At 44.5% G+C, this 1,135,812-nt stretch overlaps 9 protein-coding genes, 1 long non-coding RNA gene, 1 other non-coding gene and 3 pseudogenes across 36 annotated transcripts; 7 read left to right on the forward strand and 7 right to left on the reverse strand.

The window, feature by feature from the left end:
• Window positions 1-912: 912 nt before the first annotated feature.
• Window positions 913-39,727, forward strand: SEC61A2 (SEC61 translocon subunit alpha 2; the record flags this gene model as incomplete). Its single annotated transcript, NM_001133612.1, is given in 12 exon segments — window positions 913-1,072; window positions 4,124-4,191; window positions 7,260-7,325; window positions 17,373-17,451; window positions 23,878-24,009; window positions 24,135-24,244; window positions 30,221-30,374; window positions 31,350-31,510; window positions 32,348-32,545; window positions 35,367-35,558; window positions 36,647-36,723; window positions 38,649-39,727. Coding segments are annotated over 12 exon segments (1,431 nt in total). The 3' UTR covers window positions 38,836-39,727.
• On the forward strand, window positions 19,950-20,053 carry LOC112135349 (small nucleolar RNA U13). The gene has a single exon (XR_002916645.1). It is a non-coding gene; the product is annotated as a small nucleolar RNA U13 (small nucleolar RNA).
• Window positions 39,728-39,791: 64 nt separating the features above from the next.
• On the reverse strand, window positions 39,792-70,534 carry NUDT5 (nudix hydrolase 5). Of its 5 annotated transcripts, XM_024252984.3 has the most exons (11): window positions 70,395-70,508; window positions 64,045-64,168; window positions 60,922-61,025; window positions 59,584-59,651; window positions 53,790-53,839; window positions 52,496-52,603; window positions 48,004-48,099; window positions 47,054-47,155; window positions 45,223-45,231; window positions 45,040-45,093; window positions 41,939-42,176 (listed from the first exon to the last, which is right to left on the reverse strand). In XM_024252984.3, the coding sequence occupies exons 3-11, from the start codon at window positions 60,982-60,984 to the stop codon at window positions 42,067-42,069; spliced, it is 660 nt and encodes a 219-aa protein (XP_024108752.1). In that variant the 5' UTR covers window positions 60,985-61,025; window positions 64,045-64,168; window positions 70,395-70,508; the 3' UTR covers window positions 41,939-42,066.
• Window positions 70,535-70,549: 15 nt separating this feature from the next.
• On the forward strand, window positions 70,550-123,061 carry CDC123 (cell division cycle 123). 2 transcript variants are annotated; one of them, XM_024253822.3, is made up of 14 exons: window positions 70,550-70,648; window positions 70,755-70,944; window positions 73,337-73,408; window positions 84,543-84,600; window positions 84,868-84,900; window positions 90,429-90,524; window positions 92,039-92,145; window positions 104,190-104,238; window positions 108,127-108,202; window positions 110,275-110,397; window positions 111,582-111,610; window positions 118,959-119,087; window positions 122,082-122,219; window positions 122,784-123,061. In XM_024253822.3, exons 2-14 carry the CDS (start codon window positions 70,871-70,873, stop codon window positions 122,808-122,810), a joined length of 1,011 nt encoding a protein of 336 aa, XP_024109590.1. In that variant the 5' UTR covers window positions 70,550-70,648; window positions 70,755-70,870; the 3' UTR covers window positions 122,811-123,061. The 2 variants fall into 2 exon arrangements, with proteins under 2 accessions (XP_024109590.1, XP_054377893.1); XM_054521918.1 differs by lacking the exon at window positions 90,429-90,524 and having other exon boundaries at window positions 70,576-70,648.
• Window positions 123,062-220,313: 97,252 nt separating this feature from the next.
• Window positions 220,314-706,747, forward strand: CAMK1D (calcium/calmodulin dependent protein kinase ID). 3 transcript variants are annotated; one of them, XM_054521920.2, is made up of 11 exons: window positions 220,314-220,740; window positions 424,807-424,938; window positions 540,068-540,142; window positions 636,890-637,028; window positions 645,606-645,732; window positions 666,025-666,100; window positions 688,638-688,750; window positions 690,701-690,779; window positions 695,786-695,873; window positions 696,996-697,117; window positions 699,997-706,747. In XM_054521920.2, exons 1-11 carry the CDS (start codon window positions 220,649-220,651, stop codon window positions 700,019-700,021), a joined length of 1,068 nt encoding a protein of 355 aa, XP_054377895.1. In that variant the 5' UTR covers window positions 220,314-220,648; the 3' UTR covers window positions 700,022-706,747. The 3 variants fall into 3 exon arrangements, with proteins under 3 accessions (XP_054377895.1, XP_003780712.2, XP_054377894.1); XM_003780664.5 differs by having other exon boundaries at window positions 696,996-697,113; XM_054521919.2 differs by having other exon boundaries at window positions 696,996-697,070.
• Window positions 329,880-330,022, forward strand: LOC112135338 (U6atac minor spliceosomal RNA; annotated as a pseudogene).
• On the reverse strand, window positions 468,858-476,343 carry LOC129048170 (uncharacterized). The gene is made up of 2 exons (XR_008510282.1): window positions 476,220-476,343; window positions 468,858-471,644 (listed from the first exon to the last, which is right to left on the reverse strand). It is a non-coding gene; the product is annotated as an uncharacterized LOC129048170 (long non-coding RNA).
• Window positions 706,748-767,376: 60,629 nt separating the features above from the next.
• CCDC3 (coiled-coil domain containing 3) lies at window positions 767,377-873,180 on the reverse strand. Its single transcript, XM_002820531.4, has 3 exons — window positions 872,608-873,180; window positions 869,766-869,940; window positions 767,377-769,425 (listed from the first exon to the last, which is right to left on the reverse strand). The coding sequence occupies exons 1-3, from the start codon at window positions 872,979-872,981 to the stop codon at window positions 769,162-769,164; spliced, it is 813 nt and encodes a 270-aa protein (XP_002820577.1). The 5' UTR covers window positions 872,982-873,180; the 3' UTR covers window positions 767,377-769,161.
• A 56,026-nt stretch (window positions 873,181-929,206) lies between these two features.
• Window positions 929,207-930,119, reverse strand: LOC100461273 (large ribosomal subunit protein uL18-like; annotated as a pseudogene).
• Window positions 930,120-971,039: 40,920 nt separating this feature from the next.
• On the forward strand, window positions 971,040-1,009,543 carry OPTN (optineurin). 15 transcript variants are annotated; one of them, XM_054521574.2, is made up of 16 exons: window positions 971,772-971,995; window positions 972,319-972,681; window positions 973,458-973,570; window positions 980,915-981,091; window positions 982,077-982,279; window positions 984,246-984,428; window positions 987,783-987,856; window positions 990,390-990,542; window positions 993,894-993,996; window positions 995,502-995,617; window positions 996,918-997,067; window positions 997,443-997,536; window positions 998,918-999,076; window positions 1,003,243-1,003,373; window positions 1,004,677-1,004,756; window positions 1,007,941-1,008,118. In XM_054521574.2, exons 4-16 carry the CDS (start codon window positions 980,926-980,928, stop codon window positions 1,008,060-1,008,062), a joined length of 1,734 nt encoding a protein of 577 aa, XP_054377549.1. In that variant the 5' UTR covers window positions 971,772-971,995; window positions 972,319-972,681; window positions 973,458-973,570; window positions 980,915-980,925; the 3' UTR covers window positions 1,008,063-1,008,118.
• Window positions 976,133-976,422, reverse strand: LOC112135172 (small nuclear ribonucleoprotein G-like). The gene has a single exon (XM_054521921.2). It carries the CDS (start codon window positions 976,420-976,422, stop codon window positions 976,234-976,236), a length of 189 nt encoding a protein of 62 aa, XP_054377896.1. The 3' UTR covers window positions 976,133-976,233.
• A 27,711-nt stretch (window positions 1,009,544-1,037,254) lies between the features above and the next one.
• LOC100461650 (BTB/POZ domain-containing protein 7-like) lies at window positions 1,037,255-1,038,705 on the reverse strand (annotated as a pseudogene).
• A 4,159-nt stretch (window positions 1,038,706-1,042,864) lies between these two features.
• MCM10 (minichromosome maintenance 10 replication initiation factor) lies at window positions 1,042,865-1,089,539 on the forward strand. 4 transcript variants are annotated; one of them, XM_024254132.3, is made up of 20 exons: window positions 1,042,865-1,043,064; window positions 1,045,604-1,045,685; window positions 1,050,325-1,050,666; window positions 1,051,790-1,051,894; window positions 1,052,039-1,052,179; window positions 1,054,926-1,055,097; window positions 1,059,802-1,059,967; window positions 1,062,310-1,062,477; window positions 1,065,864-1,065,980; window positions 1,068,549-1,068,748; window positions 1,070,967-1,071,067; window positions 1,071,931-1,072,041; window positions 1,072,129-1,072,246; window positions 1,074,708-1,074,936; window positions 1,076,371-1,076,512; window positions 1,077,423-1,077,541; window positions 1,080,335-1,080,448; window positions 1,083,142-1,083,287; window positions 1,088,284-1,088,326; window positions 1,088,420-1,089,539. In XM_024254132.3, exons 2-20 carry the CDS (start codon window positions 1,045,679-1,045,681, stop codon window positions 1,088,501-1,088,503), a joined length of 2,625 nt encoding a protein of 874 aa, XP_024109900.2. In that variant the 5' UTR covers window positions 1,042,865-1,043,064; window positions 1,045,604-1,045,678; the 3' UTR covers window positions 1,088,504-1,089,539. The 4 variants fall into 4 exon arrangements, with proteins under 4 accessions (XP_024109900.2, XP_024109902.2, XP_063583562.1 ...); XM_024254134.3 differs by having other exon boundaries at window positions 1,052,042-1,052,179; XM_063727492.1 differs by lacking the exon at window positions 1,042,865-1,043,064 and adding an exon at window positions 1,043,100-1,043,479 and having other exon boundaries at window positions 1,052,042-1,052,179.
• Window positions 1,089,540-1,099,100: 9,561 nt separating this feature from the next.
• On the reverse strand, window positions 1,099,101-1,111,853 carry UCMA (upper zone of growth plate and cartilage matrix associated). Of its 2 annotated transcripts, XM_024253982.2 has the most exons (5): window positions 1,111,679-1,111,853; window positions 1,111,219-1,111,281; window positions 1,111,022-1,111,117; window positions 1,107,084-1,107,182; window positions 1,099,101-1,099,649 (listed from the first exon to the last, which is right to left on the reverse strand). In XM_024253982.2, the coding sequence occupies exons 1-5, from the start codon at window positions 1,111,734-1,111,736 to the stop codon at window positions 1,099,552-1,099,554; spliced, it is 414 nt and encodes a 137-aa protein (XP_024109750.1). In that variant the 5' UTR covers window positions 1,111,737-1,111,853; the 3' UTR covers window positions 1,099,101-1,099,551. The 2 variants fall into 2 exon arrangements, with proteins under 2 accessions (XP_024109750.1, XP_024109751.1); XM_024253983.2 differs by lacking the exon at window positions 1,111,022-1,111,117.
• Between the last annotated feature and the right edge of the window lie 23,959 nt (window positions 1,111,854-1,135,812).

Raw genomic sequence — 1,135,812 nt, forward strand, 5'->3', positions numbered from 1 at the left:
AAAAAAAAGAAAAAGAGAAAAAACAGTGGCTTCAGGAAGACTGTTCCGCGGTAGGAGGCATAGGATCCTGATCTCTGTATTTTGGAGAAGATGGAGGGGCCTAGCTTACGTCGAGACAAGGGAGTTCATAACTATTAACTATACACAACGACGTGTCACAAATTTTTACAAACTTCCAAGAGATAACGATTAGAAGGAAGCGGCCGGGCGCGGTGGCTCACGCCTGTAATCCCAGCACTTTGGGAGGCCAAGGCGGGCGGACCACGAGGTCAGGAGATCGAGACCATCCTGGCTAACACGGTGAAACCCCGTCTCTACTAAAAATACAAAAATTAGCCAGTCATGGTGGCGGGCGCCTGTAGTCCCAGCTACTCGGTAGGCTGAGCCAGGAGAATCGCTTGAACCAGGGAGGCGGAGTTTGCAGTGAGCCGAGATGCCGCCACTGCACTCCAGCCTGGGCGACAGAGCGATACTCCGTCTCAAAAAAAAAAAAAAGAAAAAAAGAAGGAAGCAAAATAAGATTGGTTCGGTCCCGTCCGCTCTCAGCGGCTCAGCCCCAGGCCTCGGGGCCAGAACCGTGTTCCCCGCGCTACTCAGGCGGCACTGGGATCGCGGCCTCCCCGAAGGGTGCCCAGGAGGCCTGGGTCGGCCGTGGGGCGCGAGGAAACGGCGGGTTCTCCACACTGAGTCGCGAAAGCCTGTAGGCAACGAAGAACCCGGCAGCCTTGGCCTCTGCGCGGCTTCCACGCCCCACGACTGCCCGCCCGAGCCCTGCCCCCAGGCGCGCCAGCCCCGCCTCCCGGGGCCCGGGCCCGCCCTGCCCCGGCGCCCGTGGTCACCATGGCAACGCAGCGGACGTCGGCCAACGGCCGGCCTGGGGGCGGGGCTGGGCCGGTCGGGCGCGCGGGTCACGTGGTGAAGGGCGGAGCCTGCGCGGGCTTGGGCGGAGCCTGCGCGGGGCTGGCAGGGTCGTTTTGGGAGCCGGTACCGAGGCCCGAGCCGCGGGAGCCGAGCGAAGGCAGCGCCGAGGCCGCGGTTTCCCCCTGGGCCTCCCCAGAAGCAACCATGGGCAGTGAGTAGCGGCGGCTGGAGCGGGGCTCTGGCTGGGAACGCAGGCCCCGCCTGGGCTGCGAGCGGTGGGTTGGCGCTCGCTCGGAGTCGTGGAGGCCGGGGATGCGCGGGCCGCTCCGGGCCTCTGCGGAGGGCACGGCCGGGGGCCTCCGCCGAGGCTCCCCTAGCCGTGCGAGGCCTTGCCCGGCGGGTACCGGGACCCGGAGGCCCGGGGTTTGCGTTCGATAGAGGGCGAGGATGGCGCTGGGAGGCCATTGGTTTTGGGGGCGGGGAGTTAGGGCACCGGGTGAACCTGGACCACTTTTTAATTTTTCAGGAGTTAAAGAAATCCCGTGTTTTTATTCCCTCGTCATCTTTCCTTGGCATGTTGCGTTGAATAAAGCTCCCCTAACTCGTTTAATTTTAAAAAAAGTGATACATGGCGTGTGTTTTAGGGAGGAAAGCAGTGCGTTGGTAACAGCGTTTTCCTTAAACTGTTCATTCTGTAGCGTTTACTGAAAACTGTAAGGTTGTATAAGCCTTAGGGACAAGGCCTTATGTTATAGGAATGATTTTCAGGGCTCTTCCCCTAACCCTCAACCCCACATATGTGCACGTAGCTACTTGCATAGCTGTGAAGATGTTCTTTGGATGAATGGGTCGTGCATACCCAAGCAGGGCACCCATTGGCCAACTAGTGGACATTTGGGGGAAATTAGAAAGGAGTAGGAGAGACCCTTGGTAAAATTCTGCATCACAAGGATAGATAGGGGGCAACCAAAAGCTTTGCTTGAACTTGAATACCCCTTACAGATGATCATAAAGTGTCAAGAAATCTGAGAGTGGCTTGGATTCAGGTGGGGAGGAAAAGGGATGGAGAGGTTCTAGGAAGCCTCCTGATGTGATTGATACTTGTTTCGCGTTAGCGATGAATGCTCTCATAATTCAGATTTACTTTCCAGAAAATCCAAAATATTAGGTTGCTGCAAAAGTAATTGCGGTTTTCAATTACTTCTGAAAAACCGCATTTACTTTTGCACCAACCTAATAGTACTTGGGTAACAAACATCTGCCCATGACAATTAGTTAATCCTTCTGTCAAACATCAGTGACTGGTGGGGCGCGGTGGCTCACGCCTGTAATCCCAGCACTTTGGGAGGCCGAGGAGGGCGGATCACCCGAGGTCAGGTGTTCGAGACCAGCCTGGCCAACATGATGAAACCCCATCTCTACTAAAAATATAAAAATAAGCCTGGTGTGGTGGTAGGCGCCTGTCATCCCAGCTCCCCAGGAGGCTGAGGCAGGAGAATCCCTTGAACCCGGGGAGGTGGAGGTTGCATTGAACTGAGATCATGCCACTGCACTTCAGCCTGGGCGATAGAGCAAAACTCCGTCTCGAAATAAACATACATCAGTGACTGCCGATCATTTGTAGAGGCTTTTTTAAAAAAGATAATATAGTCAACTTTAGGCAACTACGGAAACGTAATCACTCACGTCAGCTTTAAGACAATTTTGGGATGTTAGTATATAGAATCCAGTGTCTGTAGGGGAAGAAAAGCCACAGAGCCTAACTAATATCTAGCTGCGGCCTGTCTTTCTCCACATTGCAGACCCTTTGGCAAAGGACAGAAGCTTGAGAGATTGTCATTTTCACCCTCCAGTTCTCTGGCAGGACTTGACTTAAGCCATGCCAGAAGACAGTGTCTATCCTTAAAGAACCTTGATTTATCTTACCTTTATATATTATAAAAGTAGTCTGGGAAAACAATACTTTATGATGAAATGTAATTGTTAATTCTCTGGGTTGATTATTTTACATAAGCAAGTACTTTTATATTACCTGGGAGAGTAACTAGGCAATGAAATGTGGTCTAATGAAATAAAACAGAGATTACATAGTTTTTTTTTTTTTTTTTTTTTTGAGACGGGTCTCGCTCTGTTGCCCAGGCTGGAGTGCAGTGGCTCCATCTGGGCTTACTGCAAGCTCCGCCTCCTGGGTTCACGCCATTCTCCTGCCTCAGCCTCCTGAGTAGGTGGGACTACAGGCGCCCGCCACCACGCCCTGCTAATTTTTTTTGTGTGTTTTTAGTAGAGATGGGGTTTCACATGTTAGCTGAGATGGTCTAGATCTCCTGACCTCGTGATCTGCCCACCTCAGCCTCCCAAAGTGCTGGGATTACAGGTGTGAGCCACCGCGCATGGCCTACATACTTTAAAAAGGTAACTATAGGGGCTGGGTGCCGTGGCTCACGCCTGTAATCCCAGCACTTTGGGAGGCCGAGACCGGCGGATCACGAGGTCAGGAGTTCGAGACCAGTCTTACCAACATGGTGAAACCCCGGCTCTACAAAAAATATAAAAATTAGCCAGGCATGGTGCCCTGCGCCTCTAATCCCAGCTATACACGAGGCTGAGGCAGGAGAATCACTTGAACCTGGGAGGCGGAGGTTGCACTGAGCCAAGATCGTGCCACTGAACTCCAGCCTGGGCAACACAGCGAGACTCTGTCTCAAAAAAAAAAAAAAAAAAGTTAACTATAGGAGGTGATTCCATGATTTTTTTGTCACCTATGCGTTTCGGCATCTTTCAGTTGTTTAAGCCAGTTCTCTACAGAAGAGCCCATTTCCCGTTGTGTTTCCTGAGTGCAGAAGGCACCCTCCTGTCTTCCTCCTCTGATACCTGCTTTCTTCTGTCATGCATTGTCTCACGGGTACCACGGTAGAGTACATTTACTCCCTTTTGACGTCGTGATGCCCTTTGAACAGCCCCTTTCTGTATATGTAAAATGATTGGATACAAGTGTGAGGAAGAAAGTTCTGGAAAAAGATTGCTTAGATTGCTTCACTTCTACTGACCAGCCATCAAACCATGTGGACTTGTTTGTCCCTGAAATGATATCTCTTCCTTTGCATATCATTTGAAATGGAGAACAGTGTGATGATTTAATTTGGGGCTGTAGGGATGGGGTGAATTGCTGGTGAAAGAGAATCTTTGTATTTGATTTTCTAGAAAGATAGATCTTTTTTTAACTTTATAATAATAGGAACATTTATTCTTTTTCTTTTTACAGTCAAATTTTTAGAAGTTATCAAACCATTCTGTGCAGTTCTACCAGAAATTCAGAAACCGGAAAGGAAAGTAAGTATAATATTTTAGTAATATAGAGGGTAGCTCAAGGGCTTATCTTATGATATCAGCAAAATTCATTTCCTTTCCTCAGTCCTTCTCTGTTGGTAATTGGAAAACTGTTGGTGCTCCTCCTGCTTGCAAGAGGCACAAAGTGAATAAAACTAATGTAAATATGTTTAAATCTAGATAGGTTAACTCATGCTTTAAAAAATGACTGTTCTTTAAGTTGTGACATTTCCAAACTACGTGTTTCTTCGGCCTGTATGTTATTTAAGGCAGAGTATTCTCCTGTCTGTAGTGATCCTTTATAAATCCTGTAGTATAGGGTGTGTATTGTGTTTGCTAATGATGTGACCTACTGGACTAGAAATAACGCAGTCTGCTGGATAGGTTTCGATGAGTACAGCTGTTTTATGTAAATGAATTACATTTGCGCAAATATATACCTCCTGTTTCTTGATTCATTCATTGGAAAGAAAAATGACAGGAATGCATTCAGAAGATACTGTGACTGGGTCAAATCGTTCTTCCATCATTGCAAACTTTCAGAGTTAAGGTATTTAAATTCTGGAAATATTGATAATCCTAGATTGGCCAATTTCTAGAAATTCTTCATCAAACTACAAATTTCTCATCAAACAGGAATAGGGACATAGAGATAGGTAAAAAAATTTTAAACTTACTATTTGATTTAGAATTATTTATTTATTTTTGTTTTTTATTTTTGAGACGGAGTCTCGCTCTGTCACCCAGGCTGGAGTGCAGTGGCGTGATCAAGGCTCACTGCAAGCTCCGCCTCCTGGGTTCACACCATTCTCTTGCCTCAGTCTCCAGAGTAGCTGGGACTACAGGCGCCCACCACCATGCCTGGCTAATTTTTTTGTATTTTTAGTAGAGACGGGGTTTCACCGTGTTAGCCAGGATGGTCTCCATCTCCTGACCTCAGGATCCACCCACCTTGGCCTCCCAAAGTGCTGGGATTACAGGCGTGAGCCACCGCGCCCAGCTAGAAGTATTTTTTTTATTGCTTTGAGATTGTAAAAATAGTTGTTCCATTTACATTTAAGGCATCCTGAGAAACCCTGGCTTTGCAGTCTGTAAAATATTCATATGGCACTGTCACTAGCAGGCCCACCTTCGCACAGTGTAGTGTTCACCGAATCGCGTGCACATTGGATCCCTGTTTTGCTTTGGCTCCTTTTCAGTTTCATTTAACACTGTACAATGCAGATGAGAACTGCCTGTATTTAAATTACCTTTTTTATGAAAAGTAAAGAAACTTATATTTAGGAAGTTCAGCTGTTTGTTGTAGCTGCTACTAAGGTGAAAGGGATATTAAAAAACAATCTAGGCCGGGCACGGTGGCTCATACCTGTAATCCCAGCACTTTGGGAGGCTAAGGCAGGTGGTCAAGAGATGGGGACCATCCTCGCCAACATGGTGAAGCCCTTACTCTACTAAAAATACAAAAAATTAGCTGGACGTGGTGGCGTGCACCTGTAGTCCCAGCTTCTCTGGAGGCTGAGGCAGGAGAATCGCTTGAACCTGGTGGGGGGGCAGAGGTTGCAATGAGCTGAGATTGCACCACTGCGCTCCAGCCCGTGCAACAGGGCGAGACTCTGTCTCAAAAAAAAAAAAAAAAAAAAAAAAAGAAAGCTACCCAGGATGGTACTTCAAAAAGGGGCATTTAAGAGTGAATAATAGGATGTCGCGATGGGGAACATTAGTTACGTCTTTGTGTGGATTTGTGCTTTAAATTTGCCGTTTCGAAAACCAAACACCGCATGTTCTCACTCATAAATGGGAGCTGAACAGTGAGAACACATGGACACAGGGAGGGGGAACATCACACAGGGGCCTGTCGGGGGTAGGGGGAAAGGGGAGGGAGAGCATTAGGACAAATACCTAATGCATGCGGGGCTTAAAACCTAGATGACAAGTTGATAGGTGCAGCAAACCACCATGGCACATGTCTGCCTATGTAACAAACCGGCACGTTCAGCACATGTGTCCTAGAACTTAAAGTAAAATTCAAAACAATAAAATCAAAATATTTAAGGTAAAAATTTTGAAGTAAAAGAAACTGAAAAATCTAGATTTGAAAATTCTTTCCTCAGTAAAAGTAGATTTAAAAAAATACAAATACAAGAAGGCTTAATTTTTTAGAACATATTTCTCTTTTTAAATTTGTATAAATATAAGCACAAGTGCAGTTTTGTTACATGGATGTATTGTGTAGTGGCGAAGTCTGGGCTTTGAGTGTATCCATCACCCAGATAACGTTCATTGTACCCATTAAGTAATTTCTCATCATCCGTCTTTTCCTGCCACCCCTGTACCCTTCGGAGACTCCACTTCTGTCATTCCATACTCTGTGTCCACGTGTACACATTGTTTAGGTCCTACTTTTAAGTGAGAACCCACAGTGTTTGACTTTCCACTTCTGAGTTGTTTCACTTAAGGTAACCTCCTCCAGTTCATTCCATCCAGGTTGCTGCAAGGGACATGGTCTCATTCTTTTCATGGTTCAGAAGTATTTCACTATTTATATACAGCATATCTTCTTCATCCAGCCATCAAGAAGCAGCTGTGCATGTGTGTGTGTGTATGTGTGTATATTTCACTATTTATATACAGCATATCTTCTTCATCCAGCCATCAAGAAGCAGCTGTGCATGTGTGTGTGTGTATGTGTGTATATTTCACTATTTATATACAGCATATCTTCTTCATCCAGCCATCAAGAAGCAGCTGTGCATGTGTGTGTGTGTATGTGTGTATATTTCACTATTTATATACAGCATATCTTCTTTATCCAGCCATCAAGACGCATCTGTGCATGTGTGTGTCTATGTGTGTGTGTGTGTGTGTGTGTGTGTGTGTGTGTATATATGAGAGAGAAAAAAAGTTTGTAAAACTTTGTACCTAATAAACAAAAATGCTTCCTTTATGACACATACAGACATTCCCAATTTCTGTGAATTTGGCCCCAAAGAATAACCTCAAGAATCCGCTGCCCCCCAAAAATTTGCTGTTTCTTGGTTTTGATTGATGATTCTTTATATTTTGTTGTACAGATCCAGTTTAGAGAGAAGGTTCTATGGACTGCTATAACGCTCTTCATTTTCTTAGTATGTTGTCAGGTATGTAACTATACTATTAAATAAATGTCTCTACCATTGTTCTAAGGTTTTGATTGGTTAGAATTTGAGAATTGTTTCTCTGTTAAAATAAAAAATACATTGAGCTCAATACATTGAGCATTATTATCCTTTTTATTTTTTATTTTTTATTTTTTTTTTGAGCTGGAGTCTCGCTCTGTCACCCAAGCTGGATGCAGGGGCATGATCTTGGCTCACCGCACCCTCTGCCTCCTGGGTTCAAGTGATTCTTTTTCCTTGGCCTCCCAAGTAGCTGGGACTACAGGTGCCTACCACCATGCCCAGCTAATTTTTGTATTTTTATTTTATTTTATTTTTTTGAGATGGAGTTTCACGTTGTTGCCCAGGCTGGAGTGCAGTGGTATGATCTCGGCTCACTGCAACCTCTGCCTCCCCAGTTCAAGTGATTCTCCTGCCTCAGCCTCCTGAGTAGCTGGGATTACAGGTGCATGCCACCAAGCCCAGCGAATTTTTGTGTTTTTAGTAGAGATGGGGTTTGACTGTGTTGACCAGGCTAGTCTCGAACTCCTGACCTCAAGCTATCCACCTTCCTCAGCCTCCCAAAGTGTTGATATTATAGGCGTGAGCCACCGCACCCAGCCAAATTTTTGTATTTTTAGTAGAGATGGGGTTTTGCTGTGTTGGTCAGGCTTATCTCGAACTCCTGACCTCAGGTGATCTACCTGCCTCAGCCTCCCAAATTGCTGGGATTACAGGCGTGAGCCACCGCACCCTTTTTTATCTGGCAATTTTTTGTTTTTAAATAGAGATGGGGTCTATGTTGCCCAGGCTGGTGTCCAACTCCTAGGCTGAATTAATCTGCCTCAGCCTCCCTAGTAGGTAGGACTGCAGGTGTGCCCCACCATGCTTGGCTAATTTTTAAATTCTTTTGCAGGGAAAGGGTCACGCTAAAACCAAATTTTTAGAATCTTGGGTTGGACTATGTTTAAAAATTACTAAAATTTGATGATAGTGTTTTTTTTTGTTTTTGTTTTTTTGGTTTTTTTTTGAGACAAGGTCTTACTCTGTCACCCAGGCTGGAGTGATCACTTCAGCCCCAACATCCCCAAGCCCAGGTGATCTTCCCACCTCAGCCTTCTGACTAGCTGGGACTACAGGCACGAGCCACCACACCCAGTTAATTTCTTTTGGTATTGTAGAGATGGGGTTTTGCCATGTTGCCCAGGCTGGTCTCAAATTTCTGGGCTCAAGCCATCCATCTACCTCTGTCTCCCACAGGGCTGGGATTACATGCCTGAGCCACCACACCCAGCCCAATGATACTTTCAAATAAAATGTTGCAGACATATTAAGTTCACAGTGTGAGTATAAAATGTGACCTGCCTATGTTTTAGGGTAAAGATTAAATAAGATAATTTAGGTCAAGGTGGCTGGGCATGGTGGCTCATGCCTGTAATTGCAGCACTTTGGCAAGCCAAGGTGGGCAGATTACTGACATCAGGAGTTGAGACCAGTCTGGTCAACATGGTGAAACTCTGTCTCTACTAAAAATACAAAAATTAGCCGGGCATGGTGGCGTGTGCATGTAATCCCAGATACTCGGGAGGCTGAGACAGGGGAATCACTTGAACCCAGGAGGTGGAGGTTGCAGTGAGCCGAGATGACACCACTGCACTCAAACCTGGGCAACAGAGCGAGATGCCGTCTCAAAATACATACATACATACATACAAACCAGATAATTTAGGTCAAGGTTTTTTGGGGAGTTCAAAAAGCTATTTAAATACTTCTAAGAACTTTTAAAAAATTATATTAGGAAGCAGTAGAACAGATTAGATATATAATCTGGAGAAAAGCTAACTATATTTTCTTTCTGAAGGATGAAATGATCTGATAATTAAAGTACTTTTACTACTGTACTTGCTTTAAATTTGGTTTAAATGGTCAGGGAGAGAAGTTTAAAGACACAAAGAAAAATACAAAGAAAAAAAGAATAGTCATCTATATTTCTACCATTTACTTTCAGCGTCTTAGAAACTCCTCTCCCCACCATTAAAAAAAAAGTCAACCTTATGGAGGTATAATATATATACAGTAAAGCACACCTGTTTTTAGGCGCACATTTTGAAGAGTTTTGACAAATTTGTACACCCACGTGACTATAACCTCTGTGGATATAGAACATTTCTGTCACCCCCGAAGTTCACTGTAACCTTTCTCAGTGAATCTCCACAGGCCCAGGCCGCCACTCATCTGTATCCTGTTACTCTATTTTGATTTGTTTTTTCTAGAGCTCCATGTAAATGGAATCATACAGTAGTATTCTTTAGTGTCTGACTTCATAATCTTTTTGAGATTAATTCATATGGTCGTTACATCAGTAACTCATTCCTTTTTATTTCTGAATACTGTTCTGATGTATGAAGTTATCACAGTTTATTCATTCATTCGCTTGTTAGACATTTGGGTTGTATCCAGATTTTGGCTACAACACATCAATTTGCTATGAACATTCATGTATAAGTCTTTCTGTGGATATTTTTCATGGGTGAGTACTTAGAAGTACAGCTGTTGGGTTTTATAGTAAATGTATGCTCAACTTATAAGAAATTGTCAGCTCTTTTCCAAGTGGTTGACCCATTTTGTTTGTTTGTTTGTTTGTTTGAGATGGAGTCTTGCTCTGTTGCCCAGGCTGGAGTGCAGTGGCACGATTTCGGCTCACTGCAAGCTCCACCTCCTGGGTTCAAGCGATTCTCCTGTCTCAGCCTCCTGAGTAGCTGGGATTTCAGGCACGTGCTACCATGCCCAGCTAATTTTTGTATTTTTCATAGAGCTGGGGTTTCACCATGTTGGACAGGCTGTTCTTGAACTCCTGACCTCAGGTAATCTGCCTGCCTCAGCCTCCCAAAGTGCTGGGATTACAGGCGTGAGCCACCACGCCCGGCCCTTGGTTGCCCCATTTTGTATTTCCACCAGCCGTGTTGTGGAGTTCCAGTTGATCTGCATCCTGGTCTACTTTTGGTATTTTTGATTATTTTAATAGTAGTCATCTTGCCAGGCACAGTGGCTCTCTCCTGTAATCCCAGCACTTTGGGAGGCTGAGGCAGCTGGATCACCTGAGGTTGGGAGTTCGAGATGAGCCTGACCAACATGGAGAAACCCTGTCTCTACTAAAAATACAAAATTGGGCTGGGCGCGGTGGCTCATGCCTATAATCCCAGCACTTTGGGAGGCCGACGCAGGCGAATCACGAGGTCAGGCAATCGAGACCATCCTGGCTAACACGGTGAAACCCTGTCTCTACTAAAAATACAAAAAATTAGCCGGGTGTGGTGGCGGGCGCCTGTAGTCCCAGCTACTTGGGAGGCTGAGGCAGGAGAATGGCGTGAACCTGGGAGGTGGAGCTTGCAGTAAGCCAAGATCGAGCCACTGCACTCCAGCCTGGGCAACAGAGTGAGACTCCGTATCAAAAAATAAATAAATAAATAAAAATAAAAATACAAAATTGGCCGGGTGTGGTGGCAAATACCTGTAATCCCAGCTACTTGGGAGGCTGAGGCAGGAGAATCGCTTGAACCGGGGAGGCGGAGGTTGCAGTGAGCTGAGATTGCACCATTGTACTCCAGCCTGGGCAACGAGTGGAACTCCCTCTCAAAACAAACAAACAAACAAACAAAATAGTAGTCATCCTAATGCATGTAGTTTTAATTTGCATTTTCCTGATAAATGCTATTGAGCAATGTCTTCATGTGCCTATGAGTGCTTGTTTATTTATCAGAAGAGTAAGGTGTCAGATTTGTAAAGTGTCTTTGCAAATCTTTTGCCTATTTAAAAAAATTGATTGTCTCATCATTGAATTATAAACATTTTTACATTTACTGGATACAAGTCCTTTGTTAGATGTGTGTATTATGAATTATTTCTCCCAGTCTGTGGCTTGCCTTTTTTCTTAACAGTGTCTTTTGAAGAACAGAAGTTTAAACATTTATTTTTCTTTTTTTTTCAGAGACAGACTCTTGCTATGTGGCCCAGGCTGTCCTCGAACTCCTGGGCTCAAGCAATCCTCCCGCCTCAGCTTCCTGAGTAGCTGGGACTACAGGCGCATGCCACTGCGCCCCGCAGGAGTTTTAAATTTTGATGAAGTTTAGTTTTTTTTTTTGTTCCTTGGATGGCTTAGAGTTTTTGCTTCCTAAGGAATTTTTGCCTATTCTAATGTCAAAATTTTTGCCTATTCTGATTGTCTCCTGTGTTCTTCCAAACATTTTATAGTTTTAGCTTGTATGTTTTGGTTTGTGATCTGTTCCAAGGTAATTTTTGTGTGTGGCGTGAGGTAAGGGTTGATTTTCATTTCCTTTTACATGAGTATCCAGCACTATTTGCTGAGAAAAATTCCCCATTGAATTACTCAGGCCTCTTTGTTGAAAATTGGTTAACCGTATAAGCACGAGTATGTTCTGTGCTCTCTATTCATCTATGTATGTGTCCATCCTACTGTAAGCCACTTCTTAGTAAGTCCTGTAATCAGTTTGTAATCATTACTCCAACTTTGTTCTTTTTCAGAATTGTTGTGGCTATTCTAGGTCCTTCATATTTCCATATAGATTTTAAAATCAGCTTGTCAGTTTCTACAAGGAAGCCTGCTGGGATTATCATTCGTGTTACTTTGAATTTATAGGTCAATTTAAGAGAATTACCACCTTGACAATATTGAATCTTCTAATCCAGGGCTGAGTGAATTTTTTTCTGTCAAGGTTCAGATAATAAATATTTTAGGCCTTGCTGCTAAAGTTCAAGAATCCAAGAAGAAAACAAAGAATGACATTTCACACGCCTGTTTCTTTTTTTTCGATTCTCCTGCCTCGGCCTTTCGAGTAGCTGGGACAACAGGCACGAGCCACCATGCTCAGCTGATTTTTTTGTATTTTCAGTAGAGATGGGGTTTCACCATGTTGGCCAGACTGCTCTCGAACTCCTGACCTCAGGTGATCTGCCCACCTTGGCCTCCCGAAGTGCTGGGATTACAGGCGTGAGCCACCGCGACTGGCCTTTTTTGTTTGATTTTTGTGATGGGCCCAGCCTCACATGACTGTTTCATGTGATTAATTTATGCATCTTAGGTTACATTATTTCTTCTCTAATACATTTATATAGTTGCCAAACTGTTTCTTTTCATCTTTCTCATGCTTAGGCAGCTCTGCCTAGTATGGGAGATTTCTTTATTCTCTTTCCTCTGAATCTCAAAGAGATTCTAGCCAGTTTTCTTTAGGGAGTGGTAGGAGATGAGATAAACTGAGATAAGTACAGTGCATGCTGCCTGGACTCTGCTCTCTCTTAAGAAAATTATTTTATTTAATTGGTATGTAACTGATGTATATATTTTCAGTGTACATGTGATAATTTAATGCATTTGTATAATGTATAAAGATCAAATTGGGGTAATGAGGATATCCATCACCTTAAATACTTGTCTTTTCTTTATGCTAGAAACATTTGACATATTCCCTTCTAGCTATTTTTTTTGTTTTTGAGATGGAGTCTTAGCTCTGTCGCCCAGGCTGGAATGCAGTGGTGCGATCTCGGCTCACTGGAACCTCTACCTCCTGGGTTCAAGCAGTTCTTGTGCCACAGCTTTCCAAGTAGCTGGGATTACAGGCACGTGCCACCATACCCGGCTAATTTTAGTGTTTTTAGTAGAGATGGGATTTCACCATGTTGGCGAGGTTGGTCTTGAACACCTGAGCTCAAGTTATCCACCTGCCTCTGTCTCCCAAAGTGCTGGAATTACAGGTGTGAGCCACTGTGCCTGGACCCTTCTACTTATTTTGGAATGTATAGTATTTCTTGGTCTTTTGTTAACTGTCTAGAGAAGCTGTCTGCCACATATGACTGAGGGGGCATGTCTTTCATTCTAGGCTCCAGATTGCTGCCCTGTAGTGGAAGAATTTTTCATTCCCAATTCGGTGTAGCCCATTACACTTCACTTCCATCAGAGAGGCTCAGCCAGTTGCTGTCTTCTCTTTCATCCATTTCTTCCCAGCTGCTGTTTCTCTTCCTTCTTATCCAGAGGAGGGAACGAGATAAGAATATCTGCGGTCTACTTCCTCCAGATTTGGAACATTGGTGGGAGGTCTGAGATCCTGTCGACTTCCCGTTGTGAAGGTCAGGAGCAGCTCTGGTGCTGAGTCTCCTTCCTCCTCAGCTGTCTGGAGTTTTTCCCCCAGGACCACCAGGCTTCAAGCTGACAATCCCTTTTCTTGTTTGGCTGCTTCACAGATTTTTTTCTCTTTCCATAGCTTTTTTTCATTCTTGGTAGCTTTTGCTATTTTACATGTTTTAAAAAATGTATTTTAGGCTGGGTGTGGTGGTTCACACCTGTAATCCCCTCACTTTGGGAGGCAGAGGGGGGCAGATCAGGAGTTTTAGACCAGCCTGGCCAAAATGGTGAAACCTTGTCTCTACTAAATATACAAAAATTAGCCGGGCGTGGTGGCACACACCTGTAATCCCAGCTACTTGGGAGGCTGAGACAGGATAATTGCTTGAACCTGGGAGGCAGCGGTTGTAGTGAGCCAAGATCATACCACTGCATTCCATCCTGGGTGACAGTGAGACTCTGTGTCAAAAAAAAAAAAAGTGTTTTATTATGTGTCAGTGGAGGAAAATGCTGTGATTTAATTTCATCTTGCCATCTTCCCCCAGAAATATCTTGTTTTGTTTTTGGTTTGGAAATCCCTGGTGCTAATTTTCTGTTTCTCCATCTGATTAGTTCAGGTTTCCATTAGGGCGTGGAATGCTTTGTTTCTCTAAGTACTATACAGTATTTTGTCAAGTTTGTTAAAAGAAACTTCAGACAAGATAAACTTAGGGTTTATTTGAGCATTAAAGGATTCATAAACCTGACAGCACTCAACATGGGTAGAGGGGCCGAGAGCTGCTCCACAGGTGTGGGCAGTGAGCTTTTGTAGCAGAAGTAAAGAATTGCAGAAGTAAAGAAATTACTTGATTGGCTACAGCTAGGCGTTTGCCTCATTTGATTATGTTCCAGTGAGAGGTTTCTGTGTAGCCAATAGGCTGGTTGGCTGTCTGTAACTGGCTGAAACTCATTCAGAATTAAATATCCTCTAAGGTCATTTTCATTTTTCTTTTGTGAGATTTCAGGGTACAGAAACAACCACAGGCTAATGGCCACCTGCTTAGAGTGCCTTAACAAGTTGAAACTGATTATTGTATTAAATATAGTGCAAAGTTTGGAACTCTGCAACTGTGACAGATTCATAGAAAATAGGCTCCTATTGTTGCCCACCTGTTGTTGTACATGATCCTCTAGCTATGGAGTTTACTAAGTGAAATAAAATTAGAAACCAATTTTAATAATCCTACTGGCTGCAGGAAAGGAGGGTATACCATTAATTATGGGAGGTTGGCTTGTTCCATTTCCCACAGAGCACCTAACCATGGGAGATTAAGGAAAGTCGTTGGGCCAAGTGACCACTCTCCACTTGTGGAATATTTTAATATGGACTCCCCTGTAATGTTTCTTTTGTTTGTTTGTTTGTTTTTGAGACAGAGTCTCGCTCTGTCACCCAGGCTGGAGTGCAGTGGTGTGATCTCAGCTCACTGTAACCTCCGCCTCCCAGATGCAAGCGATTCTCCTTCCTCAGCCTCCTGAGTAGCTGGGACTACAGGCACGTGCCACCACGCCCAGCTAATTTTGTGTATTTTTAGTAGAGATGGGGTTTCACCGTGTTAGTCAGGATGATCTCCATTTCCTGACCTCGTGATCCACCCGTCTTGGCCTCCCAAAGTGCTGGGATTACAGGTGTGAGCCACCACTCCCAGCTGTTTTTGGTTTTTTTTGAGATGGAGTCTTGTTCTGTTGCCCAGGCTGGAGTTCAGTGGCGTGATGTCTTCTCACTGCAACCTCTGCCTCCCAGGTTCAAGCGATTCTCCTACCTCAGCCTCCTGAGTAGCTGGGATTACAGGCACGAGCCACCACTCCCTGCTAATTTTTGTATTTTTAGTAGAGATGGGGTTTCACCATGTTGGCCAGGCTGGTCTCGAACTCCTGGCCTGAAGTGATCTGCCCACGTTGGCCTCCCAAGATGCTGGTGTTACAGGCCTGAGCCAAAGTGCCTGGCCCTCACCTCTCACTTTAAATGAAGAGTGTCTACAGCTGCCAGGTGCACATAAAATATCCATGTTTCATGCTTTACCAGTTTTATTACCCAGCTAATAAATTCAGACTTTCAGAGAGGTTTAGGTTGACCACGTGAGTTGTTTAAAATTGCTGCCAGCATCTTTTGTAACTTCTGAAAAATCAGTTTCATATAGAGAAGGTTTTTGAAATGTCTTTGTCTAATCCCCACTTGGTTAAGGAGGGGTTAAGGCCAAGTGCTGTATCCTAAACATGGGTTATATAATAGGAAGCAATCTGAACTTAAGGTGTTTTTTGTTGTTGTTGTTGTTTTAATGAAAAGTTAATGTCCTCATTATGGATAATTTGATACATTTGAAAAGAATACAGAAGAAAAAGTCAGCCATAATCCCATCATCTACAGGTAATTGCTGTTTAGGATTTAAAAAGATATCTACTCCTAGTTTTATTTTCTGTACATCTATTTACAGTGTCATAGTTTATATATACACTTTCGTACTTTGTTTTTATACTAGGGCTTCTTAACAGTCACACTCCTGAATTTGAGGTAGGATGATTCCTTGTCCCGGGGGTCTGTCCTGTGTATTTTAGGATGTTCAGCAGCATCTCTGGCCTCTACTAGCCATCACCCCCTGTTCTGTGAAGGGGCTGTATATGCAAAATGACCCCCAAACACTGAAGGAGCTGCGAAACCAATGAATGAAGGAGACAAATCCAGTTTGTCAGTGGAGGGTGATTTTATGGACATAAGCATAGTTTGGGGCAGCAGTAAGACAGGGAAAGGCCTGCACTCTTACTTCCAGACCCAGGGCTAATCTATCATAGGGAAAGGGTGTACGTGCTTTGTGCAGGACAATTGAAGGCAGCCTTCCAGAACATGCAAGAATGCTGTGTGTCACAGCCTGTTATTTGTGTAATAGCATCAAGGTTGCTTGGATCTCAGGGCAGGATTTATAGCGAGTACATGTTCTTACACTAAGGACTGTAAATAAAGCAGGAATCAGGAGTTATCCCTGGGACTAGGGTTGAGCAGAAGTCAACCTGGTAGATTAGCATCCAAGATGGAGTCACTTTGGTCTCCACCTCGGCCCCAAGTTGTGACAACCAAAACCAAAAATGTCTCTAGATACTGCCAAGGGTCTTGTGGGGGTGGGGCTAAAATCACCCCTGGTTGAGAACTGCTGTTTTATATTTAGTTTTATGACATAAGTACTTCTTCCATGTTGTTACAGATTGAGTAAGCATAATTTTTAGTGGCCATGTAATATTCCATTGTGGCTAGTCAGTCTTACACTGAGAAGAGTGACCTTGGCTGTCTTTAGTATATGGAGCTTTGCAAAATTATTCTATGACCAGGCAGGTATAATATTCCATAATCTACTGGTGGGAGTGTTTTTTAAATTGTGGTAAAAGTATAGAAAATAGGCCATCTTAACCATTTTTAAGTACAGTTTAGTAACATTAGGAATATTCACATTGTTGCACCACCACACTCCATAACTGATGTATTTACTAGTGAATACACTAAGTAATGATTTGTTGTTTTTATTTTTATTTTCACTTTCTGGTTCTTTTAATTTTTTTTTTATTAACCCTTATTTATGTGATGGAATGTTTTTCTTTTTATTTTCTTTTTAATAAACAGCTTTACCTTGAAGATATGGTTGTTTTCGTTAAAGAACATAAGAATAGTTTTTAAAAAAGTATTGCAAACAGTAAGTGAATACCTTGTAAATTAAGTGCACACTTTACACTTTTTTTTTTTTTTTTTTGGGACAGTCTCCTGTCACCCAGGCTGGAGTGCAGTGGCGTGATCTCAGCTCACTGCAGCCTCTGCCTCCTGAGTTCAAGCGATTCTTATGCCTCAGCCTTATATAATACAGTTTCATAAACTATTCTGTGTACTATTTTAGATCCCACTGTTTGGAATCATGTCATCAGATTCTGCAGATCCTTTCTACTGGATGAGAGTCATTCTGGCTTCCAATAGAGGTATGCGTGTCTTTTCTGTCTCTACACTCCTACTCACAGCAAACAGATGGAAACATGTGGATTAGCAATGAGTTTTCAATGTCTACAGGGAGGGGGAGGATATCATTGCCTACAAAAGCCTAGCATGTAGATAATGACAACACCGTGTGATTACTGTAATCATAGAGAAATCTGTTCTTGGGTTTTCATGGACTAGAAAACCCTGATCTTCAGTGTCAAAGAAGGTAATGTCCAGATAACATTAGAATTGGAGTCCAGGTGGGGTGCTGTGGCTCACCCCTGTAATCCCAGCACTTTGGGAGGCCAAGTTGGGCGGATCACCTGAGGTCAGGAGTTTGAGACCAGCCTGGCCAACATGGTGAAACCCCCGTCTCTACTAAAAATAGAAAAATTAGCCAGGTGTGGTGGTATGCACCTGTAATCCCAGCTACTCAGGAGGCTGAGGCAAGAGAATCGCTTGAACCTGGGAGGTGGAGGTTGCAGTGAACTAAGATCGCACCACTGCAATCCAGCCTGGGTAACACAGTAAGACTGTCTCAAAAAAAAAAAAAAAAAAAAAAAAAGGAGTCCAGTGTGTGAGCCAATGGGGGAGCTCAGCTGGAGCTGAGCCTGAAAATCAAGCAGCACAGTTCATCTGGGAAATTGTGGCTGGGCTGGGGATGCTGGACAGTGAGACTAGCAAGGGGTACGACCAGTCCTGAGGTTTCTTGCATTTAGGAACAGTGGTTGCCTCTTTTTTGGAAACACTTTTTTCAGGTGATCCTCCCACTTCAGCCTCCTGAGTAGCTGGGACTACAGGTGCATGCCACACAATGCCTGGCTAATTTTTGTAGTTTTGTAGAGATGAGGTTTTGCCATATTGCCTAGGCTGGTCTTGAACTCCTGGGTTCATGCCATCCTCCCTCCCTGGCCTTTCAAAGTGCCGGGATTACAGGTGTGAGCCACTGCACCCAGCCTGGACACACTTTAAATAGATGGCAGATTTTTTTTGATGTTTTTAGGTTATAAAGGTAATATTGATTTATTATTTTAAAAATGCACTAGCAATTTATATACAGATTTATATGAAGTGGAAAATAAAAGTGTCACTTCTGAGGGGAGCTCTGGAGGAGTTGGTAGATTGGTGACTATCCATTGAGGCCTTTTCTTTGCACATACATTCACCTACATGTATCTATATACTTCTTATAACTCAAAAGTAAGATGTCCTGTATATACTGTTCTGCTACTTTGTTTACTTAATGTCTTACATGAGCTATTAATGGCCATGTTGTTATTCCATTATAAGGATATGCCATGATTTATTTGATCATTCATTCAGCAAATACTTACTGAGTTCATACTGTGTGTCAGCCTTTGTGCAAGGTGCCGAGATTAGAGCAGTGAACAAGACAATGTCCCAATTGTCATGGAGTTGATATTTGCTGTTTGGGGAGGTACGTGGGGTGGGGAAGGTGCTCTAGGAAGGTGATCTTTGAAGACACCTGCAGAAAGTGAGAGGAGGCCACATGGAGACCTGAGGGAGGCACATTCTAGGGAAGAGCCAGTGCAAAGGCCCTGAGGTGAGCCTGTGCTTGGTGTGTTCAAAGATCATTGAGGAGGAGCCGGGTGCAGGGGCTCACGCCTGTGATCCCAACACTTTGGGAGGCTGAAGCGGGCAGATCACTTGAGTCAGGAGTCCGAGAGCAGCCTGGGCAACAAAGTGAGACCCCATCTCTACTAAAAACACAAAACTTAGCCAGGCGTGGTCGCGTGTACTGTGGTCCCAGCTACTTGGGAGGCTGAGGTGGGAGGATGGCTCGAGCCTGGGAGGCAGAGTTTGCAGTGAGCCAAGATCACGCCACTGCACTCTAGCCTAGGTGACACAGCCAGATCCTGTCTCAAAAAAAAAAGGAACGTTGAGGAGGTGAGTGTGGGGTGGAAGAAATGAAAGAAGAGGGAGGAGTGATGGGACCTGATGTTGCAGATGTATCTAAGTCAGATCATGAAGGGCTTGGAGACCATTGAATGGAGCACATTTTAAGGAAGATGGGAAACTTCTGCAGGCTACTAGGGTCCTTTCTTGTCATATATGACATTTTTCCCCCCAATTTTATATCATTATAAAGAATGCTACAATGAAGGCTGTCACACCCTTCTGTAACTTTTTGATAGAATGAATTTGTAGAAGTTCAACTGTTACGTCACAAGATAGGCACACTAAAATTTTTGATAGAGAAAGCTAAATTATCTTCCAAAACAGTTGTTGGATTTTACACTCTCAGTGACAGTATATGAGAATGACCATTTCTCTTTCAACAGTGGATATTATTATTAGTATTTTAGTCCTTGTCAGTCAGACAGGTAAAAGCTGGCATCAGTTACTTAATTTTGATTTCTTTATAGATTGGTGAGTTTGAACATTGTTTTCTGTTTTTATGGAACATTTGTATTTCTTCTGTAAGTGGACTTTTATTAGTGTGTTAGATTCCTTTTTGTTATAAGTAATAGGAAACCAGATGCTTTCGTAGTCTGTAGATGTTATGATTGGATCTTCATGCTCATGTGTGAGATGTGCCTCTCTCCAGCCTTGTTAGGATGTTGGGACATTACCCATCTGACATGAAAAAAGAAAAAAAAAAGTTTTTAAATAAAGGAGAAAAATTAAGGAATAGGAAATCAGTGACTAGCTTAAACAGAAACATGATACTTGCTGGAAGGATACTGGTTATTTTTTGGAATCTAAAGTGGAGGTGAACAGCTAATTCCCAGGAAGAGGAAGAGCCAGGCCAGCCCTTAGACCTCAGCAGCAGGGATTGGTGAATATTTTCCATTTTTTGTGCGATTCAGCTCCACACTCCCAGATTTTTTTTTTTTTTTTTTGAGACCGAGTTTCACTCTTGTTGCTCAGGCTGGAGTGCAGTGGTGTGATCTTGGCTCACTGCAACCTCCACTTCCCAGGTTCAAGCGATTTTCCTGCCTCAGCCTCCTGAATAGCTGGAATTACAGGCCCAGGCCACCATGCCCTGCTAATTTTTTGTATTTTTGGTAGAGACGGGATTTCACCATGTTGGCCAGGCTGGTCTTGAATTCCTGACCTCAGGTGATCCACCCGCCTCTGCCTCCCAAAGTGCTGGGATTACAGGTTTGAGTCACTGTGCCTGGCCCCAGATTATTTATTAGTTTAAAATTCCAGATGAGCAGGGTTCACACCAGGTAGGATCAGCTTCTGTTAGAGTTCCAGGGTTGTACAGTACAGGTTTGGATGCTGGGGGCCTACTCCTGTGCTGCATTTTCCTGAGAAAGCTTCATCAGGAGCAGACACATCATGTATCTGCTGTTTCCTTTTAAGTTGGTTTGTTCATTTTTTTTTTAAATTTATTTTTTTTGAGACGGAGTCTCGCTCTGTCGCCCAGGCTGGAGTGCAGTGGCGCGATGTCAGCTCACTGCAAGCTCCGCCTCCCGAGTTCACACCATTCTTCTGCCTCAGCCTCCTGAGTAGCTGGGACTACAGTCACCTGCCACCACGCCCGGCTAATTTTTTGTATTTTTTAGTACAGGTGGGGTTTCACCATGTTAGCCAGGATGGTCTCCATCTCCTGACCTTGTGATCCGCCTGCCTCAGCCTTCCAAAGTGCTGGGATTACAGGCATGAGCCACCGTGCCCGGCCAGTTTGTTCACTTTTTAATTGATTTGCAAGAGCTTTTTGCATATGAGAGATAAGAACTTTTTGTCATTTGTGTTTAACTTTTTTTTCTTCTTTTGGGATAGGCTCTTGCTCTGTTGCCTAGGCTGGAGTGCAGTGGTGCAAACACAGCTCACTGCAGCCTTGACCTCCTGGGCCAAGTGATACTCCTGCCTTAGCCTCCCATGTAGCTGGGACCACAACTGGGCACCACCATGTCTGGCTAGTATTTTAATGTTTTGTAGAGACAGGGTCTCACTTTGTTGCCTAGGTTGCTCTCAAAGTCCTGGCCTCAAGTGATCTGCCTGCCTGGCCTCCTAAACTGTTGGGATGACAGGCGTGAGCCACTGTGCCTGCCTAAATAGTTTTATTTTAACCATTATGCTGCCTTTTGCCATGTGGAAGTTTTGTAGTTGTATCTAATCATATCTTCCATCTTTTCCTTTGTGGCTTCTAGATTTTTTGCCATGCTTAGAAAGACTTTCTTCCCCAAGATGATAAGCTACTCACCCATATTTCCTTCTAGTATTTTTGTCATTTATCCTTTATGTTTAAATTTTCTATACTTGGAGGCTGGGCGCAGTGGCTCATGCCTATAATCCCTGCACTTTGGGAGGCCGAGGAGGGCAGATTACTTGAGGTCAGGAATTTGAGACCAGACTGGCCAATGTAGTGAAACCCCATCTCTACCAAAAATACAGAAATTAGCTGGGCATGTTGGCTGACGCCTGTAATCTCAGGTACTCGGGAGGCTGAGGCAGGAGACTCGCTTGAATCCGGGAGGTGGAAGTTGCAGTGAGCCAAGATCGTGCCATTGTACTCCAGCCTGGGTGACAGCGAGACTCTGTCTTAAAAAAAAAGACAAAAAATTTCTATATACCTAGCATTTGTTTTGATGTGAGGCATGAGACATGAGGTAAGGAATCTAGGTTTAATTTCCTAAAAATGGCCAATTTTTTTGCCAAGGTCCATTCTTTTTTTCTCTACTGATTTGAAATGCCATATTTCTTATATCAAATATTCATTAAAGCTTGATTAAGTCTATTTCTGGACTAGAGCTATTTGCAATAATAAATTTTGGTGATTTAACTTAAGAAATCTATCTAATGTCTTTTTTTTTTTTTTTTTTGAGACGGAGTCTTGCTCTGTCGCCCAGACTGGAGTGCAGTGGCACGATCTTGGCTCACTGCAACCTCTGCCTCCCAGGTTCAAGCGAGTCTCCTGCCTCAGCCTCCAGAGTAGCTGGGACTACAGGCGCCCACCACGCCCGGCTAATTTTTGTATTTTTAGTAGAGACGGAGTTTCACCATGTTGGCCAGGCTGGTCTCAAACTCCTGACCTCATGATCTACCCGCCTCGGCCTCCCAAAGTGCTGGGATTACAGGCGTGAGCCACCGTGCCCGGCCTTTTTTTTTTTTTTTTTTTTTTTGAGACAGAATTTCGCTCTTGTGGCCCAGGCTGGAGTGCAATGGCGGGATCTTGGCTAACCGCAACCTCCACCTCCCAGGTTCAAGCGATTCTCCTGCCTCAGCCTCCCAAGTAGCTGGGATTACAGGCATGCATCATCATGCCCGGATACTTTTGTATTTTTATTAGAAATGGGGTTTCTCCATGTTGGTCAGGCTGGTCTCGAACTCCTGACCTCAGGTGATCTGCCTGCCTTGGCCTCCCAAAGTGCTGGGATTACAGGTGTGAGCCACCACACCCGGCTTTTTTTTTTTCTTTGAGATAGAGTCTCACTCTGTTGCCAGGTTGGAGTGCAGTGGTGTGATCTTGGCTCACTGCAACCTCCAACTCCTCGGTTCAAGGGATTCTCCTGCCTCAGCCTCCTGAGTAGCTGGGACTACAGGCGCCCACCACCACACCGGCCAATTTTTGTATTTTCAGTAGAGACGGCCAGGATGGTCTCAATCTCCTGGCCTCAGGTGATCCGTTGGTCTTGGCCTCCCAAAGTGCTGGGATTACAGTGTGAGCCACCACGCCTGGCCAATAAATCTATCTAATGTCTTAAACACTAAAACATGTTTTTATTTTTTACTATTGAGGAAGTATCTGAGACGACATCAAAAATCCCCCTTAAGGTGGACTATTTTCTCACACGAAGGCCACGTTTTCAGCATTTATGAAAACAGGATTGAAGGGAGTGATGTGACAGAGTGGCCCAGGAAAAGTCTTGGCACTGTAGAATTACTTGATTCCATACCTTCCTTATACAGTTGGCATATTTGACTTTCTTATTTCTCCCTATAAATTCTTTTTTTTTGGTTTGTTTTTGAGACAGAGTCTCACTCTGTTGCCCGGGCTGGAGTGCAGTGGTGCAATCTCAGCTTACTGCAACCTCTGCCTTCCAGGTTCAAGCGATTCTCCTGCCTCAGCCTCCTGAGTAGCTGCGATTACAGGTGCCCGCCACCACACCTGGCTAATTTTTGTATTTTTAGTAGAGATGGGGTTTCACCATGTTGGCCAGTTGGTCTCGAATTCCTGACCTCAGGTGATCCACACACCTAGGCCTCCCAAAGTGCGGGGATTGCAGGCGTGAGCTACTGCGCCAAGCCTATAGTACTTTTTATTCAGGGCATTGCTGCAGGTTTGTGTTAATAAATGAGAACTTTTCTTAGCAATTAGTGTTTAAGAAATGAAAATTTGCTTGTTAAAATTTACATGTGTGTTTCAGTTGAGGTAATTAGAGAGTGCGACACCTCTAAATCAGTTTGTATCGTGTACAACAAACATTGCACACTTCTCTCCCCTTCCTTTCCAGGAACTTTAATGGAATTGGGTATCTCCCCAATTGTAACATCTGGTTTGATTATGCAGTTGTTAGCTGGAGCCAAAATCATTGAAGTTGGAGATACACCGAAAGATAGAGCTTTATTCAATGGAGCCCAGAAATGTGAGCATTAATGCAGTTAAAGAGCGCTTTCCAAATTTGAGACTGCTCGTGGTAAAGATGTTTTCTCTAGTCTTTTCTTGTCTTTGGTGGTAAGCGTGCTCTCCTTTCCCCCCAACTTTCATCAGTGTTTGGTATGATCATTACCATTGGGCAAGCCATTGTGTATGTCATGACGGGGATGTATGGGGACCCTGCGGAAATGGGTGCCGGGATCTGTCTCCTGATCATCATTCAGGTAAGAAATCCTATATTTTCCTATGCAGATAACAAAACAGTTTGATTCCTTTTTCCTTTTCTAACAGTTCTTTAGGTGATTGGCTTATTCATTTTCTTACTTTTGAATTATTTAATTCTAGTATTTTGATCACTGAAGTGATATGTGTAAATTTTTTTTAAAACCTTATGTGACCGTGATGTGTTCAAATTGTGTTGATGTGAACAATTCAAATTTATTCTAATAGCTTCATAACTTCACAGTACAAAGAATTATGGATCAACTGTATTTTATTGATTCTTGAGAGACACATTTGTCACATTTTGATGTCTCTGAAATCAGGATGTTTTTGTACAGTAAGCAGTGCCTTCCGCTTGCGGTCTGCCGGGAGGCAATCATGGTGTTGTCACTGCCTGTGTGTGTGTCAGCCTGTTCAGGTCGTCCTGTCCTTAGTTGGCTGAGTGTGTTCTTCACAGAATGGGTGTTTGAGTTCAATCGCTGTCTAAAGGTGTTCAGAAAATCTGTTGTGATTTGTTATTGAAATGAAAGTTTTTGTTTATGTATAGAAGGGCAAGCTAGATGATAAATATCTACCTCTAGGTCTAAAATACCTTTTTGTAAGTAGAAAATTAAAATTCTTTGCAATAAGGTGTTGTGTCATAAGTTAATTGGCAGTATTCTTTTCTTAGTAGTACACAAAATAATGATGTTTTAAATGGTAATATCTTAGAGTCAGTGAAACACTATTTATTTATACACACATAAATATATTCCATGGGTTTTTTAAATGGATACTTGGGAATGGAATTTTTAAAGGTCAACATAATTATCAGTGTCCTAAGTATCTTTTTTTTTTTTTTTTTTGAGACGGAGTCTCACTCTGTTGCCCGGGCTAGAGTGCAGTGGCACGATCTCAGCTCACTGCAATCTCCGTCTCCCGTGTCTAAGCAATTCTCCTGCCTCAGCCTCCTGAGTAGCTGGGATTACAGGTGCCTGCCACCACGCCCAGCTAATTTTTTGTATTTTTAATAGAGATGGGGTTTCACCATGTTGTCCAGGCTGGTCTTGAACTCCTGACCTTGTGATTCGCCCGCCTTGGCCTCCCAAAGTGCTGGGATTACAGGCGTGAGCCATTGCGCCCGGCCCTAAATATCTTAAAAGTATGTTAAGTTTAGAAGATATTTCTCTGTTGTACAATCCTTAAAAACCATTTAGATAAACTACTCAAGAACAGATCATACTTAAGTTATCTTTCTTGTGTTTTGAAAAGAAGTTTGCTTAAGTTAATAAACAATGGGTATCTGGAGTCCTGATTTTCTTGGAAATGCCTCTTCTTGTTCACTTTATGGAATTGGGATTAGTTTAGGAAATTTTTTCTTTTTCTTTTTTTTTTTTTGAGACAGTGTCTCGCTCTGTCGCCAGGCTGAAGTGCAGTGGTGCGATCTTGGCTCACTGCAACCTCCCATTCCTGGGTTCAAGCGATTCTCCTGCCTCAGTCTCCCGAGTAGCTGGGACTACAGGCGTGCACCACCACGCCTAGCTAATTTTTGTATTTTTAGTAGAGATGGGGTTTCACTATGTTGGCCAGGATGGTCTTGATCTCTTGACCTCGTGATCCGCCCGCCTTGGCCTCCCAAAGTGCTGGGATTACAGGCATAAGCCACCGTTCCCAGCCAGGTATTTTTTTCTATCGGTTCAAAAGATCAAGATCAAGCTGAGAAAAATATTTTTTAATAATCTAAAATACCAGTTTATTAATACATACATAGAAGGAAATTGGACTGTCTCAGACTGGCGTGGTTGAGCATTCTGTTTTTTTTGTTTTTGTTTTTGTTTTTCTTTTTTGAGACGGAGTTTCACTCTTGTTGCCCAGGCTAGAGTGCAATGGTGCAGTCTCAGCTCAGCACGATCTTGGCTCACCGCAACCTCCGCCTCCCGGGTTCAAGCGATTCTCCTGCCTCAGCCTCCCAAGTAGCGGGGATTACAGTCATGCACCATCATGCCCGGCTAATTTTGTACTTTTTTAGTAGAAACGGGGTTTCTCCATGTTGGTCAGGCTGGTCTTGAACTCCCAACCTCAGAAGAACTGCCCTCCTCAGCCTCCCAAAGTGCTGGGATTACAGAGCATTCTGTTTTTTAAATTAGAAACCTTATGTAGGAAGCAAAACATGATTATTTAATGAGTGTGACTTATATCCAGGAAAGTTATGCTGTTCAAGTGTTTATTTAGCATTGTTAACAATAAACATGACTTTTCTAATGAGATGGAACTGTTTTGTCATTTGACCAGGGCAGGAATTTTTTATTTTTATTTTTATTTTTTTGAGACGGAGTCCTGCTCTGTCTCCCAGACTGAAGTGCACTGGTGCATTCTCGGCTCACTGCAACCTCCGCCTGCTGGGTTCAAGCAATTCTGCCTCAACCTCCCCAGTAGCTGGGATTACAGGGGCCTGCCACCACGTCCAGCTAGTTTTGTATTTTTAGTAGAGACGGGATTTTGCCACGTTGGCCAGGCTGGTCTTGAACTCCTGACCTTAGGTGATCCACCCGCCTCGGCCTTCCAAAATGCTGGGATTACAGGCGTGAGCCACCATGCCTGGCCCAGGGCAGGAATTTTTAATGAAAATCAGGTTATTTGGAAGCTTTCTGATCCCCATTGTTTTCGCATTTGGTAGAAGATACGTTTCCTTAAAGAATAACTCTCAGATGTGGTGGCCCACACCTGTAATTCCAGCACTTTGAGAGGCCGAGATGGGCCGTTCATTTGAGGTCAGGAGGTCGAGAGCAGTCTGGCCAACATGGTGAAACCCTGTCTCTACTAAAAACACAAAAATTGGCCGGGTGCTGTGGCTTAACACCTGTAATCCCAGCACTTTGGGAGGCCAAGGCAGGCGGGTCATGAGGTCAGGAGATTGAGACCTTCCTGGCCAACATGGTGAAACTCTGTCTCTACTAAAAATACAAAAATTAGCAGGGCGTGGTGGCAGGAGCCTGTAGTCCCAGCTATTCGGGAGGCTGAGGCCGAACCCAGGAGGCAGAGGTTGCAGTGAGCTCAGATTGCGCCACTGCACTCCAGCCTGGCGACAGAGCGGGACTCCGTCTCAAAAACTAAAATAAAATAAAACCACAAAAATTAGCCAGGCGTGGCAGTGGGTGCCTGTAATCCCAGCTACTAGGGAGGCTGAGGCAGGAGAATCGCTTGAACTCTGGAGTCGGAGTTTGCAGTGAGCCGAGATCACACCACTGCACTCCAGCCTGGGCGACAGAGGGAGACTCTGTCTCAAAAAAAAAAAAAAGATTAACTTTGTCTTTATTTCTCCATTTACTAATCACTTGATTGGCAAATTTATAGCCCTTGGGAATTAGGGAAAGAGGCGCATTGGATGGGGAGAGATGATATTCTGGAGTCTGATTTTAGTATCTTGTAGGGCTTAGGGTTTCTCTTGGTATGCTTTAGGCATTGTTGAGGGTATGGACAGGCCAATTGTTGCCTTAAGTTTTGTTTCTTTACAGCATTTTCTTTCTGCAATCCAGAGTTTAGAATAATCTTGATTTTTAAAAGACACTTAGAACTGGCATGTAGCTTGTAGAACATTATACATCAGGAAAAGCTCTCTAGTATCTTACTTAAGGATCTATTCAGATTCCTAAGGAATCTCCACTGAGCGATTCTCAGCCAGCTGGCTACAGGGTTGACTTCTTGCAGAGTCAGTTATGGATTTAAATTGATATAAAATAGAGTGAAGCTATTTTGCTGTTTATTTTCAGTATTCAGAAATCAGAAATACTTACAGTCCAAGAATGAAACAAGTGAAGTGGATGTATACTGATTCATTTACATGAATTCTGATATACAAATATGTGTGTTATGGTTAATTCTTCTAGTGTTAATGTATAAAGAGGTATGTCATGTTTGATTGTAGGTGGGCAGTGACCCATTTGTGTCTTTTCAAGGGTTGCTAACATTGAAAATATGTGGATACACTGAAGAGCTATGATTGGATCAGTGTGTTTCACCCAGAAACATAGGTTTTGAAAACTGTTTGCATGCCGTTGTGGAAGGTATTTCTCACCTTATTTGTTCATGTTTCATTCACATGGTTAGTGTTTTCCAGCTAGTGAGTTTAGAAATCTAAATAGCAGGTCTTGACTAAAAATTTAAAAAAACTATTAGAGAATATCAGTGTGCATGGCACATAATAAAGGTAAGTATGTTTTGACATACTGAACAAAAGATAGTTTGACAAAACTAAGTTGTGTGTAGGTGTCGTGCAGGGTGAAAATGTTAAGTGCCATGTTTATACCGGCTCATCATACATGTCGTCCATTCCCCGTGAATACGCGGCAGTTAGGGTTCTGGTCCCATCACTGTAGATGCTGCTGTCACTTCCTGGGTTCTCATCCCTTTTCACAGGCATGCATGATATTTACTGGCTTTTATTCCCTTAATTATAGAAACCGTTTCTCATTTCTGTATGATTTCTTCCTCCCTTTGGAAAAACCCGAGTTTAATTTTCACAGGACATATGTGAACCACTCTGTAGTCCGATGGTCACTGTTCTGAACAGGGGGTGTGGAGAATTAGAGTTGTTTCAGAGCTGCTGTGGGACTCTGGAGAGGTCATTTCTCAAGGCCCATCATGATGCTTTCTGTGGCTGATGTTCATGGACGGCTGTTGCCTCCTGCATAGGATGGGTTTCTCTATTTATGATGGGGAGTCTCTGTTCACTCATTACATTATTGTGGTTAAATAGAATCGGTAGTAAGTCCTAACCTCTACATTATTTTGTCAAAATGTCAAACTTGGTTTTCAAGCAGTAAAGGATTAGCATGGTCTCTCTTAGAAGTTTGGAGAATCGTACCCTTTCTCCCGCCCATTGAAACTCAGACTAAAAGCCTGTAAATAGACAAGTTAGGCTCTGTCCAACTACTGAAATGGCAGTTAAGGAGAAAAACAACACTGTGTAAGGTAAGCATGCCTAAAATGGTCTCATGTGGTTAGTTTGGTCGCTCTTCCAGCAGGTGATACTGGATAAAGTGAGTACAAAATGAGGGTGGGCGGCTTGAGAGCTGGGAGGAATGGAAGTGACTTCCTCACTTCTGCCGGAGGGTGTCTTTAAAGTGGGGACATGTGTGAGGCTGGGGGTATGGAAGCATATTTTCTTCCTGTCTTGATTAGGTGATTCGAGTGCACGGAAGGGGTCATGTGACTGAGGAGGTCACTTGAAAGGCTAGGAACTGTTTTTAATTAATGCATGCCTTTACAGGAATGTCTTCTCCAAGAAGCAAGTTCAGAATTTTCAATATCCCATAAATTAAAGTCAGTATGCTTTCCTTTTTAAAAACGTTATGAGCTCAACCTTAACTGTCTTCAAATTTACATTCAATCTTTGTCACTGTGTACAGAACGCGTTTTTACATTGTTGCTCGAGTACATATTGGAGCACATATTTGTGTTCTAGTTTTTATTTATTCTGTACACATTCTGTAGAGTATACATATATATAATATATATAATGCTTTGTCAAAGGATCAACACAGCCCTTAGACTTATCCTTTGATGGCAGTGTGCATTTCCATCTTGCTATTATACCAGAATTCATCTGACTTTTTACTTCCTTGGAGGTATTTGGGATGTTTTCAGTTTCTTGCTGCCATAAATTCTAGAATACTGTGATCATTTTTTGTTTCAGTGTGCTTTTCAAACAGGCTTTATTTAAACATTGCAAAAGAAACTATTCAGATAAGTGTAAACAGACTTTAAAAGTTGAAATATCTGCTTTATAATGCAACAGTGTTTGCAGTCCTCTTACTGTTCGGGATTGGCCTGAGTAAATGAAAGCAGGTCAAAAGATGCAGTTGCTCATCACAGTGAGACTGCAACGATCAGGCCTTAATATTCAAAACGCCCCTAGCTTGGAGATAGCCAATGGTGTTCCTCTCCCCCTTTCTTGAGTTTGTTCTTGCTTCCGCTTACTTGCATTTCTTTCCCCACAGTTGTTTGTTGCTGGTTTGATTGTGCTGCTGTTAGATGAGCTGCTACAGAAGGGTTACGGCTTGGGGTCTGGGATTTCCCTCTTTATTGCCACCAACATCTGTGAGACCATTGTCTGGAAGGCCTTTAGTCCCACTACCATTAACACTGGCAGAGGTACATCGCACAGTGACTGCAACTGCACGCGTTTTGCTGGATGTGTGCTGGGAACAAACCCATCGTGTCGCAGTACATGCCTAGAGCCGTTCTGGTTTGCTCTCCTAGGGGATAAGGAATGCGAATTCTTCAAAACTTAATGAGCAGAGATTTGTGGAGTAAGCAATACTACCTCAGAGAGGATAGTACCAAAATTTTAGCCTCTGCTTATTTAAAATTTCAGTGGTTGCAAACAGATTTTCAAAATTTCGTTTGTTAACCTTGCTTAAGGCATTGCTGCAGAAGTCATTTATTTGACTGATTTCAGCATCCGTAGGGGGATAAAAAGGTAGTGGATTTTAGATTTTTCAGATGAAAAGACTGTTGTTCATTGAATCCACCTGGAGCACTCCTACTTTGCTGCTCTTCTAATTGGCTTTGTAATAGCACTGAAGTTTTGAAATATTTCATTCTCTCTTTCCCCTTCCTCATCTCCACTTCTAACAGATACTGTCCTAAGTGGTTAATACCTAAACTCTGATCCCAGCCTTAAGAAAACTGTAATGATGATTAATGTTCTTGGTGCGGTAAACTTCGAGGCAGGCTCGATAGAGTGACATCTGTCTCTTATTCTGACATCTCTGCTCTGCTTTGCTGCTGTTTATTTTTCCTAAAAACACTCTCTCCCTTCCCTGAAGTAAAGGAGAGGCAAATCTCTATGAATGATATTTTGCTTTGGTAAATTTTACATTGTATGTTTTCTTCAAGAATAGTCTCTTGAGAAAACTTCGGATTTATGCTATAAAAACATAGATTTGCCTCAATGATCTAAATATTTGTAGAACCTGCTCACATGGCTATATCATAAAGCAAACATTGGTGAATTCTTTTGACTCATATTTTCTGCTGTATACTGGACTTTCACGGTTAGTTGTTTGAGCTTTGGGACCGCTTTGGACGATGAGTCCACAGGTTGTGTCTGTCTTGATTTTACAGGTACTGAGTTTGAGGGTGCAGTCATAGCTCTGTTCCATTTGTTGGCCACCAGGACGGACAAAGTCCGAGCTTTACGGGAGGCTTTTTATCGGCAGAACTTACCCAATCTCATGAACCTCATTGCTACAGTTTTTGTGTTTGCTGTTGTTATATATTTCCAAGTAAGTATGACATTTTCACCAAAGTAAGTGGGATGTAGGTTTTTATTTTGCTCTTAAAGAGAATGCCATCCGACATGCTGTTGTTTAACAAGTCAGGGTTTAAGATCAAGGGAAATATGATTTTGCAATTAGAGTCTCCAGACTTTGATTTTAAGGTGTGAAATATTGGAGTCTCTGTACTTTTTTTGTTTTTTGTTTTGACCCATCAGCAGGAAGCAGACTCTCGACACTGTAAAAGGCAGAACGTCTTTGTTAGCATTGTCTTTTCTTTTCTTTTTTTTCCTGAGACAGAGTTTTGCTCTTGTTGCCCAGGCTGGAGTGCAGTGGCGCGATCTTAGCTCACTCCAACCTCCTCCTCCTGAGTTCAAGTGATTCTCCTGCCTCAGCTTCATGAGTAGCTGAGATTACAGGCACATGCCACCACGCCCGGCTAATTTTTTTTTTTTTTTTGAGATGGAGTCTTGCTCTGTCACCAGGCTGGAGTGCAATGGAGCAATCTCGGCTCACTGCAACCTCCGCCTCCTGGGTTCAAGCGATTCCCCTGCCTCAGCCTCCTGAGTAGCTGGGACTACAGGTGCATATCACCACGCCCGGCTAATTTTTTGTATTTTTAGTAGAGACGGGATTTCACCACGTTCGCCAGGATGGTCTGGATCTCCTGACCTCGTGATCCGCCCGCCTCGGCCTCCCAAAGTGTTGGGATTACAGGCGTGAGCCTCTGCGCCCGGCCGGCATTGTCTTTTCATCCTCCCCACTGTTCTTTGTTTTCCCTCTCTGGTCTCCGTTCTTTTCTTAATGTGTCTAGCTCCCCCACTTACTCTCAGTTTCCTTTTTTAGGGATTTCGCGTTGATCTGCCCATTAAGTCGGCCCGCTACCGAGGACAGTACAGCAGCTACCCCATCAAACTCTTCTACACCTCCAACATCCCCATCATCCTCCAGTCGGCCTTGGTGTCAAACCTGTATGTGATTTCCCAGATGCTGTCTGTTCGATTTAGCGGCAACTTTTTAGTAAACTTACTAGGACAGTGGGCCGTGAGTATTATGTTTATTTATATTATTTACAGTTTATTATAATTTGCATTTTATGGTCGTATTGTTAATGGAATGAGGTCGACATTGGAGCATTTGCTATATTTTCAGATTCACTTACCTATATAGCAGAGTTTAGTACTTATCTGGAAGAACTGGTAAGTGTTGCAGAAGTAAGATGGCCCAAGTGCTTTTTATTATTTTGCTGTCTAGGAAGCACTTTCACATCTCATTTGAATGACCTTTTAAGCTAAAATTGTGGTTGATTTCATAAAAGTAATTTCCTATTTTGTCATCTTATTCCAGTATTGTCCACAATAATGTTTTCTAAAAAATGCTATTTGCTGGCTGGGCGCGGTGGCTCACTCCTGTAATCCCAGGACTTTGGGAGGCTGAGGTTGGATCACCTGAGGTTAGGAGTTCGAGACCGGCCTGGCCAACATGGTGAAACCCCGTCTCTACTAAAAATACAAAAATTAGCCAGGCGTGGTGGCGGGTGCCTGTAGTCCCAGCCATTCAGGAGGTCAAGACAGGAGAATTGCTGGAACCCAGGAGATGGAGCTTGCAGTGAGCTGAGATCACGCCACTGCACTCCAGCCTGGGCGACAGAACGAGACTCTTGTCTCCAAAAAATAAAAACAAAAAATGCTATTTGCTGCTGCTAACATATGAGATACTGGACTCATCCTAACCTTTCCTATCTCCCACCCCGCCTCCAAGCCTCCTTCATTTTTCATGGTCTGAATGGCAATAAACCAGCTTGTGATGAGCTGGGCTAGAGATAGGTGTGCTGTTAACTAGATGGTAGAGACAGTGGTGCTGCTAGTAATATAATCCTGTACATTCTCATATACATCCCCCTTGTCATAATTTTTTCTTTTTTTTTTTTTTTTGAGATGGAGTCTCGCTCTGTCGCCCAGGCTGGAGTGCAATGGTATGATCTCGGCTCACTGCAAGCTCCGCCTCCCAGGTTCACGCCATTCTCCTGCCTCAGCCTCCCAAGTAGCTGGGACTACAGGCGCCCGCCACCATGCCTGGCTAATTTTTTCTATTTTTAGTAGAGACGGGGTTTAACCGTGTTAGCCAGGATGGTCTCGATCTCCTGACCTTGTGATCCGCCCACCTCAGCCTCCCAAAGTGCTGGGATTACAGGCGTGAGCCACCACACTCGGCCCATAATTTCTTCTAAAGCCATCTAGCCACGCTATTATTGAAGCGTGAGTTACTGTGGGACTGAATTTTCATTGGTTTAAATTCTGTCACCTAACAAAGGGGTATTTTCCCTCTTAAAATTATAGATTATAGCCAGGCATGTTGGCTATCATCTGTAATCCCAGCACTTTGGGAGAACAAGGAGAGAGGATACCTTGAAGGCCAGGAGTTGGAGACCTGTATGGGCAACATAGTGAGACCCCATCTCTACAAAAAAATTTAAAAAACTAGCCGGGCACAGTGTTACGTGCCTGTAGTCCTAGCTACTTGGGAGGCTGAGGTGGGAGGATTGCTTGAGCCCAGGAGTTCGAAGCTATGGCGAGCTGTGATCATACCACTGCATGCCAGCCTGGGTGACAGAGTGAGACCGTGTCTCAAAAATAATAGAATTTTAAAAGACTAATGTCCTCTATTCTTTGCCACAGTACATAATTCTAGAATTTGCACCCCACCAAAGAATAGTATTTCTGTACAGTTGTTCTTGAAATGTGGTGTTTATTCTGTGCATTTGTCTTAATATGCTTTTTTTTGCATTATAAGTTATAAAAACTCATACCTTTCTGCTTTTACTGAATGTCATTTAGAAAAAAGTTTTTTTTTAAGATAATGACAGTAACTCATATATTAGTTGAAGGGAATAGGATTCCCTTTATTCATAATACTTCTTTTCCATTCATTTAAGAGAAATGTGATGACCTCTGTTGTATTCTGGCTAATATTATAATGAGGACAGGAAAGTCAAGAGACAGGGATAAGAAGAATGCTGTTTCTCCCCTCCTTAGAATAGCCCAGCAGCAGTTATTACTCTGATCAGAATTTCATAGTGATAGTGCTTTGAGTAGTTGGTCCTGTACCAGTTGTGTTATGATTTTGAGTAAGATTCTTCTGAATGAGAGAATGATTGGGAGACAGTGCTTTTGATCTGGGATTAATGATTCTAGGGGCACAGTAAAGAAATCATTGGTCAGTCATAAATTCAAGAACCAGATACTGTAATCATTGCCACTAAAACTTGGTTTCTCACCCCCATCTGTATACCCGAAAACTTTATTTAATATGAGCAAATAATGCTGTTCCTATTTCTGTAAGACTTAAGTATGTAGATAAAAATCCAATTATTATACTTATTAAAAGATTGCTCCTTATAATAACATAGAAACCACATAAAGTCTAGGCAGCAAGTTAAAGTCTTATGTCAGTGTTTTAGTTGATTGCATTAATATTTTCATATGGAAGGATCATTCATAGGGATCTTAATGTACTGACTGGATACTCTCATAGCTCAGAAAATTTCAGATTTTAAGTATAATCAGAGGTTGATTGTAAATGTAATCATATTCCTATTTTCAGTAATGGAAGACTTTGTAATATATTACAATTTTTAAAAATGACTCAATACTTTCACAGTGTCTTGCATGTAATAGGTGTTCATCGTATAACTTTGAAGGAGTGAAGGTAGTAGACACAAAAGTACATTCTGAAGCTACATAGAATGACTAGCTGTAGACGCCTTGAACTTAAAACACTGTCATTTCTGAGAAGTTTGAAGTCATACAAATGTATTCCTGACTAATCAGGTTGACCACTTGTTCTTGGTAATCCTGTTCTGCAGGATGTCAGTGGGGGAGGCCCCGCACGTTCTTATCCAGTTGGAGGCCTTTGTTACTATCTTTCTCCCCCTGAGTCCATGGGCGCCATCTTTGAGGATCCTGTCCATGTCGTTGTTTATATCATCTTCATGTTGGGGTCATGTGCATTCTTCTCTAAGACATGGATTGAAGTGTCTGGTTCCTCAGCCAAAGATGTAAGTGTTTGGTTTATTTTAAAATAAAACTCTTGGCAGTGCATGGTGGCGCACATCTGTAATCTTAGCACTTTGGGAGGCTGAGGCTGCTGGATCGCTTCACCCTAGGAGTTTTGAGACCAGCCTGGGCAACACAGTGAGACCCCGTCATGACTAAAATAATACAAAAAAAAATTAGCCGGGCATGGTGGTGCGTGCCTGTGGTCCCAGCTACTTGGGAAGTTGAGACGGAGCATTAACGCTTGAGTCCGGGAGGTGGAGGTTGCAGTGAGCCAAGACTGCACCACCACACTCCAGCCTGGGTGACAGAGCGAGATCCTGTCTCAAAAAAAATAATAAAGGCCAGGCGCAGTGGCTCACGCCTGTAATCCCAGCACTTCAGGAGGCCGAGGTGGGCAGATCACAAGGGTAGGAGATCGAGACCATCCTGGCCAACATGGTGAAACCCCTTCTCTACTAAAAATACAAAAATTAGCTGGGCATGGCAGCACGTGCCTATAATCCTAGCTACTCAGGAGGCTGAGGCAGGAGAATCGCTTGAACCTGGAAGTCGGAGGTTGCAGTGAGCCGAGATCGTGCCACTGAACTCCAGCCTGGCGACAGAGCTAGACTCTGTCTCCAAAACAAATAGATAGATAAATAAAAAATTTTTAAAAAGTAAAATAAAACTGTTTTTGGAAAATTCATATTTAATTGTCAAAATAGTAGTTGATACACTTCTTTATAACTTAAACTTTAATTTATACATTTTTAATGAGTCAGTGTCACCCCAACAGGCTAAGAAGTGGTTCCCAAAAGGTAAAAAATTCTTAGATATTACAGTGGTTTGCAACCCTCCTGCAAAACAAAATCTTGTTTGGTAATTGAAGAAGGGTTGAGAAGCACCGGTTTCATAGGGTTAACATGGAGCGGAGTTGCACTGAAGCTTTGGTTTCCTCAGGCTTAATGCGAATGATATGACAGTGCAACTTTCAGGTTATTGTATGTTGTTACTTGTTAGTGTGTGGCGAGCACTTCGCATAGAACGTGGTAGATGTAAGCAGTGAAATGTTGGAGTTGGATTTTGAAAGTAGTTTTTCTCTCGGCAGGTAGCTAAACAGCTGAAAGAACAGCAGATGGTAATGAGGGGCCACCGAGATACGTCTATGGTTCATGAGCTTAACAGGTAAGGCCGCTAGACTAATAGCCCTGTTTGTGTTTCCGTCTTTCAGTGATGGCTAAATGTTTTTCTTTATTCAAGTTCATATTTAAAGCTCTTCTGTTCACACAGATGCATCAAAATTTCACACAAAACTTGCTTTCCACGTCAAAACCAACACCTGAATTATTCATTGAAATTGTGAGCACTGCTCTGCTCATCCCAGTGATAAAATCTTGCAGATCAGTGCTGTTCTCAGCATTGGCTGGCTGCACATAAAATCACCAGAGCTTTTCAAAAGGATTTCCCAGGAACTGTGGCTTGCTCGGTCTGGGGTGAGTTCCAGGCATCAGGGTTTTATTTTTTGGTAACAGCTTTATTGAGATAAAATTCACATACCATGTAATTCACTCACTTGAAGTATATTGTTCAGTGTTTTTTAGTATATTCAGACTTGTACAGTCATAAGTTTAAACACATTTTCACCACCCAGAAAGAAACCCTGTACCTACTAGTCCACCGTCCCAACCACCAGCCCCAGACAGCCACTTTTAACTTTGTCTCTACAGATTTGCCTATTCTGTACATTTCATATAAATGGAATCATATAATGTATGTTCTTTTGTAAGTGGCTTCTTTCACTTGGCATCATGTTTTCACAGTTCATAAGCTTAATTCTTTTCATGAATAATATTCCATTGTAGGGCTTTACCACACTTTATCAGTTGATAGAAATCTGGGTTGTTTCCACTTTTTATGAATAATGCTGTTGTGAACATATTTGTATAAATTTTGTGCTGCTCAGCTGTCTTCCAGGGTGGCTGCTCCAGTCCACATTCCCACCAGCAGTGTATGAGGTTCCACTGCTGCCTGTCCTCGCCAGCACCAGCTCTGGCTTTTTAATTTCAGCCATCCTAGTGGATGTGAAGTGGGGCACAATCACAGCTCACCGCAGCCTCTTGGGCTTAAGCGATCCTCCCCGCCTCAGCCTCCAGAGTAGCTTGGGACCACAGGTGTGTGCCACCATGGCCAGCTAGCTTTTTTCTTTTTTCTTTTCTGAGATGGGGCCTCGCTTTGTCGCCCAGGCTGGAGTGCAGTTACCATCTTGGCTCACTGCAACCTTGACATCCCGGGTTCAAGCGATTCTCCTGTCTCAGCCTCCTGAGTAGCAGGGATTACAGGCACGCACCACCACGCCCAGCTAATTTTTGTATTTTTAGTAGAGACGGGGTTTCCCCATGTTGGCCAGGCTCGTCTTGAACTCCTGACCTAATCATCCGTCTGCCTTGGCCTCCCAAAGTGCTGGGATTACAGGCGTCAGCCACCATGCCTGGTGGGATCCAGTTGTCCCAGCATCATTTGTTGAAAAGGCACTGGTATTTTTCCTTGAACTTTTTATTTATTTAGAACACAGACTGCAGAGTAGTATGATGGATCTCCAGCTCCAGTTGTCATCATCCTGCTGTTCTTGTTTCACCTATCACCACCTCTAATCCTTTTTGAGTATTTTAAATCCCATTTTTAAGTTTTCCAGGTGGTTCTAATATGCAGCCAAGGTTGAATTACTGAGATGGATCCTCAACATCTTATGACATAAATTGGTTCATACTTACTCTTCATTCCACAAGAGGGAACGAAAGGTTACTCATTTAAAAATCTTAAACATTTTAATATTTAAATCTGTCCAGGAATCTCATGTCCTGTAAGATTATATATTGTCTTTCTTGGCTGTTGACTGGTTCCTGGAAATTAGGGTCAGAGTCTTTGCCTGGATCAGAGCTCCCGTTCCCATGCCGTGTCCCGCACACCCCTCCACACTGCAGCCTGTTCCCTCTGGAGTTCAGGGAGGCTTTAGACCCAGCTATGGCTGCTGTGCTTCTACCTGTCTTCGTCTCTAGCTGCTGTGCTGTTCCTGTCTCTGCTGCCGCCTAACTCGGGGTTCTGTCTCCTAGGTACATCCCCACCGCAGCTGCGTTTGGCGGTTTGTGCATTGGCGCCCTGTCGGTGCTGGCCGACTTCCTGGGGGCCATTGGATCCGGCACTGGAATTCTGCTAGCAGTCACTATTATTTATCAGTATTTTGAAATATTTGTTAAAGAACAGGCCGAAGTTGGTGGGATGGGTGCTTTGTTTTTCTAAATGTCCAAATATTTCATTTTGTGCGTGTGAAAGGGAAAACACTTTGACGGATCGTTTTTGTCAGATGATACTGGTGGCTCCCCTTTTCTCCCCTCACAGTTTCTTGTTTCAAGTGCTGACTGACCCGTTTCTGAAACGGGCACCGAGCTAAGTCTGTGTGCAGCATTAGTACCCGCTGCCTTAAAACTCAAGTTTACATTATTCATTAAAAAAGTACATCTAGTGTTGCCTGTAGTGCTGGAAACCAATGTATCTACCTTGCTGTGTTAAATCATGACAGTGAGATGGTGAGATGGACTCGTTCTGCACACAACATTCAAAACACTTAATATTGCCCCCACTTGTTTAAAAATAAATGTAGTTCAAATTGCCACTTTCCAGTATTTTTGAGCTTATTTAATGAGTTCTGGAACATTTATATCTAATCTATATTTTAGATAATTACTTTTTATACTTTTTTAACTCATGGTGTCCCCACTCCCCACCCCCACCTCATTTTTATTTGTCCTTTCTCAAAGCAGCCACTTAGCCCATATGGGCAAAATCAAGTCTCCAGTTATTTCTGTCACTAGAAACAACTGCTTCTAAGGCCTCCTCCTCCTCCTTCTCTTCCTCTTCCTCCTCCTCTCTTCCCAGTGACAGCATCATCCTGCTGTTTGCCTGTATTGGCTATGCCTTCTAACTCCAACCAGTCACTTGAGAATATTCTTTCAAGATTCTAGACCCCGATTCTTTTCTGTTTAAATCCCTAAAGCAAAGATCTAATTCTCAAGCAATGTCTGTAGTTCAGTGGGGGTGAACAATGAATATATTCATGCTAGGAATTTGTGTCTGTTGTTGTACTCATAGCAGCAACATGAGTGTAAACAGTAGACAATAAACTTTTATTTAAGAAAACTGATTCAGTTGTGTTGGAAAAAAATAAAGAAATCTGATATTAAACGTTTTCTAAGATCATTTGTATAGGTTCAGTGTATTCATAAGAAGTCCACCCTGAGATGCCTGTAAAAGTCAAATGCAATTACACTTCAAACTTTAATCCTAAATTATTGACAGATTGTGACCAACTGAAGAGTAATCATATATGTGACTAACATTTGGGAGGAAACAGGAAAACAGTGGTCTCAAAACAATATCCCAGTCTCCATTTGAAAGAGCATAGTTCTTGGTAAATCATTTTGAAAACTATGTGCTTTATTTCCCAAAAGATCAAACTTAATTTTTAAAAGACACCCTTTTCAGAAGTATGGGTTTTCATTGCTGTTTAGTTTCTTAGGTGTAGTACGTCTTATGTAGCTTATGCTTACAAAGCCAAATAATCGCAGGGCAAGGCAGATAAAGGCAGGCAGGATAGTAACAGTGGCTTGGTGAGCATCCGCCAAGGGCCTCAGACCACTGTTAACATAAAAACATCGACCCAGTGTTATGACGTCCGATTTTTTTTTTCCCTTAAGAAGGTGGAAATATGGCTTTTAATACCTAGGAAACCTTCAGTTTTTAAATGCAGGGCAAATAAACATTTTTAAACAGTGCCAGCCAGACTGCCAGTTCTCAAACAGACTTAATTTCCAAAGCACAACCTTTTCATGTTTACAAAAAATAGAAATGGCATTTAGGGATACATTCTAGGATTTGGCTCTCACTTCTAAGTTGCACTCTTAGGAAGAAGGAGAGGATAAGCTTAGGTCAGCTGCAGAGGTCATTCCCATGGGGAGTGGCTGGGGAGGAACTGGGCTATGTGGAAAGACTGGGCTGCGCCTGTCTACGGATGCCTTCTCTCTAGATTTCAATGATAGCATGTGGCTTTCAGAGCTAAGGAAGAGTTAGAGCTTTGGAGAATCACAGTGCCTGTGATTGAAATCAGGATTTAAAAAAGGGTTAGAGGCATAGGGGAAGGCTACCATTATAGGAAGTAGTTGGATCTTAATTTTCACATGTATAGGGCTAGACAGCTTCATCTGTAAAGTTCTGTATTTCCATAATTGTTTTATCTTTAGTAAGTCCAGTGTAAAGATCTTACAGTTTCACTCATAAAAATATCCTGGGCTCAGACAGTGAGCCTGTGGACAAATGGAGGCTACGGCAGCATTCTGGCATTAGCACTCTGATTTTATCTGGAGAGCCCTTTCATATGGTTCTCAGGGCCTGGCTTACCCGCTGGAGCTAGGCTAGAAACATGACTTAGGGATGGATGAGAATCATCCTGAGACTTCCGTGGGGGCCAGACTGGAAAGTCCTGGAAAATCATGGAGCTGCTGGAGGCCCTAAAAGTCAACACAAAAAGAGCTAAACTCACTCAAGAAGCTGAGAAAATGGCCCAGGAACACTGGTAGAACTGCTGGATGACAGGGTTTCAGGCATGGGAACCAGATCAATCTGTACCTTCTTGCTCTGAAGTACTCTGTATTGGGTTTCAGGTATTGGCTGATCTTGCTGGTTCTGTTCATGGTTTAACATCAAGATATTACTGCCCCAAACCATGTCAGTCTTATGGATTTGTTTTCAGAAACTTCAAGTACTCTTTGAGGTAAGAATAGGAAAAGAGATCCTCAAGTATGTGCAGATGCTTGAGGGATGGACCTGAATTTTCATTAGTCTCCTAGCCTTGGTGTAGTGAATGGAATCAACCATTTTCCTTACTTAAAAGCTGGTTCAGCTTCAGTAAATAGGTGAACTTAAAACTAGTAAAGGATTCTATTGAATCCTACCCTAGTTGGATTCAACTACCCTAGATGAATTTTGCATAGTAAAAATTCAATTAGAAGAGGCCAAAAAGCTTTTTTTTTTTTTCTTTTTAACGCTGTTTTAAACACTAATGGAGTACATGGTTATTTGCACACCCAGCTTAGAATTTTATATTGGGTGTTGAGAGTGGAAATGACCTAATTGAGAACTCAGGTCTATTTCTCTATACAAATACCCCTGTCTACCAGATTAGACTAGAAAAGTAACTGAGCTGTAGTTAACTGCTGTTGAGCTTTAAAGAATTGGAGTAAACATACTTGCATTTATATTCTTTTTTTGTTAATTTTAGCTGGAGTTACAACAAATTTAAAGGAAGGTCACAACCTACCTGTAATTACAATTCCATACCACCACCACATCTGTTCTGTGCTTTTATTTTACGAAAAAGCTAATGGCAAATCTACATTAAACTAAGTTGAATACAAAGTCTTAGTGAAGAAGGCCTGGTGGTCTCGTTTACAAAAATGGCCAGTGTCATATTTGGCCTTAAAATTTCAAGAAGGGCACTTCAAATGGCTTTGCATTTGCATGTTTCAGTGCTAGAGCGTAGGAATAGACCCTGGCGTCCACTGTGAGATGTTCTTCAGCTACCAGAGCTGTGGAAAGCAAAGAAAACAACTTAGATCGTGCCGTTAAGGAAGGACAAAACATCTTATTCAATCAGTGTTTGCGGAGCAGGTACTACTATATGTCAATTCCTATGCTAGATGCTGGTGATACATTTTTTTTCGCCTATAAGGATCTTAAGGAATAAAGACTATAAAGGCAAGATTACATTCCTAGCATGAGACAAGAACATCAGGGATAATGATTTTTTTTTTTTTTTTTTTGGTGAGACAGAGTCTTGCTCTGTTGCCCAAGCTAGAGGGCGATGGCGTGATCTCGCCTCACTGCAACCTCTGCCTCCCGAGTTTAAGTGATTCTCCTGCCTCAGCCTCCCCAGTAGCTGGAACTATAGGTGCACGCCAACACGCCCAGCTAATTTTTGTATTTTTAGTAGAGACGGGGTTTCGTCATGTTGGCCAGGATGGTTTCGATCTCATGACCTCGTGATCCACCCGCTCAGCCTCCCAAAGTGCTGGGATTACAGGCGTGAGCCACCACACCCAGCCAGGGTTGATTTTATGTGTTAAAACAGCAAAGTTGGAAGTGTATAGAGCCAATCGCTATACCTCATTTATAGCTGGGGTAGGGATTTGCTTTTCTGAAACTAGATGGTGATGATTATGTAGGATCTTAGGGATTCCATCTTTTCTGTTGCTAGGGGATACATATGTTCCCCTGGCAAGTTAAACTGTGTGCACGTTAGGACTGGAGATACACTACCAAGAATGCGGTCTCAGGACCTTATTACCACAGGCTTTCATTAAAATTTGTTTCACTCAGATGGAGGTTGCCAGATATAAAATCAGCCTCTTGTTTTCCTCGCCACTTGTTTGGGAACAAGCCTGGGGACATTTGCAGGCAGGGAGCATGTCCTACTCACCTGCGTATAGCAGGTGCTTGGTAACTGGCAGATGCTACTCTTTGTAACAAACTGATTTTTTAAAATTTTTTTGAGATGGAGTCTCGCTTTGTCACCAGGCTGCAGTGCAGTGCCATGATCTTGGCTCACTGCAACCTGCGCCTCCTGGGTTCAAGCGATTCCTCCTGCCTCAGCCTCCTGAGTAGCTGGGACTACCAGCATGCACCACCATGCCTGGCTAATTTTTGTATTTTTAGTAGAGATGGGGTTTCACCATGTTGGCCAGGCTGGTCTGGAGCTCCTGACCTCAAGTGATCAGCCTACCTCGGCCTCCCAAAATGCTGGGATTACAGGCGTGAGCCACCGCGCCTGGCCAGCAAACTGATCTTAAGGTGTAATACTTTCCTTCTGACTTCTCAAATGTTGCTTGTTGAATAAACGGTTTGATTACTGTATTTTGATTCTACTAAAGCTAGGCAATTTGGTTCTTTTATCCCTCCTCCTTTATAGCCATAGTAGCCCTCTCTCTACCTCCCCTCACTTATTCTATTTTTTTCTCCCTTTTCCAAGACCAAAAGTGAAGTTAAGAAGGTGGAAGGGAGAAGGAAGACATTTTACAAAAAGGATACTCTTCTACTAAAAGATAACCCCGCATGGCATTTCACACTTTCCTATGTCACCCTGCTTTCCACACACCTCCTCAGAGGGAGGGGCTATCTGTTATTGTTCCTGTTTTATGAAAAAAGCCAAGAGAGGCTACAGAACCCGTTTGATGTGATAGCTAATTATGGTCCGTGGAGCCTCAAACCGAGTCGGGCCTGTGACTCCAAGCTGCGCTGCCTCGTATTGATTGTCATGCCTTTCTCCAAATACGCGCCAGATAAATTATTTTATCTATTCAGTATGATTGTTCTAACTCTGGCTTTGAGCTGTCGAGGTGGCTTCTACCTTAGGTCTAGTTTTTGGAAAGGTGAAGCAGGAGTGGAAGCTCTCTAAGGGATCTGAAATCTGATTTTATCCGAAGAAATCACAGCAGCCTTTGAAAGACACATTCAGATTTTCAAACAAACAACAGACATTTCAAAACCAGGTGCTCTGCTTATTCATTGAAACTGTAAGCTGCTGAAACTCAGGGAAAAGCTTAAGAAACTGGTCTTAAAGCTTCAGGCCAAACAATGCTTCAAATCACATTTGAAGTAATCACTTAAAAACAGTAGAAAAATCAGTTATCAATTACCTAAAACACTTATACCCAATAAAATATTCCCATGATGACAAGTGTCTGCTTCTTTCTAGATGAGTGAAAGGGATTTGCCAGCCCATACACAGGTGCTCCTTGAAGGGCCCATGACATGTCTCCATACAGTATCTCCTCTCGTGGTTTTATGAAAGGACTTTTCTCCCCATAAGCTTACCTACTGTTTACAAAAGTCCCTAAAAAATGGGTGGCCAAGAATGATACAATGCATCTACATGACCAGTGATTTCTAAGGGCCACACAGCTAGTTTGGTTGATTATGTGAAAAGCATATCACACTGAGTATACAGGAAATACCTCAAGTATTTGTTGAAGGAGCATCATCAATTTCTCCTTGAACATACAGCCTCCACAAAGGACCACCCCTCATACTAGCATACTTGACGAAAAGCTAACAGCTTATTTACCCACACCTTTGCATCGCTATGAACTGAAGGTTTAAAGTGTAGAATCGTTTTGGCTACTCAGCAGGAATATCATCTGGGCCATTCTGTAGGAGAAAAAGCCCCTACCAAAAGTTTGCACTTGACCCAGAATGCTTTGCTCCTATTTTCAAACTCTGTGCCACCCAGAAAGGAAAATTAGTAGTGGTCACCTGCAGTTTTACAAGTTGCTAGGCATTTGACTTTAGTGATATCAAAAAGATAAATAAATGGAGTTATAATTAGTACCCAGCTTGCTGGGATGGGGACGGGGAGAACTGGAGAAACTGGGTGGTGGTCTGGAGAATGCTTACCATCGAGTCTCTGCAGCAGGTCATTCTTGGGTAAAGAAATGACTTCCACAAATTCTAAACAGACAAAGCGCAAGTGAAAACAAAGCTAATGTCAAGAGCCTACCAAAACAACCCAAAATGTCTGCAGCTATCACCACTACACCAAGCCATACATGCTCGGCCACCAGGAGTTGCAGAACATACCTCCATCCCCTGGAAATAAACAGAAGGAGAACATTTCAGCAAGGCCTGGAGTGGTAACATTGGAAGACTTTTATGCAAGAGGCATCGAAAAGGCTTTGAGAATTTCACAGAAACCTGGGTCTCTGCTAACTTAATTTATATACATTGTCAAACTCGAGCAGTATGAAGTTATTCTCCACATGATGTTAAGTAGCAAAATTTAAAGCATATTCGATAGTATGTATATTTTTATAGATATGAATCTGCATATTATGTAAAATATACAGAACATATAAAAACTTACCATTTTAACCACTATGAAGGTACAATTCAGTAGCATTAAATAACATTCAGAACGGTGCACAACCACCACCAGTATCCATCTCCAGAACTTTTCATGACACCCAACAGAAACTCGGGATCCACTCAACACCAATTCCCCATCCCTAGTAGCGCTTCCTCTGCTGTCTTCCTCCATCAGTTTGTCATTCTGGGCACCCAGATAAGTAGAATCAGAGTATTTGCCCATCATGTTATCGCATGTTTCAGTGTGGGCATGTGTTTGTGTGTATACTACATTTTGTGTATGCATTCATCTGCTGGCAGACACTTGGGTTATTTCCACAGAAGCGGCCATGAACACAGGCACACAAGTATCTGAGTCCCTGTTTCACTTCTTCTGGGTGTAGACTTAGGAGTTGAAATGCCAAACATATAATAATTCTGTTTCTAATATGCTGAGGAACTGCCAAACTTTTCCACAGTGTGTCATATGTATATGTGCAGTTCAAAAATTAAGATTTATTTATTTATTTATTTATTTTTTGGAGACAGGGTCTCACTCTGTTGCCCGGGCTGGAGTGCAGTGGCGTGATCTTGACTCACTGCAACCTCCGCCTCCTGGGTTCAAGTGATTCTTGTGCCTCAGCCTCCCGAGTAGCTGGGACTACAGGTGCGCACCACCACGCCTGGCTAATTTTTGTATTTTTAGTAGAGTTGGGGTTTCACCATGTTGGCCAGGCTGATCTTGAGCTCCTGACCTCAACTGATCCACCCACCTCAACCTTCCAAAGTGCTGGGATTACAGGCATAAGCCACCACGCCCGGCAAAAAATAAGACTTAAAATTAGTTGCAGTGGGATACTGAAACATAAATATGAACAACTGAAGAGGGTAAGAAATTAAAGAATATCACTGATACTGATTTACTGTGGTGCACATATAAATACCCCCTTTAAAAGGATGGGAGAGACAACACGGAACTGACAGAGACATCACAGCTTCTGAATCCAAAGTTGCTAAGAAATATTAGAGCGAAGACAAATAGTGAATAATCTGCTGCCCCTTAACAATTACTTAGGCCACTTTTTTTTTTTTTTTTTAAGAGAGACATGGTCTCATTCTCTCACAGAGTGGCACCATCAGAGCTCCTCCAACTCCTGGGCTTAAGTGATCCTCCCGCCTCACCTTCCAGAACAGCTGGGACTACAGGGGAATTTAGGCCATTCTTACAATATACATGAAGACAGAAACAAGGGTGATTTAAGTTTCTCACTGTTTACTACTTAAGCCTGCAGCTCATATTACCAAGTGGGAATCCACTTCATATAGATAACAGGGAAATATGTCATTTAACATTTTTTTACAAAGAAAGCATAAAGATGAATGAAGTGGTAAAAGAAAAATGCTAAAATACATGATTAGGAAGATAGACAAGAATACTGATGAAGTCTATTTGAAAGACCGATTCTTTCCATGAAAGACTACATTCTTTTAATAAATCAAACTAGCAGCAAGTTCCAAGACACGTAATGCAACCACACCACCTTCATCACAGCCGACGCACACATACCTGGCTTCGGCTTCGGCCTTGCATTTTCCGCATCATCTCCGTTAATGGTGACTGTCACGATGTGTACGGTACAGTTTGACAAGCCTGGGTCCATACAGACCGCTGTGGAGAGAAGGGACAGGCAGATGCGTCAGTCCCTTTGGCATTTGTTTCACTACGGTCTTAGGAAGATGCGTCTCACAGCTCAGCGTTGATGTGGAGGTGATGCGGGAAAACTAGTTCTCAAATTTGGTAGGCAGATCTGCAGGCTGCAAAGCATCTGGGCACTCACACTCTCCCCAGAGCTCCTGAGTCAAGCTTGCTAGGTCTGCGGGGTTAGATGGTACTGTCAAGTTGTAAAATCCCTTCACCACATCAAACTCAAAAAAATCTTCCAGTGATGAGGGTAGCACATGGATGAGATGGGTGAGCAATAAATCTCAGGGTGGAGGAAATTCCTAAAGGCAATTTATTTTTTGAGACAGAGTTTCACTTTGCTCTTATTGCCCAGGATGGAGTGCAATGGCGTGATCTTGCCTCACTGCAACCTCTGCCTCCTGGGTTCAAGTAATTCTCCTGCTTCAGCCTCCCGAGTAGCTGGGATCACAGGTGTGCACCACCCGGCTAATTTTTGTATTTTTAGTAGAGATGGGTTTCACCATGTTGGTCAGGCTGGTCTCGAACTCCTGACCTCAGGTGATCCACCCGCCTTGGCCTCCCAAAGTGCTGGGAATACAGGCATGAGCCACCACATCCGGCCAAAAGGCAATTTAATTTCATTAATTCTCCCCCAGCTTCAGGCCTTTCTGGCTCCAGTTTCCTCCTGGGAGGGGAGATTCCCTTACACTTGGTGACCAATCCTAATCTATGATTTCTCTTCAGTGAATTCTGAGCATAAAGAACACCCAAATAATCAGTCCCTTCCCACATGGAGGAATCCATCGCCTGGTGAATTTTCAAGCAATACCCACCTGGAGAACATTCGGCAACGTCCCCTTTGTAGCCAGTTTCTTCTTCAAGCTCCCGGAGAGCAGCTGCTTCTGGGGTTTCGCCATCATCTATGAGACCTGCAAGTCCAAATCATTGGTGTGATGGGAGCGGGAAATCTGGTACTTTGAACCCCTCCTTCTTTTTTTTTTTGTCTTTTGTTTTTTGAGATGGAGTCTCACTCTGTCGCCCAGGCTAGAGTGCAGTGGCGCGATCTCGGCCCACTGCAACCTCCACCCGTCCAGGTTTAAGCAATTCTCTGCTTCAGCCTCTGGAGTAGCTGGGATTACAGGCGCGTGCCACCTTGCCCAGCTAAGTTTTTGTATTTTTAGTACAGACGGGGTTTCACCATCTTAGCCAGGCTGGTCTTGAACTCTTGACCTCGTGATCCACCTGCCTCAGCCTCCCAAAGCGCTGGGATTACAGGTGTGAGCCACCGTGCCCGGCTGAACCCCTCATTCTTCTAACACACCTGCTGCTGCGTTACGTTAGAAGAATCAGAACACTGTGAAAAGTGGTCTTACAGAGAAACCTGAGGATTGGAACTATATTTTTTTGAAGATGGAGTCTCACACTGTTGCCCAGGCTGGAGTGCAGTGGTGTGATCTTGGCTCACTGCAACCTCTGCCTCCTGGGTTTAAACGATTCTCCTGCCTCAGATTCCTGAGTAGCTGGGACCACAGGTACGCACCACCACGCCCGGCTAATTTTTGTATTTGTAGTAGAGGCTAATTTGTATTTTTAGTCTCACCATGTTGGCCAGGCTGCTTTCGAACTCCTGGCCTCAAGTGATTCACCCGCCTCAGCCTCCCAAAATGCTGGGATTACAGGCATGAGCCACTGTGCCCAGCTTGGAATTTTTATAGAAACAAAAAGGCAAAAGAATAAAACTCTGAGCAGATGAATCAGGTTCTGAAGGCATCACCCGGTCGTCCTATTCAGACCCAGATCCTTCATGATCCTTCATGAGCATCTCCATGCTGCTCTGCACAGCACGGGCAGCATCTGTGAGGAGATGTGACTCGGTGGTGACCAACTGGCTTAGGCCTGGGAGCTTGCCGTGTGGCTGCAGCACAGGAAGCCTGCTCATATTCTGCTTCCTTACATGTGGGATGCTGACAGCATCACCTGTCTTGTCTTCCTCCCTCACAGCAAAACACAGAGGCCCGGGAATGAAAGGCCAGAAAGAAGCAAACTGGTGGCCATTAGGGGACTCCCATGGGCACTGTGAGGAGTGAACAGAGAGGCCAATGAAGAGGAAGGCAGCAGCAACGCAGACTCTTTTTCCTGAAAGGAAGTAAAAAATATAATGAGAGGCCTGACACGGTGGCTCACGCCTGGAATCCCAGCACTTTGGGAGGCCAAGGCGGGCGGATCACGAGGTCAGGAGATCGAGACCATCCTGGCTAACACGGTGAAACCCCGTCTCTACTAAAAATACAAAACATTAGCCGGGCGTGGTGGCGGGCGCCTGTAGTCCCAGCTACTCGGGAGGCTGAGGCAGGAAAATGGCGTGAACCCGGGAGGCAGAGCTTGCAGTGAGCTGAGATCACGCCACTGCACCCCAGCCTGGGTGACAGAGTGAGACTCTGTCTCAAAAAAAAAAAAAAAAAAAAAAAAAAAGTATATATATATATATATATATATATATATATATATATATATATATATATATATAATGAGGCTGGGCGTGGTGGCCCACACCTGTAATCCCAACACTTTGGGAGGCCGAGGTGGCCATATCACCTGAGGTCAGGGGTTCGAGACCAGCCTGGCCAACATGGTAAAACCCTGTCTCCACTAAAAATACAAACAATTAGCCAGGTGTGGTGGTGCGCACCTGTAATCCAGCTACTCGGGAGGCTGAGACAGGAGAATCGCTTGACCCTGTTAGGCGGAGGTTGCAGTGAGCTGAAATCGTGCCACTGCACTCCAGCTTGGGCAACAAAAGCGAAACTCCGTCTCAAAAATAAAAATAAAATAATGAAAAACTCGGGCTGGGTGCGGTGACTCACACCTGTAATCCCAACACTTTGGGAGGGTGAGGCAGGAGGATCACTTGAGGCCAGGAGTTTGGGGCCAGCCTGGGTGACAAAGCAAAACCCCATCTCTACATAAAATTTAAAAATCGAATGTGGCGATGCATTCCTGCAGACCCAGCTACCCAGGAAGCCAAGGCAGGAGGATCACTTGAGCCCAGAAGGTCAAGGCTGCAGTGAGCTGTGATTGTGCCACTGCACTCCAACATGGGCAACAGAGCTAGACATAGTCTCAAAAAAAGAGCCCAGGCATGGCAGCTCACACCTGTAATCTTAGCACTTTGGGAAGCTAAGGCGGGCAGATCACTTGAGCCAAGGAGTTAGAGATCAGCCTGGGCAACATGGCAAAACCCCATCTCTACAAAAAATACAAAAAATGAGGTGAGAGGATCACCTCAGCCTGGGGAGGTTGAGGCTGCAATGGGCTGTGATGGTGCCAGAGCACACGAGCCTCAGCAACAGAGACCCCATCTCAAAGAAAAAAGAAAAAGTGAGAGAAGAATTTATTAACGTTAATATTAAAAGTTATCAAATAGCCTGGCCAGGCGTGGTGGCTCACGCCTGTAATCCCAGCACTTTGGGAGGCCGAGACCAGCCTGACCAACATGGAGAAACCCCGTCTCTACGAAGAATACAAAATTAGCTGGGCGTGGTGGCACATGCCTGTAATCCCAGCTACTCAGGAGGCTGAGGCAGGAGAATCACTTGAACCCGGGAGGCGGAGGTTGTAGTGAGCTGAGATCCCGCCATTACACTCCAGCCTGGGCAACAAGAGCAAAACTCTATCTCAAAAAAAAAAAAAAAAAAAAATTCAAAAAGGGTAATTAAATAGCCTTCAGTAAAATGGTGAGGAAATGAGAAAAGTGATAGTCGTTAACCATATATTACCACTAGCTGGCCTTTTAAAATATAAAACCTTGGCTGGGTGTGGTAGTTTAGGCCTGTAATCCCAGCACTTTGAGAGGCCAAGGTGGGTGGATCACCTGAGATCAGGAGTTCGAGACCAATCTGGTGAACATGGTGAGAGCCCATCTCTACTAAAAATACAAAAATTAGCCGGGTGTGTTGGCTCATGCCTATAATCCCAGCTACTCAGGAAGCCGAGGCAGGAGAATCACTTGAACCTGGGAGGTGGAGGCTGCAGTGAGCTGAGACCGTGCCACTGCACTCCAGCCTGCGCAACAGAGCAGGACTCCGTCTCAAAAAAAAAAAAAAAATAATAATAATAATAATAATAAAAATAAAATGTATACCACTAATAACAAATAGATGAGATTTAATCTCTTTAGATGGGAACAATCCAATAAAGTCCTACAATAATATAGGGCAATAAATTCTGGAGAGCTTTAATTACTGTGCAAGAAAAATGTTCTAGTTGAAATGAAGAGTGTCCTTGGCCTGTTTCCACACAGCAGAGCAAACCATCTTCTCCATTCACATTTCTTGGAGTTAAGAGCCTGGCCTAGGCTGGGCGTGGTGGCTCACGCCTGTAATTCCAACTCTTTGAGGGGCCAAGGTGGGTGGATCACCTGAGGTCAGGAGTTTGAGATCAGCCTGGGCAACACAGTGAAACCCCGTCTCTACAAAAAATACAAATATTAGCCAGGTGTGGTGACACACGCCTGTAACCCCAGCTACTCGGGAGGCTGAGGCAGGAGAATCGCTTGAACCCTGTTGCAGTGAGCTGAGATCACGCCACCGCACTCCAGCCTGGGTGACAGAATGAGACTCCATCTCAAAAAAAAAAAAAAAAAAAAAAAAAAAAGCCTGGCCTACTTATCAATGGACATTTCCATTAGCAGATGGCTAATGACAAACAATCAAATAAGCTGAGAAGGCGAAGGGCAATTACTCAAAAGGCTGGAGACGGCTGGGTGCAGAAGCTCACGCCTGTAATCCCAACACTTTGCGAGGCCAAGGCGGGCAGATCATCAGGTCAGGAGATCGAGACCATCCTGGCTAACACGGTGAAACCCTGTCTCTACTAAAAATACAAAAAATTAGCTGGGCGTGGTGGCCGGCACCTGTAGTCCTAGCTACTTGGGACGCTGAAGCAGGAGAATTGCTTGAACCCAGGAGGCGGAGGTTGCAGTGAGCTGAGATCGTGCCACTGCACTCCAGCCTGGGTGACAGAGCAAGACTCTGTCTCACAAAACAAAACAAAACAAAAAACAAAAACAAACAAACAAACAAAAAGGCTGGAGGCAGCATTGCCAAGAGGAGGCTGGGATGGATGGGAGGTGGCCTCGTGTCACCTTCCTGGGTTCAGAGGGTTGTTGGGGTGTCCTGGGGGCCTGGAGGAGCCTCGCTATGAAATGGTTTAGTTTTACTTAAAACCACAAGGACAGATTAAAAACTGCAGAGCTGAGCTTTGCAGTTCTCAGGCTTTACCCTGGTTCAGGCCAACATCCCTAAGAAGCAATGTTGAGTGACTCACCTGCAGGGAACTCTATGCAGTAGCCCCCCATTGGTGGTCGGAACTGTTTCACCAGAACAATACACTCATAGTGAAGCGTTCTCTGCAGCACGGGGATGACCGCGACACCTGTCACCAGGAAATGGAACCAAGGAAATCCCTAATGAGAGGTCAGCAATGCCAGCACATTGTTTAGAGCAAGCTAATGAAAACCCCAGACTTTAAGAAACTCTGCTTTAATCTACAATACTGGCAGTTAATCTTGGAAGCTATTTTAAAAACGTAATTAAAAATCATCACTTCTATGTTGTTTACACTTTCTTTTTTAAACAAAAAGCCTGTTTAATTGTCACGGTTTCTTAAAACTAAAATCAGAACTAAAAGGAAACATTTCCTACAGGGTCAAGGATGTAAGGTTTCTGACTACACCGACCTTCCACAGAACCACTTTCCAGCGTGTGGCAGCCCTACCACTGGTGAGGCCACAGCCATCCCTGTGCTCCTGGGTCAACTTTGAGCAAGAAATCAAGTAAGTTCCACTGTCTGCAATAAATGCTAGCAAGACTGATTTTCCAGTTTTAGGGTAAAAGACCTTTCCTCTCAAGTTACTTGGCCTTCATTAAAACTTAAGAAAAACAAAAACGACTCGGTTTCAGAAAACACAAAGCACCCAGGAGGGTCCCCTGGCTCCCCACAGCTTCCTATCTGTGAAGCCAGCAGCTGCAGCACAGCTACTGTTTACTTCCAGCAAAAACAGAAACCAAAACCAAATGGAAAAATAAGAAAAGCCTAGCGCCCAACTTCCCCTCGACCAGAGTGATTCTCAGGATTGTTTGTAGGCTCTTTGCAGTCAAGGCATTCATGCCTGGAGGGGAGGGTGAATGGAATAGGCTTTGCCCAATTAATTCCGTGTCCTCATCAACCTGTAAAGCAAGTGGTCCATAAGCATAAAGGTGTGCCAAGTAACGTTTCTAAACTAAAGGCTCTCACCTAGATCCTTCGAACAGGACACAAGGATTTCTAGAAGTCATAACACGTCTAGACACAGTGTGTGGCTTCAAACTATATTGATTAACATTTAGTTATAAACATTAGAACAACTTCCCCTCAAAAACACCGTTTTGAGCTTAGATAACAGAAGCCAGAAGTTACTTATAAACAAAGCTTAATTTAGTTATACAGTATGGCAAAAACTAAGCGGAGATTTAAAGATACAACATCATAATAGAAGTTAACTTGGTTCCATTGAAAACCCTCCTATGATCACAAGTGCTAACTTCCTTCCTAAAGGGTTGGAATAGGTTTGCACTCCTACCATCCGCAGTCTGTTCTTTCCTGGTTGTACGTTTCACTGATTCCCAAGTTCTGTTCAGGCAGAGAAGAAAAAAAAGTCATTAGTGCTAAAGAGGAGAATTTTCTTAGGTTTTCTGTGTACAACCAGAACTTCTTAAATGCAATGCATGCAAATGTACTCATGATACTGGTCAAGAAGACAAAGGTATGCATTAAAAAAGCTAATTCTGCTCTCCTATAGCTTCTGAAAATTAACAATGAAAACTCTTGCCACCCTACACCTCACCCTCTGGGTGCTCCTGAAACAGAAAGCCTACTAAGCATGTGAGCTGCCGCTTTCTCAGAACACTTTAGTTTGGATCCTATGTCTCTGGGCAAGGAGCACAACCAGCGATGGATTAATAAGCAGGTAATGCAAATGAAGCCGTAGGAAAAGACTTGCCCTGTCTCTAGGAAAAAAGCTACCGTGGACAACGTGAACTACTGAGATTTTTATATCATTTTAATTTTTAAAATATGTGACCTAAAACACACAATTTAAGAAGGTAGAACCTTCCCATTTATTAATGGAGGAATTATTAAATGTAGGCAAGTGCCCTACTTTGCATGTGTGAGATCTTATCTACAAAAAGTGGGCTGAGTAACAGCACAGTCCTGCTCTCTTATATGGCTTTATTCCTGGTTAGCTATTGGTTTCTGACTGTTACCCAACTCAGCTTTTGGGTAACATCTGTGCTATCCTATTTTCTGGCCTTGAAACATGGGGCACAGTTGTACAGGAAACCCAGTTACTGACACAGTTATGCAGTTTAAAGGGGCGAGGCATAAAAGGAACATTCCCCCTTCACTCTCTTCTCCCTATAACAGAAAAAAGCAGTGGTAAGAGATCAGAGTGGAGAAGCAAACAATTTTAGGATCTCTTTTAAAGGAAGTGAGACGTGTGGGTGGCTCTGGGGCTTGGGATAAAAAGGAGTTACCACCTGCATCTCAATAGTAAGAGCTGCAAGATATCCTCCTCGGAAGAACCCTCCTGCTCATGCTTCCCATCTGGCTGTCCTTAAAATTTGGACCTTGTCATATTTTCATTAAAATTGTTCAAATATTTAATTTGCTTTTTAAAAAACAAAACAAAAAGACTGTCTGGAAATTGTAGGTCTTTCAGCATTGTACCCAAATTCTGAAGGCCAAATATGTCAAAATGAACACAGGAAAATCAAACAGACTTCTATGACAACTCACAGCAGCCCAACATTCCTGTTAGTAGCACGGAGCTGACCAACAAGCAATGCTGGTAAGTAAATCATACAGATTGCAAGAGATGAAACACCTTTTGGCATAGCTCTCTCTGCTGCCTCCTAAGGTTAGTCCTAAAGACTGAAGAAGACAGTGCTGGGAAAAGCACTGAAGGTCCCATCCCAAACACTAGGAATAAGGGAAACAAAAAGAGGAGCATCATTATCGTGGTTAAGGTGAAGGAAACAAGCAGTAACGAGCCATAAATCACCAGCAATAAAACAGAAACGCATTGATAAGAAATCTTGGAATAAGATTGCCCAGTGAGAGCTCCAACAACTTCAAAGGGCCTGTGAGATGCACAGCTGACTGGAAGTCAGCTCTTAGTCTCTACTTGCCTACGAGCTAAGCCCAGGGCTCCAGCCTCCCTGAGGCTCTTCCCTCCTTTGTAAAAAGCAGGAATGAGTATGTTATCTCTAAAACCTCTTCCAGCTTTAGGGTTCTGCTTCCAGTGAGATCATCCTATTCCTAGTCTCCTTTGTTATGGGAAAGCCTGTTGGCCTTCCTCCCTCTAGTTCACCAACACAAGAGGCGGGAGGGTCACAGAGGGTGACTTGGGCACTGTCCTGAATGTCAATAAAGACACAACACTACTGGAATATTTTTATATTTCTAAAATTAACCCCACATCCCCTTTCATGAATGAGATGGTGGAACATAGGATTCTCTAGCTGCTATTTTCTCTCTTAGACTCGGCCCTCCATATCCGTGGGTTCCGCATTCGTGCATTCAACCAACCACCCACTGAAAATATTTAGGAAAAAAATTGCATCTATACTGAACATGTCACATTTTTTCTTGCCATTATTCCCTAAAGAAGAGTACAACTGTTGACACGGCATTTGCATTGTATTAGGTGCTGTAATTACTCTAGAGATGAAGTGCGTGGGAGGGTGTGCATAGGTTAGAGGCAAATACATATTGAATATATATGCATTTTCATATCAGGGACTTCAGCATCTGTGGATTTTGGTATCTGCAGGGGGTCCTGGAACCAACCCCGACAGACACCAAGTGACAGCTGTACAGGTTGGGTATTCCTTACCCGAAACGAGGGGCCGGAAGTGTTTCAGAGTTTGGTTTTTCAGATTTTGAAATACTTGCCTTACCCTCTGGGTCTCATGCAGGCCTTTTTGACATTTTGATCAGTATCTTTACCCCACAGAGCAGGAAATAAGCCAGAGAACCCCACAATGAGTCATGCACATAGGTCTCAGCCCATGTAGGGTGTTGTGGGGAACTGCTGCTGGGCATCCGGCCTGCATACGTGCCACTTCACGACCCCCTGTGGGCGTGCCGGCGGAGGGAAGTCGCCATGCGCGTGCAAAGGATACATCAGGCCGGGTGGTGGCTCACGCCTGAAATCCCAGCACTTTGGGAGGCCAAGGTAGGAAGACTGCTTGAGTTCAGGGGTTCGAGACCAGCCTGGGCAACATAGTGAGACTCTGTCTCTACTAAAAAAATTAAAATTAAATTAAAAAAAAAAAAAAAAAAGGATATGGCCGGATGCGGTGGCTCATGCCTGTAGTCCTAGCACTTTGGGAGGCCAAGGTGGGTGGATCACCTGAGGTCAGGAGTTTGACACCATCCTGGCCAACAACCCTGCCTCTACTAAAAATACAAAAATTGGCCAGGCGCGGTGGCATGCACCTCTAGTCCCAGCTACTTGAGTGGCTGAGACAGGAGAATTGCTTGAACCAGGGAGGTAGAGGCTGCGTGAGCTGAGACCACACAACTGCACTCTAACCTGGGCAACAGAGCAAGACTCTGTCTCAGGAAATAAAAAAAAAAAAGAGGGACATAGCTGAGCTGAAGGGGAGGGTCGGTCCCTTTTCCCCTGGGGACACTGCCTGTGTTGTATGCCTGTGTTTTGACTGCAGCCCGTCACACGGAGTCAGGTATGGAATTCTCCACCTGGGGCATCATGTTGGCAATGAAAAGGTTTTGGATTTTGCAGCATTTTGAATTTCAGATTTTCAGATTAGGGCTGCTCAACCTGTACACACAGGCTTTTCTATTAGGTCAGAGATAACACATCCTATAACTTATACATCGTGGCATACTGGAAAGTACAAAGATTCATTCTTCAAAGGGTGACATTCTGGTATGAAATATTAGTGCTTTACGTAAGCCCTCTTCAGAGGCCAGGAAAAAAACCCTATGTATGGAAGAATGGACATGACCATGTTATAAATATGGTAGTTTGGTAGATTTTAGAGCCTACTCCTAATCTACTGAAACAGATATTCTGGAAGTGAGACTTCGTCGTATTTTCAGAAAAGTACCCATATGATTCTGATGTACATCCCTGATTAGGAAATGCAGGAGGGCAGAAGACCAGTCAGGTGAAGAGATGAGCTGGTGTGAACACATCTTTTTTTTTTTTTTTTTTTTTTTTTTTGAGATGGAGTCTCGCGCTCTGTTGCCCAGCCTGGAGTGCAGTGGTGTGATCTCGGCTCACTGGAACCACCACCTCCCGGGCTCAAGCAATTCTCCTGTCTCAGCCTCCCAGGTAGCTGGGATTACAGGTATGTGCCACCACGTCCAGCTAATTTTTGTATTTTTAGTAGAGATGGGGTTTCACCATGTTGGCTAGGCTGGTCTCGAACTCCTGACCTCAAGTGATCCACCTACCTTGGCCTCCCAAAGTGCTGGGATTATAGGCGTGAGCCACCGTGCCTGGCCTCAAACACATGTTTAGACTCATTAGAGTTGAGAGCTATGTTTTGTGTTGTAAACTTAATTAGATAGGAAAAAGAGAACCAGACTGTATCACTATCCATTGGGTTCCAACCTCTCTATAGTTTCACAAATATAAATACATTTGAACATATGGTGCTCCCTAAGACTTGGGCCTTGCCACATTTCTGTATTGGGTTTGGGCCCTACTTATTTTGTACATTTAGTTTCCCATATCAAACTCACTTGGCATTTTAAGTGAAGAGTTAGAGTCTTCCATGGTCGATGGATCATACTGTGCTTAGCTTTCTTACTGCTGGGTTTTAATTCAGCAGTACTATCTCTCTCTTAATATGTTTCCCGCAGCTCTCCTAAATTAGGCCTTATTAAGGGCTTTGCTAGTTTAGTAGATATAATCAAAGTTGTTCAGATGACCGGCAAGCCCATGTATTTGCATCTTGACGATCTATTTCATCACAAAGAAATCATGTACTCTTATTGGATCACTTTGCAAATGGAGTTTTCATATTGATGAATTTGTATCACGTGATCTGGTTACTAAATTTCATCCTCATTCTGTTGTACTCCTTTTTATATTTCACTAAGTAAAAAATTTATTTTCACAGTATTTTCTTCTCATAGTTTATAATATCAAAAGATTGCTATGCAAAAATCTGGAAAGTAAAAGAAAAAAGGTTAACCACATAGCTTTTTTCCCATTTTGCTATAATTTTCCTTCCAGCTTATTTGGCAGAGTTTGAAAAGCATATACACACTTTTCTACTTTGTTATCAACTTAGGAGCTCTTCCCATATTGCTAGGCTGTCTTCAGAATCTGCTTTTTAGTTGGCTGCAGAGATTTTACCAAGGGAATACACTATAACAATTCATTTCCTATTTTTAAGATATTTAGGTTGCTTTCAGTTTTTCTTTTAAAATTTTGGTGAACATTTTCTATACATAAATTTAATTCTGAATACTAATTTACTTAATACTTTCTTTTTGCTGTTATTGTTTTTGTTTTTTTGAGACAGAGTCTCACTCTGTCACCCAGGCTGGAGTGCTGTGGTGCCATCTTAGCTCACTGCAACTTCCGCCTTCCGGGTTCAAGCAATTCTCCTGCCTCAGCCTCCCAAGTAGCTGGGATTACAGGGCCACTAGGCCCAGCTAATTTTTGTACTTTTAGTAGAGATGAGGTTTCGCCATGTTGCCTAGGCTGGTCTTGAACTCCTGACCTCAACCGATCCCCCCCCCAACCCACCCTTGGCGTCCCAAAGTGCTGGAATTACAGGTGTGAGCCAACACACCTGGCCCTTAACACTTTGTTAAAACTGGGATTACCAGGTCAAAGGGTACAATATCTTTAGGGCTATTGACACATATTATGAAATAGGGTGTACAAAATGTTTTTTTCCTGATTTGCATTTCCATGAGGCAGGCACGTACCTCAAAATTAGCAATGTTGTTGTTTTCTCTTTATTTCTTCTAATTTAGAAACTAAAAACAGATTTTACTGGAAGGAAGCAACATGTACTGTTAATTATTCTGTCACCTTATCAGCTTAAATTAGGTTTGGCCCAAAAGTTTTAGGTCTACACTTGTCTACTTAGGGAGAATGGTATTAAAATAGTTTTCTGATTAGTTACTGTAACACATTTACAACCCAATTTTATTCAGCAACTATAAATGATCCAAACATCCTAACACTGGAAAAACAGCTAAATTAGATTCTTTATTTAAAACAGAGTTTACAAAAAAGAAAACATCAAAGTTTATGCAAAACACTCAACAGATAACCTGAGAACCCAAATAACGAACATTTTATAAGAAAAAAAAAAGTTTACCTAGTTTTACCAGTAGGATCCATGTACGTTGTTTTTTCAAGCTTGACCCATTTTCCTTCTGAAATTAACTAAAAGGATATCAGGTAATAAGTTGGGAAACTTTCAAACCAAGTTGCTTTTATCTAAAAGGGTTTTTTCTTTCACATTTCCTCTGTCCTTCCCCAGACTCCCAATAATCATGTTTCCTTCCCAATAATCTGTGGGCACGTTTTTCAGTTCAGAGTACGGAGGTACTCAGGGTTGTTTTTTTAAAGGGCACTGCTGGTTCTTTTTGAAATTTCTTGGTAGTAGTAGTAACAGGTGAAAAGAAATGACAGTCTAAAAACTCCTGGGGGTTGGGGGAGGTGTGGGGCATGGAGGTAACCGGAAGGGAGCACATGGGGTGAGGGTATCCTGGGACGCTCCTGATGGTCTGTCCCCTGACCTGGGTGCATACAACACAGGTGAGTTTCGAATGTAGAAATGGCCATTTCTAGACACTGGTATTTTTCCTGTCAGTGATGACACAGGAAGGCGGACTGTGGGGAAACAAAGTCCGGGACTGGATCTCCTATCATGACACGTGGGTTTCCCACCCAACCGCAGATGGACACCCCAGGTTCGTTCTGCCTAGACACTGGGGAGTTCTGGTGTTGGAGACTAACTTACCTACGGCACTATACTGAACTGAGAGGAAAGCGTCACTGCGTATAAAGCAGTAGCCTTTCTCCTACTATCCTATCTTTCACTTCTTGCCAGCAGCAACCTAATCATTTTCAGCAGATCTGTTCACAGACAACATGGAAAGATTAAACCAAAAGGAATTCCAGAAAGGTGTCAAGATCAGAGTTCCAAGATGAAGGATTTAAAATTTATCCACTGCAATGGTTCCTGCAGGAAGAGACTTTTAAAGCTAAATTGAATAACACAGAGACATACATTGGTTCTAGAATTCATTGGAATTTAGACTACAATTAACAACGTAGGTTTTTATTGTTCTTAAACACTCATGTTGGGCCATAAACAGCCAAGTTGTGACAACTACATATGAAACATCTGAGTCCGCAAATGCATATATTCTTTCTTCTTCTATCTAGGGAAACATAGGAGGGATTAAGAATTTTTCTGTTAAGAGCCCAAATCTACCTAGAGTCTCAATTTCACTAATATACAGAGAGACACAATACTCCTCCCACGCAAGAGCAAAATGTGCCCAAGCCCAAAAAAGGGAGCAGGAAAAACCTTCACAACTGTCTTCAAGAACGAAAGACCACCATTCTAACAACACATAGTCCATGTAATTCTGCTAAACTCAGATTTATGTGGGGGAGGGAAAGGAATGTGAAAAACAAGTTATACCTCCTCTGAAATGATATACTGTTTGCCATTCTGAGAAGATTCCGTTGGTTCTTGGCTCTCCATTTTCAAACTAGTCTTTACAGCCCTCAGGTGAGAAGTTCGCCCTGCAAGATAATGAGATTTGTTTAGGCTAAAATTATTTTTCTGAATTAAACATTCATCCACAGGCCACTAGTCAAAGTACTTAAACGGCAAAAAATTCATCTACCATCAAAGCTGCCTGTCTCAGTATGTGAGGGAAGCGCCGCAGGTGGAAACGTGAACAGGGAGGCCTGGGGATCAGCCAGGAAGGAAGTGATAGCAGTCCCAGTCACACTCAGCCACACCAGCCAAGCTCCTGCCGTGCCTGTTCTAGGCACTTAGAGACCGACCTTCTTCATCAGATTTTTCTTTTTTTCTTTTTTTTTTGAGAGAGTCTCGCTCTGTCGCCCAGGCTGGAGTGCAATGGCATGATCTCAGCTCACTGCAGCCTCCGCCTCCTGGGTTCACGTGATCCTCGTGCCTCAGCCTCCCGAGTAGCTGGGATTACAGGCGCACGTCACCAGGCCTGGCTAATTTTTATATTTTTAGTAGAGACAGGGTTTCACCACGTTGGCCAGGCTGGTCTCGACCTCCTGACCTCAAGCGATCTGCCTTCCTTGGCCTCCCAAAGTGCTGGGATTACAGGCATGAGCCACCGTGCCCAGCCTGATTTTTCTGACTCTGAATCTTAAACTCTTTCCAAGGGAAGACAGCAGAAAGATTATTTACCACTCTCCATGCCCACCTCTTAGTCTTTTATCCATCCATTACACCTAAACTTACTTATTTTTTGAGATGTAAGATCTCACTCTGTTGCACAGGTTGGAGTGCAGTGGCGAAATCATGGCTCACTGTAGCCTCTACCTCCCAAGCTCAAGTGCTCCTCGCATCTCAGCCTCCTGAGTAGCTGGGATTACAGGTGCACGCTACCACAGCCAAGTAATGTTTTAAACTTTTGGTAGAGGTGGGGTCTATGTTTCGCAGGCTGGTCTCAGACTCCTGGGCTCAAGCGATCCTCCTCCCGCCTCGGTGTCCCAAAGTGCTGGGATTATAGGCATGAGCCACTGTCCCCACCTCCCCATTTAAGTTTCAGCACATATCAAAGTTACAGTTGCAGAGACAGGATCGAGTAGTACTACAAGTTCTGTTACGAAAAAAGCAGGCCCTTATCCCATTTATTGTAGATTATTATTTCCTCTTTCTTTATTCCTTCATTTTCGGACTTTGCCTGTCTGAAGGTCAAAGTCTTTTTTTCTTACCCACATGGTTGATAATTCAGCTGTATATAGAATTATAGACCCAAAGCCAATTGTCTATGAAACTGTAAGGCATTGCTTAGTTGTCTTGCTTCTGATGCTACTGCTGAGAAGTCCAAAGCTATTCTTATTCTTGATCTTTTTGCCACGTGACCTGTCTTCCTCCTCTGGAAGCTTGTAGTTAGTCACTTTCATGTTGATGTTATTGTATTGGGAAATCAAGTGGGTCCTTTCAATCTGGAAACTTCTTACTATGCTTCTTTACACTTTTCTTGAACGACTTCACTGATAATTTCCTCCCCTGTGTTTTTCTCTGTTGTTTCTTTTAAGAACTGTTACTTGGACCAGGCACAGTGGCTCACACCTGGAATCCTAGCCCTTTGGGAGGCCAAGAGTCTGAGACCAGCCTGGGTAACATGGCAAAACCCTGTCTCCACAAAAATAAAAAATAAAAAAATTAGCCGGGTGTGGTGGTGGGCACCTGCAGTCCCAGCTACTCAGGAAGTTGAGGCATGAGGGTCACACGGACCCAGGAGTTGGGGGTTTCAGTGAGCCGAGATCACACCACTGCACTCTTATGTTCCACGGTTCTCTAACCTACCCCACCTAACTTCGGCTTCAAAGATAATACAGCCCACCCAGCATCAATTCTCTTCCTAACTGTCTTAAAGGAAAAAGTGAGTCTGCTCTTTGTTTCTTCTGGGACTCAAAGTGATCATACTACCCAACTGATCTTCAATTTGTCCCCGAGACAGCAAGCTTCCCTATCCTAAAATACAATCAATAACAAAACCAACTGTATGAATATTCATAAAGTGCCTTTACAAATCAAATATCTGATTGACTATCATAGGTAACCTGGCTGAGCCCCTTGTGGCCAACCTGTGAAAGGTGAGATGATGTTTTAGGAAAGTAGGGGTGAGGCCGGGCGCAGTAGCTCACGCCTCACGCCTGTAATCCCAGCACTTTGGGAGGCCAGGGCAGGTGGATCACAAGGTCAAGAGATGGAGACCATCCTGGCCAACATGGTGAAACCCTGTCTCTACTAAAAATACAAAAATTAGCTGGGCGTGGTGGGGCGTGCCTATAGCCCCAGCTACTGGGAAGGCTGAGGGAGAAGAATGGCTTGAACCCAGGAGGTGGAGGTTGCAGTGAGCTGAGATCGTGTCACTGCACTCCAGCCTGGCAACAGAGTGAGACTCCATCTAAAAAATAAAAATAAAAAATAAATAAAAGTGGTGGTGAGTGGGACAAAAACCCTCACCCCCCGGGACCTCACTTCCCAGTGAGGACAAAGGAGAAACAGTAAGGAAGAACACAAAATTTATGTCAAGTGACTCAGCGTTTCATGGAGAAAGATTAAAAAGGATGACAAGTGTGGGGAAGATGGGAAGAGTAATCTACACGGAGTCATCAGGCAAGGCCTGTTTAATTTGGTGACTTCTGAGTGGAGACCTGAAAGCAATAAGGAAGTAAACCACGCAGAAGTTTAAATATTTAGAGACAGACATTAGCATATTGAAACCTGCAGCCCTACTAAGAAAACAGGCACTTATTCCTTTGAAAGTACCACAGATGATAATTTATTAGGTAAACTTTTTTTTTTTTTTTTTTGAGATAGAGTTTCGCTCTTGTCACCCAGGCTGGAGTGCAAAGGCGTGATCTCAGCTCACTGCAACCTCTGTCTCCCTGATTCAAGCGATTCTCCTGCCTCAGCCTCCTGAGTACCTGGGATTACAGGCTCCTACCACTGTGCCCGGCTAATTTTTACATTTTTAGTAGAGATGGGGTTTCGCCATGTTGGGCAGGCTGGCCTCGAACTCCTGACCTCAGGTGATCCACCTACCTCAGCCTCCCAAAGTGCTGGGATGACAGGCGTGCACCACCATGCCTGGCCGCTAAAAGAGAGTATTTCTTTGGAATGCAATCAGCCTCAAAGGGAAACAGTATTGTGCAGCAATCCACAGATTCTGTTAATGACAAAAATGAGCTATTTCAAAAGTATATTCTTTACTATGAGATTCCCAAACATTTCAGAAGGACTGTAAAAGTACCTCAGAAATTTTTAGAAACAGAAAAGGAATGTTGTTTTCAGCACCATTTCAAAAGCAGAAGCCAAATAGTGCCATTCAGGGGCCAGTCACTACCAGCAACATGCTGCAGAAAGAACGAGAAATGAGCTTTAAATTCCATGCTTTGTACGCCAGTGTCTCCACCACTGCAACGGAGCTTGCCTTAACTGACTCAACGTTATTTCAAGATTTAAAAGCAAACTTTGATATAAATTTTATCCACTTCATTAGTTAGAATTTAAGGTAATTTGCATATTGCCAATATGTGTATGGTATGAAAAAGATAGATGTACACGATGTTGAGTGTTCTACAATTTTTTTTTTTGAGACGGAGTCTTGCTTTGTCGCCCAGGCTGGAGTACAGTGGCGCGATCTCCGCTCACTGCAAGCTCCACCTCCCGGGTTCACACCATTCTCCTGCCTCAGCCTCCCAAGTAGCTGGGATTACAGGTACCTGCCACCACACCTGGCTAATTTTTTGTATTTTTAGGAGAGACGGGGTTTCACCGTGTTAGTCAGGATGGTCTCGATCTCCTGACCTCGTGATCCGCCCGCCTCGGCCTCCCAAAGTGCTGGGATTACAGGTGTGAGCCACCGCGCCGGCGAGTGTTCTACAATTTCATTTACGATTGTCCTTAGTCTTTAAAGTCACAAGCTGTTTTAATTCTCATAAATCGTTTTAACTCAGTTCAGTTTGAACAGTGAAGGTCTAGGATGTGTTGGATGTGCAATTCTCCAGAGCATAAAAGAAACACTAGTGAGGAGAAATGCTGTAAGATTTTTAGACGTCTTGCACAGTGGCAGGCAGAAGTCTCTAACTAGCTTCGAGAGCACCAGCAGTGGAAACGTCTATGTATATACTCAGTGCACACTGACCACTATGCTTGCCCTTGGGCACGTTACAGTTAACAAGCACATCTGGGGCAAAGACCTGCCTCAGAGACATCACCATACCAGGATGTTTTAAAGGAGGGACACACACATCCCCTTGGGAGGCAGTGAGGAAAATGTTAAAGCCTTTTTTTTTTGAGACTGAGTCTCGCTGCAACACCCAGGCTGGAGTGCAATGGTGTGATCTCGGCTCACTGCAACCTCCACCTCCCAAGTTGAAGCAATTCTCCTGCCTCAGCCTCCTGAACAGCCGGGATTACAGGTCTGTACCACCACACTTGGCTGATTTTTGCATTTTTAGTAGAGATGGAGTTTCACCATATTGGCCAGGCTGGTTTCGAACTCCTGACCTCAAGTGATCCACCCGCCTAGGCCTCCCAAAGCACTGGGATTACAGGGGTGAGCCACCACGCCCAGCCAAGATTTTTAAAAGATAGTTTGATGTGAAGACATGGCTTAGAGACCAAGAGTGCAGGGAAAGCATTCCAACTAGAAGACACCACATGAACAAAGGCAGAGACACCGGGGCAAGGGTGAGAAATTCTGAGTGTATGGCAAGCTCTGTGGTTCTCAAGCTCCTCCTCCACTTCCTCCTTTAAAAAACAAAGGAAAGGCCAGGCGCAGTGGCTCACGTCTATAATCCCAGCACTTTGGGAGGCTGAGGCGGGTGGATCACGAGGTCAGGAGATCGAGACCATCCTGGCTAACATGGTGAAACCCCATCTCTACTAAAAATACAAAAAAATTAGCCAGGTGTGGTGGCGGGTGCCTGTAGTCCAGGCTACGCAGGAGGCTGAGGCAGGAGAATGGCATGAACCCAGGAGGTGGAGCTTGCAGTGAGCCAAGATTGCGCCACTGCACTCCAGCCTGGGCGACAGAGCGAGACTCCGTCTCTAAAACAAAAAAGAAACAAACAAAAAAAAACCACAAAGGAAAAACCACCACCACCACAAAACTCCCAAAACAACTCCACATATAATGATTCGCGAACACATTTCTAAGGCCATACACAGATTTGGCTGGATCTCTGCCCCCAAAACTGCAGGCCAACAAAGCACACAAAGCTAACTGGCATGGCACAAATTACTATTGTGATATGAGGTAGTTTTGGGGGCCAGTGCCATGCATTGCATGTGCCTATAGTCCCAGCTACTCGTGGAGGCTGAGGTGGGAGGATCGCTTGAGCTCAGGAATTGAGATGACCCTAGGAAACATAGTGAGATTCTATGTAAAAAACGAAAAAACAAACACCAAAATAAACTAATTTTGGGGTTAGGCAGCAAGTACAGCCCTCTACTGAAAGGGAGGAAGTGATTAATTTTTCACCAACTTCGTATGCCAGTATTAGTAACAACAGCTGCATAAAGAGTTAAGTGGGAGTTTCGATTCCAGAAGTTAAACTATGAACTCAAAAGCCTGGTTCTGCAGTTGGCACTGAGGCTCATTACTCAATCACCACACCCAAATCCCCGCCATCTGCTGAGGCTGCAAAGTGAAGCAAAAAATCCTAACAAGAAATTGTATGTTGGCTAGGTCTCTCCCTGATAAAAGATGAATATTGTTAATAACAACAATACTCAACCAAATACAAGATGCAGGAGCCCACATCATAAGCAGAGCCTCTGACTGACAAAAGAGGGTCAGGCACTTGGAACAGTTTAATAATTGAATACGGAAATCAACAAGACACTTTGAAAGAAATTAAGTGGGAAGCTGAGGCAGCAGAATCACTTGAACCAGGGAGGTGGAGGTTGCAGTGAGCCGAGATCATGCCACTGCACTCCAGTATGGTGACAGAGTGAGACTCTGTCTCCAAAAAAAAAAAAGAAATTAAGTGGGAGAGAGGATCAATTTTTTTTGCAGTAATAACTTACTTTATGATTGTCTTGTTAAAGTCAGGCATCAAATTGGGCATGTCTAAAGTGGCAATCTACATTCTGGCAGAATAATTACAAAGAAAAGTCACTTGATTTAGAAGGAACAAAGAATCAAATAATTTGTAGTTATATTTAATAATTTTGGTCATAGTTAAACATTTTTAAATTCTATTTTTAAAAGATAATATTCTGGCTGGGCTCGGTGGCTCATGCCTGTAATCCCAGCACTTTCGGAGGCCAATGCGGGTGGATCACTTGAGGTCAGGAATTCGAGCCTAACCAACATAGTGAAACCCCCCGTCTCTGCTAAAAATACAAAAAATTAGCTGGGTGAGGTGGCAAACGCCAGTAGTCCCAGCTACTCGGGAGACTGAGGCACGAGAAAAGCCTGAACCCAGGAGGCAGCAGTTGCAGTGAGCCAAGACTGCGCCACTGCATTCCAGCCTGGGCAACAGAGCGAGACTCTGTCTCAAAAGAAAAAAAAGGATAATATTCTGATGTATCCTTCTTTTGTGCCATTTATGGTAAAAAATTTGGGTACCCACCATTGAATTCACTTATGGGTTTTTTGGTTTTTTTTCATTCTCTTCAGGTGTGGCAGTTGAGTGGCCAGGGAGGAATGAACGTTTACTGAAATTATGCTACTTGGTGATCTCCAGGAATCATTTAGCAGGTGTTTATAATCCTCACATTTAATTCTGGTTGAGCAAGAGTGAACTGACTGTAATGACCCTTGGGAAGGTGAATTGGTTACAGACGTATAGTAATGAGACTGTAAAGAACGGCTTACAATAGTCCAGGCAGGAGATAACACGTCTGGAGTAGAGTAGTAGCCGTGGCAAAGTGACATTTAATTTCCACGAAGACGGTTTTAAGGGAAACTGGGACATCGAAAGAAAAAAGGGGTGATGCAGGGCTCAAATCTGTACACACTTGTTTGAGGTGATGGCAGACATCCAGATGAAGAAAACCAGCAGACAAGTGAAAATATTAATCTAGGGGAAATGTGTTTTTTCATTACTTCATTAGGAATTGCACAATAAATCTCCTCCCCCATAATCACATGACTACTGACTTTTCAGCATGTAGGAGAAAAAGCAACTATTTCCATTGTTGAAAGGTTTTATTGGAGAAACTTGATGAATACAATGACTTCATGGCTTAGTGAAGACAACCACGGTGGTTAAATACAGTGAACCCTCATTTAGCTGTATCCATTCAAAGTATTTGAGCATCTCCTATCTATAATGTCAATTTATTTGATGCTGGTTAAATGTGTAACAAGTTACTTAAAACCAACTGTAATACCAAAAAGTCATTGAACACACTTCTAAAGTATACTGCCTGAATAAAAGGTTATCTATAAAAATTCCTTCCCTGTAGTATCTATATATTTAAGCTTACAAACTTAGCTGCTTTTCTACACACAACTGCAATTCTATATTAAAGCTTTGCAACTGCCTTAACCTTTACCCTCTTTTTATTTTTTTTTCCCCGAGACGGAAAAAAAAAGAGTCTCGCTCTGTTGCCAGGCTGGAGTGCAGTGGCGCGATCGCAACCTACGCCTCCTGGATTCAAGCGATTCTCCTGCCTCAGCCTCCCGAGTAGCTGGGACTACAGGCATGCGCCAACACGCCCGGCTAATTTTTGTAATTTTAGTAGGGACGGGGTTTCGCCATGTTGGCCAGGCTAGTCAAACTCCTGACCTCAGGTGATGCGCCCGCCTCGGCCTTCCGGAGTGCTGGGATCACAGGCATGAGGCACCGCGCCCGGCCTATGCTCAAATGTTTCTTGGGCTGTTAAAGTACTGCTCCTCGCAGAAGGGCTATGTTCCCAGGATCTGTTTTCTTCCCTACATTCATTCCTATCTTCATTAGAAAACATCTGACCTAAATAAATCCCCATCTCCTTCCGCTGCAATTTTTTACTTTCTAAGTCAAATCAAAACAATTATTTGAGCGACCGCTCCTGTCTGCCATTAAGTCTTTCTGGCACCACCCTCCAGACATATATACAATATTGTTTCTTTCCCTCAAAACAGAAAGGACTGCATAGTTCCGGATCAAGGCATAAATGAATCATGACGGTCCAACCCCCACCAACATACTCTGCAACATTATAATCTATTTACCTCTGCTTTGAAAATGTATTCTTTAAAGCACTACTTCCAACTAGCCACTTAGCCAGTAACATTTTTGAGAAAAACAAAACAAAACCTAAAACAATGTATATATTCCTGGGGGGAAGAGTTTCTAACTCAAAATACGCAGATAATTCTGTTTATTATTCTAAGGAATACCCTTCTGAAGAGGCCCGCAGTCGGTGGGGCTGTTTCTAATTTAAAACTACTTAGGTGGACCAGGAAGAATGTACATTTAAGGAGATACCTTTAGACATAGATGCCTCGCGCAAGCCTAAAGCTCGTATGGTAAGCGACACGACTAGGGGTTAAAAGCGGCTGGTTGGTAGGCCGGGGGCGGTGGCTCACGCCTGTAAGCCCAGCACTTTGGGAGGCTGAGGCGGGCAGATCACCTAACGTCAAGAGTTCGAGACCAGCCTGGCAAATATGGTGAAACGCCGTCTCTACTAAAAAATACAAAAATTAGTCGGCGTGGTGGCGCGCGCGCTCTCAGCTACTCGAGAAGCTAAGGCAGGAGAATCACTTAAACCCAGGAGGCGGAGGTTGCAGTGAGCCAAGATTGCGCCACTGCACTCCAATCTGGGCACAGAGTGAGACTCCGTCTCAAATAAATAAATAAAAGCAGCTGGTTATTTCTCATTATTTTAACGAAACAAACAAAACTGAACTTTGCTGGGTGACAGGAGTGAAGCAAAGGAAAAAACGATAGTACAAGTTCGATTCGAATTCTTCCAGTCTTATGATTCGATCATTGCAGGAATACCGATAAAAATCTGCGTTTTTTCCAGGTTGACAACTTTTGCGAGGCCAGACTAAACGAATTCAGCGCTCCAAGGAGACTCCTCTTTCCTCTGCTTTCTCAAATTTACATCTCGCCTTTTACCTCCCAAAGTCGAACCCTCCAGGATCGTACAGGCGGTATTCCCTCTACCAAGCATTCTACTCCTCTGCAGATGCTGCAATCTTTACACTGGAACTAACACTTAGCTGTGGTGTTCCCCGCTTCCTTTACTCGGGGTAGCCCAGGCTCTTCCGCTCCAATCCCCAATTTCCCTCCAATCCCCAGTTTCCCTCTTGGGCGCCTGGACGCGTGCCCAGCCGCAGCCTGGGAGACACCGCGCGGCTGCACGCACCATGCAGATGAGCTCCCTCTCCCCTTCTTCTTCTCCTCCCCAAAGAGATTTTGTGCTGTGACTGGCTTGCCCCGGTTACTTACTCCAAGGTGTAGGGGTGAAGAACGGAAGAGGACGAAATAACTAGCTGAAAGCACCAGTGTCAGCCGATGCCGGTGCCACGGCTCGAAACACCAGCGCCTCTCGCGGTGCTAAAAGGATGGGCGCGCGCCCTCCTCCCGGCATCCGTAGAACCCCCGCCTTTGACCTAGCTTCAGGTGATTACTTTCCGGGTCAACGTGCGTCTAGGGCGAAGACGGAGTTGTAAACTTTTTAAAATTCCTCTCTAGACACTTCGGTAATTCCTCTTTCGAGACTAAAGCTCTTTTTGTATGCGTGTGTGTCAAGCATATGCCCCGGGATTCTCCTCCGCTTCCTTTTCTCGGTCTTCCTTCTTGTTTTAGGGACCGGAAGAGTCCTTGAACCAAAATAGCTCGGCGGGCACTTCCGGGGCCGGAGCCCAGGGTTCCGGGAGGGTGCAGGCAGGAGAGGGAAAGGCAGCGGCGGCGGCAGCTGGAGGATGAAGAAGGAGCATGTGCTGCACTGCCAGTTCTCCGCGTGGTACCCGTTCTTCCGAGGCGTTACCATCAAGAGGTGAGATGGGAGGGGGTTCGCCCGGCCGACCGGCCAAAGGGAACTGCGACTTCTGAGCGAATCTTACTGCCATCCAAAAAAATGCAGGCCTTCTAGCGACTGCATGGGAGGGAGTGTGTCGAGAGGGAAGTAGATCAGCGATTGTCTGCGTCCTGTTGCGAGCCAGCGAGTGTGTTGGCTAGGAGGGTCAGTTGTGGTTTCAGTGAGGGTCGGAGGCGGGAGGAATAGTGGATTAACCTGGTTTAGGCTTGGGAGTTCACCACCACTACTTTTAGAATGGCCGTAGGCGCAAGGTGATCACTGCCTAAGTGCACTCGGAGAATTAATTGGTTTTCGCCATCACCCCAGAGGTTGGAGATTGGGAAGGTGAAAGGATACGTAATTACAGTTAGATACGAGAACAAGTTCACAGATCTGTTGTACAGCATGGAGGCTATAGTTAATGACAATATACGTATTCTTGAAAAACGGAGAGTGGATGTTAGTGTTCTCACCACAAAAATAACTATGTTAGGCAATGCATTTGTTAGCTAAATTTAACTATTCCACAATGTATATATACTTCAAAACATCAGGTAGGCGGCAAGTATTAATACATACAATTTAATCTCTCAGTTTTTTTAAAGGTGTTGATAGAAAATCTGGGGTTTGCACTTAACTGATTTTCTGAGCCAACTCAGTAATTGCTGATTCATTATATAATGGTTTCATTCAATAAAGATCGGATATGTACTTGAAAATGTATAACTGGCTTAGAATGGTCAGTTAAAATGTATAAGAAAAGTTTCAAGTTCTTAAATAGTATTGGAATGTCTGGTAGAACCTTAGATTCATTGTACTTAACAATTTCGCTTGTTAGCTTTGTAAGAGTAAAATACTTAGGAAGGCTTATTTGTAATCAGCAAATAGACATATTAAAAAAGAAAACCGAGTGGTTTATAAATAGAATTTAAAATTTTAAAGAGACTTTTAAGTTGCAAAGTTTCACTTGAAATTGGTTAAAATTTAGTAGATTTTCAAACATAATAAGATTTGTTAGAAGAAATTAAAAGCCTGAGGAAGAACAAGGTTTTTTTTTTTTGAGACAGAGTTTTGCTCTGTCGCTCAAGCTGGAGTGCAGTGGCAGCGATCTTGGCTCACTGCAAGCTTCGCTTCCCGAGTTCACGCCATTCTCCTGCCTCAGCTTCCCGAGTAGCTGAGACTACAGGCGCCCGCCACCACCTCCGGCTAATTTTTTGTATTTTTAGTAGAGACGGGGTTTCACCGTGTTAGCCAGGATGGTCTCGATCTCCTGACCTCGTGATCCGCCCGCCTCGGCTTCCCAAAGTGCTGGGATTACAGGTGTGAGCCACCGCGCCCCGCCAAAACTAGATTTTTGAATGTGAAATCGTACCTTTGATAAATCAAATATTTATTTTTAAAACCGAAGTTTTTGCTCTGTTGCCCAAGCTGGAGTGCAGTGGCAGCGATCTTTTATTTATTTAAAAATAAATAAAAATACTTATTTTTAAAACCAAAGTAGCCCATGAATACTCTTTTTTGTGCAAAAAACCATTTGTAATATGCCAAAAAAAACTTGTTCCATAAATAAATGAGACATGTTATAAGTAATTGATGTTCTGTTAACTTCCTGAAAGCAGGCTGTAATCTTTTCCACTTTTTAAAGATGTATATGCCTCAAGTTCAAAATAATACCAGCATTCTTAGGTATCTGTGGTAGGGCTTTTTGATAATTTATTATTTCAAGGTAAAAAACAAATTATCCCATAAGTTTTTAAGAGACTTCAAGTATGGCTTTGCCATCCTTAATTATGATTACCTGAAACAAATTAAGCTAAAGCATGCCCAGTTTAAGCAGCTTTATATCTCTGGTGATCAGTTGAATAGAATGCCAGCAAGACACATCCAAAAGTATCATGAATTCTTAGCGGTAGGTGCTCATTGCCAACCCCAGAATGTTTTCCAGATCTTGACTCTACTTCTGCCCTCTATCTTTAGAAGGTGACCAAATGCTAGTCATCTTCTGGTTGGGTTTGCTGCATTTCCTGTGTTGCAGCAAATATCTGCTGTTCTCTGATTTCTTAAAGACGCATAAATGTTGTGCTCACTCAGAATCCTTTTGAGCTTGTTGCTTTCATACTGTGATTTCCATCTGGTGGTTTGGATTTGGCTGGTTTTTGTTTACTACAAAGACCATTCTGGCAATAAGGTGAACTGCAGTATTTAATCTTATTATTCTAATTCCTTGTCTACTGCTACCAAATGTACATCATGAACATTTTCTACTTTATATTAAAGACAAATAATTCCAAAATTAATCAAGTGTGGACATTTCTCTCTCTGCTTATAGTTGGTCTTTTAAAATGATGCCTTTTTTGGTGTTTTTTTTTAGTGTCATTCTTCCACTTCCTCAGAATGTGAAGGATTATTTACTCGATGATGGAACTCTGGTGGTTTCAGGAAGGTAAAGTATTTTAGAAAAAAATTTCTTAAACTTTACCATAAAGAAACACATAAAATGAATGAATTAGCTTAGGCATCATTCTTTCCCTTTAGCTCTTTTTCTCTCCTAGCCAAAATGATTTGCTGATCTTTGTCTCATATTCCTTCTCAATGTTCACTTAATATTTTCAACATTAAGTACTTTGCCCTCTAATAATTACAAGTTGTGAAATTGAGCAGTTCCTTTCATCTCTGTCTTTAGAAAACAGTTATGCTGACAACTTTTCCTTCTGACGGTAGCAGGGTGGGGGAAGTACACGTTAAAATTCTTTGAGATCCTTCAGTTTTGGCGATTACAAATTCACTGTTGCAAACAGGCTTTACCATTTAATTCCTCAACATTTTCTTCCCCACTATTGAACTACCGTGTCCCCCCCTCCACTTTCTAGAAGCTGTTCAGGTAGTTTCCCTATTTATAGAATAAGGGGAAGAAGTTACTGTGTTTCAGTCTTTTGGATGCAAACTTGAAAACGTTGAAGAATCATAGGATTTAATGAAGTTCTCATTTTTTCATTCGAGTCTGCTCAGAAGTCACGTCATGAGTGTTCAGCCCTCACTAGCCTTTCTAAAATAGCCTGACAGTAACCCTATGCCCTGACCTCCCTTCATTTTTCTGCATAACACTTACTTCCACCTGACAATTGTTAATTGTTCCATTAGAATGCAGTTTCATGAAAACAAGGACTTGGCCCATTTGTTCACCTCAGCTCGTGGAACAGTGCCTGATACAGCAGAAGTGCTTGATAAACATTTGTTGGGTGAAGGAACTATAGAAATACAATAAGAATTGTGTGTTTTCAGTAACACTAACTGGACCCCATATTTTTGCCTTTTGGGATTTTAGTTTGGTTTTCTGGATTATGTTTCTGTTTTTGGTATTCACAGAGCCTCAATAACCTGAAAATTATTAATGTAGCACCTCATTAACTTTGAATAATTGAGGCTAAGGAAACAGTAGGAAAGTCAGACAAGTCTCAACTTTAAGATATTTACAGATATAATTTTTTTTGTTTTGTTTTTCTTTTGAGACAGAGTCTCGCTCTGTCACCCGGGCTGGAGTTCAGTGGCGCGATCTCGGCTCACTGCAAGCTCTGCCTCCCGGGTTCATGCTATTCTCCTGCCTCAGCCTCCAAGTAGCTGGGACTGCAGGTGCCCACCACCACGCCCGGCTAATTTTTTTTATTTTTAGTAGAGACGAGGTTTTACTGTCTTAGCCAGGATGGTCTTGATCTCCTGACCTCGTGATCTGGCCACCTCGGCCTCCCAAAGTGTTGGGATTACAGGCCTGAGCCACCACACCCGGCCTTTTTTTTTTTTTTTTTTTAAGATGGAGTCTTGCTCTGTCAGCCAGGCTGGAGTGCAGTGGCTCAATCTCAGCTCACTGCAACCTGTGCCTCCCAGGTTCAAGTGATTCCCTTGCTGCAGCCTCCCAAGTAGCTGGAACAACAGGTGTGCACCACCATACCCAGCTAATTTTTGTATTTTTAGTAGAGATGGGGTTTCACCATGTTGGCCGGACTGTCTTGAACTCCTGACCTCAGGTGATCCACCTGCTTCAGCCTCCCAAAGTGTTGGGATTACAGGCATGAGCCACTGTGCCCGGCCGGTTTTATTATTCTCAAAGACGTATACCTATTTGCTTTATAAATGAGCTTATATATAATAAGCTTATGTAAATGAGACTATAAGTAAAATAGCTTTTAATATTAGAAAATAATTGGTAAATCTCAGTAGTGTAAACATGTTGAAGAGCTCCTATGATGATTGTCACTGGCCAGATGTTTGCATGGCCTCTGGCTTAGGCAAGCACTGTTGTTAAATACTGTTAAACAGGGCTGGGTGCGGTGGCTTATGCCTGTAATCCCAGCACTTTGGGAGGCCGAGTTGGGTGGATCACCTGAGGTCAGGAGTTCAGGACCAGCCTGACCAACATGGTGAAACCTCATCTCTACTAAAAACACAAAAATTAGCCGAGCATGATGGTGGGCACCTCTGATTCCAACTACTCGGGAAGCTGAGGCAGGAGAATTACTTGAACGCAGGAGGCGGAGGTTGCAGTGAGCCGAGATCGTGCCATTGTGCTCCAGCCTGGGCAACAAGAGCTAAACTTTGTCTCAAAAAAAAAAAATACTGTTAAACAACACGGTACGGTGTTTTACAGTAACCCACAAATCACATAGGGACCCTGCCCTTTTGGAGTTGACAGTTCAGCTTCATATTTTGTGAAAGCCAGCATGGCATGGTGCTGTTTGTTTAGTCAGATTGCCTAATTTTAAGTAATATCTTTGCTATTTTCTAGCCCTTCCCTCTGTGCCTCAGTTTCCTTGTCTGAATATGGGGCAAATGACAGTATAGAACTTACTTTATAGGGTCATTGCAAAGATACAAAGTGATAATACGTAAAATGTTCAGTCTAATTGCCCACTATATTGTATGCTCTTAAGACATGGAACTACTTTTATTATCATTAATCTTAGATGAACATAGCAAACACACAAGAGAATATATACTGAAAATTGGAATAAGTGCTGTGCAGAAAATGGGGTGGTCATTGCCCTTAAATTGTTGGGAGAGCTGAGGATCGCGAGGAGGGTCAGGCAATGCTCCGAAGAAGGATTTTTGGAGCCTCTGAGATGTGAAGATTGGAGGAATGTAGTCAGTTGAAGGGCGAAGGGAAGAATCTTCCAGGTGGGGGGAACGGCATTAATGAAGGCTCTAGGCCTGGAAGATCTTGACATACAAGAAGCTTGGAAAAGGTCATGTAGCTAGAGTATAGGGAGTGAGAGAAGGGTAAGTGACATGAGAGTCACAGTTGATGACATGGGGGAGGACAGTTAAGATTAGGGGTGTGTGTGGGAGTCATGTTAAAGATGCTGCAATTTATTCTGAGAATGTCAGGAAGGCATTGAAGGGCTCTGAGCGAGAGAATGACTTGATCAGATTTCAGTTTGCAGCTGTGGCGGGTGACTGTGGAAATGGAAGACGGGTTAGGAGGATATTGCACTGGACTGGGTGAGACCTGCTAGTCGCTTGAACTAAGATGGTGACAGTGGGGTGGGAGGAGGAAGTGGGTTTCAGAAAATTGGGAGCTTGCACCTTCAGAACTTGATGACAGGGACGTGTCAAGAATTCCTCTCAGATTTCTGATAGAACAACTAGATGAATGAAGATGTCATTTGCTCAGGTTGAGAGAAGCGTTGTCTGTTGAGCCTTTTTGAAACCTCACAATCTGTTGAGAATTTTGAAAGGTTAGTGATTTTAGATTAGGTTACTTCTACAGATAAAAACTTGAAAATTTTCAGTATAATTTAAATGAGGTACATTTACGATAAAATGTATAGGTCTTAAGTGTACAACTTGGCGAATGTTGATAAATGGTTACACCTATTTCACCATCACTCCATTCAAAACATGGAACACTTTCATTCCCCAGAAAGGTTTCTCTTGTCCCTTTCTTAGTTCAGTTTTGTCAGTTCTAGAATTTCACATAAGTGGAGTTACATAGTATGTATTCTTTTATGTCTGTGTAAGTGGAAAAAATGTAAACCGTTTTTCCTCTGCTCTCACACCACAACAATCAACACAGAAGACCTCTGTGACCACATGTGTGGGGTTTTCTTCCCACCAAGAAGCAATAAGTTCTGCAGCAGATGACAGCTAAGAGTCCTCCAATCCAATTCAGTTGACACTCTCTACCTGGAGGAGCATCAGATCCCACAGGTTGAGGGCTCAGTCTCACAAAGACTGCCCCCCACTCTGATGTCAGCTGCAAGCCCCAGGTTCCTCTACCTGTGCGTCTGACCAGGCAGCTAGAAATGAGTGTCCCCTCCTTGGGTTTGATTCATTTGCTAGAGCAGCTTGCAGAACTGAGGGAAACATTTACTTAGGTTTACCGGTTTATCATAAAGGATGTTACAGCCCTGGTGTGGTGGCTCATGCCTGTAATCCCAGCACTTTGGGAGCCCGAGGCAGGCGGATCACTTGAGGTCAGGAATTTGAGACCAGCTTGGCCAACATGGCGAAACCGCATCTCTACTAAAAATACAAAACTTAGCCGGGTGTGGTGGCGCACTCTTGTAATCCCAGCTACTCAGGAGGCTGAGGTAGGAGAATCACTTAAACCCGGGAAGTGGAGGTTGCAGTGAGCTGAGATCGCACCATTGCACCCCAGCCTGGGTGACAGAGCGAGACTCTATCTCAAAAAACCAAACAAACAAAAATAAAGGATATTAATAATGGATACAGATGAAGAGATGTGTAGGATGAGGTGTGGGGGAAGGGATGCAGGTCTTCCATGCCCTCCCTGCATGCGCCACCCTCCAGAAGCTCCATGTGTTCAGCTATCCGGAAGCTCTTCGTACTTCGCAAGAAAGTGGGAGATGTCTGTGGAGGTCTGCCATGGACCCTAATTCTTCCTGCCTCATCCTCCATTACTTCACATACAGTACATGCCTTTCTCTCCGGACTCTATAAGGTATAGTCTTGTTTACAGTTATAAGTTAGGACATAGTCTGGGTTCAATAAATAACGGTTGAATGAGTGAATGAACATGCTTATCCTACTTTCTCTCCATGGTAACCTCTACTGAGTTCAGTGAATAGAATAGGCCAAGTATGATGGCTAGTTTACCTTGTTTGCCAAGTCAGATCTAATGGTAATGGTTTCCTGGAGTGATATGTAGAGGATTCTGAGGCTGCATCCAGGGTTCAGTGAGAAAGCATGCTTGGTTTGATTCTCGTTGCCTGCTGTGGGTGTAGGAAAGGAGGCTGGCAACGTGCATTTCTGGTATAGACAGTGATTCAATTTCACTGAACAGTTATTGCATGCCTAGTATGAGATAGGCACCAAGCTTGATACTAGCATAACAAGATGAGCAGGGCATCCTACCGTAGGAGTCTAGGCTTATTAGCAAGTCAAACATAAATAAATAAATAAATGTCTGAGTTGCGTTGCGAAAAATGTTTTTGAGTAAAAGCATCAACCAGCTGCGGTGGCTCATGCCTGTAATCTAGCACTTTAGGAGGCGGAGGTAAGAGGATCCCTAGAGGCCAGGAGATGGAGACCGGTCTGGCCAACATAGTGAGGCCCTGTCTCTACAAAAAAATAAGAAGTTAGCTGGGCGTGTTGGCACACACCTATAGTCCCAGCTGCTCAGGAGGCTGACGCACAAGGATGGCTTGAACCCAGGAATTGGAGGCTGCAGTGAGCTGTGATCATGCCGCTGCACCCAGCCTGGGCGACAGAGCAAGACCTTGTCTCAAAAAAAAAAAAAAAAGTATCAGGTACTCTGATAAGTAATGTATTTGGGGTTTAATTAATCACTGTGAGCTGGGGTCATCCAGAAAGTCTTTACAGTAAGGTGATACTTGAACTGAGCCCACACATTGGGTCTGACGCAGGTGGTACCTCCCTTCCAATCACTAATCCTCATTGTCTCTTTTTGGTCACGAGTTCTTTCCTGACCTTGTCTCCCTTAAGGCTGAATAGTGAAATGAGTTGAGCAGCCCTAATTGGAAAATCTGAAATCTGTCCAGATGGGTGCTGAGATAGTGACATTTTTGCTTTCTGAATATTGTATAAAATTACCTTTGGGCCATGTGTATAAGATGTATGTGACACTGACACATAAATGATTTTTTTTAATTTTTAATTTTTAGTTTTTGTGGGTACATAGTAAGTGTACATATTTATGGGGAACAAGAGATGTTTTGATTAAGGAATGCAATGTGACATAAACACATCATGGAGAAAGGGGTGTCCATCCCCTCAAGCATGTATCCATTAAGTTACAAACAATCCAATTACAGTCTTTATTTTTAAATGTACAGTTAAGTTATTATTGACTATAGTCACTCTATTGCTCTGTCAAATAGTAGGTCTGTGGTCGGGTGCTGTGGCTCATGCCTGTAATCCCAGCACTTTTGGAGGCCCAGGCGAGCAGATCACCTGAGGTCAGGAGTTCAAGACCAGCCTGGCCCAACATGGTGAAACCCCGTCTCTACTAAAACTACAAAAATTAGCTGGGTGTGGTGGCGGGTGCCTGTAATCTCAGCTACTCAGGAGGCTGAGGCAAGAGAATCACCTGAACCTGGGAAATGGAGGTTGGAGTGAGCCAAGATCGTGCCATTGCGCTCCAGCCTGAGTGACAGAGCGAGGCTCCATCTCAAAAAAAAAAAAAAAGGTCTTATTTATTCTTTCTACTTTTTTTGGTACCCATTAACCCCCACCTCCTCACAGTCCCCTACTACCCTTCACAGCCTCTGCTAACCATCTTTTTACTCTCTATCCATGAGTTCAATTAGTTTTTGGATCCCACAGATAAGTTTGTCTTCCTGTGCCTGGCTTACTTCGCTTAACATAATGATCTTCAGTTTCATCCATTTTGTTGCAAACGACTAGATCCCATTCTTTTTTAATGACTGAATAGTACTCCATTGTGTATACGTACCACATTTTCTTTATCCATCATCAGTTAATGAACACTTAGGTGGCTTCCAAATCTTAGCTATTGTAAACAGTGCTGCAACAAACAGGAGTTTATGTTTAGACTTGGGTCCCATCCCTAAGATATCTCATATATATGCAAATACTCCAAAATCCAAAACACTTTTGACCCCAAGCATTTTGGATATAGGATCCTCAACCAGTAGATGTCAATTATAAAATACATTAGGCATATTCATATTTTGATTCTTCACAATTCTGTGAAGTAGTTGCTATTTTCCCAGTTTTATAGATGGCGTATTGATGCAAAGTTCTTGGCTGACAGTGGCAGAACTGAGATACTTAAACTATGCCTGCCTGCCTCCAGAGCCACTGCTCTGGTGTGCCAGCTCTGTGTAAGTTGTAAGATAGAAAATATAACATCCTAAACATTAGCACCATACTTTATCCATTTAGTTCTCTGCATGCAGAGGGTTACTTTAGAAAGCCAAGTCTAATAAACTTGCACTTTTTTTTTTTTTGAGACAGAGTCTCACTGTGTCACCTAGGCTGGAGTGCAGGGGCGCGATCTTGGCCCACTGCAACTTCCGCCTACTGGGTTCAAGCGATTCCCTTGCCCTCAGCCTCCTGAGTAGCTGGGACTACAGGTGCCTGCGGCCATGCGCAGCTAATTTTTTTTGTATCTTTAGTAGAGATGGGGTTTCACTATTTTGCCCAGGCTAGTCTTGAACTCCTGACCTTGTGATCCACCCGCCTTGGTCTCCCAAAGTGCTGGGATTACAGGCGTGAGCCACCGTGCCTGTCCAAACTTGCATATTTTTATACATTGTCACCTTTTACAGTGAATAAAAGTTGTCATACTTTACAGTAGGCACTGCAATAATTTCTGAAGAACTATGTGAATACCTTGATAACAAGTATGTTTTTTAAAATGTATGTTGTTATACTAACAAAAATGGTAAGTGATTTTTAGAGTGGCAGAATACAGTTTCATATTTCATCTTATATTGTAAGATGAGGTAAGCCATGCTAAAGGTAACGTTGCATTTAAAAATATTATGTGGCATTTAAAGAGAGACATAAGAGAGAAAGGCTGGCCCCTTGGGCAGGGATTCACACGCTGACAGGGTGTTAGTATTTCCACTATAGAACAGTTCTTAGCTTTGACTGGTTCTTAGCTTTGCGAATCTGGAAAAGCAAGAGTTACAAAGAGTTGATTAAAACTTGGGGAAGGCCAGGTGCGGTGGCTTACGCCTGTAATCCCAGCGCTTTGGGAGGCCGAGGCGGTTGGATTATCTGAGGTCAGGAGTTTGAGACTGGACTGACCAACATGGCGAAACCCCGTCTCTAGTAAAAATACAAAAATCCGGGCATGAGGCCAGGCGTGGTGGCTTATGCCTGTAATCCCAGTGCTTTGGGAGGCCAAGGAGGGTGGATCACAAGGTCAAGAGATTGAGACCATCCTGGCCAACACGGTGAAACCCCATCTCTACTAAAAATACAAAAAAATTAGCTGGGCGTGGTGGTGGGTGCCTGGAGTCCCGGCTACTTGGGAGGCTGAGGCAGGAGAATGGCGTGAACCCGGGAGGCGGAGCTTGCAGTGAGCCGAAATCACGCCACTGCACTCCAGCCTGGGCGACAGAGCGAGACTCCATCTCAAAAAAAAAAAAAAAAAAAAGTGGAAGCATTATTGTATCCATTTTTGCCCATTTAAGGTATTTTTTCTCCGTTTATTAAGTCCTTGGTGAGCCCTTTCATTCTAAAGACTTTAATTTTCCTGTTTTAGGATATTAAAAAAGAATCTTTGATAATTTCCTCTGATTTCTTGCTTCTCTTTCTGGATCTCCTATTATTTTGGTGTTTGATCTTTTGGCTTAATTCTCTGAATTTTATTATTTCTTCTCTATTTTCCCTTTCCTTGTCTTTTTTGTTCTACTTTCTAGGTAATTATTTTTCCATTCTATTGAATTTTAAAATTTCAACTATCATGTTTTCAGTGTCTACAAGTTCCTCTGTTCCTTTTTTATAGCTTCCTGTTCTTCCTTAATGGATGTGACATCTTTTATATTTGAGAATATTAATGATTTTTAAAAATATCTTTCATCTGGTCCCTTTATTGTCTTTTTTTCTTCCATGTGCCTTTTTTCTCTCCTTTTTGAAAACATTTTTCATCTTGGAGTTTTTCGTCTGTTTTCTAATCATTGTAGGCCTTCCTTCATATTTAAGAGTGAAGGGGACACACACAGATATTTGCAAACTTTGTGTACATGGGTGGAGCTTGATGCCTGAGGGTGCCAGCAGGCAGCAAGCATTGGTGGAAGATTCCCAGATAATGGTGTGTCCTCTGGGGTTGCTCAGTTTCTGCCCAGAAGAATCCTTTAATCTGTCTGTGACATGGGAGCAGCGTGGGAGGAAGGGGACTAGGGGTCGCAGTGTTCAGTTTGTCTTTCACATAACTTGTCATCGTAGTCCAGGTCCAGCATTTCACCCCCATATTCATCTGGGCCATTATGTACCTCAACCCTCTTGAGTTCATTTTTTCCAGAGAATAAACCTGCTTACCAAAGGGATTGAGGAGAATTAGTTGCTAGGATGTGCAAGGTAAGGAGATGGATGTGTCTCACTGCTCCCTGGATGGACTTCAGAGCTTCATTTCCATGTTCCGGGATAACTCTTAAGTTCTAACCTGTTGCTCCTTGACTTATCCCTCCCCTTGACTTCCTGTTTTCCAAACTTTTGTTGCCATCTTTCTTCTATGGTTGATTCCTTTTTACTCAGCATTGTCCTTGGGATCTTTTTTTTAGTAGAGTTTCCAGAGGGAACACAGAGAGAAAAGCACATGTTTAACCAGAATCTTCCTTTTCCTTTTCTTTCTTTAGTCTTTGCATAGCTGCTATGCTAGTTCTTATGATTATTTTTCTCAATGATATGAGTTATTCCTAGGCTAGTTATTTGTAGTTGTGTGTTGAGGAGGGGCCAGAGTGGTGTTCTGAGTCTTCCCTCTGAGTTCTTTCAGCCTCTGATTCCCTCTAGGCAATGAAGATGAGCTGCTGGCTGGCCCTTTTCAGCCCTTGTGTTACAGGTGATCAGGGAGTATCTGGGGCCGATGGTGTGGGTGGTAAGAAGAACCATGACAGTTGGAGGCAGAGAAAGGCAAATTTATTAGAGAAAGTGTGGAAATATGTTGCAAGGGTACGATGGGCAGGTCAGCAAGAAAGGAACTGACTGCAGGGAGACAAAGGCTTGCTGGGGATTTTATAGGATGGTACTTGTGCTGTGTCCTGAAGAGGGCTTTGTGCAGTACTGATAACACCAAGGTTGCAGTGCTCACCTGCATTTTTCTGTCAATTGAGGGTGAGGTGATAGCTGGGCATGGAAAAATAGTGAGTTACTTGAGCAGGAGGGCTGTGTGTCCTGGACCATGAAGAAAGGCAGACTTATAGCTTATCTACCTTGTCTTTTTGTTTTCCCCTGCTCTCGCCAGTCCAACTCCTTTTCCCTAATGAGGACTGCACACCTCGCTTTGCTTCTGTCTTCTTCAAAGACAGTGTGCCTGTTTATTTTCCCTCTCTCTGTCACCCTTTGCTGTGGTTCAGTCTAGATGCGGAATGAATTTCTGACACCAGCCCGCACCCCCTGTTTTCACTGTGCAAAGAAAAGATTCTTGATTTTGCCCCCACAGTAGTTCCATCATCTGTGTAGACAGCTCTTCAGACATTCGCTTCTGGTGTCTTCCTTTATCACATTCCATCTTTCTTTTCTTGAGAGAACTTTCTCATATACTGAGGTTCAGAGTCTAGATGATTCTCAGTATTATCAGAGATGGAGTTTTTATCCCTTTCCCTTGTTTTTAATGATATCTGAGAACAGGACAGAAAGGTTTTATTCTGTCATCTCTTCATGCAACTGTACTCTCATTTATTTATTTCTTCTTTTTTTGAGACGGGGTCTCACTCTCTTGCCCAGGCTGTAGTGCAGCAGTGTGATCTTAGGTCACTGCAGCCTCAAACTCTTGGGTTCAAGGGATCCTTCTGTGTCAGCTTCCTGAATAGCTGTGACCACTGGTGTTCTCCTCCACACCTGGCTAATTTTTAATTTTTTTGTAAAGACAGAGTCTCTGTGTTACCCAGGCTGGTCTCAAACTCCTGGGCTCAAGCAATCCTCCCATCTCAGCCTCTCAAAGTGCTGGAATTACAGGTGTGAGCCACCATGACTGGCCTTGTTCTCCAATTTTAAGGCTTTTATTTTTATTTATTTATTTTTGAGACAGTGTTTTATGTTGTCACCCAGGCTGGAGTGCAGTGGCACGATCTTAACTCACTGCAGCCTTGACCTCCCATGTTCAAGTGATCCGTCCTCCCACCTTAGCCCCGCAAATAGCTGGGACTACAGGCGCATGCCACCTCGCGCAGCTAATTTCTGTATTTTTTGTAGAGACAGGGTTTTGTCATGTAGCCCAGGCTGATCTCTACCTCCTGAGCTCAAGCAATCCACTCACCTCAGCCTGCTAAAGTGCTAGGATTATAGGTGTGAGCCACCACACCTAGCCTAGTTTTAAGGCTATTTTAAGACATATAGTCAGTACCCCTGAAATTGGGACCACACAGTGCCCAAGTCCTTTTCTTTCTTGATGGTTGTTTGTGTTTTTTTAGGGACGATCCACCAACACATTCTCAGCCAGACAGTGATGAGGAAGCAGAAGAAATACAGGTTGGTACCAAATAAAATAATCTGTTCTGTAGACTGTTGTAATTTAAATGATCTCTGAGATGGTTCTGACTCGTAGATCTTATCTTACATCTGATAAAATGAGAAATTACGTGAGAATCTTACTTTGACATATATTTTCACATATACTTTGTGTTCCAGAAAAGATGTCTCCTGTTGGATTTATAATTTTTAGATGGAGCACTGCTTGTCAAAGCCCAGCGCAGTATTTAAATTTAATGTTTTGGTTTTTTCCTCTTTTTCATGCAGTGGTCGGATGATGAGAACACAGCCACGCTTACGGTAAGAGCACAGCAGACTCAGCGTGGGGACAGCCTCACACTATCACACAAGGGTTAGCGTCAAGGTTTAAGTGCGTACCTCTCTAAATTCCACTCACTATTTCATATATTATTTTCCCTGTGGGCTGTCGTTTTTATTTTGAAAAATAACTTGAAGCATCATTTAGCAGGCAAACATGATTTGCCCTTTTTCCCTTTGATCGCAAAGGAAATATTTTGAGTGCATAGTTGCTGCCTTGACTTATTTCTGTTAAGCTCTGACGCTCTTCAAGAAGGAATTACGCCTAACATTAAACTCTGAGATTCCTGAATCTCTGGAACATAAAGTGAAAATCTGTATTTCCTTATTCAAGTATATTTATTTAGTTAGTTAGTTGTTTTGTGTATTTATTTTTGAGACAGATTCTTGCTCTGTCGCCCAGGCTGGAGTGCAGTGGCGTGATCTTGGCTCACTGCAACCTCCGCCTCCCAGGTTCAAGCTATTCTCCTGCCTCAGCCTCCTGAGTAGCTGGGATTACAGGCACCTGACACCATGCCCGGCTAATTTTTGTATTTTTAGTAGTGACAGGGTTTCACCGTGTTAGCCAGGGTGGTCTCGAACTCCTGACGTCATGTGATACGCCCGCCTCGGCCTCCCAAAGTGCTGGGATTACAGTTGTGAGCCATAGCACCTGGCCTCGAGCGTATATAAATGGCATAAAAATTACTGTTTCTTTCAAGCAAGAGTAGAGAAGTATGTGACTTTTACCAGTGTTTTACATAAAAATGTAGAAGTTATCAAGCATATTACAGTGTTTCAGGATAAGAGTGCTGTTGTGAAAGTTAACCTAAAATTTTTTAAATGAAGTTATTTTTAAAGGAGTGAGTGAAGCAAATGATCTATTTCTAAAAATAGGTGAATGAAACTCCTCATACCTTGAGTTGAAAGGGGAACGTTTTTAGTGAAACTGCTTACAAGTAAATGTAAAGGCAGAAATATAGAAAACTGGCTTTGTGGGAGGGTTTGTTCTAATCCAGCTGTAAATAAGAAGATACTTGTTTATTTTAATGAACGAGATATGATTGCCAGGGTAGAAGAAAAAAAAAAGAAGTGGAGCTGCTCAAAACTGACATATTTCTTTAGGTATAAAAAGGGAAGCCTGCCAGCAGGTGCCTAAGTGGAAAGTTTGCGTGTTTCATTTACTCCAGATGCCAGTCAGATCACTCTCCTTGTATGAAAATTCCATTCAGTGTCATGTAAATGTTACTTATCTGCCATACTCAGGGCACTAAACTGGATTCTGTGAGATAAACAAAGATGAATATGATTTGATTCCCCCACCATTAGGGAGTTTGTAAACCGGGGGAAAGGTGACACAGGCAGGGGGAGATGACAGTGCTGTCAGATCAGAGAGAGCAGTTACAGCTGAGGGCACCAGAATGTCTGACAGGACAAGTGGCATCTGACCTGGATCTTAATAGTGGTGGGGAGTATCAGTATCGACTCGTTTTTAAATATGTATAGATGGGCCTGGCACGGTGGCTGACACCTGTAATCCCAGCACTTTGGGAGGCCAAGGCGGGTGGATCACTTCAGGTCAGGAGTGACCTCAAGTCTGACCAACATGGTGAAACCCCATCTCTACTAAAAATAAAAGAAGCTAGTCAGGCATGGTGGCAGTCACCTGTAATCCCAGCTACTTGGGAGGCTGAGGCAGGAGAACTGCTTGAACCCAGGAGGTGGAGGTTGCAGTGAGCCAAGATTGCACCACTGCATTCCAGCCTGAGTGACAGAGAGAGACTCCATCTCAAAAATAAAATAAAATAAATATGTATAGATGATAGATACAGCAATTGATAATATAAAGAGGGGTGTGTGTGTGTGTGTGTGTGTGAGATACAGCAATTGATAATATAAAGAGGGGGTGTGTGTGTGTGTGTGTGTGTGTGTGTGTGTGTGTGTGTACCAAACTCTGTTCACTAAGAAGTTTTAGAGTCAATGACAGGTAACATCCTGGTAGCAGTGAGCACTCCTGATGCCTTCATCTTGGTTTCTAAATACCATTCTCCTCTGAACAAAATTGAAGCTTCTTGGAGATATTCCGGACTGGGTTTGGGAAAGTAAAAATGAGTCTGCAACAACTTGTGCCAGAAACTATGGAAGTGCTGAAACAATGATGGGACATGACAAAAAGATGCCAGAAGCTAGCTTTGGGCTCTCGCTGTCTAAAAATATGAGCATCATAACAAATACAGTTTGAGCATTCTTAATCCCCAAATTCAAAATCGAAAATGCTCCAAATTACAAAACTTTTTTAAAAGACTGAGTATCACTGTGTTGCCCAGGCTGCACTCAAACTTCTGGGCTTAAGAGATCCTTCTGCTTCAGCTTCCTGAGTAGCAGGTACTGCAGGTATGTGCCAGCATGCCTAGCTCCCAAAACTACGAGCACTAACATGACACTACAAGTGGAAAATTCCACACCTGACCTCATGTGACAGGTACAGCCACAATGCAGGTGCACAACCCAGCTCATTCAGCCTTCCCAAGGGAAAAATGAAATTACCTTCAGGCCATTTGCATAAGGTATATATGAAACATAAATGACTTTTGTGTTTAGATTTGGGTCCCATCCCCATTATGTATATTCAAATATTCTGAAATCCGAAACACTTCTGGTCTTACCCATTTTGGATAAGGGATACTCCATGTGTAGTGTAAGAATAGGTTATGACCTATTGACTAAAATAAGAATTGCTGATTCCATAGTGACATACATAAGTGATTAAATAAGTGGGGAAAAAAGGAAGCTTGTCTTTATAGTACTAAAGGCACTAACTAATGCATGTAGAAGGAATGATGGAATTAGGAATTACTATTTGGCAGCCATCGTAATAATATTTGATTGAATAGATGCTCAAACTAGTGGGTGAATATACAGTGAGAAAGAGGATATTTCCATCTTCTCTAAGTATCTTCACCCAAATTACTTACTATTTGCGCAAAGAAAAATAGTAATGTTACAATGCAAAGACCTGGCAGCCAAGTGATCAGTATTAACCTTGTCAGTGACGGGACAGACCTGTCATGCGTGCCTCCTTGATAAGATACCACCTGTCACAGCTGCGCAGCCTGAGTCTACCTGGGAGGAGACATCCAACAGACTCAACTTTTAGAAATTGTATAGAGTAGTTGCCCTGAACTTTTCAAAAACGTCAAGGTCATAAATGGTAAGAACAACAGAGAGAGGAACTGCCACAGATTGAAGAAGATTAAAGAGACCTGACAACTAGATTTAGTCCATGATTCTGGCTAGACTGGATGCCTGGACCAGAAAAAAAGTTTCAATTTTTTTTTCTGTAGAAGACGTTACTAGGACACTTGGCAAATTTTGAATAAGATCTGTATTGTGTCAGTGTTAGTTCCATGATTTTGATAATTTATAGAAAATGGTAAAAGCATGACTCTCATACACATATAAAACTCTTTAATGCATGTTGAAGATGTTATTTAACTCATGAGGGAACCAGACAGATGTTAGAACTGGTTCAAAAGAGAATCCAAAGAAAAGATATATTTTTAGATCAGGAATATTGAAATGAGTATGTAAATGAGGCAAAACTGGTTTTGCCTCCCTGCAGTATAGGAGAAAAGACAATTGGACCTCTTCCAGATGAGATAGAAATTGCCTGTCCATAAGAATTAGTTCATGTCGCTATCACTTACCTAGAATTTGCCAAGTTGTAAAGTAGCTCACAGACCTGGCTAAAAACAGATAACCTAGAAGGTTGTGCTGTATATAAACAGTACATAGTCTTCCACTTAAGACTGTGCATAAGCTTTTTATAATTTAAATTTGTTTTAGGATTCTTATGGCAGGTTTTCCTAAAGTTGAATAATTTTGAGGATTTGAGGGAACTGATCACATCTTTTAAAAGGCATACATGTAAAGTAATCCTTAGATGTCAAGCTTTATGGGATAGGAAAATTAAATTGCTTCGTCTTTGAAGGTTGAATCCTTTCATGTTGTAAAGTTTGTGCAACAATGCCATTCATAGGAAATACTGCCAGTGCCGATCTCACAGAAGTGGGGTTTATGGCTAGAGCGGTAGGGAAGCCAAGTCAGCCGCTTCAGGCAATTATAAGGAAATGGCCTCACGTAAATCATAATTGCTTTGGATGGGGAGAGATGAATGGAAAATAAAGGACTCAGTGCTGCTGTTCATTTTGAAAACCTTTCTAAATTACTCTAGTCTCATTTCATGTATCTAAGCTGAAGTCATCTAGTGGAAGATAGAGGGGCAGCCGATGAAGCAATTAGAAGATACTGTTATTAACCAGTCTAGAGGTCAGATTTATCTGTAACAGAAAGAAAGGCAGCCTAATTGGGCCTTAAGCTCTCGTTTTTATTCCCTAGCCTTTGCTCAAAGCTGTTTCTTGTTTTGGGGGATATATGACCATATTTTAAAACTCATTTCTTTGGTCTTTTCTCAGACTCTTGTCACAGTTTTTTCTCTCACATAGCTGGGTTAGATCTTGGGGATCCACATAACTATTTGATGTCATCTTGGAATGTGTAGTTAATTCAAGATGTAGTCTGTCTTTTTTTTTTCCTATGGGAGAAGTTGATTCCTGGATTTTTTCGGAACTTACAGTTGCCCAATAGGGGGCAGCAATCCTCTTTACAGGGTATAATGACAATTAATGACTGCGTGGAGAATCTGTTAATGTTTTTGTTTTCTTATGTCTCTTGAGGGCCCCACTTCCCCCTCTCTTACTTACCTTTTTTTGTTTCTTATGTCCATAAGCTCCTGTGATAGTGACCTAGGCTCAAGGCAGGACATACTGACATCAGGCTTAATTAAGTTCCTGTTTAACAGCAGTACTGCTATTCACTTCCGGGTCGAAACAAACACATAGAATGTTTTGGTCACTAGCTTATATAAAATATGCATTTTAAAAATCATCCAAAAAGGAAAGAACGTTTTAACTTGACCAAGGTTCACATTTTGAGTTTTGCTTGTTTTAAAACTTATCTGGAAATAGCAGTGTTTAAATACAGTTTGCCACATCATTTATTTTTCATTCTCTCTGTGGCTTTGGGGAATACCATATGTCTAAGACTCTTCCTGCAAGTGGAAGGGCTTCTAGCTCTTCAAATAGGGATGTTATTTCTGACAACTGGAGTTTTGCTACAGGTGATATTCCACCTGTCTCTTTTCTCTTGATGAATGCTGGTTTTATGTCGGTGTACAGAGAACCATTCACTCCTTCCTCACATCCTCAGAAACTAGTGACATGTGTCATTTCAGCTTTGCAGGCTTTGATTGTCTGGAAAATACCATTTAAGCAGCTGATTATTTTATTTCTCTTTTTAGTAAATGTACTTGATCACTGATTTTATTTAGCTGGGTTCAGAAATTCTGATAGTAATTTGTATTCTAAATTCTGTTTTTAACACCCTAAACTATAACCTTGAGATTTTGATCTTGTTTTCCATATATACTGTGATGATATTGACGTGCCCAATGATTTCTTCTCTCTCTGTAGGCACCAGAATTTCCTGAGTTTGCCACTAAAGTCCAGGAAGCTATCAATTCCCTCGGGGGCAGTGTCTTTCCTAAGCTTAACTGGAGTGCCCCAAGGGTAGGAACACATAAGTAATTCTCTTAGTGTTTGAATATTCTTTGTTTTGCTGTTTATTTCATTTCATATCCCTACAGAGGGTCTAATTATATTCCTAATTCTAGGAAAAATACTTTGGAATTTATTATTAATTTCCCTCTACTGTTTTACTTTCTGGATTTTGCTGTACACTTGCCTGGGTCTGTGAAATACTGTATATTCTGCCAAAAGGTAGTTTCCACCTCTTGTGTTGCTGATTGTTTTTGAATTCTGAGGAAATTCATACTCTGCCCTTTTCAAAACTTCAGCTGTTCAGTTTAACAGAGAAATTTTTCTTTGTTGAAAAGTAATAAAAATAAAAGTGTCATAGGCTATAGAAATAGAGTGGCTAGAGAAGTCAACTGATCTTTTCTTAAATTGTGTCTTATTATTTTAATACTGCATTGACAAGATTTTTATAATAGTTAAGGCCTGTGGAAAGATCCGTTAGTTGTTTTAATCCAATAGAAAACAGTTTTATGTCACCAAAGCTTATTTAAGGAATCAGAGACCTATTTGTAATTTCAAAAGTTATCTCATGCCTTTTTTATTCTAAAATGAATGATAATTTGTACTTAATCTAAGTTTTGTTTTTACTTTTATTATTTTTTTGTTTGTTTTTACTTCTAAAAATTAATTATACTCTACATGTACAGAATTTAAAATTTCAAATAGATTTGGAAGCTTGCCATGAAAATCAGCAGGTCTTGACACCTGTTTTACTTCACCATTTCCTACTCCCCAGAGGTAGCTGTTTTCAAATATTTTAGTACTTTTCTTCCATGTAGTGTGGATAACTGGATAGCGGTTTGCAACTGTTAGTTTTCTCAAAATTCTATTATATCCTGTGTCTGATCTGTCTGTGGGAGAGGTGTATTTTTTAAATGACTTAATTATTCTGTAATTTTTAGGCATGTTCCACTGAGCTTTGTGCCTACTTTGCATTTGCCTTCCCATCTTTTGTTCTTATGTATAAGACATTCCCCATTTAAAGTTGTAGTGGTTCAGAATAGCTCACCTCCTTCTCTTTCAGATTTGATAGATGTGGGATGTGACTGCTCCAGCCGCCAAAGTTCAGGTGTTTGGCTGCCACTCCCCAGAAACGGGAAGGGTGGAAATTGATCTCTCTTTTCTTGGAGAGTAGCTGGTCAGGCTGTTTCTTTACCACCTTAATCTTGTAGCCAAAATGTCAATGTTTCTGATACCTCATTTTCTTCTCTTCTATTATCAGTAAGAAAAACAATGAGAAGTACTTAGGCCTGGGCTGAAATGTGAGGACCCTGACATCTCAGTGTTCATAAACAAGTGTCTGAAATGCAGTGGTGACGCTCTTTGTTGTTAAGCATAATTTAACATTTGACAGTACTGCTAAAATTTACTTGACTTTCTTCTTTAAACCCTTGAGGTGATATGCATTATTGATTCTGTTATAGGTCTGAGCATTCATAGCAGCCAACATGGAATATGGACTAAATAGCATGTGCTTCATTCTTTAGGATGCATATTGGATAGCAATGAATAGTTCTCTGAAATGTAAAACCCTCAGTGACATCTTTCTACTTTTCAAGAGTTCTGATTTCATCACTCGTGACTTCACTCAGCCGTAAGTATCTCTTATTCTCTCATGTCAGTAGTTTCAGTATTTGTGCAAATTTCTCTATAGATGAAATTCCATTACTTATAGTACTATTATAAATCATAGCTCCATATAACAAAGCTATTTCATATTGCCAAAATGACCTGTTAAAGCAAATCTTTCTTTTCCCTTTATAGAAAATGGTATGTAATGAATATCTGAAAATGTTAAGGACTTTCTGTATCTCTGCCCATTAAACATTTCGGTAATTTTTTTCCTATTATAAAACTGATAAATATTTATCATAGAAAAGCAAAATTAGGGGTTACAGGTAAATAAAAACAGGAAATATAAAAGCACTCATGGCCAGGAGTGGTGGCTCACGCCTATAATTCCAACACTTTGGGAGGCCAAGACAGGTGGATCACCTGAGGTCAGGAGTTCAAGACCAGCCTGGCCAATATAGTGAATCCCCGTCTCTACTAAAAATACAAAAAATTAGCTGGGCGTGGTGGCACGCGCCTGTAGTCTCAGCTACTCGGGAGGCTGAGGCAGGAGAATCGCTCGAACCCGGGAGGTGGAGTTTGCAGTGAGCTGAGATCGCGTGCCACTGCACTGTAGCCTGGGCAACAGAGCAAGACTCCATCTCAAAACAAACAAAAACATAAAAGCACTCATGATCTTGCCACAATTGGTTCTTATACTTCTAGAATTCTATCTATAACTAAATGTAAATATATCTATCTCTACCTATATACAGATTTTTTTAATGGGATCCTATAGTTTATTTTTTTATTTTTTTATTGAGACAGGGTCTTACTCTATCGCCCAGGCTGGAGTGCAGTGGCACGATCTCAGCTCAGTGCAACATCTGGGTTCAAGCGATTCTCCTGCCTCAGCCTCCCAAGTAGCTGGGACTACAGGCGTGCACCACCACAGCCGGCTAATTTTTTATATTTTTAGTAGAGGCAGGGTTTCACCATATTGGCCAGGCTGGTCTCAAACTCCTGACCTCGTAATCTGCCTGCCTTGGCTTCCCAACGTGTTAGGATTACAGGTGTGAGCCACCACGCCCAGCCTATGGTTTATATTTCTTAGTGGGCTGCTTTTGCACTTAGCAGTGTGACATCATTGCATGTCTAAATTCATTATTTTCCATTCCCTTAGTGCTGCGCCTCTGGAGAGCTGTACCGTAACGTATTTGACCTACCCTCTGTTCTTCCAGAGCTGCAATGAATATCCTTGAGCTAACTCTTTGTGCACTCCCCTAATTTTTTCCTTAGGATAAGTTTCTAGAAGTGGAATTGCTGCATTTCTTTCCTTTTGCCAGTCACTCTATAGCTAAAGAATTTGACAGTGCAGTCAGCATTGTAGGCAGATGGAATACCTGCCCTGCTGAGCCGCAGGTGCTCTCTTTATGCTGCTTTTGTTGTCTTCAAATAGCAGCTATTTTTCTAGGTTTCTCTTCCTGTCACGTCTTAAACAGACCAGTTATCTCAGGTAAACTCATCTTTAAACTGGTCTTTGAAATAAAGCTATCCCAGAACCTAGAAGCAGGAGCATGAGAGTGAAAATCTTGTATAAGCATGCCACTTCCGCCCTGTCCAGTTGAGTTTGTCCTGCCAGTTCATTCTGTGTCGGACTCAAATCCTTTTTTTGAAGTAGATCCTGGCATGAATAAGTTCACTACATGACGGTTGTGCATCAACTCTGGCGTCTGAGCTCTGCAGCTTGGACATAAGGTTGTAGTATTATATTAATTAAAGAAAGGGAAGTTAAGTAATCAGTGAGTGTGGTTGTATTACATCGTATTACATGTTTATTGTACAAGGATTTTACTTGTATTGGTATTTCTAGTTTTATAGAAAAAAGTGTGTGTGTGTAGTGTGTGTCTGTGTGTCTGTGTCTGTGTGTGTGTGTTTAATAGACATGGGGTCTCACTATGTTACCCAAGCTGGTCTCAAACTCCTGGTCTCAAGTGATCCTTCTGCGCCTGAGCAAGTATTGTTTTGACATTTAATTGTCAACCCTCTGGTTGTGTTGGCACAGGTGTTGGTAACCTGTTTTAGTAACCAGTAGTATTTTCATTCTAGGAGATACCCTCTGAAAAATAGAACAAAGTTGTGCCTTTGTTTTCCATTGTAAAGCTTTTTGACATCTAATGCTTTAAGAGGTCTTAAAATATGTTACACTGAAAATACTGTCTACTTGATAATTCAACTGATAATGGTTTTTTTTTTTTTTTTTTTTTTTTTTTTTAAGACGGAGTCTCACTCTGTTGCCCAGGCTGGAGTGCAGTGGTGCAGTCTTGGCTCACTGCAACCTCCGCCTCCCAGGTTCAAGCAGTTCTTCTGCCTCAGCCTCCCGAGTAGCTGGGATTACAGGCGCATGGCTACCACGCCCAGCTAATTTTTTTTGTATTTTTAGTAAAGACGGTGTTTCACCGCATTAGCCAGGATGGTCTCCATCTCCTCACCTCGTGATCCACCTGCCTAGGCCTCCCAAAGTGCTAGAATTACAGGCGTGAGCCACCGCACCTGGCCATGCCGAACTAATTTTTGTATTTTTAGTAGAGAAGCGGTTTCACCTTGTTGATCAGGCTGGTCTTGAACTCCTGATCTTGTGATCCGCCCGCCCTGGCTTCCTAAAGTGCTGGGATTACAGGTGTGAGCCACTGTGCCTGGCCTTTATAAGGATTTTTATATGCCTTTAGTGTCAGTTGCAGTGAGAGTGGGAAGACACTTTTGCCTTTCCAGAACTAACTATAAATTGCTTTTAATTCTGAGGCTGATTTTTTTTAAATCAGCTTTGCAATTTAATGATCAGCTGCCTCCTCTTAAGCTACGTCTTGCTTTTTATCTTCGTTTAACTGATGTTCCAGTGGATGGTATGAATAATAGTCTGTTGTTTTGCATTTTGTACTTTTTGACTTTTGCATGGCAAGGAAGTTAAATCAGCAAGTGAGTTTGAGGTCTTGGATTTAGAGTGTTTACCCACAGAATGCCATCCTTCTGCTATTATAAATAATTGGGAATTGGCAGGAGCAAATGCCAAGCACTGGGCTTTCAGCCTTTTAGCTGGGCACCACTAACGTGTCACTTTGTCTAGAAATAACTGTTGGTAGTTGCTTAGCAATTAATAAATCAGTTGCGTAACAGGAAGTGTTGCCATCACATAAAAATTCCTTATTGATAGAACTCAGTAAAGATGAATGTTTGTCACAAAGGCCTTGAAGAGCTCTTAAAAGATTAAATGCTGGGCGCGGTGGCTGACGCCTGTAATCCCAGCACTTTGGGAAGCCAAGGTGGGCGGATCACGAGGTCAGGAGATTGAGATCATCCTGGCTAACACGGTGAAACCCCGTCTCTACTAAAAATACAAAAAATTAGCTGGGCGTGGTGGCGGGCGCCTGCAGTTCTAGCTACTCGGGAGGCTGAGGCAGGAGAATGGCGTGAACCTGGGAGGCGGAGTTTGCAGTGAGCCGAGATCGTGCCACTGCACTTCAGCCTGGGCGACAGAGCGAGACTCCGTCTCAAAAAAAAAAAAAAGTTATAGATTCATTCTTTCCAAAATACTTCCCATTAAAATATTATATAATAGAACATTTAATATTATAATACATAGTTATATATAATATGTATAAATTTATATAACATAAAAATGAGATTATGTTGTTTATACTATTTTGAGGCTTGACTTGACAAAAAAACAAATATGTTACAGTCAGAATTGCAAGTTAACAGAAGCCGAAAATAGCTTACACACGGGATTTAAAAAATACGTTACGTAACGAGGAGCCTGGAGATTGGGTATTTTTAGGAATGCTCAGTGGCTCACCAAGGTCGCCAGGAACCCATGCTCTTTCAGGCCCTTTCCTTCCACCATCCTTGACTTAGTGGCTTGGTCTTTAGGTTTCTCACCTAATGGTTAAAAGATTGCTGCTACAGTTCCAAGTATCTGTCATATGAAGACATGACCATATCTCAACCAGAAACAGGAGGGATAGGTTATGTTTCCTCTCGTTCTTTTCTGTATGTGAACAAGTAAAGCATTCCTGGAGGCCTCCTGGGAGACTTCCTCTCAGCCCTCATTGGTCACAGTTAGCCAGCCTAATCCAGTAGTTGGCAAAGGGAGCAGAATTGCTGTGATTCGTTTAGATCAAGCTTGTCCAAGCTGCAGCAGCCCGTGGGCTGTGGCCCGGGATGGCTTTGAATGTGCCACAACACAAATTCATAAACTTTCAAACATCATGAGATTTTTTTTTGAGATTTTTATTTTTTTAATTTGTATTTACTTATTTTTTATTTATTAAAATTTTATTTTTTATTAAATTTATTTTTTAAAATAAATTTTATTAAAATTTATTTATTTATTTTTATTTATTTTTTATTTACTTATTTTTTAGCTCATCAGCTATCATTAGTGTTAGTGTATTTTATATGTGGCCCAAGACAATTCTTCCCCTAATGTTTCCCAGGGAAGCTAAAAGTTTGGACACCCCTAGTTAGACCAAGGTTCTCGACACGAGCATGCGTCAGGGTTATCCAGAGAGTTAGATGAAACACAGGTTCCTGGGCCCCAGGGTTTCTGGTCCAGCAGGCCTGGAGGAGGCCTAAGCAGATCATTTCTAATCTGTTCCCAGGCAATGTGGATCCACTGGTCCAGGCCCACGCCTTGGTGGCTGCTTAGATGAGTCAGCCCATGCATCCCAGTGATTAGAGAGGGAACCAGGAAGCACAAATGCTCCCAGCATGTGAACAATCCAGGTTCCATTGGACAGGCTGAAGATGGGAACCCTGGAGGGTAGACAGCTAGTGCTGTCTCCCTGCCTATAATGTACTCTAGAATATTGAGTACTGCTTTTTTCTTCCCTGTTCTTCAAATGGTTACTGTAGACAAAAAGCTTTAAAAAGTGGAGGTTGACATATGACATGTGGCCGGGCGCGGTGGCTCACGCCTGTAATCCCAGCACTTTGGGAGGCTGAGGTGGGCGGATCACGAGGTCAGGGTGGGAGGTCAGGAGTTCGAGACCAGCCTGGCCAACATGGTGAAACCCCGACTCTACTAAAAATACAAAAAAGAAAGAAAGAAAGAAATATGACACATATAAATTTGCTGACTGTATTATTTGCCAAGATATAAACATTCTATGTTATTAAACTTGTTGAGTCACAGGCTGCTTTCATTATTTTATTGTCACTTCAGTGGGCTGAGTAGACAAGAAAACATTTTGATACTCAATTGGCATTTAGAAAAAAGGGCTGAGTGAAAAAATAAATTTGTTAATTGTTTCTCTGAGGGGCTCATGATAAAGGAGAAATACATTTGACCGGAGCTCAGGGAATTTGATTTGTCTTAGTAATTTTTTTTTTTAATTTTTTCAAGATAGAGTCTCGCTCTGTCACCCAGGCTGAAATGCAATGATGCGATCTCGGCTCACTACACCCTCTGCCTCCCACAGTCCCAGACCGACATGCTCATCACTGGATATGTTACATTTGTCCTCTTTTTTTCTTTTCTTTTTTTTTTTTTTTTTTTTAAGACAGAGTCTCGCTCTGTTGCCCAGGCTGGAGTGCAGTGGCGTGATCGTGGCTCACTGCAAGCTCCTTCTCCCGGGTTCATGCCATTCTCCTGCCTCAGCCTCCCGAGTAGCTGGGACTACAGGCGCCTGCCACCACGCCTGGCTAATTTTTTTTGTATTTTTAGTAGAGACGGGGTTTCACCGTGTTAGCCAGGATGGTCTCAATCTCCTGACCTCATGATCCGCCCACCTGGGCCTCCCAAAGTGCTGGGATTACAGGCTTGAGCCACTGTGCCTGGCCCATTTGTCATCTTTCAGTGTGCAAAATATTTGGAACAGCATGAGGGAAACCGTGTGTTGATTATAGTTATTATTCATTTATTTAATTTTATTTTTATTTTTTTCTTGAGACGGAGTCTCGCTCTGTCACCCCGGCTGGAGTCCAATGGCATGATCTTGGCTCACTGTAACCGCCGCCTCCCAGGTTCAAGCAGTTGTCCTGCCTCAGCCTCTCAAGTAGCTGGGACTGTAGGCGCATGCCACCACACCTGGATAATTTTTGTATTTTTAGTAGAGACAGGGTCTCACCGTGTTGGCCAGCCTGGTCTTGAACTCCTGACCTCAAGTGATCCACCTGCCTCGGCCTCCCAGAGTGCTGGGATTATAGGCATGAGCCATTACACCGGGCCTAATTATAATTATGAAGTCCACAAAAAATAACATGTCAGTCCCAAGGCATGTTTAGGGCATAATAAATATACCTATTTATAGTAAGGCCATTTGGCTGGCAGAAAAACTGAGTCTTGTTTGAACTGAGGATGATTTGGGTAGTAATAAAAGAAAAAAATGTGGCACTCCTTTTATTTTTTATTTTTTGGTAAAATTATTTCAGTGTTTATTTTGCTTCTGAGTAAAGACAAGGGATGTGTAATTATCTGTCATTGATGTACACTATGTATTTCCCCCTGTATTTTTATTTTTTATTTCAGTAGGTTTTGGGGGAACAGGTGGTGTTTGGTTACATGGGTACATTCTTTAGTGGTGATTTCTGAGCTTTTGGTGCACCCATCACCTGAGCAGTGTACGCTGCACCCAACGTTTAGTCTTTTATTCCTCGCCAACCCTCGCCCTTTCCCCTGAGTCCCAGAAGTCCAGTGTATCATTCTTATGCCTTTGTGTCTTCATAGCTTAGCTCCCACTTACGTGAGCTCTCACATAGGTCCCACGTATGTGAGAACATACGACGTTTGGTTTTCCGTTCCGGAGTTGCTTCACTTGGAATAATAGTCTCCAATTCCATCCAGGTTGCTGCAAATGCCATTATTTTGTTCCTTTAAAAAAAAAAAAGACATCTGATTAGTCATCAGTACTAGTTAAGCATATTTCTTTAGTTTGGGGATAGAATATTTTTTCTTTTCCTTTCTTTTTTTTTTCTTTCCTTTCTAAAAATTTGTGTGTATAACATTGCTTTCCAAAATTCCTGTTAACTGGCAAATTTTAAAGTGTAGTAAAAATATGCTGGCATAATTTCATAGTAGCTTTCATCACAGTAGGCCTTTGGGATTTTGCTTTTTTTTTCTTTGGAATGAAATGTTTGCTATTATTATACCTGAGAATTCTTTTAGTTTGCCACTTACATTGTAAATAATGTAACATTTATTACTTAATCACATTTGTGTTTATTTTAGAATTTTCATAGCTAGCTAGAGGACCTATAATTATTCTGCCAAGAATTTGAACTTTGAATTCAACATAACAGCCTCCTTTCAGCTTAGACTACAAATTAGTGACTTTAGTTGAATACCACGTTCTGTTGGTACTTTGTTGAAAATTTCAGTTGAAGAAATCTTCCAAATTAATGTTAAATAGTAACCCAGGAAAAAAATTTGGGGAATTTTTTTTGGTGGTTGGTGGTGGTGGTGGTTTTTTGTTTTTGTTTTTGTTTTTCTTGAGACGGAGCCTTTTTGTCGTGGGAAATGTGCTGAGTCCTCCAGTGACCTTGGTGGGATTTAGGGTAGCCAGACTGAGTTTTCCAGCTGAAGCTGCGGCCCTGAAGGCTATGTTTGGGGTCTGAGCCGCTCCAGTTTGATGCTTCCTTCCTTTTCCCTATTTCTTCCTTTCCCCAAGAATGGTGCAGACTTCCTGCTGAGGCCTGTAGTTAGTGGACAGGCACCTCCTGGCCCTTTTCCTAAGAACTTGAACTTACAGAGCTTAAACTGCAGCTACTCCTCAGAATAACCATTTCTAAAATATGGGCCGGGTGCGGTGGCTCACGTCTGTAATCCCAGCACTTTGGGAGGCCGAGGCGGGCGGATTACCTAAGGTCGGGAGTTTTAGACCAGCCTGACCAACTCGATGAAACCCCATCTCTACTAAAAATACAAAAATTAGTTGGGCTTGGTGGCACACGCCTGTAATCCCAGCTACTTGGGAGGCTGAGGCAGGAGAATTGCTTAAGCCCGGGAGACAGAGGTTGCAGTGAGCCAAGATCATGCCACTGCGCTCCAGCCTGGCCACAGAGTGAGACTCTGTCTCAAAAAAAAAAAAAAAAATGAATAAAAGAAAATAAAATAGGTGTCTGGTCCCCATCTTGGACACTTCTGATTGGAATCTCTGGAGAAGTATTTTGAAAAATCATCTCATTCCACTCTCTCATTTTCAAACCTGTGTTCTAGAAGCTCTGACACACCCTGAGGTTCAGCGTGCAGTAAGTAGTTAACTGAATATAAAGACAGGGAAGAAAAAGGGGGCCTGACAAGTTATCTACAGATTTGATTGCATAATGAACTTTAGAAATCGCCCAATACCATCTGCCATTTACTGCTGAGGCAACCACGAGCCAGTCCCAAAAGATAATTGACTTTTCTAAGACGATAAAATACTAGTACAGAGCCCAAGGTCCTGACTGTGATTTTTAACCTCTGGTCTATTGTTCTCTTACATTCATTGGAACGTTTTCCTTTTCTCCTTATGTAGATTATCTAATCTAAAATATTTCACTTGGCTCTATACTGGATATGTGTACAAAAGTAATTTTCTTTCTTTTTTTTTTTCTTTATGAGACAGAGTCTCACTCTGTTGCACAGGCTGGAGTGCAGTGTCGCGATCTCGGATCACTGCAACCTTCAACTCCTGGGTTCAAGGGATTCTCGTGCCTCAGCCTCCCAAGTAGCTGGGCTTACAGGCATGTGCCACCATGCCCAGCTAATTTTTGTATTTTTGGTAGAGATAGGGTTTCATCATGTCGACCAAGCTGGTCTCAAACTCCTGACCTCGTGATCCGCCCACCTCAGCCTCCCAAAGTGCTGGGATTACAGGCGTGAGCCACCGCACCCGGCCCAAAAATAATTTTCTTAAATAATAGAAAACATATAGTGGAAAGCTCTAGATACATGTAGTACTTATCAATATGCTGATCCTTGGGGGGCGAAAGGGCAGTTTTTTAAAGGATAAAAATAATTAGTTAATTTTTATTAACTTGTGAGAGTTCATGACCTTAATTTTTGAGGCAGGGTCTCATTCCGGTCTAGAGTGCAGTGGTGTGATCATAGCTTACTGCAGCCTCGAACGCTGGAGCTCAAGTGATCTTCCCGCCTCAGCCTCCTGAGTAGCTGGGATTACAGGTGTGAGCCTCCATGCCGGCTAATTTGTATATTTTTTGTAGAGGCGGGACCTAGCTTTGTTGCCCGGGCTGGTCTCAAACTCCTGGCTTTAGGCAATCTTCCCACCTCAGCCTTCCAAAGTGTTGGGATTACAGGTGTGAGCCCTGTGCCCAGTCCTTAATTTTTATTGACATAAAATAACTGGTAAGCTTAATTTTTATTGAAATAATTTTTAATCGAAAGCTAGTTTTCTAGTTTTAGATGATTAGTCCTCAAGATAATGTACCGTTAAGTTTGTCTGATTTGAAATAAGAGATTTTTGCTTTCCAGAGAAAAACTAGGTTGTTTTTAATTTTGTTTTTTTTTTTGAGACGGAATCTTACTCGGTTACCCAGGCTGGAGTGCAGTGGCGCGATCTCGGCTCACTGCAACCTCCGCCTCCTGGGTTCAAGCAGTTCTCCTATCTCAGCCTCCTGAGTAGCTGGGACTACAGGTGCACACCACCAGGCCTGGCTAATGTTTTTCTTTTTTTGAGACGGAGTTTTACTCTTGTTGCCCAGGCTGGAGTGTGATGGCGCGATCTTGGCTTACCACAACCTCTGCCTCCCAGGTTTAAGCGATTCTCCTGCCTCAGCCTTCCACGTAGCTGGGATTACAGGCATGTGCCACCACACCCAGCTAATTTTGTGTTTTTAGTAGAGATGAGTTTTCTCCATGTTGGTTAGGCTGGTCTCGAACTCCTGACCTCAGGTGGTCTGCCCGCATCGTCCTCCCAAAGTGCTGGGATTACAGGTGTGAGCCACCGTGCCTGGCCACGCCTGGCTAATTTTTGTATTTTTTTGTAGAGACAGGGTTTTGCCATGTTTCCCAGACTGGTCTCAAGTTCCTGAACTCAAGCAATCGGCCTGCCTCAGCCTCCCAGAGTGCTGGGAGTACAGGCGTGAGCCACCGTGCCGGGTCTGCTCCCTTCCTTTCAGTGAGTCACCAAGTGATCTTGCCTCCGCCTCTGTGCTTCTCCTTTCTCTGTCCACTCCCATTCCCTTAGTTATACCCTCATCTCCCCGAGGCTATTGCAGCAAGCCTTCTACCAGGTTTCTCTGCCTCCTAGATTGCTGCCGTTCCCCTAAACTGTCCAACACCATTGTGCCATAGTGATATAGATGCGTTTTTTAAACCCCTGGTACCTGTGAACACAGTGATATTCTTAACACCTAAATGGAATGATCTCCCTTGCATAGCTGAAGACTTTAGGGTTCATTGTCCTATAATGAAGTCCAAGTGCCCTTGCATAGCTGAAGACTTTAGGGTTCCCCATTGTCCTATAATGAAGTCCAAGTGCCCTGGGTGGGCACACAAGGCCTCTCATGACCTGGATACTTCTCTTTGTCCAGAGTTTCCGTCCAGCTCCATCTGTTGCAGTTCCCCCTTGCGTCCTACACTCCATCAGAGCTGATCTCCTCTAGTTATTTGAATGCTCTGTGAGATCTCTTACTGCCCTCCCTGCCTTAGCACGTTTCTCCGTGCTTTAAACGCGGACCCCGTCTTGACTACCACTCGCCTCCGACACACAGCAGCCAGCTAATCAGTTCTTCCTTGCTGCTGCAGAGTATTTCTTCTCCAGTGTTTTTGAAATTGTGTCGATTTTTTAGCTTTCTCCACCAGACTCTCCTCATACAGAACAAAGGGGTCTTCATCATTTTAACATTCCCAATGCCTAGCCCAAGCTTTGGCATAGATGGGCCTTTAATAAGCGATATGAAACATTGTTGATGAAAGTGAGGATTTTTCGAGGAGGAAGCAGTATACTTAATGGAGGGCTGAATGGATCTATCCGAGTTTTAAAATGGCACGTGGGAGAAGGATTCAGTTAACTCTGTGGCTTTCGATGGCCAGCGTTATGTTGAGAGAGAAGTAGGCTGCTGGCTCCACTGTAAGATGCACACAACAAGAATGTGTACAATGACAGTGCCTTCCTGCCCTCGTTGAGAATCGGGGGTTAGACAGTTTGAGTCTTGGTGTGGCCACTAAATCTGGGCTTTTCTGGGTGTTAGTTTCTTTGCCTTTTGGCAGAAAAATGGAGATTGTACTATCTCTATGATTATAATAGCTCATAACATTGTTTATTTTAATTTTTGTGGTACATAGTAAGTGTATATATTCATGCGGTACATGAGATGGGTGTTTTTTGTTTTTTGGGTTTTTTTGAGATGGAGTCTCGCTCTGTCACCCAGGCTGGAGTTCAGTGGCGCCATCTCGGCTCACTGCAACCTCTGCCTCACAGTTTTAGGTGATTCCCCTGCCTCAGCCTCTCAAGTGGCTGGGATTTCAGGTGTCCACCACAGCCGGCTAATTTTTGTATTTTTACTAGGGACAGGGTTTCACCATGTTGGCCAGGCTGGTGTCAAACTCCTGACCTCAAGTGATCCACCTGCCTTGGCCTCCCAAAGTGGTGGGGTTACAGGCGTGAGCCACTGCACCCATCCTGGGGTACATGGCATGTTTTGATATAAACAGGCCATGCCTAATTATCACATCATGTAAGATGGGGTATCTGTTCCACTCAAACATGTATCCATCCTTTGTGTTACAATGATCCAGTTACACTCTAGTTATTTTAAAATGTACAATTAAATCGTTGTTGACTGTAGTCACCCTGTTGTGCTGTCAAATACTAGGCTGTCAAATACTAGACCAACTATAGAAATGATCCTGGAAAGTACAGTCTTGCTCATAACATTGTTTTGATGATTAAATGAGTTTATATCTCAGGATGCCTAGGCTAATGCAAAGCATTGAATACGGCTTAATAAGTGTTCATCGAATTTGAGTTAGTCTCCTGTTTCTGGATGCTTTTAGTAAAACGCTACTCTCATGTTGAATATATATTATGTGTGTGCATAAACTGGCACCAGTAACAAAAAGATTCATTGCCTTTTCTTCTTCCAAAGGTTTATTCATTGTACTGATGATTCTCCAGATCCATGTATAGAATACGAGGTAAGAAGCTTATTTTCCTTGATAATTGTAGATGAAGATGTGTTGAGAATTGCCATTTATTCTTAAGTGAAATGAAATGAATGAAGTTTCTTGGATTAATTTCTTTGGGAACCTAAAGCCACTGAAATTTTAAATTTATGAAATATACACATAAAAGGATATATATTATATATAGAATGTATATACCAAATACGTGTATGCAGTATACACTTGCTACAGGATATACGCAGACACCTTTAATAAAACAAACACCTTTATACGCCTCACAGCTGCACCTAATTGTTTCAGCATTTTACCATTTTTTATATTGTTCACTCACCTTACAAATAACTTAAAAGAATAAGAGGATAGGCCAGGTGCGGTGGCTCATGCCTGTAATCCCAGCACTTTGAGAGGCCGAGGTGGGTAGATCATCTGAGGTCAGGAATTCGAGACCAGTCTGGCCATCATGGCAAAACCCTGCATCTCTACTAAAAATACAAAAATTAGCTGGGTGTGGTTGCCTGTAATCCCAGCTACTCGGGAGATTGAGGCTGAAGAATCACTTGAACCCGGGAGGTGGAGGTTGCAGTGAGCTGAGATGGCGCCATTGCACTCTAGCCTGGGCGACAAAAGTGAAACTCCGTCTAAAAAAAAAAAAAAAAAGAAAGAATAAGAGGATAGTGAAAAAACAACTTCATTAGAAATTTTGATGAGTTTAAACATAGTAAACCTCAATTTTTGTTCCGAATTTTCCTAGTTTTGAAAGTATACACACGACACATGCACACATACCCTGATCTGGACCAGGTTCTTAGCTACAACTAACTGCTCATTAACTGTCATGAATGGATCTGAAACATAACTTTTTTTTTTTTTTCTTTTTTGGGACACAGTTTTGCTCTGTTGCCCAGGCTGGAGTGCAGTGGTGCGATCTCAGCTCACTGAAACCTCCGCCTCCTGGACTAAAGCAATTCTCCTGCCTCAGCCTCCCGAGTAGCTGGGATTACGGGTGTGCACCACCACCACCCAGCTAATTTTTGTATTTTTAGTAGAGACTGGGTTTCACCATGTTGGCCAGGCTGGTCTCGAACTCCTGACCTCAAGTGAAACGCCTGCCTCAGCCTCCCAAAATGCTGGGATTACAGGCGTGAGCCACTGCGCCCTGCCTAACTTTCTTTTAAATGCAGACTTCACGTTTCAGCTCTCATTCCTGGTCCTTCTTGCACTTGCATTGTCAAAATGCAAACTTTCAAAAACTTTGACAGCTCATAGTTTGTTGAAAAGAGGATGGCCATCTTTGCTCCATAATTGCATTTTTACGTTTACGTGAAAATTACATTTTCATTTTTGGTCTTATAACACCAATTCGAATTAGTGCAGTAATTTTTAAAATACGTCTTTAGTGTCTGTTTGCTTCTAGCTACTTTTGTATATATGTACACATGCTTTCAAAATTTGTTGACTCACTGCATTGAGTAATTTTTAATGTGTTGACTGTAGATATTGATGTATCTTTTAGGATTATACCATATACATGGAACAGTTAATTTACTAGTTAAGTTACTCCTTACCAAGCCACCAATTACTAGATCTTAGAGCGCTTGTAGGTGAGAGTCTTACATACAACTTGTGAGATTTTTTTCCCTCACTTAATAGCATAGTGTGAGCATTTTCCTAGCTTATTAAACACTCCTATAACTTTATATAATATAGTCACAGCTATTGCTTCACGCAGCAAACATCTGTCTGTTAAGGATCTGGCTGTGGTGCTTCCTGCCAGGTACTAGAAACAGATCATTTTCTTACCTTTCTTTCTTTTTTTTTTTTTTTTGAGACAGAGTCTCGCTCTGTCGCCCAGGTTGGAGTGCAGTGGCGCGATCTTGGGTTCGCGCCATTCTCCTGCCTCAGCCTCCTGAGGAGCTGAGATTACAGGCGCCCGCCACTACGCCCAGCTAATTTTTTGTATTTTTAGTAGAGATGGGGTTTCACTGTGTTAGGCAGGCTGGTCTTGTTCTCCTGACCTCGTGATCCATCCGCCTCAGCCTCCCAAAGTGCTGGGATTACAGGATTTCCTTAGCCTTTCTCTGAGGCACAGTCTTTCTTAAGAAGTCATCATCTACCTCCAAGATTTATTTACCAGCAGTTTGCTCTCTCATTGCCATTTTGAAAGACACCATTAACATGTGTATGAGATTTAAAACCTAGTTTTAAAAGTGTAGGAAAGTGATACTCTTCAAGTAATTCAAATGAAAAAAGTTGCAAGTAGAATCCTGTGTATCATTTTCTCCTGTCTGTGTGTATTTAAAATACACACACATACTCACACACACACACTCTTTATAGATATGTATATATTCATAGGATAAATCTGGAAAGATGCACAAGAAACCTATAGCACTGGTTGCCTCTGAGGAGAAAGACAGAGGGACAGGCTGGGGGAGAGACACTCCCTATGCCCTTCTGTGTTTTGTGAAAATCAACCGCAGTGTATGTATTACATGCACAAAATAGTATTTTGATAAACATTATGCAAATTTTCCACTAAATTGTGTGCTACAATTGCTTATTTGTTGCTAAGTAAAACCACTGTAGCCTATATATATATATAAACATATATAAAATTATGTATGTGTATGCCTGTATGGGCTTTTAATAGATAAGAACTGTGTAGTATTTTAGTTTCAGATTCATTTAATAATTACATATTGTTAAAAAATCAGATAATAAGGCTTGACTAAGAGCTTATAATAAATGAAAAATGAAATCAGTGCCTTTAAAATTTCTAAGGCATATTTTAAACGTGTTTTTTAATACATTCAGAATGCCCACCTGAAATTTTCCTGATTTTTAAGATGAGAAGCTTATTAGTATATGAGAGTTTATATATATTAAATAATTATTAATTACAGTAATAAGACCCATTTGTGATTTAGGCCAAGGGTAGAACCGATTGACTAAAATATTGAGAAAATAGTGAGAGAGTTATTTTGGTGATTCATTGTGACAAACCTCAATAATAATTATATCAAAGTAAGGATTACCTCATGGTACTTAAGGTAGACAACTTTAGAATTATTTTATTTTATTTTTTAGATGGAGTTCTGCTCTGTTGCCCAGGCTGGAGTGCAGTGTGGCACAATCTCGGCTCACTGCAACCTCCTCTTCCTGGGTTCAAGCGATTCTCCTGCCTCAGCCTCCTTAGTAGCTGGGGCTACAGGTGCCTGCCACCGCTCCTGGCTAATTTTTTGTATTTTTAGTAGAGGAGGTTTCACCATATTGGCCTGGCTAATCTCGAACTCCTGACCTCAGGTGATCGGCCCGCCTCAGCCTCCCAAAGTGCTGGGATTACAGGCGTGAGCCACCGCGCCTGGCTGGAATTACTTTATTATTTGATATTCCTCAAGGGGTACAGAACATACGAATGAACATATGGCACTGTGGTGAAAAGATGTGACTACATTCTTGATGGTGTGCTTGTATGTCAGAACTCTGAAAATGGCAGTTACGTGACAAGGATGCATTTTGTCATAGGATTTTAGCACAATTTTCTTGTGGTTATTAGAATAATAGATCCCAACTCTATTCCCTACATCTCATGTTAAGGATTTTTTTTGTTTGTTTGTTTGTTTGAGATGGAGTTTTTCTCTTGTTGCCCAGGCTGGAGTGCAATGGCGTGATCTTGGCTCTCTGCAACCTCCGCCTCCTGGGTTCAAGTGATTCTCCTGCCTCAGCCTTCTAAGTAGCTGACAGGCATGTGCCACCATGCCCAGCCAAGAATGTTATATGCGTCTTTTTTTAAAACCATTTGATAATGGCAATCATTAAGATACAGTGTTGACCTAAAATTGCCTAGTAGACCTTACCACATAGGTGTGTTATATTAAATATTTTTTCCTTTGTTTACAGCTTGTTCTCCGAAAATGGTGTGAATTGATTCCTGGGGCTGAGTTTCGATGTTTTGTCAAGGAAAACAAGCTTATTGGTGAGTTTTTTTTGTTTGTTTGTTTTATCCTTCAAAGTCATCTTTAAAAGAAGACAAGCTTTTGTTGGAAGTAAATTTCCAGTAATTAGGACAGGGATGTCAATCTGTTTTCATCTCAGATGCCACCTCTAACCAGTTGATACTGACTCTCTGGAATGCTGTGTTGACAGGAATTTTGAGCCCAGAGTCACTTGCCACTGGAAACGGTATTGTCAGATAATCATGGCTGTCTGGATTCCAGAGATAAAAATGCTGGTTGTCACTGTTCCTGATTTAGGAATCAGGAACTCTGTGTATGGAATTTTCCTAAGCAGTACTTAGCAATAGTCTGCTTATTTCAAGCGTCATAAAAAGCCAAGTTTTGGAACCTTTATTTCTATTATTGGGGCACTGTTTATTATTCTAGCAAGAGAAAATATGTGGACAAGTAAGTGTATTCTTCTAAGTCACCCATTTTCTTTCCTCTCAGGTTACTATTTTGTTTGCTATGATTGATTTAAGTTAAATATTGAAGATAATTTGTTCTTTATTTTGTTTATGCATATTTTCCATGAAGTAAAATTTATCTTCAACCTAGAAAAGTGTAATTTGAATACAATCACATCAGCACTATTGATGCATTTAATGTGATGTTGAAATGTATTAACCCACCTGAAAGAAACTTGGGGTGTTCGCATTTCTCATATTGCTCGATATTCTTGAAGAAGCTGCAGTGTAAGTACTCTAAAGTGGGGGGGTCCTAATAATAAAAAGATAAAAAAAAAAAAAAAAAGTGGGGGGGTCCTGTTGGCACAGGATTCAGGAATAGGAAGCCCATATTTCAGAGCAAAGAACTTTTCCCTAGGACTGGAGCAAATTCAGGGAGTTTGTGTAATAGTCCCGTTAGTGTGTTTGGAATCTTGTCAGCAAGTCACTCTGAAAAAAGGAATGTTTACTTTTCCATGGCTTGAACGAGAGCAGGCTGTGAAGGCCAAGTAGCATGTATGAACAAGAAAAATAGACTGCTTCTATGCAGTACAGTATGAATATGGCAGGCATCTGGTGAAGAATATTCGATATTTTCCCAAAGAAAGTGGAAGAGAATACCAATTTGCAGAGACTCTTTGGAAGAAAGCAAAGCAGCAGCAGTTGATTATGAGTGCAGGTTTAGAATTGCTGCTTTAATTTTTTACATAAGAAGACTTTTTGTGACTTTGAATTCCTTCCATTTTACTAAATGAAAATAACTGTTTCCATGGGCTACGTGCTGTGGCTCACACCTGTAATCCCAACAGTTTGAGAGGCCAAGGCTGGAGGATTGCTTGAGGCCAGGAGTTCAAGACCAGCCTGCGCAATGTAGTGAGACCCCGTCTCTACAAAAAATAAAACGATGAGCCAGGCATGGTGGCACATGCCTGTAGTCCCGGCTACTCGGGAGACTGAGGTGGGAGGGTCACCTGAGCTCAGGAAGTGGAGGTTGTAATAAGCTATGATTGTGCCACTGTACTCCAGCCTGGGCAACAGAATGAGACACTGTCTCTAAAAAATAAAAAAATAAAAATAAAAAAAGGCCGGGTGCGGTGGCTTACACCTGTAATCCCAGCACTTTGGGAGGCCGAGGTGGACGGATCACAAGGTCAGGAGATCGAGACCATCCTGGCTAACACGCTGAAACCCCATCTCTACTAAAAATACAAAAAAAAAAATTAGCCAGGTGCGGTGGCAGGTGCCTGTAATCCCAGCTACTCGGGAGGCTGAGGCAGGAGAATCGCTTGAACTCGGGCAGCAGAGGTTGCAGTGAGCCAAGATCGTGCCACTGCACTCCAGCCTGGGCGATAGCGTGAGACTCTGTCTCAAAACAAAACAAAAAAAACAGTAAATTCTTCCAGAAGTAAGAAGACGTGGCACTGTAGGACTTCAGGATTCACTGGTTCATATGAATCCTTACAGCTGGGTCGTGTGTAATGCAGTACCCATGAGGGTGATATTCTAATCTACTTTAATGGTTCTTCCCACAAAATGTTTAAATCACGTATTGATGTTTTTGAAAAGAATATTGTATAATAACAGAATGTAAAATATTTTCTTGTCAGGTATTTCCCAAAGAGACTACACACAATACTATGATCATATTTCTAAACAAAAGGAAGAAATTTGCAGATGCATACAAGACTTTTTTAAGAAACACATACAGTACAAATTCTTAGATGAAGACTGTGAGTATTTTTTTAATTGATCCAGTAAAATGAAATGAAATATACATTGTTACTGGACCTTATTTACTATGGTGTATATCCTATTAACTAGATTTGAAATACTGTATTTTAAGCATTTTACTATATTATTATTTGTTATTTTTGATAGTTTGTATGTTAATTTATTTTCTTTTTTTTTTTTATTTGGAGACAGTCTCACTCTGTCACCCAGGCTGGAGTGCAGTGGTGTGGTCTCAGCTCATGCAGCCTCCACCTCCTGGGTTCAGGTGATTCTCCTGCCCTAGCCTCCCAAGTAGCTGGGGCTACAGGTGCACGTCACCACACCCGGCTAATTTTTTGTATGTTTAGTAGAGATGGAGTTTCGCCATGTTGGCCAGGCTGGTCTTGAACTCCTGGCCTCAAGTGATCCGCCCACTTCAGCCTCCCAGTGTGCTGGGATTACAGGTGTGAGCCACTGCACCAGCCATGTTAATTTCATCTTACTTAACTAAAATCTATTTTTACTACTAAGTCAGTTCCCTGTCTTGTTTTAGATGTTTGATTGTGTATTTCAAAGGGGCTATCTACAGAGAACAAAGTCTATCTACCTTTCTAGCTTCTTTGAATGATCAAAGACAGCACCAGTTGCAAAGTAAACATTTGTGGGTTGTTTTTAGGAATTGAAAGTATATTGTGTGAGAGTTTTCATACATCTGAAAATTATATCTGCTATGATTTACAATTTCTCTACTTGCCAAGACTGGGCTCTGTGGTAGATTTGACTTAAGATGAATCATGCTTCAAGGCTCATTAGATTTTATGCTTTCTATTATAAGCTTTACTCGTTGCATTCTCCCAGATCAGTGATTGATGCCCCTTTCACTAGTACTTTGCTCAGTGACTCCCGTCTTTCCCATAGAACCAGTCTGTAGTGGGGAACTGGTTGAGATGATGTTGGTGTTTGGTTTGAATTTTTAAATATAGGGGATTATGGTTGGGGAACAGAGAATAGTAAAGCAAAGTTATATAAATAAAATATTGCAGGATGCCTTTTTATGTTTGAAGTTTTGAGGTTCAGAAGCATTAAGTCCTCAGGGTCATTTATATTCTGCTGTCTTTGATTAAAACGTACTTTAATTTTCAAAAGGAGATTTACATTGTGAAATATTAGTTCATTAATAACTGACTTTTTTTCTCCTTTACAGTTGTGTTTGATATATACAGAGACAGTAGGGTAAGTAAAAACTTTCTGATATGCTTTAAAATAAGAGCTGGTTTTATAAGCAGGCAGAGTATGCCTTTGTTACGTGTGTGAAGGATCCACTGCTTAAAAAATATTTTGTCTGGGTGCAGCAGCTCATGCCTGTATTCCCAGCACTTTGGGAGGCTGAGGCAGGGAGATCATTTGAACTCAGGAGTTCGAGACTAGCCTGGGCAACATAGTGAGACCTCATCTCTACTAAAAATAAAAAAACAAATTAGCCCAGGCCGGGCACAGTAGCTCACACCTGTAACCCCAGCACTTTGGGAGGCCGAGGCGGGAGGATCACTTGAGGTCAGGAGTTCGAGATCAGCCTGGCCAACATGGTGAAACCCCGTCTCTACTAAAAATACAAAAAAATGAGCCAGGCATGGTGGCGGGTGCCTGTAATCCCGGCTACTCAGGAGGCAGAGGTTGCAGTGAGCTGAGATCGCGCCATTGCACTACAGCCTGGGCAACAGAGTGAGACTCTGCCTCAAAAGAGAAAAAAAAAATATCCGGGCTTGGTGGTGTGTGCCTGTAGTCACAGTTATGCAAGAGGCTGAGCTGGGAGGATCACTTGAGCCCAGGAATTCAAGGCTGCAGTGAGCCTTGATTGCACCACTGCTCTCCAGCCTGGGTGACAGTGAGACTCCATCCCCTCCTCAAATTTTTTTTTTCTCACACCAACTAAGGTGTTTGAAATTCACCATGGTCAAAAATCTCCCCTTAAAATATACTTAACATTAGGGGACTTAATACCTGAAATCATTGTGTACCATAATTTAGGGATTCTTTATTGAACAGGTAGGTAAATGGGCACCTTACATCCTACTTCTCATTTGTGTCAGAGGTCAGGGCCTGCTTAAAATAGTTCAGTTTGTACACTTAAATGTGGCCAGGAGTTTGTCACTTGATATGTATATAATTATTTTGGCCGGGTGCGGTGGCTCACGCCTGTAATCCCAGCACTTTGGGAGGCTGAGGCAGGCAGATCACCTGAGGTCGGGAGTTCGAAACCTGCCTGACCAACATGGAGAAACCCTGTCTGTAACTAAAAATACAAAATTAGCCAGGCATGGTGGCGCATGCCTGTAATCTTAACTACATGGGAAGCTGAGGCAGGAGAATCACTTGAACCGGGAGGTGGAGGTTGCAGTGAGTCGAGATTGCGTTATTGCGTTCCAGCCTGGGTAACAAGAGCGAAACTCTGTTTTTAAAAAAAAATAAAAAATTATTATTATTTTTAGTCAACTAAAAGTGACTCAAAGTTTGAGTTACTTTTATCTTTAGACAGAAGAGGATTAGTTTATTTTTTAAGTCTTAAAAGTGATGAAAACTTCTGTAAGGAAAAAGTTAAAGTGACTTATTAGTAAAGTTACTTACTGCTGACTTAATGAAGAATTACTAGAGCAGAGATTTCACTGTCCAAGACATGTCATCTTTATTAAGAAGTGGAGGTCACTAAATGCTGTTTGGTGCTGAGTGCTCTTTGACATTGTGAAGAAGCTAGCAGATGCGTTTTACCATGTGTCCCCTACACACAAGCAGAATATTTCTCATTCTCCGTCCGTGCTTAGATCAGCCTCATTGTGAGACAGTCATTTGAATCTGAATCACCTTTGGACATCTTTGAATCATCCTTGGACAAAAAGATATGGCCCATATGGTCATGTCCCAGAATAACTGTTAACTGTTCATTTTACTCTTACGTCAAAAGACATCACTATGTTTTCACCTCTTTGTCTTCAAAGATGATGGTGTCTGTTAAGAGTTACTAGAAAGAGGGGCTTTAGGCCATTGTTGTGGCTCACGCCTGTATTTTCAGCATTTTGGGAGGCTGAGGTGGGAGGATGGCTTGAGCCCAGGAGTTTGAGATCAGCCTGGGCTCAACATAATGAGACCTCATCTCTACATAAAAATTAGCCAGGTGTGGTGGTTTGTGCGTGTAGCCCCAGCTACTCCCGGGAGCTGAGTTGGGAGGATCGCTTGAGACTGGGAGGTTGAGGCTGCAGTGAGCCATGATCGTACCTGTCATGCCTAGCAGTGAACACCAGGTTGTGTCTGGTCTTCTGCAGGCTGCCATGATGACTAATCCCGTACGTGTGTCATTTCACATGCTGCAGGTGAATCTACAGCGTGAATTCCTAGAAGCGGGGTTGCTGGCTCAAAAGTGAAATGTGTTTTAATGTTGTAGTTTACCCTCGGTAGAGGTTACACCTGACCAGATCCCCCCAGGAATGCATCACAGTACCTGCAGGCTTCCTCAGAGCTTGCCATTACAATATAGGGGTACACTCTTCAGGGTTTTTGGGGTTTCATAGAGAAATGATGTTTCAGTATAATTTCTATTTCTATTTTTCTGAGTAAGTGAGAATGAAGTTTATCTTTTCATATATTTAAGGGTTGTTTCTGTGAACCATTGCTTCGTGTTTTTTTTACTTTTTTCTATTGTCTCATTTTCCTGAAAATAGAGGCACTGTTTATGTATTACAGAGATTAGGCCTTTGTCTTTAGTCTTTTCCTGTGAACGACATCACATAGATTATTTGTTTCTTTTCTGGCTTTTGAATTTTAGCCATCATTTAAAAAAAATACTTCCCCATGGTTTTTGTCTAGTTCTTTTGTAATTTCTTGTTCTCCATTTCAATATTGGATGTTTGGCTTTTGTTCCTTTGTGTGTTTGGTATGCGATATGGATCCCCCTTAGTCTTTTTGTCTAGCATCAATATATTTATATTATACTGTCCTTCAGATTGATGATGATTTCCCAAGTTCTTGGGGCTTTAAATCCCTGTTGCGTTTACAGACTCATCCGGGTTGGTTGTTTCTTTTTTGTTTTGTAAATCAGTTTATTTATTTACTTTGAGTTCATCTTCAGTGAGCTTGTTCTTTTTGTTTGTTCTTTTTGTGAGAATCCCAAAGATCCTAAATTTTGGGTTTTTCATTTGCTTCTACCGTGTTCCTCAAAACTCATTCGGAGAAGGATAGTGTCATCGTCTCCTGCCCCTTCATTAGAACTGTCTCCTCACACTCCCTTTCCTGAGGCTGTCGCCTTCTGGAGTTTGCGTCTGAGTTCTGATTCCCTTCCTGTGACCAGTCTGCTAGGAGACCCTCCCACGGGTTCCCACAGCGCTAGAGTTGATACACTTAGTTCTGTTCTTCGGGTTCTTCTTGTTTCTGGCCCCTGGGGATTTCCCGGTCTTTCTCATAATCTCAATTACACTTTTAAACGGCGTGTCGTAGCATGTGTTTCATCCTGTTTGGAACAGCAGGGCTTGAGAGTTACCATAGCTGGCTGTATTTCTGGAGCCCTCACATATCTCACACTCCAGCCAAAATAACCTGTTCCCACAACAGGCGGTTGTGGCGTGGCCTCTGCACGTGAGAGCCGTCGTTCTTGTTAAGTGGTCCGCTTTTCCTACCAACACCACCCTCCTCCCAGGGCATCTCTGTTATTCCTCAGGTGCCCAGGTCCTTTGGGAAGCATTTCCAGCCTTCCCTTGCACATGTAGGCAGGCTCTCCTGTGCACCTCTCCGCGCTCACAGTTCCCTGTTCTTGCCTCTCTTGAAGCAAAATACCCTGCACATTGCCATTTTTGGATGGTTTTTGGTTCTGTTTTGGGGAGGTGGAGATGTGTGTTCTGCTCAAGCCTGAGCTCTTGGAAGGAGTCGATTTTGTCTTAGGATCTACATGCCCTGGTGCCTAACACAGTGTCTGGTCCCTAGAGCTTGATCAGGGCTGGGAGACACTCAGTTGGTACAAGGACAGTTAGTCCGACTGCTCTTTGCTTTTTGGATTGCCTCAAAGCAGAATTAACTTCTCAGACTGTTTGTGCTTGAGATGTCACATGAAAACATGTTATGGCCGGGCGTGGTGGCTCACGCCTATAATCTCAGCACTTTAGGAGGCTGAGGCAGGCAGGTCACCTGAGATCAGGAGCTCAAGACCAGCCTGGCCAACATGGTGAAACCCTGTCTCTACTAAAAATACAAAAATTAGTCAGGCACAGTGGCAGGCGCCTGTAATCCCAGCTACTTGGGAGGCTGAGGCAGGAGAACCACTTGAGCCCAGGAGGAGGAGGTTGCAATGAGCTGAGATCGTGCAACTGTACTCCAGCCTGGGCAACAGGGCGAGACTCTGTCTCAAAAAAAAAAAAGTTATAAAATCCTGATCCTGATCCTCCTAGTTTATAGAAGTTACAGCTGGGTTTTTTTTTATTTACTTACTCATTTTTTGTACTAGAGGATAGCTTCTCAGCTACAGAGTACACTACGAATTAACAGTGGTGGTTTGTTTTCATTTTCATTTAAACTGTGTTTTGGGCTGGGTGCAGTGGCTCACGCCTGTAATCTCAGCACTGTGGGAGGCCTAGGTGGGCAGATCACCTGAGTTTAAGAATTGGAGACCAGCCTGACCAACATGGTGATACCCCATCTCTACCAAAAATAGAAAATTAGCCAGGCGTGGTGGTGCATGCCTGTAGTCCCAGCTACTTAGGAGGTGGAGGCAGGAGAATTGCATGAACCCAGGAAGGGGAAGTTGCAGTGAGCCGAGATCTCACCATTGCACTCCTGCCTGGGCAACAAGAGCGAAACTCCATCTCAGAAAAAAAAAAGGAAATAATGTGTTTTGGTTTTTTGCATTGTGGCATATTCCTATATTAAAGATGTGATTTAAAAAAAATGAGTTAGTTTTACTGATTATAAAAAGCCAAGTAGAGGCTGGGCACAGTGAGTCACGCCTGTAATCCCAACACTTTGGGAGGCTGAGGCAGGCAGATCACGAGGTCAGGAGATCGAGACCATCCTGACTAACATAGTGAAACCCTATCTCTACTAAAAATACAAAAAATTAGCCGGGCGTGGTGGCGTACACCTGTAGTCCCAGCTCCTTGGGAGGCTGAGGCAGGAGAATCACTTGAACTCGGGAGGCGGAGGTTGCAGTGAGCAGAGATCGCACCACTGCACTCCAGCCTGGGCGACAGAGCGAGACTCCATCTCAAAAAGAAAAAAAGAAAGTCAAGTAGAAAAGGTTTGGAGGTTAGAAAATATCCATTTTGTTATCATGACATATATTGGAGACATCTTAGCAGTATTCTCCAAAATAAAGTTGACATCGTTACCAAGAAGTTGTCTGATGGCTGATACTGTTTCACATAGTTCCAGGAATGAAGAAGTGGGTGCCAAATGGAGGTGAGGAAACAACTCAAGCGGTGAGAGATTTGCAGGGCCTCTCCTGGGGCTTGTATAAAATGAGGAACTTACCTAAACAGGGTGTGCTGAAAACATCCTGCGAAAACATCCTGCGACAGGCCTGTGCCACTTAGCTAGAGGTTCTTGTATTTGAAGCAAGTCCTAATTAGATGTTTCATCTTTCTTAAAATTTTGCTCTTGCTCAGCTGAGAAACAGTGCCAGCTATTAGGCATGCTGGCTCAGCGGTCTTGGTGCTTGGAATTTCACACACACACACCCGCTCAGGACATGGTGGCAACACATTTATAGAAAAAAACAAATTCATTATTAACCAAATGGCACAAATATATGAATGTTTCAGTGAGAAAAGTGAAAAGGAGGAAAGATAAACCTTTTAAGGAAACATCCATCCACTTCGTGTCAATAGGTGTTTGTGATCAGGTGCCGTGGCCGTCATTCCTGGCGGTGCAGCCCATGTGCCCCCGCTCTGTGCGTGTCAGCACTGGCTGTTTTCTGCTCAGAGGCCCCAGCCCTACGTCAACACAGTGCCCTCAGCTCAGAGGTGACCTTTCCCTGAGGAGAGTCACCAAATTGCCCACCTGTGGTTTCAGAACAGGACAAGGTAGACATTTCTTTCAGAGGTTGGGGTGTTTTTTTTTTTCTTTTTTTTTTTTTTAACCTCTCCTTCATATGCTGTCAAGCTCTGTTGTACAGACGCACACTTACCACATTCACATAGAAAGAAAACAGCATCTTCAGGCTGGGTACGGTGGCTCACGGGGAGGCCAAGGTGGGAGGACATTTGAGGTTAGGAGTTTGAGACCAGCCTGGCCAACATGGTAAGACCCTGTCTCTAGTAAAAATACAAAAATTAGTCAAGCATGCTGGCGCATGCCTGTAATCCCAGCTACTCGGGAGGCTGAGGCAGGAGAATCGCTTGAACCCAGGAGGCAGAGGTTGCAGTGAGCCAAGATCGCACCATTGTACTCCAGCCTGGGCAACAGAGGGAGACTCTCACAAAAAAAACAACAACAAAAAAAACCCAGCATCTTCATACTTGCATATGGTAAAAAAAATCCACTCTTGGCAGCAGCCCTTCCCGAGTCAGAAGCGCTGCTCTCTGGAGTCGCAGGCACTGCCTGGCTCCGTCCGGCTCCCGCTGAACAGAGCACTGAAGGCTCCGGGAAGACGCTTTGGTCAGACCGCAGACCCTTAGCCTTTGGGTGACAGTTCCCTTTCCTGCTGGAATTTTTTTTCTTTTTTTTGGAGACCCGGTCTTGCTTTGTCACCCAGGATAGATGGAGCGCGGTGTTTTGATCACGGCTCACAGTGGCCTTGACCTCCTGGGCTCAAGCAGTCCTCCTACCTCAGTCCCCTAAGTAGCTAGGACTACAGGCATGTGCCACCGCATTCAGCTAATTTTTATATTTTTTTGTAGAGATGGGGTTTCACCGTGTTGCCCAGGCTGGTCTTGAACTCCTAAGCTCAAGTGATCTGTCTGCCTCAGCCTCCCAAAGTGCTGGGATTACAGGTGTGAGCCACCACGCCCGGCCCTGCTGGAATCTTTGACTTAAAGTTCCAGTGTGGCTTGAGGCTGGAGTTGGAACGTATCTCTTAGGCAGAGCTTTTCTGGGTCCCTTCTCTCTACATTCACAGGGGGCCCTCCCTTTAGATCTCTGTCTACTCTATTCAGACAGGCAGCCCTTTCTCAGATGGGATATAGACAGATGATCTTTTGAAATAAGTGAGAAGATTTTTAAGATTAGAATAATATGAAGAATATCTTTCTGGCTGGGCAGTGTGGCTCATGTCTGTAATCCCAGCACTTTGGGAGGCTGAGGTGAGGGGATTGCTTGAACCCAAGAGTTCAAGACCAGCCTGGGCAACATGGCGAGACCCTGTCTCGAAGAAAATACAAAAATTAGCTGCATGTGGTGGCACATGCCTGTAGTCCCAGGTACTCCGGCGGCTGAGGCAGGAGGATCCTTTGAGCCCAGGAGGTCGAGGCTGCAGTGAGCCGTGATCACACCAGTGCGCTGCAGCCTGGGCAACAGCATGAGACCCTGTCTCAGAATAAAAAAGCATTTCTTTCTCAGGAGACAGAGTACAGACTGTGTTTTTGTTTTTTCTCTCTCTGTGCTACAGGGGAAGGTGTGGCTCATTGATTTTAATCCATTTGGCGAAGTCACAGATTCACTGCTGTTCACCTGGGAAGAACTGATATCTGAGAACAACTTAAACGGCGATTTTAGTGAAGTAGACGCTCAAGAGCAGGTACGACATTTTTAAGACAGATACAACGTAAACCTTTCCAGTCTACTGACTGACTGCTTGTTCCTCAGACACATAGGTAGGCGGCATGGCCAGGACCCTTGGGAAGCGCGGAGTGTAACACAGCTTTACTAATAGCTGACTTGCTCGTGGTGGTGATCAGAGAAGACTTAACTTTATATACAGAAGTGAGGATCATCTGATCAGTTTTTTTAGTTCTTTTTCTGAGCTTCTTCTGTCACACCCACCTGGAGGAATCTTGGTCCCAGATCAGCTCATGCATCTGTTGCTTCTGACCCCAGCCCCAGCTGCTGAGGCTGATGGAGAAGTTACACACGTGCAGACCAGCAGATTCCTGTCAGCTTTCTCCTCCATTTCCACGGTGACTGGTTCACGCCTTGATGCTTGTCAGTCTCTCATCATTCCTTCCTTCCTCTCAGCAGATGATTTAACTTCCTCTTTCCAGGAAAAGGGAACCCACTGATGAGAATTCCCTCAATTGATTTCTCATCACACCTACAAGCTTGTCTGTCCCTTCCTGAGTCTAATCTCCCCCCTCCGGACACTGTGTCCCCCTCTGTCATCTCCCCACTCTGGACACTGTGTCCTCCTCTGTCACCTTCCCCCTCAGTATACTGTGTCTTCCTCTCTCACCTCCCCCTCAGGACACTGTGTCTTCCTCTCTCTCTCATCTCCCCCTCAGGACGCTGTGTCTTCCTCTCTCACCTCCCCCTCAGGACACTGTGTCCTCCTCTCTCTCTCATCTCCCCCTCAGGACACTGTTCTCCTCTCTCACCTCCCCCTCAGGACACTGTGTCTTCCTCTCTCTCTCACCTCCCCCTCAGGACACCGTGTCCCTCTCTCTCACCTCCCACTCTGGACACTGTGTCCTCCTGTCTCACCTCCCCCTCAGGACACTGTGTCCTCTTCTTCTTTCTCCAGATGCCCTCTGCTCTTTTTCCAATTCTTCCTCTCTATCAACTCTGTCCATCCGGATTTAGTCATGTTCAGATACCTCCCATCCGAAAAAAACAAAACATTGTTCAACCCGGTTTCTTCACCCAGCCACTCTCTCCTTTCCTGCCAGTTTCACAGCCAGACTTTCCTGAAACAACTTTGTAGTGCTGTTTACTGCCCATAAAAGTAACATGTCCGAGACGGGAGGATCAGGAGGTCAGGAGATCGAGACCATCCTGGCTAACACGGTGAAACCCCATCTCTACTAAAAATACAAAAAAAAAAAAAAATCAGCCACATGATGGCGGGCTCCTGTAGTCCCAGCTACTTGGGAGGCTGAGGTAGGAGAATGGCGTGAACCCGAGAGGCAGAGCTTGCAGTGAGCCAAGATTGTGCCATTGCACTCCAGCCTGGGCGACAGGGCGAGACTGACTCAAAAAAAAAAAAAAAAAAAAAAAAAAAAAAAGTAATATGCTCATTATTAAAGAAAATTATAAAATCACCTATGATTCGAGAACCTTGAGAACCAGTGTTTATATTTTGTTATGTAACGTGCATTTAAACACATACATAGACCTTTGTAAATAAATGAGATCATACTACATACGCAACTACATGTCCTGAGATTTTCACAGTGTTCTCTTGTGAGCATTTGCATTTGATATCTTTTAAAAAATAGTTTTGGGCCAAACGTAGTGGCTCACACCTGTAATCCCAGCACTCTGGGAGGCCGAGGCTGGTGGATCACCTGAGGTCAGGAGTTCGAGACCAGCCTGGCCAACATGGTGAAACTCTGTCTCTACTAAAAATACAAAAAATTAGCCGGGCGTGGTGGCAGGTGCCTGTAATCCCAGCTACTTGGGAGGCTGAGGCAGGAGAATTGCTTGAACCTGGAAGGTGGATGTTGCAGCAGTGAGCCGAGATCATGCCATTGCGCTGCAGCCTGGGTGACAGAGCGAGACTCCATCTCAAAAAAAACCAGGCCAGGTGCAGTGGCTCACACCTGTAATCCCAGTACTTTGGGAGGCCGAGGCAGGTGGATCACCTGAGGTTGGGGGTTCAAGACCATCCTGACCAACATGGAGAAACCCCGTCTCTACTAAAAGTACAAAAATTAGCCAGGCGTGGTGGCGCATGCCTGTAATCCCAGCCACTTGGGAGGCTGAGGCAGGAGAATCGCTTGAACCTGGGAGGTGGAGGTTGCGGTGAGCCGAGATCGCTCCATTGCATCCAGCCTGGGCAACAAGAGTGAAACTTCGTCTAGTAAAAATAAAAATTAGTTTTGGCAGCTGGGCATGGTGGTTCATGCCTGTAATCCCAGCACTTTGGGAGGCCGAGGCAGGCAGATCACCCAAGGTCAGGAGTTTGAGACCAGCCTGGCCAACATAGTGAAATCCCCATCTCTACTAAAAATACAAAAATTAGCCGGACGTGGTGACACGCGCCTGTAGTCCCAGCTACTTGGGAAGCTGAGGTGGGAGAATCGCTTGAACCTGGGAGGCAGAGGCTGCAGTGAGCAACAGAGACCTGGGCAACAGAGATCGTGCCCCTGCACTCCAGTCTGAGAACAGAGCGAGACTTTGCCTCAAAAAAAAAAAAGAAAATAGTTTGTGCTGGGTGCAGCAGCCCACCGAGCCTGTAATCTTAACACTTTGGGAGGCCAAGGCAGGAGGATTGCTTCAGCTCAGGAGTTCAAGACCAGCCTGGGCAACATACTGAGATCTTGTCTGTACTAAAATTTTAAAAACTCAGCTGGGCGTGGTGGCGCATGCCTATAGTCCCAGCTACTTGGGAGGCTGAAGTGCGAGGTTCACCAGAGCCCAGGAGGTCGAGGCTGCAGTGAGCCACTGCACTCCAGCTGGAATTACAGACGTGAGCCACCGTGCCCGGCTCATTTTAACTTAAGAATCTTCCTTTCTCCTTATCAAGTACAGAGGAAAACATGGAGTTGAACTTGTTTTGCTAGGTTCTTTTTTAGTTCAGAGAATAGGCCTAAAAATAAAGGATTAACATTCTTTCTCCTTTTTCTTCTTTGTACAGGATTCCCCAGCTTTCCGTTGCACAAACAGTGAAGTGACAGTCCAGCCTAGCCCCTATTTGAGTTACCGGCTACCCAAGGACTTTGTAGACCTCTCTACTGGGGAGGACGCTCACAAGCTAATAGACTTCCTTAAGCTGGTAAAGTCTATGTGCATTTAGTATGCTGGCCATCTTTTCAAATAGACCTTCAAATTGGCTTTTATATAATATTTCATTGGAATCCTGTATCACCTAGACTTTGATGGTTATGAATGGAACCGAGTTACTGAGTTAGAGCAATTTCTAATTAAATATGAAATAGGAGCTGAAGGCATAATTTATTGATTAGGATGACAGAAAATGTTTTTATGCTGTACATGCCTTTTGAACATTTTTCAAAATACTTGTAACTTTGAAGAAAGTAGCAGGTCTCTGTTCTGGTGGTGATTTTACTCAAGAGGGAATGTGAATATTTATATTTTTGTGTGGATTTCTGTGTAGGAGTTTTTGTATGTATGGAAGAAAGAGAAGAAAATACTCAAATACCTGAGGATAATTTGCTTAGGAGTCAAAGTGACAAACTAGTTTAATGAATTAAAGCATGGTTTTCCATGACAATTTTAAATCACATCCTTTGCCAAGACCTCTAGAAAATTACACCTGCTGAGCAGATATCCCAAGGAGCATGTGCTATTTTAACGTCCTCTTGGTTTTCTTTGACAGAAGAGAAATCAGCAGGAAGACGACTGATGAGTGTGCTGGAGCTGGAGAAGAGGAGGCCCTGCCCCGCCGCTCCGGGAGCTGTTCATCAGCTGCAACTTCCTGCTGACCCTGATGCGGGCGGGCCGAACAGTGTGGACATCAGCCGCTTTTTATATTCATGTACATTCACCTGGGGAAAAAAACGGAGGGACTTTGCTACTTGTAAAAATAACATAATAAATAGATCTTAAACATAGGAAACCATACTGTTCTGATAATAAAATGCTTTCTATGAAATACGTTGCTTTTCTACTGAGTCATTATTTTATTTATTTATTTTTATTTTTACGTTTTGAGACACTCTCGCTGTGTTGCCCATGCTGGAGTGCACTGGTGCAATCTCGGCTCACTGCAGCCTCCACCTCCTGGTTCAAGCGATTCTCCTGCCTCAGGCTCCCAAGTAGCTGGGATTACAGGTGCACGCCACCACACCCAGCTGGGTTTTATATTTTTGGCAAAGGCAGGGTTTCACCGTGTTGGCCAGGCTGGTCTGGAACTCCTGATCCTCAAGTGATCTGCCCACCTCGGCCTCCCAAAGTGCTGGGACTATAGGTGTGAGCCACCACGCCCGGCCTGTTTTATTTAGGGACGGTCTTGTTCTGTTGCCCAGGCTGGAGTGTAGTGGCACAATCACAGTTCACTGCAGCCTCAATCTCCTGGACTCATAGGCAGTCCTGCCTCAGCCTCCTGAGTAACTGGGACTACAGGTGCACACTACCACGCCCAGCTGATTTTTGTATTTTTTTGTAGAGATGGGGTTTTGCCATGTGGCCTTTTTAAAAGGCCACCATTTTTAAGTGATGATATCAATTGTGCCTAATTTACCGAGGCTTTGTGATGTGCCAGACATTCTACTAAGAGCTCTTTCTGTATTAGTTGACATCACCAAGCAGTTTGAAGGATACAGACATCACAGTTTCCCAGGGTACCTGCCCAACATGGTATCCCGTGGTAATCTTCGTCCTCAGTACTTGATCTTTGTATTCAGTACATCAGATGCCCTTTCTTTTTTTCTTTTTTTAAGTAGTAGAGATGGGGTTTCCCTGTGTTGCCCAAACTGATCTCAAACTCCTGGCCTTAAGCGATCCTCCTGCCTCAGCCTTCCAAACTGCTAGGATTACAGGTGTGAGCCACCACGTCTGGCCTCAAGTGCCATTTCTGGGGCCAATTGTTTTTTTTTTGTTTTTTTTTTTTTGTTAGTTTGTTTTTGAGATTGAGTTTTGCTCTTGTTGCCCAGGCTGGAGTGCAATAGTGCCATCTTCGCTCACTGCAACCTCCGTCTCCCTGGTTCAAGCGATTCTCCTGCCTCAGCCTCCTGAGTAGCTGGGATTACAGGCATGTGGCACCATGCCCGGCTAATTTTGTATTTTGAGTAGAGATGGGGTTTCTCCATGTTGATCAGGCTTGTCTCGAACTCCCCACCTTAGGTGATCTGCTTGCCTCGGCCTCTCAAAGTGCTGGAATTACAGGTGTGAGCCACCGCCCTGGCCTCAATTATGTAATGTACAGGTACTTCAAAAATACTTTTGTTTTTTTAAACTGCTTACAGGTGCCTATCCACCTATGATGGATTTAGTATCAAGGGTTGATTTTAAGTTTAGCTCTGGAAGCTGGCTTTGTCAAGATGGCATTTTACCAAGCCAAAGAAAATGTAAATATATTTGATACCAGTTGAAAACATTCAGACTAGGCTGGGTGCGGTGGCTCACGCCTGTAATCCCAGCACTTCGGGAGCCCGAGACCGGCAGATCACCTAAGATCAGGAGTTCAAGATGAGCCTGATCAATATGGTGAAATGCCGTCTCTACTAAAAATGCAAAAATTAGCTGGGTGTGGTGGTGGGCCCCTGTAGTCCCAGCTACTTGGGAGGCTGAGGCAAAAGAATCATTTGAACCTGGGAGGCGGAGGTTGCAGTGAGCTGAGATTGCACCACTGCACTCCAGCCTGGGTGACAGAGCGAGCATCCATCCCCCTGAAGAAAGAAAACTATATTCAGACTATATAAAATAAAAAGACCCAAGCAAAATGTGGCAGAGAGTTCATAAACTGTACAATTCTCATTACACTTTTGCACACATTTTCCTGGGGAAACTGGACTTCAACTCTCAGGTCACTTTCTGAAATGTGATTTTTGTACATTGTTTACTTAGTGTATTTAATTTTAGTTGATTTTCCTGATGTTAATATCAAATGTAGGATAATATGCAGGAAATATTCTCTTAAAGCCCAACATAATTTATGCCTGCCTAAAAATTACTTCTGTTTTAAGACAGTCTCACTCTGTTTCCCAGGCTGGAATACAGTGGCACGATCTCGGCTCATTGCAACCTCCGCCTCTTGGGTTCAAGAGATTCTCCTGTCTCAGCCTCCCGAGTAGCTGAGGTTACAGGTATGTACCACCACACTCGGCTAATTTTTGTATTTTTAGTAGAGATGGGGTTTCACTAAGTTAGGCTGATCTCAAACTCCTGGCCTCAAGGGATCCGCCTGCCTCGGCCTCCGAAAGTGCTGGGATTATAGGCGTGAGCCACCGCGCCCAGCTCTTAAGTTTTGAATCATTTTATTTTACTGGCATTTGTTCTTTCTTTGAGGTACCTCAGGCTTGTGCTTGAGTTTAGAAAATAGAAACCTGTGTGCTTCCTCAGCGTGTCCCTGCAGTCCTCCCTTCTGAAGAGAAGACACTGCCACGGTTGCCTTTGAAGGGTTGGGGTAAATACGTGCTTTGTCCTGCAGGCGGTGTCATGTCGCATGGGCCTCCTGGAGACCGCACGCTTGGCCAGTTTTGTTTTCGAGAGTCTCATTTGATTTGCATTTTCTGAGTTCGTAAGGTTTTCTCATCTCAGCCATTTCTCTTTTTGATGATTGAAGATCGTTAAAAAACAAGCAGAAACCTTATGTGACAGTTTTTTGACTAAGTTTGTTACCTGCAAAGTGTAAGAAGAGTTTTCTGGAGTCTGTTAAGTGAGATAACTCATAAACCCGTAGTGTAGAGCACTGCACATCACAGACCACAGACAAATGGTAGCTATTGTCATCATTCTGCTTGGCAGACTGCTGTACAGTATGTGAAAGGCACGTTCTTTTTAACAGAGTCAAGAAAAAAAAATACATATATATAGTAGAGACGGGGTTTTGCCATGTTGGCCATGGCTGGTCTCGAACTCCTGACGTCAGGTGATCCATCCACCTCAGCCTCCCAAAGTGCTGGGATTACAGGCGTGAGCCACCATGCCCGGTCTCTTCTTTTTCAACAGATGACGAAACTGCTCCCCAAAGATGTTGACTTTCCCAAAACCTTCACTGTAGCAGGATCTAAACATTGTTTTATTCACATGTTGTCCTTGGCTTATGCTAAGGAAAGAATAAATCATGGTAAACTTACCACTCACACACAGTGCAGGTATGTATATGCCTTAGAAAGATACGGCCAAGCACGGTGGCTCACGCCTGTAATCCCAGCACTTTGGGAGGCCGAGGTGGGTGGATCACAAGGTCAGGAGATCGAGACCATCCTGGCCAACATGGTGAAACCCTGTCTCTACTAAAATACAAAAAATTAGCCGGGCATGGTGGTGCATGCCTGTAATCCCAGCTACTCGGGAGGCTGAGGCAGGTGAATTGCTTGAACCCAGGAGGCAGAGGTTGCAGTGAGCTGAGATCACACCACTGTGCTCCAGCCTGGTGACAGAGTGAGACTCCGTCTCAAAAAAAAAAAAAAAAGAAAAAAAAAGAAAGATGCTTGAGGACTAGGCCATGCGTGGTGGCTCATGCCTGTAATCCCAGCACTGTGGGAGGCTGTGGTGTGTAGATTGCTTGAGGTCAGGAGTTCAAGACCAGCCTGGCCAACATGGTGAAACCCCGTCTCTACCAAAAATACAAAACATTAGCCAGGTGTGGTGGTGCACACCTGTAATCCCTACTATTTGGGAGGCTGAGGCAGGAGAATCACTTGAACCTGGGAGGCAGAGGTTGCAGTGAGCCAAGATTGTGCCACTGCACTCCAGCCTGAAAGACAGAGCAAGATTCCGTCTCAAAAACAAACAAACAAACAAAAAATGATTGAGGAACAGAAATCTAAGACATCGTAACAAAAATGTAGTGAAGAAATAGCTAAAAGTTACAGGGTTAGGCAAGTAAGTCTGGCATGAATGACCTAAAGAGAGAACACATTCAGGTATGTCTTTTTTTTTTAATCAAAGAAAACCAAAATAAAATGATACTGGCAACATAGTAAGACCCTGTCTCTAAAAAAGGGTTTTTTTTTTTTTAAAGACAAATTAGCCAGACATGGGTGGTGCATGCCTGTAGTCCTAACTACACAGGAGGCTGAGGCAGGAGGATTGCTTGAGCCCAGGAGTTCAAGGCTGCAGTGAGCTATGATCTCACCACTGCACCACCACTCCCCCCCAAAAAAATAGATAAAAAGGAAACAAAGGAAGAGTCCTGGCGTGGTGGCTCACACCTATAATCCCAGCACTTTGGGAGGCCAAGGCAAGTGGATCACCTGAGGTCAGGAGTTTGAGACTAGCCTGGCCAACATGGTGAAACTCTGCCTCTACTAAAAACACAAAAAATTAGCCAGGCATGTTGGTGCGTGCCTATAATCCCAGCTACTCGGGTAGCTGAGGCAGGAAAATTGCTTGAATTTGGGGGGTGGGGGTTGCAGTGAGCCAAGATCGTGCCACTGCACTCCAGCCTGGGCAACAGGCACAGAGCCAGGCCGAAGCCCTAATGTTCTCCAAACTGTCACCCCAGACTCACAATATGTACTAGATAAATTGTAGGTCGTCTTCTTTTCTTCCTTCCAACTGAGTTCATTCCCCCACCCTCCCTCCGTTTTCTCCTCCTAAGAAGTCATTTTGTTCAGCCACAGTTTAAAAGCAGGGCCCGTTGTTTAGGTCTGAGGAACAGGACAGGGTTGTACTAAGCGCTTAGGCAATGATTCTTATCTGGGAAGGGCTGACAGCTTATTCTTTAATGTCTACAAATTGCTTTGAAGATGAAAAATGCTACAAAAATGTCAAGTAATGTTATTGCTTTTAGGAACATTTGTTTTCCATCTTGTAAAAGACATATATCTCAGGCCAATGAAAGCCAGAGCTTCCAAAGCCAGACTGAGTTTCTCTCACAAAAGAACCGTAGCCTCCTCTGCATGTATTGGTAATGCTGAGAGCACTGGAATTCTTAGTTCTTTACCAAAAAAAAAGAAAAAAAAGTCACCAAAGAAAGAGGACACCAGGAGGCCGGGTACAGTGGCTCACGCCTGTAATCCCAGCACTTTGGGAGGCCGAGGCAGGTGGATCATGAGGTCAGGAAATCAAGACCATCCTGGCCAACATGGTGAAACCTCGTCTCTACTAAAAATAAAAAAATTAGCTGGGCTTGGTGGCACATGCCTATAATCTGAGCTACTTGGGACCCTGAGGTAGGAGAATCATTTGAAACAGGGAGTTGGAGGTTACAGTGAGCTGAGATCAGGCCACTGCACTCCAGTCTGGCAACAGAGTGAAACTCCATCTAAAAAAAGAAAGAGGATACCAGGAGCTGGGCGCAGTGGCTCAAGCCTGTAATCCCAGCACTTTGGGAGGCCGAGGCGGGAGGATCAATTGAGGTCAGGAGTTCGAGACCAGCCTGACCAACATGGTGAAACCCCTGTCTCTACTAAAAATACAAAAATTAGCTGGGCATGGTGCTGGGTGCCTGTAATCCCAACTACTCGGGAGGCTGACGTGGGAGAATCATTTGAACTCAGGAGGCGTAGGTTGCAATGAGCCGAGATCATGCCATTGCACTCCAGCCTGGGCAACAGAGCGAGACTCTGTCTCAAAAAAAAAAAAAAAAGCGCCAGGTAGGAACATAGGAAAGAAGGAATGGAGAGGAAGGAATACTCTCAGATACTTTTTTTTTTTTTTTTTGGAGACTTGGTCATGCTCTGTTGCCCAGGCTGGGGTTCAATGGCATGATGATAGCTCACTGCAGCCTCCAACGGCTGCCCTCAAGTGATCTTCCCACCTCAGCCTCAGATGTAGCTGGGACTACAGGCATACACCACCACGCCTGGCTGATTTTACTTTCATTTTTATTGTTACCCAGGCTGGTTTGGAACCCCTAGACTCAAGTGAACCTCCCGTCTCAGCCTCCCAAAGTGCTGGGATTACAGGCATGAGCCATGACACCTGGCCACTCAGGTCCTCATGGGGAAATAAATGGAGTATAAATGGATACAACATTGTAAACAGACAACTTAAAAGACAGTCCGTGCAGAAAGGGCACAGGTACCTCTCAATGAGTTTATAGGTATGAGGAGTGAAAAGGACATCAGATGGCCCACCTCTCATCACCCTTGGTGGCTACAGACTTGTCTTTTTTGAAATCAAAATGAGAATGTCCAAATGAATCTTTTTTTTTGGCTGGCAGTGGGGAAAGGGGGATGGAGTCTTGCTCTTGTAGCCCAGGCTGGGGTGAAATGGCACAATCTCGGCTCACTGCAATCTCCGCCTCCCGGGTTCAAGCAAGTCTCCCATCTCAGCCTCCCTGGTAGCTGGGATTACAGGCGCCTGCCACCACGCCCGGCTAATTTTTGTATTTTTAGTAGAAACGGGGTTTTGCCTCCCAAAGTGCTGAGATTATAGGCGTAAACCACCGCGCTAGGCCCAAATGAGTCTTAAGAAAGGAGAGACAAAGATCCCAGGATATGATTTGCTCACTTCTGGATTTTGAATGCAAAATAATGCTCCCCCAAAACTCGAATAATGGGAAGAAGTATGGCCACTCAGTTAAGAAGCTTTGGTTGCAAACAACAGAAACTAACTCTAGTTAATGAAAGCATGTACTGGAAGGATGTGAGGTGCCTCAGGAAATTAGTGCAAAGTGTGTAAGCTCCACAGAGAGAACGGAGACTGGAAAAACTTTGGAGATGCAAAAGACACTATCCCAGGACTTAGCTACTAGAGAGACTCTGGCTTCTGTCCTGATGACACTGGGCTCAAGATTCAGTATCCGGCTGGGTGCCATGGCTCACGCTTGTAATTCCAGCACTTTGGGAGGCCAAGGTGGGTGGATCACCTGAGGTCAGGAGTTTGAGACCAGCCTGGCCATCATGGTGAAACCCCGTCTCTACTAAAAATACAAAAATTAGCCAGGTGTGGCGGCGGGTGCCTGTAATCCCAGCTACTCGGGAGAATGAGGCAGGAGAATTGCTTGAACCTGGGAGGCAGAGGTTGCAGTGAGCCGAGATTGCACCATTGCACTCTAGCCTGGGCAACAAGAGTGGAACTCCATCTCAAAAAAAAAAAAAAAAAAATTATTTTTTTGTCTCCCAGGCTAGAGTGCAGTGGCATGATTATGACTCATTGCAGCCTCAATTTTCCAGGCTCAAGCTATCTTCCCACCTCAACCTCCTGAATAGCTGGGACTATGGGAATACACCACCACGCCTGGCTAATTTATTTTTATTTTTAGTAGAAACAAGGTCTTGCCATGCTGCGCAGGCTGGTCTCGAACTCCTGAGCTCCAGCAGATCCTCCTGCCTCACCCTCCCAAAGTGCTGGGATTACAAGCGTGATCCACAACACCAGGACCCTTCCCAGTGTTCTCTACGATCCTTTCTGCATCTCCATCCAGTACCCTCAGGACCTCACACCTGTCTGTCTGTAATAACCAACCAGTTGGGCTTGCGAACCTGCTTTCTATCTTCCTCGTGCCTTTCTTGTTGGATGTAGATTCCATATACCCCAGGTAATTTCACTCTGACCTGTGTAAACTTATTTTCCACGACCCTTAAAACATCCTCAGCTCCAGCAAATCTGCCTTCTCTGTGTTCTTTCAATATCCCGTGGCAGTCCTGCTGGCTGCCTTCCCTCGAAGCTTCCTGCTCACCTGGAATATGAATGCCCTCCTTAAGCTCATCCATCCATTTAGGCCAGAGATTCTCAGTCTTTTTCTTTCTTTTTTTTTTTTTTTGAGATGGAGTCTTGCTCTGTCGCCACAGACTGGGGTGCAGTGGCACGATCTCGGCTCACTGCAAGCTCCGCCTCCCAGGTTCACGTCATTCTCCTGCCTCAGCCTCCCGAGTAACTGGGACTAGAGGCGCCTGCCTCACCATGCCTAGCTAATTTTTTGTATTTTTAGTAGAGACGGGGTTTCACCGTGTTAGCCAGGATGGTCTCGATCTCCTGACCTTGTGATTCGCCCGCCTCAGCCTCCCAAAGTGCTGGGATTACAGGCTTGAGCCCCCGTGCCCAGCCATATATTCTTTTCTTTTTTTTTTTTTTTTAACATGGAGACAGGTGTGTGCATGGGTGGGGGCAGGGGGGGCGTGTCTTGCTATGTTGCCCAGGCTAGTCTCAAACTCCTGGCCTAAGGATCTTCCCACCTTGGCGTCTCAAAGTGCTGAGATTACAGGCATGAGCCACTGCACCCGGCCCCTAGTTGTGTATTCTAATTACCTGGAGAGTATTTTTTTCTTATTCAATGGAAAATACTCATCCAGACCAATTAAACTGAAATCTCTGGGGCCCAGTAGTTTGTTCTTGTTTTTGTTTTTTGTTTTTGGAGGGAGTCTCCCCTCTGTTGCCCAGGCTGGAGTATAGTGGTGCGATCTCTGCTCACTGCAACCTCTGCCTCCCGGGTTCAAGCGATTCTCCTGCCTCAGCCTCCTGAGTATCTGGGATTACAGGTGCCCGCCACCACACTTGGCTAATTTTTGTATTTTTAGTAGAGATGAAGTTTCACCATGTTGGCCATGGTTGGCCAGGCTGGTCTCAAACTCCTGACCTCAGGTGATCTGCCTGCCTCGGCCTCCCAAGGTGCTGGGATTACAGGCATAAGCCACCAGCTGGGCCCAGTAGTTTGTTGTTTATGTTTGTTTGTTTGTTTGTTTTGAGACGGAGTTTCACTCTTGTTGCCTAGGCTGGAGTGCGATGGTGCAATATCGGCTCATCACAACCTCTGCCTCCCGGGTTCAAGCAATTCTCCTGCCTCAGCCTCCTGAGTAGCTGGGATTACAGACATGTGCCACCATGCCCGACTAAATTTTGTATTTTTTAGTAGAGACGGGGTTTCCCCATGTTGGTCAGGCTGGTCTCCAACTCCTGAGCTCACGTGATCCGCCTGCCTTGGCCTCCCAAAGTGCTGGAATTACAGGCGTGAGCCACCGCATCCGGCCAAGGGTCCAGTAGTTTTAAACATCCCCCAAATAATTCTAATGTACTGCTGAGGTTTAGAATCCCTATTTAAATATTAGGCCTTACGTGAGCATCTGTTAACCCCTCCTGCTCCTGAGGCCCTCCCAGATCAATGTAGCCACTATACCTTTGTCCTCTTCCTTCTTTGACCTTCTAGAGAGCTACAGTCAACATTGTGAAACCAGCAGCTAGTTACCTGCTTTATTGTATTAATTGCTAGTTGTCTAGGTGTTTGTTTATATGACAAGCTCCTGAGGCAGGAACGAAATGCTTAGATTAATAAGCTTTTCCAGATAATGAAATGTAATACAAAATAGATGGACACACCCTCAAGAGTATTCCAAGTTACTGTGAGTAGGCAGGAGAGAGGAAATTGTCCCCACAAAGTTCATATGTTGAAGTCCTATAACTTTCATACCTGAGAATGTGACTGTATTTGGAGACAGGCCCTTTACAGAGGTGATGAAGCTAAAATGAGGCCTTTGAAGTGGGTCCTAATCCAATATGAGAGTGTTCTTATAAGAAGAGGAAATCTGGACACAAAGACACCCGGGATGCCCAAGCGCAGTGGAAAGGCCACATCCAGGACACAGCAAGAGGGTGGCCATCTGCACACTGTGGAGACAGACCTCAGAAATGCACCCTGCCGACACCCGGATCTTGGACTTCCAGCCTCCAGGACTGTGAGACAATAAATCATGTTGTTTAAGCCACCCTTAAAACCCTGTCTGTTGTATTTGGTTATGACAGCCCCAGCAAACTAACACATGAAGTAAAGGTGTAGGCAAATTAAAATTATAAGTTTAGGGAAAGTAATAGAAATCATCCTTATAAGCTCTGAGCTAGCAGATGCCATTTGTTAACAGGATCAGAAACCGCTGTAAATTGCCCTCCCAGGCAATACTAGCCTGATGCACTGATAATGCCAAATGCATCTTTACAAAGGATATTAGAAACACACAAACACATGCCCATGCATAGAGCACAGCAGAGGAACACCTTCACCTGGCAAAGTAGGGTTTTTTGTTTTGTTTTTTGTTTTGAGATGGAGTCTTGCTCTGTCGCCAGGCTGAAGTGCAATGGCACAATCTCGGTTCACTGCAATCTCTGCCTCCGGGGTTCAAGCAATTCTTGTGCCTCAGCCTCCCGAGTAGCTGGGACTACAGGTGTGTACCACCACAGCCAGCTAATTTTTGTATTTTTAGCAGAGATGGGGTTTCATCATGTTGGCCAAGCTGATCTTGAACCCCTGGCCTCAGGCAATTCTGCCCACCTCAGCCTCCCCAAGTGCTGGGATTACAGGTGTGAGCCACTGTGCCCAGCCAGACTGTGGTTTTAAGAGGGCATTTCACATTGTGAGAGCTTTAGACACCCCAAAACCTGAATCTGTCCTGCAAGATAAAGGCACAAAATGATCAGGTGGATGGAGCTGCTGCTCTTTATAAAGAGATTTTTAAAATTTCAGTCTGAATTGGGATATAGGAGCTTTTCTAGAATGATAGTATGATAATAAACTTGTGGCAGACACCCTCAAGGTGACTACCAATAAGCCCTTGTATAACCTCTTCCCTGGAGTGCAGGTGAAAACTATGACTTGATTCTAACCAATAGATTATGCTTAGAATCCTTGAAGCCCTGACCTCCTGGGATCAAGCAATCCTCCTGCCTCGGCCTCCCAAAGTGCTGGGATTACAGGTGTGAGCCACCGTACCTGGCCACTACATGGCCTTTGATTTCACTTTTCTCCAGCCCACCAGCCACATCCTGCCTCCGTCTCTCACCTGATTCATGCTGCTGTCTGAGGCTTCTCTGTCTCATCTTTTTTATTTATTTATTTTTTTGAAACGGAGTCTCACTCTGTTGCCCAGGCTGCTGGAGTGCAGTGGCACAATCTTGGCTCACTGCAGCCTCCACCTCCTGGGTTCAAGCGATTCTCCCATCTCAGCCTCCTGAGTAGCTGGGACTACAGCTACAAACATCCATGTTAGATGGTCATGAGGTGTCACAATAAACTCTCAGGAAAATAATGGGGGAGGCTGAAAGTGACTTTGAGTGTCAGGAAGGTTTCTGACCTTAACTCTCTGCAAGCCAGGGGTGGGCATAGCTCAAAATATGGGACAAGCTGGGAGCAGTGGCTCACGCCTGTAATCCTAGCACTTTGGGAGGCCGAGGTGGGCAGATCACTTCAGGTCAGGAGTTTGAGACCAGTGTGTCCAACATAGTGAAACCCCATCTCTGCTAAAAATACAAAAATTAGCCGGGAATGGTGGCATATACCACCATGCCCAGCTAATTTTTTTGCATGTTTTTAGTAGAGACGGGGTTTCCATGTTGGTCAGGCTAGTCTCAAACTCCTGACCTCAAGTGATCTTCCTGCCTCAGCCTCCCAAAGTGCTGGGATTACAGGCATGAGCCACTGTGCCTGGCCAGTTCATTAAATCTTAATCTGAACAAAAGAACTCAAGAGTTTGAGCGGCTGGGCACAGGGGCTCACGCCTGTAATCCCAGCAGTTTGGGAGGCCGAGGTAGGCAGATTGCCTGAGATCAGGAGTTTGAGACCAGCCTGGCTACCATGGTGAACTCCGTCTCTACTAAAAATACAAAAAAAAAAAAAAAAATTAGCTGGGTGTGATGGTGCGTGCCTGTAGTCCCAGCTACTCAGGAGGCTGAGCCAGGAGAATCACTTGAACCCAGGAGGCGGAGGTTGCAGTGAGCCAAGATCGCACCACTGCACTCCAGCCTGGGCGACAGAGCAAGACTCTCTCTCAAAAAAAAAAAAAAAAAAAAAAAAAGAGTTTGAGCAAGAGAGAATTCTGATTTAATTGAAAAAAAATATGGTCAAGCAGGTATTTTTTCAAGGGCCGTTATGTCCCAGGCCTTGAGTACTTCTGATGCTGTGATGAGATCAGCCAACCATACAAGACCATTCACTGAGCATCTTCTGTAAACTTGACACTGTGGTATCACCATCAAAAAAGAGAAGAGTGAAAAAAACAGAGAAGGGTGTTTGTAGCTTTAGGGGGCTGTGGCGTTTCACAGGTTGTTGGATTTGAGGGTCCATTTGCTTTTAGGCTGTAAAGATACCTAGTGGCTTGGAACTCCAGTGCCACCCCCCACCACTACCCAGCCACAGACCCAGCTTTGATTTCATAACCACACAACATACAGACTTCACACCACTCCTAAGCAGTGTGGTTTACTCACTAAATTGAACACTAAGATCTACAGATAAGACTGGGGGACTAAAAACAAGGATATCTTTGTCTCAGCCCTGGTTCTGCAGGTACACAGTCAATTATGTGACCTTTTTCCTAAGTAAATGGGACAGCTGCATCGTTTACATGTAAGATTCATGCAGACAGCTCTGGTTAATTCTTTCTCAAAATAAAAACAGTTAATAGACAAACCCAGACCTCAGGTTCGTTTCAGGTTGTCTTTCTGAAACCAACCTATCCATGACTATGTCTGGAAAAATTCTCTTGCCTTTTAAACCATTCAGACATGAGCTGGTACAACATAGTCTTATGGCTTGAACCTCTGGATGAAGGTTTTTTTTCTCAAAGAAGGAAAAGTAATTTTTTTTTTTTTTTGAGCCAGGGTCTAGCTCTGTTGCCCAGGCTAGAATGCAGTGGCACAATCTCGGCTCACTGCAACCTCCATTTCCTGGATTCAAGCGATTCTCCTGCCTTAGCCTCCTGAGTAGCTGGGACCAAAGAGGTACACCACCACATCTGGCTAATTTTTGTATTTTTAGTAGAAGTGGGGTTTCACCATGTTGGCCAGGCTGGTCTCCAACTCCTGACCTCAAGTGATAAGCCATCTTGGCCTCCCAAAGTGCTGGGATTACAGGCATAAGCCACTGTGCCCGTCCACAATTCTCATTTTAAAATCTTTTCATTTTTTATTTCTGCAGAACTGTCAAACTCCTTCCTCAAATTTTCTTCCTATTTTATGATTGCTGGCTTTGGGGTGGGGGAAGTTGCAGTGAATATTTATTAACTCTTAGATCCAATGGAACATGTGTCATGGACTCTTTTTCAACTAAGAAGTGGAAGTGGAAGCTGTCTTTCTTTTTTGATTTTAAAATTTCACCTTTATGTTAGATTCGGAAGTACATGTGCAGGTTTGTGACAAGGGTATATTGCGTGATGATGAGGTTTAGGGTATGACTGAAGCCCTCATCCAGGTCGTGAGCACAGTACCTAACAGGTCGTTTTTCACACCTTCCCCTCTCCCTCCCTCTCCCCTCTGGGATTCCCCAGTGTCTTGTTCCCCTCCTTCCGCCCATGTGTACCCTATGTTTGGCTGCCACTTAATAAGTGAGAATATGCGGTATTTGGTTTTCCGTTTCTGCGTTAATTTGTTGAGCATAATGCTGTTTTCTTTTTTTTTCTTTTACACAGAGTTTCGCTCTTGTTGCCCAGGCTGAGTGCAGTGGTGCAATCTCAGCTCACTGCAACCTCCACCTCCCAGGTTCAAGCGATTCTCCTGCCTCAGCCTCCCGAGTAGCTGGGATTACAGGCGTGTGCCACCACGCCTGGCTAATTTTTGTATTTTTAGTTGAGACGGGGTTTCATCATATTGGTCAGGCTGGTCTCGAACTCCTGACCTCAGGTGATCCACCCGCCTCGGCCTCCCAAAGTGTTGGGATTACAGGCGTGAGCCACCGCGCCCGGCCATTCTGTTTTCTTAAACGAATCAAAAATAGTCTAAATACTGTACTTCACAAAATTTGTAAGGTGGGAAGAATCGGCCTGTGCCTGCTTCCAGCCTGGGAAAGGGATGCGCCACAAGATGGCGCCGCGCGTGCGGCGGTGAAGGCGGAGGCCGCCCATGCCAGGTGGATGCCCGCCCTCCCCCAGGCCCTCAGGCCACGAGCAGGGGCGGGGGCACGGCTCACAATGCCATTTACACGGAGACAAAAGCCTGAATGGCTCCCTGTGCTTTCAGTGACCTAGGCCTTCCTCTCGTATTCTTTCTCTCCTATTCTCAAGTCTTTCTAGAAATGAGCCGTGGAGACATCCCCAAGCCAGTAGCTCCTCCCTCATTCTGAGAAGGCGGTTTAGTGCAGCTGGTCTCTGAAGGCATTGGGTGTTTTCCCCTCAGCTCCCGAGGGACAGCGTGGGAGGGTGGCGCTCTGGGCCTTCTCTCTACCGTGCTTTGTTGTTGTTGATTTGTTTAAGTGCCAAACACTGGGTTTCCTTAATGTACCTGTGGGAAGATCAGCGGCAGAACTATTAGAGGCTGTGTCCGGGCGCGGTGGCTCGCGCCTGTAATCCCAGCTACTGGGGAGGCTGAGGCAGGAGAATCGCTTGAGCCTGGGAGGTGGAGGTTTCAGTGAGCCGAGATCACGCCGCCACTACACTCCAGCCTGGGTGACAGAGCGAGACTCCGTCTCAAAAACAAAACAAAACAAAAAAGAACTAGCAACAAGCAAAGGCTGTGTTGCTTATGATGCTTACTCCTGACAAGGGAAGGATGAACCTGAACTCTTAACTCTAAGGTGTTACCAGAAAGGGGTCCCGATCCAGACCCCAAGAGACCCTCGCACAAGAAGGAATTCAGGGCGAGTCCATAGAGTAAAGTGAAAGCAAGTTTATTAAGAAAGTAGAGAAATAAAACAATGGCTACTCCAGAGACAGAGTAGCCCAGGGGGCGGCTGGTTGTCCATTTTCATGGTTCTTTCTGGATGATATGCTAAACAAGCGGTGGATTATTCATGCCTCCCCTTTTTGGACCATATAGGGTAATTCCTGATGTTGCCATGGCATCTGTAAACTGTCATGGCGCTGGTGGGAGTGTAGCAGTGAGGACAACCAGAGGACTCTCATCGCCATGTTGGTTTTGGTCACTGTTTTACTGCAACCTGTTTTATCAGCAAGGTCTTTGTGACCTGTATCTTGTGCCAACCTCCTATCTCCTCCTGTGACTTAGAATGCCTTAACCATCTGGGAATGCAGCCCAGTAGGTCTCAGCCTCATTTTACCCAGCTCCTGTTCAAGATGGAGTGGCTCTGGTTCAAACGCCTCTGACAGAGGGACAGTCATTTCACCTCACACATGAAAGCAAACCTAAAATTTTCTCCATTGGAAGTTCAATCTTGGCTAAGGGCATGATTTAGAAATCAAAGGAGTCTGACCTTCACATGGTTTTGAACACTTGGAAAGGTAGCGGTGGGAAGGGACATAGCCTTTGTAATGCAAGAGGAGAGAATGGGATGTGGGGTGTGTGGCCCAGAAATGACACAGAACTCTGACAGCACTGCCCGGTTGCCATGTAGCTAGGTAAATATTTGCAAAGCACCTACTGCTTCTCCGGACTCGGGGCAAGTGCCTACTGGGCATGAAACCGTCTCGGTGGGGAAGTGAGCCTTACCCAGTTCTTATCTCCCTCTTGAGGCCAAGTTCACAGAACATGACACAACTTCCAGAGGAAAGGGGGGCCTGCCAGTTCTTATCTTCCTCTCTCAGCTGGCATTGGGACATTTTAGTGGCCAGGACCTATGTGTTATCTGTAGGAGCCCTGAAGACAAGAGGTGGTCCCAGAGGCTTTTTTTTTTTTTTTTTTTTTTTTGAAACGGAGTCTCGCTCTGTCGCCAGGCTGGAGTGCAGTGGCGCCATCTCAGCTCACTGCAAGCTCCGACTCCCTAGTTCAAGCGATTCTCCTGCCTTAGCCTCCCAAGGAGATGGAATTACAGGCACACACCACCACGCCTAGCTAATTTTTGTATTTTTAGTAGAGACGGGGTTTCTCCACGTTGGCCAGGATGGTCTCGCTCTCCTGACCTTGTGATCCGCCTGCCTTGGTCTCCCAAAGTGCTGGGATTACAGGTGTGAGCCACCGTGCCCAGCCAAGGCTCATCTTCTGGATATGAATTCCTGGATATGTCGTTCCCTGACAGCTCATGATCAAGAGGCATTGAGAGGTAGACCAGCTCGCTGTATGATTGTTAGGGGTGCCAATCTGTAAGGCACGCTACAGTGTCATGGAGCTGCAATGAGATGGAAAATCATAGTTCTCAGAGCTCTTCTCAGGTAGACTATTCTTTTTCAAAAATTTCAAATAAAATTTAAAAACAAGTGCATGTTTTAAAATGTCATTTACCAAATCAAAAGCCAAACTAATAGAAAAAAAATTTGTAACAAATATGCCAGATCAAAGCTTAATATAGTTAACTTATAAATAAAAGGACTTCAAAATTAGAAAAAATAAGATTGGGTTAAGGATGTTATACAGGCAATTCATAAAGGAAAAAACACAAATATACAATAAATATATAAAAAGATGTTCAAGACAGAATAAAAAATGCATATTACACTGTTATAAAATAATATTTTTATGTAACCGAGTGAGAAATATTTTTAAATGACAATATAATTGGTGTAGAAATGTAATTCTATGTAATTCTGCAATATATATGTTCAAAAGGCTTTTTTTTCTTTTTAGGAAAGTCCTCTATTATAGATTTGATTTAAAAAAATAAATAAATATAGCCTGGCGCGGTGGCTCATGCCTGTAATCCCAGCACTTTGGGAGGCTGAGGCGGGCGGATCCTGAGGTCAGGAGATCAAGACCATCCTGGCTATCACAGTGAAACCCCGTCTCTACTAAAAATACAAAAAAATTAGCCGGGCATGATGGCGGGTGCCTGTAGTCCCAGCTACTTGGGAGGCTGAGGCAGGAGAATGGCGTGAACCTGGGAGGTGGAGCTTGCAGTGAGCCAAGATCGTGCCACTGCACTCCAGCCTGGGCGACAGAGCAAGACTCCGTCTCAAATAAATAAATAAATAAATAAATAAATAAATACAGAACCATTTAGATTTTCTATTTTTGTGTATCTGTTTTGCCTTTGTTTTTTTTTGAGACGGAGTCTCACTCTGTCGCCAGGCTGGAGTGCAGTGGCACAATCTTGGCTCAAGGCAACCTCTGCCTTCTGGGTTCAAGCGATTCTCCTGCCTCAGCCTCCCGAGTAGCTGGGACTACAGGCACGTGCCACCACGCCCAGCTAATTTTTGTATTTTTAGTAGAGACGGGGTTTCACCCTGTTAGCCAGGATGGCCTCTATCTCTTGACCTTGTGATCTGCCTGCCTCGACCTCCCAAAGTGCTGGGATTACAGGTATGAGCCACTGCACCCAGCCTTTTTTTTTTTTTTTTTTTTTGAGACGGAGTCTCGCTCTGTCTCTCAGGCTGGAGTGCAGTGGCGCAATCTCGGCTCACTGCAAGCTCCACCTCCCAGGTTCACGGCATTCTCCTGCCTCAGCCTCCGGAGTAGCTGGGACTACAGGCACCCGCCACCACGCTCGGCTAACTTTTTTTTTTTTTTTTTGTATTTTTAGTAGAGATGGGGTTTTCACCATTCACAGGATGGTCTCAATCTCCTGACCTTGTGATCCGCCCACCTTGGCCTCCCAAAGTGCTGGGATTACAGGGGTGAGCCACTGCGCCTGGCCTTTTTTTTTTTTTTTTTTAGACTGTGTCTCACTCACTCTTGCTCAGGCTGGAGTGGAGTGGCGTGATGTCAGTTCACTTGCAACCTCTGCCTCCCAGGTTCAAGCAATTCCCCTGCCTGAGCCTCCCAAGTAGCTGCGATTACAGGCATGCACCACCATGCCTGGCTAATTTTGTATTTTTAGTAGAGATGGGATTTCACCATGTCCGCCAGGGTGGTCTCTAACTCCTGACCTCAGGTGATCTGCCAGCCTCGGCCTCCCAAAGTGCTGGGATTACAGGCGTGAGCCACCGTGCCTGGCCTGTTATGCAAGTTTTTTAAATTAAATATATATTTTCAAAAACTCAAGTCCAAAAGATTGGTCTCTTGGGTCTCTCCTGCTTTTCCAGCAATTGTGGATATATGAATTACCCTGACCTGATCACTGTACATTATGTATATTGCAACATCACTATCTACCCTGTAAATATGTACAGTTATTATCTGTCAATTAAAATGTGTGAGTGTGTGTGTATGTGTGCGTGTGTAAGTCAGTTAGACTAGGCTGGACATGGTGGCTCATGCCTGTAATCCCAACAATTTGGGAGGCTGAGGTGGGAGGCTCGTTTGAGGCAAGGAATTCAAGACCAGCCTGGGCAATGTAGTGAGCCCCTGTCTATACAAAAAAAAAAAATTAAAAATAATAAAATGAAAAATCAGATAGACTGTTCCAAGGGGTAGGAAGAAATATTTTGATAAGTGACTTAAGATGGAGGTAAGACACCCCACTCCCCACCCACCCTACTTGTGAGGACATACCAGAGTGACAACTCCAAGCTGCTCAACTGCTTTCCATCTGAAGAACTTGTTCGCTAAGTGGGGCACACAGTGTGGAGTTGGAGCTAAATTGTTAGGGACAAAAAAGGCTGAGTTATCAGACCTGTGCCCCGTCTGTCTCAGGCACAGATGAGCTGCAGAATCAGCAAAAAAATCCCTAAAGACTATGGGTTTCAGGGAGTGCCCAGTTATGAGCCTGTTACAGCACCGTGTGCCTTCACTCTGCCCAGGTGAGGGGGACCCACAGGTGGGGGCTTCCGCTTTGTTGTCTCTGTCCCTCAGGTCCCTGAGGACAATCAAGGTAGCCATACACCCTGAATTTGCGAGGGCTGTCTGGTTTTAAAGTCTCTCCCTTTGATTCAGGAAAGTCGATTCTTATTTGTCAGTCTTGTCTTGTGTCCTGACTTTTGGCTCAGAAAATCAGTCACCACAGTCTCAAAAACTTTGAACTCAGCACTTCTCTCTTCTCTGCAGTAGGAAATCCCCTATAAGATGATCAGAGACAGACCCCTTGGGAAACTGCTAGGCCAGGGGCTGGAAATCGCAGGTGTCAACTCCCAGTAGAAACACCATTGTGGATACTTAGGTGACTCAGTAGCTGTGGAAGATGAGACGGATCAGAGACCAGGATCAAGGGAGATAAATATTTTCAAAGAGCTTTGAGTTATTCAAGAAAGGACTCCTCAAATGGACAGGTATGGACCCATAAAAACAGAAATTCAGTCTTCTGGCTTTAGAATTTTGCCGCCTGACAACTCCAGATTGTGGCCGCCTTCCCCGCCCTCCTTGCCCCGGCCCCTACCTCTCCTGCACCCCCCACCCCCAACATTACATGCCACATCTTCTGGGTGAGACTTGACAATCCTTCTTTTAAAAATTTAATTAATTAATTAATTATATATATTTTTAGACAGAGTCTTGCTCTGTCACCCAAGCTGGAGTTCACTGGTGTGATCTCGGCTCACTGCAACCTCCGCCTCCTGGGTGCAAGCAATTTTTCTGCCTCAGCCTTCTGAGTAGCTGGGACTACAGGCGTGCACCACCACAGCCGGCTAATTTTTTGTATTTTTAGTAGAGACAGGGTTTCGCCATGTTGTCCAGGCTGGTCTCAAACTCCTGACCTCAGGTGATCCACCCACCTTGGCCTCCCAAAGCGCTGGGATTACAGGAGTGAGCCACCGTGCCCAGCCAGTCCTTCTTTTTTAAATCCAATTTCTTTCCCTTTCTTTAATTCCTCTTTTGTTTCGTCAAAGTAGTTCCTGAGCAGCTTTTTCATGATGAGTACTTGGGGAATACATCTTCCAAGTTCTCGTGTGCACATCTTAATAGTGTCTCTTTGATTGCTTCACATTTGATCGATAATCTGAGTGGGTAGGGAATGCTAAATTCAAAATAGTTTCCTAGCTGGGCATGGAGTCTCACATGTGTAATTCCAGCACTTTGGGAGGTTGAGGCAGGAGGATTGCTTGAGCCCAGGAGTTTGAGACCAGCCTGGGCAACATGGCAAGACCCTGTCTTTACAAAAAAAAAGAAAAAAAAATTAGCCAGTTGTGGTGGCACGTGTTTGTAGTCCCAGCTACTCGGGAGGCTGAGGCAGGAGGATCATTTGAGCCTGGGATATCAAGGCTTCAGTGAGATGTGATCACGTCAGCCTGGGTGACAGAGTGAGAACCTATCTCAAACAAAAAGTTTCCCATAAAAATTTCATATCCATTGTTTGTCTTCTAGCAAAATTACTTTACATTTGAAAACTTTAGGCCAGGCTCACGCCTGTAATCCCAGCACTTTGAGAGTCCAAGGCAGGTGGATCACCTGAGGTCAGGAGTTCAAGACCAGCCTGGCCAACATGGTGAAACTCCATCTCTACCAAAAATACAAAAATTAGCTGGGTGTGGTGGCGGGTGCCTGTAATTCCAGCTACTCAGGAGGCTGAGGCAGGAGAATCACTTGAACCCAGGAAGCGGAGGTTGCAGTGAGCTGAAATAGCGCCATTGTACTCCAACCTGGGCGAAAAGAGGGAAACTCCGTCTCAAAAAAGAAAAAAAGAAAAAGAAAACTTCAAACAAGTGTTTTCTTTCAGCCATCAAGCCTTTCCACCCCCTCTCTACTTCTGCTTCTTAACCAAAGCATTTCCTCATAATTAGGGTGAAGTAATCTATTTTTGTTAGAACTCCCTATAAAAATGCAACTACCTCAAGAGGATCAAACACTTATGATCGTCCTCGGTGCCAGGGGCTGGAAGTTGGGCCTTATATGGAATTTGTGACTCATCATTCAAGAGCCTAAAAGATTTACTTGCTCTGGCCAGGCTCCTAATTGCATGGGCTGAGCATCAGCTAGACGCCTGAAATTGAACACCTCGACACCTTTTAACTAACCTGGGAACATATTTCTGACTTGGTTCCAGGAAACAGAATACCTGTTTGGTAAACTATCAACTTCTAGGTCGGAAAAAAAGTGCCCACAGCTTCTGTTGAGTCACATCATAAGAGACCGTGAGGACACGTGGATGCCAGCACAAGATACAGGAATAATTCTTTTTCTTAGCAAGAGGAGATATAGCTGATTATAGTTCCTTCCACATAAGCAATGATTATGAATTAGGAAATAACCCAAGGGAGGCCAGGTGTGGTGGCTCACACCTGTAATCCCGGCACTTTGGGAGGTCGAGGCGGGTGGATCACCTGAAGTCAGGAGTTTGAGACCAGCCTGGCCAACATAGTGAAACCTTGTCTCTACTAAAAATACAAAAAATTAGTCAGGTGTCGTGCCACGTGCCTGTAGTCCCAGCTTTTTGGGAGGCTGAGGCAGGAGAATTGCTTGAACCCAAGAGGGAGAGATTATAGTGAGCTGAGATCGCATCATTGCACTCCAGCCTGGGCGACACAGCGAGACTTGGTCTCAAAAAAAAAAAGGAATTAACCCAAGGGAGCACTTTCTTTTTTCTTTTTTTTTTTGAGACGGAGTCTTGCTCTGTTGCCCAGGCTGGAGTGCAGTGGCACGATCTTGGCTCACTGCAAGCCCCGCCTCCTGGGTTCACGCCGTTCTCCTGCCTCAGCCTCCCGAGCAGCTGGGACTACAGGCACCCACCACCACGCCCGGCTAATTTTTTTTGTATTTTTAGTAGAGACGGGGTTTCACTGTGTTAGCCAGGATGGTCTCGATCTCCTGACCTCGTGATCCGCCCACCTCGGCCTCCCAAAGTGCTGGGATTACAGGCGTGAGCCACCGTGCCCGGCCCAAGGGAGCACTTTCTTTCTTTTTTTCTTTTCTTTTTTTTTTTTGAGATGGAGTCTCTCTCTGTCGTCAGGCTGGAGTGCAGTGGCACGATTCCGGCTCACTGCCACCTCTGACTCCCCGGTTCAAGTGATTCTCCTGCCTCAGCCTCCAAGGGAGCACTTTCTAACAGTCAGAGCTGAGTAAAAGTAGAATGGACTGCCATGGGAATCTATGGGTTCCTCTCCATAAGCATTTTTGTTTGTTTGTTTCCTTGAGACCAAGTCTCTCTCTGTCACCCAGGCTGGAGTGCAGTGGTGTGATCTTGGCTCGCAGCAACCTCTGCCTCCCAGGTTCAAGCAATTACTTGTGCTTCAGCCTCCTGAGTAGGTGGGACCACAGGCATGTGGCACCATGCTCAGCTACTTTTTTTATTTTTTGTAGAGATGAGGTTTCACCATGTTGGCCAGGCTGGCCTTGAACTCCTGGCCTCGAGTGATCCACCTGCCTTGGCCTCCTAAAGTGCTGGGATTACAGGTGTGAGCTGCTGCACCTGGCCCATGAGTTATTCTTGGCGGAGATACTGTAAATTGGATGCAACAATCTATGGACAGTTGGAATATGTTATCTCTATGTTATTTTTCAACTATGAAAATTTATGTTTGCTATACCTAGTATGACACCTGGCACACAGTAGATGGTCAATTTGTACTAAATAACATGTCTGTGGATTCATGACATCACAGCCACAGAGACAAATGTCATCGCTGTTTCTGCTTGCTGTAATTTACACTACGAAGGTTTTAATCACAACTACCATTAGCTACTCATATAGAGAAATTACCAGAATATTCTCTTCTGCAAACAGTGGCTGAATTTGGATTGAGGACTCCGTTTTGGCAACAGCCGCTTTACTGCTTCAAGTAATTGCACCCTCGCAAACCTGGGATCGCATACACGTAACCAACATGTAGAGGGCAGGAAGCAGTTAAACTGCAAAGCCCCATTGAATCATCTAGATTAGGCACAGGTGGAAGGGCTTTTGAATAATAGGACAGAGGCTTCCAGGCAACACTCGGTCTGGAAAACACGGCTTTTCTTGTCTGTGAGGGTTGAAGAAGGCATCCCAGAGCACAGCCCATCGCCTATGGCTCCGTCGCCTACCTGCTAGTATAGAGAGGAACAGAATCTTTAAGGGTGAGAGCAGTAGAGACACAGCTGCTAGTGTCCATTAATGCAGGTAGAAAGCTTAAAAAGATGGGTCAGGCGTGGTGGCTCACATCTGAAATCCCAGTACTTTGGGAGGATGAGGCGGGTGGATCACTTGAGGTCAGGTGGTCAAGAACAGCCTGGCCAACATGGCGAAAGCCCATCTTTACTAAAAATATAAAAATTAGCCAGGTGCGGTGGCGTGTGCTTGTAATCCCACCTACTTGGGAGGCTGAGGTGGGAGAATCACTTGAACCCGGGAGGTGGAGGTTACAGTGAGTCAAGATCTCGCCACTGCACTCCAGCCTGGGTGACAGAGCTAGACTCCGTCCGTCTCTAGGAAAAAAAAAAAAAAAAAAGATGGGCTGGGCATGGTGGTAATCCCAGCACTTTGGGAGGCTGAGGCAGGTGGATCACAAAGTTAAGAGATTGGGACCATCCTGGCCAACATGGTGAAAACCCGTCTCTACTAAAAATATAAAAATTAGCTGGATGTGGTGGCGGGAGCCTGTAGTCTCAGCTACTTGGGAGGCTGAGGCCGGAGAATCGCTTGAACCCGGGAGGCAGAGGTTGCAGTGAGCCGAGATCTTACCACTGTACTCCAGCCTGGTGACAGAGCGAGACTCAGTCCCAAAAAAAAGAAAAAGAAAGCTTGAAAAAATGGAATCTTTTAGATAGGATTCAGAGGTACCACAATAAGCATAACAGTTAGTACCAAGAAGTGACTGCTCCTGGCCAGCTGAGCTGCAGCCAAGGACAGCAAACAAGGAAGGGACCTGGTGGCCCAGGCAAACTGTTGTAGCCACTCTGGATTTCTGAATCAAAAATTGGAATTCATGGTCTTGAATTTATTTATTTTATTTTATTTTTTGAGGAAGTGTCTCATTCTGTCACCTAGGCTGGAGTGCAGTGGCATGATCTTGGCTCACTGCACCCTCCACCTCCCGGGTTCAAGCAATTCTCCTGCCTCAGCCTCCCAATAGCTGGGATTACAGGCACCTGCCACCACGCCTGGCTAATTTTTGTCTTGTTGGTAGAGATGGGGTTTCACTCTGTTGCCCAGGCTGGTCTCGAACTCCTGGGTTCACGTGATCCCCCTGCCTCGGCCTCCTAAAGTGCTGGGATTATAGCCGTGAGCCACTGCGCCCCGCCTTGAATTTATTTTTATGTGTGAAATGACAAGTTTATGGACAATTACAATAGAAAGAAAATGTATCTATGATCTTATCACCCTAACACAACTCTGTGGCACTTGTTTGATGACTTCCAAGTTCTCTGTGGTCACATATAGCTATTAGAGATAAACTATTAGAATTATAGTGCAAATATGGCTTGATTTGTGCCAAAAAGACTTTGAAAAGAATTATACCAATTTATAATATGTAAATGATATATAATTATATATCACCTCCATCCATCTGTAATTTGGAATTGGACTTTTTTTCCTATTTAACATATCATAGTGGCTGGGCGAGGTGGCTCACACCTGTAATCCCAGCACTTTGGGAGGCCAAGGTGGGTGGATCACCTGAGGTCAGGAGTTCAAGACCAGCCTGGCCAACATGGTGAAACCCTGTCTCTACTAAAAATACAAAAATTAGCTGGGCCTGTTGGTGCATGCCTGTAATCCCAGCTACTTGGGAGGCTGAGGCAGGAGAATCACTTGAACCCAGGAGGTGGAGGTTGCAGTGAGCTGAGGCCGTACCATTGCACTCCAGCCTGGGCGACAGAGTGAAAATTTGTCTCAAAACAAAAACAAAACAAATAAAACCGTATCATAGGCATTTTGCTAACTATTTTCTCCCAATTTTTGTTTTATATTGTAGCTAAATGGTATTTGGGTTTTTGTTGTTGTTCTTTGTTTTGTGAGTCAGGGTCTCACTCTGTCACCCAGGCTGGAATGCAGGATGCAATAGTGTGGTCTTGGCTCACTGCAGCCTTGACCTCCTGGGCTCAAGCGATCCTCCCATCTCCGTCTCCCGAGTAGGTGGGACCACAGGCACCACCCCCAACCACGCCTGGCCAAGTTTTTAATTTTGTAGAGACTGGGTTTCATCATGTGGCCCAAGGTGGTCTTGAACTTATGGGCTCAAGCGATCCTCATGCCTCGGATTCCCAAAGTGCTGGGATTACAGGCCTGAGCCGCTGCACCCAGGTGATAAATGGTATTTTGTTAAGTGGCAGGATTAATAATATCGGACGTGGGCCAGGTGCAGTGGCTGACGCCTGTAATCCCAGCACTTTGGGAGGCTGAGGCAGGTGGATCACCTGAGGTCAGGAGTTCGAGACCAGCCTGACCAACACGGTGAAATCCTGTCTCTACTAAACTTACAAAATTAGCCAGGTGTGGTGGTGCATGCCTGTAGTTCCAGCTACTCGGGAGGCTGAGGCAGGAGAATTGCTTGAACTCAGGAGGCAGAGGTTGTAGTGAGTCGAGATCGCAGCATTGCACTCCAGCCTGGGCAACAAGAGCAAAACTCTGTCTCAAAAACAAAAAAAGTCTGGCATGTACTACGTTCATTGTATGCTACGTTGAATGCTGTGTGAGCCCATGCATTAGCTCATCTAATCCTCACAACTTTAGGATGCAGGTGATAGCATGATCGTTTCTTCAGATGAGGAATTTCAGAGAGCCATTGGTAACACAGCCTATTAGTGCCAGGGCTGGGCTTCTCACCACGTTTGATTCCAGGTTCTAAACTCGTAACCAAGCTGCCTAATCAGCCTCTGTCTGTTTAGACATTTAAATTACTGCCTTTTTGTTGTTGTTTTCATTATAATGAACCCTACAAGAAACATCACATTGTTACGCATAGGCTGTCTGCATTGTAACGTTGTTGACTCTGTAAACAAGTGGGTTCAACAGTGTGAACATTTTGATGACTGTTGAGGTCTTGTGCCAAAATAACTTTGAAAAGAATTATGCCAATTTACAATATGTAAGTTATATTCTCCATTTATATGCTCTCCATCTATAAGGTCCTTCCTTGCCAGTTTTATATATATATATGTGGGTGTGTATATAGATATAGATATATATATATATATTTATATGTAGTTTTTTTTTTTTTTTTTTTTTGAGAGATGGACTCTTACTCTGTCACCCAGGCTGTAGTGCAGTTGCATAATCTCGACTTACTGCAACCTCCACCTCCTGGGTTCCAGTGATTCTCCTGCCTCAGCCTCCCGGGTAGCTAGGACTACAGGCACACGCCACCATGCCCAGCTAATTTTGTATTTTTAGTAGAGTCAGGGTTTCACCATGTTGGCCAGGCTGGTCTTGAACTCTTTTTTTTTTTTGAGATGGAGTCTCGCCCTGTCGCCTAGGCTGGAGTGCAGTAGTGTGATTTCAGGTCACTGCAAGCTCCATCTCCCGGGTTCACACCATTCTCCTGCCTCAGCCTCCCGAGTAGCTGGGACTACAGGCTCCCGCCACCACGCCTGGCTAATTTTTTGTATTTTTAGTAGAGACAGGGTTTCATCGTGTTAGCCAGGATGGTCTTGATCTCCTGACCTCGTGATCCGCCCGCCTCGGCCTCCCAAAGTGCTGGGATTACAGGCGTGAGCCACCGCGCCTGGCTGTAATAGTTATATTAATTTAAAATTTTGTTTGGCTGATTTAGTAGCAAAATGAAAATTTAATATTTTAACTTCTTTTTTGATTAGAAAAATTGAGCCTTGACTAGGTACGGTGACTTATGCCTGTAATCCTAGCACTTTGCGAGGCTGAGGCGGGCGGATCACAAGGTCAAGAGTTCGAGAGCAGCCTGGCCAATATGGTGAAACCCCGTCTCTACTAAAAAGACAAAAATTAGCTGGGTGCGGTGGCGGGTGCCTGTAGTCCCAGCTACTCGGGAGGCTGAGGCAGGAGAATCGCTTGAACCTGGGAGGCAGAGGTTGCAGTAAGCTGAGATTGTGCCACTGCACTCCAGCCTAGGCGACAGAGCGAGACTCTGGCTCAAAAAAAAAACAAAAACAAAAACAAAAAAAACTGAGACTTATTTCATGTATTTGTTTACTGGTTATAGTTCTTTGAATGATAGCTTTATGTCCTTTTCCCATTTTTTCATTATAGCCTTGTTTTTCCTTTTTCTTTTCTTTTTTTTGAGACAGGGTCTTGTGCTGTAGCTCATGCTGGGGTGCAGTGGTGCAATCATGTCTCACTGCAGCCTTAACTTCCCAGGCTCTGTGGATCCTTCCACTGCAGCCTTCCCAGTAGCTGGGACCACAGGCATACACTCTCAGGCCCAGCTAAATTTGCTTTTTTTTTTTTCTTGAGACAATCTCACTCTGTTGCCCAGGCTGGAGTGCAGTGGCGCGATCACAGCTCACTGCAACCTCCACTTCCTGCATTCAAATGATTCTCGTGTGTCAGTTTCCCAAGTAGCTGGGATTATAGGCGCATGCCACCATGCCAAGCTCATTTTTTTGTATTTTTAGTAGAGACGGGGTTTTACCATGTTGGCCAGGCTGATCTTGAACTCCTGGCCTCAAATGATCCACCCGCCTTGGCCTCCAAAAGTGCTGGGATTACAGGTGTGAGCCACCGTGCCTGGCCCATTGGAGACAGAGTTTCGCTCTTGGCATCCAGGCTGGAGTACAATGGTGCGATCTTGGCTCACTGCAATCTCTGCCTCACAGGTTCAAGCAATTCTGCGTCAGCCTCCTGAGTAGCTGGGATTACAGGTGTGTGCCACCACGCCCAACTAATTTTTGTACTTTTAGTAGAGATGGGTTTTCACCATGTTGGCCAGGCTGGTCTCAAACTTTTGACCTCAGGTGATTCGCCCGCCTTGGACTCCCGAAGTGATAGGATTACAGGCATGAGTCACCATGCCCAGCCTGGAGACATTTTTTAAAAACCAATTAATAAGGATTTGTCTCATGTAATGGAGATATTAATGCTTTGATCAGATTTGGTGCAACTATTTTTCCTGGTCAGTTTGCATTTTAATAGTTTGATTTTTTATTTTTGACATTTTTAAAAGTTCATATAGTCAGATACACCACTTTTTTTTTTCTTTTTTTTTTTGAGATGGAGCCTCACTCTGTTGCCCAGGCTGGAGTGCAGTGGCATGATCTTGGCTCACTGCAACCTCCGCTTCCTGAGTTCAAGCGATTCTTCTGCCTCAGCCTTCTGAGTAGCTGGGATTACCACCTAGCATTCACCACCACACCCGGCTAATTTTTGTATTTTTTAGTAGAGATGGGGTTTTGCCATTTGGCCAGGCTGATCTCGAACTCCTGACCTCAAGTGATCTGCCCGCTTCGGCCTCCCAGAGTGCTGGGATTACAGACGTGAGCCACTGCTGCAATCATAGCTCACTGTAGCCTCAATTTCCCAGGCTCAAGTGATCCTCCCACCTCAGCCTCCCGAGTAGCTGGAACTACAGGTGTGCACCGCCACACCCAGCTGATTTTTCTGTTTTGTGTAGAGATGGGGTTTTGGCATGTTGCGCAGGCTGGTCTCGAATTCCTGGCCTCAAACGATCAGCCTGCCTTGGCCTTCCAAAATGCTGGGATTACAGGTGTGAGCCTGTAATTACTGGCCCTAATTTTTTATTTAATTTTTTTCCTGCCTCTGTGTCCCCCTACTCTTTCTACTTGGTTAAAAAATACTACTAGAAGTGTATATTGATGTTTTCTGTAGCGTCTATGCTGAACATACTTAAGGCTGTTTCGTAACCAGCACAATCCATGTCTCACACTCTCCAGCCTTTCACCATCTCCCCACCACCCACTCACGCCTCCACTGGCTCTAGTGTGGATTCCATCCCAGTTACACCAACAGAACAGCTCTTGCTCTCTCTTGACTCACTATTGGCCTTTCTCTTCTTCAGTGGATATTTCTCAAATGCATCTTTTTTTTTTTTTTTTTTTCTGAGATGGAGTTTCACTCTTGTTGCCCAGGCTGGAGTGCAGTGGCGTGATCTCAGCTCACTGTAACCTCCACCTTCCAGTTTCAAGTGGTTCTCCTGCCTCAGCCTCCCAAGTAGCTGGGAGTACAGGCACCTGCCACAAGGTTGAGCTAATTTTAATATTTTTAGTAGAGACTGGGTTTCACCATGTTGGCCAATCTGGTCTCGAACTCCTGACCTCGTGATCTGCCCGCCTTGGCCTCCCAAAGTGCTGGGATTACAGTGGTGAGCCATAGCACCTGGCCTAGAATGCATCTTAATTGAAGTATTGGAAGAGTTCAGGCCTTTTGTCAACATCCACCTTCCTATAAATCTCGCCAAGACAGGACTCACAGCATAATGAGGAGCTTCTTGCAAAATACATACAAAGCTGGCCTTCTAGCTGGTTGAAGGGCTTGGTTAAATTGAGCGCAATACTAAGCCTAGGAGTGAAGAAAAGACATAGGCAGGCCGGGCGCAGTGGCTCACACCTGTAATCCCAGCACTTTGGGAGGCCAAGGTGGGCAGATCACGAAGTCAAGAGTTTGAGACCATCCTGGGTAACATGGTGAAACCCTGTCTCTACTAAAAATACAAAAAATTAGCTGGGCATGGTGGCGGGCACCTGTAGTCCCAGCTACTGAGGGGACTGAGGCAGGAGAATGGTGTGAACCCGGGAGGTGGAGCTTGCAGTGAGCTCTGATGGCGCCACTGCACTCCAGCCTGGGCGACAGAGCAAGACTTCATCTGAAAAAAAAGAAAAAAAAAAAAAAGAAAAGACATAGGCAATTCTTTCTTTGTACTCTTTTCCAGTAATTAAAAAAAGAGGTATAGTTTTTGTACAACAAAATGCACAGAAGTCAAGTATACAGTTGGATGAGTTTTGACATCTGTGTACACCTGTGTAATCAACCGCCCAATCCAGATAAAGAACATTCCCATCAACCCAGAAAGTTTCTTCATACCCATTTCTAGTGAATTTTTCCCAGCAGAGGCAACCACTGTTCTGAATTCTATCACAATATTTTAGTTTTGCCTGTTTTAGAACATTACAGATGTACAATCATTTAGTATTTACTTTTTTGTGTCTGGCATCTTTACTCAATGTAATATTTTTGAGATTTATGCATGTTATTGCATGTATCAGTAATTATTTTTATTTTTTATTGCTAAATAGTATTCTAATATATCAACTTTTTTTTTTTTTTTTTGAGACAGAGTCTTGCTCTGTCACCCAGTCTGGAGTGCAGTGGCACCATCTTGGCTCACTGCAACCTCTGCTTCCCAGGTTCAAGTGATTCTCCTGCCTCAGTCTCCCAAGTAGCTGGGATTACAGGTTTGTACCACCACACTCTGCAAATTTTTGTATTTTTAGTAGAGATGGGGTTTTGCTGTGTTGGCTAGGCTGGTCTTGAACCTCTGACCTCAGGTGATCCACCCTCCTTGGCTCCCAAAGTGTTGGGGTTATAGGTGTGAGCCACTATGCCCGGCGTCAACATTCATTTAGTCAGGCACAGTGGCACGGGCACCTGTGGTCCCAACTACTTGGGAAGTTAAGGCAGGAGGATCACTTGACCGACCCCAAGAGTTTGAGGTCTGCCTGAGCAATGTAGTGAGACCCTGTTCTCTAAAAATAAAATAAATAAATAAATAAATAAATAAATTTGATCAATAAAAAACAAGAAATCTTGTTCCATGCTAGTCATATAATGAGAGATTACCATATCTTAAAAATTTTATCTCATTATCTGGCAATGGAAACTGGATTATCTCTACTTTTGGAATACGGAGCATAAAGCTGATACCTACATGCTTGTACTTGTCTTTTTCAGGAAATATGCTTTCACTGTTCTTGCGTACATTCCTAGGAATAGAATTGGTGGATCATATAGTCAGTGTATGTTTAACTATAATTATGAAATACCACTAAGCTGCTATCCAAAGTAATTGTACCAACACTAAGAAAAGTCCAGTTGCTCTACTTCCTTGCCAATGTTTAACATTGTCAGTCTTTTAAATTTAGTCATTCATGGGTGTAAAGTGGCATGTCACTCTCGTTTTCATTTGCATTTGCCTAATGTCTAATGATTTTTTTTTTTTTTTTTTGAGCCGGAGTCTCACTCTGTCACTCAGGCTGCAGTGCAATGGCACAGTCTTGGCTCACTGCAGCTTGCGCCTTCCGGGTTCAAGCAATTCTCCTGCCTCAGCCTCCGGAGTAGCTGGGATTACAGGTGCCCGCCACCATGCCTGGCTAATTTTTGTATATTTAGTAGAGATGGGGTTTCACCATGTTGGCCAGGCTGGTCTTGATCTCCTGACCTTGTGATCCGCCCACCTCGGCCTCCCAAAGTGCTGGGATTACAGGTGTGAGCCACTGCGCCCAGCCATGTCTAATGATTTTAAACACCTTTCCATGTGCTGATTCACTATTTGTTTATCTTTTTTTTTTTCATTCAGCAGATGTTTATCTAGTCCTCAAATGAACTGTCCGGCAAAAGTCTTTGTTACTCTGACTTCGTATATGAGAAAAGTGGTGCCCAGAGAAGTTAGGAAGCTTCCTTAAAGCCACACAGCAGACAGCAGAGCTTGCATTGGATCTCAGGTCTGTCTGAACCCCCAACCCCCCAACCCTCACAACATACCCTTAGTCTCATGCTGCCCAATCTAACATGCTAACAATGTGCCCAGCCTTCTTGTTCAAAGGGAGGAAATGATGATCTATTCACCTTAAGGCTCTAAACAGGATGACTTTAGTCCTAGCTATCCAGACATCCTTCTGGAAGTTCTCCGTGCCCTTGCTTTTGCACTGCAACAGCAGTTCCCAGAACACTTTTTACTTTGTAAGAGTTTTTATTTTTTATTTTTTATATTTTTTATTTTCATAGGTTTTAGGGGAACAGGTGGTATTTGGTTACATGAGTAAGTTCTTTAGTGGTGCTTTGTGAGATTTTTGCACCCATCACCCGAGCACTGTACCCTGAACCCAATATGTAATATTTTATCCCTCACCCCCATCCCACCCATTCCCCCTGAGTTCCCAAAATCCATTGTGTCTTTTTTATGCCGTTGCATTCTCATAGCTTAGCTCCCACTTAGGAGTGAGAACATATGATGTTTGGTTTTCCATTTCTGAGTTACTTCGCTTAGGATAATAGTCTCCAATCTCATCCAGGTCACTGCAAATGCCATTAATTAATTCCTTTTTATGGCTGAGTAGTATTCCATCATATATATATATATATATATATATATATATATATGGATATGTACACCATAGTTTCTTTATCCACTCGTTGATTGATGGACATTTGGATTGGTTCCACTTTTTTTTTGAGATGGAGTCTCACTCTGTAGCCCAGGCTGGAGTACAGTGGCACGATCTCAGCTCACTGCAACCTCTGCTTCCCAGGTTCAAGTGATTCTCGTACCTTAGCCTCCCAGGTAGCTGGGATTACAGGCACACACCACCACGCCCAGCTAATTTTTGTGTTTTTAGTAGAGATGAGGTTTCAAAATGTTGCTGAGGCTGCTTTCAAACTCCTGACCTTGACTGATCTGCCTGCCTTGGCCTCCCAAAGTGTTGGGATTACAGACGTGAGCCACCGTGCTCGGCCTAGTTCCAGATTTTTAAAATTGTGAATTGTGCTGCTATAAACATGCATGTGCAAGTATGTTTTTCGTATAATGACTTCTTTTCTTCTGGGTAGGTACCCAGTAGTGGGATTGCTGGATCAAATGGTAGATCTACTTTTAGTTCTTTAAGGAATCTCCAACAGTGTTTTCCATAGTGGTTGTACTAGTTTACGTTCCCACCAGCAGTGTAGAAGTGCTGCCTGTTCACCACATCCACGCCAACATCTATTATTTTTCGATTTTTTGATTATGGCCATTCTTGCAGAAGTCAGGTGGTATCGCATTGTGATTTTGATTTGCATTTCCCTGATTATTAGTAATGTTGGACATTTTTTCCTTCTTTCTTTTTTTTTGGGTATTATTGTGAGCGTTTTTTTTTTTATACTTTAAGTTTTAGGGTACATGTGCACAACGTGCAGGTTTGTTACATATGTATACGTGTGCCATGTTGGTGTGCTGAACCCAGTAACTCGTCACTTAACATTAGGTATATCTCCAAATGCCATCCCTCCCCACTCCCCCCACCCCACAACAGGCCCTGGTGTGTGATGTTCCCCTTCCTGTGTCCATGTGTTCTCCTTGTTCAATTCCCCCCATGAGTGAGAACATGCAGTGTTTGGTTTTTTGTCCCTGTGATAGTTTGCTGAGAATGATGGTTTCCAGCTTCATCTATGTCCCCTCAAAGGACATGAACTCATCATTTTTTATGGCTGCATAATATTCCATGGTGTATATGTGCCACATTTTCTTAATCCAGTCTATCATTGTTGGACATTTGGGTTGGTTCCAAGTCTTTGCTATTGTGAATAGTGCTGCAATAAACATATGTGTGCATGTGTCTTTATAGCAGCATGATCTATAGTCCTTTGGGTATATACCCAGTAATGGGATTGCTGGGTCAAATGGTATTTCTAGTTCTAGATCCCTGAGGAATCGCCACATTGACTTCCACAATGGTTGAACTAGTTTACATTCCCACCAACAGTGTAAAAGTGTTCCTATTTCTCCGCATCCTCTCCAGCACCTGTGGTTTCCTGACTTTTTAATGATCGCCATTCTAACTGGTGTGAGATGGTATCTCATTGTGGTTTTGATTTGCGTTTCTCTGATGGCCAGTGATGATGAGCATTTTTTCATGTGTCTGTTGGCTGCATAAATGTCTTCTTTTGAGAAGTGTCTGTTCATATCCTTTGCCCACTTGTTGATGGGGTTGTTTTTTTCTTGTAAATTTGTTGGAGTTCATTGTAGATTGTGGATAATAGCCCTTTGTCAGATGAGTAGATTGCAAAAATTTTCTCCCATTCTGTGGGTTGCCTGATCACACTGATGGTAGTTTCTTTTGCTGTGCAGAAGCTCTTTAGTTTAATTAGATCCCGTTTGTCAATTTTGGCTTTTGTTGCCATCGCTTTTGGGGTTTTAGACATGAAGTCCTTGCCCATGCCTATGTCCTGAATGGTATTGCCTAGGTTTTCTTCTAGGGTTTCTATGGTTTTAGGTCTAACATTTAAGTCTCTAATCCATCTTGAATTAATTTTTGTATAAGGTGTAAGGAAGGGATCCAGTTTCAGCTTTCTACATATGGCTAGCCAGTTTTCCCAGCACCATTTATTAAATAGGGAATCCTTTCCCCATTGCTTGTTTTTGTCAGGTTTGTCAAAGATCAGATGATTGTAGGCGTGTGGTATTATTTCTGAGGGCTCTGTTGTGTTCCATTGGTCTATATCTCTGTTTTGGTACCAGTACCATGCTGTTTTGGTTACTGTAGCCTTGTAGTATAGTTTGAAGTCAGGTAGGGTGATGCCTCCAGCTTTGTTCTTTTGGCTTAGGATTGACTTGGCAATGTGGGCTCTTTTTTGTTTCCATATGAACTTTAAAGTAGTTTTTTCCAATTCTGTGAAGAAAGTCATTGGTAGCTTGATGGGGATGGCATTGAATCTATAAATTACCTTGGGCAGTATGGCCATTTTCACGATATTGATTCTTCCTACCCATGAGCATGGAATGTTCTTCCATTTGTTTGTATCCTCTTTTATTTCATGGAGCAGTGGTTTGTAGTTCTCCTTGAAGAGGTCCTTCACATCCCTTGTAAGTTGGATTCCTGGGTATTTTATTCTCTTTGAAGCAATTGTGAATGGGAGTTCACTCATGATTTGGCTCTCTGTTTGTCTGTTATTGGTGTATAAGAATGCTTGTGATTTTTGCACATTGATTTTGTATCCTGAGACTTTGCTGAAGTTACCTACCAGCTTAAGGAGATTTTCGGCTGAGACGATGGGGTTTTCTAGATGTATAATCATGTCTGCATATATATATATATATATATCTGCATAGATATATAATCTGCAAACAGGGACAATTTGACTTCCTCTTTTCCTAATTGAATACCCTTTATTTCCTTCTCCTGCCTGATTGCCCTGGCCAGAACTTCCAACACTATGTTGAATAGGAGTGGTGAGATATTTCTTTTTCTTTTTTTTTTTTTTTTTGAAATGGAGTCTTGCTCTGTCGCCCAGGCTGGAGTGCAGTGGCGTGATCTTGGCTCACTGCAAGCTCCGCCTACCGGGTTCACGACATTCTCCTGCCTCAGCCTTCCGAGTAGGAGGTACTGCAGGCGCCCACCACCACGCGCAGCTAATTTTTTTGTATTTTTGGTAGAGACGGGATTTCACTGTGTTAGCCAGGATGGTCTTGATCTCCTAACCTCGTGATCCGCCTGCCTCGGCCTCCCAAAGTCTCCCAAAGTGCTGGGATTACAGGTGTTAGCCACTGCACCCGGCCAACGTTGGGAATTTTTTCATGTTTGTTGGCCATTTATATATCTTCTCTTGAGAATTATCTATTTATGTCCTTAGCCCATTTTTTGATGGGATTTTTTTTTCTTGCTAGTTTGTTTGAGTTCATTGTAGATTCTGGATATTAGTCCTTTGTCAGATGTATACTATTTGTGTATCTTTTTTTTGGACAGAGTCTCACTCTGCTGCCCAGGCTGGAGTGCAGTGGTGTGATCTTGGCTCACTGCAACCTCCGCCTCCTGGGTTCGAGCCATTCTCCTACCTCAGCCTCCTGAGTAGCTGGGCCTACAGGTGCATACCACCACACCTGGCTAATTTTCTGTTTTTTCTTTTTTCTTTTTTTTTTTTAATAGAGACGGGGTTTCACCATGTTAGCCAGGATGGTCTTGATCTCCTGACCTCATGATCCACCCACCTCAGCCTCCCAAAGTGCTGGGATTACAGGCGTGAGCCACTGCACTCAGCCCTCTTTTTTATTATTAAAATTTTTTTTGGCTAGACTTGGTGACTCACACCTGTAATCCTAGTAATTTGGGAGGTCGAGGCGGGTGGATCACCTGAGGTCAGAAGTCTAAGACTAGCCTGGCCAACATGGTGAAACGCTGTCTCTACTAAAAATACCAAAATTAGCTGGGTGTGGTGGTGCACACCTGTAATCCCACCTACTCAGGAGGCGGAGGCACAAGAATCGCTTGAACCCAGGGGGTGGAGGTTGCCATGACCCGAGATCGCACCACTGCACTCCAGCCTGGGTGACAGAGCAAGATTCTGTCTCAAAAAAAAAAGAATAATAATAATAATAATTTTTTTGTAGAGGTGGGGTCTTGCTTTGTTGCCCAGCCTGGTGTTGAACTCTTGGGCTCAAGTGATCCTCCTGTCTCAGCCTCCCAAAGTGGTGGGATTACAGGAATAAGCCACCATGCCTGACCATAGGTGGCATTTCTTTGGAGATATTTAGGCTGTTCTGAGAAGACAGTTGAGGCAAGAGCCATGTGGCCCAGGGGTCAGGGTGACTTTCTTTAGCCTTTTTCCCTCCAAACCAAGCAGCTCCTTTGACCTCTCAGGTCAGAAGCGCCTCAGGAGAGCTGTCTTACAACCACAGTGGCTCCTGTGTGGATGAAGGCTCGGTATTTGGAGTTCCCAGGTAGGAGTTCAGGTTTGTCCCCTTTGTCTCTCATGAAGGCCCTGCCTGAATTCCTACTGGGCTGTGAGGGGTCACCCATCCTACAGGTGGGGCCTGGCAGGTGGTCCTGGGAGCAGTGTAGAAGGCTTGGGTGACATGGCCTGGAGCACACAGCACATATTATGTTTGGGACTACACCAGGTCCTATGGTCTTGTTTCCAAACACAGAGAAAATGAAGGTATTTTTCTAGCTGCAGGGACGATGGAGGATTTTTCCATCCAAAGCCAAATTCAGTGGAGCAATTGCAAACGTATGTGAATTAAGAAAAACAAAAGCAAGGGCTGGGTGCAGTGGCTGATGCCTATAATCCCAGCACATTGGGAGGCCGAGGCAAGCGGATCACCTGAGGTCGGGAGTTCAAGACCAGCCTGACCAATATGGAGAAATGCTGTCTCTATTAAAAATACAAAAAAAAAAAAAAAAAAATTAGCTGGGCATGGTGGTGAATGCCTGTAATCCCAGCTACTTGGGAGGCTGAGGCAGAAGAATCACTTGAACCTGGGAGGCAGAGGTTGTGGTGAGCCGAGATCGCACCATTGCACTCCAGCCTGGGCAACAAGAGGGAAACTTTGTCTCAAAAAAAAAAAAGAAAAACAAAAGCAGGAAAACTGGTTAATGGTTGGGGTAAGAAAGAGTCTTTGTTTTAGACAGTTGAAAACCACAAGAGGTAAAGCAGGGAATGCAGGCTCGCCCAGAACAGGGAGGACATGCGCTCCCGTGTTTATTGGTTTCCTAGGAATTACCATCCTTAAAATCTTGTTGAGGAATTGCGCTACCGTGTAGAACGTTGCCTTCATCACGTCCCTCTGTTGCTCAAGACCTCACTCCCACCTGCCATGCGAAGGCTGCCTTTTGCTACAGCCTCAGGCCTGGGCTCTTTCCCAGGCTTTTCACCACCGTTCTTAATTTGGTGCAATCCCATCTTTCTAACCTCCTCTTTGAATTCCTACTGAAAAGAACCTAAGTAGGCCAGGGGCGGTGGCTCACGCCTATAATCCCAGCACTTTGGGAGGCTGAGGCAGGCAGATCATGAGGTCAGGAGATCAAGACAATCCTGGCTAAGACGGTGAAACCTCGTCTCTACTAAAAATACACAAAATTAGCTGGGCATGGTGGCGGGCACCTGTAGTCCCAGCTACTTAGGAGGCTGAGGCAGGAGAATGGTGTGAACCCGGGAGGCGGAGCTTGCAGTGAGCCAAGGTCACGTCACTGCACTCCACCTGGGTGACAGAGCGAGACTCTGTCTACAAAAAAAAAAGAACCTAAGCCTCTTCCAAGGCGGCATCCTCACCTCTCCACACGCCCCATGTCTCTGCTTCGCCCGTTTGCCAACTTAAAGGGCCTTTCTCTTCCCCAAGAGAAACTTCCCATTTATCGTGACCCAGCACCTCTTCTTGATCATGTCAATCCACACTAGACTCGATTTCCCTAACTCACCAGCATTTCCAGGCCCTGCCACCAACTCAGTGCCTGAATATGCATTGTCTTGCATTCTTCACTCATTGGATCTCTGTCTCGCAGGTTAATTCTATAGTAGTAGGAAGCTTGGGATCAACCTCCTTGGGATTCTCCATAAAAGCCCACACAGAGGTCGGGCGTGGTGGCTCACGCCTGTAATCCCAGCACTTTGGGAGGCCGAGGCGGGCGGATCACAAGGTCAGGAGTTCAAGACCAGCCTGGCCAATATGGTGAAACCCTGTCTCTACTAAAAATACAAAAATTAGCTGGGCGTGGTGGCACATGCCTATAATCCCAGCTACTCGGGAGGCTGAGGCACGAGAATCGCTTGAACCTGGGAGGTGGAAGTTGCAGTGAGCCGAGATCGCGCCACTGCACTCCAGCCTGGGCAACAGAGTAAGACTCTGTCTCAGAAAAAAAAAAAAAAAAAAAAAAAGCCCACACAGGGCTGGCTGCAGGGAAAATCAAAATCATGCATTCATTATTTGGTCGAGGAGAGAGTTGGTGTGTTAGGTATTGATGAGCTCAATCAAGGGGTTCACAATGGTGTTTCAAAGAACCCTAGTTGGGCATGATGTTCATTGTTCTGTCTGCCATTCAGGATGACTTTTAACATCTTAGACTGTGGGCGCCCCGCCCCAGGGGCAACATCCTCTTCATGTTAAAGGCGACTGGCCAAAGTTCAAACAGGACAGGAGAATGAAAGTGCAGTGCATGCAGGAGGGGGAATACATTCTGTTCTTAAAATTTCAGTATTTGTCTATTTCGAGGAATATGTAAGGAAATGTGAAGGATAGGCTAATTAAAACCCACTGACTCACATCTGTAGTCCCAGCACTTCGAGAGGCCAAGGTGGGTAGATCATGAGGTCAGGAGTTTGAGACCAGTCTGACCAACATGGTGAAACCCCGTCTCTACTAAAAATACAAAAATTAGCTGGGCATGGTGGCGTGAACCTGTAATCCCAGCTACTCAGGAGGCTGAGGCAGGAGAATCGCTTGAACCTGGGAAGCGGAGGTTGCAGTGAGCTGAGATCATGCCACTGTACTCCAGCCTGGGTGACAGAGTGAGACTCTGTCTCAAAAAAAAAAAAAAAAAAAAAAACAACACTGTAGAGAATTTTTCAGTTTTATGAGAAGTGGCACTTGGTATTTCCCCCAATACACAATGGCTGTAAAATTTTAAAAGGTTCTCAGTGAACATCACATCTCTTAGACATTAGTGAAGTTGGAATGAATAGATCTCACCAACGTCAAGGGGACAGGGGTAGATGGATGAGACGCAAATAGAAATCAGGCCCAGTCCAACATAAAAAAATCTGTGGGCCAGGCGTGGTGGCTCACACTTGTAATCCCAGCACTTTGGGAGGCCAAGGCAGGAGGATCATTTGAGCCCAGGAGTTCAAGACCAGCCTGGGCAACATAGTTAGACCCCATCTCTACAAAAAAAATTAAAAAATTGTCTGGATGTGATGGTGTGTGCCTGTAGTCCCAGCTACTCAGGAGGCTGAGGTAGGAGGATCGTTTGAACCTAGGGGGTCGAGACTGCAGTGAGCTCTGATTGCACCACTGCATTCCTGCCAGGACAACAGAGTGAGACCCTGTCTCCAAAAAGAAAAAAATCTGTGTATCCCAGGAATGACTACTCTTTCTCTACCACTATTTGCACATCCACACATATCCTTAAATCACCTTTGCTCAACAGAGACAAAAATGACAGCCACATCCTTCATCCATGAAGGCTGGTCCTCTGCCCCTACTTCCTTTTTCATTGGCGATGTTCCTTTTCAAAACTCTGTGACTTTTACTACGCAAATAATATATGATAAATGCATAAATACTAGAAAATACAGGTAACAAAAAGAAAGCATTCACTTGAAATCACATCATCCAGACATAACTATTGTTAACATTTTGCCAATTATATTCTCGTCTCTTTTTTCATGAGTGTATATACAGAACTATGTAAATATGTAAGAGCAGTATGATAATAAACATATCGTTATAAGGTTTTTCACTCATCGGCATAATTTTGATCATATTTTCTTTTTTCTTTTCTTTGCTTTTCTTTTTTCTTTTTTTTTTTTTGGTATGGAGTCTTGCTCTGTCACCCAGGCTGGAGTGCAGTGTTGTGATCTCGGCTCACTCCAACCTCTGCTTCCCGGGTTCAAAAGATTCTCTGCCTCAGCCTCCTGAGTAGCTGGGATTACAGTCACGTGCCACCATGTCCGGCTAATTTTTGTATTTTTAGTAGAGGTGGGTTTCACCATGTTGGTCAGGCTGATCTGGAACTCCTGAGCTTGTGATCTGCCTGCCTCAGCCTCCCAAAGTGCTGAGATTACAGGTGTGAGCCACTGTGCCCAGCTTTCTCTCTCTTTTTTTTTTTTTTGAGATGGAGTTTCACTCTTGTTGCCCAGGCTGGAGTGCAATGGGGCCGTCTTGGCTCACCACAACCTCTGCCTCCTGGGTTCAAGTGATTCTCCTGCCTCAGCCTCCCAAGTAGCTGGGTTTACAAGCATGCACCACCACCACACCTGGCTAATTTTGTATTTTTAGTAGAGATGGGGTTTCTCCATGTTGGTCAGGCTGGTCTCGAACTCCTAACCTCAGGTGATCCACCAGCGTCAGCCTCCCAAAGTGCTGGGATTACAGGCATGAACCACCACGCCCAGCCCATATTTTCATATCACTAATCATCTACGTCATTTTTTTTTTTCAAGACAGAGTCTCTCTCTGTCGCCCAGGCTGGAGTGCGGTAGCACAATCTCGGCTCACTGTAACCTCTGCCTCCCAGGTTCAAGTGATTCTCCTGCCTCAGCCTCCTGAGTAGCTGGGACTATAGGCATGTGACACCATGCCTGGCTAATTTTTGTAATTTTAGTAGAAACGAGGTTTCACCATGTTGGCCAGGATGGTCTCAATATCCTGACCTTATGGTCCGCCCGCCTCAGCCTCCCAAAGTGTTGGGATTACAGGCATGAGCCACCATGCCTGGCCTCATCTACATCATTTTTAATGGTTAACAATAGTTATTTTGTGTGGAGGTATCATTTTGTGTGTGTGTGTGTGTGTGTGTGTGTGTGTAGCTGTGGTTGTTGTTTTGTTCTGGTTAGAGACAGTTTTGTTCTGTTGCCCAGGCTGAAGTGCAGTGGCACTATCATAGCTCACTGAAACCTCGAACTTCTGGACTCCATTGATCCTCCCACCTCAGCCTCCCAAGTACTGGGACTACAGGTGTGTGTCTCTACACCTGACTTTTTCTTTGTTTAAATTTTTTGTAGAGATGGAGGGCTCATTCTGTTGCCCAGGTTGGTTGTGAACTCCTGGCCTCAAGTGATCCTCCTGCCTTGGCCTCCCAAAGTGCTGGGATTGCAGGTATGAGCCACTGCACCCAGCCTACCATAATATTTTATCCATTCCCCATTGATAGATACTTAGGATTTTAAAAATTCTGTAGACATATTTTTTACATATATCTTTGGATACTTATTTGATCTTCTTAGGATAAATGTTTAGAAGACCTACTGGCTTGGCAAGGTGGCCCATGTCTGTAATCCTAGCACTTTGGGAGGCCAAGGCAAGAGGATCACATAAGGCCAGGACTTTGAAACTAGCTTGGGCAACACAGCAAGATCCCATCTCTATTTATTTAAAAAAAAAAAAAAGAGGAAGAGGACTCACAAAGCCCTTTTCTTTTTCTTTGTCTTTTTCTTTTCCTTTTTTTTTTTTTTTGGAGACAAAGTCTTGCTTTGTCATCCAGGCTGGAGTGTAGTGGTGCGATCCAGGCTCACTGCAACCTTTGCCTCCCAAATTCAAGCAATTCTCCTGCCTCAGCCTCCTGAGTAGCTGGGACTATAGGCACGTGCCACCACGCCTGGCTAATTTTTTGTATCTTTAGTAGAGATGGGGTTTCACCATCTTGGCCAGGCTGGTGTCGAACTCCTGGCCTTAAGTGATCCACCCACTTTGGCCTCCCAAAATGTCACGATTACAGGCATGAGCCACTGTGCCTGGCCCAAAGTATATGCATTGTTTCAAGACTTCTCCAAATTGCCAAATTCTTTCCTTTAGTGTCTTTTCCTCAGATACTTGCCAACAGTAGGCACTAGTCTAATCTTGCCTTTTATCTGATACGTTTTTCTGGTTTTGACATAAACTGGTGTTTTTACAGCACTAACAACTAGATCAATGTGTACAGAATAAGCTAGAATTGGTTTTCAGTTCCAGGAGAGAATGTGGCGAGAGCTCCTTCCCCCAGGAGATGCTGGCGTAAAACAGAGAGCTGCGGTGTGTATTCGTGCTGATTTCTCCTTTTGTGCTCTAAAGACAAGCTTCTTGATCGGATAGGGTCTGGTCATAATGAAGCCACCATCAGCCACATTTTATTCACATGCCAGCCTCTCGACTTTGCAGCTGTCTTATTTCTTGCTGCCCACCCTTCCCTTGCTTTCTTCAGGCCCCAGCTCTCCTGCTCTTTGTCCCTTCCTTCTTTCTCTCCAAACCTGTCCTCAGCAAAAGATCTGGTATCAGCCATTCCCACCTTGACAGAAATTGGAATCAAAGAGTGCATTCTTCTAGTTGTTTGCATTTATTTATTTATTTTTGTTTATTTGTTTGAGATGGAGTCTCACTCTGTTGCCCAGGCTAGAGTACAGTGGTGTGATCTTGGCTCCTGTAACCTTTGCTTCCAGGGTTCAAGTGATTCTCCTGCCTCAGCCTCTCGAGTAGCTGAGATTATAGGTGTGCGCCACCATGCTTGGCTAGTTTTTTTTGTATTTTTAGTAGAGATGGGGTTTCGCCATATTGGCCAGGCTGGTCTCGAACTCCTGACCTCAAGTGACCCACCCACCTTGGCCTCCCAAAGTGTTGGGATTACAAGCTTGAGCCACTGCGGCCGGCCACAAGCATTGTTCTTAATGAAAAAAATGTATCAGCTGAAGGTTTGGTTTTTTTTGTTTGTTTAAACAGCCCTTATGTGTCAACCACATTAAGCCTGGCTTTGTAGCATTAAGATGCTCCTGACTACCTGGGGAAGCTCAACTTTCCACATAGACCATTACTGAAGTGGCACTGAGCAGAAGACAGGAGGGGTGTCCACGTGGGAAGGGTGTGTGGTTCTCCTTGTCAAGGGTTTCAGCATCATTCTTCAGTATGCACCCATGGTACTGAAACCAGCCTAAGAGTCCCAGAGACAGTTGTTTCTGGATAAACATAGAAATGAACCCTTCTGCTGTTAAAGCTTGAAACTTGTATTTTTTTTTTTTTATCTGAGTTCCTTCCTCAGGAAAAGACTTTCAGGCCTCTAAAAAAAGTATCTGCCGGGCCCCTTGGCTCACGCCTGTAATCCCAGCACTTTGGGAAGCTGAGGCGGGCCGATCACGAAGTCAGATTGAGACTATTCTGGCTAACATGGTGAAACCCCGTCTCTACTAAAAATACAAAATATTAGCCAGGCGTGGTGGCATATGCCTGTAGTCCCAGCTACTTGGGAGGCTGAGGCAGGAGAATTGCTTGAACCTGGGAGGTGGAGGTTGCAGTGAGCCGAGATCACGCCACTGCACTCCAGCCTGGGTGACAAAGCGAGACCATGTCTCAAAAAAAAAAAAAAAAAAAAATAGTATCAGCTGGGTGCAGTGGCTCATCACGCCTGTAATCCCAGCACTTTGGGAGGCCGAGGTGGGCAGATCACGAGGTCAAGAGATTGAGACCATACTGGCCAACATAATGAAAGCCCGTCTCTACTAAAAATACAAAAAATAGCTGGGTGTGGTGGTGCACGCCTGTAGTCCCAGCTACTTGGGAGGCTGAGGCAGGAGAATCACTTGAACCCGGGGGGTGGAGGTTGCAGTGAACCAAGATCCCACCACTGCACTCCAGCCTGGCAATAGAGCGAGACTCAGTCTAAAAAAAAAAAAAAGTATCAAAGAACTGAAACTCAGGGGTTCAGGGTAGCAGGTGCCTCCTTGGCACTCCCTAGTTCCTGTTTTCTTACACATTGTTACATTTCTTCCCTGCTGTAGTAAAGCCTAGTTTTAGTCAGTCAGGGAGATGGATTTGAGACTGAGCTCCCACCTCCTTGGTTGCAGCACCCAATTAAAGCCTTCTTCCTTGACAGTAGTTGAAATCTCAGAGAATGGCTTTCTGTGCAGCAAGGAGCAGGACCTGGATGGAATCCGGGGTTTCTCAGTAACAATATGCTGGTCAACCAGTTCTCTGTGGGAAAAGTAAGCCCACATTTGTATCATTTGCTGATATTCATGGTGTAAATATATGTGGCAGATTTCAGGCTACCAATAGTGTAACAACTAGCTCATAGTATTCCTATTTAACAGCCAGTCATGATGGCTCACACCTGTAATCCCAGCACTTTGGGAGGCCGCGGCAGGAGGATCACTTGAGGTCAGGAGTTTGAGACCAGCCTGGCCAACATGGCGAAACCCTACTAAAAATACAAAAATTAGCCAGGCGTGGTGGTGGGCGCCTGTCATCCCAGCTACTTGGGAGGCTGAGGCAGGAGAATCGCTTGAACCCAGGAGGCGGAGGTTGCTGTGAGCCAAGATTGTGCCACTACACTCCAGCCTGGGCAACAGAGGGAGACTCCATTTCAAAAAAAAAAAAAAAAAAAGTATTTATGTTTACCATTCAGCTCTTTCATTGAGAAAGTTTTAGTGGTTTCTTTTACAATAGAATCTTCTTTAAAAGTGGTATTCAGGGATCACACTCAACTCACCTGTTTATCATAACAGACGTGACTAGAGGCATTGCTTCTCACTGTTACATATGTGTCAGGAGCCATATGAAGTAATTCCGAGATCATGGTGGCCAGTGGCTAACATGTCTTTGAAATTTAAGCCTATTTTTTTTCTGAGACAGGGTCTTGCTCTGTAGCCCAGGCTGGAATGCAGTGGCACGATCTAGCTCACAGCAGCCTCGAACTCCTGGGCTCAAGCAATCTTCCTGCCTCAGTCTCCTGAGTAGCTTGGACTCCAGACACATGCCCCACGCCTGGTTAATTTTTAAATTTTTCCTTTTGGCTGGGACAGGGTCCCCTTTGTTGCCCCGGCTCTCTAGTATACTGTATGGTGCATGATATTGGGCTATAATGAGATGCTCATTGAGGCAGGCTCATAATTCGTCATCAAGAAAATTTGGATCTTGCAGCTTTGGGAATGGTGGCCTTTCTTTGAAAAAGAGAGTCTGGGCCCAATGCAGTGGCTCATGCCTGTAATCCCAACATTTTCGGAGGCCGAGGTGGGCAGATCACCTGAGGTCAGGAGTTCAAGACCAGCCTGGCCAACGTGGTGAAACCCCATCTCTACTAAAAATGCAAAAATTAGCTGGGCATAGCGGTGCAAGCCTGTAATCTCAGCTACTCGGGAGGCTGAGGCAGGAGAATCACCTGAACCTGGGAGGCAGAGGTTGCAGTGAGCCGAGACCGCACCATTGCACTCCAGCCTGTGTGGCAGAGTGAAACTCTGTCTCAAAAAAAAAAAAGAGTCTGTGTGAGACCCCTTAATTTTATAACTGTCAATTCTGGTAGCTAGTGTCAGATATCTAAAGCATAGGGAACTCTTTCTAACTGGCAGTGCGGACAATAAAAAAGAAAATGCCAGCTGGGCGCAGTGGCTCACACCAGTAGTCCCAGCACTTTGGGAGGTCAAGGCAGATGGATCACTTGAGGTCAGGAGTTCGAGACCAGCCTGGCCACCATGGTAAAACACCATCTCCTCTAAAAATATAAAAATTAGACAGGTGTGGCAGCACATACCTGTAGTCCTAGCTACTCAGGAGGCTGAGGCAGGAGAATTGCTTGAACCTGGGAGGTGGAGGTTGCAGTAAGCTGGTGTTGCAGTGAGCTGGTATTGCGCCACTGCACTCCAGCCTGGGTGACAAAGGTAGATGCCATCTGAAAACAACAACAACCACAACAACAAAGTAAATGCATGTGGCCATACACACTTATTCTTTTCTACATCACGATGTCTTAAAGTTTAGTGGGCATGAAAATCACCAAGTTGGGACATGGATGAAGCTGGAAACCATCATTCTCAGCAAACTATCACAAGAACAGAAAACCAAACACCACATGTTCTCAGTCTTAAGTGGGAGTTGAACAATGAGAACACATGGACACAGAGAGGAGAACATCACACACCGGGGCCTGTTGCGGGGTCAGGGGTTAGTGGAGGGATAACGTTAGGAGAAATACTTAATGTAGGTGATGGGTTGATGGGTGCAGCAAACCACCATGGCTCATGTACACCTATGTAACAAACCTGCACGTTCTGCACATGTGTCCCAGAACTTAAAGTGTAATTAAAAAAAAAAAAAGGAAAATAATCACCAAGTTTCAAAAATAGAGATTTATGTCCCCTCCTCCCCAATATTCTGATTCAAAAGGTCTGGGTTGGCTCTAGAATCTATATTTTATGAGTAATTCAGGTGAATCTGATGCAGAGGCTCAGGGGACACTTGGAGAGGCTGTGTCTAGATCTTCTGAGTCCCACCCTTGTATGAAGATTGCTCATCAGACATGAATACCTTTGGACCTGTAGAATCACCCTGGCTCAGGCGCGGTGGCTCACGCCTGTAATCCCAGCTCTTTGGGAGGCCAAGGCGGGTGGATCACCTGAGGTCGGGAGTTCAAGACCAGCCTGGCCAACATGGTGAAACCCCATCGCTACTAAAAATACGAAATTAGCCAGGTGTGGTGGTGTGTACCTGTAATCCTAGCTACTTGGGAGCCTGAAGCAGGAGAATTGCTTGAACCTGCGTGCCGGAGGTTGTGGTGAGCTGAGATCGCGCCATTGCACTCCAGCCTGGGCAACAAGAGTGAAACTCCATCTCAAAAAAATAAAAATAAAAAATAAAATAAAAATAATCACCCTGGCTCAGCCCCAAGTCCCCTCTTGGCTTTTATCAAAGGCCAAAACAAGGAAGAGCCAGATAAGGAAATGTAGTGTTTTTACTCATTTTGATTTAATAATAAATTCCTTTTAGAATTTAATTTTATTGTGAAAAAGCTATTATCTGAAAAGAGAGTCATCACATTTTTTTTCCGTTAGTCCCTGTGATGCTCAAAATGAGCTAAATTTAGTGTTCAATAAAAATCTTGTCCCACCCCTGGTTTTTGGTATAATTATGACTGCCTTTTTCTCCATAGTTTCTGATGCCTCAGCTTTTATTTTAAAGTGCCTTAAATCCTTTTTGGAAATGCACAATGTGTAACAAAGCAAAAAATAGATAAAACACAGAGAGCTGTGTTAGATACCATTACATCAACAAGGAACTATCTCTTGGTCCGTCCAAGGTTGTAGATTAGTAGGACTCTTTAGAGCACAGTTTGACTGTACCATTTCATCTGCCCTTTAACATCAAATTCCCCTTTCTACTACCTTCATTAGCATAGGACTGACCAGACCATCAGTAAACCATAAGCAATTGTTCTCGGCTCACTGCAACCTCTGCCTCCTGGGTTCAAGTGATTCTCCTGCCTCAGCCTCCTGAGTAGCTAGGATTACAGGTACCTGCCACCACCCTCGGCTAATTTTTGTGTTTTTAGTAGAGACAGGGTTTCACCATGTTGGCCAGGCTTGTTTTGAACTCCTGACCTCAAGTGATCTGCCCACCTTGGCCTCCCAAAGTGCTGGGATTACAGGCGTGAGCCACTGTGCCCTGGCCTAGTTTTTTTTTTTTTTTTTGAGATGGAGTTTCACTCTTGTTGCCCAGGCTGGAGTACAATGGCGCGATCTTGGCTCACCACAACCTCTGCCTCCTGGGTTCAAGCAATTCTCCTGCCTCAGCCTCCCGAATAGCTGGGATTACAGGCATGTGCCACCATGCCTGGCTAATTTTGTATTTTTACTAGAAATGGGGTTTTTCCATGTTGGTCAGGCTGGTTCCAAACTCCCGACCTCAGGTGATCCGCCTGCCTCGGCCTCCCAAAGTGTTGGGATTACAGGCGTGAGCCACTACGCCTGGCCTAGGTTTTGTTTTTCGACCACACTTAAAATTTTTTTTTTGTTTTAGAGGCAGGATCTTGCTCTAAAGGAGTTGAGGCTGGAATACAGTGGCAAGATCCTAGTTCACTTCAGCCTCGAACTCCTGGGCTCAAGTGATCCTCCTGCTTCAGTCTCCTGAGCGGTTGGGACCACGGGTACATGCCACCACAACCGGCTATTTTTACTTTTTGTTGAGAAAGGATGTTGCTATGTTGCTCAGGCTGGTCTCAAACTTCTGGGCTCAAGCGAAGCAATCCTTTTACTTTGGCCTCCCAAAGTGCTGGGATTACAGGCGTGAACCACCATGATCAATCTTTAATCACACTTTTAAGACAGTCTCTGAAATGTTAGGGAGGGAAGTTGAGGGGAAGGGAAGATGTATCTCGAAAGTGAAGGCTTAAAAGTAAGTAGGGGTGGGCCGGATACGGTGGTTCACACCTGTAATCCCAGCACTTTGGGAGGCTGAGGTGGGTGGATCACCTAAGGTCGGGAGTTTGAGACCAGCCTGGCCAACATAGCAAAACCTGTCTCTATTAAAAATACAAAAATAAATTAGCCGGGTGTGGTGGCAGGTGCCTGTAATTCCAGCTACTCAGGAGGCTGAGGCAGGAGAATCACTTGAACCGGGGAGGCGGAGGTTGCAGTGACCTGACATAGCGCTGTTGCATTCCAGCCTGGGTGACAAGAGTGAAACTCTGTCTCAAAAAAAAAAAAAAAAAAAAGTAACCAGGGGTGATATAGTCACTTAGGTGCAGTTTATCACTCATAGGGAGAGCACACCCCTCTCTCATTTGTATTTCTCTCTTGGTTACTTTGTTCTTTCATCATTTTGACCCGTAGAACTATCTAGAAGATTAGACGAAACTAAGATGGCCAGATTGCCCTGGTTATTTTGGCCACTCCTTTTTTGGGAGACTGAAGGCTCCTGCATTTTCTGCTGCAGTCCTCCAGGCATCTCAAATAGCTTAAAGTCCCGATTCCTCCACTGCTCCAGGCCCAAGGTTAATGGATGAGGGGAGAACTAATTCATTGATTTAGATGTTGGGTCAGAGCCAGGCTTTTGTTTGTGCTGAACTGCACTCAGGACTCAGAAGTTCTGCCAAAAAACCTGTGGCAATGCCATCCAATGTGAGACTGGGACCAGTAACTGGAAATAAAATAAGCTTTTTTTTTTTTTGAGACAGAGTCTTATTCTGCTGCCCAAGCTGGAGTGCAGTGGCGCAGTCTCGGCTCACTGCAACCTTCACCTCTCGGATTCAAGTGATTCTTGTGTTTCAGCGTCCTGAGTAGCTGGGACTACAGACTCATGCCACCACGCCTGGCTAATTTTTGTATTTTTGGTAGAGATGGGGTTTCACCATGTTGGCCAGGCCAGTCTTGAACTCCTGACCTCAAGTGATCTGCCTGCCTCGACCTCCCAAAATGCTGGGATTACAGGTGTGAGCCACTGCGCCCAGCCAAGAAGCTTTTCTAGAATGTTTCTCAGCTCCGTCCATGAGCATGACAGCGGGTCTTCCCCGTTATTCAAAACCGTAAACACTGAGTGTCTGATGAAAACTGGGCCTTATGTAATTGTATTAGTCCATTTTTACACTGCTGCTAAAGACATACCTGAGACTGGGTAATTTATAAAGAAAAAGAGGTTTGGCCGGGAGTGGTGGCTTATGCCTCTAATCCCAGAAATTTGGAAGGCCGAGGTGGGCGGATCACGAGGTCAGGAGATCGAGGTATGTCCTCCTGGACAACATGATGAAACTCTGTCTCTACTAAAAATACAAAAATTAGTTGGGCATGGTGGCGCGTGCCTGTGATCCCAGCTACTCGGCAGGCTGAGGCAGGAGAATTTCTTGAACCAGGGAGTCAGAGGTTGCAGTGAGCCAAGATCATGCCACTCCACTCCAGTCTGGCAACAGAGTGAGACTCCATCTCAAAAAAAAAAAAAAAAAAAAGTTTAATGGACTCACAATTCCATGTGGCTGGGGAGGCCTCACAATCATGGTTGAGGGCAAGAAGCATGTCTTACATGGTGGCAGGCAAGCAGAGAGTGAAAGGAAAGCAAAAGCAAAAGGTGTTTCCCCTTATAAAATCATCAGATCTCATGAGACTTACTACCAAGAGAACAGTATGGGAGAAACCGCCGCCATGATTCAACCGTCTCCCACTGGGTCCCTCCCACAACATGTGAGAATTATGGGAGCTACAATTCAAGGTGAGATTTGGGTGGGGACACGGCCAAACCATATCAGTAATAATAATCAATATTATAATGGCTATCATTTTATATCATGTTTGACATTTTATAAGCCCTTCTATCTAAATCATCTCATGTGGTCCTGACAAAAATCACTGGAGTTGGTCCTAGTATCCCCTTGTGAGGTTCAGAGTAGATGAGTATTTGCCTAAGAACTCACAGTTAGTCATTTGTCTAAAGTTACAGAAGCAGTGATGGAGCCAGGATTTGAACACTGTGCTTTCAGCTACCCTGGAGAGGAGGTGGTGTGGTGGTTATGAATCCTGTAAGATGTAAGAACAGTTTTTCAGGCTAGGTGCTATGGCTCACGCCTGTAATCTCAGCAGTTTGGGAGGTCAAGGCGGGAAGATCACTTGAGGCCAGGAGTTTGAGACTAGCCTGGGCAACATAGCAAGACCCCATCTCTACCAAAAATACAAAAATTAGCTGGATGTGGTGGTACATGCCTGTAGTCCCACCTACTTGGGAGGCTGAGGCAGATGATCTGTTGAGCTCAGGAGTTTGAGGCTGCAGTCAAACTGTAATTGTGTCACTGCACTCCAGCCTGGGCAACTGAGGAAGACCCTGTCTCTAGGAAAAAAAAATTGCTTATGGAAGAGATCTTCATATAAAACTACTTGAGTTTTGATTTCTTGTTTGACCTCGCAAATCCATTATGATGGACTTTTCTCAGGGTTAGGGCCCTATGAACTATAAACCTAGCACGGATGTGAATGTGGTCCAGACGGTAAGAACTGTGAGTATTTGTATAATTCTCCAAGCGTCCAGCCATTGTTGCAGAATCAGGGCCCAGCACAGAGAGAGTGGTCTTCTTTGCTTCCAGCCTACAAAGTGCCAGTTATCTACTGAGAGGGCCTCCCAGGTTCCACAGTGGAAGGCCAGGGATGAGGACAATGGAGACAAGCTCTGGCCAGTGAAGTGGCTTAGCTAGGGCAAGAAGCAGCTGGGTTTCCAGGCCCTTCTGTGATGGAGCTGGGCCATATGGGTAAGAACTTCCCAAAGGCAGTTTGAACTCTTAGTCTGCTGGGCAAGGAGCAGGTTGCAGGGACAAGGGGCACCAGTCCTGCTGATCACCGGAGACTTCCAATTTCTTCCTCTTCTGGGCTGTCACCTCCCATTCCTGCCCAGTAGGAAGGAGGAAGGCAGATTTCTTCTTCAAATACTGCTTTTGTGAGACTTACCTCTGATTGGGTGACACGTGTCATGAGTATGTACCTGTTTTCCTTTTATTTTATTATTATTATTTTTTGTGATGGAGTCTCCCTCTGTCGCCCAGGTGCACAATCTTGGCTCACTGCAACTTCTGCCTCCTGGGTTCAAACAATTCCCCTACCTCAGCCTCCAGAGTAGCTGGGATTATAGGCCTACACCATATCCGGCTAATTTTTGTATCTTTAGTAGAGACCGGGTTTTGCCACGTTGGCCAGGCTGGTCTTGATCTCCTGACCTTAAGTGATCTGCCCTCCTCGGCCTCCCAAAGTGCTGGGATTACAGGAGTGAGCCACCATGCCCGGCCATGTTTTCCCTTTTTTTTTTTCTTTCTTTTTTTGAGACGGAGTCTCGCTCTGTCGCCCAGGCTGGAGTGCAGGTGGCGCTGGCGCCATCTCGGCTCATTGCAAGCTCCATCTCCCGGGTTCAAGCGATTCTCCCGCCTCAGCCTCCTGAGTAGCTGGGACTGCAGGTGCCTGCCACCACGCCTGGCTAATTTTGTTTTTGTATTTTTAGTAGAGACGGGGTTTCACCACGTTAACTAGGATGGTCTTGATCTTCTGACCTCGTGATCTGCCCGCCTCGGCCTCCCAAAGTGCTGGGATTACAGGAGTGCGCCATCACGCCCGGCCTCCGTTTTTAACAGATGGGTAATGTGCCCTCAGCACAACATACACAAGAGCCTTCCAATCTACCACCACCTTCCCTCTTACCCTCATCTCACGACGTGCCCCAGGGTGCGTTATTCCTGGGCACAGTGGGTGTCTGAGGTTCTCCCCAATACCATGCTCTCTCATCTGTTCTTTTTTCCTGGTGTTTCCCCTGCCTGGAATGTTGCAATTCCAACCCTGCAGCTATAGAGTTCTCACATATCTATGAAGCCCCTTTTAGAAGATCATCACGACCAGGCTCATCTCACGCCTGTAATCTGAGCACCTTGGAAGGCTGAGGTGGGAGGATGGCTTAAGGCCAGGAGCTTAAGACGAGCCCGGGCAACATAGCGAGACCATATCGCTACCAAAAAATGAAAATAAAAAATTAGCTGGACGTGGCCGTGTGCATCTGTGGTCACAGCTATTCAGGAGGCTGAGGTGGGAGGATCGTTTGAGCCCAGGAGGTCAAGGCTGCAGTGAGCTATGATTGTGCTGCTGCACAATTTGTGACAGTGAAACCGTCTCAAAAGAAATCAAAATAAAAAATAAAGACGGTAATCACTTGCTCCCATGCATTCTCAGTGATCTCGGGATACACACATATTATAGAACCTATCAAAATGTCACTTTATTTTCCCATCAGCCTCCCCATTCCTAATCAGGGGCTCTGTATCTTTCAGCTTCCTGGCACGCTTCTTGCACACAGTAGATGCCTCTTATTAGCTATAAGGAATTGATAATATGCAGCTTACAGCTTCAAATGAAAGCCCCCACGGGAGGAAGTGTAAGAGAGGCAGACTAAGGAATGCACTATGACTTAATTCCAACGTCTCCAAGCAGGACATGTCTTTCACTGCCCACGAAGAATAGTAAATAGTCGGGCGCAGTGGCTCATGCCTGTAATCCCAGCACTTCGGGAGGTCGAGGCGGGCAGATCACCTGAGGTCAGGAGTTTGAGACCAGCCTGGCCAACATGGCAAAACCCTGTCTTTACTTAAAGTACAAGAAATTAGCTGGGTGCGTGCCTGTAATCCCAGCTACTCAGTAGGCTGAGGGAGGAGAATTGCTTGAATCTGGGAGGTGGAGGCTGCAGTGAGCCCAGATCATGCCACTGAACTCCAGCCTGGGCGACAGAGCGACACTCCATCTCAAAAAAAAAAAAAAAAAAAAGTCAATAGTTTCTTTTAGAGAAGTCCTCATAAATAAAACATGCTCTAGAATGTGCCTGTGCTAACATACTGAAGGACTGAGAGGACTACAGCTGTAGGCACCAGGAAGAATGTGCACCAGGGTGGCCCACTATCCCCACCCCAATACCTCCTTCCAGACATTTCTGTGCTCCTGAGGGAACAGTGCATATTTCCTATTCGAAAGGCCCCAATCTGTAGCATCTTAAATTTGGTCTGCATCAGACATCCTTTTTTTTTTTTTTTGAGGCGGAATCTTGTTCTGTCGCCCAGGCTGGAGTGCAGTGGCGCAATCTCGACTCACTGCAAGCTCCGCCTCCCGGGTTCACGCCATTCTCCTGCCTCAGCCTTCTGAGTAGCTGGGACTACAGGTGCCCGCCACCACGGCCGGCTAATTTTTTGTATTTTTGTAAAGATGGGTTTTCACCGTGTTAGCCAGGACTGTCTCGATCTCCTGACCTCATGATCCGCCGGCCTTGGCCTCCCAAAGTGCTGGGATTACAGGCGTAAGTCACCGTGTCCGGCTCTGCATCAGACCTTCTTTAATTGGTACTTGGATTTCAGAGAGGGTTTGCATTGAGTGGAAACACCAGGAGGACACTAAGAGCTTTGGAAAGGTGGACATGGAACCAGCTCTTTGCAGTATGAAGGGCTTCTGTCTAAGAAGACTAGGGGAAGCTGGTAAGAAAGGAAACCATCTGACCAGGCACGGTGGCTCACGCCTGTAATCCCAGCACTTTGGGAGGCCAAGTCGGGCAGATCACGAGGTCAAGAGATCAAGACCATCCTGGCCAACATGGTGAAACCCCATCTCTACTAAAAATACAAAAAGAAAAATTAGCTGGGCGTGGTGGTAGGCACCTGTAGTCCCAGCTATTCGGAAGGCTGAGGCAGGAGAATTGCTTGAACCCAGGAGGCAGAGGTTGCAGTGAGCTGAGATCTTGCCACTGCACTCCAGCCTGGGTGACAGAATGAGACTCTGTCTCAAAAAAAAAAAAAAGGAAACCATCTCACCTCACCTCAGTCTCATCTCAGACACCTGGGCATCTTTCAGATCCATAGCTGACTCTCAGGAGCAGAGAAGAGAAACTATTCCAACACTATTCTAGGCATTTCCATGATCACTCCAAACCCCATGACAAAGAAGGCTGGCAAAACCTACCAAATGGAAACAAGTCATTGGGATGACTTGTTTCCTGTGAAATCTCCAACACGCAGCATAGTGCCTAGCTCGTCATAGCTGCCCAATAAATGTTAAGTAGATACATGAATGAATGACAACCAAACAAAATGGCCAAAGGATCCATTTGGTCAAAAGGGTTTAAGGATCAAATCAATTATAATTTTAAGCCAAATAAGCCTCCTGCTTGTTTTATTATGAAGACTAATCCAAGATTTGATTAGGTCACGCGCTATTTTACTGTATTCATTGGAATAGTTTGGGTCCCTAGCATAGAATTTAGATCCTTGAGGGCAAGGATTACATCTTATTTTGCCCTCTTCTTCATCCAAATGCCATAGTTGATGATGCTATGAGGTGATTAGATAGAGTAATCTTGTGATGGCAAATATTTAAATCCAGTTTTTCTTTAGTAAATGATCTTTCTCCATTAATTATATTTAACTTAGAGTATTTTGCCAATAGAAATAATCCCAAGTGAACTGAGTGCATAGTTGATGTGACCTTTTCAACTGAAAAAAAGGCCTTCTGTTAGTATTATACACAGAACTTTCAGAGCACTTATGCCTGCAAAACCAGTTGTAGTTTTTGTAAAATGCATCTAACAATGAGAATTTCTCATTATAAAGGAAAAAAATCGGCCCAGTGCGGTAGCTCACACCTGTACTCCCAGCAGTTTGGGAGGCCGAGGTGGGTGGATCACTGGAGGTCAGGAGTTTGAGACCAGCCTGACCAATATGGTGAAATCCCGTCTCTACTAAAAATACAAAAATTAGCTGGGTGTGGTGGTGCATGCCTGTAATCCCAGCTACAGGAGAGGCTGAGGCTGGAAAATCACTTGAATCTTGGAGGCAAAGGTTACAGTGAGCCGAGATCGTGCCATTGCACTCCAGCCAGGGCGACAATAGCGAAACTCCATCTCAAAACAAAAACAAAAACAAAACAAAAAAGAAAAAAAGAAAAGGGAAAAAATAATGCAAGAAAGAGGTAGAGGTTTCCTTGTCTAGGACATAGTAATCTGCCTGAGAAAATTCTCCAGTTTGTGAGGGTGAGTTCTGGTTGGATGCCAGGGGTTTCCCCTGGCAAATGTTCTTATAATATTAAGTAGGAAAAAGTTTCCTGACTTGACTTTAATTTGATTCTCAAGGATTTAAAGACGTTTTCTTTGCAACCATGGCAAAGAACAAAACTGGAAACTATGAAAAGGCAAAATGAAACCATGACGATAGTCATATATTCATAAAGAGCAAAATAATATAATATTTTTGTCAAAATTTGAGTCACTTCTGGTTGGGCGCAGTGGCTCACGCCTGTAATCCCAGCACTTTGGGAGGCTGAGGAGGGAGGATCACTTGAGGTCGGGGGTTCTAGACTAGCCTGGTCAACATGAAGAAACCCTGTGTCTACTAAAGATATAAAAATTGGCTGGGTACGGTGGCTCATGCCTGTAATCCCAGCACTTTGGGAGGCCAAGGCAGGCGGATCATGAGGTCAGGAGATCGAGACCATCCTGGCCAACTTGGTGAAACCTCGTCTCTACTAAAAATACAAAATTTAGCTGGGCGTGGTGGCACATGCCTGTAATCCCTCACCCTGTCACCAGGCTGGAGTGCAGTGGTGCATTCTTGGCTCACTGCAACGTCTGCCTCCTGGGTTCAAGTGATTCTCCTGCCTCAGCCTCCTGAGTAGCTGGGATTACAGGCACCCGCCACCACACCCACCTAATTTTTGTATTTTTAGTAGAGATGGGGTTTCACCATATTGGTCAGGCTGGTCTTGAACTCCTGACCTCGTGATCTACCCGCCTCATCCTCCTAAAATGCTGGGGTTACAGGCGTGAGCCACCGTACCTGGCCCTACCAGGCTTTTTCGTTGCCTCTTAGCATAGCAATAATTGATGACTAGTCCCCCGAAAATTTCCTGTGCAATGGAAGCGCCTTCCTTTCTGAATTGTCTTCATCAGTAGGAGCAGACAGCAATTTTCACAAACACTAGAAATGCCGGTGTCAGCTTCCCGTCCTAGGGCACCCAGGTTAGCCCACCTATGCCCTCTTTGTAGCTTTCATTGCTTTGGGTATAGAAATGGATCCAGGAACTCATGAGATACAGTGGCAGAATGCAGAGAACGTTCTACTGAAGAAGAGGACAATCAAGGCTCCTTCATGGGAGATGTTGCCTAATAGCTCTAAGAGTTGGGATTTCGGCCGGGCGTGGTGGCTCATGTGTATAAGCCTAGTACTTTGGGAGGCCAAGGCAGGCGGATCACGAGGTCAGGAGATCGAGACCAGTGGATCACAAGGTCAGGAGATTGAGACCACCCTGGCCGACATGGTGAAACCCCATCTCTACTAAAAATACAAAAATTAGCTGGGCGTGGTGGTGTGTGCTGGTAGTCCCAGCTACTCAGGAGGCTGAGGCAGGAGAATCACTTGAACCCAGGAGGTGGACGTTGCAGTGAGCCGAGATTGCGCCACTGCACTCCAGCCTGGTGACAGGGCGAGTCTCCGTCTCAAAAAAGAAAAAAAAAAAAAAAAGTTGGAATTTCTCGGGGAGTCAAAATGAGACAAGGATGATCTCGCAGGGCTCACATTTTCAGCCTTTCTCTCTTGTGGTGTGTGAAGGCTGTTGGTAGTGGTGTTTTCTTTTTCTTTTTTTCCTTTTGTTGAGACAAGGTCTTGTTCTGTCACCCAAGCTGGATTGCTGTGGTGTAATCATGGCTCACTGCAGCCCCAAACTCCTGGGCTCAATTGATCCTCCCATCTCAGCCTCCCTGGGAGCTGGGACCACAGGTGCGCACCACCACACCCAGCTAATTTTTTTTTTTTTTAAGAGATGGGGTTTCACCATGTTTCCCAGGCTGGTCTCAAACTCCTGGACTCAAGCAGTCCAGCTGCCTTGGCCTCCCAAAGTGCTGTTCTTAACATGGAAGTTACTGATAAACATCCTGCTTACGAAGGCCACTCATATTTTCCGGGCCCAGCACCTAAGGGGAGGCCATTGAAGGGATGTCATGGTGCAAATGAGTTCCTTTGCCTCTCCAGGCTCCAGTCCTCATTAACAAACTGGAAGTGACAGCAGCCACAAGAACAACTCCCTAAAAGCTTTGCTGGCAGGAGGCAAAAGGGATGACGCACCATGCCTGGAACATCCTAAGTGCTCAATAAACGGCCGCTGTGGGAGGCTGCTTCCCCAGGTCCTCCTCCTTCACCACAGGGTTCTTGTACATTTCCTAACTGTCCTTGGAGGCCTACATTCCCTGCTGCGGCCATCCTGAGGCCCCTACCCTGTGACCTCATGGTTTCACAATAAAGATAATGACAGCTGGGCCAGGTGCTGTCACTCACCCCTGTAATCCCAACACTTTGGGAGGTTGAGGCAGAAGGACTGTTTGATGCCAGGAGTTGGAGATCAGCCCGGGCAACATAGCAAGACCTCGTCTCTACAAAAATAAAAAAATTAGCCAGGTGCAATAGCATATGCCTATAGTCCCAGCTACTTGGGAGGCTGAGGCAGGAGGACCACTTGAGACCAACAGTCTGAGGCTGCAGTGATCATTCCACTGAACTCCAGTCTGGGCAACAGACTGTTTCTTAACAAAAAGAGAGAGATAATAACAGCTAATTTATTGAGCACCTGCTATGTGCTGGGAAGTACCTAAACACTTTATATTAATTAACTCACTTAATCTTTGCAACAATGCCATGAGATAGGTACACTGTCATTTCCAATTCAAGGTGAGGAAACTGAGGCACAAGAAGGCTTTATTTTGCTGCCCAGTTGCTGCAACTCAGCAGGGCACTGGGCCCCGGGCTCAGGCTCAGTCCCGGGCCTTCCCCCCAGCTTCCCCTTTAACTTTGGAATCTTTGTGGGCTTGATCTGACAAAAATCCAGCAACTGTGTGGAAGATGGTTTGGAGGAAAACGTGCTTTGCATTTCTAAAGTCAACATCTCCATGAAATTTTGGAAAAACGTTCCTTTATCCAGTTGGGGCTATTGGTATTTGAGGTGGGGTTGGGGCTCCTGAGGTGGGGCTGAGTGTGCTACAAAGTGGTCACCCCAACCTTACCACAGAGCTGCAGCCCACACCTCTGGGGACTCCTTCTGAGACAGAGGGTCTGGTAGGCTTCCAGCAGTTACTTTATGTTTTGGACCATCTACCTCGACTGGCCCAGTTTCCAGTGGCTTCCTCCATGTCACTCTCCAGAGACAGCCGGGATGTTTCAAGTGCTGGCTCCCTTTGAAGGAGGTCTCCTTCACAGACTGGATCTTCAGGTTATCAAATACTCTTGTGTCCAGAATTGGTTCCTTCCAGTGAGTTCTTGGTCTCGCTGACTTCAAGAATGAAGCCATGGACCCTCGTGGTGAGTGTTACAGTTCTTAAAGATGGTGTGTCCGGAGTTTCTTCCTTCCATTGGGTTCGTGGTCTCGCTGACTTCAGGAGTGAAGCCACAGACGTTCACAGTGTGCGTTACAGCTCTTAAAGGTGGCGTGTCTGGAGTTGTTTGTTCCTCCCGGTGGGTTCATGGTCTCATTGACTTCAGGAGTGAAGCCGCACACCTTTGCAGTGAATGTTACAGCTCATAAAAGTAGTACGGACCCAAAGAGTGAGCAGCAGCAAGATTTATTGTGAAGAGTGAAAGAATAAAGCTTCCACAGTGTGGAAAAGGACCCAAGTGGGTTGCCGCTGCTGGCTCAGGTGGCCAGCTTTTATTCCCTTATTTGGCCCCACCCAGGTCCTGGTGATTGATCCATTTTACAGAGTGCTGATTGGTCCATTTTACAGAGTGCTGATTGGTGCGTTTACAATCCTTTAGCTAGACACAGAGTGCTGACTGGTGAGTTTTTACAGAGTGCTGATTGGTGCATTTACAATCCTTTAGCTAGGCACAGAGCGCTGATTGGTGCGGTTTTACAGAGTGATGATTGATGTGTTTACAATCCTTTAGCTAGACACAGAGTGCTGATTGGTGCATTTACAATCCTTTAGCTAGACACAGAGTGCTGATTGGTGCGTTTACAATCCTCTAGCTAGACAGAAAATTTCTCCAAGTCCCCACCCGACCCAGAAGCCCAGCTGGCTTCACCTCTCACTGTCACTATGACTTGTCACTTGCATGAAAGCATTTTCCATTTTGCATGTCCCTTCACCTCTTAGCTGCAGGGAGATGGAGGAATGATTTCATCTTTTCTGTCCCTTATTTATTTACTTATTTAATTTTTTTTTTTTTTTTTTTTTTTTTTTGAGACAGAGTCTTGCTCTGTCACCCAGGGTGGAGTGCAATGGCACGGTCTCGGCTCACTGTAACCTCTGCCTCTCAGGTTCAAGTGATTCTCCTGCCTCAACCTCCCAAGTAGCTGAGACTACAGGTGCCTGCTACCACGCCCAGTTAATTTTTGTATTTATTTTTTAGTAGAGACGGGGTTTCACTATGTTGGCCAAACTTGTCTTGAACTGCTGACCTCGTGATCTGCCCACCTCAGCCTCCCAAAGTGCTGGGATTACAGGCATGAGCCACCGCGCCCTACAATTTTTCTTTTTTTTTTTTTTTTTTTTTTTACAGAGTCTTATTCTGTCCCCCAGGCTGGAGTGCAGTGGCATGATCTTGGCTCACTGCAACCTCTGTCTCCCAGGTTCAAGCAGTTCTCCTGTCCTGAGTAGCTGGGACCACAAGAGCACACCACCACACCCAGCTCATTTTTGTGTTTTTAGTAGGGACAGGGTTTCACCATGTTGGCCAGGCTGGTGTCGAACTCCTGGGCTCAAGAGATCCACCCACCTTGGCCTCCCAAAGTGCTGGGATGACAGGTGTGCCCTGCCTCTTGTTTAATTTTGAATTTTTATTTTTATTTAAATTTAAAATTTTTATTTTTATTTTTATTTAATTAGAGACAAGGTCTCACCAAGTTGCCCAGGCTGGTCTCAAACTCCTGGGCTTAGGTGATCCTCCCACTATGGCCTCCCAAAGTGGTGAGATTACAAGCGTGAGCCACTGCACGCTGCCTAGTCCCTTATTTAGAAGTGGGGAGGTTGGTGCCTCCTTAGAAGTAATTCTTTTTTGCCACTGATGATAACAGCTATGGTTTCTTGTTTCTGTTCTCTGTCCTCAGCAGTGTGCCCAGGTCTTTATGTCCAATCTCGCCATTCACAGATGAGGAAACGGAGGCTCAGAGGACTTATGTGCTAGGCGGAGCTGGGGTTGAAACCCACTTCTGTCTAGTGCCAAAGCCTGTTTTCCTAACCACCAGACTCTCCTGCCTCCAGCTGCCTGCGGTCCTCCGTGGGGATCAAGAGGGTGCACGTGGGGCTAGTCCAAATGGCAGGTGACTTTGAAAAATCCCTGTTTGAGGCTGGGCGCAGTGGCTCATGCCTGTAATCCCAGCGCTTTGGGTGGCCAAGGCGGGCAGATCACGAGGTCAGGAGATTGAGACCATCCTGGCCAACACAGTGAAACCCTGTCTGTACTAAAAATACAAAAGTTAGCTGGGTGTGGTGGCGTGTGCCTGTAGTCCCAGCTACTCAGGAGGCTGAGGCAGGAGAATCACATGAACCGGGGAGGTGGAGGTTGCAGTGAGCCAAGATTGCACCACTGCACTCCAGCCTGGGCGACAAAGCAAGACTCTGCCAAAAAAAAAAATCTCTGTTTGCCTGTGGAATCCATTATTGATCTTACTTGTTCTGTTTAGGCTAATATTGATGTTAATTTGCATTTTGTGAGCTTACAATAGCTCAAGGTATGGAAGCTGGGAGGGGGAATCAAGGAAGAAGTCAGATGGAGGTTGGAAATCAGCCTTATTGCACCAACAAAGTAGTGGTTATAGAAGTGGGTAACTGAGGCTTGGCCAAGTGTGCAGGTTTTATGGTAGATGATGAAATGATGAATTTTGGTCTGTGATGCAGGTTCATTGAGTTCAGACACTTCTAATTTAAAATTCACAGCTACCAGGCAGTGGCTGAGTTGAAGCCTTTCTGCATTTACTTAGCAAAAAAAAAAAAAAAAAAAAAAAAATTCTTTTCGCTGGGTGTGGTGGCTCACGCCTGTAATTCCAGCACTTTAGTAGGCCGAGGTGGGCAGATCACGAGGTCAGCAGTTCGAGATCAGCCTGGCCAATATGGTGAAACCCCATCTCTACTAAAAATACAAAAATTAGCCGGGCATGGCAGTGTGCGCCTGTAGTCCGTGCTACTTGGGAGGCTGAGGCAGGAGAATCACTTGAACCCGGAAGGCGGAGGTTTCAGTGAGCTAAGATTGCGCCATTGCACTCCAGCCTGGGCAACAGAGCAAGATTCCGTCCCCGCCTCCACCCCCCGCAAAAAACAAAAACAAAAACAAAAAAGATCATACAAATGAATACAATAAACAAAGATGTTGGAGACTTTACTGTTTTGGGGGAGTTTTCAGTGCCTTGGTAACATGCATTTCTTTCCAGACAACCATCCCTATTAAGTATGTGTCTTATTCCCGGTTTATTAATGTGGTCCCCATGGGCACCTCTATGAGGCAGCTTTCTGTTAGGCCAGATTGTCACCCTCCTTTTTAAAATGCTGAGATGAAGATTTTCTCCAATTATGATCAGTCTTCCTTCTGATTTAATGAGGTTTGATTTGTTTCAGAAAATTTTCATGCCCCTACCTGCCACACTTTAGCAGCGGCCGACACCTAGCTTGCCACGGTGGGTGCACGTATTTATTGTGTGTATAGAGAGAAGGGAGGATGTCACCGTGAACCAAAGAAACCCCAACTAATTGCAACACAAAGAGTGTTCCCTTGCTCAGGATCCCCTTTTTTTCTCATGGCCATTTCTGGAAAAGATGAGCTGCTCCAGGCAAGATATTCTTCAGAAACATCAATTTCTGTGAAAACACAGTCCAAAGAAAATGCAGAAGAAATCAGATGCCTGTGTGCCTTCCTGGGCCAGCGCTTGTTTTTGTTTTTGTTTTTGTTTTTAGGTGGAGTCTCGCTCTGTCATCAGGTTGGAGTGCAGTCTCGCGTCCTCGGCTCACTGTAGCCTCTGCTTCCTGGGTTCAAGTGATTCTCCTGCCTCAACCTCTCGAGTAGCTGGGATTACAGGTGCCTGCCACCACACCTGTCTAATTTTTGTATTTTTAGTAGAGACAGGGTTTCACCATGTTGGCCAGGATGGTCTCGAACTCCTGACCTCAGGTGATCCACCCGCCTTGGCCTCCCAAGGTGCTGGGATTACAGGCATGAGCCACCACGCCCGGCCACCAGCACTTATTTTTAATGGGGGCATCTGATACTTGTTCCCATCAACAGGCCCCTCTCTCTCCTTCATCTCATTCTTATTTACCCATCTGCAGAAAAAAACACAAAGCTGCCTCTCTAGCTCCAAGAAGACTTGGACGTGATGCGGCTTGCTTGGCACATATATCTTTTTTTTTTTCTTTTTTTAACATTCTTTTGAGTTGTTCAAGATAGAGAAAAGAAATTACAGGCTGGGCACAGTGGCTCATGCCTATAATCCCAGAACTTTGGGAGGCTGAGGCAGACGGATCACCTGAGGTCAGGAGTTTGAGACCAGCCTGGCCAACATGGCAAAACCCCATCTCTACTAAAAATACAAAAATCAGCCAGACATGGTGGTGGGCACCTGTAATCCCAGCTACTCAAGAGGCTGAGGCAGGAGAATCGTTTGAACTGGGGAGGTGGAGGCTGCAGTGAGCTGAGATCGTGCCATTGCACTCCAGCCTGGGTGACAAAGCAAGACTCCATCTCAAAAAAAAAAAAAAAAAAAAAAAGAAAAAAAGAAAAGAAAAGAAAAAGAAATTACACACATGTTCAGGCCATGTAAAAATTTCCAAATGCCTAAGATCATGACCTGATATTGACTATTATTTAGCCTAGGGCAGTGGTCTAGGCTGTCTTTGACAAGAATGAAGACATGTGAAAGCCTAGACTAGTGTCATTCATTCATGCACGCATCCATTCAACAAGCGTGTGCTGACTGACAGTCATATGCCATTCACTGATGGTGAGGTGGACCGACTTGCCTCTTCCTAGGAGGATGAGCACTTCTAGTTGCTTTCTAGTGATGGCAGTGGGTTTTCCTGACGCACAGCTTGCCTAGAGATTGCTTGTGAACCCGGATATTCATTTCCCAGGGATAGTTGAGTAAGGAATGCAGGGAAGACTGTTAGAGTAGAAGGACAGTCAACCACCCAGGCCTCCTGGCCACCATGTTCTGATCAGTTAGGCTGTTGCACTCAGCTATGATGTGGCTTGTGATGATGGCAAAGGCTCCAAGTCAAGCTGATTTGCAAAGGTTTGTACTTGGATGAAGCAGACTTCCCTAAGTCCTTGACAGTTGACCCCATACTGAGGGAGCTGCATTGGTGATAGGTACCTACCACTACAGACCCTCTTTCTGGGAACATGAGCCCCAGTAGATGACATTCAGTGTGGACTCCATCATTGATTCATGTGTCACTCCTAAAGAATAGAGTAAATGGGCCGGGCACAGTGGCTCATGCCTGTAATCCTAGCACTTTGGGAGGCCGAGGTGTGCGGATCATGAGGTCAGGAGTTCGAGACTAGCCTGGCCAACATAGAGAAACCCTGTCTCTACTAAAAATACAAAAGTTAGCTGGGCATGGTGGCATGCACCTGTAGTCCCAGCTACTCGGGAGGCTGAGGCAGGAGCATCGCATGAACCCAGGAGGTGGAGGTTGCAGTGAGCTGAGATCACACCACTGCACTCCAGCCTAGGGGACGGAGTGAGACTCCATCTCAAAAAAAAAAAAAAAAAAAAAAAAAAAAAGAAATTAACACACCCTTTCTCAATTTAAAAAAAATAAATGAAACGAGCTTATGCTCAGATTTCACTACTGTTTTGTTTTGGTTTCTTCAATTTAGTAGTGTTTCATTTTAAAAACCAGACCACGCTTTTTATTTTGTTTGTTTGTTTTTTTTCACCCAAGAAGAGGCCCAGAATTGCAAAATCCTTTTCTTAGATTTAGTCCAGACATATGTTTCTGAGGACATTTGCTTTTACATGAGTAATAAGTGGGACAAAAGAAATGAGAGAAATGAATGATCTTTATTTTTACATGGAATAATGTATAAAAGTACATGTAAGGCTGGGCGCAGTGGCTCACACCTGTAATCCCAGCGCTTTGGGAGGCCAAGGCGAGTGGATCATGAGGTCAAGAGATCGAGACCATACTGGCCAACATGGTGCAACCCCGTCTCTACTAAAAATACACAAATTAGCCAGGCACAATGGCGCATGCCTGTGGTCCCAGCTGCTTGGGAGGCTGAGGCAGAATTGCTTGAACCCGGAGGCAGAGGTTGCAGCAAGCCAAGATCGCACTCCAGCCTGGTGACAGAGTGAGGTTCCGTCTCAAAAAAAAAAAAAAAAGTATATGCATGAGGTCAGGTACAGTGGCTTATGCCCGCAATCCCAGCATTTTGGGATGCTGAGAGGGGTGGATCACTTGAGGCTAGGAGTTTGAGACCAGCCTGGGCAGCATGGGGAAACCCTATCTCTACCAAAAAAAAAAAAAAAAAAAAAAAAAATTAGGTGTGGTGGTGCATACCTGTAATCCCAGATACTTGAGAGGCGGAGGCATGAGAATGGCTTGAACCTGGGAGGCTGAGGTTGCAGTGGGCTGAGATCACAATACTGCATTCCAGCCTGGGCAACAGAGTGAGACTCTGTCTCAAAAAAAAAAAATAGGTACATGCATACATGCATGAAAGATCTTTGAAACAATGAAAAGTTCTATAGGTGTATGGAAGATTGCAGTAATTAAAGCAGTGTGTTATTGGTAAAAATAGTAGAATATGGATGAATAGAACACAGAAGACAACCATTAGCAGATCCCAGAACACGTAATGAGAGTTTATGAGAAAGGCATTTTACAAATCATTGCTAAAGGGATGAATTATTTAATTAATGATGGTAAGAGAATGAAATATCTGAGAGAGGTCTCAAGTTATGTTTACCTTCACCATCAGAGATCAAACCATGTCAAGATGAATTCAAGATGGATGAAGAGTGAGATGCAGTAACAAAACCATAAAAAAAAAATCCAAAAGAAAATCTAAATGATCTCAGTGTCAAACAGGACATTGTAATTTATTATTTATTTATTTATTTATTTATTTATTTATTTTTCGAGATGGAGTCTTGCTCTATCACCCAGGCTGGAGTGCAGTGGCATGATCTTGGCCCACTGCAACCTCTGCCTCCCAGATTCAAGCGATTCTCCTGCCTCACCTTCCCCAGTAGCTGGGATTACAGGCATGCGCCACCACACCCAGCTAATTTTTATATTTTTAGTAGAGATGGGGTTTCGTCATGTTAGTCAGGCTGGTCTTGAACTCCTGACCTCAGGTGATCCACCCGCCTCGGCCTCCCAAAGTGCTGGGATTACAGGCGTGAGCCACCACGCCCAGCCTTTATTTATTTATTTACTGAGACAGAGTCTCACTCTGTTGCCCAGGCTGGAGTGCAGTGGCCCCATCTCTGCTCACTGCAGTCTCCACCTCCTGGATTCAAGCAATTCTTATGCTAATTTTTGTATTTTTGGTAGAGACGGGTTTCGAAATATTGGTCAGGCTGGTCTTGAACTCTTGACCTCAAGTGATCTGTCCGCTTCAGCCTCCCAAAGTGTGAAATTACAGGCATGGGCCACCATGCCCGGCCTATGAGGACGTTGTCATTTTAAAAAATGGAAGTAATTAAAAAGGGAAAGACCCATGGATTACATTATATAAAATGTAAAACATTTTTTCGTCAAAATATCATAAGCAAAATTAAAACACATATTACAGCAAACACCAATGAAATATATTAAGAGCTTTAAAAATATAAAACAGGCCAGTGCAGTGGCTCCTATTTGTAATCCCAGTGCTTTGGGAGGCCCAGGTGGGAGGACTGCTTGAGCCCAGAAGTTTGAGAACAGCCTGGGAAACATAGCAGCATCCTGTCTCTACAAAAAATGAAAAATTAATCAGGTGTGGCGACACATGCCTCTAGTCCTAGCTACCTGTGGGAGAATCACTTGAGCCCAGGAGTTCCAGGATGCTATAAGCTATGATTGCACCCCTGTACTCCAGCCTGGGCAACAGGGTAAAACCCTGTCTCTAAAAAAAGAAAAAAAAAAAAATTATATATACATATATATGTAATGAATGTTTGCACCAAGAGAAAAGTAAGTGAAAAGTAGGCAAAAATATAGATAATTCATAGAAATACATATTAATGAAAAATATATTTTAAAGAATTCAAACACACAAGGAACAAAATGATTATTTAAATGCAATTCTGTGATTCTAGTTTTCCCTTATCAAATTAGTAGAGATAAGAAGAATATTTAACTCTAGGTTACATTTGCAGGAAAACAAGCCCTTTCATGTACACTTGATGAAGGTGTAAATTGCTAAAATCTTTTTCAAAATCAATTTGTCAATATATATCAACAGTCCTAAAAATATTTATGCCCTTTGCTCCAGTAATTTCATATCACACAGTCATCAGAGAGATGTAGACCAATATTTATATCCTGGGATTTTATTGCAGCATCATTTGTAATAATGAACAATTGGAAGCAACTCAAATATTCAACAGAGAGCAATTATAAACAACATTATGATACATCAAGAAAATGGAAGATTGTATGGCTGGTAAACATCTTGTGCTACGGTTTGGATGTGGTTTGTCCCTGCCAGACTCATGTTGAAATTTGACACCCAATGTAGCTGTTTTGGGAGGTAGGGCCTAGTAGGAGGTGTTTGGGAGGGGGACAGTTCCCTCATTAATAGATCAGTGCTCTTCTGCGGCCGGGCGCGGTTGCTCACTCTTGTAATCCCAGCACTTTGGGAGGCCGAGGGGGGCAGATCACGAGGTCAGAAGATGGAGACCATCCTGGCTAACATGGTGAAACCCCGTCTCTACTAAAAATATAAAAAATTAGCCAGGCATGGTGGTGGGCGCCTGTAGTCCCAGCTACTTGGGAGGCTGAGACAGGAGAATGGTGTCAACCTGGGAGGCGGAGCTTGCAGTGAGCTCAGATGGCGCCATTGCACTCCAGCCTGGGTGACAGAGCAATACTTTATCTCAACAAACAAACAAACAATACATTAGTGCTTTTCTGCAAGGGTAAATGCGTTCTCCCTCTGGCAGGAATAGATTAGTTCCCTTGAGAGCAGATTGAGATTGTTAAAAAGGAAAAAAAAGTCTGGCTGGACACAGGGCTCACACCTGCAATCCCAGCACTTTGGAGGCTGAGGCAAGAGGATGGCTTGAGCTCAGAAGTTTGAGACCAGCTTGAGCAACATAGCAAGACCTCATCTCTACAAAAATAAAAATTAAAAAATTAGTTGGGCATGGTGGCATGGGCCTGTAGTTCCAGCTACTCAGGAGGCTAAGGCGTAAGTATTGCTTAAGCCTAGGGGTTGGAAGCTGCAGTGAGCTGTGATCGTGCCACTGCACTGCAACCTTGGTGATAGTGTGAGACCCTGAAAAAAAAAGTCTGGCTTCCCCAGTTTTTCTTTTTTGCTTCCTTTCTTGCCATGTGATCTTTGCACACCTGCACTTCCCTCCTGTCTTCTGCCTGGAGTGGAGGCCCTCATCTGATGCCCCTTTCCAATCTTGGATTTTCCAGCCACCAGAATCATGAGCCAAGAACATGTATTTTCTTGATAAATCACCCAGCTTCAGGTCTTCTGTAATAGCAACACAGAACAGACCAAGACATTTTGTTTTCAAAGAATATTCCATGTCACGGGGAAAGTCTCATAATATGGTGTTATATGAAAATAGATACACTGGTTCTATTTTGAAATAAATACATATTTAAAATGAAACAGGAAGAAAATATGCCAAAATGTTAACTGGTTCCCTTCCCTCTCCTCCCCTCCCCTCCCCTTCCCTCTCCTCCCCTCCCCTCCCCTCCCCTCCCCTCCCCTATCCTCCCCTCCCCTCCCCTCTCCTCCCCTCCCCTCCCCTCCCCTCCCCTCTCCTCCCCTCCCTTCCCCTCCCCCCCTTCCCTCCCCTCCCCTTCCCTCTCCTCTCCTCCCCTCCCCTTCCCTCTCCTCTCCTCCCCTCCCCTTCCCTCTCCTCCCCTACCTTCCCCTCCCCTTTCCTTTCCTTTCCTTTTTGAGAAAGGGTCTTGCTCTGTAACCCATGATAGAATGCAGTGGTGCAATCATGGCTCACTGTAGCCTCGAACTCCTGGGCTCAAGCGATTCTCTCATCTCAAGAAGTTGAGACTACAGGTGTGTGCCACCACATCTTACTAATTAAAAAATATATATATTTTATATATTTATATTGATATTGATAGAGACAGGGTCTCACTATGTTGCTCAGACTGGTCTTGAATTCCTGGACTCAAGTGATCCTCCTGCCTTGGCCTCCCAAATTGTTGGGATTACAGGCATAAGCCACTGCACCCAGCCTAGATTTCTACCATAAGCCTGGATTGTATAATGCAGAGCATAAATAACAATCAAATAGGAATAGGTAGCAACGTTTATTTTCACTAAACTGAAAAGCACTACCTATGTGCAATTTTATTATATTTATTGTTCTCTAATACAGACTCTAAGCCCGTTATTAATCAATCCAAAAGCCTGTTATCTAGGTAATTCTAGACAATCCAAAGTCCTTCATCTAAAATTGAAGTTCCTTGGAGATCAGGTCCCTGGCTACTTTCCCGTTCCTATTATTTACCATAACAGGCTGGCCTCCTCCCGCTTCCCTAAACACTTCTGAGTCTCCTCTGCTCCTTTTTTGTTGTTTTTGAGATGGAGTCTTGCTCTTGTCGCCTGGGCTGGGCTCACTGCCACCTCTACCTCCCCCGTTCGAGTGATTCTCCTGCTTCAGCCTCCCAAGTAGCTGGGATTACAGGTGTGCACCACCATGCCTAGCTAATTTTTGTATTTTTAGGAGAGATGAGGTTTCGCCATTTTGGGCAGGCTGGTCTCAAACTCCTGACCTCAGGTGACCCGCCTGCCTCAGCCGCCCAAAGTGCTGGGATTACAGGCAGGTACCACCATGCCCTGCCCCTCTGCTCCTTTGCATGTGCTGTTCTCTCCATATGGAATTTTCTCAGTCCTTCTCCCTGCCCATCCAGGTTCCCAGGGGTTCAAATCAAGTCCTCTCTACTCTGAGAACATCTTCCCAGTCAAGCCTCTGAATTCCTACAAGCCTTTGTTATATTAAATAATTATCTGTTAACTAACTTTCTCTGAAGGCGTCTGTTTCTGCAACTGGATTGCAAGCACCTTGTGGTGTCTAGTGTGATGCTTATATATAAGAGTAGTGTTAGTACACTGCAGGTGCTCAATAAATACTGCAGATTATCCTTTTTTTTTTTTTGAGATGGAGTCTCGCTGTGTCTCCCAGTCTGGAGTGCAATGGCGCGATCTTGGCTCACTGCAACCTCCGCCTCCTTGGTTCAAGCAATTGTGTGCCTCAGCCTCCTGAACAGCTGGGATTACAAGCGCCTGCCACCATGCCCATCTAATTTTTTTGTATTTTTAGTAGAGACGGGGTTTCACCAGGTTGGCCAGGCTGGTCTCGAATTCCTGACCTTGTGATCCACCCACCTCGGCCTCCCAAAGTGCTGGAATTACAGATGTGAGCCACTGCACCTGGCCAGATTAGCCCATTTCTAAGTTACTTGTGGCAACATGGTCCTCTATGCATTTAGGAAACTGTTTTTTTTCTTTGCGTGTTCCCCTCACCCTTCCCAAACAAAGCCATTTAGAGACCAATGGACCAGACCTTGCGTAATCTCAATGAGCCTGTGAGCATCCCAGACTGAACAGAAATTCAGCTGTAGACCTAGCAGATGTTTATTATCCTCCCTCCTTCTTTTGTTGCTTTTCACACACCTCTGTGCTCGAAAAGAGTCACCTGGTATATGAACTCTACACAGATGCTTGGACTCTTTTCTCCTTTTAACCTAGCAAAGGAAGGAGTTGTAAAGCATAAAGACTTCTTTTTATTACCTTTTAAAATAAATGAAATCGGCCGGGCGTGATGGCTCACGTCTGTAATCCCAGCACTTTGGGAGGCCAAGGCAGGCGGTTCACTTGAGGTCAGGAGTTCACGACCATCTGGACCAACATGGTGAAACCCCGTCTCCACTAAAAATACAAAAATTAGCCGGGCGTGGTGGCATGTGCCTGTAGTCCCAGCTACTTGGGAGGTTGAGGCAGGAGAATTGCTTGAACCTGGGAGGTGGCAGTTGCAGTGAGCCAAGATTGCGCCGCTGCACTCCAGCCTAGAAGACAGAGCAAGACTCTGTCTTAAAAAAAAAAAAATTAAAAAAAAAAATAAAATGAAATCATCTTTCAGTTTAGTTACGGAGTTTAAGGAAGGGTGAGGCCTTCCTTACAGAGCCGGGGCCAGCTGTGTTTATACTGAACATCAGGGCCGGGACCTAAGAATGGTGACAGGTGTGGGTGGCCACAAGGTATTGGCAAGAGGTCACAGACTCAGATACCTGCATGGCCAGACATGTAGCAAACTGGGCGGGTGTGAAACAGTAGCTGTGGGTGGGATCAGAGGTGGAAGTACATGATATTTAAGCTTCCTGAGCCCTTACTTGCTCAGGCCTCTGAAGGGACCTTAGCAACTCTGTATTTATAATTTCAATTTATTTTACTTAGAGAAGTCACTCCAACTAATATAAGCTTCAGGCCCGATAAAACCTATCTTTGCCCTTGGTGGAACTCTGGTACCCAACGTGCCCTGGCCTAAATAAGTTGGATCGTTCGGCCTCAAGTGATGACAGCTAATCAGAAGTGTTTCTAGGGCTTTTGGTTTTTCCACAGCAGGAGTAGTCCAGATTTTTGTATGAAATCTCTGACATTTTAAATGTTGGTAACTTACAGTGAGGCATGGTTGCTCACACTGTAATCCCAGCACTTTGGGAGGCTGAGGCAGGTGGATCATTTGAGGTCTCGAGTTTAAGACCAGCCTGGGCAACATAGTGAAACCCCATCTTTACTACAATACAAAAATTAGCTGGGCGTGGTGGCATGTGCCTGTAATCCCAGTTACTTGGGAGGCTGAGGCAGGGGAATTACTTGAACCCAGGAGGTAGAGGTTGCAGTGAGCTGAGATTGTGCCACTACACCCCAACCTGGGTGACAGAGTGAGACTCTGTCTCAAAAAAAAAATAAAATAAAAGTCGGTAACTTAAAACAAAAAACTACTGTGGCCAAACAAGTCGTGTGTATATATAGCGGGGAGTGAACTCGTGGACTGCCAATCTGTGACTTCTGGTTATCTGAGTTCACAGCAATTACAGAATTGCCAAATTCTGTCATTTGGCTCCATGGCGGAGTCTACCTGCCATCTGTCCTCTGCCCGTTAGAACATGTTTGGATAGGTCTTTGCCAGGGAGCTTTGATCTTTTCTGTGGCTGCAGCCAACAGCCAGATATCCTCTAAATGTCAGCCACTAGTCACAAGGACAGAAAGCCGACCGAGGGTGCAGGTAGACAAATTGGTGTAAATTCATTTCCACAATCGGCAAAGCCAACCAAAGCACATGGTCCACTGACAATGATGTGGCAGCAAAGTCACTTGAACATGTGAAGACAACGTGGGGTGGCTGTTGTTCTTCCCGGGCACTGATTAATCATGTAGATGGGTAACTGTGTCGTGCTCCTCCGGAGGGCTGCAGCCAATGAGTTCAGGGGAGATTTATATAAAACTGCTCAGACGGAGAGGAAGCCACTTCCCTCTAGCTCCCAAATCCACTTGAGGCCACACACCCAGCCTTTCATAACTACAGGCTTTCCACCTTGTGAACACTCCTCAGAAACTGCAAAGGGCCCCCAATTAAAGGAGTGACTTCTGTGTGTCATTTCATGTATAGAATATGATGGTTCTTCTAAAGCTCCTGGGATGACAGGGGACATCAGATGGGGCCACAGGCTGGTATTTGGGGGCAGAACGCAACTGTCACGGATATCGGGTAGAAAGACGAGGCTGATAAGAACAAGGGATTTCGAGTGACAGCCTGTGGGCGTCCTTCCGTTGTCAGCTCAGATTGGCCATAAAGCTGCTTTGAGTGGCTGTGTTTCCATCGCTAATTAGCATGCCGTGGGAGCTGCTTTGCCATAGAGAAGTTTCAGGGCCTGCTGCGTGGTTTTTTTTTTTTTTTTTTTTTTTTTTTTTTGAGATGGAGTCTCATTCTGTCGCCCAGGCTGGAATGCAGTGGCCCAATCTCAGCTCACTTCAACCTCCTGGGTTCAAGCAATTCTCCTGCCTCAGCCTCCCGAGTAGCTGGGATTACAGGTGCGCAACACCACGCCTGGCTATTTTTGTATTTTTAGTAGAGACGGGGTTTCACCATGTTGGCCAGGCTTGTCTCCAACTCCTGAACTCAAATGATCCGCCTGCCTCGGCCTCCCACAGTTCTGGGATTCCAGGCGTGAGCCCTGATGCCTGGCATGCTGCTTGGCTTCTAAGTAACTACCAGGATCTGCGGTGGTGGTGAAGTGTGCTTTGCATAAGGCCAGAGCCTAGGGATCTGTTGTATAAACTCCACTTCTGCTTCTGACTGGGGGGGTGCAATTGCAGAACATTTAAGGGAGCATCCCCCCTCCTGCCCCCCCATGCATGGACTGCTTCTGGAAAGGGCCTATCAGAACACCCCCCACCCAAAGGGGGGCTATTTATTTATTTATTTAGAGATGGAGTCTCGCTCTATTGCCCCAGCTGGAGTGCAGCAGCGCAATCTCAGCTCCCTGCAACCTCCGCCCCCCCAGGTTCAAGCAATTCTCCTGCCTCAGCCTCCTTAGTCGCTGGGATTACAGGCGCACACCACCATGCCTGGCTAATTTTTTTTTTTTTTGTATTTTTAGTAGAGATGGTGTTTCACCATGTTAGCCAGGATGGTCTCTATCTCCTGACCTCATGATCTGCTCACCTTGGCCTCCTCCCAAAGTGCTGGGATTACAGGTGTGAGCTACTGCGCCTGGCCAATTTATTTATTTTTTTGAGACTGAGTCTTGCCCTTGCATCCATGCTGGAGTGCAGTGGCACCATCTCAGCTAATCGCAACCTCCACCTCCTGGATTCAAGCGATTCTCCTGCCTCAGCCTCCCAAGTAGCTGGGACTACAGGCACCCACCACCACGCCCAGCTAATTTTTTTATTTTTTAGTAGAGACTGGGTTTTGCCATGTTGGCCAGGCTGGTCTCAAACTCCTGACCTCAGGTGATCCGCCTGCCTCAGCCTCCCAGTGTTCTGGGATTATAGGTGTGAGCCAGTGCACCTGGCCAAAAAATCTATGTAGTTTTAGAAAAAGCTGCGGGCTGGGCATGGTGGCGCACACTTGTAGTCCTGGCTACTTAGGAGGCTGAAGCAGGAGGATTACTTGACCCTAGGAGATCAAGGCCAGCCTGGGCAATATAGCTAGACCCCATCTCTTAAAAAAAATACAGAAGTTAGCCAGGCATGCTGGTGGGTGCCTATAGACCCAGTTACTTGGTAGGCTGAAGTGGGAGGATCCCTTGATCTCAGGAGGTTGAGGCTGCAGTGAGCTGTGATCATGCCACTGCACTCCAGCCTGGGCGATAGTGTGAGACCCAGACTATAAAAAAGAAAAATAAGAAAGAAAGAAACTGCAGTAGATAATGTATAATGGGAGACAATAAAAGAAGGAAGATGAAGCATTTCTCCCCAGGGAGTTAGACTGTCGTTCTGTCTGTCTGAAACCTTCCCAGTAAGTCAGTATTTCTGGTGTGTGCCTGGTAGAATTGCCTTGCTTTCTCTTCTAATTCATTCATTCACAAAATAATGTATGAATTCCGATTATAATCCAGGCCCTCATTCCCATGCTAGGCATATGCGATGAGTGAAACATAGTCCCTGCGATTTGGAGCACCCATAATGAACAGTATAAAAACTAAATGTCGGCCGGGTGTGGTGGCTCACGCCTGTAATCCCAGCACTTTGGGAAGCCAAGGTGAGTGGATCACCTGAGGTCAGGAGTTCGAGACCAGCCTGGCCAACATGGTGAAACCCTGTCTCTACTACTAATAAAAAAAAAAAACATTAGCTGGCTGGGCGCGGTGGCTCATGCCTGTAATCCCAGCACTTTGGGAGGCTGAGGTGGGCCGATCACCTGAGGTCAGGAGTTCAAGACCAATTTGACCAACATGGAAAAACCCCATCTCTACTAAAAAAATACAAAATTAGCTGGGCATGGTGGCACATCCCTGTAATCTCAGCTACTCGGGAGGCTGAGGCAGGAGAATCGCTTGAACCCGGGAGGAGCAGGATGCAGTGAGCCGAGATTGCGCCATTGCAACTCCACCCTGGGCAAAAAGAGCAAAACTCCATCTCAAAAAAAAAAAGAAAGAAAGAAAAACATTAGCCAGGTATGGTGGCATGTGCCTGTAATCACAGCTAGCTACTTGGGAGGCTGAGGCAGGAGAATCACTGGAACCCAGGAGGCAGAGGTTGCGGTGAGCCGAGATCATGCCACTGTACTCCAGCATGGTGACAGAGCAACACTCTGTCTCAAAAAAAAAAAAAAAAAAAAAACGAAAAAGAAAGAAATGTTCTAGATTCTAATGAAGAATGATGATATAGTTTGGATTAAGTATCTTGGACTGTTTTTTTTGTTTGTTTTTTACTTTATTTACTTTTTTTGAGACGGAGTGTCGCTCTGTCGCCAGGCTGGAGAGCAGTGGCGTGATCTTGGCTCACCGCAACCTCTGCCTCCCAGGTTCAAGCGATTCTGCTGCCTCAGCCTCCCAAGTAGTTGGGACTACAGGTATGTGCCACCATGCCTGGCTGATTTTTGTATTTTCAGTAGAGACAGGGTTTCACCATATTGGCCAGGATGGTCTCGATCTCCTGACCTTGTGATCCGCCCTGCTTGGACACCCAAAGTGCTGGGATTACAGACATGAGCCATGGCCCCTGGCCTGTCTTCAGTTTTTTACATCATCTCTAAGTGTGGACTTTTACAAATTTATGTTGCTTGGGTTTTGCTGGGCTCTTAAAACTGTGAGTTGATGTCTACCATCAGCTCTGGAGAATTCCTGGCTATTATTTCTCCAAACATTGGCTTTGCTCCAATATCTCATTCTTCTTTGTTTCTGTATGTCAATTAAATGTATATTAGATCTTTTTAACACACTCTCCTTTTCATATTTTCCTTTGTTTTTTTTTCTTTTCAAGCTGAATTCTGGATAGTTTTTTCTGACCTGTCTTCTGGTTCACTAATTCTCACTTCAGCTGAGATGATCTGCTATGAAGTCAGCCGTTGGCTTTTTAACTTCAATGACTGTATTTTTCAGTTTGAGAATTTCTAGTTGCCCGTTTAAAAAATATTTTATGTCATTTTCTATAGTTTCCAGTTGCCATAATTGTCAAGCGTGGCTTTTATGTTTCTGAAGGCGGTAAACAGAGTTGTTTTATGGCTTGTGTCTCATAAAACAATTTTATGGCTAGAATTCTCATTTCTAAAGTCTCTGTGAGTTCGTTTGCACTCTTGGCTGTTCCTGCCATCCTAGCTCTTAATGCCTTGTTTTCTTTTTTCTCTCTCTCTCTTTTTTTTTTTTTTGTGACGGAGTCTTGCTCTGTCATCCAGGCTGGAGTACAGTAGTGTGATCTCTGCTCACTGCAACCTCCGCCTCCCGGGCTCAAGCGATTCTCCTGCCTCAGCCTCCTGAGTAGTTGGGATTACAGGTGCATGCCACCACACCCAGCTAATTTTTGTATTTTTAGTAGAGACGGGGTTTCGCCATGTTGGCCAGGGTGGTCTCGAACTCCTGGCCTCAAGTGATCCACCTGCCTCAGCCTCCCAAAGTGCTGGGATTACAGGCGTGAGCTACCACGCTGGGCTGTAATGTCCTGCTTTCCTGAGTGCCTGAATTCTCTTAGGTGGTATCGGCCATTGCATATGTATGAATATATATATATATATATATATATATATATATATATATATATATATGAAAAATGGTGGAGTCTTCCAGAGAGGTTTTTAGCTGTCTCTGCCAGGCCTTGAGGCACCACCAGTCTGGAACCACCTTAATCCAAGTTCAAAGTTTGAGACTCCCGGACGGCCCAGATGACCTGAACTTGACTGTGAGCCTGAGGGCTGCATACTTGCCCTTCTCCCCGACCCTGAGGACCTTGCTTGACACGGGGAGTGGTGTATCTGGATCCCCAGCCTTGGCAGGCCCTGGGCTCTGAATTGTGTTCAAAGCCTGTGAGACTATGGAAAGAACAGCTCATTTTCAAAGCTGTTTTTTTTTTTCCAGATTGACAAATGCCTTAGGATAAAAGCTCTGTGGGCTGGGCAAACCTCTTCTGGGTTTGTCCTGGCCTTGATTTTGGCAGATGTTTCTTCACTACCTTATTATCATTTTGATGCTCTTAAGAAAATTAAACAAATCTTTCAGCCAGCTTTTAAGTTGTCTTTTGTGGGAGGGTTGATCTAAATTACTTAACCTGCTATTGGCAAAGGGAAAAGTACCGGGTGACCTAGGTTCAAATCCTAGGTGTGTCTATCACTTCCAGCTGGCTGATGTCAGCCAAGTTTGTTTCCTCATCTATCTGATGCACACAGTAAACCCTACCTATTTGACTGTGTGGCTGTAAAATTTAAAAGTGAACATTGTTTTTTGTAAAGGGGTATACTCACAGGTTTGTTTATTGTTTGTGTCCCACACTAGAATGTCAACTCCAAAAGAATGTCACTTCACTGTTATTTCCCCAACAATGCCTGATATATAGTAGATGCTCCATCAACAAGGACTACAGGAAAGGTTACTTTGTAAAGATAATCAAGTACTTACCCAGGATACACGTATGTAGGCTGGGTACAGGTGCTCATGCCTGTATTCCTAGCATTCTGGGAGGCTGTTGTAGGATCACTTGAGGCCAGGAGTCTGAGACCAGCCTGGGCAACATAGTGAGACCCCATCTCTACAAAAATAATTTTTAAAAAATTAACTGGGCATGGTGGCATGCACCAGTAGCCCCAGCTACTCAGAAGGCTGAGGCGGGTGGATCCCTTGAGCCCAGGAGTTCAAGGCTACAGTGAGCTGTGATGGCACCACTACACTCCAACCTGGGTGACAGCAAGATTTTGTCTCTGAAACATTTTTTTTTTTTTTGAGACTCACTCTGTCCCCAGGCTGGAGTGCACTGGTGAGATCTCGGCTCACTGCAACCTCCACCTCCCTGGTCCAAGTGATTCTCCTGCCTCAGCCTCCTGAGCAGCTGGGATTACAGGTGAGCGCCACCACACCCAGCTGATTTTTTATATTTTAGTAGAGATGGGGCTTCGCCATGTTGCCCAGGCTGGTCTCAAACTCCTGACCTCAGGTGATCCACCCGTCTTGGCCTCCCAAAGTGCTGGGATTACAGGTATGAGCCACTGTGCCCAGTCTGAAACTTTTTTTTTGAGACAGAGTCTGCACTGTCACTCAGGCTGGAGTGCAGTGGCGCTATTTCGGTTCTCTGCAAACTCCGCCTCCTGGGTTCACACCATTCTCCTGCCTCAGCCTCCTGAGTAGCTGGGACTACAGGCGCCCGCCACCACGCCCGGCTATTTTTTTGTATTTTTAGTAGAGGCGGGGTTTCACCGTGTTAGCCAGGATGGTCTCCATCTCCTGACCTCGTGATCCGCCCACCTTGTCCTCCCAAAGTGCTGGGATTACAGGTGTGAGCCACTGTGCGTGGCTGAAACTTTTTTTTAAAACCAAGCTTTGAACTTGGATTAAGGTGGTTCCAGAATGGTGATGCCCCAAGGCTTGGCAGACACAGCTAAAAAAAAAAACCCAAAAAACAAAAAACAAAACAAAAGAATCCCCACATGTATTTAAAGATAAAACCATATCAGAAAACTGCACTCTTGGGGATCAAGATCAAATCTTCATATCGGCATCTACTATGTAGAAGATCCTGTTTCCCTTTGTTAGTTTCTAAACCTGGTTGTTAGATTAATACGATCATTGTTACTTCATTTTAATTTTTTACTTGATATGATTTTTTTTTTTTTTGAGACAGAGTCTTGCTCTGCCGCCCAGGTTGGAGTGCAGTGGCATGATTTCGGCTCACTGCAACCTCCACCTCCCAGGTTCAAGCAATTCTCCCGCCTCTGCCTCCTGATTAGCTGGAATTACAGGCATGTGCCACCACACCCGGCTAATTTTTGTATATTTTAGTAGAGACCAGGTTTCGCCATGTTGGCCAGCTGGTCTTGAACTCCTGACCTCAGGTGATCCACCTGCCTAGGCCTCCCAAAGTGCTGGGGTTACAGGGGAGAGCCACCGTGCTCGGCCCCTTGATATGATTTTGAACAGGATCTTTATCTTCAGTGAAAGGCTGATATTCCGTTTCTTTATGGAAACAGTCTTGACTAGTTGGGCACTTGGGCTGTTTCCAGTTTTGGGCTATTAGAGATAATGCCAGCTTCTTTGTCTGCTGACGACAGTGAAAATGGTGAAATGTGTCTATTGTCAAACCTTGACACTGTGTGCAGGCCCATTTCAGACGTATCTTTCGGTGCTTGAAATTTGGCATCCTCTATAGTATAAACAAGATTAACAAAAATTGAGTCCTTTGCCTCCCAAGGGAAAAACTCAGACTATTTCCAAAGAAGATCAAAGAAGGATGTTCAATATGGAATTCAGAGTCACTGTGGAATCTTAATGATAAACTTGGGTATTTCCTTTGACCAAAATTATTTTAATAACTGCTCTAGCAATCATCGCCACTGGTACATTTTCTTTTTTTAACCAAGGAGTGATTTAGAAATGGTGAGGTGATTTACCTTAAGCCATAGAAGCTGGGGTGCTGACTGCCTCATTCTGTATTCTTCTGCAGCTTTTTAGATAAAGAATTACCATAAATTTTTTTTTTTTCTTTGTGAGACGGGGTCTCACTCTGTCACCTAGGCAGGAGTGCAGTGGCACTGTGTTGGCTCACTGCAGCCTTGACCTCCCAGGCTCAAGCAATCCTCCCACATCAGCCTCCCCAGTAGCTGGAACCAAGGCACATACCATCATGCTCAGTTATTTTTTTGTATTTTTGGTAGAGATGGGGTTTTGTCATGTTGCCCGGGCTGGTATCACTTCTGGCCTCAAGCGATCCTCCCACTTTGACCTCCCACAGTGTGGGAATTACAGGTGTGAGCCACCATGCCTGGCCAAGAATTACCACAATTTTATAATCAGAACAACTAAGTAACCGAAGTATGCTTTTATTTCATGCTCAAATAAAACTGATCAAGTGATCTTGTTTTTCAAGTGAAAATTCATGACAACAACAGTAGCTACTATTTATTGACTGCCTTTGGTTTAGGTATTTTACAGTCACTCACTGTCTAATGTTCTTAAAACAACCTGGCAAAGTAAGTACAGATGCTCCCTGACTTATATGATTGGGTTCTGTCCTGACAAACCATTGTAAGTTGAAAATTATGTCAAGTTGAAAATGCTTTTATTTCATTAATTAATTATTTATTTGAGACAGAGGCTCTCTCTGTCGCCCAGCTGGAGTGCATCTGCTTACTGCAACCTCCACCTCCCGGGTTCAAGTGATTCTCCTGCTTCAACCTCCTGAGTAGCTGCGATTACAGGCGTGCGCCATTATGTCTGGTTTTTTTTTTTTTTTTATTTGAGACGGTGTCTCACCCTCTGGCCCAGGCTGGAGTGCAATGGTGCTATCTCAGTTCACTGTAACCTCCACCTCCCGGCTTCAAGCGATTCTCCTGCCTCAGCCTTCTGAGTAGCTGGGATTACAGGCACGCGCCACCACCCCCAGCTAATTTTTGTATTTTTAGTAAAGATGGGGTTTCACCATGTTGGCTAGGCTGGCCTCAAACTCCTGACCTCAGGTGATCTGCCCGACTCAGCCTCCCAAAATGCGGGGATTACATGCGTGAGCCACCGCACCCAACCAATTATTTTAGTTTTAGTAGAGACAGGGTTTTACCATGTTGACCAAGCTGGTCTTGAACTCCTGACCTCAAATGATCTGCCCACCCTGGCGTCCCAAAGTGCTGGGATTACAGGCGTGAACCACCACTCATGGCTGAAAATGCATTTAGTATAACTAACCCACCCAACATCACATCTTAGTCTGGCCTACCTTACATGTGCTCAGAACACTTACATTAGCCTACAGTTGGGCAAAACCATCTCACCCAAAGCCTATTTTAAAATAAAGTGTTGATTTGGGAGGCCTAGGTAGGTGGATCACCTGAGGTCAGGAGTTCAAGACCATCCTGGCCAACATGGTGAAACCCCATCTCTACTAAAAATACAAAAAAATTAGCTGGGCGTGGTGGTACACGCCTGTAATTCCAGCTACTCGGGAGGCTGAGGCAGGAGAATTGCTTAAACCCTGGAGGCGGAGGTTGCAGTGAGCTGAGATTGTGCCATTTCACTCAAGACTGGGTGACAGAGCAAGACTCCCTCTCAAAAAATAAATAAATAGGCCCGGCAAGGTGGCTCATGCCTGTAATCCCAGCACTTTGGGAGGCCGAGGTGGGTGGATCACCTGAGGGCAGGAGTTCACGACCAGCCTGGCCAAGGTGGTGAAACCCTGTCTCTACTAAAAATGCAGAAATTAGCTGGGCATGGTGGCATGCATCTGTAATCCCAGCTACTCAGGAGGCTGAGGCAGGAGAATTGCTTGAACCCAGGAGGCGGAGGTTGTGGTGAGCTAAGATCATGCCACTGCACTCCAGCCTGGGCGACAAGAGCAAAACTCTGTCTCAAAAAAAAAAAAAAAAGAAAAATTATGAGTTAAATTATTGTAAGTAGAGGACTGTCTGTACTACTATTATTTCCATTTTCCAGATATGGAAACTGAGACTGAGAGGAGTTGTGCAACTTGCCGCCCTTAAAGCCACAAAATTAGAGCATGGTGGAGGCAAACCAGTGGTGCCTAATTTACCACTTGCTTATCACCACTGAAAGAAGAAATGACGTTTCCAGGTGTTTTGGGTGCTAATTCAATTCTTTAAGTGCTTATTTAGGACCTGGCAATGTTTGTCCCCCAGGGTAAGGGGTAGGGTATCTTTAAAGGTGACAGTTGGTATCCTTACATACAGGGGAGACTTTATCTCAGCTTTTATATCCATACAATAGAGTTTTACGGCTGGGCATGGTGGCTCATGTCTGTAATCCCAGCACTTTGGGAGGCTGAGGTGGGCAGATCACCTGAGTTCAGGAGTTCGAGACTAGCCTGTCCAACATGGCAAAACCCCGTTTCTACTAAAAAAATACAAAAATTAGCTTGGCAGAGTCTGCAGTGAGCCAAGCTCGCATCATTGCACTCCAGCCTGAGGGACAGAGTGAGACTTTATCTCAAAAAAAAAAAAAAAAAACTGAGATAAAATCTCCCCTGTGTGTAAGGATACCAATTGAAATTAGCAACCAAAGCCAAAATTGGTGTATTTTGTTTTTCTGAGTGTACAGAAATAGGTGTATTTTTATAGGTGTATTAGCAACCAAGGCCAAAATTGGTGTATTTTGTTTTTCTGAGTGTACAAAACTTGGGATTAGAGGTTGGAAAATAAAAGATGTGAAACTACCCTTGGCTAGCATCCATCTGCCCCTTCTCTCCACCCTGCATCATTTATCACTTGCAGGGAAGGTAGAGGGAAGGACGAGATGGCAGATGGAGGAAGAGAGGACTCAGAAACCCTCGTTTCTTCTGGTTTGCTTCTGACTTGAACTGAAGCTCATGCCTCCATGAACCTGGGAACATTTTGATTTCTGGAAGGAGCTGCGTGCAGAAGGTCTGACTGGATCAAATTAAAACTTTGGGTTTTAGGTAGGCACAGCCACAAAAAAGTTGAAGCTGGCATGTCTTGTGCAAGGCTACCTATCAAGACAGAAATAGAAGTGGATCTCTGGCCTGGCCGTCTGGGACTGCGATGTCTCATTGTGGGGCCTGCCTGTAACTGAAAGTTCCGCATGAGTCACGGACTTCCCTGGTGCAGGGCAGCAACCCAGGGGCTTGGTAACTGGGTTGAGGGAAAGAGAGAAGTTTTTGTTTATGATCTCATTCCAATCAGAATGTGTCCAGACGCCCAAATATTTGATTTGAGCCTGGTTGCTAAGAGACCTCCCACTGGGACCCAGCTGCCTGCGGGCAGGAGGGCGGTATTGGCATCATTTCAGATTTCTGCCAATTTATTTTGAAACCAGAAAACCTAGAACCTCGGCCTCCTCAAGGAACCAGGGGGAGAGGAGAGATCTGAGTCAGCCAAACTACAGAGAGAAAACCCCCGCTAACCTTCTGCCAGGAAGGTTCGGGATAGAATAGAATGATGACATTGTGCTTGTTTACTTCCTGGGAAATAGGCTGGTAGGGTAATGAAGAAGAAATTGGAGCTCTGTGCTTAGAAATGCAAGTGTCATCTTGAAGAAACCTCAGGGATTCCAGAACAATGCTGGATTTCCGGGTAATAATTGGGCGTCGTGAAGGCTGCCCTGATTGGATCCACACACCCAGCATCTTGGGTTTTAATTGCTTGGTGACTTAAACACCTTAGGGAAATGGTATGAGTAACATTGCCATAGGTAAGTGTTTGCGGGGTCAGTGCACATGGGACAGGTGGTGAAACCTGCTTCTGGCTTCTCTCCTTTCTCAGCAGAAGGCAGACAGGTGAAGGGAAAAGGCCTCACATCTGTACTGGTATCAAGGAACACTGGGCTTTCCCACGCTAGTTAGTAGCAGCAGAACAGAACCTCTGGATGTGATCTCTGTCCCCAGTGCCACTCTCAGGACCAAGCAGTGATAAATACAGACCTAGACATTTTTCCAAGGTTTTTTTTTTGTTGTTACCTAGGCTGGAGTGCAGCGGTGCGATCTCGGCTCACTGCAACCTCCGACTCCCGGATTCAAACGATTCTCGTGCCTCAGCCTCCCGTGTAGCTAGGACTGCAGGTGCGCACCACCGCACCTGGCTGGTTTCTGTATTTTTAGTAGAGACAGGGTTTCATCATGTTGGCCAGGCTGGTCTTGAACTCCTGACCTCAGGGCAGGAGAAATTGGATGTCCCAGCTCAAACAATCAGGCAGGAAGGGGAAAAGGAGCAAATTCCTCTTTCCTCCATCTGTTTGCTCTATTCAGGTCCTCAACGGATTGGTCAATGCTCTCCCACGCTGGGGAGGGTTTTCTACCTCATTGCGACCCCGTGGTGCTGTCAAGTTGACACATAAAATGAAGCATCACAGTCCCTCTCTCAGTGACATTCTCTGGAGCAGGACAGCACAGCGGGTTTTGCTTTCAGATGGAAACTTATTGCAGGCTCCAGTCTTTTCTGATAAGCCTTGTGATCTTGGGCAAGTTCTGATTCCTCAATTTCCCCATCTGTCAAAAGCTATCTTGATATAGATTGTTATACCATACAGACATATGTACTCATATGTTAATCGCAGCACTATTCACAATAGCAAAGACATGGAATCAACCTGGATGCCCATTGATGGTGGACTGGATAAAGAAAATATGGAACATAACACCATGGAATACTATGCAGCCATAAAAAGAACAAAATCGTGTCCTTTGCGCAACATGAATGGAGCTGGAGGCTATTATCCTAAGTTAATAACACAGGAACAGAAAACCAAATACTGGCCGGGCACAGTGGCTCACGCCTGTAATCCCAGCATTTTGGGAGGCCAAGGTGGGTGGATCACTTGAGGTCAGGAGTTCAAGACCAGCCTGGCCAACATAGCAAAACCCCATCTCTACTGAAAATATAAAAATTAGCCGGGTATGCTGGTGCACACCTGTAATCCCAGCTACTCAGGAGGCTGAGGCAAGAGATTCGCTTGAACCCGGGAAGCAGAGGTTACAGTGAGCTGAGATGCCATCACTGCACTCTAGCATGGGCCACAGAGCGAGACTCCATCTCAAAATAAAAAGAAAACCAAATACTGTATGTTCTCACTCATAAGTGGGAGCTAAACATGGAGTACAGATGGATAAAAAGGGAACAACGGACAGCAGGGCCCACTGGAGGGTGGAGGGTAGGCAGAGGGTGAAGATTCAAAAACTACCTATCATGACCGCATGGTGGTTCACACCTGTAATCCCAGCACTTTGGGAGGCCAAGGTGAGTGGATCATTTAAGGCCAGGAGTTTGAGACCAGCCTGGCCAACATGGCAAAACTCCATCTCTACTAAAAAAAATACAAAAATTAGGCTTGTCGCGGTGGCTCATGCTTGTAATCCTAGCACTTTGGGAAGCCGAGGCGGGCAGATCATGAGGTCAGGAGTTCGAGACCAGCCTGACCAACATGGTGAAACCCTGTCTGTACTAAAAATACAAAAATTAGCCGGGTGTGGTGGCGGGCACCTGTAATCCCAGCTACTCAGGAGGCTGAGGCAGGAGAATCGCTTGAACCCGGGAGGCAGACGTTGCAGTGAGGCGAGATTGCACCACTGCACTCCAGCCTGGGTGACAGAGCAAGACTCCATCTAAAAAAAAAAAAAAGTTAGCTGGGCATGGTGGTGCATGCCTGTAATCCCAGCTACTTGGGAGGCCAAGGCAGGAGAATCACTTGAACCTGGGAGGTGGAGGTTGCCGTGAGCTGAGATCGTGCCACTGCACTCCAGCCTGGGTGCCAGAATGAGACTCTGTCTCAAACAACAACAACAATGTAAAAAACTACCTATCAGTTGTTATGCTGATTACTTGGGTGACAAAATTATCTGTACACCAAACCCCTACAACATGCAACTTAGCCATGTGACAAACCTGCACATGTACCACCTGAGCCTAAAATAAAATTTGGAAAGAAAAAAACCCTAGCTATCATGAAAGAAGTATTTGTTGGGTTTGAAAAGGATGGGTAGTAGTTTGGTGCTTGGAAAAAAAAAGATCAATGGAGAACAAGAGGGAGCTTTAAATTAAATATGGAAATAGGAGACAGAGGGATAGGGCCTGGGTCCAGCACCATGTGGGCCACACAGGAACCAGCTTGTAAATCCTTCTGGATTGACTTTGTTTTTGTTTTTGTTTTTGAGAGGGAGTCTTGCTCTGTTGCCCAGGCTGGAGTGCAGTGGCGTGACCTTGGCTCACTGCAGCCAACCTCTGCCTCCTGTTGTTCAAGCAATTCTCCTGTCTCAGCCTCCCAAGTAGCTGGGATTACAGGCACATGCCACCACGCCTTGCTAATTTTTTTGTATTTTTAGTAGAGACAGGGTTTCACTGTATTGTTTAGACTGGTCTCGAACTCCTGACTTCCAGGTGATCCACCTGCCTCGACCTCCCAAAGTGCTGGGATTCCAGGCATGAGCCACCGTGTCTGGCCTGGATTGACTTTGAAGGGCTCAAATCAAGTTTGCTTGACTGGAAAAGGATGAGAAAGGAGATGCATGCATAATTCCATGAACAGGGAAGTCTGGAGGTCTAGAATGAATAGTTTGAATGTAATACGGAAGGTAACGGAGAGTCACCAATGCAGTGCCCAGCTGGGTCTCATGGTTCCAGAAGGTATGAAATCAGCAGCCTCTATCATTTCCATCTTGCAGACCAGCGAAAGATACCCTCAACAAGTGAAATATACTTAAATCCAGGGAGAATGCCCTTCAATAAATAAGCTTTTGCTGATGAAATCTGTGTGCCAAGAAAGTCTTCAAGATATTCTTAAATTTGTTCCCCAGTCTTTGGTTAAATAGACTATGTCATCCAAGGTACCAATGACTTTGCTTCCACCAAGAAAGCTATGATGTCAGTGGTGTGGCATGGTGATGTCATCACAGGATCCCTTAGACTCCAGACCAGACCAAGAAAGAGAGTTTGTTGTCGTGAATGCAGATATCCTTGCTAACAAGAAACATTGGCAGGGAGGAGAAGGCCACTCCAAATAAGATGAATTGCGGCAGAAGGAGGGCCAAATTCTGCATGGAGATCTTGAATATTCCGCAGGCTGTTCAGCCAAAATCTGCCTCTTAGTTTTTCAGTAATGATAGATGACAAAGCCTGGGGTAAAAATAAATCCACTTGCGTGTTAGTTGTTTCTGGCTGGTTCAGCAGGAAACAGCATCGTTAACCTTCAGGGAACTGGGGGATGCTTGAGATCTGGAAGCTGGGGCCTCTTTAGGGGGAATGGTTGGGGAAGGCCGAGGGGCTACAGAGTCACCCTGGGCTAAGTTCCTCCTCACTGTTCTCTTTTCTCAGTTACTGTGTAAATGTAATTAGGAGAAAGGCTTTTGTGGAGGCTGGTGATTGAAACATCTTTCTTAAATGTGTCAGTTTAAGGCCAGCGATTGCATTAGGTCGGATACCTATATCTCATTCTGAGTGCAGTTGTCATCCAAGCACCCCATAGACTAGTTTATGTCCATCTGAGCGTAAATTCCACAGAAACCTCAATTGGTGAGCAGTGGAAAAAGCAGTTGGACCCGGACTGCTGAGAGGCACTTAGCTTTTGCCCTGTAACATTTTGGATGGCTATTTTCCCTTTACCCTTCCTCCTTTTTCAGAAACACTTGGAGAAGTAAAAGACCCACAGTGGCCCACTAGTGGCAATATCTTTTAAAAAAATTAAAGAGCTACAAGTCATTCGCCTTTATAAAATATTGGTCTTTACTTATAGGTTTATAATTTATTTATTATTATTATTTTTTGAGACAGGGTCTCACTCTGTCACCCAGGCTGGAACCTGGGAGCCTCCGTCTCCCGGGTTCAAGCAATTCTCCTGCCTCAGCCTCCTGAGTAGCTGGGACTACAGGTGCCCGCCACCACACCCGGCTAATTTTCGTGTTTTTAGTAGAGACGGGATTTTGCCATGTCGGCCAGGCTGGTCTCGAACTCCTGACCTCAGGTGATCCACCACCTCAGCCTCTCAAAGTGCTGTGATTACAGGTGTGAGCCATTGTGCCCGGCCGGGTCAATAGTTTAAATAAGAAAACTGCTATATGTTTCTGGTGTTAAGAGTCCAAAAGTTTGGGTTTAGAAGAGTTAATGTCTACAGTTCCAACGCATTCATAGGGAATAACATACTGGCAGCATCTTGCTAATTAATAGATTTTCTTCAGCTGGAAAACCCCTGCCAGAAACAAGAATCTTATGATAGTCCAAGATTATTTACATCTAATATAAAATGTGCCCATCTAGTGGAAGTGTTGTGGGTGGATGTGTTTTTACCAGGATATTTTTTCCTTTGAAACCAGTCATTTTATAATCCAGGCAAAGAACAAAGAGCCAGATGTGACAGCTAGTAAAAAAAAAAAAGCATACTATTAATACCTTATGTTTATGTGCTGTCTTTCTTCTAAGAATTCCAAAGTGCTTTGCAGATGCTATCTCATCCCTCTCTGTATGTTATCACCATCTGAAGAATGGGCTGGAAAATGCCTGAAGTCAGGGAGTATGTTAGATGTCAGATGAGACTTGGTTCTTTTATTCTCCACAATGCCTTGCTCTAGTTTGTACTCTATATACAGTGCGCCATAGCATTTTGGGACTTAGCAAGATGCCTTTCACCTAAGTCATGCTAAAAAATAAATAAAAAACAAGAAAACAGAAAACCCCTCTTTTGCACCCACTTAGTTGTTTCACGTAGCCCTAAGGCAAAAGCCTGAACAAGCAAACAGCTCTCACCAGACTGATTGAGGAAGCCAAATACTTGTTGGTCTGTTTTTTGCGTGAGGCTGTCTGCAAAGTCCTTCTGCATGGTGTACCTGCCCACTCACCAGTAACACAATTCCAGGGGCACAGCTCTACCGAACTGGAGTTAAGATTTGGGAACTGGCCCTGACTATCCCTGAGACTAATGCCGGGAGAAATGCCCCCATAGTAGATTGCATTTCAGAATCTTGGCTGATTACACCATCTTTGGCAAATCCTTTGGACTTGAAGATTTCTTAATGACTAAGAATTGAAATCCATTACTAACATCTAAAGTAGGAAGGGAAGCAACTCTACAATTTTCTCCTGAGCTATTAGGCTGAATTCCTTCACAGATGTGCAGAGTTCTACTGTGGCTAAGGCTGTGCCTCATGCAGATTAGAAAAGCAATCCACTACAAACCAATAGGTTTCCTATGGGTGACAGGGCCATTGCTGAAATAGAGGGCAGGCTGTTGCTATGTTTTCAATGCTGATTATCACACTCACTGAAGCACTTAACAAAAATTTTGGTCCAAAGGAAGGACCCCTGAGGCCTTTCACCAACAGACCCTTCCCGTTTTCTCCAGCCCCATTGGCTGCTGCCCCTCCATGCTCAATGAACTGTGACCCTGGTACACAAACCACCATTTCCTGAACACAGAGCTTTAGGTGACATTTTTGTAGGAGTCATTAGTGCTGGGGTTTGCCAAAGATTTCCGGCTTTCCACCTTCTGGGCATGTGATGGGATTGCACTTCCGGGCCCCCTTGAGTGCAGCTGGCCAATAACTTGTGAGAGGACGTGATGGGTATCACTTCCGGGACAGGGCAGTTAATTGCCAGTTCAAGACCTGGATTGAGTTCCTGCCATAGAGACTAGTGGAATTCAAGAGGGCGGCTGCTCTGCCCGCACCTGCCCAACCCATTTATGATGGCAGTGAGAAACAAATCTTTGGTAGTATAAGCCACTAAGATTTGGTGATTGGAACCAAACCTAGACTATGGTGAAGGATAGACCTGTCTTTGATTTTTATGTCTTGGCACGTGCTTTTTCTTCTGTTTGAAATCCACACCCTCCCTTCTGTGCTTGGCAAATTCTTACTGATCCTTCCAGTTTATAAGTAATTTTTTTTTCTGTGAAGGCTCTTCTGACACCTCCAGGAAGTTGGCCCTCTCTAATCTGTGCTTCCCCACGGCTGTCTGTGAAAACCTCCGTTGTTACCTTAATCGCATTTTATTCTTGCTGTCTACTTACATGTCTGCGTTCCTTTTTTAGATCTTAACATCTGGGGGGCAGGAACTGTGCTTCATTCATTTTTCTGTTCACAGTGTCTATTTCAAGTACAAGCGAAAAAATGCCTGAGAGAGAAATTAAGGCACTCCAGTTTAGGGGATGTAGGTAAGGTCAGCCCACAGAGTTAGAACTCATAGTCTCAATGACCTCGGATATACCAGCTCGGAATTTACCAAATATTTGAAGATATTTGTTAAAAGATTGGTTTCTCTACTTGCTTCAGCATTATTTGTCTACAGTTCAAATAGTTCAAAATAAACTAAGAACATCTTACAATCAGTCTCCCCTCTCCTGATAATGGCACCTTTTTACAGAACAAAATTAAAAAAAGAGAGATCTCGAATTTTGGAGAAAACGTTCCTGGGCAGTTTTCTTGAGGCCACGTGGTCGTTTAGGCCTGGCTTTGCTTATATGAGGAAGCATAGTTGTTGCTTTAATGCCCTAGGTTTTTATAAATGCACTTACGCACATCACCACATGCACCTCCCTCAGTTGTTTGAAATATACTATTAAGATGCAATGTAAATTGATAAGATTCTGTTTCAATGTCTGTGTAGATAAAGTAAAATTCAGTGCAGCGTAGAAAATTAGGGAAAATCCCATTTTTGTTTAGGGCTCCTTCCTCATATAAGAGGCAGCATATTTACTGTTGTAGTGTCCTTAATTTTATAAACGCATCTGTGCATATCATGAAATTTGTCAGCCAGGCGCGGTGGCTCAAGCCTGTAATCCCAGCACTTTGGGAGGCCGAGGCAGGTGGATCACGAGGTCAGGAGATTGAGACCATCCTGGCTAACACGGTGACTAACATCCTGGCTAACATCCCGTCTCTACTAAAAAATAGAAAAAATTAGCTGGGCGTGGTGGCGGGCGCCTGTAGTCCCAGCTCCTTGGGAGGCTGAAGCAGGAGAATGGCGTGAACCCGGCAGGTGGAGCTTGCAGTGAGCCGAGATCACGCCACTGCACACCAGCCTGGGAGACAAAGCGAGACTACGTCTCAAAACACAACAAAACAAAACAAAACAGAAATTTGTCTCATTGAGTTGTTAAGAATAGACTCTTAATTCTAATATGAACTGACAAGATTGTGTTTCAATGTGAGTAGTAAAATGTAGGTCTAGGAGAAAGTCTCAACTATTTTCAGGCCTAAGGTAGACAGATACAGGTTAATTCTTCCACTTAAATATCCAATGGGGTGTATTCATTTAAAAGTTCCGTGAGGTCTGAGAAAATGAAATAAAAAAATGGTTTGGTTAAGAAAAATATATACATTTGGGGATTTTTTAAAGAAGTCATTTGATTCTCTTATTTTGGTTTTGAACAACACTCCTCTTTCTTCATTAAAAATGATTTTTATGGTCAAGCATGGTGGCTCATGCCTGTAACCCCAGCACTTTGGGAGCCCCGAGGTGGGCGGATCACATGAGGTCAGGAGTTCGAGACCAGCCTGGCCAACATGGTGAAACCCCGCCTCTAGTAAAAATACAAAAAATTAGCTGGGTGTGGTGGCAGGCACCTGTAATCCCAGCTGCCTGGGAGGCTGAGGCAGGGAGAATCACTTGAACCCAGTAGGCGGAGGTTGTGGTGAGCTGAGATCGCATCATTGCACTCCAGCCTGGGCAACAGAGCAAGACTCCGTATCAAAAAAAAAAAAAACCCAAAATTTTATACATCATGGTGGACATCTATTGTGGTTGTCTCCTTGACATCCATTTCTCCATCTTCTGGTAACAGCTGTTCAGTGTTTATCTGGTGCCTTTATTTGAGTAACATTTTGACAGAGATTTATGAACTGACCCTGACTATCCCTGAGACTAAGCAGACTGGCCCAGCCTGGGTTTCAGTTACTCATGCTCGGTAACCTAGGGTATATTACTGACGTTTTCCAAATCCCGCTATAAATGGGACTGATGATATTATTCACCTCATAGGATTAATGTGACGATTAGTAAATAAAAATGGGCTGGGTGAGGTGGCTCACATGTGTAATTGTAGCACTTTGGGAGGCTGAGGCAGGAGGATTACTTGAGGCCAGGAGTTTGAAGTTACAGCGAGCTATGATTATGCCACTGATTTTTTTCACCAATATACGTGACTCATTGTTTTTTTTTTTCCCTGAGAAAATGGAAGGATTATTTCTTTGGAGATGAGTAGTTTTACTAGGACATATCTTGATATTAACCATCCATGTATTTTCTGATACATAATGTGCCTCTTCAGTCTGTGGATTTAAGCTTTTATTTCTGGAAGATTTTCTTGAATAGTATCTTTAAATACTTTTTATTGCATTATTTCAGTCTCTTCATAAGGTATCCCATTTGTGGATAAATTGAGCTTCCTATTTGTTTCATATAATTTTCTAGTTAATCTTGTTCATTCCCATCTTATTTTCCCCCCATTTTTGATTGTGTTCTCTATTCCTTTTGAGTTTTTTTTTTTTTTTTTGCAATTTTCCTTTTGCCCTTTTGCCATTTCCAATGTAGTCTGTATATCTATAGTATTTTATTTCTTGCCCCCTTTTTTTTTTCTGCTCTCTCGCTGAGGCTGGAGTGTAGTGGCATATTCATAGCTCACTGCAACCTTGACTTTCTGGGCTCAAGCAAGCCTCCCAGTCCAGCCTCCCAAGTAGCTGGGACCACAGGCATGTGCCACCACACTTGGCTAATTTTAAAAATTGTCTGTAGGGATGGGGTCTTACTATGTTACCCAGGCTGGTCTTGAACTCTTGGGCTCAAGCAATCCTCCCATCTTGGTCTCTCAAAGTGCTAGGATTACAGGCATGAATGAGCCACTGCACCTGGCCCTTCTTCTTTTTTTTTTTTTTTGAGATTGTCACTCTGTCTGTCACTCTGTTGCCTAGGCTGGAACGCAGTGGCATGATCTCGGCTCACTGCAACCTCTGCCTCTTGGGATCAAGTGATTCTCCTGCCTCAGCCTCCCTAGTAATTGGGATTACAGACGTCCACCACAACACCCAGCTAATTTTTGTATTTTTAGTAGAGATGGGGTTTTGCCATGTTGGCCAGGCTGGTCTCGAACTCCTGACCGCAGTCCATCTGCCCGCCTCGGACTCCCAAAGTGCTGGGAATACAGGCATGAGCCACTGTGCCCGGCTCTTGCTTCTTTCTTGAGCAACTCCAGCTCATGTTCGAATTCCTTCTATTGCTTTGCCCTGTCTTCCCTGAGCAACTGCATCTTTGCTTTAAATTCAATATTTTAAGTTAAAATAAATTACGACATGTTTGAACACAAATTTTATCTATTCTCTAGCGAAGTTTTTCTTGTGTTGTTTCTCCACTGCTATTTGTTTCTTGCTTTTTTTCTTCCTTCCTTCCTTTTTTTTTTTTTTTTTTTAGTAGGCCTGCATTACCAGAGCTCCCCACCAGCCTTTTTTTTTTTTCAATTGGAGGAATTTCATAAAGATTTTGTGCTGGTCCCTCCTTGATTTTTCATCATCTTTGAGCTAGATGCATTCCTGTATGAACGGCTACTTTCAAGAGGTTCATGCTAAGGAGCGGGCCCTGGACTTCCAGGCTAGCTGGAATTCTCCTTGGGTCATGCTCAGTTTTCCTACGACCCAGGTCAGAAGATTCCTTTAGTCTTTACCTCTTCCAAAAGAAATCTGAAACTACAGTGCTGAGTTCTTTGTCTCTGTTGCCTCAGTGACAGACTGCTTTTTGCAAAGGTGGCAGTTTTGTGTGATTCCTCATTTAGTTACGTGTTTCCTTGGTGTAGATTCTAGTGCACACCATCAACAACTTATGTTAACCAGCAGTATATAAGAAATGAGCTCCAGTAACTCTCTACTATTTCTAGGAACCGAGGACACAATTTAAGGTGCTAACAGTTTTTACAGCATTTGTGAGAAGAGCCCCACCCGCCCCCAACTTAAGAGTGTTGTCAAACAATATATTTAATGGAGAGGATAATGCCCAACTTATTTTATTTTATTTTATTGAGACGGAGTCTCCCTCTGTGTCCAGGCTGGAGTGCAGTGGCGTGATCTCCGCTCACTGCAACCCCCACCTCCCAGGTTTAGGTGATTCTTGTGCCTCAGCCTCCCAGGTAGCCGGGACTACAGGCATACGCCACCATGCCCAGCTAATTTATTTTTTTATTTTTTTGAGATGGAGTCTTGCTCTGTCACCAGACTGGAGTGCAGTGGCATGATCTCGGCTCACTGCAGTCTCTGCCTCCTGGGTTCAAGCGATTCTTCTGTCTCAGCCTCCCGAGTAGCTGGGACTACAGGCTTGTGCCACCATGCCCAGATTTTTTTTTTTTTTTTTTTTTGAGACGGAGTCTCGCTCTGTCACCCAGGCTGGAGTGCAGTGGACGCTCTCGGCTTACTGCCAGCTCCACCTCCCGGGTTCATGCCATTCTCCTGCCTTAGCCTTCTGAGTAGCTGGGACTACAGGTGCCCACCACCATGCCCAGCTAATTTTTTTGTATTTTTTTTTTTTAGTAGAAACGGCGTTTCACCTTGTTAGCCAGGATGGTCTTGATCTTCTGACCTCATGATCCGCCTGCCTCGGCCTCCCAAAATGCTGGGATTACAGGCGTAAGCCACCGCGCCCGGCCAATTTTTGTATTTTTAGTAGAGACAGGTTTTCACCATGTTGGCCAGGCTGGTCTTGAACTCCTGAGTAGCTGGGATTACGTCTCTACTAAAAATACACAAAGTTAGCCAGGCATGGTGGCACGCTATGGCCCATAGTCCCAGCTACTCAGGAGGCTGAGGCAGAAGAATTGCTTGAACTTGGGAGGCAGAGGTTGCAGTGAGCCGAGATCACGCCACTGCACTCCAGCCTGGGCGACAGAGCGAGACTCTGGAAAAAAAAAAAAGTTTGTGTCTTGGCCAGGTGCAGTTTCTCACCCCTGTAACCCCAGCACTTTGGGAAGTTGAGGTGGGCAGATCACTTCAGGTCAGGAGTTTGAGACCAGCCTGGCCAAAATGGAGAAACCCCATCTCTACTAAAAGTAGAAAAATTAGCCAGTTATGGTGGTACGTGCCTGTAGTCTCAGCTACTCGGGAGGCTGAGGCAGGAGAATCGCTTGAACCTGGGTGGTGGAGGTTACAGTGAGCTGAGATCACGGCACTCTACCGTGGCGACAGAGCAAGAATTTGCCTCAAAAAAAAAAAAAAAAGAAAGAAAGAAAAAAAAGAAGTGTGCTTTTTCTTGAGGAGCTTGTCCAGCTTAGAATAGCTTGATAATGCCAAATGAACATCATTACAGAAAGTTTGGAAAAGAAATAAATCTCCCTACGGCAGTTCCACCAGTACAACAAATACCAAATAGCGATCTTGATTTCATTTCTTTCTTTCTTTTTTTTTGAACAGAATCTCACTCTGTTGCCCAGGCTGGAGTGCAGTGGCATGATCTCGGCTCACTGCAACCTCCGCCTCCTGGGTTCAAGTGATTCTCCTGCCTCAGCCTCCTGAGTAGCTGGGATTACAGGCGTACACCACCACGCCCAGCTAATTTTTGTAGTTTTAGCAGAGACAGGGTTTCACCATGTTGGCTGGGCTGGCCTCAAACTCCTGACCTTAGGTGATCCACCTGCCTCTGCCTCTTAAAGTGCTGGGATTTTACAGGCGTGAGCTGCTGCTCCCGGCCTCAATTTCATTTCTTTATCCATTCGACACACATTTACAGATCAGTCAGCATGGGTAGGTTACCGTGTCAGGTGCTGGGAAACACTGGCGAGAAAGTTAACAGGTGCCTTGCTCTCAAGGAGCTTATAGCCTGGTAGGAAAAGTCACGGCCACAGAGCCACGTGGAACTTCTCATTTGCTTTCCCTTCATCTTTACTGTTCCTGTAAAATTGCCTTCTTTTTTTTTTTTCTAATGATTATTATTATAGATTTAGGGGTACAAGTGCGGTTTTGTTACATGGATATACTGCGTAGTGGTGAGGTCTGGGCTTTTAGCTTAACCATCAACAGAAAAGGGCACATCGTGCCCATTAGTTAATTTCTCATCCCTTCCCCTACCCCACTCCAATGTCATTATTCCACACTCTCTGTCCACATGTACACATTATTTAGCTCCCACTTCTTCTTCTTCTTCTTTTTTTTTTGAGATGGAGTCTTGCTCTGTCGCCAGGCTGGAGTGCAATGGTGCAATCTCGGCTCACTGCAACCTCCTAGGTTACAGCGATTCTCCTGCCTCAGCCTCCTGAATAGCTGGGATTACAGGCATGTGCCACCATGCCCGGCTAATTTTTATTTTTAATAGAGTTTCACCATGTTGGCCAGGCTGGTCTTGAACTCCTGACCTCAGGTGATCCACGGGCCTAGGCCTCCCAAAGTGCTGGGATTACAGGCGTAAGCCACCACGCCTGGCCTTAGCTCTCACTTTTAAGTGAGAACATGTGGTATTTGACTTTCTGTTTCTGAGTTATTTCAACTAAGATAATCGCCTTCAGTTCCAACTGCGTTGCTGCAAAAGACATGATTTCATTCTTTTTTATGGCCGGGTAGTAGAGAATCAGCACTTCTTTAGCTGTGGGGATAAAAGCTGAGAATGAGAATTGTTTTCATGAACTCCCGCGGCTGTTCCTGAGGCCAGGCAGCAAGGGCAACATAGGAGAGAACCCGATAGGAAAAGAGGAGAAGGAAACACAGTGGGAGGAAGGGAAGGAGAAAGAAAGGATAAGAAGATGCTGATCGTGGGCCTGAGAAAGCGACAGTTGGGATCTTGGTTGACTTTCGCCCTGGTTCCCATTGTTTGTATTATCTAACCTTTGGCACAAGTGAAATACATGATAGTTTTTCAAATATGTTTCTTATTGAAGGGGATGCTGTTTGCCTTGAACTCTGGTAATGTGCCTCAAGTATAAGAGAAGTTACTTAGTAATTCTTCTCACCCATGCCTCTTGGAAATTGGGTTTGTGGATTTATTCTATATCTAACCGGCAAGTAAATCCTCTATTTGCTCTTTTCAGTTTGGAAAACCTTAAGCTAACCGTCTTTGAAAGATGGAAACCAGTATGGAGGTCCCAGGAATGGGGATGCCAGGGTGTCGTCTGACCTCTTTAGGGTCAGGGTAGGGGCTGAGGGAGAGCAGCTGGGCTGCCTCCACTCCAGCCAGTGTCAGAACTAGGCACAAGGTGCTGGATGAAGTTTCCTATTCAGGGAGCAGAATTTTTTTTTTCCTTTTATAGTGAAATTGGAACAGTCCTGGGAAAATGGGACAGGTGTCCCCAATCAAGAGACAGAGCTGTTTACCCAACTACGAGGAGAGGCCCCGAGGGAGGGGAAGTGTTGATACCAAGAAATCTAAAATTTTCCGATCAAGAGGTCGCCCCTGCAGGTTGGGGACCAGGGAACTGGAGCACGTGGGCTGCCCTCTGACAGGTGGACACCAGGAGCGGGGCGGGGAGGCCAAAGTACAGCTGGGAGATGGGAGTCCGGAGGGAATTCTCTGGGTTAGTTTTGGCAGTCCATAGGAAAGCAGGTGCCTGCCCCGCCACCCGGACACCCTACTAAGCCAGCCGCGGGTGGGCCCCTCCTCCGAGGGGACTGCGGGGCAGACGATCACTTCTTTCACTGAGTCTCTGGGAGGAGAGAGGGAGATGCCAGAAGGGGCCAGGCGTGAGCCAGGGCAGCCAGGCCGGCCAGGCCCGCCGGCCGCTCCAGCCCAGCACCAGGGCGCCCGTTCGGCTGCCAAACACCCCCGGGAGTTTTGCTCGCAAAGGGACCACGAGGCAGCTGGTGGCGCGTCCTGCGCGTGCCCGCCCAGAGGCTCCCCGGCTTGCTCCTCGCGGGTGCGTCCCGAAACTGACGTGAAACCGATTTGGTGCAATGCGAATGAGCTCCCGCCCGCCGCCGCCTCCATCCCAGCCGCCGCCGCCGCCGCCCGTCGCCATAACAACCGGCCCCCCCCACCCCACGCCGCGCCCCTCGGGTCCCCCGGGCCACCGGCCACAGCGCGGGAAGGCGCCCCGCCCTCGGCGCCCCGCATCCGGCTGCCGCGCACCCCCGCCCGCCCGGCGCTTCCGAGCCACGCAGAGGCGCCCCCTCCCGCCGGAGACGGGAAAGCCCCGGCGCCCCCAGACTTGGCTCCGTTTCCAGCTCTCGGAGGGGCTGGGGCTCTCCCGCGTGCGCCCCGCACCTGCCGGGGGCCCGCTCCCGCCCTCGCCGGGGCTCCAGGGGGCACGACGGCCGTGGCCCGGCGCTCCTGGGAGGGGAGCGGGACATCCCCGAAGGCGGCGCGCTGGAGGCGGGGAGCGGCCGGGGCGCACGGGGAGGGCGGGGAGCCCGCGGGAGGGGGAGGAGGGGGAGGAGGGGGAGGAGGCGCGAGGTGGGGGGGAGCGCGGCGGGCGGCAGGGAGGGAGCGGGAGGGAGGCAAGAAAGTAGCAGAAAGTGAGGCTGGCAGGCGGCGGCAAAGGAGCCGGCGCGCGGCGGCGGCAGGAAGTCTGTGCCCGAGAACAGCAGAAATAAGAGCCAGGGAGGGACCGCGGCGGCGGCGGCGAGAGCGAAAGAGGAAACTGCAGAGGAGGAAGCTGCGCCGCAGCCCGAGCCGCCCGGCATCCCCGCCGCCCCTGCGCCCGCGCCGCGCCCCCGGTGCCCCCTCCCCAGCGCGCCCCCGGCCGCTCCTCCGCGCCGCGCTCGTCGGCCATGGCCCGGGAGAACGGCGAGAGCAGCTCCTCCTGGAAAAAGCAAGCTGAAGACATCAAGAAGATCTTCGAGTTCAAGGAGACCCTCGGAACGTAAGTGGGGACCGGGGAGGCGAGGGTGGAGGTGGCCGCGGCAGGGGCTGCATGGGCAGCTCCAGCTGCCGCCGCCGCCACTACCGCGGCAGGAACCCAGCCTGTCACCGCGTCCTCATTGTCCCGTTCTCGGCGCTGCGGAGCCCCCCCGAGCGCGCCCGACGCGTGGGCCTGCGACCCCCGGGTGGGCGCCGTTCCCGGGAGGGGGAGGGGGCAGCGCCGGGCTGTCAGGGAGCAGCCCACGCGGGCGCGCGACTTCCCACTTCTCCTGCCACCGCCACCCTCTCCGCTGCCTTCTCCCCACGCGTGACTGTGGGCTGAGCATGGTGGGGATGGCTGTTTACCGGCTGTGTGCGTTTACTCGCCGTGTGCATGGGCGCACCGCGTTGGCGAGACGTGGTCACGAGAAGATCAGCCTCCAGTCGTTCCCATTTCTGTCCTTACATCATGTATTCCTATGGAATTGGCATCTGCACGTACGAGGTGTAGGCAAGACTTTGGGTGGCCACGCGAGGATGGAAGGGAAGGGCTTCGCAGTGCTCAGGGTCACACGTGGGCAGAGCCTCACCGGAGGGTCTGTGCATTTCACGCGGGCTCGGCCGCACGCGCCGGGGAGCGCGTCTCCAAGGGAGGGTCTGTGCGCGTCGCTGCGCGGGCGGTGCTCTCCGGGCTGCATCGAGTCCCATGCTGATGGCTGCGTCTCAAGAAAGCAGAAATAATCCGAAGTCGATGGCAGGAACGCTCCAAGCATGTGCTGCTCAGCTTAGCTGCTGTTCCCTTTCTGCCCAGAGTTGGGTCTTGTTTGTTTTGTTTTGGAGCGGCTCAGAATAGGTGGGGAGGCTGATAGTGAAAGAGAATCAGGACCTGCCGAATGAGTCTGAAGTTCAAGTTATTTTCGTCCCTCATACGATCAGTATTTGTTGTGCATCAGTATCTGTCAGTGTATGTGGATTCGTGCACAGGTGTGCAGTCTGAAATGCCCATTTTGCAGGGGGTCATGGAGGTGTTGATTAGGCTGGGAAGAGAAAGAGGAGCTATTTCGTGGGATAAATCAGTGCGTTGTTGGGTGCCCTTTCTTTCCTTCCTCCTTTTTTTCTGTGTGCTTGTTTTTGCGCTTGGTTTGTTTTTTCCAGCACCACATTACACAGCTTGTCTTCACCTCCAGGCTCGGGGTCTGCTGCTGTTCAGTCATTTCCCCTCACCCCCACGCAGATCTGCAGGGGGTCCCCCGGAGAGAAGTTGTGAGGGTGGCGTTCCCAGTCCTGCTTCTGATTCCCGGGAAGGCGCACGCTGAGGACTAGAGTGGGGTCTCCCTGCTGTGGTTGTTGCCTTTCAGGGAGGGCACCTATTTGCTGTCTTTGTTGGAATGAAAATAGAAAAAGATGTAGCTTTTTAATAAATAGGGGTTTGGGGTTGCCTCTCAGTGCAGCCAGGTAAGGGGTTAGTTTGGGTCAAAACTTTTGAAAATTGCCACTGAGGTTTATTCGGTTTGGGGTTGTGATTCTGAGATGCTCAAGTTACTGAGAGACAGGAAAGCATGGCCTTTGCTTGTCATCCAGGACCAGCGCTGTGGCCGTCGATGAGGGGGTGGGAGAGCATGGGGACCCACCCTGTGTCAATGCTTTCCTGTGCGTGGCTTGTTCCCACCCGAGCCCCCCACACTGGCTTCCTGCCTGTAGCCTCCGGGTGACTGATGCCCTGTCCCCTAACTGACTCCTGCAGCTGCACCTCTGCAGTGGCGGGGCTGCTGAGCCTCCGAGCTGTGGCTCCCGCTTGGAGATGACTGCGGGTGGTTTCCACCTTGGGGAAAAATGGGGATTTGCCTTCTGGTGCCAGAGCGCATCTCTGGCAGAACAGCCTCTTGGACTCCAGCCATGTTCCCTGTGAGCTTTGGGAATGGGTCTCTCTTAAGGTCCTAAAGCATTGCCTTCTGCCTGGGATGGAATTCTTTGCAAAGGAGCGTCCCACTGTAGCACTGGCAGGGGACCTAGAAGAATGATAGAAACAGTGTGATGATCAAGATGTTTTTACTCCACATAATAATCATGGTAATCATAGGTGGTATTCTGAAATGTATACCCAGGATCAGGTATTATTCTACATGCCTTATGTGCATTAATTCATTTAAATCTCAGAGTAACCTTATGAGGTAGGTATTTACCATTACACCCAATTTGCAGATGAGAAAACTAAGGCAGCAGAGATATTATGTGAGCTGCCAAACCTTAGCTAACTATTAAGTGGCGGAGCTGGTATTCACAGATAGGCAGATCAACTTTTGATTATTCCATACAGGGTTGACACACTTTGTAGATACTGTAATGGCCAATGCTTAGTCAATAATTTGACTTAACTTTAGTATTTGGAACACGAACTTTAATATTAATGTAAAAAAAAACATAATGGGCTGGGCGTGGTGGCTCACACCTGTAATCCCAACACTTTGGGAGGCTGAGGCGAGCTGATCACTTAAGTCAGGAGTTCGAGACCAGCCTGGCCAACATGGTGAAACCCTGTCCCTACTAACAATAAAAAAATTAGCCGGGTGTGGTGGTGTGTGCCTATAATTCCAGCTACTCGGGAGGCTGAGGCAGGAGAATCGCTTGAACCGGGAAGGCAGAGATTTCAGTGAGTTGAGATTGCGCCACTGCCCTCCAGCCTGGGCTACGGAGCGAGACTCGGTCTCAAAAAAAAAAAATAAAATAAATAAATGAGAAAACATAATGATGGTAATAATGATAGCATAATGTTATCTAAACTTGGAAGCATTTCAGAGCTTTTGGGTTGTTGTCCTTTTGCCTCTGTGGACTTTCTTTTTTTTTTTTTTGAGATGGAGTCTTCCTCTGTCGCCCAGGCTGGAGTGCAGTGGCGCAATCTCGGCTCACTGCAAGCTCTGCCTCTCGGGTTCACGCCATTCTCCTGCCTCAGCCTCCCGAGTAACTGGGACTACAGACGCCCGCCACCACGCCTGGCTAATTTTTTTTGTATTTTTAGTAGAGACGGGGTTTCACCGTATTAGCCAGGATGGTCTCTATCTCCTGACCTCATGATCCGCCCTCCTCGGCCTCCCAAAGTGCTGGGATTACAGGTGTGAGCTACCGCGCCCAGCCGCCTGTGTGTACTTTCTAGAAGTGGTCCCCAGTTCAAGATGCCTGCTCCACCCTGGGCCACGACCGGTGACTCTGGCCTGAGTCTTAATGTGGAGTTGACTTCTGGTCCCTTCAATGTGGATTTTGAGTCTGGGCCCTTCTCTTGTTTTGAATGAACTCTAACACAAATGAAAGGCATCAACAATTAACCACTGGCATTCATTTCCAAAGTATGCCGCAGTCCCAATCACTTTGTTGGCCCCACTGTCTCCCTACGTCTTTAAGATAAGAAGGCAGGAAAGCCTTGCAAGAAGCAGGGCTGTCAGCTCACAGGGTTCACATGCATTTAAAATAAAGCATTGCAAAGGCTGGAGGAGCGCTCACTTTGCCAGACTTTGTAATCTGATATCCACTGCCTTATCCAGGTATCTCACCTCATGGAGCCGAGCATTTACTGTTGGAAGCTAAGGGGTCAAGGCGGTTAGACTGTATGGTTAGAGGGACCTTGCTGGAGAGTGGGGGCCGAATGGGAGTGAAGGTTGGCCCAGGAGGATGGAAAATGAGATTGAGGAAGCAAAGAGCAGCATAAGAGAAAGGACTGGGCTTTGTGCTCTGGCCTGGGTTGTCTGATGCACCTGTGAGTCAGGTCTCAGGGAGAAACCTTTCAACCTGTGCGCTTCAGTGCAGCCTCCTACAAAAGGGAATCCCAGAACATAACCATATCTCTGAATAAGGTGGTGAGATTTAATTATTGTCTATTAATCAACATGTTTTCAGATCCTTGGCACACTATGAGAGCAAATAAATGTTATGTAATGGCAAATTAGGAGGGGTACACATTTCTGTTGGTGTATTTGCCAAGGCTGTTCAGGCCGTCTCTATTGTAGCTATCTTTCAGTGACTACTGAAGCAAAAAATAAAAAAAACCCCTAAAATACTATTCAGAGAAGTATATGGATGGGAGGAAGGCTTCGGTGTGGTGTCTAGGAAGCACCCCAGACTCATAGAAGTCACTTCTGCAATTTCCAGGCTGTGAAATGCATGTGAATGGAAAGGCCTGGGTACTTGGCACGTTGCAGAATGAGTCTCCCAACAAACCTCATTTCCCCTGGAGTACAGAACATGGCGTGCCCTAGAAAATGGATCTTCATCTCCACGGGGTGTGAACGCATGTTTTTCGTGTAGACTGAGCATTTGAAGTTGAAGTTGTTCCTGTCTGTAGATGGCTGGACAAGGCATCGTGGAGGATTTGAGACTGGGTTTTAGATCTGGTTCAGCCATGAGGAGTTTTGTGGCCTGTGGGCTGCTTGGACATTGACCAACATTACTTTCTTCCTGTCTCAGTTTCTTCATTTATAAAACCAAGGCAGGCTGGGGGTGGGGAACAGGGAAAATGAGATAATTTTCTTTTCTTTTTTTTTTTTTTTTTGAGACAGAGTCTTGCTCTGTCACCAGGCTGGAGTGCAGTGTCGCGATCTCAACTCACCACAACCTCCACCTCCTGGGTTCAAGCAATTCCCCTGCCTCAGCCTCCCAAGTAACACCACCGTACTCGGCTAATTTTTTGTATTTTTTAGTAGAGACGGGATTTCACCATTTTGGCCAAGACGGTCTCGATCTCCTGACCTCGTGATCGGCCTGCCTCGGCCTCCCAAAGTGCTGGGATTACAGACGTGAGCCACCATGCCTGCCCGATGAGAAAATTTTCAAGTACCCTTGCAACCCTAAGATTTTGTGGCTCCCTGTGTAAGGAGGGCACTTGCTTTTGTTCCCGAGGGGCTTTCCTTGTGTGGCTAGGTGCAGCTCATTTCTGTTTGGAGGAAATTTTTTTTTTTTTTTTTTTTGAGACAGAGCCTTGCTCTGTCACCCAGGCTGGAGTGCAGTGGTGCGATCATAGCTCACTGCAGCCTCAAACTCCTGGGCTCAAGTGATTCTCCTTCCTGAACCTCCCGAGTAGCTAGGACTACAGGTGTGCACCACCATGCCTGGCTAATTTTTTAATTTTTTGTAGAGACAGTTTTGCTGTGTTGCCCAGGCTGGTCTCAAACTCCTGGCCTCAAGTGATCCTTCCACTTTGGCCTCCCAAAGTGCTGGGATGACAGGCACGGGCCACTGCACTTGGCTCTGGAGGGACATTTTTGTGACTGTACTAGTAGCACAATAAGAGCTCAGGACAAGCACCCTGATACCACTTCGTGTCAATAGCAGTGTGTCTCCTTTTTCATTAAATGAGTGCCTGCTGGGTGCTGCTTTAGGAAGACTATAAATAGAAACTTCCATGGGTCAAGCACCGTCTTTTCCCACTCATCTCATACTACGCTACTTATTCTGAAATTGCCCAATGAATACATCTATTAAGGACACAGATGATTGGTTTGTCTGAAAGTCCAGATGGAAAACAGACTCAACTTTTCTTTTTTGGTGTGTATGTGTTTGTGTGTGTATGTGTGTGTATGTGTGCGTGTGCATGTGTGTGTATGTGTGTGTGTGGTGGGGGAGAGAATGCACAGACACTCAAGGTGGTTTGGTGAATTTCATAGTCGTTTTTCTGGGGTTACTCAGAATTTGAGAGTCCGTGAGAAGCATTAGGAAGAACATTACCGAGAAAAAAGGAGGGGTGGGAAGCCCCTAGACTTCTCCCCGAGGGTATCCCCGCTGCAGTCTTCCTTAGATGTTTGGATTCCCCAGTCCCCTTGTTTTGAGGCGTGATACAAATTCAGCCTCTCATACATTTAAAAATATCGGTTGAACACCTGCTATATTCTAGGCACCGAGGAGACGGCAATGAGCAGATGAGATTGCCTTCTCTCCTGGAGCCACAGAAAATACAAGGGGCAAAGAAGGGAAAGGAACAGCATGATAGAAGCTGCAGGTTAGGCAGGAACCAAGAACCAAAGGGGATGTGTGGGGTGGGGTGATGGCAGCTTGAGGTGACGCTTGAATGCAGACCTGGAACGAGCCATGGGGCTGTCTGAACATAGACTCTTCCGGTCAGAGGGCGGCCACAAGGGCAAGTGACTGATGTGGGAGCCTGCCTGGAATTTTGCAGTGAGCCGAGATTGCACCACTGCACTCCAGCCTGGGCGACAGAGTGAGACTCTGTCTCAAAAAAAAAAAAACAAAAAAAAAAACTCCCCGCCCCTGCCTCCGAAAGTGCTGGGATTATGGGTGTGAGCCACCTTGCCTGGCCGAATTCCGGATGTGTTTTAAAGGTGGAGCTGGTAGGAATTGCTGGTGGACTGGATGTGGGGTGTGAGATTCCCCAAGGACCTGGGGTTGGAAGAACAGTTCATTTGGTGGTTTTGTTCAGTTTCCCCAAGAATTCTCGGAGCACCTGCTCTGTCTGCACATTATGGGTGCCCATGTGCTGGGAGGCTCTGGAAACAGTTTATAGGGGCAAGCTCACAGCCTTGGGCTTCTGGGCTCCCCTGGGGAGGGATTTCTGAATTTGAAAGTGAAATTCTCAGAGGGACTTTGAGGTACCTCCTCTTTTGAGGTCAGGAGTTCAAGACCAGCCTGGCCAACATGGTGAAACCTCGTCTCTACTAAAAATACAGAAAATTAGCTGAGTGTGGTGCTGTGCACCTGTAGTCCCAGCTACTTGGGAGGCTGAGGCAGGAGAATCGCTAGAACACCGGAGGTGGAGATTGCAGTGAGCTGAGATTGCGCCACTGCACTCCAGCCTGGGTGACACAGTGAGACTCCATTTCAAAAAAAAAAAAAAAAAAGGTAAAGATAACAAACTTCAGTGTCCTTATTGATTAGTAAAATGAGATTTGGGAAATGGGAGTTTGGGTAGAGCTTGTTCCCAGAGAAGCTAATGATGACTGTGTCTCAAGTACAAATTTCTGGTTCGAACTTGGCCACTGAATGGACAGTACTTAGGTTTGGCTGGTGCCAGGTGGACATTTGTGTGCTCTCAGGGGAGGATTTCAAGGGTTAACTTGTTGAGTTTTCCTTTGGCTGGGTCTCTGTAAATCTCTTTAATCTTTCCTTTCCCCAAATAAATCTCCTTAAATCCCCTTCAATCTCTCTCCTGCTTCTCCTCCTCCCTCCTCTGGGAGGGCTTAGGCATGGGTCCAGCGGAGAGTTGTCACATTACTGGTCAACTTGCCCACCGGGGATATGTTTCCTTTTTTTACTTTTTAAATTTTTAGTTTATTTTTTGAGACAGAGTCTTGCTCTGTCGCCCAGGCTGGAGTGCAGTGGTGCAGTCTCGGCTCACTGCAACCTCTGTCACCTGAGTTCAAGCGATTCTCCTGCCTCAGCCTCCTGAGTAGCTGGGATTACAGGTGTTTGCTTTTTTTTTTTTTTTTTTTTGAGACGGAGTCTCACTCTGTCACCCAGCCTGGAGTGCAGTGGCGTGATCTTGGCTCACTGCAACCTCCGCCTCCCGGGTTCAAGCGAGTCTCCTGCCTCAGCTTCCCGAGTAGGTGGGACTACAGGCGCATACTACCACACTTGGCTAATTTTTGTATTTTTGGTAGAGATGATGTTTCAACATGTTGCCCAGGCTGGTCTAGAACTTCTGACGCCAAGTGATCTGCTCACCTCAGCCTCACAAAGTGGTGGGATTACAGGCATGAGCCACTGCGCTCGGCCATTATGTTTCTTTAATTAATGAAAGAACTGCTTATGGGCGGCCGCCATGAAGCTGGTGCCCGAGTCAGCGGACCCAAGTTATTTTCCTGATGCAAGATGGTCAATTCCATGCTTATTTAGTTCAGGAGGACACATGGACTCTGGGATAGATTCCAGCCTGATCTTGGCTCACATTGGCTATGCCCCTTTGACTTTCTGTGGTGAGGGAGATCTCTTTTTCATTTGGGTAGTTTTTTTATTAGATCTCACTTGATTTTCTTTTCTTTTTTTTGGTTTATTATGCAGTGTATTGATTATTCAGGCTCCAGTTAGATCAAAGGTCACCTCCAAATACATGCCATAGGTCAAGTTCATTCCGCCACAGACCAAGTTCATTTTATATCTTCAGCTATCTGTTCTCTGTGTCTTGTGCTGTTTTTCCAAATCTTTCAGCAGGACTTAGAAATGGAGAGATTCCACCCTGGAGTGCTGGCTCACAACTGTAATCCCAGCTCTTTGGGAGACTGAGGCAGAAGAATCACTTGAGGCTGGGAGGTTGAGGCTGCAGTGAGCTATGATGGTGCCACTACACCCCAGCCTGGGTGACAGAGAGAGACCGTGTCCCCATAGAGAAAGAAAAGAAAAAAGAGATGGGGGACCAGGTGCAGTGGCTCATGCCTATAATCATAGCACTTTGGGAGGCTGAGGCGAGTGGATCACCTGAGGTTAGGAGTTCAAGACCTGGCCAACATGGTAAAACCCTGTCTCTACTAAAAACACCAAAATTAGCCGGCATGGTGTTGCATGCCTGTAATCCCAGCTACTCGGGAGGCTGAGGTATGAGAAACGCTTGAGCCCGGGAGGCGCAGGTTGCAGTGGATGGAGATTGTGCCACTGCACTCCAGCCTGGGCGACAGAGTGAGACTCTGTCTCAAAAAATAAAAGAAAAAAGAAATGGCTTCTGTCTCCTGGTGAACGCTGAACCTTGAGAGCAAGCCTTTGATAGGGTGTATTTGCTGAGGACAGGTAGGGAGGCAATGTAACATAACAGAAAGATCGTTCTGGTGCAGGCTCTCATAGTTGAATGCCTCTGGATAGATTCCTTAATCTCTCTGAGTTTAAGAGGGAGAGAGGAATTGCTGCCTCATGGGATTGTTGTAAGGATTCAGTGACATATGTGAGGTACCTGGCACATAACTGGGATTGAATATGCAGTAACTGTCATCAAGCTGTAGTTACCTCCAGCAGCTGAGGTTGACTTCCCTTGGACTTTTGGGTCTGGTTCCGGTGGGGAAGAACATGTCAGTATCTGTTGGAAATTGATTTTTTGGAAGCTCTCGTTGCAGATAGGCAGGATGGTGCATATTTAACCTCCCCCAAAATTTATGGTTTCAGAAATCATAAACAATTCTTCAGTCAGCCAGGGAAGAACAATCCACAGTTGTTCTTCCTGGTACAGTGAGTAGCTAAGAACATAGGCTCGGAGGTTACATAGATATGGGTGGAAATCCTGGGTCCACAGCTTCCTAGCTGTATGGCTTTGGGCCAATTATTTTACCGCTCTGAGCCTCATGTCCTCATCTGTAAAAGAGGATAACACTTGGACATAATGTGAGGCTTGTGGTGAAGATGAAATGAGGGTGCACGCAAACCACTGAGAGCTGTGTGCGGCACGTGGGTGTGTGCACAGTCAATGCCCGCTCTCTATCATTTGTCCCTTCCCCTCAGAGGCCATTTCCACAGATTTAGAAGGCCCGCTGAGCCATTCAACATTTGCTCCCAACAGGGGTGATTAGTTCATGTAATGCTAGCATTAAGCAAAAGACTGCCTGAAACGTCCTCTGGCCCAGCTCCGGTGCTGGAGTGACCTAGTTAGCTGTGTGTCCCAGGCTCAGCCCTCCCCCTGGGTAGCTTCTCGGCTTTTTTTTTCTCTGCACCTCTCCCTGCACCCTTAGCTGGTTTTAAAAAAATCTGTCCCTCTCTCCATCAGCCTGGGCAAGAGTCGCTTCTCACTGCACAGAGGTCTGCAGGCAGCCCGTGGCTTTTCTTTGATTCAACATGCTTTTCTTTTTGGAAAATTGCTTGTCTTTCTGCTTTGTTTCTTATTGAAACTCATGTTTTGATTTGATGACTCAAGGAACTTACAGTGTCTAACTATCATGGAGTTTCGTAGCTTAAAACCTATAGGTACTGAATTTATTTTAATGCTAGAGTATTTAAAAATGGCAGCATGCATATGTATATACCCCATAAGCATATGTAACCATTTATTTAAAATACCCTTTTGGGGGCTTTTTGCATGGGAATTTGGAGAAGATCTCAAAAGCTTTAAATGTCCCAGGTTACAGGATGTTAGCGTTAACACTTGGGGAGCTAATTTCCAAATCAGCCATGATTTCTCCTCTTGACCTGTCCAAATTAGTCCCTGTGGTAGCCAGACAACGTCCGGGATCTTGATTTACTGGTGCCTCTATCACAGGCTGAGCAGAGGAAGAGAAAGCTCCGCCAGCTGAAAGTAGTCAATATTTCTAGTTGTTGAGAGGACCTTTCTCTGTCTTTCATGACCACAACACAGATCACTGAAATTGGTTTTACAATAAATTGGATTTGGTGCGGTAAATGGAATCCTAAAGGTATCGTATTAAATAAAACCTCAGACAGTTTCTGATGTTCAAGTGACAGTCTTGCCTGCCTCCCCACACAACCCTGTCCCTTCGTACAAGGCCCAAAGTGTTGTGAAAAAGAAAAACCCTAGACCTTTGTAGCTTTGAAAAATTTGTGGATGGAGAGAAGAGAAGCTATACCAAGCCAGGAGGTATTGGAGTGACCAGCAGGCCCCCAAATACCCTCCCATTTATGGGCTAATACTTCCTTAACCTTGAAAAAAGACTGCTTCAAATTTGCCTTAAAACTTGAGAAGATATAAATACCTCAAAATAGGTTGAGAGGCTGCCAGTCATTTACTATGCAAGTGATTTTAAGGAAATAACTTTTTCTCAATACTTGATTAGCATTTGAATGTCAGGCAGAAGGAAGAAGAAGTAATTTCGTCCTGGGAGGCTCAAATGGGTCGCAAACTGGGGAGTTGGGGGCTGAGTGAAGCAAGGTGGGAATGATGCATTGAGGCTTTGGGGAAAAGGACCCGCAAGCCAACCTACATCAACTATTGCCAAATTGGGCCCTAAACTGTCCTGGGCTCTGGAAAGGGAGGCTGCTGTGTCGCTGCCTCTCCGATCTTTCTTTCTCCAGGGCCAGGCCAGGACTGCAGGTACCATCACAGCTCTGCCATGGACGCCAGGGCTTCTTTGGGTCGGAATAGTGTCCATGTCACCAGGAAAAATTCCACTTCTGTAAGAAAATATGCCTCAAAACAACAACAGCAACAACAAGCTTTCAATGATCTCTTGGAACAGACTTTGCATATAAGTTGGGGACAGCCTGTATGTGGCAATAACGTACAAGAATTATGCTCCTTGGATTTTTTGGGTGTGTGTTAGCATGGTCAGTAAAAATGGAGTTTGGGGCCCTAGTAGTGATGGACAAACAATGTTGGCTTTCTGTGGCGCTTTCAGCTTCTTTGGCAAATGGATATAATATTCGATATAATAACAAGACTTCCTATTTGACTGTTTTTTTTTTTTTTTTTTTTTTTGAGATGGAGTCTTGCTCTGTCATCCAGGCAGGAGTGCAGTGGTGCGATCTTGGCTCACTGCAATCTCCGCCTCCCAGGTTCAAGCTACTCTCGTGCCTCAGCCTCCCGAGTATATGGGATTACAGGCATGCACCACCACACCCAGCTAATTTTTGTACTTTTAGTAGAGATGGGGTTTTACCATGTTGGCCAGGATGGTCTCGATCTCCTGACCTTATGATCTGCCTGCCTTGGCCTCCCAAAGTGCTGGGATTACAGGCATGAGCCACTGCGCCTGGCCTTTTTTTTTTTTTTTTTATTGAGATGGAGTCTCGCTTTGTCACCCAGGCTGGAGTGCAGTGGCGCAATCTCTGCTCACGGAAACCTCTTCCTCCTGGGTTCCAGTGATTCTCCTGCCTCAGCCTCCCGAGTAGCTGGGATTACAGGCGCCCACCACCACGCCTGGCTAATTTTTGTATTTTTAGTAGAGACGAGGTTTCACCATGTTGGCCAGGCCGGTCTCAATCTCCTGACCTCAAATGACCCACCTGTCTTGGCCTCCCATAGTGCTTGGATTACAGGCGTGAGCCACTGCTCCTGGCCTATTTGTCTGTTTTTTAAAAATTATAGTTAAACGCCTCCTCCAGCCATTGAATATAGCTGGCTGATATTAAGTGTGGGGTTCCATCTCCTGGCTTTGGAGCCTCCCCCTCCCCTGTCTGTGTACAGGGAAGCTTCTTTCTTTCTTTCTTCCCCCTTCTTTCTTGCCTATTAAACTCTCCGCTCCTTAAAACAAAAGACAAAAAAAAAATTGTGGTTAAAAAATACATAGTATAAAACTTGCCATCATAACCATTTTGAAGTGTGCAGTTCTGTGGCTTTAAGTACATTACAGCATTGTCCAACCATCATCACCATCCATCTCCAGAACTCTTTCATCTTCCCACATTGAACCTCCACTCCACCGATGAAACACTAGCTCCCCATTCCCTCCTCCCTGACCTTCTGATACACACCATTCCACCATCTGTCTCAATGAATTTGGCAACTTTAGGTACCACGTAGAAGTAAAATCATGTGATACAGTCATCCCTTGGTATCTGCAGGGGACTGGTTCCAGAATCCCCCTGCCGCGGATAACAAAATTTTAGGATGCTCTAGTGTCTGATATAAAATGGTGCAGTATTTGCATATAAATTTTGCACATCCTCCTATGTACTTTTTGTTTTTTTGTTTTTTTGGTTTTTTTGTTTGAGATGGGGTCTCGCCCCGTCGCCCAGGCTGGAGTGCAGTGGCGCGATCTCGGCTCACTGCAAGCTCCGCCTCCCGGGTTCACGCCATTCTCCTGCCTCAGCCTTCCGAGTAGCTGGGACTAGAGGCGCCCGACAGCACGCCCGGCTAATTTTTTATTTTTTATTTATTTATTTATTTTTAGTAGAGACGGGGTTTCACCATGTTAGCCAGGATAGTCTTGATCTCCTGACCTTGTGATCTGCCCACCTCAGCCTCCCAAAGTGCTGTGACTGCAGGCGCCTGCCACCACGCCCGGCTGATTTTTTGTCTTTTTAGCAGAGACGGGGTTTCACTGTTTTAGCCAGGATGGTCTCAATCTCTGACTTTGTGATCCACCTGCCTCAGCCTCCCAAATTGTTGGGATTACAGGCATGAGCCACGATGCCCGGCCTTTTTTTTTTTTTTTTTTGAGATAGGGTCTCACTCTGTTACGGAGGCTAGAGTGCAGTGGTGCGATCTTGGCTCACTGCAGCCTCTTCCTCCTGGGTACAAGCAATTCTCCTATCTCAGCCTCCCAAGTAGCTGGGACTACAGGTGCACGCCAGCACACCCAGCTAATTTTTGTATTTTTAGTGAAGACAGGGTTTCCCATATTGGTCAGGCTGGTCTCGAACTCTTGATCTCATGTGATCTGCCCGCCTTGGCCTCGAAAAGTGCTGGGATTACAGGTGTGAACCACCGCACCCGGCCTGTTTTTTTTTGTTTGTTTGTTTTGTTTTGTTTTTGAGATGGAGTCTTGCTCTGTTGCCCTGGCTGGAGTGCAGTGGTACAGTCTCGGCTCACTGCTACCTCCCTCCTCCCAGGTTCCAGCAAGTCTCCTGCCTCAACCTTCCAAGTAGCTGGGATTACAGGTGCCCACCACCATGCCTAGCTAATTTTTGTATTTTTAGTACAGATGGGGTTTCACCACGTTGGCCAGGCTGGTCTCAAACTCCTGACCTCTGGTGATCTGCCCTCCTTGGCCTCCTCTCTCATGTACTTTAAATCATTTCTAGATTACTTGTAATACCCAATACAATGTAAATGTTATGTAAATAGTTGTTATACTGTATTCTTTAGAGGATACTGACAAAAAAGGCTGTGTATGTTCAGTTCAGACACAGTTTTTGTTTCCTAAGGGTTTTTTTTTTTTTTTCCCTAAAACAGAGTTTCGCTTTGTCGCCCAGGCTGGAGTGCAGTGGCATGATCTCAGCTCACTGCAGCCTCCACCTCCCAGGTTCAAGTGATTCCCCTGTAGATGGGATCACAGGTGTGTGCCACCACACCCGGCTAATTTTTGTTTATGCATTTGTGTGTTAATGGACACAGGTTGCTTCCACCTCTTGGCTGTTGTGAATTGTACTGCTGTGAACATGGGTGTACAAATGTCTGAGCCCGTGCCTCCAGTTCTTTTGGGTGTATAGCCGGAAGTGGAATTGCTGTATCGGATGGTCATTCTGTGCTTTATTTTTTGAGGAACTGCCATACTGTTTTCCACAGCTGCTTGGCGTTTTACGGTTTGCAGTGTGGTTTCTGCATCCATGATTCCTTCTGACTCTTAGTGAGTGAGCAGCAATTGCTGACCTCATTTAACAGACAAGGACATGGAGGGTCAGATAAGTGAAATGACTCAGGTGAAGACGTTGCTAAGAGGCATGTGGAAGGTTAGGAGTCTCTTGACTCCAATGCCTGTTCTCTTTTTTTTTTGAGATGGAGTCTCGCTCGGTTGCCCAGGCTGGAGTGCAGTGGTGGGATGTTGGCTTACTGCAACCTCCACCTTCTGGGTTCAAGCAATTCTCCTGCCTCAGCCCCCCGAGTAGCTGGGATTACAGGCATGCACCACCACACCTGGCTAATTTTTTGTATTTTTAGTAGAGATGGGGTTTCATCATGTTAGCCAGGCTGGTCTTGAACTTCTGACATCAGGTGATCCGCCCACCTCGGCCTCCCAAAGTACTAGAATTACAGGCCTGAGCCACCACGCCTGGCCATCATTCTCTTTTTATCAGGCTGCTAACAAGCTGGTTAGTGGAGCTGATGGGATAGAGAAGTACTGACTGATTAAAAAAAAGTAAAACCTCAGCCTCTGTGCATGCATGTGTTATGGTATGGGAAGAGAAGGTGGCCATTGGAGTCAGTTGTGTGCTGATAAACTGGCCTTGGTGGGACGGCGGTTCTGGTTTGTAGCTCTTGCTGATTGCCGTGGTGTGAATACTCCACCTGGTCTGATTTCAAGCTCCCCATGTTTTAACAACCTACTTGCGAAATTCCTGACTTAGACTTTTAGGAGTCGCTGGAAGGTGGCTGTGGCATACCACTGAAGGAAGAGGAGGTCTGGGTTTGAGTCCCAGCTCTGCCAGTGAAGTACTATGGAATCTTGGTTTTATGCTCTCTGAGTCTTTTTTTTTTTGAGGTGGAGTATCACTGTCACGCAGGCTGGAGTTCAGTGGTGCGATCTTGACTCTCTGGAACCTCTGCCTCCCAGGTTCAAGCGATTCTCCTGCCTCAGCCTCCTGAGTAGCTGGGATTACAGGTATACACCACCACGCCGGGCTAATTTTGTATGTTCAGTAGAGACAGGGTTTCATCATGTTGGCGGGGCTGGTCTTGAATTCCTGACCTCAAATGATCCACCCACCTCAGCTTCCCAAAGTTCTGGGATTATAGGTGTGAGCCACCGAGCCGGCCTATTCTCTCTGAGTCCTGATGACCTTGTTTGTCAAATGGGGATAATGACACCTGCTTACGTTATGGACTTTTTATAGGTCCCAAATGAGATAAGAATGTGTGATGCTTGGTATATATTTAGTAAAGGCCTCACATTAATACATACATGCGCAATTATGATGTTGCAAAGATTATAGCTTTTTTTGTTTTTGTTTTAGTTTTGATACAGTGTCTCGCTCTGTTGCCCAGGCTGGAGTGCAGTGGTGCAATCTCGGCTCACTGCAAGCTCCGCCTCCCGGGTTCACGCCATTCTCCTGCCTCAGCCTCCCGAGTAGCTGGGACTACAGGCGCCCGCCCCCATGCCTGGCTAATTTTTTATATTTTTAGTAGAGACAGGGTTTCACCGTGTTAGCAAGGATGGTCTCTATCTGCTGACCTCGTGATCTGCCTGCCTCGGCCTCCCAAAGTGCTGGGATTACAGGCGTAAGCCACCACGCCCGGCCTAAAGATTATAGCTTTAAAAATGTTTCCTTTTCTGCTGGCTGGGGTGGCTCATGCCTGTAATCCCAGCACTTTGGGAGGCTGAGGTGGACCAATCAGTTGAAGTCAGGAGTTCTAGACCAGTCTGGCCAACATGGTGAAACCCTGCCTCTGCTAAAAAATACAAAAAAATTAGCTGGGCGTGGTGGCACACGCCTGTAATCCCAGCTATTTGGGAGGCTGAGGTGGGAGAATCCCTGGAACCTGGGAGCCGGAGGCTGCAGTGAGCAGAGATCGCACCCCTGCACTCCAGTCTGGGCGACAGAATGAGACTCCGTCTCAAAAAAAAAAAACGTTTCCTTCTCCTCAGTGTCAGTGTCACATTCACCTCTTGAAACCTAGCTGTTATCTTTTGGGCAGGCTTCCTGTAGAAGTTGGGTCATACGTTGATCTTGAATCTGAAAGTTATCAACACAAACCCCAAAGTTTCATAGTCTGTTTTCTCTGACTCTCTTTCACTGTTGTTGTGTTGTTTTCATTTATGGTTTTTAAGTGATGGCACCCTAAGAAAAACTTAAAATTAGAGCAGCAACATGTCATCCTTGTAGAGAATTTGAAAAATATGGAAGAATATAAAGAAGACAATAAGAATCAGTTGTTGGGCTGGGCTCAGTGGCTCACACCTGTAATCCTAGCACTTTGGCAGGCCAAGGTGGGTGAATCACTTGAGGACAGGAGTTTGAGACGAGCCTGGCCAACATAGTGAAACCCCATGTCTACTAAAAATAAAAAAAAAAAAAAAATTAGCCAGACCTGGTAGCACATGCTTGTAATCCTGGCTACTCAGGAGGTTGAGGCAGGAGAATCGCTTGAACCCGGGAGGTGGGGGTTGCAGTGAGCTGAGATTGCGTGACTGCACTCCAGCCTGGGTGACAGAGCGAGACTCTGTCTTAAAAAAAAAAGAGTCAGTCATTGGCTGGACGGATCCTGGGCAGTCAGTCATTCTGCGGGGTGGGTGGCAGATCTAGGGAGAGACCCCAGAGATTAGTGGTGGGGCTGGACCTGTGGAGGTGGGGCTGTGGTTCTAGACTCATTGGAGGTATTTCAATATTTTACCAGGTGGTGTGCCTGAGTCACTGTGCACTGGCTGTGGATATAGGGGCGGCTTTATCCCCTATAAGATAGAGTCTTCGTGAGCACAGTGGGTGTCAGACTTGAAGTGTGTCAGTACTTTGTGTAGCTTGGCAGTGATGGTGGTGGTGATGGCCTTGCTTGGCTTATTGTCATGGTCCCCATCTCTATCCTCACGACCGCTTCTAAACACATCCCCAGAATCAGCAGCGGGACAGATCCTGTCGCCAAGATGAGACCCGACGCCACAGACTTCCAGAGAGCTAATTATACTTGTGAGAAAAAGGGGATAAAAAATATTCATATCCAAGTGTGGCTGACTCTCCCTGCTTAGAGTAAGACACAGGAAGCCAGCTTCTCTGTTGCTTCATGACATAAAATAAACACTGTTACACGCACAGTCCTGCTTTCTGCTAAGCTGCAGATGCCCTAAACCTTGAAGCCAACCCCTCTTCAGAACACAGTCTTTGGAAATTCTTGAGGTTAGATCAGTGGTCCTCAATCTTTTTGGCACCAGGGATCAGTTTCGCGGAAGACAGTTTTTCCATGGACCAGGGGCGGGGGGATGGTTTCGGGATAATTCAAGCACATTATGTTTATTGTGCACTTTATTCCTATTATTATTACCTTGTAAAAGATAATGAAATAAGTCTACAACTCACCATAATGTAGAATCAGTGGGATGCCCTGTGCTTGTTTTCCTGCAACCCACCTGGGGGTGATGGGAGACAGTGAGGGCTTGTCAGGCATTAGATTCTCATAAGGAGCACACAACCTAGATCCCTGGCGCGTGCAGTTCACAACAGGGCTTCTGTTCTGATGAGAGTCTAATGCCACCGCTGATTGAACGGGAGGTGGAGCTCAGGCAGTACTGCAAGTGATGGGGGTGTCTGTATATACTGATGAAGCTTTGCTTGGTTGCTGGCTGCTCACCTCCTGTTTTGCTGCCCAGTTACTAGCAGGCCATGGATTGGTACTGGTCCCATGGCCTGGGGGCTGTGGACCCCTGGCTTAGAAGGTGAGGTCTTTGGCCAGGCGCAGTGGCTCACACCTGTAATCCCAGCACTTTGGGAGGCTGAGGTGGGCGGATCACGAGGTCAGGAGATCGAGACCATCCTGGATAACACGGTGAAACCCCATCTCTACTAAAAATACAAAAAATTAGCCGGGCGTGGTGGTGGGCGCCTGTAGTCCCAGCTACTCGGGAGGTTGACGCAGGAGAATTGCTTGAACCCAGGAGGCAGAGGTTGCAGTGAGCTGAGATCACACCACTGCACTCCAGCCTGGACAACAGAGCAAGACTGTGTTTAAAAAAAAAAAAAAAAGAAGGTGAGCTCTTTGCAACTTAGATGATGATGAGCTAGACTGGCTCTCTCATTTTACAGGCTATGAAACAGGTGCATTGAGATGACGTGACCTGCCCGGATCCCACAGTTCATCTCCATCACCCCCAGGCCTTGGGCTTTGGTGAAGTCATCTTCCTGTTGTGTTATCTGTAAGGATGTGAACTGTGACCATTAGGAAGCGTCACGACAGGGCACCAGCGTAGTGGCAGTTACCAGAGAAGACACAGTCTGTACTGGAGGTTGGGCGGCCTCGGCCATTATGTCTCCATTGCTTTGTCACTCGCTTTGTAGGTGTAAAAGGAGCTCTTGAGGATGTGTCTGGCTCCCGGGAGTTGGGAGCTGTGGGCAGTTGGTGCCCCTGCCCCTCTGCTTGTCTTCTCCCTGCCTGCTGGGGATCCAGGCCGTGTCTCCCTAAGTAGGTGACAGGGAACCAATTCAGGAAGCGGAGAGCAGAGAACAGGCACCTCTGATCCCCACAGGGTCTTGCTGCAAAGACCTGACTTAAGATTATCCTGTGCGTTGGCCGTGTAGAGGCTTTCCCAGGCCCCAGCAGAGCAGGCTGCACACACAGGCAGCGCCTCGCTCAGGTGGGCACCTTTGTGTTTAATAAATGTTTGTGTCTAGGCGCGGTGGCTCACGCCTATAATCCCAGCTACCTGGGAAGCCAAGGCAGGACAATCACTTGAGGTCAGGAGTTCAAGACCAGCCTGGCCAGCATGGTGAAACCCTGTCTCTACTGAAAATACAAAAATTAGCTAAGCATAGTCACAGATGCCTGTAATCCCAGCTACTCGGAGGCTGAGGTGGGATGATTGCTTGAGCCCGGGAGGCAGAAGTTGCAGTGAGCAAGATTGCACCACAGCTCTCCAGCCTGGGCAACACAGCAAGACTCTGTCTAAAAAATAGAAATAAAAATAAAAATAAATAAATAAATAAAGGTAAGTAAACTAAAATAAAATAGTTTGTTGTCCGGGCACAGTGGCTCATGCCTGTACTCCCAGCTACTTGGGAGGCTGAAGCAGGAGGTTCACTTGAGGCCAGGAGTTCCAGGCTCCTGGGAGATGGCACAGTTCCAGGCTATAGTGAGCCATGATGGCACTGCTATACTGTAGCCTGGGTCAAACAGCAAGACCCTATTTAAAAAAAAAAGTTTGTTGGGTAAATGAATGGATAAGTGGAAGGAAAGGAGCATAGGCTTTGATTAGATTCATGAAGTTCAAATCCTAACTGTGTCATTCAGGACCTTATGAAGCTTTGGGTGAGTTACGTCATCTTTCTGAGTTTCTCTTCTCTCACATTTAAGTGGGGGTAAGAGTACCTACCTTTCCAGCTTGTTGTGAGGTTTTGTTGCAATAACAAGAATAATAATAAGAATTGTAGGCCGGGCACAGTGGTTCACACCTGTAATCCTAGCACTTTGGGAGGCCCAAATCACTCCACTGCACTCCAGCCTGGGTGGCAGAGTAAGAACCCTGCCTCAAAAAAAAAAAAAAAAAAAAAAAAAAAGGGATTATAACACATGCCGTGTGTTACAGGTACTAAATGAAAGGGCATTGACTTTATTTATTTATTTTTTTTTGGAGACGGAGTCTAACTCTGTTTCCCAGGCTGGAGTGCAGTGGCGCGATGGCACGATCTGAGCTCACTGCAACCTCTGCCTCCCGGGTTCAAGCGATTCTCCTGCCTCAGCCTCCCGAGTAGCTGGGACTACAGGCATGCGCCACCAAGCCCGGCTAATTTTTTGTATTTTAGTAGAGATGAGTTTTCACTATGTTGGCCAGAATGATCTCAATCTCCTGACCTCGTGATCTGTCCACCTCTGTCTCCCAAAGTGCTGGGATTACAGGTATGAGCCACCGTGCCCGGCCGAGTTTAATTTTTTAAGCAGATAGGTGTTACACCCCATCATGTGATTGTCATCAGTAAAAAGACCTCTCTGTGATGCCTTCAGGAATACCATTACAGATTCATTCCTTTGGCCTACAGCATTTTCTGAAGTATGAAATATTAGACACTACTAGCCGTGTATAGATCATTGTAAAGGAATTTATCTTTTGTAAGAATGAGCTGGGAGAGAGCTCTTGAAATCACAAAGGGTTGGACTAGAATTAAAGGGTGGCAGTCATGTTGATTGTGCCAAAGAGGTCAGAGGCTGGTAAAGTCAGCCAGAGGCATAGCATTCATTCGTTTGTTTATTCATTGATTCGCAGTCTTGAAGGCTTACTGTGTGAGAAATGCTGAGAGACTAGTGTGTTCTGTCTCTGTGATTCTTTTTTTTTTTGAGACTGGGTCTTGCTCTGTCACCCAGGCTGGAGTACGATGGTGTGATGGTAGCTCACTGCAGCCTTGACTTCCTGGGTGATCCTCCCGCCTCAGCCTCCCTAGTAGCTAATTTTTGTATTTTTAGCAGAGATGGAGTTGACCATGTTGGCCAGGCTGGTCTCAAACTCCTGACCTCATGTGATCTGCCCGCCTCAGCTTCTTAAAGTGCTGGGATTACAGGTGTGAGCCACCACACCCAGCCAGGATTTTGGACAATTGAGAGACAGATTCCAGCTTTTGTTACTGCAACAAAACCTCACAACAAACTGGAAAGGTAGGTACTCTTACCCCACTTAAATATGAGAGACGAGAAACTCAGAAAGATGATGTAACTCGCCCAAGGCTTCATAGGTCCTGAATGACACAGTTAGGATTTGAACTTTAAAACAACAACAACAATGAAACCATCAGATATGATGGATTGAGTCTACTCCATGCCAGGCACTAAGAAAGTGTTGGTAAACAAAACATGGTTCTTGTCCTGAGGGAGCTTTTTGGGGAGACAGAAAAACATGTAATTACAGTTCAGTGTGACTGTGTATCGGTAGGAAGGTGCACATATGAAGCTGAAAAGAGGGTCATCTCATCGGGATGGGGGCTCAGGGACAGTGAGCTGGGCTGTTGCCTAAGAAAGTTCCAGAAGTCAGAAATTACATAGCATTGCTCAGTGAGCGTATAATGAGTTGCTGTGTGTCAAAGAGGACGCTGGCTTCTGTAAGATAAAGGAATATATAGTTTTAATAATATATTTAAACAGCATTATGTTGGCCAGGCGTGGCGGCTGACACCTGTAATCCCAGCACTTTGAGAGGCCCAGGTGGGTGCGTCTCTTGGGGTCAGGAGGTCAAGACCAGCCTGGCCAACATGGTGAAACCCCGTCTCTACAAATACAAAAATTAGCTGAGTGTGGTGGCATGTGCCTGTAATCCCAGCTACTCGGGAGGCTGAGGCAGGGGAATTGCTTGAACCTGGGAGGCGAAGGTTGCAGTGAGCTGAGATCATGTCACTGCACTCCAGTCTGAGTAACAAAGTGAGACTCTGTCTCAAAAAAAAAAAAAAAGCATTATGTTGTTAATATATTAAATATTAAATTATTTTATTATTTATTATTTAATAATAATAGCAAATATTTACTGAGCATTTACCAGGTGTTACATACTGTGGCAAGTACCATATAGTGAGCTGCCACCTGTAACATTGTCAGTGATACATGGACTGCATATATGACAGTGGTGCGCTGGGGCGATGATAATGGAGCTGATACATTCCTGTTGCCTCATTGTCACTGTCATGATGTTGTGGTGCCATGGATTACTCACATGTTTGTGGTGATGCTGGGGTCAACAAACCTGTTACACTGCCAGTCGCACAAAAGTCCAGCACATACAATTGTGTGCAGTACCTAATACTTGATAGTGATAATAAACAACTATGTTACTGGTTTATGTATTTGCTATGCTGTGCTTTTTATTGTTATTTTAGAGTATACTCCTTCTACTTATTAAAAAAAAAAGTCTACAGTAGAACAGCCTCAGGCAGGTCCTCCAGTAGGTATCCAGAAAGCGTTGTTATCATAGGAGATGACAGCTCCATGAGTGATACTGTGCGTGAAGACCTTCCAGTGGGACAAGATGTGGAGGTGGAAGACAGTGATATTGATGATCCTGATCCTGTGTCGAACTAGGCTAATGTGTGTGTTTGTGTTGCTTTCTTTTTTTGAGGTGGAGTCTTACTCTGCAGCCCACATTAGAGTGCGGTGGCATGATCTTGGCTCACTGCAACCTTCGCCTCCCCAGGTTCAAGTGATTCTCCTGCCTCAGCCTCCTGAGTAGCTGGGACTACAGGCACATGCCACCACGCCCGGCTAATTTTTGTATTTTAGTAGAGACGGGGTTTCACCATGTTGGCCAGGCTGGTCTCGAACTTCTGACCTCAGGTGATCCACCCACCTCGGCCTCCCAAAGTGCTGGGGTTACAGGCGTGAGCCACTGCACCCGGCCTTGTGTTTTAATTTTTAACAAAATTAAAAAGTTAAAAGAATAGGAAAAAGTTTATAGAATAAGGATATAAAGAAAATTTATTTTTTTGCAGTTATACAATGTGTGTGTTTTAAGCTGTTACTACAAGAGTGAAAAAATTAAAAAGTTAAGTTACAGTAAACTAACATTAATTATCATTGATGAAAGAAAAATTAAAAAAATAACTTTAGTATAGCCTAAGTGTACAATATTTATAAAGTCTACAGTAGTGTAGAGTAATGCCCTAGGCCTTCTCATTCACTCACCACTCGCTCACTCACTCACTCACTCACCCAGGATGACTTCTAGACTCGGAAGCTCCATTCATGACTAGTGCCCTATACAGGTTCACCATTTAAAAAATCTTTTTTGAGGCCGGGCGCGGTGGCTCACACCTGTAATCCCAGCACTTTGGGAGGCCGAGGCTGGTGGATCACAAGGTCAGGAGATCGAGACCATCCTGGCTAACACAGTGAAACCCTGTCTCTACTAAAAATACAAAAAATTAGCCAGGTGTGGCAGCAGGTGCCTGTAGTCCCAGCTACTCAGGAGGCTGAGGCAGGAGAATGGTGTGAACCCAATAGGTGGAGGTTGCAGTGAGCCGAGATTGTGCCACTGCACTCCAGCCTGGGTGACAGAGCGAGACTCTGTCTCGAAAAAAAAAAAACAAAAAAAAAACTTCTTTGGCTAGGCGTGGTGGCTCACGCCTGTAATCCCAGCACTTTGGGAGGGCGAGGCAGGTGGATCATGAGGTCAGGAGTTCGAGACCAGCCTGGCCAAGATGGTGAAACCCTGTCTCTACTAAAAATACAAAAAATTAGCTGGGTGTGGTGGTCAAGTGATTCTCCTGCCTCAGCCTAATTTTTGTATTTTTAGTAGAGATGGGGTTTCACCATGTTAGCCAGACTGTGGTCTCGAACTCCTGACCTCAGGTGATCCCCCAGCCTTGGCCTCCCAAGGTGTTGGGATTACAGGCGTGAGCCACGGTCCCCCCCAGGCTTAAAAAAATCTTTTACATTGTATTTTCACTGCACCTTTTCTGTATCTTGATGTGTTTAGATATACAACTACTTACTGTCGTGTTACAGTTGCCTGTTGCATCCAGTGCCATCACATGCTGTACAGGTTGGCAGTCTAGGAGAAGTAGCTGTATCATCTAGCCTAGGTGTGTAGTAGACCATACCTAGGTTTGTGTAAATGCACACTGTGATGTTTGCACAATGACAAAATCTCCTAAAAGATGCATTTCTCAGAACATACCCAAGACCGTTAAGTGATGCATGGCTGTATTTCGCATGAATTTTCACCCTAAGTCTGCACAGCCGTTCAATAAAATAGATACTGTGGTCACCACCATTTTAGAGATGAGGAAACTGAGGCCCAGAGTGGTTAAGTAACTTGGCCAAGGTCACATCGACCTATCTGTCTTGAATTGGGATTTGAACCTCAGTAAAGGTATCTGTCTGGGGCCAAAGCCAGTGCTCCCAGCCATTGGTTTTCTTTGCCCTGGTTGGTCAGTTTTGCCCCCTGAGCTCTTAACAGAGAAAATGTGATGGACCCATGTCTCCACCATGTACGGCAGCAGGTGGTAGGTGATGTTAGCATGGTATGAAGTGTTTCAGGGGTTCATAGGGAATGGGAGTGATTTTTATTTTTATTAATTAACGAGACAGGGTCTCACTCTGTCATCCAGGCTGGATCATGGCTCACTGCAGCCTCGTGATCACGGCTCACTGCAGCCTCAACTTCCTGGGTTCAGGTGATTCTCACACCTCAGCCTCCCGAGTAGCTGAGACTACAGGCACATGACACCAGGCTCAGCTAATTTTTTTGTATTTTTAGTAGAGACGGGGTCTCACTGTCTTTCCCAGGCTGGTCTTGAACTCCTGGGCTCAAGTGATGCCCCTGCCTTGGCCTCCCAAAGTGCTGGGATTACAGGCGTGAGCCACTGTGCCTCACGGGAGTAATTTTTAACAGAAGTGATAGATGGAGATGAATCATAAGAGCTGGTAATGGAATTGTTTTTCTGGTAGAGCTTAAATGACCCACTTCCCGGGTGGCCACCAGGTATTCTTTTAACAGACATTTGCAAAGTGCTTGCTTGGGGCTGGTGCTGTCCCAGCTGGGGCTTCAGTGGCAGATGAGAGATATGATCCCCTTCCTCCTGGAAATTGGTACCGTGTCCATGTCTAATTAGCTGGGTGTGGTGGTGCGTGCCTGTAGTCCTAGCTACTCTGGAGGCTGAGGTGGGAGGATCACCTGAGCCCAGGAAGTCGAGGCTGCAGTGAGCCATGATCACGCCACTGCACTCCAGCCTGGGCGACAGAGGGAGAGCCTATCTCAAAAAAAAAAAAGAAAAAAAAGACATTAAAAAAAATAAAAACAGGCCAGGAGCTGTGGCGCACACCTGTAATCCCAGCACTCTGGGAAGCTGACGCGGGTGGGTCACCTGAGTTCGGGAGTTTGAGACCAGCCTGGCCAACATGGTGAAACCCCGTCTCTACTAAAGATACAAGAATTAGCCAGGCGTAGTGGCGGGCGCCTGTAATCCCAGCTACTCAGGAGGCTGAGGCAGGAGAATCGCTTGAACCTGGGAGGTGGAGGTTGCAGTGAGCCGAGATCGCGCCGCTGTACCCCAGCCTGGGTGACAGAGGGAGGCTCCATCTCAGAAAAAAAACAAAAAACACCCCAAAAACTCCCATTCCCTATGAACCCCTAAAACACTTCATAGCATGCTTACATCACCTGTCATCTGCTGCTCTGCGTGGTGGGGACATGGGTTTGCGTCACATTTTCTCTGTTAAGAGCTCAGGGGGCAGTCCAGATGCGGTGGCTCACGCCTGTAATCCCAGCACTTTGGGAGGCCGAGGCAGGCGGATCACCTGAGGTCAGGAGTTCGAGACCAGGCTGGCCAACATGCTGAAGCCTCATCTCTACTAAAAATACAAAAATTAGCTGGGCAAGACAGCGACACTCTATCAAAAAAAAAAAAAAAAAAAAAAAAGGCTGGGTGTAGTGACTCATGCCTGTAATCCTAGCACTTTGGGAGGCTGAGGTGGGCAGATCACTTGAGATCAGGAGTTCAAGACCAGCCTGACCAACATGGAGAAACCCCATCTCTACTAAAAATATAAAAATTAGCCAGGTATCATGGTGGGCATCTGTAATCCCAGCTGCTCGGGAGGCTGAGGTAGGAGAATCAGTTGAACCTGGGAGGCGGAGGTTGCAGCGAGCCGAGATTGCACCACTGCACTCCAGCCTCGTGACAGAGTGAGACTCTGTCTCAAAAAAAAAAAAAAAAAAAAAAAAAAAAAGAAAAGAAAAGAAAAAAAACCACCCAGGTGGCAAAATTGACCAACCAGGGCAAGGAAGCCGCTTTACAGTAACGGTTGGGAGAGCTGGCTCCTAGCCGTTCCCTGTGTCCTACCATTCCCTGTGAACTCCTAAAACATGCTACCGTGTCCTACAGATCCCAGAGGCTTACCCCAGTCTCTGTGTCCTTGCTCACGTAGTAGCTCCTGCTTCCAGAGCCCACCACTGATTCTTCAGGGCCAACTCAAATCTGATCTCTGCCACCCACTGCTCCCAGATGCTTGCAGCCTACTTTGGGCTTCTCTGTCTTTATTCTTTCATTCTTCAACTCATGCTCTTGAGGGTCAGTTGTCCTATATTTTTCTTTTTTTTAGAAATATTTTTGTGGGCTGGGCGCATTGGCTCATGCCTGTAATCCCAGCACTTTGGGAGGCTGAGGCGGGTGGGATCACGAGGTCAGGAGTTCGAGACCAGCCTGGCCAACATGGCGAAACCTTGTCTCTACTAAAGATACAAAAAATTAGCCGGGCGTGGTGGCGGGCACTTGTAATTCCAGCTACTTGGGAGGCTGAGGCAGGAGAATCACTTGAACCTGGGAGGCGGAAGTTGCAGTGAGCCAAGATCACGCCATTGCACTCCAGCCTGGGTGACAGGGTAAGACTCCGTCTCAAAAAAAAAAAAAAGAAGAAATATTTTTGTGGAGATGGGGTCTCACTATGTATTGCCCAGGCTGGTCTCGAACTCCTGGCCTCAAGTGATCCTCCCACCTAGGCCTTCCAAAGTTCTGGGGTTATAGGTGTGAGCCATTCACTGCGCCTGACCTGTTTTGCTTTCGGGAGAATTTTCTCTGATGCAACCGAAAGCTTCATGAGAGCAGGGGACACTTTCTTACATGTGATCTCTTACACGTGATTTTCCAAAATACCTTGCACGCTGAGTAATGGATGGAGAGTTTATTTGGTTCTGTTTTAAAAATCCCAAGTAATGGAATTGTGGCCACGGTGGTTTAGAGAGCCTGCTTTTCTAAATGTTTTTGTTACTGATAAGTCCTTGAGAATGTTCCCCCGCTATTTTCTTCCTCTGGATTTCGTCTCTATAAATCATCCCCCGCTTCCGTGTGAGGATTGCTCACTGCGTGGATTAGCTGCAATGAGTGTTTAATCCACGGGGCTTTGCCCTGCCTCCCCCCTCGCCTGTTTACAGGCCCTTTTCCTTGGCTGCCACATTGCTGTGCTCGGGAAAGGGTGAGTTGTCAGGGAAATGTCATTAGGATGCTGCCTTGGTGCTGCTGGTACTCCAAAAAAAGACTCTTGCCCACTAACGGCCCAAAGCTGAACATAAATGACATTTGGCTTCTTCTATCCTTCCATTTGTTGGGTATCCCAATTTCCTGTGTCCTAGGGTATCCTGTTGAATGCCATTACTCTATTATTTCCTCGTTGGGGTTTCCTCCTCTCAAACATGGCTTGTTGTAGTCTTGACGTGATTTATGGGAAGCAGTGTGTATTTGGCGTTTTTCATTTTTTACCCTTACAGACTGTGCTCTTTTGCAGTTTTAGGACTTATGGTTTGTATACCGATTTCTCTAAAACCAGAGCATGCGGCCGGGCATGGTGGCTCATGCCTATAATCCTAGCATTTTGGGAGGCTGAGGTGGGGAGATCACTTGAGGCCAGGAGTTCAAGACCAGCCTGGCCAACATAGCGAAACCTTGTCTCTGCTAAAAATACAAAACTCAGCCAGGTGTGGTGGTGCGTGCCTGTAGTCCCAGCTACTCGGGAGGCTGAGGCAGGAGGATCACTTGAACCTGGGAGGTAGAGGTTGCAGTTAGCTGACATCGTACCACTGCACTCCAGCCTGGGTGACAGAGGGAGACTCTGTCTCAAAAAAAAAAAAAGAATAAAAAGAATAAGATTTCTATGGTGTTTGGATTTCTGCTTGGCATCGGGTACTTCCTTAGACACTTGATGGGGCCTTTACCCCATCACCAACCCTGTGGCTTAAGTACTGTTTGACAGATGAGGAGAACTGACTGGCCTCCGGTCACGGGACTAAAAGAATAAGTCACAGGGCCGGGATTTGAACCTAGATCTGGGTGAAGAAGCTTCCGGAAGGCTGTGCTGACCGAGATGGAACAGACTTTTCCAGAGCCTCCTCTAGGGCAGTTCCTGGGAAACTCCACCACCGGCCAGTGGTCCAGGGAGTGCTGCCAGGGGCAGCTTCATGTGATGGTGTGTAGAGTCTTTATTAGTTTATTATGGAGTCGTCAGACCTGTACTCCTGTCATGCTTCTCCTGAGGTCCGGTGGAGGCCTTGCCTGGAGCCTGGAACTGGAAATCATATTAGGCTCTGCAGGTGAGAATGCAGGGTCTGGATCCCCCCACCTGGCTCACACTCCTGAGAAACCTCTGTGCTGACAGAGGAATGGCCTTAGTAACCTTTTTTTTCTTTTCTTTTCTTTTTTTTTTTTGAGACAGAGTCTCGCTCTGTCGCCCAGGCTGGAGTACAATGGTGTGATCTCGGCTCACTGCAGGCTCCACCCTCCGCCTCCCAGGTTCAAGCGATTCTCCTGCCTCAGCCTCCCTAGTAGCTGGGATTGCAGGCACCCGCCACCACGCCCTGCTAATTTTTGTATTTTTGGTAGAGACGGGATTTCACCATGTTGGCCAGGCTGGTCACAAACTCCTGACCTCAAGTGATCCTCCTGCCTCGGCCTCCCAAAGTGCTGGGATTACAGGTGTGAGCCACTGCACCTGGCCTTATTTTTACAGGTCAAGCACACATTTTGTTATTGCATGGCTATTTCTCTCCTGGCAAATGAAGATAATAATTTTTGAAACATCCAGAGAACCCTGAGATTTCGAATCAGGCTGTTGGCAAACAAAACAAACAAATTAAAAAAAAACATAATGTTCCTCCCAGTGTTCTGGCAAACAAAATGTAGTATTCTCTGGAACTTTTAAAAAAAGTGTATGATCTTTATAGCTTAGGTATCCACTGGAAAAAGGTCATGGAAAATTCAGTCAGATATCCAGAAATTCAGACAAAGTTGGCTTTATTTTCTCAAATGGCTAAAACATGTTTCTGTCCTTGTCCTCTTATATGAGTGGATGTTGTCCTGGTCACTTAAGCAGGTGACTGAGCAGAACAGATATTCTTTGACTTGGAGCTCAGTGTTCTTCTCTTACTTAAGATTTTTTTGTTTTTGTTGCTGTGCTTGTTCTGCTCGCACTAAAATAATGATTTTTCTTTTCTTGTTACAGTGTATTACAAATGTTATTCAGGAGTTTATTAGATCACATTTACTTTGTTTCAGGGCTTGTTAATTTTAAGAAGTCATTATAAATAAGCTGTGTAATAAAGGACCCACCATATAGGAATGCACTTCAAGTGGTTTCTTCGTATTTTTAATAATTGGAGAACACCAGGAGATCGCACATGGGAAAATTAAAAATCTCGGTGGCTGGGCGCGGTGGCTCACGCCTGTAATCCTAGCACTTTGGGAGGCTGAGGCGGGCGGATCACGAGGTCAGGAGATCGAGACCATCCTGGCTAACAAGGTGAAACCCCGTCTCTTCTAAAAATACAAAAAATTAGCTGGGCACGGTGGCGGGTGCCTGTAGTCCCAGCTACTCGGGAGGCTGAGGCAGGAGGATGACGCGCACCCAGGAGGCAGAGGGGCCACAGAGTGAGACTCTGTCTCAAAAAAAAAAAAAAAAAATCTCGAATACCCAGTCTCTTAAGAAAGATGATCTGGGATGATGTGCACAGTTGCTCATTGCTTCTGTTTAGGATATGTTTGGAAATCTCTGTGGCTCTTGTGATTTATATGCAAGATGACCTTTACATGTTGTCACAGGCAATTTCATAGCAATAAGAAGGAGTTTAAACTATATCTTGCATTAGGTTAACATCCAAAGGTATTAGGAGCCAAGCTGTTGAACGCTCTAGTTTGAGATTCTGATTTTGCACATGGTTAATTCCAGAGAAAGCACCCCAGGCATGCGGCCCAGCTCACAGGCCATTTCACAGGCTGTGAGGCCTCGTTCCTCTGGAGTCCAGTGTGACCTCTAGGGGACTAGACACCAATTATTTCCCAGGCCAGCCTCATGGGCGTTCACCCTGCCTGGCTGCCCAGGGGCCCATGTGCAAAGGGCTCCATACTTCATCTAACGCACTGCTCTCTCCGTCTAAAGCACTTACTACTTTTTGTTTTAATAGATATATTTTTTAGATGCAGTGTCTCGCTCCATTGCCCAGGCTAGAGTGAGGTGGTGCCATCATAGCTCACTGCAGCCTCTAACTCCTGTGCTCAGGTGATCCTCCCGCCTCAGCCTCCTGTGTAGCTGGAACCACAGGTGCACGCCACCACACTTGGCAAACTTAAATTTTTTTTTTTGTAGAAATGGGGTCTCGCTCTATTGCCCAGGCTAGTCTTGAACTCCTGGCCTTGGCCTCCCAAAGTGTTGGGATTATAGGCACGAACCACTGTGACTTGCCCCTTAGTATTTTTTTTTTTTGAACAAGGGTATCCCCATTTTCATTTCACACTGGGTCCCACAAATCAGGTAGCTGATCCCAATCCCTTTCAGTTATAAAACTTTCTTCTCTACTCGTTTTAGCCTAATATCAAAGGCTTTTTAGTGACTAAAATTTTCTTAGGGTTAGTGGTTAAAAAAGTTTATTGAGCGCTAGAGTTTACTGGATACTTGGAGAGGTTTTTTTCTCTTGGGATCTCTATCCAAGTGTGAGCATGCATTTCTTTTTCTTTTTCTTTTTTTTTTTTTTTTGAGATAGTCTTGCTCTGTCACCTGGCTGGAGGGCCGTGGTGCGCTTTCAGCTCACTGCATCCTTCGCCTCCCGGGTTCAAGCAATTCTCCTGTCTCAGCCTCCCAGGTAGCTGGGACTACAGGCACATACCAGCATGCCCAGCTAAGTTTTGTATTTTCAATGGAGACAAGGGTTTCACCATATTGGTCAGGCTGGTCTCAAACTCCTCATCTCAGGTGATCTGCCCGCCTTGACCTCCCAAAGTGTTGGGATTACAGGCATGAGCCACTGCACCTGGCCAAGCGTACATTTCTTTTCGTAGAGCAAGAAAATCTTTGAGGTACGATTTTGAAAAAATTTGAGGTGTTCCTAAAATATGGTGGCCTGCAGGCTTTGTCAGTCAATGGATCTTATAAGTAGACAGTGGTCTCTGGACGAATATAACACTGCTTTGGCCTGAATCTCAGCGTGACTGCTCACCAGGGATCTGTCTGCATGATGCTGAATCTCTACTTACGGTTCATAAAATGGGAATCATAATGGTTTATATTATATAGGGTTGTGATGAGGTTTTCATGAGATAAATCATCAGAGTTTCTTGTTTGTTTAATGCCTGGTGTTTAAGTGCTCAAAAATGTTAGCTAAAATCACTTAATTTGGGGCCAGGCTTGGTGGCTAACGCCTGTAATCCCAGCACTTTGGTAGGCTGAGGCCCGTGGATCACCTGAGGTCAGGAGTTTCAGACCAGCCTGGCCAACATGGTGAAACTCTGTCTCTACTAAACATACAAAAATTAGCTGGGCGTGGTGGTGCACATCTGTAATGCCAGCTACTCGGGAGGCTGAGGTAGGAGAATTGCTTGAACCCTGGAGGCGGAGGTTGCAGTGAGCCGAGATCGTGCCACTGCACTCCAGCCTGGGCGGCAAAGCGAAACCCTGTCTCAATCAATCAATCAATCAATGAAAGAAAATAAAATAACTTAATTTGAGGCCAGTTTTTACCATTCAGATTCATGGCCAGATACGACTCTACTCCTGGTTAAATATCTTTCAAAAATGTGCCAGAAAGTGGATGGATCAGTATAAATCTTTTAGGAGGACTTTTAAAAAAAGGGTGTTGTTGGCCGGGCGTGGTGGCTTATGCCTGTAATCCCAGCACTTTGGGAGGCTGAGGCGGGTGGATCATGAGGTCAGGAGATCGAGACCATCCTGGCTAACATGGTGAAACCCCGTCTCTACTAAAAATACAAAAAAATTAGTCGGGCGTGGTGGCAGGCGACTCCAGCATGGGTGACAGAGCAAGACTCTGTCTCAAAAAAAAAAAAAAAAAAAAAAAAAAGAGGAGGCATCGCTGATTGATTGAACATCAGGTGAAACCTTTTCTTCCTTAGTTCTGAATCTAGCAGAGCAATTATTATGATACTGTCTCACCTTCCAATTAAAAGGATCAATGATTATAAATATGAGAGTAAAGGTTTTTAAGGCTACAAGGAATCCGTCACACTTGGAGCTTATGTTTTGTAATGATTATTGAGTTTGACAACCCAAAGGAGGCCAAACAAATCCTTCCTTTTATGAAGCTGATAACATAATTGCACTTCAGTTTTTCATGTGATTATTGCCCGGAAAAAAGGGAGAGATTTTTCTTATCATGATGCCACCCAAGTCAATATATGTTTAAGAGCATTTCTTGGCCGGGTATGGTGGCTCACGCCTGTAATCCCAGCACTTTGGGAGGCCAAAGCGGGCGGATCACGAGGTCAGAGATCGAGACCATCCTGGCTAACATGGTGAAACCCCATCTCTACTAAAAACACAAAAAATTAGCCAGGCGTGGGGGCACGTGCCTGTAGTCCCAGCTACTCATGAGGCTGAGGCAGGAGAATCTCTTGAACCTAGGAAGTGGAGATTGCAGTGAGCTGAGATTGCACCACTGCACTTCAGCCTGGGCAACAGAGCAAGACTCTGTCTCAAAAACAAACAAACAAACAAACAAAAAACCCCACACATTTCTCGGCTAATTTAAGGCTCACACATTTAGTAATGATATAATTGGCCTAGTCATTTGTCAGGTTGTTTTTGAGTTAAAATGAATGGTTTGAGGTTGAGATGAAATCAATGAAAAGTATATGCCTGTGTGAAGTAGCTTGTACATTTTTATGACTCTTCCATTTTGATTTAGGTGAAAGCCTGCCTTTTCCCTTTATTGGAAATAAAAAAGGAAGTACGAATGAAAAGAACTGGTCGTGTCTTGAAAATAATAGCAAAAGGAGGTCAGCTTTATACATACATTGAGCAGTGACAATGGGCCCCACACCTTATAAAGTCGTAGAATGAATGCAGTTCCCTTCCTAGGGTGGTCACAGCTTGACTTGGGTGATTGCTTCTGAATCCTGCAAGGAGAAATCTTGGGTAGTGGTTCTTAAAAAATGTCGGAAGGACTAGAAAATCATAATGCTTTTTTTTTTGAGACGGATTCTCCTTCCGTCACCCAGGCTGGAGTGCACGATCTTGGCTCACTGCAACCTCTGCCTCCCAGGTTCAAGCAATTCTCCTGCCTCAGCCTCCTGAGTAGCTGGGATTACAGGCGCACGCCACTGCGCCTGGCTAATTTTTGTATTTTTAGTAGAGACGGGTTTCACCTTGTTGGCCAGGCTGATCTGACCTCAAGTGATCCGCCCGCCTTGGCCTCCCAAAGTGCTGGGATTACAGGCTTGAGCCACTGCGCCCAGCCAATTCTCAAGTTTTTTTAAGAAGACAGTGCAAGCTGCTGAGAATCGATGATACAGTCTGAGTTCTCTGACGGTTGTGGCGTGGCATACAGAAGCAGTCCGTGTTCACGTTCGGAGTCTGGTCAGTGTTCATTGTCTTGCTAATTGGATGATCCCAGATGTGCCAATTAGCTGGTACCAGGGGCATGTTTAATTGGTAGAAATGATGAGTTCGGCTGTGCTGTTGCCTGATGAGTTTTCAGAGCAGAGACATGGCGTTTTAGGTGACTTGGGACTATAAAGCAAGAGTAAAACCTTTTAAAAGAAAAAAACTGTTTTGCTATATACTCACGACACTTCTGACACTCATTGTGTGGATTTTTCCACACCAGTCCATTTTCCTTGGAAACTGTGACTTTAAGTGAAATGATGTAACAAAACCACATTTTTTCATTTTTTTCATCAGTGTTGTAATGAAATGATATTGAACAAAATGATGATATTCGAGTATGTCATTTTGCTTAAAGTCAATTTCCACGAACTGATTGGACATTAAGTGAGGACTTACTGTGCTGCCTTTTAGGGAGAACAGTTGAACAACAGTTGTCTGAGCTAATATTGGGAATATATTAATGAAAACCATGTTGTAGAATGTGTGCCCAGCCTCTCACTACATAGTCAGCCCCATGGACACCTTTTATCTGTGTCATATCTTGTAATGATAATGTATGTGAAATCCTTATGGTATGCATCACACTCGTTTATACTAGACGATAAGGTACTTGTGGGTGAGCCTGGTGCACGTTTTGGTAACTTACATAGGATCTTTCACGTGAACTGCTCAGAAATGAAAGGTGCAATAGTCTGTTTACTATCATACCCAGACATAAAAATGCTAGTACTGTTTAGAAAGATTTTAGCTATAAAAGTTTAAAAACCAGGATGGGCACGATGGCTCACACCAGTAATCTCAGCACTTGAGAGGCCGAGGTGGGCGGATCACCTGAGGTCAGGAGTTCCAGACCAGCCTGGGAAGCATGGTGAAATCCCATCTCTACTAAAAATACAAAAATTAGCTGGGCGTGGTGGCGGGCGTCTGTAATCCCAGCTACTCAGGAGACTGAGGCAGGAGAATCTCTTGAACTCGGGAGGTGGAGGTTGCAGTGAGCTGAGATCGCGCCACTGCACTCCAGCCTGGGCAACAGAGTGAGACTTCATCTCAAACAAACAAACAAACAAACAAACAAAAAGCTATGACTTCAAGTAATAATAGCACTTTCTGTGTTCCTTCCAAGCACTTTGATTAAATGTGTCATTTAATCTTTACAACATCCCTGCAAGTAGCAATGTTTTTTGTTTGTTTTTTTGTAGTTGGCACATGGAGGAGAAATAGCTTGTCTGAGGAAGCACAGCTAGTAATGGACAGATCTGGGAGTTGAAGCCAGGTCTTCCAAAGTCCACACATTTCCCCTGCACTTCTCTCTATGTATTCTAGCTAACCAAGCTGTTGCTCTAATATAATTTGTTTAGAGCATCAGACCACATAATCCAGGTTTCAGGGTGTAGTTTTTTTATCTGAAGTATTTGGTACTAAATAATTAAATTAGCTAAGTGTCAAATCCCTCTTTGTTTTAGGATTTATAGATTTAAATAAAATTAGAATAGATCTTTCCAGTTTTTTTTGTTGTTACTGTAAAGAGCTTCTTGTGGTGGAACTAATTTTGGTGAGCAACAGAATAAGAACTCAGGGAATGTCGAAGCAGGAAGATTGATACAGAATTTCAGAACGTGCTCAGAATAAAGCCCTTATTTTCAGCAGTAAATTGAGTGATTTGCAACTCGGGGAAATGTGAAATTGACATGAATGTCCGTTGCTTGGGCTTTATATTAGCAGGTGTTTATTTCACTACAGATATTGGGTTTTATTAAATACGCCCATTTCAAGTCTTCTTGAACTTCAGAATTACTCCAGCATGTTGTTTTCTCTTTCTTACCTAGTACAAGCATAAAGAATGTTGAAAATCTGTAAGATAACTAAATATTAAGGAAGTTGTGTATTGGGAAATAAGTATACTTAGGTCCTTTTATGAATGAACATAACAGAAAAATAACTTTTTAAACAAATAGTTTTAAAAAGTCTACTCACAGAGCTAAAATCACACTTAACGGAGAAAGAATGAACGCTTTACCTTAACTAGCCTCAGGAACAACACAAGAGTGTCTGCTCTCACCACCCCCATTCAACTTTGTAGTGGAGGTTCTAACCAGCGTAGTTAGAAAATGAAATAAAAGGTATCCGGATTGTAAAGGAAGAAGTAAAACGATCTCTATTTGCAGATGAGATGATCCTGTAGAGAGAAAATCCTAAGGAATCTCCTAGATAACTATTCCATTTAATAAATGAGTTCATCAAGACTGCAAGATCCAAGATCAGTATACAAAAATGAATTATATATGTATATGCTAGCAAGGAAAAATAAAAAAAGAAATTAAGAGAACAATCTCGTTTATAATATCGTCAATACGAATAAGATATTTAGGAGTAAATTTGACCAAAGACATTCAAGACTTGTACATTACAAACTACAAAACGTCATTGAAAGAAATTAATGAAGACTTAAATAAATGGAGAGACATCCTGTGTCTATGGATTGGAAGACTTAATGTTGTGGAGATAGCAAAACTCCCCAATTGATCTATAGATTAAACACAATACCTTTCAAAATCCCAGCTTGCCTTTTCCGCAAAAATTGAGATGGTGATCCTAAAATTCATATGGAAATGCAGGGAACCCAAAATAGCCAAAACAGTCTTGAAAAAGAAGAGCAAAGTTGGATGACTTTAAAGACTTACTACAGAGCTACAGTAATCAAGACAGTGTGGTCCTGGTGTATAGATCAGTGGACTAGAATTGAGAGTCCAGAAATAAACTCTCACAGTTATGGTTTATTTTATTTTGACTATCTTATTGGTTAAGATAATTCAGTGATGGAAAGAATAGTCTTTTGAAAAAATGGTGCTGGAGCAACTGGATATTCATATATAAAAGAATGAATTTGGACCGTTGTCTCACACTGAATGTAAAAATTAACTCAAAATGGATCAGTGACCTAATATAAGAACTAAAACTATAAAACTCTGAGAAGAAAACATAGGTGTACATTTTTATGCCTTGAAAGCACAAGCAACAGAAATAGATACATTGTATTTCATCAAAAATTATGCATCAAAGGATACCATCAAGACAGTGAAAAGACAACTCACAGAATGGGAAATGTGTTTTGAAAATCTGTAAAGGGCTTGAATCTAAAATATGTTAAAAACTTTTATAACTCAATAATTAATAGATAACCCAATTAAAAATGGGCCAAGGATATGAATAGGCATTTCTCCAAAGAAGGTACATGAAAAGATGCCCAACATCTTTAGCCATCAGGGAAATGCAAATCAAAACCACAATTAGGTGTCACTTCATACCCGCTAGGATGACTGTAATAAAAAGATAGATAATAACAAGTTTTGGTGAAGATGTAGAGAGGCTGGAACTCTCCTAGGCTGCTGGTGTGGATGTAAAATGGTGAAGCTGCTTTGGAAAGCAGTTGTTCCTCAAGAGATTCAACATGACATTACTAAATGAGCCAGCCATTCTGTTCCTAGGTATACATCTAAGAGAAATGAAAATATGTGCCCATATGAAAACCTGTATATGAATGTTCATGGCAGTGTTATTGATGTAGCCAAAGAGCAGAAACAACTTAAATGTTTATCAGTGGATGAATGGAAAAAGAAAGTGTACATATCCATACAATGATGTGATATTTGGCTGTAAAAATGAATTAAGCATTGCTATATGCTACTACTCATGGCTGAACCTTGAAAAACATTTTGTTAAGTGAAAGAAGCCGGTCACAAGAAACTACATATTGTGTGATTCCATTTATATAAAATATCCAGAGTAGACAAATCTATACACACAGAAAGTAGATTAGTGGTTGCCTCAGGCTGGGGGTTGGAAGATAGTTGAAGAGTAATGGAAAATGACTGATCAAAGGTACAATGTTTCTTGGGGAGAAAAGATGAAAATGTTCCAAAATTGATTGTGATGGTCATTACACAGTTTTGTAATTATACTAAGAACCATTGAATTGTACTTTTTTTTTTTTTTAAGATGGAGATTCGCTCTTGTTGCCCGGGCTGGAGTGCAGTGGTGCAGTCTTGGCTCACTGCAACCACCACCTCCTGGGTTCAAGCGATTCTCTTGCCTCAGCCTCTCAAGTAGCTGGGATTACAGGCATGCGCCACCATGGCCGGCTAATTTTGTATTTTTAGTAGAAACTGGGTTTCAGCATGTTGGTCAGGCTGGTCTTGAACTCCTGACCTCAGGTGATCCACCTGCCTTCGCCTCCCAAAATGCTGGGATTACAGGTGTGAGCCACTGTGCCCGGCCTGAATTGTACATTTTAAATTGGTGAATTTTGCATTGTATCTCAATGAAGCTTTTACAAAAAAAGCAATCAATCTATGGAATATTTCCTATGGCAACTGAAAGTTCAAATAGAGCCAAGCATGGTGGCTCCTGTATATAATTCCAGCACTTTGGGAGGCCAAGGTGGACCGATTGCTTGAGCTCAGAAGTTCAAGACTAGTCTGGGCAACATAGTGAGACCCTGTCTCTACAAGAAATACAAAAATTAGTTGGGTATGGTGGTGTGTGCCTATAGTCCCAGCTACTCTGGAGGCTGAGGTAGGAGGATTGCTTGAAGCCCAGAGGTGGAGGTTGCAGTGAGCTGAGATTGTACCACTCCACTGCACTCCAGCCTGGGCCACAAACTGACAAACCCTGTCTCAAAAACAAACAAACAAACAAAAAAAACCATGTCTTAAAAAAAAAAAAATGAAACTACTAATTTAATAATGTAAAATAAACTACGGCACATCAATATTATGGGATACTCTGCAGACTTTAAGTTGCGATGCAGAATGTTATTGAAGGACGTGGGCAGACAATATACTGCTTAATGTAAAAAATAAGTTAGCAAATAATATGATCCCAATTTTGTGGAAGAACATTTGTAATTATATTTATAGGGAGAGGGCTGGAAGTGTGTGTGTACATTCACAATATTAACAGCAGTCATCTGAAGGTGCTGAAATGACAGATGACTTTAATTTTTTCCTTCTTGCCTTGCTGTGTTTCCTAGATTTTCTATAATAATCATGAACTAGTTAGCAGAAAAAGAAGTTTGAAGTAAATTCACATACAATATAATGTTTTGATACTTTAATAAAAAATAATAATAATGTAGAACTACGAAGATAACTTTACTTGGTCAGGCGCAGTAGCTCACGCCTGTAATCCCAGCACTTTGGGAAGCTGAGGCGGGTGGATCACTTGAGGTCAGGAGTTTGAGACCAGCCTGGCCAACATGGTGAAACCCTGTCTCTACTAAAAATACAAAAAAATTGGCCAAGTGTGATGGCGGGCACCTGTAGTCCCAGCTACTCAGGAGGGTGAGGCAGGAGAATCGCTGAAACCCAGGAGGCGGATGTTGCAGTGAGCTGAGATTGCACCACTGCACTCCAGCCTGGGCGACCGAGAGAGACTCCGTCTCAAAAAAAAAAAAAAAGTTACCGTTACATATTTCATTTTACAATTATTGCTATTCATAGAGTAGTGACAGCCTCCATGCTTTGACACACACATTATATGTATAATGGCTAACTTTCATTGAGTTTGATATGTATATATATAGACAGAGAGAGAGAGGGGGAGAGAGAGAGAGGCATTGTAAACTCTTAATGAAAGTTATATTATGTGTATCTCGGGTTTTTTTTTTTTTTTTTTTTTTGAGACAGGGTCTGACTCCATGGCCCAGGCTGGAGTGCAGTGGTGCAGTCTCGGCTCACTACAACGTCCACCCACAAGGCTCAAGTGACCCTTCCACTTCAGCCTCCCGAGTAGCTGGAACCCTGGCTAATTTTTGTATTTTGTTTGGTAGAGATGGGTTCTCGCTATGTTGCTCAGCCTGGTCTCGAACTCCTGTGCTCAAGTGATCCGTCCACCCCAGCCTCCTAAAATGCTAGCATTACAGGCGTGAGCTACCGCACCTGGCCTGTGTGTGTATCTTTACATCATAATAATTGCTCAATAAATGCTAACTATCCTCTATTGGGATATAAGTTCTGAACTATTTTATTCATTGTGAAAGATTGGGCTCAAAAATTTCCCTTTCGCCCCTGCTGGCGCCCTACCAATGCTTAGTTGCTGTCATGCGTGAGTAAGCAGATGGAGCCCATTGTGGGAGGGAAGAAGCATCAGCTCTTTTCTCCCCCGGGAACCTCCCTTTCTGTAGGCATCTTGCCAGCCCAGCATCTTTGCTTGTTCTTTGAGTAGGATGAGGTGACTCTCAGGAGGCTTCTGGGATCTTCTCCAGAAATGCGCTCACCAGAGAAGACCCTGGCTCAGCCTCCCAAGTAGCTGGAAGTACAGGTGTGTGTGTGCCACCGTGCCTGGCTAATTTTTGTGTTTTTAGTAGAGATGGGGTTTTGTCATGTTGGCCAGGCTGATCTCGAACTCCTGACCTCAGGTGATCCGCTTGCCCTGACCTCCCAAAGTGCTGAGATTACACATGTGAGCCACCGTGCCCGGCCCAAGCCCTTATTACTGTAGAATTCTCCCCGAATCAACCTTGAAACTTAACCAGTTTTCTCACTTTCAGCCTTTCCCCCAGACTCCAGCTTCTAGATTCTCTGTCAATAAGAGTGTCGAGGTTTAGAGCAGAGGCAAAAACTGGTTTACAGCAGAGAAAAAAGCCTTGGTCTATGCTGGTGTGCCTTCTTGGCCCGGGTAATGTTTTTGGCAGTCTGAGTGTTTTGTCTTCTCTGTTGGGGGCTGTTAAGAGGCACAAGAAAACGTACCTGTCTGCTAATTGCAGAGGTTAAAAGGCAAGAGCAAAAACACATCGCACCTGACATGCGTTTCAAATTAATAAATTGTCAAAAATGCCTACTTGGGAGACTTCTGCATGGCTCAAAGACAGCTCCGTCGTTACCTGGGGCTAGAGGCTCCAGCAGTTTTTCAGATACTGTGTGGCAATGCGAGGTCTGTCTGCTGTGAAGGGAAAACCATCCCACCGCTTAGGAAGTCCTGAGATGCAGCACAAATGTGATTTTGTTACCACGCTCCCCTGGAGGCACGTCGTGCTGTTCTAGAAAACTTGTCGTTGGAGGAAAACACTTGATGAGCCTGCGGTAAAGGCGTGGCTTGCGATTTCACTTGGGAAGCACATTGTCGTGACGTCTGTGTGATTTACATCCCGGAGCTGATGGAGACACAACCACACTCCATGGAAGGTCCTTCCTGTCCGATCTGTCCAAGGTCTGGAGGAAGAGGCGAGATGGGTCAACTGTGAGCTTCCATCAGCTTCTGCTTAGAGAGAGGCTAATTATTTGGGTTTCTGGTGATTCCACCAGCTCCAGATTTAAGTGTTCTCTCTGCTAGGGTGGCGTGGGGGTATGTGTGGTCAGTTACTGCTTAAACTCCCTGCAGAGGGGGCTGAGGGGCTTGGGTGGCGGGTGGTTGGCAGTGGCGTGTGCCAGCCCCGGGTCTGGGCCTAGACCAAGGCTCATGTTCTGCCCATTGCTCTTGGGACAGGCTCTTTGGGACATCAGGGATTTTGAGAACATCCCGACACTGCTCTCCTTGGGATGTGTAGCCAGAGGTGTCTTCAGGCTTCAAGGAGAGGTGCTCAGTGCAGGAGACTCAGCTTCTGCCCAGCACCACGGGTTCGCGAGCTTGGAGCATCCAGGTGGTTTCATCCAGGCCCGAGTGAGAACGTGACCTAGTTACTGTGCCTCTCTGCACGTTGGCAGAATAAACAGACCTTGCTTCCTCCCCTACTCACAGCAAGCAGAATTCTGCTGAGGCTTTTGGAGGCTGGAGGGCCGGTTTTAGTAACGTGCCCTTTCCTGGTTGGCGACCGTCCAGTTATTTTGGGTGAATGTTAATGGCCGTGAGTTTGAAAGTTGTAGTTAGATGAAAATGCCCTCTCTGGACACAGTGTCCTTGTCACCTACTGTCTGAAGGTGCTTCCTTTTTGGGGAATAGGACTGAGAGCAAAATGGTCACAAAATCTGTGGCTTTGGATTGTCATTTGATTTTTTTTTTTTTTGATGCCTTCTATCTGCATTTAGGTCAGTGGAAGGGATGAATTCATCATAGGCACTTGTAGTAGAAAATCTCCTTGAGCCTCAAAGAGAAGGCTATTTTTCCTGTGGGTCATCTTTTTGCTGTGCATGGGAGGTACTGCCCCATGGGGGAAGGTGAGTTTAACTTTTGGAGGTGGCTGGTGGTCTTGGGTAGAATTTAATTTGAGGACATGTGCATGACCAATAAACTGTTCTGGAGGAATGAATAGTCCTGTGTCTCCCATATTTTTACCTTTTATAAAGCACTTGTACTGCTTGTACTTCTAGGCTGATGCAGAATTTTCATACTGCATTTGCTGGTGATTTGCACCAGTGGCTGAAGAACTATAAGGTAGTTGTCTCTATTTTTTAAAAATTAAAAAAAAGATGGGGTCCTGCTCCATTGCCTAGACTGGTCTCAAACTCCTGGTCTCAAGTGATCCTCCTGTCTCAGCTTCCTAATTGCTAGGATTAAAGGAACGAGCCACTTTGCTCATCCTTAGTTTCTGTTTTATTCAGAATGGAAGGAATTTCTCATATAAGTAGAATTCTAGAGCTAGAAGAGACATTGTATCTCTATCTCTGTCTTTATCTCTGTCGCTATATCTGTCTCTGCGTCTGTCTCTAAACTATCTTTATCATTAGGCACAGAAAGTTAAGCCCCGTTACTCAAGATCCTACAACTAGTTGAGGGTAGAACAGGGTCCATTGTGCCCAGACAAAACCCAGGTAAGAGTGCAGGGCCAGGGCTAACCATGAACTCCGGGACTTGTGCAGCCTGCCTGTTTCCAGTCTCTCTGTTCCCCCTTGGGTCATGTCACATGGGAGCAGAAGCGTCTAGTCTAACGCGTAAAGGACCCAAGAGGAAAGGGGAGCCCAGAAGGGTTGAGAGACTTGCCTGAGATTACACAGCTAGTGAGCAAGTCACCTATCCAAGCCTGGAATACAGGTCCAGCTGTCCCCACGGAGCCATCCTTCTGGCCGACTAGATTCAGAATGAACTCAGGCTCAGCATGCGTGAATAGAGGATGCTGTGCATAGTCCTGACTTTATGAATCAACTTGATGGGATTCTGTGTGAGGTCAGCTAATGTACTCAGAGTCCAGCATTGAGTGAGTAGGAGGTGGGAAGGGGTCCAAACTCAGTTCTGGCAAACTCCAGAGCTCAGTGTTGGGCCAACACTGTCTTCTCTCATGAATGAGGAAAACTCTTTCTCAGGCCATGATATGTTGGTATCTCAGTCTTTTGGCCGAGAAGCGTAGAGGGGAAAGATTGAACTTTTAAGATCTTTGCCTGGATTCTTGTTATTCTCAATACAAAATAAAATACTTTAACTTCAAGCTTATATGGGGCCCTGGGAACAAGCTGTAGGTGTGCGCTTTTTTTTCTCTGATTAAATTGGCATCACTATGTAAATTAACTTTCCAGGGGATTGTCTGTGGGAATTCCTAAAGCAGTCTTAGGTTGATATGACACGTGAAGAAAATACATCAAACAATCAGTCTTAGAAGCTTATCTTCTATTCAGGGTTTCCACAGGAAGGCAGTTTCACCCCAGCTGGGATCACCGGTTGCTTTTCACATTCTTAATTCTTTTGCCAATTTTCCAGATGCCTTTGGAAATGCATGCTGACCGTTTTTTTAAAAAATTCCATTTTAAGTACTGAATATTTTCCTGTCACTACTTAAACTGGCATGAATAAAATATTCCCTTTCAGGAGGATGATTTTCAAATGTTTCTTAAAGAAAAACAAAACACCCTAGTTGGTTAAATTTAGGAGGTCTGTTAAAATGCCCTTACAGTACCAGGAGGTGAATCTGAGAATAAGAATTATATCTTCCTCACAGTGCCATATACAGTGCACTGTAATGGCAAGCATAAGGAAATTAGGATGACTAGAACCGAATCATCCAGGACTCAAAATAGAGTTTCTCCCTCAGAACAATCTGGGATATCTATACTAAATTTATGGGATAGTTACTGTCATTAACAGCTCATGTAACTGAAAATGGTGAAATGATTTGAAAATCAGATAAACAGTAATTGCACCACTGCACTCCAGCTTGGATAGCAGAGCGAGACTTGTCTTAAACACACACACACACACACACACACACACAAAAACAGTCTGGGTATGGTGGCTCACACCTGTAATCCTAGCACTTTGGGAGGCCAAGGCGGTGGATCACCTATGGTCAGGAGTTCGAGACCAGCCTTACCAACATGGTGAAACCCTGTTTCTACTAAACATACAAAATTAGCTGGGCGCAGTGGTGTGCGCCTTTAATCCCAGCTACTCGGGAGGCTGAGGCAGGAGAATCGCTGGAACCCAGGAGGTGGAGGCTGCAGTGAGCCGAGATGGTGCCATTGTACTCCAGCCTGGGTGACACAGCAAGACTCTGTCTCAAACAAAACAAAACAAAACAAAAAATCAAAAACAAAAAACATAACAAAACCCCCACAACTCCTCCTTCCCTCTCCCCACAGCCCCTGACACCTACCATTCTACTTTGTTCCTGAATTTATCTACTCTAAGGACGTCCCATAAGTGTCATCATACAGTACTTAGCCTGTTGAGATTACCTTATTCTACTCATCATAATTTCCGTACGGTTATCCACATTATAGCATTTGTCAGAATTTTCTTCCTTTTTATTTATTACCATGTACCATATGTTATTTGGAAATACATATACATTGTGGAATGACTAAATTGATCTAGTTAATATATGTATTACTTAAAATACTTGTTTTGTAGTGAGAATGCTTAAAATCTACTCTTAGCAATTTTTGAGAACATATACATTGTTATTAAGCACAGTCACTATGTTGTACAATAGATCTCTTGAACTTTTTCGTCCCAGCTGAAATTTTGTATCCTTTGACAAAAGTCTCCCCAACCCCTTGACCCCCAGGCCCTGGTAACCACCATATTACATTCTACTTCTATTTTTTTTGAGGCGGAGTCTCGCTCTGTTGCCCAGGCTGGAGTGCAGTGGCGCGATCTCTGCTCACTGCAAGCTCCGCCTTCCGGGTTCACGCCATTCTCCTGCCTCAGCCTCCCAAGTAGCTGGGACTACAGGCGCCCACCACCATGCCCGGCTAATTTTTTGTATTTTAAGTAGAGATGGGGTTTCATCATGTTAGTCAGGATGGTCTCGATCTCCTGACCCGGTGATCCGCCTGCCTCGGCCTCCCAAAGTGCTGGGATTACAGGCGTGAGCCACTGCGCCTGGCCTTTTCTTCCTTTTTTAAGGAATACATTTTCTTTTAGCTCCTACTGAATGTAACTCATGGTGCTAGGCTCTTTGAGAGAGGCAAAAACGTTTCACTCAAGGAACTCATAGTGTTATGGGTGAAAAGAACCGAAAACACGGCAAGCATTTTAGATATGTGTTATCACCATCTATCCTCCTGACCTCAGTGAGATGGGGTCAGACATTTTAATTTTCTACCCCAGGGACATTCAGCGAATTAAGCGGCTGAGTTGAGCTTCAGGCCCAGCTTTGGGAGACACTCCCTGTATCCTGTAAGCAGAGACCAAATCAATGCTGTGTGAGTTTGGAGATGGAGACACCCAGCCCACCTGGGGGAAGACACGATGGACGCGTGAGCATGCGTCCAAACTTGAGGCATGGGGAGGTGTCCTGCTCTGAAGGCGGGGGCAGTGGCTGAGCAGACATGCCGGCCAGAACACTACCCTAAAGATGACATCAAGGGCGGGAGGTGAAGGAAAATGGCAGCTTACACTCCACACCTCACACACGTGTGGGTTTTTCCTTCTCATTAAGCCGTTCTCCAATTCTTGGACACCTGTGTGTCCTACAATTCACCTGTGACACTATGTGCAGGTATTGCAGACCCCACAGGTAGAGGGCAGTTCCACAAGACCGCTCCCCACACCCCCTCCACTTCAGACACCAGTCACAAGTCCTAGGTTGTGGCTCGTGCTTTTGGCCGACTGGCCATACTTTGAGGGTTCGCACCACCCCTAACACAACGTTTGATCGTTTGCCATAATGGCTCACAGAATCTAGGGAGACACTTATGTTTACAGTTTTATTATGACAAATACAACTCAGGAACAGCCAAATGGAAGAGATGCACAGGACGAGGTGTAGGGTGGGGTGGGGTGGCAGGGGAGCGTGCTGTCCTCTCCGGGTGCCCCACCTCCCTCATCTCCAGGTGTTCACCAACCAGAAACTCCTCAGACCCCTCCAATTAGGGTTTTTATGGAGATTCCATGATTGATGTAAATGACTGGTCATTGGTGACTGACTCAACCTCCAGTGCCTCTCCCCTTTCTGGACTGGAAAATTCCAACCCTCTCTCATCACCTGGTTGGTTCCCCGGGTAACCAGCCCCCCTTTTCCAAGAGTCACCATATTGGCATAAACTTAGGTGTGCTTGAAAGGGGCTTATGATGAATAACAAGAGATGTTCCTTTCACCCCATCACTCCAAATTCCAAGGGCTTTCAGAGGTCTGTGCTAGGAGCCAGAGGCAGACACCAAAGATAGATTTCTTACCCTGCCACACCTGGGAGGTGGTAGTGTTGACTTCAAGGGTGGGAGGAGATTAGCAAGCTGGGCATAAAGGAACCCGTGGGAAACCAGGTTGGAAAGGAGGGTAAAGGTCAGATCATGATGGGTTTTGAGTTCTAGGCTAAAATGTTTATAGTGTTAACTCGTGACACATCCAGGATGTGGGAACATGAGCAGAGCTGAGCCTTAGAAAATGACCTCAGAGCCTGTAGCAGGGCTGTGATCTGGGCCTAGACTGGTGTGGTAGCAGGCAGGGAAGAGGCTGTGTGCAGGAGGCCTTGGAGGGCAGGGCTGGGACATGGTGCTGGCCCAGGTGAGCTCACCCATCTCAGCATGGTGTGCCTCCAACTTCGGGTGCACTTTGTAGCTGCTTACTGAGGGTAAACAGTTACATTTATTTTTAAAAATTTTTAATTTTTTTTTTGTAGAGACAGGGTCTCACTCTATTGCCCAGGCTGGAGTGCAGTGGTGCGATCATAGCTAACTGCAGCCTCTAACTCCTGGGTTGGAGCAGTCCTCCCACCTCAGTCTCCCAGGGTAGCTAGGTGCATACCACCACGACCAAGTAATTTTTTTAATTAATTTTTTTTTGTAGAGACCAGGCGGGTCTCAAACCTTTGGCCTCAGGTGATCCCCTTGACCTGCAGCCCCCACCTCCACAGAGGTTTGGGAGTGGGGCTGAAATTCCTAACCCTCTAATCCTGCCTTGGTCTTTGAAGTGCCCAGCTCCCATCCTGAAGCCACCTAGGGAATCTCAGCCACCAGTCACCTCATTAGCCTACAAAAGACATCACTGTGGAGGTTCCAAGGATTGTTGTATGCTAGGAAACTTTAAGACAAAATAAATATTTTTCAGTATCATAAAGGGCCACCAGGATCAGGCTGGAATTCAGGGCTTCTGACACCTAATGTAGTGAGGAATGTTCTATTAGCTTTTGGGGAAAACTTACTGTAGAAGGGTTGGTTTTTTGGCCAGGCGAAGTGGGTCACGCCTGTAATCCCAGCATTTTGGGAGGCCGAGGTTGGTGAATTACTTGAGGTCAGGAGATCGAGACCAGCCTAGCCAACATGGTGAAACCCCATCTCTATGAAAAATACAAAAATTAGCCGGGCATGGTGGTGCATGCCGGTAGTCCCAGCTACTCAGGAGGCTGAGGCAGGAGAATTGCATGAACCCAGGAGGCGGAGGTTGCTGTGAGCCGTGATTGCACCACTGCACTCCAGCCTGGGTGACAGAGTGAGACTCCGTCTCAAGAAACAAAAAACAAAAGGGTTGTTAACCTCTGCCTCCTGGGTTCAAGCGATTCTCCTGCCTCAGCCTCCTGAGTAGCTGGGATTACAGGTGCCCGCCACCACACCTGGCTAATTTTTGTATTTTTAGTAGAGACGGGGTTTCATCATGTTGGCCAGGCTGGCCTCGAACTCCTGACCTCAGGTGATTCACTCACCTCGGCCTCCCAAAGTGCTGGGATTACAGGCGTGAGCCACTGCGCCTGGTCAAAAGAGTTGGTTTTTAAATGTTCAGTAGTCCCTGGTCCAGGGCTCCTTAACTCGGAGCGGCAGTGAATTTGGAAGGTCAGCCCCTCTCCTGCTGGGTGCTGCTGGTGTCCTGTCTTCTTTACTATTGTGTCCGCATCATCATCCACTGTTCCTCTTGGGGAGGTAAGAACTTGGGGAACGGTTGCCAAAATCGTCATTTTTCTCGTGACTGCTGTTGGGGTTTTCTCCCTCTGAGGGCTTATGCCCAGTGATAATGGGTTCATTCTGGGCCCTCCAACCAGAGTCTTCATGAGTCTGGCTTAACCCCCTTTTTGCCATATGCTGTGGGGGAAAAGCAGCCCTCCACTGGAGAACACTTCTTCCAGGCCGTCTGTGGTGTAAGGGCTATGTAGAAGGTATTTGATCTCTTTTCTGTTGCTTTGCTATCTCAACTTTCTGTCTAGGCTTCAGCTGAGCAGATCCTTGAAACTGGCTTAAACAAGCACTTACAATCTTCTTTGAGTTAAAGATCAAGTGTGTTGGCAGCTCCTGCAGTCTGTGCCTCTGCCCTTCTCCCCGCAGCAGCTGTTGCTGGTTCAGCTTAGCACTTCCAGCCACGTAGGCTCCCCGTGGCCATGTCCACGTCCACTGGGCAGGCTCCTTGCCTGGTGTGTCAGAGTCCCACCTTCTGCTGTTCCTGAGGTTTGGGTTTTTAACTCAATCCTAAGGAGCTGAATGAGGGGCCCAGGAAGACGCTGATTTTATGCACCATCTCTGTGTTTGGCCCGCAGCTGTGTTTGTGTGATTTTAAAACAATTTATCGCTCATCTCAACTGGGCCCCGTCGGCTGACCCAGCTCCTCCGCAGCCATTGGTAATCTCCATTTTAATTAATCTTTCAAAGAAGCAGATTAAGTTGATTGCTTCCCAAGCTGAGTTTGGTGTCTACCTTTCAGCTGCCTTACAGAAGTGATTAAAATAAGGATTTTTCTATGAGCTTTGGTGCCCAGTTAAGATTATTTTTGGATCTCGTCTCAATGGTTTATTTCCATCATGTGCCTGTTTTTAACATAAGAGCTGAAAATGAGCGGGGCTGGTTTTTGTCTCCTGCGGGTGTTCTGTTCTTTCAAGCGCCCTAGGATGGCCATGACCTTTGGTTCCGTCTGCTTTGTGGGCCCCTTGACCCTTGAAGCCTTCTAAGGTAGCCCTGCCGAGTCACTAACATGGAGTCACACCTTTTTTCTTCCAGTCCTGGCTTCTCTTTCCCCACACGCCTTTGCAAATAAAACCACTTATTCCTGACCTACCCAGGCGGAGGTCCTGTGGCCACTCTCCCCAGTCCTAACTCTAGCCCTGAATTGAACAGACTGCATTGAAAATGTTGGTTACCTGTCGGTTTCCTCTTCCGCTGTGCCCTCCTTGAGGGGAGGGCTAGTATTTCAGCCATTCTTGTGACCCTGGGGCCTAGGTGAGTGCCTGGTACACCAGGAAGCGCTCAGTGACAGTCTCTTGAATGAGTGAACCTCCTTGAAGTGCACAGAAAAATTGACTGAAGAGGGTGAGTGTTGCTTAGAGCTAAGGTAGTGGGAAAAATGTTGGCCTAAAGATGTGTTTAGTTTGGCTTGCACGCTGTTGAAAAGTTTTTGAATCAACATACCAGAAAAAATCCCAGGTGTAAACTATACGTTGAAAATCCAGATTTCCAGCTTCTCTTGAAAAATGTAAAGACCTGACCTAGGCTGGAACTGAGGGGTGGGCTTCTTTTCGAGGGGCCAAACTTGGCTTTTTATTCACCTGATTTCTAAAATAATTTTGTAAAGCCGTCTACCCCCTCCCACACTTTGAGTTGATAGCCAAAATTTTTCATCGTACTTGAGAGAGGCAAAGGATGTTATTTCCAGGGTATTGTAAATATTGGCATCTTGAAATAAAACAGTTACATCATTATTTTAAGTGTAACCAGTGGAGCTAAATACCACAGAGATTTGATACCCACTGTCATCCATTTAAAAAGAAACTCATCTTTAACCACTGGAATTTCTACCTCATTCTTTTTTTTTCTTTAGAGTCATATTCTATTCTCATTGAATTTTATCCTAGGATATTATATTTGTTCTTGCCAAAAATATGTATATACATTTAAATTAAGTTTCCTGTGGCTAGAGGGCCTACATATTTTCAAAAGTTCTTGTATTTATTTCTTTATTTTTTGAGATGGAGTTTCACTCTTGTTGCCCAGGCTGGAGTGCAGTGGTGCAGTCTCGGCTCACTGCAACCGCTGCCTCCGGAGTTCAAGCGATTCTCCTGCCTCAGACTCCTGAGTAGCTGGGATTACAGGTGCCTGCTACTACACCTGGCTAATTTTTGTATTTTTAGTAGAGACAGGGTTTCACCATGTTGGCCAGGCTGGTCTTGAACTCCTGACCTCAGGTGATCCGCCCGCCTCGGCCTCCCAAAGTGCTGGGATTACAGGCATAAGCCACCGTGCCCAGCCCAAAAGTTCTTGTATTTAGTTATTGTGATGATGATTCTGCATTTGAACAAAACAAAGATATTATAAATTCTGATAAATAAAAGGAGAATACAGAATTTATTTGGAAATATATCTCCTAATAAAAATCCATAGAGTTTTTGGGTTTTTTTTTTCTTTCAGTTGTTTGATGTGGATGAAGATTACTCATTGCTGGGATAAGGAGGTCAGCATTTGTCCTTTTCCTGTTTTTATGTTTTTATAGATGTTAGTACAAAGAAACCAGATGTAACTGAGTAGATGGGATAGGAGTTTTTCATAGCAGTCCGTCAGTGAGTTCTTTGGACTCTTGCCGATTTCTGTGTCACATTATTTATTCTGCCTGCATCACAGTTGCTGCTGTTAGCCTTTTCCTTTCTAGCAGGTCTCTCTTGAGTGGAAGGAGCGTGCTCTACTGGGAATGGTATTGGAATATGCATGGAGGTGGGTGAAGGTGGTATGGGAGTGCTCTCAAACCATGGTCTCCTTAAGGCTTACTGGTGTGAGGGAGTGGGAGGTAGTCCCCAAGTATATCCAGGAAGATAAAAGATGAGGGCCGGCTGGGCATGGTGGCTTACACCTGTAATCCAGCACTTTGGGAGGCCGAGGCGGTGGATCACCTGAGGTCAGGAGTTCGGACCAGCCTGGCCAACATGGTGAAACCCTGTCTCTACTAAAAATACAAAAATTAGCTGGGTGTGGTGGCAGGCGCCTGTAATCCCAGCTACTCAGGAGGCTGAGGCAGGAGAATCACTTGAACTTGGGAGGCGGAGGTTGCAGTGAGCTGAGATCGCACCACTGCACTCTTGCCTGGGTGACAGAGCAAGACTCCGTCTGAAAAAAAAAAAAAAAAGTTGAGGGTCATTGCTGGACTGCAGGGTTCCTAAGGATAGGAGCCACACCATGGCTTAGATCTGTTGGGACACCCCCACTATGACACCTAATAAAGGGATTTGCACTATATGCCAGTAATGTCATAAGAGTAAAACAAACTATAGTGCTTCCATGGTTTTTGTGGATTCTGTATTTGCAAATTCACCTATTCACTAAAATGTATTTGCATTTTTGTTGGTGATTTTGCTGCTTAAAGTAGTCCAAGCATAGTTCAGAAGTGTCTAGTGTTCCTAAGTGTGGAAAGGCTGTAATGTACCTTGCAGAGAAAATTTGTATATTAGTTTCTTCAGGCATGAGTTGTGGTGCTGATGGCTGTGAGTTCAATATTAATGAATCAACAAAATATGTTAAATGACATGTCTTTAAACAGAAACACACATAGAGCAAAGTTCTATATTGATGAGTTGATGTGACTAGAGAGGCCTGTAGGAACCTAGTCCTGTTTTTCCCCTAGGAGCAATGGTTCAGTATTGGCTAATTCGGTGTTCACAGCAACTTTTGAAAACATAACTACTGCAAATGATGTGACGCGATGGGATGTCATTTGCGCCTGGATGTTATGACTTTAGGAATTTAAGAAATAATTTCAGGATAATGTCTAGGTAGGTAGGTTTTTACTCGGAATTTGAAGGGAGTGACAAGCATTTAATTTTTACAAGACAGTCTTTGGAAGCAGTCCCCTAACAGAGTAGCAACTGTTGGAAAGTCTTTTGAGTGCATCCGAAGGAGGATTTCTAATGATGGGAAGTGCCTTTGCCATTTAAACTTCACTGTGAGCTCCCTTCTCGCTGTGTACCTAAAGTCTGAGCAGTCAAGCGAAGTGCTGAGTAAGGAGAAGAGCATCTCAGTGACTCTTTTATTATTTGACTACAGCTTGTGTCACCGGAAGATAAAAGACCTCAGAAGAGGAGTGCAGAGTTTGGAAGCTGCCCAAGACTCCCAATTTACATTCAGAACCATGATTTATTCTCTGATTTCACGTAGCTTAAACTTTTTTCTTAATAGCCGCTAGCTCTGCAAACTTTAATCCCTACTAAATAGTATATAAAATGTAATTGTCGTGATTTTGAGAACTTTATGCTCTGAGGGACTGAGTATATTTTGAGATGTGACCTGATTTCTCTGGAATCCCCACTTGGAGGCTTTATGTTTTCACAGATGGAGACTTACAACTGTACCCAGAGTGTGACGAAGGCCTACAGGAAATGCGTTCTTCTGGTTTAATTCCTCTCCTCCTTCAGGACAGATCTCTGGTCTAGCAGTACCTTTCCTGGGCCAGGCACAGTGGCTCACACCTGTAAACCCAGCACTTTGGGAGGCTGAGGTGGGCAGATTGCTTGAGCCCAGGAGCTCCAGATCAACCTGTGCAATATAGCAAGGCCCCTGTCTCTACAAAACCAAAAAAACAAACAAAAAAGGAATGCCTTTTCTGTCTTTACCTTTCTCCTTTATAGATTGTTTTTAATATATACATATATATGTATTATATATATAATATATGTATTATATGTATATATGTATATATTATGTATTATATGTATATATGTATATATTATGTATTATATGTATATTATATGTATATATGTATATTATATGTATATATGTATATATGTATATATAATATGTATATATGTATATATGTATATATAATATGTATATATGTATATATGTATATATTGTAAATATATGTATTATATATTATATATAATATTATAAATATAATATATAATATATTATATAATATAAATATAAATATAATATATTATATTATATATTATATATAATATATATTATATATTATATATTATAATATATAATTTATATATATTATATATTATATATTATAATATATAATTTATATATATTATATATATACTTTATATATTATATATAATTTATATATATTATATATATACTTTATATATTATATATAATTTATATATATTATATATACTTTATATATTATATATAATTTATATATATTATATATACTTTATATATTATATATAATTTATATATATTATATATACTTTATATATTATATATAATTTATATATATTATATATATACTTTATATATTATATATAATTTATATATATTATATATATACTTTATATATTATATATAATTTATATATATTATATATATACTTTATATATTATATATAATTTATATATATTATATATATACTTTATATATTATATATAATTTATATATATTATATATATACTTTATATATTATATATAATTTATATATATTATATATATACTTTATATATTATATATAATTTATATATTATATATATACTTTATATATTATATATAATTTATATATATTATATATATACTTTATATATTATATATAATTTATATATATTATATATACTTTATATATTATATATAATTTATATATTATATATATACTTTATATATTATATATAATTTATATATTATATATACTTTATATATTATATATATACTTTATATATAATATATAATGTATATACATTATATATACATTATATATACATTATATATTATATAATGTATATACATTATATATACATTATATATTATATATAATGTATATACATTATATATATACTTTATATAATATATATAATGTATATATATTATATATATACTTTATATATTATATGATGTATATATATATTATATATATACTTTATATATTATATAATGTATATATATATTATATATATACTTTATATATTATATATAATGTGTATATATATTATATATACACATATATAATGTATATATATTATATATACACATTATATATAATGTGTATATATTATATATACATTATATATAATGTATATATATATTATATATATTATATATAATGTATATATAATATATACACATTATATATAATATATAAAGCTCAAATCAGATTCCAGGCCTGATATACCTCCCCAAAGAAATTATAGAACCACCAATTACCTTTCCTTCCCATGTATGTTGTCTCTCCTAATAGCTATTTAATCAATCTGAGCCTCTGCTTTGTTCTTGGGCCTGTGTTAGGTGCTGGGGGCACAAAAACAGCCAGTGCTGAGCCCTGGGGTCAGGGAGCACATTCCCTAGGGAGAAGGATCTGCACAACAGCGTGGAGGGGCTGGCAGGTAGGGAGGCTCCCACGAGGAGCCTCAGAAGGGGGCCGTCAGGGTGCCTCAGTTTGTCTGGGAGACTCGGGGAAGGCTTCACAGAGGAGGTGAGCTGGGCCTGTGGCTTGAGGGATGGGTAGGAGTTTACCAGCTGAGCAAGAGAGATTGGGCTTCCAAGCAGGTAGACCAGCTTTGGTCCTGAGACACAGAGGATGGATGAATGAGAAGACGGTCTGTTTTGGCATTCAGGCAAGTATAGGGGAGTAGTGAGAGAGAAAGCTGAAAAGAGGCTTTGGTTGTCCGGGAATATATATATTCTCAGACTATATATATATATCTATATATCTATGGACAGAATCTTGCTCTGTCACCCAGGCTGGAGTACAGTGGCATGATCTCCGCTCATTGCAACCTCCGCCTGCCAGGTTCAAGCTATTCTTGTGCCTCAGTCTCCCTGGTAGCTGGAATTACAGGTGCGTGCAACCATGCCCAGCTAATTTTTTTTTTTTTTTTTTTTTTTTTTTGAGACGGAGTCTTGCTCTGTCACCTTGTATTTTTAATAGAGACAGGGTTTTGCCATGTTGGCCAGGCTAGTCTCGAACTCCTGACCTCAAGTGATCTGCCTGTCTCGGCTTTCCAAAGTGCTGGGATTACAGGCACGAGCCACCGCGCCTGACCCGACATTTTTTGAGACAGCATTTCCATCTGTTGCTCAGGCTGGAGTGCAGTGGTGTGATCACAGCTCACTGCAGTCTCTACCTCCCAGGCTCAATTGATCCTCCCACCTCAGCCTCCTGAGTAGCTGGGACTACAGGCGGGCACCACCATGCCCAGCTAATTTTTGTTTTTTGTAGAGACAGAGTTTTGCCATGTTACTCAGGCTGGTCTCAAACTCCTGGCCTCAAGTGACCCGCCTACCTCGGCCTCCCAAGTGGGACTTTTTATGACGCACTTAGTCATTTGGTTTTTATTATGTCAGTGAGGAAATTAAAGAGAAACATGATCAGCTTTTTTGTGTGTTTGAAAGACCACTTTGGAGCTGTCGTTAAAAAGTCTTAAGACTGGTGTTAGGGAGACCAGTTAAATTGCTCGTGGAGCCCTGGAACAGGGGAGTCAGGGAGAGGTTAGTGCCCCAAATCAGCAGTGGGGCTGGAGGGGCAGGATAGACAAAAGGATCCCTGAGGCAGTCACTTCATTGGGATCATTTTGGATTTAGGAGCATCCCAAATCCTTAGGAATTGAAGTGAAGGGCTAACAGGTCTCCTGTTACTTAGGAAGAGGAGGAGCATCCCAAATCCTTAGGAATTGAAGTGAAGGGCTAACAGGTCTCCTGTTACTCCTAACACTTAGGAAGTGAAGGGCTAACAGGTCTCCTGCTTGGGTAATTGGTAATCAGTGCCTTCTACTGAGGATGTACACAGGACCAGGTTTGTGTGGGCGAAAGGTGATGAGTTCTGGATGCGCAGAATTGCGTGGATTGGAGAGACCTCAGCGTGGAGCTCTCCAGGGCTCGAATAAGATACATCATTCTGGCAGAAATATGGCTCCAGGATTATAACCTGCAAGCAGGCTTTTTTTTCCCCCTTTGGTTTTGCTTTCTTGTTTTACCTGCATTGTCTACTTAAGCAATTTATGTTGATCTGTTTGTTAGCAGAAAAGGAACAAGCAGCAAATGTGTGGAAGTACTCAGGAGGAAGGCAGAAGCCCTAATGATGTGATCTGAGGACCACGTTGGACATGTGAAGCCAGATGCAATGAAAAGTTGTGAGCTGGTGTTTGAAAGTGATTTATAACAAGCTGGCATCTGCTTGCCAGCTTGTGTTCACACGGACATCTGCCCTGCAGAACTGCAGAATGGCTTAGAAAACCGGTTCTGGTTTCAGGTGGACGTTGTTCACCCCTTCATGGGTGTGGGACCTTGGGTGAGTCCTCGCTCTGTGCCTACCTGTCTTTCTTGGATAGGGGTGATAATCGAACCCACTTTACTTGTGAGGGTTCAGTGAGATGATTGATGGTGTTTCTTAGCTCAGTTCCCGGAAGAGTGGGCACTCAAAAAAAAAAATTGTCTCTTGAATTATTTACATGAACAGCTATTCTATAGAGACTCAAAATTTACTACTGAATGTAAATCTGGGCTTCAGAATTGGTTTTTTAGGTGATTTATTTTTCATTTATGAAGGTGCGCACCATAGAATTCCTGCAGAGAATGGGGATAGAAACCTCCCTGTTAGTGCATTTAAAAATATTTGATTGCAAAAAATTCAGCATACTTTAAAATAATCTTATTAATAATAATTTGTATCGTAACAACTATATTATATAATGCATTGAACTTCTAAGTGTTTTTTCTCCCCCATCAGCATCTCAACTGTTCTTCCATAATAGGCCTTGAAGTAGGGCCAGTGTTTTGGCCCTGATGTTACCATTGCAGATGTGAGACTCACCCATGTCACAGAGCAGGTCCCTGGTTTCCCAGTTCTTGATATCTTGTGGCAGGTGGTGGTGGTAATACTGGGGCCAGTTGAAAACTTTGCTGTTGCTTTTGGAAAAAAAAAGAAGAAAAAAGATAAAAGAGACAAAAATGGGCATGTAGTTATTTGAGCTTTTCTTTTTCTTTTTTTTTTTTTTTTGAGACTGGGTTTCACTCTTGTTGGTCTAGCTGGAGTGCAATGGTGTGATCTCACCTCACTGCAACCTCTGCCTCCCAGGTTCAAGTGATTCTCCTGTCTCAGCCTTCCCAGTAGTTGGGATTACAGGCCTCCGCCAGCAGGCCCAGCTAATTTTGTATTTTTAGTAGAGATATGGTTTCTCCATATTGGTTGGGCTGGTCTCAAACTCCTGACTTCAGGTGATCTGCCCACCTTGGCCTCCCAGAGTGCTGGGATTACAGGCATGAACCACTGTGCCCGGCCTTATTTGAGCTTTTCTAAAAGCAAGAAATTGAGGAAGAAACTCATAACTGGGCAAATCCAGACCTTTTCTTAGTATCTTCAGAGAGTATACAGTTGCGTCTAATTCTTTTTGGAAATATGGTATGCCTTATAAATAGGTACACCTTAATTAGTTGCAAAGATTTAAACAAGTGTAGGAAAGCTAGGAGAGAAAGCTGTTTGTTACTGTTAATTATGTATTGTACAGGGCTATGCTGAGATTGAGTTATTCTTGGTATGAATAACTTCCTTTGAAAGTTAGAATCATAGAGTTTTAGAACGTAAGGGACCTTAGATTTTAATCCATAATGACCAAGAAAGCTGTGTTTTTTTAAATTTGTTTTTTTTTGAGATGGAGTCTTACTCTGTCGCCCAGACTGGAGTACAGTGGCGTGATCTCAGCTCACTGCAAACCTCTGCCTCGCGGGTGATTCTTGTGCCTCAGCCTCACGAGAAGCTGGGACTACAAGCATGCGCCACCACGCCTGGCTAATTTTTGTATTTTTAGTAGAAATGGGGTTTCTCCATGTTGGTCAGGCTGGTCTTGAACTCCTGACCTCAGGTGATCCACCCGCCTCATCCCCCCAAAGTGCTGGGATTATAGACGTGAGTCAGTGCGCCTGGCTGGAAAACTGTATTTTTGAGCATTAACTAATTTCCTTTAAATTTTTGTTGATAAAGGAGAGACCCAGCTGCCAAAGAGGCTTCTGTTCTGGGGATAAGACTGGTGACTGCATGTTGAATTGACATAATTCAACCAAATGTGGTTTAGCCTGAGCCATTGTATTGTGGGTAAGTGTGTAGTTTCTGTTGTGTCTTTGGAAATACTAAAAATAGGCACCCCCCATACCTCCTTTTGGGGGCTTCCACAGCCGGCTTCAGCCCAGCCAGCTCATTTTGCAGACCTAAGGTGTTTAAGCTCCATGCCCATGGAGATGTGGGGTCAGAGATGTGGGGACTTTGTAAAGTAATATTTCATCTCTAGTGCAGACGTAGTGCCCAGGAAGCTGTTGCACCCATCAGCGAGCCTCGGAGTCATGTCTTTTATGGATGACACAGTGATATAGCTGTAGTATGCACCATTTTGAATCCAGAGACAGGCAGTGAACTAATGAGAAAACTCTACTGTTTGCTTAGACTTTCTGTGTATTGACTCAATGCCCACATTACTAAGCGCCCGTCTTTAAAAATTGGCCACAGTCTAGCAGGTATAAACAGATAGGACAATTAACACCTGAAATTGTCTTGTTCTATAAGTGAAACCAGTGAAACGTCATTAATCAAGACCCTCATACATTTGGAATGCCAAGTGACAGTCAACAGGGTTAGACTGAAGTTGGCTGGAGCCAGTATCTATGAGACAGGAGTTTGCTGAGCAAACCCGTGATATCAGCATGACATGGTCATATTGTTTAATCTACTTTACAAGAACAAACACTTAGCTTTAATATTGGAATGCGTTGTGAAACATTTATTACAAGTACTTCTTATCAGGACCAACGAGACTTCTGCTTAGCAATAATTTGCCAGCCCTTTAAAGTTGTTTATGAATTTCAGAGCACTTAAATGGTGTTTTTATGTGAATGTTTTGAAATCAACGGGAGAAAGGGCAAAGGCTAGCATCTGATTTGTTTGTATCAGTGCTGCTGGGAAGAGGACTGGGCTTTGAGGAGACACTCAGCATTTCTTGTCGCATGTAGGATTGAATGGGTGCATAAATCAAATGGTGCTGGGATTAGCGGTTAGCTAGTTGGGAAAAAAAACAACTCGTTGTGTTTCTCAGTGGCCGTTCCATTGGCACCACAGCCAAGATGATCTTTCCTTGCTCAGGTTTGTGCTGTGCACTCCGGACATTCAGCTTCCCTGACTTACGCCCCGTGGAAGTTTGTTTCTGACTTGTTTCCAGATACCCCTGGGGAAACAGCTCCCTCCCTGGTTCAGGACCGTCATGTCGCGCCAAACACCAAAACAAATTCCAGATATTAGAAAGTTTGGTGTAAAAACCCATAAAACGAGAAGACAATACTAGTTAATATCTGGCAAAAGCTTTTTATTGTTATTATTTTTTAATTAAGCTGTTGGCCAGATGTGGTGGCTCATGCCTGTAATCCCAGCACTTTGGGAGGCTGAAGTGGATCATTTGAGCTTAGGAGTTTGAGACCAGCCTGGGCAACATAGGGAGACCCTGTCTCTACAAAAAACAAAAAATAAACCCTCCACAAAAATTAGCTGGGCATGGTGGTGCAAGCCTGTAGTCTCAGCTGCTTGGGAGGCTGAGGCACGAGAATTGCTTTAGCTGGGGAGGCGGAGGTTGCAGTGAGCCAAGATCACACCACTACACTCCAGCCTGGACGACAAAACGAGAACCTGTCTCCAAAAAAAAAAAAAATCAAGCTATTGAACTCTCTGTAAAGTCATGCGTCCAAATCTCCCTGGGCCTCCTCCGTTGCTGCGTAATAAGTCTGTGCCTACAGTTGTCCTTATGTGGGCTATTCTGGCTCTTTCCCTTACAGTACAGCTTGTTCCCTGTTTTCTCTGACCCTTTATAGAGGAGATCGAGGCCATCTAGGGTGACGTCACTGTTTCACGTCTTGATACTGCAGACTTGCTTTCCTTCTAGGGAAGGCTCCCTCTGCTCCACTTCCAAGAGTCCTGCTCCTTCAGACTCCACCCCCATGCCAATTTCCATTTTGCCTTCTCCTCTTCCCCTGTCCCTGCTGCCTATCACCCTCCTTATACTGTAAAATGCCCCTCTCACCTCCATCTTCCTGCACAGCCACCCTCCAGCCTCGCTCATGCCCTGCGTTCATGGCCAGACCTCTCCATGACTTCTTTCAGCCCAGGCTTGAGGAACCTGGGGCAGGAGGCCTGGCAGGGCGGGCAGAGCTGCCGTGAGGGACTGGACTCAGTTGCCCACGGGATCCTGTCACCCAAGCCCCAGCTTAAAACCCAGAAGCTCCCACTGCCAGGGGAAGGGAACTCCAGGAAATCATACCAGCCTTCCTTTTCACATTTCTTTCCTTACCATCTCCTCCCTCAAGCTAGAGGTTTCCTTCTTCCTGAAGCGTCTCTGGGAACGCCCCCATGGTTGCTTTCTCCCCCATCCCTGTCTGCTCCGCTGTGCCACAGCGTTGCCTTCTCTGACTCTAGGTCCCTTCTCTCCAGCTCCCTCCTCCATTACTTCATGGTAGCCCCTTCTTCTGGAAACCTCTCTGAGACCCTGAGGGCAGGGAGTAACCAGCTCCTGTCGCACAGACTTCATCCAAGGATGGAGAAAGAGCTGGTTGAGCTGGTTGATTGAATATTAAATCTAGGAGGAGATTTACTTCCCCATTTCCAGCTGTGGTCCAAGTTGACCAGCATCATCCAAATAGGTGATTTGCTTGAGCATTTTATAATGATTCAAGCTCTAGGTACTTCCCCCCCAGGAAACAAATATCCTGGGAAAAATGAAAACAAATTGCTCCTCAAGGATGTGGTTGGCTGACTCTTTTTTTTTTTGAGACAGACTCTCACTTTGTCACCCAGGCTGGAGTGCAGTGGTGCAATCTTGGCTCACTGCAGCCTCCACCTCCTGTGTTGAAGTGATCCTACTGCCTCAGCCTCCTGAGTAGCTGGGATTACAGGTGTACACCACCACACCCAGCTAATTTTTATATTTTTAGTAGAGATGGGGCTTTGCCGTGTTGCCCAGGCTGGTCTCAAACTCCTCACCTCAGGTGATCCACCCACCTTGGCCTTCCAGAGTGCTGGGATTACAGGCATAAGCCACCGCGCCTGGCCTCTTTCATTTTCTTTCTTTTTTTTTTTGAGACAGAGTCTCAGTCTGTTGCCCAGCCTGGAGTGCAGTGGCACGATCTCGGCTCACTGTAAGCTCCGCCTCCCGGGTTCACGCCATTCTCCTGCCTCAGCCTCCCGAGTAGCTGGGACTACAGGCGCCCGCCACCACGCCCGGCTAATTTTTTTGGATTTTTTTAGTAGAGACGGGGTTTCACCATTTTCACCATGTTAGCCAGGATGGTCTCGATCTCCTGACCTCGTGATCCGCCCGCCTCAGCCTCCCAAAGTGCTGGGATTACAGGCGTGAGCCACCGCACCTGGCCTGACTCTTCCATTTTCAATGTTGTGTTTGAGACACCACAACTATGATTCTGCACGGTACAGTCATGAAAATATTGGAACCAAAGATGGGTGCATCTCCGATCTTTTCCTTGAGAATTGTTTCTTTCCAGTGCACGTTGTGTGGGTGGTGGTGGGGGTGGTTCAGGTTCAGGTGGGTGTGGCCGGTGGAGGTGTGGGAAAGTTTGCCGACTCTGGGATTAGCAACGTGCAAGGCCCCGTTTCTCCTCTTGGATGCTGCAAACAGTACGTGGTCTGTGATGTGCCCACATGTTGGCATTTTCCTGTATGCCTCCTTGTCAGGTGATACAGGTGTCTTTTTCCTCTTTTATGGTTTTTGTCCATTTCTTTTCTTTCTTTCTTTTTTTCTTTTTCTTTTCTTTTTTTTTTTTTTTTTTTTTTTTTGAGTCGGAGTCTCTTTCTGTCGCCCAGGCTGGAGTACAGTGGCGCGATCTCAGCTCACTGCAACCTCCACCTCCCGGATTCAAGCAATTCTCCTGCCTCAACCTCCTGAGTAGTAGCTGGGACTACAGGCGTGCACCACCATGCCTGGCTAATATTTGTACTTTTAGTAGAGACGGAGTTTCACCATGTTGGCCAGGCTGATTTTGAACTCCTGACCTCAAATGATCTGCCCGCCTCAACCTCCCAAAGTGCTGGTATTACAGGCGTGAGCCACTGCACCCGGTTTTTGTCCATTTTTTACCTTCTCCATTCCTTATTTACCTACTTTATCCCCTCGTTCTTTAATCGTGTATTCAGCACCACCTTTGAGCAGGCACTGAGACCCCTCATGGTCCCTATTACGGTGGACTTGGCGCCTACACTCATGATTGGGAAAGGAAGTGGGCTCTGGGCTCTGAAAATGACTACAGATGAATAAGTTACACATTGTGATAACGGCTGTGATAGAGGATAGAGGGGAAGCAGGTGTATGCTGTTCTAGACAGGGCGGTCAGGGAGCCCTCTGTGCTACTTGAAATCTCTCCTTTTTCTTTTTAGTGGCAGGCTCTTGCTACGTGGCCCAGGCTGCTCTTGAACTCCTGGGCTCAAGCTATTCTCCCGCCTTGGCGTCTGGAGTAGCTAGGACTACAAGTTGACACCATCACACCTGGCTGAAAAAATTTCTAAAAAATAGCTTTATTGAGGTATAAATTCAGAGATCATACAGTTCACTTATTTAAAGAGTACCATTCTGTGTTTTTGGTATATTATTAATTCTCCTTAAATTGTGGTAATATATAAAACACCATGTCTGCCATTTTAGCCATTTTTACTTGTAGAGTTCAGCGACATTAAGTACATCCACAGCATTGTGCAATCATCTCCACTTTCTGTTTTCAAAATTTTTTTTTTCATCATCCCAAACAGAAACTCTGTACCCATTAAGTGGTAACTCCACAGTACCTCCTGTCTCATCACTGGTAACCTTGAATCTATTTTCTGTCTGTAAATTTGCCCGTTCTCGGTACCTCAGAAATGGGATCATGAAATATTTGTTCTTTTGTGCCCGACCTCTTTCACTGGTACCCTGATGTCTTCAGGGCTTCTCTATGTTATAACACGGCTCAGAACTTCATTCCTTTCTATGGTTGGATAATATTCCATTGTATGGATATCACACATTTTGTTTATCTGTATTACTTGAAATCTTGATACATACTTTTTATTTTCTTAGCACTTCCCCATAATTCTCATCAGATTAGTTTGCCTGCCTTATTACAGGCAAATAATTTCTTGATTAATTGAATTTGCTATCAATTTTGAACAAGATGATGGTGGTTACAAGGCAGAAATGCCATTTCCTATTCTTTCTCTGTCTCTTTCTCTGTGTGTGTGTAACTCTGTGTATTTTCTTGAGTGTGTATCTCTCTGTGTGTCTTCTAAGTGAGGCCGTCCAGTTGGTGCACTTGTCTGAAGATAATACAGGTGCAGGGGTGAAACTGCAGGGCCTTAGAACAGTTCACCCCCTACCTCCTGAAGGTGTTGACAGGAAAAGCCAGCCCCGGCCCTCCATTACTCTCAGAGTCTGCTCAAGACAGACACAACTCTGTCTCCTTGTAATAAATGTGTCTCACAGAGCCGAAGCAATGCACAGAATAAAAGGACTTCTCTGAAGGCCTGCTTAGTTGATCAAAAACATTGATCAGTTTTTGTTGTTTGTTTCACAAATCAATGGAGGACACATCCAGTGTGATGAGGCACTGGGGCATATATAGAATGTATTTGACAACAGATATTAGTTCTTCGTTAGCAGGAATGACACACGTTTAATGTGACCAGAGGCAAGGTCATTCTAGACCTTAGGTGTGACCTGAGCTTTGTGGAGCCTCTGTTTTTGTCTTGAAAGATATTCTTCACTCTGCCCTCTTTTATCAATTATTTTTAGGCAGTCTCTGCAGGTATTTCCAGTGCTCTTAGCTTTTCTTGACTTTGTACTAATTGCCAAAGGTGGCAGAGGATAAGGACTTGTTGGGGTGGTCGTGTGTGCCAGTGATGTTTCTAGAAAGTGCATGGTTAGCCTACACTCTTCCTGTCTTCACAGATCCCACTTCACATGAAAATAGGTACTCAAAAATCCACTGTGCTTCTGTAATTGATTAAGCTTCGAGCCCACCCCATCGGCTCCCATCACATCACCTCACCAAACATTGGCTCATGGAGTACCTGGGCCAGCCTGAGTGCCCACTAACCGTCCCTGGGACAGGACGACCTCGACTAGCTCTCCATGTCATGTTTTCTTATTCCATGGTCATATCTAAGGCTTGGCAGAATGCCGAGATTCTGAGCTCAGAAGTTTCTGACTTTTCCTTAAAAAAGAACTGAAACATTAGAGCTTTAGGCTGTGCTTCCACCATGCGCATCCACATTAGTTCCCATCTGTGTGGTCCTGCAGAAGCAGCTCCCTGATCGCTGTGCAGGTTCCTGTGGCCGAGATGGTCAGCGTTTGGGTCAGGCAGCTCCCAGCGCAGGAGTGGGAGCTGGCAGGAGTGCCCTGTGAGTGCCTTAATGAGATGCCACTGCATTCACCCTTCATTTGCCCGGTGCAGATGAAAACAAAAAAGGGTTTTCCAGTAGAAATGTACTGTAAATGATTATTCTAAGTTATAGCAATGGCCTACCTGGCTTCTTTTTTTTTTTTTTTGAGACGGAGTTTTGCTCTTGTCACCTAGGCTGGAGTGCAGTGGCGTGATCTCGGCTCACTGCAACCTCCACCTTCTGGGTTCAAGCGATTCTCCTACCTGAGCCTCCCGAGTAGCTGGGATTACAGGCACCCGCCGCCATGTCTGGCTATTTTTTGGTATTTTTAGTAGAGACCGGGTTTCGCCATGTTGGGCAGGCTGGTCTCAAACTCCTGACCTCAGGTGATCCGCCCGCCTCAGCCTGCCAAAGTGCTGGGATTACAGGCGTGAGCCACCGTGCCCGGACAAGCCTACCTGGCTTCATATGCTCCTCTTGTTGATAGTAGTTACAAAGTCAAGAATCAAAATAATGACTTCGAAGAAAGGATAGAACATCTGCTGATGTCTTTACGCCAGTCTTGCTTGAGGTTTGAGTCTGTCAGCATGGGCTGGTTTCTCAGGTGACAACTGGCCAGAGACGCAAAGTAGAGTATTGAAGACCAGGGCTCTAGTAACACAGATGTGTTCTTTTCTACCATTTTACAGCAAATGGGGCTTTTCTTTTATCACAGTCCTCATCTCCTGGTGCCCCCTGCAACCCCACCTGTAGTGTGAGATGGTGGCATTGATGACTGTTGATGGGATGAGTGGAGGGGAAGCTGTCCCCTGTCTCCGCTTCCCCTAGTCTGCCCCAGTGTGCTGGTTGCCCCTCTTTACAGCGACTAGAAAGAGAAAAGTGGGGCTGGATGCGGTGGCTCATGCCTGTAATCCCAGCACTTTGGGAGGCTGAGGTGGGCAGATCACCTGAGATCAGGAGTTTGAGACCAGCCTGGCCAACATGGCAAAACCCTGTCTCTACTAAAAATACAAAAAAAAAAAAAAAAAAAAAAAAATTAGCCAGGCGTGGCGGGCACATGCCTGTAATCCCAGCGACTCAGGAGGCTGAGGCAGGAGAATCACTTGAACTCTGGAGGCAGAGGTTGCAGTGAGCCAAAAAAAAAAAAAAAAAAAGAGTGGGACAGGTGTCCATTAAAAAGGAAACCAGTCGTAAGTTGTAGCAGATGCCTGGGGGGAGGCCGTGGTGAAGTGGGGTGTTCGGTACTGAGTTTTCTAGCCCCTTCCCGCTGCTTCTCTCAGAGGAATCACCGGAGCATCTGTGCTTGGCCCTCCCGGGTCTTTCTGTCCCTGGAAAGGGTTCATGAACGCATCCTACTCTCTTTTGCCACTTGTCTCGTGGTGGGACTAAGATTCCGCCCTCGCCCACTCGGGGTTTTATTCATATAGGGAGGTTCTGGGAGCCCCAGTGTGGGTCCAGGCAGAATGGTGTGTATATTAGGCTGTTCTTGCGTTGTCGTAAAGAAATACCTGAGACTGGGTAATTGATCTAGAAAAGAGGCTTAATTGGCTCATGGTTCTACAGGCTGTACAGGAAGCATGGTCTGTCATCAGCTTGGTTTCTAGAGAAACCTCAGAAGCCTCAGAAGCTTACAGTCATGGTGGAGGGGAAAGGGGGAGCAGGCACGTTACATGGTGAAAGCAGGAGCAAGCGAGAGAGAGGTGGGAAGGGGAGTGCCACACACTTGCAAGAACTCACTGTCAGGAAGAGAGCACCAAGCTGTGAGGGATCCGTTGCCATGACTCAGACACCTTCCACCAGGCCCCACCTCCAGCACTGGGGAGTACAATTCATCATAACATTTGGGTGGGGACAAATATCCAAACTTTATCAGTGTGTTAGAGAGAAGTCAGGCCCTGTTCTCTTCCCTGGGGTGTATATTTTGTGATGATGGCGATGATGACAATGGTGATGATGATGGTGACGATGACAATGGTGATGATGATGGTGACGATGACAATGGTGATGATGATGGTGACGATGACAATGGTGATGATGATGGCGATGATGACAATGGTGATGATGATGGTGACGATGACAATGGTGATGATGATGGTGACGATGACAATGGTGATGATGATGGTGACGATGACAATGGTGATGATGATGACGATGATGACAATGGTGATGATGATGGTGACGATGACAATGGTGATGATGATGGTGATAATGGTGATGATGATGGTGACGATGACAATGGTGATGATGGTGATAATGGTGATGACGAGTATGATGGTGATAATGGTGATGATGATGATGACACTGGTGATGATGATGATAGTACTGGTGGTGGTGATGATGATGGTGATGCTAATTATGGAAGGACAGAGAAATGTGGGTTTGAAGGAGAAGTTGCTAATTTGCTGGTATTTATGGATATTGAATCTCTGGATTTGGGATAGTTCTGATTTCAAATATTCCATTCCATTGTCACGCCATATATTTCAGACCAAAATTTTGCCATTGTTTGTTTGAAAAAAGTCTTTTAGCCGTATTTTCACAGTTTGGAGATGTGGAGCTTGGGCCTACTTGCCTTGAATTTGTCACTGGTATGCAGTAAAATGAGAAAAATAATGCAGTGGGGTTTTTAGAAATCCAAATGTATTAAATGGAAGGGCTTATCCCTTTTCCCCTTAAAATGAGGGTCTTTCCTGTTTTCTAACGATGAGATATCTTTTCTCTCATGACATGGTGGTGACAGTATGGTAGTTTGGATGTACTGACCTTACTTGAAAAATTAAGATTTAGCAACTCTCATCCAGTTCCCTGATAGTTGGGAAAATTGTACAGCTCTCTGAAATCCAAAAATCTGAAAACCATAATCTAATAAATGTGTAGTTTAGTTCTTTAATTTGAAATTTCCTCCCTCTAAAGAGGAGATAGAAGAATGGAGGTGGCGAAATAGGAGGCATGCGTTTATTAGTTTTGCTGAGTCTAGGATGTTTTATAATGTTTTCTGATGACAATTGCAGTAAACTTTCTGTGTTGCAAAAACCTGGTATCTTGTAGTAAAGTGAGTTTACAAAGAAGACAGCATTTGTGTACAGCAGCTGTGTTAGTTGTGACATGTTTCATCTTTGAAATTATCTTTTTCCTCTGTGGTTTTAGGGAAAAATAGCTGGGGAGAGTGGTTGGCTGAGAGGAACCTGGCTCGAGTTTCTGATCTGCTGTGTTATCTGTCGTGTCTGAATTTCTCATAGTCAGTGGGAGATGTACGTTTTATACAAGCATTTTGGATTTTTCAAACTTTTTACAGTTTTCTCGAGCCTTGCTGTTGGAATAAATTTAACACTAGTGCCTACTTGTAGGCACCTTTCTGAAAATGTTCTGATGAGCTTTCATCATTGTTTTGGAATATTTTAGGCAAAGTGTTGAAGAAAATGTAGCAACTATTCCCCATTAATTTGAATTTGGATAGTTTCCTTGAGACATGCTGTTTCTTAGTCATGGTGTCCTAGCTTTTTGCCTTGATTAGTTGAATGATTGATTGCCTTAATTCTCCATTTGGCTTGGTCTGTGTAGACATAGTTTTAGTTGAGGTTTTTTACATCTTGCTTGATGGCCAAATTCAGTTCAAATTAAGGAAATAAATTATGGAGAGTGAGTTTCTTTTCTGTTTTCAAAAGGTTCCATTTAACACTCGTTTGGAATTTCTTCGGAAAAAAAATCTAGTTAACTCTCTTTGATTTTCTTTTATAGATACGTCATGTTTCCCAGTTTGATTCTGTTACCTTCCCATGTTTATAGATTTTCCTCTTGTTTTCATGTGTCTGATTATTATAGTCAGGGCCGCCTTTCTTAGTTCATTAACTTTCCTTTTCTTGAAGATTGCAGCTGCCTTTTTCCAAAGGGTTTCCAGTCTATTAATATCACTTAAAATGCATGTGATTTTTCTTTTTAAAAACAAAGTGACTTAGGACATCCGCTAGCCATTTCCTTGAGTATCTTGGAGTATTTGCTGGTGATATATATATTCTGTATTTATTTATTTATTTTGAGACAGAGTCTCACCCTTGTTGCCCAGGCTCGAGTGCAGTAGCACGATCGTGGCTCACTGCAACCTCCGCCTCCCGGGTTCAAGCAATTCTCCTGCCTCAGCCTCCCAAGTAGCTGGCATTACAGGCACCCACCACCACGCCTGGCTAATTTTTTTTTTGTATTTTTAGTAGAGACGAGGTTTCACCATGTTGGCCAGGCTGGTCTCAAACTCCTGACCTCAGGTGATCCACCTGCCTCGGCTTCCCCAAGTGCTGGGATTACAGGCATGAGCCACCGTGCCTGGTCCCCTGTATTTATATTTTCTGAAAATTGTTTCTTCCATGTTACATTTTCATGACTATTTTTCAAGGTCCTACTTCAATGCATTTTGCGTCATTATTCTAAAGTCAGTGCTAAGAAGTCACTTCCCTATGGAAGTGGATTAAAATTACGGTGTTTTTTTTTTGTCTTCTTTTAAAAAAAGATAGACATGGTTGATAATGAGATGGGATTTTTTTTTTTTTTTTTTTTTTTTTGAGACAAGGTCTCACTCTGTTGTCCAGGCTAGAGTGCGGTGGCGCAATCACAGCCCATTGGATCCTCGACCTCCTGGGCTCAAGCGATCCTTCAGCCTCAGTTTGAGCACTTTGGCATATGTTCTGAATCTAAGGTTGATTATTACTCTTTTAGCACTAGTATTACCCTGAGACCTGGAAAAAAAGAAAAAAGAAAATGAAAAACCATTCGCATTAGACTATGGGCAGAAATATTTCTAACTATATGATTGTGGGTTATTCTTGTGCTAAGACGTGCAGTATTTCAGAATAAAAGGTGGTATATATAATTCACTTTTTGGATATTATTCTTGTTTTTTTTAAGCATCTACTTTTTTTTTTAGGAGATACAGAATAATCTCTTTAAAAAAACGGCATTAACTATATTAATGGAGAAGTCTCTGGAAATGTCAATTCAGGTGGAAACATTTAGTGTGGATTTAACTTTTTATGGAATTACGCATGTAATGCCATTTGCATTTGCTGAGATTTTGTATTATTAATAGAATAGACAGATCAGCATTTTGTCGGTGTATGTAAAACTTTGCTTGTTTTTCCTGTCTTGATTGCTGGTTGCACATAAAATTTAGAGTTGGAAAAAGAGTGTAGCACAGAACAGGGGTTGGATGACTCAAGACTCCCTGCTCCTGCCTCTGCTCTGCTGCAGCTCTGGCTGGAGGCCTTCATTTATAAACTGTCGGATGGGGCCAGGCCAAGAGTCCGTGCAGGAAAATCTCGCAGTTGTGCCCTGGGGAAGCTGCTCACGGTGAAGGGCTTCATTTGCAAAGTGGAATTGCTCTAAGGCCGGGGTCTTGCTGAGCACCGGAGGGAGGGCTCTGACCAGCACTGGGCGGTGGAGAGAAGCAGAACTCACTTGCCATACTCTGTGTCAGTTTCTAGCAAGAGTGAAGTTCTGTTTTTCTGGTGGGTTCTGCTGCGTTCACGGCGTGTTCTGCCCTTTCCTTATTAGTTCAGCTGAGCTTACTCCAGGGCTTCCCCTTTGCTCCCAGCTTTCCAGAGGATGTTCTGCCAAAAATGAGCTTTGCCTTGGGTGTGTCTGATTGTGTTGTTGGTAGACTCCATAAAACCTTCTGGTGCTAGCGATGCTGTAGACGGCTGAGGCCCATGGAGGTGGTTGTTAATGTCACTGGGGGCCCGGGGTCACACTCCTTGGGCCTGCATCCCAGTTTAATGGTGGGACTTTGGACAAGGTTCCTCAAGCCCCCGAAGCCTCTGTGTCCTCATCTGTAAAATGGGGACAGTGGCAGCACTTGTCTCTCATAGGACATCCATGAGAGAAACTTAGCTCAGTGCCTGGCATATAGCAAGTTTTCAAAAAATATTAGCTGTTAATATTATTTTTATTACCTAGACGCAGGGTGATGGACCCTATGACCTTCTGAGTCTTCTTCCATCTGTGTGTGTATGTAAGACAGAAAAAGAGACCGAGAGAGAGAGAGACAAAGAACAGGAGAACTACACTGTGGATTTGGTTGATGTTCCAGGGAAGTCTGAACAGACTGTCAGTGTCATGTTTTGAAGAGAGCAAGGAATTTTGGGGGTACTGCTGTGCCAGAGAAAACAGGTTCCAGAGAAAGAAAATAGAGGCAGGATCCCTTGCAGAGCAGGAGGTGACCAGGAGTTGTTTAGGTGGCATCCAGCCAGGGGAATTGCTCAGGGTTCTGCAGAGGGCAGCCTCTGGGGCTCCGGCTGGGGTGGGGAGATGGCTTGGCCCCGGGCCGTTGGCCTGGGAACTGGGGTTCAGCCACAGTTGAGTTCCAAGCCTCCTAGTGTTTCCTCTACCTACTGGCTCCTTCAGAAATGAGGGCTGGGGGAGGCCTGAGACTGGCCATCTGGGGAGTTGTGTGAGCAAGGAACACAGAGGTCCTGTGATGGAGTGGCCACACTCTTATGTGGAAGGCCAGTGGGCAGTGGGCATCTCTATGCTCTTTATTTTTATAACAATAATAATTATTTTTTGCCTTTTTTTTTTGAGATGGAGCCTCACTCTGTCACCCAGGCTGGAGTGTAGTGGCATGATCTTGGCTCACTGCAACCTCCGCCTCCTGGGTTCAGGCGATTCTCCTGCCTCAGCCTCCCAAGTAGCTGGGATTACAGGCACCTGCCACCACACCCGGCTAATTTTTGTATTTTTGGTAGAGACGAGGTTTCACTATGTTGGCCAGGCTGGTCTTGAACTCCTGGCCTCAAGTGATCCACCCGCCTTGGCCTCCCAAAGTGCTGGGATTACAGGAGTGAGCCACCACGCCTGGCCTCGATGCTCTTTAAAAGAAGCCCTCGCCCTGCTAGATGATGCAGTGAGCAAGAATGAATATGGATCCCCAGGGTGTGGGAGGAGAATGAATTACTTGGTAGGCCTCAGTCCAGCAGGTCAGATGAGGCAGAGAACATACCATCAAAACATATGATTGCAACGTGGCCATGCCTTGTGAAAGAATAAAGCTTGGCTAGCTGTTGACTGATTAGAGATGGAGATGGGCTGGACATCTGGCTCATGCCTGTAATCCGAGCACTTTGGGAGGCTGAGATGGGAGGGTCACTTGAGGCCAGGAGTTCAAGAGCAGCCTGGGCAACATAGCCACACCCTCATTTCTACAAAAAATTTTAAAGAATTAGCTGGGTGCCGTGGCATATGCCTGTAGTCCTAGCTACTGGGGAGGCTGAGGTGGGAGGATTGCTTGAACCTAGGAGTTTGAGGCTGCAGTGAGCTAGGATCATGCACTGCATTCCAGCCTCGGTGACAGAGCAAGACTCTGTCTCTTATTTTTAAAAAATTTATTTATTGCACTCCTACTAGCAATGTGTGAGCATGACCTTCTTATCACATCCTTGCCAGTGATCAGCATTAAATTTTTTTTCTGATTTGCTAGTCCAAAATGAAACCTTTTAAAAATTATTAAAACGAATGAAGGTATTACCAGAAAACACTTGATCGGTCAATTGAGCAAAGGTCCCAGTTGGTGGGTGTGTCTGGGAGTTGCAGACCCCCCCTCGTGGTGGGATATGGGGAGTGACCGTCCACCCCTGGCGAGGGATGTCCTGCAGAGTGGCCGTAGATGGAAGGCCTCAGCCGAGAGTGGCCGTAGGTGGAAGGCCTCAGCCGAGAATGGCCGTAGGTGGAAGGCCTCAGCCGAGGGCGTGGTGTGGCCAAAGCCGTTGCTCACAGAACACTTAAGAGCAGCTGCCTGTTTCAACATTGGTGCTTGACTTTCCCTATTGAATGAACTTCTCTGTCTCTTTTGGACCTCACGTTCGGAAAGGTGTCCGAGAGGTCATCCGTTTCAAACTTCATCCTCTCAAATGAATGGCATTCCCTCCTGGCTTTTAAAACCCCAGGGATGGGAGATTTTATAAGCTGTAATGACTTTACCATATATTTTCCTCAAAACTCGTACCATATATTTTCCTCAAAACTCGACAGCCATGATCTCATGAATACTCACCCCTACCTTCTGCCCCTACGAAAAAAAAAATAAATAAAAGGCAAAAGTGAGAAAAACAAACACAAGGATGTGAGGCTGGGAGCCTGGGGCCACTGAACTCAAAGTTCCCAGAATAGAACTGGGTTATCCCGACACCTATGAACACTGCACAGTAACATTTTCCAGTGTTGGGTAGCAACATTTTCCAAGTTACTATGAAAAATGGGAAAATCCACGCGATAACCAGAGCCAAGTCCTGTTTCCTGACTTTTCCACAGCCTTTCTTGACAACATGCAGGGCACATATTAGACATGAGTCACCGCTATGGTTTTCTTAGTGCATAAAACTGCACACCTCACTCCCCACCGGGCCTCAGTGGATTCTGAATGAAGCCAGAAAGTGATTCAGTCTTAGATCAAAAGAGAAAATGCGTGCGCGCACACACACACACACACACGCAAAAATAGAGTTCTTGTTAACTTCTAGGTTGCAGAAAATACTGAGATTAGAAAAACTTTTTTCAGCTTCTTAGGACTTTGATTGTATATGTTGGGTTTTCTCGTCAGGTTTTCTTTTGTAAATTAGTGGTTACCACAGTAGCTCTTCCACCAGAAACATGACTCTGGGTGGATCCTGTTTTCATAGTGATTTAGTAAACTAAGTTGAGTTTTTAAGAATTTTTCGTAAGCAATGAATAATTAGATAGAATACTTTTTTCAGCCTTAGTGAAAAATCACATCTATGTAACTTTTTTGTTTTTTTTCTCTTGAGACAGAGTCTCACTCTGTCGCCCAGGCTGGAGTGCAGTGGTGTGATCTTGGCTCACTGTAAGCTCCGCCTCCCGGGTTCACGCCATTCTCCTGCCTCAGCCTCCCGAGTAGCTGGGACTACAGGTGCCCGCCACCACACCCGGCTAATTTTTATATTTTTAGTAGAGATGGGGTTTCATCATGTTGGCTAGGCTGGTCTCGAATTCCTGACCTTGTGATCCGTCCGCCTCGGCCTCCCAAAGTCCTGGGATTATAGGCGTGAGCCACCACGCCTGGCCCACATCTACGTAACTTTAAAAAATATGGTATTTTAGTGATAGAGCTGGTGGCAACTGATGTAGGAGTAGTCCTTTTCATATTACCCTTGATGGTCCACTTCAAATGAATGAACTTTAATGATTTTACTTTAATAGTTCTTACTACTTTATGAATTATTTTGTTTTGTTTTCATAACTCCAACAAGGCATTATTGGCAGGGGATTTTATGGCTTAGTAAGATCTTGAGGTAACTGAGGTTTACTAATTAACCCTTATTGATTTGTTTGGGACTTTTTGGTGGACACCTTAGTCAAAGATATTCTTTTTTTTTTTTCAATTGTCTAGAAAAATGGAATGTGCCCCCAAACTACTTAGGGATTCTGCATATTTCTAACAGCCTCTGTCTTGCTAAGAGCTGTTGGATAATCTGGGAAGGTTTCAGGAGAGGTGTCAGAGGTTTCAGGAGAAAACGAATATATTACATCACAGCCGTGAAGACCAGTGCCAAGTCACTAACCTGCCTGAGAATGACTCCACTTCTCTCCTATAAAATGAAATGTTACATGTGTTTTCTTGCATTTTTAGAGGGCTGTCATCTCTCCCCTGGGCTCACGTTGGTATCTGGGACAACTGAGGGCTCCAGTACTCAGACAACGAGGAGGTTGGCTGCTGCAGGTGGAGCTCCTGCCGCATCCACCTGCAGCAGCAAGGAAGAGGTGTGAGCTCGCCTCTTCCTTTTATCTGGGAGAGAGACAGGTGTATTGCTTTCCCTCATGCCAGAGAAGTCCTTCTTGCTGGTTTGAACAGCCCCACTCAGAGTCCTGCAGGCTGTATCATATAATCTCCAGCTTTCTACACCTTAGGAGATGGGACAGGCTGAATGACGTGGTGTTCAGGTGAAGGCAAGCCCAGAATCCATCAAGAAATCTAAGACTAGGCGGGTATAAGCTTCAGGTACCTGGGCCTGGTCTCCGTCCCATGTTCATATCCAAGGATAGGAATCTCTTTCTCTCAAGCTCAGATCAGCACGTGCTTTGCTCTGAGAGCTTTACTGTGCGGAGAAAAATCCTATGAATAAAGCATCTAGTTTCTATGGTTAATACCGGCGGTCACAGTGTGTGTGGTCAGGGCAAGCCCAGTGTGCTTTGCCCCATGATGTCCCGGAGCTTCAAACCCAGGTGTTCCCTAGCCTCAGTGTAGCTGAGTCCAGCCAGTACGACCAAACCATAGCCGCTGTTTCAGTGTGGCTCTTGCCGTATTCCACTGTCTCCCCTTGGTCATGCTGGGCCATTTATCCAGGATTCTTTTTTTTTTTTGAGACAAGGTCTTGCTCTGTTGCCCAGGCTGGAGTGCAGTGGTGCAATCTGGGCTCACTACAACCTCTGCCTCCTGGGTTCAAGCAATTCTTCTGCCTCAGCCTTCCAAGTAGCTGGGACTACAGGCGTGCATTACCATGCCTGGCTAATTTTTATATTTTTAGTAGAGATGGGGTTTTGCAAGGTTGGCCAGGCTGGTTACCCAGGACTCTTTTTGATAGTTCCTGATCATGCCCTTGTGGTTTTTATTCTATTCCCTTGGGGGCAGGTATTTGGGACTCTTTTTTTTTGAGACGGAGTCTTGCTCTGTCACCCAGGCTGGAGTGCAACGGCTTGATCTCGGCTCACTGAAGCCTCCGCCTCCTGGATTCAGGCGATTATCCTGCCTCAGCCTCCCAAGTAGCTGGGATTACAGGTGCCCACCACCATGCCTGGCTAATTTTTAGTGGAGATGGGGTTTTACCATGTTGGTCAGGCTGGTCTTGAGCTCCCGATCTCAGGTGATCCACCCGCCTCGGCCTTCCGAAGTGCTGGGATTACAGGTGTGAGCCACTGTGCCCAGTCTTGGGACTCTTTTTGATAGTTCCTAATCATGCCCTTGTGGTTTTTATTCTATTCCCTTGGGGGCAGGCATTCAGGAGCGATTTTTTCATTGCTATTTGGTAGTTATACAGTGTGAAAATCCTCCTTGATTCAACTGCTAGCAGGTGCTGAGGGGCAAACGAGTCTGGTGGTGATGACTATAGTCAGGATTTTAGTCATGTATAACAGGAGGAACAAAGAAGGGAGTCTTGCCTTTCTCCGGTTATTCTTGATTTTCAGCGTGTGTTGGTAATGGGATAATTACACAGTGATCAGAAATGAACTCACTAGCTCTGATTGCCGGCGGCCCATGCCCGGGGCATTGCCACCTGAGAACAGGTCTTACGAGGGGATGCCATCCCTGGATACGAATGACTGCTGGATTCCAAGCTGCAGCGTGCCCCCTGAACACCTGGTCAAATGCAAGAGGCCTAGAGCTCTCCCCTCCAAAAAAGAGCTTGTAGAGAAATGGAAAGCAGGATTTGGGCTTATGGAAGTATTTGAGAGTCTGAGCTCTCTTTGGGAAATATGTGGGTTAATATAATTTTTTTTTTTTTTTTTAAAGACAGAGTCTCACTCTGTCGCCCAGGCTGGAGTGCAGTGGCACAATCTCGGCTCACTGCAACCTCTGCCTCCTGGGTTCAAGTGATTCTCTTGCCTCAGCCTCCCGAGTAGCTGGGATTACAGGCGTGAGCCACCGAGCCTGGCTATTGTAATGGGTTTTGTTTGTAATAATTTATACACTATGACTTGTTTCTTTTGGGGAGGGTTTGCTTTTGTACATGAAACTTGGGCTTGTATCTAGAAAGCACACGATGTTTTTATGATGCAGAATAAAGGAGGGAAGAAGGGATGTTTATGCCGCTTCTGTGTTCTTCTAGGACTTGGGCGATTTCCTTTTGTACTGTCCATCTCATCTAATATTATACGGGTGACCACTTAGCTGTATCATAAAGAAAGGCCCTTTCGGCCAGGTGCAGTGGCTCACGCCTGTAACTCCAGCACTTTGAGAAATTGAGGTGGGAGGATCGTTTAAGACCAGGAGTTCGAGGCCAGCCTGGGCAACATAGTGAGACCCCATCTCTACAAAAAAGAAGAAAATATTTACTGGGTGTGGTGGCTTGTGCTGTGGTCCTTGTTGCCTAGGAGGCTGAGGTGTAAGGCTCACTTGAGCCCAGGAGGTTGAGGCTGCAGTGAGCTATGATCGTGCGACTACGCTCCAGCCCAGGCGACAGAGTGAGTCTGTCTCTAAAGAAAAAAAAGAAAGAAAGAAAGGCCCCTTCAGTTCTACCTCATGACAAATAAGTTCTGTTACCTCGGCTCCTGTGTGAGTTGCCTGTGAATATCTAGACTCCCAGGTACAGGGAACCTCTGTTGGTCTGGAAGCATCAGTGGCAGAAATTCAGTCTTCCTTTTCCCAGTCAGATTCAAGCCAGCTGGAAACGATAGTTTTGAATGTTTCAGAATTGGATACAAGAAGCGTTTCCCCTCAGGTTGTTCAGACAGCCAGGAATGTGTTAGCCTGACTAAGTTGGTTATTCTGGGATTTGGTTTCTGTGGTGCCGAAATCTAGAAAAAGGCCCTGAATGGTATGTGTCTGAAATGAGAAAAGCCTTGTGCCTGAGCCTCAGTGATTGAGTCTCTGCCGCTCTTCAGGGGGGTCCTGTGCCTTCCTGGGCAGGGTCTTGAGCTGCGTTGTTCGGTCCCCCCATCCCTCATCAGGTGATATCCTTCAAGGCCACCCGTCTCGCCATCTTTGGCCTCTTCATCCACGCTGTGCGGCTGTTCATCCTAACCGGCCATGGAAACTTCTCCCTGACATGTCCCCACCACTGCCCAGTCCTGGGGCCACTTGGCGGGATAATCCCCAAGCCCCCTTTCCCAGCCCAGGCCCTCTTCTTGAACTCTGGCCCCTAAATCCAGCTGCTCCTGGACACCTGTAAGTCAGCAAGCCCAGTGTGAATCTAAGTGAGCTCCATTGTCCCCTCCCTCTCCCTGACAAATGCTCCCACCAAGTCTCTAGCTCCGTGTGGCCCCGACATTCTCCTCTTGTCACCCAAGTTGGACGTCTAGTTACAGTTTTGGCTCTTTCCCCTGCCTCTCACCTGTCCTCCCAATCCCCCTTTTCTAATCCCTCCTCCAAGTCTGATTGGTGCAGTTTCTCAGATTTCAATTTAAATCTCTTGACCCTACCTATTTTTGGGAACCCCTCCCCCCACCTAATATGTATACTCACCCCTGAGCCCTCACTGCCTCCTCCCTGAATTTCTGCAGCAGCACCTTTGCTGGTCTCGCTTCCTGCTATCTTGGCCCCAGTCCAGTGTATTTTCCACAATGGGCCCAAAGTGATCCTTAAAGTGCAAGTCTGACCATGTTATTCCTCTGTTTAAAACCCATCAGGGCTGGCTGTGGTGGCTCATGCCTGTAGTCCCAGCACTTCGGGAGGCTGAGGCAAGAGGATCACTTGAGCCCAGGAGATCAAGGCTGCAGTGAGCCATAATTGCACCGTTGCACTCCAGCCTGGGCAACAGAACGAGACCCCATCTCACACAAAAAAACCAAAAACCCATTAGGGACTTCCCATCACCCGTGAAGCTTCAACTCCCTCTTGCATCGTCTAATAGAGGGTCCGACCATACGACATCTGGTTTGTCTGAGACAGCCCTGGTATATATAATTTTTCCTGGTTCTTAACACTTCTTGGTTCACGTGATACACTGTGCGGTTTCCCTACTTATAAGGCCTTCCATGATTGACGTGCCACCCGAGTCATATTCTGCTCCAGCCACACTGGACAGTGGGGACTATGCCACATCTTCGTGTTCACCTCCAGCCTTGACCACGTGGTCCATCTGCATGGAGTCTGACCCATGGTCCGCTCTCCCCAGCTGGCTCCTGGGCACCCTCTAGGCCTCTACTTAAATCCCATACCATCTGGGAAACCTTCCCATTTTCTCTTCAGCACTAGATAAGGTGCCCCTTTCTCTTCTTTCTTTTTTTTTTGAGACAGTCTTGCTCTGTCCCCCAGGCTGGGGTGCAATGGTGCAGTCTCGGCTCACTGCAACCTCTGCCTTCCAGGTTCAAGTGGTTTTCCTGCCTCAGCTTCCCAAGTAGCTGAGACTATACACGTGTGCCACCACACCCAGCTAATTTTTGTATTTTTTGTAGAGACGGGGTTTCACCATGTTGGCCACACTGGTCTTGAACTCCTGACCTCGGGTGAACGGCCTGCCTCGGCCTCCCAACGTGCTGGGATTACAAGCTTGAGCCACAGCCCTCAGACAAGGTGCCCCTTTGCCTACACCCTCCAGAACCTCTTCTTAGCCCTGTGCACCACTTACGGCCCGGGATCCGAATTGCTTATTTATCCTACTCCTCATCTAGAGTCTCTTGAGGACAAGGATGAATGTCTTGGGCACAGCTCTCTGAGGTTAGTTGAGTGCCTGCCACATAATCATTGCTTGATACATATTTGTTGAACAAACGAATATATGGGCGAGGCAAAAGTAGGATTCCTCCCAAATAAGAAAATATAATTTATCAGTTGTCCCTCTATATATATGATGACAGGCAGACTTTAAGTCTTGCCCCAAGAACATTTTTGCATGCATTGGTGGAAGAACTGAGAAAACAGACTAGAAAATTCTCATCCTGCTGTTAAGTAATTCAGGTTTACTGGAGAGCAGCCCATGCCAGGTATATGTCACCTCCAACATTAGCTAACTTTAGCTGATCTTGGTATTATTTTACAGTTTCCTCTTTAGTGCACCGTTCATGATAAGCTGTTATTTTGAGGATTGCAGCAATTCCTCTTTCATAAGATGTCTTTGGGCCATGCAGTATTTAGGCTTGACATGGAGTCAGCCCTGGTAATGGGAAGCTCATCCTGCAGCTCAAGACTTGCCTGTTTAGGGCTGTTGTATTTTTGCTGTGAAGGGATTTTTTTTTTTTTCTTTTTTTTTTTTGAGATGGAGTTTTTCTCTTGTTGCCCAGGCTGGAGTGCAGTGGCGTGATCTCGGCTCACTGCAACCTCCACCTCCCAGGTTCAAATGATTCTCCTGCCTCAGCCTCTGGAGTAGCTGGGATTACAGGCATGCACCACCACGCCCGGCTAATTTTGTGTTTTAAGTAGACACGAGGTTTCTCCATATTGGTCAGGCTGGTCTTGAACTCCCGACCTCAGCTGATTGCCCGCCTCAGCCTCCCAAAGTGCTGGGATTACAGGCGTGAGCCACCATGCCCAGCTGGGAATTTTTTCTTTTTGAGACAGGGTCTTACTCTGTCACCCAGCCCAGGCTGGGGTACAGTGGTGGGATCAGGGCTCCGTGCAGCATTGAACTCCTGGGCTCAAGTGTTCCTCCCACCTCAGCTTCCCAAGTAGCTGGGACCCCAGATGCGTGCCACCACACCCAGCTAATTTTTTTTTTGTTGTTGAGACAGAGTTGTGCTCTGTCACTCAGGCTGGAGTGCAATGGCGCTATCTTGGCTCACTGCAATCTCCACCTCCTGGGTTCAAGCGATTTTCTAGCCTCTGCCTCCTGAGTAGCTGGGACCACAGGTGCATGCCACCATGCCTAGCTAATTTTTGTATTTTTAGTAGAGACAGGCTGTCACCATGTTGGCCAGGTTGGTCTTGATCTCCTGACTTCAAGTGATCCGCCTGCCTCGGCCTCCCAGAGTGCTGGGATTACAGGCGTGAGCCACTGTGCCCAGCCTTAATTTTCTTTTTTTAAAGAAATGAGGTCTCCCTATGTTGCACAGGCTGGTCTCGAACTCCTGGGCTTAAGCGATCCTCCTGCCTTGGCCTCCCAAAGTGCTGGGATGCTGTAGATGTTTCTCAGGACAACTGGGCATCTCTGGCATTTCAGATGGACCCCCGGCAGGAAAGGGAACAAATTTTAGATGGTGAAGATGAAGAGACTTTGATGGAGGGACTGATTCCAGAGGGTGGGTAGGGTTAGGGACCCAAAGACCAGTTCACTCCTAGGCAAAAGGGGCCAGGGGAGGACCTCGGAGAGTCCTGGAGCCATGGCAGGTGGCTGCCCAGAGGGAAGTGGGGTGCGGGGACAGCAGAGTCCCAAAGCATGGAGAGGCTGGGGAAGAATCCACCGATCTCTCTCCTTTTGCCCTCTGCTCTCCTGACAGTGTCTCCCATCAGCCAGCCCCCAAGCTGGAGGACAACTGGCCTGGGTGACACCATCTGCCAGTCTTGGCCTCCCAGGACAGGGAGGAGGTGGGGGACAGGTCTGGGAGGGCAGAGAATAACCAGCACCCCAGCCTGGCCTTCCACTGGCTATCTTGGAACTTGGAACTTGGTTCTCCTTCATTTGGTTTCAAGCAGTTTATTCCTGGAGGAATTTCATGGGGATGAAGATACTTTCCTGGCTTCATTGAACTTACTCTTTTTTTTTTTTTTTTTTTTTTTGAGATGGAGTCTCGCTCTTTTGCCCAGGCTGGAGTGCATTGGCATGAACTTAGCTCACCGCAACCTCCGCCTCCCGGGTTTAAGCGATTCTCCTGCCTCAGCCTCCTGAGTAGCGGGGACTACAGGTGCGTGCCACCATTCCTGGCTGATTTTTCTATTTTTAGTTGAGATGGGGTTTCACTGTGTTAGCCAGGATGGTCTCAATCTCCTGACCTCGTGATCCTCCCACCTCGGCCTCCCAAAGTGCTGGGATTACAGGTGTGAGCCGCTGTGCCCGGCAGCTCTTTTTTTAAAAATTAATTAATTAATTAATTATTATACTTTAAGTTCTGGGGTACATGTGCAGAATGTGCAGGTTTGTTACATAGGTGTTCACGTGCCATGGTGGTTTGCTGCACCCATCAACCCGTCATCTGCATTAGGTATTTCTCCTAATGCTATCCCTCCCCTAGCCCGCCAACCCTGACAGGCCCAGGCGTATGATGCTCCTCTCCCTGTGTCCATGTGTTCTCATTTGAACTTACTCTTTCTCACAGGAAAGAGTTGGGTTGTGTCCAGCCTGCCCAGAATCCCTGCTGGCTTTTCTGAGCCCTCTTGCCTGGGCTTTTTTGCGAATTAGATGGGGAGCTTTTAGGCCCTTGAATGTAGATAGCTTGTTAAAGACTGTCTATTCTTTCTTGCCAAAATTTCTTTTCTTTCCCCATGTTCGACATTCTATCTCGTGGTATTCCTCAAGGTGCCCATTTCTCTCTCTCTCTGCTAACACCACCTTGGTCTGAGACACCACCTTCTCTTTTCTGGGTGGATCCGATAGCTTTCCTGTGGGGTTCTGCCTTTCATCCCATTCCTCTTCAACTCCGCCTCCCCACTGAGCCAGTGCAGTCCCAGGAAGAGGCCAGCAGGATCTGGGCACTGTCCCATGTCAGGCTTCTGCTGGCTCCCACTGCCCTTAGAACACAACCCGGCTTCCTTACTGTTAGGAGCTGAAAGCTTGTGTCCCCATGAAATTTCTGTGTTGAAATTCTCACTCCCAACGCGACGGTGTTAGGAAGTGGGGCCTTTGGGAGGTGATTAGGTCATAAAGGGGGAGCCCTCCTGAATGGAATTAATGTCCTTATCAAAGAGACCCCATAGCGCCGCCTCTCCACTGTGTCAGGATACAGCAAGAAGGTGGCCGTCCACACCCGGAAGAGGGCGCTCACCAGAACCCAACCCTGCTAGCACCTTGATCTTGGACCTCCAGCCTCCAACTGTGGGAAGTCAGTGTGTGGTTTACGAGCCACCGGGTTTATGGTACTTCGCTGTAGCAGCCTGAATGCAGGACGACACTCACTTTGGCCAGGAAGGGGGGTATGGTGTGGCCTCTGCCCACCCACTGCCATCTCCCGCATTGCGCCTCCCTCACCGCCCACCCCTGCCACTCTGGCTTGCCTTGAGTTCCCCAGCACCCAAGCCCTCTCTGGTCTCAGGGCCTCACACACGCTCTTTCCTCTTTGCTGACCCCTCATCCCCCACTCTTCTTTCTCATTCTCCAGCCTGCAGTGTGAATGCCACCTCCTCCAGGCAGTCTCTCCTGACCACCAAATGTCCCATGCTCTCTTCCGCTTCCCCATTCTCTCTCTCTTTTTTTCTTTTTGAGACAGAGTCTCGCTTTGTCACCCAAGCTGGAGTGCAGTGGTGTGATCTCGGCTCACTGCAACCTCTGCCTCCGAAGCTCAAGCAATTCTCCTGCCTCAGCCTCCTGAGTAGCTGGGATTATAGGTGTGCGCTATCATGCCCGGCTAATTTTTGTATTTTTAGTACAGATGGGGTTTTACCATATTGGCCAGGCTGGTCTCGAACTCCTGACCTCAGGTGATCCAATCACCTCAGCCTCCCAAAGTGCTGGGATTACAGGCGTGAGCCACCATGCCTGGCCCTCATTTTCTCTTATAACATCTTGTGATGCTGCACGATCTCTTCAGTCATCCACCTTGCTGTGCCCAGCCCTTAGCACCCGGGCTGATAAACATTGGCACTAAGTTCAGGTTCGAGGTGGGTGTGACTGAGACCACCGGGTGCCTGTGGGAGATGGGCCCAGGGAAGTTGCTGTGTGCACCTGCACTCCACACGAGGTTTCACCTCTGGTGAATCCCTCCACCGAGGATGCGTGAATGTTTGCATTAATGTACTTGGTTAGCATCCTTTGGACACATGGGCTGGGTAAATGCAGTTCTTAGAACAACACTGCCCCAGCACTGCCCCTCCCCACCCCGGGGAGTCACTCTCTCCTTTCACTTTGTCTCCCACATTCTCTCCTGCTTGCTTGCTTCTCTCACTGTTTTCCAGCCTTGTGACTTCCTCTGCTTCATGTTCTTTGCCATACATAATGACAAAAACAGTTACATCCCCCACTGCCTTGCTGTTCTCTCTCGGAGGGAAGTCAGTAGCTGGTATAATCCTAGAAAACCCCTGTTCCAATCCTGCTTGTTTGGGATTTGTGAGCATTTGGATGGGACCAAGCCCCTGTTGACCTTTGCATGCTCCGTAAAAGATGGATTGCTCAGCAAAGCACTGTGGTCAATAGTTCCCAAATGAACGCCATCCACTCTCCCAGAGAGAACACAGGTTCTCTCCCAGAGAGAACCTACCAGCTCTGCTGGTAGGTGGGCTTGCACGGAACAGGTCTGTGGGCCCTTTAGCCTCCTGTAGCTGTGAGTTTTTATATCTGATGAACTTGAAGGGGATCAGTGTGCTTCAGAACATCTAGAGATTTCACTAAATCAGATTAGTTTTTATCCCAAGTCATTTGAATTAATTACACGACTTTTTCCTTGTCCTGTCTATGGGTCACACACCAGAGTCTGAGAACGAGGCAGTACATTGCTGATTTTGCAAACAAACTGAGACCAGGCAGCTGCCCAGGCTGCAAATGACCACATGCTTCCTTAGGGCAGAGCTGGAGATAGAATCCACGTGCCAAGTGTTGGATATCTCTCCATTGCAGCTCTCTGGGGCTTTTCAGGCTTGGAGCTTTGGTGCATACATGTGATGATGATGATGATGATGATGATGATGATGATGATGATTTTTTAAGACAGAGCCTTGCCCTGTGGCCCCGGCTGGAGTGCAGTGGCACAATCTCGGCTCACTGCAACCTCTGCTTCCTGTGTTTAAGCGATTCTCCTGCTTCACTCTCTTGAGTAGCTGGGATTACAGGCGCGCACCACCATGCCAGGCTAATTTTTGTATTTTTAGTAGAGATGGGATTTCGCCATGCTGGCCAGGCTGGTTTCAAACTCCTGACCTCAAGTGATCCGCCCGCTTTGGCCTCCCAAAGTGCTGGGGATATAGGCGTGAACCATACGCCCAGCTGATACATGCGATTATTTTTAAATGCTACTGTTTTTATTTTGTATAATAAATTAAGAGATGAGCCTCATTTTCTTATTTAAAAAAAAATTATGCTTTCTCCACCTTGTTCTTACTGCCTTATTCTTGTAGTAGAGAAAGGAAGAAAAATTAAAACAATAAACCAAAATGTGAAAGGCAGTTTTGTCGGGAAGTTATCAAAAACACATCTCACCGCCACTGCTGCCCCTTGGAAGCCTGGGGCTGTTTTTCGCAGCTGCACTGTAATCCCTGGTTATTGAGGGCATAGGTGGAAACGGAGATCAGCTCATGGCTTAGAAAGGAGCCGGGTGCACAGGTGGGTCTGGGTGAGCTGGAGGCTGTGATTGCTCAGTGTCTGAGGAGAGAGACTGGATGAGTGGGAGAGAGAGGCCGATTCTCAGACTCCAGGAGAGTCAGTTATATGCACTCCCAAGAGGTAGATGCAATCCCCTCACTTTCCCGAGGAATAACTCATTGAAAAGATGCACTAATCCTCAGGGGAATCCAGAGAGATCCTTCAGAGCGCCTGCCTATCGTGGCGCACCCGAGGAACCCAGGGTGGGAGGAGTGCGCTCTGTTACTCCAGGGCCAGAGCTGGGGGCATCCGTTCCCTGCTTTAATAAAGCCGCTGATCTCACCCGCATGACCCAGTCTGACTTTTCCCCCCTTCTTTTCTACTTCCCTGAAGGGATTACTGGGAAAGCTAGGAGCGACAGCTATTATCCAGCTTTTCTATATCACATTTTAAGATTTACAACCTTCTCACATCTGCAGAGGATTTGAGGACATTCTTGGCAACCTCTGATGATTCCTGACTTTTCTCCTGGCGTCACAGTGCCTCCAGCCGTGTTTCCCTTTTGGCCATGCAGCAGGGTCTGGAGAGACCTGTCACCCCTGGGGAGAGGCAATCAAGAAGGCCCTACCATGTCTCCTTGAGCAGAGGTCACTGTGGCCAGTCTTTGGCTCAGGTATTCTACATTTGGAAGAGGGGTTTTGGATACATCAGAGGAGCAGTGATTTCCAGATTCCAAGGGCTGTCTGGAGACACGGGGCCGCGTTTCTCTGAGAGCCTGGGAGCTCTGATTTGCCTTTGGAGATGGTAATAGGGAGAGTGGGAATCATATGACCCACAGAGGTGGATTGAAACTTGCCCGTGGTGGTGGGGAGACAGCCCCAAAGAGTTTTTCCTCAGCCCCATGAGGCTGTGATTCTCAAGTTTTATCCCATCACCCTTACCTTCGTTTGCAGGAAACTTAGTCCAAGGTTTATTTGTCTGTTGTCTTTGTGTGTGTGTTTCTAGCAGATCCAGCTGGGGCCTGGTTTGAAGCCTTTTGCGTTCCCACCAAAGTGGGAATGAATAAACAAATGAATGAGTGAGTACATGAATAAATGAATGAATTAATAAATAAATGAGTGAATGGATGAGTTAATGTGTGAATGAATGGACAAGTGAACAAATGAATGAGTTGAATAAATGAATGAATGAGTGAATAGATAAGTTAATGTGTGAATGAATGGGCGAATGAACAAATGAGTGAGTTGAATAGATGAATGACTGGATGAGTTGAATAATGAATGAAGGAGTGAACAAACGAATGGTGTCAGGGTGCCAGCACTTGCCTTGCTTGCCCCGTGAAGATTCCCCATTGTCCACCCTCACCGTGTCCTTGTCACTGGTGTTCTGCCCTCATTGGGCCGGCCTGTGCTGGGCACTCTTGAAGGCCACATTCCACCCACCTGCTCCCAAGATGGTGCCGTCTCAGCAACGGGAGCTGCTGCTCAGCACGGGATGACCGTTTGGGAGAGTCATGTACAAGGTCCCTGGGATTAGAGTAAATGCCAGTGCTATGCAGGGATTTCACTGTCCCTGAGCCAGCTCACAAGGATCATGGAAAAGAACCACAGACTGTGCCCAGATGTGTTCCGGGCATGGGAGCAGGTAGGGCATGAGTTATGTAAGATCCAGGGAAAGACCCATAAAGCACGCACCAGGTGCTCGGTCAGGTTTCCTCTCACAGCCTCAGGATTGCTCTCTTTATGCTGTTCTCCTTTTAGAGATTAGAGGAGCTTGGAGATCCCCCATCTCCCTGCTGAAAACCTTTCCCAGTCCAGCTGCTTTTTTGCCTACCACGTTCGTGGAGCTTTGCTGAGCATTCTCATCCTACCAGCTGCCCTCCCTCCTGCAGACCCCAGGACTTAATTACCAATGCCTGATATCTGTCCCTCTGCTCTCATTTCCTGCTCCAGGTACAGAGTAATTTTTTTCTCAGGTGGAAGGTTTTTTTTTTTTTTTTTAAATATTTGTTTATTCAAAACAAACAGTCTAGGCTTCCTTAGAATCTTCTCCCTTAATTTCGCTTGGTTATTTAGTCAACAAAAGAAGGATAAAACTGGGTGGAGGAAAGCAGAATCTGGTGGTCAGAATGCGTGGAGTTTTGGAGTGGTTTTTCAGGATTTGCCTCATGTAAGGGGTCTGGAGCCTGTGATTGGCATCTCCCCAATCAATGCCTTGCATGCAGAAAGCTGGCATGCGGTTTATATTTGCTGAATGGAAAACCATAGAAAAGAAAAAACAAACTCGTGGATTCAGAGCGTTTTTGCAGTAACATTGATGAACCTGCCAAATAGCCACGTGCTTGGGCCCCTGCCCCTGGGCATCACTCTGCTCTGCGTCTTCTAGGGGCTGCAGTTTGCTAAACCCTCACTTTGTAAAGGGTTGTGTTTAGAGTCCTGACATACACAGACTCCCTGTCGTTGGATGGGGATTTCAAGTCCCCCAGTGCGTCCTTCTGTCTGGATTTAGTTGCATCTACAAGTCCCTCCTCTGAAGTGGGACTGGCCCCTGTGAGTTTTATTATGATTATTGTGGGGAAAGGGTCTTGCTTTGTTACCCAGGCTGGAGTGCAGTGGTGTGATCATAGCTCACTGCAGCCTTGAACTCCTGGGCTCAAGTGATCCTCCTGCCTCAGCCTCCTGAGTTGCTGGGACCGCACGAGCAATCCATCATACCTGGCTAAGAGCTCTCTTCCTTTTCTATTGCTTGCTTACCTTGAGTAACTAGTCCTAAGATTTTTCTCTTCCAAATTAAAAAAAAAGTCTGTTGGTATATTTCTAAATTGTGACTGGGTACAGGATGATGGCAGAGAGTGTTTGGGGTTTGGAGTCAGACACACCCCTGACTTGTGACCCCAGGCAAGCTGTTTGGCCTTTCCAAATCTCCTCTGTAAACGAGTGCCCTTCAGTGCTTGAGATTTGCTGATCCTGTGTACAAGGGGTCTGGCGCTGAGCCTTGGTGATGGATGCCCACGAGATGTCCATTACCCTAGTGACCAGGAATGGGGCTGGATCTAGGCAGAATTGTGAGATTGGCTTGGCTCCAGGCTCATATAGCCCAGCCGTTGTTTGCGCGAGCTGTGAGCGCTCTCATTACTGGCCTAGAATTAGCTGGTGGCTTTAGGGATAATGACATCCAGCAAGTGACTGCTTAAAGATTCCAAGGATTTAAGGACCTAAATTAGCGAATCTCTTTCCCTAATTGTAAAGTGAAAGACGTCCTTGGGCTGTTTTCAAATCTGTTAAATAATACTCTGAACGGTGTGTAAATACACATTTGATGTTCACCGGGTAATGCTCCCCAATGCTGAGTGGTAGCCCGGTCACCTTGATCACTTTCAGTCTGTGCTGGGTGTTCTGAGACTTGAAGGATGTGGGAATCATCCGTCTAGAAAAGGCTGGCCCTTGGGCATGACCCTGACCTCCCTGCAGGAGAGTTATCTTTGAGAAAGCAGCCCAGGAGGAATCAGGAGGAATCAGGAGGGGAGGGAAGGCCGGGTGCAATGGCTCACAGCTGGTAATCCCAGCACTTTGAGAGGCTGAGGTGGGTGGATCACCTGAGGTCAGGAGTTCGAGACCAGCCTGGCCAACATGGTGAAACACACGGTCCCTACTAAAAATACAAAAATTAGCTATAGGTGTGGTGGTGGGTGCCTGTAATCCCAGCTACTCAGGAGGCTGAGGCAGGAGGATGGCTTGAACCTGGGAGGCAGAGGTTGCAGTGAGCTGAGATTGTGCCATTGCACTCCAGCATGGGCGAGGAGTGAAACTCTGTCTCAAAAAAAAAAAAAAAAAAAGAAAAGTTGGGGGGGAGCAGGAGGCCAATTGCAGTCCCTGAACAAGAAGCCCCACTCCACTGACACTGATGGATCCGCCCTAGGTTTCCATATTCCAAGCCTAACTCCAGGTTCTCTGCCGCTTCCGTGGTTTTCTTACCTCACCTGCTCAGCACCTCGTTTCCATCAATTGCACTTCCCCGCTTGTTTTGGAAGGGCCTCCTGTAGATGCTCACCTTTGTGCAACAGGCTGGAGTTCCTGTTACCTCCAGGTAATACCGGCGGGCGTCCTGTGACCTGCTCGCCCCCTCCACTCCCAAGCAGCCTGTCTGTTGGCAGCTCTGAGTCAGAAGGTGAGACCTGCTCTGTGCCCAGCAGGTTGGAGGATGGCTTAGTGGTCATCTCCAGGCTTTTCTGCTGCTTTCCACTCTCCTACGCTTTAATGCCTGGCAGGATTCCAACAAGACCTCTTTTGTTTGCATTTTTTAACAGATGAGGGATGTAGGTCACCTGTGGCTGGGGGTATTTTCAGAGGTGACAGGGAATGCAGTTTTAGAACTCAGTGGTGAGCTCTTTGAATGCTGGTCCAAATCCTTCTCATTGTCCTGTATTCATGCTGCCTCCTGGCTGCCATAAGTCAGTGCTAAATGCATGAGTGAGTCCTTCCTTGCATGTTCCTTTACAGAGTAGGTTAAGAAGGGATCAGATGCTAGAGCTTGCTGAGGCTCCATCCTTGTCTGTAGATGAGCAGAATGGGGTGGTGGGGACAGTTGGGACTGAGTCTTAGGCTGTCCAGCTCTGAGCTGTGATTGCATGCAGGTGAACAGCCTGAGAGGACTGTACCTGTGTGCCACACAGCTCGGGAAGGAAGGCTTGCTTCTAGGGGTGGGAGACTGAGTGCCAATGGCTGTCCGGGCCCCCACTTCATCTGTGACTCAAGCCTGTCCTTGGCCTGAAAGTCACTCTGGTTCCTTGGTCTTCTTCTTCCAAGTATAGGCCTCGCATGTGCCCAGGGGTTTGTTCTAGTTCCCTGGGCCAGCCTGGGCATCCTGTCGATAGAGTCTAGAGTCTGCTGTGGACCTAAGGGTTTGTGGAGTGCCTCCTCCTCACAGTCACTGGAAGCCACATGCCCCTTCTCAGGGACATCCCTCAGGCTCGCTGGATGAAGGCTTGTCCAAGGAGAGTGAAGAGCCATGACCCTCGAAGGAAATCTAGGAAGCTGGTTGGAGGCATTATTCTGGATTTTATTGAGGCTTGCTGACTTTGTTTTTTGAAAGAAAGGACAACTTTTGACTTCTGTGGGGTTCATGTTCACTGGTGGCGAGGAGGTGATGGTAAAGCCTTTGGGGGGCAGAGGTTCCCCTACCTGGTAGGATGCCTGACATTCTGATCTCATAAGCTCGGATGCTGTAGTTAGCCCATCTCAGCCCTCATGGAGGAAGCTGTCTTGGCAGCAGAGCCCCATGGGGGCATCTGTGTGGGCATGCTGGCATGAGGACTTGATACAGGATCCGTGAGACCAACGGGTGATCTCAGTGTGACAAGATCTATGGTATTTTTAGAGCTTAGTTGATCAGTCACAATACACGTATTAAGTGCCCATGAGTTGGTCCCCAAGACCACCCCCAGGTTTGATGATTCGCTTCACGGACTCACAGTTCTCAGCCTATGGTCATAGTCATGGCTAAGATTTATCACAGCGAAAGGACATAGAGCAAAATCAGCACAGGGGAGAGGCACCAGGGGCAGGGCGCAGATCAGGTGGGTACAAATTTCCCAGTGTCCTCTTCCTGGGAGGTGGGCACACAGGGCAAGCTTAGTTCAATCAGCAAGGAGTGGTGGTGACATGTGTGAAATGGCATCTACCAGGGAAGCTTGCTAGACTCAGCAGCCAGATATTTTTTTCTTAAACAGACTCTGTCTGTCTGTCTGTCTGTCTGTCTATCTGTCTGTCTATCTATCTATCTGTCTATCTATCTGGACAGAGTCTTGCTTTGTCACCCAGGCTGGAGTGCAGTGGCACGATCTCAGCTTACTGCAACCTCTGCCTCCTGGGTTCAAGAGATTCTCCTGCCTCAGTTTCCCAAGTAGCTGGGATTACCGGCGTCTGCTATCATACGCCCGGCTAATTTTTTTGTATTTTCTTAGTGGAGACGGGGTTTCACCATGTTGGCCAGGCTGGTCTCAAACTCCCATCCTTAGGTGATCCACCCGCCTTGACCTCCCAAAGTGCTGGGATTACAGGCGTGAGCCACTGCGCCCAGCCCAAACTTTAGTTTTTAAAGCATTTTGAGGTTCATAGCAAAACCGAATGGAAGATACGGAGATTTCCTATATACTCGCTGCCCCACACACATGCACAGGCTCCCCTACTATCAACATCCCCCAGCAGAGCGGGGCATTTGGTTACAGCTGATGAACCCACAATGACACGTCACGATCGCCCTGAGTCCATAGTTTACATTAGGGCTTACTCTTGGTGTTGCACATTCTATGGATTTGGACAAATAGCTAATGACATGGATCCACCATGATCGTATCATACAGAGTAGTTTCACTGCCCTAAAAATTCTCCCTCTTCTGCATATTTTCCTCTCCCTGTCTCCAACCCCTGGCAATCACTGACTATTTTCCTGCCTCCGTATTTTGCCTTTTCTAGAGTGTCATGTACTTGGAATCCTGCAGTATATATTCACATCAGCTTCTTGTTAGGGTTCTTACTGAGAGCTGGTCACATAGGCACCTGCTGCCTAGCACAGACCCAAATTCCAGAATCTCAGAAGGAAAGCAGATGTTCAGCAAAAACCACTTTGCTTTCATAAACTGTTTAGGTGCAGTGAATTGCTCTTTAGTTAGGATGGTGGGAACCCTCCTGGAATCCAGGTTCTCAGGTGCCAGCCAAGGGCCAGCCTTGTGAGGGGGCCTTTTGAAGCACGTGCTCTTTTCTGCACACCCCACGATGGACCAGGCTTGGCAAAGTGCAGTTCAGGTGCCTGAAGTCGTGGGTCGTTCACCTTGAGCTTGGGACCTTTTCCTTTTGTTTTTGGCTGCTGCATCGCTGACTTCCTTGGAGAGGGACCACATGTTAAGCTGCTCTTGGTGTCTTTTTTCCATCTCTGAGACTTTGCTTCCCCTGTCATGATGGAATTATACATGTGGCTATTGTCCCCGCTGAATTGGGAAGATGAAAAAGGTATAATCCCCCATGACATTCATTCAGTTTCTTTCTTAAGAAGATTCTAAGAAAACCCTGTTTTTGAAGCACTGGGTATTCCATCAGTTGAAATTCCTGGACATATCTTTCTTTAAAAAAATTTTTTTTGAGGTTACATTCTTGTCTTTACTGGGGCCATTTTTACATGTTGTTTCACTGGTTTGGGAATGAAAGATTTTAATGAAGTTTGCAACGACTGCTGACCTCTTACCCAGGAGTGGCGGTTGCACATTTTTGTTGTTGCGCTAGGAGTGACTTGAGACTTAGAATTCTCACCATGACTTTTGAAGGTTGAGGCATTGCGGTAGAGATGCAATAAATTATTTCTCCTTAGAGGAAGCCTTTGTTTTTCTTCCCTGCCTTGCTCCATTCTACCACAGAGTTAATGGTCTTGATTTTAGTGAAGTAACAATAACAGCAAACCTGCCTTTGGACGTTAAATACAAACTGCATCCTTGGACAGCACCGTGTTACTTTAATTTTTTAAGAAAGACTTAATATTTCTAATTGATTTTTTTGCTTCCTATGGAATTTTCCCCAAACCTCAGCTTTCTGGTGCAGGCTCTTTCCTGTCTCTTCGCCTCCTGTTTATTAAAATAGAGTCATATGCCCGTCACGTGTGGGAGATTGTCGCCACGGTAGGACAGACGTCAGGCACTATTGTCTGCGTCTACCAGGGCCTATTATCCCAAGTTCCATTGCGCAGGCTGAGGACTTTGCCTTGTGTACCACAGACCAACATTATTTTTCTTTTTCATAACTCATATTCGAAGTCATTCTTGACAGGTGCTTTCTGTGGGTGAAAAGGCTGCATACGTCTCAGAGCCCTGAGCGGTTGTTTGTTATGGTTTAATATTTATCGAAAGCTCCCATCTATGGGGGCATTTATTGACTGGAGGCTGGACAGGTAGAGCCACGTGTTTTTCAAAATTACTCTGTGCATGTGTATATGTCCCTTTATTTTTTTCAGGGAGCATTATTGCTGTTAAATGGGCATGACTGAAAGGATATACATGTTATTGTTTGCCTGCATTTTAGGGCTTGGCTGTGATGACAGCTGTGGGGTTTGCTCTCAGCAGTCCTCCTCCCTGCTGTAGGTAGTGTCGTCAATGTGCATATTGGTGAAGGGTCCCGGTTGCAGAGCCACACTGCTGAGTGATTTGCAGTTGAATTCACTGTCCCGGGAATCCTGAGAGAGGGATCGAGGACTTACTTGTTTGTTCTGCTGTGTCTTTGATATAAGACGAATCTGAGGAGATTTTGTTTTTCTAAATAAAATGGGAAAGACGTGAGTGGCCTAGAGTTTTCATATTAGCCCATTTTCACGCTGCTGATGAAGACATACCCAAAACTGGGTAATTTATAAAGAAAAAGAGGTTTAATGGACTCACAGTTCCATGTGTCTGGGGAGGTCTCACAATCATGGCGGAAGGCAAAATGCACATCTTACATGGCGGCAGGCAAGAGAGAGAATGAGAACCAGGTGAAAAGGGAAACCCCTTATCACACCATCAGATCTCGTGAGAGACCTACTCACTACCACGAGAACAGTATGGGGGAAACCACCCCGTGATTCAGTGAGCTCCCACTGGGTCCCTCCCATAACATGTGGGAATTATGGGAACTGTAATTCAAGGTGAGATTTGGGTGGGGACACAGCCAAACCATATTACTTGTCTTACTTTCTAGCAGCAGATTCTCTAAGTCAGAGAAAGGCAGATGTGGGTTTGGCCTGGGGTTCATTTCCTTGAAACTCCTCATAAAAGTCTTACTTGCATTATGTCATAACTATGAAACAGTAGGTCTTTTTCCTGCCATTCCTACTATACGTTGTCTTTTTGGATTTTTTTTTTTTTGAGACAGAGTCTGCCTCTGTCACCCAGGCTGTAATGCAGTGGCATGATCTTGGCTCACTACAGCCTCCGCCTTCCGGAGGCAGGAGGCAATTCTCCTGCCTCAGCCTCCTGAGTAGCTGGGACTACAGGTGGATGCCACCACACCTCGCTAATTTTTGTACTTTTAGTAGAGATGGGGTTTCGCCATGTTGGCCAGGCTGGTGTTGAACTCCTGACCTCAGGTGATCCACCTGCCTCGGCCTCCCAAAGTGCTGGGATTACAGGTGTGAGCCACTGTGCCCAGCCAGATATCTATTTTTTTGTTTAATTTGGTGTGACAGCAGTTGAACTCAATGGTACACTTTAAATGAACGCAGTTTATTGCGGATAAATTATACCTCAATAAAGTATATGAGATACGGTGTATGCCAGGTGCAGTGCTCAGGCCTTGGGAAACACACAGGTGATAAAACATGGTTCCTGTCCTGTAGGCTTCATAATCAAAAATGATCTTTATATATGATGGGATGCAGGAAATGCTACCTGAAAATACAGCATCTTGGCATACTAAATATTTCAGGCTGAAGGAAATGGAGGAAACTGCAGAAGCAGGAAGGTCACTCTCTAACCTTCTCTAACCCTTTTCCCCTAAAGTGGGCCAAAAAGAATTCTCTGGCCTGCCTGAAAGTCGGTCATAAGACCCTCATTCCAGTGGGGTTCTGCCCTATTCCAGGAGGCCAAGAAGAATTTGAAAAAGCAGGCCTTGCTAAGTTTCTCCTTGTTTATTACCATTAAATGATACCCTTTCGTCCTCCAATCATACTTCAGCATGACTGTCCATAAAAATAGACAGTTTTTCCTGGGTTGTTTGGGCTTCATTTCTGAAGGCTCTCATGTCACATATGACTTACATTAATTTTTGTTTTCTTTCGGAGACAGTCTCACACTCTGTCACCCGGGCTGGAGTGCAGTGGTGCGACCTTGGCTCACTGCAGCCTCCATCTGCTGGGCTGAAGTGATCCTCTTGCCTCAGCCTCCCAGGTAGCTGGGACTACAGGCATATGCCACAGGCCTGGCTAATTTTTGTATTTTTTTAGAGATGGGTTTTCACCATCTTGCCCAGGCTGGTCTTGAACTCCTGGGTTCAAGTGATCCACCCACTTTGGCCTTCCAAAGTACTGGGATTATAGGTATGAGCCACTGCACTTGGCCTTTAAATAAATTTTTAATGTGTTTCTTTTGTTAAAAAAAAAAAGTCCTTACACCTGTAATCCCAGCACTTTGGGAGGCTGAGGCGGGTAGATCACTAGAGGCCAGGAGTTCGAGACCAGCCTGGCCAACATGGTGAAACCCTGTCTCTACTTAAAAAAAAAAATTATCTGGGTGTGGTGGCACATGCCTGTAATCCCAGCTACTTGGGAGGCCAAGGAACAAGAATCGCTTCAACCCAGGAGTGAAGCCAAGATTGTGCCACTGCACTCCAGCCTGGGCAACAGAATGAGACTCTGTCTCAAAAAAAAAAGAAGAAAAAGTAAAAAGCCACACTCTTCCCCCCACCCCCAAGGCTAAACTTACCTTTTCTTTTTATATTCTATTCCATACTCAAAGATGACAACTAAAGCCCCCAGATGAACTGAGAAGCACTTGATTATCATCAGTTTCCGTCAAATCTCTAGGACACAGAATGGATTGGAAGTTGTATAAAATAAATTTTCTTGCACAAAAGTGCGGGGAAAAAAGGAAATGTGTACTTTATTTTTCAAGTTATAAAAGAGAATCTCTTTGATGGTATAAAATGCAGCAGTAATAATTCTTCAAGTCTTATTAAAGAATTCAAATGGACCAAAACTCAATAAAATGTGAACTCTAGGCTCAAGGACCTATGAAGGTAGTCTTTCTTAATAACTTGTTTTTCTTAAAACTTTGAGGCCGGGCACGGTGGCTCACGCCTGTAATCCCAGCACTTTGGGAGGCCAGGGCGGGTGGATCATGAGTTCAGGAGATGGAGACCATCCTGGCTAACATGGTGAAACCTCGTCTCTACTAAAAATACAAACAATTAGCCAGATGTGGTGGCGGGTGCCTGTAGTCCCAGCTACTCAGGAGGCTGAGGCAGGAGAATGGCGTGAACCCAGGAGGCAGAGCTTGCTGTGAGCTGAGATTGCGCCACTGCACTCCAGCCTGGGTGACAGAAAGAGGCTGTGTCTCAAAAACAAACAAACAAAAAAACTTTGATTTCTCTTAGACGTTATATGGAAATGGAATTTTATTCTGTGAATGTTTTATTTCAGATAGACTTGCAAAGCCCTTCTATACATAGACACTGTTTTTAGTTTTTTTGTCACCCCAAACCTCAAAAATGCATCTCAGCTTAAAAGACTTTCTAGACTTTTCCTGAGTCCAAAGTCATCCTGCTGATGTCACGCTTTAGGTTCTGAAAGGTTTTATGTGGAGTGTTTTTTTCTTCTTTCCTAAGAAGGAAAGGATCAGAAAGGAACTTGTAACCATTGTTGAGCATTTTAGGAAAAGTGAAAACCGACTTCATCCGTTTCATTTGTAAGGAGAAGCATGTTAGATGTGAGTATATTTGGAAACGTCCAAAATTTAACCATGACAGGAGACAGCAGTGTGATGGCAAATTTCAGGCCAAAGTCTGGTATTTCTTTGCTTTCTTCCCATTTTGTCTTGTCTTCTCATTTCTTTTACTTTTCTACTTCTCTTTTCTCACTATTTCTTTGCTTTCTAACGTTTCCCTTCCATTTTGAGCCATTTTCTTTATTCCGTCTACATATGAACTCACAGCAGTAGCGAAAACACTGAGGTCTCAGAAATATATTTATCCATGTATCTAAGGACTCTGGAAAACAGATTCAAAGACGTGAAGCCTCAGTAGTGAAATTGACTTGAGGAGGAAAGATGTTTATGTGTGGCAGATCTCGGGGTTTGCCTATTTATAAAATGTATTCAGTATTCATGGAACAGATATGACGGATGCTCACTCTACACCAGGCACCATGGTCAAACAGAGAGGGCTAACCTATGTTGCCTCCATTCTGAGAATCTCTGCGATGACATAGCAGGGGACAGAAACAAGGATAAAAGCTTGTAGTTGCAATATAGCGTCGTGATGACCTTCACGAAGGCACGAACCATGTGTTGTGCTCGTATAGTCGTGTTACAGGAAAGGGGTCCTGATCCAGACCCCAAGAGAGGGTTCTTGGATCTTACACAAGAAAGAATTCAGGGTGAGTTTATAGAGTAAAGTGAAAGCAAGTTTCTTTGGAAAGTAAAGGAGTAAAAGAATGGCTCTTCCACAGAGCAGCCCTGAGGACTGCTGGTTTCCTATTTTTTTTTTATTTTTGAGACGGAGTCTTGTTCTTTTGCCCGGGCTGGAGTAAAGTGGAGTGATCTTGGCTCACTGCAGCCTCTGCTCCCCGGGTTCAAGCGATTCTCCTGCCTCAGCCTCCTGAGTAGCTGGGATTATAGGTGCCCACCACCACGCCCAGCTAATTTTTGTATTTTCAGTAGAGACGGAGTTTCACCATGTTGGCCAGGCTGGTCTCGAACTTTTGACCTCAAGTGATCCAGCCACTTTGGCCTCCCAAAGTTCTGGGATTATAGGCACGAGCCACTGCAGCCAGCCTGGTTTCCCATTTTTATGTTTCTTTCTGGATGATATGCTAAACAAGGGACGGATTATTCATGCCTCCCCTTTTTAGACCATATAGGGTAACTTCCTGTCGTTACTGTGGCATTTGTAAACTGTCATGGTGCTGGCGGGAGTGTAGCAGTGAGGACAACCAGAGGTCACTGTCATCGCCATCTTGGTTTTGGTGGGTTTTGGTCGGCCGGCTTCTTTGCTGCAACCTGGTTTATCAGCAAGGTCTTTATGACCTGTGTTTTGTGCCGATCTCCTATCTTATTCTGTGACTTGGAATGCCTTAACCATCTGGGAATGCAGCCCAGTAGGTCTCAGCCTTGTTTTACCCAGCTCCTGTTCAAGATGGAGTTGCTCTGGTTCACATGCCTCTGACAGTCAGGCATAAGAACCATCATGTAAACCTGCGTTTCCTTGGCCTCTGAGGCTTTGAGGAGGTGTATATGCTGATGTTGATGAAAAGAGTCAAACTCTGTAAAATATTTAAGGAGGTTTCTTCTGAGCCAAATATCAATGACCAAGGCCTATGATACAGCCCCAGGACGTCCTGTGAACATGTGCCCAAGGCGGTTGGGGTGTAGCTTGGTTTTATACATTTTAGAGGGACAGAAGTTAGAGGCAGACATCAATCAATATTGTATTTAAGGTGTACGTTGGTTTGGTCTAGAAAGCCAGAACAACTTGAAGCAAAGATTTCCAAAATCTTTGAATGCAGATTTTGGAATAGATATTGAATACAGGTGCATTCAAAGATTTTCTGATTAGCAATTGGTTGAAAGAGTTAAGTTATTATCTAAAGATGTGGAATCCATAGAAAGGAATGTCTGGGTTGAGATAAGGGGTTGTGGAGACCAAGGTTTTTATTATGCAGATGAAGCCTCCAGGTAACAGGCTTCAGAGAGATTAGCCAGTAAAGGTGCCAGACTCTTAGTTAAATCTCTCCTGGAACAGGAAAAGATGTGGAAAGGGGATGGGATTCGCTACAGAATGTAGATTTTCCCCACAAGAGACAGCTTTGCAGGGTCATTTCAAAATATGTCAAAGAAATGCATGTTGGGGTAAAATACTTTGATTTCTTTCAGGGCCGGCTATCTGTCACATGATGCTATGCTAGAGACAGGCTGGAATTTGGTATCTTATTGCTACAAAGCATCTGTTTTCTCAGTCTTAAGATTTCTGTTTGAATGTTAATGCATGCTGGCCAGTCATGGCTGAATTCCAAAGGGAGGAAGGTAGAATGAGGCATGTCTGATCCTCCCTTCCCATCATGCCCTGCACTAGCCTTTCAGGTTAACTTTGGAATCCCCTTGGCCAAGAAAGAGGAAGGTCCTCCATTCAGTCAGTTGTGGGGGCGGGGTTTAGAATTTTATTTTTGGTTTACCCTGATTAGAGTTCATGTGAGGGTTCTGAAATGAAAACTTACCTTGGAGAATGAGTAGAATTTAGTCAGACTTAGTTTTGGTTCTGCCATTTTGTTTTGGCTTCCTTTCGCATGAAGACGGGCCATTGTCCTGTTTGCTCTTGTTCCTTGACTGGTTTCAATGTTAGCATCGCCCTTACAGACTGGGCAGAAGAGTAGACAGACTTTTCTTTGGGTATTCAAAATATCGCCATCGAGTACTGTTAACGTGCTTTTTTAGACTGGAAACTTTCCCAAGGCCGTTTTCCCCACCCACTGACTTGCCTTTAGCCATGATCATCATTGCTTTTGTACTGTCTGTAAGAATAAAAAGAAAAAGTCCTTTTAATGTAAAAGTCATAAACCATGTCCTGACAACTGCAGAGAATTATATTGCTCATTTGTTTTTATTGTTAGTATAACTTTTAATTGTCTTCCTTATCTTTGTGCCTGACTGTTGTTTGCTGGCTGAAGTTAACGATGTTTTGAAAGTCAGTTCAGAGGTGAATGAATGGTGAAGTCATAATAGCAGATATAGACATGTTGTTGGCGTTTTTTTTGTGAATGTCAAATGCTAATTTTAACCATAACAAATTTTGAAAAAGAATGAAACGTTCCCAGCGAGGGAAATAAAGGTATTCTGTGTGAGAGGCATCTGTTATTTGCAGATAGTACTGTTCATTTCTTTTGCAGATATGAAATATAGTCTCTTTGCCTCAATTATTACTTCATCCTTCAGCCTGCCAGTGTTACAGAAAAGGGGTCATGATCCAGTCCCCAAGAGATGGTTCTTGGGTCTCGTGCAAGAAAGAATTCAGGGCAAGTCCATAGAGTAAAGTGAAAGCAAGTTTATTAAGAAAATAAAGGAATCAAGAATGGCTAATCCATAGACAGAGCAGCCCCGAGGGCTGCTGGTTTCCCACTTTTATGGTTATTTCTTGATGATATGCTAAACAAGGGGTGAATTATTCATGCCTCCCCTTTTAGACCATGTAGGGTAACTTCATGACGTGGCCTTGGCATTTGCAAACTGTCATGGCGCTGATAGGAGTGTAGCAGCGAGGACAACAGGAGGTCACTCTCGTCGCCATCTTGGTTTTGGTGGGTTTTGGCCGCTTCTTTACCACAGCCTGTTCTATCGACAAGGTCTTTATGACCTGTATCTTGTGCTGACCTCCCATCTCATCCTGTGATTTAGCATGCCTTAACTGTCTGGGAATGCAGACCAGGAGGTCTTAGCCTCATTTTACCCAGCCCCTACTCAAGATGGAGTTGATCTGGTTCCAGTGCCTCTGACACTAGTGTTTGAGGAAGCTGAGATGTTTTTAAAGTATGGATAGTAGCCATGATATAAATCCTTTCTCTTTTTGCAGTTGGAGACTTTACAGCAAGCTCTATGCCAGTGATTCCCAAGCCCTTTGGAGTTAGAACTCTTTGTCCTTGTTGTTCTGGTTTGAGTCTACCCTTCCTTCTCTGCTGTCAGATACTGTGTGCTGTATCTTAGTTGGATGTTCACTTCCTTTGAGAATTCTTTGACCTTTTCTGAGAATTACATGAGATACCTTAAATTGGACTAAATGTAGGGAAGGGATTTTGGAATAGAACTAGGGAATGTCCCAACTGGCAGCTTCCCCAGTTCATCCTAAGACATTTCACCATGTCTAGGATGGGTTGTTTAAGACGTCTCCTTTTCTGGGATCCTCGAAACTCAGTGTTTGGGTCTAAGTTTTTTCCACTGTGTCTCTCTTTCTCTGTCTTTTTTATTGAATATATTCTTCTGTAGAATGGTCTGTATCTCATGTTAGCTTCAGAAGGCACCACTTTCAAGAAGTAATTAAATTATAAAGGTTAGTTGAAAGTCATTATCAATATTGGAGAAGTTAGCAAAGGTATTGGAAGGCCAACCAAAATTTATTTCCCATGTCACTCTTTCTGCAGAAACTCACCTAGAGTCCTTAAAGGGAATAACTGATAACTTTCTGATATATCATGATGAGAGGCCTCTGCTGGCCACTGGGCAGCCTTCAGATAGTTTTTTCCTTTTTTTAAAATGTTTAAATTTTTAGGGCTAGGTGTGGTGGTCATGCCTGTAATCCCAGCACTTTGGGAAGCTGAGACAGAAAGATTGCTTGAGGCCAAGGGTTGGAGAACAGCCTGGGCTACATAGCAAGACCCCGTCTCTACAAAAAATTAAGAAATTAGCTGAGTGTAGTTGTGTGCACCTGGGGTCCCAACTACTCAAAAGAGTGAGGTGGGAGGATTGCTTGAGCCGGAGAGGTTGGGACTGAAGTAAGCCAAGATTGTGCCACTGCATTCCAGCCTTGGTGATAGAGTGAGATCCTATTTCAAAAAAAAAATATTAATTTTTAAGTTAATTTCGTAGCTCACTGTAGTCTTGAACTCTTGGGCTCAAGCAATCCTCCTGCCTCAGCCTCCTGAGTAATGAGGACTACAGGTATGTATCACCATGCTTGGCTAATTTTTTTTTTTTTTAACTTATTTTTATTATTATTATTTTTTGAGATGGAGTTTCGCTCTTGTTGCCCAGGCTGAAGTGCAATGGCACAATCTTGGCTCACTGAAACCTCTGCCTTTGGATTCAAGTGATTCTCCTGCCTCAGCCTCCCAAGTAGTTGGGATTACAGGTGTGTGCCACTACACCTGGCTAATTTTTTTCTATTTTTAGTAGAGACAGGGTTTCACCATGTTGGTCAGGCTAGTCTCGAACTCCTGATCTCAAGTGATCCTCCTGCCTTGGCCTCCCAAAGTGTTGGGATTGCAGGCGTGAGTCACGACGCCTGGACTTTTTTACTTACTTTTACTTTTTGTATTTTTATTTTTACTTATTTTTATTTTTGTTTTTTTTGTTTCTCTATATTGTCCAGGCTGATCTTGAACTCCTGGCCTCAAGTGATCCTCCTGCCTTGGCCTCCCAAAGTGTTGGGATTACAGGTGTGAGCCACGATGCCTGGACTTTTTAACTTATTTTTACTTTTTGTATTTTTATTTTTACTATTTTTATTTTTATTTTTTTTGTTTGTCTATATTGCCCAGGCTGATCTTGAACTCCTGGCCTCAAGTGATCCTCCTGCCTCAGCCACCCAAAGTGCTGAGATTACAGGTATGGGCCACCATGCCCGGCCCACAGAGTTCTCTGGAGGAGAAACCGTAGAGCCGTCTGGTTTCTTGCCTAGATTTGTTTAGAGATACTACGGACTTCTTGCCTAGGTCTGTTTGGAGAAGAGAGTCAAGCAGTACTTGAGTGATTTGAATTTTTGTTGAGAAAAACAAAGTGAAAAAAATTTTTTCGACACAGATATGTTGTTTTAGCCTCTGTGGCAGATTTTATTTTTCTCTTTTACTTTTTGTTTTTATCCTTTTGTACTATTTTTAAAGACAGGAATGAAAAGAAATTATCCCCGGACCATTCCTCCCGGTGAAAAACATGAAATGTGACTATCCGGAAATGGAGTGTGATCACAGGGGCATGTATGGCTGAGTCATCCAAAATGCTGACTGTCGTGTAGGGCTCCGTGGTTTTGGTGGGTTTCTTAACTTCTCTGTGTCCTGGTTACTTCATCAATGTGATGGAGATAATAATCTCATCGGATGTTGTGATTTACTGAGATCATTATTGTAAACACTTAGAATAGTCCCTGGTACACAGCAAGCAGTTTGTGATTGTTATTGTATGATTCTATCCAGATTCTATTATGTCATGTTACTATGTTATGAAAGATTCGAGCTCCTTGGTGCACTGATGTGATCTTTGAAACTCAGAACAAATGTTACCTGGGCCAGTGTTACATGAGTATTTGGCCATTAAGATCAGCTAAAGAGGCCAACCTAGCAAGTTACTCTCATTGAAGTGTGGCTTGTCTGCCATCCTCATTGGGAACACGTAGAACCTCCCCAAGCTGAGTGGGCAGGGTCCGTGTGGCTGTCTGAAGGGCCCTGTCGTCTTGTGTAGCTGCTCCCGTGTTGAGAGTACAGCACGTTGAAAACAGCCTTGGCAGGAATCACGCTTGCTGTTAACCAGCTTGTCCACTAACCAGCTGTGTATACCCTAGGTCAGGCCAGCTGTTTAAAAAAAAAAAAAATTGAAGATATTTGCTAAGAGAGTAGATCTCAAGTGCCATCATCACACGCACACAAGGGGTGATGATGGCAGGTGATAGGTATGTTAGCTTGATCATGGTGATCATTTTACGATGTATACATATATCAAAACATCATGTTACGATGTATACATATATCAAAACATCATGTTGTATACCGTAAATATATACCATTTTTATTTGTCAGTCATACCTCAATAAAGCTTAAAAAAAGACACATGTTGGCTGGGCATGGTGGCCCACGCCTATAATCCTTTGGGAGGCCTAGGTGCGTGGATCACTGGAGGTTAGGAATTTGAGACCAGCCTGGCCAACATGGCGAAACCCCAACTCTACTAAAAATATAAAAATTATCTGGGCATGGTGGCAGGTGCCTGTAATCCCAGCTAATTGGGAGACTGAGGTAGGAGAATCGCTTGACTTGGGAGGCAGAGGTTGCAGTGAGCCGAGATTACACCACTGTATTCCAGCCTGGGCGACAGAGCGAGACTCCGTCTCAAAAAAAAGACACATGTATAAAAAAAAGTAAATTGGAGACGTCTTGACGTTACACCCATACTAACAGTGGTGTCAATCTCTGTTCCTTCACCCAAGGAAGGAAAGAAGGAAGGGAGGGAGGGCAGGGAGAGAGAGAAAGAAGGAAGGAGGGAAGGAAAAAGGGAAAGAAGGAAGGAAGAAGGAAGTTTCCTTATGTAATTAAAATAGCGTTATCACAACTAACACAATTAATACTAATTTCTTAATATCCTCTAATATCCAGTTTATATTCCAGTTTCCCCAGTTACAGTTGGGTTATATACTGAGTTTACAGCTCCACAGTCACTTCATGTGGGGAATGAGGAGGTGGAACTAACTACATGAGCTCTCAGGTTTATATAAGCATGAAAGTTTTATGTTTAATACCATTAGGAAGTGCCGTTGTGATTTTATTAATTTCTTGTTCTTAAAGAAGGATTGAAGCTTTAGAGACATAAACATGGCTCTCTAGCAAGGTGAAATGGAAATCTGGAAGTTATTTGGTTAAGAGAATAAATAGGGATGGGTTAGTGGTGTCTCCAGCTGGGCTTGGCTTGTAGATTGGGCAGATCACGCATGGACAGTGGTTTGATGACTTGTGTACTGGCCAGAGAGAAGGAGGCTGTGTCCTGGTCTGAGGCCCAGCAGGTTTGAGGTCTTGTATTTTCTAGTCTCCATAAATGTTCCTAATGCCATTTCGAGTTACAGTGAGGACTTGGACAGCCCTTTGCATTTAGTTTTGTTTTGTTATTTGAGACTCTGGTGTTTTCTTCAAGGAGGCTAAATGCTGGGTCTATTGGGTTACCTGTCTAAGGAAACTCCCATTGTTCCAGAATAAAAGAAGAATGAAAAAGTCATGCTTTGACTGCCTGGTGGCTATCAGGTGCTGCTGGCCCCAGAGGTTAGAGCCAACTGGCATGTCCTGTGCCTCATGCAGGCTCCCACTGTGAGAACCAGCTTTGAAGACCTCCCACCCAGACCTGCTGCCGTGTAAGAGGCACGGTGCTAGGTGTGTCTGCCACGGGCCGGGGAGTCAGGAGAACCATTCTTTCCTGCATGAGCTCTGAACTAATTGAGAAGCAGGGCTGAGGGCCAGGCAGATGGAGATCAAAATGTTAAATTCATTCCTGATGAAAGTTCCATTGGAGGACTGGGGCATGTTTTAATAAAGGACTTCCTCACTCTCAACCTCAGAAGCAGTCCCCCTAGCCCCCTGCAGGCTCAGAGGAGAGATGTAGTCTGTGGGCTTCCAGCGGGTTCCCAAGAGAAAGGAGGGAGAAGGAGCTGGGCTGGTGCCCTCCATCCCCTCCTGTCCAGCTGGGTAAGTCCGTTCTCTTGCCTTGGGAGGAGGAAGAGGTAGGAGGGTCTGGGGGAGATTCTGCTGTAGACATTGGGAACCTGCTCCCTCTTCACTCTTGCCTTCTTCTTGGGACCTGGTATCCCTAGGGACCCAGTGCCCTGGCTCCACTTGAGGTTTTCCACCCTGGGGCATCTCTTTTCCTGTGTCAGCTTCACAGACTAATTTATTTAGAGGGGGTGAGAGAAATGAGATAAATTCTGATAATAGTGGCACTTAATAAATATTAATTTGTCATTCATATACATGATACGCATTTCTTGAACTGGTAAATCTTTCAAAGAATTTATTTTACAATTTCTCTTAAACTCTGAATATTTGTGGAGTAAATGAATATACCAATCCTTTGTTGCGTTGGGAGGCAGAGACTTGAGGATGGTTGTGTGTTTTTGTGTGTGTGTGTTGGAGAGTGGGTCAGAGAGGAAGTGGAGCAGGGAGCTCAGGCTTCTGGAAGATTCCCTGGGGGATGCCCATGTTCTGAGTGTCCTGGGGGCTACTCTGGCCGATGGGCCTTTGACCCCCGGGGTCCCAGGAACCAGAGCAACAGAGACATTGCGGATCTGAAGCAGCACATGTGCTGGGAGCCGCCTCCTTTTCCAAGTGGCCAATAGTCCCTTCATTGAGGGAGAGGAACCATCCAGGTTCAGAGGCAAAGCCCACTTGAGAGGGAAGGAGGAGAGGCTCGTGGAGCAGGTGAGTCAGGTGGGCGGTGTTTGCAGATCCCTTTGCAAGCCTGTTTTCACACTGTTTTCAGGTGTGTTCTGAGAGCAGCGTATGGAACCCGACAATGACCTTTGTTCACATTAATGGAGCAGATGATTGCATTGCATTTCTTGGGTTCTTAAAAACATGGTAATATGTATTATTGTAAACTGAATTTACAATATTTATACAATTATTTATATTGATTTATGTTGTATAAATATACAGTGTCCAGTTTTTCTCACATCTAGCCCCTTTCTTCCTTTCATTTACAAGGAAATCATAAGGAAATTTCTCAGAATGTTATGTGGACTGAATAAATATTTATATATTATAAATAATTATATAAATATACAATATTGTATACAACAGTACAATTATTTATAATGTATAAATATACATTTATTTGTATATGTGTTTGTACGTATAAATACGCATTATGGTCCATATATTAATACACATTATAGTAATATGTATTAATGTAAGTTTGACCATTTTGACTTTTTTTTTTTTGAGACCGAGTCTCGCTCTGTCGCCCAGGCTGGAGTGCAGTGGTGCAATCTCGGCTCACTGCAACCTCCGCCTCCTGGGTTCAAACAATTCTCCTGCCTCAGCCTCCCGAGTAGTTGGGATTACAGGTATGCACCACCATGCCTGGCTAATTTTTGTATTTTTAGTAGAGACGGGGTTTCACCATATCGGTCAGGATGGTCTCGAACTCCTGACCTCAGGTGATCCACCTGCCTCGGCCTCTCAAAGTGCTGGTATTACAGGCGTGAGCTACCGCGCCTGGCCCATTTTGACTGTTTTTAAGCATACAGTTCAGTGGCATGAAGTATATTCACATTGTTGTGCAGCCATCGTCACCATCCATCTCCAGAACTTTTTCATCTTCCCAAACAGAAACTCTGCCCTCATTCAACAGCAACTCCTCATCTTCTGTCCTCCCAGTCTATGGCCGGCCCCATTCTACTTTCTCCCTCTATGAGTTGGACTACTCTAGGGGCCTTGTTGAAGTGGATTCGTCAATATTTGCCTTTTTATGACTGGCTTATTTCACTCAGACCTCAAGCTCCATCCAGTCCGAAGCATAGGTCAGACTTTTCTTCCTTTTTTTTTTTTTGAGACGGAGTCTCGCTCTGTCACCCAGGCTGGAGTGCAGTGGCACGATCTCGGCTCACTGCAAGCTCCACCTCCCAGATTCAAGCGATTCTCCTGCCTCAGCCTCCTGAGTAGCTGGGATTACAGGCGTCCACCACCACACCTGGCTAATTTTTGTATTTTTAGTGGAGATGGGGTTTCACTGTGTTAGCCAGGCTGGTCTTGAACTCCTGACCTCATGATCCGCCTGCCTCGTCCTCCCAAAGTGCTAGGATTACAGGCATGAACCACTGTGCCCGGCCAGAATTTTCTTCCTTTTTAAGGCCAAATAATATTCTGTTGTATGGCTAGACCATATTTCGCTTACCCATTCATCTGTCCATGGACTCTCAGAGTAACCTTTTGGTTATTGTGAATCATGCTGCTAGGAATATCGGTGTATGAATATGTTGCATTACATTTTTAAAAGGAAACTTGTTGAAATATAATACAGGCATTGCATTTTTGGCAACCACAACACACTTCTGACTTACATGGACTTACCTGAACTGCTGGTTATCCAAAACCCCTAAAGTTTTAAATGTAACAACTATGATACATTTTATCATGGAGCCTTGCCTGATTTGTTCTGAGTTGTTAATTTTTGTGCACAATCTTGTGAGATCCAGCTCATTATATCAGCCTGTCAAGATCTTTTAGAATTCTGAGTGTGGTTTAATTTTGCGTTGTCCACAAACATGATGATCATATCCTTTCTCTGTACAAGTCACCAATAAAAATGCTGAAGAGGAAGGGGCCAGCAGCAGAGCTCTGTGGGGGCTGTTGAAACCCTCCCCCTGGTTGGGTCCTGCTGTGCAGTTGTTTATCGGTCCAGTTTTTCTTGCTTCTAGTTCCTGTCTTCATTTCATTTTTAAGGAAATTTCTCACTATATTATGTGGACAGCAGGCTGCCATTCTTTTTTTGAATTTAATTTTTTGTTTTTGTTTTTGTTTTTGAGATGGAGTCTCACTCTATCACCCAGGCTGGAGTGCAGTGACGCGATTTCAGCTCACTGCAACCTCTGCCTCCCGGGTTCAAGCAATTCCCCTGCCTCAGCCTCCTGAATAGCTGGGACTACAGGCGCGTGCCACCACGCCTGGCTAATTTTTTGTATTTTTAGTAGAGATGGGGCTTTACTGTGTTAGCCAAGATGGTCTCAATCTCCTGACCTCGTGATCCATCTGCCTCATCCTCCCAAAGTGCTGGGATTACAGGTGTGAGCCAACACTCCCGGCCGAATTTTAATTTTTTTTAGAGACAAGGTCTTACTTTGTCACCTGGGTGAAGAGTGCCGTGGCACAGCATACCTCAATGCAGCCTCAAATTCCTGGGCTCAAGCGATTCTCCTGCCTCAGCCTCCTGAGTAGCTGGGACTATAGGTGTGCACTGTCATGCCTGGCAAATTTTTAAATTTTTTGTAAAGATGGAGTCTCGCTGTGTTCCCCAGGCTGGTCTTGAAATCCTGGACTCAAGTGATCCTCCTGCCTCAGCCCCTAAAAGTGCTGGGATTACAGGTGTGAGCCTCTGTGCCTGTGCTATGTTGCCATTCATCTAATAATCTGCAAACCTCTGGAGAATGGAACTAATCCAGATTGGCTGTCCGCGCTCAGGTTTTTTAGTAGGTAAAATTTTAAGTGAATGACAGTTAGCTGTTCTACATTCTTATTGCCAGGTTATAATGCAAGCAAGTTTCATACCAAATTCACATAAGACCCCTTATTTAGGAAATGTGTGAGCAGGCCGGCCGGCCGGCCGAGTACAGTCTGGGTGGTGGTTCTGTCATCAGGAGTCCCTGCTCTGTGCCTTCCTACGTGCTCTGAGTGCCACTTTGGATGAAAGCTTTCCTCGAGGCAGATTTTCCAGTATTCCAAAACCAGGATTCTCTTACCCTAGGAGGAGCCTCAGGCAGCCAGAAATTTCCCAAACCAATGGCTGGACCTTTTTGGGAATCTCATGTAAGGATAGAGGATCTTGCTCTGTAGCTTGGGCTGGAGTGCAGTGACATGACCAGGGCTCACTGCAGCCTTGACCTCCCAGGCGCAAGCGATCCTCCTGCCTCACCGTCCCAAGTAGCTGAGACTACAGGTGTGCACCACCACACCCAGCTAATTTTTGTATTTTTTTGTAGAGATGGGGGTTTTGCCTTGTTGCCCAGGCTGGTGTCGAACTACTGGGCTCAAGCATTTCGCCCGCCTTGGCCTTCCAAAGTGTTGGGATTATAGGCGTGAGCCACTGTGTCCAGCCTGGTAATCACGATTCTGACCGTTGTCACCTTAGATTAGTTTTGCCTGCTTTTAAATTCCATATAAATGGAATTGCACTTATGTTTTATGACATTGGTTCATGTTGTTGCATGTAAAAGTTATTCATTTTTTCCCCATTGCTCTGTAATTCCATCATATAAAGTTTAGGTTCCTTTCTATAGTTGATGGACATTTGGTTGTTTCCAGTTTGGGACAATATGAAGCAAACAGCTGAAAACATTCTTGTCCATGTCTTTGGTGGAGGGGGTATGAGTTATTGATTAGGGTAACTGACTGTCCTTAGAATTGACATTTACAGCAACTAGCACATGGAGAATATCATGCTGTCCGTGTCAAATGATTTTAAAGTAAACTGAAGGTGTTATACAAAACCATATTAAACAAAGGAGTGAATTTAGTCTCGTATGACTTGTATTTAGCCAGTCCATGCCAGTATGAAAGCAGATCATTGCTTTGGTGCACCCCGCCCATAATAAATGTTCTAAGTCAGAAGGTCAATTTCCTGAAATCTGAGATTCTCATGTGAAAGTATATTGTTTCCTCATGCCTTCTCCAGAAGCTTGGGTGGGAAAGAACCCTTTATGGCTTCTGCAGATAGGCACCATTTTCTCATTATAGATTCTCACTGTGAAAAAGTCATGAATTACTAAAAACTCTGGGAATATAAACTAGGTTTGGGGATCCCCTGAATTGGAATGAATAAAGTTTTAAAATATTCATTTATGTTTTATTTCCATGTCATTGTGTGTCTTGTGATGAGAAAAATATTTGCTGCTGATTTAGAATTCCTGAATGCTCTTATAAAAATTTAATTCCACCCATATTAACTAGGCTTTCAAGTCTTTTTGAGAGGGGCTGTTTTCTTCCAATAGGTTGCTAGAGGGGAAACCTGTTAGCCTAAGAGAATTGTTGGATGCAAGTTTAATAGGGAAGGTGAACTCAGACCACCACTGGGGGATGCCGCATTGATTTAAATTTTAAAAGAGCCTGTGTTTTATGAAAGTAAAGAAATAGGTTAACAGTCCCCGTGACAAGAATGGAAAACATTATCAGGACCTATACCACACATATACATTTAAAGTATCACTCAGCCTGGTCAACATGGTGAGGGCCTGTCTCTACAAAAATTTAAATCTTAGCCAGGCATGGCAGCACGTGCCTGTGGTCCCAGGTTGAGGCGGGAGGCTCACTTGAGCCCAGGAGGTCAAGGCTGCAGTGAGCTATGACTGCGCCACTGCACTCCAGCTTGGGTGACAGAGTGAGAATCTGTCTCAAAAAAAAAAAATAAATAAATAAATCACTACCTCTGTATAGCACCTAACAGTATTTTTAAACAATCATACAGGAGGGGCATCTGGAGCCATGAACTATCATTACGGATACATTTACCCTTTGACCCAGCAGTCCTGTTTCTGGGAATCTTTACTGCAGATACACCCGCACATGTGATGAAATGACATTTGCTCACAATTATCATCGAAGCTTTGTAACACCAGAGTGTTGGAAGCCGCCAAGTGGCCATCAGTCAATAAGGGACTGGTTAAAGGAGTGATGATGTGTATCTACAGTGGAACGCTATGCAGCTGTTGAAGAGAATGATAAAAATCTGTGTTTCTGGCCAGGCATGGTGGCTCACGCCTGTAATGCCAGCACTGTAGGAAACCAAGATGGGCAGATCACTTGAGGTCGGGAGTTCGAGACCAGCCTGACCAACATGGTGAAAGCCCATCTATACTGATAACACAAAAATTAGCTGGGAGTGGTGGCACAAGCCTGTAATCCCAGCTACTCGGGAGGCTGAGGCAGGAGAACTGCTTGAACCCAGGGGGTGGAGGTTGCACTGAGCCGAGATTGAGCTACTCCAGCCTGGGCGACAGAGCGAGACTCTGTCTCTAAAAAAAAAAAGTGTTTTGAAATGGGAAGATTTCTAGGTACATTAACCAGTACAAAACGCAAGGTGAAAAACAGTGAAACAGTGCATGGAGTATGCTGCCCTTTGTATTAGAAAACTGGATGGCTGGGCGCAGTGGCTAACACCTATAATCTCACTGGGAGGCCGAGACGGGTGGGTCATGAGGTCAAGAGATTGAGACTATCCTGGCCAACATGGTGAAACCTTGTGTCTACTAAAAATACAAAAATTAGCTGGGTGTGGTGGTGCGAGCCTGTAGTCCCAGCTACTTGGGAGGCTGAGGCAGGAGAATTGCTTGAACCCAGGAGGCAGAGGTTGCAGTGAGCCAAGATTGTGCCACTGCATTCCAGCCTGGTGACAGAGCAAGACTCCATCTCGAAAGATGGACATATGAACATATGTAGGTGAATTTACTTATATTTGCATCAAGAAACACTTAGAAGGATAAACAAGTTGTAATAAAATGCTCTTCTGTCTGAGGCACAGGGGAAGGGAGTGATTGGGAATAGGTGTTGGAATGTCTCCTTTGCATGGGTCTTTTATGGATTGTGTTGACCTTTGAATCATGTAGAAAAGCAGGTCAGCAACCAGCAAAGCAAATCAGCCAGGAATGCCTTTGACTTTGAACGAGGCTAAGAGCAGGTGGTGGAGAGCGAAGGTGGTTGACTGCATTTCTTAGCTCAGAAGCAAAGTCAGTGCATTCATTCATTCATTCATTCAATCAGCAAATGCATACTGAGCCTCTCCCATACACCGTCTGCTGTTGCACATGCCGAGGATACAGCTGTCAACAGAAGCATTAAGGTCCAAGCTTTCCCGGAGCTGACATTCTTGAGGGGGGCAAACACATGATAAAAAGGTGATTAGTGAGGAAGAGAAGGCTCATGCGGCAGGACCTAGAGAGGAAGCCGAGAGGAGTCCATGCTGAAGCCAGAGTCCCGTTCATTGCTGATACATATTCCTATGTGTCCATCATGCATTTGCAAACAGTATTTTTTAAATTTTATTTTTTAAAGACAGGGTCTTGCACTGTCACCCAGGCTGGAGTGCAGTAGCACGATCATACCTCACTACAGCCTCTACCTCCTGGCCTCAAGTGATCCTCCCACCTCAGCCTTCCAAGTAGCTGGAACTAAAGGTGTGTGCTGTCATGCCCAACTAATTTTATTGTTGCTATTAATATTTTTTGTAGAAATGAGGTCTCACTGTGTTGTTGCCCAGCTGGTCTCTTGAACTCCTGGCCTCAAGCGATCCTCCTGCCTCGGCCTCCTGAAGTGTCAGGATTACAGGTGTGAGTCACTGCGCCTGGCCCTATGAACAATATTTGCACCTAGGATAATAAAGTGGTGTAAAATCTTACATTTAATCTTTTGCTACAGCAGTCAGGATTACATTTTATCATCATATCATTATCACTTCAGATAAGTTTGTTTGTTTGTTTGTTCCTTCCTTTCCTTTTTTTTTTTTTTTTTTTTGAGTCGAAATCTTGCTCTGTTGCCCAGGCTGGAGTGCAGTGGTGTGAGCTCAGCTTACTGCAACCTCTGCCTCCCGAGTTCAAGTGATTCTCCTGCTTCAGCCTCCTGAGTAGCTGGGATTACAGGGATGCGCCACCATGTGTGGCTAATTTTTGTATTTTTAGTAGAGACGGGGTTTCGCCATGTTGGCCAGGCTGGTCTCAAACTCCTGACCTAAGGCGATCCACCTGCCTTGGCCTCCCAAAGTGCTGGGATTACAGGCGTGAGCCACGGTGCTGGGCCAGGATTATATTTTATCATAATATAATTATCACTTCACATAAGTTTCAAATTAAAAAAAACACGTTATGGCAGGTGACTGTGCGCCAGTCCACTACTATGTTGGTGGAACACTGGAATTTAGTTGAATAAATAAAAAGTGGATTTGACCATGATAGTTTGCTTTCACAACAGTCAGGTTATTCTGGGGTTAATGTTATCTAAATGATTTGTGACTATAACCATAGATTATTAGGTGATGAGACATTACTGTGACGAGTCTGGTTTTTTTTTCTATTCAGTAGTTTAAAAAAATTCCTCTTTACTGTGATATATTAGCTACAGAAAATTGAAAAAAACCCACGCATACACTCAGATAAATCACATAGCCCTCATATTCCATACGTCTTCATGACAGTCATTCTCTGAGAATCCCAGGGCAATAGCTCCACAGTAGATAATGTAGATATTTGAAACATATTTCTCTTGTGTTTATTTATTTATATTTTCTCTTCCTTGTCTTTTTAGTGGCAGAGTTATCTGTCATAGTTTCTAAATTCGATGAAAGATTAATGGGGTTATTTTTAAAATTTTTACGATGAAATGATTAGTTTGCAAGAGAGATTTTTCTCTGTCTCTTTGGGTTCAATTAAATGTTGGTGAAACTTGAGAAATAATGAGGAACATGGATCAAAGCTGTGGGGAAAGGCAATGTTATTGCTTCCAGCATCTCTAGGTCTGCAACAGCAAGAGTTAAGTTTTGCTCAGAGAATGAAGGAAAAATAACACAGACTGGGCAGCCAGATTTGCGAGTCTGGGCTTTTCCTGACAACCAGTGCAGACTATAGCTCCATCTGACATGGAACCAGCATATTCACAAGCATTGCTAGATCTGTGATCTAGTTATGAAAACACCAGAAATCAGCTTTGTTTTCAGGGTGAAAAAAATGCAAAGTCATACAGATTCTTATTTCCTAATCATGATAAACTCCACTCTATGGTATATTAAGGAAAAGCTCCAGGAGTCGCAGACATCCTCTGTCATTCTAGGAAAAGCACAAAAAGGTGGTAATGAAAGCTTGTTGTATTTCCTATTTCTCTATTCTTTTTTTTTTTGAAGAGATGGGGTTCCACTTTCTTGCCCAGTCTGGAGTGCAGTGGTGTGATCATATCTCCCTGCAGCCTTGAACTCCTGGGCTCAAGCGATCCTCCTGCCTCAGCCTCCCAAGTAGTTGGGACTACAGGTCTGTACTGCCATGCCTAGCTTATTTTATTTTATTTATTTATTTATTTAGAAACAGTCTTGCACTGTCACCCTGGCTGGAATGCAATAGTGCGATCTCAGCTCACTGCATCCTCCTCCTCCCGGGTTCAAGCAATTCTCCTGCCTCAGCTTCCTGAGTAGCTGGTACTACAGGTGCCTGCCACCACGCCTGGCTAATTTTTTGTATTTTTAGTAGAGATGGGGTCTCACTTTGTTGACTAGGCTGGTCTTGAACTCCTGACCTCATGATCCACCCACCTCGGCCTCCCAAAGTGCTGGGATTACAGGTGTGAGCCACTGCACCCAACCCTATTTTATTTTTAATTTTTGTAGAGATGGAGTTTTGCTATGTTGCCCAGGCTCGTCTTGAACTCCTGACTTCAAGTAATCCTCCCACCTCAGGCTCCCAAAGTGCTGGGATTACAGGTGTGAGCCAGCACTCCTGGCCTCCCAATTCTTAATTGCTTAAAAGGGTTGGACTCTCTTTGAGGACTAGCTGATTCAGAGCTTTGTCAGATCTGTCCTCTTAGAATCTCAGGGTGGACTTGGGAGGATGTGATCTTTGCTTCCTAGTAGATAAAGGAAAAAAGTAGGTAGCGACTGCAGAAGGACCTCCACTCTGTCTCCTCAATTCACCTTACAGGAAGCTTGGACGGCATCTCTGGGGCTGGCCAGGGGAGTTGCTGCAGCCAGCCTGTGAGGACAGGATCGTCCACATCCACCATTGCTGCGAGAGTGAGACAACCCTGCCAGAGCAGGTTTGATTTGCCGTAAGCAGCTGTGCTCAAGGATGTAGAAAGGCACCTGGCCACTCTGAGGATACATGTTCGGTGCTCTGCGTGTTGTGTTATCTTTCTGAATTTACTTTCTAGGTGGGAAATAAGAATAGGGTAGCAAAAGTAAGAAAGGACGAAGGGCAGTTGGGTAGGAGTCGTCTGATTCTTTAATGGTTTTTACTATTTGGGGTAGCAGTTTAAAGAAGAGATGCTTTTGGCCGGGCGCAGTGGCTCACGCCTGTAATCCCAGCACCTTGGGAAGCCGAGGTGGGTGGGTCGCGAGGTTAAGAGATCGAGACTATCTTGAACAACATGGTGAAACCCCGTCCCTACTAAAAATACAAAAATTAGCTGGGTGTGGTGGCATGCACCTGCAGTCCCAGCTACTCGGGAGGCTGAGGCGGGAGAATTGCTTGAACCCGGGAGGTGGAGGTTGCAGTGAGCTGAGATCATGCTGTTGCAATCCAGCCTGGTGACAGAGCGAGGCTTCATCTCAAAAAAAAAAAAAAAAAAAAAAAGAAGCTTTCAAAGTAAGAATACCCAAAAGTAACCCAACAGTGGTGGAAATATTTCACAGTTATTTTTAGGTGTTCTTCTATGATGGTAGCCAAGGTACCTCTTAGAGTAGATGTCTTGAGTGGAGACCGTATTGTTTTGCCACTTATCTTTGGAGGAGGAAGTTTGTTGCTCATCACAGAAACCAAACACTGTTTTTCTTGGGAACTGTTCCCTGTTCTCTGAAACAATGAACACGCTTCTCTCAGATCCACTTCACCAGAATATTCCCACCCAGCGCTTCTTACATCTTATACCAAGACCCTTATCTCCCTTGCGACTTAACGAAAGAATGAGTGTATGCTCCCAAGAGTTTTAGTGTTCTATCAAAGTCCAAATTCTGTTAATTTAATGAAGAATTCATTTATTTTTCATTACTAAATGGATAATTTTAATTTCTGGCCTATTAAGAGTTTTTTTGTTTTTTTTTTTTTAGACAGAGTCTCCCCCTCTGTTGCCAGGCTGGAGTGCAGTGGCGTGATCTTGGCTCAGTGCAACCTTCGCCTCCCAGGTTCAAGCAATTCTCCTGCCTTAGCCTCCCAAGTAACTGGGACTACAGGCATGTGCCACCATGGCCAGCTAATGTTTGTATTTTTAGTACAGACAGGGTTTCACCATGTTAGCCAGGATGGTCTCCGTCTCTTGACCTTGTGATCCACCCGCCCTGGCCTCCCAAAGTGCTGGGATTACAGGCGTGAGCTGCTGTGCCTGGCCAAGAATTATTTTTTTGAGTAAATGGTTATAAGCATTGGACCATATTTGTGAGGGTCTCAAGACCATCTAACAGAATTGTTGTAAAATATGACAGTAGCAGGAACAACTACAAAAAAGAGAGCTGATATTTGTTTATTGCTCTGTGTAGTATGCATTATTAAACATGAGAAGGGTCAAAGTTCAGATGTGACATACCTAATGGGCTGATATGAGTTGTGGAGCTCTCATTCTCTTTTTTGTTTAGAGTTGGGTTCTTGCTCTGTTGCCCAGGCTGGAGTGCAGTGGCATGGTCATAGCCCACTGCAGCCTTGACCTCCTGGGCTCAAGCAATCCTCCCATCTCAGCTCCTGCCCCGAGTAGCTGGGACTACAGGCATGTACCACCATGCCCAGCTTTTGAGCTCTTATTTCTAACCCGTTAAGGTAATGGAGTCCTCTGCAGTGAAGTGGTGTTAGTGAGAATAGCTTGCAGGGCAGAGCTTAGCGGCATAGACAGAGAGCACTCTATCTGGGCTGGAAGAAAAAATGAGCATATGCCAGAGAATAAACATCTTTTGTCAAAATTCTGTTGGGCAGCCAGCAGCTGGCACTCATGTCTAGAGTCCAAGACCGATAACAGCAAACTTATTTTCTATTTGGCTTAGAGAATGAAAATAAGCTCTAAGAGTTTTTTGTTTGTTTGTTTGTTTGTTTCCTCCTGAAATGGAATCTTGCTCTGTCGTTCAGGCAGGAGAGCAATGGCATGATCTTGGCTCACTGCAACCTCTGCCTCCCGGGTTCAAGCGATTCTCCTGCTTCAGCCTCTTGAGTAGCTGAGATTAGAGGTGCACACCACCATACCTGGCTAATTTTTGTATTTTTAGTAGAGACGGGGTTTCACCATGTTGGCCAGGCTGGTCTCGAATTCACCCACCTCAGCCTCCCAAAGTGTTGGGATTACAGGTGTGAGCCATTGCCCTTGGCCAGCTGTAAGAGTTTTAAAAAAATTATGCATAAATATATCATAGGTTGGTACTTACCAGTATTTTAGTTGTTAGTAAATTTGGTGGTTTGTTTATAATGCAACAACTTATCTTTTCAAGTAAACATGAATTCATAATCTGCCAGCACATCTGTGTCTCTATTAGCCAGTTTTCTCACCTCTGAGATTACTGCTCTTTTGTTTTCACTACCAAGTTCTCGGTGCTTTTTTCTCACCTCTTGGTGAGTTGAGGGGGCTGATGTGTATCGCCCCCTGATATAGTTGGGCTTTATTTCCCCACCAGATCTCATCTTGAATTATAATCCCTATAAATACCCATAATCTGCAGGTCTCAAGGGAGAGACCAGGTGGAGGTAAATGAATCATGGGGGAGGTTTTCCCCATGCTGTTCTCGTGATAGTGAGTTCTCACTAGATCTGATGGTTTTATAAGTGTGTAGTAGCGTCTCCTGCGTTCCTTCTCCTTCCTGCCGCCTTGTGAAGAAGGTGCCTTGCTTCCCTTTCCGCCTTGCTTCCTTCCCCTTCCGCCATGATTGTAAGTTTCCCGAGGCCTCCCCAGGCATGCTGAACTGTGAGTCAGTTAAATCTCTTTCCTTTATAAATCACTCAGCCTCAGGCAGTTCTTTATAGCAGTATGAAAACGGACTAATACACCCCTGCTTAGCTGGGGTCTGAACACCTGGTTAAAATATATCTCAAAACAATAAATAAAAGCCCCTGGCTGTTTGTCCCCTCTTTGTCCCATGGCTGTTGAATGACTAGGTAACAAATTAAATGGGACACTCTGCAGGCACCTAGCAGAGGCCTCGGCAGGTGGATCTTCCATCAGTTGGTATTTCCCCTCTCCTTCAGTAGCGCTTTTCCGATTGCCACAGAGCACTCCCAGGTGCAGAGAGTAGTCAGTAAACGAACCGGCCATCTCCAGAACTTTTGCAGACTCACGTTGAGCAAGGCTGATGCTCTCAGAAGGTGTACCATTTGATCTTGTGGCTTTACCTACTCTCCCCCACCACGTGTACTGTAATTTGAGAGTTTAGTGTTAGTGGCTGATGTCAGACAAGGCAGAAAAGAGTGGTCAAGGCCGGGCGCTGTGGCTCATGCCTGTAATCCCAGTACTTTGGGAGGCCGAGGCAGGCGGATCACAAGGTCAGGAGATTGAGACCATCCTGGCTAACACGGTGAAACCCCGTCTCTACTAAAAATACAAAAAATTAGCTGGGTGTGGTGGCAGGCACCTGTAGTCCCAGCTACTCAGGAGGTTGAGGCAGGAGAATGGCATGAACCCGGGAGGCGGAGCTTGCATTGAGCCGAGATCGTGCCACTGCACTCCAGCCTGGGCGACAGAGCGAGACTCCATCTTAAAAAAAAAAAAAAAGAGTGATCAAATTCATCCCAAATGTATTTTGTTGTATTTAATATTCTTCATATTTGAGCACTTAGGAACCATTCACAAGTCAATTCTCTGAAGCAGAACATCACATTCAACAGCACACACATTCCTCAGACGTTCTGGATATCGGGCAAGGAATAATCAGTCCCAAATTCCATTATGCCTTTCCAGTGGTCATGTTGAAATCTGATGAGAATGGCGGGTGAGAGCTTGGGTTTGTCCGTCACCCATAAAGCACGCAGTTTGTACATTTCAGTTACGTGCAGAGGTTTAATGGTAGATTTCTAATTGAAGGATAAGATAGTGGGGCAGCATTTCTTTACCAACTCTGATAAGCGAAAATAAAAGTCCTGTTCATCTGGGTGTTTCTGTCTCAGCCATTAATTATAGATAATCCCCAATTACCCCTGAATTCACAGAGTTTTGCATATAATTAAAATTCTCTGATAATTCAAAAATTCTACTTTGGTTGTTAATTTTTATTTCTATTGAGCCAATCTTATATATTTTTTTATTTTATTTGTTGAGATGGAGTCTCACTCTTTCACCCAGGCTGGAGTGCAGCAGTGCGATCTCGGCTCACTGCAAGCTCTGCCTGCCAGGTTCAAACGATTTTCCTGCCTTAGCTTCCCGAGTAGCCCGGATTACAGGCGCCCACCACCACGCCTATCTAATTTTTGTATTTTTAGTAGAGATGGTGTTTCACCATGTTGGCCAGGCAGGTTTTGAACTCCTGACCTCAAGTGATCCACCCACCTTGGCCTCCCAAAGTGCTGGGATTACAGGTGTGAGCCCCTATGCCCAGCTGAGCCAATCTTATTTTTAACAAGCATCACAGAGGTAATGTTTTTAGCAACCACCTCGTATTTTATCCAGGTTGTTCCATTTAATCATCCCTTTGGTGCTGCAGTGTGGTATTACTCCACATTACAGATGAAGAGACAGAGGTTCTGGGGGGCTAAATGCAAAGTCATCTATTGAGTCATGAGCTGGACTGCTACTTCACCTAACTCGAGACCCATACTCTCTCTTTCTCTTTAGATTGCTGCCTGCCCACTGCTAGAAGCAGATAGGAGGAGGCCAGAAAAAGTCTGAAATGATCTTAAATCATCAATTTCTGAGTAACCAGGAATTGACAAATATTTGAGAGAGTTAGCCTCAGTTTCTTCATTTAAAAAATGAGGTTATGGCTGGATGCCGTGGCTGATGCTTATAATCCCAGCTACTTGGGAGGCTGAGGCAGGAAGATCTCTGTAGGCCAGGAGTTCGAGACTAGCCTGGGCAAGATAGTGAGACACCATCTCTAAAAAAATTTTTAGGAAGACCGAGGTGGGCATATCACGAGGTCAGGAGTTTGAGACCATCCTGGCTAACACGGTGAAACCCTGTGTCTACTAAAAATACAAAAAAATTAGCTGGATGTGGTGGCGAGCCCTTGTATTCCCAGCTGCTTGGGAGGCTGAGGCAAAAGAATGGTATGAACCTGGGAGGCAAAGCTTGCAGTGAGCCGAGATTGCACCACTGCCCTCCAGCCTGGGTGACAGAGCGAGATTCTGTCTCAAAACAAACAAACAAACAAAAATTTTTTAAAATTTAGCTGGGAGTGGTGGCACACGCCTATAGTCCTAGCTACTTGAGAGGCTAAGGCAGGAGAATTGCTTGAGACCAGGAATTGGAGGCTGCAGTGAACTATGATCATGCCACTACACTCCAGCCTGGGAGACAGGGCAAGACCCTGTCTCTGAATGTCTTTTTTTTAAGAAGTCAATAGGTTTTCCTAGGGGGAGGTGTTATTTGTAAGTAACAGATGAGATAATGCATTAAAAATACTTTGATAAGTGCCATCAGCAATAAATATGCCAAGGAAGATTGTCCCCCTTTCAAGCCTCTGACCTTGGGAAGGATCTGTGCCTGGGAAATGTGTCTTGGGAATGTTTTTTTATGGGAAGGTCGTGGCGGCAGCTACACAGGGCTTCTTACACGAGCTGAGAGCGACATCTGGTCCAGACAGATGACAGCTGCAAAATGAAGCAGGATGTTTCAGGGATTGTTGTAGCTGGGGCACATTTGCTTGTTTAAAATCTCTGGAACTTCCTGGCCAAAAGGCGTATAGGGTTTTGATGACTCATTTTGAAGCAAAGCAAGCACCCCAGGATGTTGCCCTCGAACTCAGGTTGAAATTTCGCCTCTCTTGGCCAGCTGAGAAACTTGTCATCAATACGTGGCCTGCAGAAGGAATGGGTAGATGCTGCCATGTGGAACGTGTAATAAATATTGTGACTTGGCAATGGGGTGTCTACTCTCATGTTTTCTTTTTTATTGACATGGAGTCTCACTCTGTCACCCTGGCTGGAGTGCAGTGGCGCAATCTTGGCTCACTGCAACCTCTGCCTCCCGGGTTCGAGCGATTGTCCTGCCTCATGCCCCTGATTAGCTGGGATTGCAGGTAGCTGCCACAATGCCTGGCTAATTCTTGTATTTTTAGTAAAGATGGGGTTTTGCCATGTTGGCCAGGCTGGCCTTGAACTCCTGGCCTCAAGTGATCCACCCACCTCGGTCTCCCAAAGTACTGGGATTATAAGCATGAGTCACTGCGCCCAGCCACTTTCATGTTTTCCTGACAGCTGGGACTGGGGTAACTTATGAATTGTGACTTGAGCCATATCAGCCTAAATAGAGCAGTTACTTAATGCATTTTCAAATGCACTGAATGTCAAAATATTTCACCTCTGATTAAAAAAAATGAAATTGTCAGTTATGCCAGGTCTACCTAGAATAGGTGACTTTTCTCTCATCAACACTCATTTTATGAGAGCGTTAGCAGAGATACACTTCATAATGCTTGGCATAGCACATTGTAGGGATGGCATATGTATTTGTTGAATAAATGGGCTGCAGAAGCACCTGCAAAACCCAGGCTGGGTTTGTATAACCATTTGTAGGTAGGATTATCTCTTGATTGGTCTTTGTTCACGTGAGGTTTACAACATATATTCTTTAGGTTTTTTAAATGGAATTTTTTATTGACATAATTGTGGATTTGCATGAAGTTGTCAGGAATAATAGAGATAGCTGCGTACCCTTTATCCAGTTTCCCCCAATGGTAAATCTTACAAGTTTACAGTACAGTATCATAATCAGGATATTGAAATTGATAACAGTTCATTCATACGAGCTACTGATTTTATGCAAATATGCTTTTTAATTTTTATGTTTTGAGACAGGGTCTCACTCTGTCACCCAGGCTAGAGGGCAGTGGTGCCATCATAGCGCATTGCAGCCTCGACCTCCTGGGCTCAAGTGATCCTCCCGCCTCAGCTTCCCGAGTAGCTGGGACTACAGGTGCTTAACACTACATCCAGCTATTTTTTTTGTATTTTCTGTAAAGACAGGTCTTCATTCTGTTGCCCAGGCTAGCTCATCTCAAACTCTTGGGCTCAAGCAATCTGCCTGCCTTACCTTCCCAAAGTTCTGGCATTACAGCCATGAGCCACTGAGCCCGGCCTCAAATATGGTTTTTAAAAGCAATTTTAAAGTGGTGAAGTATGATTGGAGAAAATAAAAGCCGTGTTGTGGACCTCAGGGGCGGAGGTGGAACTAGAACTTTCTGGGCATTTGTTGGGATGCAGCTGGTTCCCAGGTGCAGAGGAGAGGTGAGTTTGGAATGATTGGGGTGTCCCTAGTAGGGGAGGAAAGGTTGTCCTGGAGTGGCATGGCATGGACTGTAGTAAAAAGACTCCTTCACAGCCCCACACAGGAGCACTGCCTGTGCTCTCTGGGGAGGGGCCAGCCCTCTGGTGGGGGCCCTTTGTGCCTATAACCCCCCATGACCCTAACCCTCCAGCCCATGTGATGGGTGGATGTGGAGTAGTTTAGGTTTGTCAGGGGCTCTAAGTCTGATCTGCACCCAAATCCCTGACCACACCTTCCCCCTTCGGAACTAGAATTTCCAGAAGGTTTGAGAAGAATTAGCCTCTGTCTTTGTCATCCTTTCCTTTCATGGGGTTGTTTTTCTTATTGGATTCAGGCAAGCAAATAATTAGGTCTTGGAGGGCCGGGGGTGCTTCTTTTTATTCATTATTTAGCAGCCTCTTTCTGGTCCCAAATCTCATCTGCCGTCAGCAGTCCACATAGCGTCCTGCCCGGGCAAGGTGGGGGATTCACATGGGTGGAAATCAAGTGAACGGCTTCACAGGGAGAGATTCTGAGGGGATGGAGACCTGTAGCTCCCCGGATAAAGAGGAAATGGGGTGAGAAGAGGAGGGGGGCGATGCTGTGTAGGGCAAGGAGCCTGTTGTATTCTGGGACCCTTGAAGTCCATGCCTGCTGAGCTTAAAGGGTCTCCTCTGAATGGGAACATGGCCTTGTTTCTATTTAGGGAGAGAAAAGCCACCCAGCATTTCTATATTCTTGAATTAGACCCAGCATTCTAGGTTAGAAGGTAGAGGTTCCCCCACCCTCCTCCCGTTTTCGTATAGACTTAGAAAATATCTGGACTTCAGCCCATACAAGGTGCTCATGCAATTAACCCTTTCTTCCAAGCGAGGCCTTCCCTTGGAGGTGTGCAGATGGCAATATATTTATGGCTTCCACTGGGGCATAACCAAGGAAGGAGACATCTGCATCATATTCTCTTTCTGGGTTTGTCACGCTCCACCACAGTCGTGGCAAATAAACAACCCACCTGCCCCAGGAATTACTAATTCATAAACACATAACTACACAACTACAGCTTATGATGTGGAAACCTGGATAACTTACTTCCGGGAAAAGCTAATATCATAAAAAGCTTTTGTAGATGTGTTTATAGTACATTATTATTTCACAAGCTTTTAAGAATCCAGTTTTAAAATGTGCACCTTCTGGAGAAAATGTTATATTTCACTTGGAGAACACTTTAGTGGAAATGACCCTTTCGAAGGATTTGGTAAATGCATGTGTTAAATTCATCTTTTCAGTCATTGTATATAATCAGTTCTTTCAGAACCTTTTTTCTTCCTGGCTGATTGTTTTTTTTCCTGTTGTCACTTTTTTGGTGTATTAGGGTACCGTTCTTCTTAAGTATGGAACACTTTCTCAGGGTATATCCTGCTAGTTATATAAATGGGAGAATACCAGACAGAAGGATAGTGAATATTTGCTTGATTGCTTTAGATTTTTCTTTGGATTTGAAGATATGTCTAAATGATTCTAAATGTTCACTTGTTAATAAACAACCAGATCGTTAGGTTTTTCAGATTGTCTCAAAAATGTCCATGATTATATAAATATAGCTAGCCTTGAGGTCTGCATTTGCCTCCTGGATTTTATAACAATTCTCTGTAATGCTTTTGAAAACTTTGACTTTCTAGATGGTATATTTAGGGCAGCTTTTTTAAATTTAGGAAAGTGTGCCATGCCATTCCTTTGTATGATATATAAAGACTTGACCAGGAGTATAAAAATCAACTCCAATCCCACCACTCAGAAATAACCACTGTGAGATTTTTGATGTATTTTCCAGGCCATTTTTGTGCATAGTTAACAGAATTGCTTTTGTATTGTATGCTGTTTCTTCCCTTTTCCACAGAGTGACATATCTTGGGCATTTACCCATATTGTAAATTTTTCGCTAAAATCTCTAAAATACTGTGTATGCTTCTTCTTCTTCTTCTTCTTCTTCTTCTTCTTCTTCTTTCTTCTTTCTTCTTTCTTCTTCCTTCTTCTTCTTTTTTTTTTTTTTCCCCAACATGGAGTCTCGCTCTGTCACCCAGGCTGGAGTGCAGTGGCGTGATCTCTTCTCACTGCAACCTTTGCCTCCTGGGTTCAAGTGAGTCTGCTGCCTCAGCCTCCCGAGTGGCTGGAATTACTGGTGTCTGCCACGACACCCGGCTAATTTTTGTGTTTTTGGTAGAGATGGGGTTTCACCATGTTGGCCAGGCTGGTCTTGAACTCCTGGCCTCAAGGGATACACTCACCTCGGGCTCCCAAAGTGCTGGGATTACAGGCGTGAGCCACCTTGCCTGGTCGTGTATGGTTTTTGAATCCCAAGAAACCGTGGCTTGAGGTGTGCTTATGGCCCAGTGTACTGCCACCACCTCTGTACTAAACCTAGCCACATTGTGTGTGTGTATGTGCGTGTGTGTATGTGTGTGTGTGTGGTGGGGCTCTGCTCCAGGAGCCCTGGTTGATTTGCCTTCTTTTTGTTAGAGCTCCATTATGACTTCCCCTCTTTCTTTTTTGCTCCTTTTCCTCCTTCCTCCCTTTGTGTCTTTTTCCCATATTATTTTCCTCCATGCTTTTTTCTAGTTCTACTTTCTTGTGTGCCTGTATCTGTACTGATCTGAAGCTTGAGGCTGAGTGGCCACTACTGGTGACTGATTCCCCCACCCCAGTGCACGTGTTCACTGCAGGCTGCAGGAAACAGGCTTTGTCCCACTTTCAAAGTGGGAATCAGCCCTGCTCTGGATCAGCCCCTGGTCTGGATCAATGTGTCTGGGTCCATGTGGGAGTGGCTTCCTCTATGGTTCTCTTTCATGTTTACCTTTGGTCATGAGACCCAACTGCTGTCTGTATTGACCGCTGACTGTAAACAGCACCTCGTTCAAGGTGGTGAACCTGTTTCTTAGTGGCCAGGGTGGGGCTGGCTGTGTACACATCAGGTGACCATGTGAACCGTGTCTGAGGTCCTTTGACTAGAGCTCAGCAGCCTAAAACCTGAGGAGGAACAGGGCAGGAGCTATCCAGGTTGCCAGGGCACTGGCCAAGGGCCCTTCAGCTCATTCCTTCCTGAGAATCAAGAAAGGCAGGACTAGAATGCCTGCCCCTTCACTCCCATCCCTCCTGGTTCTCCACCGAGCCCCCTGCCTGCAGAATGGATCTGATTTCTTCTTTTCCTGAGAGCACAATTTATTCCTTTCCTGCTAAGGAGAGACATGTTGAAAAAGCTGTCTCTGGCCAGGTGTGGTGGCTCATACCTGTAATCCCAGCACTTTGCGAAGCCGAGATGGGAGGATCGCTTGAGCTCAGGAGTTCAAGACCAGTCTGGGCAACATAGCGAGACTCTCTCTCTACAAAAAAATACAAAAAAATTAGCAGGGCTTGGTGGTGCACACCTGTTGTCCCAGCTACTTTGGAGGCTGAGGTGGGAGGATCACTTGAGCCCAGGAATTTGAGGCTGCATTCAGCTATGATTGCACCATTGCACTCCTTCCTGGGAGACAGAGTAAGACTCTGTCTCAAAAAAAAAAAAAAAAAAAAAGAAAAAAGGAAAAGCTGTCTCTGAGTTTGACTTGATTCCTGTTTAATCTGAGATGCGTCTACCCTTAACCTTCTCCTTTGTCGAGTTCACAGTCACCTGTAACTCTCTTTACTAAGGTGTGGGGACACGCTGAGATACAGCGATGCTCTGCCTTCAGTTCCTCCTTGCCTGTCTGTGTATTCATGTCTAAACTTATCACGAGCATGTATAGATTAGGCCTGGTGAGCTCTGTAGGCCTCAGATGGTCCATGTCCCACATTCTGCTTGCTCTTCCTCATGTGCCTTGAGCTTCTTTCCTTCCTGTGATTCAAAACCTTGCTCTGCTTCTTCTTCTTTGAACACATCCCTTCTCCCTCGATGCAGGGAGGCCTCGCTTGTTCGGTTGTTTCTTATTTTTTCCTCTCCCTTCATTCCTAGTCTCTGTCTCACTCTTTCAGTTCGGCACTCAATTCATTCAGCTGATTTTATTTTATTTTTTGAGATGGAGTCTTGCTCTGTCACCCAGACTGGAGTGCAGTGACATGATCTCGGCTCACTGTAACCGCCTCCTGGGTACAAGTGATTCTCCTGCCTCAGCCTCCTGAGTAGCTGGGATTACAGGCATGTGCCACCCCGCCCAGCTAATTTCTGTATTTTTAGTAGAGATGAGATTTCGCCACGTTGGCCAGGCTGGTCTCGAACTCCTGACCTCAGATAATCCACCCGCCTCGGCCTCCCAGAGTGCCGGGATTACAGGCATGAGCCACCGCGCCTGGCCTCATTCACTTGGCTGTTATTGATCATTTTCTATATGCAGGACCCTTAGCTTGAGGCTGCGAGTACAGGGATGAGTGGCTTAGTTCTTGCCTTGCAGGAACTTGCTGCTCCTTACCCAGGGAGCCAGGGAAGCTGAAATATCCAGGTAGGGATTGCTCTAAGGTGGCCAGGATGAGCAGAAACACAGAGGAAAGTGAGCGTATGCCTGATTGGAAGTCAGGAAAGCTGTAGGTGGTAAAGAGATGCCTCTTAGAGTTTGCTGGGCCAACGTGGGGCAGGAGGGGAGAGGGTACACCAGGTGGAAGCAGTGGTGGATGCAGAAGCTGCAGGCACAGACAGGTGTGGCATGCCAGGGCACAGGCCAGCAGCGATGTCATGTGGGAATCCAGGGGGAGAAGTTGCACTTGGAAAAAGTAGGCTGTGGCCACATCGTGAAGACCTTTGCCTATCAAAATCATAACAATAGTGAACTGAGGCTGGGTACGGTGGTGTAATTCCAGCTACTCGGAAGGCTGAGGCAGGAGAATTGCTTGAACTTGGGAGGTGGAAGTTGCAGTGAGCTGAGATCACACCACTGCACTCCAGCCTGGGTGACAGAGCGAGACTCTGACTCAAAAAGAAAAAAACTGTAACAATAATGAACCCTTTCATAGTCCTTATTATGTGCAAGGTATTGTCTGGTATTTTGTAGATATTAATTCACTCAATCCTTTTTTTTTTTTTTTTTTTGAGATGGAGTCTCGCTCTGTCGTCCAGGCTGGAGTGCAGTGGTGCAATCTCGGCTCACTGCAAGCTCCGCCTCCCAGTTTCACGCCATTCTCCTGCCTCAGCCTCCCGAGTAGCTGGGACTACAGGCGCCCGCCACCGCGCCCAGCTAATTTTCTCTATTTTCAGTAGAGACGGGGTTTCACTGTGATAGCCAGGATGGTCTCGATCTCCTGACCTCGTGATCCACCTGCCTCAGCCTCCCAAAGTGCGGGGATTACAGGCATGAGCCACCATGCCCGGCCTAATTCACTCAATCCTTATAACAACTCTAAGAGGTAGGAACTGCTATTGTCTCCAGTTTACAGATGGAAAAACTGAGGCCAGAGAGGCTGAGATTTGTCTGAGGTCACCCGGCAGCAGGCCGTAGGGCCAGCTGCAAGCCCGGGAAGTCTACACTGGTGACTAGATGGCAGAGTCATAGCATGCATGTGTCTTTATGGTAGAATGGTGCACATTCCTTTGGGTATATACATAGTCATTTTATATGGGTCGAATTCATTTTAATCATCTTATAATGTGTGGTTCGGTGGCATTGGGTACATTCACATTATTGTGCAACCATCACCACCATCCATGTTTTGAACTCTTCCTATCTTGCAAAACTGACACTCTGCACCCGTTAAACAACAAGCCCCCCATTCCTCCTCTCCCCAGCACCTGGCAACCACCATTCTGCTTTCTGTCTCCACGAATTTGACTACTCTAGGGATCTCATATAAGTGGAGTCATACTGTATGTGTCCTTTGTGTCTGGTCTGTTTCACTTAGCGTAATGTCCTCAAGGTTTGTCCATGTTGTAACGTGGGTCAAGATTTCCTTCCCCATTAAGGCTGGGTAATATTCCACTGTCTGGCTGTACCACCTTTTGTTTATCCATTCCTCTATTCATGGGTACCCGGGTTGCTTCTACCTGCTGGCGACTGTGGGTAATGCTGTTGTGAACATGAGTGTACAAATATCTGTTTGAGACCCTTCCTGCAGTTCCTTTAGGTCTTCTGTGAGTTCTTCACCCCTCCTAGGTCTGAGTTTGGGAACTAGGATTAGTTCGTTGATGGACATGGAAGTTGCTTCCTTCTCCCCTTTTTTTGCTGCTATGTCACATGAATCATACCGTATACGATGTTAGAGATGGACTTCAGAGGGACTGTGTTCTGGAACTGGTTCTCCTCACTCTTGTGTTAAATAGGAACCACAGTGAACATATATCATGCTAGAGGTGATGGCTCCCTGAGTGATGGTGGCGCTAGAAGAGTTGAGAGGAGAGGGAGGAGCAGGGAAAGTGGTGATTTGAGTGCAGCTTAGGAAATAGACATTATGGGAATTCATCAGTTTGCACTAAATGCTGATACATGAGGAAGAGAGAAGTCTAGGCCGGGCGGGGTGGCTCATGCCTGTAATTCCAGCAGTTTGGGAGGCCGAGGGGGGCGGATCACGAGGTCAGGAGTTTGAGACCAGCCTGACCAACAATGGTGAAACCCCGTCTCTACTAAATACAAAAATTAGCTGGGCATGGTGGCGCGTGCCTATAATCCCAGCTACTCAGGAGGCTGGGGCAGGAGAATTGCTTGAACCTGGGAGGCGGAGGTTGCAGTGAGCCGAGATCATGCCACCGCACTGTAGCCTGGGCAACAGAACAAGACTCTCTTTCAAAAAAAAGAAGAAGTCTAGAGTGAATCCCAGATCTCTAGCTTGGGTGACTGGATGACCGTGAGCTAGGATGTCTGGAAAAGGGGGAGGGTGGGTTGAGAGACCACAGAGCGTGCATTTATTTTAGGGCTCCCCAGAACAGGAGAGGAAGCCCCGTGGGATCTACAGACGATCCGCAGGGTAAAGATAATTACAATGTGACTATAAAATGAAGCTGGAAAAATGAAATAAAGATACCGTATAATGAGTGTAAATTTAGATCCTTACTCAGCGAGGATCATTATATTTCCTTACAAAAATTTCTCTTATCCTGTCGGGATTTTTTTATTTCGGGAATCTGGAGTGGGGAGGGTCATATTTTCCTGGTTTGTTTCGAAGGTGACAGATGAAACTGGGAGGATAATTTGATATTAAATGTGATAAGTATTTCCACCTCTTTTCTTTCCCTACTTTGAACTTGAAGTTGGGATTAGTCATGGCAGCTTTTCTCTTACTAGCCCTTCATCATCTGGCCCCATAAGTCTCTTCTCAGCAGGCCTGCCCATCTGTACACTGGAGGAAACCCAGCTCTCTGTTCTCTCTGCTCCAGGTCCTGTTATGTGGGATTGGAGTGAAGCCCACAGTTAGAGGAGTGGCTGTTACGGGAAAGACAATGAGTTTACTGGCAGATAACTTGCTCTTGCGGTGCTGTTGGAATATCCAGGCAGAGTTAAGTAGGCAGTTGGATGGAGAGGTCTGATGCCTAGGATGGACCTGAAGCTTGAGGGATTATGGAGTCATCGCCAATGCCCGGGGCATGGGATTGTCAGAAAGAATGCAAGTCACAAGAAGAAAAGTCCAGGCTAGGTGTGGTGGCTCACACCTGTAATCCCAGCACTTTGGGAGGCCGAGGCAGGCAGATCACTGGAGGTCAGGAGTTCGAGACCAGCCTGGCCAACATGGTGAAACTCCGTCTCTACTAAAAATACGAAAATTAACTGGGAGTAGTGGTGGACACCTGTAATGCCAGCTACTTGGGAGGCTGAGGCAGGAGAATGCTTGAACCTGGGAGGTGGAGATTGGAGTGAGCCAAGATCATGCTATTGCACTCCAGCCTGGGTGACAGAGCAAAACTCTGGCTCAAAAAAGCAGAAGATTGTCCTCTTTGTTGTCTACTCCTGTGTCCATCTGAGATGACTGGGGAAGACGAAAGGGACACGATTAGGAGGTGGAGTCTGCCCTGTAGTGTGGTCCCCTTCTACTCTCTTCATAGGCACCACTGCAGACTCCAGAGCAGGAAGAACAGGATTTAGGTAGACAGGTGAAGGGGCTGGAAGAGACAGGACGACGTGTGGTAGTCACGTGGGCCAGGGAAGTGGAGCCCACAGAGGAGACTGTGGAGGGAGGGGCGGGCAGGCTGTTCAGATGAGAACCAGGGCCGACAATGTCTTGGAAGTCAAGGGGGAAGAACTTGAAGGCAGAGGGAGTGCTCACCTGTGCGATGCCAGAGGGGAAAGGTGATTGACAAACATCCACCGTATTTGGCTGTGGGGAAGCCCTTGTGACCTCTGCCATCGTTTCAGGCAGTGGTGGTGTTGGATCCCATGGAATCCTGTATGCTTTATTCCAGTCTTGTAGATGGGATTCTTTCAGCACATTCTCTCCTTAGTCTTGAATTCTAGACGCTGTCCATCTGGCTATTGTGCCTCTTTATATCACCTTTTCTTTTTTTCTTTCTTTCTTTTTTTTTTTTTTGAGACAGAGTCTTGCTCTGTCACCCAGGCTGGGGTGCAGTGGTGTGATCTTGGCTCACTGCAAGCTCCGCCTCCCGGGTTCATGCCATTCTCCTGCCTCAGCCTCCTGAGTAGCTGGGACTACAGGTGCCCTCCACCACGCTCGGCTAATTTTTTTTTTGTATTTTTTTCGTAGAGACGGGGTTTCACCGTGTTAGCCAGGATGGTCTCGATCTCCTGACCTCGTGATCTACCTGCCTCGGCCTCTCAAAGTTCTGGGATTACAGGTGTGAGCCACTGCGCCCAACCTGTACTTATTTTTTGAGACAAGATCTCGCTCTGTCACCCAGGCTAGAGTGTTGGTGTGATCATGGCTTACTGCAGCCCCAATCTCGTGGACTCAAGCAGTTCTCCCATATCAGCCTCCTGAGTACCTGGGACTACAGACATGTACCATCATCCTGTCTAATTTTTTTTTTCTATTTTTTGTAGAGACAGTGTCTCTTTATGTTGACCAGGCTGGTCTCAAACTCCTGGCCCCAACCAGTCCCAGCATTTATAGGCATGAGCCACTGCCCCCGGCCTGTCCTTATTTTAACACTAATATGGGGTGCACTTTTATTTCCTGGAATTCCAAGTCCAAGGTACTTGAGGAGTCAGAGTTTGTGGGGATCTCTGTGGATCTTGAAACTTGGATCACAGGTAACCTGGACTGGTGGCCCCGAATCCTGAGGAACTGTGAGTTTCCTGTCTCTTGAGCACTGTGCAGTAGGATCTTAGCCTCTCTCTCCCACTCTCCTTTAAACTGCTTCCCTGTTACAGATTCCATCCTCCCTGCTGTTTCTGAGTTACTGCTGTTTGGTAAATCTGTTCCGCTGACATGAATGATAATAAGAGTCATCGCCACAGCGTCCTGAGCGCCTGCAACGTTTAGGGCCCTCTACCAAGCGTTTGACGTATTTTTTCCTTTAATTCTTACAATAGCCTTGTGAGTTGCGTCCAATTAACTCTTTTTTATGAATGAGGGAACTGTGACTCAGAATCATTTTAGTAACTTTTTTGGGAGCCAGTGACTCTCAAACTTGAAGATGCATCATAGTGCCCTGTGGAGTATGTGAAAACGGCTGCTGGCCCCGCCCATAGCACTGCTAAGCCAGTGGGTCCTGATGATGCTGGAGAAGCTGCATTTTTTTTTTCTTTTTTTTTTTGAGACGGAGTTTCACTTTTGTTGCCCAGGCTGGAGTGAGATGGCACAATCTTGGCTCACTGCAACCTCCGCCTCCCGGGTTCAAGCGATTCTCCTGCCTCAGCCTCCCGAGTAGCTGGGATTACAGGTGCACACCACCATGCCTGGCTAATTTTTTGTATTTAGTAGAGACGGGGTTTCACCATGTTGGTCAGGCTGGACTCGAACTCCTGACTTCAGGTGATCCACCTGCCTCAGCCTCCCAAATTGCTGGGATTACAGGCGCCAGCCACCGAGCCCGGCCGAGAAGCTGCATTTCTAACAAGTTCCCCGGCAGTGCTGCTGCTGCCGCCGCTGCTGGAAGGACCATGCTTTGAGCAGCTCTGTGCTGAGTCTCCCACTCAGCCAAGGGGCAGGACAGGGACTCTCACCTGGGCCTGTCTCTCGCCCCACAGGTGTGCTCTGGCCTTTCGAGTATGTACAGCTCAGGAGCCCGCAGCAGAGGGAAGCCTGTCACTGCCCAGGAGGCACTGGTAGGTTCAGGAGAGCAGCTCTTCTTTCTTCTGGCTGGGATCCTGGCATGCATGGGTGTACCAAGGCAAAGGGACGGGGCAGGAGGAGGAGCCGAGGGAGTGCATTGTCTACATAGAACTTAAAGCAACAATAAAATCCACTATAACGCAGTCTGCTGTTTATTATCACTCTGTGCCCACAGTTCTCAACAATGTCCTGGATACACGCTCTGCTTTCTGCCCCCCCAAATGCCACTGCCTGGCAGCCAAAGACTAAAAAAAGGCCTAAGCACCCCTTCGTTGTTGGGGCCCTGGTAAGCTCCAAATTCAGTGACCTTGTCTTCTGCTTCTTGTCTGTTTCCCACACATCTCTGGTCACTGGGTAGGGGCTTGGTCCACACCTGCTTGGCAGATCCTTCCTGTTTCCTCTAATTGTTGATACCAAAGTAATCTAATTTAAAATACTTGGCCAGGCTCGGTGGCTCACAGCTGTAATCCCAGCACTTTGGGAGGCTGAGATGGGTGGTCAGGAGTTCGAGACCAGCCTGGCCAACTGAAATCTTGTCTCTACTAAAAATACAAAAATTAGCTGGTCGTGGTAGCACACGCCTGCAATCTCAGCTACTCGGGAGGCTGAGGCAGGAGAATCACTGGAACCCGGGAGGCAGAGGTTGCAGTGAGCCGAGATCGCGCCACTGCGCTCCAGACTGAGCGACAGAGCAAGACTCCATCTCAAAAAAAACAAAAAACAAAAAAAACCACTCAAGGAATAAACAAAATACTGTAGAGCCATATATTTGCTAGGTACCTCTAATAGCAATCCCTTTGATATCACTTGCTGTGTGTCAGTTAGGGTCTAACCACTTGGACTCAGATGATCTTGTTGAATTCTTACAATAACCTCATTGGGTGAGTTCTCTTATTACCCCCGTGTTACAGAGGAGGAAAGGGAAGAGCTCAGAGGTTAAGGGACTTGCCCAAGGTCATGTAGGTGATGAGCAGGCAGAACCAGGATCCCCACTAGGCTGCCTAGCCCCAGAGCCCATGCACCCAACTGCTAGGTTCCACCGCCTCTCAGGCATAGAGTTGATGCTTAATAAGTGCACATTGGATGGCCACATGGAAACATATAGGTATATGACATGCAACCATGAAACTGCCTTTGCAAAAATTGTAACAGTGAGAAAAAATAAGACAGTGAAAGAGATCTGATCTAACCAACCGCCATCTTGCCCTTAACCTCCAACAGCCCTTGTTCATTCCTGGGCTTGGGTCAAGCTAACTTGGGGGGAAATTTAGTTTATAGTTTAAATGATAATAGCCTTTCCTCCAAACTGAGCTGCTTTTATAAAACGAATGAAGGGCCACCAGATTAGGAGGATAAGAGGGGCCTGAATTCTGCTAAGATGTGGGCGTAATTAAATGGTTACCAGCCATTATTCCAGAGATCACAAGATTTGCAACTTCCCCAATTACTCCTGTAAATAACATCACTATTGTGATGTTAGAACCTAAGATGGGCCTTTTGAGATATCTTCTCCAGCTTTTGCATTTCTGATGACCAGGTGGCCCCACCCGGACCCTCAACTCTTGGCTCAGCCAGTCCCGTGGCCCCACCTGGAAAGGGACTCAGTGCACCAGGACCATTTTCCAAATCCCTATGATTGCATTCCCAGCCAATCAGCAGCACCCATTCCCTTGGTCCCTGACCCACCAAACTGTCCTTGAAAAACCATGGCCTCTGAGGTTGATTTGAGTAATAACCTGTCTCCCATGTTGCGTGGCCGGCCTTGTGTCAATTAAACTCTTTTTTTTTTTTTTTTTGAGATGGAGTCTCGCCCTGTTGCCCAGGCTGGAGTGCAGTGGCACGAACTCGGCTCACTGCAACCTCCGCCTCCCGGGTTCCAGCGATTCTCCTGCCTTAGCCTCCTGAGCAGCTGCAATTACAGGCATGTACTACCATGCCCGGCTAATTTTTATATTTTTAGTAGAGACGGGGTTTCACCATGGTGGTCAGGCTGGTCTCGAACTCCTGATCTGGTGATCTGCCCGCCTTGGCCTCCCAAAGTGTTGGGATTACAGGTGTGAGCCACCGCGCCTGGCCTCACCTCTTTCTTTATTGCAATGCCATGGTCTCAGTGAATTGCTTTTGTCTGTGGAGTGGACAGGAAGAACCCATCGGGCAATTACGAGCAGCCCAGGGAGCTCGGGCCTCCAGTCAGAGCTGGACACTGTGTGGGTCACTCACGATGCTTAATAGTTACACTCCATCAGTCTGCTTAGAATGGCAGCAAATCCCTTCGTGATCCATCACATCTTTCTTGCAGGCTGATGCAGCATTTACCTCCACTGTAATGAAATGTGTTTCCCTTGAGGGGGTGGTTATCGGTATTTATAGAGCATCTTATAGCTGAAGAGCTCCAGAAGCAACAATTACCTCTTTAATCCTCTTAGCTTGTCTCTGAAAGGAGGGACGTGAACCCGTAGCATAGTGCTGGCTCCTGCCTTCTCTCCTGTTGTCACCCCACCCCTGCCCGCTAGAGTTTGCAGACTGTGCCCAGCAGCACATTGGGAAGCTGGGGGTGGTTCTGGAGGGAATGAGGCCCTTCCCGCAGGTCACCTTCGGAGCTGGGTGGAGATGTAGGGCCACGTAGGGGACCTCCGGGTCAGCGCTTGCTTCCCCACTTGTTTTATAACACCCGGTAGCCGAAATGGAGAAGTAACTTTCTTCCTGCTCAAGAAATCTCACCGGCCACTTTCACTCTTTATGCTCCAGGAAAGAAAGTTGGAATAATAGAATTTTTTTTTCTCTTGAAGCAGTGAATTCTTCTGTCTTGGGAGCCAGATTCAGAGGAATAGCAGAGAAAATGAAAAAGGATGAGGCCTGGGAACCTGGGGAACTTTTCCTGAGTGCTAGTGGGTTTTTTCTCCCATATGCGTGTATATGTGACACACACATTTGCATTGATACCTACTGGGCCAGCTTGATGAACACTGTGTGGCTGTGACTGTCTTTTGTTATGCACATGTAATTGCATTTAGTGGTAGCACCTGAAGATAGACCGCCAGGCAATAGGGCTAATTTTGGTCTCTGAACTCACCCATGGGATGTCACAACAGTGCTGGGAGAGCTCCTTGTTCACAGCCGCGCTTTCTGTTACTAAGGGTGGAAGAGACCTCCATAAATAACATTGCTGCTGCTGTGGTTCAGGACGTTTTCAGAAGGTAGGATCTCATATTTCAGGTGGTTAATAACCCTTTCCCTGCCCACATCACGGTGCTAGCTAAGTGTGCAAAAGAGGTAATATGGTTAGAAAAACACTCATTTCTAGATCCCCGTTCCCATTTTTCTTTCTAATCTCCCATTCTAATGCCCAGCTTCCTCCCTGCCCTGCACTGCTGTCTGGGTGGACCTGGGTGTAGCCCCTAAATTCTACCCTGTGGGAGACTCCATTCTGTGTTTGTGGAGCATCATTGTCTCATGCTTTATATTTTAATTTAATTTTTCTTTGAGACAAGGTCTCACTTGGTCACTCAGGCTGGAGTGCAGTGGCATGATCGTAGCTCACTGCAGCCTCAACCTCCCAGGCTCAAGCAATCCTCCACTTCAGCCTCCCAAGTAGCTGAGACTACAGGTGTGCACCACCGCGCCTGGCTAACTTTTGCATTTTTTGTAGAGACGGGGTCTTGCTGTGTTGCCCAGGCTGTTCTTGACCTCCTGGGCTCAAGCAATCTGCCTGCCTTTGCATCCCAAAGTGCTGGGATTATAGCAGTCTCATGTTTAATTTTTTTTAAATTTCTATTTTTTTAAAAATTTATTTATAAATTTTATTTTTTGTAGAGATGTGGTCTTGTTATGTTGCTTAGGGTCATCTCAAACTCCTGGCCTCAAGTGATCCTCTCGCCTGGGCCTCCCAAAGCACTGGGATTACAGGCTGGAGTCATCATACCTGGCCTCTAAAAAAAGAGATCCAATTTTAATTTTTTTTTTTTTTTTTTTTTTGAGGCAGAGTCTCACTCTGTTGCCCAGGCTGGAGTGCAGTGGCGTGATCTTGGCTCACTACAACCGCCGCCTCCGAGGTTCAAGTGATTCGCCTGCCTCAGCCTCCCAAGTAGCTGAGATTACAGGCATGCACCACCATGCGCAGCTAATTTTTGTATTTTTAGTAGAGACCAGGTTTTGCCATGTTGGCCAAGCTGGTCTCAAACTCCTAACTTCAGGTGATTTACCCACTTCAGCCTCCCAAAGTGCTGGGATTACAGGCATGAGCCACTGTGCTTGGCCTCCAGTTTTAATTTTCTTGATGAGCTGATTTTATAGCTGGTGACCCGGTGACTTCATGGGGCTGTGAGGTTGGTGCCCGCAGCTACAATCCTGGACCTGTAGAAGGCAGGCTTGGGTGGCGTTCCACATGCTTCACTGCGTGCATCCAAGTGTCTGTCACCCATGAGCTTTGCAATAAGGAAGACATAAATATGCACCAGCTGGGCTCTGAGCTCCGGCTCAGCCTCCTCCCTGCTTTCAGCTTCCCGCCGGGCATTGCAATCCCTGCTTCCGGCCCCGCCTGCTTTGCGGCTGGCAACACCAAGTCACCATCTCTCTTCATGTTTCACCTCCAGATAGAGGAAAACGCGTGAACTCTGTGTTTGGAGGGAGGAGGGCCAATTACAGGAGATCCTGGGCTAAAACAGGAAGAAGAAACATGAATTAAGGACTTTAAACACTGATCACACAATCGTTCTTCTGCCTCCTTCCCTGCAGGAAGGCAGAGATCGGAGATGGAGAGCTGTCATTATCCTCCTTAATTATAGGAGAGAGCAGAAGTTCTTGGAAACACCGGCCAAGTCAGGGAGCCACTGGCAGCTGAGCTCACTTGCTCTTCCAAGATGGTGGAAGCCAGGCAGGGAAATAGCTGCAGGGAGGGTGAGCTCATTCAGGGGGACCACTGAGCAGTGGAAGCGATGATGTCCCCTGGCCTCAGATGTGGAAAGTGTCATCCAGGGGGCGGCTTGTGGAGGAGAGCCTAGCTTGTGGCTCTCTTGAGATGTTCTCCAGATTTCTAACATGTGGCATATGACTCCAGTGGAGAGGCCACTCTGCAGCTGCTCCTGTGGGCACAGTGACTCTGGGGGGGGCAGGGGGTGGGGCTGGGCTGGGCATGTCGTGGGAGGGCAGGTGTGAGGACCAGGAAGCAGGGGTACCCCATGGTGTGCCCCGCAGAAATCTCTGCCCTTACTGGCTTCTTCCCTTCTCCTCCTACCCCAGGCCTTTTCTGTAATGTCACCGATTACCATCCGGTGTGGAAAGATTTGCTTTTCAGATTGGTGTGCTGAGCACAGCCGGACAGAGAGGAGGCTTTCGGGAGGGAAAGTCGCCTTCACGTCTTGTATGTTTTCACCGCTCCCCATACGGGTATTTCTAAGCAAGAATGCACACAGGCCTGAAATAGAATGCATTAGTAAGTGTAACCGAGAGGCGAAGTGTATTTTTAGCGAACATGGCTAAGGCAGATTATTGCAGCGAGTGGGTGAGACCGAGCTGGGGAGGAGGAGCTCCCGAGGTAGAGAGATGTGGCTGCCTCTCGGCTGTCCCTGGGGAGCGGAAGGACTGTGGCCAGTGGTGGCTCCTGGGATGGTCAGGGCTTCCTGGGGATTCTGTCTGGTGGTGGAGCTCCTCGTGCCCCCTGTCGTGGGGGAGGGAGTAGAAACAGGCAGCACACTGGTGGTGAAGCTTGGCCCCCAGGTTCAGTGGCGAGGTGCCCCCAGCTGCAAATGTGTCTGCCGCCACCTGCCTGTCCCAGGTGGAGGAGAGGGGAGGGCTGGTCACAGGGAGCCGGTGGGTCTGCAGGCTGCAGAGGCACTGCTCGTTGGGCCTGTAGGTGCTTTGGGAGTCCTGGAAGGGACGGTGGGACTTAGATTGTGACTACCAGATTGTGGCACCTCTGCCACACTGCCCAAAACTCTAATTCAGCTTCTTTATCTGCAAACAGGAAATGTTAACGTTTTTTTGAGGAGTCATGAGTTCAGACAGGGTCACTGATAAGGGAGGTTTGGAACTTTCAGAAGAAAATTGCTAAAAATGCCAAGATGTCATATTATTTTTTTCCCTACATATTAACTAGGGCTTAACACCTGATAGCCCTGTGAGTATGGGTCTGTCTCTTGTAGCAGCGCTGTTCGCAACAGAGCCAAATTTAGCCCAAAGTGAGTCCTTGGTGTGGATCCCAGACTCTGGCTACCATGTTACCCAGAGGGCCTGATTTGAAGGTAGTTTCCCTCCCAGGGACCATGGCAGAGTGCCACAAGATTAGCAGAGAGTCTCGTCTCCAGCTTGTTGATGTACGCTACAGGTCTTGGGATTTGCCAGCATCTTATAATTCTGTATAATCAAGCACCCATGCAGTGCACACACACATGTACACATGCTGTTAATTCTGTGAATCTTGGGACTTGCCAGTCTCTTTTTTATTTTTTGAGACAGAGTCTCACTCTGTCACCCAGGCTGGAGTACAGTGGCACGATCCCAGCTCACTGCAAGCTCCGCCTCCCGGGTTCTGGCCATTCTTCTGCCTCAGCCTCCCAAGTAGCTGGGACTACAGGTGCCTGCCACCACACCCAGCTAATTTTTTGTATTTTTAGTAGAGATGGGGTTTCACCGTGTTAGCCAGGATGGTCTGGATCTCCTGACCTCGTGATCTGCCTGCCTCGGTCTCCCAAAGTGCTGGGATTGCAGGCGTGAGCCACCACGCCCGGCTGGGACTTGCCAGTCTCTTATAATTCCTTATGCGCACCATGTACCCACGTGCGCATGTGCGTGCACACACACACATGCGTGCACACACACACATGCACACACACACACACACACAGACACTATTAGTTCTGTTTCTCTGGAGAACCCTAGTACAACTATCTGCCGAGTAAACTCCTTCTTTGTAGCCCAGCCAAAATGCCAGCTTCTCTGTTACAAGATTTTATAAAAAGGCAGCAGTGAAACAGAGCCGTGGAATTTGGGGTCTCTCTCAGTTTAATCTTTGTGTTACAGGCAGTGGGCCAGAGGCTTACAGCCCTGAGGGGCCGACTTTTAAAACATTTCATGCATTACCAGGCACTGTGGTTCATGCCTGTAGTCTCAGCTACTTGGGAGGCTGAGAAGGGAGGATCACCTGAGCCCAGGAGTTTGAGGCTGCAGTGAGCCATGATCGCACCACTGCACCCCAGCCTGGGTGACAGAATGAGATCCTGTCTCTAAAAATGTAAAAATAAAAAAAATCACACATAAAACTTAAACCTGGGCAAAAGGAGAAATTTAGGAGCTAATTAAAAAAAAACACCTTTTATTTTAGGTTCAGGGGTACACGTGCAGGTTTGTTATATAGGTAAACTCATGTCACTGGGGTTTGTTGTACAGATTATTTCATCACCCAGCTACTAAGCCTAGTAACCAATAGTGATTTCTTCTGATCCCCTCCCTCCTCCCATCTTCCACCCTGAAGGAGGCCCTGGTATCTGCTGTCCCTCGCATTATGTTCATATGTTCTCACCATTTTAGGAGCTAAATTTTTACATTAAAATAGGCTTCTCCTCAAGGTCCCTTTAATTATCGGGTTTCCTCTTTTATATGGAAAATTTTGATTTATGTGAACTCTTCCAGGAATACATGGATTATTTCAAATGAACTACCCCACACTGCTTCCAGCCTCTAATTCATAAAATCGAGTGACCTTATTAATAAATTCACAAGGCTTATAATTTGATGACTTATTTCATGGACTGTTCTCTAACAGCTAACATGGACCTGGGAGTTGGCCTGTGGCAGAGACAGCTTGAGTTGATTTGTACTTTTGTTGATTTGAGTTTGATTTTATTGGGTTGACTCCAAAGTCATCCTTGAGTCCTTTTCAAATCAATGCCTGCAGCAAGCTCAGCTCATCATTGCAATGCCACAGATCCCAGAAGAAAGGTGTCAGGTAACTGGAATCACTTCTTGTGGATCCTGCAAGGGGCTTTTGTCCTCAGGAAGGTGCCGTCTGTTCTGAGGAGTCACTGGGACTGTGATTTTTCTCTCTATTCTGACAGCAGAATGTTGGTTCTCCGTAGACCCTGAGCAGTATTCAGCAAATGTCAATATTAGCTGAAATGGAAAGTGTGGATTTGGGACAACAAATTACCTGTAGCATAAAAATACCTATTTAATACATGCTTGTTAAATAGACATGGGTTGATGGCTCCTCCAGCCATGTTGAAATAAGCTTGGCATTTCAGGATCTCAACAGAGCGACTTCACTTGATGAACACAAGCCTGGAAAATACGAGGGTATTTCCTAAGGTGCCAGGAAACCTCTTTTCAAAGCTGCACCCCCTTCACAGCCATCATTCCCTCTAATTCTCCCAACACCATTCACTCTAAGTAGAAGTGACTGCTAACAACTTACTCTTGTACTTCATAGAGTTGTAAGTCTGGGTCAAGTTTCCAGTGTTGACTGTTAAATGGGTGCAGATTTTTTTGTCTGAGGATGGAAGCCTTCCAAGCCCCCTGAAATCGCAGAGGTGGGTGCCCAAATCCCAGATGTGATGGTGGTTAACACTCAGTGCTTCCCCTGTGCACCCCGGATGAGTATAGTATGAGGAAATGACTATCTTTAGAGTGTCTTCTGCAGGGCACAAAATGAGGGGTTGACTCCACGGATCAACTCACTATGAACATAAGCAGTGACTCCAGATAGTGCAGATGACAGAGGAGATTTTCGTGAATACAGACTGTTTCCACCAGTGGTCCCCAACCTTTTTGCCACCAGGGACCGGTTTCATGGAAGACAATGTTTCCGTGAACCGGGATGGGGGATGGTTTCGGGATGATTCAAGCACATGACATTTATTGTGCACTTTACTTCTGTTATTATTACATTGTAATATATAATGAGAGAATTCTACAACTCACCATCATGTAGAGCCAGTGGGAGCCCTGAGCTTGTTTTCCTGTAACTAGACAGTCCCATCTGGGGATGATGGGAGACAGTGACAGATCATCAGGCATTAGATTCTCATAAGGAGCGTGGAACCCAGATCCCTTGCGTGCGCAGTTCACAATAGGGTTCGTGCTCCCATGAGAATCTAATGGCGCCGCTGAGCTGACCGAGGCGGACCTCAGGCGGTGATGCGAGGGATGGGGGAGCAGCTGTAAATACAGATGAGGTTTTGCTCACTTGCCGTCCCCCTCCTGCTGTGCAGCCTTTTATTTATTTATGTATTTATTTTTTGACATGGAGTCTCGCTCTGAGGCCCAGGCTAGAGTGCAGTGGTGCGATCTCGGCTCACTGCAAGCTCCGCCTCCCAGGTTCACGCCATTCTCCTGCTTCAGTCTCCCGAGTAGCTGGGACTACAGGCGCCCGCCACCACGCCTGGCTAATTTTTTTGTATTTTTAGTAGAGACAGGGAGTTTCACTGTGTTAGCCAGGATGGTCTCGATCCCCTGACCTCGTGATCCACCCACCTCGGCCTCCCAAAGTGCTGGGATTACAGGCGTGAGCCACTGTGCCTGGCCTGTGCAGTCTGGTTTCTAACAGGCCCCAGACTGGTACCGGTTTATGGCCGGCAGGCTGAGGACCCCTGGTGTCGAGGGCCTGAGAACATGTGCTTAGAAATGAAGAAAAGTCAGCAGTGAGCCCCAGAAGCCAGGCGGGAGAGGAGGCTCAAGAGGGAGGGAAGGACCAGCTCTCACACATCCTGGAGAGTTGAAGAAAAATAAAGACTAAAAAGTGTCCCCTGGATTTAGTGACAGTGAAGTCATTTGTGTTTCCATAAGGATCATTTTAATCAAGTGATAAGGAAACAGCCAGTGGTGTGCTGGTAAATGTTTAACAACGGGCTCTTGGGGTGGCCTTGGGAGGAGGGAGAAATACAGATGAAGCTTTGCTCGTTTTCTCCCTGCTCACTTCTGTGCAGCTCGTTCCTAACCGGAGGTTGGGGATGTCTGGTTGACATGACATAAATGAATGGGGTAACTTCCACTTTTGCCTTCGTGGTAGTTATGCTGGACGAGCCCTTTCTCCCCTCTGTTTAATCTCCTCCACCATCATTTCTGAGCTGTTATCTGCAACTCTCACAGAAGTTTGCCTGAGGTGGACTCTGTGGTGTCAGCGATTGTTTTTAGGTGAAGCTGGTTCTGCAGGGACCACGGGCTGATGTCCCTACAGCTGCCAGACACCCCAACACCTCCGAGTCTGCATTCCGGCATTCAGCCGAGAGGAATGTGTTGCTGGATGTGATGTTCCCTGGCTCGAGGGAGCATGGGGCAGGAGTGAACGGGGCAGCCACACTCACGGGTCTGGGCTCTGGATGTGTTGGTGGCTCCTTGGCTGGAGCAGGGGAGGGCGAGGGTGCCACATGGGTGTGTCTCCAGCCGCTGCTGTGGGGAAGGTTTTCCTGGGTGCAGTCTCCAAGGGCCTCTGAGTGAGAGCAGCTCGCCCCCTCTACCCAGCCCTGGCCTCTGCTGTGAAGCCTTACTTGGGCCTGGGAAATCACTTGTAGGGTCTTCCCGTTCTGCCTGAGGACATTGTTTTGAGTGGGATAAGTGTTGTGAAACAGCGAGACTGTTCTTGGAACTGTCATTAAAGCTAGCTGCTTGCAGGGCGCTGGGACGGGGTTATTCTGCTGCCCAGGGATGTTAGGTCCTGTGGTGTGGAGGGGGAATTGGGGGACTGGCTCCCCAGCTTAATGGGAAGACAGGATAGTGATATGGGAGAAAGAGGAATTCTGACAGAGGGTGGACAGAGGAAGGGCATTGAGAAAGAGCAGCAGAACATTATTACTTTCTTAGTGTGATAGAATTAGGGCAGTCTCACGGATACCCACTCTATAATGAAAAGGAAAACCACAAAGAGGCTGGGTGTGGCAGCTCACGCCTGTAATCCCAGCACTTTGGGAGGCCAAGGCAGGCCGATCACCTGAGGTCAGTTCAAGACCAGCCTTGCCAATATGGTGAAACCCTGTCTCTACTAAAAATATAAAAATTAGCCAGGTGTGGTGGCACATGCTTGTAATCGCAGCTACTCAGGAGGCTGAGGCAGGAGAATCACTTGAACCCAGGAGGCGGGGGTTGCAATGAGCCAAAAAGAAAAAAGAAAAACCACAGAGAAATGGCAAATGTTTGAGCGTGATAGATATCCTAAATACGCTGATTTGGTGATGACACACTGTATGCACACATCAGAATATCACACATGCCCCATAAATATGTCCAACTATTAGGTATCCATAAAAAGTTGTTCTTAAAATGTTAATGGAACAAAATGATTTCCAGAAATAAACTCATGTATAGGTGGGAATTTCTATGAAGGAAAATAAGGAAAATGGTTCTGTACAGATGCTGGGGATTTGAGAAATGCTGATTTCTGTGTTTTTGCCAGAATCACCTGGCCCCATGCACACTTGGTTGTAACTGCATCACTGGAGCGTATGAGAGTATGTTTGTGTGTGTGTGTCTGTGTGCATGTGTGTGCAGTTGTTTGAAGACAGAACCTCAGGCTTTGCTAGGAAATCCCCGGGAACATTTGGCTGTGCCATTCTGGTGTGTAACTGATGGTGATTAATTGAATTCATCGGGCTGGATATGGTGGTCTTCACACCAGTGACAGAGGTTGAACCAGGTGATAGTGCTTTTGCCAGAAGCACCTGTATTTATTTTATTAACCCCTTTTTATTATTAGAAAATGACTGCTGCCTCACAGGCCAGGGTCATTCGAAAAATATTTTTGGAGGTGATACAAAAATAAGGAAATGTATATATATATTTTTGTCATGAGGGGTGGGTGGATGGGAATTTCCTTGTATGAAAGAAAATTCTACCAGAATAAAAGATCCTGTAAGTCAGCCCTAGGTGTCCTGTAGAGCTGCAGGCAATGGGCAGGTTGTGCCTGCCTTTCCTCACCTATGAAGCGGTGAAACACCTCCCAGTATCGCCGAGAGGATGAACTGAAATCCTGAGCATTTCCCGCAGAGTCTCGCACAGGGAGGCCGGCCGCCGATTGCTAATTGTTGATAAAGTCATTAAAAGCCCTGTAGCCACGATTCTCAGTCTCCTTCTGTTTAATGGATTTTTTTTCTTTGTTTTTGAGACATAGTCTTACTCCATCACCCAGGCTGGAGTTCAGTGGTACCATCTCAGTCACTGCAGCCTCCATCTCCTGGGTTCAAGCGATTCTCCTGCCTCAGCCTCCCAAGTAGCTGGGATTACAGGCATCACCACCACGCCTGGCTAATTTTTTGTTATTAGTAGAGATGGGGTTTCACCGTGTTGGCCAGGCTGGTCTCGAACTCCTGACCTCAAGTGATCTGCCCACCTCAGCCTCCCAAACTGCTGAGATTACAGGTGTGAGCCATCGTGCCTGGCCTGTTTAATGCATTTCTGACTGGAGGCTTACTTTTTTTCTTCTTTTCACAGGGTCTGTTTGAGAGGATGACAGTGGGAAGCCCCTACTGTGACTGTTGGGGCTGCAGGCCTGGCTCCTTCCACTCTGGGGCTGCCCTTCACGGTGCCACGTTTGTGGCAGAGCCTGAGTCGCCGTCATGGTGAAATTCTGCTATTGCTGCCATGGACAGAGAAATCAAACCATGGGGTTCTGCTTACTAGGAAACTGGAGTAACACCTCATCTCAAAAAAAAAAGAAAAAAGAAAAGAAAAAGAAAAGGCTGGGTGCAGTGGCTCATACCTGCCATCCACTCGCACGCTTTTGGGAAGCTGATGTGGGAGGATCGCTTGAGCCCAGGAGTGTGAGACTAGCCTGGGCAATATAGTGAGACCTTGTCTCTACAAAAAAATACAAAAAATTAGCTAGATGCAGAGGCACACGCCTGTAATCCCAGCTACTTGGGAGGTGGAGGTGGGAGGACTGTTTGAGGCCAAGAGTTTAAGACCCGCCTGGGCAATACGGTGAGACCTCGTCTCAAATGAAATGAAATGAAATGAAACTGTAGTAACAAAAATGCACACACAGCCACTGTTTGATAGTCACAGTATCACATGGTGACACTCACCATTTAAGGGCCACAGGACCTGAGGGCAGATCCTCACCACCCCAAGGAGTCAATTGTGGGCTCCCCGCCACACCTGCATGTCTGAGCCTCCAGGCTGGTAGCTTGAGGTCCCCCGAGCTGTACACAAGAACGGCTGCTCCTGCTGCTGTAGGTGACTCTCCGTCGTTACTTTCTTGGTATAGGATTGTTCATCTTTGGGACTGATTTTAAAGTCCCACTCCCTCTGTCTCTGGCTGATGGTGGATGCCCGGTTTCCCTGGCTCCGCTCCTGTGCTTCACAGACTGTCAACCCTGGCAGGTGCAGGGTACTTTTATTCATGGATGAAACCCTTGCACACTTGCTTTCTGTATTCTTGTTGATAACAGGGCATTGTGGCATGTTTACTGAGCCATGTAGGCAAATCTTTTCATGACACAGTTTCTAGAAACAACCCTTTGCAGTCACCAGTCTGTCCCTTGGGCTACCCCAGGACAGGTCTTGCTGGTGTGTCCTATAAGAAGTGGTGGTGTGGCTAGCGAATGATTTCTATAAGGGTTGAGGAGTGCAGACTGAAGTGTGAGACTGGGCAGGATTACCTTTGGGGTGCTCACAGGGCTCCTGGGGAGATGTGGCCAGCATCACCAGCCTCCCACCTTTCAGTGTGCTGGGGCAGGAAGGAAACTTCCATGATCGCTGAGTCCATGTTCTTAACCTTTTAATGTTGTCTGAAACGTCAGATGGAAGCTATGCATCTTCTCACAAGAAAATGCATGTATACACACATGCCTGCAATTTTCTTTTCTTTTTCTTCTTTTTTTTTTTTAAATTTGAGACAGAGTCTCGCTCTGTCACCCGGGCTGGAGTGCAGGGGTGCAATCTCAGCTTACTGCGAGCTCCACCTCCTGGGTTCAAGCGATTCTGCTCCCTCAGCCTCTCGAGTAGCTGGAATTACAGGTGTGTGCCACCACACCTGGCTAATTTTTGTATTTTTAGTAGGGATGGGGTTTCACTATGTTGGCCAGGCTGGTCTCGAACTCCTGACCTCTGGTGATCTGCCCACCTCAACCTCCCAAAGTGCTGGGATTACAGGCGTGAGCTACTGTGCCCTGCCTGCGTATCTGTTTTTAGTTATCTAGGTTATGTGGGGTGGGATCAAGTGGATCGCAGCTCAGCAGCCACGGGAGGTCACAGTGGATTTCTGTTGCAAGCCTCTCCTCTCAGCCGAGATTTGGAAGGACAGATGGAAAGTGCGTGTTGCTTTAAAATGTGGGGGTTGCCATTGGACGGAGGTGAGGGGCAATACGCTGGTGGATGGAAGAAGATCATCGGACATTTCTCCTGGGCCTTGAGACCTGGATTAATGTAGTGAACATCTCTTGAGTGCAGTGCTGGCGGAGGGGGAAATTCTGAACCTGCTGTGGTGCCCAAAGGACTCATGAAAAGCCCAGCAACATTGGGTGTCTCACGTCTGATGGGTGTTCTGTCATTATTGACAAGAAAAAATCGTAGCCATTTATATTACAGTCCATCAGAGGAAGAGAAATGCTAGAAGCAGCTTAACTTTAGTTACAGAGCCATATTATCTGTGGTGGATTATCTATGAAAAATGTTGAATCCCAAGCCAGTTTCTCTCTGTATTTTGGTACACAGCTTATTTTTAGCCATTTTTCTTTATCAAATGGTGTGTAATTAGGAAATGCATGCTAATTTTAAATATTAGTGTTACACACACACACACACACACATATATATTTATATTAGGAAATCATAGGTAGGAAGATAAATCTGATGCCCCTACCCCTGCATTTCAGTTTAGTGCATCATAAAGTCGGATACTTTTGTGTCCATTTCCTATTTGCTTTTGCCTTGAATTTTCTTTCTTTTTTCAGTTTTTCGAGACAGAGTCTCACTTTGTTGCCCAGGCTGGAGTGCAGTGGTGTGATCTTGGCTCACTGCAACCTCTGCCTCCTGGGTTCAAGCGATTCTCCTACCTCAGGCTCCCGAGTAGCTGGGACTACAGGCATGCGCCACCACACCTGGCTAATTTTTTTTGTATTTTTGGTAGAGGTAGGGTTTTTCCATGTTGGCCATGCTGGTCTCAAACTCCTGACCGCAGGTGATCTGCCCACCTCGGCCTGCCAAGGTGCTTGGATTACAGGTGTGAGCCGCTGTGCCCAGCCTGGCCTTGAATTTTCTTGTGACTTTTCACCATGATTGGTTTGGTTGACTAGGAACTGAGTATCTCATTGTTTTGGATTTGAGATCTAGTGATACAACTGATTCTAAACGAGATCACTGCGTTCAGAGTGGCTCAGACATGGACGTTCTTCTCATGGAAAGCCTTCTTATTGAGAATTAAAAACACCGCTATCAAAATCGTTCAATTAAAAAGAAAGGTGGACTGTGAACTTCTGGGCTGTGAACTTGTGGGCTGTAAACTTAGAATCTGGTTATTCCAGGTGAATTCTGAAGCAAGCCCATCTTGTCATTGTTGTGAATTTCTCAGAACAAAAATGTATTGCCTCAGGTAAAGCCCATACCATTTGTGCAAAAGGAATATGGCTTCAACTTACTTACTTTTTAAAAAAAATTTTCAGATTCAGGCGAACATCCGTTTCTTCTAATGAGTGTGTGTGCAGATGACCTTATCATAATGCAGGATATAGTGATAGCAATTGTAGTGAGTCTTTAGAATGAGCTAAATGTTATCAAGAGATGTTTCCAGTTAGTTATAACCATGATATGCCTTTTCCGATGATCTAAGACACTTCTGTTTTAATAGGTCAGTTTTTTCCAGTTTTAAAAAATTTTAACTGAATTTTTAAATTCAAAGACTCTTTTTCTCATAAATGGCACAAAACATTTAGCTCTGTAAGAAATGCAGAATCCCACAATGGTTCATGTTTGTGTATTCCTCATTTAGCTTTCGACGTCCTTTGGAAAGTGGAGGAATAAAACAGCTGGATAGTTTGAAAGGACGAAAATACTCCAACAGGTGACACTAATAGAATCAGGAAGGAAGAATGTCCAACAGGAGTCATTGTTGTCTGCTGTTGAGGATTTAGTGGGTGAAAGATTCAAAAATTGGAAATACATATTCACCTACTATAGGTAAAACTTTTTTTCTCAAATATTCCTTTATGTGTATTTTTTTTTTTCTTCTTGAGACAGGGTCTCACTCTGTCACCCAGGCCGGAGTGCAGTGGCACTGTCTCAGCTCACTACAACCTCTACCTCCTGGGTTCAAGCGATCCTCCCACCTCGGCCTCCTGAGTAGCTGGGGCTACTTGTGTGCACCACCGTGCCCTCTTTTTTTTTGGTATTTTTTGTAGAGATGGGGTTTCACCATGTTGTCCGGGCTGGTCTTGAACTCCTGAGCTCAAGCAATCCTCCTGCCTCGGCCTCCCAAAGTGCTGGGATCACAGGCGTTAGCCCACCGTGCCCAGCCTATGTGTGTGTTTTCTTAAATGTTCCTGGTTCTCTAAAGGAGGTAGGCAAATGCATTTTCGGTAAATTACCTTGGTTGCTAATGTCTTTATGAAGTTGGTGTTAAGTTTTTAAACTTGAGACACTTAAACCTTAATGACTATATCAGTTAAGGTGAAGATTGCCTGCAAGTCATAGAACTATGACTGCAAATAACTGTGGTCAAACCAGGGTAGGGGCTGTTTCTCTCTGGGGTCGGTGTGGCTCTTCATGGCGTCTGGGACCTGGGCTGTTTCTGTCTTGTTGCTCTGTCTTGTGTGGCTTGATTGCATGGTCCTAAATGGGGGCATCCACATGTCAGACAGCAGAATGGAGGAGAGGACCCAGAAGAAGGGGCCCAGAGCTGACGTCAATGAGGAGAGGCTTGATGGGCAGTAATGTCCAAGCAAAGGTGGAACTATGGCCTCCATTCTGAGGCAGGTGGGTCTAGTCCCAAACCAGGGGCCTTATGCCCTAGAAGAGGGAATAGCTGGTGAAGAACAGCTTGGAGTCTCTGTGACAATACCAAACTTTCGTTAGAAATACAGCAGAAACAATCCATTGCTAATAGCATGTATTTATTCATTTACATTGTATTTTTATTTTAAGTTCTGAGGTCTATGTGCAGGATGTGTAGGTTTGTTACATAGGGAAACGTGTGCCATGGTGGTTTGCTGCACCTGTCAACCCATCACCTAGGTATGAAGCCTGGCATGCATTGGCTATTTTCCCTAATGCTCTTCTTCCCCCCGCAGCCACCTTCCGACAGGCACCAGTGTGCAGTGTTTTCCTCCCTGTGTCCGTGTGTTCTCATAGTTCAGCTCCCACTTATAAGTGAGAACATGCAGTGTTTGGTTTCCTGTTACTGCGTTAGTTTGCTGAGGATAATGGCTTCCAGCTTCATCCATGTCCCTGCAAAGGATGTGATCTTGCTCCTTTTTATGGCTTCATCATATTCCATGGTGTATATGTACCACATTTTCTTTATCCAGTCTATCATTGATGGGCATTTGGGTTGATTCCATGTCTTTCGTTAACAGCATTTAAAAACAAGTTGAGCCAGGCATGGCGGCTCATGCCTGTAATCTCAGCGCTTTGGGAGGCCGAAGCCGGAGGATCACGAGGTCAAGAGATCGAGACCTTTCTGGCCAATATGGTGAAATCCTGTCTCTACTAAAAATACAAAAATTAGCTGGGCGTGGTAGCACGTACCTGTAGTGCCAGCTATTCAGGAGGCTGAGGCAGGAGAATCACTTGAACCTGGGAGGAGGAAGTTGCAGTGAACTGAGATCATGCCACTGCACCTCAGCCTGGTGACAGAGCAAGACTCCATCTCAAAAAAAAAAAAAAAAGTTGAATTTCTTTTTATGGTTGTGATGGGCTTAAATTCTTTTAGGTTTAAGATTTGGTGTGTGTTCCCTTATAGCAATACCTGACATAAACTTGCTTAAAATTATGAAATGCAACTACTCCAACTCTAATATATTTTATTTTAATTTTATGTCTGTATCCCAAATGGCTGGGCTTGAAAAGTCCAATTTTACAAAAGCCTGATTCATGAAAATTGACTAAACTTAAGCCTTGGAAGCAGCAAGAAAGTGCAAATTAGGTGACTAGATTGGAAAGTCCAGAGGCTGAGGATAGTAGATGAAGGATGTTGCAGGAAGATATTTATTTGGGTGGGATGGAGAAGTGTATTAGTTTATTTTCATACTGCTATGAAGAAATACCTGAGACTGGATAATTTATAAAGAAAAAGAGGCTTAATGGACTCACAGTTCCACATAGCTGGGGAGGCCTCACAGTCATGGCAGAAGGTGAATGGGGAGCAAAGGCACATCTTCCATGGCAGCAGGCAAGAGAACGTGTGCAGGGAAGCTGCCCTGTATAAAACCATCAGATCTCATGAAATTTATTCACTATCATGAGAACAGCACGGGAAAAACCCACCCTCGTGATTCAATTACCTCCCACCAGGTCCCTCCCACGACACATGGGGATTATAGGAGCTACAATTCAAGATGAGATTTGGGTGGGGACACAGCCAAACCATATCAGGAAGGGTGGGAGGAAAGAGGGAAACAGATGAAGGAAGAATGTGAGGGTGATTAGAGGTAGTGGAGACTTAGTGTTGAGTGGGAACCCTGGACCTGGGGCTCCAAACTGAGGGCCTGAGCCAGACGGAAAGAGCTCATTTGTTCTGTGTCTGAGATCTTAGAGTGAGCACCTGGCACCAGGAGAACGAGGGAGAAGACTTCTGGGTTATCCAGTAGGCAAGGCCTTAGGCCAGGAGTAGGTGGGTGTGGCACAGAGAGAGGTATTCAGGAACTCTCTGGCTAAGATATGGCTGAATCCCATATCCACTGATGTGTTTGATTTTCAGCCTGGATAAAGGCTGGATTCTAAAGAAAAGGAGGAACACTTCAGGAAGCGTTGAGTTAATTCTCATCACTGGATGTCATCAGGGAAGGGCTAGGCCACAGCTGCTTGAAGAGTGGACATGAAACTGAAAAGAAACTCTGGCTTCCAGAGGGAGCTGGGTGGTGGGGAGTGACGGGGAAGCAGAACTCCAAGGTGAGAGAGGATGGAAAAGTAGCCGATCTTCAGAGCTTGGGGCCCCAAGCCATCATCACAGTCATTGTTGCCATTGAACTCCCTACTTCTTTACATTCAAACTTGTTGGGGGTACAATTTAGTACTTTGCAGATGAAGAGGTCATGAAGAGAAGCAATAATAATATTGCCTTGCTTTGTCTATAGAGCTGTTTCTTCCGTAGAATGTCATCTAATTAAGGATTTCTGTTCATTTACACAATAGAATTTAGGTAGCAGATACTCATGCACAGTTTTAGCAGTGGATAAAACAAGGCGTAGATTGCAAATGCCTTCCCCTGGGTTGTACCTGAAATCTAGTCTCTTGGCTTGTAAATTATAGCTTTTTTTTTTTTTGCATCGATATTGAACTTAGTGCTTTAAAATCATATATGCTGTTTGCTGATTAATGAGCTAGAAGCAAGAGGAATGGAAATGAGACCAGGAAAATAAAGGCTTCCTGGGCAGTTCTTTCCTATGTGGTTTTTTTCTTATCAATCTCAGTATTCAGAGGCTGAACTGATGAGGTCACTTAGTAACCTTAGTAAGTAACCTTAGTAAGATGCAAATGGACGGTCCTGGGTCTCATTTCATTGCCAGGAGCAGATCCCTCTTTTCTCATTCTGGTAAGAATCCTGCTTTGTCTCTGCTGCCCACAATCCATATCTGCATGCATATTTCATGATTTTCTTACCTTCCAGTTCCTTCTGAAAAAAAAAAATCAAATGAAAAAAGAAAGATGCGTCAGAACCGAAAGCAGAAATAAACACTTTGATGTGGCTGGCCCTGAGGCATTCGGATTGATTTCCCCCCAGGTCCGAATCCCTTCCAAGGAGGCTCAGTGTCTGGGAGGTGGCACACACAGGATTTTATGATAGGATTTGGCTGGAAGCACACAAAGGAAGGCTATTTTTCTGCTCTTCATCAACACAAGGGCTTGAGAGAGAGGGATTTTCACCCCTTAGAGCAGACCAGGCAGCGAAGAACATAAGGTCGTTGGTTGGTTGTCTGCCCTTAGCTGCTTTGAGGAAAGTCTCTCACAAGAGATTGGTGGGAGTTAGCAGCCCCGTTACATAACGGTGTCTCTGCCAAGCAGAATTCTGGAACCTTACCATAGTTCTGGGAGAGATTGACACTGGCCATGGTCTATTCAAGGAGAGGGAATTACAGGAAGAAGACCCGTCCACAGATCATTTAGGACCATGACAGCACCAGGATGCTCCAAGAAGGCACGGTCTTTGGCTCTGTGGAGTATTTGGAGTTAGAAGAAAGCTGTCTGGGCCACATGTGGTGGCTCATGCCTATAACCCCAGCACTTTGGGAGGCCGAGGTGGGCAGATCACTTGAGGTCAGGAGTTCGAGACCAGCCTGGTCAACATGATGAAACCCTGTCTCTACTAAAAATACAAAAATTAGCTGGGCGTAGTGGAGGGTGCCTGTAATGCCAGCTACTTGGGAGGCTGAGGCAAGAGAATCGCTTGAACCTGGGAGGTGGAGGTTGCAGTGAGCTGAGATTGTGCCACTGCACTCCAGCCTGGGCAATAAGAGCAAGACTCTGTTTCAAAAGCACAAAACAAAAACAAAAACAAAAACAAAAAACCCACGAAAAACGCTGTCTGACTTCTTTCTTTGTCTCCTGGGTCAGAATTAGTCACTTTGGGAACCTGTCCAGGGCTTGGCTCACCTATTCTCAGACCTCACTGAGCCCAGAGGTCACTGAGACATAGCATTGCCCAGGGTTAATCTGCTCTGGTGGTGACAGGCAGCCAGCGCTGGGAACCTTTCCCTGAGGGCGTGGAGGGGCCTTTGCTGCCATTGCTGGGGCTGGGTGGTGTGCCATTCCAGAGAATTCTACTGGAAAAGTAAGAAGTTGAGGTATACAGTAGAAAAGATCAGATTATGAAGCCTGACCCCACCCTTTGCCTTGTGACCTTGGACGAGTTGCTGAACCTTTTTGGGCTTCAGTTTAGATAAGATTATCCAGCTAAAGAGGCTTGGGCATTCTGCCAATTTGTCCTTGAATCAACCTCCTTTTTATTAGACACGAAGTGTGGATTCTTTGCAAGGGACTTAGCAGTGAAGTACACAGGTATATTGTACACCTCTTACTTGTTGATTAAAAATGACATGATCAAATTCTCTTGTTAGCATGAAGAAGAGGAAACTGTGCTGTTATTAACTGCCTATTGTGTGAACACTTTCACATAGATTGCTTCAATGCAGCCTCACAATAACCTCCTGTGGTTGGTGTTATATTTCCTCTTAGAGATGAGGAAAGCGAAGCTTCCGGAGGCAATGTGCCAAAAACCTCTGGGCTAATCATGGGCATATCTGGCACCCAGATCCCTGTCCACCTGACTCCAAAATCCATCCCCTTTCCCATACACCACCTCGCTCTCAACTCACTCCATTCTGCTCACAAAGCAATGATGGAAAACACAGGGAAAATGGAACTTGGTAGTTCCAGCCTAAGTGGGTTGTAGCAATTTCCTGTTTATTTTAGTTATCTTTTTTTTTTCCTATAAATAGTGCCCTAGGGGCAGAATTTACTTAGTCTTCCCATTTTTATTGAGCCCTTGTATATTCAGAGCACTGTGCACTGACTGAAACTCACTAAGAGCTGCAGAGATTGAGAAGTTCTGATGCTAGTTTATCATCTGGTAAGGGGCGAGGGGGACTTTAGGTGTGTGGAAGCCTCTGCTTACCTGGGGCATGAGTGCGTGTGCTCAGCGCTGTTCCGCAAGATTGCCATGTCATGTACCTCACCATGTGCTCATTCATGTGTTCCTTTCTTCCAGGTATTTACATAGTGTCTGTTGTATGCACGGCTCTGTGCTAGGTGCTTGGAGGAAGTAAAAAGAAATGAAGAACGTGGACTTTGTTCACCAGGAATTCCTGGCTTATCTGCGGAGATATGCATATTCCAGCAGTTCTCTACTGAGAGTGATTTTTTTCCCGCCAGGGGACATTTGGTGACATCTGGAAACATTTGGGGGTTGTGTGTGCCGCTTCTAGTGTCTGTAGGTGGAGATCAGGGATGCTGCTAAACATCCCTTAATGCACAGCACAGCCTCCCCACCCTAAAGTATTATCCAACCTGAGTGGCAGGGGTGCTTGGGTTAAGAACCCTGGTATGTCTCAAGGGTGTGGTCCGCAAAAGCCATTTGATGCTCTTGGAGTGGTATGTGCAGTTGGTGAGCAGTGCTGCTGTGACCTCCATGGAGGGGAGCTGGCGGCAGAGTGGAAGCGCTCAGAGCTGCAGGCCCTAGGGAGAGTAGGGGAAGCCTGGACTGTGCTGAGCTGGGATAGAACTGAAGCAGCTGCAGGGAGGGCAGGCAGCCACCAGGGCAGGCACAGGCTCAGGGTCAGGAACGAGTGTGGAGCCGGTGGCATGGTGAGGAGGGCCTGTCATAGGGCGGAGGCTCTGTGCCGGGAGCAGCAGGCAGTCTGGACCGAAGGAATGAGGCACATCGCAGACCCTGGGCTGAGTGATGCTGTGGTGGATGCAGAGCTTTAGGAAGGTAATCAATAGTGCTGGGCAAGATGGGGCAGAGAAAGGCCAGTCCAATGGAAGGAGACCCCAGCCAGGGAATGGAAAATCAGGTGGTGATGTACCGTGCAAGCTGGAGGGAACGTTGCCAATCCTGGCCTGTTTCTCAGGTTACCAGTGAGAAAATCAGGTGTAGGGAGATGAGGTGTTTTGGCTTATGGGCAGCACTGGGTTCAAGGCAGGTCCTCGGTCGCAGGACCTGGCCTCTACTGACCAGCATCCCATGCGAAACCTCAGCCTGTCCTCTCAGCAGCCTCGCAAGGCAGACACCATCAGTTACCTCCACCATACAGAGGAGGGGACACACACTGTCACACACACTTCACCTGCCCCAGGCCTTGTTCTGGAAGTAGCAGTGCCAGGCTTTAGCCCGGGCCCTCGGACACCGGGATGCTTGCTCTTTAGCCATGGACACTCTCGTTCCAGGTATAAGGCTGGTCAGCCTGCCCAGGGCTGGCAGTGGGGGTGTGGAGAGAGGGAGAAGCCAGAGCGTTGGGAAGGAGGTGTATGTAGGAGCCGGTGCCTGGCTGGGACTCGAGTCCCATGGTGTGCCTGCGACCCTGGAAGGTGTGTTACTTGCTATGCTCACTTTCTCCTTGGAGCCCATCTTCACTGCAGGGTGCAGTTCACTGCCTTTGCCAGTCCAGTGTTGACTTCGCGATGGTGGCGTCTCCACGTTCTCCCCTTTGGCACAGGCTTCATCAGTTGTGCACTGTTGCCGCTTCAGTCTATTCGCATGCACGCGTGTATATATGCATGTGTGTGTGTGCGTGCATGTGTGTATACTTGTGTATACGTGTATGTATATGTGCATACATGTGCCTATGTATGCAAGCATGTGCCTACATGTGTACACATATACATGTGCACGCATAGGTGAATAGATGCCTGTGTATATGTGTATGCATGTGTGTATATGTGTATATATGTACGTGTGTGTATGCATATATGTATGTGGGTAGACATATAAGTCTGTGTGTGTTGTGTGTGTGCACTTGTGCTGCAGGGATTTTGGGAGGAGCATTTGCTCCTCGCCCTGCCTGATTTGGCCAGGTGGCTGCGTGTAGTGTATTTAAATGCATTCAAAGACATGCGTGAATGAAAAACAACTCCTGGGCACCAGGTTTACAGCTGAGAAGCAGGTCCCCTCTTGGCCTGTGTCACAGCCGTATGGCAGCCTGGGCTACTTTCAACAAGGGAGGAGAGAGCAGGTGAGGCGAAGAGGCCAGAAGAAGGGAGAGCAGAGAGGGGGGTCTGTGAGAGAGAAGGGAGTGGGCAAGAGTGGGCTCCCGGGGAGAGGGGCGGGACGTTTGTGAGTGGAGATCTTTATCACAGAAAATTCAGGTTGGGCCAGACCTAGCCAGCTGACTCCACCCTTTATGAATGAATACATTTGATGCGAGGATTAACTGCAGGGATGACTGGCTTGGGGGTTTTTCTTTTGTGATTTCTAACAAAATGATTTTCCCCCTTTTCCATGATGATTGGGCCAACCTTTCAGGGTTAGGTCCATGGGCCCCTGCAGGATGGTGTATAGGATGGAAGATCAGGTCTGAGTATTTTCCCTTGGAGTCCTGCTTCGTGCCGATGTTAAAGTTACAGTGTTAAAAAGTTTGAGTTCTTAGGCAGGGAATATACCGGACTGAGGATAGTGGGTTTTCCTTAAGGAGACTTAGTTCCTCTCTGAGGGCCTCAGCTGGATTTCCTGTGGAAAACAGTTCCACAGGGCACCTGCTTTCCCGTGTCCACTGAGGCATGGATTTCTCTGGTAGAGACCTTGAGCATATTAACCAAAGAGTTGGATGCTTGTATTAGTCAAGCTGCTCCAGTAAACATAAACGGAACCAGTAAGATGGGTGTCTGTGTTTCTATGTGTGTGTGTGTGATGTATGTAATATATTCTCAAAAAGTGGATCAGAGTCTTCTACATGTCACAAATATGTTCCAAATACACATTTTACATGCATGCGTGCGTGCGCGTACACACACACACACACACACACACACACACACACACACACACACACACACACACACACACACACACACACATCTATCTGGGAGCTGGAGACCCAGGAAAGCCAGCGGTGTAATTCAGTCCAACAGTCCAAGTCTGGAGGCTGAAGAACTGGGGGGATTTGGAGGGAGGTGGTGGTCATGGTGTAAGTCCCAGAGTCCAAAGACCCAAGAATCAGGAGCACCAGTGTCCGAGGTCAGGGGGCGATGGGTAGCCCCGCTGAAGAAGAGAAAGTGAAGTCGCCCACCCTTCCTCTGCCTTTTCATTCCAACCTGGTCCTCAGTGGATTAGGTGATGCCTTTCCACATTGGTGAGGGTGAACCTTCTTGACTCACTAGCAATTCAAACGGTCATCTCTTCCAGAAACACCCTCATAGACACACCCAGAAATGATGCTTTACCAGCTTTTTGGGAACCTCTTAACCTGGTTAGGTTGACATGAAATTAACCATCATGGTGTTCAACCTAGAAAGGCTGAATTTGAGATTCCCTGGGAACAAGTCCTGTCAAGACCCACTTTGTACCTTTCTCTTACTACCTCCCGGGACAGGGCTTCTCTCAGGTTTTCCTTTGAGTTCTGCAGTGCACACAGCCTCAGGTTCCATGACCCCTTCCTTTGCTTTCTTGCCCCCTCTGATGCTCTCCTGAGGTGTGGGCCCAGATCTCTTGCAGGCAGGGTCTGAAGCGGTGCTGCTTAGAAACTGGAAGAACATCGGTAGCAACAAAGCAACGCTTCAAAGCACAGGCTGCCACTGACTCTTGCTTCTAACTGACAGCAGGGCAGTCAGGTACCATCATCATTTTGTTTTAGTTCTTGGCATTTTCCACCCTGTATCGCTGTTTATGTTGGAGGTGCTCTGTGATCACATTGTTAACCCCATCCTATCCTGATAGATGCAGAAGCCGTCAGTGTGAGCAGTCTAAGAGAAAAGAGGCGTGCGGCTGTAGAGGAGCAAAGTGAAACTTGGAGACCATGTTGGCCATGTGTGTTAAAAACAGATGGCTCCTGGGAGTCTTCAAGAATTGCACTTGTTTGTAGGTAGAGGAGCTTGTTGACCTCTTTTCTCTCAAGGATGCCAAGGAAGTGAAAATTCCTCTGCAAAACTCAGTGTTGGATAGGAATATAGAGACCATTAGGCCTGCACTATAATTTTAAAGGCAGTAAAATGGGTGTGGAAAGCCTCTCAAAGGAAGATCAAAAGCTTCCTAATGTGACCAGTGTCAGTGCTGCTTCTCACTCAGGGCCCAGGCTCTCCTTTCTGGAGGGTTCTTTCCTGGGCAATTGGTCCATCCGGCTCCTTGCTTGGTCTACAAAATGAGCTTAGATTGTGCTCATCACAAGCAATGTCTCTTCTTTATTGCTTGTCTGGCATATTTTCACAACAAAGAATACATAATATTGAAAGCAAATGGTCCAGCACTCGAATCTGTTTTCTGAGAATTTAATTACGCTTCTCAGAGCAGTCAGATCTCTTCTTTGTGGCTGTATTGCTGTTTGGTCTTTATTAGGGCCAGGACTTGATGCTCTAGCATGTACCAGATGCTAAAGAAGCCAAGGAGGGCTGATTCAATAAACAAATGATTTCAGACAGCTGCCATCTTCCTCCTCCTCCTCCTCCCTTGTTACAGTCCTCCGCACATCACGTGTCAATGGAAATCTACCATTTAGAATTCATTCTTTTGAATGAGAGTCATAGATAAGACGGAAGGAGAATGTAGGTTGATTCCAGGCTCCACCATGTCCTAGATGTGTGAAGATGGCAAGTCAGTTAACTTCCTGAGCCTTTATTTTCCCGTCCATGTACTGGATGTATGATGCCTGTTCAGCTTGTTTCCTGAGGTTGCTGTGAGGATCAGAAAACATAATGTACGAGGCTGGGCATAGTGGCTCATGTCTGTAATCCCAGCACTTTGGGAGGCCAAGGTGGGAGGATCACTTGAGGCCAGGAGTTTGAGACCAGCCTGGCCAACATGGCGAAACCCCCTCTCTACTAAAAATACAAAAACTAGCCAAGTGGGGTGCCACGTGCCTGTAATTCCAGCTACTCAGGAGGCTGAGGCTGGAGAATTGCTTGAACCTGGGAGACGGAGGTTGCAGTAAGCTGAGATGGCTTCACGGCACTCCAGCCTGAGCAACAAAGTGAGACTCTGTCTCAAAAAGAAAAGATAATGAATTAGACCATTGTTGGGAAATGTAAGTTTCTCTACACACCATAAAGGAGTAAAGGGAAGATCTGGGCTCTCTCTTTCTTTTTCTTTTTTCTTTTCTTTTCTTTTTTTTTTTTGAGACGGGGAGTCTCGCTCTGTTGCCCAGGCTCTGGAGTGCAGTGGCATGATCTCGGCTCACTGCAATCTCCGCCTCCTGGGTTCACGCCATTGTCCTGCCTCAGCCTCACGAGTAGCTGGGACTACAGGTGCCCGCCACCACACCCGGCTATTTTTTTGTATTTGTAGTAGAGACGGGGTTTCACCGTGTTAGCCAGGATGGTCTCGGTCTCCTGACCTCGTGATCCACCCACCTGGGCCTCCCAAAGTGCTGGGATTACAGGCGTGAGCCACCGCACTCGGCCTGGGCTCTTTCATGCCCACCCGGCACTTGGTGCCCCCGAGCCCGAGGGTAGGACCTGCCAACCTCGGGTCACATTGTGTCCTTAGTTCCTAGCATGATGCTCCGTGAATGTGTATGGAATTAATGAAAAAGGAGAAAGGAGATGGACTCTTAATATTTCCCATATAAATATAGAACTGAGAACAGTTTTCAAATTAACTGCACCGATTAATAGAGGAAATGATGTATTGGGTTGTTCGTTGGAATGCTGAGTGGCTCATTAAAAAATGTAATGATAGGCAAGGATGAATTTCTGAAAAGTTTTGAGAAGTTTGCAGCTACTGTGCGAACACAACCTGGACTTTTCTTGCAGCCTTATTTCCCCGTGACTCTTTATTCCCAGGGGTCATGTGCAAAATGTATCTCACAAGCTAATACACAGAGTGGAGAAACACAAAGAGGCTAAAAAAGCTCTTGAAGTCCAGGACCTAGTGGCGATAGGTTTCTTATATAAGCTTGGATGGTGCCTGCAGGCTATAGGTTGTTGCTTAGAGGATTCTGGCCTTAGAAACCGGGAACTGGCCAGCAGCAGGGAAGCGCCCTTTTTGTTTTTAATTTCTGCTAATCAGATGGGGGAGTACATTGTGTCTAAGGGGAATTTCACCTCCTGGTTTCTTCTGCTAGAGTAATTTCCCTGTAATATCAGGAAATATCCTATTGTTCCTTTTTCAGGAATGACAGAGGGCGAGTGGGTGATCTAGTAGATTGATTTAGGCCCAGCAACTGTGTGCCTCTGTGTAGGTTTTTGGCTGAGGGTCGTCCGGAAGAAAGGATGCTTGTTCACGTTGCACAGAGGCACTGCGGATGGGCTTGTGGTGTCCCGAGGTTTGCGTTTCTCAAAAAACACCAGTCCGGTCCCTCCCCCGTTTCTCAGCTGGGCCCTTCCTGTGGTTCTCGATTGTTTTATTTCTCTGGTGTTAATTCCTTGCCGTCTACCTTGCATAATGCATTTGTCTTTTTCTGTCTCCAGTGGCGAGGAATTTTGATCCTTGCTTCTTTCCTGTGTCTGTGGCTGCTTCTCAGGGTTGTATTCTAGAATTCACCCCCTCTTCTCTCATCCCTCTCCTCCCCAAGCCTCTACACACTTTCCAGGCCACATTGTTCCCAGACCTCAGAATGTCCTGGGGAGCTTGTGAAATGCAGAGTCCTGGGTCCTGTCCCTGGCGCGTTGATTTGACAGGCCTGGGGTAGGACTGAGACGCTGGCGTTTTTAACAAGCATCCCGAGACACTTGGAGAAACAGCTCTAGGAAGACGATTCCCAAATCCAGATGCTGCCTGTTCTCAGGGAGAAATCCTGCTTTCCAGCTTTGTGCTGTGTATGTCCTAGGCACCTCAGTTGAATCTTTCTGGAAGTAAATGCATCGCTATTCACGAAGGCCAAAAGGTGGAAACAACCCAAATTTCCGTTGACGGATGAAAGAGCAAACAAAATGTGGTCTCTCCATACAGTGGAATATTATGCAGCCTTACAAAAAAAGGAAATTCTGACCCACGCTGCTGCATGGGGGAAACCTGAGAATGCGCTAAGCGAAACAGGCCAGACACAAAAGGACAAATGTCCTATGATTCTACTTACTCAGGTACCCAGAATAGACAACTTCACAGAAGGGACAGTGGTGGTTACCAGGGACTGGGGGGAAGGGAAATGGGGACTTCTTGCTCAGTGGGCACAGAGTTTCCATTTGGGAAGATGAAAAAATTCTGGAGGTGGATGGCGGTGATGGTTGCACAACAGTGTGAATGTACCTAGTGCCACTGAACTGTACAGCTGAAAATGGTAAAAATGGTAAATTTTATGTGACATATATTTTATCACAGTTTTTTAAAAAAGCAAACACGTGGGTCTTCTCCCTTTCTCCCTTCCCAACTAAACTCCCCATCCTGAGGCCTCTCTGCAATTCACATAACCCTGATAAAGCCGAGGGGAGGGCTTGGGGGACCCACTTGACTTATTTTTTGCATTTAAGCTGAAAGTCATGAAAACGCGGTGTCCTTTTTTCCCAGACTCTCTTTAAGAAGATTAAAGGAAACCACATTCATAAGCCACAAGGACACTCCTGGAAAGTTCTTTGACCTGCTCCCCAAATCTTTTATCCTTCCGTTTGTCCTGTTCATTGACGGAACCCCGCTGGGAAGGACTGAGGACTGGGCTGGAGTTCTTCTGGTATAAATCACCTTGGAGAGGGGATGTGGGCACAGAGTCTGGACCATTCACAGCTGATTGCATTTTGTCTTGTGCAGAGAGAGCAGTAGGTGCCCAGAGAGAGAGGTCAGGGGGGATCCTTCCTCTGGATAATTGCACGACTTTCCCTTTAGCAGCCGCCAATGGGAAGGGGCCCCAGGCAGACGCTGTCACCTGGCTTTGCTGAGGTCTGATCTGTACCCTGCTCCAGGCTTCTAATACAGTCATTCTGTGACATGGAACCCAGCTCTTGTTTGAAAAGCCACTAGAGACCAGGTTTGGCCAAACCAGTGTTTCATCATTCCACGAGCTGGTCTGGAATGCCAGCTTCCTCTTAGCTGTGAATTTGCTTGTCTGGACACAGGTGGAGCGATGCCACTCTTTTCTGCCAGAACCTTGAGGTTTTAGAATGGGACTTCTAGGCTGGGTTCAGTGGCTCACACCTGTAACCCGAGCACTTTGGGAGGCCAAGGCAGATGGATCACTTGAGCCCAGGAGTTCAAGACCAGCCTGGGAAACATCGTGAAACCCCATTTCTACAAAAACAAAACAAAATGAATATCTGGGTGTGGTGGTGCATGCCTGTCATCTCAGCTACTCAGGAAGCTGAGGTGGGAGAATGAATTGAGCCCGGGAGGTTGAGGCTGCAGTGAGCCATAATTGCACCACTGCATTCCAGTCTAGGTGACAGAAGGAGACTCTGTTTCAAAAAGAATGTGACTTCTAAGTGGTCCTTGTCTGAAACCAGGCTCTAGTAAAGTCCTGCCGTTCTACATAATACATGGTAGCAATTTCTCAGTTCACCCAGGACATCATTGGTGATTGTGACTCAAAAGTAGCCACGTGGAACTGGGTGAATTCCATGAAGGCCTGAGTTAAACAGCCTCCTAGGCTGGGCGCCTGTTTCCTATGTGGGCTGGGATCACTGAAAATAAGATTCTGAGGTGTTACCTGCTTTCATTACTATAGGAAGGAAAGTCAGGCTTTTAGACAGAAATCATGTAGGCAAATAAGAACCAAACTCAGCCCTCAGTATCAATGAATGTGCCCTGTGGGCCCTTAGCTCAAGATATCCACTGTTCAGTTTAAGAGGGTTTGGGGTTGCTCCCGTCTGTAATCCCAGCACTTTGGGAGGCTAAGGCAGGCGGATCATTTGAGGCCAGGAGTTCGACCAGCCTGGCCAACATAGCAAAAACTTGTCTCCACTAAAAAATACAAAAATTAACTGGGCGTGGTGGCACATACCTGTAATCCGAGTTACTTGGGAGGCTGTGGTAGAATTGCTTGAACCCAGGAGCCGGAGGTTGCAGTGAGTCGAGATTGTGCCACTGCACTCCAGCCTGGGTGACAGAGCAAGACTCCGTCTAAAAAATAATAATAATAAAAAAAGAGTGTGGCCATGTGGGCATTTTGAAGCTAGTTCCAAAGTTGTCTAAAGATCTTGTTTAATCATTTCCTTTTACCTACCACACAAACACTCCTTCGAACAAGCATATCTGAGAACTGAATGTATTTTCACTACCGTGGCTGCACGCGAGTCAGGCAGAATCGGACTGTTTGCCAAGGGAACTTGTGGTCTTGCTGCCAGTGCCATCTCCCGGACCCCCTATGAATTCAGTGCTTCCCAAGAGTCACCAATGACAGGAGATTTCATTCTGGCCACTCTTGAATGAATCACAGGAGCGGCTTCTGCAGGAAGTGGTGGGGACACAAATATACAAGCGTGGCATTTTCCGGATTCCTGTGAATTCATTCCGTAGGGAAGACAGTGCCAATGCATGCAAATGAATGCAGATCGACAAGCCTGGAAAAGCCTTAATTCAGCAGAGCACACACAATTGATTTCTCATTTCTTCAAGGCGGTCCCTGCTCTGCTAAGAAACAGGGACTGGAGGAGGGAAGGGACTCGGCTCTGGGAGGCTGTGCAAAAGACTCAGATTCTCAAGCAGGGTGGTTTGACCCCCACTTTACATTCTTGCAGCACTTACACAGGATGCGGAATTTTAGTTTGCATTCGGTGGCCTGCTTTGTTGTAAATATGCTCACATTTTTCTTCATTGGTATCTGCCTAGCTCCCAATTTAGTATGCTCTGGGTGACGGGGAATCTGGGTTTGGGCAATGGAACGTCTCTCTTCCTCTGCCTTTATGGATTACCATGCAGATGTGGGAGTCAGCTCAGTTATTGATGACCTGGTAGGGCTGGAGGCCAGAGGTTTTCAACTGTGGCAGCAAATTGGAATCTCCTGGGGAACTTTAAAAAATAATATACAAGGCCAGGCACAGTGGCTTATGCCTGGAATCCCAGCACTTTGGGAGGCTGAGGCTGGACAGTCTCTTGAGCCCAGCAATTTGAGATCAGCCTGGGCAACACAGAGAGACCCTGTCTCTACCAAAAAAAAAAAAAAAAAAACCAAATTGGTCGGGTGTGGTGGTGCATGCTTGTGGTCCCAGCTACTTGGGAGGCTAAGGCAGAAGGATCACTTGAGCCCAGGACATTGAGGCTGTAGTGAGTGGTGATCGCTCCACCACACTCTAGCCTGGGCAACAGAGTGAGAACCTGTCTCAAAAAAAAAAAAAAAAAAACAAAAACAAACAAACACGTATCTGGGTCCTACGCCAATCCAGTTGGATCACAGTCTTTGGGTGATGCCCAGACATTGTTTATTTGTTTGCTTTAAATCAGTCCTTTGGGTGATTCAAATGTGCTGCAGTATGCAGAACCCACGGGCCACCCAGAAGGATTGGCTCTCCTGGATAGACACAGACTTTCTTTCCACTACAGCGATCGTGACGATGAACTGTACAACCTCTCGCCAAGCCAGCGGCGTCTCCAGCAGTGGGGAGTATGTACCCGTCCTGTGAGCTTGGAGCTCCCTGGCTCCCGTGCCGTGAAGAAGCTGAATGAGTTCACCCACGGAGTGTGTTTTGACTCTCAGTTTCTTCACCTGTGCAATGGGCATAACGATCCCTGCCTGGTGTTCCTCATAGAGCTGTTGGAAAGCAGCAAATGAAACCAGATGTATTTGGAAAAGCAACTGGAAAATGTAACCGGGCACTACGCTAAAGGGACCTCTGCTATACCCTGGCATATTAGACGTGATAAAAAGCCCAGTGCCTGGTGACTTTAGCATGAGAGCACAAATAAGTATCAAAATGTGTCAGCTCATCAAAACATTTATAAAACCACTTCTGAAAGAGGTACCGGAATAAATGGAGCTGCGCTTACACAAGACGTGGACTTTTAGGAATTCTAATTCACTGGGGAGAACTTAAAGCGGTAGAAAACACTACCTTACATTGTCACTGGTTTCAGACAACCCTGGAGTCTCCATCACCAGCAAAAGTCTGCTTTATTAATATTATTATTTTTCTGAGACGGAGCCTTGCTCTGTCGCCCAGGCTGGAGTGCAGTGGTGCAATCTCGGCTCACTGCAACCTTCGCGTCCCGGGTTCAAGCGATTCTTCTGCCTCAGCAACTGCCCGCTGGGGGACTTGGAGCTCATTACTGAAGCATTACTAAACATGGCATGTCTTTATTTTCATAGATAAGGCTTCACTTTGGCTTCCAGGAATTAGACTCCGTAGTGGCTCCTGGGGCATCGTTTTCTGATTTCCAGGTGCCCTTTGTAGCTGTCATCAAGCCTGGGAGTGTGGCACAGTGGATGGTCAATCTGTGTGTTTTGTTCAGCTGAGAAGAGAGATTGTGCTCATAAAAGCTCACTAAAGCTGGTAGGAGTGTTTGCTTATTTCCGAGGGAAAAAAGGTTCCTGGTCCAGGTGATTTCAGGGTGTTCTGAGACTGCAACGGGGAAAGCAAGCCGACCACGTGGGGCTAATATTGACAGTTCCCGTAATACATGGACCAGAGCGAGCACACTTTGTTTGACTTTGCCTCAGTTGTTTTCTTTTTCCGAGCTGAATTAACAGCACATGCCTGGAGGAACACGGTGGGTGGGGATGGTGTTGTCTTTCCGTCAGGAGCAGCAGAGGTTTGGATTGACTGCCCAGGCCAGCTCAGAAGAGGAAATTCTGATGGGGATCCGTCTTTGTCGTATTCCCTGAATCAAGTGTTTCTGGCTGCAGCTGCCTAGCCAGGTGTTTTCCTGGCTTTATTGCCTGGCCTTTTATTTTTCTGCCTCTTGACCAACAAGAGGCCTTCTTGAATGTGCTCCACAAGATGTGTCAGGATGGGGAGTGAGGACACAGCCACCCTGGACATGGGCAGCCCTGGGGAAGGCATGATGACAGGCTTTTGAGTTCTTTGGACAGGCCATAAATGAATTGCATGGGTCTTTGCGGAGTAAAGCAACACTGTTGTAAATCTGTAGGCTTTTCAGCCTTTCAGTGCTGAACCTGTAGTTGGCCAAGTCATACAGTGTGCAGTGGGTCTATAAAGTAAGGCCTGTTATGAATATGTGAGCTTCTTGAGGGCAGAGCCTTTGACTTTATAAAAAGTACTTAATTAGGCCGGGCGTGGTGATTCATGCCTGTAATTCCAGCACTTTGGAGGCTGAGGCAGGTGGATTGCTTGAGTCCAGGAGTTCAAGACCAGCCTGGGCAACATGGTGAAACTACGTCTCTACAAAAATCCAAAAAAAGAGAAATAAAAAAATGAGCCAGGTGTGGTGGCGTGCATCTGTAGCCCCAGCTACTCGGGAGGCTGAGGTGGGAGGATCACTTGAGCCCGGGAGGTCGGGGCTGCAGTGGGCCGTGATCATGCCACTATACTCCATTCTGGGTGACAGAGGGAGCCCCTGTCTAAAACAAAAACAAAATCAAAAACGGTGTGATCAGTGTTTGCTGAACTGATGATGCATTATCCAGTGTTTAGAGTGAATTCAGAACTCAAAAGTAGGGAAGGCGCAAGTGATGGATGTGGCTGTATCTACATTCATCTGTGTTCACTTCAAACGTTTATGCCTCTCTTTCGCTTGACTGCAGCAGTGGGCTGTGCTGGATACCACTAGGATTATGAATGATGCCATCTGCACACAGGCATTTGTCACTGCCCCCCTAGAGAGAATAGAGTTTCCCTGACTTGCTATGATGAGGTAATGGCATAATGGATCTGAAAGTGCTTTTCAGCTGGAGTGCGGCGTGGCAGTGGTGAGATTTCATTAATGTGAATGCTCATAGCAACCAGCTGTTTTATCTCGCTGCTTCCACTATGAGGCAAGCGGGTGGTGGAACACATTATAGATTGCTAGCACACGGCTAACCCTGCACACACATATATTGCTTATAATATCACACTACTTATTATGCAAATTCGGTAGCAATGTAGATTTCCTTTGGGCCACATTTGGAAGTGTGTGCATCAAGTAAATACAAATTTCTAAGGTAGCACAGAGCACTTACCACCACAATGATGAAAAGAATAATGTCCCTTCAGTTCTAGCCTAAATGCTACACACTGCCCTGTGGGCTCACACTAGTGAATTTAATTCCCAAAATGACATGGTGAGATAGGAGTGTTATTTCCTTTTTACAGATAAGGCCTAAAGTCAAGAAGTATGTGGGGCAGGCAGGATTTCAGCTCGTAGCTTGGCCTTGCCTCAAAGTCTGTATTATTAATAATTATGTTATAGTAACAACTTAGTTCCGTGGGTTCCCAAGCTAGCATAGGCTTCAGTCAAAGCTGTCTTGCAGCTTGAAAGAAGAAATGATATTATTCGCTTTCCCCACTCAATAAGAAGCATCTAATACAATGTGTGGTACATGCTAGTGCTGCGTATTTACTGGTATATGTTTATAGCCTTTATTTTATTTTATTGTGTTTTCTTTTCTTTTCTTTTCTTTTCTTTTTGAGACCGAGTCTCACTCTGTCGCCCAGGCCGGAACGCAGTGGTGTAATCTCGGCTCACTGCAACCTCTGCCTCCTGGGTTCAAGTGATTCTCCTGCCTCAGCCTCCTGACTAGCTGGGACTGCAGGTGTGCACCACCACTGGCTAATTTTTTTTTTTTGTATTTTTAGTAGAGATGGGGTTTCGCCATGTTGGCCAGGCTAGTCGCGAACTCCTGACCTCAGTTGATCCACCCGCCTTGGCCTCCCAAAGTGCTGGGATTACAGTGTGAGCCACCACACCTGGCCTAGCCTTTCTTTTTAAAAAAGTTTTCAAATTTATATGCAGTAAAAATGACTCTCACGGTGTGCAGTCTATGAGTTTTGACACAGGCAGAGAATCATGTTACCACCACCACAATCAAGATACAGAACATTCCCATAACTTCTCCTGATTCCCTTGTGTTACTCCTTTGCAGTCCAACTCTCTGTCCAGCCCTAAGCCTTGGCAGCCTTTCTCTATAGTTCGCTTTGCCTACAGTTTTCCTTTTCTTTTCTTTTTTTTTTTTTTTTTTGAGACAGAGTCTCGCTCTTTTGCTCAGGCCGGAGTGCAGTGGCGCGATCTTGGCTCACTGCAAGCTTCACCTCCTGGGTTCACGCCATTCTCCTGCCTCAGCCTCCCAAGTAGCTGGGACCATAGGTGCCCGCCACAGCGCCTGGCTAATTTTTTTTGTATTTTTAGTAGAGAGGGGGTTTCACCATGTTAGCCAGGATGGTCTCGATCTCCTGACCTCGTGATCCACCTGCCTCGGCCTCCCAAAATGTTGGGATTACAGGCGTGAGCCACCGCGCCCGGCCTCCAGTTTTAATGATTTTGAATATAGCTGTTATAAGCATTTGCATATAGGTTTCTATGTGAACATATGTTTTCATTTATCTTGGGTAAATAAATAGCTAGGAGTGGGATTGCTGGGTTATATGTAAGTATTTATTGAACCTTGTCAGAAATTGCTAAACTGTTTTCCAAAGCATCTATGCCATTTTATATTCGCACCAGCAGCGTATCATGATGCTATTGCTCTATATTCTTGTTAGCTCTTGTTATTGTCAGTTTTTAAAACATTCTAGTCAAATTAATAGTCATGTAGTGATATCTCACTATGGTATGAATTTTCAATTCCCTAATAACTTATGAGTTTGAGCATCTTTTCATCTGCCTATTTGCCATCTGTATATCTTTAACGGAGTGTGTGTTCAAATCATTTACCCGTGTTTAAAAATCACGTTGTTTTTCTTGTTGAATTTTGAGAGTTCTTTATAGATGTTGCCTTTCCATATAAATGTTAGGACTATCTTGTCAATTTCTACAGCAAACTTGCCGGGATTTGAATTGGGATTGCATCGAATCTGTACCTCAACTTTGGAAAAACTAATATCTTTGTAGTATTGACCTTCCAGTTCATAGACATGATCTGTCCATTTATTTTGGTTTTCTTTGATTTCTTTAATCAATGTTTTATAGTTTTCAGCATATTATCCTGTATGTACTTTGTTACAGTAATGTTTACACCCAAGCATTTTATTTTTGCAGCTGTGGTGAATAGTATTATTTTTAAAATTTTTATTTCCAATTGTTCATTGCTAGTATATAGAAACATAGTTGGTTTTTACATGTATCCTGTGACCTTGCTAAACTCACTTAATAGTTCTAGATGCTTTTTTTGGGTCAGTTCTTTGAGATTTTTAAAAACATGAACAATCATGTTATCTGCAAATAGAGATATAGTTATATTTTATCCTTTTCAATCTGTATGCCTTGCTTTATTGTCCTCACTAGGACTTTGAGTGTGATGCTGAATAGGACATAGGAATGATGAGAGAGCAGATATCCTTCTTTGCCTTATTCTTGACCTGAACAGAAACCATTCATGCTTTTACCCTAAAGTATGATGTTAGCTGTAGGAATTTTGTAGATCCTCTTTATCTAGTTAAGGAAGTGTGCTTTCTATTTCTAGTTTGCTGAAGTTGTTTTAAGTCATACGTGGATATTGAATATTATGAAATACTTTTTATATGTCTGTTGAGATGTCGTATGGTTTTTCTTAGTCTGTTAAAATGGTAGATTATATCGGTTGATTTTTGAATGTTGAACCCGCTTTGTATTCTTGAAATGCATATCACATCGTTGTGGTGTATTTTTAAAAATTATATATTGCTGGATCCCATTTGGTAACAGTTTGTTAAGAAGTTTTGTGTCTGTGCTCATGGAGAATATTGGTACTATTTTATATTCCTACCAGCAGTGTATAACTTTTAATGTCTTTGTCTGATTTTGATATCAAAGAAATCCTTGACTTACAAAATGAGTTGCAAAGTATTTCCTTCTCTTCTGTTTTCTAGAAGAAATGGTGTAGAATTGGTATTATTTTTTACTTAAATTCTTGGTGCAATTCATCAGTGAAATTACTTGGACCTTCAGTTTTCTTTTTTGGAAGGACTTTAACTACAAACTGAATTTCTTTACTAGATACAGTAATATATCCAGATTGCCTATTTTTTCTCAAGTGGTAGTTTTTATCTACTAAAGAACTGGTCTATTTCATCTAAGCTACGCAAAGCTAAGCATTAGCAAACTGGAGCCCACAGGCCAGCCACCTCTTTTTATGAATAAAGTTTTATTGGAACACAGCCATGCCTGTTCATTTGCTTATTGTCCATGGCTACCTTTGCACTATAATGGCAGAGTGGAATAGTTATGACAGAGACCATATGACCAACAAATTTTAAATGTTTGCTGTTTGCCCATTACAAAAATATTTGCTCACATCTGATCTGAGTTGTCTCATACATGGGCTTAGGGTCGTTCATGATGTTCTTTTATTAGCCCTTTAATGTCTATAGGGTCTGTAGTGATATGTCTTTATTCATTCTTAAAATTGGTAATTTGTGTGCTCTTTTTAAAATCAGCTTGGCTAGAGGTTTATCAGTTCTATATATCTTTTAAAAGAGACAGCTTTTAGTTTGATTTGCTGTATTGTTTTTCTGTTTTCAATTTCATTGATTCCTGCTATTATCCTTATATGTTCTTTCCTCCTGCCAAATTTGGGTTAAATTTGCTCTTCTTTTTCTAGTTTCTTGAAGTAAAATGTTATATGTTTTATTTTAGATCTTTCTTATTTCTAATACAAGCATTTAATGTCATACATTTCTCTCCAAGCTATATTCCACAAATTTTTGGTATGTTGTATTTTTATTTCAATTAATTCAAGATGTTTTCTAACTTGCCTATCTTTGACTTATGGACTATTTAGAAGTGAGTTGTTTGCTTTCCACATATTTGAGAATAATGTACGTAATCTGATATTGATTTCTGGCTTAAGTAAATTATAGTCAGATAACATACTTTGTGATTTTTTTTAATTTAAAGTTTGTTTTATGATAAAGTTTGATTTATATATGTAGTATATCTTGTTGAATGTTCCATATGTACTTAAAAAGACTTCGTATTCTGCCATTAGTGAGTTAGAGTGTAAATTAGGTAAAAATATTTAATAGTATCATGCAGGACTTCTGTATCCCTGCCAATTTTCTGTCTGCTTGTTCTATTTGTTACCAAGAAAGGGGTATTGAAATAACCATCCAAGTATAATGTTGGATTTGTCCTGTTTTTCTTTCAGTTATTGCCTCATATATTTTGAAGCCCTGTTTTTATATAGGTACACATTTAATATTGTTACTTCTTTGTGGTGAATTTATTCTTTTATCATTATATGACAATCCTCTTTTTCATGGGTGTCCTTGTTCTGAAGTTTACTTTGTCTGCTATTTATATTCATTTTTCTTTTGGTTAGCATGCATGATACTTCTTCTCCCATCCTTTTTAACTGACCTTATATATATCATTATATGTATAGGTGTTTCTTATAGATAGCATGTATTTGAACTGTAGCTTTTTGAAATCCAGTCTAATAATCTGTATCTTTTTATTGATGTATTTGAACCATTTACATTTACTCTAATTACTATTAGAGTAAATAGTGGGCCTACTATTTTATTATTTGCTTTGTGTTGATCTCTTCTGGTTTTTGTGCCTCTCTTCACCCTTTCCTGCCTTCTTTTGTGTTATAGGATATATTTAATATCCAATTTAAACTTTATCTCTACTGAGTCTCTACTGACTCTTTCTTTCTTGGTGTTTATGTGTGTGTGTTTTGTAGGGATTTATAATATATATACCTACCATTCACAGCCTCCTTTAAGATAGTATTTTATCACTTGAGGAAAATCTAAAAGTCCTATAAGCAAATAGACTTGTTTACTGTCTCCTCTTCATAGTTTTTATATTTATTACATCTACATACATAAAAACATAATTTTGACCAGGCACGGTGGCTCACACCTGTAATCCCAGCACTTTGGGAGGCCAAGGTGGGCAGATCATAAGGTCAGGAGATCAAGACCATCCTGGCTAACACGGTGAAACCCTGTCTCTACTAAAAATACAAAAAATTAGCCGGGCATGGTGGCGGGTGCCTGTAGTCCCAGCTACTGGGGAGGCTGAGGCAGGAGAATGGCATGAACCCGGGAGGTGGAGCTTGCAGTGAGCCAAGATTGCGCCACTGCACTCCAGCCTGGGCGACAGAGCGAGATTCCATCTCAAAAAAAAAAAAAAAATCATTTTAATTTTTGCTTTTAACGGTCATTCTAATTATGAAGAAGTTAAGCAGAGACAAATCATCTATCATATTTATCCACATATTTATCATTTCTTTAGCTTTCTCTTTATTCTTAAAGTTCCAAGTTTTCTTTTGCCATCATTTTCCTTCAACCTGAAACATTTCATTTAGCATTTATTTTAGAGAACGTTTTCTGCTGATAAAGTATTTCTCTCTATCTTTTTTCCTTCACTGAGAATGTCTTTATTTCCCCTTTATTTCTAAATGGTATTTTATTGGATATAGACTTTCACTGGATAGAATTTAAAATCTTTAAGGATTTTTTTCCATCGTCTTCTGACTTCCATCATTCATGATGAGAAATTGGACTCATTCTCATCACATTTTCCTGTAGATGGGTCATGTGTTGATTTTCTCCGGCTAGTCTCAAGATTGTTTTTCTTTATTTTTGATTTTTGGCAGTTTGATTATTGTGTGGGTATTCTTTTCTTTGAGTTTATTTTGCTTGGGATTTGATGAACTTCTGTAATCTGTACCTAATGTCTTTCGCCATGCATGGGAAGTTTTCAGCCATTCTTTCTTTAAATTTTTTTTTCTGTACCAATCTCTTTCTCTTTCTTCACTCATTGTTTGACTGCAGTGACATGAATATTGGATCTTTTGATATTGCCCCAGGTATCATTAAGCTCTTTTCACCTATTCTTAATTTTATTTTCTCTACAAGATCATTCTCTCTTCCAGTTTGAGTCATTTTGCTGTCATCTACATTTTATTATTTTTACTCATCTAGTGAATTTTTAAAAAAATTTCAATTATTGTATGTTTCAAGTCTAAAATTCCCATTTTTTCCAAAATTTTTACTTCTAAAAATGTCTGTCTTTTCATTCATTTCAACAGTATTTCCACTTACTTAGGGAGCTGCTTTAAAGTTGTGTCTGATAATTCCAACATCTGAATCGTCTGGGGGTTGGCATCTATTGATTGTGTTTTAACTATTTGTTTAGTATGATGAATAAGTTTGGATTATATCCTGGTTTTTTTGTTTGTTTGTTTTTTTGAGATAGAGTCTTGCTCTGTTGCCCAGGCTGGAATGCAGTGGCCTGATCTCTGCTCACTTACAACCTCTGTCTCTCAGGTTCAGGCAATTCTCTTGCCTCAGCCTCCCAAGTAGCTGGGATTACAGGTGCCTGCCATCATGCCTGACTAATTTTTGTATTTTTAGTAGAGATGGGGATTCACCATGTTGGCCAAGCTGGTCTCAAACTCCTTCCTGACCTCCAGTGATCCACCTGCCTTGGCCTCCCAAAGTGCTGGGATTACAGGTGTGTGCCGCCGCGCCCGGCCCTATATCGTATGTATTTTGAACATTATGTTGTGACATTCTGAATCCTGTTAAAATCTGCTGGAAAAGGTTGAAATTTTTTTCCTTTCCTTTTCCTTTTTTTTTTTTAAAAGCAGGTAGTCAACCAAATCAGGCTTAGAGGGCAAGTCTGTCCTGCCTTTTGCGAGTGGTGGTAACGGTATCAGTTTAGTTTTCAAAACCTTTGCTATGCTGTTTGTATCTGCCCCACATACACACTTTTCAGGAGTTAGTATGGGACTTACATGGTTCTTTAAGTTGTAGTTTAATTCTCGAAGCCATACTTCTTTGGGTGTGTTTTACGCATGAGCATTTCATGGGTGAGCCTGGGACTTGTGCTGATGCATACACAGATTTATAGCATCTCTTTTTTTCAACTGTCTTCTCTCTGGAATTTGTTTCACACCTTTGATCTCAGGGCTCCTTTTTCCCAGGTGTCTTGTCAGAAGTTGGATGTGTCTCAGAGCTTTACCCTCCCATACCACATACGTGATTTTGCTATTTTTCAGTTCTTCATAACTGGAGCTGGCCTCAGAGCAAAACAAGAGAAAAGGAAGATAAAAATAATCAGAGGCCGGGCGTGGTGGCTCAAGCCTATAATCCCAGCCCTTAGGGAGGCTGAGATGGGTGGATTGCCTGAGCTCAGGAGTTCAAGACCAGCCTGGGCAATGTGGCGAAACCTCATCTTTACTAAAAATACAAAAATTAGCCAGGTGTAGTGGTGCACGCCCGTAGTCCCAGCTACTTGGGAGGCTGAGGCATGAGGATCAATTGAGCCTGGGAGGTTGAGGCTGTAGTGAGCCATGATCATATCATTGAGCAAAACCCCTATCTCAAAAAAAAAAAAAAAAAAAAAAAAAAAAATCAGAACCTTGCCTCTAGTCCCAGCTACTCAGAAGGCCGAGGTGGGAGGATCAACTGAGCCCAGGAGTTTGAGAGCAGCCCAGGCAACGTAGCAAGACCCCATTTCTCAAAAAAATAAAAAATAAATCATATCTCTCTTACACTCTCTAGACCGTAGAACCCTTTTATTCCCACTTTCTTTGGCCAGGGAGAAGGGTTATTTCTTGGGATTTTAGGGGCTCATATTGCCTAGCAGCAGTGTAACCTCATGACTAGGGCTGGCCCTAGAGCAGGGCAGGTAGAAAGTAAGAGAAAAAAAGAAAAAAAAATTCCTGGGCTCTTCCATCTGACTCTTCACTTTTAGGGACTGCTTGTCTCAGTCCTCTGGCCAGAAAAGGGGGATTTTTCTTGGAATTTTTGGTGTCTTCTTCCAGGGAGTAGTTCCTTGACTTGACTTGCTTTTTTTTTTTTTTTTTTTTTTTTTGAGAGGGAGTCTCGATCTGTCGCCCAGGCTGGAGTGCAGTGGTGTGATTTTGGCTCACTGCAACCTCTGCCTCCTGGGTTCAAGCGATTCTCTTGCCACAGCCTCCTGAGTAACTGGGATTATAGGCATGCACCACTACACCCAGCTAATTTTTTTTTTTTTTTTTTTTAGTAGAGACAGGGTTTCACCATGTTGGTCTGGCTGGTGTTGAGGTCCTCCACCTCCTGACCTCAGATGATCCGCCTGCCTCGGCTTCCCAAATTGCTGGGATTATAGGCGTGAGCCACCGCGCTCAGTTTTGACTTGCTTTTGGATCAAAGTCAAGAGATAAAGGAGGAAAAGTTAATCCAGGAAACTTACCAGTGGATACTTCTTCAACTTTTGACTTTGCTCTCAATCTCTCTGATACTGTTTTCTTTGTAGAACTTCAAGTAGTAGGTTTTGTATTCTGTGCAGAAATTTAACCTATAATTAGTGGGCGGCATGGGTTTAGTGGGCTTGCTCCATCTTGGCCGGTCCTGCAAGTCTTATGTCTCCTATATTTAGAACAAATAAGTAGCATAATTTTTTTTGGCGCTTGATTTTTAAAAACTTTTTTATTTGGCCCTTAATAGCAACAACAAGTCAAATAACAGTTATCTAATTCTTACTAAGGGCCAGGCACTGTTCTGAGCATTATGCTTATAGTAACCTGTTTAATCATTGTGATAACCCTATTAGGTGGGTAGTGTTAGTCCCATTTTAAAGATGATGGTACCTCCTTGGAGGAATTAAGTAATTTGCCAAGGTCACATAGCTAGTTTGTCAAGGAATGATCAAAATTCCGCAGACATAACTACAATTATACAATAAGAAGAAGCGTGTTAATATCTTAACACTTGACTATCACATATTAGCACATGCTAGCTAGAAAAGTGCCATAGGGATAAATGTACAAATCACTTTCAGAATGAAGTGCCTGCTTAGTGCCTCACATTGATCATCCTAAAGTCAGAATTATATTCATTCTGCATGTAGGAAATCTGAGAAGTCAGGTGACTTGCAGAAGAGGTGCCAATAGCATTCTATAGTACACACAAGCGTGATTTCAGTGATTGCTGCTGTCTTTTCTGGAAGGTGTGGTACATTTACAAATGTACCACATATTCAAATATTGGAATGGTAGAATCATAGGTGCTTAGAGCTGGAAGAGACTCCCGGGGTCTAAGCCCACCTCCTGATTTTAAAAATCACACCCTCATGGGTAGGAAGGCACCTTGTCAAAGCTAAAATGATTTGTGAGTGTCAGATGTTATAGATAAGAAAACAGCTCTAGAGAGGTAACGTGAGGAAATCCTCATCTTTTTTTTTTTTTTTTTTTCTTTTTGGAGTCAGAGTTCCTTTCTGTCACCCAGGCTGGATTGCAGTGATATGATCATGGCTCATTGCAGCCTCAAACTCCTAGGGTCAAGCAATCCTCCTGCTTCAGCCTCCTGAGTAGCTGGGACTACTCAGGTGCATGCCGTTACACCTGGCTAATTTTCTTATTTTTTATAGAGATAGTGTCTCACCTTGTTGCCCAGGCTGGTCTTGAAGTCCTGGGCTCAAGTTATCCACCTGTCTTGGCCTCCCAAAGTGCTGAGATTACAGGTGTGAGCCACTGTGCTTGCTCTCTCATCTTCACCCTGATCGTCATAGCTGCATTTGTAAGGCGTAGATGTCCCAAGCACCCCGCAGGGCACATCTGTGATGTTAAAATCACCCTGCAAAGTAGGTAGCATAATTCTCAGTTTTTTCATAGGAGGGAACAAATACTCAGAGAAGGTGGACCACCTGCCCAACCAGGTTGGCACACTGGGGTCAGGGTTCATGGATTCTTCTTTACTGAGGACGTCTTACCTGTGGGTACCTGCCATATACGAATGGTATGTGTAGTCACCATGGAGTGTCTTGTCCACATTGGTACACTTTTCTGGGTGCAGAGGGGCACTAGGAATAATTATACTGGGATTATTCTGGCAAATTGGGACAAAGGGGCTACCCTCCCTAAGAATCTATTTCTGGATTGCATGATTTATATTGACCATGAGTTTGCTTGATTTAGATGACATATGTGCTGGTGCTCATGAGCGTTTAGTAGTGGGTCTGCGAGTCTGTCTTCTAAGGTCATAGAGATGAGCCACACAGTGCCGGGTAGTCCCTTACTCCATGTACAGAGGTCACACACAAATTTTGTTCGTGGTGGCTGAGCAAGAAAGTCTCTTTTAAGCAAATGTAATTTAAAAATACGAGTGCTGGGAAAAGTCGTGAAGAAAGCCCTTAAGGCAATATATATTGTAATGATTTTTTTTTCAGGGCTAGATACCCATGAGTCTTTCAGGATGAATATGATTAAATCTGGGCAAGAATAGTTAAGAAGCCTTTTTTCCCCATATTACACTGAGATGAATGTGGATCTCTTGTCATGTGCTTTGTGGAGGTAAGGCTTTGGAAGTGGAAACAAATGTGAATTTTCTCTTATAAACTAATGAAAAAGACATTTAGCCAACTGGCAACCCTGTATGAAGCTCGATGATGTGCCTGTGATATACGTAAGCACACAGTGTTTATTGTGATTATAAGGGAGGGAATAGTATCCCTGTTCTGTGTAAGGGGAAGCTGCAGCTCTGGTGTTGGGATTTGGATCAAGGTCTGGCCGGCTCCCAAGGCCATGCATTCCTCAGCACTGCCCCCATTGAACCCGGAGGCTGTTGGCATCAACAAAGGAACACAGTGTGGCTGCTTCCTTCAGGCTGCGGGTGGGGGGCTCTAGGCAGGCTGAACTCTCAGGTGGACATGAATATCTTGTTTGGGGAAAGCACAGGAATGAATTATCTCAGTGTTGTAAGCAACTGGGTCTTAGGCAAGCCATTCTTCCTTTCTGGGCCTCAGTTTCCTTTTCTGGGAAATGAGGTGGTTGAACTAGATGATCTCTGCATCATCCAGGTCTGACAGTTGGTGATCTTCCCATTCAACATGGTAGATATTCTGGTGGGAAAAGACAGCTTGGTAATTGACATGCTAATAATTTTGGTTTGTGCAGTCTAACCAATGGAGAAGTATAAAAGTCCTGTTGTGTGTTTTGTGGGATCTTGGAGAACTGACGGGGATTCCAGGGAGGTCTTCCTGTGGCCTCGGGGTCTGGGGAGGCAGCGGTTCCCCCTAGTTTCCACCAAGAACTAGTTTTGCAGATTACTTTTTCAGACCCCTTCCTTTCTGTTCCATCATTAAAATTGGAGACTGAGATAATCAGAAGTTGAGATTAGGCTGGGCGCGGTGGCTCACGCCTGTAATCCCAGCACTTTGGGAGGCCGACGTTGGAGAATTACTTGAGGTCAGGAGTTTGAGAACAGCCTGGCCAACATGGTGAAACCCTGTCTCTACTAAAAATACAAAAATTAGCCGGGTGTGGTGGCGGGCGCCTGTAATCCCAGCTACTTGGGAGGCTGAGGCAGGAGAATTGTTTGAACCCCGGGAAGTGAAGGTTGCAATGAGCCAAGATTGTGCCACTGCGCTCCAGTCTGGAAGACAGGATGAGACTCTGCTTAAAAAAAAAAAAAAAAAAAAAAAAAGTTGAGATTGTCCCGGATAAGACAATTAATTTGAGCACAGGCTTCAAGGACCCTACATGTGAGGCTTCTCCTGTGGAAAATAAAACAGGCAGCAGATGCCTTCACAGAGTTTTTATTCACATCAGTATTCTTGCTTTGAGTTTTCACGCAAACTCAAGAGACCATCGCAGTTTGATGATGATATGCTGATAACTTGTTTGTCTTCAGAAATACGTAGTATATATTAAGGACCTAGTTAGGCACACAGCAAGGCTAGCTCCAAGAGGCTTCCCAGAGTGCATTCATCCCCCTTCTGCCCTGTCCTGAAATGAGATAATGGTTGCCAGGGACACATGGAAATTACCAATGTCAGAAGGTTCTAGTGCCTGGACCTTACTGTGTGCTTCACATTTGCTTAAACATACTGTCTGTGAACAAAGTCCAATTATTTGGAACCAAGTTACTGATGATAAACATAATGATTACAGCATGTACCATCATGAACTGCCACGGAGCAGGAGACTCCAGGGAATCAACACAGTGGAACGGATCCAAACCACGCCTGCCATTTTGCACAGAAAGAGCGTGGGATGGTGCTCACTCCTTCAAGGCATAACTTGCATTCTCCAATGAGAAATACAAAATGCAGACTAATTATAACTGAGGAATAAGACTTAAAACTGCCATCCCCTGACATTGTCTGGCCTTTGTCTGTTTTCTAAGCAATAATGTCCTCATCATGTTCTCTCTGGGTTGGTCACAAACTGAAAAATTGCTTTTGCTGGTCTTCCTACCTGGGTGGTTGCTATGGCAAATAACTGCTAAATGATGAGGACAGAGAATTGATAGTAAAGTCAAAGGAGATTTTCTGTCTCTAATTACAAAGATTTATAATCTAGGAATCAGAGAATTCTCTCATAGTAAATTTCTAACAGGTCCCTTAGCCGGCTCTTCCCAATAAAGGCTTATTAGAAATACTGCACAGGGGAGAGCTTTGGCCAGCCCAGCCCATCATTTCCAGTTGACAGCCCTCTCCCTGGGCAGGTTATTGAGCAATTAAATCATTCCTATAACAGAAAAATCTTATTTTGTTCATTTGTAATTAGAAAAATTTATAATTGGAAACTATGATTTCCAATTTATAATTTTCTTAATTTGGTACTTTGTCTCTATTCCTTTATTCAACAGATACATATTGACCACTTGGCCAAAAGAGTCCTGTTTATCTTTTTATTTTCAAGATTGACCTTTCTGGAAATCAGTGTATCAAAGAGATATTTGCATTCCTGCGTCAGTTGCAGCGCTGTTCACAGTAGCCAAGATTTGGAAGTGACTTAAGTGTCTATCAGCAGATGGATGGATAACAAAAATGTGGTACCTATACACAATGGAGTACTATTCAGCCATAAAAAGAATACGATCCTGTCATTTTCGACAACATGGATGGAACTGGAGATCATTATGTTAAGTGAAATAAGCCAGGCACAGAAAGACAAACATTGCATGTTCTCACCTATTTGTGGGATCTAAAAAGCAAAACAGTCGAACTCATGGAGATAGAGTGGAAGAATGGCTTCTAGAGACTGCGAAAGGTTGGGGAGGGGGGTGGGTAGGAAGTGGGGATGGTTAATTGGTACAAAAAATAGAAAGAATAAGACTGATAGCACAACAGAGTGACTGTAGTCAATAATAATTGTACATTTTAAAATAAAAGACTATAATTGCATTGTTTGTAACGCAAAGGATAATTGCTTGAGGGGATGGATACCCCATTCTCCATGATGGGATTACTACGCATTGCATGCTGTATCAAAACATCTCATTTACCCCATAAATATATACACCTACTATGTACCCACAAAAATTAAAACAGTGTTAAAAGACTGCCCTTTCTGACGGCACCACTTTGTTTATTGGCAGTGGTTGGCGTTTCTCTGCACTGAATCATCTTTCCCTTGCATTGTTTATCTGGCTGTGAGCTTATTTGAATGCAAGGAAGTGGCTCATAAGTCACTCCAAGTACCATCTCCTGGTTATCATTCCATAAAGTGATTCTGTCCTCCTTTGCAGACTGACCCAATCATGAGTTTATCCTTTTAAAGGATAATTTTCCTGCCATAAACTTCTGATCTGTTTACTTTCCAGTCACAGTGTAGATACTATTTTCTGCTTTATGGAAAGTGTTAGGTATCAAGTTTGTGTTCTTTTTGAGTCTCTAGTGCCATTATTATAACGCCTCTGTGTTATCATGGTCCATCCTGCCTCCCTCTACTCTTGAAAATGACACAGGCCCTCCAGTCTACCCAGGTCATCCTTTTGGCCACTTTATTACTAAAGAGGGAAAATTGGCTGATAGTAACAGAAAAATTGGTAGGAACAGTTAGTGTTCTGACATGGCATAAATAGATTGTGGGTTTATTATCATCTCATGTAAAATAATTTTAAAAATAGGGTCTGCAAGGCTACTATGGTGACTCTGTAAAGATACAAGAAACCCTAGGTTCTTTCTGTTTATTTCTGTTCCATCACCGTTAGAAAGAAACTTCATCCTCAAGGTCACAAGCTGACTGCTGGAGATCCAGCCATCACTCTTATTCCAGGATGTCTCCTGGGCAAGGGACAAAAGAATCTGCCTGATAGCTGAATCAACCCCTTTGCGAGAGTTCTTCTGCAAGGCTCACAGGATGAGTTGCCTGGAGTCTCTTTGGCTACCTCCAGCTGAAAGGGAATTTTGGGGACTGTACTTTTGTAATTTGGTGCCACAGGCCAATATTAGCTCTTGTAACAAACAAACCTCCACATCTATCTATCTGTCTGTCTGTCTGTCTATCTATCAGTCAGTCAATCTATCAATCATGGAGTCTCGCTCTGTCACCCACGTTGGAGTGCAGTGGTGTGATCTCGGCTCACTGCAACCTCTGCTTCCCAGGTTCAAGTGATTCTCCTGCCTCAGCCTCCCCAGTAGCTGGGATTATAGGCACCTACCACCAGACCTGGCTAATTTTCTTTTAGATGGAGTCTTGCTCTGTCGCCCAGGCTGGAGTGCAGTGGCACGATCTCGGCTCACTGCTGCCTCCACCTCCCGGGTTCAAGCAATTCTCCTGTCTCAGCCTCCTGAGTAGCTGGAATTACATGCATGCGCCATGACACCCAGCTAATTTTTGTATTTTTAGTAGAGACGGGCTTTCACCATGCTGGCCAGACTGGTCTTGAACTCTTGACCTCAGTGATCTGCCCACCTCGGCCTCCCAAAGTGCTATTATAGACATGAGCCACCGCGCCTGGCCAAACCTCCACATTTTAATAGCTTAACAAAATAAGCTATTATTTTTCTCTCGTCAGGGATCAGTGCGAATGTTGCTGGTTGGCAGTAGGTCTTCCACACGGGGACTGAGACCTGAGCTCCTTGTATCTTTTGGACTGTCCTCCTCCAGGACCTTGGAGTCCTCTGCATTTAGCGAGCAGGTGGTGAACTAGAATAGTGAGTCGTGTGTGAGAGGTGTTTGTGGGCCCATGACATGAGAAGTGCCCATATCATTCATTTAGGCTCCATTGGCAGAGCCCAGTCTTGTGGCCACAGATAACTGCAAGGTTGAGTGGCCACAGATAACTGCAAGGTTGGGAGCTAGAGTCTAGCTCTGTGCCTGGGAACAGAAGGAAACAGGTTTGGTAAGCAGCTAGCCACTGGCCACATTGCTGCCCTGGTGACGTCAGGGTCCTGTTAGCTGGAAAGATGTTAAGATAAGCTGAGACACAGGAAGTGAGGCACAGTCCCTGCTACAGCCCATCATATGCGCCTGCTTGCTTTTCCCATGGGGACTCTGCCTGCTCTCAGTTACCCACCCACCGCAGGGTCCTTTGCACATCTGTGCACAGCCAGGCCAGGCCCTGTCTCTCCCAGCTCTGTCTGCTAACACCAGCTCTGGCTCCAACTTCTTAGGATACCACCAAATTTTACTCTCTATTCTGAAGTGGCTTGTTTTTATTTGTTCAGTGTTTTCTGGGTCTTGGTTTTTTTTCCCTCTCCAAGTGTATGAGAGTGGGGACTTTATTCCCTTCTTCCGTCATCATTAGTGGTTAACTCCACCCCATTAAGTGGTGTGTCCTCCTCATGAGAATGGCCAATAAGTCCTCCGTGAAATCAGCTCCAAGAAATAATGGGGCCAGGAGTTAAGTAAAGTTACTAAAACTGTCTGGCCAGCATCCAGAAGCCATTCTTAGGACCCCTGGGCCTCTTTAGTTAGGTTCTAACAGTGTTGGTCCTGTACTCTGCAAACACGGACAAGTTTACTCTGGAAAATTCCCACTCCTGAAAGATTACTCAAATGTGGCTACTTGGTGAAGGTTTGGTGCTTGATTTTGTTCGGTAAAGTTGAGTTCTCTTGCCTCTGAATTCTTGTAATGTTTTGTGAATAGTTTTATGGTAGGGTCCGTTGCCTCATCCATGCAGTTACTGTTTACCCACCACACTAAGTAGCGAGTGTAGAATTTCCATCTTCTCATTGAATCTCTTCATAACCCCATGGAGTTGTGGTGTTGCCATCTGCATGTCACAGATGAGGACACAGGCTCAGAGGGGATGAGTACCTTGCCCTGGGCTTAACAGTGTGGCTGTTAACTGCTGTGCTCAGATGCTGTACATAAACCTGGACTTTGCATAGGGAGCTGGGACCTAGGGTCTCCTTCCATATGTGTCCTCCCAACTGTGCAGTTTCCTGAAGGCACCATTATCTTTTATGCCTTTGGTTAATTTTTTGAAAATCTTCAAAGATTTCAAATTTACCCAAAAGTGTAGAAAAATAAGTAAACAGATTACCATGTACCCACCATCCAGACTGGGCAAATGTTAATTAACATTTTGCCATCTTTGCTTCAGATTTCTGGGAAAAAAAAAAAAAAAAAGTTATCAATCTAGCCATACTTCATGTCTTTATTTTATTTTTATTTTATTTTGTTTTATTTTATTTATTTTTATTTATTTTTGTTTTTGAGACGGAGTCTCACTCTGTCTCCAAGGCTGGAGTGCAGTGGCATGATCTCGGCTCACTGCAACCTCCGCCTCCCAGGTTCAAGCCATTCTCCTACCTTAGCCTCCAGAGTAGCTGGGATTACAGGTGCACACCACCACACCTAGATAATTTTTGTATTTTTAGTAGAGACGGGGTTTCTCCATGTTGGCCAGGAGCTCAGGATCTCCTGAGCTCAGGTGATCCACATGCCTCGGCCTCCCACAGTGCTGGGATTACAGGTGTGAGCCACCGCACTGCACCTGGCCTTCAAGGCATTGCACCTCCTCTTTCCTCTCAAGAGGCAACCTTTACTCGAAGAGGGGGGTGTATCCTAATTGCGTGTCTTTGTACTTTCACTACCTATGTATGTATTATATACCCAAACAATGTAGTGGTTAGTGTTGGTGTGGCTGTTTGTGTTTTATAGATTGATATAAAGGGAAGAAATACTGTATCTTTTGGTTACCTTTTTTTCAATTGTAATTATGTTTTCCAGGTTTATCCCTGTTAATGCATGTAGATCTCATCAGTTAGTTAAACTGCTACAGAGTATTCTGCTGAATGACGGACTATCTAAGCTTACTTTTCTCATTTGGGATATTTACATATGGGATATTTACATCCCTCTAGATACATTGGGATATTTATATCCCTCTAGATAAATTCTTTTCTGTAGCCATGTGATATTCCATGGTACAGATGTACCATTCAACTTTTACTAGGAATCTCTGTTGTTTTCATGGGTTTTCACTTCTTCTCCTTCTTTTGAGATGGTGTCTTGCTCTGTTGCCCAGGTTGGAGTGAAGTGGTGGGATCTCAGCTCACTGCAACCTCCACCTCCTGGGATCAAGTGATTCTCCTTCCTCAACCTCCCAAGTAGCTGAGATTACACATGTGTATCACCGTGCCCGGCTAATTTTTGTCTTTTTAGTAGAGACAGGGTTTTGCCATGTTGGCCAGGCTGGTCTCAAACTCCTGACCTCAAGTGATCTGCCTGCCTTTACCTCCCAAAGTGGTAGGATTACAGATGTGAACCACCGCACCCAGCCTAATGCTTTTATTTTTATAGACTAGAGTTCTTAAAATGTAATTTAACAGGTATAGCCAGATTAGTTTCCCAAAATGTTGTAGCAATTTATACTTAGCAACTCTCCCACATAACTTTACCTTTTCCCAACCTGCTGAGAAAAAACCTGCCTTGCTGAGGTTTTGTTTAGCATTTTCGCTACTGCTAGTGAGTGTTGAGCATCAGGTAATATGCTCGTTGGCCATTCTGTGAACTGTATGTCTGTATCCTTCCCCACATCTGCAGGCCTGGACCGTCTCTGCTGGGCATGATTTCTGTGCACAGTGAGTGCCCCTGGAATTGTGCACATGGCTGTGTTAGTGGGAAGCCCTTGGCATAACAAGGCTATTATCTCTTTATTAATATTGTATTAGTAGGACTTGAATATTTTCCCCTTTCCGCTGAGACTTTTGGGTTTTGCATTTTGCTTAAGAAGATTAACCTATGTATCTCTTCTAATTCTTTTCCCCTAAAATGTTCCAGCGTTTTCATTGTATTTTTTTTTAATTTAGAAATTTAATCAACCTGAATTCTTCAAGGAACCCAGATTATCTTTCTATGTAATTAAGCACGGCCAAGGCTTTGGAACTCACTGACTAAATATCACTTGCTGGATGCCATATCAAATGCTCGGCTGAAGAACAGGGACATGACTTGTGTTCTGTCTTTTCCTTTTTAAAATGTACTCTCTGATCTTTCCTGTTCCACGCACTGTGAGGCCCGTGGAAAGGGGAAGGCACCGTCAGCCACTAGCTGGGAACACACAGGGAAAGTAGACCCGCTTAGTTTAGATTATGCTGGACTTGGTATTTTTGTTTCAAAATCCAGTAAAGAAACCTGGTCCGTATCATTGCCTGTGACATTTACCCTCAGGAAAGATGCCAGGACTGAAGCGTCCTGGAGGCTGACAGGTGATCTCTTTAGCTCTGTGACCCTGGCGTTTGTAAGAGGTGAGACATGGTGATTTGTTCCTGCAGGTGAAGGGAAGGGAACAGTGATTGGAGAAAGGGAGGTCATTTTGCTGCTGCTTGTGAGATGTATCTGATTGAACGGTGAAAATGATCTGTGTACCCAGTTTTTATGTTTAAGCAGACTTTTCAGAAGCATTGAAGTGTATGGCACATGGGACAGTGTTAAATCATGCTAGTATCACATTTTTGTGCGTGTGGTTTAGATACATTTCCAGAACATATTGCTGACATATGCATTGTCTTGCCATGATGAGGATGGAGTGCCAGTTCCAGGAAGGGCCTGAGGAGGTACAGGCCAGTTGCTAGGCATCCAGCAGACTAGTGATTAGATGCAGAAGAGCATTATTATTCTTCATGCAGCCAGCGCTGTGCAGAAAACAAACACACAGACCGTGCATGCTTAAGCCTTTCCCCACTTGGCGGGGGGGGTCTCAGGGCAGGTCAGGAGCTCTCCCTCGCAGCTTTTATCTGAAGTGGTGGGGGAGGAGGGCAGTGGAACTCATGTCCATATTGCAGGTGGCAAAACTGAGGCGCAAAAAAAAAAAAAAAAAGAGAGGAAGAGTGTAGGCAGCCTCATGGGAGAATCGAGACAAGAACAACAGGCCTTTTCATAGCTTAGTGAGGAACTGTAACTAAATCGGTATCGATTCTACTTTTTTTTTTGAAGCCGGAGTTTTGCTCTTTTTGCCCAGGCTGGAGAGCAATGGTGTGATCTCGGCTAACTGCAACCTCCACCTCCCTGGTTCAAGTGATTCTCCTGCTTCAGTTTCCTGAGTAGCTGGGATTATAGGCACGCGCCACCACGCCCGGCTAATTTTGTATTTTTAGTAGAGACGGGGTTTCATCATGTTGGCCAGGCTGGTCTTGAACTCCCGACTTCAGGTGATCCGCCCACCTCGGCCTCCCAAAGTGTTGGGATTACAGGCATGAGTCCACTTTTTAAGGGTGTTCAAGAAAAAAATGATCCAATGATACTTGCTAAAGCACAGCAAGGAAGACTTCATTCAGGACGATGGAGATAGGGACTGTTGCCGTGGAATCTTGCAGTGTAGGAGAGAGATTGGGCTCAACTCTGAAAACAGGAGATTTATAATGCCCAGGAGCACAGCTGCGTGGAGGTGGTCAGTGGATGAAAATTACTAAGAAGAACATCAGAGGAAAGGGGGATTCTGGCTAAACCCACCTAACAGGACTCTTGCTGAATACAGGCCAAGGTGATCAGATATCACCTTGGGGGGTTTTGGAGGATGACAGCCCTCATCAGATCTCAAGGGGGATCAGATGTCCAAGGTGGTGGGGGTTTCTTGCTAAACTTAGTTAGCAGCGTTCTTGCTGAAACTGAATTTTATAAGGAAGTGCACAGATGGGCTTAGGAGAAAGTTCGGGAGCCTGATTGACATCTTGTCATTATTAATTTAGCTGGAATTATGACATTTGTGTTGCCTGTACAGGCTGGCTTTTTTGTGCTTGTTTTTACCTGTCACACATTAGAAATACATTTCCAACGACCCATGGATTTGCACATGTCTCAGAAGAAAACCGTCAAGTCTTTGCCACGGCCCACAGGCCCTAAAGCTCTGTCGGGATCTTGTGAACTGCATTTTCTCTCTCTTCACACAGCCTCCTGCTCTTCTGTAACCTGAGCCTTGCCAACCCAAAAGGCCTTATGTTTGTGCTTCTGTCCTCCTGATAGAGGCTTCTGCACGCACCCGGGGTTCTCTCCTTGTTCCATTCAATTCTCAGCAAAGAGGCTGGCCCTGGTTATGCGTCTGTAATTGTACAAAAATGCTATCTGTATGTCTGTTTATAAATCTATTCATCTATCTGTTTATCTCTATCATCTATTTGTCTGTTTGTCCACCCATCCATCCAGTCCATCCATCCATCCATTCATCCATCCATCCATCCATCCATCTCACCCACCCATTCATCCACCCGTCCATCCATCCATCCGTCCATCCATCCATCCATCCATCCAATCTCACTTACCCATTCATCCACCCATCCATCCATCCATCCATCCATCCAATCCATCCATCCATCCATCCATCTCACCTACCCATTAATCCACCCATTCATCCATCCATCCAATCCATCTATCCATCCATCCATCCATGCATCCAATCCATCCATCCATCCATCCATCCATCCATCCATCCATCCATCCATCCCACTTACCCATTCATCCACCCGTTCCTCCATCCATCCATCCAGTCCATCCATCCATCCATCCATCCATCCATCCATTTCACCTACCCATTCATCCACCCATTCATCCATCCATCCAGTCCATCCATCCATCCATCCATCAATCCATCCATCCATCAATCCATTTCATCCACCCATTCATTCATTCATCCACTCATCCACCCATCCGTCCATCCGCCCACCATCTGGCACCCCACAACAGATTAATTAGTCTGTGTGTACCTGATTGAACAGCAATTAAAGCGTTTCACCACAGCCTAGGAGGTATGAACTTTTCTTTCTGCTGGAATGTTAATGTGATTATGTTGTAGGGAATGGGAGAAACTATCAACTGTACTTGAAGATTAAGTTGGCTCTGTGAATCAGGAAGTGAATAATGAGATATGGTTTCCATTTTGGAGGAGAAGAAATTAGCAGATGGGGCAACGTAAGGGTCAGTCTTGCATCTTTGGACTTTGGTCAGTCAGTATTTGCACTTTGGAATTCAGAGGAAATTAGGATGTAGAATTTTAAGATGTCAAGGCAATTAGATGAGTGCCTAATTCTACAAAGAGTGGCTTAGGAACAGAACAGAAAGTCCAACTTAAAAATTCTTCCACTCTCCCCTAATAGAGAGTCTGGGTTCATAGAAGTAGGAGGGAAGAAAATCTCTGTCTTCAGCCTTTGGGGTTGAAGTGGACAATCATTGTCAGAAACTTAGAAGGAAGAGAATGTCACTGGGGTTTCATTGGAGAATTCTCTGTTAAGAAAATTTCAATGGATTTATTTATCCATTGTAGCCCATTTTGGATGAGCGTTTAGACAGTATTTTGGGGGAGGGGCATATGGGAAGAAAACCTATGCACCCCCCTCACTTACGTTACTCTTTCTGAATTGTAAAATTATACCCAGTGAGGTGGCATGGTTTAAAAATGAAAGAGCATGACTTTGGCATCAAACTAGGGTTACAATGTCAGTTTAGTGCCATATTAGCAAAATTTTTGACCTTTTTCAACCTCAGCTTTCTCATTTGTAAAATGGACATGATAATGTTATCATGCAGGGTTATTATTAGAATTGGGAAGTAGTTGGCAAATAATTTTTTAAAAATAAGCTTATGCTTATTTAGACTTGGGAGGCTGAGGCAGGAGGATGGCTTGAGCCCAGGAATGTGAGGTTATAGGGAGCGGTGACCATGCCACTGCACTCCAGCCTGCTTGACAGAACAAGACCCTGTCTCTTAAAAAAATTATATACAGTTTTTAATGAGCAGTATTGGTGATGGTGGTGATGATGATGATGATGATGATGGTGATGGTGATGATCGTGATGATGGCGATGATGGTGATGGTGATGATCGTGATGATGACGATGATGATGGTGGTGATGGTGGTGGTGATGACTGTGATGGTGATGATGACTGCGATGATGATGGTGATGATGACTGTGGTGACGGAGATGATGATGGTGATGATTGTGATGGTGATGATGGCGATGACTATGATGATGGTGATGATGACTATGATGATGGTGATGATGGCAGTGATAGTGATGGTGATGGTGATGATGGCAATGATGGCGATGATGATGATGGTGATGATAACTGATGATGACTGTGATGAAGATGGAGAAGACGATGATGATAATGACTGCAGTGATGATGATGATAATGTTGATGATGGCGATGATGATAATGGTGACGATGGCAATGGTGATGGTGATGATGGTGGTGCTAATGACTGTGATGATGATGGTGGTGATGATGATGATCATAATGATGATTATTTAGGTTAGGGAAGCTTCATTCTTTGCACAATAACCTGTTTTCTTGGGGAAAGGAATTGTTCTCTGTGCTCCAACTTTACACATGTAAGGAAGCACAAAATAGTTTTGCATCTTGACCAAATTCTGTGAACAGCCTTGTTTGTTAAATTGCCCAAGGTGCAAGCTCAGTGACCAAAAGATGTGCAGGGTGTTTCGGGCTAGTGTAGGGAGATCCAGCCAGTTATGAAGCAATCACTTGCTAAGGTAAGAAGAAAGAGGTGGGAAATTTTTAAAGGAAAAATAGAGAAAGTATTTTTTATACCATTCAGTAGCATAAATAAGGAATATGTAGATTATAAATGAATTTTCTGCCTGGCAGAGGCATACCACTTTGTTAGGTAGGATACCTGGCTGTTTCTGTTCAAAAGGATGTCAGAGAACACAAAAATTATCTAAAACACATTTGATTGAATTGAGAATACTACATATCAGTTGGCTCTGTTTGTTTCTGTCATTTATTCAAGGCCTCGTGCCTTCTCACTGCTGGCTGCACTAAGTGAAGACTGTTCATCTGATGTTCAAAATGTCCACAGTGTGGTCTCAGGGTATGTTGCTAGCAGCAGCATTTCATCAGCCCATCACACCTGAATCAGAATCCTCCAGACACTGGGTTTGAGATTTGGACAACTTCTTGAACCTTGATGAGTTCAATTTTCTTATCTGTAAAATAGAGATAAATAATGGGAATATAATATACACATTGTTCTGCATCTTTATTTTTGCATTTAACAGTGTATCTTGGGAATAATTCTGTATTAGCACACGTAAACCTACTTAATTATTTTACATGACTGCATAGTACTCCATTGTATTTTTATTTATCTATTTATTTTATTTTTTTAAGAAATAGGGTCTCAGTGTGTTACCCAGGCTGGAGGGCAGTGGTGCAATCATAGCTCACTGCAGCCTTGAACTTCTGGGCTCAAGTGATCCTTCTGCATCAGCCTCTCAAGTAGCTCGGACCACAGGCACACACTACCATGCCCAGCTAAGTTTTTATTTTATATTTTGTAGAGACATATTCCCTGCTAATGGTGGTCTCAAACTCCTGTCCTCAAGCAATCCTTCTGCCTTGGTCTCCCAAAGTGCTGAGATTATAGGCATGAGCCACCACGCCTGGCCTCCGTAGTATTTTTAGATTGTAACTTACTTAACCAGTCCTCCATTAATGGATATTTAGGATTTTTCCAGTGTTCTGCTATTTCATACTTTTATTGATTGTTTTAAGCCAGAATATTGATTTTTTTTTAAACACAGACACAGCCAAATGTCCCTTTAATGTAGTAATTATTTTACCTGTAAGGACTCTGTTTTTTTATGGAATAGCTTGAAGCATACTTAAAGAGTGTATTGATGTGTGTTTAGTTAGCAGGGAGCTTAAAAGAATTTTCCTTTAAGTTACTTGTTGAGACATCTGCCCTGAATGAGAATGAAAATAAGCTCAAAAGAGTGCTTAAAGTCAGAGCATCTGGTGAGTGCGAATGGCCAGATGAGGGATGGCCAGTTGGGATTAATCATGAACGTTCTGTCCCATCGCCGCTTCATCATTCAGGTTTTGCCAACCATGTGACAATGGAGCTATGTGGCTGGTATTGGGAGCATGTTGGATGTTTGTAGCAGTCAGAGAGCAGAACATGAGCATTTGCTAGGTCTGGTTCCCCCACCATCAGGGATGGGAGTGAGAAAGGGGAGTTCCCCTCTGAAGAGCCACCCCTGCAGGGAGAAATCTGTCTCCAACAGGAGATCTGGGAAGACCATAGTGAGAAGTGCTGTCGAAGAGGTCTGCACAGGTGATGAAGAAAGGGAGCATCCTGGGGGTTGCAGTTTCATCTACGTCAGTACCTTTGTCATCCAAGGAAAATACACCCTGGCAACAAATGCATGCATGGCCCACATGGACACTTTATTTGCCCTGGAGTGTTGCCAGCTTTTTAAGCTGTAGCTATAAGGAGATTTTGTAATCTCAAAAAGAGGTGAATTTTTTTTAAGAGACAGGGTCTCACTCTGTCACACTGTAGGCTGGAGTGCAATGGTGATCATAGCTCATTGTAACTTTGAACTCCTGGGCTCAAGCTATCCACTCACCTCAGCCTCCCAAGTAGGTAGGACTACAGGTGTGTGCAACTATACCTAGCTAATTTTTTCTTTTCTTTTCTTTTTTTTGGGGGGAGTAGGGGATCTTGCTATGTTGTCCAGGCTGGTCTCCAACTCCTGGCCTCAAGTGATCCTCCTGCCTTGGCCTCTCAAACTGTTGGGATTACTGGCATGAGCCACCGTGCCTGGCTTGAATATTTTATTCTGCCTCTGCCTTCAAAAACCAGCCTTCCATGGAAGCTCCCTGTTGGTATAAGAAAAAAAATGATTGACTCACTTTGGTTCCATATCAACCTTTAACAAATGGCATGAAAAGAGCAGAGATGAAACGTGGGAGCCTGTCAGAGAAGTGAAGGAGGAAAGGAAGGAGTGCTATTAAATAAAGCATATTTTTTAGAGTGTGGCAGTAAGCACTCATGTGGAATCTATTTGCCTTCCTCATTTGGATCAGTGAGGCTGTTAACAGTAAAGATTTAGTGCCACAGAAACACCTGCAGAAACCAAAGATGTCACAAGCAATAATTCTGTCAGCATTTTGATGCCTTCTCCCTGTGACAAGTATTGTCATAACCTAGACCTGCCTTGGTGGTTTCAGACATAGGATTGTACTCAGAATGAAAATTGATCTGGACAGAAATTAAGCTAATCGTGTGGGTATTTAAGAATGTCTCATCATGGTTCTTGAAGCTATTATGCAGGGTTGCTTATCATTGTGGAATTCACCAGTTAAAGAGGAAGAAGAGAATTTTTTAGTAAGAAAGCGTAACTATTTTGAAGGCTTCTCTCTGCTCCTAAGCATCTACTTAGTAAAGTTAAGGATATGTTTCTAATTTGAACTGGTTGGTCAGGCACTGGTCCCAGTTAATAAGAACCTGAGTTGTAGGTTTTTTTTTTTTTTTTAAGAAATAGAATTTTAATACTTTTAGCTTAAGCATTAGCATAAACAAATGTATGGCTTACTGTGTAATTGTCAGGTGGAGGGCTTTAAAAGACACATTTTAATGAATAGACATTGTATCTAAATTGGATATCCATTTTCTTGGATTCATATTTGTTCTTCAAGCCTGTGAAAGCAAGTCTTTTTGCTGTGTTTGCTTGGCAGAACTTTATTTTCCAGATTGGGCCTGGCTTTTCTTCGGTCAGTGTGCTGAATTAGCACTACAAAATGTCATTAGTGGTGTGTGATTTAGTGAAGATTTTTAGCTGAAGATTCTATCAGAAGGAGTTAATGTCAGTTCTAAAATTGCCAAGTTTCTGCCTGGAGAGTTGCGTAGACATTGAACATTAAGACCATTGACTTCACTACTGGTTTTTTGTTTTTCTTTCTTTCTTTTCTTTTTTTGTTTAAGATGGATTCTTGCTCTGTGACCCAGGCTGGAGTGCAGTGACGCGATCTCAGCTCACTGCAACCTCCACTGCCCGGGTTCAAGCAGTTCTCCTGCCTCAGCCTCCTGAGTAGCTGGGATTACAGGCGTGTGCCACCACGCCCGGCTAATTTTTCTATTTTAAGAGACGGGGTTTCACCATGTTGGTCAGGCTGGTCTTGAACTCCTGACCTTATGATTCACCCACCTTGGCCCCCCAAAAGTGCTGGGATTACAGGCGTGAGCCACCGCGCCCAGCCGACTTCACTACTGTTATGATCCATTCAAATTCTCTAGGGTCTGTAAGGGTTGGGGTTAGCAAACAGGTTTTTCTGTTTCAAGAATTGATTCTGATCTGGAACAATAGGTCTAAAAGGCGCCTGTCTATTTCCTAGACGGTCTCAAGCCAAGTACCACCGACTTCACTTTTTGCTGTATTTTATCTTCCTTCCTTCCTTTTTTTTTTTCCAGGGTCTCTCTTTGTCACCCTGGCTGGAGTGCAGCGGTGCAATCACAGCTTACTGCAGCCTCAGCCACCCAGCCCAAGTGATCCTCCCACCTCAGCTTCGTGAGTAGCTGGGACAATAGGCATGCACCACCATGGCCGGATAATTTTTGAATTTTTTTTGGTAGAGATGGGGTTTTACCTTGTTGGCCAGGCTGGTCTGGAACTCCTGGTCTTAAGTGATCCTCCTGCCTTGGCCTCCCAAAGTGCTGGGATTACAGGCATGAGCCATGGAACGCCAGCTTTTCAGTGTTTTAAAACCAGCCTTTAATATTGTGCTGATGTGACACTGGGGAAAATAATATGCTTAGTAGAAAAGAACATTTTAATTTATGGTCGGAGGCCGGGGGGTAACGTCTGCAGGCCCAGTTACACAGTGTGGTAAGGGCAATAGGCTGGAAGCGATGCTGTTAATAAAGTTAATAACACCATCAGTCTGATTTGTATGTAGAATGACTAAAAAGCATAGAAAGGCAAAAAGCCAATAATAGCTACACTAAGCTAATAGGGCAGATCATTTCAGCACCATCTGATTATTTCTTGGTCTAATTTGGGATGGATATAATTTCACCGAGTGGTTGGTTTAGTGAACTGTCATGAATCAAAAAGACAGCCCCCGACTTCCTGCTTCTTGTTACAAGTCAGAGGAGTCCTCTTCAGGTTTCATCAGTTCCATTCCACTAACAGTTTTGGAGCACCTAAAATATGCAAGTCACAGCAGATTGTTCGGAGGCTACATTTTTGACCATTTTGTGATTAAATTGCTCTTGTATGAGAAAAGAATTTATTTTTAATTGATGTGCACTTATTTATTTATTTATTTGTGAGACTGAGTGTCGCTCTGTCGCCCAGGCTGGAGTGCAGCAGCGTGAACTTGGCTTGCTGCAACAACCTCCGCCTCCCGGGTTTGAGCAATTCTCCTGCCTCAGCCTCCCAAGTAGCTGGGAGTATAGGCATGTGCCACCACGCCTGGCTCATTTTTGTATTTTAGGTAGAGATGGGGTTTCATCATGTTGGCCAGACCGCTCTTGAATTCCTGACCTCAGGTGATTCCCCGCTCCTTGGCCTCCAAAAGTGTTGGAATTACAGGCGTGAGCCACCACGCCCGGCTATTATTATTATTATTTTTTGAGATGGAGTCTTGCTCTGTCACCCAGGCTAGAATGCAGTGGCGTGATCTTGGCTCACTGCAACCTCCACTTCCTGGGTTCAAGTGATTCTCCTGTCTCAGCCTCCCGAGTTGCCAGAATTATAGGCGCCCACTACCACGCCCGGCTAATTTTTGTATTTTTTCAATAGAGACAGGTTTAGCCATGGTGGCCAGGCTGGTCTCAAACTCCTGACCTCACGTGATCTACCTGCCTTGGCCTCCCAAAGTGCTGGGATTACAGGTGTTAGCCACCGCACCTGTCCATTGCCCGATTATTAACAACTTTAGGTTAAATAGTAAAGGTATTAGAAACTGGAAAATATTATGAGAAACTGGGATGGAAACAGATTCTTGTTTCTATTTTTTATAATAATAATTGGTAGTAAGGAGGAAGTTAGCCAGCGTATCTCTGGGCTTGGCTCGGCTCTGAGTTTTGGGCCCAGCATAAGCTGAAGATCTGGAATTAAGATGCTCAGAATGACTCTATGATAATTTTTTTTTTTTTTTTTTTTGGAGAGAGTCTCGCTCTGTCGCCCAGTCTGGAGTGCAGTGGCGCGATCTCGGCTCACTGCAAGCTCCACCTCCCAGGTTCCCGCCATTCTGCTGCCTCAGTCTCCCGAGTAGCTGGGACTACAGGCGCCCGCCACCACGCCTGGCTAATTTTTTGTAGTTTTAGTAGAGATGGGGTTTCACAGTGTTAGTCAGGATGGTCTCAATCTCCTGACCTCGTGATCTGCCCGCCTTGGCCTCCCAAAGTGCTGGGATTAGAGGCGTGGACCACCGCGCCCGGCCGACTCTATGATAATTTTTTAACTACTGGTAGGTACATGTCTATCTATAGCACAGGAGAAGGGTAAAAAAAAAAGTTCACAAGCCCTTAAATGTCTGTTTTTAGCCAAGACATCCTTAGGGCACATGCATTTTGTGTTGCTTTTTCAGGGAACTCAGGAAGAAAAGGCATTCCCGGAGCCCAGGCCCACTTTTTTTCTTTGCCCTGTCACTCACTGCTCGCTTGGACCTCAGATCGTTTCACTCAGAGAGGACTGGGTGTACATTTAGCAGTATGGAGAGCCAACCATGATAACACCACAGTCCATTGAAACTGACTAGATAAAGCAAAGCAAAACAGCTTTTATTTTCCAGAGCCATCATTTATGAAGCTAAAAGCCTAAGTAGTCATTTAGAATTCTTTCATCACTATGGAAAATGGGATGGTTTTCTTTAGTCTTGGAAATTCAGCTCTCAAAAGATTATTTCCTCGCAAGCACCTGGCTTACAATCAGGATGAGCTGCCTGTGGGTGATGATTTGATTTTCTTCGAAATATGGGGAAAAGGAGGAAGGATTCAACTTTTGCAATTTGTACAGCCTATCATCAGGTGAAGAAAACATTTAGCATTTCAAGATTAAATTTTTATTTGACTTTTCCAGTAATTTATCACAGAGATTCCTTTTTGATGGAAATTTCGTGTTTTTTAAATAGAATAATGGCTGTCTTTATCATTCAAATAAATGTCTTGTCACAACTTGAAAAAAATGCAGTTTTTGAAACACTGGAATTTTTATTTCTCCCACAGTTATGCATTTTCTAAAGTCCTTTCATCTGTATAAAAATCGCTGTCTCTTTTTACCAAATTTTACTTATTCAACAAGGATGAAGGTTTATAGGGAGAAAATATCATAAATTAACAAATTTAAGACTTTTACCAGTCAAAACAAACAGTGATCTCAGGATTATTCAACTGTATAATATTACTTAAGCATTCAGGCACATAAGTGCATGTTTTAAAATAAATCAGGAAGGACTCAATTTTTATGCCTCAAGAGAAACCTTTGAGGTTCTTTCTGCACAGGCTTGCATGGAAACTTAGAGAAACATATTATGGAGGAGAAAAGAGATAGTACTGTTTTCTAGTAGTAGTGGTGTTGAGTGGATAGTACTAGTGTTGAGTGGATAGTACTAGTGTTGAGTGGATGGTACTAGTGTTGAGTGGATGGTACTAGTGTTGAGTGGATGGTACTAGTGTTGAGTGGATGGTACTAGTGTTGAGTGGATAATACTAGTGTTGAGTGGAAGGTCATTAGGATACATTACTTACTTTGCAGATCTGCAGCACAGGAGAAGGGTGAAGAGCCTGATGGGGAATCAGAGGAGAGCCCCCAATAATGGTGATCGTCAGAAGTTCTTGAGCACCAGTTGGTAAAGTATTATTAGGTCTGGAGACACAGAAACAGAATACATGCACCTCCTCTTCTCATATAGGAAGCATGTTAAGGACTGTAATGGGATGTGTACATGGGATAGATAATGTACGTTTAAGCCACATTTTTTCAGAATGAGGGCATCATTCTGCCTGGGTGAGAAGCAATTGAGAAAAACCTTAGAGGAGGAAATAAGAGGCCAAAGTGGGCGGATCACTTGAGGTCAGGAGTTCGAGACCAGCCTGGCCAACATGGTGAAAACTAGTCTCTACTAAAAACAAAAAACAAAACAAAACAAAACAACAAAAACTAGCTGGACACGGTGGTATGAGCCTGTAGTTTTAGCTACTCGGGAGACTGAGGCAGGAGAATTGGTTGAATCCCAGAGGCAGGGGTTGCAGTGAGCTAGATGATGCCACTGCATTCCAGCCTGGGTGACAGAGCGAGACTACATCTCACAGTAAAAAAAAAAAGAAAAAAAAAGAAAAAGGAGAAAATATACCATCTGGGCCTTTGAAAAATACATGGAAATTAGCCGGGCGCGGTGGCTCACACCTGTAATCCCAGCACTTTGGGAGGCCGAGGTGGGCGGATCACGAGGTCAGGAGATTGACACCATCCTGGCCAACATGGTGAAATCCCACCTCTACTAAAAATACAAAAATTAGCTTTTGTATTTTTACATGCGGGCGCCTGTAATCCCAGCTACTCGGGAGGGTAAGGCAGGAGAATTGCTTGAACCAGGGAGTCGGAGGTTGCAGTGAGCCATGATGGCGCCACTGCACTCCAGCCTGGGTGACAGAACAAGACTCCATCTCAAAAAAAGAAAAAAAAAGAAAAAGAAAAAGACATGGAATTTTGCCAAGCAGAAAGAAAAAGGAAGAATGACATCAGGGAAGGAGGGGGTGGGCAGAACTTGAACAAAGGCCAGTGGTGTGAAAGGCCATTGTGTGTTTGGAAAAGTGCCTGTTGAGTGGTGTGGTTGGGTTGAGGTGACATGTGTATGGCGTGGAGTGTTTGTATTGGGGACAGTGGCTGTAGTGACAGATGAGCCTGCAAAGTTGGGGTCAGGTTTAGGAAGGCTTTGAATGCCACGGGTAACTTGCAAAGGGATTTGAACTTGATCCCATAGACATGAAACCTCAAAGATTTAAGTAGGGTAATGACATAATCAAATCTTATTTCCAGAAGAATAGTTTCAGTAACAGATAGGCGATAGCAGGTAGCAGTGGGCTCGCTGGGGGCTACGGGATCAGGAAGGATTGGTGGACGTATTGCAGAAGCGAGAGAAGGAGGACATGAACCAGAGCCACGGTGAAGGGATGGAGGAGCAGGCGGGCATTTGAGAGTCTTGTCAGCGGAAGACCTGAACGTAGTTGGTGATGGAAATGACAGAGGCAGACAGCAGTAAAGTAGACAGGTTTCTAGACCGCATTACTGATTAAATGAAAAAGAGAAATTTTGGGGTGAAGATAACTGTTTCACTTTGGTGATGGTGCTTTTGAGAGGCTGGGAAGGGCCTTTGTGGGTAGAGAAGGTGAGGTTTGCACATGAGAGAGGTTAAAATATGGATGAAGGTTACCAACCCAAATGTCCGACAATGATAGACTGGATTAAGAAAATGTGGCACATATACACCATGGAATACTATGCAGCCATAAAAAATGATGAGTTCATGTCCTTTGTAGGGACATGGATGAAGCTGGAAACCATCATTCTCAGCAAACTATCGCAAGGACAAAAAACCAAACACCGCATGTTCTCACTCATAGGTGGGAATTGAACAATGAGAACACATGGACACAGGAAGGGGAACATCACACACTGGGGACTATTGTGGGGTGGGGGGAGGGGGGAGTGATAGCATTGGGAGATATACCTAATGCTAAATGATGAGTTAATGGGTGCAGCACACCATCATGGCACATGTATACATATGTAACAAACCTGTACGTTGTGCACATGTACCCTAAAACTTAAAGTATAATAATAATTTTAAAAAATATGGATGAAGGTTAGGAGGCCATCAAAGGACCAGAGGGGGCTGAGACTATGGAAACAGCTGAGATTTCCATGGAGAGGATACAGACTAGAAAGAAGGAAAGGTTGCAGATGAAACCTTGGGGCCCCATTGATGTTTGAAGGGAGGAAGAGGAGATGGAGATGGAGAGGAAATGGACATAAAGGCAGAAGGAGAGAACGATGCTGTAGAACCAAGAAGCAAAGAATTTTAGGAAGGAGGTCAAGGCAAAAACCAGTAGGATGAGCAGTGTGAGAGGAAGCCATTGGGTTTAGCAACTAGAGAACCCCTGGGGGGGCCCAGCCCACGAGGGTCCAGTGAAGTGGTGGTGGAGGAAGAAGGCGGACTGCAGAGAGAAGAGTGGGGCACGGGCTCCAGGCCAGTGCAAGCTGTGCCCAGACGACAGTTTCAGGTTGCCAGTATGATTCAGTCTGGCTGGAGTGCTCCATCGTTCAGCTTTAAATGCACAATGCTTGTGTTTTATAGCCTATAGAGTGCAACCTGATTTGACCTCTTTGTATTTTTAAAACTTTGTCACTCTGTCCCTGCTTTTGTTCTTTTGTCCCTTGGAATTTATGTTCTTGGGTTGGGGGAAGTCTTTATAGGTTTTCAGATCATTTTCCTTGCTGTAGTCTTTCCTGTCACAAGGACACCCCCCCCCCCCCCCCCCACCCCACAGGCTCTCTCTCTCTCTCTCTCTCTCTGACACACACACACACACACACACACACACACCACTGTGTTATGTAATTACACAGAAAGTGCTCAAACTGTTCATTCGTGAGCTTTGTGTTTGATGTTTCTAATTAAATTTCCTGGAACGGGGAAGTGTCTTCAAGTGATTTCTATTTATTGTGGGAACAATAACAATTTATGGTCATTTTATATCCCTTAAGAAGACCAGAGAACTTTGTCTTTGGAAAGCTTAAAGCAGGTAAATGCACATCGTTTGGCTAAATGATAAAGCAGGTGGATGTGCGGGCTCGGAGCGATGGCAGCTCCTCTGACGACAGGGTCTTCTAACCCCTCCATCTCTGTCACCTGCAGTGCTTGCCACGCACACGCCCTGGTAGCCACGGGTATCAGCCCAGCATGACACATTGAGAAAGGACCTCGGAGGCAATAGGAAACCGAGTTCTATTTTCTGCCCTTTACCACTTGTGTGATGGGACTCAGTATCCTCATCTGGAAAACGGAGATGACAGTAACTTCTTGTCTGCTTCATGGGGTTGCTGTAAGGAGTGGATTCACTGATACATGCCAAAGTCTTTTGTAAATATCAAGTCGCTCACACCAGCTGGCACCCTACAGTTGATACAATTTTTTTCTCCTTTAGGGAGGTATTGAGTGAAAAGGTTTATCTAGTTTTTCGAATGTGTCCATCCTCAGGCAACATCATTGATTAGAAGTAAGCAGGCTTTTTATGTTTGTCTTTTTATTGCAGTGAAATATACATAACATAAACTTTACCATTTTAAGCTTTTTTTTTTTTTTTGCTGGGGGAGGAGGGGACAAGGTCTTGCTCTATGGCCCAGGCTGAAGTACAGTGCCATGATCATGGCTCACTGCAGCCTTGACCGCCCCAGGCCCAAGTGATCCTCCTACCTTAGCCTCCCAAGTAGCTGGTATGACAGGTGTACATCACCGTACCTGGCTAATTTTTAAATTTTTTCCAGAGACAGTGTTTTGCTGTGCTGCCCAGGCTGGTCTCAAACTCCTGGGCTCAAGCGATCCTCCCACCTCAGCCTCCCAAAGTGCTGGGATTATAGGCATGAGCCACCGCACCCGGCCTATTTTAACCATTTTACAGAGTACAGTTTGGTGGCATCAACTACATTCACATTGTTGTGCAACCATCAACCCCATCCATCTCCAGAACCTTTTTATGTTTTATTTTTTTGAGACGGAGTCTCGCTCTGTCATCAAGGCTGGAGTGCATAGGCGCGATCTCAGCTCACTGCAACCTCCGCCTCCTGGGCTCAAGCGATTCTCCCACCTCAGCCTCCTGAGTAGCTGGGACTACAGACATGCCACCACACGCTGCTAATTTTTATATTTTTAGTAGAGATGGGGTTTTATCATATTGGCCAGGCTGGTCTCAAACTCCTGACCTCAAGTGGTCTGCCCGCCTTGGCCTCCCAAAGTGCTAGGATTACAGGCATGAGCCACCGCGCCTGGCTTCCAGATCCTTTTCGTCTTCCCAAATGGAAACTCTGTCCACATTAAACAGAAATCCCCATTGCCTTCTCCCCCTAGTCCCTAGCAACCACAGTTCTACTTTCTTTCTCTATGAATTTGATGACTTTGGACACCTCCTGTAAGTAGAATCATACGGTATTTGGCTTTTTGTATCTGATTTATTTTCTTTAGCGTAATGTCCTCAGAGTTCATCCATGTTCCAGCATGGGTCAGAATTCCATTGCTATTTATAGCTGTTCTGTTATATGTGTGGACCATATTTTATCCATTTGTCCCCCAATGGATGCAAGGATTGTTGCCACCTCATGGCTGTTGTGAATAATGCCGCTGTGAATGTGATTGTCCACGTACCTGTTCAGTCCCCGCTTTCACGTCTGGGTATAGACCTAGGTGTGGAGTTGCATGCTGACTTGCCTTCGCAGAGGATGGGACTGGAACCTTGGCTCCATGACTCTGCTCAGGATCTTCTGATGGAGACTCCTTGGTCATGTGGTGTCAAGCCTGGGCTGTTTAGCACGTGACTCTCTTGACATAACTCTGTGCCGTTGTCCTGCCTTCCCCATAGGGGGCCACATAACTCATCCCCAACTAACCAGGGACAAAGGCAGAAGAATCCTAGCTCCATGGGCACTACTGCCTCTCCGTGTCGTCACCTTCCTGCCGTGGCAGTGCTGGCTCTGAGGAGACCCCTTGGTCCCCTCCCCAATCTCTTGTTTCTCGGGCTGAGTCCTGCAGCAACCTCACTTCTCACTCTGTTTCCTCCAAGCAAGGAAATGCTTTTCTTTTACAGGCTTCCAAGGGTCTGATTGAGCAGGGTGTCCCCTCTGCACTAGCCGTGGTCGTTCCTGATCACAGGGATTCCGTAGAGGAAGGAGCACCTGTGGATGGAGAGTGGAGCGAGGGGCAGCCCAGGACGAGAGGGGCCTGATCGCAGTTCCCAGCCCGAGCCCTTGGCCGTGGTCACTGCTGCCAAAGGGCTTTTCCACCTTCTGGAAAATGGACTTAGTAAATCCAGCAAACTCAGGACCATTGGGGTGTCATCAGCATTAGGGACTCAAGTAGCTAACAGGGAAACTGAATGAACAAATGAATGAATGAAATATCTGGTACAAAACCACCCATGGTGCTTGAACCTTGGTCTTTCCCCAGTGATTTTTCTCATACTCTAACATAGTTTTTGTTCTACCTCCCGGAGGGTAGTGAGGGGGAACACGTACCTCCTCATTCAGGGTCTTGACCCACCTAAGAACTCTGAGGTGCAGCCACCTGTCTCCCCCTGGCTTAGAGATGAGTGAGGAGGGATGGTGCGTGGGCTCAGGGGCCGTCTCTGGAATTGTTATGATTTGGGCTTCCTGGACAAAAGCCGTTGGCCATGGCCGGTGTCACTGAGAATGTCTGACTCCATGTATCCCTCTGTGATAAACCTGTGGTGGGTCTTTATGTGTTTATATTTAATGATGATTGTTCTGGCAGGTTCTAGAAGGTTTGGCTTCTGGCGTGTAGTGTTTTGAGGGGAGAATCCTATGGGTGAATAATTTGTGGATTTGGGCAGAAGATCCTGCTTCTGATATTTTTCATCTGGGATGTTTTGTGGAATGACTGTGTTCTGCCCTTGGGTTTGTATAATTAAAAATGGACCATGAAGCTGTAGACAAGCTTCTCTCGTGAGCATCCATGTGCCGGTGGGAACGCTGTCCTGAAGTTAATTGCACTGAGTGGAAGTGAATTCCTCTCACTGGAAAGGATTTTTAAAACATGCATTTACCGTCCCTTGGATTGTGACAGAGTGTGCATTGCTGTCAGGCGAGCAAGGAGAGGAGGAGGAAGGGTGTTCCCTCTGTTCAGGAATCTCTTTGACAGTGACTAAAGTAGGGGTCCACAACCCCTGGGCCATGGGCCAATACCGGTAGGGTATGTGGCCTGTTAGGAACTTTGCCACACAGCAAGAGGTGAGCAGCGGGCAAGCAAGCAAAGCTTCATCTGTACTTACAGCCACTCCCCGTTGTTCACGTTACTGTCTGAGCTCCGCCTCCTGTCAGATCAAGGACTGCATTAGATTCTCATAGGAGCGTGAACCCTGTTGTGAACTGTGCATGCCAGGGATCTAGGTTGCACATTCCTTATGAGAATCTAATGCCTGATGATCTGTCACTGTCTCCCATCACCCCCAGATGGGACCGTCTAGTTGCAGGAAAACAAGCTCAGGGCTTCCAGTGATTCTACATTATGGCAAGTTGTAGAATTATTTCATTATACATTACTGTGTAATAATAATAGAAATAAAGTGGCTGGGCGTGGTGGTTCACACCTATAATCTCTGCACTTTGGGAGGTCAAGGCGAGTGAATCACTTGAGGTCAGGACTTCGAGACCAGCCTGGGAAACATGGTGAAAATATAAAAATTAGCCAGGTGTGGTGGTGGACACCTGTAATCCCAGCTCCTCAGGAAGCTGAGGCAGGAGAATTGCTTGAACCCGAGAGGCAGAGGTTGCAGTGAGCCGAGATCACACCAGTGCACTCCAGCCTGGGCAATAGAGCCAGACTCCATCTCAAAAAAATGAAATAAAGTGTAGAAGAAATGTAATGCACTTGAGTCATCCCAAAACCACCCTCCTTTCCCGGGTCCATGGAAAAACTGTTGTCCATGAAGCTGGTCCCTGATGCCAAAAAGGTTGGGGACCATTGGACTGAAGAAGGTAGGACCTGAAGACCTGGTATTGCCGTAACACTGGGGTTTCCAATGGTTTCTCTGGATGCAGGAACGTTGGTTTCTTGAAGCAGGAGTTGAAAGTCTTGGGACAGAGAACGACTCGGTGGGCTATGGTACTTCCCTGTGCATAGAGCCCAAGTTGCTGGGATCTGGAGGATCTGGAGATGATGGAGGAGCCTGTTCTATGCCAGGGTTATTAGTGGAGTTCTGCATGCAGGCCTTGCCTGCCGTCAGCAAAGGAGGTGGCCCTGGGGTGCTGGCTCTGGGGCTCCCTGATCACAAGGGGCCCTTCCAGAGAAATGGGCTCTCCAGCCCCAGATGATCTGGTTTTAGTTTGTTGCTCTGGCATTGCAGAGTGAAATGTGTATTTTCAGGCAGGACAGTCTTCCCCACTCCATGGCCCTTATTTGTTAGTTTCTTTGGTTTAAAAAGGATACAAGCTGCTTGGTGAGCACTTGCACCCACTGACCAATTAATTACCCTGTGTCTTTACCACCTGCAACACCGCTCACACCGAGTCCTAGCGTTACCCAGCTGGGAGGAGTCCAGTGTTTGCAGAGTGCTCTGAAATTTCCTCTAGATGAAAAAGCCTGTGAGGACCTGGGGATTTTAGTGTGACTTTCTAGTCTGTTTGGAGGTGGGAGAGCTGACACCGGCAGAAGGATCCAGTCCTTTGCTGTAGGAGGAACCTCTTGTGGGAGCATTCTTGTTGGCTCCAAAGTGATGCCACTGTGTTTTGCAGCAAGTGGTACCGGGAGGTGTCCTAACCATGTTGACCTCCACATCCGCATGTCCCTTTGCAGGAAGGCATGCTTGCCCCTGTGTATTTCTTTTTTAAAAAACTTTTATTATCATTATTTTTTGAGACAGAGTCCTGCTCTGTCACCCAGGCTGGAGTGCAGTGGCACGATCTCGGCTCACTGCAACTTCTGTCTCCCAAGTTCAAGCGATTCTCCTGCCTCAGCCTCCCAAGTAGCTGGGATTACAGGTGCGTGCCACCACGTCTGGCTAATTTTTTGTATTTTTAGTAGAGATGGGGTTTCACCATGTTGGCCAAGCTGGTCTTGAACTCCTGACCTCAGGTGATCTGCCCTCCTCGGCCTCCTAAAGTGTTGGGATTACAGGCGTGAGCCACTGCGCCTGGCCACCCCTGTGTATTTCTTTGCACAAAGATGTTTGGCAAGGAGCCATGGTGGGTAAAAGTAACAGTAATGCTTACAACTGTGCCGTTGTTATTGTTTACTCAAATTTCGGTGGTAGGGTGAATGGAGCTATTGTGAAACCGGACTTCTGCATCTAAGTGTTCTTTTTTCCTTCTTTGTTCACAGCGGGGCCTTTTCCGAAGTGGTTTTAGCTGAAGAGAAGGCAACTGGCAAGCTCTTTGCTGTGAAGTGTATCCCTAAGAAGGCGCTGAAGGGCAAGGAAAGCAGCATAGAGAATGAGATAGCCGTCCTGAGAAAGTAAGTGCTGGAGGGCAGCCGTCCTCCCTTCCCCACCTCCTGGCCTGTGTGTCCTGCAGGAGGCCTGCCCTGGAGGCAGACTTTCCCCGGGGGCAGAGGGGCCCCCAGAGGACTCCGGCTGTGCAAATGATAACCAACTTTCAAAGCTCTTTTCCCATAGATCTCTCGTGTCTTATAACATTCACGGTCATGGTTGGAAGTAGTTCTCAATTCCAAAGAGCACAGCTGTCAGGCAGACTTGCTTGTGAACCGAGACCCTGCCACTCATGATATCCGAGTGACCGTGGGCCGGCTACGGAGCCCCGAGTCTTCTCTGTAAAATGGAGTTACTGGTGTCTCCCTGGCAGGGTGTTGTAAAGATTTGGTGAGATGCTGCTTACTAAGTTTTTGTGAAGTGCTCACTGCAGCACTCGCCACATAGGAAGTGCTCAGTGAAGGTCTGTGCTGTCGCCACCGCTATGAGTACTGTTGTTGTTATTACTGTTTTATTTATAATAAGGTGCTGAAGCTCACAAAATAGAGTCATGTGTCCAAAGCCTTGCAGCTCCTATGTGGCAGAGCCTGGAATACCAACCCGGCCAGTGTTATTTCCACACGTTCCAGAGGTTTCTCCCATTCTCTGCCACAGACGTGGCACCTGGCACCCAGCAGGCTGTGCGGAGTTCACTGTTTCAGTGCTTACCTCTTCATTGAGTTTTATTTTTGCTCACTGTGTGTAATAGAAATAAAATAGATTTTTCTTTCTTTCTTTTATTTCCTTTCCCTCCCCCTCCCCTCCCCTCCCCTCCCCTTTCCTTTCCTGATAGAATCTTGCTCTGTTGCCCAGGCTGGAGTACAATGGCGCAGTCTCAGCTCATTGCAACTTCCACCTCCTGGGTTCAAGCAATTCTCCCGCCTCAGCCTCCCGAAGCTGGGATTACAGGCATCCGCCATCATGCCCAGCTAATTTTTGTATTTTTGTAGGGACGAGGTTTCACCATGTTGGCCAGGCTGGTCTTGAACTCCTGACCTCAGGTGATCCGCCTGCCTCGGCCTCCCAAAGTGCTGAGATTACAGGCATGAGCCACTGTGCGTGGCCAAGATTTTCATTTATTTCTATTACACATGGGGAGCAAAAATATAAGAAAGTCCTCTCTTGTATAATGGCACACATAGAACCATTCATTTTTTTCTTTTTTCTCCAGGCAGGATCTTGTTCTGTTGCCCAGTCTGGAGTGCAGTGGCACAGTCTTGGCTCACTGCAGCCTCAACTCTTGAGTTCAAGTGATCTTCCCACCTCTGGCTCCTGAGTAGCTGGGACTGTAGGCACATGCTATCATGCCTGGCTAATTTAAAAAAAAATTTTTTTTTTTAGAGACGGAGGGCTCACTGTGTTGCCCAGGCTGGTCTTGACCTCCTGGCCTCAAGCAGTCCTCCCACCGCAGCCTCCCAGATTGCTGGGATTATAGGCATGAGCCATGGCGCCTGGCTCCGAGAACCATTCTGATGTGTCTGGATCCACCCCAGCGATGTTCTTTCGTGAGTGTGGTGTCCACACCGTTCCCCACACTGTCATGATTAAGCCATTGCCCCATAATCTCAAAAGGTTTGGGGGAACAAGCCCTTATATGGTACCTGATTTTGCATGTTTGGAGTGTGTCTGAGCAGTGTGCTATGGAAATTTTTAAGAGTTGCTATTAATAAAAGATGTTCGAAATATCCTTGAAATTTTTGGGGTTTGGAATCAGCACATAGCAAGAATCTCTGTACAGATAAGCAAAGCAGAATGAGAACAAGCCTTCTAGGGCCTCAACACAAAATGTCATGCTCCTCACATTCTTTCTGAATAAACCGTCTCGCCCACTCCTCTCTTACTGGGACCAGCAGTGTCCACCGAACGATGTTCAGCCATCATTTGTACAAACCCAGCACTGCTGAGAGGGCCAGGATGGTCTGTCCTCTTCTGACCTTTGTGTAACTCACAGAAGAAGCTACAGCATGCGGGATAAGTGTTTGAGAACAAACAGGTCTCTATAACTTTGTAGCTTAAGGGTTTTGCTTATTTGCTTGGTAGTTTGGTCGTTTCTAGGTTCTCTGGATTGTCTATTAGGAACCCAGTGAGTTTCAGGTTGTCCTGAGGAGGATTGCAGGAAATGATTGTGTGGAAGAGAATCTGGGAAAACAAATTAAGTACATTAGCATCTAGCAGGAAAACATGATGTTAATGAGACATTTATTTAAATTGCTCATTTTCCAATATGAAATCAGTACTTGGAGAAGAAGTTATTTGCTGGTGACATGAAGTTGCAGACACATTACAGATATTTGACATTGTAGATTGAATTCTGGGTGGGCCCAGAGCCTTCCAAAGGTTTTACATTGGGCACAGGGGCTGTCTGCTGATGGATCGAGGGTGGTGACTGTATTTTTGTGTGACTCCCTTAGGGCTGAGAAGTACAAAAGCGGAGGAAGTCAGTTTCATTTTTTAGCGTTATTTTTCATTTGCATGAGCAGAGGCCGTGGATGTAGGCTTTATAAGCCAGTCCTGTTGATGCTGTGGATGGTCTACTTTAATTGTCTTCACCCTGCGCCTCACTCAAATAATCACTTCCAGGGAGAGGGCATTTAAAACCAAGGAGGGCCAGAGGGCTGGAATAACTTGTTTTGATAGTTTCTCAGTATCCGCTGCTGGAGTGCCTGGAAGCGTGACCGTCTTTCAGGAGTCAAGAACAAAGAAGTGATTTCTCCAGGGATAAGAAGGTGATCTATAGTAACTCCGGCACTGACTTTTATTTATTTATTTATTTATTTGGTCCTTTGCAAATGATTTACATGTGGAATAAGAGGCAGTTCCACATCATGAGCAGCTGAAAGCAAAGTCAATGAGCTAGAAAGAAAACAGTTTGAAACCACTCGGAATGTTGTCATGGAGACATTCATTCACTTAACAAATATTTATTAAATTCTCACTGTGCAGCAGGCAGCACTGCTGGGCACTGAGTTTAGATAAGGTGCTCTCCTTGTCCTCTGGGAGCTCATAGTTTTGTCACTAAGTACGTGCAGTGGCATTGCAGATGCTGTGTAGGAGCGTGGCCAGGGCCTCGACGGTAGGGGTGCTGTCTTCTTCCTTTGGGGTGGGATGGGAGGAGAGGGTTCATGGAGGAGGAGGGCCCGGACAATGAGCATGGTTTGCGGGGTGAGAAACACAGAGGGACATTCCATCCAGAAGTGGCAGCCCAAACAGAAGTGAGGAGATAGGAGGCAGAAAGGCTGGTGTGCTGGGGAACTCTCCAGGGCAAAGGGTTTGGGGGAGGCCTGTAGACACCTAAGGTTGGAGAGGTGGGATTGTGGAGGGCCTCGTGTACCCACTTTCAACTTCATCCTCTAGACACTGGGGAGCCATCGGAGGGTTTTAATGAAAGGAGCAACATGATCAAGATTAACTTTTGAAGATTATTGTGGCAGAACTGAGAAGAATGGACTCGGGGGCCAGGACTCAATGTATGTAGGGAGAATAGTGAGGAGGCCATTGGAAGAATCTGGTGGAGAAATGAAGAAGCAACATATTAACACAGAAGCTCTGGAGTTGGGATGGAAGAAACAGGTATGAGGGTGTGAACACAGTGGAATCTGTAGGACTTAGGGATTTGGAAGGAATGGGGAGAGCAGGGAGGGAGAAGGAAGGTTCCAGGAGGGCTGCTGAGGACATGGATGCCTGACGAGTCTCTGACGTGGATGCCTGGGTGGATGATGACCCCATTCACTGAGAACAGAAATACCAGAGCAGGAAGGCTGGTGAAGAGTCCTGATCTGGACATGCTGAACTTGGGGGTTGGGAGGATGCCCTGGTAGAGAGGTCCGGTTGACTGTCCAAGTCTGGAACTCAGCTGTGATCTGGACTTGCTGAATGGTAAAGTTTTTCAGACACAGCATGTAAGAAAAAAGTCCTGGCCAGGCGTCATGGCTCACACCTGTAATCCCAGCACTTTGGGAGGCTGAGGCAGGCAGATCACGAGGTCAGGAGATCGAGACCATCCTCGCTAATACGGCGAAACCCTGTCTCTACTAAAAATACAAAAAAAAATTAGTCGGATATGTTGGTGGGCGCCTGTAGTCCCAGCTACTCAGGAGACCGAGGCAGGAGGATGGGTGTGAACCCGGGAGGCGGAGCTTGAAGTGAGCCCATATCGCGCCACTGCACTCCAGCCTGAGCGACAGAGCGAGACTCCATCTCAAAAAAAAAAAAAAGAAAAAAGAAAAAGTCTTTTAATGATTTTCATGACTAAGTCATTGTAGACGGGATCCCAAATAGACTGCCTTAAATTCCAGCATCTTTGTTGATTTCCACACTATTTTTGCTTATTTCCTGACCGTTTGTTGATTTCCACACTATTTGTGTTTGTTTCCTGGCCATTGGTTTATTTCCACACTATTTTCCATGGAAGTAGGCCCATTTGAATCCTAGCCGCTGGACCACCAGGGAACTGCTAAGCTGGCCCATTGGAAAGACTGCCTGCCCCCCTTTATGCTGAATTTATTGTAGGCTGAGAAATTTATTTATTGCACTGGACTGAAGTAATGTAGCTAACATGTCCTTAAGGATGTCTTTGTACTTGCTCTGGAAATTGTTCCAAAATGAATTTTCTACTTGATCAGTAGATATTAAATGAAGCTCAGAGGGAAACATTCTGATAAACATGGAGGTAGGCTGTTGCTCTGCAGCTGTGAGGACCGGCAGCCTCGCTCTGGCATCAGCGGCTGGATCTAGAAAATTCAGCACAAGCTACTCCAGACAGAACAGTTAGTTGTGATCCCACAACAGAGTATTTTATGCAGTGTGGAATAAACATCATCGGTGTTATTCTCCTTGGGTTGGATTACAGAGTTTATGATTTCTGTGGCATTATTTATTTCGAGGACAGGCACTGCTGAAATCTCATTTCAAAACTTGACTGGCACGGTGGTTCACACCTGTAAGGCAGCACTTTGGGAGGCTGCTGTGGGTGGGTCACTTGAGGTCAAGAGTTTGAGACCATCCTGGCCGAGGTGATGAAACCCCATCTCTATTCAAACTACAAAAATTAGCTGAGCGTTGTGGCGCACACCTATAATCACAGCTACTTGGGAGGCTGAGGCAGGAGAATTGCTTGAACCCAGGAGGTGGAGGTTGCAGTGAACCGAGATCGTGCCATTGCACTCCAGCCTGGGTAACAAGAGCAAAACTCCATCTCAAAAAAAAAAAAAATACAATAATTTCAAGGCAGCACTTAAAGTACTTTTGCAGGAGTAGAAAGGCAAATATATCAACAGTCTACATTTAAATGAGAGATGAAGAGAGAGGGGGATGCATAGATTGGAAAGTGGGGGCTGAGAGAAGCAAACCAGCTGTGTTTGGAGCAGCCCATTTACTAATAGTCGGGAAAACTGAGGCTCAGTTTGGTGGAAGGGTTACTGTCTGAATGAAACATGGCACCAGAATTCAATATGCTGTTCTGATGCTTGCTTTGTAGGCTGCAGAGATTCTCTTGACTTGGGGAAGCAACCCTGGCAGGAACTGATTTGAATTGGCATGTTTTCATCTATCTGGGTACGCTGAGGAGTCTCAGATGATGGTCTCTGCCTCTTTCTCTCCAAATCAGTGTTTCTCAGCCCTGGCTGCACCTTAAAATCACCTAGGAAGCTCTTAAAATCATACTGATTAGCCGGGCACGGTGAGTGGTTTATGCTTGTAATTGCAGCACCTTGGGAGGCTGAGGCAGGAGGATTGTCTGAGGCCAGGAGTTCGAGACCAGCCTGGGCACCATAGTGAGACTCTGTCTCTATAAAACAATTAAAAAACTAGTCAGGTGTGGTGGTTGCCAGTAGTCCTGGCTACTCTGGAGGCTGAGGTGGGAGGATTGCTTGAGCCGAGGAGTTTGAGGCTGTACTCCAGTTTGGGTGACAGACTGAGACACATCCAGTTTGAGTGACAGACTGAGACACCATCTCTAAAAAAAAAAAAAAAAAAAAAAAAAGGAAAAAACAAAAATATTATGCTGATGCCCAGGCCCCATTCACGACCAATCGAGTCAGAATTGGAGGTAATGGCAGGTGCTGGAAAATTGAAAAAGCATCTCTCCCAACCGCCACCCACTGATCCTAACACATAATCAGTGCGATGTCAGAACAACCACTCTCCAGCCCTTGTCCCCTGATTTCACCTCCTAGGGTGGAGCTGCTCTGTATGATGACTAGGAGTGTGAGCAGGTGTATACAGATGTGTCCACAGGCAGAAACACAAGCCAGGCAATGTTTCCTTCAGGAGAGAGGCTTCATTGAGAGGAGCGAACTCAGATGTGCTCCCTTGGAAGAGCTGAGTTTTGTTTTGAGAGTGGTGAATTGACTTGAGTCCATCATCCCATCATTGAGGAGCAGGCACCAGCCACTGACTGGGCTCAGGAGTGAGAACCTCACTTCTCAAGGGTGGCTGAAGAAGTACGGGCAGTAGTGGCAGTGCCAGGCCTGGAGAGGCTGGGGTAGGCTGTGGTCGAGTCAGCACGCTGCAGTGCCGAGTACTTCACAAGAGGGTGAGGACTGCTAAAGGCAGCAGGTGCCAAAGCCCAGGATGTTGGGCCGGAGTCCCTGAAATCCCTGGGGCCAAGGTCAAGATGGATGGCAGGATGTGTGGTGGGAGAGTGAGTTAGCACCTCTGTCATGGGAAGGGCGGAGCCTTATCCTCCAGTTCCCTTAAGGCAGACACCTTCCTCTCAATGCGGACCACAGGGAGGGCAGCTTCTGCAGCCAAAGAAAGCAACTGCTTTGGGATTAAGGAACAGCCCCCAGAGAAAGGCTTTGACATCAATGAACTCTGGAAATCTAGCCTGCCCCTGCTCCTGCGGCTTTGTTCTGAAGGGAGGCTGGCCCTGTTCACTTGTTTAAATCACTGCCAAGTGCCAGTCTGTGTGTGTGTTAGAGAAACTGACACTTCAATAGAAATTCATCGATTGGGGTCCGGGCACGGTGACTCACACCTGTAATCTCAGCACTTTGGGAGGGCGAGGCGGGCGGATCACCTGAGGTCAGGAGTTCGAGACCAGCCTGGCCAACGTGGGGAAACCCCGTCTCTACCAAAAATACAAAAATTAGTCGGGCATGGTGGTGGGCGCCTGTAATCTCAGCTACTCGGGAGCCTGAGACAGAATTGCTTGAACCCAGGAGGCGGAAGTTGCAGTGAGCCAAGATCGTACCACTGCACTCCAGCCTCGGCAACAAGAGGGAAACTCTGTCTCGGAAAAAAAAAAAAAAGAAGAAAGAAACAAATTCATTGATTGGGGCTGAAGATAACCACTTTTCCAATGACTGAAAATGGCTAAGCTGGTAAAGCTAGTACTTAAATTTCTCAGGCACCAATACAGCTTTTTAAGGATCTATCTGACCTGCTTAGAAGGCGATGTTCTAAAAGACAGAAAGCTCCTCTCTGGAAAGCTTGCACGGGAATGGAGGACACAAGCAGGAAATGTGAAAAGTAACGGTTGAAAGCCTTACTTAGGATGACACATAGGGAGGCAGGTACATATCTTACAATTCTAGATGCTTGGATACCTTGGGAAACCATATTGAAAGTTACCTTGATTTCTTTCTTTCTTTCTTTTTTTTTTTTTTTTTTGAGACGGAGTCTCGCTGTGTCACCCAGGCTGGAGTGCAGCAGTGCAATCTCGGCTCACTGCAAGCTCCTCCTCCCAGGTTCATGCCATTCTCCTGCCTCAGCCTCCCGAGTAGCTGGGACTACAGGTGCCCGCCACCACACCTGGCTAATTGGTCTGTATTTTTTTTAGTAGAGTCAGGGTTTCACCACATTAGCCAGGATGGTCTCGATCTCCTGACCTCGTGGTCTGCCTGCCTTGGCCTCCCAAAGTGCTGGGATTACAGGCGTGATTTCAAATAAAACCATGCAATCCCCATAAAACAGGCTTTGAGGGATGCAGTAAGTTATTTAGTGATGGTGGTGGTGGTGTTGTGTGTGGTTAAAGCCAAAAACTTGCCAAGCTTTGGGCACATACATGTGAGCCTGTCTGCTGAATGAGCTTAGGCCTTCTGGAATCTTAACACAATACACCCTGGACCTGTGAAAACCAGGCTCTGTGAAAACCTTCAATCACCGAGAAGAGTTGACATTGACAGGTCTTCCATAATGATGGCTCTTCCTTAGCAGTTCAGAGTCCTGCCTTATTTAGTGTACTTCCTCCTTTTTGCTGCATACCTATGGTTTCGTATTCTGGGAGCCGTGCTGAACTTCCCCCTAAGGCCGGAGGCTTCCCCTTCCTGGTTGGCAGTAAACTCAGCTTTGTTTCTGACCATCATTTGGTGATAGTTGTTTATTTCGTCCTAACTGCATGTCTGTAAGATGAAATAGAAGTGGTCTAATGCCAGTGCAACTTTCTAGACAGGAGAGAGTATATTTGGTGCTTCCAGTGGCTTTCTCATGGTGTTTTGTCCCTTGCAAAAATCAAAGACATTTTAAATTTGATTTGAGATCCAGAATCAATGCATTTCTGTTAATTTCTTGGACATTGCTTATAGCACTCCCTGAATTGAAGGAAAATACAGTTGGTTATATCCCATACTACAAAACAAGGAATTGAAACTATCTTGAGTAGGCATTTTGGTTTCTCTCTCCAGGGTCCATGTATCTCTGGGGCCTCTTCCTGCCTAGGGTTTCTGCTTCCCAAATAGTGCACCTGGTGTGGCTCTTGTGGAGGTTAGTGTCTTATTCCATTTTCTGTTGCTATAGCCTAATACTTTGATGCTAGGTAATTTACAAAGGAAACAGGGTTCTTTAGCTCACAGTTCTGCAGGCTGGGAAGTCCAAGATCGGGTGGCTGCCTCTGGTGAGGATTTTGTGCTGCTTTATGGCATATGGTGGAGAAGCAGAAGGGCAAGTGAGTGTGCGCAAAGAGGGGAGGTGAAGAGACCACCCCGCCTTATAACAACCTGCTCTTGTTAGGGCTAACCTAGTCCCATGAGAACTGCATCCATTCCTACATGATGGCAGATCCCTCATGACCGAAACAATTCCCAGCACTGCTGAATTGAGGATTTACGTTTCCAACATATGAACTGTTGGAGGACACGCTCAAAGCATCGCAGTTTCCCTTTCTTTAGTTCCTTCTTCCACAGCACTGTGCAAATGAGTATTTAAATGCATGTCTGATAGTCACCCTCACTACCTTAATTCCCAAAAGTCCCCTGCTTAATAGAATCCAAACTCCTTTGCAAACGAACCCCTGACTTTGTGATCTACCTCTTTGGTTTTCATCTTCCCACCCCTCACCCCATGTTTCAGTTTAGTTCTCCTGAAAGGAGCAGATAATTGCATCTTTCCTGCTGCAGTTTGACACACACATCCTTCAGGACACCTCTTTTGATTTCCTGTCTGGATGGGCCCTTCCCTCTGAGATTCCATGGCACCAAAGTTTGCTTCTATCACTCCTGACCGTGCCGTGGGATCTCTGCTGCTTCAAACTGTGGACTTCCTGAATGTAGCCCTGAACTAAAGGCAACATGGTGGGAATGGAGGCAAGGATTAGGGGAACTCAGGTAAAATTAAGGATGTTAGAAACCCTGGGACTGGGTGCTGATTAGGCAAAGAAGGTTTAGTGGAAGGGAGGAATCCATGCTGACTTCCAGTTCTCTCTGGCTTTGGTGACTGTATTAGTTCTCCAAAGAAACAGAAGCAATAGGATATATATAGATACACAGAAAGATTTATTATGAGGGATTGGCTTATGTAATTCTGGAGGCTGAGAAGCTCCACAATCCACCGTCTGCAAACTGGAGACCCAGGAAAGCCAATGACTTGGTCCAAGGCCAAACACCTGGGAACCACGGGAGCTGACGTCCAAGGGCAGGAGATGGATGTCCTAGCTCCAGGAGAGAGAAAAACCAGGTGTAGTGGCATGCACCTGTACCTGTAGCTACTTGGGAGGCTGAGGTGGGAAGATCACTTGAGTCCAGGAGTCGAGGCTGCAGTGAGCCGCGATGACACCACCGCACTCCAGTCTGGGCAACAGAGTGAGACTCTGTCTCTTAAAAAAAAAAAAGGAAGAAGAACAAATCGCTTCTTCCTCTGCCTTTTTGTTCTATTCTGGCTCTCAGTGGATTTGCACATACCGGCTTACACGGGTGAGGATAATCTTTTTACTCAGTCTGCCGATTCAGATGCTAATCTCTTCCAGAAATTCCCTCACAGACACACCAGAAATACTGTTTTACCGGCTATCTGGGCATCCGTTAGGCCAGTCAAATTGACCCATAAAATTATCCGTTACATTGGCCAAGTGGATGGCAGGTTCCTCAACCAATATGGTGCATTCCAGAAGAGGCGGAAGGTTGAGAGAGAGAGAGAGAGAGAATTCTTTTATGGCAACAGAGTATACTTAAATCTGGTCTGGCCTCTCCTGCCACCTTGTATACTATATATATTACTCTGTAGATATTTAGAGTAGTTGAAGAAACAATGTGTTTTATCACACTTTTAAAACCAGTGTTGCGTCTTTGCATGTTTATTTCATTGTGCCATCTCTGTCATCTAATCTGGATATTTACATGGGAGTTCAGCTAATACGTGGACTAGTTGATGGTTTAAATTCCTCTAATAATATATCTTGGCAGATCTTTCCTCTTTCTTCTGTAAACTTACTTAGCTAATGATTTATACAAATTCCACTTAAATGATTTCAAGAGCAGTCTGTCTGTCTATCCATCTAGATATCTATCTAGATAGATCTGTCTGTCCATCTAGATATCTATCTAGATAGATCTGTCTGTCCATCTAGATATCTATCTAGATAGATCTGTCTGTCCATCTAGATATCTATCTAGATAGATCTGTCTGTCCATCTAGATATCTATCTAGATAGATCTGTCTGTCCATCTAGATATCTATCTAGATAGATCTGTCTGTCCATCTAGATGTGTCTCTCTCTCTCTCTGTCTCTCTCTCTCTCTCTCTCTCATAGGCTAATATTTTTAAAAAGTCAGCATAGCTTACATTGGAGAACCACACTAATGAAAGATTAAATGCAAGTCGGCCTGAGATAGACTAGGATGGTAGATACAGAAAAAGTAATAGACACCAAAGGTTCAATTTTTTTTTCTGTTAAGCTTTAGGTTGTGTGCATTCTGTCTTCTGTGGTTTTGGCATGATTCATATGGCAAATGAATTATTTTAGTGAAGCTTTAGTTATGACTCACTGTGTATTTTAAATTATATGTAATTTGATTAACAAATTTCATTTCACATATGTGAAGTCCAGGGCTATCGTTTGAGTAGTTTGAAGAGTTGTTTACTGTTTTTAAGCTATATAACTCCTTTTCTCAAAGCTTAAAGTTGAGGTCAGAGGCTCTGATGATTGGTCTGAAGCCAGGTTTGGGGGAATAAATATTTCCCCCAAAGTAATAGTTGGATAGAATTTGGTAAATGGATTAATATCCATTTTTTAGCTATTTGCATTTTTCTGTTATGAATATTTAAAAAATAGTTTTGACTATATGATATGGATAAGTAGGAGGTATCACTTGGTATACAAACACATAAAAGGGTATCTTTTAAGAAATACAGTGTTGTAATAGATGTGGTGTTTTTGGTTCTTGTCAAAAGCTGTAGAACTGATAAACTAAGTATACACACATGTAAATGTACTATATGTAGGTGTGTAAATAAATATGCATATACTCACATTGTAAATATGTCTTGGAGGCCAATCACAGTGTCTCATGCCTGTAGCCCCAGAACTTTGGGAAGCTGAGATAGAAGGACCACTTGAGGCAAGGAGTTTAAGACCAGCCTGGACAACATAACAAGACCCTGTCTCTATGGAAAATCAAAGAAAATTAGCCTGGGGTGGTGGCATGTGCCTGTAGTCCCAGCTACTTGGGAGGCTGAGGCAGGAGGATCCTTTGGGTCCAGGAGTTTGAGGCTTTAGTGAGCTATGACTGTGCCACTGTACTTCAGCCTGGGTGACAGAGCAAGACCATGTCTCTGAAAATGAATAAATACATACATGCATCTTAGTTTTTTTATTTTTATTTTTTATTTTGAGACGGAGTCTCACCCTGTCACCCAGGCTGGAGTGCAGTGGCGCGATCTCGGCCCACTTCAACTTCCGCCTCCCAGGTTCAAGCGATTCTCCTGCCTCAGCCTCCCAAGTAGCTGGGTTTACAGGTGCCTGCCACCATGCCTGGCTAGTTTTTGTATTTTTAGTAGAGATGGGGTTTCACCATGTTGGCCAGGCTGGTTTCGAGCTCCTGACCTCAGGTGATCTGCCCGCCTCGGCCTCCCAAAGTGCTGGAATTACAGGCCTGAGCCGCCGTGCCTGGCCACATCTTAGTTTTTTATATCTTTTTATTGAAGAGCAAAATGTACTTTTGCTTCATTTAGTAAATGTACCTTCAAGGGTTTTAAAGTTAGCAACAAGTGACTTCTACAAGCATAGTTTTATTTAATCGTCACCATAAACCTGTAAAGTGGATATTATGATCTACGTTTCGCAGATGAGGAATTTGGACTTATTGAAGACATTTTTAGGGGCCACATAAATGGTAATATGTGGAGAGGAAGTTACCCAGGTCTGTGTGTCTCTTTCCACTATGATTTGACCCATCTGCTGTCTCTGTGTTCTCTTGTGAAGAAAGGGGCCACTTCTCCTTGATATAGGCAATAGCCCACTCTAGGTAGGAGGTGTTCATTAATGGTGAAAGAATAAATCCATAACTGTGACTTCTCAGCTACTAGAAAGGCAGGATACAGTGTAGTAAAGTCCTGAGAATCAGCTCGTCTGAGTTTGCATCAGACTCCTGCTCTTAGAAGCTACTTGACCTTGGGCAAGTCATTTCAATTCTGAGCCTCCATTTTCAGGATAATGGGGATGATAATAATATCTGCCTCCAATAGTCGTTGTAGGGATCAAACAGTCAGTGTGTGCCTGGCACAAAGTGTGGGCTCTCCAAATGTTTGCTGTGTATGTTATTATTATGTGTAAGGGACATCTTGCTAGATAGTGGGAATAGGGGGAAGTTTCCTTCCCAGAAGTCACATCACACAAGTGTCGCCTCCCTAAGGCTCCCTGTTGAAGCCTAAGGGAGCCCTTCTTGAAATAGGAAACAGAGGCAGCAGCGATGAGGTGGCTGGCCTTCTTCCAGGGGTGAGACCCAACACTGCTGCAGAGTTGCCAAGGATACATCAGTTTCACCATTTTTCTTGCTGACTAAACTCCTTTGAAAACTCTTGCTTTCCTTGGTTATCTGACCGTCTGCTTCCTTAATGTTAGAGTCACGAGAGCATTAGAACTAGAAAAGGAACTTAGACATCTTGGTCCAGTTCTCTAGACTTTCAGATGAGGAAAGAGGTGCAGAGAGGTAAAGTGATTGCCCGAGGTCATGGAGCTAAGCCGGGCAGACGCGGAGCCAGAAGGATGGTTTCTGGCCTCCTAATTCAGAACTCTTTCCACATAACCATACTTGTAGAGCCTCTTTCGGGAGAATGCAGGAAAGTAACTCTTCCTCATCTTGCAGAGGTCCTTGGTATGTTGCACAGGACTGAAGAATCTACTCTAGTAGGTTGGCCAGATTCCACAATGGGATATTGAATCTGGTTTCAGAAATTCCTCTGGTGATTTCAATTAGATGCGCTGTTCTTTCTGACTTCCCCTCCCTGGCAGCGATGCAGTGTTTTTTCCAGCTGCTTGGATTGCCGTCGTTTGCTGCTCCAAGCTGCCTCCAGTGCTCTGCTGTTCACTAGAGCGGAGCTGAGAGGCCGGTCCCCGAGCCTGCAGTACAGGTTAAACATTGGAGAGGCTTTGCTCTCATTTCAGGTGTATCTAATGATTGTGGCCCAGTGTGCCAGTTTCTTGTGAATACAATGAAGATACTACTTCTCGGAAGTGCAGTGGGAAGAAACCAGTTACAGATTGTGGAATGATCTAGAAAATACGGAAAACGCTACTCTGGTGTGAGGTCATAATCCAGAAAGAACTTTTCCATCCTCTCCTTCAGCTGCAGGCCTGAGAGCTGTGCTGTTCCTTCTCTGTCCTGTTTGATCTTTTGCTCTCTCTGTAGCTTTCCAAGATGTTCTAGAAACAAAGGGAGGCAGCATTCCCATGTACCATGATGGACAACAGAGCGAGTCTGGGGGACATTGGGTCATCCCGAGGGATGGCATGGAGTGGGGAAGGCAGGGATGGGGCAGCCGATGAGCTGAAAACCATCTAGAGACGTTCACGGTTTGGGGGATAAGCCAACCTGTCCAAGAAGCCATGGCGTCTTCCTCCATGACTCATTTCTATACATGTGTATGTGCATTTTTCTAGGTAGAAATGTAAACTTGCAGAAAGAAGTTTTCACTCCGGTGTTCAGTGTTCTTTCTAATGAGTTCTTGCTGGGTTTAGAGCCAAGTGATAATGCAGCTATTTACTTTAAAATAGTTTGAATTGTGTATCCACAAATCCACACCAGATTCTCTGCCTGTGAATGTGTGGTTTCTTTTTGTTGATGTCGTTGTTTGTTTAATCCTGGTAGGACCTCTTCCAGGACAAAGCCACTTGGGACAGCAACGGGGTGGGCAGCCCTAAAGCATGGCAGAGTGCAAATTTCAGAGAGTGCCTCGAATTTCGAGCTTGAATCAGAATGGTCGGGATACCTGGGATTATGTTAAAACTTAGGAGGCAAATCTGTTTGTGGGCTCCATTTTTGACTGGTTCCATGTTCTGTTGGATTCAGAACATGGCACATTGTAGGTGGGGGCCACTTTTACTGAGTTTTCCTTTAAATATGTCTATACAGCGGTTAGAAGTTTGATTTGTTCTGGGACCCACTGTCAGTTACGCCTGCCCGCCCTCCCACCTTGCCTGCCTACCTTCCTTCCCTCCCTCCCTTCCCTCCCTCCCTTCCCTCCCTCCCTTCCCTTCCTTTCACTCCCCTCCCCTCCCCTCCCCTCTCCCCGTCCCCTCCCCTCTCCCCGTCCCCTCCCCCTCCCTTCCCTTCCCTGGCTTCTCCTTCCCCTTGCTTCCCCTCCCCCTCCCTTCCCCTTCCCCTCCCCTCCCCTTCCCTCCCTTCGCCTTCCCTCCCTTCCCCTTCCCTTCCTCCCTTTCCCTTCCCTCCCTTCCCCTTCCCTTCCCTCCCTTCCCTTCCCCTCCCCTCTCCCTTCCTTCCCCTCCCCCTTCCCTTCCTTCCCCTCCCGTCCCCTCCCCTCCCCTCCCCCTCCTCTCCCCTCCCCTCCCCTCTTCTTCCCTTCCTTCCCCTCCCCTCCCCCTCCCCTCCCCTCTCTTCCCCTCCCCTCCCCTCCCCTTCCTTTCCCTTCCTTTTTCTTTTTCTCTCCTTCTTTTCTTTCATTTTTTCTCTCTCTCTCCTCCTCCCTCTTTCCGTCACTCCCTCCCCCCACCTTTCTTCCTGGTTGCAGAGCAGGGCTAACGCCTAGGCAGTGTGCCCAGAGTCAGCCTCTTTCTTTTTCAATTTTCTTTCTTTTTTTGTTTTGCTTTGAGTGCTTCTTTTCTTAAAACCTTGTAGAAGATTGTAGGAACAGATCAGCAAGCTGCTTTTGAATGACAAGCAGTATCTATAAGTACGCTGCTTATTGAAATAATTTCCTAGGGGTATGTGTCCAGTAGTGTGGACTTTCTGAAACAGTCAACTAAGTAAGTGATACGGTGTTTCCTTACATAGATGTGGGCGCTTTCCCTCCTGGAGGAAATTTGTTTTGGGAATAATCACCACTGTTATTATTAAGTCCATTATTATTATTCGGTTAATATAACTTTTTCAAAAAGATAATATGCCTCTTTAAAAGGCGATTTAGAGTGGGAAATTTTTTTTTTCTTTGTAAATATCGCAGTGACAAGGAGTGTAATATAAACTTCCAAATGGAAACTGTTCGGAAGAAAATAGTTACTCAAGAAATCTGCCTGAAGATTTCCACGGTGTTGTTGCTGAGTCGGATGAATGATGGTCTACATGGCAATGAAACTTTTCAGGGTGTATGTTTCACACTTCTGTATTCTCTATACTCAATCGTTCAATTAGTGTGGACATTTAATTTCCTTTTTTTGGTAGCTAACAGCATTCACTTAACTTGCATAAATTGTAGTTATTTTAAATAAAACAACGATCATATCAACATGTCATTTTAGAATTTTTCATAGTGTCTTTTTTGGAATGGCATCTTGTACATTGATTACAGAAAATCTTATTTTGAACTCTGTTTACTCGGCATACAGGTTCAATTGAAGTGTATCTTTTCTACTACTCTTAAAAATTGTGTGGTGCGGGGGTGCGGTGGCTCATGCCTGTAGTCCCAGCACTTTGGGAGGCCGAGGCGGGCAGATCACGAGGTCAGGAGATCAAGACCATCCTGGCTAACACAGTGAAACCCCGTCTCTACTAAAAATACAAAAAAAAAAAAAAAAAAAAAAAAAAATTAGCCGGGCTTGGTGGCATGCGCCTGTAGTCCCTGCTACTCGGGAGGCTGAGGCAGGAGAATGGTGTGAACCCGGGAGGCGGAGCTTGCAGTGAGCCGAGATTGCGCCACTGCACTCTATCTAGCCTGGGTGATAGAACGAGACTCCGTCTCAAAAAAAAAAAAATTGTGTGGTGAACATATGATAGAATAAAAAATACTTTTGAAGGTATTAGAAAACTTACCTAGGAAAAGGAATATTTTTAAGTGCTTGAAACCAGTGAGTCCGATGGCAGTAGTGACCTTGTCACTTAAGTGGATGTGGCAGTGACCCTCCCATAGGTTCAAGACTCTACAAGTACTTGAAATAACTACTTTTAAAAATATTTTAGGCCGGGCATGGTGGCTCATGCCTGTAATCCCAGCACTTTGGGAGGCCGAGGCAGGAGGATCACGAAGTCAGAATTTCGAGACCAGCCTGACCAATATGGTGAAACCCCATCTCAACTAAAAATACAAAAATTAGCTGGACGTGGTAGCATGCACCTGTAATCCCAGCTACTCAGGAGGCTGAGGCAGGAGAATCGCTTGAACCCAGGAGGTGGAGGTTGCAATGACCCGAGATCATGCCACTGCACTCCAGCCTGGGCGACAGAGTGAGACTACGTCTCAAAAAATATATATATATATTTTATTACTCAGACTTTTAAATAATTTAGATTTGTCATCTTCGAATTACTTTGAATCCAAGAGCGCTTAAACCTGTGTAAGAAAGTCACATCACACCTCCAAGATGATTGATATTTTTGTAGATGCTGTTAATTTTTTTCCCTCCTCTTCATTTACCTTTTTAAGATCTATGAGGGGCTGGGCGTGGTGGCTCACGCCTGTAATCCCAGCATTTTGGGAGGCCGAGATGGGTGGATCACCTGAGGTCATGAGTTCGAGATCAGGCTGGCCAACATGGTGAAACCCCCCAGTCTACTAAAAATACAAAAATTAGCTGGGCGTGGTGGTGTGAGCCTGTAATCCCAGCTACTCAGGAGGCTGAGGCAGGAGAATTGCTTGAACCCAGGAGGCAGAGGTTGTAGTGAGCTTAGATCGCACCATCGCACTCCAGCCTGGGCAACAAAAGCGAAACTCCATCTCAAAAATAAAAAAATAAAAAAAAAATCCATGAGGACAGCAGCACTTTGGGAGGCTGAGGAGGGCAGGTAACTTGAGGCCAGGAGTTCAACGCCAACCTGGCCAACAAAAAGAAAATCCAAAAAAAATTAGCCAGGCGTGGTAGAGCATGCCTGTGGTTCCAGCTACTCAGGAGGCTGAGAGAGGAGAACAGCTTGAACCCAGAGGCGGAGGTTGCAGTGAGCCATGATTGCGCCACTGCACTCTAGCCTGGGTGACAGAGTGAGACTTCAAGTCAATTAAAAAAAAAGATCCATGAGGACAGGAGTGGTCAGTGTTGTAGGTGTCACATCTGGCTGTTTTTCCATCATCTCCTCTCCCAAAATGCAGTTGTTCCCCACTGATGTGGCCTCAGTGTTGGGGTCTAGTCTTTTGGGCCCCTTGCTACTCTGAGTGTGGTCCTTAGACCAGCACAGCAGTATCTCTTGGGAGTGGATTAGAAATGCTCACAGGGCTGGGTGCAGTGGCTCATGCCTATAATCCCTGCACTTTGGGAGGCTTAGGTGAGCAGATCACGAGGTTAGGAATTCGAGACCAGCCTGGCCAGCACAGTGAAACCCCCGTCTCTACGAGAAAAATACAAAAAATCAGCCGGGCGTGGTGGCGCGTGCCTGTAATCCCAGCTACTCGGGAGGCTGAGGCAGGAGAATTGCTTGAACTCGGGAGGTGGAGGTTGCAGTGAGCCGAGATCGCAACACTGCACTGCAGTCTGGGTGACAGAGGGAGACTCTATCACAAAAAAAAAAAAAAAAAAAAAAGAGAAAAGAAAGAAATGCTCCCAGGCCCGGCTGCAAACCCACTGAATCAGAATGTGCATGGAAGCTGGATCCCCCGGTGATGCATTTGTATATTTACCTGTGAAAGGCACTGGTGTGGGAATCCTTGCTTCAGAAACCCAGGGTAACCTCGCTGCCTATTCTGTTCCGCAGTAGCATCAGTGTTGCCTCCTTTGTAACACTGTCCTCATGTCAGGTAATGGTCCATTTACTTGTCTTTCTTTCGTAGCAAACTTAAAGCTCCATGAAGGTAGGGGTGCTACCTGAGCTCCAAATGGGTTTCTAGTGCCTGGCAAAGTTCTTGCTACATTGTAGGTATTTGGTATCTTTTTAGGGGCATCAAACTGTGCTATTTTCACAAGAGGAAAGATTAAGGAAAACAACAGGTAATCCTTTCCCTCTAAAACAATAAAAATGCTTTATTTTATAGAAATGCCAAGTATTTTCGATAGTTAACATAAGCACATGTATCCTAACAAAAAGCTTTTGAGAGTAGTAAATATGTATTCATTTCAAAGATAGAAATCAGCACTCAAAAACTAAAAACCAAAAAAAAAAAAAAAAAAGTTCTGATAGAATACATGAAATCCCAAGCAGAATTGGTACCAAATTTTCAGTTTTGTTGTCACTTTTTCTCAGATGGGAAGTGGAAGACTCTTGATATGGTTTGGCTCTATGTCCCCACCCAAATTTCATCTCTAATTGTAATCCCCATGTGTCAAGGGAGGGACCTGGCGGGAGGTGATTGGATCATGGGGGTGGTTCCCCCAGGGTGTTCTCATGAGAGTGCGGGAGTCCTCACAAGATCTGATGGTTTAGAAGTGGTACTTCCTCCTTAGTTCTCTCTCCTGCCACCATGTAAGATGTGCCTTACTTCCCTTTGTACTTCATCCTGAAATCATCACAATCTAGGGGTTTGTATTTCATTTGCTAGGCCAAGGGGTAACCATTGAAAAGATTTTTGCGTAGCAAAGGATTGAGGCGGAACGTTGGGAAGATGAGGGATGATTCCTGTGGTGGTGTGTGGGATGGGCATGGATTAGGCAGTTTCAGAATAGAGACCAGTTGGCCACCTGGCATCAGATTGTGAAAGTCCTGGCTGGAGGGGAGGGGCCCTACGCAAGCCAATTTACCTTTTGTTTTAAGTTTTAATTTTTAGAGATAGCATCTTGCTCTGTCGCCAGGCTGGAGTGCAGGAGCGAGATCACAGCTCATTGTAGCCTCAAGCTCCTGGGCTTAAGTGATCCTCCTGCCTCAGCCTCTGGAATAGCGGGGACTACAGGCATGCCACCATGCCTGGCTAATTTTAAAATTTTTTGTAGAGATGGGGTCTCAGTATGTTGCCCAGGCTGGTCTTGAACTCTTGGGCTCAAGCCATCCTCCCACTTTTCTTCCCAAAATGCTGGATTGCAGGTTGACCCTGCTGGATACATTGAGAAGGAAGAATCAGCAGAGTTCTGCGAGTCATAGGATGTCAATAGGAGGGAGAGTGTTTAAAGTCTCATTTAATCTGGGAGAATGTTGGGACCATTGACAGAAATAGAGAAGCAAAGAAGAAAGGCAAGACGTGGTGCTGTTCATTTGGACACTTCTTTCCTTCCAACAGGATATCTGACAACAGAATTAATTAACATGACCCCACAGGCCTGTGAGAATGAGGCCAAGCCTGAAAGCGCTCAGGCCACAGGCCTGCAGCCCTGGGATAGAAAGCAGGGCCTGCTGCTCCGACGCTGGGTTTGCTTCTGTTAGTGATGCCTGTGGGTGTCAGATGTGGAGCGGGAAGGAGAGAGGGCATGATGGAGATGATGCTTTTATCATCATTGCAGAGTTGGTTGACTTAGAGATGACAGGTCGCGTGTTACACTGGTGGGTTACTGCTAGCATTGCTGAGATGCACTGCAGTCGTTGGCACGAAAGTCACCTGTGAGGCAGGTCATTATCATAGTCTAGATATTTCAGGTGGACCAAATGGAGCACACACTTATTGGCAGTGTGAGTGGGGGACTCACTTTCTGCAGTTCTGGCTTCTAGAACAATGGTTTTCACTGGATAGACTGTGACGATTTCAGGATATTACTAGCTTTCCTCTTCTTTCCTTCTGTTTTCTTTCCTTCTTTTCTTTCCTGCCTTCTTTCTTCCTTTTTTCTTTTTGTTTTTTGTTTTTTTGTTTTTGAGTCAGTTCTGTCACCCAGGCTGGAGTGCAGTGGCCTGATCTGGACTCACTGCAGCCTTGAAACTTCTGAGCTCAAGTGATCCTCCCACCTCAGCCTTCCAAGTAGCTGGGACTACAGGCACGTGCCACTATGCCTGGCTTATTAAAAAAACTTTTTTTTTTTTTTGTGGAGATGAGGTCTCGTTCTGCTACCCAGGCTGGTCTCAAACTCCTGGGCTCAAGCAATCCTCCTGCCTTGACATCCCAAAGTGCGGGGATCGCAGGTGTGAGCCACTGCACTCGGTGCCTTCTTTCTTTAAATTATTTATATTGTATTTTTACATCTGCAGCTGTACTTCATCATTTATCCACTCATTCACCAATCCCTTTATAGAACTTGTCTTTTGACCAACTATTGTACTGAAACTGTTTCTATAAGACTGACAATGATTCTTGAGTTGCCAAGCATCATAGCCTTTGCAGAATGCAGAGTCCCCATGACTGTTCTGAAACATTGGGCCCTGTTGACCACTTCTTGACCACCAGCCCTGTCTTAAAACTCAGATTCTTTAATTATGACATTGCTTAAGTACATTTGCCTCCCTCTTTCCCTAGGGGATCTTTCTTTCTTTCGGTTTTTTTTTTTTTTTTTTTGTGGTAGAGTCTTGTTCTCTTGCCTGGGCTGGAGTGCAGTGGGGCAATCTCAGCTCACTGCAACCTCCGTTTCCTAGGTTCAAGTGATTCTCATGCCTCAGCCTCCCGAGTAGCTGGGATTACAGGTGCACACCACCATGCCTGGCTTTTTTTTTTTTTTTTTAGTAGAGACGAGGTTTCACTGTGTTGCCCAGGCTGGTCTTGAACTCCTGGCCTCAAGTGATCCACCCGCCTTGGCCTCCTAAAGTGCTGGGATTACAGGTGTGAGCCACTGCACCTGGCCTGGGATTCTTTCTTACCTCCTTTGCTGACTTCTTCCTCATGTTAGTCTGTTCTCACGCTGCTATAAAGAACTGCCTGAGACTGGGTAACTTATAAGAAAAGAGGTTTAATTGGCTCATGGTTCTGCAGGCTGTACTGGAAACATAGAGGCTTCTGCTTCTGGGGATGCCTCAGGAAGCTTCCAATCATGGCAGAAGGAGGAGCAAAGTGTCTCACATGCTCCTCAGGAGCAGGAGCCAGAGCGCGAGTGAGGGAGGAGATGCTGCACACTTCTGACAACCAGATCTCACGAGAACTCACTATGAGGAGAACAGCACCAGTGGCATGGTGCAAAACCATTCACGAGAAACCACCCTCCGTGATCCAATCACCCCCCACCAGGCCCCACCTCCAACACTGGGGACCATAATCCAACATGAGATTTGGTAGAGACACAGATCCCAACCATATCACTCCTATTTTTTTCTTTTTTCTTTCTTTCTTTCTTTATTTTTATTTTTATTTTTTTGAGATGGAATCTCACTCTGTTGCCCAGGCTGGAGTGTAGTGGCACGATCTTGGCTCACTGCAACCTCTGCTGCCCAGATTCAAGCGATTCTCCTGCCTCAGTCTCCCAAGTAGCTGAGATTACAGGTGACTGCCACCGGGTCCAGCTAATTTTTATATTTTTAGTAGAGACGGGGTTTCACCATCTTGGCCAGGCTGATCTTGAACTCCTGACCTTGTGATCCACCCGCCTTGGCCTCCCAAGGTGCTGGGATTACAGGTGTGAGCCACCACACCCAGCCATCACCCCTGTTTCTTAGCTGGGGACATTTAAAATAATTTGATACCCTGTCTCCTTTGCTTTCCAAATGTCCATCTCTGGAATCCCCCTTGGTTTGTCTCTCACTTTAATCTGGAGGACGTCCAGGGCAAAATCTCCAGCCTTCATGTCTCTCTAAAGCAGTGGTCTCCAAAGTGGGTATACAAGACAGTCCATTGGGATGCAGAAAGAAAATGTTAGCACTTCCACTTATAATTTGATCTTCTAGAATGAGGAGAAAGTTAAGAATCATGAGTATTGTTTTGGATTGACAGTTTGTCAGGCAGACGGTCACAAACCTGTGACTCATTCCCAGGGACCCGTGGACCCCCCAAGAATTCTCACTCCTCTTCCTAGAGCTTAAGAAGACAGTGGTGGTTTGCATGTGGCTGGTTAAGTGGATTTGTGGGTTTTATCCCCTAGTGTTACCTAAACCAACCTTCACAAAATAGACCAAGAATTTAAGAAGATTCCTGGAAGGAAACCATGGCTTGAAGATAATATTAAAAATGCAAGCGCAAGCACACAACAGGATAATGAAAGAGCTAAGATTTGTACTCCTGGGAGTTCTTTGTCAGTCATGTTACAAGGATAAAACAATTTAGTAACAATACAAATAGAAGTGAAATATTCAGTTTCATTGATCTCACTTAAAATACTCTCTTATTCATAACATTTTTCTAGTGAAAGCGAAAATGTGAATTGCATTGTTCCTAAGTAAAATACAGTTTATTTATGTTGTTTCTTCGATCGAATTATTTAAAGTTTTAAGGCTGTGTCAGTTTTAAATTTACATAAGATATGAGTGCAGTGGTATCTCTGTTATAATTTATAAATCAACATATCAGTATTGGGGGTTTTGTACCTGAGGGTTTTGTGCTGAAGGGGGCACATAGTTAATGCAGTTTGGAGACTATTATTCTAGAGCAGTGGTCCCCAACCCTCTTGGCACCAGGGATTGGCTACACAGATGACAGTTTTTCCACTGACCGGGGGCGGGGGAGGGTGATGGTTTCAGGATGATTCACGTGCATTACATTTATGTGTACTTTATTTTTATTATTATTACAGTGTATAATGAAATAATTCTACAGCTCACCATAATGTAGCATCAGTGGGAGCCCTGAGCTTGTTTTCCTGTAACTAGATGGTCCTACTTGGGGGTGATGGGAGATGGGGACAGATCATCAGGCATTAGATTTTCATAAGGAGCACACAACCTAGGCTCCTCGCATACATAGTTCACAATAGGGTTCACGGTCCTAAGATAATCTATTGCCACCAATGATCTGACAAGAGGCAGAGCTCAGGCAGGAATGCTCACTTGCCTTGCCTGCCACTCAGCTTCCTGGTGTGTGGCCCAGTTCCATGGCCTGGTACCGCTGTTCTAGAGACTCGGCTCTGTATTTCTAGAGCTTTGTAGACTAATCCATGCTAGTGTCTGGCTTGGTCCTGTGCGTGTCAGCCAGTGAGCATACCTGCATGCCGTCTATCTCAGAATGGAGAGCTGGAGTGTTTGGCAGAAAAGGAACCACATCTCTGCGAGTGACACAGAGCCCCAAAACCCAGCCTGGGGAAAGGGGCAAAGAGAGGCCGTGGAACCAGCTGCAGAACACTTTCACATGCATCTTGGTTTCTAGCACGGACTGGGGATGCCTTTGTTAATATGTGCCAGGCTGGGGCACTTGCAGGAGGTGACGGCCACTTTGACTCTGTATGCTGAAGCCCTCCGATCACTCACGCGTGTATGCTGCAGTCCCCCCGGCCAATAACACAAGCCAGCACAAGCCCAGGGGAGGTCTCTGGACACACTGCCAAAATTTCTGGCTGGTTCTGTATGTGCCCGTGTTGGGTTCCTAGCCCAGTTCCAGCTCTAGGCTTGCAGGTCTGTCACTAGGAACCATGCCTCCAGCCCTTTGGTGGATTAACACCTGCCGCCTCCAGTTCTGCCGCTGACCTCTCCCTCTAGGCCTGCAGCCTGGATCTACCCAGTTCTGGATTCAGATCGTTGGAGGCCCAAAGCACTGAAACATTGCAGAGCACATTGCCTTTCTTCTTTATTTAAAGAACTAAATTAAGCATTTTAAACCATACAATAAATGTAAAGAGATCCAACAAAGTTCTGTTTCTGCCATTATTACTATATCATAGCTATTTCAGAATGACCAAATAGGAGATTTTTTTTTTTCCCCAAAAAGTCTCTCTCTCTCTCTCTCTCTCTTTTGTTGTCCCTATTTTGCTGCTAAACCACCAGTTCTCGATTGGTTCACTCCCTCTTCCTGCTACAGATTGTCTTAGGGGTTCTATTCGTGCAACTTCTGGAGACCTCAACCCCACTCCGGCCAATGCCGCATAACGGGGTATGATGCTTGACTGACATCGTTAACTCAGCCCCTCCAAGATTATGCCCATTTTCCTCCTTCCCCACCCACGTGGTGTCCTCCTTGTTACCTTTGCTAATGTCATTCCCAGGATCCCAGTTATCTACTTAAAAAATCAAAGATGGAGTCTCCACCTATTCATCCAATCATCCATGCAGTCCACAAATGGGTATTCAATGCTAACAGTAATATTGGCTAACATTTATTAGGCAAGCACAGCTGCCAGCTTTTATATTTGCATTATCTTACATCCTCACAGCAACTGTGCAAGGAAGGTATTGTGATAGTCTGCTTTTTATTTGTTTGTTTATTTTTAGACAGGGTCTTGCACTGTTGCCCAGGCTGGAGTGTAATGGCACCGTCATGGCTCACTGCAGCCTTGACTTCCCGGGTCCAAGCGATTCTCCCACCTCAGCCTTCCAAGTAGCTGGGACTACAGCATGCACCACCTTGCCTGGCTAATTTTTTTTAAAATGTTTTGTAGGGTCGGGTGCGGTGGCTCATGCCCGTAATCCCAGGACTTTGGGAGGCTTAGGCGGCCAGCATTTTGGGAGGCTTAGGCGGGTGGATCACCTGAGGTCAGGAGTTCGAGACCAGCCTGACCAACATGGAGAAACCCCGTCTCTACTAAAAATACAAAATTAGTTGGGCGTGGTGGTGCATCCCTGTAATCCCAGCTACTTGAGAGGCTGAGGCAGGAGAATCGCTTGAACCCGGGAGGCGGAGGTTGCTGTGAGCCGAGATTGTGCCATTGCACTCCAGCCTGGGCAACAAGAGCGAAACTCCATCTCAAAAAAAAAAAAAAAAAAGAAAATGTTTTGTAGAGATGAGATGTAGTCTCCCAAGGTTGCCTAGTCTGGTCTTGAACTTCTGGGCTCCAGCAATACTTCTGTCTCAGTTTCCCAAAGTGCTGGGATTACAAGCATGAGCCACTGCACCGAGACTAATAACCCACTTTTAACAGCTGAGAAACCTGACCGTTGCAGAGGTGAGGTGACCTCCTCAGGGCCACCCAGGGAGTAAGTGGCTGAGTGGAAGTTACTTTACCTCTGTGATGATTTGCACCAGTTCAGTTTGACTTTAGAGGCCACAAGCTGAAGCTCTATACTCGACTGACTGTTTTCAGGTGCTACACGAACATGGTGGGTAGAGACGAATAGTACATGAGCCCCCTGCTGGAGAATGTGCAGTCTAGTGTGTGCCCAGAGGCACGAGCAGAAGACAGCAGCCCTTTGAGAAGTGCCGTATGCTTCAAGGGCATAGGGAAGTGTGTCTGCCCCAGGGAAGGGGCTTTCACCGAGAAACTCTTTCGAACGGAGCCTCAAAGAGCAAGAAACAATTGGCTGGGTGGGTGTGGGTGAGTGAGGAGTCCTCGGAAGGTGCCTGAGTGAGGCTGTGGGTGTGGAACAGCATGGTATGGGCAGGGAACAGCATCGTGGCTGATGGAGGTTGAGGGGAGCATTCCTCTTCTTGTTCCACTTCCTGGGTCTGCAGTTTGTCCTGCATAGCATTGCTCGTATCTTTCCCTTCCTTTCCTGTCCTTCTTCTGAATCCTGTGTTGGGCCCCCTGGCCTTATCTCTGGACAATTGCAGCAGCCTTTTCTCTCCACTTCTTCTCATCCCTCACGTATTACTTAAGCCAATTTAATCATGTAGCTTTCTTTGATCGTCTTGCTCTCTCCATTAAAGAGTGGCTCTCCATTGCCTTTAGAATGTGGTCAGACCATTGAGTCCGGTGCTCCAGGCCGTCTGTATTTGGGGGTCAGTCTGTGTTTCCTGCTGGATCTTTCATGACGTGTCTGTCTCTTCCCACTGGAGCAAACAAAAATAACTTTCTCTTCTCTCCATCTACTACTCTTTTTCCCTGTACCCTTTTCTTTCCCTACCTGTCAAAAATCTTGACCGTCTCTCAAGCTCACTCCAGTGTTACGCAAACATGAAGCCTTCTGGACCAGACCAGTCACAATTGTCTCTCTGTGCTCTTAGATGCCTTCACTGTCATGGGGACCGTGGGCTGCACCACCCTTGTCGTGGTTCACACTCCTTAAAGCGAGAGGTCGGGTCTCGTCTCTGGATCCATCTCCATGAGTTCCCACCAAGATAGGCTGGAGACTCACAGAGTGGCTTTGAGTTTCAAAAGCCACTTTTGAACCTCCTTGTTGCCCTGGCTCAGGTGGAATTCTTTAGAAAAGTGTCCACTCTCAGCCAGGGTGGAATCCTTTAGAAAAGTGTCTGCTCTAAGCTTTTTCCCTTGGCCTCCCCTTGGGCGTTTTTCCTTCAGCAGAAAACCCAATGATGCCATCTCCTCTGGGGAGGAAAATATTGCTCTATGGAACCTTGCAGGGCCTTTTGGCACAGCCAGAATTCCCTGGTGAGAGGTTTCCTAAAGGTTTAGTCATTCAGACCTGGCTGTGTGAGCCAGATCTGTCCTGTCTTGAGATAATTCTTAAGGCTATGATTTCCTTGTCAACATCATCTGTAACTAGTTTGACTAACAGATGTTTAGGAATTGGGCATCTAGGCTGTACCAATGTATTTGGACTAAAATATGCCCCTCCCTCCCTTCCTTCCTTCCTTTTTTTTTTTTTTTTTTTTAAATATAGCTTTAATAGGAGAGTGGAGCCTGCTGTTTCTGGCCCGTGGTCTCCCAGGTGACAGTATTTGGTGTACAAAGCTAGTGACTGCAATTGTTGAATTAGCTACAGATTAACTCCTCTGAGAACTTGGTTTCAGATGAGAGTGAAACATATACTTTGTATGCAGAAGTCTTACTGTTCAAACAGGATTTATTAACTAGAAGAAACTTCACTTTGTACTTGAAAAATGGAATGTAAATCATAAACGATTGTACCATTTAAGCCCCACTAGAAAGAGAAAAGCAAAAGTCATGGAGTACCACATCCTGTTCATATGGACACCAGCCTAAGAAGAATGCAGGAGTGTGTGGAGAGGGTCCTATGGGGAACCCCAGGAATGGCCAATGGTGGGAAATTAGGTTCTGGGAAATTTGTGTATTGTTTTGAAAAGTATTATTTTACCTGGAGAAATTGAGCAACTGACATCAGCTAACATATATTTATTATTGTATTGAATGGCCAGCATTCTGTGGGGGCATTGGGCTTTTTTCCTTTATTTTATTTTCATAGGTTTCAGGGAACAGGTGGTGTTTGGCTACGTGAATAAGTTCTTTAGTGGTGATTTCTGAGATTTTGGTGCACCCATCTTCTGAGCAGTGTACACTGTACCCAATGTGCAGTCTTTTATCCCTTACCCATCCCTACCCTTTCCCCCAAGCCTCCAAAGTCCATTGTGTCATTCTTATGCCTTTGCATCCTCATAGCTTAGCTCCCACTTATGAGTGAGAACATACAATGTTTGGTTTTCCATTCCTGAGTTACTTAGTATGATGGTCTCCAGTTCCATCCAGGTTGCTGCAAATGCCATTATTTCATTCGTTTTTATGGCTGAGTAGTATTCCATGGTGTATATATATATACCACAATTTCCTTATCCACTCGTTGATCGATGGGCATTTGGGCTGCTTCCATATTTTTGCGATTGTGAATTGTGCTGCTATAAATATGCATGTGCAAGTATCTTTTTTTTTCTATAATAACTTCTTTTCCTCTGGGTAGATATCCAGTAGTGGGATTGCTGGATCAAACAGTAAATCTACTTTTCGTTCTTCAAGGAATCTCTACACCGTTTTCCATAGCAGTTGTACTTGTTTACATTTCCACCAGCAGTGTAGAAGTGTTCCCTTTTCACCACATCCCCACCAACATCTACTGTTTTTTGATTTTTTGATTTTTTGATTATGGCCATTCTTGCAGGAGTGAAGTGGTATCACATTGTGGTTTGGATTTGCATTTCCCTGATCATTAATGATATTGAGCATTCTTTTCCTGTGTTTGTTGGCCATTTGTATACCTTCTTTTGAGAATTGTCTGTTCATATCCTTAGCCCGCTTTTTGATGGGATTGTAATTTTTTGTTTTTCTTGCTGATTTGTTTGAGTTCCTTGTAGATTCTGGATATCAGTCCTTTGTCAGATGTATAGATGGTGAAGATTTTCTCCCACTCTGAGGGTTGTCTGTTTACTCTGCTGATTATTTCTTTTACTGAGCAGAAGCTTTTTAGTTTATTTAAGTCCCATCTATTTATCTTTGTTTTTGTTGCATTTGCTTTTGGTTTCTTGGTCATGAAGTCTTTGCTTAAGCGAATGTCTAGAAGGGTTTGTTTGATGTTATTTTCTAGAATTTTTATGGTTTCAGGTCTTAGATGTAAGTCCTTGATCCATGTTAAGTTGATTTTTGTATGAAGTGAGAGATGAGGATCTAGTTTCATTCTTCTACATGTGGCTAACCAATTATCCTAGCACATTTGTTGAATAGGCTGTCCTTTCCCCACTTTATGTTTTTGTTAGCTTTGTCGAAGATCAGTGGCTGTAAGTATTTGGCTTTATTTCTGGGTTCTCTATTCTGTTTCATTGGTCTATGTGCCTATTTTTATACCAGTACCATGCTGTTTGGGTGACTATGGCCTTATAGTATAGTTTGAAGTCAGATAAAATGATGCCTCCAGATTTATTCCTTTTTCTTAGTCTTGCTTTGGCTGTGTGGACTCTTTTTTGGTGCCATACGAATTTTTAGGTTTGTTTTTCTAGTTCTGTGACTAATGATGGTGGTATTTTGATGAGAATTGCATGCTTTTGGCAGTATGATCATTTTCATAATATTGATTCTACCTATCCATGAGCACGGGGGTGTTTCCATTTGTTTGTGTCATCTATGATTTCTTTTAGCAGTGTCTTGTAGTTTTTCTTGTAGAGGTCTTTTACCTCCTTGGTTAGGTATATTCCCAAATATTGTATTTGTTTGCAGCTATTGTAAAAGGGGTTGAGTTCTTGATTTGATTCTCAGCTTGGTCACTGTTGGTGTATAGCAGAGCTACTGATTTGTGTACATTAATTTTGTATCCTGAAACTTTGCTGAATTCATTTATCAGAAGTGTGCTTTTTAATTTTAAGTCCTTGAAGAATTAGAACCATAATCCATCTCTTTTACTTTTTAGTGAAGACAGTGAGTCCCAGGAAAATTAAACACCCACTGTTTACCACAAAGTCATTGGCTGAGCTAGGATCAGCACATGATACTCCAGGACACAGAAGTCCTAGATGAAATTTAAGTTGGATAAAAACAATTTTTTAGCTGGGCACAGTGGCTCACGCCTGAAATCCCAGCACTTTGAGAGGCCAAGGCTGGAGGATCACTTGAGCCCAGGAGTTCAAGACCAGCCTAGGCAACATGGCAAGACTTTCATCTGTGAAAGAACGAGACTCTGTCTCAAAAACAAAAACAAAAAACAAAAAAGCCCAACAATTTCTTATCAGGGGAAGATTATCTAGTATTGGAATGAGGAACTATAGTGTGTTGTCTGGAGAACTTGGAAAATACGTCTGTACAAGGACAGTTGTAGCTCTATCTAGAGAAGGCAATGGATGGGCTGATTTTTCAAGCTCTTCTGCTGGGATGGTTCCATTGATATGAGTTTGGTTTTTCCTTAGTGTGTGATGTAAAAGAAATTGTCCTGGCAAACATATGGTTTGATACTCGTCGTTGTTAAAATAGCATATCCCATTTTTAGTCAGCTGTGTTTTAGGATAAACAGCAAAGATGATGCTTTTTTCCTGATAGGAAAATCCCTTAAATTTGATCAGACGTTGTCAATGAGTGAATAGGGTTGAGTGTCCGTGTGTGTTTCTGCCACACACTGTGCTTTGTAGCATTTCCCCTTTGACGTTTCTTTGGTTTTGTGTGTGTGTGTGTTTTTTTTGTTGTTGTTGTTTTTTATTTATTTATTTTTTTTGAGATGGAGTTTTGCTCTGTTGCCAGGCTGGAGTGCAGTGGCGCAATCTCGGCTCACTGTAACCTCCACCTCCCAGGTTCAAGCAATTCTCCTGCCTCAGCCTCCCGAGTAGCTGGGATTACAGGTGTGCACCACCATGTCCAGCTAATTTTGTATTTTTAGTAGAGATGGGGTTTCACCATGTTGGCCAGGATGGTCTCGATCTCCTGACCTCGTGATCTGCCCGCCTTGGCCTCTCAAAGTGCTGGGATTACAGCGTGAGCGACCGCGCCCAACTGTGTTTTAATCTTTTTGAGGCCTGTGTGAGTGTAATTGTACTAGCCATATTTAGGATAATCAGGACATGACAGTAGCCAAGTTGCCTGTCAGCACTCTGGGATGGTTTTTATGTGTCTTCAGTGTAAACAGTTTCTTCACCCTGGGAGCACCTATATTTCTTTTTGTCTTTGCACGCTTAGAGAGCAGGAAGTTGAACTTGTTTATCCCAGGTTCTGGTTAGTGTCTTGTGAGTGCAGATTCTTAAAGTGATGCCTGAACCCTAAGACTTATGTAAGTACGTAACTGACAAGCTAACAAGGGTATATTGATTTTATTTGGAAAAGTAGCAATACATTTTAAGGGATAATTAAGGATAAGTAAAATGTGATTCTCCAGGAAGAGAAAATTGGATTTCCCCACTAAAGCCATTGAGGCCATCATCTAAGAAGTAGGCCATAAATGTGTGATGACTCGGAGGAGGAGAGATAATGACCATGCTGGTGACCGATGGTGACAATGGTCATAGCATATTCTACTTGTTGACTACACATATTTCTGTTGCTGTGCATTTTATTCTCAGACTTTATAACAACACAAAGGGGTGGGTATTGAGTCTCCAATTTACTGAAGAGGGATCTGAGACTCAGAAAGGCCCAGTAGACCAGGTGTGGTGGCTCTCACCTGTAATCCCAGCACTTTGGGAGGCCAAGGCAGGCAGATGGCTTGAGTCCTGGAGTTTGAGACCAGCCTGGGCAACATAGCAAAACCACAGCTCTACAAAAAATACAGAAATTAGGCGGGCGTGGTGGCATGCATTTGTGGTCCCAACTATTAGGGAGGCTGAGGTGGGAGGATAGCTTGAGCCCGGGAGGTCAAAGCTTCAGTGAGCAATGATCTTGCTACTGCACTCCAGCCTGGGTGACAGAGCAAGACCTTGTCTCAAAGAAAAAAGAAAAAGAAAGGCCCAGTAGCTTGCCAAAACTGAAATTAAAATCGAGGTTTCTTGAATTGAAGCCTTTTTTTTGGAATATCACGTTGCTTCCTAATACAAACATGCTTTACAATTCCTGCATTTAAAAAACCAAGAAAAATAAGCGACAATAACCAACAAAAATAAGCGAGTCACACATAGATTTAAAAGACTTCCAGGAACATTTGGACTGCTGGGCAGCTAGGTTTTGTCCTGATCACATCAGTCATTAGGCTGGGAGCTGATGTTCAGATCAAACATGTTGCCTCCCCTACAAAGAGGTCTGTTGAGGATAAGCCCTCGCTGAGAAATTCTTCACAGCTCAGCCAGGCTTTCTTGGAATAATTGGAGATTGAAGCTGCTAGTTCCTGAAATTTACGGTCATCAGAACCACCCAGAGAGCTTGTGAAAATGCAGATTGCTGGGCCCCATCCCCAGATGCTGGGGCCTGAGACTCTGCATTTCTGGCACTCAGTGATGCCGGGCCTACTGGCCTGCAGGCCAGACATTGGAAAATACGGATTTAAGCTGCCTCCGCCTGGGGTCTCCATTCTGACCCTGTAGTTGTTTCTCAAATGCAATGACCAAGTACAGTTCCTAGGAGGGCTCAGTCTGGACCACTGTATTTGTCCGTTTTCACACTGCTGATAAAGATATACCTGAGACTGGATAATTTATAAAGAAAAAGAAGTTTAATAGACTCACAGTTCTACATGGCTGGAGAGGCCTCACAATCATGGCAGAAGGCAAAAGGCACATCTTACATGGCAGCAGACAAGAAAGAATGAGAGCCAAGTGAAAGGGGTTTCCTTTTATAAAACCATTAGATCTCATGAGACTGATTCACTACCATGAGAACAGTATGGGGGAACCACCCCCATGATTCAATTATCTCCCACTGGGTCCGTCCCACAACACGCGGGAATTATGGGAGCTACAATTCGAGATGAGATTTGGGTGGGGACACAGCCAAACCATATCAATCACTAAAGCCAGTCTTCAGTGACCTGCCATCTCGATCCTTCGGACATTCCATGGAGGCTTCTAGACGCAGCATCTGTGCTGCTCAGGGCCGTTCCTCTTCTCATTGGCTGATGTGCTCTGTGGCATCTGTCACAAGTTTTAACTGAAGGTCAGCAGTGGCAGGTAAGCCACCAACATCATCAGCTTCTTTCAGCCTTTTGGAACAAGAGAGAAATTGGCCAAGATCACTGCTGTGACAAAGGGTTGCTTGGATGGAGCCCTTCCGAGCACGGGTATTTATAGATCCGAACATTTATGGAAGCCCCACCGTGAATTAATGCACGGTGGCTTTCTCCCACCAAACCTGGAGAAAGTCTTCCAAACATTTTTGGAAAACATTTTAAATATTTTAAAAATTGTTTCTATTCTGTTTCTTAGTAATAGCAGTCTTACACAAAACTATAGCATTTCTGTCATGGCTAAAGAAAGTCGATTCCAGTCCACTGAAGCTGAAGACATCTGGCCTCCTCAGCTGTAATACAGATACTTGGGCAGCTGAGGAAGGAGAGTCACTTGAACCTGGGAGGCAGAGGTTGTAGTTAGCCAAGATCGCACCACTGCACTCCAGCCTGGGTGACAGAGCAAGACTTCCTCTCTAAAAAAAAAAAAAATTGAAGAAGGGAGATGGATGCATACACGAAAAGTTTGCTTCATCTGGTTAGGAAATCTACTCCCTTGTTAAAAACAATACCCATTCTCCAAAACTAGTACCGAGAGAAGATCCAGGATTAGCCTGACCCACAGGCCACCTGCAGCCTTGAGAGTAAGTTGCTGTGTCCCGAGCTGCAGACAACCGCCACCCTTCTGCTGCCCCCTCACCAGACCTAGGCTGTTGCTCAACTCTTGTATGTTGTTAAAATCATTTCATGAAAGAAAAAAAAACAAAAAACTTAACATCATAAAAAATACGGGATGGATGTAATCTCATAAAAAAGAGCAGTCTTTTAAGTAAATAAATGAAAACAAACCTCCAAGTCCCTCATGTTCCCATACTTATTTTTTTGATTTCATCACTGACAGGTGAGAACTTGTCTGGCCTGGGAGCGGCTTTGGAGAAGTGCTTTTCTAGGTTGCTTCTCCTGCTGATAAGGACCATGACTTACAGGAAGGCTGCTCTGAAACCCCTTAGAGGAGAATGGGGACCATGGTTTTGTTTTCTTGGTTACCTCTCACTTGAGGCATCTTCCCATTAGCGGTTTTGACTTAATTCACTCTGGGCTCGAGGCTCCTCTTTGGTAAGTTGGATAGTTGGAAATGATCTCTGAGTCCCTTGCCCTGGTTTTATGGGTTCCTTTCCTTTTAAGGGAAAACAAACTTCTCTGCAATGTTAAGAGAGGTTGTGATGGTAAATAACCGAAAATTAATAAGCAATGACTGAGGAGTAGCCAGCCCATGATCACTTTCCTAGAATATGCTCTGACTCCCAAAATAAGCAGGCACAAACAACAGTGTGGAGCCCCTCTCATGATATCCTGCATACAAGATTCGGGGAGACTTGGGGCTCAAAACGCATTGACTTCTTAGTTGTCTCCATTTGTTCTGGGTTAGATGATGGATCCACAGTGACTTAGCAGCTTTGCTGACAGCCGGGGCTTCTGGAGGCTTGGCTGCATATTAAAACCAGGTGGGTCTATTCCAGATGGATTAAATCAGGCTCTCTGGGACTGGGGTCTGGACATCTTTAAAAAAAAAAAAAAAAAGTCTCCCCAGGTGGCTTCATATGCAGCCAGAGTTGAGATTTATTGGACCAGACTAACAAACACAGCTGGAAGAAGAGGGCAGAGAGGACTCCTTAGGATGTGCAGATGGAGTGGCTCATGCAGGCTGCAGTGGAATTCCTTTTCTTCTTGTAATAAAACAGCTCCTATTTACATATCATTTTAGAAAAATATTTTCCCCTTTCTCTTATTTGATACTTAAGAGAGAATAATTGAGTTTGCCTTAGCATCTCTGTAGATTTGTTTTTTTTAGATGTATGACCTGTCATCAATAAAACCAGAGAGATAAATTAGGGAATGGCTGTGCTATAGAAAGCACTTACTGATGTATTAAAGATTCTGCCTTCAAGCTCTTTTAAATAGTGCCTTTCTCGGTGATTTGGGTTTAAAAATTTAAGGATATATGTACATGCAGCTTTGCGGGAGCACTTGAATATTAAGTGAAGTAGTGCCTAGCTAAGTTGTGTTGAAATGAGTTGGTAGATTGTAGATAATATAAAGTAAGTGAATATTTCCAAGGGAGTGGAAAAACTTGGATGGCTCAGTAATTATGGAAATTGGCAGGGCATTTGGGGACCCCAGCTGCTCTTTGTCCCTTTGTCCCATAAATGGGTGACAGTCTGCAAGGCACGGAGCTCTGCCAGATGTTTGCGATAGTGGTTGGGTGGGGAGAATTTCAGAGCTGGTTTGGCCACAGGAAGATGACGAGCTTCTTAAGAATAATGATCAGACACCCTGCATATTCGCTGACTGCATGCTTAGCAAATTTGCAAACTAGCTTCATCCCTAAGGGCTTTTAGTCACAGAATTTAAATAAGAGGCACACCCATGAGAGTTTGCTGGAAAACAAAGAGAAACCCTGCTCTCAATAAGTGCTCGCTAATTGTTTTGGGATTTGTGACAAACAGGGAGCAAATATTGAGTCGGTACTTGGGTGATTTCTTTTCTTTCTTTTTTCTTTTTGCAAACTGACCTGGAGCCTTGGTCTCCAGGAACTTTCTGTTCCTGGCATGCAGATCTCCTGCCTCACCACCTGCACCTGCTCAACGCTCTCCCACATCCTGCAGAGGAAGGAGTAGAGGGTGGAAGACTGTTATACCTGACATCCAAGAAAACCACAACCCATGTTGCCATTCTCAGCTTCTTTTCAAGAAGTGACAGCATCAAACTCGAGAGAGTTGTGTCAATTTAAAGTGCATATATATATATACACAAACATGCACATACATATGTGCTTGTATATATACATGTATATGTATATATGTGTGTGTGTATATATATATAAATAAAACATGCCCCTGTATATACATGTATACACATACACATATTTATATAAAGGTGCATGTTATATACATATATACATACATATATATAAAGGGACATGTTATATACACACACGTACGTGTTTGTGTGTGTGTATATATATATTTGAGACAGGGTCTTGCCTTGTCTCCCAGGCTGGAGTGCAGTGGTGCTATCTCAGCCCACTGCAACCTCCATCTCCCAGGCTTAAGCCATCTTCCTGTCTCCCAGGCTGAATCCACCCAAGTAGCTGGGACTACAGGTGCACAGCGCAATGCCCGGATAACATTCTGTAATTTTTTTGTAGAGATGGGGTTTCATCATGTTGCCCAGGCTGGGCTCAAACTCCTGAGTTCAAATGATCTTCCCGCCTTGGCCTCCCAAAGTGCTGGGATTACAGGTGTGAGCCGCTGCGCGCAGCCTGTATAATTTTTAAAATAGGGAACAGATTGTGCAAACATACAAAATGTGACCCAGAATGGTTTGGTGTCTAAAAGAGGCTGACCACCTTGATGTGGCTGGAGGTGGTTTCAAAACCAAGCCTACAGGCCATGGCTGAGCTTCACTGACCGTGTGTGCTTTGCCTTTTGTGATTTGCATGCATTTCTCTTAAATGAGAGCAAATGGAAGCATTTTTGGATGATACCAGCAGAGCTGCACAAAAGAAGGAGCAGGCTCCCCAGCCCGGAATGAGCAAGTAACAAATCTTCTCTGGCCCTTTTCTTACCAGTGAAAATGTCTCATCTTCAGAAACTGCCTGTCTTAAAAACCAGCGCCTCCCAACACAGGGAGTAGCTTCAGATAGGGGTGGGCAGGGGGCAGCAGGACTTAGTAATTTTCAGCATTTACCACTTCCTAGGAACAGAAACTTTAAAGAAAATCAGCTTCCTTGGAACATTTGTCCTCCTTCATTGCAGTTATTTAGTAATTTCTGAGTCTGGGATTTTTCTGAACAGAACATCTTGTAAAATACAGAGTTGCTGATATTCTGACATAAACCCTTCTTTTAAATGCCCTTTGCAGTAGAGACCTACTGGGTAACTCTGATGTGCCAAACCTCAGAGCCGAGGGGAAAGAACAGGAGCAAATGCCACTGAAAGCAAGCTCAAGTTCTTTGCCAATTATAATATGCTAAAAAACACAACCGCAAGCTGATCTTTCTCTAGAGCCTGTAGGGAGGCCGAGCAGCCTGTATAGACTATTTGCCATTTTCTCTAGCACTTTCTGTCTCATTTTAGGTCACTGAATACTTTATTTCTTGCTGCGGAGTTAATTATATGCATATCTTTACTTCTCAACTAGGGTTGTTTGGTGCTGGGTCTCAGTGTTTTATTTTTTATTTTTAGAGATAGCATCTCACTCTGTCTCCCAGGCTGGAGTGCAGTAGCACCATCATAGCTCACTGCAGCCTCGACCTCCTGGGCTCAAGCGATCCTCCTACCTCAGCCTTCCGAGTAGCTCGGACTGCGGGTGCACATTACCATGCCTGGCTAATTTTTAAGTGTTTGCAGAGATGGGTCTACAAAAATCTAGCTATGTTGCCCAGGCTGATCGTGAACTCCTGGCCTCAAGTGATCCTCCCGCCTCGGCCTCACAAAACATTGGCATTACAGGTGTGAGCCACTGTGCCTGGCCCTGAGTCTCAGTCTTTGTGCTTTTCCCCTTAGCACCTAGGAGAGTACTTTATTCATAGTTACTGTTCCATAATTATTGTTGAATGAATGCATTTGAACAAAACATGATATGATTTGTTTTGTTTTCCAGATCAGCTCATAATGAATTATATGTATCTAACTGGGCAGACGGAAAGCTGCCGCCTGTAGAATAAAAGAGCCGTCCATGATTAGAATCATAGAAGCAGAAAATTTTAGAACTATAAAGGACTTGAGATTTTAATTCAGTCTATTTATTTTGAAGATGAACAATTAGAGTTCGTGGAGATCAAGTGACTTGCCCAAGGTCGAATTGCTGGTGACACATGAACCAGCCACCCACTTACTTAGAGAATGACCGGTCACATGAGAGCTGACATTGCTGACAATTGTTTTAGCTACCTACTGTGGTACATTTAAATTGCATCAATCTTTATGCCTCCGATTTTCCTTGGGGAAGATAGCTAACCGATTTTTAATTTTATCTTCTCTGAATTTGTGGCTCATTCATTTCTTTGTTTTTCGTCTGTCTGTTTTCTAAAATTTCTTTATGCCGCTTTCAAGAAAGCTGACTGGAACAGTCTGTTCTCCCTGTGTTAGACACAGAGGGGTCAGGGACAGAGATTGATTATTCTAGTGGGCAATGGCCAGATCTTATATAAAAGTGGAGTTCTGATTTTCAGTCTGCTGCAGCCAGTCCAGGAAGCCAACCAATAACCCCTGTAGCAATTGGCCCAGCATGCCCAGGACTTGATCAATTACTGGCAGCTGCCCTACTTTTTGTCATGACTTCCAACTTAGGACCAAACGGAGAAGGCCAAATACGCTCCCGTAACCGATCACCCGGATGGGCTGCTTTTGTTATCCCTCTACGGCACCTGCCAACAGCTGCCAACCAGAGCTTTCGCTTCTTTCCACTGAAAAGTGTCACACTTCTCTGCCTGCCTTTGAGTCTCTACCAAACACAGGTGACAGTGGCCGACTCCTTATTATAGCAAGCTCTGAATAAGTAGCTTCAGCTTTTCTCATTTTGGTGGGCTTCACATATTTCCACGTAGGGAAAGACCCAGGAAGAAGCCTGGCCTTGCTCACTTGACTGTTCTCTCTGTTTCTGTTCATGTAGGCAGCTCTACATCTACATAATAGGGTTGGTTGGTTGGTTTATTTTTTGAGACAGAGTCTCGCCCTGACCCCAGGCTGGAGTGCAATGGTGCGATCTTGGCTCACGGCAACCTCTGCCTCCTGGGTTCGAGTGATTCTCCTGCCTCAGCCTCCCAAGTAGCTGGGAATACAGGTGCGTGCCACCACGCCCAGCTAATTTTTTGTATTTTTAGTAAAGACTGGGTTTCACTATGTTGGCCAGGATGGTCTTGAACTCCTGACCTTGTGATCCACCCCCTCGGCCTCCCAAAGTGCTAGGATTACAGGCGTGAGCCACTGTGCTCAGCCGTTTTTGTTTTTTGTTTTTTTTTTCCTTAAAAAAGCCAATTTGTCTTTTCTTATTTCAAAAGGAAATATGAAAACGCCCCCGTTGATTGCTTGGCTGAAATTGACATGCACTCTGTTGGTGGCATTCTCCAGACCTGGTCACTTAAGACAGGAGAGGAGGTTGGGCCGGCTTGAAGTCCACACTTTAGTGTTTTCTAAATGCTCGTACAACTTTGATTTCACGACCTCCCTGCTATCTCCTAAGGTGGAGGATGTCAGGCACCCTCTATCTTTCTCCTTTCCGGAACCCATTCTTTTTTCTTGTTTTGAAGATGAGGATTCTTCTTATTTTCCAGTATTTCTCAACATAGATAGAAAGTCTGAAATCACAACTAAGGTTCGTTATTTGCCAGCCAAGAGTATTTTTCTTTTAAATGTCAATAATGAACTTTAATTAAAGTGATGACATTGTCTTGTTTTAGAGACTGTTTTATGTGTCAGTAAGAAATGACATGGCCAGCGTGGTATTTAAAGGGGTAGGGGACAGGGATTTAGGCCTCCCCAAGTGTCTGTCAGCCCACCCAACCCCCCATTCTCTGATGTGTCCAATTGACGTTTTCTCAATTTTATGCGAAGGCTCCGCAGATGCAGTTTCATGCCCCTTGTTTCCAAACATAATGAAATCACAAGTGCCTTTGGTATAAAAGAATTAATGTATGTGAAGTGCTCCAGACACAGCCTGGTCCATAGTAATTGTTCAGTGCCGGCCCACTGCTGCTGTTTCTCCCGTGGCTACTAATACTAATACTACTCATTATTAGGCAGAAATCCTGTAGCAGCTACTTTCTCTTAGTCATGTTTGCCTTCGTCTTCAGAATCCTTTAATATGCCAGTCCCCTTTCTAAGAGTCCTCTGCTTAAAATCTCTCTTGTTCTCTCCTGTCTGCCTGACTCCCTCCTCTTCATCTTTCACATACCTCTTAAATGTCACTTTCTCAGGGAAGTCTTCCTAAACTCTAGTCCAAATTAGGGTTCCTATTTTCCTCTTTCAGACCAGGGGTCAGTGAATGTTTTCTGTAAGGGGTCCAATGGTAAATGTTTTAGACTTTGCTGGCCATATAGGCAACTACTCAACTCTGATACAGTCTAAAAGCAGCCGTAGATGATATGTAAATGAATGTGTGGGCTGAGTTCCAGTAAAACTTTATTTACAAAAACAGGTGGTGGGCCAGTTGTAGTTTAACGAACCCGTTTTAGAGCACTCCACTTTTTCTGCACAGTATGATTACATGATGATCAATCTCCCTCTGAACTAAAACTTCTTAAAGGTAAGACCCAAGGCCGTCTGCGCTGGCTCACGCCTGTAATCCCAGCACTTTGGGAGGCCAAGGCGGGTGGATCACTTGAGGTCAGGAGTTCAAGACCAGCCTAGTCAACATGGTGAAATCCTGTCTTTACTGAAAATACAAAAACTAGCCAGGCACGATCGTGGGCGCCTGTAATCCCAGCTACTCGGGAGGCTGAGGCAGGAGAATTGCTTGAACCTGGGAGGTGGAGGTTGCGATGAGCCAAGATTGTGCCATTGCACTCCAGCCTGGGCAACAAGAGCGAAACTCCGTCTCAAAAAACAAACAAACAAACAAAAATCAGAATTCACCACTATAAACTTCATCCCGTTTAACAAAAAACCACTTGTACCCCAAAAGCTATTGGAATTTTTTTTTTAAATTAATAAATCGTGAATAAACAAAATAACATCCCCTGCAGCCTATGGCCTTTATCCTTCCTCCCCTCTCTCCTAAATCCAGCTCCTTCTGGACTTACCTGTCCTCCCAAGCTTGGGCCACTCAACTTGTAATGTCTGCCTTTGGTCAGGCAGTTTTTGTGCTGGATTGCAAGTTGCGTTGCCTTCTTCTCTCATTAAAACATGGCCAGGCGCGGTGGCTCACGCCTGTAATCTCAGCACTTTGGGAGGCTGAGGCGGGTGGATCACTTGAGGTCAGGAGTTCGAGACCAGCCTGACCAATGTGGTGAAACCCCATCTCTACTAAATACAAAAAATTAGCCTGGCGTGGTGGCACATGCCTGTAATCCCAGCTACTTGGGAGGCTGAGGCAGAAGAATCACTTGAGCTTTGGAGGCTGGTGTTGCAGTGAGCTGAGATCGTGCCATTGCACTCTAAAAACACAATCATGGGAATGAAGTTCTGTCATTATAAGAGGTGAGCTCAGCTTAAGAGCATGATAACATTCACATTACAGGGAGGAACAGTGGACGTGTCAAATTCTCATTGCTGTGATTTGGGGAAAGAAAAAATAACAGGCACCACCTAGCAACCCTACCCCAAGCATCTCAAGATGTGGTAATTTCTTTTATACAAAACAAGTTTGTTTTGTTCAACCACGTTTAAGCCTGTAGGTGTGATCCTTGTTTTTATAGGCAGCTAATTTCCAAGTGGCATTTTGGGATGGGTTAATTGCACTTGTATTTTTCTTGCTTTTTGAATGCCTTACAGTTGAGGCTGTCAGCACTCGGCCTCCACCAGAGCCAAGAGTCAGACACAATGTGGAACCACCCACCAAGTGGGCCAATGACAATGGGCTCTGCGTTTCTGTCCCTTCTCATTTCCTGCTGTAAACTTTCAGGGAGTCAGTGAACTCAAGCGTTTCTGTCAGATATAGAAACATTTCCCATGGTTGGAAAGTTAAAGGCTAGTTTAGGTTACAGGCAGTTTGTCTGCTGGAAAATACATAGTTTTCAGACACTTCCTTTTCTGGTAATAAACAAAAACAAAATCAAGAAACTGTTTCCAGGAGGTCGAACGTGTGGTTCTCATCTGCTCGGCCTCCTCCGGTGTTCAAGTCCCAGGAAGTGGTTGACTTAGGCGGGGCAGCCACATTGCAGCCAGGCCCAGGCTGCAGGAAGGAATTGATTATATAGGTCAGGGTCCACTTGCGGAAAGCAGAAATGATTCCAGCTGATTTAAGCACAGGGTGATGAGAATTTCAAGTGCTGACACTGACAATGAAAGGCTGGGAAGGAGACTCACTCCATGCCGAGGTTCCAGGAATGATCTTCAAGGTGATTCTGGGGGAGACCGGGTGCGGTGCCTCACGCCTGTAATCCCAACACTCTGGGAAGCCGAAGATGGCAGATCATCTGAAGTCAGTAGTTTAAAACCATCCTAGCCAACATGGTGAAACCTCTTCTCTACTAAAAATACAAAAATTAGCCGGGCATGGTGGCATGTGCCTTCAATCCCAACTACTCTGGCGGCTGAGCCAGGAGAATTTGCTTGCACCTGGCAGGCGGATGTTGCAATGAGCCGAGATCACACCATTGCACTCCAGCCTGGGCAACAAGAGTGAAGCTCTATCTAAACAAAACAAAACAAAACAAACAAAACAAAAAAAGAAGACGGTTTTAGGAGAGATACTCCTTTTGCTAAAGCTAGGAACTCTGAGGAATTATCAGAATGTGGGCAGTCACTAAGATGCTCCTGGCTTGTGGAATACACCTTCCCCCGACTCTAGACTCATGAACTCGGGCCTGGTCCCTGAGACCTTTGCATCTGAGGTGGAGTGATTGATCCAGGCCCATCTTGAATGTCTTGATTGTATCTTTGCATTTGTGTTTTGTAAGTCAAGTCCAGTGTGCATGCTCTGGGCCATGGGTCTCCTGTCCATAGGCTGTTCTGTCTCCTACCGCTTGAACATGTTTCCGGGGTGAGTGTTCAGCTGCCCACTTTCTGGTCCCACCCAGAGACCACTGCCACCTGAAGAAGTGTGACATCAGATAGCAAATTTAAAAAATACCATGACAGGCAAATAAAGAGATCACAGAAGAAAGGGGAAAGCATTTCCTCCTGGTTTCTGAACAAGGTGCCTGGCATTTTTGTTTTGCACCGGGCTGTGAAAGCTGTGTAGCCAACTCTGAACGCATCTCATCGCTTCCTACTATGAGTAGCAGCTTCTGCCTTCCCTCCTTTCCAGGGCTAAGTCTCTGCTTGGGGGAGAGTCAGGCCACACATGGAACCCAGCTACAGGGGAGTCTGGGAACGGAGTTGTTAGGGTTTTGTCTTCTGGCAAGCAGTAAGACACCCTAAAAGGGGTGGAGATGAGAGAGCTCTTCAGTCCTAAAAAGGGACATAGCCCAGGAAGACCCAAGAAGGGGGAGCAGGAAGTGAGGAGAGTGTAGGTGTTTGGAGGAGGGGTTGAGTTTATCCCCCTTTAAAAGAAAAGCTGTAGACAAATGTAATAGAATTTATTTGAGCATTAAAGGATTCATGAGTTGGGCAGCACTCACAACCAGAAGAGGTTCAGAGATCTAGGCTTTAGCAGCATAAGCACTGGGCTTCTATAGGCTGAACTTGGAAGCAAAGTAAAGCATTTATTTGATTGGCTCCAGCTAGCGGTTTGCCTTATTTGGGTATGATCAGGTGGGAGGTCCCCAGTTAGAGGTTAGTTGGCAGTTTCTGATTGGTTAGGCTTACATTTCACTTTAGAGTTTACATTGGGCTTCATTTGGCTTACCTAGGAACCCAAGGTGCTGGAGCCATCTCAGCCTAGTGGCCTCCTAGTGAAATATTTTTAACGCCTCAAATCTCTTAGCTTGAGCTACTCCTAGGTACTGATTTCTAGTTACAGTCCATCTGAAACCTATAGATGAGAGGTATTCAAACTTAGGGAGCTGTAGAGGAGCTTGTTTGAAATCATGGTTTCTGGGTCCCTACCCTCAAAGATTTGGATGCTGAAATCCCATGGTGGGGTCTAGAATTTAAACTGGTAGGTTCCTCTGGAGACACTGTGTTCACTGTGCTTCTGATCAATGGTGTCTACTCCTCCTGGCATCCAGTCCCCCTTTCCCACCCACATTTCTTTTTAGACCTGGTAATTTTTTTTTTCTTTTCTGAATTTTTCTTGTGGTTTTTTAAGGTGTCTTTATCAACATTCCCACTGGTTTAGAGATTGAAAGCAAAGTTCCTATCTTTGCTTTGAACACTAGTGAAACAGGATACTCAAGGTAAATGCTAAGATGAGGCTGTTATCTCTGGAGCTCAGGGTCTAATTCATCCAAAGTTTATTGAGCCCCTTCAAAGCACCCATCAGTGGGGATGGAAAATAAAAACAGACACAGCTCCTGCCGTGTAGGAGCTTGTGACCTTGTGGTGAAGCTTAGCACTTCTGCCTCCCTAGGTTTAAGCAGTTGGAGGAGCAGTATCTATTTGGAAAGAAGAAAAACGCTTTTGAAAACTGCACTTGGTCTGTATGGTGGCTGCCCCTTGTCCTGAGTGCAAGGTTGCCCTCCATGGTTGGGGAAGCATCCGTCACCCCCTTGGGAACTGAACTCAGCTATAATGTTTGTGCTTAGGAAACTTGACATTGAACTTCCAGGAATTGAGGCCAGGACCTTCTTGAGGCACTGTCTTGTGGTTCAGTTCTGCCTGCCCAGGGTCATTGGCCTTCTGGGCTGACCATTTCCTTGCTGACTCCCACAGACACGCTGACCATCTGGAGGCTAGAGGATCTTTCTTCCTAGCAGGTCCCTCATGGTAGGGGCTCTGGGGCCCCTACCGTGGAAGGGAATGGTTGGGATTAGACCCTACGCAGAGGCACGTGACTTTTCATAGAGGGCCACATCCATGGCCCAGTTGTTCCCTCATTCAGGGCATTGTGGGGAGCCGGTTCCTTCCTGTGGATTGTAGCCTTCCTGACTTTAAATCCTTGCTTTATTCAGATCCTTGGCCAGTTCTTCTGTACTGGTCTCCTGGGCCACCCATAGGGCTGTCTTCACTTCCTACCATCAGCTGTTCCCTCTATCCAAAGATGAAGGAGCCCTGTATTTGCTAATGTGAGCTGCTTCCTTTATTTATGCTCTCACTGGATCTCTGGGAGATGTACTCTACCATCAGAACACTCGGAGACAGTTACCTGGACATAAAGTGGTGGTGTTGGCATCGTTATCAAACAATAACAGAAAACATGTCAGCATCAACTGCATCTGTCCCTGTGCTTGATAAGGAAAAAACATATGCATAGTCCTGTCTTTGAAGAGCTGACATGAAGATGGACGATGCCGTGAAACACACACATTTGTAAGTTACAGACATCCTCCTATGCAAGCACTCTAGTCACGTTTCTTTGGTAAAGGATAATCGCTTATTAGCTTCGGAAAGAACTCATTCATGCCTTGATTTTCAGTGTTGCTATGGGAAAGCAATAGCAGAACCTGGGTCCCTGCTGTGAAAATGAAAATACTTAAGGATGTTCAATTGCTTTTCTGTTATTCATGTGCATCCGTGGTAGGACATCATGGCAGAGCAGCTGCTCAGAGCGTGCGGTTACGTGTGGGTTCCCACTTCAGCCTGGGATTGTTTCATTTCCTGCAGCTGTTCTCCAGCATGGTAAAATTCGAACGATGTCGGTAATTTTCCCATAAGGGGCTCTCAAGATACATCAGTTTGTGCTCTCTAGAGTAGTTTAAAGTACTATTTCTTGAGTACTTACTATGTACTGGGCAACATTTTCCATATCTCAGGAAGCAGTCTCATTTTCAAAGGAAAATGAAATCTGTTTCGGGTCACACCACTTCCTGCAGATTCAGGACACCCCACTGAGAGATTTAAAAACCATGGATGCTCTTTTCAGTCTGACAAGATGCTTGTCATAGAGCATCACTGTCTGGGCTACAGGGATGCAGAAAGGACTGAAGGTCTGAAGGGAGGAAAAGGGCTCTGTACTGGTGGGTTCCTGGAAAAGCCTTTACTTTGAGGTGCTCCATTGAGCTTGTGTAGCCTGGAGGGATAGAAGCAAAATTAAACGAACGTGGGTCAACCTTTTAATGCGTATCTTGCAAATAACATGCTACTGGCTCTATGTGCAATGCCTGGATATAACAAATCTATTTTTACGAGGCCTACAAAGTCCAAAATATCTCGATGTGTGTGATGTGATGTAATCTCTGCATTTGGGGTGGGAGGTGAGTAGGGAAACAACTACTTTGGAATTAGCACGAATGTACACAATTTCTGAGTAATGATGCACGAGAATGCTCAGGTATTCATAGAATTCAGAGAGGGGGTGTGATCTGCCCATGATTTAGGAAAGACCTTAGGTGTTTCTGGGAATTGTATGTTCATGTGTTCCTACAGCCACTAACTGGCATATAATGATCATCATTATTTGTTGAACAGTTATGCTAACTGAGTATCTTTTTTGAGGTTACTTGGAGCAGTCTCTGTGTTTTCTTGAGTTGTAAAATTATGGTGAAGGTTTTGGGTTAAAGAGTTGAAAGTGCAAGTGATTCCCTGCTGCATCTTATTTCGAGAGTCAAGGGGAGAAATTCCGTCCATTCAGTGAGGCGGGATGCAGCTGCGTTGTAGGTTCTGGTGGAATAAGGTGTCTCCTGGAGCTGGAGGGGTGGTGTGGGGCGGACGAAGGAAGCATCTGGCTCACTGGATCCTGGGAGGTTTTGTGACCTCATGGTGCCCATCTGGCATCACAGAGTAGGCAGTGCAGTGCCTCAAAGGAGAAACCCTCTGGGATGAGACAGACATAAAGTAAGAAGAAAAGAGCCAGTCTTTGGCTCAGCAATGCATTTGTGTTGGTTTCTTATTGTCCCCTTTTAGACAAACCTATTCATGGTAGAAAGAGAGCAACGTGAACACGATCAGGAGGGGGGAGGAGCAGTCTACCACTTTGGCCTTTGTGTCCTCCATGAAGAGATGCTGGTGTTTTCTGAGCATTCATGAGCTCTTGGCATTTGGGTCATAGTGCCCCTGCGCGTCGGTATTCACAACTTTTCCACATGGGCCCCAGAGGAGGGCTTGCAGCCTTCCCAGTGCCAGCTTCTGGGGATGAGAAGAATTGCAGAATTGTATAAATCCCTTATCATCAGCTAGAGGATTGTTAAATGCACACATTAAGGCAAAAAAACACATTAAGGCAAAAAAAAAACAAACAACAACAGCAACAACAAAAAAACCAACCAACCTGTTATCAACAATTGGCTTTATTTTTTAAGAAAATACAGTAGAACAAGCCAGATGTGGTGGCGTGTTCCTGTAGTCCTGGCTGCTCAGGAGGCTGTGGCAGGAGGATCACTTGAGCTCAGGAGTTGGAGGCTGCAGTGAGCTATGATTGTGCCACTGCACTCCAGCCTGGGCAGCAGAGTGGTACCTTGGCTCAAAATAGAGAGGGAAGGAGGGTGGGAAGATGGAAATAGTAGAACAATGGAAGTTTGTAAAAATACCCAAGCTAGAAGAAAGAAAAAACAGGAGAGATACTCAAGGATATTTGACTCCAGTTCCCCGCTTCTTACATGGGAAGCTGGCTGGGCCCCCCTGTTTCTAGTTCAGCATTCTCTTTGAGACCTCTTCAACTCAAGGGGGACTTCAGAAACCATGGAACGAAACAATGGGCCCTACATTTTCACTCAGAGCTCTTGCTTTATGTTGCCAGGCAAAACCTAGAAAGAGTCCCTACTCTGTAACTCACTCACGCTTGGTTTGTGTTAACAAAACATAGAGGGGTCAGTGAACGTGTGTTTTGATTCCAAGGAAATTCCAAGCGCCTTGGTTTGGCAAATGTTGATCTGGTGACACGTCACTTTTCCTTTTTGGCAACCAAAAAGTCCGATAATGAAGGAATTTTCTCTTTAATTTACTTAACCCTGCAAGATGTTTGCTCGGAGATTTTTTTTGTTTGTTTTGTATCAATTTAAGGAGTACAAGTACAGTTTTGTTACATGGATATATTGTGTAGTGGTGAATTCTGGGCTTTTAGTGTAACCATCACCCAAATCATGTACATTGTACCCATTAAGTAATTTCTCCTCCCTCATCCCTTCCCATTCTTCTACCCTTCTAAGTCTCTAACGTGTGTTACTCCATTCTGTATGTTCACATGTACGCATTATTTAGCTTCCACTTGTGGGTGAGAACATGTGGTATTTAGCTTTCTGTTTCTGAGTTATTTCACTTAACATATGGCCTCCACTTCCACTCACCCATGTCGCTGCAAACGATATGACTTCATTCTTTTTTACGGCTGAATAGTATTCCTCGATACGCATGTACCACATTATCTTTGTCCGGTCTTCTAATGATGGATGTTTAGGTTGATTCCCTATCTTTGCAATTGTGGGTGGTGCTGTGGTAGACATGAGTGCAGGTATCTTTTTGATATAATCATTTCTTTCCTTTGGGTAGACACCCAGTAGTGGGATTGCTGGATAAAATGATAGTTTTTTTTTTTTGCTCAGAGATTAAGTCTTTTTGGTGTGAGCTTCTATTTACAAGCATTCCATGTCCTGTAAATAATGTGAGCAAGTTTTCATTGCATGATAAATTTGGTTTCACTCAGTCTTGCCTGTATCTTATGTGAGGATAGACAAGCATGACATGAAAACACGTGACCTGAGCTCTCTGGTTCCCGTGACCTGGCACGTGTGTGGCCTGCCACAGCACCTCATATAAGTCTGCCACAGACTTATATGAGAGTCTCAAGTCATTTCTTTTTTTTGTTTTTTTGAGACAGAGTCTTGCTCTATTGTCCGGGCTGGAGTGCAGTGGCACAATTTCAGCTCACTGCAACCTCCGCCTCCCAGGTTCAAGTGATTCTCCTGTCTCAGCCTCCTGAGTAGCTGGGATTACAGGCACCCGCCACCACGTGTGGCTGATTTTTGTATTTTTAGTAGAGACGGGGTTTCACCTTGTTGGCCAGGCTGGTCTTGAACTCCTGACTTCGTGATCCGCCCGCCTCAGCTTCCCAAAGTGCTAGGATTACAGACATGAGCCATCGTGCCCAGCCTCAGTTCATTTCTTAGAGACAAATTCTAAACACAGTGGCAAGCATCAGCAGGGCTTTCTTCTTGCCTGCAGAATCGTCTTAGCCTTGGTAGCTCGTTTCAGCTCAGCTGGTGTGCATTAGGTACCTGTGGACTAGGCAGCTGAGCTCTTAGGAGGAAACAGGAAGAAGCCCCCTCTACCTGTGTGTCCTGCCCAGGGCAAGGGATCCTGTGGCAGGGGGCCCATTCTGGAACCACTCATAGTAAATGGGACTTCAGAATCTTCCAGAACAAGGGGAATGCCTGTCTTATGATTTGAAACATCTCCCCCCGGTGGTTCTGTCTGCCTTCCTCATACTCCTCGAAGAACTGTGGTCTTATAAAACCACTGCTGAGTCTATCTGAGGCAAAGTTTGATTACAGGAAAGTAATTCAGGAAAGCCCTGTATAAACTCATTTTATATCTCTACTCACAATCTTTTATTTTATCTGTTTATTCATTTTTGTAGAGACAGGGTCTCACTATATTGCCCAGGCTGGTCTCAAACTCCTGGCCTCAAGTGATCCTCCCACTTCAGCCTCCCAAAGTGCTGGGATGACAAGTGTGAGCCACAGCACCCGATCTCCACTCACAGTCTCTCATTTCATGTTCATAGGTGGTCTACAGATAGCAGGAGATCTCTCACCGATGACTTTTCCAACCCTGAAAAGATGCGAACAACAACCTGATGAAAGAAAGATTCCTGGGCGACAGGAGCTGTATTTGTAGGAGCAGGTGCCATTTGGGACAGAGCACAGGGCGTGGGAGCATTCTGAATTAGAGAAGAGAGTGGGCAGCTTCACCCCTCCTGGGCAGCAGGTCCATTTTATCTGCTGTGAATTCCTGGCACACCAGAAGCGCCTCTATTTAAATATAAGTCAGCATAAAATGTGATGGCTATTCTTTGAGCACTTAGGAAATGTTTGTTTGGGGAGGACCTGCATCGTTTCAGGTCTGTAATGGCACTGGGCCTGCAGAGACACATGGAGGCTGCTGTGCCTGCACACTCCGCCTCTGTCTGTGTGGGAAGTGGAAGTTGAGGATGTCTGAGCAAAGACCAGTGGTGGATCTGGACCCACAGTGACTCCCATAAGCATCACGTGTCTTTCTAACTTCTTCTTCTTCTTCTTCCTCTTCCTCTTCCTCCTCTTCCTCCTCCTCTTCTTCTTCCTCCTCTTCCTTCTTCTTCTTCCTTCCTCTTCCTTTTCCTCTTCTTCCTCTTCCTCTTCTTCCTCTTCCTCTTCCTCCTCCTCTTCTTCCCCTTCTTCTTCCTCTTCCTTTTCCTCTTCCTCTTCCTCTTCCTCTTCTTCCTCTTCCTCTTCTTCCTCCTCTTCTTCCTCTTCTTCTTCCTCTTCTTCCTCTTCCTCTTCTTCCTCTTCCTCTTCTACTTCTTCTTCTTCTTCACTTTGAGACAGAGTCTTGCTCTGTTGCCCCCGAGCTGGAGTACAGTGGTGCGATCTTGGCTCACGGCAACCTCTGCCTCCTGATTCTCCTGCCTCAGCCTCCTGAGTAGCTGGGATTACAGGCACGTGTCACTGTGCCCGGGTAATTTTTATATTTTTAGTAGAGACGGGGTTTCGCCGTGTTGGCCAAGCTGGTCTCGAACTTGTGACCTCAGATGATCCACCTCCCAAAGTGCTGGGATTACAGGCATGAGCCACCGTGCCCGGCCTCTCACTGCTTGTTGATGATTCCTAATACAATTCCTGCAGTGACCTCAAGCTCAGCATGTCCGCGTCCCGGATTCCTCCTCCCTGCGCAGACTGGCTCTGCCTGCTGCGTCCTGCTGGGACACCAGTTGCGCAGTGCCTGAAGCCAGGAACCTGGACCTCCTTCCAGGTCACCCACTGCCTGCCACCCTGACCCGTGCATGCCTGTCCTTGATCATTATATCATATGGCTTCAGCCTCTGAAATGTGACTTGTGTGTCATTACCTCTCCAGAACCCATGGCCACTGTCACCTTTTACTTCTGCTATTGTAATAGGTCCTTACCTGGCCTCACCTGCCTTCCTCCAGTCCATCCCGTGCTATTCAACGGAGTGGAACCTTGGGTTGAGAACACGGCTCCAGGACAGCCATGAGAAAGGTGCAGAAGGCAGTCAGCCCGCGGCTGGATTAGCACCTGCTGGGGATCATTCTCCCCTCTTTCCTGCTTGACCCATTCCCCCAATCACACACCTCCCTTAGTACAACTCTTTGCTTCCTTTGCTTTTTCTCCAGGATAAGGAACAAGCTCCTTAACATCACACCTCAAACCAGTCACGAAGGGGCCTGAAGTGATCTTTGCTGTTTCATCTTTCCCCCATCTCCAGCCCTGAAACACACTTGTCACACTCCAGCTGTGACTTATTACATCTTACCATTCCTTAGAAACGCTGTGCACCTGGAGGTCTCTGGGACTTTGCAGCACCTGCCTAAGCTGAGGATGCCCATATATACCTGAAAAATCCATGCCTGCTTCATAGCCAGCCACCGTGCCAGTGGCCATATCCCTAGGCAGGGCTGGCCTGTTCCTTCTCTGGACTCCAATAGTAGTTAAGTGCCTCTGTCATACTGTGATCGCTCCTGTCACCTCCCGTCATAAATATTTATTTACCTGTTTGTGTCTCAGACAGAAGTGAGCCTCTGGAGGCCTGGGACCCGTTCTTATGTATCTCTGTAATTCTTAGCACCCAACCAAGTCTGTGCCTGGTACAGAATCTTCGCTCATTGTGAATGAATGTCATAGAACACGGGCAATGCAGGGAGATGGGGGTTCCGCAAACAATTCAGATACAAATTCCAAGGGTGGTGGAAGTTGGGAATAGGGAGTGGTACAAGTGCCAGCGTCTTTGAAGCTGCCAGGCGTTAATAAGGAATCAGATAAACAGAGAAAAAATACAGTGAATCTGACTTCTTAGCAGAAGTGTTTGGCCGTGTTGGCCCTTGGGAAGCTGAACTTTTGCCTCACCCAAGACTCCATCAGGGTGCCTGGCTTCTCTGGAGAACTTTCCAGAAGTATTTATTTGATGCTATTCAGAGTCTCAGAAACTTGAGGGCCACTTTTAATTATCTCCAATGGACTCATTCCCAAGAACAGTAGTAATTTACCACCTGCAAGTGATATTTTGAGCATTTCTAGGGGGTTGCTTCAAATGTTTCAGGTTCCAGTTGACTTTAGAACGTATATCCATCATCTGTCATGTGTCTAGGGTATACGACTCCCTGTAGTTGCCGGGATCTCCCAAAATAGAAGGAAGGAATGACTACTTGGGTAGTATGAGGCATCTTTAAACTTAGTTGACCAGAGCACTCTTTTCCTGGAGACTAGTGTGCCATGGAACCTCACTTTGGGAAATGCAGATCCAATGCAATCCTTTTTTTTCTTTTTTTTTTTTTTTTTTTTTGAGATGGAATCTCACTCTGTCACCCAGGCTGGAGTGCAGTGGTGCAATCTCAGCTCACTGCAACCTCTGCCTCCTGGGTTCAAGTGATTCTCCTGCGTCAGCCTCCCAAGTAGCTGGGACTACAGGCACCTGCCACTGCTCCTGGTTAATTTTTTGTATCTTTAGTAGAGACGGGGTTTCACCATGTTATACAGGATGGTGTCGATCTCCTGACCTTGTGATCCGCCCACCTTGGCCTCCCAAAGTGCTGGGATTAGAGGCATGAGCCACCGTGCCAGGTACCAGTGCAGTACTTTTATTTTACAGAGAAAATAACAGGCCTGGCCCGATGAAGGCCGTGAGGCTAGGAAGGTCTGGCTCCTAGGTCAGGGCACCTCCCTGTGAACCATATGGCTTCTAATGTATAGGGTGATGGTGGATAGAAACCATTCAAGTGTGCGTGTGTGTCAAAGAGAGACACACACACACATATATACACCCCTTGGCCAGAACTTCACTGATGTGGCAGATAGTATTTGCATCTGTGCCATCTTCCAAAAGCATTCGGCCCCGGTCGCCCATTCCTGCCCAGTACCTGGTGATTCCAGGCCACTCAGGGGCCCACTCTGACCCTCGGTGGCTCTTCCCCACCCTCTTCTCTGTGATCCAAGCAGAACTTCTGCAGTACAGTTTCTGCCCACTCACTTCAGAGAGATGATACAAAACACTTCTCAGGAGTGAGCGGGTGACAGTTGGGGAGGAAGGAGGGGAGCCCTGGGGGCTGCGGTGCCACTGGCAGCCCCAGATAACACTGCCTGCATTGCCCAGCTCTGCCTCGGCCCTGGGCTGCTCTTGGACAGGGCCATTGGATGCCACTTCCCTCTCTCTCCCTTTGGCAGAGAGCCCTCGGAAACAGGAGTTATTGAGAAACCAAAAGTAAACAGCTCAGCCTCTCCCCAGGGCCTGTGGAGCCTGTTGCCCCGGATGGAAGGGGTTAGTGCCAGCAGCTGCTCAGATGATCTGTGGGGCATGTTCTGGGGTGGAGGGGGCTGGGAGCCACGGGGCAGAATTTGGCCGTGAGAGAAGCATTGCAAAGGTCATCGTAGGCCTGACTTCTAGGGGCACATCGTCAGATCGAGGTCGGAGAAAAGGCAAAACTGCAAGCCCCTTCCTCATGTTTGCTTCACAGCCATGCCACTTGGAGTTGAAAGCAGCCAGAATAGCCGTTTCCTTTGAGTTAACAACGCAGGTGCCGTCATCCTCCTGTGAGCCGCGGCTGCTCAGGGGACCGCAGGGGAGGGAGCGCGGGGCCTCTGAATCAGGCATCACTTTCTGCTCTGCCCCATGGGCCCCTCACACACAGCACCTTCTAGGGACAGACAGTTCAGGAGTCAGAGACAGGGATGCTGGGCGACCCCAGCACCGAGTCGGTCACGCACGTTTCCTCCACTGTCCTGACCTGCCTACTTCCGCCTAACCCATTTGGCTGAGCTGGTACTGATGTTCTTAAGACAGCAAAAATCAGTCGATGGGGCTTGGGCTCTGAGATCTGCCTGATACTTGTAGGAACCACGGACAGCCCTCTCAGGGCAGGGCTCAGAAGGGACGGCTGGATTTTAACTTGTGGTTTCCTGATGGTGTGGGAAGACATTTGAAATAATTCTTCTGTGGAGTCTCCCTTTGCCCCACGCCTAGCACCAGGGGCTGCACGTGCTCATTTCCCTCCTGCCATATGTATAATCAGGGCTCCCATGCGTTGATCCCTGTGGTGTCTTGGGCACCACGCCCAACTCTGAAGTCTGTATGTGCCCTTTAATCACTCAGAGATTGCTGGGGATTGGATATTATCATTCACAAAGTGTAGATGAGAAGCCTGAGGCTTGTCTTGCCTGTGTTCTCCAGCAAGGAAATGACAGATAATTTTTTTTTTTTTTGGAGATGGAGCCTCGCTCTGTCACGGGGCTGGAGTGCAGTGGCGCAGTCTCGGCTCACTGTAACCTCCGCCTCCTGGGTTGAAGTGATTCTCCTGCCTCAGCCTCCTGAGTAGCTGGGATTACAGGCGTCCACCACCATACCCAGCTAATTTTTGTATTTTTAGTAGAGATGGGGTTTCACCATGTTGGCCAGTATGGTCTCAATCTCTTGACCTCGTGATCCACCCACCTGGGCCTCCCAAAGTGCTGGGATTATAGCATGAGCCACCACACCTGGCCCGGAAGTAACAGATAATTTAAGCCCAGTTCCATCTCGCTCGTCCACATATGCAGCCACCTGCCAGTGGAGTGAACACCCATTTATGCTTCTTTCCCTTCCAGCCTCCCTCCCTTTCTTCTTTCCTGCCTTTCCAACTGGGCTTTAAAGCTAAGTAGAAATGTATCATCTGCATGTCTCATTCTATGCATTGGTGAGGCTAATCCAGGGTTTACTGTATGAGAACCTCCTAGTAAAGTGTCTGACAGCATCGCTGTAAAGGATAAAAAGGTCATGAGAGGTGTTGTGGGTTCTAGCGAGAGACATTCAGAAAACCACCTAGGCCATTTAGTGAGGTGTTAGTTTTCCAGTAACATCTCCCTGCACTGTTCACATCCCCGAGCGGGTCCCGTGTCTGTCTGTCTGCTGAAGAGGCAGAAGCATAAACCTTCCAGGAGTTCCTGCATCCTTTAACTGCCCTGAGGATGTAAAACAAGTAACAACTTTGAAGATGGTTCAAATGTATCCTGGAACTTTCCTACCCAGACGCAAAGATGCTTTTGCTTTTAGAACTAATAGTGCACCTGGTGCAGTGGATCACACCTGTAATCCCAGCACTCTGGGAGGCCACAGCGGGAGGATCACATGAGCTTAGGAGTTCCAGACCAGCCTGAGCAACATGGTAAAACCTTATCTCTATAAAACATACAAAATTTAGCCAAGTGTGGTGGCAAGCGCCTGTAGTCCCAGCTACTTGGGAGGCTGAGGCAGGAGGATCACTTGAGCCTGGGAGGTGGAGGCTGCAGTGAGCTGTGATCACATTACTGCGCTCCAGCCTAGGTGACAGAGGGAGACCCTGTCTCTTTAAAAATAAATAAGTAAAGAAAGAAAGAAAAGAAAACAGGAGCTCAAATCCAGAGGGTACTTACTATTTTTATATTTTTGGGAAAGTGAGATTTAATAAAAACAGATTCACTAAAGAAAATGTACAGACATGAAGGGAACTATTAACATATTTACATGGTTTAGGCCAGGCATGGTGGCTCGCGCCTGTAATCCCAGCACTTTGGGAGGCCAAGGCGGGTGGATCACTTGAGGTCATGAGTTTGAGACCAGCCTGGCCAACATGGCGGAACCCCATCTGTATTAAAAATACAAAAATTAGCAGGTGTGGTAGCGCACACCTGTAATCTCTGCTACTCAGGAGGCTGAGGCAAGAGTATCACTTGAACCTGGGAGGCAGAGGTTACAGTGAGCCGAGATTGTGCCATTATACTCCATCCTGGGCAACAAGAGCGAAACTCTGTCTCAAAAAAAAAAAAAACAAAACATATTTATGTGGTTTAAAGTGTTTAGCTGTGTGTGGAGGGATTTCAGACTGTCAGCTTTTAAGTAGCAGCTTTTCTTCTTCCATGATGCATTAATATTTGTCACTCAGGCACTGGCAGGAGGGAACCAGAGGCTGTGTTCTACAATACAAAATCTAGCCCCATGGGCCTGAAAAATGGCATCTGCAAAGAGCCACTGCTACAGATGAGCAAGACTGGAATTAGGAACTATCTTATTTCTTCACTGAATATAATAAACAAGAACTTGTATTGAATCTGCAGAATATCAAGTTTTATAAAATCCCCCGTCTCTTCTATCTTTGCTTTTTACTTCAAACATGTTAGATTGAGTTCTGAAGATACACAAACTAGAAAGGGCATTGTAGAAAATGGTTAAGTACGTTGGCCCTTCGGCATTCATGTTGGTCTGTGTAAACGTGGGCAAGTTCTTTTAGCCCTACCAGGATCGGGAGTCTTATGGGAGAAATCATAGGAGTGGTGTAGAAGTAAATAGAATAATCTATTGAAAGCTGTTGGAATGGTGCCGGGCAGATGATGCATGCCGGTAGCAGCTGTTTGTCACTATTGTTTTGCTTATTGTTGCTGTAATTCCAACTTCTTGCCTTCCAGGTTCTGGTCTTCTTGCCAAGGGGCCATGCATGTGCATAGACACTCAGCTGTGATGGAGATAAAGGGTACTGTAAAAATAAGCATTACCCAGACCGTGTGGGTCAGGGAGGGCTTCCTGGAGGAAGTGATGACCCAGCCTTGTCTTAAAGGACACATTCAGTGACCAAAGAGAGCTGTGAGGAGCAAGAACATTTCAGGGCCTGTTGGGGGAAGGGGACTGTGTAGAGCATCGCTCCCCAATCTTTTGGGCACCAGGACTAGTTTCGTGGATGACAATTTTTCCATGGAGACAGGGTGTGGGAAAATGGTTTCGAGATGATTCCAGTGCATTATATTTATTGTGTACTTAATTTCTATTATTATTACATTGGAATACATAATAAAATAATTCTACCACTTATCATAATGTAGAGCCAGTGGGAGCCCTGAGCTTGTTTTCCTGCAACTAGACAGTCCCATCTGGGGATGATGGGAGACAGTGACAGATCATCAGGCATTAGATTCTCAAAAGAAGCGTGGAACCCAGATCCCTTGCGTGTGCAGTTCACAATAGGGTTCGTACTCCCATGAGAATCTAATGGCACCACAGATCTGAGAGGAGGCAGAGCTCAGGCGGTGATGCAGGCGATGGGGAGTGGCTGTAAATACAGATGAGGCTTTGCTCACTTGCCGCCCCCCTCCTGCTGTGCAGCTTGGTTTCTAACAGGCCACAGACTGGTACCAGTGCATGGCCCGCAGGCTGAGGACCCCTGAAAACATGTGCTTAGAAATGAAGAAAAGTCAGCAGTGAGCCCCAGAAGCCAGGCAGGAGAGGAGGCTCAAGAGGGAGGGAAGGATCAGCTCTTCAAACATCCTGGAGAGTTGAAGAAAAATAGAGACTAAAAATTGTCCCTTGGATTTAGTGACAGTGAAGTCATTTGTGCTTCCATAAGGATCATTTCAATCAAGCGGTAGAGAAACAGCCCAGTGGTGTGCTGGTAAAGGTTTAACAACGGGCTCTTGGGGCAGCACTGGGAGGAAGAAGAGGTCCTGATGTGTAGCTTTTACCCATGTCCATGGTGTGAAGACTCTCTGTGTGACTAATTTAAAGCCACCAATTGAAGTCATTGAATCCAGATTAGGAAGGGATGTTCGTAGACCATGTGGTTCCAGCTGTCTCCAGAGCATGCCTGAAACAGCCTGATCTCCGGAGTCATGGTGATGGCCAGGTGACGAGGCAGAGATGGGCAGGTAGCTTGATGTTTCAAGTTTGTAAGCTTTCTGTATCATTCATTTAAACAGTGTGGTAATATATCTGCTGTCCTCTGCTGCATCTCGATGCCGACATTTGTCCCTCACCTCCTTTCTCTGGGCACATTCTGATACTATGGTGCTGTCTCCTCCCCTTTCTCAGCAGATGTCTCTGCTTCCATCTGCCTCTCAGAAAAACCCACCATGTTACCGTGAAGAAGCTTACATCCACCTTGCCCGGTAGTCAATGTATAATGGGATGTCAAGAACAGAATGGAAGGGTTTGAGCGTAGAGCCTTGTGGGGTTTATCACTACCACAGTTCAAGGCAGAAGGTGTCCTCACCAACTGAGACAAGTGCTCAGGTCCACTTGTCAGGGACAGTCTTCACAGTGGAAGGTGACTTTTCATCTCTGGGCCACCCAGATGTGTGATCTGACTTTAGGCTCAAAAAGCAACCTTTTGATCTTAATCTGGCCCCTCAAGTAGACTTCCCTTACTTGAATGAAAATACATATACTTCCCAGCCTAAGTTGACTTTTCCTGTCTTATTGTTGGTGAAAGGTTTCTATTCAAGGTTATGTATGCATTGACTTTCTGGCTAATACATCAGTGTTCTGTGAGTTTAGTTAACAGGATTGGAGACCTGAGAACCTCTTAAGGGAACAGGTAATAGCCGCAAACACTTACATAGCCCTCAGTATATACTAGGCACTCTTAGGAGTACTTTATGTATTCAACCAAATAACAAACCCATGAGCTGTCTGTTTTATTGATGAAGAAACTGAGGCATAGAAATATTTAGTGCTTTGTCCAAGGTCACATAAGAGAGTGTCAGAACCAGGTTCTGAATGTAGGCCTTCGGGGTTCTGGAGTCTGTTTCCTAATCACCACCTTCTGCTGGTTCCTGCCTGGTGAGTCCCAGAGCTGAGAATGAGACCCTGGACCCGGCGACCCCATCAAAGTGCAGGCAACCTGGAAGACTCCACCTCCACTAAACACAGGCCCTGTGCCCATCCCTGGAAGGAAGGGACACAACAGAGGCCATCCTAGAGCCTCGAAGAGCCCCCTTCCGTGCTGACGTTCTGACGTTCCCACTCCTGCAGCTCCTCTACCCTCGCCTGGTTTCTTTGGTTTCTGGGGACGAATCCAGGCATTTTCCAGCTCCAGATCTACTTCCAGGTGAGGAAGCTCCGCCTGGGCCTGAGAAGACATCTCTGGTTGGGAGGAGCTCTGCTGTGTGGTACCTGCCTGCCCACTGAATGAAACCTGTCCTCTCTGTACCCCCAGTTCCCTGAACGTTTCAGAATGCCTTTTTTTTTTTTTTTTTTGAGACAGAGTCTCACTCTGTCCCCCAGGCTGGAGTGCAGTGGAGCAATCTTGGCTCACTGCAACCTCTGCCTCCTGGGTTCAAGCAATTCTCCTGCCTCAGCCTCCCGAGTAGCTGGGATTACAGATGCATGCCACCACGCCCAGCTAATTTTTTGTATTTTTAGTAGAGATGGGGTTTCACCGTGTTGGCCAAGCTGGTCTCGAACTCCTGACCTCGGGCGATCCACCCGCCTTGGCCTCCCAAAGTGCTGGGATTACAGGCGTGAGCCACCGCGCCTGGCCCAGAATGTCATTCGAGTTTTATTTTTGCCCCAGGTTATCCTGCTAATGCCTTATTTCTCCATTTCATGAAGCATTTCGTTTCTGAGGCCAGTCCATTAAGGGGCTAATAAAAAGGGAACTTGCTGGACACGGTAGATAAACTAAAAAGCACTCCCTGTTAGGATGCTCCTCCCTGACTCTCCAGTGCTCTGTGAGAAGATAAATGAGGTGTTTGCTTTCTGTCCTCTCTTTCTCTGGGACCTTAAGGGAAAGCTGCTGTGAGTTGCTTCAGGGAGCTTCCACTACTTCCAAAACTCCGGCCTGGAACAAAGGTCTACAGACACCTTCAAGGGTTGTAGAGAGACTTCATGGAAACACAAAAATAACTTTGGAGAGGGAGGGAAGGTTTCGTATTCTCAGGCACGTTTAAACATCTGTTGTTCCAAATTGGGCTTTAATTAATTAATTACTTTTTGTTTGTTTGTTTGCTTTTTTTTTAGAGACAGAGTCTTTCTCTCTTGCCCAGGCTGGAGTGCAGTGGCATGATCATAACTCACTGCATCCTCGAACTCCTGGGCTTAAGAAATCTTCCTACCTCAGCCTCCCAAGTCGCTGGGATTAAGGCATGAACCACCATGCCTGGTGGCCTCAGGTTGGGTTTTAATACTGTGGGTTTAATGGTGTCCTGGATGTATCAGGAAGTTGACAGGATCAGGGCAAGAGTCAGTTGGATTTTCCCCGGCTGTTCCTAGTAAAGGAAGACCTTTGCAAAGAGAGAAAGTTGGTCCTGGATGGGCATGGAGGTCGCATATTCCTCTCCGGGTGCAGCTTGGGCAGGTCAGTCTTCTTCTTTGAGCACGTGTATCATCATCTATATAATGAACAGCTGGAACCAAATGTTTTTCAAAACACCTAGAGACCTGAAAGTTCCATGATTTTGGTGACAGCGTAAAATTGTAATACCTTTTGTTGTTAGTATTGTTGCATTTTTAAAAATCCCTCAAATTAGTGTAGTCTTGGCACATGGTCTTATAAAGCAAATACATGACAGGGATCCATTTTTGGAGACTGTATCTTTAAGGAATATGATTGCTAAATAGAGTGAGTGTCCGCATCTCTGTCTCAAGACCTGACTAGGTGGTGTTTGGGGTGGTGCCTCTGTCCCTCGATCATTGGCAGGAATAAAGGTAGTTGAAGCCAAAGATTGAACCTTCACTTTTCTCTACAGTTGAGGGCTAATTAACTCCAGCCTTGTCCAAGAACTCAATTTATAGCATCCTTAAGCTCTTCTTCTAGCAACCTCAAGGCTCCAGGAAACTTTTAAAAGAAAGAAAGCTCTTTTCCACAAACAGAAGTTTAGGAATCCATATCCAGAATTTCCACCTTCTAAATTGGCACCTAAGCGTGATAGATGGCTCCCTATAACGGGCAGCTCTTGCTCACTACAGCAGCACGCTAGTGGTAATATCACAGCCTGTGGCATTACACGAAACTGTGACAAGCCATTAAGAAAAAAATAGGCCAGTGTTATTGAAAAGCCTGATTGCATTTCCATCTTCTGAAATATGTGAAGCAGCCTTGTAAACTACAAACTTTTTCTGTTTTAGAACTTTGGAACCCATTTCAACACTTTGTCCATACGGTGGTTGAGAGTTGGTATCTACCAATTTGCATGTCGATATCTACCAGTTTGCTCTGTTAGCTTTTTTTTGTTGTTGTTGTCTTTTAGACATGATCTCTGTCTGTGCCCAGGCTGGAGTGCAGTGGCACAATTCCAGTTCATTGCAACCTCTGCCTCCAGGGTTCAAGCGATCCTCCTGCCTCAGCCTCCTGAGTAGCTGGGATTACAGGCGCGTGCCACCACGCCCAGCTAATTTTTGTATTTTTAGTAGAGACGGGGTTTCACCGTGTTGGCCAGGCTGGTCTTGAACTCCTGACCTCAGGTGATCTGCCCACCTTGGCCTCCCAAAGTGCTGGGATTACAGGTGTGAGCCACCGCGCCCGACCTCTGTTAGCTCCTCTTCTTCCAAATGGACTGGCTATGTCTTTATTATTAAAAAAAAAAAAACAACAAAAGCATTAAAAAGTAAATAAAATGAAGATCCATGACAGGCATAGTAAGAAGTAAGGTTCCCTTGCCTGAACTGTACCATAGCTGAAGGCGTAAGTTGTATGTGTTTCATCCCACTGTTATTTCTGTTTACCATTTGTTTATGTGTTTCTACTTGCAATGGTGTAGAATCATTGACTCATAAGAACGTCAGATGAAAGGGTCCTGGACCATCTGGGTGAGCACAGTCTAGACATGGGAATGTTGTCTGTTGACTCCTAGACAGGACTATCAGCAGTGGTGCAGTTGCTATCTTACAAGACAGCACCCTCCATTTGGGGACAACTTAACTATTAGGAAATCCATTTTTGTGTTTGAATCTCTTGCTTTATAAACTTTTCCTGTTGGTACTGTGTCATAATGATGACAGTGATGGATAATTTCAGGGAGTGCTTACTATGAAATACTGTGCTTAGGACTTAAGATAGCACCTCATTTAATCTTTGCAAGAATTTTTCAAGGCAAGCAATAATATCCTGATTGTACAGGGAAGAAAACCGAGAGGCAGAGAGGAGAAAGTGACTTGCGCAGCAAGTGTGGGAGTCTGATGGCAGAGGCTGTGTAATAATACCATGTTCTGATGCCTCTTCTTGTTTTCTCTGGCCCCTCTTCTATACTCAGTTTCTTAACCCCCTCTCCCAGCCCAATGAGGTATTGTTTCCACAGCCCTGTCTGTCTCTTTCTGATAATTTTCAGTTTTGTAACATTACTAGAGCTAACTCTCAATACTTTAGATGTGAACTGATCTTTGTAACAGACAGACAGTGGAACCCTTTCCTGGCTAGTTCTGAGCAAAGTGTTCAGATGGTCTAAGGATCACATTTACTTTTTTTTTTTTTTAAATTTTGAGACAGAATTTCACTCTTGTTGCCTGGGCTGGAGTGCAATGGCATGATCTTGGCTCACTGCAACCTCCACCTCTGGGGATGCAGGTGATTCTCCTGCCTCAACCTCCTGAGTAGCTGGGATTACAGGTGTCTGACAGCATGCCTGGCTCATTTTTTGTATTTTTGGTAGAGACGGGATTTCACCGTGTTGGCCAAGCTAGTCTCGCACTCCTGACCTCACGATCCGCCTGCCTTGGCCTCCTAAAGGTCTGGGATTACAGGCGTGAGCCACCGTGCCCGGCCTAGGATTACATTTCCTTTTGTAGGGGCAGAAACATCACAGAGTTTTGGGTACAGTTGAGTTGTGTTTTTTTTCTTCAAGGTAAGCAATAATATCCCGATTGTACAGGGAAGAAAACTGAGAGGTAGAGAAGAGAAAGTGACTTGGCCCATAAGTGCAGAAGTCTGATGGCAGAGGCTGTGTAATAATACCATGTTCTGGTCATCACCCCCATCACACAATCCGTATTAATTTACGGCTGCCCCATACTCTGCTTTTCTCCTTAATTATTATTTTTTAACCCAAGACAGGTAGGGTAGGGTGATGTTAAAAGAGCCAGACTGCCTTGATTCTCACACCAGATTTTCTACTTTGTAGCTCTTGTCACCTAGAGCACTGGACCTCTCTGAGTCTCGGTTTCCTTATCTCCAAAATGGGCATAGCAACAGGAGTTCCCTCCTTGAGTTGTGAGGATCGAATTAATAAATACTTGGAAGCCCTTCACACACACACTGCCGTGTAGCAAGTGTTCACTTGGTGTTGTCATTATGCCCTAGCTTTGTTGTTGTTGTGTGCACATGTAATCCAGATTGCTGACAAAAATAGGCCACTGTGGATTGACATTATATACACATTTAAGCAAATGCAACCATATGCATCTCTCTCTCTTATGAAATTAAAATAGTGTACAGTTATATTTTGCATGTGTTCCGCATATTGTAATAGCCATAGTTTTATATATTACAAAGTGCTAAATATGTATTCACTTTATGGGGTTGAATGCACAGAAATATGTACTCCATACTCGAATGGGCAATTGAAATAATTTTCGAGGGAAATTTTGATGACTGTATAATAATTTTTGCCTTTCTTGCTGACTTTATATTCTAGCTTCTTTTTAAATTTTGACTAAGTCCGTGTTGAGAGGCCTTGATAAGCCCTTGGAAACCTCCACCCCACCTACCCCAGGATATCTGGTTACTAGGGTGCGCCCTCACCCTCCACAAGGCTTATTCACCATGTGCTCTAGGGCTACCAGCTGTTGTTATACAGGGAATCGGATGTGTCTCATATCCTCTGATTCTTTGAGTACCAGCCATACCAGCTATTGTGTTAGAAACTGCTGACATGGAGTAATCAGCCCCAAGTCGCCATCCTTAGAAGTGTGTGTTCAAATTATAACCCAATGTGGCCCAGCAAGCACATTACCAGCTAATCAACTCAGCAGGTGCCTGGACGTGGGGCTTCTCAGTGAAGATAACGTTGGAGATGGGTTTACAGGGTTGGAAGGGGCTGGGAGCTGGAGGACTGAGAACCCATTCTGAGGAGGAATGGCAGGCAGAATGCCTGAGAGCCCCAAAGGGTTCCTGAGCAGGGAGTCGGTGGGACCAGAGGATGGCGAGAGGAGGCAGAATTGGTGGAGTTAGATGAGGGGGCCTCCTGGGCCACCCCTAGGAAGGAAGACCCAGGCCCCTCAGGTGATTGGGAGCCATCAGTAGCTTTCAGCAAGAGGAACTCACTATTTTTGACTCTCGATTAAGATTTGTTGCATTTTATATTCCATTTCCATCTAAGTAAGAAAATATATTGGAGTAATTAATTTACTCAAGTATAGGTTCTGGAAGGAAGTTGTTCAAATTCTTTGCCCCTCTTTGGAAATGGAACTTAGGAAAGGAGTCTGAGTGTGTGAGTGTGTGCATGTGTGTGTAGGTGTGAGTGTGTGCACGTGTGTGTAGGTGTGTGTGTGCATGCATACATGTATAGTTATGTGTAAGTGTGTATATTGGTGTGTGTGCATGTGTGTGCATGTGTGTACATGTGATTGCAAGTATGTATACGTGTGTAGGTGTGAGTGCATGTGTGTTTGTGTGTATAGGTATGTATTTGTAAGTGTGTTTGTGTATAGGTGTGTGTGGTTTGTAGGTGTTGATATAGGTGTGTGTAGGTGTGAGTGTGCATGTGTGTGGGGGGTGTGTATAGTTGCGTGTGTAGGTGTGTACGTGTGTATAGGAGTGTGTAGTGTGTAGATGTGTGTTGTGTGTGCGTGTGTATAGGTATATGTGTGTGCTCGTGTGTGTATAGATGTGGGTGTGTGCATGTATGTGTGTGTAGGTGTGTGTCCATAAGTGAGTGCATGTGCTGGTGTGTATAGGTGTATGTGTGTTTGCAAGTGTGTTGGTGTGCGTATAGGCGTGTGTGCGTGTGTGTGGGTGTGCATGTGTGTATAGGTGTGTGGGTGTGTGCGTGGGTGTGTGCGTGAGTATGCACGTGTTGGTTTATGATAGGCTTGTTTGTGTGTGCATGTGTTGGTGTGTTTAGGGGTGTGAGCGTGTGTGTATGTGGGTGTGTATATGTAGGTGTGTGTATAAATGTGTTAGTATGTGTGTGAATTTCATATGAGTGTGCACATATGTGTTTAAAATATGGTTAAAAGTTGGTAAGGAAATAGGAAGAAATGAAATTAGTTTTCCAAGTATGGGCAGCCTTGAATATTTTAGTCTTATATAATGTTTCAAAATTGATTGCATAACAAAACGAGTTATCTTGGACAGTAATAGGAGTAGCTAACATTTATCGATGCTGCAGCGAGACAGACTGTTCTAAACCCTTTACATGAATTAGCGCATTAAATCCTCGAATCAAACCTCTCAAGTAGCTACTGTTTTTACCCACCCTTTACGGAAAAATCTAAAGGACAGAGAGGTCAAGTATCTTTTTTGTTTGTTTGGTTTTTGTTTTTTTGTTTTTGTTTTTGAGACGGAGTCTCGCTCAGTCGCCCAGCCTGGAGTGCAGTGGCGCGATCTCGGCTCACTGCAAGCTCCGCCTCCCGGGTTCACGCCATTCTCCTGCCTCAGCCTCCCGAGTAGCTGGGACTACAGGCGCCCGCCACCACGCCCGGATAATTTTTTGTATTTTTAGTAGAGGCGGGGTTTCACCGTGTTAACTAGGTTGGTCCCAATCTCCTGACCTCGTGATCCGCCCGCCTCGGCCTCCCAAAGTGCTGGGATTACAGGAGTGAGCCACCGCGCCCGAGGTCAAGTATCTTCTCACCAGCTAGAGTAGATGAGGCAGGGCAGGAACCCAGGTGGTCTCTGTCTTGAGTCCATACTTAATATAACCTTTGAATTATCGGACACCCACTTCAGTGGCGTTTATTCAGCGAAGTGTTTGGGGTGTGGGGAAGGGGTGGTGGTGACTGGGGGATCGCCTTTTTAATATCCCTGTCTAGTCACAAAAATTCAAGGCATGTTCTAATCAACTAAGCACTTCACCATGAACTTCTCGTAAGCAAGGTGAGTGGTAGATTTTTTTTCCTCAAGGATGCAAGCAGCTGAGAGAATTAGGAAGAAAGTTATTAGTTGCAAAAACAGTTAAGCTTTGCAGTAAGATTACTAGTGCACCAAAGGAATCATGACTGTTAAGCCTTCTAGCTGATTAACTGGTGCTGTTATTTTATTTTAAAATGTTGTAATTTTTTCACAACAAGAAAAGTAATGTGTATTCCTAGAAGACAAATGAGGAAAAATACATAAGCAAAAAGAGGAAGAACACTCATAACTCCACTAGCCAGAAATTCCCCGTGTTAACTCTGGCGTCACTTAGGGTAAATATCCCCATTCATCTCTTCTTGCTCCCAGAATAAATTAGCAGCAGCTTTTCCTCGGAGCAGGGGAACAAGCCACTTTTGTGGTGGGCAGATATGCAGGCTATGATGGCCAGAAAATAAGTCGCCCCAGGTCGTGGCAGTTTGTATTTTCTGCTTTTGGGGGAGCCTTTCTTCTCTTTGAGGAGAGAAGTAATTTTCTGTCCCACCTGCATCTGTTTTCTGGCCTTGGGACCAAATGTCAAGATCCGGAATGGCGAGCACACCCTTCCTTCGGCTTCTCTAGTTGCTGAGATACCTGCCGGGTTAGCTTTTTCTCCTCCAGATTGCATGTCTCTGATTCACCAGTGATAAAAATATGGAACAGTCACAAAAGACAGAAATGAGGTGGGGAGAAAAAGCATGTCACTGAAATGCTGATTTCCACTGGTGAGCTCCTTGAAATCCTGATAGAACCTTTTCCAAATGAAACCGTGAAGTGGTATGCTCTTCAGACCATTAATTTTATTAAATAGCCAAACAATTGGATTACAGCAGTTTATCTGTACTGATTTTGCATTGTCATTTCAGAATTACGTCTTTAATTGCTACCTCCTCAATAAGGTTCAGGGTGGAATGCTGTCACTATTTACATAATCATTTACATATTTTGTATTAATTCGCATTTATTTTGGATCTAGGCATTGAGAGGTGACTTAATTAGATCCAACGGTTCATGATCAGCAGCCGATTTAGGGCTCTGTGTCTCTCTCTCCTCTTAATCATTTCCTCATTTCCTATTCCTGCCTCCATAGATATCCACTATAATGGACTTGCTAAATCTCTTTGAATACACAGGCATCCTCCTAATTTTTTTTCATTTTGTGGTGTGCATGTATGTGTGAATATTTGTATTTTTAATTTACATGAATGGCATTCTTTGATAGATTTCATTCTGTTACTTCGCACTTTCAATGCATGCTCTTTCTAACATCTGTCCGTGCTGCTTACTCTGTTTTATCTAGTTCATTGTTTATAGCTGCTTTTACCCCATTTTATCTTCATCTCCGTGGTGATGGATGACTGAACCGTCTTGCACTTGTGTGTCCATAAAGAATATCATGGATGAAAACCCTTGTTCATGCCCCTTCAAAGACTCATGGGGGAATTTTTTGGGAGCCTCATATTCAGAAGAAAGCATACAGTTACTTTTCATTTAAGTATCAGGTAATACTTAATTTCATTAAGCATTGCCAGAATATTTTATTTTTTACTAAGTATTAATTGAGTACTTTCTATTTTCATCACATTAGGCTTGGTATTTGGAGGGATTCATGAGAAAAAAAAGAAACTCTTCTCAAGAAGTTTAAAATTTGTGTAGGAAGAAAGCAACAAAAAGAGAATATGTGGGTAGTAGTAATAATAGTTGCAGTTTATTTGTCATATACCAATCAGTGAAATATATCATCTTAATACGCATAACCCTATAAGGGTATATTATTAATTCTGTTTTACTGTTAAAGAAAAGGCAGTTCAGAATGGCTAAGTAAATTACCTAAGCATGTACAGCAAAGATGGTGGCAGTGCTGAGGTTTAAACCCAGGTTTCTCTTACTCCAAAGTCTCTGCTCTCTCAGTGCTATGCAGTACTACTACCTGAGATGTCTGTTTTTAAAGAAGCCATTGAATCTTTGCATATAGCAGGAGCTCAATAAATACTTTTGAATTACTGATTGAAATAATCATGGTAAATGTGTTTGAGTGCTATCTGCTAAGCAGTTTAAGTACTTTATGTCTAGTACTTTATGTCCAATTTCACAGTAATCCCATAAAGCTGGCATTACTGTTATCCCTGTTTTTCTCCTGAGGTTAACTAAGGCATAGAGAGGGTGAATAATGACCGAATTCACATAGAGCTGGATTTTTTTTTTTTTTTGAGATGGGGTCTTGCTCTGTTGCCCAGGCTGGAGTGCAGTGGTACAATCATGGCTTACTACAGCCTCAGCCTGATGGTCTCAAGTAATTCTTCTGCCTCAGCCCGAGTAGCTGGGACTGTAAATGTACACCACCACGCCTGGCTAATTTTAGAATTGTTGGGTAGAGGAAGGGTTTTACTATGTCGCCTAGACTGGTCTTGAATTCCTGGCTTCAAGTGATCCTCCTGCTTCAGCCTCCCAAAGTGTTGGGATTATAGGTGTGCGCTACCATCCCCTACTTGGATTTTTAAAATTATTAAAAATTACATTTTAATTGTAACATTTTAATTTCAAGATAATTGTACATTCACATGCAATTATAAGAAATAATATATAGTGAGATCTCATGTACCCTTTACCAAGTTTCCCCAAATGGCAACATCTTGCAAAACTATAGTACAGTATTACAATTAGGATATTGACATTGATACAATCAGGATACAGAAGCTTCTGGAATTCCTCATGGTGCTCTTCTGTAGCAAACCCACTTCCCTGCTGCATGATCTCACCCCCTGCCTAACCTCAGGTAACCTGTAGTCTCTTCCCCATTTCTATGCTTTTGTCAGTTCAAGAATGTTATATAAATTGAATCATACAATATGTAACCTTTTGGGATCTTCTTTTTCACTCAACTTTCACTGGAGATTTATCTAAGTTGTTGCGTGTATCAGTAGTTGTTCTATTTGATAACTGAGAAGTATTCCACAGTTTGGGTGTACCACTTTGTTTAACCATTCACCAGTTGAAGGACATCTAGTTTGTGTCCAGTTTTTGACTATTAAAAAATAAAGCTGCTATAAACGTCCATGTACAGGTTTTTGTGTGAACATAACTTTTTATTTCTCTGGGATAAGTGTCAGGAGTTCAGCTGCTAGGTTGCATGGTGATTACATGTTCCATTTGTAAAGAAACTGTTGGGCACTGAGTGGCTGTGTCACTTTACATTCCCGCCAGTAATGTGTGAGTGATCATTTCCCTGCATCCTCGCCAGGATCTGACGTTGCTGTCATTTTGTGATTTTAGCTATTCTCATAGGTGTGTGATGGTGTCTTATTGGAATATAAATTTGCGTTTCCCTAATGACCAATAATGTTGAACATCTTTCTATGTGCCTACTTGCCATGTGTTTATCTTCTTTGGTGAAATGTCTCTTCGTGTCTTTTGCTCATGTTCTATTTGGGTTGTTCACTTTTTTTGCTGTTGAGTTTTGACAGTTCTTTATATAGTCTGAATATTCGTCCCCTGTGGGGTATGTGGTTTGCAAATATTTTCTTCCCCTCTGAGTTTGTCCTTTTGTCCTCTTGATGGGGTCATTCACAGAGCAAAAGTTTCTAATTTTGATGAAGTCCAATTTTTCTTTTTGGAAAAAATGCAGGATGCTTTTGGTTTCCGTTGTAAGAACTCTTTGTCTTGCCTTAGATCCTAAAGGTGTTCTCGTATTTTTTCCTGTAAGTTTTATACTTCAACTTCTACGTTAAACTCCATGACCCATTTTGAGTTAATTTTTGTATAAGGGGTGAGATTTATACAAAAGAAAAGGTTTACTTTTATTGTCTGTTACTCCAGGTTTGCCTGTTGCCCCAGTTGTTCCAGCACCATGTGTGTATATAAGAGGCTGTCTTTCTCCACTGAATTGCTTTTGCATCTTTATCAAAATTCATTTGGGCTTAGACATATGGGTTTATTTCTGCTTTCTCTATTCTGTTCCATCAATCTGTGTGTCTATCCCCCTAACAGTACCACACTGTCTGATTGCTGTAGCCATATAATGGGTCAAGTAGTCTTATTCCTCCCACTGTTGTTTTTCAAAGTTGTTTAGCTATATTCTAGTTCCTTTGCGTTTCATATACATTTTAGAATAATCTCGTTCATGGCTACAAATATTTTTTGATAGGCATTGTGCTAAACCTGTATGTCAGCTTGGTGAGAATTGGCATCTTTACTATGTTGAGTCTTTGAATCCATGAATATAGTATGTCTCTCCGCTTATTTAAATCTTTGACTTCTTTCATCAGCATTGTGTGGTTTTCATTATGCAAGTCTTATAAATGTTTGCTTAGATTTATACCTAAGCATTTTCTTTATTTTCAATGATTGCAAATGGCATTTTAAATATTGGTATAAATGTTTGCTTAGATTTATACCTAAGCATTTCCTTTATTTTCAATGATTGTAAATGGCATTTTAAATATTGGTATAAATGTTTGCTTAGATTTTTACCTAAGCATTTTCTTTATTTTGAATGATTGTAAATGGTATTTTAAATATTGGTATAAATGTTTGCTTAGATTTATACCTAAGCATTTTCTTTATTTTGAATGATTGTAAATGGTATTTTAAATATTGGTATAAATGTTTGCTTAGATTTATACCTAAGCATTTTCTTTATTTTGAATGATTGTAAGTGGCTTTTTAAATATTGGTGTCCATATGTTCATTGCTAGCATACAGGACTTCAGTGGACTTTTGCAGATTGTTCTTGTATCCTGCAACCTTGCTGAACTTACTTTTTAGTTCTAGTTGTGTGTGTGTGTGTGTGTGTAGATTCCTTGACATTTTTGTATTATCTTAGGAAACCCTGTGTGTTAACCTTCTATGTTAGATGGCTTTTGCTGACACTGCTCCAGGAGAAGAAGGGAGTGGGTATTGCCTTGTTACTGCCAGGTGGGGTGAAACCCAGGTTTCCCACTAGGCTTCCATGGTCACCTGCTCGTGGAGCTCCTTCCCACTGTGCAGTGAGAGTAGAATTCTGGCTTCCTCAGTGTCTTCATAGACACTGCATGTGGCAGGGTTAGGCCTTGTTACTAGCCATTAGGGACAAAAGTCTCAGTTTCCTCTTTGGCGTCTTTGACTCCACCATAGTTGACACCACCAGGCGTGGGGGTACCCTTGGTACAGCCTTATGAGGTGGACACCTAGGCCCCTGCTTGGCCTTTGCTGCTGGTGGTGGGCTACATTTTGTTTCTGTAGGATTTGGCTGGAGTTGAGCAGTTGTTGTCTGAAAGTTTGTCTTGCTAGGCTGCCTTCCCCTGGTCACTTGGCTAGAGAGAAAGTAGGCTTTTGTGGGGGGATGTTTTTGGTCTGAGCCCATTGGTGTTTCTGGATTGTTACCTTTTCCAGCTCCATATCTTGGATACGGGAGGCAGAAAGTAAACTCAGGGGTCTCAGTGCAAGGTTCTTCTTTGGATCCCAAGATCCCTAATCCCATCTCTCCACCTGGCAGCATCATCTTACATTTGGGGTGTGTGTGTGTGTGTGTGTGTGTGTGTATAATGTTCAGAGTTTTCAGTTATACTTAGGAAGAATAGAGAAACATACTTCTACTCCTTTTTGCAAGTGGAGGCAGACAGCTGGATTTTGAGCCCCAAAGTTTAGCATCCAGGTCCATGTCCTTGTCCATATGCTCTCGGTCCCCCTGCAAGGAGACAAACGCTGCCCTGGAGCGGCCCAGGAGGCTTTGGTGGCATCAGTCAGACCTAAGCTCGTCAGAAAACTTCCCAGCTTTTGAAAAGCTGGGGAAGAAGGGGAATTTTTCTTCCTGAAATAGCCTGAGTAGAGGGGAGGATGTAGGAGTGAGTAGCGTGTTTGAAAGAACGGGAGAGAACTCGGCCCACAACAGTCAAGGCTTGTGTGGGGAACAAGCACTGTGGTGTAGAGCGCCTTGCTTCAGAGACGAGGAGCCCAAGGTGGGAGTCACTGCCCTCCCTCCCTCCCATCATCCCTCCCGTCATCTCATTTCTCCCATCTGCCCTTCGCTTCGCCCTTCCCTCCCTCCCTCCCACTCCTTCCCTCCCCCTCCCTCCCTCCCTTCCTCCTTTCCTTCCTTCCTTCCTCCCTCCCTCCCTTCCTCCTTTCCTTCCTCCCTCCCTTCTTCCATCGCTCCCTCCCTTCCTTCTTTCCTTCCTCCCTCCCTCCCTCCCTCTCTCCCTCCCTCCCTTCCTCCCTTTCTTCTTTCCTTCCTCCTTTCCTTCCTCCCTTCCTCCATCGCTCCCTCCCTTCCTCCTTTCCTTCCTCCCTCCCTTCCTCCATCGCTCCCTCCCTCCCTTCCTCCATCTCTCCCTCCCTCCCTTCCTTTCTTCCTCCCTCCCTCCCTTCTTCCATTGCTCCCTCCCTTCTTTCTTTCCTTCCTTCCTCCCTCCCTCCCTCCCTTCCTCCCTTCCTTCTTTCCTCCCTCCCTCCCTCCCTCTCTTCCTTCCTTTTTCCCCCTCAACATTTTCCACATTTATTGGACCACGAAAACTTTTGTCATATAATAAATAACATTCTGAGGAACAAACTTGGGGAAACCGCATCATGAAACAAATGTTTGCCCTGGAGAATTTGGGCCTTTACTGGTAGCTTAGGCTGAGTGACACACATTTTACGTGCATGCTCCCTTCTTTTCCCCTAAAATAGCATTTTACTTTATTTTGCAAAAGTAATAAATGTTATTTAGAAACGCTTTTAAATTGTAATTAAGGGCCAGGTGTGGTGGCTCATACCTGTAATCCCGGCACTTTGGGAGGCTGAGGCAGGCGGATCACTTGAGGTCAGGAGTTCAAGACCAGCCTGGCCAACTGGTGAAACCCCGTCTCTACTAAAAATACAAAAATTAACTAGGCGTAGTGGCGTGTACCTGTAATCCCAGCTATTCGGGAGGCTGAGGCAGGAAAATTGCTTGAACCCAGGTGGCAGAGATTGCAGTGAGCTGAGATCTTGCCACTGCACTCCAGCCTGGGTGACAGATTGAGACTCCGTCTCAAAAAGCAAAACAAAACAAAAAACTGCAATTAAGGAAAAGACTAAGAATCACCATAATCCAACATCTTAGAAAAAAATCAGTCTTAGCATTTTGATCTCTATCATGAGTATATCCCAATGAGAGAGAGAGAGTAGAGTGTGTGTGTGTGTAATTTTTCTTATTCTAATCTATTTCAGTAAGAACCTGTAATAGATCTACCCTATTTAAATTTTAGATGTGCAATACATTATTGTTGACTACAGTACAATGTTATAAGGCCGATCTCTAGAACTTATTCATCTTGCTCAACTAAAACTTTATGCTGTTGATTAAGTAACTGCCTAATTTCCCTCCCGTCAAATCCCTGAAAACCACCTCTCTCTGCTCTCGGATTGTATGAACTGGATTATCTTAGTTACCCTAAGTGGAGTCATGCAGTATTTGTCCTTTTGTGACCGGCTCATTTCAGTCAGATGATGTCTTCAAGGTTCATTCATGTTGTCACCCTGCAGAATTTCCTTCTTTTTTAAGGGTAAATAGTATTCCACGGTTTACCACATTTTCTTTCATTCATCTGCCCTCGGACATTTAGATGTTACACCTCTTGGCTACTGAGAACCTCCTTCCTTTTTTTTTTTTTTTTAATGGGGGAGCCTGTCTCATTTAGAGAAATACATTTCGTTTTGATCCAGGTGAGGCCAATTCAGCTATAGTGAATTGTGCTTAGAGGAGAGAGTGACAGAGATGTTTGCTTCCCATTTCTCTTGAACCGCTTTAAGCCTTCATTTCTTCATTATACTCCTTTTACGGTTGTTGTGAAAATTAAATGGCACAGCAGGTAGGGTATCCAGGATCGTGCCTACACACAATGGGTTGCCCAGGTTTCCTGGCTGACAGAATCTTCTCATACCTATGCCCCATTTCTTTCCTCCCCCTTCTCCTCCTTCTCTTCCTCCTTCTCCTTCCACCTCTTTCCTCCTCCTCCTCCTCCTTCTTTCTTCTTCTTCTTTCGAAACAGAGTTACCTGGCTGGGCATCGTGGCTCATGCCTGTAATCGCAGCATTTTGGGAGGCCAAGGCAGGCAGATCACCTGAGGTCAGGAGTTTGAGACCAGCCTGGCCAACATGGTAAAACCCCATCTCTATTAAAAATACAAAATGAACTGGGTGTGGTGGCGCATGCCTGTAATCCCAGCTACTTAGGAGGCTGAGGCAGGAGAATCGCTTGGACCTGGGAGGCGGAGGTTGCAGTGAGCCGAGATCACAGCATTGCACTCCAGCCTGGGTGACAAGAGCGAAACTCCATGTCCAAAAAAAAAAGAAAAGAAACAGTTACCCAGGCTGGAGTACAGTGGCATGATTATCGTAACTCACTGTAACCTTGAACTCTTGGGTTCAGGTGATCCTCCTGCCTCAGCCTCCTGAGTAGCTAGGACTACAGGCATGAACCACCACACCTGACTGATTTTTATTTTTATTTTTGTAGAGACAGGGGTATGCTGCCCAGGCTGGTCTCCAACTCCTGGGCTCAAACAATCCTCTCGCCTCCGCCTCCCAAAGTGCTGGAATTATAGGCATGAGCCCCCACGCCCCGCCCCTCTGCCCCATTTCTTACTGTGTAATGGTGTGTGGTTTGCCTCAGCTCTCTGGTTCCAGCCACCCTCAAGGAAATCTGTGCAGGGCTAGGTTTTTTAATGTGTGTATTCAGTCAGTCAGATTATAGTAGACTCCTCAGATGTCTTCACTTGAAGTTTTAAAAGATTCGTGAAGATTAAATTTGGACATGTCTAGGATAAATGTCACATTACAGTAAATCATGGAAGTCTAGACTTCTGAGGCAAAAGCCATGCACTTGTATAATATTAGACCTGTAGGATCTGTAGAAAACAGCCAGCTTAACCCCTTGGGTTCGATTTTTCTTGTTTTGTTGATTTTTAATAGGAACATTGATATATATTCATCATAACAAGTCAGATGACACAAATATATACATCAAAAGTTATATCTATTGCACCATCTCTGTAATCTTTAATTCCTCTTCTCTGAGGTGTCTGATGTTAACATTTTGTTTTTAACCAGTCTTTTTTTTATACTCATAATTCATATGCATATGTGATTAGTTTTCTTTTATTTTAAATGAAAGCTATGTCATACTCATGACACCAAAACTAGCTTTTTGCACTTAACAATACATCATGAACATTCTTGTGAGCCTTTTGCATTAATTTAAATTTTAGCTTTATTTTTATCAAATCAATATACATAGTTTTAAAAATCAAATAGTGTTGCTAGACTTACAATGAAAAAGAGTTCTTTGCTCCATTCCTTCCCAGCTCTTTGATTCTGTCTCCTCAAAGAGATTCACTTTGAATTCTTTACATTGTTTCTTCTAGTATTCACCAATTTTCTTTCTTTCTTTTTTTTTTGAGTTGGAATCTCATTCTGTCTTTCTCCTAGGCTGGAGTGCAGTGGCGTGATCTTGGCTCACTGTAACCTCTGCCTCTCAAGTTCAAGCAATTCTTCTGCCTCAGCCTCCTAAGCAGCTAGGATTATAAATGCATGCCACAACACCTGGCTAATTTTTTGTATTTTTGATAGAGACGGGGTTTCACCATGTTGGCCAGGCTGGCCTCGAAATCCTGACCTCAGCTGATCTGCCTGCCTCGGCCTCCCAAAGTGCTGGGATTACAAGTGTGAGCCACCGTGCCCAGCCTATTGTTAAATTTCTTAAAAATTTATTTCTACTGCTATTTCTTGATTGATCTGTTTTAGAACATCATCTACTGATGTTGTACTAACTAGAGGATTTTGCTCATTTATCCAGTCACACAGGCACACGCAAACACGTGTTGGTTAAATCAAAGATCAGCATGTGCATTATTATGACTGTGTTAATAATGTTCACAGCAAAATCATAAGATATATTGATTATATTTTCTTGCTTGAACCTCTTTTGTTTTCCTTTGTAGTTACTGATTACCTTTGTAAACATTGTAATGACCTCTATGGGTTGTATGGGTTATAATTTTTTTTTTTTTTGAGACAGAGTCTCGCTCAGTCACCCACGCTGGAGTGCAGTGGCGCGATCTCGGCTCATTGCAAGCTCCGCCTCCGAGGTTCACACCATTCTCCTGCCTCAGCCTCTCGAGTAGCTGGGACTACAGGCACCCGCCACCACGCCCAGCTAATTTTTTTGTATTTTTTTAGTAGAGATGGGGTTTCACCATGTTAGCCAGGATGGTTGCGATCTCCTGACCTTGTGATCTGCCCGCCTCGGCCTCCCAAAGTGCTGGGATTACAGGCGTGAGCCACCGCGCCTGGTATATGGGTTATAATTTATATATAATAAAATATATCCACTTAAAGTACACAGTTATCTGAATTTTTCGACTGTTACATACTTGCAGATAATCATTACCCCAGTCAACGTATAGAATATTTTCATAGCCTCAAAACATTCCTTTATGTCTCTTATTAGTTAATTCTTTCTACTCACTGTCCTGTACAACCACTCATCTGATTTGTATGGCCATAAATTATTTTTGTCTGTTCTAGACTTCATGTAAATGGAATCATAGAGCACATTTTTTTTTGTATCTTTCACTCAGCATAATGTTTTTGAGCTTCATTCATGCTGTTGGGATTGTTCTTTTTCACTGCATGTATGATATTCCTTTGCATAAATGTAACACGAGGTGTTTATTCATTTATCTGTTGATGAACACAGAAAAAAACAAGGCCAGGCGCAGTGGCTCACGCCTGTAATCCAAAATTTTGGGAGGCCGAGGCAGGCAGATCACAAGGTCAGGAGATCGAGGCCATCCTGGCTAACATGGTGAAACCCCGTCTCTACTAAAAATACAAAAAAAATTAGCCAGGCATGGTGGCGCGCACCTGTAATCCCAGCTACTCAGGAAGCTGAGGCAGGGGAATCGCTTGAACCTGGAAGGCAGAGGTTGCAGTGAACCGAGATTGTGCCACTGCACTCCAGCCTGGGCGACAGAGCAAGACTCTGTCTCAAAAAAAAAACCAAACAAACAAAAAAAAAACTGGGTTTTTCCCAGTTTCAGGCTATTGTGTTAAAGCTGTTATGAACGTTTGTATTCAAGTCTTTGTGTAGACCTATGTTTTCATTTTTTGGGGGTAAATATCTACGAATGAAATTGCTGGGTAATTTGGCACGTATGTGTTTAACTGTTTTCCAGTGGGGTTGTACTATTTCATTCCCTCCGGTAATGTAAGATAGTTCTAGTTGCTCATTAATCCTTGGTGTTGTTGGTCTTTTAAATTTTAGCCATTCTAGTATATTCTAGTGTGGTCATGGCTCATTGTGCATGTGTCTAATTAATAACTTTATCTTATTTTTACTTCCTCATAGTCTAGCAGTTTTCGGTTTTGAGAAAAATTGAGTGGAAAGTACAGGGAGTTCTCAGATACCCCCAACCCAATTTGGCCTATTATTAACATCTTGAATTAGATACATTTGTTATAATTGATAAGCCAATATTGGTATTGATGAGCGGTGCATTTGTTATAATTGATGAGCCAGTATTGGTACCTTATTATTAACTAAAGCCCTTAGTTTACATTAGGGTCCACTCTTTGTGTTGTACCTTCTGTGGGTTTTGACAAATATATGACATGTATCCACCATCATAGAGGCCTGCAGAATCATTTCACTGCTATGGAAATCCTGTTTTCCACCTGTTCTTCCTTCCCTTCCCCTTCTCCTTCCAGTCTTTGGCTGCCACTGACCTTTTCACTGTCTTCATAGTTTTACCTTTTCTATAAGGTCATAGAATGGGAATCATACAATATGTAGTTTTTCAAGATTGGCTTCATTCACTTAGAAATGCACAGTTAAGTGGCTTGATAGCTTATTTCTTTTTAGCACTGGATACTGGTCCATTGTCTAGATGTACCACAGTTTACCTGTTCACCTATTGAGGGACTCTCAGTTGCTTCCAGGTCTGGGCAGTTGTGAATAAAGCTGCTCTTAATGTCTGTGTGTATTTGTTTGGTGGGGAGAGAGGCCAGCTGCCAGCATTCTGGGAGCTGAGCTTGGGTGAGGTGGGAGCTTTTGTTCAATGGCTTATTTTCTCTAAAGGCTTTAATCTCCCCTCTACTGTATGCAGTAATCTTCTTAGAGAGCAAACCTCTGGGCTTTCTTCAGGACAGGAGGGGAATCTGAGGATCTGAAGAGTCCTTTTAAAGACTGATCCAGTCCTGGTTTTAGCCTTACCTTTTGGTTTCTAAAACTATGACTTTATGCAATCAACTTTGCACTCGACGTAGTAAAAACATTTCATGCCAAGGTGTTGAAAGGCCAAAATGACAATAAACACATTTACATAAAAATATAATGTGCATCCGGTGAAGATGCAGAGCTAAAGGTGAATCCTTTCTTCCAGATTCTTGTGTGTTGTCCCCATGTCGAGGTTGTCAGAATATTACAGGGAGCAAAGTTAGAGGCCTCAGTGTGGCTGTGAAGTGAAAAGCTGATTGTGTGGGAGGGTCCTGATTATAGTCATCACAGACAAGGACGTGTTCTCCACCTGTGATTTTGTTTCAACCTCTACATTATCTCGCAGAAATGTGCCAGACTGTAATTCTCACAATATCCAAGCTGATGTTTTTTAGTAGTAGGTTTCCTGATAGCGTTATAACATTCATTTCTCTGGGCTCAAGCCATTGTTTCCTCGTAGCATCCTCAAAAGCAAGGGGTTCTGGATACAGAAGGAGGCGAACATCCTTTGAGACCTTCAAGTGGGTCCTGCCCCTGTGATTGTCTTTGATTGTGTCTGTTGATGCCTCCCAGGGCAGTGAATGAACAGCAAGAGGGGACAGTGATGAGTTCAGTCCAGTGATGTATACGATAGACTGCAGTGGATGGAGGCAGGGCTGTAGCTCTCTGAGAGATGGTCTTTTCTGGAGAGGCTGAGGTCAGAAGGACAGTGGGACAGGGAGGCACCTGAGCCCCCTAGGGTGGCCTCTTGGCTTGGTTTTGGGTGTGATTGGACGAGATGGCCTCTGCAGTTCTTTCTAGCCATAGGGATGTAGGATACTAAAAATGAAGCCCAATCTCTTTACCCTGATATTTGAAGCCGCTTATAACCTGGTTACTTCTTACCTAACTTTCATGCTCCTTCTTCTTCCCAGCATCTTCTCCTTAGTGAGCGCATCTTTGTCCTCAAGACCTTCTCTCTTTTGTTGCCCCTTAAATCCCCCTGCCTGCCCACCCCCACCGCGTATATATTGTGACATGTTTTCTTATCCAAATTCTGCTAAGATTTACTTTCTTTTTCTTTCTTTCTTTTTTTTTTTTTTTTTAAAAAAAAAAAAAAAAAAACAGGGTCTCACTCAGTCGCCCAGGCTGGAGAACAGTGGCGTGATCATAGCTCACTGCAGCCTTGAACTCTTGCACTTGAGTGATCCCCCTGCCTCTGCCTCATGAGTAGCTGGGACTATAGGCACTCACCACTCCACCTAGCTAATTTATTTTATTTTATTTTGTTTTGCTTTGTTGTTTTATTTTATTTTATTTTATTTTCTAGAGATGAGGTCTCACTATGTTGCCCTGGCTGGTCTTGAATTCCTGGCCTCAAGTGATCCTCGCACCTTGGCCTGTCCTCCCAAAGTGCTGGGATTTCAGGCGTGAGCCACTGCCCCTGGCCCTTTGCTCTCTTTATCTTACCAGTGGAACTTTCCCTGTGACCTCACGTCCTCCATACCTCCCTTCTTTGAGTTCTTATTGGACCTACTTCCTGCACTGCACGATGTAGCAACTTGTAAAATGCCATTTTTAGGGTGGGAGGCTGTGGACTTCAGAGCGTGCACCCAGGGATCAGTGAGTGAGGGACAGGAGGACCAGATTGCCTTATGATCCTCAGGATTCCACTTGAATGCTTGGTGATGCATTATCTTACAACATAAACACACAAACAGAAGGTAGGAGAAGCTGTCTCGAGGGTGCAGCCTTTCCTCGGAAAGTATGCAGTGATTTAAGTGTTCAGAGATTGGCACAGACCCTTTGAATCTATGCACAGCCATTCTCACAGTGATTTTTGTGTGTGTAAAATATTGGCCATGAAACTGGGTAATGGAGTTGAGAATAGATACTTTAAGGAGGGTGGCGCTGCTTAGGAAAAAAAGGTTTCAGACTATTGAGTGTGACTTTTGTGAGAAATGGGAAAGTTCTTCTTCAAAGATTATAAAAAGTCATAATTTCTTACTATAAGATTGCTATCCTCTATTATTACATATATATGTATTCCAAATCAGCTGTCCTAGCTTGCTCCAGCATGCCTGGACAGAACAAGACAAGCTCCGCCCATAGTGCATGCCATTCCTTATTTGGAGATGCTCCCTTAACTATCCCTGGGCAACTTCGCTTTCTTTCTTTGTTCTGTTCACCTTACCTAATTAATAAAGTTTTAAACTAATAGCCAATCGGCTAAAGTGTAAAATGTGAGATCCTATTCCAGCCAATGGAAACTGGACACAACAGTAGGGTAGACGCGTCAGGTTATAAATAACTCTGTCTCCTTTGTTCAGTGTGCTCTCGTGGCTGGACAGCTATTGAGTAGCACCCTTTCTGCAGAAAGTAAAGCTCTCCTTGCTGAGAGATCACTTGTTCCCATGTTAATCTTTTTTTTTTTTTTTTTGTTTTTTGTTTTTTTTGGCGACACCAAAAACTTCATTCCCAACACTTTGAAAAGCCAAGACATAGTCCTTCATCATGTAGGGGCCGTCATTCAGAATTGGGAACAATTCTGATCGTGTAAGTGCTCCAGGAAAATAAAGCGATATGACAGGATAGAGCTTGAGGAAATGCACTTTCCACTACCTGAAAGTTTCTCCAGGAGGCTGCAAACACATGAGAGCAGACCGTGTTTCTGTCTCTCTTCCCAGCCCTGGCACACAGGAGGCGCTCAGTAAATATTTGTTGAATGAGTGAGTGAATGAACCGAGCTCTAATGCACCATGCAAAGGCTAATTGTTGTCAGTCCAGCTAAACCCATCCCTCTGTGCTGAATGAAGGCCCCGTTGCTTTGGTTGATGGGCAGTGTCTCCACCTAACCAACGTCTCATTCAACTCACTACAGCTTCCTGGTTTGCAGACTTTGTTGCTAAGATTCACATCCCTCCTTGAAATACCTGCTCCCGAATCTTTCTCTCCCATTTAACAAATGATTATTTTAGATGAGGGGAGGGGAGTCAGAGACTGTTTATGAGCAGAAACTGGGAATTCAGGGAGCCAGCCATGCAGGATCTAGGGAATGAGACTTCCAGGCAGGGGAATAGGAATGTCACGGCCCTGAAAGGGCGACAACTTTGGACCCAATTGGAGAACAGCAAGAGGGCCTGCGGCTGGAGCAGAGGGAGGGAGTTGAGTGGCAGAACAGCTGATAGGGTCGGATCATGGTGGGCCCTTGCAGGCTATTGGAAGGAGCCTGGATTATATTCTGATGGCAGAATATGACCTTTCAGGGCCATTGTCTGATTTAACTGTTTTCTCATATATATATTTGAACCTTACAGATGCCTGGGGTAAATAAGTCAGGTGTATTTATTTCCATTTTAGAGATGAAGAATATGAAACTCCAAGAGTTTGGAGGGCTGGGACCCAGATCTTTGGACCACTCATGCGTTGAGTGTCTTGTTTGTTTGGTTTTTTTTTTTGTCTTTTTTTTTAGACAGAGTCTCACTCTGTTGCCCAGGCTGGACTGCAGTGGCACGATCTTGGCTCCCTGCAACCTCCAACTCCCTGGTTCAAGCGATTCTCCTGCCTCAGCCTCCTGAGTAGCTGGGATTACAGGCACATGCCACCACGCCCAGCTAATTTTTGTATTTTTAGTAGAGACGGGGTTTCACCATGTTGGCCAGGCTGGTCTCGATCTTCTGACCTCGTGATCCGCCCACCTTGGCCTCCCAAAGTGCTGGGATTACAGGCCTGAGCCATGGTGCCCGGCTGAGTGTCCTGTCTTTATGATGCCTCTTGCTCGGGTTGAAATGTGAGTGTTGCCCAACTTGGTGTCCCCTTGAGGCCCAGCAGGCTGACCTGCAGTGAGTCAGTCGTTCCTGCTCTGATAGTTACACAGGAGCTGAGTGTGGTGGAGAAGCCATGCGTTTTGGGTATTTGTTTCATCACTGGAGTGTCATGTTTAGTTGTGGCTGCCACACTTTGGGAGAAGATGGGGAAATTGGAGAGGTACCAGAGAGGAGCAAAAAATAGATGAAAGGATGCATTAGTGGTCCCATGGGAGGAGGTTAATGGAATCCAGGCGTTTGTATTTCTTTTTCCCTGAGAAGCAGCACTGAGTGGTGAGGCAACGGTGCTCCTCAAATAACTGAGGTTTCTGGCTGGTTCCACCTCATCTCCACGGAAGATTGACCTGGAGAAGGTCAACTTCAAGTGCAGTGAAAGAGAGCACCTGGGCATGATGCACTTATTAACAGTGAGCATCCTTATATCCCTGAGCAGACCACTCAGGGTGGCTGTAGACACTCGGTTCCGAGGGCTGCGTGAAAACTGAAGAGTTACTCTTTTCTTAATTTTTTGAGATAGCATCTCACTCTGTTGCCCAGGCTGGAGTGCAGTAGCACAGTCATGGCTCACTGCAGCTTCAACCTCCTGGGCTCAAGCGATCCACCCACCTCTGCCTCCCCAGTAGCTGGGACCACAGGCATGCACCATCATGCCCAGCTAATTTTTATTTTTTTGGTGGAGATGGGGTCTCTCTATGTTGCCCAGGCTGGTCTCGAACTCCTGGGCTCAAGTCATCCTCCTATCTCTGCCTCCCAAAGTACTGGGATTACAAGCGTCAGCCACCTTTCCCAGCCAGGAGTTACTCTTTTTCAAAGGTAGGCACAGGCCTTTGTGAGGGATGCCCTGACCCTTTTGCAGTGGTTTGACTCTCTGAGGCTGTGGTCCATGGAGTTTGAAACCTGCACAGAAAGAATATTTCCCGAGTCTGGCACCACCTGGCTTTAGTCAGAGGGATCACCTGAGCTGCTCCAGTCCTCTCTCAGCGGCTCCTGGGGAATTGGGAGGGGGGCTGAGGCATGCTGGCGAGATTCAGGGTGCACTGGCATCCACTCACAGGAGTTTTTTCTGTCTCTTGAAGAGTGACTTTCAGGCCCATCCTGGGTGAGAACAGCTGTTTTGCATGTTGCTGAGTAATTTCTTTGCAGGTCCTTGTGTCCTAGCATCGTCCTTTCTCACCTGCCTTTATTGTGTTTCATGCTGCACAGTATGGAGTGTGCAGTGATTCATTGGGGGAGAGAAGAAAATAAAACCAAAAAGCCCATCTGCTTTGTCAGGAGACACCTCCAAACACAGATGCTCCCTCATCCCCCTACAGCAGCTGTTTTCAGCCACACCTCTGGGCTCAAGCCATCCTCCTGCCTCTGCCCCCAAGTGATCATCCTGTTGTCCCACCCATTGTCCCGTAAGCAGTAGTTCAACAGGGACAGAGCGCGGGGTGGGAGGTGGCTGGAATCATCCCATAGCTTAGTGGTGTGGGGACTAAGGAACTGTTGTTTCCTCTCCAACTGGAGCTGCACATCCATTTTCTGCTGTCAGATGCCATCCATGTAGGAGACACTCCTTCCAGACAGCCCCCCAGAGCCGCCTGGCTGACCTTCCACTCCCGGGCTGAGTGTCACTGCGAGTCTTGACTTTCTCGTCATGCTGGTGTTTCACAACCTTGTAGCTACAGTCTGGTGCAGCTGTTTTTCCTGCCGGCCCATCGGCTTTCGCTTCTCTCTGCTGCTGGGAGGCAACATCTCGGGGTTCTCCAAGGGGAGGTCTCACCTTGAATGAGCCTGGCATTTTGAGGTCATGATGGTGGCTAGGACTTGGGTGGCAGCACAAGCAGATGAGGCTTGGTTTTGTTCCGTTCTTTGTTCAGTTGTTCACTCATTCTTTCATTTGGCAGATGCCATATACTGTGCTGGGAGAGAGGATGCAACAGTGACCCAGACAGACAAAGTCTCTGTTTTGATGGGGCGTATGTTGTAGAGTGGAGGGGCAGGGACAGCGGATGTTCAACAAGATAATTTTGGAAGCTGATAGGAGCTGTGGGGAACATGAGAGAGGTTGATGTGGGGTGTGGTGGAGGAGGAGAGTTTGGGGAGGCCTTCCTGTGGGTGGCATAGTGAGATCCTGGGTATACCGGCCCCGTGGCTGCCCAGGTCTGGCCCAGAATCCGGTTGTGTTGGATGGCATCATTGAGAATCGTCATTTCCTGGGACTTCCCAGCCTCTTTTCTTGAGAAACTCACTTCCCTTTTAAGTTGCTTGTTTGTTTTAGTAAACGTAGTCAATTAAGCATTGAGTCAGTGCAAAACTGTTCAGACGTCACCGATGGGAATAGGTTAGATACAAAGCTGTGTTCATTCACCAATGGCTTGTTGAGTACCCCCTAAGCCCACGGCGCAGTGCAGGAGCTCTTAGATTCAAAGAACTCCCAGTCTGGGAGAAGGTGGAGGTGTGAGGATTCCTTTAGAAGAGAGAAGGGACCCATGCGATCTTGCTGGGAGGGAAGAGGCCCTCTGCCTTTCAGATCTATCGGTTCATGGCTCTGCAAATGTCAGTAGTTGCTAAAAATGAGGCCTACAGATTTTAATGTGGCAAAACGGATTTTATTTCTGAATGTTAAACCAAGTTGAGGTTAGGAGAAATGATCTGCAATGCTAAAAGGGGGTTTTTATCTTATAATGATTAATTCTTTTCTTCCTTCCCTTCTAAAAAAATGTGATTCTTGATAAAACCTGATATTTCAATTTATATTTAAATGATACTCCATTGAGCATTTTATTAGTAACAATTCAGTACTTAAATTGCATATTTCAGTTATAAGAGACAATTCACTAGGCTTGCAAGAAAACTATCCTATTTAAAGTAGGAGAAATCTCCCTCTTGATTACTGTGGAGGTTTCTTCATTTAGACATTTTAAACACTTTCCAAACGGTCCTTGCAGTTTTTCTTTTGTATTGTGGCAAAATACACATAACATACAATTTACTGTCTTAGTCATTTTTAAGTATCCAGTTCAGTGGCATTAAGTACATTTCACGTTGTTATATGATCCTTACCACCATCTGTCTGCAGAGCTCTTTTCATCTTGTAAAACACCCTTGGAGGTTTTACAGTTTCTCTTGCTAATAGGTATGTTTTAGTTAAGGCAATACACCAGGTTTAGTTAAGGCGCTATACCAGGTATTTTACACATAATCTGACTGAATTCTCACCATAATCCTATAAGGGGCATATTATAGATGTGGTTTTGTTTTGTTTTGTTGAGACGGTATTTTGCTCTGTCACCTGGGCTAGAGTGTGGTGGCGTGATCATAGCTCGCTGCAGCCTTGACCTCTGGGGCTCAAGCGAGCCTCCCACCTCAGCTCCCTGAGGAGCTGAGACTACAGGTGTGTGCCACCACACCAGGCTAATTTTTGTATTTTTTGTAGCGACGGAGTCTCGCTCTGTTGCCCAGGCTGGCCCCAAACTCCTGGGATCAAGCATTTCTCCCACCTCAGCCTCCCAAAGTGCTGGGATTGCAGGCCTGAGCCACTGTGCCTGGCCTTATGTGCAGTTTTCACCAACGAGAAAACAGACTGAGGGGGTTGAATAACTTGTTTGAAGTTGTACAGCCAACAGATGTCGGAATGGGCATTTGGACCCAGCTTCCTCCAAAGCTGAGGCTTTTTCTGTTGTTCCACAGTGATTTTCAGTTAGAAGTTTTGATTCTGGCATCTTGCCTTCTGTCAGTAACTGTTTTCAGCACAGAACAGAATACTGTTCACATTTTCTCTGAATATTGGGCATGCTTCCTGTGTACTTCAGTGTTCTTGCTCAGTAAATCTGAGGAGCCACCGATCACCAAAAGAACAGGTATTTGTAAAAGCAACTAAGAATTAAGACCATACTTTTTTTTTTTTTTTTTTTTTTGATACAGTCTCCCTGTCATCCAGGCTGGAGTGTAGTGGCTCGATCTCAGCTCACTGCAACCTCCACCTCCCGGATTCAAGCCATTCTCCTGCCACAGCCTCCCAAGTAGTTGGGATTATAGACATGCACCACCACGCCCAGCTAATTGTTGTATTTTTAGTAGAGACGGGGTTTCACCATGTTTGTCAGGCTGGTCTTGAACTCCTTGCCTCATGTGATCCACCCGCCTCAGCCTCCCAAAGTGCTGGGGTTACAGGTGTGAGCCACTGTGCCAGGTCCATACTTTGTTTCTGAAGATAATTTGGAAACCTGTATTTCTAAAATATGACTACTGTAGATACTTCTAGAACATTCTCCCTCTCTCGAAAGTCATGCGTTTGTTCTCAACTTCACAGAAGGAAGTAGGTCCCTTCAGTGTTGTGATTACCTTCCTGCCTGTTGAAGACAGCCTCTGCTTTCTTTTATGCAAACGCATGGACGTATGACATCCATTCACTTCTTTATCTCATCTGTGGCCAGCAGAGTGTATAGAGGCAGGTTGCAGAAATGCCAAATATTTTCCAAGGTCCCAGGCAGAATTCCTGGTGGTAGTGCTACTGGATTTGCTAATGTAAAGATGTCCTGAATTTGGGGGGGGGGGGGGTGGGAAGTAAGCATACAATTGTGCAAATATTAGTAATCTCTTTTATTCTTAGAAGATACAGTCTGTTGAAGAACATGGTGAGGAATTGGCAGGAGAGCATCCATGACTCCTTTAGCCTTTGTGAGGCTGTGGTGCTATATTGAGGCAGATCACTCAGATGGGAACACCAACCATATGGTGGAGAAGGGAAGGAGATGTGTTCTTTCTCTAGTTTGGCATACAAATGAGAAGGAAAGCGCTGCAGAGGCACAAGCTGGCTTCTCATCTCAGCAAGCAGAGGCAGGCCACCGATGTCCCAGCCTTGTAGCCTCATCCTATCCACAGCCCAGCCCGGTAGCCTCATCCTATCCCCACCCTCACCTCTGCCTCTAGTGACCATAGGCAGCTGAATGGTGGAGGACGGGGGGATTCAGCTATCCTTGTGTTAGTAGGGGCCTCGGAGAAGGGGAGCCCATCTTCTGGGTTTGCTAGAAGCCCTCTCTCCACCCCAGTAACAACTCACTCTTTGACTGGAAGTACAATGAAAAGGGCTAGGGGGTGGGAGGGGCCAGGCTTCTAGCAGATGTTTCCGTTTGCCTCATAGGCAGAACCACAGCTTCCACTGCCTGGCCCTCCCAGGTCTCTTTAGCAGCTGGGCATGGTCTGGATAAAGTCCATACTCTAAGCCTACTTGCTCTTCACTCTAGCTGTTCTTTACTGTATCCCTCCATATCTACCCAGCCTCCTCCTCCTCTCCCCATTCTTTTATAATCACACCTCCCTAAACCACCTGCTGTTCCCGTTGCACTAAGCTTTCTACCACCTCGGGCCTTTTACAGAGGCTTTTCCCTCTGCATGGAAAACTCCGTTCCCGTTACCCCCTCGCTCTCTTTCCTTGGATAAATCCTGCTTTTTCTTCCTCTCCATGCGGAAGCCTTCCCTTGGCCCCCGACCCTGGCCAGCCTCCCCCTCTGCAAGCTCTTGCAGCACTGCACCCTCAATTGGATGCCGCCTCAGTCAGAATAGCTTGCTGGCTGGAGTCTCCTTAGATGTCCTGAGGGTGTTAGTCATAGTCATAGCCCCAGAGTGCAATCGTGTTTGCTGCAGGGCTGGGCGACTGTATCCCACGTAGGCTGTGCAGCCCTCCCTGTCTGCCCCTCATTTTGTATCATCAAATCTATAAATGTGGAAGAACAGTGGGAGCGAGCGAGGGGGTGAGGTTCCCCATCTTCCTTCTGGGAGGGTGGGAAGGCGTTCACCTCCGAAGTCCCCATTGGTGTCCCTCTCATCCCCCCACTTCTCTCTGCATCCTTGTCACAGTCAGTGGTGGCCCTGCGTGGCTTGCTGTCTTTCTTTCCCCGCTTGGAATGTCATCTTCGTGAGGGCAGGAACCTCATTCCTCTGGTTCCTGCTTTGGCTTCAATACATAGCTCATTCGTGGGCCGTGGAAAGTGATCAGTATCCATTTGAATGTGAATTCATTCAGTGGGCAGTGATGTACAGGACCTCCCGCCTCAGAAAGAGAAAGTCCCCTTTCTATTTTCCTGCTTTAGCAATATAGAGAAGAAGCTTTTAAAAAGACCTAATCAGGCCAGGTACAGTGGCTCACGCCTGTAATCCCAGCTCTTTGGGAGGCCAAGGCGGGTGGATCACTGAGGTCAGGAGTTCAAGACCAGCCTAATCAACATGGTGAAACCGTGTCTCTACTAAAAATACAAAAATTAGCCGGGCATGGTGGTGGGTGCCTGTAATCCCAGCTACTCGGGAAGCTGAGGCAGGACAATCACTTGAACCTGGGAGGCGGAGGTTGTAGTGAGCCAAGATTGCACCATTGCACTCCAGCTTGGGTGACAGAGCAAGACTCTGTCTCAAAACAAACAAACAAACAGACCTAATCAGAACCAGAAAGGGCTTTAAGCTCATCCCTGCTTAAATTTTTACTTTTAATTTAATTTTCCCCCCAAACCCTAGGAAGCCTCAGGAGCATTTTTGTCTGCATTTTCTCTAGCGCACAATCACGTGTAACCTTGTTTTCAAGGAGAGCCTAATGTTTATTTACTTTATAATTAACATTTTGTTTTTCGGTGTCTTTTATTTGTTTAGTGATATTGATTTGCGTACTGTTGCTTTAATTGCTTGATAATGTAAGCCCTTAGATGCTTCTCATGATAATGCTTCTGGAAACGGATTGTTATTTAACAATCAGATGAGTAAGTGGATATATATATATTTTTTTTATTTGAGAATTCTTTTTGTGTCTCTGGAGTTCAAGGGGAAGCTTCTGTGCACCTGGAATTCTACATGAAAACTCTTGTAGCTCTGCTAGCACAATTGCTGATTTCTGATAGCACCAGCTTCTCACGTTCTGTGACTTTAATGAGAAGGAAAAAACTTGTAATGTCATGTTCTACGAAGCTCCCCTTTTGGAAGACAGAAACTGACAGATGTCCTTATTTTTATTCTGCAAAATAGCTCCTTCCTCTCGAAGAATCAGCGCTCCTAGCCCCAGCAATTTCTCCTCTTAGAAAACTCTTCATTTGCTTTTCTTGAGAGACTCCAGCTTGGGAGTCTGTGTCTCCAAATTTCTGATTTTGTTTGCTGGCAGCTTGCCCCCACCCCTTCTGGTTCAGCAGAGCTTTGCCCAAGTTGCAGGTTCTGTCAGCAGGAGTGGGGAGAAGGAGAAGGAGTTTAGAATCTCACAATCCTGGCTCTGTGGTATTCAGCAAGTTAATGAACCACTGTCTGTGCCTAGGTCGCCTCACTGCAAGAATAGGAATTGTAATATCTTCGTCACAGGTAGGCCCTTGATAAGCTAGCACGGTGCTTTCAACACATTAAGTACTCTGTGTATGTTGTATGGATGGAAATGAGCCTCATTTGGGGATCTTATTTGCAAGCCTATTGAACAAATAACAGCTATGAAATTTCAGAAGCAAATGGTCCTTTATTTTCTCTGTGGAAACCTTGAAGGAAACGGGTAAACAGATACTTTTTTTTTCTTATGTGAGCTATAAGTAGACTATTTGCATCTCCCTGTAACTGGTAAAAAGAACATTTTACACATTACACAGTCTCAGAGAATATTCCTGACCGAAGCTGTCATCCATGCTGTGCTGTGTGACATATTGTGACCGAATTTGCTGTGGGAACCTGCCTCAGCCTTTACTCCAGTGAATTCTGCAAACATGATTTTTTTTTTTCAGTGTGTGGAAACAGGAAAAAGATTTGGAATCTCTGCTCTCAACTGCATATTCCAAGTACATTCTTTCTTTCAAATCAATTATGAAGAATAATTTATCGGTAATTACAGATGTCTTTTGGCTTAAAATACAGTTTTTTTGTTTGTTTGTTTTAAGACAGAATCCCACCCTGTTGCCCAGGCTGGAGTGCAGTGGTGTGATCTTGGCTCACTGCAACCTCAACCTCCCTTGAACCTCCTGGGTTCAAGCAATTCTCCTTCCTCAGCCTCCCGAGTAGCTGGGATTACAGGAATGTGCCACATGCCCTGCTAATTTTTGTATTTTTAGTAGAGACGGGGTTTCACCATGATGGCCAGGATTGTCTCAAACACCTGACGTCAGGTGATCCACCTGCCTTGGTCTCCCACAGTGCTGGGATTATAAGCGTGAGCTACCGCACCCAGCCTTAAAATACAGTTTTGATAAACTATTTTGACTTTTAAAAAAATTAGTGAATGTTTAAAGTAATAGAAATGTGGCTGGGCACGGTGGCTCATGCCTGTAATCCCAGCACTTTAGGAGACTGAGGCAAGAGGATGGCTCAAGCCCAGGAATTCGAGACCACTCTGGGCAACATAATGGGACCCCATCTCTACTAAAAATACAAAAATTAGCTGGGTGTGGTGGTGTGCACCTGTAGTCCCAGTTGGAAAGCTGAGGTGGGAGGATCACCTGAGCCTGGGGAGGTCGAGGCTGCAGTGAGCCATGGTCTTGCCACTGCATTCCAGCCTGGGTGGCAGAGTGGGATCCCCATCTCAAAAAAAAAAAAAAAAAAAGGGGGGGGGGCAGAGAAAAAAAGAGAAACATTTAAACTGATGACAAAGTTATGATGGTAAGAAATAAGTTGGTCCTTGACAGATACTAAAAGTGTGTCACTGAAGAGATGAGTGTTCAACACCTTAAGAAAAGGACGCAGGGGGCAGGGGCAGTAGCTCACGCCTGTAATCCCAAAACTTTGGGAGGCCAAGGCAGGCAGATCAGTAGAGCCAGGGATTTGAGACCAACCTGGCCAACATGGTGAGACCCCATTTCTACTAAAAATACAAAAATTAGCAGGGCGTGGTGGCAGGCACCTGTAGTCTCAGCTACTCTGGAGGCCGAGGCAGGAGAATTGCTTGAACCCCGGAGGCAGAGGTTGCAGTGTGCCAAGATTACGCTACTGCACTCCAGCTAGGGCAACAGAGTGAGACCCTTTCTCAGAAAAGAAAAAAGAAAAAGGCGGCAGGCTTTTGCTTTTTTACCTGCTAATTAGATTGCTAAATCCAGAAAAATAATGTGCATGCAGTTATATTGAATTTCCAGCAAAAGGTGGCACAGGTGAAATCTCATGGGCTGTGCGATGCTGCGTCATGCTGCGTTCATCACATTTCTGTAATAATTATGTGCTCGCCTGTGGATGGGTTCAGAGTGATTTCCTGGAAGTCAGGGCCAAATGCTATTTATTCCAGCACTTTCAGGGCCTGACATATAAGTGTTCAGTGGATGATTTTTGAATGAATCGTTGACTGTCCTTGTAGATGATAGAAAAAAATAGGGACTAAATAGCACTGCAATTAAACAGGTGGATGATAACTGAGCTGCCACACGCCAAGGCTGCTGAGCAGTGGATTGTGTCAGGGTTGGGGGGTGGCAGATAAACCCAAAAGGAAATTTCTTGGGATTTTCCCCAGGACTGGGTCAGAACATATTCTTTCCAACATAGAAAGAAAATAGCTTGGATCTACCTATGGAAGTCCTGCTTATGAAGTTTACATACAGCCAGAAGGTGGATCCAAAAATTTCTACCAATAATGAGAGATACCATAAATTACATTTTATCTAATACTGATTTCTTTTTTTTCACATTTTTATGCTTTTATTTTAATTTTACCGCTCACCCTCTTTTCAGTTTATTTTAGGGTTTGTAATTCTGATTGGGTCTTGACAGTGTAGAAGAATGTTCTAGAGTCATTTCCAGTGAGTGTCGGGAAATATTCTGTAAAGAAAACCTAAGAGTTTTTCCCAGTATACTTGAGATAAAATATATGTAAAAATGATGAGTTAAAAGTAGTCCTGGGAAGGTCAGTTACAGACCTTTTTTTTTTTTCTTAAATGACTATGAAAATTACGGGTAACTTCTTTATTCTCCTGACTAAATTACATTTTGGTTTGTTGTTGTTGTTTGTTTGTTTGACACGGAGTCTTACTTTGTTCCCTGAGCTGGAGTGCAGTGGCGCGTTCTCAGCTCACTGCAACCTCCGCCTCCCGGGTTCAAGCGATTCTCCTGCCTCAAGCAGCCTGAGTAGCTGGAATTACAGGCGTCCCCCACCACACCTGGCTAATTTTTTGTATTTTTAGTAGAGATGGGGTTTCACCATGTTGGCCAGGCTGGTCTTGAACTCCTGACCACATGATTCACCCGCCTCAGCCTCCCAAAGTGCTGGGATTACAGGTGTGAGCCATCGTGCCCGGCCACATTTTGTTTTCATGCAGTCTGTGTGAGCTTGCCTTATTGGGCCATAGCAGGGGTCCCCAACCCCCGAAACCCCATGTGTGGGCTGTTAGGAATGGGGATTGCACAGCAGGAGGTGAGCGGCAGGTGAGTGAGCAAAGCTGCATTTGTATTTACAGCTGCTCCCCATCCATCCCTCGCCTGAGCTCCACCTCCTGTCCGATCAGTGGCGGCCTTAGATTCTCACAAGAGCATGAGCCCTGTGATGAACTGCGCATGTGTGGGATCTGGGTTATGTGTTCCTGATGAGACTTTAATGCCTGGGGCCAGGTGCGGTGGCTCACGTCTGTAATCCCAGCAATCTGGAAGGCTGAGGCGGGTGGATCACTTGAGGTCAGGAGTTCGAGGCCAGCCTGGCCAACACAGCAAAACCCCGTCTCTACTAAAAATACAAAAATTAGCCAGGCATGGTGGTGCATGCCTGTAATCCCAGCTACTCAGGTGGCTGAGGCACAAGAATTGCTTGAACCTGGGGGGCGGAGGTTGCAGTGAGCTGAGATCATGCTACTACACTCCAGCCTGGGCGACAGAGTGAGACTCTGTCTCAAAAAAAAAAAAAAAAAAATCTAATGCGTGATGATCTGTTACCATCTCCCATCACCCCCAGATGAGATTGTCTAGTTGCAGGAAAACAAGCTCAGAGCTCCTCCTGATTCTACATGATGGTGAGTTGTAGAATTATTTCATTATACATTACAATGTAATAATAATAGAAATAAAGTGCACGATAAATGTAATGTGCTGGAATCATCCCGAAACCATCTTCCCCTGAGGCCCCTCCTGGTCCATGGAAATATTATCTTCCGTGAAACCGGTTTCTGGTCCCAGAAAAGGTTGGGAACCACTGGGCTGTTGGAGTTCCCCATGAACTTCCTGCCCTGTGGTCCCTCTCACTGTAGCTGTCTGAGTAAAACAAGCAGGGCAGAGTTAGCTCTCTCAGTTTCCCAACAAAAACAAATGTTCCTTTTTCCATTAATGTGAGTCGAAAAAATAAATACAACCCAAACCCAAGGATTATCTCAAGTGACTGAGCCTTTGACACCAGAAGTCAATTCCTTTCATTTTTTGTGACCCATCAAAGAACTCACAGCATCTTAATGTGCCATAAAAATTAATCTTTCCTTGCCCAAAGCACTTGACCCATACACTGGAAACCTCGATGCCTCTTCTCAGAGGTTGGCTCTTCTTAGTTTTCTCTCCCTGGTCACTGCACCTGTCGATGCTTAGTTCTTGCTTAGTGGGGTTCCTGCTGAGCCGCAGGATCCCCAGCTCTTAGTCATCTGGGCTTTGGAGCTTCCTCTAGAGCTTCAGGAACCTCCAATATGGAGGCTTCCCTCTGCTTCTGAAGGGGCTTCTAGCCTTTTATACTGAATTATACATTTTCCTTACTGGCAGTGCAAGCTGTGATTCCTATCTTATGTAACTCCACAGAGAAAATGACTTTCAACATTATTTTTTCATAAGCCATTACAAGTTAATATTAATATCATGTTAATATTCCTATAAAGCTATGTTAAAAGGATCTCTTCTTTGTCTTCAAAGAAAGTAGAAATGTGTGTCCAATGGCTCACCTAGAAATTTCATGTTAGGAATAGATGACTAATATACAGAAATCTAAGTGGGTTTGTTTGAGGGTTAGGTAACCTTCACAGTGGTTTGAATTTGTGACTTTTTTTTTTGCAAAGCAGTTGCTTTCTTAGCATATCTGATCTTTCCCATTTACCTCAGTTGTCTTAGAATCACTCCAAAATTCATATCCTCCTCTGCCTTCTTTGTTCTTTTCACATTTTTAAGTGGTTGAATGTTTCCATGAAGTATATGAGGCTCAGTGAACATGTTCCCACACTTTGTGCTTGACAGGAGCAATCATTTATCCCCTACTATTTTTGGTCAGGACTTATAATGACATTCATTATTGGGCTATTATTTAAAATTTTTTTCTAAGCCCACATGAGACATAGACTTCTATTTTTGTTTATACTTATGGAACAGTGTAAGAAGTGTGTGAACGTTTTCACTTGCTGTCTGTATTAATTAGGATGTCCTTGATCATAAGCAACAAAGTACAAAGGTCAAATTGGCTTAAGTGATACGTGGGATTCACTGGTTGACGTATCTGGTCTCCCAGAGATAGGATGGGCTTATGTTAGAATTGATTCAGTAAAACAACGAGATGAAGAGCTAGGTCTCAGCCCTGCCGTTTGCCTGCTCTCCACAGCTTCCGTGACATAGTCACTTCCTTGTTGGGGTCACAAGATGGCTGCCAGTGATGTCCAGACCCATTGCTTTCTTGTTTAAGGCTGGCACCAAATGCTCTAGTCCTATGCAGAGGTGGAGCTAGCGTTCCCCAAAACACAAGTTGTGTGGGGGTGATGTGACTCACCAAATGAAAATCATTTGGTTTCAAAGGAAAAAGAGTTGGACGGCTGATGGGCGCCGCCATCATGTCTGCCACACCATCTGAGTATTTAAAAAATAACTTAGCAGCGATGCATCTAAAAATGCTGCCTGTGAGATCAATGTTCCTGAGAAAATGTAAAAGTTAATTTCTTTCACCATGAGGCTGTCTGACTTTAAACTATTTTCATACTACTGGAAGAATTTCTGTGATTTCTCATAAATGGCTAGTTTTTTTTTTTTAAAGTAACTGAAACATTGTAAATAGTATTTCTGTTTAGAAGCTTCCGCTGAACAGAAAATAAATTGCTATGGGAAGAATTACTTACTTTAAAAAATTCTGTCAATCCTTTTTATGCAGAAGCTGGATAAAAACTTGAGTCCTTAGTATAGGAGGTGATTTCTGAAGCAAAATATTCTTATAATTGATTTTAAAAGATTTTTCCCTAGAAAGTTATGTTGGGATAATAATTTCCTAAAATGTCAGCCAGCATTTGAATATTCTTTCATCTTAATGTTTCATAGCTTCTGTCTCCCTTCTATGGCTCCGAAGAGAACCGTCTCTGACCACAATTACAAACAAAGTAGAAATTTTTACAAATCTTGTTACATAGCTTGTATTATTAAAATATTACAGAAATAGTAAACGTTTTTTTCTCTGGAAGAAAATTACTCATCTTAAAGAAACGTGGAGAAATATATCCACATTTCATTTCAGAGACAGTTGATGGGGCCAGAAAGAAGTGAGCTTAAGAATGAGACAGTCATAGGTTTCGGTCCAAGATGTGCCAGAGAGCTAACAGTGAGACCTTGAGAAAATGACCGAACTTCCTTGCATCTCAGTTCCTCCTTGTAAAATAGGGTTAATAGACCCCTCCCCTAGGGTTTCCAGTTGTCCACATAAGATACTGAAATGAAACGTGATTAACCTGGTATCCTGCACATACTAAGCTCTGAGTAAATGATAGTTATTACCAAAAACATAGAAAAGAAATAGCAGAATCCAACTCAATTATAGGACATTACTTGATTACCTAAAAACTATCGTTCAGTTGTTGTGTTGCAGTCTTTTATTTATTTTTATTTTTTAGTTTTAATTTTTTATTTTGTTTGCAGACAGAGTCTCACTCTGTCACCCAGGCTGGAGTGCAGTGGTGCAATTTCGGTTCACTGCAATTTCCTCCTCCCGGGCTCAAGCGATTCTCCTACCTTAGCTTCCCGAGTAGCTGAGATTATAGGCATGTGCCACCAAGCCTGGCTAATTTTTGTGGTTGTAGTAGAGATGGGGTTTTACCATGTTGGCCAGGCTGGTCTCGAACTCCTGACTTAGTGATCCGCCTGCCTCAGCCTCCCAAAGTGCTGGGATTATAGATGTGAGCCTCCTCGCCCAGTCTAGTCTTTTTTTTTTTTTTTTTTTTTTTTGAGATGGAGTCTCACTCTTGTTGCCCAGGCTGGAGTGCAGTGACGCGATCTTGGCTCACTGCAACCTCTGCTCCCAGTTCAAACGATCCTCCTGACTCAGCCTCCCAAGTAACTAGGATTACAGGCCCCTGCTACCACACCTGGCTAATTTTTGTATTTTTAGTAGAGATGGGGTTTCACCATGTTGGCCAGGCTCATCTCAAACTCCTGACCTCAGGTGATCTACCTGCCTTGGCCGCCCAAATTGCTGGGATTACAGGCGTGAGCCACCGCACCCAGCCCCCCAGCCTAGTCTTTTACTTTAGAAACATATTACAGTTTCCTTAAAATTTTTCTGTATACCAATGCTTTGTAGAAAAGCAGTTGTTGTAAATATATATATACATATTTCCATCTATGAATATATATTGAGAGGGAGAGAGGCTGACTTTCAGTTGGGCGGGAATTGTTCTGTGTTCCAGAAGAATGTTCCATTCTTAGACCTGGGTAAGAGGAGTCCCTGCTTTAGGAGATTCTGTCTTGGCCATGAGCCAGCCATGCCCTTCCCATGGAATGAGATGTCTGCAGGGTGAAGGACACAGGGCCAAGGACATCTTTCCACCCAATGCTTGTGGGTGTATGCTGCCTCAGAAGTTCTTGACCTCAGAAATTCTTCTGAAGCAACTTTGAATACACTTCCGGGGCCCATATGGACTGCTTCCTGGGTCCCTCCTCCTAGGAGCCGGCAGCACTGTTGATGGGGTGTCCTTAGGCCGAGGCGGGTCTGTGTGCAGGTGTGCAGATGGAGGTTGCATCTGCAGGCCAAAGTTCTGGACAGTCAGAGATAGGATGCGAAGCGTCAAGGAGGCCACTCTTGCCATGACGCCATCTTGCCAAGAGTCCAAGAATTCAAAATTAAAACCTGGTAGAGGGTAGAACATTCTTTATTGAATCATTTTCTGTTTTGATTTATAACTTTATAAAAAAGCTATTTTTTATAGACCTTAAAGACATTATATTCCAGGACATACAGCCATTGTGACCAGCTAAGAGTTCGTGGAGCACTCACTTAATTCTCCCATCTGTAAATGGAGGGCTGGCTAGAATATTGGTTTCCAGATTTACCTAATCATTAGAGTTACTAGAGACTTTAAAAAATGTTCCTGATTCCCAGGTCCCCCCTGCCTAGCGATGGCGTTTCAGTAGGACTGGGTAAGAGCTGGTAATGGTTATGTTTTCAGTGCTCCGCAGGGATATTGATGATCAGTAATGGCTACTCCGCTAGATGGACTTCATTGTCTTTCGCTTGCTATTTATTTATTTATTTATTTATTTACTTACTTACTTACTTTTTTGAGATGGAGTTTCGCTCTTTCATCCAGGTGGGAGTGAAATGGTGCGATCTTGGCTCACTGCAACCTCTGCTCCCCAGATTCAAGCAATTCTCCTGCCTCAGCCTCCCAAGTAGCTGAGATTACAGGCATGCACCACCATGCCCGGCTAATTTTTGTATTTTTAGTAGAGGTGGGGTTTTGCTATGTTGGCCAGGCTGGTCTTGAACTCCTGACCTCAGGTGATCCACCCACCTCAGCCTCCCAAAGTGCTGGGATTACAGGTGTGAGCCACCACACCCGGTCTCTCTTTTTATTTAATCTTCACTTCAAAGATCCTTTTTTAGGATGTGTAGAGATCGGGGGCTAGTGTTCATCTGAAGACATTTTGTATAATAGGCATCTGTTTGAATTTATTTTTTAATTTTTTGGAGACAAGGTCTTACTCTGTTGCCTAGACTGGAGAGCAGTGGTGCGATCATAGCCTTGACCTCCTGGGCTCAAGTCATCCACCTGCCTCAGCCTTCTGAGTAGCTGGAACTACAGACACCCACCACTATGCTCAGCTAATTTTTAAAAATGTTTTTACAGACCTGGTTTTACTATGTTGCCCAGGCTGGTCTTGACGTCCTGGCTTCAAGCAGGCGTCTCACTTTGCCTCTCGAGTAGCTGGGATTGACAGGCGCGTGCTGCCACACCCAACAACTCAATATCTTTTACAATCTGTGCTTTGCCAAGTTGGGGTACACACTATAACACAGAGAGGCAGTTTATACAGAGAGTTCTTTACCTTGACTTTGCGCTGTGTTGTCAGGTTCCAAGTGTGAGTGAATGTTAAGATAGGAAGAAAAGAGCCAGCAGATAGATGGACGTGGACGTGTGTCGGAAAGAAAGGGGAGGCCGGCTGGCAAATGGCCAGGAGCTGTGTGTCGGGGGAGCCCATGGGAACTCGATATGGGTTAAGGCTGGTTCCCTCTGCATCCACGGAAATTCCACCAAGTAGCTGGTGCCTTCTGCATTCAAGGCGTTTGTTGTTAAAGAGGAGAAAATCTTTCAGACACGTACAGGGTATTTTCTGAAGACACAGGTATTCAGTCAATGGTATTCTAATTGTGGAGATATAGGAATACACCAAAGAAAGAAACCCCAGATAATGACAGATCATGTTTTTGATTTTTTTTCCTCTGGCAGTCCCCCTTTTCTTTAGAAACAAAAAAAATGTTGGTGAAAAGAGTAATGAAGTTGACATTTTGCAGGATGCGTTTTTCCATCATTACCTCTGAAGAGCTCCTAACTCCAACTCATTCTCCAAGGAAATCTCGACATTGACACTCTGGTTAAATCGACTTTCTCCACTTGTTCATGATGAAAGAAAAGTGTATATGAACTTTTCACTTGGGAAATTAAAAGTGGAGTAAAGTGAAGTTCCAACTTTCAAGTGACCCCATGAGTGGGAGCGAGAGGGTCAGGACTCCAAGCAGGGTTTCCCAGGAACGATTTCACCGTGTTCAACTTCAGCATCTCTGCAAGAGAAAACACCGCCTTTAGTTTTCCTGGAGTTGAAGTTTTACACTTGGCATATTACTTTTTAGTTCCTTTAGGATAAAACCCGCACAGGTGACCTTGGTGACAAAGCCCCTCACAGTAGTCCCTCCTCTACCCTTGGAGGGGCTGCCCTCCACCTGAGTGTTCTGTTTGGCTGCAGCGCCCTCACGCTTCTCTGCCCTTGCTGATGTGGTTCCCTCTCTCTGACATGCTCTTTTCCTTTGCCTTCCTGTGCAGGGCTCACCAGCCCAGACTGGAGTGCAGATTGATCCTGGGGAGCAGACCGACCAGCACACCCGGGGCAGGGTCAGATGCCAGGGCAGGGCTGTGCCCGCATAGCCTTGTGTCTGGCTCTCTGGCAGGACATTGGTCGTGCTGTGTCATGATGTTTATGTACACCTCTGTCTTCTCACATTGGCCTGGGAGCCACCTGGTTTCAGGGACTGTGTTTTCTCTATCTTCAGGGCCCTGCTTCCTAGCCTTATGCCTGGCACTCCTGGGTCCCTTCTCTGTGTTTTATGAAGCCTAGGTTTGTGAGTTTTATGTGAGCTGTCTGCACACAGTGTGCCACGATGCTGCTCCAGGGGCTCTCTTGCGCAGTGGACATGGCGAAAGGGCAGTGGGGACCATAACAGACTGTGCCGCCCTGTCCCTCCACTGCGCACTCCACCCGCCCCAATCTGCAGCGCAGCTGGAGCCTCCTTGTGCCGCGTTCTCTTGTGATGTCCTAACGGCTGTTGTATTAAGCAGAGCTTTCATGTGTTTATTTGTTACCAAAAACATTAGCTGTGCAGACACTTAGTCCACCAGCAGCAGCATCCCTCACTCTACAAGGATAAAAAGAGGAAAAAGGATGCATGGGGAAAAAACCCATCAGGGGGTTCATCTCGCCCTACACCCTTACTGTAGGGTCCCACACCTGCCAGTCTTCCTTCTCCAGATTCGAGTTCACTTCCCCTAAGGCTCCCTGGATTAACCATCACACATCCCCATGGGGCTTCATGAAACTGGGAATGAATCTGGACACAGGCTTTTGCCAGCTTTTTGGAGGCACCGCACTTTGCTCCCACCTCCACCTTCCTCCCACTGTTTCTTTACCCCTCCGCTATTCTCAGCATCCTCCCCCTGAGATAAATCATTCTGCCAGGTTCTCTGCCTGCCTAATGAACTAAACAGTACAGGCCGTCACCCCCGAGCCCCACCTCTGATGAAATAGCAACTCGAACACTGTGGGTCTAGCAACTGTGGGACTTTAAACTGGGCTTAAGGAGGGTGGCCAGACATTTATGCCTACATACAGACAGGTGTGTGTATGCGCACATCTCCACCTTTGGCGCACTGTTGGCTTCTTCCTGATTTTAACACAACTTTTAATTTTATTTTATTTATGTTTTTGAAATGGAGTCTCACTCTGTCACAGGCTGGAGTGCAGTGGTGCAGTCATGGTTCATTGCGGCCTCAACTTCCCAGTCTCAGGCGATCCTCCCACTTTAGCCTCCTGGGTAGCTGGGACCACAGGCACGTGCTGCCACGCCCAGCTAATTTTTGTGTTTTTTTTTTTCTTTTTGGAGAGACAGGATTTCACCATGTTGTCCAGGCTGGTCTCAAACTCCTGGGTTCAAGTGACCCTCCCGCCTTGGCCTTGCAAAGTGCTGGGATTACAGGCCTGAGCCACCGCGCCGGAAATAACTTTTCCAGGGAAGATCTTCTCTTTGTATTTGAAAATGTGTCAGTAATAAGTCTTTACTAGTTGGAATGGGAAAGAAAGCTTTTAATTTCACTTTTGAATTGTTGATTACACTGGTTCCCTCCACTCCCTTGCCCCCACCTTTATTCTGTTTTTTGTTTGTTTGTTTATTTTTCTTCACTTTTTAGTGGCAGAGTCTTCTTTAACAATAAATTCCCTAGGGCCGGGCGCGGTGGCTCACGCCTGTAATCCCGGCACTTTGGGAGGCCGAGGCGGGCGGATCACAAGGTCAGGAGATCAACACCATCCTGGCTAACACGGTGAAACCCCGTCACTACTAAAAATACAAAAAAAAAAAAAAAATTAGCCGGGCGTGGTGGCGGGCGCCTGTAGTCCCAGCTACTCGGGAGGCTGAGGCAGGAGAATGGTGTGACCCTCAGGAGGCGGAGCTTGCAGTGAGCCGAGATGGCACCACTGCACTCCAGCCTGGGTGGCAGAGCGAGACTCCATCTCAAAAAAAAAAAAAAAAGAATATTAGGTGAATAGTAATGAGTTTATTAGCCACAACCTATTTGTAATGCCATTCCTGAGAATTTGCAAATAGCCCTGGAGGTTACACTGGGAAGTTTCTTGAGTGACATCCTTGATCATACTCTTTTATTAGCAGGATATAATAAAACTATAAGCTCAGACCACCTTAGCATTTAACACTGATCTATCATAAAACTGCAATTTGGAGAGGTGGATGTGTATTACACACCCCTCGCTTAAAAAAAAATCAACAAAGCAAAACATGCTGCTCTTTCTAATTGTGACTCTTATCTCAGTTATGAAGAAATTAATTCTTTCTTAAGAAAGAATATGGTGTCTTAGTTCGTTTTCTATAACTTATAACAAAATAGCTGAAACTGGGTAATTTATAAAGGATCTTTTCTTTATTTCTTGCAGTTGTGGAGGCTGGGAAGTCCAAGGTGGAGGGGCTGCATCTGGTGAGAACCTTCTTGCTGTAGGGGGCTCTTTCTGCAGAGTCCTGAGGCACTGTGGGGCATCACATGGCTGGGGGGCTGAGCATGCTCATGTGCTAGCTTAGGTCTCCCTTCCTCTTAAAAAACCACTAGCCCACTCCCGTGATGACCCATTAATCCACAAATGGGTTAATCTATTCATAAGGGCAGAACCCTCGCAATTCAGTCACCTCTAAAAGTCCCCACCTCCTGATACTGCCACATTAGGGATTGCATTTCAGTGTGAGTTCTGGAGGAAACAGAATATCAAACCATAGCACAGAGTTGTCCTTATTATGCACACTGATAGAAATGATCAGAAAATAAGATATTATGTTTAAAAACACGCATACAATGAACCACGAACACCCTCATTCATTCCCAACATGTGAGTGCTTGAAAGATGTTTTCTTCCATTGGAATGTGCCTGGTTATCTGAAGCCTGAGTGTGACCTGAGCCGACCATGTGACAGCGTTAATTACTGATGTGCAAAAATTAAAGAACACTCAATTCTGCACCATCGTCTCTGAATGTGGGCACTTTCCTAGAATGATGAGGAACATTATACAGTGTAAGTTCAATCTCTCTAAGTCTGACAGTGAACTGATGTTAGATGGTTGTTCAAAACAGACTTCCTTCTCTGTTTTTCATCTTACTATTTTCATCTCATCTTTTTCTTTTACAATTGGCTTCTCACTTTCTAAATAAATGTTGCCATACCCCAGTAGCTTTAGTGCAATGCCTAGGATCATTTTGGCCTGTGTTCCTGATGCTTCATTATCTTGTTTGAATAAAAGAGCAGCCCTGGGTCCTCCAATTTCAGGAGGTGCTATTCAGGGCACCTACTGGCTTGATATAGTCATGGGTTTGATTTGTGAAATACGGACCCTTCCATGTGGGTATCAGCATGGAGAAAGCACAGGACATTAGTGGTAGGAAAGAAAAAAGAAACAATACCTTTCCCCTAGATTCCAGTACGTTATTTTTGTTCCCTTCCACTTACTTATCCTCATATAAATGCAAGTGTTCAGAGCTAGAAGCCTCGAAGATGCTTCCTGAATTCAAGCCCAGCATCTTCAGTCTGGGGTACAGAGTATGTGAGGAAGCTGCAGGATATACCCCAGCAGTTCTGTGTCATTAACAGTATTTCATACAGGAATAGCTTCTAAATTCACGTTGCTGAAACAAGCTTTCTGAGATTTCCCTTTCTAAGGTGATTTGGTGTATGTGTGTTCTCACATCAGTGAAGCTAGGAAATCCAAGCTACAAGAGTTAATCTCTGTTCCAAGGCAGGTAAACACCTTAATGGTTTCCGAGACTCCGGGTGCTTATTTTCATGTTTAAAATGCCCACAGAAATATATATTACCCTTCGACAAAAAGTTACCAAAAGATTCAAAGAAGGAAATGACAATATTCCTTTAAATGTCTTCAAAGTCTTGCTAAGAAATAGTAGAAGAAATATTACTAATACTACTTGCTAAGAAATATTAGTTGCTAATACTATTATACTTGCTAAGAAATGTTATTTTTTTTCATAGTCTTATCCTGAGAGGAGTAATGGGTTGGCCATGTAGCCTTAAATCTTTATCCTTAGGACACCCTGGATCTTACCTTTAAAAATCAGACTTATTATCAAATAAATGTATTCAGCCTAGATAAATTTAAAATGGGCATGGAAGCCGTGAAGTTAGCAACTCTGAAGTATCTAAAGTTGAATCCTTTCCCATGACCTAAGGTTCTCAGTAATTTAGTAATAAATGACTTACCAGTGGTTCTCAAACTTGGCTGCACATTTGAATCACTGGAGAAACTATGAAGAACTTGTTACGCCTAGGCCACGCCGCAGGCCAATCAAATCATAATCTCCAAAAATGTTCCAGTTATTAGTACATTTGGAACTCCTCAGATAATTCTAGCACGTATCTGAGCTTGAGACCCATTGGATTAGGCCGTTCTTGCATTGCTATACAGAAATACCTGAGACTGGGTAATTTATAGGAAAAGGGATTTAACTGGCTCACAGTTCTGCAGGCTGTACAGGAAGCATAGTGCTGACATCTGCTCGGCTTTTAGGGAGACCTCAGGAAACTTACACTCATGATGGAAGGCAAAGGGGGAGCAGGCATGTCATATGGCGAAAGCAGGAGCAAGAGAGAGTGGGAGGGGGAGGTGCCACAAAAGAAGCCACTGTCGCAAAGACAGCACCAAGCCATGGGGGATCCACCCCTATGACTTGAACACTGCCCTCCAGACCCCACATTCAAGCATTGAGGATTGAAATTCAAGATGAGATTTGGGCAAGAAAAAATATCCAAACTGTATCACCCATTCACTGGTAACTTCTCATGGATGGTAACAGAAATAGGAAAGAAATACACAGTGAAATCTTAGAACCTTTTTTCATTCTGGTGTGTAGCTTTGGAATATCTGGAGTCTGTAAGACTTTTGGAAGGTGAGAATTAATTGTTCATTCATTCATTCATTCATTCAATCATTCTTCCGTAAACATTCCTTGAGTGTTGGTATGTGCCAGGTACTGGATTTTTCACACTGAACTGGACCTAACTTATTTCTCCTTTGGTCTAAAGACCACCAGGCCTCAGCTGGACCTCTGGAGCCATTCTAGACAAGACCAAATCACTTGGGCATTTCTGTATTAGTCCAGGCATTGTGGATGCTGATGTGGGAGAAGGAAAAGTAGGTCTTTTCTGTGTAAACAACTTCATGTCTCAAGGAAATTCTGTTCTGTGTCCAGCTGACAAACTTGTCTGTGCAGATAAAGAACCTATTGATGCACAAGTTGTCACCAGGCTTCTGTGTAGCAAGGACTATTCCAGAGAACACTGAATATGGACTTAGAGTCAAAGTTCATGGTTCTCATAGATACCTTAATGCACTTTGCCTCATTATAAGTTTAGATCATTGATTGTTAGGTTGGAAAAGACCTTGGGGACTTTCTGGTCTAGCTGGTTGGTTTCTAGACAAGGAAACTGAGACCCAGGAAGGTGATGTGACCAGAACATGGTCACAGTGTCAGAGACAGAACCAGCTCATTGATGCCCCTCCTGTGGGACCATTACAGGCTCTAGCACTGCATCCCTACACATATGAATGCTGGCTATGCCCCCACACTGGGTATGCTGCATTGTACTAAGGAGGCCTGGGGTGCTCTTAAGAAAATACCTTCAGGACCAGCCTGGGTAACATGGTGAAATCCCATCTCTACAAAAATATGGCAAAATCAGCTGGGTGTGGTGGCACATGCCTGTGGTCCTAGCTACTTGGGAGACTGAGGTGGGAGGATCACTTGAGCCTGGGAGGCAGAGGTTGCAGTGAACTGAAACCACACCACTGCGCTCCAGCCTGGGCGACAGAGCAAGAGACCCTGTCTCAAAAAAAAAAAGAAAGAAAAGAAAAAACCGCCATTTGTGCACAAGGGTTTTTATTGTCATTTGTTTGTTTGTTTATAAGGATTCAAGGAAAAACTCATTTCACAGTCAGTATCAACATGTAGTACTTAATCTTTAAAAAACAACAACAAAACTAGCTTACAGACTTAAGAGCTTAGTTGATTTAGGTATCATAGTCTTGGCTCCTTAGTTGCCCATTGAGTATAGCTCCATCTTCTGGCAGCAAAGCGAGGTGATTTGAAGCTTAGGATTTTGAATTCTGCTCATTTCCTGAAGTGGCCTATGGTCTATAACACAAGATCTCTAACTATACAGTAATATGTTACATATGTGTGTGTGTATATATATATATTTTTACGTAAACACACATATATATATACATGTGGATAGATAAATAACAAGATGACATATTTTGATGTTCATTTAACAAATGAGGAAATCAAATCAGAAAGTATTTAACGACTTGTTCAAAGTCTTGCAGTTAGATGTATCAGAGCTAAGACAAAAGCTAATCTCTTGATTGCTTCTGCAATTCTGCTATCAGTATGCATTTATTTTTGTGTGCACCTTTATGGATATATTTTGGTAAACTTGGTGAACTTGGTTAATGATTTTCATCAAGAACTTTTTAAAAGCACCTTTCTGGTTGGGCACGGTGGCTCACACCTGTAATCCCAGCACTCTGGGAGGCCGAGGCAGGCTGATCACGAGGTTAAGAGATCGAGACCATCCTGGCTAACATGGTGAAACCCCGTCTCTACTAAAAATACAAAAATTAGCTGGGTGTGGTGTCTCACGCCTGTAGTTCCAGCTGCTCAGGAGGCTGAGGCAGGAGAATCGCGTGAACCCAGAAGGCCAAGGTTGCATTGAGCTGAGATTGTGCCACTGCACTCCAGCCTAGTGACAGAGCGAGACTCTGTCTCATAAAAATAAATAAATAAGTAAATAAAAGCACCTTTCTATAAAAGTTGGGCAATACAACAGTTTAGCAACTTGACTGTCCTTGGGTTCAGTGAGAGAATGAAGCCCTAATGCTTAAGACATTTATTGTCTACACTAAATTAACTTCTCTCCTTTGCAACTAGAATGGTGCTGTCTTGGAGGATTGAGAAAGTAGTCACTTGAATCATTTTCTGTGTTCTGTGGTTCAGATGAAGAGCCCCAGTTGAGGAAAAACTGGAAAGTGAGAATCTGCTCCTACTCTAGTACTTTCCGAAGTGTCTACTCACTAGTTTGATATGTATCCCTCTAGATGTTTTACTCTGCCTGTAAGATCATTTAAATATATACACACACATTTACACACAAACAGATACCTGGATACAATGCAGTATGGATGGCAAGGTGATCTAAGAACTGGGGTGGGCCAGGTGCGGTGGCTCACACCTGTAATCCTAGCACTTTGGGAGGCTGAGGCGGGTGGATCAACTGAGGCCAGGAGTTCGAGACAGCCTGACCAATGTGGTGAAACCCTGTCTCTACTAAAAATACAAAAATTAGCTGGGCATGTTAGCACGTGCCTGTAATCCCAGCTACTCGGGAGGCTGAGAAGAGAATTGCTTGAGCCCAGGAGATGGAGGTTGCAGTGAGCCGAGATCGTGCCACTGTGCTCTAGCCTGGGTGACAGAATGAGACTCTCTCTCAAAAAAAAAAACAAAGAACTGGGGTGACCCAGAAGAAAGGTGATTGGTGCTGCAAGCTGTGAGAAACAGCAAAGGGTTCTCAGTGGACGTGATAGAGAACTGAGTCTTAAAGGATGAGTATTTTCATAAGAAGACAGGAGAGTGATGAGCACACTCAGAGACGAAGGTGTGCATGGCTAGGGAGGACGGGGTGTGCGAGAGCTGCTGGGGTTCAGTAAAATGTTGGTGTGGGGCAGGGGTGGAAGTTGATGTGGGATGGACGAATAAAGACCAAGTGATAGGGGATGGGGGCAGGGAAGTGCTTGGGAAAGGGAAAGTCATGGTCCGTGCCTAGGGCTCCACCCCCAGGCCTGTGTGCATGAAACTAGGTAAGGACAGGTATTTCTGTTTTTGTGCCCAAATGTTGCATTCCCCAAGACCACCCTGGCCCACCATGTCCCCATCCGTGCCTATAAAAACCCGCTGAGACCCTAGTGACACACACACACAAATGGCTGGACATCGAGAGGAATGCACCGGCCAACCCACAGGCACCAGAAGACACCATCAGGCCATCAACCAGCAGAAGGATGTGAAGTTTGGCTGGGACAGTTGGAGGAGAGCCCAGCTGCTGGGCAGCACGACTCCAGGGGAAAACCACCTTCCCATTCCATCCCCCTTCTGGCCTCCCCATCCACCTCACCAAGAGCTACCACTCCATAAAAAACTTTGCACTCATTCTCCAAGCCCACGTGTGATCCAGTTTGTCCGGTACACCAAGGCAAGAACCCCAGGATACAGAAAGCCCTCTGTCCTTGTGATAAGGCAGAGGGTCTAATACAGCTGATTAACACAAGCCACTTACAGATGGCAAAACTAAAAGAGCACCCTGTAACACATGCCCACTGGGGCTTCGGGAGCTTTAAACATTTACCCCTAGATGCTGCTGTGGGATCGGAGGCCCACAACCTGCCCATCTGTGTGCTCCCCTAGGGTTATCAACAGCTGGCACTGAGGAAGTGAGCCAGTCCCCCTGTCGCACGCCCTGCGAGTGGGATAAGGGAACTTTTCCCATTTCACAAGTAACAAGCGACTTGTAAGCCATGCCAGTTGTTTGAACTTTCTCTTGTACTACAGGGAGCCAGTGCTGGATTTCATGCTAAGAAGTTTTATCAGTTTTATATTTTGGAGAGATCACTCAGGGGACAGCATGGAAAATGGATAGGAAGAGAGTGAGACCAGAGGGAGTTGGGGAGAACAATTAAGTGGTTATAAACTGTCAGTGATCATCTGTGAGATAGGAATAATAATGCCTACTTTATAAGGCTGTTGCAGAATGAAATAACACCTGCCAATGTGCCTGTTTATTAAAATGAAAGGTATTACTTTTAATACCATCTGGCCAATATTTCAGTGCTATCACTGTTCTTGTGACTGAAAATATCCCAATTTTCTCAGCATTATTTCCCACCCTGATTATAATGTGAGAAAACAAGAATTTGACCCTAGTAAGGAGGAAATGATTTTTTTTCAGTTTTGAAAAAACATAAGCGTTTACTTAAACGAGAGAGTTTGCCAAGACATCACAATATTCTTCAAGTACTTTTGAGGCAATTCCATGCCAGGGAACCACGCCTCTCTTTTTGTGTGAATAAAATTTCAGCTTTCTGGGCTGCTTAGAGTGACAGTGGTGAGTAGTGAAAGACCTGGTCCTCTATGGCCTTTGCCTGTGGAGAGAGGCCTTTCCCAGACTAGACTGTGAACCCGGAAGTGCCTGAAAAATGGACCGGAAGCTGATTGCGGCTCATTGACGTAACTTCCTCCTTGCACATTGCAGGGCAATCTGTGCCTCGCTATCCCCACCTCATCCTCTCTTATAATCAGTTTCACTCTTGTCTCTCCCTTCCGATTATATTTTCTTCCATCCCTTGTCTTCATCTGGCGTCCATAAGCTAAGTAGGTCAATGCCCATTACTAGAGAATGGCAATACCGAGGAAAGGCATTTTGTGGTCTTTTCCTTCCTCTGAATACCTCATAATTGCTGCCATGGATGCCTTGCAGGTCAGTAAAATGATCGAATAGAAAAAGTGAGAAATGCTGAACTTTTTTTCTCCTCTCCTCTTTTGTACTTTGCTTTTTCTGTCTTTTTCTTAAATTTTCTTCATTTGCCATGGAGTTAAAAATTTGTGGATCCTTGAACTGGGGAACATGAGGCTGGAGGGGAAGATGTTACTGTCACTCCACAGAAGCATGTGTAGTCAGTAGCAGGCTGACGATTTGGGTCCTGACATTCCCTCGCAAAGCTTGGGGGTTTGTAACAGGGCCTACTTGTACATTTGGTATCAGTTATTTTTTATGCATGGATTAATTTTAAAATGTTTTCTTGGCTTTTTCTGGCGTTTTCTTGCTTGGCTGCCAGTTACTATATGGACAGAAGTCAGCTTCAATGCCCATGTGCTGTTTTCCCATTCAATTAGACTCTCTCTGCCTGGACTCACTTCCCTCTACCATTTCTGTGCATTATTGGAGATTATGGAGGCTTTCATGTAGGTTGCCATATAAACCATTTTCTCTCTGTATATAGATGTGTCAGCTCATGCTTACTTTGGGCCTGGTAAATGATAAGTGATGACAATTAAGTTGAAGTTCTTTTTATCACCTGAAGTTGTTTTTAGTGACATTATTTTGGCTTTGAATTGTGCACATTTCAGGACATTTTGCTGTTTGAGAGTCAACATCCCTTATGGATGAAGATCCTCTTGGCCATACCTTGGAAAGAGTGTTGACCTCTGGGATTTCGCTGTGCTAGTTGACAGAATGTCCATTTTCCATTTGCCTATAACTGACATCTCTGCCTCTTTTCTCTGTTCACTTGATACTCTTTTTTGATGATACTAGCAGATATGGGCTAAGGAGAGCCTCTTTCTAATTACTCTGGACTTCTCCCTATTCCTTCTGCTTTTCAACATCTCTTTTTCTGATTTTGTCTGACCCACTGGAATTTCATCTGTTAGGATGTTTACAACCGAGTATCTTAAGCACATCCACTAGATTCAAGATACTTCAACAAATCTCTGCACCCACAGAAGTGGATATTATATTGTTAATGATGGCATTAATACTTTGACTTTAGATGTTATAATTTTATAGAAATAACAAATTTATATGAGCTCTTGGATATTCTCATAACTTAGTTAAGTTATAGCGTAATTGCTTTAACAGGGGCTTGGGAGTGAGAATAGACATAGATTGAATCTCCGCAATGACAATTATGAGTTCTGTGATCTTGGAATACTTACTTAGCCTCATGGAATCTTAGTCTCCTTCCTTATTTTCTCCTCTTTTAAAAATTGAGAAAATAATACCTACTGCATAGGCTTGTTGTTAATAGTAAATGAAATAATTACAAATACTTAGCGCAGTCTTAACAAATAGTTAACAATAAATGGTATAATAAAACAGCAATGTAAGCAAGGCCTAACAAAAGTTATAAAATTAGCTCATCACTAGGTTTAGATCTGTGACATCCCAGGGGACTGAGGAAATTGCACTTATCACAGAAGAGTCACAGCTGAAATGTTTGAGAAAACAATGTAAGAGAGGTTGTCAAAATTCCCAAACGTATAAAGGGTAGAAGATGAGATCTATAGACTGGAAAGCTTGACTTCAATGCACAGCAAAATTCTGGAACAGAAAATTAAGCAGATGGTTTGTGATCATTTAGTAAAGACTGTAGTGGTTGCTAGGAGCTAACATGGGTTTACTAAGAACAAATCTTCCCAAACATCCCATTTCCCTTTTAAATAGTATTATGTGGTGTGTAGAGCTGAGGAATTCTACTTCTACAAAGCATCTAATTGTCTCCTTGTGGATGGGATGGTAAAACACAGGCTAGATGATGGTACTGCTAGGTTTGCAGCTAGACAGCAATTGAAGCCAGCTGATTAATGTCATGGTTATCTTGATGGGGGTCTCTGGTGGAATACCATGGAGCTCTGACATGTAACCTTCCATTTACAATTTTAATTAGGGATTTGAATGAAGACACATGGGATGGATATTTACCAAATACACAGATGGCGCAAAGTTGGGAGGGATAATAAGAGCAATAGATGAGTCAATCAGCATTCAGAACACTGCTGATCATCTGAAACACTGCATGGAATCCAGAATGATTGGATTTAATGAAGCTAAAGGTGAAGACATTAAGCTCTCACAATATCAACCCGAGTAAGAAAGGAGATTGTGGGCTGGGTGCGATGGCTCAAGCCTGTAATCCCAGCACTTTGGGAGGCCGAGGCGGGCGGATCACGAGGTCAGGGGATGGAGACCATCCTGGCTAACACGGTGAACCCCATCTCTACCAAAAATACAAAAACTCAGCCGGGCATGGTGGCGGGCGCCTGTAGTCCCAGCTACTCGGGAGGCTGAGGCAGGGGAATGGCATGAACCCAGGGGGCGGGCTTGCAGTGAGCTGAGATTGCACCACTGCACTCCAGCCTGGGAGACAGAGCAAGACGCCACCTCAAAAAAAAAGGAGATTGTGTTTGGTAGAAGTTCAGATTAAAATGATCTGGTGATTTAATTGGCCCTAAACTGGATATTCAGTAATTAACTATGTGCCATGCTCTTTGTTTGGCACTGGGGTGACTGTAGTGAAACAGTCAAAAATCCCTACCTACCTGGAGTTTGTATTTTCTGTGTGCCAGTGGTTATGCATTGGCTCAAAACTACAACAATGAACTTGTTAGGTTTTATTGGTAGAAGTATAATATCCAGTTCATGTTGGTTACTAGTTCTCCTTTCCTTTCCTTGTTTTTTTTTTTTTTTTTTGAGACAGAGTTTTGCTCTCATTGCCCAGGCTGGAGTGCAATGGCACGATCTCAGCTCACTGCAACCTCTGCCTCACGGGTTCAAATGATTGTCCTGTCTCACCCTCCAAGTAGCTGGGATTACAGGCACATGCCGCCACACCCAGCTGATTTTTGTATTTTTAGTAGGAATGGGGTTTCACCATGTTGTCCAGGCTGGTCTCGAACTCCTGACCTCAAGTGACCTGTCCACCTCGGCCTCCCAAAGTGCTGGGATTACAGGCATGAGCCACCGTGCCCAGCCTCTACTTTACTATTTAATACCATATTCATGATACTGTATTTTACCCTGGGATCAGTATTTCCAGATCTGAATGCTAGAGTCTGGACGAATGAGTGATGATAGAGCAATGAGAAGAATATGAACCATATTGTAAGAAGACTGGTCAGCATTGAGAAGACTAAGCGGAGGCATTATATCCCTCAAATCTGCACAGGATATATGGGAAGAAGGTGGAAGCTAGTTCTCTGTTGGTCCTAGGAGTCATTACTAATGACCAGGAGGCTGATTTCTGGTAAATGTGAGACAGGCTGTCTGAGAAGCGTTCTAGCTCCAGCCACTGCATGAGTACCAGGAGGGCTGAGACTGCCTTTCTTGTGTCTCGTTCTCCACCAAATTCAGAGTACCTAGGACTGTGCCTGATACACGGCAGGGACCCAACAGATATTTATTGAATGAATAATGAAAAGAGGGCATTGAGCATGAAGTGAGCCTTTGCATGGAATAGGCCCTCATTTGGTGCTTGTGCCCTACTCCTAAATGCATGGATAGTCATATGACATTTTTTGAAAATAACTCATGCGCTAAAATAATGTTAAAACTTTACGTTCAGATTTTGCACATTGTAAGGAATGTGAGGGTGGAATAAAGTACCTGAGAACAGATGTGGGAGGCCAGAATAATTTTTTTTTTAACCATGTTTGAACAGCTCCAAGTTAATTAAACCACTTTTCTTAAGAGACATTAAGAGGCCATTTTAGGATTTATTTGAAATTTCTCAAGTATGCTTATTCAAACATTACTCATTCCAGCTCAACTCCCATCATCATCTTGAGGCCCTCTCCATAATTCTGACCCATTCAGGGTTCTGCTTTCTCTGAACTTAAAGGCAATTCTACAGAATTTAGCATTTGATTCTTTTCTAATTTCTTCCTGAGTTTCTCTGCCTAGATGATAAGCTTCTTGATAGCAAAACTTTATTTTTTATTTTTGTTTTCTTCCAGACACATAGCAGAAACGCAGCAAATGACAATTGCTTGATTGGTGGATGGAGAGAGATTAATAAAGTGTCTTTCCAGCCACTGTGAAACTGCTATTTGGGATTGTCCCTGCTGTGTGCAATACTTCTCTGGAATGCTGCAATGGATTAAAAGCAGTTTCTAGTCAGCAGTCATGTAAGACATAGCAGACTAAATAGGCTTTAATTCTCTATCCCATGTATCAAAGGAGGGGACTATAGTCCTAATTTATTGGGGTCCGCAACGTTGGCTAGGCAAGGGCTTTGCGTTATTGTTGAATCTGAATGAATGACTGGACTCTGGGGCTCAGACAGCCTTCTGGACTCAACCTCCAAGGCAAGCCAGGGCTGCAGGTGCCAATCTCTAAGCCCAATTTGGAGATTGAGTGATGTAAACAGAGTGATTGGATCTAGCACGTGAAAATACAGCATGCCCCGTTACCTCTGAATTTCAGATAAACAACCATATAATACTTGGGAAGTACTTAAACTACAAAAGTATTCACTGTTTTGCTACAGTTCAGATGTAACTGTATGCCGTGCATTTTCTCTGGCCACTCTTCATATAATCCCATTCCTCCTATTTCTTCAGAAATCTAGGCTCTTCATTAACTCTCAAATGAGCTGGACTAAAAGAAAATGTTTATGAGCATGAGAGTGATTCCAATGGCAAATTAAAACAGTTTTTCCAAAAAGGGAAAACCTATATGATGCCTACTTTTTGTGGGCATATTCTTTTAGGTATGTCCAATAATGATAATGCCATTATTTGTAGGATCTTGGTAGTCTCAAGTTAAGCTCTCTTGGTTTCCTTGATGGCATAGTTTATTTGGTTCATATGCTGTATGGCTGATAGTATCTTGCTCAGGCCGTGTAGAAACTATGGCTGACAAAGAATTAGACTCTATTCTTTGGAATCAGGTGGAAGGTGAATTTAGTATAATCTATTGTTTTAGCTGCTGCAAAACAACTGCATTAAATACTACGAGCTGTAGAATTCAAAGGAAAGCTTTACCAGTCTTTGTTAATTATCTTGTTCTCTTTCATCTCAAAAAGAAGATAATATTCTTGTTTGTTTTCCACCTTATAAACTTCTTTTCGCGGGGAAGACATCACACATTTAGGAAAATGGTTTCTGTTTTTCCTAACTAAATAAGGTTTCTTGCTGTTTAGCGGCAACAGCCTTTCTGTATCATTCATTCATTCAGCAAGCATTTATTAAGCAGATCTGTGCTAGGCACCAGGAGCAAACAAAATGAATAATGTAGTTCTAGCTTTCAAGAGGTTCACAAGAATCTGCGTGTTCTGTGCTTGTCTTTAAATGGTTCAGCAGTCATTTCAATGAGAGGCTTATGGTAAGAGCTAATTATCACCTTGAGTAATGAAATAATTTTTTTTCTGTCAAATGTTTTAAATAATATCAAGCCTTACATTTTGAGCAGAAACTGCTCTTAATGGATAGTGCCAAGGGCTAGAATTCAGCTGTTTCCTTCTGCCCTGGTTCTTTAGTTAGAATTTGGTTATTCAGAGTGCAGTCTGCAGATCAGCAGTACCAATGTCTCCTGGGAGGTGGTTGGAAATACAGCCTTCCAGGCCCCAGCCAAACCTGCTGACTCAGGGTCTGCAGTGGAGCCAGATCCCCAGGCGATTCATTTGCACATTGAAGTTTGAGCAGTGCTGATCTAATACAGTATTTCTCAAGCTCTAGCTTGCACATGTAGATTGAGCATCTTATTACAATACTGATTCCTGGGCTCTGCCCTCAACTTGTATACTCTGTGCTTGTTGTGGGGCCTGAGAATTTGCATTCCTACTAAGCTCTTTGGAGATGCTGGTGCATCTCCAAAGTTAGAGAACCACACTTTGAGTAGCACTGATCTAGTTTGCTTGGGAAGCTGAAGTGACATTGGGTAATGAGGTGGGGCGAGGGGAAATGAACCCCAATGAAGGAGTCAGGTTGGTTTTTTTTTTTTTTTTTTTTTTTGAGACAGAGTCTCGCTCTGTCACCCAGGCTGGAGTGCAGGGGTGCTATCACAACTCACTGCAAGCTCCGCCTCCCGGGTTCACGCCATTCTCCCGCCTCAGCCTCCCGAGTAGCTGGGACTACAGGCACCCACCACCAAGCCTGGCTAATTTTTTGTATTTTTAGTAGAGACGGGGTTTCACCATGTTAGCCAGGATGGTCTCGATCTCCTGACCTCGTGATCCGCCTGCCTCAGCCTCCCAAAGTGCTGGGATTACAGGCGTGAGCCACTGCGCCCGGCCTCAGGTTGGTTTTTTTTCCGTTACACTGGCCCCATGAACATGCCAGAGAAACTTCCCTGGAACATATATATTCTCCAGTGTCTCACCGGGTCTCCCTGCTCCCAGATGTATGCCTGTCATGGGGGACAGATTTTTATATAATTAAGTGGTCAGGCAAGTCCATGGTGGCCACTGGGAGACAAAAGAAGAGGGAACAATTCTGCCCAGTGGCCCAGCCCTCTGAGTTGGGCCCTACAAGATAATAGGATGTGGGTAGGTTTGGCCCATTTCTGGGATTCACATGAAGCAACAATGGTTGATCCACTCTTGCTAAACCGTAGGGTATTGAGCCTTAGGAACAAAGAATAGTGGAGATCAGGGAGGGACTGTTAGGAAATGGGTCTGGAAAAAGTTTGGGAACAACATTGTGAAGTCTGAAATCTTTTTGTTCAGGAATTTGGATTCTGTTTTGTAACTTTTTGCTACAATGCTGTCTGTTTTGAAACATTTTCCTATCTAATCGTACTTACTATTTTGTGTGTCTATTTTTTTTCAGGATTAAGCATGAAAATATTGTTGCCCTGGAAGACATTTATGAAAGCCCAAATCACTTGTACTTGGTCATGCAGCTGTAAGTACCTTGTTTGATTGATGAGTTTTGAACCAACTTGCAAACTCCCATGTCTAAAGGGATCAGGTGGGAAAAGAAATGCTTGAAGTGGGCCAGGTAAGGCAGTAGGGAGCAGGGAGGCCTGTGGGATACTAGAGAGGCCTGTATCCAACTAAAGACGGTGGGCTGCACACAGGCGTCTACAGGCCTCCCTTGAACCAGCCTGCAGCTGCTGGCTGGACTGATAACCTAGAGCCTCAGCAGTGAATGTGACGTTCCTGTTGCAGGGTGTCTGTATTGCTTTCTAATATGCCAGGGCCAAATGTGGCTGCCTGAAGACACTTCAGTGGGCCCACTGTAAGGTACACTTTGCTCCTGTCTCTAGGAGAAACTCCCACCCTTGTCATCCTTTCCAGGGATGCCGGGGGAGGGAAGCAGATGGTAACTGTGTATACCCGTTTCTTCCCTTGTATTCTTCCTTTGACAGATAAGAGCACATGTGATTGAAAAGGGAATTTGTGCCAGACATAGGAGAAGTATAATTGGCGTCAGACCATGACATTATCCCCCTCATTAGGTTATTTTTGCATTCCATTAACATTGGAGATTACCAAAAGAGGGAAGAAATCAGAAAGCCAGATATTCGAATAGAGACTTTACTTGAACATGCATTTTTAAAAATTTAAGCTGAAATTAGCCTCCCTGCCTGCATAAATGCTTTCCTCTAAGTGATAAGAGTCCTAGGAATATCCCAGGGCTGCATTTAGTAGAATTAACTGATAGAAACTGTGTCGGAATATTATGCTTTAACCATTACCTGATAAATAAATGCTGGAACATCATATGATTAAGTTTAATGACTGAGGAGATTTTTGTTGAAGATTAGAATATAGACTTAATTTCATGATTTATTAATGATTTTCAGACTTTGGATTGTCGAGGGTATGTAGAATTGATGATTAGGCTCACAATTTCTTTTCCGTAGATTTTTCTTTTCCTTATGAATGTTTAAACAACACATTAACTTGGAATCATGTTAGGATGCAAATAAGTGTTCATCGGTGCATTTCGTTAACCTTTCGTGATCTTCAAAATATTTTTGTAGGTTATGATATTTTTGTATAAATATTTTAAAGTTGTCTATGCTAGAAGCATATGTATGATTTCTCTCTGTCAAATGGCAGTTCTAGGTGGTGACTAGCAGTTTTAGAGATTTGTATGTTATAGTCAGCCATGATATAAGTCAAAGAAGTTTTTTTACTGCTTGGTTCCATGTTAACTCGCGTTACCTAAGTGTGGTCTTTTCTAGTTCCTTGTTCTTCTGTTTGCATTACAATATGCCATATTTCTGGTTTTTCCTAGAGAGTGCTAGTTCTCCCCAAATTTGGGAGCGTGCCCTAGAAGTTCACGTGACTTTGCTTTATGCAAAGTCTGCTCTATAAAGATGCAAGCGCATCACTTTCTCATCAAATATTATTGCCTAATTGGAAGACTATGAGATTCCAGTGCAACCAAATGCCCCGCAAAATGTTAGCTGTGTATTTAAATGTGTGTTTTTTCACTGGTAATGCAAAAACTACTAATCCTCAAATCCAAAGCTATATGGATTTACTTGTTTAAGTTTTGTGTTTATGGGACTATAACCAAATATCAGTTAAAGCACCTCAAATGTGTCAACCTCAGCTCTGCCTCTTTCTAGCCAGGTGAACTGGGGCTTCTCTGAGTATCAGTTCCCATAATGGGAAAATGGGGATAATAATATTTTCATTAGAGGATTATAGTGAGTAGTGAAGGAGAAGCGGGTAGGAAGTAATTTCACAATATTAGGTCTTCAGTACACGTGGTTTCTGTATGGATATCTGTATCATTTCATCACTATGTCTCTACAGATGGTTTTTAATTTTATGAGATAAAGTTCAAGTCGATTTAGAATTTGCCTTTCTAAGCAACTTGGGGTTGTATACTACCAACAAAAGTTATCGCAAATATGGGTTGACATAAAAACATAAAAATGTCTGGAACAAAACCAACCTCAGAACAAAGCCTGGAAGTCATATGAGGACACTGCTATCCCTGCCCTTCCCTGAGCTTTTCCTGTCAAGGAATTCCTCCTTCTTTTGTGTTATGAAAAAAAAACAAAAACAAAAAAAAACCTTATTGGCCCGGCACGGCGGCTCACGCCTGTAATCCTGGCACTTTGGGAGTTCGAGGCAGGCAGATCATTTAAAGTCAGGAGTTTGAGACCAGCCTGGCCAACATGGTGAAACCCCATCTCTACTAAAAATGTAAAAATTAGCTGGGCATGGTGATGGGCACCTGCAGTCACATCTACTCAGGAGGCTGAGGCAGGGAAATCGCTTGAGCCTGGGAGGCAGAGGTTGCAATGAGCTGAGATCGTGCCACTGTACTCCAGCCTGGGCGACAGGGCAAGACTCCATCTCGAAACAAAAAACAAAAAACAAAAACCACCTCGTTAATATGGAGCACACTCATTAAGAATTTTTAGTAATTCAGAGAGGAATTAGGGTGGGATTAACCGTTGGGGGATATTGTATGAGATTTGTCGAGCAAATTAATCACAAAATCCAGTTTAGAGGCAATGAATGTTTGAATTACCTAAGGAAAAAAAATTTGCGCAGTAGTTCAGAAGGTTTATTTATACAAAAAATTAGATATGCTAATTTTAAAAATGTTAAATTGTATTCTTTTTTTATTGGTTCTCATTACTTTATACCAATTAACGTTATTGGGGTATCATTTGCATACGAGTCAGTGTATCCGTTTAAATGGACACTTCAGTGATGAACGTCAGAGAATCATACCCATAAAGCCCCTACCACTGTCAAGAGACAGAAAATTTGCATGCCACTCAAGACTCCTTGCACCCATTTGAAGTCTTCTTTCTCTCCCTCATTCATGACCCTAGTCAACCAGTGACCTACTTTACTTACAAGAGATGATCTTATATTTTATAAAATATAATATAAATTGACGTATATAGCATGTGCCTTTTGTGTCTGGCTTATTTCACTCATCATAATTTTGACATTCATCCATGTAGCATGTCTCAGTGGTTCGTTCCTTTTTATTGCTGAGTAGTATTCCATTGTTATGAATATTCCACATGTTTTAAACTTTTGTATTTGTAGACACTTGGGTGATTTCCAGTTTGGGGACTCTATTGAGTGAAGTTGCTGTGGACGTTCATGTACAGGTCTTTGTGTGCATGCACATTTGAGTAAAGACCTAGGAGTGGAATGAGTGGGTCATATGGTAGATGTGTTCAACTTTTTAATAAACCACCTGACAGTTTTCCAAAGTGGTTGTACCGTTTTCCATTTTTTTTTTTTGGCCAGTGGTATATGTCGGTTCCTGTTGCTCTACATTCTGGCTAGCCCTTGAGGTTTTCACTTTTAGCCATTCTAATGGGGTGTAGTGATATTGCAGGGTGGTTTTAATTTGCATTTCTCGATGATGAATCATGTTGATCATCTTTTTATGCCTCGATTGGCCACTTGTGTATCTTCTTTTATAAAGTGTCTGTTCATATCTTTTGCTCAATCTTTATTGGATTATCATCACATTCTTGGGTTGAAAGTGTTCTTTATATAGTCCATACTTTGTGAGATACATGTAATGTGAATATTTTCTTCCATTTTATAGCTTGCGTTGCTGTTTTTTTTAATGGTGCCTTTTAAAAAATTCATTGGAATATAATTTACATACTACACAATTCACCCGTAAGGTGTACAATGAAATTTTTTTTTTTTTTTTTTGAGACGGATTCTCTCTCTTTTGCCCAGGAGGAGTGCAATGGCGTGATCTTGGCTCACTGCGACCTCTGCCTCCCGGGTTCAAGCGATTCTCCTAGCTCAGCCTCCATGGTAGCTGGGATTATGGGCACCCGCCACCATGCCCAGCTATTTTTTGTATTTTTTAGTAGAGATGGGGTTTCACCATGTTGGTCAGGCTGGTCTTGAACTCCTGACCTCTGGTGATCCACCCACCTCAGCTTCCCAAAGTGCTGTGATTACAGGTGTGAGCCACCGCGCCCAGCCCGGAATGTTTCTTGTTACAGTCACAAGGTTATGCATCCATCACTACAACCTAATTTTAGGACATTTTTGTCCCTCTAAAAGACACCCTATACTCATTAGCAATCACTCTCAATTCCTCCCTCCCTCAGTCTCCTGCAACTACTTATTTTTGGTCCCTATGGATTTGCCTGTTTTAAACTTTTCATATGAATGGAATTATACAACATGTGATCTTTCGTGACTGGATTCCCTCTCTCAGCTTATTGATTTCAAGATTAATCCATATTGTATCATGTATTAGTACTTCATTCCTTTTTATTACCAAATAATATTTTATTATCTGGATATATCACATTTTGTTTCTCTGTTTTTCAGTTGATGGACATTTATGTTGTCTCACTGTTTGGCTAATATGAATAATGATGCAGGCATTTTCATGTACAGGTTTTTTTGTGGACTTGCTTTCATTTCTCTTGGATATATACCTAGGAGTGAAATTGCTGGGTCAAATGATAGCTCTTTTTTTTTTTTTTTAACATTCTGAGGAATCGTCAAACTATTTTCCAAAATGACTGTACCATTTTACAATCCCATGAGCAGCGTATGTGGATTCCAACTTCTCTACATCCTTATTAACACTTACTCTCTGTCTTTTTGATGATAGCCATCCTGTGGGTGTGAAGTGGCATCTTGAGATTTCGATTTGTATTTTTCTGATAACTAACGATTTTGAACATCTTTTCCCATGTTAGCCACTTACATATCTTCTTTGGAGATATATATATATATATTCAAATCCTTTATCCTTTTTAAAATCAATTTGTCTTTTACTGTTGTGTTGTAAGACTGCTTTATATATTTTATATACAAATCTCTTACCAGACATGATTTGCAAATGTATTCCCCTATTCTGTAGATTGTCTTTGTACTTTCTTGATAGTTTCATTTACAGCACAAAAGTTTTTTAACTTTGAGGTGGTCTGGTTTATTTTTTCTTTTGTTGCTTATGTTTTTGGTGTTATACTAAGAAACTATCACCTAATTCTTTTTTTTTTTTTTTTTTTAAGACGGAGTCTCAGTCTGTCGCCCAGGCTGGAGTGCAGTGGTGCGATCTCGGCTCACTGCAAGCTCTGCCTCCCCAGTTCATGCCATTCTCCTGCCTCAACCTCCCGAGTATCTGGGACTACAGGCGCCCGCCACCACACCTGGCTAATTTTTTGTATTTTTAGTAGAGACGGGGTTTCACCATGTTGACCAGGCTGGTCCTAAACTCCTGACCTCAAGTGATCCGCCCGCCTCGGCCTCCCAAAGTGCTGGGATTACAGACGTGAGCCACCGTGCCGGGTCAGCTTTTCTACCTAGGTATATATCATGATCAATTTCAGGTTAATTTATATATATAGTATGAAGTAATGGCAATATTCATTTTTGTCATAGGGCTATCCAGTTTTCAGCATCATTTGTTGTAAGTTCTCCAACTTTGTTTTTTTTTTTTCCTTAAAATTGCTTTGGCTATTCATGTAAGTTTTAGAATAGACTTGCCTTTTTTTTTTTTTTTAAGACAGAGTTTTGCTTTATTGTCCAGGCTCTGATGCAGTGGCACAATACTGGCTCACTGCAACTTCCGCCTCCCGGGTTCAAGCAATTCTTATGCCTCAGCCTCCTGAGTAGCTGGGATTACAGGTGCCCAGGTCATTTTCTGTATTTTAGTAGAGATTTGGTTTCACTATCTTGCCCAGGCTGGTCTGGAACGCCTGAGCTCAGGCAATCCGCCTGTCTCGGCCTCCCAAAGTGCTAAGATTGTAGGTGTGAGCCACTGTGCCTGGCTGCCTTTTTTAATGCTTGTGGGAATTTTGTTTGGGCTTACATTGAATCTGTATATCAATTTGAGAACAATTGACAGCTTAAAATACATAGCCTTTTGATTAATAAACATAAGTGTTTTCATTTTATTTAGGTTTTTTATTGCTCTCAGTGACATTTTATAGTTTTCAGGATGTAGGTCTTCATATACTTGTTCAATTTATTCTGAAATATTTTTATTCTATTGTCAATGGATCTTCATTTTTCCAGTTGCTTGCTGCTAGCACATAAAAATATAATTGATTTTTGTGCATTAGCCTTTGATCTTGCTAAAATTCACTTACTAGTTCCAGTATTGTTTTGTGGATTTCTTACCATTTTCTATCTCAATAATCATGTCATCTGAAATTTACATTAATTCAAGTTAGTCCCTGAAGGAATCCTATTTGGTAAAACTTTGATAATTTAGTTCTAAATATTAGGTGTATTTTAATGGCATAATAATATGTCTTAAAATATTTTATGTTAGATATTTTGAAAATTCAAATTAGCCTCTCTTATTCCCTTTTTGCCTCCATTAGTTATCCAAATGAGTATAAAAAGAAAAAAGCAATGACAGAAAGCCCTGGATATATCAGAATTAACACTACTGGGAAAGTCTTTGGTTTGGATTGAGGATTTTGTAGCCTGTATTATTTTTGGTTGTTGTATTTTTTGTTTTTGTTTGGCAAGGCTCAGTGCTTTATGCTCCTGAGAATCCATCTGTTTTTCTTTTTTTTTATTAAAAAATGTTTTTTCAGTAGTTGGGGTCTCACTCTGTCATCCAGGCTGGAGGGCACTGGCATGATCATATATCACTGCCACCTCCAACTGCTGGCCTCAAGCGATTCTCCCACCTTAGCATCCTGAGTAGCTGGGACTGCAGGCATGTGCCACCATGCCTGGCTAATTATTTTTACTTGATGAGTCTTGCTGTGTTGCCCAGGCTGATCTCAAACCCCTGACCTCAAGCAATCCTTCCAGTCTCCCAAAGTGTTGGGATGTGTGAGCCACTGTCCCTGGCCACCATCTTTTCTGTCTGGGTCAGTGAGAAAGTAGAAAGAGTTTTTGTTTTTATTTTGTTTTTGTTTGACTAAAGAGCTAAGAAAGTCTTTAGCTTCTAAATATATGGGGAGGATCTAAAACACAACATTTTGGAGGACTGTATTTTACAATGTTTGTGTCTCGGAAAGTTTTAGTTTCCTCGGAAACAGCATCGTGGGCACTGAGATACAACCAGGGATGCTGAGCACCTTAATATTATTACCTGTCTAATTGCTATTTCAATTCTGAGTATTGCAGTAGATTTGCTCCTGTACTGCTGCAGCAAGAGTCTTAATTGTTTCCAGAAGTCTATATTTAAATTTTATTTGGGTTTTTGGAAAAATGCTTTTTTTTTTTTTTTTTTTTTCCAGAATTCTGGTTTTGGAACATTCTGCTTTAGATAGTAGGAAGTCATTATGACATTGGGAGAAGTGATAGATGGAAAGTCAGTTCATTTGGAATTTATTTCTCATCTGACTTGACTTGTAGACTATGAATCCAGGGTCAGGCGCGGTGGCTCACGCCTGTAATCCCAGCACTTTGGGAGGCCGAGGTGGGTGGATCACGAGGTCAGGAGTTCAAGACCAGCCTGGAGAAGATGGTGAAACCCTGTCTCTACTAAAAATACAAAAATTAGCTCAGCATGGTGGCAGGTGCCTGTAATCTCAGCTACTCAGGAGGCTGAGGCAGGGAATTGCTTAAACCTGAGAGGCGGAGGTTGCAGTAAGCTGAGATCACGCCACTGCACTCCAGCCTGGGCGACAGAGCGACACTTCGTCTCAAAAAAAAAAAAAACATTAGTCCATATATTCGGAGATAAGAAAGGACACTACCTCAACTCCTCCCCCTTTAGAAGCGTAACAGCTTAGGAAGTAAAATAAACTTCAGGCTGATACAATGCAAAGGATAAATCAGAAATATTTTTTAAAAGAAATAGATTATATTGCTGTGAAATTAGAACATATTTCCAGTAAGACTTCTATTTCCATATGTGGGTAACTCCTCAATTTGTATCTCCAGCCTGGAGCCCTGTCCAGAACTCTAAGCTTGTATATCCAACTGTCTTCTCAGCAGTTCCACTTGGCCAGGTAATAAGCATCACTCACATACCAGATCCAAAATTAACTCTTGAATTTTCCACAAAATCTGCTTCTCCTGCTGTCTATCTCATCTTAGCAAATGGCAACTCCATTCTTCCAGTTGCCTAGGCCAAAAATCTGGAGTCATCCTTGACTTATCCTTTTCTCTTATACCCAACAATCCCATCCCTTGGCAAATCCTGTGGCCACCAGCTTCAGAATTTACAACAAACGCAACCACTTTTCCTCATCTCTATACCTACCACCCTTTTCCAAACCACCATATAAAACATCTTTCTTCCCCCAGTCTTACCCCACTGTGCTGTTCTTTTTTAGTGTGTTAGCCAGATCTTATCATGCCTTTGTTGAAAAACTCCCATTGGCTTCTCATCTTCGAGTCAAAGACAAAGTCATTATGGTGGCCTCCAGGGCCCTATGTATCCTGGCTTCTGGAAACCTCTCTGACTTCCTGTCCCACCTTTCTCTCTTTCTTTCATTCAGCTGCAGCCTGTCTGGCTTCCTTGCACTTCCTCAAACATACCAGGCCAGTACTGCCACAGGGCCCTTGTTTCTGATATTCTTTCTGCTGGAATCACTTATCTTTTTTTATGTTTTTTGTTTGTTTATTTGTTTGTTTTGAGAAGGAGTTTTGCTCTTGTTGCCCAGGCTGGAGTGCAATGGCGCGATCTCGGCTGACCGCAACCTCTGCCTCCCGGGTTCAAGCGATTCTCCTGTCTCAACGTCCTGAGTAGCTGGGATTACAGACACCTGCCACTACGCCTGGCTAATTTTTGGTATTTTTAGTAGAGACAAGGTTTCACTGTGTTGGCCCGGCTGGTCTCTAATTCCTGACCTCAGGTGATCCTCTCACCTCTGCCTCCCAAAGTGCTGGGATTACAGGCATTAGCCACCATGCCCAGCCAGAATCACTTATCTTAATGCTATCATGGAATAACGGAAATATGAGAATTTCTGCCAAATGTCACCTGTTCATTGACATATACCCCAAGTTCCCCTGTATAAAATAGCAACTCCCGCCACCACCTCGTGCCACACATACATTAATTCCTTATCCCCCTCCCCAACTTTGTTTCTCTCTATAGCACTTGTCACCATCAGAAAAGTTGTCTCTGCTTGTTGTCTGCTGGAACAGTGCTTTCACGTTATGCTAGGCGCTTAACAAATGCTTAATTGATATGATCACCTAGGAATGTAATAATGGTTAACATATTTCTTTACTCATTTAGTTCTTACAATAAACTCAGGAGTTACTGTGATCCCAGTTTTCAATGGCGAACCTGAGCAGAGAGGTTGGATCATTTACCCAAATCAGTGAGCAACCCAGTGTACGCCCTTGACCAGCCTAATACGATACACTGATAGCATTTTCTAGAAAAAAAAGAACCTCGTAGGTACCATTAATGTGAATAGTTCAGTTTACCTGGAAAATGTTATTCTTTATGATTCAAGAAGTATTTTAAAAGCAGAGCTAACCAGAAAATATCCTATATTTTGTGGTGGTTTGTGAGGGGGAATAAAGTTTACTCAGCAATATCACAGGAATTCACTAGAACAATCTTGTTCCATTTACAACAATCATTATGTTTATTTCTTATATAATTTTTTACCAATGTTGTGAGTTTTTTACCAGTGTTGGGATTTTTTACCAGTGTTGTGATTTCCTGCTGAGCTTGAAAAGCTAAGGACAAAACACCCATTCTTTAAAGAATATTAATTTGGTTCCTGGTACCCCCAAGGCATGAAAATAGATCAGCTTCCAAGAGAAAATATGGTCTCTGTACTCTGTTGGCTTGTGCAGTAAGCTGTTTGCACAGTTCCCTGTTTGTGGGGGTCACCGCTGTTAGCTGTCGTGTGGATATTGTATTCATAATTCATAGTCTGTGTTCCCAGAAACAGTTTTAATTAGAACACAAATTATTACTTCGAATAGAAAGCCTTCTGTAAGTAGCCAAGCATATTAATGAAGAAAAAAAAGTTTCTGAATATGACACCTTAATATATTTATATATAAATTACCAAAATCTTATCTTTGTTCACAGCAGATACTGATTGAACACCTAACAGGCCTGTGGTTTCTGTTCAGCATTGCGGGGGTGGGAAGGGGCTTGGGGGATACAGACAAGACACAATCGATGCTCCTCAGTAGTGCTCCTTTAGAGGAGAGATTATAACCCTCAGAGGTTGCTTTCCTTGAGGACAGTGCAGGGCGCTCTGGGAGGAGACACCTTAAATGGAGGGTGATTAAGAGTCAGCCAGATGGAGGTGCTGCCACGAGATAGGTAGCTGGGCTCCAGGCAGAAGGGCAGGTACCACCAGAGGGGTTAGGGAGCCTGGGAGGGAAGAAGAGTCTGTGAGGGGCTCAGTCTATGAGGGGCTTTGTCTGAGAGAAGGGCTGAGTCTATGAGGGACTTTGTAAGGAGAGCTCAGTCTGTGAGGGTTTGGTCTGTGAGGGATTTAATCCATGAGTGGTTTTGTCCTGTAGGAGTTCAGTCTGGCTGGGGTCGGGGGTAATGTGACATCTTGGTGGGAGTTATGGCTGGAGATGCCAGCAGAAGCTAACTCAATACCTCTGGTTGCTACTGCTGCTGCTTTGTCCTTCCCTAGACAAACGATTGAATATGCTTTGTTATTTATTTTTTCTGCCACTGGAAAACCCGCTGATACATAAAAGATTTAGAGAGTTAAGAAGATAAAGAAAAAAAAAAAGGCATAATCTGGAGCCAATCTTACTAGGTTCAACTGTATGAAATTGCCAGTACATAATCATGTTTTTCGAGGTCTTCTTTTTTAATGTAAGCATTTATAGCTATAAATTTTCCTCTTAGCACTGCTTTTGTAGCATTCCATACATTTTGGTATGTTGTGTTTTTATTTATCTTAAAATATTTTCTCTTGTCATTTCTTTTTTGACCCAGTGGTTGTTTAGTAGTATGTTAATTTCTGTGTGTCCCTGAATTGTTTAGTTTTCCTTCTACAGTTGATTTCTAGTTTCCTTTTATTGTGATTGGAAAGATACTTTGTATGATTTCAGTCTTTTAAATTTAATTGACATTATTTTGTGGCCTAACATGTGGTCTGCCCTGGAGAATATTCCACACGAACTTGAGAACAATGTGTATTCTGCTGTTGTTGGATGAAGTGCTCTGCATATATCTGTTAGGTCCAGTTGTTCTCCAGTGTCGTGCAGGTCTTCTGCTTCCTCATTGGTCTTATGTTTGGTTGTTCCATCCATTATTGAAAGTGGGGTATTGAAGTCTTGTAGAGCTGTTTCTTCCTTCAGTTCTGTTGATGTCTGCTTCATATATTTTGGAGCTCCAATGTTTGGTGCATGTATGGGTGTATTTGTTACGTCTGCTTGGTGAATTAACACTTTTATCATTATATAATATCCTTCCTTGTCTCTTATAACAGTTTTTGACTTTTTATAATCATATTTTTAATCCAATAATTTTTTTTTTGAGACGGAGTCTCACACTGTCGCCCAGGCTGGAGCGCAGTGGTGCAATCTTGGCTTGCTGCAACCTCCGCCTCCCAGGTTCGAGTGATTCTCCTGCCTGATTACAAGCATGCACCATCATGCCCAGCTAATTTTTGTATTTTTAGTAGAGACAGGGTTTCACCATGTTGGCCGGATTGGTCTCGAACTGCTGACCTCGTGATCTGCCTGCTTCAGCCTCCCAAAGTGCTGGGATTACGGATGTGAGTCACCGCACCCAGTCCAATGATTTTTGACTTAAACATTTTCACACTACTTTTCTAAATACCATCTTACCCATTTTAGCCAATAAGAGTGACAGTCAACATCTTTCATCAGATATCTAAGAAGTTCTTTAAGTATGTACAGTTTAAAAATTCCATACATTATATGAACAATTGTAACCTTTTTGAAAAGTTAGATCTGGTCGCTAATATTCAAATTTAAGAAGTCATAGAAAGTACATTAAGAGTCTGTTCATCCTTAGAATATAAAGCATCACTTTCAGAAACTATCCATTTATTTACTTATACATTTATTTGATTTAAGGATATATGTAATGTCACAAAGTCAGTAAGATGGGGCTAGTAAAATATTTAAAAAAAATACAGATAGTATCACCATGGACTTCATTGCTCCTGACTCCCTAGTAGATAAAAACTTGGGGCTTATAGAAAGAGCACCTACGCGCGAATAAATTTCAGAATATATCAGATTAGGCATTCTAGTTTGAGATGCGCTTGAGTTGCATTTCTGTTTGACGACTTATTAAAGAAACAGCACTCTGCCCCAACCAAACTAATTTCCTCATGCCCTGCAAATACAATGTATCCATTCCTGCTTTGGGTTTTCTCTCATGTCTCCCATTTCCATAATGCTCCTTCTACTCCTTTCAGTCATCTAGAACCTCTCATTTTTTTGCATCACCACAGCAGACTAAATCCCTCATAATCCGACCCAGGCTTCTGAATACCCATCTGCCTGGAGCACGGCCCCGCCCAGCACCCGGGCATATCCCCCTGGCTAATTCTTCATCATCCTCTCCTCAAGGGTGTCTGCTCCACCAGGGCTTTCCCTGTGATAGCAAAGCATGCTGCATAATCCCCAAGGAAAGCAATCATTGCGAGTTACAGTGCCTCCTCTCTAAAATGTAAGCTACACGTCCTCTCTCATCCCAGAAGCCCCAGCCACAGAAATTTTCTCTTTCCTAAAATTCTGTAACATCTTAAATCTGTACTAATCATGATGCATCATCATATTCATTCATTCACTCAACAAATATTTATGGAGCCCCCACCCATAGAGTTGAGGCTAGAGGTGTAAACTTCCTAGTGTTCCCGTTTGGAAGATTTTTGCCAGGCACCTGGAAAGAGATTTGGGGGAGATCTTGCAGAGTTTATATAGGAAATTAATTTAGGAATGTTGTTAATTGGTAAGAGCATTGAATGGACTGGAGTAGAGAGCCACAGAGTCTAGGCTCGCATCTGCATCTCATGAGGTCTATGATAGCTCAGCGCCTGACCTATCTAGGTCTACCTATAAAGTAGAGGGGTTTTAGTTGTTGTTTGTTTGTTTTAAATAGGCCTGAGGTTTCACGTCTAAAATTCTGTGGTCTCGTGTTGTTGTTGTCCCCATTTTCTGAGTGTTAATCTCCATGAAACAAGCACAGATGTTAGAAATCCAGTTGTTGGGTTTGCTGTGTTTGCTAGCAAAGTCTATTTCCTGAGGTGGTATTTCCAAAACCGGATCTCATCTCTTTGAATCCTTGGTGGTTTATGAATAATGCATGTTGGTGATGATGCTGGCGTGGCAGCCCCAATGAATGTATGAAATTTGATGTTTCCCACGAGGAAGGAGGGGAGTGGCTGGGATTATTGAAAGGCTCTCTGGTTCTGGGTTTGAAGGAGGCATTTAGAATTCTGCTAGATCCCCTTTTGCTACATCCGGATGATTAATTTTACATCTTAAATCCTTGCTCATGATTGCTCGCACCCAGGAATTCAAGGTTACAGTGAGCTATAATGGCACCACTTCATTCCAGCCTGGGTGACAGAGTGAGACCCTGTCTCAAAAAAAAAAAAAAAACATTAGTCCACTGTGGCTCAGGCCTCATGCTCTGTTCCTGGCCTGCCTTCCTTGTTTCTGCCCCTCCTGACCTCTGACCACTTACTTTCTTACATTGAGGGCTTTGGTGATCGACTCATAGATTTCAGCTCCTTCCCCAGCTCTGCAGCCAGGAGGATCACTATGTCGGTGTCCACAGGACAACCCACATCATAACCTCCTGTGTCCTTGACCATTTTCTCTCCTAAAACTCTGTGGTTAAGCAGCACAGACCCACAGCCACGCTCTAGAGTGGTGTTCCCCAGAGCTGCTACGGCTCTATCATCCTGATTGCCACCACTCCATGTCTGCCCTCAGCCTTGTTGACAACAACCCCTTAATTTCTTATTTTGATGCCTGTTCTCTGATGCTTTGAGAACTCCTAGTGCCTGCCCCAACCCTGGGCTTCCGTATCTAGCCAAATCCCTTCCAGCCTCCCCATGATCACTCTCCTGCCGGCATGGTTCCTTCTTTGCCTGCTGCATTCACTCTGCAGATGCAACACCTGACCGCAGCGCAGCTGCCTGCATCCTCCGCTCCTGCAGCAGGGCTGCTGGGTCCAGTGGAGGAAACTGCATTGTCGGATGAATGGCAGCTGCTGAAAACTGAATGAAATGAAATCTCAGCCCATTCCTCAGCACCATTCTGCTCTCTTCTGCTGTGATCCTAGATAGATGTTCTTCTTTTCTCTTTTATTTCATTTATTCCAAATACTTATTATGCATTCTAAGCTAACTGCCCCATAGTCTTTGAAGAGGTACACTGGAAGTCAGTTTAGGCAGACTAACGTGGTATTAAACTTATTTGTAAACAAATACCCCATATTTTGGTATGTTGGTTAAAAAACAGTTGGAAATCTTTAATCAAAGTATTCAGCAAATTAAATGCTCCAAACAATACATTTTGAAGTTTGTAGCGAATAGTAATCATTGAAAACAAAACTTGAAATATATTCATACAAAAGAAAGAAAGAAAACAATTAAATGATGAGAGCTTAAATGATGTATAAGAGTTAGTTGGCCGGGTGCAGTGGCTCATGCCTGTAATCCCAGCACTTTGGGAGGCCGAGACGGGCAGATCACGAGGTCAGGACGGTGAAACCCCGTCTCTACTAAAAAATACAAAATACAGAAAATTAGGCAGGCGTGGTGGCGGGCGCCTGTAGTCCCAGCTACTCGGGAGGCTGAGGCAGGAGAATGGCTTGAACCTAGGAGGTGGAGCTTGCAGTGAGCAGAGATCGCGCCACTGTACTCCAGCCTGGGCTACAGAGCGAGACTCCGTGTCAAAAAAAAGAGTTAGTTTTGACATTCTGTAATTGTGTCTTGTGGAAATTGTCTTTGTGGCGCCCCTATTTTTAATTGGATAATTTTATGTCTGTACAGCAATGGAAGGAGATTGAAAAGGCTGATTATTTTGCAGTATCCAAATTTGGGGAAATATTAAATCATTAATTGGAGAAGGTTTATGTTGTAAAATTATTTACTTGTCAAAAGGTAGCAAAATAATCATACCTACAAAAATATTTTGAAGGCTGCACTACTTATATACTTGAATTAAAAATTTACAATTCAGAATTTGCTCATTTAGCAAGATTTGCTGCGAATATAGATATTGCAGCAGTTGTAGAGAGAGTATTTTCCAAGTTAAAAATATTATGATCAGTAGAGAAGAATCAAGTGAAGAAGGTGTGCACAATTTAAAACTTAGTAATCATCAAATGCAACTTTGAAGAAGATTGAAGAAAATTTTATGAAAAAATAAAAATAATACATGTTAAAAAATGAATTTCCCAGATACGGGTTTAGAAACATATAAATTAAAAATTTGATTAAAACGTGGGGGATATGTGCCAAAACGAATTATTCTGCTTATGTTATTTTCTGACATTTACTTAGTCAACACAAAGAAGTTAAAAATTTTTTTGCTTTAATAGAAAGTTATTTTAATTTTTGGAAAATTTCTATTTTTAAAAATAGTGATTAGGTAAGATTTTTTTTTTTTTTTTTTTTTTTGGAGACAGAGTGTCTCTGTCTCCTAGGCTGGAATGCAGTGGTGCAATCTCGGCTCACTGCAACCTCCGCCTCCCAGGTTCAAGCGATTCTCCTGCCTCAGCCTCCTGAGTAGCTGGGATTACAGGTGCATGCCACCACACGCAGCTAATTTTTTTTTTTTTTTTCTGAGATGGAGTCTCACTTTGTTGCCCAGGCTGGAGTGTAGTGGTGTGATCTCTGCTTACCACAACCTCCGCCTCCCCAGTTGAAGTGTTTCTCTTGCCTCAGCCTCCCGAGTAGCTGGGACTACAGGTGCACGCCACCATGCCCAGCTAATTTTTGTATTTTTAGTAGAGATGGGGTTTCACCATATTGGCCAAGCTGGTCTCAAACTCCTGACTTGGGTGACTCGCCCTCATTGTTCTCCCAAAGTGCTAGGATTACAGGCATAAGCCACTGCATCTGGCCATAAAATTCTTTTTATAAGCCTACCAATATGATAAAAACCGATTTATCAATTCATAAATTAAAATTTCAGATATATGGTGCTAACTTCAGTGGCACTTTTTACTCTCAAGATGGACCGATGGATAATGTTACACTGTTGTTCTTTGATAGCCCTTCCTGTCTTTTTTCACTGTGCTCCTTATGTGGTTTTATCATGGTTTACTTTGCTCCCATTTAGTCTGTCTTTTCTGACTATGAGCTTCTTGAAAACAGGATCATTGTTTTAGTAATTTCGCATCCTTAAGGCCCAAGATGCACAATGCCTGGTACATAATGGGTTCATAATAGATTATGAAGTAAATGAATTTAGGAATCCAGGGGTGTGTGTGTGTGTGTGTGTGTGTGTGTGTGTGTGTAACATGAACTAATCTATCAGTACAATTTTTAAATTCAACATTATACCTTTATTTTCGTCAACCCCTCCAATAACCACTTATTCAGACCCCTAGTGACTAAGCAAATGAGACTGAAAACATTTCAGGGCAACTAGACATGTTATTCTTCACTCATCATAGATGCATGAGTACACTCTGAAAATGATGAGGTTTCACTGCATACAAATGTGACATTTAATGCCATTAAAACATACAAATTGGGCCATAAGGAATAGCAAAAATTAAGGACAGGGAATTTCTTGTCTTTGAGAGTAGTGATGTGTACAGACATCACTAGTATACACTTGCTGTAGAGCCCAGCAGCCAGTTTGTGCTGCTTAAGACAAGTCAGAGAGGCCTGTGTGCAGGGACCTGGTGGCAGCAGTGTTTTCTAATAGTATTTTAAGAAGCTAACATTCTCCCTGGAACAGAGGAGAACTTTGAGTTTTGTGACATTGAGAACTTTGATGTTTTTGGTGGATGGATTAGTGATACCCAGTGGCATCTCTGTAGGGTCAGATGTGCTAAGAAAGGAGAGAAACTGTGTTGGGTCAGAGAAGGGGGTATCTCAGAAGTAGCCACAACCAGGATATTTTGTGCTGAATTATGCCAAGTCCTTTGGAAGAAAAGGCTCCAGGTATTTTAGGTTATAAGCCCTTGGTAAGGCTCCTCAAAGAAGAAAACTAATTTAAGAAAAAAATGTATTCCTCAATATAGTAGAAGATGATCAATTCATGGTCTAAATACTAAAAGGCATCCAAATCGTGGGACTGTTTTAACATAATTTTTAAGCGATCACTTATTTTTTAAAAATCACATCACAGTATGAATTGAACAAGTTCCTATAGCTGTGGTTGGTAAAGACAATGTGACTGGTCAGCTTCTTGTGTGAATATATATTATACATTCCTATTTGTAATTCTTGTAATGAAAAGAAAAAACTAAGAGAATATATTCAGAAGATGTTGGGAGTTTGGCCAATTTTTTTTTTAATCATCATGCTATTTATTTAGTGTCAAGATCTTTAAACTCTAGAAACAAAGTTTACTGTATAAAACAGGCAAACATTTATCCAGGGTGGTTCATATATAATGCTCCAACTAGAATCTGAGGAGAGTAGCTGCCTCCCGAGAGTTCAACAAGGTCTGTAAGTAAATAATGTTTTTCAAAGGTTCCTAAGGAGTTAAGCCTTGTCTTCCAAAGGTCTTTAACAATAGCTATTACTGGCTGGGCACAGTGGCTCACACCTGTAATCCCAGCACTTTGGGAGGCCGAGGTGGGTGAATCATTTGAGGTCAAGAGTTCGAGACCAGTATGGCCAACATGGTGAAACCCCGTCTCTACTAAAAATACAAAAATTAGCCAGGCATGGTGGTGCATGCCTGTAGTCCCAGCTACTTGGGAGGCTGAGGCAGGAGAAACACTTGAACCGGAGAGGCGGAGGTTGCAGTGAGCTGAGATCACGCCACTGCACTCCAGCCTGGGCGACAGAACGAGACTCTGTCTCAAAAATGAACAAACAAACAAAAGCAACAGTCATTACTAACTCTGCTGTACTAGAACCTTTAGTGACCTTTAGTTGTAGATATGTGTTGGAACTATTTGGAAACACCAGATATATCTGAGTTTCTGCATCTTTTACAAGGACTCAGTACTGAGTGACTGTGCCTCTCAGGTTTAGAAGAGCCACCAGGACTCAATAATAGCTACAGTATTAAGTTAGGTCAAAGATACGCCTTCCTAAGAAGTACGACTTGCTTAACCAGTAGGAAATTGACCCTAGCCCTTTATAAAGAGCCTGGGCTGTTCATCATCTGTTTCCAGGAATAGTTCTCCAGCTGCTGAATTATGCATATTTTTATTCAGAAAAGTCACCCCAGGCCTTCTCGTTGGTGATTCACTGTCTCCCTGTGCTCAATCATCCTGGGCTGGAGAGATTGAGAGAGAAAGGATGGCATTTTCGAGTGGAAACAAGTCATGGAAGATGAAGGACTGGCGAGCGCCTAGAGACAGATAGACTCTCACTTTCAGAACAGATGAGTGGGCAATCATGGGAATTTTCGGCTCTTCAGGAAAGTTGTGCCGGAGATTATGAGGATTAGGTGGGACTTCTCTGCCTTTTCTGCTCTGCCCTTCAAAGTACATCTTACTTTGTTCCAGCACTTCCAGACTACAGCTGCTCCGTCTGCTATGGCCCAGGGAGCTGATACATTCACTGTGTAGATAAAGACACACAGTTTTCTGGATTAGAATCACAGTGGCTACAGTGAGAGCCTTGAAATGTACAACTACCAGCTGGAACAGCAGTAGTTGCAGGGGTTCATTTTGTTTCTAAGGCTCTTTGCTGCTCACTTTAGCCTGTTTGGAAGTTAACATTGTTCACACATTGACAGTGACATCATCTGTGCCATATACATATTTGGGAATATGCCCTGGGTGAGGTTACTTTGTACGTGTTGATATGGAATGATTGCGAAGATATGATATTAATGAATAAGTACCGTGCGTGATGTTGTAGTAGTACATGCTTTTTATTTATTTATTTTTTTTTTGAGATGGAGTTTCGCTCCTGTTGCCCAGACTAGAGTGCACTGGTGCGATCTCAGCTCACTGCAGCCTCCGCCTCTCAAGTTCAAGCGATTCTCTTACCTCAGTGTCCCAAGTAGCTGGGATTACAGGCACGCACTACCACGTCCAGCTAATTTTTTGTTATTTTTGGTAGAGACAGGGTTTCACCATGTTGGTCAGGCTGGTCTTGAACTCCTGACCTCAAATGATCCACCCACCTCGGCCTCCCAAAGTGCTGGGATTACAGGCATTAGCCACTGCACGTGGCCACATATACTTTTATTTATGGCTTAAAACAGAGTTATATAGAAACATATCTGCTTATTTGTACAGGAAGTGTCTGGAAGAATATATAGAAAACTGCTAGGCTTAATTCTCAGAGGGAAGATTGGGTGTTTGGAGTGGGAAGCAAACATTTTTTACTGTATACACTTGTACTATTTGAATTTTTTACCATATTAAAAAAAATTAAACAGGCTCTATTTGCACTTCTTCCCATGGCTTTAAGGCTTAATTGTAAAAATCACTTCCCAGATCCATAAAAACCTTTAGTTCCCTCCAGCAGACTGGATCTTTGACTACCAACCTCAAATAGTAATTATTTTCATACCACCAATAATTCTCACAGCAGTGAGAGTCAGTTATCAATATGACAAAAAAATTCATTTTGCTGGCACAATCAGAGTGTAAAATCTTCCTCTGTAGAGAGATATGATTGCGAGAAGGAAGTAGCTACAGGGATGTGTAATATACTTGAAATAGGAAGAGACCTGAAGTGGTCCGCTCTCAGAACACATTCATTTTTAATATCAGCCTTCGTACTGAGCCCTTAATGACTTGGGTCTTTAATTATCTCACTGAACAATTTATGTTGATTCAGGACCAGCCATTCTCTTTGATTTATTGATACTATGCTCAGAAAAAAAAAAAAAAAAGTTACACAGCGTGTTTTGACAAAGTGCCTTTTAACACAATGCCTCCTGCGTTGTGCCCCAAAACCATGTGCCAGAAATTTTTTACATCTGTTTTCTCCCTAGTGGGTTTTACATTTGTAGTAGATGAAAAGATGCAGTTTGATTCCCGTTATGACTTTAATATATGATTGTGGAATCTCTGTGAGTTGACGAGCTCCTAATTTTGTTGTAATGTGAAGTGGCTGATGGATGGTCGTGATTGGTGTCTAAATTCTAACTAAATTATATTCTCACATGATCAAATCTTGAAACCAAAGGCACATGATCAAATCATTAAACCAAAGGCATATGTACAGCTCAGAAGTGTCCAAGACAAAGGGGGGAAGGCATCACACTAGGACAGGAGGCACCATTTGCCCCAGTGCAGACAAGAGCCATGACTGAAAGCAAAGCCACATCTCTCAATTCCGGAGACAAATCAAAAAGAGGGGATGCTGAAGTTCACAGCTGCTGCAGGCTGCGGGCTACAGTGTCAGGAATTTTCCTTCCCATTGATGAGCTCTAAGGCTGTAATAGATTGTGCTTTCTTGCCAATATACCTCCTGTTCCTTCCTCCCAAGGTTCTCAAGGTCTCAGGAACATCTTGACTCATAGGCCCAAGAACAGCGTGTTTCAGTGATCAATAGACTTTGAGTATAGCCATAAATACAACTGATTAATGACCTGTATCTCTGATGTAGGTGTTAAAGTTAGTTGAAAACAATCGCTGCCTACTAAAAATGGGCATGACACAAAACAGGAGGGAATTAAGGTGAATGAAATATCCATTTAATGCAGGCTCTGCTGACAAAGTATTTCATGTTCTGATTTGTTTAGTAAGGTTAGGCAATATCCTGTGACATGTGTCATTACCTTTTCCAGTCTACCCTTTAAGGACCTATTTAGTTCTTTCTCAGCCTAAAGTCTCTCCTGGGTACTGGCTGAATACGTGGCTTATGGTTACACCTGTGGGACTCGGTTGGCAAAACTCTGCTTAGTGTGAATGACTGAATCTTAGTGTCGTAGCATCTGGAACATGGTTCTGCTTTCATCCCCAAAAAACTAAATCATTTATTGAAATATGATTAAATACAAGCCAATCTAATTACTAACTTCTATGTAGCCTCTGGAAAAAAGGTACATGTAGGAGAGAAAGATTTAAAGAATTAAAACAGCTCAATAGAATTTGGGGCCTTAATTTTACCGGTTTTTTTTCTTGCCACGTTTGCAGAGAAAATTCCTTCTGAACCCTAAGATCCACAAAGGAGGTGGTGACGTTGTGCAGATCCTTCAAGGGCCTAGAATTCCTTTAATTTCCAAAACCCTGGCAGCATTAGTTTAGCCTCAGATGTCTCTGAAATGAGTTACATTCTTTTATTTTTTATTTTTTATTTTTTTTGGTGACGGAGTTTCGCTCTTGTCGTCCAGGCTGGAGTGCAATGGTGCGATCTCGGCTCATCACAACCTCTGCCTCCTGGGTTCAAGAGATTCTCCTGCCTTAGCCTCCTGAGTAGTTGAGATTACAGGTGCCCGCCACCATGCCCGACTCATTTTTGTATTTTAGTAGAGCCAGGGTTTCACCATGTTGGTCAGGCTGATCTCGAATTCCTGACCTCAGGAGATCCACCTGCCTCGGCCTCCCAAAGTGCCGGGATTACAGGCGTGAGCCACCACGCTCAGCCCATTCTTTCATTTTTGAGAAGGTGATTCAGGCTTCTGAGGGAGAAAATACTAAGTCCCTTCTCTTCAGTCCCATAGAGTGCTTAGCAGTGGGAAGATGGCGTTCTATCCATTGCCTTCCTGCTTCGTACAACTTGGACTAAACTGAAAGGAAGGACATGATGCTCACTCTGTTGGGGTGACTCTCTGTTGTCTCAGGCGGTTTCCCTAAGCAACCAGCTTGGGGAACCAGCTTTAGTCATTTACTCAATTCTCTCCTCCGGCCCACCGCTGCTGTTTCAAGCAGAGCTGAATCAATATTAATTAGTTAAGTATACTCATTAACTAAACAAACTATACTCTTTAGTAACCTATTTCGCCTTTTAGTAGTTTGACCACCTGCTTCATAAAGAAGTCATATTTCTCTCTCACCCTCATCCCACATTTAAAATGCATTTGAACAGAAAACTCAGGTAAAAGTACCCGTAAAGTGGTTTTCTCAGAAGAGTAGATATTAAGAATTGGTTTGAACTGGCCGGGCGCGGTGGTGATGCCTGTAATACCAGCACTTTGGGAGGCTGAGGCGGGCAGATCACCCGAGGTCGGGAGTTCGAGACCAGCCTGACCAACGTGGTGAAACCCAGTCTCTACTAAAAATACAAAATTAGCCAGGCCTGGTAGCGCATGCCTGTAATCCCAGCTACTCGGGAGGCTAAGGCAGGAGAATCGCTTGAACCCAGGAGGTGGAGGTTGCATTGAGCCGAGATCATACCATTGTACTCCAGCCTGGGTGACAGGGCGAGACTCCACCTCAAAAAAAAAAAAAAAAAAAAAAAGAATTGGTTTGAACTGAACCTGCTGTCTATAATTTAAAATGTCTTTATATTCAGCTTATTATTAAGTGGGGGGAAAATGAGGTCTGTGTTGGGTGAATTCATTTTTATGGTTCTTTCTGGTTTGGAGTTCAACCTTTGATCGAAAGGTTTATACAAAGTAAACAAGACATTAACATACGGAGGGCTGTCATGTACAGAGATCGTCGGTGCTGGTAAGTATTTATATTGTTTTGTGACTTGGTGTTGACAGTAGCACTGTCCTGTGACCTGAGTACGGCCTCGTGCTCTGTGGCTGTGGCTGGTCATTTCTCTTCCATCTCCGTGTGGACCTGATAGCTTCACTCAGGCCTCGTGTTGAACGCCTATCTCACGTGACTGTGGACCTGCCAAAAATACGCATAGCCACCATTTATGGAGTACTTCCTGTGCCAGCCGTTGTTCCATATACTATGTCTTGACTCATTTCATATTTCGGTATCTATTATGGAGGTTGTTAATAAAAGACCATGAGATTTGTGGAGGAAGAGTTATTTTCTATAAGAAACAATCTGTAGATTGGAGAGACGCAGCCTCCAGTGTAAAACAGAAGCACAGCCTGTAGAAGGGAGGGCAAAGCTGTTATTTATGCCTTATGAGACCTGTCTTACATACGTATTTAGTCGATTTGGGAGACATCTATGAATATTTATGAGGGAGGTCAAGTGCCTGTGTAGTAGATAAACATATATGTGACAGACATCTCATGTTCACTTTGAGGCTGGGTTTTAGCCTCACAGTGAGGTAGAGTTTGGCTCCTATGTCAGGAGATGAACTGCAGACACACAGTTTGTGTGCAGTCTCTCTAAGCTGGCTGAAACTGGCTTAAGGTCTGCGGCTGTTGATGAGGAAAGATTGTTTATAAAGCCATGAGGCCAGTCCTCTGAGTTGTTGCAGGACTGCACGGTGCGGGGGTGAGTGTCATGGGGATTGGGAGAGCTGGTGTCAGGCAGTTGGGGGCAGTTGGGAAAGTTTTCACTGTGCTTGTTTTGACGATGTTTTTTAGTAGCTGGTTTCTGTTTAATTACAGGAAAGAAAGCCTTGTGGCACTTAGTAACACAGGATACGTGACGAACCCCTCACCCTGTTATGGCCACTAGGTGTTGTTTTTCATGTGTCATTTTGGCCACAGGGAGCCCTTTCTGTCTGTTGGCTGGGAGCATCGTTTCACAGAGTCAACTCAAGTCAGATGACAGGTCAACACCATAGTTCCATAATGCAAACAATCACACCTGCATGGCTGAACCACGAATCCCTGAAACAGCAAAGAGGGTATCTGGAAACTTGCTCTTTCTTTCCCTCAACTTACTGAAGACTGACTGTAAAGGGATGCTTGAAACTGAAGAAAGGCTGGGGTAGGTGAGCTTTCTAGAAGCTGGACTGCTGCACGAAATAGTAGCAAATAGGAAGGCAGCCTCCAATGTCGGTATCAACTGGCACTTGTTCATGGGGAGGGAAACTCTGTGGACAAGAGAGGTTGATATCTGCTACAGGGCTGAAATTTTATATATATATATATATATATATATATATATATATTTTTTTTTTTTTTTTTTTTTTTTTTTGAGTCAGAGTCTCGCTCTATCACCCAGGCTGAATTGCAATGGTGCGATCTCAGCTCACTGCAACCTCCGCCTCCGGGATTCAAGGAATTCTCCTGCCTCAGCCTCCCAAGTAGCTGGGATTACAGGTACCCGCCAGCACGTCCAGCTCGTATTTTTTGTGTTTTTAGTAGAGACGGGGTTTCACCATATTGGCCAGGCTGGTCTCTTGGCTAGGCTGGTCTTGAACTCCTGACCTTGTGATCCGCCCGCCTCGGCCTCCCAACATGCTGGGATTACAGGCGTGAGGCACCGCATCTGCTCCTCTATATTTTAATATGCAATATATGTGGTGCATCCTCTCTGTGAATAAAGTGAAGAGGAGGAGGGGGAGAAAGCCTTGAATAACCAACCAACACTTACATGTAAATTTACGTGTAATTTACATTACATTTATGTGCATGTTATTACTTGTAAATTACATCCTATGGTATAAATGTTGAGGTGGCCAGCAACAATGAAGGCAAGTGATACTGATTCTTCTGCAGCTGTGGGACCACCTCTGCCCTTCCTGTCTAGCCCACTTTGGCTTTTATGACTGACAGAGTTTAATGATGTCAGGTTTGATTCCAAAGAGAGACGGTACAGACCTGGCAGCTTCTGTTTTGCTCATGATTTTTTTTAAAGGTAAAATTATTTAAGCCAAATGGTTGAATTGTTTTTCTCTAGCACAAAGGGCTGTATTAAGAGCACCTGTTTGATTTCACGCAGCAGGCATTGGATGGCCCCTTCATAGTTGATTTCAGCTGCAAAATTAGCCTATTGAATAATCCGGTCATAGAATGTCACCTGCTTCTTCTGTTGTGCTATTGATGGAAGACAAATGAGACAAAGGAAAGAGTTCAGAAATAGATGCTCCTTCTCAATTACACAAGAATACACACATATACACAATTTGGTATATGTTAGGGAAAATATTTCAGGCCAGTAGGAAAGGTAGATTGTTTAATAAATAGTGCAAGTAATTTAGGGAGAACAGATGTTTATCTTGCTTTTTCATGCAAAAAGATGTACCTAAGATTTAACTATAAAATAATAAAATATGAAATGTCATAACATTGTTTATTATATGGAGTTGCAAAATGCTTTCTAAGCATGAAGTAAACTGAGAAGCCATAAACAATAATGTTGGTAACCTTGACTTCATACAAATGAAAGGAAAAACTTCTTCATAGCCAAAACAATTTAAAAATAAAGGGAAACAAGATACATGTTGCAAAAACATTTAACTGACCAAGTGTTACTTTTTATTTTAATTAAAGTGTTCTTTACAAATCAGTAAGGAAAGTATAAGGTATTTAAGTAGGAAAGTCAGACAAAGGACATAAACAATTCCCAGGAAAGAAATTCATTGATTCTCTGACCACACAAAGATGGAGCGTCTTCTAATGTTTTAGGTAATAGGAATTAGCAGTGAATAAGGCAGGCAGGGGTCCTGTTTGAAGGAGCTGTGATGGCAAATTTTATGTGAAAACGTGGCTGAGGTGTGGTGCCCACTTGTTGGGTCGAACACTAGGCTAGATACTGCTGTGATTAACATCTCAATCAGTAGACTTTGAGTAAAGCAGATCATCGTCTGTAATGTGGGTGGGCTTAATCCTATCAGTTGAGGTCTTAAGAGCAAAGACTAGCTGGGCTTGGTGGCTCACACCTGTAATCCCAGCACTTTGGGAGGCCGAGGCGGGCAGGTCACTTGAGGTCAGGAGTTCAAGACTAGCCTGGCCAACCTGGTGAAAGCCTGTGTCTATTAAAAATACAAAAGATTAGCCAGGCATGGTGGCATGTGCCTGTAGTCTAAGCTACCTGAGAGGCTGAGGCAGGAGAATTGCTTGAACACGGTAGGCAGAGGTTGCAGTGAGCTGAGATTGCACCACTGCACTCCAGCCTGGGCAACAGAGCGAGACTCCATCTCTAAAAACAGAACAAAGACTGAGGTTTTCCCAAAGAAGACAGAATTTGGCCTCCAGCCTGGGCAATGCAGCAAAACCCCACCTCTACAAAAAATACCAAAAAAAAAAAAAAAAAAAACCAAGCAAACAAAAAAAAGCCTAGGTGGACATGGTGAGGGGGTCCTCAGAAGGTTGAGGTGGGAGGATCACCTGAGCATGGGTGTCGAGGCTGCAGTGAGCTATAATTGTACCACTGCACTCCAGGCAGGGACAAGGGGTGAGACCCTGTCCCCCCCGAGAAAGAAACTCTGCCTGAGTTTCCAGCCTACCTGGCCCGCTCTGTTGATTTCATACACAAAACTGTGATATTTCCGGCCTGCTGGCTTATCCTACAGGTCTTGGACTTGACAGCCCTCAGAATTGTGTGAGCCAATTCCTTAAAATAAATCCTCTATTCACTTGAGCTCAGGAATTGGAGGCTACGGTGAACTAAGATTGCACCATGGCACTCCAGCATGGGTGACAGAGCAAGACCCTGTTTCTAAATATATATATAAAATATATATAAAATATATAATGTATAATAAATTATATATTATATATAAAATATAATATATAATATATTATATATAAAATATACAATATATAATATATAATATATTATATTATATATAAAATATACAATATATAATATTATATATTATATATAAAATATACAATATATAATATTATATATTATATATAAAATATACAATATATAATATTATATATAAAATATACTACATAATATATTATATATTATATATAAAATATACTACATAATATATTATATATTATATATAAAATATACTACATAATATATTATATATTATATATAAAATATACTACATAATATATTATATATTATATATAAAATATACTACATAATATATTATATATTATATATAAAATATACTACATAATATATTATATATTATATATAAAATATACTACATAATATATTATATATTATATATAAAATATACAACATAATATATTATATATTATATATAAAATATACAACATAATATATTATATATTATATATAAAATATACAACATAATATATTATATATTATATAAAATATACAATATATAATATATTATATATTGTATATAAAATATACAATATATAATATATTATATATTGTATATAAAATATACAATATATATTGTATATAAAATATACAATATATATTGTATATAAAATATACAATATATATTGTATATAAAATATACAATATATATTGTATATAAAATATACAATATATAGTATATAAAATATACAATATATATTGTATATAAAATATACAATATATATTGTATATAAAATATACAATATATAATATATTATATAATATATAATATAATATATAATACATAATATAATATAATATATAATATAAAATATATAATATAATATAATATATAATATATAATATAAAATATAATATATAATATATAATATAATATAATATATATAATATAATATATAATATATAATATAATATAATATATATAATATAATATATAATATATGAATTATATATAATTAATATAATATAATATATAATATATGAATTATATATAATTAATATAATATAATATATAATATATAATATATTATATTATATATTATATATTTTTTTAGATCAGCCTGACCTCAAGTGATATATATATTATATATAAACATATATTATATATAAATTACATATATTATATGTATAAAATATGTAATATATGTAATATATATGTAATATGTAATATATTATATATGTAATATGTAATATATGTAATATGTTATATATGTAATATGTAATATATGTAATATGTTATATATGTAATATGTAATATATGTAATATGTTATATATGTAATATGTAATATATGTAATATGTTATATATGTAATATGTAATATATGTAATATGTTGTATATATAATATATATTATATATGTAATATATAATATATATTATATATGTAATATATAATATATATTATATATGTAATATATAATATATATTATATATGTAATATATAATATATATTATATATGTAATATATAATATATATTATATATGTAATATATAATATATATTATATATGTAATATATAATATATATTATATATGTAATATATAATATATATTATATATGTAATATATATTATATATGTAATATGTTATATATATTATATATGTAATATGTTATATATTATATATAATTATAAAAATTTTATACACTATATAATATATAAAAATATATATTACATATATTATATGTAATATATGTAATATATAGATTATATAATATATTACATATATTACATATATATTTTATATATAATATATAAAATATGTAATATAATATATAAAATACATATATTATATATAAATTACATATATATAAAATATGTGATATATGTAATATATTATATATAGTATATAAAATATGTAATATATTATATATGTAATATGTAATATATTATATATAATTATAAAAATATTATACACTATATAATATATAAAAATACATATTACATATATTATATATGTAATATATAGATTATATAATATATTACATATATTACATATATAATATATTTTATATATTATATATAATATATAAAATATGTAATATAATATATAAAATACATAATATACATTATATATAAAAATATATAATATATTATATATAATTTATATAAAAATATATAATATATTATATATAATTTATATAAAATATATAATATATAATATAATATATAAAAATATAAAATATATAATATATAAAATATATATTATATATATTAAAATATAACTGTATAATTTTTCCACAATTAAAGTTGGAAGATGTAAGATCAAAAGGCTCCTAAACTGCCATAGAGGATGACACGTTTATTTTAATCACCCAAGACAGAAAATTATGAAAGCATCCATTCAGGGAGTAAAGGCCTACAAAGGAACAGGCATCAGATTACTGTCAGGTTTCTCAAAAGCAACACTGGATACAGAAAACACAGTGGGCAAATATTGTCAAAGTATTACAAAGAAACAAACTTTAAACCTGTAATTTTGTATTTTGCTAAACTGTCACGGATGTGTAAGTGTACAATAAAGATACACCCAGGTATAAAAAATAAATAAATAAATAATTCCTCGTGTGAGTGGACCAATTCCTTAAAATAAATCTCTCGATAGATAGATGATAGATAGATAGATAGATAGATAGATATAGGGTAGATTGATCCTATTGGTTCTGTTTTCTGGAGTCTGGAGAACCCTAACATAGGAGCTTATATTGTAGTACAGATGATAAAGCAGGACATGATACATTAACAAGAAAAGATACCATTAAAGTATATGGGATGGTAGGACAGACAGAGAATGACTTGGAGTTTCTTTTAGGACTGTGGATCAGAAAGGCTTCTCTGAAGAGGTGACCTTCACCTACAGGGCGGACATAAGTCCCCACCCTTCCAATATGGGCTGCACGTTGTGACTTTCCAAAGAGCCATGTCCTGCCTCCACAGCCTCTGTCCCCAAGACCTGCCCTTCATAGGCCAGCTCCTTGAGCTTCAGCACTGCCTACTTCCAGCTCGGCTTCCTCCCTTCTCCTCCCTGGCCCTGTAGCCACCGCATTAGAACAAGCGCATGATGATGGAATAAGGTCTGACATGGTTAAGTATTTTAAGTGAAAGTTACTATTTCACATCATGTAAAAGGGTATGGTGCTGTAGTCACTGTGGGATGCAGTGCCGTGAAAAAGTGCCCACAGACTTCCTGAGGGGTCCTTTGGGCTGTCTCCGTTTTGTTACTAATGACCGTGTTTTGGTTACCCTGGATAGAGGTGTTGAAGTCCCACCCAGCTTTTAAATTTAATGGTTCTGTGATACAATCCATGCAGAATGTAGTCAGTTAAAAAATAAAGGAATACTGACCAGGCGTGGTGGCTCATGCCTGTAATCCCAGCACTTTGGCAGGCCGAGGCAGGTGGATCACGAGGTCAGGAGTTCGAGACCAGCCAGGCCAACATAGTGAAACCCCATCTCTACTAAAAATACAAAAGTTAGATGGGCGTGGTGGCGGGCGCCTGTAGTCCCAGCTACTTGGAGGCTGAGGCAGGAGAATTGCTTGAACTGGGGAGGCGGAGGTTGCAGTGAGTTGAGATTGCGCCACTGCACTCCAGCCTGGGTCCAGCCTGGGCAACAAGAGTTAAACTCCATCTCAAAAACAAAATAAAATAAATGAATATTATTTGACCTCTTTGGAAATATTGCCATACTTTTGTCTTGTAAGTAGACATATGAGCCTGAGTATTTACGAGATTTTTCAGTAATTGTCCTGGGGTGGAAAAAAACTTAAAAATCACTGCTTTAAAAGTATTTCAATTGGCCGGGCCTGGTGGCTCATGCCCGTAATCCCAGCACTTTGAGAGGCCGAGGTGGGAGGATCACTTGAGGTCAGGAGTTTGAGATCAGCCTGACCAACAAGGCGAAACCCCATCTCTACTAAAAACATAAAAATTATCTGGGCGTGGTGGCATGCACCTGTAATCCCAGCTACTCAGGAGGCTGAGGCAGGAGAATTGCTTGAACCCAGTGGGCAGAGGTGGCAGTGAGCCTATATCGTGCCATTGCACTCCAGCCTGGGCGACAGAGCGAGACTCCATCTCAAAAAAAAAAAAAAAAAAGGTTATCCCAAGACTCGGAATGCTTTCACAAATAGCCATCTCCTTCAGTTGTATATTCATATTCATGTTCAACAGTAATTGTATTAATAGATGAAAATGTCATTCTCTAATAGCTGCCATTACTGGCGCAATTCCACCTATAATTCTTGAGGTTCTTCTTCATTGTATTTGGAAGCCTCAGAATTTTCTACTCAATAGAACAAGTAGTTCTGGTAATAAATTTCAAATTCTTGCTTTCATAGGAAAATGGGACCTTCGAAGAAAATAGCTTATGAAGATGTGTCAGTTTTCTATAAATACACACAGTTCATGCTTAGAAACTTCTCCATCTTTGCAGTCTTCTTTAATATCCTAGGATATTTATCTGCCTGGATCCTTTCAAAGTAGATCAGAGGGTTCCCAGCTAAGCAGTGTTTGCTGTCACACTTGTACGACTTCTCACTGAACTTAGAAAGGAGAAAAAAATGACACTAAATTTGATATGAGTTGCATTAAAAAAATAGCCCGCCTTAGGGGCAATCCATGGAAGGTATGGGTCAAAGTAGGGTATATTTATAATAAACAGATTTTCACCCAGAATTTAGAGGGAAATGTGGAGGCAAATTTGAGTTAAATAGTCCTAAAATCTCTCAAAATGATTTAACCTTTCATATGTCTAAGAACCAGAGCTATAAACAGACTAGAATTTGTCTACAGATTCTCTAGGGACCAGAAAATGTTTCTCTACTTTTAACCTCCTGGCTTGTTACTTCATTGGTAAACGTAAAGCAACAAAGATGGAGAATAGGAGACTAGATACAGCTTCAGCAGCAGCGTTGCTAAGTATTTTGAGAATGCAAATATTTTTTTCCTTTGGTGATGGAGTCTCGCTCCGTCACCCAGGCTGGAGTGCAATGGCTCAATCTCAGCTCACTGCAACCTCTGCCTTCCCAGTTCAAGCGATTCTCCTGCCTCAGCCTCCGGAGTAGCTGGGATTACAGGTGCCCACCATCATGCCTGGCTAATTTTTGTATCTTTAGTAGAGACAGGGTTTCACCATGTTGGCCAGGTTGGTCTCAAACTTCTGACCTCAGGTGATCTGCCCGTCTTGGCCTCCCAAAGTGCTGGGATTGCCGGCGTGAGCCACTGCACCCAGCCAAATGCAAAGATGTTTTTTTAAAATCAAGGACAAGTGGAAGACCATTGACACGGGCACATTTCCTGCATTTCACCGAAGTTCCCGAACCTCTGCCGTGAGTCTGGATTTTGGCCAGGCGTTGCTGAGGGTCTGGAGTGGAGGCTGTGGGCTGTGTCCATTTCACTGTCATGGGGTGTGAAAGGTCAGTAGGCTTTGCGGGCAGTGGAAGGCGGCCTTTCTGCAGGAAATGGCTCTTGTAATTTTCAGCAGTTGGTTACTAAATCCTACGAAGTCCATTCAGTTTACTTGGCAAGAATTGTTGGTTTGACAGGAAAGCTGTGTGGCCTTGGAATGGCTGCCATTTACTGAAATAGTGATACTGGTTGGGCCAAGTTTTCTAAAAGTAGTGACATTATAAATACTACTCTGTTGTCAGGCATAATACAGTTTTTCAGTGTGCCTAAACTGCAGAAACATAATACTTGCCCAAGGGTTTTACATAGTGTTATTTGATGCGTAAACTCATGTAGTCATTTGATGCATAATAGTTGTTCATGAAATTTAAAAATAGCCTCATCCTCTGGAATGTTTAAGATATTTAAAGTTACCATGTATACTGGATTAGTGAATACCAAACCATTGCTTCTAGGGGAAATACAGGGTTAGTTCCCTTCGAGCCTCTGAGAACACATTTTTATAACCTTGTTTTATATATGTCAATACATAACCTGTTTTATGTGTGTTTCTGTTTAAAGACACCTCATTTAGTATATGAGGAGACTTCAAAAAGTTCGTGGGAAAATGGAATTAACAGGTAAAAAATTTAAATGTGAACTTTATTTCTCAATATAAGCTCCATCAAGGTCAGGAGACTTGTAAGTGCTGATAGCAACCATTTAGTTCATCCCTAAAGAACTGAGGTTCCTGGGAACTTAACCATGTGAGTGTGGTGTTTTTTACATTATTAGCTGAAGAAAAATGATGCCCTTTGAAGATTTTTTTTTTTTTTTTTTTTTTTGAGACAGAGTCTCACTCTGTCACCAGGCTGGAGTGCAGTGGTGTGATCTCGGCTCACTGTATCCTCCGCCTCCTGGATTGAAGCGATTCTCCTGCCTCAGGCTCCCAAGTAGCTGGGACTACAGGTATGTGCCACCACTCTTAGCTAATTTTTGTATTTTTAGTAGAGACGGGGTTTCAACATGTTGGCCAGGATGGTCTTGATCTCTTGACCTCGTGATCCGCCTGCCTCAGCCTCCCAAAATGCTGGGATTACAGGCGTGAGCCACCGCATGGCCTAGAGGTTCTTTTTTTTTAAGATAAGGAAGTAAAAAGAAATCAGAAGGAGCCAAATCAGAGCTGTAAGGGGGATGCCTGATGATGTCCTACTGAAATTCTCCCCAGATTGCCCTTGTGTGATGAGAGGAATGAGCAGGAGCCTTGTGTGGTGGCCAAGGACTCTCTGGTGACCCTTTCTCAGGCATTTTTCTGCTAAGACTTTGGTTAACTTTCTCAAAACACTTTCATAATAAGCAGATGTTATTTTATGGCCATCCAGAAAATCAGCAAGCAAAATGCCTTGAGTGTCCAAAAAAACTATGATTATGACTTTTGCCGTTGACCGGTCTGCTTTTGCTGTGACTGGACCTCTTCCACTTCTTGGTAGCCATTGCTCTGATTGTGCTTTTTCTGGGAAAAAGCATTGTACTGTGAAAGCCGTGTTCTGTTTCCTGTTACAGTTCTTCAAGGAAATGCTTTAGGATCTTGATCCTACTTGTTGAAAATTTCCGTTGAGATCTCTGCTCTTGTCTGAAGCTGAGCTGAGCTCAGTGGTTTTGGCACCCATAGAGTGGAAAGTTTACTCAGCTTTAATTTTTCAGTCAGAATTGTGTAAGCTGAACCAGTTGAGATGTCTGTGGTGTTGGTTGTTGCTTCTGCTGTTAATCATTAGTCCTCTACAGTTAGGGCACAAACAAGATGATTTTTTTTTCCTTGCAAATTGATGTGGACGGTCTGCCGCTGTGGGCTTCATCTTCCACATCAACTTCTTAAAACAGGTTATTCATTTGGAAACTGCTGATTTCTTTGGGGCATTGTCCACATAAACTTTTCATAAGGCATCAATGATTTCACCATTCTTCCACCCAAGTGTCACCATAAATTTGCAGTTTGTTCTTGCTTCAATTTTAGCAGAATTCATGCTGCTCTGATAGGGGCTCTTTTCAAAATGACGTCTTTTCCTTCTTACTGTCTCAAACTAGATCCTGTCTAAACATGTTGTAACCAGCTAGTACACATTTATTTTGGTGCAAAAAAAAATGGAAATTCATGCATAGTTTTTTCGTAATACTCATTTTCCACGAACTTTTTGAAGTCCCTTTTTTTATTTTTGATTCATTTAGCATCGAGTTCACAGCCAACAGCACAATTTAACCCACAGCTGAGCAAAGCTTACATAATGCACATATTTTCTCTGTAAGGCATCATAGATTAGTCTCTTCTCATGCTGCTAATAAAGACATACCAGAAACTAGGTAATTTATAAAGGAAAGAGGTCTAATTGACTCCCAGTTCCCCAGGGCTGGGGGAGGTCTCAGGAGACTTATGGCAAAGGGGGAAGCAAACATGTTCTTCTTCACGTGGTGGGAGGAAGGAGAAGTGCTGCGCAAAAGAGGGAGAAGCTCCTTATAAAAACCATCAGATCTTGTGACAACTCGGTATCATGAGAACAGCAGCATGGGGGTAACCGCCCCCGTGATTCAATTACCGCCCACTGGGCCCTCCCACCACATGTGGGAATTAAAGGGAACTACAGTTCACGATGAGATTTGGGTGGGGACACAGCGAACCAATATTACCCAGCCTTTCTGAGCTTAGGAGCACTAGGTAGCTCTGTAGCACTATGCCTGGGGCCTGTTTCAAACAAAATCTTAAACAAAAAGCACACATGTATGGAAGACATGGCACTAAATAGCCCAAAGGACCCTTGTTGACAGTAGAAGAGCTGAAGCAGGAAGGCACAGTGTCATCTTGTTTGACCTCAGCCTGGAATGTGCATGTCCAGTAACTCGAATTTTCTCCCCTCTGCTCCCATGTCCAGGAGTGACCACAAAATTGCCACAAGTATTGATTTCTAAGTTTCAAAGAAATTTTAGCTAGCAGGTGAATTTGTGAATACAGATCGGTGAATAATGAGGACTGACCATACTTACATTCTAATGTTCTTTACTAAATATCTTTCTCCACGTATGTATAAAGCATAAAATTTTCTCCTTTCCAGTCTAAAGGTCAGTGTCTAAAGGAGTGAAATGGTGAGAAGGGGCTGGATCCAAGCTGTTATTGGGTATGATTGAAAATTTACTGCTATTTAAAAGTGCATATTTCCACTTTTAAGTTGCCCATAGGTTATTCTTTTTTTCTTTTCTTTTTTTTTTTTTTTGAGATGGAATTTACTCTTGTCACCCAGGCTGGAGTGCAATGGTGTGATCTCAGCTCACTGCAACCTCTGCCTCCTGGGTTCAAGCGATTCTTCTGCCTCAGTCTCCCGAGTAGCTGGGATCTCATATATTATTCTTTAGTGTCCAAAGGGTTTTTACTTCCAATGGCTTATTCGTGGAATTTATAAACGAAAGTGATTTGCAACCAACCAACAAAAAGCACACCAAAATAACCTGCACAAGGATTACAAAGACTTTAATAAATTAATTACAGTTACTTGTCATCATTTCCCTGTTTTAAGTATACCCCTGAACAGGCCTCAGGCTTCTTCCAGTATGGGCTGGCCTGGGGATGGGGAGGACGAAGGTCTACCCCAGCCCTCTCTGGCCAGACAGGCTGCATTGCCCCCTCTCTTTCAGTTCAATTTTGTTTAAGGCAGTGTGGCTTCTTAAGTGACATGTCTGTGATGATCACCCCAGGCTTTCTACATCAAAATGTTTAAGTATCTATCTTCCAGTGACCTTCATGTCATTTCCCAGTATTCTTTTTAGGAGACTGACTGCCATAAATTCAGGCAGTTTGAGCATTCTCCAAACATACTCATTTGCTTCTAGAAAGGAAATCTATGGTTCTTTTCTCCGAGAGTGGATACATTCCAGATCTTAGGGGCTGAACGTGACAGAAGCGGATTTCTCATCCATGTACTATTGGAAGCTTGGCTGGGGGCCAGGGGTTCTTCTCCAGCCATGCATTCGGAGCCCCAGGCGAGATCCTGCCATATTCCACACATAGGTATAGATATCTCTAGTCAGCAGAAGGGAAAAGGAAATGAGTAGATTGGGTATGTGGGGCAGGGGACGCGGTTATGAAGACCCTGGAAGCAATGTACATCACTTCTCCCCACATTCCTTGGCCAGAGCTCATTTGTGTGGCTCCCCATTGGACGCACAGGTCAGGGAGTGGGGGTGCTGGAAATGTATGCCTAGGCTGGGAACCCACTTTCTAGAAGCAGCATTCTGTTCCATCATAGGGGAGCAGGAATCGTGCAGGGACAGCTGGTCGTCCCTGGCACACAACGGAAGACGGTGGGGGACACTGCTCTTGGTGCCGAGGAAGTGAAATTTGTCTAAGCTCTGAGGTCAACCTTGAGGAGGTGAGGTTGTTGGAAACATTTCTGTCAAATCATTCTCATATTCTAGCTAAGCCCCTATTAAATATGCCACACCTCGAAGGCTTAGAACCCTTTTAAGTTTCAGGCAAACACAGTACAGGGTGTGGGATCTGTTTCTGACACTCTTGAGAGCTACTTGAAGACGGGCTCCATCTGTGCCTCTTGCAACAAGGACACTCGATAAAGGCACATTGAACAAACAGTGATGCAAAAATGCAAGTTCCTAGGAATAACAGTAGCTAACTTTTCCTATGAAAGAGTGTGGGCCGCACCTGTGCCTAGCACTTTACATGTATATCTCATTTCATCTCTTAAATCCCCACTAGGAGGTAGGTTCAGTTATGACGATCCCAGTTTTACAAGAGAAGGAACCGTGTGCACAGAGGCACATATGTTGCTTATAGCCTCGTGGCCATGAGCAGCCAGCAGAGCTGGTATTTAAGTCCAGGCCATCTGTGAGCTGGGGAGAGAGAGGTAAAGAAGATGGGTAGCACTGGGGATGAGAGGAGCACATTGTCCCGCTGGTATTTAAGTCCAGGCCATCTGTGAGCTGGGGAGAGAGAGGTAAAGAAGATGGGTAGCACTGGGGATGAGAGGAGCACATTGTCCCATTTTGGTACTTCCTGAAGATTCCACAGTGTGCTTCCTAGGGGCTGAAGGTCATCAGGAGTGCGCATGATCTGAGATTATTGCCAGAGAGCATTGTTCCTCTCAGATTATAATGCCAGTAACTGGGGCCAATGGGGATTTTATAATCATACAGTCCCCATTACAGAGAAACTGAGGCTTAGTATGTAAAAGGGATGCCCAGTGTTACATTACAGTAGGTCAGAGTTGTTTCCAAAAAAGTTCATCTGATTGTTTTTGTTGTTGTTCCTTCCAAGCAGTAGCTGGTTACTATTAAGAAGATAGCTAACTAGTTGTCAAATACACCTGGGATTTTTCTAAAGTTTAGCCACTTTAAAAATAAATGTGTCATTTGTCACATATTTGTATAATGAGCAGCTTTGGTCAATACCATAACCTCAGTCTCTCCAGAATTTAACACAACTGTGGTACCATTCCTATTGGACCTACACACTCCACCACAGAATGGAGTCGGGTGAAAGATTGGGTGACTGGATTTGCCATTTCACTGAGTGCTGTGAATGGGTCTCACTCGCAGGGCTCGGAACAGAAGCCACCAGACCCACAGGCCATGGGAGTCCAGTCCCGCAGCTGTCTTGGCTCCTGGTGAGCTAGGTCAACTGCTAATACCTTAGTAATAGACACTGCCATTGCACAGACCTGGCCATGAGGCATAGTTAACAGCTCTGTCAAACAGCAGCAGTACCTTTCATATGTCGCCCAGATACTTTCAAGACAAATTTGAGTGAGCCGGGCGCGGTGGCTCATGCCTGTAAACGCAGCACTTTGGGAGGCCAAGACGGATGGATCACCTGAGGTCAGGAGTTCGAGACCAGCCTGGCCAATGTGGTGAAACCCCGTCTTTACTGAAAATACAAAAATTACCCAGGTGTGGTGGCATGCGCCTGTAGTCCCAGCTACTCAGGAGGCTGAGGCAGGAGAACTGCTTAAACCTGGGAGGCGGAGGTTGCAGTGAGCCGAGATCACGCCACTGCACTCCAGCCAGGACGACAGAGCGAGACTACATCTCAAAAAAAAAAAAAAAAAAGAAGACAAATTTGAGTTCAATAAAGGAGAAATGAAAAGCTGTCACAAAGTAAACTCTCATATTTATTCAAAGGTTTGCATTCCATAGATGAATCATGCAGGGTTGCATACTTGAGTCACTCTTCTTGGTGAGCCAAAAGTCACCCAATACTGGGAATAATTTTCCAGCTATTTGAAACGTGTGTGTGTGTGTGTGTGTGTGTGTAAATGTGCAAAGGGTAAGTTATTCAAAAGACCCAAGTAGTGGAGTTTATTAACTCTTACTGCAGGTATGTCCACAGCTGTGCTATATTCATCCCTTTTTTCCAGCCTTTTAAATATAATTTTAAGAAGAAGCCTCATTAGGGCAAGGTTAAAAAGTAGAATATTGTTTATGTAAAACTCTTGGCTGTTATCAGCATTTCATATAAATGTAGCTAATTACAGTCAGCAGGCCGCCATCATTGCTGGAATAGAAATACGACTTCATTGTAACCATGATCATTATTATCTTAGTTTTGTAGGAGACATTGAGTGAAAATGGCTAGGGACCAGTAAAAATGTGGGTATGTTGAGACATTTATCTGCTATAGCTGGCCCTCCCAGATGATACCCTGTTTTCAAGAGTCTCATGTTTTCCATTTCTAAGATGATAACATTCAAAAAGAAGAGGCTGTTTGATGTTATTGTGTTATATTTTTTAAAAAGAGGAAAAAAAAAGAAGAGAGATTACCCCAAGAATGATTCATCAGGTTTTGAAACTCAAGGGAAGTGGATATTATGGATGATTGACAGTTTATAAAATGACAACTGGGAATAAAATGGGTTCTGTCAAGCTTTGTGAGTGGGGCGTGGGGTGGTGCATTGCAATCTGCGATGGCAAACATTGTGGTTTCTGTCATTCCTTTAAATGTTTGAGAACAACCATTTAATGCATCTCCCATAGAAAGTCTATTTCTTATTGTATGAGTATAATGCAAGTTAAATATCACTTATTTTTCTTTTTGTTCTATTAAAGTGTTCCCCTGCAGTGGTGGTATTGGCAATAATATTGGTTCTAGGAACATGAAATAAAACCTGATAAATATCATTGGGCAGAACCAAAATATAGAGGCAGTGGCTAGGCGCTCTTTCATAGTCTAGTGTTCCTTCTCTGTAACGATCAAGGATCAGTTAAGTTAGTTGACATACACACTGCTTATCTAATGGGTTTTAGACAATAGGTTTCTTCATGCCTAGGTCTTGACCCATCATTGGATACTGAAATCAATTTGATGAGTTATGACTGGCTTAAAATAAAAAGAAAATAGAACAGAATAGAAAATAATAGGCTGGGCACAGTGGCTCACCCCTGTAATCCCAGCACATTGGGAGGCTGAGGCAGGCAGGTCACCTGAGGTCAGGAGTTTCAGATCATCCTGGCCAACATGGTGAAACCTCGTCTCTACTAAAAATACAAAAATTAGCTGGGCGTGATGGTAAACTCCTGTAATCCCAGCTACTCAGGAGGCTGAGGCAGGAGAATCACTTGAACCCGGGAGGCAGAGGTTGCAGTGAGCCGAGATCGCACGACTGCACTCCAGCCTAGGTGACAGAGCGAGACTCCATCTCAAAAGAAAGAAAGAAAATGAAATAATAGAATAATAGTGTACCATGCATCATAACGATAATAACATCTTGTTTTATGCACCTCTTATTTCACTTCCATGAACGGTGTGTTTGTATAAAGTATGCTGGTTTAGGGAGACCAGCCTGGTCCTCAATTGTGAGTATGGCTCCATGTAGACAATCCTACTCAAGGTAAATGCAACCAGGAACAAAGGACATTGCCCCTAACAAGGACTTGGGCCAGAATTCCATTTTTCAGCCTTCTTGCCAAGGGCTGAGACATGCTTTCTGTCAGTATCATTGAAGTATGATGGATGGTTCGTTCTAGTCTAAGAACAGCGCTATCTCACGTCGCTGGAGTGTGTAGGGACAAGAATACTTTTATTAAACAGCTGCATTAACTAAAAGTGATGCTCACTGTTAACCATTGGTTTCATGATGCCAGGCCATACTTGAACATCTTCACGGGATGTATTATAATAACTTACATCCTTATTTAGCACTGAGTTATACTGAATTCATTTAATCCTTATCCATTTAGATAATTACAGTGCAGTAGTCCTACCTTATCTGAGGGGGGTGTGTCCCAAGACCCCAGTGGATGTAGAAATGGCAGATAGTAGATGTACACTAAGGTTTTTTAATCCAATAACTGAGATGGCTTCTAAGTGACTAACTAGCAGGTAGTGTAGACAACGTGTGGATGGATGGGCTGGACAGAGGGATGATTCCTATCCCGGGTGAGACAGAGTGGGATGGCACAGGATCTCATAGCTACTTGGAATGGCTCACAATTTAAAATTGTTTATTAACTGTATTAATTGTTTATATATGGAATTTTCCGTTTAATATTATCAGATCACAGTTGACGGCAGGTAACTGAAACTGAGGCTAAGGGGGCTACCGTATCGTCCTTCTGAAATTCAGCACCACAGCACAGCAGTGTAGATGGAGATAGAATGTGGAAAGGGCTAGGTGTGGTGGCTCACACCTGCAATCCCAGCACTTTGGGAGGTCAAGGCAGGAAGATCGCTTGAGCCCAGGAGTTCAAGACCAGCCTGGGCAATATAGTGAGACCTCATCTCTATAAAAAATGTTTCAAATCCTTAGCTGAGCTTGGTGGCGTGCGCCCGTAGTCCCAGCTACTTGGGAGGCTGAGGTGGGAGGATTATAATCGTGTTTTTGTTTTAAATAGCTTGAGTCTGGGAGGCAGAGATTATAGGGAGCCAAGATTGTGCCACTGCACTTCAGCTTGGGCAACAGAGTAAGACCCTGTCTTAAAAAAAAAAAAAAAAGAATGTAGGAAAGATCTCTGTTTTCCATTCATTCCCTCAATTATTCTTTGAAACAAGCAATCTTTGAGCACCTGCTTTGTGCTGTGCTCTTGGAACACAGAAGTAGGTGATACCTTGGCCCTTGGCCCAGAAGAGGAAACAGATATATCAGCATGATGGCCATTTAGGGTGGGACGTGCTAGAATAGAGGGAGATACATATGAAGGTATCCGGGATTTTAAAGGAAGATGGACAAACTGTGTGGTTTGGGAACACATTACCCATCACAAAGATATTTAAAATACAACTTAACAGACAGATAAAAGAGTTTTCCAGCTGGAGAGAGATGGGAGTTGTGGAAGGAGAGGGGGACAGATCTCAGCCCCAGGACATAGCCTGGGATTTGCTCCTTTCAGCCAGCAATGGATGTACTTTAGCTGTCTATTGCTTCTTTTGCTTAAAAATAGAATTCAGAAAAAATTAATTCCAGTTATTCAGCGTGCCAGTTATTGGAGGCCTGACTAATTAAGGTTTCACTGTAAGCTTGGCATATCAGAAGCAGTATTATAATCGTGTGTTTTTGTTTTAAATATGTTAAGTTTTTGTTGTTCTATTTGTGTTGACTGAGGTAAAATATGATCTGTGTCATTTCGATTTTGAGTTCTTACTTAGTAATCCAATTTGGCATCCCATATCCTCTTCCCAACAAGAATTTAAAGTGTTTATTAAAAAGGAGAGGAGAGGTAGAGGGTCAAATAAAACATTGGCGGCAAGGCAGGTGGCCAAAGCCTGCGGAGGAAGGACAGGAAATGTCTGCTGGAGCTTGTTATAGAGCAGACGCAGAATGAGCACAGTCAGAAAATAGAGAGATAGGGAAGGGAAGACTTGCTCAGCTCTGGGGAATTCCAGAACATAGAGGGCAGAGGCCGATTTATTCAACATGATAGTTTCTTGTCTCTAATCTCTCTCGGATTCTTTGAGTATGAGGAGGACAAGTAAATGTTTTGAGGAAGCATGGCATAGCAAGAACACCAGGGGGCCTCGCATACCTGCCTTTGAAGTTTATTACGTTTGGCAAGACCCTCTCAGAGCCTACAGGTTCATAGCTGTGAAATTAGCCATAAACATGCTCCCTCCAAGGCCTTCTGTTGGGAGGATTTATAAGGATTTAAATATGCTTAGCACAGAGTGCAGGACATAGGAGATACTCAGTAAATGGGTTCCCCCCTCTGCCTGACCTGTAACCCTACATGGAATCCTATGATAGACTTTGACTAAGAGTGACCGAGGCGGCATTGCCATTGCCATGGCTAGTGCCCCCATTGTATTTAGTTTAACCTTTGCTCTCTAAAGGTCAGAATACATTTCTACAACACAATACATTTTAGTGCTGCACACACAGTGGTTTTAGTGAGGGCCTTCATAGTCCCCCCAGAGGTTCCGCGTATGCGCCCCATGCACTCTGCCACCTGTGCTGTGGGGCTAGTATCCCACAATGACAGTGCACTCCCAGCTTACGCCTGGGAGACGTTTTTAAAGTCCCAGTGGCGACTGATATGTTTACATGCTGTTTATGGAAGAGATGGAGTTTGGGTGGTGATGGGAGGGAGGGAAGGAGAAGAAGGAAGCGCCGTAACTCCATCTGATGGGCACAGAAGCAGAGGAAGAGTAACACGTGTGCTGTGCACAGCCCCTTCCCTTCTTGCCACCTAATCCCTGATCCCGGCTGGATCTCAATATAGAATAATAAAACTGTGATTAAGATCACGTAAACACAATTTATTTTTTCATTAAGCTCCATAATATACTTTTGCACTTGTTTCTATAAAGCTTCAGACGACCTCAGCAAAAGAGTTGACGCTTTGCCTGTAATATAATTTGCATGTCCCTATCCTCTTTAAAAGTGCCAGTTTCCTTGAATCATTTTGCAGATATTAACTCCCAAGACAGTATAAGCATCATGGCCTTTTGGACAGGTGGGCTGTTGTCTTCTATTCATTTTGAGGTTGTTAGGGACTCTTTGGGTAATAGGATCTTCCTAATCTATGATATTATTGGTTATTAAATATGGATGACTTGTTTGATGTAGTGGGGCTTGTTTTAAATGATCCCATTAGGCCAGGCGTGGTGGCTCACACCTGTAATCCCAGCACTTTGAGAGGCCAAGGCAGGAGGATCACTTGAAGTCAGTGAGCCACCACACCCGACCCAGAGTTGCACCTCTTAAGGGCATCCCAGTTCAAGTCTCAGCCCAGGGAGTAGGCATCCATGCCCTGGGGCCTGAACTGTGGTATGGGAGCGGGGGGCACAGATCTTTTGGCAGAAGGTGGCTACCCAGGTCCAAGCCTCAGACATCTTTCCTCCTTGTCAGACCTTCCTCCTGGATGAGTCACCTGTGTGGGGGGGCGGGTGAGAACCTCTTTGTGGAGGCTCTGGGAAAGCCGACTTGGAGCTTGGAGCCTCCACAGTTATATAAATGGAAAATTAGAAAAAAACAAAAAGGCTTTGTGGGCTTGTAAAGATGGAATACATTGTAGCTGAGAAAATTCTTGGCTGAGAAAATGTGAGGAGTGCTAAGACGGTGGTTGGAGGATTTTTTTTTTTCTTGGTAAAGGGAGACAGTGGCTGCAGAAGGCACCAGCTGTCCCCACCTCTTTGCTGTTGTTGAAACAAACACTCAAATGGAAAGGACTTTGCAATGCAGAGTCTAAGGAGGGAAAATGAAAATATGACAGATACAAAGAACTGAATGCATTCTGAAATCTTAGGAGAATAAAAATATCTAGTATTGAGACAGCCCAAAGCTAAGAGTCTGCAAACTCAGAAACAGCAAGAAGCTTTTTCACAAGAAAAGGAAACTCAGTGCTCTAGGTACATAGAGGTGGAGAGGAGGGCCTGTGTGTTTTAATCTGTCAGCCGATGTCTTGCATAGCTGTAGGATTATCGAGTGATTCAGTTTCCTCTCTGTAGCAACATCCATGAAAATATCTATTTACTTAATGCCTCGGGAAAACATTCAAATTTATGATTTAATCAGTTTCAAAGTATTTCTGCTGAGTTTTGTTATTTTGTTTAACTTAACTTTTTTATTATGTGGTAGCTGGTGGATTGTAGGCATATTTAGCGGTTGGGAAATGTCTAAGGAAAGATTACCTTGGATAAAAAGCCAGTAGGAAGGGAATTGAAGGACGCAGAGTCGATGCCTGCAGTTTCTTGTTTTCATTTCCCCAGCTCTGGAGTCAGACTGCATAGGTTTGCATCCTGACTCTTCAAGTTACCGTGTGACTTTGAGCAAACTTCTTAACTTCTCTGTGCCTCAGTTTCCTCTAAAATGTGATCATAGTTGTATTTACCTCACAGATTGTTATGAGGATTAAATGAAATACTATATAAATGCTTAGAGCAGTATATCATCTTTCAAAAGAAAATTGTTACCATTTGTAACTATCAGCGTCAAAGACACTTAATTTCTTCTTTAGTTTTCCCACTTAGAACCCAAAGTATATTGCTGTAAATGGGCACAACAGCTGGATCCTGATGTAATGACATTGATTTACGTTGTAAGTAACACGCTACTGCCACCAGAGTATTTCTGGACAATGTCTTGATAACTTTCAGTAATTTGGCTGTACCCTGTCATTCATTCCGTACATGTTTATTGAGCATCTATTATATGCTAGAAATGACATGAGCTATGGAAAATATGAACGTGAAAAATAAAGAGCCCACAGATTAGTGACAAAGACAGAGAAGAAACAAATGCCTTTCATACAGTCTTTTGTACATCAAAGTTTTTAGCCCTCTTGACGGTGGCTTGAGAGACCAGGTGCACAGACTTCTTTCGGGCTCAGGTCCTGCAAGCTGTGGAATGGGGGCTGGGATAATTTGCCACCAGCAAGCTTGGATTAAGCCACCTGCTGCTGCCCAGAATGCTATCCAACCTTTCCCAGTGAAAATGCAACCTTAGGAGTCAGGACCCAGGCAAGAGGGGGAGTGTGTAAAGAACTACACTGTATTCCACTAAGAACAAATAACTAATCACACAGCAGAACCGCTAATGTATAAACAAAGACATCCAGGCTGAACACAACCCCACCAGCGACACGTACCTCCGAGTGTACACCAGGGTATAAAAAGTTATCCAAATGTCTGTTGCGTTTGACATTTGATCAATCACTATTGGAGTTTTCATCAACTTGTTCAGACTATACCATGGATCTTTGCTGGGTGGATTAGGGTTTTGAATGTATTGCTTGTCTGTTTCATCACGCAGTCAAAATCCACCTGCCACATAAGCCTGTTGTTGGATAGAGCTCCCAGTCATGAAAGTCTGTCCTCTTTTTCTCCCCTTCTATTTCTTGGTATTAATTTCAGCTTAATCAAGTCTTCTGGCCCCGTGATTCCAGGAACAGTTGGGTTCTGGCTAAAAGCAAAAGAGAAAACTGCCTGTTTCAGTCGCATAAGGTGATGTGGCAAGAACTTGTTTCTGAGGAATCCAAGATCTAGCCATTTTCAGTGGTGGTCGTAGCGGACTGGAACGGGGGCGCCACCTGCAGGCTAAGGGGGAAAACACAGAGCGAGAAACTAAACCTTGCTTTACGGGACAGGCATTTAAAGGCAAAGGAAATTCAGTCCCTCTGTGATAGACAGTAATGAACTCAGCAGGCTCTCTTGTAGATAAATATGCATGAGAATGCATCGTTGGAAGAGTTCTCACGTATTCCCTTCATTCCTGCCTTTTGGAGTTTCAGAATGTTTTACATTTTATGTTCATTTATATTTTTCTTTGTCAGAGTATGGAGATCCTAAAATCATCTCCCAGGGTGCTTGCTGCTTCTTGGTACTGCTTGCTGCTCTTTTCAGAGAGAGCAGTGCCAGGCAAAGTATTCTGCACTCTCATAAGAAGAGGTGAATGTCATTGCGTTCCCTGTTAATATGAGGCAGGGAAGGACGCTCTGGCCCTGAGCCAGAGTCCTCACACCACTTTGGTCTCTGTCCTTTCTAGCAGATCTCAGTATCTACTCCATCTACACCCTGTTTTTACAGAAACAACAATGCTAGTCTAGAATGAAGGCAACATTGACAGCAATGATGATCAAACGTTCATTTTTCAATATGCCATGAAAAATAACTTCGTCCAAAATAAAATTCTGTCCATCTATTTCTGTTTAGATGCATACCTCCCATAAAGGTAAAATGTTTTTCTCGGACGCAATTTCAGATTCTCTGTGTGCCCCACCAACAGATAGGGTTTCTCCTAAGTTTTTCAGTGGAAAATGTGATCGGCAGATGTATCAGCTGTTCCTCTGTTAGCTTTGTTGATTGATGCTTTTGAGGGGCAGTGTAGGTTTATTTGCTGATTTGTGCATTTTATCAGGTACAAAGGACATAGCAGATGTGGAAGATGCTTTTAAGAACTTCACCAAGAAGATCAAGGGCCACCCTAAGGGAAGCTCCACTCTCCTTCAGCTGAAGCTCTCCACGGACAATAGGAGCTGATGTTTTTGGAAGCGTCACGCTGCCGGGGTCAGTGTCGCAGGTTCAGGAATGTCAGGATGCAGCCCTGTGTCTAGAGTACTTACGGCTAGGACAGGCGCACACAACTATAATACCAAGCCAGCCTGCAGCAGCGCCATGGGGGCACACAGGGTGAAGAAGGGTGTCTTAGCTGGAGTTGCTACAACAGAACGCTGTAGACTGGGCAGCTTAAATGTGGATGTGTGTTTCTCACAGTTCTGGAGGCTGGAAGTTCAAGAGCAGGTGGCGGCTGATTCACTTCCTGGTGAGGGCTCTCTTCGTGGTTTGCAGACGGCCTCCTTCTCACTGTGTTCTCACATAGTGGACAAAAAGAGGGCTGTGGCATCTCTTCTTATAGGGACACTAATCGCATCATGGGAGCCCCATTTGTTTGACATCATCTAACCTGATCATCTCCCAAAGGCTCCAACCTCCTAATAACATCATACTGGGGGTTAGGGTTTCGTGTGTATTTAGGGGTAGGGGAGACTAACATTCAGTCCATAACGGAGGGGAAGATTCAGCTGTAGGATTATCAGGCTCAGAGAATTAGACTCTTATTATCTCCCCCGCCTACACACACACCCCTGTACTGAAGAGAAAAGTAAAGCTGCGAAGGGGAGGGTACTGAGCTTAGCAGCAGCCAACTTTATTGTCAGTTCCATACCTGGGAGAGCCTCAGAGCCCACCCTCAGTGAAAGGAGGAAGGCATGAGCATGTAAAAAATATATACTTCTCCATGGAAAAGATGGTTTTGACATTCCCGGAGGCATGGTACCTATTTCAGGTCTCTTTAAGAGTTTCTGTTAAGTGGGTGCCTCCCTTCTTTTTTTGAGATGGAGTTTCGCTCTTGTTGCCCAAGCTGGAGTGCCATGGCGCCACCTTGGCTCACTGCAACCTCTGCCTCCCAGGTTCAAGCGATTCTCCTGCCTCAGCCTCCTGAGTAGCTGGGATTACAAGCGCACGCCACCATGTCCGGCTAATTTTTTGTATTTTTAGTAGTAACAGGGTTTCACCAAGTGAGTGCTGCTTTTAAGAAGTCAAATGATAGGCAACGTGTGGACGATGCCTTTAGTTTATCTAAGTCCTGTTTCGGCTTTGGGGTTCCCATGAGTTGCGTTTTACCCTGAGGTTGGTGAAGTGCAGCATTAGGTTAACATTGCTCCCACGAATTCCAGGGGTGCCCCTTGCTAACTGACTTCTCACAGCAATGACATTTGAGGCCGGAATGGTCTCTCTGTCAGCACGGTACACAGTTGTTCACTGGTGGCTTATTGGTTAACACAAAAACCAAAAAGAAACAGGGAGGGAATGCAGACTAGGATCCATGTTTGTAGAAATCTGAGCAGGGAGAAAGGAAGAAAGGAGGGTTGGGGCACCCCTACATGTCCTCCCTTCAGTTGCAGATGTTTGTTAGGATGTGGTCAGACATGGGGAAGGGCAGGTGGCCATGGAAGCAGGGACCCCAACAAGTGGCATTCACCTGGATGGATGCCCCACAGCCCATCAGCTGGTTTGTCAACACACCAAGTGTGGATCCTTTTGTTGGAGCAGAATCCCTCAACAGAGACAGAATGCCACTATTATTGATTCATAATAAAATGTATAATTATCCACTGGGCTCATGTTGGCTAAGTAGCATCATCTTTCCCCTTTAGGGCAAAAATACTTAGAAAGGCAAACTGTAATCAGAAGATCGCTTGGATGGATGGGATCAGAGCAGGAGGAGGGAATGGGGTTATGTTGACAGCTGGTGCCATCAGGCTGTGAGAGCTGGTCTGGAACCCTCACCTCCACTGTAAGGACATCCCTGCCACAGCCCGTGGTCACCGTGTGTAGCCAGGACTCTGCTTTCCCAGTGGTCCTGTGGAGGGGCTGCTGACTGGGAAGGTGGTGGGCTTCTCTAAGTCTCTTATCCATGGTCCCCATGCTGACCGACCCCACCGTCACCCCCCACCCCCGTAGGCATAGACATATTATATCTTTAGAATATGAATCCAGGCAGTCGTCTACCTTCATACATGGCATAGTCCCCAAAACATGCATCCCTGTGCAAAATGGAACAGTACACTTACATGCTCCCAGCCCAGAGAGGTTTAAAAGTATATTTATATTTTTAATTATAATTTTAAAATAAAAAGTATATTTATATATTTATAAATAGGTGCATTAAGGCCAGGTGCAGTGGCTCACGCCTGTAATCCCAGCACTTTGGGAGGCCAAGGCAGGCGGATCACGAGGTCAGGAGTTAGAGACAAGCCTGGCCAACATGACGAAACCCTGTCTCACTAAAAATACAAAAAATTAGCTGGGCTTGGTGGCAGGTGCCTGTAATCCCATCTACTCGGGAAGCTGAGGCAGGAGAATCGCTTTAATCCAGGAGGCGGTGGTTCCAATGAGCCGAGATCACACCACTGCACTCCAGCCTGGGCAACAGAGCAAGACTCCATCTCAAAAAATACATAAATAAATAAATAAATAAATAAATAAATAAATAAAAATAGGTACATTAAATTACACACACACACACACACACACACACACACACACACACACACACACACACACGCAATGTCTAATTATCCCTGGTCTTTTAGTTACTGTTTTTTTATTGATACATAATGCTTGTACCTATTTATGGGGTATATGTGATATTTTGTTACTCATATAGAATGTGTAATGATCAAGTATCATTACTTCAAATATTTGTCTTTTCTGTGTTGGGAACACCTCAAGTCCTCTCTCCTAGCTATTTTGGAATATACAATGCAGTATTGTTAACCAAGGTCCCCCTACTCTGCTATGGAACATTAGAACTGTTCCTTCTATGGAATTGTATGTCTGTATCCACTCACCAACCCCCCTCAGACGTCCCCCACACCCTTCCAGCCTCTGGTATCTATCATTCTACTCTCTACCTCCATGAGATCCACTTTCTCAGCTACCACATATGAGTCATCACAGTTTGTGATGATATATTTCCCCATGCCTATAGCTTTTTGCTTTTCATTCTTTTATAACTAAATCTGAACATTGGCCCTACGTAGAGTCCAGTGAGCATCCAGTTGGTCACTTCTGTTCTGTGTGATCAGTTCCATCTTTGTCTCTTCTCAAATGCATGACTATTGCGATATCTTCATTTCTTATCACTAGCTGCTTCAGGTGCATTTTATCATTTTCCTCTTTTAAAATAAATAATAGGAAAATGCCCCAAATATTCAACAAACAGTTGAACAAATACTGCTCTGTAGATGGATACAGCGATTCTGTGCAAACTTAACTTTTGGCTTGAAGTGATTGGCACAATACAAGGCTCAAATTATTTGTAGGAAAATCTAGCTTTTGCATACAAAACATGATGTCACCTTTTATGTTATGTGATATAACATAGTAAGGTATGTTTTCAAAAGTTAAATATACACAAGTTAGGGAAGTTGATAACCACAATCAGATTATACTTGGATCTCAGGGGGAGAAGCGTGGGATGGCATTTGGCTTTTTTTTTTTTTTTAGATGAAGTCTCTCTCTCTCCCAGGCTTGAGTGCAGTGGTGCAATCTCAGCTCATTGCAACCTCCGCCTCCCGGGTTCAAGCCTCAGCCTCCCAAGTAGCTGGGATTACAGGTGCACGCCACGACGCCTAGCTAATTTCTGTATTTTTAGTAGAGACAGGGTTTCACCATGTTGGCCAGGCTGGTCTCAAACTCGTAACCTCAAGTGATCCACCCGCCCCAGCCTCCCACAAGTGCTAGGATTACAGGTGTGAGCCACTGCGCCCGGCCCATTTTGCTTATTTTAATAAATTCAGTAAATAGTTATTGAATGCTTGCTGTGTGTCAGGCACAGTGCTAAGCATCTATCGTCAAGTTCTACGAAGGGGGAGAATGAGGGGACACCTTCCTGGTGCCTTTATGATACCGCCTTGCACTTTATCTCTCTGAAGTGGTTTTGAAATCCCTTAGACCAGGGACTCTCAGCCTTCTTGCTGTTGACATTTGGGGCTGGAGAATTCTTTGCTGCAGAGGATGTCTTGTGTATTGTAAGATGTTTAGCAGCACCCCTGGCTTCCACCCACTAGATGCCAGTAGCATCCCCGGTCTCCAAACATTGTCATATGTCCCCTGCGGGGCAGAATCACCCCAGCCTGAGAACCATTGCATCAGACCCTCCAGCTTTCTTGACTTTGCCAGAAAAATTTGCACTGGGCCTGCCTACTGTTCCGTCTAGTGTTGTATGTGTTGAGCCAATTTGTTCAAAAGCCTCAGAGTGGTGCATGGGAGACAGACGGGCTCTGAGAATGAAAATGCGGTTGGTTCATAGCAATAAGTATGTGCCGCGTCATGAGAACTTGTCACACCTAGTGTTTTGCACACGCAGCACCCTGCACCTTCTTTGCCCCATTTCCATCCCCCGAGATGAAGGCTGCGACTGCGTCATGTGAATTGGAACAATTCAACTAAATTAACGGTATGGCATCATGCAGAGAGTGGGCCTGGAACATTGGCTGAATTTTTTTTTAACTATATTTCTGGAATTGAACTGGTATCTTGACCCAGTGTGCACACTTAGCGTGGTGTTCACTGCAATTCAAGATGGGAGCAGAGGCCAGGCTGGTACCATCAGCCGCGGCCCAGCTGTCGGGACTGTCTTATTAGAGCAAGGAGGGGAGCAAGGGAAAGCGTGAACTGGCAGCACCAGATCCCGTGAGCAATGCTTCTACCCAGATAAATCAGGGTATATGTATTCACTGAGGATACACTGTGACATTTTCTCATATTAAATGTATTGGTCAGTGTTAAAAACAGAATGCCATTACTTGAGGAGTAGTCCAGTGATAATGTACATTTCATAGTCTTCTATTACATTTGGTTTAAAGTATTATTCAGCAGACATAATATCTTTTTAAAAAGCAGTCTTTGTATTGGTTTTGTAAGTAATTTAAAAAATTACATTTTGATTTTCAACATTTACTCCAATTTTTTGGTACATTTTTGTAGCCAAGTTATGCTTTCACAGTGAACTATAAGGGAAATAATGAGGAACTCTTAACTGCTTGCTCCTCGTGGTTGCCAGTAAAATCAGTATAATTAGGCTTTCATGAAAGCCACCGGACAGTCCTCATAAAAAAATAATCACCACCATTCCCAGTAATATATTCACTGCCGGGCAGCTTGGAGTAATGGAGACATTGGAAGAAAAATTGGCGAAGTTATTGTTAGCAGAACTACCTCTTACTCAAGGCAACTATCTGAAGTTTGGAAGTGGTCTTTTCTCCTTCCTGATGAGAACAATATATGTACATTTTTCTCCATGAAAAAAAGATTTTGACCAGCCCAGGCAACATAGACCTCTTCTCTACAAAAGTAAAAAAAATTAGCCAGGTTTACTGGTGCATGCCTGTGGTCTTAGCTACTCGGGAGGCTGAGGTGAGAGAATCACTTAAGGCCAGGAGTTCAAGACCAGCCTGGATAACATAGAGAGGCTTTGTCTCTACTAAAAATTAAAAAAAAAAAAAAAAGCTGGATGTGGTGGTGCACACCTGTAGTCCCAGCTACTTGGGAGGCTGAAGTGGGAGGATTGCTTGAGCCCAGGAGTTCGAGGCTACAGTGAGCCACGATTGCATCAATGCACTCCAGCCTGGGCAACAGAGTGAGACCCTGTCAAAAAAAAAAAAAAAAAATAGATGGTAAATAAGGAAATGTCAGCATTGAAAGATATAAATGCTATACTGAAATCATTAACGAGTGCAGTGTGTCATTATAGACCTGAAAAAAAGGGTATATTTCATACTAAATTATTTTTATTCATAATGCTCAGGAGTTGAAATTTTCTTTTTCTAAATAGGAGCTTCTCTTCTACCGTTCTCTTCTGACCCCTTACAAAGTAAGAGCGGGACCCAAAGCTCGTCAAACCTGTGTGTCATTTCAGCAAGCCGTTGACTCATGTTTTTTGGTTCGATTTCTAGTTTTGTAATGATTGGGTTGTCTCATGTTAAAACATACAGTCTTGAAATAGGGTTTGAAAGACAACTTTTAATGATTCACAGACATTATTTGGTTTCTTTTAAGCAGGTAGAAAAAATACCAGAATTACCATTCACCTTGAATTTTGGCTTGATTTTGTCTAAATTGCAATATTTGATTTTTATACAGCATAAGAAAGTTTCTTGTCAACTCTGGTGTATCTTACGCCATTTACTTCAGTGATGGTACCCTCAGGGTGGGAATCTTATGCCTAAAAGAAGGATTCTAATTAGTAGACACTCAAGCCACCAGATGGCTCCCTTAGGTTTAAAAATCTCCACCTGGGGGAAGTAAATGGACTTTTCCCAAGTAAATTTAGAATAATGCCCTAAAGTTGTAATGTGAGCAGGTCTTCAGAGTTTCGAGCTGAAGTTCCAGGTTTAGAGTTGTCCGTTGGAGGTTTTTGTTTCTTTATTTAGTGATTTAAAAACAGGTTATGATACAAGATCTTCATGACTTAGAATCTTCGTTGGCTCTTCTGGTTTTTTTCATTCGAAATTGAAATGCCTCACCTCTTGTTTCTTTTTCTCTGTACTAACCATTTTCTACTGAGCACACCGTACCTTATCAGTCTCGTAACTGGGCCACCGAACTCTCCCTAAGACAGCACTAGGAGTTGACACCCAGAGAATTTGTAAGTCATGTGCTGCTCATCTAACGAACAGTCCCTGCTAGCCTTGCCTGCTTCTTTTGCATAGACCCCGCTCTTGGGCACTTCCACATCTAAGTCCACTGAAACCCAGTGGGGTAGGTTCATCTCATCAAAAAGAAGTAGAGACGAGGTACAACAATTACAGGATTTTTGACCGAAGGTTCTCATGGGAAGTTCCCCATTAAAATTGTTGAAGAGGCCGAGCACAGTGGCTCACATCTGTAATCCCAGCACTTTGGGAGGCCGAGGCGGGTGGATTACCTGAGGTCAGGAGTTCGAGACCAGCCTGGCCAACATGATGAAACCCCATCTCTACTAAAAAGACAAAAATTAACCAGGCGTGATGGCACATGCCTGTAATCCCAGCTGCTTGGGAGGCTGAGGCAGGAGGATCACTTGAACCTGAGAGGTGGAGGTTGCAGTGAGCCAAGATCACACCAACTGCACTCCAGCCTGGGCGACAGAGTGAGACTGTGCCTCAGGGGAAAAAAAAGAAAAAGAAAAAGAAAACTGTAAAAAGAATTTCCCTCATTTCATGAATGGACCACCCTAGGTCTCTTGTATCAAAAGAAATCTGGGAGGAAACACTTTCCTGGCGCCTGTAGGCAGGGGTGAGGCAGAAAGGAGTGAGTAGGCTGGATTGAGCAACCTTCAACAGAACGCTTTTTCGCTTTTTAGGGTTAGAGCCACTTTGCACTAACCTTTCCACTGACAGAACCACTCACTAGGAAACTGAAGGAACTCAGGAAGAACCCAATGCCAGCACTGAACCACTGCGTCCCTGCCACTCTTACTCCTCCTCCTTCAGGGAGCACTTTTTACCTGGCAAGGCTGTTTCACAGTTATCCCAGGGTGAAACCTGTGGATAACCCTCTTTTAGCAGGTGTAGAGACTAGAAAATAATTGCTCATCGCATCCCAGCCTTTAGATTCCAGTCCTCTGGGAAGTGTGGCTGAGAAGTCAATATGGGGGGGACAGTGACGAGCAATCCAGCTCAAGTTTTAGCGCACGGAAGAATCACCTGAGGATATCGCTAAAGCAAAGGTTGCTGGGCCCTGCCTTCAGAGATGCCAATTCAGTGGGTCTGGGTGGGAAAGGGGGCGTGAATTTGCATCTAGAACAAGCTCCCATGTGATACCAAGGACTAGTCCAAGGACAACCCTTTGAGGAGCAAGACCTTTAAGAACATGCTTCTAATACCCAGCTGTTGTCACCTGGAAGGAGGGATGCCTTTGGAGGTGAACAACAGAGCCACTCAAACCCTTTTCCATCTGAACCACAGAAGACTGGATGTCACTCAGGACTCATGACTTGAATTAGGGTATAAAAGAACCCAGCCTAGTCCATCTGCAGATTTCCTAGCGAGGAGTCACTGTTAGGGTATCAATGAGAGAAGAGGCTGGGCATCGGAGCATCATGGAGACAATGCATCTCTTGGTTTTAGGCCTTCATTTACGGATGATTTTAGACAGTCCCATTAAAGACGCAGTTCCCTTGAACTTCACAGACATGCTGAGTGATGACAAACCTTGGCAGGTCTGTGACCAGTCTCTTCCAACAAGTTTCTTCAAGGTCCTACTAATCTTTCAACCCACTTATTGCTTAAGGGTAATAAGATCTAGAGGTGACGTGGTAGATAAGACTGTTGACACATTCTCTAATCTCAACTAAGCAAACAGAGACTCATTGTTCCAAGCCAGTGCTGGCACGGTGCCCTGAATGTCTTAACAGAGTTTGACAGGGAAATAGGAGCCCTTCAACCCTTTTTTGGGACCGAAACTACAATAGTGAGAAGATTATTTTTCCCTCTCGAATGGCCCCGAAGAATCAATAAGGATTCAAGGGTTTTCCTCTCCACGGTAAGGAGATTGTTCTTGGCAAGTTACGCTGAGAAGCCTGTTGTATGCCTTGTCCTCCCTCAGTCATTTCAGCCTTAGAATTGAATTAACTGCAGGCCAAGGACATAAATGAACCACGAGTCATTTTTCAAAAGTGAATGACAGGGCACCTGTCTTCTGGAATTGGTGAATGCATTCAGCGGAGACTCTTGGCGAGGCTTTGTGTGAGATGATATAAATAGGCCCTGACCTGCGGGGCTTGTTGTCTTTGGGTGAGACAGAGAGATTTGTACACAAATAATCACAAACTGGCTAAACTGTGCCATACGATTAGCAAACATGCGCATGCCCAATCAGTGAGATCTTCACGGTCAAGGGACTAATGTCTGGAGAAGCTTGGATGTACGGAATAGCATGGCCGTTAGTCTCATACCATGTTGTAGTTCCCCGCACATTTCAATTACTCGATAAGTAATTCGAGACCAGTCTCAGGCTTTTTTTCTCACATAATGGACAGCCTTGATGAGGGCTAGCAATTTCTTCACTTCTTGTTCCACATACATCCAACTTATAAAAACACCTTCTGGAACTTCATACAGGGAAGAATAGGATTTAATCACAGGAGATGTATTGGCGGGCTGTGCATTACTCAATTTAGCACTGTTGGGAGCAGATCAAAATCTGGGATTCATGGTAGTAGATGGCTCCAAGCTTTAAAATTTTGTGTTGCTTTCACTGGCTACCATCCACCATCCATCCATCCATCCATCCGTCCATCCATCCAAAAAATATTTACTGAGCAGCTACTAGGTGCCAGGGCCTTTGTAGGCATCAGGAATATAGTAGTGAACAAAACAGACAAGGACCCTGTGCTCACAGAGCTTATTACCTAGCAGAGGGTAACCCGTAGTAACAGGTACACACATGCGTGAACTAGGTGCCTCCAGATAGTAATCATTAGGCCACATGGCTCGATGGCAAATGACTAGGGGGAGATTAGGGTTGTGTGGACCAGTGCCTCCTTTGATAGACAAGCACTGATTACGGACATGGTCCTAGACTCCAGGTGTCAGAATTACCACTGTAGACCTAATGTCTATAACAGAGGTTTTTTGTAGGAGTTACTGAAACCCCTCACTGCATTCTAAGTGCAGCAGGCTCTATAACGAGAGGGGGCTCTGTTTCCCTAAGTGAGGTAGTTTTCTGAGGTCTCTTTTATAAGGGCGTTAATCCCATTCACAATGGCTCCACCCTCATGACCTAATCACCGCCACAGGCCCCCCGCTCCTAACACCGTCACCTTGGGTGTTAGGATTTCAGTACATGCATTTTGGGAGACAGTCCATGGTAGACTTTAAGATAACTCCAGGCCGGGCGCGGTGGCTCATGCCTGTCATCCCCGCACTTTGGGAGACTGAGGTGGGTGGATCACGAGGTCTGGAGATCGAGACCATGCTGGTGGTAACACAGTGAAACCCCGTCTCTACTAAAAATACAAAACAATTAGCCGGGCATGGTGGCGGGCGCCTGTAGTCCCAGCTACTAGGGAGGCTGAGGCAGGAGAACGGCGTGAACCCAGGAGGCAGAGCTTGCAATGAGCCAAGATTGTGCCACTGCACCTCCAGCCTGGGCAACAAAGCGAGACTCCTTCTCAAAAAAAAAAAAAAAGATAACTCCAAAGAATTGGAAAAGGAGTATAAGTTACAGAGTTATCCCCTAGAAGTTATAGAAATTTGCCCTTCAGCATCCTCATCTGTAAGTGGAGAAAATGATACTTTATAGAGAAGTTATGAGGAATTCTTAGCCAAGCACTGGGCACACAATAGCCATCTGGCAAATGTTGGTTTCTTCCCCTCCGGCCTACCAAAGGATTTGGACCAGGTCAGTTCAAAGGTCCTTACCATTTACACTTGAAGCTATAAGATTAAAATCGCTGTCCTTACAGAGTTTCTAGCATTAAGGCAGAAACAAGAGAAATGTAAGGCATGGCCCTGATCACTGAAAAGGATGTGATCTACTGGGAACTACTTGGAACAAGAGTGAGAAGTAGAAAAGAATAAACAGTCAGGAAATGTGATTTAATAAGTATGTGACAGAATATTGAAAGTGTTCATTAGTATATCTCTAACAGAGGTATAATCGGTGCTCTCGGGGCAGGTGGAAAATGGTGTGGGCTGGAATTTGAGTGTGGATGGGAAAAGGTAGAAAGGAAGGTGTTCCGGAGTCCACGTGGGAGGAAGAACTATGTGAACACAGCATGGGGAAAAGAAGAAACGGACATGAAGAGGCCAAAGTCCCAGGGTGTCAGGCAGTGGGTTTGTGTATTGCAGGCCCACACATCTTAAAGCAATCTCATTGAGTCACACTTAATTAATTTAGAATTTATCATTATTTAGAAGGAGACAGGCTACAGTTTGGGAGAATTGAGATTTATGAGGTGTTTGAAGGGTCTGAACGGGAGAATTGTAGAATTTTTGCTTTAAAAGGAAAAGATGTCTGACCTCTTCCATGTAACAGATGAGGCGTCTGCAGCTCACAAGGTTAGGAAGATTCCCTGACCTCACACAGATGGTTAATGACAGAACCCAAACTAATTAAATCCTGCATTTCCCTGAATCGTTTTTGGGGCATCTCATCTCAGAAAAGGAGGGGAAGGTTATCTACTTACGGAAGGTTATCTACTGAAAATACCGCAGTAGTATTGATTACATGAAGGCATACAGGTATTGTAATACGGTACAGATGAACATGCATCTTTTGCTACTATGTAAGCTCATCACTAATCAGCCTACTTATGAATGAAAGCAAGACCTCCAAGAGGCAGAATAGTTACTATGTAAATTGAAAGGCAGTTTTTTCTATTAAAATACATCATAAATCATTATGTTTATATCCTTGCAGTAGTTTAAAACTCCATTAGCAGGTTTTTTGTTGTTGTTGTTGTTGTTTTGACATTCTTTTTTAATATTTTTTATTATACTTTAAGTTCTAGGGTACATGTGCACAATGTGCAGGTTTGTTACATATGTATACATGTGCCATGTTGGTGTGCTGCACCCATTAACTCGTCATTTACATTAGGTTTATCTCCTAATGTTATCCCTCCCCACTCCCCCCACCCCACAACAGGCCCCGGTGTGTGATGTTCCCCTTCCTGTGTCCAGGTGTTCTCATTGTTCAATTCCCACCTATGAGTGAGAACATGCGGTGTTTTGACATTCTGTCGCCCAGGCTGGAGGTCCAGTGACGTGATCTCAGCTCACTGCAACCTCCACTTCCCAGGTTCAAGCAATTCTCATGCCTCAGCCTCCCGAGGAGTTGGGATTACAGACGCCAGCCACCATGCCCGGCCAAATTTTTATATTTGTAATAGAGATGAAGTTTCACCATGTTGGCCAGGTTGATCTCAAACTTTGACCTCAAGTGATCCACCCACCACAGCCTCCCAAAGTGCTGGGCCTCCATTAGCAGGTTTTTAAATGTGTTTCTATCTTTTTGTCTTGGGCTGCCTTCTATTTTAACAGAGTGAGGAAAATGGCACCCGTGTGCATGGAGAAGGGACTCTGGGGCCAGGGTTTGTGTTCTGGGGCTTTCCGAGTCCTTGATTGGGTTCTGGAGTCACTAAGGATAGGAGTCACTTCACTTAGAGGAGTTTTGCTTGTGCAGAGGTCTCATCTGCTTTGGATTTACTACACCCATCACTCTGCGTCTTCTGGTATAAAAAATGGAATGTGATTGCTGGACAAAAGCAAAACATTGTAAATCCACTTTAAAGAAAGCAAGTGAATACATCCCAGTTGTCCTAGACACTGAGAAGTCCTCACATTTAAATGGCTGTTTGGGAAAATATTAATACTTTGAGGAGCTTGACACAGGCAACCGCTGTGTGAGCTTCATAGGAAGGAGATGCCTCTTTGTGAATGGAATAAAGCCCAGCCCAGGGCAGCCTGACTTCTCTGGGCCTTCACTTGGGTCTAGCCAGGTGACAGAATGTGATCCGTCTGAGTTGGAGGCTGCAGTGAGCTACGGTCACACTGCTGCACTCCAGCCTGGGTGACAGAGCCAGACCCCATCTCTTAAAAAACCAAAAAAAAAAAGTGATCTCTCTGTGTCCCAGCGTCTGCCACCTGTGATGTTTGATGTAACTGTGAAAAGAAAAAAGGCACGTTTCTTTCAACCACATCTCTTTCAACAATCTTAACTTCACAGATGATAACCAGGCACATCCGTCTAGTATTTTGCAGCAGAAGCAAGGGTCCCACTGTGTTTCTTCTTAGCCGTGTGGACTGGGGACAGCTAGGGAACCCTCAGATCCGCAGTCCTCTGTGGACTCAGCTTGCAGATCCCTGCCTGGTACCTGGCCACATTGCCACAGGAGCCAGTAAGAAAATAACAGCAGGGGCTCTTTGTCAACCATGGAAATCGGCACCCATGGAACGCATTAATATTAGGTTGGTGAAAAAGTAATCGTGGTTTTTGCCATTACTTTTAATGGCAAAAATTAAAAGTAATGGCAAAAACTGCAATTACTTTTGCACCAGCCTAATATATTCTTACGTGTGAAAGTATTTGTAGCTTCTTTCCATTAAACTCAAAAGTAGGGGGTTTTCTTCCTCAACACTAAAGGACGTCAAAGTAGTAATTTTCAAGAGAGAGTAAAGTGCAATGTCAACTCAAATACATGAATCCAAACATGATTTCTAAAAAGATGATTTAGCCAGAACAGTTAGTAATCTGACAAAGTTTAACAGCTTTCTTAAAAAGTCATAAGTACCCACTGGCAATGTCAATTACTACTTTATTTTCTCAACAGTCTTCTCTCATTTGGGCATCTTGCAGGAAAGAGCAACATCATGAGGTGTGTCTACACGTGCTTCTGCGGGAGAAGGAATGCACGGGATTCCAAAACTGGTCATATTCCTCTAGCCAGCTACATACTGCTGAATAATACGGTTTTCTTTGCTGTTTTTGAGATGGAGTCTCACTCTCTTGCCCAGGCTGGAGTGCAGTGACATGATCTTGGCTCACAGCAACCTCCACCTCCCAGGCTCAAGCAATTCTCCTGCCTCAGCCTCTGGAGTAGCTGGCATTACAGGCGCCCACCACCACACCCAGCTAATTTGTGTATTTTTAGTAGAGACGGGGCTTCCTCATGTTGGCCAGGCTGGTTTCAAACTCCTGACCTCAGGTGATCTGCCCACCTCGGCCTCCCAAAGTGTTGGGATTACAGGCATGAGCCACGTCACCCAGCCTGGTTTTCTAGTATATAGACTATTTCTCTTTTTACTTAACCTATAAAATAGAATTGATGACTTGGTAATGTTACAAAGGGAATACTGGGCCGGGTGCAGTGGCTCACGCCTGTAATCCCATTACTTTGGGAGGCTGAGGTGGGCGGATCACAAGGTCAGGAGATCGAGACCGTTTTAATCAACATGGTGAAACCCTGTTTCTACTAAAATATAAAAAATTAGCTGGGCATAGTGGCACATGCCTGTAGTCCCAGCTACTTGGGAGGCTGAGGCAGGAGAATCACTTGAACCCGGGAGGCGGAGGTTGCAGTGAGCCCAGATTGCACCACCGCACTCCAGCCTGGTGACAGAGCAAGACTCTGTCTCAAAAAATAAATAAATAAATAAAATAAGTAAAAAAATTTAAAAAAGAAGGGAATACTGTAGTTAAGCGGAAAGCTGACTTACATATTGTCAACTTTAATTAGACCTAGTTCTGCAGTAGAATTAAGAGACATATCTCAGAAAATAATTCTACAGAAGCCACGACCAGGACATGCCATCGTTGTTATTAGTAATTATTTTTATACCTGCTGTATATAGCGCAAGGCTGTGCTCAACGCTTTATATAATTCATTAAATTCTCACACTAGTTCCATGATGATTGAAGAAACTGAGACTTGGAGACACGGTGACTTGCCTCAGTGACGGAGCTTGGATTTGCTCAAATGTCTTCCAGATTCTTGAGCCCACAACCTTACCTACTATGACTGTGGTTTTCAAACATGGGGCAGAGTTTTGAGTTCTCACTTTTGTTTCAACGGGATAGCTCATTTCAAAAATGTTTTGCACGTGTTTGTGCGTCCACGTGAGAATTCATTTGAACCCAGCTCCCTCCGCCCTCTGTGCTCCCAGCTGCCCAGGGCCATGGTGAGGAGCGGCTGTATTCAGTCAGGCCTACGGCAAGCCATGCCGATGACCACACCCAGACTCCCCTTCCGCATTGTCCTCAGCCTGCTTAGCCCAGGGGCTGTGTAGCATGCATGGCACATGTGCTGATGGAGGCTTGTGGCTCATGGGGGCCAAATAGCCAGGAGCTGGGGCTTTACTGTTTTGAAAAAACTCATCACCTGAGCAAGAGAAGCAAAACTAAGCCTCGTTTTGATGGTGCTAGGCTACAACTTAAAGGCCTCTGAAGAGTTTTTAAAACAATCCCTTTCAAGTCCAGAAATGTTAAGAAGGTTATGACTCAAAAACATCAAAGCAGAATGGATTTGTGGATCTAAGGTTAAATTATCATTTAGGGCAAAGCAGGCATCACTGGTCTGTGCTTATATAATGATGTTTCTCACTAGCTTGCTTCAAGAAGCATTTTTACTGATAGCATGTGACTGCCTAAGGAATTTGTGTTTTGACAATGTTTGCACTGTGATTGTGAATAGTGTGCACTGGCCCACAGTGTTTTATGGAAGAAGCACCATTGTTGGGATGATAAAACATTCAGAGGCATAAGGTACACACAACAGATAACAGTGTCTTCTGGGCACAATCTTTCATATCATGGAGGTTCCTGGAAACATACCACAGCCTGAAACACAACTGCCAACATCAACGCAGTGAGGGTTTTTTATTTGATTACGTACAAGGGCAGAATCTGGCGTATCACAATATATCATAGGATGCACCTAAGAGCCAGGAAATGTTTCACATGTGTCAGGCTTCTAAACTGATCACAGCCTTTTTTTTTGAGACTGAGTCTCGCTCTGTCACCTAGGCTGGAGTGCAGGGGCGCGATCTCAGTTTGCTGCAACCTCCGCCTCCTGGGTTCAGGCGATTCTCCTGCCTCAGCCTCCTGAGTAGCTGGGAGTACAGGCATGTGCCACTATGCCCAGCTGATTTTTGTATTTTTAGTCGAGACGGGATTTCACCGTGCTGGCCAGGCTGGTCTCGGACTCCTGACCTCTGATGATCTGCCCGCCTCGGCCTCCTAAAGTGCTGGGATTACAGGCGTGAGTCACAGCTCCCGGCCTTGATCATAGCCGTTTATCCTGACAAATGCGTCAAATGCTTCCCTGTGAGTAAAACGGAGATGGTGCCTCCATAGCACTGAGTTGCAATTCCAGATTTGTCATGTGTGTTAGAGGGCTTATGGAGTCACTGCATTGCCCTTCTTAGTAAATGCAGCAGCTTTGCATTTTTGTTCAATTAAAGACACAAGAAGATGCTGCATGTTTTTCTAGCTACCCTCTTGGTGCTCACATCTTGCAGGGACAGCCCAGTTTGCATTGTGAGCCTTCTCGGCTGCGTGGGCAGATTCTTGGGCAGCGCTAGTTACATTGGTACAAACATTTGAATTGTGTTATAATGTTAGTCCATTAGCAGAGCCCTTAGCTGGGAGTAATTGGTCACTACAGGGCCAAAGTAACCCGTTATTGTGCACTGGCATCAGAGAGCAGTGTTTTAAGTGGTCTGATGGGATCTACGTTTAGAAACTGCAGGTTGTGAGTTACTGTGTGTTGGAAGAGGCGATCCAGTATTGCACTGTTGGTGTAATAATAAGACTGAGCCCGAGACTTGGCTTCCACATTCATCATAAGGGGATAATGGCTTTGTGCTGTGGACAGCTGCGTTAGATGAGGCAGATTGGTTTCTCCAGCTGCCCTTTCAATTCCACTCACCACCCTCACCCCGTATTTTTCATGCCACAGAGATGCATGCCTTGGCCGCTGAAGTCCAGTGACTCCCTGGAGGTTGCTGCTGGTGTCTGGCTTTGGGAGTGCGTGTGTGTGTGTGTATGTGTGCGCACGCACACGTGCGTCTGCCGTTGCTCCCTCTTCGGGCTTGTGTCTGCCTACAGAAAAGTCTAAAAGACATTTCAGTACTGAATGTGATCATTTGCAGCTCACTTCTGAAATGAACGATAACTGCTACTAACTCTGTCACAAGAGGGAACAAGTTAAAAAAGATACTGCAATGCATGAAAAAACAGAAAAGTCACTGAAATAGTTCTTCCTTACTAAAGTTATTAATATTCGGCCTCGTGCTGTCCTTTGTGCCTTCATGTCATCGTGGTTGGGCACCATAGAATTCCAAGAATAAAGGAGCTTTGGAGCATGGGCAGGGCAGTCCTGTGCGTGTTTTTTGTTCAACGCGTCTGGCTGAATATGTGCTGAGTGCCCGTGGCTGTTCTAGGTTACAAAATTCAGTAAGATCTCCACCTCCATGGAACAGGGGGAGATAGACAGTACCAATAAACATAATAAATAAGCAAATTCTGCAGCATGTTAGAAGATGCCAAGTACCTATAGAACAGATTAAAGTGGGACCGAGCACAGTGGCTCATGCCTGTAATCGCAGCACTTTGGAGGCCAAAGTCGGGGGTCAGGGGTTCAAGACCAGCCTGGGTAACATAGCAAGACCTTATCTCTACAGAACTTTTTTTTTAATTAGCCGGGCATGGTGGCGTGCACGTGTAGTCCCAGCTACGTGGAAGGGTGAGGCGAGAGGGTCACTTGAGCCCGGCTGTAGTGAGCTATGATGGCGCCACTGTACTCTAGCCTGGGCGACAGAATGAGACCCTGTCTCAAAAAATAATAATTTGTTTTTAAAAAGGATTAAGTGGTGTAGAGAGATTAAACGTTCGAGGAGGAGGGACGGTTAAACTTCAGGGAGCAGGTGACAGCTAAGCAGCCTAAAGGAGCCACATGGGTAGAGGTTGCAGATATTTTCAGGAAGAGCATTGCAGGCAGGGGGAATGGTAAGTGAGGACACCCGAAGTGCGAGGGTGCCTGGTGTGGCCAAGGCCCAGCGGAAGGCTGGTGTAGCTCATGCCGGTGAGGTCAGGGACAAAAGACAGAAATAGGGGTTGAGATGTAACGGGAGGCCTCGTCCCATAGAACATTTTAGGCTCCCCAGGATTCCTGGACTTTGGGCTGACTTTGAGGAGGATGCAGAGCCGCTGGGAAATTTGGACAGAGGCGAATTGTGATCCGACTTGTGTTTGAACAGAACCACTCTGGCTGCTGTGCTACGTTGAGAAGGGACAGCAGGGGACGGTGGTGGAAGCAGGGAGAGTGTTGGGAGGCTACGGCAGTGACCCAGTGACTGAGGGACCTAGTTAGGATGTGTTTTAGGCCAGGATGGTTGCCAGGGGAGGTAGGGAGATGGGGTAGGATTCTGGATGTATCTTCAGGGCCATTAACATTCCCTGGTAGCTTGGAGATGGGCCAGTAAGGGAAAAGAGGGGTCAAAGGTGATGCCAAGATTTTTGCCCAAAGCACCTGGAAAGATGGAGTTGCCCTTGACTAAGATGGGGAAGGATGGGGTCAGCGCCGATTTCGGGGGAAGATCAGGATTTCATTCTTGGATGTGCTGAGTTTGAAACATCCGAGTCATATCCAAGTGAAGAGTTTGAATAGGCCATTGGATATATTTAGGATAAAAGCCTGGGCTATAGATACACATTGGGGGTGGAGGGGACCATTGGTGTATTGATTTGAACCTTCATCCACGAGCCAGGATGAGAGCATCAAGGTAGTGAGAGTAGATAGAGGGAAGGGCTACAGACTGAGCTCTGGGGCTGGCCAACATTAAGAGCTGGGGAGAAGAGGAAGAACCCGGAAGGGAGACTGAGAAGGGGTGGGTGGTGGGATAGGCAGAAAATCAATAGCAGTACCTTGGAAGGTAAGTCGAGAAAGTGGTTCAGGGAGGAAGGAGTGGTCTCCAGGGTCCAGCCCCACTGGTAGCTCCAGTAAGGTGAGGACTGAGAACTGACTGCTTTGTTCAGCAACATAGAATCATGATACTGGTGATTCTGACAAAAACACTGTTAGTGAAGTGCTAGGGCCAGAAGCTTGATTGGAGGTGAATATTCTAGAAAGTCTCCTGGGGAGAGGATTTAAATGTGAGAATGAAAGAGTATGTTTGAGACACTTTGCTGCAAAGGAGAAGAGAGAAATAGGGTAGTCGCTGGCAGGGGAAATGAGATCAAGATAAGGTTTTGGTTTGGTTTGGTTTGGTTTGGTTTAATGAGAAAAAGTACAGTGTATTTGTGTTCCAATTAAAGTGAACCAGCAGCGAGAAGGGAAGGCAGTGCTATCAAAGAAAGTGGAGAGAATTGCTCAAATCAGGTCCTTGAGCACTGGAGCGAGAATGAGATCTAGTGTACGGTGCAAGATTGGCTGTAGAAGGATCACGCGTCCTTCTCTATGAAGGGAGAGAATGTGGAGTCACTTGGTGCAGATGCTTCTGGTGGTGAAAATCTGTGGGAATTCTCTTCTGACTGTTTCTGTTTTCTCAGTGAAAGTGGAAGCCAGGTCATCTGCTGAGAATCTTGGGAAATAGAGATTGGAGAAGAGGAGAAGTTGTGAAATAGTTGTCGGAGAAAAGTCATGAAAGTGAGTGGACTAGAGAAATAAAAGTATCAGGGGTCAGCATGATCGGGAGTTTAAAGCAAGCCTGTACGTCTTTCCACCTCATGTTCAGCTGCACTGGTGCAGGCACGGAGGAGGTAGAGTTGGGTCTAACCAGAGCCATGGCTTTGCCAAGTAAATAAGACAGGAAGAAGAGGGACAGTGTATGGAAAGGAGCGGCAGTGATCGGCTGTGGAATCTAAGGGAGCAAGAGAGAGAGCATCGAGTTGGCAGGTAATAGTGAAAAGATGAGAGATGGAAAGGTGGATTGGAGGTCTCAATGGGACTGGAGGATTATTGGAATCTGGGTATTAGAAGGAGTGGGCTGGAAAGATTGAAGGTGGAAATCAGAGAGGAGGCTGCCCGATGGTGAGGTTTAGGATGGGTTTGCAGTTCCTGGTAATGACAAGGTCTAGGGCATGACCGCAAACCCAAATGGACGATGGGGTAGGGAGGAGGACTGAATTGGACTCCATTCAAATACCTTAGAGATGCTGGGCATGGTGGCTCATGCCTGTAATCCCAGCACTTGGGGAGGCTGAGACGGGTGGGTCATGAGGCCAGGAGTTTGAGACCAGCCTGACCAGCATGGTGAAACCCCGTCTTACTAAAAATACAAAAAGTAACTGGGCGTGGTGGTGCGCGCCTGTAATCCCAGCTACTCAGGAGGCTGAGGCAGGAGAATTGCTTGAACCCGGGAGGCGGAGGTTGTGGTGAGCCCAGGTTGCGCCATTGCACTCCAGCCTGGCCAACAGAGAAAGACTCTGTCTAAAATGAAATAAATAAATAACAAATACCTGAGAGGCTCAGATATGGGCAGGGTCATCTCCATGCATGTTGAGGTTTGTAGGTATCAAGATAGGAATATGTATGGACAGTATGTCATAGGACAGTATGACAGTGAGTGAGGAGCTGAAATCATTGAAAAATAAGGGACATGATCTGTGTATTATTAGTCCATTTTCATGCTGCTGATAAAGACATACCCAAGACTGGGAGGAAAAAGAGGTTTAATTGGACTTACAGTTCCACATGGCTGGGGAGGCCTCAGAATCGTGATGGGAGGCGAAAGGCACTTCTTACATGGCAGCAGCAAGAGAAAATGAGGAGGAGGCAAAAGTGGAAACCCCTGGTAAACCCATCAGATCTCGTGAGACTTATTCACCATCACGAGAATAGCACAGGAAAGACGGACCCCCATTGTTCAATTACCGCCCCGTCCCTCCCACAACACATGGGAATTCTGGGAAATACAATTCAAGTTGAGATTTGGGTGGGGACACAGCCAAACCCTATCAGTCTGGTTCACAGCAACACTGAGGGGCAGTGGTACTAGCATCTGATAGGATCATCTAGAGCCTGTAATTACAGTGCAGCTGAGGGAGCCAACAGGGCCCTCATTTGAGATCTTCACTCCACCACTTACATCTGACAAGCCACTAACCTCCCTCCTTCTCAGTTTCCTCATCTGTTGAATGGAGGCAATAGTACATGCCTCAAAGACAGAGCAGTTCTGAGGGTTAAATAAGATAATGTACAAAAAAATGTTAAGCATGCTTCCCAGCATATAGCAATTACGATATATACGATGTCACTCCCTGGTCCAAATCTTTATGCGAGACCCTGCCTCCAGTCCGGAGCAAAGTGGCAGTTTACCTTTCTGTTCTTATATGGCACCAGTTGTTTTCTAAATAAGGTTTATTTGCCACCTTTTCTGAGCCTTTGTTCCAAAGTAGTATGAAGGTAAATTGGAGGAGGATGAGTCATTCAGGGTGAAGCTAGACAGATATTCTAACAGCTGAGAGAGACCAAGAAGACATCTTCCTTAGTAGCAGTGAAGATGGAGTTAGAAGGAGAGAATAGTAATATTTTAAGAGAAAAACTGCAGAATTGAAAACCCGAGTTAATGTTGGGTGAGGAGTCATAGACAATCTCCCAGGTTTCTGGCTTCATTGACCAGGTGGATGTCATTAAAAGCACAGCAGGAGATTTTCAACACTTCCTGGCATAGAGCGGCTTCTTTAATTAATTGAATTTCCATCAGACTCGGCAATAATCAGATCATGGGCTGGTTTCATCAATCCTCAGTGTTATTCAGGATTAACCATTCCACAGCGTGTACACCCACAGAAGAATTATATCACCAGGTAATGTTCTAGAAACATCAGAATTAAAATGCCAGCCAGTGGCTCTTCATTCAGTAAATTTCATTATGTTATGCCATACGCCCGAATCCAATTTGTTATGAATGAGTGTGCGTGTTAGCATTTCTTTGAGCTATTTGGCTCAAATGGTTCGATGGTTCCTGAATTGAATTTGCTTTTTTTGGCGAAAGAATTGAAAATGTTCATTTTATTGTAAATTTCAAAGCCATACATATCTATTATCTATAAAGTCATTGTATGTATACTCATTTTCTAAATTATTTAACCGTTCTTGAAGGACCAGAGATTTCAAGGTGAGATGATCACATCGTAAGCGTCTCCAAGACTGTGGATGAAGCCCCCTGTGGTGGGCTAAATCCTAGATCTCTTGTGCTTCCCCTGAGCAGTGGTTTGTGTTAAATTATAGACACAGGCCAGGCGCGGTGGCTCCTGCCTGTAAGCCCAGCACGTGGGGAGTCCGAGGCGTGTGGATCACTTGAGGTCAGGAGTTCAAGACCACCCTGGCCAACATAGTGAAACCCTGTCTCTACTAAAAATACAAAAAAAGTAGCCTGGCGCATGCCTGTAGTCCCAGCTACTCAGAAGGCTGAAACAGGAGAATCGCTTGAACCCGGGAGCTGGAGGTTGCAGTAAGGCCGAGATCACGCCACTGCACTCCAGCCTGGGCAACAGAGCGAGACTCCATCTCAAAAAAAAAAAAAAAATTATAGACACAAACCTCTTTGACTTGGCTGTATCCCTCTTTGACTCTGATACTAGAAAAATCCCAGAGTCGTGTTTGTGACCTGCTTCCACCAAGTCCAGACAACTTCATGGCCTGGCTTTGGGTACCAACCTCTCCCTACTCCTCATCTTAGATTTCATCCTCTCTTTAGCCCGATTTTTCTTACTTGTATCAAATTTGCTTTCTCTTTCTATGTTGTCTGCATCCTTTCAAGCTGCCTTTCAGGCCTGCTCTTTGCAACAGAGTTGGCCAGAAAAAGTAGCTCATTATTGGTGGATTTGGGCGTTTGGACAGGTCTCTCCTCACACCTCGAAGAGTCACTGCCACAGAATCAACATTCAGTAAGCGTTTGTTGAAATGGTAAATATTTACTTGTTTCACATCTTTGCAATGGAGGTGTGATTCCAAGCATTTGCCTAGCCTGACGTGCCTTAGAATAATAGGATATTAATAGTAATAATAATGGCTAGCCTTTGTCAAGTGCTTTCTCTGTGTCTGCTTTTCATAGATCTTTCTCAGTCCCCTGATGATCCCAAGAGATAAGTGGAATAATTTTGCCCGTTTTACAGATGTGAGTTTAAGAAAGGAAAGTATCAGCCGGGCGTGGTGGCTCAAGCCTGTAATCCCAGCACTTTGGGAGGCTGAGGCGGGCGGATCACGAGGTCAGGAGATCAAGACCATCCTGGGCTAACACGGTGAAACCCTGTCTCTACTAAAAATATAAAAAAATTAGCTGGGCGTGGTGGCAGGTGCCTGTAGTCCCAGCTACTTGGGAGGCTGAGGCAGGAGAATGGCATGAACCCGGGAGGCGGAGCCTGCAGTGAGCTGAGATCGCACCATTGCACTCCAGCCTGGGCGACAGAGCAAGACTCCGTCTCAAAAAAGAAAAGAAAGGAAAGCATCTTTTTTTCAATTCAGGCAGCAAGAAGCGGAGGGGCAAACCTTCGGTCTCTTCTCCACTGCCCTTCGATGCCATGTCCAAGGGACAGCGATGGCAGAAAACTGGCTCTCCAAAAGGAGCTGGTCATTCTCACCTCTAGTGGTACCAACCCTCTCTCTCTACTAGACCCGATGCTGAATGTCCTGCCATGACCTTGTCTCAAGGAACAGCAGGCTGAGATACGGAGCTGGCAGCCTGGCAGGTTCTAATCCCCGAAGAGTTATGGGGTGGCACAGTCAGCATCTTTTTTTTTTTTTTTTTTTTTTTTTTTTAAGAAATAAGAAATTAAGAAACTGTAACCTCTCCTTGCCCTCCAGATACTCCATTGCTGTGGGGTTGAGAGATGGCTGGCACCACACTCAGATCGCAAAGGAAAGAGAAGGATAAGCTGATTTTGATTGAAATTCCACTGTAGGCACATGGAGGAATTTGAACGTAGCGCTGAGCCAGTGAATACTGTGGCTTCCTCTGGTTGAGACTTGGCACTGGCTGCAAGGCCCTGCTGGCAGAGGGAGCTCATGCAGGGGACAGCCAGATCTGCAGCAGGTTTTGAAATGTGGCCTGTCTTCATCCAGAAATTTCCATCATGGCGCCAAACACCAGGACTTGCAGAGAGCCTCTGATGGTTGCTCCAAGCAGCCTATGAATTTCTTCCCCAGTGAGGAAGACCACGCTCACTTTCCTCCTCTCTCGCCTCCCCTCAACTTCTCCTCTTCTCTGTTATGGCACGGCCCTGCCCATGTGTCCTGTCTCCTGCCACCATCTTCCCCTCAGCGTCCCCAAGGAGTGGTATAAGAGCAATGTGTACCGCCAAGTGGCCTCCCCCAGAGGCTCAGGTCTCTGACTGTTGACTAGATAAGCATCGTAATTGTGTTCAGCTGGATAATTCTATTCGGCGAGTTCTAGTAACAGCAATACTGAGAATTTATTGATTTTTTTAAAGCAATTTATTTCTAGAAGTGCAAAACAAATTATAATATCATTAAAAGTTTTCTGGCACTTCTTAAAAAAGATTTGTGTTTTACAATTTTGGAAAATATTTTAATACAAAACCCAACAGAGAATACATGAAAAATGAATAAGAAATCAAGTTCATATGCTTAGGTAGAAGTGCCTGCTGTATGCATTTACTGGTATATGTTGACACGATGTGCTTCCAAACTTTTTTTCTTCCTCCTGTATTGCTTCTCTTGATGAATAGCACCACCATCTCCCTGGCCGCTCTCGCCAGAGCCAGCGTGGTATTTAATTTAGTCAAGACTCCTTTGGTTGCCAGTGAGAGAAACCCATGAGGAACTGGCAGAACTGAGCATCTGCGTCAGGGACAAACAGCCCTTGTGTTTCTCTCTCCCGATCACTCTCTGGCTCTCCGGTCTTCTCCTCTCTGCCTGTTGGTTCCTTTTCTGCTCCCTTGTAGGAGCTGGACACAGCCACGAGTTGCCCCAAGGTTGCTTCATTCTAGCTTAGGGACCCAAGAGAACAGCGAGCATCCCTTGACCAGTCTCAATGCGCGCAGCTGCAGGGGAGGGCACAAGGATGCGTAGCCTGAGTCCCGGGGGCCAGGGGCTAGACAGACACACATCGGCCTCTCTAACACTGTCCCCGGGCCTTCTTCCACCCTCGCCCCCATCCATCAGCTACTGCCTCTGACCTCTCACCTCTCTCTCCTCAGGGTCTTCACTTTCTTTCCCTCCCTGTTGTTCCTGTCCTGGGCTGGCCTTGACTCTCTTTCTGCTGGCCAAGGGCAGCAGCCTCTTGACAGTTTCTGTACCTCCATTATTTCCCCTAACCTGTGCTTCATACCAGAAGGATCATCCTAGACAGAAATTGAACATGCGATATTTCTGCCCAAAGTGCTGTGTCTCTGTCATCATTAGAATGAAGTTCCTAGTCAGGCCCCTTCCTGAGCACTCCGGGCTGCACTGCCCAGTGACACAGGCTGTCTTGGTATTCCCCAGACCCCTGCCCTCTTTTCTCTGAGCTTTGGAGTCTGCTGTCCTCTCAACTTGCAAAGTCCCACCCGACTTTCCCCAGGTCCTGGCTGAAACCTTCCCTGGCCTTGTCTCTTACTTCTGCCTGTGACCTTACCCACTGCTCTGCCATCCCTTCCCTTGAACACTTCTGTTCTTGGCATTGTGTATTGGAAATGTTCATTTGTATCGTTGTTGAAAATTATCAATAATTGTGATATGACTAAATCCTAGATTCTACAGCGCTTTACTCACTTTGGGGCAAAGAGGATGTGACCTACAAGATAAACACAAGTAAATATGAAATACTCTTAAGAATGCCTGTTGTAGCACCTAAAATAAACACGAGTTTATTGAACTCATATTCCAGTTGTATAACGTGAGACTACTATACCATACATCAAAATAAATTCTAGGTGGATTAAAGAATAACTAGTCATAAATTCACAAAATGTATAATATGTTAATAAAATCTTAAAGTAATATACTAGTTAGTATAAAATCAAAAATTAAATCACAAAGTCTTTGGGAAGAAATATTTGTAAGGTCTTTGAAACAAAAACAAAGACTCTTCCACAAGAAAATAAATAGTAAAGGAATGTGTGGACAAACCTAATTACCCAATAAAATGAAAAGCATCTGTAGGTGACAATGTGTGGAAAATATAATTAAAAGATAAATATTGAACTATGACAAATATTTCAGAAATTATGATAGACCCCAGGATTCATACCCTTATACCATAGTAAGAGCTTATAAGAATTTCTGTCAATAAGAGGACATTTTAACCCTGTGTAACTAGTGAACAAGAGATGCAAAGAGTCACGTAGAATTAATCAGAAATGAAGACTAAAATAAAGCGAATGGATTCTCTGTTAGACTGTTGGTGGGAGTGAAGGACACATGAGCTCTTTCCTGTCAGTCGTTTGTCCAGTGCTAGAATTCTTTTTCTAGGAATAGCATCATCCAAAATGTAAACAAAGATATTTATGCCAACTTGATCTGTTCATTTTTATTTATAATAACAGAAATATCCATAGGGAATATATCATTAAAAATAAATTATTCTGGCCAGGTGCGGTGGCTCACACCTGTAATCCCAGCACTTTGGGAGGCTGAGGCGGGCGCATCACAAGGTCAGGAGATTGAGACCATCCTGGCTAACACAGTGAAACCCCATCTCTACTAAAAATGCAAAAAAATTAGCTGGGTGTGGTGGCTTGCACCTGTAGTCCCAGCTACTCGGGAGGCTGAGGCAGGAGAATTGCTTGAAGCCAGGAAGCAGAGGCTGCAGTGAGCTAAGATCGTGCCACTGCACTCCAGCCTGGGCAACAGAGCGAGACTCTGTCTCTAAATAAATAAATAAATAAAAATAAATTATTCTATAACCACATGTAAGATTATGCAAATTTCAAAATTACCTTATGAGGTAATGCACTATTACCTCATAATTAAAAGATAAATATTGAACTATGACAAATATTTCAGAAATTATGATAGACCCCAGGATTCATACCCTTATACCATAGTAAGAGCTTATAAGAATTTTAGTTTAGAGGACTTTTTAGTGCACTATCAATTAGTGCACAAATGTTTCCCAAAATCTGTGAATTTTGGGAAACATTTGTAATATAACATTAATTGAAAAGTTTGGCTGGGTGCAGTGGTTCACGCCTGTAATCCCAGCACTTTGGAAGGCGGTGGATCGCTTGAGCAGAGAAGTTTGAGACCAGGTTGGACAACATGGCGAAACCTTGTTTCTGCAAAAAATACAAATGTTACCAGGCATGGCGGTGTGTACTTGTGGTCTCAGCTACTCAGGAGGTTGAGGCAGGAGGATTGCTTAAGCCCAGAAGGTGGAGATTGTAGTGAGCCATGATTGCGCCCCTGTACTCCATCCTGGGCGACAGAGAGAAACCCTGTCTCAGAAAAAGAAAAAAGATTAATACAAAATGAGATAGTTATGTTTTTTCACCCCCGAGACAGAGTTTTGCTCTGTTGCTCAGGCTGTGGAGCACAGTGGCGCCATCTTGGCTCACTGCAATCTCCGCCTCTTGGGTTTAAGCAATTTTTCTGCCTCAGCCTCCGGAGTAGCTGGGATTACAGGTGCATGCCACCACACCCGGCTAATTTTTTTTTTTTTTTTTTTTTTTTTTTGTATTTTCAGTAGAGACGGTGTTTCACCATATTGGCCAGGCTGATCTCGAACTCCTGACCTCATGATCCACCCACCTCAGCCTCCCAAAATGCTGGGATTACATGAGTGAGCCACCGCACCCAGCTGAGATATATACTTTGATCTCAATATAACTTACAAAAAAAAGAAAAGAAAAAAGATTGAGAGGATAAAGGCAAAATATTGATTCTGGGTGTCCTTTGGTGGTGGAGTTTGGGATGACATTTTAGTTTCGTGTACTTTGTATACATTCGATATTGTCTGTACTGAGCATGTACTATTTGTAATCAGTAATTTCAAAAGACCCCTAATTGTATGGTGCTCTCTCGGTCTCAGTTGATTATAGTTCGGCTAGTCACCCATCGAATCATTTTTCCTTCCTGTAACCTGGTTGCCTTACCCTTAAAATAAGACCAACAATAGCTTTCCTGTGAGAAGCAAGTGGAATTTGTACAGTTGCACAGACATTTTTGAAAAGCCAAAGATTTACAGCAGTAATGAATTGGACGATGGTATTACTTAGGCCAAATATATTTCCTAACTTGTAAAAATAGTATCTGAGGTAGGAACCGAGTAGTTCCCGTGTGCTGTTTCATCCCGTCATCTGGGATATTATTTCTCCGCCTTTCTTCTGTGAATCTTTCTGTCTGTGCTCAACTCTTTCCTGGGTCCTCACCTCTGCCCTCCGTTTGTGTAGCCCTCCCTGACACCCCTGGTGTAGCTGCGTGGAAAGGCACCCAGAGGCCACCCCATGAAGGAAATGCACAGAGCTTGTTTTGTAAATAAATGACTGTTTCGTGGGGGTACCACATCAAGGGAGAGAGACAAGATCAGAAACCGGGAGATGGGCCAGGCACAGTGGCTCACGCCTGTAATCCCAGCACTTTGGGAGGTGGAGGCAGGCGAATCACCTGAGGGCAGGAGTTTGAGACCAGCCTGGGCAACATTGTGAAACCCCATCTTTACTAAAAATAAAAAATTAGCCAGATGTGGTGGCGATTGCCTGTAGTCCCAGCTACCCGGGAGGCTGAGACAGCAGAACTGTTTGAACCTGGGAGGTGGAGATTACAGTGAACTGAGATCATGCCACTGCACTCCAGCCTGGGCAACAGAGGGAGAATCCATCTCAAAAAAAAAAAAAAAAAAAAACTGGGAGATAGAGCCAGAAAGGCAGGTAGGATGGACTGATGAGGCTAGAGAGGCTGAGAGTTTGAACAAGACACAAATAGCTGAGCCAAGGCAGTTCAAGATTTTGGGACGCAGTGCCTCTTTTGGAGAGATCTCTGTTTTTGTGGGTTTTTTTTTTGTTTTTTTGTTTTTGCATAGGACAACACATTCCGTAGTACTGGGTACTGAGTTGAACCTAGCATAACAAAAGCGGTCACTCACATCCCTTTGGTTGAGGACTTTTTAGTGCACTACCAATATTCACCTTATGTGCCAGTGGGAGTTAATAATCATGAGCTAACCAGAAATTTCGAATGAGATTTGGAATTTCCTTAAGCAAGGCAATTTCAGATAATTGGTAGTTCCTGGACTGCCTAAAGGAAGGGGATTTTCCACATCATCCTTTTGATGGAAGAGACTGAAAATGTTGAATGCACTCAAATTCTCCTGTATCTGTGACTTTAAATCATTTAATCACCAAAATCTTATCATCCTCCTGCCTCCAAGCTTTCTAGCAGAGGGTGCAAATGTATTAAATGAAGGAAATGCATGGATTCTAAATTCAAATGTGGGTAGACTTTCCTGTCTTCTCATCACCTCTCTGAGAGCCTGAGTACTCTCAGATTTTCCCATATTCCTTTCTTCATGCTTAGCAGAGACCACGTGCTCTTGTAACAGTTACGAACCACCAGGTTAGACCTAAGTTCAGCAAATCCCTCTGCACAGATGGGTAAATGCATCTCGCAGTCCTTACAGGACAGCCAGGAAGGCACTGACCACGCTGAACCACGCTCCTGACCCTGAGATTCAGGGGCAGTGAGGGGTACCCTCTTGGCTTGCCTTGCTCTGTTTCCATGGACAACAAATTTTGTATTGGCTACAGTCTGTGAAACATCAGATATGTTTTCCCTAGAGTTTGTGGTGCTTCTGTTCAGGGAACTTTTTGGTTTTCTTATTTCTTATGAAACATGTTCAGCATTTACAAATGTAGAGAGAATATGTCAGGAGCCTCGGTCTTGGGTTGGTTTCCCTGGAAACAGCCTCTGAAGCCGAGGTTTGGGAGCAGGTGGTTTTCTGCAGAGAGTCCCCAGGATACGCATCTGCTGGGAAGGGAGGGAAGCAGGAGAGGGCTGGGGAAGGAATTGGGCCACAGAGCAGGCTCAGCAAGGCCTCAGCCATCCCAGAACTTCGGAACTGAGATGGCCCTGCAGGGATTTCTCCTGCTTTGGGACAAGGAGGGAGGATGGACATTTACATCCTCTCATTGTCTGGATGTGAGCTGCTCCTTGAGAGGGATCTTTAGCTCTCATATGGTAAAGGTGAGGGATTCAGCTAAGAGCTGACCTCAGCCAACAGTGCCAGCATCTGGGGTGTCCTGAGGGGGAGAGCAAGTCCACACCCAGCAGCATCCCCTCCACGGAGGGGACAATGTCCACACAAGGCCCATCTTGCCCTCTCTCTGCCTACACCCACTGCTTCCCTTTGTTTTTGTGTTTTAACGCGTTCTTGAGGTGTATGTATATTTTTAGACAGGATCTCGCTCTGTTACCCAGGCTGGAGTGCAGTGGTGATTGCATAGCTCACCACAGCCTCAAACTCCTGGGCTCAAACCGTCCTTCCACCTCAGCCCTCAAGTAGCTGGGACTATAGGCACGCGCCACCACGCCCAGCTAATTTTTAAATTTTTAGTAGAGACGGGATCTCACCGTGTTGTCCAGGCTGGTTTCCAACTCCTGGGCTCAGGCAATCCACCTGCCTTGGCCTCCCAAAGTGCTGGGATTACAGGCGTGAGCCACCGCACACAGCAGAAGTGTAATTTATGTACCATAAAATCCACTCATTTCGAATGTACAATTGAATGATTTTCAGTAAATTGGCCGAGTTGTGCAACCATCACCTGAATCCAGTTTCAGAACATTTTCATCACCTTAATGGCACACACACTCTCTTTTTAAAATTATGTCTGGTAGATTTTGAAGCAAATCACATTTAGTGAGGTTTCAGCTCAATGAAGTTCTTAGCTTGGAGGGCTCTTTAGGTGGGAATAATATGAGCGAGTGAGGTGCCGTTGAACAGTTATTTGAGATCACATCATAGAAGATCTTGGGAGATGTAACTAACTAAAAGCTATTTCCAAAGAGAATGACTCCAGCTCCCTGTGTTAAGTGGTTTATTCCCCGAGGTCGTCTAAGGATACCACATCTGACAAAGGGCTCCATGCTTTAGAGTTCTTCTACTTTATTCTTCAAGAGGAGAACCCGCGTCAGAGACGGGGACTGTTTAAACACATATGGATGTGTGTGAGACAGCAGGTGTTAAAAGAGGAAGGGTGTGTGGAAAAGGACGCATAGCTCTGATGAGAGGCCATCTTGGTATGTCACCAGAAAAGAGGAAGAGTAAAGACAAAGAAGATTGAACAAGAAACCAAGACAAGGCCGGGCACAGTGGCTCACGCCTATAACCCAGCACTTTGGGAGGTCGAGCCAGGCAGATTGCTTGAGGTCAGGAGTTTGAGGCTAGCCTGGTTGGCCAACATGATGAAACCCCGTCTCTACTAAAAATACAAAAATTAGCTGGGCGTGGTGGCAGGTACACCTGTAATCTTAGCTACTTGGGAGGCTGAGGCAGGAGAATCACTTGAACCCAGGAGGCAGAGGTTGCAGTCAGCCAAGATTGTGCCACCGTCCTCCAGCCTGGGTGACAGGGTGAGACCCTGTCTCAAAAAAAAAAAACACAGAAAAAGAAAAAGGAAAAGAAACAAAGACAAGGGAAAACTAGGCTATTTCTAAAGTTGTATAAAAATTTGCCTTCATTGGTCACATTTCTGCTCCTGTTGATGAAATAATGGGTCTATAAAAAAAGAGAAGAACGCATTTAAAAAATAGGTATAAATCACATACCATAAAATTCACCCTTTCAAGTTGTACAACTCAGTACAGTACTTTAGTATGTTCACAGAGTTGGATAACCATCACCACTACAGAACTTCAGAACATTCCTATCACCCCTAAAACAACCTCTAAACTCACTAGCAGTCACTCCCTATTTCTTTCCTTCCCAGCATCTGGCAGCAGTGAATCTACATTCTGTCTAAAGATTTGCCTGTTCTAGGCCAGGCGCAGTGGCTCACACCTGTAATCTCAGCACTTTGGGAGGCCAAGGCAGGCAGATCACCTGAGGTCAGGAGTTCAAGACCAGACTGGTCAACATGGTGAAACCCCGTCTCTACTAAAAATACAAAAATTAGCTAGGTGTGGTAGCACGCACCTGTAATCCCAGCTACTCCGGAGGCTGAGAGAGGAGAATGGCTTGAACCTGGGAGGCAGAGGTTGCAGTGAGCTGAGATCGTACCACTGCACTCCAGCCTGGGTGACAGAGTGAGACTCCGTTTCAAAAAAAAAAATTTGCCTCTTCTGGATATTTCATATAAATGAGATCATATAATATGTGGCCTTTTGTGTCTGGTTCTTTCCCTTAGCATAATGTTTTCAGTGTGTTTCTCATGTCGTTTGTATCAGTACTGCATTTCTTTTTATGGCTAAAATATTCCGTATATGGATTATGTAAATATACCACATTTTGTTTTTCCATTCATCAACTGATAGACATTTGGGTTGTTTCCACTTTTTGGCTATTATGAACAGTTCTGCTGTGAACACTGATTTTTGTATGAATGTGTGTTTTCAGATCTCACAGGTATATACCTAAGGAATGAAATTGATATGTCATCCCACAATGCTATAGCTTCACTTTTTGAGAAATTGCTATACTTTTCCATCATGGCTGCCCCATTTTACATTTCCACCAGCAATGGATGAGGTTCCACTTTGTCTGCATTCTCATTGCCAACACTCGTTATTTTCCGTTTTGCTGTTTTGGTTTTAAATTGTAGCCATCCTAGTGTGTGTGAAGCAGAAAGGCATATTTTAAAAAACACTGGCAACAAAGGCGAACCTTAAAAACAAAAGTCAGGATACAGTGGCTCACACCTGTAATCCCAGCACTTTGGGAGGCTGAAGTGGGAGGATCACTTGAGGCCGGGAATTTGAGAGCAGCCTGGGCAACATTGTGAGAGCTGGTCTCTACAAAAATAAAAATTAAAAAATAATAGCCAGGCATGGTGGCTCATGCCTGTAATCCCAGCTACTCGTGAGGATAAGGGAGAAGGATCACTTGAACCAGGAGTTCAAGGCTGCAGTGAGCTGTGGTCATGCCACTGTACTCCAGCCTGGGCAACACAGTGAGACCCTGTCTGTAAAAACAACAAAACAAGTCAGGTTCTTGCTTGAGGCTCTCAGTTCTGTGCCCACGAAACTTCATCCCTTGTGCTCAGTGATCAGGTATTGTGGCCGTGGCTGCTGAGAGCCACTGTCATTCATAGAACCATGGGGATGTCCATTCTGGACTCCCTCATTGAACAGTCTCGCCGTCTCCCAGGCTGGAGTGCAGTGGCGCGATCTCGGCTTATTGCAACCTTCGCCTCCTGGGTTCACGCCATTCTCCTGCCTCAGCCTCCCGAGTAGCTGGGACTACAGGCGCCCGCCACCACGCCCAGCTAATTTTTTGTATTTTTAGTAGAGATGGAGTTTCACTGTGTTAGCCAGGATGGTCTTGATCTCCTGATCTTGTGATCTGCCCGCCTCGGCTCCCAAAGTGCTGGGATTACAGGCATGAGCCACTGTGCCCGGCCATTCTGCTGTATTTTTTAAGACCCAGATTGACCAAAGCTTATAGTTATTTTCAAATAACATAAACACAAGCACACAGGCACACACACACACACACACACACACACACACACACACACACACACACACTAGAATACTAGAAACAGAATGTGCTGAAGGGAATCAGACAGGTCAACAATTCTGGTAGTGCTGAAGAAAGCATCTCTATCTAAGGTCACTTTCATGAGTTTTTCAAGTGTTGCTGTATATGGATTTTTGTTTTAGTTTTGTTTTTCCACATGCAAGAAACTCTGACAATTTTCTTTTTTTTTTTTTTTAAGACAGAGTTTCACTCTTGTTGCCCAGGCAGGAGTGCAATGGTATGATCTCAGCTCACCACAACCTCTACCTCCCGGGTTCAAGTGATTCTCCTGTCTCAGCCTCCCGAGTAACTGGGATTACAGGTGCCTGCCACCACGCCCCGCTAATTTTTGGTATTTTTAGTAGAGACGGGGTTTCACCATGTTGGCCAGGCTGGTCTCGAACTCCTGACCTCTGCTGATCCATGCACTTCTGCCCCCCAAAGTGCTGGGATTACAGGAGTGAGCTACCCTGCCTGACCGACGAAATCTGACAACTTTCTTCCAGAATACCACAACTCAAGAACAGTCACTTAGTTGAAAGTATGTTCCAGGGCCCCTTTGGTAGTTAGACAACATCTTAGGCTTCTAATAGGTTTGCATCAAAGTGTTTTTGTCATCAAAGATACATTTAATATATGTCCTGATGCTGACTGTATCTGTCCTGATGCTGATGTTACCTGGAAAGCTATTAAAAAGTTACTGACGAGGCGGGCGGATCCGCGAGGTCAGGAGATGGAGACCATCCTGGCTAACACGGTGAATCCCCGTCTCTACTAAAAGTACAAAAAATTAGCCGGGCGTGGTGGCGGGCACCTGTAGTCCTAGCTACTTGGGAGGCTGAGGCAGGAGAATGGCGTGAACCCGGGAGGCGGAGCTTGCAGTAAGCCGAGATTGCGCCACTGTACTCCAGCCTGGGCAACAGAGTGAGACTCCGCCTCAAAAAAAAAAAAAAAGTTACTGAATCTCAAATCTGTCTACTTAAGGCTAACACATTTTAGAAAAGATTGCCAGAAATTGGGGGGACATTGGAACGTTAGGCTTATTGTTTAGAAATGTGAATTTTCTGTGCCATTCGTTTCCATCCACATTACAGGAAAATGTTTTGGGGGTCTCTGAGCAAGCATACAGCTCCTGGAACACCTTCTCTTTCTTGCTTCGCTGACATTGCCGTCTCTCCTGTTCTGCTTCTTCTCATTCCTGTTCTCTTTTCACATTATTTTTTCTGCCATCTGCTTTCCCTTCTATAATCGTGACCAGAGTTACTGAGGAAAGGAGCATTTCACAGGAAACAGCATGAGGCCATGCCCTTGTGCCACACTGAACTGTGTGACGGGGACGAGGGGGGGTGAGCCACGCCACAGCTGGGGGCATCACTTTCGTCACTGTGAAATGTGGGGTTTAACTAAAAGGCGTCTGAGGTTCCTACATTTTAGAGACCAGATCAGTTTATCCTTCTGATACTACAATAGATGCCATTAGTTGGGGTTAATGGAACCCTAGAAGCAGAAAGCCCCTGTTTTATGGTTCTCCAAAGAAACAGCCAATAGGATGTATATAAACAGACAAATAGATGGAGAAAGAGTTGTTGTTTTTTTTAAATTTAATTCTTTTTGTTTGTTTGTTTGTTTGTCTTTTGAGATGGAGTCTCGCTCTGTGGCGTGATCTCGGCTCACTGCAACCTCCGCCTCCTGGGTTCAAGTGATTCTCCTGCCTCAGCTTCTCTAGTAGCTGGGACTACAGACGCACACCACCATGCCCAGCTAATTTTTGTATTTTTAGTAGAGACGGGGTTTCACCATGTTGGCCAGGATGGTCTTGATCTCCTGACCTCATGTTCCACCCGCCTCAGCCTCCCAAAGTGCTGGGATTACAGGTGTTTATTTGGTTTTTTTTAAGAGACAAGGTCTCACTCTGTCACCCAGGCTGGAGTGCAGTGGTGCAATCATAGCTCATTGCAACCTTGAACTCCTGGGTGCAAACAATCCTCCTGTCTCAGCCTCTTGAATAGCTGGGACTACAGGTGTGCACCACCATGCCTGGCCAATTATTTTTATTTTTTGAAGAGATAGGAGTGGAGGGGAGCAGGGACTCGTCTTGCTGTGTTGCCCAGGCTGGTCTTGAACTCTTGGCTTCAAGCGATCCTCCTGCCTTGGCTTCCCAGAGTGCTAGGATTATAGGCATGAGCCACTGCACCTCTCCAGAAAGAGATTTATTAATATAAACAATTGACTGACATGGTTAGGGGATGATGGGTCCCAAGATCTGCAGGTGGCAAGCTGGAGACCCGGGAGTGATGATGATGTGAGTTTCAGTCTGAAAGCCAAAAGGCTCGAGTCCTGGGAAGAGCGTTTATTTCAGTTCACGTCCAAAGGCAGGAAAAAGCCAATGTCCCAGCTTTAAAGCAGTCAAGCAGGAGGGATCCCCTCATATTCCGGGTGGGAGACACCCTTTTATGTTCTGTCCGGATCTTTGAATGAGGCCCATTCTCATTAGGGAAGTCAAATCTGCCATACTTTGTCTACCAATGTAAATGTTAATCTCATCCAAAACGCAGACACACTCATCTAGAATAATGTTTGAACCAATATTTGACTACTGTGGCCCATTCAAGTTTCATAAAATTAACCCTCATGGCTCCAGTCAGAGGATGCAGCAAAGGGATGCTAAGAAGCCATTCAGAAATCTGGTTGGGCCAGAACGATGCAATTTTATTCCTCTCTTCACCCTCCACAGCTCATGGTATTTAAACTCTTCCTGTTCTTTTTGTGAAAAATTGTTCAAAAGCAAGCATGCTTAGTGTCTTTCAAAATAGTCTCAATAAGAAATACATTTCTCAAGGGTCTCTTGTAAAACCTCAGTGGCAGGGAGCCGTCATGTGCTAAGACATTGAGAATAAAGAAGGGGAAGAATGCATGAAACTCATGCAGTTGCAGGCATGAGCCAGGGACTTGGACTCTGGCTAGAGGGATGCCGAGGGTCGGGAGGGGCCCACGGGCAGAGATGGGGGCACTGGCGTGTGACTCAGAGTTTTCCTTTAGGACCGTTGAAAAACGTGAAGAGGAAAAGACAAGAGTTCCTGCAAAAGGCTTGCTTTCTGGAACCTGAAAAAAATCACTGGTAGCTGCTGTGAGCTTTGGGTTTTGGGGTCCTCAGCTGACCAGAGTAACTCATCTGTTGAGAAGGAGAGTAGCTAGTCCCACAGCTCACCAGAGGATGCTGTTTACTGTGCCCTGCCTGGAAAGCTCCTGCTGACAGTGTCCATAGCAGGGAGAGCCCCGAAATGTCCATCAGTCCATCAGTGGGGATTGATAATAAGCAAAGCAAAATTAGCCAGTTGTGGTGGTGCACACCTGTAGTCCCAGCTATTCAAGAGGCTGAGACAGGAGGATTGCTTGAGCCTAGGAGTTCAAGGCTGCAGTGAGCTATGATCGTAGCAGTGCATGGCAGCCTGAGTGACAGAGTGCTTTGATGAAAACAGAGGAAGAAATCTTAAGGGGCTGAGGAGCCTGCACATTTTTCTGTGACTTGTTTCTCTGTTCAATTTGATAGTTAACTAATGAATGTTTCTACAATTACTTTAATTAGTGATTGGTTTTTATAGAGAGACAATTACAAGTGTAAAAGCGTGAACTTTAGGTCTAACCATGCTCCACACCTTGACTGATAGTCTTTGCTGGAAGGCAGCTCCTGAATTTTGGGTGTGATGCCTGGGAGCTATTCAAAATTACAACCTAAATTTCAGGACAGGAACATTCACATGGTCGCTGTTCATTCTTAGGGAATAGTGGTATCCGTCCTTAGTAAACCTTATAAATATTGGAGAAAAAAAAAACTTTGTCCTCTTTTTTAACATTAAGGCTAGTGCATACTATTAATACCAACATAATGTGGTTTTATAGGTTGTTAAAAATGTTGTCTTGTTGCAGTGTTCCCATTCGGTGTCACGTCGTATCTTATTTTCCTCTATACTAAATGTGGAGGATGAATGTGTAGGTGCTAGAAAGTTAAAAAAAAAAAGAAAAGAAAAAAAGAAATCCATCGTAAGAATGGCTTTTGTCCAATAAGGGACTGGAACACAGAAAGTGTGGATTTTTTTTTTTTTTTTTTTAATGAAGTCTCGCTCTGTCACCCAGGCTGGAGTGCAGTGGCACAGTCTCTGCTCACTGCAACTTCCGCCTCCTGGGCTCAGGAGCAATTCTCCTGCCTCAGCCTCCCAAGTAGCTGGGATTACACGTGGCCACCACCATGCTAAATTTTATATTACAGGTGCCCACTAACACCTGGCTGATTTTTGTATTTTCAGTAGAGACGGAGTTTCACCGTGTTGGCCAGGCTGGTCTCAAACTCCTGACCGCAAATGATCCGCCTGCTTCGGCCTCCCAAAGTGCTGGGATGACAAGTGTGAGCCACTGTGCCCGGCCAGAAAGTGTGTTTTGTGGGGTGAGAGGAGCGGGGAGGGATAGCTTTAGGAGATATATCTAATGCTAAATGACGAGTTAGTGGGTGCAGCACACCAGCATGGCACATGTATACATATGTAACTAACCTGCACGTTGTGCTCATGTACCCTAAAACTTAAAGTATAATAATAATAAAAAAATAAAAAATAAAAAAGCTGCCTACACCATAGCTATGAGTAGAGGTTTTGTTCTGTTCTCGGGTTGCAGCCATTTGCGCTGAGTGAGAAGGAGCCGAGGACAGTGGATGCTTACCTGGAACGTCTGGCAGCTGGTCTGTTTCTTCATCTTAATTCTAAAAGAGCATGTCAATTGACAAAGCCATTTCAGCACATACTGTACATTTGTGCAATAACGGGAAGGCTTTAAAACTATTATCTGTCAAAATTCACAGCTGACAAATTGCCATGATTTAATTGCTTTTTTTCCCAGGCACTGAGTATGTGTGTTTTGATTACCCTGCCCTGTCCATGTGGCACAGATTGGGCTATGACATTGCCAGCCAGTTTTCCCCCCCCGGGGGTCACTCCGTGCCCACATGCTATGCCGTATCACTCACTCACTCACCCTTTAGCAGATCATTCTAAGTGGTTTTCTGGCATGATTTTTGAAATGGATGATTATTAAAATGTGTTGAAGGGTTCTTTTGTTTAGATGTGACCTTCAATTGCAGAGGGAAGTCACCAAGTCTAGTCTGCTCGGGGTCCCTGCACAAAGTCAGGACCAGCCAGGTGGGACAGCCGTTCCCTGGGTGGGCTGGAGGCTCTAGAATATTATTCTGAGTGTGAGGCACCCACTCCAAGCTAAAAGGCCAAACTCAGAGCAGAAGAGGCCGGGAGGAGAGACTATTGGTGGAACAAGGGTACAACCTGCAAACCACTATCAAGGTTAGGGGGTGGGGAAAGTCAAGAATGAATGATGAATGAATGAATGAAGTAGAAGTTGAGGGAGGATTTTCTCAGCAGCCAGTCAGCTAAAGGAGGTAGGCAGGCCAGATGCCGTGGCTCACGCCTGTAATCCCAGCATTTTGGGAGTCTGAGGTGGGCAAACCACCTGAGGTCAGAAATTTGAGACCAGCCTGGCCAACTTGGCAAAACTCCATCTCTACTAAAAATACAAAAGCTAGCTGGGCATGGTGGCACACACCTGTAATTCCAGCTACTCAGGATGCTGAGGCTGGAGAACTGTCGGAGCCCGGGAAGTGGAGGTTGCAGTGAGCCGAGAGATCACGCCACTGCATTCCAGCCTGGGTGATGGAGTGAGACTCTGTCTCCCCCAATAAAATAAAATAAAAGAGGTAGGCTTCAGAAGGCTTCTTTCGTGAGCTTCATGCTGCATGCTTTGAGAATTTACATGGCTGCTTAAGGTCACCATACCCAGCCAGACCACACCCCACTCACTATGCAGTTTTGTGCAAAATATTTATTTATTTGTTTATTATTCTAGAGACAGAGTCTTGCTCTGTCACCCATGCTGGAGTGAGTGGCACGATCATAGCTCATTGCAGCCTCCAACTCCTGCCTCAAATGATCCTTCCATCTCAGCCTCCCAAAGTGCTGGGATTATAGGAGCTCCACCCCGCTCGGCCATCATCTTTCTTTAGTCAGCAACTATTTAGTTCACTTTTTCTCTGTGTAAGGATCATGCAAGGCTCTGGGTAAACAGCGGTAAATGAGGCAGGCGTTGCCCTGTCTTCGTGGAGTTCACAGTCTGGGATAGGGTGGGACAGGAGGAGGAGCCTGATGCAGCTAACTCTGCTAACACCTAAGTATTACTGGTGTGTGCTGTGCAGAAAGACAGGTGCTAAGAGTGAATGTATTGAGGGGTCTGATCTGGTCTAGGGGTCAAGAAAGGCATCTCTGTAGTAGCGACATTCAAGCTAGGACCTAAGCGATGAGTACGGGTAGAAAGACAAAAATGTATGAGGGCTCGGCAGGTCCCAGCCTCAGCAGCTGGCACGGAGCCAGGGAGCCATGCGGTGGGCGGCTGGGGCCATGCACCTTTGTCAGGGCTGCTGATAGAAAGTAAACCCGGAAGCCACTGAGACTTCACCAACAAAGGCAGTGAGTAAAGTTTTGCAAGGCTGAGCAATAGACAGGCAATATTTGTCTTGTCTTTGCTCTTTCAAAGGCATCGTTAGGTCTTTCTTGGATTATCTTTTTTTTTTTTTTTTTGAGATGGAGTCTTGCTCTGTCACCCAGGCTGGAGTGCAATGGCGCAATCTCGGCTCACCGCAATCGCCGCCTCCCAGGTTTTCAAGCGATTCTCCCACCTCGGCCTCCCGAGTAGCTGGTGTTACAGGAGCCCACCATCATGCCTGGCTAACTTTTGTATTTTTGTAGAGATGGGATTTCACCATGTTGGCCAGTCTGGTCTCAAACTCCTGACTTCAGGTGATCTGTCCACAGGTGATCTGGGCGGACAGCACCCAGAGTACTTGGATTACAGACGTGAGCCACTGTGCTGGCCAGATTATCTAAATGCATGTGCCTACCCACACTTGTGCTAGAAGAGTTTTAGTAGAGATCCCATTGGGTGAGAAACACCAGAACAAATATAAATACTAAATAATGTGTACATTGGACCTAGCATGTGGAATTATAGTCATTGGAGACTTGGGAGGGTAGAAGGGGGACAAAGGATGAGAAATTACCTAAGGGGTACAAGGCACACTCTTTGAGTGATTGTTACACTAAAAGCCAGACTTCACCACTACAGTAATTCCATGTAACAAGCTGCACTCGTACCCCTTAAATTTGTCCAAATAAAAAAACATATATACATACGCATAATAAACTCCCATTAAAACTGAACAAAGGAATTAAAGGAATCTTTTAGGCTTGTCATAGAATCGGGGTCCTATCAATTTGTCTTCACATTCTGAATCTGTTGAGTGTATGTAATCGCATAATTGTTCTCCCTAAGTTTTCAGTAGAGTCACTGACCCAAGAGAGACCAGGACGTGCTTACAGCCACTGGCAATTCCCTTCCCAGGAGCCACTGGTCTTATGAACTGTCTGTAATCAAGTCATATTCTGAGGCCTACGACAGAGCCATCTCCTGTCTCTTCCACTTGTCATGTATTCAAGGAATATCAAATGACTTTAGTATCGGAAAAAGTATAATTGAAAAACAATTGGCTGGGTGCAGTGGCTCACGCCTGTAATCCCAACACTTTGGGAGGCTGAGGCAGGCAGATCACAAGGTCAGGAGACTGAGAGATTGAGACCATCCTGGCCAACATGGTGAAACCCCATCTCCACTAAAAATACAAACATTAGCTGGGCATGGTGGCATGCGCCTGTAGTCCCAGATACTCGGGAGACTGAGGCAGGAGCATCACTTGAACCTGAGAGGCGGAGGTTGCAGTGAGCAGAGATTGCACCACTGCATACCAAGGGCAGTCATCCTAACTGGAGCTAATTGTAGAAAGGCCAATATGTGACCATCAAAGAGCTAATTGCAAAATATTTGCAAAAATTAATACATTCGAGAACATCTGTTAGTGCAAAGCTCACGCTGGCTCTGTTCTACCAGAAGGTCACAAGCTGGGGCTATGCCATGTCAGTGACCGGTTCATTAACCTAGGACACCTCAGGAAATATATCATGCTAGGTTGATAGCTTTGAACCTCATCTTACAAGCCCTCATTAGACTAAAAGTTTATAGAGAGATAACCAATTAATGCAGAAGTCACAATACTCAGTTGTGAGATTTTTTTTCCAAATACCATCCCACCCATGCGGTCCTCAGGATCTTAGAACGGGCTGCCTCACCCTTCTGCCTGGAATGCTTTTCCCCTGACCACACATGGCTGCCTAGTTCCTGTCGTTCAGAGGGGCCATTGCTGAACACACTCAACAGTGGCTGCACCAGCTGCCCACTAGACTGTTTCACCTCTCCGCCCAGCATTTCTAACCCTCTGACACTTTCAAATGTATCTATTTATTCATTAATCTACTTATTTTCTTTTTCTCCCTCTCCCACTGGAATAGAAAAGTTGTATGTGTTGGCAATTCAACATGAATAAGTTATGGTTTTTACCCTCTAGGAATACCAAAAAAAATTAAAACGACTTGTCATTTAGAATGTGAACAGGTGCTTTGAGTTAGACAAGATTAGCTATTTTCTGTTGAAATCTTGATCACACTAATAATTTCTTAACAAATCCTTTAACTTTTTTTTATAAGTAATGCAAAAGTAGAATTTCTTTATCAGTCTTGGCAAGCAAGTCTCCCAAGAAAAGTTAGTGTCTTTAGTGCTTTCTTATGCACCGTTTCGGTTTTGTTTGTTCGTTTGTTTGTTTCGAGACGGAGTTTTGCTCTGTTGCCCAGGCTGGAGTGCAGTGACATGATCTGGGCTCACTGCAACCTCTGCCTCCCGGGTTCAAGTGATTCTTGTGCCTCAGCCTTCTGAGTAGCTGGGATTACAGGCATGCATCACCGCGCCCAGCTAATTTTTGAATATTTTTTAGAGATGGGGTTTAGCCGTGTTGCCCAGGCCGGTCTTGAACTCCTGACGTCAGGTGATCTGCCTGCCTCGGCCTCCCAAAGTGCTGGGATTACAGGCGTGAGCCACTGCGCCCCAGCTGTGCACTGTTTTGGATATAACCACACTCTTCCTGGCCAGCCTTGAAGGGCGGCCACCTGGAAACTGAGAGGGCAGAGTTAGAAGCAGGTGATAGTAACAAGTCACTGAGGTCCCATCCAGGGCAATGTGAGCTTCTGCCTGGATGGCTGGAAGATCAGTGTCCACTTCAGAGCTGGCCGACGTGGATTTGTTGTTTGGAGCAAACCTGAGAGAAGAAAACAGCGAGGAACACAGCAGGGGGCTTATGACGGCAGCTGCAGATCTCTGTTGAAAGACAGTGGACATATCGAGGAAAGGGCCCTTATTCCATGATGCCTCCACCCCATACCCACTCCACAGATCATAACCCCTCTCGGTGGCATCTCTTTCGGAAATGGGAAACTTTAGGGCACAAGCAGCTTAGCGTTGACTGTCATCTGAGGCAGCACATCCAGCCTCCACTGCTTGAGTTTCAAAACTCTTCCTGACTTGACTTCATCCTCAACCAGTTGCATTTTCTAGATACATCAGTTCTCTTCCCATATCTGCTTCCTTCATGCCTCCACCCTCGTCTTCCTGCCTCTCATGCTCTTCTCCCTAACTCCTGTCTCTCTGAGCCTCCTCTTGCTTCAAGAATCAGCTGAAATGTCTGCAGTTCAACAAGTGCTCTGCTGGACTCCAGAGACACAAAGGTAGTGGAGACATCTCCAGGAAGCCTTTCCTAACCCTTTAGGTTCTCCCTTCTGCCATGTCCGGGCCTGCATCCTGCTAGGGTCACAGGTGGCAAGTCATTTGTCACTGGTGTCTTGACCGTAAACCAGAGCTGCTTCTGTAGCTCCCCAGACAGAACAGTCCTGCACCCCAAGTGGCGGGGTTCTACCACGTGCACGTTTAGCCCTTCTCTCACGGCCTGTATTCTCCAAAAGAATGAGTTCTGGCTGCTTTCACTGGTTCCCCTTTTTCAGTATAATTCCATTTACTGGGCCTTGGCTGCCCACTGGGCTTCTCTTCACTTAACTAAATACTGCTCCTCCTTTTTAGTTTTATTTCTTATTTTTTTGAGACAGAGTTTCGCTCTTGTTGCCCGGGCTGGAGTGCAGTGGTGTGATCTGGGCTCACTGCATCCTCCACCTGCCCGGCTCAAGCAATTCTCCTGCCTCAGCCTCCCGAGTAGCTGGGATTACAGGAGTGCGCCACCACACCCGGCTAATTTTTGTATTTTTAGTAGAGATGGGGTTTCACCATGTTGTCCAGGCTGGTCTTGAACTCCTGACCTCAGGTGATTAACTCACCTCAGCTGCCCAAAGTGCTGGGATTACAGGTGTGAGCCACCACGCCCAGCCTGCTCCTCCTTTCAGGACAGCTCAGATTCACCTCCTCCTGCCCCATCCCAGGGGTCCCTTCTGGGTGCCCTTTTGAAGTCTTCCAAAGCACCCTCACTACTCTGCCTCCCTCCACCCTCAAAGCCATTCACACCCTGGTTTACTTGGCTGTGTGTGTCAGTCTCCCACACTGGACTACACACCCATTGGAAACAGAGACGGCATATTGTCTGGCTCCATACAGGATCATTCCATGATTTGGTGAAGAAACAAAGCACAATAAAGTAGCAAACATGGTGGGTGGGTTTTCCCCAGTAAACCTGGGAAAAATATATAAAGAGAATGTATATTCAAAGACGCATTGCATGAGTATGGAAGATCCTTTATGTTGCCTGGTGTATTTGTTTGGGCTAATGTAACAGAATACCACAGACTGGGTGGCTTAAACAATAGGCATTTATTTTCTCACAGTTCTGGAGGCTGGAAGTGCAAGATCAGGGTGTCAGCAGGGTTGATTTCTCTTGAGGCCTCTTTCCTTGGCTTGCAGATGGTTTTCTTCTTGCTGAGTCCTTACATGGTCTTCCTTGTGTGCATGGAATTCCCAGTGTCTCTTCCTCTTTGTGTAAAGACACCAGTCCTATTGGATTAGGGCCCATCCATACGACCTCGTTAAACCTTAGTTACCTCTTTAAAGGCCCTAACTCCAAATACAGTCAGATTCTGAGGTGTACTGGGGGGTCAGGACTTTGCCATATGGATTTTAGGGGTACTCAGTTCAGTTCATAACACCCAGATATAGAGAAGGCAAAATGCCCAGAATCAGAGTGTAACCGAATAAAGGTGGCTAAATATAGCCAGTCTATTAGATGGAAAGGCGTGTGTTTATATTTTGGAAATTTCTGAACAGATTGAGGCCTGGAAGATACTGTGCAATGGAATTCTAAGAATAAAGATTTTAAAAAATTATTAAAGTAGGATTTGTTGGAGGAGGAAAATATTGAGGAGAGAGGTTGCATGAAATGAAAACTTAATCTCTGAGAAGTGGGTGAGGGGGTGCCCCCAGGAGCAGGGAGTGTGTGTAGGTGGGCACCAAACCTACGGAAGTTGTGACGATCATAGGCACCAGTGTGGGATGATGGACAGCTGCGTTTCGTGGGAAGAGGGGAATCTCAGGTTCAGCCATGGTGGATCTTGATTGAGGAAAAGATCGAGAAGATGGAAACTAACTTTCTCCAAGCCAGGTTAAAAATGTAAATATCTATTGTGAATAGTGCCGCAATAAACATACGTGTGCATGTGTCTTTATAGCAGCATGATTTATAATCCTTTGGGTATATACCCAGTAATGGGATGGCTGGGTCAAATGGTATTTCTAGTTCTAGATCCCTGAGGAATTGCCACACCGACTTCCACAATGGTTGAACTAGTTTACAGTCCCACCAACAGTGTAAAAGTGTTCCTATTTCTCCACATCCTCTCCAGCACCTGTTGTTTCCTGACTTTTTAATGATCGCCATTCTAACTGGTGTGAGATGGCACATGTACCCTAAAACTTAAAGTATAATAATATTTAAAAAAACATGTAAATATCTGCCTTCTGGACCTTGGGGTTTCTCCGTTGGAAAATGCTTTGTTTGCAGGCTTTCTTCATCACAGCCTACAGATTTCAAGAGTATCTTCCCCTTAGGACTAAATATAAAGGAGAGAAAGGCTACTTAGAAAACACATTTATAACCAGCCTTGCTCTGGGGCCCATTGAGACCTCACAGCTCTTGCGGCATGCCCCTATGTCTTCTCCACTCCCCTGGCCTTGTCAGAGGGCAGGCTTGGTGAATTTCAAAGGTATTTCGAAGGTGAATTTCAAATATTTGCTGTGCTGCTACTTTTTATTACCCTAGCATCACGGCTGGTATTTCTCAGACTGCTCTCACAGCATTGTACTGTTTGGCCTTCTTCATATTATTTTATTACATCTAGCTTCCATTCTAGAATAGAATGGATTGTTGGAGCCTGCTTCCAGCATTAGCAGAAGTGCTCCCTTTTAATGAATGTGTGGTTGATATTGTTCGAGACATAAAATACTTTAAATTACAATTAGCAGTAAATTGTAAGATAACAGGATATCTACCAAAATCAAGATGGAGAAGTTGTGAATGCACGTAAACAACAGCATGGCTGGCCAAAGACTAACAAGGGAGACATTGCATACTGACTCTATTAGACTGCATTGCAGTGTACCACTGTGTCATCAGAGCTGAGTTTACTCGGTCCAGCAACTTCGAAATGATGTTATGTTTTTTGACAATTCTTAATTTGAAAGGAATGGGATCATGTAAAATTTGGCAAACATACTGAAATTTTACTGAGATTATTATATCAAACATTTCATATTTGCATAGTTAAAATTTGCACACAATACAATAGCATTATACTGTCTTAGGCAAGGAAGATTAGAGACTGAACAAACCCAGCTGGGTGTGGTGGGTCACACCTGTAATCCCAGCACTTTGGGAGGCCGAGGTGGGTGGATCACGAGGTCAGAAGATCAACACTGTCCTGGCTAACACGGTGAAGCCCCGTCTCTACTAAAAATACAAAAAAAAATTAGCCGGGTATGGTGGCGGGCGCCTGTAGTCCCAGCTACTCGGGAGGCTGAGGCAGGAGAATGGCGTGAACCCAGGAAGCTTGCGGTGAGCTGAGATCGCACCACTGCGCTCCAGCCTGGGTGACAGAGCGAGACTCCGTCTCAAAAAAAAAACAAAAAACAAAAGAACTGAACAAACCCAAGTTCAGTGCAGAGGCAGGCTGTTCTAAATACACCTCAAAGTTGGAATTCAGAAGAGTGGAGAATTTTCAACTATCTCTTCTGTCTTCTGCTTCCTAAATCTTTGCCAGCCTGTTTACCTTTCCAGATCTGCATCCTACAAAGCTGAGCCTCTCTCCTAATAGCTATTATGCCATTGATTCACTTTATTTTTTTTGAGACAGAGTCTTGGTCCTTCACCCAGACTGGAGTGCAGAGGTGCGATCATAGCTCACTGCAGCCTCAGTCGCCCTGGCCTCCCAAAGTGCTGGGGTTACAGGTGTGAGCCACTGTGCCCGGCCTCATTTATTCATTTTAATTTATTGATATATTACTGTGGTTCTACTCCTTTTCCCCAATCACTTGACCCCTGTCCCTTCTAACTTCATTCTGATGCTTTGCATGTTTTAATTGGGGAACTTCATTTCTGATGTGGCGCTTTCAAACATGCACACAGGAGGCTTGACATAAAAGGTGTCTGACTCAAAAAAAAATCTGTCAGTCAGCTCAGTAACCAAACAGCCAACCTAAGCATGGTCTGCAAGCCTGAAAATGAGATGTGCAGTTGCCGTGATGCCAAACTTATCTCCCCAGCATTGATTCTGGGATAGTGTCTCCCTCACAAATAGCTTTGTGAATAAGTCAGTGCTGGCTGCCACAACAAAATACCATATAGATTGCGTTAAACAACAGAAATTGATTTTCTCCCAGTTCTGGAGGCTGGAAGTCTGAGATCAGGGTGCTAGCATGGAAAAATTATAGTGAGGGCTCCATTCCTGCCTTGGAGGCAGCTGCGTTCTCCTTGTGTCCTCACATGGTAAAGAGAGAGTTCTGGTCTCCTTCTTCTTACAGGGATACTGATCCCAGCATGGGGGCCCTGCAATTTTTGTTTGTTTGTTTGTTTGTTTGTTTTTTTGAGATGGAGTCTTGCTCCATTGCTGGAGCGCAATGGCATGATCTCGGCTCACTGCAACCTCTCCCTCCCCAGTTCAAGCAGTTCTTCTGCTTCAGCCTCCCGAGTAGCTGGGAGTACCGGCACCCGCCATCATGCCCAGCTAATTTTTGTATTTTTGTAGAGACGGGTTTTCACCGTGTTGGCCAGGCTGGTCTTGAACTCCTGACGTCAGGTGATCCACCCTCCTCGGCCTCCCAAAGTGCTGGGATTACAGGTGTGAGCCACCACACCCGGCTGCATCCTCTTGACTTCATCCAAACCTAATCACCTCCCAAAGACCCCACCTCCAAACGCCATCATCACATTGGGAATTAAGTCTTCAGCTTATAAATTCTGGGGGACGTAAACATTCAGTCCATAACAGTACCATAGCTTTTTGAAATGCAGGCTTAAGGAGAATTTTGAAAAGTACAAAGAGATTTGCAGATTTAAGATATTTTTATTAGTCCTAAAAATATATGACAATATCATATTGTCGTATTTCTTTATTGGCAAGATTCTAAACTTTCCCCTTGTGCCTCGGTTTCTAAGGAGACCAGATTCTTTCCAAGCAATGTTCAGAAAAATAGAGCCCTGGTGCAGTTTGAGATGTAATAAGCAGATTATTAAATGTGCAGAGCATTGAGACTCTGCAACAGTACATACTACCCTTTGATGCTTCGGTTTTCACTGCATTGCTGCCCTGTGGCACTGCTGTAAGACAGAAAATACTTTAAACAGGTATTTTCCTTCAGTGGAATTCGTCCATACCTTATATATCACATAATGGGGAAAAAGAGGACCTTGACAGAATGGGAAGCAGGACAGGTAGGTTTTGAGGGAGGCAGGTCGGCCAGGCTTGGATCATGGGGTCCTAAGGGCAGGAGGTGGTGGGAGCGGTGGAAGGGGTAAGCGTTCTTGCCAGAGGTCATCCGGTAGTTGCAGAGGAGAGGAGACAGTAGTGGGCGGAACAGTGAGAAGCAAGCCCTGGAGACAGCAGTTAGGGAGGCCTCTACGGGAAGGGGGCCTATGTGAAAGGGCGTAATCGTAACAGATGTCCCTCCTTCAGAGCGAAAGCTGCCTCGATTGCCTCCCACTGGGCATGCTCGCTGGCAGATCATGGGCACCCAGGAAATGTTGAGTGAGTAGTTGAGTAAATAATTAAGTGAATGCAGGCCGGGTGCAGTGGCTCACACCTGTAATCCCAGCACTTTGGGAGGCGAAGGCGGGAGGATCTCTTCAGCCCAGGAGTTTGAGACCAGCCTGGGCAACATGGTGAAACTCCGTCTCTACTAAAAATATGAAAATTAGCCGGGCGTGGTGGCACGTACCTGTGGTCCCAGCTACTCAGGAAGCTGAGGTAGGATGGGAGGATGGCTTAAGCCCCGTAGGTCGAGGCTGCAGAGAGCTGTGATCATGTCACTGCATTCCAGCCTGGACTGCAGAATGAGACCCTGTCTCAGAAAAAATAAGAAGAAGTGAATGCCTCCAGGGCACCCAGACTCACCTTGTCCCTAACAGCAGTCTACCTCTTGTGGTACATTCTCGAACTCTGCCAAGTTTCCGATGTTGAAACTTATTGGGGGAAAGTTCTTGAAAAAATGATGAGCAGAGAGAAGTTGGTGTCAGGAGGAATATCTTGGGCTCTTGGCTTACCTAAGCATGGATCATTGAGACAACATGGTCGTCAAAATGTAGTTTCTCCCAGTTGTTTCCATTTCTTCTCACTCTTTGAATTGCTTTTTTATTTCTCCTGAGCACCTTTTCTTTCTTACCTAGATTGTCAGTTTGCCTTGAAAATGAAACATTATCCAAGCACAATATTGCCTGCTATGACTACAGGTAATGGAAGAGACAAGCACATAGGCCTTTTACAGCTGCAGTGGTTGTTTGATTAGTTTTTTTAAAAGAAGGTTTCAGTGGATCAGTTACTGCACATAAATTGCCGTGCCTTGCGGAAAATGAATCCTATCTTTGTGTGTTTGTGTATGAATGTGTGTTACCGTAGGGCTTGTCTTTTGTTGTATCTGTGAAAGCTTTAAGGGTTGTTTTTTTAAGTTGCTTTTTGATTTTAGCATTTCAAATCCGTCTCATCTTGTTTTTGAAAAATGTTTCTTTCTTCTTTTTCGGTAGTGTTAATAAATCCCTTGAAATTTATTTCCAAGATGGCTTAATGATTTGAGATGATTTGGAGAACACTAGTTGAGTTGTTTGTATTCTGGCTCGTACACTTCCATTATTTTGTTGAACTCAGAGTGGCATAAAATATCAGAGCTGAAAGGTGCCAGAGAGGTTGCCCACTCAGGGCTTCTTGACCCTTGTCAACCTAGTCCCATTTTGAAAAATGTTTAAAAATGTTAAATGCAATCTGAAATACAAAGCGAATAAAAAGGATACAGCATCGCTAAAACCAAAGCAAAGTAATGAAATACAGTCTTGATTTCTTGCCTGCTTTTTCATAAATCACAAGTGGCTTTGAGGTTCTGATCATTCCGAAGGCATGCTCCTACCCACTGTTGAAAAGGTTGACCAGATTCATCCCCTAATTTTACACGTAAAAACATCAAGGTCCAGGGATTCAGGGAGTGTTCGTAGCTCAGTATATTAGGAGCAGAACTTGGTCAAAAACCCAGACATCCCGTTGGCAGGCCAACGTTTTGCCCACAACGCTCTCGGTCATTTAAGGATACTGTCTCATGCAAAGGAGACATCTTATTCAGGGTCATCTTCCTGTATCCGAGGACGCTGGTATTCAGGAAGGGTGTTTTTAAACTTTACATTATCACAGCAGAACAGAGGCAGAGGCCTGGACAGACCCCAGCTGTGGCTGGTCCGTGGATCGTGTTTTTTTAAATTCCCTTTACTTGGTTCCAGACATTTGCACTGCTGTGACATGGAAGCATTTCCTGGCTATGGCCTCTGAGGAATAGGGGGGCAACATCTCAATCTGAAGATGGATTCATTTTTGCAATAAAGTTTGGGATTTTTGTCACATTGGAAGCTTTCCCTTCACAATTCAACAGATCCTTTCAAACTTCTAATATGTTCTTTTTTTGCCAGGGTGTCCGGTGGAGAACTGTTTGACCGGATAGTGGAGAAGGGGTTTTATACAGAGAAGGATGCCAGCACTCTGATCCGCCAAGTCTTGGACGCCGTGTACTATCTCCACAGAATGGGCATCGTCCACAGAGACCTCAAGGTGAGGCCATCGCTCAGCAGCATCCTGCAGCCACTCTGCAGCCCCCGATGCACACGTCCAAGAGGGCTGATGCCAGTGGGGGCATGCGGCTGCTCTGATGTAGAGTGGGTGCAGCAGATGGTGGGCATTTGTGTACTTTCAGTTGTCAGGGCCTTTGGGATCCAGACCCAGAAGTATCTTGGAAGAAGATGAAGATTCACACGGCTGGCCACTTGTTCATGAGATTTTTACAACCATTATGTAGCCAAAGGGTTACAGGGAGTTGGGTTATATATTGCTTCAAGCCCATCTAAGAGACGATTTTGCTCAAGGCACGTAGGCTGCAGAAACCCTCCTCCCGGTGCAGTTCCGCAGCACCTTTGCCAATTCCAGCCCCATTGCAGCACAACACACTGTATAAAAGAAAGAGAGCAGTGGTCAGACATCATGAGAGGAAAGTGAAGGGAAACAGAAGGTAAGCAGATATAGAGAAGGGAGAAGAGAAATAGAAGGGAAAAAGACAGGTTAAGAGAGCTATGACTGGCTGGGCGTGGTGGCTCAGGCCTGTAATCTCAGCACTTTGGGAGGCCGAGGAAGGCAGATCACGAGGTTAAGAGATCAAGACCATCCTGGCCAACATGGTGAAACCCCGTCTCTACAAAAATACAAAAATTAGCTGGGTGTGATGGCGCATGCCTGTAGTCCCAGCTACTCAGGAAGCCGAGGCAGGAGAATCGCTTGAACCCAGGAGGCGAAGGTTGGGGTGAGCCGAGATCGCACCACTGCACTCCAGCCTGGCAACAGAGTGAAACTCCGTCTCAAAAAAATAAACAAATAAAAATACTGTCCTGCAGGTTCTTTTCTTACAGTTTCCTAATGAGGTTTTGGTATATTGACCCTTTACCCATTGGCACAGAAGGATCTGGGCCTTACTTATATGGGCATATATGCCCCTCCCCAGCAGGTCTGTGTAGACACTGAAGGACAGATGTCAAACATACAGTACTAAAGGGTAGATGTCATACATATGGTACCAAAGGTAGGTATCAGACATATCAACTTGAGAAACAGTAGAAAGCAGTGTGGTTGACACAAAGCTGCAATGTGACTTCATTCTAGGATGTTTACAGGTCCAGCCCCCAGAGCTTAACTGCACCAGTCAAGACAAAAATTCCACCCCAGCACATATACCCACCACTCATTATAAACATGAGGATCATATTATCTTGAAGCTGTGCTGTACACAACTGTGGGATATCAAAATCAATTTAAAGAACCAGTCGTAAACATTTGTATAAACAGAGTTTCCACACCTGGCCATTATCTGCTACTGGGTATTAAGGAATAAAGTGGTGTAGCTTTTTCTTTCATAAAGACTCACTACCATGGTTTTTCTGCATGTTGTCATGTTCCATTGACCCAGGGAGTGGTTCCCGAATGTTCGCCCATATCAGAATTGTCTGGAGGGCTATGAAAATAGAGACTGCTGCCCCATCTCCAGTGGTCTGATTCTGGAGGTCTCTAGTGGGGGCTGAAAACTTGCGTTTCTAACAGGTCTGCCCGTGATGAGGATGCTGGTCTGGGAACTGTTCTTGAAAAACCACTGGGCGAGGATATTTGGGAATCTTGGTGGATCCCTTTGAGCCTTCATCCTCTGCAGGCTTCTTGACATCTGAAATGGCTGTAGGCATGGTCAGCTCATGTTCAGGGCCTGGAGTTACTTCAGAGGGCTAGGTAGGGGCTAGCTCAGCCCAGCTGGCACCTCTGTGCCAGGCCTCCAGGACTTCTCTGCTCTCTTGTGCCCCCACAAATGCCAGTTCTGTGATTCCAGAACACCACAGGCAGCTCTCTCTGAACACGTTCATGTGGTGACCACAGGGATGTGCTGTGATGGGCTAGCTGTCTGTACTTATTAGAAAAATAATTTCTAAGCAAATAAAGCATATCCAGGAGGGGCAGTGTTTCTCTCTCCCTTGGAAAGGCTGATTGGCTGTATGGGAGATAATGTTTTTAATTAACCTACGTAATGCTTTTGGAGAAATATTTGCAGCTTCCATCCTGTGGCGCCTTAAGATCACCGGGCCTGTCGTTATGTAAAGAACACTGCCATTTTAGGACCTTTCTGTGATCTCTTTTCAGAGGCACAAAGGAGTTTGATCTGTGAGGAGGAAGTTGAAATTGGACTACGAAATTTGCGTAAACACCTAAGAAAACAACCTATATAACCAAGCCCAGAGCAATAGAGAGAGGATGATCGTGTTGATTTAAGCTTAGTGCAGCAATGGGAATACTGCCCCCAGCCTACCTGCAAATGTACCTCCTTCTCTTTGTAGAAAGCTATGCGATATCTTGTTGCCCTGAGAAGCTATTAGAGACAGTTACTCTTTTTGCAAAATGAAGTGACTGAGACTGGAAGTGCCTGGTCCTGCCTCAGTAGATTAGGATTGGGTTTCTCAGCCTCTGCACCATTGGCATTCAGCCCTGGGCACTGTGGGATTTAGAGCAGCATCCTTGGTTTCTGCCCATGGATACCAGTACTACGTCTGGAATTGTTAACAGCTACAAATGTCCCTAGGCATTGCCAGATATCCATCCCCTGGGGGGCAAAATTGCCCCTAGTTGAGAATCACTGGAGTAGGAATGTGATTATGGAGAACATTAACATTACCAGAAGTGTGTTGATTCTGATCTTTTTAAAGCTTATTATGTGGATTATTATAAAGTGTTGGGGTTGATACTCCAACTCAGGTATTGGCCACCAGTTGTCTTGCAAAGATGCCATAATATGCTGGAAACTTAATTTTTCCAGTGAGTCCCGGACCTCTTTGGATACCAGGAGGAATTGTGATGCAATGTGGGCCAGACCCTCTCCCTGTGGCCCGCACCCCCACAGCCCTCCTGTTGGGATTGGGGATCGGGGCCTCCCACCCAGATGATACCTGAACCTACCTCTCCCCCACCGTCTTCCCTCCTCCCCCACTCCCATCCCCCAGGAAAAGCCCTGCTGTCCTTACTAAGTCTTGGGCCTATTAAAAGTATTGATCGGTCGGGCTTGGTGGCTCACGCCTGTAATCCCAGCACTTTGGGAGGCCGAGGTAGGTGGATTGCGTGAGGTCAGGAGTTCGAGACCAGCCTGACCAACATGGTGAAACCCCATCTCTACTAAAAATACAAAAATTAGCCAGGCGTGGTGGCAGGTGCCTGTAATCCCAGTTACTCGGGAGGCTGAGGCAGGAGAATTGCTTGAACCCGGGAGGCAGAGGTTGCAGTGAGCCGAGATCACGCCACTGCACCCTAGCCTGGGTGAGAAAAGTGACACTTCGTCTCCAAAAAAAAAAAAAATTTTTTTGATCTAAACTGTGAATGACCAGTTGATTTAACCCTCCTTGGGCATAATTGGTCTTCAAAAGAGCGTTTTATTGACCCAGATGAATCTTTTCTAGGAGGGATGTGTGGATGCGCTGGGCCCTTTGGCCACCCCTTGCCAGGATTATGCCTTGTTTAGCAGTGTGAAATCACTTATTCTCCGCTCCTTATCACCTCCTGGGACAAGGAAGATAAAAAATCAGAAACAACAGCATTGTCGTCTCTCTGTACCCATGATTGGCTCCTTATTGTTTAGCAAAGGATGATCCCTAAACATCCAGAGAAAACATGAACCACGTGGACTTTATGATTCGAGCATTCCCACCCCTTTTCTAAGCATGACAGTATTCTTGTTTCAACTGATTGGCCACTTTACTTTCTGTTAAAACTCACTGGGGCCAGCGTGGTGGCTCATGCCTGTAATCCCAGCACTTTGGGAGGCCGAGGTAGATGGATCGCCTGAGGTCAGGAGTTTGAGACCAGCCTGGGCAACATGATGAAACCTTATGTCTACTAAAAATACAAAAGTAGCCGTGTGTGGTGGCACATGCCTGTAATCCCAGCTACTCTGGAGGCTGAGGCAGGAGAATTCCTTGAACCCAAGAGGCGGAGGTTGCAGTGAGCTGAGATTGCACTACTGCACTCTAGCCTGGGTGACAGAGCAAGACTCCATCTCAAAAAAAAAAAAAAACAAACAAATCTCATTGGAAGCATCCTTCAGTGCACAGTTGATTTTCTTCTACTCTCCTGCTTCATCCACAAAATTAATGTCACAGTGACTCTTAACTGCCATCCCTTTTTGTGTTGTTACTTGAGGTGAAGGATAGTATTTATTCTTTAGTTTCTATTAAAGAACAGAATTATTTTGACACTACTTGAAATGGTAAGGAAGGTTTTATTCAAGACCATTGCAATGCCATTGAGCTCAACTTGGAATACAGCAAGACGAGTAGGGATTTATAGCCAAAGAAGAGAGGGGAGGGGGTAGTGGATGGGAAATCAGGGGGATTTTTGCTAACCTGACCTGGCAGGATTCCTGCTAAAGGCAGGCTAAGGACTTAGACATTGACAAAGGCCCGTTTGAGTCCTCTTTCTGACTAGATCCTGCTCTCTGGCTGTCCAGTAGGTCCAGTTTTTAGCAAGAATCCTGCTGAATCAGTTGAGCCGAAATCTTCCACTTGTGATCTCATCAGATCCCTAATGCCTTTGAAGTGGCCTCGTTGTCTGGGGTGATACCCGAGATTCATTGTCTCACGCCAAGGAAATCAAGGATGCAGACACACAAGGAGTGAGCTTCAGAGCGGACATTTAGTAGGTGAAAGAAAGAGAAGAGCTCTCTCCTGTAGAGAGAGGGGTCCCAAGCGGGTTTCCGGTCTGTGGTGAAATGCAGGGGGGTTTTATAGCTGAGCTTGAGAAGGTGGTGTCTGACTTACATAAGGCACAAAAGATTGGTTGGACCAGGTGTGCCGTTTGTATAGGACACAAAAAACTAGTTAGGGCTAGGTGTGCCATTTCCATAGGGTGTGAAAAGCTGGCCGCCCCTATCCTAATCTTTTTTTTTTTGAGACAAGAGTTTCGCTCTTGTTGCCCAGGCTGGAGTGCAATGGCGCAATCTCAACTCTCTGCAACCTCTGCCTCCCAGGTTCAAGTGATTCTCCTGCCTCAGCCTCCCTAGTAGCTGGGATTACAGGCATGTGCCACCATGCCCGGCTAATTTTGTATTTTTAGTAGAGACAGGGTTTCTCCATGTTGGTCAGGCTTGTCTCAAACTCCTGACCTCTGGTGATCCGCCCGCCTCAGCCTCCCAAAGTGCTGTGATTACAGGTGTGAGCCCGCTCGGCGCCATGCCATCCCCACCCTAATCTTTTATGATGCAGATGGGTTCTCTGCCTGGCCAGCCCCATGTTGCCTGTTTCTTTTTTTTTTTTGAAACAGAGTGTTGCCTCTGTCCCCAGGCTGGAGTGCAGTGGCGTACACATGGCTGACAAAGAAAAGGGAGATGGCGCCTCCATGTTGGACATACCTGGCCCCCAGGTGGCCCTTTTCTATTGGCACAGCTGCTAGCATTCACCGGTGAAAGCTTCCAGCTTGCTTATTTATGTTTGCAGCTTGATTTTTCAGGCTGTTCTTTGTTAGAAAAAGAAATAATAATTTATTGGGCTGCTTTTTGTTAGAAGGGAAGCCTTGCCGAGGACTCTTTTACCCTCACTATCTGCCTGAATAATTTCTTTCTAGCTCCTGTGTCACCCCAATCTCAGTACCGAATCACCTTGGCCTGCCTTCAGCAGGAGTCCTGTCAGTGGGGGTGGGGTGGGTGAAGAACTTGATCAGATACCCGTGGTGGGGGGATTCTCCGACGTAGCCGACTCGCTAAGATAGGGCTGCGCAGGCCTGGCAGGGCGCGGGATAGACAAGGCCAAGGTCACGGCCCAGGAGAACAGGAGACTCAGAGGAACCTGCCTCAAGTTTGATCAAGGAGGGAGTCTTGGTGAGTTCTGAAAATTTCTTCACTGTGATGTTGACGCATCAGAATGCTGCTTGTGGAGCTCTGAAATCCAGAGCCCTGGGCCCCATCTCAGACCCACTGAAGGGCAAGATCTCCGGCCAGTGAATACCTTCACAGGTGCCTCTGCCTCACAACAGGCCGAGAACCGCTTTTCTAAACAAGTCTGCTCACTCTTGTGAACCCAAAAATATCTGAGACAGGTCTCAGTCAATTTATTTTTATTTTTTTATTTATTTTTGAGACAGAGTTTCACTCTTTTTGCCCAGGCTGGAGTGCAGTGGCGCAATATCGGCTCACTGCAACCTGCGCCTCCCAGATTCAAGTGATTCTCCTGCCTCAGCCTCCTGAGGAGCTGGGATTACAGGCGCCCGCCACCATGCCTGGGTAATTTTGTATTTTTAGTAGAGACGGGGTTTCTCCATGTTGGTCAGACTGGTCTTGAACTCCTGACCTCAGGTGATCCACTCGCCTCAGTCTCCCAAAGTGCTGGGATTACAGGCGTGAGCCACTGCGCCCGGCCAGGTCTCAGTCAATTTAGAAAGTTTATTTTGCCAGGGTTAAGAATGTACTCATGACACAGCCTCAAGAGATCCTGATGACAGGTGCCCAAGGCGGTCAGGGCACAGCTTGGTTTTCTACATTGTAGGGAGACGTGAGACATCAATCAGTATGTGTAAGATGTACATTGGCTAGGTCTGACAAGGCAGGACAACTCAAAGCAGAGGCTTCCAGGTCTTAGGTAGATAAGAGACAAAGGATTGCTTTCTTTTGAGTCTCTGATCAGCTCTTCACTGAATACACAATTTACGGGAATAGTCACTCACGCCTTAGTCTGGCTCAGTGAAACGATAAGGCAGAGGAAGCAATCAGGTATGCATTTGTCTCCCGTGAGCAGAGGGAGGACTTTGAGTCAGTTAGTTAGCTAGTTAGTTAGTTATTTTGAGATGGAATTTCACTCTCGTCGTCCAGGCTGGAGTGCAGTGGCGCGATCCTGGCTCACTGCAACCTCCGCCTCCTGGGTTCAAGCAGTTCTCCTGCCTCAGCCTCCCAAGTAGCTGGGATTACAGGCATGTGCCACCACACCTGGCTAATTTTTGTATTTTTAGTAGAGATGGGATTTCACCATGTTGGTCAGGCTGGTCTTGAACTCCTGACCTCAGATGATCCACCTGCCTCCACCTCCCAAAGTGCTGGGATTACAGGTGTAAACCATCGCGCCTGGCCAGACTTTGAGTTTGTCTGTCTTTTGTCCACAAGGAATTTCCTTATTGGCGAATCATGAGGGAGGAATGTGGCTTTTTTATCTTTGTAGCTATGTTATTTAGGAATGAAATGCGAGGCAGATTTGCGTAGTTCCCAGCTTGACTTTTCCCTCCGGCTTAGTGATTTTGGGGTCCTGAGATTTATTTTCCTTTCACACTCTACATAAGAATAGTTTCCAAATCTGAAACCCAAGATTCACCAGAAACCCCTGAGGAGAGAGAATGTGGCTGTCCCTGCTGGGGCTGGGGAGGAGAGCTGGGTGGGAAATGCTGTGGGAAAGTGCCTTTCCCACGTCAGACTCTTCATGCTGCGCTCCCTTTAAGGTTTGGTGTAAATGACGGAAACGATTCCTCATTCGTTGGGTGGGGATTATCCTGGAGGGCGGACATTCCTGGACAACAGCAGAGATGACAGTCCTTGACATCGTCTCCCAACGTGATAAATCATCACCATGATGATGAATCGAGGAGTCATCAAGTCCAGCAGCTCTTCAGAAAAAAAAAAAAAAAAAAAAAATGCAGGATCCTCTCTGTTCAAGGTCCACCCAGCAGTGCAGGGACAAGCTCCAAGGCTGTAGCTTCTCAGCCTCCATAAGCCCCACCCCCGCTTCCTTGCTAGGAACAATGAGATTCCCCAATTCTACATAAAACACGATGCAAGTGATACTTCACTGGCTCCCATGCCAACCCCAGGACTGGCACTCAGCCCCTCCTGTATGTTGCAGAACTGTAGTGAAGACAGGAACACGGGGGCCATAAGAAATGGAGGAAGGCCTTTGCTGTGCATTCCTGCTGCCCAAGCACTGTTCGGAGGAGCAGACAAAGGATGAAATCAACCCATGCTTCACAGAAAGGCAAACAGAAGTGCGGACCCCTTAAAGGTACATGGCTGGAAGTGCTGCGTCTTCCAATTCCAGATTCATTTATTCCGGGATGGCATCCCTCTGCTTTCCTGGCAGGGGAGCGAGCAGGGGTCAGCTGGCCTTCGTGAAGGGCGCAGTTCAGCACATCTCCCAGAACTGCAGGGCGGCAGGGCATGTTGCTGAAGGCAGAAACAGAGACCCTTGGATTCAAGAAAAATCACTGATAAAAAGGAGCAGAGAAGCACCTGCAAGTTATTTCATTTCCTGGAATCTCCCTTCCCTAACCCCAGACGTAAATCCACAAGTCTGTGAGGCAGTCAGCTTTCTAGATTGCCTCAGAATATGGTGAGTTTTTTAAAGTAGACAAAATATTAGTAAAGGAAAGAGACTAACGTTGATTGAAAGCCTGTGTGTGCCAGACACACTGTGCTGGGCTCTCTGCACTGTTTCTATTGGCTGCTGCTTTAGTTGATGCATCTACTATGTCCGAAGGTCAAGGACATCCTGACGTTGTGAATAGGTTTTGCAGTTGAATGAGTCTTTCACAATTAACCCAGCTTTACACGTAGTTTGTAATGGTTTTTTCTTATTTTCTTTCTAGCCTGAAAATCTCTTGTACTACAGTCAAGATGAGGAGTCCAAAATAATGATCAGTGACTTTGGATTGTCAAAAATGGAGGGCAAAGGAGACGTGATGTCCACTGCCTGTGGAACTCCAGGCTATGTTGGTAAGGACAGTGCATGTGCACACGTGTGCCCGTGTGTGTGTGTGATGGCCTCATGTGGGGTGTCACCACGTGTCAACTCATCAGTCGTCTGAAGCATATGAGCTTGGCATGTAATCACAGCTGCCTTCACTTCCCTTGGGGGAAAGAATAAAAAGATTGAGGGACACTGGGATGAATAATTCATAACAGGGAAGTGATTTCCCCTGAAAACTTTTGCACAGTTGGGTAGAAATCCCATTTGATTTGGTTGTGGGCCTGACTGGAGGCTGGGAGTTAATTTGGATGAATCCCAGGTTCCATTTCCAGAGATACTGCATACATCTGTTTCTCAGTGATTTACAATGAGACACTGAGATAACAGTAAGGTGCACACACAAGAAAACATTCCAATTACTGAGATAGGAACATTGATGGAGGAACCTGGTTTAGACCTTGACCAAGTCACTCTCATCAATCAGTCAACCGTGATCTGTGCTGCGATGCCAGGCATTCAAGTTTTTCCTTAAATCACAACCGCCAATTCTTTGTACTAAACATCCAAAATGCAGAGAAGACTACTGACAGATCTGAACACTTAGATTCTGATGTTCATCTTTTGACTTCTGGGGTCCTGGAGGAACACCATTAGAATACTTGTGACTGTTCTGAGACCTTCATTGACATCAGTGTATTCATTCATTCATTCATTCATTCATTCATTCAGCAAATGCATGTAAAGTTGCTACTATGTACCTGATGCTATACCAGGCACTGGGGTTAAGGCAGTGAATGACACAGACACGGTGCCTGCCCTCATGGAGCTTACATTTTAGTTGGAACAAGTAAGCAAACAGGGTCATTTCAGATCTTAAGTGCTATGAAGAAACTAAACCTGGGGGCCTGCCATGGAGTGACAAGGAATCAGGACTGGGCTGAGAGGACAGTGGGGAGACTTGGGCCTTGGTCTCAGTGGCAAGAAGAAGCCAGCCATGTGGGAGTTACAGGACAGCATCCCAGGAAGAGTAACCAGTTTGTGCGAAAGCCCAAAGGCTGGGAGAGGGTACGAGCTAGGGATGTCTGAGAGCAAGAAAAAAGATGAGGTTGGAAAAGAGTTATGGAAAATGGAGTCTGAGGCTGAATTCTTTTTTTTGGGGGGGTGGGGGGTGGGTGTGGTAGGGTACTGAATCTAGCTGTGTCACAAGGTTGGAGTGCAGTGGCGCAATCCCAGCTCACTGCAACCTCCGCTTCCTGGATTCAAGTGGTTCTCCTGCCTCAGCCCCCCGAGTAGCTGGGATCACAGGTGCCTGCCACCATGTCCGGCTAATTTTTGTATTTTTAGTAGAGACAGGGTTTTGTCATGTTGGCCAGGCTGGTCTCAAACTCCTGACCTCAGGTGATCCGCCCACCTCAGCCTGCCAAAGTGCTAGGATTACAGGCGTGAGCCACCGCGCCTGAGTGAGGCTAAGTTCTTGTCATGCAAAGTGCGGTGTTCTTCATGAGAATAGCCAGTGAGCCCACCTGAGAGAGGAGGTATGTTATGTGACCAGCATCACCCTGTGGGTCTTTGGGGACATCCACAGAACCTTCCCAGGCAGGCTGAGGAGAGCCAGCCTCAAACTAAAGGAGTTACAAGGGGTACTGTGGGAAACTCCAGATGACCTTGGGGCCACTTTGTGGCCTTTCAGGTCCTTGCATATAATTACAGAGCCATGTCAAGCTCGAGTGTCATAGCTGTTCATTTTCAGAGTAACTCAGAGGAGGAAAGACAAGAGCAGGCTGAGGCGAGCAGAGAACAAAATAAGGGGAAGGGAAAGAAGCAGCAGGGTTTAGAAGCGGGGAGATGCAGGTGGAGGAAACGTGGCTGGGGAGGAGCTGTGTGGATACCATCACAGGGGGGCTCAATTCCCTGGATCGTGTGTATGCAGAAGGCACAGAAGAAGAGGTTGCTCTGCTCATTTTTGAAAGGTCCAGTGCATGGCCGGGTGCAGTGGCTCACGCCTGTAATCCCAGCACTTTGGGAGGCCAAGACGGTTGGGTCAGTTGAGTCCAGGAATTCAAGATCAGCCTGGCCAACATGGCAAAACCCCATCTCTACTAAAAATACAAAAATTAGCCGGGCGTGGTGGCACACGCCTGTAGTCCCAGCTACTTGGGAGGCTGAGGCAGGAGAATCGCTTGAACCTGGAGGGGGGCGGAAGTTGCAGTGGGCTGAGATTTTGCCACTGCACTCCAGCCTGGGTGACAAAGCGAGATGCTATCTCAGAAAAAAAAAAAAAAAAAGCCAGTGTAGGCTTTGGTAGAGATTAACAGCATAGTAATCGATTATCTCTTCTAGGGTAGCGTGATAAAGGTTTTAGAAATAGCATGGTCCCTGGCTGGGGGACATGTGCCTGGGGTGGTGACGGGGGGAAAGAGTGTGTGTGGTATACGCATGGAATTTCTCCAGCTTGGTCTGAACCATCAGGGAAGCCATGAATTCATGAGACGAGACAAGCTGAGTGGGGAGAGCCTGTTCCAACTCCCAGGAATCCCAGACATTAGAAAATGAAAAGGTCTGTTAGGTCACGGTGCTGGTCCTCTTTTCAGCAGTCTCCCCAGGCTGAGAAGGTGCTGATACTGTGGCCTGCCCATCTCTTCTCTTCAGGAAGTTGACCCTTGGTCTGTGATTTAAATGCTCTGACAACCAGTGAAGGCCCCTAGCTACGTGCGCATCACGTGCATCCCATGTTTGGCTGGAAAGCTCCAGCACTTTCTAAATTGAGTTTTACTTCTCTGTGTTTTGGCAAAGCCCACGGAATGGCAGTTTTTCTGGTTTCTAAGTGGCTGCCATCCGCGGGGTCTGGGTCTGTTGATTGCTGTGTCTGGCACTGATGTGTCAGGAATGGTATTGAGAAGAGTCCATTGCTCTTGCTACTCTAAATGGCAGCCAGTGGGAGCCATTGGGTAATGGTGTTATGAGATACTAGGTTGTCCTGGAGGAGGCTGGGGGAGAGGAGGACTGAGCAATGGCGCTTTTCTATTGGTTTGTGTTGACTGAGCCCTGAAACTCCACAAGAGTGTGCCTCTGGAGTGAGTCGTGTGGAGGGGACGCAACTTCAGAGTAGGAAAGGGGCTGCTTTGAAGAGCTTGTGTCTAGAGGACATCCCTTAGGCAGTTACCAGCTGAGCTTGGGCTGTTGCGTCTCTTGCAGTCTGCATGGCAAGCTCCTATTCAGCCGCCAAAGCCCAATTTAAATGTTACCTCCTTTGACTGCTTTCACGTCACCTTGTCCTCTCCTTTGACATTCTGGTTCTTTCTGTGACCGTTTTCTTGTGATGGTCTGATCACATTGCATTAGGGTTCGTATCAATCTGTGTCTCTCGCTGCACTGTGAGTCTCATTAAATCTTTGTGCAGACACTTACTGAATTTAGTAAAAGCACACAGCTCATGAATCTTAGCCATATTTTCTTTCTCTCTTCCCCTTCCATTCACTCAGCATGTATTTATTGAGTTCCTGCTGTGTACTGTGTGCAGTCGTCCCATGGTATCCACAGGGGCTGGGTTCCAAGATACTTCACACTCTGCAGATACTAGCATCTTCAGATGGTCAAATTCCTGATATGAAATGGCATAGTATTTGCATATAACCTAGGCGTGGCCTCTGTGTACTGTCATTGCTAGATTGCTTACAATACCTGAGGCAATGTAAATGCTGTGGAAATAGTTGTCATAGGTGTTTTTATTTGTATTATTTGTATAGTTTTTTCAAATATTTTTGATCTGTGGATCCACATATTTTGAGTCCATGGATATGAGGGCCAAGTGTACAGTGTTTGGTTTGAGAATACAAATATGGGCCGGGCGCGGTGGCTCATGCCTGTAATCCCAGCTCCTTGGGAGGCTGAGGCAGGCAGATCACCTGCGTTCAGGAGTTCCGACCAGCCTGGCCAATATGGTGAAACTCTGTCTCTACTAAAAATACAAAAAATTAGCCAGGCAAGGTGGCAGGCGCCTGTAATCCCAGCCTCCGTACTCAGGAGGCTGAGGCAGGAGAATCACTTAAACCTGGGAGATAGAGGTTGCAGTGAGCTGAGATTGCGCCACTGCACTCCAGCCTGGGCAATAGTGTGAGACTCATCTCAAAAAAAAAAAAAAGAGAGAATACAAATGTGAATAAGGTACAAACTCTGACCTCAGTATTGTGAGAGAGAAAGCAAACAGGTCAGCTTAATGTATGCTAAGGGCTACATCGTTCAACCCTTCAAGAATTATTTATTTATTGTCTACCTTCTGTTCTGGGCACTGGTGGGGGGTGGGGAGCGGGTACATCAATAGAAATAGAAGAATAAAACATAAAAATCCCCTCCCTAGTGGCACTTACATCTGAGTGAGAGAGACATAGGCTATAAAGCAAATATTGATAGCTAAGTTCATTCGTGTGTTAGGTGGCCTTCAGTACTATGGAGAAAAATGAAGCCATGATAAGAAGTTCGTGTGTTGAGAGGGTGGTGGCAATTTTAACTACAGTGTGCAGGCAGCTGTCACTAAGAGGGTGGCCGTGGTAAAGATTTGATAGGAGCGAGAGAACCGACCATGCAAGTATCTGGAGGGCACTCCAGGCGCAGTGCAGACGCCTGAAGGCAGGAGAATGTGGGCAAGCAGCAGGGAGCAGGGGAAGCAGGAAGGAGAGGAATAGGAAAGACAGTCGGAGAAGTCCTGAGTGGGGGTATGTGGACCAGGACTTGGAAATCGTTGTATAGACTTTAGCTTTTACTCGGTGATAGGATGCCGTCGGATGCTTCTGTGTTAAGGCAGTGACATATTGTTTTTAACAGGATCCCTCTAGGACAGGGGTTCCTAATCCCTGGGCCTTGGACTGATACTGATTCGGGGCCTGTTAGGAACTGAGCTGTGCAGCAGGAAGTGAGAGGCAGGCTGGTGGGCATTCCTGCCTGAGCTCCGCCTCCTGTCAGATCAGCGGCAGTAAATTCTCATAGGAGCTTGAACCCTGTTGTGATCTGTGCCTGCAAGAGATTTAGGTTGCACGCTCCTTTTGAGAATCTAATAATACCTGATCATCTGAGGTGGAACAGTTTCATCCTGAAACCATCCCCAATACCATATCCTTGAAACAATTGTCTCCGTGAAACGGGTTCTTTGTGCCAAAAAGGTTGGGGATCGCTGCTCTAGGACACAAGCTGGGATCAGGATAGATGGTGGGGGTGGGGTGGAGGAAGGAGATGTGAGAAGGCTCTGGCAATGATCAGCAAGGGTTTAGGTGAGATTGGTAGCAGCAAAAGTGATGAGAAGCTATCAGATATCAGGTATATTTCAAAGGCAGTGTCCTCAAGGTTTTCTGAAAGATTGAAAGTAGGGTTTGAGAGAAAGAAAGAAGGCAAGGATAATTCAAAGGTTTTTGGGCCTGATAACCCCGGGAGGGTGCAGTTGTCTTTGCTGGAGGTGGAAGAGCCTGTGGGATGAATAGATTGCAGATGCCTTAGGAGGAGCTTGGTTTCAATTTGTTAAAGTTGACTAGGCCAAGAGGGCAGCTGGAACGTGACCCTGGAACTATGTGCAGTCGATTCTCGCTGTTCACAGTCATCATGTTCTATTATAGCAAATAGCTGAAAGCACTGAATTAATCGATACTGAACCATTGCTCCTAAGGGAAACACAGGCTGGGTTCCTGTGAGCCTCTGGTCACATTTTCATCAACCGATCAGTACATGACCTTTTCAGAATGTGTGCTTCTGTTTAAAGACACCTTATTGAATATATGTTGTTGAATCATTAACATTGATTCACAGCCCACAGCACCGTAACTCCTGCCTGAAGGAAGCTTCTCTAATCCACCGATTTTCTCTGAAAGGCACATCGCGGCCTCTTTGCTGTTAGGAAAGCTAGACAGACTTCAGCACTATGCTTGGGGCTGTTGTAAACATGGAGATCTCCAACAAAACACAAAAATGTGAAAAACACGACACCAAATAGAGGGTGAGAAAAGACCGTTGTTTACAGTCTGAGCTGAAACATGGAGGAGGAGCACCACCTCATTCCGCCTCAGCTTGCAACTTGCACATCAGGCAACTCAAGTATTTGGTCACTCTACGCATGGCCACAAACGACCACAAAGTATTGATTTGGGGGTTGCAAATAACTTTTAGCCAGTAGGCAGATTTGCAGATACAGAATCCTTGAGTAATGAGGATCAACTAGATTTGGGAGATGTTAATTTATGGCTGCGTTTTAAAGCCATGAACCAGGATAGGCAGTGAAGGAGAGGAAAGATCCCAGAGCTGAGTCCTGGGGACATCAGGGTGGAGAGGTCAGGGGGACAAGCTGGAGCCTGCAGAGGAGACCAAGACAGAGAAGGGGCAGTGGGTGAAGTAGAAAGAGCACCGGCAGAGAGTGGCATGCTCCCCATCAGACATGGAGAAAGTGCTTCACGTAGAAGTTATCACATGTCAGTTGCTGCTACTGAGTCAAGTAAGATGAGGATTTGGTTGAACTTTTTTTTTTGAGACGGAGTTTTGCTCTTGTTGCCCAGCCTGGAGTGCAGTGGCACGATCTCAGCTCACTGCAACCTCCGCCTCCCAGGTTCAAGCGATTGTCCTGCCTCAGCCTCCCGAGTAGCCAGGATTACAGGCATGCACCACCATGCCCTAGGCTAATTTTATATTTTTATTAGAGACGGGGTTTCTCCATATTGGTCAGGCTGGTCTCGAACTCCCAACCTCAGGTGATCCACCCGCCTCGGCCTCCCAAAGTGCTGGGATTACAGCCATGAGCCACCGTTCCTGGCCCTGGTTGAACTGTTAATTAAGTGTGGTGGCCCTGTGTTCAGAGGAATGGCAGGAAGAAGGCGAAACGGGTCTTGATAAGTACACCAGCATGATGTCCACCGTGGGGCTCGCCCCAGCCACTCACCTCCTTCCCCAGCCGTGGTTTCTCCCTGCAAGGCTCTTGAGACACCATTTTGAATCTTGAGCAAAGAAACTGCTGGAAAGTTTTCCATCTGAACAGGGCAGAGCCCAGCCCCATTTGGCAGCTGCGAGGGAGGAGGGAGAGAGAGCTGCCACTTGTGATTCAGGGACCACACTGTCCCCTGGGCCCAAGCCAGGGGCAGAGGGTTACTGTCTGTTCCCAGCCTAGCATGGTGTCTTTGTATTTAGAAAGAAATGTGTGAATAAAGATGAGGAAAAGCTTCCATTCCCCTCAGGGCAATCTATAGGTTTATAGCTTGAGTTCAGACTTTGGATAGGTCGAAGTGTTGGTTTCAATTTGTGAATCACCATTTGATTATTATCTAAATGACTATTCAGCTGAATAGTTAATTCTGCCAGCATAAAGCTATGACTTCAATTTAAATGAGCTCTCTAACAATGAAACCGAAAATGGTGCTTTTTCCCCAAGTATCCCAATGCACAGGGTGCCTTAGGAGGAGGCAAGAGGACTATAAGCACTTTGAACTTCACTCTTTTACATGTGGCGGCTGCCTGGATTGTACACACCCTTCGCAAGGACTATGGCCTGTGAAGGCGGCACATCACTTCACTGATAGCAGGAGATGATGGGCATCCCCATCCATCCATGACACTGAGATGTGGGCGGCTCATAGGGCTGGCTCTGCTAACACCAACAGGTTCTCCAGTAGATTGTGGTAGATGGGCACACAGATTCATGTGAGGCAGTGTATTTCAGAAGCAACATTAAAATACAGGTGTGAAGGCTGGGCACAGTGGCTCATGCCTATAATCCCAGCACCTTGGGAGGCCAGGGTGAAAGGATCACTTGAGTCCAGGAGTTTGAGACCAGCCTGGGCAATATAGTAAGACCCCTGTCTCTTTAAAAAAAATAGTAGGTGGGTGTGGTGGCACGCACCTGTGGTCCCAGCTATTCAGGAGGCTGACGCAGGAGGATCACCTGAGCCCAGGACTTTGAGGCAACGGCGAACTATGAGCACACCACTGCACTCCAGCCTGGGCAACAGAGTGAGACCCTATCTCTAAAAAAAATACAGGAGTGCGAGGGATCATCAAGGGTCGGAATGACCAGGGGAAAACTGGAGGACATGGATTTGGAGGAAGGGTAGGACTTGAGCAAAAGTAAGGAGAGTCACAGGTGCAGAGCAGGCAGGGGGAGCAGAGGCCCGGAGTCACGGGCTGCTTCTTGCAGGATCTGGGAGAAATGAACAGGCTCACTGGGCCTGGAGAGAGGGCTGGCGGAATTGTACTTGGTGATCATTTAGGAGAAACGATGGGCCCATCTGGTGGAAAGTGGCTCCTCAGGATACCATGGGGGCTGTCAGTATGGTATTGACCAAGATTGGGAATCCATTTAATTAAGTCAAGCATAACATTCCCCTTGGTCTCGGCAATAAGAGAGAAAAGTCAGAGCTAAGGAAGTTAGGAAAATTATGTATATTGCCTGCTCAGCTGCATTAATTAAAATATCTGAATCACTGAACATCAGTAGTAAGTGACAGAAAACATCAATATCAATCACATAATTGACGAGACAGATGAGAATCTCCTATTTGGTGGAGGATGGCCTGTTTTCTGTCTTTATCTTTTCTTTTTTCAAGAGACAGATCTCTGTCCCCCAGGCTGGAGTGCAGTGGCATGATCATAGCTCACTGCAGCCTCGATCCCCTGGGCTCAGGTGATCCTCCCACCTCAGCCTCCTGCAAAGCTGGGACTACAGGTGCACACCACCACACCTGGCTAATTTTTAATTTTTTTTGTAGAGACAGGGTCTCACTTTGTTGCTCAGCCTGGTCTCGAACTCCTGGGCTCAAGTGATCCTCCTGCCTCATCCTCCCAAAGTGCTGAGATTACAGATATTAACCACTGTGCCTAGTTGAGTTTTTTTTTTTTTTTTTAGTGCCTTATTCAGTGACAGTTCATCACCTAGCAGTATTTTATGTGGAGTGCACAACCACAGCCACACTATTCCATTACGGATGTCACTCAGAAATAAGAAGGAACATGTATGGCCGGTCCATCGTTCTGTCTAGAAGCAGAACTGCACCTTGATGCTTTAGATGGTGGCTGACTGTTATGTTCCTGAGGCTGTCGGGGACGGACTTGTTCATTTCCTTCTGGAACTTAGTTGCCGTGTTGGCTGCAAAGCCACGATAGACATCTTTGGTCTAGCTCGGCCTTAACTTGCCTAAAATAGTTTAAACGTGTTTCGTCTTGTTCTTCTCTAAAAGGAGATGGAGAACAGTTGGTCAACATTCTTTGTGTATTTTTTTCACTGAGTTAGAGGATTGGTGTTAATTCAGGGATCACTGCACTTCTAGAAGTTGATGTGGGACGTGGAATTATGATGAGCTCTTGGAAACCCAGGGGTTCCAGCCAGCACAGTGTTGGGGCGAGGACCTCTATCCTCAAAGCCACCCAGCCTATAGTTGGTGGCAGTCACAGCAGGGGACTTGAATGTCAGTGTCCTCCTCTGCCGTTGATTAGATATGAAGGAGGCCTGCGCCTTTCACGTAAACTTGGGGATTCTCAGTTTCTTGTATATAAAATAAATGTGCTGGGCTAAATATCTCCTGTCAATTTTTTTCTGGTTTTAACATTGTATGTTTCTATAGACTTGTGAGTTGGTATCCTTTAAGTATGTAAATATCTACGTGTCAAGGATACTGGCCATCATTTTTCCCGTCTTCAATCCATACAGCCAAGAAGGAGGATTCAGTCGATGGACCTCCCCACCGTCTGTCTTCTGAGTGATCTTGATTCTTTTCATCTTTCCCCATAGCACCTCTGTTCCCAGTCCTTTCGTCTTCACTCCTCGATGTGGTTGCTCCCCAACAGAGCTTGCTTTTTATTTGTTTCTCACTTAAATGCCATATTTTGGTCCGTGACTATAAGCATTACATCATTGTTCTCATCCTCTCTGACTGTTAGTGTCAAAACAGGGTTTTATGTAACTGAGAAATTGTCATACAGGGCACAGATGAGTAGGCGGAACATCCAGATGAGAATTTTCTCTCTTTCTCAACAGCTACTTGGTGACAGCCCACAGTGAACATTTTATCACACCGTGGGCTGCAGCCAGACCGCCTGTGTTGGACAGGACAGGGCCCCCTAAGTGGAGAGACTTGTAGGGCCTGCTCCTCTTCATGGACCTGACTCATTGCACGTGGGCGACGTAAACTCAGCCCGGCTTTGAGGAGCCCCATCCCACACATGGCAGCCCCACAGAGTCACTCTGAATACAGTGTTTTTAAGGCACTTGTCTTCCTTCTGGAATTGCTTCTTTAGATACTTGATGTGGGAAGGAGGTCACGTTTTGTCGTGGTGGGAAAGAGGGGGAGGGCAGCATTGTAGAGCTCCATTTGTTCTTTGTCATGATTAAAAACCAAAACCCTGGAATGACTGTAGCAGTCTTCTTAATCAGATTTCACAAGGAAGGCTTGACTTAAGTACAGAGTAGGCGTCACGCCGTGATCACACACCAGGTAGGCCCCCATAGGAGACCCCAGAAGGGCCGCACAGCAGTGCCGTTTGTGGCCACATTGCTCTGAAATGCCTTCCTTGGCACAGTTGACTTCCTCCATCCCGTGGAGTTCCAAGGTCCTCCCACATTTCAAAAGCCCAGCGGCCCCAGCTTCTACCCCCTCCCCGTTCCTTAGCCTCACTCCTCCATGATTGGCTCTGGGAGCATTTGAACAGCAGTCCCAGCTCAGATGAGAATGGTAATTACATACCAGTATGGTGCTTTCATGGGGACTTCTCATGCCTGTGGTGAAACTTAAGGCTACTGGAAAAATCAGGGTAAGCTGCTCTTTGGCGATACTTTTTTTTTTTTTTTTGAAATGGAGTCTTGCTGTGTTGCCCAGGCTGGCGTGCAGTAGCACAATCTTAGCTCACTGCAGCCTCTGCCTCCCAGGTTCAAGCAATTCCCCTGCCTCATCCTCCCGAGAAGCTGGGATTACAGGCACGCACCAGTGCATCTGGCTTTTATATTTTTAATAGAGACAGGGTTTCACCATGTTGGCCAGGCTGGTCTCAAACTCCTGACCTCAGGTGATCCGCTGGCCTCGGCTTCCCAAAGTGCTGGGATTACAGGCGTCAGCCACCATGCCTGGCCTGGTGATACGTTTTTAATTTAATTGGTTTTTTGTTTGTTTGTTTGTTTGTTTTTTGCCATCCTGATCTATTGCTAGAGGCAATTCATTCCTCATGAATGACAGCTCTAGGTGAAGGATAATAGAGACCAGAGGAGGAGGCTATCCCAACAGAAAAGATCAGAGCTGTCCCAAAAGCCTTCTGCTCATCTTCTGTGACTTTGGATGGAAGACAGACTTTAGGCAGAGAATGCTCCTGTGTTTCAGCCTGGTTTTTACTTGCCAGCAGTCTGGATTGCAATACTGGAAACCTGGGTGAAGCAACAGCTGTTTATTAAGATGCTCCTGGTAAAAGTCCCTCATCGTCTTAATTTTTTCTTTTTTAATTCCCCTGCTGCTGCAGATTCTGCTGCTGACAGGAAGCTGACCTGACCAAGCACATTCAGTATCACCTCCTTGTCTTGATGTCATTCTTACTGAGGCCAAATTCTCCCCTGAAATGTGTGTCTGGGGTTCTAACAACACGAAGCTTAATTTTATTTTTCCTGATCTTTAAGTTCTGTTTAGCATCTCTGAAAAGGCCACTGCTGGGTAGAAATGTCATCTTTCTCTCTCACTGTTTGAAAGAAATCTTCTCGCCTCTTCTCTGATACTCAGTATCACAAACTCTTAGAAACTCGATTGCAGTTTGATTTAGTAGCTGGTGTTCCTTCCCCCACCAGCAGGGAAGCATCGCTTCTTCCCGCTTCCTGGTGGAAGTTCCTCAAGGACCGGAAGACCAGCTGTGATGCGAGCGTCTAGCCCTGGACACAGATACCTACTGGCATTGTTTACAATGAGGGGCCATGTGCAACTCTTCCAAATTGAGCTCCAGTTCTTTTCATTGCAGGCGTAACTCTAGGACACAGTGGCAGGTGCCCATCAAGGCAGGAAACTGAGGCATAGGCAAGATAATGAATCCTCTAGTTTACTGTGGCACAGAGCCCAGCCTATAATCCTGTCCTCTGATTCCATGCTGGATCTGAGATAACAGACTTGTTTTTTAGAGTAAATTCAGTATTTTCAGTTTGGTTTGGTTTTTTTTGTTTGGTTTGGTTTTTTTGAGACGGAGTCTTGCTCTGTTGCCCAGGCTAGAGTGCAGTGGCGCAACCTTGGCTCACTGCAACCTCCGCCTCCTCGGTCCAAGCAATTCTCTTGCCTCAGCCTCCCGAGTAGCTGGGACTACAGGCATGCGCCACCGCGCCTGGCTAATTTTTGTATTTTTAGTAGAGACAGGGTTTCATCCTGTTGGCCAGGCTGATCTCGAACTCCTGACCTCAAGTGATCTGCCCACCTCAGCCTCCCAAAGTGCTGGGATTACAGGCACGAGCCACCACACCTGGCCTGGTTCTGGACTGTTGGCTTTTATCTTCTGGCATCGAGGACTGCCCTTGTCCCCCAGGCTGCTCCCTCCTGATGTGTCACCATCCTCCGCCCACTGGAGGCGTCGTGTGTGAAGGACAGAGAGGAGAGGCCACACAGACTTCCATGGAGGTGAGCAAAGCACCCTGAACGTGGGCTTCCTAGGAGGGTGAGGGCTTTGCTGTTTCCTCCACCCTCTCAGCAGAAACTGCTTCTTGGCACGTCCTCGGGGCTCGGGAAAGGGAAAATTCTTTTCTATTTCAGAAGAGCATGAAGATTGATTACCGCGAGCCCCACACCCACAAGACAGCTGCTGTCTTAGTTTTCAGTCCCCTTGGTTACGCCTTGTTCTTCTCTCTTCTTTGGTAAGGAAAATGGACAATTTAATTGTTTTAAAAACAAGATGAAAGGTTTCTGAAACTCTTTTTTTGTTTTTTTTTGAAGTCTCTCGAGTCTTTCCATTCGCCAGGAATACTTGCTCTAAATCAATATAAAGTAGCTTGGTTCCCGCAAAGTGGAATTTTCCATAAGTGGGCTGGTGGTGAGTCTCACAGTAGTAAATCCAATTATTTTGAATTCTCAACCTAGTTTTATAAAGAGCATGAGTTAATCGTGGTCTCTGAGAAGGACCACATCTGTCCAGAGAGGTCTCTGATGGCTCCTGGGACACTCTAGTGAGGCTGAGTGGTTTGCATGGAGCTTAACTTTTATTTACTGGTGTAAACTTAATAAGACGATGGGATATTGTTTTGTCAGGAATAGCAAAGAAAGCTGAGTTAATAGCACCCAAGATCTGACCAGGAGGAGGTTCTGAGAGATCGTGTAACAAAGTATTTCTTTCTGCCCTTTACTCCTAAACCTGGTAGTCCTGAACTTCCTTGGAGAAAAGGTTTTTTTTTTTTTTTTTTTTTTTTTTTTGAGATGGAGTTTCACTCTTGTTGCCCAGGCTGGAGTGCAATGGCAGTCTTGGCTCACTGCAACCTCCGCCTCCCAGGTTCAAGCGATTCTCTTGCCTCAGCCTCCAGAGTAGCTAGAATTACAGGCACCCACCACCGCGTCTGGCTAATTTTTGTATTTTTAGTAGAGACGGGGTTTCACCTTGTTGGTCAGGCTGGTCTCAAACTCCTGACCTCAGGTGATTCATCTTCCTTGGCATCCCAAAGTGCTGGGATTACAGGCGTGAGCCACCGTGCCGGGCAGAGAAAAGGTCTTAAAGGGAGAGTAACATGAGTGACAAGCACATTCACACACTGAGAGTTAGGGTGAATTCTGCCTCTTTTCTCCTCGAAGTTCCTGTCTGAAATCATGTGTTCATGGAAAAGTATTTAGCAAACTGCTCTTGCTTTTACCTAATACAGGTACTTGCCAATTGGCAGTTGCTTCCATTCCCAAATTCATTTGTTCCCTGCCCCCGCCCATCCTGTGTTATTTTTTCTTGTACCTACTCACCAAAAATATTTCAGGCAGCAAAGTTGACTTGTAGCCCAGTTGTGTGGAATTTGGAAGACATTTTTCCGTAGAAATAATGGTGTGTGGCGACTAGGTTGGGTTCAGTTGAATCACCAAGTGCCGACCAATCAGGACGTAGAGATGAGAGCTCTGCCCTGCCCTCCAGCAGTGTGAAGTCTGATTTGACAGTGGGATTTATGTAGCAGTAAAGGAACATTGGTGGTGCAGAGGGAGTCACAGGAGGCCATTGTGTTACAGGATTTTGGTGAATGCACCTGGGAACCCAACCGTTGTGCCCAATGCGTGTCAACTGAGTACAGCCGCCCCCATGCTAACCCCACTGTCTGCAGCTCCAAAACGCTGGCTTTGGGCAAGCCTAAGGGATATCCTGAAGGCTGGACCTGCTGACTGGCTTGCATAGGTCCCTTTCAATACCTCCAGGTGGGTGGGTTTCCCTACAGCCACTGACAGAGCCCCCAGGGACTTTGCCTTCTCATTTGAGAGGATGTCCCTTCTGTCATAGCTGGGCCAGGAGAATAGGCCCTTTCCTGCTTTGTCTGGAGGCTGGGGACATCTTACACAAGCCATGGAGCCTTTCAGTGACTGCCTGTCTTTGTCAGTAGCTCCAAATAAGCAAGAACTCAAAGCCTCCCTCTTGCAGGAGGCATGGGAGCAGCAGGGAGTCCTTGTCAGGTTCCCCCATCACACTTGAATTCTGCTGCATACGATTAAAAGAGAACATGATTTCTCCTTGACTAGGAAGCTCTCAGGTATCTCCAGGCAGCACTGGCCAGGAGATGGAACCGTGGCTGCGTAGTTCAGAGCCCTCATCACTTTCCGAGGCCCCGGAGGGACTGTGCTCGGCACCTCCTGGGTCTGGAAGCTCGTTGGGCTTCTGCAAGTTTGTAAGTTGGACGCTGTGATTTTTTGGAATTAGAGCAGAGTTCTTGCCACGCGGCGTTAAGACTGGTAACATAACACTGGCCAGTTCGGCTGGTTCTCAGGCAGGAAAACTGGCGTCTGAAAAGATCAGAGTGAGAAGTGGACTCTCCACCACAGCTGAAACAAGAAAATGGGTGGGTTGGGGGCTATGCTAGAAAGGCCAGGTGAATTCAGCAGGTTGGTGAAACAGTGCAGCCAACTGCCGATCACAGGAGGCGAGCAGGAGAGAGAACATCCTCGTGGATCTCCACGGGTTGGCCTGGTTTGGCCACCGTATCAAGTTGTCAGGAGAGTTTTGAAAATTGCCTGAGAATGTTCTGTTTTCCATGAATTTCCGTGAGATGAAAAATAGCTATTTGAAGTGATCTTGGTGGGCTTTTTCAAACAATGTTTCAAAGGACCCTTGGTTCTAGCAATCACAAGTGAAATTAGAATTTAGGGTATGGGTGTGTGTGCCATTATGCAGTTTTAAAAATATTTCATGTTGGTGGAAATGTCATTTCCAAATCAGTTTGCTTTGTCTTGTTTGCTGGGTGACATGTCACTTCTATGTTCACCCGCTGGCTTTGTTTCCAAGCGCGGTTAAGACGGTCACCAGAAGACAAATAGTTTACCCACCTCTAATTGGTTAAAAAAATTTGTATTTTGTTAGTCGATATAACACAGATAATACACGACACCAAAAAGTGCCAGAAATGTGCATTCTTATTCAAATTCTTGACACAGATATGTAACTTTCCGTCGCCAATATTGTCATCCTGATATTTACTTGTTTATAATTTAGAACTTTTCCCCCATAACAACCATGGTGTTACCCAAAGCAGAAATCTTATTTATTTGTTTGTTTGTTTATTTATTTTAGAGACAGCGTCTCACTCTGTTGCCCAGGCTGGAGCGCAATGGTGCAGTCATAGCTCACTGCAGCCTCCAACTCTGGGCTCAAGTGATCCTCCTGCCTTAGCCTCCCAAAATGCTGGATTATAGGCATGAGCCACTCACATGTAGCCCAGGAACCTTTTCTTAACCATATGCTTGATGTCATAAACTTCACCATTTAAGCAGAGTCTCGTGTTTTAAAAATTATTTAAGTGTAGTTAGTCTGCGGCTGCAAGAATCTAAACATCTCGGCTGGGAATGGTGGCTCACGCCTGTAATCCCAGCACTTTGGGAGGCCAAGGCGGGTGGATCACTTGAGGTCAGGAGTTAGAGACCAGCTTGGCCAACATGACGAAACCCCTTCTCTACTAAAAATACAAAAAGTAGTCAGGTGTGGTGGCACACATCTGTAATCCCCACTGCTCGGGAGACTGAGGCGGGAGAATTGCTGGAACCTGGGAGGCGGAGGTTGCAGTGAGTTGAGATTGTGCCACTGCACTCCAGCCTGGGCGACAGAATGAGATTCCTTCTCAAAGCAAAAAAAAAGAAGAAGAAGAACAATCTAAACATCTCAAGTAACATCCAAGCATAAAAATTAGCCCCTTGCTTTTCCAGCCTGTACATGCCTTGCACCACGGCCCAGTGTGTCGGCAGATTTGCCAGATTGAGGGTGAAATGTGTCATGTGCCAGTGTCCCTTGATGTGTGGATTTCTAGAAAAAACCATGTTCTTTATTCTTTCTTTTTCTGAACAATGGATGGTGGCCAGTATGTTCCTCATTCTAACAGATGATGAAGACGGGGAGGAGGTTGTTCTTTTAAAGAATCCTCCCTCCCACCATCCACGATGCTGGAGAACTGTGAGCATAGAGCACTCACGAGAACACAGAGTATCCGCACTTCCTAGGCAGGAAGCCTGCTCTGCGGTGGCTGTGGCCTCGTATTCCTGCTGTCTTCCTTGGCTAGGGCATCCGCCGGGTCTTTGCTCAGAGGCTGTGTAAGCAGCTGTTGGAGGCACCGCAGCTTCCTTGTCTGTGCTCCTTTCTCGTGTATCTGTTGCTTTGGGCTTTTTTCTTTACCCTCTGTGTTTGTTTCCAAGCACAACTAAGAAGGTCACCAGAGGCCGGGTGGTGGCTCATGCCTGTAATCCCAGCACTTTGGGAGGCTGAGGCAGGTGGATCATGAGGTCAGGAGTTCGAGACCACCCTGACCAACATGGTGAAACCCCATCTCTACTAAAAATACAAAAATTAGCCGGGCCTGGTGGTGCACGCCTGTAATCCCAGCTATTTGGGAGGCTGAGGCAGGAGAGTGGCTTGAACCCGGGAGGTGGAGGTTGCAGTGAGCTGAGATTGTGCCACTGCACTCCAGCCTGGATGGCAGAGTGAGATACCATCTCAAAAAAAAAAATTGTTGGTTGATGTGACACAGATAAGGCACAACACCAAAAAGAACAAGAAATGTATATTCTTGTTCAAATTCTTGACACAAAATAAATCTCCATCCCCAATATTGTCATCCTAATATTTACTTGTTAATAATTTAAAACTTTCCCCCATAACAACCATGCTGTTATCCAAAGCAGAAATCTTTTATTTTATTTTTATTTATGTATTTATTTTAGAGATGGGGCCTCACTCTGTTGCCCAGGATGGAGTGCCATGGCGTGATCATAGCTCACTGCAGCCTCCAACTCTGGGCACCTGGCACAGGGCAGGAGGTCGTGCCCTGAAGTTTGCCCTGAGCTCCCAGCCCCTCTGTGCTGTTTGATATCTGGTTCGGTGGAGTGGCCAGGCCAGGCTTCTGCGCCATCTCGCTGAAGAGCTTTGCAGATTCTTGTGATCTGGAACCTAGCGCCTCCACCCCCTAACTTAGCTCTTCCCTCCCAACACACGCTGTCAGCTCTGCAGGAGGGGAAGCTGGTCAGCCATTGCTCTAGGAGCCTTCTCTGCCTCAGGGACTCTTTCCATCAGGCCATGAGGCTGGCCCTGGAGGGTCCTTGCGGATGTCATTGCTTCTCACGCCATCTGTGCCCGTTTGGCCACTGGGACCAGAGTGCCAGCTCAGGGAGAGCATGCCTCATAAATCAGAAAGACATTAACTGCAGTAAATGGTTCCCTTTTGTCAGTTCTCATAAGACAAGAGTCTTGAGAAACATGCTCTTAGCAGTCGCGGAGGACGAGTCAGCTATCGCCTAGCCAGCCAAGGGCAGCCCCTCCCTCCCAGGTTGAGTTCCCTCACTTTGTAGTTCTGTCTCTCATTTTGCTGCCGCATTGAGGGTGAACATGGTGAAGAAAGGATGTGCAGATGTATTTATTTTGCTCTTGTTTAAAAAAAATAAAAATCGGATAGGAAGTTTGGGGGCATTGCAGACTAAAGCCAGTTTCGGGGATTATCTGTGGAGTGCATCCCTCACTGCCGTAAGCAGAGGCGCTCAGCAGTGGTTTGTCTGCCTTCCTGTTCTTGCTCAGGAGAATATTTACTGTCAACAGGATGAAAGAGGATTTCCCTGTTCGTTTTTCTGCAAAAGAACTTTTCCTTTCCAAGTGTGTCCAACCCCCGGAGGACAGCTTTGGGTGTGACCCAACACAAATTCATAAATTTTCTGAAAACGTTATGAGATTTTTTGGCGATTTTTGTTTTTTAGTTCATCAGCTACTATTAGTATTAGTGTATTTTATGTGTGGCCCAAGACAATTGTTCTTCTTCCATTGTGGTCCAGGGAAACCAAAAGATTGGACACCCCTGTAAACCTAGACTGAAGATGCTCTCACCTTAGCAAACAGTATGTTTGAGTGAAAAGAGCTGGAACAAGGATCAGATTGACCTGGTTTCAAATCTCAGCTCTTTCCTATCTAGCTGTGTGATGTGGGACAAGTTACTTAACTTCTCTGAGGCTCATTTTTCTCACCTATCAGGTGCACATCATGATAGTTGTCAGAGTTCAAAGCATTGCAGTAGAAAACGTTTATGAATGACTCACCCAAGACCCAGTTCCTGGCAGACAATATAAATGAAGTCTCTTCTGAAAGGAAGTTCGTGTAGACGCCACATTCCCACTGGGTAGCATTGGCCAACTTTCCTGACCTCTCATACCTCTGCGTCCTCCCCTGTAATTTGGGAATAATAGTGACCATGCTACTAGCACTTCCCGTCAAGGATTGTTGGGGTGAGTGAGTGAATACATCATAAAAGAAGACCTAACTCAGCATCTAACAAGTATCTTGTCAGCTCTAGCTATTTGTCTCTATCCTTAAAAATGTTCTGGAAAGTCTGTGCTAAAGACACTGCCATCAGATGTGTTTGGGGGCAAAGGAGATTTTACTCAGATTCACTGCCTCTTCTTGTATTTAGCTACTCTTTGCCCTAATATATACTGAGTGACAGCTGTGCCAGACGCTGCTGGTCGCCAGAGTAGGTGGGTAGCCAATGCTGGGCAATGGCCACAGGCCAGGAACAGGGAGTCAGGATCAGTATAAACAAGCCCCAAGGCCAGTAAAAGAGAATCAGTATAGAACAAGCCACAAGGCCAGGAACAGGGAATACAGAGCAAGCCCAAGCCCCCAGCATGGATGACTCTTGATGAAGAGTGCTTTAGAACCAAGAATGCAAGGCTGAATTGCAGTTTTTCTGTTTCACAGATGAGATGGAAAAATGCAATGAGCTTGCTGACACCCTCCCCAAACCTTAGAGAAGGAATTAGGGGCAGGCCTGAAGCAGGAATTTCAGAGGGTAGGCCTTAGCTCTGAGCTCCACTGCACTGTCAGCTCCAGGAGAGCCCAGGGAGGGGCTTCACCTTTGTGACCCCACAGCACCCAGAAGGCCCTACACAGAGGCCAGAAATGTTGCCTTGAGCTGACTTGAGGTGACGTCACAGACTCCAGACCCCAAAATGAGTATTTCTTTTTAGGTCAGCCTGATCTGAGTTACAGCGCTTAGTACGGCACTGCCATAAAATAGCCATGTATTATGTGTTTGTTGACTGAGTTCCATCAGTCATCTCGCATCTCTCTCTCTCTCTCACACACACACACACACACACACACACACACACACACCCCTTCATTATTTTTTTATTTACATTCTTTAGATACTGTAGCATCTTCATATTTCTTTCTAGTTAAAAATGCCTGTTGAGTGCAGTGACTCATACCTATAATCCCAGCATTTTGGGAGGCTGATGGGGAAGGATTGCTTGAGGCCAGAAGTTCAAGACCAGTCTGGGCAATATCATGAGACTTCATCTCTTAAAAAAAAAAAAGAAAAGAAAAATTAGCCAGGCATGGTGGCATGCACCTGTGGTCCCAACTACTTACGAGGCCGAGGTGGGAGGTTTGCTTGAGCCCAGGAGGTCAAGACTGCAGTGAGCCATGATTGTGCCACTGTACCCCAGCCTGGGCAACAGAGCAAGACCCTATCTTCCTTCCTTTAAAAAAAATTTAAAAAGTCAACACATAAAATGGGTTATGTCTCTGTACTCAGTTTTTATACTCACTGAAAGTTCAGGCCAAATAGCAGACCCCAAAAACTGTCTTCAGTCTGAGGCATATAAATTGTCAGGCTGTGTCTTTTCTTTGTCTTTCTGCAGCTCCTGAAGTCCTCGCCCAGAAACCTTACAGCAAAGCCGTTGACTGCTGGTCCATCGGGGTGATTGCCTATATCTTGTAAGTACTGCCTGCTGCCTTGGGTTCTTCCTCTACCAGCCTTTTTTTGTTTGTTTGGCGAAATATACATGAAACAAAATTTACCATTTTTAAGGGTACAGTTTAAGGGTACAGTTCAGGGCCATGTTTAAGGGTACAGTTCAGTGGCATTAAGTCCATTCACAGTGTTGCACAACCACCATTACTATTCACTTCCAGAACTTTTCCATCACCCCAAACTGAAACTGTACCCCTTACATAAAAACTCCTTTTCCCTTCTCCCCTAGCCCCTGGAAACCTCTGTACTATTTTCTGTCTCTTTGAACTTGACTCCTCTGGGGACCTCATATAAGTGGAATCACACAGTATCCATCGTTTGATGTCAGGCATATTTCACTTAGCAAAACATCTTCGAGGCCCATCCATGGTATAGCATGGGTCGGAATTTCCTTTCATTTTAAAAACTGAGCAATATTCCATTGTGTGGATAGACCATGTTTTGTTTATCCCCTTGGTCCATTCATAGACATTTGGGTTGTTTCCACCTTTTGAGTAATGCTGCTGTGAACACAAGTGTAGAAATATCTGTTTAAAATCCCTGCTTTCACTTCTTTGGGGTTTCTATCTAGAAGTGGAATTGCTGGGACGTGTGGTAGTTCTACATTGAATTTTTGAGCAGCCACCATGCAGTTTTCTGTAGCAGCAGCACCACCAATTTACATTCCCAGCAGCAAACACAAGGGTTCCAGTTTCTCCACATCTACACCAACAGTTGCCATTTTCCTTTTTTTCAATAATAGCCCCCTAATGGGTGTGAAGTGATATGTCACTGGGGGTTTCAATTTGCATTTTTCTAATAGCTAATTAAGCCTCTTTTCATGTGCCACTTTGGCTTTTTAGTGGATACAAACCACTATGGAAATAGTACATCTCCCAAAGAAATCATAATGAGAAAAAAATGCAATGAAAATCTCAATTTCATCTTTAGATTTCTCATTTCTTCTGAGACGTCTTATCTCCATAACCCAGGAAATGCAATTCTAGGCCATAGGCTTGTTGCAGTTATTTCAGGATCGTCAGTTTTGTTTCTTATTTGTTTTGCTTAAGTCTACTGTAAAGTTATTTTTAAATTACAATTTCTTTTAGAAGTTATACTTTCAAATGCTTATTATGGAACATACTTTTAGGGTAAGCTTAGGCCAACTTGTTTCTGCAATTGCTAGGAAATGAATTTCCCCATTTCATCATCCCCAAGGAGGGAACATTTCCTTGCAGAAAGAGCCCCCTGCACATAATAAAAGACTGCAGGGGATGGTGATTGGAGAAAGTTCTGGCAGTGTGTGGCATCCTCTTCTCCTCCAGGAATGCTGGAAACATCCCCCCACTACACCACCACCACATTGGTTTTGGTGCAGTATCTGAGAAGCAGATGGCCTTTCTCCAGCATTCAGCTGGGCTGCATTTGTAGTTTACTGTGGATTTAGGTCACAGTGCCTGTAGATTCTTGCTGTGATCGCAGGAGAATTTCATCCATTGCAATATACTTGGCCTAAAGGACTCTGGTTTATGGAAATTGGTAAAGGGCAGATTCATCTGAGCTTTAAAACTAACATATTGCACTTACAGAATGCTTTCCCTTTCAAAGGACATTGATCACCTTTTGCAGTTTTATCTTTCTGTGGTGTGTTTCACATCCTTTTGAGAATCTAATGAAAGTCGTGGATCCTATCCCCTAATAAAATCACATGTGTGTGCGCACACACACACACACGCACGCACACAATTTTGCATACCATTTTCTCAGGGGGTGTGGTCGTTGTCCTGGGTAAGCAGACACTGGACAGGAGCCCTGTGTTATTCACCCTGGCTCTCTAAGTCCTCAATTAGAAATCTTATCAGAGGTCCTGCCTCATCCAGCTTGACTAAGGAAGGCTTAAGGAAATAAATGCTAGGCCAGGCCTCTTCCTGCAAAGAACTGAAGCTGGTATCAGTCGTCTAGAGACACCTTCCCTGGGGCTCGGGAAAGTAGCCTTTTTTCTGGCCTTCTGGTTATTTGTTCCTTTATGTCTATCTGGACCTTGAACCATGACTATGGTCTGCACGAATGTCTGTGGACTCCCTTTGGGTTTGTTTGTATAATTATTTCCCTGAAGTTACAGCCTTGGGGTGGGGCATTGGTACAGCTCTGGGTAGGTACATATTGACAGATGCTGACAGATGTTTCTTAGAATGAGTGGGATAAGCAGTTTAAAACTAAGCAATGGTGTCTTAGTCAGATCAGGCTGCTACAACAAAATGCCATGTGGTTTAAACAACAGATATTTATTTCTTACGGTCTGGAGGCTGGAAGTCCAAGATGAAGGTATCAACCAATTCATTTCCTGGTTAGGGCTCTTTTCCTGACTTGCAGACAGCCACCTTCTTGCTGTGTCCTCACATGCTGTAGAGAAAGTACAGAAGAGCAAGCTCTCTGGTATCTTTTCTAATGCAGTCACTGGCAAAGCAAACAGGATCATCATGGTTGGCCAAGTGGAGCAGTTGACAGTGGGGAGAAGCCTTGAGTGAAAGCACAGTTCTTCTAGTGAAGAAGGAGGCAGGAAATGTGTTGGCAGTAGGCAACTAACCACCTTTACCATGGACCATAGGTAGGAAGATGTTGGAAAGAGGGCCAGCATGGCTAGATAGTATCAAGACAATACATCAGAAAGCGACATGCAAGAAGTAACCTAGTGCCAGAACAAAGAGAGACTGAGTAGAAAGTTTGGATTTTAACCCAAGAGCAGTAGGAAGGGTTTTGAACAGTGTTATGATCTGATCTGATTTATGTTCGCGTATTATCCCAGCCACTCTGAAGAAAGCATTGGAAGGAAAATGTGGAAGGTGGAGAATGAGTGGGAAGCTCTGGGCAGAGGAGCAGTGAGAGGCGCTTCTCCTGGGGAGGCAGTGATTATGGGCAGAGTGGTGAAGAGATCTCAGATATATTTTGGATGTGGAGGATGAAGGAGAGGGAGTCTTCAAGTCTCAATCCAAGGAGCTGGCTTAAATAACTGTGTTGATGGTTAAGAAAAAAGAGAGAGGAATGGTAGAGGAGCCGATTTAGGAGGGTGGGTGAGATCAATAATTTGGTGATTTGTGGGGGGGGGATGAGATCAATAATTTGGTTTTGGATACGTTAAGCTTGAGACCCTTGGGAGATACCCACTGAGTAGTGTATGCACGTGTGGAGTTCAGGAAAGGTCCAGGATAGAGATCCTGGCAGGTACTTCTGAGTATGATTTGACAAGTGGTGCACCCAAACCCTTATGATTTCCATATACACTGCAATATTTACCAGGGTTCAAGTGTAGTATTAAGCAAAGACATGCCGTATTCCTTTGAGTATAAATTTGGTAAGTTTCTACTTGATGGTTTCCTGGTCACACTAGCTTTGCCCCAGAGACTAGTCCCAGATCAATTTCATGACTGTGTCAGACTTCAAGATGGCAGCCTGGGCTTCTGTTTCCCCTGGTGCCTTTCAGAGCTCTGTGAGTCCCAAGCAGAGAATGAATGGACTCTTGGCATTTCAGTTGTGTTCTGTAAGATGTTCAGACTCCTATGGGTGATAGGTCAAATCCTGGGTATGATTGAGTATATAACACGGCTGCACTTGGAGAACCACCAGCCTCAACTTTATTATCAGTAGATTAATCTCCTTATGAATTCATCTTTTCTCACCATACAGATGGTTGGTACTCTGTTGAGAGGCATCGAGTCTGTATCATCTTTCCATGTTTCACCCTTTGCACGGTGCCTGGAATAGAGAAAGTAATCAATAAATGCTGGTTGTTGACACTAAGAATGATAAGTTTGAGGCTGAGGGTCTGATGTACAGGGAGGCCCGTGCACAGCTATAGTAGGTCACACAATGCAGTGGTCATTGAGGACAGGGAAAAGCACCATCAAGGCGGGTCTAGAAGGTTGGATAAGCAGAGAGATAAGAGCATCAGACAGGACAGGGGGGAGGGAGGCAAGGACCGGAGCAGGGTGCCGTGGCCTGTGTGAGGGCTCATGAAGCTATCCTCTGACTGTTCTGTAGCCTGGGTTTGTGTCGATGTCAGAGGTGGGCACTGGATTTAAGCAGCGTTAGACATCAGAACTCGTGTGTTTCATTCTCAGACTGTTTCTCCTTCCTGTGGGTCCACCGTGCCTGGTCTCCCATTCCCGTCTAAAGACTTATGCACAAGGCCACTGAGCGGTCCATGACCAACAGGCAGCATGCCAGGGAGGCCACCTCCCCACAGGGAAGTCACGGAGCACCTCATTCTTCCCAGCCACTGTAATGGAAAAGAGGTCAGCCCCTGCAGTGTTTTGGAGCATAGCACTCTTATTTTTTATTTTTGTTTGATAAACCTGTCACGCTGAGATATCAGACTGCAGCCAAAGTGGCCGTGACAGGCCGTGGCACCAAGTTTTCTCCTCTTGCACGCCATATAAACATTCCTCCTTTTGCTGGTGTGTGCACTTGATAAATTGGCCCTCTTTTGGTCTCCATTTATCTACTATTCATCATTTGGAAGGAGAAGTATTTTTTCCTACCAAGGACACTCATTTTTAAAAACCCATGTGATTAGTTCTTATCCTGCCAGGAATCTTGCTTTGGGGATTAGGACTTGCAAAAAACATCTTTGCTCAAATAGCTTATGCTGCCGGGAAGGGCTGAGGACGGCGTGGGTTGCACTTTGTGATAAGCGTGTTGGTGTCCAGTGTGACGGGCTTGGCTCAGCCAAGACAGCATAAGGTCCAAGGCACAAATTTTCTCAGTCAAAACGAACCTCAGCATCTCACAAATCAATCTTGATTTTGTGATAACATGCGGCCCATCTTTCTTCTCAGAACTTGAAGGATACTCATTTTTTAAATGATTATTTAATGATCATTTGCCTAAATGATGCTCAAGGATGCTACATATTGTGAGGAGTCACCGTGAATGTGGGCTAACAGCTGAGAAGGATCCTAAAGAGATTCCCACTCCCAAATTGGAACAGGCATGCAGAGGCACAAGAGCAGGCTGGACGGCTGGGCTGAACTTGGCCATGGGTGGGGAGACCTCAGACCTCTCTGCCTAGAAGAAACTCTAGGCAAAGAGCTGATGGTACTCCACTTTCTTTAGTGAGCCTCTACATTGCTCACTTTTTAAAATTTGCTCACATAAATGTCGATTTGCCCGTACATGCAGCTGAATTAGCTTTGGAAGAATGGAACAGGGAAGGCCTAATCTGCATACTTATATCCATGTTCTGAAACAAAAGATGATCCTCGCCAAGGCAGTTCCCATCCCTTTGAGCAATTGACAGCTGGCGGCTCTTGATGGAATACATATGTTCCAAGGAGAACTTGAGCCCAGGCATCCCCCAAAGATAATGCAGCGTGGTCACTGAGCCCCAAGCCTTGGGGGGTCGTGATGGCTGTTATTCCTATCAGTATGAGGAGTGCTGACTTTAATAGGGCACTGATGTGGCCAGTGGGCAACAGTCACCTGGTTATATTCATGAGCTTTGTGAGATGGGGCACGGTGCCTCATTCAGGCCACTGTGAGCCTATGGTCTGGATTTTGGCTTTAGAAATTTGGAAACTCAGTTTGATCTGTTTATTCATCTTGTTCAGACATCTTTGTGAATTGATTCACACTAACTAGACTCAGAGGAAAAAAAAAAAGACTGGACTGTCCATTTACTAAATCATAATGCAATTTGTGCCTCACAAGGTAATTGGATATGCATGTCAACAAACAAACATGTTCTCTCCCCTATAGGAAGTGATCCATGAGAAACCAAACGAAAAGCAGAAGTTTTCTTTCTTTTGGGACAGGGTATCAGAGCAGTGGAGGCGGGTGGCCTTAGATACGTTCACGAAGCCTGTGCTGGTCTCCAGGCCACCTTCTCCACAGAAGGATGATTCCACTGAGCAGCTCTTTCTATTGGCTGGGTAGCACAGCTGACCAGTTCCTATTTTTTTTTTTAGAGACAGGGTCTTGCTTTGTCACCCAGGCTGGAGTGCACTGGTGCAATCATAGCTTACCGCAGCCTTGACCTCCTGGGCTCAAGTCGTCTTCCCACCTCAGCTTCCAAGTAGCTGGGACCATAGGAGTGTGCCACTATGCCCAGCTAATTAAAAACAAAACAAATTTTTTTTTTTTTTTTTTTTTTTTTTTAGAGACGGGGTCTCACTATGTTGCCCAGGCTAGTCTTGAACTCCTGGCCTCAAGTGATCCCTCCAAAGTGCTGGCATTACAGTTATGAGCCACCATGCCCGGCCCCTACTGACCAGTTCTTATGACCCCTCCTTTCTTCTGCTTTAAAGACCAGCCACCAGCCACCCACCCTTTCCCATTATCACTCCAGCATCGTTGTTCGATTTCATCAGGCATTGATTGTTTGTTATGATTCCCAGCTGACTGATTTTAGTTCATGGATTGCATTTTGGTTTGGCTGCTTTCCAAGGGTTTTCAGAAAGGACCTCATCTCCCCATCACATTCTCTGCCGAGTCCATCCTGGGGATGCTAAATGCCACCTGTGGGTTGTGAGTCCCTGCAGCTTTAGTTGCAGGCAGAAGTTGGGCCATATTTCAGCTTTGTTAAGCTGAGGCAAGGGTCTTGAGTCATTGTCTGTGACAATTGGTTTACTACCTCTAACCCCTCAAAATACTCTGGTGTCAAAGAGCAGGTGCAGGAGGTACACAACAGTGAGGGGGGAAACTTCACAAGCAGAGCGGTTGAGGGAAATCGGGCTTTTAGATGGTGAGGGGAGCAGCTCCCTGCCGGTGACCTCAGGCTGAGTGGAATGCACCAACTTCTGTGGCTTTGCCTTCAGAGGCTGTGAGGTAGAGAGGGCACCACAGAGCGAGAGGTCAGAAGGTAGTGGCTCACAGCTGTCCCTTTTGTGCCCTGAATGGCGTGGCTTCAGGCCAGTTGGAGAAACATTTTTCTTCCTGTGCTGTCTTATTTTCATCTTAACCCCATCTCCTAGAAGCCATAGTTTATATAGCAGCTAAATGCTTTGGGATATTTAGCCTGAAGAATGGAAGGCAGGAGATTGACATCCATTCACTTAACTCACATTTATCGAGCCTAACATGTGTCAGGCAGTGTGATGGGGATGCAGAGATGGATGCATCACCGGCCTGGCCTAGGAGGCACTTACTGTCTGCTGCAGGTGACAGACAGTAAACAGATAAATTACAATCTAGTCTTACCTGCTGCCTGAAATGGGAGGGAGGTGGTGGGGCAGCTCCTAGAACAGAGCTGGGACTCTGCCCTGGCCTGAGGAAGCCTTCCCAGGATAGGTGACAGCGATCTGGGTTTGGAAAGATGGGTGAGAATCTGCCAGGAGAGAGCTAGTCCAGGCCGTGGGAAGGGCTCTGTCTTCAATATCTGCCAAGAGAGATTGATGGTTTCTCCTCTCAAGACCCAATTATCTAAAGATAAAGTGTGCGGTTTGTGTATGAGAAAAGAGGTGCCATTCTATTAGAAACATAGTGTTTAAAATAGAGTTTGAAGGAGTTGATCGAGCTTTGAACTTTTAATATCTCAAACTTGGGGATGGGGAAAATATAGTCTCTGAATTATCAGGATTTTTCATTCCCCTAGCAGGACACTGTGCACACAGAAGAATCAGGGGCTCTTTATTATGGTTTTAAATATGTATTGGAGGTGCACAGAAGCAGCACTCAGCAGGACAGGAGCAGGGCATAGATGGTGAAAAGAACCAAAGAACATGCATGGGGGAAAATGCCCACCTCCACGGTGGGTGGCACAATAGCAAGCAGGTGGCCTTCAGGCCCCATTTGTGACGAAGGGAGTAGAGATGGAGGCTGGGAAGGGAGGGATTCCACCGTACACCAGCAAGTCAGGGAAACCCTGGAGGACACGGGTGGGAGGATCTTTGGAAGAGGTGATCAGAAGCCCACGACTCAACGCAACACCATGTAATGTGGTGCACGGTGCCACCTTCCCGCTTCTGGTCTCCTTGCCGTCCACGTTCCAAGGGCTTGTTTTCTAGTCCATCTCAGAAGTGCATTGTGAGGAGTCAGCGAAGAGGACACCCCGAAAGTGCAGTGAAAGGCCAATGGGATGGAGGTAGCAAGACATTGCCCGGGGGCCATTGTCAGCCTATGCAGATGCATAACTGCTTACCCATCCAAACTAGGCAGAGGGAGGGAAAGAGGGAGAAAAAGAAGGAGAGAAGGAAGGAAGCCGGGGAGGGAAGGAGGAAGGAAGAACCTAACCACCAAATAAGCAAAGTCAAGCTGCAGGAATTGAACTCGGAAATCCTCCATGGGTTCCGCGTCATCGGTTAGCGCTTGGTGCTAATCGCCTCCAGGTTGGATGTCTGCACCCCTCGTGCTTTGGTGTGAAATCCACCCCTCGTGAGAACTAACTCATCTGCTTTGTCCCTGGTGTGCACTCAGTTTCACTGTTAGCATGAGCTGCGATGAAAGTGGTTTTTTCCCAACTTCCTGCAGATGTGTTTGGCCCTTTAGGAGGAGGCTTGGTGCTCTGCACAAATGCCCCAGGCTTTCTTGAGGTGGTGTCCATCTGGCTAACGCAGGAATCAAAACGTGGATTTTGCTGCTCACTAGTCATGCTTGGGGATGTGTTTTGTTTTCCCTCCCCTCCTCCCCGCCAGTGTTCAATTTCAGTTGTGCATCAACTTTCTAAGGAATGGGTTTCCTTTTTCCTCTCCAGTATTCCCTTTCCTTTTTCCCCTAAATCTTTTCCTAATCTGCTTACTCCTTCTCAGTTTTCAAGGCATTGTCTAAACCCCAGGTGGTGCAGCAGGCATATATCCCCCTTGCATTTTCATCACCAGTACTTTGCTGGAGTCACCCTCTGCATGGTTTAATATGTGAACCATTCCTAGTTTCCCCGGCCTGCTCTCTTGTAAGTTTGCAAGGAGAAAGCTCTGGAAACACACACAATCAAATATACGGTTGCTGAAATCACTAGATTACATTTTTATAATGATTCAGGTCTCATTGGCCATTAAATGCTATAAATCCAAATAAAATGCTGAAACCTGTTTTGATTACTAAGTTGGCCTTGCAAATAAGTACAAAAGATTTATCAGCTTTTAAAAGCTTTGCTTTATTTTATTATTTCTTAAAGTCTGTCATATTATATACAGAGTAAGATGAATACAATTCAGATTTCTTCCTACAGGGTGCAGACATTCATTCAATAAACATTTGTTAAATATTGAACGAGTGCCAAGGCAGAGGACAGACAGTGGCCACCCAGTGGTCGCTACATGTGGACACACTCTGATGTCCAAAGGAGCAATGCCCAGAGTTGATTGATTTTGCTCGTGTTTTTCAGACCCCCATTGGGCCTGGGTTGGCCTTGAAGCTTGCCTAGTGTGTAATATACGTGGAGATTTGTTGCTTCGGTCATTTTTATGGCACCTTGGCCTAACTGCATAAAAAATACTCCTTAACAAATATGTCTTTGAGCAGGCGTTCTCAGGAAAGTTCTTAGAATTGAGCCATCCATCCTTGGCTAAGTGTTCAGAAATACTGGCACACAAAGATCAAACTTCTAAAGCAGGTCGAGTGCATTCTGTTATCATGTTCATAGTACAGAGCTCAGAATAATGACCAGAGGCAGCATCTCCCTCTGTCCCTTCTGCAGCAGCTTAGAAGGTTATGTCAGGGTGTACAGTTGTTAGTGGGTGGTTCTGAGATGTTGCCCAAAATTTTAAAGTATGTTGTATCATTTTCATGGGTAGAGTGTGGGACATTGGGGTGAGTCCTCAAGGCTCATCTGCTCCTCTCTCCACCTCAACATTGCTCTTCCTGATGCTGTGTGGCTGCCCTCGCACTTCAGCATCTTTTAGCTGGAGGAACCTGAGAAGGAGAAGATGGAGTTGGGATGAAAAGGAGAAGAGGGAGATAAGGGTGTGGGAACCAGCATTTAATGATCACTATGTCACTGGAACTTTCAGATGTTAAATCTCTAGTATCCATCCATCCATCCATCCATCCATCCATCCATCCATCCATCCATCTGTCCATCTCATCCATCTACCCATCCATGCATTCATCCATCCATCCATTCATCTATCTATCCGTCATCTATCCATTCATCCATCCATCCTTTTATCCATCTATCCATCTTCTATTTATCCATTCATCCATCCATCCACCCATCCATCCATTCACCAATCCGTTCATCTGTCATCTATCTGTCTATCCATTCATCCATCCTTCCATCCATCTATCTATCTACCCATCTATTTATCCATCTCATCTGTCTATCTTCCTACCTATATCTATCTTCATTATCATTATCTATCATCTATCTCTATCAATCTGTCATCTATCTGTATCTATCCATCACCTGTCTGTATATCTATGTGTGTTTTATGTGTCATACATATTAGGACATGGAATACGTGACATATGTTCCAATATTTATATAAAGTGGGTGTTGTTATCCCCATTCACAGAATAAACCAGACTCAGAGTGGGTGACTCATTTCCCCAGTGTCACTCACACAGTTCCTGATGGAACTAGGCTCTGCACCTGTGTCTCCTTTCCTCTGACTTCCTGGCTGAGGAAGACTTGCCACACAAGGAAAAAGTCACCCTTTTTCCTTTATAAAATCACTTCTGTTCTCCTTCATGGCCTTTTCTCCCAGTTGGATTAAAACAGAGAGTTCTGGGCTGCCATTAACTAATGATTATTCAGTTATCAGTGTGAACTGCTACGTTCAAATATTTTTTCATAAAATATTTTAAAATAAGTGTCAGCACTTTCACAGGTGTTTAGAAAATTCACTTATATCTATTAACTTTATTTCCCAATTTCTCCCAGTCAGCGAGGCACTCCTGTCCCCTGGCCAGCCTCACAGAGCCCTGCAAGGTCTCGCCAGAGGGAACCCTTTTGCCTTTGTATCCTCTTGCAGCTTTGCATGGGAGCGTAGCGCTGAAAAAGGCTTCTCCGTCCTGTTGGGATTTTCTCAGTATAGATGCAGCCTCGTTTTTCTCCAGGCCCTTTCTCCACAGACAGGGCCATCATGATCCTGGCCATTCTCCTCCCATCTGTCTTCAGGAACGCAGACTGGGTAGAACATTCCGCATTGATTTTGGAACTGCAAGACCTCTGGGCTGTTCTTCATTTCTTTCTTTTTTTTTTTGAGACAGAGTCTTGCTCTATCGCCCAGGCTGGAGTGCAGTGGCACAATCTCAGCTCACTGCAACCTCCGCCTCCTGGGTTCAAGCAATTCTCCTGCCTCAGCCTCCCAAGTAGCTGGGATTACAGGTGCGTGCCACCAGGCCTGGCTAATTTTTTGTATTTTTAGTAGAGATGGGGTTTCACCATGTTGGCCAGGCTGGTCTTGAACTCCTGACCTCATGATCCGTCCACCTCGGCCTCCCAAAGTGCTGGGATTACAGGTGCGAGCCACCACCCCCGGCCTGTTTTCATTTCTTTGGCAGGTCATGTGGCTTCGTCTCTGGCTCTGTTTCCAAAAGTATGGTATAGAAAAATCACGACAGTCTGACTGCAGAGGCAGGTTCTGAAAGAGAAAATGCAGGTATGGTGTTTCCCCATCTTTGCAGTGGCGCATCTGGATGGAGGTCCTAAAGGTTAATATGACCTGGCTCTGGAGTTGGACAAATAGAGTAAAATTCTGTGCTGTCCCTTAGATGTAAGCAAGTAGCCTAATATTTCATGCATTTAATTCCTCATCTGGAAATTGAAGATTGAAAAACTTAGCTTAGAACTATGCATTAAATGAGACAATAATGTATGTAAATTACATAGCCCAGTGCCTGGCACGGTGACAGCTCAGTACATGGTAGATGTGGTTATTAACTTGTATAGGACGCATTCACCAGAAGTGGTTTCTCTACTGTATAAAAGTAAATGTTCCACTGTCGCATTTAAATAAGGCTGGACTCTGGAACCCTGAGGGGCAAGACCTGGGTTTGTCTTACTCACTGCTCCATGATCAGCATTTCACGCAACACCAGTGCTCTATCAGTATCTGTAGAATTGGCCAAGCGCGAGTGTGGCTCACACCTGTAATCCCAGCACTTTGGGAGGCTGAGGCGGGCAGGTCACTTGAGGTCAGGAGTTTGAGACCAGACTGGCCAACACGGTGAAACCCCATGTCTACTAAAAATACAAAAATTAGCCCAGCTACTCGGGAGGCTGAGGCAGGAGAATCACTTGAACCTAGGAGGCGGAGGTTGCAGTGAGCCGAGATTACGCCATTGCACTCCAGCCTGGGCAACAAAGGGAGACTCCATCTCAAAAAAAAAAAAAAAAATTAAATTAAATTAAAAAAAAAAAAAAAATATATATATATATATAGGCTTGAAGTAGCCTTTGTTTTTCTAGACCAGAGCTCTGGACACATGCCCAGGTCTCTTCTTCAGCTCCCTGGGACTCACCTTCCCTGTCTTCTAAACAAGGGGTTGGACCAGGTGATAGCTTCTGGACCCCAGAATAAAATCTTTGACTGTGTGAATCCCCTTAACTGTGAAAAGCACTTCTTCAAACATATTTTTCAGCTTCTGGTTTGGGGACTCAGGCTGGGAGAGGGAGGCGCCACCTGTCAGCTGTGTCATCGGCTGCGTAGTTGCTGGTGGGAGGAGCTCCGCAGCAAGGAAGTCCCTGGAGGCCGTTGTTGGGGCCCTGGACGGGGTTTGCCCAGGGCATGTTTGTCGAAGTTTCGTTGTGTTCATTCCAGTCTGCCTTGAGGGGTGTCATTTACAGTGGATGCCATTGGCCATCAGGAGGCTTTACTGCAAAAATAACTGAAAAAGTACTACACTTGGGAAAATTTGGTTCGATTTTCCTTTTTCAGGGTAAACACCTATTTTGGGATGTTCAGTACAACTTCTTAAGTCAGTACACACACACAAGCATAAATATTTTACACAAAGTATTTCTTGTTCATCAAAGAATAATCGATCAACAAATATTCATTAAATAGTATCGAGGCCAGGCGCAGTAGCTCACACATGTAATCCCAGCACTTTGAGAGGCAGAGGCGGGCGGATTACCTAAGGTCAGGAGTTCAAGACCAGCCTGGTCAACATGGTGAAACCCCATCTCTACTAAAATACAAAAATTAGCCAAGCGTGGTGGTGGGTACCTGTAATCTCAGGTACTTGGGAAGATGAGGTGGGAGAATCGCTTGAACTTGGGAGGTGGAGGTTGCAATGAGCCAAGATCGTGCCATTACACTCCAGCCTGGGCGACAGAGCGAGACTCCATCTCAAAATAAATAAATAAATAAATAAATAAATAAAATACTATTGAGTGCTAATGAAAGATACGGGCTGAGTATGATGTCTCATGCCTGCAATCCCAGGATTTTGGGAAGCCAAGCTGGTAGGATCCCTTGAGCCTAGGAGTTCAAGACCAGCCTGGGCAACACAGCAAGACCCTGTCTGTACCAGAAAAAAAAAAAAATGGCCCTGTATGGTGGTGCACGCCTGTGGTTCCCACTCTTCAGGAAATTGAGGTAGGAGGATTGTATGAGTCTGGGAGTTCAAGGCTGCAGTGAGCTATGATCATGCCACTGCACTCCAGCCTGGATAATAAAGCTAGACCCTGTCTCAAAACAAAAAAAGGAAGATACAAAAGAAATACTAGGCCGGGCGCGGTGGCTCATGCCTGTAATCCCAGCACTTTGGGAGGCCTAGGCGGGCGGATCACGAGGTCAGAAGATCAAGACCATCCTGGCCAACATGGTAAAACCCCATCTCTACTAAAAATACAAAAATTAGCTGGGTGTGGTGGCGTGTGCCTGTAGTCCCAGCTACTTGGGAAGCTGAGGCAGGAGAATTGTTTGAACCCGGGAGGTGGAGGTTTCAGCGAGCCAAGATTGCACCACTCCACTCCAGCCTGGCAACAGAGCGAGACTCTGTCTCAAAAAAAATAAAGGAATAGTAGATATGGCACAGTCTTTGTCCTTCAGGGACTCATTGTCAGGATGTGAAGGTAAACATTATAATCATGATTATAAGCCATAATATCTTTACATTTCTTTTTTTTTTTTTAAACGGAATTTTGCTCTCGTTGCCCAGGCTGGGGTGCAGTGGTGCGATCTTGGCTCACTGCAGTCTCCACCTCCCAGGTTCAAGTCATTCTCCTGCCTCAGCCTCCCAAGCAGCTGGGATTGCAGGTGTGCGCCACCACGCTCAGCTAATTTTATATTTTTAGTAGAGATGGGATTTTACCATGTTGATCAGGCCGGTCTCAAACTCTTGATCTCAAGCGATCTACCCACCTCAGCCTCCCAAAGTGCTGGGCTTACAGGCATTCGCCACCCCACCCAGCCAATAGGCCGATATCTTTACATTTCTTAAGAGAACCCAAGAGAGAGGTGGGCTGGACTGTGAAGAATGAGAACTGTTTGGAGAGGGACCAAGTCGGGTGAGGGATGGCAGTCCTTGAAACACAGGCATTTAACGACTCGGGCATCTAGCCACCTTTTGCCGAGCACATGCTGTGTACTGGTCTAGGACCAGGGTTGCAAAAAGGAATGAGGCATCTCCACCCTTGGGGGGCTCAGACTCTATCAGAGAAGACAGTGGGACATAGACAGAAAGCAACATGCATGCCATGATGGTGGTGCCTAGGAAACTTGGAGAACACCAAGCTGGGGGCCTGCCCTGGCCGGGTGGGATCAAGAAAGACATCACTGAGCATAGACCCATGCACGGGGCTTTGAGGGTGAGCAGGTCACGTCTGTGCACAGCAGGACAAGAGCAGCCCTGGGCATGGAGAACGGTGTGTAGAAAAGAATTTTCTCGATTGAGGATGCAAGGCTTCCCCTGACCAGCTCCAAATTACCTTTTAAGGGTATTTTTTACACTTCCTGTTTATTTTGAAGGTTAGTGTTGGGTATCTGTCCCCCAACCCCCAACTAGAATGTAAATGGCATGAGAATGGAGACTCGGACCGTCTGTTCCATGCCTGGGACCTGGTCAGTGCTCAGTCTTTGGTGACAGCCAGAGGAGTCCCTAACAGGCGGTTTTATTAATATAAGCTTCCCAGCCTGAATCACTGCTGTAGATGCAGGTCACACCTCCTCCAGGGAGCCTTCCCTGATTACCTGTCAGACTGCTCTCTCTCCCCTGCCTTCCTGCAGCAGCTGTGGAGGAGGAATCCACCTGCTCCGTAGCGTCCAGCCTCTGGGCCCTGGCCGGCAGGGCTCGCCCCTTTTGTGTCCCTTTTGCAGCTCTGCAGCCCAGCAGGGCCTAACAGTGTTGAGGCTCCTCCCCTCTTTCAAAGTGTCCGTCTCCCGAGCTCCACCCTTGACCCTTGACTCAGAGTCACCAACTGAGCAGGTGGAGGGCCAGGGAGATGACCTAATGTGTAATCAGCTAGGTGATTTTTGTCCCTGCCAGGGGCTTGCTGGCACACAAAAAGAAGCAGATAAACTAGCTGTTCTTACCCAGCCAGCCAGCCATGCCATGCTTCCAGGGAATTTGAGTCTGGTCCCCATCCACATACATACATGCTTGAATATGCCAAGACCGTGGGGACTTTGGGGGCTGTGGCGATCTGGCTAGATCGACACCTGTCTCTGGTCACTCAAAGTCACATCTGTTTGGAATTGCTGCTGGCCAAACACATCATGGGCCAGATCAGGTCTGTAGAGGGTCTGTGTGCGACCCCTGAGCTGAGTGATCTTATCTGCTCTGAGTGATCTTATCTGCTGTCCCGGTTTTCATGCACGTGCTGATGGCTGTATTCCAGCACCCCCATGATACACCTGTCCCTGGCATCAGGCCTCTAACTCCAGTTGCCTGCTGGCTGCCTTCACCTGAATCTCTCACGTGTACCTGGTCCCACTCTCCCCGGCCTGAAAGGAATCGCTCGTTGATATCCTTTGTGGGATGTTGGCAGTTCTGGGTGCATGGAACACATTCTCTCCAGTTGCCTTAAGGAAGAGGGATTTGTTGCACAGCTTCGTGTGGAATGAACTGGAAGGCCTAGCACCGATGCGGCAGCGAGCATGGGTTCCTCTCACAGCCTCACCACTGAGTGGAGGTCTCTCCTGCTGGCCCATGCTCTGCCCTCTTCCCCGGCTTCCTTTTACTGTTCAGTTGAAACCTAGGCAAGATCCAGTGTAGTTATCAGAGCTAATTACCAGAGATGGCGCTGCCTCGGGGAGTTGGCTCAGCTACCCTCTCTCCTACTCACCCCGCCTGCAAAGAACTGCCTGGAGCCACCTCTCTGAGTAGGCAGCATCCACTGAAGAGGGAGCTGGAATTACCAGGTGCTGTGGTTGATACAGCCAGGCCACCCCGGCCACCTGCCCTTTGTCCTGCATTCTTCACGCAGTGAGCATCATCTGTAGTCCATGCTGGGGACCTTTGAGGCATCCTGGCCTTTGCTATTTAAACTGTCCTACACAGATCTGCCCAGTTCTGTCTGAACTGTCTGTTCCTCCGTCCAGCTCCACCGCAGGCCGCCCTGTCTCCTCTGGCTGCAGCAAGTTGGCCACTTGTCTTCCTGCCTCAAACCCACCACATCTCTGCTCCAAAGCCAATTGTCCCTATCGCCCCTCTGTCTACACCATTCAGGGGCTTCCTTCTACCTGCAAGATAGACCACCCACCTTAGGGTGGGGAATACAGCCCTGCCAGGCCTCACCTCAACTCTGGCTGCACACCAACTTACATGCCGCCCCGCAGCAGCAAGCTGCTCTTCTATGCTCGAATAAACTGCTGTTTTATGCCCCGTGCTCTTATTCCTGGGCAGCCACTCCTGCCCGCAGCGCACCTGTTTCTCCCGTAAAATTCCTGCTCATCCCCTGAGACAGGGCATAGGCATCTACCTCCTCCACTCCCACAAAGCTGCTTGGCTTGCATGCCCTTGTATACCCAGAATAGCCTCTGCAGATTTCTATTGTTACTGTCACCCATGTCATTATTATCTCTTTATGTGCCTCTCTCACCCACTCTGAGCTCTTGAAGGCAGAAACTGGTTCTTAACTTAGCATTGTATTTCCAGTATCAAACTCTCAGTATCTGGTATCCAGTAGGTACAAAACAAATACTTGACAAGTGAGTGCTTGGTATACCTCCTCCTGGCCTTGGTAGGCCTATGTAGGCCAGGAGGCACCAAGTGACTATGTGTATGTATGTCGGCCGATTAAAAATGAAGACAGTGGCTGAGCGCAGTGGCTCACACCAGCACTTTGGGAGGCCGAGGCGGGTGGGTCACTTGAGGTCAGGAGTTTGAGACCAGCCTGGCCAACATGGTGAAACCTCATCTTTACTAAAAATACAAAAAATGCCGGGTGTAGTGGCAAGGTGCCTGTAATCCCAGCTACTCTGGAGGCTGACGCGAGAAAATTGCTTGAACCCAAGAGATGGAGGTTTCAGTGAGCCAAGATCGCGCTACTGCACTCCAACCTGGGCAACAAGAGCAAAACTCCTTCTCAAAAAACAAACAAACAAAACGAAAACTGTGAAATACTATAAGATCCATACAGGGCTGGGTGTGGTGGCTCATGCCTGTAATCCCAGCACTTTCAGAGCTTGAGGTGGGTGAATCACTTGAGGCCAGGAGTTTGAGATCAGCCTGGCCAACATGGTGAAACCGCATCTCTACTAAAAATACAAAAATTAGCCAGGTGTGGTGGTGCACACCTGTAATCCCAGCTACGCAGGAGGCTGAGGCAGGAGAATTACTTGAACCCAGCAGGCAGAGGTTGCAGTGAGCCAAGACTGAGCCACTGCACTGTAGCCTGGGCAACAGTGTGAAACTCTGTCTCAAAAAAAAAAAAAAAAAATCCATACAGAAATGCTTTTTAAAAATCACTGCCTGATAATAGCCATCCTAACAGGTGAGAAGTGGCATCTTCTTGTGGTTTTGATTTGCACTTCTCTGATGATTAGTGATATTGAGCATTTTTTCACATGCCTGTTGACCATTTGTATGTCATTGAGAAATCAAAAAAGCAAGGGCTGGGGAGGATATGCGGGTTTAGACTCTATGGAAAACAGTGTGGCAATTCCTCAGAAGATTAAAAATAGAACTACCATATATAATCTAGCAATTCCAAACAAATGGAAATCAAGATATTGAAGAGAGATTAACACTCCCATGTTCATAGCAGCCTTATTCACAATAGCTGAATAGCTAAGTGTCCATGAACATATGAGTGGTTAAAGAAACTATGGTAGATGCATACAATGGAATACTATTCAGCCTTTAAAAAGGAGGGAATTCTGCAACATGTGACAACATGGGTGAACCTTGAGGACATTGACACAGTGCTAAGTGAAACAAGCCAGGCATAGAAAGATACTGCAGGATCCCACTTATACAAAGTATCTAGAATAGTCAAACTCATAGAATGAAAGAGTGGAAATGGTGGCTGCCAGGGACCGGAGGGAGGGACATGAGGAGTTACTAATCACTGGGTATACAGTTTCAGTGAAGCAAGATGAATGTGTTTGAGAGACCTCCCGTGCTACGTTGCACCTATAGTCAACAGTACTGTAGTGTACACTTAAAGATGTGTTAAGATGCCAGGCACAGTGGCTCACACCTGTAATCTCAGCACATTGGGAGGCAGAGGCAGGTGGATTGTTTGAGCCCAGGAGTTTGAGACCAGCCTAGGCAACATGGCAAAACCCTGTCTCTACAAAAATAAAAAAAAATTAGCTGGGTATGGTGGCGTGCACCTGTAGTCCCAGCTACTTGGGAGGCTGAGGCAGGAGGATCTCTTGAGTCTGGGAGATGGGAGGGTGTCGTGGGCCAAGATTGCGCCTCTGCACTCCAGTCTGGGTGACAGAGAGAGACCCTGTCTCATTTAAGCAGAGATTGGGTTTCACCATGTTGGCCAGGCTGGTCTCGAGCTCCTGACCTCAGGTGATCTGCTCGCCTTGGCCTCCCAAAGTGTTGGGATTACAGGCGTGAGCCACCACACCCGGCCCAGGTAGCATCTTATTTGTTAGACCCTGCCTGTGGGAAATGGGGGCGGAGAGGCAGGGTCCCATGAGAGGGTTCCACTTGCAGATACAGGGGCAGGTAGCGCAAACCAAACGCCCCACAGAGAGAATACAAAGTCAGATTGACTTCAATGCCCAAAGTTCAATTCTTGAGTCCCCTCCCTTTAGTGCATAAGCAAAATAGTTAAGAACACAGGCCTAAAAATCCAACAGAATAGGCTCAAGCCCTGATTTTGCTGCATTTTGGTTTCTTTGCCTTTAAAAAGAGGGATGTGCAAGGACTGTATATGAAAAGGGAGGTGTGGGAACCACAAGGAATAGCACCCGTGACCCTGGGCTTCATTGCAGCTGAGCTGTGAGCACCTCTAGACCCAGGGGACTGAGGGGAGAGGGGAAAAAGGCAACAGGAAAGACAGTAAGATGTAAGAGCTCTTCCTGGAAGATAGACCCGAGGCTGGGATGGAGGCAGTGAAGAGTGCTTTGAAGGTGAATTGCCTTGATTGGGTGTGACAGTTGCAAACACCAGTGTTATTCTGAATCAGGAACTTTGAAGCCTAGAAAAATTGGGACAGGCATTATTGCCTTTGAGGACCCTTGGCAATATAATTTGTAGATTATTTAAAGGGTTGGATATGTAAGAAGGCACACTTCTGGAACATTCGTTAATAACCCTGGGATTACCAGTGTGAATGGGCGGCCCCACGGTCACAGAAGTCCTCTGTGTATCAAGTTAAACAGCCCAAGGTTGTTACTTCTCTTAGATCACCTCCACACAAACCTGCTAATGACATAGCTTGGCCAGGGAGCTCTCTGAAATTTCTAGATCTAAGGAAGATTTTGTAACTTCTGTTTGTCCTTCTGTTATTTTACAATCCTTATTTTTAAATCTTTTTTCTTAATTTTAATTTAGGCTCCAAGCTCAATCCATTTCCTTTTCCTGTGTCCTCAGTTTAGCCGCATAAACACAATATCCTATAATACAAAAACACGGAAACAAAAAAGAGCTAAGACCAGAAGAAACTGGAATATACATTAAAAAAACTGGCACCCGGAGAATAAATCTTTCTCGGAATTTTCTTAAAGAATTTTTTCCTTGCAAAGAAAGCCAAACCCTAAAGAAAAACACACGCGGTTGTAAATAAACAAAAACCTCACATATCTAGAATTTAGTTTTTTCTCCAAGATGAACTAACATTTTGCTCTGTTTGTATTCCCTAATATGCACATTTCATTTTGCCTGAATCCTCATCATGGGAGAAATGGGCAGACCCATCTTGGGGCTCCGGGATTTCCGTGGGCAGTGAACTATGTGCCTGGTGGTTTCGGAAGCCCTGGCTCTTGTTCATTTCACTAAAAGCAGCACATCTTTAAAAATGAAATTTTCCAGGCTCTTAGCCCCTAAGGCAACCTTGTGGGGAGAGATTATTTTGATTCTTATGGGCCCACAGAATGTCTCACAGCCTTTAAAAATGTCATCAGGCACGTCCGTGTGCAGCGGTGGCTGGCGATGTGCGTCCCACGGGAGGAACAGCTGAGGAATGGCAGTACCAAGGTGGTGTTTCTAACCTGTATTGCATTTCTTACGTGCTGACAGCCTAATCCCTCGCAGTCCTGCAGTCTGTTGATTCTTGTTAATTTGTTCTCATTAGACTGGTGCCTAGGCTGTGGCTGTGTGTTGAACAATGTTCATCTATGTGGTACAATTCAGGGCTTGTTTGGGTCAGAGCTCCCACCATGGGCCGGGCACAGTGGCTCACACCTGTAATCCCAGGACTTTGGGAGGCCGAGGAGGGTGGATCACCTGAGGTCAGGAGTTCGAGACCAGCCTGGCCAACATGGCGAAACTCCATCTCTACTAAAAATACAAAAATTAGCCCAGCATGCTGGCAGGCACCTGTAATCCCAGCTACTCGGGAGGCTGAGGCAGGAGAATCGCTGGAACCCAGGAGGTGGAGGTTGCAGTGAGCTGTGATCACGCCATTGCACTCCAGCCTGGGTGACAGAGGGAGACTCCATCTCAAGAAAGAAAAAAAAAAGAACTGCCACTGTGGCTGCCACCCTCTGGGTTGTCGCAGCCCGAGAAGCAAGTTCTGCACCACGCAGCATTGCCCCTGGCCTTCTGGAATCAAGCTCCGCCTTCCTGCAGCCTTAGGCCCACCTTTTCCTGGCCGTCCAGTGTCAACCAAGGCCAGCCCCTGCCTCCACACGGGCCCCAAGCATGTTCTAGGTCTTTTCCTGAGTGTTTTAGCCAGCCAAACTGAATCATAGAGCCACAGTATCTTAAAGCTGGAAAAAATATTAAGGATTTTCTAGGCCAGCCCTTCGTGTTTTCAGGGAAGGACATTTTGGTCCAAAAAAATGCATCAGTGGTAAAAGTAGCATTGAAACTGATTTCAGAACTGAAATGAGAATTCATGATTTTATGGAATGAATTGTAGTGGGTCTAGTTAATCAGAATTTCTACTCCCATTATGTGTGTCAGATGACTGTTGTCCCACCAGAACTCTAAATTATAAGTCACTTGCACCAGCATCAATATGATCCGTTAAAAATCAACCTTGAAATGGTTCCATGGAAAAATGTGTAGTATTGTGATATTGCAGGCCTACAATGTCTGTCAGCCCTGCTGATACTTACTGCATGTTAATGGGCAAAACCACAACCCTCCGCGTACTCAGTTTGGGCATGGTAACGTGCTGATGTGCCGGTTATGTGCGTGACAATGCGCAGGTTATGGTGTCTTGTGGGAACTTGAAACTCAACATCATAAAATATCATTTTCTTCCTCTGGTGATTTCTGAAATAAACTGAACCTGGAAGTGCCCTGAAATGGATATTAAACATATATTTTGTTTTCTCCATCAGCTCATCCTCTGTTAGGGACAATATTACATACAGTAAGATCAATAACGTTTATGTGAAGAAGGCTATCTGGTAGGTTTTTAGGGCGTGTGGGATTCTGTGGTTAATTCTGTGCAGAGAGTTAAGGGGAACTTCAATAGTTGTATTTACCTTTGATCATGACCTGAGTTGACCCTTTTGGCTATTTATTAAATCGCAGTTTTACTCCTGTGCCACCTATGCCTGCGGAATGTGTGTTTTCTTGGTTGAGATTATATTTGCAATACACGCGGTACAGATTTTCTTTATCTTTTTCTTTTTTCTTTTTCTTTTTTTTTTTTTTTTTTTGAAACAGAGTCTCGCTCTGTCGCCCAGGCTAGAGTGCAGTGGTGCAATCTTGGCTCACTGGAACCTCTACCTCCCAGGCTCAAGGATTCTCCCTTGAGGCTCTCCCACCTCAGCCTCCCAAGTAGCTGGGATTACAGGCACCACCCACCACACCCAGCTAATTTTTTTTTGTATTTTTTAGTAGAGACGAGGTTTCGCCATGTTGGCCAGGCTGGTCTGGACCTCCTGGCCTCAAATGATCTGCCCACCTTGGCCTCCCAAAGTGCTGGGATTACTGGCGTGAGCCACCGTGCCTTGCCAGATTTTCTTAAAAAATCTTGGTAATGTCTCTTCCTTCCAGGCAAAGTGTAAAATCACCACATTGGTTATGCAGATGTTCCAGCTTTTACTCTATTTTGTCTCCTAGGCTCTGCGGCTACCCTCCTTTTTATGATGAAAATGACTCCAAGCTCTTTGAGCAGATCCTCAAGGCGGAATATGAGTTTGACTCTCCCTACTGGGATGACATCTCTGACTCTGGTATGTCTCCCACAGGCAGCTCCCAGTGGGCAGCCCCCACGACACTTACACCCAGACCACGTGACCCTTACAGGCCCAGGGGACCCTGGGGGGCTCAGAACAGTCCTGAGGGTCCTGTCTTGGTTGGCTGCGGTAACAAGATACCATAGATTGGGTGGCTCAAATGGCAAACATTTATTCCTCATAGCTCTGGAGGATGGGAAGTCCAAGATCAAGTCACCAGCACGTTGAGTATCTGGTGAGGGCCCACTTTCTGGTTCATAGACTGCTGTCTTCTCACTATGTCCTTCTCACCATGTCTTCACATGGCAAAAGGGTCAAGAGAGCTCTCTCAAGTCTCTTTGACAAGGGCACTAATCTCATTCATGAGGGCTGCACCCTCATGACCTAATTACCCCTAAAAGGTCCCATCTCCAAATACCATCACATTGGTTGGGATTTCAGCATATGAACTGTGGGGGGATTAACACACTCACAGCACACAGTTCATAACAGCTCTCAGAAAGCTTCATGAGCTACATATTTGCGTTTGACTTGCAAAGAAAGAGGACAAGCTTGGGACATCTGGCTCGAGCCACGCTGAGAGATGGGGACCCACTCATCCACCTCTCCTAGCCATGCCCTGTTCTGGGAGCTCCAGGAGTGAACCAATAGTAGCTAACATTTATTGAGTGCTGACTGTATGCTGAGCACAAGACGCTCTGTATGTGTGCTAACTCACTCAGTCCTCAGGACAGCCTGTCAGGCGGGTATTAACTATTATCCCCATTTGACAGACGAGGAAACCGAGGCCTCAGAAAGTGAAATAACTTGACCAAAATCATACAACTGGCAGAGCTGGGATTTGAAATGCCACTCTGAAACGTTCCTAGGGAAGTTCACTGTTCCTTCCTGAGGGATAAAGATCAAAACCAAGGCCTGTGTAAATTAATGAAATCTCTCTAAGCCTCAGTTTCCTCACTGGTAAGATGAGGCAGGTAATAATATTCCATCTCTACCATAGAGCGTAGCAGAAGGATGAAATGAGATCATGAATGGGACAATGCATTCTAGTCTCCGTGAGCTATTCAAAGACAGCATGTTATTATTCATGTTACTTCATCCTAAGTGGAAATGCCTTGGTTTCATCTTCAGCGTTTGGAAACCTGGGCCCAGAGTATAGTTGTACAAGGCTCACAGGAAAGAGCCACACGGGAAATATTTTCCTTCTGAACTCAGAAGAGCACAGCCTTCCCCCAGAAGCCCAGTCCTGTGGGCATTGAGGGGCCGCACCCTGCAGTGCAGCAGGTTTTGGGCCTGACCCATGATATCTTCAGTTCTGCCACCCGGCCCCTCACTTTCCCAGGGTCCTGCTTCTGGGCCATCCCCTCTCCTGGGCTGCCAAGTACTCCCCACTTCCCCCAGCAGGGCACAGCTCACTGCATCGCAGTTTCCTGCTCCAGGGTTTGTAATAGCCCAAGTAGGCCACACATGGTGCTTTCTGGGGACTGGGGACTTGGTATCCACAGCACCTAGCCCAGGACCTGATGGGCTGAGCAGGTGCTCAGTAGGTTTAGTTGAATCAGCCACATTTAACACATGGAAATGATGTCACCAAAACAGTTCTCTAAGGCAGTGATGAACTGACTAATTAGAGGCACATGATTACAAAGATATTTCTTCTCTTCTCTCAACCAAAGGTATCACTAGCCACTAGAGGTAAGGGCCTTGGAGCTGGAAGTCAGGGTCCCAGGCCACCTCCTCACTACTGGGTCACCCTGGAGTGCCAAGCCCTGGCTTTCCTTTTCCCCACACGCTGGTGCCTTTGTGTCCAAGATACAGTAGTCTCTGTGGAGAGCTGGTCTCATATTTTTCATGCTACACATGCTCCTCCTGAAGACCTGGTGGGATCATATTGTCACATCTCAAGTCGCAAAGTGATTCCTTCCCTTGTGCCTTCTTTTTGAACAGCAAAAGACTTCATTCGGAACCTGATGGAGAAGGACCCGAATAAAAGATACACATGTGAGCAGGCAGCTCGGCACCCATGGTAAGGAAATGCACCCGCTCGGCAGACCGTGCCATTTAGTGCCACCCAGTGACATCTCTTAGGCAGGGTGCTGAGGTTTGATTTTAGAAAACCCAATCTGGTGGGAGATGGAGTGTGGGAGTGTGGCCAGAGGTGCGGCCTAGAGGAGGGTGACAGTGGCCTGCATGGGGCAGCGTGGCAAGGATGGAGCAGGGCAGGGAGGACTGTGAGTGACTGTCAGGGATGGAGAAGCCATGGACATTGGGCAGAGCAGTGGCAGAGTGAGGTAAGGAAGAGAAGGGTCTAGGATTATTCCCAAGTTTCTAACTTACGGGACCGGGGGGATGATTGTGCTAGGAGGAGGGGCGGGCTTGGAGGAGTGAGTCCAGCCTGGGCCACGCTGCGCCGGAGGTGCTGGGAGCCGTCTGGATCGACATCCGTGGTGGGCGCTCTGCTGACTGAGTCAGGAGTCCAGGAAAGAGGTCAAGCTAGAGACAAAGACTTCAGCGTCATCAGCCTGTGTCACGTTGCAAGATGTGTAGCCTGTGAGCCTATCAGTGAATGCCTTCATTCAGAGGTGACTTTTTTCCAGTGCTTTAGCATTTTTACAGGACAGGTTTTTTTTTTTTCTTTCGAGACGGAGTCTCACTCCGTCGCCAGGCTAGAGTGCAGTGGCACAATCTCGGCTCACTGCAACCTCCGCTTCCCAGGTTCAAGCAATTCTCCTGCCTCAGCCTCCCAAGTAGCTGGGATTACAGGTGCCCACCACCATGTCCAGCTAATTTTTGTATTTTTAGTAGAGATGGGGTTTCACCATGTTGGCTAGGATGGTCTCGATCTCCTAACCTCGTGATCCCAAAGTGCTGGGATTACAGGCGTGAGCCATCGTGCCTGGCCTACAGTACATTTTAAACCTCCCAATAAGTCAAACCCTGGAAAATGATGAAAACTAATGCACTTGACCCAAGCATTGCTGAAACTCTCGCTTGCCTGCATTTATGATATACTTGTCTCTTTTTATGTAACATTGCTTGGGCAAAGAAGAACATAGATTCAGGTGAGAGCTGGCAGAAAGTGGAGTCATTCCTCCAGGGGGCCCCTCCTCATCAGCAGCATCATTCTGGAAACTGTGGTCTCCGCCCATCCCTGACACCCCGAGAGCATCATCTCTTACTCCACACTTGCTCTTCTGACTTCATCAGGGCCACCGAGGGTGAGGGAGGCCTTGGCAATCATGGACACCTTCCTTAGCCCCCAAACAGACCACTTCAGACAGGAGAGGGCTCTTTTCAGAGCACCCCCTTGGAAGGCAGCCGGCCTCTTAGCAGATGGAGGCAGCCGGCCTCTTAGCAGATGGTTCCTGCCCCTTTCACTGAGCATTGCTGTTCTCTCTGTGGTGTGTGCTCAGGTCCCAACAGGCTGCCGACTGATGGCCACAGTGTAGGGAATGGCCAGGGCCAGGATGGGAACCCAGGCCCTGTTACAGGGCAGCCCTGGCCAGAGCTCATTCCTCCAGCTCAGTGGTTCTGAGCATTCATCTCTAGGCTCATTGATAAGCAAACTGAAGTGATAAGAAGAGACGCTGAGAGAGAGAGATTAATTTATTTTAAGGATTTAAGCCTGTTTCCTGCACTTGTGGGGAATAGCAAATCAAAAATTTACAGGCCAGGGCAGCAGGCTGGAGACCCAGGGAAGAGCTGATGTTGCAGCTCAAGTCCGAAGGCAGATGGAGACAGCAGTTCCTCTTCCTGTTTTTCATGAGGGCCGTCGACTGATTGAACGAGGCCCACCCATGGCATGGACTCTAGTCGGTTTGACTCAAAGTCTACTGATTGAAATGTTCATCTCATCTAAAAAATACTTTCCCAGCAACATCAGGCTAGTATTTGGCCAAATATCTGGGTACTGTGGCCTAGCCAAGTAGCCAAGCTCACATTCCTGAATGTTCGCCGAACCCGCGCTCCCATCTTCTGGGCTCCAGCCACCAGAGCTCCAGTTGGCTGTAGGAATTGCGAGTGGCCCAGGACTGGCAAGTGCTGTCTTGGGTACACACCAGGCACCACCAAGCCCATCTCGAGCAGGTGCAGAAAAGCGCAGACTCAGATCCAGGAAGGTAGAGGAGACCACACACAAAACACAAAAGCACGAAAGGCAAGGGAGACCAGGCTATGGTCCGTGAGTGGTGGATAGTGAGACAGGCTGTAAAAGGTGTGATTATGTAAATGCTATCTGCATTATTCTTGTAGGTATTAAAACCAGAAAGCTGGCTGGGTGTGGTGGCTCATGCCTGTAATCCCAGCACTTTGGGAGGCCGAGGCGGGTGGATCACTGGAGGTCAGGAGTTCAAGACCAGCCTGGACAGTATGGTGAAACCCCATCTCTACTAAAAACACAAAAATGAGCCTGGCATGGTGGTGCATGCCTGTAATCCCAGCTACTCGAGAGGCTGAGGCAGGAGAATCACTTGAACCCAGAGGCGGAGGTTGCAGTGAGCTGAGATCGCACCACTGCCCTCCAGCCTGGGCGACAGAGCAAGACTCTGTCTCAAAAAAAAAAAAGAAAAGAAAACAGAAAAGCAAGGGAGACATGAATGAAGTGTGTTCACCCATAGTGTTGCCTAAGTGTGTGTATACGGATTTATAAAGCAATCCTGCTGTATCGGAAGCATTGACTACTAGGATCCCTTCCCATGTTTAGACTGCATGCCTCTGGTTTTGTTGGCGAAGCGTGCTGAAGTTAGTGACACTGAGCATCAGCGCTGTCCTGATGTTACTATTGCAAGTTTCCTAGCTTATCATGAGCATGGGTCACCGTCGTCATTGCAGCTTGTACTTGAGGTGGGCCACGGTGTGCTATTGTGGCCTGAGGTGGCTGCACTGCTGCAGGAAGACTGTGTAACACAGAGCCTGGGGGCCACCTTCTGCCCAGCTGGACTCCCCACTGCTGCACAGCCCAGGACTGTGGGAAATGTGCATGAAGCTTCTGTTTTCTTACATCTGGGCCCATATGAACCCACAGATATAGCATGGGACACAGAGTACAGGCAGCAGGCCGCAGGCCACGGGGTCTGAGACCACACTGCAGATGAGCAGGTGGACCCCGAGGCCCAGAGTCTCCCCGACCCCAGCACCAGCCTGTTTGCTTTGGAGCCTGGCTCTGCCCTGCAGCAGTGCTCAGCCCGAGGGATTCCAGACTCCCCATCACTTTGGCCTTGTCGTTTCTAAGAAAGAGCTGGCCACTGCAAGCTTGGACTGGCATCCTTTTCTGAGGATGTAGCTTTTCAACAGGGTCCAGGAGGAATCACGCCCTTAGGCTCTCCAGGAGAAAAAGCTTAATAAAGATGTCTCTCATTCTGTCATCCTCCTTGTCTTGTTACTCTTGTTTCAGATGTAGTTGCCTGTTCAAATACTCTATTTCTGTTTCAGGAATATGTGTCTGGGAAGGAAGGCAGTTGACAGTTGTTGGAAATGAAAACCTAGTTCGCTTGAGATATTTCCTGCATGTCCCCTTGGCTGTGTGTTTGCAGCCCTGCTGGGAAAAGGTGGTGGGGGAGAGTTGTTTTGAGCTGGGAACATCAGCCTGGATTCTAAACTTAGACCAGCCTGGCACCGATTTTGTATCGACTCTGTCCACCCTGTTTGCAGTCCTGACGGGAAAGAAAGTCTGGCTGGATGCTCTCTTGTCTGAACACGCCTGAGCCGTGTTCCTTTCATCTCCTGAAGTAGCTGGAAGTGATGGTTGCTGCGTCTGGGCTGTTTTGTGTCCAGGGCAGTCAGTGTCTGGGGGGTGAGAGGTTTCCTCCCTTACCAGTTAGCTTCCAGCCCATAACGTTGGTTTCTGACTCTGATCCCCTTAACTTCTGCAAGATTCATGAAATTCTTTCTTAGGCATCAGATACTAACCCAGAATTGAATAGTTTGGTGCTGGAGGGAAGGGAAGAGGGAAGGATCGAAGCCCAGGAAAGGCTGGGAGCAGAGCACAGAGGCCCAGGGGGAAAGGCCAAGTGGATGCCTTTAGGGAGAGGAGGAGGCTGTGATCAAGAAGGGCGTGCATGAGGGAAGGAAGAGCTGGGAGACTGCCAGTAATTCTCAGCCTGGAGATTGTGAGCCGAGAGAGAGGAGGAGGCTGTAAGACCCAAGAAAGAGACAGCAGAGGGAGGAAAGAGTGGGATGGCGGGGTACTGTCAGGAGAGAAGGCCAGGAGCAAACCTAAGTTCTTCCCTGCTCGTGGCAGGCTCAGGAATCAGCTAGAGTTAAATCAAAGCTTACCCGGGGCTGCCAAGGGCTCAGGTGAATGCAGGGTGGACGCTGTCCTTGAAGTTCTAAGAATTTCTAGGAGATGCAAGGGTGGAGGATGTACCAGGCGGGGTTGAGTGGAGCTGGGAATCCTGTCACCCAGTACAGAGTTGGTGGGGGGCATGGGCTCACAGGTGTTGCCAAGCAGAGTGTGGCAGGCTCAGCTCTGCTGAGATGAAGCTGAGAGCCCACGGGTGTGAGTGGTGCCCTGGGAGCAGCGCCCCTGGGGAAGACAGAGAGGAGGGACCTCGGGTCTGAGGAAGCTGGGAAGCAAGGCCGGGAAGGGGTCTGGTGCTGAGACCAGTTGGGGAACAAGTGTGAGGCCTTGGAGGTGGCGCATGATGGCTCAAAAGCTTGTGTGGAGGCAGAGGGGATGAGGGGGAGGGAGAAGGATGGGAAACATTGTCACTGTGGATTCTGATGTTGCAGGAATTGGGGTCAAAGAAGGAAAAAATGAGAGCCGGGGAGCAGTCAACCAGGAGGGTGCTGGCGGGTCTGGGGAGGGCGCAGAGTGTAGAAGCTGGGATAGGACTTTGTGGTGAGGGGTTAGAATGGGTGGGTTTAGGGAATGGCCAGGTGATGACATCAGCAGCCTGGAAGGGCAGTGGCCAGCCACCCTGTCCCCAACTGAGCCTCGGCTCTCCTGAGGCTAGGGTAAGACTCCCCTTTATGGGACGCAGTGTCGGGGCCCAGAAGAAGCACTTCAGAGAAGCACCTTTGCCTCTGTTTCAGGATCGCTGGTGACACAGCCCTCAACAAAAACATCCACGAGTCCGTCAGCGCCCAGATCCGAAAGAACTTTGCCAAGAGCAAATGGAGAGTAAGTGTGGAGTATATGAAATTCCCCATGGATTAACCACCTCGTGACACTGGCCCTCCAATCTGAGCATTTCTGAAATCCCCAGAACCTCACCTGAATAATTTTGCTAATTTTAACCGCAAGTAATAAAGACTTAGAGGGAATATTATCGTGTAAGAGGGATGGAGTGTGCGATTCAACACTTCCCCTCTGTGATCAAAGACAGCAATAGTGCCAGCTCTTCCTCATCTGCTTTTTCTTAACCAACATCACCCTTGTCTTTCTTCACCTTGCTAGAACTTTGAATAGCTGACTTTTATTAAAGCGGTATGGAGGGGGAAAAAAACAGGAAATCTGAGTTGAACTCATCAATGTTTCCTGATGAAAGTTTGACAGATTCAAACCATGGAGGTTTAGTGATCATCTTTTGATTACCTAACTTCCTAATCTCTTGATTACCTAACCTCCTCTCCGTGTTCCAATCAGCAATGGCAATTCAGAGCTAGCTATTTTGCCGTGAGGGCCAATGGTGAAAGATGAGACAGAAACAAAATTAATTTCACTGGCCCGCTTTATTCATAGGAAATGCTATCATTAGGTTGGTGCAAAAGTAATTGCGGTTTCTTCCATTAAAATTGCCATGAGATTTGAAAGTAGTTTTTATTTTCCTAGTATTGGTACTTTTGTCTGAAAGATTTAGGTTGGGGCAAAAGTAATTGCAGTTTCTTCCATTAAAATTGCCATTACTTTGGCACCAACCTAAATCTTTCAGACAAAAGTACCAATACTAGGAAAATAAAAATTATTTTCAAATCTCACATTTTTAAGGTATTATAATATGCCTTTTATTCTAAAGGCCACATCTCTTAAATTACAGAGAGAATTGGTTTACATTTATTCTATGTATTTATGATGTCAGAAGAAAACTATTTTAAGTCTCTAAAATATTTAGTTGGGGAAAGGGTTTAATAAATCAGTGTACTTTTAGAAGAAGGGACAACATAAACTTTCTTTCTTGAGTAGCATGAGAATGATGTAAGGAGTTTGAAATGCTTAGGCTAACGTGATAAACAAGAGAACACAGTTGGATCTTTTCCGATTAGCTGAAATATTTGTCGGCTTTTTTCCTTTCTGAAATTTCAGCAAGCATTTAATGCCACGGCCGTCGTGAGACATATGAGAAAACTACACCTCGGCAGCAGCCTGGACAGTTCAAATGCAAGTGTTTCGAGCAGCCTCAGTTTGGCCAGCCAAAAAGACTGTGCGTATGTAGCAAAACCAGAATCCCTCAGCTGACACTGAAGATGAGCCTGGGGTGGAGAGGAGGGAGCCGGCATCTGCTGAGCACCTCCTGTTTGCCAGGCGCTTTCTATACTTAATCCCATGTCGTGCGACCCTAGGACATTTTTTTAACATGTAATCACTGGGCTGGGCGCAGTGGCTCACGCCTGTAATCCTAAAACTTTGGGAGGCCGAGGCAGGAGGACCGTTTGAGTTCAGGAGTTTTAAGACCAGCCTGACCAACATGGTGAAACCCCATCTCTACTAAAATATAAAAATTAGCTGGGTGTGTTGGCGAGCACCTGTAATCTCAGCTACTTGGGAGGCTGAGGCAGGAGAATCGCTTGAACCCAGGAACCGGAGGTTGCAGTGAGCTGAGATCACACCACTGCACTCCAGCCTGGGTGACAGATTGAGACTCCCTCTCAAAAAAAAAAAAAAAAAAAAAATCATTGAACACTCGTGGAACCCTAGGTATTGCTATTTCCATTTACAGTTGAGGAATCCAGGGCTGAAGTCCTCGCAGCCATGTCTGTCTGGATAAAGGCCTGGACTCTTTCTCATCTCCATCCTTCCCTCTGATTTACCTCTCATTGTGCAGTCACTCTTGCAGATTGAGGAAGGGACAGCAGAGCCTCAGGATAGCCTCCTGTCATTGACTTCCATAATGTATATATTTTGGATGCAGACAATGATAATTTGAGCTCATTTATATGAAGTGCATCGACTTTGCAATAAAAGTAATAGTATTTCATTGTCCTTCGTCTTTGCATGGACTATTCCATCATGGAAGGCACACTTACTCTCCTTATTGCTCTCCCCAACTGCTCCTCTCTCTGTGGAAATAATCCCCTGTTTGGCCCTTCCCATGGGTCCTCTCCACGTCATAGCAGTGGCCCTGATCTCCCTAACCATGGAGCAGCCCTGCAGCCTGGTCTCACCCTGGGCATCATGCTCCTTCCCATTTGGCTCAGAAAAGGATTCCCTTCCTCTCTAAGGAATCTTCCCATCTCATTTGGGACCGTCCAGCCCTTAAATTTTCCCAAGAAATCTCTGTGAGTGTCCCCTGACATACCATAGCCCCGCTTTCACCCTGAATCTTTTCTACCCTCTGGTCAAAGGGAACCCCACGATGGATCCCTTCTTTACAGATTCATACACTGGCATCAGCAGCAAAGCCCGTCGGGAGCACTCCTTGTATGGTTATTTGTCCCCATGTCTGAGCACACAGACTCCCTGGGGGCCTGCACCAACAAGCTCAGTGGCAGCTGAGGCCTCTGATGTCAAGGCTTTTGATGCCTGCACATCCTCTCGGGGAGGGCTTCAGCACAGCCTCTGAGGAACTCCACTAGGCCAGGGACTGCTGAGCTCACACAGGAATAGGTGAACATCTCTATTCTTGCTCTTTTTTCTTTTCTTTTTACTTTCCTTTTTCTTTCCCTCCTTTATTTCCCTCTTTCCCTCTCTCTTCTCTTCTCTCTTTTCTTTTCCCTTCCTCCCTCCTTCCTTTCCTTCCTTCTTTCCTTCCCTCCCTCCCTTCCTTCTTTCTTTTTCTTTCCTTCTCTCTCTTTCTTTTCTTTTCTTTTCTTTCTTTCTTTCTCTCTTTCTTTTCTTTCTTTCTTGTCTTTCTCTCTCTCTTTCCTTCTTTCTTTCTCTTTCTTTCTTTCTTTTGTTGTCTTTCTTTCTTGTCTTTCTTCTCCTCTCCTCACCTAACTTGCCCTGCCCTGCCCTGCCTTCCCCTCCCCCTCCCCTCCTCCTCTCTCCCCTCTCCCCTCTCCCCTCTCCTTTCTCCTCTCTCCTCTTCTCTCTTTCTCTCACTCTCTGTCACCCAGACTGGAGTGCAGTGGCACAGTCATGGCTCACTGCAACCTCAACCTCCTAGGCTCAAGTAATCCTCCTGCCTCAGCCTCCTGAGTAGCTGGGACAACAGGCATGTACCACCGTGCCCGGCTAATTTTTGTATTTTTTGTAGACCCAGGGTTGCCCCAGCTGGTCTGGAACTCCTGAGACTCAAGCGATCCGCCTGCCTTGGCCTCCCAAAGTGTTGAGATTACAGGCGTGAGCCACCATACCCTTATTTCAAAGTGCTCTGCGTCACAAAATGCTTTCTAGCCAAGAGTGCACACAACACACCAACCAAGGGTAGGAAGGTAGTATCATTCTTTACTCCTTCTTAAAATACCTGCTTTACAGAGCTATTGTAAGAAGTGGACAATTCGTATGATGACAGTATGTAGTCAACACTAGCCTGGTGCCTGCTACATATTGAGTGCTCCGTACATGGAACCTGTTGTACCACGGTGGTAAAACCATGTTGTTTTCAAACACAAAGCAGTTAAAATTATACCAAAAAAAAAAGGAGAGGAGAGGTCTAAGAATAAAGCATTTTGAACCCATTGCAAAGGCTTTCCCACAGGTAGGTAAAAATAGTCACATGGGTAAAAATTTGGGTCCCCGCAAGTTGGGCACGGTGGCTCACACCTGTAATCCCAGCACTTTGGGAGGCCGAGTTGGGTGGATCACCTGAGGTCAGGAGTTCGAGATCAGCCTGGCCAACATGGTGAAACCCCATCTCTACTAAAAATACAAAAATTAGCCCAGCGTGGTAGTGAGCCCCTGTAATCCCAGCTACTCGGGAGGCTGAAGCAGGAGAATCACTTGAACCTGGCAGGCGGAGGTTGCAGTGACGTGAGATTGTGCCACTGCACTCCAGCCTGGGTGACAAGAGTGAAACTCCATCTCAAGAAAAAAAAAAAAATTGCCCCCACCCCCCATAAACCCAGCCCCTGTGACGCCTGGCAGTGGGAAGCGGGTGAGAATTTACCTCTGAAACTCTGAAGCCCACTTCTGCTGTTCCCTGCAGGTCTGGCACCTTCCACGCTCTGTAGTTTCATTTCTTCTTCGTCGGGGGTCTCAGGAGTTGGAGCCGAGCGGAGACCCAGGCCCACCACTGTGACGGCAGTGCACTCTGGAAGCAAGTGACTGGCCCTGGAGGTGGGGCCCGGGGGCGGGGCTGGGGAAGGGGAGCCCCAGGGTCGCCAGTGCCGCGAGCCACTCCAGCGAGACCCCACCTTGCATGGTGCCCCTTCCTGCATAGGACTGGAAGACCGAAGTTTTTTTATGGCCATATTTTCTACTGCAATTCTGAAGTGTTCATTTCTCACAAACTGTACTGACTCGAGGGGCGCTGATTTCATAGGATCTGGTGCTGTATATACGAATCTTGCAAAGCTCTAACTGAATGGACCTTCTTATTCCTCTCCCCCAACGCCATCGTTTCCACTCTTCTCAGTGTAGGTAATCGTCTATGGTGTGTTTTTTCATTAATGACAAAAAAAAAAGGTTTCAACTGGATTATTTAAATATTGGTAAATATTGTGCATTAGGGTTTGTTTTTCCTTTTAAGAAGTATGTCCTTTGTATCTCTAAGTTACATGACCTATATCTTTTCCTCTTTAATAGTAGTTTTATGTTAACCTTTAAGAGATTTGTTTTTCCTCCAAGGAGAATTTAAAGGTATTTTTTAAAATTCTAATAAGAGGATCAGCCGGGTGCAATGACTCATGCCTGTAATCCCAGCACGTTGGGAGGCCAAGTCGGGCGGATCACGAGGTCAGGAGATCAAGGCCATCCTGGCCAACATGGTGAAACCCCATGTCTACTAAAAATGCAAAAAACTAGCCGGGCGTGGTGGCACACGCCTGTAGTCCTGGCTACTCGGGAGGCTGAGGCAGGAGAATTGCTTGAACCCGGGAGACGGAGGTTGCGGTGAGCCGAGGTCGTGCCACTGCACTCCAGCCTGGGCGACAGAGCAAGACTCTGTCTCAAAAAAAAAAAAAAAAAAATTCTAACAAGAGGATCAAGAATCTGTCTCCGAGGCTAAGAGTGCACTTCACCTCTACTCCTTCTCTTTCTCTCCCGTTCCCTGGGATGAGGGACCCCTCAGTTCTGCGAGGCTCTCTTCTCTGTGGGGGGCTTTGGTAGAGAATCTGCACAGAACTTTTGCTGGCAACCCATCCAGCAGAACCCGCACCCACCAGAGACCCTAGAGGCCTCTTGCCATCAGCAACCAGAAATAAAGAAGCCTGCTCCCCCGAGACGCAGGGCTCAGCTTCACAGGCCAGACTTGCTGTGAGTGAGATGCCCACACTGCAGAGATGCAGGACCCTCCCTTCCAAAAGGAACCAGCTGCCATGTTGCTGAAAGTGGGCCCACACACAACCCTCATTTCTCACGAGAGCTAACAGATGAAAGCTCAGCTATGCAGTGTTAAAATTCATCTCTTTCTCTGTGGTTTTTAAAAAAATGCGTTTCTAATCTTACACTTCCCATGGCCTCCAACACAAAGTCCTTTCTCCACATTTTTACCCTCTTCTCACATGAATGTTTTCCAAGGGAAGGAAGGGAGGGAAGCAGCCTTGGGAAAGGATCCATTTCTGGTGGTAAGGAGAGGGGGCCCTGCCAGGCTAATAGGACTTCAGCCGCCACAGAGATGACCAAAGACCACCTCCGCCAGGCCCAGCCGGTGCTTGCAGCCCTCCTACTGGTCAGGGGAGACTAAAATCAAAGACACATGGTGGTAGGGTCACCAAACACCCCGTTTGCCCGAGACTGAAGGATTTCTCAGGCTGTGGACATTTAATGCCAAAACCAGGACTATCCGGGGCAAAGCGGGCTGTGGTGGTGTTCACCTTTGTGGAGCCAGGCAGCGTGTGGCCCAGGGAAAGCTGCGTTTCATGGAGGCTTCCAGGAGGCTGCCCTGTAAAGCCAGGCAGGTAGCTTCAAGTGCCGGTCCTGCGAGTGCCCCCGCTTCAGCTCTCAGGCCCATCCAATGCCTCGAGCCCACCGGGGTGTCCCGGCAGGTCTGCCTCATCACGACCCAGTAACGCTGCTGGCCGTGTTCTCATGCCCTCTTCCTGTGGCTGGCTAGTCATGGGAAGTCCTGTTGGTTGAGTCATCTTTGTCACTTCTACACGTTTGACTGTGTACAGGCTGAATGTTGAGTGATGCCTCCCCACCGTCTCAATAAACACACACACACACACACACACACACACACACAATGTTATTAGGCACAGCAGCTCCATCCTGCTCCCTGAGAATGGCAGTACAGGCACAGAGAAGAGCAGTTGGGAAGACAGGCAGCTGGTCTACCCTGTCCCCGCACGCTTCACAGGCGCTCCGCTGCTTGGCAGGAATTCTGCATGGCATCTGCCACACGTGCTCACAGGGTGAAAAATCAAGCTGTCACTCTGCCAAATCTAAAAACCGTGGAAAGGTCTATAAGATGACATTAGACCCAGTTAAGAAGCAAGTGTCACCTGAGTTGGCCATGCAATGAATGAATATTATAAGCAGTATTGGAGAACTAGGCGGTTGCTTACTAAGAAGTGTCTTGGAAACATTCGAGTTCATACAGTGCATGACAAAGTAATAGAAGGCTGCAAGCGCTGAAAATGCACCCAAATCTGGTACCTAGGATGAGTACATGAATAGTGATGAATAGCCCTTTGTGCTGTGTGCTATATACAACCATTTGCATTCAGAAAGCAGCATTTGAAGCTGAGTTCCATTACTGGTGATTGAAGTATTTTCAGGAGCAGATACATGCGGCGCATGATATGCCCTTAGTTTGAAAGTATCCCTCACCCAAAAAGTGCAGAACCTCTGAAAGGTGAGCCGTGGTGCAGGTGCCCCCTTCGCTGTTCGGGTCAGTTCTTGGCCGTGCTTGGCCTGTCACACGCCAGGTCTCAACAACATCGTGCGAGGAGACAGTGACTGGTTTCAGCCCAAGAGTCGACTGTTGAGCATGACCTCAGGAAGGCTATACTGTCATGATACCACCAGGCTTCGGTTAATTTCCTATTGTTTTAGAAAGACAGGAGTTCTTGTGCTTTTGAGAGAGCTCTCCTGGTAAAAAGAGGTTGTCTTTGCACTGTGCTGGGTATGATTTGTTTTCTTATAAAACAGGAAGAGAACCTAGAATGTGCCTTTCATGAAGGTCTGACGAATGGGGTCGCAGAGTCCTAGAACCCGCACCGAGGTCAGATTCCACCCATAGAGGCTGAGCATTTCTACGTGCACCCAGGGTGCTGGGCTGAGGCTAAGGGTGGACGCATGGACCCCATCATAGGCTTCCTTCCCGAGCCCAAGTCCCCCATTTGGTCACTATCCCTTCTCAGAGCAAGTGGATTCTCTTTCCCTCACTTGGAATATTCAGTGTTGAAGTAGTGGCCTGGAGTGGCCTTTCCCTCAGCTGCCTGTCTGGGCCCCCTGGCTTCCCGGATCTTCATCTCATACCTGAGGCAATAGGAGGAGTTTCCATTCATTGAGACAAACAGTGAGCAGGCACCAGCAGGCCAGCAGCTTGGCCCTCTTCACAGAGGTGGTCTTGGAGTCTGGAGTCTGGGCACCTCTCTGCCTCCCTACGGCTCTGCTTCCCAGAGGGCACACGGGTCCGGAGCCTCAGAATGAAGTGGTGCAGAGGCACAGGGCACACCCAGGAGAAGCACAACGACCACCAAAAGCCCTTGAGGAGAGACGGGGTTGCTGTGTTAGAGAAACGGCAACCCCCAGGACCACGCACGGCTCTGGCAGTGCGCAGTGGCTGATTTTCACCAGTTCCTCCTGCCCCTGCCTCTGTCGGAGACTAGAAAACATTCTCCCCCTTCAGGTCTTCTTTTGAAAGAAAAGAGCTATGGCAAAGCGTGCCATACAAAATTAAAAAAAAGAAGAGTGGCTTTGCGTTCTTGACCATGGCCACAATTCTGGTCACTTCTAGCATCTGACCTTGAGAACAGGGTAGAGGCTCTGAGCCACCGCTGGCCTTTGAGAGAGCCTCACTCTCCAGCTAGCTCTTCGTGTAGTGTCCAGGGTCCCGGCAGTCAGGATAGAGCGAGCAAAAGAAGATGGACAGGGCGCAGTGGCTCACGCCTGTAATCCCAGCACTTTGGGAGGCCGAGCCGGGCAGATCACAAGGTCAAGAGATCAAGACCATTCTGGCCAACATGGTGAAACCCTGTCTCTACTAAAAATACAAAAATTAGCTGGCGTGGTGGCGCATGCCTGTAATGCCAGCTACTTGGGAGGCTGAGACAAGAGAATCGCTTGAACCCAGGAGGCAGAGGTTGCAGTGAGCCGAGATCGTGCCACTGCACTCCAGCCTGGGTAACAGAGCAAGACTCCGTCTCAAAAAAGATGGCCATGCTGGCCAAGGCTGGGCTCATAGGAAACATCTGTAGTAGGATGAAAGGAATCTGGCCTAGGGAGCCCCAGACTCGGTTTACCTACCCCGTACTCATCCCACTCATCTGTCTACCCTAGTGTCCAGCATGCCCCGGATGAATTGTAGGTGGGAGGGACACAAGCCAAGAGCACCAGGCACACGGGGTGGGGGGAATGGGGGGAGCCCAGGTGATCCCCTTTGGAAAGTGGATTGATCCTCTCCCCTGTGGAATGACAGCTTAACCTGACTAACCCACCGGGGCTTGCTATTTTATGAGCATTTTTAAACAAAGGAAAGATGATATCCCAGTGCTGGTAGACTTCACTTTTGAAAGCATCGTGGCCCCTCGCCCCTCCCTCTCCCCCAGAACCTTGGCCAGAATTGAGTCTTCGCACTGGGGAGGCCACACTGGAACCATTGCTCTAGGGCTGAAGGTGGAAGTAGGGCCACTGCCTCAGCTTCAGCCAGAGCACTCGCTGCTTCGCAGAATTTAACAAGCGCACGACTGGGATTCCTTTGGATATGAGAAAGGAAGGCAAGCGCGGGCAAAGGGAAGCTCCTCCCATTTTTCATAAACAGAAATAAGATGTCCTCTTTCCCAGGTTTGCACAATCACTTCCGGCAAATGAAGGTCCTCAAATTCAGCCAGTGCACGAAACCTTTGCATGTTCTTCTGAAACTGTACTTCTTCCCCATTCTGTCTACCCATACTCTGCAAACTTTGCCTTTTCCTTAAACACATTCCAGACCAAACACTGTTCAGTTTGTTTAAAAAAAAAAAAATATGTATATACCTGTATGTGATCCACCACCCTTTTGAGGGGCACCTGGTCCTAGGTTGGGGCTGCAGGTGTGCCTGACGTTTGCAAAAGGTATTCCAGTCTTTCGATGTTCTGAATTGAAAATGTGGAGATAGAAAAGCTCAAACAGACTCCTAAAAGGAGGGTTTCTTTCCTGAAGACTCCAAGAAAATGAGTGTGGAGATGAGTTAGCTTGACACCCTCAACTCTGGGGAGCAGGCAGGCGGTCTGAGGAAGATAAGGGCCCACGCCCCACTCACCTGGCACCTGCTTGGTGGTCCCGGGGCATCACGGTCTGCAGCTCTGGGCCCCCAGCCCCACTGTGAAGTCAGTCCTGCATGCTGGCCGAGGCCCGGCCACCTCCCGATGCCTCCAGAGTCAGTGGGAAGGAGTCAGCCCTTCCCAGACTTCCCCGCCACCTCCAGCAGGAGCAGCTCAGTTTGTGGCTCTGGGAGCTCCGCTTTTGCAAACCCAAAAAGGCTGTGCATTTGGAAGCCAAACGCTCAGCATGCGGCTGCTGAGTCTGGTTTTGTGGACAAAGCAAACTGTGGAATGGCTTCTTGGTGTCTGTATAAAGGGACAAACGGTTGCATTCACCCTTTGTACTATAACACCGCTTCTGCATTCGCCATATCCGTTTTTTAACCTTTTTGTCTCTGGGGAACTTCTCATTCGATTATTATGTCTTCTGATGATTTGCCATGTTATTTTAAAGGTGATTTTATTTTCTTATGGACAGGAAAAAAGAAAATGAGGAGGAATTGGTTTTAGTCTTAGAGATAAGACTTCAGCAGGGGCTCAGAAACCCCAAACTCTAGTTAAATTGCTTCTCGGAGGAAAATCTTAGTCTAGAGAGATTCAGATTCCCAGGCTCTTCTGGAAGCCCTGCACTTCGGGGCACAGGGGCCCTGGGACGTGTTTGGCAGCCAGGCTGCGAGAGAGCTAAAAAGGAACAAGAACATCAGCTCGGATGTTTGTCTCTCAGCCCTGACGCCTGCCACTCTCCTTCCCGGGGCACTTGGCCCTATCAGAGGGACATGAAATGCTGTCCAAATGGTGGCAGAAATGCAGCAACATTGCATGCAGCAGAGTCTTTGCTTTGAAAGATGGGGCGCCATGTTTCAGAGAACATTTATCTTAGTCCCACGTTCAGGTGAGAAGACCTCAAAGATACCCTCTGTCCAGAATAAACATTGGAACAATCTCTCAATTGGCTTTGTCACTACACATAATGTAATCTCCCTTCTTTCAGCTCCCCCAACAGTGAGCATGCTTCCCAAAAAATTACAACATCAAAACCAGGAATGTCCCCGCATCTACTATTACCAGGCTTGCAGTTGGTTCAATTTTCCCATGAAAACATGTTTGTCCAAAAGAAGGGAAACTGTGAATTTATTCCATGCATGTAATAAACTCTGCAAGAAGTTTAACCCACATAGGTTTGCGGCACTGCAAAATTGTTCATGGGTCTATGTAGCAAATGATTCTCTGCCTTGACAATCATGTATACATATCAAGATTTCTATCATAATGATAATGAGATTGATGACTTCTTGTTTTCCTCCAATAAAGACAATTAATCACCTTCAGATGCTCATTTCCTCTGTAATGAGAAGGATGTGGAGTTTCAGTGTCTCTATCTTCCCTCTGCTTCCTGAAGTTTGGATTTGAAGGAAGGAGTTTGAATGGAGACCCCCCCAAACTCATGGAGTCCCCCTTAAATATTTCAGGTCACCTCCCCAGTGAGCAGGGAGTGGCAGGGATGGGTGAAGGGATGGTACATCATGCCTTTGGGGTTGGGGACAGGTGCCCAGGTTCCATGATCACTAGACAGGAAAGCTCCCCCTTTTCCCTGCTGCTGCAGAAGGGGGCTGGAGGTGAGCCTGGGAACTCAAATCTCACTAACTCGATATTCCTAAGTCATTTGGAGGAAAAGCCAGTGCTGATCCCCAGGAAGCGCCTCTGAGTCGTGGGTGGCTTGGCAGCCTCAGGCTTCAGCAGTACACACCCACGTTCTTCCATTTCCTCGGCATAGCCTGTATGTTCAGTGCCCAAAGGAAGATTCTTTCCCAGGCAGAAGGCTGGCTGCTGTCTTTTGTGGGGGTTTGGGGGAGATGCAGGAGGAGGAACTACAGTTCATAGCTCATCAAATGTATTGTGGGGCTCAGGTCTGATGGCCAGACAATTCTTCCAATACAAATAGGGATGGTGTAGGGAGAAAAAAATGAACTGGACATGTGTTATAGAAATGTAGAATTAAAACTGTCCCACACTGCCAGCATCAGATGAAAACAGCATGGGTGGGCCTTACTGAAAAAAGGCTATGAGCCCAAAAGAAACGCAGTGCCCACTGTCTGATGTCTAGTTCTTTTGTGGTTGATTCTTGCTTCTGTAGCCCAGACCCTAATGATGAGTTGTATCGGTACAAAGCTATCATTCAGTGGGTGAACGTGCGATGTCATTATTGCAGGTTTTATGGAACATTTTGATGGCAAAAAGGAGGTACAAATCGTGTGGGCCCAAATCCCCCTGACTCTCTCTGCCCCCAAGGAGGGTGACTGTGCCATCAAAATCCTGTTTCATAGGCCAGGCACAGTGGCTCATGCCTGTAATCCAGTACTTTGGGAGGCCAAGGCTGGTGGATCACGAGGTCAGGAGTTCGAGACTAACCTGGCCAACATGATGAAACCCCGTCTGTACTAAAAATACAAAAATTAGCTGGGCGTGGTGGTGGGCGCCTGTAATCCCAGCTACTCGGGAGGCTGAGGCAGGAGAACTGCTTGAACCCAGGAGGTGGAGGTTGCAGTGAGCCGAGATCGCACCACTGCACTCCAGCCTGGGTGACAGAGTAAGACTCTCTGAAAAAAAAAAAATAATAATAATAATAATTCTGTTTCATAGAGAAAGATTCTGATAACAGAATTCCATAAGTTCATCTGCATGTTGCGTAATTTGGCTGGGCTGGATGTGGTCTTGGGCATATGTATACGCTTGGCTTGGACCAGTGCTCTTTAGCTCAAGAAAGACTGAGCAAGAGGTACTGTGCCCAGCCTCATATTTTACATACTTGGTTGCAACACCTGTGCTGAGCCCCCAGAATGTGTAATTCCCAAAAGAGCACCCCAATTTCACATTCTCTTCCTAACACAGAGAGTATGTATGTGTGTATGTACCATGCAAGGGGCTTCAAGCTGAGGGAAGTGGGGAGGTCTGATTTCCAGTCCATATCCTGCATGGCAAGCCATGCACCCTGGCTCAGGGGAAAAGATGTTTTTGGTTTTTTTTCCCATCCAGTTCATACAGAGGCACTGTATGGGGGCCTGCTGGCTTGGTGGGCCCAGCGGACCTTGAGCATTAGGCTGTGAGCTGTGGGCCAACTGCAACTTTTTATCAGGTTTTCAAAGCTGGAGAAAACTTCAGCCAAGAGCTGAGAATCGAGCAGGCTCTGAGGGAGTTCATCTGGCCTCTTGTGTAGGGATGTGCAAGTTGAAGAGTATATTAGCCTTCAGGAAACTATCACTAAGGGGCTGGTGCATATAAGAGCACTTTACAGAGTTCATTAGACATCACACTGTAGAAAACGGGTTGGCCTCCCCATCTCACTTCACCAAGAAACCCAGGAAGTCTTGCCTTTCATTCAGGACGATTGGCAGCAATGACATGAGACCTCAGCGCCCTCGGAACCCACGATCCTCCCTGATCTGTTCCCCCTACAGGCTCCCATCAGTGCCCTTCCATCAAACACAGTCATAAGCTTTCATTCATTCATTGATTCCCTCCTTCATTCACTCAACATTTGTGAACACCCCTTATATTCCAAGGGTTTTCGTTCATGCTGAAAAACACCAAAGTCAATCTGACATGAATCCTACCCGCGAACACTGCATAAAACAGGAAGCACTCGAGTTAAGCCTGGGAGGAAGGGGAGAGTTTAGACAGGAAGGATTGAATAGGAGCAATGTGAGGGAGAGCTTGGAGGCTGGGAATGCAGCATTCAGGTGAGCTAGTCCATAGTTCATCGGGCCAGAGCAGAGGGTGTGAGCAAACCCGGGAGGAGAGAGAAAGGTGGGCTGGAGAGGCACGGGAGTCATTGTCATCAGCAATAACTTCTGGAGCTAACACCATCACATATTGACCATTTACTGCGTCCTGGACACTGTGCCATGTACATTCCATTCAATGTCTCATTTCACCACCAGCCCTCAATAGGGAAGGCGCCCTGATTATCCAAGTGGCTTCAGAAAGGTTTGATATTTACCCAGCTGTAGCTGTGAGCAGAGTTGCAGATTCCTCCCTGATTGATTGACACCAAAGGCCATTCTGCTGTCTTGTGTCTCACGGCTTTGTGCAGGTCACTGAATTCCAAACTATGAAATTTGGACTTTTTATTTATTAAGTGACTGGGAGCCATTGAAGGTTATTGAGCTGAGGAGTGACATGATCACATCAGTTAATGTTTGGAACAGCACCATTATGAGGGACCATTGTATTATCTTCAAGAGAAATTTATCTCCAGTAATAGCTCAGTCTGGTCTTACATGAAGCCCAGTAACCCAGGGTCTGCCGAGAACATACTCATTACCGAGGAACCGGCCCATTTATTTTCTGACGTCTGGTTCCATTTCTCAGGAGAAATATCACAGAAGCTGGATTTGACTTAGAGTCAGAGATGCAGACCATAATGATAACACTGCTGGGTTTTGGCTTTTTTAATTAATTAATTAATTAATTTGAGACCGAGCCTCACTCTGTCACCAGGCTGGAGTGCAGTGGAACGATCTCGGCTTACCGCAACCTCTGCCTCCCAGGTTAAAGCAATTCTCCTGCCTCAGCCTCCTGAGTAGCTAGGACTACAGGCACACGCCACCACTCCAGGCTAATTTTGTTGTATTTTCAGTAGGGACAGGGTTTCACCATGTTGGCCAGGATGGTCTGGATCTCTTGACTTCATGATCTGCCCGCCTCGGCCTCCCCAAGTGCTGGGATTACAGGTGTGAGCAAAATGCTGGGATTACAGGCGTGAGCCACTGCACCTGGCCTGGCTTTTTTATTTTTAAAGTTAGGCTAGCCCCTCATCCTGATGAATAACTCCAGGAAGTCCGGTGCGTGCACACGGAGGTTCATTGCTGACTCGCAGCCTGCCTGGCATCTGCTTTTCTCCTCCAGATTACCCTCAGAGCTACTGACTTATTTTTAAGAAAGTGTCTCAGATCTCTTGTGTTCTTCCAGCCTACCCTGAGAAGAACTTTATTTAGCATGAGCTCATCTGCCTGATTCTCTAGAAAGGCTTCGTGGGCCAGGGAAAGGCAGTTGTTGGTCCACCAGTGAACCCCTTTTCTTTTGTCCGCCTGTGGGTTCCCTCTCTCTAACACTTCTTTATCTTCAACATTATGTCTTCTTTCTTGAGCACATCAGAGCTAAATCTTTCTAGTGGGAGCTCGCTGGGTCAGGTGGTTTATATCAGCAAGTGGAGAAAAGCTCACGAGATACTGAGCTGCCGGTACCTCAACCCTAACCCAACCTGGCTCTAATCACGCATAAGAGTGCAGTGACTGGCTGGGTGCGGTGGCTCACGCCTGTAATCCCAGCACTTTGGGAGGCTGAGGTGGGTGGATCAGGAGTTCAAGGTCAGGAGTTCGAGGCCAGCCTGGCCAACATGGTGAAACCCCGTCTCTACTAAAAACACACAAATTAGCCAGGCATGATGGTGTGCGCCTATAATCCCAGCTACCTGGGAGGCTGAGACAGGAGAATCGCTTGAACTCGGGAGGCGGAGGTTGCAGCGAGCCAAGATCGCGCTCCAGCCTGGGCAACAGAGCAAGACACTGTGTCGGGGGGGGGGGAAAAAAAGAGTGCAGTGACCTACTCCTCTAATGAGGGCCAGCTGGTTCCCAGCACAGACATGGGAAGACAGCTGACTTTTGCGCTCACCTAGTCCAAGGGGCTTGTCACCTGGCGCCCCCAGGAAGAAGACAGTGCTTACTCCGGAGCTGACAAAGGCATTAAATAACCCTGCAGGTGGGAAGGACTTCACATCCCTCCAGCTCCCCCTGGGCAGAGCCCCACTTCCTCAGCTGTGCTCCCAGCAGGAGCCCTCCAAGCTGCCCCTGCTTCAAGAGCTGCAGCCCAGGGCTTCTCACACTTCGGCCCCACAGGGATCTTGCTAGACTGCAGATTTTGATTCAGCAGCTCTGGCCTGGGACCAGAGTATTTCTAAGCAGCTCTCAGGGGGTGCCACAGCTGCTGATCCCTGCACCACACTTTGAGTAGTGAGGGACTCTTTCTGTGGTTCCCATTCCTGACTGCATATTCCACTCATCTTGGGAGCATTTTACAAATGCTGAGGCCTGGGTCAATCGAATAAGGATCTCTGTTATCACATAGCCTTGAGCTGAGAGACAGAGCAGCTGCCTGGAAACCCGGTAACTTCCAGCTAAACAAATCTGAACTGCAACTATAAGTGATAACCAGCCTTTCTCTCGACAGTCCAGAATTAATTCTAGGCCTCCCAGGCTTTGTTTCAGCCAGAATATGGAACATCCTCTTGTCTGAACTAATCTTCTGCCCTTCCCAACCCTCCGGAGCCCTCCCATTGTGCCTGCCTTCCGGAACTCATCGACTCCTCAGCAAAGCCCCCTAAAGTTTATGTAGATGGAAAAGGACTGAGAGAAATGCCCCCCAAAAGCAGGGAAGGACCCACAGACCTGGCTACTGATGGGGATCATCATAGACAAGCCTGCCCCTGGCCCATAATGTATGTCAAGTACCACATGTTAGAAACACTGCTCACAGGTGCATTCTAGAAGACGGATTGATTGATTGGTTGATTGATTAACAGACGGAGCCATGTGCCAGCCACTGTTTTAAACACTCTTCTAATATTAACTCCTTCAATCTTTGTAATAACTCCATCAGATAAGTACAATTAGGCTGGGCATGGTGTCTCATGCCTGTAATCCCAGCACTTTCGGAGGCCAAGGTGAGAGGATTGCTTGAGCCCAGGAGTTCAAGACCAGCCTGGGCAACAGGGCAAAACCCTGTCTCTACAATAATAATAATAATAATGCAAAAAATTCACCAGGTGTGTTGACGTACTCCTGTAGTACCAGCTGCTCAGGAGGTTGAGATGGGAGGATAGCTTGAGCCTGGGAGGTAGAAGCTTCAGTGAGCCGAGATCGTACAACTGCACTCCATCCTGGGTGACAGAGCAAGACTCTGTCTTAAAAAAAAAAAAAAAAAAGAAAAGAAAAGAAAAAAATGTTATATGATTATATCCCAGTTTTATAGATGAAGAAACTGAGGAACACAGAGGTGAAATGACTTGTCCCAGGCACCACCACTAAGTGGCTGTTGTGGGTTAAATTTTGTCCTCTGCCATCCTGAAATTCACATATTGGAGTACTAACCCCTAATACCTCAAAATGTGACCTTATTTGGAAAGAGGGTCTTTCGGGTGGGCTTTAATCCAATATGAATAGTATCCTTATAAAAAATGGGGGTGGGGCGGGGAATTTGACCGTGAGACAGAAAACCATCAGGGGCTGGGGGGAGGCCTGGACAGGGGCTCCCGCAGACATCAGAAAAAGCCACCCTCACCAACACTGGCTCGGACTTCAGTGCTCCACACGTTGAGGCAATGCATTCTGGGGGGGTTGTCAGACCCACCTTGTCTGTGGCATCTCATTAGGACAGGCCCTGGCAAACTAACGCAGCAGCAGAACCAGGACTCAGACCCCAGCCGTCTCAGGCCAGAGCAGGGGCCCTCACCATGGCAGCAGGCAGTAGCTTTGGGTCCTGCTCACAGGGACCCACTCCATCCTTCTTTCCCTCCCCTCGCTCTTTCTTCACTTCATTTTCTCCAATTTCACCATTTCTCCATTTCCTCATTTCTTTTCATCCACGTTAATTATCTATTGGATGTGTAACAAAATGTTTAAAACTAAATGACTTCAAGCTACAAACAGGATCTCGCAGCTTCTATGGGTCAAAAATCGGTGCACTTGGCTGGGTGCCTCTGGCTCCGGGACGCTCCAAGGTTAAGGTCAAGCTGTTGTCACTGGGGTTGCCACATCCCAGGACTTGGCCAGGACTGAAGGCTCTGCAAGCTCACTCTGTGTCTGGGGACAGCTTTAGGTCCTCTTGACTGTGGGATCAAGGGCCTTGGTCTTTCATTCTCACTACTGTGTGGGCCTCTTCATAGGGCTGGTCCCTACAAGGCAGCCTGCCTTCCCCAGCCCGAGTGATGCAAAAGGAAGGGGTTGGGGGGGGGGTGGCGGGGAGAAAGAGAGAGAGAACAACAGGTACCCAGGATGCCAGCCAGTCTTTTTAAAACCTAATCTTGGAAATGATACCCCATTGCTTCTGCTGTACTCTTTGTTAGAACAAAGTCATTATGTTCAGCCCACCCTCAAGGGAAGGAGTTACCCAGGGCAGAAATACCAGGAACATGGGGCCAAGCAGGGGCCTCTAAAAGGCTGTCAACCACACCGTCCTCCCTGTGTCTGTGTCCTTGTGGCTGACCCTTGCTGACGGCAGGGGTAGGGGAGCCTGGGCTGTGGATCTGTGTTCTGCGTGTGCATGGTGAGGCCCAAACCACCCTGGGATAAACCAACATGATGCCAGAGAGAGCCCAAGCTGCTCTCAAAGCTACATCTATCTCATGTCTTTAAAGTCTTTTATTTGCTATAAGAATACAGCACAAAACACCAAAGCATTAGCAAACTTCCCTGAGGACACTTCAAGCTTCAAGAAACAACATTTCCTATGTATCCTGAGAAGGAGCTTTTAACTCATCAGAGAAAAAATAAGCTTTGGCCAAAGGCCTCCAATCCACAGGCACATCCCACCCACCAAAGGGTGTCAACACATGCTTATTTATTTATTTTGAGATGGAGTCTCACTGTCTCCCAGACTGGAGTGCAGTGGCGTGATCTCAGCTCACTGCAACCTCTGCCTCCCAGTTCCAGCAATGCTCATGCTTCAGCTTCCTGAGTAGCTGGGACTACAGGTACGCACCACCACACCTGGCTAATTATTTTTGTATTTTTAATAGAGATAGGGTTTCATCTTGTTGGTCAGGCTGGTCTTGAACTCCTGACCTCAGGTGATCTTCCCACTTGGCCTCCCAAAGTGCTGGGATTATAGGCATGAGTCATGGCACCCGGCCTGAGTGCCTTTTTAAAGAACATGAGGGTTCTGATGCTCCACGGGGAGGTGGGAACTGACTCCTCCCCCGCAGTGAATGATTCTGAGAACCGTGGATGAAACCCAGGCACAGAGGCTGCTCGGAAAACAGCCAGTTAGGCTGGATTTCCCTGAAGAAGGGCAGGGAAGCTCACAGGCAAAACGTGCAGCTGGACCCAATAGAGGTGACCCCACCCTCCCATGCACATGTGCAAAGGGGTTTGCAGTGCCTGAAGCCCCTCCCCAGGAGTCATCATCCAGCCCCTCGGCAGCCCAGGAGGTGCGTGGCAATGGCCTGCCTCCTCATCCCTGCCTGTGTTCAGGAAGATGGGGCTCAGAGAGAGGAAGCCACTGGTGTAAGGGCCCCTCCGGCCCAAGCCGGTGGCCATGCAACCCAACAGGACAAGAATTGGCAGCAGAAACCTGGCCAAGCAGAGGGCTGGAAGGAAAACTAGAAGAAAAATATAAAGTGAGTGTTCACTGAGGCCTCCTGGGCCTATCTTGGATATAGCGCAGCCTACAGCAGGTCAGCGCAAAGAGAGACGGGCAGACTGGGCTGTCTCTTCCTCACTATGCTCGCGGCCGGGCATCCAGCTCCTAACCCTCTGGCCACCCTCAAACCCAGCCCGAGCAGGTGAAAAACTTAGGCCTCTCCACTCGTCTCTCCCCCACCTTCTCAGGTGAGGCGTTTTTTATTCAACAAAAATTCTGGGCCGGGCATGGTGGCTCGGGCCTGTAATCCCAGCACTTTGGGAGGCTGAGGTAGGAGGATCGCTTGAGCCCAGGAGTTCAAGACCATCCTGAGCAAACACAGTAAGACCCCGTCTCTACAAAAAAAATAATTTAAAAATTAGCCAGGTGTGGTAGTGTGTGCCTGTAGTCCCAGCTACTCAGGAGTCTGAGGTAGGGGAATCTCTTCAGCCCAGGAGGTCGAGGCTGCAGTGAGCTATGATCATACCACTGCACTCCAGCCTGGGCAACACGATGAGATCCTGTCTCTTAAAAACAAAGCAAAACAAATAAAACAAAAAAAACACCTGGCCAGGTGCAGTGGCTCTCGCCTATAATCCTGGCACTTTGGGAGGCAGAGGTGAGCAGATCACCTGAAGCCAGGAGTTCAAGACTAGCCTGGCCAACATGGTGAAACCCCGACTCTACTAAAAATACAAAAATCATTCACGTGTGGTGTTTGGTGCTTGTAGTCCCAGCTACTCCAGAGGCTGAGGTAGGGGAATCTCTTGAGCCCAGGAGGTCAAGGGTACAGTGAGCTATAATCACACCACTGCACTCCAGTCTGGGTGAAAGAGCAAGACTCTATCTCAAAAAAAAAAAAAAAAAAATCTGAGGACCTCCTACGTGTCAGGCCCTGTCCTAGGCACTGAGGATGGATACGGCAGTGGGGAACACACACACCCATCCCCACCTCACTTCAGGTCTTCCAGACCTTTTCTATATGTTGGAGCCGTAGACACCATTAGAAGAGCTGGACTTTTGCAACCACCGTCCTGTACAAAGATTGTTTCTAGGTTGAAGAAGCTGCAAGTGAGCTTTCTACTTTCCAGAGGCAGGCAGTACCAAACAGGCTTTCCCAGACGGGGGACCCCATGAATCTCTCACCAGAGACCCCACACAGGCACCCGGGTTAGAGTGGATGGAAGAGTTCTGTCGAAACGCTGTCTGGGATCTACCACCACCAGACGTTGTCCAGCCGTGTCTCATCACAAGCCAGAAACTCCCCCTGCTCCTCAAGCTGTCCCTCCCCCACATCAGTCACAGAGGGGGAGACTGGAGAGACTGGGTGGTGGTCCCGGATGTGCCACTAGCGTGCTATGTGATCTTGCATAGTTCATTCCAACTTTGTCCTTCTGTGTCCCCCTCATATAATGAGGGGTTTGACCAGAAGATCCCTGAGGTACCTGCTTGCTCTTTAAAACTCTCTGGCACCCAGACACAGCCCAAGTTGCAGTGAAAACTGCACTGAGGTCCACACCCCTGCTGCATTTTGCTCTTTGCCTGGAAAAGGGTGTTGCCATGTCAGCCATACCGTTTGCTTCCTGAGAAACATGGAGAAAAGTCTCCCTTGAATCTGTGAATTTCATGTTTTTTCGGAGTTGGATCCCAGCCCGGAGCAGGGAAGAGCGTGAGGTAAAATTGTTCGAGTCGTCCAGAAATGCACATTTCCTGCAGTTTCTTTCCAAGTCTGGTGTTAAATGAACAAGCTCGAATGTGAACATGAACAAGGATGACTCAGGCTTAAAGAATGTTGGTAGCACGACACTGGCTGTAAATAATGGCAATGAAGGGACTTCTCTGACCCATTTGTTGACAAAAGATGGTAAGCAGTATTAATCTAGTTCAGGGATATCTAAACAGTTTTTGTTGTGCATCCTTATGATAAAATATTTTTGAACATTGTGCTCTGAATATATGAATATTTATATTTCTGGAAATTATAGGCATATACTATACCTACTTATGAACATATAAAACATACACAAAGAAAGAAAATTAGAAGGACAAGACCAAGATAAGAGAAACTGTTCAATAGAACAAAATGTTTACCTTTGTTACATTAATGTCATCTTGGGTTTCGTTATTTTTATTTTTATTTTTATTTATTTATTTATTTATTTTTTTTGAGACAGAGTCTCACTCTGTCGCGCAGGCTGGAGTACAGTGGTGCAGTCTTGGCTCGCTGCAACCTCTGCCTCCCAGGTTCAAGTGATTCTTCTACCTCAGCCTCCTGAGTAGTTGGGATTATATGCAAGTTTTGATGTTTTTTTAATCGTGATTTAAGGCTTTGTAATACAGCAATTTGAAAACCTGATTTCAAGTCTAGTTTACTTAATTGTTTTTTTTTTTTAAGAGACGAGGTTGCTCTGTCACCCAGCCTGGAGTGTAGTGGTTCAATCATAGATCACTGTAGCCTCGAACTCCTGGGCTCAAGTGATTCTCCCATCTCAGCCTCCCTCGTAACTGAGAATACAGTTGTGCATCGCCATACCAGCTACCTTCCTGGGTTTTGTGCTGTTGTAACGGAAAAAGTCATAAGGCAAAAATACATAGATCTAAATGAAAGAAGTCTATTTTGGAGGTGCTTTTCATTAGGGACATGAGCAAATGCAAATTGGAAACTGAAAAGGTTGAAGGTAGGGATTTCACAGGTGCTTCCTTCCTTCTCTCCCATCTCCTCCATCTCCTCCTCCTACCCTTCCTGCCAAGGATCTTTGTACCCTTCTAAATCGTGTTACGTAAACAAGTAACTGTGACCCACGTTCAAACAGTTCCTCCAAAGACCCTATTTCTCTGTAACACAATGAGTTAATGTTTATATTTAACTCTTAATAAAGACCTAACTTTTTTGAAAACTCACAAGTGAATGGAAAATATATACCAGTGTCTTTCTTTTGGTTAGGCAGTCTTAGGAGCTTGGAGCTTCAGACCACTAGAGCCATGGTTCCCAAATTCTTGATGAATATGGCCCCTTTACATGGAACACAGCATCTTAGTGACTGGAACTAAGAAAAGACACTGCAAAAAGTTTTCAAAATGAATTATTAAAGTGCATCTGTATCTCTATAATAATTGAGTAATAGTAATACATGTATGTGATATATTTCTGTGTTTCTTTCCATTTTTTTTTTTTTAGAGATGGGGTCTTGCTATGTTGCCCAGGCTCGTCTTGAACTTCTGGACTCAAGCTATCTTCCTGCCTCTGTCTCCCAAGAGGCTGGGATTACAGGCACATGCCACTGTGTCTGACTTGTATGTGATATATTTAATCAATCCTCAGATAAGACTTGGGATACTTAGGGATTAGGCAACCCTGGCAACCACTCCACAACCCTAGACCATAACCAAGATGCCTTGAAGACACTCCCCTAGTGGGAGGGAAAGGACTTAGGAATGAATATCCAGACCTCTTAGTGATTGTTTTGAAAACTCAGACCTTTTACTTGGTGACCAAACTTATACTAACGTAAGAGCCATATGCTAAGGCAGGCATGGTGAAATTGTCAGTCTTTTTCTAGCTGCAGTCTGCATGACGATTGATGCTTGTGACCTTGTAGGGCAAAAAGTGAAATGAGAGAAAATGAAGAGGTGCAGATAAAATGCTTGCACAGTAAAAGACCCATCTGCGGGGTAACTGAGGTGCAAGGATGTCTGCTAGTGCAGTGCTTCTAAACTTAAACCTACATGGGAAATACCTGTGTATCTTGATAAAATGCAGATTATGACTCAACAGATCTGGGCTGGGGCCTGACATTCTGCATTTCTAGAAGCTCCCAGGAGACGCAGACGCTGCTAGTCCAAGACCATATGCCCTGAGTAAGGAGGCCCTAGCCCGTGTTAATTCTCACTGGGAGTCCAGTCTTGCTTGAGCCTGTCTCGTTTTGCTGACAGCAGCCAACGGGTGTGAGATCTAAGCAGAGGCTGGCTTTGGCGAGCTACAGGGAGTAGCTAATGATCAGATTAGCTGCCCAGCCAAATAGCAGCACCTCAGTGTCACTTCCAGCCTAATGTCATGGCACCTTTGGGTTAAGTTTCAGTCCCATCTTCTCTGGGGACGGACGGAGCAGTCAAGCCAAGGAGGAGCAGTGCTCGTGGGTCCCACAGCGCCCCGCGCTGGCAGGAGGACACTCCAACGGGAGACCAGTCTTAGGGGAGAGGCGCAGCCGAGTCTCTGGCTGAAGATGAGGGCTGGAAGCAGGTGAAGCCAGGGAAGCAGCCCCTCGGCATGGGCTGTTGGCACCCAGCACACCCACTGAGGCTCCTCATGGAACGGAAAGTCCCTCTGTGACCGGAGCTACCAGTGTCACAACTGTAGCAGGGACAAGCGGCTCAGGAGTGCCCAGTGGGGCTGGTTCCAGCAGCATCTGCACGTGGAAGGTAAGACCGGGTGGCCATTTCTTTCAGGGCCGCCATGGCTTCTCCCCGTCATCTTGTTTGAGGAAATCTAATTTCTGTGATTCCAAGGTGATCTCCTGGCCCCTACTAACTTCTATTGTCTTAAAAAGACAGGCAGGCGCAGTGGCTCAGACCTGTAATCCCAGCCCTTTGGGAGGCCGAGGTGGGCAGATCACCTGAGGTCAGGAGTTCGAGACCAGCCTGGCCAACATGGCGAAACCCCGTTTCTACTAAAAATACAAAAATTAGCTGGGCGTGGTGGTGGGCATCTGTAATCCCAGCTACTTGGGAGGCTGAGGCAGGAGGATTGCTTGAACCCAGGAGGTAGAGGTTGCAGTGAGCCAGACCGCACTTCTGCACTCCAGCCTGGGCAACAGAGCAAGACTCTGTCTCAAAAAAAAAAAAAAAAAAAGAGAGAGAGAGAGAAAGATGAGTCTATTCTCTGGCAGGGCCTCCCTTTAGTAGTGATCCCCTCCACTGCGGGGTGGAAGACTGCAGACATTAACCTTGGTTAGATCAGAGCAAGACACCCCCCACACCCCAGAGACAAAGGGGTGTGAACCAGTATTTCTTAGGGGAAATGTGATGGTTTTGAAAGTTTCCTAAAGTAGCTGTGAATTAGCTTGTGATGCTCTTAAAAGCGTCCTCCCACAGATTCCCGCGTGGAGCGAATGTGCTAGGGAATCATTTCGGGTTAATTTCCCTGTTCAGGAAGAACAGGTGTTCTCTTGTCTCCTTCTCACCCTGGCTGTTTGGCTGCAAATCTAAATAGTGGAGTGGGAATGGGAGGGGCACAGCAGCAGGGACTGTGACAATTTTGCCCACCATCATCGTGTCCCCCATGTACAGGTCAGCATTGTGTGCACTCAGGATGCCTAGCAGAACGCCGGGGGCTTTGGGGACCCAATTAAGAACAGGCAGGGTTTGGGGGGATTGGGTGTCTTCATCCAGAATCTGGGACTGACAGGGGCTGCTGGTTAAGAGCCACTGCCCCTGTTCCGTTCACTGGCTCAGTAATTCCTCCAAGAGATAGTTACCTAGTGCTGACCTGCACACCGGGGACATGATGGTGGTGAGCAAGGGGGAGGGTGAGCTGGAACAGAGGCTGTGTGGGCAAGGAGAGGCGTGGGAGATTCTGCCTCCAGGAGGCACTTTCTGCCAACTCCTGGAGACTTGTTGGTGATTTTGAGGCCCTGAGGAGGGTCTGTTCCTCTGAGAATGAAACGCAGTAATGAAAAGCCGTGAATCAGGACCTGGCTCCAGGAGGGATGTGTTCTGGCAGATCTCTCAGGGCTGAGCGGCGAGCTGGTGAGAGCAGAAAGAGAAGCTGTTATTGGTTATCACAGAAAGCCATCTAGCACATATTCTCCCCACCCTGCCTCACCCATCCCTCCCTCCCTCCTTCCCCCCAAGCTTCCTGGTGGGAATTCATCTTTGTTCTGGAACCATGTGCTGAGCTGAGCTCAGGCATGAAACTCACATTCAACCTGCCAGATGCTGTGTTTATTCTGGCACAAACCATGAGCTCAGGGAGCCTCCTTGTCTGCTTCTCTGTGGCCCAAACACCTGCCGGCTACACGGCCATGCGAAGGCAAACCTGAAGCTAAGGCCCACAGCCCTGTGGCAGGGTCAGCAAGGTGGCCCAGCAGCCAGCCTACCTGTGCGCTACTTCCCATCTGCTCCCAGTTCAGGAGGGAAGAGAGGTGGTGAGGGGAGGACCCTTCTCATTTCTTGTTTTAACTCCTCCAATTTGGCTGAATCTTCTCAAGGGCTTAGCTCAGTGGTATCAGCCTTGGCTGCACATTGGAATCGCCTGTGTGGTCCCCTGGTTCTGATTGTATCTGTCTGGGCGTGCCATGGACATTGGAATGTCTAAGCTTCTGCAGGTGATTCTAACGTACAGCAAAAATGGATACCATTGGTCACTGAAGTATTTATATATCTGATGAGGACTAAATAGCCTGACCCTGGAGCGTCCACCTTCCTTATCTGGTTTATTCAAAGCAGGAATGACCTGGAGAAGAAAGATTTAATTAGGATGTTTCTGTCTGTGGCTCTGCAGAAAGCGTCTTTGTTTTTTCTTCATGTTCTTTAAGGGAAAATCCACCTGCTGATTGCTCTCTTCTAAGCAGGGAATTTTATTTTAAATTATAAAACAAAATTTATCTGGCTGGGCGCGGTGGCTCATACCTGTAATCCCAGCACTTTGGGAGGCCAAGGCGGGTGGATCACAAGGTCAGGAGATCGAGACCATCCTGGCTAACATGGTGAAACCTTGTCTCTACTAAAAATACAAAAAAAATTAGCTGGACGTGGTGGTGGGCCCCTGTAGTCCCAATTACTCGGGAGGCTGAGGCAGGAGAATGGCGTGAACCTGGGAGGCAGAGCTTGCAGTGAACTGAGATCGCGCCACTGCACTCTAGCCTGGGTGACAGAGCGAGACTCCGTCTCAAAAAAAAAAGAAAAAAAAATTTATTTTAATTAACTTTAAAATATAGAATGATAGAATTGAGAATATGTTGAAAAACTAGCCACTCCTGATTTCTTTCTTTTTTAAATTGTTATTTTACATTCAAGGGGGTACATGTGTAGGTTTGTTACAAGGGTAAATTGTGTGATACTGAGGTTCTGTTGATCCCATCACCCAGGTGGCAAACACTGTACTCAGTAGGAAATTTTTCAGCCCTGACCTCCCTCCCTCCTTTTGGAGTCCCTAGTATCTGTTGTTCCCATCTTTATGTCCACATGTACCCAAGATTTAGCTCCTACTTAAAAGTGAGAACATGCGGTATTAAGTTTTCTGTTCCTGTGTTAATTTGTTTAGGATAATGGCCTTCAGCTGCATCCATGTTGCTGCAAAGGGCATGATTTCATTCTTTCTTATGGTTGCATAGTATTCCATGGTGTATATATACCACACTTCCTTTATCCAGTCTACCATTGATGGACACCTAGGTTGAGTCCATGTCTTTGTTGCTATTGTGAATAGTTGAGCAGGGAATTTTAAAACACTGTTGACAGAAATTATGTATCCCAGATAGTGTTGTCAGATAACTAATACAGGATGCCAAGTTAAATATGAATTGAAAATAATCAATGAAATTTTTTAGTATAAGTATATCCCATGCAATATGTGGGATATACTTATACTAAAACATTATTTAAATTTAACTAGGCATTCTATATTTTTATTTGATAAATCTGGTGACTGTAATAGATATGTTAATCAGAATAATATTATTTTGTTACATGTGACAAAAACCCTACTCAAACTCAAAGTGGAGAAAATAAATTTATTGGTTTACATCACTGAAAAGTCTATGTATTTAGGCTGTACTTAGATGTATCCAGGGATCTCTCTTCATCTCTTAGTTCTTTTCTCCATCCAGGTCTTTCCAAATGTAGGGCAAGAAGGCCTCTGGTGGCTCAGGCCACAAAGCTCTAAGGGCTTATGACCCCAGTAGAAGAGAGAAAATCTCTCCTACAAAAACAGGGAAGACTGGTTTTTCTGGCTTGAGTCACATGTCTACTCCTGAACCACTGTGCCCAAGGAAATTAGATACAGTAGATCTCCCATGTCCATGGATTCTGCATCCCTGAATTCAACCAACTGCAGATTGAACATATTTGGGGGAGAGCTGGGCGCAGTGGCTCACACCTGTAATCTCAGCACTTTGGGAGGCCGAGGTGGGCAGATCACCTGAGGTCAGGAGTTCAAGACCAGCCTGGCTAATATGGTGAAACCCCATTTCTGCTAAAAACACAAAAAATTAGCCAGGCATGGTGGTGTGCGCCTGTAATCCCAGCTACTCAGGAGGCTGAGGCAGGAGAATGGCATGAACCCAGGAGGCAGAGGTTGCAGTGAGCCGTGATCACACCATTGCACTCTAGCTTGGGCAACAATAGCGAAACTCCATCTCAAAAAAAAAAAAAAAAATTAAAATATTTGGGGGGAAGGAATTCCACAAAGTTCCAAAAAGCAAAACTTGAATTTGTACACACTGAGTACTACATTGAATCCACGTGAATGAAGAGATGTGTAGGCATTGTATTAGGTATTGTAAGTAATCTAGAGGTGATGTAAGGTATCCAGGAGTATGTGTGTAGGTTATATGCAAATACTACGTCATCTTACATCAGAGACTTGAGTGTCCTTGAATTTTGGTGTCTGTGGTGGGGAGGGGGTGGGACCTGGAAACAATCCCCAGATCACATAGTCAGCATTGTAATAGACCAGGGTGTGGGTGGTTTTCTAAGGGAAAGAATTTTGAGCAGACATATGTCTACTACATCCTACAGAAGAAAAGGAGATGCTCTTCTTACTCATCTCATACATGTGCACAAGTATTGCTTAAGAAAAGGAAAATCTAAATTAGGAACATCTGTGAGATCAGAGTGTGTGGCTCCCCAGGGGCGTCTATAATGGACCTGCATGGTTTCTCAGTGGTTCTAGCAGAAGAGCACCCAACACCTCACCCAGCTGCTGCCCCAGCAAAGTCGTCTGCATGTAGAAGTCTTTTTTTGAGACAGCGTTTTGCTCTTGTTGCCCTGGCTGGAGTGCAATGGCGCCATCTCAGTTCACTGCAACCTCCACCTCCCAGGTTCAAGCAATTCTTTTGCCTCAGCCTCCCAAGTAGCTGGGATCACAGGCACCCGCCACCACACCAGGCTAATCTTGTATTTTTAGTAGAGACAGAGGTGCACCATGTTGGTCTTGAACTCCTGACCTCAGGTGATTTGCCTACCTCAGCCTCCCAAAGTGCTGTAATTACAGGCATGAGCCACCACACCTGACCACAACTTTTTTTTTTTTTTTTTTGACCGAGTCTCGCCCTTTCACCCAGGCTGGAATGCAGTGGCGCTATCTCAGCTTACTGCAAGCTCCGCCTCCCGGGTTTGCGCCATTCTCCTGCCTCACCCTCCCCAGTAGCTGGGACTACAGGCGCCCACCACCACACCTGGCTAATTTTTTTTTGTATTTTTAGTAGAGATGAGGTTTCACCGTGTTAGCCAGGATGGTCTTGATCTCCTGACCTCGTGATCCGCCCACCTCGGCCTCCCAAAGTGCTGGGATTACAGGTGTGAGCCACTGTGCTGGTCCTTTTATTTTTTTAGTATATGTATTTTCATGTTTATTTCTTTTATATATATATATATAATACTTTAAGTTCTAGGGTACATGTGCATAATGTGCAGGTTTGTTACATATGTATACATGTGCCATGTTGCTGTGCTGCACCCATTAACTCGTCATTTACATTAGGTATATCTCCTAATGCTATCCCTTCCCCTGCCCCAACCCCACAACAGGCCCCAGTGTGTGATGTTCCCCTTCCTGTGTCCAAGTGTTCTCATTGTTCAATTCCCACCTGTGAGTGAGAACATGTGGTGTTTGGTTTTTTTTCCTTGCGATAGTTTGCTGAGAATAATGGTTTCCAGCTTCATGCACATATACACCATGGAATACTATGCAGCCTTTTTTTTTAAAGAGAAACAGGAAGCTAGGCATGGTGCCACTTGCCTGTAATCCTAGTTACTTGGGAGGCTGAAGCACGAGAATCACTTGAAACCGGGAGGCAGAAGTTGCAATGAACAAAGATTATGCCACTGCACTCCAGTCTGGGGGACAGAGTGAGACTGTCTCAAAAAATAATAATAAAACAAATAAAGAGACACAGGATCTCACTCTGTCCCCCAGGCTGAGTGCAGTGGCACAATCATAGCTCACTGCAGCCTTGAACTCCTGGGCTCAAGTGATCCTCCTGCCTCAGCCTCTTGAGTAGTTGGGACTACAGGTGGGTGCCACCACGCCCAGCTAATTTTTATGTGTTCTATTGTTGAGGTGGGCTCTCCCTGTGTTGCCCAGGCTAGTCTCCAGCTCCTCAAACAATCCTCCCATTTTGGCTTCCCAGAGCACTGGGGTTTCAGGTGTAAGCCACTGCACCTGGCGGCTTTGTTGAATGTTCTAAGTTGCTGAAACGATGAGGGAGACATCTCTATTATCCTTTAATCTCCAGTTAAGTAAGTCAGCATTCCTACTTAACGTACATCTCAATCAGGGATATATAGCAGACTCAGCTTTTTCAGAACAAAGTTGCCTGTCTCATACTTCAAGACATTCTGATTGAGAAGGTAGAGGTGGAGGGCTAGATTGGAATATATATATTTTGGTTTTTAAAGAACCCCACAAATACTTCTGATAAACTGCTATCTACTTCCCACAGTTATTTCAGAAATTAGTTCTGAAACACTTCTCTCCTATTGCTTAGAATATCAGAACGAATTCTGCAGCAACAATGCCTGTGGTTTGGTGTCACTGCCTCCTCACACCATTGCATACCACAATTGTATTGCGAACAATTTAGTATAAATATCAGCCAACCTAACGTTGCCTGCTGCTAACCAATTTTAATCTCATATTTAGAAATACCTTTGTGCGTGCACAAAAAGACTTTGAAAAGGAGGTTGCTTAATTAAAAGAGGTGGTCCCCTTCTTCAGATGGCTTAGGTTTGGTTCTGGCAGAGGTTGGGGATGGAACCCAAGAGAAACACATCATTCTTTCTCTTCTCACTCCTAGAAACATGTTTTGACAGTCATCCCTGTGATATGTTGGGGGTGGAACTGCCATTGGTGACATGATTATTAAATGTGGTGATGGATGAATGCTTTGCTTATTTTACCTTGTGTTACCACTGATATAAATCAAATCCTGCCTGACAACATCAAAAAGTGCTGGGATCCTGGAAGCCCACAGCCAAACAAGAACCATGGGGTGGCTTCAATAGGGGGTTGCCAGGCTGGTAGGATAGCAAAATGGGGGTGAGCGTTTGGAGAATAGAGACAGCCACCACCTAAGGCTGCTGTGAGCTGTATGTAGATACATATGCAGGTATGTAGATTCATACCTGTCCACTCTGAACTCATTTCAACATTCTAATTATTAGCAATTATAAAATAGTTTTCTCATACGTTAGTTTCTTCCAGTCCTCTTCCTCTCTCACTGTCAATTGAAGGTAAACTGCTCCACTTGTATTAGTCAGGGTTCTCCAGCGAGACAGAATCAACAGAATGTAGAGATATAAACAGAGCTACGAGAGGGGGATTATTAGGGGAATTGGCTCACATGATTATGGAGGTTGAGATGTCTCACAACAGGTCACCTGCAAACTGGAGACCCTGGGATGCTGGTATCATGGCTTAATCCAAGTCCAAAAGTCTCAGCACCAAGGGAGCTGCCATTCAAAAGTTAAAGAGCCTCTCCCACCCCTACCCCTTATCCACCCCCAACTACTGAATGAAAGTGATATTTTCCAGTTAAGTTTCCACACTGCAAGATTATACATAAAAGTATTAACATCTAGCCAAATCCATCATTTTCAGATTCATATTTTAGCTGAAATGATAATAATTAATTTTTTTTTACATTGGATTCCTTTTCTAGCAGTGGAGACCTCTCCACTGAAATACCACTAAAGACGTAAGGGGCTGGGCATGGTGGCCCACATCTGCAATCCCAACATTTGGGAGGCCGAGGCGGGCAGATCACTTGAGGTCAGGAGTTCGAGACCAGCCTGGCCAGCATGGTGAAACCCTGTCTCTACTTAAAATACAAAAATTAGCTGGGCATGGTGGCAGGTGCCTGTAATCCCAGCTACTCAGAGGCTGAAGCAGGAGACTAGCTTGAACCTGGAAGGTGGAGGTTGCAGTGAACTGCGATCATGCCATGCACTCCAGCCTGGGTTACAGAGTGAAACTGCCTCAAAAAAAAAAAAAAAGAAAAAAAGAAAAAAAAAAAGACTACGTTCCAAGATGGTCAAATACGAACAGCTCCGGTCTGTAGCTCCCACCGTGATCGACGCAGAAGATGGTGATTTCTGCATTTCCAACTGAGCCTCTGCTGGTGATACCCAGGTAAACAGGGTCTGGAGTGGACTGCCAGCAAACTCCAACAGACCTGCAGCTGAGGGACCTGACTGTTAGAAGGAAAACTAACAAACAGAAAGGAATAGCATCAACATCAACAAAAAGGACATCCTCACCAAAACCTCATCTGTAGGTCACCAGCATCAAAGACCAAAGTAGATAAAACCACAAAGATGGGGAGAAACCAGAGCAAAAAAGCTGAAAATTCTAAAAACCAGAGCGCCTCTTCTCCTCCAAAGGATTGCAGCTCCTCGCCAGCAACGGAACAAAGCTGGACAGGGAATGACTTTGACGAGCTGACAGAAGTAGACTTCAGAAGGTCGGTAATAACAAACTTCTCCGAGCTAAAGGAGGATTTTTGAACCCATTGCAAGGAAGCTAAAAACCTTGCAAAAAGATTAGATTAATGGCTCACTAGAATAAACAATGTAGAGTAGACCTTAAATGACCTGTTGGAGCTGAAAACCATGGCTGGAGAACTATGTGATACATGCACAAGCTTCAGTAGCTGATTTGATCAAGTGGAATGAAGAGTATCAGTGATTGAAGATCAAATTAGTGAAATAAAGCAAGAAGAGAAGTTTAGAGATAAAAGAGTAAAAAGAAACAAACAAAGCCGCCAAGAAATATGGGACTATGTGAAAAGACCAAATCTACATTTGATTAGTGTACCTGAAAGTGACGGGGAGAATGGAACCAAGTTGGAAAACACACTTCAGGATATTATCCAGGAGAACTTCCCCAACCTAGCAAAGCAGGCCAACATTCAACTTCAGGAAATACAGAGAACACCACAAAGATACTCCTTGAGAAGAACAACCCCAGATTCACCAAGTTTGAAATGAAGGAAAAAATGTTAAGGGCAGCCAGAGAGAAAGGTCGAGTTACCCACAAAGGGAAGCCCATCAGACTAACAGCGGATCTCTCGGCAGAAACTCTACAAGCCAGAAGAGAGTGGGGGCCAATATTCAACATTCTGAAGATAATTTTCAATCCAGAATTTAATATCCAGCCAAACTAAGCTTCATAAGTGAAGTAGAAATAAAATCCTTTACAGACAAGCAAATGCTGAGAGATTTTGTCCCCACCAGGCCTGTCTTACAAGAGATCCTGAAGGAAGCACTAAAGATGGACAGGAACAACCGGTACCAGCCACTGCAAAAACACGCCAAATTGTAAAGACCATCAATGCTAGGAAGAAACTGCATCAACTACGAGCAAAATAACCAGCTAACATCATAATGACAGGATCAAATTCACATATAACAATATTAACCTTAAATGTAAATGGGCTAAATGCTCCAATTAAAAGACACAGACTGGCAAATTGGATAAAGAGTCAAGACCCTTCAGTGTGCTGTATTCAGGAGACCCATCTCACGTGCAGAGACACACATAGGCTCAAAATAAAGGAGGAAGATCTACCAAGCAAATGGAAAGCAAAAAAAAAAAAAAAAAAAACCAGGGGTTGCAATCCTAGTCTCTGATAAAACAGACTTTAAACCAACAAAGATCAAAAGAGACAAAGACAGCCATTACATAATGGTAAAGGGATCAATTCAACAAGAAGAGCTAACTATCCTAAATGTATATGCACCCAATAGAGGAGCACCCAGATTCATAAAGCAAGTCCTTAGAGACCTAGAAAGAGACTTAGACTCCCACACAATAATAATGGGAGACTTTAACACCCCTCTGTCAATGTGAGAAAGATCAACAAGACAGAAGGTTAACAAGGATATCCAGGACTTGAACTCAGCTCTGCACCAAGCAGATCTAATAGACATCTACAGAACTCTCCACCCCAAATCAACAGAATATACATTCTTCTCAGTACCACATTGCACTTATTCCAAAATCGACCACATCGTTTGAAGTAAAGCACTTCTCAGCAAATGTAAAAGAACAGAAATCACAACAGACTGTCTCTCAGACCACAGTGCAATCAAATTAGAACTCAGGTTTAAGAAACTCAAAACTGCACAACTACATGGAAACTGAACAACCTGCTCCCGAATGACTACTGGGTAAATAACGAAATGAAGGCAGAAATAAAGACGTTCTTTGAAATCAATGAGAACAAAGACACAATGTACCAGAATCTCTGGGACACATTTAAAGCAGTGTGTAGAGGGAAATTTATAGCACTAAATGCCCACAAGAGAAAGCAGGAAAGATCCAAAATTGACACCCTAACATCACAATTAAAAGAACTAGAGAAGCAAGAGCAAACAAATTCAAAAGCTGGCAGAAGGCAAGAAATAACTAAGATCAGAGCAGAACTGAAGGAGATGGAGACACAAAAAACCCTCAAAAAATCAATGAATCCAGGAGCTGGTTTTTTGAAAAGATCAACAAAATTGATAGACCACTAGTAAAACTAATAAAGAAGAAAAGAGAGAAAAATCAAATAGATGCAATAAAAATGGATAAAGGGGATATCACCACTGATCCCAGAGAAATACAAACTACCATCAGAGAATACTATAAACACCTCTACGCAAATAAACTAGAAAATCTAGAAGAAATGGATAAATTCCTGGACACGTACACCCTCTCAAGACTAAATCAGGAAGAAGTTGAATCTCTGAATAGACCAATAACAGGCTCTGAAATTGAGGGAATAATTAATAGCCTACCAACCAAAAAAGGTTCAGGACCAGAATTCACAGCCAAATTCTACCAGAGGTACAAGGAGGAGCTGTTACCATTCTTTCTGAAACTATTCCAATCAATAGAAAAAGAGGGAATCCTCCCTAACTCATTTTATAAGGCCAGAATCATCCTGATACCAAAGCCTGACAGAGACACAACAAAAAAAGGGAATTTTAGACCAATATCCCTGATGAACATTGATGCGAAAATCCTCAATAAAATACTGGCAAACCAAATCCAGCAGCACATCAAAAAGCTTATCCACCACGATCAAGTTGGCTTCATCCCTGGGATGCAAGCTCGTTCAATATACACAAATCAATAAACGTAATCCATCACATAAACAGAACCAAAGACAAAAACCACATGATTATCTCAATACATGCAGAAAAGGCCTTTGACAAAACTCAATAGCCTTCATGCTAAAAACTCTCAATAAACTAGGTATTGATGGAACGTATCTCAAAATAATAAGAACTATTTTTGGCAAACCCACAGCCAATATCATACTGAATGGGCAAAAACTGGAATCATTCCCTTTGAAAACTGGCCCAAGACAGGGATGACCTCTCTCACCACTCCTATTCAACATAGTGTTGGAAGTTCTGGCCAGGGCAATCAGGCAAGGGAAAGCAATAAAGGGTATTCAATTAGGAAAAGAGGAAGTCAAATTGTCCCTGTTTGCAGATGACATGATTGTATATTTAGAAAACCCCATCATCTCAGCCCAAAATCTCCTTAAGCTGATAAGCAACTTCAGCAAAGTCTCAGCATTCCTATACATCAATAACAAACAGAGAGCCAAATCATGAGTGAACTTCCATTCACAATTGCTACAAAGAGAATAAAATACCTAGGAATCCACCTTACAAGGGATGTGAAGGGCCTCTTCAAGGAGAACTACAAACCACTGCTCAACGAAATAAAAGAGGACACAAAAAAATAGAAGAACGTTCCATGCTCATGTATAGGAAGAATCAATATCGTGAAAATGGCCATACTGCCCAAGGTAATTTATAGATTCAATGCCATCCCCATCAAGCTACCAATGACTTTCTTCACAGCATTGGGAAAAACTGAAGTTCATATGGAACCAAAAAAGAGCCCTCATTGCCAAGACAATCCTAAGCCAAAAGAACAAAGCTGGAGGCATCACACCACCTGACTTCAAACTATACTGCAAGCCTACAGTAACCAAAACAGCATGGTACTGGTACCAAAACAGATATACAGACCAATGAAACAGAACAGAGGTCTCAGAAATAATACCACACATCTACAACCATCTGATCTTTGACAAATCTGACAAAAACAAGCAATGGGGAAAGGATTCTCTATTTAATAAATGGTGCTGGGAAAACTGGCTAGCCATATGTAGAAAGCTGAAACTGGAGCCCTTCCTTACACCTTATACAAAAATTAATTCAAGATGGATTAAAGACTTAAATGTTATACCTGAAACCATAAAAACCCTAGAAGAAAACCTAGGCAATACCATTCAGGACATAGGCATGGGCAAGGACTTCATGACTAAAACACCAAAAGCAAAGGGAACAAAAGCCAAAATAGACAAATGGGATCTAATTAAACTAAAGAGCTTCTGCATGGCAAAAGAAACCACCATCAGAGTGAACAGGCAACCTACAGAATGGAAGAAAATTTTTCTAATCTACCCATCTGACAAAGGGCTAATATCCAGAATCTACAAAGAACTTAAACAAATTTATAAGAAAAAAGAAAACAACCCCATCAAAAAGTGGGCAAAGGATATGAACAGACACTTCTCAAAAGAAGACATTTATGCAGCCAATAGACACATGAAAAAATGCTCATCATCACTGGTCATCAGAGAAATGCAAATTAAAACCACAATGAGATACCACCTCACACCAGTTAGAACGGCGATCATTAAAAAGTCAGGAAACAACAGGTGCTGGAGAGGATGTGGAGAAATAGGAACACTTTTACACTGCTGGTGGGAGTGTAAACTAGTTCAACCATTGTGGAAGACAGTGTGGCGATTCTGCAAGGATCTAGAACTAGAAATACCATCTGACCCAGCGATCCCATTACTGGGTATACACCCAAAGGATTATAAATCATGCTGCTATAAAGACACATGCACACGTATGTTTATTGTGGCACTATTCACAATAGCAAAGGCTTGGAACCAACCCAAATGTCCATCAATGATAGACTGGATTAAGAAAATGTGGCACATACATACCATAGAATACTATGCAGCCATAAAAAATGATGAGTTCATGTCCTTTGCAGGGATGTGGATGAAGCTGGAAACCATCACTGTGAGCAAACTATCACAAGGACAGAAAACCAAACACCACATGTTCTCACTCATAGGTGGGAATTGAACAATGAGAACACTTGGACGCAGGGCAGGGAACATCACACACCGGGGCCTGTCATGGGGTTGGGGGCAGGGGGAGGGAAAGCATTAGGAGAAATACCTAATGCTAAATGATGAGTTAATGGGTGCAGCAAACCAGCATGGCACATGTATACCTATGTAACAAACCTGCATGTTGTGCACATGTACCCTAGAACTTAAAGTATAAATAAATAAATAAATAAATAAAACCAAAAGAAAAAAAAAACATAAGGGAGTGGGCTATGCACTCCCTCAGGGTCTGAAGGCAGGATCTGAAGAAGGCATGTACCAGCCCCACCTTTCCCTACAGGCTGATGGTTCACCTTGGAAACTAATGACTTTTTAAAATTTTAATATAAGGTTTTAAATTATTTACCATCAGGAAAGCTGAAATGAACAAAGATTGACATCATATAACCCTGGCTTAAGGTCACCAAATTTTGAGAACGTAGACTCACATAAATAAGTAGATTTATATACATGACAAGTAATTTTTTCACTGCTTCACAAGTTATTACAGGTAATTATTAAGGAAAGCTGACCAGAATACTGCCAGAGTTGCTACAGAATAACATTTGGGGCCACGTTTGTTGGAAATTTACGGAGGCAGTTGAGTTGAACGGTAGACTGAGAAACTTCTCATCCACTATCTCTTTTATCATCTTGCAAAGTATTCACCAAGAACATTTCCCATAAGAAAAATGACTAGATAGCATCCTTAATTTTACCATCAAGGTAATGATTTTTTATTCACATCGAACAATGAAGAATGTCAAACTCTTCAGATTTCTCACGACCGATTCTCCTTCTCAACTGTCAAGACTTTTTCATTGCAGGGATCTTGTCATGTTTAGTGTTTTTAAGATACAGTTTTCCCTTAAAATTGTTGACAGCATGAAGCTGTGAAAACATATCTGCTTCAATAAGCCAATTTTGTGAGTCATATTTTTAAAAAATATGTTGTTAAATTTAACCAGTGATGTGTCGTTAAACCCACTCTCCAGAAAGAAAAAAGAAAAAGAAAGAAAAAACAGAAAGTCCTGATTTGTTGTGTTTGCCAATTTCTGTGATGTAAATCATCCCTCTGTGGCTGATTTCAAGTGACAAAGTAGTGTCACCAAATGCAGAGTCGGGAAGAGGCGTGCATGGTGGATTCTCACAAGTTGGTATGAGCCAGGAAGAGCAGGATTCAGGACCCCATGGATTTTTAACTACACATGAAAAGATGCATGCAGTCTATGTGTGAGGTCTAACAAATATTGTAAAAGAGAACACCCATGTATACGCCACCAAAGTCACGAAACAACATTACCTGCACCCCAGTAGTCCACCGCATGCCCCGTATAATCTTCTTCCCTGTTAGTTAACCACTTCTGTCACTTTTCTGCTATTCTTTTTACACTTTTCTTCTTTTTTATCACATAAGTGTGCATCTCTAAATGTTCTGATTTAATTTTACCTGTCTTGAACTTTATATAAATGAAATCGGCCAGGCGTGGTGGCTCATACCTGTAATCCCAGCACTTTGGGAGGCCGAGGTGGGTGGATCGCCTGAGGGCAGGAGTTCAAGACCAGCCTGGTCAATATGGTGAAACCCCGTTGCTACTAAAAATAGAAAAATTAGCTGGGTATGGTGGCAGATGCCTGTAATCTAAGCTACTCAGGAGGCTGAGTCAGGAGAGTCACTTGAATCTGGCAGGCGGAGGTTGCAGTGAGCCGAGATTGTGCCATTGCACTCCAGCCTGGGCAACAAGAGCGAAACTCCATCTCAAAAAAAAAAAAAAAAGAAAAAAAAAAGAAATCATACTCTAAGTATTCTTTTTGGCGATTGTTTTGTTTTGTTTTGTTTTGAGACAGGATCTCACTCTGTCACCCAGGTTAGAGTACAGTGGCATGATCTTGGCTCACTGCAACCTCTTTCTCCTGGGCTCAAGTCATCCTGCCACCTCAGCCTCCCCAGTAGTTGGGACCACAGGCATGCACCACCACATCTGGCTAATTTTTGTATTTTTAGTGGAGATGGAGTTTCACCATGTTGCCGAGACTAGTTTCAAACTCCTGAGCTCAAGCAATGTACCCACCTTGGCCTTCCAAAGTGCTGAGATTATAGGCATGAGCCACTGTACCCGGCCTCTTTTGTGTTTTATTTTGCTCAACATTATATTTGTAAGATTTATCCATGCTGTTGCATCTAGCTATAGTTCATTCTTTTTTTTTTTCTTTTTTTGTTTTGAGACAGGGTCTCACTCTGTTGCCCAGGCTAGAGTTCAGTGACACAATCATGGCTCACTGCGGCCTCGGCCTCCTCAGCTCAAGCGGTCCTCCTGCCTCAGCCTCCCAAATAGCTGGGACCACAGGCACACGCCACCACGTATAGCTAATGCTTTTGTATCTTTTGTAGAGATGGGATTTTGCCATGTTGCCCAGGTTGGTCTTGAGCTCTTGGGCTCAAGCGATCTGCCTGCCTTGGTCTCTCAAAGTGCTGGGATTACAGGTATGAGCTACTGTGCTTGGCCTAGCCCATTCATTTTTATTGCTACCCGGTATTACAACATAAAAATATCCTCAGGGATGTACTGGAGGCAGCTTATACAGACTCATGAGCGTTGATTGTTAAATGTTCACAAATTTTGTAAGCTAGTTAATGTCATGTTGGGAGCTTGAAATTGGCCATGATGAGTGTATTTGCACCATGGAAATTAGCAAATGCTACAAATCAGGGCTTTTTCTCCCTGTTGTTAAACATCTGCCAGCATGCCACTGAATATACAATAATGTATTTATCCATCCTACAGTAAACGGGCATTTGGTTTGTTTCCAGTTTTTGACTCTGAATATTCTCTTCCATGTATACTGGTAGACGTGTGCTGACATTTTTAGAGGAGAGAATATAGTGCAGAAGTGAAATTGTTAGGTTATATGGTATGCCGTGTGCAATTATAGTAGATATTGTCAAAGAATTTTCCAAAGTGTTGGTACTAATTTACATAGAGTCCTGGTTTTGTTTGAGAATTCTTATTACTCCTGTTATTCCTATTACACCCATGATATTGCTAGAGTTTCAAACTTGTGCCAAACAAATCGTTGTATACTTAGATATGATTATGGCTTTAAGTTGTATTTTCCTAAATTTTTTTTTTTTTTTTTTTGAGTTGGAGTCTCCTTCTGCCACCCAGGCCGGAGTACAGTGGCACGATCTTGGCTCACTGCAACCTCTGCCTCCCAGGTTCAAGTGATTCTCCTGCCTCAGCCTCCCGAGTGGCTGGGATTACAGGCGTGCATTACCACACCCAGCTTAATTTTTGTATTTTTAGTAGAGATGGGGATTTCACCATGTTGGCCAGGCTGGTCTTGAACTCCTGACCTCAGGTGATCTGCCCACCTCGACCTCCCAAAGTGCTGGGATTACAGGCATGAGCCACTGTGCCCGGCCACATTTTCCTAATTTCTAATGAGGTTGAGCACCTTCCTTTATGTTGTTTGGCTCATTTGAATTTTTTCTTGTGTAAAGTACTTGTTCAAGTTTTTGCTGATTTTTTTTTTATCTGTATTTTTCTTATTGGTTTTTCAGAGTTCTTTATATATTCCAGATATTCTAATATAAGTGTCTGCTGTTATACATTTCCCTCTATTTCTTTTTATCTCTTTCCTGAACAAAAAATATGGTCTATGGTTAATGTGGGTACAATTGTACATACTCTAGATTTATTATGATCTTGTGTGTATGATTTTTTGCTTGGCCCTGTTTCACCTTCTCTGGAACCACTTTGTTTCTCTGATCTAGAGTTACAATTTTAAGATGAAGTGTAGAGATTCCTCCATTTCTCTGAGACTCAAAGGGTCATGGAGAAGAGGGGATATTCACCTTGGATTATGCATGCAGTCCTGTGCTCCACTCTTTGTCCTGGCTCAGATTCATTCATTCGTTTATTGAGACAGAGTCTTGCTGGAGAGAGTCATTGCGCTCTCACCCAGGCTGGAGTGCAATGGCGCAATCTCAGCTCACTGCAACCTCCACCTCCCGGGTTCAAGTGAGTCTCCTGCCTCAGCCTCCTGAGTAGCTGGGATTACAGGCGCATGCCACCATGCCTGGCTAATTTTTCTATTTTTAGTAGAGATGGGGTTTCACCATGTTGGTCAGGCTGGTCTCAAACTCCTGACCTCATGATCTGCCCAACTCAGCCTCCCAAAGTGCTGGGATTACAGACATGAGTCACAGTGCCCGGCCGGCTCAGATACTTTTAGATGCCCTAGGCCTACTTTCTCTAGCCAGTCTACTTCGTTCTATTGGATTCTGGAAACTTTCTGAAAACACAGCACACTGCCCTGGAAGACAGCAATCCTTATTGCACTTTCTGCAGATGGCTCATGGCAGGGTAATGGTAAAAGGAAAGAAGCAAAAGATTGTCATATGATCAAAAGACACACCTCTCCCCTAAAGCTTTCATTTATTAATGAAATAGTACCACATCATACTTATAGGAGAGGTTGCTCTTCGTCTGAGACACCTGAAAGGTATTCTTGTCTGTAGAAACACATAAAATGAACAAAATAGGAAGACAGTATCTATTTAAAGCTTCTATAAAAAGAAAACAGAGGCCAGGCATGGGGGCTCATGCCGATAATCCTAGCACTTTGGGAGACTGAGGTGGGTGGATCGCCTGAGGTCAGGAGTTCAAGAGCAGCCTGGCCAACATGGTGAAACCCCATCTCTACTAAAAATATGAAAATTAGCCTGGCATGGTGGTGGGTGCCTGTAATCTCAGCTACTTGGGAGGCTGAGGCAGGAGAATTGCTTGAACCTGGGAGATGGAGGTTTCAGTGAACCAAGTTCACGCCATTGCACTCCAGCCTGAGCAATAGAACAAGACTCTGTCTCAAAAAAAAAAAAAAGAAAGAAAGAAAGAAAGGAAAAAGAAAAAGCCACTCTCATTTATTGCTAGTAGGAATCCAAAATGCACAGTTGCTATGGTGTGGAATTTGGCAATATCTAGCAAGAGTACACGTAGACTGCCCTTGACCCAGCAATTCCACCTCCCAAACAAAGTTCATGCCAGGACTTTTGCATAAGGCAGCACTGTTTGTTGAAAGACTGGAAACAACCGCCGGGCATGGTGGCTCACGCCTGTAATCCCAGCACTTTGGGAGGCCAAGGCAGGCGGATCACGAGGTCAGGAGATCGAGACCATCCTGGCTAACACAGTGAAACCTCGTCTCTACTAAAAATACAGAAAAAATTAGCCAGGCGTGGTGGCGGGCGCCTGTAGTCCCAGCTACTCAGGAGGCTGAGGCAGAAGAATGGCATGAAACAGGGAGGCGGAGTTTGCAGTGAGCCGAGATCATGCCACTGCACTCCAGCCTGGGCGACACAGTGAGACTCCGTCTCAGAAAAAAAAAAAAAAAAAAAAAGAAAGAAAGACTGGAAATGACCCAAATGCCCATCTATATAGAAGATGGTTGAATAAATTTTGGTAGAGTATTTTGCACTGATAAAAAAAAAAGAACAAGGAATATCTCTCTGTATTTTTGTGGAATGACCTCCAGGATATGTTGTTAAGTAAAAAAAAGTAAGGTGGTTACAAATGTATGTACGTTATAGAGGGAGGGAATACACATAGTTATATATGCTGTCTTGCATTACAAAAAAGCAAAGATAAACCAAAAGCAACAGAAAAGTTAACCTACGGAGGAAGGAGGAACGGAGGGAAAAAGTTGGGAATAAAAGCTGGACTTCTCTGAATATATCTAATTTTATAGATTGGACATAATTATAAAAACCAGATTTAAAAATTTTAAAGCCATCTCTAAAAACTTAAAATGAAAACAAAAAGCCTACAAATGAATTGGTGGTATAAAAACACAAAGAGGAATTATTCTCTTCCAAGGTACTGTAAACAGTTGACTGTCGTCCCTATTGGGATATATCATGAAGACAAAAAATACTGCAAAATAAATCTTAAATATTTCTCAACGATCATATTGTTGATGATAGTCTTGATATCAGAGACTGTTACATATGTACTGTGGGGAAGCAAACTCTTATCTTGTGTCATTGGAAACTGGGATTTTTACTAGCTGAGAAAGAATCAAAGAGGTTAAGTAAAAGATAGTTTGAATTTGAACTGGAAATTTTAATGCAAATTTAAGATGTGTTTCATTTTTAAAAATTTGTGTATTTCCTGTTCTTTCTTCAGACAAAGTCTATAAACGATAATATAGCCAGTAGCAGTGAACACCGCCAGTGCTCAGACTATGGTATCTAAATGCTATTTCGGACTATGAAAAAACATAGTGTCTTAGAGAAAATGTTGATTCCAGGAATTGTACTAAATGAGCCCAAATGTCTTCTCATAGAAGTTATCAATAACTACTTGGGTTGTGTCAAAGGACTTAGAAGCTAAATTACCTCTGGGTAGCTAAATAATTGATGGAGTTTGGGGGTGGTTCTTTATAGAACTATTCTAATAGAATTAGCATATTAATATTTGAAACCCTAATTAAGTAATGGACCTGAGCAGTAATCATGAATGGCTGCTAACATCGCAGAAAAGGAGATAAGCAGATATTCTGTCTTGCCTGATAAAAAACACAAATACAAAGTAATCATATTTAAACAAATGTCTGAACAATCCTTTAGCTCCAACTACCGATTTATATGAAATGAAGAGTCAGAGGGCTAGGATAAATTTTAATCTCTCCTAAGTAGTGAGTTGGGATATGGAGCAAGAGCCTATCTAGTCTTTCTGGAGGGAAGGGAAAGAGGAGAGAAGAAATTTAGGAGCTTAGCACAGGAGCTGCCTTTGCCAGTCTCTCTTTCACCTTCACCTCAGTCTTGTTAGCATCAGAAGAGACATGAAAAGGGAGAAAATGGTAGTTGTGGTCAACTCTGTGGTCAGCAGCGTTTACAGTGGCAGGCTGCTTACAGGAGTGAAGAGGGATGCCTTCCGTTCTCCCTTGGCAGAGGCCAAGATTGAACACTCAGTGAAGAATAGCATTCTTACTGCCAGAATGTGTTTTGCTGGCCCAGCTAGGCCTGACAACCACCTACTCAGCTTATCCCATGACAGGCCTACCTAGTTGCTGGCCGCAGACTTCTCTTAGTCAAATCTTGCCTTCCACGGGCCTATGGATAGCAAAATCCCCTAGAACCAAGGACAAAATATCATTCCCACTGTCAGGATTTCTGGATTTTTTTGTTTTTTGTTTTGTTTTGTTTTGAGATGGAGTTTCACTCTTTTTGCCCAGGCTGGAGTGCAGTGGCACAATCTTGGCTCACCGCAACTTCTACCTCCGGGGTTCAGGCTATTCTCCTGCCTTAGCCTCCCAAGTAGCTGGGACTACAGGCATGCGCCGCCACGCCTGGCTAATTTTGTATTTTTAGTAGAAACAGGGTTTCACCGTGTTGCCCAGGCTGGTCTCAAACTCCTGACCTCAGGTGATCCGCCCGCCTTGGCCTCCCAAAGTGCTGGGATTACAGGCGTGAGCCACCGCGCCCAGCCCCCACTGTAAGGATTTTTAATATTTCTCAGTGTTTTGCCCTTTCGTTTTATTTAATTAATGTATTAGTCCATTCTCACACTGCTATAAAGAAATATCTGAGACTGGGTAACTTAAAAGAAGTTTCATTGGCTCACGGTTCTGCAGGCTATACGGGAAGCATGGCAGCGTCTGCTTCTGGGGAGTCCCCAGGAAACTTACAATCATGGCGGAAGGCAAAGTGGGAGCAGACATTTTACACGGCAAGAGCAGGAACAAGCGAGAGAGCAGGCAGGTGCTACAAACTTTTAAACCAGGTCTCAGGAGCACTCACTATCATGAGAACGGCACCAAGGGGATAGTGCTAAACCATTCATGAGAAACTGCCCCCACGATCCAATCACCTCCCACCAGGCCCCATCCCCAGCACTGGGGATTACAATTCGACATGAGATTTGGGTGGAGACACAGATCCAAACCATAGCAATTTATTTATTTGAGACAGGGTCTTGCTCTGTCGCCCAGGCTGGAGTGCAGTGGTGCGATCATAGCTCACCACAGCCTCCAACTCCTTGGCTCAAGCGATCCTCCCGCCTTGGCTTCCCAAAGTGCTGGGATTATAAGTGTGAGTCACTGTGCTCAGCCCACACAACTGTTTTCAGAGCTGGTGGTTGTTAGGGCATTGACTTGGCTGCTTTTTTCTTCCTAGAAGTGAAAATAACAGTGTCTTGAATAAGGTAGAAGTTTATTCTTCTTTTATGTGAAAATGCAACTGCTAAAGAGTCCAGAAAGATAGGGCAGCTCCCTTTCAGGAAGTCTTCTGAGGACTTAGGTTCTTCCTATTGTGTTGTTCCGCCATCCCATTAATGATGCCCTCTCTACCTGCATAGTCAAGAAGAGCTCAACACCATCACCTCCAGCCAGTGAGAAGGGAAAATAAGTGATGGACAAACAGCTCCCATTTGAGCATCCAGCCAGAACCACAGGCATCACTTGCACTCATCCCATTGGACAGAACTTAGCATGTGGTTACAACGAGGTACAAGGAAGGCTGGCAATTGTGATCTACAGCTAGAGAGCTGAAACTTAAGGGGTTGTAAAAATACATGAAAGAAGGGGCTGGGTGTAGTGGTTCACACCTGTATTCTCAGCTCTTTTTGAGGCTGAGGTAGGCAGATCACTCGAGGTCGGAAGTTTGAGACCGGCCTGGCCAACATGGTGAAACTCCGTCTCTACTAAAAATACAAAAATTAGCCGGGTGTGGTGGCATGCACCTGTAGTCCCAGCTATTCAGGAGGCTGAGGCAGGAGAATTGCTTGAATTCAGGAGGTTGAGGTTGCAGTGAGCTGAGATTATGCCACAGCACTTCAGCCTGGGCCACAGAGTGAGACTTTGTCTCAAAAATAAATAAATAAATAAATAACATAAATGGGAGAAGGGAAGAAGGTCTGCTGGGTGCCAACTAACAGTCTTTTCCATAGCTCATCAGCCGAGTTGCCTGGTGACAACATTTGGAGATAATCAGGGAAGTGGACTGTGACTTCATCCTAACTCACTCTCTCATCTCATTTTCTCCCCTAAGTTTTCTCTCCTTTTCCTGTATCTCATTTTATCTCCCTCTCAGTTGCTGATGCTCCTTTGGGATAGCATGTCTTTAGAAGTAGCTAGGGTCACTGTAAACATATACAATTTTTTTTTTTTTTTGAGACGGAGTCTCACCCTGTCGCCAGGCTGCAGTGCAGTGGCGCAATCTCGACTCACTGTAACCTCCGCCTCCCGGGTTCATGCAATTCTCCTGCCTCAGCCTCCCGAGTAGCTGGGACTACAGACACGTGCAACCATGCCCAGCTGATTTTTAATACATACAATTTTTATTTGTCAACTCTACCTTAATTTTAAAAAGAAAGAAGGGAGAGAAGAAGGAAGAGAGGAACATATAGCCAAGGTACATTTTATCAGAGCCCCCAGGTGTAGCATTCACCTTACAAAGTAGGAACCACGGAGAATGCAAGGATGTTCTTGAGGCAAATTCTAGCCCACTGTGTTTTGTGACCTTAGTCCTTTGGTTGCATGGTGAGCATGGAGGACTCTTGTTTTTATTTTCCTGATATTTGGGTTTTGAACTTGGAAAATGAGGAAGGAAGAAGGAAGAGAGATTAGTGAATGAGATGGGCCCATCTTCTCTTAGAATCACCCAGGGAGCTTCAAGGTACTGCCATGGTTGAGAACCACTAGTGGAGCTTGCCAAGGAGACACCACACATTTTGCAAACCCAATTGCACATGGTAGTAGACAAGAAAGGCAAGGGCCACCACAACCCACCATTGATGGTGTCTCAGCTCAGGCAGCTCAGATGTACCTCACCCAGGCCCAGGAGCCATCTATAAATGCTTACACATGCTAAAGACCATTGAGGATATGAGACAGAAACCAGAATCCAGTGAGATAATTCAGCCACCTGGGAAGAAAATGAGTGCAGCGAATGAGATTCCTGTTTCGGCTGCTACGTCTGGCCAGGATGTCTTTGTTCTCTCTTTTGAGCAGTTCTCATGTCCCTAGGGCGATCTCTCATGCCCAGGTATCGTCACCAATGGAAAGAGAAGAGATGCAGAGAGTTGGGGCTGGGTTACTGAGAGACCTGGGACCATCCTGGAGCAGCACCCATGTCTGCGTCGTCTGTCGCCTCTCTCGGGTGCCTGGCTCATTGCTAGCAGTGTCCCTTATCTTACAAAATGAATGGGGGAAGGGCAGAACGTTGCTATTTTAGGGTTCACTACAGTTTGGGCTGGTTGCTTTGACCGAGCAGCTGAGCTCCTGTGAGGAAGAGGAAGGGCTGGTCAGGGGCCCTTAGAGCTCAGAGGACAGCACAGGGCACTTCATTACGTCCCCACCATAGAGCCCTCCAGAATGTGCAGTGTCCACTTAGATGGGCTCCAGGGAACCAGTGCTGCCTTGTTTTCTCTCTCCTTCCTTCCTTTACACCCTTACACCCTCCTGGCTGATCCCAGGTCTAGTCTGCCTTCATTCTTATGTCTGAGTCTGGGCCACCCATGCCTGGCTGTACCCTGGAAGGGCCATGGCTGGGCCTCAGGCAGAAGCCTCCTCAGGACCCAGCCCCTCGGTTTCCAAGGCTTCCTTCATGCTGCATGATGTCAGGGATCACTGTGCCCATGCGATGGACGGGGCAGGACGGAGCAAGGAAGGGACATGGAGGAGACAGGAAGTAAAGAAGTAGGACATCATTCCACCTCACACCCTCCCTGTGTGACACAGGAGAGGGCTTGGGTGACAGCAGGGGGTGACATGCACCAGAGAGCCGGAGCCACCTGCGAGAGCATCACTGAGCTCCCCGGGTGGAGCTGCAGGGGAGGGCTGAAGGCAGAGCAAAATCCTTTTCTGGGAATTCTTAGGAAAGTGGGTGCAATTCATGGGCTTTCACAGAATTTTCCATTCTGGGAGATTCATGGAAGAGAAGCATATGTTATTTCCATTAAAGAACATCTCCAGGGGACTTCGAGGTATTCAAATTATAGATCCGTTCTTACATAGAATAAAGCCACATTAAAAAAAAATGTGCAGCAGGAGACAAACATCTTTAAGGGAACCATTTTATAGAGTGAGCCACCCCATGTGAAGGCAGTCCCCTTTTGGGCAGTGATGGGGGTGTTGAGAAGCGCAAACCTCTACAGATCCCACATCCACCAAACAGCATGCTCCCAGTACAGAGCTTTCTCCCTTTGACATCTGAGCAGTTTCCGTTTGTTTGTTTTGAGATGGAGTATTGCTCTGTTGCCCAGGCTGGAATGCAGTGGTGCGATCTCAGGTCACTGCAACCTCTGCCTCCCAGGTTCAAGCAACTCTCATGCCTCAGCCTCTCTAGTAGCTGGGATTATAGGCGCCCGCCACCATATCCAACTGATTTTTGTATTTTTAGTAGAGACGGGGGTTTCACCATGTTGACCAGGCTAGTCTCGAACTCCTGACCTCAATGATCCACCTACCTCAGCCTCCCAAAGTGCTGAGATTACAGGCATGAGCCCCTGCACCTGGCTGGTTTCCATTTGTTACATCCATGCCCCCTGCATATCTCATTTCACTAAACATCGGCTCTGTTTTTGCGTCTGTGACCATTCGTTCTTCTCCTCTTATGATTCTGAAAGTGACCTTCTGTCTCCTTCCAGTTGCTTCCCTCCCATGAGCCCAGGGCAGATCTCTGCTCATGTGGCTCTTCTCCCAGTTACAGTCTCCACTAAGGGGAGACTTTATCTCTGTTTTACATAAAAATCTCCTCAAATCTACGACATGGGCAGACTTCCACACTGTTCAAAGTGTTGTCTGTGCCAAGAGACAAACACGGAAATCGAAGGTAAACATCTAGAAAGCTTTTAGCAATTTGACACTGCTGCAACACCCAAGGAAGTGATTCTGAACATGACATGATATTGCCAGACAGCAGCCCTGCTTCTGTAGTAGGGGGCCTTGGAGCTGCTAAGGCAGCGTGGTGGTGACAATGACCCCCGTGACATGCAGGTGACCACACCATAGCTCAAGATGTAGGAGGTAGAACGGTCTTATGTCTTGGTTTGCCTGGGACAGTCCTCTTCATGACCATGGGCTCAGCATAATTGGATGTTGATGCCCCCTTTCCACTCTTAGAAGTGTCCCAGCTTGGCTGGGTGTGGTGGCTCCCAGTACTTTGGGAGGCGGAGGCGGGCAGATCACCTGAGGTCAGGAGTTCGAGACCAGCCTGGCCAATATGGTAAAACCCTGTCTCTGCTGCAAATACAAAAATTGACTTGGTGGTGCATGCCTGTAATCCCAGCTACTCGGGAGGCTGAGGCAGGAGAATCACTTGAACCCAGGAGGCGGAGGTTGCAGTGAGGTGAGATTGCGCCATTGCACTCCAGTCTGGACAACAAGAATCAGACTCCGTCTCAAAAAACGAACAAACAAAACCATAATTCAGCCCACAAATGGCCTCAGGTTACTGTGTGTACAAGGTGTTTGTGGGATATTCCTGGTCTCCCACAATTTCAGCTGATGTCCAGAGTTAAAGGGCTCTACTTAAGTACCCTACCTTCTATAAAGTGTTGCTAAGGAAAGCCCCCAATGCTGAGACTTTGATACAAAATGCCATTGCTCCACCTTCTCCTCAATCTTTTTGTTTTGTTTTGTTTTGTTTTTGAGATGAAGTCTCGCTCTGTCGCCAGGCTGGAGTGCAGTGGCGCCATCTTGGCTCACTGCAACCTCCGCCTCCTGGATTCAAGTGATCCTCCTTCGTCAGCCTCCTGAGTAGCTGGGATTACAGGCATGCCCCACCAAGCCCAGCTAATTTCTGTATTTTTAGTAGAGATGGGGTTTCACCATGTTGGCCAGGCTCTTCTCCATCTCCTGACCTCGTGATCTGCCCACCTCGGTCTCCCAAAGTGCTGGGATTGCAGGTGTGAGCCACCACGCCTGGCCCCCGTCCATCTTTTTGCATCAGAAGAGACATGAAAAGGGAGAAAATGGTAGTTGTGATCAACTCTGTGGTCAGCAGTGTTTACAGTGGCAGGCTGTCGACAGAGGTGAAGAGGGGTGCCTTCCCTTCTCCCTTTGCAGAGGCCAAGTGGGGAAGGTTGAGGAGCAAGAAAGGGAGACCAGCATTTCCATTTCCCAGTTGGGTTCCCGTTTGGGCACCTGCCTGTCGGGCCATCTGCCCAGCAGGAAGCACTTCCTCGATAACCGTGCAGCAGTGCCTGACCCCAATTCATGCGGCTCAACTGGATTTCTCTCTTTAGTATGAGGGGTACTTAGCAGAGTATTTTTTTTTTTCAGATTTGGCCTTTAACTGGCAAATTCTGGGTCAGGAAGAGCGCCCCTCAACATTTTTTGATGCTAATCCTTTCCCCTCAAATCTGCCACTGGTTACAGTAACTCAGCTTTCCCACTTGAGCAATTTGAGGGATGCAGGGTCTGACAGGAGCCCAGAGGCCGTTCAGAGCATGGGCACCAACAATGCCCTGGCTCCAAACAGGGCAGCCAGGTGTAAGGTGGGCACAGGGCTTAGCAGGGAAGGTGGGCCGGCAAGGCCAGGTGCATGGCAGGAGTGGCGGGGAGCCTGGTGGCCTGTGGGGAGTAGAGGTAGTTCATGGCCAGCCTGGAGCTGAGAACATGGAGAAAGAACCCCAAACTCTTAATTTTTCTGTAGAACTTGGCTGGTGCTCAGGGCTGCTGGCAACCTCAGCTGGAAATCTGTTTACCCAGAAAATGAAGCATCAGATAAGCTTCCATGATTCTCAGTGTAAATGTTGCAATTAGAGGGAGAGGCAAAGGGAATCCAATGGAACTTGTGGCTGGTGAAGCTCTAGTGAGCCTGAGGCAGTGACTTGGGTCTAAGGTGAAGCCTTATTTATGGAGAAGTGATCCCAGGCGAAAACAGCTGTTGGCCAGAGTTTTGGAGAAACATGAGTTGACTCAGAATTAGGCCATGAACTTAGGTTATTATTTGCCTTTTTTCCCCTTGATTTTTTGTTTTGGGTTTTATTTAAATTATGTTTGGTAGAAGGAGACTTACAAATAGGCAGATTGTTATTTTTCTTAACTTTATAGTATGAGTTCCATTAGGAGATATATATGACTAAGTGGTGTTTATGAACATATTAGGGTTCTCCAGAGAAACAGAACCAATAGTATCTATTTTATATACACACACACACATATATGTGCATATATACACATACATTTATGTTGATTTTTTATTTTTTTGAGATAGGGTCTCACTCTGTTGCCCAGGCTGGAGTGCAGTGGCACCACCACAGCTCACTGCACCCTCGACCTCCCAGGCTCAAGTGATCCTTCCACTTCAGCCTCCCGAGTAGCTGGGACCACAGGCACGTGCCATCATGCCCAGCTAATTTTTTTTATTTTTTTGTAGAGACGGAGGTCTCCCTGTGTTGTCCAGGCTGGTCTCAAACTCCTGAGCTCAAGCCGTCCTCCTGCCTTGCCCTCCCAACATGTTGAGATTACAGGCATGAGCCACCATGCCTGGCCTATTTATATGTATTTATATGTGTATATAGTATGTAGAGCTTTACCGTGAAGTATTGACCCATGCAATTATGAAGGCTAAGAGGTCCCACAATCTGCCTTCTGCAAGTAGAGATCCAGGAAAGTCAGTGGTATACCTCAAAGGCCTGAGAGCTAGAGACCTAGTGGTGTAGATTCAAGTCCAGGTCTGAAGGTCTGAGAACCAGGAGCACCGAGGGAAGGAGGTGACCCACCCGCCAGCTTCAGCAGCCAGGTAGAGAGCAGATTCCTTCTTCCTCTGCCTTTTTGTTCTGTTCAGGCCCTCCATGGATTGGATGATGCCCAGCCACGCTGGGGAGTGCCATCTGCTTTATAAGTCCACCAAGCCAAAGGCAAGTCTCTTCCAGGAACATCCTCCCAGACACAACCAGAAGTAATGTCTAACCAGCTCTCTGGGTGCCCCATGGTCAGCTTGACACATACAATTCCCCATCACAGTGAATCATGGATTGGGAGCTGTGCTTTGCTGGTGAAGCAGCTCTCCATGGGGAACAATAAGCCCCGATTTGTAGCACTTGCTGACCTTAGTGGTATAAAAGCTCCCACTTCCACTCATTTCAAGCTCTCCCATGAAGTCACTGAGCAGGGAGTGGGAGGAGATACACACGATCACCTCTCACAAGCCAGTCCGAGCTGGCTCCAGCACTCCACAGTGGGAACCAGACGTCTGAGACCAAACAAAACGTTTAGGCTCGCAGTTGTCACTACTCTCTTAGAGTAGGGTGGGAGGACAAATTCTGGGATTCTATATTTTTGTGGTAGGTGTTTTATTTTATTTTTTGCTTTTTGGGTTTTTTGTTTTTTGTTTTGTTTTTTGAGATGTAGTCTCACTCTGTCACCCAGGCTGGAGTGCAGTGACGCAATCTCTGCTCACTGCAACCTCCACCTCCCGAGTTCAAGCAATTCTCCTGCCTCAGCCTCCCAAGTAGCTGGGATTACAAGCGTACGCCACCATGTTAGGCTGATTTTTGTAATTTTTTTAGTAGAGACGGGGTTTCACCATGTTGGCCAGACTGGTCTCAAAATCCTGACCTCAGGTGATCCACCCACCTCGGCCTGCCAAAGTGCTGGGATTACAGGCATGAGCCACCGTGCCTAGCCATATTTATTTATTTATTGAGACAAAGTTTTGCTGGTTCACCCAGGCTGGAGTGCAGTGGCCTGATCGTGGCTCACTGTGAGGCAGGAGAATAAGGCCTGGAGGCAGGGAACTTAAGGCCAGCCAACCCATGCTGACTTCCTAGAACTAAATCAAACTGAAAGCACTTCAGCAATGACAGGAATATGAATGGCTTTGTAACTTCACTTCAACCTCTCCATTTACATAGACCATACACACCAAGTAATATCCTCTCCATTTACAATAGGGTGCCTTCTGAGTAAATGACTCTGTAACTTTACTTCATTCTTGGTTACATGCCAAGTAACCAATGGGAAGCCTCTAAAGTGTTGAAACTCCAACAAGTTCTGTAACTGGGGGTCTTGAGCCTCTATACTTGGGCCACTCCCACTCTGTGGAATGTACTTTCATTCTCAATAAATCCTTGTGCATTTTGTCCAATTCTTTGTTAGAGATGCCGAGTACCTGGACACCTTCTGCCGGTTACAACTGCAACCTCTGCCTCCTGGGTTCAAGCGATTCTCCTGCCTCTGCCTTTTGAGTAGCTGGGATTACAGGTGCAAGCTACCACGTCCAGCTAATTTTGGTAATTTTAGTAGAGCCAGGGTTTCACCATGTTGCCCAGGCTGGTCTCGAACTCCTGGCCTCAAGAGATCCACCTGCCTTGGCCTCTCAAAGTGCTGGGATGACAGGTGTGAGTCACTGTGCCCCGCCAGTGTTTTAGAATTTTTTTTAACAACTACCTACTATTTCTCTCTGGTTCTAATAGTAATTTCTTTCCCAATCGTCTAGGGAGTTGGAGAATTCAATCCAATCTGTCATGTGGAAATTTACATCAATCTAACATTCCTCAAACTGGAAAGGATCTTATGAGTCTTCTGCTTCAACCCATTCATTTCAAGATGTGGAAACTAAGGCTCAAAGAGATAAAGTGACTTGTCCAAGATCCCAGGTAAAGTTTCCAAAGAAATCAGAACTAACATCTAGTTCTGATATGTATGTGTGTGTGTGTGTGTGTGTGTGTGTGTATGTGTGTGTGTTTCTACTACAATTTGCTGCTTCTCAAAGATGTAGCTGTCAAAGATAGAAACAGGGGCCCTGCCTCTGAGCAATACATGAGAGGGAGCCCATGTATTGTTCTGGATGGGTTAGAAGTGGACATCAGCCACCAATGTACAGTACATTATTACCCCTCTTTACTTTGGTATGGTACAAGGAGTAGCAGCCTGGGAGGAAGACCATAAACCTATAGCATTTGCCTCGAAAGCAGACTGAAGAAACCCTGACAGAACTGAACTCTGGAGCCCCGAGTATGCGTTCCTTGGGTCCAAGGAAAATCATGCCTTCCACCAAGCTCCGTAAGAGGCAGAATTGCATGGCACTTTGTAAATTGATAGGGGATTTTTGTTTGTTTGTTTGTTGGGAGCTAGAGGTGGTAGCAGAGTCAGCTGCAACAAGATGGTGGTGAAAAATAGCAAGCACATGGGGAAAAAAGGAAGCTGCACATTTCCTCCCAAAATGCAGAGGGTGCCTTGGCCCTAAAGTCACCCCGGGGAGAGAGAACACCTCTCCCTGGCAATTGATTTTGAGTCAAAGTACAAAACAATTGAAAGACAAGAGGCAACAACTGGCCATTGTTTGCATCTACAATCATTCAAGTGAAGTTTTGTCTCCTCTGCATTTTTACATAATGCTAAGAAAGGCTAGGATTATCAAAGATGGAAACTAAATGATCTCACTCAGGATAGCCTCCTCACTGTTCTTTACAACACCAGCAGCGTTCTTGCCCCTCAGTAGTGCTTACCCTGAGAAGCAACCATTTTCCATCCTTGATATTCAGCTCAGTGCAGCCCTGACAACCTCTGAGGGCTGGAATCGATTTTGTTGGACCTCCTTGAGAACTATTGACTGAGGAGTATGGGAGCCTCTGTGGACTGTGTGGGGTTCATGTTAACTTCTACAGTTGATTATAACGGAGTCAGTTTAGTTTTTTCATATCTAAATTGATTTCATTATTTTATATTCTCAAGTGAAAAATGAAGTTTAGGTAAAAGCAAGTCCTGGCTACATGTCAAACTCAATCATCAGCCTTTCTTCTCAAGGCTCCTTTCTTTCCCACGCATATGGTGAAGATGCATATATTAGTTTCAGTCTTTCCCGAGTGGCCTGTCAGCTGTGCTCCTGGAGTCTGTGGGCTCTCTCATCCCTCTGGGATCCCCCTTTACTGCCAGCTGGGTGCTAACACACCCTTTGATAGGATGGCATTCCCTGTCCCTGGTACCAGTGGGGAGATGTGACTGCATTAGTAATTAAAAACTTAATTTGAATTAAAGTTTCCTTTTTAGTTTAATGTAGTTTGAATTAGGTTTTCTAACATTTGGAACCAAAGAATCCTGACTGAGTTCACTTCACTGCTGTATATATTTAGCTTGTTTCTATCAACCTGGCAGGTATGTATTTCTCAGATGTGACACACTCAATGTAATTTTTTTCTTTTCACCCCCTAAGTGAGCTCTATGTGGATTTTTCCATGTTTCCACCTGTTCCCTAGTGCCTGCTACTAAAGGGTATGGATAATTAAATAAAATCTCATTGTAGGGGTGAGATGCATTTTGTAGTAATGTGCTAACTATGACTTTCCCCAGTATCCAAGAGAAAATCATTTAAGAAGTGAAGCCTTCCCAATGGATCCACTCAATGGCATATTCCAGTTCCTACCCATTTTCCAAAGTGCTTCATCCCTACAATCTTCCAACACCATGTGGACTCTCTACCCACCTAAAGTGTATCCTGAAGTGCCTCAGCCCCTAGAGAGAGCTCCCCAAATAGTTGCTCTTATTAATATGCTACTCTGCAGTTAGCTCGATGGCTTTGGAAGCAGACAGCTCGAGGTTCACAAACCTAGCTCCATCGCTTCCTAGTTATATGAATGAGGAGGAAGTTGGCCTTTCTGACCTTTATTTTCCTCATTTGTAAAATGGGGCTCCGTTTTTTATGTAAAATACTTGCTCCAGGCCAGTTGTGAAGATTCAATAAGACAATAAAGGAAAACAAAAAACAAAAAACAAAAAAAAACCCCAGAACCTGGTGCAGACTAAATGATAGCCCAGGGCCTCACACTGGTGGGGCCCCCTCCACGTGGGTCAAAGCCACTAGGTATAGTTCTGTATTCATTTGAATATTGTCAGCCAGTCAGAGTGCACCTTGTCAGTGGTGCTGAACTTCTTCTTAATAGCATGGGATTTAAACTATGCTGACCTTATTCTAGCCTTCAGTTTCTTCACTCACAGCACCCTTTTAAGGAAAGAACAACTTGGCAGTATCAAATAAGACCAGCTGCCCTAAATTAAGATTTTAAACATTTAGTTTAGTTCTAGTTTGAAAAGGACCAAATGTCTCCCAAAAGCTCTCTGATGTCTGGAGAAGTATTTTTATTTGGAAAGGGCACCATTTTGTTCTTTAAATGCCTTGAGGTTGGCTATTCATAAGAAACTGCATTTTTAAATTAAATAATTAAAATCTAGGCTCTATTCCAATTGCTCCTGATATGGTTTGGCTCTGTGTCCCCACCCAAATCTTATCTTGAATTGTACTCCCATAATTCCCACATGTTGTGGTAGTGACCTGGTGGGAGATCATTTGAATCATGGGGGCGGTTTCTCCCATACTGTCCTCATAGTAGTGAATAAGTCTCACGAGATCTGACGGTTTTATCAGGGATTTTTGCTTTTGCATCTTCCTCATTTTTCCTTGCCACTGCCATATAAGAAGTGCTTTTCACCTCCCACTATGATTCCGAGGCCTCCCCAGCCATGTGGAACTGCAAGTCCAATTAAACCTCTTTTTCTTCCCAGTCTCGGGTATATCTTTATTAGCAGCAAGAAAAGAGACTAATACAGCTCCCTACAATTCCTCTTTAAGATGCGGTTTTCCCTGGGATGTCAAGCTCAGTTCTACTGAGGAAAATACATCTCCTGGGAGAAGAAATGGGATTTTAGGGTTGTGCTCTTTCCACTTCTGCTATATTGTCTGTGCTTTTAGGGATAATTAGATCAATAAAAGACATTGCTAGCTGGGTGCGATGGCTCATGCCTGTAACCCCAGCACTTTAGAAGGCCAAGGTGGGAGGACTGCTTTGAGCCCAGGAGTTCTAGACCAGTCTGGGCACTATAGTGAGACCCTGTCTCTACCCCTCAGAAACAAAGAAAAAAAATAGCCAGGTGTGATGTTGCGTGCCCATAGTCCCAGCTACTTGGGAGGCTGAGGCAGGAGGATCACTTGAGCCTGGGAGGTCCAGGCTGCAGTGAACTATGATTGTACCACAGCACTCCAGCCTGAATGAAAGAGACCCTGTCTCAAAACAAAACAAACAAAAGAAAAACATATTGTTTTTTGACTCTTGGGCGAAGGCCTATAAGTTAGAAACTTCTGTCCATCTAGGTTCATTGGAATTGTCTTGCAGAAATGATAGCTTGTAGAGAGCATGAAGAGGGGTGAAGGAGATTGCTGAGTTTGGAGTCAGCAAATGAGGCTTAAGTGACCTGAAGACCCTTACTGGGAGGGTCCCCATATGAAATCAATGCCAATCACCATGGGCCAATCTCCCACTAGTGGTCAAGCATGTGGGAAGTTCTTACCATTCATGACTTCATGGACCGTGATGCTTTTAGTTCTGTTTCACAGATCCATTCCAGGGCTGTCTGACGTGAAAGCCTTATCCTTGCTATTGCTCTAGCCAACCTTTCTAGGACTGAGGTGAGACAACGACAGTGCAGGTCTACTCAGAAAGTCGCCACTTCTGCAAAGAAAGATCTCACATCTTCCCATATCACTCTGTACATCATCTGATGGCTACGGTAAACAGGGAGGAAGCTTTGGGTAATGGAATGAGCAAACCCTCAAGGCCCTGGGGGCAAGTCTCAGCTCTGCAATTTACTAGTTGCATGACCTTGTGATGATAATAGCTGAATGAACTGAACTGTGTACTCCCAAAATTTGTATTTAGAAGCCCTACCCCCAATGTGATGATACGAGATGGAGACTTTGGCAGGTAATTAGAGTCAAAAGAGATATAAAGGTAGGTGCTAATATAATGGCATTGGTGTCATTATAAGAGGAGGAGAAGATACCAGAGACTTTGCTCTCTCTGCCCAGGCAGAGGGAAATGCCATGTGGGTGTATAAGGAGAAGGTGGCTGTCTACAAGCCAGGAAGGGAGCCCTCACCAGATAGAATCTTCCAGCATGTTGATCTGGACTTCCAGCCTCCAAGACTGTGAGAAAATGAATTTCTGTTGTTGAAGCCACCCGGTCTGTGGTATTTTGTAATAGCAGCCCAAGTAGACTCATACAACGCTGAATACCATTCTAAGCACTTTAGAGACATCAACTATTCTAATGTGTAACTACAAGGAAGATATTATCACCTGTATATTACAAATGAGAAGCCAAAAGCTTAGAGAGGCCATATGTCTTAGGGGTGAAAAGTAGTTCAGGTAATACACAAAAAATATAAGCACCAGCAGAAAGAGATCAGGAGTTGCCCAGTACCAAGGATGACAGAGATTGAATGCAAAGGGGAACAAAGGAAAGTTTTGGGGGTGATGGAAATATTCTGTATCTCATTTTATATCACGGTGGTGTCACATGGGTGTATCTATTTGTCAAAACTTACTGAGCTATGCAGTTAAAATGGTTATATTTTATTGTATGTAATTTATGACCCAAAGATGATTGAAAATTTAAAAAAAAAGTGGTCGCAGCCAAAAAGAAAGATAGGAACTAGAGTTAGAACATTTGTGTCTGAATTGAATTCCAGCTCCACCACGTATTATTTATGTGCTTTTGATCAAGTTACTTAATCTCTCTGGGTCTCTCAGCCTTCAGTTCTTCATCTCTTAAATGGTAGTAATGTTTTCTCAATATATATTTTAAGACTGTTATGAAAGTATTTCATACTGTCTTTTATTCATTTATGCATTCATCCAACAAGCATATAATGAGCACATTCTGTGAGTCAGGCACTGTTGTTGGTAGGCAGGGCAGATGCACCATTCTGGCAAGTAGAGCAGGAAACCAAACAGAAGGGGGCCAGGAGGCCAAGGTGGGGGTACTGCTTGAGCCCAGGAGTTTGAGACCAGCCTGGGCAACAAAGTGAGACCCTGTCTGTATTAACACAAACACACACACACACACACACACACACACACACACACACACATTTGTATGTATATGCATAAAATAGACAGGGACTCTGTGCCCATGGAGCTAATTTTCTTTTTTCTAAAGAAGGATTTATTAGCTTTTTTTTTTTAAAAAAAAAACAACTTTTATTTTAGGTTCAGGGGTACATGTGTAGGTTTGTTATATTGGTAAACTCTTGCCACAAGGGTTTCTTGAACATATTATTTCATCATCCAGGTACTAAGCCTTGTACCCAATAATTATTTTTTCTATTTCTCTCCCTCCTCCTACCTCCACCCTTTGGTAGGCCCCTGTCTCTATTGTTCCCCTCTGTGTATCCATTGCTTTCATTATTTAGCTTCTACTTATAAGTGAGAATATGCAGTATTGGGTTTTCTGTTTCTGTGTTAGTTTGCTAAAGATAATGGCCTCCAGCTGCACCCATGTTCCTGCAAAGGACATGATATTGTTCTTTTTATGGCTGCATAGTATTCCATGGAGCTAATTTTCTAAAAAAGGAAAGACCATAGACAAGTAAAACAACAATTGCAGGTAGAAATACATGGTATGAATGAAATTAAACAAAGTAATGTCATTACCTAGGGCATATATTGGAGAGAATGCACAGGGAAAGGCTTCCTGAACCTTCAGGGGGTGTCTGAACCAAGTTTTAAAGAAGGAGGAGGAGATCATGCAAGGATCTGAAGGAATGGGTCTCTAGGCAGAAGGAATAAGAAGTGCAAAGGCTGGAATGAGCTTGGGCAGTCAACGAATAGAAAGTCCAGTATGACTGGAGAGGAGTTTGCCAGGCTGAGGGTTAAGGAACAGGAAGAATAGTTCGAAGTGGGTTTGTGGCAAGCATGGATCAAAGGCTATGTTGTGCAAAATTATTCATGGTGGGGACAACGGTGGAAGCCAGCAAACTTGTAGGATGTCATGACACTAGCACAGGCACCGGGGGCTTGGACCAGGCTGGTGGTCTTAGAGAAGGAGCAAAGCATGTGGACTCTGGATACACACTGGCGATTGGGTCAACAGGGCAGGCTGCTGTATTGAGGGAGGGGAATGAGAAAGAAAAGACTCAAGAATGGCTCTGAGTGATTTTAACTTCTGCAACTGGGTAGATGTTGGTGCCCTCTGCCGAGGGAAGGAAGTGTGAAGCAGGAAGGCTGGAGCTCTGGTTTTGACTTGCTAAATTAGACATGCCTGTTAGACAACCATGTGGAGATGGCAGGTCTGCAACTGGATATGAATCTGGAGCTCAGAGGCAAGCTCAAGGCTAAAGATGTAAGGAAATGCCCAGAGCAACGTACAGCGTTTTGTTGTTGCCTCTTCTTGCATTCACTGCAGGAACCACCACTTCCTCCTGTCACCTTCTAAAGTATATTTCATTCTCCCTAGAGGCCTACAGGGGTGGGGGTAAGGGAGTGGGAGCTTAAGTGTGGGGACAGGAAAGGGAGGTGAGCACAGAGGTGGTCCTCCTCATGGCTCTCAGTAGACATGAGACATGATAGCCAGTCACTGCACTCCAATGAGTAGTCCCTTTCCAGGGAGGGATCATATATATTTGTAGGCTCCCTGTAAGGAGACAAGGTCTAGCTCTGTCACCCAGGCTCGAGCACAATGGGGCAATCATGTCTCACTGCAGTCTTGACCTTCTGGACTCAAGCGATTCCCCTGCCTCAGCCTCCTAAATAGCTGGGACCAAGTCACGTGGTGCATGCCACCATGCCTGGCTAATTTTTGTATTTTTTGAATAAACAGGGTCTTGCTATGTTGCCCAGGCTGGTCCTGACCTCCTGAGCTAAAGCAATATGCCCACCTTGGCCTCTCAAAATGCTGGGATTACAGGTATGAGCCACCACGCCTGGCCAGTCCTTCTCATTTTAGACTACCTTCTGGCTGGGCATGGTGGCTCACACCTGTAATCCCAGCATTTTGGGAGGCCAAGGCAGGCGGATCACTTGAGGTCAAGAGATTGAGACCATCCTGACCAACATGGTGAAACCCCATCTCTACTAAAAATATAAAAAATTGGCCCAGCATGGTGGCTCACACCTGTAATCCCAGCACTTTGGGAGGCCGAGGTGGGCAGATCACGAGGTCAGGAGTGTTTGAGACCAGCCTGGACAACATGGTGAAACCCCATCTCTACTAAAAATACAAAAATTAGCTGGGCATGGTGTCAGGTGCCTGTAATCCCAGCTACTCAGGAGGCTGAGGCAGGAGAATCACTTGAAATCAGAAGGCAGAGGTTACAGTGAGCCGAGATGGTGCTATTGCACTCCAGCCTGGGCAACAGAGCAAGACTCCATCTCAAAAAAATAAATTAATTAATTTTAAAAACCCAAAAATTAGCCAGGTGTGGTGGTGCGCACCTGTAGTCCCAGCTACTCGGGAGGCTGAGGCAGGAGGATCACTTGAACCTGGCAGGCAGAGGTTGCAGTGAGCCAAGATTGCGCCATCCCACTCCAGCCTGGCAACAGAGTGAGACTCCATCTCAAAAAGCAAGCAAGCAAACAAACAAACAAACAAAAAGACTACCTTCTAAGAAGCACTTTCTAGACCATCCTATCTAAAATGGGTCTCCTCCCTTAGCTTCCAGTCCCATGGCAACATTTCCTCAGCAAGCACAATGTTGGTTTCATTGAAAGCAGTCGTTTGTAATGATAATAACTAGTTCAAGTTCATTGTCTCTCTCTCCACCATTGGAGAGAGAGTTTGACTCTATGTTGGAAGGAAGTGTGCCTGTCGTGGCAATCCTTGTCAGCCAGAGCTAGCACAGTGTCTGGCACACCCTAGGTGCTCAATAAATATCTGTTGAGGAACTTAATGAGCTATCTCTGAGATATCATGGTTCAGAGTGGATTAATTGAAGCTCCAAGCATGGGCTGAGGCAGCCTTATTCCAGATCACCAGGCCTTTAGCCCAAGGCCAGAAATGGGTTTTTAAAGATGGCATAGGGAGCAATTATCAGGGAGTGTGGAGGCAAACAACATGGCAAATTTCCAAGCCCTGCCAGCCACTGGGCACCATTTACATTCATCACTGAGCACCATGGCCTATGCAAGCTTGTTAGCAGGATCATGGGCCAGAGATGGATGGATCTACTCCAGCCTCCTGCTAAGCTCCTGAAATGAAAGATTTTTGTAAGTGTTTTGAGTTGTTCTCATGAGATGTCATGGCCGGCAAGCTGGAAAACTGTGTGGCTCTTTGCCAATTGCCTGGTTTTAAATCTGGTCTTCCATGGAAAATGAAATTGAGAAAGAATTTAAGATTTCTAATTGGGATCTGTCCCCTGGAGGGGAGAAGGTTATTTTTATGTTCCAACCCAACACACTGGAGAGATCTGGGAATGCAGCCTGTATCTAACTTCTTTTTTTTTAAAGACTGAGTCTCTGTTGCCCAGGCTGGAGTGCAGTGGCACAATCTCGGCTCACTGCAACCTTCGCCTCCCGGGTTCAAGCGATTCTCATGCCTCAGCCTCCCAAGTAGCTGGGATTACAGGCATGCTTTACCACACCCAGCTAGTTTTTGTATTTTTAGTACAGATGGGGTTTCTCCATGTTGGCCAGGCTGGTCTCAAACTCCTGACCTCAAGTGATTCACCAGCCCCGGCCTCCCAAAGTGCTGGGATTACAGGCGTCAGCCACTGCGAGAGAGACTGGAATGAGAAACTAAGCACTAGCTGTCCTCCAAAGAGGAAGCCGGAAACATCACCCAGGTCTCAGCTTCTCAGCAAGGTTAATCCTCCAAGTCTATTCAGAGATAGGAAGAAGGGATTCAGTGGGTCCTGATAAGAAACGAAGGCTGGGCATGGTGGCTCACACGTCTAATCCCAGCACTTTGGGAGGCCAAGGCAGGAGGGCCACTTGAACCCAGGAGTTCAAAATCAGCCAGGGCAACAAAGTGAGACCCCATCTGTACAAAAATGTAAAAAATTTAGCTGGGCCTGGTGGCCCATTGCTGTGGTCCCAGTCACTCATGTGGAGGAGGTGGGAGAATCACTTGAACCCAGGAGGTCGAGGCTGCAGTGAGCTGAGATCATGCCACTGCACTCCAGCCTGGGCAACAGAGTGAGATCCTGTCGAAGGGAGCGGAGGGGAGGGGAGGATTCAGACATTTGTTATCTTGAAATAAGAACCTCTTTCTATGCTGAAGAGTATTAATTTATGCATGTGAATTACCCAATAGGGAGGCATGAAGGCAAGGGAGAAACCTACATGATTTCCATCACTGGAGAAGAGGGCAGAGTTCATGAGTTAAGAGAAATCGTGATGAATGCAGGGAGATGCTAGAATTTGTTTCTCTTTTGAAATATTGTATATGCCTCTTAGTGAGGGAAAAACCTGTCTCTCCCTCACTAAATAGTGTGATAAAGTGCTAGAAGGATCTGCATGTATCAGTCACAGTATGTTGGGAGAAAAGGGAGGGGTTAAATGTTTGCAGCCCGAGGAAACAGAAAAGAGGAACTGGTGACTCCCCAAGCCCTAAACCTCAATGATATTTGATTATTTAAGAGCTGGAAAACGATGTGTATGACACACCACTCGGGCTTGTTGGCATTTGGTGTCTGGCACCAAAATGGTCAGGGTGAGTTGAGGATCGGGCCCCTTCCTCAGAGATGTAGAATGGTTCTTTGTGAAATGCTGTCTGGTTACTTTCTGGGTGCTCTGATTTGTGGGTGATAATGTTCCCTTTTCCTGCCACCATCCAATCCTTGAAAGTCCCACTGTAAAAGGAAAATGAAAAAGAGACCAATGGCATGGGTTGAAAAAGTGCAGCCGCAACCGACGGGATTTTTAAAGCAGAAACAGGTTCTGTGCGATGCAAGTGAGCACTGTAGGAGAATCCTACCATTCTTTCATATGCTTCCTGAGCCAAAAGCTTTCCCACTCTTCATGTTCCCCACCCCAATCTGGGTCTCTCCTCTGTGCCAGGGGGGCCATCAGCCACAGTGTGGAGGTGAGGAAGGGCTGCGGGAGCCCTGGCCCTTGCTTGCTGGGGTTCAGGGTGGGATGGAAATTCTACATTGATGCCAGGACAAATATTCTGCTCATCATCACTGATGCTCATGGTCAAAACAAGAAAAAATTGTGGAAAAAAAAATCATTTCTCTCAACATGATGTGTTGCTTTCCTCTCTGAAGTCCCCCCTGGTGAATAGTTCTTGGCATCAGGCAGGCTGGGCGGATCTGAAAGGTCTGTGCCTCTGGGACACAGACAGGGCTACCTGGATGGATGCCGGGGAGGACAGGCCAGCCCCTCCTTCCAGCTGATGCTTAGAAAAACTTTCCATGTGGCCTTGGGTTGGGTAACCCAGAGATCTGCGGCGGCCTGCTTCTTCCAAACTAAACACTCGGGTCTGAGTTGTTAACTCCAACTAAAGTAATGGCCTTGGGGAACCCAAAGCAAAATCAAACTTACAAAGAAAACTGGTTTTAAACACAGGCTACAAACAACAGTGTGGGATTTAAGCAAAGCTATGCCTTGGAAGAGATCCACACACTTGAGCAAGTGTAAAAAATCAATGCCCTCCACCTATTTTCAGGGGCCATACTGGAAAGCAAGATAGAAGTGAAGATGATAGTAGGATGGATGGGTGGCTGGGTAGATGGACGGATGGATAGATAGATAGATAGATAGATAGATAGATAGATAGATAGATAGATAGATTTTAAATTTACTCATGGAGAAACCAGTGCAGAGAAGCTAAGTCATCTCTAGGCATCACAGCGAAAGCACTTCCGAGGAAGAAGAATAAAAGTCAGCATTGTCCTTTAGCCTCTCACAGCAATGGCCTTCTCCTTATGAAACATTCTTTGTCACTGTAAATTTCCCCACTGAGCCCGGGTAGCCAGCAGAGAGGGTGCTATGACCTGCCTGTTTGTGTCCCCCTAAAATGCCATGTTGAAGCTCTACCCTGCAATGTGATGGTATCGGAGGTAATTATGGAGGTAATTGAGTCATGAGATTGGAGCCCCACTTTGGGGTTAGTTCCCTTAGCAGAAGAGACAGGAGGCCAGGCACAGTGGCTCACGCCTGTATTCCCAGCACTTTGGGAGGCTGAGCTGGGCACATCACAAGGTCAAGAGATGGAGACCATCCTGGCCAACATGGTGAAACCCCATCTCTACTAAAAATACAAAAAAATTAGCTGGGTGTGGTGGCGGGTGCCTGTAGTCCCAGCTGCCCCAGAGGCTGAGGCAGGAGAATCGCTTGAACCCGGGAGGCAGAGGTTGCAGTGAGCCGAGATCGCAGCACTGCACACCAGCCTGGTGACAGAGCGAGACTCTGCTCAAAAAAAAAAAAAAAAAAAAAAAACAGTAAGAAGAGACAGAGGAGAAACTGGTTCTTCTCTCTCTCTGCTCTCTGTCATGTGAAAACACAATGAGAAGATGCCATCTGCAAACCAGATCTTGGACTTCCAGGCTCCAGAACTAAGAGAAATCAGTGTTAGTTATTTAAGCCACCCAGTCTATGGTTATAGCAGCCTGAACTAACTAAAACAGAGGGCTATTTAAAGAAGGGGTTTGAGTTTGGATTAGAGTTGGCCTGCAGAGCTCTTAGAATTCCTTTTTATCCTGGATTTCTCTGTGCTTTAATTGAGTCTTATACACTCTTTGTTGGATGTTGGACTACATCAGGGAGACCGTGGATGACTTACCAGTGCTTCTGTGATTTCCAGATACCGTGGGGGGTTGCCAATTGCCCCTCATAAAAATACCAAGTCCCTAGTGGTGGTGGAATGGAAATAGTGGAGACAGTGATAAAACTGTGTCTGTGGGTGTGTACTTGCCTCACCATAGGCCATTCTTTTATATGGTTAAGTTGAATTATGAAAGCCCAGGTGTGGCAGGCCAACTAAGCTGGCTCCCCTAGGTCCTTAGCTCCCGGTATTCTTGTCCCTGTGAATTTCCTGCCCTTTGGGCATGCATGGGACCTGTGACTTGTTTCTAGTCAGCAGAATATTGCAAAAGTGATGGCACGTCACTTCCTTGATGAGGTTACCTAAGATTGTGACTTACATCTTGTCGCAGACTTTCTCTTTTGCCCTCTTAGTCTGCACACTTTGATGAAGCAAGCAGCCATGCTGGGGAGGCCCACTTGGCAAGGAACTGAAGGCAGCCAGCAGCCAGGGAGGAACTGAGGGCTTCAGTTCAACAACCTGCAAGAAACCAAATCCTGCCAACCATCACGTGAGCTTAGAAATGGATCCTTCCCAGTCGAGCCTTCAGATAAGACCCTAGCCCTGCCCGATATCTTGACTGCAGGCTTGTGACAGACCGTGATGCAGAGAACCCAGATATGCCATGCCTAGATTCCTGAACCATAGAAACTGTGAGATATTAAATGTGTGTTGTTTTGAGCCACTAAGTTTGTAGTAACTCGTTAAACAGCAATAGATAATTAACATATCAGTCTAGAGTGTTTGCATCAGTTTACTCATATTCAGAGCTACTCCAAGGGCCTTAACTTACATCTTCTTATCAAGGGGACTCCCCAAATAATTTCTCCCAGAATAAAGTGTTTATTCCAAAGGGAAAGAACCTCTTTTACCCTTAGAGCAGTGATTTTTCAATCCTGGCTGCATAGTATCTTTATGCAGAAGGTGGTTGGTTTTGTAGTGCTTTGCTTCATTTTGTTTTTAATGCCTATGCTGGAGGCCCATTCAGGTAGGAAGGGGGAAGTTGGCAGGTACCCTTTCATTTACAGCTCCTAGTTGTTCCTGTTGGGCAGCCAGGGTTGAGAACCATTAGTTTAGAGTCGCATTATGTAACTGTCTGGCACTTTTATAGTGGCAGTCTTGTCCCTGTTTCCAGCATCCAAAGGTCCAGAAATATTGAAGTCTACTCCCAGTATACCCAGCTACACAATAAAGACATGTTTTTAATAAAAGGACATTTCTGTGTCTGGTTTAAATATTCTCATTTTATTGGACAGGAAGAAATGAAATGCCAGGCCATTTAGTTCATGCCCAAGCATCTGGCAACTGGAGATTCATCTCGTAGGGGCAGAATAATGCAGCCAACTTGTGATCCTTTCAAGGGAAGCAGGATTAGTTGGAAAAAAAATAACAAAAATGTTTCACTTTAGTTCTCTTTTCAGCCTCCTTTCTGAGCCCTTAGCAAAAGCGGAAGAAAGTCACAGACAAGCTAATTAGAGTTTTACCCCTTCACTACGTGCAGCCTGCAGGGCCAAAGCCAATATGATCTGGAGACACCCAGGGAGTGGCAGCAGGAGGGCAAAGTGGGGAGAAAATCAAGGGGCTTTCTAATCCCCTCCCTGGAGAAGCATTTACTGGGAAACCAAGAAGTGAGTTTGCCATGTAGCCATGTTACTGTGTAGTTGGTCATGCAAGGTGGGGAGCCAATGGTACTATTGGAGGATGTTTCACATGATCTTATAGTCCAGGAGAGTTGGAAGCTAGAAAGAGTTGGAAGCTAGAAAAATCTTTATACATAGAACAAACAGTTTTGAATCATAGCAGTTCAGCTGCTAGAGGATTTAGCCATGAAACTATTCTGGTGTAGGATTTTTCTTGAGTCCAGCCACTGATGAGACCCTAGGACCCAAGGAATGATGGTCATGGCCCCTGCTTTTGGCCAGGGCTCAGGCTAGATTCGAGGCCAGGATGCAGAGGAAGAGGAGGAAACCTGAGTGGTGAAGAGTCCTTCTTTGTCTCCTTCACTTCACACCTCCAGTTCTTATGATGCTGGCAGCCTCGGTACCTGATGCTGCCATCTTCATCCCTTTATTCTTTCCTTGATGAGCATTTAGTTAGTGTCACAATGTGCAGGCCATGAAGATCAGAGGTGAATTAGCCACAAGCCCTGTCCTCAAGGAGCTCAAAAATTAGTGAGAGGAACAGACACAAGAGCTAACTGGAAAGAAATGTGGTCTCGAACAAGAGCATGCCCCAAATGCTATAGAATTACAGAGGGAGAAGTCATTGATTCCAATTAGGGGGTTAGGGAAGACTCCACCAATCAAGATTTCAGTGGTACTCAGTTGTTGCACAATGGTATGAATATGTTTAACACTATTGAACTGCACTCTTCAATATGGTTAAGAGAGTAGTTTTATATTATGTGTTTTTTTTAACCTGCAATTTAACAAATTGATACTTAGCAAAACTTTCCAGTTGGGCTTAGACTGGATAGCCCAGGTCTTCTCAATAGCTATCCACTTCCAAACTACAATATTTTAAAGAATTACAAAAGTTGTTATGAGGCATGAGAATCATGATAGCATTTGGGCAAGATTTTTAAACTTGGGTAGGATTTTCTCAGATAGAGGTAGACAAAGAGAGGTCAAGGCAAAAGGTAGAGGAAATGGTACAAGTAAAGACATTGGTGCTGGGTAAGTTGCATCCAGTGAGGGTTTATATTGATGAAGGGAAGGCAGGAGGAACTGAGACGATGATTTTCTTTTATTAAGATAAAATTTGCATACAAAAATTCACTATTTTAACCATTTTTAGGTGTATAATTAAGTGGTTTTTAGTGTATTTACAGTGTTGTAAAGTACTACTGCTATCTAATTCTAGAACATTTTATCACTGCAAAAGAAACCCTATACCCACTCCCCATTCATGTCCAGCACCTGGGAATTCCTAATCTACTCTCTGTCCCTTTCTTTTTCTCCTCTCTTTCTGGGACTCTCAATATGTGTATGTTGGTCCACTTGATAGCATCCTATACATCTCTTAGGCTCTGTTCATTTTTCTTCATTCCTTTTTATTTCTCTTTCTCAGCCTGGATAATCTATAAGTTCACTGATTATTCTGCTTGTTCAAATCTGCTGTTGAGCCCCTCTAGTGAATTTTTCAGTTATTTGTACTTTTCAACTCCAGATTTTCCATTGGATTCCTTTTTATAATTTCTATCTTTTTGCTAATATTCTCCATTTGGTAAAATATTATTCTTCTGGTTTATATTTTATTTACTCTTTATCTACTTTAGCATTACTAACAAATTGGAGTTCCAGGGTTTCCTCTTGACCTTCCCTGACACAATAACCTTAACCCCATGGTTCAGAGAGCCAATGTGGGCATCTGCCCGATGCCAAGAATGTCTATTCTGACTACTTACTCAGGAGCTGGGGAAAATCGCCACAGAATGGGTTTACAGACTCATGAGGCTTAATGTGAGGTGGATTTGTGCCTGAGCACCATTTACTCTCTCACCCCCATAAGCATCCCCTCTAACTGTTGTCTCAGTAAGAGCTCAGCACCAGCATCAATAATCTCTCAAAGGTTTTAGGATTTCCTTTGCTGTGGTGCACATTTACACTGGTGAGCATCTGAAGCTCCCTTTCTAGTAGTCTAGGAAGATCCATAGCATCCTGTAATGTTACCACAATGTCTTTCTTCAAGGGTTCCTGACCTTCCTTTGATCAAGGGGCTCTATGACCTCTGTCTTAGGTCTTGGAATTGGTTGAAGGGCCATGAATTTCCCATACATGTAAGTTCAAGTCAGGCTTCTGTCTGCCAGATCTAGAGTTCTCTTTTTTCAAGAATCTTGCTTTGTCACCCAGGCAGGAGTGCAGTGGCACAATCTCGGCTCACTGCAACCTCTTCCTCCTAGGTTCAAGTGATTCTCTTTCCTCAGCCTCCCAAGTAGCTGGGATTACAGGCACCCACCACCATGCCTGGCTAATATTTTGTACTTTTTTAGTAGAGATAGGGTTTCACCATGTTGGCCAGGCTGGTCTCGAACTCCTGACCTCAAATGATCTACCTGCTTCAGCCTCCCAAAGTGCTGGGATTACAGGCTTGAGCCACCATGCGTGGCCTAGATCTCCCTCCTTCCCTCCCTCCCTCCCTTCCTTCCTTCCTTCCTTCCTTCCTTCTCTCCCTCCCTCCCTTCCTTCCTTTTCTTTTCTTTTCTTTTCTTGCCTTTCATGCATTTCTTTTCTTTCTTCTTTCTTTCCTTATCTCTCTCTCTCTTTCTTCTTTCTTTCTCTTTCTTTCTCCCTTCCCTTCCTTTCCCCTCCCCTCCCTTCTCCTCCCCTCCCCTCCCCTCCCTTCTCCTCCCCTCCCCTCCCTTCCCCTTCCCTTCCTTTCCTTTCCTTTCTCTTCCTTCCTTTCCTCTTTATTTCCCTCTCTCACTTGCTCGCTCTCTTTTGCTCTCTCTCTCTTCTTTCTTCTGTCTTGCTTTCTGGTATACAAATCAGTCCAGCCTTTCCTATGAGGTCCATCTATTTTTCAGTCCTAGGAACTCTATGATCAACCATTTGGATGACTTCCTTGGCCCTGCTTCCTATTACAATGACCACATCCACTTTGTGTCTACAAGTTGAGCATGGCTACACGGTGTTTGTACCCTAGTACCCCATAATCCACACTGAGCTCAGGGACCCAGGTTAATGGCAGCATCTCCCACATTCATCTTTAAGCTTCTAAGTATGGCTGCCTCTGTGCTTTTCAAGGATGCCAACACGTGATACTTTTTAAAGTGAATGTGTTCTGGGTCTTCTCAGGTGCCAAGTTAGGAACTAGCTGACTAAGTTGCAATTAGAACCTTCCTGTCTCCCTAATCCTTCGGATCATTTTGTCTAAATTATACCTAGCAACTTCTGGCATCTCATCTTCATTCAGCATAGGTTACCATTGAGTCTATAGTTCAAGTAACTGAGCAAGAACTACCTCCAGCTGCCTGAGTTAGCTAGCACATTGAATCCTGACACTATCAAACACACCCATATAAATAAATTCTGCACAATCTAAACTTAGGTTTCCCCTTTGCTAATCTAGGAAAGACACTAAATATCCATTCCCACCATATAACCCTTAGGCTTTAACCACTATAAATTAGCAAAGTCTTGAAATTACTTTGGTGTGTAAGCAGTTTTCTGAGTGTGACTTGGTGAATTTCCCTATGTTCAATTAGTCTAATTCTAGATCTAGAGGTAAAGATGGAAAGGTAGCATGGGCAGGGTCAGTTTCATGGGCCTCTGACCATGCAGTCACACAGAGCCTTCTGCTTCAGAGGGTCCCACACTTGGTTTAATGCTTTGCTGTTGCTGCCTTGAAATTCTCAATTTTTTAAATAACGGGCTCCGAATTGTCATTTTGCACTGGGGTCCTGCAAATCATGCAGCTGGTCCCGAGAGTGGGGCGTGAAGACAATTGGGCTCTTCATACACAGTAACTGTCTCAGGAAAGGCCACGTGTGGTCCTTAAGCAGGGTAAGGACAGCTTCATCAGACAGGGAGGGAGCTGCTGTTTCTGCTAGCAGGAAAGCCCAATAGGGTTTATGAGTTGAGGGGAATTGGACTGAATGTATCTATTAAGGTTTTTGAGGTCCCCCTCATTCCCAGTGAGTTACTGAGATTTTTCTATGAGTTCTGGTAAGGCTATGACTTCAACCTAAGTTGCCCTACGTCTGATTTTTGGCTATGTTGGCTTTGTGGTTAAATAAATGGACTTTCTGGTTTTTTTGGCCATGGCTTAGGTCAAGAAATATTTTTCTTTTGTTTTTGTCTTTGTTTTTGTTTTGAGATGGCATCTCACTCTGTTGCCCAGGCTGGAGTGCCGTGGTATAATCTCGGCTCACTGCAACCTCTGCCTCCCATATTCAAGTGATTCTTCTGCCTTGGCCTCCTGAGTAGCTGGGACTACCCACCACCGCGCCCTGCTAATTTTTGTATTTTTAATAGAGATGGGATTTCACCATGTTGGCCAGGATGCTCTCAAACTCCTGTAGGTCCAGAATTTAAACCCATGCTAGCTATGGCCCACATGCTGCTATCTATCTTGATTTCTGGAAACTGCAGTTTGAAGATTCTAGACTCTACCTGGCTCTTGTTATGTGAGTTTGGAAGTCTCCTGGGCTCCTTGTACCACAAAGGAAAAGTAAACAGTGGCCTGGATCTTGGAGATAGTGCCCGGACAGGCTGGCTACAGTGCATCAAGGTCTGGGTAATTATTAGAGTGTGAAGCATAATATATTCCTACAATTAACAGATGACAAGGGTAGCATAAGATGACAATGCAGCAGATAACAGGGACCTGGGGAATCCTCTGTGTTTTTCTGAAGACATTGATTAATGTCGCTGCTTGTCCCTTGTGAGGAGCCAGGCAGGAGAACACTGTTTTTCTGCAGGTGTGTTGAGAAACGGAAACCCCAGGGCGAGATGGGGTGAGGCCACATCCAGACAGGGCCAACAGAGCAGGCTTGAATTCAGGCTCCTCAGTGCCCCAGGTGTTACTCACAGGCATTGCCCCCAGAGGATCTAAATCACTTTTCCAGGCCAAAACTGGAAATTCTGAAATCTCCCTGACCCAAAAGAAACACTCATCATCTCACTGTTGTGGTTGAAATCGCCGCTCGTATTTATTGGAAAAGCAGAACAGAATGCACCTGTAGGGGTGCAGCTTCCATGGTCCTCCAAGCATGGGCTGTACATCACCCTTAGGCTGACCATTCCCTTGCGGGGGAGCAAAACTGCTTTGAGGAAATGTCCCCAGGAGGAATAAACTAGAAGACACACCTGCTATCTCACCATGCTATGGAGAATACTGCTAATGAAGTGGTGGCAGAAGCTTGGCCGTGTGAGTGCCCCAGGGTAAAAGTCTCTCTTCTGTCCAGTCCAGAGCAGAGACTTCTTCCCCTTGGACAGCAGCCTGCCACCAAGACTCAAGCGACATAAGAGTCATCTCCCCAGACTGGCTGTCAGAGCAAGAAGCACCCAGCTTTCCTAAAGGCAGAAGAGTGGAAATCTGGCAATGCCTGCCATTTCCGGTGCAGAGGACAGCATCATCAGGCCCTGCAGTGTCTGGGTGGTCTCTGGGGGGGCAGATCATGATGAGGGGCCAGGAGCCTTTACTGGTGGAACAGCAGGGAAGGGCCCTTGTTGGGTTGAAAGGCCATGATCAGAAGATAACCCAGAAAAGGCCACTCAGTTGACTTAATCACACAGCTGGGACCTGCTCAAATGTGCCTGAGCAATAAGTATAGTGAATACTCTCATTTTTACTTATAGTAGTGTCTTAAAAGTTTTATTTCCAGAAAGGTGAAGTGCTTTGGTGGTGTAAGGAACTGATGTAAGGACAAGTGCACTGATGTACACATATTCCTATCAGAACAAACAAGGCTTGTTGAGCGGAAAGTGTTTGCATAAAGAAGAAGAGACTGGAATGGCTGGAATGAGCCCTTTGGGAGCCTGGCTGGGAGTGAGATCAGGTCACCTGATCCCAATAGGTAAGGAGGTGTCTTTGCAGAAGTTCACAGCGTGTTGGAGCACCTCACTTTGAATTCAGAGACATTAGAAACTGAAATTACTGAGCAAACAAGAAGTTAGACTATAGCAGTGGCCGAGAGATTGCTCAGGTTCTCTCAATTTAGGAAGCAGTTTGATGACCCACGGCAGGCCGATCAAGGCAGTTGCCCCCTGTGTTAACGCAACCCATAGGTATCATCTTCAACTCTTTGTAGCTGGTGATGGAAATCAGGTATAATTTATCTTGTTTAATTACCTGCTGCCCTGCTCCTAATTCCCTCCCCTGTGATGAGCTTATGAAGTCTTCACCTGCCTCAGCTGGAAGGAAAATGCTGGCTGGATAGGGAGGCCCTGCACGTGTTGATTTTCAGGCATCTTGGATGCAAGGCCACCATCCCCTTCCAAAGATGTGGACAGTGAGGTGCCAGCAGGTTCCAGCACTAGCGTCAGCTCACTATCAGGACTAATGGTTGTCCTGGACTGGGGAGCTGGGAACCACCCTGATTTTCTTCTGAAATAAAGGCTAAGCACGTTGATGTCTTTTACACTAGAGATTCTAAAATGTTCTCTCCCAGTCAGGGCTCTTTCTGGGCCGCTCTGCAGGCGAGCACTCAGCACTCAGGGATCGCGCTGCCTCTGGACTGCCAGGCACTGCGTCTGGGGTCAGGCCAGGAAGGGGCAGCGCGTGGGGTCTGACGTTGAGGCCAGCACACAAGGGGAAAGCAAGCCTTGCATTTTATCCATTTAGACTCTACCAAATGCGTGATTAAAAACAAAACTCCTACAACCCTTGAAATAGCTGCATGTACAAAACCTCATTCATTCTCAATTACCGCCAGGATTGGCCCTGCACACCTGGCGGCCCCCAGGCCCGTTACCCCCGCAGGTAGGGGGCGCGCACGGGCCCCCGGGCATTGATGTGCGGCAGCGCGCCCGCCGCCAGCTTCTCACTGAGTTTCTGGTTCGCCAGCTCCAGGTGGCGGCCCTTCTTACGCGCCTGCCGCAAGGACCTCTTGACCTTCTTCACTCGCTCCCGGAGCTGCCGGTTGCGCTTCTCCAGGGTGGCCACTTTCTGCTGCAGTTTCTTGACATGGTCCTCCTCCTCAAACAGGGCCTTCTGCACCGAGGAGCACATGAGCTGGAGGCAGAGATAGCGTGCAAGGAGAGGAGGTGAGTCCCAGAAACTGCGCTGCGGCCAGGGGAGTCCCAGAAGCTTCCCCGAGTGCTGACAGCAACAGACCCCGATTCCCCACCCCAGCATGGGGATAAACCCCGGGATGTCCTTGACGGTGACATTCCCTGTCCTCAAATATAGAGCTCCCGTTTTGCTTTCCATACTTGGCTTCCTTGGAAGATGTCGTTTTCAAATGATATTCTGAATATTTGTCGTGCTCAGCAAAAAGGAAAGAGCCCCGCTTTGGTAGAAGACCAAAACCAGAAATGCACACAGAAGGTGGACAGTTCCAGGGATGGAGGGAGTCAGGTGACCTAATTAACAAAGGCTGAGCCACTTACATTCGCGAAGGCTCTGATCAATGCTGGCCTGTCCAACTGAAGGGAGGGGTTCCCTTCAGCAAAAAGGGACTCTGTTTGCTCCCTTCAGCTGGGCTGGCCAGCACACAGAGGTGGATAGTTCACAGGAAAGAAAACGCCAATATCTCTTAAACGCATGAAAAGATGCTTAGCCCCACTCTAATAACATAAAAAACAAAGCCGTGGTGAATAACTATTTTTCACATATTAGATTGGCAAAATTTCAGAGTCAGGATTTGGGGAAACAGGTGCTCTCATACTGTGAGTAGTGTGTTGATGTCTATAAAGACCAATTTGGCTCTGTCAAAATAACTGCATATACCCTTTGATCTAGTAATGCTGGGACTATCTCATATAAATACTCTCATATGTGCAAGCTTCCACATGTGCAAACATTATGGCATTATTATATTAAAAGATTGGGAACAAAAAATGCCCATCAAGAGAGGTTTGGTTCCATAAATTACAGTAAATCTATACAATGCAAAGGTTTGCCGTTTTTAAAGGAAAAAGCTCCGTGTGAATGGTGTTGTAGCAATGTCTAAGTGGTGTTCATATTGAAAAGCTGTGCAGAACAGTGTGTATAGTGTGATACCAAGAGTGCGAAATACAGTACCCATCTGTGTCCGTTTAAATATGCACACACTATCTCTGGGAGCATATGCAAGAAACGGGTAAGGGTGGCCGTATCCAGGCAGCAGAGAAGACAGGAGGAAGAAGATTCGTTTTCACTTTTGTACTTTTTGAATTTTGTATTTCATAGGTTTGGCTGTGTCCCCACCCAAATCTCATCTTGAATTGTAGCTCCTATAATCTCCATGTGTCATGGGAGGGACCCAGTGGGAAGTAATGAAATCATGAAGGTGGGTTTTTCCTGTGCTGTTCTCGTGATAGTGAATAAGTCTCACGAGATCGGATGGTTTTAGAAAGGGCAGTTCCCCTGAACGCTCTATTGCCTGCCATCATGTCAGACATGACTTTGAGCCTATTCACCTCCACCATGATTGTGAGACCTCCCCAGGCATGTGGAACTGTGAGTCCATGAAACCTTTGCTTTATAAGTTACCCAGTCTTGAGTATGTCTTTATTAGCAGTGTGAGAATGGATTAATACAGTAATAAGGCTGGCATTTCCTTTATATGTGTGTGAGCACATATATAAAAAGAGGTATTCTCCAATCTTTCTCCTTCCTCCCATTTTACCTCATCAAAAGCTACATTCCCAAAGAAAGACTTGAGCCTCAACTTTCCTCTGCTTAGAAATCTCCATCGAGCTGGGCCGGGTGCGGTGGCTCACGCCTGTAATCCCAGCACTTTAGGAGGCTGAGGTGGGCGGATCACAAGGTCAGGAGATCGAGACCATCCTGGCTAAAAGGGTGAAACCCCATCTCTACTAAAAATACAAAAAAAAAAAAAGCCGGGCGTGGTGGCGGGTGCCTGTAGTCCCAGCTACTCGGGAGGCTGAGGCAGGAGAATGGTGTGAACCCAGGAGGCGGAGCGTGCAGCGAGCCAAGATCACGCCACTGCACTCCAGCCTGGGTGACAGAGAGAGACTCCATCTCAAAAAAAAAAAAAAAAAAAAAATCTCCATCGAGCCCCACTATCTACACTGCAATATGGTGGTGATTGGTGAAGAGCTCAGACCCTGAGACCAGGCTGCTTTGGTTTCCAGTCCCGCCTCTTCTGCTGACGAGTGACCTGAGACCTGGGGCAAGCTTCCTAGGCTCAGAGTAGTGGACTGTGGTCTGCATTAGCCAGAACCCACTTCAGTACTAAAGGACTGATTTCCCCAGCTTCTTGGAGTGCTGCAGACCGATAGCCCTAAGCTGAGTCTCTCTCCGGAAACTGACCCTGACCTAAGAGAACTGCCCAAAGTCACGCCCCCTTCTTTGGAGCACCTGTATCCAAGGACTGGTTGACACCAGGGTATGAAGACCAAGGCTCCTTATCCCAACTTGGAAGATCTCTGAAGGGCGGTCCCCACTGCTAGGTGTCCTGGGGTAGGCTACAGCCTTTGTTGAGACTGGATCAGAGGCTGATGTCTGCCTCCGCCTGTTCTTGCTCTTTTCCTCCAAAGGTGTTAATCCCAGGAGCATTCTTGAAAACACCACCTATACCTCTTTTACATTTTTTTTTCTTTTCTTTTCTTTGAGACGGAGTCTTGCTGTGTCACTAGGCTGGAGTGCAGTGGTGCGATCTTGGCTCACTGCAATCCTCCACCTCACAGGTTCAAGCGATTTTCCTGCCTCAGCCTCCCGAGTAGTAGCTGGGACTACAGGCATGAGCCACCAAGCCCGGCTCATTTTTTAGTATTTTTGGTAGAGACAGGGTTTCACCGTATAGGCCAGGATGGTCTCGATTTCCTGACCTCATGTTCTACCTGCCTCGGCCTCCCAAAGTGCTGGGATTACAGGCGTGAGCCACTGCACCCGGCCCACCTGCACCTCTTATTCCAAAGTCTACGTCTCAGGGAACCTGGCCACTCTCAATGGGATGATCATGGTTGTTGGGAGGATTTCATGAGTTTTACTTGAAAAATGTTTAGAACCATGCCCTGGTACACAGTAAACGTTCACTAACTGTTAGCCGTGATTATAGGATAGAGTCAAATCTCCTAAAGCCTTTAACTTTTGTGATTGCACCCGGCCAACATCTCCAGTCTTCCTTCTGTTCCCACATTTTATACTCAAGGCACACTGGGTCCCACCCAGCTCTTCCTCCAACACATCAGCGCTTTCTCATCCCAGAGGCTCTTCCTTCCGCCTGGAGCGCTGTTCTCTTCAGCTCCACCTGGCCATCTTGGAAGCCCTCTGTGGTCCCCTTTCACGATGCTTTCCACCGGGTCTCCCTGTGTATGTAATGTGTCCCCTTCCCCAGTATCCATGGCACGCTGTAGCTATTCACACCACACGCCAAGTGCCTGGTGGCACTAGGAGAATGTGACTCAAGGGCCTTGACATTCACAAGTCACAAGCTCCTGAAGGCCTGATTCACACTGGTTTTTGCATCCTTGCTGCCCTGGCCATTTTAGGCCTACAGTTAAGAAAAAGGAGCCAAGTGGAATGTTCCAATAATACCTGTCATTTAATGAGAAACTCTGGGCTCCCGGGGAAGCCACTGTTACAGGGGAGACCATATGTGCAACACTGCCCTCTTCTGGCCAAAATGAGACCCCCTCAAAAAGATGAGAACGTGGGCATGGAAAATTCCTGGGAGAACTGACAGTATTTCTACTGTCTTGTGGATAGATATTAACTATGGAACTTAGGCTTTAATATGGCCAAGTACCAGGCTGAGCACTGTATACTGACACTCCCTCATTAAGTCATGAGTTTTCCACAAGTTATGGTAGATTCTTCAACCAAGAACAAGACAAAAAAGTCCAAAGTCCATGACAACAAGAGGACTGGGGTTTTGGAAGGCTGCTTGCTCAAGTTTTTCAAAGAACAGAACCCAATAGTGGCTGGAATGTAACATCAAAGAAGAGTTGAAGGCAGCCTCGATGACGGTGTTTAGAAGCTGCGTTTAAAAGTCATGAAAAATAGAGGAGGATGCTGGGACTTGAGTGATCACGTGTTAAGAGTTCTAAGACATAACACTCTTCATAGTCAGCTCTCAACTATGGACACAGCTGTTCTCCAGGGTAGCAAGAGGATGCATTTCACCTCCAGCAAGACTTAGAGCCCAGACAAAAGGAAGACCTTGACCCAGGCTGTAAAAACCAAGATGGAACAGAGGGATGCCTTGAAGTGCATCTGTGTGTGTATCTGGAGTGGGAAGATCATTGAGACGGGAATGATAAATTCCCAAGCAAAGGTGAATGTGAAAAGAGTGGATGGGATGAGTGGAGTTCCTTGGTGAACATGTCATTCTTTGGTCCTCATGGCCTCTAATATGGGTAGGGTTTCAGTAGGAGCAAAAGACATCAAAGGACTCTAGTAACGTATCCGACATGACCAACATAGCACAGCCATGACCCAGGACTGCCTAGCAGGCAGGTGTGTATCTCTGCAGCAAAGTGGGCCATGCCTCTGAGTTGGGGGGGGGCCTGTGTCATGTGAATTGAGGCTAACGCCATAAAATAACCAAGCCACTGCTGATGGAGCCGATGAAGCCAGTGGAGCCCTCTGGCATCCCAACTGTCACCTCAAAAGAAAATCCTGTGTTTAAGAAAGCAAGAATTTCTAGAGGAGAGCTGTGCTTTCCAAAATGTGTGTTTCTTTAAGAAATGCTCCTTTCTTTGGAATGCTTTCCAAATGAAATCCATCTCCTTTTAAAACTGCTTTAAAAAGAAAAAAAGGTCCAGATATGCTATTTGCTCATTTTGCTTTGTGGTATTTTTTGGTAAACTGAGAAGAGCAGGGAAAGGCCAGGCCAAGCTAAAACAGGTACTGCCATATTTTCTTTGAAGAAGAACCAAAGAGAACGTCCTGCAGGGCAGCCCCGAAGCGACAGACTCCTCATAGGCAGGCCCCGTTCAGGGCTGCAGCACTCGGCGCCTCCCAGGTGCTTGGGTACCTCTGGCATTCGCCTGCCCAGAGCTTTTCTCTGGAAGTTTCCATGTGGCCAACAGGATGCCTGCCTAAGGGCAGATGGGAAGATTGCCCTGGGAGCCTGCTCTTTTATTTCCAAAAAGATAAAAGTTAGGCTGGGATATCCATCCTTCCTTATCTGTCTAAAATAACACTTTTTAAAACCATCAAAGCACACAGTGATTGTAGAAAAACATTTTTTAAAAATATGGGACCAACAAAAGGAAAATCAAAATCATCAATGATTCTATGGTACAGAGATAATCTCTGTGGACACTGTAACATATTTCTTCCTAGTATTGTTTCTACGGGTATAAATAGATAACTATTTCAAAGAAAACTGGAGTCCTGCTGTTATTCGGTTTTCTGTTCTAATTTTTTTCTCCTTTTCATTGTATCATGACTGTTTTCCAGTCATTGGTCTGTACACTTCCCGTGAGTATTTCATGGGAGCTGGAGGAGGGAGCATCTGGTGGTTCCACTTGGCCATGAGCACTAACTCACTAGGCAAGACTGGCTCACTAGGCCGGGCATGGTGGCTCTTGCCTGTAATCCCAGCACTTTGCGAGGCTGAGGTGGGAAGACTGCTTGAGCCTAGGAGTTTGAGACCAGCCTGGGAAACATAGGGAGACCCCATCTCTAAAAAATAAAAATAAAAAAATAGCCCGGCATAGTGGTGCACATCTGTGGTCCCAGCTACTTGGGAGGCTGAAGCTAGAGGATCACTTGAGCCTGGGAGGTGGAGGCTGCTGTGAGCCATGATTGCACCACTACACTCCAGCTTAAGTTACAGAGCAAAACCCACTCTTAAAAAAAAATAAAAAAAGACTGGCTCAGGCTCACTAGTTATTAATCCTCCCCTTAGGACCACAGGCCAATGGGGAGGGATGGCAAGATGGGTGCTCATGCATCCATGAGACTGAGTGGCCTTAATGTGGCCTTTTTTCGTCACCTATCTCCAGTGACGGGACAAATCCGTGGAGAGCTCTTCACCTGGAGCCTCCACCTGAAGTCTTCCTATAAGTTTTCTGGTTTCTCCGGGAAGCTCAGGTGTGAGAAAGTTTCACAATCAACATCTTGAGCAGTTAAGGAAGTATATCCATGATACCATCTAGAATCACCTCTCATTTCCAAACCGTTTTGGCTTCCATATGTTCATTCATTCTGGCAAGAAGCATTTATTGTGTGCCTGGCACTGTATGGTGCAGAAAGTCCTCCCCAGTTATTCTGCAATATAGCAAGTTTGAATCAAGCTAAACAAAAAGACAGTATATTTTTTTAAAAAACTATCTCATGGCACCAGACATGCCAAAGAGTCACCGAGAGGATTCTTGCCTTTCACAGCTGCTTTTAATTTAAATAACCACCTATAAAGACAAGACAAAGTGTACTTTCTGAAATGTAAAAATATAAGGGAAGAACAGCCCAAAAGCAACAACACAGACAAATAGCTTGCTTTTTTAACACTTTGTTCCTGTTCTCGGGATTCAAAAATGAGAAGGAAGAAAAAAGAAAACCTAGAGCAGTGATCAGGAAACGATGGCCTGTGGGCCACATCTGGCCCCCTGCCTGTTTTTGTGAATAAAGTTTTATTAGACCACAGCTATACTTGTCAGTTTATGTTTTGTTTGTGGCAGCTGTTGTGCTACAATGGCAGAGTTGAGTAGCTGCAACAGCTGATTCCACAAAACCTAAAATCTGGCTCTTTACAAGGAAAAGATGCTGAATCTTCAGCTCAAGAGGGGCTCAAGGCAAACGGAGGTGGGAATAGGATGGGTTTGGAGGGCAGCTGGTCTACAGGCAAAGAGTGGATGAAGGGCAAAGGGTTTGAAAAAAACACCTGGTGCCAGAGACTCCCAAGAGCCTCACTGCCCACATCTCACCCCTTTCCCACCACTTTCAGACGTTGTTTTGTGATGATGGCTTTGGCTGCCAGGTCATGGTTCAAGGTCTCCATGATCCTTGTCAAGGTCCCATCGACTCCATCTCAATGTACTGCAGCCAATTTCAAACCTCCAGGTGGAAATTAACAAACCAGCTCTTCCCAACACAACTGACCAACTGTTTCTAAAATGCATCCCTTGACATTGGACAGATGAGCCTAGAGCCTGCCCCTGTGCCCTGCTTGGGAACATCAACTCAGTGTGGAGAAGGGTCTGCAGGGGATTGCTCTTGTCCCGCAGTTGGTCGGTTAATTCTGAAAAGTTTACATGGCGCTGTGTTTTCTGGCCCAGTAGAGGGCAGAGGCCAAGATTCCTTCATTATCCGCATGATTCAGGGACTCTAGGGAGCTTGATGGGAAGCCCATGGGCCTTCACCCACGTCCTCCGCAGTGCCTTTTGGCGTTTTCCATAAACAGGTTGGAAATGCAGCTTTGTTCTCCCATTCTTTAAAAGCCTTTAGAGACAGAGATCTATGAGGAGGTGGGCAGAGAGCCACGTCCACGCAGAACGGTTTCCTGAATGACTCGACAGGACCACGCTGGAGGATACCCAGAGCTGCTGAAAAAACTCCCAAAGCTGGGAAGTGACAGCAGGGAAGTTCTTCCGAGGACTGTCTGGAGGGACAACCTGAGATGCCTATGACTGCATGTGGCTTGGCAGCTCGTTCTCTGCTCCACCCAAAGTCAAAAGAGCTGCTTCCCTGGTGCCAGGAGCCCAAACAAAGGGAACGCTCATGCCCAGGCTGTGGCGGGAGGGGAGGCAAATGAAGAGGAGGGCGGAGATGGAGTCAGGGAAGAGGCTGGGGCAGGAGTTTTCTTTCCATGAGGCAGCACCTGGCCTGGCTGGGCAGGGCCACAGCAGCCTCTCCTGCGTCCGCTTCCTGACGCTGCCGGGGGAGGAGGTAGCTGGGCAGCGTGGGTAGGAAGGGGTTATGGAGTCAGGCAACTCTGGGACTGAATTCTGGCTTAAAGGATTCCACACTCCACGTACTCAGATACCTGTTAGAGTCCACGGGTCAGGGAGCCCACTCAGCCCCACCATCGGACAGTGGGGTCTTGCTTAAGTCAATGAACCTGTCTTGGCTCAGTCTCCTCATGTATACAATGGGACTAATAAAGCTTCTTCCCTAGAACTGCTCTGAGGATGAAATCAGATGATAAGGGTAAAGCATCTGATGTAGCACCTGGTGTAGGGTGAAGGACACATGAAGCTTTTGTGATTGTTGTTCGCCTGAGCTTGATCTTTGCTGCTGGAACTCCTCCTCCCTCAGCATACTAGGTCCTCTTGAGTGTCTATGATTTTTTGCATCTAATTCCTTCCACTAAATCTTTGCTCACACCTTAACCAAACGATGACATTCTACTTCTTCTCCAAGTCTTGGTTTAAGAGTCACCTCCTCTGTGATACCTTCCTGGTTCCTCCTGAAGTCTTCCTATAAGAGCCCTGCCATCTTTTCCTGGTTCCATTGTCAAGTTTATTGCATGGGGCTCTAACTGTTGGCCAGCCTGACTCTCTCCCAGACTGAGTCCCTTGAACACAAGGGCTCCATCTTTTCATTCTTACATCCAGCACTTAGCATGCAATAAGCACTTAATAAATGGATGAAGGGATGCAGGTTGAAATAGAAGCAAGTCATTTTCAATGACTCGAAAATGAAAAACCAGTGACGCAGCTGGAGCTATCTTTTAATGCTGGGGCTGGATTCACCATCTTCCCCGTGAAGCCCCATTTCCCAGGAATAAAGTTAGTTTTGCCGGGTGCAGTGGTTCGCGCCTGTAATCCCAGCACTTTGGGAGGCTGAGGTGGGAGGATCACTTGAGGTCAGGAGTTTGAGACCAGCCTGGTCAACATGGCAAAACCCCATCTCTACTAAAAATACAAAAATTAGCCAGGTGTGGTGGTGGGCACCTGTACTCCCAGCTACTCGGGAGGCTGAGGCAGGAGAATCGCTTGACCCGAGAGGAGGAGTTGGCAGTGAGCCGAGATCGCGCCACTGCACTCCAGCCTGGGCAACAGAGCAAGACTCTGTCTCAAAGAAAAAGAAAAAAGAAGAAGATTAGTTTTGACGATTTGTTCTGGTAAGATCTGGGAGCTGGATTTAAGGAGCCCTGAACTTGGTACCTTTTCCTTACTTTCCTTTTCTCCCTGCCCCCACCTGCCCGCCCCCTGCTGACTAGCTTATTTTGTACATCCCCATACCAAATCCCTTAAGAACTGCAGGACGTGACGCAGATGAGAAAAAATCCATTCTAGAAGGGAGACGCTAGATGATGGAAAACCTGCGTAAGTGCAGGAGAAGGGATCACATTTCAGAAGCTGGGGCCAGGGCCAGCCCTGCTGAGAGTTGGAGTGCAGTAGCAGCTGGATGTGGGAAGCAGGGGGACAAGATCTTAAATGGCCAGGGGTTAAGTCCTGTTGATGGCCCATGATTAAAATCAGGAAACACTGAGCTGTCTTGGGTGAATTGCCTGCCATCAGAGGAAAGGGGAGTTTATTAGCTAAGTTCTACTACAGAGATCATAAGGCCACGTCTTCAGATAGATCTACTACAGAGGTTTCCCAAAATGGAGTCCCAGGACACTCGTCTCATGAGATGTTTACGTGGGGACCAAAAAGGTGGTTCTGGTTAAAAAAGGTTCAGAAATGCTTCATATTATGGCTTCCTCTCTGATGTAACACTTAGCATCAGCTGTGCACATTGGTCCTGCATTAAACCTCTATAACTTTGTTTTACCCCAAATCTCATCGGCCTCTGGTGGAGATCTCCAACACGCAGCAAGAATAGACTACAAGAGTGAGTGTCAAGGCTGCTCAGTTATGAGTGGTCTCCTGTGTTTCTCCCAGGGAGTTTTGCAAACATTTTTTGTAGTCTGTGATACAAAGAAGCCTGGGAAACACTAGGTCATGGAATACTGATTTCAACTCTAAATCCTTTTTCTAGAACTACCAAGGGGTAGAAGGGTGCTGAAATCAGATTCTTGGCTAAGAACTGTGATTTTTCTTTCTTTCTTTCTTTTTTTTTTTTTTGAGACGGAGTTTCACTCTGTTGCCTATGCTGGAGTGCAGTGGCATGATCTCGGCTCGGCTCCCAGGTTCAAGCAACTCTCCTGCCTCAGCCTCCCAAGTAGCTGGAATTACAAGTGCATGCCACCATGCCCGGCTACTTTTTGTATTTTTAGCAGAGACGGGGTTTCACTATGTTGGCCAGGCTGGTTTCAAACTCCTGACCTTGTGGTCCATCCGCCTTGGCCTCCCAAAGTGCTTGGGATTACAGGTGTGAACCACCGCGCCTGGCCAGAACTGTGATTTCTTAATGCTGACCACTGTCCATGGTGAGTGCAGAGAAGGTGTCCAGGTGAAGTGGGAAGGAAGATGTTCTACTTTTATTTTTAGGATCCCAGAAAATCCACATCACAGTGGATGGGGCTCTGGTCTAGATGCAATGCTCCATCTACCTGGTGTCCCTGGACACTCATGGTCCTGTGAGTTACAGCATCTGAAAGACATCTTCCAACCTTGGATGCCTCTGCTTGTTTAGTCAAAGCCTCCTTGGGCACCTCAGTCCTTAGCCAGTCACGGCCAGTTAATTCTCTCCCTTGAAAACAGCAGGAGGGCTATAAGGGCACTACATCCTAGCTGATGCAGGCATTCCCTTGGGAAGGAAGAGTGCCATTCATGGTCACTGACCATCGGCCCTCAGATATGTGTGTGCTCAGCCTCCATGGCATCCCAGGCTGCAGGGGAGGAAGGGCAAAAGGAACTGATGATGTTATCTTCTCCCCACCGTGCCCAGCAGTTGACAGGTGGCTGCCAGTGGGGCGCCCGGGGGCCATGCTTATTCCTGTCCTGACCATGGAGTGTGGGTGTGCCAACCCTGGCTGAGTGAGGTGCACTGAGCCCCCCATCAGCTTTTTAAGCTCCATGTCTTGGGTCACTGCTGTTGCCCAAGGGAAGAATAGGTCATCGGCCCAGTCAAAGCTTACCCCTTGCTCTGTGGACCCCTGTGCTTAGTCCCAGAAGGGCTCTGAAGTCAGGCTCTCCCTTCCGGTGTCAGGGCAAAGCAATGAGGCTGTGGAGAGTGGAAGGCTGAACCATGGACTAACGGTGCAGGGTACCAGGTCCCCCAAGGAGCGGGATCCTAGACAGGCGCTGACCCAAAGCCAAAGCTGTCCTGCTCCCTCCCCACTGGTGCTACCCACCTGACCCATCTCTAATCTGATGCTGGTTTCCATGGGGTACTTTTCAGGGTCTAGGGTATTGGGTAATTAGGGGCCAGTCTCCAGCTCTTCAACTGAAAAAGGCAGTGAAAGGCCAGGCTCCACCTTCCTCCCGAGGGCTGGGGTGTGTGCCTGTATCCTCAGTACTGGCTGAAAACCCCAAGGGCTCCTGGCCATCCGCCCTCCCGGGGAATGCGATGGGAATTTATGAGCTGTGATCATGTTCGTGTTTACTTCTCGGAGACTGATGACTTGTCCACACAGCCACATCCAGGGCCTGCTTCAGCTAAGAGTCTGTTTATTTGGGAGAATTTATCAAACCCAGACACAGGCTTTTTTCTGCTATTGAACCAAGACAGGTGGCCCTGGAGTTGAGATAGCCCTAGAGCTGACTCTCCTTGGATTGGAAAGAGCTGTGGGTGCGATTTAGCAAGACCTTGCTTCAAATGTGGTTGTGCCTCTTGCTGGCTACCTAGCTGTTTTCCTTTTTAAAGCAGAGATACTGATAATGAGAAAAAGCATGGTGTATTTGGTATGCCATAAAGCCATTCAATGTCAAATGCAGTTGCTGCTACATATTGTCAGACTCAGTCAATAACCATATGTCCCCAAATAAATTCTCAGTTAATATTTTATTTGGTAAAAATATTATTGGAAAACCTATAAACAACAGATGACAAGCACAATGATACGTGTTTCTGCCAATTCAAGGATTATCCTTCCTGGCTTGGTATCTGGGACAAGTCCTTGCAAACTTGCAAGTTTCAATAACTAGTCATAGCAAAAAAAAAAAAAAAAAAAAAAATTTTTTTTTTTGACACAGCATCTTGCTCCATTGCCCAGGCTAGAATATAGTGGCGCCATCTCGGCTCACTGCAACTTCCACCTTCCGGGTTCAAGCGATTCTCCTGCCTCAGCCTCCTGAGTAGCTGGGACTACAGGCACCCTAATTTTTGTATTTTTAGTAGAGGCGGGGTTTCACCATGTTGGCCAAGCTGGTCTCAAACTCCTGACCTCCAATGATCCACCCACCTTGGCCTCCCAAAGTGCTGGGATTATGGGTGTGAGCCACAGAGCCCAGCCAAGGGCAAAATTTATATGTGGAAGGTAGTATATTACAGAATCCTCCCCAGTGCATAGTTGTGGCCAGCCCCTGTGAAATGAATATTATCTGTGAGAATTTTAAATATGTCTGAATTACTGTTCCATTCTATAAATGACCACAGTTATTCTTAGCGACCTCTTCAACAGTTTGCTGTTCCATCTTTCTGGAAGGCCATTCCATGACTCTGCAAGGCAGGTTCATTCTCATCCTGTTACCTGTGTCACCTCTGCAGATGTGTTCCCTTGTCACCCCATAAGTCACCTGTCCTAATGAGGCTGTTTCATCACCCTGCTTCTCTTCAGTGCCTTATAACATTGTCGAATTTCCTTATTAATGGCTAATTTGTTCTTTCTTCCACTAGACTAAAAAACAGGGACTCTGTCTCTCGTTTTTACTGCCACAGCCCTAGTGCCTAATACTGTGCCTGATACACAGTAAGTCCTCAACAGAGTCACTGCTGAATGAAATAACACATTCTAAAACTAATTATGCTATTTTTTTTGAAAATTATAAACTAATGAGAAATAGGAAAAAGTCACCTATAATCTCCACTCAAAGACAACTTGCATTTCTATTTTACTGGCATGGTTTCTTAAACCTGGTTATAAACACTATATTTACTTTAACTTTTTAAAAATATTTAAATTGACAAAATTTATATATATTGAACGTGTACAACATGATCTGAAATATGTGTACACTGAAATGGCTAATTAGCAATGTATTACCTCACATACCATTTTTTGTAGTGAGAACACTTAAAATCTACTTTTAACAATTTTCAAGTATACATTGTATTGTTATTAACTGTAGCCACCATGATGTCCATTAGATCTCCTGAAGTTATTCCTTGTAACTGACATATTGTACCCTTTGACCAGCATCTTCCAATATCTCCTTCCAAGTCTCTGGTAACCGCTATTCTACTCTTTGGTTCTTTTAGCTCATTTTTTTTAGATTCTACATTTAAATATTAATAAGATCATGCAGGACTGGTGCCTGGCTTATTTCACTTAACATCCTCCAGTTTCATCCATTTTGTCACAAATGACGGTATATCCTTTTTTAAGGGTGCATAGTATTCCGTTGAGTATATACACATCATGTTCTTTATCGATTGATTCATTGACAGACACTTTAGTTTGATTCCCTATCTCGACTATTGTAAGTAATGCTTCAGTGAACATGGGAGTGTAGATAACTCTTTGACATACTGACTTTGGATGTATACCCAGTAGTGGGATTGCTGGATCATACAGTAGCTCTGTTCTTAATTTTTTGAGAAACCTCCATACAGTTTTCCATAATTACTAATTTACATTCCCACCAAGTGCACAAGTGTTCCCTTTACTCCACATCCTCACCAACACTCATCTTTTGTCTTTTTGATAATAGCCCTTCTAACGGGTGTGAGATGATATCTCATATTCATTTTAATTTGCATGTCCCTGATTAGTGATGTTGAACATTTCTAAATATACCTGTTGACCATTTGTATGTCGTCTTTCTAGAGGTCTATTTAGGTCCTTTGCCCATTTTTTAAATCAGGTTGTTGGCTTTCTTGCTGTTGGGTGTTTGGTTTCTTTTGGTTATTAACCCCTTATCAGATGTGTGGTGTGTAAATATTTTCTTCCATTTTGTAGGTTGTCTTTTCACTCTGTTGATTGTTTCCTCTGCTGGACAGGAGCTTTTTAGTTTGATGTGTTCCCATTTGCATCTTTTCCCTTTAGTTGCTTGTGCTTTTGTGGCCATACCCAAAAAATGATTGCCCAGACCAATGTCGTGGAGCTCTGCCCCTGTGTTTGCTTCTGATAGGTTTACAGTTTCAGGTCTACGCTTAAGTCTTTAAACATTGAGTTGATTTTTGTATATGGTGTGAGATGAGGGCCTAATTTCATTCTCTGCACGTGGATACTCAGTTTTTCCAGCACCGTTTACTGAAGAGACTGTCCTTTCCCCGTTGCGTGTCTTGGCATCTCTGTCGAAAATCCATTGACCATACACATGGATTTATTTCTTGGCGCTCTATTCTGTTCGATTGGTAGATTTCTATTTTTAGGCCAGTGCCATCCCGCTTTGATTACTATTGCTGTGTAGTATATTTTGAAATCAGGTAGTACAATGCTTCTTTTTTTCCTCTCAAGATTGCTTGGCTATTCAAGGTCTTTTGTGGCTCCATATGAATTTTATGATTCTATTTCTGTGAAAAATTCCATTGAGATTTTGATGGGGATTGCATTGAATCTGTAGATCACTCTGGTAGTATAGACACTTTAACAATATTCTTCTAATCTATGAGCATAGGATATCTTCCCATTTATTTGTATCTTCAGTTTTTTCCATCAATGTCTTATAGTTTTCAGTGTACAGTGGTTTCACCATTTTGGCTAAGTTTATTCCTAAGTATGTTATTATTTTGTAACTATTGTAAATAGGATCGTTTTATTGATTTCTTTTCCAGATAATTCATTGTTAGTGCATAGAAATACTACTGATTTTTGTGTGTTGATTTTGTATCCTCAGACTTTACTGAATTTGTTTATTAGCTCTAATAGTTTTGGGTGGACTCTTTGGGTTCTTTTTGTGTGTAAGATCATGCCATTGCACACAGGGACAATTTGACTTCTTCCTTTCCAATTTGGATGCCCTTTATTTCTTTCTCTTGCCTAGCTGCTCTGGATAGGACTTCCAGTATTGTGTTGAATAGAAGTGGTAAGAGTGAACATCTTTGTCTTATTCCTGATCTTAGAAGAAAAGCTTTCAACTATTCACCATGGAGTACGATGTTAGCTGTGGGTTTGTCTTATGTGGCCTTTATTGTGTTGAGACACATTCCTTCTATACCTAATTTGTTGAAAGTTTTTTTATCATTAAAGGAAGTTGAATTTTGTCAAATGGTTTTTCTGCATCTATTGAAATAATCATAAGGTTTTTGTCCTTCATTCCATTAATGTGATGTATCTCATTTATAGATTAGTGTATGTTGAACCATGCTTATATCCCTGGGATAAATGTCATTTGATCATGGCAAATGATCCTTTTAATGTGCTGTTGGATTCAGTTTACTAGTATTTTCTTGAGAACTTTTGCATCTACGTTCATCAGAGATTTTTGGCTTGTAACAGGCTTCTTTTTATAGTGTTTTTGTCTGCTTTTAGTATCAGAGTGATGCCATGTACGGTGAGTTTGGAAGTATTCCCTCCTGTTCAATTTTTTGGAAGAATTTGAGAAGAATCAGTATACTTCTTTAAATGTTTGGTAGAATTTAGTAGCAAAGCCATCAGATCCTGGGATTTTCTTTGATGAGAGACTTTTTATTGCCAATTCAATCTTCTTACTCCTTACTGTTCTGTTCAAATTTTCTGTTTATTCATGATTTAATCATGGAAGGTTGTATGTGTCTAGGAATTTATCCATTTCTTGTAAGTTATCTAATTTGTTGGCATATGATTGTCTGTGGTAGTCTTTTTTAGTCATTTGTATTTCTGTGGTATCAGTGTAATTTCTCCTCTTTCATTTCTGATTTTATCTTTTTTTTTCTTTTGAGACAGAGTCTTGCTCTGTTGCCCAGGTTGAAGTGCAGTGGCGTGTTGTTGGTTCACTGCAACCTCCGCCTCCTGGGTCAAGCGATTCTCCTGCCTCAGCCTCCCAAGCAGCTGAGACTACAGGCATACACCACCATGCCTGGCTAATTTTTTGTATTTTGTAGAGCCGGGGTTTTGCCATGTTGTCCAGGCTGGTTTCAAACTTCTGGCCTCAAGTGATCCACCCACCTCGCCCTCCCAAAGTGCTGGGATTACAGGTGTGCATGAGCCACTACACCTGGCCTGAGTTGTCTTTTTTTTACTTAGTCTAGCTAAAGGTTTGTCAGTTTTGTCTTTTCAAAAAACCAACTCTTTATGTTGTTGATCTTCTGTATTATTTTTCTACTCTCTCATTTCTTATTATTTCTTTCCTTCTAACTTTGGGCTTAGTTTGTTCTTCTTTTTGTTAGTTCCTTGAGGTAACATTAGGTGTTTACTTGGCAAGTTCTTTTTTGATGCAGGCATTTATTGTTATAAACTTCTCTCTTAGAACTTCTTTTGCTGCATCCCATAAGTTTTGGTATGTTGTGTTTCCATTTTCATTTGTCTCATTGATACTTTAAACATTTTAAAATATTTTTTCTTTGACCCATTGGTGTTCAGGAACATGTCACTTAATTTCCACATATTTGGGAATTTCCCAAAATTCTTCCTGTTACTGATTTCTGGTTTCAAACGATTGTGGTTAAAAAAGACACTCAGTAGGATTTCAGAATTTTTAAATTTATTATCTATCCTGGAGAATTCTGTATGCATCTGAGAAGAATGTGCATTCTGCTGCTGTTGGATGGAATGTTCTATATATGTCTAGTGGTCTATTCATTAAATGTCTTGTTTGGGTCATTTATTTTCCTGATTGATTCAATTGTTTTTCTGTATTTTGCAGGGTGGGATGGGGTCACTGACCTTCCTTAAAACAATTATTTTGAATTCTTTATCAGGTAGCTCATAAATTTCCGTATCTTTAGAGTCAGTTACTGGTGCTTTATTTTGTTCCTTTGGTGATGTCATTTTTCCATGATTGTTTTTGTGGCTATAAGTTGGTGTTTGCACATTTGAGGAAGCAGAGATTTATTTCAGTCTTTGTTTGAGAAAGCCTTTCACCAATAGCCTGTCCAGAGATTCTGGGTAGGCTGTCTTGTGTGGTCATGGGTGGGTTTGCTACTGGAGTCTTTGGGTAGGCTGGCCTGGTGCCTGGATCCACTACGGTGAACTTGTTAATTGGTACTGTGGAAGCCAGCCTGAAGCCTAGGTTCACAGAAACTGACAAGGTATTGTGGTGGACCTTGATCCTGGATCTGTAGGTCTTGGCCAGGCACTGGGACAGGCCTGGTTCCTGAGTCCATGAAGGCAACCCTTGGTCTTGAGACCATGGGTGCTGACCTGGCACCAGGGTCTGCTGGGTGGACCTGGGGCAGGTATGGAGCCTAGGTACCTGGTGCCATGGGGGCTGGTCTGGAACCTGGGTTCACAGTGGGTGGTCCTGGAGCCTGGGTCCTCAAGGACAGGCCTAAACCCCTGGTCTGCTGGAGAATAGCACTGCAGGGGCTGCCCTGGCACTGGGCAGGCCTAGAGACTATGTCTTAAGATGCCAACCTGGACTAGGTACAGTGGCTCACGCCTGAAATCCCAGCACTTTGGGAGGCCAAGGTGGGCGGATCACGAGGGCAGGCGATTGAGACCAGCCTGGCCAACATGGTGAAACCCCGTCTCTACTACAAATACAAAAATTAGCTGGGCATGGTGGCGCATGCCTGTAATCCCAGCTACTCAGGAGGCTGAGGCAGGAGAATCGCTTGAACCTGGGAGGCGGAGGTTAAGCTGAGATCATGCCACTGCACTCCAGCCTGGGGGATAGAGAGAGACTCCATCTCAAAAAAAAAAAAAAAAAAAAATTGCCAGCCTGGGGCCAAGGGTGCCAACCTGGTACTATGGTGGGCTGAAAGCCTGAAGCTATGTGGACCAACCTGAGGCAGGAGAATCGCTTGAACCTGGGAGGCAGAGGTTGCAGTGAGCTGAGATCACGTCACTGCACTCCAGCCTGGGTGACAGAGAGAGACTCCATCTCAAAAAAGAAAAAAAAATCGCCAGCCTGGGGCCAGGGGTGCCAACCTGGCACTATGGTGGGCTCAAAGCTTGGAGCCAAGTGGACCAACCTGGCTCAGATCTAGTCTGGAACCTGAAGTAAGACTGAAGTCTGGGGTCATGAGGACTGGCCTAGCACAAGGCTGGCCTGGAGGCTGGGTCTGTGGCTGCTGACTTGCTGAGTAAGGCTGCAGGGGCCTGTCTGGTGCTGGGGTGGACCCGAAGCCTGGACCTATGAGAACCATGTAAGTGCTGGAAGCAGTCCAGAGCTTGGGGCTACTGGGTTGGGCCCGGAGACCAAGTCCATTGGGCAAGTCGGGTGCCACAGCCGGCCTTTATGCCCAGTGAAAGGGTAACAGCCTGGAGTCTGGGGCTGTGAGGCCCTTGCATGGCACCGGGTTTTTCTGGGGCAGGCCCAGTGTAGGTCTGAGGCGAAGTCCAGAGCTCACTTCCCTTACCTTCCCCCAAGTGGAGAGGATCTCTCTCCATACTGTGCTGCCCGGGGTTGGGGGAGGTGATGTTGGAAATGTCCTTATTTATTTATTTATTTATTTATTTATTTATTTTTTTTTTGAGACGGAGTCTCGCTCTTTTGCCCAGGCCGGACTGCAGTGGCGCTATCTTGGCTCACTGCAAGCTCCGCCTCCCGGGTTCACGCCATTCTCCTGCCTCAGCCTCCTGAGTAGCTGGGACTACAGGCGCCTGCCACACGCCCGGCTAATTTTTTTGGTATTTTTTAATAGAGACGGGGTTTCACCGTGTTAGCCAGGATTGTCTCGATCTCCTGACCTCGTGATCCGCCCACCTCGGCCTCCCAAAGTGCTGGGATTACAGGCGTGAGCCACTGCACCCGACCAGAAATGTCCTTATTTCTATGCCACATTCAGATGCTGTAATCTCTCACCTGCTTTCCCCAGCTCTTGGGAAGGTGTTTTCATGTAGGGATAGTTGTTCAAACTGATTTTCGGCGTGGGAGATGAGTGGTGAAGAGTCCTCTTTTGTCATCTTGCTGACATCCTATTTCTTGAAACACAGTGTCTTTTAGTGTGAATTTTGCTTTCTAAAATTTACATGGTATAAAAGCATTGCAACCCGAGTTTCATTACTCTGATTACTGTAATCATTTCAGATGACTCTTTACTTTACCATAGTCCTTTTGTTGAGTCTGTGGGCTGTTACTGAATTTTGTACTTTCCTAAAGATTTTGATGTGCCACGTTTTTCTTTAGCAGGATTATTTCTTTAGGATTGACACTCAAAAGTGAAATTACTAGAAGTTAGGAACATTTCTTAGAAGTATGGCTTTATGTTGCCAAACTGTTTTTTAAAAATGTCATACTGACTGAAGGTTTAATTTTTCAAATTTCTGAGTTTACCTAGAATCTAGTTGGGTATATGGTATGAAGGGAGTATATAAAGCTTTTCCAAGTAGCAAATCAATTATTCTCCCATATTTTATTAAATACAGCTCCCTTCCCTACCCATCTGTATTACCTCCTTCTTTAGGATTCTTACATATGCTAAGGTCTGATCAGACCCACCTTGTCCTGTTTAGCTATGGATTAACAAGTACTCCAATGCCATATGACTTTTGTTAAATTAGTTTTATAATATATGATGTGATAGGATATTCCTTTTTCAAAAATTTCTTGGCCAACATTTTTAAAATACAGAAGGATTCTATAAAGATCTTAAAATATAGTATGAAACCTTTGCAGTTCCATACAAGCTTTGAATGGATCAAACACTACAAACTGTATTAGACTATTGCAAGTTATACTTTAGTTCTCTGATCAGTTTCTATGCCCATTATTTTTCCTTAAAGACACTCTTGATTCCTACTCTAATTCCTAATCAGGGAACAAAGCCATAAAATGTTATGCTTCATTCTGGATTTAACCTATAAAAGTTGCATTTTCCCTTCTTCTCATTACCTATCTAGAAAAATATGCACAGATGTTGGTAACAGGATGATCACTGAAAAAGTAGGAATGACTTTAAAGTCCATGCATAAGAGAATAGTTAAATAAACTGCAGCCCATCTACCCTATGTAACACTATGTGTGATTAAAAGGATGGAAGGGGGAAGGCTTCCAAGATACATTATTGAGTAGAAAAAAAAGACACCAAGTTGGCCAGGCATGGTGGCTCATGCCTGTAATCCCAGCACTTTGGGAGGCCGAGGCAGGCAGATCACGAGGTCAGGAGATTGAGACCATCCTGGCTAACATGGTGAAACCCCATCTCTACTAAAAAAATACAAAAAACTAGCCATGCATGGTGGTGGGCGCCTGTAGTCCCAGCTACTCAGGAGGCTGAGGCAGGAGAATGGGCATGAACCCAGGAGGCGGAGCTTGCAGTGAGCCGAGATCGTGCCACTGCACTCCAGCCTGGGTGACAGAGCGAGACTCCGTCTCGAAAAAAAAAAAAAAAAAAAAGACACCAAGTTCTAGCACCATTCCTATAGTATGATACCATACAGTTTTTGAAATGCCCACATAATTATTTTTTAAAGGTCTATGTACATGTGTGTAAAGGCCTAGGCTGGAGGGGTCTTTATTGTTAGAGTGAAAAGGAAGCTGTGTTTTTACTTGCAATGCTTACATTTTTACACAGATCATGTATTTGTACATGCTTTGCTTGTGTAACTAGAAATGAGTACTATTGGCCAGGCAAGGTGGCTCATGCCTGTAATCCCAGCACTTTGGGAGGCTAAGGCCGGCAGATCACTTGAGGTCAGCAGTTCGCCACCAGCCTGGCCAACATGGTGAAACCCTGTCTTTACTAAAAATACAAAAATTAGCCGGGTGTGGTGTTGTGTGCCTGTAGTCCTAGCTACTTGGGAGGCTGAGGTAGGAGAATCACTTGAACCCAGGAGGCAGGGTTTGCAGTGAGCTGAGATCATGCCACTGCACTCCAGCCTGGGCAACAGAGCAAGACTCTGTCTAAAAAAAGAAATGAGTACTATTTTAAGAGTCACGCTCTTTAAAGGGATTATCGGCTCCGGGGCTGTATTCCTCTTGCAGTCGCCTTGATGCCTTTGCACCTTGCAGCTCCTTCCATGCTCAGCACAGACTTGTGGCCCCACAGAGTGCCTGGGGTGGGTGGGGGGTGGGCGTTAGCCCGAGATGGCACACACTTCCCAGGGAGATGTGCTATGACTAAATCCTTGCCCTGCAGGGATCACCAAACTTGGCAGTTGCCATTTTATGTAAGAAAAGCTATGCTCAGAAAAGAGAGAGGGGGTTTGACCAGGGACAGGCAGTGACTTGGAGCCTGATCATGAGTGGAATTGAGGCTCCCCCACCACCAGTCACAAATTCCATCTAGTGGGCCCGGAAGGGTTCTCAGCAGAAGGTTGTGTCCCATAAAAAAGGAGAAGCTGCTAAACATGCTAAGTGCATTAGTCTGTTTTCATGCTGTGGATAAAGACATACCCGAGACTGGGTAATTTATAAAGAAAAAGAGGCTTAATGGACTCAGTTCCATGTGGCTGGGGAGGCCTCACAATCATGGTGGAAGGTGAAAGGCACGTCTTACATGGCGGCAGGCACGAGAGAATGAGAGCCAAGTCAAAGGGGAAACACCTTACAAAGCCATCAGATCTCATGAGACTTATTCACTACCAGGAGAACAGTATGGGAGAAACAGTCCCTACGATTCAATTATCTCCCACCGGGTCCTTCCCACAACATGTAGGAATTGTGGCAGTACAATTCAAGATGAGACTTGGGTGGGGACAGAGCCAAACCATATCACTAAGGCTTTGGACATCAAATGCGGACAATTCAGGGCTGGTTCATGGCTGTGGCAGGGAGCAGTTATTTACCCAGGGCAGAAAGTTTCCTCGACTGAGGACTTTATCTTCACTTCATTCTGGTGAGGGAGAAACCATTCTTTGAGAATTTACTATGTATTAGGTTGGCACAAAAGTAATCGTGGTTTTTGCCATTACTTTTAATGGCAAACTTTAAAAGTTTCCAAAACTTTAAAATGTTACTAATACCAGGCACTGTATGAGAAGTTTTGAACACATATCTTATTAAATTCTGACATTCCACCCATATGGGAGGTTGTACCATTCTCCCTGTTTTGTGGATTATAAAAGTGAAGCTCAGAGCACTGACGTCACTTGCCTAAGTCCCCATGACAAGTGAAGGAGCTTGAATTGGAAATCAGGAGGTCTATCTCAAAAGGTAGCGCTCCCATGCTCATAACCTCCATGGTAGACTGGCTACCTCTAGGAAAACTTGAGGTCTTCAAATAAGAAGATTTATTTTGCAAACCAGGGGCTCACAGAGGAGGGCAGGCTTCAGCAGCCTTGGCTTCCCCTAACCCTCGGCAGCATATGAGAACATTCTCTTTGCAGAACAACTGCCTTCCAACTACTCTCAAGAAAAATGCGGGCAAGCTACATATTATGATATTTGCCTGGACATCGTGGTTTAAGTTACCAAAAAAATAAAACAACCTTTCCAGCTGACTGCCTTCTCATCTTCTTCTATAATCTCTCTTTTGCGAGCAGTCTGGGTATTCAATTTAAAATGAATTAAGGAGGCAATTGAGGAAGGACGTCAGTCCGAGCTTTTAAAAACTCACAGTTAATAAACATCAGATTCCATTCTAGTCTGCAAGAAGGTAACCTTTTGACTTGTAAACTTTATACATCCTCTGTGCTGTCATCTGTCCCCAAGGCTGTCTGTGTACGTCTGTGGGGAAGGTCAGCCCGGGGCCCAGAGCCGGCCTATGCAACTTCAGCAGCCAACCCCCTCCCCGACTCGTCCCAATGGTGCCCTCTGATGAACTTGAACCTGGAAGCTCTGTCTCACTGTAAGACTTCTCTGACCAGTGGAAAAGCCAGGCCTTATCTTTTTCAACTTTTTCAAATGATCTCTTGAAAACTGTAGCAAATATGCATAACATAAAATTTACCATCTTAACCATTTTAAGTGTACACTTCAGTAGTGTTAAGTACAATTGTTGTGCAACCAATCTCTAGAACTATTTATCTTGCACAACTGTATTTTTTTTTTTTTTTTGCATTGTAGTTAACTGCATAGACCATAAAACTTATCGTAGCCGTTTTTTTTTTTTTTTTTTTTTTTTTTTTTTAGACAGGGTCTAACTCTGTCACCCAGCTGGAGTGCAATGGCCCAATCATGGCTCACTGTAGCCTCGAACCTTCTGGGCTCAAGTGATCCTCCTGCCTCAGCCTTCTGAGTAGATAGGACTACAGGTGCGGGCCACTATAACTGGCTAATTTTATGTAGAGATGGGTCTTTCCATGTTGCCTGGGCTGGTCTTGAACTCCTGTTCTCAACTATCCTACCTCAGCCTTCCAAAGTGCTGGGATTACAGTCATGAGCCATTGTGCCTGACCCTATCTTAACTATTCCTAAGTGTACAATTCAGTAGCATTAAGGACATTCACGTTATACAAACATTACCACCATGTATAGTCCAGGCTTCATCTCTGACTCTAATTCCTCTTATCATCTTGTCAGCTTCTGCCTTTACAAACTGACTTCCACTTTTCCAGATGGTTCTTTGCTCTCTTACATGAGTGCCGTGTTTGTGAATCCAGTCTACAGCGTGAGCTGCCCACGGAGCACAGGCTCCCAAGTTACCCGCACTCGGATAGGCTTCTGCAGACCTGGGTGGGAGCTCCCATCTGTGCCAGTTCCCAAAAACTCCTCCTAGCCCAGGCCCTGCATCCCACCCTCCCATCTGTGTCAGAAGATGCTTTGGAACCACACGCATGATTTAGAATTGGCCCAGCACCTCCCTCAGCAGTTGACCCAACCCCCAGAAACCTATTCTCTCCTCCACAAAATGGGGCCACTGCTGTTAGGGTGGCTGTGACAATTTAAGAAGAGGCTTGTAAGGTCACAGCACCTGGAAGGCCATCTTGGATGTTAGCTGTCACATTCTATTCTAGAAGACAACCTCCCCACCCTTCCTCACTTCCTTCCTTCTCAGCCCTTCTCTCTGAAACACGCTCTTCCCCCTCCCGGACCCCTTCCCGCGCTGCAGGAACCCAGGATGTTTATGTTATCCCCGGATGTGGTACATTGTAGGAATCTGGCTGTTTTCTGAACCTAAGGAGCGTCAATTTCTCACCTCTTCCCTTTGGCTGAGTCTGGCAGAAAATGCCCACTTAGGTGTTGCATCTGATAGTATGGGATGTACAGAAAGAGTTGCTTCCCCAAATGCTAATTTATAGCCTAGAAGGGGAGCCCGGAGCCTTCCGGACTCAGGAAAACATACTCTTGTTCTGACACTTGCCAAATGTTCAATATATAAACTTATGACATCCTTTCCTTCCCTCTCCCTTTGCGAGTGAGATAAGACAATCCCTTGATGAATTGGAATACATCACTTATTTTTATAAGTCATTTGGGGGAAGAAGACCATCTGGATGCTTAGAAAGCCTCAGAACACAGGAAAGAAACTGGGTAGACAAAACTAGATTGGGATAACCTTCCACAGACTCCCCATGGACCCACCATCTGGAAGTTTAATCTTCTAGAAGGGAAAGTAATCTCTGGGTGCTGTTCGTCTGTTTGGGGAACACAGGTCAGTACACTTGCAGCATGTCATGTCTATGCTCAGAAACCTTCAAAGGCAACCGGAGGTTGCCATGAGATAGACGGTCCTCCCTTTGACGTCATTACTTTTTCACAAATACCTGAATTACAGCCACCCTGAAATACTCGTTATTCCCTGAACATACCCCAAACATTACTTCTGAGTCTTTATTCCGCTGCTTCCTCCTGGCACACCCTTTCCACCGGCTTAAGTGGCACCGTTTGCATGGCCAATGTGAGGCTACCTTCACAAAGCCACTCCTGGGTCCCCTGACTGCCTGAAACCCACCACCTCTGGCCTCCTATGGCTCTTGGAGCCTCCCTTTTTGCATTAATCCTGCAGAGGTTAGAATGGAAGCAATGATGTGATATTTTGTGATATGATACCTCGATGGGTTTTCCTTTGGGATATGCGTCACGGTCATTTCTATCCTTTTTTCACCTCCATGCACCAGAATGAGTTCTGTGAAGGCAGCATCTGTGTTTGACTCCGGTCTGTGTCCCTCCCGACCCTGTCTCCATGCCTGGAACTGGGCAGGTGCTCGGTAAATTTTAATCACTTACACTTTACAAGTCAATAGTGCTATTCTGAGCATAAAGGTTTCAGACAACCTCTTCTGTCATGTGTATCTTTGCAAATATCGATAAGGACATCTGAACTCGGCACTCCAACCCTGCATCTCTACCCACTCAGGGAATGGCTACACTTTGCAGTGAAGCCAGGGGTGAATGGAACTTCCCCTTTGGTGGATTTTGGTGTGAATTTGTGAGCCCACTTTTGTGCCTTAAAGGAGACTGGCTTCAAATGCTATAGAATTGCCATGGCTTCAGTTTCGGCTTTAAGCACCTAGTATCATTAAAATAGTTTATGCAACCTTCTAAAGGAAGCTGAGTTTTGGGGGACTCTTCCCAATCTCCCCAAAATCTGTAAAGGAGATTAAGAGCTGGACATTCTATAGTCCAACTCTGTCTCTAAACCACTGAGACCACTTGAGTTGCATATGTCGAGGCCCTCTAAGTAAGGCCCTTTGCCGTACAGTGTGGTTGAAGACATGGAGGGCATTGCACTGGTAGGTTGCAACCGCTTTTGAGCAGAAATGGGCTCATTATGTTTTAGGAAATTGTGTGCTTGTGGGTTGAAGGAGAAATCCTAGAATGCTTTCTGAAGCGAATACTCATTGCCAAAACAATTTATAACTGTGTTGCCATGGAAGCCAATATGTCACGTTTCACTCAGCCTAAGAATATCTAAACTCGCTGGGTGCGGTGGCTCAAGCCTGTAATCCCAGCACTTTGGGAGGCCGAGGTGGGAGGATCACGAGGTCAGGAGATCGAGACCATCCTGGCTAACACAGTGAAACCCCGTCTCTACTAAAAATACAAAAATTTAGCCGGGCATAGTGGCGGGTGCCTGTAGTCCCAGCTACTCGGGAGGCTGAGGCAGGAGAATGGCATGAACCCAGGAGGCGGAGCTTGCAGTAAGCCGAGATTGCGCCACTGCACTCCAGCCTGGGCGACAGAGCCAGACTCCGTCTCCAAAAAAAGAAAAAAAAAAAGAATCTCTAAACTCTAATGATTCTGAGAATAGCCGAAGTGGAACAGCCAGTGGAAAACATCCATTTTCCAGTTTCTAATCCACTGTCTATGAATCTCTCAAAATTCCCGACTTCTTCCTGTCATTTTGGGAATGTGGGCTTTCCAACTGGAGTATCTGTGAGGCAACTCCTCCTCTTCTCCCATCCAGGTAGTCACCAGGCCAGACCCTGCTTAGCTTCCAAGATCTGACGAGATCAGGCGCATTCAGGGTGATACAGCCTTAAGTGACTCCTTCTCTTTTGTCATGTTCTCTGTGTATATAAATGCTTTTGAGACTCTCCAAATATGTGGTCAATTTGGGCCTCATGAGTTTGAGGGACAGTGAAAAAAAGAATGGAAGAAAATAAAGTGAGAGTAGTTAGAGAATTTCTATGAAGACTTGCAGCTGTGTAAAGTGAAATCGATGTGGCAGTGGTGAGCAGCCCGTAGGGACACCAAGCACAGGTGGTGACAGAGGATTTAACCTGAAGTTCCAGAAGCCTCTGTGTGTTGAAGGAGAGGGGGCCACCAATACCCTACAGGGTAAAGGCACATTTCAGAGGCAGAGGTGTTCTGAATGAAGCACATGCTCGGTTCCAGGAGAGCCCAGTTGGGGAGCAAAACCCCTGGGTCAGACTGGCTGGCCTCCCTCAGGAAGTAGGCAGGTGGGGAGTGGGGTCTGGAGAGAGGAATATGAAGGAGGGGTGCTGAGAAATCCAGCCAGTGGGAGAGCTGTTAAGGTCCCCAAACTGGGTTGTACTCTTGACCTCTTTGGCTTATATTCAATAGGTAACCAAACCTGGGTTGTACTCTTGACCTCTTTGGCTTATATTCAATAGGTAACCAAACTTAGTAAAAAAAAAAAAATCAGGATCTCCTTTTCCCTCTTTAAAGTCCTTTGTGGGCCATTAATTTCAAAACTGACACCTCTTGAGTTGCATATTTCAAGGCCCTCTAAGTAACCTTTCCCCCAGCGAAGGCAAACCCTCCGCAACTCCCCACAAGTGGCCAGTCTGCCTGAATGCCCTGTGGCGAGACACTCTGACCCTGCCTAGCATCCAAGCCACTTTTAAAAAATGCACAACTGCCTATCTCAAAGGTAAACCCTCTGTGTATCTTAAAATATAACATACATGGTCTTAACTCTTGCCTCTGGAGTCACACAGAATAAACTCATCTCTTCTTTTCCAAGGTGGCATGCCAAAGGTGTGCACACAGCCATTGTATCTTCTCTAAGTCCTCTGTCCCCATGTAGTCATCCCTGGATCATGTCTCACCTAACATTTTGCCCAAAACATCTAACTCCACATCTCACGAAATTCTCCAATTCATCCTATTGTGATACCCGGGGCTGAACCCTGTGCTTAAGGGATGATCTCACCAGGATTGTTATAGCTCAAACTTTATGTATGAGGCAGAAAAGAACAGGCAGAACAAAAGCTGGGGTTTGGCACAAGCCCTGGGAGGCTTTATTGGGCCACAAAGCAGAATTTGTAGGGGCAGTTGAGTACTTGAGATGCTATGCCCAAGAGCAGAGGCTGGCTAGGAGCAGAGGGACCGCTGGCTGCCTGCTGACCCAGCTGGCAGGAGCGCAGGACAGTGCTCAGTCCTGGCTAGGGACTAGAATACTGGGAAGAGTGAAAACAAGTGGATAGTCAGGAGCAGAAACCAAAGGATCCATGGAGGATGCTGGAGGACACAGGTGAAGCGTGAAGACAGCTAGGATTTAGTGATAAAAGGCTGGTTTGTACTCCATGGACTGAGTTGTATGTAACTGCTTGTGATCATCACCTCAGCTTAAGAAACTGACATAACCCAATTATATATTCGTCATATAGGCCAAGAACTGTGGTTGAGCTGAACTTAAGCATGGCAGGCAATAGGGGCCTTAGCTATGAGGTCCAGAGACAAACGGTCAGGGCTGGCATGCTGCCCACTCTAGGGTGCCTTATTTATGATGTATTAGATTTGTGCCCCAGGGAGCACAAAGAATGGCATTTCCTAGATTTCTACATCTGTCCTTATGGAGAGGGCCTGCTTTCCTTGCTGTGTATCCTGTTGTTCTATTGGGCAGGAAAAAAGGTCAATTAAGAGATGGGACAAATACAAAATATTAAGATGGTGGACTAAACAACTAAATATAAATGGACTAACCACTAATAAGTGTATAGAGATTAAAGCAAGACCCAACAACATGCTGTTTACATATACAGGCACAAACAGATTGAAAGCAAAAGGACAGAAGAAGTTATATAGGTATATCATGCAAACACTAAGCATAAGAAAGCTTGTAGGGCTATATTGATATCAGACAAAGCAGACTTCAGAACAACCTTAAGTATTACTAGAGATAACAGGATATTTCATTGGAGGTCAACTCATAAAGACATTATAATCATAAATGTGTATACCCCTAAAAACAAAAATGCATAAACTCAGAGCATTTATTTAGCACTAGAAAGATGAATAAAATATAGTTATTACTCCAAAACAATTTCCATCTTGGAAAAAAAGGGATGTTAACATTTTTAGAGTAGTATATTAGCAACCAAGAAAGAGGCCCCAAGATCCTGATATCAGCCAACGTGATATTTACCAGTTCTTGCTTTCCATCTCCCCTGCCAAAAAGAAATTATTTTTAAAATGGAAATTTCCAAACACACATAAAAGTAGAGAGATGAGTATAGTGAGCCTTCATGTAGCCTCACCACTACTACAAGAATTCTAGGACTTTTGCCTCTCATTTCATCTATCTGCTGGCCCCTCCCCAACTACTTTTTGCTATAGCATTTTTAAGGAAATGTCAGATACCACCTGTAAATACTTTAGCACACATCTCTAGCTGATAACATTTTTAAAAGCATAACCATCATACCATTACCACACTTAAAATCAACTATTGCTCAATACTAGCTAATACTCAGTACAGCTGCCTCACAGATTTGTTTATATTTAGTTTGTTCACATCATGATTCATATAAGGCCCATACATTACACTGATTGCTAAAGCTCTAGAGTCTCTTTTACAATATTTTTTGTTGTTTTTGTAAAGCCACTGATTTCTTATGAGAAACTGGTTCATTTATGCTACAAATGGCAAAAAAAAAACCCTTTCTTTTGACTAAACATCTCTTCTAGAAATGATAATGACAGATATGAAAATAAAAAGCAATAATGTAGATGTTTAAGAGTGAATTCTCTAATACACACTTTGTCCCAAAACACTCCAAAGGGATTGCATCTCATTTCCCAACAATACACTGAACCTATTGGGGTTAATCTGAACCACATTAGAAGTCCATGAATCCCATTAGAATCATCTGGAGCAGAAACTTTTTTCAATTCAATTTCAAGTGAAATTCAGTCTACATTTGAAAAGTACTAACAAGATGTATAAATTCTATCAATCTCAAACTACATGCACGGTCCAGAAATGGAATTGCAATGGAGAAAGGACTTCAGAGGCCCCCTGGGTAACAGATGAACATTGCCAAGTCTTAAGTAATTATCTAATTTTCTTCTAACCTCAAGGCATGCTGGGGCATCTGGGAGTTGTCACGGAATGCAGGTGTGCACACCCAGGGCCTCAGCGTGTTACAACACAGCCAAGGAAATGGCAAAGCAATGCTGTTCAAATAAAACTTAATGTAGACAGACCCAGAGTTTAGAGGAGGTGACTATACCAACTGTGGCTCAAGGCATCTGAGGTTAGTCAGCCAGTACTACAGGGAACCATTTCCCTCCAACTCTTGTCCACACCAGATTCAAACTTTATTTTCTGTTAAGCTTGGAAAGCCAGTATCTTGGGAAGAAAAGGTTCAAAAAGCCCCAGGCACAAGAGAGAAGAATACAATAAAGAATCCAACAAAAGGAAAGAGAAAGCATGAGATGATTTCTTTTTCCCGGTAGTTTTCTGTTAAATTTCCCTCCAGCCTTTTTAGGAATTACAATACTTAACATCCTCAATAGGATACATCAGCAGTTGAAGAAGTGAACCAATACCAGCTCATGATCAGTGATCCATTTTCTTATTCTCTTGGCAGGGCTGCACTTAGCCACCAGAGTTGTCTCTTCAACAAGAGAGGTTTGATAATCTCAGTAACCTTCTTCTGGGACTCCTGTTAGATGTGTATATTTAATACTATCAGCTAAGTCGTAACAATCATCCAAGTCAACCGACCTCCCAGGCTGCCCACATTACCTCCCTGCAGGAAGTGATTTTGCACACAGAAGTCTCTGGTGGGGTAGGGTGGAGTGTGAAGTACCTGTTCTTGGACCACAGTTCCATCCCTGGAGCAGCAATTGTGAAGCATCGTTCTCCTGTTCCAGCATCTCTCCAAAGACACTCAGGTCTCTGTCACAGGATTACCATCGATGAAGGTGTCTGTCCCTCTGACACATACCCAGGGGAGGAAAGAGCAAGCTTTGGAGGCACCTGGTTGACTTCAACTGGAGGTAAGGATCTGGGCAACTGGGACCACCAGACTGAAGGATTAATTGAAAGTTCAGCAGATGGCTCATGCCTGTAATCCCAGCACTTTGGGAGGCCAAGATGGGTGGATCATGAAGTCAGGAGTTCAAGACCATCCTGGCCAAGATGATGAAACCCCTCCTCTACTAAAAATACAAAAATTAGCTGGGCACGATGGCAGGCACCTGTAATCCCAGCTACTTGGGAGGCTAAGGCAGGAGAATTGCTTGAACCCAGGGGGTGGAGGTTGCAGTGAGCCGAGATCGTGCCACTGCACTCCAGCCTGGGTGACAAAGTGAGATTCTATCTATCTCAAAAAAAAAAAAAAAAAAAAAAAAAAAAAAGAACAGAATAGACCCTGCCTTCCTCTGAGTTTTATTTTTGTGCCCTGTCACGTTAGAACCTCTGCCTTGTTTTACGTCACCAAAACAAGGTGCCAGGGCTGCATTCTCTCAGGGGCTGCAGGGACTCTGATGAGGGCCTTTCACAGAAGCAGCTTGTGAGCACTTAGTGAGATGGCTACCTCTGCCTCAGTGGCTCTAACACCCTCCCTGTGAAGGGCAATTCCTCCTTTTGATAGACAACACCCTGCAAACCCAGATACGAGTTAGACTCCACAGGGAACGGAGCTCACTCTGCCCCCTCTGCCACAGATTTTCTTTCTCACTCTCTACCACATGGCACTGGCCGCTCCAGTGACCCCCTCACCCTCCCTGCCTCCCCAGGCCCTTCCACATAGGTCCAGCAGGTCCAACATGCCCCAAAGCCGAGCCCATTGAAGACAATTTAACACCATTTGATTCTAAGCTGGTCATTACCTCTTGAGACTGTTTAAAAGAGGAGCTATGATGCTAGTTTAATGCAATGGGGCGGGGGGGATGATCAAACACATGTAAATGAGAGGTGTTTGAAAATGGTAAAATGCTGTACCAAAGCAAGCTAAGAAATCGAAGTCAGAGAGGGATAAGGTATTATTAATATAACAGAAGGCACAATCAGAGAAGAGCTACAACTAGAAAAAAATTTCTGTTTTTGATCTGGCCATTGAAATTTTTTTTATGAGTGGATGAAAGTAAACAACATTAGAAAAAAGTCTGCAAACAGAAAATGGGAAAGAAATGATTAATAGTTGTGTTGCATTTTAAAATAAAATTGCAGTTCGTGCATCTATATATGATAATGGGAGATGCTAGTTGGGGATTTCCTCTGTCTTCCATAATTGCAGAGTTGAAGCAGAAGGTCCCAATGTCCTCCAGCTCATGGTCTAGGCACAATTTCAGCCAAATTATTTTCATCAAATAGGTTTCTAATCTTTTTAAAAAGCTGTCCAAGACAAGAAGTTGTACAGTTTCTCTAGGAAATGATGTAATATTTTCACATTTCTTGTCTATTTGGTGATAATAGGTCATTGACTTGCATTGTGCCCTCAAAAACATGTGTCACAAAAGCACTTAGCAGACATTTCATAGAGTGATGAATATAATCAGACATTATTTTGAGGGAAAGTGTCACCTAATTTCTGTTGACTCATTCTGAACAATGGAAAACATTCTTTTCCCATGCTTGGAATGAGAGTTCCCCTTGATTTACAAATGTTTCTCTCCATGTTATTAGTAAGAGGTTTACATGACTTAAGAACATGGGATGTCATTTGGAAATATGGGGCACAATAGTCTTCTTCGTGCAATTGACAACTGTGCTAGCAAATAGTGGCTGCTTCCACTGGGTTAACAGCTGATACCACATTCTAGAGCACTGATTCTCAACCGGTGGCAATGTCATTGCCCTGGGGACAGTTGGCAGTGTTTGGAAATACCTTTCATTGTGATGACTTGGGGACTATGCTCCTGGGTCAGTGGGCAGAGACCAAGGATGCTACTAAACATCCCACAATGCATAGGACAGTCTCCCACAACAAAGAATCGCCCACTCCCAAACATAACAGTGCTGAGATCAAGAAGCCCCATTCTAGGGTACCTGGAGCATAGAGCACAGGAGGGGCTTGGGAGATGTCTGTCCCAGGCTGTGGTCCAAATCTCACTTCTCACAGTGATGGTCGCAAATTTACTTGGCTGGGTGTGGTGGCTCACACCTGTAATCCCAGCACTTTGGGAGGCCGAGATGGGAGGATCACCTGAGGTCAGGACTTTGAGACCAGCCTGGCCAACATGGCGAAACCCCGTGTCTACTAAAAATACAAAAATACAAAAATTAGCTGGACATGGTGGCCTGCGCCTGCAATCCCAGCTACCTGGGAGGCTAAAGCAGGAGAATCACTTGAACCCAGGAGGCGGAGGTTACAGCGAGCTGAGATCATGCCACTGCACTCCAGCCTGGGCCACAGAACGAGACTCTGTCAAAAAAAAAAATTAAAGCTCTGACAAGTCTACTGTATTCATAAGACTTTAGGAATGGTGTCCACTCAACATGCAGCAATACACTGTTTTAATTTCTAATTAACTATTTACAATGTACAGCAGATGGGGTGAAATGGGATTCAACCACCTTCTGGGGTTACTTCCTCTACAACAGAGCCTGGAAAGCTAAAAACTACGCTTCCCAGACTTCCTTGTATTGACCCTTCTGAATGAATTTAGAGTCCATCCATCAGATGCTGAAGATCTGAAAGGTGCAAGTGGAAGCCAGCTTTCTGCTGCACCAGCTATTGCTCCTCTGTTGTAGAAGCATTTGGTTTTTCCATAGCTGCTTTTGGCAGAGGCCGTGGCTCCCCTGAAGGGCTGAATCAGTGGTGTTCTGAGAGTCATTCCTGCAGGTCACCTAAAGTTTTCTTCCTCTTGCCCTTCTGACAAGTTTGTCTGACCAAACCTCTCTAATATTTTCTGCTTAAAATATGTTGACTCACTACTGTTTTCTGTAACAGAACTGTGGTAGATATAGCCAGGATAGCCAGAGATCCTAAACTCCTCTCTAATATTTTCTGCTTAAAATATGTGGACTCACTACTGTTTTCTGTAACAGAACTGTGGTAGATACCGCCAGGATAGCCAGAGATCCTAAACTGTCCACATTTCAAGAATTAGCTCCTGTGTGTTTCTTCCATGCAGGGGTTCTGAATCTGGGGTCTCCACTAGCCAAAGGACCTGTAAGTAAAATTCAGAGGATTTGTGGATTTGGGTGGGAAAATATTACATTTTTTATATATAAAAAACAGTTTTGTGTTCATAGCAAAGCTCAATGGAAAATATAGATTTCTCATGTACCTCCTGTTCCCACACGTGTGCAACCTCCCCTACTATGGATGTCCCGACACTATTGAGTCTTCCTATCCATAAACATAGGCCATATCTCCATTTGTTTAGTTCTTTAATATCTTTCTTCAGAGTTTTGTAGTTTTCCTCATGTAGATCTTGTAAATATTGTTAGATTATTCTTAAACAAACATTTCATTCTGGGGAGGTGCCTAGTATAAGTGATAATGTGTTTTTAATTTCAAATTCAAATTGTTCCTTGTTAGTAATGTTTCTTGACCTATGATGGAGTTATAGTTTATGATGGGTTTATCAGGACATAAGTAAAAAATGCATTTAATACATCTAACATATTGAACATCATAGCTTAGCCTACCTTAAACGTGTTCAGAACACTTACACTGGTCTATAGTTGGACAAAATAATCTGACACAAAGCCTATTTTATTAAAAAGTATAGATTATCTCACATAATTTATTGAATATTGGAGTATGGTTTCTACTGAATGTATATTGTTTCACACCGTCATAAAGTTGAACCGTCATATGTTGGGGACCATCCATAGGAAAGCAATTGACTTTTGTCTGTTACCTCTCTATGCATGTAATCTTGCTACAATTGCTTATTAGTGCCAGGAGTCTTTTGCTATTTGGGGGAATTTTCTACATAACCAACCATGTCATCTACAATGTTTTATGTCGTCCTCCTCAATCTGTATACCTTTGATTTTTTTTTTCTTGTCTTGTATTAGCTACAATAGAACTTCCAATATGATGTTGAAAAGGAGTTCTGACAGAGGACATCCTTGCCTTGTTCCTGATCTTAGTGGGAAAGCTTTGGGCTTCTATTAATTATAATGTTAGCTTTAGTTTTTTTGTAGATGTTCTTTATTAAGTTGAGACAGTTCCCCTCTGCTCCGAGTATGCTGAGAGTTTTCTCATTAACAGGTTTTAGATTTTGCTAAATGCTTTTTCTCCATCTGTTGATATGATCATGTGATTTTTCTTCTCTAGCTTGTCATGATGAATTGCATTCATTGATTTTTGGATGTTGAACCAGCTTTGCATACCCAGTTTAAATGTCGCTTGGCCAGGGTGCATCATTCTTTTTATATACTGTTGGATTTGATTTGCAAACAGCACCATGTTGATTTTTCATCTTGGTTCACGAGATATGGGTCTATTGTTTTCTTGCAATGTCTTTGTCTGGTTTAGGTAGTAGGGGAGTGCTGGCTTGTAGAATGAGTTAGGAGATATTCCCTCTACTTCTACCTTCTAGGAATTGTAGGGAACTGGTACAATTTCTTTCTTACATGTTCAGTAGCATTTACCAGTGAATCCATCTGGGTCTGGTGCTTTGAGTCTGGAAGGTTTTAATGATGGATTCAATTTCTGTAACTGATTATAGGCCTATTCAGATTCTCTTTCTTTTTACATGAATTTTAACAAATTGTGCCTTTTAAAGAATTGGTCCATTTCGTTGAGGTTATCAGATTTGTAGGCATAGAGTTGTTCATAATATTCCTTTTTTTTTGAGACAGAGTCTTGCTCTGTTGCCCAAAGCGACACAGTGCAGTGGCATGATTTTGGCTCACTGCAACCTCCGCCTTCTGGGTTCAAGAGATTCTTGTGCCTCAGCCACCAAAGCAGCTGGCCTACAGACATGCACGACCATGCCAGGCTAATATTTTGTATTTTTTAGTAGAGATGGGGTTTCATCACGTTAGCCAGGCTGGTCTCACAGTCCCAGCCTCAAGTGATCCACCTGACTAGGCCTCCCAAAGTGCTGGGATTACAGGCGTGAGCCACTGTGCCTGGCCACAATATTCTTTTATTATCCTTTAAATGTCCATGGGATCTGTAGTGATAGTCCCTCTTTCATATTTGATAGTAAATAACATGTCTTTTTTCTATAATTAACCTGGGTAGAGGTTTATTGATTTTATTGATCTTTTCAAAGAATCAGCTTTTTTGATTATTTTCTGTTTTCACTTTCATTGATTTCTGCTCTAATTTTTATTATTACTTTTCTTTTGCTTACTTTGAATTTAATTTGCTCTTTTGGTTGTAGTTTCCAAAAGTGGAAGTTCAGGCCACTGATATTAGATCTTTCTTCTCTCCTAATATATGCATTTCATGCTATAAAATTTTCTGTGAAGCTTTATTTTCACTACATCCCACAAATTGGTAAGTTATATCTTCATTTTCCTTTAACTGAAAATATTTTGAAATTTTTCTTCATTTCTTCCTTGACCTGTGTGTTATTTAGAAATGTCTTGTACAGTCTCCGAGTACCTGGGACTTTTCAGATATATGTGTTATTGATTTCTAGTTTAATTCCGTTGTCGTCTTTCCATTGTTGTCTGAGAGCAGACATTATATGATCTCTATTCTTTTTGATTTTTTAAGGTATGTTTTATGACCCAGAATGTGATCTGTCTTGGTAAATGTTACATGTGAGCTTGAGAAGAATATGTAGCCTGCTGTTGGTGGATGAAGGAGTATGTAGGTAGCAATTATATCCAGTTGACTGATGGTGCTTTTGGGTTCAAGTATGTCTTATTGAATTGATTTTCTGTCTACTGGACCTGTGAATTACTGATAGAGGGGTTTTGATGTCTCCAACTATGATAGTAAACTCATCTATTTTTCCTTGCAGTTCTATCAGTTTTTGCCTCATATTTTGATGATCTGTTGCTACGCACATAAACTTAAGAATCATTATGCCTTCTTGGAGTAGTAACCCCATTATTACATAATGGCCCTCTTTATATCTGATACCTTTTCTTGCTCTGAAGTCTGCTCTAAAATTAATATAGCTACTCCTGCTTTCTTTTGATTAGTGTTGACATGGTATGGCTTTCTGTGTCCCTTTATCTATTTGAGACAGGGCCTTGCTCTGTTTCCCAGGCTGGTGTCAAACTCCTAGGTTCAATCTTCCTACCTCAGCCTCTCAAAGTGTTTGGATTACCGGCATGAACCACCATGCCCAGTCTTATTTTATTATGTTACCCACACTGATGTCTCATTGTACCATTATGTAACAAACTCCTAGGCTCAAGCAGTCCTGAGTAGCTGGGACTACAGATGTGCACTACCACACCTGGCTTTTTTTTTTTTAAGAGATAGGGTGTTGCTATGTTGCCTTTGCTGGTCTCAAGCAATCCTCCCACATCAGCCTCCCAAAGTGTTGGGATTATAGGTGTGAGCCACCATGCCTGCCTTTGTCTTTATATTAAAGTGAGCTTTTTATAGACAACATATATTTGGGTCTTGTTTGTTTGAGACAGAGTTTTGCTCTGTCACCCAGGCTGGAGTGCAGTGGCACAATTTCAGCTCACTGCAACCTCCATCTCCTGGGTCCAAGTGATTCTCCTGTCTCAGCCTCCGAAGTAGCTGGGACTACAGGCATGAATCACTATGCCAGGCCTTGTTTTTTGATCCATTATGGCAATCTGTCTTTTAATTGGTACATTTAGATGACTGAAATTTCAAAGTGACTATTGGTATAGTTGTATTATTATTTCATATCGGTTACTGTTTTCTATTTATTACCCTGGTTGTCTGTTCCTATTTTTTACTTCCCTCAGTGGTTTTAATTGAGCATTTTATATTATTTCATTTTCTCTTTCTTAGCATATCAATTATAACTTCAACTCTTTTTTATTGGTTGTCCTAGAGTTTACAGTATACACATACCACCAATGCAAGTACATTTTTTTTTTTGAGACAGAGTCTTGCTCTGTTGCCCAGGCTGGAGTGCAGTGGCAAGATCTCGGCTCACTGCAAGCTCCGCCTCCCGGGTTCACGCCATTCTCCTGCCTCAATCTCCAGAGTATCTGGGACTGCAGGCATGAGCCACTGCGCCCGGCCAACCCAAGTACACTTTCAAGTAACACTACACTGCTTCACAGGTAGTGCAAGTACCTTATAATAACAAGACATTCCTAATTCCCCTGCTGTCCCTTGTATCATTGCTGTGATTCACTTCCTAAGCATCTACTTTTACAAAATTGAATACATTGTTGCTATTCTTTTGAACAAACTTACCTGTCAGATCAATGAAGATGACAGACATTTTATCTTGACTTACTCATTCTCAGATGCCCATTTTTGTATGTAGATCCAAGTTTCTGACCTATATAAATTTTCCCCCTCTCTGAACTTCTTTAAACATTTCTTGCAATGCAGGTTTATGGTCCGATGGTTAATCACAGTTTTTGTTTATTTCTCCATCACTTTTGAAAGATAATTTCACAGCATACAGAATTGTAGGGTTGTTTTTTTTCTCTCAGCACTTTAAATATTTTTTTCTCCTCTATTCTTGCTTGCATGGTGTCTTAGAAGTTGGATACACTTCTTATATTTTTGCCTGTATATGTAAGCTGTTTTCTTTCAAGAATTTTTTTTTTCTTTTTGAGACAGGATCTCACTCTGTTGCCCAGGCTGGAGTGCAGTGGGTGTGATCATGGCTCACTGAAGCCTTGACCTCCCTGGGCTTGGGTGATCCTCCCACTTCAGCCTCCCAAAGTGCTGGGATTACAGGGTGCTGAGCCACTGTGCCCGGCCACTTTCAAGATTTTATCTTTGATTTTCTAAAGTTTGAACATGATATGCCTAGGTATAGGTTTTTGGCATTTCACTCCAGCAGGTTAGATTCTGGTTAAACAGTTCCTCCTAAGGTCTCCTAAGACCAGGCACAGAGGCTCATGCCTGTAATCCCAGTGCTTTGGGAGGTGCCAAGGCAGGAAAATCTCTTTAGGCAGAGTTTGAGACTAATCTGGGCAACATACTGAGGCCCCCATCTGTACAAAAAAATTTTTAAAACTATTAGCCAGATATGGTGGCACACACCTGTAGTCCCAGCTACTCAGGAGGCTGAGGTAGGAGGATGGCATGAGCCCAGGAGTTCGAGGCTACAGTGAGCTGTGATTACACCTGTCAATAACCACTGCACTCCAGCCTGGGTGACATAGTGAGATCCTGTCTCAACTAACTAAAGAAATAAAAAACAGAAGGCTGGGGCATATGTCAAAATGGTTCCGTTTCCCTCCTCCTGGCAGCATGAGGGGACCTGTATCTGACATTCACTTGTAGGACCTGGTAGAGCTTCTGGAGGTAAAACTCACAAAAGCCTAAGCCTGGAGGCCGGCCAATGGCTGGGTCCCTGTGGACTTTTTTTTTTTTTTTACCCTCAGACTCATTCACTCTGAGCCTCCCACAGTTCATCAGTTACAGTTGCACCTTTCCTACCCTGATACTGGTTCCCACAGGCGTTTTTGGTCAAGTAAGTTGTGACCCTGTATCTTCCCGTTTGATTGATCTAAGAGGAGCTTGTGACTTCTAAGCCCCTTACAGGCTGCGCTGGAAACTGGTGGTCTCTACCTATTTATTTTCACTCATCTCCTACGTAGAGCATTTCCTTTTAGTATGTGTGCGGTTATTAAGCCACCATAGTACTAGCAGTACCTGAGATGTTGTCACCAGAAGACATCAGATACCATCATGTCACATTCTATCTCAATATATCGTGTTTTTTGCTTTTTTCTAAGACAGAGTCTCAACTCTGTCACCCAAGCTGGAGGGCAGGGGCGTGATCATAGCTCACTGCAGCCTCGACCTCCTGGGCTCAATTGATCCTCCCATCTCAGCCTCCCAAAGTGTTGGGATTGAAAAATATTCTGAAAAAGGAGCCCATAAGCTTCCTCAGACTATCAAAGAGCTCTATGGCACAGAAAAGTTTAAAAACCCTTGTTCCATCGGGACAGTGTGTGTGACTCAGAATAAGCTCATTCATATCATAGCTTGTTGGCATGGCTAAGAGAAAGTTGATGTCTTGTGGAAAATATGTTCATTGTCCTGGCTGAGATGGGAGGCCACTATGGTCCCCTTACAAGAGTACTTTTCCAGTGTCTGCCATCATTAAGCCACTATTTGGCACCGCATGGAAACTCGGAGGCAGTCTCCCTGTGTCTCAGTCATCACCCAAGATTTTGGTCCCTTTGGTCTTCCATCCTTGGCCCTTGTCCAATTTTCTGTGTTCATTCTTGTGCCTTCAACCCAGCATCCTCCAAATTCCCCTCCCTCCAAAATCCCTGGAACTCCGCAGTATAGAAAAGAAGTCCTCAAACATCTTCAACCTATACGGAATTCTCTCCATCTGCCTGCTTCATTGAAACCTGGCTCATTCCCAAAGACACAGCTTCCTTGTCCCTCAGCCTTTAGGGTTGGAAGGAGGGGTTAGCATTTTCCTCCCTGAGCAGTGGTATTTCCAAACTTACTTCCACCCAGAGAGGAACGCTTCAGCTTTTGAACTCAAGCCATCTAACTATATCACCATCTATACCTCTTCATTTGGTCACTGCTGGCTTTCTGATCACCAGCCCACACGTTCAATACTTTTAGCCCCCAGTCCTCTTGTCATTGTAGCAATGACATCAGTAACCACATGGATAATGCATCCAGCACTGGCTGCCACACTTGGCTTCAGCTACTTTCTCCTGTGGCTATCCCCACTGCTATGTCATCAGCTGGAACTATTTCCCCTTTGGACCACAACCTTCTAGAGGCAGTGCAGTATAGCATGAAAAACTTTGGGTTTGATGCCTGGGTACAAATCCCAGCTTTGCCATGTACTAGCTAGGAGACCTTAGACAAGTTACTCAGTCATTCCATGCTTTTAAGATGTGAATAACAGTAGTCCTATCCCAGAGAGTTGAGTTAATGTGCAAAATACAGAACAGTGCTTGGCACACAGAGCTATTTATGCATTGGCTTCCATTACTATCCTTCCTGATTGCTCATGCCTTTACTTCTTTGGTTCCTTGAACTCCTCCCACCCTCTCTTTTTCCCTCCAAAAGTAACTATTTACTCCTGTCTTGTGCCTCCTTCCCTATCCAGCCACACTGTCTCCTATATAATGCCTGCTTAATAGATATTTGTGTCATGGGTGAATGAATCAAGGATCCATAATCTCACCTGCATTCTGGTCCATAGCCTCAATCCCCTTGCCTTCTTGTCTTTTAAATAAACACACACAATAAATATGCCAACCCCAGATCTAACTCTAGCTCCACTATCTCTGAGAGGTTGGCTGCATCCACTACAAATTCAGCAACTCCAGGCTCAATTCTGCCCAGCCTTTACATGCCTCAAGTCAGCTCTCTTTCCCAGTCCTTACAACAGTGACTTTGAGCCTTTAACGTTTTCCTATCACTTCTGTATTCGCCCTTATCAATGTCCTTGCTTCCTACTTTATAAATTTAGTGTTTCCAGGCCAGTGGACAAGGTGTCCTTCTGAGTAAGGTAAATTCCTACTCCTGTGTTCCAACTTCTGTCCAGTCCATCAGACCTTTCAAGCTTTCAAGCTGCACAAAAAGAAATCTTTATATTTTATAATAAATGTTAGTAGAGGCTGGGTGCAGTGGCTCACGCCTGTAATCCCGGCATTTTGGGAAGCCAAGGCAGGCAGATCTCAAGAGTTTGAGACCATCCTGGACAACATAGTGCAACCCCATCTCTACTGAAAATACAAAAATTAGCTAGGCATAATGGCATGCACCTGTAGTCCCAGCTGCTTAGGAGGCTGAGGCGGGATGATCCTGGCCTGGGTGACAGAGCCAGATGCTGTCTCAAAAAAAAATGTTAGTAGTATTTAACAAATGGTAGGAGTGGATCAATTCTGTCAAGATGAGATATCCTGGGAAGGCCAACCTCACATGGGGATTATGCAGAAAAATTATTGCCTGACATGACAGATTCTGATCAAATCATAGTAATTACCTAAAAAGGTGATGAAATCAAGGCCTGGCCAATTACTTTAAGAGTAAGAGTAACAACAACAACAACAACAAAATCCTCTTACAGTCAATGATTTAATAAAAATTTCAACCATTTTGCTAATTCACTTGGCTAATTCTAAGAATTTTCTGAATTTCAAGATTGTTAGGTGTGGGAATAGTTCAAAGGTCGGAGGCCTTTAAAAATAGGATTGACCTGGTCAAGATGGATTAAATGCCCATTCTAGGGCCTTAACCCATTCTAATTCCACTTCTATGTAACATGTCTGACCTAAATGTCTAAAAACATACTGTTTTTTTTTTCTGACAAAGTGCTGAACCCCATTGGTGGATGTTTTTACATAGAAAAGAAAACAGCTTAAAATATATCAGACTATTTCAGTTACAGAAGCAACAACCCAAAAAGAAAAAGAAGGCATCTGGAGAAAGAATCATTGAAATTGTTTTTTTACCTGAACCAAACTCCAGTTTACTGTTTTTCCTGGGAATGTGATTTTATAGTTGGGAAGTGAGATGTGGGCATGGTGGCTGCGTTTCAAGTATATTATTGGTGCACAAGAGAATACAATGAAAAGATCAGCAAGAACCTCAAAGTCTATGGCCTCTTGAGAGTTATATTAGTAATGGATGAGCTTAGATGTCTACAGAAGTCACCTTAAGGGTTAGGGTGGTTCCCTAGTCAAAGGAAGAAAATCAGGGAGGCCTGAAGTATAGTAGAAATAAGATAGGATCCGGGGTCAGATACCCAAGTTTGAATCTTAACTGCTAATTAGTTCCATGACTGTCCAATCATAACCTTGTAGAGCCTTACCTTACAGAATAATCGTATTTACTTCCTATACTGGTGGTACCGAGCAAGAAGCTAAATAATAAGTCAATTGTACATAAGAGGTAGGCAATTTACCCCTCTCCCTTGCCTTCTGCACATAAATTTAAATGAGGCAGAATTAAGTGAGAAAGAGCCTATAGCCTAACCTTCCGTATTCCATGTTCTGCAGAAGAAAACTGATCAACAGGGAAGAACCTGACAAGATGCTGGGAAGGGGATCTGTGGACTTGATAAGGTTTACCCAGCACTGTCCAGGGACAGGAAAGGGAGGCACTGAATTTAGATCCCCGAGTAGGAATTGCTGATCTTTGCACTTGTGATATTCTGTGGGTATGTCAGACATGTATGAACTAGAGCGACTCCATTTTGTGTAGAGGCTGGGTAAAATAAGGCTGAGACCTACTAGGCTGCATTCCCAGATAGTTCAGGCATTCTAAGTCACAGGATGAGATAGGAGGCCAGCCCAAGATAAAGATCATAAAGACTTTGCTGATAAAACAGATTGCAGTCAAGAAGCCGGCCAAAACCAACATGGTGATGAGAGTGACCTCTGGTGGTCCTCGCTGCTACACTCCCACCAGCACCATGACAGTTAACAAATGCCAAGGCCACATCAGGAAATTACTGTGTATGGTCTAAAAAAGGGAGGCATAAGTAATCCATCCCTTGTTTAGCATATTATCAAGAAGTAACCATAAAAATAGGCAACCAGCAGCCCCCAGGGCTGTTCTGTCTATGGAGTAGCCATTCTTTTATTCCTTTACTTTCTGTGACTTTACTCCGTGGCCTCGCCTTGAATTCTTTCTTGCAGAAGATCCAAGAACCCTCTCTTAGGGTCTGGATCAGGACCCTTTTCTGGTAACAGGTGGGCTTCAGAGGGCTATGTGCACATCTTGGCACTGAATACAAATGTTGCATGTATATTAATGCATTAATCTGGGAGAGGGTTCATCACCAGACTCTCAAAGGAGTCTGTGACCTAGAAAAGATTAAGATGACTGCACCGGATGCTGAAGGGAAGCTAAGACATACTAAATTACAGGAGCCCATGAGTCTGAGGTTGAGTTCCTACATAACTAAGTATAAAAACAAACTGGGTTGGGAAACCACTGATCTAGCCAAGTTAGTCTCCAAAATATGCCTCTTTGGCATAAGGATTATTTCTAGCTGTTATTTTGAGACCCCTTTGTAATAGAAAATTCCATCTATTAAGGAAGGAGATCTCCATTTGTAAGAGTGCCTTCCTGTCTGCACCAGGAATAGAAGGAGGACTAAGTAACTAAAGAATGGAGATAGCATTGAATCATCTACTTCAAAAGCCTTACCTTTGTTGAAGGCGGTTTTCCTGACCATCTTCTTAAATGGGGCTTTACCTATACCCTTCTTTCTTTGTTTAGGTAAATGATAGTAGTTAAGCCAGAAGTCTATGCTTTATGCCTTTGAGATGTCCATTTTCTATCTTCTTTTCTCTAGAACCTTATAGCTAGCCCTTTGAAATGGAAATTTTAAGGGAGATGACTCATCAGAAGAAAAATGACATTTGGGCAAATGAAAATTCTTGTCTTTTCCACAAATATTAGTAAAAAGCTTTGCTACCAGAACAAGTAATCTTAACTTCTTCCATCTGCCAGAAACATAATTAGAATTCAGCTATTCTGTAAAGTAGTAAATTTTGTGGGTTTTGTATCTGGTACTGATACAGGAGATAAAAAGAAATTTAGGCAGTTGGTGAGGGTAAAAGTCCTCGGCAAAGTTTCCCTTTTAATAAAAAGCAGCCCCAAAGTCATTTCTTTTCTAAGAAAGAACAGTCTGAAAAATGAAGCTACATAGAAAAGCAAGCTGGAAGCTTGCATGGGTGAATGCTGGCAGCTGTGCCAATAGGAAGAGGCTACCTGGGGGTGAGTCATGTTCAACATGGATGCCCTATCTTCCCTTTTGTCAACCACATGTATAGTAATGAAGCAGGCAACATAGCACTGGCCAGGTAGAGAACCCATCTGCATAATAAAAGATTAGGGTGGGGTGGCCAGCTTCTTCACCTGCTACACAAGTGGCACACCTGGTCCTACCAATCTTTTGTCCCCTGTATAAATCAGACACTGCCTCCTCAAGCTCTTCTATAAAAACCCAAGCATTTCACCACAGAATCAGATGACCCACTTGGGAGCCCCCCTCTCTCCAAAGGAGAGAGAGCTTTTCTCTTTCTCTCGCCTATTCAACCTTGGCTCTTAAACTCACTCCTTGTGTGTCCTCGTCCTTGATCTCCTTGGTGTGAGGCAACCAACCTGGGGTATTACCGCAGATGAATTACGCCATTTCAGTACATGCCTAAATTTTAAAATGAAACCTACAACAGAGGCCTCTGTCTTAAAATGAAACCTACAACAGAGGCCTCTGTCTTCATGTTTCTTTCTTTCTGTAGGTACGTATGTGTGATTTTTTTCTATCTTCAGATGGTATTACCAAAATTAAGTTATAGAAGAGCTTTATTTAATTGGCTTAAGTGCTTACATAAATTAAGTACTCCTTAAACTTTTAGGAAAAAAAATGAATCCAAAATACCTTCCAAGTTTATGTGTTCTAGGATAATCTTTGGTTAAAGTTTGTCAGTTTAATGCAAATAGTGTGGTCAGCATTAGATAGTAAACCAAAAAATACAATTCTAAGCACCCCCCAAACGACTACATGGAACCCCCATCTTGGCCAAGGGAATGCCAAAGAAATGTGAAAAACTAGTTTAGGCCATGATGGTGATATGGTAGCTAAAAAGAAATTATTTAGGCAGTTAGTGAGGGTAAGAGAATCCTCGGTAAGGTTTCCCTTTTAACAAAAAGCAGCCTGAAAAATCAAGCTGCAAACAGAAGCTTGCATAGGCAAATGCCAGCAGCTATGCCAATAGAAAAGGGATACTTGGAAGCCAGGTATATTCAATATGGAGGTTCCCTCCTCCCTTTTCTTCGTCGCCACATGTGCAGTAAAAAGGCAGGCAACATGGCGCTGCCCAGGTAGAGACCCCATCTGCATAATAACAGATTAGGGTGGGATGGCCAGCCTCTTTGTGTACTACGTAAATGGCACACCTGGTCTGACTAATCTTCTGGGCCCTGTGTAAATCAGACACCACCTCCCCAGGCTTGTCTATAAAACCCTGTGCATTTCTCCACAGACCAGAAGACCCACTTGGAAGACCCTCTCTCTCTGCAGGAAGAGAGTTTTTCTCTTTCTCTCTATTAAACCTCTTCTCTTAAGCTCACTTCTTATGTGTCCACATCCTTGATTTCCTTGGCATGAGATGACGAATCTTGGGTATTTACCCCAGACAACGTTGCTGCTACAATGGGAAGGGAGAGGTTCCACTCGCCTCATTTCACCCTCCTCCCTTAAGAGTTGACATACAACTGACAACATTAAAACAGGGATCTTAAGAATGACAAAGCAGATTCTTTGTAGCAGTAAGATACCAAAGTGACTCCAGTAAAGTACCACATGACAGGTAACAGGCGCTGAAGGAAATTATTTTACCCCAAAATATATTTCTTTGACATATTCCAAAATGGCCCTACAAGAAACTTGTGTTCCATTGAGAATCTCCTTCCCTTACTAGAGTCTGATACCTTTTAGGGTCCAATAAGACATTCACCATCCATTCTCTCTGACGCCTGCTACCTGGAGGCTTCATCTACATGACAAGAACCTTGGCTTCCACAACCTTCTTCTCTAAACACAAGCGTTTTTTAATGCTGAATTCAATTCTTCAGGCAGAGCTTAACTCTTTCAACCAACTGCCAATCAAGAAATGTTTGAATCCGCCTCTGACCTGGAAGCCCCTGCTTTGAGATGTCCTGCCTTCCTGGGCCGAATCAACAATGTATTCATTTCATCTATGGATTTATGTCTTTGCCTGCAATGTCTGTCTCCTTAAAATGTATAAACCAAGCTATAAACCACCCACTTTGGGCACATGTTCTCAGGACTCCCTGGGGCCATATAACAGGCCATGGTTCTTAACTTTGGCAAAATAAAACTGTAAATTGATTGAAACCTGTCTCAGATACTTTCCAGTTTAGAAATATAATACAGACTCATAACTTTTCCTACGTATGTTTACTAGTAAAATAAGCTCATGTTACCTCTGTAGTACAAAATTGGTTAGCAAGAAAAATAACTTAAGGTGACAGATACTTAATGTCTCATTTTCATGAGCAATCCAAGTATAATTCTTAAGAACAATGAATTAGATGTAGGAAAAATATTCTCATGTGAAAGGGGTCTTCCCTATACTAGGTTTTAATATTCTTACCAAGGATGGAAGTTGAGGCTGAGGAAAATGTGTACAAACAACAATTTCATTCTCAGGCCTAGCTAAACATTCTAATAAGGATGGAGATAGAAGTTTTCCTCCCCTACAGCTTTTTAGTAGAGACTAAAGATAGCTGAATCTGTTAGTAAACATGTTCTGTGTCACAATGAAAAAAGTTATTCTATGAGGAAGCGCATGCTTCTAGAAATTATGATTCATAAATTTGTCAATCTACAGACAGCTGGTGTAATACGGTTCAGAACTGCTTGCTTCCTTTCACTGGAAATTAAGGTGATTTAGTATATAACTAAAATTACCAGAAATAATAAGGGAAACAACTCTATATGCAAGCATACAAAGTAGGTAAGATGCTTTCTTTTTTTAAGAAAATCTATAAGGTATGAGAATGCGTTTTGTTAAAGGCAAAAAGAGAATAATTTTTGTCCTAAAATAGAGTGGCATTGTTCTACAGTGAGAAAAAAAGTATAGGAGAAAAAAAAACCTGAATGGATATAAGAAAATTGTAGGACGCTTGTTAGAGTAGAATCATGGGAAAGGAATTATATGTGTGATCAAGTTCCTAATATTTGCTAATATTTGAAGAGAATAAAGTTGTTTTTAAATTCTAACATTAATATCAAAAGTACACTGATACAAAACTAGAATGTGGTCCTCTGTGTTAAAACAGCAAGGTTTTCTTGGAGTTCTGGTCTGCTCTTAATAAGATAGGGTAAAAGGTTTTTCTTTACCTTTTAAGTAATTGGTCTAGGAAATAAAGACTGTTTTATCAAGATAATTTCCTGTGCTTCATGTTGTCTTTGCTCTTCAATTAAGAAAATGGAATCATTTCTAGTAAAGAGAACTAAGGTTTTTCCTATAACTATGTTCAAGTTATTTAAGATAACAAGGTTGCCTTTGACTTTATCTGTTGGCTGAATGAGGTGCAGTGTGTGTGTGATAGCTAACACCTTCTGCTGCACTTAGATATCTAAAAACAGGCAACTTGGTTAAAACAAGTAGATTCTTCTGCCTAATTCTTTGGTTTAGTTGGTTGTAACTGGTTTGGTTCATGGGTGCATTGGTTAAGGAGCATATTTCAGTCTGTTAGTACTATCCTCCTGATAAGTCATCATAATTGTATCTCTAGGGCACTATATTCTCTCAAGAGTCTTAAATGCAGCCACCCATTCTGCCCCAAGTGGCCTCACTCCATTTATAGCAGCAAAACCACAAAGGGAACATAACAAGTCATTCAACAGACTTGATGTCATCGCTTGTGAATTCCATACTGAAACCAAACAAGTCCACTATGACAGTGACAGGGAATAGCATCAGTGTCTAAGGCTGCATCAATGTCTAAGCATCAGTGTCAATCTGGAGAGGCTGACCAAAAAGGGGGAAATTGTTCAATCAGCAGAGGCCATTTGCTTGAGGCTGTCTCTGTACTGTGAGTTTCTACCTAACAAACTGCACCTTAAGTTAGTAGTATGTAAACAAACTGAAAACTAACTAACTTAGGAGTATTTTTTTTGGTAACAAATAGCCAGGTCTCAGCAAATTACAGGCAGCCAACTGATCCGATCATGCCCAATAAGACAAATGCCCAACCATGGCTAATCAGGTCATTTCTCTACTTTGCTTCCTGTTCGGCCTATAGCAGCTCATGGTTCACACTACTAAGCAGAGCTCTCTGAACCTATTATGGTTCTGAGTGGTGCCCGATTCATGAATTGTTCTTTGCTCACATTCTGTTAAATTTAATTTCTCTACAGTTTTCCACAGGTATTATATTTCACCATGCCCTAAGACTCAAAAACTCCATTTGCTATTGTAGCAGGAAAAGGTGTTCTTTCTTCATTCTGTCTTCTGCCTTTTCCCTCCTTTAATCAACATGCATTTTCCCCCCATTTGGGAATTATTACCTTATTTGGTAATCATCTCATCCTGTACTACCTCAAAATTATACTTTCCTAAAGATCCTGTCACTACATTCAGCCCCCTCCGTCACTAGCATAAGGGAGTATGGAAGCCAAGAAGAAATAGAAAACCAAACGGAAAAGCAAAAGACAGAGGCCAGCTCTCTCATTGCTGGTTTTCCTTTTTTGTTTCTATCTCCACAGTTTATTTTCGGTCAAAAATTCTGCCACCCACAGCTCTGTCTCCTTAGTTTTTTGGAGTGCCTGATGTAGCTTCAGAGCAATGTAACATTCCCATTCTCATCTTTTGCTCACTTTTTTTTTTTTTTTTGAGACAGGGTCTCGCTTGGTAGCCCAGGCTGGAGTGCAGTGGCATGATCTTGACTCACAGCAACCTCTGCCTCCCAGGTTCAAGTGATTCTCCTGCCTCAGCCTCCCAAGTAGCTGAGATTACAGGCACCCACCACCACACCTGGGTAATTTTTCTATTTTCACTAGAGACATGGTTTCACCATGTTGGCCAGGCTGGTCTGGAACTCCTGACCTCCAGTGATCTGCTTGCCTTGGCCTCCCAAAGTGCTGAGATTACAGGCGTGGGTCACCACATCTGGCCTGTTCACTTCTATACAACAAATATTTCATGAGCTTCCAGAGTGTTGGGTGCTAAAAATACACGAGGCACTGATAAAATGGCCTGTGACTTTATCACCTCAGCTACAGGCCACCCTATATGGTGTTTTATATTTTCAAGTAGATTATACACTCCCTGTGGACGGGAATCTAGATCTTCTAATTATTTTGTGCCAGGCAACAGGAGCTGGACAAACAGGAGATACTCAGTAACTGACTGAGTAGAATACATTGCTAAGAGGAGTTGGGCTTAGCAGTAACTAATAAATTGATAATTAAGTGCCTCCTGTATGAAGAGATGAGTTAGAGGAGAGCAGTGGATTGACTTCCTTTACAGTCTTTACCAAGGGGTCAGGTATTGTGCTAAGCACAGCTTCCTGACAATCCTGTGGTGTGCCTGCTCTTATTAGCATCGTCCCCCAGCTCATAGATGGGGGAAACAGAGGCTCAGAAGACAGACCCAAGATGTCTCACCTATTAAGTGAAATTGGAAGACCCAAGCTTTGAACACATGCAGCCTGACTCCAGAGCCCAGCTCTTGGTCCGTGATACAGTTTGACTCTGTGTCCCCACCCAAATCTCACCTTGAATTGTAATAATCCCCATGTGTTGTGGGAGGTAATTGAATCATGGGGTCAGGTTTTTTCCATGCTGTTCTCGTTATACAAGTCCCACGAGATCTGATGGTTTTATAAAGGGCAGTTCCCCTGCACACACTCTCTTGGCTGCCACCACATAAGACGTGTTTGCTCTTCCTTCGCCTTCCACCATAATTTTGAGGCCTGCCCAGCCACGTGGAACTGTGAGTCCATTAAACCTCTTTCCTTCATAAATTACCCAGTTTTAGGTATGTCTTTATTAGCAGCATGAGAACAGACTAATACAGCCCATATACTAAACTGACTCAGGATATGGAGGAGACCAGGGCCTTTCTCTCAGGCATGTGTGATAGCATGGTGAAGAGTTTGATGTGGCTAAAGGCAGGCAAACAATGCACACACACACACACACACACACAGGGAAGGGGCCACCTTCAGCTCCAGAACCCTGTATGTTTTCTCTACCTTTGGGACTTTTCCTAGAGTTGAAAAAGTTGATCTCTTTCTTCAACTCTAATGTGAGAGTCATTGTCAAATAGGGTTTGCCCTTCTTTAGGCCACCAGTCCAACAGCTTAAATTACTAGAAGCACTAAATTTAGTGACCAACTGAAGACGAAAAGGGGTAAAAATTTAAGTCCTCATTTTTAAGGCAATTTTTTTTTTTTTTTTTTTTTTTTTTTTTGAGACGGAGTCTTGCTCTTTTGCCCAGGCCGGACTGCAGTGGTGCGATCTCGGCTCACTGCAAGCTCCGCCTCCCAGGTTCACGCCATTCTCTTGCCTCAGCCTCCCGAGTAGCTGGGACTACAGGCTCCTGCCACCACGCCCAGCTAATTTTTTGTATTTTTAGTAGAGACGGGGTTTCACCATGTTAGCCAGGATGGTCTTGATCTCCTGACTTCGTGATCCGCCCGCCTTGGCCTCCCAAAGTGCTGGGAGGCAATTCTTTTATATCTCATGACATTATGGGGATACCCATAATGTCCTCAGTAGCTGGGCCACGAGTGAACTGCAACATCACAATTTTGGGGGCTCCTGGGAGCAAAGACTGTGGTTAAATAGCAGAAGAGCCAGACACAACTGCCAGTGTTCCCCTTGTTTCCTCCTTAGTAAAGAGCTGCTAAGAGAACTCTATAACTGGGCACATGGCTGCCGGGAATAAAGACCACATATCCCAGCCTGCCTTGAACCAGGTGTGGCCACATGAGTAAGTTTTGGCTGTGGGATATAAGCAGAAGTGGTGTGCACAGCTTTGGTGAAGTGCTTCATAAAGGGAAAAGGCATGTCCTTCTCTTTTTTTTCCTTCCTGCTGGCTGGAATGCAGATATGATGGCTGGAGCTGCCATCTTGGACCAGGAGTTGAACTTAGCCATGGAGGCCATGCTCAGTGGAGCAACCAGATGGAGGGATCTGACACTGTGGAGTTCCATTCCAGCCTAGACTTCACACAAGAGAAATAAACATCTACCTGAGCCAGTATTATTTGGGTTTTCCAACACTGAAGCTGAGCTGAATCCTAAAGAATACACACTACTTTCCCCAACAAGATATATGACCACCTTGCTTGCTCACCGAGAAAAAAATTAGAATCGCAGTTTCACTTTCCTAAATCAATGTAAGTAATAGCCTGGCCTGGCTCTTTTCAGGAGATCCTATCAGATCCTGAAGCTAAAAGATTATTCCAGTCTTAATACCAGTATATCTGGGTTTTCTGCCCAGAGGAAAGTACAATCATGACTTCTAAGGAAGCAAATGGTAATGGGTGCAGAGACTGTCAAGAAATTAGGTGGTGAAATCAGGCTGAGGTCATCTCATCTAATGTATATTTGGTGACCGGGTAGACCCAGAGATACACACCTCAAAGCGGCAGGAAGAACAGATTAGGAGCCACGTGGTATCCATATCTGTGTACCTACTTCGGGTACACACACCTGTGTTCTCTCCTAGTCGGTGCCACCTGTCATATCCAAGCCCATCATCACCTCCTGTGCTCATCTCTGCTGTCTCTTCTCCATGCCCCCAGCCTCCCATTCCCTTTCCTGATACTTTCTATAAGACACAGGGGCCAACCCCATCTCCTTGTAAAAGCTTTCCTTGCCCAATCCAGACCACATGGGTCCTTTTCTTGTCCCATCTCCTATAGAAGCTGTTACCAGTGCCCTGACTAACCCAAGGGCTTCCTCTGTCTGCTGGAGCTTAATAATTATTGAGTGCATGAATAACTACACATGACCAATAAGGCCTCAGGTATGAGAGTTCAAGCTAACAGGAAATGCTCTCCAAAGCACCCTGCGGAAAGCAGTTTAAAGAGAAAGAGATTCAACCTAAATGGTCACCAGGATGCTCTTCCCAGGGGTTTGTTTCAATTAAAAATACAGGCACCACCCCGCTGGGATTAAAAAGCAAGAATCTAAAAGAAAAGAATTCATCCACCACCCCATCAGATTCTAGCCATTAAGACTGAGATCAGTTCAGATGCAAAGAGCAGAACAAGGCAAATTGTTCTCTACTGAAACAACACGAAATGCTTTCATACTTTGGGGCTGGTGACCCTAAAAACCTTGCACTTGGTTATCATTTTTTTCTCCTTATCCTGGACTTTGACTTGATCTCCTGTATACTGTTAGAACAGAGAAGGCAAATGCAAACATTTCTGAAGTTCCTGACTCCTCGCCCACGTCAGAAACCCTTAGAAGCACCTACATACCACACAAGCTCAGACCGGTGGGCTTTTCTAGAGAAAGGGGTTGTGACACGATCACATATTCAGCACTGACAGACCCTGTGAGGGAGATATGGGGGACTTGCGGGTGGCTGCTCCCCACCACACCTGACTCCATTTAATGTCCAACTGGAGTAATCATGACAGGTCAGCCTAGGTCACCTTGAGAGGGGCTGAGTCTGCAGTGGGGTGTGTCTGACTGGCCTTCCTCTATAACACCAAGGTTGAGCTTTCTCTGGCTCACTCTGCACAGTAGCTTGGGTTAGAAAACGCCAAGCAGGAGCTGAGGCAATCAATCAGAAAGTATTCAGTGAGCACTGTGAGAAATAAAAAGAAGTTTAGGCCAGGCACAGTGGCTCATGCCTGTAATTCAAGCACTTTGGAAGGAATACTTGAGTCCAGGAGTTTAAGACCAACCTGGGAAACATAGTGAGACTCTCATCTCTACAAAAATATATATATTTTTTAATTAGCTGGACATGGTGGTGTGCACCTGTAGTCCCAGCTACTCGGGAGGCTAAACCAGTAGGCCAAGGCTAGACAGAGCTGTGATTGCACCACTGCACTCCAGCCTGGGTGACAAAGTGAGACCGTCTCAAAAAAAGTTTAAAACCCATTTAAGGAATGTTTGACCTAATGCAATGGCTCCTAGTCTACAGGGCATGATCCATAGCAGTGGGCTGTGAAATCCATCCAGGGGTCTCTACCAGCATTTGTAAATAAAGCAGGGTGGACAGGAAGTATCAGGCATCATTTATGCAGTTTTGTGACACTCTGTGGCTCACACCTGTAATCCCAGCACTTTGGGAGGCCGAGATGGGTGGATCACAAGGTCAGAAGATGGAGCCCACCCTGGCTAACACGGTGAAACCCTGTCTCTAACTAAAATACAAAAAATTAACTGGGTGTGATGGCACACGCCTGTAGTCCCAGTTGCTCAGGAGGCTGAGGCAGGAGAATCACTTGAACCCGGGAGGCGGAGGTTGCAGTAAGCTGAGATCGTGCCACAATACTCCAGCCTGGACAACAGAGTGAGACTTCATCTCAAAAAAAAAAAAACAAAAAAGGCTGTTCTTTGTGTGGGCTACAGCCCAGAGCATATGGAAGCCACTGATTTCATACACAGTGGAGAGGGATTGCTGGTGTTTTTGTAAGAACTCCTCTTTTTGTGTCTCTTGTGCATTCACCTTCCAAGAAACTCAGTCCCTGTCTGTACCATGTCTGGGACAACCTTCTGGTATCTTCACCAAAGGCCACGAGTATACCCTTTGGACAGATAAGGAAATGAAGGTGCAGAATAGAAATGACTTCTAGCCACTTCTGGCCACCTAGAGAACATAGCCAAACTGATTGTGCCCAAATCAGGTGAGACCAAGAAACAGTCTCATGTGGTTCTCCCCAGACCATGAACGTATTATCTAGCAGGCACCAGACAGAATGTGGACTCAGGAGGGAGAAGGTTTTGTTGGTTCACTGCTCCATCCTCAGTTCTTAGGATAGCTCCTGGCACAAAGTAGGCCCTCAATAAATATTAGCTCAGTGAATCATTATAACTTGATGATAGAATGAATTAGGACAATCCCCAAACTCAAAAATAATATTTTACAGTCATGGACCATGTATTGAACCCAACAAAGAAATCATGTTTCCTTGAGGTGCAAATGAATATACTCAGGTAGACTGAGAGAACAAAACAGAACCCAGAATATATTTCTCTCCAGCTTGAAATGTTTTGATGGCATTCCATCATCTAGAATAACTCCCAGACTAGCCCACGATGTGTCTTCATAGCCGAGTTCCCCTCTTACTTTCCAGTGGCACCTTCCCCCTCCTTGCCCCATTTTGAACTTCATCCTTTGGCATTGATGAACGAATCCGAATTCTCCAGGTGCATGTGGCTATTTTATGACTTGGTGACACTGCAAATTCAGTGTTCTCTGCCTGAGATTCCAGTCATTTTGGGAGCCCAGCAATTTATCACCATGCTCCTTCAAGCCCCAGGCCAGGTGTGACCTCAAAGCCTTCCCTCACCACATGCCCTTAACCTCAACCTCTGCTGAGTAAATGAAGTTCTCATCCAGGTTACCACTGTACCATGTGCACATCCATGGTTGTATTTCTATCATCCTCTTTCAAGTCATCTGGTTAGATGTTTTACTCTCTGCTCTCCTTCAGATTTTGAGCTTCTTGAGGGCTACAGTTGATCTTATTCAAAGAATATCAAAGGAAGGAAGGGAGGGGTAATCCACACAGTCCTGTTGGACCCCGTATTAGGGCGTTTTCACACTGCTGATAAAGACATACCCGAGACTGGGTAATTTATACAGGGAAAAAAAATGTTTAATGGACTTACAGTTCCACACAGCTGGGGAGGCCTCACAATCATGGTGGAAGGCAAGGAGGAGCAAGTGACATCTTACAAGGATGGCATCAGGCAAAGAGCTTGTGCAGGGAAACTCCCATTTTTTAAACTATCAGATCTCATGAGACTTATTCACTGTCATGAAAACAGCACGGGAAAGACATGCCCCTGTGATTCAATCACCTCCCACCAGGTCGCTCTCACAACACACGGGAATTCAAGATGAGATTTGGGTGGGGACACAGCCAAATCCTATCAGACCCCCTCTCCCCCTCCATTAGCTCATCTGTTTATATCCCCAATACTACATCTGTAGGGATATACGGAGAAAATTAAACAAGATTAAAATATACACAGAATACAGGTACGATTAGAAGCAAAAGGAAAACAGAAGATCTGTGGTTGATTGCATTTGAACAGGCATGCCACGGAGGTTATTAGCCTACTGCTCAGACACACACTGTTTAAACATGGGCAGAGTTTTCTCTGCTGTGAGTCTTACTGCTGCCTTGCTGGGGGGCCAGCAGCTGGGAGGACAGCTTCCTCAGCTGTACCCTGCGGAGCTGTGACTTCGGAAGAGCCACAGGGGGCCTCGAGGCACTCGGCCTCAGGCAATGCTCAGAAGCCTTGATCGCAAGAGAAAAAAAACCTTTTGTGTAGGGAGAAGAAGAGAACAACATAAGTCTTTGGAAGCGTCTGGAACAGGCACTGGCAAACTTTTTCAGTAAAGACCGGATAATAAATATTTCAGCTTTGTGGGCCATCCCATCTCTGTTGCAGCTACTCAACCATGACTCTGTAGCACAAAGGCAGCCACGGACAAGGACAATTAGTAAACAACTGAGCATGGCTGTGATCCAACAACACCTTATTTACAGCCACCAATTTGAATTTCATACATTTTAATGCACAAAATATTCATTTTAACTATTAAAAAATTTTAAAAAGCACCCTTAACTCAGAGGCCACACAAAAACAGGTACCAGGCCAGATTTAACTAGTTGATTAGATGTAGCTACAGGCTATAGTTTGCTGGCCTCTGATCTAGTGTGGAGAAATTATGCTATGCAATGTCTACAAGTCACTCAGAAAATAAATACTCTAGTAGTTTACCCAGAATGCCCATTATCTGTCCTATCCCAAATTACTGGTTTGGATATATTAAATGAAAACAAAGTGTTCATAAAAGACATTCGACCCAAATAGTTTTGATTTGGAATGATCCTGAATTTTCTTTCCACGATGTGGATTATTGAATTGCGTCTTTGTCCATTTATGTTGGTATAAAGGAACATCTGATGCTGGGTAACTCATAAAGAAAAGAGGTTTATTTGGCTCACAATTCTGCAGGCTGTACAAGAAGCATGGCACCAGCATCTACTTCTGGTAGGGCCTCAGGAAGCTTACACTCACGGTGGAAGGTGAAGGGAAGCTGGTATCACGTGGTGAGAGAGGAAGCAAGAGAGAAGGGAGGCACCAGGCTCTTTTTAATAACCAGCTTTCATAGGAACTTATAGAGTGAGAACTCATTCATTCCCACGGAGATGGCACCAAGCCATTCACAAGGGATCAACCCCCATGACCCAAACACCTCGCATTAGGCTGCACCTCCAGCATCGGGGATCAAATTTCAACATGGAATTTGGAGGGGACAAACCAAACTATGGCAAATGGGATATAATACATATTTTATAAAATATGAGCCCAGTTATAATCCAATGATTCAAAATGACTTATCCTTGAAAACATAAGGGACTCAGACAGTCATGATAGTTGTGAAACCCATAGGACTGCCATAATAGCCTTGCAAATACCCATTACCATCTGCCTGTCCATTTTTAGAATGTGGACTGTCCCACCTAGACATTACCAGTTGTCATTCACAGCCTAGCACTTCACACGATCATCACACACCACCCACAAGAACAAACTGTTCAAGTTTTTGTCATGAATAATCATTTATTTTTAAAACGCTCAGAACAATCCTATTGTTCAGATGTGTCTGGCATTTAGATTCCTTGGTATACCCAGTGAAGTTATGAATCACACAAAATTGTTTACTTCCATTTCCTTAAAGAAGTAAAGATCCCTTTAAATAGCAAGCTGTCCTAAGGTAAATGAAACGTAATGTAATTAACTTTTCAAGGACATATCTAAGTTAGGCAACCTGTAGTCTTTTGCTTAAGAAAACTCTACTACTCACTCTCCAATTAGGATTCCACTCCTGGTCCTCCTCCACACTTTAGAGTCTCATTCCTGTGTGAAAATACAGCCTTTCTTAGGCAAATTCAAGTCATTTCCAGGCCTGCCCACAGTTACTATGGGGCAAGGTGTTAGGACAGAGGAGAGGGAGGCAAATTCCAACTCAGACCCAGGGATCATCTAGTTTGTAGCCAAACCCAGGTTCAATAACTTCATATTTTTTTTTCTTTGACAGACAGGGTCTTGATCTGTCACCCAGGCTGGAGTACACTGGCGAGATCACAGCTCACTGCAGCCTCAACCTCCTGTGCTCAGGTGATCCTCCCACCTCAGCCTCCCAAGTGGCTGGTATTATAGGTGTGTACCACCATGCCCAGCTAATTTTTGTTTGTGTTTGTTTTTTGTTGTTTATTTTTTTTTTTTATTTTTTGAGACGGAGTCTCACTCTGTCACCCAGGCTGGAGTACAGTGGTGCGATCTCAGCTCACTGCAACCTCAGCCTCCCAAGTAACTGGGATTACAAGCGTGTGCCACCCGCCTGGCTAATTTTTATATTTTTAGTAGAGATGGGTTTCACCATGTTGGCGAGGCTGGTCTCAAACACCTGACCTCAAGTGACCTGCCTGCCTCAGCCTCCCAAAGTGCTGGGATTACAGACGTGAGCCACAGTGCCCAGCCCTAAATAATTTTTTTTTTTTAAGAGATAAGATCTCACTATCTTGCCCAGGCTGGTCTTGAACTCCTGGGCTCAGGTGATCCTCCCACCTCAGCCTCCCAAAATGCTGGGATTACAGGCATGAGCCACAGCGCCCGGCCACTTCATTCTTGTTTCAGTGACTTGTGACCACTGGGTTGCAATCTTGCCAAACCACCAACCCTGCCCCAGCCCAAGAAGAAATGAAAAGTTTCTTATCCCATCATTCTATGTCTTTCAAAGTAGGCTGGACTATCCCTGAGGGAGCTAGGCCAATTATACTCTTCAGACCAATCTTCCTCTACCTAGCGTTCCTATGGAGCAGGAAAATGGTCTAGATGAAGGTCAGGGTCCTCTCACCGTCATGGCTGCCGTGTCCGTGTCAGCACACAGAGACCCAGCCATAGACCTAATGGCTGCTCCCTGCCCCCTTCTTCCTACCCATGGAACCTCGATTCTGTTCACCCTCCTCATGGTATTGTGCCAAGAGAGGCCTTCCCCATCTCCAGGGGATGAAGCTTAATGAGTCTAGACTATATGATAATTAGGGAAATTGCATTTCTTTTGCCTGGAGCGTCTGTTGGCTTGGTTTATCCCGGGCAGGTAACGTAATCCGGCCAAAAGAATCACAAAGACTCTCTCCTGGACTAAACTTTAGTCAAGCTCCTCTGAGCCCTCTTCTTAGCTGGGTCTCGCCTTGGCCTAGAACAGCTACAACTTTTAGCACAAAGGATGTCACCTACTCCCTCCACCCCCCACCACAAACTCACACACAAGAGATTTGAACACTCTCTCCTAGCAGCCTCACGTCATGTCCCTGGAATGATCCAACCTCCCTTAAGTTCCAGTCTGAAAAAACTCAAGGCTGCCAACAGAATTTACCATTTGTTCTAGCCAACAACCCAATAGGCACCTGACCTCCCTTTTCACAGAGCATTTTTTGAAACAAAGCTAATTATAAATCCTTTCTCTGTCCCTTTGAGATGTATATGTACCCTTTGCAATTCAGGAGTGTCTTTTTCAAAGACCTGAAAACTGTTCCTTTGAAATTAGTCATCAGAAAGGACAAGGGCTCTGTCTCTGAGTCTCCACGGAAGGGTGGGAGCCTAACTTCCAAAGGGTCAGTTAGCAGGCCCAGATGGCCTAACCACACTGACCAACCCCCCAGCCACTTTGTGTAACTTTGTAAATTTCCACTTCCTAACTTACTCAGGCCCCTGCAGGTTCCCCCTCTTCCTCCTTTTAAGACACCCAGTCACCTCTACAGGAGTCGGGGCTGAGCTTAGCTCTATACCGAAGCCTCTCTCCTGCACCGCAGTAATACTGAATGAAATCTGTCTTTACCAACCGTAACCCATGTCTGATTTTGTTTTTCTGTAACAGAAACATAAAAGTCTGCTAAAGGTTGCTAGAATTTTTTCTGATTTAAAACAAAATGAAACAAAGAAAGCTGACGATATAGTTTGGATCTGTGTTCCTGCCGAAATCTCATGTGGAACTGTAATCCCCAATTTTGGAGGTGAGACCGGATGGGAGGTGAATGGATCATGGGGGTGGATTTTTCACAAATGGTTTAGCACCATCCCCTTGGTGCCGTCCTCATGATAGTGAGAGAGTTCTCTAGAGATCTGATTGTTTATAAGTGTGTGGCACCTCCCACCTACCTCCCTCGTTGTTCTGGCCATATGATGAGCCTGCTCCCCTTCACCATCCGCCATGATTGCAGGCTTCCTGAGACCTCCCCAGAAGCCAAGCAGGTGCCAGCACTATACTTCCTGAATAGTTTGTTGAACCATGAGCCAATTAAACCTCTTTTCTTGTCTTTTTTGTTAATTTTTTTGTGAGAAGGAGCCTCGCTCTGTTGCCCAGGCTGAAGTGCAGTGGTGTGATCTTGGCCTCCTGGGTTCAAGTGATTTTCCTGCCTCAGCCTCCCAAGTAGGTGGCACTACAGGCTCACACCACGTCTGGCTCATTTTTGTATTTTTAGTAGAGACTGGGTTTCACCATGTTGGCCAGGCTCATCTCCAACTCCTGACCTCGGGTGATCCACCTGCCTCAGCCTCCCAAAGTGCTGGGATTACGGGCTTGGGCCGCCATTCCTGGCCTAAACCTCTTTTGTTTATATATTACCCAGGCTCAGGTATTTCTTTATAGCAACACAAGAATGACCTAATACAAAAGTAAACAAACAAACAAACAAAACCCAACAACCCAAGACCATGAAGAAGTTTAGGGAGAAACTTCCACTTGGGATAAAGCAGTTGTGTGACGTGGCAATTTCTAGAACTGCAACCTCGCACCATAAGGGGACAGACCTAAGAGCCAAGCCAGCAGCTGCAGGTGCCAAAAACCAGACAACCTGAGCCACTGATGATACCGAATGATCAATCCCAGACCCACGCCACCTGGGCTTCCTGTTACAGGAGATGATAAACCCCCTCCTGCTTAAGCTGCTTTGGGTACCATTTCAAAGCCAAATGCATCCTCCCTGATTCACCCCATAGGGTCAAGAGCAGCCCAGACGATGTGGCAAACGGCAGTAGCGCCTGAAGAGCAGGCCTGGTCTTGACTCAATTGTAGGGGCAGAAACTCAGCTCAAAACTTCCATAGAGAAAAAGATCTATTGTTCTACATAGCTGACAGGACCAGGCCCAATTCCAGATTCTGCCAGAGTTGGGGGGCAGCGGAGACCATGAGGCCATTGAAGCCCCTCTCCTCTCTGCTGCCCCCCAGCTGACATCAGCCTCATCCTCATCCTCGGCAGGTTCATCCTGCACCCCTCCAGCCTGCCAACCCCCATGGGAACAGCACGCCTCTTTCCCTATAGTTCCAGCAAAGGTCTCACTGCCTGGCTTAGGTCCCCACCTGTTCCTTGACCACTCACCATGGCCAGGGGAGAGGAGCAGTTCTAATTGGCCAGTCCTAGATCTTGGGGATGTGATCAACCTAATGGGAATGGGTAACCAAAGAAAAGTCAAGGTCCGCCATTGCCAAAAGCCAGAGGCTGACAAAAATAGCAGCTGTTGCCACATAGGGGGAATGAAGGATTAAATACTGGACCCATATCAGCAGATTCCTACCACTGCCCCAGTCCACTGCAGACCAGCTATGGCCTCCACTCCCAACTCACCCATCTTCATCATTTCACAAGCTACAATTTTTTTTTTTTTTTTGAGATGGCGCCTCACTCTGTCTCCCAGGCTGGAGTGTAGTGATGCAATCTCAGCTCACTGCAACCTCTGCCTCCTGGGTTCAAGTGATTCTCCTGCCTCAGTCTCCCGAGTAGCTGGGATTATAGGCGCCCGCCAGCATGTCCAGCTAATTTTTGTATTTTTAGTAGAGATGGGATTTCAACATGTTGACCAGGCTGGTCTCGAACTCCTGGCCTCAGAGGATCCACCTGCCTCAGCCTCCCAAAGTGCTGGGATTACAGGCATGAGGTACCACGCCCAACCTACAAGCTAAAAAGTTTACAAATATACTTCATGATTCCTCAGCACAGTACCTGGCTAATAGATACCCAACAATTACTAATTACCCAAATATTCCTCTATTTGTGTAGTCAGGGGTCAGGTTGAGCTAAGGAGCAGTGTGGGAAACCATAGTTACAGCATCTCCTCTGCCAGGACTGTCAGAGCTGGAAGGGGCCTTACAAACCATTCCCTCCAAACTCCTTGGTTTATAGCCAAATAGTCAGAGGCCCAGAGAGGGTAAGCAGTGTGGCCTGGACCTCAAGGCTGGTCAAAGCCAGAGCCTCTTCCAAGCCCAGCACTTACCATTGCGTCCCATGGCACCCAAAACACTCTCAAGTGAGGCCCAAGGAAAATAACAATTTTTCTCTCCTTTTTAAAGGGTTTCCTGGCCAGGCACAGTGGCTCACACCTGTAATCCCAGCACCTTGGGAGGCTGAAGCAAGCGGATACATTTGAGGTCAAGAATTCAAGACCAGCCTGGCCAATATGGCGAAACTCTGTCTCTACTAAAAATACAAAAATTAGCCAGGCGTGGTCGCACGTGCCTATAAACCCAGCTACGTGGGAGGCTGAGGCAGGAGAATCACTTGAACCTGGGAGGCAGAGGTTGCAGTGAGCCAAGATCACGCCACTGCACTCCAGCCTGAGCCACAGAGCAAGACTCCATTTCACATACATACACACACACACACACACACACACACACACACACAGGATTTCTCAGCATAACTGTACTGTCCTTGAAAGCAAAAGCAATGAAAAGCATAGACAGACTTTTGAGTATCCTTTGTGTTTTTATCCTGCAGCTTTACAGAACTCTGGAGTCATTATTTCATTGTCTTTGAGTGTGTCGTCTGTGTGTGTTTGGGAGAGATGGGGCGAGAAGCCAGGACAGAGAAAGACGGAGGCGGGAGAGAGACGGTCTGAGTCCTGGTGCCCCTCAGGATGGAAATTCCCCAACCCTGGGTTCAAGGCTTATCTGCCTGTTGGCCACAGAAAGCAGCTGCCAGGCAGGGAGATTTATAAGGTGACATTCCAGCCCTGAGCAGTGTTGGGTAAACAGACCGAAGCCCACAATGCTGGACGTGCCTCCAGTACTTTTGTACTGGGCTCTAGAAGCTTTCCCACCACAGTGACAAATTACGCAGAAACAAGACACGAGGCGGGGCAGGGTACAGTCGGGAGAGGCGAGAAATATGGAAGATGGAGAGCTCAAGGCTGCGGGACCCTCCCTTAGAGCCAAAGGTTGGGACAAGTCAACACAGATAAAGAATCGCTCGGCTGCCTGAGCTCCGCCTGCCAGGTCACGTGCTGGGGCTTCTGCCCTGACACCCAGAATGGGCATTATCCCGACCCAACCAAGCAGGGTAACACGCGGGAAAGTGTCCCGTAGAATAGAAAGCATTCTGCACAAACGTAGGGACGTTGTGGTGGCCCTCAGGCTTTCTCCCTCTCTGCAGTCTGGGTTGGTATTCCTAGAATAGGGTCTCTCAGTGGGAGATAAAGTGGGCAACAGGTAGAAGAGTAGTGCCAACAACAGGGAAGAGGCCAAGACATACGCCTTTCCCTTCGCAACCTGGGTGGCCTCCGAGGTGTCATCAGGGAGCACCACCTTCCAGAAATATCTCTGTGCGGTGCTGCGTGAGCATCAGCTGGTAATTCCACAGACCTAAGTTCCAGCCCATATTCTGCCAAGTCAGTGGCTTGAGCGAATGGCTTCAGCCCACCAAGTCTGTCTCCTCATCTGTGAGATGAGAATCAGAACAGTATGCACATCACAGGGTTACTGTGAAAATCTAGCATCCCAAGAGCCTGCCAAGTGGCCGCTACCTACTAAATCCACTCTTGCCAAGAATATGTCAGGAAAGAAAAAGGCAGGTGGGCCAACTCATTGCTGAAGACCAACATCTCCTTTAAAGCCAAATAATAATGGGATCCAAATAACATTCGGGGTGGAGGGAAAAAATCTTCCATCGGTCTTAGGTTGTCCTGGCCACAGTCTATGTTGCAAATCTATTTATAGACATGGTCATTGTGAGCCTTTGCAAAGGATTTTGGCATAAACAATTTTCCCTGGAGGCTCTGGGACCACGGCATGAAGCAACCTAGCTCTCTGTGGAAGTGTTTTCTCTTCAGCCTGAAGCAACTCAGGACAGCTGGTGCAGTCCGTTAAATTGACTTTCAAAGGAAGGCTTCGCATGAGGAAGTTAATGGAGCTTAAGTGCATTTCATGGTGGAAACAGAGGGTCTCCCACCCCTAAGTAATTAGATGAAATCAGCACAATTTCCATTTCAGCCCTTTCCTTGGTTCATGCTGATCAACCCCTCATGAAGCTTCCAAGTAGCTAGCTGCAGGCTGAACTTAAAATATTCCATAAATATGGAGAAATACCCGCTCTGACCCATTTTTGAAGGGTATACATAGGAGGAAATGTAAACCTCTGATAAGGAATAAAGGATTACTTGGACCCATATATGCTAAGTGCCAAGCCAGACAGACGGGCAAACATCACATTTTATGAGATTGATTGTAAATAACGGAACGTTGCTCTCTGAGAAGACTGAAATTTGATAAAAGGCCAAGAAGAATGAAAGCAGAAACTGCTATCTTCATGCTGTGTAAGAGCTCCCAAATTTCTCCAGGGCTTCTTCGGCTTCTCTGATGTGGAAGGATTTGATATGACAAATTCTCCTGTCACATAGACACCCTCCCTGAAAGTAATTTGCTTTACATTCAAGAAAAATACGTAACGATCAGTAAGCCCCCGAATCTCAAGGTTGCAAGAATAAAACTTGATCATTAATGAAGTGCCATAATAAAATGGGCTTTTGGCCGGGCACAGTGGCTCACACCTGTAATCCTAGCACTTTGGGAGGCCGAGGCAGGCAGATCACGAGGTCAAGAGATCAAGACCATCCTGGCCACCACGGTGAAACCCTGTCTCTACTAAATATACAAAAATTAGCCAGGTGTGGTGGTGGGTGCCTGTAGTCCCAGCTACTCAGGAGGCTGAGGCAGGAGAATCGCTTGAACCCAGGAGCTGGAGGTTGCAGTAAGCCAAGATCACACCACTGCACTCCAGCCTGGTGACAGGGCAAGACTCTGTCTAAAATTAAAAAAAATAAAATGGGCTGTTACATTTCGAACTGCTTACAACTGTCACTGCTTCATTTAAAATGACACATCAAGGGGTCAGAAGGAAAAGCTAAGTCCTAAATGGTATAAAATGACATCAAATATTACAGGGGTTTTTAAGTGTGTATTCCACAGAATACACAAGAGTAAAGTTTTTCCCAAGTAATGCATCAAATATAGACCAGGAAGGTTATTTTTATTTATAGCTAAAATCTTAGGAAGCCAATTTTCTTCTTTTCCTTCTTTTTGGCTAGGGTTGATAGCACTTTTATATGGTTTCTTCCAAGCTTTGTGTGTGTGTTTTCATAAAAAGATTTAAACTTACATACTTATATACACTATTTTCCACCTCCATTCTTCCCTCATCAAAAGTAATGGGATCTATGCTTTTTATTTGGTTAAGAGACCTTGTTTTAAAAATACGTCTGCAGTTAAACACCACTTTCGACTAGTGAAAGAAAATAGCTGTGGGAAAGAAGAGGCAATTGAGACTGGGTTTCATTAACACATTAAGCAATCGTATTTTTTCTTTATTTAGAAGTCTGCTTTACCTCCTCTCAAAATACAGACTATGACCAAACATAGGCCAACTGCTCACTCCGTCTCCTCTTTGCTTCTGAGATCTCTTACGTTGTTGACCTTTAGAATCCATCTCTCTTCCTCTATCTCTAATTAAACAGTACCATTCATAATGATCCTTTTCATTGGTATGACATTGAGACTTATCAAATCCATATGCTAATCCCAATAACAGCAGCAAATACACACATAGCACTTCCCACGCCTTAAACACTTTCTGAAGAGTTTCATATATACTAACTCATAAAATCATATGTTCTATCTATTCCTCATAATGATCCTATAGGGGTTATTATGTAGGGTGCCTAATTCCTGCCTTCCTTCCTATTGAACTCCAGTTTTGTTTTCTGGGTTTTTTTTTTTTTAGACAGGGCCTTACTCTGTAACCCAGGCTGGAGTGCAGTGGCATGATCTTGGCTCACTGCAACCTCCTCCTCCCAGATTCAAGTGATCCTCCGCCTCAGCCTCCCATGTAACTGGGAATACAGGCATGCACCACCCACACCCAGGGAATTCTTTGTATTTTTAGTAGAGATGGGGTTTCACCATGTTATCCTGGCTGGTCTCAAACTCCTGACCTGAAAGTGATTCACCCAGCTCAGCCTCCCAAAGTGCTGGGATTACAGGCGTGAGCCACCAAGCCTGGCCTGAACTCCAGTTTTCTTAAAGTTCCACTGTCTTTCACGTGGCCATTACTTCAGGGTGGGATGTCCCAGGAGGCAAGTCATTATTGGTCTAAGCTAATTAAGCAGGCCTACAAGGTACAAGTCAGTGATACAACTCTGGCCAATGACACATGAAAAAAAGCTTGCTGGTTTTGGAGAGGGAGAAGTTGCTCATGAGAATTACATTTTCCAGCCGGGCGCGGTGGCTCACGCCTGTGATTCCAACACTTTGGGAGGGTGAAGCAAGCGGATCACTTGAGGTCGGGAGTTTGAGACCAGCCTAGCCAACATGGAGAAACCCCAGTTCTACTAAAAATACAAAATTAGCCAGGCATGGTGGTGCACGCCTGTAATCCCAGCTACTCAGGAGGCTGAGGCAGGAGAATCGCTTAAACCCGGGAGGCAGAGGTTGCAGTGAGCTGAGATCACACCATTGCACTCCAGCCTGGGCAACAAGAGCAAAACTCCATCTTAAAGAAAAAAAAAAAAAAGAGAATGACATTTTCTGTTCTTTATAAAAGCCAAACCAAAATAATCTCTCCCTCTTTCAGATCTTGTTGGGTCTGTAGTTGATGCCCGGAAGTGCTGCAGCCTTTTTGCAACCATGAAGGAATCTAGCCTGAGAACAATAGTACCACGAAGAAAGAATGCCGAGTCAAGAGAATCACCAAGAGGGGACCCAGATCCCTGATTATCCTGTGCCTGGAGCTACCACCACCTTTGCTTTATTGCCTCATGTGATAATACATTTCCTCACTGTTTGAAATTCATTGAGTCCAATTTTCTCTTACTCGTAGCCAAAGGCATCCTTAACAATATAATTGACTCCACTTTGCAGATGAAGAAAGAGACAAAGAGAGCAAGTGACACCTACAGTCACACCACTGGTAAATGTATTAAGAACATGCAGGCATTAGGGACTAAAGTTTATACATAATTTAGAGTAGTGTGTCGGGGTTTAGGACAGGCCACCCCAAAATACGCTGCTTTGGCATATAGACTACTTCGAGCTGGAGGAACTTGAAAAACAGTACATGCACACAGTAGCTTTCTCTGAATTCCCTTTATCTGCCTAAAGACAGAACCTCCCAAAGGAGCTCAGTTGTCATCAGTACCCCTACCCCTGGAAGTTTCATCAACCAGGGAAAATTAACTCTTATCACAGGAGAGGAGACTGGAGGTGACATCACACCCAAGGTTTGTCACAAGCTATCACTTATTCTGAGGGTCTATTCATCTTTCCCCAAAATCATTTTCTCTCCCCTAAATTGCCTACATCCCCCCCCTCCCTGCTTTCCCCAAAAAGAGGGTACATAACCTTCTAAATCTCACTGTTTTAAGGGGTATTACTTTTTTTCCTATGATGTCCCTGTGCACTTAATAAACTTGTGTATCTTTTATCCTGTTAATCTGTCTGTTGTCAGTTTATTTCATAGACCCAGTTACTAAACCTTGGAAATTAGAGGGAAAGTCTTCTCCCTCCTCCCTGCCAAAGGACTTCCAAACACATTTTATAAATTATATGTACATATACTGTCATAGTCACATATACACACCACAACTAAAATTATGGTTCAGTTCACCAACTAGAGTTCAATATAAATCTATGATTCCTACTTCCAGTGATTGTTAGATTTTTTAGTGTATGTAAGAGAGATGTCACTCACAGTGTCACAAGACACACAGAAAGGCAAATATATCTTTTTTTAAAACACTAATTTTTTGCTGTAACAGTACATCTTTAAAAACCAAGTGATTAGCCATGACATTCAAAGTATAAACAATTTGTCATTCGTTGTTAATGCTTCTTTTCTCATGCAATCATGAGTCATTAGCTTTTGGATGCCAGCAGTTTGGAATTTTCTATCTATCTGGAAGACAGAATGCCAAGTTGGCTCAGCCCGAAAGAGAAGGCTTCATGACACACACACGTTGTAAATGGCACACGGAGAAGGTATCTGCACCAAAGTATGCAGAGAATAGGATTCAGAACGCAGCTCACATTGGATGATAAATCATTGAGTCTTATGAAAGTGAATAAGGAGTTCATTTTTGATGACCACAAATCATTAAGTTTCTCCAGCACAGACTGAATCCTCCATCCCAGGCATTTTCTTAGGTCCCCTTTGCAAGCCTTTCACGAGATGTTCCGAAGGCTGGGCCTCACTCTATCACCGTCTGTGGGTAATAAGCCTCTGGCAGTAGTGTAAATAGGCTGTGCTGAAGTCAAAGCCCACAGGCTCAGTTTCTAGTTTCTTAACCTTACTCAGTTACCAGCCTTACTCATATTACCATATGAGTAAGGCTGAGAAACTAGAAACTGAGGGGCTGTGGGCTTTGAATTCAGCAGAGCCTATTTACACTACTATCTATAGGAGGAATCTCCTTTCCCCAGCCTGCTAGTTTTTGTGTAATGAGTCTTGCATTACAAGCATGCTCTTGGCTTCTCCCCAGACCCTCACACCCCTCTGGGAACAGGCAGGGATTCTGACTGCTGTATTTGTAAATAGGAACAAAGCATGCCTAGCTCTCCCCTTTTCCTCTTGGGAGCCAGCTGGCCACAGGGAGTTCCCAGTCCAGTCTGCTTCTTATCGAAGCAGAAAGTTTTAGAGCATCAGACCCCCCAGACATAGGCTATGGTTTTCCAAAGCGACCTGTGCCTCCTAAATCCATATAACCCTGAGGTTGGGAATCATCCCTCTTGCCTACAGATAGATACAAGCCACATTGTATCATCTTCATCAGTTAAGAAAGGAAATCTTTGACTCAGTTAAGTCAGAAAGTGGGTGAGGAAACCAATATGTATTGGGCGCCTTCAAATTCCAACGTGTTCTAAAATGAAGAGGTTTAACCATACCTTACTTTGTATAGCACTCGACAATGTTCAAAACAGTTTCCCATATTTTATCTCTTTGGGTCTCCTCGACAAACCTGGGAGGAAGGCAGGGTGTGGAAATGGAAACCCAGTTATTTTAAACAAACTGTCCAGGGTGACAGCCTGTATCATCTTCCAGATCTTTCTTGCTGGAGCCCCTTCATCTTCTGGGCTTCCTCCAGTTTTCTAAGGAGTTGAACAAGCTGAGCGATTTACCCAGGGTGAGGCAGCTGTGAAACCATGCCCCTCTCCACCTTCTCCCACAAATCAGTTTTGACTTTTTAAAGGCTGCTTCCATATGCAATGTATTGACTTTCGTGCCATTCGATAAACAGCATAGGTCTTCCTATAGTGAAATGAGCCCAGAACAGCTCCAAGAGGTTAATTCTCCACTGAATGAACAGACATCAGCATAAGGTAATGAGGAAACAAATAATATATCATATTCTTTTAGTGGTGTTATAATCTCCCAGTAACTAACCACAAAGAAATTAAGATATGTGAACTGCCTAAGAATTCAAAATAATTATTTTATGTTCAATGAACCTCAAAAAATCAGAGAAATATCCCAATGAGTCAGGAAAACAATAAATAACCAAAATTAGAAATTTAATAGATATTAAAATTATTTTTAAAAAATCAAATTCTGGAGCTGAAAAATACAATTAATAAAAAGTTCAATAGAAAATATCAACAGCAAAATTGATCAAGGATAAAAAAGAATCTGTGAACTCAAAGACAGGTTACTTGAAAATATGCAGCCAGCAAAGAAAGGAAAAAAGTGAAAAGGGATGAAGAAAGCTTCAGGATTTATGGGACAACATCAAAAGAACAAAAATATTTGAGTTACAGGAATTAAGGAAAAAGAACATAGAGGCAAAGGGGTAGGCAAGCTTAAACAATAGCAGAAAACATGCCAATTCTAGGGAAAGACACAAATATCCAGGTAAAAGAAAGTCAAAGTTCTCCAATCAGATTCAATCCAAACAAGACTATCCCAAGACATATTATAATCACACTGTCAAGTATAAAGACAGGCCGGGCATGGTGGCTCATGCCTATAATCCCAGTGCTTTGGGAGGCTGAGGTGGGTGGATCACAGGTCAGGAGTTCGAGACCAGCCTGACCAACATGGTGAAACCCCGTCTCTACTAAAAATACAAAAATTAGCCAGGCATGGTGGTGTGTGCCTGTAATCCCAGCTACTCGGGAGGCTGAGGCAGGAGAATCGTTTGAACCTGGGAGGCAGGGAGCCAAGATCATACCACTGTACTCCAGCCTAGGCAAAAGAACGAGACTTCATCTCAAAAAAAAAAAAAAAAAAAAAAAAAATACACACCCCCCCCCCCACACACACACACAGTATCCTAAAAGCAACAAGAGAAAACAGGAAAACAATATATAAAGAAGTTCCAATAAGGTTACTGGCAGATTTCTCAGTAGAAACCTAAGCTGTGAAAGAGTGGGGTGATATATTCAAAGTATCGCAGGAAAAAACTTGTCAACCAAGAACACTGTACCTAGCAAGGCTGTACTTCAGAAATGGAGAGAAAGACTTTTCCCAACAAACAAAAGCTTAGTAAGTTCATCATCAATAGACCTGTCTTACGAGAAAGGTTAAAGAGGGTTCTTCAAGCTGAAACAAGATGCTAATGTGTAGCAGGAAAATATATGAAAGTATAAAACTCATTTGTAAAAGTAAGTAGTCAAATTCAGAACAGTCTAATATCATAATGGTGGTATGTAAGTAACATTTATCTTTAGTATGAAGGTTAAAAGATGAAACTATTTAAAATAATAGCTATAATTTTTTAAGGGATATACAAGATGTAAACTGTGACATCAAAAACACAAAATGGGGAGGTGGATTAAAAGTGTGGAGTATTATCACACAATCAAGGTTAAGTTATTTACAGCTTAAAATAAATAGCCCATTACAATATCTTTTATGTAAGCCTCAAGGTAATCACAAAGCAAAAATCTATGGTAGATACACAAAAGATACAAAGTAAGGAATCAAAGCAAACCATGAGAGAAAATCATCTAATCATAAGACAGCAAGAGAGGAAGAAAGGAACAAAGGAACAAGCAAAAAACAATTAACGAAATGGCAATAGTACATGCTTACCTATCAATAACTACCTTGAATTTAAACAGATTAAAATCTCCTATAAAAGACAAACTATACACCTGATAAGAAGTTAATATTCAAAACATATAGGGAACTGAAACTACTCAATAGCATGAAAACAAGTCAATTAAAAAATGGGCAAAGGACCCAAATAGACATTTCTCTAAAGACGACATACAAACGGCCCAAAGGTAAATAAGAAAATGCTCGACATCACGAATCATCAGGGAAAAGCAGATTAAAACCACAATGAACTGTCACCTCACACCTGTTAGAATGACTATGATAAAAAAGACATGCAATAAATGATGATGAGGATGTGGAGAAAAGAGAACCTTTGTACAGTTGGTGGGAATGTAAATTAGTACAGCCACTATAGAAAACAGTATGGAGTTTCCTCAAAAAATTAAAAATAGATTGGAAATTATGCTCAGTTATGGTAAATATAAAACAACACACACCCACAAATTAAAAATAGAATTACCCAAGGTAATTTAGTACATAAGATTCAGAAGCTTATGTAGGGACACGGATGAAGCTGGAAACCATCATTCTCAGCAAACTATCGCAAGGACAAAAAACCAAACACCGCATGTTCTCACTCATAGGTGGGAATTGAACAATGAGAACACATGGACACAGAAAAGGGAACATCACACACTGGGGCCAGTTGTGGGGTGGGGGGAGGGGGGAGGGATAGCATTAGGAGATATACCTAATGACAAGTTAATGGGTGGAGCACACCAACATGGCACATGTATACATATGTAACAAACCTGCACGTTGTGCACATGTACCCTAAAACTTAAATTAAAAAAAAAAAAAAAGATTTAGACGCTTATGTACCCAGTAGTAAACCGACTACTGGGTACATATCCAAAGGATATGATAACAGTATGTCAAAGAAGCCAACCTAAGTGTTTATTGACAGATGAATGGATAAAGAAAATGTTTTTATATGTAATATATATGGTAGGATATTATTCATTCTTAAAAAGAAAGAAGAAATCCTGTCATTTGTGACAACATGGATGAACCTGGAGGAAATTATGTTAAGTGAACTAAACTAGTCACAGAAAAGCAAAATACCACGTCATCTCAGTTATATGTTGCATCAATTTTGTTGATCTTTTCAAAAAACCAGATCTTAGAATCATTGATTTTTTGAAGGGTTTCTTCTGTCTCTATCTCCTTCAGTTCTGCTCTGATCTTAGTTATTTCTTGCCTTCTGGTCGCTTTTGAATGTGTTTGCTCTTGCTTCTCTAGTTCTTTTAATTGTGACATTAGGGTGTCAATTTTAGATCTTTCCTGCTTTCTCTTGTGGCATTTAGTGCTTTAAATTTCCCTCCATGCACTGCTTTAAATGTGTCGCAGAGATTCTGGTATGTTGTGTCTTTGTTCTCATTGGTTTCAAAGAACATCTTTATTTCCGCCTTCATTTCATTATATATCCAATGTTTCTATAAGTCAAACTCACAGAAACAGAGAATAAGACAGAAAAATAAAATACTTCAAAGGGACTCAGTGTATGCCTATTTAATGAAGCCATTTTAATTTAAAACAGGATAGCCTGCAATGCCTTATCTCAAGTTAAATTAGCTTCTTGATGTATTTTGGTAGTGTTTTTTCTAACGTATGGGTTTTTAGGGTTTTTTCATCAATGATGGCCTCCAAGATGGTAATTTAAAAGTTACAGGAAGGGGTGAGTCACAGCTTTTCCTGACAAAGGCTGAAGGATGAGGGAATAGGGGAGATGTTGGTCAGAGACGCAAAATTTCAGTTACACCGGAGGAATGAGTTTACAAAATCTACCGCATATCATGGCAACTATAGTTAATAACACTATTATGGTGCTTCAATATACAATAGTTCAACTTTACAATGGGTTCACTGGGGTATTAAATGCATTTTCAACTTATGGTGGGTTTATTGGTGTATGACCCCATCGTAAGTTGAGGTACATCTGTAGTATATATTTGAAAATTGCTAAAAGAGTAGATCTTAAGGTTCAAAAATAAGTTTGCGAGGTAGTATACATGTTAATGAGCTTGATGTAGCCATTCTACAACATATACGTATATTTAAAATCATACTGTACACAATAAACATATACAATTTTTACTTAATTAAATAAATTAAAAGTCAGTCTGGGCCGGGTACGGTGGCTTACGCCTGTAATCCCAGCACTTTGGGAGGCCGAGGCGGGGGTGGGGGGATCACCTGAGGCCAAGAGTTCGAGACTAACCTGGCCAACATGGTGAAACCCTGTCTTTACCAAAAATACAAAAATTAGCCGGGCATGGTGGCACACGCCTGAAATCCCAGCTACTCAGGAGGTTGAGTGAAGCAGGAGAATTGCTTGAACCTGGCAGGTGGAGGTTGCAGTGAGCTGAGATTACATCACTGCATTGTAGCCCAGGCAACAGAGCAAGACTCGCTCTCAAAAAAAAAAAAATTGTCAGTCTGCAAACTAATCACTAAGCAACTATAAAGCACTTCGCAAAGTTTGGCCTATCATTAAACCCTTCTACTTCTCAACTTTCATTTTTTAAATCTGGAATCTGTCTACTTACTGATGTTATGTCAAGGCTTAAATATAAAGGTCTACAGAGTTACAGAATTTTGAAGGGAAGAAAAGCCTTATACTGTTAATGTGAAGCAGATACCAAGCTGTCCACTGTCCACAGAGTGCTGCCTCCCTTCCTGTCCCCAGGGACTCATGTGCTATATTTACACCATGGAGTGTAACCCTAAGTAGCTGGTGTGAGCAGGAAAGGGGCCATCGTGGGCAGCTGAACCAATGCCTGGGCAGAATATGCATGTGGCTTCTATCCTTTCTGAAAGGAATGAGGACATTTGCTTGCCTTAACAGGTCCTGCAGATTGGCCATAATTTGGTCTTTGAGAACCTTAGATCTCTCACTCAGAGCATAGCTTCTCATTGTAGCCTACTGCAGATGGAGATGCAGAAAAGGAGGAACCCGCACTCTAGGTCCTAAATGGCCTCCTTGCCAGATCCAGTGTCCTCCTGGCATCCTGAATGTCAGCTCCTTGCACTGCTGCCCTGTTGTCCCCAGCAGCCTCTGTGCCTGGGTCCCGCCATGCCACAACCCCTACTGTCCCGCCCATGTTGTGACAGCTCCTTTGCTGTCTGCTGGACTGAGCTGTGTTCCCTCTTCTGGTCCCACCTGTGCCCAAGCCCCGAAGTTTTTATTTGTTTGTTTTTGAGACAGAGTCTTGTACTGTTGCCCAGGCTGGAGTGCAGTGGCGCAATCTCAGCTCACTGCAACCTCCGCCTCCCAGGTTCAAGCGATTCTCCTTGCCTCAGTCTCCCAAGTCGCTGGAATTACAGGTGCCCGCCACCATGCCTGGCTAATTTTTTTGTATTTTTAGTATAGACAGGGTTTCACTATGTTAGCCAGGCTGGTCTCGGACTCCTGACCTCGTGATCTGCCCACCTCTGCCTCCCAAAGTGCTGCGATTACAGGTGTGAGCCACCGTGCCCAGCCTGAAGTTTTTGTCTTTACCCTCTGCTCTCTCCTGCCTCTCCTAATGCTGCCTCATGCCTTCAACTATCACCTCCTGTGCTGGGAGCCTGGACTTCTCTCCACCTCGCACACTGCTGCCTGCAGGACAGCAACTCACTATCAAACCACCACCTCACGCCACACACCATCCAACCAAGCTCATGCACCGACCCATGACCTTAAACTCCACCCCGCTCTCCAACCTCACTGGTTCCTGTGGGTTTCTCCATGTTTTCACCACAACATTTACAACCAAGCAGCCTCCAGCTTGCTCTTCCCCTCACCCCCAACTTCCAAAGCCACCTGGAGACAACTGCCTGTCCCTCATCCCTGCCATAGCCCCAGGCATGTCCTTGGGCTTCTGCCTCAGTTTCCAGCCTGGCACTCTGGGTTTCCTGCTGGATCTGAATCCTGCCCTCAACCACATCCCATTCTGTGCTGGAGCTCTGACACCCTCCTAGTACCTACCAAGTCCCCTTCAGCCTGTCCCAAAGTCACCTAGAGACTCCAAGTCATATTCCAGAAGCTTTTAAAATGAGAAATTGGGCCAGGCACGATGGCATATGCCTGTAATACCAGCACTTTGGGAGGCCAAAGGCAGGCAAATCACCTGAGGTTAGGAGTTCAAGACCAGCCCGACCAACATGGTGAAACCCCGTCTCTGCCAAAAATTCAAAAATTAGCTCGGCGTGTTGGTGGGTACCTGTAACCCCCGCTACTCAGGAGGCTGAGACAGGAGAATCTCTTGAACCTGGGAGGTGGAGGTTGCAGTGAGCCGAGATAACACCACCGCACTCCAGCGTGGGTAAAAGAATGAGACTCTGTCTCAAAAATAAATAAAATAAAATAAAATAAGGAATGGCATAAACCAGTTTGGTGTGGTTTCTCATTCAGGAGAACTGCAGTGATGTAGTAGAAAGAACTCCAACTTTGAATCCAGACAGGCAGGGTTTAAATCCCACGGCTGCAGCTCATGACCAGGCAGCCTTCTCCTTTAAGCCTGTTTCCTCTGCAAAATGAGGGAGATGTCCCCTTGCTTTTGGAACTGTTGTAAGGAATAGAAGAGAAGATAACGACAATGTGGCAGCTACCATTGACTGTGCCCTTACTATGTGCCAGGTGCTCTGCTGGGGACCAGGAAAAGACAGATAAATAAGCCCACGGCTTATTTCATTTAAGACCTGAGGGCTCTACTGCCAAAAAGTAGTCTGATGGATTACAGGGGAAGGGAGTCACAATGAGACCTTCTCTAAAGGATGCAAGAACAAAATATCATAGCATGGCGCAAGGCCCTGCACCCAGCCACGTGTCCCAGGTCCTGGGCCCGAGGACAGCAGCCCAGCCCACCAGTTAAGTCACAGCTGAATGGAGGGGGAGGAGGCTCTCCAGCGAGACTAACCAATGGGGGAAGGTCTGAGCAATGGAAATAGGTCAAGAGTCAGGCAACAGACTGGCCTCATCCCTGAATTCCTCAAGGAGCTCCCTTGGGGAATGCCACTGGTCCTTGCCGGTCTGTTCAGGAAAATGTAGGAGGAGCCAACCATGTTCTTCCTATGTGGAAGTCTCCCCTAAAAGGTCACACGCAGTGATTACTGGGTTGGGTTCCCAGCACAACCCTGTCCATGATAAGGTGTAAGTTTCCTTTCACTCACTGTACTCATTACCCCACTTCTACTGGACTTGGTCTTCCAGGTAAACGTGACCCAGGCTTTAGATCCCCACGGCCTCTTGCATGACCCCGGCTTTTCTTGCCACACAAGTAGTGTGATGTGGTTTTTTTAAAAAAAGCATTTGAGCAGGCATTAGGAGACCTGGAATTTTTTTTCTAATCACAATCTCTGACTTTGACTGGGTCACGGACTTCCCTATTCTCACCCATCAAATGGGGAAAATGGCATCTATAGTTGTGAAGATCCAACAGCAAGAGAAGTACAAGCACCCCAAGAACCAGGCAGCGTTCCAGAAAGGCTCGGAGGTTCCAGAAAGGTCAAAGGTCATGGTCTATAGACTCTTTCATGGTAGGAAATATGGGGTGATGGACCCAGCATTCGGAAATCTGCAATAACCTAGGCAACATAATGAAATTTGCTGGACAGGAAAAGCCTGCTGGGTACGGTGAGAAAAACTCATCACATGCAGAATACAGAGCCAGATGTGCGAACTTCCTGTCTGGAGTTTCCATCTAGGAGGGGGCCGCTTTCTGAACCTGGCCAAGTCGTCATCAACAGCGCATAGGCACGGGGCAGCCCGGTGCAGGCCAAAGGTTTCCGCTGTCCTGCTGGCAGGGACTGACCTTATCCCTGTCCTGTTTTGTTCCCACCCTGTTTTCACAGTCGTTGTCTCCAGGAGCAGAGGATGGGGCTGACTGTGGGTTGACTGTGATATTAAGTGATATCAATTATATAGAGTTTAGAAATTGTACATGTGGCTATTCTATCCACCTAAACTCAGCCTCCTTTCAGCCTTCTGAAGGCAGGGGATATGTGGGGTAGGTGCTGGGAAGCAGAGGTGTGGGGCACAGGACTGATTGAATTCAAGTTCTGAGTCACCATAGGGCTGAGCCCACAGCCAGGAAGACCCAGGCTGGGCTATATCCTCCCTGGCCAACATGACACCCCTGGATCATTCATTCTTCCTTGGGTCTTCTTAGAGCACATGCACTGCCAAATTCTTGAATCCCAGCCACAGACGAAGGTTTCATCACCAGATTTGGATCGCCTTTGGATTTCAAGGCGGCACAGTCTCCCCAGTGATATATTCCTCCAGTTTCATCATTGAACATTACTAATATTTTTTGAGAACCCACTATGCATTAGAGACTTACAGTATCTGGTGTTTTCTACACATACATATTCCTAACCCCTGCGAGGTAGGAATTATCATGCCCACCTGACATGTCACGTGACAAATGAAGATTCAGAAACACTGAGGTTAGGAGATTTCGAGATGGTGAAAGAGCTGGCAAAGCCAGGAGTCTCGTCCATGTCTAACTCACGCTGCTCTAGTCACTAGGTGGGGTTTTCTGGCTGGTTCCATTCTAGGTTTAAATTAGTGTTGTGGGCTCAGATCCTCCTTCACAACCTCTTCCCAAGCCCCTGACCCGGCTCCTTGCTCTAACAAATGTCCTCTACGTAGGGTCTTCGACGCCTCTGCCCATTTCACAACACTCAGCGAGGAGGTGCTCACTCCTCCCTCCACCCAGGCACCCCCACTGCCCTCCCATGGAAACAAACCAAGATTCATTTGGAGTTTTGAACAGGCAGGAACCTTCCAGAGTTTTGCTCAGCCCTATCTCCACCTGCTGGCCATTCATTCCACCTTAGAAAGGAGTGAGAACAAGACCAGTTTCGGCAGCCTCTTAAGAGGAAACAAATCCACCAACTCAAGTCACTGCTGGCTGTTTGTCAATGAGAAGAAGGATGGGTAAATCAACGCTGAACCACCCATGCTCCGGTTCCAGGACTGGCAAGCCTCCCTTTGTGCAGGTGGCCAAGGCTGCAGCAGGGACTCTGGACAGGTGGCCCACCTGCTGAGAATTAGGTGGGCTGGTCCTGCTAACAGTCATTTTTCTGTTGCCAGCACCCTGTGTCATATGAAGAGGTAGCCCTGGCATTTGAAAGAGTGAGGCACAGAGTGTTCATATAACCAGCAACGTTCACAGAAAGGTCTCAAAGTATCTCACTCCTACTGTCCTTGAACCATATCAGCAAGGGTGACAGAGTGAGCCCAATCCCAAATTGCAGGTGTAAAATTTCATCTCCCCTGGTTTCAGTGAGTTGAAATGAGCCAGGCTGCAAATTCAGGACACAGCCCAGCCAAGACCCTGGCTCCAAGACACACTCTTCTACACTGCATTGTACTCTCTTAAAGGCAGGAGATGCAAATCCCTGCAGAGGTGGGGTTTCTGCTATTTGCCTCTAAGCCCTATGTCTCTCCTGATCAGACCCACACATTGGAGCGATGCCATCTCTACCAGCTCACACCCTTGCTTGTTCTTCCCAGAGCGACAAGCCCAGGCTGGGCTGAGACACAACCTGTGTGTCTCTGGAGACCCAGCCTTGGCCCTATTTCCCCTAAGACGGGTGGGCAGAGAGCTAGGCATGGGCATTTCCTGGTGTTTCAGGACCTGGTGGTTGAGGGTTCATGCGTTCATTGATTCATTCACTCAGACACAGAGCATCTACTGAGCAATTACTACTGTGCTTTAGGCCCCAGGCTACAAAGATGAAAATGAAACGGTCCCTAATTTCCAAGAGCATCTGGTACAATGGAGAAAGGTGTGTGTGTTGGGGGTGGGGGCAGAGGGCTGAGGAGCTGGGTGGCCAGGAATTCTCCAGCAGAGACCTCCATCACACAAAGCTGAATCATCAAGGTGAGAACCCACAGCCACAAGGGAAGGTATCTTAGAGAACTGACTTTTCTCATCTGATCCATGAACCTACTTTCACACACGGTATTGTTACACAAATGGATAAAAACAGATGTGCAGGCCTCTAACTAGGCCCTGTCCAATATGCAGAATAATTTAATTCTTGCTGAAAATCCAGTAAGACTTGGGGAGAGGAATAAATCAGTGAAGCACAGGGGATTCTTGGAGCAGTGAAGTGACTCTGTCCGATACTACAGTGGTGGGTACCTGTCATTACACATTTGTCTACACCCATAGAATGTACAACACCAAGAGTGAACCCTAAACTATGAACTCTGGGTGTTTTATGTGTCAGTGTAAATTTAAATCTATTTTTTATAAACCAAACAATAGCACTAGATTATGGTATTGACAGAAGGAGTGGGCTCCCCAGTCCAAAGCTCAGACTGTGTCCCCCACTCGAAAGTGTCTGTCAGGCCAAGTGCAGTGGCTCATGCCTGTGATCCCAGCACTCTGGGAGGCCAAGGTGGGCAGATCACTTGAGGTCAGGAGTTTGAGACCAACCTCACCAACATGGTGAAACCCCGTCTCTACCAAAAAACAGAAAAATTAGCTGGGCATGGTGGCAAGTGCCTGTAACCCCAGCTACTCGAGAGGCTGAGGCAGGAGAATCGCTTGAACCTGGGAGGCAGAGGTTGCTGTGAGCTGAAGTCGCGCCACTGCATTCCATCCTGGGCAACAGAGTGAGACCTTGTCTCAAAAAAAAGGAAAGGAAAGGGGAAAGGAAAGGAAAGGAAGAAAAAGAAAAAGAAAAGAAAGTGTCGTGTCTTTAAGAGAGTAAGCAGTGCCCTCTAAATTTTCTCTTGGTGTCCTTAAGTGCCTGTGGACACCACTGTCCATAAACTCCTCAAAGGAAGAGAACAAACCCCCCGACCCCATAAAAGCTATTAATAGTAGCTGATTGCAAAGTTAACAACTGTAGCATCTAAAGTCAATTTCCTTGGACAGATCTCTCCAGAAGCATAAACCCCAGGCATGAGAGAAACATATGTGCAACGTGGAGTGGGGAGGGGCTAAAGAAATAACCCTCACAGAGCGTTTTAATTAATAAATGCTTCTTATAACACAAAATCCAGCCTCACAGGACCTTTCCAACAGACTTTAGAAGCAGTTTTCAAACCATAGGAAAGATTTATTGCCAACTTCATCAACCTTGTTAATATTTCATCATTAACAGATACATATCAAGTTCCTCTTGTTCATGAAAAGAACTGCATTTAAAAGGTAAGAATCATGTCCATTAGCAGTTTCAGATAAATACTCATAAAAGACATCCCTGGGATCCACATAGGTTGAATCTTCCTCTAGAACAGGACAAAGGACCAGAACTCAGGCCTGGGCTCGTGCGTGGATGGCGTATAGATGGTGTCAATGATGTGGTTTAAGGGACCAAATGTATCGCCTGGGAAAGAAAAGCCATTTTCCACACTCTTTTTTTTTTTTCTTGAGATGGAATCTCACTCTGTCATCCAGGCTGGAGTGCAGTGGCATAATCTTGGCTCACTGCAACCTCTGCCTCCCAGGTTCAAGCGATTCTCCTGCCTCAGCCTCCCAAGTAGCTGGGACTACAGGCATGTGCCACCACACCTGGCTAATTTTTTTGTATTTAGTAGAGATGGGTTTTCACCATGTTGGTCAGGCTGGTCTCAAACTCCTGACCTCAGGTGATCCACACGCCTCAGCTTCCCAAAGTGCTGGGACTACAGGCATGCGCCATCGCGCCTGGCCATATTTTCCACACTGTTGAAGCGCCTGTTTCAATCACATTTTCAGGTTAAGAGATGAAAACTTTTGAATGTAAATGTTCACAGAGAGAGAATGAATTATGCTACTACCCTCCTTTTACACTTTAACTCGAATTATCCGATGGAATCAGCTTTGACTGTTTAGCAGAACCTTGGGGTTACATGACACGGTCAGGGGAGTATTTAGGAAGCAGAAGAAATCTGCGGGTCCTGGAGAATGGAACCAGAGAGAGAGAGAGAGAGAGAGAGAGAGAGAGAGAGAGAGAGAGATAAGGCCAGAGAAAGCAGAAAGGCAGGAGGCCAACCTGGGGTCTGCAGGGAGACCCAGAGAGGACGGCAGTCAGAAAGAAAGTTGGACCCCACCCAGGGAGCAAACCTAGTCTGCAGACACGATGACCACCATCTCCCTGAAAACTGGGGAATCCACCCTTCTCTCCAACCTCAGAGTAAGGAAATGAAAAGAGGACCCTTTCCTTAGAGCAAGTAAGTAATTTAGAAAGGACCTAACAAGTTACTATCTGGTACCATGTAAGAATGTTCTTCCTTCGTTGTTTAATGTGCATGCTGTTTTGTGAAAGTAAATGCAATCTCAGGACCCCACACTCATTATGCCAAAAGGAAAGGTCATCTCGGGAACTGAGTCACGCAACACCGCCTTCCTTTTGTTCCCAAATGAGAGCTGTCATTTCACAACCCTGTGTCATCGCCTCATCCATAAGCCAGGCTCCCACATTGACAGAAGGTCACATATCTCCCCAGATGGCCTCACAGATTGCTCACAAGGAAATTTCTCGTGAGCCCCTAACTCTTTCAGGATACATATCCCTCTCTATAAACTAGCCCTAAAACGGAGTTCTGTGGAATCTCACCCTGACAATGTCAGTTACCAACTTATCTTCACAGGAACAGGACAAGGGCAAGACCAGAAATCAACCTTCTGCCTACGCTCAGACAAATGCATCACTGATTTTTCACATGAAAGACGTAGATTTACTGAGTGTTCATCAGTAAGTGCTCACTGCCTACCCTCCCTTTCTTTTTTTCCCCCTCCTGCTTGTTCTTTCCCTTTCAAATACAGAAGCTCCCCAAACCCTCTGTTTTTGTTTTTGGTTCTGAGACAAGGTGTCACTCCATTGCCCAGGCTGGAGTGCAGTGGCATGATCACAGCTCACTGCAGCCTCGACCTCCTTGGCTCAAGCGATCCTCTTGCCTCAGCCTCCAAAGTGTCTGGGACCACAGGCACACACCACCATGCCTGACTAATTCTTATATTTTTAGTAGAGACAGGGTCTTGCTGTGTTTCCCACGCTCGTCTCAAACTCCTGGGCTCAAGTGATCCTCCTACTTTGGCCTCCCAAAGTGCTAAGATTACAAGCACGAGTCACCACACCTGGCCCCCAAAACCCTCTTTGGAAAAGTATAGGTCAAACACAGATGCTCTGGTGACTTGTGTTTTCCCTGGTGCATCCTCAAACTTTGGCTAAATAAATCGCTATTGACTGAGACACCTGCCTCAGCTGCTTTTTGGTTAATGATATGGATTGATTTGTTCACTTCAGCTGACCTTCAGTAGGACAGTTTTGCTTTACTACAAAGCTGTGGCAAAGGGCACAGGCCTCTGCACTTTTGAAGCCCCATGCTAGTTCCTACTGACAGCCTTAATAGTTTAATCATTGAAATGATGACTATTGCATTTAAGGTCAAAACAGCATCACCAGGCTACGTGCTAATAGTTGTAGCTATGGGTATGTCCTAATTTTCTTAGGAGATTCTTTTGTGATGTTACATGAAGGGGTTGGACTAGACAACCTCCTGGGTCCCTTTCAGTCCTGACATTCTTCATCCTGTGCCTCTGCAAAGCAAACAGACTGGCCTCAAGTACATCGGGTGACCTCTGGGGCCCCAAGTCCCTGGAAACTGCCAAAAGCATCTGGGTTTGCTTAGACCCCTGGGGGAAGCATGGCTCTGCCAGGTGTCACAGCTGATTTAACTAAAAGAAAGATGAGAACCAGCCAGGGGAACTGAAGCTTGACAGTGTCCCTGAGGGTCTGTCCAGTGAGAGCCAAAACAGTATTGGGAAGACAGGAGGAGATCCTCTCCAGCCCAAGATTCACAGGCTGCGCTTATTCTAACCATAGCCATCAGTCCCCAGAAATGTCCCCACGGGTCTGTAAAACCTCCGTACCAGCTGAGAAAGGGGAGAGCTGAATCTGCCGGTGTCTGTGATGGATAGGATGAGGCAGAAACACAGGGCAGACAGGGAGGAGGGGGTGGAGGAAGAAAGGCTTAGGTAAGCAAAGATACTGTCCTCTTCCCTGGAGAAGTTTGCATGAGCTAAGATGTCCTCCCAGAGAGCTCAGATAGTAGCAAACTTTCTGCTTCCAACACAGAGGGGAGATAAATGATCATTTCCTATTTAAAACTACAGCTTTATGGCCAGAGATCCTATGAGCCTGTCATTCTTCTTTGCCTAGCCCCTGGAAAGATAGTCTACATATTCAGACCCCACGTCTGCATGGGGGCAAGACACCGAGAGAGGATTCAACAAAGCAAACAGCTGCAGGGGACTTTGGAAACAGAACTCAGAATCTTCTATCTCCTAGACTCCAAGACTCTTGGCATGCTTTCTCTCAAGCTTTGCTTCCAGTACTGTGGCACACTGCCATAATAATGACCCTAGCATCGGTTACTTCACGAGGCCAGAGCAAGGCTGGCTTGAGGAGTCTCTCTTTGGGGGAGAGGAGACCCTTTATGGAAGATCAGACTTTTTTTTTTTTTAAGAGACAGGATCTTGCTATGTTGCCCAGGCTGGTCTTGAACTCCTGGCTTCAAGCCATCCTCCTGCTTCAACCTTCCAAAGTGCCAGGATTACAAGTGTGAGCCACTGCATCTGGCCCAGGATTTTTTTTTTTTTTTTTTTTTTTTTTTGAGATGGATATTCTCACAGTTGGCCAGACAGGAGTGTGGTGATGTGATCTTGTTTCATGGCAACTGCTGCCTCCCAAGTTCAAGTGATTCTCCTGCCTCAGCCTCCCAAGTAGGTGGAATTACAGGCACCTGCCACCACACCCAGCTAATTTTTGTATTTTTAATAGAGACAGGGTTTCACCATATTGGCCAGGCTGGTCTCAGAACTCCTGACCTCAGGTGATCTGCCTGCCTCGGCCTCCGAAAGTGCTGGGATTACAGGTGTGAGCCACCGTGCCCAGCTCAGGATCCTTTTGGATCCACCTGAGCGTATCATATACTGAGGCTCTCTGGAAAGGCTTGGGGGATTGAAGAATAAACTTAGTTATACAAGAAAAGTGATACAAATTCAGGAAGAAATGAGGCCAGTGAAGCCTCTTCAACCAGGCAGGGTGAGAGCTTTCTCCTGCTGACTTCTGACTTTTTTGGCACAGGTGCTATTACTCAGAGCATCTATGAAGTAGTCCATGGGAAGAGTCCCAGTTATTTACAAAGCTCCAACTTTAGTTACTGTCAAATTCCATCCCCTATGAGTTATGATGGCGAAAGTGAGTCATGGTGATACCACATGATTATCCATGAGTTAAAAATGGTAAGTGAGCGGCCGGGCACGGTGGCTCACACCTGTAATCCCAGCACTTTGGGAGGCCGAGGCAGGCAGATCACAAGGTCAAGAAATCAAGACCATCCTGGCCAACATGGTGAAACCCCGTCTCTACTAAAAATATAAAAATTAGCTGGGCATGGTGGCATGTGCCTGTAGTCCCAGCTACTCGGAGGCTGAGGCAGGAAAATTGCTTGAACTCGGGAGGCAGAGGTTGCAGTGAGCTGAGATCATGTCACTGCACTCTAGCCTAGGAGACAGAGCGAGACTCCGTCTCAATAAAAAAAAAAAAAAAAGTGAGCTACCACCAATCAAAATCAACAGCCATGGTCACACGCTGCAACATGGAGGACCCTTGAGGACATTAAGCTAAGTGAAATGAGCCAGTCATAGAAAGACACATACTGCATGATTCCACTTATATAAAGGATCTCAAGCAGTGAAACTCACAGAAACAGAAAGAATGGTACTTGCCAGGGGCTGGAGAGGTGAGGACTCAGTTAAGGAAAGGGCAACAAAATAGAGTTTCAGTCATGCAAAATGAAAAAGTTCTAGAAATTTGCTATACAACAGTGTACACACAGTTAACAATACTGTAGATTTTGTTAAGAGTAGATTTCATATTATGTGTTTACCATAATTTAAAAAAAAAAAAAATCAGCTGGGTGCAATGGCTCATGCCAGTAATCCCAACACTTTGGGAGGCCGAGGTGGGTGGATCATTTGAGGTCAGGAGTTCGAGACCAGCCTGACCAAAACGGTGAAGTCCCATCTCTACTAAAAATACAAAAATTAGCTGGGTGTGGTGGCATGCACCTGTAATCCCAGCTACTCAGGAGGCTGAGGCAGGAGAATCACTTGAACCCAGGAGGTGGAGGTTGCAGTGACCAAGATTGCGTCATTGCACTCCAGCCTGGGTGACAGAGCGAGACTCCGTCTCAAAAAAAAAAAAAAAAAAAAAAAACTATACCACTAGGCAGGTCACGATGGCTCACGTCTTTAATAACAGCACTTTGGGTGGCCGAGGTGGGCAGATCACTTGAGGTCACGAGTTTGAGACCAGCCTAGCCAACATCGTGAAACTCGTCTCCACTAAAAATACAAAAGTTAGCTGGGCATGGTGGTGGGTACCTGTAATCCCAGCTGCTCAACAGGCTGAGGCACAAGAATTGCTTAAACCCGGAAGGCGGAGGTTTCAGTGAGCCAAGGTCATGCCACTACACTCCACCCTGGGTGACGGCTGTCTCAAAAAATAAATAAATAAATAAAATAGTATATATATATAAAATCTATAGCTCTAAAAGTTTTGGGGTAGAATTAAAAAGAATCTATAGCTATGAGTAGCTTAATAGTTGTGTTTCTAATCCATCTTAACACTGATGCAAAGAAGAATTTCAAAATGGCAGGGAGTGGTGGCTCATGCCTGTAATCTCAGCACTTTAGGAAGCTGAGGTAGGCAGATCACTTCAGGTCAGAAGTTCGAGACCAGCCTGGGCAACATAGTGAAACCTTGTCTCTACTAAAAATACAAAAATTAGCAGGGTGGTGGCGTGCATATGTAGTCCTAGTTACTCAGGAGGCTGAGGCAGGAGGATCATTTGAGCCTGGGAGGTAGAGGTTGCAGTGAGCCAACAGTACACCACTGCACTCCCACCTGGCTTATGGGAGTGAAACCCTGTCTCAAACAAAACAAAACAAAACAAAACAAAACAAAAAAAAAACTTTCAACATACTATAAAGGGAATGTTTACAGTCATAGCTCTAATAAAAAGAAATGGCAAAAAAAAAAATGGGCAAAAGATATGAACATTTTACCAAACAGGCCGGACAGATGGTAAATGTGCAGATGAAAAGATGATTGACATCATTAGCCATTAGAGAAATGCAAATTAAAACCACACTGAGGCTGGGCACAGTGACTCATGCTGTAATCTCAGCACTTTGGGAGGCTGAGGTGGGCAGATCACTTGAGGTAAGGAGTTGGAGACCAGCCTGGCCAACGTGGTGAAACCCTGTCTCTACTAAAAATACAAAAGTTAGCTGGGCATGGTGGTGCATGCCTGTAATCTCAGCTACTTGGGAGACTGAGGTGGGAGAATCACTTGACCCCGGGAGGCAGAGGCTGCAGTGAGCCAAGATCGTGCCACTGCACTCCAGCCTGGGTGACAGAGCGAGACTCTGTCTCAAAAAACAAACAAACAAACAAACAAAATCCCACAGTGAAAAGACAGCACACACAATGGGAGAAAATGTATACAAATCATACATGTGATAAGGGTTTAGTATCCATAATAAACAGGGAACTATTACAACTCAACAATAAAAAGACAGCCTAGTTAAAAAACGGGCAAAGGACTTGAATAGACATTTCTCCCAAGAGGACACTATACAAATGCCCAACAAGCACCCCAGAGATGCTCAACATCATTAGTCATTAGGGAAATGCGAATCAAAACCGCAATGTGATACCACTTGAGTCCCACTAGGATGACTAAAATCATTAAGATAGACAATAACAACTAGTAGTGAAGACGTAAAGAAATTGCAACCCTCATACACCGCTAGTGGGCATGTAAAATAATAGTGCAGCTGCCTTGGAAAACAGTCTGGCTGCTCCTGCAAAGGCTAAACATAGTTACCATCTGACCCAGCAATTCCACTCCTAGTTATACACCCATGAGAAATGAAAGCTTACATCCGTACAAAAACCTGTTCATAGCAGCATTATTTATAACAGGCAAGACTGGAAACAAACCAAATGCCCAACTGCTGAATGAATAAACAAAATATGATAGCCCCATATCATGAAATATTATTCAGCCATAAAAAAGAACAAAGTACTGATTCATACTACAATATGAACGAAGCTTGAAAACATTATGCTAAGTGAGACTAGCCTGAGACAGACAAATGTTACACAATAGTGTAAGATTTTCTGTATATGAGATGTCCAGAGTAGGCAAAGTCATAGAGACAGAGACTAGCAATTGCTAGGGCTTGGAAGAAGCAAAGAACTGAGATTGATCAGTAAAATGGATCTGGGGTTTCTTTTGGGGGTTATAAAATGTTCTGAAGTTAAAAGTGGTGGCAGTTACACATATATGCGGATATACTGAAAACCACTTAATTGTACAGTTACAGACTCAACTGTTTACGCTATTCATAGCTATAGATTTTTTTTTACTCTACCCAAAAACTTTTAAAGCTATAGATTTTTTTTTTAATTATGGTAAAGAACATAATATGAAATCTACTCTTATCCAGGGTGAGTTTGTGGCATATAAATCGTATCTTAATTTTTTAAAAAGCAAAACCTTAAAACCATAATGAGATAGCACTACACACCTATCAAAACAGCTAGAATAAGAAATAGTAATTACATCGAATGCCGGCAACGAGGCAGGGAACTGGATGCTTTATCCATTGCTGGTAGAAATATAAATGGTACAGGACCTTTGGAAAATTAATTTCAGAGTTTCTTTTAACACTAAAAATGGACTTACCACACAACCCAGCAATGGGACGCTTGGGCATGTGTAATAGAGAAGTGAAAACTTATGCCTAACAACACTCTGTACGTGAATGTTCACCACTTTATTCGTAATAGCTAAAAACTGGAAGTTACCGTAATGTCTTTCAGTACGCGACTCCTTAAGCAATCAGCGGTGCATCTACACCATGGAATACTACTCAGCAATGAAAGGGAATCCAGTAACTTGGATTAACCTCAAAGAAATTATGTTGAATGAAAAAAGACAATCTCCAAAGGCACATACAGTATGATTATATGTACATAACACCTGAAATAAAATTATAGATATGGAGAAAAGATTAAGGGTTGCCAGAGTTCAGGGATAGGTGAGGGGAAGGGTAGCTTAAAAGGGGTAGCAGGAAGAAGCCACTTGGTGATGGGACAGTTCTGTATCTTAATTGTGGTGGGGTTACTGGAAGATACACGTGATAAAATTGCATCGAGTTTTTTGTTTGTTTGTTTTGAGACGGAGTTTCGCTCTGTCGCCCAGGCTGGAGCGCAGTGGCACGATCTCGGCTCACCGCAAGCTCCACCTCCCGGGTTCACGTCATTTTCCTGCCTCAGCCTCCCGAGTAGCTAGGACTATAGGCGCCCGCCACCAGGCCCGGCTAATTTTTTTTGTATTTTTTAGTAGAGACGGGATTACAGGCGTGAGCCACCGTGCCGGGCCTCGAGTTTTAAACGTGTACATAAATGACTGCCTGTGTGACTATTAGGTTGGTGCAAAAAGTAATTGCGGTTTTTGCCATTTTTGCCATTAAAAGTAATTACTTTTGTACATTTTACAGTAAGATACACGTAATAAACTTGCACAGTTTTACACATGTACACAAATGAGTGCCTGTGTAATGATTGAATACTAACACCTGAATAAACTCTGCAGATTTCATCAGTGTCACTGCCTGGTTTTGATATTGCACTATAGTTATACAACATATTAACAGTAGGGGACAAGGGGTGAGGGGTGCCTGGGACCTGTCTGTACATTTCTTTGCAACGCCTGTGAATCTAAGATTATTCCAAAATAAAACGAATTTTTTAAAAAAGTAATCCCTGTAGTTCGGGCGCGGTGGCTCACGCCTGTAATCCCAGCACTTTGGGAAGCCAAGGCGGGCGGATCACAAGGTCAGGAGATCGAGACCATCCTGGCTAACACGGTGAAACCCCGTCTCCACTAAAAATACAAAAAATTAGCCGGGTGTGGTGGCGCGCACCTGTAGTCCCAGCTACTGGGGTGGCTGAGGCAGGAGAATGGCATGAACCCGGGAGGCGGAGCTTGCCGTGAACGGAGATCGCCCACTGCACTCCAGCCTGGGTGACAGAGAGAGACTCCGTCTCAAAAACAAAACAAAAACAAAAACAAAAAAGTAATCCCTGTAAAACAGGAAACTAAACATGTAACAATAATATAGCATTTGTCCCTGTTGAAGAGTAATAACTGTGTTTCAATAAAACTTTCATTTGATGGCAAAACAAAAAAGAAAGAAATGATACACCATACACAGTATAGTCACAAATTCTGACCCCTCCTTGCTGGAGGGCAATCTTCTTCGAGTGTGAACTGCCTACACTCAAAAACAAGCCAGGAACTCCCAGTGTGGGTCCACTGACCCGTGCACCCTCATCGACCCTCCATTCCCTGGTATGCAGCCCTGTCCTCTGCTGTGTGCTGGCTCACCCCAGCGCCTGCACACATCCCTCCCCTGTCTAAATTCATCGTCTCTCACCTCCACCAAATTTTCCCATTTCCTGTGGCCCAGCAGGAATACCCATATTTCATGTGGGTTAATTATATCTCATCATTTGACTTCAGAGACCAGGTCTAATTCTTCCACTACATTCTCCATAACCCATGACACAGTGCTAAGCACGTAGGAAGGATTTTCCTTGTGGATGGAATAAACGCCCGTCCGCCTCGAGATCTTATGGGATATACAGGGATATGAGAGCTGTAACATAACACCTCACACATAACCAAAACTCTGTCCTTATTAGTATGTTACCTTGTTTTTTTTTTTTTTATTATTACAGTGATATGGATAAACCATAGTAGGTATATTATAGCCAATTTTACAGATAAAGCAACTAACCTCAGAATGGTCAAGTGACACCCAGTTAGAACCCAGAACTCTATTTTAAAACCTATCAAGGACCTGTCTATTCTTGCATCTATCGAGATGCAAATTTCTGCCCTAAAACTATTTTCAACTAGGTATGTTATTAATTAATTCAGGTACAAATATTCCCAAAGGAAGTGTCATATTTTGCAGCACAAAGCATGACATTGGCCAATACCCTGGGGGTGGTCGAGGTGCTGCAGGAAGATGGCACAGAGCAAATGTCTTGAAAAGTAGGGACAGCAGTAGTCTGAGACCAAGGACAAATGGGAAGAACACAGGAGAGCGCCCCTTCCAGACATATCCCAGAGCCAGCCATTTATTCCCAGAGCCACTGCTACCCACTAGTCCAAGCCTCCAGTCTTGCCTAGACAGTTCCAATGGTTTCCCAGTTGGTCTCCCTGCTTCCGCTTTTGCCCCTCAGCAATCTGTGGTTCACTCAGCTGCCAGAGTGTTCCTTTTCTCAAAGGCTCATCATATCTCACCATGCCGTTCAACGGCTCCCCAAAGCACAAAGATCTAGTCTTCCCCCACGTGCTCAGAAATGTCCACACGATCCAGCCCATGCTCACCTCTCCAAACTCAGCTTGTTCCATTCTCTCCCCACCACCAATGTTCATTCCTATTTTTCCACCCCTCAAGAAGGCCAAGCTGTTTTCACCATGGGGCCAATTGCAATAGCTTCTTGGTCTGCCTGGCATGCTTTTCTGCCTGATCTTTGTATGGCTGGTTCTGTGTCCTTCAGATTTCAGTTTAAAAGTCATCTCTTCAACCTGAAGTGGCTTCCAGTTCCTATCATATTACTTTTTTTTTTTTTTTTTTTTTTTTTTTGAGACAGACTCTTGCTCTTGTCACCCAGGCTGGAGTGCAGTGGTGCAATCTCAGCTCGCTGCAATCTCTGCCTCCAAGGTTTAAGCAATTCTCCTGCCTCAGCCTCCCGAGTAGCTGGGATTACAGGTATGTGCCACTATGCCTGGCTAATTTTTGTATTTTTAGTAGAGACAGAGTTTCACCATGTTGGCTAGGCTGGTCTTGAACTCCTGACCTCAAGTGATCTGCCCACCTCAGCCTCCCGAAGTGTCAGGATTACAGGCGTGAGCCACCACGCCCGACCTACCCTCTTTTAATTCTTGGCCAAACACCTATCATTATGTGATATTTTTCCTATGGACTGATACATTCATTGATGTAGTGACTGTCTCTCCCTCATCCCACTACCATTTAAGTTCAAGGAGGGCCTGGAGCTCTTTTCTCCTGTTCCCTTTTGTATTCCCAGTGACACACCGTAGGTGTTTAGTAAATATATATAGAATGAAGGTAAAAATGAATAAATTAAAAAGACCACCATCCTACCTACTTCACAGCTTTGGCTCTATTTGGCCAATCAAGTGGCCGAGTAATGACAATCAGAATACGTTAATAGGCTTCACCTAGAAAGCAGGGAGTAGCACGATTATAAATAGCTCAAAAGCTTTCTGAAAACAGTATATGCTTAGTCACTCTCCAAAGTCCAGATGGAGCCCCCTCGATCCAGGGTCTCCTGAGTCTCAGCCCTGGAATCTTTACAAAGGTTTTCACAGCCCCCTACAATCTGGCCCAACCCTGCCCATGCAGCTGCCCATTATTCAGCAGGGCTAGAAGCCCAGCTCTTGAAATCATTCCAAGCTCAATGTTCACTCAAGGTCTCCTGAAATTCTGGGCCGCATACTAAAGTCACACACCTCCCTGCACTCAGACCATTAAATCCCCCGTTCCTTAAGCCCTCGGCTCAGTCAATACCTCTCTTCTACCATTGTCCATCACTGACTTAGCCAGAGCAGCAGTTCCCAAAGTCTGCAGAATCCTAGGGGACCCCAGGACCCATTCATTCATTCATTCATTTTACTCACTTACTTCTTACTTATTTAGACAAAGTCTCTCTCTGTCACCCAAGCTGGAGTGCAATGGCACGATCTCAGCTCACTGCAACCTCCGCCTCCCGGGTTCAAGCGACTCTCATGCCTCAGCCTCCTGAGTAGCTGGGATTATAGGCATGTGCCACCACACTTGGCTAATTTTTGAATTTTAGGTAGAGACAGGGTTTCACCATGTTGGCCAGGCTGGTCTCTAACTCCTGATCTCAAGTGATCAGCCCACCTCGGTCTCTCAAAGTGTTGGGATTACAGGCGTGAGCCACTGCACCTGGCCCCAGCACCCTTTTAGGCAGTCCATGAGATCAAAACTATTTTCAGAATACTACTAAGATGTTATTTATTTGTCTTTTTCACTGTTTGTCATTTGCGCTGCTGGTGCAACAGCAAGGCAAGTTAAACTGCCAGCCTCATAGCGCAAATCAAGACAGTGGGACCAGATGATTCTAGCAGTCATTGCATTCTTCAGTGCCATGTGCAAGCAGAAAAAAAAACGCCAGTTTAATTTAAGAATATCTTCACTGGGCCGGGCGCAGTGGCTCACGCCTGTAATCCCAGCACTTTGGGAGGCCGAGGCGGGCGGATCACGAGGTCAGGAGATCGAGACCATCCTGGCTAACACAGTGAAACCCCATCTCCACTAAAAATACAAAAAATTAGCCGGGCGTGGTGGCGAGCGCCTGTAGTCCCAGCTACTCGGGAGGCTGAGGCAGGAGAATGGTGTGAACCCGGGAGGCGGAGCTTGCAGTGAGCCAAGATAGCGCCACTAGTGCACTCTGGCCTGGGCGAAAGAGCGAGACTCCGTCCCAAAAAAAAAAAAAAAAAGAATGTCTTCACTGAAGGATTAAAAATTATTAAATCCTGACCCTTGCATACACATTGTTAATACATGCAAGTGTGAAGAAATGAAGCATACACATAAAGCCCCTCCGCATAGCAAAGTATGATGGTTGTCTTGAGTTCTGAGCTGAACTAGTGGCTTTCTTCATGAAATACTATTTTTACTTGAAAGAATGAAATGAAGGGCCAACTATATTTATTCAGATTTGGGTATCTGATAGACATTTTCTTGAAGGTGAACAAAGTAAGCTTGTCACTTCAAAGAAAACAGCTGACAGTATTGGTTGCCAGTGACTGGGTGTGAGCTCTCAAGCAAAAATTAGAATTTTAGGAAAGTTGCCACTGTGAGTTTGACAGCTTGCCAATACTTTTTCCCCCATCAGATCAATAGTGGTATTAGCAAATATGATTTTTATATTGTATAATTAAATCTCACCACATTTGGAAGGTCTGCATAACATGGTAAAACTACTATTTTCCAAATGGTCAATGCCTCATGTTATGAAATCACGCATGAGTAAGAAATCCATTCAAAGTACAAGATAGGCCAATGTATTTTCATGTAGGAATACAGAAAGTTCATTGATAAGGTTTCAGATTCTACCTTATAACACATTTTTAAGATACTACCACTTTTGAGTTTGGGTGCAGTATCAAAGAAGAATAAAGAAACAGAGATACTTAACAGGTGCTCAAATACTTGTTGACCATAAGCTACACTTCTCCATCTCTAAGGAATGAGTATCTTTGTTTTTGACCAAATGATCTGTTAAACTTGAGGATCTCAGCACACTTGCAGGGATACCTTTAAATTGTTCTAGAGCCCTTTCTGAAAAACGTGAATGAAATGAGTTCTATCTGATTTTTAGTCTATTTGGGGTTCAAACCTCGCTTTAGAAACTACAGATCCTGTCCCATTCCTATTTGCTTTTGATCATCAAAAAATAAATACTGTTCATTTTTTCCCTCCATGCTATATATTCCACCAAAGCTTGAACATATTTTTGTTGTTGTTGTTGTTTTGTTTTTTTTCCTTGAGAGGGAGTCTTGCTCTGTTGCCTAGACTGGAGTGCAGTGGCATGATCTCAGATCACTGCAACCTCTGCCTCTCAAGTTCAAGCGATCCTCCTGCCTCAGCCTCCCAAGTAGCTGGGCTTACAGGCATGTGCCACCATGCCTGGCTAATTTTTGTATGTTTAGTAGAGACGGGGTTTCACCATGTTGTATCACCATGTTGGCGAGGCTGGTCTCAAACTCCTGACCTCAAGTGATCTGCCCGCCTCAGCCCTCCAAACTGCTGGGATTACAGGCTTGAACCAGCAATCCTGGCTTTGAACACACGTTCTTAATAGAGCCAGTCAGATAGAAATGTCAATTCCAGCACTAGTCAAGATGAAGCAAGCCAACCATAGCCTATGATTCCCACTGATTTTAACTGAAGTCTCTGCATATAGTTTTAAAAACTCCAAAACCTTACCTACCTGAACTCTGAACACTAAACAATTAGAAGCAATGGGGGGATCTGACTCAAAAGGGGCTGAATCATGGAGCTGTGCAGCAAAAACTCCAGGAGAAATCCCTTATTATGGACAAAGGCCTTGGTTTCTGTCTCTTTCTTATCTTTTTTTCTCACTCAGTCTAGCCCTCAGGCCATGCATATGGAAAAATTTCCCAGATCTACTCATGAATTAAGCAAGGTGTAGTGAAGTGTACACAGTGTGTTGCCATTTGTGTCAAAGGTGGTGGTAATAACACATATTTGGATTAAAAAACAAAACAAAACAAAAAACTCCATTGAGGACCGAGTGTGGTGGCTCACACTTATAATCCCAGCATTTTGGGAGGCTGAGGTGGGTAGATCACTTGAGGTCAGGAGTTTGAGACCAGCCTGGCCAACACAGCAAAACACCATCTCTACTAAAAATACAAAAATCAGCTGGCTGTGGTGCTGGGCGCCTGTAGTCCCAGGTAGTCAGGGAGCTGAGGCACGAGAATCGCTTGAACTAGGGAGGTGGAGGTTGCAGTGAGCTGAGATTGCGCCACTGCACTCCAGCCTGGGCAGCAGACCAAAACTCCATCTCAAAAGAAACAAAACAAAACAAAACAAACAACTCCACTGAGATAAAGAAAATGTAGTTTATATATGTCATGGAATACTACTCAGCCATAAAAAGGAATGAAATAATTGTATTCGTAGAGATCTGGATGGAATTGCAGACCACTATTCTAAGTGAAGTAACTCAGGAATGGAAAACCAAACATTTTATGTTCTCACTCATAAATGGGATCTAAGCTATGGGGATGCAAAGGCATGAGATTAAGAATGGACTCTGGGGACTTGGTGGAAAGGGTGGGAGAGGGTGAGGGATAAAAGACTATACACTGGGTACAGTATACACTGCTCACGTGATGAGTGCACCAAAATATCAGAAATGACCACTAAAGAATTTATTCAAGCAACCAAACACCACCTGTTCCCTAGAACTGATTGAAATAATGATTTTTAAAACACTACTGCCTGTTTATAAAGGAAACTAGTAACAGTGGCTACTTATTTGGAGGGTGTGTGGGGACTGGGTGGATGGGTGTCAGAGGTAGTAGAGAACTCACTTGAGTGTGTTATCTGTTGATAATTCAATACTCTATATTTTTAAATATCATCCTTGCACAGAACCCAATCAATTCTGTTGAATGAAAAAAGCGCAGAAGATAGCTTCCCTTCCATCCGTTCCCATCTCCAGCACAAACCCCTGTCACTACTGATGATGCCACTCCTCCATGGGATGTTTCGGGACCCCCTGGACAGCAGCAGGCAGCTTTTCAAATCCTTTTTTTAATGTGGTTTTTAAAGCAATACTTGAGAATAATCAGCTTCCAGTAATAAGCCCTTTCATCACTCTAGAAAGTGTTTTCAAAAGTATGTTCTAATTAGGTCCTTACAACACGCTGAGACAGTTTATCTGTTCTAGGTTCTATTTTATAGAAGGGAAAACTGAGGTTGTGGGAAGTAGGGGATCTGCCCATGGTCATTCCTCTGGAAATGGCAGAGCCGATCGAGATCTTCTGATTACAAGTTGACAGTCCTTCTAAGGCAGCTTAGAGAAGGGTAACACCCCTATCATCCTTCCCAACTCCAAAAGGAGAAAGAAGAAAATGATAGCAAGATCTCCACAGATTTTCTTTCCATCCCATGACACTTTATGACAGACTGACATAAGTATGGGTCAGTCTGGGTCTTGGTCCTAGGAGACAGTACCGGCAGAGAGGGAAAAATATCCAAATTCTGTTTTGACTGTTGCACTTGTCCAGCAAGAGAGAAATGAGGAAGGAAAAATGTCCTTGGCTGGTGTGGAAAGAAATCTGCCAGTAAATCTGGTGGATGTTCCAATGTGCCAAAGATATCCCCCCAAGTCCTATTAACACCATGACACCGAACCAAAGAGGCGGTGAACGCGTACTAACACTGCTGACATCTTGGCAGCTTTTGAAAGAAAGATCCCGTTGCTATTTACTAATGCATGGGTGGGATATCTGAAGATGGAGAGGTGCTAGAAAGGAACCGGAGTGTGGGAGGACTTTGCTCCCAAGGACTGAGTTGAACGTCACCCTGCATATGCTTTGCAAATGTTTCCCTCCGTAAGATTTCCCCCTCTTCCATCTCCTACCCTCCAAATCGACCCTAGAGTCCCAGATCCTCCAACAGAGAGAAAGCGAGAACTATCAGGGAAGAGAATGAAATGTGCCCTTCATAACTACAGTCCAGATCCACTGTCCAAGCTGAATGGAAGCTTAAAGAACAGCAGCATCAACAGCATCTAGAGGTGGGGTGTGGTGGCTCACGCCTGTAATCCCAGAACTTTGGGAGGCTAAGGCAGGAGGATCACTTGAGGCTGGGAGATCGAGACCAGCCTGGCCAACATGGTGAAACCCCATCTCTACAAAAAATACAAAAATTAGCTGGGCATGGTGGTGGGTGCCTGTAATCCCAGCTACTTGGGAGGCTGAAGTAGGAGAATCACTTGAACCTGGGAGACAGAGGCTGCAGTGAGCCGAGATTGCATCATTGCACTCCAACCTGGGCAACAGGGCAAGACTCCATCTCAAAAAAAAAAAAAACCAAAAAAAAAACCCAAAAAAACCCCAGCACCCAGCACCTAGAACGTCCAGGAGCACATAGGATGCCTGCAGGGTCTATAACTGAAGATCAGCACATAATACAAGAAAGTGTCCTAAGCAAAGTCCCAGGCCCTTCATAACTGCTCTTAGAATATGCAGAGTGTTAGCGTGTTCTGATTAACAAAAGTCTAACATCTATTCTTACTGGAATAAAAGGGTGATCATAACAGCAATTCTGACCCCTCCCCTAAGGTTAAGGAACGATGTTGACTGCTTCTGACATAACATGGTGTATTTATCCTGGGTAGGATAATTTGATGCTTACCTTCCCACAGAAAAAGAAACGCTTAAAGTTTTTTGTTGTTGTTGCTGTTGTTGTTGTTGTTAAGAAAAAAGCAGCAAGTAGGCCGGGCACGTTGGCTCACGCCTATAATCCCAGCACTTTGGGAGGCTGAGGCAGGTGGATCATCTGAGGTCAGGAGTTCAAGACCAGCCACGCCAACATGGTGAAACCCCCTCTCTACTAAAAATACAAAAATTAGCCAGGTGTGATGGCACACACCTGTAATCCCAACTACTTGGGAGGCTGAGGCAGGAGAATCACTTGAACCCTCGAGGTGGGGATTGCAGTGAGCCGAGATCATGCCATTGCACTCCAGCCTGGTCTACAGAGTGAGACTCCATCTCAAAAGAAAAAAAAAACAAAAGAAGCAAGTAGTAGTCAATAATTCACAACTATTTTAATCACTCCAGGGTATGTAAAAATATCTTAAGGAGAATCAGAAAACTTTAAAAAGTCAATGTAATTTTAATTTCAAATTAAGTTTTAAACTAATGGGCTAATTTTTCTTGTTTTTCTTTATTTTGAGACAGAGTCTTGGTCTGCTGCCCAGACTGGAGTGCAGTGGCGCGATCTCTGCTCATTGCAACCTCTGCCTCCCAAGATCAAACGATTCTCCTGCCTCAACATCCTAAGTAGCTGGGATTACAGGCACGTACCACCATCCTCAGCTAATTTTTGTATTTTTAGTAGAGATGGAGTTTCAGCATGTTGGCCAGGCCGGTCTTAAACTCCTGACCTCAAGTGATCCGCCTGTCTCAGCCTCCCAAAGTGCTGGGAATACAGGCGTGAGCCACTGCAATCAGCCCATAATGGGCTAATTTTATGTAGCTTTGATGTGGTCCCTTTCAAAGTGGGTAGGGAGTAAAAATGGCACAAGCAAAGGTCTGGAAACGTGCAGGGTCCCTCAGATTGAACTAAATTCTGCTCCACAGCAGCTCAGCAAAGTGAAATAATTATCTTCCTCACCTCAAGTTTCCACTTTTCCTCCGAGCCTGGAATGCTCCCACACTTTGTTATCTAAGAGGCCAGGGTGATTCAAGGGAAAGGGAAAAGGAATTCTCCCCCAAGATCAACATCTGATCAACAGAAATAGATCTGCCTTCACGCTGAAACAATTCTCCACGGTCCTATTGTTCTTTGTTTTTCCCAAATGATGGAAAAATCTAATTCCAGAAGAATGTTAGTAGCTAGATTAGTGACCACAGTGTTAAAAAGTTATGTAGCTTAAGATTTTAAGGGTTAACCTATTCAAGTATTTTTAGAATAATATCTGATCTCTTGACATAAATCTATTATATAGTCATATAAGCAAAGCTCCCACAAGATGGAGAACCAAAGGGCCAAGCCTAAAAAGGCTTCACTTGGAAGAAATTAAGTATGACTCGGGCTTGGGATACTCAGGCTTAGACATGCTGGGTCCAACTCAATATAGAGTAGGCAACAGTAAAGTTTAACGGGAAAAGGAAGAATAAAGACAGGTGCTTGGAACCACATTGGGAACAAAATACATGACAAGCGTTCAGAAAGTTCTAACTTTCTAACCATCAGGGAGGGGTTAGAAAAGTCTAGACTGCTGTCAGTAGGGCAGAGCTGAGGAATGTTTGTTTGAGACGGATTCTCACTCTGTCGCCCAGGCTGGAGTGCAATGGTGTGATCTCAGCTCACTGCAACCTCCGCCTCCTGAGTTCAAGCGATTTTCCTGCCTCAGCCTCCCGAGTAGCTGGGATTAGAGGCACGCACCACCCTGCCCAGCTAATTTTTGTATTTTTAGTAGAGACGGGGTTTCGCCATGTTGGCCAGGCTGGTCTCGAACTCCTGACCTCAGGTGATCCCCCCCGACCTCGGCCTCCCAAAGTGCTGGGATTACAGGCATATGTCAAAGAAGAATAAATCCTTTCGCTTAGTTGGACGTACCTGCCCTTCACAGGAATAGCTTCTGTGCAAGAGCATGAAGAAGGCCTCCACGGTCCAGGGAGCCCTGGGGAAAGCTCCCTTTGAATCTCCCTTTGAAGGGGGTTTGAATTCTGTCCTTTGCAGACATGGATGCAGCTGGAGGCCATTATCCTCAGCAAACGAATGCAGGAACAGAAACCCAAACACTGCATGTTCTCACTTATAATGTGAGCTAAACATTGAGTACACATGGACACAAAGATGGCAACAATAGACACTGGGGCCTACTTGAGGGTGGAGGATGGGAGGAGGGTGAGGATGGAAAAACTACCTCTCAGGTACTGTGCTCACTACCTGGGTGTGAAACGACTGGTATACCAAACCCCAGTGGCACGCAATTTACCCATGTCACAAACCTACACATGTACCCCCTGAACCTAAAATAAAAGTTGGAAGGAAAACAAAATAAAAAAAGACAATAAGGGGATTCAGAAGAACAAGGCAGCTACCCTAGGCCATCCCACCAGACAAGAGAAAGACACTTCTTTCAAATCTTTCTTGTTGGGTGGAAAGAAGGGAGTCTCTTAACATGTGCAAATGGGTTCATTAATGGAAAAAAAAAAAAAAAAAGTCCTTATTCCATGTGATACCCACATCAGAACTCGCTCTCCAGCAGTGTGTCACACTGCCCTAAAAATGTCTTCAATCGGGGACTGGAAGAGGTGGGTCATTGCCCCAGAGACCTAGACTGGCCTGGCCCCCACTATCATCCCAACTTGGTTGTGGCAATGTCCGTTGCTTTGGAAGAGTGATGATCATCAGAATTTTCCTCCAACTCTGGCATTTGGCCCAGATCGGAAGACTCTTTTATATTTTCATTCCCAACACTTACGATCCCGACTCTTACATTTAGCAACCACCTTGGCCATCCTGCACCTCTATGTCTTACCAACTATAGTTAAGAATCACAGAAGTGGTAGCTATGATAGCAATTTCATTTCATTTCCCTCAGCACTTTTCCTTTCCTCTAAGACAATTTCTTAGGGCCCTGTGCTGTCGATAACAATCACACAGTCAGGAACAGTCGTAACAGCTCACATCTATTGAGCACTTACTCTTTTAAGCATTACGCTAACGGATTTACATAATCATAGCTTTTACATATTTAAATCATATTGCCTTAGCCCTCTGACATAGATCAGGGGTGTCCAATCTTTTGGGCCCCATTGGAAGAAGAATTGTCTTGGGCCACACATAAAATACACTAACACTAACGATAGTTGATAAGCAAAAAAAATTGCAGAAAAATCTCGTAATGTTCCAAGAAAGTTTACAAATTTGTGTTGGGCCACATTCAAACTGTCCTGGGCTGCAGGTTGGACAAGCCTGATATGGATGCTACTATTGTCCCTGTTCTGTAGAAGAGGAAACTGAGGCTCAGCATGCCAATCTTCATCTCATCTTGTTCTCATACTTCGGGAAGAACTCCTTATCCAACAGTAAAGCTTCAGGGATCCAAAGTTTATGAATGGTCTTTTTTAACAGCTGGGAGGTAAGGAGGGATAGCAGGAGAGAGAGAGGGCATACGATAATACTCTCTGGTCTGGGCTTTTGGAAGAGTATTCTTGACTCCTTTGGTCACAAAATACACAGAAAGTGTGGCTACACTATTGTTTTGCTGTGGCACAGGATTTAGCTGATTCTTACCCTATTGTCTTCCTGGATTTCCCAGTCACTGGAGAAAGTCGCCAGCTGCTGCCCTTGCGAACAGTTTGAAAACTGGAAAAGGCTAGAAAACATCCTTCTGTTCTCTTGAGTGTCTGGGAAGATGGCATCTTGGAAATTGACTCCGTGAGGCAAGAGGTTATAATTTTCATCCATCCTAGTGGAGAAAAAAAAGGCAGACACATCGACTAGACAGTCAAGGGTGCACCAGCTTCAATCAAGAGTCACAGACAACTGCAACGGGCTTGCCAATTTCACATCAATGTCTGGCATGGCTCTCATTAGAGGAGTTACTACTTCTAATTATTTCTTTGTTTCACACTACATCAGTCTACCCTTAAGGTTTTCAAAAGATAAGTTTGAGCAAAGTATGGAGAAAAGTATGTGTATGGTGCCTGTTTGTCTATTTGTGTTGTCTTCCAAGTCCCCCAAGGGGTCTTCCTTCTCAAAGAGTGTTCCTTATTTCCTGGTGAAAAAAAGGTCAGCTGTAATGACCTATGTTTAAGTTCTGTCTTTGCTATTTATCTTCTTTATGACATGAAACAAATGTCTTAACTCCTCTAAGCCTCAGTATTCTAATCTGCAAAAAGAATATAGTACTGTCTAGGTGCGGTGGTTCACGCCTATAACCCCAGCACTTTGGGAGGCCAAGGCAGGTGGATCACCTGAGGTCAGGAGTTCAAGACCAGCCTGGTCAACACAGTGAAACCCTGTCTCTACTGAAAATACAAAAATTAGCTGGGCATGGTGGCACACACCTGTAATCCCAGTTACTCAGAAGGCTGAGGCAGGAGAATCACTTGAACCTGGGAGGCGGAGGTTGCAATGAGCAGAGATTGCACCATTGTACTCCAGCCTGGGTGACAAGAGTGAGACGCCATCTCAAAAAAAGAATATATATAAATAAAAAATAGTACCTACTTTTTTGGTGATGTCATAAGCGTTGCATCAAAAACCTAAGTAAATGAAGCACTTGGTACAAAGTAAATGCAGTATACCTATTAGTGAACACATTTAAAGGCCTAGCATAAATCAATTAGAATGAGTCTTTAAAAAGTCACAAAAAGAAAGAGATGAAAGTTACACTCCAGTCTAAAAAAAAACAACATGTAGAGCTCACCAGCAAGTCTCCACTGCCACCCTCACCCCTGACAGTAACCAGAGGTCCAGTTTCATCTCAGTGGGTCCCAGAATAACAGAGAAGGAATGATTTGTGTGTAGTTGTTAACACACTCCAAGGCAAGACAGCCCTGTGAAATGAAAATGTCAGACTACTGTCTTTGTATTTCTGCCCTAACTTTTGTGAACATGGTAGAGCAAAAAAGATGAGAATTGGCTGAGCACCACGGAACCATTCGACAAACTGTATTTCATGATAAAAATTTCTTTAAAAAGCCTGCTCAAATAGTTGGGCTCTTTTTCCTTTGGAGAACAAAGTTCTGGTTTTGAATAGTTTTATAGATTGTTTCTCAGTATTTTTCCTAATTAAAAACATGAAACCCTAAGTTTCTCTGTATCGAGAAGGGCACTCTCTCAGTCTCGCTGGCTTTATTCAGAAACTACACTTCTCTGGAAATATATATATATATATATAAACTTAATCTAGCTGAACCACTCAAGCCAACACAAAGCAAGACATGTTTTTTAAACTTAGATATTCTGGCTTCAATATGGAAAACATGTGTTACCATGCACTTACAAACACCACTTTGTAGAACTGTTTTCTTTCTCAGAGAAATGCGAGCTAAAAGTGAATCTGCAGACCCATGTCAGCTTCATTCCAAATATCCTTAGTGCTACTTCCCAGACTGGGAAAACTGGAACTACAACTGATCACCCCAACAGTGGATTAATTCACTATCTTGATAGATAGGTTAGATTCCATTTTGATGTTTTTCTCAGTTGTTTTATATCACTCTCCAAATTCCATTGAAGCCAACCAAAGAATTTAGGGTTCTACCTGGCACTCTCTATTCAAATTTCAGAAGAATTCAGTAGTCAATGAGAATTGACTGAATTCTTAGGCAGATGCATTCCATCTTGACCACAGGCCAACCTTCATGGAACTTCAGAAGATTCCAGTGGTCTATAATCAGAGAGGACCTGCTGCCTGGTTCACCTCTCCACTCCTCAAAGCATTGCTACCCAGGATTTTACCAGCAGCAGAACCCCGAGCCCCAGTAAACCTTTGCTATTTCAAAGAACCTGGCAGCTGATATGAGATAGTGAAGCAATCCCCGGCTACATTCCACACCATTCACATCTTGGCATTTGAGCAAATGGGGAAGAGGAGAGAGTGGACAGCTGGTCTAACCTGCACCAGGTGCTTTGCATGAGTTACGTTCCTTGCTCAACCAGCCCTGTTTCTCACTTTACACAGGTGAGGCTATGGTAGCTCTTGAGAAGGTGTCAAGAAATGCGCTCAGAATCACGGTTAGGAAGGGCAGAGCCAAAATGCCAGCCACAGACTGATTTCAAATATTGTTTTTCTCACCGTCCCTATCTAGTCCCACTGAGGCCAGTTTAAAAACCCGAGTCAAACGGACTGTTGGAGAGCGCTTTGAGCTTTTGTCTGCAATGCTCTTCTGTGTACAAGGCACAGAAACCTTCCCTGTCTTTTAAACCGCCTTAACCAGGGGTAGCCAGGGTGTCTGTAGAGACGTCAGACGGAGCAAGAGAGATCCAAGAAGGCAAGGGGTAGGCGCCCCAGGGGCATTCTCACTTGGCACCGACAGGCTGCCCGGGGAGTTACCGGCCTGGCTCCAGGTAACGGCGACCTCGGGAGGTGGCGCAGAGAGAGAGGTGGCGGCGCCGCCGGGCTCACCTGAGGAAGAAGAAATAGGAGTAGTCCTGGACCACGGTGTGGGAGTGGCACGAGAAGTAGCCCAGGCCGGTGAGGTTGAGCCTGGAGCCGGCGGGCACCTCCAGCATGCTGCCCCACGCCTGGTCGCACAACATCTCGACCTCGGCCGAGTAGAAGAGGCCCCCCTGGCCGGCGTGGTACTGCCAGGGCAGGTGGTTGTAGAGGCCGGGCGCCTCGGGGTGCAGCGCCAGCACCCTGGCGTACACGATGGTCTCGGCCAGCTCGGCGCGGCAGCCCTCGCTCAGGGGCCTCCACTCGGAGGGCAGCTGGCAGGCGCGCGCGGGCGCTGGGGGACCCGCCAGGCAGAGCGCGGCGAGCAGCAGCTGGCGCAGCATGCCGGGCCCTCCCGGGGCGCACGGGGCGGCGGCGGGGAGCCCGGGGAGCCCGCCGGCCCGGGAAGGGCAGCCCTGGGCGCTCGGCTGCTCGGGCCTCTCCCGGGAGCTGGGCGCACCGCTGTCTCCGCCACGGGGCTCGGCATGCCCGGCCCTGGCGCGCCACGCTTTAAAAGGGTCCTGGGGACTGGACGCGCCGGGCGCCCGCCTCCCGCCCTGCCCCCTGCGGCTGGGGCGTGGGCGGGAGAGGGGCGGGGAGTCGGGCGGGTCCCGGCGCCGGCTGGGGCGGGGACCAGGGACTCGGAGAACGCGGGGACGCCGGGACCCAGCCCTGAACTGGGGACAGTGGCCCAGCAATCTCCTGGCGCCCCACGATGGACGGGGTCCGAGCTTGCCAGGCGTAAAGCCTGTTTGCAAACGCAAGGCATTCATTAAAGAATGACTCTTAATTTGCACGATTACTGCCTAAGTTTTTACATTGTCTCTACATTTCAGAGTAAAAATACATAGAAACCAAATCTGACTTTATATTCCCAGAGATTAGGAAATTCAGTGTGGGCTGAAAAGGTTTTTTAGATCTCGTGCTCTCTCAGATTTGCTTGTTATTTAATGAAGATCTTAGAAAACTTTGATAAAAGATTCCAAAAAGCAATCATTTGGCCCTGATTTTCTCAAAACTAGATGGTTTCCATAATCCCTGCTTCCATTTTCTGAACACTGTACAGCCGAGAAATACATTCAGAAGTAAATCCCAAACAGCTTTTCACATCAGTGAGTGAATTTGAGGATACTGACTCCACAGTTCCATCTATCTCTAAAGGCAACAGGTTTTTTGTTTTGTTTTGATTTTTGATTTTTTCTCAAGACAAGGTCTCTGTCTGTCACCCAGGCTGGAGTACAGTGGCTCCATCAGGGCTCACTGCAGCCTCGACCTCCCCTGGGCTCAGGTGATCCTCCCAGGTCAGTCTCCCGAGTAGCTGGGAATATAGGCACACTACCACCCCAGATAATTTTTTGTTTTTAGTAGAGACAGGCTATGTTGCTCAGGCTGGTCTCAAACTCCTGGGCTCAATCGTTCTTCCCACCGCAGCCTCCCAAAGTGCTGAGCTTTCAGGCGTGAGCCACCACATCCAGCCTGAATATTTAAATTATGCAATTTCATAATGCTATTAGTCTCCCAGGGCTGCCATAATAAAATACTCTAGTCTTGTGGCTTAAATAACAGACCTTAATTTCTCAGAGTTCTGGAGGCAGGAAGTCCAAGATTAAAGTGCCAGGGTTAGTTACTGGTGAGGCCTCTCTTCCTGGCTTACAGACGGACACCTTCTCACTGTGTGCTCACGTGGCCTTCTCTCTGTGTGTGATGGAGAAAGAGTGAGCCCTGGTCTCTTCCTCTTCTAACAAGGTCACTAGTCCTATGGGGTTATCACCCCACCCTTACGTCCTCATTTAATTACCTGCCTGAAGACCCTATTTCCAAATACAGTCACATTAGGGAGTTAGCACTTCAACATATGAATTTGGAGGTGGGAGGGGAGACACGATTCAGTCTATATGAGCTATTTAGCAGGTGTTCTGCAGGTTTGCTAGAGAAAGAGAGCAGGGATCCCAAATGGTTTATATTCCTGGCAGGCAGACTCACAACACACATTGCCAAGTTATAATAAGAATTGCTAAACTTTAGTCATGGTTGACCATGGGCCAATCATTGTTGTAAGGACTGTACATATGGCATCCTAATTCTCCAAACAACATTCTGAAGTAGATATAACTATTATCCTCATTTTACAGATAAGAAAACAGGCACAGAGAAGTTAATTGACACCAAAGATCACAAAGCTACAAGTTGACCAAGCTAGGATTCAGCTGCCAGCAATCGGACTCCAGATCCATGTACTTAACTACAACACTAGAATAGGGCCAAATATAGGAAATGCTCTAAAGTCACAGGTCGGCCCTTTAACCAGGATATACACAGAGCAAATTAAGAGAAAACCTTAGCAGAATCACCAACGATGGCTCAAGGAGTGTGCAACTGACCTAATATTAATTTTGTATCACCCAGAATCCCTGCTCTATTTTAGTCCTATACTGTAACTTATGTAGATAGGATAGTAAGAAAGTTTTGCTTACTAAATGCATCTTCAAGTGCCTTGAAGGCCTGGAAAAGATTTGTCTACCCCGAAAGACTGTAAGGCCCTCTCTTTTCTTTCCACATAGGTGAGCAAATAAATAAAAATCAGCAAACATGGCTGTTTTTTCTTTTCTTGTATAAACTTGACAGAATCAAAACTTTTCCAATACTTCCCAGAATGTATTTTGCAGAAGTGAGCACCTGCAAGAAATCATCCTCATGGATTCAGCAGACACATCAGTCATGCTTTTCTCCCCTGTAAGATCTGGCAGAGTGCCTCGCTGATTGGGTTTCTCTTCCTGATTGAGCCATTGCAGTGTACCCTAGTGAGAAGTTCCTCTTTGGGGACTAAGACTTCCAAACAAGCAGAGCTCAAGGTAGCCAGGAGGGGAAACAAAACTTCTGTGAGTGAATTATTGGGTTTAATAGTGACATGAGCCACTTCCATCTCTTGATTCCAAGACCTATATGTCCTGGCTGTGGGGTGGATAGTACCGTATATGTTCTGTTTCAAAGCACACACAGTAAGTACACTTCAAGATGGAATCCATCATTTCAGTGTGGTGACTCCCAAGTGACACTATAATTAAGTCTTCACTAAGCTGTTACATCTTTCAAAATTTGTCCAGTTGCTTCCAGGTGATGGGACATGTGGTAAAACCAGTTAATTCTATGGCCTTGAGACCACTGCTGCACTTCATTGCTGTGAAAGAAGCAATGCTATGGGAATCATTGATCAGAAACATCACTATGGGAAATTCCATGATGGTGGATAAGGTGCCCCGTGACTCCATAGATGGTGCTACTGGCAGAAGCATTATGGCAGGGAAGGCATATCCGTGTCCAGAATGTGTCTATTTCAGTGAGGACACATCTCTGACCCCAAGATGGAAAAGGTCCGATGGAATCAACCTGCCACCAGGTGGCTGACTAGTTCCTCGGATGAATGGGGCCATATTAGGGGATCCATGTTGGCCTCTATTGTTGACATATTAGGCTCTCAGCAGTAGTAGTAGTGTTAGCCAGGCCAGCCATGGTAAGAGGAAGTTCACATTGTTGAGGCAATGAATACTCTCTGTTTCTACCACCAGCGCCACTCTGTTTGTCTCATTGAGTAAGCAGTAGAGTGGCCAAGAAAAGAGACTGACAGACATCCACTGAGTACATCAATTGCCCACCTAATCACTAAGAACTTCCCCTCCACTGAATGCACTTTGGTCATCATTCACATGGGTCACAAATATCTTCACAGTTGGTAACCATTATAAGATGTCCATTCATTCACCTCTTCCCAAGATGTCCTTGTCATCAATCTTCTGATCCTACTTCTTTCAAGTCCCTAACCGTCCAGCCAAACCACGAGCAACTGCCCACGAATCAGTGTCCATGTGTACTACCAGCCCTCTCTTAGTCTAGACATAGCATACAATGAAATCTGCTGCTCAAAGTTCTATCCACTGGGAGAATCTTTCTTCACCAGTGTCCTTCAGGATCACCCATGAGTGAAACTGAGTAATATCTGTGTGTAATACAGAAAAATCTGCAAACCAGTCTTGTTATTTCTTCCTCATTCAACTGGAGTATCTTCAAGAGGCCATAAACCATATGAGTGGAAGAGGCAACGTACCTTCAGAGTCAAAGGAATCTAAGCCACTTGCCCATGCAACTTGCTTGTACCATCTGGACCTGCCCAATTCCAGTCTCTTGGATACCATTTCCATTTGATGGTAGATTGCTGCTGCGCACACATGGCCTTATGTCTAGGAGGGTCATACAACACCCAATTCATGATGAGAAGTTCAGATTACATAATCACCCAGCATACCACGGTTAGGCATTCAATCTCTACCAAAGCCTAATAGCAAGGGAGATGCTATTTTTCAAAAGGCAAATAGCCATATCCAGAATAAGGCATAGATGTGCACTAAAACCCTAGAGTTTGGTGCTGTGATTTTTCTTGTGGTGCTTTCTAAAGACTCCACACAACATTCCTGTTTACCATAAATACTTCATCACTGGACCTTCTAGATAACAAGGCTCAAGTGATATAATGGCTTGTACACAGCCTGAACTTGCTGCAGAGACTTCTCAGAACTTGCTCAACACCACTTGAAACTGGCGGCCTTACAGATAACTCTATAGATGAATCCAAAAAGCACATTTAAATGTGGCATATGTTCCCTCCTAAATACAAAAAGGCTGAACACACATTTTTCCTCTTTTCCCATTTAGATCATCCAAGGACCAGCAACTTTCCTTTTGCCTTGGAGGAGTGACAATTGAGCCCCCAGAAACTACACTGAGGTGGCAGGTCCCTGAATTTTTGTGGGGCCTATCTCCTACCTTATATCTTACCAAGGCCTCTAAAGTATATGGTGTTTCATGAACATCAGATCCATTCATCATAATGTCATCCATGAGGTAATCCAATGTGATGTTTTGTGGAACATCAAGACAATCAACATCTCTGCAGAATAAATGTGATAGAGAGCAGAATTGACATAGCCTGAAGCAAAACTGAAAGTATACTGTTAGCCCTGACAGGTAAATGCAAACTGTTGCTGGCAATCCTTGCAAATCAGTGAGGAGAAAAAGGCAGGTCAGTAGCTACGAAGCAAATGCTGGGAGACATATCAATTTGCTCCAGGAAAGATACTACATCTAGGACAGCAGCTGGAATTTTAGTTGCCACCTCATTAAGTTCATAGTTGTCCTCACTCATTCTTCAAGACCCATGTGACTTTTGCACAGACCAGCTGATGAGTTCAGTGGAGATGTGATAACTATCGCCACTTCTTTCAAGTCTTTGATGGCAGCATGGATTTTTGCAGTCCCCTCAGGGATGCAATATTGCTTCTGATTTATTCTCTTGGTACAAATGAAAGTTCTAGGAGCTTCTGCTTAGCCCTTCCAACAATAAAAGCCATCACCCATGGGTCAGAGAGAAAATGTGGGGATTTGTCAGTTGTCAACTTTGGTCCATTTGGAGAAGTCTTAGAGGAGGATTTATGGTGTGTGCATCTGGCAATGGTGCAGGGTCCTTCCTCAAGGGCACCTGGCTTACCTTTCAGTCAAAAGGCTCTGTGTCTAGAAATTTACTTATGTCTAAAAGCTGGGTAAGGGGCTTCAGTTCCTCTCTGTGGGAATTCAAGTCAGGTTTTCAGCTACCAGAGTTTTTGCTGTTACATAGATTAGGCACTACACTCACAGGCTGCCCACATATTTACTTTCAAGACACATCATGATCAACTATCCACTGTCAAAGATCTCTGCCAATCAAAACATTCTGATTACTAGTATGCCCCTCCCGACCTTTATGGTAGAGGTACTTACCTTCCCTTTGGCAGTTAAGTGCTGCCGCTCGACCCCTTTTCAATGGCATCATCCTGTACTACAGTCATAACTTTTCTAGAAAGAGGAGAAACCACAGAGATGTTCAAGGATGCAGTACTTCCTTCATTAATATATTTCTCATTGCTGTTGTGAAGCAAATACCTCTGGGTCATCTTGTGGAATGTAGTTGGCAGGTGGCTGTGCAGGTCACACATCGAGTATTCAGTTCAACCTTCCTAACTCCCTAAGCCTTTGGATTCACTCCTCTACATTGTTTCAGGGAAGCTCCGGCATCTCAGCCACCATGGAATTCCTTCAAATTGTAGTCAACCAATCAAGTAAGCTATTAGAATCACCTCTAGAAGTATATTAAATTTATACTCTCAAATGCATCAAAACAATAAATTTTGCCAAAACTAGTATTATATTCTACCCACTTTGGTTCTGCCTGGAGTCTGCTGACACATATAGGCAGTCTTGCAATTTCTTTAGTGTCTGGGCTATTTCCTCCTGGATTATAGTGTGTACCTGTCTCCCAGGACATGCTGAGCTTTTACCTTAGTTATACCACTAGTTGAACTTAATTATGACTACAATTGCCTTATAAAAGACACTTGTGAAGCAATAATGGAGCTACACTCTCTTAAAGATAGACCAAGTATAGTCAAATATGTCCTTTCTTCCTAAAATAATTTTTTTAAATCCTAATACAAAATAGTGGAAATTTTTTCGTTATGTAAAAAATATTTTAAGTTATTCATGAAAAATAAATGAGTGAGTTCTTCTTCCTTCCTCTTCTCTATCTCTTCCTGAAAAACTCAGCTCTAAAAGCCTTTAGCTGGGGCCAAGCAAGTTAGGTCTCCAAGCTGGGGCCAAGCACGTTAGGTCTCCAAGCTGGGGCCAAGCACGTTAGGTCTCCAAGCTGGGGCCAAGCAAGTTAGGTCTCCAAGCTGGGGCCAAGCAAGTTAGGTCTCCAAGCTGGGGCAGGATAAGAGATGGAAGAGACATGCAAGACAGGAGGAGCTTCTGTCTGGGGCTTCCCACTGCAGGTGTGAGCCACAAGGGGTGAGGGCATCAATGCAGAGGAGTGGCCCACTACAGGATATCAGGGCCCAAGAAGGGTTAAGGAGAGACCCTGCAAAAGAAGAGCCTATCATGTGGTCTCAGGCTCCAAAACCCCATGACAGTGTACCCTGTTATGGGGTTGACCATGTGGGAGGGCAGACTTTGCAAAGACTCAGTGTCTAGGCAAAGAGGGGCCTCCTAGGCATGCAGCCCAACATGGGTTTCAGAAGCCAACAGGGTAACATCCACAAGGATGTCAGTGCATGAGCAAGAACAGGGGACTTCCATGTGAAAGGGCATGACCCAGTTCAGAGAATCAGAGCATGGTTAGGGTGAGATGAGTGTCCATGCAGAAGGGCAGCCCAAGCCAGGGAGTCAGAGGCCAAGCAGGGTAATGAGGATGTCCATGTTGGGGAAGGCAGCAGCAGTACAGTGAATGCCAGACTCCAAGTGTGATGTGGAAGGCATGGTATGAGCTATGGGATGGGAGTAGTGATGGGAGAATAGTTACACACAAAAGGTTGATCAAATAAGCAAATCTATTAAGGAGGATGGAAACCAGTTTCTCACTATTAAAAAAGGGAGTTACATATATGGAAAGGAAGAAAACTAGAATGGATCCTGCGGTGGTGAAACATGAATTCATAGATTTTAATAATAGATATAGAAATCAATATAGTTGCATGTGAATTTGTTTGTGGATATACACTTTTGTCTGTCCCACAAGTCTTAGAAATATATGTTATATGCTCACAAAAAGAGAATTCTTGATAAAACTCGGTAAGTTAGCAATAGAAGGGAACTTTCTCAACCTGATAAAAAGCATCTATACAGTCTACTGCTAACCTTTCACTTAAGGTGAAAGACTGAGTGTTTTCCCTTAAGATCAGAAACAAGACAAGGATGTTCAGTTTCATCACATCTACTCAACATAGTACTGGAGGTTCTAGTGCAATAATTCCATAAAATAAAATAAAAAGCATCCAGATTGGAAAAAAAGATGTAAAATTCTATTTACCCATGACATGATCATCTGTCTAGAAAATGCAAATGAATCCACAAAAAAGCTACTAGAACTCATAAGCAAGTTTAACAAGTGGAATACAAGATCAACATACAAAAATCAATTGTATTCTCTTTACTAACAACAATTGGAAATTGACATTTTTAAAAATAATACCATTCACAATGGCATCAAAGTATACGAAATATTTAGAAATAAATCTCATAAAATATGTAAAAGTCTTATACATTGAGAACTACAAAACGTTACTGAGAGAAATTGAAGAATATTTTGAAAATGGAGATATATACTTTTTTCATAGGTTGGGAGACTCAATATTGTTAAAATGTTCATTCTAGCCAAACTGATTTACAAATTAAATGCAAGCTCAATAAAAATCCCAGTAGACTTTTTCATAAAAATTGATAAGCACAGTCAAAATTCCATATGGAATGTAGAGAACTGAGAATAGCCAAAAACAACTTAGAAAATAAAGACCAAAATCAGAAGGCTAACATTACCTGATTTCAAGACCTACTATAAACCTATAGTAAGCAATAAAGTGTGATTTGGTGCAAACACAAATACCTATGTCAAAGGAACAAAATGAAGTCCAGAAATAAACCAATAAATATATAGATAACTGATTATTTAAAAAGCTGCAGAGATAATTCACTGGAAATTGATTGGAAAAAGAATGACCTTTTGAACAAATGGTGCTAGACCAATTGAGGGAAAAATATTTCAGCCCATACCTAGCACTGTACACAGAAATTAACTCAAAATATAAAACCTAAAACATCTAGGAGGAAACCTCTGCTAACTTGAGTTAGACAAAACTTAGACATCATCAAAATATCTAATAAAAGAATGAAATATCAAGCCATAGACTGGATGAAAATATTTGCAAATCATATATCTGATAAAGGATACATATTCAGAATACACAAAGAACTCTCAAAATTCAGTGATATGGCTGGGTGCATTGGCTCATGCCTGTAATCCCAGAACTTTGGGAGGCTGAGGCGGTTGGATCACCTGAGGTCAGGAGTTCGAGACCAGCCTGGCCAACATGGTGAAACCCTGTCTCTACTAAAAATACAAAAATTAGCAGGGTGTGGTGGCACAGGCCTGTAGTCCCAGCTACTTGGGAGTCTGAAGTAAGAGAATCGCTTGCACCTGGGAGGTAGAGGTTGGAGTGACCCAAGATCATGCCACTGCACTCCAGACTGGGTGACAGAGCAAGACTCCATTTCAAAAAAACAAAAAAACAAAAAACACTCAATGATGAGAAAACAAACAACCCAATATAAAAAATTGGCAGAAAATTTAAAAAACACTTCACCAAAGAAGATAAGAATGGCAAATAAGAGCATGAAAAAACACGCTCAAAGTCATTAGTCACTAGGGAAACTCAAAACCATTATGAGATACTCCTACACATCTACTTGAATAGCAAAAATTAAAGATAATGACTATACCAAGTATTGTCAAGAACATGGAGGAACTGGAACTCTCATGCACTGCTGGTGGAAATGTCAATAGTAAAAGCACTTTGGAAAACAACTTGACAGCTGCTTAAAAAGTTAAACATATGATTAAGCCATTCCACCCCTAGGGATATACTAGAGAAAATTAAAGCATATCCCATATAAAGACTCATATATGAATGTCCATAGCAGCTTTATTTGTAGTAGCCCCAAACTAGAAACAACCCAAGTGTCCATCCACAGGTAGATGAATAAATAAACCGTGGCCTGCAATTACATACTACTCGTCAATAAAAAGCAATGAACTATTACTACACACCAAAACATGGATGAATCAGGTGACAGAGTAGTCAAGCAAGTGGATTTCCTCTACCAATTCATTTGCTCTCAGAAATTCTCATCTATAAAACGATCACAAATGGCTGGGCATGGTGGCTCACGCCTGTAATCCCAGCACTTTGGGAGGCCGAGGTGGGTGGATCATGAGGTCAGGAGCTCGAGATCAGCCTGGCCAACATGGTGAAACCCCGTCTCTACTAAAAATACAAAAATTAGCTGGGCACGGTGGTGCACAACTGTAATCCTAGCTACTCAGGAGGCTGAGGCAGGAGAATTGCTCGAACCTGGGAGGCAGAAGTTGCAGTGAGTTGAGATGGCGCCACTGCACTCCAGTCTGAATGACAGAGTGAGACTCTGTCTCACAAAAAAAAAAAACAAAAACCTGTCACAAAGGCGGCATCGAAATAGGAAGAGAAGAAATCAAACTATCCCTGTTTTCAGAAGACATGATTCTATATCTAGAAAACCTCATAGTCTCTCCCCAAAAACTTCTTGAGCTGATAAGCAACTTCAGCAAAGTTTCAAGATACAAAATGAGTGTACAAAAATCAGTAGCACTCCTATACACTAATAGCACTCAAGCTGAGAGCCAAATCAGGAACACAATCCCATTCAGAATTGCCACAAAAAGAATACAATACCTAGGAATACAGCTAACCAGGGAGCTGAAAGATCTCTACAATAAGAATTATAAAACGGCTGCTCAAAAAAATCAGAGATGATACAAACAAATGGAAAAACATTCCATGCTCATAGATAGAAAGAATAAATATCATTAAAATGCCTATATAAAATGCTATAATGCCCAAAGCAATTTATAGATTTAGTGCTATTCCTATCAAACTACCAATGACATTGTTCACATAACTAGGAAAAGACTATTCTAAAATGTATATGGAACCAAAAAAGGGCCCAAATAACCAAGGCAATCCTAAGCAAGAAGAACACAGCTGGAGGAATCACATTGCCAACTTCAAACAGTACTATAATGTTACAGTAACCAAAACAGCATGGTAGTGGCACAAAAACAGACACACACACCAATGGAACAGAATAGTGAGCCTAGAAATAAAGGCACACACCTACAACCATCTGATCTTTGACAAAGCTGACAAAAACAAGCAATGGGAAAAGGACTCCCTATTCAATAAATAGTGCTGGGGTAACTGGCTAGCGATATGCAGAAGACTGAAACTGGACCCCTTCCTTACACCATATACAAAAATCAACCCAAGATGGATTAAAGACCTAAATATAAAACCTAAAACTATAAAAACCCTGGAAGATAACCTAGGAAATACCATTTTGGACATAGAAACTGGCAAAGATTTCATAATGAACATGCCAAAAGGAATTGCAACAAAAGCTAAAATTGACAAATGAGACCTAATTAAAGAGCTTCTGCACAGCAAAAGAAACTATCAACAGAGTAAACAAAAAACCTACAGATTGGGAGAAAATATTCACAAACTATACATCTAAGAAAAGTCTAATATCCAGACTCTACAAGGAACTTTAAACCTACAAGCAAAAAAGAACCCCAGTAAAAAGTGGGCAAAGGAAATGAACAGATATTTTTCAAAAGAAGACATACTTGCAGCCAATAAGCATTTGAAAAAATGCTCAATATCACTAATCATTAGAGAAATGCAAATCAAAACCGCAACATTATACCATCTCACACGAGTCTGAATGGCTATTATTTAAAAAGTCAAAATATAACAGATGCTGGCAAGGTTGTAGAGAAAAGAGAATGAATGCTTATATACTGCTGGTGGGAGGAGGGAGAAGTTCATTTAAAAAAAAAAAGAAAAAAGAAAAAAAAAAAAAACTGTTGTAGTCCCAGCTACTTGGGAGGCTGAGGCAGGAGAATCACTTCAACCCAGGAGGCAGACGTTGCAGTGAGCTGAGACTGCGCCACTGCACTCCAGCCTGGGTGACAGAGTGAGACTGTCTAAAACAAAACAAAACAAAACAAAACAAAACAAACTATTGAGTACTATGCTTAGTACCCTGGCGACAAAATAATCTGTACCCCAGATCCCCAAGTCACAAGTTTACCTATATAATAAACCTGCACATGTACCCCGAACCTAAAAATTAAAATATTCTAATAAACTGTCACAAAAAAAAATATTTTTCTATTGCTGCTGAAAAAAATAAAGAAAAACTTAAATTTTTTATATTCAAATTCACAAAACTAAGTGTAAAGGAGTATAAATAATTTCCAAAAATTTGTTGGTAAATTTATCACAGTTATTCTTCAGAAGTTATTAAAATTTTCAGAAGTATTAAAACTGCACTAAGACTTTTGGGACACACACACATATTTCCTAGCTCTGCCCACCAAGAAGGTCCAGGAGCAGTAATACTCGAAAAGCAATGCAAGCACCTAGCAGCCAGATTTTGGTTTCTAAATATCATTCTCCATTAAAAAGAACCAGGACTCTTTGGAGAAATAGATGATTTCAGAGAGTAGATGATGAGTGGACATGAAAATTCTGATTAGCCACAAACATTTTGTGCCAAAAAGTAAGGGAGTGCTGAAAGAACAACTGGGAAGTGTCACACATACACACACACACACACACACACACACACACACACACACAAACCCTTAAAGGGGCTCCCAGTGATGTGTTTAAATTAATAATGAATTATAGCCCATAGAATAAAATAGAAAACCATGAATTAACAGTAGTAAATACAGGAATGAATAATTAGAACAGTTTAGAGATATTTACATAGTTACAAATAGCTCCCAATAAAATATTTACTTATTACAAAGAGAAAAAGAACAACATTATAGATGGAGAATCCTGGCAGATACCACAGTAATCCAAGTAAATATCATGGTAATGGAGCAAACTGGAATCTTGCACCAGCTGATAAAACATACTGAGAACACAGCATCACCTTGTGATACTCCTGCCAATGATGCAAAATGTGAATGTAAACATGAGGCAATATCAGATAAACACAAATTGAGGAACATTCTACAAAACAACTGGCCTATAATCTTCTAAAGTGTCAAGCTCACAAAAATCAATAAAAGACCTTATAGTTCTTCCAGATTGAAGGAGATAAAAAAGACATGCATGGCCGGGCGTGTGGCTCACACCTGTAATCCCAGCGCTTTGGGAGGCTGAGGCAGGCAGATCACTTGAGGTCAGGAGTTCAAGACCAGCCTGGTCAACATGGCAAAACCCCGTCTCTACTAAAAATACAAAAATTAGCCAGGCATGGTGGTGCACACCTCTAACCCCAGCTGCTCAGGAGGCTGAGGCAGGAGACTCACTTGAACCCGGGAGGTAGAGATTGCAGTGAGTCGAGATCACGCCATTGCACTCCAGCCTGGGTGACAGAGCAGGACTCCATCTCAAAAACAAAATAAAAAAAAGAAAAAGAAAAGAAAAGAAAAAAGAAAGAGAGAGAGAAAGAGGCATGCAAAAGACTGATGCAACATACAATTCTGAACTAGATCCTTTTGCTATAAATGACATTATTGGGACAAGTGTCAAGATTTGAATGGGAACTGAAATGTCAATGGTGGTACTGTATCAATGCTAATTTTCCATTTCTATGCCCTTGATTGTAGGAAATACACACTAAAGTACTTGCAGATGATAAGTATCCTATAACAGTTTGTTGGTACTGGGCTTGCAACATTTTTGTAAGTTTGAGGATATTTCAAAATAAAAGTGAGAAGAAAATTTACTAAATAAGTGAAATAGCTATGAATTTTTTGAAAGAGGATTGGCATAAGTAATTTCTTCTTACAGATATTTTAAAAGTATATTATGCAGCTACAATGCTTGAAACAGTGTGGTAATTGTGCAAGAATCAACAGTCATATCAGGAGAACAAAACAAATCTTCGTTCATAAGAACTTAATATAGTTATATAGGAACAACTGAAATTGCCAATAAACGGAGTGATTTGTAAATTGTAGCACATTCGTATATTTGACTATTTTACCACAAACATATTTTTAAACATTCTAAATGGCATGCATGTGATATAATGTTAAGTGAAAGAAGAGTATAAATGAGCTGTAGGCCCATGATGGGTTCTTGGGGTGCTGGGTTGACTTCAGTGGTAGCTATATGGTCATTCATTTTGTTTCATAAATATGACTTATGTATTTGCCTGATGTAGTTACAATAAAAGATTTTAAAAGGATCTATAAGACCCTCTATCCTAGTGGACTATATTCTTGAGATTAAGCTGGTAAGTAGATTACATTCCATCAGCCTCTTACACAGATTAGGAATCAAATTCCAAAAGAGCTAGATCATTGCTCTCTGGGAGCTGATATCTAATGAAGCCAGGATGGGAATTCATCCCTGCTCTTGCCATAGCACTACCCTGGGTCTTCTGGCATTGACCATGGGAGAGCTGACAGTCATCACAGCGGTCACTGTGATTGTGTGTCAGTGTGCTGAGGATGCCACATGTTTCACTCATGCAGTCCTTACGACTGCCTTGCAAAGGTGGTGTTGTGACCCCCAATTTATAGAGAAGGAAAGGGGGTGCATAGCAGGCAAAGAATAAAGCTGCAATTCGGACCCATCAACTCATTCATTAAATCAACCCAAACTCATTCACAGCTGTATGTCAGACACTGGAAAGATTCTGGAGATAGAAACAGATGTGACACAATTTCTACCCTCCAGGAACTACCCATCCCGATGAACCCCAAACTTGGGCCACTCCATCTGTGCCTATCATTGTTCTTCCATAGGAGAGCCTAGGTTCAGTGAAAGAGGGGATGGTTAATAGGAACAAAAAATAGTTAGAAAGAATAAAAATGATATAGTATTTTCTAGCAAAACAGGGTGACTGTAGTCAAAAATAACTGAATTGTTCATTTAAGAATAACTAAGAGTATAACTGGATTATTCAAAACACAAAGGATAAATGCTTGAGGGAATGGATACCCTATTTATCCTGATGTGAGTATTATATACTGTATGCCTATATCAAAATATCTCATGTAATCTGTAAATATATACACCTACTATGTACCCACAAAAAGTGAAACGTTAAAAAAATTTAATAAAACAATAGTAGAGCTTATCTGCTACTGTTTACATGTGGTCCAAAGTCAGTTACTTCTCCCAGTGGCAACCAAGTTACTCCCTCTCCAAATTCCCCTCCCATCAGAGTTAACAAATGAACAAACAAATAAAAACCCCAGCACCTGTGATGCAGTTATCCCACCTGAGTTGAGCTCAAGATTTTCTTTTTCCCGTTTGCTGATTTTTTTGGTAAAGCAAAAAAAAAAAAAAAAAAAACCAACTTTCTCTTATATTTGAATACTGTATACAGGGAATGGGCCCAGAAAACCTAAACAGAGACAAGCAACTCAAAAATAAAAGACATTCTTCCTATGATATCATATTTTCTACTTGTTCAGGGCCTTCCTTGGAAGCTCCTAATGTATAATGTAAATGTTAACTCATTCTTCCTTCTGGTATCCTTGGGAGGCAGGAAGCCAATGTTATTTCATAGATAAAAAAGCTGCAGTCCTGGAGGTTGAATGCCTTCCCTTGGGGTCACATAACTACAGGCAGTGTGAGGGGCTGGGAATGGAACTTGGGGTTAGGACTCCCAGCCTGTGGTCCCCTGGCTCTCAAGTGGGGCCTCCTTCTTAAGAGATAACTTTGTATGTTGAAACTCTGTTGGAATCTGGTTCTATAAAAGGAATGCTATGGAACTGCTGAGACAAAAGATGCATTTTTCTTCCCCTGCACATTAATACAGGGTACATCTTCAAGAGGCGATTTAGCGCATGTAAGCACTGTCTGTAATACTTAAACATTTATCCAGTGTGGGGACTAATATTTCGCCCGAATGACCCAGTCCGTGACAATTCTGTTCTGTTGAGAGAGGACAGAAACAAGGGACCGAACTCTAGACATCATGATCTCTGCCACTTTAAGCATCTGCATTTCCAAAAGGAATGAGCTAGGTCTGAGGTTGAGGAGCACCTCGTACAAATGTGTTACTCTTTGGGAGGTATCATAGCACTTTGTCAAGCAATGTGCTGGTGTCCTCTCTCTACAGTCATGAGGATGACACAGCCAAAGCCTTTTTCACAGTAGGCAAAATGGAAACAGGGAGATGAGCTGATTTTTCATGTAAGCCAGATGAAGTTCTAAGAATGCCTGTTTTATGGCCAGGCGAGGTGGCTCACGTCTGTAATCCCAGTACTTTGGGAGGCCGAGGTGGGCGGATCACCTGAGATAAGGAGTTTAAGACTAGCCTGGCCAACATGGTAAAAACTCATCTCTACTAAAAATACAAAAATTAGCCAGGCATGGTGGCAGGTACCTGTAGTCTCAGCTACTCGGGAGGCTGAGGCAGGAGAATTGCTTGAACCCGGGAGGTGGAGGTTGCAGTGAGCTGAGACTGCGCCACTGCACTCATGCCTGGGTGACAGAGCAAGACTCCATCTCAAAAAAAAAAGAAAAGAAAAGAAAAGAAAGGAAAAAAGGAATGCCTGTTTTTTTAATTTCAAGTCCATCCAACCAATTTCCCAACATCTTCTTGTGTAGATTTTTAGATACTAATGGAAATACTAGGCACAGCCTGAGCATTTGACAATAGTCATCATTCAACATTTACATTTCAACAAATAACTTTCAAGATTTTTCTTTCAACTACCATGTGTTGGGCACTATTCCAGGCACTAGGGCCACAGCAATGAATAAAACAGACTCTATCCCATTGGGGTTGACATCCATCAGGACTCAAATTGGTGTGACTGATAAGGAAGGAAGAAAAATCTAGCCTTTCGAGACATCACCTTTCCTTGGAAAAGAATGGCTTCAAAATCTTATTCCAAATCCTCTGAAACACCTTCATTTAAATGTCCATGTAACTAACCAGGCTAAGATTAAGCATGCCAAAGTCTCAGGTGGGTCCCTAAAATGCCAAGTTTCCCTATATAGGTTAGAGGAGAGCAAACCCTAAACTGAGAGCAAGGTGGGTTTTATGGACTTTTCTTTCCTATCTATGTCCTTGGAATGAAATGAAAAAAAAAAAATAATAATAAGCCAAAGCTCCAAAGGGCTGAGAGAGGGAATATGTGTGGATATCATAAACATAAAGCTGGGTTTCCCTGAGACGTTGTCAACAAGTGCCTCTTTCCCATAGGAAGTGAAGTCTCTGGGGACATGGTGGAAATATGGACAGTGGAAGACTGGAACAAAGTTCTTGGGGTGGAGGGGAGTCTTCCTGCTGAAGGGAAGACCCACAGCTGGGCCGTCTCAAGAGACTGTAAATTCACAAACTGTGCACACTAGACCAGCTTTCATCCCTGACATACTTGTCTGATATCTCATCAGTATCTGCCCAGGGAATGTGAAAAGCTGGTAGAACGAGACACATGGGAAAGTTTACAAAGACTCCTGGCCTACAGGCCACTGTGTGTTTTCAATGTGCTGGTTCCACGTTTTTGCTAGCTGCACAGGGGACTTAAAATCCTGTTGAAAACTTCCTGGAGAAACAGTTTCTCATCCTGGAGGAAGAATCTCACAGGATTTTTGTCTTAGTGGGACATTATGATGGACTACTGAAAAATGAAGAGAGGCCGGGTGCAGTGGCTCATGCCTGTAATCCCAGCACTTTGGGAGGCCAAGATGGGAAGATCACCTGAGTTCAGGAGTTCAAGACCAGCCTGGCTAATATGGCGAAACCCCGTCTCTACTAAAAATACAAAAAAAAATTAGCTGGGCAAGGTGGTGAGTGCTTGTAATCTCAGCTACTCAGGAAGCTGAGGCAGGAGAATTTGGCTTGAACCCGGGAGGTGGAGGTTTGCAGTGAGCCAAGATCATGCCGTTGCACTCCAGCCTAGATGACAAGAGCGGAACTCTGTCTCAAAAAAGAAAAAAAGGCCAGGCGCGGTGGCTCACGCCTGTAATCCCAGCACTTTGGGAGGCCAAGGCAGGCGGATCACGAGGTCAGGAGATTGAGACCATCCTGGCTAACACGGTGAAACCCCGTCTCTACTAAAAATACAAAAAAATTTGCCAGGTGTGGTGGCGGGAGCCTGCAGTCCCAGCTACTCGGGAGGCTGAGGCAGGAGAATGGCAAGAACCCGGGAGGCAGAGCTTGCAGTGAGACTTGATTGTGCCACTGCACTCCAGCCTAGGTGAGAGAGCGAGACTCTGTCTAAAAAAGAAAGAAAGAAAGAAAGAAAAATGAATAGAAAGTACAGAAGACGTTTGGCTATTCTTATGTTTACTATGAAAGCACTGCATGAAAAGGGTTAAGATTGCTCTGAACCATAAATAAAATTTCAGCCCTTTTTTGGCATCAGGAAAAAGTCCAACTGGTTCATTCATAGCAAAACCCCACACGTATCACAATGAGAGCGCTTCTCCCACTACGTGGTTTTTCACGTGCACACAGCATTTACTGGCCTTTCCGTCTGTGTTCTCATTGCAGAGGAACCATGTGATCAGCATTGCACTAACTTCTACCCCTAAGTAAAGTACTTGGTAGAAGAATATCTGTTTTTTCCTTAAATTTTCCATTACTGACTTTGTTCCATTTAAAAATACATTATAACTTAATGCTGGTGACTCCACCTGACTCATGATAACTTTTAAAAATATGTTTTTCAAGACTGCATGAATAAATATGAACGCTGGGCTGGGTAGGGTGATGCACGCCTGTAATCCCAGCACTTTGGGAGGCCAGGGTGGGTGGATCACCTGAAGTCAGGAGTTCAAGACCAGCCTGACCAATATGGTGAAACCCCATCTTTACTAAAAATACAAAAATTAGCCAGGTGTGGTGGCGCATGCCTGTAATTCCAGCTACTCAGGGGGCCGAGGCAGGAGAATCGCTTGAACCCTAAAGGAGGAGGTTGCAGTGAGCTGAGATTTCACCATTGCACTCCGCCCTGTGCAACAAGAGTGAAACTCCTTCTAAAATAAATAAATAAAAATAAATAAATAAATATGAACACTATTAGTAAATTATGAATTTACAAATAAACTTGATTCGAGGACCTTGGAAAATACTTTGATTGGAATATAAATCCATTTTTCCTCAAAACAATTTTCACTTCGACTTCAGATAGAAGGGACATAAAACCAAATCCCCATTCTGAAAATTCAAGGGGAACTCTTTTCTAGTAACGTGAGGCATGAGCGGCGATGGTTCACAGGATTCATTTGTTCCACACAAACTCAGGGGTGGGACCCAGCTATCGTTTTCCTAACTCATTCCCATGAATTCTAAATTGTCAACACCCAAGATTAATGACACCTGTCTTTTTGCTGTCATGAACAGTTAGAGCGGTTTAGCAAGAGATAAATCATCTTCACACAGAGGGTTGTGCTGTTATTCTCAGCAAACAAAGGACAAAGCTTATTTCTATATCATGTTAAACATCGTTATAAGGGAATAAGCTTATTTTTTCTTTTATGCTCTAATGAAATTATTAGCCTATAACACATTTCTTTCTTGATTTGGAACATCTATTCTTCAAAAGTTTGTGGAGTAATCACAGAGAGTTTCCATGCATAATGGATCACTCTAATCTCAAAATATGCACTGATTTTTAAGGAATGTACAGAAGGAAAAGCCAACCATCCTTTTGATTATTGTATAACCAGATCAGCCTTGATCTGAAAAATACTCCACTCAATTGAGGAAGATACTTTTAGCTACTAAATAAAATACACAGTGATAAAGTAGGGAGGAAGCATGGAATAACAACTTTACCAAGAATAGCCAACAGGTTCATCTTACAATGACTATGAGCAAAAAGTTTTCACAAACAAAATCTTATTAAAGAAAAGAAAACAAAAAATAAAAAAAATGAATAAATAAATATGAGCACTAGGTATCAGTAATGACTGGCACTGAGCAAGCACTCAAATATTCGCTGAATGAATGAATGAACTCATGAATCAATATGTCGTGTACCTATCAACATACAACTTGAGCTTTTTGGAGGTTTATTTAGCACTAAAAATGCTTATTCAATTTAAATATTCTCTTGTCATGTATTTATTTTGTGTGTTCAAACTCCAAAGTGTAGGCTTTGAGGTATAGACTATAGCAATGTTATATTATAGCTATAAATGTTCTACTCAGCATTTGCAAAAATGCAGTTCTTTGAGGAAATAACTAAGCTTAACATTTAACAATAAAAGAAGATATACTTCTGGGGCAACTTTTAAAAACACATCAATTCAAGGTACCATCATTTTCTTTTTTTTTTCTTTTTTTTATTATTATTATACTTTAAGTTTTAGGGTACATGTGCACAATGTGCAGGTTACTTACATATGTATACATGTGCCATGCTGGTGTGCTGCACCCATTAACTTGTCATTTAGCATTAGGTATATCTCCTAATGCTATCCCTCCCCCCTCCCCCCACCCCACAACAGTCCCCAGAGTGTGATGTTCCCCTTCCTGTGTCCATGTGTTCTCATTGTTCAATTCCCATCTATGAGTGAGAACATGCGGTGTTTGGTTTTTTGTCCTTGCGATAGTTTACTGAGAAAGATGATTTCCAATTTCATCCATGTCCCTACAAAGGACATGAACTCATTATTTTTTATGGCTGCATAGTATTCCATGGTGTATATATGCCACATTTTCTTAATCCAGTCTATCATTGTTGGACATTTGGGTTGGTTCCAAGTCTCTGCTATTGTGAATAGTGCCACAATAAACATACGTGTGCATGTGTCTTTATAGCAGCATGATTTATAGTCCTTTGGGTATATACCCAGTAATGGGATGGCTGGGTCAAATGGTATTTCTAGTTCTAGATCCCTGAGGAATCGCCACGCTGACTTCCACAATGGTTGAACTAGTTTACAGTCCCACCAGCAGTGTAAAAGTGTTCCTATTTCTCCACATCCTCTCCAGCACCTGTTCTTTCCTGACTTTTTAATGATTGCCATTCTAACTGGTGTGAGATGGTATCTCATTGTGGTTTTGATTTGCATTTCTCTGATGGCCACTGATGATGAGCATTTTTTCATGTGTCTTTTGGCTGCATAAATGTCTTCTTAAACGTTAGACCCCAAAAACCATAAAAACCCTAGAAGAAAACCTAGGCATTACCATTCAGGACATAGGCATGGGCAAGGACTTCATGTCTAAAACACCAAAAGCAATGGCAACAAAAGCCAAAATTGACAAATGGGATCTAATTAAACTAAAGAGCTTCTGCACAGCAAAAGAAACTACCATCAGAGTGAACAGGCAACCTACAAAATGGGAGAAAATTTTCGCAACCTACTCATCTGACAAAGGGCTAATATCCAGAATCTACAATGAACTCCGACAAATTTACAAGAAAAAAACAAACAACCCCATCAAAAAGTGGGCAAAGGATATGAACAGACACTTCTCAAAAGGTACCATCATTTTCTCTCCATCTTTTTACTCCTATCAATCACAGCTTAATCTTGCTGTGATCTCCAGGTCTTCACTCAAAATCTTCTCTCCACTTCAATCCTCTCTTAAAGTCAATTCTCTCCTTATTTTAGTATCAGACTTTAGGCAAAGCTGGCTTCAAAAAAATCTTGCAGCTTTTTCCCACAATAAATTCTGATAACTTGACTCGGACAAGAGCTCTTTCCTGTGGCAGCTTCTCTTAGTCTATTGCTAAATCTATTCTGCCCAGAGGTGTGGCTTCCTTTGTTCGGGTCTCTTTTCTCCTTTCCACAGGACAGAACGAATAGAGAAATTCAAAATGATCTGCCCCCTGAATGTAATACCTATCTCTTTTCTCTATTTTGTGTCTTCCAACCTACCATTATCCAACAGATAGTTTATCTCCAATAAGATGGATATTGTAGAGGGATGGGATTCCTCAGGCCTCTTGTCCTACTCGTCTATTTTTTTTTTTTTTTTTTTTTTTTTGAGACTGAGTTTAGCTCTATTGCCCAGGCTGGAGTGCAGTGGCACGATCTCAGTTCACTGCAACCTCTGCCTCCCAGGTTCAAGCGATTCTCATGCCTCAGCCTCCCAAGTAGCTGGGATTACAGGCCTGGGCCACTATGCCCAGCTAATTTTTGTATTTTTAGTAGAGACGGGGTTTCACCATGTTGGCCAGGATGGTCTCGAACTCCTGACCTCAGGTGATCTGCCCGCCTTGGCCTCCAAAATTGCTGAGATTACAGGTGTGAGCCACCACGCCCAGCCTTACTCCTCTATTTTTCTAACCCATTCCTTCCTCCCCCAACCCACCACAAGAGATGAGGAATGACTAAGTTTATTGATGAGAGTCCAGGAAATTCACTAAGTCGCATCTGCCAGCGAACAGACGTCCTCCTCTCTTCAACCTCCTCCTGCAGACTATGCAGAAGCTATCTTCTCAGAGCAATCCTCTCTCTCTTTTTTTCACCCCTTCCACACCTATAAGGGCATGCTAAAGCAGGTCAGGACCCGATCTAAGAATCCAGACTTTTCTCTGTCTTGCTCCCTCCTTAAAGTTATACTAGAGTGTGTTGGTGCCAAAATTTTGATTCAGGGTGAAAAGCAGGAAGTCCGTCTTAGATCAGGAGCCTAAATCACATGCTTCAACTCAGCATTTACCAGAAAGCCCAGCATCAGCTGATCCTAGGACCTGCTCAGCTATAAATGCAATGGTATTAGGTTGGTACAAAAATAATTGCGGTTTTTGCCATTACTTTTAATGGCCAAAAGTAATGGCCATTTTTAATTTAAAGTAATGGCAAAAACTGCAATTTCTTTTGCCCCAACCTAATACAAGGGGCCCCTCAATCTGAGCATCCATTATCAGAATTGTTAACAGAAGCAAAATCATGATGTGAAACTGTTTTTTAAAAACTGACCATTTATCAAATTAATTCCCAACCAAATATCCCTCCTTTCAAGACATTAGTATCTATCTATCTCACCAATATTATAGCAGATAATAAATTCAAGTAGAGTGGAAGTCTACTGTGAAAGAAATTATAAATATTGCAAGAGATGCAGGATTTTACAAAGTTGATGAAAGTGATATTGCGGAACTGCTTGAAATATAGGCCAGGCCATTAATAAATGAAGATATAGCACAAGTTGACCAGTTAAAAAACAAAGAGAAAGTCCACAAGGAAGATGACATAAAAAATACTTTAAAAGAAAGAGATTCAAATAGAAAAAGACTAACAAACTACTTGGGAAAAATTAAATAAAATCCTTGAGTTGTGTGGTTTTTTTTTTTTTGCACACTTTTTTTTGCACAAAACAGCCCTTTTCATGATTGTACAGCAAAAGTAAAGTGTAAAATAAAATATTTAATGCTGCTATTGTACAATTTTATCTAAAAATTATTAGCTTCCTGTACGACTTATCTACTGCTGCATAAAAACCACCTATACATTTCATGATTTAAAACAATAACAATGTAAGTTGCTCACAGTTCTGTTGGTTGATTAGGTAGTTTTTTCTGCTTCACTTGTAGTCTGGATGCTGGAATGACAAGAAGGTCCAAAATGGCTTTATTCACATGGCTGAAAGTTGGTGCTGGCCATTGACTGGGGGCTTAGCTGGAAGGTTTTCTGGGGTTTCAGCTCTCCTCCCCAAAGTTGCTCAGGCTTCCTCCTAGCTTAGTGGCGAGGTTTCAAGAAGACCTGTTCTAAGAGAAGAAGCCCCAGTGTGCAAGTATTTATCAGGTCTCCAGTCACACCACTCTTGCTAATGTCCCGTTGTCTAAAGCTAGTTGCGTGGCCGAGCTGAGAGTCAATGATGGAGGGAACTACACAAAGCTCTGAATCCCAGCAAATAAGATTCATTGAGGGCCACCAGAGCACTCTCTGGTCTCTAATGGACCATGTCCTTACTACATGAAAAATATAATTACCCCCTCCAAGGCATCCGAGGTCTTGTCTCATTATGATATCATGTACAGAATCTTATCATCCAAATCAATCCAGGTGCAGAAGTGGTCTCTTGTGTGCAACGCCTCTTTATCTGAAGATGTGTGAACTAAAGAGGTGTGTTTTCTGGCCTACACACACCGAATATACAATGATGAGGCAAGCATAGGAAACCTGCAATAGACATTCCTACTCAAAAAGGTTGAAAATGGGTGGTACACAGAAGTTACTGGTCCATAGCAATTTTGAAATCCAGTAAGGTACATGTAGCTAGTTTACTGATGATGGCTCAGTTCTACTCCCTGGAACTGATTCTCTGTGCCTCTTACCTCTGTTCTCTGTGCTTTAGGCTCTGTTCTCTGAGATATCCTTCTTTTTCCAAGAGAAATGACCCAGGTGTGTAACTGAGTTCTTTTCTGGGTTACTTCCTCCCCATAGAAGTTTGGCGGTCTTGAGGCATCTTTTCACTTTGAGTTATCGCTTTCCTTAGTTTTTTTTTTTTTTAGTCCAGGCTGATATAATTTTATTAAAATTTGTATAGTTTTATATGCATCAAACTGTAATCTCCATTAGAGAAAACTGCACTAACAGATCTCTTCAAGGCAGTCCTCTCTCTGCAGAACTGGTGTTTGCAGCCTCTCTCTGGCTGCATGTCAGGATGCTATGGGAAAATACTCTTAAGATTCTTAGTATATTTTGCCTAGCTGAGAGAATCTCTGAGAATTCTTTAAATATTTCTAATGTGTTAATAGAGATCTTGACCCTAAAGCCATATTTCACTCCCAGCACCCTGCATTGCATCTTCAAACCAAGGCCATTTCTTACTTTGAAAATTCTTTCTTGGAAAGACTAGGAATGAAAAACAATTGTGTTATCAAACACAGCAAATTATAGCTCCTTTTTAGTTCTTCTAAATTATACTTGAAATCCGAACAGGTCTTTCTGTAGCTTAGCTTGTATCTTCTGTTCTCTGTCACAGGCAACTAAAAAGAAGCCAGATGGCACATTCCATATTTTCTGCCTGAAAATCTCCTTAGCCAGGTCCACAAGTTTATTAGGTATGTTTTCTATTTCCCATATTACCAAGGCAACCGTTCTGTTACTTGTTCTGCCAATACATAACTTGGGTTCTCTTTCCTCAAGCTTCCCATAGGAATCTCCTCATTTCCCTTCCAGCCCCCACTAACAGTCTCCTTCCCATTCTTCCACATTTCTTCATTCCTTCTGCCAGACTCAAAGTCTGTGTTATTACAGGACCCCACTTTCAGGTAACAATTTATATTTTAGTTATCTATTGCTGCATAATAAACCATCCCCAAATTTGATGGTTTATAATAATTTGTTATTACTTCTTCTAATTCTATGGGTTGACCAGGGGGTTATTACACTTCACATATTGTTGACTTGGAGTTGGACTGTCTAGAAGGTCTGCCATGGCCTCATTTGTATGGCTGTAAATTGGTACTGGATGCTGGTTGGAGGTTCAACTGGAATTGGCGAAGGGGCTTCAGTTCTTCTCCATGTGGTTGCTTAGGGTTTCTCATAACATGGCAGATTGGTTCCAAGAAGAAGCATGCCAAGAAGGCAAGCCTTAAAGTGCAGGGACCTATCAAGCCTTCCCTTGCATCAGTCTTCCTAAAGTTGCATTGGCCAAAGCTCATCATGTAGCCAAACACAGAATTAACATGTGAGGGGGCTCGTAAGGGAACAAGTACTAAGGAGTAGTTTATTGAGAGCCACCAAATTCTATCACAGCCTTCATTTGGTTGAACAAATGACTTAGGGCGCAATTGTCATTATAAAAGAATCTTGTTAATTATAACATCAAAAAATCATTTTTATAAATTTTCATTTTATTTTAAGAACACTACAATCGAACCTGTTTTATGTTGTCTACGGTGACATTTTGGTCCTCACTTTCAGTGGATTCCAGTTGAGTGGCCTTTTCCTACTATCAATTATCCTCAGATATAAAGAGGTCTTCTTGTATTTTGTTTTTCACTTAGCTTTTTAACTTGAGTCTCATTCTCAGATCAAGAACACTTTGCAGAAAAGGAGTAAGACACAAAACAGTCTTTGGACGTTGCTGGTCCCTGGAAATAACAGCATCATAACAGCACCAAACATCATCCCTCTTCCTGACAAATATCTTTTTAAAAAAAACTCACCCGGGCATGGTGGCTCACGCCTGTAATCCCAGCACTTTGGGAGCCTGAGGTCGGAGGATCACTTGAGGCCAGGAGTTCAAGACCAGCCTGGCCAACATAGCAAAACTCCATCTCTACAAAAAATATAAAAATTAGCTGGGCATGGTGGCGTCCGCCTGTAATCCCAGCTACTCGGGAGGCTGAGGCATGAGAATTGCTTGAACCCGAGAGGCAGAGGTTGCAGTGAGCCGAGATCACACACTATACTCCAGCCTGTGTGACAAAATGAGACTCTGTCTCAAAAATAAATAAAAATAAATAATTTAAAAAATAAAAAACTTCACTGTTTAAGAAGAATTAAAGGGTCACTCTCCCATCCACTTTATAACTAGGCACTGATAATTAGGTGTGGCCTGAAATTATATACAATAGTACTTTCCTCATCATACCTTAATAACCTATAGCTTTTACAAACTGCTTTAGTGGGAGGATACTACAGAAATTAATTCTAAAAGGCCTATAGTCTTTACATAGAACATTTTGAACAAAGGTGTAGTTTTTAAATGGGAGTTTAATTTTGTTTCTCGGCTTCATTTTTTTTTCTTAAGCTTTAAGTGAAAGTTTGAAGAATACGAGTGCTTCATGTTTTATAACACTGCACGGTCTGCACTTAGCATTCAATACCTGGGATATATCTTTTTCACATAGCAATAGAAAAGGCTTGAAATGACTGAATTTACTAAAATTTAGGAAACACTCCACATTCTTATCTAATCCTTGATGAAACTAGAGGTAATTGTTTTTTAAAGAGATTTAAAATCCAGCCAAAAAGCATACAGGCTGACCATTTTGTTTTTCTCCCCAGAGATTCTCAGTTTAATCTCATAATAGTCAACATCATAAGCTTTTCTTTCCCACTCCAGCATGAATATAACAAGTACTGTAAGTAAAACTCTGTCATCAAAATGCTTCCATGGAGCCAATGATCTTAACAGAGCTGCCTGGGCCGCCCCCGAGGGTGTTGTTACCTCTTCTTCCATTTCCTCCCCCTGAACAGATCTGTCATTTTACCAGATCTGAAATTTCCTTTCCTTTCACATATCTTCATAAGCAATTAAGCAAAAGATACCCAACCCTTGTGGTTTTGTCATTGTGCCTTAGTTTTCATGGCAATCTTGGTACTTTGTAAAGGACCTGTCAACCTTGCTTTAGTATCTGTGTCTGTCAAACTTGAAAACAAAACCTCTGAAGAACAGGGAGTTGGTCTATGGGCAAGCTGGAGGGTGGAGCTGTCATCAGGGGTGAGCTTAGGTGAGGGTCAGTATGTAGGTTCGTGGGGGAATCTTAACAGCAATTCCTCTACTAACAGACATTTCTCAGAACCCAAAGCACACCTCAGAGGGCATCCCCTCCACATCCAACTCTTTCAACAAACAGGCGCTGTCTTATTTTAAAGAATCTAATGAGAAAGTGATTCAGTAACTCCCTTCAGAAATGGTTTCCATCTGTCATATTTATCAGGAATTTCTACACATCCCATAATAATATGAAGTCTTCCCCTGTCTCTTTCTCTCTGACTTCTCATTGCACTAAGATACTGATTAAGAGGCTAATCATTAACTTATTAATAGCTATCATTCACTGAGCAGCCGCCATATGTCATATTATGTATCAACCATCCACGCCCAGGGCACAGTGGCTCATGCCTCTAATCACAGCACTTTGGGAGGCTGAGGCGGGAGGATTGCTTGAGCTTGGGAGTTTGAGGCTGCAGTGAGATGTGATCATACCACTGCACTGTAGCGGGTGACAGAGTGAGACTCCAACTCAAAAAAAAATTAAAAAAAAAACAACAACAAAAAAACCACTCAGTACTTTCCTCACCTGAGCTCATTTAATCACTACAACCTTACAAGGTGACTACTATTAGCACCATTTTACGGATAATGAACTAAAACAATAGTTGAGAGAGGTTATCTTAACTTTTCCAAGTTCTCATAGTTACACATGGAAAATGTCTGAGCCAGAATATAGATCCCACATCCTAACTTCTCAATTAATGATGGAAACCAAGATTGATGCTCCTCTTAGGTGACATAATTCTGCAGTAGTTCGTTTGCCACAGTTTGGCCAGGACTCTCCATTTACAATGACCAGGCTACTAGAATATATAGTTTATTAATGTGAAAAAGCCAGAATGATATGGTTTGGCTGTGTCCTCATCCAAATCTCATCTTGAATTACAGCTCCCATAATCCCCATGTGTCATGACAGGGACCCAGTGGGAGGTAATTGAATCACAGGGGTGGGTTTTTCCCGTGCCGTTCTCATGATAGTGAATACATCTCCTGAGATCTGATGGTTTTATAAAGGGCAGTTCCCCTGCACACACACTCTTGCCTGCCACCATGTAAGATGTGCCCTTGCTCCTCCTTCACCTTCTGCCATGATTGTGAGGCCTCCCCAGCCATGTGGAACTGTGAGTCCATTAAACCTCTTTTTCTTTATAAATTACCCAGTCTTGGGTATGTCTTTATGAGCAGCATGAGAACAGACTAATACACACAACCTAGAACAGAATTTAGAAGAGAAGTGAACAAGACCACCCAGACAGCTGAACAATTCATTGGGATTTTGAGTTAATTTTTTTCCTAATGTGACAACTACTCAATTCTCATCTCATAGAGCACCCACAGATGACAGGGTTGAACAAAACATTTAGGGATTTAAATGGATTGTCCCATTTCATCAGAAAAATGGTACTGGAATGAATTTGTGGACTCTTTCTAGTTCCTTTGCCCCACACACTAAACAACTGGTTTGGGGTGGAATCCTAGGAAGATGAATTGATGAGATACAAATACGCACATTTAGGAAATAGCAGGATTGTAGTGGCACATGCAAAGGGTACTATCTCTCTCTCTAACAGTCAAATCACCAAAACCACGCTTCTGCCTCTTGAGAAGTAAGGAATTATTCTGGACATTGCTAGACTGGAACTGACCTGAGGACAGGAAGCACAGTGCTTCCCTCCCTGCCATATCATAGCACCTACAAAATAACGGCCATAACTTCAGCTGCCAGCAGATACTTACTGGATCAGTGAATGACCTGACAGTGTGTGAAAATTCCCTCTGACTTTGAGTAGGCTGTTCGGCCACTAAACAAGGTGTGCAGGTGTGTAACTGGGTACAGGAGAGAGTGACAGGATGCCAGCCTCAGCAATGCACTTCTGCTGTGTCCTTTCTGATTCCACTGCCCACTCCATGGTTTTCACCTCTAAACCCCACATCCCCAGTCATAAGGAAAGCTGTTTTGATACTGCCTCAGAAAGCTGTCTCATGTTGTCCTGTTGGGTTAAAAACAGGTCTGGGGCCCTGCAGCTGACTGTTAGAAGGAAAACGAACAAATAGAAAGGACATCCACACCAAAAGCTCATCTGTACGTCACCATCATCAAAGACCAAAGGTAGATAAAACCACAAAGATGGGGAGAAACCAGAGCAGAAAAGCTGAAAATTCTAAAAACCAGAGCGCCTCTGCAGCTCATTACCAGCAATGGAACAAAGCTGGATGGAGAACGAGTTTGACAAGTTGAGAGAAGAAGGCTTCAGACGATCAGTAATAACAAACTTCTCCAAGCTAAAGGAGGATGTTAGAACCCAACACAAAAAAGCTAAAAACCATGAAAAAAGATTAGATGAATGGCTGACTAGAACAAACAGCATAGAGAAGACCCTAAATGACCTAATGGAGCTGAAAACCATGGCACGAGAACTACATGACGCATGCACAAGCTTCAGTAGCCGATTCGATCATGTGGAAGAAAGGGTATCAGTGATTGAAGATCAAATAAATCAAATGAAGAGAGAAGAGAAGTTTAGAGAAAAAAGAGTAAAAAGAAATGAACAAAGCCTCCAAGACATATGGGACTATGTGAAAAGACCAAATCTACGTCTGATTGGTGTACATGAAAGTGACAGGGAGAATGGAACCAAGTTGGAAAACACTCTGCAGGATATTATCCAAGATAACTTCCCCAACCTAGCAAGGAAGACCAACATTCAAATTCAGGAAATACACAGAACGCCACAAAGATACTCCTCGAGAAGAGCAACTCCAAGACACATAATTGTCAGATTCACCAAAGTTGAAATGAAGGAAAAAATATTAAGGGCAACCAGAGAGAAGGTCGGGTTATCCACAAAGGGAAACCCATCAGACTAACAGCAGATCTCTCAGCAGAAACTCTACAAGCCAGAAGAGAGTGGGGGCTAATATTCAACATCCTTAAAGAAAAGAATTTTCAACCCAGAATTTCATATCCAGCCAAACTAAGCTTCATAAGTGAAGGAGAAATAAAATACTTTACAGACAAGCAAATGCAGAGAGATTTTGTCACCACCAGGCCTGCCTTACAAGAGCTCCGGAAGGAAGCACTAAACTTGGAAAGGAACAACCAGTACCAGCCACTGCAAAAACATGCCAAATTGTAACGACCATTGATGCTAGGAAGAAACTGCATCAACTAATGAGCAAAATAACCAGCTAACATCATAATGACAGGATCAAATTCACAAATAACAATATTAACCTTAAATGTAAATGGGCTAAATGCTCCAATTAAAAGACACAGACTGACAAATTGGATAAAGAGTCAAGACCCATCAGTGTGTTGGATTCAGGAAACCCATCTCACGTGCAGAGACACACATAGGCTCAAAATAAAGGGCCTAATGGAGGAAGATCTCAAGCAAATGGAAAGCAAAAAAAAAAAAAAAGCAGAGGTTGCAATCCTAGTCTCTGATAAAACAGACTTTAAACCAACAAAGATCAAAAGAGACAAAGAAGGCCATTACATAATGGTAAAGGGACAATTCAACAAGAAGAGCTAACTATCCTAAATGTATATGCACCTAATACAGGAGCACCCAGATTCATAAAGCAAGTCCTTAGAGACCTAGAAAGAGACTTAGACTCCCACACAATAATAATGACTATAATAAACTAGAAAATCTAGAAGAAACAGATAAATTCCTGGACACATACATCCTCCCAAGACTAAACCAGGAAGAAGTTGAATCCCTGAATAGACCAATAAGAGGCTCTGAAATTGGGGCAATAATTAATAGCCTACCAACCAAAAAAAGTCCAGGACCAGATGGATTCACAGCCGAATTCTACCAGAGGTACAAAGAGAAGCTGGTACCATTCCTTCTGAAACTATTCCAATCAATAGAAAAAGAGGGACTCTTCCCTAACTCATTTCATGAGGCCAGCATCATCCTGATACCAAAGCCTGACAGAGACACAACAAAAAAAGAGAATTTTAGACCAATATCGCTGATGAACATCGATGCGAAAATCCTCAATAAAATACTGGCAAACCGAATCCAGCAGCACATCAAAAAGCTTATCCACCACAATCAAGTGGGCTTCATCCCCGGGATGCAAGGCTGCTTGAACATACGCAAATCAATAAACGTAATCCATCACATAAACAGAACCAAAGACAAAAACCACATGATTATCTCAACAGATGCAGAAAAGCCCTTCAACAAAATTCAACAGCCCTTCATGCTAAAAACTCTCAATAAACTAGGTATTGATGGGACGTAGCTCAAAATAATAAGAGCTATTTATGACAAACCCATAGCCAATATCATACTGAATGGGCAAAAACTGGAAGCATTCCCATTGAAAACTGGCATAAGACAGGGATGCCCTCTCTCACCACTCCTATTCAAAATAGTGTTGGAAGTTCTGGCCAGGGCAATCAGGCAGGAGAAAGAAATAAAGGGTATTCAATTAGGAAAAGAGGAAGTCAAATTGTCTCTGTTTGCAGATGACATGATTGTATATTTAGAAAACCCCATCATCTCAGCCCAAAATCTCCTTAAGCGGATAAGCAAGTTCAGCAAAATCTCAGGATACAAAATCAAGTGCAAAAATCACAAGCATTCCTATACACCAATAACAGAGAGCCAAATCATGAGTGAATTCCCATTCACAATTGCTTCAAAGAGAATAAAATACCTAGGAATCCAACTTACAAGGGATGTGAAGGAACTCTTCAAGGAGAACTACAAACCACTGCTCAGCGAAATAAAAGAGGACACAAACAAATGGAAGAACATTCCATGCTCATGGATAGGAAGAATCAATATCATGAAAATGGCCATACTGCCCAAGGTAATTTATAGATTCAATGCCATCCCCATCAAGCTACCAATGACTTTCTTCACAGAATTGGAAAAAACTACTTTAAAGTTCATATGGAACCAAAAAAGAGCCCACATTGCCAAGACAATCCTAAGCCAAAAGAACAAAGCTGGAGGCATCACGCTACCTGACTTCAAACTATACTGCAAGGCTACAGTAACCAAAACAGCATGGTACTGGTACCAAAACAGAGATATAGACCAATGGAACACAACAGAGCCCTCAGAAAGGATACCACACATCTACAACCATCTGATCTTTGACAAACCTGACAAAAACAAGCAATGGGGAAAGGATTCCCTATTTAATAAATGGTGCTGGGAAATCTGGCTAGCCATGTGTAGAAAGCTGAAACTGGATACCTTCCTTACACCTTATACAAAAATTAATTCAAGACGGATTAAACATTTAAATGTTAGACCTGAAACCATAAAAACCCTAGAAGAAAACCTAGGCAATACCATTCAGGACATAGGCATGGGCAAGGACTTCATGACTAAAACACCAAAAGCAATGGCAACAAAAGCCGAAATAGACAAATGGGATCTAATTAAACTAAAGAGCTTCTGCACAGCAAAAGAAACTACCATCAGAGTGAACAGGCAACCTACAGAATGGGAAATTTTTACAATCTACCCAACTGACAAAGGGCTAATATCCAGAATCTGCAAAGAACTTAAACAAATTTACAAGAAAAAATCAAACAACCCCATCAAAAAGTGGGCAAAGGATATGAACAGACACTTCTCAAAAGAAGACATTTATGCAGCCAACAGACACATGAAAAAATGCTCATCATCACTGGCCATCAGAGAAATGCAAATCAAAACCACAATGAGATACCATCTCACACCAGTTAGAATGGCAATCATTAAAAAGTCAGGAAACAACAGGTGCTGGAGAGCAGGTGGAGAAACAGGAACACTTTTACACTGTTGGTGGGAATGTAAACTAGTTCAACCATTGTAGAAGACAGTGTGGTGATTCTGCAAGGATCTAGAACTAGAAACACCATTTGACCCAGCCATCCCATTACTGGGTATACACCCAAAGGATTATAAATCATGCTGCTATAAAGACACATGCACACATATGTTTACTGCGGCACTATTCACAATAGCAAAGACTTGGAACCAACCTAAATGTCCATCAATGATAGACTGGATTAAGAAACTGTGGCGCATATACACCATGGAATACTATACAGCCATAAAAAATGATGAGTTCATGTCCTTTGTAGGGACATGGATGAAGGTGGAAACTATCATTCTGAGCAAACTATCGCAAGGACAGAAAACCAAACACTGCATGTTCTCTCTCATAGGTGGGAACTGAACAATGAGAACACTTGGACACAGGGTGGAGAACATCACACACTGGGGCCTGTCGGGGGAGGGGGCAGGGGGAGAGGTGAGGGATAGCATTAGGAGATATACCTAATGTAAATGATGAGTTAATGGGTGCAGCACACCAACATGGCACATGTATACACATGTAACAAACCTGCACATTGTGCACATGTACCCTAGAACTTAAAGTATAATAAAAAAAAAAAGAATTCCCCCAAAAGCCTAGATCTTAAAAAAAAAAGAAAGAAAATGTGTACATTTTTCCAAAAGTTTAGAAAGAAAACAAACCAAAGTCATACCAATAGTTAGGAATGTATTAACATAATTCCAAAGAGACCTTTTTTGTATTAGTTGAGTCCAAATTACTCCAAACTATTATTCCTGTAATAAATGGAGTCCAGTGTTCTCACTGTAAAGAAAAAACAAAAAACAAACAAACAAAAAAAAACTAGGTCTGGCACCGGGTGCGGTGGCTCACGCCTGTAATCCCAGCACTTTGGGAGGCCAAAGTGGGTGGATTGCTTGAGGTCAGGAGTTTGAGACCAGCCTGGCTGGCGAAAACCTGTCTCTACTAAAAATACAAAAATTAGCCAGGCATAGTGGCAGATGCCTGTAATCCCAGCTACTTGGGAGGCTGCAGCAGGAGAATCGCTTGAACCCAGTAGGCAGATGTTGCAGTGAGCCGAGATCACGCCATTACACTCCAGCCTGGGCGACAAAGCGAGACTGTCTCAAAAAATAAATTAAAAAAAATTTAAAAAAAAAAAAAAGAAAAGAAAAACAGGACTGGAGGAAATCCCTACGAAGCCCAGTCCTGGCGTCATTTCAGGATACCCGGGTAGAGAACACTGATCTCTCTGCATTTCTGGATGGCAATCTGACAGCCAGAGGCTTTCCTAGGTGGAAGCTGCCTCTTCTTGGCTTTAGTGCATTTTTCTCCTGTTTTTGCTCTAGCGTGTCTTACGTTATTTTTTCTGCTAACTTCCTGAAAGCTAGACAAAAGAAATTCTCGCTTTTGGGCACGACTGCAGTGATGGTTCTTGTAGCTCAGCAGTTATACATTAGACATTAGAGACCAAAAATAAAAATAAAATAAAATGAAAAAAACGCTAGCTAGTAAAGAAGATAAGTCTCAACTTGGTTCTGGAATGAATGGCAACATTTTTCAAAAACGCTTTGCTAGAACGGGCCTCCTACTCTACGTGAACCTTTTTAAAAAGTTGTAATTTTTGTTTTTGTGGTTAAACCTGTGAGTTAGTTAAGGGCAAGCTCTGTATCATTTCTGTATATGTTCCATTGAACCAACCATGTTCTGCTTGTTTAATTCATGTTAAGGGAAGAACTATATCATCATCTCGAGGCACGTTTTAAAATATCAAGAACATCCAGGTTTTATGATCACCACTCACACGCAACCCAGGGCTCCTTGACTTAAGCTGTCCTGGAAGAGGCACTACTTGGGAAGACATTCAGAAAATGGACTTGAATAGACAAAGCAACAAACAAAACCCTTTCCTCTAGGAAGACAAGCAAAAAGGAGCTGAAGTGTCTAATACCATAAACAAGTGGCTGCCCGGCCAGGCTTGGTGGCTCACGCCAGTAATCCCAGCACTTTGGAAGGCCAAGGCGGGCGGATCACGAGGTCAGGAGATCAAGAGCATCCCAGCTAACACGGTGAAACCCCGTCTCTACTAAAATACAAAAAATTAGCGGGGGGTGGTGGTGTGTGCCTGTAGTCCCGGCTACTCAGGAGGCTGAGGCAGGGGAATCGCTTGAACCCAGGAGGTGGAGAACGCCATGAGCCGAGATTGCATCACTGCACTCCAGCCTAGTGACAGAGCAAGACTCTGTCTCAAAAAACAAACAAACAAACAAACAAAAAAAAGTGGCTGCCCACCAGGATGAAGTAATACAGAAAAGGAGAACATGGAAGAAATATTGTGTTGGGGGATAAGAGATGTTGTCCTGAGTCCTGCCCTATCTCTTTTATACTGTTGACCTCACTAAATTTAACAAGTTTTTCAAAGCCTTTAAAAAAATCTGTACTATGTATTTTTTAAAACTTCAAGTAAACCATACCAAACTTTGCAAATAGAAAACTCTTTCCCAAAGAGCTTAAATCAGACAAACTTCTAGAAAACCATGTTCTCTCTAAGCTAGACAGAAAAGTGAAGGCCTTATGTGTGCTTTTTTTTTTTTTTTTGAGATGGAGTCTCGCTCTGTGGTCTAGGCTTGAGTGCAGTGGCACGATCTCTGCTCACTGCAACCTCTGCCTAATGGGTTCAGGCAATTCTCCTGCCTCAGCCTCCTGAGTAGCTGGGATTACAGGTGCTCGCCACCATGCCCAGCTAATTTTTGTATTTTTAGTAGAGATGGGTTTCACCATGTTGGCCAGGCTAGTCTCGAACTCCTGACCTCAGGTGATCCACCCACCTTGGCATCCCAAAGTGCTGGGATTACAGGTGTGAGCCACTGTGCCCGGCCCTTATGTACATTTATTTTTTGAGATGGGGTCACCCAGGCTGGAGTCAAGTAGTGCAATCACGGCTCATTGCAGCCTCAACTTCTCAGGCTCAAGCAATCCTCTCACACTCAGTATCCATCGTAGCTAGGACTACAGGCATGCACCATTATGCCCAGCTGATTTTCTTTTTTTATTTTTTGTAGAGATAGGGTCTCACTGTGTTGCCTCGGCTGGTCTTGAATTCCTTGTCTCAAGCCATTCTCCTGCCTCAGCCTCCCAGAGTGCCAGGATTATAGGCGTGAGTCACTGTGCCTGGCTGCCTCATGTACTTTGAGTACCTTTATCACATAACTAATTCCCATGTTTTTATATAAAATATTTGTCATCCTTGCTACATTTTTAAAAATAAAAATGTCTAAAATAGCATACAAGCCCTCAGCTTTAATAATTATCAACGTTTTATCATACATTTCATCTACACTCACTTTTTAAAAGTCAAAATATTTTAAAACAAATCCAAGTTTTCAAGTTTTTTTTAAACTAAATACTTCATTGGGCAATTAAAAAGAAGATAATACTTTATTACGTAACCATAATGCCATTAACACATCCAACAAAATTAATCATCTGACACTTGATCCTACAGAAAAATTCCGCAAATATCTAAAATAATCTTTTTACCATAGGTTTATTGGAAACACTGTAGAAGGTGATCATGTCTCTAAGTCTCTTTTATATTTTTCTCACTAGAATCACTAAAATAATCATCTCTCTCCTCCCTTTTTCTTTCCATGCCATTGGGTACTTGAGGAAACTCGGTGCATTGTCTTGAAGAGCTCACCCCCCTCTGAATTTGGCTGCAAAGTTATCTCTTAAGCTTTGAACCCCCTTGCCAGCCAAGATATCCAGAGGAGGCCAGGCGTAGTAGCTCATGTCTATAATCCCGGCACTTTGGGAGGCCAAGGTGGGAGGATCACTTGAGCTCTCCCACCAAGGAGCTTGAGACCAGCCTGGGCAACATAGTGAGATCCCATCTCTAAAACAAAGATTTCCAGAGGAGCATCCTTCGGTCTTGTAGGCACTTTGCAGTGTCTTAGTTGGTGAAACTGGCTGGCATATACCCTGAGTCTCTACACTCCCCTACTCCTCTGCTGGTTCCACAGTGGAGGAGGGAAACTAACAACTTAGACCCTAAGAGCCTTTTCCCCAGCCAGGTCTCTAACAGATTTCAAAAGAGAAAATGTGGTACCATGGAATACTCTGCAGCCATGAAAAGGAACGAGATCATTGCAGGGAATGGATGGAGCTGGAAGCTGTTATCCTCAGCAAACTAATGAGGAACAGAAAACCAAATACCACATATTCTCACTTATAAATAGAGCTGAATGATGAGACCACATGGACACATGGCAGGGAAAAACACACACTGGGGCCTGTCAGAGGGTGGAGGGTGGGAAGAGGGAGAGCATCAGGAAGAGCAGCTAATGGATTCCGGGCTTAATACCTAGATGACGGGATGATCTGCGCAGCAAACCATGGTGACACACATTTACCTATGTAACAAACCTGCACATCCTGCACATGTACCCTGGAACTTAAAACTTGGAAAGCAAAAAAGAAGAAAAAGAAAAAAGAAAGCTGGAAGACCTGAGATCTGCTCCCAGGACTCAGCAAAGAGAAAGAGCAGCCTAGGGCTGTGTAGCTCTGTTGGGAAAGAACAAAAGTTGATTGTTTAAGAAAACAAACCAGTATTTATGTTCTAAAAGAGGAAGCTCCTACCACAGACAAATATATAGGACTTGCTGAGGCTTAGCTTAGAGGCTTGGCATCACTGGTTGGAAAAGCACCCAGCAACAAGTAGCCTGGGGTGCTCCAAGCCCTAGCTTCTGTCTACCCAGCCCCACTGCTGTCTTGGTATTTACAGACAGAGAGCTCAGGGTCTGCAGATTAGAAGCAATAATAAGGACGGTGTTTGTGTAGCACCTTGTTCCAGGCAGCTTCAAGTGCTTGGCAGGGAGCATCTTGCTCCCTCTGATGTAGCTGTAGGAAGGGACAGATCTGTGGGCTGGGGAGAGGGCTGATTTCTCCCACACAGTCCTGCAGCACTTATGCCTCCTTGTGGCTACATCTTGCACACCTGCTTAAGGTGGTTCCTTTAGCTCCCATTGGGTGACTTCTGAAAGTCCAGTTCCTTTCCCACAATCCAGAAGAACTTAAACAGCGGTACCTGGAGTAGATAATGTAACTCCAAGATAAATTTTTTGACAAAATATCTGGGAGAGCTCAAATGCCACCACGCACATGCTTCAGTTCAAATAAACAAGCACTGGCAGGGGTGTGGTCATCTATCCATCCCTGATCTAGCTTTCTTTAGGAAAAGTACTTCGAGCTCACACCTGTAATCCCAGCACTTTGGGAGGCCGAGGCGGGAAGATCTCCTGAAGTCAGGGGTTTGAGACCAGCCTAGGCAATATAGTGAAACCCCGTTTCTACTAAACCGGCATATCTCAAAAATTAGCTGGGTGTGGTGGAGCACGCCTGTAATCCCAGCTACTCAGGAGGCTGAGGCAGGAGAATCACTTGAACCTGGGAGGCAGAGGTTTCAGTGAACTGAGATCGTGTCACTGCACTCCAGCCTGGGCGACAGAACGAGACTCCGTCTCAAAAAAAAAAAAGTACTTCCAGAATGGATTACAATTTAAATTATTATTTGGTTATTTACACTGGAATTGACAGTGCTTTGAGTTACAAATAAGCAATAAAGAACTAGGAGTAGTTACTTAGTATCTTTTGCCTAGGAGTTTAAAGCATTTCACAGATACTGGTCACAAATAGTAAGTTAATTAGGATGTTTTACTGCTGCTTTGGAGATGGATAGTATGGGGACGGAGATTAAAGTTGGAAGAGTGCAGAGTAACATTCTGATTTCACTGTAATTTGCATTGTGACCTCAGGCAAGTAATTCTTTTTTCCTGGATCTGATTTCCTCCTTGTGCACAGCATCGTCAGATGAAAATGGTAGGACCATCCGTCTCCCCTAGTACTTGGAAATGCGGGAGAGGTGGGTTCTAGTTGTTACAATAACTGTGACAGATGTACTGGTGACATGCAGTGGGGCAGGATCTAGAACGCTGTGTGCCCTGCACGGAAAGGTTTCACAGAAAAAGATCTTCCTGCCTGAGCTGCCGATAGCACCTAGGTGACCGCTGATATTGGTAAACGGTCTCTGGCATCCTCCCAGCTTGATAGTCTATGAATATCTGTCTGATTTCACTGTAATTTGAATTATGACTTCAGGCAAGTGATTCTCTGGCACTAAAAGCCCAGTCACAAAAGCATTAAATTCAACATCCAGGTTGTCTGTCCCAGGCAAGATGGGCATGAGAGGGACGTCTCAGAAGCTGGGGCGAACACAGTGAATTGGGAAGTTTTTCACGATACCCAGATTGTGCTTGGGAAAGACCCCACTGTGTCAACCCAGATTTGCAATTAAATTCCACGCAGAATTTAATATTTGTGACACCATCCCCTATGTTACCACGTTTGCCAGCCCAAGATAGGCTGTGACAAAAGGAAGTGAGCCCTATCTATCAGTGGAGGTTGAACAACCAGCAACGTGAGTCATCCACAAAAGTAAACAGCTGGGGCTGGGTGTGGTGGCTCGCGCCTGTAATCCCAGCACTTTAGGAGGCCAACGCAGGTGGATTACCTGAGGTCAGCCTGACCAACATGGTAAAACCCCATCTCTACCAAAAACACAAAATTAGCTGGGCGTGGTGGTGCATGCCTGTAATCCCAGCTACTCAGGAAGCTGAGGCAGGAGAATCGCTTGAACCTGGGAGGCAGAGGTTGCAGTGAGCTGAAACCACGCCACTGCACTCTAGCCTGGGCAACAAGAGCAAAACTCTGACACACACACAAACACATACACACACACACACACACACACACACACACACACACAAAGTAAACAGCTGAAGCCAACCAATAAGGACAGGTAAGATAAATTCCAGGTTACTAAACTGGCCACCTGCAAACCTAAACTTTCAGGTAGCCTTTGAGGGTAACCTTGTATTATGTACAATGCTGGAGTCCTATCTAGTAAATTACTTCCTGTATGCACTAAGTGGATGAAAATTATTTATTGTGTATCTCACCTATAGATTTACTCCTTTAAGACCTTGAGAATCTTTCTTGTTTTTTAGAAATTTCATTTGACTTTTAATGTTCTCAAGGGCTCAGCCTCAAATGATTATACCTCATGCTGAGGAACCAAAAAAATTAAGTCCCAAACACTGAGTAATTATTTTTCCAATATGTATGTCTAGCAGCCTTTTTAGTAAGTGCACTAAGAAAAAAAATTTCTCCTCTAAAGTTCTCAAAAATAACACCCAAAGCACAGATTCAACTTAGCCAGCCAGAAGTACCTATTCATCTGGGCCCTTTGAGGTAAGCTGAAACAGATTTAGTATTTCTCTTGGTTTCTAAAAGCCTTTGTCTTCAATTAAAAATAAAAACTAAAGCTAGATGAGTAGTATTTTGACATCTGACCAATTCTTATTTCTAGTATAACTATACAGACTAAAACACCACTCATGGCAAAACTTGCACATTTTTATGTGAATGTTTATTTATACTCGTCTTGGCTCCACACCGTGATATCTTGTTCCACACTAAGTACCTGTATGTGTTGATTTCCCCTTCGCTGTGTGTAAGTTCACTCCAAGTGTCTGGCAGATAATTTTTTTTTTTTTTTTTTTTTTTGAGCCAGAGTCTCACTCTGTCGCCCAGGTTGGAGTGCAATGGTGCAATCTTGGCTCACTGCAACCTCCACCTCCCGGTTCAAGTGATTCTCCTGCCTCAGTCTCCCGAGTATCTGGGACTACAGGGGCATGCCACCATGCCCAGCTGGTGGCCAGGCTGGTCTCGAACTCCTGACCTCAAGTGATCCACCTGCCTCAACCTCCCAAAGTGCTGGGATTACAGGTGTGAGCCACCGTGCCCAGCTCTGGCAGAGAATCTTGATGGAGGCTCCCAGAAGAGACCAGGGACACCCACTGACCACCATCTCCCTAAGAGTGCTGAATGGGCTCCCCAGACTCAGGAGATCCCAGTTGCTTTGGCCTCTGTCTAAAAGAAGACTCCCCAGAAACAATGAGATGTCATGGATGAAACATAGAGTTTGAAGACCAATAGCCTGGATCCAAATATTAACCACGCCGTTTCCTGCTGTGTGATCCCGTGCAAATCACTGAAATCTTCCGAGCTCCAATTTCTTCACCTATCACAGCAGGTAGCAGTGAGGAGAGAAAGGAGAGGAAAACACTTTGAAAACTGCAAATCTGCAAATAATTGCTAATTGTTGAGATGGTTGGTGGGTGGACTAGGGCTTGGGAACTAGGACCACCATTTCACTTTCTACTTTCTGAGGCTTTCTGGGATTTGAGGCAAGAATGGGTCAGGGAATGAGGGGCAGGAGACCCCCACAGGACGGTTTCCATGGTGGTCCCATGGCCCAGTCGATGAGGTTGGTTATCAGGTATGAAAGCAATGTGGGACTAGCTCAAAGCCTGGTTGAAGCCAAATGTTGTCATCTCCGAATACCTATTTTTAAATTATTCTTCTGTGCTGTTGGATGCAGAGACCTTCAACTTCCTGCTTCGTTACCTTCTAAAATAATGGTCAAAAACTCCATGGCTTCTCAGCCGAGCGTGGTGGCTCACACCTGTAATCCCAGCACTTTGGGAGGCAGAGCGGGCAGATCAGGAGGTCAGGAGATTGAGACCATCCTGGCTAACATGGTGAAACCCCGTCTCTACTAAAAATACAAAAAATTAGCCGGGTGTGGTGGCGGGCGCCTGTAGTCCCAGCTACTTGGGAGGCTGAGGCAGGAGAATGGCGTGAACCTGGGAGGTGGAGCTTGCATTGAGCCGAGATGGCGCCACTGCACTCCAGCCTGGGTGACAGAGGCAGACTCTGTCTCAAAAAAAAAAAAGAAAAAGAAAACTCCATGGCTTCTCATACCTATTTAAGTTAACATCTCAAATGTTCCTTCATAAGTTTACATAGACAGAAAGGATATAACTTCTGGTAATTGCAAATGTTGAACATTTAAAAGGAAAACTTTTAAAAAATAATTTCAACTTTTATTTTAGGCTTAGGGGGTACATGTCAGGTTTGTTATATAGGTATATTTGTGTGATGCTGAGGTTTGGGACACAAGTGATCCTGTCATCCAGGTAGTAAGCATAGTACTCAATAGTTTTTCAACCCTAATCCCTCTCCCTCTCCCTGACCCAAGAGCCCCTAGTGTCTATTATTACCTTCCTTATGTCCATGAGACAAAAAGATGAAACCAAAGACAAAGATAAGCTGGGCATGGTGGCTCACGCCTGTAATCCCAGCTACCTTGGGAGGCTGAGGTAGGTGGGTCATTTGAGGTCAGGAGTTTGAGACAAGCCTGGCCAACATAGTGAAAACCTGCTTCTACTAAAAAAACAAAACTTAGCCAGGTGTGGTGATGTGTGCCTGTAGTCGCAGCTACGTGGGAGGCTGAGGCAGGAGAATCGTCTGGACCCAGGAGGTGGAGGTTGCAGTGAGCTGAGATCACACCACTGCATTCCAGCCAGGGTGGACAGAGTGAAACTTTGTCTCAAAACATAAAATAAAAATAAAAAAGACACAACAATAAAGACATAAAGATGAAGATCTCCACCCACGTTGCTGCAAAGGACATGATTTCATTCTTTTTCCTGGCCGTGTAGTATTCCCTGGTGCATATGTACCACATTTTCTTTATCCAGTACAGCATTGATGGGTACTTAGGTTGATTCCATGTCTTTGCTATTGTGAATATTGCTTGTGATGAACATATGATTGCAGGTATCTTTTTGGTGGAATGATTTATTTTCCTTTGGATATACACCCAGTAATGGGATTGTTGGGTTGAATAGTAGTTCTATTTTAAGTTATTTGAGAACTCTCCCAACTGCTTTCCACCACAGCTGAACTAATTTACATCCTCATCAACAGTAAATAAGCATTCCCTTTTCTCTGAAGCCTTGCTAGCATCTGTTGTTTTTTGACTTTTTAATAATAGCCATTCTGACTGGTGTGAGATGGTATCTCATTGTAGTTTTGATTTGCATTTCTCTGATGATTAGTGATGTTGACCATTTTTTCATATGTTTGTTGGCCATTTGTACAGCTTCTTTTGAGAAGTGTCTGCCCATGTCTTTTGCCTGATTTTAATAAGGTTATTGTTTCTTGCTTGTTGAATTGTTTAAGTTCCTTATAGATTCTGGATATTAGGCCTTTGTCAGATGCATAGTTTGTGAATATCCTCCCATTCCGTAGGTTGTCTATTTATTATGTTAATAGTTTATTTGGCTTTGCAGAAGCCCTTTAATTGGATCCCACTTGTCAATTTTTGGTCTTGTTGCAATTGCTTTTGAGGACTTTGTCATAAATTCTTTCCTAAGACCAATGTCCAGAATGGTGTTTCATAGGTTTCTTTCTAGGATTTTTCATTTAAGGTCTTACATTTAAATCCTTAATCCATCTTGAGTTAATTTTTCTACATGAAGGGTAAGGATCCAGTTTCATTCTTCTGCATGTGGACAGCCAGCTATCCTGGCACCATTTATTGAATAGGGAGTCCTTTCCCCATTGCTTATTTTTGTTGACTTTGTTGAAGATCAGACAGCTGCAGCTGTGTGGCCTTATTTCTGGGTTCTCTATTCGGTTCCATTGGTCTATGTGTTTGTTTTTGTACCAGTATTATGCAGCTTTATATTATAGTTTGAAGTCTAATAATGTGATGTCTCTTTTTTGGTTCCATATAAATTTTAGAATAGTTTTTTTTTCTAATTTTGTGAAAAAAATGACATTGGCAGTTTAATAGAAATAGTGTTGACTCTGTAGATTGCTTTGGGCAGTATGGCCATTTAACATATCGATTCTTCCAATTCATGAGCATTGGAAGTTTTTCCATTTGTTTGTGTCATCTATGATTTAAAAGGAAAGCTCTTACGTGACTTCTAAAAATGTTTCCTGTGGAATCTAAATGCCATAGCAATTTCATATCAAACATAATTCAGTTTAAACATACACGAACAAGCTCATCTTTAACAGGCAAAAAATTACTCCATTTACTGCTTAAACTTGTATTTCCATTCTACTTTCCCTACATTATATTATGTTAACGTGATATATTCAATGCCTGAAATTCTTTTATTGACCACTCATAATTATCTATGACAAAAGCATGCATATAAATTGAAATTAATTTTTAAAATTTTCTGTGACCGTATGGCTCCAGGTATCAAAGAAATCTCTCTGGACTGAATTACCATTATAGGTACTGTTAATATGCAATTTATCAAAATAACAAATATATTTTTAAGAAATTATTGGCTGGGCGCGGTGGCTCATGCCTGTAATTGCAGCACTTTGTGAGGTCAAGGCAGGCGGATCACAAGGGCACCATCCTGGCTAACAAAGTGAAACCCCGTCTCTACTTAAAATACAAAAAATAAGGCCACGCACCTGTAGTCCCAGCTACTCAAGAGGCTGAGGCAGGGGTTGCAGTCAGCCAAGATCGCACCACCGCACTCCAGCCTGGGCAACAGAGCAAGACTCCGCCTCAAAACAAACAAACAAACAAAATATATATACATAACATAAAAATTAGAATTTTATTGGGAAAACTATTCTTCATTCCACTTCTTACTAAAATAGGCAGGGCCCTCATCAACATTTTTCTCATTTTACAATTATTGTTGCTACTGCTATTGTAAGCACTATAAAACTTTTTTCATGTAAAGAAGTACATAAGCGGCCAGGAGCAGCGGCTCACGCCTGTAATCCCAGCACTTTGGGAAGCCGAGATGGGGGGATCATGAGGTCAAGAGTTCAAGACCACCCAGGCCAAGTTGGTGAAACCCCATCTCTACTAAAAATACAAAAATTAGCCGGGTGCGGTGGCATGCACCTGCAATCCCAGCTACTCAGGAAGGCTGAGGCAGGAGAATCACTTGAACCCCAGGAGGCGGAGGTTGCAGTAAGCTGAGATCGTGCCACTGGACTCCAGCCTGGGTGACAGAGTGAGACTCCATCTCCAAAACAAAACAAAACAAAAAAAGAAGTACATAAGCTGGGCATGGTTACTCACTCCTGTAATCCCAGCACCTTGGGAGGCCAAGGCAGGAGGATTGCTTGACCCCAGGAGTTACAGACCAGCTTGGGCAACATAGTGAGACCTCATCTCTACAACAAATAAAAACAGCAGCTGGGCATGATGACTCACACCTGTAGTCCCAGTTGCTAGGGAGGCTGAGTTGGGAGGATCCCTTGAGCCCAGGAGTATGAGGCTGCAGTGAGCCGTGATCGCGTCACTGCATTCCAGCCTGGGCAATAAAGCAAGACCCTGTCTCAAAAAGCGAAAAAAAAAAAAAAAGGCCAGGTGCAGTGGCTCATGCCTGTAATCCCAGCACTTTGGGAGGCCGAGGTGGATCACCTGATGTCAGGAGTTCAAGACCAGCCTGGCCAACGTGGTGAAACCCTATCTCTACTAAAAATACAAAAAAATTAGCCAGGTGTGGTGGGGCATGCCTGTAATCCCAGCTACTCAGAGGTTGAGGCAGGAGAATCGCTTGAACCTGGGAGGGGAGGTTGCAGTGAGCTGAGACCAGCCCATTGCACTCCCTCCTGGGCAACAAGAGCGAAACTCCGTCATAAGAAGAAGAAGAAGAAGAAAGAAGAAGAAGGAGGAGGAGGAGGAGGAGGAGAAGAAGAAGGAGAAGAAGAAGAAGACAAGAATGGAAGCAATTTTATCATGGCAATATCAATTATTACTCAAGCTCCTTCAGATACAGTGATCTATCATCAAAAATATTTAATGATCTAATTCTCTGACAACTCAATTAGGTCTTCTCTCAAATTTCATGAAAGCAAAGAATTAGAAATCATCTGATCTGCAAAAAGATTTATTACTTAGTCAATAGAATTATTCACTTTCTTAAAAAAAAAAAAAAAAAAGAAGCCAATCCAGCAATTTGTCTGGCAACCCAGATATCTGTTCACCCTGGGGCAATGCACCCTAGTAAGATGAGAGAGGGTGAGGGATGTCTTGCATTTATGAAGCAGCTGTTACGAAAGAGGAGACAGAACGGAGAGGCTCCATTCAGCGGCAATGGCTCATCGCCATTCAGTTCTCACCAGAACAACTATAGGAAAGAATGCATGGAAATTGTGGACCTAGAATTTAAAAAGAACAAAAACCGTGTACCTGTGTAGCCTTAAAAAGTCCTCTTGTGACCCTGAAGATGAGGGTACCCAAATTTGAAGCCCATGGGTTTGGAAAGTCCCCATTAAACTAGTAGGTGAGTCTCCATGGAGCTGGGGACTGGCAGCTGGAGCTTCCTTGACATCTCCGGGTGGCTCTCTCCAGCCTGGGCTTTGTGGATCACAGTGCCCTTTGAAATGTTAGAGATCCCCAGGAAAAAGGGATTCTCAGGACAAAAAGTTTGGGGAAAGCTTTCTATTCTTTCTGCCTCTTACGGATTCACAATAAAATCTGCATAGCGAAGACTAAAGAAACCTGCTTAATTTTGTGTAATGCAAAATTTCCCAAACTAACCTGGCTTTCCCCTCCCGCCTCCTTCTTTCACACTGAATGCCTGGGTACATATAAAGAGGCTTCAGTAATCTGCTCCGGAGCCCAGTGTTGTCCTGGCTACGGATCTCCACCCATGCCCTCCCTATGAGACCTGGGCGATTCCTGTTAGCCATGGGCCTCTCTAAAGCTCTCCAGAGGGACTAAGGCCTGAGATCGGTTTGTTTTCTTGTGTGAACCAAAAAGCATCTGAGACACGTCTCAATCAACTTAGAAGTTTATTTTGCCAAGGTTAGGGACGCGCCCGGAAGAAATAAACATGGAGTCCCAGAAACAGTCTGTGGTCTGTGCCTTTCTCCAAAGACGATTTTGAGGGCTTAAAGGGGAAAAGCAGGCTGGAGGGAAAAGAGGAAGGATATGGTCACATGACTGAATCCACACGTTGCAAGAGAAAAGGAGCAAGTAGGGGAATAGTCAATTATGTACTCACCTCGCGCACACTGTAAGGTGAATTTAGAGTAACTATCTGCGGGGATGTTTTATATTTTATCCATAGCTATCTTAGGAACAAAAGAAAACGTAGCTTCTTGCATGACTCCGCTTTCAGCTTAATTTTTTTTTCTTTTGGCAGAGTGAATTGAGGTCCCAATTTTTTTTTTTTAGACGGAGCCTTGCTCTGTTGCCAGACTGGAGTGCAGTGGCACAACCTCAGCTCACTGCAGCCTCTGCCTCCCAGGTTCAAGCAATTCTCCTGCCTCAGCCTCCCTAGCAGCAGGGACTACAGGTGTGTACCACCACACCTGGCTAATTTTTTTGTATTTTTAGTAGAGACGGGGTTTCACCATGTTGGCCAGGATAGTCTTGATCTCCTGACCTCGTGATCTGCCCACCTCGGCCTCCCAAAGTGCTGGGATTACAGGTGTGAGCCACTGCACCTGGCCAGGTTCCCAAGTTTTTCTTTTCCTTTTACACTTGCACTTTATGGATTCTGTTACCTATTCAGAAAATGCTACTTTCCTATTGATTCCATTCACTTTTAGATAGAGACTCTCATATAATTGGGAGGTTTCTATGATACTGACTTTGGGCAACACCCACTGCAGACAGGAACTTGAAGGTGTTTCCTAAGGTTACCTCCACAAGCAGATGAGTCAACTTTGCACGTCACTAGATATCCCTGTGGGTCCCCTGGTCATCAATAGTATGGTGCCAGCTGAGAAGGGATTAAAATTAGATGCAGAGTAAAGTAAAAAATCCAAATATTTAAGAGTAAGGAGTGTGTGTAAGAGAGAGGGAGATTGTGTCTGAAAACATATGCCTGTCTTTCATTATACCTAGAGCCACGTGGTCTTTTTTTTTTAATCATCTGGCTTAAATTTTCCATTTTTCATTGCACAACACCAAGAGTTGGCTACATAGTCATGATGAAGATGAGCATACAAATTCCAAGTGTCATAATTGTAGAGAGAGAGGCCTCCTAAGTTGTTAATTGCATGGGGATGAGGATCAGATCACCTGACTCGATACAGGCTTTGGGACATCTTAGGCAGCTAATCTCTCTAATCCACTGAAGAGACACAATAACGAGCCCCAGCTATCCCTTCCCTTTTCATCAAGAAGACTGCACATTAGAGATTAGTCAATATTCTATGCACAGGTCATAAATATTTGGTGAGCAAGGAGATCAGTTAGATTCTCCATCCTTGATTGCAGCTCAAAATTCAAACAAATCAATCAGTACCTGCTGGGGGAAAAAAGCCTGTAGAGCACTTTTTTTTTTCTTGAAATACAAGAATCATGAAGGGAATAAATACTAACTTTATTCCCTTATTCAGAACAAATGAATTGGACGGCGCCAATGGCAAACAACATGGATTCCTGGCTCTGCTTCAGCCAAAATGCATTTTGCTCTTTGGAACCCTCAGTTCCAACCTGTGATGCTGGAAAAGTGCTAATGAATTTGTATGAGGCTCCACAAACCAAGGAGGGCAAAGCAGAGAATAACTGGAAGAAATGAGATCAAGAGCAAAAATTAGCTTTTTATTTCAAAACAACTAGAGATTTCTTGGAGAATTATATTTTTTTAAATGCCCTTTTATGGGAAAACAAAGGCAGCAGAAATCAAATGGCTTACTTACGTTTAAAGGGGAGTTTGGCAGCTGAAATGTGATGGAAATAGACGCTTTGCTCTCCAGGTCACAGAGAAAGCTGCCCAGAAGAGCCCTCCCTGGGAGAGACAACACCATAGGCACCACGGACCACCCTTTCTGGAGGGCGGGTGCATTAAGTTCTTATTAAAAATTTATCCAGGTGTGGAGACCAGCTGTAGCTGATTTCTTCAGCATGCCTCTGCCAATTTCCCAAGAAAAAGAAACAATATTTTTCTCTCCACTGCTCTTCCAAGAAGTAGCTGAGGACGGGAAGAAACACAGAATCAAAGTATTGCTCAAGGGTGCTTTCTGATCCAAACCCACAATGTGACATAAATCTGTCATTTTGATTCCGCTGGGGGGGCATCTGAAAACCCGAAAAGTGAAAAAATGAAATTAGCCCAGATGTTAACCTGGGCATGAGGCTGAGGGTGTGAGCCCAAGTATTAACCTGGGTGTGAGGGCTGAGGAAGGGGAACACAGCATTCTTTGCTGTGGCCATGGGTGTGGAATTGGGGGCAGGTCTGGTCCATTTGCAGCCTGTGTGTGTCTGTGCTGATGGAAGCCTCGTTTACACACAGCACAAGGAAGGCAGGCTTTCTCCTTGGTAATTGGTGAATCTGTCAGGCTGCAGGAAATTAAACAGCAGGAGGCAGATGTCGACATTTAAATGCCTAAATAAGCCGTATCAATCCAAGGGCTGAGGCCATGGGCCAAGGCTGGGCCTAGGCTTAAAGAAAACTGGTAATAGTCATCACTGGATTATTTATTCTTTTTTTTTTTTCCGAGACGGAGTCTCACCCTATAACCCAGGCTGGAATACAGTGGCGCGATCTCAGCTCACTGCAACCTCCGCCTCCTGAGTTCAAGCAATCCTCCTGCCTCAGCCTCCTGAGTAGCTGGGATTACAGGAACACGCCACCATGCCCAGCTAATTTTTGTATTTTTAGTAGAGACGGGGTTTCACCATGTTGGCCAGGCTGGTCTTGAACCCCTGACTTTGTGATCCACCCGCCTCGGCCTCCCAAAGTGCTGAGATTACAGGCGTGGACCACCGTGCCCGGCCTGTATTTATTCTTTATCATTACGTTTTAGTTTATTTGTTTTTTATTTTAATACAGATGAGGTCTCACTGTAACCCAGGCTGGAGTGCAGTGGTGAGATCACAGCTCATTGCAGCCTCAACCTCCTGGGCTCAAGTGATCCTCCCACCCCAGCCTCCTGAGTAGCTGAGACTACAGGTACACTCCACCACACCCAGCTAATTTTTAAAATATTTTTTTTGTAGAGACCAGGTCTCACTATGTTGCCCAGGCTGGCCTCAAACTCCTGGTCTCAAGCCATCCTTCCACCTTAGCCACTCAAAGTGTTGGGATCATAGGTGTGAGCTCTGTGTCTAAATATCATCAGCAGATTAGACAAAGCTCTAATCCTTTGGGATTTCTTTGAGTTATTATTCAGATTCTGCCCCCAAAGGAGCCTCAAGTATTTCCAACCGACTTACTCTATTCTATCTTATTTATTTTGGTCACAGCCTGCAAATTAGTGGGGAGGAAGAGGGATTACTTCTCACCCAGCAAGGCCACTCCAGCCCTAGTTTAGCATAAGCTAACACCCACCACTCTAGGCCCTGCAGGGGTGGTCAGAAAAGCAATGAGGTATGGCAGGAAGATTTAGGCTTTGGTGGCAGGTGGGTCATTAGTGTGCAAATCCCAGCTTAGATTTTGGGCTTCAACTGTCAGCTTCAATTGTTTCATTTCTAAAGTGTCATTCACTTTAAAGTCACCATGCATACTGAAGATTATCACATCAAGTGCAGGGCACCTAGCAGGTATGACGGCAGCTGTCACTACTATTACTATTGTAACAGAAGAGTATAATTACTCTTCTTTCAAAATCAGAGTAACACTGTCCCCGGGTGGGACACTGGTGTATTAAGGACAGACTTCGGATGTTACCAAGGCTGGGTAATATCTAAAGTCTGGGACAAGGCTGGGGTAGAAGGAGGGGCAGACTGCTAGAGAGTGGGGCAGGAGGGCTGGAGGCGGTATGCCTGGGACAGGTGAGAATCAGTGTCCCAGACCCAGGAATGAAGGGAAGGGGCATGGAGGGTGGTGGGGGCATTGTGATAAAGGCAACAGATTGGGGGAACAGTTCTGAACCAGAAAGGGAGCTGACTTCCGGACTGAGCACTTCCGCTTGGACAGGACAATGCAGAAATGGCCTGGAGCTCATGACTACGCTATGGCACTAGGGACGACAGAGGACTCCTCTCCTGGGTTCCTTCTGCAGAAGTTGTGTATGCAGCTGCTCATCTAAGCACAAAGATAGGAGGGCCCCTTTTATGGGACTTCAGGAGAAGCCTAGAAGGTGCAAATTACTAGGGCAGTATAATCTCTAAACTTTGGCCGGGCATGGCGGCACACACCTGTGATCCCAGCACTTTGAGAGGCTGAGAAGCAGGGATTGCTTGAAGTCAGCAGTCGAGACCAGCCTGGGCAACATAGTGAGACTCGGTATCTACAAAAAATTTAAAATTTAGCCAGGTGTGGTGGCACGTGCCTATAGTCCCAGCTACTCAGAGGCTGAGGCGGGAAGATCGCTCGAGCCCAGGAGTTTGAGGCTATAGTGAGTTATGCTTGCACCACTGTACTGCAGCTTAGGCAACAGAGCAAGACCCTATCTCAAAATTTAAAAACATCTCCAAGCTTTCTTGATTGCTTACCTGATTTGATCAGGTACTTTGTTTTATTCTATTCCATTTTATTAATTATTACATATATATGTTCAGTTATAACTTATTGATATGTATGGATGATATATTAAGTGCAGCTTAGATTAGAAAGCAAACACAAGGAGATCTGCTGTACAATGCTGCACCTATCGCTAACAATACTGTCTCATGCCCTTAAAATTTTGTTGAGGGTTGATCTCATGTTAACCGTTCTTACAATTAAAAAACCCACAGGCATCCTGGGCATGGTGGCTCATGCCTATAATCCCAGCACTTTGGGAGGCCGAGGCGGGTGGATCACTTGAAGCCAGGAGTTCGAGACCAGCCTGGCCAACATGGTGAAACCCTGTCTCTACTAAAAATACAAAAATTAGCCAGACGTGGTGGTGCACGCCTATAATCCCAGCTCATGACCTGAGGCTGAGGCAGAAGAATCACTTGAACCTGGGAGGCAGAGGTTGCAGTGAGCTGTGATTGCACCACTGCACTCCAGCCTGGGCAGTAGAGTGAGACTCTGTCACACACACACACACACACCTAGAAGTTCCAATGTTTTTCTTGCCTTCCAGTGGATCTTCTTACACGTCCAGTTTTGGATACTTCTGGTCCCAAAAAGCGAGAGGTGGGGTCAGGAAAAAGGATTTTTCCTCTCCAACCTCAGAGGAATAAGAAAAGTCATTTTTCCTTCCTCTAATGCAAACAACTAAAAAGACTGAAGGTAGAATGATCTTTTTTGTTTTTGTTCTTGTAGGCAGGAAGGTTAAAATTAGGAAGATGAAAACATGTGACAACCATTGCCTTACGTAATAAAAGTACAAAGGGGTTGGGCTCAGTGGCTCATGCCCGTAATCCTAACACTTTGGAAGGCTGAGGTGGGAATATCATTTGAGACCAGGAGTTCAAGACCAGCCTGGGCAACATAGTGAGACCCCATCTCTACAAAAAAATTTAAAATTTAGCCAAGTGTGGTGGCATGCACCTATAGTCCCAGCTACTCAGGAGGATTGCTTGAGCCCAGGAGTTTGAGGCTGCAGTGAGTTAGATCACACCACTGCACTCCAATCTGGGCAACAGAGTGAGACTCCATCTCTAAAATAATAAAATAAAATAAAAAAGTACAAAGAACGCAAATTCAAGCTTCTTATGAAAACCAGGGGTGATACAAAAGACAACCAGTTCTCCAAGTGAGGAATGTTGATGAACCTTGGAGGGCACATTTGTTTCATTTGTCACTTAAAACCTGAGCCTGATGCTCCATTTGTACACTGCTCACCCCAAAATGGATGAGCTGCCTTGTTTGATCCTGATACGCCATGTGGGCAGGGGTGAAGGTACACAGCTCATGGTGTCATCTGGCACCATGTGGCACAGAGCATCACAAGCCAGTGGTGAGCCATGCACGTTAAGAATGAGGAAGCTCTTGTAATCCCAGCACTCTGTGAGGCTGAGGTGGGTGGATCACTTGAGGTCAGGAGTTCAAGACCAGCCTGGCCAACATGGTGAAAGCCCATCTCTACTAAAAATACAAAAATTAGCTGGCATGGTGATGCACGCCCATAATCCCAGCTATTCGGGAGGCTGAGACAGGGGAATCGCTTAAACCCAGGAGGCGCAGGTTGCAGTGAGCCGAGATAGGGCCACTGCACTCCGGCCTGGGTGACAGAGAGAGAGAGAGACTCTGTCTCAAAAAAAAAAAAAAAAGAGGAAACTTGGCAAGGGGCGCACCTCACCTGGTCCGCCTCCTCTCAGCCCAGCTATTGCAAATGATCTGCATTCCCTTCAATCACCTCATCGGGCCACTCCAGGCTGCCTTTGTACATGAGCTGCCTCTGCCTGGAATGGTTTTGCTCCTCCTCTGCAATCCTCTCAGCTACTCATCCTATCCTATTCATCTTCCCAACTCAGCTTAAGCTTTTCAAAGTGGATTGCTTCCATTTTTTTTGTCCCCCACTTAGTAGCAATTCCAAAAACTCGCTGTTTGTTTGCATTTCTGTCTCCCTCTGCTTGGCTACGAGCTCCATGATGGCAGGAATTGCATCTCAATGATCTTTGGGTACCCCCTGGCCTAACAGACTCAGTCATAGGTGTCAAAAGAAAAAGAAAGTTCAGGACCTTTCAAACTCATTATGCCGAGGGGAAAAGTTAAGCCCTGGAACCCGAGTCAGGTAACATGGCTCTCTCCTCTCCCCTCCTCTCCGCTCCTCTCTTTTTTGAGCCAGAGTTTCACTCTTGTTGCCCAGGCTGGAGAGCGGTGGTGTGATCTCTGCTCACTGCAACCTCTGCCTCCTGGTTCAAGTGATTCTCTTGCCTCGGCCTCCCAAGTAGCTGGGATTACAGGCAACCCTCACCACACCTGGCTAATTTTTGTATTTTTAGTAGAGACAGGGTTTCACCATGTTGGCCAGGCTGGTCTCAACCTCTTGACCTCAGGTGATTGACCCACCTTGGCCTCCTAAAGTGCTGGGATTACAGGCGTGAGCCACTGCGCCCAGCCAAGGAGTTATTATTTCTTATGATTCTGAGGGTGCACTGACCTCAGGTCAACAGCTCTGCCCCATGTGGTGTGGATTGTGGTTATGCAGGCAGCTGCAACCAAGTGGAGTTCAGCTGGGGCCCAAACATCATGAAGACTTACTCAATACCAAGCAGGTGGTGCTGGCCTTTGGCCTCTGGGTTCTCTCCATCAAGGCCTCTCTTCCTCCATAGGGTACAGGGACTTCCTCTCTGCAAGGCAACGGGATTTCAAGAGAGTAGGAGCTGCCTGTGCCCAGAACTGGCACAGCACCATTTCAGCTGCATTCTGTTAGCAAAAGCAAGTCATATTCAAGCCCAGATTCAAGGGTGGGGGGAACAGAATCCACTTCCTTTTTTTTTTTTTTTTTTTGGACAGGGTCTCACTCTGTCACCCAGGCTGGAGTGCAGAGGTATGATCATAGCTCACTGCAGCTTCAGACTCCTGGGCTCAAAGTGATCTCATCTCAGCCTCCTGAGTAGCTGGGACTACAAGCATGCACCACCATACCTGGTTAATTTAAAAAAAAAAAAAAAATTATAGAGACAGGGCTATGTTGCCTAGGCTGGTCCCAAATTGCTGGGCTGAAGCAATCCTCCTGCCTCAGCCTCCCAAAGTGCTGAGATTACAGGCAGAATCCATCTCTTGATGTAAGAGAAACATGTGTTTACAGGGAGGTGAGAAATTGTTGGTGGCTAGCTTTAAAGACACTCTTCCAACCTGAATAGTTCTTATTACAGTAACTTTATCTTCACTGAAAGATTTAATTCACTCCAAAATGCTTGGCGAATTCCTCGTTACCTGCTTTACTCATAAACAAATTTGACCACATGCTACAGTCTCTCTTTTTCCTAAGCTACTGTGCTTTCTCCTTGCTAGCTGCCTGCCTTTGAGTCTGCAGATCAAGTCCTTTGCCTGCTAAAACAATTGGAGTGGGGAGGTCTTTACAACCCCTTTTGACAGGGAACCTGTTTGGAGTCTCATATGGAGAAAGAAATCCCTATTGTGCAGAAACATGGATACTTCCTATGAAATATTTTCTACAGGAATATCACATAGGACATTAGGGTTTCATCAGTTAATCTGTGTATCAGTTGTGGCAGAGAAATTACTGCAAAAAATTTCAGTGGCTTCACACATTACAGTTTAATTCTAAACTTGTGTAACAGCCCAATGTAGATCCAAGTCAATGCAGGGACTCGGCTCCATGCAGTCATTCAGGGACCCAAGGTGGTCGCAATTCCACCATCTTCAGCCCATTACCTCTAAGGTCATTTTGGGCACTGACATCAGCTAGTGGAGGGCAAAGAGCGTGTGAGTTTACAGTTGGGGCCTACAAATGGCACACATCACTTCCTCTTGCATTTTATTGGCCACAACTTGGACATACGGCCAAATCTAACTCTGTTGGAAACCGAGAAATGTAGTCCAGCTGTGTGCCCAGGAAGGAGAGGAAGCAAGTTCGTGACAGACTAGCAGTCTAAGCCCACTCGTCCAGAACCACACACATTACACACATATTGACAGTGTTACTTGTGCCTGTTAGCACACAGATCACACTCAAGCCTGGGAGGAGGAGGGTGAGTGCATCAAGAAAATTACAGGAGTGTTTAGCAGGAAGCTTGAGTGCATTTCCCCCAACTTTCCCTGGAAACAGACAGCATGTTTCCAGACTTGGACACAGTGCCATCTGCTGCTCAGAATAAAAAGCAGGGAGGTGGACTGGGCTATGGTTGGGCTTGAGGTCAGAGTAACCACGTTAGAAGAATCAGAACTTAGTACTCTAGAATTTTCATTGGTTTGGTAACCATAGGAGATTAGGGGAAATTCATGCAGCAGCCACTTCCATTTAACAGACAACAAACAAAAATTGTGAGGAGGAGGGGAGAGGAGTGTATGGTTCGTTTTGGCTTTCTGTGGAATTAATTAAGGCAGCTGAGTATCACGGAAGGCAAGACTGGAGTCAAAAGACCTGGGTCCTAGGCCCCACTTTGCCATTATCTGGGCTGCAGTTTCCTTAGTTCTAAAATGAGGGGACAGGCCTGGCATAGTAGCTCTTGCCTGTAATCCCAGCACTTTGGAGAGCTGAGGTGGGAGGATTGCTTGAGCCCAGGAGTTTGAGAGCAGCCTGGGCAACAATAGCAAGCCCCCATCTCTACCAAAAAAAATTTTCAAATAGCCAGGTGTGGTGGCATGTACCTGTAATCCCAGCTACTCAGGAGGCTGAGGCAGGAGGATTGCTTGAGCCCAGGAGTTGAGGTTGCAGTGAGCTATGGTGGTGCCACTGCACTCCAGCTGGGTAACAGAGAGAGACCTTGTCTTAAAAAAAATAATAAAAATTTAAAAATAATGAGGGAACAAGAAGACTTTTCACTATTCCTTCCAGCTGGGAGCTCCAATCCAGTTCCATAGTCATATGTGACCATTTTCAAGATGGCAATTGAAGCCATATAAACACATCGGATCCCTCAGGGAGAGTGTTTCTTGTTATGTTTTCTTAAAAAAAAAAATCTAAATCCATATGTTATAATTTCCACATCAGAAACATCTATTACTCGCTTTTTTTTCTGTCAATAAGTTTATTGTCTTTATCTGAAAAATCCTCATAGAAAATTGTTTGGTTTGACCGGGCGCAGTGGCTCACACCTGTAATCCCAGTACTTTGGAAGGCCAAGGCAGAGAGATCACAAGGTCAGGAGTTCGAGACCAGCCTGGCCAATACAGTGAAACCCCGTCTCTACTAAAAACACAAAAAATTAGCTGGGCGTGGTGGCGGGCGCCTGTAAATCCCAGCTACTCGGGAGGCTGAGGTAGCAGAAGCACTTGAACCCAGGGAGGCGGAGGTTGCAATGAGCTGAGATCACGCCATTGCACTCTAGCCCGGGTGACAGTGCGAGACTCTGTCTCAAAAAAAATTTAAAAACCTTCTTTCTTGGGCTTCTTTTCATAGACTGGATTCTCTCGTATAGCAGCATGAGCTTTCTTGTATATCTCTTCCATCATGTCTGGAGTTAACATTGTTCTTTATATATTGAAAGAACTGTTTCTTGTAAGCATCTTCATCTTCCTCCATTAAGTAGCACATGTAATCTGTAACATTCTGGCCCCTGATGTGCTTCTGGTGTACTTCTGCATTAAATTCCTTGTTTTTGGAATCATAACCAGGGAATCGTTTGGTATTGCGAGGGATAGACAAGCCTCCATCCACAGCTCCCTTCAGGGTGCCAAAAACTTGATTGCCAGTGGTAGTTCTGGCAAGGCCTGCATCCAAATAGCAGGTAAAGGCACCTGGCTGACTATCAGTACTTTCCACATCGTATTCATCACCAGTCACCTCCACTTGGCCTTCATAGATCTTGTCCATGCCAAACTTACTGAGAAGCCTGCGGGTCAGCAGCAGGCCAGGACAAGACGCTGCAGCATAATTTGTCAGGCCAACCTTCACACCGTATTTTGGCAGTTTGTGTGCATATGCTGCACAGACTATCATATCCCCCTCGATATGGCCTAAGCAATCTGACAAATGATATCTCTGTTCGTTACACGAACTATCATCCTGTATTTGGGTGTGCTGTATTTATTTTTATCCTGTATCACCAAGCGTTTCTGGGCGTAGTAATCTGTTTTACCCTCTCGTCGTCTTCTAAATTTCAGTTGGTATCTCTTAAAGTAGGCCTTATTTTTAACAACTTTAACAAACCCCATCCTGTGGAACAGAGACCTGCATCTGCGGCTCGACAGAGACCTGCAGGCCTATTACTTGGATTTAAAGAAAAGTAAATATGTAGGAATTTTTAAATTAACAAGCAGGACTTGTTGACTGGAGGTGGATGATGAGGGAAGAGAGTTTCTAGCTTGGCACAGCTGGGTAGCTGAGGAAGTCCCGCAGCTAATTAATAGCCATTATCATTCATACACTACGGCACATCCATATGACTCAGGCATATTCTAATTGCTTCACATACACTATCTCAATTTTCATAACAACTCCTGTGGAGAGTACTATTATTGGCCCATTTTACAGAAAAAAACAAAACACAGGAAATACTTATGGAAGGACAGATGAGAAACAGGGAGGAAGGGAGTGTGACAGACAAACTGTCCACCAAAGTCTGGTGTTATGCTCCCTCCCATACCGTAGACTTATTGCTGGCATATGCATACTTCATAAGGGTGATGCTAAAATTTAGATATGCCCTTCTGCATCCTCTTTTCTGTTCCCTTCTCCTGTCCGGGTGACACCAAGGCAACCTTGGAAGCCACCTATGGAAGATGGCAGAGTCTTCAGTCTGGACCTTTGAATGACTTTGCGGAGCTGACCTCTCACGCCCCAATTTCACCCCCTGCCTCCTGCCCTAGAACACCTACTTTGGATATGAGATGAGAAATAAGTTTTTATTGGTTAAGCATTAAAATTTGGGAGTATCTTTGTTACAGCAACAATATTCAGTGAACATCTTGCTACATCTAATTAAAACGGGATGGGAGGTAAAGACAATAAATGAAATATTGGACATGTTGAATTTGAAATCTTGCAGGACAACCAAACGGGAAAGGCCTAGCAGGTAGACAGCGAGAGATGGGGCGGAGATGAACAGAGTCTTCGTTACACAAATTCACAGGGTGGGCTTGCTCCTAAATAAATCACAGAGAGAAAGGAAAAATTACTGAAATTTTTTTTCTGCCATTTCACTTCATGGCTACGTGCTCTAAACTGACCATGAAATGCAAGGTGTGAATCTGCTGTTCCTCCGATGGCCTCATTTCTCTTGTACGTTCTCACATTGTGAACTTTCTGAGTAAAATTCCAACCTTTAAAAAAACATTGTTTTGGCCGGGCGCGGTGGGTCATGCTTGTAATCCCAACACTTTGGGAGGCCGAGGAGGGCGGATCATGAGGTCAGGAGATGAGACCATCCTGGCCAACATGGTGAAACCCCCTCTCTACTAAAAATACAAAACGTAGCCAGGCGTGATGTCAGGCTGTAATCCCAGCTACTTGGGAGGCTGAGGCAGGAGAATCACTTGAACCAGGGAGTCAGAGGTTGCAGTGAGCCAAGACTGCACCACTGCACTCCAGCCTGACAACAGAGTAAGACTCCATCTCAAAAACAAAAACAAAAAACATTGTTTTTCTACATAATGGCTCCAAATCTGAGCCAGCTGTTTCATCAGAAACAAAACAACACAAAACAAACAAATCTCACAGTGAGAAAATGCTATTTTTACCTCAGCCTCAGACCTTGGAACTCAACCCCATGGAAGACGTGACCTTGCTGTGCGTGTCTGGGAATTCATGCTTTCAAGATGGTGTCTGAATTCATGGAAGGCGATTGGCTCTCTTGGGAAAAATGCATAGAGTAAGAAGAGGAGAGGACCAAAGATGGACCCTCAGGGAGCGCCAGCATTTGGGATGTGGGCTGGAGAGGAGTTGCTCATAAAGGCCAAGGAGGAGAAGTCATCAGAGAGGTGGGAGGGATAACAGGAGTAACAAGAATCCCCAAGGCCAAAGGAAAACAGAATGCCAAAGCGTATCTTTGTAAATAACAGACAGGGTCTCACTCTGTTGCCCAAGCTGGAGTGCACTGATGCAATCACGCTTCACTGCAGCCTCGAACTCCTGGGCTCAAGCAATCCTCCTGCCTCAGCCTCCCAAGTAGCTGGGACTACAGATGCACATCACCAAACCAAGCTAATTTTTAAATTTTTTGTAGAGACAGGGTTCTTGCTATGTTGCCCAGGCTGGTTTCTAACTTTGGCCTCAAGCAGTCCTCCCTCCTCAGCTTCCCAAAGTGCTGGGATTACAGGTGTGAGCCACCACACCTAGTGTTCAAATTTTGTTTTTAAAGGCTGAAAAAAAGGGGTTACTGGGTTTGACAATAAAAATATCATTTGTGAGTTTTATAATAGCGATCTCAACGGAGGTGTTGATATAAAAATCAGATTTTAATGGAGCGAAAAAATTCAAGGAAGAGAGGGCTCTAAGAGGTTTGGTAATAAAGGCATGGCCCAAGATTAGACTGGGAATTAGCAGGATCAAATCCTTGTTCCATAATTTTCCAGCTGTCCAACCACGCATATATTCAGTTTCTAAATCTGTAAAACAGTTTTAATAATCCCTGTCTCAGAGAGGTTTTTGAGGATGAAATGAGACGACAGTTGTGATTGTGTTATAAAACCCAAACAAGTAAGAATGAGTATAAATTACGGATTTTCCAGCCATTCTAAAATCTTCCTGAGGATACAAAGCAGAATCTCAGAGAGCTGGAACACACAGTTCCACCTCCTCACAGAACTGCTGTTACTGGAATGGGCTTCCGGTGATGATCTACCTAACAGTATGGGAAGCAGTTCTGTAAAACACTGGTTCATCTGCTGAAAACATATCAGAGATGTTGTTTATTACATGACTCAGCCTTATCTCAAAGATGATGGCTGGGAGCATCCCCTCTGGTCTTGTGTTGACGAAAACAGTCAAACTCTGTAGAATATTTGCAGATATTTATTCTGAGCCAAATATGAATGACCATGGCCCATGACACAGCCTTCAGGAGGTGCTGAGAACATATGCCCAAGGTGGTCAGGGTGCAGCTTGATTTTATACATTCTAGGGAGGCATGAGACATCAATCAAATACATTCGAGAATACATTGGTTTGGTGGAGAAAGGTGGGACAATTCGAAAGGAATGGGGATGGGGGCTTTCAGGCTATAGATAAACTTAAACATTTTCTGGCTGCCGATTGGTTGAGTTTGTCTAAAGACCTGGGATCAATAGAAAGGAAATATTCAGGTTCAGATAAAAGACTGTGGAGACTGAGGTTCTTTTGAAGTCTCATAGTGGCTGCCCTTAGAGACAATAGATGACAATTGTTTCCTATTCAGACCTTTAGAAGGTGCTAGACTCTCAGTTAATCTCCTCAGGATTGGGAGGGCCTGGAAGAAAAAGATCTAGCTATGTGAACAGAGATTCTTTAGAGATGTAAATTTCCCCCCCACCCTCCAGAAAGGACAGCTTTACATGGCCATTTCAAAATATGCAAAGAACCATGTTTGGGGGTAAAATATTTTGATTTTCTTCTTTGCCATATAATGTTATGCCAGATTCAGAAAGGAAAGTAAGTAGCAATATGTAGGGTTAAACAAAACCCATCTGATGAGAATTTATGGCTTGTAGGGCATGACTCCCCAGACCCCTTAGATAAGAATTGGAGCAAGATAAGAAAAAATCAGAGCTTAGTCCTCAGTCTTAATATAAGGAATAATTGTACTTCTCCTGAACAATTGGCCTGCTTTTATCTTGTGACTGACTGACCGAGTTTCCCTTTTGCAATGGTTGCTAGAAAGCTTAGAGTCAACCATGTGGCCCATCCATTGTATGTACATAAGATGCCATGGGATGCTTTTTTTGTACTGGATTCTTCTCCAGTCCTCCTTAATGTTCCTACTTCTACTATTCTCATATTTTAAACCTGTGCACACTATTTTATATATGCATTCTTACAAACAGTCTTAAATGTTTCTGTTATAAGGGATGATATTGAAACCACCTTTGGAAAATTATGACTGAGACAGTGAAAGCTTATCTAAAGAGATAAGCAAGACTCCATCTTGCTTCTAACCTCCAAACTGTCCTTGTTCATTCCTGGGGGTAGGCTGAATTAACTCTGGGAGAAATTTAGTTTATAGTTTAAGTAAAGATAGTAACAGCCCTTTCCCAAGCAGACCCCCTTTTTGCTTGGGGACTAGATTGCCTTCGTAGGACTAACATTAGCCACAGGATTAGAAACTACGGTTTAGGAGTCATGCAGCTGGAGGTTACAAGATTCTGACCCTCCCTAAACTGCTCCTAAGATCAGTGCTTGAGATATTTTGCAGACCCTGCACTTGATCATCTGACACTACCCAGATCAATAAACTGGCTCATCTGCTCTTATGGCCCCCACCCAGTAACTGACTCAGTGCAAGAAGACAGCTGACTTACTGCGATTTCATCTCTGACCAATCAGCACTCCTGGCTCACTGGCTTACCGATTTCATCTCTGACCAATCAGCACTCCTGGCTCACTGGCTTACCCCCCACCCACCAAGTTAGCTTTAAAAACTCTGCTCCCCAAATGCTTGGGATACTGATTTGAGTAATAACAAAACTCTGGTCTCCCACACAGCTGGCTCTGTGTGAATTACTTTTTCTCTATTGCAATTCCCCTGTCTTGATGAATCAGCTCTGTCCCGGCAGCGGGCAAGGTGAACCCCTTGGGTGGTTACAATATAAATAATTGTTCTAGGCATGGTGTCTTGCTAATTTTCCATCCTCTATTTGATTTTTATGTATGTATCAATACATCTCCAGTCTTCCTATACACTCCATGAAACTGAAACTGTCATGCCCTTGTGTACCTTCCTTAACATCGGAGCTCATGACAACAGCTAACACAACCTTCTCTAGGGGCAGATAGGAATGCTTTATGTGTGTAGATGTTTATGGATTCATTGAATCACAACAATCTTTTTACGTCTACTTCACAGATAAGAAAACTAAGGCACATCAAGGTTCAGTACCTTCAAAGCCAGGTAAATCGTAAGGAATGGATCTAAGATTAAAAACCCAGTCGCCCAGCGCCAGAGTCTGTGCCACCAGATGTACCACCCCTGTACAAACTCATGGAAACTCTGGGATACAACTGCTTCAGTATTTTGGCTTGCACGCTTTGTAAGATATTAACAAGAAGGGCTGGGAAGCCTTCCTTGTTAATATAATATCTTGCAAGTTCTGGGACGAGGTAAAATTGTATGTTCTAGCTCTCTGTGATCCTGCTTTTTATCCCGAGGAAGATTTTAGAATGGCTGGAAAACTCATAACTTACACTCATTCTTAGTGTGGGTTTTGGTTTTGGGTTTTTTGTTTTTTGGTTTTTGGGTTTTTTTTGTTTTTTTTTTTTGAGACATTGTTTCGCTCTGTCACCAGGCTGGAGTGCAGCGATGTGATCTCGGCTCACTGCAACCTCCGCCTCCCTGATTCAAGCAATTCTCCTGCCTCAGCCTCCCAAGTAGCTGGGACTACAGGCGCACACCACCACGCCCAGATAATTTTTGTATTTTTAGTAGAGATAGGATTTCACCATGTTGGCCAGGTTGGTCTGGATCTCCTGACCTCGTAATCCACCTGCCTCAGCCTCCCAAAGTGCTGGTATTACAGGCGTGAGCCACTGCGCCCGGCCAGCATGGGTTTTAAAACTCAATCACAACTGTCCTCTCAGTTCATCCTCAAACACCTCTCTGAGACAGGGGTTATTAAACCTGTTTTACAGATTAAGACATGAAATGTAACAGTGGCTGGACAGCTAGAAACTGGTCTTCACGAAATAAAGTACATAAAATTTCTTTCATGTGTGAACCCTAAAAATCTGAGCCAGGTCTCAGTTAATTTAGAAAGTTTGTTTTGCCAAGCTTGAGGACATGCACCTGTGACACAGCCTCAGGAGATCTTCACGACGTGTGCCCAAGGTGGTCAGGGCACAGCTTGGTTTTATACATTTTAGGGAGCTATGAGATAGCAATCAATACATGCAAGATGTACACTGGTCCTGGCTAACACAGTGAAACCTCATCTCTACTAAAAAAATACAAAAAATTAGCCGGGCGTGGTGGCGGACGCCTGTAGTCCTTAGCTACTCGGGAGGCTGAGGCAGGAGAATGGCATGAACCTGGGAGGCGGAGCTTGCAGTGAGCCGAGATCAGGGGCCACTGCACTCCAGCCTCGGCGACAGAGTGAGACTCTGTCTCATAAATAAATAAATAAATAAAAGACGTACACTGGTTCTGTCCTAAAAGGCAGGACAACTGAAGCAGGGAGGAGGCTTCTAGGTCACAGGTAGGTGAGAGACAAATGGTTACATCCTTTTGAGTTTCTGATCAGCTTTTCCAAGGGAGGCAATCAGATATGCATTTATCTCAGTGAGCAGAGGGATGACTTTGAATAGAGTGGGAGGCAGGTTGTCCCTAAGCAGTTCCCAGCTTGACTTTTCCCTTTAGCTTAGTGATTTTGGAGCCCCAAGATTTCCGAGATTTATTTATTTTTCACACATGTAATAGGATTGGCAAAATATAGCTAAAAATAGTATGTCTAAGTAGAAGTCTTAATGAATACAGATCTCTTTGTTAAATAAGAAGTAATTTTTAATTAGATTAATCTGCCTCTCTTGGTTTCAAACAGTCCTAATCTTCCTAGAGTGCTAATTGCTTATACCCTACAAGGATCTTATGTTTAGTGTTTTTAACTTTTTGGAAGTAGCTGGATGAAATAGCTATGGACCTAGGAGAAAAGCAATACTATATAAACATGTCACGTCAAAACATCCTACTATTGATCAACTTATTAGCACAAAAATGGTCCAATTGGCATCAGAATATTGAAAAAACAAGGAGATGATGTTGCTGATTCAGGAACTTCTCACTTCTTATTCTTTATTTCTCCTTGGAAGGTAGTTAATGAGATTATAGTTTTAATCCTGGGCATGTTTGACCACTCTGCTATCTTTAGTATAGGCTTATGGATATTAAGAATGTTCTTGCTTAATAATTATGATATGAAGCTAATACTGTTTCCTTCTCTTCGATATCCTGCCCATTCCTCATCAGTCAGGGCCCAGGCAATGTCCCACCCCCTCCATAGAATAGCTCCTCCATTCCTGCCCACTTGAATCCACGTTGACACAACTTCCTTCTAAATCCCTGCAACATTCTCTTTGGCATGTATGGACACATTCAATACTTACCACTTGATGCTGTCAATCATACATCAATGCCATATATATATATATCAGCCATTAGATATAAGTTCCATCCAGACAGGAACCGAGTCTCTTTACATTACCAAGTCCACATCACCGTGTACAACGACAGGGCACTACAAATGTTTGTTGAATTAATAAGTTCAGGAAAGAATGAGTGAAAGAATGAATGGGAAGTGAGTTGGAAGACCTCTGCAACTGACCGACTCTGCTTTTCTTAGGGTAATGTTTCTCTAAAAGAGGTTTTTGAATCTTCTGCATCTGAATCATCTGAAATGATTAAGATGCAAAATCCTGGGCTCCATCCCCAGTTCCTTTCATTAGAATGTCTGGAGTTGAGCCTAGGAATCTGCAGCATAACAAGCACCCTAGGTGATTTTTTTTTTTTTTTTTTTTTTTTTTTTTAGACAGGGTCTCATTCCCATCACCCAAACTGGAGTACAATGATACGATCTTGGCCCACTGCAGCCTCGCCCTCCCGGGCTCAGGTGATTCTCCCACCTCAGCCTCTGGGTAGCTGGGACCACAGGTGTACACCACCATGCTCAGCTAATTAGGTGATTCTTTAGCCCACAAATTTGAGAGCCACTGGTTTACCAGGGTATGTTTTAGTAGATATTTTTTGACTGCTTCATTGGAATAATCTGAATTACACACCACACCTCTCCACAGATTTTATAATTAAGCTCAAACTTGTAACAGTTTGTAATATTCTTTTGTAAGAAATCAATTTTCCCGGAAGAAAGAGATGTTTAGTTTTGGGCACCAGTGTTGTGAGATCACTGGAATTAAGGCAAATAGCAAAACCCATAGTATTTGTATACCATGATGAGACAGCCAAATGCCTAGGCAGATAAAAAAGTGTCCCCAGAGAATCTCCGACCCACCCCACAAGTGTTGACATCAGATGCTTTTGTGCAGATGAGGGAAACTGCCCAGGGCCTCGTCTGAGCCTGCCCACATGTGCACTGGGGGAACGGGGTGGAGCCACAGGCAGGGGGCGGAGCCTGGCTCTTCAGTTCCTGTGTGGTGGCCTGGGATTCAATCTGTGAGGTGGGGGGCTTGTTAGAAGGAAGCCACCTCACTTTGCTGAATTTTTTTCTTTTTTTCCCTTTTCACCCAATAAAACCTTCCTCTGCCCACCCTTCAATGCGTCTACATATAATTCTCCTGGTCTTCTGACAAGCTAGAGCCCAGTTTTAGCTGAACTAAGGAGCAAAATTCTTCAACATTTTGGCTCCTAGATGTGGGGCTTGAGGAGGGGTGGGTAAGATGTGAACCAAAAAATCTTTTTCCCCTTTCGCTTCTAAGCCTTTTTGTCCTTGGACTTCTTCTGAGGGTAGAGGAAGCTGCACACCCCCTCACCCCAATGGCTGCAGGCACCTGCGAGATAGACTGGCGAATGACGGGTTCCCGGCTCCCCTCCCAGCCAGGGCTGGGGTACGTGGCCCATGGCCCAAGGGTGCCCAATGGCGGACAGCAATTAAGTTTCTCTCCCTGTTGGAGGAGCCCACTTGTATAAGAGTAAGAGGTATTTTCCCCAGGCATCTTTCCAACCCTGCATTTTAAACTATTTTTTCCTTTTCTCTACCCTGTCAGCATTTAACTTTTAAGTGAGAGGATTTTTTTTTTTTCTTTTTAAAGACATTTTACTAGACCAGGAATAAGGATCACTGTTTATATTCTCTGTAAAGTTTTAATTATGAAAAAGGACTTGTGAGGTTGGTCTTTAGCTGTAGCCAGTCTGGTGGGCTTCGCATGACTTTCTGTATGGTGAGTAGCAAACCTTGCTGCGGGCCTCCATCTTGTTTTAGGGAGCATGACCTGTAACCACGTGGCACTGTTTTGTCTTAGCCTCCACCATTTTACAATGGCGGCCGGGTTCAATCCTGGCTTAGGGAATAAGTCCTTTCTGGTTTGATATCTGCATGACCCGTTGCTGATTCTCTTCCCCTCCACAAACCGCCTTTTATCTTCCTTTCTCTGAGCACCTGGGACGTCACCTTTAGTAAAGTTTGAAAGCCAGAAATATTGGCCGCTTGGCACGGCTAGTTGGGTAATAAGGCAGTTAAAAGGTTTTTCTCAAAGAGCACTCAGCTTAATTAAAAATGGATATCCAAGTTATAAGTATATTTAAAAGGTCTTTTTGTTTTTTTTGTTTGTTTGTTTTCTTGGATCTCTTTGCTGGAAAAGGGCGTTTTCTCAGTAGACTGAATTATTTTTCTCCATTTTGCCTTGTCATTCTTAATGTATGCATGAGAGGCCCTAAGATAACTCCTGGGGGCATGGGACTCCTTGAGAAAAACAGACAAGGTGCCACTAACCCCATTTTGGGAAGAAACCTGTTTTTCTCATGGAACCCCGGGAATGAAATGCAGATATAACCCTCTCAAAATCTGTTTTTGCCTCCCAGTCATGCCTATTTTATTAGGCCTTAAAAGCTGCATGTTTTTCTGGCCCTGTCTCTTAAAGGGCACCACCCGGAAGCCAATAATCCAATTAGGAGATTGGCAGACGAAAAATCTCATGGCTACTGCGTTTTCTTCTGCTTGTGTAGTTATACATGTGTCGTGTATGTGATGTCTATAAAAAAGAGCTCTAATTCATTGACTTAAAAAAGGATAAGTGCTTGAATCAAATATTTTTTAAAAGGGAAGATAAAAGCTGTGGTACCTTTCAGTTCACATGACTTTAATCTTTGAGAAATAAAAGCAGCCTTAAAGATTATTGGTAAAATGCAGATGTATCAAAATGTAAATAGGTGATCTCAATTATGCAGGTCAGATATTAGGTTTGCTAAATGTTTTAAGGTTATAAACTGCCTTTTTTGGTTTTTGAGAACAGTTTGACTTGCCTGCTTCATAATTGGTGAGGCCTAGAGACATATGGAATTAACCACACCCTTAATTATGCTGGAAGGAGTCAAACCTTGGCTGCGACTTGTACATAATTATAACAACTTACTAGGTTCTACATAAAAGTTAAAAATCGCTGGGAGTTACCATTATAACATTTAATTGAAACTACTGGAAAGAGATTTACATGTGAGGTGTGTAACAACAGTAAGATGTGTTTTTAGCAAAAGATGATAAGAAGGAGTGGAAATGTAAATTCTTTCCTAGGCTTGAAGGATTGTTTTGAATTAGATAAGGTAAAGCTGAAGGTTTAATCAAATGATGAAAGGAGTATAAAAATTAATCTTGGTCGGGCACGGTGGCTCACGCCTGTAATCCCAGCACTTTGGGAGGCCAAGGCAGGCAGATCACCTGAGGTCGGGAGTTCGAGACCAGCCTGATCAACATGGAGAAACCCCATCTCCAATAAAAATACAAAATTAGCCAGGCATGGTGGTGCATGCCTGTAATCCCAGCTACTAGGGAGGCTGAGGCAGGAGAATCACTTGAACCCAGGAGGCGGAGGTTGCGGTGAGCCAAGATCATACCATTGCACTTCAACCTGGGCAACAAAGAGTGAAACTCCGTCTCAAAAAAATAAAAATAAAAAATTAATCTTGCAAAAGAAATTCCATGTGTGAACATATTAACTAAATTCAAATGGTTATTATATGGTCTTCTGTAAATTGAGCATTGAAATAAAAGCACAACAAGGTACTCTTAAGACACTAATCTGCTCTTTAGCAAAATTGGTAAAAGGTTATAAAAGGTTTTTTGCTATTTTAAAATTTCTAAGTCATCATTTTGGCAAAATAAATAATTTATGGCAATCTGGAGTTGTATTTCATAACATCAGGTATTTTAAATCTCTAACACATAACAGACTTCCCAAAATCAAACTTCAGTTTCAAAATTGTCTTTCCTGATGCCTGGCTTTTTAGATGCTACAGAGGGCCCCTGGAGTATCCAAAAGACAAGTGAACAGGATTATTTGACATGTTTAAGTACATAGGATTGCCGAAATGATATTTAATCTTCAGGTTAGATTTTAGAGAATTATATTAATATATGTTCCAAAATTGTATGGGATGTCTAAAATTCTAATGTCTGAGTATATGCTATCAATCATAATTAAGGTTATTATGTTAAGTTATTGTAAACCATGGAGATAACCAAATTTATTTGTCAATCATGTTTCTGACTATAACTACCCTGGACCTTTTGTTATTTACAGACAATTGTCTTCTTTGATCCTCTTCAAAAGATGGTTTATAATCAGCTATAGAACTTTGACAGGTGCTCTGAAATGCAGGTTTCTGATAACTTTGGAGATTGTGACATTGGAATAAAGGAAAAACATACAGGACTCATGAAAAGCTGAAATATTTATGAATATCAAGCAAAACAAGAGTTAACTGAATGGCCTAAACTAATACAAAACTGAAGTAATCTTTTTGACTTTTGCTTGAAATATTGCTGATCCTTGTTTTGTTTTTCAGAGTCAAGCAAACTTATTTTGAGCTATTTACAGCCTTTAATAATTGAGTAAGGTATACTCCTGTGAACAAAATTTGGAGTATATTTGTCTCCGTCTCTCTGCCTGGCTTCTCCAGAATTTGGAAACTAGTTGTGAGTATTCTTAATTTATGGCCATATAGTTGTTTGCGTCAGTGCAATAAGAATCCATTTTCTTTTGCAACAGGACACAATTGGAGAAACTGGTTGCAACAAGACACAGTTGGAGAAACTGGTTGCTTTACTGAGGCTTTGACTGGAAGGAGTCAAGCTTGACTTGCAGAGTCAATAAAGCCCCATGGGAGAAACTGGCCTCATACCTTGTGTACACAGTCCCCATACAGGGTTCCTAACCTGCAGTAGGTAAAGAATGTCACTTTCCAACAGCCCCAGGGACCATATCTCTTGAAACCTCAAGAAGAGAGGAGTTTGCCCAACTCATCGGTATTTGAGAATACAAACCCATGGCTAGGCTCAGCTTTAAAAGGTCTCATTTGAGATTCCCTGTGGAACAAAGTACCATGAAAGCCAATCTAAAAGGCCTATGTAGAAATAATTATTCTTGCTGCACTTCATGCAAATAATCACGCCAAGTATAAGACTAAAGTCTATTTTGCAAACAAATCAGTCCTATCATGATTTGTTTTTAACAAAAATGAGGACTAGAGAAAGAGAAATAATGTTTCAAAACTTATCATTAGGTTCTAGACTCATTAATTGTTTTTAACTTTTTGCCTACATTTTAGACAAACCCTGCTTGTTCCTGTGAACCAAACAGCAATCTCTGGCTGCAGCTCAGAAAAAAACAAAACGGATGGGTGATGTAAAAATCTGGATCAGTATTCTCATTCTCAGCAATTATCCTGCAAATACTTCCAGGTGATGAAAATAAATAGGATGCCCACCACTCAGAGGTTTCCTTTTTGGGAAAGTAAGACAAAGGGAGCTAACCAAAGCCAAGCCCCATGCATCCAAATCTCAGCAAGCGGAACTATAGCCACCAGTGATCTGGGGGTGACACAAGACATCCTTTTCTCTCCCTGGTTGGAGGAGGACTCAATTCCACTGCTTCACCTTAGCATTCAGCTTATAATAAGGAGTCCATGCAACCCCCCTCAAGACAGATTTTTGTCCCAAACTCAATTCCAAACTTCAGCTCAAAGCCCTAGGAAAGAAAACTGGATCTGAGGAATCCAGAGACAGATGATAATGGAATTTAAAAGACACAGTACAGGTGAGCATCACTAGTTCCTGCTGATTAAGCCAAGCTTCCCATTACATGGATAAAGGTCATGCTAGTATCCATGGCATAAATGAGGTCTAGGGAATTCACAGGCTACTGACAGCAGGGGAGACACAGTGTATGTGGGTAAGAGTGGATATTCCCACCCCTTAGGCCCTCCTTTTAACATGGGTGAAAGCCACTTTGACACCCATAGGTGGCACCCTGTTGTGGCTGCCAGGACTTGGGGATACAAAGACAGAGGAAAGAAAGAGGAATGCCTCACTTTTCCTCCCTCACGTACTCTGGGTATTTGCTAGGAAGAGAAAGGAACCAGGGATGTCTGCTCCCTTCTTTCTAGATGGGTAGCCATTCATCTTCAGTCTGTATCTCCTTTGAATGCCTCCTGAACCCCTGGGACGCCTCTAAAAAAACACCTTCTTTTTTCCTTTCTTTTCCTCTGTCCTCTCTTCAGTGATAGATAATGGTGTCTCTGTACTATGAGACACTCCCCTTAGATGCATCCTCCAAACTGGGAAGAGTTAATTTCCTAAACCTTAGACTGGTTGGTTTAGGATTGGGCTCAGGAGAAGGGAACCCAGAAGTCCAAATGCTGGCAAAAGGGTAGTTTCATTTTTTATTTTTTTAACCAGTTGGGCTTTTGGCCTCCCCTCCCCCTTTGCAAACCAGTGAAAGGCCTTGGGATTTTTTGAGCTGTCCTTACCGTAACCTCCTTGTTTCGTTTTGATATATGTTTCCTAATAACCCAGTTGTCTATTCTCGCCTTCAGGCCATCAAACTCCAAATGATCATGCAATCAGAGCCTCGGACGATGGCCTTTTCTGCTGGGGATACTTAGATAAGCCTCTGAGGGAGATCTGACTGCTGTTTCCCCCAAAACAGTGCCCCCTGTTAGCAGAAAGCAGTTAACTTCGGTCATCATCCTTATCCTTACCTTATTCTAACCGCCGTTGGATGTACTTCTTTAGAGGGGGGAACGAGACAGCCAAATGCCTAGGCAGATATAAAGGTGTCCCCAGAGAATCTCCGACCCGCCCCATAAGTGTTTACATCAGATGCTTCTGTGCAGATGAGGGAACCTGCCCAGGGCCTTGTCTGAGCCTGCCCACATGTGCGCTTGGGGAACGGGGTGGAGCACAGGCAGGGGGCGGAGCCTGGATCTTCAGTTCCTGTGTGGTGACCTGGGATTCAATCTGTGAGGTGGGAGGCCTGTTAATAGGACCCCATCTCACTTTGCTGAGTTTTTTTCTTTTTTTTTCCCCTTTTGCCCAACAAAGTGCTGCTCTGCCCACCCTTCAATGTGTCCACATGTCTAAAGTCTCCTGGTCATGTGACATGAACCCAGTTTTAGCTGAACTAAGGAGCAAAATTCTGCAACAATGATGCCTTAAAGACATTTCTGCCTGCACAATCATTTCTTTTCTTGTCTTTTTTTTTTTTGAGACAGAGTTTCACTCTGTTACCCAGGCTGGAGTGGCATGATCTCGGCTCACTGCAACCTCTACCTCCTGGGTTCAAGCGATTCTCCTGCCGCAGCCTCTCAAGCAGCTAGGATTACAGGCATGTGCCACCACGCCTGGCTAATTTTTATATTTTTGGTAGAGACGAGTTTCACCATGTTGGTCAGGCTAGTCTTGAACTCCTGACCTCTAATGATCCACCTGCCTTGACCTCCCAAAGTGCTGGGATTACAGGCATGAGCCACTATCCCTGGCCACACAATCATTTCACTTAGGAGTTTCATAACTTGCAATAGTTCCTAAGAAAAACAGCATTTTACTGGGGCAAACTATGGTAGATTCTTAGTCTTCTCTTTGGTGGCGGCCTCTGTAATCTCTTTGGAATAGCTCAAGAATGTTGTCTTTTGGTCTTCCTTCTTGGAATGTCTCAGGACAGATAACATAGGACACTGAGCTGGAGGAACACACAAGCACAGACACAGGGAACTGTTTTCTAAACTCAGGTGTCATTCCTGCTCTGAAAGCAGCTTCTAAATAGAGCAAACAAATCCAACTGGAGCAGAAGTAACCGCATCCGCTTCCATCTTTCACCTTATTAGATGAAGACTTTTTTTTTTCGAGACAGGATCTCACTCTGTCACCAAGGCTGGAGTGCAGCCGTACGATCATGGCTCACTGCAACCTCCCCCTCCTAGGCTCAAGCAATCTTCCCACCTCAGCCTCCTGAGTAGCTAGGAGGCTACAGCTACAACTACAAGCACCTGCCACCACACTCGGCTAATTTTTTGTAGAGACAGGGTTTCTCAGTGTTGCCTAGGCTGGTCTCAAACTTGTGAGCTGAAGCAGTTGTCCCATGCCAGCTTCCCTAAGTGCTGGGATTACAGGCATGAGCCACCGTGGCCTGCCCAAGACTTTTTTTTTAATGAGAGATTTTAAAAGCTTAACAATGAGAGAATAAACCCAACAGGTCTACCATTCCAACTCACCTTTGCTTTTTTCTTTTCTCCCCTTCCACAGTAGGAAGTATCCTCTCTCAGTACCTAAAGCTTTGATGTCACCTCCTCTAACAGGTACACCATGCAGTGTAGATCATTCCAAGTCTTTGTGAGCACTAAGTTACAGTCTCTTGAAGAATTCCATTGAATTGATTCCAGAGTTGGTATCTCTTTTCTAATCCTCCCTTTATATGATAATCACTTGAAATTCAAGGCACCTGTTACTAGGATTGCAAGAAACAGAGGAATCAAATCTTTTTTTTTTTTTTTTTTTTTTTTTTTTTTAAGACAGAGTTTCACTCCTGTTACCCAGGCTGGAGTGCAATGGCGTGATCTCAGCTCACCGCGACCTCTGCCTCCTGGGTTCAAGCAATTCTCCTGCCTCAGCCTCCCAAGTAGCTGGGATTACAGGCATGCACCACCGCACCCTGGTTTATATATATATATATATATATATATATATTTTTTTTTTTTTTAGTAGAGACGGGGTTTCTCCATGTTGGTCAAGCTGGTCTTGAACTCCCGACTTCAGGTGATCCACCCACCTCGACCTCCCAAAGTGCTGGGATTACAGGCGTGAGCCACCACGACCGGCGGAATCAAATCTTTTCTTCTGGAGTTCTTTTAATGCCTTTAAACCAAGGTCCCAGCTCTCATGCTCATTTGAACTAACTCTCCCTCCCACCCCCCCCCCCCCACTCCCTCATCTTTTATAGATTTTTCTACAATACTTTCTCCTTACCCTTGTTAAAGCATTTGTTATCACTTCCATCCTTTACTGTTTAATCTTTCTCATAAGCACAAATACGCGTGCACACACATACACACTCACATGAGTTCCCCGTGCCGGCTGCAAGTCTGGGTGCTGTTTTACTGAGCTATCTACGTTGGATCTGTGTTCCCGTTATTCCACAATATTACCACATTCCAGGAGGAGAAACCATTTTATTGTCTATTTCTTATTTTTATCCACATATCACATTAAAATGGAGCAAAAGAAAGGGTCTCAAACAGACAATATGAGTGCCTTCTTTAAGAAGCTGGCCCTATAGAAATAGATTTCATGTTTTCCAAAGAGGACCCGGTACAGCCCAGCCGCGGCCAGTCACTTGGCGCCATCTGCTGGACACGGACAAACAGTCGTAGGCGGGGAACATCAGAACTGACGCATAGGTGCCCACTGCAAACCTGGCTCCCTGATGAACCAGTGGTTTCCCACTGAAACGATGCTTTATATCCCTTTATAACAAATCATCTCTCCAACTTCTTATCAATATCTCAGAAGCTAGGGAGTCTTTTCCACTATAGTTTTCCTATTTCCTCTGCTGGTGCATAAAGTACCTTTGCTTTGTTTAACAAGCAATAAACAATTTTTTGTTTTGCGTATCACTGTATCCCCAGCATCCTGCATAGTGACTGGCACATGTAGGAGCTCCAAAATTGGAGGCTTGTTTGTTTGTTTGTTTGTTTCTTTGGCTTTTAAACGAAATAATAAGTGATTGATATCTGAGTCAGGGAAGATGACACACAGATATTCCTGTTTCCATCAGATAAGTTTTTTTTTTTTTTTTTTTTTTTTCTCTAGACTTCCCAGCCTGGGTAGGTGGGTAATGGTTTAGAAGCTCCTAAGGATGAACCTCTTCCCACCGCTAAAGTATTGAATCTGCTAATAATAAGGGAGGAAACACTAATAAATAAATAAATAAATAAATAAATAAATATACCAGGAAAAAACCCTTGTGGGGAGGGGAGACAGGAAGGAATAAGCATTTTGCATTGTAGATTCTCCATGAAACCTGGCCTAGAATTGGATGAGCCTTCAATGCTCAATACACTTTTCAAAAATTGATGATTAACCGATTTGCTCAGTGCAATGGTTAATTTTATGTATTGACGTGGGTAGGTGGACGGGCATGGTGGCTCCACACCTGTAATCCCAGCACTTTCAGTGGCTGAGGTGAGTGGATCACTTGAGGTCAGGAGTTCGAGACCAGCCTGGCCAACATGGCGAAACTCCATCTCTACTAAAAAAAATAAAATAAAATAAAATAAAAATAACCAGGCCTCGTGTCGTGTGCCTGTAATCCCAGATATCCGGAAGGCTGAGGCAGGAGAATTGCTTGAACCTGGGAAGCGGAGGTTGCCATGAGCCAAGATTGTGCCAGTGCACTCCAGCCTGGGTGACAGAGCGAGACCCTATCAAAAAAAAAAAAAAAAAACCTAAAATAATAGGGAAGCAGGTATCAGGGAAATAGGGAAGCAAAGGAGGCAGGTCTCGATGGCTAACTCAGTATGGGCAGAAGAGTCAAAGCTGCCTCCAAATTTCTAACTTAGCAAATGGGCGAATGTTGACAGCTGGAATTAAAACGAAAAATAGAGAGGATAAAGCAATTCAGCCAACAGTAATACATTTAGGATTGTTGTCAGAGGCATTCGAACCAGAGCAACTCCATCTTGGCTGAGGACTAGGAAAAATGAGGCTGGGACTTGCTGGGCTGTCCTCCCCGAAAGTTAGATATTCCTAGCCTCTAGATGTTTGTGGCTAAGGGAACAGATTGATAACATTTACTAAACAGACCCAGACTTAGGAGTGTCCTGTGTAGAAAGCAAAAACTTTCTTCCTCTAAGTTTCCCTTGTTAAAGATTAAATCATAAGTGTTAGAAGTAATAGTTCCTTTTAAAGACGAACTTCCTTCAAGCCTCCTTGCTTTGTGCTAATAACTCTTTGTTAAGCCCCATCCTATGTTAAACATGCTCACAGGCACATAGTACATTCTATGTCCTTGTACTTTAACCAAGATATCTGTGCTGGACGTGCTCACAGGCATGTCCCAGCTCGCAGCCTATGCCTATGTCCCTTCCTTATTTGGGAATGTTATTACTTTTCTAAGTCCTTTAGTAAGCAACTTCCTTCTTTCCCTTGTTCTCCATTGCTTTCACCTATTTAGAAAAGTTTTAAATTGTCAGCCAGTCGAGTTCAGTTTAGATTGTAAGGTCTGGCTCCAGCCAATGGAGACAGGGCAGAGTAGCAGGGACAAGCTGTGTAAGGGATAAAAATTGCTTCCCATTCCCTTTGAAAACTGGCACAAGACAGGGATGCCCTCTCTCACCACTCCTATTCAACATAGTGTTGGAAGTTCTGGCCACGGCAATTAGGCAGGAGAAAGAAATAAAGGGTATTCAATTAGGAAAAGAGGAAGTCAAATTGTTCCTGTTTGCAGATGACAAAATTGTATATTTAGAAAACCCCATCGTCTCAGCCCAAAATCTCCTTAAGCTGATAAGCAACTTCAGCAAAGTCTCAGGATACAAAATCAGTGTGCAGAAATCACAAGCATTCTTATACACCAATAACAAACAGAGAGCCAAATCATGAGTGAACTCCCATTCACAATTGCTTCAAAGAGAATAAAATACCTAGGAATCCAACTTACAAGGGAAGTGAAGGACCTCTTCAAGGAGAACTACAAACCACTGCTCAACGAAATAAAAGAGGACACAAACAAATGGAAGAATATTCCATGCTCATGGATAGGAAGAATCAATATCATGAAAATGGCCATACTGCCCAAGGTAATTTATAGATTCAATGCCATCCCCATCAAGCTACCAATGACTTTCTTCACAGAATTGGAAAAAACTACTTTAAAGTTCATATGGAACCAAAAAAGAGCTGCATTGCCAAGACAATCCTAAGCCAAAAGAACAAAGTTGGAGGCATCACGCTACCTGACTTCAAACTATACCACAAGGCTACAGTAACCAAAACAGCATGGTACTGGTACCAAAACAGAGATATAGACCAATGGAACACAACAGAGCCCTCAGATATGATACCACACATCTACAATCATCTGATCTTTGACAAACCTGACAAAAACAAGCAATGGGGAAAGGATTCCCTATTTAATAAATGGTGCTGGGAAAACTGGCTAGCCATATGTAGAAAGCTAAAACTGGATACCTTCCTTACCCCTTATACAAAAATTAATTCAAGATGGATTAAACATTTAAATGTTAGACCTGAAACCATAAAAACCCTAGAAGAAAACCTAGGCAATACCATTCAGGACATAGGCATGGGCAAGGATTTCATGACTAAAACACCAAAAGCAATGGCAACAAAAGCCGAAATAGACAAATGGGATCTAATTAAACTAAAGAGCTTCTGCACAGCAAAAGAAACTACCATCAGAGTGAGCAGGCAACCTACAGAATGGGAGAAAATTTTTACAATCTACCCATCTGACAAAGGGCTAATATCCAGAATCTACAAAGAACTTAAACAAATTTACAAGAAAAAATCAAACAACCCCATCAAAAAGTGGGCAAAGGATATGAACAGACACTTCTCAAAAGACGACATTTATGCAGCCAACAGACACATGAAAAAATGCTCATCATCACTGGCCATCAGAGAAATGCAAATCAAAACCACAATGAGATACCATCTCACACCAGTTAGAATGGTGATCATTAAAATGTCAGGAAACAACAGGTGCTGGAGAGGATGTGGAGAAATAGGAACACTTTTACACTGTTGGTGGGACTATAAACTAGTTCAACCATTGTAGAAGACAGTGTGGTGATTCCTCAAGGATCTAGAACTAGAAATATCATTTAACCCAGCGATCCCATTACTGGGTATATACCCAAAGGATTGTAAATCATACTACTATAAAGACACATGCACACGTATGTTTATTGCAGCACTATTCACAATAACAGAGACTTGGAACCAACCCAAATGTCCATCACTGATAGACTGGATTAAGAAAATGTGGCACATATACACCATGGAATACTACACAGCCATAAAAAAGGATGAGTTCATGTCCTTTGTAGGGACATGGATGAAGCTGGAAACCATCATTCTGAGCAAACTATCGCAAGGACAGAAAACCAAACACGACATATTCTCACTCACAGGTGGGAACTGAACAATGAGAACACTTGGACATAGGGTGGGGAACATCACACACAAGGGTCTGTCGTGGGGTGGGGGGAGGGGGGAGGGATAGCATTAGGAGATATACCTAATGTAAATGACCAGTTAATGGGTGCAGCACACCAACATGGCACATGTATACATATATAACTAATCTGCACATTGTGCACATGTACCCTAGAACTTAAAGTATAATAATAATTTTAAAAAATTGCTTCCCTTCTTTATTCAGGTGTGCTGTCACCACTATTCCATCTGCAAGGAGCACCCTTTCTGCAGAAAGTAAAATTACCTTGCTGAGAAAACTTTTTGTCTAAATGCTGATTTTTCCTTATGGTACCAAGGAACAAGCATTCTGTTTCTGAATAAACATTTTACATATAACAAAATGGTGGCACATACGGGGATACATTCCCCTCTGGGGGCGGCCTCTAGTCCTCTCTCATGAGGAGGCGCGTGTTGTGGTGGCCTTAGGGGTAAGGAATCGAGACCCACCTGGTGTGATGAATAAACCCGGACTCTCAGCAATGCAGAAGGAAACTGGCCGCGACCTGGAGTAAAGGATCCTCACATACCACGTGGACCAGGTGACCTCATGCATGAGCCAAGGAAGGAAACACTGGAGGAGCCAGTAAAGCATTCGTTAGTCAGGACTAAAGCAGGGCCATAAAGCATTCCTTGATTGGGACACATACCAAGGTAAGAGAAACAGCAGGAGCGGTAAAGCATTCCTTAGGTCAGGACTGAGAAAAGAAAAGCTGCGGAGTAGTGGGGAGGATGGGGGTGGCAGTGAAGTATTCCTTAGACAGGATGTCTTAGAGGTTAAAAAGAGGTGAAAAATCCCCATTAGGGGAAGATTAAACATCACACAAACCTCCAGTAGTAAAAAGGATATTCAAAACTTCCCTTTCCCCTCTTCTCAGGGGAAGAAAGAGGCTAAGCTCCACTCCCACTGCCCGCTCCCTAGGGAAAGGGGGAGGAAAAGAGAGAGCAGCAGCGTGGGCAGCTGGCAGAGGCAGGGAAGACCAGCAGAGAGAGAAAAAGGCAGAGACAGAAAGCAAAAATCTTTTGGCAAAGTTCCAAAGTTTTCTAGAAGAGGTTAAAAAAAGAAAAAAAAAAAAGAAAGGGAACTCAAGAATGCAAAGAGAAAGAAGGCAAGGTCAGTACTCTAAAGAAGAAGGTCAAAGAAAGTGCTATAAGAGCTGTGGATGTAAAGATAAGGAGGAAAGACAAGGGGGCCTCTGGCCCAGGGTTAATGACTCGTAGAACTTGAACCTGGCATCTGCCGAGCCTCTGGGCCGATGGCGGCCCTGGGCCTGGACTGCAGCTGCGCGGATCCCACCCAGCCCAAGAGACTGAGTGTAAGGGAGAGAGGAAACAGGGGATGGCAAAGAGAGAGAGAGTGAGAGCGAGCAAATAAAAGAGAGATAGAGGGAAAGAATAAGTGACAGAGAGACTGGAAGAGACCAAGATCAGAGAAAGACACCGAAGGTAAGACTAGGAAGAGAAATAGTGTAAAAGGAAGTCAGAAAGTTAAAGCATGTCAAAGATTGTCTGTGAAAGCCATAAAAAATGTTACAAAAGAGAATTTATGCAAGAAACATTGTATAATTTAAAAGTAATTAGGCCTCCTGAATGTAAAACTGTTAAAGAAACAGTTTATGTGCAAGATATGTAAGGAAAATAAAATATACTTTTAGTAAAAGGATTATAAGGAGGCATAAGAATATGGATTTTTACCTACATTAAAAGGTTAAAAAAAGGTGCTAAAAAAATTCGAAAGAAAAATAAATATTGCTAAACCAAAGAGAAATATTATCCAACCCCTTATAAAGAAAATCTTATTCCAACTGCATCAAAGAACCCATTGGGGTCCTCCAGCACAGAGTTAATACCAACAAGTTTCCACCTCCAGCGGCTCCTAGACAGGCCAGGGTACAAGCCAGCAGGGGGAGCTAGCCACGGACAGACACTTCCTGTGTCGCGGAGGGGGCCAGGCGATCATTAGCACAGCCCAGCCCAAGGCCAGAGGCCAGACAGTGGGGGCTTGGGCAGGAGCAAAGTCTAGGGGTGGCCGGGTAAGTCACAAGGCCCCTCATCCCCAAGGCCGCAACACACAGGGGTGATGAGGGCCACAGAGAGGCCGAGACCTTGAGAGAGGGGCAGGGCCGCCAGGTCCCCTAGGCAACACTAAGTAGGGATGGGGCAGGAGGCATCACCATGGGGCCTCAAGCCCCAAGATATGCAAAGTTCTAACAAAATAAGGAGCCCCAAAGGGTCCTTCAGAAACAACATAAGTAAACATTTTTAAAAAGAAAATTTCTCAGCAAGAAGGCACTAGGAACTATAAAGTCAAAAAAAAAATACCTATAGGTTGCCTTACTTACATTCCACTGCTGATGTCCCCACATTTAAAACAAAAGATCACTTTCTCAGAAATTATATACTTGATTTATCTTCCACTTTCCCTTCCCTCGGAACTAAGTCTTTTAGCACAGGTACCACCCCTAGAATTTCCAGTCCACCAGCACCAGCCTGGAAACCACATCCTCATCAAAGGTCAGAAAGAAGAAAAACTTGAGCCAGCCTGGGAAGGACCCTACCTTGTGCTGCTAACCACTGAGACTGCCGTTCACACAGCAGAAAAGGATGGACACATCATACCTGAGTCAAGAAAGCATCATCACCATCAGAGTCATGGGCCATTGTTCCGGGGTCAAGCCCTACCAAGTTAAAGCTAAGAAAACTTAATCTATCTTTTCTTTTTATTTTCTTCCCTTTAACTACTCTCCATCTTATTAAGGTAACTAAATCTAACTCACCTCAAGTTATTACTTTTAATGCCTGTTTAGTTATCACTCCTCCCAGACACAATGACAAGACCAAAGTCTCTATAGTAAAAGTAAAAAAAAACTAAGGCAAACAAGAACAATTGAGACAAGGCATCAGGATGTAAATGCCTGGCTAAAATGGATTAAATATTCCATCTGCACTCTAAATAAAATCAATTGTTACGCTGGTGTGCATGGTAGGCCAGAGGTCCAGGTTGTCCCCTTTCCACTCAGATAATCCTCTAATTGAGAAGACATGGACTGCATGGTAGCTCTTTTTCAAAATCCTACAGCCTGTGATAGTGAACTGTGCCAAACTCTCTCTGCTATTTCCTAAAATGCAGTACCCTGGGGGTCAGCACCCGAGGGCCATCCAGCCTTGTAGGGACCAGCCCTACAGGGTCTGTGGGTCTTTCTCCCTGTGTGCAGGGACAAGAGATCGTAGAAATAAAGACACAAGACAAAGAGATAGAAGAAAAGACAGCTGGGCAGAGGGGACCACTACCACCAAGATGCGGAGACTGGTAGTAGCCCCGAATGCCAGGCTGTGCTGTTATTTATTGGATACAAGACAAGGGGGCAGGGTAAGGAGTGTGAGCCATCTCCAATAGGTAAGGTCACGTGGGTCACGTGTCCACTGGACAGGGGGCCCTTCCCTGTTTGGCAGCCAAGGCAGAGAGAGAGGAGACAGCTTACGCCATTATTTCTGCATATCAGAGACTTTTAGTACTTTCACTAATTCTGCTACTGCTATCTAGAAGGCAGAGCCAGGTATACAGGGTGGAACATGAAAGTGGACCAGGAGCGTGACCACTGAAGCAGAGCATCACAGGGAGACGTTTAGGCCTCTGGATGGCTACGGGCAGGCCTGACTGATGTCAGGCCTTCCACAAAAGGTGGTGGAGCAGAGTCTTCTCTAACTCCCCTGGGGAAAGGGAGACTCCCTTTCCCGGTCTGCTAAGTAACGGGTGCCTTCCCTAGGCAGTGACACTACTGCTAGACCAAGGTCAGCTAAGTAACGGTTGCCTTCCCAGGCACTGGCGTTAACTGCTAGACCAAGGAGCCCTCTAGTGCCCCTATCCGGGCGTGACAGAGGGCTCCCACTTGTCTTCTGGTCACTTCTCACTGTGCCCCTTCAGCTCCTATCTCTGTATGGCCTGGTTTTTCCTAGGTTATAATTGTAGAACAGAGATTATTATAATAGTGGAATAAAGAGTAATGCTACAAACTAATGATTAATAATATTCATATATAATCATCTATATTCTATTTCTAGTACAACTATTCTTCTTCTATGTATTTTCTTTATTATACTGGAACAGCTTGTGCCCTCGGTCTCTTGCCTCAGCACCTGGATGGCTTGCTGCCCACACAGCCTCCATCTTTCAAGACCAATTTTACCTCATGTCTCCAATGACAAGGGGAAAATTTGGCATTCCTTGGAGACTTAACAGGATGCAGTGAGATCAGGCACTTCCAAGAGCTGACCCATCAGTCCACTATTATTCATCACCAAGCAGATATATGGTAGATATATGGCAGATATATGGTAGATATATGGCAGATATATGGCAGATATATGGTAGATATATGGCAGATATATGGTAGATATATGGTAGATATATGGTAGTATTATAGAGGACATTTACTGGACATTCTGCCGAACAATTAGAGCAGTACTTGCGCTCTAGTTCAATTGGCTATCCCTTTTACCCTGGCATTTCATCAACCAGAAAAGCTTTTTCTTTTAAAAACTCAAGCAAAATAGCTAGACCAAGACATGTTAAGAAAGTTTGAAGAGGAAAAAACTATAAAATCAAGAGGAGGGAACTGTAAAAAGTAAAAAGTTTCCTCTTCAAAGTTTCCCTTCTTGTTAAAGAATAAATCATAAGTGTTAGAAATAATAGTTTCTTTCGGCCGGGCACGGTGGCTCAAGCCTGTAATCCCAGCACTTTGGGAGGCCGAGTTGGGTGGATCACAAGGTCAGGAGATCGAGACCATCCTGGCAAACATGGTGAAACCCTGTCTCTACCAAAAGTACAAAAAAATTAGCTGGGCGTGGTGGCAGGCACCTGTAGTCCTAGCTACTCGGGAGGCTGAGGCAGGAGAATGGCGTGAACCCGGGAAGCGGAGCTGGCAGTGAGCTGAGATCATGCCACTGCACTCCAGCCTGGGCGACAGAGCAAGACTCCATTTCACAAAAAAAAAAAAAAAAAAAAAGAAAGAAAAAGAAATAATAGTTTATTTTAAAGACTAACTTCCTTCAAGCCTCCTTGCTTTGTGCTAATAACTCTTTGTTAAGCCCTATCCTATGTAGCTGTTAAACATGCTCACAGGCACATAGTACATTCTATGTCCTTGTACTTTAACCAAGATATCTGTGCTGGACGTGCTCACAGGTGTGTCCCAGCTCGCAGCCTATGCCCCTTCCTTATTTGGGAATGTTATTACTTTTCTAAGTCCTTTCATAAGCAACTCCCTCTTTTCCTTTGTCTCCATTGCTTTTACCTATTTAGAAAAGTTTTAAATTGTCAGCCAATTGGGTTCAGTTTATATTGTGAGGTCTGGCTCCAGCCAATGGAGACAGGACACAGTAGCAGAGACAAGCTGCGTAAGGGATAAAAATTGCTTCCCTCCTTAGGTGTGCTCTTGCCATTTTTCCATCTGCAAGGAGCACCCTTTCTGCAGAAAGTAAAATAACCTTGCTGAGAAAACTTTTTGTCTAAATGCTGATTTTTTTCTTTATGGTACCAAGGAACAAGCATTCTGTCTCTGAATAAACATTTTATATATAACATCCTGATATCCCAATATCTTGAGAACAGAAGCATTCCTGATTTTGCTTTAAAGATAGTAATATCGATTCTTGCAAGATGCAGTCATTAAGAAAATTAATCCTTTATCACAAACCCTTGTAGCAGAGCACATCACCCCATGGTCTTCTTTATCCTGCATAAATGAGTATTATACCTAGGGTGGACATGTTTCTTCTCCTGCCTTCGGGAACGCCCTACCCTGTCTATGGAGTAGCCATCTTTCACCACTTTACTTTCTTAATAAACTTGCTTTTGCTTTGCACTGCGGACTCACCCTGAATTCTTTCTTGCACAAGATCCAATAACCCTCTCTTGGGGTCTAGATCGGAACTCCTTTCCAGTAACACTGTGAGATCTTGATTTTGAGATGCCCAAAAAGTTGCCAGCCATCAGTGGATTACAGAGGTCTGAAGATGTGGGGAGGAGGTGAGCAAAGCCATTTGAAGGAGTGAGATTGTCTAGGGAGAGGAAGGAGAACACAGTATGGGTGCAGGGGCCAGGCTTGTGTGGACACATCTGGAAAACGCTAGAGTACCCCATTAGCAGGTGAGGTTCCCCAACAGAAAAGTCACGCCCTCCAACCAAGCCTTTGTCAGTCACATACAAAAAAGTTTTAAATCTCTCATCTGCCTTTCTCTGGTTTCACACTTGTTCAGAACCCAGGCAGGGAAGAAGAGAACTATTTTCTGAGGCCCCCTGAAGATCCTGACAACAAAGAGAATAGTTGAAGTGTCAATATCCTTCCTTCCAGAAAGTGTTCTGGCTTCCAGGCAAACTGCCACCACCACCCCAGCAACCTGAGATCAAGGCACTGGGGTCTGCCTAGCAAGCCCGGGTCCCAGCCCCAGCCAAGGGAATATTGAGTGAGCATGCTGTTGTGTGTGCACCCCAGAAACTTTACAGCTCTGTCACTAAAGGGAGCCACTCCAGTGGTTCTTCCCAAAGAAGTCGGCTTCAAGATGACTCAGTGTCCCCATGCCAGAAATAGAAATGGCTGGCAACTTTCACGTCAGTTTCTTCTGCTAACAACAATTCCACACCCTGTTACATGCCCATTGAATTTAACAACAGGAGGTCCTTAGCGATTTTGGACACAGCAGATGGATTTTCAGTCCAAAGCATTCAGGAAGCACTGAAATCTGTGTCCCCCATCCCCACCCCCGTTCTGGGGCTTTGTAATGCATATCAGCATATTGAAGGCCCTGGAAAGGAGTCTCCAAAATTTTGTTTAACTCAAACTTTTTGATCCACAATCCTCCCTCCTTTCCAGGCAGAAAACTTTCAAATATTCCATAAAACATCAGAAATTCAAGGGACCATGAGGCCAGGCACAGTGGCTTATACCTATAATTCCAGCACTTCGGGAGGCCAAGGCGGGCAGATCACCTGAGGTCAGGAGTTTGAGACCAGCCTGGCCACCATGGCGAAAACCCATCTCTACTAAAAACACAAAAATTAGCCAGGTGTGGTGGCAGATGCCTGTAATCCCAGCTACTCGGGAGGCTGAGGCAGGAGAATCACTTGAATCTGGGAGCTGTGGGTTGCAGTGAGCCAAGATTGTGCAACTGCACTCCAGCCTGGGTGACAGAGAGAGACTCCCTCTTAAAAAAAAAAAAAAAAGGAATTCAAGAGACCAAGTATATATTGAAGAAGTTTGGATGAAAAGATAATTAATTAGAAAAAGTGGTCATAAAGGGAAAATATGAACCAAGAGAGGCCTTGTTATTTAGTGATTATTTTTAGACTGGTAGAAACTTCCATATGTTCTTAGGCCAAGGGAAGCAGGAAAGATGGCGCATATGAGAAACAGAATAATTCATGGAGCAAGGCCCTTAGGGGATTTATAATCAAGTAGCTTTTACTTGGTAAATACTTCTTATATGAATAATAAATGAAACGAAGTGAAACCCCAAATTTGTAAGTTTCAAATGCAAAGTAGATGAATAATCATTCTTTTAAGATATTTCCAAAGTTAGCATAACAATTCCAAGTCATTGAGTAAATGTTCTCATCAATATTTAAGATTTAAGGCAATTGTTTGGAATATTTTGGGAGTTATGAATAAAACTCTGAATCCTCTCTGCAAAAGGTTTCTTTCTTTTTTTTTTTTTTTTTTTGAGATGGGGTCTCGCTCTGTCACCCAGACTGAAGTGCAGTGGCACAATCTCAGCTCACCGAAACCTCCGTCTCCTGGGTTCAAGTGGTTCTCCTGCCTCAGCCTCCCCAGAAGCTGGGACTACAGGCACTTGCCACCACGCCCGGCTCATATTTTGTATGTTTAGTAGAGACGGGGTTTCACTGTGTTAGCCAGGATGGTCTCGATCTCCTGACCTTGTGATCCGCCTGCCTCAGCGTCCTAAAGTGCTAGGATTACAGGCATGAGCCCCCGCGCCTGGCCTCTGTAAAAGGGTTGTACAGTGAGTTTCAGGGAACTCAATCTTAGTTTTCAAATTTGCCACCAAAGCTGTGGTTGGTCCAGGGGGTCAGGAAGTGGCACTTGCCACCCAGAGGTGAGTAAAATGCAGAAAACCACTGCCATTGGTCCCAGATGCCTACAGCCCTGGGCTAATAACAGTTAAGGAAATGTGAAAGGGGCTGCAGATTTATCTGTTGGAAGCCCACACACCTGTTGCAGCCTCAGCTTTTCAAACCTGGCACAGATGCATCTTCTAAGCTGTATCCTAAAGCCTGTTGGCAAATGCATCTCAGAAATATAGTACCCAGGCTTCTAAGGCCTAAGATACAGAGAAGAGCATAAAAGGTGCTAGGAACAAGGCCGGGCATGGTGGCTCATGCCTGTAATCCCAGCACTTTGGGAGGTCAAGGCGGGTGGATCACCTGAGGTCGGGAGTTTGAGACCAGCCTGACCAACATGGAGAAACTCCGTCTCTACTAATAATACAAAATTAGCCAGGTGTGGTGATGCATGCCTGTAATCCCAGCTACTCGGGAGGCTGAGGCAGGAGAATCGATTGAACCCAGGAGGTAGAGGTTGCGGTGAGCCGAGATCGCACCATTGCACTCCAGCCTGGGCAATAAGAGTGAAACTCCATCTCAAAAAAAAAAAAAAAAAAATGGTGCTAGGAACAGTGCTAACAATATCTGGCCCACCCTCTTTGCCCCTCTCCCTTCTCCACATCCACTCATCTTAGCAGTGCACCTTGTAACAGAAGACCAGATAGAAGGCTAAAAACCAGCACAAGAGAAGTCTGGACCCTGGAAATGGGCAGGTGAGATCGAAGCACAGAAGGGCTATGGAAGTCTGGGGAAAAACAGGAGGTCCTAAGGGGTAGAAGTTTTCCTCCCTACTATAAAAGGATAAGCTATGTTGGGGCAAGAAGTATGGTCTAAGGTCAGTGGAGAAACTGGAGCAGAGAGCTAGGAGTATAGAGAAGCCATAGCCGCCGCTTTCCTGTGTAGTCTGCAATGGGCTGGAATGCATATCTACAGCCTGAAGGTAAGAGATCTACAAGGTTGGTGCACTAGCAATTGTGGTCCTCCAGACTTTGGATGTGCTCACATTAGGAACCTTTTGGCAAGGACTTCACGGATAGCATTGCAAGCTGAGGATCTGTATAAAATGATCAGATCCAGGATTCCACTAGTTGGTAAAAAGTCTTTGTGTATGTTTGAGAAAGAAGTTACTTCCTTGGGAAGATGCAGCTTCACACCAAAGTGCATGACTTGGCATGTTTCCGCCTGCATTCATCCCCTTGGGGATGCAGTGGACAGCCTGCACAACCGTACACAGCCACCTCAGTCAAATCCTAGCAAAAGACTAATCTACAGTAAATTTATGTTAGCAAACTTAGATACAAGAAGTTTGACTCACCATCGAGTCATTGTAAAAGTAGTGTTGGTTTTAGTTATCATTAAAAAGACTCAACAATTTAGAAATAATGTTGAGAAGGATAAAAAAAATCTACATGCTGCTCCAAAGATAGAAAGATTCTAATTCTATTGGAGAGATGTAACTCTTAGAATAAACGAAAAGGAAACGTGAATTGAGCAAACCAGTGTTGATAAACACAAGAAAGGGACGTCATAAAATGACATCGCCCCAAATCCAGCAGAGTCAATATCATCAAACTATAATTAGCACAAGTCTCCAAGGAGCATGAATCATATTGAGAAATAGGTTTTAGATCTTGAAAAGTAATATGAGAACTAGAGATGAAAACTAAGCTATAGATGACACATTGCAAAAAATCGAGGCTACCGAGGGAATAGAATGAGACAGGCTGCCACTCACCTGCCTGCCCTGTCTCCAAAAGCCCAGGCAAAAGAAGGAAATGAGGCGTTAAGCAGCATTAAGGAGACAAGATGGAAAGGAGGAAAGCATTTTTTAAAAATTAACTGAATATCGGCTGGGTGCAGTGGCTCACACCTGTAATCTCAGCACTTTGGGAGGCCAAGGCAGGAGGATCACCTGAGGTCAGGAGTTCGAGACCAGCCTGGCCAACATAGTGAAACCTACTAAAAATACCAAAATTAGTCAGGTATGGTGGCGGGCACCTGTAGTTACTCAGGAGGGTCAGGCAGGAGAATCACTTGAACCTGAGAGGCAAAGGTTGTAGTGAGCTAAGATTGTGCCACTGCACTCCAGCCTGGGTGACAGAGTCAGATTGTCTCAAAAAAAAAAAAAAAAAAAGAAAAGAAAAGAAGAAATATTAACTGGATATTGAGATATATGTGGAATAGGTCTATGACAAATTCCCTCCTCAAATTCTCCAGGTTCTGATTCAGATCCAAAAACTACATAGCTGACCACATAAAATACATCTTGGAGCTTATAGATAGTGGCCGACTCTTTAGAAAGAGTCGTCTTAAAGTAGTAACTTTATTTGTTTAACATTTATGAATATTTATAAATGAACACTTATGAATATTTGTAAGTGAACACTTCTTTGTGAATATTTGTAAGTGAACATTTATTTATAAGTTTAACACTTATTATGAATTCTTTATATGAATCATATAAAGAATGCAAGTAAACAACTTAGTGCTATTGTTGTATTCTTTGAAGTTGCTGGGACTATTGTCCCATCACTTGATTGAAGTCTTCAATTCTCAAACTTGCTTTTCTGTCCCCATTCCTCTGGGTACTCTGGCCCCGGACATCTTCAATGCCCTCTCCTTCCTGATACTTTTCCTCGCTTGACTTTGGGGACATTGCTCTCTCCTAGTTTCACTTTCTCTTATCTGGATGCTCCCTCTTCTCTCCTCTCCAACTTTTTATTTTCTTTGAGCCCCGCCCCCCTCCGCCTCTTACATTGGAAGAATTCTCTAGAATTCAGCCATTTTTTATTTTAATTTTAATTTTTTTATTTCCAAAGGTTATTGGGGAGCAGGTGGTGTTTGGTTACAGGGATAAGTTTTTTACTGGTGGTTTGTGAGATTTTGGTGCACCCATCACCCGAGCAGTGGACACTGCACCCAGTTTGTAGCCTTTTATCCCTCACCCCCCTCCCACCCTTTCTCTGTGAGTTCCCAAAGTCCATTGTGTGTCATTCTTACGCCATTGCGTCATTCTTACGCCATTGCATCCTCACTGCTGTGAGTGAGAACATACGATGTTTGCTTTTCCATGCCTGAGTTACTTCACTTAGAATAATAGTCTCCAATCTCATCCAGGTTGCTGCAAATACCATTAATTCATTCCTTTTTATGGCTCAGTAGTATTCCGTTAGATATACCGTTTCTTTCTTTCTTTTTTTTTTTTTTGTGACAGAGTCTTGCTCTGTCACCAGGCTGGAGTGCGGTGGTGTGATCTCAGCTCACTGCAATCTCCACCTCCTAGGTTCAAGAGAGTCTCCTGCCTCAGCCTCCCAAGTAGCTGGGACTACAGGTGCGTGCCACCATGCCCAGCTAATTTATTTTGTATTTTAGTAGAGACGGGGTTTCACCATGTTGGCCAGATGGTCTTGATCTCCTGACCTCGTTATCCACCTGCCTTGGCCTCCCAAAATGCTGGCATTACAGGTTTGAGCCACTGCACCCGGCCATACCATTTCTTTATCCACTCATTGATTGATGGGCATTTGGGTTGGTTCCATGTTTTTGCAATTGCAAATTGTGCTAGAATTCAGCCCTTTTAGAGGAGGTCTCTGAGAATGACTAAGTCCATATTTCCAAGCTTAATCTCTATCCTGAGGTTCAGGCCCATTTTTCCAAATAGGTGTGGACCTCTTCATTCACCTATCCCACAAGTAATGCAAGTTACTCAGAACTAATCTCCTTCCCCCTGGGCAGCTGCCTGTCCTGGGTTTCTCATCTGCTAGGGTCTAAACGTTTGTGCCCTCCCAAAATCCATAGATTGAAATCCTCACCCGCAGGTGAGGGTATTAGGAGGTGTTATTAGTCAGGGTTCTCTAGAGGGACAGAAGTAAAAGGACAGATGCATATATCGAAGGGAGTTTATTAAGGAGAATTGACTCACACGATCACAGGGTAAAGTCCCATGAGAGGCTGTCTGGAAGCTGAGGAGCAAGGAAGCCAGTAGTGGCTCAGTCCAAGTCCCAAAGCCTCAAAGGTAGGGAAGTTGACAGTGCAGCCTTCAGTCTGTGGCCAGAAGCCTGAGAGCCCCCAGCAAACCACTGCAGTAAGTCCTAGAGTCCAAAGGCCGAAGAACTTGGAGTCTGATATTCAAGGGCAGGAAGCATCCAGCACAGGAGAAAGATGAAGGCTGGAAGACTCAGCAAGTCGGCTCTTCCACCTTCTTCTGCCTGCTTTTTCCAGCCTCACTGGCAACTAACTGGATGGTGCCCACACAGATTGAGGGTGGGCCTGCCTCTTCCAGTCCTCTAAAGCCAATCTTAATATCCTCTGGCAACCCACTCAGACATACCCAGAAACAATACTTTGCATCCTTCAATCTGATCAAGTTGACACTCAATATTGGCCAACACAGGAGGTGAAGCCTTTTGCGGGGTGATTAGGTCATGAGAGGAGAGCCCTCATAAATGAGATTAGTGCCCTCATGAAAGAGACCCCAGAGAGCTGCATCACCCCTTCCACCACGTGAGGACACTGCAAGACGACGTCTATGAACCAGGAGGCAGGCCCTCACCAGACACTGCCAGTGCCTTGATCTTGGACTTCCCAGCCTCCAGAACTGTCAGAAATCAATTTCTATTTATAAGCCACTCTGTTTACGGTATTTTGTTATAACAGCCAGGATGGACAAAAACACCATCTCAGCTAATATTGCTACCATCCATTCAGTAGCCCAGCGCAGAAATGTTCGCCTTCAACAACTCCCTTCATCTCCTCAGCTACATCTCATCATCCTAAAGTTCTCTCCACTCCATCTGCATAAAAGCTTCCAAGCGTAACCCCTTTTAAATAACAGAGTCAAATATATAACCTTTTTTGTAGCCAAGATGGAAGTTCCCTAAGTGTCTGATTTCAAGCTTACTGAGAAAAGCCCAATCCAAAAAAAAAAAAAAAAAAAAAAAATTCCTCCTTGCTGGCAGATCCCTGAAATCCCTTTGGCAGACAAGGTTTTTATTGCAGAATTAGAAATAATCCTAAATGCCAGAGGCTCTGGAAAGATGCCACCTGAAATTGAAAGGACACCAAAGTGTCAATGTTGTGTCATACAGCCTTGCAGTGAAAAGGGCTGATGGTGGGAGGAGAGGGGAGGGTGGAAAATTGGAGGGTGGCAGATAAGAGCAAAGAAGAAAGAGTGCAGGGTGCAGATAGCGGCAGCAAAGGTGGTGGAGGGGGGCACATTGTGAACATACAAAGAAAGTTTGCTTGAGCCAAACAAGCCAGAATCAACTAAAATATACTTTTGTGCTGAAGGTGAATTAAACAATTCGTGAGTATGGGAACCAAGGTAGACAGGAAATCATTTTCTAAAAAGATTCACAGAGACTCTTCTCTTGTTTCTATAATAAACAGAATGGAACCACTTCCCAGAATTATAATAAGACACAGTGAATGGGAAAGTTCTAAATTTATGTAAGATCAGCTTTTGAAGTCTCTGAAATCGTTGCAATGGGAAATACTGCCTAAGTGCTTCCAAGTTCACTAACAGGTCTTCCTCTAGGAGTTTTCACAGCCAACCCTTCAAAACTTGGCCACCTTTGCCATAATAGTCCATGAATATCCAATTGTCTCTGCAAGAAGTCTGTTATGACTGGGATTTCTTTCTGCCTCCCTGGGGTCAGATCAAATTAACTTGGTAAGAATTGCTTTCTGTAAAGCTAACCCACATTGGAGTAACCCCCGTGTGACCTAAGTCATCTTCTCCCCTGGCTCCCAATAGATTCAGAAAAAGGAAGGGAAGAGGTCAGGAATAACACAGGAGTGACCAGTTGCAAAATTTAAAGATATAGCAGCTGGAGAAGTGAATCATGGGCCTTAGGAAAGAAAGAAGGAAAATGTTGCTGGCATCCAGCTGTGCAGATCTGATGAGATCAGCCCCCCAGAAATCTGTGTTACTGCTCCAGAAGACAATGCAATGTGCCTACAAATTTAATGACTGTCTCCTGGCCTATGACAGGGGAGCAGGAACTCTGCCCACAAAGCTGAAAAGGGTCAAGGAAACCCGGTGAGAGAAATGTTGACTTTTTGTGGGTATAAAAGGCACAGACAATCTAGCTAAGGCAGGTGTATTGTGATCTACTGGAAAGTCATGTATGAACCCCCCACCTTTTTTTTTTTTTTTTTTTTTTTTCCAAAAACAAGGGAGTTACTGACTTTTCTAACTGCAAAATCATTTATGACAATTTAACCAGCTGTATTAGTCTGTTTTCATGCTGCTGATAAAGACATACCTGATACTGGGTGATTTATAAAGAAAAAGAGGTTTAATGGACTCACAGTTCCACATGCCTGGGGAGACCTCACAATCATAGCGGAAGGCAAAAGGCACATCTTACATGGCGGCAGGCAAGACAGAGAATGAGAACCAAGTGAAAGGGGTTTCCCCTTATAAAACCATCACATCTCGTGAGACTTATTCACTAGCATGAGAACAGTACGGAGGAAAACACCCCCATGATTCAGTTATCTCCCACCAGGTCCCTCCCACAACACATGGGAATTATGGAAGCTACAATTCAAGATGAGATTTGGGCGGGGACACAGGCAAACCATATCACCAGCCAAGCATTAAGTCAGCCTTTACAGAAGGAAGAGGCTTAAATTCAAATTAATTTGGCATCTACTAAAATCGGATACCAAATATAAGAAATGAAAAACCAATTCTAATTTTTTTCAAGCTGGAGAGAAGCTAAGAGGTTATCTGTCTTAGCCCCTGACTTCCCTCACTGATGAAGAGGCCAAGGCCTAAGGGTGAGTTCTCAGGTAGGGCCCAGGTAGCCTGATACCCAGGTCTCTGTGTCCTCCCTCACTCCACCATGCACTTTTCCAGAGAAGTGAGACACCTTAGTTTGGAAAAAAAAAATAAGTGAGATGGAAAAAAGACAAATCACTTGTACTTTCCTACTACTGATCAATTATTTAATCCAAAGAAGTTAAAACTATGTCTAAAATTAGACAGCCAGGCCATTTTTCACTCCTCAGGCATGCAAAGAAGATAATGATAGTATTTTTCAGACCATGACGAGGAATTGTGGTGCATTACAGTGATTATTTTCCCAAATCACCAGCTCTGCCTAATTAATACTTAAACAGAAAATTTTGCTACAGGAACTCATAACAGTTTTGTAGCAAAACAAGGAAGCAAAGGCTTAACATTTCATCTGTGCTGTGCTTTGATTTGGTACAAAAGGCGGCAGGGATTAGACAGGTTCTAATGGGAAAGGCATAGGAAGTAATTAATAAGCAGCATTCTTATCTATTATTTACAAAGGGCCAACCATAACCTAAGGGGTAAATACCTGGCTCTTTCCCAGTGAGTTTACTTTTCAAGATGATGATGATGGTGATGATGATGATGATGATGATGATTATACTCACCCAGGCTGGAGTGCAATGGCACAATCTCGGCTCACTGTAACCTCCACCTCCCAGGTTCAAGAGATTCTCCTACCTCAGCCTCTAGTAGCTGGGACTATAGGCGTGTGCCACCATGCCCGGCTAATTTTTGTTTTTTTAGTAGAGATGCGGTTTCACCATGTTGACCAGGATGGTCTTGATCTCTTGACCTCGTGATCCGCCCACCTCAGCCACCCAAAGTGCTGGGATTACAGATGTGAGCCACTGTGCCCAGCCTATTTCAAGATTTTTAAACATGGGGCAGGCCGGGCACAGAGACTTATGTCTGTAATTCCAGCACTTTGGGAGGCCGAGGTGGAAGGATCACTTGAGGTCAGGAGTTCAAGACCAGCCTGGGCAACATGGTGAAACCCTATCTCTACAAAAAAATATAAAAAAATACAAAAACCACGCCAGGCGTGGTGGTGCATGCCTATAGTCCCAGCTACTTGGCAGGCTGAGGTAGGAGAATTGCTTGAGCCCAGGAGTTCGAGGCTGCAGTGAGCCGTGACTATGCCACTGTACTCCAGCCTGGGTGACAGAGCATCTTGCTCTGTCAAACAAACAAAAAACATGGGAGGAAGAAGAGGAAGGAGGAGCTTAGCACAGCATACACACCGTGAACTGGCTTGTCTCAAAGCAGAGCCATTGTCCCTGGGACTCTGGGTACTTGGCTGAGGCTGTAGGTTGGACCCTAATCCCAGAGCCTCATTCTGATGGAGGCTTCAACCATACACCTTGCTTCTCATACAGGGAGTTGCTTTCATGCTGGATTTCAGGGAAAGGAAAGCAACCTATTAGAGGCATAGACAGGCACCCGTTTGAGTCTCTGTTTTCAGTTCTTTGGAGTGTACACCTAGAAGTGGAATTGCTGGGTCATATCGTAACTCTCTGTTTAACTTTCTGAGGAACTCATCCTCGGAATATTTGGAACCGGTGATGAACTGAATCAAACTAAAGCTGGGGGACAAAGCCCAGACCCAGGTTGACCACAGGGCAGATGATTCATGCAGCAACCACACCAGTGGCCTCACAGGAGCAGGGGCACACCCTTTACTGCAGCAGTCCCCAACCTTTTTGACACCAGGAACTGGTCTCATGGAAGACAATTTTTCCATGGATGGTGGTGGGTAGGGGGGTGGTTTTGGGATGAAATGGTTCCACCTCAGATCATCAGGCATTAGATTCTCATAAGGAGCACACAACCTAGATCCCTCTCATGTGCTGTTCACAATAGGGTTCATGCTCCATGAAAATCTAATGCAGCTGCTGATCTGACAAGAGGCGGAGCTCAGGCCATAATGCTCACCCACCCGTCGCTCACCTCCTGCTGTTCAATCTAGTTCCTAACAGGCCACAGACCAGTACTAGTTCACTATCCGGGGTTTGGGGACCCCTGCTTTATTGGACATAATTATTAGGTCTTGTTCTTTTTGGTGGTGTTTGTACAGCTCTATTGAGGTATAATCCACATGCCATAAAATTCACCCCATTTGTAAGTGTATGATTCATGGCTTTCAATTACACTTAAAAAGCTGTAAAACCATACTACAATTCAGATTTAGTATATTTCCATCATCCCCCAAAAATCCCCTCGAGTTCCTTTGCAGTTCAAAGCCACCCCCAATTTCAGGCAACTACTGATCTCATTTCTGTCTTTTTCTATTTTCCTTTTCTGGACATTTAATGCATATGGAGTCATAGCATATGTAGTCTTTGGCATCTGGGGTAGCAAGTACGAATATTAGTCTACCAGCTCAGATGCACATAAAAATATTACATATCTTTTCTCTTCCCTTCCTTCCTTCCATCCATCCATCCTTCCTTCCTTCCTTCCTTTCTCTCTCTCTCTCCTTCCTTCCTTCCTTGTTTTCTTCTTACCTTCCTTCCTTCTCTCTCTCTCTCTCTCTCTTTCTTTCTTTTTGGACAGAGTCTCACTCCATGGCCCAGGGTGGAGTGCAGTGGCACCATCTTGGCTCAACAGAACCTCTGACTCCCAGGCTCAAGCGATTCTCCTGCCTCAGCCTCTCAAGTAGCTGAGACTACAGGCACGCACCACTACTGCCTGGCTAATTTTTATATTTTTAGTAGAGATGGGGTTTCACCATGTTAGCCAGGCTGGTCTTGAACTCCTGACCTCAAACAATCCTCCCAAAGTGCTGGGATTACAGGCGTGAGCCACCGCCCCAGGCCTCTTTACTTTCTTTAAACCCAGTTCTGCAGGGGTGTAGGGAAACCTATTTTCGGGCACTACTGGGGTCTGGAGAGGGAAGGTCTCCTTCCCTACGGCCATGCAAAACGCCAGGAGGGCTTTTGGTACCCATTGAAGTAGGGACCATTTATTTTTCAGCCCAGCAACCTTGCCACTGATACCCTCATTATCAAATGGTTCTTCTAGGGAACAGGCTCTGCTGTTTCCAATGACAAGCCTGGGCAGCAGAATCTGCGGGAGGTTCCCGAAGTCTGGTAGGTGCATCCCAAGAGCTTGCTGTCTGTCTGGGTGCTGCAGGGACTAAGGCTTGAGTCCTTGACGCTCATAAGACCACCATCTCACTCCTCCTCCCAATCTGGGGGCGGGGGAGTCACTCCTCCCTCCAACTGTTGTGAAAGCCTCCACCCCACCCAGCTCTGGCTCCTCTTCCTCCAGGACATCTGGGGTAGATCATGGATGTATTGAGATCAGGCTTTCTCAAAAGACAAGAAGAAAGGCTGTACTTCTAGGAAACGTTGCCAGGAGTCCAGCCAACACTCCTGAAGGTAGGAAGCCCAAAGGGACTCGTTGCTAACTCCAAACAGAGGTGATTGGGGTGGAAAGGGAACACAAGGAACATCAAACACAGATTAGGATCTCACTAAAAACCTTCCCACACTGCTCTACATTTACCCACCACAAAACCACATCAACAAATCAGCTAAGAGCATGCTATTATTTCAGTTTTTTCGCTGCATTTAGATTCCATCTACCCATGGAAGCATGCAGGAGGATGGAGTCACCAAACGGGACGATCCAGGCTAAGAAACAGAACCGGCTCTAACACAAGCAACAGCAACAAACACCATGCGCCAGGCATAGGCATTTTTCTAGGTGTTGAAGACGTATTTCCTCTTTAATCCTCTCAGCATCCTTAGGTGAGGGCTGTGGGTCCAAAGGCCTTATCTAAAATTTTTGGGTGGCTGGGCACCGTGGCTCACACGTGTAATCCCAGCACTTTGGAAGGCCGAGGCGGGTGGATCACCTGAGGTCAGGAGTTCAAGACCAGGCTGGTCAACATGGCAAAACCTCATCAATACTAAAAATGCAAAAATTAGCTTGGTGTGGTGGCATACGCCCGTAATCCCAGCCACTCGGGAGGCTGAGGCAGGAGAATCGCTCAAACCCAGGAGGTGGAGGTTGCAGTGAGCTGAGATTATGCCACTGCACTCCAGCCTGGGCAACAGAGCAAGACTCCACCTCAAAAAATAAAATAAAACCTTTGGGGCAAGCTCTGCTTTAGAGTCCAGAATTCTGGGGATTTTCAAAAGGCTATTCAATGCATGGGATTTATATCACATAACACCCTGACACTGTCTGACGCAGTTCTCCTATCAACTATTCGATTTTCCTTCACAAAACAAATTTAAAAATCACATCAAGGGATCTAAATAAAGACTGTAAATAGCTTTCCATCAGTTGGGTCCGGTCAGAAAAGAGGTTTGGTCCTTAGAACTTTCTGGATTTGGGAGTGTACTATACTCCCCATTTTACAGATAAAGGGAATGAGGAAGGGTAAGATGAAGTAACTTGGTCAAGGTCCTATAGCTAAGAAGTGGTTGTGGGGGGAGTGTGTGTGCATGTGTGTGTGCAGTGCTTCAGGGCACCCCCCACCCCGACCCCACCACTGAGAGCAAGGAATCAGGAGAAAACAACTTTGACTGCTTTCTGTACCAGAAACTCACCTCGAGCCTCCCACATCAAAGCCATGGGCAGCTTGTGGGTGACCTTCTTGTCTTGGCTATGAGCTTCACTGATGCTCATTTTAATTCACTTTCATAGGGTTATTTTGTTCTCATTTTTGTTTTTGTTTGAGACAAAGTCTCCCTCTCACCCAAGCTGGACTGCAGTGGTGCAATCACAGCTCATTGCAGCCTCTCCTTCCTGGGCTCAAGCGATCCTCCTGCCTTGACCTCCCAAAGTGCTGGGATTACAGGTGTGAGCCACCGTGCCCCACCTATAGGTTTTAAATAGTAAAAGGAGCCTAGTGAAGTACGACTTACCCCAGGCACCCCTTACAGGCCCCGGAGGGACCCTCTTCTGCCGATCCCAGAGTACAGCTGTGACACTGTCTTTTCTGCCTGGATTATCCCAGTAGATAAACAAAAATTAGAGATCGTCATTCCATTTCTCTCTGTATATATTTTTCCAAGCCCTTTTCATGAACGATCAGTTATTTCCTGCACTGATTTTTTTTTTTTTTTTTTTTTTTTTTTGAGACGGAGTCTCACTCTGTCACCCAGGCTGGAGTGCAGTGGCATGATCTCGGCTCACTGCAAGCTCTGCCTCCCAGGTTCAAGCGATTCTTCTGCCTTAGCCTCCCGAGTAGCTGGGACTACAGGAGAGTACCATCATGCCCGGCTAATTTTTGTATTTTTAGTAGAGACAGGCTTTCACCATATTGGCCAGGCTGGTCTCGAACTCCTGACCTCATGATCTGCCTGCCTTGGCCTCCCAAAGTGCTGGGATTACAGGCGTGAGCCACCGTGCCTGGCCCTCCTGCACTGATATAAAAAGAATTTTTAAAAATTCTCTATTTCTCCCCACTGCCACCCCCAGGCTCACTCCTTATAAAGCAGCCTCTAGCCTCATCTGCCCTCCTACACCACACCAACTCGAGGGCCCGGAATTGGGTCTGGGGCGGTCGCTGACTTGCTTGCTTCTCTGCCCTGCTCTTGGGGTTAGCCTCAGGGGCAGGGTTGAGAGTCAGGCTTGGCCAGGCAGCAGGAGGTCCAGACAGCGCAGCGGAATCCTTCGGAGATACCAGGAGAGGGCGCATCTGCCTTTTTCCTGTTTCAGATTAGGTTTCAGATTAGGTCTCTCTCTCTCTCTCTCTCTTTCTCTCTCTCTCTCTCCCTCCCTCTCTCTCTCTCTCTCTCCCTCCCTCTCTCTCTCTCTCTCTCCCTCCCTCCCTCTCTCCTTCCCTCCCTCTCTCTCCCTCCCTCTCTCCCTCTCTCCCTCCCTCTCTCTCTCCCTCCCTCTCTCCCTCTCTCCCTCCCTCCCTCTCTCTTTGTCTCTCTCCCTCCCTCCCATCCCTGCAGCGCTACCGGGGGACTCGGGATGCACATAGGGCAGCTCTCGCTCCTACCTTGTCATCCTACTGTCTAATCCGGGGGCAGCTTCCCTCCTCCACACCAGCATAGGCTATTCTTCAGCCACAAGAATAGCCGAGCCTATTCGTCGGCAACAAGAGCCGAAGAAGCATCCTGCAGGCTTTCTGCTTTTTGAGTGTATTTTAAAGCACAAACGGGTGGAAAGCTATGTATGCTCAGTTAACTATGTCTAGATGTTAACCTTTTTTCAAAAAACACAGATGGAGGCCTCCCTCCGAGGATGCCTGGGATTCTCCTTTTTCCGTGGGCGGCAGCGACCCCCTGCGGCTCCAGCCTCCACTACGGGATCTGCGGGAAGACACAGGGAAGACCAACTCCGGACACTGCATTTGATTAATGATTTATTTTGATTAACGCCGTCACAGTGACGCCTTAGCGTAGTCCCTGTTCACCCGGGTCCCAGCCTCGACCCCGCACGGACCGCGAGGGTGGGTAGCTGGGGGCGGACGCAGGAAAGAGAAGGGGCGGGGCCTTGGTAGGGCGGGGTATGGAATGGGCGGGGTATGCAATGGGCGGGGTGTGGGATGGGCGGAGCCTGGGGGCGGGGCTCGGGAAATTCCACGGCGCGGGCAGGGAGCGGCTGGCGGTCAGCTGAGCCGCGCTGGGCGGGGTCGCGGGGCCGCGCATCAGCCCCAGGCACCCCAATTCCTGCTGCCCCCCTCCGCCGCCGCCTCCGCCGCCCGCCGGCAGATTCCCTGGTCAGCGTCCCATCCCGGACGGGAGTTCTCTCCAGGCGGCACGATGCCGAGGAAACAGTGACCCTGAGCGAAGCCAAGCCGGGCGGCAGGTGAGCCAGGGCAGGGGGCTGCAGGGGTGGGCGAGGGGGCGGCGGCTCCTTCCCGGCGGGCGCTTCTGCGGCCTGAAAACGGTTCCCGCCGCCCTGCCCCGCGGCCCGGAGCCTGTCGGGGTGAGGGTGGCGAGGGGTGGGGCGGCCCTCCCGAGAGACGGCTGCCCTGGGAGGATCCCTAGGCCGCGGCGGGTCCTGACCTGGTGGGAAAGGGTGGGTAGTAAACAGAGGGTGAGCGCAAGAAGGGTCCAGGGCCGGCCTGGCGGCCGCAGGTAACCCCTCTGCAAGTCACACAGAGACTTGGAGGTGACGTCCTCCCGCAGGCTGGGAAGGATTCCGCATTCAGTTCCTCGCCATAAGGAGGAGGTGGTTACAGACACACCTGTGGAAGACGTGGGACCACTACTCGAGCTAAATGAGGTGCCCAGGGTCGATGGGAATCCACATAGACTGCTGTGTCTAGGACAGTGTGTACACTCTATATAGAGAGAATATTTGATGAGGCCGAGAACCCCAAAGGAATTATTTTTGCCATCGAAATGTGTAAGCTACAGGAAGGAAACATCGCTCAAAGAAAATGAAACCCAGGTTCCGACCTGGCCTCCACCACCAGGAAAACTGTTGTATGGAAATGTACGCCATGGAACTGTTTGTAAGGATGAAATGGAAAATGAAAGCATAGAAAAGTAAGGCAATGTGAGGACCTCAGAAGCCTTTGGATTTGGTTAGCAAGGTGCAGGCTGTGTGAACAGAAGAACCCACCTTGCTCTTTTGACCCAGGGAGAGAAGAGTTAGTGGGGCCAGGCTGCCTCCCAGGACAGGCCCAGTTTTGGGGCGGGGGCTGGAGAGGTCCCAGGGCAGACCCCAAGGCCAGGGATTGCCCTGGAGTGGACAAGGCAAGTTTAAATGTGACCTGTAGAGAGAGGACGATCATTGATTTAAGTCCTGGCATAATTGATCTGTTTTTCCACTGGGCCAATTTTAGGCGTTCTTTATATATTACGTACAACACAGTAAAAGTAGCAGCTTCTTTTTTATAAACTAACCTTTAGGTTGCATATTATGCTAGGAATGTAACTAACCTAACCTCTACCCACCCCCGGAAAACGAAACTTTATCCTCGAAGGCAACTGGACACTGTATTATGTCCTGCTGAACCCCCACCCTTACTTAGGTAGAGGCGCGTAAATATTCTGGCCATGAAATACACCTTCTGTTTTATAGAGATTTGGCATATTTGATATATGTTCTTTGGAATTTATGAAATAGAAAACCCAAAGGAAAAGGAAAAAAATTAAACTCTTTTTTTAAAAAAAAGTTTCATTTAGAAAGAAAAAATTATTTTAAAAGTTTTTGTTGTTTCCACTTTGACATGTGTATGAGGATTATTAGAATCTGTGTTATGAAGTGATACCCAGATGGCTTTGCAGTGACAGAAAACACTTCTAATTTTTCAAATAAGTTAGAAAAGAGGATTTCAAGAAGCTGGAAGTGAATGCCGTGGAACTGTGGAGAAACTCCTAACAATACTAGCATGCTGAGTTTGTCACCTACACAGCAGAAAGCATTTTACAGGTATTAGACTTAAAAATACCTCATTATGCTATATTTTCATTTCATTTCAACAAACATTTACTGCAAGCCTGCTGCGTGCCAGTCTCTAGTAAGAATAACATGGAGAGAAAACAGACGGGCAGACGATAGCAGTAATTTCAGAATGGGCGGAGGAGGTGGAAATGCAGAGTGTTCTTGGGTGCTCGGAGTAGGGAACAGTTCATATGACACAGGACATCATATTTAAGCTGGACATTGATCTGTCCAGTGGAAGTTTGCCAGGACACAAGGGGAGCCAGACATTTCGGGCAGAGGGCAGAAGAGAGGCAAGGACGCAGAGACAGAAGAATGCAGGGAACCGTGAGCTCTTTAACTTGCCTTGGGTACGAGTGTTTTGGTGGCAGGACATGACTCTGGTGGGTCAGTTGGGCCTGGGCCCTGAAAGGCCACGTTTGTCTTGTTAAGAAGCTGAAAGTCTGTCTTGTACGGGAAGGATGGACTCAGGGAAATGACCTCATATTGCAAAAGAAACCATGAGGGCACGAGGACTGAAACTGACAGGGCTGAAAGCCAGTCATTTAGGAGGCTGTTAAAATGTATTCAACAGATATTTACTGAGTCCCCCCTTCTATGTGGCAAGTAACATTCTCAGTCCTGGGGATACAGCAGTGGACAAAATAGGCAGAACCCCTGTCCTTTGTGGAGGTCAACGTGGCTGTGGTACAGACAAGATAAGGGCCTGAACTAAGCCTGTGGGGATGGAGAGGAGGCAGTGGATTTTAGAAACACTTAGGAGGGCCAGGCGTGGTGGCTCATGCCTGTAATCCCAGTACTTTGGGAGGCCGAGGTGGGTGGATCACTTGAGATCAGGAGTTCAAGACCAGCCTGGCCAACATGGCAAAACCCCGTCTCTACTAAAAATACAAAACTTAGCCAGGCATGGTGGCATGCGCCTGTAATCCCAGCTACTTGGGAGGCTGAGGTGGGAGAATTGCTTGAACCTGGGAGGCGGAGGTTGCAGTGAGCCGAGATTTTGCCACGGCACTCTAGCATGGGCGACAGAGTGAGACTGAGTCTTAATTTAAAAAAAAAAAAGAAAAAATAAATATTTAGGAGGTAGAGGTGATGGCATTTGGTGACCCATTAGACTTGGGGAAAAGGGGGCTAGGAAGAATCAAGCCTCACTCCCAGGTTCCTGCCTTGGGCAGCTAGGTTAAAGCTGCTGCCATTTTTCTGTATATTACTAAAATACAAAGTCACAATATCCCTTCTAGTGTGTAATGACAAGGCTGCTTTTACCCCATTAGTAGGGTGCATACTCTAAGTTCTTTTTCCAAGGTGGTGAAGGGTTTAGTCAATGCAATGTTAGAATCTTACCCCACTTGTGAACGCAAACTCTTCATAGAATTTGCCAGTAGCCAACTCTTGTCTCTGGTCAAAAAGCAAGTTTTCACTGTTTAAAACTCATTTATCCCATGTAGGGACTGAACCTATGAATACTTCATTAGAAAATTTGAAGACTTGGCCATACCAGGGCAAGGGCCTAACCTTATACCATGTCCAGTGTCCACTGGGGGGAAGTCAGTTTAAGGCAGGTACCATTTGACACATTACGACTTTCTGACCACTAGAGACATCCCACAGTGGAACAGACAGTGCCTGCTAAGGTCACTGCGCTCATGCTCTATCACTGAAATACTCAAGCCTGCTCTATAGGATCATGTGCCATCAAAACCAGACAAGACATTCTTGCATTGAATATGTTGGTCTGGATCATTTCTAAGGCCAACTCAGCAATCAGATGCATGCTCGTGTTTACAAGGTCAAGTCGTTACTATAATTACTTGATCTCTGGAATTTAAATGTATATACACACACATGCACACACACACACAATCAGGAATTGAGATAGCAGATCTGGGAATAAAATCTAGGGGACTTGCTTTTGGCCATCCACCTACTAGGCAGTCCTCAGTCTTCCTCATTGGTGGAATCTTGACAAATCCTGTGCTCAATTAATTCATGCTTCCATCATTAAATATCACTTTTGCCTAGAAATAACATACTTCACATCTAGGTCAATTGATTATGGGAAACTCTGTTATTAGATAGAATCTTAGAATAAATGGCTTAGTTTCAGTTTCTGTAACCTTCGAAGACATGTGCAAGGATATGTAATGTATCTCTGTCTTTCCTCAGTTGAACGTAGCTCAAGGTGATGTTAAAAACAGAGAATGAAGCTTTCTGTAACTGGCATTCCACCAATAGATATTTCATATGTGCACTGCACAGTGATAGCTCATAGTGATGTCCTAAGATAACTTAAGAATTATGAAGTGTCCTTTGAGTCATCCAAAATCAATTAAATTAGTTTTTTTTTCTTTTTTTTTTTTGTGAGACAGGGTCTCACTCTGTCACCCAGGCTGGAGTGCAGTAGCATGATCTCGGCTCACTGCAACCTCTGCCTCCCAGGTTCAAGCAATTCTCATGCCTCAGCTCCCGAGTAGCTGGGACTACAGGCATACACCACTACACTCAGCTATTTTTTTTTTTACTATTACAAAAGTTTTTTTTAACAAAAAGTCTAATATGAAAATGTACATGACCTAATTTTTACATCATAGTAAAACAGGCCCTATGGAGAGAGGACATGAGTTTCTCTGCTGAACAGCCATTTTTTATACTCATTCCAAGGCTTCTAACATGATGATACTATTTCCTTGTATTACCACCATTCCAGTATTGTTCTGTTGCCCACTAGTCGCCATCTCCACACATTCATCTATCACAAGATTCATAAAGGGATGAAATCCCCGCAGTATTCCTTGGACATGTCTGCCACCATTTAATTTCAATGATAACTTCTTGTCCATAAATCCCCTCTAGCCATCTGGTTAGAACATGATGCTATTCGAGATGTTCAACAAAAGGTGGCATTCGAGATCTTCAAGGAACGAAGAAGGGACAGCGTGGGGGTGACCAGGGGCCCGACCGCAGGACCGGGAGGCGAGTCGGCCAGAAAGAGGTGCAGTGGCTGCTGGCGGTAACCACGCCAACACGCGAGCTCTGCTGCTAATTTATGTATTTTTAGTAGAGATGGGATTTCACCATGTTGGCCTGGCTGATCTCAAACTCCTGGCCTCAAGTGATCTGCCCACCTTGGCTTCCCACAGTGCTGGGATTACAGGCATAAGCCACTGCACCCAGCATCAATTAAATTACTTTTAGTAAAATTAGCCAGGTGTGGTAGCACATGCCTGTGATTCCAGCTACTTGGGAGGCTGAGGCAGGAGAATCACTGGAATCTGAAAGGCAGAGGTTGCAGTGAGCTGAGATTGTGCCACTGTACTCCAGCCTGGGCGACAAATATTAAGTATTTACATGCTTATATTTACTATTTATGCTAACTTCTTATGTTTGATGACATTTGAATTACAAAATATTTTTTCTAACAATACACAATATCACAGAATTTGCTGTCATTAGGACAAGTATAGCTATTCATGAGAGTGACTGGCCTGCCCGTGATACTTGGTGTATATGCATTGAAGGGTGGGGTTTAGATTGTGGTCTTTCTAGAAACTAAAGAATATTTTTCACAGAGTTGTTGAGCTGAAAGCAACAACATAAGGATTATCATTTGCTGGATGAGTCAATAAATACTACTAGAGGTCATGTGACTTCCCAAGGCCACACATCTGGCTAATGGTACAAATGTTTTTTTCTGTGGCCTCTTAGCACGACCCCACTTTTTTGCTCGTATGCTTATAAAATCCGGGCAACGTGAGAAGTCAGAAACACTGATGTAACAACTAGAACCAGTTTTAACTTTATTATGGTGGTATCTGTAGGCTTGGTGGAGGTATAAAAGCTCATGGAGGGGCCGGGCACAGTGGCTCAAGCCTGTAATTCCAGCACTTTGGGAGGCCAAAATGGGTGGATCACCTGAGGTCACGAGTTCAAGACCAGACTGGCCAACTTGGCAAAACCCTGTCTCTACAAAAATTAGCCAGGTGTGGTAGCACATGCCTATGATTCCAGCTACTTGGGAGGCTGAGGCAGGAGAATCACTGGAATCTGAAAGGCAGAGGTTGCAGTGAGCTGAGATTGTGCCACTGTACTCCAGCCTGGGTGACAAAGTGAGACTCTGTCTGAAAAAAAAAAGTTCATTGAGGAAAAAAATCTTAACAGTTTTCAAATAAACGTCTCTCTCTTTTCTCCCCCTCTCTTCTCCCCTCCCCTTCCTTTCCTTTCATTTTCAGAAAAAAAGGAGAAATTTGCGCATATGATAAGATGAAACCAAACACATTTCTAAAAATGTGCTTAGATCCTTTCTTTAAAAAAATCTGTTGAATATTTTCATGGCCTTTGCAAAATATAGTATAATCACTGAATACCTAAGAAAAATTAAATGTTGGCAAGTAAATGATACATATGACAAGGATTTTCTCTTTTAGGTCTATTACCTAGAATTTTAGTATTCCACTGCAAATTAGGTAGGAACACTGTTACTCGGTAAAACCCTATTCTAATGAGATGATTCTGGGTACAATAAAATGAATTTTACAGAAAATTAGAAATTGATGGTCTATTCAGATTATTTTTGTGAGAAGAAGAGCAGTCTGTTCTAGTCACCTCATGCTAAGTTGTGGAACATTTCTGCATTATACCTGTTTTCTAAGTGAATTTGGGTGTGTGACACATAGATACAAAAGGTTCAAAAATGAATCCTATGGTTTATCAGTGTTTTCCGCTTCATAAAATTGCCATCACCCTCGTTACCTGACTACGTGAGAATGCCCCTCTTGGTGCTAGCTCTTGTAGGAAGAAGTGGCACAGGCTGTCCTGTCACAGGGTGTGGTAGGTAGCTCTGTCTCTGATTACCTACAAGTTCCTCGCACCAAAAGGAGGTTACCAGGTATTGCTTCCAGAAGATCTACAGAAAGCCCAAGGTATTGCCTCCTGTGGCCAAGGACGCAACACCACAGTGGTGCATTTTGTTTTATTTTAATTGATGGCTATTAAATGCACACATAGATATTATGACACAGTTACATGTCAGAAACAGGCGGTGCTCTTATCTCTATCTTCCAGGGACTGATATCATGTGTAATGGATTCTCCACAACTCAGGGGTCACACAGGCTCCATAGTCATGAGTGGCTGATGGATCTCATTGAGACCAGTGCCTTTCCCCCGTTAGAAATGGGATGCTCGCTTCCAGGTTCTCTCTTCACCCCTTTTGTGCATCCGTGGCTTTCTGCCTGATCACAGTTGTATAGTGTACATTGGTGCTTAATACCTATTTGTTGGATAGATGGATTTAAAATTATTTTCTAAGGTCCAGGAGCAGTGGCTCACGCCTGTAATCCCAGCACTTTTGGAGGCCGAGGCCAGCAGATCACCTGAAGTCAGGAGTTCGAGACCGGCCTGGCTAACATGGTGAAACCCCGTCTCTACTAAAAATACAAAAATTGGCCAGGCATGGTGGCTCATGCCTATAGTCCCAGCTACTTGAGAGGCTGAGGCAGGAGAATCACTTGAACCCAGGAGGTGGAGGTTGCAGTGAGCCGAGATCGCTCCACTGCACTCCAGCCTGGGCAACAGAGAGAGACTCTCAAAAAACAAAAACAATCTTTTTTTTTTTTTTTTTTGAGACAGTCTCGCTCTGTCGCCCAGGCTGGAGTGCAGTGGCACGATCTTGGCTCACTGCAAGCTCTGCCTCCCGGGTTCATGCCATTCTCCTCCCTCAGCCTCCAGAGTAGCTGGGACTACAGGCGCCTGCCACCATGCTCGGCTAATTTTTTGTATTTTTTTAGTAGAGACGGGGTTTCACCGTGTTAGCCAGGATGGTCCCGATCTCCTGACCTCGTGATCTGCCCGCCTCAGCCTCCCAAAGTGCTGGGATTACAGGTGTGAGCCACCGCACCCGGCTCAAAAACAATCTTCTAACAGTAAACATCCTGGAAGTAATAATATGCTTTTTCAGGCATCTCTCTGGACTTTGGCCACTCTTGACCTTTGTGGAGTGGGTGTGTGGGCCATGTGTATACACCGTCAGTGGGGAGGAGTTGCCTTTGCTATGTATTGCTTTATAATCTATCCCCATCAGCTCTTGAAGAAAATACATCATTTTCACCAAGTGTGAAGGTGGAAATTTGTGCTGAAGATGTTTGCCTGGGTGGTTGGTAACACAGAAGCAGAGTGGGGATTTACTCATTTGTCTTGCATTTCTATGTCCACATGGACCCCTCTGTAAAACAAAGTGATATGTGTAAAAAAATTTCAGACCATGCAATACCTAAAGATATCTTAGTCTTTTCAGTATGCATTGCAAAATAGAATATTAAAGCCTAAGTACTCAGTAGTATGACTCTGTTGTTTTACAACGTGTGGCTTTGATACCTGGTGGTGCCACTTCCTGGCCTTGGATGAGCTGTACGCCTCTGTAAACCCAACTTCCTCACCTATGAAACAGCTGCCTGGTTCAGCGTTAATGAAGATTAGTCAGTGACAGGCCTGGTGTGCTGAGTCCACACATAGTAAGCATTCAAAGAATGTTAATTCTCCCTTTCTTCTTAACCAAAAATACAATAAACAAAAAATAGTTTTTAAAACAGCTTTTTTGAGATAGAATTCACTTACCATGCAATTCACTTGAAATAAGGAGATTTGAATTTGAAGATTTGCATGGGAAATTTTTTTCATGATACCTTGTGCATGTCTACATATATCCCGATCATCATGATGTCATACCCTCGTCTCCCTCCCCCGTTTCCCAAATCCTCATTGTACCCTTTTTTTTTTTTTTTTTTTTTTGAGACGGAGTCTCGCTCTGTTGCCCAGGCTGGAGTGCAGTAGCGCGATCTCGGCTCACTGCAAGCTCCGCCTCCCGGGTTCACGCCATTCTCCTGCCTCAGCCTCCCGAGTAGCTGGGACTACAAGCACCCAACACCAAGCCCGGCTAATTTTTTGTATTTTTAGTAGAGACGGGGTTTCACTGTGTCAGCCAGGATGGTCTGGATCTCCTGACCTCATGATCCGCCCGCCTCGGCCTCCCAAAGTGCTGGGATTACAGGCGTGAGCCACCGCGCCCGGCCCTAATTGTACCCTTTTATACACCCATACACACACACACACACACGCACACACACATGCACACACGCGCGCACACACACACTTTTCTGAAGCTACATATACCTTTTTTGTTTAAAAGGAAGAATCAAAAATGTTCAAAATGTAACTGGAGAGAAAGTGAGCCACTTTTGGAGTAAATATTAGCAATCACCAATGGGTCTGTGGGATTCCCGGGGACCCCTTGTGGGGTGGGGGACAGCTCTATTTTCAACGGGTGACTTTTCCACAGGAACTTCTGCAATGTCCCATCAACCTCTCAGCTGCCTCACTGAAAAGGAGGACAGCCCCAGGGAAAGCACAGGAAATGGACCCCCCTACCTGGCCCACCCAAACCTGGACACGTTCACCCCGGAGGAGCTGCTGCAGCAGATGAAAGAGCTCCTGACTGAGAACCACCAGCTGAAAGGTGAGCAGGGCTGGCCCCTGCGTGCCCCATTCATCCTGGGCCTGCAAGAAATGCCGTCCCTTTGCACTAAGGCTTGGTGGTGAGCTCCCTTCTCCCCGTTTCTGTAGGTGGTAGCGGGTGGGGAAGCACAGGGTTTAGCTTTTGGCAAGGCTAAATCTGTTCTGATTTTTACTTTTGGAAACAGGTAAAAATAAAAACTGTGTGTATCTCAAGGAAGTAGCATAATGATATTTAGCCCATTCAAAAGGAAAAAGAGGCTGGGCGTGGAGGCTCATGCCTGTAATTCCAGCACTTTGGGAGGCTGAGGCAGAAGAATTGCTTGAGTACAGGAGTTCAAGACCAGCCTGGGCAAGATGGCAAGACCTGATCTCTACAAAAAAATTAAAAAAAAAAAAAAGCTGGGCGTGGTGGTGCACGCCTCTGGTCCTAGCTACTGGGGAGGCTGAAGTTGGAGGATTGCTTGAGCCCGGGAAGTTGGAGCTGCAATGAGCCGTGATCGTGCCACTGCACTTCAGCCCGGATGACAGAGAGAGACCCTGACTCAAAAAAAAAAAAAAAAGAAATGGAAAAAGGAAGAAAGGCTGCTATGGTTCCAGAGTTAGTCCTAAATATTACCTTATTAAGAGAAAGCATCCTGGTATCTCAAGCCATGGTTTGGGCAGGACCGGTGTTTGAATCTAGGAGTAGTAAGAACTTCCTTAGTTCCTAGTAACCATGGATATTTAGATATTTGTCCTGTAGTGGCGGTACCCAAATCAACTTTGTCTTCTTGGGATTTTTAAGGACTAGAAATGATGTTCATCCCACTAGTCTTTTCTGTAAGCAAAAAGCACTTTGTCTTTTTGCTGCTGACCCCTGGGCCGAGGCTAAGCATGGCATCTTTCGATTCAGAGCCATGGGGTCAAGTGGACTAGAGGGAGATTTTGTTCATCACATCAAGTCCGCTTTCCTGGTGTGTGACTCCATCACTCTGAACCTCCTGCAGAAGCCATGAAGCTAAATAATCAAGCCATGAAAGGGAGATTTGAGGAGCTTTCGGCCTGGACAGAGAAACAGAAGGAAGAACGCCAGTTTTTTGAGATACAGAGCAAAGAAGCCAAAGAGCGTCTAATGGCCTTGAGTCATGAGAATGAGAAATTGAAGGAAGAGCTTGGAAAACTAAAAGGGAAATCAGAAAGGTCATCTGAGGTGAGCAGACCGATCCATTGTGATGTTTTCTTTTTTTTCCCCTTGACATTTGCAGTAGAATCTTACGTGTCTAGACTCCTAGATCAAAACCTTTCGTGGTTCAGTCTGGATTGGTGTTTTGCCTGGTCTTGGAAGAAGTGCTTTTGCTGAAAAGATTGATTGCCCTATTAAGGGTCATGGATAATCTCTTTTAGAGGAAAGAAATTTGTAAAGCTTTGACCATACTGATTGTAGGCAAAAGAACAGTAAGGTTATAAATCATTGTATTGTATTCATTATAGATGGTGCAGATGGGCCTCTGCCTAGAACCAACAATTGTTTTTAGTTTCTGTCTTTGATATAAAAAATATGTTTAAAAAACCCATTACTCAGAATTTTTACTTGTTGACCTTGTCTGTTCTCTCAGTCTAAAATGGAGATTATTCACTTTACATTTTCCTTTTTAAAAATGTTTTGGAAAATGTCATGCTGTGGTAGGAGGCTATCGCATTGCCATAGATGAAAAGAGAAAGAGACACATTTTTCTTGACCCGAAGAACCTGGAAAAATGTGCTCATACCTGGGAGTGGATGTCAAAGACGTTAGCAATGACACAACCCAGAACACGTTTGAAATCCCCACTGGGCGTGGTTTGTTAAGGAGGCCTCTGCTGTCCATGCCAAGTGTGGGGAGAAGGGGTGTGGGTGGGCATTGATGGGAGGAAAAGGGCAGGAGGTTGGGTGGTGGGAACTTTTTTTCCTTCCTTTCTGAGATTTTAGACACAGCTTATGAGTCCACTGTTGCCAAAGTGTGGTTGATTATTTCTATAATATCAGATTATTCCAGCATGGCAAGGAAGGCTTGCTTTCTTGTCATGAAGTTACTTTAAATTTTGATTATTTGAATACAATAAATAATGTAAAAATTTCCATTTTAAATGTTATGTCAAAATAAATCGTGGGCTAGGCATGATGGCTCACACCTGTAATCCCAGCACTTTGGGAGGCTAGGATGGGCAGATCACCTGAGGTCAGGAGTCCGAGACCAGCCTGGCCAACATGGCGAAACCCCATCTCTATTAAATACAAAAATTAGCCGGGCGTGGTAGTGCGCGCCTGTAGTCCCAGCTACTTGGGAGGCTGAGGCAGGAGAATTGCTTGAACCCGAGAGGCGGAGGATGCAGTGAGCTGAGATCGCGCCATTGCACTCCAATGGGCGACAGAGTGAGACTCTGTCTGGAAAAAAAAATTGACAGGTAAAAGCTGGAATTTTCTACATTAAACACAGGGCATAAAGGTGTTGAGAAACTTCCTTGTCAGTAGGGGTAGGGGCAATTGAGTCTCATGGCCAGGTCCTTAGTTTGATTTGTATTTGTTTTTTGACTTTTTTTTTTTTTTTGAGGTGGAGTCTCGCTCTGTTGCCCAGGCTAGAGTGCAGTGGCATAATCTCGGCTCACTGCAAGCTCCGCCTCCCGGGTTCATGCCATTCTCCTGCCTCAGCCTCCCGAGTAGCCGGGACTACAGGCACCCGCCACCACGCCCAGCTAATCTTTTTGTATTTTTAGTAGAGACGGGGTTTCACTGTGTTAGCCAGGATGGTCTCCCTCTCCTGACCTTCATAATCCGCCCGCCTCGGCCTCCCAAAGTGCTGGGATTACAGGCGTGAGCCACCGCGCCTGGCTTGGCTTTTTTTTTTTTTTTTTTTTGAGACAGGGTCTTGGCAGTCTTGAACTCCTGGGCTCAGGCAATCTTCCTGCCTCAGTCTCCCAAGTAATGGGGACTACAGGTGTGTGCCACTACACCTGGCTAATTATTAAATTTTTTGTAAAGATGGGGGTCTTGCTATGTTGCCCAGGCTGGTCTCGAAAGCCTGGCCTCAAGGGAGCCTCCCGCTTCAGCCTCCCAGAGCTCTGCGATTATGGGCATGAGCCCATGGTGCCCAGCCTTAGTTTGATCTGTTCATTCACTTTACTCCTTGTCATCTCCAGGACCCCACTGATGACTCCAGGCTTCCCAGGGCAGAAGCGGAGCAGGAAAAGGACCAGCTCAGGACCCAGGTGGTGAGGCTACAAGCAGAGAAGGCAGACCTGTTGGGCATCGTGTCTGAACTGCAGCTCAAGCTGAACTCCAGCGGCTCCTCAGAAGATTCCTTTGTTGAAATTAGGATGGCTGTGAGTTTTTGGTTTTATTTTTGTTTTGCGCAAACTATAAAGCCTCAGCTGGAAAAATGAAACAAATACCACTTTTTCTTGTCAACACAAGCCAAGGATTGAGGAAATTCCAGTGTAGCAAAGATAAATTGGCTCTCATTTTCTAAGTATAGCATAATGCATGTAAGGGTTATCATAGCTAAAATGGAAAAATATTAATTACCTTTTATGATGAAAGCTGTAGTCTTTTTTTTTTTTTTTTTCCATCATGTCCTGGCAAATTGAACATTTTTGTGACCAGAAAAGGAAAAAACCCACACGAGCATGAACTTTCTGTTATTTTTCAAACTAGGTCTCAAAGCTGTATTCCGCAGTTCCCTTAAGGGAGCTGCAAACATATTTTAACAACAGAACCCTCTTTTTTGTTTTGAGACAGAGTCTCACTCTGTCCTCCAGGCTGGAGCGCAGTGATGTGATCTTGGCTCACTGCACCCTCTGCCTCTGGGGTTCAAGAGATTCTTGTGCCTCAACCTCCCAAGTAACTGGGACTATAAGCTCATGCCATCACACCCGGCTAATTTTTTGTATTTTTAATAAAAAAGAAGACAGGGTTTTGCCATGTTGGCCAGGCTGGTCTCAAATTCCTGGCCTCAAGTGATCCATCCGCCTCGGTCTCCCAAAGTGCTGGGATGACAGGCGTGAGCCACCGCACCTGGCCAACAGAACCCTCTTTTCAAACAAAGTGGTATGAGGAACCCTGATATATTAAAAAGAAGAAGAGGAGAAAAGAAAGAGCAGAACTGCTCTGGTTGTAGATTGAGGGAGTGTCCTGGCTTTTCCTTCCCTTTCAAAAGCAGCTACTCAGGAGCCTCTGAGAATGGAGTTTGAAGCCATTGCTATCAAAATCAAATTTCTCTGCAACCCCAAATGAAGTGGGCTAAGCAAGGGGGCCCTAAGCTCTTGAGAAGCATCTGTTACAACTGTGCCTGGGCATAGGGGCAGCCCTATTAAAGAGCAGAGCAGGTTGATGCACCAGGTGGGGGCCTCTCCTTCATTGCTACTAATAAAGATTAGACAGGGAGATAGACAAGGGTAAAATCCTCTGTAGTATAGATGGTCACTTTCGATGAGTCAGAGTACATGTCTGATACAAGAAAAGGGACTGGCTGGGTGTAGTGGCTCAGGCCTATAATCCCAGCACTTTGGGAGGCTGAGGAGGCAGGATCCCTTGAGCCCAGGAATTCTAGACCAGCCTGGGCAACCTGGCGAAACCCTGTGTGTACATAAAAAAAAAAATACAAAAAGTTAGCTATGTACGTTGGCACGCGCCTGTACTCCCAGCTACTCAGGAGGCTGAGGAAGGAGGATCACTTGAACCCAGGAGTTTGGGTGGCTGCAGTGTGCCATGATTGTGCCGCTGCACTCCAGCCTGGGTGACAGAGCAAGACTCTGTCTTTAAATTTAAAAAAAAAGAAAAGAAAAAAATTGTGTCCCTGGAAGAGAAAAATGTACATTGTAGACAAGTCAGGAGGAGTGGGGAGCAACTTGCAAAAAAGCTCACCTACTGGTTATATCTGAAATAAGAATGTCTGACTGACTTTGCTTTCTGATTTATTTGCCGCACTAGAGTTAGGAAACAGCTCTGAATAACCCTGCCGTGCATGCCCCTCATACATTTTAGAGGCCAAAATCAAGAGAATTAAAATGTCAATTGAAAGTCATATTTTGCCAGAGTACCCTTTCTGCAAGTGATCGAAGATTACTGAGACAGAAGTTTAACCAAAGAACCTTACCCTTCTGTCAATAACCGATAAGCTGCAGGAAACCCAACAGCATATGAGAAGTTTCCAAGTGAAGCTTCTTCCTTCAGGGTGCATGGTTAGCATCTCATTCTCCCTGTCAGATGAGTGACAGTTATTTTTAGTGTAAACATGTTTTGCACGCGTTTCTTCTGTGAACTGGAAAGCACTGCCCAAGATTTAGGAAGAATTATCAAAAATATCTAGAACCCCCATGACCCCAAGCAGAGAAAAAACATATGTATCTATGTTTTTTATAATAGATATATCTATATTTATATTATATAATGAATATATATTATATTCTATAATATATAATACAGAATATATTATACAATTATATAATTGTATAATATATATACAATTATATAATTGTATAATATATATACACTTATATATGTATCTATATTTTTATAACAGATATCTATATTTATATAATGAATATATATAATATATTCTATAATATATAATATAGAATATATTATACAATTATATAATTGTATAATATATACACATATATGTATCTATACTTTTTATAATAGATATATATATATTTATATTATATAATGAATATATAATATATTCTATAATATATAATATAGAATATATTATACAATTATATAATTGTATAATATACATACACTTATATATGTATCTATATTTTTTATAATAGACATTATATTTATATTATATAATGAATATATATAATATATTCTATAATATATAATACAGAATATATTATACAATTATATAATTGCATAATATATATACACTTATATATGTATCTCTATTTTTTATAATAGATATATCTATTTATATTATGTAATGAATATATATTGTATAATATATAATATAGAAGATATTATACAATTAATATATAATTACATATATAACATTATTTATATAATATAATATATATCTATATTTCTATATCTAAATATAAAAACATATTATATATATATTTATACATACATATCTAGAACCATCTTTGTGCATTTTTGAAGATTTTTCCTGGGAGCTTATTGGAATATAAATGTCTTTCAAATCCTGTGGGTCTTAGACTATCTTGTTCCCTAAGTGACCTGTGATGCACACAAATTTCTGATGGGAACCAACTTGGCCAAGATGGCGCTTTGTGAGTCTCATTCACAGAAACTGCCTCTTTTTTAACTTTACCTCAGTGAGTTCTAGCATTTTGCATTTTAAAGGAAGGATATGTGGAGTTGTCACCAGCTCTGTATGACCTTAACCTTGAGAAAGAGGGAACTGCCAAGGAAAGAGAGGAGCAGATAAGCTTTCATGTTTACAGAGCCAGGTAGAACGTGTATGGCGAGAGGAAACTGACCTTCACGCCTTAGCTGGGATATTTATAATCCCGACAGGGTGTGCCAGGTGAGGGGAGGGTACGTTTCCATTCCATTTGAGCCACCCAGTTTAAACAGTGCACATCTGAATGTTTGGAAGGTTCCTTGGGTTACATGTCACAAAAATTCATCTTTTGCCTTTTTCTTCTTTTGACAAAGAATTTGTCTTGCAGACATATTTTGTTAAATCCCCTGCATTTCTGTTTTTACAGGAAGGAGAAGCAGAAGGGTCAGTAAAAGAAATCAAGCATAGTCCTGGGCCCACGAGAACAGTCTCCACTAGCAGGTATGTGAAGGAAGACTCGGGCTGTCAGGCAGACAGGCTGGGCAGGCTCGTCACTGGGTGCTTGTCACTGGGTGCTTGTCGCCGGAGGTCAAATGTAGTGACCTGAGCAAGTAACTTCTTTATGATTTATACCAGGATCTTTCAAGAATATTTGGTTTGAATGCTATTTAATGTTGCAGCTCAAACTGGCAAAGATTAAAAACTGTTTGGTTCCTGTTTGGCTCACACTAACTGCTCTGTTCTAGTGGTGTCTCACCTCCAGCAGATGAAAAGTGAAAGCAAACTGGTTCTCAATCAAGTCAGTGATTTGTCCCTAATCAAAGACATGTTTGCTCATTGATTCCCCGGTGCCGTTTGACCCAGACCAGCCTGCCCAGCTTCCATAAGTGAAATATTTTCATTTTCTTTTCCCTGCTACTTCCCAGTTATAAGCTGGCATGACCAATACTGGAACATCTATTGTAACAATGACTGATAGCACTCTCAGTCATTGTGGGTGTCGCCTGAAAGTGCCCAGATTTCTTATCTGTGGAGTCTCAAGTGTACCTGTCCTATGTAGATGTGAGGAAACAGACATCTTAAATAGTGGCGGGGCCTTGAGGAGGGAGGCAGACCTAGAACTGAGCGCCTGAACCTCTTGACTCTTCACAAGCAGTGCTCACCAAGGAGACTGCTAGCTCGCCTTCTGCAAGCTGCTTGCTCCTGTAATCATCTATTCAAGACACAATTGTCTGAAAAGAACTCTAAGGATCTCTTTTTTTTCTTTTTTTTGAGATGGAGTCTTGCTCTGTTGCCCAGGCTGGAGTGCAGTGGCACCATCTTGGCTCACTGCAAGCTCCACCTCCCAGATTCACGCCATTATCCTGCCTCAGCCTCCTGAGTAGCTGGGACTACAGGCGCCCGCCACCACACCCGGCTAATTTTTTGTATTTTTAGTAGAGACGGGGTTTCACCATGTTAGCCAGGATGGTCTCGATCTCCTGACCTGGTGATCCGCCCACCTTGGCCTCCCAAAGTGCTGGGATTACAGGTGTGAGCCACTGCGCCCGGCCAGGATCTCTTATCTCATAGTTTTTTTTTTGTTTTTGTTTTTTGTTTTTTTTTTTTTGAGATGGAGTTTCACTCTGCCACCGAGGCTGGAGTGAAGTGGCGCGATCTGAGCTCACTGCAACGTCCGCCTCCTGGGTACAAGCAATTCTCCTGCCTCAGCCTTCCGAGTAGCTGGGATTACAGGTGGCCGCCACCACGCCCAGCTAACTTTTTGTGTTTTTAATAGAGACAGGGTTTCACTATGTTGACCAGGCTGGTCTGGAACTCCTGACCTCAGGTGATCCTCCCGTCTCAGCCTCCCAAAGTGCTGGGATTACAGGCGTGAGCCACTGTGCCAAGCCATCTCATAGATTTTTAAAACCTTCTTTGTATAACTTGAAAAATGTGCATATAGAATGACTTACAAAACGTGAAAAAAATTGTCTCCCATTATGTTTCTAAGCTCTTGTATAAGGAAGAAAGTAAGTATTAGATAATATTCTTTCGTCAAACAGAGTAATTGGCATAAACGAAAGTAATTCCCCTTTTTGGTTAAAAATTCTTCACGTTTCCCCCAAATTGCTTTTTTAATATTTAAAGATGTTCCTGGAAGTAGTGGGAAATAAAAAAGCCCTGGTTGAAATATCAAAGCCACTTCCTCATCTTTCATATCCAGATGCAAAGACCGCTTCCTCTTTTAAGCCACATGGCTATTTTTAAAATAACAGCTCTGTACCATTTGTGAGTATTGTAATTAGTCTGAGATTGATTTCCAGGTTTGGAGTTGGAGCTTCAGAGTCCTGGAAACTGGGATTTAATCCCGGCTGTTTATTAGCTATGTGAACCCGAGTCGGTGACTGAAAGAGTAGCTGCCGTTAGCATTATCATAGTCATCCCTCATGTTCTGGAACAGTGATCATGATTCTGTTCGTCACTGATATGTCTCTTGATTTAGTCAGATTTTGAAATCGAGAAAAATACTTGACATATCAACAGCGCCTCCATTTCTCTGCTGTCATTATTTGAAACCACAAGTGAAAAAGGTTTTCTCCCCTTGACTTAAGCTGTGATGGTCTCTGTTAACTTGGAGAAAGGCCAGTGGTCTGTACAGTGTGTCTTTAACTTTTGTCTTACTGCAGTCCCCTTTGAGACTAGATCTCTGGAAAGCTTGGCACCTTCAGCCACGGCTGCCTCTGCTGAACTGTTCCATGGGTTTTGTGGTCTGGTGTCAGGTACACAGTGACTGTTTGGAGGAAGTGGGTATGTGCAGTGTAAGGCTGGCCTCTCCAGAACCTCACTGAGCCTTCACACCTTCCCTAGGAAGCAGGGAGGAGCTTGGCACTGGGGGTCCCAGGACCAGCTGTGCTTGTTCACTAGTTGAGAATTAGTTGGAGAATGTTCTGGAAAGCAGTTCCTTTAAGCTGGTCCCAGTTATATTGGGTTACTCTCTTCTTAGGCTTTGGAATTTTTCTGATGAAAACCTTTTAACCTTTATACTGAACAGGGCATTGTCTAAATATAGGAGCAGATCTGCAGAGGGGGCCAAGAATTACTTGGAACATGAGGAGTTAACTGTGAGCCAGCTCCTGCTGTGCCTAAGGGAAGGGAATCAGAAGGTGGAGAGACTTGAAATTGCACTCAAGGAGGCCAAAGAAAGGTATGAAATGGGTTAACTTGAAATATGTGTTTTTTTAAAACAGCTTTCCTGAGATATAATTAAGATACCATACAGTTAACCCATTTAAAGTATACATTTCAGTGTTTTTTAGAATATTCCCAGGATTGTGCAACCACTGTTAGTTACTACAGTATAATTTTAGAACATTTTTTTCCCCCAAACAGCACTCACTGTCTGCTCCTCCAAGCAATGTGCTTTCCGTCTCTATAGACTTGGCCATTCTGGAAATTTCATATAAATGGAATTATACAGTCTGTGGTTTGTTGTGACTGGCTTCTTTCACGTAGCGTAATGTTTTTGAGGTTCATCTACAATGTAGCATGTATCAGTACTTCCTTTTCCTTGCTGAATAACGTTCCATTATCTATATACACAACATTTTGTTTACTCATTCATCAGCTGATAAACATTAGAGTTGTTGCCACTTTTTACCTATTAGGAATAATGCTGCTATGAGCATTGTGTACAAGTTTTTGCTTGGGTATGTGTTTTTAATTCTATGGGGTATATCGTTACCGGTGGAATTGCTGGGTCATATGGTACCTCTATTTCATATTCTAAGGAACCAGCAAATCATTTTCCAAAGCAGCTGCGCCATTTCGCATTCCCACCAGCAGTGCATGAGCATTCCACTTTCTCCACGTCCATACCAACGCTTGTTTCTTATTGTCTTTCACTTTGACTTCAGCCATCCTAGTGGATGTGAATTGGTATCTCATAGTTCTGATTTGTATTTCCCTAGTGACAGCGATGTTGAGCATCTTTTCATGTTGACCGTTTGTTTGCTTTGGAGAAAAGTCTATTCAGAGCCTTTGCCCATTTTTAAAAATTGGGTTATTTGTCTTTTTATGTTGAATTATAAGAGTTCATTTTACATTCTGGATACAAGACCCTTATTAAATATATGATCTGCAACTATTTTCTTTTCTTTTTTTTTTTTTTTTTTTGAGACGGAGTCTTGTTCTGTCACCCAGGCTGGAGTGCAGTGGTGCAATCTCGGCTCACTGCAAGCTCCGCCTCCTGGGTTCATGCCATTCTCCTGCCTCAGCCTCCCGAGTAGCCGGGACTACAGGCGCCCACCACCACGCCCGGCTAATTTTTTTTTTGTATTTTTAGTAGAGACAGTGTTTCACCGTGTTAGCCAGGATGGTCTTAATCTCCTGACCTCGTGATCTGTCCACCTCAGCCTCCCAAAGTCCTGGGATTACAGGCATGAGCTACTGTGCCCGGCAGATCTGCAACTATTTTCTCCCGTTCTGTGGATCATCTTTTCACTTGATGGTATTATTTGCAGCACATTTGTTTTTATTTTGATATAATACAGTTTATCTCCTTTTTCTTTTGTCACCTGTGCTTTTGATGTCCCATCTGAGAAACCGTTGCCTAACCCAAGGTCACAAAGATTTACTCCTATGTTTTACTCTTAAGAATTTTGTAGTTTTGGCCAGGTGTGGTGGCCAAAACTACAGCTGGCCACCGCACTCCAGCCTGGGCGACAGAGCGAGACTCTGTCTCAAAAAAAAAAAAAAAAAAAAAAAAAGAATTTTGTAGTTTCATCTCTGACATTTAAGCCTGTGGTCCATTTTGAGTTTGTTTCCATGTATGTTGTCATACAGGATTCCAACTTCATTAGACTCTCAGTTCTGTTTCATTGATCTATGTTTGTCCTTATGCCAGTACCACAATGTCTTGAGTACTATAGCTTAGTAGTAAGTTTTGAAATCAGGAAGTGTATTAGCCCGTTTTCATACTTATATGAAGAACCTCCTGAGACTGGGTAATTTATAAAAGAAAGAGGTTTAACTGACTCACAGTTCAGCATGGCTGGGGAGGCCTCGGGAAACTTACAATCCTGGCGGAAGGCGAAGGGGAAGCAAGGCACCTTCTTCACAAGGCAGCAGGAAGGAGAAGCAACGCAAGAGCCACTACCACACACTTAGAAAACCATCAGATCTCATGAGAACTCACTCACTATCACGAGAACAGCATGGGGGAAACTGCCCCCGTGATTCAGTTACCTCCACCTGGTCTTTCCCTTGACACGTGGGGATTACGGGGATTACAATTCAAGATGAGATCTGGGTGGGGACACAAAGCCTAACGGTATGAGGAAGGAGTTAACTGTGAGCCAGCTCCTGCTGTGCCTAAGGGAAGGGAATCAGAAGGTGGAGAGCCTTGAAATTGCACTCAAGAGATAGTGCCTTCCAACTTTGTTCTTCTTTTTAAAGACTGTTGGCTCTTCTGGGTTCTTTGCTGTTCCATAAGAATTTTAGGATCAGCTTGTTAATTTGTGAAAAAAGCCAGCTGGGATCTTACTAGGGATTGCACTGTGTCCCCAAATGATTTGGGGAGAATTGCCATCTTCAGGATTGCGTCATCGCACAGATAGTCTTGCTGCGTCTTTTCCAGTCTGAATGCCTTTTATTTCTTTTTCTTGCCTGATTATCCTGTAAAAAAAAAAAAAAAAAAAAAAAAAAGGGTTACGTAGAAATGGAAGGGCAGGCATCCTTGTCTTGTTCCTAATCTTGGGAAAGCTAAGGCCCCACCTTTGTCATCACTTTCAGAGGTTCCTGGTGTCACTCATGCTTGAATGTCCTGCAGTTCCCACAGTGTGAATCTGGTTGCTTCTTGGCTGTCCCTACTGTTGGCTCAAAGGTCGGCCTTCTTGGGCTGGTAAGGCCCCACTCAGACCTGTACTGCCATATTTTCCTACTATTATTTCCTCTCCCTTTTTCTTTGTTCCTGTAGGCACATGGCTTTTTGAAGGTCCTTTTAGTAGAGTTTGGGCTAGGAAAAAAATTACATGCATCTGTTCAACCCATTATCTTTAACAATAGTCTCTTGTTTCATGTGGATTGGGATGGCTTTCCTGTGGTTATGATTTGGTGTTAAGAATGGTGTTACTTTTTTTGTTGTTGTTTATTCGGTGACTTTTAAACTTAGCTGTGTCCTAAAAGGAAAAGTCTTTCCTTCTCTAATGGATTCTTATAAATGAGATACCATGTTCATGGAACACACATGCATCCATATGTGTAAACACACAAACAATTTCAGAAACATTGCTGCATAGTACAGTTGCATGAAAACAAATGGTGTTCAAGATGAGTTTCACTTGCCTTTTACCTCTGTGTGTATTTGTCTGTGAATCAATTATAGCCAATTTTAGGATGAAAAATAAAATTAATGCTAATATAGTGAATGTGTAGAGATTTTGAAAACCCCTGATCCTTTATCCCAATTGTAAACAATGTTCTTTTTAGTACTTCTGTAATTGCTATTTCTCTTAAAGCCAAAGAGAAAGTAACTTTTCTACCTTCTGTGATTTTCCAGAGTTTCAGATTTTGAAAAGAAAGCAAGTAATCGTTCTGAGATTGAAACCCAGACAGAGGGGAGCACAGAGAAAGAGAATGATGAAGAGAAAGGCCTGGAGACTGTGAGTCCTAAGATTCCATGGCCACTGTCACATTCACACACACGAGAGTAGTCCAGCCACTGAATTCAAATCTTGTGATGGGTTATTTGCTTTAGAAATATAGAAATCATGTTGATATTGAATATTATCTATCTATTCCTTTTATATGTCCTTGTCCTGGTCTGTGTCAATTGTAGCAAGATGTATTTCTTTTTTGTTGTTATTGTTGGAGACGGAGTCTCACTTTGTCGCCAGGCTGGAGTGCAGTGGCACAATCTCAGCTCACTGCAACCTCTGCCTCCCAGGTTCAAGCAGTTCTCCTGCCTCAGCCTCCCAAGTAGCTGGGATTACAGGTGCCCACCACCACACCCAGCTAATTTTTGTATTTTTAATAGAGAGGGTTTCACCATGTTGGCCAGGATGGTCTCGATCTCTTGACCTCGTGATCCTCCCACCTCGGCCTCCTAGAGTGCTGGGAATACAGACGTGAGCCACTGCGCCCAGCTGTGAGATGTATTTCTGTCAGTATTCTACAAAACCATTTCTTATGTCTCTTCTTGACTGGTTTCTTCTCCTCAGTCCTTCAATGAAGAAGCCTACTGTAGGAAAAGGAATGTTGTCCACTTTATAATGAGATCATTTGAGGATATGACTCAGAAACTTGAGGGAGAATTGAAAGATTTGGGTTCTATCCCATTACTGGTTTGAATAAAGTAGTTTGAAAGGAAAAGGTTCAGTGTTGTCTTGTTCAGTGTTGTCTGGTAATTGAGAGAGGTGCCTTTGAGTCTGCAGAGAGTCTTCAGCTTTGGGAAGTTAATGAAGCCATGCAGGTCGATAGCCATAGGGGCCCACATGAAAGGCATTTACATAAAATACTCACTTTAGGTAATTAATTTATTCAACAAATATGTACATTGAATGCCTACCATGTGCCAGGAGACTGAGCCCTTACTGTTGAAAGAAGAGAGAACATTTAGAAAACAGATGAGGAGACCACCAGTGAATAATAGTTCCCTGTTGACTAAAACGAATTCAACAGCCAATAGCAGGGAAGTATGGTCTTTCAAGGCATCAGAAACTCATTTACAAAAATTATAGAGCTACCAGGAAAAAGGCTGCACAACAAAAATAGTTGAGTAAACTAGAAACATACACTGGGAAGAGAGTATGGGGGCAAGTTGTTAGCTGGATAGATAGGACCGTGCTTTGACACCTCTGTGGTCTGTGATCTCTGAACCTGGAATAGGGTTCATTTTAATAGCGATAAAGTCATTATCACAGTGCATCCAAATTGATTAGTTCATGCTTTATTAGGAAACAGAAGTTACCCAAAACTTAGCAAACCTAAGTACCAAGTATCCAAAACATTCTTTTCCTACACGATGTTTGGGATATTGTCAAAGTTGGATCAATTCACCAGCCAGTCTTAATTGGCTACTAATGGTTCAGCCTGTTTTCTCCCAAAGAGGTTTGTTTAATCTCTGATGATAATTGTACACATATGTTTGGGATTTCCCGTATGATAGGTTGGAAGCGAAGTGGAAGCACTGAACCTTCAGGTGACATCTCTGTTTAAGGAGCTTCAAGAGGCTCATACAAAACTCAGTGAAGCTGAGCTAATGAAGAAGAGACTTCAAGAAAAGTAAGAATGCGAGAGCAATTTTATCCTCCTTTGAAATATATATTTTTACAAAGTATACTACTATATAAAAACATAGTTTTTTTAACTATGTTATGACTAAAAGAAAAATAGACACCTAATTAAAATATGAATTCAGAAAATACTAATGTTCCAGTTAATGTGTGAGCATGAAATACTTGTAAGATTAGGGGTTGGGGACTGGAGAGCTTTAATTCTGCCATTTAGGGGCATTTGTTAAATGTATGAGCCTGTGTAAGATCTCTACAAAGCTGTGAGCTAGTTTTCCTGTTACTGACTTAAGCTGATGACATTGATGTGAGTAAGCATAAAGAAAGATGAAAAGAGCATAAAGATCTTGAGTGCCATTTATTTGGAAAAAGGTCAATTTCAATTTGTTATTTCAATCAGTTAATTTCAGGCTAACATGTAGATTGAGAGTTTGGCATTTGCTTGTTTCTCTTGATGTAAGAAGTTACCCAAAACTTAGCAAACCTAAGTTGATGTTGTTCTATTGGATTCATTGGCAAACATGTTTCTAGCACAATATGGAGGTGTGTGTGTTTTCTTGAGGTTGTAATTCCCAACACTCTGTAGTATTATGGTAACGTGATACAACATGGCAGCTACAACTAAGGACTTTGGACAAACAGACCTAGATTTGACATATGAGTCTGCAACTTATTTGTGTTGGGCAAGGTATTTATTTCAGTTCTCTGAGCCTGTCTTGTCATTTGTAAATTGTGTGTTATAATTTCTTCTATATACATTGTGTTAAATGATATGTCTAATGCGCTGGGCATTAATGCTTTGTGCATAGCTGTCATTTATTTGTGTTATATTGAAATCCTCTTTCTGATCTTTCAGAAGACTTAGGGGAACTTCCTTTTTCCCTTATTGAATCTTTGTCAGAAACTAAAGTCTTTGCAATTGACAGAACCTATAACTTTTTTTAATATAAAAGATATCCACGCATCACTACATGAGAAGCACCTTAGCTAATTACTACTGTGGTCTGTGTTTAAATACTAAAAATGTATCTATATGACTAGTTAAAACAGTTATTCAAAGAGGACAGTATTGCATGTGAGCTTAGATCTGTACTTTTTTATGTTCAGGTGTAAGGGTTCAGAAATATGGCCAGGTCTAGTGAAGAAGCAAGGAGGATTATGTATTTCATTTTGCATTCATAAACCCTACAGCCCTAAAATTCTTGTATTGTACATAACCTTGGGGTTTGTTTAAAAGCCACTGCGATGTAAAGGAGCATTGTTTATCCTCATGAAACCTTGACCTTTCTTAGGTGTCAGGCCCTTGAAAGGAAAAATTCTGCAACTCCATCAGAGTTGAATGAAAAGCAAGAGCTTGTTTATACTAACAAAAAGTTAGAGCTACAAGTGGAAAGCATGCTATCAGAAATCAAAATGGAACAGGCTAAAACAGAGGATGAAAAGTGAGTATGTTGAGTCAGAAGGGCGGCGACGGGGCAAAGGAGAGAGAATCATCTTTTTATACAGATTGGAATTCGGATTTGAGAATAAATTTTAGAAAATTTCTTTTTCACTTATCTGAAGGAGTCCTAGGAGACTTCTCAGAGGGGATAAAGTTTAAAAGTTTTGTCATAATAAAATTATGCTGATTGTTTGCACTCTGTCTTGATTTTTCAGAAAAGATTTTTTTTGAGAGTAAGAAATGCTAGTAGGTGGTGGGATGATAAAGGTAGGCGAGAAGATTTTTCTACTTGAGTGTTCAGAAGGTTGGGAGGCAAGACTGTAAGTTTCTATGATATTTTCCCCAGGATTCCATTTTTTAATATCTTTTTTAATAGGTCCAAATTAACTGTGCTACAGATGACACACAACAAGCTTCTTCAAGAACATAATAATGCATTGAAAACAATTGAGGAACTAACAAGAAAAGAGGTATTCACTGAAAAAAATTACTTCCATATCTCCGTAATAAACAGAAACTGTTGAACGTTTTGTATATAAAATAATTGCATGAATCCTTCACTAAATCTGGTTTCAAAGGTTGTTTTCCAGTGTATCATTATTTGTTGCATCTAGAGTTTATAACTTCTGATGTTCCACATGTGTGTAATGTGCTTTATTGTGTACAAAGATGGTGTTAATGTCCTATGGTCAGGGATTAAGCACTTGCGTATTTCTAAGGTTAGGTTTGTAGGAGAGCTAAGAGCATGGGCTTCTGTGGGTAGGAAGAGCCATCTGCTTTGGGGAATTGTGCAAGACCAGCGTGCCTGCTGTCAGTGAATTTGGGACCCTGGAATCATCAGCCTGCAGTTTAAATTCATAATAATGGGCCAGGTGTGGTAGCTCATGCCTGTAATCCCAGCACTTTGGGAGGCCAAGGCTGGAGGATCATTTGAACCCAGGAGTCTGAGACCAGCCTGGGCAACAGGGAGGCCCTATTTCTACAAAAAATAAAGAGTTAACCAAGTGTGATGTTCGTGCCTGTGGTCCCAGCTCCTTGGGAGGCTGAGGCAGGAGGATCACTTGAGCCTAGGAGGTCAAGGCTGCAGTGAGCTGTGATCACGCCACTGCACTCCAGCCTGTGACAGAGTTAGAACCTGTCTCTAAAAAAAAAAAAAATAAGTAAATTAGTAATAATGCCAGCATGGTGTGAAGCTTGTGAATTAGAAGGGATCTTTGAATTTTTAGCCTTGTAAATATATTCTTTGTTTTTCATTTATTTTCTTTTAAAGAGGAGGTTTTGCCATGTTGCCCAGAATGGTTTTGAACTCCTGAGCTTAGGCAGTCCACGTGCCTCAGCCTCCCAAAGTGCTGGGATTACAGGTGTGAGCCATCATGCCCAGCAGTAGTGTTCCTCTCTTGGACCTAATAATTTTAAATTTAAAACATGTTTCTTCTTTTCCACTGACTTCAGGAAGTAAGAGTAACAAGTGGAAAAATAACAGTATCAACGAGTCACAGCCTTATCAAGATTGGAGTTTGTTATTGTATCCCTGATTTTGGTGTTATCTTCTTTTTTTTAGGAATTCATTATTTGCAAGCCACAACTTAAATACAACTTTCTGAATAAGTTAGCACTGCTGATTAACAGACTGGTTAGAGCTGATACATTTTTTAGATCTCGCTGTGTTGCCTAGGCTTGTCACCCACTCCTGGGCTCAAACGATCCTCCCACCTCAGCCTCTCAATTCCAGGCATGAGCCACCACACCCGGCCAGAGCTGATAATTCAAAAAATAAACCTTTTCTAATATTTTACTAAAATAGGCAGAATTATTTCAAAACCATTTCTAGAATAAATGTTTCTTTTTCAGTCAGAAAAAGTGGACAGGGCAGTGCTGAAGGAACTGAGTGAAAAACTGGAACTGGCAGAGCAGGCTCTGGCTTCCAAACAGCTGCAAATGGATGAAATGAAGCAAACCATTGCCAAGCAGGAGGAGGACCTGGAAACCATGACCGTTCTCAGGGCTCAGGTGAGGCACCTTCCGAAACGCCAGCTGAGCGAGGCCAGCCCTGACTGTATTCTCGCATTGGAAAGTGATGGTGTTTAGAATGTTTATAATTTTCTATTTTATATTTTTTTCACCCGTGAATGTATTAAAACTTTAAAATTGAAACATTTGGAAAGTGTTCAGTGGCTCTTATCTGTTCTACATTTAATAGGTAATTGGATTCTTTCCAGTTTGTGGCATTATGATTAACGTTGCTAAGACATTCCTGTGCGTGTTGCTCTGTTCACATGTGGATATTTTATATTTCTGTTGGGTACACACCTAGGAGTGGAGTCGCTGGATCATAGGCTCTGCATGTTATTCACTTTTAACAGGTAATGCCAAACAGTTTTCCAAGGTGGTTGGACCAGTTTTCCCTCCCATCAACAGAGAGTTTCCATGGCTCTACATCTTACCAACACTTCTATTATCAGTCATTTTCCTTTAACCACTCTGGAGGGTATATAGTGGTATCTCATTTAATTTGCATTTCCCTGATAACTAATGGGAAAGAGTACTTTTTCAAGTGTTTTTGGCCTTTGAGATATCCTCTTTTGTGAAGTGCCTGATCAAGCCTGCCTTTTTTTTTTTTTTTTTTTTTTGTTTGGTTTGGTTTGCCTGGCTTTTTTTTTTTTTCTTTTTTGAGGCACAGTCTTGCTCTGTCGCCCAGGCTGGAGTGCAGTGGTGTGATCTCGGCTCATTGCAACCTCTGCCACCTGGGTTCAGGCGATTCTCCTGCCTCAGCCTCCCATGTAGCTGGGACTACAGACACATGCCAACATGCCTGGCTAATTTTTGTATTTTTAGTAGAGATGGGGTTTCACCGTGTTGGCCAGGCTGGTCTCAAACTCCTGACCTCAGGTGATCCACCCACTTCCACCTCCCAGAGTGCTGGGATTACAGGCATGAGCCACTGTGCCTGGCCTGGCTTTTCAAAAAAATGTAATGACTTCTGTATATACTGCACATATAAGTCCTTGTCAGTTATTTTTGCCTTTTCACTCTCATAAAGGTGTCATTTGAGGAACAAAAGTTCTTAGTTTTAAGGTAGTTCAGTATATCAGCCTTCTCATTTATAATTAGTTCTTTTTGTGTCCTGTTTAAGAAACTTGCTACCCCAAGGCCAGGAAGATATTCCCTCTGTTGTCTTCTGAAAATTTTGTTTTACCTTTTACATTAAGATGTACAAACCATTTGAAATTGGCTTTTGTGTATAGAAAATGAAGTAAAGGTAAATATTTATTTTTTTCCTATATGAATATCCAGTTAACTTGGCACCATTTAAGCCATCTTTTCTTAAGTGCTCTGCTGCCCTCTTCAACATAACTTGTGTCCATGTATGCATGGGTCTGTTTCTGGATTTTGTTCTGTTTTATTGGTCTACTCATATATCTTTGCTCTGGTACCATGCTGTCTTATTATAAAGTATCAAACTTTTTTTTTTTTTTGAGACAGAGTCTAGCTCTGTCACCAGGCTGGAGTGCAGTGGCACAATCTCGACTCACTGCAACCTCCACCTCCCGGGTTCAAGCCATTCTCCTGCCTCAGCCTCCCAAGTAGCTGGGACTACAGGTGCACACCACCATGCTCAGCTAATTTTTGTATTTTTAATAGAGATGGGGTTTCACCATGTTAGCCATGATGGTCTCGAACACTTGACCTCACGATCTGCCCAGCTGAGATTATGGGCGTGAGCCACCGCGCCCGGCCAGCATCCAATTGAATGGTTGGATCATAAGTTATGTCCATTTCTCAGTTAAATAAATATTACCAAGCTGTCTTCTAAAAATGCCTAACCAAAATTATACTCTCACCAAAAGATAAGCACTCCTGTGTCCTCACATTCTTGCATTATTTTAAAAACCTTGGCCAATATGATGAACATATGATTTTTAATACAATAATGTCAGCAGTTTGTTATTCCCTACATACAGACTCATTATCACCAGCTGCCCAGAGTGGCTGACCCCTGTGAAATGCAGCCAGTTGACTGGTACTTATAGCTTTAGTTTTATTTCTACAGGAATAGAGCCTCAACCTGCATTCTCAGCTCTTCAGAGCATTTCCTTGCTTGGGCAACCCATGTTATTGGCTTCTTCCACTCTGCTGCAGTCATGTATTTTCACGCATTCTAGACAAAGACATTTGTTTTCTCTTGATGGATACTCTTGCTCATTCATTCAATAACTTCTTTTTTGAGCACTTATAATATGTCAGACACAGCCGGGCTTGGTGGCTGACACCTGTAATCCCAGCACTTTGGGAGGCTGAGGCAGGCAGATCACAAGGTCAGGAGTTCGAGATCAACCTGGCCAATATGGTGATACCCTGTCTCTACTAAAAACACAAAAATTAGCCAAGCGTGTTGGCAGGCACCTGTAGTCCCAGCTACTCGGGAGGCTGAGGCAGGAGAATTGCTTGAACCTGGGAGGCAGAGGTTTCAGTGAGCCAAGATCACGCCATTGCATTCCAGCCTAGGTGACAGAGCGAGACTCTATCTCAAAAAAAAAAAAAAAAAAAAAAAAAAAAAAATATATATATATATATATATATGTCAGACACTGTTCTTACTGCCTGGGATATAGGAATGGACAAAACAAAGACTCTGTTCTTACTTGCTCAAAGCTAGTAAGTGACAGAAGTGAGACTAAATCCAATTTAAGTAATACTCCAAAACAGCCATGATCCATCGCCGACACTGTGAGATGCTGAACCACTCACAATTGATAGGAAATCCCTTAAAATGATCTCTTTATTACATGCTTTTAAGTAACTATAGTTTTGATAGAATCTTTAGATTTTTAATTTTACTTTTAAAATAATGGATAATAATTTATATCTCAGAACCAGCAAATTTGAAAAGAAAAAACTAATTTTAAACATAGAAAGTGAAAAATTAGTATTAAATTCCAATACCAATGGAACGGTTTACTCAATTAGCTGACACCATTAAATATTAAAACACTATTAAGTGTTTTGTTATTTGTAATTTAAAAATTGATTTTTAAAATGTTGTGTTGTTTTGTTTTTTGAAGCAGGGTCGCACTCCTGTCACCCAGGCTGGAGTGCAGTCGCATGATCGTGGTTCACTGCAGCCTTAACTTCCTGGGCTCAGGTGATCCTCGTGCCTCAGCCTCCCAAGTAGCTGGAACTACAAGTGCATGCCATCATGCCCAGCTAATTTTTTGTATTTTTAGTAGAGATGAGGTTTTGCCATGTTGCCCAGGCTGTCAGCAGGAAGCCTCAGTTCCTCACCATGTGGTCTCCTCCAGAGGGATGCTTGGGTGCCCTCATGTCGTGGCAGCTGGCTTCCCCCAAAGCAAGTGATCCAACAGAGAGCAAGGAGTGACAGTGTCTTTTGTGACCTAGTCTCAGAAGCCGTACACCATCACTTCTGCAGCATCCTAGAGGTTACACAGGTTGGCCTTATTCACTGTGGGAGGGAAACATACAAGGTGATGAATACCAAGAGGCAAGGATCCCTGGAGCCATCTCAGGAGGCTGGTGACCACACACGGGACATGGATTGAATATGGAAAAGTCCACGGGAAATGGTCTTCTGTCTGGTTCAAATGCTGATTTGGCCGCTTAACAAATTTTCCCAAGATTAAGAGCCATTAAGTTTGTAAAATGAGGATAGCCATTCTATATTCTCAGGATTTTGCATAAGGTAAAATAAGATAGTAAATGTAAAGGACCCAACATAGGACCTCACACATGCTTGGAATTTAATAAATAGCATCTATTTCTGATGATTATTCTTTTAAATTTAGCTTAAGACCAGCCTTCATAAATACACCTGGCAGAATGAATAGGCCATTTACTATATTAAGTTTATCCTGAATTGTTTATTATCTAAAAGTCCAGATAATTTTGCTGAATTAATGGTAACTACAGTATGTAACTATGTAAGTTACAGTATGTAAACTACCTATATCAGTGCAGTTGCAGGATTTGTGTTGTTTAAAGCACACACACAAACACAGCTTGTATCTGCTATTGGAATTGTACTGTTTTCTAGCAGGATTATGCATCTGTGATTCACAAGGGCTATTGAAGGATACAGCACTACCTCCTCATCGCATAAACACTGTAAGAATCTGCATTCATCTAGGTACTAACTTCTGTATCTTTTTTTCCTCTAACAGATGGAAGTTTACTGTTCTGATTTTCATGCTGAAAGAGCAGCGAGAGAGAAAATTCATGAGCAAAAGGAGCAACTGGCATTGCAGCTGGCAGTTCTGCTGAAAGAGAATGATGCTTTTGAAGACGGAGGCAGGTAAGGAAAAGAGAGAGGAGGACCCAGAGCTCACATCAGCATGGCTGTAGAAGAGGTGCCTGTCCAAAGATGTTCCTGATTTGAACTATAAGAATAGCTGTGTTCGTGCCACTGCACTCCCGCCTGGGTGACAGAGTGAGTCCCCTGTCTGAAAAATAAATAATAATAATTGCTTCACTTACACTTCATGTGATCATGTTCCCAACACTTAGTTTGTCTTACAGGAAAGCGTGACAGAGACTTGTGGGAGCTTGATCAAGCTCCTTGCTTTCAGATAAGCAAGGATTTTGATTTGATTTTAAAATGTTGTGTTGTTTTGTTTTGTTTTTTGAGGCAGGGTCTCACTCCTGTTACCCAGGCTGGAGTGCAGTGACATGATCATGGTTCACTGCAGCCTCAACTTCCTGGGCTCAGGTGATCCTTGTGCCTCAGCCTCCCAAGTAGCTGGAACTACAAGTGCATGCCACCATGCACTTGTAACAATAACGTTACGTGTCCCAATGACCTGTCTTGCCATTGTCACGGATGAAATATTCATAGCACTTTAAATTCCTGAATATTCTTTAAAAAATACTGCCCAAAATTACTTCTGACTTTTAGAAATTTATTTTGAGAAAGTTTTAAAACAGCAAAATTCAGAGAATAAAATAACAGACTCTACTATGTACTCCTTCCTGTATTGACAGCTGCTTTTATTTCCTTCAAGTATTTTTTTTTATTAAAGGGAAAAGGGAGTTGTAGTTAGAGTTGAAGTCTCCTTTGTTCCCCATCCATCATTATATTCCTTTCTTCCTTTACCTTGTGCTGTTAGGAATTTGGTGGGTAGCTTCCCCACCTATTTTATACTTTTACATATCACATACACACATACCTATATCATATCTCAAAACCAGATGATATTGATTTCTCTGTGTTTAAGTTACAAAATGATCACTAGGTATTGTTCTGCAACTTACTTTACATAATATTATGATTTTGAGTTCTCTGTTGATATGTGCGGATGTAATTTATTATACTTCATTGATGTGAGTATTTTGATTTATAAATATGCCACTTCTTTCTAATCTGTTTCCTACTGATGACAGTTTGGTTATTTCCTGATTTTTTTAACCATAATTATTTACTTTCACAATGTAGTCTCCTAGTGCCAATAGGATTTAAAACTAAAATTAGTCTGGTTTTTATGAACCTTGGCAGTGTAGTTTGAGTCTTTTTTCCCCTACTTCTGTTGACTGTCTGCTCAGTGTTGTCATGTTTCAGGGTTGTAGAACATCACACGGCGTGTTGCTTTTCATCCCGGCAGGCAGTCCTTGATGGAGATGCAGAGTCGTCATGGGGCGAGAACAAGTGGCGCTGACCAGCAGGCTTACCTTGTTCAAAGAGGTGAGTCCTGTGTGATCCTGGATTTTCAGCAAATAGCTATCCTATGAAAAAGATGCTTGAAGAAAAATTCCACTTCATTCTCTACAATGGATTCCAAATCAAGGCACCGAAAATATAGCACCCGTCAGTCTCATTTCCACAGCACTCCCATCTCCATCCATTACCCACCGAATCCAGACCAGACCCTTCACCCTGCCAGAAGGTGCCTGGCACGGCCACACTTTTTCTTTTTTTTCTTTTTTTTGAGACAGAATCTCTCTCTGTCGTCCAGGCTGGAGTGCAGTGACGAGATCTCGGCTCACTGCAGCCTCCGCTTCCTGGGTTCAAACGGTTCTTCCACAGCCTCCCGAGTGGCTGGAATTACAGGCGTGCGCCGCCACACCCAGCTGATTTTCGTATTTTTAATAGAGATGGGGTTTCACCATGTTGGCCAGGCTGGTCTCGGACTCCTGACCTCAACTGATCTGCCTGTCTTGGTCTCCCAAAGTACCAGGATTACAGGCGCAAGCCACTGTGCCTGGTCTACAGCCACACTTTTAAACCGTGTCTCCCTCTGTTCTCTTACAGATATTAAGCCAGACTGAATCATCCCCTTGAACTTGTCCTAAGCCTGTATTCGCTTGTATTATGCCCTTCACATAGACGCCCTTTTCTTATGCATATTCCTGACTTCCTCCAGTCTCTTTCCAGTGACCTCTTACCCCATCTTTAAAATCTATTTCAAACTCCATCTCCATGAACTGTTTCCATTTTGAACTTCCAAAGTACTTTATTCCTCTCTGTTGGTACCTGTCTGCTATTTTATAGGTGTTTGTGTGTTCTAGGTGGATATTTAAGTACTTTATTTTTATTTCTATTTTTATTTTGAGACAGGGTCCCACTCTCTTGCCCAGGCTGGAGTGCAGTGGCATGATCGTGGATCACTGCAACCTCCACCTCCTGGGTTCAAGCGATTCTCCTGGCTCAGCCTCCCAAGTAGCTAGGACTACAGGTGCACGCCACCACGCCCGGCTAATTTTTGTATTTTTAGTAGAGACAGGGTTTCACCATGTTGGCCAGGCTGGTCTCAAATTCCTGACCCCAGGTGATCTGCCCACGTCGGCCTCCCGAAGTGCTGGGATTACAGGCGTGAGCCACCACGCCTGGCTAATTTTGTATTTTCAGTAGAGACAGGGTTTCGCCATGTTGGCCAGGCTGGTCTCAAACTCCTGACCTCAGGTGATCCACCCGCCCAGGAGAGGTCTCCTAGAACAGAAAGTACCTTCTCAGAAGCAGCGGCAATGGTCTCATTTATTCAGCAGATACTTTTGAGTCCTACAGGATGTGCAAGACGTACTACTTATGCTGGGAGTCAGAGAGCAGAGGCAGCCCCGGATCCTGACCCCTCTTCTCTGGCAGTGGGGTGATTAGAAAGCTCCCTGCTTTGGAAATCATGCTTTATGATCAATACATACCTCTTCAGAAATGCTTCTTAAGGCTGCTAAACACAATCTCAAATATTCATACATGTTACTATATCCAAGTAATGTACTTAGAAGCAAATAAAGGTTGCCTCCAAAAACAAACATTTTGAGAGCCAAACCAAAATCTAGGCTGAGACCAAAAAACCAAGATGGTTTGCATTGGTCCAGAAAGGTCAGAACAGAGAGATGCCTGGGAGCCAGAAATAATTTCCTGCATCAATCACAGTTTGTACGGATCCAGGACCTAGCTAGGGTCAGGGTTTATTTCAGACATGCTCTGATTGAGGCTTGAACCTCAGTACTACTTCAAAACTGGGGGAAATGATAGGGTGCATTCTTCCGTCATTCCTCCTTGTTAACTTTACGTAGATAACTCCTGTTCATTCTCAAGGCCCCTCTCAAGTTAATTGGTCTCATCTAGGAGGCCTTTCTGCACCAAGATCTAAACTAGGGGCCCTTCCCTTTCTCCCCTGGACGCCCTTGCACCTAACACTCACCTGGCCTAACACTCGTGCCTAACACCCGTGCCTAACACCTTGCCACGACACTGCTGCCACATCTCTCGCCTGGCTTCTCCACCACGTCTGTCTCCTGGCACACAGCAGTGTCTCTGTACATCCCAGAGGACTCAAAAGTGTCTGCTGAACAAATGAGATGATTGCCCCTGCTTCTGGGAAGGTACACTCTGTTCTAGGAGACCTCTCCTGGGCTCTGTGGATTTCTTTCTCCACATTCCCTCCCTCTTTTGCTTATATCCTCATTCATCCCTTTTCTTCTCCCAGATATCCTAGTATTTACTAGAACATGCGTTGTCCTGTACCTAGAACTGAAACCATGTATTTTCGCATACCTTGAAAATGGAATACAGTTTAAATCCTAAAAGAATGCACCAATGTACCTGTAATCCCAGTACATGGGAGGCTGAGATGGGAGGATCAGTTGAGGCCAGGAGTTCAAAACCAGCCTGGGTAACATAGTGAGATCCCGTCCCTACAAAAATTTTAAAAACTAGCCAGGTGTGGTGGCATGTGCCTATAGTCCCAGCTATTCAGGAGGCTGAGGCAGGAGGGTCACTGGATCCCAGGAGTTAGAGGCTGCAGTGAGCTATGATTGTGCCACTGCACTCTAGCCTGGGAGAAAGAGCAAGACTCCATCTGTCAAGAAAAAAAAAAAAAAAAGAAAAGAAAAAAAATCCTAAAACAGGCCAGGCGCGGTGGCTCACGCCAGTAATCCTAGCACTTTGGGAGGCTGAGGTGGGCAGATCATAAGGTCAGGAGTTTGAGACCAGTCTGGCCAACATGGCAAAACCACATCTCTACTAAAAATACAAAAATTAGCTGGGTGTGGTGGTACGCACCTGTAATCCCAGCTACTCAGGAGGCCAAAAGCAGGAGGATCACTTGAACCCGGGAGGTGAAGGTTGCAGTGAGCCAAGATCGCGCCACTGCCTTCCAGCCTGGGTGACAGCGAGCAGCGAGACTCCATCTCAAAAAAAAAAAAATTCCTAAAAGGGAAACAGGTATCATTTGGAGAGATTTTTCTCTATGTGTATCGTGATGACTTCGGTTAAAGACCAAACACCTGTGCTCATGTCCCACTACGTATTGAATACAAAGTTGAACTGATGTTAAAACTCACCATCTGTTCTTCAAGTGAAACAAACAAAACTGCCTGCAAAATGGAACTAATGGAATTATATTTCATTTCATACGTATTCCCAGGAGCTGAGGACAGGGACTGGCGGCAACAGCGGAATATTCCGATTCATTCCTGCCCCAAGTGTGGAGAGGTTCTGCCTGACATAGACACGTTACAGATTCACGTGATGGATTGCATCATTTAAGTGTTGATGTGTCACCTCCCCAAAACTGTTGGTAAATGTCAGATTTTTTCCTCCAAGAGTTGTCCTTTTGTGTTATTTGTTTTCACTCAAATATTTTGCCTCATTATTCTTGTTTTAAAAGAAAACAGGCCAGGCGCGGTGGCTCATGCCTGTAATCCCAGCACTTTGGGAGGTCGAGGTGGGTGGATCACTTGGGGTCAGGGTTTGAGATCAGCCTGGCCAACGTGGCGGAACCCTGTCTCTACCAAAATTACAAAAAATAGCCGAGCGTGGTGGCACGCGCCTGTAGTCCCAGCTACTCGCGAGGTTGAGGCAGAATTGCTTGAACCCAGGAAGTGGCGGTTGCAGTGAGCCGAGACGACACCACTGCACTCCAGCCTGGGTGACAGAGTGAGACTCTGTCTCGAAAGAAAGAAAGAAAAAAGGAAGGAAGGGAGGGAGGAAGGAAGGAAGGAAGGAGAAGGAAGGAGAAGGAGAAGGAAGGAGAAGAAAAGGTGCCTGTTCTACATAGACCACCTTTGGTGGAGTTCCATCAACTCGCAAAGTAGAATCCTTACCTACCACTCTTCCGATAATAACTTTAGTATTTTTTATGTTTGGTTGATGTGAACAGCTGCACTGCTCATGCAGTTAGCTAGCATGTGACATCTTGCGACAAAGTTCATGTAATTAGATGGAAGAAACCTCACTGATTAATTTTAAGAATCTTTTAGGGATGCAGGAACAATGAAGTGGCCACAGATTTAATCAAGAAAAATGTTTTTGAAGCATTTTTAAAAATGAACTATAGTTATTTTTCTTCATTTAAAATGGATCTATTGGAGGTTATGTGTGTATGTTGTAGTTTTATTGCAGCCACAATAATTGTACCAAAGTTTTCACATAGGCACTGTGAGCCTTTACTTAATATCAAGACAAGTGAAAAAATACTGGCATCGATGAAACAGATAACATTGGTCTCACTGGATTTCTTTACCCATTCACAGTGTAAAGAAGTTACCTTCATTCTTTCATTGTACCTGCAGGCCTATGGGCTTGTACAGTAGATAATTAATTTCTAAAAAGAATAGCTGCCTATTTTCTTCCTAGGTTAGGTTATATCTTCATAATCACAAGAATTAGTGATTGCAAAATAAAATTTTGCTTATGAATCTTTTACATTGTTTATATATGATTAATATCATCATATATATTTTCTGTATTAAGCTCATTTGGTTTCATTTAAGCTGTATACTTAGTCATATATCTTTCATTAGTTCTATGAATATGAGCAGATCCCTTTACTAGAGCCCAGTATGTGCTGTTTGAATTAGAAGTCATTCTTGCTGAGAAGGTGAGTAGGTAGGGATTTGCCTTGTTTTGTAAGTCTACAATTTGCCAAGAGTAAATAACACTGGACCAGCTGTAAAAGTAAACAGTGTGTTTATGCATTGAGATACTAAAGCATTTAAGAAAAAATTAAAAGATCTCTTTTGTTTAAATTCGTCTTAAGAATCTCTCCTAGACAAACTTGGCTATACACACACACGCTTCAATAAGAATCAAAATAGTTCACTATATCTTCATGCCAAGAGAACACGACACAAATTCAACAGTAATTTCAATTAAACGAGTCCCCTACCACGCCTCAGGGAGAATATTTGTTAAAGACATTTCTAAAGTAACGCTGACATTTTTACTTTTCTTTGTTATGGTTTCTAATGTAAGTTTTTTCCCTTATCATCTTATACTGGAGGAAATATATTTCTATAGTCTCCTAAATAGAGAAGGAAACCAAATGGTTTCACATTTAAAGTTATTGGACATAATCCTTTTACTTTGTTCAAGTCAAAATATTCAGCAAAGCCAGACTGAAATAATAACATGAATGGGCTTATTAAGCTTGTGACCAAATCGTTTGTTTAATAGTTGGAAGAATTACAAATGAAGGCAATTTCATGTAGTCAGTTTAAATTAAGGCTGTTGTTTCCAGCTTGGTAAATAGCTTATAAACTCTGTGCACATCTTACCTCATTTATTTAGTCTGATATCCCTTCAAAGGCTCTGTTCCATGTGACCAGTTAACTATACCTCCTAGGAATTTTGTGTCTGTGTGTGGTAAAAATATATAGTTGAAGATTACACTCTTAACAGGTTTACGACTATCCTGGATAGTATCGTTAACTGTGTGCACATTGTTGTACAGCAGATCTCTAGAACTTTTTCATTCTGCATGAATGAAACTCTATACCCATTGAACTGCAGCCCCCATTCTCCCTCCCCAATCCCTGGCAACCACCACTCTCCTTTCTGCTTCTGAGTTTCACATACCTCCTATAAGTGGGATTATAGTATTTTTCCTTCTGTAACTGGCTTATTTCATTTAACATAGCTCCCTCATTCAAACCATAACTTCCTGGATGAAGGTTTCAGGCAAAAGCACCTGGGAAACCAGGCCTTTGCTACTCGTTTCCCCCCCAACCCCCCCCCACCCCACCCCCGCCCCGGTCCCGTGACTCCACCTGCTGAGCACCGTTCCATTTGCCGATGCTCTCATGTTATCCTGGGAAACATAGAAGAGCCATGAGGACTCTGCTCGAGGGTGGTATAAGTTATTTGAAACTAAGCCTCTTCATTAACCCAATCCATATCACAGCGAGGCAACATGGGTGCCCCTAGCCCAATGGCTGGGCTATTTGCTGCTGCAATAATAGGTTTCTTATAAACCATCAGCCTCCTGAGTAGCTGGCACCACAGGGACACCACAGGCTATTTTTTTAAAAAAAAATTATGTAGAAATGGATTCTCACTGTGTTTCTCAGGCTAGTCTCAAATTTCTAGGCTCAAGCAGTCCTCCCGCCTCAGCCTCCCAAAGTGCTAGGATTATTGGTGTGAGAGGAATCCCTTTCAACCCTTGAAAATAAATCAAGCGGTGATGAACTCCCTGAGCTTATATTTGCCTAGGAAGGTCCTTATTTCTCTTTCATTTTTGAAGGACAGTTTGGCTGGACATAGTATGTCTTATTTGGCAGTTTGTCTCCTTCTGCACTGTGAATATATTATCTCAGTCCCTTCTGGCCATCTGGCAAGGTTTCTGCTATGAAATCCACTGTTTTATGAAGGATCCCTTGTTCGTGACAAATTGCTTTTTTATTTTAAAATGACTCAATGTGGATGTCTTTGGGTTCATTCTAGTTGGAGTCCTTTGGAATTCTCGAATCTGGATGTCTGTTTTCTTCCCCAGATTTGGGAAATTTTGAGCCATTATTTTTTTAAAGAAGCTTTCTGTCCCTTTTTGTATTTCTTCTTAAATTCCCATAGTGTTTATATTGGTCCACTTAATGGTGTCCCAGAAGTTCCTTAGACTTTCATCATTTTAAAATTATTTTCCCTTTTTGATCCACTGACTGGATAATTTCAAATAACCTGTCTCTGAGTTCACTCTTTCTTCTGCTTTATCAAATCTGCTGTCAAACCCCTCTAATAAATTTTTCAATTTATTTTATTCTTCACTGCCAACATTTCTGTTTGGCTCTTTTTTATACTCTCTCTTTGTTGATATTCTCATTTTGTTCATACATCATTTTCCTCAGCTCACTGAACATCTTTTGAATTTTTTTTCAGGTAATTCATATACCTCTAGTTCTTGGGGTCAGTCTCTAGAGATTTCGTTTGCCTCTTTGGGCCATATTTTCACATGTTTCTTCATGTGTCTTGTGATTTTGTGTCGGGATCCATGTATTTGAAAAACAACTCTGTGTTCTAGTCTTTAGGGACTGGCTTTATACAGGGAAAGATCTTTACCAATCATCTTGGCTAGAGATTCCGGGATCTCCCAGACCTCTTCCATAGATACATCCCCCCAGACCTGTGCATGCAAATGTTCAATTAGATTTGCTAGTCTCGTTTTTCAGAATCTGTAGCCTCTTGTTCCTTCTGGTATCTGCCTGCAGCCCTGCATATTCCCTGTAGCTGCCACAAGCCATCCAGCACTCCTTATCTTATTCTCAGCAGCCTCCAGGTCTCTCTCTAGAGCATTCTGGGTTCTGTCAAAACTCTTTAAGTTGGGCGAGATAGAACCAGTTCCCTGGGCAGGCCTTAAAAGCCAGAACATTTGAAACACGCTCCACTAGTCTCTTTCCCTCCACAAGGGAGAGGCTGGCTGAGCTGTGTCAACCTCTGTATGCTGCACCATGAGTCCTGGAGCAGTAGCAGGTCAGGTCACCCAGCTCTCTCTCTTTCCCAGTGTCCTCCAGGCATCTAGAGTATGCTGTGTTCCATCAGCACTCCAAGACAAAACCGAAACGAGTCCCTCAGACAGCCTCCCAAAAGGGCAGAATGTTGGACACACTTTTCTCTTCTCTTTTCCCCTGTATAGGAGAGGCTGCCAAGATGTATTGGCCTCTGTTGGACTGCAGATCCTCTACAGCAGCAGCAAGCTGCCATGCTCTTATTCTCAGTAGTCCCCAGGCATTTATGGTATATCAAGCCTTTCAGTGCTCAAGACAAGAGAAACAGTCCCCTGGGAAGCCCCCTGAAAAACTGGAAATTGGATTCAGGCTCCAACTCTCTCCCTCCCCAGGGAAAGCCAAGAGCCAGGTGTTTTCTCCCACTTGTTTCACACTGAGCTGGGGCAATGGGTATGGTGACAGAGTACATGCCAATCCCAGTCTCCTCTTTTGTTCTGAGTGGTCCTTAGACTGATACCCTTTTCAGTCAGTTCCTAAATTCAGGCAAGATAGAAACTAATCCCTCAGGCAGCCCCTGAAAAGTCTGCACATTGGGCATAGGTATTAGTCTTCTCTTTGCCTCCCCAGGGAGAGCTCAGGAGCTGAGAGCTTTCTCCTGATTGTGCCACACTGAGCCACAGGAGGTACTATGGCAAGGGAGTGCCACGGGTTCTCCTACATGGCTGGTTTCATGCTCATCTGGAGTGGAGGAGCCTGTTAACTATTTTCTTGATTTCTCACAAAGGGAATTCATCCATGTATTGTTGAACCAGTGTCTTCCTGGCGGGGAAGAAGGGCCTGGGGCTTCCTGTTCTGCCATCTCCCTTTTGTAAATGCTGCCATGCTGTATTCTTTTCTTTTTTAAAGCAGGATAAACATTCAACTTTAACTGGAAACGAAAAGGAGACGATTTTTACTCTGATACTTATAATGCAATATTATTTGCAATTCTGTATAAATAGATTTCAGAAACTTCGATTTCAAATCCCAATTAAATTAAAGAGAGGAAAATTACTGAGAGGAACTGCAGTTCCAAACTTTTCCTTTCAGGGCAGTCAATAAAATTAGCTTTTTGTTTAACTAAAAGTAAGAGTTCAACTGTCTAACTATATCAGAAAAACAAAGTACCTGTTTGTGATTTTGGGTAGTCAAGCCAAAATTCCTTGCAAATCATCCACATGCACCTTCATCTCTTTCCATTGCTTTTCTTTTTTGTCTCTTTTCCTACATCTATTGAAACTAGGCCAGGTACGGTGGCTCAAGCCTGTAATCCCAGCACTTTGGGAGGCCGAGGTGGGCGGATCACCTGAGGTCAGGGGTTCAAGACCAGCCCAGCCAACATGGTGAAATCCCCATCTCTACTAAAAATACAAAAATTAGCTGAGCGTGGTGGTGCGCGCCTGTAATCCCAGCTATTCGGGAGGCTGAGGCAGGTGAATCGCTTGAACTCAGGAGACAGAGGTGGTGAACTGAGATCGTGCCACTACACTCCAGCCTAGGTGACAAAGCAAAACTCTGTCTCAAAAAAAAAAAGAAAAAGAAACTGTAATTACTGAGGCACACTCTAGTTCTGTCAATTCCTTTTCATTTGACTTTCTAGATGAAGATAGGCTAGGAGCTGGAAGAAGTCTTATCTAATGTATTTCTGGTTTTGCTTGACCCTAAGACATTTTTGCAAGGCAAGGAGATGCCACTGGTTCTGGCCTTGGTTCTACTTGCTGGTTGAGGCTTCTGTTCAGCTGTGTGACATATCTGCATTTGAGGAAGCTAAAGCGCTGAAATGAAATCCACTTCTTATTGGCATTCCTAAAAAGATGCATGAACTTGTGAGGGGATTCCTGCATGGCTCTTCTTCTGAGATACCAGACACATCCTCCTACCCAACCTGTCAGGAGGTGTGAGGAGAGCATGTGAACGGATATGGCCATAACACAAGAGACTGGCCACTCCTCAGATCCCCATGTCCCTCTCTCCTCACTGGCTGTTGGGTGCCACTATCTTCCTTCCCTACCCTCTGTCCATGCCGTACGTATTCTTGAAGTCTTATTAAATGGGAGCAATAGAAAGATTGGGAACTGGGAAATACGAATGAGCCAATGAAAATTTAACTGAGTTACAGCCAGGCACAGTGGCTCATGCCTGTAATCCCAGCACTTTGGGAGGCGGAGGCAGGCGGATCACTTCAAGTCAGGTGTTTGAGTCGAGCCTGGCCAACATGGTGAAACGCTGTCTCTACTAAAAATACAAAAATTAGCCAGGTATGGTGGTGCACACTTGTAATCCCAGCTACTTGGGAGGCTGAGGTGGGAGGATCACTTGAACCCAGCAGATGGAGGTTTCAGTGAGCTGAGAGCCAAGATTGCATCACTGCATTCCAGCCTGGGTGACAGAGTGAGACTCTGTCTCAAAAAAAAAAAAAAGAAAGAAAAATTTAACACAATTATTTTAAAATATTATCTCAAACTTTTATATTTGAAAATAACTTTGACTCAGTCTAAGTGAGGAGCTGAGAAGCCATCATTCCTGTTCTCATACCAAGAAAAAGGCTGAACAAATTGCATATCAACAATGCATTTTTAAGTCTGTCAGTGAATTGAGCTTGCAGGGCAAACCACTATCCCCAAAATTGGAAAGACACGATAATACAGAGAGTTGCAAGATACCAGATCCGAAGCTCAGAAGCAGAAACCACCACTGGAGCCAGTGTCATGGTAGAAAAACTTAAGCTAGCTTAATTGGTAAATGGCTGGAAGTTCTGTGTGGACAAGCTTGAGAGTTAGAAACTCCTGGAGGGCCAAGTCTTAGAAGAACTCTTACACTTTTGTGATTTTTACTGCCAGGAGTCCTGCCAGATTCTTAAGTGAAGACTGGAGAAAAATCCCCTCATGCATCTGGGTGGGAGTAGCCATTTGGAAATATGCCAGAGCATTCTGTTCCTCTTAAAAAGACCTACTGTTGTGAGAAATTGTTTTATCAAACCCTGTTGACCTGAAGGAAGGGAAATATCCAACCCAGCCCTGCATAGGCTTCCTCCTGTCACCTAAGAGGGAGTGGGGAGAAACCTAAGATGTACTGTTGAAGGTCACAGCCTGGAGGCACAGGCTGACTAAAAGACTGAGACCTTACTTATCATAGGATTGTAGAATGTTTCTCCTTCCCTCTACACCTTACCACCTCATCAGTAGGGCTCCTGCATAATAACAGGGTTACAAATGAAAAAACTGTGTGTCTCAGATCTTATTTAAGAAGGTATCTGTATGGAAACCCAAAACACAAGGAAAACAAAAACAGTAACTTCAGAGGAAATTTTAGCCTCTGATACTTGTGGAAAAAGCAAATAGTAAACACATCCTAACTCCCAGCCAAATAAATGTAAAACCTCACACTGAAGGCCTATTTACTTACATTCCTTTTAACCAGTATATCTTGCCAGGCTTTCAACAAATATTGTAAGGCATCATAAAGACAAAAACACCCCCCACCATTTGAAAAGATAGACCAAGCATCAGAATCAGACTCAGTTATGACAGCTATGAGACTGGGTATTTAAAATAACTATGATGTATACTCTTAAGTGTTCTAATGGGAAAAGTGTTTAAAATTCAAGGAAAGATAGGTAACATAACCAGAGATGGAAATTTTATGAAATAATCAAAAAGAAGTACTAGAAATCAAAACATTGATGGGAATGAAGAGTGGCTCTGATGTGCTCATCAATAGACTGGACACGGCCAAGGAAAGAATTGGTGAGCTTGAAGAAATGTCAATAGAAATTTCTAAAACTGAAATGCACAGAGAAGAATGAATGAAAAGAGCAGAATATTCAGGAACCGTCGGTTAATTACAAATGTTATGCATATAATGGAAATATCAGAAGGAGAAGAAAACAAAGGAAGTATTTGAGGTAATAATGGCTGAGCATTTTCGAAAATTAATGACAGACACCAATCCACAGATCCAGGAAGCTCAGAGAATACCAAGCATGATAAATACAAAACAAAATCTATACCTAGGCATATCGTATTCAAACTATAGAAAAGCAAAGACAGAAAATCTTGAAAGAAGCCAGAGAGGGAAAAAACCTTACCTGTAGAGAGGAGCATGGATAAGAACTATCAGACCTATGTTCGGAAACCATGCAAGCAAGAAGAGAATAAATTGAAATAAGTGTTGAGCGAAAACAACCACCAATTTAGAATTCTGTAAATATGGACATAATCCTTCAAAGGTGATGGAGGAATAGACTTTTTCAAACTGTTATTAAGAGGATTTGGTGCCATTAGATCTTCCCTTCTAAGAAATGTTAAAGGGAGTTATTCAGAGTGAAGGAAACTGATATATGTTAGTATGACTGATATGCTAAGAGAAGAGAGAAAATTATATAAAATGCTCAGTTGAAACCATAAAAGGCAGAAATACAGTGGAAGACAATAAAAAAGATTAAAGGCAACAAATAGAAAACAGCAATAAATATGGTAGACATTATTCCAGTTATATCAATAGTAACTTTAAACATCAGTAGTCTAAAGATACCAATTAAAAGAGACTGTTAGAGTGGATTTTAAAAAAATAAATAAATAAAACAAGACTGGGCCAGGCACGGTGGCTCACGCCTGTAATCCCAACACTTTGGGAGGCCAAGGCAGGTGGACCATGAGGTCAGGAATTCAAGACCAGCCTGGCCAACATAGTGAAACCCTGTCTCTACTAAAAATACAAAAATTAGCCACGCATGGTGTGCACACCTGCAGTCCCAGCTACTGGGGAGGCTAAGGCAGGAGAATCACTTGAACTTGGGAGGCAGAGGTTGTGGTGAGCCAAGATCATGCCACTGCACTCCAGCCTGGGCAACAGAGTGAGACCCCATCTCAAAAAAACAAAAACACCAACAAAAAAATAAAACAAGACCCTACTATAAGTCATTGACAAGAAACTCACTTTTAATATAAAGACATATATAGATTAAAAAGATGGAGAAGGATATGTTATACTAACACTAATCAAAACAAACATGGAGTAGATAACATTAATTTCAGACAAAGACGCCTCAGAGCAAAGAAAATTACCAAGGATAAAGAGGGACATTACATAATGATAAAGGGGTCAGTTCTCCAAGAAGACACAACAATCTTGAGTGTGTTTGCACCTAACAATGGAATGTCAAGACACATGAGGCAAAAATTGATAGAACTGCAAGGAAAAATAGATGAATTCACTAGTATAGTTGGCATTATGGACTAAAATGTGTCCCCCAGAATTGATATGTTGAAGCCCGAACCCCAGTGTGATGATATTTGGAGATGGGACATTTGAGACTTAATTATGTTTAGATAAGGTCACGAGGGTGGGGCCTTGATGATGGAGTTAGTGCCCTTACAGGAAGACACATCAGAGAGCCCTCCTTTCCTCCCTCTCTGTGTGCATGCACCAAGGAGAAGCCATGTGAGGGCACAGCAAGAAGCAACCATCTGCAACCCAAGGAAAGAGCCCTCACCAGACTCTGACCCTGCCCACACCCTGATCTCTGATATCTAGTCTCCAGAGTTGTGAAAAATAAATTCCTGTCGTTTGAGCCACCCAGACTATGGTATTTTGTTATGGCAGCTTGAGGAGACTGACAGTTGGAGGCTTTAAAACCCCTCTGTGAGTAATATCACAGGTACAGGAGGTGGAAAACCAGTAAGGACAGAGGTGAACTGAACAACACTGTCTTAGTTTGTGTTGCTATAAAGGAATGTGTGGGGCTGGGTAATTTATAAAGAAAAGAGGTTTATTTGGCTCACATTTCTGCAGACTGTAGAAGCATGGCATCAGCAACTGCTTCTTTTTTTTTTTTTTTTTTTTTGACACAGAATCTTGCACTGTCACCAAGGCTGGAGTACAGTGGTGTGATCTCGACTCACTGAAACCTCCACCTCCTGGGTTCAAGCAATTCTCCTGCCTCAGCCTCTGAAGTAGCTGGGATTACAGGCGCACGCCACCACACCTGGCTAATTTTTATATTTTTAGTAGAGATGGGGTTTCGCCATGGGTGGTCCCAAACTCCTGATCTCAGGTGATCCACCTACCTCAGCCTCCTAAAGTGCTGGGATTACAACTGTGAGCCACTGCGCCCGGCCAGCATCTGCTTCTATGAGGACCTCAGGCTGCTTCCACTCATGGCAGAAGGCAAAGGGGAGCAGGCATTGCATGGTGAGAGGAAGGGAGAGAAGGGAGGTAGGTGCCAGGCTCTTTTTAACAATCAGTTTTCCCAGAAACTATTAGAGTCAGAACTCATTACCATGAGGATGGCACCAAGCCATTGATGAGGGATCCACCCCCATGACCCAGACACTCCCACTAGGCCCCACCTCCAGCACTAGGGATCAAACTTCAATGTGGAATTTGGAGGGGACAGGTATCCAAACTATATTAAACACCATCAGTCTACTAGATCTAATTGACACCTATAGAATACTTCATACTCTGCATATAGCAGAATTTACATTCTTCTCATGCTCATACAGAATATTCACCAAGATAGGCCACATTCTGAGCCATAAAATGCACCTTAACAAATTTAAAACAATGGAAATCAAAGTATGCTGTCACATCAAAAAGTAATTAAATGAGAAATCAATAACAGAAAGAGAGCTGGAAACTCCAAAAATACATGGAGATTAAACAATACACCTATAGGCCAGGCGTGGTGGCTCATGCCTGTAATCCTTAGCACTTTGGGAGGTTGAGCAGGCAGATTGCCTGAGTTCAGGAGTTCGAGACCAGCCTGGACAACATGGTGAAACCCCGTCTACTAACACAAAAAAAATTAGCTGGGTATGGCAGTGTGTGCCTGTAGTCCCAGCTACTTGGGAGGCTGAGGCAGGAGAATTGCTTGAACCTGGGAGGCGGAGGTTGCAATGAGCCAAGATTGCACCACTGCACTCCAGCCTGGGCAACAGAGCAAGACTCCATCTCAAAAAGAAAAAAATACACCTACAAACAATACATGGTTTAAGGAAGAAGTCTCAAGCAATATTGTAAGCTAAATGAAAATATAACCTATTAAAATTTGTGGGATTCAGAGAAAACAGTGTTTTGAGGGAAATTTGTAGCATTGAATATATATATATAGAAAAGAAGAAAGACTGAAATCAGTAATATAAGCTTCCGCCTAGGAAACTAGGAAAGAATAGCAAAGTACAAAATAAGCAGAAGAAAAGAAATAATAAAAATTAGAGCATAAATTAATGAAACAAACCAGGAAATCAACAGAGAAACCAGAGGCTGGTTATCTGGAATAAATCAATAAAATTGATGAACTTCTGGCCAGGTTAACTAAGAAAAAGAGACAAGGTACAAATTACCAGTACCAGTATACCAACAATGAATCGTTGCCCCTTGAGATATAAAAACATAGTACTACTTGCATTAGCACCAAAAAATGGAACACTTTGGTATTCCAAAGTATTCATTTAAGCTCTATATGAGGAAAACTACAAAACTCTGATGAAATATATCAAATAGGCTGGGCGTGGTGGCTCACGCCTGTAATCCCAGCACTTTCGGAGTCTGAGGTGGGCGGATCACCTGAAGTCAGGAGTTGGAAACCAGCCTGGCCAACATGATGAAACCCCATCTCTACTAAATATACAAAAATTAGCCGGTCATGGTGGCAGGCGCTTGTAATCCCAGCTGCTTGGGAGGCTGAGGCAGGAGAATTGCTTGAATCCAGGAGGTGGAAGTTACAGTGAGCCGAGATTGCGCCACTGCACTCCAGCCTGGGTAACAAGAGCGATATTCCGTCTCAAAAAAAAAAAGAAAATAAATAGACCAAATAAAATCTATTAAATGGAGAGATATTCCATGTTCATAGATAGGAAGACTCAATATATTGAAGATGTCAGTTCTTCCAGCTTGGTCTATAGATTCAATGTAATTCCAGTCAAAATCTCAACAAGTTATTTTGTGGGTATCAACAAACTGATTCTAAAGTTTATGTGGAAAAGCAAGAGACCTAAAATAGCCAACACAGTATTGAAGGAGAACAAAGTTGGGAAAGTGACACCACTGGCTTAAAGACTTACTATAAAGCTACAGTTATCAAGACAGTGTGGCATTGCCAAAAGGACAGGCAAATAGATCAGTGGACGAGAATTGAGAGCTGAGAAACAGACCCACGTGAATACAGTCAACTAATCTTTGACAACGAAGCAAATCCAATTCAGTGGAGAAGGGATTTTCAATAAATGTTTCTGGCATAACTGGATATCCACATGCAAACAAATAAAAAAGAACCTAGACACAGTCCTTACATCTTTTATAAAAACTAGCACAAGCCACAGACTACGTGAAAATCTTTACAGGATACATATCTAATAAAAGACTGGTATCCAAAGTATACAAATAATTCTTAAAACTCAACAGTAAGAAAACTCAATTTTAAAATGTGCAGCCAGGTACAGTGGCTCGCACCTGTAATCCTAGTACTTTGAGAGGCCAAGATGGGAGGAAAACTTCAGGCCAGGAGTTCAAGACTAGCCTGAGCAACATAGGGAGACCCCCATCTTTACTAAAACTTAAAAAATTAGCAAGGTGTGGTGGTGCATGCCTGTAGTCCCAGCTACTCTGGAGGCTGAGGTGGGAGAAGCATTTGAGCCCAGGAATTTGAGGTTGTCATGAGCTATAATTGCCACTGCACTCCAGCCTGGGCTACAGAGCAAAACCCTATCTCAAAAAAATAAATAAAAATGGGCAAAAGATCTGAACAGATACCTCACCAAAGAAGATGTACAGTTGGAAAATAAGCATATGACAAAGATGCTCAACATCGTATGTCATTAGGGAATTGCTAATTAAAACAACAATAAGATACCACCACACACCTATTAGAATGGCTAAAGTTCAAAACATCGACAAGACTAAATGATGAAGATGTGGAGCAACTGGAATTCTCATTTATTGCTGGTGGATATGCAAAATGGTACAGCCACCTACTGTAGAAGAAAATTTGGCAGTTCCTTTAAAAAAACCAAGCATACTCTTACCATATAATCCATCAGTCATGCTCCTTGGTATTCACTGAAATCAGTTGGAAACTATGTCCACACAAAACCTGCACATGAATATTTATAGCAGCTTTATTCATACTGGCCAAAACTTGGAAGCAACTAAGATGTCCTTCAGTAAGTGAATGGATAACCAAACCATAGTGCATCCATAAAAAGGAATATTATTCAGCAATAAAAATAAATTAGTTAGCAGGACATGAGAAAACACGGAGGAGACTTACATGTGTTGGGGTGAAGGGAAAGCTTCCCCTTCACCCTCGAAAGATTCGCTGAAAAAATCAACTCAGAATAAAGCAGATTAATAAAAGGCAAGCCGGGTGCGGTGGCTCACGCCTGTAATCCCAGCACTTTGGGAGCCCAAGGTGGGCGGATCACCTGAGGTCAGGAGTTCGAGACCAGCCTGACCAACATGGAGAAACCCCCGTCTCTACTAAAAATTCAAAATTAGTCGGGCATGGTGGCACATGCCTGTAATCCCAGCTACTCAGGAGGCTGAGGCAGGAGAATTGGTTGAACCTGGGAGGCAGAGGTTGCGGTGAGCCGAGATCGCGCCATTGCACTCCAGCCTGGGCAATAAGAGCGAAACTCCGTCTCAAAAATAAATAAATAAATAAATAAATAAAAATAAAGGAAAAGCATACAAATTTATTTAACCATGCATGTGGAGAGAATCAGAGTGATTACCCAATATCCCAGTGGGGCCCAAATACTTATATAACCTCACGCCAAAAGGGAGTTGGGGATGAGGAATATAGGTAATTCTGTTGAGGGGCAGTAAATGATTACTAGGGAGAATGAGTGGATACTTAGGGGGATGAATAGAGAGGGGAACAGAGAGTGATTTGTAATTGGTTCTCTGTGGAAAATGAATGAGCCTGAGAGACAGACATTATTTTGTAAAAATGTTGGGCCAAGTCTGGTTACATTCTTGATCATCATTCCTGCAATAGACAATGAAATAACATGGCAGAAAAAAACCATTGTTCTTCTTGGTGGATCTGTCAGGTCTTTGTGTAGCTAGGAGAAAAGTCTCTTCCAAGTCCTATCGATCTGTAAGGACTTTTAATTCAAAATGCTCATTATACCAAGGAGTCATATTTTGGGGTGGAATTCCTTGCACTTTTTAAAATGCAGATTGCTAAGTGAAAGAAGCCATTCTGAAAAAGTATGATTTCTGTATGATTCCAACCATCTGATGATGCAAAAAGCAAAACTATAGAGATGGTGGTGGTTGCCAAGGATTGCGGGGAGGGAGGCATGAAGAGTTAGAGTATGGGAGACTTTTAGGGCAGTGAAACTACACTGTAGGATACTGTAATGGTGGACGCCATTGTCAAAACCCATAGAACTGTACAACATAAAGAGTGAACCCTAATGAACTGTGGACTGTCGTTACTAATAATGTATCAATATTGATTTATCAATTGTAACAAATATCCCACACGAATGCCAGATGTTAGTAAGAAGGGAAACTGTGTGTGTGGAATGGGCTATTTGGGGACTCTCTTGTTCTTTCCAGCTGATTTCTCTGTAATCCTGAAGCTGCTCTAAAAAAAATAAAGTCTATTATTTTTTTAAATGAAAAAACTTTGAACTATAAGATTATTTAATGTGAACACACCTAAAATTTATGTTTGCATCAGAAAATCAAGGTTGTTGTAAGTATTAGTTAACACTTCCATGTGACCCATAAGGAAAGGGCTAACTTGGATTATTTTTAATGAAATATTAAATTTATTATGCCATCATTAATTCAGTGGGGGAAAATGGATATGACACCTAGTTGCAGCTTTTTTTATTTTTTTTTTTGAGACAGAGTCTTGCTCTGTTGCCCAGGCTGGAGTGCAATGGCATGACCTTGGCTCACTGCAACCTCCGCCTCCCAGGTTCAAGCGACTCTCCTGCCTCAGCTTCCCGAGTAGCTGGGATTACAGGCGTCTGCCACCATGCCCAGCTTATTTATTTGTTTATTTATTTATTTATTTATTTTTATTTTTAATTTTTTTGAGTCGGAGTCTTTGTCGCCCAGGCTGGAGTGCAGTGGCACGATCTCAGCTCACTGCAACCTCCACCTTCCAGGTTCAAGCGATTGTCCTGCCTCAGCCTCCTCAGTAGTTGGGATTACAGGCATGCACCACCACGTGCAGCTAATTTTTTTTTTTTTTTTTGTATTTTTAGTAGAGACGGGGTTTTACCATGTTAGCCAGGATGGTGTCGATCTCCTGACCTTGTGATCCGCCCACCTCACCTCCCAAAGTGCTGGGATTACAGGCGTGAGCCACTGCGCCCGGCCATGTCCAGCTAATTTTTGTATTTTTAGTAGAGACAGGGTTTCACCATGTTGGTCAGGCTGGTCTCGAACTGTTGACCTCAGGTGACCCACCTGCCTCAGCCTCCGAAAGTGCTGGGATTACAGGCATGAGCCACTGTGTCTGGCCTAGTTGCAGCTTTTAAGTCATAAACCAAAAATACTAAGCCCCCCAGCCAGCTGGATGGAACCTCCTCTGGGCCAACTGGATTCCAAAGTGAACCTGAAAAACTAGTTTAGGCCATGATGGGAAGCAGAGATCTTATGACTGATGAAACAGACTCTTTGTAGCAATAACATACAAGATTCCAACCTGAATCTAGTATAGCATCACATGACAGCAGGCCTGGACAGAAACTTAAGTATTTTACCCCAAAATATATTTCTTTGACATATTTTGAAGTGGCCCTGCAAAGCTGTCTCTTGTGGGGTAATTTATATTCTGTAGAGAATCCCCTTCCCTTTCCAGGTCTTTTTCTGATCCTGAACAGATTAACCAAGAGTCTGGCCTTTTAAAAGATCTGAATAGGAAACATGTGCCATCTGTTGCCTCTAAGGGTGGCTAAACTCTTTCTTGGCTTCCCTTTGCAAAACATCAGTCAAGGTAACTAGGTGGAATTAACCTCCAGGTTGGCTGAAGAGCAATAGACATCTATTTGGGCAAGAAAGACAATATCCTGTTATGAAAATTAAAGAGGTTGGGTTTTTTTCTTTCTCAAGAAGGCCACTTATTTCTAAGCAGAGATATAGGTCTTTGTCCAGTCAGCTGGACAAATTCAAGTTTGGGATAAAACTCTAGAGATTTCTGCACCATCCAGCATGGAAGATGTGAAGTCAGACACAAACAGGGGCCTAGGAGAGATGGTGGCGGTGGGATGGGTTGCAGAAACCAGGCTATTACTCCCAGTGGGTCTGACTCTGAATAGCATCCCCTCCTGCTGGGCCTAATGATGGAATCATTGTTTTAACAATCTGGTGCCTTAGCTAAGGAAACACACTCAAAGATACTCTGCAATGTCTACTTGGAGAACTCAACTATGTTCTCTTTTTTTTTTTTGAGATGGAATTTCACTCTTATTGCCCAAGCTGGAGTGCAATGGCACAGTCTCAGTTCCCAGGTTCAAGTGATTCTCCTGCCTCAGCCTCCCAAGTAGCTGGGACTACAGGCGCATACCACCACGCCCAGCTAATTTTTTGTATTTTTAGTAGAAATGGGGTTTCACCATGTTAGCCAGGCTGGACTTGAACTCCTGACCTCAAGTGATCTGCCCGCCTCGGCCTCTCAAAGTGCTGGGATTACAGGCATGAGCCACTGCACCAGCCTCAACTATGTTCTCTAAACCCACACCCCAGACCTACATTTGAAACCCAGATCCCCCTGGCTTCAGTCACAAACCTGAAGGAGGAAATCTCCACATCACAGCCTGGGACTGAACTCATCATCCCTGTCTGGTCCACAGTAAGCTCCTCTTTCAGACTCCTCATCTATTTCCATGGTTCCGCCAGTCTCCTGGGCATTGCCAACCTGCCCAGTGTCCTCTCCTTTTCCTACCCAAGGTAACTTTCCTTTTGTCAGTTACCAAAGCAGATAGGCTTTCCCCGATACATTTTCCATTTGTCTCTTCCTTTCTCTGCCTCCAGTCTGTTGTGTTTTCAGTTCCTGAGCACCTGCCTTTGTTAGCTTAATCTCCCTAAACAGTGCCCGATGGAGCAATGAGAACATAAATTAACACACATTTAATGCTTACAGTTGCCAGGCACACTATTGCATATTTCCAAATTTTTCTCATCTAATCCTCATGATGGCCTATGAAATAACTATTACTGTCCCCATTAGGCAGATGAATAAGTGGAGGCTTTGCGAGGTTAAGTAGCTTACCCAAGGTTGCACATCCCTACTGTATGTGGCAGTTAAAAACGTGCAGTCTTGGCCAGGCACGGTGGCTCACGCCTGTAATCCCAGCACTTTGGGAGGCTGAGCTGGGCAAATCACTTGAGCCCAGGAAGTCAAGACCAGCCTATCCAACGTGGTGAAACCCCGTATCTCCTAAAAAATACAAAAATTAGCTGGACATGGTGGTGCACACCTGTAATCCCAGCTACTCGGGAGGCTGAGGCAGGAGAATGGCTTGAATCCGGGAGGCAGAGGTTGCAGTGAGCCGAGATGGTGCCGCTGCACTGCAGCCTGGGTGATAGAGTGAGACTCTGCCTCAAAAAAAAAAGTACAGTCTTGGACCAGGTGTCGGTAGCTCACACCCGTAATCCCAGCACTTTGGGAGGCCGAGGCAGGAGGATTGCTTGAACCCAGGAGTTCAAGACCAGCCTGGGCAACATAGAGAGACTTCAACATAAGGAGATAAATAACAGCTGTGTGAAAATGTCCTGGAAAGTCTCATTTGATCTTCCCCAAAACCTTCAAATCCAGGTATTGCTGTCATCAGCTCAGTAGAAAAACCGAGCTCCCAGATGCTAAGTGACTTGTCCAGGAGCAAATATGCTATTCAGTTCTTTCTTTCTATTAGCATCTATTGTGTGCCAGGCACTGCGGTCAAGACAGAAGACAGAGGAAGAGAGAGAGGAAGAGGAGCAAGACATGGTTCCCTTTTCTCTAGGTGCCCATGTTATAGAGGGAAGAAGCAGAAGTCGTGAAGAATTAGGGTACGTTGTGGAAAGGTCTGTTTGCGAGCTGCTTGTGCGCAAGCTCTGTGTGCAAGCTCTAGAGCTCTAGGAAGTAGGAAATGTTTAGCCCAGGGGATCCAGGAGAGCTTTGCAAAGGAGAGGAGGCCCCAACGGAGCTTAGCTGGGAGAGGAGGAGTCGACAGGTCATTGGGACTTGACCTCATGGTTGAAGACATTCTGGGCAGATGGATTTGCAAGTACAAAGGCTCTGATGCATGCTACAGCCTAGAATATTTGAGGAAGAGGGAATAGTTCAGTATGACTGGAAGACTCATTCAGTGGGGAAAGACGAGAGTTGAGGTTAATGGAAAAGCAGGCAGAAATCAGGTCTGTAAGGAAAGATCTTCAGTGGTGAGAAGTTTGGAATTAATAGGACCTGAGAAGTTATTAGCAGATTTATTTTATTTTATTGAGACAGGGTCTCACTCTGTCACCCAGGCTGGACTGCAGTGGCATGATCTCAGCTCACTGCAGCCTCTACCTCCCAGCCTCAAGCCATCCTCCCACCTCAGTCTCTCGAGTAGCTGGGACTATAGACGCTCGCCACCACACCTGACTAATTTTTGTAACTTTTGTACAGATGGGGTTTCTTCATGTTGCCCAGGCTGGTCTTGAACTCATGGGCTCAAGTGATCCACTTGCCTTGGCCACCCAAAGTGCTGGGATTACAGGCATGAGCCACCACACCTGGCCTATTAACAGATTTTAAACAGAGAAAGGCCATGCCAAGACTTTGTTGTTAGTGGAGGCAACAAGAGAAGTGGATTGAAGGTGGGTGAGATTGGAAACAGACCAGTTAGAGGTAAAAAGGAGAGAGATGACAAGAGCCTAAAGAGGCTTAGGCCCTTACCTCTGGAACCCATCCACCCATAGCAAGCATGGCGTGATCTCAGCTCACTGCAACCTCCACTTCTGGCGTTCAAGCAATTCTCCTGCCTCAGCCTCCTGAGTAGCTGGGATTACAGGCACCTGCCACCATGCCTGGCTAATTTTTGTATTTTTAGTAGAAACGGGGTTTTGCCATAGCAAGGATGTAGAGGAGTGGATGGGTTCCAGAGGAAAGAGACACACAGTCTGTGAGGCAGGATAATTGGATGCGGGGATGAGGAACTTCCCCATAATGGCAGAGGTGACAAGGAGAGGGGCTGAGCAATATAAGCCAGAGGCATTTGGGGGAAGGAGGCCTGAAGCCAACTCACCTTCTCCCCCCTCCTGCCTGTTTCAATGTCTTGCACCACGCCATGTTTCCAAGGCCCTCCTGGTGATTCTGATGCACTCTGAAGTTTTATGAACCACCGCTGTACAGCAACAAAACCTTCCAAAGGCGGAACATGCAATGTTGGGTCCCACCCCAGAGTCAGTGCTTCCAAGGCTCTGGAATGAGGCCCAGCATGGGACTTCTAACAGGTTCCCGGGTGACACTGCTGCTGCTGGCCCAAAGACCAGGCTCCAGGATGCACCGCTGTCCTGCTGCAGTGACGTTTGTTCTGTCCTTCCTAAAACTCTCCTTCCCTGGCTTCCTGAGCCATCATTTTCCCGCAGGCCCACCCCTTTACATTGGAAAAACCCCAGGGCAAGAATACAGACATAGGCCTACATCGTCTATGTGTAAAATTTTTAAGTTTATAGATAAAACTAACAATCTCCTTGGAGTTTCACACTGAAACATAACAGCTTAAGGAGCAGTGGGCCCCAGCCCTGCAAACCCTTCTTCTCTTCCTACCAATGTCAAAGGCATGTGAACCAGAGCAACTCCATCTTAAATGGGAGCTGGGTAGAATGAGGCTGAGACCTACTGGGCTGCATTCCCAGAAGGTTAAGGCATTCTAAATCACAGGGTGAGATGGGAGGTCAGCACGAGATACAGGTCACAATGACCTTACTGACAAAACAGGTTGCAGTAAAGAAGCCAGCCAAAACCCACCAAAACCAAGATGGCAAAGAGAGTGACCTCTGGTGGTCCTCACTGCTACACTCCCACCAGCGCCAGAACAGTTTACAAATGCCATGGTAACATCAGGAAGTTACCCTATATGGTCTAAAAAGGGGAGGCATGAAGTATCCAGTCTTTGTTTAGCATATCATCAATAAATAACCATAAAAATGGGCAATCAGCAGCCTTCGGAGCTGCTCTGTCTATGGAATATCCATTCTTTTCTTTTCCTTTTTGAGACGGAGTCTTGCTCTGTCGCCCTGGCTAGAGTGCAGTGGCGCAATCTTGGCTCACTGGAACCTCTGCCTACCGGGTTCAAGCAATTCTGCCTCAGCCTCCCGAGTAGCTGGGATTATAGGCACCTGCCACCGCGCCTGGCTAATTTTTGTATTTTTAGTAGAGATGGGGTTTCACTACATTGGCAAGGCTGGTCTCAAACTTCTAACCTCGTGATCCACCCGCCTTGGACTCCCAAAGTGCTGGGATTGCAGGCGTGAGCCACGGTGCCCTGCCTATTCCTTTATTTTCTTAATAAACTTGCTTTCACTTTACCCTGAGGACTCACCCTGAATTATTTCTTGCGTGAGATCCAAGAACCATCTCTTGGGGTCTGGATCGGGACCCCTTTCCTGTAACACCAGGGCTGACTTCTCTGCGGCCTTTGCTGGCCTCTCTCCCTATTGTAGGGATACCCCAGACTGCTGTCCAAGCTCCCTTCCCTCACTCAACCCTCCAATCACACCGAATGGCCACTCCTTGGAACGACAACCAGAGAGAGGGGCCCACACAGGTCTCTGAAGCAGGCTGAGGGCTGTCTGGGTAAAACATCCCAGGGTCCCAGGACCTAGAGTTTTGACCACATGGAGCTGCCCAGGATCCAGATGGATATATCCCCTTGGCCCTGGGACTGGTCATCCCGAGGGGAGGGATGCAGCTGGAAGAGTAGGAGAGCTGCGCCCTGTGAAAGGCAGGCCCAGGCCAGGGTGCCCTCTTGCCTCAGGCTAGGGCTGGTTCTGCTTTCTGAACCACCCTGGCTGCTCCCGCTTGGTTCCTGTCTTTGGCTTCTCTTCTTTGCCTCGGCTGCTTGACCCTCAAATGTTTGTGCTTCCCAGGGTTCTGGCCTTTTGCACCAGAAGTTCTTAATTTAGAGGGGTGTCTGTAGATGGGCTTCAGGAGAACAAGTGTATCCCTTGAAAGGGCATACACAAACTTGAGTGTATGGGTGTGCATTTTTCTGGGAGAAAAAACCATCACTTTCATCACATATATATCTATATAGATCTATAGATATAGATCTATATCTATATAGATATAGATCTATATCTATAGATCTATACAGATATATAGGGGGAGGAGCCAAGATGGCCGAATAGGAACAGCTCCAGTCTACAGCTACCAGCATGAGCGACGCAGAAGACAGGTGATTTCTGCATTTCCAACTGAGGTACCGGGTTCATCTCACCAGGGAGTGCCAGACAGTAGGTGCAGGACAGTGGGTGCAGCGCACCGTGCGCGAGCCGAAGCAGGGCGAGGCATCGCCTCACCCGGGAAGCTCAAGGGGTCAGGGAATTCCCTTTCCTAGTCAAAGAAAGGGGTGACAAACGGCACCTGGAAAATTGGGTCACTCCCACCCTAATACTGTGCGTTTCCAACGGGCTTAAAAAATGGCACTCCAGGAGATTATATCCCGCACCTGGCTCGGAGGGTCCTACGCCCATGGAGTCTTGCTCATTGCTAGCACAGCAGTCCAAGATCAAACTGCAAGGTGGCAGCCAGGCTGGAGGAGGGGCGCCCGCCATTGAGTTAGTTGTTTGATTAGGTAAACAAAGCAGCCGGGAAGCTTGAACTGGATAGAGCTCTGCGGTTCACCAATATCTGCTGTTCTACAGCCACTGCTGCTGATACCCAGGCAAACAGGGTCTGGAGTGGACCTCTAGCAAACTCCAATAGACCTGCAGCTGAGGGTCCTGTCTGTTAGAAGGAAAACTAACAAACAGAAAGGACATCCACACCAAAAACCCATCTGTATGTCACCATCATCAAAGACCAAAGGTAGATAAAACCACAAAGATGGGAAAAAAACAGAGAAGAAAAACTGGAAACTCTAAAAATCAGAACGCTTCTCCTCCTCCAAAGGAACACAGCTCCTCACCAGCAACAGAACAAAGCTAGATGGAGAATGACTTTGATGAGTTGAGAGAAGAAGGCTTCAGACGATCAAACTACTCCGAGCTACAGGAGGAAATTCAAACCAATGGCAAAGAAGTTAAAAGCTTTGAAAAAAATTAGACAAATGCATAACTAGAATAACCAATGCAGAGAAGTCCTTAAAGGACCTGATGGAGCTGAAAACCAAGGCATGAGAGCTACATGACAAATGCAGAACCCTCAGTAGCTGATGAGATCAAGTGGAAGAAAGGGTATCAGTGATGGAAGACGAAATGAATGAAATGAAGTGAGAAGTTTAGAGAAAAAAGAATAAAAAGAAATGAACAAAGCCTCCAAGAAATATGGGACTATGTGAAAAGACCAAATCTACATCTGATTGGTGTACCTGAAAGTGACAGGGAGAATGGAACCAAGTTGGAAAACACTCTGCAGGATATTATCCAGGAGAACTTCCCCAATCTAGCAAGGCAGGCCAACATTCAAATTCAGGAAATACAGAGAACACCACAAAGATACTCCTCAAGAAGAGCAACTCCAAGACACATAATTGTCAGATTCACCAAAGTTGAAATGAAGGAAAAAATGTTAACGGCAGCCAGAGAGAAAGGTCAGATTACCCACAAAGGGAAGCCCATCAGACTAACAGCTGATCTCTCAGCAGAAACTCTACAAGCCAGAAGAGAGTGGGGACCAATATTCAACATACATAAAGAAAAGAATTTTCAACCCAGAATCTCATATCCAGCCAAACTAAGCTTCATAAGTGAAGGAGAAATAAAATACTTTACAGACAAGCAAATGCTGAAAGATTTTGTCACCACCAGGCCTGCCCTAAAAGAGCTCCTGAAGGAAGCACTAAACATGGAAAGGAACAACCGGTACCAGCCACTGCAAAAACATGCCAAATTGTAACGACCATCGATGCTAGGAAGAAACTGCATCAACTAATGAGCAAAATAACCAGCTAACATCATAATGACAGGATCAAATTCACACATAACAATATTAACTTTAAATGTAAATGGGCTAAATGCTCCAATTAAAAGACACAGATTGGCAAATTGGATAAAGAGTCAAGACCCATCAGTGTGCTGGATTCAGGAAACCCATCTCACGTGCAGAGACACACATAGGCTCAAAATAAAGGGATGGAGGAAGATCTACCAAGCAAATGGAAAACAAAAAAAGGCAGGGGTTGCAATCCTAGTCTCTGATAAAACAGACTTTAAACCAACAAAGATCAAAGGAGACAAAGAAGGCCATTACATAATGGTAAAGGGATCAATTCAACAAGAAGAGCTAGCTATCCTAAATATATATGCACCCAATACAGGAGCACCCGGATTCATAAAGCAAGTCCTTAGTGACCTACAAAGAGACTTAGACTCCCACACGATAATAATGGAAGACTTTAACACCCCACTGTCAACATTAGACAGATCAACGAGACAGAAAGTTAACAAGGATACCCAGGAATTGAACTCAGCTCTGCGCCAAGCAGACCTAATAGACATCTACAGAACTCTCCACCCCAAATCAACAGAATATACATTGTTTTCAGTACCACACCACACCTACTCCAAAACTGACCACATAGTTGGAAGTAAAGCACTCCTCAGCAAATGTAAAAGAACAGAAATTATAACAAACTGTCTCTCAGACCACAGTGCAATCAAACTAGAACTCAGGGTTAAGAAACTCACTCAAAACCGCTCAACTACATGGAAACTGAACAACCTGCTCCTGAATGACTACTGGGTAAATAATGAAATGAAGGCAGAAATAAAGATGTTCTTTGAAACCAACGAGAACAAAGACACAACATACCAGAACCTCTGGGACACATTGAAAGCAGTGTGTAGAGGGAAATTTACAGCACTAAATGCCCACAAGAGAAAGCAGGAAAGATCTAAAATGGACACCCTAACATCACAATTAAAAGAACTAGAAAAACGAGCAAACACATTCAAAAGCTAGCAGAAGGCAAGAAATAACTAAGATCAGAGCAGAACTGAAGGAAATAGAGACACAAAAAACCCTTCAAAAAATTAATGAATCCAGGAGGTGGTTTTTCGAAAAGATCAACAAAATTGATAGACCGCTAGCAAGACTAATAAAGAAGAAAAGAGAGAAGAATCAAATAGACGCAATAAAAAATGATAAAGGGGATATCACCACTGATCCCTCAGAAATACAAACTACCATCAGAGAATACTATAAACACCTCTATGCAAATAAACTAGAAAATCTAGAAGAAACAGATAAATTCCTCAACACATACATCCTCCCAAGACTAAATCAGGAAAAAGTTGAATCTCTGAATAGACCAATAACAGGCTCTGAAACTGAGGCAATAATCAATAGCTTACCAACCAAAAAAAGTCCAGGACTAGATGGATTCACAGCCGAATTCTACCAGAGGTACAAAGAGGAGCTGGTACCATTCCTTCTGAAACTATTCCAATCAATAGAAAAAGAGGGAATTGTCCCTAACTCATTTTATGAGGCCAGCATCATCCTGATACCAAAGCCTGGCAGAGACCCAACCAAAAAAGAGAATTTTAGACCAATATCCTTGATGAACATCAATGCAAAAATCCTCAATAAAATACTGGCAAACCGAATCCAGCAGCACATCAAAAAGCTTATCCACCATGATCAAGTGGGCTTCATCCCTGGGATGCAAGGCTAGTTCAACATACACAAATCAATAAATGTAATCCAGCATATAAACAGAACCAAAGACAAAAACCACATGATTATCTCAATAGATGCAGAAAAATCCTTTGACAAAATTCAACAACCCTTCATGCTAAAAACTCTCAATAAATTAGGTATTGACGGGACGTATCCCAAAATAATAAGAGCTATCTATGACAAACCCCAGCCAATATCATACTGAATGGGCAAAAACTGGAAGCATTCCCTTTGAAAACTGGCACAAGACAGGGATGCCCTCTCTCACCACTCCTATTCAACATAGTGTTGGAAGTTCTGGCCAGGGCAATCAGGCAGGAGAAGGAAATAAAGTGTATTCAATTAGGAAAAGAGGAAGTCGAATTGTCCCTGTTTGCAGACAACATGATCGTGTATCTAGAAAACTCCATTGTCTCAGCCCAAAATCTCCTCAAGCTGATAAGCAACTTCAGCAAAGTCTCAGGATACAAAATCAATGTACAAAAATCACAAGCATTCTTATACACCAATAACAGACAAACAGAGAGCCAAATCATGAGTGAACTCCCATTCACAATTGCTTCAAAGAGAATAAAATACCTAGGAATCCAACTTACAAGGGATGTGAAGGACCTCTTCAAGGAGAACTACAAACCACTGCTCAATGAAATAAAAGAGGATACAAACAAATGGAAGAACATTCCATGGTCACGGGTAGGAAGAATCAATATCGTGAAAATGGCCATACTGCCCAAGGTAATTTATAGATTCAATGCCATCCCCATCAAGCTACCAATGACTTTCTTCACAGAATTGGAAAAAACTACTTTAAAGTTCATATGGAACCAAAAAAGAGCCCGCATCGCCAAGTCAATCCTAAGCCAAAAGAACAAAGCTGGAGGCATCACGCTACCTGACTTCAAACTATACTACAAGGCTACAGTAACCAAAACAGCATGGTACTGGTACCAAAACAGAGATATAGACCAATGGAACAGAACAGAGCCCTCAGAAATAATGCCGCATATCTACAACTATCTGATCTTTGACAAACCTGACAAAAACAAGCAATGGGGAAAGGATTCCCTATTTAATAAATGGTGCTGGGAAAACTGGCTAGCCATATGCAGAAAGCTGAAACTGGATCCCTTCCTTACACCTTATACAAAAATTAATTCAAGATGCATTAAAGACTTAAATGTGAGACCTGAAACCATAAAAACCCTAGAAGAAAACCTAGGCAATACCATTCAGGACATAGGCATGGGCAAGGGCTTCATGTCTAAAACACCAAAAGCAATGGCAACAAAAGCCAAAATTGACAAATGGAATCTAATTAAACTAAAGAGCTTCTGCAGAGCAAAAGAAACTACCATCACAGTGAACAGGCAACCTACAGAATGGGAGAAAATTTTTGCAAACTACTCATCTGACAAAGGGCTAATATCCAGAATCTACAACGAACTCAAACAAATTTACAAGAAAAAAACAAACAACCCCACCAAAAAGTGGGCAAAGGATGTGAACAGACACTTCTCAAAAGAAGACATTTATGCAGCCAATAGACACATGAAAAAATGCTCATCATCACTGGCCATCAGAGAAATGCAAATCAAAACCACAATGAGATACCATCTCACACCAGTTAGAATGGCGATCATTAAAAAGTCAGGAAACAGCTCTCCCCTCCCCCTCCCCCTCCCCCTCTCTTCAGTCTCACTCTGTTGCGGAAGCTGGACTGTACTGCTGTGATCTCAGCTGGCTGCAACATCCCTGCCTCGGGCTCCTGTCATTCTCCTGCCTCGGCCTGCCGAGTGCCTGGGATTGCAGGCGCACGCCGCCAGGCCTGACTGGTTTTTGTATTTTTGGTGGAGACGGGGTTTTGCTGTGTTGACCGGGCTGGTCTCCAGCTCCTGGCCTCGAGTGATCTGCCCGCCTCGGCCTCCCAAGGTCCTGGGATTGCAGACGGAGTCTCGCTCACTCAATGCTCAATGTTGCCCAGGCTGGAGTGCAGTGGCCTGATCTCGGCTCGCTACAACTTCCACCTCCCAGCCGCCTGCCTTGGCCTCCCAAAGTGCTAAGATTACAGCCTCTGCCCGGCCGCCATCCCGTCTAGGAAGTGAGGAGTGTCTCTGCCCGGCCGCCCATCGTCTGGGATGTGAGGAGCGCCTCTGCCCGGCCACCACCCCGTCTGAGAGGAAGTGAGGAGCGCCTCTGCCTGGCCGCCCCGTCTGGGAGGTGAGGAGCGCCTCTGCCCGGCCGCCACCCTGTCTGGGAGGAAGTGAGGAGCGCCTCTGCCCGGCCGCCCCGTCTGGGAAGTGAGGAGCGCCTCTGCCCTGCCGGCCGCCCCGTCTGGGAGGTGAGGAGTGCCTCTGCCCGGCCGCCACCCCGTCTGGGAGGAAATGAGGAGCGCCTCTGCCCGGCCGCCCCCGTCTGGGAGGTGAGGAGTGTCTGCCCGGCCGCCCCGTCTGGGAAGTGAGGAGCGCCTCTGCCCGGCCACCCTGTCTGGGAAGTGAGGAGCGCCTCTGCCCAGCCACCCCATCTGGGAGGTGTACCCAACAGCTCCAAAGAGACAGTGACCATCAAGAACGGGCCATGATGACGATGGCGGTTTTGTTGAAAAGAAAAGGGGGAAATGTGGGGAAAAGAAAGAGAGATCAGATTGTTACTGTGTCTGTGTAGAAAGAAGTAGGCATAGGAGACTCCATTTTGTCTGTACTAGGAGAAACTCTTCTGCCTTGGGATGCTGTTGATCTATGGCCTTGCCCCCAGCCCCGTGCTCTCTGAAACATGTGCTGTGTCAACTCAGGGTTAAATGGATTAAGGGCGGTGCAAGATGTGCTTTGTTAAACAGATGCTTGAAGGCAGCATGCTCCTTAAGAGTCATCACCACTCCCTAATCTCAAGTACGCAGGGACACAAACACTGCGGAAGGCCGCAGGGACTTCTGCCTAGGAAAACCAGAGACCTTTGTTCATGTGTTTATCTGCTGACCTCTCCACTATTATCCTATGACCCTGCCATATCCCCCTCTCTGAGAAACACCCAAGAATTATCAATAACTACTTAAAAAAAACAAACAAAAAATAAATAAATAAATAAATAAAAATAAATAAGTGTAAAAACAAACAAAAAAGTCAGGAAACAACAGGTGCTGGAGAGGATGTGGAGAAATAGGAACACTTTTACACTGTTGGTGGGAATGTAAACTAGTTCAACCATTGTGGAAGTCAGTGTGGCGATTCCTCAGGGATCTAGAACTAGAAATACCATTTGACCCAGCCATCCCATTACTGGGTATATACCCAAAGGATTATAAATCATGCTGCTATAAAGATACATGCACACGTATGTTTATTGTGGCACTATTCACAATAGCAAAGACTTGGAACCAACCCAAATGTCCAACAATGATAGACTGGATTAAGAAAATGTGGCACATATACACCATGGAATACTATGCAGCCATAAAAAATGATGAGTTCATGTCCTTTGTAGGGACATGGATGAAATTGGAAATCATCATTCTCAGTAAACTATCGCAAGGACAAAAAACCAAACACCGCATGTTCTCACTCATAGGTGGGAAATGAATAATGAGAACACATGGATACAGGAAGGGGAGCATCACACACCAGGGACTGTTGTGGGGTGGGGGGAGGGGGGAGGGATAGCATTAGGAGATATACCTAATGCTAAATGACAAGTTAATGGGTGCAGCACACCAACATGGCACATGTATACATACGTAACAAACCTGCACGTTGTGCACATGTACCCTAAAACTTAAAGTATAATAATAATAAAATTTTAAAAAGATATATAGATATCTATATATTTATAGATATCTATATAGATATATATAGATAATCATATGCAACCTACTCATTGTATCTATATAGATATATATCTATATAGATATATAGATAGATATAGATATATAGATATATATAGATAGATATATAAAATATTTTGTAGCATTGAGTGCTTGATTTTCATAGTAAATAAAGAACCACATTAATACTGATGCTCAGTCTGTCTCAGATGTCATAACTGAAGGTTCAAAAAAACTGACCCTGTAACATCCCAAACACTGAAATCATAGACTAAGCTAGTTATGTTTTCAGTTTGGAAGATAAATACGTAATTCTAGAAATCAAAATTAAAAATCAGAACTTCATACCGTGCGTAAGCATGTTAAATTCCAAGAACGGTGCTGTGTGGTAAAGTTCCATGGCTTTTTCTGCCCTGGTCATGTTTGGCTTCCCTGCGACGAGAGCCTGAACTTCACTGAGACTCCCCACAAGTGCCAAACAGAGAGGTCCACTTCGTCGGTATACATACAGTGTAATATCACTTTTGCATATTTTTTTGGTATAATGGACTCATCTAATGTAATTCTTGTGGGAGTCCTCAAAGTTCCATCTGTGATTTCTTCAACAGTTGGTATTCTCCTTTGTAATAAGTTTTGAAAAAATGGGGACCATGCAGAAATAACAGCCTTGTGGGATTCGAGCTCTTCATCTAAACAGTTCTGATTTCCACCAAGAGCTTCAACCAGTTCAGAGTCTGAAGAAAAACAAAAAACGACATCATCATAACACATGTAATCAAAGAGTCCACGCATATCTACATCAAGGGAATTCTTCACTAAGCTGAACAAGGATAACAACATTTTGAAACCCTGAGTCTTCCATTCCAAACTCTCCTGTATAAAGATAGTATAACAAAGCAGAAAACATGAGCATATCAATACCAGCTGTATTGATGTCCATTATTATCTCTGCCCCATACTCAGGTGAGGAAGAAAGCATTGTTTTAAAAAATGGACACCTTGCTGCCAAAATGGCACCATGAACAGGATAACAAGTTTCTTGAAATATGAAATCTATATCAGTACGATACTTGTACTCATAAAGATCAGCCATATCTTTCTGCAATGTCCGGGCTTCCGGTCTAGCCAAACTGGCTTGTAGGGAAAGCTCCTTTAATGCTGACCTTCCCTCATATTCCTCCACTAATGCATTTACATCTCTAATATCTCACCCAGAGGGGAGTTCTCGCATCTGCTTGGCATGATCGGCAGACCTATCAGATTTTCGACGCTTAATTAAGTTCTTTTTGAAGGTAGCAGGGCCAGAGGTCCTGTTTTTTTTTTTTTTTTTTTCTGAGACAGAGTCTGACTTTGTCGCCCAGGCTGGAGTGCAGTGGCGTGATCTCGGCTCACTGCAAGCTCTGCCTCCCAGGTTCCCGCCAATCTCCTGCCTCAGCCTCCCGAGTACCTGGGACTACCGGCGCCTGCCACCATGCCCGGCTAATTTTTTGTATTTTTTAGTAGAGACGAGGTTTCACCATATTAGCCAGGATGGTCTCGATCTCCTGACGTCGTGATCCGCCCGTAGTGCTGGGATTACAGGTGTGAGCCACCGCGCCCGGCCTCTTTTTTTTGTCTTGTGGTTTCTCACGGCCACGGTCAAGGCTATACAATTTTGATTCGCAACCACAGCATTGCTGAGAAGAGGATGACGTCCCTATAAAAGTCTGTTGGGCCTGTGAATTTCCCCCTACCTTCGCGGAACATGAATGAGGATAATGAGATGCATTAGCACCCATTTTCTTCAGTCACTCAGGCATTCCGTCTGCGGGTTCTTCAGAGTATAATCCCAGAGGCCATTACGAACCTTCAACCCTGGATCCAGCAGCCTCTTTCCATCTATTTCTATGAGAAAAGGGCCATTAGACCTTACTTCAGTGCATACTACTGGAAGTATGAAAGGCTGTGGGCAGCCAGACACACGGACAGTGCATTCTGTAAGAACCACACAGCAAGGATCCTAAAGGGTTTACTATACAGTCCGCCCTTCCTAGTCCATAGTTTCCGCATCCACTGTTCAACCAACCGGGAGGCTCCTCCCGCCGCCGCCACTGCCGCCGCAGGGACCTCTGCCGTTGCCCCCGCCGCCTCCGTCACCAGCACCGCCGTAGGCACCGGCGCAAGCACACCGCCGCCATCCTCCTCCCACCGCCGCCGCCGCCGCCCTCTCCTCTCCTGTCAGTGGCTGGGCCCAGGGACTGCTCCAGGTTTCCCTCGCCGCCATTTTGATTCCTAGAGGGAGCAGGAGGGGCTCGGCCTGGCCTTTTTTTGGTGTGTTTTTTTGTTTTTGGTTTTTTTGAGATGGAGTTTTGCTGTTGTTGCCTAGGCTGGAGTGCAGTGGCCGATCTCGGCTCACTGCAACCTCCATCTCCAGGGTTCCAGCGATTCTACTGCCACAGCCTCCCGCGTAGCTGGGATTACAGGCATGCGCCACTACTTCCGGCTCATTTTTGTATTTTTTAGTAGAGATGAGGTTTCACCATGTTGGCCAGGCTGGTCTCGAACTCCTGACCTCAGGTGATCTGCCCGCTTCGGCCTCCCAAAGTCCTGGGATTACAGACATGAGCCACCATGCCCAGCCCACTTTTATTACATTAAAGGGCTCTGTGATAAACACCCTCCTACCACCCAAAAAAGGTTAAGGACCACTGCAATATGGGCTGTTTGCTTTAGATTTCATTTTGGATAGATGTTGATGACTGTCAGAGCTGTTCTTTTTTGGCCTTGGTTTGTATTCTAAGGAGAGTCCAGGCCTCTCCTTAGAACCCCACATCTGTGTGGGGAAAAGCAAGAGAGATCAGATTGTTAATATGTCTGTATAGAAAGAAGTAGACATAAGAGACTCCATTTTGTTCTCTATTAAGAAAAATTCTTCTGCCTTGAGATGCTGTTAATCTGTGACCTTACCCCCAACCCCGTGCTCTCTGAAACATATGCTGTGTCAAACTCAGGGTTAAATGGATTAAGGGTTGTGCAAGATGTGCTTTGTTAAACAAATGCTTGAAGGCAGCAGGCTCCTTAAGAGTCATCACCACTCCCTAATCTCAAATACCCAGGGACACAAAAACTGCGGAAGGCTGCAGGGACCTCTGCCTAGGAAAGCCAGGTATTGTCCAAGGTTTCTCCCCATGTGATAGTCTGAAATATGGCCTCGTCCCGCAGCCCGACACCCGTAAAGGGTCTGTGCTGAGGAGGATTAGTATAAGAGGAAGGCATGCCTCTTGCAGTTGAGACAAGAGGAAGGCATCTGTCTCCTGCCCGTCCCTGGGCAATGGAATAAAACCCGATTGTATGTTCCATCTACTGAGATAGGGAAAAAACGCCTTAGGGCTGGAGGTGAGACATGCGGACAGCAATACTGCTTAACAAAGCATTGAGATGTTTATGTCCATGCATATCTAAAGCACAGCACTTGATTCTTTACCTTGTCTATGATGCAAAGACCTTTGTTCACGTGTTTGTCTGCTGACCCTCTCCCCACTATTGTCTTGTGACCATGACACATCCCCCTCTCTGAGAAACACCGACAAATAATCAATAAATACTAAGGGAACTCAGAAGCCAGTGGGATCCTCCATATGCTGAACGCTGGTCCCCTGGGTCCCCTTATTTCTTTCTCTATACTTTGTCTCTGTGTCTTTTTCTTTTCCAAGTCTCTCGTTCCACCCAACGAGAAACACCCACAGGTGTGAAGGGGCGACGCACCCCCTTCACATCTGGAGATCAAGCTGGCTACCATGCGTCTCTTAATCAGTATCCCTCATACATCTCATTCTGAAATAGAAAACTAAATCTTCTTCCCTAAACCTGCTCCGTTCTTCCTGTGTCTCCTACTTCAGTGCACGACTTCAAAAACTACCCTGTTGTATAAATCAGAAACCTAACAGTCATCCTAAACCTGTCTCCCCATCCCCTCTCTGCTTCCTTCTCACTAATATCTCCACATTCAATGGATGTTTTTAAAATATAAACTCAAGATTTTATTGTCTTCATAATAAAAGAAAACATGACACTTAGAACTGGATCACGTGGCGGTTTCTCTTCTTATCTCCTCGCAGTTCAAAATGCTTGCATATTTTAATAGCCAGCAGTCTCTTAGAGCTGCAGCTGGGCTCAACGCACTCAAGCCTTGGCACAATCTTCTGTAGTTTTAGCCTTTTGCCGGAAAATCGGCTTAGTTTGCCCACGATAGCCACTCTGCTTCCTGTCATAACACCGCTTTCCCTGGGCATACAGAGAGTCCTTGTCCTTCGTGTACAGTGTCACTTTGTGGGGTTGGTGCTTGCCACACTTCTTATAGAAAGTCTGGCGGGTTTTAGGAATCTTCATAATGTTTGTGTGAGCGCTATCGGCACGGAAAAGCCACATTCAATGGATTTTAAAAAATCGATTTGCCTAATTGTTTCTCAAAATCACCTCCACTTCTTTTCTGAAAGTCACCACTATACTAATTCCAATAAAAAGTGCTTGATTCCTCACTTAAGGAAGGTTTGTGGGCTTAGATTGATTCTGTTTCTGACTCCTTGCACGGAACTGGATGCAAAGAGGACCTGGAAAGTGAAGGTGAAGAAAAGAACTTCAGAGTACTGATCAGAATTGGTCAAGGAATTTCTGCATAATGGCTAAGAATAAATCTATGACGAGCCTTTTTTTTTTAATCACTAGATGTAGTGATGCATTTATTTATTTATTTGTTTATTTAAACAGAGTCTGGCTCTGTCGCCAGGCTGGAGTGCAGCGGCGAGATCTCGGCTCATCACTGCAACCTCCACCTCCCAGGTTCAAGCAATTCTCCCGCCTCACCCTCCCGAGTAGCTGGGATTACAGACGCGCACCACTACGCCCAGGTAATTTGTGTGTGTGTGTTTTTAGTAGAGACGGGGTTTCACCATGTTGGCCAGGCTGGTCTCGAACTCCTAACCTCTTGATCTGCCCGCCTCGGCCTCCCAAAGTGCTGGAATTACAGGGGTGAGCCACCGTGCCCGGCCGTAGTGATGCATTTAAACATGCTTTTTCAATTTGATTACTAGAGTTCCTCCATTACTATGAATTTTTAACACTAGCAGCTCTCAGAAATGGTTGTATTCGTATTCCTGAGCCAATATAGGTTTAAGTAATAGGGCTGAGCTCATAAATGGAGCGGTAATATTCCATTAGGACACAGAAAAAAGTCAACGTAGATGGCATCAGGACTGTTTATCTTCAGTCTTCCTAAAGTCGATTTTAATTGTTCTGAAAATGAAAGTAGGTAGTGGATAGAGATAGGATCTTATACCAAAGGGATTATTAGTGGGGGAACTGCAGTGCCTGAATAGTGTCTGCAAGGAGGAAAAGGGAGGAAAGACTTAAAGTGGTCATTTGGTCCATCAAAGTCTCTTCTGCTATCAATCCCTTGAAATTATGTAAAAGCTAAATGTTATTCTGCGTTTAGAAACTATGTTCTTAGTATTATGTACAAACACTACTTTTTATAATGTAAATACATAAAGAGGCCTGAAAAAAAATCTGAAAAAATCTGTGAAAGATATGGTCTGCTGATAAGTTCTCTTCAGCCCTGACGCCCCTTAGAAGTTCCAAAATCTATGGATCAGGAATTACTAGGGAAACGGTGGTTTCAGTGTAAAAGATGTCATCTACCCTTTCCCTCACTGCACAGATGGTGAAGGGGAAACTCAGAGAGATAAGTCACTTCCCCAAGGTCAGACAGGGTAAAAGTGGACCGGATCTGTTTGGTCCTGAGCCCAAACATTTCGAATGGACTTAAGGCTGACAAAAGAACAGTCGGTCCCAGAGCGTCAGGAGTTGAGGTAGGACCGCAGGGAAAATACTGGGTGGGACGACTTAAACTTCCCGGCACCAGGGGGCGCCACTCTATTTTACCTAAAGGAGAGTGGCTTCTACCGACAGGAAGGTCCCTTGCCCCCAACAAAGAGGGCGTCCAATGACGTAACCCAAGCCGATTGCTCTGCGCCAGGGCCGGGATTCGCTGACGTAGCCAGTCAGTGCGGCCCCACAGCTGCGTGCGTCTGACGTCAAGGCAGGGGCGGGATCCGGTTGGAATTTTGGCGGGTTCGGCTGTGAACCAAGAAGGCGTCCCGGCACCGGGTGAGGAGCGCGGGCCCCGGGCGTGCATGTGACCCTCGGGCGGCGGAGCCTGGGCCGCCTCGCACGTCTCTGCGCGGGTTGCAAGGGGTCCGAGGGCTAGAGGCGCGGGGTCCCGGGAGCTCGGGTGGGCGCGATCTGGATTTGGCGGCAGCTTGGGACCGCTCGGGGCTGGCATGGCCCGGCCGGGGGCTGGGAGTTGCCGGCCGTCTACTAAGGAATCGGGTTCTTTCTTTTCAACGCAGCCTTTTAAGTGCTTGCCAAGTGCCTGCCGCCTGGGCTTTCTTTTATTCATTCATTCATTCATTGATTTCTCGTATTCATGATTTGCCAATGATTATTGAACGCGGACGGTGTGCAGGGCTCGGATCACATTTCCGCTGCCTTCGCGGCGCTTACAGTTTAAAGGCACGAGCAGGTAATAAGCAAATGCACGACAGTGGACGACTCAGGGTGGTTCAGAAAGTCTCAGAAAGATGAGTAAGTGGAGACCGAAGGGCGAGAAGGACCTGGGGGGAGCTTTCTTCTGACAGAGCCTGAGATCTCAAAGCAGCTTAGTGTGTTCCAGAAGGTGGAAGCGGGCTGGCCAGACTGGAGCATCGTTTTGGGTGTCGGGGTGGGTAGAATTGGACGTGGTGGATTGTGGAAAATGTGAGGGAGTAGAAAGCTTGGAAACAGAGAGAGAATAGGAATCATTGCCTCGCAGGCCTTGTAGATTTTTTCCAAGGGCAATGGAAAATCATTAAAGAATTTCAATGAAGGGACCCCCATGATCTGATTTATGTTCCTAAAAGGTTACTAAGGAAAGGGAAGATTACCGTGGCTGTTGTATGCAGAACAGATTGCATGGGGACAAAGAGACCAACATAGAAAGCTAACACAGTCATTGGGTGAAAGGTTGATGATGGTGGCTTGGCCTAGGGTTCTGGCAGTGAAGTTGGAGAGAAGTGGTAGATTTGAGCAGTGTTTTGGAGATGGAACCACAGTACTTGTCAGTGGCCGTGGATTCGAGGGCGAGGGAGGGTGCAGTTTCACTTTGGGGGAAGACGAGGCAGGTTATAGACTTGAACAAGACAGTTTGCTCCTAACGCTCAGGAAGTTTACTGTCCAATAGATTCCCCAGTAGATAGCACAGTGTGTGGCACATGAGGGATCCGTGGAAATGTTTGTTGAATGAATTTTTAAAGAGCGGCCAGGCGCGGTGGCTCACGCCTGTAATCCCAGCGCTTTGGGAGGCCAAGGCGGACGGATCACCAGGTCAGGAGATCGAGACTATCCTGGCTAATACGGTGAAACTCCATCTCTACTAAAAATACAAAAAATTAGCCAGGCGTGGTGGCAGGCGCCTGTAGTCCCAGCTACTCGGGAGGCTGAGGCAGGAGAATGGCGTGAACCCGGGAGGCGGAGCTTGCAGTGAGCCAAGATCGCGCCATTGCACTCCAGCCTGGGTGACAGAGACTCCGTCTCAAAAAAAAAAAAAAAAAAAAAAAAGCACCTTTGGGAGTCCAAGGCTGATGGAGCACTTGACATCAGGAGTTCAAGACCAGCCTGGGCAACATGGCGAAACCCTGTCTCTACAAAAAACACAAAAATTAGCCGGGTGTGGTAGTGCATGTTTGTAATCCCAGCTACTTGGGAGGCTGGGGCAGGAGAATCGCTGGAGCCTGGGAGGCGGAGGTTGTAGTGAGCCAATAGCACCACTGCACTCCAGCCCCAGCGACAGAGCGAGATCCTGTCTAAAAAAAGAAAAGAAAGCACCATAATCACTGTAATTAGTTCCTTGACATTGAACTTGCCAAAGAGCACATGTAAGTTAAATAAGAGCCTAGGAAAATTTATACTTTTTTACTTGCAGTTTAAAAAATCATCTTAAATGAAAAGAGAAGTGCACAGAGTGAAACAACTTTGTCTTAATTAGCTATGCTGTTTCTCTGTGCTTTGCTGACTAGTATTGAATCAAAATCGTGATTGTCACTAAGGCTGCAACTAAGTAGAGTCGTACAGTAAGCTGTCATGGATAACACAGATGTCAGGTGTATTACAGTGAATAAAATGAAAGAATAGCCTAATTTAGATCGACCCCAATAATTTGTCTGTGTGTGTGTGTGTGTGTAATTTTTAAAAAAGACAAAGTCTTGCTATGTGACCAGGCTGGTCTCAAACTTCTGGCCTCAAGTGATGCGCCCACCTTAGCTTCCCAAAGTGCTGGTATTAGAGGCGTTGATCCACCGTACCTAGCCAACCCCAGTAGTTCTTCCTCATAATTTATCTCATCCACGTAATCTAGTGTGATTTACAAACTGCTCTGCATCTCAATAAGTTTCTGTAACTTTAGTTTAAAGACAAGTAAAAGTGAGCTGCTTACATCCCAGAAAGGAGATGGCATTGGCGGTGTGGAGAGAGGAGGTGAGAAATGGTCAGATTCTGGATGAATTCTGAGGTTAGAGCCCATAGCAGTGGCAGGATTCTGGGTTTGTTGTATGTGTGTTGTGAGAGAAAGAGAAGAATTGAAAGTGACATTTCTAATATTGATTTCACACAGCCAAGATTCTACATTGCTCATCTGGGCACCTGAGCCTCCTTTGAAGTTTCCTGTCACAACTGTCCTCTTGACAGCATGGATGGTAAGGCCTGGCAGTTTTCTGTTTCTCTGTTTCAAGGAAAACTAACCTTTTGTCCATGGACTTGTTATTTATTCTACTTGTAAAATGGTGAAAATGCTCCCCAGCCCTCAGGTATTGTCTTAGTGGTTCTGAAGCAATCTCACATCTCACAGAGGTCACTGAATGTTACTTGCTTTTATCAGGGGAGATTTCTTCTGGCAACAGTGATTGTCTTTCATAATTACAATAGCTGGTAGGTGTACAGTGGGCCAGGCACTGCTCCAAGATCCTTGTGGAAATTAACTGATTCAGTCCTCAGGCAAACGTATTTTATAGGCAGGAAAACAGAGACGTTTAGTAACTTGTCACAGTTCAAGCTGGCAGAGCAGGGCTTTGAACCAGGCAGTCTGACTTCAGAGTTTACATTTGATAATGAAATCTGTTGAAGCGATATTAGTCTAGCTCTGACTTAAGTTTTTATTAATATCATCCTTTCTAATTTTGTTCATTTTGCAAGGATGTGTACAAAATGTTTACCTAGAAAAGAGATGTTGCACTAATTAGCGATCACCTAAAATGATTGTGCTGGGCCGGACGCAGTGGCTCACACCTGTGATCTCAACACTTTGGGAGGCCGGAGTGGGAGGATTGCTTGAGCCCAAGAGTTCAAGACCAGCCTGGGCAATAGAGTGAGACCTCATTTCTATTTTTAAAAAATTAAAATGATTGTGCTGGTTGGGAAGAGATCTAGTTGCATAATTGAACTCATAATCTGAAACTGGATCTTTTTAAAAAATTCAAACATATTACACTTTGCCCTTTAAAACAAAACTTGAAATTCCTCCCACTGTGGTGCACAGTGGCCCCCGTTGTCCCTGAGAGATGTGTTTCCACACTCCCAGCAGATGCCTGAAACCAAGGACGGTATCAAACCCTAGGCATGCTTGTTTTTTCCTGTACATACATACCTGTGATAAAGTATAATTTATGAATTAGGCACAGTGAGAGATGAACAGCAATAATAAAATGAAACAATTATGACAATATACTATAATAAAAGTTATGTGAATGTGGTCTCTCTCTGAAGTATCTATTGCACTCTCAAAATATCCATTGTACTGTCCTCAACCACAGTGACCATGGAAAACCAAAACCACAGAAAATAAACCCTCAGATAAGGGGTTATTCCTTATGTGAAACTCATTGCCTGATGCTATCACGGTAGTTTCCTGTTTCTTAAAATTGGCAAATTGCCTACAGGGCAGGTTATATAATACAAAGCATCACTTTTTGCTATCAGATTGACATGAAAATAAGAGGTGAATGGATACATGTTCTCTAAGAAATCACAGTATGTATCTGGAAACAGTATAGGTCAAGAAAAAAAAATCATAATGTTTAGGCTGGGTGCGGTGGCTCATGCCTGTAATCCCAGCACTTTGGGAGGCCAAGGTGGGTGGATCACCTGAAGTCAGGAGTTCGAGGCCAGCCTGGCTAACATAGTGAAACCTCATTTCTACTAAAACTACAAAAATTAACCTGGTGTGGTGGCATGTGCCTGTAATCCCAGCTACTCAGGAGGCTGAGGCTGGAGGATCGCTTGAATCTGGGAGGCAGAGGTTGCATTGCATCGAGATCCCACCACTGCACCTCCAGCCTGGGTGACAGGGTAAGACTCCGTCTCAAAAAAAAAAAAAAAAAAAAAAGAGGAAAAAGAAATCATAATGTTTAGTAAGAAAATCTCATTTGATTGGCATGGGTTCACAATTTGGCCGGTGTAGAGGAAATCGGAAAGTGTATGGTACTTGGGATATACTGTTGAACAGTGTTCCTGCTTATATTTTAGTAGAGGGAGGAAGATAACAAAACAATAAACGGGTAATTAGTAGGTGGGAGACACTGCTATGTCTTTGTATGCTGACAGGAGTGCTTCAGAGAAGAGGGAGAAATTGGGGATGCAGGAGCCAGAGAGGTGCTAATTGTAGAATGAAGCCTTTGAGAAGCTGAGAAGTGGGACCCGGTGTAAGACTGTAAGTGGAAGAATTGGCTGTGAATAGCACTAGATACTTAGTCCTAGGAGGGAAAGCAGAGAAGATACGTTCAGAGTTGGGAGTGAAGGATGAGGAAGTCTGATTGCATCTATTTTTTCTGTAAAATACAAGCCAAGGGCTGGGCGCTGTGGCTCACGCCTGTAATCCTAGCACGTTGAAAAGCCAAGGCAGGTGGATCACCTAGGGTCGGGAGTTCGAGACCAGCCTGACCAACATGGAGAAACCCCATCTCTACTAAAAATACAAAATTAGCCGGGCATGGTGGCACATGCCTGTAATCCCAGCTACTCGGGAGGCTGAGGCAGGAGAATCACTTGAACCCGGGAGGTGGAGGTTGCAGTGAGCCGAGATGGCACCATTGCACTCCAGCCTGGCCAACAAGAGTGAAACTCTGTCTCAAAAAAAAAAAAAAATATATATATATATATATATATATATGTATATATATATATGTGTATATATATATATATCTCATCAGCTAAGAGTAAAGAGTGGGGAGTGGGCATAGGAGGTTTGAGGAGAGACAGTGTGAAGTGGTCAGAGCCTGGGAAAGCAAATGAATTGGGGCAGTGTGGGAATCTAAGCAGTTCTGAATGCTTGTTTGTTATGGGTGTGCAAAAATTTAAAGTTAGACTGAGGCAGGGTCTTGTTGATCACGCCTGTAGTCCCAGCACTTTAGGAGGCCAAGGCAGGAGCATCGCTTGAGGCCAGGAGTTCAAGACCAGACTGGGCAACATGGCAAGACCCCATCTCTACAAAAAATTTTTTAATAAGCTGGGCGTGGTGGTGTGCACCTCTAGTTCCTGCTGCTTGGGAGGCTAAGGCAAGAGGATCACTTGAGGCCAGGAGTTTGAGGCTACAGTGAGCTAAGATTGCGACACTGCACTCCAGCCTGTGTGACCCTGTCTTGAAAAAATAAATAAATAAATAAATAAGTAAGTAAGTAAATAAACAAACAAACAAAAAAGACCAGTAGCATGGTGGTGAGTCTTTCTCCAGGACCATTCACCAGCCAGGGAGCTCTTCTCTTTCTTTTGCCTATTAAATCTCTGCACTTAACCTCACTCCTTGTGTGTCAGCGTCCTTGATTTCCTTTGCATGAGACAACGAACCTCGGGTATTACCCGAGATGAACGATGCCATTTCAAGAGTGCATCCACTTTGAGAACAATTTGGCAGCATCTAGCAAAATTGGAAAACGTGGATACCCAGCAATCCAGCAATTCCATTTCTGATAGATATTCCCAAGAAACACATGTGCAAGAAGATGGATACACGATTACAGCGTATTTAGTAGTGGGGAAAAATTAGAAATAGCCCATATTGTCCTTTATTTGAAAATGGATTAATAAGGTGTGACACAGTTTTATTATAGGATACAATATAGCAACGAAAAGAAATAAACTAGAACTATATGGGGTTTTTTGTTTGTTTTTGAGATGGAGTCTCGCCCTGTCACCCAGGCTGGAGTGCAGTGGTGCGATCTCGGCTCACTGCAGCCTCCACCTCCCAGGTTCCATCAATTCTCCTGCCTCAGCCTCCTGAATAGCTGGGATTACAGGCACGGGCCACCATGCCCAGCTAATTTTTGTATTATTAGTAGAGACGGAGTTTCACTTTCTTGGCCAGGCTGGTCTTGAGCTCCTGATCTCAGGTGATCCTCCCGCCTTGGCCTCCCCAAGTGCTGAGATTACAGGCATGAGCCACCGCGCCTGGCTAGAACTATATGTTTTGATTTGGGTTAATCTTACAAGCAATGTTGAATGAACCTGGAATGCAGAGTAATGCAGTGTGGAATATTTATGTAAATATTTTTAAAACCATCTAATATATATTGACTATGACTGCCTATATATTTATGTAAAAGCATAAGAATGGACTGGAATGATGCCTCAAAATTATGAAAGTGATTACAATGGGAAGTGGGGGCAGTGGGCAGGAGTTGGGATAAGATTTGGCATGACAGACTTCATCTGGAAGGTGTTATTTAATGTTAAAAGCAAGAAGCAAACAACAAAATGTTAATGATGGCTAATTCTGGGTGATGGGATCTTAGTATTTTTTATATAGTTTGTATTTTTTTTTGTTTTAAATCTCAAATAATTTAAAGATCAGGAATTATATATATCTAAAGCCTAAATCTATGTTTGGTGTTTTAAAATTATTCCCTTGTTGGTTGAATTTCATGGAAGTCAGTGTGCGGGAAGCTGTCTCATTGATTGGAGTAGAATGCTTGAGGACATTTGGCCCCGTGGCTGGCCCACTCTACTCACTAAGCAGTATTGGCTCCTTCCTAGCCCAGTGTCCCCTAAGAAGCACCTGGGGACAGGAAAGATGGAGACAAGGAGAACAAAGACCAGGCAAAATGGTGCATCTGTAGGTTTTGGTTTTTTTTTTAGTTTCAGCTTTCATTTTAGATTCAGCCTTGTTACAAAGGTGTATAGTGTGATGCTGAGGTTTGGAGTATGGTTGAACCCATCATCCAGGTAATGAGTATTGTACCCATTAGGTAGTTTCTCTTACCCCCATGGGGTCATTTAAATTGCCTAAAGTTGAATGTTTGGAATTAGCTGTGCTTATTCTCTGTCCTTTCTCTTCTTTTCCCCTAGAGGAGGAAGACAATCTGTCTCTGCTGACCGCACTGCTGGAAGAAAACGAGTCAGCCTTGGATTGTAATTCAGAAGAAAGTAACTTCTTGACGCAGGAAAATGGCGAGCCCGACACATTTGATGAGCTTTTTGATGCTGACGGTGACGGTGAATCTTATACAGAAGAGGCTGATGATGGAGAAACAGGAAAGACCAAAGATGAAAAGGAAAATTTGGCCACTCTCTTTGGAGATATGGAGGACTTAACAGATGAAGAAGAAGTTCCTGCATCACAGTCACCTGAAAATAGGATCCTCCCTGCTCCTGCCCCCAGGCGAGAGAAAACGAATGAAGAGTTGCAAGGTGCCCTAACTACTTGCCTTCCTTATTTCTTTCGGATAAGTTGGATGAAGACCACCAATCTGATAGCTGTCATCAAAATAGCTGCTGATTCAAGGGTAGAGATAAACGACTTTGTAAAAAAAGAAAAAAAGAAAGAAAATTATACGAGTTGGTAGATGAAATGTTTAAGGCCAGCATTTCATCACACACTACAGACTCTATCAGTGTCAGCCAGCTGCACTTGATCCTGTACGGAATGGCTCTGAGACTTTTCATGTTTCTTATGGAATAGTAGTACTTTGGGATTTATGTGGATGTGGAGCCAGAGACAAGGCTGCAAAGCTGCCACATATCTATTTGAGCAGAGCGTTCCTGAACAGAAGCTTTGATACATGTTCTTTTCTTATTCCTGGCATCTCATACATGTTTAAGCTATAATAAAATTCAGTGGTTAGCTGTTTCTTCTAATACAGAAGCCAGCATTTATTATATTAGTTATGATATCCAATTTATGAAGTAAATATAATTTTTTTTTTTTTTTTTTGGAGACAGATTCTTGCTGTATCACCCAGGCTGGAGTACAGTGGTGCAATCTTGGCTCACTGTAGCCTCCACCTCCCAGGCTCAAGTGACCTTCCTGCCACAGCCTCCCTAGTAGCTGGGACCATAGGCATGCACCACCACACCCAGCTAATTTTTTTTTTTTTTTTTTTTTTTCATTTTTTGTAGATACAGGATCTCCCTATGTTGCCCATGCTGGTCTCGAACTGCTGGGCTCATGCAGTCCTCCTGCTTCAGCCTCCCAAAATGCTGTGATTACAGGCACGAGCCACCATGCCTGGCCTATAATTATTTCTCAACTCCTAAAAACTTGTTAACTGGATTTGTATTTGATATCTCTTAATAGTACAGATTTATAACTAGTTTGACTATTGGGTGCTTCATTACTTTAAATAAAATATGTATTTCTCTAAGGGACCTCTTTGAAGTACAAAAGTTAATCATGAGCTTTGGGTATGTGATTATATTGTGGGTCTCCAGGTATTGGGGCAGGGAGTGGACAACAAAAATATTGCCCCCATTTTTGTCATGTAGAACATTTTCTCCTGCCTGGTTCTTAAATTAACATATTTTCATTTCCTAGAGGAATTAAGGAATTTGCAAGAGCAAATGAAGTCCTTACAAGAACAGCTAAAAGTAACAACAATTAAACAGACAGCAAGCCCAGCCCGTCTGCAAAAATCCCCTGGTAAGAAGACTGTCATTCTGGCAATCGTGTGCATTTCTTTTATTAGAAATTATCACATTATTTCTGCATCCAACTCCTGTCCAAACAGCCCTTTGAACCTCTTTCTGAATGGATTTTTACTCACTTATTTTACTTTTGATTAAGTAGAGAAGTCTCCCCGGCCACCTCTTAAGGAGAGGAGGGTTCAGAGAATTCAGGAGTCGACACGCTTTTCTGCGGAGCTTGATGTCCCTGCACTACCAAGAACCAAGCGGGTGGCCCGGACACCAAAGGCTTCACCTCCAGGTGTGGTACTTGCGGTCTCAGTATCTTGGCACTATTGTATGTGTTTGTGTGTGTGTGGGTGTTCGTGTGTGTGTGGGTGTCTGTGTCTTTTGGTCTCTTATCTCCCCATTGAGAAAGAAAGAAAGTTTCTTGGGAATGGGAGCCACATGATATATTTTGTGTTCTTTGTCTACGTCTCAAAGTGCCTAGAAAATCCTTAGGGCCAAGGCACGAGGCAGGAAGATTGCTTGATCCTAGGAGTTTGAGACCAGGCTGGGTAGTATAGCAAGACCCTATCTCTACAGTAATAAAAAAATTAGCCAGGTGTGTTGCTTGCCTGTAGTCTCAGCTACCTGAGAGGCTGAGGTGGGAGGATCATTTGAGCTCAGGAGGTTGAGGCTAGAGTGAGCTGTCATCGCACCACTGCACTCCAGCCTGTTCCACAGAGTAAGACCCTGTCTGAAAAAAGGGAAATCATTAGGTACGGAGTAGCTATTTACTAAGTACTTAACAGGTTGAATTTTTTTTTTAACTCTGTAGTCTCATAGTTTTACCCGGATTGTAGTAAGTAAAGCCACTGGTTAAGTTCTCATGCTTTAGACTTGTGAGGTTATTTCCTTAGAAAATGGTCAAGTTTTATTTGAAGCCGGGTTGTATCAAATCAAAAGGGCCGTTTTTTGGAAACAACTTCTTTGCCACGAGTAGAGGATGGTATTCAAATACAGTCCTAGTTCAGCACACACATGTATATGCACAAAACAGCAGTGAAAAGGCTTTCTGCCCTATGTATTGCTTTTCTTGTATTGCCGGGAGACCTAAGACAAGATGGTCCTGATAAAACATGGGTTGGAGGACACAGCATTTTATTGGCTGTGTGTGTTTGGGAAAGTCCCTTTGAATAGCATGGGTCTGTGCTACAGTAGTAGAGAACTACTTCCGCCTGAGTGTTCATATTAATCTGACAGCAAGTTATATATTCAGATATCCATTCAGGAGTAGCATCCATCCCCTCAGGACCTTTGGCATTACTAGGGTGTTGCATTAGGTAATGTCCAAAGTTTGGTTTTGAGGGGTGGGGAATGGGCCTGACCTCTAAGTTCTAAAATTCTAGGGTCACCCTGGCCCCTAGTGTGAGAGCAGTGATCCAAAGTCCCTTTGAGGGCATACAACAATCTTATGAGAGAGAGAGTGATATTTGATTAAGGAAAATACCCAAGCATCTGACTTTCAGGAGAATTATCAAACACTTCTAAAATATGAAAAGTAACTCCATCAGGGATATCTAATGAAGCAATAGTGAATAGAATACCAGACCCCTAACTCTCCTTGGCCCCACAAATAAAATAGAATGGAATGAAATGAAACAAGAAAGAAGAAAACGGGAGCTAGTTTTGGATTTTTTTTTTTTTTTTTTTTTTTGAGACAGAGTCTCACTCTGTCACCCAGGTTGGATTGCAGTGGGATGATCTGGGCTCACTGCAACCTCCACCTTCTGGGTTCAAGTGATTCTCCTGCCTCAGCCTCCCGAGTAGCACGCCCCACCATACCCAGCTAATGTTGTATTTTTAGTAGAGACAGGGTTTCATCATGATGGCCAGGCTGATCTTGAACTCTTGACCTGAAGTGATCTGCCCACTTCAGCCACCCAAAGTGCTGAGATTACAGGTTCTTAAAGTAGAATTTGAACTGTACACAAATCTCCACTAATTACTCATTCTGAAGGAAGTCTTGTCCTCCCTTTGATAATCTGCGCCAGTGCTCTGTATCTTGATGAATACTCAGTAAACATCATTGCATAGAGAATCAGTATTTTAGAGCGGCACTATCTAGTACAGTAGCCACTAGCCACATGTGGATATTTAAGTTAAAATTAGATTAAATTTAGTTAGAAGTGTATTTCCTTAAAAGCACAGGGTCACATTTAAGTGACTGATGGTCACATGTGTCTGGTAGCTGGCACCCTATTGGACAGCACCAATGTAGAACATTGTTATCATCAGAGAAAGTTCTATTGGACTGTAAGGCCAAGAAATGGTCTTGTGGGGCATGCTTTGTTCCCAAGATTTGATTATTGCTTGTGTTGCTTTAAAAAAGGAACAATCCTGGCTGGGGGCGGTGGTTCATGCCTGTAATCCCAGCACTTTAGGAGGCTGAGGCAGGCAGATCACCTGAGGTCGGGAGTTCGAAACCAGCCTGACCAACATGGAGAAACCCCATCCCTACTAAAAATACAAAATTAGCCGGACATGGTGGCACATGCCTGTAATCCCAGCTACTTGGGAGGCCGAGGCAGGAGAATCGCTTGAACCCTGGAGGCGGAGGTTGTGGTGAGGCGAGATCGCATCACTGCACTCTGGGCAACAAGAGTGAAACTCCATCTCAAAAAAAAAAAGGAACAGTTCGGGCCATGTGCGTGTGCAGTGTCTCACGCCTGTAATCCCAGCACTTTGGGAGGCCTAGGTGGGTAGATTGCTTGGGCTCAGAAGTTTGAGACCAGCCTGGGCAACATGGCAAAACCTGTCTCTACAAAAAATACAAAAATTAGCCGAGCATGGTGGCACATACCTGTGGTCCCAGCTACTCAGAAATCGCTTAAACCCAGGAGATGGAGGTTGCAGTGATCCCAGATCACGCCACCACTGCACTCCTGCCTGGGTGACACAGTGAGTCCCTATCTCAAAGGAACAAGTCTGTAAAAACAAATTTCCAAATTCCGTTCATGATTATCGGTGTGGTTGCCTTTTTATTAATTGTGTTAATTTTCTAGAGCCCAAAAGCTCATCTTCAAGGATGACAAGTGTACCCTCCCAACCCCTCCAGACGATTTCTCGGAACAAACCTAGTGGGATAACTAGAGGTCAAATTGTGGGGACTCCAGGAAGCTCTGGGGAAACGACTCAACCCATCTGTGTGGAAGCCTTCTCCGGCCTGCGGCTCAGGTCAGTAACTATACCATCTATTCATGTGCGCCACTTCATAGCTTTTTGTGCCTCTCAGAGTCCTTTAGAAGTAGTGTGTTTATACATCAGGATCCACAAAACACCAGCAGCTCTTGAACTGGACAAAACACCACTGGAAGACTAGCAGTAGCCCTGGGTTTGACTAAGTACAGTTGCATATAAAATGTTTAAGAAAGACTTTTTCTTGTGTAATCAACAAAGAATGTGTATCTATAAAAAGAAATGGACAAATGGTAGTATATTTAATCAGAAATTGACAGATGGAAATAGTAGATTTCAAAAATTTTTCTCCGTCTCTATTGAGGTATAATTTAGACTATTTTTAAATACACAGACAGTTTAACCAGGATAATATTTATGCAATTAAGCAATTACTGTATTGCTTTGGCTCTTCTGGGTCTTTTGTGGTTCTGTATAAATTTTAGGATCATTTTTCCTTTTCTATTGATTCTTGTAATTGATGTTAAGAAAAATAGCTATGCTGTTTTTCTTTCTAATAGCCTTTTTAAGGCAAATTTATATTCTTTGCATCTGTTATAGGGATGCATTTAAGATAGCCTGTTATAATAGGAATATATTCCAAGCTCAATTCAATTAAAAGCTATATTCAAATCCTGGACTTTTTTTTTAACTTTATTTTAATTTTTTAAATTATGTATACTCTGTATCACTACTCCATTGCATCTCCATCATTACATCTGGATAATCCCAGGGCAGAACAGTAATCCTTACTGTGAGACTGGATTGCTTTTAGCACAGTCCATTTGAGGAACCAAGTGAAACCCTCTAAAACTCTTAAACCTTGTCAGTCTAAATATCAGCCAACAAGTAAAACTGCTAAGCTCTTAAAGTATATATTATTAGCAGAGGAGAACAAGTGTTGCCAACATACACTAAAAGTGTATTATAAGGCTGGGCGTGGTAGCTCACACCTGTTATCCCAACACTTTGGGAGGCCGAGGCAGGAGGATTGCTTGAAGTCAGGAGCTCAAGACTCCCAGGGTAACATAGTGAGACCTCCTCTCTACAAAAAGTAAACTAGCTGGACACAGTGGTATGCACCTGTAGTCCTAGCTACTTGGGGGTGCTGAGGCAGGAAGTTCACTTGAGCCCAGGAGTTCAAGACTGCAGTGAGCTATGATCATACCACTGCACTCCAGCGTGGGCAACAGAGCAAGACCTTGTTTCCACAAACAAAAAAGAAGTGTCTTGTAAAGACTTGGTATTCTCCAATACTGAAGAATGTATTTATATCTTAATTACATCTGAGACAGAGTCTGAGAAATAGAATACAGCAGCAGAAGCTGTGGTTCTCACTGAGGAGGCTGCTGGCTTCCTTCTCAAGGTAGAGAATTGCCCCCACCTGAGATGGTACTGCCTGCCCCAGCCATGGCCCACTTGAAGCTCCCTGCGGGTAATGAACCATGTTGCTGCTGGTGGGCATTTATTGCACATGTGAATCAGAATTGAGATAGAAGAGGCTTAAACTACTCAGCAAAAGCTTCTGAGTGGCTTTTAAATTTAAGGGATTACGGAATTGTTTGAGTCTCTTTGTCATTTTTATATGTGAACCTCAGGCCCTAAAAATACTCTAAAGGACATATTCATAGAAATTCCCCAACACAGGTCGAGGGTCCCTTATCCAAAATGCTTGGGACCAGAACTGTTTTGGATTTTGGATTCTGGAATATTTACGTTAAATAGACTTGCTGATTAAGCATCCCAAATCTGAAAATCCAAAATTTTGGAGCTTTTTTTTTTTTTTTTTTTTTTTAAATCTATTAACTCGTTACAGAAAAAACCCTGGGCTGTATAGAAGAACCTTTCCCTAGCTGGGCATGGTGGCTCACACCTGTAATCCCAGCACTTAGGGAGGCTGAGTGGGGCAGGTTGCTTGAGCTCAGGAGTTTGAGACCAGTCTGGGCAACAGGGCAAAACCCCATCTCTACAGAAACAAAATTTAGCCCGGTGTGGTGACATGCGCCTCTAGTTCCAGCTGCTTGGGAGGCTGAGTGGGGAGGTCAAGGCTGCAGTGGGCCAAGATTGTTCCACTGCGCTCCATCCTGGACAATAGAGCAAGACCCTATCTCAAAAAAAAAAGTTTCCTCAAAACTGGGAAGGATCCAAAAGCCAAAGAATGACTCGGACTTACATATAAGGCACTCCTGGATGGCAGCAAGATTGTTTGGGAGATCTGCTCATTTGTCTGTTTTTGCTTTGGTTACCTGTGCTTTCGTGTTACTACTCAACAAATCTTAGCCAAGACCAATGTCCTAGAGAGTTTCCCCAATGTTTTCTTTTAGTAATCTCATAGTTTTGGGTCTTAGATTTAAGTCTTTAATCTTTTTTTTTGAGACAGTCTTGCTCTGTCGCCCTGGCTGGAGTACAGTGTCGTGATCTCAGCTCACTGCAACCTCTGCCTCCCGAGTTCAAATGATTCTCTTGCCTCGGCCTCCCAAGTAGCTCAGACTACAAGCACGCACCACAGTGCCTGGCTAGTTTTTGTATTTTTAGTAGAAACCGCCATGCTGGCCAGGCTGGTCTCAAACTCCTGATCTCAGGTGATCCACCTGCCTCGGCCTTCCAAAGTGCTGGGATTACAGGCGTGAGCCACCATGCCCAGCCTCTTGAATACATTTTGATTTGATTTTTGTATATGGCAAGAGATAGGGGTCTAGTTTCATTCTCCTGAATATGGATATCCAGTTTTCCCTGCACCATTTGTTGAAGAGACTGTCCTTTCCCCAGTATATGTTCTTTGCACCTTTGTTGAAAATGAGTTCATTGCAGATTTATGGATTCATTTCTGGATCCTCTATGCCAGTACCATGCTGTTTTGGTTACTATACCTTTCATATAATTTGAAGTCAGGTAATGTGATTCCTCCAGTTTTGTTCTTTTTGCTCAGGATTGCTTTGGCTATTTTGGGTCTTTTGTGATTCCATATACCTTTAGGATTGTTTTTTCTATTTCTGTGAAGACTGTCATTAGTACTTTGATGGGGATTGCATTGACGCTCTAGATTGCTTTGGATAGTATGGACAGTTGAACAACATTGATTCTTTCAATCCATGAACATGGGCTATTTTTCCATATTTGGTATCCTCTTTAATTTCTTGCATCAATGTTTTTTAGTTTTTATTGTAGAGATCTTTCACTTCTTTGGTTAAGTGTATTCCTAGGTGTTTGATTTAGAGCAGTTGTAAATGGGATTACTTTCTTGATTTCTTTTTCAGATTGTTCGTTGTTGGCACCTAGAAATGCTACTGATTTTTGAATATTGATTTTGTATCCTGCAACTTTATTGAATTTGTTTATCAGTGCTAATAGTTTTTTGGTGGAGTCTTTAGGTTTTTCCAAATATAAGATCATATCTGCAAACAGGGATAATTTGACTTTTTCTTTTCCAATTTGGATGCCCTTTATTTCTTTCTCATCTGATTGCTCTAGCTAGGACTCCCCTAAGCTGTTTGCCTACTGTGTATGTGTGATGAGGCTCTTTTCTTGGTGTGTTCCCAGATATGCTCCAGAATGGTTGGGTTCTTAGGGACATCTGCTCCTCGGCTGGGCACCATGACTGTGGCCCCCTACCTGGCCTTCAAGGTTCAGGAAGCTGACGTACACCCTTAAGCAACTTGGGGTTGGGGGGGAACCTATCACACTACAATCACAGAAATCAGACAAAGGAAAGAATTTTCCCACTAAAGTCAATGTTTTGCTTCCTGAATATTCTTCATTGTTCAAACTTAGCTCTGGGACTTTCTGTTCCAGAAGACTGATGAAATAGTGAAGAAGCATGTTTTTCTCTGAGTGTCTTTTCTCATCTGCAGATATATAATGCGATCAAAGATGAAACAAATGTTAATAACCCTAAGAGTTTTTCGACCCAGTCATTAGGAATAAGAATATTTTAATTGAAGCTACATTCAAAAGCCTTTATTGTATGTCAAAATGTCGTCTTTAAAAAAAATTCAATTAGAATAGTAGAACCTGTGAAATTCTTGCATAATCGATGAAATTTAAGTGTCTTATTTATGAATATTAATTCATGGTTTTGTAATAAAGTAAAAAAGGATTGTTTGCAGAAGAATATTAAAATTTGCTTAATTTAAGAGCTTAAAGGATTTGTGATCTTTCTTGTATTCTATATAAGCCCTAGATCTATATCCAAAGAAAGGCAAACCTAGCTTTAAAAATTATCTTAGAGGCCAGGTGCAGTGGTTCACACCTGTAATCCCCGCACTTTGGGAGGCCGAGGCGAGCAGATCGCTTGAGGCCAGGAGTTTGAGACCAGCCTGGCCAACATGGCAAAACCCCATCTCTACTAAAAATACAAACATTAGCAGATGATGGCACGTGCCTGTAGTCCCAGCTACTCAGGAGGCTGAGGCAGGAGAATCACTTGAACCTGGGAGGCGGAGGCTGCAGTGAGCCAAAATTGCACCACTGCACTCCAGCCTGGGCAACAGAGTGAGACTCCATCTTTAAAAAAAAAAAAAAAAAAAAGAATTATTTATTTATTTGCTATAAAAATGGATGCCTTGGTCAAACTATATAACTAAGCTTCCCAAGAACAGGTACTGTAGAGGTTTCTGACCATCACACTCCCTTACCAAACCTGCTAAGGTGCCCGGTAATTTTTTATTAGAATCATAATTACTAATCGCTGGTTTCTTAACCCAGGCGGCCTCGAGTATCCTCCACAGAAATGAACAAGAAAATGACCGGCCGAAAACTGATCAGACTGTCTCAGATCAAGGAAAAGATGGCCAGAGAGAAGCTGGAAGAAATAGACTGGGTGACATTTGGGGTTATATTGAAGAAGGTTACGCCACAGAGTGTGACTAGTGTGAGCCATTGTATTGGTTTCTTAGCTGTTTTACTACAAACTAACAGCGGGAATTCGATGTCCTGAATTTGTTAACTGGAACCCGTTGGTGTTTCATTTAGAAATAAGTATAGTGAGTTCCAGAATCGCCACACATCATTGAGTTGGTATCCAGTGGGTATAAGCAAAGGATGCCCTGTTTAAATAAGACCTGGTGGTACAGGTTTCTTGGGCTTTCCATTGTCCAAATCATCCGTACTGCATTTCACTTGTCATTGTTTTTGGTGGCACATGTGGTTGTCCCTGTGACACTGTGGTCTCTCCCATGGAGGAGAGGCGCAAGTAACCGAAGAGGCTGAGTTCACAGATTCTTTGGAGGTCCCTTTAGATGTAAGGTACCAGCCACAGAAGTGCTGAAATTGCTGGCCTGTGTCAGTGCCCTATGATATATTTAATTTGACGGTTATTACCAAAGATCTAACAAGTTTCAAAATCACTTTTGACTGAGTCGTAAATGGGAAAGTTATTCTGTGACCTGGCAAGTCAGATAGCCTGGCTTCTAAGCCTTGTGCCTTTAACTAGCGATGTTACCCTAAAGCCGTTAATCTTTCTTTACCGGCTTCCATTTCCTTATTTATAAAATGAAGGAAGTGACTTCGATTAGATTGAAAATCTCTCCTGTCTCTGAAATGCTATGATTGATCATGCTCCATCATGATGTTATTCTCTAATTTAGATCTTGGCCAACCTTTGGTTTTTCGTTAGAGCTGACATGGAGTTGAATTTTAAGAGTACCCAGTCCTAAGCCATTATCCTCAGCAAACTAATGGAGGAACAGAAAACCAAACACTGCATGTTCTCACTTATAAGTGGGAGCTAAATAAATGAGATCACATGGACACAAGGAGGGGAACAACACACACTGGGGCCTGTTGAGGGAGGGCAGGGACGGGGAGAGCATTAGGGAAAAGAGCTAATGCATGGCGGGCTTCATACCTAGGTGATGGGTTGATAGGTGCAGCAAACCACCATGACACACGTTTACCTATGTAACAAACCTGCACATCCTGCGCATGTACCCCGGAGCTTAAAAAAATTTAAAAAAATTAAAGATTACCCAGTCCTACACTAGCCCTACTACTGTTGAGGTAAATGTGGACAGGTCTGGTTTTCCTTTGATTAAATTCTTAGTTACTTCATAAGTGGCTGTAATGACATGATACTAATAGACACGAGAATTTATCTGAACTCTTCCAAGACAGGCACTGCACAAATCCCTGGAAGATGGATTCCAGCTCAGAGTCCGGGCAGTAGATTCCATGCTGTAACCCACAACCATACCCAGCCCGGGATGCCTCTGTGAGATAGTGCAAGTCAAGATTATTCACAGTATTCTGGTTTTAAAAACAACTGTAAAAGTGGAGGTTTTTCACGTTATAATCGGTCAGCATTTTGAGCTGTATTTCTTCAGATACTTAATCATACTTCTGAAATGTTAAGGTTAAACTCAACCAGTTTTCTTGAAATGATGCTTTTGTTTTTCTGATAAGCTAAGCAAAGATTTAATAGCCTAGAAAGGAAACTTCTTTATTCATATTAATAATAGACTTAGGCCAGGCTTGGTGGCTCACGTCTGTAACCCCAACGCTTTGAGAGGATGGGGTGGGAGGATCACTTGAGCCCAGGAATTCATGACCAGCCTGGGCAACATAGTGAGACCTCATCTCTATGAAAAGAAAAAAAAATTAGCTGGGGCTGGTAGCACATGCCTGTAGTGCCAGCTGCTTGGGAGGCTGAGGGTGGAGGATTCTTTGAGCCCAGGAGTTGGAGTGAGCAACGGGACGTGATTGCACCACTGCACTCCAGCCTGGGTGACAGAGCAAGACTCTGTCTCTAAAAATAATAATCATCATATAATTAACCAATGATATGGAATAGATTTACTCAGTTTTCCTAATATTGATTCATATCAGTAGGTTATTAAATGGTACTGTCATACCATCCACTGTCCTTTTAATGATGTGCGTGTGTGTCTCTGTGTCATTAGAAAGGCAGTGCTATCCCACTCCCTCTGCTTAGACCCGAGATAATTAGAGACTCTGCTAACAAGTTTGCCACTGGCTTGCTTTATTTCACCTTCATCTCTAAAATGAGAAGGGTAATAGAATGCGAAAGCCTAAAGAATGGGTTAATTTAAAGTTATCACACATGCTGATGATACATATTTGAATAACAACAAAAAAACTTGGATTTAATGGATTATAGGCATATAGTTTTCCATAGTAAAACTCTTGAACCATAAATGGGGACAGCATAACCTACAGTTCAAAATTATAAAAAATAAAAATAACTATTTTTTCCAGGGAAAAACCTTCAGCATCTGGAAACTGAATGATCTTCGTGACTTGACACATTGTGTGTCCTTGTTCTTATTTGGAGAAGTGCACAAAGCGCTCTGGAAGACGGAGCAGGGGACTGTCGTAGGGATCCTCAATGCCAACCCCATGAAGCCCAAGGATGGTTCAGAGGAGGTAAGAGCCTGTTTCTGGGATTTGATTGATGATTGTCTTTACAAGTTAACTGAGTTTTATCAAAGATGTTTGAGGCTGCACACAGTGACTCACACCTGTAATCCTAACACTTTGGGGAGGCAAAAGTGGGAGGATCACTTGAGCCTAGGAGTTCAAGACCAGCCTGGGCAACATAGTGAGACCCCCATCTCTACAAAAAATATAAAAATTGGCTGTGAGTGGGGGCGCACAACTGTAGTTCCATCTATTCAGGAGGCGGCGGTGGGAGGTTGAGGCTGTAGTGAGCCCTGATTGTGCCACGGCACTCCAACCTAGGTAACAAAGTAAGATCCCATCTCAAAAAAAAAGACCAGAAAAGAAAAAAGTTTGTATTAGTCTACCTCCAGAAAATAAGTCATGCTTTTATGTGATTGTGTCTCCGTGAATCTGGCTTTTCATTTTTTGTTCATTCATTACCCATCAGTATTCTGAATTTCCACCTATTCTAAAGTGTTTTGTAACAACTACTTTTATTCCATCTTTTCAAATTAGTTACAAAGTTCCTTGAGTTTTTTGAACTATTGTACTCAGGTTTCCTTAGATTCATACCTTCCTTTTTTTTTTTGAGAACGAGTCTTGCTCTGTTGCCCAGGCTGGAGTACAGTGATGTGTTCTTGACTCATTGCAAACTCCATCTCCTGGGCGTAAGTGATACTTCTACTTCTGCCTCCTAAGTAGCTGGAACTACAGGTGCGTGCCACCACGCTCTGCTAATTTTTATTAGCAGTATGTGTATGTGTATGTGACAGAGTTTTGCTCTTGTTGCCTAGGCTGGAGTGCAATGGCACGATCTCGACTCACTTCAACCTATGCCTCCCAGATTCAAGTGGTTCTCCTGCCTCAGCCTCAGCAGCTGGAATTACAGGCATGTGCCACCATGCCCAACTAGTTTTTTGCATTTTTATTAGAGACGAGGTTTCACCATGTTGGCCAGGCTGGTTTCAAACTCCTGACCTCAGGTGATCCACCTGCCTCAGCCTCTTAAAGTGCTGGGATTACAGCCATGAGCCACCACGCCCAGCCTATTTTTGTGTTTTTTGTAGAGACAGGGTTTCACTATGTTGCTGAGGTTTGTCTCGAACCCCTGGGCTCAAGTGATCTACCCGCCTTGGCCTCCCAAAGTACTAGGATTACAAGTGTGAGCCACCGTGCCCAGCATGATTCCTTATATAAATTTTTATGGTGGCATCAAGAAAGCAGTATTTTATAGTTGAGGGAATTTTGCTCCATTGAGTATGACCACCATAGCTGCAGTTTAAAATCAAAGTGAATTTTCATCTTCTCAAATACTAGAGTTTTGGCACTACCTACTGCTTCTCTAGGAAATCGCAAATCTAGACACAGTGTGAATAGCAACTGGCAGTTTCTCTTCTCTGACCCAGCACGGAGCTTTACTCTGTTGTAGTCAGATTATTATTTTCAAGAGAAGTGAGAAAAATGTTATCTCATTCGTTGCTTTCACCAGAGAATGGCAACAAATCTTCCTCTATTGGTTAGGAATGTGTTTGGCTGCAAGTAACAAACAAACTTAAGTATAGTTTCTTTTCAACAATAAACAGTGGGGCTTATTTTTCTTACATATTAAAAAAAATTCAGGGCCGGGCACGGTGGCTCACTTCTGTAATCCCAGCACTTTGGGAGGCCGAGGCGGGTGGATCATCTGAGGTCAGGAGTTCGAGACCAGCCTGGCCGACATGGTGAAACCCCGTCTCTACCAAAAATACAAAAAAATTAGCCGGGTGTGGTGGTGGGTGCCTGTAATCCCAGCTACTCGGGAGTCTGAGGCAGGAGAATCGCTTGAACCCGGGAGGCGGAGGTTGCAGTGAGCCAAGATCGCGCCATCGCACTCCAGCCTGGGCGACAAGAGCAAAACTCCATCTCAAAAAAAAAAAAAAAAAAAAATTCAGATTTAAACACTATAGTGATTTAAGAGTGACATCTCTGTGAGTCTCAGCCTTTCTCTCCTGGTCACAAGATGCCTTTGAAACTGTAGCCATCACTGTGAAGTGGCATACCCTGGAAGGGTGCCAGTTTCTTGGAGAGGAACACCATGCACTGTTTACCAGTCCCGTGGGAGGGCTCTAAACACCCTGCCAATTTCTACTATTTCTAGATCTGGTAGGTTCCCAGGTCTGGCTGGAAGCTTTGTACAAACCCAGCTGCCAGTGGTTCAGCATAAACCAAGCTACCCGCAGCTTTGCACAAGCCTGCCTGCGGGAGTATGCATCCGGGAGACAAAACACTTACACAAGTTGGGCAAAGCACCTTAGGCAGCGAGAGTCCACAGAAGCCTAGGATCTGGGTTGAGCCAGTCCACCAAGGCTCAGGAAAGGCACTCCAGGCAGGCAGAGTCCTGTCTGCTCATGGCCCTCTTCGCTCTGCAACAGAGGGACTATGAAAGCACCCTGATCTGGGTGGCCTTCATAACCTGGAGGCCGCTTGGCTTATTGAGCTCAAGTGTTTTAGGAGATCTTGTCCTAGGAGGGGTAAGGACAAAGCCTGAGCTATTTGGGACAGTCCCTCTTGGTACAATCTCTCCAAGAAAAGAATTGCAAACAAGAAGGGAGAGAGCTGAATTCAGCAAGGCCCTTCAGGGACTTGTCTCCCTCCAGTCATCTCCATTCAAGGCGAGAAGTGAGGAGGAAGGGGGAGCCAGCCTCCTAACTCATTTTATCAGGAAAGCAGAAGCTTCCCCACCAATTCCTGTTTATGTCTGAGCATCTAGAACTTATCACATAACCAATGCTAGCTCTAAGGAGTGCTGGGAAAACAGGGAACAGGATTTATTACCTGAGGCTGAGAACTCGGCCAGCCCAGACAAAATCAGGATTCCAATCGCAAAGATGAAGGAAAGGATGGAAAATGGGAAGAGAACTGAAGGTGCCTTCTGCACCCCTGTTCCTAAAACAGTTATAGAGCACTGGCTTCGAATTCCTTTAGACCAGTAAAACTGCTCTCCTTTTTGAGACGGCCTCACTCTGTTGCCCAGGCTGGAGTGCAGTGGTGTGATCACAGCTCACTTCAGCCTGGACTTCCCAGGCTCTAGTGATCCTCCCACTTCAGCCCCCCAAGTAACTGGGGCTACATGCACACACTACCATGCCTGGCTAATTTTTGTGTTTTTTTGTAGAGACAGCGTTTTGCCACATTGCCTAGGCTAGTCTCAAACTCTTGGCCTCAAGCGATCCACCTGCCTCAGCCTCCCAGAGTGCTAGGATTATAGGTGTGAGCCACTGTGCCTGGCAATAACCTTCTTAAATCAGCACCAACCATTCTTTTTTCTATTCCTGCTAATAAAAGGCCATAATTTTGTCTGCCTTTAACTCCTGCCCCACCTCTTCTTACAGGTGTGTTTATCTATCGATCATCCTCAGAAGGTCTTAATTATGGGTGAAGCTCTTGACCTGGGAACCTGTAAAGCCAAGAAGAAGAATGGAGAGCCGTGCACACAGACTGTGAATTTGGTTGGTTTCAGCCTTGTTAGGGTGGTTTCTGCTAAAGAAAAGAACAGTTAGGAATAAACTGTAGGCGCTTTAGCTGTGATGACCAGTTTGGAACTGAGTTTCCCACTTAAAGGAAGAGTCAAAATGAGAAAATTTAATGTGTGGTTAATAATTGCCAGTTTAAAAAAGTGAGGGCAGGGGAAGGGTGGGGGAATTTAACCTCTTAGGAAAGTGATCTTTTATCTGACCAAGAGGTTTAAGACAGAATTTTTGTTTGCCTTTAATTCTTGTAGTTCTACAGAGCAAACATGATGAAATACAATGAAAATTGTATTTTAGCCTATATTTTAACTCCATTATACCTTTTCTTAGAGCTTTTTAAAAAATAATAGCTTCATTTAGGTATAATTCACATACCATGCAATTCACCCTTTTAAAGTAAGCAATTCAGGCCAGGTGTGGTGGCTCACTCTTGTAATCTCAGCACTTTGGGAGGTCAAGGCGGACAGATCATCTGAGGTCAGGAGTTTGAGACTAGCCTGGCCACCATGGTGAAACCTCATCTCTACTAAAAATACAAAAATTAGCCGGGCATGGTGGTGGGCACCTGTAGTCCCAGCTACTTGGGAGGCTGAGGCAAGAGAATCACTTGAACCTGGGAGGCAGAGGTTTCAGTGAGCCGAGATCGTACCATTATACTCCAGCCTGGGCGATAGAGTGAGATTCTGTCTCCAGAAAAGAATATAAATAAATAAAGTCAACAATTCAGTAATTTCTAGTACATTCACAGAGTTGCGCAACCATCACCACTGTGTAATTTAAGAACCGTTTCATTGCCTGAGAAAAAAACCCAGTACCCACTAGCAATCACTCCCCAATCTTCTCTCCCCCAGCCTCTGGTAAGCACTAACCTACTTTCTGTCTCTATGGATTTGCCTCTTCTAGACATTTCATATAATGGAATCACAATATGTGGCCTTTTCTGTCTGGCTGCTTTTGCTTAGCATAATTTTTCTCACAATTGATCCATGCCGTAGCATTTATCAACACTTTATTCCTTTTTGTGGGTAGATAATATTCCGTTGTATGGATATACCACGTTGTTTATTCTTTCATCAGTTGATACACACTTGGGTTGTTGCTACGTTTAGCTATTATGAATAATGCTGCTAAAACAGTCACATACAAGTTTTTATGTGGCTATGTTTTCCACTCCCTTGGGCATATACCTGGGAGTGGGATTGCTGGGTCAACATGGTAACTGTCCAGATTTTGGAGGAGCTGCCAGACTGGTTTCCCAAGTGGTCCACCAGCAATGGATGGACTTTCCAGTTTCTCCCTGTCCTCATCAGCACCTGTTACTGTATTTCTTTTTTGTTATAGCCACTGTAGTAGGTGTGAAGAGGTACTTCTTAGAGTTCTTTGAAAGGACTAAATGGCAGGTTTTGGTTTCGTCTCTTTTTAGTTCCTTATTCCTTCCTATTAGATTAATTAGTGGGCAGGAGAGAATAAGGTGGGAGACGGTTGGAAAATGAGGTTTCAGAGTGAAGTACCTAACAGATCTCCCCATGAGAACTAGATTCTTAAAAATCCATTGTCTGGACAGGGGCGGTGGCTCATGCCTGTAATCCCAGCACTTTGGGTGGCTGAAGCGGGCCAATCACTTGAGGCCAGGAGTTCGAGACCAGCCTGGCCAACATGGTAAAACCTTGTCTCTAGTCAAAATACAAAAATTAGCTGGGCGTGGTGGTGCACGCCTGTAATCCCAGCTACTTGGGAGGCTGAGGCACAAGAATCACTTGAACCCAGGAGGCAGAGGTTGTAGTGAGCCAGGATCACACCACTGCATTCCAGCCTGGGTGACAGAGCGAGACTCTGTCTCCAAAAAAAAATCCATTGTTGCCGTATCTACTGTTCACCCAGTAGAACAATGCTGCACCATCTCTCTTTGCTTCTTTCACTGAAAGGATAGCACTTGTCCGAGGATCAACCAGAGAAACAGCTAGAAAAACCTTCGCTGGGAGCTGATTTTGTTTTTAAATTATTTTTGATTGAGGCAAAATTCAAAATATACAGTTAACCAATTTAAAATATATATATAATTCAGTGATATTTAGTTGTGTAACCACCAGCTCCCTGGTTTCAGAATTCCATCACCCTGTAAAAACACTGGCACCATAAAGTCATCACTCCCATCCCCACCCCGTCCATCTCCTGGTGACGCCTCATCTGCTTTCTGTCTCTGTGGATTTGCCTCTTATGTAAAAGGACTTAAATAACATGGGACCTTGTGTGTCTGACTTCTCTCCCCTAACTTGTTTTCAAGGTTCATCCTAGAAGCTGATTTCCTTTGTAGAAAGAGGGCAAGGGGTATTTCACCAGAACAGTGCTTTCAGGGGACTCGAAGGGAAGAACTTCTTCCCCTCAGGGACTGAGTAGCCCTTCCACATTGGGAACGGTCGTGGAGGTCGGCAGGGAGGACTCTGCATGCATCATGTTCTGGGAAGTGGGGAGAAGGAACTGTGTCTGCTCACTGCTGTTTCCTGGCCTGTCGCCCTCATCCTGATGCCACTGCTCTGCCTTTTGCAGCGTGACTGTGAGTACTGTCAGTACCATGTCCAGGCTCAGTACAAGAAGCTCAGCGCAAAGCGTGCGGATTTGCAGTCCACCTTCTCTGGAGGACGAATTCCAAAGAAGTTTACCCGCAAAGGCACCAGCCTCAAAGAACGGCTGTGCCAAGATGGCTTTTACTACGGAGGGGTTTCTTCTGCCTCGTATGCAGCTTCAATGTAAGACGTTCTCGGGGCTTCTTTTGGGCAGAGGATTTTGCTTATCAAAGACTAAACCTACTGGTTGTACCTTCCTGTAACCGTCATAGGATACTTGTACAGGTTTTATCTTTCATAACTCACTGCCTGAAACAAGTTGGTTAAAGACTGCTTTTATTCCCAGGTAGAGAGAAAAACTTTCAGGAGAGAGAGAGAGATTGACTTATGTTGTGTTGGACTTTAAGAGAGCCCACTCTTCCTCTTCAACCTTTTTTTTTTTTGAGACGGAGTCTTACTCTTATCACCCAGGCTGGAGTGCAGTGGTGCAGTCTCAGCTCACTGCAACCTCCAAGTCCTGGGTTCAGGTGATTCTTCTGCCTCAGCCTCCGAGTAGCTGGGACTATAGGCGCGTGCCACCACGCCCAGCTAATTTTTGCATTTTTAGTACAGACAGGGTTTCACCATGATGGCCAGGCTGGTCTTGAAATCCTGACCTCAGGTGATCTGCCTGCCTTGGCCTCCCAAAGTACTGGGATTACAGGCATGAGCCACTGCTCCCGGCCCCTCTTTGACTCCTAATGTGAATAGTGCACCTTCATCAGGGCCATTAAAAATGTGTTAATTACAGTGTTAACACCCTTTTAATTATTTCTCATGTGACTATTTGAGTGAGGCTACAGACCTTGTGGAACCCAAATTTCATTCAGTGAGTGAATATACTGTGAAGCCTCACACAGGGAGTGGGGCGATGCTGGGCAGGCGTCCATGGCCCCTTGCCTGGGGATTCAGAGTCACTACAGCCCCTGACGCTGTAATCCAGGGGTGTCCAATCTTTTGGCTTCCCTGGGCCCCTTTGGAGGAATTGTCTTGGACTACACATAAAATATACTAATGACAGCCGATAAGCTTAAAAAAAGAAAGAAAAGAAAAGAAAAATCTCTTAATGTTTTAAGAAAGTTTATGAATTTGTGTTGGGCCACATTCAAAGCCATCCTGGGCTGCTTGTGGCCCGCAGGCTATGGTTTGGACAAGCTTGTAATCAGTGACCTCGTCACCACATTATATAAAGCATATCTGAGGACTTGGCACGAGGCAGCTACAGTTGGTCCAAGAATAAAACATAGATTTTTGTTCCCAATCCAACAGGAATGGGGCAAAAGGACTCACTTCCTGTTTTTTTTTTTAACAGTAAGCATGTTTTTGAGATTTAAAATGATTTCTGAATTTTTCCAATCTGCTAAAAGCAATATATGTATATTAGTCTTTTAAAAGAACATACAATCCAACCAATGGAGAAAATAAAAACCAACTATAATCCTACCATCTGAAAAACTGTTAGTTCTAGGCCAGGCATGGTGGCTTATACCTGTAATCCCAGCACATTGGGAGGCCAAGGCAGGAGGATTGCTTAAGCCCAGGAATTTGAGACCCACCTGAGCGACATGGCAAAACCCCATCTCTACAAAATGCAAAAAAAATTAGCTGGGCATGGTGGCACACGCCTGTAGTCCCAGCTATTTGGGAGGCTGAGATGGGAGAATTGATTGAGCCTGGGGAAGTTGAGGCTGCAGTGAGTCACGATTGCTCCACTGCATTCCAGGCTGGACAACAGAGTGAGATCTTGTCTCAAAAAAAACCCCCAAACTGTTAGTTCCTTGGTATATATACTCCTAGATGTTGTGTTTCTTCATATATATACATTTTTAGTAATATAAAATGAGATCATATTGTTCCTATTCTTTGTATCCACTTTTTTTCCAGTGTAAAATAATTAATGTTTTTATCATGTATTTTTAGTGGCTACATAGTGTTCTTTTACATACTCTGCCTTAATTCATTTAAACAATTCCCTATGGGTGAACGTTAATGGTGTTTCCAATGTATGACATTATAAACAAAGCTGCCATTAATATCCTAAATTTTTGCATAATCCTTAATTATTTTAAGATAAACATCCAGACTGCTAGATCAAAGCATTGGCTTTTTTTTATTTCTTTTGCCAAATTTCCTTCCAGAATGGCCTCAAGCGGATTTGTAGGCTGCCTCTAGCTTTTCCTCTGTGACACAGTGTATCAACCAGTTATGCTATTGGGCCGTGACATTAAGAAAGCCTACTTAGATGGTGTTTTGAGAAACTTTGACGGTGTGTGTAATGAATGATGATATCTACGCCTTCTTTACCTCATCAGAGCATCGGGGCTTTAGTGATTCTCCTTTTGGGGGTGACTTGTAATTTCAGTGCAGCAGCTGTGGCTCCTAAGAAGAAGATTCAAACCACTCTGAGTAATCTGGTTGTTAAGGGCACAAACTTGATCATCCAGGAAACACGGCAAAAACTCGGTAACTTTGTTTTTCCATTAGAAATTTCTTTCTCCAGTTTAATTATGCAGTCTTAGGGATAAAAGACTACATACACATTGGGTACAGTGTACACTGCTCCGGTGATGGGTACACCAAAATCTCAGAAATCACCACTAAGAACTTATTCATGCACAAAAATAAATAAATAAATAAGCAAGCAAGCAGTCTTTAGGGTTGAAAATGGATACAGCTCATACTCTTAAGTAATAAGAATCCAGTCATCACCTGTACTTAGTGAGTGGTGTGGTCTAACCTAAAGGAATCAAGCCAGGTTTGCAGGACCTTAAGGAAAAAAACAGCATATTGATTTTAGCTGTGTCTTACCTTAGTATGCTTTTTAAAATTTCTTGGTGTATCTGGGTCCAACTCTTTACATCCAGTATTAGAATCAGCAGTATTATCTGCTGATAATAAGTATGGCCAAACTTATTGGTTATCTTTTGTTAAAATGGGTCTTGGTCATAAAAACAAAAAAATTTTTAATAAAATAAAAATAAATAAAAACAAATCTTGATCAGAGAATGCAGCCCCCATCCTGGGCCTAAACAGTGGTCAGGGACTCTTATCCTTAGTGGATATTCCAGAAACAGGGTATGGAATGACCCCCAGATTTAAGGGCTTAATATTCTAATCATTACTAGAAATAAAATATACTCAAGATACCCTGCCATCCTATGAGTCTGATGATAGAGGTTAAGGATTCTTTTCTTTCCGCTTGGTATTCTGTCTTCTTTGTTTACATATGACTAAAATTACAAGTGCAGAGTTTAGAAAGTGGTATGTCATATGACCTCAAACTATCTGAATGTGAATCCTCTAAAGCTGGTGTTGACCTGGCACAGGAATACCCCAGAAGAGCCTGTCTTGCTCTGAGGAGTTCAAGGAACTGATGGACCTGCCGACGTGTGGAGCCAGGAACTTAAAACAACATTTAGCCAAAGCCACAGCTTCAGGTACCATCAGCTGCGCGGCCACACGTGTGTCCCTGTGTTCCCTCAGCCGCCCAGGGCACTCCCTCAGTCTGTGGGCTTCTGTTTCAGGGATCATGGGTAGCCCAAAACCGGCCATCCAGTCCATCTCGGCCTCAGCACTCTTGAAGCAACAGAAGCAGCGTATGTTGGAGATGAGGAGAAGGAAATCAGAAGAAATACAGAAGCGGTAAGAGGAGCAGATTTAATATTCCCCGCTTGGGTCATCCATCTCAGGCGTCCTCAGAACGTCTTCATCGATTTCCAGAATGTGACTTCAGGTTTCAGTTGGCTGCGTTTTAACTCTGAAAGTTTAAAATAGTTTTCCCATAACCTGAATAGCATTTAAGGCTGTGTTATTTCTTACACTGGTGACTCCCAACACCAAATGGTACAGGTTAGAGTCGTTATCACCACGGAAAAGGGAAAGGAGTGAAGTGTATGTAAAGAGGGTTTTTGTGAAGGGGGAGAGCGTAGGTTCACATGCTGGCTGTCATTTTCTCTCTCTCTCTTTTTTTTTCTGAGACGGGTTTTCACTCTGTCGCCCCAGCTGAAGTGCAATGCCGCAGTGTCGGCTCACTGCAACCTCCATGTCCCAGGCTCAAATGATCCTCCTGCCTTGGCCTCCCAAGTAGTTGGGACTACAGGCATGTGCCACTATGCCTGGCTAATTTTTGTATTTTTTTATAGAGACTGGGTTTTGCCACGTTGCCCAAGCTGGTCTCAAACTCCTGGACGCAGGTGATTTGCCTGGCTGCCATTTCTGGGTTTTGCCACAATTCAGTTTTTTATGACAGGCAGAGCCAGTGAGTAGAGTACAGTTCTTTGGATAAAGGATAAAACTGAAGCACTAAAAATGGAGAGTCATTTTAGAGGCAAAAGCAAGTGGAAATGTGTTACTTGGCTTCAGCCAATAATTAAAAAAAAAATCAAGTGGAAATGCATATGGTAGGTGGACAAATGAATGATTCCTGAACTCAGGTCACCTCAATACTAATGAGAGCTGCGGTTCACAGGCACTTCATACATACTCCATAAACACAGCATCTGAGCCTCTGGAGGCTTCTCAGCCTTGTTTTACTAATAGTGTGCCTGGAGGTCAGAGAGCTAGTTTATGGTGGGGCCGAGTTTTGGGCTCACACATGTTGTGCTCTGGTGCTGAACCTTTTGCCATCCCGAATCTGGGCTGCTGAAAGGCAACTGCATCCATGAAAGGGAGTCAATGATAAGACAAGAGGAAGTTCTTTGGGAAAGTAAGAGAATGGGTTTGGTCTCAGGCAGATTAGTTTGAAGTGCTAGTGGGATATCTATAGAGCTATTCATCTTGAGCCTACAGATGACATAAATTATATACGTGGACACAGAAATATGTACGGAGAGGGGGCCTCTTGGGAAATAGAGAATGCCCATCGGCTTGAAGGCATTGCGTAATGAAAATTTTCAGAATTTTGTTGGCCAAGGAAACCTTATCTTTGCGCAGGATTTGATAGGCAGTTTGCAAACACAGCCTAGAGCTTGCAAGAGTGGCTGTGGGGTTGGGAAGAGTACTGCTCTGGGATGGCCTGGCTCTCATCCTGAATCTGGCGCTTGTGAGTAATGTGATCCTAGGCCTCAGTTTCTTCATCGATCGAATGAGAAGTTTGGACTAGATGATTTCTGGGGTTTGTTATTTGTTTTTAAATATCTCTTATGAGGCTGGCTCGGTGGCTCATGTCTGTAATCCTAGCACTTTGGGAGGCCGAGGCAGGCAGATCACCTGAGCCCAGGAGTTTGAGACCAACCTGAGCAACATGGCGAAATCCTGTCTCTACAAACAGTACAAAAATTAGCTGGGCATGGTGGTGCACACTGTGGTCCCAGCTACTCGGGAGGCTGAGGTGGGAGGATCACCTGAGCCTGGGAGGCAGAGGTGGCAGCGAGCTGCAATCATGCCAGTGCACTCTAGTCTGGGTGACAGAGCAAGACCCTGTCTCCAAAAATGAAAGTAAAATAGCTCTTAAAACTATTTTTTGCCAGGCGTGATGGCTCACGCCTGTAATCCCAACACTTGGGAGGCTGAGGCACGAGAATCACTTGAACCCAGGAGGCAGAGGTTGCAGTGAGCCAAGATCATGCCACTGCACTCCAGCCTGGGTGACACAGCAAGCCTCTGTCTCAAAAAAATCAAAAAAAAAAAGGGGGATGTAAAATAATCGCTGCAAGTTACAGTGTTTTTCATTAATAACTTCCAAATGTCTCACATGTATTGTCTCTTCCCAGTAGCATAAACAAAGATGCAGGGAGGTGCAATGAGTTCCTACAGGCCCTAGAGCTGATGGTAGGGGTGGGAATACAGTTCACACCGCGCCTTCAGCTGTGTGCCTTGTGGATGACATCCACTGGACAGCCAATTGATAAAAACAGTTATCAGTTCTAAAGTGTTAGGACAATTACAGCTTATTCAAAGAAAACTCAATTAAGGAGGAGTTAGTAAAGCTAGTATTGTTCTTAGCGTGTGCAAATTTGAATTACCAGCCTAGAAGGGGACATTATTTTGCTAACAACTAGCTCCCAGCTGGTGGCCTGCCTGCTGCCTCCCAGTCCACTTTGAGTTCTAGAGTTTTTATTTTCGTAAACCCTGTTTGCATATTTTGACTGTATGTTCTTTAAAGATTTCTGCAGAGCTCAAGTGAAGTTGAGAGCCCAGCTGTGCCATCCTCATCAAGACAGCCCCCTGCTCAGCCTCCACGGACAGGATCCGAGTTCCCCAGGCTGGAGGGAGCCCCGGCCACAATGACGCCCAAGCTGGGGCGAGGTGTCTTGGAAGGAGATGATGTTCTCTTTTATGATGAGTCACCACCACCAAGACCAAAACTGAGTGCTTTAGCGGAAGCCAAAAAGGTAACTGGCATCTATTCTCTTTAACACTTGAGTTTGCATTCTGTAGGGCAGAGCTGGAGGAAAGACACACCTAATAGCTCTTTATTGATCGTGATCATTAGAGTCAGTGTAATTTGAAAACATGGTAGTGTCAACATAATACTAAAAGAAAGTTAGATCTGTTACCTCAACACTTTCTTGTCAGGCTACAAGTGGTAGCCTAGAGGAAGATAGTGTTTTATAACCAGAGGCATTGACAGTAGGAAAACAATTCTTGGAATTGTTGAGGTGAGACTATAAAATGGTGGTTTAAGGAATCCTTCTTTTTTTATGTTTTATTTATTTATTTATTTATTTTTTGAGATGGAGTCTCACTCTGTCACCCAGGCTGGAGTGCAGTGGTCCGATCTCGCCTCACTGCAGCCTCCGCCTCCTGGGTTCAATCAATTATCCTGCCTCAGCCTCCCGAATAGCTGGGATTACAGGTGCCCACCACCACGCCTGACTAATTTTTGTATTTTTAGTAGAGACAGGGTTTCACCATGTTGGCCAGGCTGGTTTCGAACTCCTGACCTCAAGCGATCCACCTGCCTCAGCCTCCCAAAGTGTTGGGATTACAAGCATGAGCCACTGTGCCCAGCCAGGAATGTATTTACTATGTAAAGATTCATACTTTGCAGATGTTATCTTATTTCATCCATACAACCATGACCTTCAAAGGTAGGTCAATGCTATATCATCATTTCCTTCTCTTTTTTTGTGTGTTTGTTTTGAGACAGGGTCTCACTCTGTCTCCCAGGCTGGTGTACAGTGGTGCAATCACAGCTCACTGAAACCTCCACCTCCCCGGGCTCAGGTGATCCTCCCACCTCAGTCCCCTGAGTAGCTGGGACTACAGGCATGCACTACCATGCCCAGCTAATTTTTGTATTTCTTGTAGAGATGAAGTCTCACTGTGTTGCTCAGGCTGGTTTTAAACTCCCAAGCTCAAATAATCCGCCTGCTTCGGCCTCCCAAAGTGCTGGGTTTACAATGAGCCACCATGCCAAGCCCCATTTCCATTTTATAAATGAAAAATTAAGTAATTTTCCTTGGGTTACGAGCTAGTCCGTGGCAGAGCTGGATGGAACTGTATCTTAATTCTCTCTGATTCTAAAACTTCCAAAATGGTGATGTGGCTCCTTTATGGATCTGGAAGCCTGCAGCCTCGCTGATGTCAAACTTGTTATATTTAAATAAACTAAGATTTTATTCATCAACATATAGACGTGTCTCCCATGCTATTATATTCTAGTAATTGTGTTAATAATGCTAAGTAAAATTAAGATATGTTCTGCCAATTTCTGTCAGAGAACAGCCAGAATTCACTGGTTAATAATAAAAAAGGGATTCAAGTCTATAAGTGCCTCTGTCATCTTTTAGATCTTTACCTCCCTCTCATTCCCTTTTTTCTAGTTAGCTGCTATCACCAAATTAAGGGCAAAAGGCCAGGTTCTTATAAAAACAAACCCAAACAGCATTAAGAAGCAAAAGGACCCTCAGGACATCCTGGAGGTGAAGGAACGTGTAGAAAAAAACACCATGCTTTCTTCTCAAGGTACTGCAGTTTCACAGTTAACAGTGGGAAAGAGAAACTGTTTCTAAGGGAAATATGTTCTAAACCCAAACCAGCACCCAGATATCAAGCAATTACTTCCATTTCCTCCTATATAGAATACCTAAATAGAATTTCTACGGGTGGAACTGATTTTTTTTTGACGGAGTCTTGCTCTGTTGCCAAGCTGGAGTGCAGTGGTGCAGTCTCGGCTCACTGCAGCCTCTGCCTTCTGGGTTCAAGCGATCCGCCTGCCTCAGCCTCACGAGTAAGTGGGACTACAAGCGCGCGCCACCACGCCCAGCTAATTTTTTGTACTTTTAGTATAGATGGGGTTTCACCATGTTGGCCAGGATGGTCTCGATCTCTTGACCTCGTGATCTGCCCGCCTTGGCCTCCCAAAGTGCTGGGATTACAGACGTGAGCTGGAACTGATTTTTTTATAATCACATTAAATTGGAATCAAATTGGGCACAATTTGAATACTTGGGAATATGATTGCTCATTGGATCTTTGTACATATATATTAGCATAAAGATTTACTTTGACAGAACTAGAATTCCTTTGTTTTAAATTGCCGTATCTTTATTTTTAAAACTCTGAAGTTGGCAATATCATTTTAACATAATTGTCAACATTATTTAATGTTGTTATCTGTTACTGTCGTCAGCTGCCTATTTGAAGGTGAAAAAGAGATTCTATTTAGTGGTAAAATCTGCCACCACCCTACATTCTGGGCTCAGCTTCTTGGCTCACCTCTGAGAGCTTTTCCCTGCTGGGACCAGCTGGGGTAGGTCAAGTTTGAAGGGCTGGTAGGCAGAGGAGGAGGGAGTGGGAGGGAGTGGAGTTGATGAGGCGCACTGGCTTTCTGAAATTTCTTGGTCACTGCTGATGTTTGTTCCTTGTGCCTTAGCTGAGGATGAATTGGAGCCTGCCAGGAAAAAAAGGAGAGAACAACTTGCCTACCTGGAATCTGAGGAATTTCAGAAAATCCTAAAAGCAAAATCAAAACACACAGGCATCCTGAAAGAGGTAAAAGCCCAAAAGCTCAAGGATGGTGTTGATGTCCGATGTCCTTCAAAGCCAAGGTGCTAGCTGTAGGACCAAGAATCTGTTGTTTGTTTTATTTTGTTTTTCTGAGATGGAGTCTCAGTCCGTGGCCCAGGCTGGAGTGCAGTGGCACAATCTTGGCTCACTGCAAGCTCCCCCTCCCAGGTTCAAGCGATTCTCCTGCCTCAGCCTCCCAGGTAGCTGGGATTACAGGCGCCTGCCACCACACCAAGAAAATCTTTGTGTTTTTAGTAGAGACAGAGTTTCACCATGTTGGCCAGGCTGATCTCTAACTCCTGACCTCAAGTGATCCTCCCGCCTTGGCCTCCCAAAGTGCTGGGATTACAGGCGTGAGCCACCATGCCCGTACCCAGCCAAGAATCTGTTTTTTACATAAATCTAGAAGTAGGTATATGTCAGTTTGTTTGAGTTTGCTTTGAAGAACAGGAGAATTTCTAATAGATTTTAGCTTTGTCCTTGTCTCTTTACTAAAGAATATCATTTGATTTAACATGACTTAAATAGATATCAATATTATAAAAATGTTTACATTTGGTTATGGCTGTGAAATTATGTTTAAATGGCTCTACACTGCTGCTATTTTCTGCCTTGCAATATGCAAAAAGAGTTTTCCCATTCCAGTATTTTTATATTGGCATTTCAAATGCTCTAAATCAGTAGTTAACCCCATCACACCCAAGGACCCTTTTTAATAATAAGTATTTTATATTGCTTCCTTATCTTGAAATAAAATTCATAGATAATATGAATTACCTATACTAGTCATTTCAAAAAAATCAATAAATATCCTAATGCAAATAAGAAAAAATGAAAATATTTGTGATAAAGATACAGATTTCATTATGGATTCATAAATGCAGAGGCAGAACTAGCTTAGGGGAAATAATAAAGTCGTCAGAGGCTTGGACTTATCAGTGTAAATGAGCCAGAAATGGAGGCGCACGTAGGTTTGTGTCTTGGTGAATAGCATGGACCTATTTCTTTGATAATGTAGGGGTTTTGTCAGTGGTTGGAGGGGTGTTCAGACAGGGTCTCCGTATGTTCCCCAAGCTGGTCTTGAACTCCTGGGCTCAAGCAATTCTCATATCTCAGCCTCCTGAGTAGCTAGGACTAGATAATGTACTTTTGGGGCGGTTGGGGAGGGTTGGGGAGGTTTTGGTTTTTTTGAGACAAGGTCTTTTTCTGTCCCCCAGGCTGGAGTGCAGTGGCGCCATCAGGGCTCACTGCAGCCTCGAACTCCTGGGCTCAAGTGATGTTCCCACTTCAGCCTCCCAAGTAGCTGGGACTACAGGCGCATCACCATGACTGGCTAATTTTTTTTTTTAATTAATTTTTTTTTTAGAGACAGGGTTTATCTATGTTGCCCAGGCTGGATTGTGTGTGTGTGTGTGTGTGTGTGTGTGTGTGTGTGTGTGTGTGTAAGTAAATAATCCTTAGAAACCAAAGCACCATTGTCCCTCAGTATATGCAGGAGTCTAGTTTTACTCTTGAAATAGTCAACATAGGTTAAAACCGTGCACAAATATTATAGGGTTGTGTAGAAAGCAGTTAGATTCTAGGGTTTTAATCAGGTTCCCCATCCACACAGATGTCTCATAGAGCACACAGAAGCCAGGCAGGATGAGAAGCAATCCTTGGTTGTGTTGGTGACTGTCGCGTGCATTGCAGACAGTGCAGCACCCCTGGTGCCCGCCAGCCGCAGAGGTAGCAATCATTGCAATGAAAAAGAAAGTGCTCCCACCAATTTTCAAAATATCCCCATTCAGTATCACTACTCCAAATGATCTGCTCTTCTTTGATTAACAAATAACTAATGAGACAGTTCTGCATCATATCTTTTCACTGGACTTGAAACTCAGGAGAGATGCCAGAGCTGACTCTGCAGCCTGCAGAGCTGAGCTCCTCGCCTCTGTGGCACCTGAGGCCCCGGGCCCTCCTGTCTGTGGAGCAGCACTAACCCCGTCGCTGCACCCACATTCTGCCACAAGCGTATCTGCCCTCAGGACTGTTCCCTGATGTTCCGTGCACCCAGGAAACTCACCAGTGGGGGCCTGGAATACCTTGTGTATGTGGAGTCTGTATCAGGACAGTAGAAATAACTGCCTTTGGGCACACACTTGACATAATTATACTGTCATGTTAGGAGTGTTTATTTGTATTTGGTGCTTTAAAAATCACCAAAATGGGCCAGGTGCGGTGGCTCATGCCTGTAATCCTAGCACTTTGGGAGGCCAAGGCAGACGGATCACCTGAGGTCAGGAGTTTGAGACCAGCCTAGCCAACAGGGTGAAACCCCATCTCTATTGAAAATCCAAAAATTTAGCTGGGCATCATGGCAGGCACCTATAGTCCCCACTACTCAGGAGGCTGGTGCAGGAGAATCACTTGAACCCAGGAAGTGGAGGTTGCAGTAAGGTAGAGATTGCACCACTGCACTCTAGCCTAGGTGACAGCGAGACTCCATCTCAAAAATAAAATAAAATAAAGTAAAATAAAAATAAAAATCACCAAATGCTCTCATGTCCCTTTGTTTTTGCTTATTAAGAGCTCATTTCTATGCATCATCATCTTTTGCTTTGCAGCTCATGAGGTGCTGTCCAGGGCCCTCTCACACTTAGTCTGCCTCTTCCATTCTGTTCTGTTTTGATTATTATCAGCTGAGTCATTTGAATAATCATCGAGTTACTCTTACTGCGCTGCCTGAGTGCATACTGGATTTAGTACCAGGTCTTCCATTATGCCCTGTCATTCCAGGCCGAGGCTGAGATGCAGGAGCGCTACTTTGAGCCACTGGTGAAAAAAGAACAAATGGAAGAAAAGATGAGAAACATCAGAGAAGTGAAGTGCCGTGTCGTGACATGCAAGACGGTGGGTGAAGGTGGGGGCTGCAGAAACCCATGGGCCCTGTGTGGTGCTTTTGTGACTCGGCAGCATGTGGAGAACCTGTGGGATCTGGGGCCCTATCTCGTGATGTGTCAGTTAATTAGGCTGGAAAGCAAAGGGCGCAGGTGGCCCAGGACCCAGCTTCCTGCCTGACCTGGCTGCTGAGCTCTGCTGATAGAGTGTTTGTTGAGGGGATTCTTCTCTCATTTGACCACAGCACCGAGTTTGGATGGGCCCTAACATCTCTTGCCCTGGACCACTGGGTCCGCATGGCTCTGACCACTCTTTCTCAGGTTCTGGCATATCCTTGCTCAGTGTTCTCAGGCCTTGGGACCATGGTTGAACCCCTTGGCTTCTCATGTTATGATCCACCACTGCTTCCCTATTCCTGGCTCAACCTGCTCTGTTGAGTCTCAAGCTAGAGTATGGATTATATCATCATCTGTGTTTGCAGAATTTTTATCATAAATCTGTTAGAAAAATCTAAGTCCTCTATTCTCAACATTGATTAAACATGGGAAGAAAGGGCTGGGTGCGATGGCTCATGCCTGGAATCCCAGCACTTCGGGATGCCAAAGCAGGAGGATCGCTTGAGGCCAAGAGTTTGAGACCAACCTGGGCAACATCATGAGACCCCATCTCAACAAAAAATAAAAAATTAGGCAGGTGTGGTGGTGCACACCTGTGGCTCCAGCTACTTGGGAGGCTGAGGCAGGAGGATCACTGAAGCCCAGGAATCCAAAGCTGCAGTGAGCTATGATCACGCCACTGCACCCTAGCCTGGGCAACAGAGCGAGATCCTATCTCAAAAAGAAAAAAGACAAGAAAGAAGAAAGCTCTTGCTGAACTCTGTTCCTTCCATTACCATTTGTTTTCACAATCCCTGTGTGGCAAATCAGCCTACTTAATAAACCTGCAAAAGAGGTGGAAGTGGCGTAGCTTACCAAATGCACTTTTCTCTCTCTTATTCCTTTTAACACTTTAGCTCTCCTATGTATTTGGGGGTCAGCTCTGAATCAGCTACCACCAAAAGTATGGCTTCCTTGAGAAAGTTTCTGTCTTGGGGCATAAGTAAAGATGATTCTCTTAAACGCAATTTTTGGAAGACAGGAAATGCAAACCCACCATTGCATTTCACCTCAGATGACAGCTCTTACTCCAACACAGCAGTGGACCTGCAGGCGGACTTGGTGGGTTTGTCTCCTGTTGCTGCTGTAACAAATGATCACAGATGAGGTGGCCTAACACAATACACATTTATTGTTATTTTATTATGTATGTATGTATTTATTTATTTATTTTTGGAGACAGAGTCTTACTCTGTCACCCAGGTTGGAGTATAGTGGCACAATCTCGGCTCACTGCAACCTCTGCCTCCCTGGTTCAAGCGATTCTCGTGTCTCAGCCTCCCGAGTAGCTGGGATTACAGGCGCGCACCACACTGCCTGGCGAATTTTTGTATTTTTAATAGAGATGGGGTTTCACTATGTTGGACATGCTGGTCTGGAACTCCTGACCTCAGATGATCTGCCTGCCTTGGCCTCCCAAAGCGCTGGGATTACAGGCATGAGCCACCATGCCTGGCCTCACAGTGTACAATTTATTAGCTCTTATGTAGGTCAGAAGTCTGTGTGGGTCTTGCTGGGCTAAAATCAGGGTGTAGCCAGGGCCGGGTTTCTTGCAGATGGGGCTGCTGTAGGGGAGAATCATCTCCTGGCCCAGCTTCTAAGTCACAGCATTCTTGCCTGTCCTCACTTCCTCCACACAGCCAGCGGCAGCGGGTTGAGCTGTCACCTTGCAGCCCTGAGCTCCTCTTCCACGTTTAAGGGTCCTTGTGATTTCATTGGGCCCACCCAGATCATCTAGGACAATCTCCCTATCCATTAACAACCTGAATTTCACCTGCAGCCTCGATTCCCCTTCCCTCTGGACCATCACACACTCACAGTTTCGGGGAGTAGGGAGTAGCCACATTTTTAGGGGGCTATCGTCATGCCAGCGTTGGGCTCACCACTCTGCTGTGCACTTTCTGAGGTTGTCCAAGTGTTGAGTTATTGATCAAACTCAGTGTAATTCCCAGAAGTTACATCGCTCTCTCCTGCACGTGTTTTGCTGCTCACCCACCCCTTCTCATTCTCTTCGGTCCTTCTGAGGATCGAAATTAAAAGTGAATTCCTTCATCTCTCTGTCTTGGCTTTGCTGCTAATAGGGAGTAAGAAGAAGCCTATATCCTTTTTATACATCATAGAAGAGAATGAAAGAGCTGCTGGTCAGTCTTTCTAAACAGATCCCAACCCTCAGCATCCTATGTAAAGCAAGGGGCCGTAATGACTCTAGCACAGACTGACCGAAGCTATTTAGGGGTTTACAGTACGTTTCCTCTCCTGCCCTTGCTTTTGTCAGCATGGAACATGTTACACAATAACAGAAAGTTATTGTGTACTTTGTGCCTGATCAGAAATTGGGCCAAACGTGAGAAACGGTGGTATCAGTGTGAGGGAGTCGGGCAATCACACGGGTCACTGTAGCAAGAGGCAAAGGTGGCCCAGTTGCCTAGCAAGGGCCCGGGTGGTGATGAGAGACCAGGTGGTCATGGAGCAGATTGCCCTGACTGCAGCTGAGCATTTGTCCTCAAAGGCTCTTCACCGGCAGTGTGGGTTTTTCGTTGCTCTGTGCAGTGCGCCTACACCCACTTCAAGCTGCTGGAGACCTGCGTCAGTGAGCAGCACGAATACCACTGGCACGACGGCGTGAAGAGATTTTTCAAATGTCCCTGTGGAAACAGAAGCATCTCCTTGGACAGACTCCCGAACAAGCACTGCAGGTATGAGAATCACCTGGAGCTCTTTGTCCCACGTGGGGATTTTCATCTCTTTTTCCAGAGTCTGTGATTCTGTTCCCTTGGAACGTTGGATGATCATTCCATGCCTTCCTATAGCTCCAGGCTACCCTTGGGACTCAAGCTGTTAACTGAAATCCCTGGAAGGAAGGGACCCTGCCCTTTCACTGCTGTCCCCAGCACCTAATATAGTGCCTGGCCCATAGGGGGTCCTCAGAAGTGTTTGTTGAATAAATAAGTGAAGAATCATAGGGTGGGGTGGTGAACATGTGTGTGTTTGTTAGGGGTTAGGATGCACATAATATTTTTTTCCTCTCTCTACTCCACAGAGTTATTTGATCATTTTAAATGTCTTTAGCTTGTGAGGACTGCTGTTCTTCAGTATCCAAGGGGCATTGGTCCCAGGACAGCACTCTTCCCCACAGGATACCAAAATCTGGATGCTCAAGTCTCTGATATAAAATAGTGTCATATTTGCATATAGCGTGCATACATCCTTCCATATACTTTAAATCATCTCTAGATTACTTAGAATACCTAATACAATGTAAATGCTGCAAATAGTTGTTATATTGTTTTTTTCTTTTTTTTATTATACTTTAAGTTTTAGGGTACATGTGCACAACGTGCACGGTAGTTACATATGTATACATGTGCCATGTTGGTGTGCTGCACCCATTAACTCGTCATTTAACATTAGGTATATCTCCTAATGCTATCCCTCCCCCCTCCCCTCACCCCACAACAGGCCCCAGTGTGTGATATTCCCCTTCCTGTGTCCATGTGTTCTCATTGTTCAATTCCCACCTATGAGTGAGAACATGCAGTGTTTGGTTTTTTGTCTTTTATTGTATTTTTTTTATTGTGCTTCCCGTGTGTGTGTGTGTGTGTGTGTGTGTGTGTGTGTGTGTGTGTATATACATATATATATTTTTTTTTTTTTTTTTTTTTAATTTGTATAAATTTAAGGGGCACAAGTGCGATTTTGTTACCTGGATAGTTTGTGTAGTGGTAAAGTCGGGGCTTTTAGTGTAGCCATCACCTGAAATAATGTACAGTGTATCCATTAAGTAATTTCTCCTCCCTCGCCCCCTCCCACCCTTCAGTGTCTATTATTCCGCCTTCTGCGTCCTTGCACACCCATGTTCGCTTCCATTTATAAATGGGTACGTGCAGTATTTGACTTTCTGTTTCTGAGTTTTTTCACTTAGGATAATGGCCTCCAGTTCCATCCACGTTGCTGTAAAAGACGCGACTGCATTCTTTGTTATGGCTGAGCAGTATTCCATTGTGTTTATGTACCAGATTTTCTTTATCCAGTCATCTCTTGATGGGCATTTAGGCTGATTCCATGTCTTTGCTATTGTGACTAGTGCTGCGATAAACATACATGCGCAGAAATCAGTATACCGATTTCTTGTTCTTTAGGTAGATACCCAGTAGTGAGATTGCTGGATTGAATGGTAGTTTTATTTTTAGTTCTTTGCGAAATCTTCCTATGTTTTCTATATGAGGTTGTGCTAATTTGCATTCCCACCAGTGTGAGCATTCCCTTTTCACCACATCCATGCCAGCATCTGGTTATTTTTTGCCTTTTTAATAATAGCCATTCTTACTGGTATAAGATGATATCTCTGATGATGAGTGTTTTTCCGAATACTTTGGACCCACGGATGGGATGGTTGAACCCACAGGTGTAGTGGGCTGACTGTGTGTTGTAAGGGTCTTTTGTTTCTCTTTTTACTTTTGGGGGCAACGTCAGATACGGAGGCAGAGCTGCCATGTTTGACAGTCAAGGAACATCATTCACGTAGAATATGACGATGGCACATCTGGAGCTGGGTTAAGGAACCCTCCCTGGTGCAGCATGCTGCCATCGCAGGTCCATCCAGTGCCCTCCCCGACTCATTCACGTGCTCTTCTTACCCATTCTCCCTCCATCCCATCCCTTCACACCATCCTCAGCCATTCTCCAATGGTTGCTGTGATCCTCTTGTTAGTTTTCTTGTGAACGTGTACTGCTTGCTCTGCAGCCATTTTTGTTTCACATAGGTGGTACAGAATTAGATGTCTCATTTGATTTCGTTTATCACTCGGCTCTGTGTTTGTAGGATGCGTCTGTGCTCGCTATGTTCATTGGGTCTGCTGTTCCTAACTGATGACAGTGCCCAAGGCAGCACCCATCACATTTTACCCGCGGGCACCCTACACCCTCCCCACACATGTCCCCTGGCCTCAGCCCCTCAGTGCTTTCACCTCAGTGAGTTCTTATTCTTGTTAAGAGCTCTCACTGGGATAGTATCACTGCCTTTTTGTGTGTTTGCTTATTCTCATTTGTTGTTTACTTCCTGGAGTTCATACTTTGCTCTCACTTCAGATTCTCCAGGGTGGATCCAGAGATCGAGTGGGAGGGAGCCAGGAACCCGGGCCAGTTCATCACTTTACCAGGAGCTGGCTTGCCAATTTTTCACAATCTAGATTATAATTTTTAAGTAGTTATTTATATATTGATACTTGACTTCTTTCCAAAATAGATGACTAAAAATGTCATTATAGCAAGAGCTTACGGAAAACGTTAGAAAAATTAAAAAAAATTCTGTTCATTAAGTACAGGGCACAAATGGAAGGGCACGATGCCTTTCAGCCTCCAGATGGCACTGTGATTGTAAGAACCATGCTTTTTCTGGACTTTTTGTCAGTTGCTTTTTTTTTTCCTTCTTTTTTTGAGACAGGGTCTCACTCTGTCATCCAGGCTGGAGTGCAGTGCCATGATCACAGCCCATTGCAGCTTTTAACTCATGGGCTCAAGCGATCCTTCTGCTTCTGCCTCCTGAGTAGCTGGGACTACAGGTGTGCACCACCACACCCAGCTAATTTTTTTAATTTACTTTTTTTATAGAGACAGGGTATCACTATGTTGTCCAGGCTGGTTTCAAACTCCTGGGCTCAAGTGGGCTCAGCTGCCCAAAGTGCTGGGATTACAGGCCTGAGCCACCATGCTTGGCTAGTTCTTGATCTAGAACAGAAGTCAGCACACATTGCCTATAAAATGTCAGTGGTGAATATATTAGGCTTTGTGGGCCAGATGATCCATCACAACCACACGGCTCTGCTGGTGCAGCCTGAAAGCAACCATAGATGATACACGGGCAACTGGGCACGGCTGTGTTCAAATAAAACTTTATTTATAAAAACTGGTGATGTGCTGGATTGGGGTTGTAGTTTGCTGACTCCTAACTAGAATAGTGATTTTTTTTTTTCACAATTTTATCATTGATCTACATGTAGGCTACCAGAGTTCTCTTCATTGATACTGAACCAGTTTCTAGAGGTGGAAGGTGATGGTTGGGAGGCTGTAAGTAAGGGCTAAGGCCACTGGCGTGCCACCTTTCAGGGCAGGAATTGTGATACGGTTTGGCTGTGTCCCCACCCAGATCTCATCTTGAATGGTAGCTCCCATAATTCCCACAAGTTGTGAGAAGGACTCAGTGGGAGGTAATTGAATCATGGGGCAGATCTTTCCCAGGCTGTTCTCATGATAACAAATAAGTCTCATGAGATCTGATGGTTTTATAAAGGAGAGTTCCCCTGCACACGCTGTCTTGCCTGCCGCCATGTAAGACATGCCTTTGCTCTTCCTTCGTCTTCCACCATGATTGTGAGGCCTCCCCAGCCATGTGGAACTGAGTCCATTAAACTTCTTTCCTTTATAAATTACCCAGTCTTGGGTATGTCTTTATTAGCAGCATGAGAACAGACTAATACGAGTAGACTGTAAGCTAGGTAAGGGGAAGGGGAGACAGGCAGAGCATCCCCACCCCACCCAACCCTCTGAAATCCAAGGGAGCTGGCAGACATACTTCCTTGGCTTTATTATATGTCTTCTCTCTTTCTCTCTCTTTTCCCCAGAGTAAACTTCGTAGGAAATAAGTTTTCACCATAGTGTTCACATCTCTTCTCAGGGTGGAAGTCACCCACCATTTTAAAAACAAGAGCAAGAAGGGCTGGACTTGGTGCCTCATGCCTGTAATTCCAGCACTTTGGGAGGCTGAGGCAGATGGAACACTTGAGCCCAGGACTTCAAGACCAGCCTGGGCAACATAGTGAGACTCCCCATCTCTACAGAAATTTAAAAATGAGCTGGGCATGGCAGTGTACACCTTTGGTCCCAGCTACTCAAGAGGCTGAGGCAGGAGGATCACTTGATCCCTGAAGATCAAGGCTGCTACAGTGAGCTGTGATCACACTACTGCGCTCCAGCCTGGGCCACAGAGTGAACCCTGTCTCTAAAAAAAAATAAAAACAAAACAAGAGTCCCTGGGCCCATTGAATAAAAAGAGAGTAAAGAGGCTGGGCGCAGTGCTCACACCTGTAATCCCAGCACTTTGGGAGGCTGAGGTGGGCAGATCACTTGTGCCCAGGAGTTTGAGGCCAGCATGGGCAACATGGCAAAATCCCATCTCTCCAAAAAAAAAAAAAAGGAAAAGAAAAGAAAGTGAGTAAAGGCTTTTGGGTTATAAAGAGAAAGGGAGAAAGATGATCCAGACTAGAAAGAAGATTATTCCTTTCTTAGCTCAACCTTTTTGCTCCAAAAAAAGAGGAGGAAGGGGCCAAACATAGATTATCCTGCACCAGAAGGCCAGCTCCTTAAATCTGAGTCTCATCCCAACCACCATCAGTTGTAAAAACCAAGGGTGCATTCATTACCTGCAGCACGTGGATCCCTGTGGTGCCATCATTTGAAGCTCCATCTCTGAAGCCTCTAGCTTTGTAAGGACCTACAGACCACTTCCCAAGTCATTGCAGTTTTATTTTTGTCGCATTCGAGCATAACCTCAGATTTGGCATACAATACGAATGTCACCTTGAACAGCTTCTCCTTGAATGGGGGCCTAATCTCTCCAGGTGCAGTGAGCACCATCGTCTTTACATGAGTGGGCCTGCACCACCCTGCTGAATAAATCCATCTGTTCTGTTTCAGTAACTGTGGCCTCTACAAATGGGAACGGGACGGAATGCTAAAGGTATGCCATTCGCGTACTAATTTTTCACTCCTTTTAGTGACCCATGCTAGTAATGTGGAACCATCTCCTATTAAAATATTTTCATTTTTCTAGGAAAAGACTGGTCCAAAGATAGGAGGAGAAACTCTGTTACCGAGAGGAGAAGAACATGCTAAATTTCTGAACAGCCTTAAATAACCCGAACTTCAGACATTTTCCCACAGCCTTCCTGGCCTCCTGTGACTCTGGAAAGCAAAGGATTGGCTGTTTATTGTCCATTGATTCCTGATTGACGCCGTCAAAAACAAATGCTTGTTAAGCCCATAAGCTTTGCCTCCTTACTTTCTGCCATTGTGTTGGTTTGATACCACATTTAACATTGACATTTAAGTGGAAAACCAAGTTATCATTGTCTTTTCTAAGCTCAGTGTGGATGATTGCATTACTTCATTCACTGAAGTTTTTGCCCAAAAATTGGAAGGTAAACAGAGAGATATGTTTCTGTATCTTTTGGTTATAGAGTGTTCACTTCTTTGTCATAACAAAATTCTAGTGCTTATACGAACACCCAGAGGCAAAAGAATTAATTTAGCTTAATTCTCACTCCAGGTAAGTTGCTTAACTCCTGGGCTTCAGTTTTCTCATCTGTAAAATCAGGAAGATTGGACTAAGTGATCCTGAAATGTATTTTTTAGCACTGGATTTCTACAAATAATAAAACTTTTTCCCATCTAGATAATGATGATCACTGCCTTTAATATAGTCTTGATGTACGGACATTAAAAGCCAGATTTCTTCATTCAGTTCTGTTATCTCTGCTTTACTCTTTGAAATTGATCAAGCAACTGAACCACTTTGCACTTCAGTTTATATATAGAAAGAAGGCTCTCTGCTCTTACATTACTGTGGAGCCCTGTGATAGAAATATGTAAAATCTCATTTTTTTTTTTTAATTTTTTTTATTTTTTACGACAGGGTCTCGCTTTGTCACCCCGGCTGGAGGGCAGTAGTGCGATCGCGGCACACTGCAGCCTCGGCTTCCCTGGGCTCAAGTGATCCTCCCACCTCAGTCTCCCAAATAGCTAGGACTACAAGCGTTTGTTACCAAGCCCAGCTAATTTTTGCATTTTTTTGTAGAGATGGAGTTTTGCCATGTTGCTCAGGCTGGTCTCAAACTCCTGAGCACTAGTGATCCACCCACCTCTGTTTCCCAAAAAAAAAAAAAAGAATGAAAGGTCAACCCCTATGCAAATTACCACAGCAAAGGTTTCATTCAGGAGATTCTTCCATCTGGGCAACCTGGTTTTCCAAATATCATTTGACCTAAGTGAATGTTGATACAAGCTAAAGATTGGGTAAATTGGTTGAATTATTGTATTGAAGCTTGAGCTCTAGCTAAAAGTAATTTAGGTTTCCCCTAAGATGTTATTATGTTAGGGACATAACACTTTTGGGAGGTTGTTGTGGGAGACGGTTGATTTAGGTTTTCAAAAGCTAGAAATAAAATTTACATGCCTTAGATTTCATAAAACTCTGCTCTAATTGGGTGGAAGGTGCTGTATGTAACTCGTGTTCCTCCTAAGGTTATGTCCTAATAACTATTTTTTTAGGAGTATACTTCTACTTTATAGAAGGTTGCTTTTAATTTTTTGTAACAAAGAAAAGAATAAAGTATTTATTAATAAGAACCAGAAAGCACTTGAAACTGATGTTTTTAATGGCTCGTTTAGGGTAGATTTATTTATCTCATTAACTTAAAACAACAGCTATGTGTATGAAATAGGTCACAACAGAACTTGAACACCAGGTTGGTGTCTGAGCAATCCCTTTCTTATGGGAAAAACAATGTTCTTGTTTGAACAGAGGGTATCATTGCAGTCAGTATTCACTTGTATATTGTTATATAAGTTGTATAATATGCTTGTAAAGGCTGAGGGTGAGCTGTATCTGGATGCCTTTTTACAATTTTATTTTAACTTTTAAAATAAATTTAAAACATAATTGTCACTTCTTAGTTTTGCTCAATCTTGGGGGACTTTGCTTTGAGGTGCTCTGTGCATGTGCTTTCTTAGCATATTTGGGGATGAGAAGCGGTCGGTAGGGGTGGGGTAGGGAAACTTGTTACTTTATTTTACTTATTTTTTTGAGACAGAGTCTTGCTTTGTCACCCAGGCTGGAGTGCAGTGGCGCAATCTCGGCTCACTGCAACCTCCACCTCGCAGGCTCAAGCAATCCTCCCACTTCAGCCTCCCGAGTAGCTGGGACTACAGGCGCGTGCCACCGTGCCCGGCTAATTTTTGTATTTTTAATAGAGAAGGGGTTTCACCATGTTGCCCAGGCTGGTCTCAAACTCCTGGCCTCAAGTGATCCACCTGCCTCGGCCTCCCAAAGTCCTGGGATTACAGGCATGAGCCACTGTGCCCAGCCTAATCCTACCTTCCTTATCAACCTTTATGAAATGCTTTCATGCAAATCCAACATACGTGTTTTATTTTTCTTAACCTGTCATTGGTAACGTAGGGATTAAATGTGTAATCACAGGCCACTGGAACAGGTAAGTACACAGTGATCTGAACTAGCAAACAAAAACAACCATGTCCTTCGAGGAGAACCTGGTTGATCTAAATTTTATAATCTTCACAATAGATTTTTTTTTTTCTTTTTACTGTGCCTTTTTCTGTTTAGAGGAAATAAATGGCTTCCTAAAGAAAATCATCTTTGTCTCGAGTTTTGTTAAAATAAATTTTCCCTTTCCAAACATCAAAAGGAAATCTGAAGTATTTTAGATACCAACCATCCTGAATAGTAAATGAGGAACTTCTGAATAATAGGTGTGGAATTTTCCCCAAAGGGAACTTCAACATTCAAAGCTTCAGGCGGACTGATGGATAACAAAGTTGACAGGAAGAGATTGCATGGATTGGGTTTCTGTGTAGAAGCTGATGAAGACAGAAGTAAAGCTTGATGTTTGTAGCAGGTGAAATCATACCTAATGACATTTTAGAAAATCTGGAGCACAAATCTGTTTGCATAAGTATATCTCTAGTAGCAACCCATTAGGTGTAAAATAGACTTCTCTGATCCCATGGCTAGAGATTTGGAAATACAGCTTTCAGGAATGATGGGTGAAATCTGACCAGGCGCGGTGGCTCATGCCTGTAATCCCAGCACTTTGGGAGGCTGAGGTGGGTGAATCACCTGAGGTCGGGAATTGGAGACCAGCCTGGCCAACGTGGTGAAACCCCGTCTCTACTAAACAGAAAAAAATTAGCTGGTCATGGTAATGCACACCTGTAAGTTGGTTAAGTAATTTGGAAATAAGATCTGAAACAGAATTGGAACCAAGTCTGTGGGAACACTGCTTGACCAAGACTTCTATAGTAGGTTTTTGGTTTTTTCAGAGTCTCACTCTGTTGCCCAGGCTGGAGTGCAGTGGTGTGATCTCGGTTCACTGCAACCTCCGCCTCCCAGGTTCAAGCAATACTCCTGCCTCATCCCCCCAGTAGCTGGATTACAGGCACGTGTATAGTGATATTTTTAAAATCAACTGTGTTAAAGTATAAATTTCATATAGTAAAAGGCGCATATCTTAGGTATGCAGTTGGCTACATTCAGACAAATGTATACATCTGCATAGCCACACCACAAGCAAGATATGAGACATTGCCATCATCCCGAAAGGCCTATGCCTCTTCCCAGCCCCAACCCATCACTCATCTATTTTCATCACTATCGTGTAGATTTGTCTTTCCTAGAGTTTCATATACACAGAGTCATACGGGACACACTTTGGCTTCTTTCACTGGGCATAATATTTGGCAATTCATGTTGCATGGATCCATGGTTTATTGTATTGTATGAATATGCCCCAGAATTTATTCACCTGTTGGTGGGCATTTGGGTTGGATTTCCAGTTTGGGGGTGTCCTGAATAAAGCTGCTATAAATGTTCAGGTATAAGTCTTTCTGTGGCTATGTTTTTGTTTCTCTTGGGTAAGTATCTAGGAATGGAATTTCTAGGTTATGTGTTAAGTATACGTTAGCTTTGTAAGAAACTGCCAAACTATTTTCCAACACGGTTGTACCATTTTCCGCACTAACTAGTAATGCACGAGAGTTCCATTTACCCAACTTCCCCACCAATACCTTTTTCATTTTAGCCACTCTGATAGGGTCTGTGGGACAGACCCAGGCTGAGCAATGGATGAAAGGAGTACTCAGACACAGGTATGCAGTGTAAGAGCAGCTAGGGGGCTGTGCGGCTCTAGGGGCCAAAGTGCAGCAGCCGGAAGCTTTGCTTCTTTTATTTGCTGCTTTTTTTATTTGCTGCTTGCTTTTATTCAGTGCAGGCATAATGCAGAAAGCCTGGAGCAAACACAGTCTGTGGGTAATTAACATTTACTGTTCCCCTTTCAAGGAACGTTTGTGCGCCTGATCAAAGGTGGTCAACATAAGTAAACAAGCCTGTTTAAGATAAATTCCCCTACACTCCCTTGTACCTGTTCCTTGCCCTCTGCCTCAGGGTTAGAGAACAGCTGCCTTCAGCTATTCTCCCCCGAAGCTTTGCAGAGCCTTCTGAGCTTTCCGAAAGCCTGTTTCTTTCGCTGTAGTTCCACCACTCTTATCGATCTCCTACAGATAGATGTGTAATAGAATCTCATTGTGATTTTAATTTGCATTTCCCTGATGACCAATAATATTGAGTATCTTTTCATGTGCTGTTGACCGTTTGATGTCTTTTTTGGTAAACTGTAACATGTTTTTCTGTATTTTGGGAATAGGAATACCTCCTTTTTTTGGGCTTTGCAGATACTGCGATTTTTAACCCTGCATCAAGCAAGCCTGTTGGCACCATTTTCCCAGTGACATGTGCTCACATTGTGTAGCTGTTACATACTGGTAATTTTCACAATGTTTCAAACTTTTTCATTATTATTATATCTGTTATGGTGATCTGTGATCAATGATCTTTGATGTTACTATTGTAATTGTTTTGGGGTGCCAGGAACTGTGCCCATGTAAGTAGCAAACTGAATCGATAAATGTGTGTGCTGACTTTTCCATCGATCAACCATTCCCCCATTTCTCTCCCCTCCTCAAATCTCCCTATTGCCCGAGACACAACAATATTGAAATTAGTCCAATTAATAACCCTACAATGGCCTCTAGGTGTTCGACTGAGAGAGTCCTGCATCTCTCACTTTAAATCAAAATCTGAAAGTGATTAAGCTTGGTCAGGAAGGCATGTTGAAAGCTGAGATAGGCTGAAAGCCACACCTCTTGCACCAGTTAGCCAAGTTGTGAATGCAAATGAAAAGTTCTTGGAGGAAATTAAAAGTTACTCTAGTGAACACACAAATAATCAGAAAGTGAAACAGACTTATTGCTCATATGGAGAAAGTTTTAATGATTTGAGTGGAAAACAAGGCTCTAACTTTCTTCAATTCTGTGAAGGCTAAGAGGCGTGAGGAAGCTGCAGAAGAAAAGTTGGAAGCTAGCAGAGGTTGGTTCATGAGATTTGATGAAGATGCTGTCTCCATAATACAAAAGTGCAAGGTGAACAGCAAGTGTAATATGGAAGCTACAGCAAATTATTCAGAAGATCTATCTAAGGTTATTGATCACGGTGGCTACAGCAAACTTTTTTTTTTTTGAGACTGAGTCTTCCTCTGTCACCCAGGCTAGAGTGCTGAGTGGTGCGATCTCAGCTCTCTGCAACCCCTGCCTCCCAGGCTCAAGCGATTCTCCTGCCTCAGCCTCCCAAGTGGCTGGGACTACAGGTGCACACCACCACGCCCGGCTAATCTTTTGTATTTTTAGTAGAGATGGGGTTTCACCATGTTGGCCAGGCCGGTCTCAAACTCCTGACCTCAGGTGTTCCGCCTGCCTCAGCCTCCCAAAGTGCTGGGATTACAGGTGTGAACCACCGTGCCTGGCCCACTAAACAGATTTTTAATGTATACAAAACAGCCTTCTGTTGGAAGAAGATGCCATCTAGGACTTTGATAGCTAAAAATAAATCAATGCCTGTTTTCAAAAGACAGGCTGACTCTCCTGTTAGAGACTAAGACCGCTGGTGACTATAAGTTGAAGTCAATACTCATTTATTATTCCCCAAATCCTAGAACCCGTAAGAAGATTTATGCCAAATCTACTCTGTGCTCTATAAATGGAAAAGTAAAGCCTGGATTGGAGCACATCTATCTACAGCATGGTTTATGGAATACATTAAGCCCACCGTAGAGACCTCTTGCTCAGAAAAAGATTCCTTTCAAAATATTACTGCTTGTTGACAATACACCTGGTCATCCAAGAGCTCTGACAGAGATGTACAAAGAGATTAATGTATTCATGCCTGCTAACACATCCTCCATTCTGCAACCCATGGATTGAGAAGTCATTTCGACTTTCAAGTCTTATTTTTATGACTTTTTAAATTTATTCTTTTATTTTTAGATGGAGTCTTGCTCTGTCACCCAGGCTGGAGTGCAGTGGCGTGATTTCGGCTCACTACAACCTCAGCCCCCCAGGTTCAAGTGATTCTCTTGCCTCAGCCTCCCGAGTAGCTGGGATTACAGACACCCACTGACACTCCCCGCCAATTTTTGTGTTTTTAGTGGAGACCGTTTCACCATGTTAGCCAGACTGGTCTGGAACTCCCGACCTCAGGTGATCCACCTGCCTCGGCCTCCAGAGTGTTGGGATTACAGGTGTGAGCCACCACACCCCAGCCACATCTGCAGTGACTTTCTAAAGGATATGCTACACTATTTTTTTCAGTAATGATTTCAGGATACCATTCTAATTGTGTAAATCACTTTAGTTTAAAAGTTCTGTCTCTAGCAGTTAAGGGATTTGTCCATAAGCAAATTTGTTAAATGTGAATGTTCTAGTCTACAACTGATGGTTTTGATATACTCTGTGATCTTACAATGTACTAACTCTATTTTTAAAAGTTTTGCTACTTTCCATATTATCTTGACTTTTGTAATTAAAAATAGTTTGAATACACATGGTTTAAGATGTTTAAAGGACAGAGGAATATAACACAAAATATAAATATAAAATATCTTGCCCCTCAGTGCCCTTCCGTTCTGTACTGAGTGCATTAAAAATTACAATTTAGAACATGAGTTAATAAAATCATAAGCTAGTACTCCAGACCTCAGTGCCTCGGAGGAATGGGATCATCATTTTTATTTCTGCAAGTCTTTAACTTGGGGGTTTACACACTAAATGATCCAGACTCACTAGTGTGTTATTTGAGACTCAAAAGTATTATTAGAGTGTCTAAACTAATGAGACATTATCTAGAAAAATGTTCACCTTTGTTTGCTTGTGAAATCAGGGTTCTTTTCAAACACATCCCCTTCAAACACTGCCATTCCTGTAGGAAGGTTTTTTTTGTTTTGGAAAGCTTTACAAAAACTGCTTAACTGTAAATTAACTATACAGATTTTTATTCGTGGTAGAAAGTTGGTTTAATAGGTAAACCAACTGGCATTAAACCAAGCATGGCATCCAACCAGGAGGACAGTTTTCTGTGAATACAGTGCAACCTTCCTGGTGTCGCTGGCTGAACAGCCTTCAGGGCTGACTCAGGATCTGAGCTAGCAGCAGGCTGAGCTTGCACTCCTGCCCAAAAACGTATCACTGGTCAAAAATAAACTGAAGTTTTTTTAAAAAAATAAAAATGGTCAGCACAGTGTTCCTGGCAGGAAAATAAATAAATAATAAAAATAGAAAAAAGTTTATATACTTAGATGTGTACAGATCACTCAAAGGAAACTCAAGACGATGGTGATAATGGTTTCTTTCAGGAGACCCAGGAGGGACTACCTTTCTACTGTATTCCTTTCTGTTCTTTAAAAATGTTAAACCATGGGTGTGCATTACCTGTTAGACTGTTTTTTTTTTTTTTTTGAGATGGAGTCTCGTGTACCTGTTAGACTATTTTTAATTTTAAAAAGCCAAGATAATGTGGAAAGTGAATAAAACATTTTTAAACATTTATAATTTTAAACATTATAAGATCACAGAGTATATCAGAGTTCTCAATTGTAGACTAGAACATTTATATTTAACCAATTTGTTTTGAGAGAAATCCCTTAAAGGCTAGAGACAGAACTCTTTTTAGAAACAGGGTCTTACTCTCTTGCCCAGTCTGGAGTGCAGTGGTGTCACATAGCTCACTATACCCTCAACCTCCTGGGCTCAAGCAATCCTCCCACCTCAGTCTCCCGAGTAGCTGGAACTACAGGCATGTGTCACCATGCCCAACTAATTTTAATTTTTTTTTGTAGAGATGGGATCTCACTATGTTGCCCAGGTCGGTCTCAAACTCCTGGGCTCAAGCGACGCTCCCACCTTGGCCTCTGAAAGTGCTGGGATTACAGGTGTGGCTCACCACGCCCAGCCTTTTAAATTATGAAAAACTTCCCAAAGAATTAGAACATAATTGGCAGAAAATGAATTAGAAATAAAATAACTCAACTCAATGTAACTGATAAAAACCACGTAAGTTAAACAAATTTTTTTAATCGTTCTGTGGCTCACAGAACTTACCACCTCCTTCTAAAAAATCTAAATAAACAAAGGCACATGACAATAAATTGTAAACTCTCTCCTGGAACACACAAAAACATTGTTTTTCCCTTGTACCTTTAACCTGCACTGGGAAAATGAAATTCCAACATATGCAAAATTGGTGAATAAAAATGAATGACAGATACATCCTTTGACAAGTTTGTTTTCAACTGCTTAGCTAGAACCCACTAAGAACTACAGGAAAGTAATGAAAGAACAGAAAAACCCAAGCAAAAGAAGCCCCAAAGGCCACACTTTTGACAAGGCCAATCTCCAAAATACAAACCGCCCTGTTCTAATTTCCTGTGAACTGTGGCTGTGCAGATCCCAGATCGCGTTACCTCTGTTATGCTTCTCCTGCCCAAGGAAATGACCGTGGCTGGCATTTGGTGAAGGAATTCTGGACCGAATTTGAAAACCCTGAAGTATAATGGAGCCCTTGTTAAGGATGGGGGTAGAACAAGGTAATGGAATTCTTATTCGGCTCCTTTCTGCCAGAGTTCTGTATCTAGAGCCACCAAGCTAAGTGTGAGCAAGGAAGAGGCAAGAACAGACTGTTTTGCTTTTTTTAAAGCAAGCCATTCTTGGTTTTTGACATCTGAAAAGCCCTGCATTCCTTCCTGTGGACACACGACAGGCAGGTGGTGCATGGTGTGGCTGTGAGTCAAGTTATGGGTTGACATCAACCTGATCAATACCATGCAGCAAAGGGGAACTGCCCTCTTGCCAGAAAGCACTGGGGTGTGTTATCCTGACCAATATGAACCAGATTGGGGCTTCTCTTGTTTCCCCATGGAAGTGACAGAGCAACACTTTGCCTTTTTTTCTATTGCACACTGAGTATTTTTTTTAAGTCATTAATTAAAAAAACAATAACAAAAAAAACCTTGTAAGCAGAGGCTACCTACCTCAGGGCCTGACTTGGCATCCAACCAGAGGGTCAGTTATGTGCAAATGTAGTGCAACCTCCCTGGTATCGCTGGCTGAACAGCCTGCACACCTGACTCAGGATCTGAGCTAGCAGTGGTTAAGCTTTCACTGCTGCCCAACTGCCAACCCCAGTTGGCAGGCTCACCATCCACTTGGTAACTGATCTAGAGATAGACGCATGTTGTTCTCAAATTTCATTTTTTCTTTTTCTTTCTTTTTTTTTTTTTTTAAGATAGGGTCTCACGCTGTCTGACAGGCTGGAATGTAGTGGCCTGATCATAGCTCACTGCACCCTCAAACTCCTGGCCTCAAACAATCCTCCTGCCTCAGCTTCCCAAAGCACTGGGATTACAGGTATGAGCCACCACACCTGGCCTTAAAGTTTTTCTGTTATACCAGTCTCTTCCATTGCTAGAACATTGCTTACTAAAAGCTGTGTGTCACTTTCAAGGAGGTTTGTGGAGAGCTGCGGGTTCCTAAACAGCCTTTCTGTTCAGCCAGGCCCGAAGACATTGGGGTAGGTGGTAGAAGTACATGGATCACATAGCTAGGGTCTGCACTAGGAACCTGGTTACATCTGGCTTGGTTAAATTTAATGGAGCTGAAAGTGAGATTTGCTGTCTGAAAAGACACCATGAATAGTGTATATTTCAAGCACCCCTGTCCCCTGCCCAGGACTTTTCTGGTCTTAAGTTTACTTGCTTTCAGAAAGGATCGGCAAAGATGCCCAGCGATAGGAAGCACGCGACCTCTTCAAAGAGAAATTCGATTTAGCCAGTTTAAAATATGTAGACGTCGGCTGGGTGCAGTGGCTCACCTGTAATCCAGCACTTTGGAAGGCCAAGGTGAGTGGATTGCTTGAGCTCAAGTGTTCAAGATCAGCCTGGACCACATGGCAAGACCCCGTCTCTCCTGAAAATACAAAAACTAGCTGTGCGTGGTGGTACATGCCTGTAGTCCCAGATACTTGGGAGAATGAAGTGGGAGGATCACCTAAGCCTGGAAGGTCGGGGCTGCAGTGAGCCATGATCTTGCCACTGCACTGCAGCCTGGGTGACAGAGTGAGACCCTGTCTCAAAAAAAAAAAAAAAAAAAAATATATATATATATACACACACACACACACACACAAACACATACACACACACACACACACACACACACATATATATGTTATGACCCAGCATTTCATGTCCAGAAATCAATCACACTGATAGACGACTGGGTGAGTCAACTCTAGCATATTCAGTGGCATATGGGACATATTGAGAAGAGTGAGCAATGGTCCTCAAGTTCAAGCTTTCAAACACCCAAGTCAGCAAGAATCACATCATCGCTCAGGGAAGACAGCATGACACCCCTCGGTTGGAGATCTGAGAAGATAATACACATGGTTGATTCAGCATTTTTATTTGTAAGCCATAAGCAAACATGTGATTCTTGACTGTGATTCTTTTGCTTGGGAACGAAGCCAGGGGAAGCCACTGTAGGTTTGGTGCTAGGAGGCCTTGCAGGCAGTTGCTCACCTCAGAAGATGGTCTGCAAAGAGGTGAAAGTCAGGACACTTTCATACACTGGAAGGAAAGGCATGTGTCTTTTCCAGAGCTGCTGGCCACTGCAGACCCCAAGCTGAGACCCTCTGAAGGGCCGGTTTGCATGGGAAAGATTGCTGGAACACGGGGTGCCAATGGTGCTACAAGCTTCGTCTTCTTGGCTGGCTTCAGGATGGGATCAGATGTGGTGGCGGTTGTAGAGATAGGATGGGTGCAGGCCGTCATAGTGCCACTGGCGCCACTGCTCCACAGCCTCCCGGCTCCTCTCTTCCTGCTCTGGGGAGGAAAGACAGAGCCACCTGTTAGGACAGGGGGACTCTGACCTGCCACTGAGCCCAGCAGCCATCAGCCAAACCCCTGCCCTGTGGTGACCTGCACTGAGAGTGTTTGTGAGCCCTGGTGAGAGAAGGCCAGGACTGGTGAGGATCCAGAGCATGTGAGCTGACAGGCCTTGTATATAAGTCAGGCCCAGATGGGCGAAGGTCACAGGCAGGTGTAGACCAGGGCTGGGCATCTCAGGCTCTTCTGCCTGCCCAGCCAGTGTAGGAGGGCAGAGGCTTATGCAGCCCTGTTTCAAAGACATAACAACCAAGACACAAGATGAAAAAGTAACAACACAGTAGCAGGAATGGACTATTGGAAGGACATGCAAGAAAAATAAGGGACTACAAACCATGCCTTGAAAACATGAAGGAAATCATTGTCGACTTGGAGTTTTTTCCTCCATACTGTTCTGAATTAATTTTCTTTTTTTTTCCTTCTTTCTTGTTTTGTTTTGAGACAGGGTCCCAGTCTGTCACCCAGGCTGGAGTGCAGTGGCGTGATCATGACTCACTGCAGCCTCAACCTCCCAGGGCTCAGGCGATCCTCCCACTTCAGCCTCCTTTGCCACCACGCCTGGCTAATTTTTTAATTTTTTTTGTAGAGATGGAATTTCACTGTGTTGTCCAGGCTGGTCTCCAACTCCTAGTCTCAAGCGATCCTCCTGTCTCAGCCTCCCAAAGTGCTGTGATTGGCCGGGCAGGATGGCTCATGCCTATAATCCCAGCACTTTGGGAGGCCAAGGCCAGTGGATCACCCGAGGTCAGGAATTCGAGACTAACCTGGCCAACATGGTGAAACCCTGTCTCTACTAAAAAATACAAAAATTAGCCAGGCATGGTGACACACACCTGTAATCCCAGCTACTTAGGAGGCTGAAGTATGAGAATCACTTGAACCTGGGAGGTGGAGGATGCAGTGAGCTGAGATCATGCCACTGCACTCCAGCCTGGGCACAGAGTGAGGTCCTGTCTCAGAAAAAAAAAAACAAAACCAAAACACACACACACACAAAAGAAAGAAAGAAAAAAGAAAATGCCCAAAAGAATTGAAAACAGGGACACACAAACGGATACTTGTACGTGAATGTTCGTAGCAGCACTAGTCACAGCAGCCAAGAGGTGGAAACAACCCCAGTGTCCATCAACAAAGAAATGGATAAACAAAATGTGGTGTGTGTGTGTAAAATTTCGCCATAAAAAGGAATGAAGTTCTGGCACATTCTACAACATGGACAAACCTTAAAAATATTCCGCTAAGTGAAATAAGCCCAGACGCAAAAAGATGAATAGTGCGTGATTCCACTTAGATGATGTCTAGAATGGGCAAGTTTTTGTTTTTGTTGTTTTGACTCTCGCTCTGTCACCCAGGCTGGAGTGCAGTGGCGTGATCTCGGCTCACTGTAACCTCCACCTCCCAGGTTCAAGCGATTCTCCTGCCTCCACCTGGAGTAGCTGGGATTACAGGCGCATGCCACCATGCCCGGCTAATTTTTGTATTTTTAGTAGAGATAGGGGTTTCACCCTGATGGCCAGGCTGGTCTTGAACTCCTGACCTCAAGTGATCCATCCGCTTCGGCCTTCCAAAGTGCTAGTATTACAGGCATGAGCCACTGCAATAGCCTAGAATGGGCAAATTTACAGAGACAAAAAAAAAAAAAAAAGAGGTTGCCAGAGGCTGCCGGGAGGGAGGAATGGCAAGTTACTGCTTAATGAATGCAGTTTCTGTAAGAGGCTATGCAAGGGTTTGGAAAGAGCAGTGATTGTTGCACAATGAATGTACTAAATGCTGCTGAATCGTATGCTTAAAAATAGTTTATGCTGGGCACGGTGGCTCACACCTGTAATCCCAGCACTTTGGGAGGCCAGGCTGGTAGGATCGCTTGAAGCCAGGAGTTTGAGACCAGCCTGAGCAGCGTAGCAAGACATCGTCTCTACAAAAAATAGAAACATATTAGCCAGGTGTGATAGCACGTGCCTATAGTCCCAACTACTTGGGAGGCTGAGGTGGGAGGATTGCTTGAGCCCAGGAGGTTGAGGCTGCAGTGAGCTATGATCACACCACTGCACTCCAACCTGGGCAACAGAACAAAACCCATCTAAAAAAGAAAGAAAGGAAGGGGGCGGGGAGGGAGGGAGGGAAAGAGAGAGAGGAAAGAAAGAGAAGAGAAGAAAGAAAGAAAGAGAGAGAGAGAGAGAAAGAAAAGAAAAGAGAGAAAGAGAGAGAAAGAAAGAAAGAAGAGTTTAAATGGCAAGTTTTATGTTATGTGTGTTTTATCACATTTTTAAGATGCATTTGTCAAAGTTGTTGGAAGGATGGGAAATCCTAACAGAAGATGATGTCAAGAATTAAAGAACCAAGATGTCTTTCTTACCTCTGTTTTCTCAAATATGGACCTCACCAAGAAGCCCATGAACCTGATTTTGGTACTAGTGAAAGTGAAACTGGCATCCTCTGTGGCAATGGCCAACAGGACTGCCTGGTGGCTTCAGGGTGTGAGGAATGGAGATGTTGCTTTGGTCCTTAGCACCTGTGAGAGCCACCTGCTCAGGCCTAGTCTCACCTCGGCCCAGCTGAGTGCAGGGCTCAGTGACCAGGGCATGTTGAGGCACCACGGCTGCCAGAAGTGTTTCCTTCCTATGTGGGCGCAGAGCTGGCCCTCCCCTTGGTGCCGAAAATCCCATTAGGTACTTGATAGCCCAGGGGCAGCCTGGAGCTCACAGAGCCAGGCCCAGGCCAGAGCTTTGTGTGTTCATCTTCAGCTCTTTTGGACATTTCTCAAGCCCAGTAGACGAGCTACTCTTTGCCAACCCTGAGAGTGTGGTTTTGACGTAGAAGTTGATTCAGCATCCCTGTTTTTGTTGTTTTTGTTTTTGAGACAAGTTCTCATTCTATTACCCAAGCAGAAATGCAGTGGCACAATCATAGCTCACTGCAGCCTCCTGGACTCAAGTGATTCTTCAGCCTCAGCCTCCCAAGTTGCTGGGACTACAGGCATGCACCACCATGCCCAGCTAATTTTTAATAGAGACAGGGTCTCGTTATGTTGCCAGGACTAAATTCCTTGACCTCCCAAAGTCCTGGGAGGCATTCCTTTTATGAAGTAAGTACTTTGGGGAGATGTCGAATATCCAACTGCTGTCAGTAACCCTTAGAATAGGTGACTCGGGGCGGGGGCAGGGGCTCACGCCTGTAATCCTAGCACTGTGGGAGGCCGAGGTGGGCAGATCACCTGAAGTCAGGAGTTCAAGACCAGCCTGGCCAACATGGTGAAACCCTGTCTCTACTAAAAATACAAAAATTAGCAGGGTGTGGTGGCGGGTGCCTGTAATCCCAGCTACTCAGGAGGCTGAGGCAGGAGAATCACTTGAACCCCAGAGGAGGAGGTTTCATTCAGCCGAGATCGCGCCACTGCACTCCAGCCTGGTGACAGAGTGAGATTCCGTCTCAAAAAAAAAAAAAAAGAATAGGTGACTCGGTTACATAAGACAGCTAGCTGAAACCAGGGTCCTGACTGACAGGTATGTCAGGGGCCTCAGGGGAAGGCTTGGAAGTCAGACGCCTTGAGCACCGCCCCAGGGATGGTTTCAGGCAAGCAGAACCCTGTGCAACATGGTGAGCCACACGCAATGGAGAGGACAGAAGATTGAAATGATTTCCACCTTTTCCAAAACTCATCCTCAGGAGGCCAGGCCTGCTCCACCTTGTGACCCCTGCCTTGATGGAGCTCTGGGGAGACCCCCTGAGGGCTACTCTGCTTTATCTTTCTCACTCACTCCATCCCGGGGCCAATTCCTGGATCAAAGAAGCTCTCCAAGACCTCTATGCATTTGCTCATCCTTGATTTACAAGAACAGGAGCTTTGCTGGCAAATAAGCCTTGGGGCTCTAATGCTAGGGCTATCTACTTGCCTTGTCTCCTTGGGTATACGTGTATCCTTTCTAAGCCTCAGTTTTTTATTTTTGTTGTGGATTTTTTTTTTTTTTTTTTTTTTTTGAGACAGGGTCTTGCTCTGTTGCACAGGCTGGAGTGCAGTGGCATGATCATAGTCACTCTAGCCTTGAACTCCCCAGGATCAAGTGATCCTCTCTCAACCACCCAAGTAGCTGGGACTACAGGCACATGCCACCAGCCAAGTTAATTTTCTCATTTTCTATGTTGCTCAGGCTGGTCTCGAACTCCTGGGCTGAAGCCATCCCCCTGCCTCAGCCTCCAGTGTAGCTGGGACTACAGGCACATGCCACCACGCCCAGCCTATGTTTTTTAATTGAAAAATTTTTTTTCTTTTGTAGAGACAGGGCCTCGCTTAGTTGCCCAAGCTGGTCTTGAACTCCTGGCTTCAAGCAATGCTCCCACTTTGGCCTCCTAAAGTGCCGGGATTACAGGTGTGAGCCACGGTGCCCAGTCTGAGCCTCAATTTTTGAAACATGAGCTGGAAATTACAAGACCTGTCTTAGAGGCAGTTCGTGAGGATTAAGTGGCCACTTACAGTGCCTGGCAGAGCAAGGGCTCAAGGACAACAGCTTCTGGAACTGCATTCCCCAAAGGCCTGTGTTTTCTCCATCTGTGTGGGTGAGACCTAGGGTCTCCTGTCTTCCTATCCTGTAAGAGGACCTGCAGGCGCCCAACCCTGCATCCTGAATTCATCAAGAAAGGGAAAACAGTGAATGTTTTTCCATCTACATGCTAGAGCTTTGGACCTAAAACATTCAAAACTGCTCAAAATAAAATGCTATTTTAATAGTATGAGTCAAAATCACACTGAAGGAATTTCGAAGGCCACACTCTCAACTTTTAAATGCTTCTCCCCGAGCTGCCCACCAAGATAAACACATCTCTAGCAGAAGTGTGTGCTTCCAAGCTGTGATGGGCTGAAGTTTTCCCAGTATGTTCCTAAGAAAGTTTGATTTGCCAGGATCCAAGCCCAGCACCTGTTTGCAGGCCTCAGCCAGGTGCACCTGCAGGGCAATGGGCACAGCGTGCAGCACCTGACCCAGGGGTGGTTTCCTTTTCACTAGGAGATGCCTTCCGAGGGTGCTGCCTCCCCAGTCCCTCAGAGCAAACAGCCAGGAGAACTGAAAGAGCTGACTCTCTCCAAAAAAGGCGACCTAAACTGGGGCCTCACGTCCAAGTTCACGTGCACCCAGGAGGTACCAGGTGATTTTCCTCAGGAGCATTACAATCTTGAAATTTGGAGAAAGACCAAATAAATAAATAAACAGGGCTAGGTGTGATGGCCCACGCCTGTAATCCCAGCACTTTGGGAGACTGACATGGGCAGATTACTTGAGGTCAGGAGTTCGTGACCAGCCTGGCCAACATAGTAAATCCCCGTCTCTACCCAAAATACAAAAATTAGCTGGGCATAGTGGTGCACACCTGTAATCCCAGCTACTCAGGAGGCTGAGACAGGAGAATCGCTTGAACTTGGAGCAGGAGGTTGCGGTGAGCTGAGATCATGCCACTGCACTCCAGCCTGGGCAACAGAATAAGACTCTGTCTCAAAAAAAAAAAAAAAAAAAAAAAGGAAAAGAAATACACACACACACACACACACACACACACACATTCTCTGGTATGCTGGTGTGATCCCCATTAAACGGTCTTAAGGATGTTTGCTGTGGGTGACCCTTGAGGGTACTTTACAGCAAAATTAAATCCCACTCTGTGGGAGGCTGTGGCTCAAAGACAGAGCATCCTCTACCCGTGTCCCCAGCCGCACCATCCTCCACTGAGCCCTGGCACAGCCAGAACTTTCTAAGAGCAGACAGGAACCCTGTCTGCCAAGGGGTTGAGGGGTGCGAATTGCCTGGCCAGAGACACTGGGCTCTCTGGTCTGGGCCTTTTCTTTTTTTTTCTTTTTCGAGACTGAGTCTTGCTCTGTTGCCCAGGTTGGAGTGCGGTGGTGCGATCTCGGCTCACTGAAAGCTCCGCCTCCAAGTTTCAAGCAATTCACCTGCCTCAGCCTCCCAAGTAGCTGAGACTACAGGTGTATACTATCACGCCTGGATAATTTTTAGTTATTTTTAGTAGAGACGGGGTTTCACCACATTGGCTAGGCTAGTCTCAAACTCCTGACCTCAAGTGATCCGCCCACCTCAGCCCCTCAAAACTCCTGGCCTCCCTGGCCCTTTCCTACTCTTTCTTTTTGCTAGTAAGGAAAAGACCAAGGCTTAGTGAAGAGGATACAAATAGGAGAAGCATAAAGCCACAAGAAAACCATATAAAAATTTTCAGGGGATCTGATGCTTTTGGATGAGTTGGAGCCTGAAGATAGGCTGTAGATGTTGATGCTGCGGGTGGGGTGAGAGGGTAGAAGGCAAGCTGTTTTCTGAGTTCAGTTTTCCTGGTTTGCTTCTGCCAGTCAGTAAAGATGCTGAGTACACTGAATAGGTCAATGAAGGCCTTGATTTTCCAGGATGGAGTAGGACCTGGAGCCAGGACATTGACGTGAATATAAGGCACCTGCGAGTGAGTTTGGACTCTGCCCAATATGATCCTACCAGAGCTAAGCCTAAGTTTTGGTGCTTAGATGGAGAACACAGACCAGCGCGGTGGTGTCCAAGTAGGAGGAGAGAGGGAAAGGAGTTTTATATCCACACAGTCAGTAAACAGTTGCCCCATCCCCACAGCCCCCAAGCCAATGGGAATAAGGGTATTCTGTCTCCTTCCACACCTCCTCAAGTTCTGTGTAGCCATTTTTCTCCCTTCTTTTTATTTTATTTTTTTGAGATAGAGTTTCGCTCTTGTTGCCCAGGCTGGAGTGAAGTGGCACAATCTCCACTCACTGCAACCTCTGCCTCCCGAGTTCAAGCGATTCTCCAGCCTCAGCCTCCCAAGTAGCTGGGATTACAGGCGCCCGCCACCACGCCCAGCTAATTTTTGTATTTTTAGTAGAGATGGGGTTTCGCCATGTTGGCCAGGCTGGTCTCAAACTTCTGACCTCAGGTGATCCACCCACCTCGGCCTCCCAAAGTGCTGGGATTACAGGCATGAGCCACTGCGCCCAGCCCTCCCTTCTTTTCAAGGCTCTCGTGGATATGAATTGAAAGTAGACCTTCTCTTTCCTCCCTCCTCCAATTAAAAGTTCAATACCAGCCTGGCCAACATGGCAAAGCCCTGTCTTTACTAAATATACAAAAATTAGCCAGGGGCGTCTGTAATCCCAGCTACTCCGGAGGCTGAGGCAGGAGAATCGCTTGAACTTGGGAGGTGGAGGTTGCAGTGAGCCAAGATCACACCACTGCATTCCAGCCTGGGCAACAGAGCAAGACTTCATCTCAAAAAATGGAAAAAAAAAAAAAAGTTGGGTAGAAGAAGAGAAAGCAAACCATGTGATTTCTCCCCAAAGCTCCACCTCCCTGAAGACACTGGCTGAAGAGCTCTTACCATCGTTTTGTTCCTCCACGAAGTTCTCAAATTCATTCCTTTGTTCCTCGTAATATTCTCTCCGCAGCTCATCAGCCCGAAGCTTCTGCCTGTTTTCCGCTGTGAAAGGAAAAGAAGCAAGAGTTGCCCCTCAAGAATGAGGACATTTAGGGGCACACACTTAGGGGAGCACAGTTCATCTGAGAAGTCACATCTGGTTGGGGGATGAGTGGTTTGTGGGGGATTATGGTTGGAGACTTCCCTGAAATTACTTACTCCTGACACAGACTTTAAAACTTGAAGTGATTGTCTGATCCAGCTGCCTCATTTGCAGATGAGAAGACAGAAGCCCCAAAGAGTAAAGTGATTTAGCTCTGATTATAAAGTTGGTGGCGTATCCAAGTATACCAGGCCACTTGGAAACCAGAAATCCCATAATCAGAAAAGAATTCCGTAAAGGAATAATCCAACTTAATCTCACATCCATTCAACATTTTCGAGCACTTATCACGGCCAGGATGTAGGCTAAGCACTGGAATTAAAAAGCCGAGTAAGAAAGATTCCGTCCCTCCAGCCAGATATGGTGGCTCACACCTGTGAGCTTAGCTACTAGGGAGGCTGAAGCAGGAGGGCTGCTTGAGGCCAGCAGTTCAAGGCTGCAGTGAGCTATGATTGTACTGCTGCACTTCACGCTAGGCAACAGAGCGAGACCCTGCCTCAAAAAAAAAAAAAAAAAAAAATCCTTCCCTCTGCTTAAGAGACCTATAGTTCAATAAGGAGAAAGATATAAGACAAGTTTACCAAGCATTACTGCCGTTGGAATAAAAATTCCCGGTTGTCTGGAGGAAACGATGTAAAGCTCTCTACTTTCAAGGTATTTCCCCCAACACGAGCTTCAACTGGAGAAACCCATGAAGCCAGGGAGGCCAGGTCTAAGGCAGGAAGAACTGGTCCCTCAGCACGCCTCAGTCTCACGGTGGGATTCCCCTCACACCAAATGGGGGAGACGCAGGTACCATTTTTTTGCCCCATCAACTCTGATGTGCAAGAGGAGGCTGGGGGGTGATGAAGGAAGCAGAGAAACTGGGGAAGGTCATGGTTCCTACCCCCAACCCACGTTACAGAGGTGCTGGGAGAGACAATGCAAAGTCTTTGCAAAATGATAATATTGGAAACCATCTCAGGCTGGGCGCAGTGGCTCACGCCTGTAATCCCAGCACTTTGGGAGGCCAAGGCAGGCAGATTGCTTGAGGTCAGGAGTTCAAGGCCAGCCTGGCCAACATGGTGAAACCCCGTCTCTACTAAATATACAACAATTAGCCGGGTGTGGTGGCAGGCGCCTATAATCCCAGCTCCTTGGGAGGCTAAGGCAGGAGAATTGCTTGAAGTGGGGAGGTGGAGGTTGAGATTGCGCCACTGCACTCCAACCTGGGCAACAGAGCGAGACTCTGTCTTAAAATAAATAAATAAACAAACAAACAAATAGAAACCATCTCAAATCCTTCTTGGAAGTAAGATGTTTACATTAATTAATGAATTATATAAATACTAGTTATTTCTGTTACTTTTCTATTATTTAAGTTAGCTCAGATTAAAAATCAAATTAGCTGTGAACTGGGCTTAGTGCAGATTCCAGACATCTGGAATGTTTCTTCCCAAACGTCTGCCGTTACCTACTTAGTTGCAGGAAACTTGAGTCTGGCAGAAGGGGTTGGTTATCCCATCCATACCCATGCCTCACCTCTCACTTGGCATCCACACATTTCTCAGAGGGGATTCAGGCTCAGAGATGTGCATGACCTAACAGAGGTCACACAGCAGGTTGGGCCAGAGCTAGGGCACCAGGCTCCCACACGCCACTGCTGGCTTAGCTTCCCTCTTCCCACCCACTGTGGGTCCTGATGTTGCTCCAAGCGCCAGAAAGCCGTTGTGGGAGGTGCGGGGGCTCAGGGTTTAGGAAGCAGGTGCTTAGTAAGTCACTGCCAATTCCAAAAGAAGCATTCTCTGTCCCCTGTGTACTCAGGACAGCAAACAATCTTCCCAAGTGGTCTTTTCAGAGGTGTCACAAATTAGAGCTTTGAGGTAATGAATAAGAACAATTTAATCCTCAGGACAAGATAGTAATTTTATACTATGCGTCATTCTGTGCATGGTGTACGTTTCTTCTCAAGAACACGCATTCATCACACTCTCTTTTCACCCTAAAGTAACCTTCACCTTTATCCCAGAGGCTTAGAGATGTCAGATGCCTGTCTCCTGGTTCCAAATTCAAGTTGATTGAAGTGTCTGTCACCTGCACCTTATCCAACCTGAGGGATCACTGGACACTGCCCTCCTGCCATCCACAGGAGTTGACTGGGTGACAGCAGATGCATTCATGCACAATCCTGGGTGTTCACCAGGCTGTCCTGCACCTCCCACGACTAATTGACACACTGAGCTTCTGTCCGGCGTGAGGCACTTCAGGCTAAATGGTGTACTCATTGTTTGGAGTCAGCTTAAGAGGACAGAAGAGGCCATACGTGGTGGCTCATGCCTGTAATCTCAGCACTTTAAGAGGCCGAGGCAGGTGGGTCACCTGAGGTCAGGAGTTCGAGACCAGCCTGGCCATGATGGCAAAATTCCATCTCTACAAAAATACAAAAATTAGCCAGGCATGGTGGCAGGTGCATGTAATCCCAGCTACTTGGGAGGCTGAGGCAGGAGTGTCACCTGAACCTGAGAGGTGGAGGTTTCAGTGAGCCAAGATCCTGCCACTGTACTCCAACCTAGGCGATAGAGTGAACTCCATCTCAAAAAAAAAAAAAAAAAAAAAAAAAGAGGACAGAAGCTATTTGCCTGGCCTAAAATCAAGCCTGTTTCCCCTGGAAGTCTGCCAGAAGATTGCTTCTCCCATTTTGATCAAAAACAGTCCAGCCCCCCTCCCAACCTTTCAGTGCTTCTTGACATTGGCCAACTTTTAAATCTCAAGTTGTATGAGGCCTGGAGGTTTTCCTAGCATGGTTATACTTACTCAATTTTTAAAAAAAAAAAAATTTCATCTCCAAGCATTTCTATCTCTGTTCTTTCCATAATTTGAAAACAGTCCTGTTATTTTTACCAAGCAAGTCACCTTGCTGAGTGCCCTGAAGAATACAAAGAGTTCATTCACGCACAGGCACGAGGAGGAAAGACTGGAGCCAGAGACTCAGGCGATACGGTCTGAGCTCAGCGTCTTGGAAGAAGCAGATTCAGGAGTAGAAACTCAAATGCCCTCAGGGGTTGGCAGGTGAAGGGCACGAGGACCCTGAAGCCAGGGCTCCACAGGCCCTACAGCAGGCTGTGCAGCAGACAGGCTTACCCCAATGTGTTGAAAATGAAAACTTAAAAAAAAAAAAAAAAACTCTGCTGGCTGAACACAGCTCTTTCAGAGGCTTATAAATAAGGAAATTAGGACCAGAGGGAGGAAGTAGACAACGCCACTTAGCAGCACAGCTGTCCCCAAACCCACATTTCTCAGCACCCAGTGTCCTGTGCCTTCCCCATGTGCGATGCTGTTGCTCTTACACAGAAGGTGTGCTGGGCCAGTACCCGCAAAGCACACACTGATGTGTGGGTCCCCTCCAGACCGGAGTATAGATTTCCCTCCCTACACCTTTCTGAAATCCGACGCATCTTATCCCTGTTAGGTGCGTTTAATGTAGCATCATGGCCAAGAAGCAGGACAAGAGGACCTGTCTCCAAGTCATCTTTGCAGAGGTGGGGACTCCTAACCCTGACAAAGCATTCAATCCAATATACGACCTACATTCAGGAAATAGGGTGTAATTTCTCATTCAGAGCGGCAGTCCCTTTGATACCCTGGGGTGAGCCCTCGGTGCCCGGCTGCATCCTGCTGCCCGGCTGACTGTGGGAGAGGAGAAGCCGGGAGGTGCGAGCAGAGGTGGTGATGGGGAGTGGGGTCCCTCCAGCATCCTTACCATTGACCTCATCTCGGGACTTGGGGGACCGCTTGCCGCGCCTCTTGAGGAAATTCGAGGCATCTGATTCCTGCATGAAAATCTTCTGTTTTGCATCTGAAACCCAGGAGAGGCCTGTCACCAGCAGCATGGGGGTGCCAGGGCTGCTGCTTTGCTGGCTGCACCTGCCCTGCCCCGTGGGCGGCCCCTGCACTCACCTTCACTCGCCTCTTCTGCTGCTTGCATGGTGCCCACAGATGCACTGATTCCCTCTCTTAGCACTGCAGGACAAGGGCACAGAGTGAGGCTGCAGCGTCAGAGGGGAGCCCGGACCCTGAGCTGAGCCCCCATCCTGCTTTCCAGGCTAAGCGTCCTGCCAGGGCCTGGCAGGGGGCCCGTGGTTTCTCACATACCAGCTGCAGAGCCAATCTCACCAGGAACCCACCAAGCAGGCTGGCTTGGGTTTTTTTCTATTTTGTTTCTTTCTTTCCGGTTTTTTTTTTTCTGTATTGTGTCCTACACACACACACACACACACACACACACACACACACACACACACACACAAACAATAAGCATACCCCTTTCTACTGCATCACCTGAGCAGCCTTACCTATGCATGGCAAGTCTCCCTTACCGTGTAACTAACACCCTCTGCCTTGACCCTCCCGTACTCACTAGACAGGAGCACCACGGCGGAGAAGCAAGACAGCAGGACGGCCTGTCTCCAAGTCATCTTTGCAGAGGTAGCGGCTCCGTCCAGGACCCACAGGACAGACCAGGCGTCCTGCACCCTCCTGGGTCCCCAATTCTGAGGCAGGCAGCCCAGGCGAAAGGGAGGAAGGCGGAGGAGGGAAGAGAGAGGCAGGAGGATGGGATGCCACTGGGGGAGAGGAGGAGGGGGAAGGGCTGCCCTCTCCATTGGCTGCTCCTGGACGGAGCACCGGAGATGTTTTTGGCACCTCGCAAATGTCTCCAGAAGCAGAGCTTGTAGTTAGGGCCCTGGGTGGGACGGTCTTGGAGTGGACTTTCCAATGTCCGAGTCTGGGGATCTGCTACTGGGAAGGCTCATCCTAACAGTCAGGGTTCCAGAGACTAAGGGCTGTGTCAGGAGGTCCTGGCACCTGCTCCAGGGATGTTAGGGCCCCGGTCCTCAGGGTCTTGAAGCATGGGTGGGGGCAAGGAGGAAGAGGGGATCAATGGGGGAATTTTGATCTAAATGTCAGGCAAGGAGGGCTCATAATGACTGGAATACACATCAGGGTGACACACAGACGTGTGGGTCATGCTGACAGTGACCAGAGAACACCTTACCTGATGCACTGCTCCCAGCTGATGCTCACTGCCAAGCCAAACACAAACCCCTGGGGCCTCGGGTCCCAGAGCCCTTTAAAGACAGCAAGGCCAAGAGTCAATCGCCTTCCCGCGGTGGCTCATGCCTGGAATCCCAGCACTTTGGGAGGCTGAGGCAGGCAGATCACCTGAGGTCAGGAGTTCGAGACCAGCCTGGCCAACATGGTGAAACCCTGTCTCTATTAAAAATAAAAATAAAAAAATTAGCCGGGCATGGTGGCAGGCATCTGTAATCCCAGCTACTCAGGAGGCTGAGGCAGGAGAATCACTTGAACCCGGGAGGCAGAGGTTGCAGTGAGCCGAGACCACGCCACTATACTCCAGCCAGGGTGACAGAGCAAGACTCTGTCTCAAAAAAATAAATACATATAAAATAAAATAAAATAAAAATTTAAAAATTAAAAACAGCAAGGCCAAGAGTCAATCACCTTCCACAGCGGAGGGGGAGAAGGGCAGGTATCTGAAAAGCTCCACAGCTAATCCTGCGTCTCTAGGAAGGCACACATCATACTCCATCTAGGGGAGGAAATGGGTTCCCAGAAATGGGACGACTAATGAAATCAACACCAACATGGCCATCAGAGCTCAGTGCCCTTGGAGATGTGTTCCTGATTTTGCCTTTGTTAGGAACCATCAACTCTTTGCTGTCAGCCTTCTGGCATTGTTTAATGTTTGTCTAATGGGAACCATCACTAGACCTAGAACCCAGCCCATACCTACCAGAAGCTCCCCTCTTACAAGACTTTCATGTTAGCTGGGCAAAGTGGCTCAAGCCTGGAATCCCAGCCCTTTGGGAGGCTGAGGAAGGAGGATCACTTGAGGCCAGGAGTTGGAGATAAGCCTGGGCAACATAGTGAGACCCCCATGTCTATTTAAAAAAAGAAAGACTTTCAGTCGGGCGCAGTGGCTCATGCCTGTAATCTCAGCACTTTGGGAGGCTAAGGTGGGTGGATCAGTTGAGGCCAGGAATTCTAGACCAGCCTGGCCAATATGGCAAAACCCCATCTCTGCTAAAAATACAAAAATTAGCCGGGCATGGTGGCATGAACCTGTAATCCCAGTTACTCAAGAGGCTGAGGCAGGAGAATCGCTTGGATCCAGGAGGCAGAGGTTGCAGTGAGCCGAGATTGCACCACTGCACTCCGGCCTGGGTGACAGAGCGAGACTTTGTCTCAAAAAAATAAAAAAAGGCCGGGTGCAGTGGCTCATGCCTGTAATCCCAGCAGTTTGGGAGGCCAAGGTAGGTGGATCACCTGAGGTCAGGAGTTTAAGACCAGCCTGGCCAACATGGTGAAACCTTGTCTCTACTAAAAATACAACAATTTGCTGGGCGTGGTGGCGGGCGCCAGTAATCCCAGCTATTTGGGAGGCTGAGACAGGAGAATTGCTTGAACCCGGGAGGTGGAGGTTGTGGTGAGCCGAGATCGCACCATTGCACTCCAGCCTGGTCAACAAGAGCAAAACTCCATCTAAAAAAAGAAAGAAAAGAAAAGAAAGACTTTCATGTTTACATCCCGCATGGACTTTACCATCGGCCAGGAAAAGAATGTTAAGGCAGAAAAATAACTGAGACAGAGTAAACAAAATAAAGGGTTGGTTTCCAGTGGAAGAAAATGGGGTTGATGGCTATGCTGGCTGGCCCTACGTGGGCTCCCCTGGGATACTGGCTGGCCTGCATTGAACATGGGAGCAAGGGCTCTCCATGGCTGAACAAATGCATGAGGACAGAGCCACAGGGCTCATCTATCAAATAAACTAGATGTCACTGGGAGAGGGGAGGGACAGACACAGGGCTGAGCGATTTTGATGGGATGTCCGAGTATGAAAGCGGGCGTGTGAAACACCCGTGACATCCTCGATGCCCTAAGTCCACTTGTGCCTTTTTAATTCTGTTTGTTTCAGCCACAAACTTGTATTGAACACCTGCTGCTATGCACCAGGCACCTGTGCTCGTCACTGGCGAGTCAACCTTGGGTAAACCATTTTAAAAAATTTTTCAGCTGGGCGTGGTGGCTCATGCCTATAATCTCAGCACTTTGGGAGGCCGAGGAAGGCAGATCACCCGAGTTCAGGAGTTTGAGACCACCCTGGGCGACATGGTGAAACACCATCTCTACTAAAATACAAAAAATTAGCTGGGCATGGTGGCACATGCCTGTAGTCCCAGCTACTTGGGAGGCTGAGGCAGGAGAATTGCTTGGGCCCTGGAGGCAGAAGTTGCAGTGAACCGAGATCGTGCCACTGCACTGCAGCTTGGGCTACAGAGTGAGACTCCATCTCAAAAAAAAAAAAAAAAAAAAAATTTCATAGAGACAGGGTTTCACCATGTTGTCCAGGCTAGTCTGATGCCTCACCTCAAGCAGTCCCCCTCCTTGGCCTCCCAAAGTGCTGGGATTACAGGTGGGAGCCACCGCGCCCAGCCTACCTGAGATTCCTAGTGGCTACACTGATCTGCTCCAAGGAGCGTTCTGACCATAGCTGGTTTCCACGACCTGTCAGTGCCCTATAACTTTCTCTCCATCTAGACCATGGGCATTCATTTTCCATATGTTTCCACCTTTAGCTGCCCCTGCCCTCGGGCTGCCCACCAGGGCTGGATGTGCTGCAGAAGTGGCCTCCTCGTGACATTAGACCCCAAAGAACAACCTGCCACCTCACCTCATGGCAAAGGCCTAATTCTAGTGGCTGTGGGAAGAAGAGAAGAGTGCTGGATTTGATGTCAGAAGACCTGATTTAAACGCCACAAGTGGCCAGGAGCAGTGGCTCATGCCTGTAATCCCAGCACTTTGGGAGGCTGAGGCAGGTGGATCACGAGGTCAGGAGATCGAGACCATCCTGGCCAACATGGTGAAACCCTGTCTCTACTAAAAAAATAAAATTAAAAAAAATAATAATTAGCTTGCGTGGTGGCATGTGCCTGTAATCCTAGTTACTTGAGAGGCTGAGGCAGGAGAATCACTTGAACCCGAGAGGTGGAGGTTGCAGTGAGCCAAGATCGCGCCACTGCACTCCAGCCTGAGCGACAGAGCAAGACTGTCTCAAAAACAAACAAGCAAAAAAACACACAAGTACTGTACACTGAATTTGTCCAAAGACATGTCCTTTGAGATTTCTCTTTTTTCTATTTTCTCCATGTCTGTGAATGAGCTCACTGTTCATCCCCAGCTACTCAAACTAGAAGCTCCGGAGTCATCGGAAATGCACAGCCTCGCCCCTCACAGCCCAGCTCCTTAGTCATCAGGCCCTGGTGATTCTATTGCTTACATCTTTTGAAATGCCCTCTGCTCTTGCCCGTCCCCCTGCTCCTGCCTTTCTCAGACATCATTTCCCTCCCGGATGATGGTGACAGCCTTGTCTAAGCCTCACCCTCCATGTCGCTGGGAGGATGGTCTTCCTGAACAACTTTCAGGTCACTTCCCTGCTTAAAATCACTCCATGGTTCATTATTGTGTCATGTTAGCAAACACGTATGCAATGCTCAGGACATGCCAGGTGACATTCAAGGACTTTGGGTGCACTGACTCTAATCCTCACCTCCATCCTTGTGACAGAGGAAGGGATTAAGGTACAGGTAGAGCGACCTGCTCAAGGCTATGCAGCTGGGCAAGTCCAGGGCTGAGACTGAACCCGGGGTAGCCTGGCCCCGGGTCTGTGTCATAACTGTCATACTGCACCGTCTCACAGAGATGAAGGCCAGCTCCTTCCTACCTCCTCCCCTTCATGAGCTCCTGTGTGCTGGAATACAGAGCTGCCTGAAGTTCTTCAAGAAGGCCTCACTTCTCTGGGCCTTTTGACAATGTTTTCCATTCAAGGAGGGTTTTGGAAACCCTTGTCCAAGTTAATCTCAGCCATCACCTCCTCTTTGAAGTCTGCCTGAATACCATGCCCTTGACCCATATAGATGAGTATCCTGAAGCTGTTTTTACATTTTGTAATGTATGTATATGTATAAATGTATATTTTTGTAACTTTTTGATATGCAATCAACATACCATGCAATTCACCCATTTAAAGTGTGTACCATTCGGCCAGTCGCAGTGGCTCACCCCTGTAATCCCAGCACTGTGGGAGGCCGAGGCGGGTGGATCACCTGAGGTCAGGAATTCAAAACCAGCCTGGCCAACATGGTGAAACCCCATCTCTACAAAAATACAAAAATTAGCTGGGCACGGTGGCGTGCACCTGTATTCCCAGGATTATTATTTTTTCTCAAAAAAGAAATAAAGTGTACCATTCAATGGTTTTTAGTACATTCACAAAATTGTGCAACCGTTACCACAATCGATTTTAGAACATTTTTATCACCCCAAAAAGAAACCCCATACAAATTAACAGTCACTCCCCATTTTTCCTAACCTCAAAGCCTTAGACAATCACTCTTCTTTGGTCTGTCTCTGGGGATTGGCCTATTCCAGACATTTCATGTAAACAGAATCCTAAAATCTGTGGCCTTTTGTGACTTTGTGACTGGTTTCTTTCACTCAGCATAATGTTTTCAAGGCACATCCAGTTGTACCATGCATCCATACCTCATCCCCCCTTTTTTTTTTTTTTTTTTGAGATGGAATTTTGCTCTTGTCACCCAGGCTGGAGTGCAATGGCACAAGCTTGGCTCACTGAAACCTCCGCCTCCTGGACTTAAGCAATTCTCCTGCCTCAGCCTCCTGAGTAGCTGGGACTACAGGCACCCGCCACCAAGCCTGGCTAATTTTTGTATTTTTGGTAGAGACAGGGTTTCACCATGGTGGGCAGGCTGGTCTTCAACTCCTGGCCTCAGGTGATCCACCCGCTTCAGCCTCCCAAAGTGCTGGGATTATAGGTGTGAGCCACTGCGCCCGGCATCCTCATCCCTTTTTTATGGCTGAAGAATACTCCATTATACGGATATATCACATGTTTATCCATTCATCAGGTGACAGACTTTGGGTTGTTTCTCTCCTTCGGCGATCATGGATAATGCTGATGTGCACATTTGTGTACAAGTCTTTGTGTGGACATATGTTTTCATTTCTGTTGAGTAGATATCTACAAGTGGAATTCCTGGGTCATGTGTAACTCTGTTTACTATTTTGAGGAACTCTCACATTATATTTATTTATTTATTTTAGACAGAATCTCCCACTGTCGCCCAGGCTGGAGTGCAGTGGCAGGATCTCAGCTCGCTGTAACCTCCACCTCCCGGGTTCAAGCGATTCTCCGGCCTCCGCCTCCCGAGTAGCTGGGATTACAGGCATGCGCCACCACACCCGGCTAATTTTTGTATTATTAGTAGAGACAGTGTTTCACCATGTTGGCCAGGCTGGTCTCGCACTCCTGACCTCAGGTGATGTGCCCACCGTGGCCTCCCAAAATGCTGGGATTACAGGCATAAGCCACTGCACCTGGCCTCACATCGTATTTAAAATGTTCATTTATTCACCCATCTCCTTCAGTGCTGTGGTATCTCTTTGAGGGGATGTTGCCACCTTGTTCATCCTAATACGGGGCTGGTACAGTCCAGATGCTTCATAAATGTTTGCTGAATTCATCAACCAAAGTACTCTGGTATGAAAGCATTGAAAGAAAACATTTATGAGCTCATTTCAATGAGCTAGTCACAAGAAAGCACACATCCAGGAGCCTGAAATTTGCAAGTTTATGTATCAGTGGGCTTAAGGTCTTTCCCAAGCAGAAGAGTGAAATTTGGGGTGCATTTATGAAGAACTGACTTAGATAACCAAGAAGACCTTACCACTCCCCCTAGTCTGGCTAAACTTTAGAAGGCTTCTTCCCAATCGTAGGCCCCTAACCTCCCTTTTCTTGTCACAAGCACTTTAGAAAACTTGGAATTGTAGCCAGGCATGGTGGCTCATGTGGGTAGTCTCAGCACTTTGGGAGGCCGAGGTAAGGAGGATTGCTTGAGTGTAGAAGTTTGAGACCAGCTTGGGCAACATAGCAAGACCTCGTCTCTTATTAAAATAATATATTTTTAAAAATTAGCCAGGCGTGATGGCGTGCGCCTCCAGTCCCAGCTACTCGGGAGGGTGAGGTGGGAGGATCACCTGAGTCCAGAAGTTCGAGGCTGCCATGAGCCGTGATTGCGCCACCACACTCTAGCCTGGGGCACAGAGTGAAACCCTGTCTAAAATAAAATAAAATAAAAATAAAGAAAGAAAAATAAAAATAAAGACAATTTGCAATTGCAAATTCTTTCTCTGACCCTTTGAAATATACACAACTTCTTTCAGCTTCACAACCCAGTAATTGTCTTTCTCAAGGACCTACCTAAGGATTTGTTTGTTTTTTTTTTGAGGCAGGGTCTCACTCTGTCACCCACGTTGGAGTGCAGTGGTGTGATCACAGCTCACTGCAGCCTCAACCTCTGTGAGGAGGCTCGAGTGATACTCCCACTTCAGCCTCCTGAGGAGCGGAGACTGCAGGCATGTGCCACCATACCCTGCTAATTTTTTGATATTTTGTAGAGACAAGCTCTCCCTATGTTGCCCAGAATGGCCATGAACTCCTGGGCTCAAGCAATCCTGCTGCCATGGCCTCCCAAAATGCTAGGATTACAGGCATGCACCACCACATGTGGCTGGGGTCATTTTTTGAAATGTAAACATTGAAGGAGGTAGCACCCTATATCCTGATCTCTGTGGAAAGGTAGGGGCATAAATTCAGCAGACATCCTACTCTGAGTTGTGAAGACCAATTAGCAAACATAGTGGCCTATGATTACCAACCCCTGCAGCTCTTTAAACCACTCCAGCTCTTTGGTTCAGCAGAATCGAGCCCAGGTTCTCTCCTCTATTGCACAAGTCTTTTATTATTATTATTTTTAAAATAGAGACAGGTGGGGTCTCACTATGTTGCCCACGCTGGTCTCAAACTCCTGGGCTCAAGCAATCCTCCTGCCTCGGCCTCCCTAACTGCTGGGATTATAAGCGTGAGCCACCATGGCTGGCTGATTGCACGAGTCTTAAATGAAGTCTTTTTTGCCTGTTTAACTTTGTTGAGTGTTGACAATGGCATTGACTCAATACACCACTTGGTCTACCAGGTACTGAGGGCATAACTCATGTGAAGTTGAAATGACCCTTGGGGAAAGGTGTTCATGTAAATGAGGTTGCAGAGGATGCCATGGCCCACTTATAAATGTTAACCTGAAACAAACATTCAAAAGCCCATTCATATACCTCATATTAAGACTATATAGTTGGCTAGGCATGGTAGCTCATGCCTGTAATTTCAGCACCGTGAGAGGCTGAGGCAGGAGGACTGCTTGAGCCCAGGAGTTTGAGACCAGCCTGGGCAACGTAGAGAGACCCTGTGGCTACAAAAAATTTAAAAATTAGCCAGGTGTAGGCGGGCGCAGTGGCTCATGTCTGGAATCCCAGCACTTTGGGAGGCCAAGGTGGATGGATCACCTGAGGTCGGGAGTTCGAGACCAGCCTGACCAACATGGAGAAACCCCATCTCTACTAAAAATACAAAATTAGCTGGGCGTGGTGGCGCATGCCTGTAATCCCAGCTACTCAGGAGGCTGAGGTAGGAGAATTGCTTGAACCTGGGAGATGGAGGTTGCAGGGAGCTGAGATCGTGCCATTGCACTCCAGCCTGGGCAACAGGAGTGAAATTCTGTCTCAAAAAAAAAAAAAAAAAATTTAGCCAGGTGTGGTGGTGCCTGTAGTCCCAGCTACTCCTGAGGCTGAGCAGGGAAGGATCACTCGAGGCTGGGGAGGTCAAGGCTACAGTGAGCTATGATTGCGCCACTGCACTCCAGCCTGGGCAACAGAGCAAGACCCTGCCTCAAAAATAAATAAATAAAAGAATATATTATTTCATTTCGCTTCATTCTCAAAGGACTAATGATGTTCCTGAGAGCCCCCCCATTTGGTAGGGATGAAATAAGGATTGTACCAAAAGGGGAAACTGTGACCTTGGAACCAGGGGACCCTCAGAACTCAGCCTCCAGGAGCCTCATGGAGAATATAGATGAACATCCTTCCTCAGGTCTCAGGAGCAGTTAAGAAGGAAACACTGTAGATAGGATGTGAACGCTTGTGTGTTGGGCAAGAGAGTGACAGTTTTAACAAATGTTTTAACTCCTTTGACATCCCTTGGAGCTCACTGTGTTGACACAGGTGAGCGTGGAAAGTGAGAGTCCCGTCAGTCAGGACCACATTTCTGAATTTTTTTCTGGTTCCTTATTTCCCTGTGAAAGACCCAGTTCTCTAGTGCTGAGCCAGAGCGTCCTGGAGCATCCAGATAGTATTTCTCCTCTCAGGTGACAGAAATAGGATCCGTCTCCATGACAATGGTGTCTAGAAGTCCCCCCATGAGATTAAGTCTGACAGGAGCTGTCCACTTAGCAAATACCAGGTCTCCATCCAGAGTGAATCAGCATCACTAGCCGAGTGTCCTGTTCCCGGCTTGACCAAGGACTTCCTTGGGTCTATAGGGAAAATTGTAAACTCGCTGGCGTATCACCATTTCCCCACATGCCACACAGGGAGGCCATAAAACATTTGTCCTCCACCATCACAACTAGGATATAGGATATGCTAGCTAAGAGGAGCTTTGAAAAAGGCTTCTAGAATGGGACATTGTACAACTGCAGGGAGTATTGCCATAAGATCCCCCATATCTGGGTTGAAATTCAGGAGGTGAGTGCTGTTATGGCTATACAGGTTATTAACATATTGAAGGCCAGGTGCAGTGGCTCACGCCTATAATCACAGCACTTTTGGGGGCCAAGGCAGGTGGATCGCCTGAGGTCAGGAGATCAAGACCAGCCTGGCCAACATGGTGAAACCCCGTCTCTACTAAAAACACAAAAATTAGCTGGGTGTGGTGGTGCGAACCTGTAATCCCAGCTACTTGGGAGGCTGAGGCAGAAGAATCGCTTGAACCTGGGTGGCAAAGGTTGCAGTGAGCCAAGATTGCACCACTGCACTCCAACCTGGGTGACAGAGTGAGACTCCATCTCAAAAATAAATAAATAAATAAATAAATAAATGTAAGGTAGAGGACAGTAAGCTAGTTATGAAAGGGGAGAGTAGGTGGCTCCATTGTCCTGGAAGATCACCTGGAATGGATAGGACTTAATTGTCCTGAAAAAGAATCATGGAGGCAGGTCTTGGGGAAAGGGCATAACAATATCGTTGGCTCTTTTATTCTTTGAGTGACAGAAAACAGCCTCACCCTTTTGGGGAGGGAGAGGGTAAGGAGGGTTGAGGAGGAGGAGGGGTGGAGGGGTGACTTCAGCCAGGGATGAGGACCTTGGGCAGGTCTCTGCCAGGACTCATTGTGATGCTTGCCCATGGAACCAGAAGGAGCTCCTCACTAAGACTTCTGAGAGTCTGACACCTCGGGCTTGAGACTGTGAACTGGGAGTCGCCTGGGGCTTCTCTCTCCCCAAAGAAATGTAGTGAAAGTCTTTGCGCTGCAGCCCATGCTGTAACCACAGGAGAGGACCCAGCCTCCTCTATCCAGCCTTCACCTCTGAGGCCTGCTTTGCCAACATGGCAGCCTGTGCCCTGGTGGCCTGAGTATCTGGCTGTGACCCCCATACTCCCCCATTGCTCAGCAGCTTCTGGCCTTTTGACCCAAGAACCTGAATCACTGCCGATTTTCTGAGCTGCCCCAGGCCTGAGAATGGTGCTCGGGTGCCCAACTCTATTGGTCCACCACTGCCCTCATCTCCATTACTGGGACATAGACCTGTCAGGGACCTAGAGAGCATCTGAGCCCGGTGGGCCAGAGCCCCGCTCCTGAAGATGACACTCGAGGGTGAGAAGCCCACTGATGGCTCACGGCTCTAGGATATGAGGACTGGCCAGACGCAGCAGCTCACAGGAAGCTGAAGCAGGAGGATCACTTGAGCCCAGGAATTCAAAACCAACCTGGGCATCACAGTGAGACCACTCCTCTCTCCATCCTGGTCTCTACAAAAGAATATAAAAATTAGCTGGGCACAGTGGCTCACACCTGTAATCCCAGCACTTTGGGAGGCCAAGGAGGACAAATTGCTCGCACTCAGGAGTTCAAGACCAGCCTGGGTAACAAAGTGAGACCACATCTCTACAGAAAATACAAAAATTAGCTGGACGTGGTGGTGTACACCTGTAGTCTCAGCTACTCGGGAGGCAGAGGCAGAGGTACTTGAGCCTGGGGGCAGAGGTTGCAGTGAGCTGTGATTTCACCACTGCACTCCAGCCTGGGCTATAGAGCCAGACCCTGTCTCAAAAAAAAATGGCCAGGTGTGGTGGCTCACGCCTGTATACAATCCCAGCACTTTGGGAGGCCAAGGCAGGTGGATCACGAGGTCAGGAGATCGAGACCATCCTGGCTAACACAATGAAACCCTGTCTCTATTGAAAAAAGTACAAAAAATTAGCCAGGCGTGGTGGCGGGCGCCTGTAGTCTCAGCTACCCGGGAGGCTGAGGCAGGAGAATGGTGTGAACCTGGGAGGCAGAGCTTGCAGTGAGCCGAGATCACACCACTGCACTCCAGCCTGGGTGACAGAGCCAGACTCTGTCTCAAAAAAAAAAAAAAAAAAAAAAAAAATTAGCTGGGAATGGTCACATGTACCTGTAGTCTGGGCTACTCAGGAGACTGAGGCAGGAAGATCACTTGAGCCCAGGAGGTTGAGGCAACAGGGAGTCGTTTACGCCACTGCACTCCAGCCTGGGCAATGGAGCAAGACCCTGTATCAAGCAAAAACAAACAAAACAAAAAGCAAAAACCACTAATGCCTGGGACCCAACCTGTAAGATTCTTACTCAGATTGTCTGGGATCTGGACGTCAATATTTGTTATAAGTATTTGAGGTGATTGGAATGAATATCTAAGCTTGAAAACCACTGGTATGCATGTACACAGATATTCACAGACTCATGTGTTTTTTGATTAAAAAATGCAGCCGGGCATGATGGCTCACGCCTATAATCCCAGCACTTTGGGGGGCCAAGGCCAGAGGATTACCTGAGGTCACAAATTCAAGAGCAGCCTGGCCAATATGGTGAAACCCCATCTTCACTAAAAATACAAAAAATTAGCCAGGTGTGGTGGCGGGTGCCTGTAATCCCAGCTACTGGGGAGGCTGAGGCATGAGAATTGCTTGAACCCGGGAGGCGGAGTTTGCAGTGAGCCGAGATCACACTACTGCACTCTAGCCTGGGCAACAGAGCAAGACTCCGTCTCAAAACAAAACAGAAGAAAAAATGCACATACATGCATTACAAAAACACTTGCAGTAGGGATAGTCTTTATTTTCTTCCTTCAATTTTTTTTTTTTTTTTTTTTTTTTTTGAGACGGAGTCTCGCTCTGTCGCTCAGGCTGGAGTGCAGTGGCACGATCTCAGCTGACTGCAACCTCCACCTCCCGGGCTCAAGCGATTCTCCTGCCTTAGCCTCCCAAGTAGCTGGGATTACAGGCGTGTGCCACCATTCCAGAATAATTTTTGTGTTTTTAGTAGAGATGGGGTTTCAACATGTTGATCAGGCTGATTTTGAACCCCTGATCTCAAGTGATCGCCCACCTCAGCCTCCCAAAGTGCTGGGATTACAGGCGTGAGCCCCCATGCCCGGGCCATTTTTTTTTTCCATATTGTTAAGTTTTGTGCAATTATCGTGCAGTTATTTTATAATTAGGAGGGAAAATAGCCAAAACTGCTATTTAAGGAATTATACTGATCCTTCTAGATTCTGCTCAATTCTCTCTGCAGGAAGCTTCCTGAGGGCTGCAATGCCGCTGTCTCTCTCCTCTGAATTCCTCCTGGCCTGTGATCACCCCAGGGAACGCGGCACTTCACCAGGACTAGTAAGTGCTTGTACTTTGTTTTAGTTGGTATCACACCGTCTCCCAGCCCGGAAGGCAGGGACTGGCATACCTTTGCAGGAAGCAGGGCCTCCGTACAGATGTATTATTGATAACCCAGGCCTGAGCTGGCGTCTGGAGAGGTGGCCATTTCTCTGATCAAAGGCTCTCTCTCTTTCTCTCTCTCTGCAGATGAAACACAGAGCTGCTTTCTGGTTTCACGATTAACTTTATAGGGAAATGAAAAGAAAAAAAAAACACATTGGCAAGGCCTGTGGAAGAAGCGTCAGCCCAGCTGGCTGGGGTCCCTGGCCGTCCAGGAATCCAGTGAATGTATGGCTGTGTTCTGAGCACCTCACAGCCCTGGCAGCTCCACCAGCGTTCAGCCAGGGCTGTGTCTGGGTACGGCTTGAGGTAGGCCCATGGAGCACAGGAACTGAGCCACTTCAGGAAGCTTGAGTAGAGGCTGAGCCGTGCCAAAGGAGGCCAGGGACACAGGCCCCAGTCTTGTCCTCCTCCTGGGGATGGCTTTGAAGGAGAGACTTGTGAAGAGGCTTTGCTATGCTAAGTCCTAAAAGATGGGCTTGGGGAACCAAAAGAGCTGGAGAATGGCAGGTTTGACCCCTTCCCTCACTACCCTCCTACTAAATACCAAAATGTATCTTCCTGGGATGGAGTATCATCCTATGGGAATTCCCAGTTGCTCTTCAGCCCTGAGGGATACATTAGAATGTCGCTCCCCCAAGGTTTGGAGTGAGTAGTACTACAAGATGCTCCAAGGTGAAAGGGTTATGGTCAAAAAAATTTGGGAAATACTACAGACTCCATTCCCCTTTTCCCTACCAGAATCACACTGCACGGTAGTGTATTAAAGGCTCTGATGAGTCCTGCAGTTAGACAATCTGACAAGTAGTGCAATTAGAAAATCTGTTTAATTTTGAACTTCCCAAACCATATTGACTATGCCATCTTTCATACGGAGCCCCTATTAACATCTCCTGGCTTACCTTAGGAAGATCTGAGTTGAGGCCGGGCGCGGTGGCTCAGGCCTGTAATTCCAGCACTTTGGGAGGCCGAGGCGGGCGGATCACGAGGTCAGGAGATCGAGACCATCCTGGCTAACACGGTGAAACCCCGTCTCTACTAAAAATACAAAAAATCAGCCGGGTGCAGTGGCGGGCGCCTGTAGTCCCAGCTACTCGGGAGGCTGAGGCGGGAGAACGGCGTGAACCCGGGAGGCGGAGCTTGCAGTGAGCCGAGATAGTCCCACTGCAGTCCGGCCTGGGCAAAAGAACGAGACTCTGTCTCAAAAAAAAAAAAAAAAAAAGGAAGATCTGAGATCTTAGTTGGTCATTTGATGGCAAGAAATTCTACATTCAGAATGGTCTTTAATTCAATTCAGTTTTCAGGACAAAGCATGTATTAGTCTGTTCTCACAATGCTAATAAAGACGTACCTGAGACTGGGTAATTTATAAAGGAAAGAGGTTTAATGAACTCACAGTTCCACATGGCTGGGGAGGCCTCACAATCATGGCGGAAGATGAAGGAAGAGCAAAGGGGCATCTTACATGGTGGCAGGCAAGACCGCGTGTGCAGAGGAACTGCTCTTTTATAAAACCATCAGATCTCGTGACACTTATTCACTACCACCAGAACAGTATGGGGGAAACTGCCCTCAGGTTTCAATTATCTCCACCTGGCCCTGCTCTTGACACTTGGGGATTCTTACAATTCAAGGTGAGATTTGGGTGGGAACACAGCCAAACCATATCAAAGCATGATTTAATAAGTATTATAAAATTGGGTCTTTGCCCTCATAATATACAGTCCAATCAGAGAGCTAATACTCACTGGGAACAGTGCTTTTTTTTTGTTTTTGGTTTTTGGTTTTTTTTTTTTCTTGAGAAGTTTCACTCTTTTCACCTAGGCTGGAGTGCAATGGCATGATCTCGGCTCACTGCAACCTCTGCCTCCTGGGTTCAAGCGATTCTCCTGCCCCAGCCTCCCGAGTAGCTGGGATTACAGGCGCCTGCCACCACGCCTGGCTAATTTTTGTATTTTTAGTAGAGATGGGGTTTTGCCATGTTGGCCAAGCTGGCCTTGAACTCCTGACCTCAGGTGATCCACCTACCTTGACCTCCCAAAGTGCTGGGATTACAGGCATAAGCCACTGCGCCCGGCCTGGGAACAATGTTTTTTATGACATTATAGTATCCTGTGGGCACCAAAATCATTAATATAGAAAACTGTCTAAGGAAGAGAGAGGCAGGAAACCTCAGTGAGTTCTGGTGTAAATGCAGACTCAAGGAAGAACTCACAGTTCAAGGAAGTCTGAACACAACGTGCCTCTGGAGTGAGACCAGGGACGCTTCTTAAACTAGGGCTATTGGTCTGATCCTTTTTTTTTTTTTTGAAACAGAATCTGGGTCTGTCGCCCAGGCTGGAGTACGGTAGTGCGATCTTAGCTCACTGCAATCTCTGCCTCCTGGGTTCAAGCGATTCTCCTGCCTCAGCCTCCTGAGTAGTTGGGATAACAGGCATGTGCCACCACACCCAGCTAATTTTTGTATTTTTAGTAGAGACGAGGTTTCACCAGGTTGGCCAAGCTGATCTCGAACTCCTGACCTCAAGTGATCTGCTTGCCTTGGCCTCCCAAAGTGCTGGGATTACAGGTGTGAGCCACTGCACCCAGCTGATCTGATCCTTAAAAAATACAAAAAATCCAAGAAAAGAAGGAAAGATGTGGCTATAGATATACACAAGAAGGAAGGTCATCTCCCTCTTGCGTCCGACTTGGGGTCAAATTGGAAAGATTGCAAATTCAAGGCCATTTATTTATTTATTTATTTATTTTTATTTTTTGAGACGGAATTTAGCTCTTATTTCCTGGGCTGGAGTACAATGGCGTGATTTCGGCTCATCGCAACCTCCGCCTCCCAGGTTCAAGCAATTCTCCTGCCTCAGCCTCCCAAGTAGCTGGAATTACAGGCATGCAGCACCATGCCCAGCTAATTTTGTATTTTTAGTAGAGACTGGGTTTCTCCATGTTGAAGCTGGTCTCGAACCCCTGACCTCAGGTGAGCTGCCCGCTTTGGCCTCCCAAAGTTCTGGGATTACAGGCGTGAGCCACTGCGCCGGCCCAAGGCCATTTATTCTGAGCAGAGAATACTTCAGGAAAAATGGCTTCTTGTCCCATGACCCAGTTAGACTTTAATTCGCACCTTTGTGAAAAACAGCCCAACTTACGGCACCACGAAGGCTGGTTGCTTTCTAGCTGAGGAGCTGAGCCTTTGTTTTGTTTTTGCCAAAGGAAAAAAGGAATTGGCAACTCCAGAATCTTAATGTGTCTTAACGGCATGAGATTCTGGTAAAATTATTGTAAATTTAACAAATTTTTGTAGCTGTCTGCAGCGGCTCGCACCCGTAATCCTAGCACTTTGAAAGGCCGAGGTAGGTGGATCACTTGAGGTCAGGAGCTCAAGACCAACCTGGCTAACATGGTGAAACCCCATCTCTACTAAAAATACAAACAAATTAACTGAGTGTGGTGGTGTGCACCTGTAGTCCCAGCTACTTGGGAGGCGGAGGCATGAGAATCACTGGAACCCAGGAGGTTGCAGTGAGCCGAGATCGCGCCATTGCTTTCCACCCTGGGAGTGCAATGTCTCCAAAAAAAAGAGAAAAAGAGAAGACTCTGTCTCAAAAGACAAAAAAAAAATTTTTTTTTTTTTTTTTGTAGAGACAGGGTCTCCCTATGTTGCCCAGGCTGGTCTCAAACTCCTGGTCTCAAGCAATCCTTTTCCCTCAGTCTTCCAAAATACTAGGATTACAGGCAGGAGCTACTGCACCCAGTCTTGTCGTAAATTTTAAAGAGAAAAGAAAAAGGCCCTGAAATCCTTACCACTTGCACTTTTTGTCAGGGCTAGATAAGGGCAGGGCAGTGACCGATGGACAGGGCAGAGAAAAAACCATAGACAGGCTGGGCAGGGGTGACAGTGGTCTGTGAGTCTCTGGACCTTCTGGCAATAGCTGGGGAGAGGGAAAGGCAGAGACTGGCCATCGTGGGGCATGAAGAGCGGGGGGAGAGAACTTTCTAAACCCAGGGCGAGCTGTCTGAGAAAAGTGATGAGAAGGGAGCTCGGGTAGGGACTGGTTGCCTACAAGGTCTCAGGATGCCATTACCACATTTGGTTTCTAGTATAATCCCAAAGGACAATTACAACCATTTCAGAGATGAAAGAATTTTGGGGGGACCTCTTCTTTTCACTGCAATCTTGAACAAATTAAAGAATAAAGCAGAAAGAAGGATGAACATTAAGATGTCACCTTTATACTCAAAAGCTGACATGTGGGCCAGGTATGGTGCTCACACCTGTAATCCTAACACTTTGGGATGCCAAGGCAGGAGGATGACTTCAGCCCAGGAGTTCAAGACCAGCATGGGCAACATGGCAAAACCCTGTCTCAATCAATCAATCAATAGCTGGACATGGTGGTATGTGCCTGAAGCAGCTACTCGGGAGGCTAAGGTGGGAAGATCACTTGAGCCTGGGAGGTCAAGGCTACAGTGCTTCGTGATCATGACATTGTGCTCCAGCCTGGGTGACAGTGAGACCCTGTCAAAACCAACAAACAAACAAACAAACAAAAACAGGCCAGGCACGGTGGCTCAAGCCTGTAATCCTAGCACTTTGGGAGGCCAAGGCAGGCAGATCACTTGAGGCCGGGAGTTCGAGACCACACTGGGCAACATGGTGAAACCCCATCTCTACTAAAAATGCAAAAATTAGCTGGGTGTGGTGGCACATGCCTATAATCCCAGCTACTTAAGTGGCTGAGGCACTAGAAGTGCTTGAAATCAGGAGGTAGAGGCTGCAATGATCTGAGATCATGCCACTGCACTCCAGCCTGGGCAACAGAGCAAGACTCTGTCTCAAACAAACAAACAAATCAACAAAAAATGCTGGAGTCTGAGGAGCCAGCAATGTGTTAATCTTATTACATTATGTTTTTTGCATTTCTCTGATGATGAATAATACAAAGAAATGGACCATAAGATTCCTTATGTGTGAAATACCTACCCATTTATTTTGATCATCTTTAATTTCTCTCTGGAATATTTTAGGCCTTTTTTTAGGATGCTTATGGTCCATTTCTTTGTATTTCTTTGTAAAGTTTCTGTTTATCTTTTGTCCATTATTTATTGGGTTGTCTTTTGATTACAGATTTTCCATGTTCCTCATACAATCCTTTGTCAGATGTAGGAATTGCTAAGAATTTTCTCTAGGTCTCTAGCTTGCCTGCTCATTTTCTTAACTGTCTTTTAACAATCAGCAGTTCTGTATGTTAGATTAGTGGGTTTTTAAAAAATTATTATTATTATTTTTGGAGACAGGGTCTCACTCTGTCACCCAGGCTGGAGTGCAGTGGCATGATTTTGGCTCAATGCAACCTCCTACCTCCCAGGATCAAGTGATCCTCCCACCTTAGCTTCCCAAATAGCTGGGACTCTAGGTGCATGCCACCATGCCCTACTAATTTTTTGTATTTTTTGTAGAGATGGGGCTTTGCCATGTTTTCCAAGCTGATCTTGAACTCCTGGACTCAAGCAATCTGCTTGCCTTGTCCTCCCAAAGTGCTAGGTTACAGGTGTGAGCCACCACACCTGGTCTATAGTCTATTTTCTCATGTAAGTTTTATATTTAGATCTATGAGCCATCTTGAATTGATTTTTATGTATGGTATGAACTAGGGATCAAAGGGTTTTTTTCTTGTATATATTTAATTATTCCAGCACCAGTTGACAAAAAAAATTTCCTTTTTCTGAAAGATTGCTTTGATGCTTTTGTAAAAATTCAGTTGACCATACATTTGTGGTCTTTGAGGTTCAACTTTCTAAGGTCTCTATGCTCAGTCAAGATCAGCTTGGAAATCAGACAAGCCCAGAGAAGGCCCACACAACACATCTCCAGCAGAGTAGGACTGGGAAGGTAACTGTTTCTCCCCCAAGTGGTGTGTGCTCTGAGATGGCCAACAAGGCCACCTCTTGGTCCCTGGAACTACTCCTTTGGTCTCAGTTCCACTGATCTGTTTGTTGCTCCTTATGTCAATATCACACTGTCTTGACTTCTTTAGTTTTATAGTAAGTCTTAAAATCAGGTGGTGTAAGACTTCTAATTTTGTTCTTCTTTTGCTATTCTAGATTCCTTCTGCTATCCTAGGTTCTTCTGCACTTCTTTTTTTTTTTTTTTTTTTTTTGGAGGCAGAGTCTCCCTCTATCCCCCAGGCTGGAGTGCAGTGGCGTGATCTCGGCTCACTGACTGCAACCTCCGCCTCCCAGATTCAAGCAATTCTCCTCCTCAGCCTCCTGAGTAGCTGGGATTACAGGCGCCTGCCAGCACACCCGGCTAATTTTTTTGTATTTTTAGTAGAGACGGAGTTTCACCATGTTGGTCAGGCTGGTCTCGAACTCCTGACCTCAGGTGATCCGCCTGACTTGGCCTCCCAAAGTGCTGGGATTACAGGTGTAAGCCACCGTGCCCGGACTCTTCTGCACTTCTAAAAAGACATATATTTTAGAAACAGTTTGGGGAGAATTATCATCTTAACAGTGGTAAGTTTTCCAATCAATAAGTGTGAAATACCTACCCATTTATTTTGACCTTCTTAATTTCTCTCTGGAATGTTTTATCCTGTTTAGTGTTGGTCCTGCATATCTTTTGTTGAATTTATTTTTTAAGTATTTCATTTTTTCCTAAGTGTAATATTTAAAAATTTTATTTTCCAACCATTTGTGGCTACCATGTAGAAATGCTATTTATTTTTGCATATTGACCTTTTATCCTGCAGTCTTGCTGAATTCTCTTATTAGTTGTAGTAGTTTTTTTGTAGGTGCTTTAGGATTTTCTACATATGTACACAATCATGTCATTTGTGAATAGAACAGTTTTCCTCCTTTCTTTCTAACCTGTGTGCTTTTCATTTATCTTCCCTTTTGCAACAGCTAAAGAATCTAATGCAGTGCTGAGTAGGAGTGAGAAGGCACTGTCTTGGGGGAAATTGTTCATTCTCCCATCACAAAGTATGATGTTAGCTGTTGATGTTTTGTAGATGTCCTTTATCAGACAAGATAGTCTTCTCTTCCTAATGTGCTGAGAGACTTGTTTTTGTTGAATTTTGTCAAATGCTTTTACTGAATCTATTGACATAATCATATGATTTTTTTCTTTTCTTCTGTTAATGTAAAGAAGTACATGGATTGACTTTCAGATGTTAAACCAACCTGGTGTTCCTGGAGTAAACCCTACTTAGTTATGCTCAGTTACTCTTATTATTTACCTCTGAATTCTATGGCTTATATTTTGTTTAGAATTTTTGTATCTGTGTTGAAGAATATTGGCTTGTGGTTTTCTTGTAATATCTTCTATGGGTTTTGGCATTAGGGTAATTCTAGTCTCATAAAATGAATTGAGGAGCATTCCTCTACTCTATTTTCTCAAAGAGTTTGTGTAAGATTTATTAGCCTCAAACTCTCAGGCTCAAGTAGTCCTCCCCTTTCATCCTCCTGAGTAGGTGGGACTACAGACGTGTGCCATCATGTCTGGCTAATTTTTAAAAAAATATTTTTGTAGAGCAGCATCACACTACATTGCCCAAACTGGTCTTGAACCCCCCAGCTCAAGTGCTCCTCCTGCCTTGGCCTCCCAAAGTGCTGGGATTACAGGCGTCAGCCACCACATCCAGCCTTATTTCTTCTTTCAATGTTTGATAATATTTGCCAGTGAAGCCATCTCAACCTGGAGTTTTCTTTGTCGGTAGTTTTAAGTTACAGCTGTAATTTCTTTGACAGATATAGAACTATTTGGATTTTCTACTACAGCTTGTGTAAGTTTCAGTAACTTGTATCTTTCAAAGAATTTCATTTCATCTAAGCTGTCAAATGTATTGGCATAAAGCTGCACTTAGTTCTCTGATTAACCTTTTTGTGTTTGCATGATGTATATAAATGGCCCCTCTTTCCTTCCTAAGACTGAACATTTGTACTCCTTTTTTTCTTCACCAGCCTTGCTAGGTGTTTATCAGCTTTATTAATCTTTTCAAAGAACCAACTTTTTCTGTCAGTCTTGTTTTCTGTTTAAATAAAGAACAAACTTTTGGCCAGGTGCAGTGGCTCACACCTGTAATCCCAGCACTTTGGGAGGCTGAGGTGGGTAAATTGCTTGAGGCCAGGCGTTGGAGACCAGCCTGGGGAACATCGTGAAACCCCGTATCTACTAAAAATACAAAAATCAGTTAGGCATGGTGGTGCCTGCCTGTAATCCCAGCTACTCGGAAGGCTGAGGTGGGAGAATTGCTTGAAGCTGGGATGTGGAGGTTGCAGTGAGCCAAGATCATGCCGCTGTACTCCAGCCTGGGCGACAGAGCAAGACTCTGTCTCCGAAAAAAAAAAAAAAAGAAAAAAATTGTTGTTTTTATTGTTTTTCCCACCCTGTTAATTGTCCATTTTCTATTCAATTGATTTATACACCTTTCTGTATTATTTCTTTTATTTTACGTATTTTTGGCTTAATTTATTTTATTATTTTCTAGCTTCCCTTTCCCATGATTTCTTTCATCCATGATTTATTTAAAAGTATGTTGCTTAATTTCCAAATTAAGTATGTTATTAAGCAACATTAAGTGTGTTAAGTATATTAATTATGTTATTAAGCAACATACTTAATTTGGAAATTAATTATGTAATTAATTAATTTCCAAATTAAGTATTTGTATTATTAATTATTATTATTAATTTCCAAATTAAGTATTGTATTATTAATTATGTAATTAATTAATTTGGAAATTAAGTATGTAATTTCCAAATTTAAAATGTTGCTTACTTTCCAAATTTGGGGACTTTTCAGACATCTTCTCCTGATAAATTTTGTGGGTGAGAGAACATAGTATGTGTCTTAGTCTGTTTTGTGCTGCTATAACTGAATACTACTGCCTGGGTAATTTACAATAAACAGAAATTAATTTCTCACAGTTCTGGAGGCTGGCAAATCCAAGATCAAGCTGATGGCATCTGGTGAGGGCCTTCTGCTGTTGGATCCCCTGGTGGGACAGCAGTAGAGCACGTGTGAGAGAGGGAAGGGGGTCAAACTTATTCTTTTATAAGGGGTTTTCTCCTGCTGCAATAATGAACCCATTTCCTCAATAACAGCATTAATCCATTCATGAGGCAGAACCCTGGTGACATAATGACCTTTTAAAGGTCCCACCTCTCAACAATGTTGCATTGGGGATTTAGTTTCCAACACATGAAGTTTTGGGGGCACAAATCACATTTATCTTAATTTATCTTACTTTTAATTTATCTTAATTTATCTCACATAGCAGTATGATTTTACTCCTTTGAAATTTATTGAGACTTGTTTTATGATCAGCATGTGGTGTCTCTTGATAAAGGTTCAGGTTCACTTGTTGCTGTTGTTGTTGCTTTTTTTTTTTAAGTGTATTCTGCAATTGTTGAGCATAATGTTCTGTGTTCATTGAACAGATTAGCCTCTAAAAGAAAACAAAAAATTCTGATTCTTCTCAAACATTTTAAGTTGATAGCTACAGTTTTGTTGTAAGTTTAAACAATTATAAATAATTTTAGGCATATTGTATGCATCAACATTTTTAAGTAAAATTGCGAAATTGCTCTTTTAAATACATCAAATGGAATCCAAATACAGCAGCAGGCTTATAGCCATCATCATCCATTTTTTATAAATACATGAATAGGCTCTTCTTTAACAGTTCAAAATTTGACATATTTTTCTCTTTCTCCCTGATCTCTTATTTCCAGTCCACTGGATGAAATATCAAGGGCCTTTCTGTTCCACTTCTTCCCAAAATATTTTCCTAATGTAATCAATGTTTAAGCTTGTAAGTCTGATTTATCACCTTGTCATACTTCTCTGCCAGTACTTATTTTTTTCCTGAGGCCATAATTCCTAATGTTAGATGTTTTCCTTTGGAGTCAGTTGTCGTTACAATTAATATTAGTGCATAACTAATCAAACAACCTAATGGTTATGTATCAAGTGACAAACAACAAATGATTATTTATACATGTTAAGTAATCATTAGACAATCTTCATAAAATGAAGGCAGTTGTTTGTGAATTAGATTATGTTATCAGTGGACAGCTATTCCTTCTTAATAGATTGAGAGAAGACTCAGCAACAATATTCTTCCAATTTTTTTGTCTTATTTGAATAGAAGAGCCGAGGAAGCTTTTTCTCAGAAATGAGTAGATGGTGAGGCCAAAAAATTTATTATAGCAATGTCACTCAATTCTTTGAAAGCTTTTCAGTTATATTTCAAAAACCATATAGTGATCTATCATCAAACATTTACTTTCAGTAAAATTAAAAGAAGATCTAATAGACCTGTCAAATAATATAATAATAATATTCATTATTTATATTATTTTATAATATCATGTTATATAATTTTATATTATTACTTAAATAATATAATTAATAAATATATTAATTTTAATATTATAATTTATATTATTTGATAGGTCTATTAGATCTTCTTTCAATTTTACTGAGAGCAAAGAACTGGAAACAACAAAGTTGGAAAAGGATTTGTTAACTGTTTTTTTTTGTTTTTTGAGACGGAGTCTCACCCTGTCACCTAGGCTGGAGTACAGTGGCACAATCACGGCTCACGGAAGCCTTGACTTCCTAGCCTCAAGTAATCCTTTCACCTCAGCCTTCTGAGTAGCTGGGACTGCAGGCATGCACCACCACACCCGGGTAATTTTTTAAAAATTTTTAGTAGAGGTGAGGTCTCGCTTCATTGTCCAGGCTGATCTTGAACTCCGGCCTCAACTGATCCTCCCACCCCAGCCTCCCAAAGTGCTGGGATTATAGGCATGAGCCACCGCGCCCAGCCCCTGTTAACAGTCATTTGTTTTCCTAGAATCTGGAAAATTAAACAAGGAGGATATCTTCAAGTCTTCTAAAATTACTATCAAACACTTGCTAACAAAATATGTTTTTTTTTTTTTTTTTTTGAGACGGAGTCTCACTCTGTCACCCAGGCTGGAGTGCAGTGACGCGATCTCGGCTCACTGCAGCCTCCTCCTTCTGAGTTCAAGCAATTCTCGTGCCTCAGCCTCCCGAATAGCTGGGACTACAGGCACACACCACCACGCTGTGCTAATTTTTGTATTTTTAGTGGAGATGGGGTTTCACCATTTTGGCCAGACTGGTCTTGAACTCCTGACCTCAAGTGATCCACCCACCTCGGCCTCCCAAAGTGCTGGGATTACAGGTGTGAGCCACTGCACCTAGCTCTTAACAAAAATTTTATCGCAATTATGCTTTAAATATATTTGATCAAACACTGAAGCTGCATGTTTTGCTGACTACTTTAGAGGAAATCTTGTCACCTAACCTCATTGCAAAGCCCTTTTTATCTTCTCATCATAAAGTCAAATCAGCCCACACTGACTTTCTGTCCTCAGAAGTCTGCCTTTATTTTTTAGACTAAATAAGTCTGCGAATACATCTCCTGTGACATCCATCTCACTTCTGACTTCTGAGATAAATGGGTAAGACACAGAGCCCTGCCGGGAGTTTGTCTTTGAAATGAAATCAGATCTCTTGCCTAC

Source organism: Pongo abelii, chromosome 8 (assembly GCF_028885655.2).
Source record: "Pongo abelii isolate AG06213 chromosome 8, NHGRI_mPonAbe1-v2.0_pri, whole genome shotgun sequence".
NCBI lineage: Eukaryota > Metazoa > Chordata > Mammalia > Primates > Hominidae > Pongo > Pongo abelii.

What these genes read in the sequence shown, in the direction of transcription:
- NUDT5 (XM_009245117.4), bottom strand. Translation starts at nt 60,984, where the DNA reads ATGGAGAGCCAAGAACCAACGGAATCTTCTCAGAATGGCAAACAGTAT. An exon ending in GATCCTACTGGTAAAACTAG is followed by an intron (nt 53,840 to 59,583) that starts GTAAACTTTTTT and finishes CTGCCTGAACAG; the next exon opens with AACTTGGGAATCAGTGAAAC. An exon ending in CTGCATAGAGTTCCCTGCAG is followed by an intron (nt 48,100 to 52,495) that starts GTGAGTCACTCA and finishes TTGGACTTGCAG; the next exon opens with GTCTCATAGATGATGGCGAA.
- UCMA (XM_024253982.2), bottom strand. Translation starts at nt 1,111,736, where the DNA reads ATGACTTGGAGACAGGCCGTCCTGCTGTCTTGCTTCTCCGCCGTGGTG. An exon ending in GTCCCGAGATGAGGTCAATG is followed by an intron (nt 1,107,183 to 1,111,021) that starts GTAAGGATGCTG and finishes TTCCTTTCACAG; the next exon opens with CGGAAAACAGGCAGAAGCTT. An exon ending in CGTGGAGGAACAAAACGATG is followed by an intron (nt 1,099,650 to 1,107,083) that starts GTAAGAGCTCTT and finishes TTTCCTCCCCAG; the next exon opens with AGCAGGAAGAGAGGAGCCGG.
- CAMK1D (XM_003780664.5), top strand. Translation starts at nt 220,649, where the DNA reads ATGGCCCGGGAGAACGGCGAGAGCAGCTCCTCCTGGAAAAAGCAAGCT. An exon ending in TTGCCAAGAGCAAATGGAGA is followed by an intron (nt 695,874 to 696,995) that starts GTAAGTGTGGAG and finishes CTGAAATTTCAG; the next exon opens with CAAGCATTTAATGCCACGGC. An exon ending in TTTGGCCAGCCAAAAAGACT is followed by an intron (nt 697,114 to 699,996) that starts GTGCGTATGTAG and finishes TGTTCCCTGCAG; the next exon opens with GTCTGGCACCTTCCACGCTC.
- LOC112135172 (XM_054521921.2), bottom strand. Translation starts at nt 976,422, where the DNA reads ATGGACAAGAAGTTATCATTGAAATTAAATGGTGGCAGACATGTCCAA.
- CCDC3 (XM_002820531.4), bottom strand. Translation starts at nt 872,981, where the DNA reads ATGCTGCGCCAGCTGCTGCTCGCCGCGCTCTGCCTGGCGGGTCCCCCA. An exon ending in TCCTATTTCTTCTTCCTCAG is followed by an intron (nt 869,941 to 872,607) that starts GTGAGCCCGGCG and finishes TTTCTCCACTAG; the next exon opens with GATGGATGAAAATTATAACC. An exon ending in AAATCCAGGAAGACAATAGG is followed by an intron (nt 769,426 to 869,765) that starts GTAAGAATCAGC and finishes CTCTGCCTCCAG; the next exon opens with CTCATGTGCTCCTCGGTGCA.
- MCM10 (XM_024254132.3), top strand. An exon ending in AACGAATGAAGAGTTGCAAG is followed by an intron (nt 1,050,667 to 1,051,789) that starts GTGCCCTAACTA and finishes TTCATTTCCTAG; the next exon opens with AGGAATTAAGGAATTTGCAA. An exon ending in CCGTCTGCAAAAATCCCCTG is followed by an intron (nt 1,051,895 to 1,052,038) that starts GTAAGAAGACTG and finishes CTTTTGATTAAG; the next exon opens with TAGAGAAGTCTCCCCGGCCA.
- CDC123 (XM_024253822.3), top strand. Translation starts at nt 70,871, where the DNA reads ATGAAGAAGGAGCATGTGCTGCACTGCCAGTTCTCCGCGTGGTACCCG. An exon ending in AGGAAGCAGAAGAAATACAG is followed by an intron (nt 84,601 to 84,867) that starts GTTGGTACCAAA and finishes TTTTTCATGCAG; the next exon opens with TGGTCGGATGATGAGAACAC. An exon ending in CAAGGAAAACAAGCTTATTG is followed by an intron (nt 108,203 to 110,274) that starts GTGAGTTTTTTT and finishes TTTTCTTGTCAG; the next exon opens with GTATTTCCCAAAGAGACTAC.
- OPTN (XM_024253063.3), top strand. Translation starts at nt 980,926, where the DNA reads ATGTCCCATCAACCTCTCAGCTGCCTCACTGAAAAGGAGGACAGCCCC. An exon ending in GCTTTTGAAGACGGAGGCAG is followed by an intron (nt 1,003,374 to 1,004,676) that starts GTAAGGAAAAGA and finishes TCATCCCGGCAG; the next exon opens with GCAGTCCTTGATGGAGATGC. An exon ending in GGCTTACCTTGTTCAAAGAG is followed by an intron (nt 1,004,757 to 1,007,940) that starts GTGAGTCCTGTG and finishes ACGTATTCCCAG; the next exon opens with GAGCTGAGGACAGGGACTGG.